The sequence below is a fragment of the Bacillus rossius genome (assembly GCF_032445375.1).
Source record: "Bacillus rossius redtenbacheri isolate Brsri chromosome 4 unlocalized genomic scaffold, Brsri_v3 Brsri_v3_scf4_2, whole genome shotgun sequence".
Taxonomy (NCBI): domain Eukaryota; kingdom Metazoa; phylum Arthropoda; class Insecta; order Phasmatodea; family Bacillidae; genus Bacillus; species Bacillus rossius.
Genome location: NW_026962011.1, coordinates 30238214 through 31391646, shown reverse-complemented (window position 1 = coordinate 31391646; position 1153433 = coordinate 30238214). Strand labels below are relative to the sequence as shown.

The 1153433-nt window shown below is 40.8% G+C and overlaps 8 protein-coding genes and 1 long non-coding RNA gene across 19 annotated transcripts; 4 read left to right on the top strand and 5 right to left on the bottom strand.

Annotated features, from left to right (window-relative positions):
* Positions 1-187281: 187281 nt before the first annotated feature.
* LOC134541987 (COP9 signalosome complex subunit 8) lies at positions 187282-198712 on the bottom strand. The gene is made up of 4 exons (XM_063385763.1): positions 198555-198712; positions 192708-192778; positions 188496-188674; positions 187282-187741 (listed from the first exon to the last, which is right to left on the bottom strand). The coding sequence occupies exons 1-4, from the start codon at positions 198615-198617 to the stop codon at positions 187491-187493; spliced, it is 564 nt and encodes a 187-aa protein (XP_063241833.1). The 5' UTR covers positions 198618-198712; the 3' UTR covers positions 187282-187490.
* A 13940-nt stretch (positions 198713-212652) lies between these two features.
* LOC134542504 (MPN domain-containing protein) lies at positions 212653-245236 on the top strand. 4 transcript variants are annotated; one of them, XM_063386853.1, is made up of 11 exons: positions 212653-212941; positions 215483-215564; positions 224935-225066; positions 227689-227847; positions 229232-229325; positions 229965-230067; positions 231867-232036; positions 232804-233052; positions 235179-235339; positions 239273-239365; positions 239966-245236. In XM_063386853.1, the coding sequence occupies exons 2-11, from the start codon at positions 215493-215495 to the stop codon at positions 240908-240910; spliced, it is 2178 nt and encodes a 725-aa protein (XP_063242923.1). In that variant the 5' UTR covers positions 212653-212941; positions 215483-215492; the 3' UTR covers positions 240911-245236. The 4 variants fall into 4 exon arrangements, with proteins under 4 accessions (XP_063242923.1, XP_063242924.1, XP_063242926.1 ...); XM_063386854.1 differs by having other exon boundaries at positions 212654-212941; positions 227689-227835; XM_063386856.1 differs by lacking the exon at positions 215483-215564 and having other exon boundaries at positions 212654-212941.
* A 19739-nt stretch (positions 245237-264975) lies between these two features.
* On the top strand, positions 264976-376943 carry LOC134542077 (chitin synthase chs-2). Of its 2 annotated transcripts, XM_063385991.1 has the most exons (23): positions 264976-265095; positions 311260-311345; positions 332202-332446; positions 333442-333735; positions 335826-336038; positions 336671-336870; positions 337836-337983; positions 341375-341577; positions 342109-342297; positions 343908-344166; positions 346239-346501; positions 347445-347655; positions 348598-348798; positions 349304-349530; positions 350430-350597; positions 352479-352784; positions 357489-357733; positions 358374-358513; positions 360350-360510; positions 364710-364886; positions 371853-372020; positions 373462-373702; positions 375617-376943. In XM_063385991.1, the coding sequence occupies exons 2-23, from the start codon at positions 311266-311268 to the stop codon at positions 375982-375984; spliced, it is 4707 nt and encodes a 1568-aa protein (XP_063242061.1). In that variant the 5' UTR covers positions 264976-265095; positions 311260-311265; the 3' UTR covers positions 375985-376943. The 2 variants fall into 2 exon arrangements, with proteins under 2 accessions (XP_063242061.1, XP_063242060.1); XM_063385990.1 differs by lacking the exons at positions 264976-265095; positions 364710-364886 and adding an exon at positions 365200-365376 and having other exon boundaries at positions 311265-311345.
* A 1636-nt stretch (positions 376944-378579) lies between these two features.
* On the bottom strand, positions 378580-948941 carry LOC134542078 (tensin-1). 7 transcript variants are annotated; one of them, XM_063385992.1, is made up of 22 exons: positions 948625-948941; positions 709577-709685; positions 701160-701197; positions 566441-566485; positions 528633-528833; positions 526489-526661; positions 521946-522095; positions 517897-518038; positions 515331-515643; positions 510211-510396; positions 462423-462695; positions 461839-462331; positions 408423-408740; positions 403417-403588; positions 399810-400001; positions 395108-395304; positions 387430-387601; positions 386599-386779; positions 385348-385575; positions 384638-384787; positions 382414-382696; positions 378580-381735 (listed from the first exon to the last, which is right to left on the bottom strand). In XM_063385992.1, exons 1-22 carry the CDS (start codon positions 948703-948705, stop codon positions 381576-381578), a joined length of 4257 nt encoding a protein of 1418 aa, XP_063242062.1. In that variant the 5' UTR covers positions 948706-948941; the 3' UTR covers positions 378580-381575. The 7 variants fall into 7 exon arrangements, with proteins under 7 accessions (XP_063242062.1, XP_063242063.1, XP_063242064.1 ...); XM_063385993.1 differs by lacking the exon at positions 948625-948941 and adding an exon at positions 716656-716720; XM_063385994.1 differs by lacking the exons at positions 701160-701197; positions 709577-709685; positions 948625-948941 and adding exons at positions 617500-617625; positions 691003-693845.
* A 40312-nt stretch (positions 948942-989253) lies between these two features.
* Positions 989254-995547, bottom strand: LOC134541970 (uncharacterized). Its single transcript, XM_063385733.1, has 5 exons — positions 995357-995547; positions 994759-994804; positions 993963-994024; positions 990838-991013; positions 989254-989464 (listed from the first exon to the last, which is right to left on the bottom strand). Exons 1-4 carry the CDS (start codon positions 995396-995398, stop codon positions 990858-990860), a joined length of 306 nt encoding a protein of 101 aa, XP_063241803.1. The 5' UTR covers positions 995399-995547; the 3' UTR covers positions 989254-989464; positions 990838-990857.
* Positions 995548-1033669: 38122 nt separating this feature from the next.
* On the bottom strand, positions 1033670-1049472 carry LOC134542395 (zinc finger MYM-type protein 1-like). Its single transcript, XM_063386590.1, has 2 exons — positions 1049411-1049472; positions 1033670-1043473 (listed from the first exon to the last, which is right to left on the bottom strand). The coding sequence occupies exon 2, from the start codon at positions 1038816-1038818 to the stop codon at positions 1037427-1037429; it is 1392 nt and encodes a 463-aa protein (XP_063242660.1). The 5' UTR covers positions 1038819-1043473; positions 1049411-1049472; the 3' UTR covers positions 1033670-1037426.
* A 30515-nt stretch (positions 1049473-1079987) lies between these two features.
* LOC134541816 (uncharacterized) lies at positions 1079988-1081754 on the top strand. Its single transcript, XM_063385509.1, has one exon. It carries the CDS (start codon positions 1079988-1079990, stop codon positions 1081752-1081754), a length of 1767 nt encoding a protein of 588 aa, XP_063241579.1.
* A 19952-nt stretch (positions 1081755-1101706) lies between these two features.
* LOC134542048 (uncharacterized) lies at positions 1101707-1108581 on the bottom strand. Its single transcript, XM_063385902.1, has 6 exons — positions 1108115-1108581; positions 1107441-1107583; positions 1105867-1106076; positions 1105472-1105743; positions 1104161-1104297; positions 1101707-1102713 (listed from the first exon to the last, which is right to left on the bottom strand). Exons 1-6 carry the CDS (start codon positions 1108336-1108338, stop codon positions 1102488-1102490), a joined length of 1212 nt encoding a protein of 403 aa, XP_063241972.1. The 5' UTR covers positions 1108339-1108581; the 3' UTR covers positions 1101707-1102487.
* A 1684-nt stretch (positions 1108582-1110265) lies between these two features.
* On the top strand, positions 1110266-1113631 carry LOC134542089 (uncharacterized). The gene is made up of 3 exons (XR_010076733.1): positions 1110266-1110627; positions 1112503-1112662; positions 1112949-1113631. It is a non-coding gene; the product is annotated as an uncharacterized LOC134542089 (long non-coding RNA).
* Positions 1113632-1153433: the final 39802 nt, after the last annotated feature.

The window sequence follows — 1153433 nt, the reverse complement described above, 5'->3', positions numbered from 1 at the left end:
ATTGTAGCACTATACAATGCTTTATCCACTTACACTGCAAACGATTAGTTAAGAGGCAACACATCTATCGTGCACTCTTAAAAATGTCCTGGGACATTAGTAAATTTACAGCTATATTCCTAAATTTACGAATACCGCGTTCATTTACTTTGAACGTAACTCCAAAATAATATTATTTTTTATGTTAACAAAACATTGAAAAACTGGTTAAGTCTACAGTAAGCAGTGGCGGATCCAAGGGGGGGGGCACCAGGGGCAAGTGCCACCCCCCCCCCCACCCCCGTAAAACCAGTTGTCTGCTACATTAATATTGCCGACAAAAATGATTGTTTCTGAAACCAATAAAATATGTTAATATAATTAATGAATTTCTTGTAGAATCATAAAATCTGGTGGTTGGATGTTATGTGTAATGTGAGTAGATTAAATACAAATTTAGTAATTTTAAGACATTTTTTCTCTGGCTATTCTGAAATCCTAGAGAGTGCCTCATCGGAGGTTAACCTCTGGATCCGCCACTGACAGTAAGAACACTTTTATTTTGACCACGGGTGTGCTTTACTTTTTTTGCTTTTTATTTTTTTTTTTAGAACGTAACACACAACAGAGGAGTCGAAATACGGCGTCGTTTCTACGAAGATCCAGTTATGTGACGTTACTAAGAACTCTTCGGCGAGAAGTCTGTGAATTGACGGTAATTTCTCTCGCCGTACGGGAGCGCTTGCGTGCGAATATGGTGGCTTCCTCCGCGGCGGAGTCAGCGCCCGGACCTCGGAGAGCAAACAGCGTCTCCGGCTAACTCGTTGCGCAAACCCTCGGCGGTGTTTGCTCGGAGCTGGCGCCTGTTTGCCGAGCCTCGCTGTCGGCGGGAGGAGGGCTGTGCGGGGCCTTCCGGGGCCTTCCGGGGCCTTCCGAGGCTCTGTCCCACTACACGTGGGCGATCATCTGATTACTTTGACATAAACTATGTTCCGTAATGTGTATTTCGTAAGCGCTCTCGTTTTTGTTTGGCGTGACAACGTCTAATGAATCTATGAACGCCGGCTGCACGCACTAAAAAGCGTCCCGTAACGTACATTGTCCCGTTACGTTGTGTCCCGTTACGCTCATTGTACGCTTGCGCCGCATCTATCTCTCTTCCACTCGATTGGAACAACCATCGATTTGACTTTTTCGAGGCACATTAAACTTCAAACACTCCCATTCGTTTCCTACTTTTCCTATCATCGTCCTATCCTTAACAGAATAACACAGATTGGAAGAAGTTAAATATCAAACATGTATAAAAGTTAAAGTTAAAGTAATCTCCTCGTTAAAGTAATAAACATATTTGAATTAATGAGTGTAAATAAAAGTAAATTTATTAATTAAATTGTATATTTCATTTCACTCCTTTGTATCCATACAAAATAGTGATAATTCAATAAAAATGATTCAATTTTATTCATAAAAGTACGCAATCATTTCATCAATGTTTTGTTATGCCGTTGTCACGTTAAACTATCGTCCGTAAACCGACTGTACAGGCAACCAATTTTTTAGTCCAAAATTTTGCCACAAGAGATTTACTTAGAATGCGCGCAAGTAATCATAATTGTCAACACTTGCGACCCTTTTTTTTTACCGCTTTTAGATATGTAGGCTTCCACAGCTAGGCACTAAGTTTGTGCCGAAACATAAAATGCTAGAGAGCTGTGAAGATGTATTCACAGGAATGGCATAACATTGCGGTAACCAACATGGCGTCTCGGAGCGAGCTTAAAGAGTAGCTATGAACACACACTCCCCAACATTCACGATCACTTCTACCATGATATGAACAGAGAGTCAGGCTGGGAACAAATTTTGTATGCAGTTTTCGAGCGTAACTAACTACAAGAAATACAGTCGCCTGTAACAGCTGTTTTCAGAATTATTTGACCCATAACTTATTACGATATTTATATGTGGGGCTGGTATGCAACTTACATACAGCATGTAAGTTAATTTTTTAAGCTACCCTTAGTTTTTTTCATCAAGTAGTGTTGGTCCATATTTTCTTCTTTTATAATCCACAATAGTATAATTTTTGTCTCAAATAAAAGTATCATGTATACATTGTAAACACAGTTTATTCTTCGTTAATATAATTTATGAAGAACACTCGTTATAAATTACGGATATGTAATTATATATAACTAAATTTAACATGAACTTCAAGGTTAATCTTGGAACATAGCCATGCCAAATCACTCTTCTCCCGCCAGGAACATGTTTACTCTGATGGCAACAGCACACAGAACTTGACGGTCGACACCCGTCCTTGTTCCAACGAATATCCAGTTATTTGGAACTACGAAGGTCTATTCACTTATTTGAAGTGTATTCTTCATTTAAGAATCTTAAATTTCCTAAAATATCTTACGGTGAATTTTGCATTAAAATTTCCTATGATTTTGTTTTCCGTGTGAGATCTGTCGACTAACCAACCAGCGGGGGCAATATAATCTTTATTGTTTAAGGACATTCAACAATCTGACGGAAAATTTGTGCTTTTCAACTTGCCATTCCTCTTTAAGTTTATATTTAAATTAATTTCCTGAAATCCGTTGAGTTCACAGGTGGAGACTATTAGGTGGATAAGAAAACGTTTACTTTGAACATAGGTCGCTTGAGTACCAAAATAATCAACATAATGTAGTTATAGAGAGTCAACATAAAAATAAATTTTATTTTAGAGGTTGTGTGTATATGATTATCACATATTTTTCATCTCTATTAATTTAGAAAAATGAAGCTTTAAATAAGTAGGAATATCGAACTAATTCATATTTCATATCAATACATAGCTCAGTCTATTGAATTAATTATTTCCTACTAGGTAGGTCTATATAGTTTATTATTACTTAAAATTAAAAACTGATAAGCCTTTGAGCGAACTTCATAATTATATAGAAAGTTAAAATAATTATTGGTAACTGTTTTTAAATTGCAATGCCAATATAGTGCATTTTAGAATACTAAATCATTTTACAGACAACTAACCAAACACTAAATTTTATTTAAACTGATGTACGAAAAGTGCTTAGGATCAGACAGGCACCACAAAAATAGTGTAAATGGATAAATGACACATGTAAACCCACTGCTTGAGCGGACTAAATTATCCGTGGCTAGCCATACCTGTGACGTCGCACGTGTGACGTCACGCGTCTGCCCGGCGTGCGTGTGTGCGTGGCGTCACCGCGGGGTGTCACGGTCAAGGGGGAGGGGAAGAACTGACGAATGAAGGCGTCACACGACGTCACGTGACGCCCGCGCGGCAAGGGATCGGGTGTCGTGGCTTGGGACGCCACCAGTTAATCACAGCCGAGGTGTTTTTTATTATCCGCGCAGGCCCATTAATACGCCCTGAGTAATTACACAGTCCAACAAGGCATCCATTGTCTCTCCGGGGATTGTGCGTGCGTTTCCTTACCGGCCGGCGACAATGTCCAGCTCTCGTACGAGACATGCCTAGAACGTATCGTCGTAAAGTTAATGCGTACGTAGTGCATGTTGCTCAGATTGAGATCATCTATCAAACAGTTAAAACGCGAGGTTACGAAATAGATCGTTCAGTGTCAACGATTACAGAACCACACCGCGTTAATGGCTGTTATAATAGAATACATTATAAAATATATTATTCATATTGTTTCTATAATTAATATTACTGCTATTATTCATCCATTATTTCTAATTAATGAATAAGTTCAGGTTTGATATAATCCTCCAACAGCTCCGAAAATAATTGATAAAATTATTGTACTTGAAGACATTCAATTTATTTTAATAATATTTAATATTACTATTAAAGGGATAAATTTTTGTCACAATTTTAAAATAAAACATTTATTTAATCTTATTCCTTCTATTATTTCTGGAATTCAGAAACTAAAGCGTTAAATAACTATTTTTATCATTACTGTTTTAATAATTGTATTAGATATTTATATTAAAATTAGATTTTTAATTTTTATTAATATTTATTGTGTTCATTACATGTAAAAAAATTTGCCTCATATGTTAGTTTATGTACTTTAGACGTTTAAATGTCTAAACATTTATTTTTAAGTTTTTAGGTTGTTTAAGTTATGATTTGTACTGTCATACGATTATGTAATGTGTTAGGTGTAAAAGAAGGCTAAAGACTTAACGTCACCATTAAGTCGTTAGTAAATTAATTTAAAAATAAAGGCAAGGCGAAAATCGTCTTTACCTTTACTCGGGCAGACAAATTTTTTTAACGTAGTAGGTTCTATTTTAATAATCACAATATAAAACTGGTATCTAAATTAATGCTGAGTTACCAATAATATTTTTCCATATCCGGCCTTCAATTTAAAATGTATTTAGCGGAAACTGTACCGATGTGATTGCAAAGATAATCCCGAAAAGATTGGATTAAGATCCGAAAGTATGTAATGTTCACTTGGTAGATAGCCTGTATATACAGGAATATGTAATATGTATGTATATTTGGAGCGCACGTGAGTTCTTCTTGCCGGCGCAGCAAGGCTATTCTGTTACGTCTGTAACGGTTTAGTCAGCATAAGCCAAGATTGCAGTCACTTTGGTGGTTTTTCTCCTGTTTCGGGTTAGGTTAGCGCGGTATCGCCTCTAAGGACAATGCTTTGAAATGGTGCGTTGTCTTCTCGGCGCGCATAGACTCTTCGTGTTGGCATAATTCTATGTCGTTAGAGTGAATTTACTTTTACCTGCGCGGGGAGTATCATGCCTGCACGTTTTATTTATAGCAATTTTAATTCTCAAAAAATAATGATAGATACATTTTGAAACGGAAGTTCAGAAACACAACTGTCAGTCCACCCTTGACCATATCCCTAAATTGTTGTCGTGAACAGACATTGATCGAAGAGGCTGAGCAGTCTGAGATGGCGCGGGTTGTTCTGCAAACTGCTCGGAGGTCGTTGCGGTGATGTCCTCCGAGATGGATGTTGCCACGGTCGGCTCTGGCAGGAGAAACTTCGTAAAGTTACATATGCATAGGTTTGGTTATTTTAAGTTGTGGTTTCGTTTTTTTTTTAAAGTACAATTTTCGTGATTCCACAAAAGGTTTTTGGATAATCAAATCGTGTTTCAAGCAATGGATAATATAAATTAAATTACATATTTTATTTCAATCACTAACGTGTTAAATTAAACTTTCATATCTACAGTACTCCATTATTTTTTCTCGGATTGTTACAAGTGTTTACTTGATCGTAAAAATATCTTAAAATATAGAAAATACCTTAAAGTAGATACAAACTGTTAAACAACAAGTATAGTGTAAATAATTATTAAAATATTTTTTTGAAAGAAGTATAAATATAAATATTATTAGTTGTGTAAATGTACTAAATAATTCAATAAAATTAAGTGGCAGTTTGTATCCAAGTATGTACAAATTTACATACTGTGCAGTAAAAGTATAAAAACCTCGTGTTGCGTATTTATAAATAATTGCAAATGTTTTTTAACATTTAAATTTTTTAACTCAATAATTACAGTAGCGTCGATATAGACACTGCTGCCATATACATTTAGTGTAAAATTACACAGTTGAATTGTCCCCTTCACCCTCTGTGGAAGCCACTCCAATTTCAGCTGCTCCCGGTGAGAGAGACTGCCACTCTGGCCTCTCGTGCGGCCGCGCGTAATTGAAACACTTGCGGCGGCGGAGTGATTTGCGGTCTGGCGTCGGCGGTCCGCTTTGAGCGCTCCCCCACTCCCCCCTCTGACACTGTCCTCGAGGAAAACTGCACCGAGATTACACTCCAGTCACCACTAGTCCAGACTAGTCCCAACTGGTGAAATAGAGGTTGCATTGTCTTCAGGAAAAACTGCGCCAAGGTTACACTCCAGTCTCCACTAGTCCAGACTAGTCCCAACTGGTGAAGTAGAGGTTGCATTGTCTTCAGGAAAAACTGCACCGAGATTACACTCCAGTCACCACTAGTCCAGACTAGTCCCAACTGGTGAAATAGAGGTTGCATTGTCTTCAGGAAAAACTGCGCCAAGGTTACACTCCAGTCTCCACTAGTCCAGACTAGTCCCAACTGGTGAAGTAGAGGTTGCATTGTCTTCAGGAAAAACTGCGCCGAGGTTACACTCCAGTCTCCACTAGTCCAGACTAGTCCCAACTGGTGAAGTAGAGGTTGCATTGTCTTCAGGAAAAACTGCACCGAGATTACACTCCAGTCACCACTAGTCCAGACTAGTCCCAACTGGTGAAGTAGAGGTTGCATTGTCTTCAGGAAAAACTGCGCCAAGGTTACACTCCAGTCTCCACTAGTCCAGACTAGTCCCAACTGGTGAAGTAGAGGTTGCATTGTCTTCAGGAAAAACTGCGCCAAGGTTACACTCCAGTCTCCACTAGTCCAGACTAGTCCCAACTGGTGAAGTAGAGGTTGCATTGTCTTCAGGAAAAACTGCGCCGAGGTTACACTCCAGTCTCCACTAGTCCAGACTAGTCCCAACTGGTGAAGTAGAGGTTGCATTGTCTTCAGGAAAAACTGCACCGAGATTACACTCCAGTCACCACTAGTCCAGACTAGTCCCAACTGGTGAAGTAGAGGTTGCATTGTCTTCAGGAAAAACTGCGCCAAGGTTACACTCCAGTCTCCACTAGTCCAGACTAGTCCCAACTGGTGAAGTAGAGGTTGCATTGTCTTCAGGAAAAACTGCGCCAAGGTTACACTCCAGTCTCCACTAGTCCAGACTAGTCCTAACTGGTGAAGTAGAGGTTGCATTGTCTTCAGGAAAAACTGCACCGAGATTACACTCCAGTCACCACTAGTCCAGACTAGTCCCAACTGGTGAAATAGAGGTTGCATTGTCTTCAGGAAAAACTGCGCCAAGGTTACACTCCAGTCTCCACTAGTCCAGACTAGTCCCAACTGGTGAAGTAGAGGTTGCATTGTCTTCAGGAAAAACTGCGCCAAGGTTACACTCCAGTCTCCACTAGTCCAGACTAGTCCCAACTGGTGAAGTAGAGGTTGCATTGTCTTCAGGAAAAACTGCACCGAGATTACACTCCAGTCACCACTAGTCCAGACTAGTCCTAACTGGTGAAGTAGAGGTTGCATTGTTTTCAGGAAAAACTGCGCCGAGGTTACACTCCAGTCACCACTAGTCCAGACTAGTCCCAACTGGTGAAGTTGAGGTTGCATTGTCTTCAGGAAAAACTGCACCGAGATTACACTCCAGTCACCACTAGTCCAGACTAGTCCTAACTGGTGAAGTAGAGGTTGCATTGTCTTCAGGAAAAACTGCGCCAAGGTTACACTCCAGTCTCCACTAGTCCAGACTAGTCCCAACTGGTGAAGTAGAGGTTGCATTGTCTTCAGGAAAAACTGCGCCAAGGTTACACTCCAGTCTCCACTAGTCCAGACTAGTCCCAACTGGTGAAGTAGAGGTTGCATTGTCTTCAGGAAAAACTGCACCGAGATTACACTCCAGTCACCACTAGTCCAGACTAGTCCTAACTGGTGAAGTAGAGGTTGCATTGTCTTCAGGAAAAACTGCGCCGAGGTTACACTCCAGTCACCACTAGTCCAGACTAGTCCCAACTGGTGAAGTTGAGGTTGCATTGTCTTCAGGAAAAACTGCACCGAGATTACACTCCAGTCACCACTAGTCCAGACTAGTCCTAACTGGTGAAGTAGAGGTTGCATTGTCTTCAGGAAAAACTGCACCGAGATTACACTCCAGTCACCACTAGTCCAGACTAGTCCCAACTGGTGAAGTAGAGGTTGCATTGTCTTCAGGAAAAACTGCGCCAAGGTTACACTCCAGTCTCCACTAGTCCAGACTAGTCCCAACTGGTGAAGTAGAGGTTGCATTGTCTTCAGGAAAAACTGCGCCAAGGTTACACTCCAGTCTCCACTAGTCCAGACTAGTCCTAACTGGTGAAGTAGAGGTTGCATTGTCTTCAGGAAAAACTGCACCGAGATTACACTCCAGTCACCACTAGTCCAGACTAGTCCCAACTGGTGAAATAGAGGTTGCATTGTCTTCAGGAAAAACTGCGCCAAGGTTACACTCCAGTCTCCACTAGTCCAGACTAGTCCCAACTGGTGAAGTAGAGGTTGCATTGTCTTCAGGAAAAACTGCGCCAAGGTTACACTCCAGTCTCCACTAGTCCAGACTAGTCCCAACTGGTGAAGTAGAGGTTGCATTGTCTTCAGGAAAAACTGCACCGAGATTACACTCCAGTCACCACTAGTCCAGACTAGTCCTAACTGGTGAAGTAGAGGTTGCATTGTCTTCAGGAAAAACTGCGCCGAGGTTACACTCCAGTCTCCACTAGTCCAGACTAGTCCCAACTGGTGAAGTAGAGGTTGCATTGTCTTCAGGAAAAACTGCACCGAGATTACACTCCAGTCACCACTAGTCCAGACTAGTCCCAACTGGTGAAGTAGAGGTTGCATTGTCTTCAGGAAAAACTGCGCCAAGGTTACACTCCAGTCTCCACTAGTCCAGACTAGTCCCAACTGGTGAAGTAGAGGTTGCATTGTCTTCAGGAAAAACTGCGCCAAGGTTACACTCCAGTCTCCACTAGTCCAGACTAGTCCCAACTGGTGAAGTAGAGGTTGCATTGTCTTCAGGAAAAACTGCGCCGAGGTTACACTCCAGTCTCCACTAGTCCAGACTAGTCCCAACTGGTGAAGTAGAGGTTGCATTGTCTTCAGGAAAAACTGTACCGAGATTACACTCCAGTCACCACTAGTCCAGACTAGTCCCAACTGGTGAAGTAGAGGTTGCATTGTCTTCAGGAAAAACTGCGCCAAGGTTACACTCCAGTCTCCACTAGTCCAGACTAGTCCCAACTGGTGAAGTAGAGGTTGCATTGTCTTCAGGAAAAACTGCGCCAAGGTTACACTCCAGTCTCCACTAGTCCAGACTAGTCCTAACTGGTGAAGTAGAGGTTGCATTGTCTTCAGGAAAAACTGCACCGAGATTACACTCGTCACCACTAGTCCAGACTAGTCCCAACTGGTGAAGTAGAGGTTGCATTGTCTTCAGGAAAAACTGCGCCGAGGTTACACTCCAGTCTCCACTAGTCCAGACTAGTCCCAACTGGTGAAGTAGAGGTTGCATTGTCTTCAGGAAAAACTGCGCCAAGGTTACACTCCAGTCTCCACTAGTCCAGACTAGTCCCAACTGGTGAAGTAGAGGTTGCATTGTCTTCAGGAAAAACTGCACCGAGATTACACTCCAGTCACCACTAGTCCAGACTAGTCCTAACTGGTGAAGTAGAGGTTGCATTGTTTTCAGGAAAAACTGCGCCGAGGTTACACTCCAGTCACCACTAGTCCAGACTAGTCCCAACTGGTGAAGTTGAGGTTGCATTGTCTTCAGGAAAAACTGCACCGAGATTACACTCCAGTCACCACTAGTCCAGACTAGTCCTAACTGGTGAAGTAGAGGTTGCATTGTCTTCAGGAAAAACTGCGCCAAGGTTACACTCCAGTCTCCACTAGTCCAGACTAGTCCCAACTGGTGAAGTAGAGGTTGCATTGTCTTCAGAAAAAACTGCGCCAAGGTTACACTCCAGTCTCCACTAGTCCAGACTAGTCCCAACTGGTGAAGTAGAGGTTGCATTGTCTTCAGGAAAAACTGCGCCAAGGTTACACTCCAGTCTCCACTAGTCCAGACTAGTCCCAACTGGTGAAGTAGAGGTTGCATTGTCTTCAGGAAAAACTGCGCCAAGGTTACACTCCAGTCTCCACTAGTCCAGACTAGTCCCAACTGGTGAAGTAGAGGTTGCATTGTCTTCAGGAAAAACTGCACCTAGATTACACTCCAGTCACCACTAGTCCAGACTAGTCCTAACTGGTGAAGTAGAGGTTGCATTGTCTTCAGGAAAAACTGCGCCGAGGTTACACTCCAGTCACCACTAGTCCAGACTAGTCCCAACTGGTGAAGTTGAGGTTGCATTGTCTTCAGGAAAAACTGCACCGAGATTACACTCCAGTCACCACTAGTCCAGACTAGTCCTAACTGGTGAAGTAGAGGTTGCATTGTCTTCAGGAAAAACTGCGCCAAGGTTACACTCCAGTCTCCACTAGTCCAGACTAGTCCCAACTGGTGAAGTAGAGGTTGCATTGTCTTCAGAAAAAACTGCGCCAAGGTTACACTCCAGTCTCCACTAGTCCAGACTAGTCCCAACTGGTGAAGTAGAGGTTGCATTGTCTTCAGGAAAAACTGCGCCAAGGTTACACTCCAGTCTCCACTAGTCCAGACTAGTCCCAACTGGTGAAGTAGAGGTTGCATTGTCTTCAGGAAAAACTGCACCGAGATTACACTCCAGTCACCACTAGTCCAGACTAGTCCCAACTGGTGAAGTAGAGGTTGCATTGTCTTCAGGAAAAACTGCGCCGAGGTTACACTCCAGTCTCCACTAGTCCAGACTAGTCCCAACTGGTGAAGTAGAGGTTGCATTGTCTTCAGGAAAAACTGCGCCAAGGTTACACTCCAGTCTCCACTAGTCCAGACTAGTCCCAACTGGTGAAGTAGAGGTTGCATTGTCTTCAGGAAAAACTGCGCCGAGGTTACACTCCAGTCTCCACTAGTCCAGACTAGTCCCAACTGGTGAAGTAGAGGTTGCATTGTCTTCAGGAAAAACTGCACCGAGATTACACTCCAGTCACCACTAGTCCAGACTAGTCCAAATTGGTGAAGTAGAGGTTGCATTGTCTTCAGGAAAAACTGCGCCAAGGTTACACTCCAGTCTCCACTAGTCCAGACTAGTCCCAACTGGTGAAGTAGAGGTTGCATTGTCTTCAGGAAAAACTGCGCCAAGGTTACACTCCAGTCTCCACTAGTCCAGACTAGTCCTAACTGGTGAAGTAGAGGTTGCATTGTCTTCAGGAAAAACTGCACCGAGATTACACTCCAGTCACCACTAGTCCAGACTAGTCCCAACTGGTAAAGTAGAGGTTGCATTGTCTTCAGGAAAAACTGCGCCGAGGTTACACTCCAGTCTCCACTAGTCCAGACTAGTCCCAACTGGTGAAGTAGAGGTTGCATTGTCTTCAGGAAAAACTGCGCCAAGGTTACACTCCAGTCTCCACTAGTCCAGACTAGTCCCAACTGGTGAAGTAGAGGTTGCATTGTCTTCAGGAAAAACTGCACCGAGATTACACTCCAGTCACCACTAGTCCAGACTAGTCCTAACTGGTGAAGTAGAGGTTGCATTGTTTTCAGGAAAAACTGCGCCGAGGTTACACTCCAGTCACCACTAGTCCAGACTAGTTCCAACTGGTGAAGTTGAGGTTGCATTGTCTTCAGGAAAAACTGCACCGAGATTACACTCCAGTCACCACTAGTCCAGACTAGTCCTAACTGGTGAAGTAGAGGTTGCATTGTCTTCAGGAAAAACTGCGCCAAGGTTACACTCCAGTCTCCACTAGTCCAGACTAGTCCCAACTGGTGAAGTAGAGGTTGTATTGTCTTCAGAAAAAACTGCGCCAAGGTTACACTCCAGTCTCCACTAGTCCAGACTAGTCCCAACTGGTGAAGTAGAGGTTGCATTGTCTTCAGGAAAAACTGCGCCAAGGTTACACTCCAGTCTCCACTAGTCCAGACTAGTCCCAACTGGTGAAGTAGAGGTTGCATTGTCTTCAGGAAAAACTGCGCCAAGGTTACACTCCAGTCTCCACTAGTCCAGACTAGTCCCAACTGGTGAAGTAGAGGTTGCATTGTCTTCAGGAAAAACTGCACCGAGATTACACTCCAGTCACCACTAGTCCAGACTAGTCCTAACTGGTGAAGTAGAGGTTGCATTGTCTTCAGGAAAAACTGCGCCGAGGTTACACTCCAGTCACCACTAGTCCAGACTAGTCCCAACTGGTGAAGTTGAGGTTGCATTGTCTTCAGGAAAAACTGCACCGAGATTACACTCCAGTCACCACTAGTCCAGACTAGTCCTAACTGGTGAAGTAGAGGTTGCATTGTCTTCAGGAAAAACTGCGCCAAGATTACACTCCAGTCTCCACTAGTCCAGACTAGTCCCAACTGGTGAAGTAGAGGTTGCATTGTCTTCAGAAAAAACTGCGCCAAGGTTACACTCCAGTCTCCACTAGTCCAGACTAGTCCCAACTGGTGAAGTAGAGGTTGCATTGTCTTCAGGAAAAACTGCGCCAAGGTTACACTCCAGTCTCCACTAGTCCAGACTAGTCCCAACTGGTGAAGTAGAGGTTGCATTGTCTTCAGGTAAAACTGCACCGAGTTTACACTCCAGTCACCACTAGTCCAGACTAGTCCCAACTGGTGAAGTAGAGGTTGCATTGTCTTCAGGAAAAACTTCGCCGAGGTTACACTCCAGTCTCCACTAGTCCAGACTAGTCCCAACTGGTGAAGTAGAGGTTGCATTGTCTTCAGGAAAAACTGCGCCGAGGTTACACTCCAGTCTCCACTGGTCCAGACTAGTCCCAACTGGTGAAGTAGAGGTTGCATTGTCTTCAGGAAAAACTGCGCCGAGGTTACACTCCAGTCTCCACTGGTCCAGACTAGTCCCACCTGGTGGCCCAGAGGTTGCATTGTCTCAGGGAAAACTGCGCCGAGGTTTCACTCCAGTCTTCACTAGTCCAGACTAGTCCCAACTGGTGAAGTAGAGGTTGCATTGTCTTCAGGAAAAACTGCGCCGAGGTTTTACTCCAGTCTCCACTAGTCCAGACTAGTCCCAACTGGTGAAGTAGAGGTTGCATTGTCTTCAGGAAAAACTGTTCCGAGGTTACACTCCAGTCTCCACTGGTCCAGACTAGTCCCACCTGGTGAAGTATAGGTTGCATTGTCTCAGGGAAAACTGCGCCGAGGTTTCACTCCAGACTCCACTAGTCCAGACTAGTCCCAACTGGTGAAGTAGAGGTTGCATTGTCTTCAGGAAAAACTGTTCCGAGGTTACACTCCAGTCTCCACTAGTCCAGACTAGTCCCAACTGGTGAAGTAGAGGTTGCATTGTCTTCAGGAAAAACTGCGCCGAGGTTACACTCCAGTCTCCACTGGTCCAGACTAGTCCCACCTGGTGAAGTAGAGGTTGCATTGTCTCAGGGAAAACTGCGCCGAGGTTTCACTCCAGTCTCCACTAGTCCAGACTAGTCCCAACTGGTGAAGTAGAGGTTGCATTGTCTTCAGGAAAAACTGTTCCGAGGTTACACTCCAGTCTCCACTAGTCCAGACTAGTCCCAACTGGTGAAGTAGAGGTTGCATTGTCTTCAGGAAAAACTGCGTCGAGGTTACACTCCAGTCTCCACTGGTCCAGACTAGTCCCACCTGGTAGGCCAGAGGTGACATTGTCCGAGGACCCTGCCTCGAATCCCGGCAGGATCACTCTTAGGGGACTTCCGTCTTGCCGTTCAGCCCTATTGGCTGTTCCTTCAACCTCACACACCCCGATACTGCAGAAGGCTATGGCAATTATCCGCAGATTCATTTCGCCTAGCAGTTCTCCACACAGTAATAATTTAATTGAATTATTTTTTTAAGTATAAATGTAGGTATGTAATGCTTCAATTGTTTGTGAACTTGTACCTTCTGTACAATTACAACAAATGTAACAGTAATATTACAAAATTAATACATACAGTATAGTATTAATAGAATAATTCTGTAAGCGTTCATACTGTCGCGGGTTTTACTAAGGACAAAGGAAAACCCTAACAAGGAGGAAAAATGGACGTTTGCGGGTGGTTATGAAATTAGTTGCTAAGTTAAATTCGATCCAATAACAATTTATTGACAAACTTAACAACACCAAAAGAATTGCATTGATTCTCAAGCTGACATAACACTTAAACAAGTCGGGTTCTCGTGCAGACGAACTGCTGTGGTAAGTTCCCACTAGAACACAAAACGCACGAATTAACGCTACGTGCTCGATTCCTGAACAATTAAAACCAAACAAAACAATACCCTTAATTGTGGCGAGCCGTGCTTACTCCAGCGACGCTTCCACTCGTACTGTCTATATCCTGGGTTACAACTCCGAAAGGTCTCACCCAGTCGATGTCTTGTCGGTCCTCGGGCGGCAGCAACTCCGCGGTGATTGACGGTGTAGGCCGGCGAGCGGTGTCGGAGCAGCGTAGCAGCCTGCTGGCTGGATGTCCCAGTTGTTCTACTTATTGATGGTCTGGGCGCATGCCCTTTTATACTCGCAGGCTTCCCAGACGAGCTGGAAGAAGAATAGTCTCGTCTATTCGGGGGAAGCCTGCCCAGCTCACTGTGTTGCAGGTGGTATGCCGTGAAAAGTCAGGGGTACAATACTTTGCAAGTGTACGCAGGTACACACGTTACAATACATTGTTAAATAGACTCGAAGTTAAGCGTTGTTGAACTGTATGTTCGCTCCCGGGACTTTATACGTGTAGTTACCAAGGGATGTAATACTCTTCGGATCATGTAATTACATTTCCTGTAATGTGTATGTACCATATATTTCCATATCAAACTGGGATTTATTTGATTCACTGACAGTATTAACAAAATGGTCGCTCTTGGAGGTAAGTCCTGTTACATTACAAAGCATTATTGTTGAATTGTAAACCATATACTGTACCATTAAAAGTCACATTTTGCAACATTATAAACATTACCCGTAGATCTAACAGACTAAGGGTAGCCTTAAGAGTGGTATATACCCCTTTTTAAAACCAGTTATACATGCGTCCACTACTAGCCTATTTTCTCGAGAATTATGATAGCTACAGCTTCCAGATTATTAATCTGACGAGAAAAGTAATGCAGTTTTTCCAATATAGTTTTATATTTTGGAAATCGTGACGCAAAATATATTTAAAAAATGGTAAAAACAAGCAATTCGTTGACGAATTTCTAGTTATTCGATGAGAAAAATTAAAATTTGAATCTATATTGGAAAAGATTATATTTTTCTGAACAAAATGGTATATTAAAAGTATAAGGTCACCGCATTAAATATCAGTTTATTTGGTTAGGAAAACTGGCTAATTTGGCATTTTCAGTGTCTGCCTTGTGCTGCTCGACGTGAAGGTTGACGCCAAGCTCCGGGAAGACGAGCAGGGTGGGGATGACACTGACACGCCTCAACGTCGCCCGCTGTAGGGGAAGTGCTGATCTGTAACGGTGATAAACCTCCCTCCTCCCTTCAACCTCCTCCCGCTACACAGCAACACCGTTTCTCTGAAGGATTCATAGTCCAGGCATTTTATGAGAAAAAGGGGTCGATTTACGGACAAATTGCAAGAAAAGGTTTTATTATATCAAAATTTGCAGAAAAATTTGTAGAATAACATATCCAAAATCCACCGAAATCCACTTTATTTTGGTAACGTTTTTTCCGGGATTTGTCCCGGAAAAATGCGGAATAAATTAATAACTGGAAAACGGTGCGTTCTACGAAGAAAGGTAGAGACACTAAAATTAAAGAGAGCCAAATTTACCATAACATACAAAAAATTTACAAAAATACACTAATAACTACTATTTTGTTTTCTGGAATTCGTCACGGAAAAACCTAAAATATTGAAATAAATTGAAAATAGCGCATTTTACAGCAAAATGTTTCAGGACAAAGTTAAAGTACACAACGATTTTCATAATATATTACAAATTAACAAAAATCAACACAAAATAGGTTTTTGGTTTTCCAGAAAATTTCCTGGAAAAAAAAGGACAAATCGAAAACGTATCGTACGTCAAAGAAAGTCGTGACTAAAATTAAAGACTTTTTTTGTATTAAATATAATTTAATTTCACCAAAATCTGCTCATATATATAAATGTATATATTTTTATATGTATAGTTTTTTTTGTGACTCGTCCTGGAAAATCTTTAAAAATTCAATAAAACGAAAACGGAACATCGTATTGAAAAAGTTTCGGTGGGACAAACAGAAGCACACAAGATTTCCTTTACCAGATCCTAAATTCACTGAAATCTGGTAAATAGATTTTATTTTGTGATCGGCCACGGAAAAAGTATTGAATATGTAGGCAAAATAACAGAAAGCATTGTATCCCATGTCAAATTGTCAGATCCGAACTATATTCATTTTCCATAATATATATTTAAAGTCACTTAAATTATATTCCTTTTTTCAGTTAGTGATGTGTTAAAACGTTTTTGAAATCTACCAAAATTATATTCCAGAAAACAAAATCAGACTCATTTCAACTGCTTATCGTTTGAAAGAAAAATTCGACACGTCCATTCTCACAAAACATACCATACAATTAAATTTACACAAGATTTCCAGTGACCTGTATCGAGAAGAAATAGAAAAATATACACACATTGGGATGCACTCTAACACACAATACTGAATAAACATGCATTAGGTAACATACATAAGTACTTTAATTTAAAATATAGGTTACCTAAACAAACATTAACGTGATTTTATATTTCTATTAATGTTAACAAACTGATCCAACAATTCGGAAAATTACCTACATATAAGCTCGAAATGTTATTTAACAGAATCATCCTGTTTAAGAGTGGTATATACCCCTTTTTAAAACCAGTTATACATGCGTCCACTACTAGCCTATTTTCTCGAGAATTATGATAGCTACAGCTTCCAGAGTATTAATCTGACGAGAAAAGTAATGCAGTTTTTCCAATATAGTTTTATATTTTGGAAATCGTGACGCAAAATGTATTTAAAAAAATGGTAAAAACAAGCAATTCATTGACGAATTTCTAGTTATTCGATGAGAAAAATGAAAATTTGTAACTATATTGGAAAAGATTATATTTTTCTGAACAAAATGGTATATTAAAAGGTCACAGCATTAAATATCTGTGTATTTGGTTAGGAAAACTGGCTAATTTGCATGGATATGTAGGAACACCCTACCTTAAAAGCCGTCACAGTAATTGCAGTCCTCGGGAGGTAATTCACGGTTTTTACAGGTTGATCCATGACAGTTTCCACAAGCCGAAGAACATGAGATGCCGTGTTTCCTAGAACTGCAGTTGGATGCACCGCAACCATCTTCCTTGCAAGTGCACCTGATTACCTTAAAAAGGCATTCCGGAACTGTTGGCTTGTCTGTCGAAATTGGCAAGAGAAGGTAGCCACATTTTCTCCATCCCCATTCTTCTGGATTCATCTTAATTCCCTTCCATTCTTGTATCTGATAGAAAACCCTTAAGAAATGGAAACGAGCTGAAGCACTAGTTGGAGGTAATTGTTCTGGTTGTACACATTTGGAACTAGTAGCTGCATTCTCACTAAACACTTTACAACGCAAAGTGTCGAGTGTGTCACTTCTTGACCCATTGTACAGGCGTACTACAGCTGTTCTGCCGATTTTACAGTGTCTTCTTTTGACACACTGGGAATACTATCTGAAATACTTTCACAAGTTGCCTGAAGGCACTGTCATTCTGGAGCAGATCCAATGTTTTCCCCTTTCCTATACCATAGATGTGTGATGTGTCACATCCCATGAATGCATGACAGAAAAGAATATTACTACAAATTTCATCACCGAGCTTCAGCTTTAGCTCCTTAATGTGATATGTTTTCTTCTGCCTTTGTTCACTTTTTAAACACAAACAGTTATGTGTTTGTGAGCCAAAGTAGTAGAGTAAAAGGACAAGTAAATCTGTGTCTGTTCCTATAACTATTGTCAACTGTTATTTTGCACATTTTAAAGCTTCTTGGACAATGTAAATATCTGCATCACCTGGTGCTTCAACAACAGGACATTCTGCTTCGCGTAAATGTATTGCTAATAACCTTACAAATTGTCCTTTATTTCGCTCGTTCAAAAGAAACATATCTTTACGGAGTGATAGATGCATTTCTCCTGTGAATTCAACTACGGGTGATGCATTACCTCTTGTTCTTCTCATATGTGCTGTGTCTTTAGTACTGTGAGTTTTCCCATATCCATCAAATACAGTAGTTGCTAATCCATAATTTTTTAAGATGAAACTCACGTACAGCTGAGCGATCTCGTTGTATGTTGCAGTATGGGGCCAAGGTAACTGATGAAGTAAATATCCTCCGTCAATGACATATTTAATTTAATTTTATATATTTTATCGTTTGCAGAGTTATAACACATGGATACATAAAATCACTCAGTACAAGGGAATGGGAATTCAATCGTATAAATAGTAACTACATATACCAGCCAGGACAATAGTACACAAATTTTAAGCACAATTTGATAAAGGTCAATTATATAATGCAATTTTTTTGCCCATAATTTAATTCACGATTTATTTTGAAGTACAGTGCACGATTTCCGTTTTTTTTTGCTTTCGATAACTTTTTACCGGGACATTTCCTGAAAAACAAAAAAAAATTAAATGTTGATCTGTGTTAAATTCTCATATATTATGATAAACATTGTTTACTTTATCTTTTTCCTAAACCATTATGCTGTAAAGTGCACAATTTGCGATTTATTTCATTTTTAATATTTTTTCCGGGACTAATCCCGGAAAACGAAGCAGAATTTATAAGCTGATTTTCTTGAACTTTGGATATGTTATGGAAAAGTTAATCTTCTTTAATTTTTGCCTCTACAGGTTTTGTCATCACATGCACCGTTTTTGAGTTATTATTTTATTTCGTGTTTTTTCCGGGACAAAACCCGGAAAAAAGTTACCAAAAGAAAGTGGATTTCGGTGGATTTTGGATATGTTATTCTATGAATTTTTCTGCGAATTTTGATGTAAAAAAAACCTTTTCTTGCAATTTGTCCATGTTTTTTTCATATCTTTCCTGGACTATCATGGGACAGACGATTTCCTTGGCGAGTAGCTTGAAAAGAATCTTCACTCGGTAGCAAACTACATTGTAAAAGATTTTTAAGTCTGCTGATTCGATCAATGGTTCGTTAATGCTGTTTGTGAGCTTTCGCATAATATAAAAAAGACGCAATTATCTGTTAGTCGGTACGCATGGAAAAAAAGCAAGACAAATTAATCGGTAAGTTAGGGCGACTTTATTTAAGTGCGAAACGGAAGAAAAGAAGACCAACGGATCTGATTGAGTACCAGAAACAAAGGTAAGATATAGCGATACCGATATTAATTTTTCTTTTATCAATGTAAAAGAACACCGGAGAATTCCAAAACCGGCTAAAAACTATTTTAAGAAACATATTTTACAACTTAGTTTGTACAATGCATTTAATTTTTTAGAAAAATCCGAAGAGTTGAAGAATATGGTGCAGTTCAAGAGGAAGTCAACAGCACAATAACTGATCCCCAAACAGCTAACTTGACGGCTCATTTTTCTTTACCAGGATCAAGCAACGCAGGGAATGAAAATATGGTTCTGAATCCTGATGAGGAGTAAGTAGCCAGTGTTTTATACTACACAAACTGCGAACTGTATTTAACGATAACATTTATAATTAGCATTTTATTACGTTCAGAGTCTAATGAAAGGCTTAAATTTTTCATATAAATAATTTTCAGTTCAGTAATTGAACTTCTATGGATTTGTTCTTGGAAAAAAATATATATAGGCCTAGTGTTACGGACAGATTAAAGAAAAGTTAGATACTCGGTATTACTGTTGTATGCAAGTCATAGGAAGTTATTATGGCTTGACGACCATACATACGTCATCGATTATCAATTTCAATTAGTAATTTTAAAAAGTGAACTAATAGGGCATTTATTCAGTCCAAGAAAAGTTCATGTGACGTGAAAAATACTAGTGCTATTATAAAACAAGCCGAAAGATAATTAAATTAATCAGTATGGGTGAAGTTATGAGGGTGGGGGAATAATTGCGAGAATGGAAGGCAAGCTATTGATAACTCACTGTGTTCGGTTCCAAAAGACAGTTTCTTCATCCCCCACCTCATTTCCCTTGTTTGAGCGTGTCTCAGTTTACAAATGCGTTCGACTATCAACAAATTATTGTGTTACTTGTGGTAGCCGCTAGCTGGAAAAACGCCAGGAATCCTTACTGCTGTATGTTGCAATATTCAAGTGCGTCATTGGGTGATTGTCCATGTTTCCTTATAAAAAATATTGAGTGCGAAAAATTTTCGCCTCGTAGGCTTTCTAGTAAAGGACGATATACAATATGGCTCTCCTGCAAACAAAAAACATTCAGTAAATATATGACATAAATTATTATTGTTCCACGTAGCCTTTCCTTTTTTTTGAATGTTACTTCTTTGTATGCAAGTTTGTACGTGCATGCATGTGTATGCCCGTATCTCGTGCTGTACCTACATTCTGGAATTAGACTTGTCATATTAGTGTACAATAAAACTCTCTTACATCATATCCCACATTTACTGATTAGTTTGCGAACAGTGGTAGAGTTTATAGGCAGGATTATAGAATTAACTGAATATTTCACTACCTTTAAAGAGTAATTCATCAACATTTTGAGCGGAACACACAACTATAAAATTGTACTCAAATATGAGAGCCAAAATAGGAAATTTCGTTACTTTTGGAATTTTGATACTCAACATGTCACAAATATATTTTGTTTTAATCTTTGCAGGACAGTCACCAAATCGTACGCCAAACTTCAGCCACCAATCCAACTGCTGGAAACGGAAGCCGGTGTTTTTCATTGGTCCACGGAAGTGTCTGACACCATCATCATAGAAAACATAAACATCGTTGAAAACTTAATAAAATGGCGTATGAAATGAGCAGTGTTCAACAGGAAAGAAAGGTATTTAGAACAAACATTTATTGCTGATTTAGAATTTTTGTAATAAAACGTTTGAACCTATTTGAAGCCAACAACAACCTGCTAGAACCTAGTAAGAGCCATAATATACTCTCATGACATACTTAATGTTCCAGCAGTACAACATGGCAGGCAGTCCGAAGAAATAGTCATCAAATAGCTAGAAGACCAGGAAAAAATTAATATAAGTAAAGCTGGTCTTTTTATTGACCAAGAACACCCATTTCTTGCCGCAACACCCGATGGCCTTGTTGGCGAAGGTCGTCTCGTAGAAATAGTGTCCTGCTTCGGCATATGGAATGGACATAAATGAAGCCATGCGAGAAGGCAAAATAAAGTATTTGAAATATTCTGAAGAAAGTCCTACTGTCATTTCATTTAAAAAAGATCCTGAATATTTCTACCAAGTCCAGGGTCAACTTCACATAACCAGAAGGGATATTTGCTTGTTTGGCATCTGGACTTCGAGCCAAAATAAATTAAAAGTACCTATTGGAAATTTTCAGAGACGACACATTCTGGAAAGAAAAAAATGGAACCAAAACTCGTTTTATTTTACACACAATGCGTTCTTCCGGAATTAGTTGATCCTAGACACACAAGAAATATGGAAATTCGGGATCCGCCGCACATAACAGAGGCTATCAGAAGTCATAAGATAAAATGCATGGGAAAACGAAGATCGTCCAAAACAAAACCGAATATTACACCCTGATTACACTAAACGTGAACATTTTTCAAGCTTTTGCAGAACTTTCAAGAAAATGTTGGTCTTGGATAATCATTCAAACTAATTTTTATAGTGACCTGTTTGATTTATCAATCTAAGTCGCCTGCTCACTTTGCTTCATAAACTATCACCTTTCATACTGGAAATTATTCTTGCTCATTGTTTCTAGAACGTTTAACCATGCCAAGCATTTTCATGAACCTTCATTTTTAGTATGCCAGCACCTACGAGTGCATAAGAAAGTATAGCCCGTGTGGTCACGTTCAGTGGCTACCTAGAGAATCATTACCGTAATTATTTTGGATATGTAAAAAAATAAAATGTCTTACCTATAATGTAAATTTTAAAGCTGAGTTAAGTTTTCCAGAATGGTTAAATGCTCAAGTGAACAATGGTGTTTAAAATTATAGAAGACATTGCTTGTTTAGGTGAATAAATACTGAGGTGTTCGTAACTGTTACTTTTGAAGGAAATTAATTCATTTGGCAGCCAATTGAGAAATTTTGTAAAATTTTTAAATGAGAAACAAGAGAATTTCATAAAAAGAGTGTTCGGTATGCATAAACTTCTTGTCTGGTAAGTCCTAACAAAAAGGAGAAACGAAATAAATGTATAATAGCGACCATAAAAATATTTTGCTTCAGTGGTAAGCTGAATTAAATTCTGTGTTTTGTTGTTTTAAAAGTGTGTGTGCATTAAATCGAATAGTATAAATGCCTGTCTAGTTAAAAATATAAAGCTTATGTACATTTTTTGTGCGTCACAGGTAAAAACCAATTTGTGTGTAATTCTACTAAACTTGTTTAAATAATCTGTTGTCGTTTACTGTATCGGATTTGTAAAATTATTTCTATTTAAGCATTTGTTTCTCTTAAATACCTCTCTAAAGGCCATCTACATACTTTTAAGATTGTTGGACTTTTCTGCAAACTGTTTTGAAAAAGGTTTTTGTGATGTAAAAATATTTGTGTTCAAAATGTCTATTATACCGTACAGTTTTTTTTTTTAATTTGTCTTTCTTGGAAGTAACTCGTGCCCACGTTGGTTTAATTTATAGTGCTCTTTTTAAATTTATTTGTCTTTTATAACATAATGAACATTGTATATTGGTGTGAAACAAAATGTATGAATTACGTGTGAAATAAATACATGTTTTATAATGTGGAATTATGTAACGATTTTCTGTATAGTGCCTTTTTATACCACGTCCAAATAAAATATATGCTACCTGCATGATAACTCATTGCCATGACACAAGTGAAACAATTACAAATGAGATTATTCCATGTTATAAAAACACGAACACTTTTTTTAAAAAAATAGTACATAATATGTATGTATTTCGAAAAGCTTTTACAACTATCATTGACAGATGCGAGTTATAAAAAATACATAACATCGATTCGGAAAATATATTTAACTTCGGCAAGATTTGTTTGCAGAATAAGGTAATTTCATGTTCCTTGGAGGATATGTAACGTTTAATATCCACGTGACTTCGAAAATTACGATGTAATATCACTTTTCCCACTTCATGTAAAAGTTTGTGTTTTTAGCAAAAACATAGTAATCCATTTTATCTTTTTTTTTTTTACTTATGAACTACTAAACACGCGTAAAAAAATGCTACCATTACGACAAACATACTTTTCGCGTTATTTGACATTTGAGTTGAATGAAACGTTGTATGTAGCCACTGTTAGCTCGCGCGGCGCTCCGCTCGTACGGGGAAGGCAGGCAGGCAGGTAGCAATGCTGTCGAGACATCCCGACCCGTACCGCGCCGTCATGAGGAGGGAATGACCATGGAGTGAGGGAGGGTAAACCGAGTCTATCCCCTCCACCGACATCATTTCGCCAGGACGCGCTCCTAGTAGGCCACTCCTCCAAGGCTAAACTCCGCCCAGGCTAGAAGTATTTTGTGCTGCTCGCGCCGGATTCTGAGTAGCCGCTTCTCTATATACCACTCTTAAAGGTTAATTTTTAATTACATGTTCCAGTTCCTGAGTGAGATAACACGTTACTGACCATACAATACCTTTGTAGAAATGCAGCATTTAATTTGCATTTTTCCTCTTTTAATGTGCTGTAGAATACACAGAATTTTTCTTTCTTACTTTTACAAAAAAAAACATGCCAACTGGTTCCCATAAAATTTCCAATATTCCAAATTACGTGAAGCGACAACTTAACATATATCTCGCGCAACACACGCGTCATTGCAGGGCGTCTCGTGGTTGCCGACGGCATAGGCATAGATACCAGAAAGGGGAGGGGGAGAAGGCATGCAGCCCCCCCCCCCACCCTCCCACGGACCCCTCTGGTGAATCCTACAGATTTTTGCCCCTGGCCGACGGTCTTCGACGTCACAGCATCTCGTAAGCCTAGGACGAGAGATGAAGTCTTAACCACATCCACAATTCCTGGATTCAAAGACGGCTCAGTTCTGAGTGAAATAACACCGTCATAATTTTACTACATGGTACACTATAATATATATGTTTTTTAACTCTCTGCAGTGCTGACTGCAACACACAACAAACGATAAATGAGTGGCTAAACTAACAACTGTCTGAAGGAGAAGAGATAATTATAAGTCTGTTAATTACCTTCGCACAAAAACAGTACGATCTGATGAACCCCTGTCGTAACCAAGCACTTCGTGCTGCAGGATTGATGATTTGAGATTTTTAAAAAAAAAGGGGGGGGGGGGGGCTGATCATTCAAAGAGAAAACTCATTCAGGCAATTAATCACGCAAATGGAATTCCAGTCTTAATAGACGGAATGACATTGGCAACAACATGAAGATAAATTTACATGCTTACAATTACAAACCATTAATGACGTGTCTAAGGCTCATTTGTGTTGCCACAAATTTGACAAATTCTTCCTTACTATCTACTACCTTTTATTTCTAAAAAGAGAACTAAATATTTGGAAGCTATTGTATGCGCGGTTAAAGACCCTTAGCTGATCAATTCTTGTCTCATTTTAGCGAACCAATGCTTTGCGGATGCATTGAGAGAACATTGAAAGATTTTTCCATAGAAACCAAAATTATATTTGTTCTATTTGCAACTGAAGATAGATTTATAATAACAACCCAATTCTTATGTAAACTCCTTTCAACAAAAGTTTTGTTTAATAGTTGGATTTCACTGTCGTAACAAAATAAATACAGAAGAAAAAAATGTTATTTTATTTAAAAAAAACATTGCATGTTCATCATTAGGAAAAATGTTTAATTTTTGAAAGTACCAATGAATCCTTCATAACACTCCATCTTCATTTTTTCTCCCCTCCCAAGTTTTTAAGGAATGTCTCTTTCACTCTTCAAATTCCTACTAACAGTTAACCTCTACTGTTAAAAATAAATATGATACCATATCTTAAATAATCACTTTACATATCTCGTTTTTTACATTATTTATTCTCTCTGATCGTTCTGGAAGTCGACTAAAGCCGTACCTCACATGATATTTTGAATCACTAGGTGTCAGTTATTTGTTTCCTCGCCCCTTTGGGTCATACGGTTGTGTGTGTTTAGTGATTAAAGAAATTCAGTGATCATTAACGTATTAATAATTTTCAAGACAAAAAACGCAGTACATGAGGTATTAGTTGGCAAGGAACGTCTACAAATTTAAAATGAGATAGTATTTTCGTGAAATTAACAGATCGGAACATATAAATGTTGTTGTGCTAGACATTTGTACCCACGCCAAGGCCTTTTTTTGTTCTCTACGCCATTAATAAATAAAAATTTTTTTAGAATAATGCCTAAACAGGTATTAATAAATCGCCTAAATTTAAAGCTCATAATAAATATTTACCTTCACCAACATTCTGTAATATTTATATTTTAATTCGTTGCTCAATGCACCCACTCACTTATCGTACTTTCCTAACACTACTTTTCATTAAAATTCCAATATTTTCAGTTTTATAATACAATTTGTACCATGTTTCAATTGCATAATATATAAATATAATGCAAGCCAATTATTTTTAACACTGTTTTGGCGTGTAATATAATGATTTTTTTGTCACTATTTTGTTTCGGCTAACGCAGATTATCATAATACGCACATTTCAAAAACTTTTAAATGTCAATAATTTTTATAATGCTTGTTCCCTAACGTAGTGTGTGTGTGTGTGTATATATATTGACGTGACAACGTCTAATAAATCGATGAACGCCGGCTGCACGTACGAAAAAGTGTCCCGTTACGCACATTGTTCCGTTACGCTGTGTCCCGTTACGCACATTGTTCCGTTACGCTGTGTCCCATTACGCTCATTGTACGCTTGCGCCGCATCTATCTCTCTTCCACTCGATTGGCCTATGCGTCCGAGGAGAAGAAAGACAGCGGCAGCACACAACATACATCTACACGTGAACTGTTTCATCGACTGTTTATAAAGTGAAGTGAAAAGTAAATGTGGTTTTCATTGCTTACTACTGATTACTAGCATAATTTCAAGTTTTTATTAAAATAAAAATTATTCAATTTTATTCATAAAAGTATGCAATCCTTTCATCAATGTTTTGTTATGACGTTGCCACGTTAAACTATCGTCCGTAAACCGACTTTACAGACAGACCAAAATTTTTGTATCAAATATTTATATCTCTGTTCCAGCATTAAATTACTGTTTTACAACTATTAGGCCTATTTGACACTAGCCGCAGCGCGATGTGAACTGATGCGATGTTCCCCTCCTCGCGCACGCCTGGCAGGCGAGGTGTTGAAGCACGTGCCAAGCGACCAGACACAGCTGGCCCCGCGGGGGGCAAACACCGCCCCCCCCCCTGCCCCTGTCGCCATGATGAGGTCCCGGGCTACCGGCCGCGCAGTGTCGGGCGCTGGTTGCCCGGTAGCCCACCAGGGGCGCTGCCGTGCCCGCCGGTAATTAATAGCCTCCCTGGGCGGCGCTGATGGCGGCCACGAACCAGGGCTAATGAGACGGTTGTCTCTCGTGACCACCACCCCCCCCCCCCCTCTCCAAGAAGGCCTGACCGCGGACTCGTCTTGAGCGATGGTCAGTTGGTTTATCCCTGAGTGCATCAGCTCACAACTCACCGGGTGATGGGGGAGGGGGGTAGAGAGAGAGAGAGAGAGAGAGAGAGATCCACGTCCAAGTGAGGACCCCGAGGGCAGTATCCATCCACGTGGATGAAATGGGGTTAAGACACTCACAGGAGCTGCCCTGCCCTGCCCTGCCCCCATGACCCGAGCAATGCGTGAGGTGAGCTAACCCTTTCAGTCTATCCGTCCACTGAAGTGGACAATCTATTCAAGCACTTTTCTACATCCGAGCATTAACTCACAGGCGTGAGTGTTAAATATGTCAGAGACTAGTACATTGGTGCATGTACCGCGTCGAAATACATCTTCGCGTTTTGACGTGAGAACGTCTAATAAATCGAAGAACGCCGGCTGCACGCACGAAAAAGTGTCCCGTTTGGCACATTGTCCCGTTACGCTGTGTCCCGTTACGCTCATTATACGCTTGCGCCGCATCTATCTCTCTTCCACTCGATTGGAACAACCATCGATTTGACTTTTTCGAGGCACATTGAACATGAAACACTCCCATTCGTTTCCTACTTTTCCTATCATCGTCCTATCCTTAACAGAATAACACAGATTGGAAGAAGTTAAATATCAAACATGTATAAAAGTTAAAGTTAAAGTAATCTCCTCGTTAAAGTAATAAACATATTTGAATTAATGAGTGTAAATAAAAGTAAATTTATCAATTAAATTGTAGATTTCATTTCACTCCTTCTTTGTATCCATACAAAATAGTGATAATTCAATAAAAATGATTAAATTTTATTCATAAAAGTATGCAATCATTTCATCGTTGTTTTGTTATGACGTTGTCACGTTAAACTATCGTCCGTAAACCGACTTTACAGACAACCAATTTTTTTTAACGACACGAGAGAGTGCGTCATTTTGGATTGCCATTAGTAAGGAAGCGCACACGACTTTGTTTTTCATAAGCGGATGTTTCTGAACCGCGAGGCGACTGCGGGAGCCACGCTCAGCAGTAGCAAGGACAAGCACTGGACAGGACGTCGCACTCGCGGCCGAGCGAGGTGTTTAGTTCCGCGCACGGCCGCCCGAGCAGCACGCGCGCGCGCGGCGGTGGCCGGCAAACACCGGACGCCCTCTGCACACAGAGCAGGAGGCACGTCCATTCATTCATTGTCCTAGGAGACGCGGGGCTTCCAGCGAGGGCCACCGCACCGCTCCGTCTTCCTGTCGACGTCTGCCCCTTCTTTTCCTTCTCATTCGTAACGGAGTCTCATGCCCCGGCGTTGTTTATGGCCTGAGGTGGGGTGTGAGGGATATAACTAACGTCTACTTATTCAGAGGCAAGTCATCTACACCCACAACTTTATACATATATGTAGGGGCATGCAGATTTCGAGACAAGCTGAAAGTTAAAACACTGTAGCATCGTCTGCGTTTAGTGATTGGGTGAGTTTCTCCCTGATAGTAACAACACCAATCGCAGCAATTCAGTGCGAAAGCAAACGCGTCCTGAATGGCTCGGTCAAATAGGGCAACGACTTCTCTCGCATACGGTCGCCAATCACAAGGAATAAACCGCGGGTTTGGGTATGCCTTGTTGCAGTCTATTAAGCTTTCAGAACTTTTCGCGAAAAATGCCTGCCCTTACATACATGCAATTATTTCAATAACTTTTCCGACATTTACATTGCAGAATCATTTTTAAAATCGTGAGAGGAATTGAGAAGAAATCAATCACTCCCAACAAAACGAGACAATGGCACAATGTAGGCCTATCTGGTTCGGAACACCAGCTGTATTTCGTGTTGTTGTTGTTAAGAAATATTAGCGCTGCAGTTCCGCTTTCGCCGAGTGACGACAGGGGTTAGTCGCAGACTGTATAATCCGAATGAGATAATTTTTTTTTCTTTCAAATGATTAAACGATTGATAAAATTTTAGACACCAGTTATTCCGGGCAAAATCCCGGCCTGGCCTCACTACCTCCACCTTCCTAGAACTGAACCCGTGAGGGTGTACTAGGAGCACTACTTTGCTTCTCTTATCGACCAAGCACACGATGGATGTGCATGCTTGGCCAATCAGGTCTTTGTTGGTCGCTTTCGCCTATGGATGATTGGCGTTACCACCAACTCATTGGCCTTTGCCAAGAATAACTTATCCATCTGGTTTCACCACCGTGCCAGCATCCGCAGATAAGGCTTTGTCAATTTTTTAATACAGTTCACATTCCTTCATTGCGTCCACGCATGAAAAAAAAAACTGCGGTGTGTTGTTAAAACTTTTATCGACAGTCCTTGTGAAGTCTCTCTCTCATGCATCTGTGACAGGACAGCCAGAATTGTTCGCAGGCCAGTGAGGACTACCTACAACTACTGTATCTGACAGCAGGCGTCCCTCGGCGCCGGGAGAAGAGGCAGTCTCGCAACAGGTCCTCCTCTATAGGCAGGAGGTGGTGAGGGGACTGACTCGCGACTCAGTCTTCCTTCTGTCCGGGGTCAACAGGAACACACGCACATCACAACCAGCACGGTTCAGTCAAGTCGGAGAAGGAACATGCCACGGCCTCCACATCTGAAGCAGTACTAGCCATCACCAGCAGTTTTCCGAGTCGGTCCGGACTTCAACCCGGTGTTTTCACTGAACATCTATTCTTGTGTTGTAGCCCGTAAAAGAATCTCCCAATTATAAATTTCAATGCCATCAACTGTAAGCGTTGTAGAGTGTTGGTTCAAGGTCACAATTAAACAAGTTATTAGGCTCACACCTCATGGATACATCAAAACTCCACCAGGCAACTGATCCCGTTAGGGCTTAATCACAATTAAACAGTTACTCAAACAGTTCTAGATAAGCGCATGCGCGAGTACTGCTTTTAAAGTTTGATTGTGATCCCCCACGTGTAAAAAACATCCGCCGATGATATAGGCGATTCGAGACGACAGAGCTCTGTCGCTGGCCTCCACGTTCACCTCACATAACGCGTTGGGATCTTTTCCTTCGGCGCTTTATAAAAGATCGCGTCTACGTTTCGCAGCTACCTGATGATTTGCCAGAGTTAAGACACAGAATAGAAGAGGCTATTGCTTCCATTACTCCGGACTTGTTGACCAATGTGTGGGAAGAATTGTTATTTAGGTTGTATGTATGCCTTATAGCTAAAGGTGAACATATTGAACATTTGGGGAAAAAACTAGGTTAGTTTACCTTCAATTTGATGTACGATTTGTTGCAAGTTTAAATTAAACTGCTATAATATACCATTGAAACTGGGACGTTCGTTTTTGGGCTTCCTGTATTTGTATTTCAAAACACACATTGATAAACAAGCAAACAATGTTCTTTTCAAGCAAGCTATTACGCACTTATATACATTAGTAAAACTGGCGTTAATCGTAGCATTTAAATCACCAAAGACGCGACTTTGGGGTCGAAAAAGCCCCGGCATTTTAAACATGCAAACAAAATTATAATTTCTATATCAAAGTGTTAGTTATGTGTTGTTAATTTTATGTGACAAATATAAACGCCTGATGTTAACTCATTGACGCATCATATTTTGGAAACATAAATAGCTTTAAAATAGCGAATAGAGACATCCATTATGATCCCCCACCAATACCCTCCAGATTTTCATCACATTTTTTTATCATAGAATGGAAATGTAACGGAGGATTTATAGCAGTCGGAAGGGAAGCGATAATTACGGACGTGAATACGAGGAGGCGGGCCGCGCTCGGCCGCTGACAGCCCCGGGCGGCCGGCGACCAGGAAAGAAGGTTCGGCCGTCGAGACGTCGGCGATGTACTCTCCGAGTCGGGACAGTCGCCGGCCGGTGTAATTAACCCGCGCCGTGATTAACTATTTCGCGCCCCGAAAGGAGGGCTATTTTAGTATCGACGGGGGGAATTAACCGCCCCGTCAATAAAGCCGAGAGACTGGCCTGACTGACGTTGAAAGTCGGTTCAGCTCCGGCACAATGGATGAAGAAGTGAGTGTTGGCGAGGAGGGAATGGGTTTAGCTCGGCGCCCGTGTCGAAGAGAGAGAGGGAGTCTGCCTGGAGGAGCTACTCGGGAGCACTCCTTGGTACAGGTTATGGCCGTACATCCAGCCAAGTTCGATGCGGTGGGTCCTAGGGTTTGAACCCCGCGTAAAGCAAGGCTGTTTCTGAAATTATTTCATAATCCGGCTTCTCACCAGTTCATCAGTGGGTTGAAATTTATTTAGTCCAGTTAAAATCTAGTAACAAAGATTTTGGTGAGCAAGGCCACATCACGCGCAGGTGCAGAGCTAGCTGGGCTGCATCACATGCCGCCGTAACATGAGATGTGCAGTGCGCACCTGGGTCTCCGCTTCCCCTCCCTCCAGCCCTCAGCTCCCCGCGCGGCGCTGTTAGTTTGACATCCGAAACCAGACAGCTGTGGAGTTACGCGAGCCGCCGACACGTGTTTCGAGAGATTTCTGCCGTCGGGACGGCGCGGAATGACGCGACTGGCCCCAGCCGCACTCGGGAGTTCTGGAAGGCGTCTGGGCCTATATATGTTCCCGGGACGCCGGCCTCAGTGGAGACATAGTTCAGGCGGGAGCTTTCCCGCGGTGGAGTTTCCGGGGCGATAGTGCCGCGGGTGCGGCAGAGTGGCGAAGTCCTTGGACGAAGGTTCCAGGGCAGGAGTTCAGTGGAGTCGGGAGTTTTCCCGCAGCGGAGTTTCCGGGCAATAAAGCGGCGAAGTCTCTGGACGAAGGTTCCAGGGCGAAGAGTTCAGTTCCGGGCGATAGTGTCGCGGGCGCGGTGGAGTCTCCAGCGAAGTTCCGAGCGAGGCGTCGAGGTGACCCTCGGCGAAGGCAAGTGCGTCGGCGGCGGCGGAGTGCGGCGACGGAGTCCCGCGGCGGAGATCCACGAGGGGTGCTGCGGCGAGAGGTGCGGCACAGCGAGTTGTGTGGATTGTGAGAAACGAGTGACTGAGGGAAGCAACATTTTTTTTTAAGTGCAATTGATTATATGCCATTTTAGAAGATTAATTGTGAGTTTAGTGGCTATCAATAAAACTGTGTAGTGTAATAAAATCTTTAATTGGGCTATCCTTTACGAACCCGAGGTAAAATCGCAACAATATATATACGCGCGCGCACGCGCGCGCACATTCTGGAACTGCAAGACATACAGGCTTGAAATATTCCTTTTGCTACGTAGACATCCGCTAAGAAATTTTTTTCATAAATCTGCTCCTTAGGGGTGTTGCGAGAGCGTTAAAGATTAAAATTGCCGTTTTGGTCGATAATCTCCATTGCAACTGCTGTTTCATTGTTGCTTCATTATTTATCTCTCTTAACATTTTGCGATGGTGTTAAAGATAAAAATTTCCCATTTTTCAAGTATATGCCCTACAGCGTTGAATCTCTGCAGCGATGTTCCTTAAATTACACAGTCATGAAGTGAGAAAGTGATCAACCGACAGTCAGCTTGCAAGGGAAGTTTTTCGTCGTTGTGTTGTCCATTATACTTGTTTAGGTTCATCATTGGGTTTATCTGTTTTGACATCGGCTGATTTAGGCTGATCTCTGTGGGTTATGTTTTCATTTTTAATTTTTTCTTGAACTTTTTTTCCATGACAAACAGTGCAAAATGGCGTTAGCCAAAAAAAAGTTGTATTAAATTTGAAATTATCCATTTTAAATAACCTTTCAGTCACAATTTGTCAATTCCTAAGATATACCTAATTTTAATATTTTATTGTGACTTAGCTATTTATTTGGATCTTTTATGTGGTAATAATTATACGCTATAATTTTAACATTAACATGTAATTATTGAATAATAATTCATTGAAATAAAATAAAATTTGTTTTATTTCATAGCCATAAAGTTCGATCGATGTCCACTGGAACGTAGAGGCACGTCAACCCACACGCGGAGCACGGCTCGCGGTGATCGACGAGAAGGTAGGTGATCATGTGAACCTTCGCTGCTTCGGGATTCTGCGTGCGCCCCCCCGGTAAGGGGGGGGGGGTTGGGCTCCTTACCGGGGGGGGGGGGACTTCCGGCGCGTCGCAGGAGCTATCAGCGCGGGGCGATCGAGACCCCATGTTCGCCTACAGCCTTCTCGAGGTGTTGCCGCGGCGTGCGGGAAGTCCTGCTTCATTCTGAACTCCCTTCGTCTCGTCGACACTGCCTCGATCACACTGGGCGAGTTTTACCAGCTAGTTGTTGGCTGAACCCTTGCGGGCCCTTGATTTATAGAGACTGGAATTTTTTTTTTCCTAACCTAACTAAAACTAAGTGTGTTTGGGAGGGGTCCGGGTTAGAGAGGGACCTAAGTGCGTCTCAGGCAGAAGCCTATCACGCCTTAGTCATGCTGGGATTAGCCATGCAAGGAGAGGGTCACATGCATCATGTGCTAGGAGGGGATAGGCCAGCCATGGCAGCGATTGTTGCCATGACTAACTCCCCTCACTCTTATCTCTAGTCTAAACTACTAGTTAAGTTGGACCCAGGTAAAACCTGCATAGACACAGGGAAAACCCTGGGCACTTTCATGCGGGATGCAAGTTTGCATGCATTAAATGTAGGAAAGTACAGGAGACAGAGGATGGTCTGGATGAAGAGTTGGCCAGAGTAGAAAGATTCTACCATGCGGGGGTTGGGCACTTGGACTTTAGGTCAGCTTTGATGTCTTCTCCGGGACTGGAATTTGATGGCCATTCGCGCTTTGGATGACCTCTAGGATCGACTCCACAATCCCCTACACACTCAGGCAAATTCCACCTGTCCATTGGCTATTGACTCGTGACACCTGTCAACTGGGACGCTTGCGATTCGATACTTGTTTGGTTGAAGGTATTTCATTGGCTCAAAGTCCTTCAGATAAACTTTGAGCCAATCAGAGAAGCAATATAAAGGTACAGTTGTTTGGATTATAGCATATAGTGAAATGAATCCGCAAATTTTTCCGGTCTCTATTGATCTATCGGTCAGCGACTGTCGATTGCACAAGAAGTCGGTGTTAGCGTCTCGTCAACAAGGGCCTCTGCTTGTTGCAGCTGTAAGCAACACAAGTGAGCATTGGCTGGTATGGGGCTCTCACTAGTCGTCAGCAGTGGCGCCGAGCATGGTGTAGAATATGGCTTCTTTAGCAGCACGACGAGAGTTATTTAGACGACTGAAGATGATAGGAGTGTGTGAACTTCATGAGGAAATTTTGAAAAAGATAAAGAACAAACCTGTATGGGATTGGAATTATATAGGCCAAAGGGAGAATTTAGGAGCCTCCTTAAAACCTCTGAGAAAACTTGCATCACACAAGAATTATTCAATGCTCTCAGTTTAGAAGTTTGAAATATCATTTGTACGTTTAAACCATTATTTAAAAAACAGACAATAGTTATAAATTTTTATTTCATGCAGAACTACACTAAAGATAACTTTAAGCTATATTGCAACAGGGGACAGCTTCAAATTTCGTTCATATATGTTCATATATGTTATGAGTACCACAAAAAATATTTCAGAGTTCTACATGAAGTACTAAGTGCCATATATAAATGGTTCCTGATAAGAAAAATTGATCTAAGATTTCCTTGGAAATACGCCATTGCTATTTACACTGAATGTCACAAGAAACCTCAATAACTGGAAATAAAACAAGCCAAAATCAACCAATTTCTCAATAATAAAAATTCTTCTATGAAGAAATTCGTCAAAATTTTATTACAGCATAGACGACCACGAGCTGACAACGACGAAACAATTGCGACATGAACAGCAGAGTTAAGGGTAACATACAGATGAAGCATAAGGTCCTTTTATAGGCGAGGAGGGCGAAGCCAAAAAGGAAGGGTTATTTCAGTGTACTACACGCCGAAAAGACATGACTATAAAATATAATGATACAAAAATTAAAATATGTATATTAAAGATGGGTAATAAAGAAAATTTTAATTGGTAATCATAATTGGTATACCTATACATCTATGGAGAGGATACTGAAACAAGGTAGCATAAATGCCTTCGAACTCCTCTCCTGGTGTGTCCAATGACAGGCGAGCAGTCTTCTGATTGGTCGTGCACCGAGAACTGATGTTATTAGCTGGTATCTTGCTTACAGGGTAGTTGGTTTGTCATTGCTTGTTGTGTTAACTGAGATTCAGATTCAATAAAATGTATCCATATATATATATATATATATATATATATATATATTTGAATCCATACTTTTTTTGACTGATAACATTGTTCTTACTGACAATAAAAATGTTAAAATTATTTTCTTTTCTTTTGAATTGAGTGTTCTTCCTGTGTGAATGAAGTACCATTCTCCCAGAATATTGTATTACTATTGTCCCAGGCATGTTCGGAAAGTATAGATTTATGATTATGACGTTCTCCCTTCATTATATTTAGAGACCGGAAAAATTCGCGAATTCATTTCGCGATAGGCTAAAATACAAATCGTTACTCCTCAGTGCTGCCTCTGCTATTGGCTCACAACTCACCTGGGTGACTCTGGACCAATGAGAAACGCCCGACCAAAGCTTTATCGAATCACAGGCTGCTACGTTGGGACGTCTCACAAGACAGCAGCCAATGAGTGGGTGACATTTGACCGAGTGTACGTAGAACTATGGAGTTCATCCTGCAGGTCATTGAACCCGCGAATTATTCCGGTCCCTAATTATATTGTTTCTGCGTTCTTTGATGCGTGTCGATGTCTGCATGCACATACATTGGTGAAACTAACCGAGTCCTTCCAAGTTACCGTCCGCCCACTAGCGAGTGTGACTGGTGGCCAAGAGGCCTGGGTTCCACTCCCGGTCGCGAAGGGGGTTCTTCAATCATTCTCCCTGAGTTCAGGATGTCCAGTTCACCTTCATTCCGCGGTTAGGCATACCAAAAACTACCGCTGAAACATCTTGCTTGAATGTCACCCTTTGTGATATTGCCTGATCACGATCTCCAGTAAAGGAAAAAAAAATTACTCATCATTAGGCACCGGAAAAATTCGCGGATTAAATTACCTCTAGGATAGCCTCCATTATCCTCTGCACTTCCCAAGTAAACACGCGTGTTCATTGGTTACTAAATTTTGAGTCGTCTCCACTGGGTAGCTTGTGATTCAACGCTTCTTTGGTCGATAGTCTCTCATTGGCCCAGAGAGCTCCAGTTAAAATGCGAGCCAATAGCAGAACCAGCAGAATTGTACACATGTTTGAATTTCAGCCTATCACGAAATGAATCCGCGAATTTTTACGGTCTCTACCAATAACATATCTATGACGTAATTGCTAGAGACCTGCAAAATTCACGAATTCATTCGGTGATAGGCTAGAATTCAAACACATATACCTCTTAGATAATTTTGCTATTGGCTTACTGTTCATCTGGACGAATCTCAACCAGTTATAAACCCTCAACCAAAGAAGGATCTAATCACAGACAAACCAGCTGAGACGACTTACAAGTCGGCAGCCAATGAACTTGCGTTATTTGCCCGAGTGTACAGGCTACAGGGGTATGTGTAGTCTATCCTGAAGGCCATCGAAACCGCGAATTTTGCAGGTCCCTACTCATCATCATTAATTTATTTAAAGTCGTGTACAAACTAACGAATTTTTATAAGCAAGATATTTAGGACATTCCCCCCTCTTAATTGTGTGTTCGATAATTATTTTCCCAGACTGGTGTGGGACTGGCCACCCCTGGCGCACACGTTCGCGCGTCGTGAGAGCACGACGACAAGGGGTTTTGGTGAGGGGGAGGGGGAGGGGCGGAGCAGGTGAAATCGCCCCGGGAGGGCGGCAAGGCTGCCAACATCCCAGCGAGGATCCTCCGCGCGCTCGCCTTCACCTACTTTCCTGGTGGCGTTGCCAGCCCTGGCGCGGCCGAACAGCACGCCCTCAGGAGCACAGAGCACGGAGCAGGTACAGAAGTGCGGGCTGTTAGGCCGGGTTCACGATTTAAAAAAAGATCAGCGGGTGCACAGCAAGCCAAACTCACGACCTGTGCGAAGTCGGTTCAACAGCTGAAATCTTTCTGTTATTTTCATCCAATGAAACTCAGCGATGTATCCGACATAATGTAGGTAGTGTTAGTAATTAATAGAGACCTTCAAAATTCGCGGTTTCGATGGCCTTCAGGATAGACTGCGCATACCCCTGTACACTCAGGAAAATAACGCAAGTTCATTGGCTGCCGACTTGTAAGTCGTCTCAACTGGTTTGTCTGTGATTCGATTTCGTTGAGGGTTTATAACTGGTTGAGATTCGTCCAGATGAACAGTAAGCCAATGGCAAAATTATCTAAGAGGTATATGTGTTTGAATTCTAGCCTATCACCGAATGAATCCGCGAATTTTGCAGGTCTCTAGTAATTAACTATGTTAGTTACCAAACGATTGTCACACGACATCTCACAGTTTTTCAAAACATAAAAAAGTGCGGGAAACACTTAATACTGTTTTGGAATTTAAAAAAAATTAAAATTTTGTGGTATGCTATGCCACAAAATAGATGGGTACCAAAGTTAAGTGAATAAATTTTTACTGGTTTGTTTTCCTGATAATATCTCACCCTACTTCTCACAATCAATGTTACGTTAGTAATGCATGTTGAATGCTACAATCTAGCGGGTGGAACCAAAACTACTTCAAAACCTGGATGACATTCTCTGCAACTAGAGCGGTCTTGAATGCGTCACTGTGCGGACACTGTGTTCGGGATACCCTAAACTCCCAGGCAGCAGCGCGAACTGAAGTGTTTTCATTCTGGGAACAGGTTCAAAGGACCGCATTTGATGGCAGTGACTGTGTTTAACGACGAGAATTCTAATGCCTTCTTACTAACCATCACCAGCCGTGGTCCAACAAACCGTAGCCAGGATCATGTCAGTTTATTACGAGTAAGTTTTCTTTGCAATTTAAATTTTTTAGAAAGTTTACTTTCTCACTAAAATCCCATGGAATAGTAAACCTTTATAACTCCAACCTTCACTCATAGAAATGTAAGTAAGGTTTTTGCTTGAAAAAAAGAAAGAAAAATAAACATTTTATATTCTGGTTTTTATTTAATCGCCTTCAATGTCTTGTACCTCAGTCAATTGTTAGATAATTCCATTAAAATAAGTCACAAATACACGCATATTAATGCTATCAAATACATAAAACACACTTGTCAAGTTTGCATGAAACACGTGTGCAAAACAAGCATTAAGAATAAACTACTTGGTAACAATTCCTTTCTGCTTATGTGCATGAAGCATGTCGGGGTTTAATTGCGATGCAATACATTATTGTAGCCCACTAGTAAAGATTAAAGTAATCCTAAAAAAAATCTCTGTAGACACATGAAGCTAAGTTACTACAATTTTCTGATTGTCTTCGCTTATGTTTTTGACGTGACAACGTCTAATAAATCGATGAACGCCGGCTGCACGCACGAAAGAGGATGACTCATTTTCCCGTTACGCTCATTGTACGCTTGCGCCGCATCTATCTCTCTTCCACTCGATTGGAACAACCATCGATTTGACTTTTTCGAGGCACATTAAACTTGAAACACTCCCATTTGTTTCCTACTTTTCCTATCATCGTCCTATCCTTAACAGAATAACACAGATTGGAAGAAGTTAAATAGCAAACATGTATAAAAGTTATAGTTAAAATAATCTCTTCGTTAAAGTAATAAACATATTTGAATTAATGGGTGCAAATAAAAGTAAATTTATCAACTAAATTGTAGATTTCATTTCACTCCTTCTTTGTATCCATACAAAATAGTGATAATTCAATAAAAATGATTCAATTTTATTCATAAAAGTATGCAATCATTTTATCATTGTTTTTTTTATGACGTCGTCACGTTAAACTATCGTCCGTAAACCGACTTTACAGGCAACCGAATTATTTTTATCCTGGAAGGGAGTGGTCCTCCCATGGACCTCCCCGTGGCTACGTCCGTGGTGCAGCGCCTTTTCCGTGATGCCCTGGCGGTGCGGCCAGCGATGGTGAGCGATGGTGAGGCAGGAAGTGCCTTCAACTACACACGTCACAGCATGCCGTCTGCAGACAACTCCGAGTCCTGTGGATCGGGCTACGCCAAACAGCTCGCAGTTCAGCTGCTAAGTTTTGTTCATGACTCGATATGGCGTAGCTTCTAACTTAGAGATGTCGTGGTCTTGTGTAATAGGTAGAGACCTGCAAAATTCGCGGTTTCTATGGCCTTCGGGATTGACTGCACATACCCATGTACACTCGGGCAAATAATGCAAGTTCATTGGCTGCCGACTTGTAAGTCGTCTCAGCTGGTTTGTCTGTGATTCGATCCTCCTTTGGTTGAGGGTTTATAACTGGTTGAGATTCGTCCAGACGAACAGTAAGCCAATAGCAAAATTATCTGAGAGGTATATGTGTTTGAATTCTAGCCTATGACCGAATGAATCCGCGAATTTTGCAGGTCTCTAGTAATAGGTAGGGACCGGAAAAATTCGCGGGTTCAATGACCTGCAGGATGAACTCCATTGTTCTACCTACACTCGGTCAAATGTCACCCACTCATTGGTTGCTGTCTTGTGAGTCATCCCAACGTAGCAGCCTGTGATTCGATAAAGCTTTGGTCGGGCGTTTCTCATTAGCCCAGAGTCACCCAGGTGAGTTGTGAGCCAATAGCAGAGGCAGCACTGAGGTATAACCATTTGTATTTTAGCCTTTCGCGAAATTAATTCGCGAATTTTTCCGGTCTCTAGTAATAGTTACTTAATGACAGGTGTAATTGACTCCGTGAAATACATAATCATTTATATTCACCGGTGGTTTCACATGCTACCTAATGGTAAACACGCGACTTCAAAGGAATGAAAGCTTTAGAATATATTATTTATGACCTGTTATCACAGATATTTGGATATATTTAGTGAAATATTTAATAACCCAAGACGGCATGGGCTAAATATTCACATGCATTTATTTACAAAGAAATATTTAAAAAAATTCAGTGCAGATGTTAAGCTGTGTGCATTATCCAGATGCGGAAAAATGTAAAATAAACTTCAAATTAATTACCATGACGTAATCAGTCGAATTATTTATACGAACCTAGGTTATTTTTAAATGAAAGTATAATGTGCAGAATGTGCTAAGAAAACAAAGTTGGCAAGCAAACACGTGATTCAGGCATTCGTGGACAAGTCGCTATAACTAGAGACCGGAAAAATTCGCGGATTCATTTCGCGGTAGGCTAGACTCCAAACCTGTTCACCTTCATTCTGAGTCAGTGATTGGACCGCCGTTTACCTAAAGGACTCTTAAGCCAGTGAAAAACCCTTCAACAAAATAAGTATCAAATCACAAGCATCCCCGGTGACACGTGTCACGAGTCATTGTCCAATGAGCAGGTGCAATTTGTCCTAGTGTATAGAGAATCGTGAAGTCTATCCTAGAGGTCATTGAAACCGCGAATTTTTCCAGTCTCTAGCTATAACCTGTATTGTGTGTTCGAGTCACAAGAGTGACAAGTGACATCCGTCACGCACACCGAGCATCCCGTCACCTCGCCACGCCTTTTCGCCCTTCTGCGTGCGACTATGACGACTCAAGACCCCGCCCACCCGGTGTGCAAGGCTTCAGAAGAAACAGCGTGATTCCAAAACTGCTCAAGATATCCGAGTGGGATCTGTTCGTGAAAAGCATTTAGGAATGCGATGAGGGCGTGTGGGTAGTTTCTGTTTCCGTATTTAATTTTTAAACTGTAATTTTAGAAGAGTGAAAAGGGCTAAAAAAATGAGTGGTTTCAGAATAATATCTAGACGTAAAACGCCTGTAAAGATTCTTTAAAGTACCCAAGGAACTTACATTATCTTCATTTCTCCGCTATGCAATGCCGCTCAAATCTCACAGTTGCCCTATGCACGACGAGAAGACTGCGCGCTAGTTCTGAGGTACCGCACTATCATCCCGCCTCACTGACACACGTAAACACCTGCCAAGGCGGGGCCCTTAAGTGGTAGCCATGCAGTTATTTTGCAAGGTAAAAATAGCAATGGTTTCTTCTATTTCTACCTATAATAATTAAATGCCCTTAAATTTATTTTTATACTTAAAAATCTATTACTAAAATAGCCGTTTGAGCCATATTTACAATTTTAAAAAAAAATCATACATGTATGTTCGTAAGTATAATATTTCTTAAATACTGTACGAGACTAGAAATGATAACTGAATGTATTAATGAGATCTACACATCGCTATTGCCACAGATAATCACAAGTTTTAATAAGATTCAGTTCATAATCTAATAATTACGTGGGATGCTGTATTGCGTACAAACTTTTTCAGTAAGTAATTTTAATGGAATAAGAAAACAAAATATTTTGGTTATGTACTACGTAATTTACTTTCGTAAGTGCAAAAAAAAACACGTACCAAGGGTCACATTATAAATTTTAATTTAGTAACGTAATATTTTTACTGATACCAGTGGGGCAATCTTGGATTCGTTTCGGTCGAATTTCTTGATGTTGAGCTTCTTTCACGCCTACAGCTATATAAAGTGGAATTATTTACTAACGTTTCTTTCCCCAGTGTCAGTCAGCTTAGTGAGAAGCGTTTTGCATACTTACTTAACTGATTTGACCCGACCGGTCCGGAGCAGGTTATGGAAATGTCCTGTTTCCTCGGGACTCAAACCCGCGCCCTCCCTGTGACAGCGGGAACCGGCTCGGCCAATGGTCGCGGGACGAACACTCAAATAACATTCTGAAACATTCTCGTGACTTGCGTAAAGAATAGGCCGAGCGCCGTGAGTTATCTCCGCGAGGTCATTAAGTCGCCGGTGTTCCTCGCCCACGCGCCACGGACGTAATAAATGCGAGAGCATTCGTAATTGTCTTCATTAGGAGGGCGCAGCGGGATTTTAACGCAAAGGAACCACTTTCATATCTCACCAGGGGCGGAGAGGGCCCACCAAGGTCACCGCATTTGTATCATACCGCTCGAACCACTTAAGAACTGTTTTTTTTTCCCCTCCCAACTTGGGTCAATTAGACTTTCCCTGGTCGCTGCGCGGACTGCGCAACATCTCGCGTGCAACGCGTACGTGTCGCGATGCGCTCAGCCTCGCTAGTAGAGAAACCAGGGTGGTTCCGCCGCACCTCCTCGACGCGCGGCTGCGTCGTCTCCGCGTGACGTCATGAACACAGAGTGGCAGAAACAATCATGCTTTAGGCTTCTGAATATATTTAGAGGACGGAGAAAGCTATTCTTGGGTTTATTTGAGGACAGGGCATACCTCGTATATAGTGCATTCTCCTAGTTTTATTAATCTAGTATTCATTTCTTGACTTACCCTCTCAACCAGTGTAGCTGGAACAGTCCATTTATAACTCTGAAGAACATTATGGTAGGTTGTACAAAATATTTTTTGCAGGCAAGAGATATTTTTTCAGTGTGAAAGATACTAAATAGATAGTGCATACTTTAAAATATTTTAATATTTATTATTCATAATATAACGCTTAAAACATTTCATTTAAAAAAATCTTAGTAATATGGTATTAAAAGGTGACATTATTTTAATGGTCCGGAGAAGTTTTCTTCAGAAAGTGGGTAAATAATTAGCGCGCTAGGAGAGACCTCCAAGTGACTCACTTCAAAGCCTGGTTTCAGAGTTTATCAGTTAGAGGTTTACATTATTGTGATTTTGGCGTAAAATGACTCAATCTACTTGTTTCATTTCCCTTAATAATTAACTACTTTTGGAGGAGGGGTTGTTTCTAAAGCATCTCAGCCATATCTAGTTAGATTTAAAAAAATATAATTTAGGACTTATGCCACCTGTTTCAGTTAATTAAATGTTCAACTATCCATGCCGATATTTCCGAAAGGGTTAGAAACAAACCGCCTGTTGGTGTACTTCCGTGAGCAAAGCAAAGGCACAAAATCAAGACATTTTTATCTGCAGAGCCGGAGTTAGTTCGACAACTTAAATGTCTCTCGCAGCTGTGGGGATCAATTTGACGTACGCTAGATTTATATATGTCCGAGCTTGGAATAATTTACAACTTTTTAGAGCAAGTTCTCCCTCCCCCTTAACAAAAAAAAACACTATGAGACATCCCACTTAAGGTGGAGATTTGTGTCTCCTGCCACAGCCCAGATGCTAAGGAACAGGGGTTTCCAACTTCAAGAGGCCTGACTGTCTCAATTACAAGTTACTGAAACATTAGATAATTTATTAAACTACTGCACTGATATATATCCTGTTTATGTCATTTAATACCTTTTTTTACGTTACTTAAAGTTACTTTATTTTTGAGAATACTAAAACATTTTCTTGGTTTCATAGTGACTCAACCTCAACATTTATATCTAAGAATAATATAACATTTCCTTCTCACGACTTTCTCTCGCGGTTTCAGATCTGAACTCACCGTGTATCCTGTAGCAGTAATTTTGTAACAAAATTTAAATATATAAAGTTTATGTTTCCAAACTGGCCTCGCAGGCTGCCAATAGAAATCTCAGGGTCACATGTTGGACAAACCTGCATAAATCTGGAGTGGTGATTTATTGACTTATTTTATATGACATGAAAATAATACATGCATATTTATTCTATTTACAACTTCAGCGAAGTATTTTTTTATTTTTTTTGTATTGTTTTTTTTTCTTATGACTATTGATGCTGCTTCTCCGGGACATTTGCATGAGTTTAAAATCCAGTCTTGAATAATGCTTAGACAAAACGCTAAATAGATGGAGTGTAGTTAAACAGTTTATACGGCTTTGTGGCGTTTTACAAGCTCATTCCTCACGAAATAAAAAACCTGAAGCTTAATTCCATCATCTTAGAAAGACCCTATCTGTAATCAAAGGTTTTCATTCTCGGCTTCGTTCGAAATGGTTCAGAGCTTACGATACCTTAAATTTCACTTCACCTTTAGTCTCAAAGCGTAATCGTGAGATGTAAAATTCTACCGCAACCTTTACTTGATACTAGTAATTATTTCAGAAATGTTTCTTCTTACCAAACGTTTTCAAGAGTATAAAAATATATTTCCCTCAAACATTTACAAACCTGAGCTACGTAGGTCCATATCAATGTCACTCCTCAAAAATCACCCATAAAAAACTTATCTTCAGTATTAGGGTATAAAGTCAACAGATAATTCTTTTGAATAATCGTAATATTTATGCACGTACAATTTTAACTTCGAGAAATATAATTTTACTGAAATCGTATAAAGACCTGGAACTAATTTTACTCGTCATTTCTCTTACGTGCTTGATTATGTCATTGATTTTATTCCTTTAGTTAAGCTAACAACATAAACGAATTTGTTTTTGCGATTTTTATTGAATTAAAAAAATTTAAAAAAAAATTAGAAAGTAAGGTATCACCTCTACGTAAATAATCTAATCTCTATAAGCCTACTGTACCATTGCTAAATACTAAAGAAATTTAGTATTTTTGAGAACAAATGTATTTATATTCAAGGTATGCAACTTTTCTCCATGTTTTCATAGTACGTAATAAGTGTACGCAGTAGATGAATGCCTAAATCAGTCCAAGGCACTGGTTTGCCAGGAATCCCCGTTTATAATAATTTTAATATTTGAGTCACTTGATATTAATATGAGCCACCTCAAACTTATGCACTCTTTAAAATACGCAAATATAGCACATTCTTTGGAAGATTTAAATGAATATAAAAACTTTGCTATTTGCGATTTTTTGAAAGTTTATTAGTAAAAGAAAGAAAAAAACTACTTATTCCATTGCTTTCGTTCACTAGAGGATTATTTTTCAGACCAATGTCATTTTTTTAAAAGTCAAATTAATATATTATACATTTTTCCCACTTTTGTTCCTGACATAAAGCTCTTGATATCAATACATGATGTAAATTAAGCTCCATTATTAATGTTAAAATGACTGTCGGCATTTCCCGTAGCTGTTCTTCTATCCTTTCTTGTTCTACTGGAAGATTATCCATGCCAACAAAATTTCCGTTAGTCATTTTTTTTTTGTGGTTGGATGAAAAGAACCAGTCACTTGACTCGTCCGAAATGACTGCCCAAAAGATTATTCTCTGTTGCCCAGCCTGAAACAGCGCGATGTGCCAAGTCTCTCGCAGTCTGTCGGCAGCCGCTCGGATAGGCTCCGTGCAACCAGACAGGAATTAATAATTCATGACTTCACTCGCTTTGGTACTGGACTTAAAAAAAAAGTTTTCAAAAATATAAACACTAAGGAAAATTCGCCTGTTTCGACGAAGCTTTATCCCCCTCGGCATGACTGCATTTTTTTTTTATTTTTTATTTTTTATTTTTTGTGCTGCACCCGTCCCTAAATCATATGTTCAAGCTCAACGTTTTCTCAACAGATGTTATAAAGAAAAGGTTTGGAAAAATTAATCTTAACTCTTGAACCGTGTACATATAGTTTCGATAGGCTATTAAATACATTGCTAATTTAAACGTACTATTTTTTTTCCAATACAGTTCTGTTTAGTTTGTGTATCACAAAAATATCTCTTCTTCACCCAAGTACAGATTGGTCCACTATCATCAGCCTGCCAGTGCTGAAGGTAGAATAATGCAAAATAAACCCGTATATAGTCGCTTTCGTAAACATTGGGGTACATACCAAACGTATTGGTGTGCCAAATTAAATTTTATAGTAGTGAAACTACCGAGGAATATAATTCGTAAACTAAAATAGTCATAGTAAAATGCAATCTCAGGTTTTTTAAATACATAATAAAACCGGCATTACAATTTATTACTACATATTTTCCTTCTATTTTCCCAACAGGCTTAGTAGCACAGCGGTAAAGCGCGGGTTTTATTAACTCTTATCACTGGAATTATTATTTTTTACTTTATTAATAATATAATATCAGCTAACATTAATGTTGAATCAGCTTATTAATGTTAAGGTTTGTTTGAAGTAAGTATTTACAAACACATTTCAGTCTTTGAGTAAAAACCAATACACAATACAAACACATACTTAGTGTTATAAAAGATTTTTTTTATGTTTCAAGTTAATATTTTAGTAATGCCAGTGAAGTATAACTTCAAACGTGTGCGGAAACTTGATAGTATTAACTGTTTTTATATAATTTTAACTGAATGGACAGTATTTTAATAAAATTCCTTGAAAAGGCAGCGCCGATGTTTAGTCCTGCTATCCTTGCATGATGCTGGCAAGCAAGGTTTACGATTCAGGCGACGCATTATAACGGTGGGCGCAGAAATTAAGTGTGTGATGCGCGTCTCGAAATATTGGCATGATCTATAAAAGTGAATACTTTATCGATCAGTATATTTATCACAACTCAACATTATATTAAAATGTATATACTTCAAATATCCGGCCCAGGATTCGAATTATAAATTAAAATGTAACATGAACAACATGAGAACACATGATTTATCTCGTTAGCAATGTTTGATATTTACACATCACTGGCAAGTACATAAAGACTCGCTCACATTTTTTTTTAACCAGTTCCTTCTGCAGAAATCTCCTTGGGTTCACTCACATCTTTTGACTGCAGCCAATCTCTTATTTTCTTCGTTCCGCGCGTTTATAGTAGTCAGTCTTGGTGTTCTGCGTCTTAGAAATACGTACTGTGTAATGTTATCTGAACACATTTTCTCACCGATATTTGAGTAGGTGAAGAAAATGAGTAATTCCCCTTCGTATATTGTGTAGACTGTACGTCGCCTGCAATGTTTTCGCGTGTGCTAGTTGGCGGCGTCAGAGAAGATCTCATCTCCCGCCGCGAGTAGCGCTGCTACGTGCGGGAATTCCGCGCGCCGCCGGGCACGTAGCGCAACTACGTATCGCACACAGCTACGTGCAGAGACGCCCCGGAGTCCTGCCACATTTCGGGGCATGATGTTTTTCCTTGGGGTGGGGAGACGGCCCGCGGCTGTGTCGCCACACGCGTGCGCGCGCATGCCGATGTGGTCTCGGCGTGGACCCCGGGGAGTCGCTGCGTCGCGCCCCGTTCATGCCGACTTCTCACTGCATAGAGAAACCCCATGCCAACCCCTCACCGCATATAGCGACCCCATGCAACCCCTCACTGCATAGAGCGACCCCATGCCAACCACTCACCGCATAGAGTGACCCCATGCCATCTACTCACCACATAAAGCTACCCCATGCCATCCTCTCACCGCATAGAGTGACCCCATGCCAACTACTCACCGCATAAAGCGATCCAATGCCAACCCCTTCCCGCATAGAGTGACCCCATGTCATCCTCTCACCGCATAGAGTGACCCCATGCCAACCCCTACCGCATAGAGCGACCACATGCTAACCCCTCGCCGCATAGAGCGATCACATGCCAACCCCTCGCCGCATAGAGCGACCCCATGCCAACCCCTCACCACATAGAGCGATCCCATCCAACCCCTTACCGCATTGAGTGACCCCATGCCAACCCCTCACCACACAGAACGACCCCATGCCAACCCCTCACCACATAGAGCAACCCCATGCCAACCCCTCACCGCATAGAGCAACCCCATGCCAACCCCTCACCGCACAGAACGACCCCATTCCAACCCCTCACCATATAGAGTGACCCCATGCCAACCCCTACTGCATAGATCGACCCCATGCTAACCCCTCGCCGCATAGAGCGTTCCCATGCCAACCCCTCACCGCACAGAACGACCCCATGCCAACCCCTCACCACATAGAGCAACCCCATGCCAACCCCTCACCGCACAGAACGACCCCATTCCAACCCCTCACCATATAGAGTGACCCCATGCCAACCCCTACTGCATAGATCGACCCCATGCTAACCCCTCGCCGCATAGAGAAACCCCATGCCAACCCCTCACCGCACAGAACGACCTCATCCCAACCCCTCACCACATAGAGCAACCCCATGCCAACCGTTCACCGCATAGAGCGACCCTATGCCACCCACTCACCGCATAGAGCTATCCCATGCCAACCACTCACCGCATAGAGCGACCCCATGCCAACCCCTCACCGCATAGAGTGACCCCATGCCAACCCCTCACCGCATGGGCTCTTTTCTTACTCACCTGACTAAATAAAGTTGGGTGCACAATTGAAAAATTAACAGCAACAGTTATTGCAAGTCGCTGCACGAGATTTGACCGCCATATTATCGAACCTACAGAGTCACAACAGCGCATAGGATGGTCTGTGCATGGGAGGGATTTTAATATATTGTATTTGTGTTGAAGACGGATGGAGCAACAGCCAATGAGAGAAGAGTAGGATGCCATTATGACGGAACTAGGGAAATGTTTATAATCATCAATAATTTTCTGGCAAGAAATAATCGACATATTACAATGCCCAGATGTATGCAATTCCTGCTTTAAAAATAAATATTGCTATTACTTATAAAAAGGCACTAGCAAATGTAATAAAATATTTTTTGAAATACTTGGGGTAGAATGGTAAACTTAAAATTATGTGCTATCATAACGTCAATTAAGCCACGTATAACAATTCAAAAAAATATTTTACGAGTTATTTTCAAAAAAAAAACCACAGGTACCCGTCCAAGGAACTTTTTAAACTATTAAAAGTATTTGATATTAAAAGATTATTTATTAAAGCTGCAATAATGAACATGTATCAAAGAGAAAGTCAGTTTAACCATGTAGATCATAACTATCCTAAACGACATAAACAGAACATAAATTTACCAATCCCTCTATTTCATAAAACAATATCTTATAGATATTTAGAATTTTCGCTTCCGAAAATTGTTTTATTCTTCCTGAAAAACTAAAAACTAAAAATTATTTTCAAATAAAAAATAAGTTAATATTTGGCTAGATAATTTAACTGATGAAGAGATGGCTTTAGTATTTAAGTAAGTTTTATATATTGTTAAAAAATTTTACTTGTACTTTACTTTAAATACTAATTTGTATTGAATTATATTTGCATTCATTTATGTAACAATGTTATAATTTATAAGTTTTTTCTTTATACATTATATTGAATTTTAATAAATTGCTCGTTTTAACTTTCATCTTTATAAAATTCATGTAAGGTTTCTTAAGTTATATTTTATATATTTATTTCTGTTATTATACATTTATGAATGTTTATATTTGTCAAAATACCGCATGTAATTTGAAATGACTGGATGCACTCACATACAGGCTTGCTTTCGTGAGTGCTAAATTTCCTGGTTAATTAAGTGAATATTGTTAACAAAGTGTAAAAAAAAGGGGCGAAATAAAATTATTATTATTATTTACATGTTGAAAACTTGTGTTTACTAATTGCTGCGCAGAGTTTTGTGGGATAATCATATCGTATTTAATAAAGTTATTTTCTAACACTGAGTAACAGATCTCGGATATTCGCGAAATTTCATTGGCTAAAAATTAAGAGTAAGGTTTCAACTGCGAACCGGCTTCGCACAGGTGGTGTGCACACTCATGCGCATGGCCTGATATGTACTAGCTTATTTTTCTTTTAAATTGAGAACCCAGATTAGGTTACTTTTTAAGGTAGATGGGACCCAGATGCGTCTCAGGCCGTAGCCTACACGCCTAGTCATGCATACAGTAAAACATTTCTGTACTTTTACAAAAGATTCATTTGTAAACCGGTTGCCAAGGCATAGTTTGTAATACTACAAGGAAGATATTGTAAGATTGTAAAAAAAACATTCATATGGTTATTTTTGCATATATGAAACATTTTTTTCGCGTTAATTCTGTGTATTTCGAACGAAAATTGGCTCATGCTGTTTTATTTTAATTCATATTTCATTTTAGCATTATTTTTTAAACCATGGAAAAGATAACAGAATATTCAACAATTTGACAATATTTTTTTTATCCTGCTTATTAATGCGAGCAGTTAATACTGGAAAGCTATTCAGGGAACGGTTCGAAAATAATTTTAACTATTGGAGGTACTGGGACAACACCAAGCATAAATTCCCTGGCAATAATCTGAACCCAGTGATGTTACTGCGAACACTATTATGTAGTGATACGGTCGTTTTCATGTACTTGTACAATATTTTACAAAATTTCTATAATTTTAGATGAATATTTCTGTTCCATACACAAAAATAATTGACAGTGTACAGTGTACAGTGGGGAAGTGTCCGAATGTAATTTCAGGCAGTTTCAACACAGTCGCCAGGGACTCGGCAATCAGCAGTCCGACACTGCGTGCTTGCGAGCTGCGACACGTGACCCAGCTTCGCCCGCGCTGGCCAGTGAGAGATGACATCGCCGCAGCCATGTGTCGGACCGTCGTTCCTCGTGCAGTGCGCAGCGGCGAGCCACGTGGTGTAAGTTTAATACGCCGCGGTGGCCGTTCAAAACACGGCTTTCTCAGTTCAATACAATTTCTTGGACTTACGTCATTTCAGTTTTGCACTGTCTGTCATGGGTAGAGACCCTGTAAAATTCGCGATTTCAAATCCCTAAAGGATAGACTCCATGATCCTCTATGCACTCGTGCAAATTACATCTACTGATTGGTTACCGACTCGTAACACCTTTTGACTGGAATGATCGTGATTCGCTAATTCTTCTGTTAAAGATTTTCCATTGGCCCAGAGTCCTTCAGATAAACTGTGGCCCAATCACTGAAGAAAAATAATGTCAAAAGTATTTGGACACTATTATATCGCGAAATGAATCCGCGAATTTTACAGGTCTCTAGTCATGGGTAGAGACCGGAAAAATTCGCGAATTCATTTCGCGATAGGCTAAATTACAAATAGTTATACCTCAGTGCCGCCTCTGCTATTGGCTCACAACTCACCTGGATGACTCTGGGCCAATGAGAAACACCTGACCAAAGCTTTATCGAATCACAGGCTGCTACGATGGGACTTCTCACAAGATAGCAGCCAATGAGTGGTTGACAATTGAACCCGCGAATTTTTCCGGTCCCTAGTCATGGGAAGAATTCATAAATGAAAAATAAGAAATAAAAATGAAAAAATAAAACCCACAGAAAACAATCAGTTGATGTCAAATATAGATAAACCCATTAATGAACCTAAACAGGTATTATGGACAGCACAGACGATAACATTCAAACTTAAATATCTGTTTGTGCCTGATGACGGGAACAGATGCCAATTCCCCAAACGTCCCAACTGTTTTGTCGTAGGAAACATCCTGTGTTTGTCGGTGTTGTCGTCATTTGTGTTTTCCATAATACCTGTTTAGGTTCATCGTTTGGTTTTTCTGTTTGACATTATGTGATTTAGGCTTGTTTCTTGTGGGTTTATGTTCTCCTTTTTATTTCTAATTTGGCATTTATGAATTCTTCCTATCACATACGGTGCAAACCTGCAATGGCGTATATCCAAAAAAAAAGAAAGAATTAAATCAAAATTCCCCCTTGCATGGATCATTTGAAAAACGCCTTGTTCAACATTAAATTAATTTAATACTTGATTATAAGTATTAGATGCATTATCGTTTTGCGATGGGTTTTACAATCAGGTTAGTTTTCAAAACAAGTGTGCTGATACAAACTTGATAGGCAAGTTGTTATGTTTCTCGACTTATCGTTCGTTTTCCTGGCTTCCACGTGGATCATAGACAGAAATGAAGACATGCCATTGCAGAAGCAACAGCCAATAATTAGTTAAGTGGCATAAAACTATATACTGTAGCCTCATGATCAACTATAAATACAAATAATAACATTCTAATAATCATGAAAATGTTTTTTTTGCAGATACAAAAAATGCAAAATTACCACAAACGTGAGATAGCTCAAGCTGTAAAATTAAACGATGAACAGTTATTTTGATGTGTTGCGTCTATTGGGTTTATAAAATGTTTTCATTTAATTGAAATGAACTGATATTTATGTATGACAATGTTTTGCCTCAGTTGTATAAAGCAACCTTAATAGTTAATAAAAATTTATGTGGGTTCTTTAAAGTAAATGTTATAAAGTTTTTAATAACTTAATTACATTTTAGTAAATTATATCGAAGAAATTTTAATCGCCTTCATTATAAAGTTTGGATCTATATTTACCACATTGTAAACGGCATGTTTCCTACTAGACAATCTGTGGTTATAGTAAAGTTTTAGAGTGACTTCAAAACTATGTTCACTACGAATTCGTTTGGCGACAGGCTAAAATTAAAATCCTTATGGTTTTTTTTTTCTAGCAACGTTTGATTTTACATTGCCTGATTTCTTAATGAGAAACTTTTTTTGTTCTCATTAATAGGGCACTTGCTGACCGCTTGCTTCTCTCCTAGCTGGGCCTCGTTGGCTCGCGGTCGCACAGGGGCGTGTCCCGGCAACTGCGGTCCAATCAGGAGATTTGCATTCTAGCCTGCGACCAAGTGAGTCCGCGAAACTTTCGTGCCTCTGACGAGTGCTGGTGTGGCAATGCCTGTGGTTGCAGTTCCAGGCGGGGCGCGGCGGGCCGTTTGAAGTCCCGCCGAGGCGGAATTTTGGTCAAGGACCATCCCCCCTCCACCTAACTCGCCACTCCCGACACCGACCCCGCGCCATGCTATTGGCCACTGCCTCACCACCACTCCCCCCCCCCCCCCCTTTTTCTTACCATCATCTTGCCCCACTCGCGGCTGGCAAGTGAAGTACACCGCAATAAATGTTAATTTCGAAACTAACTAGTTGCTACTGTCATCTTGTGACACTGCATGATAGTATTGAACTTTTACAAACACATTTTTGGGTAACATACGAGTATAAACTGGATGCTGTTCAACAACTAGGTACTTACGAGATTGCATTATTGCTAGGGACTGGAAAAATTTGGGTTTCAAATACTTCAGGATTAGACTCCACAGTCCTATATGTAATCGGGAAAATCACACCAGCTCATTGGCTACTGACTCGTGAGAACTGTTAACTAGGAGTCTCGTGATTAGATACTCCTTCCTTTAAGTGGTATTCCTAGGTACAGGAAAAATTCACGGTTTCGACGGCCTTCAGGATAGACTACACATCCCCCTGTACACTTGGGGAAAAAACGCAAGTTAATTGGCTGCTGACTTGTAAGTCGTCTCAGCTGGTTTGTGTGTGATTCGATCCTTCTTTGGTTGAGGGTTTATAACTGGTTGAGATTCGTCCAGATGAACAGTAAGCCAATAGTAAAATCATCTAAAAGGTATATATGTATTTGAATTCTAGCCTATCAACGAATGAATGCGCGAATTTTTCCGGTCTCTAGTTATTCCTTGTCTCAAGTGTCCTTGAGGTAAACTGCGGTCCAATACGGAAGCGGCAAAAAGTTAAACGCATTTGGATTCTAGCGTATCGCGAAATGAAACAGCGAATTTTTCCTGTCTCTGATGATCGCATTGTATATTTTAAAACAAATTTATGGTTAACGATCAAAACGGATGCTGTGGACTAATTAGTTGCTAAAATAAAAATTGAACATTTTCAAACACATTTCACGTGTACATACACACACGTCCTATTGACCATGTTTGTCATATAGAGACCTGCAAAATTCGCGGATTCATTCGGTGATAGGCTAGAATTCAAACACATATACCTCTAAGATAATTTTGGTATTGGCTTACTGTTCATCTGGACGAATCTCAACCAGTTATAAACCCTCAACCAAAGAAGGATCGAATCACGGACAAACCAGCTGAGACGACTTACAAGTCGGCAGCCAATGAACTTGCGTTATTTGCCCGAGTGTACAGGGGTATGTGCAGTCTATCCGGAAGGCCATCGAAACCGCGAATTTTGCAGGTCTCTTGTCATAAACATAGGAGCTACAGTACTTGCTTGCTCAAATAAAGCATTATTACGAGATAGTCCACATCTATAAGTATATTTGTAAAACATACACAGCTCTAATGTTTTGTTACAGAGAAATCGCTAGCAAACTAGTATTCAAAGAACTTAATGTAACAATATATCTCCCCTTTTGCGCGTGAGAACCTCATTTCCACCGTGTATACTGGACACTCGGGGACCCAGAGACCTCGACACCGCTCCGCCAGCACGGTGGAAATGAGTACTTCGTGACGACACAGTTCTCGCAACAGTGAAGGCTCGCCTGGCCCGTGTGCTGGTAGATGACTCAAACTGAGCTCAAGTGGTCTTCTGTATTGTTATGACACAGAGAAGGAACCATCCAGAGAGAGAAGAACGTCGACTGTGCATCTAATGTCCAGTAGTTTTTTATGCGCTAGGCAGTCAGTGAAAGTGTAGTCATTCTGTCGTGATGCGTGCAACTAGGCACTTTGAGCGGTGACTGGTTTCATCTTATGGCAGTATAACTGCTCCACGTAAACCAATAAAACCAATATAAAAAAAACAACGGCCGTCTCGAATGTCAAGACGAGAAATGCGCGCACTCGTCCATGCGATGTGCGGGCTGCCAGTTGGTAAAGGAAACACGTATCGACTTCTTGCCGCCGGCCGTGGAGGGAATAAGGTGCAGTCGTCTGGCAGGCGTTGCTGCCGCCTGCAGACCCGGGTGTCTCCTCGAGCCATCAGTCACAGCTACCGTGCCCGCTGCCCCGTCAGCCTCAAGAGTCACGGCCCTCCGCAAATGTCCCGTGTCTCGCGCTAACCCTTCACTCTCTGGCTTCTGCTCGGGCATCTACACTGCCTCACGTTCCCACCGGCCGTTGCTGTAATGCCACTGCCCTGCGGAACTGTTTGTAACCTTATCCTTGCGTGATCGTCGTTTGTTAAGCTATCGTCGATCCTAATCCCAAACTCTAGATGAAAATAAATATGTGCAGGTTACATCTTCTTCAGAATATTATGGACACATCTGAAGCTTAAGTTGTGTCAGAATACTTATAGGCTACGTGTTAGTTCCCAGAAGTGACATCACGAACGGTGTGCTGAATGGAAGTGAAGTAAGCAGTTATGAAAGTCTGCTTGTGCCTGATGACGGAAACGGATCTAAGTTCTCGAAACTTCGCAACTGTTGTCTTAGGAAGCCTACTGTGTTCTCTGTGTCGACGTCGTTGTGGTGTCTAGAATATCGCTGTGTGTCTCGGTGTTGTTGTGTTGTCTATGTGACCTTTTTAGCATACTTCTAGGTTCGTCTATTTGGTGCTGTGTATCACAGAGAAAAAAGTTTGTTTGAATAAAAAAAAATTGTTTATATATGGCGTTACAAATATTTACTTAGCGGAACAAATTTTATTTTTTTTTAGTTTAACCTAATTCGGTAAGTAACAAAAAAAATTGTTACGCCTAACCAAATATACATTTGAATTGACAAAAATTTTTTTTGGGGTCAACAGAATCTTTCCTACTACAAAATACTTGTTTGAATTAACAAAATATATTTATTTCGCCATATACAAACAAATATTTTGTTGAGGCAAACAAACCTTTCTCTCGGTGATAGTCCAAGGTAATTGTTTGTCTTTATTTAATGTCCTAATTGCTATGTCTCTTCTGCTGTTAGCTCACTGTGTCCGTCTGTGCTGTGATAATGATTTGACTTATTCTGTCCACGGAATTAATATGTCTGTATTTCATTTTTGATATCCCGTGATTTTGGCTTTTCTGTGTGTTTACATTCTTAATGTTTGTACATTCTTCTTTTTTGACCGTTTTTTTTAGTTTTTTTATGACTTGCAGTGTAAACAGCAATGGCATGTGTCCAAAAACATCTGAAATCAATCTTCTCCATTGCAAGAATCATTTAAAGACGTACTTACGATGTACGAGCTTACAACGCTGCAACTAAAGGAAGGAATATTAGCAACCCAGCCAAATAAACATAAGATTTTACAAACGGCCATGGCATATCACTAAACGGCACTGTTTATGATGTACATATGACTGAGCAGTCTATAGCCTGCCGGACAATTATCCTGCGAAATTTCGCTTTCAGTAGTTCCAGACGTATTTAGCTAGAGGGCACAACATCCGCGAGAAAAAACTGAAACACATATTATTCTGAGTCGCTTTAATGAACGCTCCAAAGTAATGTTACCACACTCCAACCATGGGAGAATTATTACCAATTGTGGCGAGACCCAGCCACGAACTGCACATTCGAAATCTCAGAGTACTTGTTTTTTGCAGAAAAAAAAACAGCCACTGTAGAAGCGAGAGTAACTTCTTTTTACTGAGGGCTCTTAAATGTCTCCGATAAGTGTCCGCATTTGAAGTCTATGGCTGATTGTTACGTTTCTGTTCATGATGCGTTTAAAGATTGCGCATGGAACGAATCACGGCTATTTTCAATCGCATGGCCTTGAAAAAACAAGAAACACAACCGAACAGCAAGATGAAATATGTTTGCGTGTTAGTAAGTTATTAAAATCTAGCACGTGCTCAAAACATCTTCTTAAAAAAAAACTTACTGGTTTTTGATCCTCGACTTCGGCGATACGCGTGCACACTGAGGTTGGCTTTTCCTGCCCCGTGAGTTAAGCATGTTCGTGTCACTATTTTTTTTATCTAATAAATTTCTACGGATGCTCTGCTGCATAAGCATTGCATTTTGAATTTTTTTCTCAATCTGTTGAAGGATTATGTTACATGCGTTATCTGCTATTTGTAATTAATAAAAAAGAGAGTTTGTCCGCTTCTCTGTATGTCTGTAGTTCGCGTAGAGGGAGTCTGCGAGGCATAGAGCTTTTGGCAAGTAGATCCTCCAGGAGAGAAAAAAAGGAGGGGGAATTGTTGTGCACCTAAGAAGGATGTTTTCGAAATTCATATTAATTAAAATTATTTTTTAGCGATATTTTCGACCACGTTTTTTGGAATATCTCCATCGCGACGGCCGTTGCATTGTTGACGCCGGATTCACTCTGGGACCTCAATCCAGTATTTCCATTATTATTATCTTTGCCATCGTACTGCCAATGTGTTGTTGGCTAAATATATGCGAATTTGAAGGTCTTTAGAAAACCGCTGATTTCAAGATGGCTTCCTTTGCTTATATTTCTTCCCGTTTATCTTAATTCTAGAGATTTTTTTTGGGTCGTAAGTCGATTTGGAAAAATTCGTTCTGTTCATTTTTTTTCCTTTTAGTTCGAGGCGCGGTAGTGAGGCAATCTCGATGAAGGCATGTAAGCAGAGCGAGAGGGTCTGCAAAAACGCTGTCCCAAAGTGGGCTTCTACAAAAACGCTGTCCTGAAGTGGGTGGTTCTAAAAACACTGTCCAAAAGTGGGCTGCTCCAAAAACGCTGTCCCAAAGTGGGAGGTTCCAAACACACTGTCCCAAAGTAGGCTTCTACAAAAACGCTGTCCCAAAGTGGGTGGTTTCAAAAACACTGTCCAAACGTGGGCTACTCCAAAAACGCTGTCCCAAAGTGGGTGGTTCCAAAAACACTACAAAAGTGGGCTGCACCAAAAACGCTGTCCCAAAGTGGGTGGTTCCAAAAACGCTGTCCCAAAGTGGGTGGTTCCAAAAACGCTGTCCCAAAGTGGGCTGCTCCAAAAACGCTGACCCAAAGTGGGCGTCTCCAGGGCCAAGTGTACTCGTGTAACCTCGGGCTGGAGCCTCGCCGGGCAGGCGCTGGTCCGTGGCGTGTGGCGGAGTGTTTATCATACTGGACGCGCCTGATGTCGCTGGATCGAGTCATAACTGGAAATACCCCTGAAGGACAGCGGGGCTGTGTCGCCGACAGGGCTGTCCTCGGGTCCGCCCCTAATGTGTCGTGGGCGCTCCTTCCGAGACCACGTGCCCAGTAAAAAAAAAGGGGGGGGGGAACGCGTCTATCAGAGATGAGCACACATCTATCCTAGGTAGCGAGCAAATTCAGGTGTTCTCACGTTGCAGATACACTTATAATACGAAATTCGGACACGAATTTTAACTTGGAATTCTTTCAAATACTACCTATAATGCATCTATACTATTAACCAGCCAAATTTTGTTGGAGCATACGTAGTGTCAAGGATATCTAACATTTTGTTGGTTCTCTAAAGCTTTACGATCGCGGCGCTAGTTTTAAGTTTTATTTCAAACTGAAAGTTTGTCATTTAAAAAATACAAAATTAACCTGAAACATTTTAATCCACATATTATAACACTAAGTATATGTTCATATTTTTATTTTTGCTTAAACTACTGAAATTAGTCTGTTAATACTTCCTACAAACAAACCTTAACTTTTAGGATTTAACAGTAAAAAGTTTCATCACGAAATTATTTTAATAAACCTGGCTTTCAATATATATATATATAGAATAACAATTTATTGTGTATCTACGGTATGACGATAGCTGTTGTGTTTATAAAATTGTTCAAGTGTATTTATATATGTAAGAGAAGTTATTTTTCCGTATGTGTAACGATGTCAAGTTGCCGTTGCCTGGCCGTTTTCATGGGAGTGTTTGTGATATTATATTCCCGTGTGCATAATTTATTTTCATTATGAATTACAAATTATCGCATTGTAATTTGATAAATATTTAATAAATTTTAATAAACATTCATTAAATTTATTGATTTTCATTTGTAATCAAAATTTATCTCGATTATTTTACTAAATTTTATGCACGTGTTACTGCTGAATTCAGAGTATTTATTTAAATGTTTTAATTTAATTGAATTTATACTTTACGAACCGTATTTATAATATAATTCCAGTATGTTTATTATTTTATTTCTATTAATTATTTTAATTCAAAATTAAAGTTGTTTTTTTTATCACGCCAAGTTTAAGTATAACTTCTAACGCGCGTATATAAGTACACGCGCCCATATTTTTTTTTTTAACTACGTAGTCTGTTGATTCAAGGAAAGCGCTCGACCAATGAAAAACTGCGTTCTCGCGTGCGCGGCGACTCCCATCGCGTGTCTCGGAGTGGCTTGCTTGCAAGTGGTGGGGGGGAGGAGGGGGAGGAGGGAGGGCAGGCGCTGACACTTGAGGTCACGGGTTCGGCACCAGACCCGGAGGTGGTCGCTTCAAAGGATTCACTCGCGCCTTATCGGCGGATCGCGACACGGAGTACACAGACAGACCCGGCGAGCTGGACTCCTTGCAGACGCGCGGGGGTCGATCAGACAGGGTCGTTACCACAACCGCAGAAATACCATAAAGTCGAATGTCAAAATTGACCACAACGCCGACAGCTAGAAAACTGCTGTGTACCACAACGCCGAGATAACAACTGAATGAATTTGTGTGTGTTTCTTAAATGTACCTTAAAGCCGAAATATACCACAATCAAACCTAACCTTACCTAAACCTAACCTAACCTAGCGTAATATAACCTAACCTAATTTAACCTAGCCTATCCTAGCCTAGCCTAACCTAACCTAGCCTAACCTAACCTAGTCTAACCTAACCTAGTCTAAACTTACCTAGTCTAACCTAACCTAGTCTAACCTAACCTAACCTAACCTTTGTGGCAGTCCTGCAATGACATTTTTCGGCGTTGTGGTGCGTACCTGATCAGACACCCCGCACCCGGGGTTCCGCCCGGCGAGGCAGTGCTAGGCTCAACTCAACACTAGCCCAGTTTGTTGGGCAAAGCCCCAACACTCACTGAAACATAATTGGAATCCGGCGTTTACCCGTGTACACCCAGGTCTATACCCAACGCCGATAGGGAAATGTTAGGTGTTGCGTAATTTTGAGCCACGTGCCACAAGACGCGCGGGAGTATCTTCCACCCCCCCCCCTCCCCCCCCCACACCAAAATCCACGCCACTCAGTGACAGAACGGCAGCCTAACAACAGAGAGCACGTTTGTATCAACAGTTTCAAGTGTTACTGTCTGCGAAGAGATCGAATTGTTTTTACTTTAACAACGAATGGCATTTGCAATGAGCATTAACGAACATGGAACTATCGAGGAAATGTTCTCAAGGAACCAGTTGTCTGTTTTTTGTCATGAAAAAATTATTAATATTGAAAATGTGGCGCCCGAAAAAAAAAGCGTACAACTTACAAATGACATTACTTCTAAGTAAATGAAAAGTTGAAAACAAAATAACACTTTCCACATTAATTTTCTGTATAAAATGAGATATAAGTTTTCTATTTATTTTAGAATATAATAAATTAAATAATATATTACCGATAGTTGATTTGCTTGAATAAAACATTACTATAATAGCCTACCTGTGTATCACCGCTATGTGTTTACTGTAACAACAGTATTTATTGATTTTCTTTGTGTTTTGAATGATATATGCCTACCTTGTTTTCTGCGCTAAATATATGACTATTGTAATTGTATTAGTCAAAATATTGCTAAATTAGATTCAACATTGTGCCTAACCTACACGCTATTGCAGATCACGTGTCTGCAGCAGAAATACAAGAATGACAAGTTATGTAAATATGTATGATACAAAAAATAATAATTTACATAGCTGTTTTATGAAGAAAAACGTTTGGCTTATTATCCTGAGTTCTGTACATATTCAAATGTTTTGTTTTCTGTGACAGAAAATTTATCTTCTCCGCCAACGTCTATGATTTCACTCAAAAAGACGACGCATTGCAGCCAACTGTCAGATAACACGAGAGCTCGGCGGAGTGGCGACCTGTCATAATACTGCTATTCTGGTCGCACCACCTCAGCCGCCATTTGCATGCGGGAAGCCGTTCCAGAAATTCGTTCAGCGATTATCGCCGGCCGCGTGGACGAAGTGTTCGCCGACACCTGGGCGATGCCATTCGCGATTACCATAAACGCAACTCCATGGCGGTCGCGTGACGTCACGTCCTCCCAGTCGGAACACGTGCTACGAGCCTCCTCTGAACGCCTGGGGCGCTCCTCGGTCGCCGCCTTTCGAAATCAATTTAATGGTCCCGCTGTCGAAACACTGATTTTTCCTGATTTCCAGCATTAAACCATCGTTAATTACCATAGGATATTGAGGGGCAACGCCTGGAAAACGGCGTGTGAGAGAAAATTTTATAACCAGGAGCCATTACCGCGGAAATTAATCGATGTTTTTGACTAGGGGTGGTCTCTGAGGTCGTACGACGTCCAAGAGAGATATGCTTCCCTCGAAGCATTATATTTTATATTTCTCTGTTTATTTTAATTTAGCTATACTAACCTAACTAACCGTCCATAGTGTTTTAAAGTGTTTTTAATGTAGCTAACCTAACCGACCACGTTTAATATTTGAATTCAATTTTCCCGAGCAAAAATAAAACAAATCCCGAGGTTGGCCGAAGGTGAATATTCGGGCGTGTTCGGGCAGGGACAGAACTTGATGGACATCTTAGGCTTCTCTCGGCGCACAGCTCATCTTCTTTAAAGGCCGCCACACACGATCAGTCTTGTGGTTGTTGCTGATGCTGTTGGATGTATCGGTTCATCGTAGAACTTGGAAGAAACTTTGGATGTTGTGGGTCAGTTACACTTTAGTTTAAAAAAAAAAAATATAGGAAAACAGAATAACAAAGCAACCAAAGAGTACAAACAAATATGTCTGAGCTGATGGACTGATGTACTGATCGTTATGGACTGGTGGTTTGGACTGGCGAGACGCTGTCCCCAACACCCACACGCGGTGGGGCTCTCGAGTCCACAGTCCGGTTTAATGGGAAGACATCAATGCCAACTGTTCAGTCCACCGTGCTTGCTCACACCCACGGCTGTTCCGGCTGTTAAGTTCCAACTGACAGTTCGGGCTGATCGTGTGTGTGTGCGCCTCTTCAGCTCGGTCGGGTCAGTTGTTGCGCTTCTGGGCTCTGGGACTTCATCTCGTCTTCCTCGCCTTTCCTCCAGTGTTCGCGCGTCTGGAAGCGGGCGTCACGGCCGCATGAGCGAACTTCCACCATCTTTTGTGTTTCATTAACTTGATTCACCATAAAGAAATACTGGGTCTTTGGCAAATATCACAAACATTGTTTATCACTGACAAGATTAAAATAGACGATGTGAATACTAGTAGGTGTATTTTATCATTGTTTTTAAGGCCATTATAATTGAGAAAAATTCTTTCCAATTTTTTTATGAGTATTTTTACTCCTGCCGTTTTTAGAATATGATACGATTTTCTGACAGGCTGTATGCAAGTATAAACAAGTCATTCATTTTTATAAACTCTGTACTGTTACGCATACAGCTGAATGGAGAAATATATTGTCTCAAAAATGGCTGATAAAATAGCTAACAAATGTCACAAGTCTGTATAACTAACTTATGCCTAACTCGTACTCAGAATATAATCAAAATAATTAATAATTGTTGCTGATTGCATCTGTAGAAATCACTTGTGGGCCAAATAAGTACTAACCCAAATTGGAAAATTTCTTACAGAATTTCGAGTATGTAGAGCAACGTTGTAAAATATTACTTATAGTATGGATAGTTTGCGAGGATACCGACCGACTAAATAGTCCTACAACTTAAAAAAATAGGTGCTGGCCTCCATGCGCGTTACAAGTGAAACTTTACACTTAAATAATAAAATTGTACGACAAAAAGTAATACATAATAAAAATTAATTTGAACACTAAAACATACATAATGGAGTTTCGAATTGGAGATTCACAATTGAAACAAACATGTAGAATAAAAACCTTAAACAATTGTTTCGACTGTCTTCATTATGATTTTTTTTCCTCCCATTCATATTTCCATAATCGATTTCCACACTCCTCGGCATTGCACATTTCCGTAACGCTCTGAACAGCCATCGCCCCAACATACCATACCATCTGCAGAGAAGTTTCACTTCAGAGGAGGAAAAAAAAACCGCGGGCCACATTCTTCTAGCTGTTGATCATACAGCCATTACAGAAATTCGCCGACGGCTAAAATTATTGCTGCTGGACCGAGGCCTTGTCGGGGGAGGCTGGAGTGAGCGTATCTGAGCTATTAATCTCGCGCACTCGCAGGGCGAACTCATTCGTCACAAGCAGATGAAGGACAGGACCGTTCCTAAGCCACCCTCACCCCTCCCCCTCTCCCGGCTCCACCCCCTTCTCGACGCTACCGACAGCTGCGTGGGAGGCGACCAGGGGGGGGGGGGGGGTAGTGGGAACGCCAGGTCCGCTCCGCAGCCAATCAGCAGCCGCCTAGGCAGCGGCGCTCACCAGTGTGTGACACGGCACGTCCTGCCAGTGCCTCGCGTGACAGGGAAGCCTTCTTTTTCACAGACGAGAGAGCCAAAACACGAAGTTCCCCGAAGTTCATGCTTTTTTTTTCCGTATCTTTAATGTAGCTATCCTAACCAAATCAACCGTCCGCAATGTTTTAAAGTATTTATAATGTAGCTAACCTAACCTAATTGACCATTAGTATCCTTTTATCAACACCACCATATTTATTTACAATGAACAAAAATAAAAACCGAAGATGCACGATCGGGCGTTTGGCTCTCTCGTCTGTGAAGAGAAGGCTTCCCTCGCGTGACAGGCGCCTCTGGTCCGGCGCGGACCCTGCCCAGCCTGGTTCGTGAAGGGGCTTGGGTACTTTACACTGAACTACCACGTGATCGGCAACCAACTTACAGTTCTGACTACTGACTCTCCCTGCGATTTCAAAGAATCATTGAATTACTATATATATTTAAAAAATTAGCTCATGCCCGGCATGCGTTGCAATTCCCTGAAACATATTTTTTGTGTGATTTGTTTGAAGAAGGTACACATATACAAAGCATCTCTCTCTCTCTCTCTCTCTCTCATTCTCTATCGCTCTATCTATCTGGCTATGTATATCTCTCTATTTCTGTCCTCTATATATATACCTTTATCTATATTTATCACTCTGTAGAAATGCAAAAATTAAAAATCTGTTTTTAACTATTTACATTTTATCTATATTTTTACCTGTCACAGGTGCACGTGCGTATTCGAATGCAAAGTTGTGTCAAAATTTCAAAGCAATCGGTGAAGAACTTTCAGAGATTTAAGATTTTTAACGAACGAACATTTGCACTTTTATTCATATAGGCTTTACATTACCGAATTTTCAAAATAGTCCTTTATTTTAGAGGAATCTGTCATATAGTTTACTACGTGAGATTATAAACGTATTAAGATGTTTTTCTTTTAAATTGTACTTTCCAAAAGCCAGTTACTTTCCTAGAAAAAATGTTCTGCGTGAAAGATCCAATTTGGCTCTGAATTTAATTCAACTTCTTCGTCATTTCCAACATACTCTGTTCAGTAAGTTGAGGGTGATGGACGGATGTGTATCCAATGTGACGTGGTGAGGTGATGTTTGTGAACAACCTGCTGAGCATCTTGTCGACAACTACCACTATAAGCCCGCCGTCTCAGTCTTCCCGTACCTGACAGTCACCATCTGCACAGATGCCCCTGGGCCGATCTCGACATCGCAGATTAATGACTTTCATCACATTCAGTTGCCGGGAAACATCGAACATCTTCATTTGCAGTTCACGCCACGAGACTTCTCTCCAATTGCTCAGTTTATGGAACTAAAAGATCTCAGTCTCGATTTTGTCCGATTAAGAGACTGTAACGACATTTAAATGAAACACCTAACTATTAATTTTTTTAACCACTAATTTGGGATTTTTATGTCTTTGAATGTGAAAAAAATGACAATTTTTTTTTTAAATATTAATTTAATGTCAAGGATTTTTCATGAGATCGTTGACAATGTGCAATTATTATTTTTTTTTTTTTACACTTTGACTACAATTCACCAAATTGAACAGGAAAGTTTAACACTCACAAAAGTAAGCTTGTGTGTGACTGCATCTAGTCACTTTAATCTACGTGCGGTATTTTGACTAATGTAAACATTTTAAAAATTGTAACAATACACAAATAAATAAATAAAAATAACTTAAGAAATCTTACCTAAGTTTTATAAAGTTTAAAGTTAAATAAAGCAATTGAATTAAATATAAGATAAAGTATAACATTGTTTCAGAAAAATATACGTATGAATAAATAAATTAATTTCATATATAAAACTCAAAATTCGTGGTAGGATATGCGTTTTTTTTTAAAATCTGAGTGGATACTTTCATCCTAATAAATTTTATTTCGCCAGAATCCCCTATAAACGTTGTACTGTTCAACTACGAAGCGACGCTGACTGGCGTCAAAAACAACGTTGCTAGTAATCATTAACATTGCAGGCGTTGCTAGAAGTGGCCAACGTAGCTGTTTATTGGGCTGGAAGAATCAGGAAACTAAAAATTAAGTTAAAATACTTCGATTTTCCCAATTTTCAATCGCGAAGAACGCGAGTTTCTGTATGATTCTTTACTGTTCTCTTCCGTAAATTCACATAATTTAGAAAACAGTGCCTACTCGCGTTCTATGATTTTTATTTTAGTTTTTTTTTTGTAATAGGGTTGGCACAAGTTCTACAACGATATTTCTTGTATATTGTAGGTTAATTACAGCCATTTAAGTGGAATGTTATGTTCTCGGAGATTAAACGCCCTAAATTACTAAATGTTTCCCGCAACAGTGAATTTTAATCCCCGTTGCTTTTACGTCGCATTTGCGATCGTAAGTGCATCGTGAGTTACGGTCATGTCCGGCCTTGGAGAGTGATCGAGGCATTACTCACCCGAGCTCCGAGGAGACAGGCTGGTCCCAGCGGACCAGTGTTTGCAGCTCAGATGATATATACCTGCAACACAGCTTAGGTAAAAATATTCCTACCCGGATAAGCTCTCTTTATCTTGTTTTCTCGATATGCCTAGCGGTTTCCATTAAGCGGATTATCTCCGCAAGGCACAGAATATACATAGAAAGTTGGCAGCGGTTTACCTTCCTTCCTGCATTTTCTACTGTCTCTTGTTATCGCTGCTACGACAGGTTTAAAAAAAAAAAAAATTCCGAAATACAGCTCTGTGCTAGTTACAATCGTGCTGATGGTGAAAACGAAAGCGAGTGAACGAAGTGACCGAGTGACTTCTTGTTGTCCTTCGTGCAGTATGAAACGTCACACGAAATAACCGACCAAAGAGGGCATGCTCTCGTGAGGGTAAATGGGGAACAGGAGAGATATGTGGAGGAGAAGTGTGAATGACCTTAGCAAGCCCTCAGGCCTGCCAACAAAGTCAGCAAAATATCCTCGTTTGAAGACATCGGGCGATAAACCTACCCAGGATCAGAAGTAAATCGCTCAGAGGAGGGTGGAGGGTTAATTACCGCAGGATTTCGGGTCGTATGTAATAAGGTTCAGTTAGTTGAAGAGTCCTAAATTTTAGTATTTATATCTATAACAGCCCCTTAAATGGCCCGTCTAGCCATGGGTATAGTTGCGTTGTTGAGGCTGAGTGATAAGTTCGACGCTCGCTGGTGATTCTAGCGCCGTATCGCCTCTAAGCACAAGGCTATGGACCGGTGCGCAGTCTTCTCGTAGTGAGATCTGAGTGGTAACCATAATATTATGTGGCGAAGAAATGAAGATAAAGGTAAAAAGCAAGCCCATTTACTTTCAAGAATCTGCATCGGGTGTTTCGCGGCTAAACATTATTCTAAAAACACGCGTTTGAACCCTTTTCACTCTTTTAATAAACCAAGTCCGGAAACAGAACTACTGATACGCCATCAGCAAATTCTTAAATGCTTTTAGTAAAACGACGCCGCTCGGATACGTTGGAGCAGTTTTCTGTTCGCGTTTTCTTGTGTAGCTCTGCACACTGTAGGCGGGGCCCTTGAAGGTTATTTTAACTCATTTCTGACGTCTTTAAAATTCTTTATCGAGATCTAATTTTTTTTTTTTTTTTTTTTTTTGTTTTAGAAGGTTCGTGGTGGGGAGGTTCCTCACCGACCGTCTCATAGGCCCGTCCCAAAGGCCTGCCACTGGCTTCAGTCAGAGATCAGCACAGAGGGGGGGGGGAAGGGGGGAGGGGGGACAGAACAACAACGGCGCGGAGTCGTGGGGTCTGCTCTCTCGAGCAGACGACGCCCGCTGGAAGCCACTCTGCTCCGAGCGCCACCATCAGGCAACTCCGCGATACACCTGGAGGGGTGCGCCTCACGTGTGCTGGTTGGTTCCGCATACCTGCAGTCGATCCCGCCTAGCCGAGGCTTAGCTCACTCTTTTCGAACCCCTGATGGTTCGATGCCACTGACAGGGATGCGGACCAGGCGGCTCGCTACCGGCAATGATGACGGTGTCAGTTCCGCGACGCGCCGGTCGCTGACTGTGCTGTCCGCATCAGCAACTGATCTGAGCCGCTGCCGGCGGCTCATGTCAGCTCTCGCGAACCTGTAGGATTCGCGAATGAGGAGAGGGGGGTTTTAACCGACACGTGTCATCTCTGGATTAGGGTGCTTGTATGTTGTGTACTGCCAATATTTTTGCGCTATGTAACTTACATACCATAAACCGAATACTTTAAAATGTGCAGAAAGTTTTCCATAGGACATATTTAGAAAACTCGTTTTACAGTCACGCTTTTGCAAGAGTAAGCGCCCCCCCCCCCCCCTCCGTCAGTGAACCTCCCTGGGGTTTACGCCCGCGATCTCATGTATGAGTTGAAAAACTGCCAAGCATGTTCAGGGAGGTTTCCAAGTGTTTCAAAAGTCTCTCGTCAGTTGGCGCGCTTGGTAGCGGACTCGGGAGACTTGCGGACTTGGGGACTCGGGGACTAGGGGACACGAGTACTAGGGTACTAGGGGACTTAGGTACTCGGGGACTAGGGACTGGGTGACTCGGGGAGAGACACAGCAACTGACCCGCCAGCACGATACTGTGGACTGGCCCGGGGAGACAGCGGGAGTCCGGGCAGCCCATGGGACATCCAGCGAAGAGACGGCCGGGGAAGTTGCGTATTGGTCGTCTGCTGGAGAGTCTGGGTTCCCGCGCAAGAATGTGAACCACGCGAACAAACGGCAACAACTACAAATGAAAGACCTGAAACGCTTCTTCGGTTTGTAGCCAACGCAGGGCCCGGTCTTTCTGTGCCATCTTTGAACGCACACTTAATCTTAAATTTTATTTATGTGAAGTGTCGAAATTTTAATTTATTTTTAAAATTCATGATTTTTTTAATATTTAAACAGTCATCATTCGAAATGCAAGATGATTAAATTCTTTTAATTTAAATATTTTCATGTGTAAACTTTTTATATTCAACTACATATATCTTTAATATATCACGGTTAGGAAAAGTTTTTTGAAGCCTCGGGCAAGCCATTAAATTGATTTCACATTCAATTTGAGTTTGACTGGATGTTACTTTCACTTATAAGTTTAGAGGTTTCTTAACAGTTAGTAGGCAGTAAATGAATAATGTTGACTGGTTGTTCAAGTATCCATAAAACTGTGCTGTCTTGCCTGGTTAAGCGGTAAAACATAAATTAAGGTGATAGAATCTCAAGCAACTGATCCACAGGTTAACTAGGGGAATGTCCCGTACAAAACGAGCCGCAACAGGGGCACTCGGAAAGCACTCCCGCGCCCCGGCCGAGATGGGTACAGATGGTATCGTTGCAGTTCTCTCGCGCGAGGGGCATGCTGGGAGTCGTAAACAAACGCTTTTACAGCGCACTCGAGCGGCGCTGGGTCCGCCATTGTTCGGGATAAGATTCGTATCGGCGGTGAAGCCAAGAAACTTAGAGGCGAGTGCATTTCGCGGAGCCAGTTGCCGGAGAAACCCAGGTGTCCGTCAGTGAACGTACTTGGTTCGTTGAACCCTGTCTGTCCGTGTCTTTTGAGCTGAGCGACCAGAGGGTCAGCTATACTCCACGAGAGACAGTTGGTTCTTTGCCATCGAACATAGTGCTTTCCAGTTAACTTCACCAGTTAACACGCGTATTTTCTTGCTATCATAATGGTCACAAAAACTTTAATGGCTCTCAATATCAATCACACATTTGAAGAGTACTCCTACCACAACGAAACGTTTTAAGTTTCATTTCTTGAGTTCAGAAGTTTTTTGTAGCAAAAAAAAAAAGAACGATATAAATAGCTCTTTGTTTATGCTTCTATGTAATGTCTTAAAACAACGCTTAAATCCTTCATTTCTTAATTTTGAAGAGGAACTATTTTTAAAAGTGTTATGTCCTAATGCTGCAAATTATCATTTAAATACAAATTATTTTTGAAGCAACCGCCTAAAATATTTTTGTGCTGATAAATTAATGTTTCAATGCTTGCTTGGCGTTTACCGTCAAAAACATAGCTCTGAAAATAAATCTGAAATATAGTTTCAAAAATGTTTACCACCAAAATAGTCATGGCCCTGCATCGCTCCAAGGTTCAACAAACAGCTCTCTGGTAAATATAAGTCAGAAGTAAGCCATTAGTACAAGCTTTGTATGTTTTCATAATTATTGCACATTTTATTTCTGCAGCAAGTTATATTAGTTCATTCGTATAGGTATATGTGTAAACAAATGTGATATATTTACAAAAGAAAACATCATACGTAATTAAATAATTTTGTGTTTATTAAATACAATTTTTGGGTCTCTTACGAGGTAAGGTGACATTTTTTAATACTTTGTTTAATAAGTTTCATATAAATTAAATTGTATATGTATTAGTTTCATGCAATTATGTAAGTTATTACTTTAATCATTTATAACTATCGAATATTTTTGATTCTGATTTTGTAACAAGTTTTTATAACGAGCCACGTTGTGTTCTAACCGACCTGGTTGATTCCTAGTGCAACCCGATGGCCGAAGTATTCGGTCAACAAATACATTGTATTTGACTGAAAACCATTGGTTTTTGTACATTAGGATGAAGGATAAATTAATCAGGTTAGTGTGATCATTTAATTATTCAGTAATATTTATTGAGTTCTGTGTATAAGTTCTCACTTGCTGGAATTCTAAATTCAGTTGTGGTTTTTTTTTAATGTGTAACATGTAAGGCATTTCGCAGGAGTAATTTCGGAAATGGAACGGAAGTTGCATGGAAAGGAAATGTGTAACCGCGGTGCTGCCATCTGACGGATGACGCAAACCAAAATTCACAAAGCCAAAGGGAAATGTTATAGTAACTGTTTAATGAATTTTTTAAAAAATGGGCAGGATTTTGATAAAATTCCTTGAGGAAAATCAGGTTTATAGTCGGAGTTTAGAATTTATTTATAGTCTTTTTCGCTTTTATCGAAGCCGTTTCATTATATAGTTTTAATTTTGTTCGCAAATAGAATTATTCAATATTCGACGTAGCTGCTAAGTCAGAGAATTGTAACTGCAGGTGCAAATACTACGTGTGATTCGCGTCCAGAATTTAAATCGAGAACACAATTTGCTTATATGTAGGTATTTATCATATTTATCACGCTCGGCAAAATATTAAATAATTGTGAGTTAAATTTCGAGTCTAAGTTCCGTATTATAGGCGTATTGGCAACATGAAAACCTGTGAATTTTCTCGTTACAGAGGTTAGATGTTGCACATCTCTGGCAAGTACTGAAAAAACATTTTTTTACTTTCTTTTATTACTGTTGGGGCGTGACGAAGCGAGAGAATAATTTCACTCGTAGCCGTTCCAGGTTTCACAGGAAGGAAGCAATCATTCAAAATTGATAACTTACAAGTCATTCAAAGCAGATGAAGCTTTTTTTTTTTTTTCGTGTGTGGGAAGTAGGTACCTGTTAGCAGCTCAAACACTGGTAAACTGCGCCGATTATAGTTCGAAAAAGCACGCTACGTTATGGAGAAAAAAAAGTTCGTTTGCTCATTCCTTTGGTAGTCTCTTTATTCTGTCCCCCTGGCCTTCTTTTATTGCCGGCCATTTGCCTCCAGGGTCACAAGTCTTGGTTTTATTTTGTTGATGTTGATGTTCTGGTGGGTGCTCGTTGAGGTGTGACGGCGCAGAGCAGCAAATCTCTCCCCACCCCCAACACACCCCTCTCCACCCGCCAGGAGCCTGGGATGCTGCTCTGGACCGGCGGAAACAACCCCCCCTCACCCGCCCGGCTCTTCCACGCCTTCTCATCGCCGTCGAGGCTTCCCGTCCCATGCGATCATGTTATTTTTAAGTCTAACACGGTTAAACTTGTAGACTTTTGAAGTGGCCGAACTTCAACAAAATGATACATATATCGCCTTTACTTTTTGCATGATTAGCTGGCAAAGTTTAATTTTATAATTTTTTTTTGTGCAGTTCGGATGAGGAGAATGAAACGTAATATACATACAACTGGAACACTTTAGGTTTGATGTCAATTTTACTGGCTGCTATGTGATACGGTTTAGTTTTAACTGGCATTTAAAAATCATCAGAATCATCTATAGGCTAAATAAAATTAAATACATTTTTTGTTCTGAAACAAATTTTTAAACCATAGGTATCACGCAGTAGCCACTAGCATTGCCTTTAAACCGAGACATCCCCTGTTAATTATTCCAATTGGTTGTACTTATCCATACCGCACAAAAATATCAAAAATTCAACTTTGCCAGCTAATTATGCAAAACGTAAGTATGCACAGTATATTATCTAATTATTATTTTTGTTTTCATTTTGTTTAAGTTTGGCCACTCAAAGTCTACAAGTTTAACCGTGTAGAACGTAAATATAAAATAATTCTCTGGAACGGGACGTACCTACACCCTTAACGTTTTCTCTCCGCGTTGGTCGGCAGCATTGATAGGGGACAGGAAAAATTCGCGGGTGCAATGACCGGCAGGATGAACTCCATAGTTCTACCTACACTCGGTCAAATGTCACCCACTCATTGGCTGCTGTCTTGTGAGACGTCCCAACGTAGCAGCCTGTGATTCGATAAAGCTTTGGTCGGGCGTTTCTCATTGGCCCAGAGTCACCCAGGTGAGTTGTGAGCCAATAGCAGAGGCAGCACTGAGGTATAACTAGAGACCTGCAAAATTCGCGGATTCATTTCGTGATATACACTACAATTCAAATAATTATACCTTAGCGCTGCTTCTGCAATTGGTTCACTGTTCACCTGGAGTAATGAGGGCCAATTAGAGACCCTCACTCATAGAAGTGTCGAATCACAGGCCACCCAGTCGAGACGACTCACAAGTCAGCAGCCAATGAACAGGTGGCATTTTCCCGAGTGTGTAGAGTGTAATAGTGTCTATCCTGGAGGTCATTGAATCCGCGAATTTCGCAGGTCTCTAGGTATAACTATTTGTATTTTAGGCTATCGCGAAATGAATTCGCCAATTTTTTTCCGGTCTCTAAGCATTGATGTTCCCACATTACTAGCTCCATCGATGCTAAGCCGCCAAGAATTCTTTCTCCTCTTTCGAAAGATAAAGCTGGCCGCGGCAGTCACGCGCGTGATGGGTGCTTGCGTACTTGCTGCGACCCCAGTTGGCTGCGACGGGTAGGGAGGGGCGTGTCTCCCCTCCCCGCGGACTGCGCCCAGGTGCGCCCTGGGGCGTGGCACGGGGAAAGGCGGAGGTGTCTGGCGTGACTCAAGCCCACGAGGACTGCGAAACCAGCTTGTGAGCGCCTTGCGGCGGTTGTCACAACGACGTATGTATCGCTACAGCAAAAATACCGATATTTCAAGTTTCAAAATATCGATAGTATTACCGATATTTTAGCGCCAGTGTATATATATTTACTTATATCGATATTTTGTCCCGAAAATATTTTATTTGAATAAATATATTTTACAAGTAAAATTTTTTAGTAACATTTTCTGTAAATAAATTTGGCAGAAAAATAAATTCTTCTAATTTTGACAAAAATATTAATATATTTTTAAGCTAGTTTCAGTTAATTATAATTAAATTACCTATAGCAGGTTTTGCTCTTACCAACAAAATCAAATACAAGTGATTTTTAAATTTTTATTATAATAAAAATTAGTTAATAATTTTAAAAAAACCTGAGAAAAAACTATCGAACCTTAAAGGTAGACAATATATTAAAACATAAGTAATAAAAAATTAAAAAAATTGTATTCACTTTAACTAAAAAGAATTTAACTTGAATTAGGTAATTATTTAATATTTGCTTAGATTGATCAAGAACTCACTATACCTAACATATATATATATATATAAATAAATGATAATTTAATCATAAGTAAAGCATGAGTAGACTTTTCTATGTTACAATGGACTGTAAAATCAAAAATACCGATGTTTTCAGGCGGATATTTTTTCTCGGTATTGATATATAGTTTCAGCGATATATGAGAATCAGATAGATTTAGAGAGATGCTTTCTATATGTGTACCTACTTCAAACAAATCATTGCAAAGCATGACGGGCATTTAGCTAGTATATGTCGGTGAGTGAATGGTATTTGTATCTCATAGCTAGAGACCGGAGAAATTCGCGAATTCATTTCGCGATATGCTAAAATACAAATAGTCATACCTCAGTGCTGCCTCTGCCATTGGCTCACAACTCACCTGGATGACCCTGGACCCATTGAGAAATGCCCGACCGAAGCTCTAATACGAATCACAGGCTGCAACGTTTGGGACGTCTCACAAGACAGCAGCCAATGAGTGGGTGACATTTGACCGAGTGTACATACGTAGAACTGTGGAGTCCATCCTGCAGGTCATTGTACCCGCGAATTTTTCCGGTCTCTACTCATTGGTAGAGACCCGGAAAATTCGCGTGTTCAATGACCTCCAGGATAGACTCCAATATCCTCTACACACTCGGGCAAATGCCAACTGTTCATTGGCTGCTGACTTGTGAGTCGTCTCGACTGGGTGGCCTGTGATTCGACACTTCTATGAGTGAGGGTCTCTAATTGGCCATCAATCCTCCAGATTAACAGTGAACCAATGACAGAAGCAGCACTAAGGTATGATTATTTGAATTTTAGCATAGCACGAAATGAACCCGCGAATTATCCGGGTCCCTACTCATTAGCAAGCTTGTACGAAGACTACGAACGGGGGTGGTCTGTAGCTGGACGACCCTAGCTTCACGTCCAGGTGTGTCGGCACGGCGGAAGGGCCCCCGGCTACCCGGGTCCTGGAGTCGCCCCTGGGACTCCAGTCCAGGCGACAGCTTCGAGGAGCGCGCCGCCGAGGTTTGTCCCCACGTGCGCCGCTCCAGGACCTTTGTGTCGCTGTCTCGTCGGTCCGATAACGGCAGGTAGTGTGCGCCTTTCAAATACCTGCGCCTGCGGTGCCAACATTTAAACAACTCAACTGACACTCATTATTAAACTTTTTTTAACATCATACTGATTATATGGCAAGGGCGTCGCCAGGGAGGGGTAGGGGGGCAGTTGCCCCCCCCCCCTTTAGAGCCCTAGAGATTCAAAAAAGTGTAGCCAAATGCAAAAAAAAATACATACCTACTTTCCCCAAAACTTGCACCCCCTAGGCCATCGGCTGGCGACGCCCTTGGATTATGGTGAAAATAAACTACCAGTGCTTCAAAATTTTTTTACGAAAGATTTTACTAATGTTCGTCACCAGATAATAACACCATTTATAATTTAACAATTTACTTACAGAAATATGTTTGCAGTCAGCACCTCTTGCTACTAAGTTTTTGTTCGCACCCTCGCATTGATACCGGGTTCAGATTCTCACCCGGGGTTTTTATGTAGCGTGTTGTTCCAGTACTTCCAGTACTTCCAGTAGTTCAAGTTAGTTGTAAGCTGTTCCCTGAATAGCTTCCCAGTATTAACTGCGGACATTAATAAGCAAAATAGAACAAAATTAATTTTTCGATTATTCAATAATATTTTTCCATGGTTTGAAAAAAATTATGTTTGAATGAAACATCAATTAAAATATAAAATTATGCGCTAATTTTCGTAAGAAATACTAAGTATTATCTCGACCATAGCCATGTGTTGTGCAAAGTTACAATATTTTTCTGGTACTTCTAGGCATTGGCGTCGCAAGGATATATTTTGGGAAGGGGGGGGGGGACTGCAATTGATTTAGTTGTTCAGGAATATCCATCCCCTGGGAAAAAAAAGCGGGGTCCCCCGGGAAAATTTGGGATTTGAAGGTGCAAAAAGGTGGTTTTTAGGCAATTTTCTTTCCTAAATATTCTAATTATAGTTGGTTGCAATATATAATTTATTTTTTATGAAAAATATTTTCAGAGAACAAATTTGTAAAAACACAGTGCCCACATTACCACGATTCGACTAAATGCACCATGCGCAACATATGGGTTATATCACAGAAATAGCATTTTTAATATAACTACGAAACTAAATATATTATTGGAGGGGACGAAATTGAAGACTTTTATTATTAGGGGGGGACGTTTTCCCCCCGTCCCCCCCGGTTGCGACGCCCATGCTTCTAGGCAACTTGTTTCCACAGGAAGGAATCTCTCTTGGAAGTACAGAAGATAGTTTCCTGTGTACAGAGACGCGGGGTACTAGCTAACACTTGCTAGCAGGGGGAGGAGGGGAGGGGAGGCAGGCAGTCACGTGACGCGGCGCGCGCACCGGGCGCCACACACGCGAGCCGGCGGCGGAGGGGGGCGTGGCCGGCGCCTCGGGACGCGCCTATCACCGCGCTGCGTGGGCGTCGCCTGGACACGCCCCCCCTTGCGATAAGGCGCAGTGGTGGGGGGGAAGCCGGAAGTGAGGGCGACAGCACACACACACTGGAGTTTCTCCGGCCGCCGAGCAAGCGTTTGTTGCGAAACGCACGAGAATTCTCGTACGCGCGACAGTTTTCACAATCGTTTACCAGCGGTGATGTGTGGTACGAATAATGTGGAAGTATTGGCGAAAGTCTTTTGGTTACGCGGTAAGGGGTGGAGGGGGAAGGTAGAGGCCGTACACGTGGGGTTAACCGACGCAAGTCATATCTGGATACGGTGCTTTCATGTTGTATACTGCCCATATGTTGGCCTACATGCGTGCAGTAAGCAAAAAAAAAAAAAAACTTTGAAATATAAAGAAAGTTTACCATAAAACATAGTTATCACATCAAAACCCGTTTCACAGCTACGCGACCTCCTCACAGAAGGGCTTCTTAATTTCAGGGTGTCAGGGGGCGGGTTTCCAGCCAGCCACCCCCCCCCCCCCCCTCATTTCCCCGCGCGATCAACGCCCATGACCAAGGCGAAGAGAACGATATCAGTGTCAGAAGAAGTCACGAAGTATTTTTGCTAGTACAGTTTTGTTTGATTTTTGTCAACATACTCTGTTTCACTCAGGTATCAATTTCCCCCCAGTAACCTCACCATAATTTTAGCTCTTAGATATTTTGTAAACATGAAAATCCCTACTTTATCACACTTCTAGCCTGAGGCAATTTTATTCAGAAAGGCCTTTTTTTAGGAACTAGCAAGTTGCACGCATTCATTCGGTCGCAGGGTAGCCTCTGAACATATATAATTGAGCGTTTCTTCGATTATTGAACCTCAGAATTTACGACTCATCGTCAGAAACCAGCTAAACCAGTATTTTGACTGATGCGCGCACAATTTTCAGTCGGAAGAACGAAAGCCTTCGTGCAATGAAATCAACCAGTCGAACGCAAAGACAAGCCGTGAAGTTTTTTTTTTCTGGCTCCCAATCAAACCGCTGAAAATCAGTGTTGGTATAGCTTGAGTACAGGCCTGAAAGCTTCGGCAACATTTGATCATAAATTATACTGCCAAGTGCATCACCATAGCTTTCTTCACAAAATGTTTATAAAACAGTTTAAACTAAAATATGTAAAGAGTCTTGCAAGCGTTGATGTTACAGCTCGAAAATAACGGTCATTTAATATCTTGTGGCAACATTTTGTAACTAAACAAAGCGGTAGCGAGATACAGTTAAAAGAATAACGGGAACGATCCTTCAATAATAGTAATGACAATGAAACTAAACGAACAACACAGCGTCTGAGACCAAGCCAAAAATATCTAGCAGATATTTAAGAATAATAAGAGAAATAAAGGTCCGTCACATCGAACTCAGCAAGTCTTGGTACTGTACGCAAATATCGTAAACTGTTAGACAGGTAGGAAATAAATTGTGAAAATATTCGGGTCCATGATTTGGCCCGTGACTTGAGTCCTTGTTGCGCTTGCCTGTCGCCGGACTCCCCTTCCCAGCGAAGGCCGTAAACCGTAGCAGAGAGTATTTGATAGCTGTTCACTTGTCGTAACTCATGCCTGAGCGACCGCGTGGGGGGGAATCTCCTGACAAGTAGCGCGCGACACACACTGGGCCGTGTGGCCGCGGAACAGGCGAGTGTGCAGAAGCGCAGCCACCGCTCGTGGCACGGGACAGGCGGAGTCCTGGGGCACGGACTCACTACCAGACTGCTTGTTCCTGATGTCAGTTCCCGAAACGTCGCAGCTGTTGTGTCTTACTTAGGAAGCCTGTGCTGTAGTAGGTATGTGTGTCCAGATTATCTGTTCAGTATCATCATTATGTTGAGTTTTTTTTGACGTGACAACGTCTAATAAATCCCATGAACATCGGCTGCATGCGCGAAAAAGGATGACTCATTGTCCCGTCACGCACATTGTCCCGTTACGCTTTGTCCCGTTACGTTCATTGTACGCTTGCGCCGCATATATCTCTCTTCCACTCGATCGGAACAACCATCGATTGACATGATTTGACTTTTTCGAGACACTTTAAACTTGAAACACTCCCATTCGTTTCCTACTTTTCCTATCATCGTCCTATCCTTAACAGAATAACACAGATTGGAAGAAGTTAAATAGCAAACATGTATAAAAGTTATAGTTAAAATAATCTCTTCGTTAAAGTAATAAACATATTTGAATTAATGAGTGCAAATAAAAGTAAATTTATCAATTAAATTGTAGATTTCATTTCAGTCCTTTTTTTTATCCATACAAAATAGTGATAATTCAATAAAAATGATTCAATTTTATTCATAAAAGTATGAAATCATTTCATGAATGTTTTGTTATGACGTTGTCACGTTAAACTATCGTCCGTAAACCGACTTTACAGACAACCAATTTTTTTTTGTCGCTGCGGTGTCCAATGTGGTTGCATTTTTTTAAAATTGATCTGTAAATATTAGCGCTCGGTAGGCCTATACGGCATTTGATTGTAGTAATTTGGTGAATGGAACGGAAATGTGTCACCATGGAGCTGCCATCTGTAGCGGATGGTGCCAAACGGAAACTTTATATTATTATCTGTTTAATAAAATTTAAAAAGATAAGTAGTACTAAAAAAATACTTTGTAGAAAATCAGATGCAGAGCAAGGGTTTAGAAATTTATCAAGTTATTTTCGCTTTTATCGGAGCCTTTTTATTATATAGTTTATAATTTCAGTCCGCTAATCAAATTATTCAATAGTGTACTATTAAAAATATATTTATATCTTTATTGATTTGGTTAATTATTCCTTCTTTTTCTAATTTATATACATACTGTTTAGGTTTAATTATTTTTTTATGTTGTGCTAGTTTGAATGTTTATAGAATTATGAATTGCTCCTGCAACGAATCCTAGCGGTGCGTGCGGTAACTATGTGTGATTCGCGTCCTTGCGTATATTTATGACGTTCTGCATTATTTTAAAGAATTTTACATTAAATTTTGTTTGAGTTTCGTATTATGAGTCTAAATACACGAAGGATGTTTCTTCGAGGTGTAGGGCAAACTTAGTGCAGACCAACCTGTATCAACCAAAGGCTAACCTAGTTAAGTGTTAACACAATTTAAAATATGTGTTGCTAGCCTTAAAGTTGAGGATGCATTCCTGCTTGTCCTGTGATTTAAAAATTCAGTGCACTCATCTGTTAAGGGTCGCTTCACTGAAGTATTTTTGGGAAGACCTCCGCTCCACTCACTCACGAATACATGAGTGCTGCACCTCTTCAATGCAGATGAGATTCCGGAGACTAACTTGCAGAAAGTGTGAGAAGAAACTAAGCTCTAAAATTCTGCGTGTCCGTTTGACGTCTGTGACTGGACACGTTATTTTAATTATTCTCGCCTTGGGAAATATTTAAACATACATATTTGCTGGTTTACGCTGGTTTGCATAGAAAAAACATCCCCTCCGCAATACACAACGTACGAAGAGAACAAAACTAAGGTTAGCTTACGTCAACTGTTATATTCCCAGAATACAAAGGTAATTAATTCCGAAGAAGGAAATACTCCAGAAAAAAATGACAACACAAGTGAACACAGAAGGTATGCTAATAATGACGAGACAGTTGCAACCAGAACAGTTAGTACAGTAAAACTTCTCCGGACACACAGAGACTGGTTCACTGTGGGTATTAGGTGAAATTAGTGGTGTCTTTTGCAAGGGGAAGGAAAGGTCTGACACGATCTGGCAACATCGCTCCTGAAGTTCTGCGCGAGCCCGGGAGATGCTGGTGTGACGCACCGAGGAGGAGTGGCGTCTGCGGCGAGGGTGAAGGAAAGGTCTGGCACGATCTGGCAACATCGCTCCTGAAGTTCTGCGCGAGCCCGGGAGATGCTGGTGTGACGCACCGAGGAGGAGTGGCGTCTGCGGCGAGGGTGAAGGAAAGGTGTGGCACGATCTGGCAACATCGCTCCTGAAGTTCTGCGCGAGCCCGGGAGATGATGGTGTGACGCACCGAGGAGGAGTGGCGTCTGCGGCGAGGGTGAAGGAAAGGTCTGGCACGATCTGGCAACATCGCTGCTGAGGTTCTGCGCGAGCCCGGGAGATGCTGGTGTGACGCACCGAGGAGGAGTGGCGTCTGCGGCGAGGGTGAAGGAAAGGTGTGGCACGATCTGGCAACATCGCTCCTGAAGTTCTGCGCGAGCCCGGGAGATGATGGTGTGACGCACCGAGGAGGAGTGGCGTCTGCGGCGAGGGTGAAGGAAAGGTCTGGCACGATCTGGCAACATCGCTGCTGAGGTTCTGCGCGAGCCCGGGAGATGATGGTGTGACGCACCGAGGAGGAGTGGCGTCTGCGGCGAGGGTGAAGGAAAGGTGTGGCACGATCTGGCAACATCGCTCCTGAAGTTCTGCGCGAGCCCGGGAGATGATGGTGTGACGCACCGAGGAGGAGTGGCGTCTGCGGCGAGGGTGAAGGAAAGGTGTGACACGATCTGGCAACATCGCTGCTGAGGTTCTGCGCGAGCCCGGGAGATGATGGTGTGACGCACCGAGGAGGAGTGGCGTCTGCGGCGAGGGTGAAGGAAAGGTCTGGCACGATCTGGCAACATCGCTGCTGAGGTTCTGCGCGAGCCCGGGAGATGATGGTGTGACGCACCGAGGAGGAGTGGCGTCTGCGGCGAGGGTGAAGGAAAGGTCTGGCACGATCTGGCAACATCGCTGCTGAGGTTCTGCGCGAGCCCGGGAGATGATGGTGTGACGCACCGAGGAGGAGTGGCGTCTGCGGCGAGGGTGAAGGAAAGGTCTGGCACGATCTGGCAACATCGCTGCTGAGGTTCTGCGCGAGCCCGGGAGATGATGGTGTGACGCACCGAGGAGGAGTGGCGTCTGCGGCGAGGGTGAAGGAAAGGTCTGGCACGATCTGGCAACATCGCTGCTGAGGTTCTGCGCGAGCCCGGGAGATGATGGTGTGACGCACCGAGGAAGAGTGGTGTTTGCGGCGAGGGGAAGGAAAGGTCTGGCACGATCTGGCAACATCGCTGCTGAGGTTCTGCGCGAGCCCGGGAGATGATGGTGTGACGCACCGAGGAGGAGTGGCGTCTGCGGCGAGGGTGAAGGAAAGGTCTGGCACGATCTGGCAACATCGCTGCTGAGGTTCTGCGCGAGCCCGGGAGATGATGGTGTGACGCACCGAGGAGGAGTGGCGTCTGCGGCGAGGGTGAAGGAAAGGTCTGGCACGATCTGGCAACATCGCTGCTGAGGTTCTGCGCGAGCCCGGGAGATGATGGTGTGACGCACCGAGGAGGAGTGGCGTCTGCGGCGAGGGTGAAGGAAAGGTCTGGCACGATCTGGCAACATCGCTGCTGAGGTTCTGCGCGAGCCCGGGAGATGATGGTGTGACGCACCGAGGAAGAGTGGTGTTTGCGGCGAGGGGAAGGAAAGGTCTGGCACGATCTGGCAACATCGCTGCTGAGGTTCTGCGCGAGCCCGGGAGATGATGGTGTGACGCACCGAGGAGGAGTGGCGTCTGCGGCGAGGGTGAAGGAAAGGTCTGGCACGATCTGGCAACATCGCTCCTGAAGTTCTGCGCGAGCCCGGGAGATGCTGGTGTGACGCACCGAGGAGGAGTGGCGTCTGCGGCGAGGGTGAAGGAAAGGTGTGGCACGATCTGGCAACATCGCTCCTGAAGTTCTGCGCGAGCCCGGGAGATGATGGTGTGACGCACCGAGGAGGAGTGGCGTCTGCGGCGAGGGTGAAGGAAAGGTCTGGCACGATCTGGCAACATCGCTGCTGAGGTTCTGCGCGAGCCCGGGAGATGATGGTGTGACGCACCGAGGAGGAGTGGCGTCTGCGGCGAGGGTGAAGGAAAGGTGTGGCACGATCTGGCAACATCGCTCCTGAAGTTCTGCGCGAGCCCGGGAGATGATGGTGTGACGCACCGAGGAGGAGTGGCGTCTGCGGCGAAAGTGAAGGAAAGGTGTGACACGATCTGGCAACATCGCTGCTGAGGTTCTGCGCGAGCCCGGGAGATGATGGTGTGACGCACCGAGGAGGAGTGGCGTCTGCGGCGAGGGTGAAGGAAAGGTCTGGCACGATCTGGCAACATCGCTGCTGAGGTTCTGCGCGAGCCCGGGAGATGATGGTGTGACGCATCGAGGAGGAGTGGCGTCTGCGGCGAGGGTGAAGGAAAGGTCTGGCACGATCTGGCAACATCGCTGCTGAGGTTCTGCGCGAGCCCGGGAGATGATGGTGTGACGCACCGAGGAGGAGTGGCGTCTGCGGCGAGGGTGAAGGAAAGGTCTGGCACGATCTGGCAACATCGCTGCTGAGGTTCTGCGCGAGCCCGGGAGATGATGGTGTGACGCACCGAGGAGGAGTGGCGTCTGCGGCGAGGGTGAAGGAAAGGTCTGGCACGATCTGGCAACATCGCTGCTGAGGTTCTGCGCGAGCCCGGGAGATGATGGTGTGACGCACCGAGGAAGAGTGGTGTTTGCGGCGAGGGGAAGGAAAGGTCTGGCACGATCTGGCAACATCGCTGCTGAGGTTCTGCGCGAGCCCGGGAGATGATGGTGTGACGCACCGAGGAGGAGTGGCGTCTGCGGCGAGGGTGAAGGAAAGGTCTGGCACGATCTGGCAACATCGCTCCTGAAGTTCTGCGCGAGCCCGGGAGATGCTGGTGTGACGCACCGAGGAGGAGTGGCGTCTGCGGCGAGGGTGAAGGAAAGGTGTGGCACGATCTGGCAACATCGCTCCTGAAGTTCTGCGCGAGCCCGGGAGATGATGGTGTGACGCACCGAGGAGGAGTGGCGTCTGCGGCGAGGGTGAAGGAAAGGTCTGGCACGATCTGGCAACATCGCTCCTGAAGTTCTGCGCGAGCCCGGGAGATGATGGTGTGACGCACCGAGGAAGAGTGGTGTTTGCGGCGAGGGGAAGGAAAGGTCTGGCACGATCTGGCAACATCGCTGCTGAGGTTCTGCGCGAGCCCGGGAGATGCTGGTGTGACGCACCGAGGAAGAGTGGCGTCTGCGGCGAGGGTGAAGGAAAGGTCTGGCACGATCTGGCAACATCGCTCCTGAAGTTCTGCGCGAGCCCGGGAGATGCTGGTGTGACGCACCGAGGAGGAGTGGCGTCTGCGGCGAGGGTGAAGGAAAGGTGTGGCACGATCTGGCAACATCGCTCCTGAAGTTCTGCGCGAGCCCGGGAGATGCTGGTGTGACGCACCGAGGAAGAGTGGCAGCTGCGGCGAGGGTGAAGGAAAGGTCTGGCACGATCTGGCAACATCGCTCCTGAAGTTCTGCGCGAGCCCGGGAGATGATGGTGTGACGCACCGAGGAGGAGTGGCGTCTGCGGCGAGGGTGAAGGAAAGGTCTGGCACGATCTGGCAACATCGCTGCTGAGGTCCAGCGCGAGCCCGGGAGATGATGGTGTGACGCACCGAGGAAGAGTGGTGTTTGCGGCGAGGGGAAGGAAAGGTCTGGCACGATCTGGCAACATCGCTGCTGAGGTCCAGCGCGAGCCCGGGAGATGATGGTGTGACGCACCGAGGAAGAGTGGTGTTTGCGGCGAGGGGAAGGAAAGGTCTGGCACGATCTGGCAACATCGCTGCTGAGGTCCAGCGCGAGCCCGGGAGATGCTGGTGTGACGCACCGAGGAGGAATGGTGTCTGCGGCGAGGGGAAGGAAAGGTCTGGCACTATCTGGCAACATCGCTGCTGAGGTTCTGCGCGAGCCCGGGAGATGATGGTGTGACGCACCGAGGAAGAGTGGTGTTTGCGGCGAGGGGAAGGAAAGGTATGGCACGATCTGGCAACATCGCTGCTGGGGTTCTGCGCGAGCCCGGGAGATGCTGGTGCGAAGCGCCGAGGAGGAGTGGTGTCTGCGGCGAGGGGAAGGAAAGGTATGGCACGATCTGGCAACATCGCTGCTGGGGTTCTGCGCGAGCCCGGGAGATGATGGTGTGACGCACCGTGGAAGAGTGGTGTTTGCGGCGAGGGGAAGGAAAGGTATGGCACGATCTGGCAACATCGCTGCTGGGGTTCTGCGCGAGCCCGGGAGATGATGGTGTGACGCACCGAGGAAGAGTGGTGTCTTTGGCGAGGGTGAAGGAAAGGTCTGGCACGATCTGGCAACATCGCTGCTGGGGTTCTGCGCGAGCCCGGGAGATGCTGGTGCGAAGCGCCGAGGAGGAGTGGTGTCTGCGGCGAGGGGAAGGAAAGGTATCGCACGATCTGGCAACATCGCTGCTGGGGTTCTGCGTGAGCCCGGGAGATGATGGTGTGACGCACCGAGGAAGAGTGGTGTTTGCGGCGAGGGGAAGGAAAGGTATGGCACGATCTGGCAACATCGCTGCTGGGGTTCTGCGCGAGCCCGGGAGATGATGGTGTGACGCACCGAGGAAGAGTGGTGTTTGCGGCGAGGGGAAGGAAAGGTCTGGCACGATCTGGCAACATCGCTGCTGAGGTTCTGCGCGAGCCCGGGAGATGATGGTGTGACGCACCGAGGAAGAGTGGTGTTTGCGGCGAGGGGAAGGAAAGGTCTGGCACGATCTGGCAACATCGCTGCTGGGGTTCTGCGCGAGCCCGGGAGATGATGGTGTGACGCACCGAGGAATAGTGGTGTTTGCGGCGAGGGGAAGGAAAGGTCTGGCACGATCTGGCAACATCGCTGCTGAGGTTCTGCGCGAGCCCGGGAGATGATGGTGTGACGCACCGAGGAAGAGTGGTGTTTGTGGCGAGGGGAAGGAAAGGTCTGGCACGATCTGGCAACATCGCTGCTGAGGTTCTGCGCGAGCCCGGGAGATGATGGTGTGACGCACCGAGGAAGAGTGGTGTTTGCGGCGAGGGGAAGGAAAGGTCTGGCACGATCTGGCAACATCGCTGCTGGGGTTCTGCGCGAGCCCGGGAGATGATGGTGTGACGCACCGAGGAAGAGTGGTGTTTGCGGCGAGGGGAAGGAAAGGTCTGGCACGATCTGGCAACATCGCTGCTGGGGTTCTGCGCGAGCCCGGGAGATGATGGTGTGACGCACCGAGGAATAGTGGTGTTTGCGGCGAGGGGAAGGAAAGGTCTGGCACGATCTGGCAACATCGCTGCTGAGGTTCTGCGCGAGCCCGGGAGATGATGGTGTGACGCACCGAGGAAGAGTGGTGTTTGCGGCGAGGGGAAGGAAAGGTCTGGCACGATCTGGCAACATCGCTGCTGAGGTTCTGCGCGAGCCCGGGAGATAATGGTGTGACGCACCGAGGAAGAGTGGTGTTTGCGGCGAGGGGAAGGAAAGGTCTGGCACGATCTGGCAACATCGCTGCTGAGGTTCTGCGCGAGCCCGGGAGATGATGGTGTGACGCACCGAGGAAGAGTGGTGTTTGCGGCGAGGGGAAGGAAAGGTCTGGCACGATCTGGCAACATCGCTGCTGAGGTTCTGCGCGAGCCCGGGAGATGCTGGTGTGAAGCATGGTATTAGGAAGAAAGGGTGTGAAGCACCGAGGAGGAGTGGTGTTTGCGGCGAGGGGAAGGAAAGGTCTGGCACTATCTGGCAACATCGCCGCAGAGGTCCAGTGCGAGCCCGGGAGATGATGGTGTGAAGCACCGAGGAGGAGTGGTGTTTGCGGCGAGGGGAAGGAAAGGTCTGGCACTATCTGGCAACATCGCCGCAGAGGTCCAGTGCGAGCCCGGGAGATGATGGTGTGAAGCACCGAGGAGGAGTGGTGTTTGCGGCGAGGGGAAGGAAAGGTCTGGCACTATCTGGCAACATCGCCGCAGAGGTCCAGTGCGAGCCCGGGAGATGATGGTGTGACGCACCGAGGAAGAGTGGTGTTTGCGGCGAGGGGAAGGAAAGGTCTGGCACTATCTGGCAACATCGCCGCAGAGGTCCAGTGCGAGCCCGGGAGATGATGGTGTGACGCACCGAGGAAGAGTGGTGTTTGCGGCGAGGGGAAGGAAAGGTCTGGCACGATCTGGCAACATCGCTGCTGAGGTTCTGCGCGAGCCCGGGAGATGCTGGTGTGAAGCATGGTATTAGGAAGAAAGGGTGTGAAGCACCGAGGAGGAGTGGTGTTTGCGGCGAGGGGAAGGAAAGGTCTGGCACTATCTGGCAACATCGCCGCAGAGGTCCAGTGCGAGCCCGGGAGATGATGGTGTGAAGCACCGAGGAGGAGTGGTGTTTGCGGCGAGGGGAAGGAAAGGTCTGGCACTATCTGGCAACATCGCCGCAGAGGTCCAGTGCGAGCCCGGGGAGATGCTGGTGTGAAGCACCGGAGACTCACGAGCGCGCCCAGCAGTTCGCCGGCTGGGACTCGCGTGACGGAGGAGCGGCGGGCTCCCATTGTCCAGTCCGGCCCGGAGGAGAGGTCGTGACGGCGATGCCGAGGTCTGGACGGCGGGGCGAGGCCCGGACCTCCCGCCGCGCCGACAACACCCAAGGCCGCGGTTGATAAATAAACATATCCCCACGCCCCCTCGGATGCCAGCCGCTCCCCCCCCCCTTTCCCCCCTGCCAAGCCAACGGGCCAAGGCGAGTGGGAAGGGGCCGAGACAGCCTCCAGTGGCTGGTGTCTGCGTGTCCAGCGTGAATCCCTTGCGTTCCTAAACGCTTTGTTATCAACACCCACCGTAAACATTTTTGAAGTGAAAACCCTTTTTTTTGGGCGCGATGACATTTTAATGCAATGTTTTTCGTGAAACATTCTTCTGAAAAGGATAGAGAATAGTGACTTGACCAAAGAGAAATAAAGAGAGCCCTATGCTATAAACGTTGCTGGGCTCGTTTTGTTCTCCTATCTGTGCGATGATTCGTTCCCCACCAAAAAAAAAAAAAAAAAAAAAACGTGAGAGATAGATTAACGAAAGAATAAGACAGAGAGTGTGCGCTTGCGCCTGTTTTAGAAAATAGATATTATTTGTATCCTATACAGTCAGATGTGAGTGCCTTGAAATTTTATATTTGCTACCAGCGCGCTCGCGTTCCTCCTTGTTCAACCAGCAGCGCAGAGAGCGCTGTAGAGACAGTTCCTGCATTTCCCGCATAGAAAGCGCTACCTTCTATGAATTTTATATTTCGTTCAGAGATTTGGCGTGTACCAAATGGCAGAATTTTTTGAAGAAACAGTAACTCGCGCAGTTTTTCTTTATGATGTATTTAAACAGTGAGTAATATTTATTGTTAGTTAATCATTATTGATATCGTGAGCAGTTATTTTTAATGAGTAATTTTTTAATAATCTGTCAATTAATGTTTGTTTATAAAATTGGTGTCTTTCTCTTTTTCTCTCTTTTTGCAATTTTACCCCTTACTTTACTTACAATTCGAGGTGTGAATGCTTAAGAAGTTTCACTTCTATAACGTGTATTGAGTTACACGTGCTCTTTTTTTCCCCGGGCATTTATGTCTTGTGTTGGTTACAGTAACTACATTAGCCAATATTATTTGAAAACTGTTCCCTGAATAGCTTTAAAGTATAGAAAGTGCACATTAATAAACACAATAAAACAAATTCAAAAAACCCATGCGTACAAGTCTTTCAATAGTCGAGAGTGATGTCAATCTCTAACCTCGGTAACGATTTGTTATCGTGTTGCAAATGATATTCATGCAATGGGGAATTTTGGTATGATACAATATTTTGGACATATGCCATTGCAGTTTTGCACTGTTTGTCGTGGCAAAAAAAAATTCAAGGATGTAAATTAATAAATAAAAATGAAAACATAAACCCTCAGAGAACAAGCCTAAATCAGCTATGTTGAACAGATAAACCAAGCAATGAACCTAAACCGGTATTATGGCCAACACAACGACAGCACAAACGAACACATTCAAACTTTAGATATCATACAACACAAGAATTACGTGGTAGTAATATAGTGATAAAATAAAATTATAATATCACAGACGAACACAATGGGCTAACAACGACGAGACAGTTTCAACAGTGACTATGAACACAAGGCAGACAAACAAAAGGAAATTGGGGTGTGGCTGTTTCATTGACACGACCGTGTGTTGTACGTGAATACGTGAACGTAACAGGTACCTAATATTATCTATGCAAAATATAAAGTACGCTATTTTATGTATGTTATAATCATGTTTGAACACTAAGAAGCCGCGTATAGGCCGACATTATATATTTTTGATTATATATATTTTTTAACACCATATATATTCACTGTAACTGTTTTACACTAATGTTTTATATATGCAATCGATAGATTTTAACGAGAGCCGACGATTGAAACTCAAACGAACGTTGTAGCTCTTCCGAGTCAAAAGTTATACTAAATGGAAATCTCGAAACGCAGAAAAATGACCTGAAAATGGCGACGCTTCCATTGCCACCGCGCGTGATGCGTCACAGTCCTCACTTTGATCCTTTAGCTATCCAGTTGTGTAATTAAATTTTGGACGGAGATGATAAGATATGTAGCTGCAACACCAAACTGTATCCCCCGATTTTGTTACCATTCCGTTTTTTTTTTTTTTTTTTTTTTGACGTGCCTCCCGGTATGGAAGCAATTTTAAAGACGTGTTCACGTCCAGCGCTGCGAGTGAATGTTGAACAAGTCCCGGGCGGGGATACTTACACGTGGTCCCGGGAGAGAGATCTGTGCAGCAGCAGTTTACAAGGGCTCCTGATGCTGTCGCTTTGACCCGCGCCGCGGCAAGCAGCCAGGTCCTGCAGTCCGAGAGACAATGGGGCGCGCCAGCTGAGCGCCGGAGATTGGGATCTCATGTATGATTCATGTCCCTGCCTCGTGTCCCGCTGCTAATGGGGAAGATTGCTGCCGCTCGCTGGAGGTAATTTGCTGGACTTCCGACGCGCCCGATCCTCCGATTCAGTTAGTCAAAACGGCAACCGCTCGTCAGCGAACATGCGAAGCAAGCCATCGCGACTGGTTTAACCACGAATTATTTCTAGAGCCACGGAATTTTCGCGCATTCATTTAGTCGCAAGCTAGAGTGCAAACCTCCACACTGTCGCACTGTGTTCATGATTGGACCGCAGTTATCTGGACACGCCCCTCTACGACCGTGAGCCAACGATGTCCAGCTAGGAGAGAAGTAAGCGAATCAGGTAGTGCCAAATAACAAGGATAAAAATTTTCTCGCTAAGAAATCAACCATTGGGAAAGTAAACATGGGTCGAGCACACCCATAACTTTGAATTCTATCCTGAGGCCAGAGGAATCCGCGAAATTTCCGGGACTCTAATTATTTCCATTCAGGCAAACTCTTAAGTGAATTCGGGAATTTTGCGATTTGAAATTTATAGTCATTTGCAGAGAATACCAGATAGGATGAATTAAGCTATAAGGATCATTTCAATTCATATTTCTTCGTATATTTGTGTTTGTTTTGTAATATATGTACTAAATAAAAATAAATATAGTTTAAAAAACTAAAGAAACATGCTTTTAAAGATTATCAAACTAAAAAGTAAAAAATAATTTTAAAATTTAATTTATGACAATAGTATATAAGCAATACTAGTATAAATGAGAAAAAAGCTTGAGGCGCTTTGTGCCATATTTTTTGTATATTAAGCACCCCATGCTTTTTTCTCATTTATACTAGTATTGCTTATATACTATTGTCATAAATTAAATTTTAAAATTATTTTTTACTTTTTAGTTTGATAATCTTTAAAAGCATGTTTCTTTAGTTTTTTAAACTATATTTATTTTTAACTTTTTAGTTTGATATTCTTTAAAAGCATGTTTTTTTAGTTTTTTAAACTATATTTATGTATAATTATCATAGGGAAATGAGTTACCGACACTACCTATTACCATCTGAGATAACTATTTGGAGTTGCAACGTCACAAAGAAATGGTAAAGTATCTCCGAATCATTTACAGTTTGATGTATGGATATAATCTTAGAATTTACCGGGGGGGGGGGGGGGGAAAGAAAAAAAAACATTTTTTTTTTCCGGCGTGGCCGGGAGTAGAAACCACGATCGCTGAATCTGAAAGCTGACGTCACAGAAGTCGCGCGCCTTAGACCGCTCGGCTATCGATTATTTTGGTGGGACATTTTACAGTGATGAGCTACTCACTCTTAGTCGAAAGAGTTACAGACGGACAGACAAACATACAGGTGAAGCTAATATAAAGCATGTAAAAGTAATCGTAACTATTCTTTGGTAAAGACACTAATGAAACAGAGAGGCCTGTATTGGTTTCCGACACATCGTTAAATTAACTATGAACATAATATTGACTGTTCTTCGACACACGTTTTAGATATTGTTACGAACGCGAGAGACAAGACCGCGATGCGCGCCAGGTTCGGAGCTGGCTGGCGGCCCTTCACGGCCACTGACGTCACGTGGTCTCCACTGACGTAAGGCATGCCACGCGTGCCTGGTTGGATAACAAGGGTCGTCGCATCCCCCTCCCCCTTCTGCTCCCCGTGCACAGTTCCGCCCCGGGCTATTGTCACATTTAGCGGCCTGGGAATTCCGGGCTTACAGAGGCGTGAATAAGCGTCGCTTTTATGGATGTTTCGGGCGTCGGGTCGGCCCGGGATGACGCGACACGTCACAGCCGCTCTCGTTCCTTCGAGAAGGATGCCACGAGTATAAAAGCAGCGACGCCGGCCTCCTCGAGAGTTCCGTGTGAGATCCGAGGGTTCGGAGAGTTCTTTGAGTAGGGGAGAGGGTCTCCCCCAGTGATACTGGCGATACCCGTGCGATCAGCGAGAGGTGGAGGGCAAGTGGCCCTTGCTGAGCCAACCGGACCTATCGGGAGGCGATACCTGCGAGTGAAGGCCTGGCGAGCCAGTCGGGTGCGACGAGCGATAGTTGAGGACTGCACTGCGGCGCGGCGTGGGTGAGTGTGCGAAGGAAGCGGACAGAAGAGCGAGCCACTGTCGAGCCAAGCTCCAGAAGAGTGTGTTGATGTTTTAATGGTCAGTGTAAGACTAATTGTTGTGGACAGAGTAGTTGAGTGCAGTAATTAAATTTATAGTGTAGAAATTAGTAATAAATAAACTCTACTAATTAATAAATTGGGTTATCCCTTAAGAACCCAGTTTTTTTCCCCACATTAAGTTTGCGACAATAATTTAACATTCTTAACGCTATTTTAGGTACCAATATCCTGGACGTAAAAACAAAATCTCGGTTTCTTATGGGAATGACGTAGGGTTTAGTGTCCGTTGACAGCGAGGTCATCAGACACGTATGACGAGTGAAACGGTGAAATGTAGTGACGACGAAAGGCATTGGTTGCGGATACAGGAGCACCCCAAAAACACTCGATTCGTGGAAACGTCCGCCACGTTTACCGGCTGTAAAAAAACATTGTTCGAGCTCGTCGTTTCTTTCGGTCTTGTAAACTCGGGAATATTCTGCGTGGCACTAACTTACTTCTTTTTGAAAAATCTTTTGCTCTTTCTTTTATTCGCGTGAATCGGTTACTAACTGGTGATCAACAGTGGATTGTCATTGGCTCAGTACCTACTGAATAGAAAGTGTCAAAAATAAAACTATGCTCCAGTTTTTGGAGCAGTGCTTTATGATCAGTGTGTGAAGACAACCAACTAACCTTCTGGGTCTTGTCTGCAAGGACATCAACACGAAAATTTGTGTTTGTGAGACACCTCGTTGTCATAGAAGCAATTTTTTTTAATCTATGAACATTTAACTGTAGAATTTTCTACAAATTGATCCACAAGTATCATCAAAATTCTGTACACTTGCATAATTTATTCAAATGGTGATACTTATAAGACCTTAGCCTAACACCCGTATGCGACTTGCAAACGGTGTTTATTCGCTGCAGTTGAACATCTGCGGAGAGATTTGCTTTGAAACGTGAGGCTTGCAACATCGCTCGCGAATCGACCACGTGCTGATATTGCACACTCTAAGGTAAAAAAAAAAATTAAAAGATATAGCCTGTGCTTCAATAACCACCAATTTGAACCATTGCGCTTTTAATAAGACGTTAAGACACGGAGCTACAGTTACTGATTCGTTGTTATCTAACCGAATGATTACCGGGTAATGATTAAGCACATTTATGGGAAATCATTTTCTTTCGGAGGCTGGTCTCGAAGAATGTCGAGATCGCCGCGAGTGCACCGTAACCACGTAACGAGCGGTATTGTGAACTGACCGCGCACCACGCCGCCTCGACCCGCCGTAATGCCTCTATAAATACCGGCTTGCGGCCCTAGTTAATCCGAGTTTAACGACCGCGCCCGCGGCCAAGGCTCGGTCCGACGCTCGCTGAAAGACGTCCGGTGCACGCGCAGTCCGTGCTTATCTGGGTCGCCCTCTGTCCGGACGATCCGCGGGCAGCTGTTCCACTGTACGCCTAAGGCTGGGTTCACAATTGAAAAAATAACAGTAACAGTAACAGTAGGTCGTGTGCATAGGATATGAACGCCATGTTTCCTAACCTAACGATTCACAATAGCAGAAAGTTGGTCGTGTGCATGGGAGCGAGGTCGTGCGCATAGGAGTGAAATGAATATATTTTATTTCGGTCGCGTACGCATGGCACAACAGCCAATGAGAGAAGAGCAGGGTGTTTTTTTTTGGTGGGACTATAAATATGTTTATATTTATTAACCATATTGTGGTAAGAAAATGTCGAGATAATAAAAGTATTATCGTTATTTTGAAAGTTAATGTTTATTTACTAACACTGCAAACAGATGTCGCATCGTTCGCGAAATTTCATTGGCTGAAATTAACAGTAAGAATTCAATTGTGAACCGATTTCGCAGTTCGCACAGGTCGTGTGCACAGGTCGTGTGCATGGCTTGCTATGCACACGCTTAATTTTTTTTAATTGTGAACCCAGCATAAAGCTCGTCGCCCGCTACGGCGCGCCGCGCAGCCCTGGAAAGAATTCCGGCTGAACAGTTTGCATGTATTTAAACCAGGATGCGCCCACTATGGCGCAGCCCTGTCCGCCGCGGAATTGTTCCGGCGCCGGAAATCTCGGGAGAATTCGGAGCGGAATATTTCTGCGCGGCGCGGCGGCTTGCTACAGCGTATGCGGTGGCAGACGGAGGAAAATTTTGGGCTGACACCACCTTTGGGTGCCTTTCGGTGACACTCGGCCATGATCGGTATCTTTGTTGAGTCTGTTTATGAGATCTAGTTATAGTCTAGATTTAAGAGTGAGGGGAGTTAGTCATGGCGCCAATCGCTGCCATGGCTGGCCAATCCCCTCCTAGCACATGATGCATGCGACCCTCTCCTTGCATGGCTAATCCCAGCATGACTAGGCGTATAGGCTTCGGCCTGAGACGCACCTAGGTCCCTCCCTAACCCGGACCCCTCCAAAATACACTTAGTTTTAGTTAGGTTAGGAAAAAAAATCGTTTATGAGATCTGCGCACGTGGCCGTACTTAAAAAGATTAGTTCAGTTTAAGTTTGAGAATTTATTACTTCATTTAATATCTTTAATGTGTCTATATTAATGGGATTATCCTTTGTTTGTTTAAAACAAAGCCAGTCACGCGATACACCTGTACACTAGGTCAACACTGAAGGAACTGAGCGTTCGGAATCATAAAACGGCGTCTGTAGTGTGCGACCCCCGCGAGCGGAACCTTCGGAAACTTCCGCGGGGCTGCGCGGCGCGGCGCGCTTCAGTTGGCGATGAGCTGAACTCCCTCACGACATTCCCCATCGTGTAGAACAACACGCGCCAGTCAGGAAGAAAGGGGTTGAATATGTTTGGATGTGAAAAGTTTTCAGTTCGTAAAGAACCAAGACTGCAACAGCGGCTAAGTCTTTGCGAAGAGACGAGCTCGAAGGATACTGTCGGGCAGAGAAGACAACACACGATGGACACAGGTGGAAAACAAACTTCGCTATCGGAACCTGGCGCAATACATACCTACGCAAGTAAAGTCCGTGAAGATTAACTAGTCTCTAGTTTGAAAACTCTTATTAGTAGTACTATTTTTTACCCTTTTTTCCAACTGTCTCCTGCAAATAAACACATAATGCTTGTTTACCACCACTCTTGACAGAACTGCAGTGGCGTTAATATACACTGACCATGATACCACTATTGGGAACTGTCAAATTTCAGACAATAACACGACACAGACTATCTCACTCTTGGTTCATTTGCGAACCCATAGTGTAAAAAAAAAAACATATAGAATGTTTATTTCAGGGACGCAAATATGAATAGGATACGCAAGGAGGAGAGGAGGGGCGAGAGTTTTGCACGTGTGGTTAACCTACACTTCATCTCCGGACACAGTGCTCGTATGTTGTATACTGCCCATATTTTGGTCTACATGCATGCAATAATCAATAACTTTACACAATATACATAAAAAAATTGTTCTGGCGTCAAACTCGATTCACAGTCACGCTTTTGCAAGTGCGTGTAGCCCCTCCTTCCCAATTCCTAAACCCTTGCAGTGAGGGGCTTCTTGTTTCCAGGGTCAGCCCTCTTCCCCTCCCCCGGGTCTAAGCCCATAGTTTTTTTTGTGTTACCTCACGTCTGTAGCGAAGTCGTTACTGACGGATGATGGCGTCTACAAAACCGCAACAAAGCAACTGGAAACATCGTCGGTAGTTGTGCTTCGGTACTAACACGCCACTTAAGAGGCCACTCCAGTGTTTCAGGGGCACTACGCAACCCGCGTTAACCTCATAAGATTCAATGCTATTTTCATTTTGCTTATAACTTATTAACTAATATAGATTTCGAAATGATGCTTGCTTGATATGTTAGACAAAGATGCTCTTATCAAAGCCCCTTTCTTCAAAAACGTGCATAAATTATGGTTTTGTACTAATCTTTACTAATATGCATAAGTGTATTGTCTAGGTTTGAACCATAATTTATGCACCTTTTTGAAGAAAGGAGCTTTGATAAGAGCATCGTTGTCTTACATATCAAGCAAGCATCATTTCGAAATCTATATTAGTTAATTAGTTATAAGAAAAATGAAAATAGCATTGAATGTTATGAGGTTAACGCGGGTTGCGTAGTGCCCCTGAAACACTGGAGTGGCCTCTTAAGTCCGGAGTGACTGCGGGGAGTCGCGGTGAAGGGAGACGAAGCCGCGCGAGGGCCGAGCTCGTCACGCCGCGGAGAGCCAATGGCAGCGCGGCTCTTGGGGGCGCGCGCGGGCTTGTTCGGGCACCGAGGGGTTGACCTCCCGCCCGCGCGGACGGCTATCTCCTGAACCCTCGCTCGTCGGTAATGAGGCTCCGGCCGCGAGTCGTTCAACCAAATAACATGGCATTTACCGAGAGTACCCGCAGGCGCGCGCTAATGAAATGCCGGGCTGCGAACAAACCAACGTTTTCACGCCGCGGTCGTGCAACTGATGGAAGAAGAGGAGGGGGGGAGGGGGAGGGTAAGTTTGGGATGCCGCCTGACGTATCATCATGCACACGGATGGAACCTGGGTAGTCTATGACGTCACCGGTCGGGGCAAGGATCGTGACTCGTCCTTCGGGAGCCTCGGCCGTCCTCTAGGAGGGTCTTCCTGAGGCTGGCATCACACCCGGAGGAGGCGCTCGACGACCCAGGACTGGGAGCGGTTGCGGGGGAAGCTCTCGCCAAAATAAAGAGTCTCGTAGCGGACATTGTTGTCCAGCTGTTCCCTTGTCAGCACCAAAGTCCTGGCAAAACCACCATATGTACAACGATAAACCTAGACGACCTCGTCCTGAAGCAGTTTCCAAAAATACAGTCGGGTTCTCTTCGACGAGGCCACATGAAGTTCATTTACTTGGCTTTTTTTAAGGTATTTATGTTTGCTTTCGTTATGGAATCATTCATCGGACGCTTTTTTTTTTTTTACAGAACGCACGAAGACGGGACCAGTCACACCACGTGACCACTGACTTGGTGATCACCGTGCATGTCTCGCGACGACGCGACGTCTCTTGGGGGTAACCTCCTCGCCACCTGCAGGAGGCGCCTCTGAGGGTCGGCTCGCGACGACGACCACCCAAGGACTCGGTACTAATTTATTACCCACAGAGGCTGTTATGAGGAGGTTTCTGCGCGGGATCGCTGTTTCTTGTTTTTCCGGATCGCCGTTGAAAAATACCTGTCGGGACGTAATGAAACGATCAGCGGCAATTACGTCTCGCAGGCACGCGCCTGCCCGGCGCCCGGCCGCGTTACGCGACCGCATCGCGTATACCTGATAATGCCTCAAGGTCGTCCCGGCACGAGGGCGGAGTGCGCGCTCCGTCCTTATCCGGGTCAGATCGCTCTCATTTGCGCTGTTTATGGAATAATCGCGCTGAATCGGCGCGGCAGCTTCGTCGTCGCGCCCGCGCGAAGGCGTCGAACGACTGCCAACCGCGACTTTCAAGGCTCTTCCTGTCACACTTTTCCTTTGTCGACGGGTGGTGTGTTTTCTCGGAGTATTCCCGACGTTGCATTCCATCCGTGGATGTAAAGAGATACTATACCTTTTCACTTTACGTTTTACCATAACCAGGATTAAATTCAAACATCGGTAAATCACTCTTGCTTGTGATTGGAATTCTTCAGAAGAAATTGAGCCTGTTGTGATTATTTAACAACAAAGTGTGCGGATTCCCAGAGGTCAAGCGTAGCTGTGAATGGGTTTCTACAAAACCATAATTTTTGTGGCCGAAACGATATGTCTAGTAAATAAAGAGCTCGTCGAATATTTGATGTTAGCAATATAATATTATAGTACAAAAAAAATTAATTGTTACAATAAAACTTTTTTTTGTCTCTAATGAGACAATTCGTAAACACTACTATTTTACTGTCGACATAAAATATTTGGTAGGATCTTTTGTCAAAATAATTTGTAGTGTTCAAAATACCGTTTAATCAGTTTTTACTGCAGGCAAGATAGATATATTGCTGGATTATAGTATTTTATTGGCACATTTAAGTCCTCATCAAACATAGGCTATGGAGGTAACATGCTACGTTAATCAAATAATTCTGAATTTATAGTTAAAACATATTCAGTGATCGTAAAATAATATTCCCCTTTATAGGTTTATTATGAAAGCGATTTTCATATTCATGAACAGGTGAAGAGAAAGAACTAACGTAGGCATATAACAGATTTGATGTCAGCATATCACATATCGTACATATCGACGCACGAATACAAGGCATAGCACAGAGTTGAGCTGTCCTAACGGGACGTAACAAATGTTTGTTTGCATAAAGATAATTGAAGTATTGAAGGCAGATTTTGAAGCGCCCTAAAGATAGATATTAGTGTATTTAGGTTAGATATTACGATTTTTTTCGTGCCAAGATAATCCGAAAAAGAGCCCTCTTGGTGTGCTCCTGGTTATTCCTTCAAGACTTTTGTCTGTTTTCTCTGTGTGCTTCAGGTAATTCCTGGCATATATATATATATATATATATATATATATATATATATATTAGTTTTCTTCGTATGGTCATCGTGTTTTTTTTTTTTGCGCTCCGTGTTTTTTTTATTTCAAGCACTCCATGTTTTTTTTTATTTTTTTTTTTTTAATCTTTATTAGACGTAAAGTTGTACTCATTGTTTGGTTTGATTTGTAAATTCCTGTTACTAAATCAACATTAATCATATTTTAATTAGATGACAACCAAACATTCAAAGAATTTGGTGTTCAGTCCAATATATGCCTTATTAAAGCTGATAAATACCGTCATTTAAATGAGACTGACTACCCAAAACGTCAAGGCAACTCCTTGAGACTTAGCGAAGCCTTCCTTCTCATTCGTCTGTGATGAAACATCAAAAATAAATCAAATTATATATAATTTGACATAAAATATGGGGAAATCTGTTGTTAAAAAGCGGAACTTCCTGGAACATGTATTATTTTTAATGGATAATTTACTCTCTGCGAGGATAAATTTTGATTCCTATTAAATATTTGTTTAAATTTAAAACTCTTCTTTATAAATCTGGTATTAGTCGCAGAAGCTAATATGGATTCCGAATCGTTAGCTGCAGCCGTATCGAAAGTTCCCCAATGTAGTAATGTTGTGAGTCAATCATAGAAGATAGAAATATGCTATACAGGACTTGCCCTTAGGCCTTTTTAAGACATACAATCCTGTAGTACATTAATTTGATGTATCAGTCATGTATAAGTTAGCGTAAGCCCTGTAAGCATCCTAAAAGCGCGTTCTTACAAATTAATTACTAAACATTGATATTTCTCTACTATTTAAAAATTTAATTCGAATATATTATACCCAAGAACTTTCCGGAAGAAATTGTTTTAATTATGGTAAAAAATTTCATCAAAATCCATTGTGTAGTTTAGAAGAAATAGGGGTACAGACACACACGGATAGCGACTTTGTTTCATATTATTTCAAAATACAAATAATGTTAACAATTATAGTTATTCTTCGTGGTTCCCGATAAAACGCTTTCTGTTTTATAACCCTGTGCATTCCAAAAATATTCGAAAAAATATTAAAATATTAATTTATTGAAGAGACATTTAAAAAATGGTTTCTAGTTCTTAAATATTATCGGTTGTGGGAATCATTTAGATTCTCTCCATTAGGCATAGATCGGAAAAAAATACATTTAAAAATAATATTTAAAATATAAATTTAGCTTAAAAATTTATTTAAATGACTTGAAGTTTCTTACCTATTGACTACGTAAACATGGTGTTACAACTTATAAGTACATTAAAACACATTTTTGAGCATATAAAAAAAAGTTTCCGAAATCGTTTGGAAATTAAGATCAGTGTGATTATATGCACGACGAGTCTTGATGAGGAGGGGGGAGGGGGGTGGACGGAATAAAGGCTGATGTGCGGTGAGGGATGCAAGGGAGGAAGGGCTGGCCGCCGGCCAATCAGAGACCAGCACGCGTGACCTGGGCCAATCCCCGTGGGGAGGAGGGGAGACCGCTATTTCCGCGCGACGACCTCCTGGCATCAGCGCCGATATTCGCGCTTCGCTGGGGGTTGTGGTACATAATGGTGGCGAGGAGGTGTGTTTAATTGGGAGGGGTTTGAACGGTTGTTTGCGTTTGGTTCGCAAAATGGGCAACTGTAACTCCAACGCTAATGCATACATCATAACGTAAAAAAAATCAGGAAATTTGCGCTAATTAGTTTCGCGGTAATCCAAAAATAAAAACACGCCATTATTAAGGACTGAAAAAATTCGCGGTTTCAATTACATCTAGGATAGACTCCACGTTCCTCCATGTACTTATGCAAATTACACTTGCTGATTGGCTACTAATCCGTGACACCTGTCAACTGGCCAGCTTGTGATTCGCTGTTTTTTTTTGTTTTTTTTTTGTTGAGTATTCTTCATTGGCTTAGGGTCATTCAGCTAAACTGTGGTCCGATCACTGAAGCAGCATGAAGTTGAACTAGTTTGGATTCTAGCCTATCGCGAAATGAATCCGCGAATTTTTCCCGTCTCTAGCCATTATCATTGCTGGCTGTGCCGAAATTTTGCACTGAGTACTGTTCGAGCCAATGATAAACATTTAACCAAAGCAGCATCGAACCACAGAGCATTCCAGTTAACATGTCTCACAAGTCAGTACACATAAAAAAAAATTGTATCGATACAAAATAAATTTGTTGGAAATCAGGTACCAAGAAATTTTTGAGGTTATGCTTCTTTAAGCGCGTTATGAAAAATGTATGGGAGTGAATTTTTAAGATGCATGAGTACCATGCAACGAATTTTTCAAAGTATGATAAAATGCTAAATAAAAATATATATGTGCTTTTAAATCATGTACTTTAGTGATTGATATTTAATACTGATCCATTTAATTAAAATCATTTATTTGTCGCAATTTTTAGTGTTGGAAATTGTGTTTATAAACCTTTTCAGGTGTATTTTCAAGTGTATTTATATAAGTGAGTTTATGTTTCCGCATGTATAAATTATTTTATAATAAATTATTTCATTATTATTAATAAATATTTAAATTTAATTTATCTGAATAAACATCCAGAAAAGCATTCACGAGTGCGGATTCTCGTGAATACCAAAGTCGAGAAATTAATAGCTACAGTCTGAAGAATTCACCACAATGAATTGAAGTAAGCTGGGTTTTTTAAAACTGCAAGTGCTTGCCTCTTTCAGTAGTATGGCAGGTACGCACATTAAAAGTATTGTACTCTGGACTTAAAAATAAATTCCACTGATGGTGAGAAATAATTGTGTGACACCCAGGCTAGTTTTCAAATTTACCTTCCGATAAAGCAAAACTCAATAAAAAGAGACCAGAAATTTCGACAATATAAGCTGACGTAACGTTTAAAAATTTTAATTACTAGTCCATTTATAACACGCCTACGATTTGATTGCAGTTAATTCGCTCTCGGGTGAAAATAGTTTCGTAACAAATGAATACAAGAATAGTGTGCAAACTAGGTACAAGGAAAGACTTGTTTTCGCGCGTTGGCACAGTTACAGATGAGACAGAGCATTCTGAAAGTTTTTCATTCGGTTAATTAAACCCAGGAAAGATAAGTAGACAGTAACCAGACTTAACAACGAAATATTGCATTCCTTAAAACAAAAGACTCGGTCACAGACTAACTAAATATACAAAACTAAACTACTGTATTATATTTTGACACGAGACTTGCAAAACGTCAGAGTATATACCCAAACTAGCAGAGACAAGTGAAATGCGTTTTTCTTTTGTGGCTACAACTACGTTCCTCCTCCACGGGTCAAACATTATTTGCCCAGCTGTTCTCTGGATGTTGATCAATGGCTTCTACGCTGTTAAAAATCACAGTAAATATACGTACTTTCCAACGAAGACTTCACCTCAAATAAACGAGGAGTTCTTCGTAATTACAAATATTTATCTTCGGAGAAATTACGATGTGTATAAGCATCTGTATTCTGTAATTTCGGTATGAAAAGTTTAAACGCACAGGAAGAAATAAGAGTGTTTTTTCACGAGTTCTGGTCATATTTTTTAAATGTTTTTCTTACAAATTATAACCATAGTTCTTCGTAAATTTAAGGTGAAAAATTTAACAGCGTAGAACTTGAGCGCGGAATCCGATGTCACTTCAGTCGAAGGATCGTTGCTGGTCACCCCCTGCCGTGTCCTGGGCAGGTAACAGCGCGTCACACACGCGTCACGCACACGAGCTCGGACGCGTGGCACGCGCTGCTGTACCCTGGGCAGGTAACAGCGCATCACGCACACATCACGCACACGAGCTCGGACGCGTGGCACGCGCTGCCGTGTCCTGGGCAGGTAACAGCGCATCACGCACACATCACGCACACGAGCTCGGACCCGTGGCACGCGCTGCCGTGTCCTGGGCAGGTAACAGCGCATCACGCACACATCACGCACACGAGCTCGGACGCGTGGCACGCGCTGCCGTGTCCTGGGCAGGTAACAGCGCGTCACGCACGCATCTCGCACACGAGCTCGGACGCGTGGCACGCGCTGCCGTGTCCTGGGCAGTTAACAGCGCATCACGCACACATCACGCACACGAGCTCGGACGCGTGGCACGCGCTGCCGTGTCCTGGGCATGTAACAGCGCATCACGCACACGAGCTCGGACGCGTGGCACGCCCTGCCGTGTCCTGGGCAGGTAACAGCGCATCACGCACACATCACGCACACAAGCTCGGACGCATGGCACGCGCTGCCGTGTCCTGGGCAGGTAACAGCGCGTCACGCACGCATCTCGCACACGAGCTCGGACGCGTGGCACGCGCTGCCGTGTCCTGGGCAGGTAACAGCGCATCACGCACACATCACGCACACGAGCTCGGACGCGTGGCACGTGCTGCTGTACCCTGGGCAGGTAACAGCGCATCACGCACACATCACGCACACGAGCTCGGACGCGTGGCACGCGCTGCCGTGTCCTGGGCAGGTAACAGAGCATCACGCACACATCACACACACGAGCTCGGATGCGTGGCACGCGCTGCCGTGTCCTGGGCAGGTAACAGCGCATCACGCACACATCACGCACACGAGCTCGGACGCGTGGCACGCGCTGCCGTGTCCTGGGCAGGTAACAGCGCGTCACGCACGCGTCACGCACACGAGCTCGGACGCGTGGCACGCGCTGCCGTGTCCTGGGCAGGTAACAGCGCATCACGCACACATCACGCACACGAGCTCGGACGCGTGGCACGCGCTGCCGTGTCCTGGGCAGGTAACAGCGCATCACGCACACATCACGCACACGAGCTCGGACGCGTGGCACGCGCTGCCGTCTCCTGGGCAGGTAACAGCGCGTCACGCACGCGTCACGCACACCAGCTCGGACGCGTGGCACGCGCTGCCGTGTCCTGGGCAGGTAACAGCGCGTCACGCACGCGTCACGCACACGAGGTCGGACGCGTGGCACGTGCTGCTGTACCCTGGGCAGGTAACAGCGCGTCACGCACGTATCACGCACACGAGCTCGGACGCGTGGCACGCGCTGCCGTGTCCTGGGCAGGTAACAGCGCATCACGCACACATCACGCACACGAGCTCGGACGCGTGGCACGCGCTGCTGTACCCTGGGCAGGTAACAGCACGTCACGCACGCGTCACGCACACGAGCTCGGACGCGTGGCACGCCCCCAGCTGGCTAGAGCCGCGTCCAGATCCGCAGCAAAGACAAGAAGGAAGAAAAGGAGGTGTTGGGAGTATTTATGTCGCCAGCGAGTACTTGAAATATAGAGCATTCTTGCTGGTCTCAACACTTTTAGAATTGGCTTTAGAGATAAACAAACCATTCCGACCTGCACGTTCACGTAATTCAACTTGAATATAGCCTGGCAAGCAGCGACTCTAGTCACAACACGGCATAGCAGCCCTCCCTACACGAGGCAGAGACATGGGCAGCTGCCGTCGAGTAGTCAGATCGCTTGACTTCCGTCGAGGCGATGCGGGTGAAGGCGGTAGCATCCTACGTTCTTTTTTTTTTTAGTATTTTGCACACATTTTTTAACAAATTAATAGAATACACATATTTAAAAGTACTACACGGATCTTTTTCTACTAAACAAATCCTCATTGAATATTTTGTATGAACTTCAATGCAAATGTTATATGTCAGTCATAGCATTTTCTGAAAACGTTGAATCATACGGTATACAATTTTTATGATTAACCCCGTCGTATGTAGTCTTCATCTAAAATAAAAATTAGGTCCCCCCCCCCCCCCCAAAAAAATAGTAACCTAGGTTTTTCCAGGTTTTGGGAAAAATTAATTTTTAGTGATTTACGAAAGAGTTTTAATACGAAAGCTACATATGACCTACGCACGGTGAATGCATATAACATACTCCGTTACGTATCTACATTTAGGTTAAGCCACCTCTCAGTGGTAGTGCGTCTCGCCGATTCTCTCTGCATGGCATGAGAACCTCTTTTATTGGTTGGAACTAAGTTAAGCCTAATTTACATTTAAACTTAACCTCCAACCTTTCAATCATTAAATTTCAAACATGGCCACATATAAATAAATATTTTTTTTAATTATGCAAATTGTCTTGTTAGTCTAGTCCATCTATATAAATACAAACGTAAATGCTCTTTCGTTCAAAATCTTAAATTTCCGAAAGTTCTTCACCGACTGTTTTGAAATTTTGATGCCTGGGTAATCTTTAAACAGATTTCTTGTGTAAATTTAAGGTGTGCATTTTTAAATAGTGCATCTAGAAACACGTTTTAAAGGAAGTGTCCCCTCAGGCCCGTTTCTACCAATGACACGTAAACGTTCGTATTATTAGTGTAAGTGCGGGCTTTTTGCCCGTCATCCCATTCGACCTGCTAGCGCATGCGTTGGAGTGGCGTCGCCGCTGACGCGCTCTCCTCCTCTACCGTTTTCCCCCACCACGTACCTAGCTATTCCCCTCGTGTGATCGGAGCTTCCGTAACGCTCGGTAATCGTGGCAGTGATCCGCGGTGCGTGTTGCTCGTGTTGCTCGTGTTGCTGGTGTTGCTCGCTGCGGCCAGGCGAAGAGAGGCTGGCAGCGGGCCTCAGGGTGCGCGCGCCAACACACACACAGCCCGGGAGAGAAGACCCGGTGGACACGGCGGCGCGGGCCTTGTGCCAACACCCGGAGCTCGGGACTAGCCGCTGGCGCCCCTCCCTCCCTCCCTCCCTCCCACAATTCCGACGCCGCGATCAAGCCCCGTTCGGGACGTTACCACAACGCCGAAATACCACAACGCCGAATACCATAACGCCGAATGCCAAATTGACCGCAACGACCAAACAGCTAGAAAACAACGCCGAAATGCTGTAACGCCGAAAAATGTTGCTGCGGGGAGGGGGGGGGGGGCACAGGAGCAAAATGAAAAACAACAGAATGAATTTGTGTGCTAAACTTACCTAACCTAACATTTTTGGCAATCCTGCAATGACATTTTTCGGGGTTAATGTATTTCGGCGTTGTGGTAATTCGGCGTTGTGGTACACAGCAGTTTTCTAGCTGTCGGCGTTGTGGTCAATTTGGCATTTCGGCGTTATGGTATTCGGCGTTGTGGTGCTTCCCCACCCCGTTCTACAGCGGCACGTCAACGTCTTCCGGAAAATTTCTCCGTCGCGTCTCTGCTGCTTCCACAACTCACGGGAACCGTACAAATGACAACCAATGATTTTTCGTTTAAAGGTTACGAAATATTAATTTTTTTTAATGTAATACTTTGAAGTATTAATAAAACACTAGATATAATTGAACTTGAAATAATTTTTTAACATATTCAGAACATAAACAAGTATGGCTGCCACAGCAGCCACGATCTCGGCTTCCATTGGTCGCACGGAGCAACGTAAACGGAAGCGCTCAGCATCGCCGAGCTAATAATCCGTACGGGTCCGTCTCCGTTTACGTGTCATTGTAGAAACGGGCCTGAGGGGACTTCCTTTAAAACGTGTTCTAGATACAATATTTAAAAATGCACACCTTAAATTTACAAATAAATCTGTTTACAGATTACCCAGGCATCAAAAATTCAAAACAGTCGGTGAAGAACTTTCGGAAATTTAAGATTTTGAACGAAAGAACGTTTAAATTTGTATTTTTATAGATGGACTAGACTAACGAGAATAGTTGCATAATTAAAAAAATAATTTATTTATATGTGGCCATGTTTGAAGTTTAATGATTGAAAGGTTGGAGGTAAAGTTAAAATGGAAATTATGCTCTAGTTCCAACCAATAAAAGAGGTTCTCCTACCATGCAGACAGAATCTGCGAGACGCACTAACACTGAGAGGTGGCTTAACCTAAATGTTTATCAGACAATGGCCGTGGAAAACTCCAATCTACGATTATCAACCTTTTTTTTTTTGTGTCTACAACCTAGTTCTCCAAATATTTATAACTGTTATACGACCAAACAGGGCCGGTGCAAGGTAAATTGGCGCCCTAGGCGAAAAACCATAATTGCCCCCCCCCCCCCCCCCCGGCCGGACAGCCCAAAAAAATTTTTCCTTGCCTCAAAATACATCACGTAAGCCTAAGATTTTGTCAACAATAAAATGTAAGCAAGCTTGCGGTTTTTTTTTTACTTTTTTACTTATTACAAATCATAAACAGGTCACCGTGGATTTTAAATAATTACTTATATCAATATAAAAATTCCAAAGTGTTACAAAAATCAATTTTCATCTAGTTTCAATAATCGTTAAACATATTATATCAGCTGTTATGTGTCCTGCTGCGCCGCCCCCAGCTACTTGGCGCCCTAGGCGGTTGCCTAGTTCGCCTATATGGACGCGCCGGCCTTGCGACCAAACAAAACATGGGATGAGGCGATAAGTTGTAAGAGTAGATGCACCAGTAGCTGGACGTGGCTGAAATGAGGGAGCTCGACGCAGGTGAGTCGCCAGTGACCTCCGTGCGTAAGGCCCCGCCGGTTGAGATTGTGGGGTCCAGCCAGGCGCCCGTCTCTAACGAGGCCCTGTCTGAGCGACAATGGTGGCGCCAGAAGTCGCGAGTCATCGCGTGATGGACTCTCAGCGCCGTTCGCCGCGACCAGGAGATGGGACTTGTGCGCCGCCGAGGCGGGGGAACTCCCCGTGACTCCAACAATGCTCGTGGCTCGGATCTTGATCCGGGGCCGATCTTGATCTCGAACCGTGTCTCGCTTCAGTATCCCCGGCGTGGGAAAGGCGGTACGTGGCCCCTGGAAAGTGTATCAATTTTCACTACACATTTCAAAATCATCAGGCAATCAATGAATGACGTGTGCCCAGGGGCGCAACAACATGGGGGGGCAAGGGTATTTTTCCCCCCTCTGAAACCTCGAAGTGGAGGCAAACGGGGGCAAAGAAAGTGCTGTGTAATCAATTTTTAGATAATAAAACTGCTTAAATAGCACCATTTTCCACCTTGAAATACAATTTTTCCCGGGGGAGGACCCCCGGACCCCCCGCTTCAATAGGGGGGATCGATGATTCTTTATAAAAAGGTATATTGCTCCCCCTTTGGAAATTTAGTTGTTGCGCCCCTGCGGTGTGCCCAAAGATTTAATGACTTTGTGTAGTCCATCCCCAGACTTGTTGGATCCGCAATATTTTCTTTCGTCAAGATTGTGCGTTATTTATTCATTCTGCTGGTAATTGGCTCTTACTGGCTCAAAGTCATTAGAGAGGAGAATTTAAAAAATGTATATCTAATCATTAAAACGATTCTAATGTCTGAACGTTCGAATTTTTCTCCGTGAACAAATTAATTCGTGAAAATCCCAGGTCACCATTTGTAGTGAAGTGTGTGAGGAAAAAATCCGCTATATATTACTGGTCTGCAAAAAAATCACTAAAACTATCATTATGTTCTACGAGGAAATAATAAACTTTTAAAGCAACATAGAAAAATGATGTACAATAATCAAGAGCAATTGGATGGCAGATTATTTATACATCTTATTTTTAGAATATCCTTATTTACTCACTATGAAACCAGCAGCGATGACAGTAATGATTCATGTGTTATGAATTCGGCGTTAAATTTCGTGTTCCAGGTTCGTATTATTAGTGTAAGTACAACATGAGAACATACCTACGAATTTGCTAGTTCCCGAAGTTACATATACACATCACTTGGTGAGTACTAAAACACTTTCCAGTTGTTTTTTTTTTTTTTTTGATACCCTACAAACGCAGGTACATATTTGCTTCACAAATCAACTGTCAGAAATAAATACCTACGTGTGAATAACATCTTGTCAGTGTTAAGAAGACTGCAGATAGTCGCTCTACCACTCTGTCTCTGGAGTAGAGCGCCTGCCTTGAGACTTGTAGGGCCGGGTTCGCGCCCCGGCTCCTCCAAGGCGGATTTTCTCAGACAAATGGTGACATTTGTCTGATAGGAATACAATCCCTTGCAACAAGTCAGGCTACCAAAGAGACGGTGGGTGAAAACAAAAAACCTTGCAGGGTGGCTTCCAAATGGGGAGCCCTTTTCTTTTCTAGGGCTCCCCATGCGGAGGCCATCCGGGAGTTTCTCCGGTGTCACGGAGTTTTGCAAAAAAATTTGTTAGTTTTGTACAACTTTCATCCCTCCATGTACGCGCGCTAGAAGTTATACTTCTTTTCTATTCAAAAAGAATTAAAATTATTTAAATTAATACTCAGTATTAAATATTACTTAATATAAACATACGTATAAAATTAATAATATTATTTCTTATATATTCGAAATAAATTTTAATCGGTAAATAGGCAAAATGTTGATTCTCATTCATTAATTTTTAATAATTGATCATTTCTAATTGCAACAATTTACACCTTCAGGAACCTCACTTATAAAAAAACACAATTCTTTATAAATACTGCCCACATGGCAAAAAAAATCTTTAAAAATTATAACTTAATTGTATCCGCACACGTTAGACAATAGTTTTATATGTACTAATGCGAAACCTAATTAATTAAATATTACTTTAAGTAAACGACTGAGTTTAATTTGACTTTTATTAAATATATTATATTATTATATATTATTTATAATATTAAACTATATGATATTTGCTTAAAGCACAATTTGTATGATCCAGTAATTTGCAATTTAAAAAATATTTTCACTACCGAGTTTTAAACCACTATAACCACTACTTTACGAAGCCTGAATATTTATTATAATTTTTGTAATAATAGTAAAAGTTAGGTTTTGATAAACTTAAATAACTGTTTACTATTACTATTTTAGTTCACCAATTTTATTCAATGGTTCCATGTTTATATACGTGCGTACGCCATCTTCCTATAATCCGTTGTGTTAACGAATTGCAAACAGCTGTTTTTAATATGTTAGATAATTTTAATAAAATTACTTACACTTTAATTCTAAATATGTGAGTTATTTCTGTGAAGTAGATAGCTTACATACACCATGACAACCTGAGTTGGTGGCATTTTAGGTTACATGCATAAAATTGTAACAACCACGCTATTGAGACGTATGCGATAATGAATCATACTAAAGGTCTGAAATTGTTTATAAATTCTGTAATTAATAGCAACAATAGTGTCTACTTGATGGAGTTGTTGCTCATTGAGATAAATTAACAATGTTACATTTGAAACTATACCAATTACATAGAGTCATTAAATCAATCTCGTATCCTAAAATAAGAAAATAATTTTAAAAATGCGTGCGTATACCTATGTAGCGCCTTATAAGTTGCCATAATAAAATATTTTATGTTGTATGCAGTATAAATAGAATAATAAAGAACGGTTAGTAAAGTATAAAATCAATAAAAAATAATAATAAATACTCAGTATTCATTTTTAATAGGTTTATAAATTTTAATTAATAATGAAATTAAAAATATATGCCCATAAACGGTCAGCATTCTTTAAAAGAATTGTTAAAACAATGTAAAAAATGACTCGGCCTACAGGTTTCTCGTCTCACTCTTATGCACAGGGGCTGGGCTTGAACTGAGGGAACTCGCTTCGAACAAGCCTCAGCAGCCACCGTCGTTAGTTAAATGAATTGAAAATGGGAATAATTTATATAAAGGCCACATTGCTATATATATATATATATATATATATATATATATATATATATATATATATATATAAAGCATTTGAAAGTTATTGTCGAGGTTTGAACCCCGCACCTAACCACTCATTCCTGTTACCGTAAAGTTTCAGAGATGACTAGCATTATGTTCTGTAAATAAGTACCTACAGGCATATATGCTACAGCTATATTCTCGTCGCCGCGCCGGATTGCTTCTACCGACTCCCTCCTCTTTCCTTGCGTATGGTTCCCCCACCACGCGGTCATCTCCCTCCCCTCTCCGTCTAAGGCGCGGCCGACGATATCGCAGTTCAGGCACGCGTCGCGTCGGCGAGTCAACCTAGGTTTTGGAAATAAGCGGGCCCGGGCCGGGTGTGGGAGTAGTCGCCTTTAACTCTGGTGCGGAGTAAAGGGGACGAAAGTCACTTCCTTAACCAGGCGGGCCCACGGGGAACATCGAGCCCCCGAGCGGTGCAGGCTCGAGATGGGGGAACAAGCCCTAACAGTCGGACTCACTTCCCGTGCTCATTGTTTCGACATTGCTTTCTTTCAACAGTTATTCACTTAGTGTAACATCATGGGTTGCGCTAGGGATGATAATCTCGAAAACTTGCGCCCATGATATTAGTGAATATATGTTGCAAATGTTTGTGGCAGTACAACAAATGAAAAATTGTATCGATTTAAAATTATTTTAGAAATAGCCATTACAAAAAGTAATGTCGAAAAAAAATATTTAAAAAAAAATTTGGAATGAAATTGGCGCATTAAAAGTTAAACTTTCTTGGTGGAATTAAAAACTAACTTTAATTTTGCATCCCAATAATTAGGCCCCTAATAGAAATTAAATAATAAAAGGACTGAAGTGACGTCGTTATAAATACGTTCGGTAAAGTATAAATTCAATCGAATTAAATGAATCCTTTTTATTCCGTATCAAATCAAAAATTTGTATAAAATTATTTTGTTAGATTTAATCAAATAAATAAGAGGCAAAATTTTCAATTAATAATGAAATGATTTTAATGTAAATAAAATATGCGTAAGGGAGCATAACCTCACTTCTATAAATGCACTTGAAAAACTTTATAAACACAATATCTATCATTAACTATTCACAATAAATAATTTTTTTTTTAATTTTTATGGACCAGTATTCACTATCAGTCACCAAAGGATAAGATTTAAACGTGTGCGTGTGGCCGTCCTACGTCCTGTGAGTGTTTGCTGCACGCTGCGCGCGCACCCAGAGTGTCGCACCCCGCGGGGAAGTCTTCTTTTCACAGACGAGAGAGCCAAACTCCCGATCGTGCATCTTCGGGAGTTTTTTTTTTGGTTCATTGTAAATAAATATGGTGGTGTTGATAAAAGGATACTAATGGTCAATTAGGTTAGGTTAGCTACATTATAAATACTTCAAAACATTGTGGACGGTTGATTTGGTTAGGATAGCTACATTAAAGATAAGGGGAAAAAAACATGAACTTCGGGAAACTTCGGGTTTCGGCTCTCTCTCGTCTGTGAAAATGAAGGCTTCCCCCACACCGCGAGAGAGGCTGGACGTTGCGCAACGCAGGCGCGCAGTTCCGCAACGGGCGGGTCGGGGGTGTTATCCAACCGGGCCTAACCCGGGGGCGGGAAGTGTGTGTGTTTTGCCCGGCAGAGCGCGCCATTAGAGAGGTATAATGCCCCGCCGCGCCGCTCGGGCCCATTCGCGCCTGATGCTGCCCCGTGCCTGCTCGCGGTTAAGCGCTAAATGCGCCGCGAACGATGGGGGTAATGGCGGCGCTATCTCCGTCTGCGGCGCGGGTGCGTGACGCGGACCACGCAGTGCGCACAATCGCTGGAGGTCAAGCGGCTGTGCCCCCCCCCCCCCTTCCAACCCAACTTTCACAGATCAAACACCCGACACACCTCCACAAACACTGGGCATCAGAACAAAACCCGTTTGAGAATCACCGCGGCGATCTAGGGTCGGCACTCGAGGCGCCATGTGTGGGTTTCATTCACTTAACGGTAAGTGAAACCTTGGTTCCAGCTAGCGAAGCACAGCCTTTCACGTCACCACCCCGTGCACACCCGCACGTAACAAGCACCGTCCGATCCCTCTGTGCCACTGGCACGAGGCCGTCAGACCGCGAGAGGTCACACATGATGACATGACTAAGGACGTGTAATTTTTTTTTTTCCGTGAAATAAATTCGGGACTACATCTGAGTGTTAAAATTCTGTAGCGTCGTCTGTGTTTCCTGACTGGATGAATTTATTTCAGGTTCAATGTGGTTTACTGCAGGGGACGCAACTTTATTGGCCTGGCCGAATAAGGTAACGTGTTTTCTTGCATAGATGTCCACCAATCACAAGGAAGAAACCAATGGCGCAGATATGCCTTATTTCAGTCGAAAGAACGGATTATTTTTTTGCGAAAAATATGTACATGGCCCTCAAAATTATACTATTCGTATTTCATTGAAAAAATGGGGGGGGGGGGGGGGTTACACGTTCGTTTTAATAATAAGTTAGAATAAAAGCGAACACACTTGGTAGGTGTACTGTGTGCGCATGACCACGCGAGCGCATAAAAGGACTCTCTGCGCGGGGTGATAAGGACGATGCTCGCCGGCGCTGGTAGCGTGGCATCGTCTCTAAGCGCAACCCTCTGCGACTGAAGTTTTACAAGTGGGATGACTCCAGCTAATTTCAGCGGCGGTACATATATACCAGCTTTCTAAGCACTCGGTAAGTGTGTCTTAAGAAAATGAAGTCTGACTAAACCTTCGTTTGGTGTTTTCGTACACGAGATTACTTGGATGTACAATTCGTCTGTCAACTGAAATGTTTTTTTTTTTGCAGGTATGCAGTTAAAATAAACACGTATGTTATTTCTGGAGGAAAAAAAAATTGTACTGTATGTTTTAAACATTTAAATTTTTAATAACTGGCTGCAGCTTGTAGTACAAATGTTTACTTAATGTCATGCCTCCACCCGCCACATGACTTCTCTTTGAACCCTGTTCCGACATCTGAAGACGTGCACGAGAAATAAGTGCTTTCCTCCTGGCGCGGCGGTTAACGGAGTTGTATCCTGAAGTAGTTTGCTTGTAATATTTCGTGTTTTTGCTGATTATTTTTAATAATTTCATAACATTGCCACATTTAATTGTTTATAAAAGGCTTTTTCTTCTAAGCAAGTCCTTACTTATTGTTTTCTTTTCTTTTTTTTTTAGCTTAAAGATAAGATTTTATGTCAGTGCTAACATGTTCTGAAAACATGTAATCAAAGATGTGGCACGCATTTTTTGGATTACTCGCTCTTATGAACCATTTTGTTTTAAAATTAAGTATTTATTGTTAGAGCTTGAGTTTTTCAGGATTTTAAAAAAACCTTACTTGTTATGATTTATGAATTATTTACCTAAAATAAAATGTTTGATGCAAAACTGTATACCACATGATCTCATGCTTAGGGACGTGCTAGAACTGTTATAAATATTTGCCTATAAGGTCAAACAATCATTAATTACGAACTGGTTAGATAGAAAAATCCTGCTGTATTATGTATTTATTTAAAACCATGTGTTAAAACATGAACTATTAGAAGGAAAATAATTTTCGGTACTACCTCTTTAATGCCGATAAGCCTTGTTTTTCCATATATATATGTATGTGTGTGTGGATGTTTGGTATACCTATATATCTCTGATTGATAAACTCCGACACTGTTTGACCGATCATCATAAAAGTTGGCACATCGAAACGTTTGTGTATGGAGAAGGTTGTCATGCTGTCCATTTTTTTTGTAACTCTCCACAGCAGCGCATCAACTTCTATGCCGTTCAATCGATCGCTATGGGTAAGTATTTTAAAATGAAATTTAATTGTTGTTAATCGTGGCAGAACAAGTGTGTACAATGTTTAATTGCAACAATTGCAATGTTATTAAGTGCTCTTAGTATTTATATTTTTTTTTTATGTTTCCAAATGAAAATTAATGAATAAACACAAGCAGTTTATGTTGTTCAACTGATTGATATTTAATTGATTTTTGGCAAATATATTAATTTTGTTTTAAATTGACGATGTTCCGAATTTTTGTTTATTTAAAGTACTCAAAACAGTACTCGCAGTTCTTCCAATAGTTTTTATAATGTCAAACATTTTAGAGATTTTTTACGATATCAAATGCTGGAGTATCCATGTCCAATAGTTACATAGATTGAAGATATGATATCAAGTCAATTTTGATCACCAAGAATGATAATTATTACTGAAAGTTTGCATGAATATATTTTTCTAATAGTTGGAGTAATATGACTAATAAATAATAGCATTATTATCAGTATAAGATAATCTTTTTCATAATTTAGAAAAAACTTACTTAAATCGCCTATAAAAATGTACACAAATTTGAATTTCGTGCATAAGTTTTCAGCTCGCGCCGCTAGGATCGCTGTAGTAATGTGACTCGGGCCTCGCCCATGTTAACGCGCCTGAGTTTCCTATATTGTCTGCTACGATATTTGATTACGTAATTATCTTAATTTATCCGTCATGTAATGTTACGTATACCGCTCAAATACCACAGCTGCCCTATGTACGATAAGTCTACGCGCCTTGCGCTTAAAGGCGATACCACGGTAGAAACACAGCGATCGTCGCACTTATTGACAGGGATGCGCCCCTAACTAGTAGGTGAATAACTTTGTGTTCAAAGTGAGATAATATGTATTCTCCTCGGCCAGTTATGAAACAATAATTACATTATGCTCTATCTCTCTGAATCTGTAATACCGTGCTTTCTTTTTGTATTGCGTGCTCGGCAATTTGCCGAATATCGTTAACCCCCCGGGGGCCAATTTTAAACGCCATCGCATCTCGCCGTCGATATATCAATCGACAAAGCGCTAACCCCGTTGTTTTTCCCCCGCTCTCATGCGAAACCTTATCCGTCGAAAGCGGTGTTGCCCAACTAGTTTAATTGGGCAGTTCTCTTGCGGAAGGCTAATAGCGCAGGCCACTTGAGTTGTTCTCCGCGCGCCTTTCGCCCGCAAACAACACCCCCGCCGACATCATGTGGGGGGGGGGGAGGGAAGGGGGGAAGAATAAGACCTTCTCCTCGGCCCAACACGTCGTTCTGGAAGGTGGAAAAACACCTGGTTTTCGAGGAGCAGGGGCACAGCCCCCGCGAGATGGCCCAGGGCGACCAGGTGCCGCCGCGGGCCTGGGTAATTGAGCGATTGCCTCAGCAGCGCCGCCTCCGAGCGAATCCGCAACCTGCACTTGCGTGCGCTCGGACAGACGAGCACACGTACCCTGCCGCGGACATGTTCTGTGCCAATCCACTCTCAACATGCTCTTACCCCTGTTGTCGGAACCAGATATTTTTGGGCGCGATGGGAGTAAATTTCAAGGCCGAATTTTAATTTTGTTCGGGAAACATTGTTGTGAAACGTTCCTGACGCGAAAAGGACAGAGGATAGGTAAAATAAATGTACGTTGCTGGGCTCGCTTTCATTCTCCTCTTTGTGCGATGATTCGTCCACCACCCAAAAAAAATAAGAAAATATAGAACCGAGAGCAAAATAAATAGTCGGTTAGTGTGCGCATGCGCTTGTTTCAGAAAATAGATATAGGTATCCCGGACAGCCAGCTGTGAGTGCCTTGAAATTTATATTTTCTACCAGCACGCTCGCGTTTGTCCTTGTTTAACCAGCGGCGTAGAGAGCGCTGTTCAGACAGTACCTGCATTTCCCGCATAGATAGCGCTACCTGTTGTGAAATTCATATTTTGTTCAGAAATTTGGCGTGTTTCAAATAGCAGAATTGTTTGAAGAAACGGTAACACGCACGGTTTGAATTTTTAAAAGAAGTTTCACTTCTATCGCGTGTACTGACTTAATCACGCTCTTTTTAGGTAGATTTCAAAGAAATACTACCTATTGTAGCCGTTTACATGGCGTCACTTTAGGAAACTTTTTTATATAGTTTTTCGTTTCGTAGTCCGTAGACCCAGGTGTTATCATAACACAACGATGAAAGCACAGAGTAGTATGTGTAGTATGGTTCCCACAGCAGAGCGCTCTTTTTTCTACATGAAAAAATATATATTCAAATGCAGACACACTTCTAGCAACATAAGGGCTGTTTCTGTAACAATTGGATGTGTAATAAATTGAAGTTTAGAGCTTTTATTCGCAAAGCTGGTTGCAAAAATGAATTATAAAGATACTTTCGCTTAAGTTTCGCAGTGTAGAGTGTTTGCAGTCGCACGTGACTGGCGGAGAGAAGTCCGTTGCATCATCTCCGAAAGCGCGCAGGTACTTGCAGCCCCATTCGGCGGACGAGGGGTGGAGGGTTCAAGCCACGAAGTCGGAGGGAGAACTCTTTGATCCTCCGGGCGGGCTGGAGGTCGGCAGCCCGTTTGAGGTACCACTCCCGACCGCCCATAAATCCCCGTCGCACCGGCGACCCTGGCGGGGGCATGCAAAACCGCATCGCGCATGCGCGTGGAAGATCGCACCCCCCTCCCTTCTGCGCATCTGTTCCCGCGCATCTGCGAGCCTCGTCGCGTGTGCTCTTCCGCGCGCCGCTCGTCGAGATGTAGTTCCTCCTCCTTCTTCTCCCCCCCCCCCTTCACCACCCGGGTCGCGGGGTCTTCCTCTCCGTTTTGCCGACACACGCAAATCATCCGTTCAGATTACCATCGTCTGGTGTCCCGGATGCACTGGGAGGTACCCGCTTGTCTCTCCCGGGTCTCGGCACGCCCGCAGTACACACACGCGCGCACGTGTGTGCTCGAGCACGGACTCCAGACAACACGGACGCTGGGTTACAGTTGGCACAGTCCGCCCAGCTCACGAGCCGTAACAAAGAACAATGAGTGCCAATAATTATTAATAACTTTTTTGACGTGACAACGTCTAATAAATCGATGAACGCCGGCTGCACGCACGAAAAAGGGTCCCGTAACGCACATTGTCCCACTACGGTATGTCACGTTACGCTCATTGTACGCTTGCGCCGCATCTATCTTCCACTCGATTGTAACAACCATCGATTTGACTTTTCAATCATGTTTTCGTCGTTTAAATTATTAATATTATGTAATTTAACGATCGTCCACCGATTTTCAGCACAATCGGTACGGTTATTTAAAAGTAATGATGAATTTTCAAATACGTTTTTGTACGAACAATGGTGATTTACAGTTACACATAATAATTCCGGGATCTTTTGCACAATGTTTTAAAAAAATATTGTAACATTATAAATAAGTTTTGTGTATTTTGGATGCGTATTTGTTATAAAATCGTATTATAAAAACGAAATAATATTATTCCCCTACGGTGCTGTCATCTACGGTGACGAACGCGAACCGAACGATACGCGCTATATACATCCGCTTCCGCGGCAACCAGGCACTCGTTAATACATATTTTCTTTTGTTTATCGCGAGGGGCGTTATTATTAATGAATTATAAATAAAATTTCGTGCCCGGGGCCACAATTGCATATATTTTTGAGCACTGGAAGACATAAAAATGTAAAATATTCTCGACGAATTTTAATCTCTGCCCAAGCGCACCACGAGCGTCTAGGTTGGAGATAAAAGCCGAAATTCTTTCTTAAACTTATTAATACTTAATTTAATAACTGCAAGGGCATATTTATTAAATTCTACGTTTAATTTCACGACGAACAAACTTTGTCGTTAAATGTGTATTTGCGAAAAAGCGTAAAACATTCTCGACGATCTTGAAGTTAAATAGCAAACATGTATAAAAGTTATAGTTAAAATAATCTCTTCGTTAAATTAATAAACATATTTGAATTAATTAGTGCAAATAAAAGTTAAATTATCAATTAAATTGTAGATTTCATTTCACTCCTTCTTTGTATTCATACAAAATAGTGATAATTCAATAAAAATGATTCAATTTTATTCATAAAAGTAATGTAATCATTTCATCAATGTTTTGTTATGACGTTGTCACGTTAAACTATCGTCCGTAAACCGACTTTCCCAATTTTTTTATAAGATATACTTCTTTAAGCGCGTTATGAAAAAAATAATGAAAGTGAATTTTTACGATGCGCGCGCACCATGCAACGAAATTTTCACAGGCTGAAAAAGAAGGCTGCTTACCAATAAAAATTATGTAAGTGCTTTTAAATCATGTATTTTAGTGATTGATATTGAACTCTATTCCACATCATTAAAAACATTTATTTGAATATTAGTGATAGTAATTGTGTTAATATACTTTTTCAAGTGCATTTTCAAGTATATTTTTATAAGTGACGTTATGTTCCCTAATGAATGATTTATTGGCATTATAAAATGAAATGACTACAGTATTATTTCACAAATAAATAAAATGACTACAGTATTATTTCACAAATAAATAAAATGACTACATTAAAATAAACATTAAACATACCTATTGAGTTTCACTATTAATTAAAAATTACCTCGTTTATTTTGGTAAATTGAATAATTAATATTATATGCGTGTTTATATTAAAGATAAATACTGAGTATTTATTTAATTTTTTTTTTCAGTTTGAAGTAACCTATACTTTACCAACCGTATTTATATCACTTCAGTTCTTTTATTATTTTATTTCTAGTAATTATTTGCATATAAAATTAAAGTTAGTTAATTATTACGCCAAGTGTAAGTATAACTTCGAACGTGCGTACATATGTAAACACACCTTTTTTTTAAATTATTTCTTAGTTTAATGTTTCGATCATGGTTAGGTGGAAGACAATGCAGTAAGTGCCTTATCTCGTCACATATAAAAGCAAGACGAGTAAATAATATATATAGTCGAACTGCATGTTGAAACACTGTAGAATAATCTGTTTCGAGATTGGTTGAGATTATTTTAGGTAGGCCTAGATAGTATCAGCACACGAATCATAGCCATTATATGTGGATTCAAATACGCTCTGAATGGCCTGTACAAACGAGGTATAATGACTTCTCTTGCAGACGGCCGCCAATTACGAGGAAGATACCTCTGGCTTGGGCATATCTCATTGCATTATAATGAGCTTTCAGATTTATTAAGCGTAAATTACTTGCCTTTACTGGAGAGACCAGGTGTCGCGGAAGGTGACGGAGAATACCTGCTGATTCACCTCGCGCCGTGGCTCAGCGCCCGGCCAACAGGCGAGCGCAGACAAGTCACGTGGTGTGTCCGCGCGCGCCTGCCAATCTGGGCGTGAGCCAGGACCACCCCCACCCCCTCCACCACCAACCCGCCGCGAACCCGAGTCTGTGATCGCGACCAGTGAACTTGCAGCGACAGAACAGTCTGCTCGCTCGTTGCTACTGGGCCTAAGTGGATTTAAGAGGGTAGTGTCCTCAATTTTTTGGATTCAAATATTTGCTCTTTCATTTATTTATTTATTTATTTTGTAACATGCCCACCAACAGCCGAGGGCTTTAGCGGTGGGCACGACACATATATTCAAGGAACAACATATAAACAATACAAACAAAATACAAGCAAACAAATAAAGTTTATAATATAACTATTAAAGATAAACATGAAAATATAAAAAGCATTAAAAGAAATACAAAACATAGGCAGACATTATAATGAAATTACTAACTGCCGACATTGTAATAAATTTGATAAGAAAATAACAGCTACACTTTTACAGATTAAGATTATCAATTTTATTGAAATTAGAAATGAGTCGAAAATGTATATAATTCTTTTTATGGTATGTACATAGGGTAGATGTTAAACGGCTGTTAAATACATTAATTTAAAGAAATTTATAATTTACCCATATTTAATTGTTCATAACAGATTTTATCTTCTAAAAAAAAGTCCTGAATAACCCAAGTTTCTATAGTTTTGGGGAAAACCCAATTATTTCTTTATTTATATAATTAAAAATTAACTAAAAATAAAGGGTTTCAAGATGAAGGATAGGACTGAGGCCTTTGCCACCTGAACCCAGCACTCACTGCTAGCAGAATTCTATTTACCAACGATGAATCATCAGTCAAGGTAAAACTTGCTTGCCCAGAGAGGGCCTAACCTGCATATTTAAATCGAAACAGAAAGTAAAATGAACTACAAAGAAACAGCAAGAGCATAAATAGGTTTTTTTAATTTTATTATTATTCTTTCATGCAAAAAAATTTTCAACATTGCAAAAATATAATTTATATACATATAAAAATTATCTCTTCTTCAAACATCAGGCACAGTGTATTTAATATATACACAAAAATAGTATATTATTTAATATAACTAAGCAATGCGAATGATGTGATAGCAAAATCACGTGAAATATGTCACAAGCCGATATCGAAAAATTATTCAAGAATAACAAAAAATTGATGTATTTGGAGAGTTAAAGTATTTTTCCTAAAACCAAATTGGCCATTAAAACAACTAACAATCATAAAATCGAAAGGTTGAGAAAAGTGCAAAAACCGTGGAAATTAACTTAAGAGTACCGAAACCATGACTAAGGCCGGTGTTCCGAGACACAAAAATAAGGGTTTAGGTGTTGAATATGCTACATCAGTACGCTAACAATATTCCTAGTGCTCGATGGGACTTGACCAATACGTTATTTTTATGGGATGGATTTTGGTGCCCTATCCGTTGCCGATCTGCTGCCCGAATTTCGCGCATGCGCAGAGCTCCTTCTTGTTGATTTCTTCCAGGTGACGGACCAGCTTCTGACGCCATCAACTCGTATATAATAACTTTTGTGAGACGTACCAAGCGTGTTGGTGTGCCCAATGAAACTTTACGGTAGCGAATCTATCCTGGAATACATTTTGTACACTTAAATGGTCATAACAAGAAATAATCGAAACTTAACAAAATACTAGAGAAAATTATAAAGGCGGTTCAATTTCTGTGCGATGGTGCTGCTATCTCTAGTATTCTTGCCGTGACAACTGTATCGATGATTTCGAAACGTCCGCTAGAATGCGTCATAAAACATGAATTTATAACCAATAAAAATCTGAATTGAATACACCTGTAGATTTTTTTATGTGATACATTTTGTAATACTTCAAAACGTTTCCCATGTGAGAAAGTAGCATTTTTTTTATTAAATTTAATTTTTTTCGGCCCCCTGATGCGTATTTTGTTGCTACACTTTATGAAAAACGCTTTGATATTATGGCAACAGCGCACGAAGAAACAACGACAGCGCTAAAAGCAGTCGCCGTGTGTTAGAAAGAGAGAGAAAGCGCCCATTTGCTTCCACACTGCAATCTAAGGGCGCGCTTATACGGGACGCCTAACTACTTCAGGTGAACGGGTTTAAGTAAACATGTTTACAAACGCGAAAGTGAACGGTTACACGGCAGTTGGTATAAATTGTGTTAAACTCCAAAACCGACTGTCTGCTGTCATTGAATGAAAGTGTTGTAGATCATATTATTTTAGCAAGTGTACCTTTGTTAAAGAATTACCGTCAGTATCAATTTTAAATTTGATCTTTTTTTTTGTAGTCGGTACCATTACACGAACTTGTGCCTGTAACATTCTCCATCTTGTCGTTTAATCGCAAAGGACTGTTTATACTCTCAACACATAACAGCTAACCAGAGGCTTATGTAGAAGAGATGTCGTTCTGAACTACTTTGACAACCTGTTTAGTTTGAATAAGAAAAGACCTCAAACGAGATATGTTCAGACTGCGTGTAATCGCAAGCAAGAGCTGAACATGTTTACCTGAAGTATTTCAGAGTCCTGTATAACCGCGGCCTAAGAGAGAGATGTTCTTATAACAGATGCGGCAGAAAAACGGGCGATTTTGAAAGGGCTGTAAAATAATACGTTATCATAGTTTCCTAAATTTATTCCCACCACCTTCAATTACATAAAAAAAATAGTTTACGAGACTTAACTTTACATTGATATGTCCTAAAAATAACGTCGAGAAGATGACGTTCGTCCAACCGCACTCGTTCTTCTAGCCAGGCCCTGAAGTGCCCCATTACATGTCGCAGCATCACCGGTGTAATGCGAGCAACTCCATGGTGAATACGAGCTTTCAACACTTCAACACTCCTTGGTCAGTTATCTTGACTTGATACACCTTGCTTCTCAAACAGCCCCCGCAGAAAGAAGTCACAGGCTGTGAGGTCGGGTGAATGTTGGGACATGCAATATTACCATTCTGTTTCTTATATACTGTTTTATGTACTTCACGGTTGGGGGGGGGGGTAATACATTCTGGTATTAATTACGTTCTTAATGTGTTGTGCCCTAGGTGAGCGCCCTTCTCTTCTAGCACTTGTCTTGTAATTATTAGAGACCGGAAAAATTCGTGAATTCATTTCGCGATAGGCTTAAATACAAATAGTTATACCTCAGTGCTGCCTCTGCTATTGGCTCACAACTCACCTGGATGTCTCTGGGCCAATGAGAAACGCCCGACCAAAGCTTTATCGAATCACAGGCTGCTACGTTGGGAAGTCTCACAAGACAGCAGCCAATGAGTGGGTGGCATTTGACCGAGTGTACGTAGAACTGTGGAGTTCAACCTAGAGGTCATTGAACCTGCGAATTTTTCCTGTCCCTAGTAATTTTATTATTTAGTAAGATTTCTAACATGACGCTTGCGGGGTTTGCTACCCGCAATGGTGGCGCGACAAGTGAGCGGTCTAACAGCCAGGGGAGCAGTGGTTCGGCTAAGAAAAGAAATGTCCCAAGGAAGGAAAAAAAAAAACGTTCCTGTTGTCAACATCAGGAGATGAAGTCATACCGGACGGCGGCCATTGTTGCTAGGACGTTCTCTTCTGGGCCGATCGGCGCTGCTGCGGGCATACAACCCCCTTGAGTCCGCCGGTGTCCGCCACACCTATACGTCACTACGCCCGTCGATGCTCCGACTCCGTAGACGTCACGCTGCCCGAAAGCCGCTGGAACTACACGCCTCTGGGTTGGCAACGAAACGCTAAGTTGTAATTAAGTTATAGAATAATTTCCGAGCCTGAGGTGACAATACTTCTGAAGTGGAACACTGTAGTAAGAGGTTGGAAATATTCTAAGACAAGTTTGGACAGTCATTTTGTGAAGACGTTGCCGTTCGTCGCAGACACTTTCTTAGACACTTACTACCGGACTTAGAGGCTGGTGACCATCATGGTTGGAGTCGTAGAGCTGGTCGGGGGTTTATGGTAGAGGCGGCTACTTTTATAGTTTGGACTTGATTTCCTGGACGGGACCGCGGTGCTTTCGTGTTCATACGTGAGTTTACGAAAGAGGTGTTACGCTTACGTAATTGGATAACCACTATGCAGATTCAAACTCGGTATGGTAGGACATTCGTGAAAATGATTGTCCGAGGTGTTTTTTTTTTTTTCGTAAGTGCCTAAAGTGGGTTCGCAATTGAGTTACGTAAGATAGTCGCGTGCTTGTAAAGAGACAGCGCATTTACTAACGGCAGCGAGTAGGCAGTGACAACTAATCCATTTCCATATGGCTATAAATTATATTTCATACTCTATTCCTCTTCAAGTTCCAACCCCCTATTGGGGTTTTCTTGAATATTTTCCATCTGTATTTATGTTGTTCATTAATTTCTTTATTTTCTTTAAAACTTTCCGTAAATAATTTTCCGGAGTACGCAATGTCGTCGTCTGAAGACTTTTGGTTAAATAGACACATAATAATATATTTATTTATATAAACATAATAATATAATATATTATAATATAATTAATTGAACATAATATCAATAAATTTTGTAACTCCGACGGTTCGATTACTTCATGCAAGAAGAACCGTCAAGAAACTTGCATAAGTCATTTACCGCGACGGGGGTAGCGAGTAGGCAGTGACAGTGTTCAGTCAAAGGACAAAGACCAGCAGTTTATAAATGATCTCGTGCAGACACGAGTGAGTGTTTCAACTGCTCGCCGAGCGCTCGGAAAACCTGGCAGCTCGCTTCGGCCGCAGCGAGTGGTTCGCTCGCTTCGGCCGCAGCGAGTCGTCCGGAGCGAGTTGACGGAGACACTACTAGAGCCGGCGGCAGCGAGTAGGAACTCGGCCGCAGCGCAGCAGAAACCAAGGCGAGTTACGGTGAGATTCACAACCACTAGGACCGAGTGGTGGCTTTACTTACAGACGCATATGTTGAACACTGACTCTGAACACGCGCGGTGCCCTGATAATATATTTACATTATAATATATGTTGGTAATTATGTATCTTATTCGCACTAGTCCTTTGGTGAACACCAAGCGAATTTGTATGAACAACTGTTTGCTGAAACATCACATGTGATTTTATATGAAGAGTACAATCTTGTATAATATTGTTATTTGCATTTTGAATTGGGAATTATTATTAGTTTATTATTTATACTTACATTGTGTAAGTGAGGACTTGTGTATTAAGAGATAAATTCAGATGGATTGCATTCTTTATTGTTGTTATCATCTTTTGGAGAATCATGAGCCATATTTATATGACGATAATCTTGTTGTTAATTGCTATTTGCCTATGTATAACGCTTTTAAGGCACGATACGTCATTTTAAATTTATCTGTTCCAGTATGCCATCACCAAGTAACACCCGGTTTTCCCTTCAGAAGCATTGAAGTATTGAGTGAAGGATTGATGAGTGTCACTTGTTATTATTGTGAAATGGTTCGATTATGATTTTGAAATAAATGTTGTGTTAATAAGTCTGCGGCGACGCCTAACCAGGTTATTTCCGTTTTCATATCGCACCTCCCGTGACAACAAATATTTACAGCCCTTTTCAAACTCGCCCGTTTTCCCTCCGTACCTTTCAGTCGAGTTGGGCCCGGGCAGAACCTGCACATTGGCACAGGGGTGCAATGGGGGATGCATCGAGCAGGCAGGTTAGGTGCGGGATGAAAGAGGATGGTCACTCCCCCTCCCCTCCTCCACACTCCAGGGACGTGACCCCCCCCCCCCCCCCCACGGTGCTAGGCGCGGGCCCTGACCTGCTGACCGGCGTCACGGCTGACCGCGGACACTGCTTGGTTTGGGGGGGGGGGGGGGGGGGGGGTGGTCCAGCTTGGGCAAGCTGCCCGCAGTTCAGTCACTCGTTCCTGCCGTGTCTTCTGGATCAACCTCTAAGTAACTATTCTGCTTTAGTAAAGAAAACTTTTTGACGTGACAACGTCTAATAAATGGATGAACGCTGGCTGCACGCACGATAAAGTGTCCCGTTACGCACATTGTCCCGTTACGCTGTGTCTCGTTACGCTCATTGTACGCTTGCGCCGCATCTATCTCTCTTCCACTCGATTAGAACAACCATCGATTTGACTTTTTCGAGGCACATTAAACTTGAAACACTCCCATTCGTTTCCTACTTTTCCTATCATCGTCCTATCCTTAACAGAATAATACAGATTGGAAGAAGTTAAATAGCAAACATGTATAAAATTTATAGTTAAAATAATCTCTTCGTTAAAGTAATAAACATAGCCTATTTGAATTAATGAGTGCAAATAAAAGAAAATTTATCAATTAAATTGTAGATTTCATTTCACTCATTCTTTGTATCCATACAAAATAGTGATAATTCAATAAAAATATTCAATTTTATTCATAAAAGTATGCAATCATTTCATCAATGTTTTGTTATGACGTTGTCTCGTTAAGCTATCGTCTGTAAACCGACTTTACAGACAACCAATTTTTTTTATTTAATTGTTTTAAATCTTTGTTCTTAAGTCCATGGTTTGGTGATTTCGTTAAGACAAGGCATAAATAGACATTGATATCATATTAACGTTAAAAAAAAACATCATAAACACATTTTAAGTTTGCATCAAATACACACAGCAACACGTGTGCATACGGGCACGAGATGTATGTAGACTGCAACAGAATTTGTTCCTTTTGCGTGTAGGAGGGCAGTAATGTGGAGGAAACTCACTAATGTTTAGAGACCGGGAAAATTCGCGAATTCATTTCGCGATAGGCTAAAATACAAATAGTTATACCTCAGTGCCGCCTCTGCTATTGGCTCACAACTCACCTGGGTGACTCTGGGCCAATGAGAAACGCCCGACCAAAACTTTATCGAATCACAGGCTGCTACGTTGGGACGTCTCACAAGACAGCAGCCAATGAGTGGGTGACATTTGACCGAGTGTAGGTAGAACTATGGAGTTCATCCTGCAGGTCATTGAACCCGCGAATTTTTCCGGTCCCCCTAAAATGTTGCCCACTAAGGGTTACAATAATATTTCGAAAATGATATATTTGTAACTATATGTAGCTAAATTGTAGTTTTTAAATGTTGTAAGGGAGGGTCCGGAGACCGGGATGTCACCCTGGCTTCGCCACTGGGCAGCGCGCTGCTTGCTGGCGTCTCGGCGACGCAGGGCGACAGCAGTCACAGGGTCGCACCCAACATCCCGGATATTTTACAACCCGTCCTATATGCAAAATATCGTATTGAAACTCAAGCCATCCGACTTTTCAAACAAACATGGCTGCGCTAGTGATGTTTTCGGTGACGTCATAACTCTACCACTTTATGTGGGAAGCCTAAGATGTACATCAAGTTCTGTCCCTGCCCGAACACGCCCGAATATTTACCTTCGGCCAACCTCGGGTTTATTTACATATATTTATATTTCTCTGTTCATTTTAATGTAGCTATACTAACCTAACTACCCATCTATAGTTTTTTAAAGTGTTTTAATGTAGCTAACCCAACCGACCACTTTTAATATTTGAATTCATTTTTCCTGCGCAAAAATAAAAAAAAAATCTTCCCAAGGTTGGCCGAAGGTGAATATTCGGGCGTGTTCGGGCAGGGACAGAACTTGATGGACATCTTAGGCTTCTCACTTAATGTATTCGACGCAATATATTTGAAGGTGTTGGAAGCGAACATTTGACAGTGTGGTAGAGTCTGCAAGAACATACTCGGTTCGAGCATAGGAACTCTGCGTTGTAGAAATCTGGTCGATGTTTGTTTGCGTCTGTGCTCTCGTTCGTCTTGGCACGGCTTCCGTCACTTCTTCCGTCGGCCTCACCGTGTCACTCAGCAGCACTCACTGCGCCGGGAGATGTCACTCTCCGCTAGAGAGACGTGCAGGCGGGTCGGCTAACACTGTTTTGTGTTCACTTGGGCTGTAGCATACAGCTGACAGGCACGTGATTTTGCGTTGTTCGGACAGGAACTCCGTAAAATTTTTCAAAGATATTCCATCCGAAGATAATGCCAAACCGAATGTGACAATTTGTGGAAAACAAAAATTGAAATTGGAGTAAAAAATGTGCGTTTGTTGATTTCCATAATTTTATATTCAAATAAACACTGCGCGACAAACACGTACAGACATGATCTATCCGTGGTGGGCTCAACAACCATTGTTGATGCATTATTAGTCTCTTAGTTATTAGCGATTCAAATCTGACGGTATTTTGTCATACAAAACGTTCGACCGGCTATCACTGTAACGAGCGAATAGGCGTTTTCACGTCGAAAATTGTTTTTTTTTTTTTTTTTTTTTCCAGAAAGTATGGCGGATTAAATATTAAATTCGTCGCACGTTAGCTCATAAAGCTACAGGGAAATCGCCTAATTTACGTGTATTTGCATACTGGATACTTTTATAGCAAATGACGTTAACACAAGGTCATAACCATCAATTCAGAGAAGAACGCAAGAGCAATTATTAAATAATGTTCCAGGTGTCGAAAGCTGACGTATAAGAAACTTGATTTATGTCTCGTTTATAAATGCTTTAGTTTAAATATTTTCGTAGAGTACGAAGTAGCTTAAATTCCTTTTTTACAAGCATCAATTTGCATTTTTATCAGCGCGGTGATAATCGAGGCTCGCGTAAAGAGAAGGATTACCTGTATGTGTCATGTCTTCTTTAGATATATCGCACGCAGGGAGACCAGTCGTTACTGGAACGCATGTGTCACTGTATGCTTAAACACTTTTTATTAATCTGTTTGTGTACTTAACAGCGCTTGATCCTTTTCAATGCAGTATATGTCGGGTAATGGCATGAAATACCGGTGCGGTATTCTTACAAAAATTTAGAAAACATCTAACAGTTATCAGAATTTGGCTCATTCTGAATTTTAATCAAGTGAAGTTATGTGTAAACCATGGGCGCAAATCTGTAGGATTTCCAGGGGGGGGGGCCCGTGAATTCTGTGGTTTAAGAATTTTACGCTAGAGGTCAACCGAAACAAGTCTTCTCTGGATGATAAGCTCGTATGTTATACACTTTATTTTTACGTAAGTGATATTAACAATAAAGCAGAGCAAAATGTTTTAGTAATTTTTAATTCATGACTATAAGCAGTGATCTCTCAAACATGTTTGAATAATTTGTTAACCTAAGTACATAAAATATCCATGAAAAAAATATATAATAATAATATACGTGAATATAATGCAAATATATAACACCCCACCGATACATTACCATTTTCCAAAAGTGTTTATTCTAATTTCAATTTAAAAATTAATGATTAAATTAAAATAAAACAAATATTTAAGGGGGCCTCCCATACAACAAACGTGAAAACAGAAAAAAAAATTCACAAATGATATATTTCTGTTGCCGCTATAACAAGAAATACTAAAACAGAATAAAATAAATATTTAAGTGGGGCTCCCATACAACAGACATGATTTTTTTTTTGCCGTTTTTATAGATAATGGTACGGAACCCTTCGTGCGCGAGTTAGACTCGCACTTTGTCGGGTTTTTTTATGTCACATCACATTGCGATTCAAATGCTGTTCGTGAAATTCTTTGTTCACAGTTTTTGATGCGCCCTAAAAACCCAAAGCGCCAAAGCTAATAAACGGATCAACATCAAATGAACGATCGAATTATATTAAAACCCTTAAAGAATATTTTATTTTGTAAAGGCATCAACCAGGTAAAAAAGAAAAAAACTTAATGATACAAATGAAAAATCTCGGAGATAGAACTATGAAATTTATCCTTCAGCTAATTAAACTACATACATTTCTCGGCTTATTTTTAGTATAATCAGTGTTTTGGAAGTGAATTATTTAGTTAAAATATGTCGCTTGATTAGTTATTAAAGAGACGCGTTTGCTTCCTTATTAACTTAAATACGTATGTGTAACGTTTAAATACTTCTTTCTCACTCTTACTTCTGTTTACTCGTGCAGTGTTGCAGTTATCAAATAACAAATGTTATAAAGTGATTATCGGCCATGAATTGTGAAAATTATCGATTGATAATAAAAGGGGAGTGATTTTAAATTCCATATTGACGAGGAAAAAAATTATTCCCTGTATATTCACATGTAACGTACAGAGCAGCTAGCCTTGCAGAATGAAGATGAGCTAAAAAATTCCAGAAAATGGTATATAAGTTTCAGTTCGTAAATAAACTAAATTCTGCTATAATTACTGTTAAAGTATTACGTTGTTTATTTACTGGAAAAAATATTACATAATCACTTAAATAAAATATATTACCTAAATAATAGTCACTACTTATAAAACAATCAAGCTTACCAGGTGAGATTCTGTTTTCCGTGTCTTCCGCGTCACGAACTTATCCATGTTTATGTTTGCCAAGAAAGCAGAAGACTGGCGCACACGAGAGCAAAACCACTTTAAAAACAGACTACCTGAAACCTATAATACTGTCGATTCAGAGCACAAGGTAGTGTGGGTAACAATGGGGAGGAAATGCTAACGGAACCTTACCCTAGCTTCATCCTTTGGAATGAACGGTTTCTAGGAATTAAGGGTTTCAAAGTTCTCACTGGAAAACTCCATACCATGGCTTTCGCAGAAGGGGTAAGGGAAAATAACTACGGAACTCGAAGGTATGAATGTAAAGCATGTCAAAGTGTCTGTCGTCGTTGTAAATAATAATCTGATATATATGTTGTGTGCACCATTAACTTTAAAATCACGAAGTGGGCCCCCCCAAGGGGGGGCCCATTAATTCCAGGGGGGGCCCGGGCCCCCCTGGCCCCCCCCCGGGATCTACGCCCATGGTGTAAACATCTAATAACGGTAGCGAGCAATTTCATGTTTTCTCATATCGCAAATAAGCTTAAAATACGAAACTCGGGCACGAAATTTATTGTAGAAATCTTTAAAATAACACCGAGTGTGATAAAAACATATACGCAAGTTGTGTTTTCAACTAAATTTCTGGACGCAAACCACATGTAGTTCGACACCCACCGCTAGAATTCGCTGCCAGAACAGCTACATCGAATATAGAATCGTTAGATTTGCAGAAATAAATGTTGAACTATATAATTAAACGGCTCCGATAAAAGCGAGAAAGACTTGAAAAAATTATATTTAAAAACCGGTTTTGGACCTGATTTTCGACAAGGAATTTTGTTAAAAAACTGCCCATCCTGTTAAAATTGACTCAATATTAAATACTATAAAAGTTCCCGCACACATTAGATGTTAAATTATAACATAAATTATTAAAGGATACTTGTACTATTACAAAGTTATATTTTTAATGCCTATACGAATTCAAGGACATTAATGTCATAGTATGTAATTAATTTTATTTTAAGTAATAATCATTTAAGAAATAATTATTCCAATGGGCTGAGTTATGTATTTAATAATATTACAGCAATAAGATAAACAAATAAAATGTATTTATATAAATTTTCTTCAAGCACAATTTGTATGATTCAGCCACTCGGTTGTTATAAAAAAAAGTTTTAAAAAATTGTTTTCTAGTGATGAGGATTGAACAACGTCAAAAATTCCCCTCGAGATTATTAACCGCGCTTTCTGTTACTGCGCTATCGCACGGGTTGAAACATCACGAGGAGAACATGAATTATAATCAGTGTAATGACCGGTTTCTTAGATATTTTAAAACCTTGAGTTTACTTTTTTGTTTTGACTCGCTGAGTTTACCAGATATATTCCAGGGTAGATTATCTATCATAAAGTTGGTTACGAAAGTGACTATATGTTTACGGATTTATGTGTCTGCGCGTGAGTCCGTAGTATTTGTGTAACACTTCCGGTCATCGGATTCCGTTCCGTTTTCGCGGGATCACTCCCGCCAAACGCCGTACGCCGAGAGTTAAGATGCTTGCTGTTAGGCTGGGGTGCTGGTTTCGGGCAGATGCTGCGGGAACGCCCTGTACCTCGACTCGCACGCCCCTCGGCGCCTGGCGGCCCACCAAGTGTAATAATACTCACCTAGAGGTCCCGCGGACCGCAGCCCGGCACTGAATACCTCCACCCACCCCCATCACCTCCACATGCTCGGGGCGCTGCAAGGAATGCGCGAATCCGCGCGGACATGAGACGAGCCCGTGACGGCTCATGTCCGCGAGTCCCCGGGTCTCGTCGGCGGGCAGCGCCTGCGCGGTCGCGGTGAGGTGGCATCAGCCAGGACCGCTGGGGACTTTCCCCCCACAGTCACTGTATGAACACTGGCCACTTGCGCGTATTAATGTTAAAAAAATAAATGGTTGTCTGTAAAGTCGGTTTACGGACGATAGTTTAACGTGACAACGTCATAACAAAACATTGATGAAATGATTGCATACTTTCATGAATAAAATTGAATCATTTTTAGTTTAATAATAAAAGAATAAATACTTGAAATTACATATACCTACTAGCAATCCGATTTTTAAAATGCAAGAATTATTAACCTTTATTGCTGAAATTGTTGTTGTAATAAGCAATGAAAACCAAATTAACTTTTCACTTCACTTTATAAACAGTCGACGAAACAGTTCACGTGTAGATGACTTGTAACTAATTTTAAAAACTGGCGTTTAGCTATAAAGTTTAAATATAATTATGAACAAGTTTTCATATAAATAAACTATAATCAAATATCTATCATCAATTATATGAATCACCATAATTTTTTAGTCAATTGTAACATAACCTATTACTACTGCACTCGCCGACAGCGTAACGGAACAATGTGCGTAACGGAACACTTTTTCGTGCGTGCAGCCGGCGTTCACCGATTTATTAGACGTTGTCACGTCAAAATCCTAATTATTTCTTAGTTTTCTTTCGGAAAGCTTCACTTTGGTTGATTGAAACAAATGGACTGAGCAGAGTTAATATTTTTAATGCTGTGCGGTAACTTGCAGTTTTCAAGCATTTGGTCGTTTTCAATCTTTTACCTCAGATAAAACTGAGTTTTAACCCCAGGGAAACCGCCAAATACCCCAAGTTCCTGTGCAATCGAGCTTCCCTGGCTTCTTCGGGTGATACCTTCGCAAGCAACCTCATTGTACGTTTTAGCGAGACTCTATGTGCAATACTCGGTTGTGAGAGGCTTGGTTGTGAGACCCTCGGTTGTGAGATACTCAGTTGTGAGAGTTTCGGTTTTTCAGAGTCTCGGCTGTGTGAGACTCGAGTGCGAGTTTCTTTTGTGCGAATCTATTGTGCGAGACTCAGTTGTGAGAGACTCGTTTTGAGACCCTCGGTTGTGAGAGGCTCGGTTGTGAGAATCTCGGTTGTGAGGGTTTCAGTTGTGAGAGTCTCGTTTGTGAGAGACTAGGTTTTGCGGAACTCGGTAGCTCTGTTTATAACCAGCTTTGGTTGGTTCGGTATCGTGAAGTCGAAAGAAATGGGGCCCAACCATCAAAGAAACAAAATAAATGTATGTATGCATTTAAAGTCTGCTCAGCTACCAAATGAACTAGCGAAATTCTGGTCACGATTGCTTTGATGCCACTGAAATTATTTTCACTTATTTATTAACTAAACTTTTGACACGCGAATTAGTTTCGCATCAACCCAATTAGCTGATAATTTGATAAAACTTTACATTTCTCGTTGTAAACCTGTGACAGTAGAGCTGTAATAAGGCCGGAAAGTATGGGCAAAGCACAACAATTTTGCACCAACAATGTTGCGTGATATTGCAACTCTAACTGATCAACTGCGCTTCGCTATGGCGGTCTACGGCACTGCTCATTACACTTGCCCCTCCTGGTGGGTACGCACTTACGCCCCTCTAACAAAAAAAAAACTTAGTCTAATTTTGAACAAAATTAAAAAAAAACAATTGGAACTAAGATAAACGTGGATAAATACGAATAAAAAACCACCATCTTTGAATCAACAGTTTTAAAAGCCTTCAAATTCGCATTAATTTAATTAATACCGAGTCAATGTGAAGGAATTTATGATAACAAGAAGACTGGTTTATCATCCGAAAGTGAAAAAACGTACCAACAAAGCAATAGACGTAGCAATGGAGATAATCGAAAAAATATGATCAAAAACGTCTTAAAAAACAACTAAAATAACAATAATTTTTAACAAATCTCTTCGAGGTGCAAACAGTGCCACACCCCTCCCCCCCCCCCCCTTTTTAATTTTTATTTGAATGATCTACTTTCCTAAACGTAAACTAAACTGTCGATCTTTTGATACGTTGCAATTGTCTTTATTATTAGGGAACATGTCGTACGCAATGTGCTAATTCAAATGCAAATGCTGTACCACAGATAGGTTCAGAAAATATCAGTTCCAATGAAATTGTGAAATTGAGACCATCTTTGAGACGCAGGCAAACAGTCACTCAGACATATGTACTTGCCCCTTGCTCTGAAAAATATCTTCATCACGCCACATAAGAGGAAATCAAATTACAATTATATATCTTTTTTTTCCTGTTAGAATTATCAACTGAGTGATCTTAAATTCTTAAATCAATGATCATTACATATCAGTGAAAGTATAATTAACATGTAGGTATACGTTTTCTTAAAATAATTATATTCATAAGTTACACAAAGCAAAAACTGAGGTGGAAAACGATACGAATAATTGTTTCCAGTAGAGAGAGTCGTTTGATCAGTCACGTGTCTCGGGAGTTGATGTCGTCACACTGCAGTAGCATGAAAGTGGACCTGCTTTGCAAGGAAATAAAATTATGTAATCCCTCCACTTAGTAATATTTGCATAAGAAAGCCGTTATTACTGGCAAGGTAAATGGAAATGATTAGAGGCACTAAATTAACACGCTTCAATAGTTATTGCGGTCGTAAGAAGTATCCCGGCCCTTGAACTCACTGACAATTGCCTAGGAATTGTTATTTTTCGATACATTTTGTATACATCTCACCTACCTTAAAGTTGCATATTGCAACTTTTTGCACCAAACTAGTTTAACTTTCCTGCTCGTCTTATTTAAATTAGTATTATTCATAACCAATTTACCAAACTTTATTATTCTTGCACTAAGTAGGATCATGGATGTAACAAACCTCTCCTGTGTTATTTTGTAACTCCTTGTTCTCTCTTGGACATTTCTTTGTTTGGCTTAAGTAATTGTCAAAATTATGTTTAGGGCATTTTTTAAATAATTTTGTATGTAGAGCTTGTTTGATGAAATTTGAACACTTTTTTTTACCAATTTAATAAATAAATACAGTCTAGATTGTAGCAGAACAGTTTTATAAATTCATCTCAAAATTGTTTTTTTTTTCATACAGTAGTATTATGTATATGCATAATTATAAATCTTGATACACATAAATAGTGATTCATCTCGAAAATCTTTTGTGTCCGGATAGTTTTAAATAATTCATAAAAAAAAATCTTCTCACAATAATACAATGCTGGCTTCTTTCGCCGATGGAAGTCAGTAACAAAATATTTGTTGCACATATGAACAAAGTATATATTTCGGTCTTACAACAAGTAACGTTTTCCAGTGAGAAATCTCACCCTGTTTGATTTATCATTTTTCCTTCTATCCAACAGCCGTATCCTTTTCGCTTTCTCACGATTACGGCTTTAGGAACCAACAGTAGAACCTTTACGTAAGAAATGTAGCGTACGTTTGTGATAAAACTTGCAAAACAAACTACAATCACTCGTTTTACGGTAACCTCTCTTAGCACTTTGCGCAGCTGGGCCTATGGAGACTGTGGTGTTGACTCGTCTGAATGCTAGACACATATTTGGCACATCAGTTTTGCATCAGGGTCGGAGTTATCTGTACAATCAACCCATGTTTCACCCCTAATGGTTAATATTACTACGAGTAACCTCTTGTTATTCCTACTGGGTTGTAGTGACCAGAGCACTCCACTATTGCCTTGTTTCAATAGATCCAGGGTCATAGTGTTGTACAGTCATCACAGCAACACAGAAGTGTGAGTAGTACAAGTATACTCTGCAGCCAAATGGAATTTCGAAAATTATAGACGATTATAACTGTTAAATTTTTACTCTTTTCTATGGTTGAATATTTTTTTTATGTCTGCAGCAATTTTTTATTTTTTTTTTATGATTTACGAAATAAGATCGTTCCGTTTGGGCTGGTCCACACTAAAAACAGTGTTGTGGCTGCCACCAAATATTCCAAGTTGACCAGAAAACTATTTTTTTTTAAATTAATGTAATATACATTTACTGAGTAGCCTTTTAGTGACAACATGACTTGTATAGCACTAGTCTGTATCTATTCCGCCTTTCCAACGGTTTCACTGGACTATCCTGTATGCCTGTATTTATCCCGCTTGCTTTAATGCTTGCCGTATTGCATCCCGCATGTCTGCGCCCAGGGTTATCCCTGTGTCTGAGCGGGTTTAACATGGACCCACCTTAACTACTCAGAGTCTAGAGTTAAGACAGGGGTCTTGGTCATGGCGACAACCACTGTCATGGCTGGCCAATTCCGAAACAAATCGCGCGATAGCTAGAGACTGAAAAAATTCGCGCTTTCGATGACCTCTAGGATAGACTCCACAACCCTCTACATACTCAGGCAAATGCAACTTGCTCATTGGCTATTGACTCGTGACACTTGTCAACTGGGACGCTTGCGATTCGATACTTTTTTGGTTGAAGGTTTCCCATTGGCTAAAAGTCCTTCAGATAAACTGTAAGCCAATCTCAGAAGCAATATAAATGTACAGTTGTTTAGATTCTAGCATATCGTGAAATAAATCCGCGAATTTTTCCGGTCTCTAGCGATAGCATGCGACCCTCCTTGCATTGCTGATAGCCAGAATGATTAAGCATACAGGCTCAGGCCTGAGATACACTTAGGTCCCTCACCAACCTAGAACTCTCTTAAAAGTACTGCACTTTAGCTTTGGATTAGGAAAAAGAAGAAAAAATGGCTCTAATAAAGTATTCCGTAGAGGCTACATAATTATTTTGCTGTCAAATTATACGCGCAGCTAGAAAGCTGATGCTGCGTCACATAGTACGTCTCTGATTTGCCCGAAAATAATAACACAGTTTTAAAAATATTCATCCCAGGCGCCAGAGCCAAGATTCTTTCGCGATTTTTTTTTTCTGTCCCACTCAAGGCTGAACTTGATGGTTCTAATACGGTACCCAAGCCAATCAGCGTGCTCATTGACCTTGCCAGTTTAAAGGCTTCTCAAGTTTAACCTGGGTTCAACAAAATATGGGCAGCATTTTTCTAACCGAACTTGAAGCTTAAGAGGAATGTTGGTAGAGACCTGGAAAATTCCCGTCATTATGGTAGAGCGGCTAGAATGAATACCATTGTAAACTTTAAATGGATTTCCATAGGACCATATGTAGTATTGATACGCCCTGGAGGATAATAAACCAGTAGAGACCTGCAAAATTCACGGATTCATTCGGTGATAGGCTAGAATTCAAAAACATATACCTCTTAGATAATTTTGATATTGGCTTACTGTTCATCTGGACGAATCTCAACCAGTTATAAACCCTCAACCAAAGAAGGATCGAATCACAGACAAACCAGCTGAGACGACTTACAAGTCGGCAGCCAATAAACTTGCGTTATTTGCCCGAGTGTACAGGGGTATGTGCAGTCTATCCTGAAGGCCATCGAAACCGCGAATTTTGCAGGTCTCTATAAACCAGTAACAACATGCAATCAGGCCGGGAGGTAAAATGAGGCAGCAGCCAATGAGCGATAGACACCTACTTGTTTCCGTACAGGTGTGTGCATTTTATCCTGAACCATGGCGCGAATTTTGCAAGTGTCTAGTAATACTCAGTATGTCCATAAAAGAATGCCCCAGTTATAAATTTTAATAGTATCAACTGTAGGCGTTGTAGAGTTTTGGTTCAAGGTCACAAATAAAGAGTAACGCAAACATATTTAGATAAGCTCATGCGTGAGTAACTGCTTTGTGGTTTTCTCGCTTTCAGTGCGAAAAATTGCTCTTTTCCCCATTAGTTGAGGGGGAACCTGTAAACTTTATTTGACAACAGGATGAAATCCTTCCCCATAGGAATCTCTTTGTGTGATACTGTTTGAACGTCGAAGTCCCTGACAGTTGAATGGTTGAGCTTTTTTTCGTTGGCCTCCACGTTCACCTGACATGACGCAATGCGATTTTTTCCTTTAGGGCTTTATAAAATATCGTGTCTACGTTCCGCTGCTACCTTTCGATTAGCCAAAGTTGAGATGCAGAATTGAAGAGGCTACTGCTTCCTTTACTCCGTATGTGTTAACCAAAGTGTGGGAATAATTTATTGTACTTTAGGTTAAATGTGTACCGTATAACTAGAGACCTGGAAAATTCGCCGATCCATTCAGCGATAGGCTACAATTCCAATACATATACCTTTTAGATGATTTTGCTATTGGCTTACTGTTCATCTGGAAGAATCTCAACCAATTATAAACCCTCAACCAAAGAAGGATCGAATCACACACAAACCATCTGAGCGACTTACAAGTCAGCAGCCAATGAACTTGCGTTTTTTGCCCAAGTGTACAGGGGGATTTGTAGTCTATCTTGAAGGCCATCGAAACCGCGAATTTTTCCCGTCCCTACGTATAACTAAAAGTGCAGGTATTTAACATTTGAAAAAAAAAAGTTTAGTTTACCTTTAATTTGAAGTATATTTGTTGTAAATAGTCTGAATTAAAATATTATAACGCCATTGAAACTGAGACAATCTTTTATGGACAACCTGTATTTGCGTGTCTTCAAGTTTATTCCTGTCGCAGTAGTTAAGCCGGGTCAGAAGAACTGTGGACCAGTCAGCGAAGCGAAGCAACTGCGTGCGTGCTTCGAGTTCACTTGGTTTCCGAGTAGCGAGGTCCCTGCAAGAGCAAGAAGGTGCAGCGGCGGTTGCAGGGCCTCGCCGCCAGGGGCGCCGCTGTCGCCCGAGGCTCGCGAGCCGGAACCACGGCTCGTCCTTGAGACGGAGATGCAGCCTCTTTGGCAAGGGGGGGGGAGGGGGTGTCGCCGTCCTTCTGCTCCTGTGATCGCCGGCGGGGGTTGCGGGAGTTGCTCTGCCCGCTCCGGCGAACTTCTGTCTTCTGTCTCCATGTCGTTCTTCGTCAGCCCCCTGCACCCATTCATCATCACACTCGCAATGCCTAGAGACCTGTAAAATTCGCGATTTCAAATCCCTAAAGGATATACTCCATCATCCTCTGCGCACTCGTGCAAATTACATCTGCTGATTGGTTACCGACTCGTAACACCTGTTGACTGGAATGATCGTGATTCGCTAATTCTTCTGTTAAAGATTTTTCATTGGCCCAGAGTCCTTCAGATAAACTGTGGCCCAATCACTGAAGCAAAATAATGTCAAAAGTATTTGGACTCTATCCTATCGCGAAATGAATCCGCGAATTTTACAGGTCTCTAGCTAATGCCTGGTCGTATGCCTTGTCTACTCGTACAAGTGTTGTTCCGAAAGTAACGCCTTAGACAACGTTGAGACCGCTTACTAACTAGAGAAATAACTACTAACAACAACAAATTCGGATCGTTAGTAGAGCTTCCCATTGCAATTTTTTTTACTGAAAAGGGTGGTAGAAAAAACTAAAATTAGCTCTTTCTTGGGTCAATAAAAACAGAATTATCGTGTTTTTAAACGTCTGTGATTCGTATCAAAATTAACTACGCTATTTGAAAATAGAAAAAAAATTGTTTCCAAATGAGAAATGCAAATTAATTACAGATTGTTTTCACTTCGTTTGCAAAAAAAATACCCGGAAGAAAAGCATTGTATCTAAAATTGTTTGTTTGAAGAAAAAGGTTTAGGAAGTAAATCTATAATCTCATTATCTCCAGAACAACGGCGATTTTCTTTTGTTTCTGCAAATATCTCATACTATCGATTATATATTTAGAGTAAATGTTGTTTCAAATAGCTATTTATAAAAAATATACTGTAAATTGATAAGTTTATTGGTGAACACATGGATGATATTAATTGATATTTTTATAATTTTTGTTGCTTGGAAAAGACTACGATGCAATTTTTCAGCGTGAGGTTCCTGTGAGCGGCCTTCAGCTGAAGAACATTTTTCGGCGGAACGGTAGCAGTCGGTACTTTTAATTTATCAAATAATACCTCATGAAACAAACAAACAAACAAACAAGTTGTGTTTTTAACATGGTGGCCATAAGTTTCATTAATGGATCGTTTCCAAAAACAATTCTTGGTAGGCTGTATTTCAGACTACAGCCGCCAGGGGTTCGTTTCCTGAATTTACATCGAGCTGAACGGGAATATTTTGAATGAAATAAATAAAAGAATTAAACAAAATTGATGTTGATTTCACTTTTTGACGTGAATTCGATGAACGTCTTACTTGACGGTCGGGCGGCCACCCCAGAAAAAATTGCGACACCAAACCGCAACAAACTCGGCCCATCGTTCACAACCACTGGCTCAACCGACTCCACGTCAACATCAGAATCATCAGAGAGCATATCCACGTCCATTACTAACAATGTTCTTCATTCCCCGTCGCTTCTCGCGAGGTAGACGCCTGAGGCTCGCTCGAGTGCTAATATCGCGCCTCGTTCGGGGGGCTCTTTTACCCACTAGTTCATTTCTCTCGGCTACTTTTTGCCTCGTTCACTTCTCTGCATTTTTAATTGCTTCTGCTCGTGCGATTTCGCTTGTTTTCTTTCCTTTCTATAACATAGCCCATTTCGCTTAGGCATTTTGCTATTAATGGCTCCAATAACCAAAGTTAGTAGATTTATAGTTATTCCACTCAACTAGTACCACTCAGTGCTCACTCACGAGCTAATTAAAGTTCAAATCACGCAATTGGATTTATTACTCCCGGAGTGACAGCTCTCGCTGACTTCAGTTCCACGCGCATCACGTCATCACTGCAAATTTTACCCGGGTGAGTCATACGTGACGACCACGAGCAAAGTCTGCTATACTAATACATATTCATTTCAACTCTGTAGCTTTCATAGTTTACGAGTTTTAAGCGGTGTCGAATCCTCAGCCGAAATGACACCCAACCCCAGATTAAAGACATTCATATTCCTGTCTGAAATTCATGTCAAAACTTATTCTAGGCAGCTCTGTGTATAAGTAACATTATAGAAGAATTCCGAAGGTACTTTCCCTGCTGGAAGTTTTCCAAGCTGGCACTTCGCCGCGTCTCCCAGGTACTGACAGGACCATCCACCGGGTCTGACAGTTGTCAAAACAAACACCGCTGTAGAGCCGAGCTGCGCAGTGCCTACAAGCACGTGACACAGCCGTCAACTAGACTATAGAGTTATCTGTACACTCGCGCAAATAACGCCAGTTCATTGGCTGCGGACTTGTGAGTCATCTCAACTGACTTGCCTGTGATTCGATAATTATTTGGTTAAGTGTTACTGCTGGCCCAGAGTCGTCCACATGATCCGTGAGCCAATAGAAAGAGTAGCTTGAAGGTATGTGTGGTTGTACTGTAACCTATCGCGAGATGGATACGTGAATTTTCCCTGTCTCTACTTATCAGTATCAATTATTCGTTCGGAAAAATTAATAGTGGGGAACGGTTTATTTTAAATTTAATAAATCAAGGGTTGTCAAATGGGTCCTGGGAACAGGACCATCAGGATTACCTATTATCAGAACTACACCCACGCCTATTAAGGCCGTATTCCGGGGGAGAATCAAAAGTAGGAAAAAATTAAAACAAGAAGCAAGATGCTGTAGTTAGAGAATATGAGTAACTAATACTTACAGACATTGTTCATACTGTTACGAACGTGAGCAAGGCCGCGACACATGCAGGTGCACAGCTGGCTGACATCATGTGGCCGCCGCAACGCGAGAAGTGCCGCGCGCGTCTGTAGATTACAGGGGTCGCCGCTTTCCCCCCTCATTCCCACACTCCCCGCGCGGTGTCGATAACCTGACACTTGACACCTGACAGCTGGGGAGTTCTGCGAGCCACCTGGCAGCTGCCGACGCGTTTCTAAAGATTTCTCGCGTCGGGTCGGCGCGGAATGACGCGACTGGCCCGAGCTACCCTCGTGAATTCTAGAAGGGCGCTGGGCCTATATAAGCCCTGGACGCCAGCCTCCGAGTCAGGCAGTTGAGTCGGGAGTTTCCGGGCGATAGTGCCGCGAGTGCGGCGGAGCAGTGAAGTCCCTGGACGAGGTTTCCAGGGCGGAGAGGCGGCGGAGTTCCGGGGCGAGAGAGTATGCGCCTAGAATGCCGCGAGTGCAGCGAGAGTCCTGAGCGAAGCGTCGAGCTGATCCTCGGCGAAGGGAAGTGAACGGCAGCGGCGGAGTGCGGCGACAGGAGGTCCACGAGGGGTGCTGCGGCGAGAGTTGCGCCAGAGGTGCGGCCCAGCGAGGTGTGCAGTGTGTAAGAACCGAGTGACTGGGGAGTAAACATTTTTTAAGTGAAATTAATTATTAGGCATTTTAGAAGGTTAATTGTTAGCGAAGTAAATATTGGTAATTAATAAAACTGTGTAGTAAAATCTTTAATTGGGCTATCTTTTACGAACCCGATCGCAACAATACTATTATATTTTGAATAACAAAAGATTTTGTTATTGTTTTTATAGGGCTGTGTACTTTAAGCGAGAATATTTTAAGAACAGCTGTGTGGTAAAACGCTGTAGCTACGTCTGTGTTTCGTGACTGGTTGAGATTCTTCCAGGTGCATGTCTACTGTCGGCACACCAATCACAGCGACTCTGTGCCGAAGCCTACACGTCCAGGATGGCCCGGCCAATCAGGACAATGGCTTCTCTTGCAGACGGCCGCCATTCACAAGGGAACAATCCGCTAGCGGTGGCACACCGCTATCAATTGTATATTGAACTAGCAATTGTTTTCGCGGAAAATACATGCACCTAATATCGGATTTTCATTTTATCAATGTTTATTATTTTATGTTTCCACGGATACTAACCCCTTACCCTCCCCTCAATGAAAGGGGTTTAAATTCAGAAAAAAAACTTTTCCCACTCCCCCTTTCATTTCTGTCGAATTTAATTGCAAATGCTAATGAAATGTGATTATAAATCGTAAGCACATTTGAATCATAAACGCTGTTGATGTACGCTTGAAAAAAAGACTCGAACCCTGCTTCTTGGGGGGAAAAACCATAATTTCCGAGACTGGGACCAAGTTTTTGAAGTTGTTGTGGGCCCACCCGCTAGATAGGAGCTTTTATTATATATTAATAACACGGCTACTTTGACTGTGAGGAATAATGCACTGCACAGCTATTGTAATATCACGCAAATAAACCAATGAAAAAGAGTTCATTTTATTTTTGGTGGCCACATATCTTGTGAAGTGGCATACCAGAAATACGGCATCTCCTATTAATTTATGAAACACTATTACAAACCAGTATTAAGTTGTTGTTTTTTTTTCCATGATTTCTTATAATAAGCAATTAGTCGTCAAGTAATTACATTATCGTTATGATGCTAACAAATATCGTAGTACGACAATATGCGAAACTCTGGCAATTAGCATTGGCGAAGTGAAATTTTTTTTCCTAACGTAAATTTAAAATTAAGTGTATTTGGGAGGGGTCCGGGTAATGAAGGAGACTAAGTGCGTCTCAGGCCGAAGCTTATACGCTCTACACATGCAGGGTTTAAGCCATGCAGGAGAGGTAAGCATGCATCATGTGCTAGGAGGGGATTAGCCAGCAATGGCTGCGATTGGCGCCATGACTAACTCCCTTCACTTCTTAACTCTAGACTAAAACTAGATAAGTTGGGCCCAGGAAAACCCTGGGCACTGCCATGCGGGATGCAAAATTCCATGCATTGATTACAAGCAGGTTGGTCACGGGAAACAGAGGGATGATTCAGGAAGAAGAGTTGGACAGAGTGCGGGGGTTGCGAGCTGGGACTGTATGTCCGCAGTAGGTTTGGGGGCGCTGATTCTTTCGGGGGCGACTAGGTGTCGTTTCCCGCCAGGCTGCCAGCCAGCCAGCCAGCCTATACTAAACTAGAATGGGAAAGGTACTAGTGGACGTCTATAAATTAATGTATATAAATAAACATTAAAATTAAAAACGTTTTTGATTGGTTAGCTTAATAAATCGTCAGCTGAGACGACGGGTGTTATTCCAAAGGGGACAGAGCGTCAGGTCGCCTGACACCAGTAAGGGCTGTTGCCACTTTGAGAAATTATCCCGTCTGTCATTGCTGGCGAGGCGCGAGACACTTCACTGCATTGCTTTCAAGCTATTTTCACTCCACGTCGCTCGATGCCACTACTCGTAAGCACTTAAAACACGTTATAAAAAAATCGTAGTTACACTCCAAAGCCGCCAGGTTCGCTGACATCACTTGTCTCGCGTATTTCTTACGCGTATCCTATTTTGGCCAAATTACACAATGTTTGATGCTAACACTTAGGATCCAAACCTCCCATTTTTTTTTATTTGCTAGTAGTTATGGGTAGAGGCATGCAAATTTCTCGAAAAGATTCCGAGACAAGCTGAAAGTTAAAACACTCTAGCATCATCCGTGTTTCTTAATTGGGTGAGTTTCTTTCAGGTCAATGTAGATTTTTTACAACACCAATCACCGTTGAGTCAGTGCGGAAGCAAACAAGTCCTGATTGGCCCGGTCAAATAAGGCATTGAATTATCTCGCAGACGGCCAAACAATCACAAGGAAGAAACCACTGGTACGGGTATACCTTGTTGCAGTCTAATAGGCGCTCATATTTATTCGCGAAAAATGCCTGCCCCTAGTTATGGGCCCATCCAACAGATAGCGCAACATGTCGCGCAAAACATGGTTTCAGTTTCCACTGTAAGAGTCGCACTTCGCTCCTAGCCGCAAGTCACTGACCTGCCGCAACGCAGTGGTGGCTCTTCGACCGGGAAGCAAATAGAGGAGGTGTCGTCCCGCCGCCAGCCCTCCGGCCGTTACGAAAATAATCGCCCCCCCCCCCCCCTCCCTTCATGAAAGAGAAGAGGCTTCGACCTTGTCCCCGCCGCGGGACTTGCCAAAAACTGACCTGGGACAGTCGCCACTGGGTTGCCCTGTCCTCCGTCGACAGGATTCTACTTAAGTAAATAACATCGATACTATCAGTCAACAGCGCTCTCTATGCTGCTGGTTGAACCAGGTGGAACGTGAGCTGACTGTATAGGATACCTATATCTATTTTTCTGAAACAAGCGAATGTGCACTCTCTGTCTTATTCATTCTCTCTCGGTTCTTTTTTTTTTTTTTTTTTTGCTGTGGACGCACGAAGAGGAAAACGAAAACTAGCCCAGCAACGTATTTAGCATAACACTTTCTTTCTCTCTCTCTCTCTCTCTCTCTCTCTCTCTCTCTCTCTATATATATATATATATATATATATATATATATACATACATACATACATATACACACGCACAGTGTAAACTCTTTATAACTACACTTAACGGACTGCATTTTTCGGCGTTATAGAGAGTGGTCGTTAAATGGAGATAAATAAAAGATATCATTTTACTATTCTATAATAATATGTATTTATTAATATTGTACACATTTTACTAAATTAATTAAACATTAATATTCATACAAATAACAACACTTATTGCGTATAGTCTATTATTTTTTCTTTGTTTTTCCATATTGTAGACACGGTAGAGCGGCTAAATCCAAAGCGTCTTCCAATATCACTGATCTTTTCTCCCGCCTCTATTGAGCGTATTAATACAACTTTTTCGTCAATACACAAAGATTTTCGTTTACTCGCCATGTTTACATTTCGAAAGTATGTAAGCAACTGCGATAATGATAACGTGTAACAACTTGACAAAAGTCTAGTGACCGAGGTAAACATTTGCAAGTTCATCATACAAAATCAAAAGACAAAATTCCTTAGAATCTTTGGTACGTCAGTCGAAGTAAACACGTGCTAGATAATACAACAACAAAAAATCAAACAAAAGAACGTACACAGCTGCAGTTCTCATCAACTTCGGCAACTTAGAATGTACTGCTTAACGATTTATAATGCCGTATTGTTGTCGTTAAATAGAGTGAGCGTGACGCTATATGGAGTGTATTATTGTATATAAAACAAGGTAAACCAACCAAAGTCAAGCAATTTCGCCGTTTTAAGAAGTTTGTCGTTAAATCGAGTGACGTTATAAAGAGTTAATTGGTCAAGTACATATTCTCTGTCCATTTAGCGTCAGAAACGTTTCACAACAATGTTTTCACGAAAACGTTGCATTAAAATTCGGCATTGAAATTTTACTCTCTTCGCGCCCAAAGAAGTTTCACTTCAAAATATGAAGCGCGTCGAAACTGAAAATGTTTATTTAGTCATCCTATTAATGATGGCAGTGGTGGATTGTCGCACGCCTGAGTGAGGGAAAAGGAACCAGTTTCATGCCGCACGGTGTGCAGATATGAGTGAACGGAACAGAACTGACATGTTTACGGTCGTTTCAACCTCTACAAATGACAACTTAGCGCGTGGCAGCGTACATACAAATGAATTATCTGCGCTTAAAAGCGCCTGCGTAGACGCGTGCATAAATCACAAGATTTTTCACTCGGACAAGCTACTTATGGCGACGTTAAACAGGAACCTATTCAAGCGGTCCCGTGACGTATCGTATTTAAAACCCCGTGACACGTGTTGGAAGCGGCTTGCGTGTTCGCGTGGGCTCTTTTGTAATCCCGCCAGCGCGCAATCCTAACGAACGCTATTATTATAAGTGGCCATTTATCGCGATAATGTTCCCGTATGGACATTTTTCAATTCGCTCAAGCTTCGTGTGACGTTTATGGCCGGGTGATGTATTTTTCGACTCGGCTTAACTACTTGCAAGCTGAATTCGCGGGGTTTTATTGGTCAGCTCTCTCGCCTTTCGGCAGAGGCGAGCCGGTTCGATTCCCGTCGAGGTCAAAACCCAGATTTTTAGCGTTTGGTATAGCGTGGATATCCCTCTCCCCTTCATCTTTTTTCCCTTCTTGTCTCTTGCCTCTCTAACTGCTGTATACTTGATTTAATGCAGTTTTTTTGGACGTACGCCATTGCATTTTTGAACCGTTGTCATGGAAAATTTTCGAAAATCAAAAATAAATAAAAATATGAACATAAAAAGTTCCCAGAAAATAAGTCTGAATCATCTCATGTCGGACAAACGGAACCAACGATGAAACTAAACAAGTATTATATAAGTTAGTATACTTAAGTCTATGTTTTTAAAAATTGGTTTGTTTACCGTATTCAATTAAATAATAATCCTTCAGATAAATACAATAAATCACCGTAACAAAACTGTAATTTTACAGCAGCAGGCTCCACCGATGTTAGTGTAATTTTACACCTAAAGTGTGTTGGTGTGTTTTTGCTTATACACACGAGAAAATTACACTTACGCGTGTATGTGTAAAATTTCACTAACATCGATGCAGACTCTGCTGCTACATACATTTAGTGTAAAATTACAATCACTACAGTTTTGTGAATATGCCATAGCTGTTGGTTTATTTTTACTCTGTGTTATATCATGCATGCATGCATTCATTTGTAAATTTACCACATATTTCAGTTAATTTTACTGCATAGTTTACTATATTTACACTAGCAATGGACATGCGACTCTGTGCCAATTCCAAAAATACTTTAATTTTTGTACATAATATCTGTTATTGAAAAATGTGTGCTTTATATTCAGTGTTTATTTTATCGCCCTTTAATTAGCAAGTAATTACTTCCTTTCATCCGAGTGACAGCGGAGGATCGAACCAAAAATCTTTTGATCATGAATCAAGCACATTAAGCCAAGGGCGGGGCCAGAATGTTGGTCAGGGAGAGCCACATTAAATTTTCTAATACAATTATAGTACAGTTATGGTACAAAGTAGTCTGAAAAATCACAATTTCGTTTGAAACTAAAATATATTCATATGTATTGAATTTGCATTTGCAAATTTGCATTTGCATTTTATACTTTTTTTTTTATTTGGCGATGAGCTAGAAAAATTTATGTGGAATTATTTGTCGTCAATTTGTAGAAGATAAACTAAGTTAAGATGATTTCGAAAAATGTTCCAGTCCCTAATTAGTGACAGGTATAAGCGTGTGTGCGTGTGTAGAGACATATGTGTATATTCACATACATATGTAAGTAAATGTATGGAATGATGTAAGTGTCGAGACAAGGACGGACTGCAGGTCGTGGGAAGCCTTCTTTTCACAGACGAGAGAGCCAAACGCCCGATCGTGCATCTTCGATTTTTTTTTTATTTTGGACAACTCATGATAACTAATGGTCAATTAGGTTAGGTTAGGTACATTATAAATACTTTAAAACATTGTGGACGGTTGATTTGGTTAGGATAGCTACATTAAAGATACTGTGAAATCATGTAAACTGTTTCCTAGCCCTGGATAGCTAGCTACATATTAAAAAGTTATTTTCTAAGCAACCTTCGGGGAACTTAGGGTGTGGCTCTCACGTCTGTGAAATGAAGGCTTCCCGCAAGTCGTGAATCACGCAGCGCTCCTAGCGGCGGCTACTGTAAGCTCGGCGGTGCGAGCGCTGCTTGGCAGCTGTTTCCCCACCCCTCCACCACCACCCCCGCCTAAACCCCCTCCCCCCCTCTCTCATTCTCGCGAGGCCGACCCACGCCACACTAGCGAGCTGCTACACGCAACAACGCCATTCCCTTCCACCCGTGATAATTACAGACCTGGCCAATTTCACAATTTCCGTTCGGCGAGGCGGGCCATGCTCTAAAACACTACCCGATCGGCGTTGTTTCGCCATCGGCACGGACCTGTGGCATTCGTGCTGTTGCCAGTCCAGCAAAACCCACGGACAGAACTCCCTGGCGTTTCCCTGACTCCTCCGGGTCACGCTCTTATTAGCTTCTCTTGTAACTAACTATGTAATCAAATCTAAGCTTCTTTCATTTTCATAATGAATCTGTGCTAAAGAATAGCCATTATGGGCAGAAAATTTAAGACAGCGTTGCAGTCTTCTTTCATTTTCGTAATAACTCAGTCCTAACAAATAGTCATTAGTGATATAAATTTTAAGACAACTGATATCAAGCAACCCACCCTTCTTTTCCATTAAAATTAATTGTTTCCATTAAAATCAATTGTCTTAAATAAGACAACATGGAGTCCTGGATCAGAACCCAGTTTACTAACTTGACTTCGCATGTCTTCGCCCGCAAGGTCGCAAAAGGCAGGTTAAAACCACGCAACAATTGAATGAGATTGTCTGGATTCAGCTTGTTAGGCTTCTTGTTACTTCAATAAGCTTGTATTTAAATTATAAAAAAAATTATCACAGCCACAGAAAATTCCGCGGGATTATCAGCCCGCGGGACCGACTCCACAGGATTCTGCACATACGGGCTGGTGTCCTCTGACTGGAGACTCCAATGAGACACCCGTGATCCTGCACTTCTTCACTTGCTGGTTTGTTGTCGCAGGGAGAACTCCGCACGAACTGCGAGCCAATTGCAGACATAGCTCAAAATTACGTGGACTTGAATTTTGTTCTGTTACGAATGAAACCGCGAGTTCCCCCCAACCCCCCCCCCCCAGCCCCCCCCCATCCATAGCCACTATATTGTAAGCTTAATTTGATTATGGAGTCTACACAACACGAAATTATTTCGATGATGGATTAGTTTAAAATAATTCATCAAGACCGTACGAAACGTCAAAACGTGTTTTTTTTTTGTATAAGAAGAAATACAACTGCGTTTTATATTTTAATTAAAATTAAGTTTTCATCGTTTTTATTTTATTTACATTGCATTTTGACACGCGACAACGTCTAATAAATCGATGAACGCCGGCTGTACGTACGAAAAAGGATGACTCATTGTCCCGTTACGCACATTGTCCCATTACGCTCATTTTACGCTTGCGCCGCATCTATCTCTCTTCCACTCGATTGGAACAACCATCGATTTGACTTTTTCGAGGCACATTAAACTTGAAACACTCCCATTCGTTTCCTACTTTTCTTATCATCGTCCTATCCTTAACAGAATAACACAGATTGGAAGAAGTTAAATAGCAAACATGTATAAAAGTTATAGTTAAAATAATCTCTTCGTTAAAGTAATAAACATGTTTGAATTAATGAGTGCAAATAAAAGTAAATGTATCAATTAAATTGTAGATTTCATTTCACTCCTTCTTTGTATCCATACAAAATAGTGATAACTCAATAAAAATTATTCAATTTTATTCATAAAAGTATGCAATCATTTCATCAATGTTTTGTTATGACGTTGTGACGTTAAACTATCGTCCGTAAACCGACTTTACAGACAACCAATTTTTTATACTATGTTCTCACTTTTGAATATCCGCTAGGTGTACGAGATTGTTTCAAATCAAGACCGAAATCCAACCTTACCACGAGGGACGGGATGTGAGAGCTAGTGAATAGTTAACTGAACATCTATACCGGATACAATGAACCAAAACCGACATACTCCGTCCATGTAATTGTGGTCTCCGGGCCGCTGACCCCTCGCCCCTTGAAACGGCGTGGATTCGTGGGGAGGGGGAGAGAGGGTCAACGGAGTCCTTCCCCCTCCTTCACGAACCTTCCTCGACCGCAGCCACCCTTCCGCGAGACCAGCTGCATCCATTATTCGCTTGGGCGCGGCGACCCCGTGCGTGCACAAGATGGCGGCCGCCAGACTGCGGGCTGACTCACCCGTGCGCGGCCGAGATGCGCGGGAGAACTGCCAGAGCGTAAGTAAGGATGCCGAAACTTTTCATCACATCGATGTATCGCAGGAATTGTATCGATGTTTTCTATATATGTTGGGACTATTATGACATTCAAACTTTTACCCATGCTTTATTTACTATAAAATTTACATGTTATATTGAGTTATTGATATCTCTGAACTAATTGGCCTATAAAGGATTTGCCCAATACAAGTTTAGCTCTTTCTAGCAAAAGTTAATACAACAATTTTTTTTTTTTCAATTGCCTTAATATTAAATAAAACCTTCTCTAAAAGTTTTGATAGATTTCCTCCAACTTTTTTTTTAATTTTTAAGTAGTTTTTATGGATTTTTTTATTGTTATCTATATCTATGCTTCTGAAGATTTCAAGCGAAACGGAAGCCAACAAACATGTAGAAAAAAGAATAATGACTAATAAAAATTAAGAAATTACTTAGTTGTTAGTTTAGTCTACAATTTTGTAGCAAACTGGTTTACAGATAATTTCTATAACATTTTTTTTTATTTTAAAATATTATTTTATTTAAGTTCGATATTAACGGAATAGATTATCGAAAGCAAAAAAACTATAGGCACTAAAAAATCGATGCCAAATTATTTATATTTGGAACTTGAAGCATCGATATTTTCTAAGTATCGATACATCGTTGCAATCCCTAACCGAGCGTCTTGAAGAGCGGGGCGGGACTGTCATGCCTCACGCGCCCGCAGCGAGCGCTGTGAGCGGCGGTGACGCAGGCGTTTGCTCAGTGGCGGTCCTTAACACCCACTGGAACTAAAACACTGTAACACTAATCTAATTCATATCTTTGTTTATGAATTTTAAAGACGCAAGGACTTACTAATAAACTAGGAGGTATGTAGTACAACCCAAAACACTCCATCATTCACACCTCCCAAGATTCGAAGCTGGGTCTCGCCTTTTATCAACTTTTGTAACGGACATTCGTCTTTAAAGTTTCACGAGCGTGAGTTCTGTGTTCAAGTGAAATCATGATTAACATGTTCTACTTGTTACATAAATTATTATTTTTTGTTTCAAATCAAAAAAATGAATTATTTGCTGTCCATAAAGGGGAAAGATATGAAACCAATGACACCATATTGGTTTCAAATGTTTTGATTTTTGATATTAAAAATCCGTCATCGTTGAGGCAAACATTCATAAATTAAGTAACTCTCATAGACCATAACTATGTAGTGTCTAACGACAGTATTGTTACAACCACGCAAGGGCTCAAATCTGCAGGATTCGAAAGAGAGGCCGCGTGGCCCGTGAATTTTGGGCGTAAGTTTCAACCGACACACGTCATCCTCCGGATACGGTGCTCGTATGTTGTACACTGGCCATATTTTGGCCTACATGCGTGCAGCAAGCTGATAAATTTTCAAATATACAGAAAGTTTTCCATGAAACGTAGTTTTGACGTTTGCGTTTATCAACCCCGTTTCACAGTCGTGATTTTTGCAAACGCAAGCGGGCCCCTGAGTGAGGGGTTACTTAATTCAGGGGGGGGGGGCGAGCCTCCTGCCCCCTTCCCCTCAGAATCAACGCCCATGCTTGTAGTCACTCCCAAGAATTTACTTAAATGATTTGCAACAACAAGTCGCTGTTGACTTCAGGCATTCTTCAGGATCTTTTTAGGATGTTTGAATGTCCCGCCAAGGTGGTGCGGTCCCCTGGTGTGTGGATCTGGGTAGTGACCACGGCGCTACTAGACTGGGCTGAGGAGCGTGCCCGACCCAGAGGTCAGCCAAGAGCAAGATCAAGCAGCGCAGCGCCTACCAGCTCCTGCTACGTGAGCCCGTGGTAGGGGAACCTCGCTGGAGCGCAGCTTGCTGTGGTGGAGGTTGACCGCAGTAAGTTACTAACTGAAAACATTCCGTGAAATTATACATGCTATGCTGTAATGAAAAGTAATTTTGGAAAAAAACTAAACGATGGTCAATCGTTACGGTTTGGAAGCTGTTGAAATCAAGATGGTGTCTTTTCGACTCCAAAATTGGCCCCCACAGTGTATTTAGAACGTTCAGAAAGCTATTGAAAAATACGAGGACTATTCGTAAGGTATAACTCCGTTTGGTCATTTAAAAAGAAATAAACTCGTGAGAAGTTCTAGTTTACTTTACATTTTCACATGATCGCCATTCAGTTCCAGGAATGTTTTTCGCATTACTGCACCAGTTTCTTTGACCCCTCTGCATGGTAGTTCGCCGCCTGTGAATGGAACGGACTCCTTGGCCGTAGGCATCACGAACTTCTAATACGCAATGCGTGTAGTCTAAGCGCTTAAGCGATCTCCATATTGGAGTCGAAAAATGATGGCTACCATTTTTTTTAAAACAAAAAATGACGTCATTTTGGTTCATTTGATGAAACGTGGGTCAACAATTACAGCAAAAAATTTGCAAAATAACGATTGTCAACTGTTTTTGATTCCCAGGCGGTGAGCTTCTGCGCAGAGGGGTCAAAGAAACTGGTGCAGCGTTGCGGAAAAGTTCCTGGAACTGAATGGCGACTATGTGAAAATGTAAAGTAAACTAGAACTTCTCACGAGTTCATTTTTTTTTAATGACCAAACGGAGCTGTAAGAACAGCCCTCGCAACACCGGGGTTTTGTCGCGGACTCTGGGGTACGTCACTGGCGGAGAGGAAGCAAAGAACGAGAGCTGTGGTCGTGACCACGGCCACAATGCAGGTGCGCCCTCCAAGGCTGTTATTAGACGGCAATGGGCTGTTATCAGATTCCAGGGAGCTCACGCCGGGATTTATGGAATGCGTTGAAAATAATAAATGGCCCGTAAATCATCGCTCATCAGCCAATTTCTCTCTCGTTCCCTCTCTCTCTCTCTCTCTCTCTCTCTCTCTCTCTCTCTCGTTCGCCTGGCGAGATCGCACGTGCTATCTGTCGGTGCATCGCGGAGCAGGACAATAGTGAGAACATTGTTAGGGTTTACAGGTCAATGTCGGCGCTCCAATGATTACTCATAATTACCGTCTTTCAGACCTCCCCGCGATTATTACTGCGAACTGAAATGTGTTTCGTACGCGATGGTGTTTCGAACATTGTAATTATACGCTGCGCGCAATTCGTGCACACAATAAAACCCGCAGTCAATCCGTTTGTTAACTGATGCAAACGAAATTTACAAATACATGTCCTTGAAAGTGGTAATTCCCAAGACTGTTATGTAAGTGATGTGTTTTTTTTTTTGCATAGAGAATACACACACATTGGATTTCATATCACTTTTAAGAAATATTCCGTGTTAATAAAGATCGCAGGCTTTCACGGCCATTGTATACATTTTCTTGGCTTCTGGGTGTAGGCCGTGTCAGTTAATTGTCTTGCGACGTTTCGGCAGTCATTGCAGCTGCCATCATCAGGTAGACAAAGTCTGACTGATGCAGGTCCTTTTATACCCTGGTGTCTGGGTGGCTGTTTTCTTGTTGGCTGGGCTGGTCGGCCAATGACAGGCTTGCTGGCTCCTGATTGGCTGAGGTGGTTAGCCAATGGAAGGGTTCTTGATGGCTGTTTTCTGGTTTTCTGGTTCCGTGTTATTTATATTACTAATGTGTGTCCCCGTGCAAATAATTACACAGTGATTTTTTTTAATTTAAATATCACACATGTAATAAAATTATTATTATAAATCGTGAAATGGTTATTGATAATGATATAATAAATACATTAGAATATATGTATATGTGGTAAATAGTAGTACTGGTAGAAGTGGGTGTTGGTATAAGTGGGAGCTAACCTTGTACTGGTCAATCAAAGTAGCCTACACTTTAGAAATATTTTGAGTAACATTCTTAAACATGTGATGGAAATTATTAACCTATTTGATTGTATGGTAAATATACCATGAATCTGTGGTACCTATCTCTACTATATTTGTTAGGGAACAGTAACTTTCGTAATAAGCTTTAATTGTGTGGTGAATTTAACCATGCGATGATTGTAAATTTTATTTCATACTTAATTAATAAATCATAAATTTCTTAGAGTGCACAGTGTCTTGTATGCAACAGCCTAGCCGGTAGAACAGCTTATACATTTCGAGTTTGGCGCTGATATGTAGAGTTCGCTCAGACTGACCGTGCCACCAATAAGGAATGGTTACGCCTACACTAAACATCTAAGGGTTTATGATCGCTATTTGGCTTCATCCTCCGTGGTTTCTTTTTCATTTTCATAGTTAAATAAAGTATAAATACTGTGTTTTTTTGGGGTAGTAATAATATGTCGGTCTGCAATGTATGTTTTATTCATAACTCGATAATTACGATGGCAATTAAAAACAGTAGTGTTAAATTAAAGAACACCTTTACGGCTGATGTACCATGGGACCTTTTGGAGATAAAGAGGATTAAAACATCGACGACTGCACTTCTCTTTGCTCTTTGAATAGTTAATTCCGACCATATGTTTTGCATTTGGTTTTTTGCGGCTAAAACATTTTTTATATGTCATTTATGGTACGAGAACAGTTTATTTAATAAAGGATGGAACAGCTGGAAAATAATAAAAACTACACTTCTGCATGTTTTTTACGAACCCAAAGTCTAGGCCGTCAATGCCCTGTACATGTATTAAATGAACATAAACACCTAGAGCACGAGACGGAAAGAGACGGCACTGCTAGATGCGACCTGTAGGCGAGTTTTGCTTGGACTCGTCAGTGCCGTAACACACGTAAATGGCGTCGTGATGTGGTGACTTCGACAGCTTCAACGAAGTACCATCGTAATTACGCACTTAATGAATGCAGTTAAGCATCATTACGGTTAGGCGAATGTTGAAAGTGAAGTACGCGAAGTGGATCGACCATTGAATAAATTAATTCGGAGAACAATAGCCCATAAAAGCCCTCGTTTTTATCCGCAACGCCGCTGTTGGAAGCGTGATCCCTACACAATGCTCGCCTCGGATGAACAAACAGGCGAGTTGCGAATCTGCGCCTCGGCTCTGGCGAGCAACAACACCGCGGAACAGGAACTTCTTGTGTGTTCCACGGACTTCACTGGAAAAAATATACCTTATTATGATTCAAATATTTCCAGACGCCGTTGCTGCATTTTGGGGGGGGGGGGGGGGGGAACAAGAGGCGAAGGTAAGAGGGGGGTAGGGTTATATACCCCTTCCCTCCCCTGAAGTCATGAAAAAAATATGTTAGATATTAATAAATAAGTTTGTTACTATGGGTGAATCACGAACCACAAAAGCATTTATGCGTGTTGAGAATTATAATTTAAACTGTCCAAACCCCTTGTTCATGACGTAATTTTTTCAAATAGGAAGAATTCTTATTTTTTTATCCGCTCCCAAAATAAGCCACTGAGGGACAACGAAACCTGCGTTCGAATAAAAAAGTTTTGACAAGGGTTATACAAACATTTTTTTTTGTCGAAAATTATGTCTCTAAATCCCCGGTGTTCTCCCAGAGAACTAAAAATAGTGTTTCAAAAACCTAAGTTTATCGGAGTTTTGGTTGCATTAACAAATGAATTCCAAGTTTTTTTTTTCTGGTAAATAAATTACCTGACTCAACTACAGTATTTGTGAAAAGGGAGACTCCGCATATGTGGCTACCACAGCAATATTTCTAAGCCTTTTGAGTGAACATCAATTATTTTTCGTTAAATATTTTTTCTCGTTCAATTTTTTTCTTCCTTCTATTGATGTCAAAAAATTTTGTGTTGATATGACATGTCATCCTTGCATTTTCTTCCCAGGAGGTATCGTGTTATCTTTAACTGTTTTTTTTTTGTTTGAATATTTTTAACTCATGTTGCTTTGTTTGTTTTCATTTTTTACATCTTGGAAAGCTTCATTTGTCTAAGTAGGATCCTAATCCTCGCTGCTTGAAGGCCGTATTCACAAGCCACTCCCGTTACCCAGCTCGAGTGTAGCCGAGCGCTGTCTGTGTCCGCAGGAGGTCGCTGCTACTGGACTGCAGCGTTCGCTTCCGCCTATAGGTAGGGACCGGAAAAATTCGCGGGTTCAATGACCTGTTGGATGAACTCCATAGTTATACGTACTCTCGGTCAAATGTCACCCACCCACTGGCTGCTGTCTTGTGAGACGTCCCAACGTAGCGGCCTGTGATTCGATAAAGCGTTGGTTGGGTGTTTCACATTGGCCCAGAGTCATCCAGGTGAGTTGTGAGCCAATAGCAGAGGCAGCACTGAGGTATAACTATTTGTATTTTAGCCTATCGCGAAATGAATTCGCGAATTTTTCCGGTCTCTACCTATAGGAACCAGTGAACTTTACTGATTGTTATATTGCAGAATCACGCTGATCAATTTGCGATTATACATAATTTTGCAGTGATTTGAACTGAGTTTGAGGAGAATTTTCGTAATACCAGGCACTGTTATTCAGTAAAAAGAACCGCTGGTTCGCCAGACAAGACGAGCGTGTTAGTTCAAGTGACGAGCATTTCGATGACTTACTATGTCACTTATTGAGATTGACGCAGCGGCCCACGTGTCGCCGGGTCTTAGGGCCGTGTTTGCGCGCGGCAGGCCAGGGAATGTGAACCTTAACACGCACACACATGAGTGCCGAGTGGCGCGGACTCGCACACCAGTGGACCGGGGGGGGGGGGGGGGGGTCGAGCCCAGCTCGGGCCATCCTCATCCGGGTCACGTGGTTTCCGGATGTGACTCGGGACAGACGTTGGGATCGTGGCTCGACACAGATCATGGCCGCGCGGCCCGAGAGATGTGCGGGTCGTTACCACAACGCCGAAATACCATAACGCCGAATGTCAAAATTGACCACAACGCCGACTGTACCACAACGCCGAATTACCACAACGCCGAAATACCATAACGCCGAATGTCAAAATTGACCACAACGCTGACAGCTAGAAAACTGCTGTGTACCACAACGCCGAAATAACAACTGAATGAATTTGTGTGTTCCTTAAATGTACCTTAACGCCGAAATACCACAATCAAACCTAACCTAACCTAACCTAACTTAACCTAGCCTATCCTAGCCTAGCCTAACCTAACCTAGCCTAACCTAACCTAGCCTAACCTAACCTAGTCTAACCTAACCTAGTGTAACCTAACCTAACCTTTGTGGCAGTCCTGCAATGACATTTTTCGGCGTTAGTGTATTTCGGCGTTGTGCTAATTCGGCGTTGTGGTACACAGAAGTTTTCTAGCTGTCGGCGTTGTGGTCAAAATGACATTTCGGCGTTGTGGTATTTCGGCGTTGTGGTGCGTCCCCGAGATGTGCACGTTTTTTTTTCAACAGACACAAGTCATCTCTGGACGGGTGCTTGTGTGTCCTACACTGCCCATAATGCATGCAATAAGCAGAAAACTTTAAAATATACAGAACGATTTCCATAGACCATAGTTTTGACGTTGATATTTTGTAAGCACAAGTGGGCTCTCTCAGCGAGGGACTTCCTAATTCCAGGACCCCTCCCTGCCCCCACCCCGGGAATCTACGTCCATGGCGACAGATTTGTGTTTGTGAACAGTTCAATAGCTTTCACTTCCCACGCAGCACGAAATTTTCTGGAAGAGTTATGTAACGTTGGAGAAAATTTACAATGTTTCGGTATACTATAATGTTACAGTTCTGAAATAAATCTGTTTCTGCGTGGGCTTTGTCCTTGCGCGACACGCCAAGCACGACCGAAAACTAAATAATTGATTTTGGCTTGAGGCATTCTTAGCTGAGAACAGCTGCAATATGACTCATTCCCGAGGTATCGGCCACTGGGCCGAATGTCAGACGAAGGCATCGAACCTTGGAGTCCGCAAAGGATTACCAGGAGGGTGGAATGTCGCCCACAACCTCCAGTTTGGAATACAAGGGTTTTTTTAAAGAGAATGCTAAGTAACATTATGCTTGGTTTAAATTTGTATGTATGTTCGGCCATAATTGAAGAGATACTGTGTAAGTTAAAGTTTGGAATAAAGAAATGTATAATTTAACATCGCGGGGGTTTATTGTCAGCAAGCTGTGTGATGTGTTGCAATGTCACAGGCGCAGGTGCAGGTGGAAAACTGCTGCACTGTTATTGCAGTTTTTCTTAGCGCGTGTCGCATTAATGACGGTCCAAACAAGGCGTGGACAGGGTCTCCTTACACAGGGTGACAGACTTGGGCTGCAGGTTCATCACGGAAGATTAAGTTGAAAACATTAAACGACAAATAGTCTTAAATGTTTCCCAAAGCTGGTACCTATATGCCTACCCAAGTTGGAGCTGAACACCTGGTTTATTGCACATAGTAATAAAGTGTTAAGGATTGAATACTAAGCGTCTGGAAAGTATTTAGTTGAACGAAGTCCTAAAACCAGTGTCTGTCCTAGACTTACCAGGGCCCTGGGCCATTAGAACATATTTTAAAGCCAGGCTTTACCGAAAGGGAGGAGGCTGTACGAGGGGAGGAGGCTCTACCGAGTGGAAGCCTCTACCGATGGAAGAGGCTATACCAGGGTAAAGGCTCTACCCAGGGGAGTCTACATATGGTAAGAGGCTTTACCGAGGAAGAGCTTAAACCAAGGGGGTGGCTCTACCAAGTGGGAGACTATACAGAAGGGAAGAGGCTCTACTAAGGATAAGAGGCTCTACCGATGGGGAGCCTCTACCAAGGGGGAGGCTCTACCAAGGGGAAAAGACTCTACCGAGGGGGAAGTTATACCATGGGGAGTAGGTTTTATTGAGGGTAGGTGGCTTTACCGAGGGGAGGTGGCTTTACCGAGATGAGACTTGATGGTTATAATCCCCAGAGAAAAGGGGTTTTCGGAAAATTTGACAAATTATCTCTTTGATCAACGTTTTTAAGCCAACCGGGAACATCAACTTTGCTATTGGTTTTGCTTATTTATATGTTAAAAGCACAAAAAACCTAATAACAATACATATGGCTTTTGCGTTGTTAAAATTCTAATTAATAATGTTGATGTAATAGAATGAGTACATTTCTATAATTTAATGACAAACATTTTAGAGTACATTTGGTTTGGTTTAGAGTCGGGCCTGTGTGTCACCGGCTTGCCCTGTCCTGGAGCTACCCTTGTCTAGCACCGCCGCCATCTTGGCTCTCTCATCAAGTGATTTCACTCTAATAATTGATTGTAACAACACGCCACAAAGATACATAAACAGTAAGGGTGATACTCCCAATTATTTCAGCAAAATTATTTTGCGACAGCAAACAAAGCGTATATTAATATTGTTACGATTTACCGGGTTCGTAAAAGGATAGCCCAATTAAAGATTTTTATCGCACACACAGTTTTATTTGTTGTCACTATTAACATTACTAGCAAATAATCTAAAAATGCCAATTAATCAATTGTACTTTAAAATGTTGCTTCCTCAGTCATCGTTTTTACACACAGCACACCTCGCTGGGCTGCACCTTTGGCGCAACTCTCGCCGCAGCACCCCTCGTGGTCCTCCGTCGCAGGACTCCGTCGCCGCACTCCGCCGCCGTCGCACTTTCCCTTCGCCGAGATCCCACTCGACGCCTCGCTCGGAACTTCGCTCGGGACTTCGCCGCGCCGGCGACACTATTGCCCGGAACTGAACTCTTCACCCTGGAACCTGCGTCCAGGGACATCGCTGCTCTATCGCCCGGAAACCCCGCCGCGGGAAAACTCCCGACTTCACTCTGAACTACTCGAGGCCGGCGTCCCCTGGCTTTTATATCAGCCCACAGACACCTTCCAGAACTCCCGATCGCGGCCGGGGCCAGCCGCGTCATTCCGCGCCGACACGACGGCAGAAATCTCTCGAAACACGTATCGGCGGCTCGCGTAACCCCGCAGCTGTCAGGTTTCGGATGTCAAACTAACAGCGCCGCGCGGGGAGCTGAGGGCTGGAGGGAGGGGAAGCGGCGACCCAGGTGCGCACTGCACATCTCATGTTACGGCGGCATGTGATGCAGCCCAGCTAGCTCTGCACCTGCGCGTGACGTGGCCTTGCTCACGTTCGTAACAATATATTAATATTGGAGAGCACCTTATACCACAAATCGTATACATGTTATCAACTATTTTATTTTTTGACGTGAATTCGATGAACGTCTTATGTTTCTTACCCGGGGGGGAGGGGGGGGGGGGGTCATGACAGAATCTAGGCGACACACAAATATGATAATTTGAAACGCCCACTACGGCTAAACTATACCCTTGAGGCTAACAATAACCATGCCACTGCAAAGTCCGCTCTGACGGGAAACGCAGGCGCAAACGTTCCCCTCGCGACACCCGCAATGACGTCACCGCGCGACAGCGAACGCTAAAGCTACGTTTTCCTGCGCCGCACGCTTCGTCAGTGGGGAAGTACAGTTCCGTTTTCCTAGAGAGCGGATGATGACGTGTTCCTTCAGCGTACTCCACTGATGCTCCAGGAGCACCACGCCAGCTGGCGTCTTTATCACAAAAAAAAAAGGGGGGGGGGGGGGGTTGTGGCTGTGTCATGGACACGGCCGTGTGTTGTACGTGAATACGTGTACGTAACGGGTAATTGTTTTTTTGAAGTTATACTTCTAATGCGACTTCCAACAAGGTTGCGTTAAACGTTTAACGCTCCTGGGGAGGGGGAATAGAAAGAGACAGCGAGAGTAATGAACTAAGTAGAGAGTAAGAAAAAAATAAAGATCCTGACAGTTTGTAGTGTCGCCATATTTGTTTCAATTTTCAATACCCTTTTTTGTATATTACAATTTAAATTGCAGAAAAAAAATCATGTTTCATAGACACATAAATAGTGATGTGTGTCATTTCTCTATGTCCACGAGGTCTCGCCGCGTCAATTTTCTCCTTGGGGCGAACCCGTCCGCTTTTAAATAAACAGCTTTTATCGTTGAATGATTTCATGATTTATTTTTTTAGTTTGAATTGATACAATATGATTTCACTAAAAATCAATTTCTACCCCTTCCTATTTTCATTTCCACATTACGAAGTTTCACTTCTTCCGCACGGAGGGACTCCACGCACGATTTTTGCATGCAATTAAAAACTATTTTTTAAAGATGCCAAATAAGTATAACTTCACATGCGCGTACCTAAGTACACGCACCCATTTTTTTAATTTGTTGGCTTCAATGAGCGCAGAAACCATAGACGATCACACGCATCACACTTAAGTCCGAATTGACTGTTGACAAACGTCGCAGTGAAACGTGCACTAGTTGCTGCCCAATGTGTCTTCAGAATCGACGATTGTACGCAATCGATGCCTACACAGTCCAGCGTCGATATAGAAGCGATTGCATCATTTCAACCGCCCCAGCTGCAGATGTACTGGAACCGTCGTTGATCCGCTCGGCAGGATTCATTCTTTTACGTTTCCAGCAATGCTTCACTCAGTCATATGGTGTTTTATTGGTATCATTCGATAGCTTTTGGGAAGCCCTTTCCAACCGCATACGATCTCTGTATTTGGATTTGGCTTTTTGACCGATATTTATTTCTGATCTTTTTTTAAATTTTAACACCATATATTCACTGTAACTAATATTACACTAATATTTTATAGGCCTATATGCAATCTATAGATTTTGACGAGAGCTGACGATTGAAACTCAAACGAACGTCGTAGCTTCTACGACTCAAAAGTTATACTAAATGGAAATCTCGAAACGCAGCAAAATGACTTCAAAATGGCGGCGCTTCTCCCTCCGCCACGCGCGATGCGTCACAGTCCTCACTGAGCGTAACGAATTCTTTGATCCTTTAGCTATCCAGTAGTGTAATTAAATTTTGGATGGAGATGATAGATATGTAGCTGCAACACCAAACTCTGCCCCCCGATTTTGTTATCTTTCGGTTTTTTGAATTGCCTCCCACTATGGAAGCATCGGTAACGCGAGGGCCGTGTAGTGGTGAGTGTCCAGTAAGTGTGCACGGGAAGCCTAAGATGTACATAAAGTTCTGTCCCTGCCCGAACACGCCCGAATATTCACCTTCGGCCAACCTCGGGTTTATTTATATATATTTATAATTCTCTGTTTATTAGAATGTAGCTATACTAACCTAACTAACCGTCCATAGTGTTTTAAAGTGTTTTAATGTAGCTAACCTAACCGACCACTCTTAATATTTGAATTCATTTTTCCTGCGCAAAAATAAGAGAAATCCCGAGGTTGGCCGAAGGTGAATATTCGGGCGTGTTCGGGCAGGGACAGAACTTGATGTACATCTTAGGCTTCACCAGTGTGCACCGTGTGTTCGCAGGGGAACAACAGCGCCAGACGGCGGGTCGGCGCAGCTGCTACCGGGGCGAGGCGCGCATGCGCACTGGCCTACTTGCCGCTGTGTTGCGTCAGCCTTCTCGCCCGCCCGCACTGCAGTCGTCATGGATACACACGGAGTGTGGCTTGGTATGTCTTAAGTTGGGGTCACCCACGCTGTGCTGATTTTTGTTTTTTGTTATTTGCTGGGTGGGGCTACAATCTTCGAGCGTTACGAAAATTCCGATCTCATGAGGGGAACAGGTACGTGGTGTGGGAACCGGTAGAGGAGGAGAGTGCGTCATCGTTGTGTTTATGTGTTTGCTGCGTTGTCCAGTTTTTCTGTTTGCTTGCATCCAATATGTCTCACTGTATGTCCACTGTGTTCGTCTGTGTTTGATACATTATTTTTCTTGACTAAGTTCCTTTCACGGAATTCTTGTGCTGTCTAGTTTTTTTGAGGTTAAATATTTGGTCTGTGATGTTTTCGTTGTATTGTCCATATTTATTTTCTCCTTGCTGGTTCAGAATGTGTTCGAATACATGCGCTAGCGGTCTAACGGGAAAATGGGAAGGAGGGGATCTGGGGTTATGTACGTAGCGTAGTATGCTGTAAGCTAGTTGTAACGCCCGGATGAGGAGACGGCACGGGAAAGGTAGAAATGACGCAGCAGTGAAGCTACGGATTTCTCGTAAAGGCTGCCTGTGCTTGTCTACTCCTCAATTTGCGTAACGGCTATATTTCTTTTAATTAATTAAAACCATGTACAATTGTTTATTTATGCGTGTATAAAAGATATATTGATTTGTACAATCAACTTTATAAGTATTATTCATTTTTATGTGAATAGTGTGATTGAAAATGTAAAAAAAAAGCATAGACTAAGAGATTAGCTTTACAAGTGTAATATTTTTTGTTATGTAAGCACTGTTATTTTAAATGCCAAAAGGACTTATAGACTTGTAAGCTAACCTTTACAAGTGCAATCTATTTTAGATTGAGTTTTTTTCCTCATTTTATTCGGCTGAATGTCGTGTTTTATATCATTCCTAAAAATAATAAAAAGGCAGAAGCAGATAAGAGGTATTATCAAAGGCAACGTGGGAATAAACCGCCTAAAGAGGCGCCAAAAAGTGACAGTGAACGGATACTATAGTACAGGCCGTGAAAAAATAAGGCTTTTTTTTTTAAAAAAAAATTGAGGTCATATTCGCAAGCTTTCTATTCTCAATTATTAGCCCTTGTTCAATTAAAAAAATACTAATAATTTATCTCCATCTATACCTAATAAGAAAGAAGTTTAATTTCTGTCGCGTTTCGACTCCACGCGCACTTTTATTTTTCTCATCATTACTACAATTATTAGCTAAGGGCTATTTCTGTAAATTAAACACTACATATACCTTTCTTGTATTGGTTGTTCTTTAACAAATATTTCCAACCAAGTGTTTTATAATTGCTGTAAATTTTTGCGCGGTTGATAAGTTGATAATTATTACAAACATTTCCGTGACATTTTTATACCCATGATAACGCTAGTAAATATGTGGTAGAAATATTTGTGAAAGAACAGCAAATGCGAGAGAATATAGTGTAAGCTTTACAGAAATAGCCCTTAACTAATAGTAATAACGATAAAATGAAAAATAAAATCGACTTGTCGTTTGGGACCCCACCTTAACCTCTCACGGTCATTCACAGCGGCTTAAGTTGACAGCAACTCCAGGATCAATAGTGGATCCCCCCGCCAAAGCATCTGGGTCCACCCTTGAAAAATCCCAAATTAAATTTGATATCCTACTTTCTTAGTACTACAATGCCTACAGTACAATTTTCATCACTTATACTTACTTACGGTAATCCCTTTTAAGTAAGTATAGTATTTTTCAAATTATAAATTTCTATAAAAAGGCCCTCAGCTGGGTCAAGCCCCTCCCAAACCAAAATCCTGGATCCGCCACTATCCAGGATTACAGTGGGCTCCGTACCACTTGATTGCCGAATAGGTGCTCATAAACATGAGTCATGTCGGGTTGTTGGAATCGAGCCCATATCCCTTGCCTTATGAGCGAACCTCCAGGGGTGGCCAAAGGCATCTTTCTATCCGGCAGGTGCGCAGATAATTTTCCACCCCACTTTCGTTTGTGTTTAATCACGCTACTTTCCTTCTTTTTTTTTATTATGAACCTATAACAACAAGGTTTTTTCTGATGCATTCTATAAAAATCTTTTCTTTTGTCGCTACTTTTTAACATATGTGTTAGCATAATGTAAAAATAACCCAATACGCTCTATTTGCTATGATAGTAAAAGGGGATTTAAATAATATATTTAACTGCTATTTCAAATGAATACAAACCATGCTTAAGTTTAAAATACCCTTTCATATCAAACTTATTTTTGTAAACTCTTTGGTATTACACTCCCCCCCCCCCCCCCCTTTTTTTTTCCACGAACAGGCACACTGATAAGCACTTGGCTTCTATTTTTTAAATAATTAGTTTTAATTAATTAACACATTAAAAAGAGTATTTCTGTGATGTTGCCTGCTAATGTTGGCGATACCAACATTATCTGCCTTCCGGAAGTCATTCGGAAGGAAACGTAGAAAGTGCCCAATTACCGCACCAAAAAGATTTTGTATACTTTGGAGTTATTCTTCAGTAATTTCATCAGCAATAAGTACCTTTCATAAAAATTTACAAAATTGTTAACACATTCTTCGGTTTCTATTGGAATCAGTGCTTAATATGTAAAATTTGAAGGATCTAGGTTATCGGAGCAGCTTGGGCAATAGGGTATTACAATTTTAAGTACAGAACCCTGAAAACAAGGTTGCTATCACTAATCGAAATTTTGGGAAAAGTCTGAGGGTGTGAGATGAAAAATGTTATTAATTAAAGTTTGAATCGATCAGGAATATGTTGGTCTCAGTGAAAATGAAGATCATATATATATTTTTTTAATTATAAATATTATTCAAAGAAAACTTCGAAAAGGGTTTGTAGAATATTATTGAAAGATTATTAAAGTTTGGGAAAATTGGTAAATCACAAAATTTAAGTAGAAAATATATTAGCTTAAGTCAGTATAAAATAAATAAATTTTAAATCGAATTCCTGTGTAAAGAAAATCATAGACGCTAGTTTATCAGTTTTTTTTGTTTAGTTCGCAACACACTTTTTTTTACTCATCATGGCGAGCTCTTTGTGAGAAATATATTTGTTACTTGTGGCAGAGATGTACTTCAATAAATTAATACAGGAAGAACAAAAAATAAACAGCAGATTTACTTGTGGCGCTGTCGTGAGTATCCAGATTTGTTTTACGAAGGGGTACTTTCCCGCGACATTAATTGAATTTTTCGGTGGTTCGCGCGCTCAGCACACGCGAGCAACAATCAAACCGCTGCCAGTCAACGGTCACGCTACTTGGAATAATTCAGATCTTCCGTCCGTGCATAATTGAGCGGCCGATGGTCGAATGGGAACAAAATGTCAGCGGCATAGCATGATCGCTTCTGGCTTCATGAATTATTCGCGCATCTGTTCCGTCTGCACTTCCCCCAACCCGGGCTAGGTAGCATGGGAGAATATGTTTAATTTAATAATGCGGCTCGAGTGAAGTATTTTTGCGTGTCGTGTGAAGTAAAAAATTCGAGCGGCCGCAACAATCCTCGAATAATTTCTTCTTAGTGTATTGTCTGGCGTGTACGTCGGATTTTATTCATGCAACTTTTTTGCCTTAGCATTGCGTGTAAGTCTTCTCTTATCGTTCCTCATCTTTTAATATATTGTTTTACTTTTTTAAATAAAATTATATTGTTGACACGGTTGATGTTTAAACAGCAATGAGCTATTGAGGTCACTGGGCTGACATCTTGCTTCTGTTTGCCGTACCAAAAGGAACTTTTGTGACTGGCAGTGCTACCTAGTGATTGAGCTTGGAACTACGTGATCCTCGCGTAGTCTGACGTTCTGATTTCGCACCCGTGAGCCGTGCCGTCATCGTGCGACATCATAAGGCAAATATAGCTGAATTGGAATAAATGAAGATGATGGGCTTTATTGAGCATAATGGCCGAATAGAAACACGCGGAAAAATCCTGGAGCATGACACATACTCAAAAACATTCTAAGATTCATACCAAAGGAGTTACCGTACCTATAATGTTTAAAACCTAGTGACAACTGTTCCAAAAAATAGTAAGTACGTTGTATGTCGTGAATTAATTTTAACTCAATTAGTGATGATAGCATAAATAAAAATAACGCAATTATGAGTAGACTACAACAATTATCAGTACTTTAAAGACAATGATTAAGCAAACCTTAAATAATTATACAAATTTATATCATTAATATATATATACAGTGGTGCAACAACTAAATTTCCAAAGGGGGGGCAATATACCTTTTTATAAAGAATCATCGATCCCCCCTATTGAAGCGGGGGGTCCGGGGGTCCTCCCCCGGGAAATTTTGTATTTCAAGGTGGAAAATGGTGCTATTTAAGCAGTTTTACTATCTAAAAATTGATTACACAGCACTTTCTTTGCCCCCGTTGGCCCCCACTTCAAGGTTTCAGAGAGGGGGGGGGGAAATACCCTTGCCCCCGCCCCTTTTGTTGCGCCCCTGTATGTATGTATGTATATATATATACACACACACACACACACACACACACATATATATATATATATATATATATATATATATAAACCCAATATTCATGAGCGTCTCTACCCCTTATCATCAAGTTTTTTTTTCTTTGTCGTTCTTACATTAATCGATATTGAATACTGGTATGAAACAAAAAATAATTGTTATAAATATTGTCTGTTCTCTTCAGAACTCATTGTGTATACCTATTCGTCCACCAAAGTGGACAACTTCATATTTCTATATGTAATATGTTATAACACAAGTTTAAGTTAATATTCAATATTTACTTTTTATTATAGCAGCTATTTTTAATTTCTTAGGATTTACTGACATCTGAATTCAATAAGTTATAACAGATTCATAGCCGTAAACATTTCAAGACAGGTGATTTAATTTTTATAGTAAACAAATTATTTTACCATAACGATTGGTATCTCTTATGAATAACTATTTTCATTATAATAATAGTATTCAGGCATTGTTAAAAGTTTTATTTTTTTTTATTTTTTACATTAAACTATTTTGAAAAAATAGAGATGTGTGTTTTATTTAAATGATAGTAAATTATCGGGCGGAACCTAGTACGCAATTTTTTCAACCATGCATTCTAAAAAAAATGCTGATTTTCAACATATTTGTTTGCTTTATGCAAAAACAACCCATTTAACGTAATATACTATGTAGTTTAGTTTTCACTTATGACAGTTGAAACGGGAAAGATGGTAAACAAAGCCATAAATACCAACTACCACGTTTATACTTACTCAAGTCACGTGTGATACAGTGTTAATACAGCGGAAAAATTGAAACTATGAAATACAAATACGTGAAGTGTTTTAGCATTTAGAATTAGGGTCAGTAACTACATGATGCAAGGTCTATCCTTACGTTACTAAGCAAATTCGTAAGATACAAAATGCAAGCAAAAAAATGCACAACTAAAATCTCATACGAGATCTCAAGCGATGAATGTTTCCTGCGAGACCCGACCTCGTGAGACATTATGAGGTGCGCATGAACCATTTTGTGCGTGGCCTTGAAGTTCGCTCGGATCACGTGATTTTTGATTCTGGTTGGCTGTGTCCACGCGACCTGCTGTTATTGGAGGATGGTAATAAGTAGCCAGTACGATTTCCGCTTGGCGAAGTGCAACATTAGCTACTTGGGTCATGTTATTAAACCCGTGGTCGCAATCTGTGCCTGGCCGGTAAAACCTTTCCGGATTAAAGTGGGCATCGAACCATTTGGCAACCGTCTTACGAGTGCTGCTGTCACTACCACTAGAGGACGGGAATCCTTCTTTTCACAGACGAAAGAGCCAAACGCCCGAACGTGCATCTTCGTTTTTTTTTTTTTTTGTTCATTGTAAATCAACATGGCGGTGTTGATAAAAGGATACTAATGGTCAATTAGGTTAGGTTAGCTACATTATAAATACTTTAAAACATTGTGGACGGTTGATTTGGTTAGGATAGCTACATAAAAGATACGGAAAAAAGCACGAACTTCGGGGAACTTCGGGTTTTGGCTCTCTCGTCTGTGAAAATAAGGCTACCCCTAGAGGACGCCATACACTCTAGCAAAGAGGAATGAAATTTCACACTGGATAGCAGGCTATCGCCTTGAAGTATTGATTCTGTATTTATTTTGAAGCTTCCTTCCGAAAACTTGCCGTTTCATTTCCTGGTACGGGAATCACTACAATGCAAACTGACTACAACAAGAAAATAAAATCAGGTCATATATTCACTGCAGAAGGAAAATGTTGTGTATATGTAAACAAGAATCACGAGTGTGCTATGTATAGATAATAATGATTCTTCGTGGGTCTGAAAATTAACTTAATAGAATTTTAAGTTTATAAATTTTTGATCACGTGCGCCGCTACCGTGTAAGTCCCCCAATAACTAATCTAAAAGGAAGTGTTTCATTAAAAGTAGTAGAACAATTTTCCTCCGGCAGCTTAAAATGTGGTTCCTGTTCCGTCAAGTTAGAGTAAACTAGTTTTTAATTACGTTGATGTTAAAAAATATATAGTTGATTGAACAAACCTTGAGTGGAAGAAAATAAGTTATTTCGTAATGGAAATCAGCCGCAGAGTGAAAGTCATGAAATAGGTTTTGTGCCCCTAGTACAATTGCGCCCGAAAAGAGTACCTACAGTTATTTAGATATATTATGTTAAAAAAATGTTGGATGACATTGTCGACAATGATGTCTTCGCGACGGCTTGAGGCAGCGGCGGGCAAACCTTGAGCAGGCTTGTCTCTACTGGCGACCCGCAGGAAGAGGGGTCACACGTCACTGTCGTGCGGTCACACGTCACTGTCGTGTGGTCACAGCGGGACGCCAGGCGTCAACACGCGCGTGACCTCTGCGGCGAGCTGCCGAGTCGCGGTGTGACGCAGTCCTTGGCTTCCGCTGACACACGCTGTTTCCAGAAGCTTAGACCACGAGCAAGGAGATCTCATCGTTAGAGGGAGAATGCAAGAACAATAAAAAAACAAGAAGAAGAGGAATGGACCAGAAATGAAAGAAAAAAAAGTGTTGTATTAAAATATAACTTATAAAATGAAGAATGGCTCTATACAAGGCGATCTGATCGTTAAAGGAAGAATGCAAGAACAATAAGTAACAAGTAGAAGATGGATTTTAAGACGAATGGGTACCCATTGGTCGTCGAAACGCCTCCATATATCTCAACAATAAAATAACCATCGCTTCTAATAGAAACCATTTTCCTCCTACACCTGCTTGTGCCATGGCTCTTCACAAGTCACAGGGTGGAACATTTGTTTATATTGTTTACTCTTATGAAATAAAATACATAAACAACAACTTGTTTAAGTCGCTCTCTCGCGGGTCGCAAGCCTTGAAGGCTCGTTACCGAGTTTAGACGTTACACATCACTCGAGTACTGAAAGAATCGCCCACATTTTAGGTAGATTTCAAATAAATACTACTTATTGTAGCCTATTGAAGCACGACTTTCGGAAATTTTTTTAAATAGTTTTTCGTTTCATGTTCCATAGAACCCAAAAACATCAACTCAAAAGTATATATATATATATATATATATATATATATATATATATATATATATATATATATATATTGTGGACAGGATAACTGTCGCATTTTTTCACAAATCACTTCCAAACTGATACATAAAATCTAATAGTGGAAAATCTCGGTCGAGTTCCTTAATGGGCAATATCCGACCAAAGGGGTAGATATGGGGAAGGTTTTTTGAAAAACAGAAAAATCGCTGTAACTCCCATTACATAGAAAATATCACATACGTTTGAACGTATTACAATTCGTAGGAGTAATACCAAAATCTTTTGTCAGAATAAGTTTTCGATACGACAAACCATAACTTCAAGGGGTTGAAAAAACAAGGGTTGGAGGACAAAAAAAAACATACCTCCCTTCGTAGGCAAAACATCGAATTCGTACAAATCATGTATTAATTTTATACTTTTTGTCTTAACTTTACTGAAACAATTTTTGATTAGACGAACTATTGCTGCAAAAGGTTGAAAAATAAAGGGTATAATAAAAAATCATAACTCCATTAGTAGGTACACTATCAAATCCGTTTAAATTGTTTGTAAATCTTATAATTCTTACCTAAAACTTTTATCTGAAACAATATTTGATCAGACGAACCATTGTTGCAGAGGGGTGAAAAAAATATATGGGGCGAATTTTAAAAATGTATAATTTACGTACCATGTACACTGTTGAATCCGTTCTGTTTTATTGTAAAACCTAAAAATTATTATCTACATTTTTCGTCTGAAATAATTTTTTTATATGACCAACCTGAACCCAGGGAGAAGGTTTGAAGAATTTATTTTCAGAATATGGTCACACTGGTGCACTGGTCATATTGTTATTATTGATGTATATTTTTAGGGTTTGTTTACTAAATTCATCCGTGAGCTCTCTAAGGCTTATTTTCACTCCTTGGGTATGAGAATAAATGTTTAATTTTAAATTTAACATATTTCTCACAATTGTCGATTTAGAACACCTTGTAAACATTGATGGCTGTGGTATGTTTGGTGCGTATCTAATGCCAGGAAACATCTTATTTATAGTTGTTTACATCTGTTTGGCGCGCATGTAAGTATCACATGTTCTCAATAACGTGATATCTCTTTGTCGCGCTGATTCATACCGCCAATCGACGTGCGATTTACAAACCTTCCCAGATTTTTGAACTTTTCTATACAAGTTTCGTTCTATGGTTTTGTCTATAACGTGTACTTTTTGAACAGTGGAAAAAGCTAACAGGAGTGTTTGCTGTGACTTTTTTTTAGGTATGAACAATATTATTCACAGTGTTGTGAATGGCATAGAAAAGTTTTAAGGAGCCTTTAAATTAAATAATCAACCATAAAATTATAGAATGAACTCTTAGGGCCGCTTGTAGAGTCAGGTAGGTTAAAATCTAAGCAAAAACTTTGCATATTAATCAAATTGAGAAATACTTTACTTTTCTTCAAGTCGCGACTCTGCAAGCCGGCCTCAATTTAAGTCCCATAGAGCCGCTTCACCGACGCGAGACTGTTCTCTAGTTTGTTGCCTAGCGCGTAGAGTAGGGTGACCAAACGTCCCGTAAAAACGGGATTGTCCCTTTTTTTAACGATCGTACACGGGGTCCCGAAAAAGTCTCCCGGGACGCCTAAATGTCCCGTATTTACGTTGGGTTGATGATACACTTTTGTCGCGCCTCTCCTCGGACCGTCTTCCCCTCTTCTCGACAGTTGAACTCACCCATTTTAGTTACCTTGTTTAATTATGTTTTTAAGTATGTCAGACATACTTATAATAAATAAGTATTCACTGCAAAATTATTGTTTTTATTTATTATACGCCTCACAATTTAAATTAAATTACATATTCATAGATAAATTGAAAAATAATTATAGGTCTCATATTAGCAAAAAAAGAGCATGTTTCAATGATTATGTCTCGATGGAGGCCCCTTGGACTCCTTTTTAGCTGTAGAGTATCGCCCCCAAACCCTCCTTGGATGTGTCCCGTTTTTTCAAGTTTATGATTTGGTCACCCTAGCGTAGAGGCGTAAAGGCGATTGATGCGCGAACCAGTGTCACCCTTAGAGCCCCCGTGCTCTGAGAGCTCGTGCGTCCATTAAGCCTCTGCGCATATAAATCACGGAATCACATAAACGACGAGAGACAAACCAACAACAGTCTTCACTTAGATAAAATTTGCGTGTTAGATTGGTGTTGGTGTCACTGCCAAGGTCACTACGGCAAACAATGAGGAGGGGCTGGCGTCTCACCCCATCACGGCGCCCGTGAAGGGGAGAGGGAGGGGGCGTTGCTGACGTCACCGCGTTTGCTCCCCTCGCAACCCCTTCTCAGGTGACGTCATTCGTCGCCGTGACATCACTTCACGCCGCGCGTCGGTGACGCCGGGGGCGCGCATGCGCAGTTCGGAGCGCGGTAGGGGCGGCGGCGTCGGAGGGGAAGTGAGGGGAAGGGCACGAGAGGGGGTTCACGGTGGGAGGGGAAGATAAGAAGGGAGGGGTGGCGTCTAGCTCTAGCATGTTCGTTGCTTGGCATCACATACACTGTCCCGAAGATTAACAATTAACTAAAGTGTAGTAGACAGAGTTATGGCTGTTGGTAAAAACATGTATAATGACAGATTAGTATAATGAAATTCACTTGATGACATACTTCTCAATTTCAAGCTGAAAACTAAACGTTAATATAAAATTTTACTTGTACAAAATTTTAAATATAACTTTAAGAATCATCAAACACTATCTGCATTGTAACTCCAAAACGTTATATTATTTCACAGCATCGTAGCCCAAACAATGAACCAACAGCATAAACCGTGTGACGTTATATTTTCTACTGGCAAACACACCGTGTAATGTTGGAACCAAAAATTGGGCATGTGTTAGTTGTTCCAAATGCTCCCACTTTTTCATAACAGTCACGGAGCGATACCCCATATTTCCTTGCAAGTTTTCTGTGCAAATGTACGAAACTTACCAGTGCCTAAATACCCAGGTTAAATTTTAACACTTTTTTTTCCATTTGGGTACATATTATGTGATCACGAGAGACGAAACTATATAATAGACATACGTTCATACAGCGTTAACGCTTGATGAAATGTTAACTCAATAAAAAAAAAAACTTTTGTTTGTCAACGTAACACGACATATAAAGGGCCATGTAATTTTTGCAAAAAAAAAATGCGCTCACTAGACTGCAATAAGGTGTGTCCACGAAACGATTTCTTCTTGTTTGTGCCAGGTCATTCAGGACGCGTTTGCTTCCACAACTGAATGGCTGTGAGTCGTTCACCAGCAGTAGACATGCGCTAGACTAGTATCGAAATCTTTTCGCGAAAAATACATGCCCCTAGACATAATTTCTGACTCGATTTCAAAGGTAGGTACTTAAGGCTTGTGTCCCATTCCAGGTTTTAATTACACACACACACACACACATATATATATATATATATATATATATATATATATATATATATATAGACAGGAAAAATTCGCGGATACATTTCGTGATAGTCTATAATCCAAAAACGTTTGCCTTTATACTGCATCAGTGATTGGGCCACAGTTTATCTGAATGATACTCGGCCAATGAAAAACCTTTAACAAAAGAAGCATCGAATCACTAGCGTCACAGTTAACAGGTGTCACGAGTCAGTAGCCAATGGGCAAATGTAATTTTCCCGCGTGCATAGAGGATCATGGAGTCTATCCTACAGGTCATTGAAATCGCGATTTTTTCCGGTCTCTACATATATATTTATATTCAATTATACTGCTAACATTTTTGAGTGATTGAACATTTATACGTATATATTATTAGTAGAGACCTTAAAAATTCGCGGGTTCATTTTGTGTTATGCTAAAATTCAAATAATTATACCTTAGTGCTGCTTCTGTGATTGGTTCACTGTTAATCTGGAGGACTGAGGGCCAATTAGAGACCTGCACTCATAGAAGTGTCGAATCACAGGCCACCCAGTCGAGACGACTCACAAGTCAACAGCCAATGAACAGTTGGCATTTGCCCGAATGTGTAGAGGATATTGGAGTCTATCCTGGAGGTCATTGAACCCGCGAATTTTTCCGGTCTCTAATTATTAGTATTTTTGCGTAATTATTTTCCAAAGTTACAATTTTTATTTACGTTTTAAGGATTTTTTTGCTGTAGACCTTAAGATATTAGTGAAATTGACATAAACAAATTTTAAAGCTTAATCTGAGCTTGCATTCAACCAGCAATGGTAAACTCACGCAGGCGCCTGGAAGGCACCACCTACTCTCTGGAGTCATAGGTAGAGAGTGACCGGAAAAAAATTCGCGGATTCATTTCGCGGTAGGCTAGAATTCAAACAGTTTTAACTTTGATCTGCTTCTGTGATTGGCGCACAGTTTGTGTCAAGGACTCTGAGCCAGTAACAAGCCCTGATCTATAGAAGTATCTAATCACTAGATACCTGCAAAACTCGCGATTTCAATGACCTATAGGATAGACTCCATAATATTCTATGCACTCGGGCAAATTACGCCTTCTCATTGGCTACTGAGGTATAAGGCCTGTTAACTGGGATGTTCCGTGATTCGATACTTCTATTGATGAAAGTTTTTCACTGGCTCAAAGTCCTTCAGGTAAACCGTGGCCCAATCACTGAAACAGCAAAAGGTGCAAACGTATTTGGATTCCAGCCTATCGCAAAATGAATCCGCGAATTTTGCAGGTGTCTACTAATCACTGACGACCCTGGTTAGAAACATCTCAGTTAAGCGATGAATGAAGAAGGTACTTTTTGCCCCAAGTGTGCACAGAACTGTGAAGTCTAACTTAAAAGTAATTGAAACCGAAATTTTTCCCACTCTACTCTCTAGACTTAGGTGTTAACGCATCTTTTTTTTTTTTTAGTGTAAAATGTTGTGTGCCCTGAAGAATGATTATCGCGTGACAGTTAGCGGAAGTAGTAACTTCAGCTGCCCACACTCGCAGGACGGGCCTCGTGACGGCTGGTGGACACGCCGGGGGGGGCGGTGAAGGGGGGGGGGGGGGGTTGAGCGGTGGGTGGCCGGCGCGGGAAATAGCTCCCTGAGAACAGACGCGGTCACTCTCCCATCCCGGACGCTCACGTGCTAGTGATGCCGCTAGACTGTTCCTGAATGGGAGCCCCTCCCTGCCCTCCCCCCTCCACCCCCCTGGCGTACCTAGCAGTGACGTGCCCCGTCAGAGCTGCCACCTGGAGCCTACTGGACCACTCTCTTCGGCGGTAACTCAACACAGCATGTCAGTTAAATAAAGTCCACAGTTATAACGTTTAATAGTAACAACTGTGTTCGTTCAAGGCCACAGTTGACGAGTAACTCAGACAGTTTTTAGATAAGCGCATGCGTGAGTACTGCTATTTCCCCAATAACTAGAGACCGGAAAAATTCGCGAATTCATTTCGCGATAGGCTAAAATATAAATAGTTATACCTCAGTGCTGCCTCTGCTATTGGCTCACAACTCACCTGGATGACTCTGGGCCAATGAGAAACGCCCAACAAAAGCTTTATACGAATCACAGGCTGCAACGTTGGGACGTCTCACAAGACAGCAACCAATGAGTGAGTGACATTTGACCGAGTGTACGTAGAACTATGGAGTCCATCCTACAGGCCATTGAACCCGCGAATTTTTCCGGTCTCTATCAATTAGTAGAGGGTGAAATTGTAAACTTTATTTGACAACAAGATGTAGCTCCTCCCCATTGGAATATCTTTTAACGAGAGTGGTTGAACGTACACTGTAGGCTTGGTCCGTAATGGTCGAGACGACAGAGCTTTTTTTTTTTTTTTCTAGCTGGCCTCTCCACGTTCACCTGACATAACGCCGTGCGATATTTTCCTTTGGTACCTACTTTATAAAATATTGTGTCTACGTTCCGCCGCTACCTAGTGATTTGGCAGAGTTGAGACACAGGACTGAAGAGGCTATTGCTTCCATTACTCCGGACGTGTTAACCAAAGTGTGGGAAGAATTGCGCTGTGCCTTATAACTGAAGGTTCACATATTGAACATTTGAAGAAAAAAAACTATGTTAGTTTATCTTCAATTTTATGTATGATTTTTGTAAAAAGTCTGTATTAAAATGTTATAATAGACCATCGAAAATGGAACATTCATTTATGGACATCCTGTATTTATGATATCAGCCATATTGGTGGTGGAGGGGGGGGGGGCTGAGGGTATGGAATAGCCCCCCAGAGAATGCTGGTATTAAAGGGTCTCCCTCGGAAAATTGGAAAAATTACTAACTCTTTAAACCAACGTTTTTAAACCAACCTGGAACTTATAGATTTCGACGATGATTACGCTTGAGGAATTTTTATATTCTTTCCTGATGAATTATTAATGGGTATGTTTTTAGAATAATTACGGTCAAAATCGGTAAAATCGCGCGAGGCGATAAAATCTTTGAAAGTTTTTCTAACATGAATTCATGGAAACTGAATTGAAATCGAAATGTACCGTCCAGCACTTTTAATTAAACAGTAGGTAATAATTTAATACCTAATTTTCCCATCGACGCCAATAATGTTTCACACAAAGCCAGACCTTCGAGGAAATGAGCCTTGGCTAGTCGCCGGCCCTGGAGTCTGGAACGAGTCTGCCTGGCGGGAGAGGACAGGTTGACGCCTGCTGATGGAGCCTTCTGCCCCGCGAGACGGACGTGTATCGGATATCGGACGCCATCACTGTGAAGAGCATGCGCCGCACAGGTATGTCCGAAGTCGGGTTTTCTCCAGCCGACACTACTTCGAGGACCGTCACTTTGGAATGCACTCCGGTAAGAGACAGCCAGCTCCAACGTCCTCACGACGGAATATATTTCACACGTTGTCTAGAGTTTCTCCTCCTCCCCCCCCCCCCCCCCCCCCCCCCCATCAAGCCAGCGGTGAGATCCCACACCGTTTCACTTTCCTCTCGCGTCCAACTGATTATGCAAATGAGGAAGTCACCGACGCATCACCAGTCCAGTCGGCTATAGTGATAGTATCTCTCTCTCTCTCCCCCCCCCCCCTCCTTTTCAATCACCGACTCTGTCCGTGGGTCAGCTTTCACTATAAGGATGGTGGGATGTGGCTACTTTATGGCTAGCTCGTTTGGTCTCCCGCTGAAATACGGGATCCCGTGGTCCAGCGCCGGCCAAGTGTTCGTCTCTGCGCTGCTTCTCCTGCAGAGCAACTACGCAACAAACTCCAGAAGCGAAAAGTTCAATAACGACGTTTTCAAATACGCGTTACAAACCACGCAATGCGCAAAAAAAACGCAACGAAAGCATCGGTCAACTTTCAACTTCTTGTGTTTCGTCTTGCGTTTGTGTCTTCCGTATTTGAAGTGACGTATTGAAATTATATATATTTATATATATATATATATATATATATATATATATATATATAGACATTATGTGCATAAAACGTCGTAATGATCTTTTTTATATATACGTCACTCTTTCACATGTTTAACTTTTGCGCAGTGAGAGAAAATAACACTTGAAATTCCATGTGTTTTGATGGTAGACATCAATTATCAAAAGAAACCCGGGGTAGAAATAGGTTATCCACTGTTTTGCAATTTTAAATTGTAGGATTGATGACGTCTTGCAACTTTCGTGCTTTATAAAAGACCGTGATTTTCTTGAGTTAGTTGCGTTGGCATTCCTTACGTACTTTATGAACCCAGCCTCAACCATAGAGTGTCGAACCACAGGCATCTCGGTCGAGGCCTCACTGAAGTCCACAGCCAATGAAATTTATATAGTCTCTTAATTTAACGCAAAGCTTTATTTTTCAATGATAGATTACGTTAATCGCTACGTATTATGCACACCCGGTTCCTCCTTGTCTCACATCAAGACTAGGTTCCTAGGGTTTGCCCCCCCCCCCCCCCCCCCCCGTAAACTAGATTCAAATAAATTAATTTATGATCGGCCCACAGTTCGTATGAAGGACTCTGAGCCAATGACAAGCCCTCATCAATATAACTATCGAATCACTGGCAACCCAGGTTAGAAATATCTTAATTAAGCAACCAATGAGGAATGTAGGTATATGTACTTTTCCCAAGTGTGCGCAGACTGTGGAGTCCACACTAAAAGTAATTAAAACCGTGAATATTTCCAGTTCCTACGTACAAGATGTCTATAAAAGATTGTCCCAGTTTCAATGGTATATTATAACCGTTTAATTTAGGCTATTTACAACATATCATACATCAAATTGAAGGTAAAATAACTAATATTTTCTTAAAAATGTTCAATGTGTGCACCTTTAGTTATACCGCACATATCCAACCTAAAGTATAATTCTTCCCACAGTTTGGTTAACTCGTCCTAAGTAATGGAAGCAATAGCCACTTCAATTCTGTGTCTCAACTATGGCAAATCATTAGGTAGCCACCGAAAGTATACACGATCTTTTATAAAGCCCCGAAGGAAGAAAATCGCATGGCGTCATGTCAGGTGAACGGATGGAGCCCAGCGAAAAAGAGCTCTGTCATCTCGACCATTACGACCAATCCAAACGGTCCGGGACCTCGACGTTCAACCACTCTTGTACAAAGAGATTCCAATGGGGAGGGGCTCCATCCCAGGGACGTCGGAACAGGGGGGGCAGCAGGGGCGAGTCGCCCCCGTGCTGTTATGCATTTGGGGGGGGGGAGGGGGTGAGAGTAGCATTTCGGAATAAATGTTTGGTCCTAGCAGTAATTTTCTCAACCAGTAGTTACAAACGTTGCATTGGTGATCACATTGATTAGAAAATCAAATTTATGATTGTCAATATACTGTAAAATGATTGCAAATTCCTAGATTGTATTTTATTTAAATTGTACTACATCTACTGTCAGAGTAGTATTTAATACATACTACGTCAGCAAATTCGTGGAATGGTATATTTAATATTTTGGTTCGGAAACTCATTAAATAGCACAATTTTGCATCTAAAATTCCCCCGCTCTAGGACTGAGGTAAGTGTGATACATCTTTTCGCCCCCCCCCCCCCCTTACCACTCATGAAAACGTTCCGACGTCCCTGTTCCATCCTATTGCCAAATTAAGTTTACAGCTTCACCTCTACTAATTGGGGAAAAGAGTCATTATATCGCGCTGCAAGCGAGAAAACAACAAAGCAGTACTCGCGCATGTTTTGAGTTGCTCTTTCAATTGCGACCTTGAACCAACACTCTTAGGGCCGGTTTTATGACCCCCGGCTAAAGTCCCGGCTAAAATTTAACCTCAAGCTAGCTCTTATTTCGGTTTTATGACTCCCTGTTAACGTCTACCTTCCAGTTAAAGTTCCGGCTAACCTAGCGGGTGGATGAACCGGCCGCTAGCTGCTTAACCGGAGGCTAAGCAACAGAAAATAAAATGGCGATGTATCAGGCGAGGTTAGTTGTTGATAGTGATGATTACTATTTGAGGAATTCTATTGAATATTTGCAGGATGCGATGGAATAATTTATTACTATATATGAAATGCTTCGCTGTATTCGTCAAAGTTTTATTAAAAATTACATGTCATGAAAGTGTAGTCAAGCTTTTCTATTATTGTCGAGTCGTGTATCATTATTTGACTTTAATTGATCACGAAGTACATAAACGTATGCAATGTATATAAACTTAAATGTTCCTGCTTAAGAATATGTGTAAATAAGTGAATTTTAAAATTGCAAAACGAGGGTTATTATTACCTATAAAATGCGTGTTTTCGTGGAAGTTGTATCTGTGAATTTTTATTCGTAATACAGTGGACATATGCCGGGTATGAAATGCACTTCATACGACTTCAGACGTGGTTCTAATTCAATGAATACAATTGAATGTGAAAATAAATGTTACCCAATTATCCCTTCCCTATCTTACAAACCTTTAGGTACTTATTATCTACCTGCCACGCAAGTGCAAACCCAAAACAGCACTGGAATTATTCTGTTTCCCGTATCTAAGTTTATCCCTTGATCCTATCGGCATGACCCTTTATATGTTGGTCTTGTTTTACATTATACTTGCTGTTTTAATTTAGAATGTTGAAAAATCCTGTACATAACACAAAATACCTTAACATATCACGATGCAAACAAATTATGTCAGGTCTTGTAAAAATGTATTTCTTTCGTATACATTTTACAATCATAATTATTTCCCCAATGAATAAGTCTAGGATCTCTCGACGTACTAAATTAAAACAGTAAGCATCCTATACCACAAACTAATTCCATCAGGATCGAATTAATTTGGATACGTGATACGAAACTATTAGTACAAAAATGAAACCTACACCAGTGAAATGAAAATCGACAAGTATTTTCCCGAAACAGGGTCTATATTATTTGATTATGAAAGAAATTTATGAAAGAAATAAGTGTTCTCTAGCAAAAATGTCATCCCTATTTACTTGTTTGTATAGAATTACTTCGTTAGTTTTGGCTTAATATATAACCTAACAAAATCATGAGTTTCAATACAAGAGTAAAGTTGAAAACACACGGTTTTGAATCGTAAATTGTAATTTTATGGTTTAATACAAAGTAGGTTTGACGTAAAAGTAGTTTTTGGTTAATTTAATTATATCTGTTGCAAGATAAAGTTCGCGGCATATTTCTTTACTGCAGCTGTAAACATTCCAAATCACAATACAAACAAACAGCTGACTAACATTCTACCAGGAAAAAAAAACTGTCTTGCAACAAAAGTTACCAAATTCTGGTTTATTTCAATACCAACACACCCAATAGTACACCACACGCTTCGTCAGGTTCCGGTTAGCCAACCGCAGGCTAAGTATGGGTCATAATACACCCCTCGTTCGTTAACCGGAGGCTAGCCTAACCTGAGGGCTAGCTAACCTGAGGATTTAGCCGGAGGTCATAATATCGGCCCTTAGAACGCTTACAGTTGGTACTATTATTTTTTTTTCTTTTAACTGGGACATTCTTTCACGGACGTACTGCACCATGTTTGTCGATTCAGAACTCGGACTCTCTTCCGAGAAGTGTCGTCTTGGGGAGGCGGGTCGCGGTGGCCGCCGTCACCAAGTCGTCCTCCTCGCTCGTTGCGATGATGTAAACAAGGAGGTCGTAAACCTCGGGATGCCCCAGTCGCCAGCCTCGCAGCCAGCAGTGGTTCCCACGTCCCGCCAAGGAGGTCGCTGGTACTGCCCCGCTGTCGACGGCCAGACCTCCTGTCGAGAGGGGAGGGGGGGTGTCTGTCCGGACCGCTCCCTTCCAGGAATCAGATGGAAAACGACCCTTCCCCCCCCCTTCCCCCTCACGCGAAAACAGAATTAGAAAATAACAGAGATTCCGGTTACAAAGATACAGTGGCGTAGCCAGTATTTGTGTATGGGGGGTGTTAAGAAACATGGCCACCTCCGTATTAAAGAAAATTTGGATTTTAAGGTGTAAAATAGTGCTATTTTAGCAGTTATCGGTTCTTAAATTTAAATATTGTAATGGTAAAAGTTTTATTAATTTTAATATGAAATTTGTTTGAGTGATGAATAAGAAATTAATTAAAAATTTGGTGCTAAGAGAGGGGGGAAGGGTTGAACCCCTAACCCCCCTCCCTGGCTACGCCCCTGCAAAGATATAATTTTGGAAATATTGTTACGATCCACAGCCCTCATGCACGGAAACGGCAGGAAATGATTTTTTCCAAGTACAGTGTATATGCAATGCCAGTTTGCACATGTGTATGTCTTTCATGCAAATTTGACATGTGCGTGGGCAAGTAATTATCCCCAACGAAAGAGCAATTTAAGGCGATTTTAGGGCTGCTAAATCAGACTACTAATTTTTTTGTACATTCATAAATCTATGAATTTTATTTTTGGAAACTTAATTCTGGTATGTATTTTATTTTTTTCCACTTATGATGGCCACAAGTGGACTCAGTACAAAATAATTTCCATTATTGTACGTGTAAAAATCGTTTTGCTATCGTAAAAATTTTGAAAAGCTTACTTCACTTTTGGTCATTTACTTCTTTAGTAATTGAGAGCCAAAATGCAAGAATTGCTGCAAACACTTTACATAGTGTGTTGAAAACTGTAAGACCGTCGGAAGGGAGGGTTAAGAAGGGGGGGGGGGGGGGGGCACCAGGAGAGCCCCGTTTGAGTTTCAAGAAGTTTTTTATGCTTGGGTTTACCCTGACAGGATGAAAGCTAAAAGTATTTTGCTGAAAGAATTCGCAGGTAACCTTACACGCAGATACGCGCAGATTGCATCTACAGTTATGGCCGCAGTAACGTTTATAGTGTCTTTTCATTATTATTATTATTATTTTAATTGGGGAGTTGGTTTCTCAGAGATTGTGGGAAATATATAGATGGTGCATAAGGTCCGATTCTCGATGAGGGGTGTGAAGCCAAAAGGGGAGGGGGATTATTTCAGTGTACTACACGTACCAACATGGCAGCCGTTTGTTTACAAATGTATCAGCTGTATTTGCATTGGAGGTTAAATTGAAGAATAATGTCAACTCATATAATTACGTTAGTATTGTGAAGACTCGTTTCGGACTTTTAATATATACAAACATATTAACCAGTAATATTGTGAACTGATTTTTTTTTTCGAACAGCTTAATTATAGTCGTTCATAAAAGCAGGCTAGAACAGCTGATACAAATATAAACGAAAGTCCGCCATATTGGTATGTGAAAATCAGAAGTAGAACAAAACACGTCTGACGGTCGATGCTCTCCTGGTCTGTCTGGTTTCTCCCGATGACCCTGGGAATGGCGGGGGGCGAGACTCTACCTGCGCGAGTCGGAGAAGGAGGGGGCGTCCGTCGCTCAATCACCACCGGCCGCTATGTTTGTCGCGCGCGCGCTGCCAACGCAAGCTCGCGCTCGTTTAAAAATACCGCCGCCGAGCCTCCTTCCAGCGCCCTCACTCCACACCTGGCCGCGTCTGGCCGCCATTGTCACTCCCGTCACTCCGTGGCTGGCACCTCGTGATATATGTACAACCGTTATATGTCTATTTTGATGATTTAATTTTCCTTGTAATCGAATTTAAAAATAATATTGTATCCACATTAAAATCTCAGGAAATTGTAGACTTTATAAGAACTCCAACGTTTACTCATAAATTTAAGTAATGTTTTTTCTTGAGAAACGAAAACTAGTTTTTTTTTTATTTTATTTTATTGCTTCTAACACTTTCTTCTACGTAATTTTTTTTATGATTTCGATGAAACAAAACATAAAGGTACGTAGCCTATGATATTTAATACACGAAACACACTTGTCGAGTCAAAGGCATGCCGGGCTACAATCGGGAGGAAACACATATTGTTAGGCCACTAACAATTGCAATAGTTCTAAAATAATCTCCCTGTATCCTTATGTAGATCAGTAGCTGTAATTGTCTTATTCTTTCTTCGACTGTTCCTCCCTCGTTTTTCATTCATCGAAAGGCGGTTGGGGGGGGGGGGGGGGTGGCAGACCCCACGCACCTTCCGCCCCCCTGGCTACGTCTCTGTCACGAGCCAGACGAGACGGTCACGCGCGCGTGTGGCCTTGAACCAAGTCTCGAACTCACCTTCCAAGTTACTGTCTATTTTCTTTTAAATTGCTGAAAATCTGTTAATCTATTTGGTTACATTATTTATCACAACGAAACGTGCCATTTTAACGGTTTGCTTTGTTTACGGCTCCCGCTGGAAAACAGTGGCAGGCAGTGACAGCTGCAGGCAGGGGCCAGGCCGGAACAGCCCGGGCGCGCGACTATCGCGGCTCCTTGTAACAGCTGTTTATTATTGTCTCTTGTTAAAAAATAGGGACATTATTGGGAAAAGTTAATTAATATGTTATTATCCTGTGCTGGTCATTGCCTATTTCAATTCAAGATTTTGTCTTCTAGTAAAATAGTCCAAAGATTTTATTGCCGCATATGACGCGACTCTACCGGAAATTTGATAGTCAGCATTCATAAAACTGACCCGAAAAAAAAATATCAAAAATAAATTAGCAAAATAACTGTCGAAATTTAAGTTACGGGTTGTGTTAATAATGTTGTCTGAAAGAGCAAAGTCTAGGTCACTATTTACTGTAGGACAGACTATACGTATATGGTTTAGTAAAATATTTCGCAAATTAAGAACCAGAGTTTATCTTACGGACTCTCGTGGACTTATTTATTTTAAAGAGCTGGTGACATGAAGGCTACTCCGGTAGTTCGCCAGCTCCGAGTGATGAAGTAACGCACGTTGCGCGCGTGATGTTCAGTAAAGACGGTTGTGGAAGCGATGACGTCCTCCCCAGAGCGGCCGCGCACCAGATGTAACCGACGCGCCGGCTGTGACATCACAGGCTCGGACACTGACGGCGGCGAGCGGAAGACGTAGGCGGGAAACGTCACTTTTTTTTTTTTTCCCCTCCGCCCGTTTCCTCGGAAAGCCGTTACATCAGCAGGCGTCTCGGCTTGTATTGTTCGCCAGCGGGCGGCTGCCGGTGACGCGATAAGACTGACGCCACGTGCGAGCCACAACCCGATAACACGGGTAGCGCGGGATGTTTAGGTACGTGTTTCACTATTCGTCTGCGTAACGAACCGCAACCATTGAAACTGTTTGGAAAATTTTTATGACCAAACAATCATAACAATGTCACCTGCGTGCAAACGCAATAATGCAGCACTACAAGGTCAAGGATAATTATTACTGAAGCTATAAAACCAGATCTGGGTTAAGTGCTAGAAAGTAACACGGCCGGCTTTTAAATATACAATAAAAATAAACCACAAAGTAACGATAGTCATAAACAAATATTCATGTTCTTGAAAAATGTTATTAAAGTAAGCAACGTAGAGCAAACATGGTTGCCGCTGATCCAAATAGGTACTCTGCTTCTATTGGTTGCACGGAGTAACTTAAACGGAAGAGATGAGCATTGCCCAGTTCATCTATGTCCGCATGTGTGCCATTAGAGAAAGGGCTTCCAGGTACGAACATCCCTCCGTATGTCACAAACTGAACTAAACTGCTTTACTCTTCCCGCGAGATAAATCTGGAACTTTCACAATGTGCTGTAGAGGCTGTGGTACCCGATGAAGACATCATAAATCTGATATCACTTGAAAGAAATGTCAATTCCGCAGCTAAGAAAGGCCATTACAACTAGTTTTCTACTAGCAACTGCAAAACACTGTGTTTGAATTGTTGGTAACAACTCGCTCCTTACAAACTCATATATGACCCTAAGAAAAAAATCACAAATAATTTTGTAAACATGCATTGAGACGCCTGCTTACATGAAAACTGCCATGCACTTTCTTGGGTATCGTACACCATTATTTCAATACAGTTTTGATAAACTTAACATGCACAAACAAGAGAAAATAAAATAATTTTGTTGGACTATCTCTGTATTACTTAATGTACAATTTTTCAAACAAAATACAGTAAACTCCCTAATATACGCGCATGCTACGAAATAATATTATTAAAAGTGAGCAAACTTGAACTCTACCGACGAGTGTATTGGTTACAGTATACAATAAAACGCCACAGGCCTTCTCAGAACTCACGCAGTAGGCTGGCATGCGTTGCTATTTTTTGTCTCTGTCGCGCTTTGCTTCTAGTCGTATGGTTGCTTTGACGAGCAGACAGTCAGCCAAGGTCGCTCTTTTACTGTACATAAATTTTTAGATTTTTAAGTTGAAATTAATGTTTCCCATTTTCTGCTCTTTTTCTGATTATCCGCGGTTTCCACTATCCGCGGTGGCCCTGCCACTTAATTTGGCAGATAATCAGGAGTGTACTGTAAAACCTAAAATATATTCTTTAGAATAAATGTAACTGTTTCTTTAACTGTAAATGTGACCTGCACATTTTGCATTACTTGTAAGGTTTCGAATAAATTCTATAAGCAATATTTGTTACTTCATCCTACTATCAGGGTAAACTCGTGCAATAAAAAAAGTCTCAAAACTCAACCCAGCCCCCTGGTGCAGTGCCCCGGAGATTTTTACCCCCATACTTTTCACCAACCAATTCTCAATGGCCAGTGTGCAGGGTGTAGCAGTCAGTCACACACACAACCTTCAGCCAACTGCAGACTAAGCTACAATCATCAGCCTGTTAGTGTTTGAAGTTAGATTGGAGCTATGCCCACTTTCTACCCCACTTTGAAAATCTTTTTTACCACTGAGTCACTGGCCAATAAAGGCTTAATAATTTCTTCCAAACAAACTTCCCAGGATTCCATTGAAATGCTGTAGAGGTTAAACCATTCACATTGCTATAAGTTTGGAACATGGTTTCCACATTTGAGAGACTTAATTGTTTATTTCAGATGTTGCAAAAAGCAAACTAATTTATCTTGATGAAACATTACAAAAACATCTAGTCAGCTTACAGAAAGACTTATTCAAAGCATGACTATATTATGTAGCTAGTATTATTTAAAACATTATGAAGTAAAAATCTCACAAGTCCAATCACAATCTATTTGAAGGCAACACAAAGAGAGAGCTAGCAAGAAACCAGCACAAAGGTCAGGCATGTGCTCTGCTAAGAACAAAATGAAAGCTAAGCTGGTGACATCACAAGCTCAATTGAGGTTCATGAGAGACAGAGCCAGTTTTAATGTGCACTGCACATGTGATGCATTTTTCCCCATCCACCACTTAAAAATAACTAGCGTCCCTCGGGTTTACAGCCCATTTAATTTTCCCTCCCAGCATCTCTTGGAAGACTCACTCACCACTTCTGTAATGCAAGATCAAAGGGATTTATTTATCCTTGAACTCTCATATTCATGAATTTTTTGGGTTTGTATTTATAGTTTACATCACTTACATCAATTTTCATCATTCTTTGGTATTACTAAAATCTTTTTAAAGCTTTATGTTGATTCAACACAATATTTATTAAGAATGGGAATAAATTGTTTGTTTCACGTGCACAAAAAGGAATGTCATTTTAGGCAGTTGAACTGAATCATGATTGTCAATTATAGAAAAAAATATAAAGAATACCATGACCTATGTTTCATTGAACCAATAAATGCAAAAAATATTTCTGTACTACAATTTTTCCCTAAATATTAAAAATATCTAAGATGGTAAAGGTCAATTTTATCAAAACACTTTGAAGTTACCATAAATTTAATCTTTCAAATGAACTAGGTTTTTTTCCAATACAATAAAATATTTTAAACACAAACTTTATTTTAATTCAGCTCAAAATTGTGCTGACAACTTAAATGACCATCACAAGGCTTGGTAAAACAGACAGTACACAATATTATTTTAAAGTGCCAAACCAGTGTTTTCCCTAGAAGAGATGGAAAACCACTTTGGCATAAACCAAACCCCAGCGCATGTTACGGGGGTTGAACCCAAGGCTCCCGCATGCAGATATTGTGAGAAGAACACACGATTAAACGGCAAATGCACAATTTATCTGTTTGTTTGTTTGTAAGAAGTAAACGCAAAAACTACTGGACAGATTTCAAAAATTCTTTTACTGTTACAAAGCTACAATATTTGAGATGCATATAAGTTTTAGCTTAAAAAAAATTTTCCATAAAATATTGTAGTAATCATAAACAAAAAAAAACATTGGCTATGTTATTGGCTTATGCTGTTTAAACTATCATAGATATAACACAGCCAAGTCATGTAAGCCAGCACATGGTGCAACATGCATTCTAAATATGCTGACTTCTATGTCCTTATGTAGTATCTATGTAGTATATTGTCACTGACTTGCAAGTAAACACAATCTTCGAATTTCATTCAAACCAGTATTGGTTAAATTCATTTGAATTTGAAGGCCAGATATAAAAAAAATTACTTGAAAATTGACATTAATTTGGTTATCCATTTATTTCAGTGATTCTTAAAAGAAAACTTTTCTTGTTAAAAATATTTATATACTTGTACGAAGCCAGGTAGCACAGTTAGTAATAAATATACCAATCCCTTAACTTTCAATAGGTTTTGATTTTGACATGCTTCGTCAAAAGATTTTTTGTTTTTGTAATGCTTAAAATGTTCGTTAAATGGGGATTAGGCCCCGCCATCTTGAATTTTTCCAAATTTTTTGCTATTATTCTAATTTTGAACTATTAATCCCAATTTTTGGAATGTTAAGGCATAAATCATATCTCCAAGACCTTCTATACCTTGTTGCAAGCAAATACCTATTTACTAAAAGGCTCTAGTCTGTAAGTGCCGTGAGGAAATTACTTATTTAATACATGCATGATAATCACACCAGTTCACAACTGTTGATTTCAATAAGTAGTCAAAGCTAAGTCCTATGCCAAATTTAGCATAGTAGCTTTATTGCAAGCTGTATTCAAATATTACCAATGCAAAATGGCGAGGCCTAATCCCCCTTAAATGAAAATAATTGTACATCAAACTAATTAGCAACTCAGTCGAGTTTACAAATCTTCTATTTCAAAAATTATAAATGATATAATCAAAACTACAGATTTATCTGATTTTTTAAGAGTAATCTAAAAAATTTTAAAAATTACATACAGTATAGTTGGACTAAGAAAAAAAAAATTATAAAAATAGATGAACTGACTTCAAATTAATGTGCGGAAGAGTAGATTATTTTATTGTTTATTTAGTTGTCAAACAATCTTGTCACTGACCATTTTTTTACTTCTATCATCCTACAAAAGAGAGGGAGGAAAAAAAGGGAGGGAGCACAGTTTCATTTATATGTCCAAAAAATGTAATGATTTAAAGAAGTTCATGATAAAGAGCTGCATAAACAGAAAACTGGATTGACTTGTGCATTTGAAACGAAGGTAAGTAATAGAAGTGCTGAAATATTTGTAGTTAAGTAAAATTCACAATTCAAGTACCTAACAGACCTCACCAAAAGTGAAACAAACAGTCGAGACAAACGGCTGCCAGCTAACCACATGACCACCAAGTTCCTGCACATAGCACAGAGTATTTGTTCTTTTCTCACCCTTATACAGGCCTGAAAGGAAACACATGGAATAAGTGTGCCACCAGGGTGAAGGATGGTGTCTGGTTCAACAATTATATCATTTTTTATTAGTAATTTTTCCCTATAATTGAATATCCGGAAATAGTGGGCTGTTAGAACTCCAAAGTTCACACATAGAAATTTAGGCAATGATTTGGTTTGAGTAGAGAAAATCTTTTTGTATTTTAGTTTTTATTTAATTTATTTCATACTTTGTTCTTAAATCAATTATTTGAATAATCTGTTCAAACAAGTCACAAACACACATATATTAATGTTATTAAATTTATCAAACAATCCTGTCAAATGTGTATGAAAGAAATACAAAACACACATGTGTGCAAACAGGAATTAAATATAGACTACCTGGAAACACAATTCCTAACACTTTTGCGTGTATGCGACATGCCGGGTTATAATAGGGAGGAAATACATACATTATTGCAGCCCACTAAGAAATTTAATAAAAAAATTCCTTCCAAAATAATATTTCTGTAACCTTATGCAATCGTGTTAATCTGCTTACTTTTTCCTTTGAAATCCTGGAAGAAGGAGTCCGAACCCCATGGACCTCCACCTGGCTATGTCGCTGGTGCGGCCCAGAGCTAGTACTGAGAATAATATACACTAAATACTAATAATAAATTTTATTTTGATTTTTCATTCCTGCTTTATTTTTTATAGAAATCCTTTTTTTTTTGCACAGTCATTAAAACAGTCACAATCAGGTGAATGTACCACACAAAGGAACACAAATATAACTCAAGTATTCACAAATAAAATTACACTTGACGTTCAGTTCTCGGCAAAAACAAACTGACGACTCCTGCAGATAGACGCCTCGCGCGCCGGCGCTAGTTCTCCAGGAACGAGACGAAGTCGGTGAGCTTGTAGAGCTGGTCCTCATTGCACATGGCGTCGTCTGCCGGGGGCGGCGGCCGCGCCGGCATCACCGTGCGCGAGGCGCGGTCCACCTGCCAGCCCTTCTCCACAGCGACACGGGCCGCCTCCTCCGCAGGCAGCCCCAGCATCGCCCCCAGGCTGTCCACCCCGATGGAGGAGTAGGCGTGCGACACCAGGCTCGCCGCCCGCTCCTGCACCGAGACTGAAACCCAACAACAGGTCCCTCGAGAACAACGCACCAGCGGTGACCGTCTCGTGGGCCGGCTTGAAGTCGTGACTTCAGACGCAGGAAAGCATGTGTCCAGTTGATTAACCTGCAACGTTTTAGCTTGGTTCACTTACTCGACCATGCAAGCCAGCATTTAAGTGGCTCGTCACCCACTGCATGCTGGTGAGTAACAAAATACATGTTACGAAGATCTTATAACTGCTAAATTAAAAGAAATAACAGTTATACAAAACAAATTACAAATCAAGTTATATATGTACGTACGTAGCAATTATACTATACTTGTTTTTAGTTCATACTGTATACATTCTTTTATTTGCTAAGCATCCATAAATTAATAACAGATGTGAGTATATAAAAAACAATTCTTTAAATCTTTACAATATAAATGTAAAAAATTTTGAAACTTGTCATCTCTTAAAGCCATTTACATATTATTTTGTTGTGAATGTATAATTAATTTTCACTATGTCTTATTTTCATTTTAGAATGCTTTTGGATAATAAATCTTTAAATATTACAATGATTTATGTAAAAATGACTTGTACCAATTCTTGTACCCACCATAATTAAAGTCTTAATGGAAAAAAAATTAAATTTAAAGCTGTTATATTGTAGCACATGATCTTAAATAAATATATCTAAATCAGACCAAGTGTATGAATAAAGTAGCAGAATGGAAACAAAGACGTTACAAAATGCAGCAACTAAATTGAGCACGACTCACCCAACAAGGCCTGCATTATCTGCGCGACGTTCTCGGACCAATCGACGCGGAGGGCAGCGTACATGCCGGGGAAGTCTCTCTGCCACATCTTCTGGCCGACCTTCCAGATTGTGGCAAGCTCCGCGTGCGACGTCTTGATGTTCTGCGGGATGCGCTTCCACAGGTACTTGGCGTTGCACCTGTCCGCAGCCACACACATAAATGGAAGCTGAATCTTCCAAACCAATGTTGAAAGATAAAATACATCCCTAACCTAAGAAAGATTGACATGTAAAATAAGTTCAATAATAATAAAGGTAGAGGTGTGTGTGTGTGTGTGTATTAATAAATGCAATTTTTTTTATACAATATCGCTAATTAAAATATAATTACAGTAGAGTCTCGCTAATTCGGACCCCGCTAGTCCGGACATCCGGTTAATCCGGACGGATATAAAAAATACGTAAATGATGAATAAGAATATTGTGACAAAGGAAAATAAGAAAATATATTTGTAAGAGAGGGTCCTCTTGCCCTCAGTAGCCGGGAGTATTACCGCTAGTTTTCCGCTCATCGTCTTTTCCAAGAAGTGACTCACTCTATCTATACCTGCGAGTTGTTTTGTTTTGTTCCCTTCAGTCGATGGTTACTCGTGCTGGTGACAAGTGTTTGTGACAGTTTAATTTTATTCAGTGCGAGCATTGTATTGTGTACACTTATTAAGAGCAACGTAATGGCTACTAAACGTAAGAAAGTGACTGTAACTATGGAGCAAAAACTCCAAGCCTTATTTCGTATTGATGCGGGTGAATCATTAACTAGAATCGCGCAATATCTAGGAGTAGGAAAACAAACTGTTTCTGATTGGAAAAAAAATCGGAAAGAAATTGAAGATTTTTGTGCTAAAATGGTGAGTAAGGACAGTCTGGGTAACAGAAGCACGTTAAAAAAACCAAAAAATGAAACTTTAGACGAGGCTTTGTACATTTGGTTTTGCCAACAACGTGAACAAGGCGTTCCGCTGTCGGGCGTAACATTACAAGCGTTCGCGCTCAAACTCAATGAAAAATTAAAAGGTGACCCTGCTTTTACTGCCAGTGTGGGATGGTTATCTCGTTGGAAAGATCGACACGGTATTCGTGAACTTAGTGTAATTGGTGAAATGTTGTCAGGTGACAATAGTGCAAGTGAAGACTTTAAAGTAAAATTTGAAAAGTTTGTTAAAGATGAAAACTTAGAGCCTTGCCAAGTGTTTAACGCTGATGAAACGGGATTAAATTACAAAATGCTTCCAAAAAAAACATTAGCATCAAAATTGGATTCTGTAGCCAAAGGTCATAAGGTAAAAAAAGAAAGAGTAACTTTGCTTCCTTGTAGTAATGCTTCTGGCAACTTGAAAATTCCACTATTGGTTATAGGCAAATCGGCTAAGCCTAGGACCCTTAAAAATCTTAATATAAATGCTCTTCCAGCCCAGTACACTTCACAAAAATCAGCATGGATGGACAGCAAAATTTTTAAAGCTTGGTTTTTTGAAACATTTGTTCCTAAAACAAAAAAGTTTTTGAGAGACGAAAACCGCCCAGAAAAAGCTGTGTTGTTAATTGATAATGCACCATGCCACTCGAGTGAAGAAGAATTGCGAGACGGTGAAATTTTCGTAAAATTTCTGCCACCAAACGTGACTGCTTTGATACAACCAATGGATCAAGGGGTGATTGAAGCAATAAAACGGCGATATAGGAAAAAAAAAGATCATGTTTCTTTTAGGGCAACAAGAAGCAGACCCGTCAGCTAACTTAATGGATCATATTAAGAAAGTGACAATGAAGACTGTCATTTACTTGGTCGCAGAAGCATGGGAAGAAATTAAGCCGTCAACTCTTCAAAAAAGCTGGAAAAATTTGTGGCCAAGCATTTCACAGGAAAAACAGGGACAAGACGAAACTCAACCAACTTCAACTAGCTTTGATTTTGTACATGTTTTTCAACAGTTGGAGGGTTGTGCCAACATAGAGGAGAATGACATATCAGAATGGATTAACGATGACAACGGTATTGGTCATCAAATGTTAATTGAAGATGAAATCGTGGAGGCATGCATTGCAAACACAGCAACTGAAATAGACAGTTCGGAAGATGACGATGGAGGTACGGAGGAATCAGCTGGCCCAACTCATGGCGAAGCGACTACAATGCTGGAGGGGTTGCTGAGTTACTTTGAGAAGCAAAGCGACACGTCTGCTGAGCTACTGACGTTGAGGCGCCTACGAGATCACACGGCAAAACGACGGCAATCTTCTTTAAAACAAAAGAATATTACAGACTTTTTCGAGCAAATTAATTGTTTTTAAACTTCAATTGTTTTATACTTTTTAATTACATGTAGGTATGTACAATACATATTATTGTTTTATATATGTTACATACATATGTATATAGTTTCTTAAGTACCTTATAATAAAACGCAGTTGATTTTTAAGCATAAAGATTTTTTATTTAGCCTATAAAACTTGTTTTTGATACATTTTAAAGTTGATTACGGATGATCCGGACTTTCGGTGATCCGGACAGGGTCCGGTCCGGACAAGTCCGGATTAGTGAGACTCTACTGTAATATAATTTAGAAGTAATGCTGCAATTTTATATTTTGAAATTTTAAAATTCTCTGCAACGGAAAGTAAAATACAATTACATTACAATAAATTTTGACAGATATTGGGGTAAATGAAACTGCAAACTAAGGCTAAATCATTCCATTTGAAAATATTTGTATCAGATGTATTTTTGTTGTTGTTTTATGTTGTTAAGTTATCAGCAAGTTGGAAATAATAGCAACTAAAATATAAATTCATAATTTTAAATCATTTAGAAAAATTAAGTCATTTCTGGTTTCAACTAACCATTAACTTAAATATAATAAATATTAAATATAATTAAATAAGTACATAAATTTGAAAAAAATAATAAAGAAATTAGTTCATGGAGTTTTCTGGTAGTAATTTATGTGAAATCAATGTGCAGAGAGTCAAAATACACGTCTGTGTGAGAATTCACAGCAAGCACTGTGCAGTTGATTTTAAAAATATACGGAATGTTTCAAAATGATTCATCCAATGTGACAAGCCTATAACTCTGAGATGAAAAAGATGTATAAGCTTCGGGTGACTTTTTGATAGATATACCATATAAAACAATACAAAGTTTTTTATTTTATTTTCACGAAACAACCAGACTCTTCAAACTGTTAATGCCACTATTGAATGCTCCGAGTGGTAATAGGTTTACTGCAGTAATTAAGACATAAATCACGTTTAACAGTTATGACTGACTCACACTTGTTGAAACGAGGAACGTCAAATTTTTTTGTTGCAGTGTTGTCACCATCTCACTGCGTAATGAGCACGCGTGCTGGCTGTACCAGGTGTTGCAGCTCATGGGAAAGGTTCTGTTCAACTTGATCTCCGTCGACATCACGAAAGCAAACCTCCTATCGCTCAGAGCATTCGACTGTGACCAGAAGTTTGAATAGACCGGTTGTTTTGTGAAAAGTAGATGAACAAAACTTTGTATTGTTGTATGCAGAGGTATTAAAAATTACCCGAAGCTTGGTTTGTGAAATAGGACGAATCACACATCATACTGATGATTAATAACTCTTGTTCAAACAACTTATGAGCATGTGTATGTGCTGCTACTATCCAGCAGTAGTAACAGTTTGCCTCGACTAGCCACGATAATGATGTGCATGCTACTGCTAAACAAATGTGTTTCAAAGAAAAGTATTTGAGCAAGAAAAATTCTGAAATTCAAACACAAGCACTAGTGCAGTTGACAAAGACAACAATATTATACACTACAGAAACTACCAAAAAATTCTGGGGTTTTCACCAGTTACAGCGATCGGGAACCAGGAAATATCTGCGACAAAAAAATTAATTGTTTATATCATGAACATGTAAATATTCGTTCTTTATCTTAAAAATTAAAATTCCATGGTTTGAATGTTGTTATTTTTCTCTCTTCAAAACTCAAAGTATGTATGTTTTTGCTCTAATTTTTTTTATTTCTGACTATTCAGATATATATCTTGTACCGCGACACTCTTTTAAGAATCCAATTTGAGATTTTGATTTGCGAAAAAGTGTATTCGGCTCATCACTGGTTTCATCCACCACCTGATTTAGCAGTCCCTCCTCTCGGCCAGTTAGGCCCCACGGTGAGGGTACTCACAGATCATTCTGGTACAAGTAGGCAGCTAGCAGCTGAGCATAGACTTGAGCGGAGGCTGTGCCGCCCAGCGCCTGCAACACAACACGTATACTGAACACCTCACTTCGCTCTCGACTAAGTCTCATCATTAGTCTTAAAATAAAGTTTAACATTTCTCAGTTTTTTATTTTTATTTTGGCATTATAGTTAGAGGAACTGGATCTTGTTTAGGCGGTCAATTCGACTTGTCGCTGTACTGTACCACATTGTGAAACATGATTATAACTGTAACCTTTCCCATGCTTAAATTCTGCAATAAATACATTATGCATATATAATTGTAAATACAGAGCTGTGGCCAGCAGTGGCTTCCTGTTCAAGGTCCAGCATTGTGACCGTGTGCTTGAATGTCACAGGAGAGTCAGTTTGTAATGACAATAAAGTTTCCATCCAAGTGCTGCCCTTAAAATAACGCTTCAGTAATGTATGCTTCAGTACGTATGCACTAGTAAATGTTCAATTCGTGAAATTTTTTGACAGTTTTTCACATTTTATAGTCAACATGTCTTTTGGAAATTTTTTATCCTGTCATTCAAAAAAAAAGTCAGCTTACTATGAACAAAAAAAATCACAGGTTTTTTAAAAAAAACCAAACAACCTGTTTTATTTTGTTTAAACACTTTTTTTTGTTTAAACCAGGTATTTTATTTATTACACTAGCTGTGCCCGCGACTTCATTCAGGTGGAATAGTGTCTTTGGGTAGCATTTTTAATCATTTAGACTAATTATTTTACAAATAAGACACATAAATACGTATAAATACTTTAATGAGCTATTTGCAGTGTTTCACTGCAAAGAGCTTATTAAATTATTTAAGTATATAAGTACATAAGGTATAAAGTATTAATATGAGTCTATTTAAGTACATTTTTATAAACTAGGTTTTTTTGTTTTCCCATCATTTGCCAAAACATAAAAGATTTTTCGGATTTGATACACATGAGCATGCCACATAGAGTTGCCCATGGGAAAAAACATTTTTTTTCTAAATGAACTCCTGCAACTTTAAGCGTCTGTCCTTGAGCTTTATTAATTGTTATTACAAATGCTGCTTTCAATGGAAACTGCACTCTTTTAAATTGAAATGGCAAATCAGTTGGAATTATTGTAATATGGGGTATCACAACATTTTCTCATTTTGCCATTCCAGTCATGATTGTAGCTTTTATAATGTTGTGCCCCAGATGTGTAAATTGTTGCCGTGTACCATTACATAGCCTTGGCGCGTCAAGATTTCTCATTAGAAGGACTGGAACACCAACTTTCAGCCTCAACTTATGGGAAGACACTCCTGATAATTCTAAAGAGTTGAGAAACTCTATACGGTATGATGTGACTTGTTCAGTGTCCATAAAATTATCTACTGAGAGGTATTCGACAACATCCCCCCCCCTCCACGTCTGACATGATTCGTTCGTTTATTTTATTAACTATCTCATTAGTCGGCGCTAAAATTGCCCTTTCACACAGCCATTCTCGATTGCCCATATTTATTTGAAGATCAGGATAGACATTATTTTTTAGGTCATCTGTACTATCGACAATTTGACAGAACTCACGTCTCAGTGTAATCATGTCGTTACTGTCAGTTGGCATACAATCTTCTCCGATTTTTAGAAGAGCAGCTGCATATTGCCCTGCTTGAGAATCATTATGAAGTTGTACTCGCATATTTGTAGTGAGACAAAACTTTTTTACGTGTACCCATAATACAGATGCTTTCAAACAGGCATTTATTTCATCTGCCGGCGTACCTCTAGTAATAACTGGAAGGATCTGTCTAAAGTCACCCCTCCCATGATATCCTGGTTGCCCGTAATATTCCCTATTACTATTATTATTACCATTACTTGCGTTAACTTCAGTTTCACATTTTGTAATAACTCTGTAAATGTTACATCAGAATAGCTCTATTATTTTGTCTCTTGTCGCAAACTTATAAAACATTCACATAAACAGTCTTACATATTTCCGTACAAACTTTCATACCCTATTCACTATTGTTACTTTACACCCTTGAGGGTAAAACTTTTACAAACTTTGAATGTTATATTTATTTATATTGAATCAACAGCCTAAAAATTAAGTTTCAAGCTTCTAGCTCTAAAAATGACGATACTTCCATACAACTTTTCATCCCCCCTTAACCCCTTACAACCCTTTTTTCGCATTAAAAAGTAGGTAGCCTATGTCCTTTCTCAGGCTCTAGACTATCTGTGTACCAAATTTAATTTAAATTGGTTCAGTAGTTTTGGCGTGAATGCGCGACAGACAGACAGACAGACAGACAGACAGACAGACAGACAAACAAACAGACAGACCGACAGTTACTTTCCCATTTATAATATTAGTAAGGATTAGTTGTTTTGGTTCTCAGCACGTGCAAATGAAAGCCATACAACATCCCGCTTTCTGCCACTCATGTTGAACCAGAAAAGTTACATCATCAATCTGCACATATAACTGGGACTTGAACACAGAAAGGGGACTTACAGTACAGTCAGGGATTTCCCACAAAATAGGAATTTTTTTAAATAATAAATTTATTTCCTTTTTTTCTTTCACTTTTGTATACAACTTACTAATTAGCCTAATTTAATTTTAGAAGAATATTTAGCTGGGTATAATTTACAACTTATTCAGATAATTTAAATAAGATCTTGATTAGTATAAAATTATTTGTTCCCGTAAATCACAAGCAACATTAATGAGCAAACTATTGTACTTAATAGAATAGACACCTTTCATTAAAATTTACTAAGACATTCTATTTAATAATACATTAAAAAAAAGTATTTTTTTTCTTTTAAAAAAAACACTTAAACTGTGGTTAACCATTATGATTCAAATCAACCAACCTTGCTATAAACAATTGAGATTTACTATAATTTTTTTTATAACAATGAAGCCCACTTACTTTTGTCAGATATATACATTTTCACTAACATATTATTAATAATATTTTTCAAAATGGCATTATGAAAGGTTTGCTGAACCTTCTTTCACATTTCCTATATTATCCTAGAATTAATAGTGTCTCCAAAATAGATGAATTTTTGGGGTTTCTCATTGTGTTCCTCTTTATTAAATTTTTTACCCATAATATTTTGGGCATTTCTGTAGTTTTCTGTGGTTCAAGTAAAAAGCCAAGGTAACCTTCGACCTTTATATTTTGTAGTTAGCTAAGAAAATGTAGACCTAGGATTTTCAAGCAGCTGCCTACGTAATTAAAAATAAATGCTTCTTAAGAAAGGACATGATAGTCACATTAAAAATAAGATCTGTCTCTGAGGAGTGAGTTTTTTTTAATTAGACTGTTTTTAAAAACTCTCTTGTGGTGAAGGGCTATGAAATCATGTAAAAAAAAAATGTAGTACAATGAGTTAATATTTAAGAAAAATTATTTAATAAGCTATGCTAGATTATTTCTTAAAATATCCCTTAAATACAGAATACATTAATATATATATATATATATAACTTTAAGGGAGAACTTGCGTCATTCAGATTCCAGGCGTAAAGGCGAAGCGATAATCACAGCAACTTCTACTTTAATTCTAGCTTCGATGCTTTCTTTACCTTCAGGTTCATTTGCTTTCAAGTTGTTTTACTGCACAAAAGGTTTTCATTACAGTGATTTTAAGCAGTTTTCCAATTATATTTCCTCATTTTTAACGATACCAACCTAACTATGTCCCTCGTATTCAAATCCCTACCCTCTATTGAGTTTCTTACTATCCAGTTGGAAATAAACACATCTCTTTCACAGGATTGTCAAACAATATTGGTAATATAAAAAATACCACTTCCAAAATCTATTTTCCTCAAAGGCCAGTAATTTTAAAAATTTACCAACCATTAAAATGAAAAAAAAAAATTGGTTAAATACTTTACATATCTCAATGTTTGGTCATAATTTGTATAACATATCCAAGTTCATCCCTTGATCCTGATGGCATGATCCTGTACACAGTGATCCTGTGGTACATGCCCGCTGTTTTATTTTAGTAACTCAAAAAATCCTGGACATAAAAACTTGTAATACAACAAGAATTATAATACCAAAACATAGTTCGTACTCTTGCAATCAAAAATTAAGGAGTTTTTAAGGACCTCTTCACGTCATTGCCGTCATCATCATAAGGAAGAAAACTATTTGTATATCATAAAATACCTCACAAAAACACATGCCCAAAAAAATTTTTAAGCGTAGGGCCTAGTTTAATTCTTACAGACAAGCCCCTATTGTCCAGAATTATCCCTGGAAATTCTGAAATCTGCAGCCCTGACATTTCATTTTATCAGTAATTACTTTAACTTTATAAATTCAAAAGAAGTAAAAATCTACATTTTTAGTTTAAAGGTGAGATACAAAATACACAAAATGAACACAAAATATTTTTTATTTACAACTTCTAATCACATGGCCTGGCCCAAAATTCACTAATTGTACTGCGCATGCACAAATGTTGTTTGCTGCCAAGTCAGAAACAAAAAAAAAAACATTAAATGCCCAAATTTAATCACTATTTACAATTAGTATTTACTGAGAAGTTTTTAAGGATTCTTGGTGAATTTTTAAAGACTTTTAAGGACAGTCATTAAATTAAATGCAAAGTAAGGACTTTTTAAGGGTATTAAGGAGGCATACAAACCCTGTAAAATGTACATAAAAGAAAAATTTCCACAAGAACAGTGATATAACTTGTTTGTATTATATTTGAGTTTTTTACATACAGAATCTTTCAATGCAAATTAAAACAACAAATTAACTAAATTAAAACAGCAAACACCATGCACCACAGGATCATGGGATGAACTTGGATACGTCCACTCTCGCCCTGTCCTCACAAGGAATACCTGTCTTCCTCTCTCTGTCCGTCTCAATTCCCTCTGAATCTTCCACTCATGATCCCTCCTTCCTGGATACAGCCCTCTGTTCAACCTAGCTCTCAGCTTCCCCCCCCCCTCAAAATACTTTATGCATTCTCACTAGCCTTTCTACTTTCCTCCTTTTTTACAGCGTGTCCCACCCCAGCTCCTTCATCATCACCGATGGTCTGTGTGTTTCCCCCTTCCTGCCTTCCCTTCTCCACCACATATTTGTCACACATCTCGCTGCCTTGCGCTGCACCCTCTCCAACTCCTCAATTTATTTCTCCACATAGGGGTCCCACACCGCCACGGCATATTCCAACACTGGCCTTACCCATGTTGCGTACATCTTTTCCTTAACTTTTCTACCTGTCCCTTTCAGTGTCCTGCTAAGCAGCCCCAATCCCCTCCTGCCCTTCTGCACCACCTCCTTGACCTGCTTTCCCCACCCCAAGTCACTCTGCAGGATCACTCCCAGGTACTTATAATCCTCAGCTTCCTGGATCACCTGTCCCTTCCAGTAGTACACTTTTCCCTCCACCCTTCTCTTCCTCGTGAACCTCACCACCTTTGTTTTCCCTACTTTATTCCCACTTCATTTTCTCTCGACCAGCACTCCAGTTTCTCCAATGTAGTTTTAAAAAATTAGGTTTTTTGGATGCGTCCCTATCTCAATAATTACCAAAATAACTATCATGCATTGTGTAGAAGACCTAATAACATATATAGTTACTTGGTACTTGGCTGATAGGTAAGTGAATAAAAGTAATTTTAAATCAATTCAAACACAGGTCCAGGATTCTTTTTTAAGGCGTGTATTTTTAATTAAATAAAATACTACTACTCTAAGGAATTGGTAATCTGCACTACTGGCAGTTCAGCCAAGCTTACAGTACTTTGCACTGACACTAAAACTTAGTAACTTCACCTACATCCAACTCTTGCTTTTCTAGATCCGCTGCTAAATTCTTGATATTTTTAATGTCCGCTATCATTTTTACTTTTGAAAATTAAAAAACAAACTATCTGCGTATCGAAAGTTTGACAACACGGTATTCCATAGAATACACGGTATCCGGTATCACAGTGTTTTTCGAAAGAGAGAGTAGTAACCATGTTAAATGTTCTTCGATGCACTCACACTGTCCTGCACTGAAACCATGCCAGCCGATGTGCCTTTGCTTCTCAGTACTGAGACCTTTTCGTTGCTAAACGACCTTCGAACTAAACCACTGTGCAGTAACCAAAATTTTTATAATTTTTTTTATTCGTTGAATATTAAATATATAAGTACATAAGGTATAAAGTATTAATATGAGTCTATTTAAGTACATTTTTATAAACTACGTTTATTTTGTTTTCCCATCTTTTGCCAAAACAAAAAAGATTTTTCGGATTTGATACACATGAGCATGCCACATAGAGTTGCCCATGGGAAAAAACATTTTTTTTCTAAATGAACTCCTGCAACTTTAAGCGTCTGTCCTTGAGCTTTATTAATTGTTATTGCAAATGCTGCTTTCAGTGGAAACTGCACTCTTTTAAATTGAAATGGCAAATCAGTCGGAATTATTGGAATACGGGGTATCACAACATTTTCTCATTTTGCCATTCCAGTCATGATTGTAGCTTTTATAATGTTGTGCCCCAGATGTGTAAATTGTTGCAGTGTACCATTACATAGCCTTGGCGTGTCAAGATTTCTCATTAAAAGGACTGGAACACCAACTTTCAGCCTCAACTTATGGGAAGGCACTCCTGATAATTCTAAAGAGTTGAGAAACTCTATACGATATGATGTGACTTGTTCAGTGTCCATAAAATTATCTACTGAGAGGTATTCGACAACATCCCCCCCCCTCCACGTCTGACATGATTCGTTCGTTTATTTTATTAACTATCTCATTAGTCGGCGCTAAAATTGCCCTTTCACACAGCCATTCTCGATTGCCCATATTTATTTGAAGATCAGGATAGACATTATTTTTTAGGTCATCTGTACTATCGACAATTTGACAGAACTCACGTCTCAGTGTAATCATGTCGTTACTGTCAGTTGGCATACAATCTTCTCCGATTTTTAGAAGAGCAGCTGCATATTGCCATGCTTGAGAATCATTATGAAGTTGTACTCGCATATTTGTAGTGAGACAAAACTTTTTTACGTGTACCCATAATACAGATGCTTTCAAACAGGCATTTATTTCATCTGCCGGCGTACCTCTAGTAATAACTGGAAGGATCTGTCTAAAGTCACCCCTCCCATGATATCCTGGTTGCCCGTAATATTCCCTATTACTATTATTATTACCATTACTTGCGTTAACTTCAGTTTCACATTTTGTAATAACTCTGTAAATGTTACATCAGAATAGCTCTATTATTTTGTCTCTTGTCGCAAACTTATAAAACATTCACATAAACAGTCTTACATATTTCCGTACAAACTTTCATACCCTATTCACTATTGTTACTTTACACCCTTGAGGGTAAAACTTTTACAAACTTTGAATGTTATATTTATTTATATTGAATCAACAGCCTAAAAATTAAGTTTCAAGCTTCTAGCTCTAAAAATGACGATACTTCCATACAACTTTTCATCCCCCCTTAACCCCTTACAACCCTTTTTTCGCATTAAAAAGTAGGTAGCCTATGTCCTTTCTCAGGCTCTAGACTATCTGTGTACCAAATTTAATTTAAATTGGTTCAGTAGTTTTGGCGTGAATGCGCGACAGACAGACAGACAGACAGACAGACAGACAGACAGACAGACAGACAAACAAACAGACAGACAGACAGTTACTTTCCCATTTATAATATTAGTAAGGATTAGTTGTTTTGGTTCTCAGCACGTGCAAATGAAAGCCATACAACATCCCGCTTTCTGCCACTCATGTTGAACCAGAAAAGTTACATCATCAATCTGCACATATAACTGGGACTTGAACACAGAAAGGGGACTTACAGTACAGTCAGGGATTTCCCACAAAATAGGAATTTTTTTAAATAATAAATTTATTTCCTTTTTTTCTTTCACTTTTGTATACAACTTACTAATTAGCCTAATTTAATTTTAGAAGAATATTTAGCTGGGTATAATTTACAACTTATTCAGATAATTTAAATAAGATCTTGATTAGTATAAAATTATTTGTTCCCGTAAATCACAAGCAACATTAATGAGCAAACTATTGTACTTAATAGAATAGACACCTTTCATTAAAATTTATTAAGCCATTCTATTTAATAATACATTAAAAAAAAAGTATTTTTTTTCTTTTAAAAAAAACACTTAAACTGTGGTTAACCATTATGATTCAAATCAACCAACCTTGCTAAAAACAATTGAGATTTACTATAATTTTTTTTATAACAATGAAGCCCACTTACTTTTGTCAGATATATACATTTTCACTAACATATTATTAATAATATTTTTCAAAATGGCATTATGAAAGGTTTGCTGAACCTTCTTTCACATTTCCTATATTATCCTAGAATTAATAGTGTCTCCAAAATAGATGAATTTTTGGGGTTTCTCATTGTGTTCCTCTTTATTAAATTTTTTACCCATAATATTTTGGGCATTTCTGTAGTTTTCTGTGGTTCAAGTAAAAAGCCAAGGTAACCTTCGACCTTTATATTTTGTAGTTAGCTAAGAAAATGTAGACCTAGGATTTTCAAGCAGCTGCCTACGTAATTAAAAATAAATGCTTCTTAAGAAAGGACATGATAGTCACATTAAAAATAAGATCTGTCTCTGAGGAGTGAGTTTTTTTTAATTAGACTGTTTTTAAAAACTCTCTTGTGGTGAAGGGCTATGAAATCATGTAAAAAAAAAATGTAGTACAATGAGTTAATATTTAAGAAAAATTATTTAATAAGCTATGCTAGATTATTTCTTAAAATATCCCTTAAATACAGAATACATTAAAATATATATATATATAACTTTAAGGGAGAACTTGCGTCATTCAGATTCCAGGCGTAAAGGCGAAGCGATAATCACAGCAACTTCTACTTTAATTCTAGCTTCGATGCTTTCTTTACCTTCAGGTTCATTTGCTTTCAAGTTGTTTTACTGCACAAAAGGTTTTCATTACAGTGATTTTAAGCAGTTTTCCAATTATATTTCCTCATTTTTAACGATACCAACCTAACTATGTCCCTCGTATTCAAATCCCTACCCTCTATTGAGTTTCTTACTATCCAGTTGGAAATAAACACATCTCTTTCACAGGATTGTCAAACAATATTGGTAATATAAAAAATACCACTTCCAAAATCTATTTTCCTCAAAGGCCAGTAATTTTAAAAATTTACCAACCATTAAAATGAAAAAAAAAATTGGTTAAATACTTTACATATCTCAATGTTTGGTCATAATTTGTATAACATATCCAAGTTCATCCCTTGATCCTGATGGCATGATCCTGTACACAGTGATCCTGTGGTACATGCCCGCTGTTTTATTTTAGTAACTCAAAAAATCCTGGACATAAAAACTTGTAATACAACAAGAATTATAATACCAAAACATAGTTCGTACTCTTGCAATCAAAAATTAAGGAGTTTTTAAGGACCTCTTCACGTCATTGCCGTCATCATCATAAGGAAGAAAACTATTTGTATATCATAAAATACCTCACAAAAACACATGCCCAAAAAAATTTTTAAGCGTAGGGCCTAGTTTAATTCTTACAGACAAGCCCCTATTGTCCAGAATTATCCCTGGAAATTCTGAAATCTGCAGCCCTGACATTTCATTTTATCAGTAATTACTTTAACTTTATAAATTCAAAAGAAGTAAAAATCTACATTTTTAGTTTAAAGGTGAGATACAAAATACACAAAATGAACACAAAATATTTTTTATTTACAACTTCTAATCACATGGCCTGGCCCAAAATTCACTAATTGTACTGCGCATGCACAAATGTTGTTTGCTGCCAAGTCAGAAACAAAAAAAAAAAACATTAAATGCCCAAATTTAATCACTATTTACAATTAGTATTTACTGAGAAGTTTTTAAGGATTCTTGGTGAATTTTTAAAGACTTTTAAGGACAGTCATTAAATTAAATGCAAAGTAAGGACTTTTTAAGGGTATTAAGGAGGCATACAAACCCTGTAAAATGTACATAAAAGAAAAATTTCCACAAGAACAGTGATATAACTTGTTTGTATTATATTTGAGTTTTTTACATACAGAATCTTTCAATGCAAATTAAAACAACAAATTAACTAAATTAAAACAGCAAACACCATGCACCACAGGATCATGGGATGAACTTGGATACGTCCACTCTCGCCCTGTCCTCACAAGGAATACCTGTCTTCCTCTCTCTGTCCGTCTCAATTCCCTCTGAATCTTCCACTCATGATCCCTCCTTCCTGGATACAGCCCTCTGTTCAACCTAGCTCTCAGCTTCCCCCCCCCCCTCAAAATACTTTATGCATTCTCACTAGCCTTTCTACTTTCCTCCTTTTTTACAGCGTGTCCCACCCCAGCTCCTTCATCATCACCGATGGTCTGTGTGTTTCCCCCTTCCTGCCTTCCCTTCTCCACCACATATTTGTCACACATCTCGCTGCCTTGCGCTGCACCCTCTCCAACTCCTCAATTTATTTCTCCACATAGGGGTCCCACACCGCCGCGGCATATTCCAACACTGGCCTTACCCATGTTGCGTACATCTTTTCCTTAACTTTTCTACCTGTCCCTTTCAGTGTCCTGCTAAGCAGCCCCAATCCCCTCCTGCCCTTCTGCACCACCTCCTTGACCTGCTTTCCCCACCCCAAGTCACTCTGCAGGATCACTCCCAGGTACTTATAATCCTCAGCTTCCTGGATCACCTGTCCCTTCCAGTAGTACACTTTTCCCTCCACCCTTCTCTTCCTCGTGAACCTCACCACCTTTGTTTTCCCTACTTTATTCCCACTTCATTTTCTCTCGACCAGCACTCCAGTTTCTCCAATGTAGTTTTAAAAAATTAGGTTTTTTGGATGCGTCCCTATCTCAATAATTACCAAAATAACTATCATGCATTGTGTAGAAGACCTAATAACATATATAGTTACTTGGTACTTGGCTGATAGGTAAGTGAATAAAAGTAATTTTAAATCGATTCAAACACAGGTCCAGGATTCTTTTTTAAGGCGTGTATTTTTAATTAAATAAAATACTACTACTCTAAGGAATTGGTAATCTGCACTACTGGCAGTTCAGCAAAGCTTACAGTACTTTGCACTGACACTAAAACTTAGTAACTTCACCTACATCCAACTCTTGCTTTTCTAGATCCGCTGCTAAATTCTTGATATTTTTAATGTCCGCTATCATTTTTACTTTTGAAAATTAAAAAACAAACTATCTGCGTATCGAAAGTTTGACAACACGGTATTCCATAGAATACACGGTATCCGGTATCACAGTGTTTTTCGAAAGAGAGAGTAGTAACCATGTTAAATGTTCTTCGATGCACTCACACTGTCCTGCACTGAAACCATGCCAGCCGATGTGCCTTTGCTTCTCAGTACTGAGACCTTTTCGTTGCTAAACGACCTTCGAACTAAACCACTGTGCAGTAACCAAAATTTTTATAATTTTTTTTATTCGTTGAATATTAAATATATAAGTACATAAGGTATAAAGTATTAATATGAGTCTATTTAAGTACATTTTTATAAACTACGTTTATTTTGTTTTCCCATCTTTTGCCAAAACAAAAAAGATTTTTCGGATTTGATACACATGAGCATGCCACATAGAGTTGCCCATGGGAAAAAACATTTTTTTTCTAAATGAACTCCTGCAACTTTAAGCGTCTGTCCTTGAGCTTTATTAATTGTTATTGCAAATGCTGCTTTCAGTGGAAACTGCACTCTTTTAAATTGAAATGGCAAATCAGTCGGAATTATTGGAATACGGGGTATCACAACATTTTCTCATTTTGCCATTCCAGTCATGATTGTAGCTTTTATAATGTTGTGCCCCAGATGTGTAAATTGTTGCAGTGTACCATTACATAGCCTTGGCGTGTCAAGATTTCTCATTAAAAGGACTGGAACACCAACTTTCAGCCTCAACTTATGGGAAGACACTCCTGATAATTCTAAAGAGTTGAGAAACTCTATACGATATGATGTGACTTGTTCAGTGTCCATAAAATTATCTACTGAGAGGTATTCGACAACATCCCCCCCCCTCCACGTCTGACATGATTCGTTCGTTTATTTTATTAACTATCTCATTAGTCGGCGCTAAAATTGCCCTTTCACACAGCCATTCTCGATTGCCCATATTTATTTGAAGATCAGGATAGACATTATTTTTTAGGTCATCTGTACTATCGACAATTTGACAGAACTCACGTCTCAGTGTAATCATGTCGTTACTGTCAGTTGGCATACAATCTTCTCCGATTTTTAGAAGAGCAGCTGCATATTGCCCTGCTTGAGAATCATTATGAAGTTGTACTCGCATATTTGTAGTGAGACAAAACTTTTTTACGTGTACCCATAATACAGATGCTTTCAAACAGGCATTTATTTCATCTGCCGGCGTACCTCTAGTAATAACTGGAAGGATCTGTCTAAAGTCACCCCTCCCATGATATCCTGGTTGCCCGTAATATTCCCTATTACTATTATTATTACCATTACTTGCGTTAACTTCAGTTTCACATTTTGTAATAACTCTGTAAATGTTACATCAGAATAGCTCTATTATTTTGTCTCTTGTCGCAAACTTATAAAACATTCACATAAACAGTCTTACATATTTCCGTACAAACTTTCATACCCTATTCACTATTGTTACTTTACACCCTTGAGGGTAAAACTTTTACAAACTTTGAATGTTATATTTATTTATATTGAATCAACAGCCTAAAAATTAAGTTTCAAGCTTCTAGCTCTAAAAATGACGATACTTCCATACAACTTTTCATCCCCCCTTAACCCCTTACAACCCTTTTTTCGCATTAAAAAGTAGGTAGCCTATGTCCTTTCTCAGGCTCTAGACTATCTGTGTACCAAATTTAATTTAAATTGGTTCAGTAGTTTTGGCGTGAATGCGCGACAGACAGACAGACAGACAGACAGACAGACAGACAGACAAACAAACAGACAGACAGACAGTTACTTTCCCATTTATAATATTAGTAAGGATTAGTTGTTTTGGTTCTCAGCACGTGCAAATGAAAGCCATACAACATCCCGCTTTCTGCCACTCATGTTGAACCAGAAAAGTTACATCATCAATCTGCACATATAACTGGGACTTGAACACAGAAAGGGGACTTACAGTACAGTCAGGGATTTCCCACAAAATAGGAATTTTTTTAAATAATAAATTTATTTCCTTTTTTTCTTTCACTTTTGTATACAACTTACTAATTAGCCTAATTTAATTTTAGAAGAATATTTAGCTGGGTATAATTTACAACTTATTCAGATAATTTAAATAAGATCTTGATTAGTATAAAATTATTTGTTCCCGTAAATCACAAGCAACATTAATGAGCAAACTATTGTACTTAATAGAATAGACACCTTTCATTAAAATTTATTAAGCCATTCTATTTAATAATACATTAAAAAAAAAGTATTTTTTTTCTTTTAAAAAAAACACTTAAACTGTGGTTAACCATTATGATTCAAATCAACCAACCTTGCTAAAAACAATTGAGATTTACTATAATTTTTTTTATAACAATGAAGCCCACTTACTTTTGTCAGATATATACATTTTCACTAACATATTATTAATAATATTTTTCAAAATGGCATTATGAAAGGTTTGCTGAACCTTCTTTCACATTTCCTATATTATCCTAGAATTAATAGTGTCTGAATTTTTGGGGTTTCTCATTGTGTTCCTCTTTATTAAATTTTTTACCCATAATATTTTGGGCATTTCTGTAGTTTTCTGTGGTTCAAGTAAAAAGCCAAGGTAACCTTCGACCTTTATATTTTGTAGTTAGCTAAGAAAATGTAGACCTAGGATTTTCAAGCAGCTGCCTACGTAATTAAAAATAAATGCTTCTTAAGAAAGGACATGATAGTCACATTAAAAATAAGATCTGTCTCTGAGGAGTGAGTTTTTTTTAATTAGACTGTTTTTAAAAACTCTCTTGTGGTGAAGGGCTATGAAATCATGTAAAAAAAAAAAGTAGTACAATGAGTTAATATTTAAGAAAAATTATTTAATAAGCTATGCTAGATTATTTCTTAAAATATCCCTTAAATACAGAATACATTAAAATATATATATATATAACTTTAAGGGAGAACTTGCGTCATTCAGATTCCAGGCGTAAAGGCGAAGCGATAATCACAGCAACTTCTACTTTAATTCTAGCTTCGATGCTTTCTTTACCTTCAGGTTCATTTGCTTTCAAGTTGTTTTACTGCACAAAAGGTTTTCATTACAGTGATTTTAAGCAGTTTTCCAATTATATTTCCTCATTTTTAACGATACCAACCTAACTATGTCCCTCGTATTCAAATCCCTACCCTCTATTGAGTTTCTTACTATCCAGTTGGAAATAAACACATCTCTTTCACAGGATTGTCAAACAATATTGGTAATATAAAAAATACCACTTCCAAAATCTATTTTCCTCAAAGGCCAGTAATTTTAAAAATTTACCAACCATTAAAATGAAAAAAAAAATTGGTTAAATACTTTACATATCTCAATGTTTGGTCATAATTTGTATAACATATCCAAGTTCATCCCTTGATCCTGATGGCATGATCCTGTACACAGTGATCCTGTGGTACATGCCCGCTGTTTTATTTTAGTAACTCAAAAAATCCTGGACATAAAAACTTGTAATACAACAAGAATTATAATACCAAAACATAGTTCGTACTCTTGCAATCAAAAATTAAGGAGTTTTTAAGGACCTCTTCACGTCATTGCCGTCATCATCATAAGGAAGAAAACTATTTGTATATCATAAAATACCTCACAAAAACACATGCCCAAAAAAATTTTTAAGCGTAGGGCCTAGTTTAATTCTTACAGACAAGCCCCTATTGTCCAGAATTATCCCTGGAAATTCTGAAATCTGCAGCCCTGACATTTCATTTTATCAGTAATTACTTTAACTTTATAAATTCAAAAGAAGTAAAAATCTACATTTTTAGTTTAAAGGTGAGATACAAAATACACAAAATGAACACAAAATATTTTTTATTTACAACTTCTAATCACATGGCCTGGCCCAAAATTCACTAATTGTACTGCGCATGCACAAATGTTGTTTGCTGCCAAGTCAGAAACAAAAAAAAAAACATTAAATGCCCAAATTTAATCACTATTTACAATTAGTATTTACTGAGAAGTTTTTAAGGATTCTTGGTGAATTTTTAAAGACTTTTAAGGACAGTCATTAAATTAAATGCAAAGTAAGGACTTTTTAAGGGTATTAAGGAGGCATACAAACCCTGTAAAATGTACATAAAAGAAAAATTTCCACAAGAACAGTGATATAACTTGTTTGTATTATATTTGAGTTTTTTACATACAGAATCTTTCAATGCAAATTAAAACAACAAATTAACTAAATTAAAACAGCAAACACCATGCACCACAGGATCATGGGATGAACTTGGATACGTCCACTCTCGCCCTGTCCTCACAAGGAATACCTGTCTTCCTCTCTCTGTCCGTCTCAATTCCCTCTGAATCTTCCACTCATGATCCCTCCTTCCTGGATACAGCCCTCTGTTCAACCTAGCTCTCAGCTTCCCCCCCCCCCTCAAAATACTTTATGCATTCTCACTAGCCTTTCTACTTTCCTCCTTTTTTACAGCGTGTCCCACCCCAGCTCCTTCATCATCACCGATGGTCTGTGTGTTTCCCCCTTCCTGCCTTCCCTTCTCCACCACATATTTGTCACACATCTCGCTGCCTTGCGCTGCACCCTCTCCAACTCCTCAATTTATTTCTCCACATAGGGGTCCCACACCGCCACGGCATATTCCAACACTGGCCTTACCCATGTTGCGTACATCTTTTCCTTAACTTTTCTACCTGTCCCTTTCAGTGTCCTGCTAAGCAGCCCCAATCCCCTCCTGCCCTTCTGCACCACCTCCTTGACCTGCTTTCCCCACCCCAAGTCACTCTGCAGGATCACTCCCAGGTACTTATAATCCTCAGCTTCCTGGATCACCTGTCCCTTCCAGTAGTACACTTTTCCCTCCACCCTTCTCTTCCTCGTGAACCTCACCACCTTTGTTTTCCCTACTTTATTCCCACTTCATTTTCTCTCGACCAGCACTCCAGTTTCTCCAATGTAGTTTTAAAAAATTAGGTTTTTTGGATGCGTCCCTATCTCAATAATTACCAAAATAACTATCATGCATTGTGTAGAAGACCTAATAACATATATAGTTACTTGGTACTTGGCTGATAGGTAAGTGAATAAAAGTAATTTTAAATCAATTCAAACACAGGTCCAGGATTCTTTTTTAAGGCGTGTATTTTTAATTAAATAAAATACTACTACTCTAAGGAATTGGTAATCTGCACTACTGGCAGTTCAGCCAAGCTTACAGTACTTTGCACTGACACTAAAACTTAGTAACTTCACCTACATCCAACTCTTGCTTTTCTAGATCCGCTGCTAAATTCTTGATATTTTTAATGTCCGCTATCATTTTTACTTTTGAAAATTAAAAAACAAACTATCTGCGTATCGAAAGTTTGACAACACGGTATTCCATAGAATACACGGTATCCGGTATCACAGTGTTTTTCGAAAGAGAGAGTAGTAACCATGTTAAATGTTCTTCGATGCACTCACACTGTCCTGCACTGAAACCATGCCAGCCGATGTGCCTTTGCTTCTCAGTACTGAGACCTTTTCGTTGCTAAACGACCTTCGAACTAAACCACTGTGCAGTAACCAAAATTTTTATAATTTTTTTTATTCGTTGAATATTAAATATATAAGTACATAAGGTATAAAGTATTAATATGAGTCTATTTAAGTACATTTTTATAAACTACGTTTATTTTGTTTTCCCATCTTTTGCCAAAACAAAAAAGATTTTTCGGATTTGATACACATGAGCATGCCACATAGAGTTGCCCATGGGAAAAAACATTTTTTTTCTAAATGAACTCCTGCAACTTTAAGCGTCTGTCCTTGAGCTTTATTAATTGTTATTGCAAATGCTGCTTTCAGTGGAAACTGCACTCTTTTAAATTGAAATGGCAAATCAGTCGGAATTATTGGAATACGGGGTATCACAACATTTTCTCATTTTGCCATTCCAGTCATGATTGTAGCTTTTATAATGTTGTGCCCCAGATGTGTAAATTGTTGCAGTGTACCATTACATAGCCTTGGCGTGTCAAGATTTCTCATTAAAAGGACTGGAACACCAACTTTCAGCCTCAACTTATGGGAAGGCACTCCTGATAATTCTAAAGAGTTGAGAAACTCTATACGGTATGATGTGACTTGTTCAGTGTCCATAAAATTATCTACTGAGAGGTATTCGACAACATCCCCCCCCCCCTCCACGTCTGACATGATTCGTTCGTTTATTTTATTAACTATCTCATTAGTCGGCGCTAAAATTGCCCTTTCACACAGCCAGGAATCATGATGGTTTTATAAAACTATATGTGACTAGGATTAATTATTTTATACTTTTAAGTCCGTTTAAAAAACGTGATACATATTTATTTGTATTTAACTAATAACATTTTTTTCTATTGAATACATTTATTTTTGTGGCGCCACACTTAAGTAGAAAGTGCAAGATCAACTAATGGAAGTCGACTTCATGAGAATTATTCACGGCCGAAAAATTCGTTAGTGGCGAGAAGGAGGAACTGATCGGTTTAAAACGTTACATGCCGTAACAATTATTGATGTAAAACACCCTAGCTCCTGGTATACGGCATTTGGCGAGAGTAGTTTCGTGAATGGAACGGAAGTTTCATGGAACGGAAATGTGTAACCAAGGTGCTGCCATTTGTGGAGGATGGCGCGAATTAAAAATTACAAAGCTGAATGGAAATTTTAAAGTATTAAATGTTTTATGAATTTTAACGTGATGGTCAGTATTCTGAAAAAATTGCTTGTCGAAAATCAAGTCTAACGCCGGGGTTCAATATATTTTTTTTCAAGTCTTTTTCACTTTTATTGGAGCCGTTTCATTAAATTTAAACTTCGGTCTGTTTATCAAATGATTCGATAGTCGACGTAGCTGCTCCGGCAGCGAATTCTAGTGGCGGGTGCGGAAGCAACGTGTGATTCGCAGCATTACATTAAAGATATTCTGCGTTTAATTTCGCTTCGGAGTTTCGGTATCATACGTGTGTTTGCAACACAAGAATGAGCGAATTGGCTCGTTAGCGAGGTTAGATGTTAAACGTCTCTGGCGAGTACTAGACACCGGTTCACAATTTTTGACGTGACAACGTCTAATAAATCGACGAACGCCGGCTGCACGCACGAAAAAAAAGTGTCCCGTTACGCACATTGCCCGTTACGCTGTGTTCCGTTACGCTGTCGGCGAGTGCAGTAATAATAGGTTATGTTACAATTTACTAAAAAATTATGGTGATTCATATAATTGATGATAGATATTTGATTACAGTTTATTTATATGAAAACTTGCTCAAAATTATATTTAAACTTTATAGCTAAACGCAAGTTTTTAAAATTAATTACAAGTCATCTACACGTGAACTGTTTCGTCGACTGTTTATAAAGTGAAGTGAAAAGTTAATGTGGTTTTCATTGCTTATTACAACAACAATTACGGCAGTAATGGTTAATTATTCTTGCATTTTAAAAATCTGATTACTACTATAATTTCAAGTATTTATTCTTTTATTATTAAAATAAAAATGAATCAATTTAATTCATAAAAGTATGCAATCATTTCATCAACGTTTTGTTATGACGTTGTCACGTTAAACTATCGTCCGTAAACCGACTTTACAGACAACCAATTTTTTTTTCCTTCCTATTTTTTCGCCAGCATCTGCGAGCCAAGTCCCGGGGCGGAAACAGTACTTCTTCTCCTCGGCTCTACGCTCGAATGTTCTCAGTTCCGGCCGACTCGTTCTCCGCGCGCCGCCGTGCGTCGCAGGGGCCTTAAGAGGCCACTCCAGTGTTTCAGGGGCACTACGCAACCCGCGTTAACCTCATAAGATTCAATGCTATTTTCATTTTGCTTATAACTTATTACTAATATAGATTTCTAAATGATGCTTGCTTGATATGTAAGACAACGATGCTCTTATCGAAGCCCCTTTCTTCAAAAACGTGCATAAATTATGGTTCAAACCTAGACAATACACTTATGCATATTAGTAAAGATTAGTATAAAACCATAATTTAAGCACGTTTTTGAATAAAGGGGATTTGATAAGAGCATCGTTGTCTTACATATCAAGCTAGCATCATTTCGAAATATATATTAGTTCTGTCCACAACCAGCACTAGATGCCTTTTCTTAGTAGAAACCTTTTATTATCATATCATCAATCAAATATCCGTACATAGATTAACATCCATGCCTTACCTGGGACTCTAACCCAGAACCCCTCGCACCGTAAGCGGGTGTGCATCCGACTACGCCACAGAGGTCGGCGCAGTTAACCACAACACACAATGTAATTTTGTAATATGATTTTAGGAGGCAGCATATAATACATAAAATTAGCAGTCGGAGCGATGTCTATAGATAGAGACGGAATAAATCGAAGGCAAACAATATTATTTTAGTTAAATGCATTTGTTAGTGTATCTTATTAGTCTATGCTATGATTAGGATGTCATAGAAATAATACCCAATAATAGCAAGAGTTTTGGGTGTTTTCACTGGAGATTTGTTTATGACCAAAACATTACCACTAATCAAACTGTTTAGCTGACCTCCGCAGCATAGTCGGATGCACACCGGCTTACGGTGCGAAAGATTCTGGTTTCGAGTCCCGGTTAAGGCATGGGTATTAATTACGTACGGATATTTGATAGTTGATATGATAATAGAAGGCTTCAACTAAGAAAAGTCATCTACTGCTGGTTGTGGGCGAAAGCCGATAACCATTCAACCAATTAAAAAAAAAATCAAACAGTGTGTGCGAACCGAACAACTCACTACCGCAGCCGCCGCCGGTAATGGCAGATAAATGTTAAAACGATTTATTTAAATGTGTTTGTTACCTTTAGAATAACCTTAGTGTTTTAGTTAAACGGAATCAAGAGATACCATGTTTGTCTTGGTGTATGATTAAATTATAAAATAATCGCAAGAAGATGTAGACACAGAAATTGGTAAGTTATTTGGGGAGGACTCTTGTCACCGGGTGCAAGACCATTTGGAATTGAAATTTCAATTGTTTGGTTGTTGAATGTCTGAAATAAAAGTTATTTATTTAATGGAAGTGTTATTGTAAGCTTTTATAAGTAGTTTAGTACTAAAGACGGTTTTGGAATGTAACGTGTTAAAATTTTGATAGTAATTTTGAGCTGTTTCGAAAGTACACAATGCTAATAGTTTGAATGGTAGGTCATTACTTAAAAAAATACGAAGTAATTTTTCACTGTATCAGTGCCATTCTTTAAGAAAGGTTAAAACCCGAAAATGGGCTTATTAAGTTCCTAGGGGACTAGGGCATTTTACGATTCGATAACATTACTAATGACGTCACGAAGATGGCGTTGTTTACGTCATTACCACCCCTACATTCTTACGGGACAAGCGCGGGGATATGGGGGTTTTGGGTGGGGAACAATAAAAACACTTTCTCACGTATTGAATATTTTTTAATATTATGTTTTATTGTTATCGTAAACTACACTGTAATCCCCCCTGCTCTAGTCTATTTTGTGATACCGAAATTTCCTTATCAAAGACACTATTTCTGTACATTATGTAAATGACTTTAGTATCGTGAATTATAACATCTTGCCCTATTAGAAAACTTCATGATTCTGAAAAATAAAAGTTGTGGGGAACGTTAATTATAAAGAATTAAAACATGTATCGCCTAATACACTAGAACAGGTGGAACTGCAGTCTACTTCACGATACTGCTATAATTTGTTTCTATTATTTATTACTTGTAATAAATTATTTACCGATATCTCAAAAGACAATAGATTGGGCGGGACTAAAGTGTACTTAACGATACCACAATTTTTTTCCTTTTTTTTGCTATTAACAAATAATTTACCGGTATCACAAAATACAATAGACCGGTGAGGACTTTAGTTTTATTCACAAAATTGCGAAATGTATTTCCTATAAATATTTTCAATATATTGAATATCAGTATCGCAAATACACTTTACTGGGTGGGACTGTAGTCTACTTCATGATACCGTGACTGCAATTTATAAAATTCTTACTTTCAAATAATTCTTCCCGGTTTTAGCACATACAATAGAACGGGTGGGTTGCATTCTACTTCTTTATAATGGAGATTTTTTTAAAATTATTTCTTTCAACAATTTAATTACCGGTATTGCATAATTGACTATACCTAATGTGTGGGTTTGTATTTTACTTCATGATACCCATGAAATATTACCTCGAATTAACTTATTTCTAATTCATTAAATACAATTATTGCAAATTACAATCAAATCTAATTCATGATACCGTTAAGTTTTTTTTTTATTACTTTATAATTTATTTACTGGTATTGCAAATTGTACTACACTAGTTGGGAATATAGTCTGCTTCACGATATGTACCGTGAAAATTTTATTGGAAAATGTCTCTCTTTCACCACATTAAATACCAGTATCCCTAAAGAACCTTGTTTGACATTAAATCTACTTTATGATTACCTAAACCAATATTTCACCCAAATTAAATACGTATCTGTCGCCTATCACATAACACGACATACAACATAAAACAACTACAAATCACAAAATCTTCCCATCTATTCAACCCCACTTAACTTTCTTGTTTTTACTGCAGTGATTCTATACAATCAATTTTTCTCTTACAGTTGCATCATTCACTCCAAATCCACTTGCAGTTTCTTCATTTCATTTTCCTATCGTGAAACGCTAACCATCGTTCATTCATTTACTAACACAATCTCAATCCACACATCTGCACCTCTTTCTAACAGTCTGTTACAAATAAACACCACCTTGCTCTTCTCTAGATGCAAGTACACTTATTTTTGCACATACTTACTACAATATGTATAACATTCTTAATACCTATTGTATAGACCTACTTATTTATTTATCCAATACAACTGTTATTTCCTTAGTACGTCACTCCTCATACCTCATCTGCGCCATAACAATCACTGTTATTTGTCTTTTGTTTTCACACAACTCTTTTGCTTTTCGATGTTGCCAATATTTTGTTCTGCATTTTAAGTTTTCCCGCAATTATAGCTGTAAACAATTGCCTTTCATCTCATACTAATATTGACATCATGGTTTTCCCCGCCGTTATTTTCAGCCAATTGGAATCCGGTATCGTAAAATACACTTGAAACATTTAACTTTTGGAAAGGGTAGATTCCTAGAGTAGCGGCTTTTCCGTAGCTAAAATAATAAAATTCAGGTTTTTTTTTTTTTTTTTTTCAAACACTTCAGTCATTCCTCTGTGTAATCCTAAAACAGTGTTCGGTTTGTGGGGAGGGGGTGGGGTAGGTGGGTATTCTGTCCAGTGACGAGCCCGCCTTCATGTTGTGTGGTGGTTGTTTTTATTTTACTAAGAGCTGCAACAGCATTTGTGTGGCTGTTTTTTTCCTTCAACTGAACGTAAAAAGCTATTTGTTACCTGGGTTCTGCAGTGTTTTTATATCCTGACTGCACATTTCTTCAATTCTTTCACGCAAGGCCTTGGAGGATGCAGCAGTCGGATGACACTGATGACAGAGATGAACTTGATGAAGACGTAGAAGACGAGGAGTACGATGAGGTGCAATATGTTCGGCATGGTTCAGTTGCTTCTAATGATTAATGTTTTGAGTTATTATTTTTTTTTTATTGGTCTTTTAATTGCTCAATGCTTTACAAGCTTTGCTTCAAACTTAAATATTTATTTACACACACACACACACACACACACACATATAAAATTAATTACCTGGCCCAAAATAATGCTGGATAGTGTTTGATATACAATTTTTTTTACAAGAAATTACTGAATATATCCTGTTATTTTTTTTGCATGAAAAAAAAATCTGTAGATGTCGCAGGATGTTTGTTTTCCAGACATTTGGTGTTTAACAAATACTTATTCCAGTGATGAGTGATTACAGATAAAAACTTATACCAATTCAATTTCTGATTAACTGAACAAGCACTGCACTATGCGGATCAGTTGTTTACGATATGGCAGGCAACCATGTACTGCATTCTTGTCAGTTCTCTTGCTTCAACCCTGGGATACGTTGGAAAGAAAATGCATTTGTGAATTTTTTCATTGAATGATGTTCTACAAACAAGCCCATTACCTCACCATGATTTTTCTAAAAAATACAACATATAAGTTTAGTACAGCACAGTGACATAGCCTAACCTTCAAAAAGATTTAGGGTTACCAAAAGATTTAGGAACTACAAACAAGTAAAATAAAAAACCTTTATGAATGATCTTTTACTTTTATTATGTGCATCAGTTAATTATCAGTTGGAAACAATTAATTAGGAGATCCAGAACATTGGTAACAGGTAGATACCAATGCTGACAGTATAAATTACATTGTTACATCACTAACTTATTCATAGTCTTTGAACATAGCCACAATAAGGCATTTTGATACTGTTGGATTTTATAAAATTCATTCTGAATATCTGTGAAATCACCAATCCTCGTGTTTCTTTGCAAATAGTTGTGTTAGGCGGGCATCTTGAACGAACACGCCTATGTAGATGTGAGTGACCAGTTTTATGTGCACCAAAAGCTGTGTTTATCAGTGTGTGTGAGAAAGGACCGCAAACAGTGTACCTACAATGGTTATCTTTTAAACTTAGATATCAATTCAATGTCCTTATTGATGTTAAATTTGAACATGATTGTTTATAGTAATGTACCCAGCAGTCCAAATTCTGCCTAGACTGAAGTATTAGATTGAGGTAATTTTGAACATAAAACCAAAGTAATTATTTGATTGTTTGCTAATAAATATCATACTTGTTTGTTGCCCATTTAAAAATTACAGTTAATAAATTATATAAAAAAATGAAGCTAATAATATTGGACTGTCCGTAACTGTTGGATTCAACCTTATCTTCTGTTGTTACATTAATGATACTCATCAGTTTTCTTCTAGTAAATTATTCAAATTGTGACGAGGGAAAGGTTATAAATGTTGAAGTCTCATGTGTGGTTCATGGACTATTTGTTTGAATAAAATAAATATAAATTATTGTTTTGTTGATATAAAGTTATATAGGAATTTTCATAGCTCACACCGTAGCCCAACACCAATAAGTAATTAATATAAATACAGTTGATGTTGGTGCATGTAACGAAACCCACATATATACTTAAATGTAAGAGGTCTGTCTATGTCATAAGATCTCAGGATTTCGTTTGCATCACCCAAACACGTCACAATATTTTTTTCACTTGTGGTTTTCCATCAAGAATTATGTGAAAGGAGGCAAAAGAATCTGCGCAGACCCCACTGTCACGGGGCAGTCACTTGAGGAGAACATCTGAAAGGAAAGGGGTTTGGTCATGCGGCTGCCTGCTAGCTGAGAACGTCAGTTGCGTGCAGTCCGAATTGTCACGATCCAATTTACAGAATGGCTTCTATGTCTGAATTTAAATTGTGTTTTAAATCAGCACACCACTATGGCGACAAGCGGGAAATGTAGTTTAAAGTGTTGCGACACATTTCAGTGACATTGTGCGTCAATGTCTCTGAAACAACTAGTGTTGTTAAGAGTGTTTCAATATCAACAATAGAATTAATTTTGACAGTGCAAAACTATTTTTTATATTTTTGACTCCCTCAAGTTAAATATATAAATAATCACAGAGAAAAATCTGTCCAATTTATTCTCTAAAATTATTGGTCTCAATATTATAAAAGTTAAATATGTTTTTGCAAGAAGGCTCCAATTTTAACTGCAGAGAAATACTTGAGAAATTGGTTGCTAAGTTTTTGTTGAGAAAAAACGTCAGATTTAAGAAAAATATTTTGGTTGAAAAGCCTGTATTAAATTTTTGGAAACAAATAAATATGTGAATTTCATACCATTGGTGGAACCTTGGTTAAACAAGGCATTCAAAACTGGCTGACTAGCAACCATGATGAAAGTGAATCTTTTGCTTTTATTAAAAAGTGGGCCAACAAAAAAATAGTTTGTTTTAATTTTTCTTCTTCATGCAAGGTAGTACTTTTACTCCTGTTTCAGTGTTCTGAGTGAAGTGGCAATTATGTTTTAAATGGCTACTAAAGTACTTCAATAAAATATTGATGCAAATAAATTCTTTACCTATGCCAAAAAATTATACTTTGTTCATTACAGTTTCTTAAGCAATACCTTTGTAAAGGGCCTTTAAATTTGGGCATATCTGAAATAATTTTGTTTGTGTTTTTTTTTTGTGGATAAACAACAAAATTGAAACAAAATTCTAGTTTCCAGTCACAAAATTATATATCAAACAATAAAAAAAATTAATTCATTTGTTTGGACAAAAATTTTAAAAGCTGGGATGTTAAGTTGCCAAATGAGTGATCAAATAATATTCTTGGATCACGACATTGCTGCTGGTGTAAGATTGACTCAAGCGCAACGTTGGTTTCGCAACCCTCCGGGCTTGCCGTGGGATGGAAAGATCTCCATGCGATCTGGGAGAGCTGAGAAGGCTTTTTGCTTCTTGCTGCATTGCCCCATTTTACATACAATTGGATACCCTTTTTCAGTGTTTACAGCCAAGCAGTTTAGCAGGAGTGTAGGGTATCAGTCAGCTCGTAAACAGTTTACAAGTTTTGTCGTGGTTGGCACCCCCTGTGTCACACCACCACAAGTCAGACACCCGTCTGGGAACAGCCTTAAACACTCCACGTAAATTCTTAATCTTTTTCAAATTATTATTTTGCGGGCTGCTCCAATAAACGGGTGCCCCAAAATTCTTAAGTAAATTATTCAAAGACCTTTTGGAAAAGGAAGAGAACAGAGTAATAGTATTTAAAACTAAAAACACGTAATTACTTGAAATGCCAAAAACTTTAATAGGACTACTTGCGCATGAACATGGCAGGCAATTTAATTAAAGACAAAATCTCAAAAAGATTACAATAATACCTATAACCTTTTGCCCTATAGAGCTACAGAGGCTTTTAATAGAGCCACGTTTTAGTATATACCAATAAATAAATACTGTAATAAACCCATAAATAAAATCAGACATTGATGAAAAGCTGCTCCAAAAAAATATATATTAATATGTATATAAATAAAAGTTAATAAAAATAAATGTCACTCTAAAATGTCTTAATTACACCCGGGTGATTTTTAATTTTTGACGCTTCGCAGCAAGCATGATACAAGGTTCGTTAAAATTGGTCCCACGATGGAACATACACTCGAAGTTGTGGGCAGGGTCTTTTTGCAGAAGTTATTTTTGAATTATTCACTCTTATTTTGGCCAAGTCCAAATCTACGCCCCGGGATTACAGGGGTAAAAGTTCAGGGCCGGAATCACTTACTTGGACGAACAATGTACGTTGAATCACACCCCGGACCTCCTGGCCCGGAGTTTAGCGGGCTGTAATTTAGCAGAGGTGCTAAATGCTTCATATTAACTCTGCAATCAACGGAAAATGTAGCGTGAACTCTTCTTCTTGGCGCACCCGTGAGGACATAAGTATTCCCCCAATGCTCAATACATGTCAGCTGATTTTATTGAAAAAGTATTCGCGAGCTTGCCCAGGCCCAATACCACGAGCCATCGCGCCCGTTACGCTCGAAGCGCACACACGCCACACGGCGATCAGCTGACGACACTCCGCCTACAGCTCATTCTGTCTTTTTTTTTTTTCTTGACGTATTTCCCCCACCACCTTATAGCCTTGGAACAGTCCATTTGCATGCTCACAGCGGGGGAGCGTCGCACACAGTATTTTGATTGAAAGTCCAAAGCGTTATTATTAAATATTAAGAAACTAAACCATTAACGTAAAAAATAACATAATATAAAAACATATTTAAAAATAAGATTTACAAAACTTATAACAAACCAATACTTTTTTAAAAAAGAAAGGGGCAAATATTAAAACTAAAATTACGTAGCAGCCATAATTCAAAATTAATTAAAATAAATCTAAAATCAAGTGGCCATGCCGCCTATGGCCACAGTTTTTGAAATAAACACCTGTAAACTGGACCTGTAGCAGTTTCCCTTTTTTTCGGGAACTTGTAGTAGATTGTAGTATGTGAACTTGTTTTATGGAACAGGCTCCTTGAATTGAACCCTCAACCTTATAAAAGTTTGTCAGGTCAGCTATAAAGTTGTATGATCTTTCGCTCTCGTTGAAGCAAACAATTTTCTTCAACCAAATTTACCCAGTTCAAGCCACACACAAAAAAAAACTGCTGTTGAAATTTAATGCTTGGAAGTCAGTTTTCATAACTAGTGTTGTGTGTTAATAATTGTAACGTTAATTTAAAATTCTTGCCACATATTTTTATATTGGTTGCTTTAAAGGTGCACACATACTATGGTGCAATGAATGTCATTGTTTGTAGCAAGCAATTTTTTTTTTTCCTTTTTGTGCTTATATAAATGTGGTAGTATTGTTTCTAAAATCTTTCATCCCATGCTTAGGGAGCGTTCAAGTATTACGTAACGCAATTTTTTGATATTTTTGACCCCCCCTCCCACCATGTATTGCGCCGTAACGTTTTTATGTACCCCCCCTCCCCCCTAGTAAAACGTTACGTAACCCCAAGTGACCATTTTTACCTAAAGTTACAATTATGTGGCGTAACGTACCGGAATAAGTCACTAAAATACCTTTGTTATTTGTTTTAATCGCTTTAATGTTATTTATTAACATTTGAAATGTCTTGTTTTTAAAAGCAAGAGCTTTCTAATGTTTTTTTTGTCCTAATAAATTTTTACTACATTTAGCAATCATACATTTAATAACGTCGTTTTTCTGACTTGGCCCTGTCCTTACACACTTTTTGCTTTATCCGCCATTTTTCTTCTCACGCATTCTCCTATTTTAGCGTTTTACTAATAAAGCTATTAAAATCAAATAACAAATTTTATTTATAATAATTATTTTTACCTTTGGCAATGCAATTACAAACATAAAACTAACTGAAATAAAACATATTTGTCAAAATATAATCGTATTTAAGAATACGATCGAACGAAAACGAAAAACATTTAAAATAAAATTAGCCATAATTAAAATAAGTAGATTGTAAAAAAAAAAAATTCAATTGAAGTTTTACTGCTCCTCTGTCCATGGGCTTGCCAGCCACTCAGATTCTTTCATTACTGGCATCCGGAGAGCAGACGAAGAGAGTTCCGGAATTGTTAACCCGCTTGCATCAACTTCGTCTTCGTCAAGCCAATCGGCATCCTCAGACGATGTTTCACAGCGACGCACAATGCAGAGAAGCTCATTTGCCCTTCTTGCAGCAAGTCGCTGTGGCCGTACTCGACTTTCATGAAGGTCTTGGGCAGTCTTGCCATGCATGAAACGATTGTGCATTTGCATACTCTTGTGGGATGTAAAATAAATCCCACAGGTTGAACATACTCGGTTCTTTAGGTCGGATTGTACCGATGGGCAAAATAAATCGTAAGGCATCTGCTAAACCCTTCTAGAGGAGGCGACAGATCAACAGACAACCTCACAAGAAGTGGCGAAAACTTGCATGATCCTTTGTCTATCTGACTAGGTACCACGAGCTTGTTTGTGGTTTGAAGGATTGGGCAGGGTGGCGGCAGGAAAGTTTCTGGAAAGACAGATTTTAATGCACTCCTCAAGCGGGAACAGCAGGATTCATCCGCACATTTAATAACTTGCAAGAAATATTCCGATTCACGGACGTGAGCGCTATACCACGCCATATTAGGTTCTGCTGGATCCTGCAAACTATCTTCAGGGTTTCTATATTCCGCCGAAACATCGTAGTTGTCAATTTTCATACAGTCGGCCAAGTGCTTGGAGCACATAAACGAAAAGGGTTGCCATCTTGGGAGAACAAAATACGAACAATTCAATCGGGAATCCCCCGTAAAAAATAAACGAAAAGGGTTGCAAACTTGGGAGATTTTAATTCACTAGTAGTTTTATTAACCCTTCAGACCAATCGTCTTTCGTACCACAACATTACTGTTGTGATGAGAGAAAATCTCACACATAGAAAACCGTGTATTGTGAATATCAATACCTACATAATTTCTAATATGGCGATTGGAGTCTACTTTGACAACCGAAGTATAACGAAACCATCCGAAAGCGGTATTTTTTGTTTTAACTACTTTACTGCAGTGACGAGAAAAACTATCACAGCTGTTTATATATATATATATTTTGCTTTACGTTTGGAGTTAAAAAAAACATTCTTTAATCCTGTAAAGCAAGCAGAAGCAATTTTGTGAAGGTAAAAAAAATTAAGTTGTCATGCCATTTGAAATTTTGAGGAAAAAAAAGGTTTAAAAAATGTGTGAAAGAATCTGTCTCTACGCGACCGTTCTGAGGGTTAAAAAAAAAAAAAAACAATGTGACGTAACGCTTAGGTCAAACCCCCCCTCCCTCCCCTGTAACGTATCGTAACGTTTTACAAGACCCCCCCCCCCCTCCCCCAAAAATTCATTACGTAATACTTGAACGCTCCCTTAATGAATGGTTCTAATAAATTAATGTGTTACTAAACATTTGTTTTTTTAGGTTTTGTTGGTAGAAATTATTATAGACATAACTACAGTTCATAATTATGTTTTTTTATGCTGTGCTTGCTCTTTTTCTACACAGTTTGTATTTTTCAAAATTAGTTTTTACACAATTTTTTAAAATAAGTTTTCTGTGTTCAATTTACTGTTTATGTACTTAAAGATTCATACCTAGCAATAAGCATTTTTGGATAACATAACTAGCTGTAAGCATTTTTGGATAAGTAATTGTTTTTGGTCCTTTTTTGGAGAGAATTATTTTTTCTTCAATTGGTAATCAGTTAAATGATTGTAAAGTAGCTAAAACATATTTTTCATTCGTTTTCAATTATAGCCTAGTTCCTATTGTGTATACTTACGTTATAAGAGACAGCATTAACAGTTGAAGGAACAATTTTTTTTTTTTTTTTTTGGAAAGATGAACAGATTATGTTTGAAAATAAACTATAATGTGATCATAAATAAATATGAAATAAAAATCACTAAGATTCTGATTGAGATGTGATAATTGTGAAAAAATCAAAGGTAAAAAATTAAATTTGGCTTTTATGGACGTCTGGTTTGAATGCACACATGTATTGGGCTACAGCGATAAATATTTACATGTTACTAAGAATATAAACAATTATTGTATAGTGTTCCTTGAAAAGTTAAATCTTCCCACATCATTTTAATTTGTGACTGAGACAAATTCTTTTTTTTGATAGTTTCTGTAGAGAGAATATGAACTTTTAAATTTCTCTGTGTCAAAACATTTTTTTTCAAATATTTTTTCACGAATATGAAATCTTTTGGATACGAAAGATTTGATTGTATTGGAAGATTTTATTCGCCATCTCTAGTAAAGATACAAGCCAACTAAGATTGTAAAACTTTGTGACTACAGAGTTGTTGATGGTGGTTGCTCTTAAACTATGCTGTTTTAATTTGGAACTATTCACCTCTCAGCCCAAAAATGTTTCATCTCACATTTAACACACACAAACAGAACTGGGGAATGATTTGGTGTAGATTTGTCTGATTGTCACTTAAGCCATGCTTGTTTCAATATAGTGCTCCACAAGGTTAGTATACTAGTTATATACAGTTTATTTGTTAATTTGTTATTGCACACACGCTTACTTAAGAGTGTATGTCCCGTTTAACACAGTTAAACTTGTAGAATTCCTGAGTGGCCGAACATAAACAAAATGAAAAAAAATATATAGTACATACTTTTTGCATAATGGCAAAGTTTAATTTTTAACATTTTTGTCCCAGTATGAATAAGGAGAACCAAATGGAATAAATAACTGAAATTTTCTGTGTTTAAAAGCAATGCTGGTAGCTACTGCGTGGTATAGTTTTAAATTCCTTTAGAAAATAATATTTAATTTTATTTAGCCTTTTAAAATCATAAAAATTCTGATGAAATTAAAAGTTCAGGTAAAGTTAAATAATTTTTTTCTGAAATAAATTAATCTATATCACATAGCAGCCAGTAAAATTGACTTTAAACCAAAAAATGTTTCAATTCTATATTCTATTTCATTCTCCATATCCATACTGCACAACAATGTTAAAAATGCAACTTTACCGTCTTATTATGTGAAAAGTATGCAATATATGAATTTTTTTTTCTCGTTTTGTGAGAGTCAAGCCTCTCAAGAAGTCTGCAAGTTTAACTGTGAGAAACATAAATATAAAATAATTACCTGGAACAGAACATACACTCTTAAAAGTATTTAAATAAGAAGCTCCCCTTTCCCTCTTCTATATTACTTAAGACCTTTTTGTTCAAACACCTGTTCTATTGTTCACCATGCTATAGTTCATTTGTAATATGTTGTCATCACGTGAATATACTAGCTCCTTGTTATAACAGCCCTGTCTGTATTTGTATATTTCCTTTTTAACTCTGCATATCTTCCTGGTCTGTATCCACTTTAGTTAAAAACTGCACTAATTGAAATAAGCACATCAAGTCAGGGGCCTACTCTGTTAACCTAAAAAATTTATTATTCCCACCAAGAAATGGAATAAATTCGAAATCAAACAGTGGGTAATCATGCTAATTATTAACAACTATCAGATTATGAGAAAGTGCTTAAGTGTGAAAGCTAAAACTTAACACTGGTTGACAGACTGCTTAAGCATTTCCAAACATGCAGCACATAGGTTCAAGTTTTCATTTTCAAGAGTTAAACTATTTTACCAAAAATATATATACAGTGAAAATTACTAGTTGCCACTAGTTTTTTTTTTGGCTATGAATACTACTGTGTTTCGAGAGGCCGTTTGTGGTCTGTGCTACGACTGAGCGTCAGGGTGGATATCCACGGCGGGTGTGACCTCGGAGAGAGAGTGCAGAGCTTGCTGGAGTGTGGGGGGCAGCAGGGCGTTGGTGCGAGTTACCAGGACAGTCGATGTACATGTAGGACTATGAGGAGTCTGGGGAGCGCCGCCTGCGGCTGGGCGCCGGCCCCACCGGGCGGTCGGTCACTCTGCAGATGCTGCTGTCAGCGAGCATTCTCCAGCCTGGGGAGGGCGCCATGTCTATCGAGTACCTGGTGAGCCTTCTCTCTGTCCCCACGTCCGCCTCCTCTTCTCTCACGCCGCGGTCCTTCGTCGTCGTCATCACGCACCGTGTCGTGTTGCGTTTTGCTCCCGCCTCTGTTACGCTGAGTTACGTTTATTTAGCGTGCACTGTCCAGCACTATTTATGTTTCTTGCCGCACTCATTTTATGCTTTTTTTTTTATTTGTTACTTTCCTGAGTTAAATGTTTTTGTGTCTTGTAGTGTATAAGATTAAAAAAAAATAATCATATTATATTCTTAGTACCTGCAAGTGGAATTATGGCCATTACCACCAGATTTTTACTGTCTCTATCAGTTTCCTTGTACCTAGATTTAGACTTAGTTTGAAAACTGTGAGAGCAACTTTATAATGTTACCATACAAAATGTAATTTTTTTAACTATAAAACAGCACCATCCTCAAAATTCAACAAATTTTATTAATGACTATATAGACACCAGTTCTTGAAGTATAACTGATTAAAGTTGTTGGATCATTAAGGGGCCCGCCTAGTCAGGGTTGTATCTGTGTAAGTGAGGTGGTATGATTAGTGCGATACTTGTTGATGTTTCTAGCACTGTATCTCGTCTAAACGCAAGGCTCTGAACTGACTGTGTCTTCTCGTGCACAGGGCAACTATGAAATTCAAACAGTACCCATAACGTAAATGGCAGAGAAATAAAGATAAAGGTGAAATGCAAGTCCCTTGAGTTCTTTCAAGAATCTGTACTAGGCATTTTGTGTCTAAAAATTATTCTGAAAACATGAATTTTTAGCAATTTTTTTTCTTTCCTGTAAATACAGTTTAGAACAAAATACGCAGAGCTGCCAACCATTACGGATTTTCCGTAATTATTACGGATTTTAACCCCGAATTACGGAATTACGGAACATCGCTAGTTTATTACGGAAACGAGGCTTTGTGCTGCATGGTAACGGAAAAATTTACGTTTCTGCTGTGCGTGTTTCGTGAACGCTGTTTGAATACTTCGGTTGGTTGCTCAAATAACGGAACTAGTAAGTGTGCGCATGTACGATGTACTGTCGAAATAAGTAAATTAATTCTCGTGTTTTCAAATAATAATGGGATGGTATTACGTCCGTTGTACGATACAACTAGTACATATCCTCGGACTTATCGTTTGAAGGCTACTTACATCACGATAATTTTTGTACGGTACTTTGGCTAACCTGTGTTGTATTAATTTATTTCTTGAAAGCCATTTTTTTCATCATAGTGTTTTTGTCCGGTTTTTGTCGTGTCTACAGACGTGAAAATGTTTTTATTTTTTTCGATAGTGTTGTGTTCTTCAGTGCCGGTTGTAGAAATGAAGCGTGAGACAGAATAATGTGCATCTGTGGGAAAAAACACGCAAGACTTCAGAACTTTCCACTTAAATATTCAAAAGAATGGCCATGATTGTCGTTTTTAAATGTTTGGAACGCCACGGTTTTGTAATGTATGCGCGTGTGACTTTTCGATTGCACATGGTGAAAGGGATGACTGTACACGGCATATTGAATCAAAGAAACATGCAGAACATTTTAAAGCCGTGACTAGCAATAAATCTATATTTTCGTTTTTTCGCTACATCTGAAGAAACGAAAGTAACGAACGCAGTTATTGTTTACAAGTCCTTGTGTTTGTCTTGTTTGTTTACATGACATTTCTTATCGAACCAGGATAAAAGAAGCAAATAAAAAGACAGTTGTTTTAAAGTTTAACTTTGAATACATTGAATTGAAGATTCAAAATATCCAGTAAAATTATTAATATTTCTTACATATTCAGATGATTGTATTGTTCAAATAGATTTTTTTATGTATTAATTTGCATTGTATTCATATTTTTCTTTTTCTTTTGCATATTATTGTCGTTGTTTTATCTTGTGAGTGTGTTATAATGCCCCAGGAAAAATTTATCGTGCATGATTTACGCGTACTTTTTTCATATACCTAATTGCCATTACTGATGGGTGTGATTTGAGGTTGGCAGCTCTGAAATACGGAACATAACTACTCATAATCCGCCCTCATAGAGAATTTTTAAATTCCTTTCTTAAATAGACCCCAATCTGATATCTTGAGCAGTTTGCAAATTGCGTGGTTTCTTTTGAAGCTCTGCACACCATATATGTACCCAGGTAGGCGGGACACTTAATGTATAATGTTGGTGCACAGCAGGAACATTATAAAATATAGTTGTATTGTGGTCACATTTAAGTTAGCAGCCAAACAAAAATTTAATGTAATGGCTCAAAATATGTGATTTTTTTTTAACCAGAACCTTATTTTGTGTATACAATATTCATGTGTGTTAAACTGTTATTTATTATATTGTGGTTCTCATACTTTTTTTTATATAGTTTGTCTGGATTTTGTTGTTAATTATGTTGCTTGAGCTGTCATTTCATGCACCTATCTGATTTTTTTGTAACATGTGTTTTTCTTAAAATAATGTTGTATTTGTTGTTTTCCTTTCAGTTTTTTTTCCGGCAGCACTTATTAAGCACAACACTGTTTTACTATGTTTTTTAGCTTGTAGAGTAGTATTTTTTTTTGTTTTGTTTTCTAACTTCAGGTCATGAGAATATCTGTGCGCTTCTTTTTCCAGGGCCAGAGATTCATAGGAGATCTCCTGCCTGATGGGAAGATCAAGTCGCAGGAGACGGACATAATTTTTGCGTCGCCGAGCGCGTGGGCGATCCACTGCAGGAGAATCATAAACCCGGAGAAGAAGTCTGGCTGCGGCTGGGCTTCAGTAAGTTCAACAGTGGGTACCGTACACACCTGCACTTTCGTAGTTAGTGGGCCTGCCTGCATGTTTGGCATGTGTGCATGAGCATGGCTGAGAGTGGGCAGTACACACGCTCTCTAACTCTTATCATATGGAGGCCTTTCAGAGACTGTGACAGGTTATTTCCTGGGCAAACATGAACTCTGTATGTGTGATGCTGTAAAATCTTATAAAATGTTGACACTTTTATCTTAAAATTAAATTTATATCTCTGTTCAGTTATCCATATATGTAGTTATTTTGTTATTAGTTGATCCCAATAACTTAAAAAAATTTTTGACTGTTAGATAATAACGCAAAAATTACAATAAAATTACAAAAAAAAATTTGTTTAATGGAAGTTAACTCACTTTAAATTTTACAGGTTAAATACTGTGTGTGATGTCATTATGAAATGACGAGCTGAAAGATAGTGCACGTCCTGAAGCATAAATTTATTTGCATAGCTAGGTATTGAAATGTTCCTGCTGTAGTAAAATTTATTTGTATCTTTGGCCTCGTACAATCCTTTTCAAAGCAGAGTTTGTTTCATAATGTGTATGACAGAACTGCACTATCTCTACATTTTAATGTTAAATAAGGATTGTCAAAATTGTAATGTCTATTTTTTAAGTTTTTAAGTATTTGGGGGCAATAAGGTGCCAGTATATCTGTGATACAGACATAGCTCTTTAATCTGGCTGTCTACAGTTTGTCATTGTTTCTTTTTATGACAAATTATAACAAAGAGTATTAAAGGCTAGTTGTACTATAATAAAGTTATATATTTTTTAATACCTATGTGGGGTGTAAATCCTGCCATTTTCACAAAAGCAATATATATGGACGAATCACATGGGTCCGCCATAGTTTAGATATTTCAGAGAATTGCACAGATGGAAGCACCACGGTTACACATTACCGTTCATTTGACTTCCATTCCATTCAGGAAATTACTTCTACCAAATGCAGTATACAGAGAGCCAAGATGTTTATCCATCAAAAAGAGGAGAAGCAGTGAGAACACTTTTTTTTTTTAAAGAAAGAAATAGCTACCCAATGTATTTTGTAAAATTTAGATAACTTTACTTGTAATGTTACAAATAAATTTTTTGTTAGCTATTTTTAAAGAATGTGTTAATAGTACATAATATGATATGTTGGAATTTGGGTACTGGCAGCTTTTGGGATTTGTCTTATGGGTATGGCAGACATAGGTAATAAACAAGATAACGTGTTGTTAAAGGTTTTTTTTTTTAGGAAGAAGGTAAACTGTAGCATGGTTGTTATTTTGTTTATTTTTGTATTCATTTTATCAATTTTAGTTTACATTTATTTGTTATAAATATTGTAATTGTGTGTACTTAACTGCTAATTGCAGGTGAAGTACAAAGGAAAGAAGTTGGATGCATATAAAAACATTTGGTTCAAAAAGAAGAAGCAGGATCAGAACAAAGAAAACGAAGGGTCGGATGGTAAGCATTTTATAGAAATTTGGGGGCAATAAGGTGCCAGTATATCTGTGATACAGACATAGCTCTTTAATCTGGCTGTCTACAATTTGGCGCATATCTGTGTGCAAAGTGTACAGCCGTATAGCAGCTTGTTTTAAATGTCATAGGACTGTATAATAATTTTTCTTTAGTATTCCCACTAAAACTAAATTTACATTTTATTATAAAAAAAATTGCGAATTCGGCATGGCTATGGTCCTAAATGTCAGATTACAGAACTTTAATAATTAATTAACAATCAAAATTTATACTACGTATATTTAAATAGGTACTTGCTATTTTACTCTTTATTTGGCTTTCATAACAAAAATTTTTATCATTTGTTTAACCAAGTTAGGTACAATAATTTTTTTGTTATATAATCCTTGTAATCATAAAAAAAAAGATAGTACGTACCTGCAGCACACATTAAATAATTGTAGTAAACACAAATACAAAATAAAGCAAAAATGAAGGTCAAGAAAAGTAACTTGTGTAGGTATATCTGGTCGTTAGAGTCTCCATAGTTTTCACGGACTTGGCCTCAGACCTGAAGCCTAGATGCAGTCAGTGTTGGAACAAGTGAAGTCTCATACAAGTGGTTGTTGGTTTGACGTGTAGATGAAGACATGGAGAGGGAGAAGCTAGCTCCGCCCACCCCACCTGCCCCCGTGCAGCGCGTCGTGGTGAAGCACTCCGTGCTGGGCAACAGGGTGCCTCACCAGTGAGTATAGGCGCCGGGCGCCTACTCGTGTGGTACTCGCTAGAATCACGGCAAGGTTGGTTAGAGCGGGCCGTAGCCAAATCATGAACAGGAATCCAGCCCGCCTGTTCGCCGCCACAATGATTTAAGTATTTTAGTCGTGTCTTACATACTTATTAGTGTTAGTTAGATTTAGTAGTTTTTTCTTTCTTTTTTTTTTTCCTTCAAATTATTGGCAGCTGGGTTTTTAAACTGTAAAGTTGGCAGTATTATCAGTTACAGTACCATATGTAAAGTAAAAAAATAATTGGTGCGAAACTAACTTTAATTTTGCATGCAAATAATTAATAGAAATAAAATAATAAAAGGACTGTAATGATATAAATATGATTGGTAAAGTATAAATTCTATAAAATTAATTTTTTTTAATAAAAGCCAATATATATGCCAAAATTTATATTAATTTAATTTTAATTATTAATAAACTATTTAATAATTTATTATTTATAATGCAAATAAATTGTACATATGGGCACATACAACTCACTTGATACAAATACATTAAAAAAAAAAAAAAACACTTGTAAATACACTTGAAAAAGTTGATAAACACAATTTACATCACTAATATTCACAGTAAATAAATGTTTTAATTAATATGGACCAGTATTCAATATGAATCATGAAAGTATAAGATTTAAAAGCAGAGATATATAATTATTATTTGTATGCAGCCTTTTTTAATCGTGTGAAAATTTCTCTGCATGGTGCGCATGCATCATATAAATTCAGTTAAGGTTTTTTGTAACGTGTCTAAAGAAACATAACCTTAAAAAAAATCTGTAAAAAAAGTTATCAAACAAAGTATTATATTTTCGTATGTAAAAAAATGTTCACTATGTTTGGTCAAAATTCTTTATGTCAAGAAAATTTAAAGTGCTTATATTGAATCAGTATTTTATTTAAGCTGACTTTTCCTTGTTTTGATACATAAAATGTAATATAACCATTTAAAGCAAAACTTTGTCAACACAGACTTAAGTAATGGAAAACAATAATTTATGTAAAGTATTTGTCATGTTGATTTGATTGTGATTACATCACAAGGTTATACAAGGAGGCTTATGGTGATGGCACTGCCAAAGTGGGCACCGACTCATAGAACATAAACGTTAGACATGCCGACATTTCCCATAAAAGCTTGATGCCTTAGCGAACTCTGCCACTGAAAAAACCCTGTGATAAGTTTAGTTTATATTCTAAGTTAAAATATTTGGAATGCATGATAGCTATTATAAAGAGAAGTTGAATTTTCCATTGAAATGTGTAATTGTTTAGGTCAGCACAAAACTTTTAGTATGTAGTATTGCCAAAATTGCAATTACTTTCAGGTTGGCCTTCTGCCGTGAGGTTGTGTGTTGTGCGACTACGTATTCATGCCGTTTCAATATTTTGAATACCAAAGCATTAATTTTTAATTTCAATAAGAAATTAAATAATGTTAAATTTTATATGATTATTCAATTGCCAAATGAAAGTTTAATCTAGTTTATGTGAAAATAATATACTGGTTAGAAGTCAACTCTGGATTGTAAGAAATGCAAATGGAACTATACAAATTTTTAAATTTCACTTTCCAATTTTTGTGAAATATCGCATTTACCCAAACACACGGTACATTTAGGAAAGCAAGACTTAAAAAAATTATAATAATAATAATTCTTACTAGCTCTGTAAATAAAGGTCATTAATGAAGGGTTTCAGTTTCACCGGAAGAGTTGGCCCCGGTGATGCTATCACGGCTGCGCTGGTGTCTGCAGTGACCTCAACACCCTGGTGGAGTGTACGCCGTTCTCGTCGCTGGGCAAGATCCAGCCGTTCCTGGTCTCCATGGCGACCAATGCAGTGCTGGTGATGGACCTTCACTGCCACCTCACCTCGTCGGAGGTCGTGGGCTACCTGGCTGGCCACTGGGACGTCAACGCCCACAGTGCGTGCGTTCATTCCGAGTCTTTCTCGACATCTGCAGACCTTAAGGCCTCTATGTGAACTACATTGTCGTTGAACCTAGGGATATATATTTGGAGACCAAAAGTACCAAAAAAATAAAATTTAATATTAGAGGTTTCATTTGGTGTTGTCCAAACCTCTGAAATATGTAGTTTTTCGATAAAAATATATTTATGTTCAATGTGGGTCTTTTGATATTTTCGTACTTTGATATACATACCAGTCAATACTTTGTTGAATCAATATAAAGTATCGATCTAAACCTCCATTATTTTTGTTTTTTTTTTCTGGTAGAATAAACATGCATTTCCTTGGCCGGAAGTCATTTGTGTTATATTTATGTTGATCACTTAGATAATGCAGCATTCAACAAGAGGAAACTGGGTCTTTTTTCTGTGGAGTTTTTGAAACCTATGTATTTTATGTAGACATGACAGATAATGGCTTTGAGCTCGAACGTTGTGTACTTGTGAAAATTGTGTAAAACCAACGTAGTGTGTTGTCTATATTACAATAAAACAGAAGTCCAAATTACTACAACTTATTATATTGAACGAATTACGGTCTCACAAATATTCACATCATATCTCACAATGTATAAATGTGCATCCTTTGAATGTTCCTTGCCTTGGGGGGAGATTGATTTAAAATTATTTCAATTGACATTCACCATTATTGGTTTGCACTGGTTACGTGCAGTGTTGGTAGCGTATGAAAGGCCTGATAAGAGCAGGGAATATGTTGCAGACCTGGCGATCACGCACGCGTTCCCGTGCCGCTCGCGCCTGGGCGACCGGGAGTTGGCGCCCCTGGTCGAGGCGGACATCTACCGGGCCATCGAGCAGCGTCGCCTGACTCTGGTCGGCTGGTACCACTCGCACCCGTCCACCAGCGCGACTCCCACCCTGAGGGACATAGACGCCCAGCTCGACTACGAGATACGGATGAAGGGTAACAGCGATGCCAGCTACACGCCCTGCGTCGGTGTCATCTGCTGTGAGTTCCCCCGGCCCGCCTCGTCCGCAGCTGAAAACACTTTGGCTCAACATTCGTCTGTGGCTTACCACCACAGAGACTTGGGTTCAGCAGGAAATTTTTCTCATGTCCCAGGCAAATTTTTGTGGGTCGGGTTTTCTTGGGGTACTCCCACCCTTCCTTCCGTTTACCCCCCAAAAATGCATTCTGGCTCTTCATCAATGCCCTCCGTGTTTCATCTTCATTCGAAACTTCTTTTTGCAAGTGCGACTCATTAGCCTGTTAGCAGGTTATTTTTCCTGAGTCATACTCCCTATGTCTGGTGAGGAAAAATGTAGGTGAGAGAAAAGGGAGATGATAAGGATGTTGCAGCGAAATAGAGGATAAAAGAGAGGAGTTAAGACATGGAAGAGGGTGAGAGGTACGTGTCTTCCTTGTACGTTTTGCCAGTAGATATCATTCTGAGTAAGGCTAATGTGTATAATAGGATTCTCCATAGAATAGGTTTTTCCCACTGATTGGGGATTTACAGTACATTCGAAGATTTCCCACAAAATAGGATTTTACTTATTTTCACTAATTAATTTAATTTTAGAGGAGTAATTATCTGGGTATAATTTAAAACTTATTCAGATAATTTTTATAAGATCTTAATTAGTATTTTTTTGTTCCTTTAAATCACAAGAAACATTAATGAGCAAACTATTGTTATTAGAGTGAAATTAGATCTTTCATTAAAAATATTAAGATGTCTATAAAAAATACATCATTTAAAAAAATTTAGGTTTTTTTTTATTAAACCGTTTGGTTTAAACCAAATATTAGCTGACTTATCCATCTCTATTAAATTCTTTAAGTGAATTTCCCCTGAGATAAATTTCAACTGGGTTTTTTTTTTATAGCTAGCATGTAAGGAAAAATTGAACTTCAAATTTGAGGGTAATCTTAGGAAATTGTAGTTGGATTATAACTAGAGATAAGATTATATGGTTTTTATTTTCTGGTCAACTTCATTTTTAAAACTGATTCAGTGTTATTGGTTTTATGTTTTATGAAATATGTTTATTATGCCTGTGTTAATATCAGTTTTTTTAGTTTGAATTGAATACGAATATTGAATTCAAATACTAGTAAGAATAATTTTTTGGGAAAGATGGGGGGGGGGGGATGTCATAAATACATTTTGAAAGAAAATGTGATTGTGTAGTGTTGTGGCATCTGGGAAATTAAATAATACTAATTGAAAGGTTACTTAGGTTAAGTCAGCTACAATTTGTGGTTTATTAACTTGAATCTCCGGTGTTATCAATGTATTGACATGCATTTTGTTGTTAATTCAGTTTTGTCGTAATTTTCTATACAATATTATCCTTAATTTAACTTTTTGAATCAGTGTCTCCTTTTCATTGTTTTCACAAACATGATTAAACTTAATAAATTGGTTATTCACATCAATATTTAATATGAATTTATTATTAAATTACTAATTTAGTACATTTCCTGAAAATAGTATATATGTTTCATGTTACGTTTCATTCAGTTAAGTCTTAGTGATGGGTCAAATCCCAATTTTCTCAATTCGGAATCCCAGAGAGTAACACGAATGTATCCCTCGAATCCGAATATAGGTATCAAGGGTCAAAAATAAAATAAAGTACAATAAATGAAAAATATTAACCATGGTGTTGAAACAGTCTATCTTTTAAATGTTTGTTTCACAAACTAAGTTTCCAGAATAAATACATACTTTTATTTATTAAATTACATGTTAAAAGTTTAATATCTTGAGGCATGGTAATGGAATAGGTATGAAGAAAAAATTGACCTAGTAAACTTCAGAGGTTATCAGTGATAAATTGTTTTATTTAATTTATTTCCTTTAATGTTCTAATCTTTTTTATTGAATATCAAATCCTACTAATACCAACGATTTGATGGTATTTGAGGATTTGATTGGCTCATCCCTACTAAGTGTTGCATTTAAAAATGACCCTGTGATGTAAAAACTTTTTAAGAAAAATTCAAAAGTTCTGCAACTGGTTTATTGTGTATTCGTAGACACCATGCGAACAGCTTCCAGCAGGCGCATCGTTGATGTGAGTGTTGACGGCTGTTGAAGAGCGAATGGACTGTGGCTGGTTTTGTAGCGCCCTACAACAGGGAGTGGCAGTCGCTGGAGTCGTCCGTCGTCAGCTACTGGGTGATGCCCCCGCCGGAGACGAAGCCCCATGAGTACGGCCGGCCGATGCTCATGAGCTACAGCATCGTCCAGGACCAGTACCTGTCGCAGGATGCGCTCAACGAGCTGGTAGGTCTTTCCCGTACTCAAACTTCTCTGCGCTTACCACGCAAGTCAAAGCCATGAAGGGAGGTTAAGGTGACGTAAATATTTGGTGGTGGTAAAAAAAATATATATCAAAAATATCTGACTATATTAAAGGGACTTTTACCATTTTGTACCATTAATAAGTTTATTTCATTTAAAAAAAAAAAAAAAACTTTTAAGTTAAACTGTGATCCCGATTTTTCGGGGAAAACCCGAAATGTTTGGCGGGAAATTACTCTTACCCTTTTCTTGATATTATTGTGATGGTATACATCTCCATGTTCTAATATGGTTGTTAACAAACATCTTTCAAATAAAGCACTGCACCTTTACCAAAGACGATACATGCAAGCAATCGAAAACACACAATTTTCAGTTGTTTAATTCAGTGATATAAGCAGTGGCATAAAAACATTCACAGCCATGATTGTAACAAACACTTCATCCAGCATTTTAAACATACAAGAAAGGAGCATGATTTATTTAACTATTGTTGCAAAACATTAGAGGAATGAACTGCGTCCATGATTAAAATGTGTAAGGAACATGTATTTTGCGAACACAGTAGTTGAAACTGTGTTTAAATCTATGGGTACAATCAGTCTACTACCATCTTCACACAGTATCATCTTACTTGCTTATCTATGACATTATTTTGTTTTGTGTCCTTTGTCTGTTGTGTCTCTTGTGTATCTTGTTTGTTTTTTTGTACCGTGCACACCCCTGTAATCTCTTCTCAGAGTGTTGGTGTGCATGTCACAATTTATAAATAAATAAAATAAAAATTATGGTTATTGTGACTTGTGACTCTAAAGCAAAAAAAAAAGTAAAGGTAAATAAAAGTAAATTCAGAGTAAATGTGTGTGGAATATCAGCGAAAGAATATGTGACCATCATAAAACACTAAAACAAGTGACTAACTAGTATTAAAATTGTAAATATGAGCTAATCACATTACCATTTCGCAAATAAAGCTTTTTATTTTGGTTTCGCAGCTACACCCACCTCTTCAAGTAACGCTGTTTGATTAGCGCGGTTTTGAAGTAACAACGCCAGTAAATTACGACATGACGTGAAGTAGATTCGAATTAGTGCTTTTTTTTACGTTAATTTTTTATTTCCGTGCATGCGCAATGGCAATAGCACTTGTGTAGCATTGCAACGAATTAATAATGTGACTAATCAACAAACAATATTTTGCCCTTTACTTAATAGCTATTCGCTCCCTTCATTACGTATTTATCTCCGATGATGCGCGAGTGTTCAACCAACATTTAGTTTATGCCACCATTCCGTTTACTAGGATGTGCTATATTAATATTATTATTATTTTGTAACTCAGAAATGTTGTTAGAGACACTTTTATGTAAATCACGCTGTCCATGAATTTTTTAAATTTAATCTTACATTTTGTAATCTGAAAAAGTTACTAAACATTTATTTAAATGTACTTCAAATGTATTGAGACTAGGGATGGGGCGAATCCTGATTTCCTCGAATCCGAATCCTAACTCGAATCCTCGACTGGAATTGCCGAATCTCGAACCCAAACCCGAATCTTTTAACAGATGATGTCCACATATCTAATGTAAGTGAGATGTATTCTGCTTGCACTAAAAGTCCCTTGACTTTATCACATGTAGATTGGTACATTTCTGGTATAAGTGTATATAAAGACAACAATTTTTTCTTGAGAAATTTCAGTTTTAGTACAGATTAGCGGTTAGGATTTTTTCTATAAATAAGCTAGAGGTCTGCGAGCCTAAGAATTTTACTTCGAGCCGAGCTCGAGCTTTTGTGGTACAGTTACACTTTTGGGAAATTATTTTTATCTTAAACTTAATATCATGTTTGAATAAAGTATTAAAATGAAGTGGGCTTATTAATTTTGGGTAACTATTTACAGAGTGTGTTTACATTTTGCACTGCTAGAAAAAAAATAACATTTTTTTTCATTGAATCTTACCTGTTTCCATTGGTTCATTAGTAACTGATATCATCCAACTAACATAACCAAGTATATGTTTGTGTAAATGTAACATATCTTTGGAAAAATTTCACCCTTGTCAATTTTTCTGGAGTCCTTACTGAGCTTCAACAAACTTAGCACCAAAAATCATGTTGTTTGAAAAGTACATTCACATTGTTTCAACATTTCCACTTTTCAGCACAATAATTCTGAGAGAGATTGTCACAGAGTATTAAATTCTATTCTTTAATCTATCATTCAGAACAATAATTTGTTCTGCACGTTCAGGAGTTAAATTAGCTCTACGATTGGAGATAGTGTTTCCAGCAGAAGAGAAGCGTCTCTCGCTGGCAACCTGCTTGGCTGGAATGCTTTAGTAAAATTGCTTAACCTCAAAATTAGTGTCATAAATATCTGTAACTGGTCATTAAAGTTTAATCAATTGAAAGTAATAAAAATAACATTTTACTTCATTCAATTTACACTTGCAAAAAAAACATACACACAATAAACCTACATGGAAATAAGTCTTTTTCAATATCCTGAAGTCTGAAATATGTTTACTCATGTCATTAAATGTAGAGCTGTATTGAAGAAGCCGATTTTGCCAATATTTAGTTGAATCGGAATTTATGCCGACTTCCGATACAGTACGCTCGTTAATTTTCGGCCGATATTACTGAAAAACGAAAGAGACTGCCATAACCTAAAAATCCACGAGTACCATTGTCACTTTTCGTAGTATTACTGCATTCTTTCAGATCACATTTTTTCTTAGCAACATGTGCCAACTGTACATATCAATGTTTAACATCCTTTTTTTTTTTTAACAATGTTCTTTAATTTAATATGTCATAAATAAATAATACATTACTATCACGGTAAATATACATCTCAGTTGTTACGGTAACTATAGTGCAAATATGGTAGCTATCTTGCTTCTGTAGTAATTATGGTATTCTACAAAGAATCTTTAGTTCTTTATATGGTAATTATCTTAAAATAACTATTGGGTTTGTACTGTAGTTATGGTACATCATCCATATTTCTTCGTATGTTGTTGTTCATTTGTCTTTTCTTCATATTTACGTGTGCCATTATTTGAGACAAGAAGTTTCAGAAAAAATTTTAACGGACATTATATCACACATTTAATGGCGTAAATGACGAGACCTCGGGCAATTTAAACGCTTTATACGGAAAAACCTACCATGCGGGACCTCGTAAGTGAGTTTTACTGTATTTTTTCCCGTAAATAGTAAAAACCGAATCCTTTGACGAATCCTATATCAGACCCGCCGAACCTTCGAATCCCTAGGATTCGGTGGATTCGGCGGATATTGGATTCGGTCGCCCCATCCCTAATTGAGACATATATTAGTACTGTAAATTGGTTTTCTAAAGGAGTAGTGTCTTATTTAAAATGTTTTTCAGCAAGCATATTTACCTGATTGGAAAATGAATTATTTTGATTAATATATACTCTTATGAAAAAAAAGTATTTGATTTGCACTCTGTTTACCTGGAACAAAATAGGGTATTGCTTCGAGGGACAGGTGTATTTGAAAATGTTGTTCACTAAGCCCAACAGTAACAGTGTCACAGTTTAGCTTAAAATTATGTAAAAACCTGATTTTACAAGGCTAATGTAGACAGATATGTAGAAGGTTTATAAACGTAAAGGAAAACTACTTGATGTATGTGGTACTTAATACCGATAAGCCCTTTAGCACTCAAAATTGACCTTGAAAGGGAGTGATTTTAGTCTTGCTACAACTGAATGTTTATTCTTAATAAATGAACTTTTTTTGTAGGTAATGTACTTTGGATGTATGAAGAAATTGGTATGGGCACTTCAGTTTAAGCTCTTTCACCTTTCAGTTTTATTAAGATTTGAGATATAGTGTTTTATGTATAATGTAGAATTGAATGTTTGTGTTCACCAGAAACGATGCATTGACTTCTACAAGAATGAGAGAGATTTTATCAAGTTCACTGACAAGTACAAGGGGAATATTTCATACTTGGACAAACTAAAGGTACCGTAAAATGAATGAACTTTTTTGTGTGTTGTATTTTGCTTGTTAATCCTGCTTGCCTGGTTACAAATTAGTGTTGATAAATTTATTTCATAGTTTTTTTTATGTTAATGTTTCAAAAGGTTCTTTATAACTTTATTTAAAACTACCTAATACCCGGTATGCATTGTAATGCCTCAATCAGTTTTTTTTTTTAAATTTATATTTATAACTATCTGCATGTATATATATGTGTGTGTATATATGTATATTTATGTATGTGTATATATGTATATAAACACACACACCTTTATATCTATATATGCCATTCTATAGCAAAAAAAATATGTATCAAAATTATATTTTTTTACCTATCTACATTTTTATCTATCATTTAACCTGTCACTGGTGTGACATAGGTATATAAAAACACGTGTGTGTTTGAATGCACCGTTGTGTCACAATTCCAAAGCAAGGTGAAGAACTTTAGGAGATTTTAGATTTTGAATGAACATTTACATTTTTATTTAAATAGATGTAATACATATAAAGTTCTCAACGTAATATTTTACGGGTAATTAAAATCTGTAGACATAACAATGTATTGTGTAACGCACGCAGACATCACTGACGTCCAAGTTCCCGCGCGACCAGAGCGATGGCATCTTGTGGAGCTTCATCCAGGAGCTGGTGGCTCCCGGCTCGGCTGGGACCGAGAGTCGAACCTTCTCCCCGATGGACATCTCGTCGATCGTGAGCACGAGCGCGCCGGTGGAGCGGGTGAACCTGCTCGTGCCGAGCGTGACGGCGTCTCTGAAGCCGGGCGCCACCGGGGGAGTCATCGCAGGCAGCGTTGGGAGCATCATCGCAGGCGGCAGCATCGGCAGCATCATCACCAGCGGTAACTCTGGCGCCGCCCTGGGGAGCGTCATCACCAGTGGCGGTGCTGGCACTACCCTGGGTAGCGTCATCACCAGTTGTAGTGCAGGCAGCACCCTGGGGAGCATCATCACCAGTGGTGGTGCAGGTAGCACCCTGGGGAGCGTCATCACCAGTGGTAGTGCAGGCTCCCTGGGTAGCGTCATTACCGGCAGTAGCACCGGCGGTCTCGGTAGCATCCTTGCCAGCGGCAGTGCAGGCACCACCCTGGGGAGTCTCATCACCGGCAGCAGCGCCGGTACCAACACCACCATCACGCCGGCGACCAGCCTGATGATCGGCTCCGAGTTCGCCAGCGCGCTCTTCGCATCGGGCAAGTTCCCCGCGCCTTCCTCCCTGGTCGGCCTGAGCGGAGACTCGTCGCGAGCCATGCTGGGCACCCCGAGCCTCGCTATGGGCGGCATCTTCATCCCACCTGTCGGATTCAAGCTGGACAACATCAGCCTGCTCAAGCCCATCTCCGTGGGCGCTGCCAACCCGATGCCGAGCACGTCAAAGTCCATTCCTAACCTCTCGTCCGATATCATTCCGGCTGGCATGAAGCTCGCTCAAATAGACTCCACTACTTTTGTGGCTCCTGAGAATTTGGATAAAAACTGTACAGTGACCAGTGGACATATGCCATGAAGTATTTTCTTACGTTTACTTGACCACAAGACAGTGTTTTAACTGGATTTTGAAAGTAAATAAATTACATGGATATAGAGAAGTGTTTTGTAAGTTTTCTTATGAAACATTTGAAACAACTTTTGTTTGTAATTTGTATTAAGATAACCATAAAACTTATGAATCTTATTTATACCTCCGATTTTATTCAATAACAGTGATACAATTTTTTTATAGTAATAAAGTTAGAAACCTGTTAAAATGTAGCACATAATTTATAGTTTTGTGTAGTCAGTATGTTTGCTTTTGTAAGTGTGTGTTTTAGTTTAATGCTCGTATAATATTCAAAATGTTAAAATGAGATTTATAAAACCTTCAAAATTACATTCATAAACATATATATAAAAATATATGTATAATAGTGATAAATATTTTTATCACAATAAATGCATGGTTGTGATAAAAAAAAATTTGAAACTATAAATTAGTAGTGTGAATCAACAACATTGAGAATAATTAATTAGAGATAAAAAAAATCTCAATCTCATTTTGAAAATTTTTTTGGTCTCATAAAGTTTAGATGATACAGTTACATACAGACATAATTAAGTTTGGCATTATTCACATTTGTGTTTGACCAGAAAGGGAACGAATCAAGTCATAAAAAAGTCAAAATAGTTTAACACTGTCAGCTGGGGAATAAAGTTTTATCAGACATATACCTAGTTTCAATATGATCTTAAGTAAATGGAATTCAGTTTATCGTGTTCAGTGTTGTCAACAGCCGAGAGAGTAGGATAGCAGGACGCCAACTCAGTTGATAGCTGTGCTTTCCTGGTGATTTATGATCTAGTAGAAAACATTCAGCTTTTAACTTAAAACATTGACTCGGCAACCCTGCCAGGCTATGACATTTTCCATGTTGATAATACACAGCAACCATGAGTGCCTGCCCTTTCTTGTACTCCTTCTGTAGTAACTTCCAGCAATGTTTATCAGACATCTCCACTATTTATCTTATTTGGCCTGGCTGACAATAAGAAAGGTCACCTTACATATGTGATCAATTTCATGAAGGAGAGAGCATAGATAAGAGCACCCGGAAAATTGTTTCAAATTGCGTAGTAATTCATTATGTACTTCGTATGTAGACAACATAGTGCCAAATAATCAAAAAGCAAGAGGGTTGAGCAGAAGCCTCTTCTGATAGAGGCAGAAATTTCTGCAGCTTCAAATGATTGCTCAATATCATTGATTCTTTTGTTGCGAATCATAGTTAAGGATTTCAAAATGAAGAAGAAACAATTCAGGTTTTATCAGTTGAGTTTGCGAGTGGTTCACTTGTGACTTTTACTATGTCGATTCCTATAATTTTCCAATTCCATCAGAATTCGTACTCTTAAAAATAATGCTTATCAATAGGGACATGACAATTTTGCGAATAGTGGTTTAACGATGTATAATGTAATAACTACTGTTTTTTTTTATATTGACAAATATTGGTTGAAATACAAATTTTGGCACGAAATACAGCTATTTTCACAAGTTGATCACCATTTGTAAAAATGTTCCATGGTACATCATAGCTATGTATCACAGGAAACAAATTTAAGTAAGAAAGTATTTTGATATCTGAATTTTTTTTTCCTACTACAAAGCCAGTCTATATTATTAATGAAGGCTACAAACATGATAGGTACATTGCTTTTTGTGCTATGTGTACACCACCAACTTATATCTTGTAACTTCATGTCTTTGGCTATTTAGTGAAACTTTGTTAATAAGAGAAGCTATTTATACCTGGTTTTATGTAAATTTTCTATTAATAGTATTACTTTACGTGACAAAAAAATGTATTTTCTTAAGTGGAAAAACTTTTGTTTCTCAGAAAATGTCTGAACAAATGTAAAAAATAATAATATGGAACTATCCTATCTTATTGGTTGTTTACTAGGGATGGGTCGATTCGATTCTCCGATTCCTCGATACCACCGATTATTAAAAAATTTGGGTACTCAGTATCGGGTACTAAAAAAGGGCAAGGTAGGTTAGGAATCGGTTAAGTTAAGAAAATACAGTAGTAATATATTTTCGTCTGAACTTTACTTACTTATTTTAATATATCTTACCTGCCGTATGCGCATAAAATTCCTAATAATGCTCATTATTATTAAATATTAATTTTATACGAATAAAAATAAATAAAAACAATGTTACCGGGCATGTTTAACCTCTAATTAAAACTCCACGATCGAAGAACATTATTCCTCACTCATGTATTAGACGTAAATAAATTGTAAAAAGAGTTATTAATTTTATTTGCAGTTAAGAAAAGTCCATTGTTTTTTGTGAAGAAAGTGACGGTTATGAAACGAGATCACATCACGTGTCGTCACCAGTTTAGTTGTGAGCCATTCAAGGATGATGGCCTCCACAAAATCTCTGGTGGCCATAAAATATAAAGTCAAGTCGAAACGTATCGATTCGTTGCGTACGGGACAAATTGTATAATGAAAGCAACAATCGATAATAAAGAATTCTCTGGCCATACCGCCAACAGAGGCTCGTGTTTATTTCTTGCAAAGGAAAACCGTAATAATTACTAGAAAAACACTTGAAAATAGTTTTAGCAAAACAATATTTGTGCCAAATAAATAGCATAAATGCAAAACAATTCACAGTAACCTCAATAGCACGACGGTGAATTACGGCGTAATTCACCGTCGTGCTATTGAGGTTACTGTGAATTGTTTCGCATTTATGCTATTTATTTGGCACAAATATTGTTTTGCTAAAACTATTTTCAAGTGTTTTGCTAGTTTGTTACTAAAAAAATGTTCGCCGACTGTCGTTTCAAATTACGATGCGAATGTTCTGATATTGTATTAACATGTCTAAAGTTTGGGAACATTTTCGCATCAATAGTGAAAATGACAAATATGCAATTTGTAATAATGGTAGTGTGCAAATTTCACGGAGCGGTACTTATAAATCTACAACCAATTTAATGAAGCATTTGAAATCCCGGCACACATTACTACCAGAAAAAATAGTCTTTGAAGAAAAACAAACTTTTGTTTACAGCACTGTCACCAACTAAGTCAAAAGGTACCACAGAAAAAAGTAGTGCTACCTTTGAACCCATTTTGAACAAAGATGTTATGTTATCGGCGTTATCGCCTGTTAAAGAACCTTGTCTAAATGTTGAACTTCTTTGTGCACAGCCTAGTACTTACTAGCAAACAAACTTTATGTGAAAATGCTTCTTCACTGGTAATTGAAAAAAAAAAAAAACCTCAACATTTAATCCTAAGTCTATAATTATCCTTTATACATGTTATTATCATTATGTAATGCATTCAATTCTTAAGTAGTTTTAATTATGTGACCAGAATTACCAGGAATCGAAAACTGGAATGACTCGGAATCGAGAATCGAAATTTAGGAATCGGTACTGGTATCGGAATCGATAAAAATGTGTACTCAACCCATCCCTATTGTTTACCCTTAACGTTTTAATAATTTTTTTAGTTCAATCCAAGAAATAATTGTTTTTGGTATGAGAAAACATGTTACAATGTGTTTACGTACATTTAGCACTTCCCCTTTATTACATTTACTTAAGTTGTTATTACATCATCTAGAAGTGAACAAATTGTGTAGATTCTACTCTATGCCAAATGATAGGAGTTGGTGCACTTCTTTATTTAATAAAATCATTAGAAATTACCAATTTAAAATTTAGCTAACCGTACCACTTATTAAAACTGTAAACCACTTCAAGTAACAGAATACCCTCTTAGAGAATGATTAGAAAACATGTCAGGAATTGAAGGAAAAAATAAAAAGAAAAGGCATAAAAATTTTTTTTTTTCTGGACAAGAGTTTTTCTTAAGAATTATCAACAATTATCAACAATTCTTCAGATTCTTCTCATAGGGTATAAAATACAAATTTTAAGGTAATACATAGCAATAATGAACAATTTAGTACAGACATTTTGCTTTGCTTTTGCCTTTTTTAAACAGTCAATTTTTATTTAAAGTTTTCTGTTGACCCTTATGAAACTACATACTCCTGATTTGTGTTCTTGGATACAAAAAATTGATGTTATTTTGGAAATGTAGCCACAATTTATATTTCTTCATTTACAACTACAAATACTATTAAACAACCTTTGACTTATAAGGATAGGGCATTAAAATCTCAGTTGCATTTAAGTCACAAAATAATTTGACTTGTATGTGCCAGTATTGTTTCTGTTGTATAGTGAAACTAAAATCATTGTATTTTATATTAAAATATATTTGACACAGAAAATAAAAGTAACTTAAGTGATTACTTGAATATGCTGTTTTTTTATACTGTGACAAAAATGTGCTTGATGATTTAATTAAAAATAGGGTGTAAACTTGCTATGACAACATGAAGTACATTTTGGAATTTTATTTTAATTACACTTACAGTGTTTTTTTAATGACACTTACATAGTTCAAAATTTTTCATATACAGTTTGAGAAATTAGTCTTTATTAGTTTAAGGTAAAAGAGTTAGAGCTTCTAGTATCTACCAATATGTTGAATGATAAACTATATTAAGTATTAATTGTAGGCCTGTACAAATATCAGATTTGGTAAGAATGAGAACTATAAACCTAATAAAAAAATTTTTCACATCATGTAACAACTTATGGAAATTTAGACAAATAATACTAAAATGAAAATTTAGTTAAAATAAGTCAGTTGCAATATTTACATGAAATATGTTTGTAAAAAATATTTAGTCAAACTACGAAATAATTTTATTTTTATGCAGCGAATCTAACTTAACCTAACCTTACTTAACCTAACCAACCAGCCAACCTTTGGTTTCAGTTTCTATCCACCTGATTTTCCACAACCCACTATATATCTTGATCCAGAAAATTTTTGAGATCTGCAAAATACCGTGAAATCTATTGCAAACTATTTTATGAAAAAACGTGAAACCTTTTTTTCTAAAATGCTGTATTCCCAAATTGGTGATTGAATGAAATAATATTAACATATTTCAACCCTAGTTATTCACAATTTTTTGTTGTTAATTGAAGCCAGGTAAGTTTTATTTAAGTTCAGCAATATTATAAACACAATATTTGTTCATTTCATCTGAAATCTTAAACCATTACATGGTATTTACTTTTTTTTTGTATATTTATATTTTTTAGTCACAAATTTGTTTTGTCTGAGATATATACAGCAAATAAGCTGCAACTGTATCACATGGTGTAAGATTGATTGTGACTAACGATTTATACCTTATTAAATCGGGGTTACAGAGATCTATTGGTTCAGGCTATATGCTACAGCCTCGGTGATCCAATTGGGATTACCAGTGGAGTCAAACCTGGTGGTTTATTTGTAATTTTTTAAGGAGCCCTCTTAGTGAAGATAAGATCAGTAATACTATTGTTTATTATTTTGCAGAGTGAAGTAATATCTTCTGTGGTAAGCTTTTCATGCATAACTGTGTTAAAGACTGGCTCAAGGTGGTGTTAACTCGCTATTGACCTTAACCATCTTGATAAAATGGTGGTCTAATGAAATAAAATGTAGGGAAATGTGCTTGTGAAATATACTAAATGGTAAGCAAATGTGTACTACCAAAAAAAAACACCTTCAGGAGTTTGTAATATCATTTAATAAGTAATATTTTTAAAATATTTTAATGAATTAAGTTAAAATTCATAATGATATTCATGGGTAAAATTACATTCAATCATAGAATTATTTTTAGTGAATCTAGGTTACATTTAATCTCATGTAAAATTTCACTGACACATTTATTTATTAAATTAAATGCTTTAGTTTTGAGTGATGTATGAATATTAAAACAATTTTCAATAAACATTTTCATATTGATTATACTTGCAGTGTATTAAAATGTTTGCTGTCATTGAGCTAATGAAAGGAAGTAATCAAAGCAGAAATAATAGTGGCCTAGAATAAAGAAAAAAATGTGATTCTTCTTCAATAAACAAATATATTTTTTTTAATGCGTTGAAAAATTGTGTTTACAACCTACAGGTCAGCTGTTGCAGGAGGATTATGCGTAAAATACTTATTTACTAACACTACCAACAAATTTAGGCCTTAATGATCTATCACAAAATTTTATTGGGTAAAATTAATCCATAATAATTAATTATCAATCAATTTTTCACAGGTGATGTGCACAGTTGAGTGCATGGACATCTATGCACTTGCCTATGTTATTTTTTTATTCCTTGGGCATGAAGTATGAGTAGTCATGTGTGTTTTAGTTTTATATTTCTTCCACAAGAATGCATTAACATCCAGTGCCAAGAATATAGCCGCGGTTAAATGTCAGAACTCATTGGAATGTGTATCATTTAGTCCATACACCAGAGTGTAGAGCGAGAATGAGCTTAATTTTGAATCCGATAACTGCCTTAATGGCTGGCCTACCAGGACACAGCCTGTATCCAGAGCTTCAAATAACATCACACAATTTATAAACTGCCCAAGATATACGAGTGGGTTCTGTAAACTGAAAGCATTTAAGAATACGCTGAGGGCACATAAGTAGTTCTGTTTCTGAATTTCATTTTTAAAAGTGTTAAAAAAAAAAAAAGCTAAATTGCATGTTTTAAGGATAATGTTAAGGCGTAAAAAATCCGTAACGGATTCTTGAAAGCACTCAAGGGACTTGCATTACAACATTTATCTTCATGTATCCCCCACGGGATGCCTAAAATCCACACAAAGATCTGCCATTCCCGATTACACCCGAACAATTCACCTTCGGCCAACCTCGGGTTTATTTATATATATTTATATTTCTCTGTTTATTTTAATGTAGCTATACTTACCTAACTAACCGTCTATAGTGTTTTAAAGTGTTTTAATGTAGCTAACCTAACCGACCACTTTTAATATTTGAATTCATTTTTCCTGCGCAAAAATAAAACAAATCCCGAAGTTGGCCGAGGGTGAATTGTTCGGGTGTAATGGCAGAACTTTATGTGCATCTTAGGTCTCCCATCCACATAATGTTATGATTACCTCTTTCAAATCTTTTTAGTTCTTCCATGCACGTCGATAAGACCAGAGGAGCACCAGCGAGCGTCGCACTTATCACCCCGCCTCAACAACTCAAATACACTCCAAACTAGGCGGGCCCCTTAAATGCTATTCACGATGAGAACTCGTGTCAGCAGTTGGTGAGCAGTTTTCAAACGGTGCGACGACACCTGACTGTTCGCACGTTGGTGACAAGACAGCGGCGCGCAGACGCAAATGCGCCGAAGAATCGAGAAGTAGTTAACTGAACAGCGGGTCGTGGACTCGAACGTTATTGCCATCGCGCAAAGGAACGGAGTGCGGCCTGCCTCTGTCGCGGCGAGCTGACGTGCCCTCGAGGAGCGGCTCCAAATGAATCAGGATTGAACATATTGTTGACGCCCAGGTTGTTAAAGACGGAGAGTGTTGGAAACAATAAGATAGAGCAGTGGCGAACGAAAGCGTGATAAAATGGGAGTCGTCGTCATCATCATCATCATCATCATCAATTCCTTCGAGCCTGCGGCCAGTTCAGGAAAGTAAAACGCCTACATCTTCCTCTTCTCCTCCACTATTACTCCTCTCCTGCAGGGGCGTAGGAACCGGGGGGACAGGGGGGACGTGTCCCCCTGAACTTTTTGGGTGGAGGGGACTGTCCCCCCCAACTTTCTAGACCGTTATATTTTTATTTTATAATATTATTCTGCCCAACTTTATTTGTAATTTCTTCACTCATCAAATTTTATCTTAAGGAAACAATAATAATTTTAACATCGATGTATCCAATGGTTAGATACAAAAACTGCTTAAAAAGCGCTATTTTGCACTTTTAAAATCAAAATTTTCCTGTGGAGGACCCCCGGACCCCCCGTCTTAGTATGAGGGGAATGGGTTTACATGACATCAAAATCATTATTTGTCCCCCCTAACTTTATGAACACAGCTACGCCAATGCTCTCCTGCACTCCTTTAGCTATCTGCTATTCCCACCGCCTCCTTGCTCTTCCTCGGGACTTTCTTTTCGTGCACTTCAACTCCATCGTGTTCCCACGAAACGGGATTGCCCGAGGAGTACCTGGTGATTCAGAGCGACGCCAGCTGCGAACAATGGGCGCTCGCCCCAGCTGGGGTCGGCGGGCGAGTGCTCTGACCACTAACCCACGGGGCTCCCTGGGATCTTTGAATATATATACTGTATAGAAGTCGCGAGTGGATAGGATTTACTCCACGTTTTTCAGAAGCGTATGATGAGTAGCTTGGGAACTTCACCGCTGCAGTGCGCTGCCGTAACGCCATGTATCGTCTTAGTTGTTATTTACACGTTAGAGCGCAGCCCTGTCGCCCGCTGTCATTCCCCGCACCCCTCATCCATCATTCACTGCAGCTCAACGTCGTTCTAGGGAAGGGGGAAGGGGTGTTTGAAGAGTTCGACACTTGTCCGCTAGGGACCACCACAAGTCGATGCCCTAGAGATGGTGGCGATTGCGGCGGTGAATTAACCGACTACCTCAAAACCGTATTAGAAATTTTAACCTGGGCTGGCGACTTCTATACAGTATATACCTATATTCATAGCTGGGACCCTGACTCCGAGGTCACCGCGGCGACAGTTCCCGAAGGTCGCCTGGTCGGCTTGTGTAGGGAATGCGAGCCGGTAGGAAAGGGGCGGTGCCTTGCCAAGGAGAAGTGGGGAAGGGGAGGACCGTGGACAAGGAGAAATGCGCAGTCACGCTGCTCCCGAGCCGTTATCACACGATCGGCTTCGCCACAACTCTGCCGCGCTGGACGCACCAGCTTCGAATCCCGTTTCAGCCACCCTTACTAATTTTTGGTTTCGCTGGTTATCCGAAATCTCACCAACCAAGTGATTAAATGTTTCCTTAGTTATGTGTCTTTGATTTGTGTCGTCATGCCGTCGTTAATGTCCTCGCTGGCAACAAAACGTGCAGCCAAAGTTTTTTTTTTTTTTTAAAAAGTATATGGAATCTTTGTCGCCACGCTCGTGAGAAGTGAAACTTCAAAGTGGAGGCAGAATAATGTGTACAAGTGTGCAAATATGCAAGTGTGCTATCATGAAAACATGCAATCGAGCGCCCCGCTCTCAAGCCCTTTCCGCCATGTCGCACTTTTCTCATTGTTGTCCATTGAGCGTTAAATTTCCCTTGCCACTGGTGACGTCATCGTCTCTACTTGCCCTACCGGCTGCAAATAAGTTTCGCTTCGATGATGGTAACGCTTGAGTGCGGTCGTTGGCACACACGAAAAATACTATATGTTATCACCAAAATAAATTTTAAAAATCCATATGATTTTATTAAATTTAGAATATCAATGCTTCGATCAATTTCATTTCAGTTCTGGGCTAAATATGCTAATGTATCAGCGCCATGCATAAACTTAATTGTTTTTCACAGTTTCAGTAGAACTTGTATACCGAAATGTGACTACAATTCGTTAAGCCTAGGCCTTATTTGCAATTGCATGCAAACAACATATAAATAGCACAGTTGCACATGCACAACACAGAAGTAGGCATACATAACAGGTCGATTTTTCCCCCATTTACTTCTGTCCAAATGTTTAAATTTTGCCAGATATTATTTACCTAAGCTGTCGTTTACTTAAACCCATGCATTTTATTGCGCTGTTTTGTTTTTAACGTTTAGGGATGATAGATAGAAAGAATTTCCACCAAATTAAAACACATTCAAATTAGTTTCACTCTTTGTTTTTGGAATGTACTTAACAAAACAACAGTCAGTTGTTCAATGCCGCTGAAGTAGTGTACGCTGATTGGCCGCAAACGGGAATCGGCGCATAGCACAGAGAAGAGTTAGAAGTTAGTAAATGTCCTGTGCGCAGTGCACGTACTGTTATGCTGTGCGTGTGCTGTTTTACAGTGTAGCAGCTGCTGTGCGCGTGCGATTATGCTGTGCGTGTGCTGTTTTACAGTGTAGCAGCTGCTTGGCGCGTGCGATTATGCTGTGCGTGTGCTGTTTTACAGTGTAGCAGCTGTTGTGCGCGGGCTGTTATGCTGTGCGTGTGTTGTTTTACAGTGTAGCAGCTGCTGTGCGCGGGCTGTTATGCTGTGCGTGTGCTGTTTTACAGTGTAGCAGCTGCTGTGCGCGGGCTGTTATGCTGTGCGTGTGCTGTTTTACAGTGTAGCAGCTGATGTGCGTGGGCTGTTATGCTGTGCGTGTGTTGTTTTACAGTGTAGCAGCTGCTGTGCGCGGGCTGTTATGCTGTGCGTGTGTTGTTTTACAGTGTAGCAGCTGCTGTGCGCGGGCTGTTATGCTGTGCGTGTGCTGTTTTACAGTGCAGCAGCTGCTGTGCGCGGGCTGTTATGCTGTGCGTGTGCTGTTTTACAGTGTAGCAACTGCTGTATGTGTGCTGTTTTACAATGTAGCAGCTGCTGTATGTGTGCTGTTTTACAGTGTAGCAGCTGCTGTGCGCGGGCTGTTGCGAATGTAGCCCTGCCTTCGCTCGCCAAAGCAACTTCCGCCTGAAGCCAGCTGCATTGCCTGCGTGCGTTGAGGGTTGCCGTCAGTCCACGCCGAGCATTCTACCTTATCCCTTATTACTAGAGACCTGCAAAATTCTCGGATTCATTCGGTAATAGGCTAGAATTCAAACACATATACCTCTTAGATAATTTTGCTATTGGCTTACTGTTCATCTAGATGAATCTCAACCAGTTATAAACCCTCAACCAAAGAAGGATCGAATCACAGTCAAACCAGCTGAGACGACTTACAAGTCGGCAGCCAATAAACTTGCGTTATTTGCCCGAGTGTACAGGGGTATGTGCAGTCTATCCTGAAGGCCATAGAAACCGCGAATTTTGCAGGTCTCTACTTATTACAGTCGATGGTATGGTTTTTGATGTGAAAACGTCTATACGCTCTTTACAATGATAGTCGGTTGAACTTTCTTGTTCCGCAAAATAACTAATAACTACGCAAGTACATACGAGGCTAATGATGAGCCCACAACGGTTAGACCGCGTCTGTACGTGTTTGTCGTGCTTGCAAAGCATATCTAGGGCCCAAAGTGAGACAATAAAAATATTCGCAGGAATGTAAGTGAAAATCGGTGTTAACTTGGAAATAGAATAATTAAGGATGTCATCTCATATGACTCGTGACATGTAAGTATGCTTGGAATTGTAGTAAACGCAAGACAGACTTTTTCACGAAAAACCCTTCGCTGGTTTTTTTTTCTTTATGAAACTATACATAACCAATTTTCATCCCCATTAAGAGCGGAATTTCGGAACATGGTAATGTATTGTTAATTTTTTTGTAATCATTATCCTTACCATTTTCTTCGCCTTAAGTGAGGAACTAAGGGAAAAGGCTGAAATAAGTTGGTATTTTCTGTAAGTTTATTTTTCAGCCCCAGTTCTTACCTTTAGCTTCATTTTCTTCAGAGAATTGTGTCATTTTATAATGCTAAACTTTCCCATTTCAATCCCCCTGGGGTTAAAATTTCGTTATGATACATAGCTCTAAGCTCTATCAAGCTTTAAACGGAAGCGAAATGTTTAATCCAACTGTGCTATAAAATCATAAAATCAATGGCAAAAGTACATTTTACCGAGTAAATGTGTATTTTCGAAAGTGTGTTTGGGAAAAAATTAAGCGCAATAAATAAGAATAAAATCAATAAATTATTAAACTAAAAGACACAACACTTATTAAATTAGCATGCTCTTGTGGTATTGGAAATAAGGGTGCAATATTCGAGTCAGAATTGTAACGTTTTGGTAAAAAACAAATGTTTCGTAATTTTACTCTATTATCCCCCTTACGTCTCATTTTTCACCCAAGTTAATAGAGTTTAATACCGTGTTTAGTGAATTTTAACAAAATGGATAGTTTTTGAATAATATTCGTTATCAAAAAGTTTATTTGCAACATCAACAACATGAGAACACATGAATTAGCTCATTACCGAAGTTAGATGTTTACACATCACTAGCGACTACTGAAACACTCGCTTGCATTAGTTTTTATTTTGAAGATTTTGTCACTACCGATGTGCTTCATATTTCTTGTTGTTTACAAAAAGTTAGACAAGTATTCCTTAGTTAAAACTATTGTTTGGCTCATCGCATTATTGTCACACATTATAATTTAATTTTATTTGTGTTCTCAGTTGGGTAAGGCATACAATTATTTCACTTATATAGTCAAATTTTTAGAAATATTTGTTGATAAAGTCATGTGAGCAGATAGGGGGAGCAGAGACTTGGATTGTTGACAAGAGAGATGACGGGAAGATATACACGAGAGTAGTATGTAAATGGGCATACTAGATCAGGCGCCAGGCGGTGGATTGAAGATTGTCGGTCCGCCATCTTGGATTCTGACGTCACGGCGGCCATCTTGGATGGTTGTGACCTTGACCTTTGACCTTGACCTTGAATTTGATCCTCAAAATCCGCCAAAATTGGGCAAAATTTGCCCAAAATTCCTCAAAAATCGCCAAAATTTCCATTTCTGTGGAAAAAAGTTCCGCCAAAAAATTTCAAAAAATTCCACAAATTAAAAATTTCTCTTTTCGAGGGAAAAATTTCCCGTTTCGAGGGAAAAATTCCCGTTTTTAGTCCTTAAAAATCCCAGCGGCTGAAAATTCCTAAAACTGGCTTAAGCATCCTTAACTCAAGCCTCAGTTAAGCCATTTCTAGGAATAAGGATACCATGACCGCCATCTTGGATTATGTCGCCACCGTTGCAATTTTAGTTACGGTCGCCATCTTTAAAATCTTCATTTACTATCCGATTTTAATGAATTTTTTTTTAAAAATTATAAAAAAATTCAAATAATAAAATTTTAATAAAAAAAATTTAAAAAGCATACATTAACGACACGGAGCTCGGAGTCCGCGGTTCGAACCCGGTAGGTGCAAAAAAAAATTAAAAATGACGACAGATCCTTCCCCCTAGGTGGCTGCTGGCAGACTGACCCCCACCACTTTTACCAATGCACATATACCATCAGGTAGTATGACGTCATGTCCGCCATCTTGTCTTCGATGCTGGAAGCCAACATCATTGTATCGTCGGCTAGAGTGCGCTGACACCATGCTAGTTTAATTCTTACCCACTAGAGTGCAGTAATCATTTATTACTGTGACACCCGCCATCTTGTCATTTGGCCGCCATCTTGAAAATCCGTAATTATTTAGCTAGAAATTCGGGAAAAGTTCCAAAATTCATTAAATAAATCACTAATTAATTTACATATTGATTCGATCGATTCCCGTCCTCGGTTCGATACCCGATCGTTGCAATAATGTTTAATCTTATGTAAAAAAAATAATTTAAATAAACCATGTTCAACATTCGTAAAGAGACTCTAAATCCTCTACGACCACCATCCTATCAGACATCAAGACCACCATATTGGAAATGTGTAATTTTAATGCTAGAGATCCGGGAAAAAGTTCAGAAACCATTAAATAAATTTCCGATCAATATACTGATTAATTAGATCGACTAAGGTCCTTGGTACGATCTAGGATGATGCAAAAAAAATTAAATATAACATCAATTTAACATAAAAGTAACAGGTTCGAGGAATTAAACACCACAAGTTCTTTTACAAACATAATATTTATTACATAATTTCTATTCTACTACAGGATCACTTACGAAAGCCAGCAATCTTATAATCATTTAGTTCCGCAGCGGTGTGAAATGACTAATTCTTAGCTCCAATCGGTTTATACTAGACAGAGTCCAGCCAGAACCTTTACAGACATAGTCCACCTCTTCTTGACAGAGTTTCTGGATACCGTTTTTAACAGTTTGCTTCACATCGTTAGAACTGTAAATTACTGCAGCCGATGTCTTGAATGCACACTTCTTCACTTTGTCATCGAACGGATATGGCTTTCCATATATACAGTCCAACCACAAGTTATATTTCAAAGGTCCGTTTGTTGCTACATCATCAGTAAGCTGATTGATTATCATCTGTCTGATATCGTCAAGAAAATTACAACTGTCCTTCGACTCACCGAACGTATTTAGATAATAGTAGTCTTTCAACGTTCCACGAAATGCAGACTGCGCCAAGTAGAAGCCATTTCGTTCACTTGTAATGCTCCGAACACAGTCTTAGGTTTAGTTCCATGTTCAGACGTCATAACAATCGGTTGCTGGGCATCTGTTCTTTTGGTTGTACACTTTCGTGTCTCCAATCTAAAGCGAGGAGTCGAAATGTCGGTAGGTAGTTCAGCAGTAGGAGCACAGACTCCACCTTTACATTTTTTCGCATGATGTCGCAAACTATCGATTCGAGTAAACCATTCATGACAATCATCACATCGAAACTTTATACGAGAAGGATTCTTTTTGCATTTGCTCCGCTCATGTCTTCGTGCATCATGGAAAAATGCGAACGACGTATCACAGTAGCTGCAAGGATACCGTGCTGATGTAGACGAACCTTTCAGACCCGATCCAGATATGAACGTTGCAACAGTAGTACCATTTCCAGGCATACTCTTATGAACATCGATGCATCGCTGTTGCACCGAAACCTTTACTTTCTGCCGCACAGCAGGACCTTTACATGCCTTCATGTGCGTTTTCATATTATCTTTTCTGGCAAACTGCTTATGACATTTCTCACAAACAAACATTTTACGATATAGGTTCTTGACACATTCGCTCCTCTCGTGTCGCCGAGCATTGCTGTTGTTTGAGAAAATCTTGTCGCAGTAACAGCACCGATGTTCGCTAGTTGTCAAATCAGCATCCATTGAAGTCTCCATCGAGGTCGTATCGTCGATCGTCGTGGTTTCCTGCACATCCAGCTCAGTAGTTATTAAGCTATCTTCTGCTGGTGGTATCACATCTATTGAAATCTCCTCCAATGTTGACGTCGTCGTCGTTGCCAACGAGATCTGCTCCACCATTGTCGTCGCTGACGTCAAGGTTCCCGTAGACGATGGTACAACGTCCATCGAGTTCGACGTTAAAGTCGGTAAAGATGCCATCGAGTTCTCAAGAACAGGTAATTACGCGACTTATGCACCAGATGAAATAATCTAGGTGATCCTTACACCGTCGACGACAGTAACAAACTGACCGACCTGCTGTCTAGGACTCGCTTATATACATGCACCGGATGGAATAATACGCTAGTCAAATCAAGAATCATTTACAATAATACTAGAGTCAAAACAACATTAAAAATAGAAGGACCATCAACGAAAAGGCAGCACATTTGGAAGCACCGACAACGAAAAGACAGCACATTTGGAAGCACCGACAACGAAAAGGCAGCACATTTGGAAGCACCGACAACGAAAAGGCAGCACATTTGGAAGCACCGACAACGAAAAGGCAGCACATTTGGAAGCACCGACAACGAAAAGGCAGCACCGACAACGAAAAGGCAGCACATTTGGAAGCACCGACAACGAAAAGGCAGCACCGACAACGAAAAGGCAGCACATTTGGAAGCACCGACAACGAAAAGGCAGCACCGACAACGAAAAGGCAGCACATTTGGAAGCACCGACAAAGAAAAGGCAGCACCGACAACGAAAAGGAAGCACATTTGGAAGCACCGACAACGAAAAGGTCGCACCGCCAACGAAAAGGAAGCACATTTGGAAGCACCGACAACGAAAAGGAAGCACCATCAACGAAAAGGCCGCACCGCCAACGAAAAGGAAGCACATTTGGAAGCACCGACAACGAAAAGGCAGCACCGCCAACGAAAAGGAAGCACATTTGGAAGCACCGACAAAGAAAAGGCAGCACCGCCAACGAAAAGGAAGCACATTTGGAAGCACCGACAACGAAAAGGCAGCACCATCGACGAAAAGGAAGCACATTAATTTGTCATTGACTCCAATATTCATTGGCTCCAATATTCATTAGCTCCAATATCCATTGGCTCCAATATTCATTGACTCCAATATCCATGAGCTCCAATATCAATTGGCTCGAATTGCTCCAAAAGGTTCCATCAGCCTTTTGGCTCCAACAGTTTTTTGGCTCCGATAGTCATTGGCTCCAATAGTCTTTGGCTACAATATTCATTGGCTCCAATAATCATTGACTGCAATATTCATTGGTTCCAATATTCATTGGCTCCAATATTCATTGGCTCCAATATTCAATGGCTCCAATATTCATTGACTCCAATATTCATTGGCTCCATCAGTCATTGACAACTACAGTCTTTTGGTCCCAAAAGTCTTTTGGCTCCAAATATATTAGGCTAGAATTCTTCGAGTCTAAGAGACTATGAGACCACATGGTTACAGAACTACGTGACTACGAATCTTCAAGTTTACGAGACTGCGAGGCTACAGAGCTACGAAGCCTCTAGTACACAGGTTTACGTGACTGCGAGGATACAGGACTACCAGTCTGCATGAGTACTTGACTACGAAGCTACTCGTCTACAAGGCTACAATTACAGCATCTGTTTTCGTCAGAATTTTCTCTTTTGCTCCAACTGCACCACCAGCATTATGTTATAAGATTACAAGGCCGCTTGCTTACGTAGCTTCAAGTCTACGAGGATACTTGGATACGTAGCTTCAATTCTACGAGGTCCTAAGACTTCATGACTACGCGACTTCGAGCCATGAGGTTACGAGATTACGTGACTACGAATCTTCATGTTTACGAGACTGCGAGGCTACAGAGCTACGAAGCCTCTAGAAAACGAGTTTACGTGACTGCGTGGATACAGGAATACAAGTCTGCATGAGTTCTTGACTACGAAGCTACTCGTCTGCAAGGCTCCAATTGACACATCTGTCTTCGATGGAATTTTCTCTTTTGCTAAATCTACACCATCAGCATTATGTTATAAGATTACAAAGCTACTTGCTTACGTAGCTTCAAGTCTACGAGGCTCCAATACATCATGACTACGAGACTACGAACCATGAGGTTACGAGACTATGCGATTGCAAGTCTTCAAGGTTACGTCATCGCGAGGCTATAGGACTACGAAGCTTCCAGAACGCATGGTTACGAGAATGCATGACTAATTGACCGCATGGCTACGAAACTTTATGTCTCTAACTGACTACAATAGCACTATTCAGTGGTGAGAGTTAATTTATTTCATGCAAAGGTACTTGCTGCAAGCAGTTCCGCTTTTCAACATCAGATGACGTAATGTTTTGCTTGCAGGTAAAATAATATTTATTTATTTTATGCGGGATGCGGTTTGTTCACGATCGGTCGCATAAGAAGAATGGCATCGATAGTCTTCAAGGAGAAGGAAGTTCGTCCTTCCTGCTAGTGCTTCTCAGATTTCTCACGGTCCGCCATCTTGGATTGCGACGTCACGGCTGCCATCTTGGATGGGTGTGACTTTGACCTTTGACCGAAACCGCAGGAATGATCGCAAGCACACGGATTAACCATCATAATATTGATAAGAATAATCAGGAGCACACGGAGAAAACCATCATAATATTGGCAAGAATAATCAGGAGCACACGGAGAAAAACGACACATGTTTTCTTTGATATCATAAAATTACAGGAAAAAAATATTTAAAAATAAAAATAAATTAATAAAAAAATTTAAAATAAAAACAAAAAATACATAAACTGATTCTGCTAGCTTGTAAACTTATCATTGTTGAGCAAAGATAGAGTTCTAGTACAAGCCAGAATTTTATGTATTTTTTGTTTTTATTTTAAATTACTTTATTAATTTATTTTAATTTTTAAATATTTTTTTCCTGTAATTTTATGATATCAAAGAAAACATGTGTCGTTTTTCTCCGTGTGCTCCTGATTATTCTTGCCAATATTATGATGGTTTTCTCCGTGTGCTCCTGATTATTCTTATCAATATTATGATGGTTAATCCGTGTGCTTGCGATCATTCCTGCGGTTTCGGTCAAAGGTCAAAGTCACACCCATCCAAGATGGCAGCCGTGACGTCGCAATCCAAGATGGCGGACCGTGAGAAATCTGAGAAGCACTAGCAGGAAGGACGAACTTCCTTCTCCTTGAAGACTATCGATGCCATTCTTCTTATGCGACCGATAGTGAACAAACCGCATCCCGCATAAAATAAATAAATATTATTTTACCTGCAAGCAAAACATGACGTCATCTGATGTTGAAAAGCGGAACTGCTTGCAGCAAGTACCTTTGCATGAAATAAATTAACTCTCACCACTGAATAGTGCTATTGTAGTCAGTTAGAGACATAAAGTTTCGTAGCCATGCGGTCAATTAGTCATGCATTCTCGTAACCATGCGTTCTGGAAGCTTCGTAGTCCTATAGCCTCGCGATGACGTAACCTTGAAGACTTGCAATCGCATAGTCTCGTAACCTCATGGTTCGTAGTCTCGTAGTCATGATGTATTGGAGCCTCGTAGACTTGAAGCTACGTAAGCAAGTAGCTTTGTAATCTTATAACATAATGCTGATGGTGTAGATTTAGCAAAAGAGAAAATTCCATCGAAGACAGATGTGTCAATTGGAGCCTTGCAGACGAGTAGCTTCGTAGTCAAGAACTCATGCAGACTTGTATTCCTGTATCCACGCAGTCACGTAAACTCGTTTTCTAGAGGCTTCGTAGCTCTGTAGCCTCGCAGTCTCGTAAACATGAAGATTCGTAGTCACGTAATCTCGTAACCTCATGGCTCGAAGTCGCGTAGTCATGAAGTCTTAGGACCTCGTAGAATTGAAGCTACGTATCCAAGTATCCTCGTAGACTTGAAGCTACGTAAGCAAGCGGCCTTGTAATCTTATAACATAATGCTGGTGGTGCAGTTGGAGCAAAAGAGAAAATTCTGACGAAAACAGATGCTGTAATTGTAGCCTTGTAGACGAGTAGCTTCGTAGTCAAGTACTCATGCAGACTGGTAGTCCTGTATCCTCGCAGTCACGTAAACCTGTGTACTAGAGGCTTCGTAGCTCTGTAGCCTCGCAGTCTCGTAAACTTGAAGATTCGTAGTCACGTAGTTCTGTAACCATGTGGTCTCATAGTCTCTTAGACTCGAAGAATTCTAGCCTAATATATTTGGAGCCAAAAGACTTTTGGGACCAAAAGACTGTAGTTGTCAATGACTGATGGAGCCAATGAATATTGGAGTCAATGAATATTGGAGCCATTGAATATTGGAGCCAATGAATATTGGAGCCAATGAATATTGGAACCAATGAATATTGCAGTCAATGATTATTGGAGCCAATGAATATTGTAGCCAAAGACTATTGGAGCCAATGACTATCGGAGCCAAAAAACTGTTGGAGCCAAAAGGCTGATGGAACCTTTTGGAGCAATTCGAGCCAATTGATATTGGAGCTCATGGATATTGGAGTCAATGAATATTGGAGCCAATGGATATTGGAGCTAATGAATATTGGAGCCAATGAATATTGGAGTCAATGACAAATTAATGTGCTTCCTTTTCGTCGATGGTGCTGCCTTTTCGTTGTCGGTGCTTCCAAATGTGCTTCCTTTTCGTTGGCGGTGCTGCCTTTTCTTTGTCGGTGCTTCCAAATGTGCTTCCTTTTCGTTGGCGGTGCTGCCTTTTCGTTGTCGGTGCTTCCAAATGTGCTTCCTTTTCGTTGGCGGTGCGGCCTTTTCGTTGATGGTGCTTCCTTTTCGTTGTCGGTGCTTCCAAATGTGCTTCCTTTTCGTTGGCGGTGCGACCTTTTCGTTGTCGGTGCTTCCAAATGTGCTTCCTTTTCGTTGTCGGTGCTGCCTTTTCTTTGTCGGTGCTTCCAAATGTGCTGCCTTTTCGTTGTCGGTGCTGCCTTTTCGTTGTCGGTGCTTCCAAATGTGCTGCCTTTTCGTTGTCGGTGCTTCCAAATGTGCTGCCTTTTCGTTGTCGGTGCTTCCAAATGTGCTGTCTTTTCGTTGTCGGTGCTTCCAAATGTGCTGCCTTTTCGTTGATGGTCCTTCTATTTTTAATGTTGTTTTGACTCTAGTATTATTGTAAATGATTCTTGATTTGACTAGCGTATTATTCCATCCGGTGCATGTATATAAGCGAGTCCTAGACAGCAGGTCGGTCAGTTTGTTACTGTCGTCGACGGTGTAAGGATCACCTAGATTATTTCATCTGGTGCATAAGTCGCGTAATTACCTGTTCTTGAGAACTCGATGGCATCTTTACCGACTTTAACGTCGAACTCGATGGACGTTGTACCATCGTCTACGGGAACCTTGACGTCAGCGACGACAATGGTGGAGCAGATCTCGTTGGCAACGACGACGACGTCAACATTGGAGGAGATTTCAATAGATGTGATACCACCAGCAGAAGATAGCTTAATAACTACTGAGCTGGATGTGCAGGAAACCACGACGATCGACGATACGACCTCGATGGAGACTTCAATGGATGCTGATTTGACAACTAGCGAACATCGGTGCTGTTACTGCGACAAGATTTTCTCAAACAACAGCAATGCTCGGCGACACGAGAGGAGCGAATGTGTCAAGAACCTATATCGTAAAATGTTTGTTTGTGAGAAATGTCATAAGCAGTTTGCCAGAAAAGATAATATGAAAACGCACATGAAGGCATGTAAAGGTCCTGCTGTGCGGCAGAAAGTAAAGGTTTCGGTGCAACAGCGATGCATCGATGTTCATAAGAGTATGCCTGGAAATGGTACTACTGTTGCAACGTTCATATCTGGATCGGGTCTGAAAGGTTCGTCTACATCAGCACGGTATCCTTGCAGCTACTGTGATACGTCGTTCGCATTTTTCCATGATGCACGAAGACATGAGCGGAGCAAATGCAAAAAGAATCCTTCTCGTATAAAGTTTCGATGTGATGATTGTCATGAATGGTTTACTCGAATCGATAGTTTGCGACATCATGCGAAAAAATGTAAAGGTGGAGTCTGTGCTCCTACTGCTGAACTACCTACCGACATTTCGACTCCTCGCTTTAGATTGGAGACACGAAAGTGTACAACCAAAAAAACAGATGCCCAGCAACCGATTGTTATGACGTCTGAACATGGAACTAAACCTAAGACTGTGTTCGGAGCATTACAAGTGAACGAAATGGCTTCTACTTGGCGCAGTCTGCATTTCGTGGAACGTTGAAAGACTACTATTATCTAAATACGTTCGGTGAGTCGAAGGACAGTTGTAATTTTCTTGACGATATCAGACAGATGATAATCAATCAGCTTACTGATGATGTAGCAACAAACGGACCTTTGAAATATAACTTGTGGTTGGACTGTATATATGGAAAGCCATATCCGTTCGATGACAAAGTGAAGAAGTGTGCATTCAAGACATCGGCTGCAGTAATTTACAGTTCTAACGATGTGAAGCAAACTGTTAAAAACGGTATCCAGAAACTCTGTCAAGAAGAGGTGGACTATGTCTGTAAAGGTTCTGGCTGGACTCTGTCTAGTATAAACCGATTGGAGCTAAGAATTAGTCATTTCACACCGCTGCGGAACTAAATGATTATAAGATTGCTGGCTTTCGTAAGTGATCCTGTAGTAGAATAGAAATTATGTAATAAATATTATGTTTGTAAAAGAACTTGTGGTGTTTAATTCCTCGAACCTGTTACTTTTATGTTAAATTGATGTTATATTTAATTTTTTTTGCATCATCCTAGATCGTACCAAGGACCTTAGTCGATCTAATTAATCAGTATATTGATCGGAAATTTATTTAATGATTTCTGAACTTTTTCCCGGATCTCTAGCATTAAAATTACACATTTCCAATATGGTGGTCTTGATGTCTGATAGGATGGTGGTCGTAGAGGATTTAGAGTCTCTTTACGAATGTTGAACATGGTTTATTTAAATTATTATTTTTTACATAAGATTAAACATTATTGCAACGATCGGGTATCGAACCGAGGACGGGAATCGATCGAATCAATATGTAAATTAATGAGTGATTTATTTAATGAATTTTGGAACTTTTCCCGAATTTCTAGCTAAATAATTACGGATTTTCAAGATGGCGGCCAAATGACAAGATGGCGGGTGTCACAGTAATAAATGATTACTGCACTCTAGTGGGTAAGAATTAAACTAGCATGGTGTCAGCGCACTCTAGCCGACTATACAATGATGTTGGCTTCCAGCATCGAAGACAAGATGGCGGACATGACGTCATACTACCTGATGGTATATGTGCATTGGTAAAAGTGGTGGGGGTCAGTCTGCCAGCAGCCACCTAGGGGGAAGGATCTGTCGTCATTTTTAATTTTTTTTTGCACCTACCGGGTTCGAACCGCGGACTCCGAGCTCCGTGTCGTTAATGTATGCTTTTTAAATATTTTTTATTAAAATTTTATTATTTGAATTTTTTTATAATTTTTAAAAAAAATTCATTAAAATCGGATAGTAAATGAAGATTTTAAAGATGGCGACCGTAACTAAAATTGCAACGGTGGCGACATAATCCAAGATGGCGGTCATGGTATCCTTATTCCTAGAAATGGCTTAACTGAGGCTTGAGTTAAGGATGCTTAAGCCAGTTTTAGGAATTTTCAGCCGCTGGGATTTTTAAGGACTAAAAACGGGAATTTTTCCCTCGAAACGGGAAATTTTTCCCTCGAAAAGAGAAATTGTTAATTTGTGGAATTTTTTGAAATTTTTTGGCGGAACTTTTTTCCACAGAAATGGAAATTTTGGCGATTTTTGAGGAATTTTGGGCAAATTTTGCCCAATTTTGGCGGATTTTGAGGATCAAATTCAAGGTCAAGGTCAAAGGTCAAGGTCACAACCATCCAAGATGGCCGCCGTGACGTCAGAATCCAAGATGGCGGACCGACAATCTTCAATCCACCGCCTGGCGCCTGATCTAGTATGCCCATTTACATACTACTCACGAGCAATAGGTATCAAGTTAATGTGGAGTATGTTAGCAGTTACGAGGCGAGAAAGGATCCGCAGGGACCGGTTCAACGACCTCTAGGATGGACTCATCAATCCTCTGTATGCTCGGGCATCAGACAACCCGCTCATTGGCTGTTGACTTGCGACACCTCTTCACCGGTTAGTCTCTGACTCGGTGTTTCTCTGGTCGAGGGTCTCTCATTGGCCCACAGTCCTCCTCGTGAGCCAATTAACAGATCCAGCACAATGGTATACGTATTTAAATTTTTAGCCTATATCGAAATGAAACCGCGAATTTTTCCGGTCTGTAAGGATCAGGAATGAAATTGTGGAATGCAAAACCAGGACTTGAATGAGATCATTGTGAGAGCAAGAAGTGCAGAGAATGCGAAAAGAGAGGTTGCCTGGGAAAATGATGGAGTTGAAATGCACTGGAAGAAGAAGGCCCCAAAGAAGACCCACGAGTATGTGGGAAGGGCAGTGCAGGAGAGAGAGGAGAAGAATGGAACAGGAGGAATGGTGGAGTGACATAGGAAGATGGAGGCATTTTAATTTGTTGACCCGGCCGCAGTCTGGAAGCAGTTGATGATGTTGATGATGATTAGAGACCCGTGAATTTCGCGGATCCATTTCGTGTTATGCTAAAATTCAAATAATTATACCTTAGTGCTGCTTCTGTCATTGGTTCTCTGTTAATCTGGAGGACTGAGGGCCAATTAGAGACACTCACTCATAGAAGTGTCGAATCACAGGCCCTCCCAGTCGAGACGACTCACAAGTCAGCAGCCAAGGAACAGTTGGCATTTGCCCGAGTGTGTAGAGGATATTGGAGTCTATCCTGGAAGTCATTGAATCCGCGAAATTCACGGGTCTCTAATGATGATGTTGATGATGATGACGACGACGATGCGTCAGCAGAATGTCCTCCGGTCCCGTAGCGCGGGCCGCGGAGTGTCGCAACCTTGTGGTAACGGGGTGGCTCGCCTCGCCCACGGCCGCCTGGGACAGAGACACCGCTGCTGGCGCGAGGCCGGGTCCCGGAGGCCCCTGGACGTGGGTGTCGTGACGTCACGCAGGTGCGCGGCCAATCCCGGCGGCGCGCGCGCTCTCTCTTCCCCCTCCCATCCCTCGCGGGGCGAGTCAGATGGGCGAGATAGTGGGCCAGTAGCGCCTGTGACGCCGCGAGGAAGGGTGCTTGTTAGTGCGCGAGTGCAGCGCGCATGCGCTACCCACAAGTGCTCGGCATGACATCCCGGGGCAGCGCCTGACCACCACCTGCTGCCACCGCCAGAGAACTTCAGCGGTGAGTGGCTTTCCTCTGCAGGTAGTATCTTTCCGACGCGCTGAACATTTAAAAATATTATTTTTGGTCTTGACGTCTTTTCTCGATTAGTTGGTTAGAGAGGACGCACGTGTCGAACACGGTGCAGGCTGATTGCTGAAGGCAGTGGCGTAGCCAGGATTTGTGTATGGGGGGGTGTTAAGAAGCATGGCCCCCCTCCCCCGCGTATTAAAGCGGGTGGTCCGGGGGTCCTCTCCCGGGAAAATTTGGATTTTAAGGTGTAAAATAGTGCTATTTTAGCAGTTTTCGGTACTTAAATTTAAATATTGTAATGGTAAAATTTTTATTAATTTTAATATGAAATTTGTTTGAGTGATGTATAAGAAATTAATTAAAGATTTAGTGCTAGGGGGGGGGTTGAACCCCTAACCCCCCCCCCCCCCCCCCGTGGCTACGCCCCTGGCTGAAAGCCATGCCCTGGGTAGGAACCACCCCAACATTTGCAGGCGGCCGGCTGAGATTAGAACCCAGGTCCTCCTAAATGAATGTTGGAGTCTCCAAATATTGAACGTAGCTGTGGCATCCAAGAACTTTATCTTTGTTTGATTCGTATGCTTTGATTGAAGAATCTATAGATAGTATAATAACGAAGTCGCTATCCGCGACTGTCTTTCCGCTTTCTCCTAAACTACACAATGGATTTTGATGCAGTTTTCACCATCAGTTAGAGAATTACTCCCGGAAGGTTTGTGTGTATAAAAAAACTCATATAAAATCTGAAGATAGGAGATAAATCTCGTTTTGTAGTCAAGTCGTAAAATAATGCTTTTTAAGGGCGCTCACATGGCTTATGCTGACTTAAACATGAATGATACATCAAATTCAGGGGCGCAACAACTAAATTTCCAAAGGGGGGGCAAAATACCTTTTTATAAAGAATCATCGATCCCCCCTATTGAAGCGGGGGTCCGGGGTTCCTTCCCCGTAAAAATTTGTATTTCAAGGTGGAAAATGGTGTTATTTAAGCAGTTTTATTATCTAAAAATTGATTACACAGCACTTTATTTGCCCCCGTTTGCCCCCACTTCAAGGTTTTAGAGGGGGGCAAAATACCCTTGCCCTCCCCTGTTGTTGCGCCCCTGATCAAATTAATGTACTACATAATTGTAGGTCTTAAAAAAGCCTACACAAAATTCCACGATAGCATGTGTCTATCTTCTAAGAATGACCACACAGTAACCATTTCTATCTTTCAAAATTGGTTCGAAAATAATTAGTTATCTGCGAATATATTTTGACCGACGTAGATTCTAGCGATGACTGTTTTTCACATAGATAGCCATTAGTAGCCTTTTCACGTGTGCCTTCTAATCAAAACCTGTCTGTGTTGTCTCATGAGAAAAATTATGTCAAAATTGTTTACAAATGAATTCTATAGTGATGGGCAGTACGTGTTAGTTTGTACATAAGTTTTGAAAACACCGGGCACTTACGAGAACTTGGTACATATACCTACTCATCAAATCTAAAAGACGCCACATTAGTAGATCACATCCGTGTGAAGCCAGGGTGCGTCGCTAGTAGTTCTACATATTACATATATTTGTGTACAACGGAAGGATAATATTATGAATAACCCCGACACTCGAATTATATTTTAGTGTAAGTTCAGTGATTGTCCTTTATATGTTTTTCAGACTTAGTTCTTGATGTTAGACTTAAGCACTTCATTAGCTTGTGTAACAGTGCATAAAATTACACAACATCTATACCTTATACTATGTATGATAAGGTTTGGTTTCATTATTTTGTCTTGTAATTGTTTTCTTTGACCGGCGTTTGGACCTTCGATCATATGGACTCGCCGAACGTTTACTAACCGCCACAACATGATTATTTTGCTCTACCTTGCACGAGATATTATCATTCACTGTGGTCAACAATGTATAAGTTACGTAGGCTTTACTTATGAGGACCGCATAGCTGGATATGTGTTATTGTTTGAGAAGCTGGTGCATCTTAAGTGGTAATACATTTAAAGCACAAAGTTGTATTTAGATTGTATAGTGAGAAAGTACGTAATTATTGAGTGATGATCCCAAAATTTCATGTGTGAAATGTCTGTACCAGAGTTACATTCACGTACATATCCTAGTTTGGTATTTAGCTGGTTAACGTTTCAAGAGTACATAAAGTAAGTATAAAAAAAAACTTTTGACTGTGATGAAGTATTGGAATTTAGTGTTCCGAATTTGCGTAACCTTTCGATAATACCATACGTCAGTCATATAATGTGTGTGCTGGAGTGTAGAGGTGGTAGAGTTAAGTGCATATCAAGCATCTGCTGAGACGTCAGAACCACATGTGACGTACATGAGAATGAGAACGATTTGCGACTAGGTTGGCGATAGTTTCCCGTTCCATGTAGCGGCATAGAGTTCAGATTACCACACATTAATCAATCTCGTATCCTGGAGAGTTTTTTTTAACTTTGAAAGTATCTCCAACCTGGCCAGGAGTCGACCCGGGCACTTCAACGGATGTATACAGCGAATACCTGGCATTCAAACTGGGGGAGGTACCTGACCTGAATGCTGTTCCTAGAAAGTAAGTTCAGAGACGTGAACAGCGACGCTGCTCGATCGTCCTACAGTTCAGCAGTTCAAGTACTCGAGATCGGCGCCATTGCTTGCGCCATGTTGTTGAAGCTTTGGGCCACTTTCCCTGCCGCCGGACTCACCGCCTTGTCTCGCGGCTCGAGCAGCATCGAGCAGCTTTGAGCAGCTTCGAGCAGGCGGCACAGCAAGATATTGGCTAGAAGATAGTAACCAGAGGAACACCGGAAGTCTTTTCGGAGATGGGTAGCAACCAAGAGACACCATATTGGTTTAACCAATTTTATGGCATAACCAATTTTTATCTTTAAATATTGAAAATGTTCCACATTGTAAGAGTTGTTTGCTGACTACTTTTACAGCTGTAGTCATCCCCAAAACTAAATTCGGTTAAACGCCAATGATTTCACAGGCTAAACCATTTGTAGCAGCAAGTCACTTTTAATTACAGGCATCCCACTAAATTGTTTCAATAGCTTTAGACAACATTAAATTATCTGTTGAAGCCAAAATTGGTTTTTTTTCCCCTTTATTCTTATTGTCGGTGCTTACGGAGACGAACATTGAGCGAAAATGAAGATTTACGCAGCGAAAAGAAACACATATTCACATGTACGCTACTTCTGTATTTTATTAGGAAGGCTTTCCTTCTAGGGTTCTGGACTTGAAACAGTGCGCAACAGAAAAATTATTGTAGTGTCGACTGCAAAACACTTTAAAGGAAAAGTGATCAGTTTGCGCGAGGCGTTAGGAAAAGAAACCTTCGAGATCTAATGGATGTTGAACCGCCGATCCTCCGTCAGAGCACAGCCTCCAGGCCCAGCTCCACAACTGGAGCTCGCCTGTCTCCTCCAGCGACGGACCGAGTGGTCTGCGCTCGTATCTCCTCGTCGGGGTACCGGGGGGCGGGGGGTCCAGCCCCCGGGAGTCTGGGGGCCCGCCCCCACGTCCACGGAGCGCAACTGCGTCGTCTGCCCCCGGACCTCGGCCCCTAGCTGGGTGACGCCTCCCTCGGAGACCCAGGGCGTGGAGACGAAGCCGAGGCGGTGCAGTGGTAAGACACTGCACTCTCATTCGTAGAGACCTGCAAAATTCGCGGTTTCGATGGCCTTCAGGATAGACTGCACATACCCCCTGTACACTCGGGCAAATAACGCAAGTTCATTGGCTGCCGACTTGTAAGTCGTCTCAGCTGGTTTGTCTATGATTCGATCCTTCTTTGGTTCAGGGTTTATAACTGGTTGAGATTCGTCCAGATGAACAGTAAGCCAATAGCAAAATTATCTAAGAGGTATATGTGTTTGAATTCTAGCCTATCACCGAATGAATCCGCGAATTTTGCAGGTCTCTAGGTCATTCCTGACGGCCCGGGCTCGCATCCTGATCCGCCCGTCCTCATCCCGGTTCACGGATGGAAATGCGGGGAAGGATTCTCACGACTGCCAAGTCCACTTACGAAGGACATTCCAAAAATAAGTTTCGTCTTCCCCCTCCCCTCTCCAGGAAAGCTTTATCACAACCAGAAAATTCAATACAAAATTAAATAAATAGTTTGGCTATTTGTTGGCACAGTTGCCACCGACATGAATACACTTGAAATCGGTACCAAGAAACCCTCCTTATAAAAAAACAGTTGCCCATTGGTTTCTGGAAGTGTTTCGCTGCCTCTGGCACTCTTGTTCCGAAAACACTGGTCCTTCTCGCCCAAGACACGCACTTCCACTTGCGACCACGTGACTGCCACGCTCGCTTGCTCTCGGCTGAGCTCGGCTACCTCCGCACGGCGGTCTTCTGCTCATCTCTGTTCTTCTGCGGTCTGCGCATGCGCCGTTCCTCCTCTGCTCTAGCTGGTCCCGGTGTGAACTCAGGAAAGATCGTCTTTTGTTGTGGCAATGAGTTTTTGCTCACTCTCTGGTACAGCTTCTCTGCGAGAAGAAATTACGTAACCGTTCCTTTTTGTCGGTAACTTTGGCATTTTTTTCTAGTAAACTTCACACAGGTGTAAGCGAATAAATTCGATTTACCGTCCAATGAAAACCTGGCTACCAGAGCCTCCCAGACACTTGGGAGCTCAGGAAGACCTTGGAAGGTCACTGTTTCATCATGGGACTGTTCAAGTCCGCCGCGTCCCAGGTGCCGGGCGGAGAGTGGCCAGTCATCGCGACCAATAGCCTCCTGATTGTCCGCTGATTGGCTGGCAGTAGCGCGAAGGCGCGCGCAGGGCTCTAGGCCCGTCCTACAACAGACGCAGACGGAGACGCACCCGTCCGGATTAACTCGGCAATGCTGAGCAAATCCATTTACCTTGCTCCGTGCGACCAATAGAAGCAGAGATCCTGGCTGCGGTGGTAAACATATTTATGTTCTAAATAAGTTAAAATATGTTTCAAGTACAAGAATATCTAGTGTTTTACTATAACTTGGTCCTTTATTTTTATTATATACATAAATTATGCCCGTGCTATGATTTCGAAGCGCAATATATTTTATAGTAAAATTAATATTTCGTAATCCGGAAATGAAATCTCATTGATCGCCATTATTTATGTTTCCGTGCCATTGCAGGTCAGGCCTAAGAATAAACATTCTGTTGCGGGGTCTGGCTGCAGGCAGCGTTTTAAGTAACGTTACCCGCAAACATATATGCTTGTTAATTTGTGCGCTGGAGTGTGTGCTTGCTTGTTCTAAAGCTGCCGGGACGGAAATGTCTTTTCCCAATGGATACGGTACACGATGCACTTGGAGCTCAAGGCGACGAGGGTCAGCTTCCCGGCGGAGCCAGGCCCAGTTGGTTTCACCACTAACCGCGAGGCAGGAGGGTTTTCTCAGCGTGCTCCCGCCTGTCCGCCTCCAGGCCGTCTCGGAGGACCTCGACATCCTTGCCCGTCGCTCCTCGGCTGCGGCGCGTCACCGGAGCACGCGGTGGCACCCTGCGACGACAGCTCCGCGTGGTAGGGCGGCCTTAACACCTCGACACGTCGGCAAAACATCTAAATATTTCCGTGGTTTAGTTTTCCGACATGTTACAGTTCTCTGAAATTCTCGCAGTTTTGCTAAGACATCGCGCCGTGATTTATTCGACTCTTCACGCAGGATTGGGGGTGCTTGTCTGTCGTGTGTACTGCCAATATTTTTGGCCCGCACGCGTGCAATGAACAGAAAACTTTATAATATACAGGAAGTTTTCCATAAAAAAAACATAGTTTTTGGCGTTTACGTTTGTCAACCACGTTTCACGGTCGCGATTTGGCAAGCGTAAGCGGACCCCCCTTACCCCCCCCCCCCCCGAAAAGGTTTAAATCAATAAGTAGAGACCTGCAAAATTCGCGGTTTCGATGGCCTTCAGGATAGACTGCACATAACTCTGTACACTCGGGCAAATAACGCAAGTTCATTGGCTGCCGACTTGTGAGTCGTCTCAGCTGGTTTGTCTGTGATTCGATCCTTCTTTGGTTGAGGGTTCATAACTGGTTGAGATTCGTCCAGATGAACAGCAAGCCAATAGCAAAATTATCTAAGAGGTATTGTGTGTTTGAATTCTGGCCTATCGCCGAACGAATCCGCGCGAATTTTGCAGGTCTCTATCAATAAGAGAATCACCGTAAGAGCGTTGGACGGGTTGTTGGTGGGAACCCCGTGGGAGGCGGTGTCCTCGTCTGAGCGCAGTCGTCCCTCAAGGTCGGCGACGGCGTAACGGTGCGTGCCTCGCGGCTCCCTCCTGGTGGCGCAACCGCGCAGACTTCCGCCGGTTGTAAACACAGCCTCGCCCCAGGCCCCCTGCCCCCTGCCCCCTGCCCCCTGCCCCCTGCCCCCCTGCCCCCCTGCCCCCTGCCCCCTGCCCCCTGCCCCCTGCCCCCCTGCCCCCTGCCCCCTGCCCCCCTGTCCCCCTGCCCCCCTGCCCCCCCGGGAGTGCAGTCCCGCGACGGCCCCAGCCGGAGACGCGTCGCATCTAACCTCGGCAACGAGTGAGTTCTTGTGTTCTCGTGTTCCGAACACACCTAAGAATACGACACTCGCACACGACTCAGGGGCGTAGCCAGGGGGTTTTTTAGGGGTTCAACCCCCCCCCTCCCCCCTAGCATGAAATCATTATTTAAATTTCTTATTCATTCACTCAAACAAATTTAATACTAAAATTAATAAAATTTTTACCATTACAATATTTAAATTTAAGTACAGAAAAATGCTAAAATAGCAGTATTTTACACCTTAAAATCCAAATTTTCCCGAGGGAGGACCCCCGGACTCCCCGCTTTAATAAGGGGGGGGGGATACGTTCTTAACACCCCCCCATACACAAATCCTGGCTACGCCACTGCATTACATTTCACTTAGAATCCTTCTTTAAAATAATGCTGAGCGTGTTTGAATAATGTTGATAAACATAAATACTCGCTTTTCGAGTAACAAAAATTTCTGGACGTGAATCACGCACACACACGCGCACACACACACACTTCTGCGCTCGCCGCTGCAATTCGCTGCCTGGATCATCGCCGTCGCTTGCCTCCGTCAAACGCAGAGAGCAGTGCAGCACGAAAAAAACGGAAATTTAGAAACGGCTCCGTTAACAATCCGGCTTCGGACGTGATTTTCGACATTGAAATACTGTCCATCTTGTTAAAATTCACTAAACAGTTCCTATAAAGTGTCCACGCACGTTAGAACTTACACTTCTATTGCATTACTAATGCATAACCGGAAATATTTTAAAAATTCATATTATAACACTGTGAGTGTATTTGTTTTTGCTTAAACGACTGAAATATGTCTGTAAATAATTCCTACATGAACAAAACATAACCTTACTGAGATGATTCAACATTATTGTGATATAATATATTATAATGTTATTAAAAAATAAAGAAATTCCTCTGACAAGAATCGAACCACGCCCCTTGAGATTAAGCAGCGCGCGCCCAGGTAGCGTGGAGTGCAGAAGTACCGAATTCCAGTGACCAACATTCTGTATTCCGCAGCAACCTGCCAACACGAACCTCCCCTGGCTGTTCGTGCGACCGATAGCCAGAGATTCCCTGTTCCTTATGCCTTCTTGTTTGACCCAGGCTGCTCCTGGGCGTTTGTTATGCAGTTGGTCCAATTGCAGACCTGACTGGAAGGCCTGTAGTTTGGAGTGAAACAGGACGAGAAGTTTCCTGGCGTTATTTCTTATTGTTATCACGAGGATCAATTGCGTTACTAGCCAGTGTTTAATATGAGCTGCAGTTACTGCACCAAGTCCCCAGAAAGTCCTCAGTAATTTCAGTGAAGACGTTTGGTGGCTCCTTGCTCCAGGTCGAACAGTTATGCGACCCCGAGAGCCGGAACTGACGGAGAATGGATTGGCCTCGACTCCACCGGACAGCCAGGAACCAGTGATCAGTGTCAGCGGGACAAGTCGAAGGAGGGAAATTAATGGGCACGTCACATTTCTAGAAATTAAGATCTAGGTGACATGAAATATACAACAGGCTCGAAAACTGACAGGGACTTGTCTTGAAATTTCGACTTAGATATAAACTGCGAATGAAGAGATGTTAGAAAGCTTCCGATATGAGTGCGCAGAATAATACTAAGCACATAGCGAACAGAAAATGTACCAAACGAGGAAATACTCAATAAATAGCAAAGAAATTAACACAGCAGTGTACACTCTAAACTTTGAACCGTTCAAACTACTGCATATCTGTGACGTTTCACTACTAGTGTGTTGAAACTGATCAACTGATGATGCAGTATCACACCTTTAACAGTTGAATATCGCAGATACACAGTAATTTAAATATATCGTGTTTTAAGAGTGTATAGTTTTTCAAAAACGAAATAAAAAAAAGTGGTACAAAATGGAGGCACACTTTAGTTGCAGTCAAACTTGATGGAATATGAAGTTAGGTTTTAAAAAAAAATTCCTCCCCCGAAATAAAATTCTGGCCGCGTCCTTGGGAAATATTCTAAGAACGCAATGCAGTGAGATCGACGAAGGACTTGGGCACTGGTCAAGTCTAATAACTGCGAGATGGCGCGGGTCCGGCGGTGTGTAGGTTCGGACTGCGCAAGGCTCAGGTGCACACGACCCGACATCAGCTGACGACCGGGGCCTGAATGTCTGAATGTAGGCCCCTCGTTGGCCCAGCCCACTGGAAGGCGAGTCGTGCAAGCCGTGATCCAGTGAAGATGCAACACTAACGCGCAAGTGTTTGGTGTTTATGAAGACGCCGTGCCAACTCCCCGGTGTACATGACCCGCCGCGAGGAATTTATTGTCGACTCCGACATTTAGCGGCTGGCCTGGGATTCGAACCCACGCCCCTCTCCACCGCTTCCTTCATTGTGCACCAGTTTATTATTTTGTCAGTACGCCCACTTCACTCGATCACATAACTGTTGGCAATGTAAATTTTCAAAAAAAAAAATGTCAGGTTTATAAACTGTGTTAACCCACAGTTCTCATTTACACAGATTTTTTTTTTTGTACTTTTACAAAATATTCGATTTCGAAACCAGTTGCCAATAAATAACACTACAAGAAAGCTATTGCAAATTTGTACAACACATTTCTATGGGTTTTTTTTTTTCATTTATGAATATACGGTTATGGTAACAACACTGAATGTTTCTTGTTTGCTTACGAAAATTGGCGCATAATTTAAAATTTTGATTGATAACTTTTACAAGCATAATTTTTTTTTCAAAAACCATGGAAACGATAAACTAATATTCAAGAATTGGATTTTTTTTTTTGGTTTTATTATGCTTATTAATGTGCGCAGTCATTACTGGAAAGCTGTTCAGACAAAGGCTTCAAACAGCTTCAACTGTTGCAGGTACTGGGGACAACACAAAGCATAAATTCCCGGGGAAGAATCCTAATATAGTATTACTGTCAACTATTTTTTTTGCAACGATGCAGTTGCATTCATCGAAATGTACAAACATCTGTAATTTACGTGATTATTTCAGTTCCATTTACGAAATATTCCCAGTGGTGATGTTGCTGCGTTTGCGCGCTCCAGCGACTTTATCAGCTGAAAGCAGCTGAATCTGTCCGCCGCGGATGAGTTTCCGCAACGCCGCGGTGTCACTCAGCACACAAGACAGAACTGTCACCGGCTATCAGAATATTCCCACCGCCGAGGGTCATATTGCGGGGCGGTCACTATCTGCCTGTCGCTCTGTCCGCCCGCCACCCCCGCGGGGTGATTAGCGAGGGGTGGTCGCGAGTGAGCCGGAGATTATCACCAATTGGTGTCCGCGAACCCTTCAAGTTGCGTACATCGCTCCGATAAGCTATCTCCGACACCCGCTGATAAAGTCACCGAGTGGAGGATTTTGTGTCGTTTCAAATCTGCGTCATCATAACTCGCCATTTAATGTTTTACAAACATTTGTACTAATTGCTATGAACGAATCGTTCCGAAAAACTATTGTGTAGTTTACAATATAGCTTTCGATAAAATCTCCCAAAATATGCTTATAATAACGTATGCTAAAACATTACAAATTTTAACTCAAGTTTTAAAAATAAAACATTCGCACCAATAACTAAATACAAGTTACCTAAGCATGGCTGAGTCGTATCAATTCAACTTTATTAAACATTTGGTTCTTCCACTATGTTTAAAACATTGACTTGAACGTTTAAGGGTGCATGGATATCAATTCATCGTAGAATATTCACAGAAAAGTTTAAGAGAACAGTAGTTTATATCAATTATCCTCCTGTGGCACGATTTCAGTCGAGTTGTTGGCAGCCATATTGTATTGTAACGTCATGGTGGCCATCTTGGCTGCCCTTGACCTTTGATCTTAAACTTGACCTAAAATAATTGCCAAAAATTACCAAAAATTGGCCAAAATGACAAAAAAATTCCCGTTTATAGTAAAAGATTTTCACCAAAAAAATCTAAAAAAAATATTCTGACAATTAAATGATTCCCATTTTCGAATGATGAATTCCGGTTTTAAGGGAAAAAATTCCCTTTATTGTTCCCCCAAAATTGTCGAAGGCTTGAAATGTTCCCAAAGTGGCTTAAATTCCCAAGCTACCAGCCGCCAATAAGCCTCTGGGTACATTTGACCTTAACTTTGGTCTTTGCCTTCAACTGGCCCGCCATATTGGATTACAACGTCACAGCTGCCATAATGAATTATAGGTCTCTCCACCATTTTGTCTTCGTGCATCATCGCATTAGCTGCAAGGATGTCAATTCGATGGCCACGAACCAGGCCCGAGCCAGCTGCTGATGTAACTGCTGTAGTACCAATTTCCTTTGTACACTTAGGTGCAATAATGCAACGCTGTAGTAGTTAAATCTTTACTCACTGCCATGCAGCAGGATCTTTGCATGTCTTCTACTGTCTTTTCAACTTATAATTTCTTGTAAATTGCTGGCGACATTTTTTTACAGCCAAACATTTTGCGAGGTTTGTTCGTAGCACTTTCTCTCTTCTCGTGTCGACGAGCATTACCGTTGTTCGAGAAAACCAGTGGTGGCATCGATGCTCGGAAGACACTGTTGTACCTCCAGTATAGTCATCGTTGACAGGTTTTGCCATAGTCAAACTAGTTTTGATGATGTATTGGCGACATCGATGTTTCTTCGGCTGACGGCCATGAGCTCATTAAATAAATTATTGGTGTTGATGGTGCACGTACCAGCGGAATGTTCGCGGTCGTCGACGTCGCTACCATAGAGATCTCCGTTGACGATGGTACATGTTCCATCGGGATCTCCGAGGTCGACGTCGACGTCGCTGACATCAGGTTCCCCCGCTGACGATGGTAAACCTTCCATCGGATTTGGCACTGGAAATGTACAAATGCAAACTAAATTCCAGGATACTTATAAGTAGGGACAGGAAAAATTCGCGGGTTCAATTACCTCCAAGATGAACAAAATAGTTCTACGTCCACTCGGTCAAATATCACCCACTCATTGGCTGCTGTCTTGTGAGACGTCCCAACGTAGCAGCCTGTGATTCGATAAAGCTTTGGCTGGGTGTTTCTCATTGGCCCAGCGTCATCCAGGTGAGTTGTGAGCAGTGTGCAGAGGCAGCACTGAGGTATAACTCTTTGTATTTTAGCCTATCGCGAAATGAATTCGCGAATTTTTCCGGTCTCTACTTATAAGAGACAGTCAGTCGTTACTCTAACTAAGCCACCGCTTGGCTTACACTTATATACTCGTGGCGACTGGTATAATTTGTGAGTAAAAAAAATCACTTTAATTTATTTTTGACAGTTTATTATTTTTCAAATATAGTTTTAACAAATATATTTAAATGTGTCTCTAACAATCTACAATTGTAGCCAAGTTACATTGTTACAAATTACTGGTTTTAACAGACGCATACAATATACTATAGAAGTCATTCATTGTATTTAGCCCGTACCTCTTGGTTCATGAAGTGTAGACTTTGGTGATAAATGAATTTTGCATTTTTCGACGCAATTAGAAGTCTTAACCTGTCGACCAATATGTTAGGATCTCCCCATGAAGTGTAATCAATCTCTTCTGCTACTGTCATCTTCCTCAGATGTTTATTATCAACCCTTCTAAAATCTGGACGGTTTTTTGATTTAACACCAGCCTCATAGTCATTAAAAGCTTCATAATTCCAGTGATCGTCATTATCATAAGCATCATCAGGATAATTTTTACATATTTTAATGCATCGTTTCCTTCAGTTTGTGTTTCAGAACTTTATGACAAAATTCGATCTTATCAGCTTCAGGTGCTTCTATATTGTTTAAAATTTCGCAGAGACGATTAGAATTTGATGTAAATAATTTCTTTTTTTTCATTTTCCATGAAGATGCTACCTATTTTAATCATATTTCAAATCCATTTCATTTGCGAGATCTGGGATATAGTTGCTGGCATCAGCAATTTCACATTTTTTTGAGATTATGATATTCGTTTAATATTTTTTTTTCCTTCATTCCACTTCCTTAATTTTGTAGACTCGACCTCGATATCATCACCAAGCTTGATAGTGCATGTCTTACGATGATCATTCAACATATATCTTCGAGTAAATGACGTCTGGTACTGATTACAACTTAATGGTTTTTTGATAAGGGCAATGTATACACTATGTTCTCTAGTGGCGATTAGCATTATTTCTCAAGGGAAACTCCTTGCAGCACCTTTTTGATAACGTTCTCAAAAGACTTGGTTGTAAAATAAGCAGGTTGAGACCGGCTTGGAGCAGAATGAAAGCGCGAGATGGTTTTGGCGCTAGGATCACGTCTACTGGAACGAGCGGGAAGAGAAAGATGATTGTGGGGGAAGGGGGTGGGGGGGCCTCCACAGCCGTGCGGGCGACTGCGCGTGAGATGCTGAGATGCCGCGCCTCCAGAGGAGCGAGACCGACACTCGCACTGTCGAGGAGAAAGTTGCCGCAGCTTTGCTCGCGTCTCTGTCATACAACAACACTCGAAGCTGCAACTAAAGTTCATAGTTAAGCACTACTTGGTGGTGGACTCTTAGCGTGAATCTGTGGCTTAAGGGCACACAGCAGTTCGTGAGAAACCAATTTCCTCCCCCCCCCTTTCCATCCCCTAGATTGACCAACATCTTTGCGAACATACCTGACAAAACTTTGGACGCCGTAATCGTCATAACACCAACGTTATAGAACAGGCACTAGCCGCTGTATTCCGTTGTTATGAAATTGAACATTATATTGCATGAATAAATGTCGTATATTATAATTTTATTTTATAGCCAGAGAATATGCTTCTATGTGTTGCGATAACGTACGCGTGTTATACGTCGTATATTGCTATTTGCTGTAGTAACAAGAAGAAAGAAACTAAGTTACATCCTGGAATCTATCAGTGCAGTCGTGATGATATATTTATTATACATGTCCCTTGTGTTGTTCCGGGTCATGTGCGTCACGCAGTAGGTACTTGACGTCGTTATGACTTGGTTAGTAGGGACTCTTCCCCCCCCCCCCCCCCCCGCATTAATGACAAAATATTTAACAGATCACTGTTCATCTTATTGTTCCAGTTATCGAATTCTTCTCATATCCTTCCCATTTCTGCTGTCTAGCAGCCAGGACAGCAGTCAGGACAGCAGTCAGGACACGAGGCAGGACAGCAGTCAGGACATGAGGCAGGACATCAGTCAGGACATGAGGCAGGACAGCAGTCAGGACACGAGACAGGACAGCAGTCAGGACACGAGGCAGGACAGCAGTCAGGACATGAGGCAGGACAGCAGTCAGGACATGAGGCAGGACAGCAGTCAGGACACGAGGCAGGACAGCAGTCAGGACATGAGGCAGGACAGCAGTCAGGACATGAGGCAGGTCAGCAGTCAGGACACGAGGCAGGACAGCAGTCAGGACACGAGGCAGGACAGCAGTCAGGACATGAGGCAGGACAGCAGTCAGGACATGAGGCAGGACAGCAGTCAGGACATGAGGCAGGTCAGCAGTCAGGACACGAGGCAGGACAGCAGTCAGGACACGAGGCAGGACAGCAGTCAGGACACGAGGCAGGACAGCAGTCAGGACACGAGGCAGGACAGCAGTCAGGACATGAGGCAGGACAGCAGTCAGGACATGAATCAGGACAGCAGTCAGGACATGAGGCAGGACAGCAGTCAGGACACGAGGCAGGACAGCAGTCAGGACATGAGGCAGGACAGCAGTCAGGACACGAGGCAGGACAGCAGTCAGGACATGAGGCAGGACAGCAGTCAGGACATGAGGCAGGACAGCAGTCAGGACATGAGGCAGGACAGCAGTCAGGACACGAGGCAGGTCAGCAGTCAGGACACGAGGCAGGACAGCAGTCAGGACATGAGGCAGGACAGCAGTCAGGACACGAGGCAGGACAGCAGTCAGGACACGAGGCAGGACAGCAGTCAGGACATGAGGCAGGACAGCAGTCAGGACATGAGGCAGGTCAGCAGTCAGGACATGAGGCAGGACAGCAGTCAGGACACGAGGCAGGACAGCAGTCAGGACATGAGGCAGGACAGCAGTCAGGACACGAGGCAGGACAGCAGTCAGGACACGAGGCAGGACAGCAGTCAGGACATGAGGCAGGACAGCAGTCTGGACATGAGGCAGGACAGCAGTCAGGACACGAGGCAGGACAGCAGTCAGGACATGAGGCAGGACAGCAGTCAGGACATGAGGCAGGACAGCAGTCAGGACATGAGGCAGGACATCAGTCAGGACACGAGGCAGGACAGCAGTCAGGACACGAGGCAGGACAGCAGTCAGGACATGAGGCAGGACAGCAGTCAGGACATGAGGCAGGACAGCAGTCAGGACACGAGGCAGGACAGCAGTCAGGACATGAGGCAGGACAGCAGTCAGGACATGAGGCAGGACAGCAGTCAGGACACGAGGCAGGACAGCAGTCAGGACACGAGGCAGGACAGCAGTCAGGACATGAGGCAGGACAGCAGTCAGGACACGAGGCAGGACAGCAGTCAGGACATGAGGCAGGACAGCAGTCAGGACATGAGGCAGGACAGCAGTCAGGACATGAGGCAGGACATCAGTCAGGACATGAGGCAGGACAGCAGTCTGGACACGAGGCAGGACAGCATTCAGACACGAGGCAGGACAGCAGTCAGGACACGAGGCAGGACAGCAGTCAGGACATGAGGCAGGACAGCATCCAGGACACGATGCAGGACAGCAGTCAGGACATGAATCAGGACAGCAGTCAGGACACGAGGCAGGACAGCAGTCAGGACACGAGGCAGGACAGCAGTCAGGACACGAGGCAGGACAGCAGTCAGGACATGAGGCAGGACAGCAGTCAGGACACGAGGCAGGACAGCAGTCAGGACATGAGGCAGGACAGCAGCCAGGACACGATGCAGGACAGCAGTCAGGACATGAATCAGGACAGCAGTCAGGACACGAGGCAGGACATCAGTCAGGACACGAGGCAGGAGGGGAAGGCAGGACTCTCTGTCCGCTGCGGTCGCTCCTGTCGGCAGCCCCACGCTCTACTTGCGGCCGTCCTGCTCCGCTGGGGAACTTTCCTCGACGGCCAGGGGAGTGGAAAATGGCGTCCCTCTCGCCCCGTCACACGTGCTGTGGGCAGTGGTAGTGCCGCAAGGCCGCAGTCCCACCCCTGGAGTCTCTCCCCGCCTCAAGTACAACACTGTCGGGACCAGCTCTCGAGACTACGTGGGTACCAAGTCACCAGCTGATACCCTGCGCCGTGTGGGCTCGAGGCACAAACATTTTTAAAGGACACTATCTTATGTAAATGGCTGTGTGTTACGACAGAAATTCTAATTAATGCTTATTAATAGAGGCATGTTTTTTTTCGCGGAAAAATCTGAACGCTCATTAAACTGCAACGGTTTTCTTCCTTTCATTTGGCGGCCGTCTGCAAGATAAGTCATTGCGTCATTTAGTCAGGTAATTCAGGACGCGTTTGCTTCCGCGCAAATGGGTGTGATTGGTGCTCCGACGTTTTTTAACAATCAGGTGATCTCAAAATCTTTTTTTTCCGAGAATAATACATGCTCCTATTGCATATCGGGAACAGTCAAAACACCATTTCCGCAATGTTTCGGGCGTTGCAAGTTAGAAAGTGTCGTCAACTACGACACAGCATTGCCATTTCTTGACAACAACTAACCCCGTGCTCGAGAGCCTAACTTGTCGCGTTTTGTCTAGGGACTGGAAAATTTCGTGGTTCTAATGACCTCTGGACTAGAGACTACTCAATCATCTATGTACTCGGACAAATTACACCTGCTCATTGGCTACTGACTCGTGAGAACTGTTGATTGGAATACTTGCGATTCGATACTCCTTTTTATAGAGGGTTATTCATTGGTTCAGAGTTCTAAAGATTAACTGTGGCCCAATCACAATAGCAGCAAAACTTAAAGAAAGAATTTGAGATGGACCAATGAGCGTCTGGATTAAGTTTAATTAAATTAAGTTCTTCGATCACAGTAAATTTTTTGACTGTAGCAAAATTATTTGATTGAAATAATCGGGAGTAACACCTTTGTTTTCCGTAAATGTTTGTGACGTTCTACCACCCCAAATTATTTCAATCACATTTTTTTTCTACAGCAACAAAATTTACGGTGATTGTGGAACTTATTACTTAAAAAAACAATCCCGACGCCCAGGGTTCCATCTTAAATATTTTCTCTATTATATGAAATAGAAATGTTGTTCAGCCCCGATTTCAGAGGTGTATACCAGCCTTAGGAAGCACTTTAGACCATGAGTCGTATAAATGTTTTGAACTTAATTTGTCGTGACGTACCTGGAGCCGCAGTTTGTCGGTAAGATTCAGACTCACCCTGAGTGTGTGTATGTATATACACATAATTCATCCTATAAATATTTAGTAGAGGGGTAAAATAATTGTTTTTGTCGTGGTGCGAATCCAAACAAACTATTTAGGTGGGGTAACGAAACTTCTTTTTTTTTTTGACATGATAAAGTCTTATAAATTGATGAACGCCGGCTGCACGCACGAAAAATTGACACGTTCCGCCTGAGCCGAGCGTGCAAGAACCGGCCAACCACCGTGCGAGAAAATCTTCTGTAATATCAAACAGGTTGAGGCGGGCATTTTAACTAATTGTTCGTGATTATATTTAAACAAAAATTATTCAAATTAAATTTGCAAAAAAACTGTAAATAATATTTCAAAATTAAAAAAAAAAAAGTATGCAACTTTTCATCAATGTTTTCTTATGACGTTATCACGTAAAATTATCGTCCGTAAACCGACTTTACAGACAAACCCTCCCCCCCCCCTTTTTTTTTGGTGGAAGAATTGCTAGAACTATACGCGAAACGCCGCGCGACGTAAATATTTTCGCTGAGTGAGGTTATTCTTTTTTTTTTTTTTTTTTTGGTGGGTTGGCAGCTCGCGCCACGGTTACGTCGCGGCGGCGGCGGCTGTGGCGTTGCCCCACGCGCGGCTATAATAACGTCTTTCATAAGCCGCGGAGAGGAAGCGAGCGGGGTTCACACCCACCGTGGATCAACCGGGTGGAGGAGGGGGGAGGGGGGGGGGGCCGCGGCTGACTTCCGCGCAGAGCGACGCCGGGACTGCCTCCACAGCCCGCGGCAGTCACCAATCAGAGCTGCAGCTGGGGTCTTCGAGCACGTACAACCATGGCCGCCACAAGGGTGGGGGCCCGGGCCCAGCCCTGCTTAGGGGACGCACCACAACGCCGAAATACCACAACGCCGAATGCCAAATTGACTACAACGCCGACAGCTAGAAAACTGCTGTGTACCACAACGCCGAATTACCACAACCCCGAAATACATTAACGCCGAAAAATGTCATTGCAGGACTGCCACAAAGGTTAGGTTAGGTAAGGTAAGGTAAGGTAAGGTAAGGTTAGGTTAGGCTAGGTTAGGCTAGCCTAGGTTAGGTTAGGTTGTGGTACATTTTTCGGCGTTACTGTATTTCGGCGTTGTGGTACACAGCAGTTTTCTAGCTGTCGGCTTTGCGGTCAATTTGGCACTCGGCGTTATTGTACGTTCGGCGTTGTGGTATTTCGGTTCGGCGTTGTGGTGACAACCCCTTCCCTGCTTATTTTCATCTCAGTGTGTGAAATAAATATACATTCTCGCTGTGGTCATTTTAAAATAAAATAATTTTATAAATAAAGCTTAGTTTGGACTTATTAAATAGTAACCATAATTATACCCTGTATTTTCAGGTTAAATAACATGCTAAAAAGAGTGCAGGCAAGAAATAACCATGCAATTATAATGTAGCACGCGACTGTAAAATTTGGGTGGGGGAAGGGGGGTTTGTCTCTGATCCTGGGTCCAGTACCTGTAATCGAATGTGGAGGCCATGCGTACAACGTTACACCTTCGCGCTCTGGAATAATTAAACTTGCCCCTTGTCCGGGACTAACAAAGAAACCTGGAAGACGTGCTGAGAAACAAAAATGAAAAAAAAAAAAAGAAACTCAAGTAAATTTACCAGAAAGGGAGCACAAGGGGTGAACAAGCAAAATTAGCGTATCCTCTAAGAACAAAAGAGAGTACCGGTTGGATCGTCAAGTTCACTTCTAAATAAAAACGCAACACCTAGGTCCAGGCTGCTGAATAAGTTGTTTAATATATGCCAATTATCCCGTCATCGTCATATCGGCATTGCGATAATAGATCCCTGGTGGTTAACAGTTTTAAAGGAATTTTTGATTGTTTACAAATTATCATATAACTTAGTAGGTTCCCGACCAGGTGTGTAAGAGAAAATTATTTGAATTTATACAAAAAAAAATCTATGTATAAAACATTTGCAACAAGTTTGTCTTTAAATTCCTTTGCGTGTAATTCGCTTGGTTAACAACCAGATTTCCTCTTCAGTAGTCTAATGTGAAAGTCCTGAGCGGTCCGATGCCATACTCTTCACTTGGGTACATTCATTCTGTCGCCTGCTGACTGGAAGGCTATGGCGCGTGAGGTCATACCTCCGAAGCGAGGCCAGACCTCCGGGATACTGGAAGTTTCAGCCATAGCAGGAATGGTGGTGTCGCATGGTGTCTCATGGTGTCGCATGGTGTCCCTTGGTGCGGCGTGCACCCCACTGCGAGCAGAAGTTCCACGAAGGAAATTAACACGAAGAAAATTACAAAAAATTTTTCTTCGTGTAATATTGGGACTTAGATCGCACAATAAGAGATTTTCAAACACCATAGCGTTGTGACTGTTGACAGTATCATTATTGTTGTTTTCATTCCTGAAAACTAATTCAATTATAAACTCCATTGCCCTCACAGGAGTAACTATTTGTAGCATTCTGTTGCTCTTAACTTCAGGCATTACCATGCTTAAAGAAGTCTAATTTTGAAAATCACACAGGCGTCTTTCGGTAAACTGGGAATGAAAAAAAACATTTGTAAACACTGTAGTACGCGCCTATTTAGGTCAACAGCATTGTAAGAAAAATAGTAACTAGACTTAACATTTCATGAAAAAACTCTGGGCTTGAAATTGGTGGCTGCCAATGTTTGTTTGAGTTCGTGTAGGTACACTGCAGCGTGACGGAAACATTTCTGTGTTTACAATAAAATAATAGGTATAACATAACTGTCTGACCTTGCTCGACGCATGTTTGAGTCTCACTGGGCTCGAAACAACAGTATTTAGGCGCGTAAGTATACCTAATGAAAGTAGATCTCAAGCAGGACTCTCGGAAACGTCCATTAAAGCGTGAACCAGCCGAAGTGAAAACTAAGTTAAACTTAATACTCACGAATTCAACCACCAATTTTTCACGTGCGTTACTTTCCTGGTTTCAACAGAATGCATCACAGAGCTATTGGCAGTCGCTCGTTAAACTACAGTCGACAGTGAACTGTGAGTAGCCTGAGGATCGCATGGAGAATAAAGGCAATACGTGAAGCACTTTTAGGATTCTGCGCAACTGTGTAGGCAAATATTTTAATCCGTATTTTCTGGTTTGGATGTTTGTAGAGTTTATGAGCTGTAAATATATTAGACTGACAAGTTTCAAAGCAGTTAGGTTCAGTTGTGTAGCTTTTGTTGTGTAAACGAGTATGTATCAAAGGGAAAAATCAGTTAAATTATGTAGCTCATAATAATCCTACACGACACAGACAGAACATGAATTTTCCTATTTCTCTATTTAATAAAACAATTTCACACAGATATTTAGAATTTTTACTTCCAAAAATTATAGTTATTCTTCCTGAAAAATTAAAAACAAAAAGATAAAAAAATATGTCCATCGTTGGCTGAATAATTTGATTGAGGAGAAAAGATAGATTATTTTTCGGAAACAATGTTACACTCCAGCTTGTACTTAAATCAATTTCTCTTTCAACTTGAAACTTTACAAAAACTTACGTAAGAATCATTAAGTTATTTTATTTATTTATTTGTCAACCATACAAATGATAAAATGTTTACGTTAGTCAAAATGCGTCACGTAGACTAAAGCGACTAGATGTGCTCACACACAATCTACCTATTGTGAGTAGGTACTAAAACATTTTTGACATGACAACGTCTAATAAATCGATGAACGCCGGCCGCACGCACGAAAAAGTGTCCCGTAACGCACATTGTCCCGTTACGCTCATTGTACGCTTGCGCCGCATCTATCTCTCTTCCACTCGATTGGAACAACCATCGATTTGACTTTTTCGAGGCACATTAAACTTGAAACACTCTCATTCGTTTCCTACTTTTCCTATCGTCGTCCTATCCTTAACAGAATGACACAGATTGTAAGAAGTTAAATAGCAAACATGTATAAAAGTTATAGTTAAAATAATCTCTTCGTTAAAGTAATAAACATAATTTGAATTAATGAGTGCAAATAAAAGTAAATTTATCAATTAAATTGTAGATTTCATTACACTCCTTCTTTGTATCCATACAAAATAGTGATAATTAAAAAAAAAAGATTCAAATTTATTCATAAAAGTATGCAATCATTTCATCAATGTTTTGTTACGACGTTGTCACGTTAAACTGTCGTCCGTAAACCGACTTTACAGACAACCGATTTTTTCTTTAATTTAGCGAATTGTGGTGAAAGTGAAACAAGAAGAGAGGGAATGTGACTGAGAAACAAAGCCGTGTCCAGGAGGGAGACGGGTGAAGCAGGCACTGCAGTGCCGGCCGCCGTCAGCTGGCCGGCTGAGAGGGGGGAGGGGGGAGGGGAGACTCCTCGACGGGGCAGCCGGCGAAGTGGGGCACCTGCCGGCCACTTTCTTCGCCCGCGCCTCGGCGAGCACCAGGCCTGCCTCGTGTTCCTGTCTCACCACGTCGACTGTCGGATCATTCCGTCTGGACACCGAAACGTCGAACTGTACCTATAATGAAACGGCTCCGATTAAAGCGAAAAAGAAAAAAAACTTTTTGAAATACCAAACTCCCGGTTTTGGACCTGATTTACGTCAATAATTTTTTTTTTTTTTTTTTTAGTTAAAATAATGCCCATATTGTTAGAATTCGTTAGACAGTTAGTACCGAAACGTTTACCCTTCGGCTTTTGTGAACTTCGGTTCGCGCCGTCCGCGACAGATGGCAGCACCGTGCGGTTACTCATTTCCGTCCCATTCTCGTAACGACTCCTACCGAGTGCCGTACACCGGGAGCTGTCTGCGAGCTGAAAGACTCGAAGCAGCGCTGCAGAGCGCGGACAAGGATCAGTGCTGTGGTCACCGCGGGGTCGCGTAGAAGGGGGGGGGGGGGGGTGTAGGGGGGGGGGGATAGACACAGCGCCCCTCTGCGGTGCGCACCAGCTCCCGGAAGTGGTTCAGGGTTACGACCAGCTTACAAGGAGAAGGACTTACGCGCCTTCACCTTCGTACGCTGCGACCACTTCCTGCTTTCCTCAGACTGTTCCCGGCCCATTAAGTGCGACAATTTTTTTATTTTTTTATATTCTAAACTATATTATTCAAAACTATTTCCATGGCAAACTTTGAATAGCGTTCGTCCAATAAATACCACGTTATTCCATTTCTGATATTGTTTAACCGGCTTCCTTATGCAGAGTGTTCCATAACTCAATGTTATTTGAAAATTTGGCTAATTAAAGCAAAAAAAAAAACTTGCTAACAGCAAATTAATATTTTTTACAGTGTAAATAGAGAAAGTTGTCTGATTAAAAATTGTTGGCACATAAGTAAATCAAATTATTATTTCCCTCTCAAAAGTATAGCAAGTTTGATTTTATTTTGAATTTTTATCAATAGTAGGGTTGGTTATGATTGCGTAGCAAAAATTTCTAGTCACAGTATCTAACAATTTGGTGTAATGTGGGAATTTAACAACTTTTCAAAAATTGCCTATAACTCGAAAACTACGACACTTTAAAGATTTTGGTTTTCTGATTCAGAACCGTAATTTACTGGTTCATCAACTGTTCACAACTTGACTTTCAGTTGTGGGACACCCAGTATACTTGCTGGGAGAAATGGCTGATTATGTCACGCGGGAGACTATACGTGACGGAAACACTAGGCCATGAATTTCGACTTGAACAAGTCGCCAAAGCTATATCCTGTTTACGTGGTTCCATGAAGTAAATATGCCCTGTAAACTGTGATTATTTATTTTAAAATCCAATTGGGGGGAGATTAATAACTTCCGAAAAGGCCCAGTTTGAATGGTCAAAATCAGGTTTGCAGAGCTTACATCCGTAGATGTATTTAATAATAACCTGTTTTTGTTTGAATTAAAAACACTTAGGCTTTGTCAGATGACACTGAAACTTATAAATAGTATTTTGGAGTTTCCCAATACAGCCAAAAAAACATTATTCAGACAGTTAATCTGTTATTAAAATTCTCCGAGCACACATTAGATCGATTGAGAGACCTGTCTCATCTCACTACAGACTCTTCAGCAATGAGATGACAGCGTCGCGTCAGAGGAGTTGACTTGGCTGGAGTCCTGGTTGAGACAACATTTCATTCTACCAAATCATTCTAAAAGTGTAAAATACAAACGAACGGCGCAAACAACGAACTTGGTGGAACCAACAGAAGGTAGTTTAAGACAAATTAAGCCTTAGTTCATACACCGAGTTGGTTATTTTACTTCCTTATTATTAGACTGAGTGTATTCCAGTAAATTTATCACGATATATTTTGAAATTTTAACTTCTAGATGTCAGTGTCTCTCTACTCTTGTCACACCAATACATTGAAGTGAAATTAGAAAGAAACATTTGTAGAGGGTTGAAAAAAAATGGTTAGAATACTTTTTTTTAAAAGTTACTGTATGTAAGTAACCGAAATACATGTTAACAGTATGAAAACATAAATTAAAACTAAATAAATAAATCTTCTTGTACCAGAAACACGAATTTGTCTTGGATAAGTTTGGCAGTAAAATGTACTTGATATACTTCTTTACTTAATCGCTTAAACCACGCTTCTCTCGGGACGTTCGTCGACCCTAAGCCAGCAATAAACAATTATAAACGCTGGCCAATCACGTCCGACCCAAGCCAACGAGCGCACAAAATTCACCTCTCAGTACAAGACATGACCTGCAGGAAGCCAGTGGCACCTGCTCAGTGGATGTACAGTCGGGAAATGTCGAAAGTGGGTTCAGTACTGTTTTGCTTAAGAGTTTTCTCATTGACGCAAAGTCCTCCGCGTAAAACTGCGAGTACACTCTGTCAAAAAAATTTTCAACCTTCAATTTTTCGGAAAATACTGGTTACGAATTATCCAGGGATCTTCGTAAATGTACGGCCATCTTCGTTAGTTTACGGAAACTGAGATCACTTTCTTTGAAATTGAACCCAAAAGAATGTTCTTGGTACATTGAGAAACCTTTTAAAAAAACTGATTAATTACATCATTATTAGTTTATTTTTGTTTAGAACGAAACATGCAACTCGGAAATAAGAGTACGGGCGTAATTTTTAAGAATATTCAGTTGTTTGAAATCACGAAGAACTCCTCGTTTATTTGAGGTTAATTCTTCGTTGAAAAGTCCGAAAATTTTAATGTAATTTCTGACAGAGCGTGTCGCCGAAGTGGCCCGAATGCAAACCGTATTTGAGTTTTAGCCTATCGCAAAATGAAACAGATAATTGTGTTTCTGCTTGGTCCAGCCTGGAACTCGAACAGTTAAGCGAAGTCACGGCGGGGCCTTGCCCTCGAGTGCGCACGGCTGCCAGCAGTGTCCCTGCTGGCAGCCTCATAGCTGCACGTCGCGGGCGCGTGTCGCCGCGCGCGGGTGAAAGCGCAGGTCCCCGACGACAGTCCGTCCCGCCCGCGGCGCCTTCATCTATACGAGCACCGGGGTCCCTGCCCCGCGGACCCGACTATATGTCCCTCCCCTTCACCCACTAGCTTTCTTCCCGGTGGCAACTCCCGCCGCTGAAATGTCGTCTACTGACAAAAAACTGAGGAAAACGTCAGTCCCTGAACCCGTTCTCCATTTACCCCATTCCCCCTCAAAAAATTCCATTTTTTCACTCGAGAACTCTCTACAACGTGCACACCCAGGGGCGCAACAACAGGGGGGGGGGGAAGGGTATTTTGCCCCCCCCCCCTCTGAAACCTTGAAGTGGGGGCAAACGGAGGCAAAGAAAGTGCTGTGTAATCAATGTTTAGATGATAAAACTGCTTAAATAGCACCATTTTACACCTTGGAATACAAATTTTCCCGGGGGAGAACCCCCGGACCCCCCGTTTCAATAGGGGGGATCGATGATTCTTTATAAAAAGGTATAGTGCCCCCCCCCCCCCTTTGGAAATTTAGTTGTTGCTCCCCCACACCCATACTGTTTTCTGACAGTTGAAAATTCCTTTGGGAACCAGTTACCAAGAAATAAAATGTAATACCACAAGAAATATATCGTAACTTTGTACAGTACATGGCTATGGTTATTTTTGCATGTATGAAATACGTTTTTCGAGATAATATTGAGTGTATCTTGCGTAAAATTGGCGCAAAATTATTTTAAACCATGGAAAAGACAATCGAATGTTCAGAAATTGGATTTTATTTTGTTTTATTACGCTTATTAATGTGTTCAGTTAATACTAGAAAGTTAGTCAGGGAATGGTTTACAAATAACTTTAACATTTAGATGTGCCTACTGGGACAACATAAATGCCCGGGTAAGAATCCGAACCCAGTATAGCCGCGAACACTATTTCGTAGTGGTACAGTTGTTTTCATATAAATGTACGCATGCACAAGTATCTCTAATTTTACATGAATATTTCTGTTTCGTTTACAAAAAAAATACAGTGAATTAATCTGTCAAAATAAACTGCTGTAAACAAGTCACATAAGTTCATTTACGAATTTATCTCCTGCAGACACGCTCCTCTTGGCAAAATGAATCAACGCGAAGTTGTGATTTGGCGCAGTGCTTATTTGACCCATGCTGGTGACGGGTTGTAAGACGCTTGTTGCACGGAGAACTCTGACCACAGAGAGCCGCGACACTTCGTGACCTCGACAGAGTGCTCGCTGTTTGTGACAGTTCCGTGGACAAACAAGCCGGCTCTTGGTCCGTGTTCCAGCATCGCTCCTGAAGGAACAACAACAGCCTCAAGGCAAACACGCGGGAACGCGCTGAAGTTGGCGTCGAAACGTCTGTTGACAGTTTTGTGAAAACTCCAACTGGATTGACTTTCAGCTACTGTTCCGAAGTATAGGTAGTTAAAAACCTAGCAACGAAAAGCCTACGAAAGAGTTTTAAGTGTGTGTTTGGGAAGAAGATAGTTGCTGATCCCCGAACTAGATGAACTGAGTTCCAATTCAGCAGACTCATCCTGATTGGTCGGACCATCAAATAATCATGGCCACCAACAGGGGTCACTCACAGCTTGGCATTTTGCGTGAAAATGTATCTCGTGGACCATCAGGTATAATTTAAGCAGAAAGAAATGAAACACCTTTTTTATGAATGCATTTATTTATATTTTTTTCCGGTAGCCGTTGGTTCTGCTCATTGTCGGAATGTCTGTAACCCTTTCCGTTTGCGGAGTTATGACTAATTCTTTGGTCGCGCATAGTGAACTTCGAGGCAAGAAGTGACTATGTAAAATATTGCAACCCCCCCGAAAGAAAACACCTATCTCAAAAGAAGTTCCGAAAGACAGGCATGCCCAGTTGAGACATCGATCACGCTTTCAGCAATTGATGAGAGGAAATTTTCGCTAGAGGGAAACGTGGCGGACGTTGCCGTGGCCTGTGGGTTATCTCGGGGTGCTCCCGCTCACGTCGCTGCAACAACCACCTCACCAGTGTGGCCCCGGGTGGAGCAGCCGGCTCCTCGGGCGGGGAGCTGCATGGAGTCTGCCCAGGAGACGGAGTAGGGCCCGCGGCGAGACCTGGGCGCGTGGCGCAAGAGGGGATGCGCGCTTGACGCAAGCAGCCTTGGGGCGGCGTCCCAGTTCCCCGCCTGCAGGAGGTCCGGCCGTCCAGCGCCTCTCTCCGAGGCCGTCCGGCCGCATCCTCGGCGGTTGCGAAACGTGGCGGACGTTGCCGTGAACCGCTGGCTTCTTCTTGGGGGCACTCCCAGCACTTCATGCTCTCGCCTCGTGATCCTCCTCTCATCCTCTCTAAAGACTCATGTGTCGTCGATACTCCAATTTCCCCAGCCGCTGGTCATTGCCGAACCTCTAATACCCTCCCGATCAACAAAAGGGAGCTATCCCTAACAGTTCTGTTCTTCTTAAAAAGCTCTGGAATTTTTATATTAAAAAAAAGCGAACTGGAATGCTACTCCCACCCTACTCTATTAGGGCGCATATGTGGGAGGGAACGTGAGGTTGCCGATAGTAAGGTCGGAATAATCTGCCCCGCCTACATGGCCACACACAGGTACTGGGAAACCACGCGATTTGCCGACTACTCTAGATGTTCCGAGTAGTGTAGGATTAGTGGATTTCACGACGTATAGTTAGGGCCATATATTTTTCGCGAAACAATTTCGAGTATAGCTGAGGGTTAAAACTCTGTATCATCGTCTGTGTTTCATGATTGGTCGAGTTTCTTTCAGGTACATGTTTACTCTTAGTACACGAATCACATCATTCGGTGTGGAAGCAAACGCGTCCTGCATGGCCCCGTCAAATAAGAAAATGATTCCTCTTGCAGACGACCATCAACAAGTCTAATGAGTAGAGATCTGCAAAATTCGCGGATTCATTGACCTCTAGGATAGACTCCACAGTCCTTTAAATACTAGCGGAAATGACACCTGTTCATTGGCTACTGACGCGTGAGACGTCTCAACTAGGCTGTCCGTAATTCGGCACTTTCTTGGTTTAGTGTTTCCCATTAGTAGAGCCACGGAATTTTCGCGGATTCATTTAGTCGCAAGCTAGAATACAAACCTCCACACTGTCGCACTGTGTCCATGATTGGACCGCAGTTATCTGGACACGCACCTCTACGACCGTGAGCCAATGATGTCCAGCTAGGAGAGAAGTAAGCGAATCAGGTAGTGCCAAATAACAAGGATAAAAATGTTCTCGCTAAGAAATCAACCAATGGGAAAGTAAACATGGGTCGAGCACACCTATAACTTTGAATTCTATCCTGAGGCCAGAGGAATCCGCGAAATTTCCGGGACTCTACCCATTAGCTCACAGTTCCTCGGATAAAATGTGGGCCAATCGCAGAAGCGGTACGAAGGTATAGTTGTTTTGATGCTAGCCTATCGCGAAATGAATCCGCGAATTTTGCATGTCTCTACTAATGAGAGGTCAGATGTTTTCGCGAAAAAATCACGGTCCTACGTATAGTACAGTCTTGCTAGCCTGAATTTTCGAAAACTACTTCTGAAAACCACCTATAACTACAGACTCCCAGCATTAAACAAAAAACATGGATTGGCTTAGCAACTATTCGAACAAAAAATCAGTATCCTAAAATTTTAACAAGTTTTTAAAATTTATTTTTAATGTCTTATTGTTTGCTATAAAACACTTACCCAGGCGTCTAAAGTGTTCCAGATGGTTCGAACGCAGCATGTTGGTTGCTTTGGGATTTTCTGTAACTTCATAAAGATAGCTAGGGGCATGTGCTTTTTCGCGAAAAGATTTCGAGCGTAGCTGTGTGTTAAAACATTGTAGTATCGACTGTGCTTCGTGATTGGTTGAATTTCTCTGATGTGAATACCCACTAACAACACACGAACCGCAGCAATGTTGTGCGGAGACAAACTCGTACTGTCTGGCCTCGTCAAATGGGACAATGGCCTCTCTTGCAGATGGTCGTCAATTGAAACGGAGAAACTGTAGGCGCGGGTATACTTTGTTGCAGTGTAACGAGCTTCAGGTTGTTTCACGAAAAATGCATGCCCCTAAAGATAGTTTTCTTGAATTTCATGTTTAGTCTCAGTTTCTCAAGTGGAAAAATATCACGCAAGCCTTTTACAGATATAAAATAAAGTTCAGTAAAAGTATTTTGAAAAAAAAAAAAAATTGTGAATCACCAACAAATTGCATGAGAACTCAGAATAATATCATAAGGGGAAAAATAATGTCAGCAAGTATCTCAGTGCTCGTCAGAGATGTGTAACATTTAACCTGGGTAAAGATCAAATTTACGTGTTGTCATTGGTAAACGCGAAACTCGGACACGAAACTTAACGTAGATTTCGTTATAATAATGACGAGTCTGACAAATTACGAAAATTGTGTTTTCAACTACATTTCTTGCCGAGAATCATCTACATTTCTTCCGCATCCGCCGCTAGAATTCGCTGCCGTAGCAGCTACGTCGACTACCGAATCATTCGATTTGCAGAGCGAAAAGGTTAAACTATATGATGAAACTGCTCCGATAAAAGCTTAAAAAAAAAGACTTGAAAAAATACTAATCCCCGGCTTTGGACCTGGTTTTCGACAAGGAATTTTACGTAAATACTGCCCTCCTTGTTAAAAATTAATTTAAAAGTTAATACTACAACGTGTCTCTTTGTCTCTATGAACTTTGATTCGCGATATCCGCCAGCAACACCGTGGTTACACATTACTAGAGACTGGAAAATTTCGCGGTTTCAATGACCTCTAGGATAGACTCCACGATCCGCTATGTACTGGGATAAATTGCACCTGCTCATTGCATATTGACTCGTGACACGCGTTACTTGGGATGCTTGTGATCTGATAATTCTTTTGTTGAAGGTTTTTCATTGGTTTAGAGTCCTTCAGATAAACCTTGGTCCAATCACTGACTCAGCATAAAGGTGTACGAGTTTGGAGTCTAGCCTACCGCGAAATGAATCCGCGAATTTTTCCGGTCTCTACACATTACTACCACCAAATGCCGTGTAGATACTGATGGCTGAGATGTTTACACGCCAGAAGCAATGAGAACGAAGCAAGCAACTCGGGCGCTAGCGGTAGGTGGAGCAGGGGGTGGGGGAGGGGATAGACGGACAAGTAGCGCTGCTGTGCCTCGTGTCGGGAGTAAAGACGACACGGGTTCGCTTGTCTCGCGAGTGTATAGCGATAGGCAGAGGCGCGAGCCAACAGGCGAGGCCACTTTCCCCGCGACCGTCAGCTGTTCGCACCCTTGCTGGCTCCTCCACTTCCTCCCACTCGCTGCCCGCCCCCCGCACAACAACCGGCCAAGTCCCTGCACACGTCGTCACAGTCAAACATTCTCCTGGCCACAGCGGAGTATCCCTGAGAATTACCCCGCCGATAGGTTTGTGCTGATGGAACAATTTCGTGATGACTACAGACATTTCATTTATTGCCTGTTTTACACATTACGTTTTTTTAGGAAATTTAATCAACACTTACAAAAGCAAGCTAAGAGTATATTTGTGCTATAGATCTGTGTATATATCTTGTGTGTATATATATATTTATTTAATTATTTTTGTAATTGTATACCGCTCCTGCTCCTGTGAACAAAAAATCTATAAAATTAATTTTTTTAATAACCGTTTGGGTTTAGATTAAGGTAGAACTAATGTAAATATTTGAAGAAAAAAATTGATGTACACATTTGTTTACTTGAGCAATTCATGCATATACATACACACACACGCGCACATGAGGGGGTTTGGCGGCGAAGCCACCAACGAGCGCAAGCGGGTATGTGTGTGTGTGTGTGTAAGTGTAGCTGTGTGTGTAGCGACAGTTTCAATCATGTAGCTATGTAAAAAAAAATTGAATACATTTAATTTATACCTCCAAAGAAAGTTACAGTTTTAGCGAATTTTTTATGCACTTTAAAAATCGCGTCATAATTATTTATGAGTGCGATAAGTTCATCTTGGAGCGTGTAACCGTGTGTAAGTCCGGTAGCCTACAACTCACGTAGTTTCGGTTCCCTACCACTTTCGTGCAACTTCGGATTTCTCTCAAAAATTGAAATTTAAAAAAAATCGAAGGGTTAGGTTAGGTTAGGTCAGTCACAACATGCTTGTTTTCATTGAAAACTTCTGATTTAGCAGCTGAAGTGGCGTTAGTACCAAAACGCAAAACTTCGGAAATCTTCGGAAATTCTTGCAGGGAACCGAAACTACGTGAGTTGTAGGCTTCCCTTGTAAGTCGGAGTCCGAGGAAGATGTAGACGCGCGCGCATCGGACCAGGAGGAGGACGCCAGGGTACATGTCCTGCAATATTTAAATTTAAGTACTGAAAACTGCTAAAATTGCACTATTTTACACCTTAAAATCCAAAACTTTTCCCGGGGGAGGACCCCCGGACCCCCCCCCCCCCATACACAAATCCTGGCTACGCCACTGGCTGCCGTCGTCGGCCGACTGCGCGCTGTGTTGTGATGTCCCCTCGCGACGAGGGGGGGAGGGGGGACGGGTGTGTGCTGTACAGGCGCCGTGTCTAGAATGAGCGCGACGGCCGACGGACCGCGGGTGACTGTCCTTGGCTGTCCTCCAGGTCGCCGCGGTGCTGTCCCTGCCCCATGCAGTGTCGCCAACTGCCCCTGCAGTGTCGCCAACTGCCCCGGCCACGAGGCGACACTCATCGAGGTCACGGGCGTGTATACTTGTTCGGTAAACTGTACCTAGAACCGGGAAAAATTCGCGGATTCATTTCGCGGTGGTGGTCCAGAATTCAAAACGGTTGCACCTTTCACCTGCTTCTTTGATTGGTTTACGTTATCATGCAAAGCACTCTGAGCCAATGAGAAACTCCCATCTCGTCGAATCACTTGGAAATCTCTCAAATGAGCGACCGGTGAGCAAGGGGGAGTCGCCCAAATGTACATAATAGGACTGTGGAATCTAACTTACAGGTCATTGTTGTAACAGCTAGTTTTTGTAGTCCCTACTCATACGTCCGGAACCTCTCCCAATGAGTTCGGCCTCTCTGATCCAGAGACCAAGAGATAAGCGGTCCTTCAGTTCTGGGTATGATTTCACTTCCAACATGACCTTGAAACGTTGAAACAACCACACGTTTCTCCCGCTCGTACGGCTGAACGATCAACTAGCTTTGGAGAACTTCCAGCATATATATATATATATATATATATATATATATATATATATATAAATGCGCGTTCTTCAGTCAACTGTGTGAATTTCGCGTGGGCAAGTATAACAGGGAAATCGACTCAGTTTGTTAATTTAGGTTTTGATAATTTGATCATAGGCTTTCGTGGCCATAGTTTTTCAGCCACTTCTTTGCTTTTTAGTGGGCTGAGTCCTCACCCGAAAAAAAATATGTGCCCGATGTTTCGGCGTGCCTTGATGCAGCCATCCTCAAGAGCGTCAGTTCCACACAGCTGAAGGTGTTGTGGGCTCTTTTTGGTCCAAAAGGGATGAAGTTTAGGAGGAACTTCACGTGCCAGACCCAGGCCTAGCGTTTGAAAACTTCCAGTGAAATCACTTACCCCTCCCACTAGACTTTGGGCCAGTATTTATATAGAGAAATTCGCAGCCGAGCTGTTATTGGTCTCTTCAAATGGCCATGACTAAAGAAAGATCTGATCAATCAGGATTCTGCTGGGTAGGAACTCACTTTACCCAGAGATATAAACTATTGGCTGCAACATAGCACGCTGAAAGGTCGGGCACATCTGACGTGGTCTCGCCCCAAAACAAAGCCAAGGAGAAATTTATGATCTTATTAGCTAGCCGGAAATTTCACGGATTCCTCTGGCCTCAGGATAGAATTCAAAGTTATAGGTGTGCTCGACCCATGTTTACTTTCCCATTGGTTGATTTCTTAGCGAGAACATTTTTATCCTTGTTATTTGGCACTACCTGATTCGCTTACTTCTCTCCTAGCTGGGCATCATTGGCTCACGGTCGTAGAGGGGCGTGTCCAAATAACTGAGGTCCAATCATGCGAACACAGTGCGACAGTGTGGAGGTTTGCATTCTAGCTTGCGACTAAATGAATGCGCGAAAATTCCGTGACTCTACTTGTTACATAGTGGTGATATAAACGCCAGCCAGCTTTGCGGACCGAGCACATGCACGGGAAGCCTTTGAACGACACGCACAAGACAAGGACTACCGGAGGGAAGCTGTCCCTGGCCACAGGGAGCGGTGTTCTGTGAGGTGCGCCGGCAGACGGCCGCCCACTCCGAGGAGGCACTGACCTGCCCCTGGCGGCGGGCAATGGCCGCAGCTCTGCCCGGCCTTCGTGTCTTAAGGCCCCGCCCGCCCCGCCCACCTGGGGTTCCATCCAGGCTCGCCTGCACGTAGGCAATGCATTGTGTTGCTTTCTTAAACATCTCTTCCCGAGACTTATGGTTAGGGACCGGAAAAATTCGCGGGTTCAATGACCTCCAGGATGAACTCCATAGTTCTACCTACACTCGGTCAAATGTCACCCACTCATTGACTGCTGTCTTGTGAGACGTCCCAACGTAGCAGCCTGTGATTCGATAAAGCTATAGTCGGGTGTTTCTCATTGGCCCAGATTCATCCAGGTGAGTTGTGAGCCAATAGCAGAGGCAGCACTGAGGTATAACTATTTATATTTTAGCCTATCGCTAAATGAATTTGCGAATTTTCCCGGTCTCTACTTATGGTGCACAAAACCTGCTATCGGTATCAGACAAGTATTAATAATTAAAAAAAGTTTTTGTTTGACTAATTGCGTCATGATCACTCACTAGACGTTAACCATATTTGCTTCTCCAGCTGGACTATGCTTACGAACTTACTCCTAAATTACATATCTTTTTTTTTAACAATGTAATAAAAACAATTAATTAACAAAAAAAATCTAACTTTAACAGGAGCGGTCGTGTCGTAAAAAGTTTGTGGTAGCTTCATTTGACCTCATACTGTAATATGGCGCAGCAGTATGAGACTGGAATCGCATTCCAGAAGATTGGGTTTCGAATATTTGTGTCCGCTCTCATGATTTTCATGACTCCCAGAAATTACTCCAGCAAAATGGGGGATAGCTTTTTACTATCGCTAGGGGCGATAGAATTTCGCCGTTGTATAAGCTCCATTATCATCAACGTACTCGGATAAATAACACCTGCTTATTGGCTAATAACTCGTGACACCTGTTAACTGGGACGCTTGTGATTTGATACTTCTTTTGTTCAGGGGTTTTCATAGTGCAGAGAGAGAGAGAGAGAGTCCTTCAGAGAAACTGTGTACCCATCATAAAATCAGTTAAAATGTTAGCGTGTATGGATTGTAGTCTGTCGCGAGAAGGCCATGGCCGATCTCTTTGCCAATATATCTGATTGGTATTGCTGATTGTGACCGTCTCTACTGACCAGGCCGCCTACGAGACGTTAAGACTCGTTAGGAAAAGTTCCAAGCTGGCTGCTCATTGCTCACTACTGATGTAATATTTGCGATGTGCGTCGCGGTGCTGCGATGTGGTTGCTTCCCGAGCGAGGTCGTTGTCCGAGTGAAGACTGACACGTGACCTGAGGTCTGGACCCACGTGGTCGCCGCGAGGAAGGCGCGGCTCGCGGCAGAAAGGCAGCGCGGCCACTACAACACCGTCATAGCATAATCCAATATGGATACCTCCAGCAGACGGAAACAAGATGGCGGTCGGGGTCTAATGTCGTCCGCGTCTTTTTTGATGCTTGCAGATGAGGAATTTAAGTCTATTTGAGGAATGTGTGTTCTTTTAATACCAAAAATATTTTGAGGCATTTCGAATCTAATTTTTAAATTTTTTACGGACTTTCCCTCGAAAATGGAAATATCTAACTTTTATTATTATTATTTTTAGATTTTTGGCGGAATTTATTTCTTAAAAACTGGAAATTTTGGCAAATTTTGATTATTATTTTTGGGGCCATTTTCGGCAATTTTCAAATGTCAGGGACAAAGGTAAAGGTCATACAAGATGGCTGCAGTCACCGCCACCAACACCACGCACGAGCATCTGTGCTCAGACATACCAATGTATACTACTGATATAGTTTGTTCTACCTATGTGATTGCACCATCGTCAAGAAGACCTGACGCCATCGGCAACACTAATCCAGTGAAAGAAAACCATTTACAGACGACTAGTAGTTGCATGCACACAAAACTTCGAAGTCTAGCTTTGCTGTAAAATCATGAGCGAAACGGTTTCCCTTTTTATTGCAAATGATCGTAGTTAAAAGTATTTCTATACGTTTGGGCGTTTGACTATTGAATGTTTTTAATGCTCGTTTTTTTCTCATTATTTTTATTTAAGGACTATTTTTACAATTTTAACTCGATACCTCCATTGCATTTGTCATTACTTGCGCGACACCACTTAGTGAATATGTGTTGAAAATATTTGTGGTAGAACAAAAAATAAAAGAGAATTACCAAGTAAAATTTTAGATGAATCAGTTAAATAAAAATAATGATAAAAATATTTTAAATACCAAGTTTTAAGGAATGAAGTGGACACATAACAGCCAATACCTTTAACATTGTTTCAGCGGGATTACTTATGCTATGCCAGTTACTGATTCCGCTGATTCGCCAGCTAATCCCTAGCTTATCGACTGAAGGGGATCAGTGATCCAGCCACTCGGAGCTGGCGAGGGAGGGTCCAGGGTTTTTTTCTTCCTGGAAGCGAGCACCAGCGCCGCAGGTAGACTCAGAGGTCAGCGACCACGCCGGCTTGTGCATTCCAGCACGACGCCGTGACGTCAGAGTTACGAAATACCCGCGGCGGCATTAGCATGAGGAGATATGTCTCGTCCGACCCTCCTCTTAACGTCACACCGCCATGCGAGTTATTCCGGCTGGGACCCGCCTGGCCGGGGCTATTTTGGGAGTCGCCGGCGACAAGGACCACACTGGTATGCTCGTGAAGTGCCACCTCACCTCTACAAGCAAACTTCTCAAGATACGAGAGCGGTGTTTGTTTGCAGGAAGCATTTGAGAAATTTTCATGTTTTATTATCTCCTTCGCCACTGATGTTTATCCTTCGAAACTAGGTACAGAACGAGACCGCAAGTGTTAATTTTGAGATCTGAAACGACACAGCCGTTATGCACTCTGCTGCAATAGGTTGCTGTGATGATTTAGAAAACACACAACTTAGAAACACACAAGATTTAATTTTTCTGAGTTATGCCTGTTCTAAGTTGTGTGTTTCTAAGTTAAGTGTTTCTAAGTTATGACAGTCATAGGTTGTATTTTTTTCTCTAAGTTATGCGGTTCGGTATTGCGTGTTTCTAAGTTATGATTTTCTAAGTTCAGAAGTTTCTTGGTTTTTATGTTTCTGCGTTATGTGTTTCTAAATTACAATCGTTTAAGTTATGTGGATTTTTATTCGATAATTCTAAGTTATGACTGTTCTAAGTTACGGGTGAATCCCTGCTGCATTGCGGTTGCGAGTTGAAAACCCCAGAGAGATGTCATAAGGACGAAGATGCGCACAGTGTACGCCGCACAGCCGTCCTCGTCGACACATGGGTCACTCACTCTCCACTCCTGGATGGTCGTGTCGAGACCGAGGCCTTTGAATATATATACTGTATAGAAGTCGCCAGCCCAGGTTATAATTTCTAATACGGTTTTGAGGTAGTTGGTTAATTCACCGCCGCAATCGCCACCATCTCTAGGGCATCGACTTGTGGTGGTCCCTAGCGGACAAGTGTCTAACTCTTCAAACACCCCTTCCCCCTCCTGTTGAACGACGTTGAGCTGCAGAGAATGATGGATGAGGGGTGCGGGGAATGACAGCGGGCGACAGCGCTGCGCTCTAACGTGTAAATAACTACTAAGACGATACAGGGCGTTACGGCAGCGCACTGCAGCGGTGAAGTTCCCAAGCTGCTCATCAAACGCTTTTGAAAAACGTAGAATAAATCCTATCCACTCGCGACTTCTATACAGTATATATATTCAAAGCCGAGGCCATGGCTGCAGGAGGCATTCAAGTCGCCGGAGGCGTTGCGCCGGACTGTCCAGGGAGGGAGGGGGGGGGACCGGAAGTGTGGGCGTGGCTCTGACCACTGGCCCCTCTCCCGCCCTTAGAGCCGGCGTCCTTGAAGGGCCCGAGTCCTGCGTCCTGGCTCTTTCTCCAGCACGGCTCCCAGAGGCGCGGCTACCACCCGCGGGCCAGGTCAACATGCTTGCAACTGATCGGGATAAGCGCTTTGGGAAATCATTACGGCGAAACATGTAACAATACCCACGTTATTTCCACTAGGGGTTTAATTTCGAAAAATGGTTAAAGCACACTACGTAATTAATTATTTAAGTTATTAGTGCTTTGTTTCTTACATCCAGCTTTATTTTGTATTTATATATGAGTTTTTAATGATAAAAACAAAACTTACTCCCTCTTCACAACCATAAAAATCAAAATACAAAAAAAAAAATTGAATAAAAAATGCTTGTTTTTCATTCTTAATGTCTTACCATTAGATTTAGTAGATTCGGAAGTATTAATTTTTTTTCTTTAAATCAAACTTAGCCGTTTCACACGTCATAGAGGCGGAAACAAATGATCGTAATTAGTTTAGTTTTCTCATACTAATATATATCTACTCATAATTCTGTAGATCTTCCCTGGCAAAACAGTAAATAAAAAAAACTTACTTTCGCCAGCGAAGAAGTTGAGTTGATAATGGATCCCAAATCAGTCTACTATCTCTTGATAAATCACAATAGTTCAATTTCAAGCAGCGATGGATGCAAAATATTCAATACAAACGTGTTTAATTATGTGCGTTACCAACATGACAAATAGGTTTTTAATTGTAAACAGTGATTAAATAATACGTGGCTGATTTTAGTTTCGAAACGTTAGCGTAAACATCGTTTCAAAATATTAACCCCCATTCCGTCGTCTGATCCACAAAGTGCAGTGATCAGCGTCCCTCACTTCAAGGCTGGGGTCGCGGGTTGGACTGCATTGTGGGTTGGTTGGTTCTGTAACACGCCCATACTGGGTGATAACAAAAATTGATCACGTCAGTTAGACTAAATACCGACACTTCCACAACAGCGGCCATGGACGCTAAAACAGAACCCCGTCGATCGAAACATACCGGTCTGAAGAAAAAAAAAATAGAGAGAGAGCATGTAGAAAGTTCGCCGTCGTGGCGGTGTGCGTGAAGTATACAAACCTCCAGCGACGGGTGGGATTGCTAATCGAGTAAAAACCGAGCCAGAATCGAGGCCAGGCCTCGCAGCCGTCTCACGGCGATCTTCATTTGTCCGCGTTAGCGGAGAGTCTCCCACCCGGTGGCACGCTTCCCACGTGACAAACCCCCCCCCCCCCCCCTTGGAGTCCACATCCGTGGCACGCCCCGCCTGCAGGTAGCTGCTCCGCATCGGCTTGTTCATTCACACTGGTGTTTCAGCGATCCGCACTTGCACAGACAGGATCATGCAAGGGCAGAAGCACAGGACTTGAACGAGATCACTGGAAAAACAATAACGAGATGGCATGGCCATGTGCAGAGAATACGAAAAAGAGAGCCTTCCTAAGAAAATTACGGAGTTGAAGCACACAGGAAGAAGGCCCCGAGGAAGAACAAGGAAGATGGGAGGAGCAGATAGTTAAAGGTGTGCAGGAGAGAGAGGAGAAGAATGGAATAAAGTGAAGGCTGCAGAATGGTGGAGGGAGAGAGGACAATGGAGGTATTTTTTTTTCTTGACCCGGCCACAACCTGGAAGCTGATGATGATTATGATGATGACGACATTTACACAGCGCCAGGTCCTGATTCTCGGTGAAAATATACTGATTTGACAGTCACTAGGCGACTGTCGACTTTAGTTTTGATGAAAACTAGTCCACATTCGGATTTAGAGTGTTGAGGCGGATCTGCAGTCCATTAACGCTAGTTAGAAACACTTTGAAGACAACTTGCGAAAACATGCACAAATGCACTGCGCCTTACTCTTTCCGTTAGACAGCGCATTAAACCAAACAAGTTATATTTTAAAGGTGGTCTCTGGCTGGAAACTATTGTGCGTGATTTAGGCCTAGAAACGCGGGAACGCTAAGGGCCACAGTAGTTAGTGGATATGTTGTTAAATCGCCTAAACGCACGATGTTCGTGACTGGCCTCCAATTTATGGTGATGCATCTATGGTTGTACGTCGTATAAATGTGGAGCGCGTGGTTTGTATACATGTTTGCCTGAATTTTCTTGGCTGAAAACGATAATGAAAACTTTTTTTACGCTATTTCACTTTTTTTTTTAATAATGAGATAACACGATTTAATACAATTTCTTAGGCATACGTCATTGCAGTTTTGCACTGTCTGTCATGGCAAGAATGCAAATTAAGAAATAAAAATGAAAACATTAACCCACAGAGCAAAACCCTAAATCGGTTATGTCAAACAGATAAACCCAACGAGGAACCTAAACAGGTATTACGGACAACACGACGACAGCACAAACGAAAACATTCAAACTTTAAATATCAGACAACACAAGAATTACGCGGAAGGAATTCAGTAATGAAAAAAAAATAACAACACAGACGAACACAACGGGCTAACAACGACAGGACAGTTTCAACAATAACAGTGAATGCAGGTAGACAACGCAGCAAATATACGAACACAACGATGAATATAAACATATACTATGGACAATACAACGATGACAACACCGTCGAACACAGTATAGGTTTACCATGACAAACAGCGCAGAACTGCAAAGGCATACGTCCAAAGAAAGTGTATTAAATCGAAATTCCCCGTTGCAAGTATCACTTAAGGGGCCCGCCTCGTCAGGAGTGTATGTGTGTTAGTGAGGCGGGATGATAAGCGCGACGCTCGCTGGTGCTTCCAGCGCGGTATAGCCTCTAAGCGCAAGTCTCTGAACTGGCGCGCATTCGTCTCGTCGTCACAGGATAACTGTGAAATTTGAGCGGTGACCGTAACATTATATGGCGGAGAAATGAAGATAAAGGTGTTATGCAAGCCCCTTAAGTGCTTTCAAGAATCTGTACTTATTGATTTATGCCTAAAAATTACTCTGAAAAAACGCGTTTTAGGCATTTTAACGCTTCTAAAAATACAGTTTAAAAACTTAATCCGAAATTAAAAGTACTTTTCGGCCCTCAGCGAAATCTTAAATGCTATTCGTAAATAGGCCCCACTCGGATATCTTGAGTAGTTTTGAAATCGCGTTGTTTTTCCTGAAGCTCTGCACACCGAATGTGTGCCCAGGTAGGCGGGCCCCTTAAAGAACGAAGTGGGGCAAGTAGTACAAGTCTAGCCACCTCGGCCCTGTCGCCCGACACTTTGAAGTGCCGCAGGAAGCCTTGCTGACCACGCACTGTCACGTGAGCAGCTGAAGAGGGTCGGACCGCGTCTGAACGCAGTTTCCTGGCGAGCGGCGGAGGACGCGGACCGGGATCAGAGGCTGCCGTCGCCATCCACTCGCCTCATGACTCACGCCTCGCGCGAGGCTGTGGTCGCGCCAACTCCACCGCGGCCACTCGCTTTCTTGCAGCGAGTAGAGCGGGACAACTATACTGGCCCGCCTGCCTGGTCGCTCGTCATCGTTATAGCTTCTCATTCGGCATTTGAAACTAGTCGAAGAATGGAATTAAAAATCAATAAATAAATATCACTTGATTTACTTCCCGGTGTCAATCTCTAGCAAAAATATTCTTGAAGTACGTATACATCATCCACAGTGCTTTTGACATGACCTCAACAACCCTCAGCAGTGATAAACGTGACCTGACCTCGTGCGGCCAAGTCTTGCGGACAAGAGTGGCTCGAGTGCAGGAGCGACAGTGACGAGCCAAGAAGTCGTGGCTCAGTCCGATGAGCTGAGGGATGGGCCCGGGGAGAGATGATACCGCAATGGCTCGTCCTTGCCTTCCGTCTGCACGGGGGGGGGGGGGGGTTGGAGTGACAGCACAGCACTCGGCCGGAAAAAAAAAGTAATCTATCACACCGGTTAAAAAAATTCACCTTAAATTTACAGATAATACCCAGGAAAAGTCTTAACATTTACATATATATGTATAAATAAATTTATTTTCACTAGGTTTACTTACACTCGTGGCAATCATCTCGTAGCAAAAAAACCTTCCAAAATGTTACAAGTCCGCAGCAGAACAACACGATAGTCTTCCTTCAACACGCAAGTTCGCCCTAGTTGTGAGAGAACACGTAATGACGGAGAACCCTCGCTCTGGCTCCCCGCAGGCGCACTCCCGGGTGGCGGAAGGATACGCAGCTGGAGGAAAGAAGGGCGGACCTGCGGAGCGACAACGAGCCGCGTGTTGAGGCCCCGGTGTTTGTTCTGGGCGCCGCGGGCGAGGTCGCCCGGTGCGGCGCTGCCCCTACGATCCAGCGGCGAGAAGAACGGCCGCAGTCTCTCTTGACCAGGGCGCTGCCGCGGCAGAGCCTACCGGCGCAAGAGAGACTCGTCGGTAGCCGCAGTCCGGCGGAGCCTGCAAACATCCTACAGTCTCGTTCACATAACCACCAATAATTGAACACGTCTAACATCAAATCAACGATAATATTAAACACGTTGAAAACACTTCCTTTATACAGCTAAACCTCGTCGATACACGGACTAACCAGGACCGAAGGCAACGTGGACAATCGAAAATCCATATGATCGCGAGTAATATGGCTAGTGGCTAGTGAGCAAAACAAAAATCCTTAAATAAGCAGACTAACCGTTTATTACTATTAAAAAGAAAGTTTTGTTACAAAAAAAATACGTAGTATACATGCCTTATATTGTTCACACTACAGCCAATAAAATGTACAAATTACTTTTCACGTCATTTTCTAAAAGATGATTCATCTTCTTTCTTCCGTTTCAAACATGTTTGGCGTTTGAATCTCGCACACGCAAACAATCACTCTCAACATACCACACACACCCACAAACAAATATCAATACGATGATAACCGATTTTGTATTGTCAACGAATATTCTTTCAACGTGTCAATCATTTGTAATCACCTTGTTTTTGGAATTGTATAGGATATGTAGTTCTTTGTCATATTAAAAGATTATTGACACGAGTGCCTCTTGCCTTTTATCAGAATTGTTAAATTTGGTTCATACTGGCTATCGGAATTGTTAAATTTAGATTTTATTTTAGTAATTAAACCTGGCGCCTTCTAACAGAAATTGTTTTTTTTTCTTTATGAATATATTAGTATTGAGATTATTACAGCCAAAGTATTTGTCTTCCTATACAGAAGAAATAAAATAAACACCACACCACTCTCAAAATGTTTTCATCGAAAATTCTAGGTCCAAACATATCAAATCACTATGCACTGTTGCCGATTAATCACAAATAATTTCTGCATATGTATAGGAATTATGTCACGTTTTCGATTCGACGCTAAGAGATATCCCTACAGGCAATTTATATAACATTACTTCCAACAATGCAAAATTATTAACTGATTATTTACTTATTGTTTCTAGTGCACATTTGTGTCATTGTATCTCCATTTGATATCGAAATAAATTTCTACCTTCGCTTGTTGTCTGCTGGGTTCACATCACGTGGAGGCGAAAGAGAAATTCTTCCAGCCGTCAACTGTTCCGTGATTATACGCTTCGCTCTCGAGCGAAAGAAACATGCTCTTACATTCAGACGAGGGCACAGTTGTGAGGAAAGTCGCTTGCTGTCTTCAGTGGGTCAGCACTCCAACTTAAGCCGTACTTCATTTTTTTTTTCTCCTTAGAAAATGACCCTGTGTGTTATTTTTCTCTTGACTAGAAAAATAAGTAAACTCATGTGAGTTATTGTGCTTTACCGTAAAAAAAACATCTTAGTGCTGGTTGAAATCCATTTCATACAGTAAATGTAAGGATATGTGTTTAAATTTTATATTGAATATCATGGGCTTGGAAAAAAATATACTGTCTCTGGTCCCTCGCTCTGCATAGATCTCAGCCAGAGATTATTCCGCGTTTCTTATAATGTAAGACCATGTGAAAGAAAAGCCGTAAATGATAAAGCGTTTTGAAATAAAAAATCATAATATTAAAAAAAATATTTCAAACGAATGATCAAGTAGGCCTTATCGCCGAACCTTCAACTATTGTCTATGTTAATTTTAAACTTTTTCACTTTTAAAGATTTTGTAACTGTGGCTTGGAAGAACATCTCTATTGTTTCGACGTGGGACTCCTACTGTTTTCTAGCGAGCTATCTTTGTTGTATGTAAAACTGTAAAACGGGGGGTTTAAGCCATGAAAACAATTATTTGAAACGCCACATTGTCGGTAGTATAGTCGTGCGCATAAATCCTTCTATAAAATGCGCCAGGGTCAGCACAGGAAAGTTCCGTAGGAGCGCGTTGCTCGCACGAAGACAAGACTGTGCACCAGTCCGCTGCCTGGCGCGTAGAGGCGAAGAAGCGAGTAGTGTGCGAGCCAGCGTCGCCCTTAGCGCCCCGCGCTCCGCTAGCATCTCGCGAATGTTTCCGTGCCTGAGAAGCGCGCCCCGCTTGCGCCTGTCCTGCTGGCCGAGTGAGCTGGCGACGATGGAGCTCTGTATTTGCATTAGAGAGGGTTCGGGTTTGAATCCCGTCCAGTGCTTCGTTCTTCTGGTTTTTTTCCCCCGTGTCTTCCGCGAATCACGGCCTAGTCCTCCTGCGACTTTCCTGGCCTGTCCGGTTCTGTGGCCTCGCTGTCGCGACGTGGATCACGTGGCTACCACGCGCGTCAAGCTGGGTTTACGATTGATTTCCTTAAGAATTATAACTTAACATCGAGCACACGATTAAGTCAAAACTACATTTTCCAGTTTATGATTGACATAGAAGTCGTTAATTCTATCCAATCACAGCACAAAACACATGGTCGGCCATTGTTCGAAACGGAGAAGCAGGTTTGAAATAGGTTATTGACAAATGGGATATCTATTTTTCTAAATGGATGATGATTACAAATGACAAATATACGAATTCTAACCCAAAATACTGCCTCGCTCGGTCCAATAATAAGACATAAACTTCCGGTTGAAAGGTTCCGGTTTGTTGTGATTGGTCGCTTCCTTAAGTCTTAACGAAAAATATAAAATATAACCATTTCTGTTAAGTCATTTCCGTCTTAAGTCATCATATGGTTCGCACACGACCCGTCAAAATTCACACACGACAATCATAAACCATTCCACTAGTTTACATAGAGTCATATGGTAAGTACACGACTAAGTCTTAAGTCTTAATTCTTAATTTTCAATCGTAAACCCACCTTTAGACTTCAACGAAAATAAAAACAAATATTCAATAATTAACCTAAACGATAATATCAAACAATAAAGAACACGATTGATGTTTATACTGGAGGTGCACAGTTGTGCCAAACACGGCGACGCAAACCTGTAGAAAGGTCTTGCAGCTAGTTGTCTTATTAATCCGTGCTTCATTCGTTATTCCCCCCTCAAACTTTTCCGCCCACGAGCTCCCCACTCTTGAGCGTTACGTTTTTTCGTTACGCTCTGATGGGTCATCACCTCGATTATACTACTACTGCTGGTAGAAAGGGAGTTTCTCTCAGTAAACAAGTTGTCGTTGCGCCAGGGGAAAAGGCATGAGGGGGGGGGGGGGGGGTCTGCCCGCACTCAGGGTGCTGATAGCAATTTGTTTCCTAACGTAACTAAAACTAAGTGTGTATTTGTTTGGGGAGGGTATCTGGTTCAGGGAAGACCCCAAAGTTTGCCTCAGGCCGAAGCCCTATACGCCTGATCATGCTGGGTTTCAGTCATGCATCGTGTGCTTTATGTTCGGGGAGTGGCCGGCCATGGCAGCGATTGATGCCATGACTAACTCCCCTAACTAGTTAAGTCGGGCCCAGGTAAAAACCCGCACGGACCCAGGGGAAAGCCTGGGCTCACTCGCTACTGCAAGCGCGAAGCAGGCAGGTCCAGAGCCGGACGAGGAGGTACCTTGTTCCCGCGGCGGGCCACGACGACGTCAGACCCCTTCGGCCGACCGCCGCGTCAGCTGTGGCGGTGAGTCATCGGGGCAAGGCTGCCGAGTGCCGGGCGGATTCCAGCCCGCTGCGATCACACGGCGGTTGGCTCAGACTTGCTGCCTGGTCGGGCCACGCAACTCTGCGGTCGTCACAGATCTCCGCCCTCGTTCTCTCTGGCTGGTGGCGCCCCCCGTCGCAGCCGTCCAGGAGCGCGACTCCCTCGCTTGTCGGGTCTCCGCGGGACCGGACTCGCGGAAGGATGCACCCAGGGGCGTAGGAACCGGGGGGGACAGGGGGGACGTGTCCCCCTGAACTTTTTGGGTGGAAGGGACTGTCCCCCCCAAGTTTCTAGGCCGTGATATTTTTATTTTATAATATTATTCTGCCCAACTTTATTTGTAATTTCTTCACTCATCAAATTTTATCTTAAGGAAACAATAATAATTTTAACATCAATGTATCCAATGGTTAGATACAAAAACTGCTTAAAAAGCGCTATTTTGTACTTTTAAAATCAAAATTTTCCGGTGGAGGACCCCCGGACCTTAGTAAGAGGAGAATGGGTTTACATGACATAAAAAATCATTATTTGTCCCCCCAAACATTATGAACACAGCTACGCCAATGGTGCACCCTCAAGCAGCTGAGACACTATAAAAGAAATTTTGACTCGAATCCAAAACTAAGAACCCACCTGCCCACGAGGTCAATAATGCACACTGACCAAGTGTGACCACGCGAGTGGCGAAGTGAACAAGCACAACGTCCGTTATTATTTTTTTGGTTTGGGGAGGGGGGGGGGGGGTGGAGACTGAAAATCCCCATGTCACCATCGGGCATGAGGGAGATTCATCGAAAGTGAATGTATTCTGTGTCATAACGATTAAGCTGACCAGCAGCTCAGAAGCACTATTTTTCAACTCATAAATCATATGCAAATAAGTTTGTTGATATAAAATTATGAGTGAAAAATATTTAATAAACCTGAAAAAAAAACTTTTTTGGCGCTTTTTATGTAGTCCACATTGATTGAAAGTCTCCTATATAGATCATTACAATGAGTTATTTTCAATCATTATTCTCGCTCAGTTATGAACATTTAAAAGACGTATAAAAATTTACTGCTATGTTCAAATTTGACGGCGAACTGTTGTATTGATTTTCGCTATTTATTATCATCGAAATACGCTGCTTTAAACTTTAACACACTCTCGCTGATTGGCTACTAAGTTTGTCTGGCTGTAAACAACCTAGTTATAACTGTTTAGATGATCGTGGTTACAATATTGCATTCACTTTTATTGATCATTTTTCTAAAGGAATTGTTTAGTAAGACGAGTTGTATTGTTTGTAATTACTTTATAATTTAGAATGATAGTGAATTATCATCAGATGGTACGTGTGTAGTTGTTAATTTGGCTGTTATCGACTGTTGATTGTGATTTAAGATACTATCATTTTAAATTAGAAGTAATAATAATTCTATATGTATATGACTAAACATTTTTAATTCAACTAGTATACTATAAATGCTTGACTTTTTTTTTACAGTTTATAATACAATCATAAGAGCCAGTAATGTCTGCAGGAAACGCTACGCAATTAATCACCGTTTCATATTAGGATTAAAGGTATTTATTTTGGACTGTTTTGTTCGAGTGTTGCGTTTTGAAGTGGAGACAGACAGGTTGCTGAGGTTGCTGAGGTTGCTGCGTGTTGCCCGCGGAAGAATGCCGGTGTTCTGACGGGAATGTCCTGTGTGTCGCAGGTCGCCATGACGGGAGTGCGAGCGAGCCCCGACGACAGCGACAACAACTTCTCCGATGACGAAAGCACGCCTCTCTACGGGGGAAGGTGAGTGGCGCTCGACGGAAACCGACGCCTTGGCCCTAATTGCACCCCCCCCCCCCCCCAACCCCTCCCACCAAGATGCTGGCTGCCCTTGTCGGGCGGGGCGGTGTGGGACCAGCTAGGGGGTCCCCGGGTGTCTGGGCCCACTCCGAGGTCCCGCCAGTGGCCTGAGGAGTAACGCCTCGTACTTTTATCAGCGCGCACGCTACCAAATATTTTATGTTGACAATAAACCAAAAATTAGCTTATTATTTTCGCCACAAGGTAAAACATTTAAACCTTTGTACGTTTCCGATGCTACTGCTGTTATAGGACCACAGTTTACTGAAGGACTGCGAGTCAGTAAGGAAACCCCTCAACTAAAAGTAAATATCGAATATCAGACATTCCAATTGAGACGTCCCACAAGTGAGCAGCTAGCTAATTAACAGGTGACGGTTGTTAGAGTTTGTAGATGACTTTGGAGTCTGAGCTAGATGTCACTGAACCTGACCATTTTTCCGGTCCCTACTTATCAGCGACAAAAATGTTTTGTTGTCACTAATATATGATTTCCTTGAGGATAAAAAATATTTTTCTGTCAACACAAAATATTTGGTAGGTTCTGTACTGACAAACTTATTTGTGATGACCATAAAACTGATATTTCAGAGGTGTTTTTTTTTGTTTTCGTGAATGGTACATGCAGACCTTAATGCTTACGCGATGAGTGAAACTGGAGTTTAAAGCGCGCACTTTATTGCAACAGAGTAAAAAAAAATTTTTTGTTTTTGTTTCAGACTTCATTGCAAATGTTTTTATTTTTCCAATATGTTACTCTGAAAAACCTTACATTATGTAATATATATTTTTTAAAAACACCAATCTAAAAAATATAACCCCATAGAACTCTTTACCTGAGTAACCCGTGTTTAAATTATGACAATCCTGAAAGCCTGCATCATCTTAAATGGTGGGTGCCCACAAACTTCTAAGAGGTGCATAGTGCATCCCAAGTGTCTACACTATATTGCAAAATCCCGGTCCAAAAAAAAAACATGGAATTCCCGCTAATTTTGATATAGTAAAAGAACTGGGAATTTTAAATAGATTCCCTGTTCTTTCGGTACTTTCGAAAATAGACATCGACAGCATAACATTTCGTATTTATTGCGCGCTAAGGTTAATTTCATTTGCTGCTCTCCTGTGGTAAGGCGATACATGCGGGCGGGTGAGCCAGTGACAATCGGTGTTCGGACTGCCGTGTGAGTTGGTGCCTGTGGCTGTTGCGCCAATATCCTTCAAATAACGATTTTTTTTACTTTAGAGTTTGTTATGAAAATAAGAAATGTTATTTTAAGTTAGTAATTCTGTGAATTGGCACGCGTTAAAACTATTGTTTGTTTAAGTGTTTTTTTTCCCCTTCTTCTCCGAAGTTAAAGATTGAGAGCAAGGCTGAGAATAAATTAGTTCTTTTTGTTCACGTTACCAGATAAGTACATTTTTTTAATAAAAAAAATTGTGACGAAAATTTTAAATATTTTTACTTTTGGTCACTAAAAATTTGTTAAATCGTTCAAAACTATTTCTACTTCGACAGGTGCACCATTGATAAAAAAAATTGATTGTCTGTAAAGTCGGTTTACGGACGATAGTTTAACGTGACAACGTCATAACAAAACATTGATGAAATGATTGCATACTTTTATGAATAAAATTGAATCAGTTTTATTGAATTATCACTATTTTGTACGGATACAAAGAAGGAGTGAAATGAAATATACAATGTAATTGATAAATTTACTTTTATTTGCACTCATTAATTCAAATATGTTCATCTATTACTTTAACGAAGAGATTATTTTAACTATAACTTTTATACATGTTTGCTATTCAACTTCTTCCAATCTGTGTTATTCTGTTAAGGATAGGACGATGATAGGAAAAGTAGGAAACGAATGGGAGTGTTTCAAGTTTAATGTGCCTCAAAAAAGTCAAATCGATGGTTGTTCCAATCGAGTGGAAGAGAGATGGATGGGGCGCCAGCGTACAATGAGCGTAACGGGACACAGCGTAACGGGACAATGTGCGTTACGGGACACTTTTTCGTGCATATAGCCGGCGTTTGTCGATTTATTAGATGTTGTCACGTCAAAAAAAAAAAAAAACTACTACGTAGCACCGAAAGTAAAGGGAAGACCAGTATCGAAATTCCCACTAGTGAAAATGTTTTTTTTTTCTGGGTAGGGAAGACTCTAAGTGCGTCTCAGGCCGAAGCCTATACGCTCTAGGCATGCAGGTTATGAACCATGCAGGAGAGGAAGCATGCATCATGTGCTAGGAGGGGATTGGCCAGCCATGGCATTGTTTTAGCCATGACTAACTCCCCTCACTGACTATTCTAAGTTAAAACTAGCTAGGTTGGGCCCAGGTAAAAACCTGCATAGACACAGGGAAAACCCTGAGCACTGACATGCGGGATGTAATTTCATGCATTAATTGCAAGCAGGTTGGTTACAGGAAACAGAAGGATGGTTCTGGAAGAAGAGTCGGGCAGAGTAGAAAGGCTACTATGCAAATGGGCGGGAGCTTGGACATTTTGTCCGCATTTGGTTTTGGTGGCACTGGTTGTTTTTGGGGGCGACTTTAGTCGTTTCCCGCCAGGCTGCCAGCCAGCCGACGTGAAAATGGGCTACGGCCTGCAGCTGGCTCGCGACACGACGACTTGGAGAGGTGGCTTCGGGTCCGGGCCGGAGGTCGCCTGACGGCTCCTGTGGTCGCCGCGCCAGCGACTGCGCTGGTGACCTTCAGGCGCAGCGCAAACAGTTGTGCGACGAAGGTCGCGTGCCTCAAGCACGGGACGTTAAAAACGTTTCGGAACAGCGAAGGTTTCAAGTGTTACGCTGGCCAGTGGCGTAGCCAGGATTTGTGTATGGGGGGGTGTTAAGAAGCATGCCCCCCCCCCCCCCCCCCGTATTATAGCGGGGGGGGGGGGGGGGCCGGGGGATCTTCCCCGGGAAAATTTTGATTTTAAGGTGTAAAATAGTGCTATTTTAGCAGTTTTCGGTACTTAAATTTAAATATTGTAATGGTAAAAATTGTATTAATTTTAATAGGAAATTTGTTTGAGTGATGAATAATAAATTAATTAAAGATTTGGTGCTAAGGGAGGGGTTTGAACCCCTAAACCCCACCCCCCCCCCCCCCAGACTTAGCCCCTGACGCTGGCCCAAAGTCTAACCAATATCATTATAAAAAAACATCGATAAGTGTTTCGACATTTTACGTGATATATTTAGTTTAATGAAAAGCTACCATTGAAGAACTGATTTGATCTTTCAGTCTGTGAATTTATTTTCTTCCCCTTTAATAACCAAGTTCGATGACTTTTAATACTTCTCACCGAACCACACTGTAAAACTATCACACATCATAAATAATATATAAATAGTTGTGTTTTTTTTTTGTTGGAATCCCTCTCTGCATTGTGCGTTACGTTTATCGTTGCAACTTAGATTCAATTTGCTCGTCGTATGTTATAAATTTTCTCGTCAAAGCTATCTTGAAATGTTTGGTCACATCGTCGTTGAAGTCTCTCATTGCATCGTCCGAAGAAGTCTCTCTCTGCATCAAACGTTAAAGTCTCTCACTCCATCAAACGTTGAAGTCTCTCACTGCATCACGCGTTTAAGATTCCCGTCGCAAGGTTGAAGTCTCTTGTTGCACCTACGTTGAAATATCTGGTTTCTCAGTTCCGTAATATATTTTGTATTGGCAGATGCTGCTCCGTTCCTTCCTTGCGCTAAGATATTTTCACCCCTAATTTTCCCACAAAACTTAATTTTAACCAGTGTAAGTTTCGATCAGAAAAAAAAAGAGAAGGCCTTGAGCCTTTCAAGTTCCTCTCGTCTTAGGGTTGTGTCCCTTTCAAGGTCATTATTTTATTTTTACGTTTAACTCTGTTAAACACGTAGACTCTTTGAGATCCCGTACTGAAACGAATTTTTTTTAAAAAATATGTATAGTGCATACATTTTTCATAATTAGCTGGCAAAAGTGAATTTTTAACATTTTTGTTCAGTGTGGATAAAAAGAACTAAGTGGAATAAATACTAAGATTACATTTTTTGTGTTTAAAGGCAATGTTGGTGGTTACTGTGTGATATTTTTAAAAATTCCTGCAGATAAATTTATTTAATTACATTTAGCCGTTAATGTCATAACAAATGTGCTGATTTTTAAAAAAAAATCCTGATAAATTTAAATAATCTTTTATTAGATAAATTAAACAATATCGCATAGCAACCAGTAAAATTGACTTCAAACCTATAAAGTTCCAGTTTTATATTCAACTTCATTCTCCTTATCCATACTGCACAAAAAACTTTAAAAATGCAACTTTTCCAGGTAAATTATGCAAAAAAAAAAATAAAAGGAGGAATATATGTAGGTATAGTTTTTTTAAAAGTTCGGCCACTCGAAAGGCCGGCTCAAGTTTGACCGTGTGGAACGTAAGTATGAAACAATGACCTGGCGAGGGGACATAGCCTACACCCTCGTGTTGTTCTACCGTTACCGCGCAGCTTCGCGGGTGAAGGTGTATCGCCTCCCGCTGGAGTCTCGCGGGGTGGTGATGGAGGAGGAGTGTGGGGGTGATGAGGGGGGGGGGGGAGCAGACACTCCGAAGCGGGCGTCCTTGGGTACCGCTCCGACGGCCGGCGCGCCGTTACAGCCGAGACGCGGGTACTGCCTCGCTGGGTCCAGCGCGCACACTCTCTCCGCCGTCACGTAGCGGCGGTACCCGCTCATCTGAGCCCGTTCCGCGCCGCGTCTGGGTCAGTGAGGCAGACAGCGAAAATTGCCCGCGTTGGATTCCAGCACGGCTTCCAGAGGAGGAGGCGCAGACAGCAACTCCCGAACCCGAATTTAATTTTATTTCTGCAGTGTACAATTTCTGTTAACTTAAATACTCCAAATCGCGAATTAAACCTTTTCTTTCATCAAAAGTTGTTTTTGAAACTATTAAATAACGGTATTTTGAGACCATAAATTTGGTAAATGTTCCAAGCCTATCTCTGATTGGTTCAGGCACCTTCACAACTGGTCACTCAGAATGCGCCACAGTCACGTTAGAAAAACTTTCGAGAATTGTCTCGAGTCACTACGAACACGCCCACTCCGCAATCGCTAGTATAAAAATGTTTTTTTTTTTTTGGAGGCAGAAAATGCATTGTTTGTGTTGTTGATACAGCGAAAGAAATGCAGTAAAAACGGAAGAAATAGGATTTTTTTACGATACTACGTTGAGCAATAACGTAACGATTTCCAAACAATTTTTTTTGTTTTTTTTGTTTTTGTAACTATCTGGAGTATTCCTTTGCCGGCATGTCCCAGCACTTCTAAAGTGAACCTTCCTGCGTGGAAACATGACTCCGCCATCACTCGGAGGAACAGCTGCGCAGCGTACAACGGCGCGAGTAGCTCCGTGCGGCGTGGCAACACTGTGTTTCCTACTGGCCAGTCAGGGTCGTGTTTGTGCGGCAGTCCCCCCTGGAGCCGCCCGTGGTCCAGCCGCGACACTGCACTCGAGCTGCTGGTACTTCTTGCGTGCGGCGTGGCAACACTGCGCTTTCGTCTCGTATTTTGGCAATTTTTTTTTTTAATTTTGAGATCATACCCGCAAGCTTACTGTTCTCAATTATTAGCTCTTGTTAAATTTTTAAAAAAATACTAATAATTAATCTCTATGTATAGCTTATAAATATGGGCAGGCATTTTTTGCGAAAAGATCTGAACACTTATTAGACTGCAACAAGGTATATCTGAACCCGTGGTTTCTTCCTTGTGATTGGCGGCCGTCTGCGAGAGAAGTCGTTGCCTAATTTTACCGAGCCACTCAGGACGCGTTTACTTCCACACTGAATCACTGTGATTGGTGTTGTTACAATCGATTTTCACCTGGAAGAAACACACCCATTCAAAAAAACACAGACGATGCTACAGTGTTTTAACTTTCATCTAGACTCAAAATCTTTTCACGAAATCTGCATGCCCCTACTAATAAACAAGAAGCTTACTTCTGTAGATCGCGGACTCCACTCACACATTATTTTAAATTTATTTTTAACTCTGTTAGTGTATTCCAATAGTGTGTTAGTGTGATCGTTCCATCTTTAGTATGACGCCCCTTATAAGACCTCGTGCTGGAGCAAGACGGCGTCGGGCTCTCGGGAGGAACCCGCGTTGCGCGACTGTGGCGCTGCCTCCCGCCGGTTTCTCCGAACACATTCCTTTATTAATTTCTAGCCCGCCGGAGCGCGGATGCCTCCCCCTTCCCCCCTTCCTTCCTCCCCGTAGCCGAGCCGCTAACTGCTTTCACCGCGGCGAGGCACACTTGCCTCCTTCCGCCCGCAGCGCGGTCGCGTGATGCCGCGGCGCTCGCGACCGCAACCGAGTCCCGGGACCCGGGGATTGCGGCGCTGGTCTTCAACGGGACTGCGAATTCCCGGTACTTCAGTACTAGGGTTTTTTTTTTTTTAACGTGAATACGTCTTTAAAATTGCTTCCACAGCGGGAGGCAATTCCAAAAAATTGGTTGTCTGTAAAGTCGGTATATGGACGATAGTTTAACGTGACAACGTCATAGCAAAACATTGATGAAATGATTTCATAGTTTTATGAATAAAATTGAATCATTTTTATTGAATTATCACTATTTTGTATGGATACAATGAAGGAGTGGAATGAAATCTACAATTTAATTGATAAATTTACTTTTATTTGCACTTATTAATTCAAATATGTTTATTACTTTAACTAAGAGATTATTTTAACTATAACTTTTATACATTTTTGCCATTTAACTTCTTCCAATATGTGTTATTCTGTTAAGGATAGGATGATGATAGGAAAAGTAGGAAACGAATGGGAGTGTTTCAAGTTTAATGTGCCTCGAAAAAGTCAAATCGATGGTTGTTCCAATCGAGTGGAAGAGAGATAGATGCGGCGAAAGCGTACAATGAGCGTAACGGGACACAGCGTAACGGGAAAATGTGCGTAACGGGACACTTTTTTGTGCTTGCAGCCGGCGGTCATCGATTTATTAGACGTTGTCACGTCAAAAACGAATGATAACAAAATCGGGGGATACAGTTTGGTATTGCAGCTACATATCTATAATCTCCATATAAAATTTAATTACACCACTGGATAGCTAAAGGATTAAAGAATTTGCTACGCTAGGTGAGGACTGTGACGCATTGCGCGGTGGAGAGGGAAGCGCCGCCATTTTGAGGTCATTTTCCTGCGTTTCGAGATTTCCATTTAGTATAACTTTTGACTCGGAGAAGCTACGACGTTCGTTTGAGTTTCAGACGTCGGCTCTCGATAAAATCTACCGTTTGCATATATAAAACATTAGTGTAAAATAGTTACAGTGAATATATATGGTGTTAAAATAAAAAAAACATATTTTATATTTTGTATAGAAAATATCACCTGTTACGTACACGTATTCACGTACAACACACAGCCTCGTCCATGACACAACCACACCCCATTTTTTTTATTAATGGTGAAGAAGTCTGTGATTGAAGTAGTAACAGTAAGTTTTCAACGATTAAACAAGTTTCAGTGACTAAAAGTAAAAAAGAGGATAAACATTTGTGTTACAATTTTTTATTGCAAAACGGAGCTCCTGACGTGAACAAATCACTTTATTCTCGGCCTTACTCTCAATCTTTAACTTTAGAAGAAAAAAATAATAATACTTTTAGCACATGCAAAAACACAGAATTATTATTAACTTAAAATAACATGTATTCTTTTCATGACAAAATTAAAAGAAAAAAGTTGTTATTTAAAGAATATTGGCGCAACAACCAATGCACTAGCACACACAGAAATTGCATCTTTTTTTGTCTTCACAAAAAACTATCATTCATCTCCAGGTCTATGTCCTTTCACAGAAATAAATTTCTGTGTTTTTACAGAGGATTCCTTTAGTAACCAGTTGCTAGAAAAAAAGGTTGTAATAGTACAAGAAACATATTCTGACTTTGTACAACACATGGCTATGGTTATTTTTGTGTATATGAAATACGTTTTTCAGAATAATACTGAGTATTTCTTACGAAAATTGGCGCATAATTATAAATTATTATTGATGTTTCATTCTGACATTTTTTTAAACCATGGAAAATATAATCGAATATTCAATAATTGAACTATTTTTTTTTACTTATTAATGTTATTCAGGGAACGGTTTTTAAATAAATATGACTATTGGAGGTACTGGGAAAAACAGAGCATACATGCACGGGTAATATTCTGAACCCAGTACTACTGCGAACTATACTTTGTAATGGTACAGTTGTTTTCATGTAAACGTACACTTGTACAAATATCTGTAATTTTACTTCAATATTTCAGTTCCATTTACCAAAAAAAAATTTGCAGTGGTTACTCGAATCACTATTGTTTGTAGATTTTTACATATGGTGATTTATCGTGGGAAAATTTACTTCGTCAGGCTTCAACACACTGTGTCCTTATGCGCATCATTTCTTTCCTTATTGGCTCAGATCAGCTGAAGTAACTCGCTCCACTATTGACCGGCCAATGAGGACGTTAGATGCTGTTTTAGAGAAGAAAAAAACTCTTGATTCGCCTGGAAATAACTACGACGTATTAAAAAAACAATTGTTACAACCACAAAAGCGATAAGAAGTCGCATTGTATTAAAAACTACCCTGGAGAAAAAAAACTTCTCCGTGAAAATCTCGTTATTTCTTCACACTGCTTCTCCTGGTCTGATGAGTAGATTCGCTCACGTGTGGTCAGCTTTAACTGGGAAGTGGCTATGCACAGATGTTGGCAGTCGACGAACCACTGACATAGGTCAGACTTGCTTGCTCAGACCCGGGGAGAGAGCCACGGCCCACCAAAAGGTCGCGGATTGCCGCCCACTAGTGGCGGGACTAGCAACTAGGGGTTAATGGTGGTGTAAATAAAGGCTGTCTGGTGGCCCCGAGGTGTGTGGTGGGCTGGTGGTGGTGTTGCGTTCAGGACTCGAACCCGCGCCGTGCCGAGGGCAGGTCCAAAAGCATGTCAGGAGAATATTATGTGAATGTAGTTCGGGTTCATGGGTTCGAATCTCAATGGAGCTGCCTGTCCTGCGATATATATGCCAGGTGTGTGTAGGTTTTTTTAGCTGGCTGCGGTTTCTAGTCGTTCCGTATGTCTCAGCTGTGTTGGTGCGAACGAGCTGATGGGTAAGTTCCAAAGATGGAGGAGATTGATGGGGATCATGCACAGTGGTGCAGAGCCCAGCCTTGTGGCGGTGGAGTGCAACAAGGAAAGGCAAGTGTCCTCGGAGGAATGGGCGTGGCCGGCGAGAGAAGGCTGTTGCCAGGGCAACCCTCCACCCCCCCCCCCACACCTCCTCTGGACCACAGCGCAGAGGCTGGAGGGAGTCCGTTCTTTGTGCGCCGTCGCCCCGATATCCCCCAAGGTGGGCCAGTTTCGCAACCCGGTCTCCCCCCCCCCCCCACCCCTCCCTGGCTACACTCACCAACCACTGGCGGCTCGCTGCCGACTGCCAGCAAAGACACTGCAGACCAGCGCCGAACCGCGCTCCAAGATTCGTGTGTGAAAACCTGGCGTTGTTCTCACGTCAATCCGATAGGTGGCAGACGGCATGCCCAGTACGAACACTATAGCTGTTTTAATACATGCGGGACCAACATTATGACAACGAAAATAACTTTCTCGTCTCTTTTTAGAAAATCTTACTTAAAAATTATACAGATTTGTGGGGGGGGGGGGGATACCTCCAATGCTTAAAATTTCTTAAAAAATTATTTAATCGTTTGACAACAGATAATATAATATATAATTTAACGATTTATATATAAAATGTTGCGTGGCCTCACCTTTAGCCGATAGATTATATCAGTCATGTGGTCATTTTTCTAGTTAAATTTCCCTCTTTCTATTATAAAATTATAATCATATAATACTTGGTTACACACACTTTTTGATTTTTTTTTTAATTTTAGTCCTTAACTTTATTTAAGGGCTATTAATTTTTTTTTAACTTGATACCTGCAGTGCATTTGTTGTTCTGCCACAACAGTTTTCAACAGATACTCACTTTTTGTAACATCGTGTGCGTAAAAAGTTGCGCAAATGATAAAATTTACGTAAACTGGCGCGGATTTTTACACCCGTGATATTACACTAATTGAATTTACATATCAAGAATATATTTCTTGAGAGACAACAAATGCAAGGAGGCAATTAATTAAAATTTCATAAATAGCCCATAAATAAAAGATATAAAATAATTAAAAAGTAAACATGGCGTGTGAAATGTAGTTCCTGTACACGCAAAAAGAGCAGAATAACTACCGTTTGCACAGTCTTCAGCAAACATTTGTTCCTCGATGTTCATCCGCGCTTCGCCACTGGCCCAGATGTTTATTAATTCCAACATTTTACTGATCAAAACTATCCTAGCGTGGTGTACGCGAAACATGTTTGAAACCACTTTCACTGTTGCATTCGCGCAGGCGTTGAAGCAGGACGCGAACTTTTTTTTTTTCCTGAAGTAATCGCGCTGGATCAAAGCGCGTTGCCTAAGCAAGCACAGTCGTTACCTGCGCAACTTTTAACGCCTCGCCAAGCGAATGGTTGACAACGCGAGATCAGATGTGATCTCGGGAGTGAAACCGAGCTCGTTAGGTTATTTCGAAGGAAGGTTATATGGTTAGGAGTCCCAGACCAATTCGTGGGTTCATTGTGACTGGTTATAATCCAAACACGTTTTACATTTTGCTGTTGCTGCAATTTGGCCAAAAGTTAATCTATGAGCCGATGAGTAACCCTCACTAAAAAAAAAATCGGATTGCAATCATCCCCAGTTAACAGTTCTCACGAGTAAGTAGCAAGCGCAAAAAAAAAAAAGCATCAGCCAATCACAAGAAATAACCCGTTGTCGCGGACATACGTACCTTATTGTAAGTCTAAAGAGTTTTAGAATTTTTTTTTGTTTTGCAAAACGTGCCTCGACTTTGCCATAACTGCAGTTGGCACCGTAACCCCGCATGCCTGCAGCAACCTCACCGGCGCGTCTTGGGTGGAGGGAGGGGGGGGGGCGTACCTCGGGCAACCTCGCGAGGTCTCGGAGCTTAGCCTCGGCGCGGCATTTCGGCCGCGGGCCGACCTTTACACGCCCCCCCCCCCCCCCCCCCCGTTAGTCACGTAGACAACACACCCCCCCCCCCCCCCCCGTGACAAGCTCTTGCGTGTTCCGGCTTCGAGCAAGCGCTCTTGCAAATGCCAACACTGCTCTCCGCAGTTGGCAAACCTCGCCGTGAGGACGAACTGCGAGTCAGCAGCGCGCGATGCATTCCATCCCGAGTCAATTTGTTCTGTCAATGATGATCTCGATTCTGTCTCTAAGTGGGCAAAAGTTAATAAACTCAGGCTGAATGCAAATAAAACCCAAGCAATATTAATTGGTTCTCCTCAAAACCTCACTGAATTAATTCCTAACAAATACTGTAACTTAACGCTCCAAGGAGTTGATATTCAGTTCTCTAACGTCGTAAGAAATCTGGGAGTCCTGATAAACACAACCTTAACCTGGAGGGAGCAGATAATGCAAATTTGTAAGAAGGTACATTTTTCCCTTCACTGCTTACGACGGTTAAAAAATTTGCTTCCACTTAGTATTAAAACCATGCTTGTTCAAACATTAATTATGCCCCACTTTGATTACTGCGATGTCCTCTTTCCTGATCTAACAGATAAACTAGCTAAGCGACTACAGAAGCTCCAAAACTGCTGCGTAAGATACATTTTTAACCTTAAATTACGTGATCATCTAACCCAATACTACCAGCAGTTAAAATGGCTCACTCTCGCACAAAGACGCAAAATGCACATACTTATCCTTGCTTATAAGGTGCTGCAGCAGGTATCACCTCATTATATGTCAGCCGGTATTAATTACCTACATAGTTACCATAGCCATGACACGCGATCCACACGCAACCCAATGCTATCTATCCCAGTGCACTCATCCAAATGTCTGTCGGGATCTTTTGCAACCGTGAGTAGCAGGCTCTGGAATAAATTAGACCAAGCGACAAGGCAAACAAAAAATCTAGCATCCTTTAAGTACAGGCTGAAAAAACATCTTTGTAACAACTGCTTACCATGACCACTTCACTGCTACCCTACTGCTTGATTCTGTGTGTGAATGTGCGAGTGACTGGTTTTAATGTAGTAGCACCTAATGTTTTTTTTTTCTTTTTTTTTTCGGTTTTGATACTTTTTGCTGTATGTTTAATTACTTTCCTTTTTATGTATGTCTATGCTTAGTTTTTAATTACTTTATAATTAGTTATGGTTGAATCTTTTGTAATAGTTAATATTTGAACATTAAGTTAAAATTTTAATTTGTTCTCTTAATATTTAGTCTATGTCATGCTTAGTTTTTAATATTCAAATCTTTGATGTAATTGCAGAAAAGTGGTTAAGTGTAAGAGAAGGCGTACCGCCTTAACTTCGCCACCAATAAAGACGATAAACAAACAAACAAACAAGCAAACAAGACTCGCTCTTTCTGGAAACTACAATGTGTCTTCGAGTGAGAAAAAAGGCTGGCCGTTTAGTTTTCCCCCTTCTCACTTCATAGAAATGGCCAAAGCTTCTGTAAGCGTGTGTGCACGCTACCCACGAAGGTTAAGGCCCCTGCCTACACCGCCACACACACACACACACGGAAACAGAGGAAACTCGCGATTACTGCTGGAGATATCCGAGAGAGGTCTGCGTACAGAAAAAAAAAACTTTAAGAACATCGTAAGAGCTGAGTACTAGTTTAAGAACATCGTAAGAGTTGAGTACTAGTTCTGTTTCCGGATTTCATTTTAAAACTGTATTTTTTAGATGAGTGACTAGTAGGGATAGGAAAAATTCGCGGGTTCAATTCGTGACAGGCTAAAATACAAATAGTTACACCTCAGTGCTGCCTCTGCTATTGGCTCACAACTCACCTGGATGACTCTGGACCAATTAGAAACGCCCGACCAAAGCTTTATCGAATCACAGGCTGCTACGTTAGGACGTCTCACAAGACGGCAGCCAATGGGTGGGTGGCATTTGACCGAGTGTACGTAGAACTATGGAGTTCATTCTGCAGGTCATTGAACACGCGAATTTTTCCTATCCCTAGTGACTAGGGATAAAACGCGTGTTTTCAGAGATTTTTATACATTAAACGCCTGGTAGCCTACAGATTCTGGAAAGCACCCAAGGTCCTTACATTCCGCCTTCATATTCATTCCTCCACCATCTAATGTTACGGTTACATACTCAGATGTCTCAGTGGTCCCATGCACGACGGGAAGACTACACGCCAGTCCAGAGGAGACACCGCGCTAGAAGCACCAGCGAGCGTTGCTAACACAGGCACACTCCTGATTCCTGATTAGGCGGGATCCTTAAAACTACTCCGAGTCCCGGCTCAAACATTCCCTTTTCTTAAAAATTGGTTGTCTGTAAAGTCGGTTTACGGACGATAGTTTAACGCGAAAACGTCATAAAAAACATTAATGAAATGATTGCATACTTTTATGAATAAAATTGAATCATTTTTATTGAATTATCACTAACTTATTTTGTATGGATACAAAGAAGGAGTGAAATGAAATCTACAATTTAATTGATAAATTTACTTTTATTTGCACTCATTAATTCAAATATGTTTATTACTTTAACGAAGAGATTATTTTAACTATCACTTTTATACATGTTTGCTATTCAACTTCTTCCAATCTGTGTTATTCTGTTAAGGATAGGACGATAATAGGAAAAGTAGGAAACCAATGGGAGTGTTTCAAGTTTAATGTGCCTCGAAAAAGTCAAATCGATGGTTGTTCCAATCGAGTGGAAGAGAGATGGATGCGGTGCAAGCATACAATGAGCTTAACGGGACAATGTGCGTAACGGGACAATGTGCGTAACGGGACAATGAGTCATCCTTTTTCGTGCGTGCAGCCGGCGTTCATCGATTTATTGGACGTTGTCACGTCAAAAAATATAATTTTCTCATTTTCATTTTTTTTTTTTACGATACATGCAATTTTTTCAGTTGATCTAACGTACTTACGGAACGAGCCACCGTCGCAGTGGTAAAACAGTGGCATAATTCATTAATACCCGGATTACCGGCGCAGCCACGCCGATTTAGGTTTTGTATGTAGATATTCCAAAGTCAGTTTAGACAATTAGGGGTTGGTTGGTTTCGTACTAAAGGCCGTGGTAGATTCCTCACCCAATCACTCTCAGCTCTCAGATGTTTGAACATCTCCGTCATTGCCACGGGGAAGCCATTTGACCACAGAGCCCACCCACACAGACCTGCACATACTCCAAGCATAGTGAACAGAGACCGAGAACATTCGCGTATTCATGTAGCAGTAGGTTGTAATAACAATCTGCTGTTTCTGTTATTATGTCACAGTTAATCAGTTTTTTTTTAAATAGCTAATCTCGAAATATTTTAGCGAAACATACACGGTCCTTCTTATTTGACTGAAGGGTTTCCCATTGACTCAGGCTCTCCAGACCAGAGGCAAGTTATTCCAGGCAAAACCCGGCCTGGCCTCACCACCTCCACCTCCTAGATCTGAACCCGTTAGGGTGTACTGGGAACACTACTTTGATATTATGAACACCCAGACGCACACCAGCATGGAATACGCCATGGGTAGAGACCTGCAAAATTCGCGGATTCATTCGGTGATAGGCTAGAATTCAAACACATATACCTCTTAGATAATTTTGCTATTGGCTTACTGTTCATCTGGACGAATCTCAACCAGTTATAAACCCTCAACCAAAGAAGGATCGAATCACAGACAAACCAGCTGAGACGACTTACAAGTCGGCAGCCAATGAACTTGCGTTATTGTCCCGAGTGTACAGGGGTATGTGCAGTCTATCCTGAAGGCCATCGAAACCGCGAACTTTGCAGGTCTCTAGCCATGGGTGATGATTGGCCTTTGATGTTCCATGTTTCCGTTTGAATGGTGCAACATACCATTCAAGGGCCCTTAACCAGAAATAACTTATCCATTCTGTTACACTGCCGCGCCTGCAGCCAGAATAAAGCTTTGTAAAAAGCACGGAGGTTGCCTGTGACATGGGCCCCGGGTGGACAGTCATTCTGTGGGCGGGTTGGGCAAGAGGTGGGGCGTGCAGACTCGCCGGCCAATAAGTCGAGCGGTCGTGTCGGGCCACGCCCCCTCAGGGCCCCGCACACCGCCTGCAACAACTCTGCGTTGAGCGGTCACCAACCCCTCCCCCTTTCTCACCAGGGCGGGAATAAATCACTACTGCACCTTTGGCGGAAAATAATAAATTATTAGAGACCTGTAAAATTCTCGATTTCAAATCCCTAAAGGATAGACTCCATGACCCTCTATGCACTCGTGCAAATTACGTCTGCTGATTGGTTACCGACTCGTAACACCTGTTGACTGGAATGATCGTGATTCGCTCATTCTTCTGTTAAAGATTTTTCATTGGCCCAGAGTCCTTCAGATAAACTGTGGCCCAATCACTGAAGCAAAATAATGTCAAAAGTATTTGGACTCTATCCTATCGCGAAATGAATCCGCGAATTTTACAGGTCTCTATAAATTATGTTTTAGTGCATTAGTAGGGGAAGGCAATTTTCGCGGAAAAAATCTGAACGCTTGCTAGACTGCAAAAAAGGTATGCCCACAGCACCAGCGGTTTCTTCATTGTGATTGGCGGGCGTCTGCGAGAGAATGCTTTGCCTATTTGACCGAGCCACTCAGGACGCGTTTGCTTACTGTGATTTGTGTTGTGACAATAATTCACATGTACCTGGAAGAAACTCGCCCAATCACGAAACGCAGACGATGATACGGTGTTTTAATTGTCAGCTAGTCTCGGAATCTTGTAGCGAAATATGCAAATTCCTAATGATAACTGCTGGAACAAATGACAAGAAGATAATAACCGGCATTTTTTCTTATTTTCTTTATTCTGGTGGAGAGATACAGATCTAACTTGTTCTGTTGGCGCTACGAATTGCTCTTGTACAGTTCGCCGTGTAGCCACTACGCCTGGAATTCAGCGCGCTGCAACCAGCCAACCTCGATTATGTGACTTGACATTTATCAACTTGCCATAACGGAATTCAAGGCTCTCAAGTAATACAAGGATATTTATACTTGCGTGTTGAGATATATATATATTTTTAATACTTGTAGTTCGCCCCGAACTGAGACCGCGCGATGTTCCTTATTTAGTGACTTAATACATTTTTACTCCATAACTAATAACTCATATTTACTATTGAATCGACAAATTACTGAAAAATTATTCGAAACTTTCATATTCTAAAAAAATTTGTCTAAGTTCAAGCAAGTTTGGAGTGCGTTTTCGTATGTGCGAGTCAGCATTTAACTTCTCTAGCGACATCTAATTGTGATTTTGTACTACAATGAACGTTATTAACTTTCATAAGAAGTTTTAAAAATAAATGTGTTAAAATAAATTTTCAATGATACCACATAACGTAAAACCTTTTTCTAACTATACCCCGTAACCCATAGGCGTGCGCACGGTAGGTGCCACAGGTGCCTTGGCACCACCATTAGGGTTAACGTTATATATATATATATATATATTTACAAGCAGAAATAATACACACCTTAAATAGCACCATTTTGCGCTTTCAAATCAAAATTTTTTTTCCGGGGGAGGAACCCCCCCCCTCCCCCCCAACCCGTTTTAGGCTCGGGGTCAGTGAATGATAGGGCTGTTGTGTAATCTGACACCACCACTACTGAAGTCCTGCGCACGCCTATGCCGTAACCTAATTGTTATTTGACTTTGTAAATTTTAACTCTATCTTGCGTCGATTGCAGCATACTAAACGACAATTTTACTATAGCAAGGGTTATTATGACTAAAAAAATAAAGCCCACGAAAAAAAAATTATAGTTCCGAAATATATAAAGAATTGTCAGAGGATTCCCCACTTTACCTGATTAACTTCTTTGATAAGTTCCCCCCCCCCCCCTTTTTTTCGGCCTTTTTTTTTACTACAGTTTACCAATAACCCTCAACCGATTTAGCTCTTATACGAACTTGCAAATTCTATCGGCTCTACATGCCTACCTTCCGAATGTTATGGCAATCCGATCAAAGAGTTCGACAGTCAGCTTTAGATAAATTCACACATACATACAAACACCGTATCGCTCAAGGTTGTTTGGAGACCTCTCACTCGGTCGATTTTATCAAGCAAACATCCGATTGGAGTGCGTAATAAAAATTAAACTTAAAATTATTAATATAATTATTTTGGAGGTTATTAAGATCGCTCTTGTATGTTATCTTTTAGGTTTAATTGACTTACTACTGGAAGATCGAAAGCATTGTTGGATCTCAAACCACCACTCAATACAGCTGAGTAGCATTGAATTTGGGACTAAGGGTGTTCGGAGTTCACTTTGACTTTGCAGGCCTCGACACGTTAGCCCCTGGGAACATGCCAGTTCTCTGTCTTACCAAACCAGGCCATTTCGGAAAGAGAATCTCAACACCTAATGACATTCATTGGCGTGAAAAAGATATCTATTAAAAACGAAATCCAAACAGTCACTAAATAAAACCCCCACTACAGTGATTTGAAAATTTTTTAATCTCTTATGCCAATGCATGGTTTGAAGAGTGGACATTTAATTATTTTGGTACTCTTTCTACGATGTAATCTCAGCTGATGGGAATCAGTCACAAACGACCGAGCCTTGAGAGCATATTCTTTCTCACAAAGGAAATCCGTGAAATTTAATATATATTTTTTTCTGTCCTTGTGTGGGCAAGTCTGAAAGTAGAATGAGTCGTGTCCAGAACAGCGTCCAACGAAAACTTTATCATATTAATCTGCTGGGCTTGTGGGCTGTAGTGACATCATGTATAAAGAATACTCCGACGTTCCGGTCGAACATGTTGTCGCCATCTTCAGGGTAGCAAGTTACCTTCTGCCTTCTGGGATTATGTGGTGGGTATAACTTATTCTTCCTCAACGACGAACTGCGGAGTTGCATACCGAATGCAGACATGGCCGCTAAAACCTGAGAATATCTTTGCTCTGAAGTGTGCGAACTGAGCGAGAGAGACGCCGTAGAGGCAGACGCGCCGCCTTCCAGCCGCTGTGTGCCTCTACAGTCTACACCGTAGAGGCTCCAAGCCGAGATCGTGATCGTGATCGCGGACTGTGACGCAACCGCGCCGGGAGAAAGTGCTCCCGGAAGGTTTCATTTCCTATTGCCGACGCCGCGCGGGGGAGAAAATAAACACCGGCGAGCCCCGACGTCGAGGTCTGACCCGGTGAGTCGCCGGCCGGTCAGAGGTCATAGAGGTCCGGTGGTCAGGGGAGCGGAGAGGGCTGTGCAGTCAGAGCGCCTCCTAGGATCCTCCTAAAACGGCTTTGACAAACGTTTTAGTGTTCATGGGCCTTTATGAGTGTGTGAATGGAACTGCCATTCGGTTGTTAAAGCAACAGAAATGTTAAAAAAAAAAAAAAAAAAAAAAAAATGAAACTTATTTCGTCCCCAACAATCTGGCGAATTTATTCTTTCTGTCTCTGTTTTGCAACAGTTCAGTGAATTGCAAATGATTTTTTGCTAATCATACACTGAATAGTTTGATTTGTAGATGCAACAGAAATATGTACTATGTGAAATTACAGATAGTTGTACATGTGTAGATTTACATGAAAACGACTGTATCATTACAAAATAGTGTTCGCAGTAATACTGGGTTGGATTATTACTGCTTTATGCTGTCCCAGTACCTCCAATAGAGTAAAATTTATTTGTAAACCGTTCCCTGAATAGCTTCCCAGTATTAACTGCGCAGATTAATAATAAAACAAAATAAAGTCATATGATTGACTATTCTGTTGTTTTTTTCCCATGGTTTTAAAAATAATCTGTAACCAAACATCAAATAAATATAAAATCATGCACCAATTTTCATAAAAAAATACTCAGGATTAACCCGAAAAAATTCTTTCATATATTCAAAAAAATAACCATAGCCGTGTGTTACACAAAGTTACAATATCTTTCTATAGTATTACAAACTATTTCTTGGTAACTGGTTACCAAAAGAATCATTAGTAAAAGTGCAGAAATGTTTTTTCTGTGTAATGAGTTTATGATTGGGCCTAAATTCCCCAGTGTTCGATGACTTTTAATCATTTACTTTTAAGAAGGTGAAAAAAAATTTTCGAACATTAATATTTTACTGATAAGCGTTTTTTTTTTGACAGCAGTGATGAATGTTATGCTGTAGTCTATCAGCAGTGATGAGTGTTCTTATGTAGTCTATCAGCAGTTATGAATGCTCTCTTGTAGTCTAGCAGCAGTGATGAGTGCTCTCTTGTAGTCTAGCCGCAGTTATGAGTGGCTCTTGTAGTCTAGCAGCAGTGATGAGTGCTCTCTTAAAGTCCAGCAGCAGTTATGAATGCTCTCTTGTAGTCTAGCAGCAGTGATGAGTGATCTCTTGTAGTCTAGCAGCAGTTATGAGTGCTCTCTTGTAGTCTAGCAGCAGTGATGAGTGCTCACTTATAGTCTAGCAGCAGTTATGAATGCTCTCTTGTAGTCTAGCAGCAGTGATGAGTGCTCCCTTGTAGTCCAGCAGCAGTGATGAGTGCTCTCTTGTAGTCCAGCAGCAGTGATGAGTGCTCTCTTGTAGTCCAGCAGCAGTGATGAGTGCTCCCTTGTAGTCCAGCAGCAGTGATGAGTGCTCCCTTGTAGTCCAGCAGCAGTGATGAGTGCTCCCTTGTAGTCTAGCAGCAGTGATGAGGGCTCCCTTGTAGTCCAGCAGCAGTGATGAGTGCTCTCTTGTAGTCCAGCAGCAGTGATGAGTGCTCTCTTGTAGTCCAGCAGCAGTGATGAGTGCTCCCTTGTAGTCCAGCAGCAGTGATGAGTGCTCCCTTGTAGTCCAGCAGCAGTGATGAGTGCTCTCTTGTAGTCCAGCAGCAGTGATGAGTGCTCCCTTGTAGTCCAGCAGCAGTGATGAGTGCTCCCTTGTAGTCCAGCAGCAGTGATGAGTGCTCCCTTGTAGTCCAGCAGCAGTGATGAGTGCTCCCTTGAAGTCCAGCAGCAGTGATGAGTGCTCCCTTGTAGTCCAGCAGCAGTGATGAGTGCTCCCTTGTAGTCCAGCAGCAGTGATGAGTGCTCTCTTGTAGTCCAGCAGCAGTGATGAGTGCTCCCTTGTAGTGCAGCAGCAGTGATGAGTGCTCCCTTGTAGTCCAGCAGCAGTGATGAGTGCTCCCTTGTAGTCCAGCAGCAGTGATGAGTGCTCCCTTGTAGTCCAGAAGCAGTGATGAGTGCTCCTTTGTAGTCCAGCAGCAGTGATGAGTGCTCTCTTGTAGTCCAGCAGCAGTGATGAGTGCTCTCTTGTAGTCCAGCAGCAGTGATGAGTGCTACCTTGTAGTCCAGCAGCAGTGATGAGTGCTCTCTTGTAGTCCAGCAGCAGTGATGAGTGCTCCCTTGTAGTCCAGCAGCAGTGATGAGTGCTCTCTTGTAGTCCAGCAGCAGTGATGAGTGCTCCCTTGTAGTCCAGCAGCAGTGATGAGTGCTCTCTTGTAGTCCAGCAGCAGTGATGAGTGCTACCTTGTAGTCCAGCAGCAGTGATGAGTGCTCTCTTGTAGTCCAGCAGCAGTGATGAGTGCTCCCTTGTAGTCCAGCAGCAGTGATGAGTGCTCCCTTGTAGTCCAGCAGCAGGGGACACTGACGAGCGCCCTCCGGTCTGTTGCAGCACCCGTACGGTGCAGGAGACGAAAGGATGGGACGTGTTCCAAGACCCGCCGCCCACGCAGGACAGCGGCTCCATGGCGAACCAGCGCTGCCTCGAGATCACCGTCAAGATGCTCAAGGTGGTCGCCTACCTCGTCACCTTCGTCATCGTGCTGGGCTCGGGCGTCATCGCCAAGGGCACCACGCTCTTCATGACGTCTCAGCTGCGCAAAGACCGCGTACTGCCCTACTGCAACGTCGCGCTCGGTAAGACCCTTCAAGGTACATCGAGTGGAGGGCGTGTCCTTGCTGCGCAGAGCCCAGGCTGTTGCCTATGTTCCTGCTAGCGGAACTGAGTTAAAGAATGAATTATAATTAACGTCTCATTCAACATCGGGATCATTAGAGATGATGAAGGGTGAACAAGATTAAAATGGAACAGTGATGGCATTCATTGGCTGGTGCTTGGTGAAGCAACAGTCGCAACCCTGTGATCCGTATATGGTATAACGTGGATTTCAGCCAGGTCCATAATTCCTGATTTTAGTATTGATTTTCAGAAATAAATAGGCGAATGCTGGCATGGTTACTTACAGTAAACAATTGCCGAGTCCTCCCCCAGATTTCCTAGCTTACAATGTATGTGCCCGTCTCTAGTGATTTGGATTATATGAGAGGTTAAGATCAAATTTTCTTTAAAGCTGAATTGGACCGTTCGTAATCGACTTCTCAACTCGAGCTTAGTCTATCCCATAGTTGAGTTGTACTCTCTGACAACATGTTGGGGCAAGTGGTGTCATGTTGGCAAGAACTTGGAAGTGTTCCCAGGGCCGATGCAAGGTAAATTGGCGCCCGAGGCGAAAAACCTTAATGCCTCCCCCCCCCCCCCCTGTCGGAACACCCCAAAAAAATTTACCTTACCTCAAAATACATCACGTAAGCCTAACAGTTTGTCAACAATCAAATGTAAGCAGGCTTGTGTTTTTTTTTACTATTTACTTATTACAAATCATAAACAGGTCACCGTGGACTTTAAATAATTACTTATATCAAAATAAACGTTCCAAACTGTTACAAAAATCCATTTTCATCTAGTTTCAACAATCGTTAAACATATTGTATCAGGTGTTATGTGTCGTGCTGCGCCGCCCCCAGCTACTTGGCACCCTAGGCGGTTGCCTAGTTCGCCTATATGGACGCGCCGGCCCTGAGTGTTCCGACTGGTCCGAGTGGAGTGTGTTGTTGTGTTGTTGTCGGGGCAGGCCGCGAGAAGCAGTTCATCGTGGAGGTGCCCGAGGTGGAGCGCATCGCGTGGATGTGGTGCCTCGTGATCGCGTTCGCGGTGCCCGAGGTTGGCACGGCCATCCGCTCGCTGCGCATCTGCTTCTTCAAGACCAGCGACAAGCCCTCCACCAAGGAGTTCCTCGTCGTGTTCTTCATGGAGACCCTGCACACCGTGGGCATGGCGCTGCTGGCCTTCGTGGTGCTGCCGGGCCTGGACGTCGTCAAAGGCGCCATGCTCACCAACTGCGTGTGCTTCGTGCCGGGACTGCTGGGTTGGTACAGCGCCCGTCCCCGGACCACCTCGTGCTTTCGCCCGGAGTTCTCACGGGCCTCCTCGCTGCCATCTTCAAGGACGACCGACAACTACTGTTGTCGTCGCCGTCAGTCTCTTTGAAGATGGCTGCAACAAGACACGTCAAAACATCGGGCAAACCATCAGTGATACAGACTTGACCTCTATCTAGAAAGCGAAGAAGTAGTTATTGACTCTGGTCAGGGGCGCAACAACTAAATTTCCAAAAGGGGGGGGGGGGGGGGGTAAAGAATCATCGATCCCCCTATTGAAGCGAGGGGTCCGGGGGTCCTCCCCCCGCGAAAATTTGTATTTCAAGGTGGAAAATGGTGCTATTTAAGCAGTTTTATTATCTAAAAATTGATTACACAGCACTTTCTTTGCCCCTGTTTGCCCCCACTTCAAGGTTTCAAAGGAAGGGGGGGGGGGGGCAAAATACCCTTGCCCCCCCTGATGTTGCGCCCCTGCCTAGAAGTAAAGAAGTAGTAATGGACTCTGTCCAATTTCGCTGACATGTCCAATGTTGGGCGCACACGCAGAATCAGACAAGGCGCGACGCGACATGTCGCGACACCGCGCGACAGCTTAACACCCCCTTTTTTTTTTCGTTACGTTATTTCTTCCCACATTATTGGAATCAAATTTTGTCATGATACTCCTTTCAAGGTTGGTGTTATAAAATAGGTATTTCCTATATAGTAAACATACTGATCGATGTGCATTCAGTAAAAAAAAATCAGTCAAAATATGTACTTTACAGGTGAATATTAAATCAAAATAGAGTAACGATAAAAACACTATTTTACTAGTCAGTTATAAACATACCACGGTACGCCTTTTAAAAAAAAATCATTTATGCTCGCGCATGAGCAAAAGAACACTGCAGCCATCGGACAGTCTGCTCGCGACGAAGTTGGAGCAGTCACTCGATGTCGTAGCCTCGTGTATGATCGCGACAGTTTTGTGGCTTCGTGCCGCGTCTGATTCTGTGAGCGTTAGGTTTATATAAGTACACTAGCTGCAGTACCCAGCGTTGCCCGGGTTGAACACAGTGTGAAGGGGAACTGTTTCGAGATCAGATGTAGTTAGTAATTGTCTTCTTAATTTGAATGTCAAGTGTGCAAAATAATTTATATCACTTTCCGATCCCGACAGACGTTGTTCTGCCGGTTTATAGTTATTTACCTGGTCTGTATGTAATCTAGACTCTATAAAGCAATATAGAAAAAAAAAACTGAAAAATAAGGGATTACTAATATTGAAAAGATTCCATTATCTAGCTAATGCTCGGCATGCATTGCAATGCCTCATTCAGTTTTGTTTTGTAATATGTTTGAAGTAGTTACACATATACAAATAATCTATCCATGTCTCTAAATATATATTTATCTCTATCTACAGAGGTGCCCCCCCCCAAACACTATGACTCACCCCCCCCAACCTAATGATGCCCCCCCCCCCCCCGAAATTGTTATGCCATTTTCTCAATGATTTACTCAATTATTTTATAATATTATACTTTTTTAGTATTATATTTTATCACATTTTGCATTAATTAAAACTGATTTTCGAATAATAATTTTGGTCATATCAGGTAATATTTCCATCCTGAACCGACAGATGCCAAACTGCTTTTGTTGAGGAAAGTGTGGGGTTGCCAATTTGATTTACAAGATCCCTTTCAATTATCAAAGCACCAGAAACGTATTTTCACATTAGAAGCTATAATTATGTAAATAATATATACATTTTTCTCGTCTCTTTTAACCACCCCCCCCCCTTGAAATTTTAATGACGCAGTCTGCGTCGTTCCCCCCCCCCCCCTCCTTGTGGGCACCCCTGCGTATCTACATCTATATATAGACCTATATATCTATGTATTTCTCTATCTGTATTTTATCTCTTTATATCTACCTATATACAAACAAACAAACTCTTCAGCTTTATAATATTAGTATAGATAGAAGTCAACTACTCATTCTGTGTGTACAACTGGGCTTCATCGGTGTTGGCTCTGATCTTCCCGTGGAACTGTCGAGTGGAGGTGGAGGCGCGTGTCTTTGCGGGCAGGCATGCTGACCCGCAACAACGACCACTCCAAGAGGTTCATGAAGTGGATCGTGGACCTGGCGGCGCTGACGGCGCAGGCGACGGGGCTGGTGGTCTGGCCGCTGCTGGAGGGCGGCAGCAGACCCGAGCTGTGGCTCGTCCCGGTCACGGTGCTGCTGGTGTCGTGCGGCTGGTGGGAGAACTACGTGCTCATCCCGCGCGACTCGCACGCCGGTGAGCCTGCCTCCTCCGCGCCCGTCGAGCTCCTTCAACTCCACTAACAATCCTTGAAAGTTCCTCAATAAAGAATCATTGAAAGTAATGGCTAAATGTGGGCATTTTAATGTGTTTTTTTTTTTTTTTTTAACAAAGTTTGACTAATTTCAGTCCACGTGATCGAGCCTGAATTCATTTGCCATATTTTGTAACTCATCTTGAAACTAAAAAAAAAAGTGTATTTTAATGTCTTTCTTGGAACTTCTAAAGTAAATGTAATTGTAGAGACCTGCAAAATTCGCGGATTCATTCGGTGTTAGGCTAGAATTCAAACAAATATACCTCCTAGATAATTTTGCTATTGGCTTAGATACTGTTCATCTGGACGAATCTCAACCAGTTATAAACTCTCAGCCAAAGAAGGATCGAATCACAGACAAACCAGCTGAGACGACTTACAAGTCGGCAGCCAATGAACTTGCGTTATTTGCCCGAGTGTACAGGGGTATGTGCAGTCTATCCTGAAGGCCATCGAAACCGCGAATTTTGCAGGGCTCTAGTAATTAGTGATCAAATTAATTGAGGATTTTCAGAGATAATTCTGGACAATAGGGGCTTGAACTAACCAACAATTTTTTTTTTTTGTGCAGACTTCTGGCGCAAGCTGAGGAAGTTCAGCCAGCGACTGAAGGCCACCCGCTACTTCACCTACATCTTCATCTCGCTGTGGAAGCTGGTGTGCTTCTTCTGCTGCGTGCTGCTCATCCTGTTCGTGAAGGACGAGAGCCTGCCCAACTTCTTCAGCCAGTTCAACACCGCCTTCTCGCAGCACACCATCGTCGTCACCGAGGTGAGCTCCGACCCCCCGCTAGAGCTCGGCAGTCACGAACATGTGTAAATTTAATTTCAATAAGACGTTACTAAATACGTTTGCCGTCTCTTTAGGTTCAAGGTTACGCAGACAGTGTGCGTATGTCGCAGACAACCACGCGTACACCACACAGAGTTAGCTACGTTCTCGAACAACATGTGCACCTGTTTAACCTTACAATTAATTTTACAAACGTGTGTAAAATAAAAGATCATGTTTAGAAAGATTTTGATTTTCTTTCAGAACATGCAGGGTTACACAGTTGCTTGCCTTGTTTGAAACTAGCGTCGCGAGGGCTTATTTTTAAGATCGCTGGTTTCATATGGTTAACGATTTCCCATTTTATTTTAAATCATTAATCGTGATTAGTACTCATAATCTAATATTCACAGCTTGCGGTACTGCTTCAGTGTTACAATTCATGGACGAACGTTGAAATCAGTATTCATAGACTTCACTTTACTCAGATAGGTACTTCCTGCGGCGTGAACCGGAGACACAGTGTACACACTATGTTCACTCAGTATCTGATCCGGGTAGGAATAGGAATTCTCTACGTATAACTTTTTTTTTTCTCTGCCAGGGAAACAAATTTCACAACCTCTAGGATAAATACCATAATTTTTAATGTATGATGACATTTCATGGTTTTATCTAAATTTTTGTAAGATGTTAAACGGTGCTCATGCATACTTGGTTTGAGTCATTTTGTAATGTTGCGACATTATAATTTTGGTTTTGTGTGTTATAACGTATTTTATTGAAATATTTTCTTGTAGTCTTCCAGTTTCAGTTAATGGTGCTGTGACATAATTGTAAACCTTAGTTTTAGAGGCACGTAGGTAGTAAATGCAGTCCACCCGGAACCACTGCGGGGTACAGACTGACAGCTGGTTGTAATCTGAGCGAGTCCAAGTGGAGTGTCCGTGTCCGTGTCCGTGCAGATCAAGCCGATAGTGGCGGGCGTGGGGCTGCCGGACTTGTCGGACATCACCCGCACAGGCGACACCGTGGAGATGGAGTCTTGGGGCAACACCCCTGCCTACGTGCTCATCATCCAGATAGCGGCCGCCTACCTGTGCTACGTGTTCGGTGAGTGCGGACTGTTTTCCCTTGTCCCTTGACCGGCGGGTGTTCTTGTCGTCAGGGCTGCAACTAGAGTCTCTGGCACCCGGGGCATGAATTGATTCATGCGCCCCCCCCCCCCCACCCTCTTTTTATGCACATACCACACCAATAAAGCGGGGGGGGGGGGGGGGGGGGGGTCCGGGGGCCCTCCCACGGAAAAATGGTGCTATTTAAGGATTTTCCATACCTACATGTAACAGTTTCTGTGCTACTGTAACTTCCATGCATGAACCCACTATGTCCATAAAGTAGTCCGTATAATCACTAGACTTGTTCATTAAATATGTTGAGACGTTATATTGTAAATCAGATTAGACATTCCTGGCATGCAAGTTAAAAAAAACTTTTTACCAGTTGTAGTAGGAATTACAATGCAAGCGATTTCGGCGCCCCCACAGCTTTGCGCCCGGGGCGTATGCCCCGCTTGCCCCCCCCCCCCCTAGTTACGGCCCTGCTTGTCGTCGTCGTCGTCGTCGTCGTTGTTGTTGTGGTTGTTGTTGTTGTTGAGCAGTTAGTTTGTGTGCGACTGTTCGGGATGCACACACTGGTCAAGAGAAGGTGTCTTATTTTTACACCAGAGATCCAGGCTTTGACAGCTAAATGTTGTTAAACAAAGCATACAGATGGATGTAACATCGGACTTGCTAATCGTGCATCGAAAACTGTTTTCTTTTATTTTTTTTTTAGTGATATCCAGCTGACAAAGTCTGAAAATTTGCTGAAGCACGTAATCAGAACCTGACACCTTATATTGATCATAGTGTGTAAACCTGAGAATAAGTTTAACGCCATAATTAAGATAATTATTTTTGCTGGCATATATAGGGCATTAAAATAAATCAGTCAAATGAAACTGAACATAATGAAAATTAAAAGGTACGAACGAAATATACCAATCATTATAGAAATTAGAAAAGAAGCCACTCAAAGTAATATTATTATCACAAACTTTTCCTGACGTGTAGGACACTGACGTAAACATATCATTTTGCGTTCGCAGAAATGTTTCAGCGCGTATATAATAGATACTGTGTACTTGTTTAAACTTGTAGCCGACGTGTGAAGGCAGACACCTGGGCGAGGCAGTCCTTGCCCAGGAGCGAACCTGCGACATGAGGCAGAAGGGCGTAGTGACCCACTGACCTCCGGGAACTCGGACATGACTGTAGTGGGAGGGCAGGCGAGGCGAACAAGACCCTGAGGCAGACACAAGTCACTGGGTGAAGTGAGCCCCCGCGCCGGCACATTTCATTTTTTTTTATTTCGTTGTTAAAAATATAGACTTTTAGGGAAGAGGAATGATGACAACCAGCTTTTACGATTCAGGCAGAGAATTTTAGCGGTGGGCGAAGAAACTAGTATGTGTGTGATTCCCATCCAGAAATTTTGGTATTAGAAAAGCAACTTTTTGACGTGAGGTCTAATAAATCGATGAACGCCGGCTACACGCACGAAAAAGTGTCCCATTACGCACATTTTTCCGTTACGCTGTGTCCCGTTACGCTCATTGTTCCGTTACGCTGTGTTCCGTTACGCTGTCGGCGAGTGCAGTAATAATAGGTTATGTTACAATAGACTAAAAAATTATGGTGATTCATATAATTGGTGATAGATATTTGCTTACAGTTTATTTATATGAAAACTTGTTCATAATTATATTTAAACTTTATAGCTAAATGCCAGTTTTTAAAATTAATTACAAGTCATCTACACGTGAACTGTTTCGTCGACTGTTTATAAAGTGAAGTGAAAAGTTAATGTGGTTTTCATTGCTTATTACAACAACCATTTCGGCAATAAAGGTTAATTATTCTTGCATTTTAAAAATATGATTACTAGTATAATTTCAAGTATTTATTCTGTTATTATTAAAATAAAAAAGATTCAATTTTATTCATAAAAGTATGCAATCATTTCATCAATGTTTTGTTATGACGTTGTCACGTTAAACTATCGTCCGTAAACCGTCTTTACAGACAACCATATTTTTTTATTTATAATTGTATTTATTACGCTGGCATTATTTTAAAGAATTCTCTGTTAAATTTCGTGACCGAATTTTGTGTTATAAGTTTATTAGCAGCATGAACAACATGTGAACGCGTGAGTTTGCTCGTTACCGAGTTTAGATGTTAACACATCACAGGCGAGTAGGTAAAGACAGACTCGCTCACATTTTATTGTACATCCTTGATCAACATAAAGTGTATTGCTAGTTTCCTTAACCTTCAGGTTAAACAAGCGTGATATAGTCTATATTTTGTTTTGAAATATTGCAAAATCTAAAGTTACTTGTAGTCAATGGCATGTCCAGCAAAATACAGGAAATGGGCGGTTTTTCGAAATTAGATCTTTTTCATGGAAATGGGAGAGGATCCATTAATAATAATAAAAAAGGAAAAAACACAAATTACTAAAACATTTTTTTAGCAATAGCTTGTAAGTATCATTTACAAATTTTCTAACTTCATCTGCTTGCGCCTTGTTAGGGAAGCACGTTGATGTGAGAGCGCTACATCGCCATTGTATAATACAAAATAAAAAAAGAAAGGAAACCATTCATTTTTGAAATTTTTAGTTTGGAACAAAAGTTTTTTTTTTCAAAGCGCTGAAATACCAACAACCAAACGATTATCTTTTTTTTCAGAACTATGTTTTATGTTGTTTTTTTTACATTATTCTGTTTTACTTTTTTGTGCACTTTGGATACGCTAATGCGTGTCATCTGTAGTGTTGACGTGCTAACAGAGTATTGCAAGTGTATTGCATTGTTCATGAGTGGACTATAGTGGACTGTAGCGGACTGTAGCGGACTGTAGCGGACTGTAGTGAACTGTAGCGGTCTGTGGCGGACTGTAGAGGACTGTAGCTGTCTGTAGTGGACTGTAGTGGATTGTAGTGGTCTGTAGCGGACTGTATTAACCTGTAGCGGACTGTATAGGACTGTAGTGGACTGTAGCGGTCTGTAACGGACTGTAGCAGACTGTAGCGGAATGTAGTGGACTGTAGCGGACTGTATTAACCTGTAGCGGACTGTAGCGGACTGTAGCCGACTGTATGGGACTTTAGTGGACTGTAGCGGACTGTAGCGGACTGTAGCAGACTGTAGCGGATTGTAGCGGACTGTAGCGGACTGTAGTGGACTGTAGCGGACTGTATTAACCTGTAGCGGACTGTATAGGACTGTAGTGGACTGTAGCGGTCTGTAACGGACTGTAGCAGACTGTAGCGGACTGTAGTGGACTGAAGCGGACTGTATTAACCTGTAGCGGACTGTATTAACCTGTAGCGGACTGTAGCGGACTGTAGCGGACTGTAGCGGACAGTCACGGGGCGATGTCTCGCTCACCCGCAGGAAAGTTCGCGTGCAAGATCGTGATCCAGGGCTTCAGCTACGCCTTCCCCGTGAACCTGACGATCCCGGTGACCATCTCGCTGCTGATCACGGCGTGCGGGCTGCGCAACGGCGACCCCTGCTTCTTCCACGGCATCGTGCCCGACTACCTGTTCTTCGAGCCGCCGCCCGTCTTCTACCTCAACGACTTCATCACCAAGCAGGTGCGTGGCTGCTGGCGAGAGGCGGGGGGCATTTTTTAAAAAAAACTAATTGAAAATCATATAATTATTTATGAATGCTCTAATTAGAGGCTTCATTATAATTGTTTTACTTTCGCTGCCTTAATTACGCTGCATATAATAAAATCCCATGCCTGATCCAGCTATAAACATGATTTCTTACAGCCCCTTAAAGGATCTTTCAACAACAAATTATATCTGAGTCCTACTATCGTGTATAATCCATATTTTTCTGCGTATGTACAATAATTGGTGGGTAGACATATTCATGAACTCCAATACATATATTGTTTTTTTTTTTTTTTAGTAATTTCTCTGTTTGGAGGGGAAATTTCTCTCGTTGAGGTATAAATGTCTTTTATCTTGAGAATCCTGAAAATAATCCAGAGGGGGCCATTTTTTTTCTTGTGGAGAGGTTCGGCCCGAGTGTTCACCGCTGGGGAGCGCCTAGTCCCGTCTCCCCGCGAGGTCGCAGCAGGTACAGGGGCTGACGGCGCGGGGGTCGTGTTGCAGCAAGCGTGGTTCTGGCTGCTGTGGCTGCTGTCGCAGACGTGGATCACGCTGCACGTGTGGACGCCCAAGGCAGAGCGCCTGGCCGCCACGGAGAAGCTGTTCGTGCTGCCCATGTACAACTCGCTGCTCATCGACCAGTCGCTGGGGCTGAACCGGCGGCGCGACGACCAGTCGGGCATCAAGAGCGAGGTGGGTCTCCCCGCGTGCCCCGGGTCCGCGGACACGTGCCGGCGGTGTCAGGAACTAGACCATCCCGTCACATCTGACCAGCGATTTGTGAACACACACACACGCACACACATCCATACATATACTTATATATCTTATAAAAAATTTTGTTACTCATTCTAACAACACATTTTTTTTATTTACAATTTTTTTTCTAGTGACTCTTAAGTAGGGGCAGGAAAAAAATTCGTGGGTTCAATGACCTGCAGGATAAACTCCGCAGTTCTACGTACACTCGGTCAAATGCCCACCCGCTCATTGGCTGCTGTCTTTGTGAGACGTCCCAGCGTAGCAGCCTGTGATTCTATAAAGCTTTGTTTGGGTGTTTCTCATCGGCCCAGAGTCATCCAGGTGAGTTGTGAACCAATAGCAGAGGCAGCACTGAGATATAACGATTTGTATTTTAGCCTATCGCGAAATGAATTCGCGAATTTTTCCGGTATCTACTCATAAGTAACAGCATTAATTAATTTTCAAAGTGGGAATTACAACTGAGGGTTGTAATATTTCGACAATTTCTTGCCACAATGTGATTGATCAAATATAAACAGTTCTCTAGTCCCGCCAAAATGGTATTCCACTCTACACCCATTGGCTGTGTGCGTCCGTTAACAGAAATAAAATATATTCATTCATTTCCCTCCCATGCACACGACCTCTCTCCCGTGCGCTGTTGTGAATCAGTAGGTTCGAGAACATGGAGGTCAACTATTGTGCGCACGACCTAATGTTACTGTTATTTCTTTTTTCAAATTTGCACCCAGCTTAAGGCAAATATAGCAGTAGGGATAATGTGGGAAACTCGTAAGAAATACGCGAGACAAGCGATTTCAGCGAACCTGGCGGCGTGGAGCGTGCCTACGATTTTGTAACAATTAGTGACCGGAAAAATTCGCGAATTCATTTCGCGATAGGCTAAAATACAAATAGTTATACCTCAGTGCTGCCTCTGCTATTGGCTCACCACTCACATGGATGACTCTGGGCCAATGAGAAACACCCAAAAAAAAGCTTTATCGAATCGCAGGCTGCTACGTTGGGACGTCTCACAAGACAGCAGCCAATGAGCGGGTGGGCATTTGACCGAGTGTACGTAGAACTGTGGAGTTTATCCTGCAGGTCATTGAACCCGCGAATTTTTCCGGTCCCTAGTAACAATGTGTGTTTGGAGTCAGGGGCACAACAACTTAATTTCCAAATGGGGGGTAATATACCTTTTTTATAAAGAATCATCGATCCCCCCCTATTGAAGCGGGGGGTCCGGGGGTCCTCCCCCGGGAGAATTTTTTTTATTTCAAGGAGGAAAATTGTGCTATTTAAGCAGTGTTATTATCCAAAAATTGATTACACAGCACTTTCATTGCCCCCGTTTGCCCCCACTACAAGGTTTCAGAGGGGGGGGGGCAAAATACCCTTGCCTCCCCCCCCCCCTGTTGTTGCGCCCCTGTTCGGAGTGTGTGAGACTAGTTGCAGTAGTGGCATCTAGCGGCGTGCAGTGGGAAACATCTCGCGCATGGCCGGTGCCAGTTGACCGGAGCATCACACGACGGCATTCGCGCCTTTGTTCGCAGGAGCTGGCCGAGATCGGCAACGAGCACGACGACGACTACGAGAGCATCTCGGGCCACTCGGCGTCCAACGCCGCGTCCAAGGTCAAGTCGTCGGACCACATCACGCGCATCTACGCGTGCGCCACCATGTGGCACGAGACCCGCGAGGAGATGATGGAGATGCTCAAGTCCATCCTGCGGCTGGACGAGGACCAGTCGGCGCGCCGCGTGGCGCAGAAGTACCTGCGCGTCGTCGACCCCGACTACTACGAGTTCGAGAGTGAGTGGCCGCTCCCCTCCCCACCACCCCTGCAGGGACGTCGGAACAAGGGGGGCAGCAGGGGCGAGTCGCCCCCGTGCTTTTATGCATGGGGGGGGGGGGAGGGCGAGAATAGCATTTCGCCCCCCAACCAGTAGTTACAAACGTTGCATTGGTGATCACATTGATTAGAAAATCAAATTTATGGTTGTCAATATACTGTAAAATTATTGCAAATTCCTAGATGGTATTTTATTTAAATTGTACTCCATCTACTGTCAGAGTAGTATTTAATACATACTACGTCATTAAATTCTTGGAATGGTATATTTAATATTTTGGTTCGGAAACTCATTAAATAGCACAATTTTGCATCTAAAATTCCGGACCCCCCGCTCTAGGACTGAGGTAAGTGTGATACATCTTTTCGCCCCCCCCCCCCCTTCTAGAAAACGTTCCGACGTCCCTGCGACCCCTGTACTTAGTACTACACTACCTGCCATATAATACTCATCATTCATACTTACTTAATCCATTTTAAGTAGGTATAGCGTGTTTTCCAATTTTAAATTTTTCATCTGCGTCAAGCCCCTCCCAAACCAAAATCCTGGATCCGCCACTGTCCGTGCCCTCCTTCTCTTCCCCTCACAACCCCTCGACGGGGAAGAAACTCAAAATTCCGAGACTGAGACCTAGTTTTTTGAAGTAGTTTCGGGCCCGCCCGCTAGATAGCAGTTTTCTTAATACGTTACTAAAATAGTTACCTATATTGATTGTGAGAAGTAATGTATGATAAACCAGTGAGAATTAATTCACCTTGTTTTGGTAGCAACATATTTTGTGGTGTGGCATACCAGTAATTCTGCATCTCCTACTAATTTATGTAAAACTTGTTATATATATATATATCACAAAACAACACTAAGTGGTTCTCATTTAGTGCTGAACACTTGCTTGGGGAAAACATGTTGACCGACGGATGAAGTCTTGTAAATCGCTCGGCGGATGCGTGGCGTTGACGAATGGAAACGTAACGGACGGAAGGACGCATGATGAACGGAGGCGACGAGCTATTGATATTCCGCCTTGAGGCCTGGTGTTCTGGTGCAGAGCTGCCTCGTCCCTTACGAATAAACTGTGTAAAGTGCGGTGCGCATCCTTGCCACGGAAAGTTACTTAGGTGAAATGTCAGTCTTAAACCATCTCAGAAAATACATTAATGTGTGCACGATTTTGAAAAAAGGAAAAAAAAAATCGAATAAAACATTGTAAAAAAAGTATTATTTTATTGCAAATGCTGCTGTGCCCGGTAGTGATCGTAAAGGTAGAGTGGCCGTGATAGTTTGGTCAAAACAAACCAGGGGAGCCGAAATGTAACGTTTATTTGCATGTCGAACTGGCATAAAGCTGGTGCGCAGGCTGTGCACGAGAACCTCGGTGGCTCCAGCGAGAATACCTGGGTCTTAGCCCACGCAGGTGGGAAACCTCTGCTACTGCTCGGCTCTGGGTCGAAGGTGTGCGTGAATGACGGAGTGCTTCTCACAGACATCCTCAGGGGCGATCAACAACTGAAGTCTGGTGTCCAGGCCTAGGACTTATATTTAACAAATTAACAGCTGTACTATGATTGGTGTCTGTTGGAGGATGGTCTGTCATCATCTCTGTAAGGTGCGGCAAGCTTTGCTGATTATCGTTCATGTGTGGTTCGAGTTGAGTGAACCAGAAGAAATTAATAAATAACACGAGTAAGACTTGTTTTAACTATATTTTAATTAGGTGATAGGTAAATTTCCCTAATGATGAACTAACTTTATCAGTGGGCTATCAGTATCCAGTACCTAACTGAATACATACTAGCAACTGTAAACATGACATCGATAAACAACGCGGAAACTATCTTTGGTCTACCATCTGGCGATTGTAAACAAAAAAATTTTGCAGATATTTTTTTATATGTAGCCATCGTGTCTCTTTATTTTCCTTCTGATTTCTATGGCTTCTCTGAGAAGTTCAGTCCATTAATTAATTCAGTATTCAGGTTAAAATATATTGCAGCGTGTGGTACTTGTACGTGGTCGACGACGTGTTCGCAGCGCACATCTTCTTCGACGACGCCTTCGAGCTGAGCGACGAGAGCGACGACGACAGCCAGGTGAACCGCTTCGTGAAGCTGCTGGTCGCGACCATCGACGAGGCGGCGTCGCTGGTGCACGAGACGGAGATCCACGTGAAGCCGCCCAAGAAGTTCCCCACGCCCTACGGCGGCCGCCTCACCTGGGTGCTGCCGGGCAAGACCAAGATGATCGCGCACCTCAAGGACAAGAGCAAGATCCGCCACCGCAAGCGCTGGAGCCAGGCGAGTGCTGCCCTCGCGTTAGTAGGGGGAACGAGGCGGTTCTGGGACACGGGCTCCGAACCGCCATCTTGGATTTTTATCATGCTGAAGTCGTAACACTTATCATCTTATCAAAAGTTAATTTATAGCCATATATAGTCATTAAGGAAGTAACAAGTTTTTTATGTTCATAACAGTTTCGCAGTTTCAAGTTACATGTTGCAGAATAGGTACGTAGCCAGGAGTTCGTAAAAATATATATATTGTTACTCAAAGAAGCAGTGCTACTAAATTTTCGGCATGTTATAATGTCTACTCACTTGCCAAACATTAGTTTTTAATTCTGGAAAAAAAAATACGATGTCCTAAAGGTTGTTTTAAGTTAGTATTTTGGTTGTGGTTATTGAATGAATTAAGAGAGGTCAGTTTCATTTAATGTTCCTTTGAAAAGGTATATTTCTGTAATTTTTTTAATTCCATTTTCTTTGCTATTTGTTTTCTATTTTCTGTACTTTTAAGGATTTTTTACATCGTGAACTAATTCATGATTATGTTCTTGAGAGTAAGAGCCTGCTGAGCATATGATCCCTGAAGGTATTGCAGACAGTGGCGTAGCCAGGATTTGTGTATGGGGGTGTTAAGAAGCATGCCCCCCCCACCACCACCACCGTATTAAAGCGCGGGGGCCCGGGGGTCCTCCCCCGGGAAAATTTGGATTTTAAGGTGTAAAATAGTGCTATTTTAGCAGTTTTTGGTTCTTAAATTTAAATATTGTAATGGTAAAAATTTTATTAATTTTAATATGAAATTTGTTTGAGTGATGAATAAGAAATGAATTATAGATTTGGTACTAAGGGGGGAGGGGTTTGAACACCTAAACCCCCCCCCCCTGGCTACGCCCCTGATTGCAGAAGGGTACATTCGGCCCTGAACCGACTCTGAACGGTATGACTGCACGCGACAGGTGATGTACATGTACTACCTGCTGGGGCACCGCCTCATGGAGCTGCCCATCCCGGTGGAGCGCAAGGAGGTGATCGCACAGAACACCTACCTGCTGACCTTGGATGGCGACATCGACTTCCATCCGCACGCCGTGCACCTGCTGGTCGACCTCATGAAGAAGAACCCCAACCTGGGCGCCGCCTGCGGTCGTATCCACCCCGTCGGTTCAGGTGAAGACCTCCTGTGCTTCTCTACACCGTGCAAATTTTATTTTCTGTCGTTTTACAAGGTCAGTCCTCTGAAACTCAGTTGCCAATGCGATGACGTGTGAATCTTCAAGGCGGAACTTTGTACCATTGGCGATTTTAAAAAGCTCTTCCTTGCAGTTAAACAAGTGATATCATTGGCCACTTCATTTCTAAGGATTTTCCTTGTAAAAATTACAAAAAAATTTTTTTACATTGTATGCTCTCTGCAGCACTCATAGTCTAGAAAATCTTTCAAGTAGACTGATCTATAAAACATTTTTTTTTGTTTTCAGTTACTTTAATTTAAAAATTACCCTCTTTTACGTAAAATAATCAAACTAGTTGCACTCAGGTGTGTTTTTTATATATAGGAAGAACATGTTTAGGTTACACCCAGAAAAAAACAGGTTATTTGCTGTTTACCTAATAATCCTACATTAATTAAATATTAGAAATGTGAAAAGAGTGATACTAAGACTTCATTAATGATCAAACAAATTACTCTAGCTACTCAGGGCAGTGCAAAGCACAGCCCACGAAGCAGAATATGTTACTCAAGGCCAAACTAATATTCAAATGGCCATGGCACTCTGTTCAATGCTGGTAGGAACTCCACAATCTCACAAAATCATAAAAATGCTTTAACATAAAAACAACCTGGTCATCTTTCAGTCAATTTGACATAAAATGGACATATGGGTAATAATAATCTCACTAGACAAGTGCCTTTTGGTGTTGGTGAAGTATGGGTGGGGAGGGGGTGGAGGAATTGTTCACCCACTGAATATATGTGTTATCATTTCTGAATGACAGAATGCCAAGAAAACCAACTGAATCAAAGCAAGACCTGTTACGTTCATCAACTTGCAGAAAATGCTGGCCCTTGCTGCAATTGTTTACCAGCTCTGTAAACCATTCCGACAGGTCCTATGGTGTGGTACCAGGAGTTTGAGTACGCCATCGGTCATTGGCTGCAGAAGGCGACGGAGCACATGATTGGCTGTGTGATGTGTAGCCCCGGCTGCTTCTCGCTGTTCCGCGGGAAGGCGCTCATGGACGACAGCGTGATGCGGAAGTACACGACCACCTCGCAGGAGGCCCGCCACTACGTGCAATACGACCAAGGTGAGGACTCACAAGATTTGGGTCTACCCATACTTTTAGATGTTTTCGACAAGTACTTCAGCTTAAAGACGTATTCTTATAATTTAAGGTAGATGCAAAAGGTTATATTTCGTGCTCAACTTTATGTGTGAGCGTGAATATCTGTAATTTTAAAGCAACGAGTGGAGGCACCAGTGAGTTTTTTGTAAATGTGAACGGTAGAGAAATGGATTTTAAGACGACGGAGTGACCAAGATTATGAAGGGCACAGAATTATTTGTGTAACAATTTGGTTCTCTTATTATAAATTTGAGTCATGCCAAGGGTTGAGATTGCACCTGGTGTGCCACTACCTTTGCTATGTGAGAAGCACACGTAAGCAGCCAGGTAATCTAGGATCCCTGGCTATGATCTTGTATACCACTAACAGTGGTGTAAAACTGTGTTGCTCTCTTATCTGTTTTAAAAATTAACGAAGTGCAAATACTCAGCCATTTTCCAACCGATTGGATGAATTGTCTGCAAGGAGAGGACCGGTGGCTGTGCACATTGCTGCTGCAACGAGGCTACCGCGTCGAGTACTCTGCCGCCAGCGACGCCTACACGCACTGTCCGGAGGGCTTCAACGAGTTCTACAACCAGCGGCGTCGCTGGGTGCCCTCCACCATCGCCAACATCATGGACCTGCTCATGGACTACAAGAAGACCATCGAGATCAACGACAACATCTCCATGCCGTACATCAGCTACCAGGTGAGTGAGCGATCTCTAGCTGTGGTTCGACCGTAACCTATAATTTTATGTGTTTGGCGTTGTCTGAATTTGCTAAGATGCAACTGCTTTCTTTAAATATGGTGGCTGAAATGTTGTCGATACGGCCACAACTTACATGCCTAGCATTTACTTGTACCCTTGTACCCTGTAAAGCCCCGACGGTGAAGTTATCAGATAACTCTTTTCCTACACGTTTGCGTGTTTGGACATGAGGCAACTGGACTTGAATACTTTCCTCGCTGGTAAAAGTGGGAGTTACTGGTGCTCTCAATGTCTGTGTGGGCCACACCTAAACTTAAAAATGCTGAGGTTAAAGAATAGATAATTTTTTGAGCACAGACTCCGAAATTAGTGTGTCAGCATAAGTTATCACCAATGAGATGGTTTTAAGTAGTTCCTAAACAACTACGTTACCATATAAACTCAACTTGACATGCGAATAAATGAAGTTGTTGCTCATAAAGCTATACATTTTTACCCAATATAATATATAATTGACCTATATATTTAAATACATTTTACACATATATGTGATGATGATACCTGCTAGAATAAATTAGGTAGTTTTTGAGGGCTATATTACACATGTTTATGTTGTAAGAGACACTTCCTCGACGGATAACCATAATCATATCCCTAAGAACAACTATACTGTTTCACAAATAATTGCAACAAGAAAATCAAGCATTACAGCAATTAAAAAACTGCCAATGGCTATGTTAAATATGTTTTGTATGATTTTTTTTTCCTTTTTTATACATTTTCCTGATTGGGTTTAATGTGCCTAGAGTAATTATTTATTAACTTATTATAATAATACTGATGACTTGTGAGTTATGAAAGACTGTATAGTACATATATACTTATCATGTTTCCAGATTATGTTGATGGGTGGTACCATTTTGGGTCCTGGCACGATATTTCTCATGTTGGTGGGAGCCTTTGTCGCCGCCTTCCACATAGACAACTGGACTAGCTTCCAATACAACGTCATTCCTATATTGCTCTTCATGCTTGTGTGTTTCGTATGCAAGTCTAACATCCAGGTAAGTGGTTTCTCCTCTTTGTTGTTCTGAGTCTGACTACTTTACCTTTGCGTTATTGCAAGACAAAGAACGTCACAATCCAAATGTAATTAACACAGTATGTGTATTTATCATAACAGTAAGCCATTTACAAAATATTTTAATTGAGATATGATTCTTCTTCGCATTGGTGTAAGTTGAAACACACATATTTGGCTCTTCTCTTTGTGGTACTGGTATTGCCACAGTTAGTTTAAAATTGAAGAGTGAGATAAATTATTAGTTTTACAAATTAAATAAGTAATTTCAATACATTTTTTTCACAGTAATACTTATTTCTGAAATAGTTAACATTTTTATTGTGTAGTCCAATGCAGTCAAATAATATGTTATTCACATTAATCTTGATTGCAACTACCAATAATTATTTTGCCATCTTTATTCTTGATTTTGCATTTTTCTTATTTTACTATAGTTGCCAAGGAAATTAATTCACATAACTTTTATTTTGGAGGGGAGAGATAAGCTTCCCATAAGTGCAAACAAGAAAAATAGCACATGCTACAACCTGCTGCTTGCTCATGTCGGGAGCAGGACACCATTTATTATGTCGGCAAACCAGATAAGCATCTGTGCTGATGCAGCGAATGTGACTGTGAGCTTCGTGTGACATGTGCTTTGTTGTGTCTGTTCTGCAATTCCTTGTCTGTTTGTACTGGTCCAGTTTGATCTCGAGCAGGCGTTGTTAGAAACATTATTGTAGAGGGAAGGGACTACTTTTAAAAATTATCCTTGCCTGCTGTATGCTCTCCTCCTTCTTAGAGGGTGAACACACAATCCGTACACCCCGCGTGAAGTATTACAAATATCCTCAATTATTTTACTAATTATATGTAACACTATTTTAAAGAAAATATCTCCGACGGGGTTGGGTCAAAAAGCAGAGCTGAAAGTATCAAACAAAAGCTATGCATCCTGATTGGGTTGACTGTACAAAGAAAACCATTGCTAAACAATTTCCATCTACTGTTTATTTTATAATCAAGATCATAAAGTTACAAATTCTCATTCTCAAAACCATTAAGCTGTGAATAGGATACTTAACTAATAGTATTCCCTGACAAGACTATATACTGGTAAAATATTATAAATCACTATACATTATTCTGGTACACATTTTTACAATGTTACAAAAAATCTGAAATTACTGAGCGCCAAGATTTTAAAATAATTTTGTGAATACCAAAATGAATCCTTAGAAACTTAACTAACACGCGATTAAAATAAATCATTATATTTATAGTTACTATAAAAAATTACAAAAGTTAAAAGAATAATAATTTGTCATAAATTATTATATCAAAACTCAAGTTCATAGTTTATTCTTCATATTACTGAGTGTCTTTAAATCTACAAATACACTAAAAATAAAAATATACAAAAGTAAACTACAAAAATTACTAAAGTATAAAATACAATAGTCATATTAAAAAAGGTCAATCAAAGTATTTTCCCCTAATCAGGCCAGGGGACTGACCACACTGTGAAAATTTGTACTTGCCCTTTTCTTTGTACGGTACTATACAGAGATGGAAAAGCTCTCAAAAAGAAAGTGCGTTTTACCCTCTAGGTACCATAGCATCTGTAACGTTAACACATTCTTTGACTGACTCTTTTTGGTTTAGTCCAAGATGGGTCAAGATCCTCACCCTAAGGTTGGAACAGTGACTTTGCTCTAAAGTGGTTAGATGTTTTCATTGCCGACCAGGAAAGATGGTCCCGTGAAGTCAGGAAGTCATATCTGACTTGCCGGTCGATGCGATTGTGCCGAGCGGGGACCTCGGGGAGAACTGCGGAGAGCAGAGTCGCCGCCTCACCCCCGCCTCTTGTGACGTCCCACAGCTGCTGGTCGCGCAGATACTGTCCACGGCGTACGCGCTCATCATGATGGCGGTGATCGTGGGCACGACGCTCCAACTCGGAGAGGACGGCATCGGCTCGCCGTCCGCCATCTTCCTCATAGCGCTGTCGGGGTCCACCTTCATAGCCGCCTGCCTGCACCCTCAGGAGTTCTTCTGCGTGTTCCACGGCTTCATCTACCTGCTGTCCATCCCCTCCATGTACCTCCTGCTCATCCTCTACTCCATCATCAACCTGAACGTCGTGTCGTGGGGCACCCGCGAGGTCGCCGTCAAGAAGTCCAAGAAGGTTAGACCCCGGGCTTTGCAGGAGCGTCTTCCGCGCCGTCGGGGTTTGGTCTTCCATAACTCACACTTTCCAAATGTTCATCCTGGTGAATTGTGGTGGTGGCGTCTGAGGTGAGCATTCGTAGAGACTGGAGTGCCCAACCAAAATTTCAAATGCGATTTTCAGTCAATACATAATCTCTTCATCTGTTTAGGTGTCATAGATTCGTGTGTTCGCAACACTGAAATTCATTTAATGTGTGGGTGTATGTGGCATACATACATGCAGTCCAGTCTCTTGCATGCCACTGTCAGTTTCACAGATTTTAACGGTGTGATGCTTGCTTGACTATGCTTGTGGAGTGGTTTGTGTTACTGTTTTATTGGTCATATTTGTGGTGACGGTGTTGGTGGTGAAAACTGAAATGTTGATGGATTATTGACTGCTTATATAATGGTTTCCTTATACGATCTGATACCATGCACATTTTTTCGGTAACGGAATACTTCTTTGAGTTACTTTTTAGCCTGCAAAAAGGACACTAAACGAACACACGCTAATGGTTGTGTATAACTATACTCCAGAGACGCAAAACGAATTGAGGGATTTTTAGCCCAAAATACAAAACAATTATGGATATATTTATTTTCCCTAATTTCGAAAGCAATAAAAGATACTTAAGGAAAATTAGCGGAATATTTCATATCAAATTGTTACTGACGTGTCATCAGTCAAAGTAAAACAAATTATGTCCAAAACAAAGTTTTGTAAAAAAAAAAGTTTCATTTGGTATTATGCGATTGCGAACTTTTCATATAGAGTTTTAAAAAGGTTTTCATTTTTTGTGTCAGTTATTTTGATATTACGGAATATGTAGCATAATAAATGTTTTCTGAAATTTTTTTTGTTTCATTTTTTTAATATTTAATTTTACTTATAGGTTTTGGAGATTAAATGTGAATTTTGAAGTACTTAAAATCAAACTTCTCATCCATGTATGTATTGAGGAGCCTAAATCAATTAATATCCACCTGTCATCGAAAAATTATTAACGTTTGATCGGCCTTAGTATGGGATAACATCTGCGAAATATTATGCGTATGTATAGGTGCCTCAAATTCTTAACAACTCGTCGAACTTGTAGGCCTACGTCCTTTTGTAAGCCTTAACATTATATTTTATAAGTAGTATAAAAGAGAAAATTAAAACTTCGCGTTTTTTTTTTTTGCAGGATTCAGTCAAATTTAAGGATCCAACTTAAATACACATAGCCCACGCAAAACGAAGATATTATACACTCGTTTAAGGGCGCTCGTGTTTAAACGACACGAGTAATTTGACGTCCATGTTTCTGTAGCTCTCGTCGCATATTTTCATCTGTTCTGCGCCGAACATGGAGAGTGTTAACGTCATAAACATTTCTACTTTCCAACAACATCCTGGCTAAAGTGCAGGAGGTATCGGATCGTTAAAGGAACTGGTTAACACACTCATGACCCAGTCCTTTCCTAGCTCACTGAAGCAGCAGCACCGGCCAACGTCAGCAAACAAATAAAAAATTTGACCGTTATTTGTTATGTGGAGGAGGTAAAGTTTTGGATAAATTCTATAACAGCGTTTTAGAGACAATTGGAGAACGGTTCGCACCACACCAAGATTCTAATAATTGTTGTCTGCGCGACTCTTTTAATGAGCGAAATTGTACTCTGTTCAAATGTACGTTACTTTAATTTACTCTCTGCCTGTCTTTGTGTAAAATATCGTAGGATGAAAGTTATAGGTACTTAAATTCTGTAGACGATTCCAAGTGAAAATTTAACAAAATCGTCTCCTTTATTTTTCTGTAGCTAATAAAATATGTGTTAACTAACACACTATTCAGCCCCAGTTAAGGGAAATATGTTTTTGTCCTAAGTTTTAAAAAAATAAATAAAACAAAATCCCAGGATAGCATATATTTTTTTTTTTACATTTTCCACCTAAAGGTAACTACATAATCATATACTTTATTGACAATTAATTTTAAAAAAAAGAGAAAAATCGTTTAAGTAATAAATATTATGGAATATGGGGATTTCCTGGACTCTGTAATAAATATCTACTAAAAAAGCTTGAATGCTTAGTAAGACTCATGTTGTTACCTTCCGAACTTTCAAATATATACTCAGAATGCAAGAATTGTTACTGTAGAGTGCCTTAATTATTGAGCGCTTCTTTTAAACTCATTGCAAATCAGTTATGAAAGCTTTGATCTATATATTAATTTAATGTCTAGACCTATATGATATTCAGCTGTCGAAGTGTACGATGAGCAAGAATTTGCAAAATAGTTTTATTTACCTTTGGTTTAATTATCTGAAATAATAAATTTATTGTTTCTTTCATTAACCCATAACTCAGGACAGTTTGTTGAATCACATCATAAATGTGTAGCGTAGTCAGATAATTCATAATAGTCGCTGGTGTCTGAAATGAACCTTCTCCAAGAATTATGGTCACTTAATCCACGAATATCCACTTAGTATCTTACATAAAACAGCTCATAGCCGACAGTTATGGGCTGCCTCCTCCATCCAGTTTGTTACCACGACAAGAGCCAAATTCCCTCTGGAACGAAGTCGACGTATGAGTTGACTGGTCGGTGCTGGGGTGTTTCGGACGGTGGCTGACGACTCCTGGTGGTAGTTGTCGGTGGTTGGTGCTGAGGTGTTCGGGACGGTGGCTGACGACTCCTGGTGGTTGGTGGTAGTTGTTGGTGGCGGAGATCCTCAGCTTGGTGTACATGCTGCTGATGGTGGCGGTCATCGTGGGCATGACCCTGGAGATCCTGGAGGAGGGCCCGCTGTCTCCCGTCACCCTCGTGTTCGCCGGCCTGGTGGCGGTGGTCACCGTCACCGCATGCGTCCACCCGGGAGAGCTGCGCTGCCTGCCCTTTGGCTTCGTGTTCCTCCTGGCCATCCCCAGCACCTTCATGGTGCTCTACCTGTACGTCGCCTGCAACCTCAACAACGTCAACTGGGGCACCCGGGACAACGTGCAGGTCAAGAAGGGCAGGAAGGTAACGGGGGTGGTTCGCAGTACTCCTCACCGCAGTCAGTAGCTCCATGTCCGTGTTATAAAATCCTGCACCGGCAATCTCGACAAAGTATCCGCAGCAACAAAGGAATATTCGGGTCGAGAAGTACTCGAAGGTAACAAATGGGAAGGCAGGTTGCACTCTCCAAGCAGTGGCAATCATTTCATAACGAGCTTCTTTGTAGTTAAATCTCTTCATGCTAACCTTGATACCTAATAATAAAGATGAGGTAGGAGGCTGAAGAACGCGTGGAGTACGGGACTGTGTGCATGGCTACCATATGAAGACTGCGGTAGATGGTGTGGTTGACACTTGACAAAAGATGTGTTTCCAATCCCTCTATAAAAATGTAAAACTAACATAATCAATAACTAGACATTTCAAGCATTTAACTTTGGTTGTATGTGACTTTAGATTGCTTTTGGTGCTTTGATTGTACACTGTGTTCATGAAATATTGGAAAGTATATGGCTTTTATAGTTCTGTTTCACTTCAAAGAATTTTACTGACCATTAAATTTTCAGCAGTATGTGCGATTAAGTTATTGACTTATATATTTGTTTAATGTAACAGTTAAATTCAAATAATTTTACTGATCATAGACCATCCACCATACTGAAATAGGAACAAAATTTACCTATATGTGTTTGTTTTTAAAGTATAGCCTAAACTATGTTTACCAATTAATGTATTAATATTATTGAACAACATTTAGCTCTTTCTGGGTAATTTCTTATTTTTTCTTTATTTTTATGACCAACTGATTCATCTAATGTAAGGTCTATATAAACTATTTGTATGATGGTTTCGAATCCTAAAATAACAAGTTGCTTGAATGTTGAGTCATGCCAACATTTTGGCATCATGACTGTTAAAGTTTGTGTGGCCATACACGTCAAGCATTGTGTTAATGGGGCAAGGAGGCTTAACACGAATGGAAGAAAATTGAGTCAGTATTCAAGATTTTTCTGACCCACCTTGTACGTCTCGAATTAAGTCTAGCAATTCACAACTGTGCAACATTAAAACACTTTTAATCTTAGAATGGAAATCATCACCGAGAAATAAACAACAGACTTAAGTTCTGTACAGAAACCTTCATCTTACAAACCAATATTTTGGTGATTGTCTAGACTTCATTACCCTCTACACATCTGAGCACAATTCGCAGTTCCATTGATCACTCGCCCTTAATTTGGTGTGCTTTACCTATCAAGGGATGGTCACTCCATCTTTCAAATTCTAGCCATTGATTCAAGAGTCCTACGTTTGGGGAGTTCCAAACAAATAGTTGTTGTATAAAAAAAATAGCATTAAAACTAATGTGAATTTTTGTTTGATGCATGAAAATATTGTTTCTCTTTATTATCCCTGAATTGGCTAGGTTTGTTAGATTTTTGTTTCGTAGGGGCTGAAGAAATAATTTCTTGTGTTTCGATTGACGTTGCAGTCAGTTTTTTTTTTAGATTAGGAGGCACCAACAACCCTGAAGATGGCGCCTGCAATGTAGACCGAAACGTTGGAGTTTATTTCTTCAGCTTTGGTGTGGCCAAAATCCACAATCCTAACCGATTAAGACACAGATCTTGAAAGTAAGCTGCGTCGATGCTGCCGCATGCTCGGAGCTGACCTCACTACCGTGTCCGCAGGAGCTGGTTCAGGAGCAGAAGGAGGCAGAGGAGGCCAAGAAGAAGGCCCGCCAGAAGTCGCTGCTGGGCTTCCTCCAGGGGTCGGGCGGAGACGGCGGCGAGGAGGGATCCATAGAGTTCTCGCTGGCAGGACTGTTCAAGGTCATGTGCTGCCTGCAGCCCAAGTCGTTCAACGAGCAGCAGCAGCTTCTGCAGATCGCCGACTCTTTGGAAGGCCTCAGCAAGAGGCTCGAGTCCATCGAGAGGTACGTAGTGGCGTACAGGGATTGAGCACCGAGTCGCTACCAGAGTGATTTCTTCCCCACTACAATCTTGTACGCCTTGTCTTCCTAAGCCTCTGTGATAAACCATGTCATGTAAAACTCTACAAACAAAATACTAGTATTGGTAGACATTTATGATCCCGCCGAAAGCACCGGAAACCTAAAATGTCTTAATGAAGTACAATTTGAGTGGCAGTTGCAGTAACAACTCTACCAGGAGGACACATTTCCCGTTGTGGTAGTGATAGCTCATCCTCATAGTAAAAAAATATGTCTTCAACTGGCCAAGATCATTTTCATCGAAAAACATCCCATTTATTCCATTGTTCTAATAGTTCTCTTGTTTCAGCTGTTTTTCTTCCCAGTGTACAATCTGCTTCGACTGTCCCAGAGTCCTTAGCGTCACTGATCACGACTCGTATTAACTAGTGAGATTTAACTGCACGACAGACCGCCATGATGTTGGGTATCCTGACTTCCCCACGCCCCTCAGTGCAATTTTTTCTTGATTGAATTCATGTTGGTGAGGCATCTCTGGAGAGAGTCTCTTCATTGAGAGTGTGCTTGGATCTCTGCCCGTGGTGTTATGCCGGTATTTGATGTGGCTTGCTTGCCTTTGCAGGACCATAGACCCTCACGGCCACCACCCGTCTCGGCGGAGGACCACGTCGAACAACAGCCGGGACCACCTGGGGTCTCTGCACGAGGACCCTGCCGAGGAGGACCAGATACACGATGACGACAGCGAGACTCTGACTACAGGTGCTGGGCAACACTCGGCTCATCGGCAGTCAGACTTACTTGTTTGTGATTTCATTGCCGAATAGTATTAGTTCCTGCTACTAAATAGCGCGATAACTCCTCGTGAATAATAAGATATGTTCACCACCCTGGTGTTCAATCACTAACTTACTGCAATTAATAATCTTTCGTCTACAACCACTTTCGAGGTCACAAAAGGCCACATTACTTAATAGAGGGGCATACGCCTATGGCCACTAATATTAAAAAATACTACCATAAACCCAAAATCATTAGTCCAATGATCCAAGCTGATATGCGAACCCTTGTTCACTACCTTGGCAAATGTTTTGAAAAACTCATATTTATTAAATGATTAAGAAGACAATTTTCAGATCCAATATAAATTGTTTTCATGAAATAAGTTGTTTAATATAATTCGTATAAAATCATTATTTCTGCATAAACCAAGTTAAGCTATGTATACGATCGATTAAAATAAATATTATGATCTTTTGTTTTCTTAACTAGTCAAAACGATGTTGACAGTTAAAGTCTATCTAAGAACACCCTAGTCAAAGCTCCGCTGATCTCTCCCAGATTTTTACAGAATGGTATTTGACCATAAGAGGGAGTTACCCATTCCTTCATTTCATCGCTCAAACTCATTCATTCTCATTTTATCTCAGCTCAGGAGAAAAATTCTCTCTGTGTACCCCGAGTAAGGTAGACATTTCTCATATAGTTGACCCCACCTGAAAACGCATTCTTTCTGTTAATACAATATAAATAATATATTAACATAATGTCAAAATAGCTGTGAGCCAACTTCCGTAGCGCAGTCGGATGCATGCCGGCTTGTAGTGTACGGGGTTCTGGGTTCGAGTCCCGAGTAAGGCATGGGCATTGATTACTTTATAGGGGAAAACTGAAACTGTCATAATTATTATGCCAGTTCTTTGAAGTGCCCAAAGCTAGATTCCATGCTCCATAGAGCTATAAATTGTAGTACAGAAGTAGAACTCCAAACTGTGGCTTGACATTTAAAAAAAAATGATGGTGGGGCCTAAACATAACTAGGCCGGGTTTCGAAACTTAAAAAGAAACGAAAGAGTGCAACACACACAATGACAATACGGCAGTTTACAAAACACGCAAGTCTCGAGACTTCACCAACCTTACAACTGACACTCAATAAAATTTTATAAAAAAATCCTTACCGGGTTTGTTTATATATTATATAACATTTTCAACACAAACGTGTGAAATTCTCAATAGTTTGATTTAAAACATAATATTCTTTTACTATGCGATAGTTTGATAAATGAAAACGCGATGCATGCGATAAAAATAAAATCGTAGCCTTCTACACACAAGACGTCTACATCTTTAAAAGTTTTCTGATCATCATTATCATCATCACCATCAACTGCTTTCAACCTGCGGCTGTGTCAGCAAAGTCCCCTGTTCCTTTACCTTGCCTCCTCCTTCACCCTGTTCCATTCATCTCCTCTCTTCAGCACTTCTTTAACTATCTGCTCTTCCCACCTCCTTCATGGTCTAGATGGCCATACCATCTAATTCCTGATCCTATATTGCCTCGTAACTGCTAACACTTCACTTCAAATCCATAGAAGGCGTGGAAACGCTAGTCTAAACGCAAGAAGTTTAAAGTTGGCCTATGCTTTCGTTGAGTGTATGCATGTTGCGTAGCTTAAGACTGGGTGTTATAAAACGTCGTTGTTCACCTGAACTGCGTGCTGCGCTTGTCGTGCCTGTATGGCTGATCAACTGGCCGCGAGCACTGATGACCGAGCCGCCGGTCGGCCGGTGACCCGGGTGTCCTCTCGTCCCCAGAGCCCCGGCAGGAGCGGGACGACATGATCAACCCCTACTGGATGGAGGACAAGGACTTGAAGAAGGGCGAGGTGGACTACATCTCCAGCGCGGAGGCTCAGTTCTGGAAGGACTTGCTGGAGAAGTACCTGCACCCCATCGACGAGAACAAGGAGGAGAAGGTCTGGTTCGCTGCACGCTCCTCTAATTTCCCTCTCCTCCACTGTCCCTCTCTCCTACTGTCCATCTCCTCTACTGTCTCTTTCCCCTACTGTCCTTCTCCCGGACTTTACCTCTCCTCCACTGTCCCTCTCTACTACTGTCCACCTCCTCTACTGACCCTCCCCCCTACTTTCCCTCTCCACTACTGTCCATCTCCTCTACTGTCTCTTTCCCCTACTGTCCTTCTCCCGGACTTCACCTCTCCCCTATTGTACTTCTCTCCTACTGTCCCTCTCCCCTAGTGTCCCTTGGGATTGTCATCACAAGGAGAGATGTTTATTTCAGCCAGTAAAGTACTTGTTCATGCAGGGCCATTTATGTCTTAGAGCGGATGATGATACTTGCTATAGAGGTGAAGTCTTGTGGGAATATGAATTCTAAATGGTCAATGCGTGGATATTTATTTACAAGATGCATACAAATTGATAAATTATTGGAGCTTTAAGCAGATGAAATATTTTTGAGATGTAGAAAATGCATGGGTAAAAACGCAAAAACTTCACATTAAGGAAATTTACACTCTAAATTTGTTGGTTTTTCCTATTTACATTGGAGTATGATCTTTTTACTCTTTTACGTTGAATGCATTACTCAGAATGGCAATCTGTTTAGAAAATTTAACTTAATGTTTTATAGTATCAAAAAATATGGATTCAAGTGGTTTTATCTCTCTTTAAATAGTCAATATTAGAAACGTTTTAAGTTTCTTTAATACAACCAAATATGTATCTGGTTGACTAAATAAGGTTTTCAATGCATACAGAAAAAATCTTTGGTGAATTTCACAATGTTTAAGGTTATTATTGTAGTTAAAAAAATATTTTTTCGTCAGTAGTTATTCCTATACTACCAAATTTGGCTGACTTAAACATTTCTCTCTGTTTTTATTTTAAGGTCATTGTAATTCTGAAGCCTTGATGCGACACACTAATTTATTTAACTCGCTGAGTCAATTAAGTAAAGAGAATGTTATGAGAAAGGCTTGGATTTGTAAAACGTTTACAATAGAAGACCCCATTAATAAATTTTAATTGGTACCTATAATCTGATTTATTTTAGAATGTTCTCTTTATTTAATCATATTTAGAATTTGACTTACCTGTAGGAAAACATTTGTATTTCGTTTAATGAACAATTAATCAATTTTAGTCATGCTAGATGGCAGTAGAATTTAACGGAACCTATCTTTAATGCATAAAATTTATATAAAATTCAATGTGAGGGATGATCAGCTTTACATTAATGCATTTAGATTCTATATAATTTCCCATCACATTATAATTTATTTGATATTTTATTTGAGAAATAATATTCTATTAAAAATTACCCTTACCGATGGCATTATTAGTATTATTCAATTTATAATTTTTTATTTTTTATTTATTAAGTGAAGTAACTATGATGAAATTAATTTTTTTCTGAACAGAATTGATATTAATAAATTTTTATTGTAGTGCTTCGCATCAAAACTATTTCCAAAATATTTTAAGTTATATAAGAACAAGTTAAAGAGATTTATTTAAAATATTTTGCTATTAAATAAAAATAGAAAATGAATTTATTTTGTGTGTTTAAAAATGACTCAGATATTGTTTCTTATTTGCACTACACACTGCATTGTTGTAGACTCACAATTATATTCTTTCTTAGAACAAGCACTGGCCAAACTTGGATTTAACTGCTTTTATTCAAAATGAGAATTCTTGATATGACTAACTTATTACATAATACAGAATATATAAAGTTTATTTCCACCTGTTTGTCAATATCTCTGTCTGCAACAATGAAAGCTGTGGTAAATGTGTAATGTGCTTACAATTCAGCATTGCAATGAAGGGGAGAGTGTGTTGTAGCAGTGTTGATTATAGAAACTAGAATGATTGCAGTAGTTGGTGCAGAGGGCTTCGTAGATTGCAATGTTTTTTTTTTTAGGTTAATTATGGAAATATTAATTTGCGCCATGAAATAGCTAACAAAATTATTCTTGAACAAGAAAATTAATGATAGCTCAATATTTTTTTGAAAGACTTGTCTTCTACGACTTTATGAGCTACTCTTATGAGTTATCAAGTGTCACCGAGTTTATAACAAAAAATGAACTTATTGGTTTTATAAAATGTGATCTTTGGTTATTTTGTCAGTCAAGAACTTTTTTTTTCAGTTTTTGTTTTGATACAAGCTAAAACAATCTTTTTTTATATTTCTATTTCTCAGGAAAATTTATCTTTTGGTAAATTTGAAACGTTATTTTAATTTCAAGTATATTACTGTTAGCTACATGGCTTACAATTTGTGTGTGTTAGAAAAAAAATTATTTAAGCTATTCTGAAGTGTAAAAGTGTGGTAGTTAATTGTTGCATGTAGCTTAAGTACAATACATCATGCTAATGGTTTGCAAAGCGCGACTTGAAGACGAGATGAAAAGACGCTGACTAGTGACGTCAGGACCACCGACGTTGTCTCTGCTGCATGGTCCTAATTCCAGCTTCAGCTCTTAGACAGTTGGCTTGGCTTAAATGATAGAATGGCCTTAGCATTCTCGTGACTGAGGTTGGGTTCAAACTTAGTCCTTGACTTACAGCATCCTTACATTTACAAGTAATGTATTTTTTCATTGTTCTGTGGATCCACAGTACAGGTTGATTCTAAACAATTATTAGATTTCACTTGATACTTGAAAGTTTGTTTATTGTCTGTTAGTCCAAATATTACATGCTAGTTTAAGTAAGTAATTCAATTATTCTCTAGTTTTAGACATGAAGTATATTGGTCAGAACTGTCAATTTCTACTCAATATTAACTACTTAACTTAGCCTTTTTCTTATAATTTTTTTTAAAACATTAATTATTTTGCCTTTTTTTTTAACTAAAGATAGTTATTTCTCATTTTTCCTATCAAAATGTCTTAGCACATGACCTATATTTAAACACACGAATTTAAAGCTTACAATGTGTCAATATATATGAAAAAAGATTCAATCTCATTAATTCTCTAGCATCACTTTGGCTTTTGTGTTTGTTTGTTCCTTTATTAAAAAATATAAACAGGCCACAGCTGTCTTTTCCCTAACTCACATTTCTCTCAGTAAAAAGTGGATGTCTACCCTGGTAAATTTGAGTTTCCTTTGACAAAAATAAGAGAATTTTTTTTTTTGCTTTAGATTTCTCAGATAATAAATGACACCTCAACTGTAGATATAAGAATGAAAAAAAAATTCAAAAAAAATAGTTTCCTTAAAACAATATGAGCACCAATATCATGAAGTCCATTCTCACTTATTGGGGTGTTTGTCGATCAAGAAAAAGTATTTTTATTTGTTTATTTTGAATGAAAATTTTCCACATATTCACTGGTTCATATTCTCATATTCTTCTCTCAGATACAACAATGTTTTGGGGTTCTGGAACTGTAGATCCTTGATACAGCCAGATCCTTCAAAGCTGTTGTTTCCAAATTATATTTGCAGGCCTACATAAATCATTATTTCAATAAAATTCTTAATTTTGTGAATAAAAACTTGTTTGCCCTACCTATATAATGAAATTTTGTTAAATTTTTGGTGGTATGTCGTAGATAATAAATCCTGACACATATTAATAAAATGTAACTAATTTTGCATTACATTAATTGTAAGGAGCTGTAAATGGGTGTAAGTTTTTACTTGATTGTGGTTACATTGGAATCAGAATATAACTGAAGATTTTTGCTTGGAGTATAATTGTTGCAGTTGCTATTTTTTGTTTGAAAGGTTTTGGGGTGCAACTTGGCATGTCTTCATTCCATTCATCATTAAATGCTCTCATTTTCGTCTTGCGTTCTGTTTTCATCTGTAATCCTCTGAAATTCCACCCATTTGATTCAGAAAACCGTGTGTACACTGTCTGCCTTCATGCTTGCAATGCACGAATCATCACTGTTTATTACCGTGGACTCAACAACTACCAGCTCGCCTACTTGACGACAATACTCCATTACTCAATTGATTAACTGTTTTATGTTTGCTTCTGGTATCATCTTTAGTAGCTGCATTTAATACCATTCTTGGAGCTAACATTTTGCTGAATTATTGGTTTTTGTTCACTAAAAAAATGTGTCCAGTTTTATCCACTTTATTTTCTCTTCTAACCCAACGAATGACCCTCGACTTATATTTTTTAGGCGAGAATAGCGAACGACTTGCGAGAATTGAGGGATTCCTCAGTGTTTGGTTTCTTTATGCTGAATGCGCTGTTTGTTCTCATCGTGTTCTTGCTCCAACTGAGCAAGGATAAGATTCACGTTAAGTGGCCGCTGGGAGTGAAAACCAACATTACCTATAACGAAGAAACCCAGGAGGTAAGACGGGTGGAGTGATGAGGCAAGCAGGTAGAAGCACCGTGGACTTTTGGATAGCGACGTCTCGCCGAGCAAGCTTTTAAATATTTAGACTACCTGTTTTATAACTTTGTGTGTCATACGACAGTGAGGTTTCAAATGAGTTCATTTTTATATAAGAAGGAAACACAATTTTTCAGGACAGTAATTCGTATTTTAGGTCAGCAATAACTCGGCGAGACTGTCCCTGAAGTAACCTGCCGTGGCTCTGCCTGCTCCCCGCCAGGGGGCGTTACTAACCGTGCTATGTGCTTGTTGCTGGTTCTGTTCGCAGGCGAGAATAGCCAGCGACCTGATCGAGCTGCGCAACAAGTCGGTGTTTGCTTTCTTCATGTTCAATGCTTTGTTTGTGCTTATCGTTTTCTTGCTACAACTCAATAAGGACATGCTGCACGTAGACTGGCCTCTAGGGGTCAAGACTAACATCACGTATATCGAGGAGACGTCTGAGGTAAAGCCGCAACCGTCGTCGCCCAGCACTCTGGTTGTATAGTGAGCAGTTCGTGTCGGCTTGGAGGGACTAACTCCCGGTGCTGCCCTCGGCTCTCTCACGGCCGTGTTCTCGAGCAGTAGCGCGTAGAGCAGGCGACAGGCTGTGCCAGGGATTCTCTCGAACATAGAGCCCGGAGCTGTGGAGGCTTACAGTTCACAAGCACTGTGCTTGGCTTTCTCTGAATATATCATTTCAATAAAGATCAGCAAAGTACATTTAAGTTTTTTTTTAAGTGAATTTTATGGATCACAGAGACTGGTTGCCCATAGGTAGACTGTAGGAAATTCAGAGCTGAATCTAATAAGGGGTTTTTAGATCTCCAGAATAAATTATAAATACATTTACAAGAATGGGAAAAGCCGCTGTTCAGTAAAAGACATTGTTGCTGCTTCTTCTCTCATGTTTTCGTATAAAATACCGCAAAAGAAACCACGCTTTTACTCTGTAGGTATCCTAGTTCAAGTTTTGAATGTAACGTAGGCAGGTCCACGTAGCTTTGTTTCAAAGCGTTATTTCAGCAGCTCCATTAGTAAAGAATCAGCCACGACCGATACGTGTCTGGAGTATAGGTCTCTGTGACGCTACTGCTAGCGAGAACGTGGTGAGTGTCAACCTACAAACCTGGCTGTGTGTAACAAGGTGTCAGGGAGGTTGTGTTCTTTCGGGGCTGGTACCTCCCCTCTCTTGGCTGCAGTCACATCACTTGGGCGGTTATTGTTGGTTGGAGCAGGCCGTTGCTTCTCAGCCACTTGCGTCTTCCTTCATCTTCCTTCCACGGTTACCACACTCACTGTGAATAACACTTCCATAGCTCTGCAAACCTGTTTGTAAACAATTTCCGTGGCGTGGTGCTTCACTCTCTCTCAAAATAAAATCACTTTTTCACAGTTTTTCTAAAATCATAATTTCTATTTTCTAATGATCTGTCTGCAAATCAACTAAAAATATCCTATACTAAAACTCAACACCTCAAATTAAAGATCTCAGCAACTGAAAGAACTGGTTAGTTGTTCAGTCAATATTTTTCTCTGAGAATTTTCACCAAAAAGTATAGGTGGAAGTACATCTGATGATATTTTTTTTAATGCTACAAAAACTTTATATCAAACATAAAATATTTGGGTCTTGCACACATAACAAATTAATTATAGATTTGCAAGCAGAACATATTATTTCCACTTAAGTGGAAAACCTCACCTGCATGTCATTGTTAATACATCACTAATATTCATAATTAGTTTCATTTACTTTAAGGTCCATGTTTCCTACAGACATGTTTCCCAACACTCATCACTTCTGCAGTGTTCATTATTAGACTTAATTACACATAATTTTCATACTAAGTATCTAAAAAAATCAATTTATAGGATATCAGTCCCAATGATATGTATTTCATTTATTGGTAATATGAAAATTCACTCTAAATCACTTCGTTAGTTCATGTGTAACTGATACCAAGAGCATATTTAAGTATTGCATCGCAAGAAATTGGAGATGTCTTGAGTAGGTACAGGAGCAATATTTCATTAAAAAAAATCAAGCCACAATATATATTCAAAATAATTATCAATAAATTGCTGAAAATAAGTAAACCTATTACAAACAGTTTTTACTCAGATTGATTGATGCATTTAGCTCACTTTTGACTTCTCGGCTATAATGTTAAGACATTGATCGCTGTCTGTTGTTAGCACGAAAACCTGTTCTGTCTACGTCAGCTGATGCGGCAAGGGATTTCAGCGAACTTGTCTGGTCAAATTCCCACAGGAAACCACATTCCTGTAACTCTTTGTAGTACTGGATGGAAGTCTTCCTGTTCCCTGTGTGTTCTGTGTTCTGTCTGCATGCTGTGTGTTAATATATTCCTGTGTGCTACTTGAAAAGCAACATATTTGTTTTGTGCAAAACAATTTAAAAAAATTAGCCTACAACAAGCTCTCAGGTTGGCATGAATTGAAACAATCAAAAAGGTATTCAGTCGACTAAATGTCGGTAGATACTTTTGAAACGAAAGTTTGAAAAACAATTTGCAAACATATCTGCACATTATTGCAGTGACGTGGAGTTTATATTGTTTGCCTCTTACTGAAGCGACCAGGGTTTAATACCAAAATGGCAATCATGATGGATGTCCCCACGTACCTGAAAGTTAAGTACCCTCTTGCATGCAGTTGCGTCTTTGTCATATTGGGTTCTCGCTTTAGCAGCCCACTACTTAAAAGGGTTTACCTCATTACCGGAAGGTGGATTCTAGGTAGAAAATATATTTTATTTAAAAATTACAGGGTTTACATTAACTGAACTTAACATCAAGTCAAAAAGGTAGCTCCACACTGTCAAGAATCTTATAAAAATTGTGACAATCGTTTGGCCTTACAATCCACAAGTTGTGTAAAGTGACAAATTTGTCAGTGTTTACTCCCGTGAGGACTGGAACATCACCAGCACAGGCTCCCATGAGCCATAAGGAACTGTGTACTCCATTTAATCGCAACTTGGAGGTGTTTGAGGAGAAGCTACAATGAGAGTCTGGGGCAACCCATCCCAGCACCATTGCCACCTTGTCCTCCTTAACCTGATTCGGCTAACCTGTGGTTGACTCACAGGAAATCCCTTCCTAAGAGTATCTCAAGGTGCTTAACCAAGTCTATCACATCTCTGGGACTCCTCACGCTACCCAGAGAGACTAATATCTGGCCGAAGTGCATCCGACTTATATCAGCTCTCCAGGTTAGTACCGGAGCTCTCTGTGTCCGCCTGTTGTCAGAGAGGGGACTCCTCAGTTGCCAGTGCGAATCCTCACCATGCGACCTGGGCCAATATAGGGAACCTCAGCGCAAGGCGCTAGTCTCACAAGGGTCACACGTGCTGCTACCTAGATTTTTCATGCACTTGCGGGCTTATACGGTCTGTTAGACCGTGAGCATGCACGCTAACTGCCCCAGTCCAAGACACAGGGTATGCCTGGGAGAGTGGTCACGTAGGGTCAGCCCCTCGAATACCACACCGGCTCCGGCGCCCCAGAGCTTACAGCATTCTTTCAGGCCCGGTCGTCGTGCCTGTTTCCACGACAGAAGCCGCACCCAAACTAGCCTTTACATTGGTTCTCCACAGTGAACCGAAGCCTTTGGGACCTGGCAGTGCTGACCCCCAGGTAAAACTTTCGAACCGTCTGCCGTTGCCTGCAGAGAAGGCTTTCCCACCTCACCAGATACCTCTTTCCAATATCTGAAGATGTCGAGGATCAATGACTCCCCGGCAGTGCCTTCTTTGGTAACCACCATTGGTACCACGAGGAGGCAGAACGTTGCGTTGGTTTTGAGATGACATATATTTGCATCATACATCCTTCCCGTAGACCTGAAGTATTACATCTGAAATACTAGAGCTGGCAACAGCTCTGACACTTCAAAGGTTTGCACCACCTCTTAGGTTCAGGCCTACTCCCAGTAATAATTGTGGCAAATAAATCAATGGCTACAGAAAAACCCATTACTTATGTAACAGGAGTGACTTGATGTTTAACTTGTTAGCTAGTTCCAATTATGAAGTGCAGCATTTTTAACGCAGAAAGAAATACCATGGGGAGGAATAGGAAACTCTGCCTAAATTATAAACATCCAAAAATTTACCCCAAACCGATCACAGCACTTTAGATCTCAGTTATGACCAATTTCCTGCCTGCTAGGCATTGTTTCTGGGTATATACTGTTCAAGCCAGGACTTCCATCTAACTAGAAACGAACCATGCAATCGAAGGCTTGTTGTAAGCTTTACATGTAAAGAATAGTTAACTTGATTCATGCTCCTAACAAATTCAAAGCTCAACAATACTCAAAGTGTAACCTAGTTGTATGTATAAACAAAATTTCCAAGGGGCATGAATCAAGTGGAATGAATCAGTAGTTTCACATAAATTTATTTATGTTAACAGTTAATTTGTAATTCTTGTTATTAACATAAATAAAATTTGTTGCTAGAAATAAGATAGAATTTAGCTTAAGTTGACAAAATATTTTAAATCACCAGTTCATTTGCCATAATAGGTATAGTTTCTCCAAAATAATCTTAAATTATAAAATATGTTTTAAGTAGTGTTCATTACATATTGATTTGAGTAAAGTAACCTCACACAAGATTTAAAGTTTTAAGTCAAAACTATAAGAAAAACTTCTAGAAATTAAGCTAATTAAATCATGATCTTCATGTGACCACATTTCCAGTATTCCTACAAAGATTTTTTTTTAAACATAATTAACACTTGTTCGGCTAAGTTTCAGGAGACATACAGTTATGTGGAAATCTGCTACCATTTACAAATAATTGAACAAGTCGCAAGTTTTTTTTTGTATTTTTCCCAATATTTAATTAGAAAACAGAATGAACTTAAAGCTTGTAAATGCTCAACAATAAAATTCACAGCAAGGATAAAAAAAAGTATTTGTTTACCACTATTAAAATTTCGCTTTGATTTATTGCAACGAAATTACCATAGTCTCTCAAAAGTCCAGGCTAAGAATGAAACAAAAAGTAGTATGATAACTAAACACAAATCAGAATAATACACTAATAGTCAATTAGTATTATTATTATAGAATGTGATGATGTTCAGTTACTTTATAATTTGTACCTATGGAATTTTGTATTTTCATTCAAATAAACACAATAATTCCACAAATACTTCTGTGCGTAACATTATAGGTTTTAGACATCAAAGCATGCATATTTGATGAGTAATAATGGTCTCAATTGAAATGAAAAGCACTGTATAGAAATGTACAAACTAGACATTTATAAAACCAAATATAATGCATGGAATTGGGGAGCAAGGTACTGAATTCAATGTTTTACTTGTATTATACACACATGGTATTTAATATTTTTAATTTATTTTTAGTTCGTAAGTCATTAACTAAAAGGTACCAGTTATGAAAATGAAATTTTAGTTTTGGATTGCAAGGTGCTTGAAAAGAAAGTTAAGTTCACACTCGAGGTAAAAATGCCCAGCATATTAAAATAATTTTCTACGAGCAAAAAGTTGTCAACTTAAAATTAGTATATACAAATTTTTATTGATGGATGTATGCTATCACTAGCTGTGGAACCCAACATTGACGGGTTTAATTTCTGTTTCATCGCAAAACGTTCTAATGCTCTGTAATACCTAGAATGTAATGTAAATAACCAATGCAGTACAGTATCATCACCATATAACACTAGAGAAAAATAAAATATATTATTCTTGTTATTGCAAAATTTAAACAAATTTTTTAATTGAAACTTTAAACAGAGGCAGTAGGTATAAATAAATAAATAAATCTTCACTTCCCACACACTCGCTATTGCTGCCCGTAAAAAGAGTTTAATAGCTAATCCCTAATAAACTGTAGTTTTTTACTGGAATGAAGCATACCCTTCTTTTAATCCACTATATGGGCTACATTTATTCCATAAATTCATCAAAATCAGTTCAGTAGTAAAGAAATAATTGAGTAACAAACATCCTAACCTTTTCTGTTAACCCATTGAAATCACTGGACTATGTAATCATTGATTGAACATTATATCTTTGGCATACTCCATTGGTAGTTTACACTGATTGTTGCTGAAAAAACTTCATTTTTGGACAACAAAGATGATTGCAAAAACACACACACAACCAATATCAGCCGATGTCAAATGCTCTATGCTTAGACAGCAAACACAGAGATCCATGGAGGGAATTAGCAGAACAGACGAACACAATGATGAAGTAAACAGATATTCTGGACGACACAACAAAGACAGTTTTCTACGGTGGAACAATTGCGACGTTTTTGGAACAAGGATATTCTTCCGTGTAGGCACAAACATAGATTTTTCTATGACAACCAACCGAACTAGCAATGGTTTATGTCCAAGATAATATGTTGCCTCTAGCTCCCCACAGTGGTGGTCTTATTGAGAGAGCAATTGGGGGGGGGGGGGGGATTGCCACCCCCACCCTTTTTCCCAAAATCATTTTCATCTAATAAATAAAAAACCTAGAGATATGTCAAAAATAATTTACTCCAGACCCCGCCTGACCTTTAAAATATTTTTTTTTTGTTTTACCCATAGTTAATTATTATTTTACTTGTACTGAACTGTGCAATATTTTTTTTTTTTTTTTTTTTTTATTTATTTATTTAACTTTTCTAAGTGTCACAAAGGCATTGAAATAGAATGTTTTTAATTTTTTTTTTTTAATTTTGGATTGACCATTTATGTATTCCATACATCTAAAAACTCTCTGTTCGTCCGCCCCTAAACACACGGCTGGGTCCGCCAACACTTCCCCATCGCGAAGACTGCAGGTAGTGGCTGGTGCTCGTGTGAACTCGGCTCGCTGGGCCAGCGCCTGTCAGGGTCGGGGGGGTTGTGCTCCCTCGTGACGCCCGCCTCTGCTCTCGAAGGTGCTCATCAGCAAGGAGTACCTGCAGCTGGAGCCCATCGGCCTGGTGTTCGTGTTCTTCTTCGCCCTCATCCTGGTGATCCAGTTCACGGCCATGCTGTTCCATCGCTTCGGCACCATGTCGCACATCCTGGCCTCCACGGAGCTCAACCTCTACTGCGGCAAGAAGGTCGGTCCGCTCCCCCCCCGGCACCTCTCCTCTGTCGTACAGACCTCGACGGCACTGTGCTGTAACGAGGTTTCTACTAACCAAACTATTGCCTACAAACTTCAATCACAATTCTTATATAATTTCTTAATCTAATTCTAATAAATTTAAAACTTTCCCACAATTTCATACAGAACCAATTTTACTTACTTTTAGGTACCTACTGTAGAACGGGGTGAATAGGATCGGAGTGGTGAATACGATCAAAATTTTGTAACATTATATTTTGAAACACAATACAGCGGAAAATGCATAGAACTATATATTAGAACTACGTATGTATAATTTTTTCTTCTTTATTACGTTTCAAAATATAATGTTACAAACTTTTGATACTATTCACCCCTCTGATCCTACTCACCATATTTTACGGTATTCTTGAATGCAATTTTAAGGTAGCTACACCTGTTACTAAAAATAAAAATAAATATTGTACGCTATCACACTTAAAAGGATTTAAGACAAGAATAAAGCAATGTACTTACAAAAAAACTGTTACTACCATTAATTTGGACGAATGAAATTTCCCAAGCTTTATCCCCAACCTACAATGAACCAAAGCAATTGCATCAGTATTATTTTGGTTGAAACTTTACATTGTGTCTTTACATCATTCTGGGATATTTTTACTAACCATCAACATGTGATTATTTACCCTTGGAACAAAGATAACTTTGTATTACATAATAATCATACTTTTGCATTAAACCAATTACTTAGCACTCCACTTTAATCTTTAGGGATGATGAAAATTCTTTGTATTAATAAGCGTTTTCTATCAAAAGGGTTTTTATTAATGAGTTTTCAATGTATTATGCTCCCTACTAAGACAAACTTTAAATGATATGTCAGCATCCTACCCTGGACCAAACATTAAAAAATATGACTCTTATTAAGTGGCAGAAAAAGCCAGGGTGAATATTTAAGTTTGAAGTAGAAAATATAATTTTTGAATTTTTACAATTATATTTGGACAACGCAAAAGCAAAGCATATTAAAGTTCATGAAAGAAAAATTGGGAGTATTCATAACACTAGTTCCTTAGTTTTCTTCAATCAAATATTTTCAATCAGAAAAACAATTCTTGAATAGCTGTGTAATAAAAATATTATTTAAAGCTTTAAAAATTAAAAATAATGTTTCATTTCTTTCTCAAGAATTTAAATTAACTACCAAATTCAATAAAATTATTCAATTTAATTTTTTGTTGATAAAATATCTGCTTATTGAAATGGGTACTGTAAATAATCAGTTACTTTAAATTTTTGGCTACTAAGTATTTCTTTGTTATTTTATATGAGTAAGTAATTGTTGTATTACTCAAATGTGAACAAATTGATTTTGTACTAAGAATAATTTCATAATTTGTCATACTTTATATTCTTATTTTTTGGACATCTAGGTTGAAGACACCTCCCAAGATGCAATAATAGACAAGAACTTTGTGCAAATAGTGAAGAACCTGCAGCGGTTGCGTGGCATCGACAGCGACAAGGATAACGACATAGGCCAGGAGCGCGTGGACCGGCGCCGAACCATCCAGCACCTGGAGAAAAACCGCCAGAAGAAGCGGCCAATCGGGACGCTCGACGTCGCCTTCAAGCACCGCTTCTTCAACATGATGGCCAAGGGGGAGGAACCAGGTACAGTCAGAAGCACGTGCAGCGCAAGCCCCGGGCTGCTTCCTGGGGTTCACTGGTCGTTCCACTTTGGTTCTGTCCCCATCTAGCTTCTCACTGCGACTTGCCGTTTGCCACACTTCTCCACCGCCTTCCGAGCACCCCAGGTGGTTGTGAACACCATGGCGTTGTGCTAGTGAGGCAATCCTGCTGCATGATTCATGACATGACTTACAAGCCTTTAGTTTGTCGGGAGGTTAGATTATGGTGACTCTGTGCCTCTGACACTACAACCTAAGCACAAAGCACTTTCATAACATTACCGAAAACTAATTGACAACAAGAAAGACATTCATTAGAGAAAAATAAAATTCATCCTTGCCTGTATTTTATTTGTGTACGATGATCACCTCAGCCAATCACTTGTTTCATTACAGAAAATTTTTGGTCACTAATACAGTGCTGCCTTTAATATAGAACTGTTTTTAATGCTCTTAACGGCTTAGTCAGGGCCTGATTAACCCTTAGGCTAATTAGGCTGCAGCCTAGGGCGAGAGGATCGGGGGGGGGGGGGGGCACGCTGATATTGTGTCTTCGCATGCACTATTAATCTAGCATCATTGCATCTACCCTAAATATTTCAACTAGACCGAGACAAAACACTAAAACTAAATGCGCTGTGAACTGAAAAATCTTGGGACTCCCTGATTTTAACAATAAATTTTGAAATTTTAAAAAGCGCGCGTAAAACAAACACTGACTTGTCACCTGGCGGGGGCGCGTCCTCATAATAGGCCTAGGACGGTCAGAACTCCTGATCAGTCGCTGGGCTTAGTGAACTGTTGATAAAATTTAATTGTGGGAATGGCAGAATGACTGTTTTTGTAGACTTTTGAGTGACTTTTTGAAAACAAAAATTTTCCAAACCCAACTGACTAAAAATAAAACATGGAAATTATTTTAACAGTACCTAAATTTTCAATATCATGTCATTTTCTAAAATGAACCTCTAAGTGCTTAAACAGTAAAACATTCCACATTCATCCTGAACGGGGTGATAAAATGGCCGCATCCGGCCAGCAATTCCGCAGAACGTTACCTGCCCATTAAAAATAGTATTGGTAAAATCTTGTCGGATAACACACACTAGCAAGTCAGTAGGGGAACCCATCTACGATACGAATTTGCCAGCCATGGCCAAGTTTCTAAAACATGCCAAAGCCGGTCTTTGTCATTTTGAATCAGTGGGACTGTCATATCATTTCACTCATGGTTGTTCTGTGGTACGGAGGCCACTGCAGATGGGGAGTCTCATCCGTCATCACTCATGATCATTAATCATCCAACCATGGGCGTCGCAAGGATATATTTTATGGGGGGGACTTCAATTGATTTAGTTGTTGAGGAATATCTATCCCCTGGAAAAAAAAGCGGGGGGTCCAGGGGTCCTCCCCCGGGAAAATATGGGGTTGGAAGGTGCAAAAAGGTGGTTTTTAGACATTTTTCTTTCCTAAATATTCTAATTATAGTTGGTTGCAATATATAATTTATTTTTTATTAAAAAATTTTTTCAGAGAACAAATTTGTAAAAATACAGTTAACATATCTGCTGGTGCTTTATCAACACAAAATCGTTAATTTAAACATCCGGAGAAACTACGAAACCACGAAACTAAATATATCATTGGAGGGGACGAAATTGAAGACTTTTATTATTGGTGGGGGGGGGGGGGGAGAACTGTGTCTCTTCCACCCCCCCCCCCCACCCCGTCACCCCCCGGTTGCGACGCCCATGATCCAACCATACAAAGTCATTAGCGCTTGCCCTCAGTGGGGGCCACTGTCGAGTGGCGAGGCGACTCCTGTCGCAAGTGGGCGATGTGGCGGGCGTCCCCCCTTGCCAGCAGAGTGTAAGCGGATGGGTGCGTGTGGGCGCAGGCACGCCCGTGCTCGGCCGCAAGCTCACCCTGCGCAAGGAGACCATCAAGGCCCTGGAGGTGCGCCGCAACTCGGTGATGGCGGAGCGCCGCAAGTCGCAGATGAAGACGCTGGGGGCCAGCAACGTTCCGGCCGCGCTGCCGGCCGGCAACGGCAATGGCGCGGTGGTTCCGCCGCACAGCAAGCGCAGCTCCACGGCGGGGCTGTTCGATCGGCTGGGCGCCGGCCACGTCAACCACTCCTTCGAGTCGGACGACGACCCCGGCGCCACCGTCAACTCCATCCGCCTGCAGAACATGACGCGCAACAACGTCAGCTGGCAGGACCCCGAGGCCAGCCGCCGGAACTCCGTGAACCACAGGCTGTGAGGCGACGTCGCTGCTCCCCGAGGCTCGGGACTCGCTCGGCGCTCCTGTGATTTGCAAACAAGCACTTGCTACGCTTCAGTGCGTTTTCAAGCACTCTGAAACTTTTTAGGTTTTTTCGCAATAAGAAAACTGTTCCATTTCTACGTAAAAATTTACTGTCCGACTTAAAACCATCGAAATTAAATTTGGACGTCATCACTACACAGGTGTCGGAAGTCATGTTTAAATGGCTCATGTTCCTGTTTCTCGAAGTAAAAAAATTACTGTCATTAAAAAATTTTGTAAAATAAAAATATGTATCTTACTTAATGTGTGTAGATAAATGCTAGAATTCAGTTTTATTACACACAAAAAGGCCAACAGTTTTTTTAATATAATTATATTTATTTTGTAGCAACTGCAATGAACTGTCTTCCTACCAGACAGAAAAAAAACATCACGTTATAAATTTGTGATTTCATTGATTCCTATTTGATGAAAGTGAGATTTTTTAATAGTTTATGTATTTACATATTTCATTTTTATATTAAGTTTTTCCATAGCATGACTAACCTCTGTATTTTATTTCCATTGCTTGCTGCTTTTTCATTCCTGGAATATTGAGTGACACCATATACATTATGTACAAACAAAGTGTATAATTTTTGCCAGTGATAATAACTACATACATGTTTTACTCTCAGTGCACTACTAAAATGTCACTGAATTTAAAACAATTTTTTTTTTAAACAAACAAGATTCAAATATTTTCAACCTATGATGTGATAGTAACATATTTTAGTTTTTATACTTGATATTTTTAAGGCAAAAACAAATCATTTCTCACAAAAAAATGTCTTCATGTGTTATTTGATTGATGATTAAAATGATTATATATTATTATCCAAATGAATTATTTTGTGGTTGTGTTGTTGCTCATTTTCTTTTCCTTTCATCCTTTACAAACATAAACTTGACAAAAAAATATCATTAAATTTTAGTCACAGCAGATCAGCACGTCCTAAACAATTTCATACACAGTAAGTTGAGCCAATCAAATAATAAACAGTTACAGTTTACCTCTTACAAGTTTATAATTCCCTGGTAGTTTAAATCGAGATCTTACCATTTTGGCCCTTATTTCTGCTACTGCCACATAATACACAGGTTACCTCTTACAAGTTTATAATTCCCTGGTAGTTTAAATCGAGAACTTACCATTTTGGCCCTTATTTTATAATTCCCTAGTAGTTTAAATTGAAAACATGCCATTTTGGCCCTTATTTCTGCTACTGCCACATAATATGCAGTTTACCTCTTACAAGTTTATAATTCCCTGGTAGTTTGAATTGAGAACATGCCATTTTGGCACTTATTTCTGCTACCACATAGTATGCAGTTTACCTCTTACAAGTTTATAATTCCCTGGTAGTTTGAATTGAGAACATGCCATTTTGGCACTTATTTCTGCTACTGCCACATAGTATGCAGTTTACCTCTTACAAGTTTATAATTCCCTGGTAGTTTAAATCGAGAACTTACCATTTTGGCCCTTATTTCTGCTACTGCCACATAATATGCAGGTTACCTCTTACAAGTTTATGATTCCCTGGTAGTTTAAATTGAGAACATGCCATTTTTGCACTTATTTCTGCTACTGCCACATAAGGGGGTTGTCTGTAAAGTCGGTTTACGGACGATAATTTTACGTGATAACTTCATAAGAAAACATTGATGAAAAATTGCATACTTTTTAATTTTCAAATATTATTTACAGTTTTTGCAAATTTAATTTAAATAATTTGTTTAAAAATTATCACCAACAATTAGTTAAAAAGCCTGCCTTAACCTCTCTGATATTATAGAAGATTTTCTCGCACGGTGCCTGCCTGGTTGGCCGGTTCTTGCACAATCGGTTCAGGCGGAACGTGACAATTTTTTGTGCGTGCAGCCAGCATTTATCGACTTATAAGTAGAGACGTGTAAAATTCGCGGATTCATTTTGCGATAGGATACAGTCCAAATACTTTTGAAATTATTTTGCTTCAGTGATTGGGCCACAGTTTATCTGATGGACTATGGGCGAATGAAAATCTTTAACAGAAGAATTAGCAAATCACGATCATTCCAGTCAACAGGTGTTACGAGTCAGTAACCAATCAGCAGATGTAATTTGCACGAGTGCGTAAGAGGATCATGGAGTCTATCCTTTAGGGATTTGAAATTGCGAATTTTACAGGTCTCTTCTTATAAGATGTTATCACGTCAAAAAGGCATGTTTCCATTTTCCTGGTTTCATTTAATGGTAACCTAGTAGCATTGCAATGTTTTGAGATGTATTTAGAATATATTACTTTATAGAACAACTTGCAAGCAGTTTAATAATGTAACGTCCTTGTAGGTATGTAGGATATAAATTACTTGACTAAAAAGGAAAATGTGAGCGAGTCTTTCATTACTCATCAGTGATACGTAAACATCTGACCTTGATAACAAGAAAATTTGCACATTCGCATGTTGCAAATAAACTATTACGTATTACGAAACTAGGATGAATGTTCTCAAAATTTTGTTTAAGGATATGGGTAGCGAAATAAATAACAGTAATGCATAATGTATTAATAAAAATAAACATTTATTTGACTGAAAGACAGTAACTTAGTTACACAAATAATAACTCAAAAACCTTACTACTTACACATGATTCAAACCTTGTATTGGCTGCTATGGTGAACCTAAATGAGAAAATGGCCAAATTTTTTTTTGCATATACTGTGGACAAATTCACAATTCACTTGATGTGTGTTCCACCAACAATGGCACAGAAGGTACCAGTACTGTTTGATACGTGACAGTACTTTGAGGAGGTTGCATGTTGCATGCATTTGTATAGTGAGTATAATAATTTTCACAATGACTTCTTTATAATTAGAGGCAAGATTATATGTTAGAAGCAATAAAAACCTAAATTAAATAAACTGAAATGTAAGTCAATACCTACATCACACAACACCAAAATCCAAGGAAAAAAGGAAATGCAATGAAAATTAACCTGAATCATACCTAATTTTGTCAATCAAATTATAAATTTCATTCACGGGTACTTAGTTTAAGCATTTCTTCAAAAAATTTTAATAATCGTGTAAAATTTACAATTTTTATTTTATTTTTAGTGTATGATTCTTTATGAATTCATTAGAAAATTAGAGAAAGTAAAAAAAAAATTTTACTGCAAAAAGTTAAGTAAATTTAACTAAACATTTAAGTCAATAAAATCCGGCATCATCTCTGATAATATTCTGATGTTGCTAAAGCCCTATATAAATAGAAAAATGGGCTGTCAACATTCCATATTGACCTTTAGATTCATATTAATAGCATTTAGTAGGTACTGTAATAATCAGACAGTGACAAAACATTAAATTCAACTTTGAAACTATGCCAGCACCAGATGGATATTTTAGCCACACAAACAATCAAATAATTTGTTACCATTGCAAGTAAAATTATGTAGGTTTTGTAGTTCCATTAGCACTATTTCTTGTTTTTTTTTCTTCAATAAAATGTGATACTTATATGCTACAACTTGAGAAATTTTACATATTTGTACCAATATAACTTTCATAGGTAGAATATCGAAATTGAATGTAAAAATAAAATTTTAGAAATTGTAAAAATAAAAAAACCTATAGAATCTTGGCTCTACTTATAATGAAGTGTTCAACTCACTCTCAACAATGATAAAATTAAAAAAAAACTGAATACACAGTTCTCTTTCTCATTGCAATGTCCACTGCGTCATCTCTAAGGCATCAAGTTTAGTAGGCAAAAATACATGAGGAAAAAGGATACCTATGTACCTAAGGCTTAGCAAATATATGCAAAGTATGTACTTAGCAAAATGTCACCATTTTGCAATTTGCTTATTTGCTTTTCTTTATATCTACAGTTAAACACATCTTACTATATATTTCTTATACTGCAATTGTTTATATAAGGTTCTGTCTAGACATAAAACTTCATAACACAACTAATAAATTATGATAATACGTAAAATATACAAGCTTGTACTATCTCAGAAACTTATTTGTCAACACAGCAAGAAGAATCCATACATATTTCAAGTGTGATCATAATGGAAAAAAATAATAAAAAGAGAGTAAATTGAAAAAAAAATATTTTTATACTTTTTAAATGATGTTTGCAAATAATACATATATTTTTTTAATATCCCTTACTCCTCCGAAGTCTTATTTGAAACAAATGTCATTCTCAAGTGCAAAACCAATTTTAAACAAGTGAGTAAAATTGTAAGGATCAAAACAGGTAGCCTACTTGTTATTGGTAAAGTCTCAAACTAACATTTGAGGGTCTGTGCCATTAATTCAAAAAATAATATAATGAACATATATTTTTTTAAAAATTTAAATTAAGTAATTATTAATACACCAGGGTAAAATTTTTCACAAAGTTTTACTGCGCTGTTAAAAGAATTGTTTCTCACCATAATTATTTGTTTTACCACTTTTTATGAAAATTGATTTATTTTTCCTCCCATTTCAAACAAGTAATGTAATTATATCAACTATAATAATTAAAAAATGTGCATAATCCAAACCTATAGTAGAAAATACATTTAAATACATTATTCATTACTAGATTTCTTCTCATTCACAAATTAATTCAATTTGCAAACATCAATTAACAGTTTACAATTTTGTAGCTGTGAAAAATTGCTAACAATCATTTAACCATGTTACATAAAAAAAATACACAGAAATTTTACATTAGCATTAGTTATTCATTATTTATTAATTACCTATATTACATGTTAACTTTTTTGACAATACTCACAAGTCATTACAGTTTTCATACAGTATAATGATATGAATGATAATGGCAAGATAAACTTTTAAAAGCTAGGATTCATAACATTTCTAATTTTTATTTCCACTTGCTTAGTTACAGCAGTTTCAACAATTCATGTTTTCATTTGACAATATTCTGTTTCGAATATGTATACATACCTACATAAATACAGCAAGTTATTATTACACCAGGTGTTAATATAATTTGATATGAATAATGTGATGTACATGCGGTACTTACGAGAACAACAAAAAAAACTATTTAAAAACAATATATATATATTTTTTTATTTCCTGAAAGTATTGCTCTGTTTTGCTGACAGGCTGAATTGACTCGGTTACCTATGTTCAGTTGAAATGCAGTGTTGCGAGCACCTGCAAGAGATTTTTGGTGTTTTCACGAACTAGCACTCGGGGTGTTTCCTTAGGTCGGTATTCATGTTTGTACCTTAAAACTCTCTCAGATTCTGTGTGGATACGTACTTACGTATTATTGTTATTCGCAGTCGGAATAATCACCGCCGGTACTAAATTACATTTTGCTTGAGTTTCACAAACAGATTCGGATCTACAGAGGGAGAATAAAATAAAGTTCCATCTCAAAATGCCCGCACATTGAGACACTACGATGCTCATACGTATCACTTGCTCGAGAACAGCTCTCCCTCCGCGCCACCACGCGCGTCTCCATCGCTCCGGGATGTCCTCCTCGCGCAGCCGTGCTGCGAGTGGTCTCGCAAGCACTCACACGATGTTGGCCTTCAAGGTGCCGCCGCTCAGCATCACCTTGGAGACGAAGTTGACGATCGCGGAGGCCGGCTGCTCGGGCTCCAACTCCGCGAAGACGTGGCACTGGTTGTCCGTCTTGCTCGCCAGCTTGCGGGCGACGAAGCCGAAGCACCGGCTGAAATCCAGCACAGAAACAAAGCGTCGACTGACGAGAAGTTGCACTTTCGGCAAGCATCGTCAATCATGGATTCAGTAAATGCTTTAAGCACAAGCGGTAAAAAAAAAACTTTAAATAGGTTCCGGTTACAAGAGTAAACTATTGCCCTGCATAAGTTTAAACACCATTAGATAATATCATTTTTATTTCTATCATAAATTTTCTTACAAACAAGTTACTTTTCTACCTAGTTTATGGACACCTTTACTGAGCGCAGGCAGTATTTCCAATACTTATATCACGACCTCCCTTAAGCCAGATTGCATTGCCCCCCCCCCCCCAATCACACCAAACACCTATATGTCTGCCATGCATTTTTTGAAACTCCCGCCACTCCACCACCGCAAGAAGCTTGTACAAAGCCTGTGCGACATACCACACTAATATTTTTTTTATCATCTCGTAAACAGCATAATGGTTTACTATAACATTTTTATATTTCACACCCCAAGTGTCCCCTGTTTTTTCAGGTATTTACGATAAGGACAGAGCGGCGCACAAACATTTCCAACAAGGCTACACTCACACGCTTTCGCGATTAACGACAACATGAACTGGACAGTTCAGCACAAGCAATCCTGTTAACACCACAGTGGGTACCGCACCGCAGGGACGGTCTCGGAGAGCGCCACTCACTTGGAGCTGACGGGCAGGCCGGTCTCCTCGCTGCGCTGGCTCCAGCGGCGGTCCTCGGGGTCCAGGCCGCAGTGGGAGATGGTCGCCACCGGGTAGTGCCGCCTGAAGAACACCTTGCGCTTGCTGTCGGTCAGCGTGATGCCCTGCCCCGACACCTTGAAGTGCACCACCGTGGCGACGGGCAACGGCTTCAGCTGGAACAGCTGCTGCACCGCCTTCCTGATGGCCTGGGGCCCCGTCAGCGACTCCGTGTCCATGGTGAACAGGTACAGCACGTTGCACGCTGGAAGAGGGTGCCGCTCCCGTCAGTGCGACCACCACGACAACACAGGACACACCACTAGGCTGCTAAAGACTGTTATTCATAAGTAGAGACCTGCAAACTTCGCGGATTCATTCGGTGATAGGCTATAATTCAAACACATATATGTACCTCTTAGATAATTTTGCTATTGGTTTACTGTTCATCTGGACGAATCTCAACCAGTTATAAACCCTCAACCAAAGAAAGGATCGAATCACAGACAAACCAGCTGAGACGACTTGCAAGTCGGCAGCCAATGAACTTGCGTTATTTGCCCGAGTGTACAGGGGTATGAGCAGTCTGTCCTGAAGGCCATCGAAACCGCTAATTTTGCAGGTCTCTACAAGTTTATTAACGTACATAATTTCAACTTCATCTTTTTTTCAGTGAATAGCTTTAAGCTGATTATGTTAATGTCAATAATAAGGCATAAAATGTCCTAGTAAACCCTACTTATAAAATATCTTCACATCATTTACGCTTATTTAAAATAAAATTATTAAAACAAGTTAAAAAAAACAGTTAATGTTAAACGGAAACATAAACAGTACACTTAAGATTACAAGTTGGTCTTAAAAATTACAATTTTCAATTAGGTACATACTTTAAGCATTTTTAGGTCAAGACTCATTATATGTGTTTTTTTTTATTCATTGAAAAAGTGTTGCCTCGCTTAAGCAAACTCAAGCATCGAGTGTACCCATCAGTGGTTTTAACATTAAATTTGTTTACATAGCTTGATGAGCCCATTGGTAAAAAGTAAAAAAAAATTACAAGTGCTAATTTGATATTTTCTGCTTATAATGTTTTTTCCTTGTGCCCTGTTGTGTATAAACAAGGTTGAAAATGGTGTGATGGAACGATGGAAGTGACTAAACCTTTAAGTTATTGGTGACACTGAACATTCAAGGATACCATTACCAAGTGCCATTTTGACTACCGTGTTTTATCGCATAATCGTAGCACATTTTATATTAAAATCAAGTTTGAAAAGTAAAGGTGTGATGTTTATGCGAAAAAAAATTTTTTTTGCTAGGTAAAGTAATTTTAAAAACAAAACCCATTCCTGGAAAGTACGTTTATTTAAAAAGTGGAGTATATAAAAGTGCGCCTAACAATTTAAATTAATAAGTCATGCAACGAAAACCTTTCTTCAACTTTCAATAGAAAAACAAATTGTGAATGCAAGCCTGAACTAACACATAACTATCGTCGTAGTACAGCCAACAATTGTAGTTAACTTAGCTCTTGACAGAGAGCGCGCGTTGCATGCAATCGGCGAGATATCAGTATCGATATTCGACTACGTGTGCGCGCTCTATACGAGAAGCAACATAACCAAACATGAATGATGCCAACTAGCGCTGGCTACATTTTCATAAGCGGTACACCGCGGCGACGCAGACGAAAAGATAAAGGTTCTAACGTTTAAAAATGTCTTTAAAAGAAAATCAGACAACTTCGTATTTTCGTTAATTAAATAAGTACATGCTAATGTTCTACTTTATAACACACAGTTTTAAGCACCCTGAATCTAATAGCAAGACCAAAAACATGCAATGTTTTCGTGAGAGGTTTTTTTATCCAATTTTGACGCCCTAAAATCTAGGTGAAACAATTACGTGCATGCGACGATTATGCAATAAAACATGGTGTGTGTGTTTATATATATATTTTAAATAGTCACATAGGGAAGATGATGTGAGTAGGTTAGGTAGTGAGTTCAAACTTTTGGAGAACACAGTTCTGGTTGCGGATGCAGAACTAGTAGCTAGTGTGGTGAAGCATTGTGGGCAATCCCTTGGATTCAAATCTGTATCTCGAATGTGTGGTCCTCCGGTGGAAAAGGGTTCAACGTTGTGTGAACAAGAAACCGTGCCGTGCGATGGTACCCGCCAGCCGCGAAAGAGACCGACGTACCTGCCCCCTGAGCCAGCAGCTGCTGGGCCGTGCTGATGGTCCCGGGGCTGTCCGGGGTGAGGCCCGAGCCGCCCCCTTCCGGCAGCAGCAGTCGGCACGGCAGCGCCATCTGCATCAGCGAGTGCTGGTACACCAGCGCCGACAGCGAACCTGAGAACACCGACGGTGCGCGTGAGTCGCTCTGTCCTTGACGAGCACTGATGCTACGCAGCTCTGCTAGCAGCCAGAGGCACGCACTTCAGTAATCACACCTACGCATACAATTAAGCACGCGCAAAAAAGGGCGTACCAAGTGCATGGATCAGAAAAAATTAAGTAAATTTTTTTTAGTGTGCATTTCTTATTGAATCACTTTTAAACACAAATTCTTGTAATTTATATATATATATATATATATATATATATATATATATATATATATATATATATATATATATATATTGTTCTGAATGTATGTGTTTTAGATGAATTTTATTTAAATTAATCTATTGTAAAATTGCAGCAAGTTAATTTCACTAGTATTTTCGTGGAGTAGGTATTGCAAAAACTGCTTCTAAAAAAAATACAACCATAAAAATCTGTTTCTATTTGTGGTGTATTAACTTGCATTTCGGTGTTATGTGTATGGTGTATGGACTGGCTTTGTGGTGTTATTTTGGTTTTATCGCATTTCACCATATGATCTTGTCCTTATCGAGAGAGCCACTCACTGAAGACAGGCTCGTTGCTGCAGCCCTTGAGACGCACGCCGCGCGACGTGGGCTCGATGAGGAAGTGGCGCACCAGCTCGCTGGCCGGGTCGCCGGAGGACGACAGCTTCCCCTGGACGCCGGGTGGCGGGGTGGCCACCTTCAGCGCCAGGCCGAACGCTCCCGGGAACGAGTTTGAGTCGCGCACCACGAACGTGCCCGGGGGCCTGTCCCTCAGCATGCCGATGGCTGCAACGCAACGCACGACAAGTGTCACGTGACGGAACCTCCGCGCCGCCGGACCACGTCACTGGCCGGGGAGCGCCTTGCCTCATGGGTCGCCCCGAGCACAAGACTATCGTAACTCGGAAAAATTGAGTTTATGAGATATTCTTACCATGAGCAGAAAAAAATCATCATCTAGGCACTGCAAGACTATCGCAATATTATAAATTACTTTAACGGGAATTGTGGCAAATAATGTAGTGTTGCACCCTGGAAAACATTATATAAGAATTATGTGCAAGACTATGGCGTCTGAGTTGTGATGGTATTGCACTGATTTTTTGAGTTGCGATAGTCTTTTACTCGGGTGCGATTGGGTCACCCGAATCCTCCACACACATCACACCAGCTTTCAGGCAATTTCAACACTGAACACAATCAATACAATTAACATGGTTTGTTTTAAAAAAAACCTTATTGCTAGATCAAAAAAGCCAGCCCAATAGAACGATTCAAAAATCTTTGCACGTGATGTAATAGTTATATTAAATGAAAGCTTCTTTTACAAAAAAAAAATTGGTAAAGGCCATTAAATTCCTATCCACTATAAGTTGCCCTAGAAAAAGAATGTCATTTAACACATAATTTTATAATTAGAAGAAAAAAAAATTATCTTAAAGCTTGGACTCACATGCCAAGTTGGTTATTTCATTTTCTTCTTATTACTAATAATAGTAATAATTCAGGACATTTTGTATGAATTTATTCCTAAACTTCTCAAATTTTCTCAAAAAGATGTTTTATTATACATTTTATCTGAAAGTGGTACAAAGTCATTTGTGTGACCTTCTATAGCTGAGAAATAACGTTTGGTAAATATCTGGTAGAGAAATTGGTGATCCAACAGAAATGAAAAGGAGGTGTAGGAATAAATTAACAGAAAAGAAAATAACCAACTCCGCCAAACCTTTAATCGTAAAACCTGGGTTGACAGCAGAGCTCTAAACTGGAATCCCAAATTCCAGGATGCAAAATTAGCTGACTTACCTTCTTCTCGTGAAATTGTGGGCTTGTACCAGAACCGTGATGTGTCGCGGACAAACTTGACGTGTGCGGGAGAGACTTCCTGCGGTGGTTCGCTGTTGGAGTGCAGCGAAGAGCGGCGTGAATGCCCGTAGTAGACCGTGGGGGATGAGTGGCCCGTGCTGCCGTTCTGGATGACGGGACTCTGCGCCAGAAAGAACAAGCATTCTAAAAGGGCAACCCCAACTGTACCTTTCATTTCTTCAAAATATTTTACATTTGGTATTTTGAGATATTTTACTGTTCATTGATAACAAAAAAAAAATTATTTTCTCTTTTCAAATTATTTTGCTTGAAAAATTAAAATTACTAGTAAATAAATCAAGACAAGTACAATGGGTTCTTTGTAATAAGTTCAATTAATTTCAAAAATTATAATGATTTAAAAAAATATATATCAAACCTACACACAATAGAATTGAAATCTTAATGCAAGAAAAACCTTTAAGCTCCTCAGAATCAGATATGGTGATACTAAACGAAGAAACACTTTTACAGAATTAAAAATATTTTTTAACACCAATATGTTAGATATACTAATACAAAAAGAATTACCTCACAAGCATATTTAAATTATTACTTTAAAGGAAGTTCACAGCTATGAAATGTACTGGAACTGAAGGCTTGTCAACAACTCAATTCTTCGGCAAGATAGCATTACAGCTCAGAAATTCACATATTCTGGCCTGTAACACAGCTTGTCTTGTCCACCTGATGCGGTGCAACAGCGTCACAACTCCCAAGCAGAGGTGTGAGCACTACACCACAGGCAAAGAGAAGGAGGAAGGGGCTCGCCTTCGGGCTCTGCTGCGACAGGCTGTCGGAGAGGCTGGCCGAGGAGTGGGGGGTGGTCGGCAGGCCCGTCACATTGTGACCACTGGTGACGCTGGCACTGCTCACGAGGCTGACGTTCTGCTGCAGGCTGGTCTGTGCCACGTCCGACACTGGCGAGGGGGACCGGTCCTTGCTGCACACCATCGCAACACAACCTCCGTCACCATCGCAACACCCCGGTCCCAACACAACCTCAGTCACTGTTGTAACACCTCAGTTGCAACACAGCCTCAGTTACTGTACCAACACGACCTCCGTCACCATCGCAACACAACTGCAGTCAGCGTCGCAACACCCCGATCACAACACAACCTCAGTCACTGTTGTAACACCTCAGTTGCGCAACACAGCCTCAGTTACTGTACCAACACGACCTCCGTCACCATCGCAACACAACTGCAGTCAGCGTCGCAACACCCCGGTCACAACACAACCTCAGTCACTGTTGTAACACCTCAGTTGCGCAACACAGCCTCAGTTACTGTACCAACACAACCTCAGTCACCATCGCAACACAAACTTAGTAGTAACACCAACTCAGTCACCGTCGCAACACAACCTCAGTCGTAACACTACCTCGGTCACCATCGCAACGCAACTTTAGTAACCATCACACCAGTGGCTGAGTGGAATATGCATTACTATAGGTGTGCTGACTCCTGTGTGCGTCCACTTAATGTGTCTAATATTCACTATACTAGGCAAAAAGAAGCCGCTAATAACCTTAATATAGTGATAAAATTGTAAGATTAGAAGAACTGAAATAAGAATATGACTTTCCTTAAATCAGTGTTTATTTACTTAAAATTCTTTAGTGGGAAAAAATTTCATCATGTGGCCCCATCGTTTTAAAAACTGTTTGAATGTTGGAAAAATAATGGGTTGTGTCTATTCAAACTAGCCAATTATACAAATAGTTTAGTTATTGTTATTTTGTTTCTTGGTAAACCCATGTTACTTACGAACAAACTTATTTAAAATAGAATCTGTAACTGCTTCACCAAAGCATTAAAGTAGTATGTAGAATTGTAGAAATTATCATAGGGTAATTTTCATCGCTCATGAAGAGTTACTTAAGGAATAAACATTAAACTATAAATTTCCTTCATTAAGATACCACAATACGACACAGGCCACAAACGCAGTAGCAAAAAGGAGTATCGTACCACCTGTGTTTTAAGTTTTAGTAAAAATTTTGTTTGCATAACTGAGTATAATTTCATAACCATGTTATATTACAATGTTTTTCTCAGCACAAGCTTGCAAATAGCAGTAATTTTGTTAATTTTTGTCATTTTAGTTAGAAATATTTCTATAGGTATCTAATAAAATATTATTTTTTTTTATAAAAAGAAAGTCTATCTAGAATAATGTTTTTGAAATCTGTCCAGTAGATTTGGAGGAAATTACCTGTTATATTCCCACCTGAAAATTATATCAATACTTTGGCATATTGATATTCCCTCCGATTTGATTATAGCTGTTTTTACTGATACATTACAATCCGTAGTTCTGAATGTCAAGGTTTTGTTTGTTTTTAATTTCAGTAAAAATGAGTAAAATTTTTAATTTTAGAAAATTGTGTAGCCCTATTACAGATGAAAAAAAGCAGTGATTTTTTCCAATGCTATGTGATAATTCCTTCCAAAAATTTCTGCATTATAACCACAAAATGAAATTTTCATTTGGAAAAGTCATAAAATGGAGATGCATGATGAAATGCTGTGTTCGGATAGGAAACTGGCTGGAGGGATCTAAATTATCATTGGAGACGATTGTGTTGTTCATGAACAAAAGAACTGACAAATGCATCATTTTGTAATAACATGGTGGCCACTCACAGTCACCAAAAATATTCCCTGATTTTTCCCTGATTTCCCTGATTAAAAATTCAAAATTTCCCTGATACAGTATTTACAATTACAAAAAAAAAAAACATACTTTTGATGAAAAAATATATTATAGAAAGAGATTACTCATATTTTAGTACCCTGCTGTATTTTCTTCATTATATACATACGGAAGTTCGTTAAATAACAAATACATTTTAAATATGTCACTTTACATTATAGCATCCCGTTCAATGACATGCAGTCTGTGTTTTGTTTTATGTAATGGGGTATTTCAGTGGCGAGTGCTCAAACATTTTTTTCACACAACTTTTGATAACTGTTCTTTAATTCATTTTTGAAGTGTAACATTTCTAGTTGTGAAACAACTAATTGATAAATCTTCACTGCATTACAATCAGTACTCCCATCTGTAGCTAAAGCAAATGGTCCACTTACTAAAGATTCAACAGTTTCAATTTAGTTTCACCAGCCATATACTCCACTAAAGCAGATGTTTTTGCTCTCGCACAGCTGTATTTCTGTGCAATTTTTGAGTCCGGAAACATAGCTCTATACAAATTATCCGAATGATCGGCTACTGCTATTGGTAAATTGTGTTCTACCAAAAAACTTGTAAACAATAACTCTGGGTTTGTTACTTTCGTTTCTTCAGATGTAGCGAAAAACGACGATATAGATTTATTGCTCGTCACGGCTTTAAAATGTTCTGCATGTTTCTTTGATTCAATATGCCGTCCTCAGTCATCCCTTCCACCATGCGCAATCGAAAAGTCACACGTGCATACATTACAAAAAGCGTGGCGTTCCAAAACATTTGAAGATGACAAGCATGGCCATTCTTTTATATAGTTTGGTCGAAAGTTCTGAAAAATAACGTTCTTTTTTTTTTTTTGACCCAGATACACATTGTTCTGTCACACGCTTCATTTCTACAACCGGCACTGAAGAACACAACACTATCGAACAACATAAAAAGGTTTCATGTCTGTACACACGACAAAAACACTTTGATGGAAAAAATGGCTTTCAAGAAAGTAAACAACACAAGACAGGTTAGCCAAAGTACCGTACAAAAATTATCGTGATATAAGTAGCTAACAGACGAAAAGTCCGAGAATATGTACTAGTTGTATCGTACAACGGACGTAATACCGTACCATTTCTATTACAAAACACAACAATTAATCTACTTATTTCGACAGTACATGCACACATTTATCAGTTCCGTTATCTGCGCAACCACGTGATGTATTCGAACTGCGTTCACGAAACACGCACACCAGAAACGGAATTTTTTTTCCGTTACCCAGCAGCACAAAGCCTCGTTTCCGTAATAAACCAGCGATGTTCCGTAATTCCGTAATATTGTGTTAAATCCGTAATAATAACGGAAAATCCGTAATGGTTGGCAGGGAAATATAAATGACACAAAAAATTCCCGGTTATTAAAAAAATTCCCTGACATTTCCCTGATAATTCCCGATCAACGTGATTTCCCTGATAAATCCCGGTTTTCCCGGTTTTCCCGGTGAGTGGCCACCCTGAATAAAGAGTTGAACATGTGCATTGAGGCTTTCGTTGAATATAGCAATTATACGTATGAGGTTTGCGTGTGGCGAATGCAACAGGAAGAAACTCAAATCGGCGGAAGTGGCCTCTACGTCGAAATTGATGAAACTTTGTATCCCAAAAGATAAAGTAATGCCGGTAGTGTGTTAACTGAACAGTGGGTTTTGGTGCAATTTGCAGAGACTAGTGAATGTTTTTTAATGCCTATTCCAAAGAGACCTCGAAAACCTCTTTTGCCACTATATTGTAAAAAAAAAATTAGACCTGGCTCTATAATTGTGATTAGTTCTTTGCAGTCAGTTCTGAGGTTACAATGTGATTGTGTAAAATTGTTTCTGAATGGACACGCATTGTAAACCATAAATGTAAATAAAATACCTGAACTAAAATCAAACAAATTATTTTATGTTTAGTGCAATAACTTCCTCCTAAAGCACCAATGTGAAATTATAGCAGTTTACGTCCAACTCCTTATACATACATGCCACAGAGAAGCTAGTTATTCACTGGCTGACTAGCTTGTGAATTGGAGGCAGTCACGCCTGATTGGGTCCTGTGGCAACCTAGCAAGTGAAGCCTACCAATTAACTGCTTTTATATCTGGACTGTTTTTATATCCAGAATCAGTATAAAAGAGTCCTATTCCGACTAGAAAACTGAAAACCAACACACAGATAAAGCCACCCAGTAATTATCAGAACTATCTAATGTTAAAAATTACAGATTATAAAATTACTCACAAATATAATCAATTTTTCACACATGCAAGACCAATGTGTTCATAACACTCACAAACTGATCCCATAGCATGCGTCTAATAATATACATTCGTAAATATACTTAACATTCCATAAAAAAAGTTATATCAAAATTTAGTTTTAGAATTGTTATGTGTTTATAGTAAGGATAGTGTTCCTGAATTGTTAATGTTTAAAGATGTGTTTTAAGACAAGATATAACAATCTGGACTACAAATAACCAGAGCAGAAACTGAAATGACATGATGAACTATGAGTGTAGATCAACAAGAATAACTTCCAAACACACTAAGATTCAAATGCAAACCAGGCACGCTGAACTCTTCAAAACATGCCCACGACACACATGCATACATACCACTGCCTTCTACATACCTAGACAATGACGAGTTGGAAGGCCACTTTCGCAGGTATTTAAGCGACCCCGAAAAACTCAAACGTCTATAATCACCAATTCGAGAAATGTCAGAAACAAACTAAATATGAAAAAAAGAAAATATTGAATGGAAAAATAAAAACCAAAAGGACAAACCACATAACTAAAATAAATATTTATTGTAATAAAGTTAAATCTCACTACTTTTATACCTATTGTGATATTAATTTCTTATTTAGGGAACCAATAAATTACAAGGAGAATTAATTTTAAAATATACTCCTCCTGCAATGAAACCTGACCATGTCATAAAGTGGTGATTCAAAACATGACTGTAAATGAATTAGACTGTTGCTTCTCTTGAAAATTGGTTACAGAAATACTTACAAGATTTTTATGTGATTTTATATGGTAGTAAAAATCAAAAGAACACAACCTTTAAAATTGAAACAAAAAAAAATTGTTTTAATTAATTTTTTTTTATCAGTATGGGAAAGTGTTTGGGAAAATACAATAAAATCAGTGGCTAAAGCTCACTTTCAAGATAGCTCAGGCTGTTAATTATAGCCAGATGTAGCCTTTTATGTTCAGACAAAGTGTATCCATAAGATTTACAAACAACTAATACTTCAGGCAACATATCACATTGATATTAATAAACTAGTTGACAAGAATATTTTATTTATCTAATTAGTGCATTATGAATGTTATTCTAAATTACAAAAAAAATTTGTTAGTTATAATGTAAATGTAAAAAGTTACAGTACGTCATATCTTTAAAACTAGACAAACGTTAATAATAAGAATTCACACATGCATTCTCAAATTGGACTTGCATCCGAGGTAAAAATCCTTGATTAACCATCCATACTTATTAAATTGCCATTTTTTTTAAATTACTATAAGTAACTAAATAAATGCATTACCTCACAAACTATTTTAAAGATAGTCTCTACCATTTTTAAGTATTTCAAGTACAGATTTTAAGAAGTATTCAGGAAACAACATGGCTAGGTATTAGAAGTGATCGGAGTAGTACACCTATCCCTCACTTAGAACGGCTTCAGATTGTGCGAATTCATTTAGCGCAATTTTAATTTTACTGCCCCAGTCTCAAATAGCACGTCTGTAAACTTCAGTTAGCACAAAATCTCGGCAGGCAAAAAAAAAAGTCCAGCATGACGCCACGAAGTATGTTTCAACTTCTGTGAACATGTGCTGTGGGATACATTTAGCCAAACAAGAGGGGGAAGAGAATCGCGCGCCGGTCTGTCTACGCTATTGGCTGTTGTACAAAAATCAGCTGTGGCAAGTTAAATTGCGGCTATGGAGTGTAAAGGACCAAATATTTTTACGTCCGCACGTATGCCGCTGTGCCGTACCGTTGTCGCCTGGCCACAAACCGGGCCGTGAACTCAGTCAAGCCAGTGGCAGGAAATTCACTCAAAAAATGCAACGTCTGCCCATTCCGCTGCCGGTAACTGTACGTGCTTGATCACTCATAATGCATTGTGTTCAAGTATTTGAGATTGTCATGAAGGACACGCTTATGTTGGTCGCACACTTTAGTTTTAAGCAAGTCAACTGTGCGCACAATCGTACGAAATAAGGACTCTTACCAAAAGTTTGTATAAGTCTGATGCTGTTGTTTGTACTAGCGGGAATATATTTGACATTAGATACCGGACCAGAAATTAACAGATAATTCACGTGGAAAAGGTTGTTAAATGAATGTTGCAATGAAAAAAAATTGGCTTGACAGGATTGTGTGAACCAGGTGGTGATACGCGAATCAGCACTTTAATTTTTGAAAAATTAAATTATAATCATCCCGACAGTGATATCGGTTTCACTGTCAGTAAAGGGTGGTTTGGAAAAGTACGCGACATGAGTTGAAGATCACGCCCAGGCAGGCAAGTCAGCCAGCCGACTGACGATAAAGTATATAACCATGTATATCTCATCACGCAGTGTTGTATTTGTCATACAAAGTGCGATGAGAGGCATATAAAGATAAATGGTGTGACATATTTATAGTCGAGTGTTATTCAACGCATTTATATTACGTAAAGTATATTCCTGCTCAATTTTGGAACACATTAAATAAATTAGCCTTGCTATTTATGGAAACTGATGCACAATTTCGAATAACACGAGCATTTTTAGAAATGAATTAGTCGTGCTAAGTGAGGTATAGATGTATTCATCGCTAAATGAAGACAAGCTAGCTAGGGCTGTCTTGTCTACATGGCAGGGGGCTGTATGTGTCCCAAACATAAAGATACTATGAATGTTATTATATTACCTCAAATTAAAAAAAAAATTAATGTAAATGCATGTTGAGGAGAAGAGACACGAAAGGACGTGTTTTTCCCTGTGTCTGTACGCAGGAGTGTACGCAGGAAAACATCCCCTCCCCCAAAAAATCCTAATTTTTTTCACGTGACGTCTAATAAATCAATGAACGCCGGCTGCACGCACGAAAAAAAGTGTCCAGTTACGCACATTGTCCCGCTACGCTGTGTCCCGTCACGCTCATTGTACGCTTGCGCCGCATCTATCTCTCTTCCACTCAATTGGAACAACCATCGATTTGGCTTTTTCGAGGCACATTAAACTTGAAACACTCCCATTCGTTTCCTACTTTTCCTTTCATCGTCCTATCCTTAACAGAATAACACAGTTTGGAAGGAGTTAAATAGCAAACATGTATAAAAGTTATAGTTAAAATAATCTCTTCGTTAAAGTAATAAACATGTTTGAATTAACAAGTGCAAATAAAAGTAGATTTATCAATTAAATTGTAGATTTCATTTCACTCCTTCTTTGTATCCATACGAAATAGCGATGATTCAATAAAAATGATTCAATTTTATTCATAAAAGTATGCAATCATTTCATCAATGTTTCGTTATGACGTTGTCACGTTAAACTATCGTCCGTAAACCGACTTTACAGACAACCAATTTTTTTAAAAATAAATCTTCCCCGCCAGCAAAAAGGAAAGAACTTGAAAGCAGACAGCGGGAAAAGCTGCTCGGTTCCCCCCGCGAGCAGACCCGGGCAAGGGACGCCGCACTCACCGCTGTGTGGTCGGACTCTTGGGCGGCAGGCCGGAGCCGGACGTGTCGAACTGCTGGGAGCTGCTGTTGACGTACGGGGTGCGCGGGTGGACGGGGAACGCCGGCGTCTGCGGCCGGGGACTCGTGGACCTGGGGGGGCTGCCCGCCTCGTCGCTCGTCGACGTGGTCCGCCACGACGAGAAGCTGTCCTCCCGCGTCTGCGAAGAACACACGTCCTCGCATCGCACTGGCGGAAAAAACTCTGTCACACGCGCTGTATTGACTTTTTTTAATTTTTTTGTTATTACTTTTATTTAAAGACTACAGTAACCTTCATTGTAAAGAATTTCTCACTTTTAAAGTACATACTTTCAGGCAGGGGCGCAACAACAGGGGGGGGAGGGGGAAGCAAGGGTATTTTGCCCCCTCCTCTGAAACCTTGAAGTGGGGGCAAACGGAGGCAAAGAAAATGCTGTGTAACCAATTTTTAGATAATAAAACTGCTTAAATAGCACAATTTTCCACCTTAAAATACAAATTTTCCCGGGGGAGAACCCCCGGGGCCACCGCTTCAAAAGGGGGGATCGATGATTATTTATAATAAGGTATATTGCCCCCCCTTTGGAAATTTAGTTGTTGCGCCCCTGCGTTTCAGGTCCCAACAAGATGGTTTACATTAAGTAACATTTCAGTATAAAGAAATTTAGTTACTAAGTACAAAAAAGGTGGGTATTTTTTTTCAGGTGCATTGTACTGAGATTTCACTGTATTAATAGAATTTTCATTCATTAGGTGCCTCCCTTGAATGTGTTGACCTGTCACAATTTTTTTTTACTTAGTGTAATCAATCATTGGCACCACGAGGATTATTTCCAGGGAGGTGCGTCTGCATCTGTACATTATAATATATTAAATAATAATATATTATTGATAACAGTGCTTCCTTATGATTGTAGGTAGGTATTAAAAAAATTAGGTACCTATTTACATCATGTCAAGTAAATTAATGTCAAATACAAATGACGCTGGTATTTGAATATTTGAATACGTATGTGTCTTTGCTAAATGTAGTAGAGAAATACATGGATCACCAGGAGGAAGTTGTGTAGCTAAGGTTGGCAAGAAAGGACAGTGAAAAAGATGGAAGCCAACAAGGAAGTGTGTTTTATATCATTGTATCTAATATCCAGTGTAATCGAAATAAAGAAGTAGTGAACAAAGAATATGAGGTCTCTTTTGAAAAATACATGCCGTTCCACACTGACATTGGTTCGCGGAACACAATAGTTCTCAAAAGCACTTAAGACTTTAACTGGGTCATTTTTTTCTCCCTCGGTCAGTTCAAATGTATTGTAAAGCTCCAAACTTTCTTCACCAATTATTGTCAGTAAAATCGCCGTTTGCACCTCCGCCGTTTGCACCTCCGCCGTTTGCTTCATGGACCACGACGCTAGCATATACAATTCATACTGTTGCTTGAACCTCTGAAAATTTTCCGCTGCATATTCCGTAAATTGCAATGAATTAGGCAGTTTCAAATTATTCATTGTGATGTTGACTGCGTTGCTCGGCACGCTGCTCTGCAATACCTTATCGTTACCGCGTGGTGTCTATTTGCCGTTCGTGACACGTTTACTCTTCTCCGACTGCGCCATGTTATTATTACAATTGTACTTCCAATTTATAGTAATTAAAAAGAGACCTCATATTCTTTGTTCACTACTTCTTTATTTCAATTACACTTCCTTGTGGGCTTCCATCTTTTTCACTGTCCTTTCTTGCCAACCTTAGCTACAGAACTTCCTCCTGGCGATTCATGTATTTCTCTACTATTACACCGCGTGCCGCGAGGTAGGGGACAGATAGGGGAAGGCGAGTGAGTGGTCGTGCATGTGAGTGTGCTTAATTAAATTATGAGTGACATAGGTTTTTTTGTGCAAAAAGCACAAGACTGATATCATCAGCCTGATGATGATGATGATGATGATGATGATTCACCTCATATTACGACATCTTAAACAGGTATGTTATGTTAGTGTTTGTACCAAAATTAATTACAGTATTGTTTATTGTCTCAAGACTTCTTAATCTCATTATTGTTACTTAAAAAAAAATTGAAAAACAAAACAATTTTAATCTTTTTAAAAAACCAGTTAAAATGTTAAAAGAATTAATGAGACCTAAAATTGTACTGTTCAAATATGAATTAAATATTTTGACAACCATTTTAAATATTAAATCAGAAGTTTTTTTGGCTCTTATCATTGTAAAGAGGGATTTTTTAAATATTGTATTTAATATAATAAATGGCTTCCTATTATAGCTTTCAGAGAATAAATACTTTAGTGTAGGTTAGTGGGCTAATTTTCATAGTAAATAAAAACCAACTATGAAAATACAGTATAATACATGTTAATATAACTGCTTTGTGTGATTTACAATAGAAAGATTTGTCAGGAAAAAAATATTACCAATGATAAGCGTTGTATTTAAAAAATGGCTGCATATTATTTTTTAATTAATTTAACCATAGAAAAAAGTCATGAAGGAAATGGTTTCATGAAACTGTTGTGTACTCTTTGTGTGTAAATATTGTCAGTAGGTTGGCGGGTCTGGATTGGCAAGTTGTGTGTGGTTGTTGTTGTTGTTGTGAAGGTGAACTGGCGGGAATATGGACAATGAGTTGAAGGAATGATGGCAATTGTGCAGTAATGTATTTGGGTGATTAATTGTGTATTAATGTATTGGTGAGGTGAAATACAACAGAAACACTAGTACTGAGGCCACAAGTTACAATGCCCGGCAGAGACTCCATCCATGAGTCAACACCAATGAAATGATCAGCCACATACTACATTTAACTAACTGACTGTTGCAAATTTACTGGGTTTGTGCCAGGTAAAATTTTCATTGAATGTATGCAGCTATCTCCAAAACATTTTTCCAGTTTTACTTCAAAAGAACAAAACAATACATTTTAATTTATGTTTATATACCTACTAATAAAAAAATTTTCTAAAATTAATTTATTTAAGTACTAATGTGTTTCATAATGATCCATGCACTCGTGAATGTAATGCATGCAGTATAGTCAGCTCACAATTCAAAGCATGATGCATGAAACAATGAATTGCCTTTACCCTGGTATTCTGTAATCCGACACTAATTGAGCCACTCGTGTTCAAATTTTTTTGGTTGGTTCGGGTTGTTGATCTTAGTCGCCAGTTCGCATCACTGTGCTGCCAGCGTTTGTTAGCTCAGAGTGTGTCGTTCCTGTCCGTTTTTATTTCAGTACACTGTTTCCTGTATTCTAGCGGGTTACATTTCACACTCAACATTTTTGCATTTGATACTCCCGTTAAAACTATATTGACATTCAATAACCCAGCAAAATTGCTAATCCCGCTTAGCTGTGGCTCCCAACATGCCGGATTACAGACCTTCGACGGTAACAGTGACAAGCTTGCTCCACACATGAAGCGTGAACATGTATGTTGCTTTGATTAGTGCAGGATATTAATGTTAATTAATTAGTTGGATGGGCCAGTTTTATGAAAATAACGAGCCAACAATCTTACACATTTAGGTAACTAAGGCTTTGTTTTAATATAAATTGTGTTCTAGAACACCTCTACGATAGCAAAGACACTTAGTTATCCTACTGCATCTAGACCCTGAATGTGCCTGGTATGGAATTCTTTGTACTACCTTGATGTTATTAAAAAAAATAATACATTTATGTGTGCTCAAAAACTAAAAATGTAACCGTAAGGTTGACGAAAAATAACACTAATTCCCATTGTCTAAAAGTAAATGGCATGTTTGCCACTGAAACACGGAGAAATTCTAATGAGTCTAAAAACCCAGCTGAAGTTAGGTCAGCTCCAATTTGTAACCCGCTCACTGCAAATTGAACCATATGGAAGACGGGCAGATTTCGGTAGCAGCTCACAGATTTTACATGACTGGCTGACTTTCAAGATAAGATGAAGACCACAGTTAGTTGGGGGGGTCACATGCTTAAGCAAAGCGTTCTCACTTAGGCTGACGCGAAGGCAAAAGAAACTACCGAATGAAATGTGCGCAGCAACTTTGAATATATATACTGTATAGAAGTCGCGAGTGGATAGGATTTACTCTACGTTTTTTCAGGAGCGTATGATGAGCAGCTTGGGAACTTCACCGCTGCAGGACGCCGCCGTAACGCCCTGTATCGTCTTAGGTTGTTATTTATACGTTAGAGCGCAGCACTGTCGCCCGCTGTCATTTCCCCTGCACCCACCCCCCACCCAACATTCACTGCAGCTCAAGGTCGTTCAACGGGAGTTTGTGCGTCACGAAACTGTAGGGATGAGAGTTTGGGTAGAGGGTGGGTGGAGGACAACGCATGTGTTCGAGGGAGGGAGTGGGTAAGGGGTGTTTGAAGAGTTCGACACTTGTCCGCTAGGGACCGCCACAAGTCGATGCCCTAGAGATGGTGGCGATTGCGGCGGTGAGTTAACCATTTACGTACCTCAAACCATATTAGAAATTTTAACCTGGGCTGGCGACTTCTATACAGTATATATATTCAAAGGTAGCAAGCAAGGGAATGGAAGAGCTTGGTTGCAAGACACGACAGTGTCGCCCGGCAGGAGGGGAGGGGGGCGCAGGAGGCATGCCACGGGGGGTGCGGGGCGGCCAGGGACCCCACGAGGCCGACCAGCGCGGAGGCACCACCCACCTCGGGGTCTCGCCTCAGGGTCACCGCCTCCTGCCGGCGGCGCGCTTCCTCGTGCTCCACGACGGTGAGCAGGCCGGGCTGCGGGGACGTGAGCGGGGCTCCGGGGCTGCCGGGGCTCTGCGGGGCGTAGGCGGCGTCCGTCCGGCCGCCCGGGCCCGCCCCCACCCCGGCACCAGTCGCGCGCAGGCAGTCCTGCAAGTCGCACCCATCATCAGTGAGATACTGCACAGTCCCTGAGCAACACGCTTCATCATCATCATTACTGTAATTAGAATTAAAAAAACATCAGTAAACATTCCTTAGTGAAAATAATTCCCATCCTGCACTAGATACTAGCACTGGAAACCAGGTGCGTAACCGTGGGAACGGGGGGGGGGGGGTGTTTTAGGGGTTCTAACCCCCCCCCCCCCTCCTAGCCACAATTATATTTTCTTATCTGAAAGCAGGTTAGCTAAAAGCCTGGGTGTCTTACTGCTATCACCGGCCACTGCACTGGAGGGGAATAGTAAACGAGCCCTACCGATTCTCCTTCCCTTCCCCTACCCCTGTCGCGAGCAGATGCTATAAGGTTGTGACGCCGTGATGGGTCCCAAGCTTTCAAATATCTTACACCTACTGTATTTAACCAGCGCGGTAATTATAAGCAGGTGTTAACTGGGTTTCCAAAAGTGCAAGGATCGCTGTGTGTGTGTATAGAATTGAGACGACGACATGGTGTCATGTAACTCTTCCAGCTAAAGCTAATTGTTTACAAGAATAGATCAGTTCTGCCGAAACCCAACCCTTTTTATTCCTCTTTTTTTGTATTGTCGAGCTTTGAGCATGATTTATGATTTCGAGTGGACGTAAACAAGGCACTTGGATCGATACAAATATCTTTAATTAATTTCTTACTTCATCACTAAAACAGTTTTTTTATTAAAAAATTAATAATATTTTTACCATTACAATATTTAAAGTTAAGTACCGAAAACTGCTAAAATAGCACTATTTTACACCTTAAAATCCAAATTTTTTCCGGGGGCGGGCCCCCAGACTCCCCGTTTTAATAGGGGTGGGGGACCATGCTTCTTAACACCTCTCCCCCCCCCCCCCCCATACACATCACTGTTGGTAACTCAAAAAATCATAGCACATGATCGAGTTTCAGAAATTACTGTATGGGTGATTGATTACCTTTCTCTGTACCAAGGACTGCTAAAATCAAAATGGATATTAATAATGAAATGGTTAAATCTCTAACTAATAAAATAAAAAATACTATGGATGAGTTTATTCCTTTCACAACAAGACTCAACTCAAATATTCACATTGGTTTTTCGAAGCAAATTACAGATAACTACGTAAGTTTTTAGTATTTAAGGTTATTAGTAAAAATCAAAATCAAAGCAGTACCATGATGGTAAATATAAATAACTAAATAAAAATTCAACCCATTAAAATTTTAGAACTTTTTTAAAATTATGAATGAAGGTTACAAGCAGTCTCCTGTAATCATCGAAAATTATTATGTAATAAGTGGCCCTGAAGCTATAGCAAATTATTTTGGTAAACACTTTGCTACTGTCTATGATCAGCAAAATTATATTCAGCTGTAACCTCAAATATATAAAATGGAAAATAACTAAGTACCACTAACTATTACCAATACTTTTGTTCTTTGGGCAATAAAACCTCTAAAATCAATGTTATTAGCTGAAGTTGATGGCATTCCTTACTTCATTATTAAAGGCTATATGTAATATTTTCAACCTGTTTTAACTCATATTTTCAATATATGTCTGACTAATGGAATTTATTCATTATTATGGAATTAGCCATAGTAGAGTCAATATTTAAAAATGGAGACAAACACTTTCACTTTTGTGTGTGTGTTTTTTTTAAGTGAATGAAAAAAATTATTCTTAAACATACCTCTTTCCATACTTCCCATCTAATTTCAGAATGCTAACATGGCTATATAAGCAGTAAAACAACGTTAACAAATTTATTTACTCTTGTCAATTGCACCTACGGTGAGATATCACATAGGAAGGTTTTCATTTAAATGCCTGTTACACTAATTGGGTTCACAGTTGTTTAAATGAAAGATCTTTTCTGTAAGAATTTGAAAATAGTTAATCATGCTTTACCGCACCCGCAAGTGTACCTCAAGGTGGAACCTTATATCCTCTGTTGTTTGATATATTCAGTAACGATATAGTCAATGTGCTTCAGCACTCCAAGGCTTTGCTCTATGCTGATGACTTAAAAATATACTCAACTGTATAAACACTGAGTGATGTATGTTGATGCACGCTGATATATCATGTAACAAAATAGTGCATAACTAATAAAATGAAATTGAATGAATATACAATTAAAATAATATCCTTTTCTTGGAAGACACATACTAAAAAATTTAACCAAGCAATAAATAACAATATGCTACAGCGAACACAATGTATGTGTGATTTGGGTGTCCTTTTTGACTCTCTAAACTTTACTTTCACCATGTTGGTAGCATTATTGAGAGTGCACACAAAACGGTAGGGCTGAAAACACATTTTAATTGTTTGGCCAACTCTCCTCACTCTGTACTAAGCCACTATTTCTCGTAAGTACAGTCCAAATTAGAATATATTAGAATAGTCATCTGGAACTTTTTAGCCACTACTGACTCCAATAGACTTTAAACTATAAATAAAAAGCTATTTAGAAACATTCCTGAGAATTTCAACTAACGACAAAACTCTCGAAGCCTTGAATACGCATACACTGCAGTTAAGAAGAAAAGTGGTAGTAGGTACTATTTTTGTGATAAATTGTTTTTTAAATTTGTATCACTACTCCGAAATTTTCGAATAAATATTTGACTGAGAGCACATGTTTTTACACAGGACCCCTCAGTTATTTCAAACAAGTTACAGAAATCATGAACTGACAAAACACTGTACTAATAATTAAAACAATTGTTTATAAGGTCTGTTTTTACTTTTACTAATAATTTCTGTTTACTCTGTTTTCTTATACAATACCAATCAAAGTTTGGTCACTGGTCGGAGAAATAACTACACGTCAGGAAAATGGGGGTTTGCTCAGAGTGATTTTGGGAAACCATGGAAAGTAGGCATTGGCGTAGCTGTGTTCATAAAGTTGGGGGGGACAAATAATGATTTTGATGTCATGTAAACCCATTCCCCTCTTACTAAGACGAGGGGTCCGAGGGTCCTCCACCGGAAAATTTTTATTTTAAAGGTGCAAAATAGCGCTTTTTAAGCAGTTTTTGTATCTAACCATTGGATACATCGATGTTAAAATTATTATTGTTTCTTTAAGAGAAAATTTGATGAGTGAAGAAATTACAAATAAAGTTGGGCAGAATATAAAATAAAAATATCACGCTCTATAAAGTTGGGGGGGACAGTCCCCTCCACCCAAAAAATTCAGGGGGACACTTCCCCCCTGTCCCCCCCGGTTCCTACGCCCCTGAAAGTAGGGATCAGGATGGATGGACGGACCTGGATTAAAACCCAGGCGTTCTCGCAAGCTAGGAGAGGCGGTGGAGTGTGAGCACTAGCCAGGGGAACTCGTGAGCAGCACAGTGCTCGTTTGAGCAGCCGCTTGCCTGGGAGTCGAGCAGCTTCCTGTTCTGCTCGTGCACCCTCTTGATGGCGACGAAGGGCCGCTCCCGGTCGAAGTAGGTGTCCGACTTGTGGCGCCCCAGCGGGGTGACCGCAGAGTTGCTCATCGCCTGGTACGACTGCTGTACGTTGCCGTAGTACCTCCTGGACGGAGATCTGCGACAGAGACTCAGTGTAGGCGCTGCGGGTACCTCCACATACACACTGTGACACCTGTACACTCCCTACGTTCACATCGTGGTACCTGTACACAACTGGAGTCTTCACAAAAATTATTACTTACACGGAGCACTCAATTACTGTGATATATATATATATATATATATATATATATATATATATATATATATATATTAAAAACTACTTCTTACTTCTGGGTTTAGGCCACGTCTGTATAATCAAATGTATGTCCGATGATACTGTGTATCTCGCTGCAGCCATCTTCAAGCAAGCCTGGTACCAGAAGGGGGTAATGGGGGCGATAGCCCCTCCTGTGACCAACTTTAATTATCTTATTTTATTTAAAAAGTATATTTATGTTCACTTATGTAGCTAATTTTCACGCATTAAACATTTATATCATCAAAAGTTGTATGGAGCTATTAAGGTACAGTATTTGAGACCATAAATTTATAAATAATATTCGAAGGCGAAACTCCTTTATTTGTATGATAGCCCCAATGCCTCGAAGATGGCTGCAACAAGGCATGACAAAACCATTGATTAAACACAAAGGGCTTCCACCACATTCTACAAGTAGTCAGTAACAATGTCGAGAGCGAGGGTGTAGCAGGACGGGGCAAGGAAGAGAGAGGCCTCGCCCGGGGCTCCTGGAGCTCAGGAGGAGGACAGCTCACCTGGAGGGCAGCCCGAGGTGTAGCAGGACGAGGCAAGGAAGAGAGAGGCCTCGCCCGGGGCTCCTGGAGCTCAGGAGGAGGACAGCTCACCTGGAGGGCAGCCCGAGGTGTAGCAGGACTAGGCAAGGAAGAGAGAGGCCTCGCCCGGGGCTCCTGGAGCTCGGAGGAGGACAGCTCACCTGGAGGGCAGCCCGAGGTGTAGCAGGACTAGGCAAGGAAGAGAGAGGCCTCGCCCGGGGCTCCTGGAGCTCAGGAGGAGGACAGCTCACATGGAGGGCAGCCCGAGGTGTAGCAGGACGGGGCAAGGAAGGGAGAGGCCTCGCCCGGGGCTCCAGCAGCTCGGAGGAGGACAGCTCACCTGGAGGGCAGCCCGAGGTGTAGCAGGACGGGGCAAGGAAGAGAGAGGCCTCGCCCGGGGCTCCTGGAGCTCAGGAGGAGGACAGCTCACCTGGAGGGCAGCCCGAGGTGTAGCAGGACTAGGCAAGGAAGAGAGAGGCCTCGCCCGGGGCTCCTGGAGCTCAGGAGGAGGACAGCTCACCTGGAGGGCAGCCCGAGGTGTAGCAGGACTAGGCAAGGAAGAGAGAGGCCTCTCCCGGGGCTCCTGGAGCTCAGGAGGAGGACAGCTCACCTGGAGGGCAGCCCGAGGTGTAGCAGGACGAGGCAAGGAAGAGAGAGGCCTCGCCCGGGGCTCCTGGAGCTCAGGAGGAGGACAGCTCACCTGGAGGGCAGCCCGAGGTGTAGCAGGACGAGGCAAGGAAGAGAGAGGCCTCGCCCGGGGCTCCTGGAGCTCAGGAGGAGGACAGCTCACCTGGAGGGCAGCCCGAGGTGTAGCAGGACGAGGCAAGGAAGAGAGAGGCCTCGCCCGGGGCTCCTGGAGCTCAGGAGGAGGACAGCTCACCTGGAGGGCAGCCCGAGGTGTAGCAGGACTAGGCAAGGAAGAGAGAGGCCTCGCCCGGGGCTCCTGGAGCTCAGGAGGAGGACAGCTCACCTGGAGGGCAGCCCGAGGTGTAGCAGGACGGGGCAAGGAAGAGAGAGGCCTCGCCCGGGGCTCCTGGAGCTCAGGAGGAGGACAGCTCACCTGGAGGGCAGCCCGAGGTGTAGCAGGACTAGGCAAGGAAGAGAGAGGACTCGCCCGGGGCTCCTGGAGCTCAGGAGGAGGACAGCTCTCCTGGAGGGCAGCCCGAGGTGTAGCAGGACTAGGCAAGGAAGAGAGAGGACTCGCCCGGGGCTCCTGGAGCTCAGGAGGAGGACAGCTCACCTGGAGGGCAGCCCGAGGTGTAGCAGGACGAGGCAAGGAAGAGAGAGGCTTCGCCCGGGGCTCCTGGAGCTCAGGAGGAGGACAGCTCACCTGGAGGGCAGCCCGAGGTGTAGCAGGACTAGGCAAGGAAGAGAGAGGCCTCGCCCGGGGCTCCTGGAGCTCAGGAGGAGGACAGCTCACCTGGAGGGCAGCCCGAGGTGTAGCAGGACGAGGCAAGGAAGAGAGAGGCCTCGCCCGGGGCTCCTGGAGCTCGGAGGAGGACAGCTCACCTGGAGGGCAGCCCGAGGTGTAGCAGGACGGGGCAAGGAAGAGAGAGGCCTCGCCCGGGGCTCCTGGAGCTCAGGAGGAGGACAGCTCACCTGGAGGGCAGCCCGAGGTGTAGCAGGACGAGGCAAGGAAGAGAGAGGCCTCGCCCGGGGCTCCTGGAGCTCAGGAGGAGGACAGCTCACCTGGAGGGCAGCCCGAGGTGTAGCAGGACTAGGCAAGGAAGAGAGAGGCCTCGCCCGGGGCTCCTGGAGCTCAGGAGGAGGACAGCTCACCTGGAGGGCAGCCCGAGGTGTAGCAGGACTAGGCAAGGAAGAGAGAGGACTCGCCCGGGGCTCCTGGAGCTCAGGAGGAGGACAGCTCACCTGGAGGGCAGCCCGAGGTGTAGCAGGACTAGGCAAGGAAGAGAGAGGACTCGCCCGGGGCTCCTGGAGCTCAGGAGGAGGACAGCTCACCTGGAGGGCAGCCCGAGGTGTAGCAGGACGAGGCAAGGAAGAGAGAGGCCTTGCCCGGGGCTCCTGGAGCTCAGGAGGAGGACAGCTCACCTGGAGGGCAGCCCGAGGTGTAGCAGGACGAGGCAAGGAAGAGAGAGGCCTCGCCCGGGGCTCCTGGAGCTCAGGAGGAGGACAGCTCACCTGGAGGGCAGCCCGAGGTGTAGCAGGACTAGGCAAGGAAGAGAGAGGCCTCGCCCGGGGCTCCTGGAGCTCAGGAGGAGGACAGCTCACCTGGAGGGCAGCCCGAGGTGTAGCAGGACGAGGCAAGGAAGAGAGAGGCCTCGCCCGGGGCTCCTGGAGCTCAGGAGGACAGCTCACCTGGAGGGCAGCCCGAGGTGTAGCAGGACTAGGCAAGGAAGAGAGAGGCCTCGCCCGGGGCTCCTGGAGCTCAGGAGAAGGACAGCTCACCTGGAGGGCAGCCCGAGGTGTAGCAGGACTAGGCAAGGAAGAGAGAGGCCTCGCCCGGGGCTCCTGGAGCTCAGGAGGAGGACAGCTCACCTGGAGGGCAGCCCGAGGTGTAGCAGGACTAGGCAAGGAAGAGAGAGGCCTCGCCCGGGGCTCCTGGAGCTCAGGAGGAGGACAGCTCACCTGGAGGGCAGCCCGAGGTGTAGCAGGACTAGGCAAGGAAGAGAGAGGCCTCGCCCGGGGCTCCTGGAGCTCAGGAGGAGGACAGCTCACCTGGAGGGCAGCCCGAGGTGTAGCAGGACTAGGCAAGGAAGAGAGAGGCCTCGCCCGGGGCTCCTGGAGCTCAGGAGGAGGACAGCTCACCTGGAGGGCAGCCCGAGGTGTAGCAGGACGAGGCAAGGAAGAGAGAGGCCTCGCCCGGGGCTCCTGGAGCTCAGGAGGAGGACAGCTCACCTGGAGGGCAGCCCGAGGTGTAGCAGGACGAGGCAAGGAAGAGAGAGGCCTCGCCCGGGGCTCCTGGAGCTCAGGAGGAGGACAGCTCACCTGGAGGGCAGCCCGAGGTGTAGCAGGACGGGGCAAGGAAGGGAGAGGCCTCGCCCGGGGCTCCTGGAGCTCAGGAGGAGGACAGCTCACCTGGAGGGCAGCCCGAGGTGTAGCAGGACGAGGCAAGGAAGAGAGAGGCCTCGCCCGGGGCTCCTGGAGCTCAGGAGGAGGACAGCTCACCTGGAGGGCAGCCCGAGGTGTAGCAGGACGAGGCAAGGAAGAGAGAGGCCTCGCCCGGGGCTCCTGGAGCTCAGGAGGAGGACAGCTCACCTGGAGGGCAGCCCGAGGTGTAGCAGGACGGGGCAAGGAAGGGAGAGGCCTCGCCCGGGGCTCCTGGAGCTCAGGAGGAGGACAGCTCACCTGGAGGGCAGCCCGAGGTGTAGCAGGACGAGGCAAGGAAGAGAGAGGCCTCGCCCGGGGCTCCTGGAGCTCAGGAGGAGGACAGCTCACCTGGAGGGCAGCCCGAGGTGTAGCAGGACGAGGCAAGGAAGAGAGAGGACTCGCCCGGGGCTCCTGGAGCTCAGGAGGAGGACAGCTCACCTGGAGGGCAGCCCGAGGTGTATCAGGACGAGGCAAGGAAGGGAGAGGCCTCGCCCGGGGCTCCTGGAGCTCAGGAGGAGGACAGCTCACCTGGAGGGCAGCCCGAGGTGTAGCAGGACTAGGCAAGGAAGAGAGAGGCCTCGCCCGGGGCTCCTGGAGCTCAGGAGGAGGACAGCTCACCTGGAGGGCAGCCCGAGGTGTAGCAGGACGAGGCAAGGAAGAGAGAGGCCTCGCCCGGGGCTCCTGGAGCTCAGGAGGAGGACAGCTCACCTGGAGGGCAGCCCGAGGTGTAGCAGGACGAGGCAAGGAAGGGAGAGGCCTCGCCCGGGGCTCCTGGAGCTCAGGAGGAGGACAGCTCACCTGGAGGGCAGCCCGAGGTGTAGCAGGACTAGGCAAGGAAGAGAGAGGCCTCGCCCGGGGCTCCTGGAGCTCAGGAGGAGGACAGCTCACCTGGAGGGCAGCCCGAGGTGTAGCAGGACGAGGCAAGGAAGAGAGAGGCCTCGCCCGGGGCTCCTGGAGCTCAGGAGGAGGACAGCTCACCTGGAGGGCAGCCCGAGGTGTAGCAGGACGGGGCAAGGAAGGGAGAGGCCTCGCCCGGGGCTCCAGCAGCTCGGAGGAGGACAGCTCACCTGGTGGGCAGCAGCGGCGACGCCGGCGCCGACCCCACGCCGACGGGCTTGTGCAGGCCGGGCTGTGTGTTGATGTGCAGCGGCACGGTGAAGTCCTCGTCGTCGCCGGCCAGGTGCGAGGTGTCGCTGGCGTAGCCGTCGGCGCGGCGGCTGGCCTGCGTGTGGTGGTGGTTCCCGTGGTGCTGCACGCTGCGCAGCTCCGAGATGAGCCGCGCGCCCGACGGCAGGCGCTCCGTCCGCATCTGCACCTCCTTGCGCTCCCGCAGCTTCTGCTGCTGGCGCTGCAGCCAGGTGAGGCTGCCACCGCCCACCACGTGCCTGCAACCAGTCGCCGCGTCACTAGCCTCGCCTTGTCTGTCTATAGCCACATGTCTGCACACAGTCTTCGCGTTACTAGCCTCGCCTCTTCTGTCTATAGTCTATACGTGCCTGCACACAGTCGCCGCGTCACTAGCCTCGCCTCGTCTGTCTAGTCACGTGCCTGCACACAGTCGCCGCCTCACTAGCCTCGCCTCGTCTGTCTAGTCACGTGGCTGCCCACACGTCACCGCGTCACTAGTCTGTTCTCGTCTGTCTAGCCAGATGCCTCTAGCTCGTTCCTCTAGCCTCTAACCTAATGCCTCTGGAGCTCCCAGTGACATATAGTCCCTCTTGAAGGTAGTAGTACTGAGAGTTGTAATCACAACAAATAATGTGTTACAATTATATCTTAGCATGTCTGTATACACATGTAATAAAATTTCCCTAACGTTTTCTGACCAAAAATTCAAATTTCCGTGACTATTTTTCAAGTATAAACAAATTTGCTCTCCGTATACAGCATTTGGTAGGAATAATTTCGTCAATGGAAGGGAAGTAGATAGGAACTGAGGTGTGTAAACACGGTGTTGGCATGTGTGGAAGTCACAGGAATCTCGAAAATATGGCAAACCCACGTCATTAATCCTTATATATTAAATTTCGCGCACAACCGGGTGTTAATAAGCGCATTAGTGTGCCAACTAAACTTTATAATAGTAGGTACAACAGTACTTAATACTTTAATATTTTGTGTTATAATTTATAGCCATAAACAGAAATAATAACTTTAAAAACTAGCATTACAATATTGACAATCGTCACTTAATATTGAAATGTAGAGATAGTGCATCGTTCGTCATACTGTAGAGACACAGCACATTGTTAGTCTACATATATTGGAGACCATGTTGAATAAAATAATTTCGTGATTAAATTTTTACTGTTAAATATTAAAAGGTGAATCAATAATGTTATTGATTGTAGGAAGTATTTATAGACTGATTTCTGTCGTTTAAACCAAAACAATCATACATACATACATACATACATACATACATACATACATACATACAATATGTTTTAAAATGTTACAGATTAATTTTGTTTTATTGTATCTATTGGACTGCAACTTTTAGTTTGAAAAATACTTAAATGATAGCGCCGCGTTCGTAATGCTTTCTAGAACCAACAAAATGTTAAATATACCTATTTGACGTCGTGTATGCTCCTTCACAATTATCCTGGCTATTAAATTTTATTTATATTTTAATATATCTTGTTATAACTATTCAAGTTTACAAAATGTATTCCAGGCTAGTTTCACTACCGTAAATTTTTTTTTGGCACACCAATACGCTTAGTACATCCCCCGATGTTCGTGAAAGTTAATATATGCGGGTGCATGTTGCCACACGTGGGTCCACCATTTTGACGATTTCGGCTCGTGGCTATAGCAGTTTCTGCATGCATGCACATTGGACTTTCAGCCTGTCAAATTTCCTTTGCGTAAAGCGCGCTTATTTCATTGCATTTCTGGTGTACACTAAAATGTCATCCTTAACTTGTCTAAAGTTTAACCTCAAAAATAAAGCAGGCGATATGGGGGAAATGTCACATTTTCAGCGTTGAGGAATTTAAATGCGACGCGTTCGGTACTCCTGTTGTTCAATAGTACCACCTTTATTAACCGAATTATAGTTAGGTTATCAAAAGGAGAAAATGTTTTTATCATTTTCCCTTAAAATTAATATTCTTCGTATACTTATCACACTCGACATTATTTAAAAAAAACTCTACGTTAAATTGCGTGACCGAGTTTCGTAATATAAGTTTATTTGCAACATGAGAACACATGAATTTTGTTGTTACCAAGATTAGATGTTAACATATCACTGGCAAGTACTGAAAGACTCACAACTTTTTTTTATATATTTTACCTATTTTTCATACATCTAAAAGAAATCAAAAACGTTTCTACCATCTACTTTAGTTTTTTAAATATATTTTACAAAACCTTGCATATGCCATTTTATAGTTCCCTAAAACACCACCTGAAAAAAATATTATGCTTTCATAGTCTTTCAAATTACTATCACTCTGGGAGTTCTATAATTTTTCCAGGATTTCAAGTAAATTCCCTCACTTTCTCAGAAAAATTCCAACTTTTCCCTGACCTTCTCTGACTTTCAAAAATATGGCTTTATTTTGTAGATGCAAATAATGTAATTAACATAATATTAAAAATCTAATCCTTCCCCCTTGCATTAAAATTATTTAGGAATCGGGATACATAATCGTTTAGCTGTTATCGATTATTGTAGTTCTGTAGTTACGACTGTTGGAAGGCTTGCTCGATAAAAGTCGGAACCTCTACTGAGGGCGTCTATGATTCACGGTGCCCGTCCGGATACTTACATTTCCCTCCACTTTTTAAGTACATAATATAATTTGAATAAAAACTTATTCAGCTGTGAAAATTTCTATATTCTAATTACTTTAATAAAATTAATTAATTTGTCTGTGATTTTCACAGATTTCGCTAATTTTTCTGCACACGCACAGAAACCCAATGAGCTCCTATGATTCACCAGTCAGCAACAGATCGTTAAAAGACTGTTCTTCTACTATCATTTCATTTGTTTAGATCGCTTGACCAGATATTCCCCCACATGCACACCACCCGCATGTCACCAATAGGTTAACAAATGCAGTCACTGCTACGTATCTGGCCCACGCGCCGCCCCATCACGTTATGTAACCACATCTATAGCGTGTCCCATCTTTAGTGTGCAGTTTAAATTAGCTTTTACTCTATTTCCAATGCACGATATCTGCTATTCACGCTTTCCTTGTTTCGCTGTGCGCTGTTGCCAGATATACCAAAGAACACAAAAGTTTTATAACGAGATGACATTATTTATTTGATTTAAATTTACGTTGTTTATGAAAATTTGGAATGCTAATTTTGGAAATACATTGTATTGTTGTATTTCATCAAGACCATCATCATCTTATAATAGTCTATTCTTATTTCTAAGGAAACTTAACAAAATATGTCGCATTGGTTTTAACAGTTTTGAATATTTTTTTTACTTCTTTAACCTTAGTAAGTAACTCTACACTGATGATGGCGACTGCAATGTCGACCGAAACGTCGGTGATATATTCGCCTTGGACGCGGCTACAACCCAGAAGCCAAGCAACTTCAGACAATGGCCGCGAAAGCCCTGCGATCTTTATTCTTTAAAAATGTTTCCCTTTGTTTCACCAAACCACATAATTAAAGTAATTTCTCGTTATTAATAGTGACAGACTGCTTCAAATAGTTTTTTTTTCCTTGGGAAATAATATCTAATTGGTGTTTAGAACACTTTTTTTTCTTTCAGAATGTATACAGCTGTAATTAGTAATATTGTCAAAAGACATGACTTGAAAAAACAACTAAACGTATTATAATTATAATAATAGATAGTAAACCCAATAAGTGGAGACCTGTAAAATTCGCGATTTCAAATCCCCGAAAGATAGACTCCATGATCCTCTATGCACTCGTGCAAATTACATCTGCTGATTGGTTACCGACTCGTAACACCTGTTGACTGGAATGATCGTGATTCGCTAATTCTTCTGTTAAAAGATTTTTCATTGGCCCAGAGTCCTTCAGATAAACTGTGGCCCAATCACTGAAGCAAAATAATGTCAAAAGTATTTGGACTCTACCCTATCGCGAAATGAATCCGCGAATTTTACAGGTCTCTACCAATAAGGATTGTAATGTCGATCTGGCAACAGTGCCGCCCGAGTGTGGCGTGAGTGGGGGAGGGGAAGGCTAGTTAGGGGTAGCGCCCACGCCTGGACGGAACCCACGCAGTGGAAGGCTCCTCCACACAGTAGGTAATGTGGGGAGGGGTGATGGGGGGGGCACGCACGCCTATGGTCTGGTCTTCGGGCGAGCGGCCAGCACTCGCCAGGTCGGAGTTGAGTCACGCCGCGCCAGCCAGAGGAAGTCGTCTCCCTAAATATACACGCGTCTCCCCTTCTCTCTCTCTCTCTCTCTCTCTCTCTCTCTCTCTCTCTCTCGCGGGAGCCGCGCAAGTCTTCTGGGAAGGAGCCTAACATCAGAGACGCGCTACAACACAAGAGGTGAGGGGGGGGGGGGACGCGATACCAGAACTGAGTAAGCAACGCCCCACCCAACAAAACAGCAAGGTTTTGGTGTTTTCAGGATACAACCCATTTTTTACGTGACAACGTCTAATAAATCGATGAACGCCGGCTGCACGCACGAAAAAAAGTGTCCCGTTACGCACATTGTCCCGTTACGCTGTGTCCCGTTAAGCTCATTGTACGCTTGCGCCGCATCTATCTCTCTTCCACTCGATTGGAACAACCATCGATTTGACTTTTTCAAGGCACATTAAACTTGAAACACTCCCATTCGTTTCCTATTTTTCCTATCATCGTCCTATCCTTAACAGAATAACACAGATTGGAAGAAGTTAAATAGCAAACATGTATAAAAGTTATAGTTAAAATAATATCTTCGTTAAAGTAATAAACATATTTGAATTAATGCGTGCAAATAAAAGTAAATTTATCAATTAAATTGTAGATTTAGTTTCACTCCTTCTTTGTATCCATACAAAATAGTGATAAATCAATAAAAATGATTCAATTTTATTCATAAAAGTATGCAATCATTTCATCAATGTTTTGTTATGACGTTGTCACGTTAAGCTATCGTCCGTAAACCGACTTTACAGACAACCAATTTTTTTGTTTTGTTTTTCAAGCATCGCATAGAACTGCTTGATCTTCATTTATCAGTCGAATAATGATTTGTCCTCGTCAAGAGCTCGGGAGCTACCAATGGTTTGGCACATAATAATCTGCTCTTTGTAAATTCCCCAATGGAACGCTTCAAGCGCCCACACCTCGCACTGCGACTCAGCACGTATAAGCAAAAACATTAAAAGATTCTTAAGGCTTGGTCGTCACGCCAAAATTGATATAACGAGCACATGCACTTAAGTGCTATCTTAAAGCAGTAGAAATTCTCGCAAGTTTTCGTAACTATGGTTATTTGCGTGACGTCTTAAAGCTTAAAATGTCGTTTAGTAAATATTTGTTGGGGTTTATTCATTGGCTCAGAGTTCTTCGCATTAACTGTGGCCTGATCACAGAAACAGCAAAAGGTAAACGTGCTTGGTATAACCTTTATATAAAGACCCAAAAAAATTTCGGTAATTCGTTTGGCATTGGGCTAAAATTGAAAGACTTGCGTTTTCTCTGCCAATGTTTGTTTTTCCATTGGCTGATTTATAATTGTGAACCTTTATGTCCTCATTAATATTAGGCACTGCCTGATTCGTTTACTTCTCTCCTGGTTAGGGCGAAGTTGACTCTCGGTGATAAAAGGGTGTGTCCAAATAACTGCGGTGCAATCATGAACAATGAGTATGAAGGTTTTCATTCTAACTTGCGGCCAAATAAATCCACAAAATTTCTGATCCTCTACCTACCACAAATGAATCCACGAATTGATGCGGTCTCTAGTCACATGTGGTTCTCTGCGCAAATTATCAGCTCGCAATAGAACATTGTGTCGAAACACGCGCAGGCTCAGTCGACACTCGATGACTAGGGGGCAAGTACTTTAAACTAATAATTTGAGTGCTTATTAGACTGCAATAAGGTATGCTCGTGCACAGGGCCGCCGGGAGGGGGGGGGGGGCAAAAGGGGCAAATGCCCAGGGGCCCGGTAGCCTTAGGGGCCCGGGCGCCCGGCTGGGAAGTGGAAAATAAATGGCTGGAAAAACATTTTCCCCCTGCTATTAAAACATCTTGTACTATATATATATATATAGGTGTGTGTGTGTGTGTATATGTGTGTATATATATATATATATATGTTCTGTGTGTTCCTAAAACTACAGTCGATAACCAATAACCTAACCGAGCAGTACTTGTATAATTCAGTTCACACCAAAATACTTGCGTAGTAGCAGAAATGGGAACGCCAGGTATGAGCACAATAGGTTTGCTTGACCCCGTACACCCCTCCACTTGGGGTCAATGCCATTTAGACTCGCCCTTCTGAAGTAAAGAATGCGGTGATGGGCCCTGGCTGGAGGGGGGTGTCATGGAGATATATGATAAAATGAAACATCTCAAATCAATTCATGTTTCAAATATTGGTCCAAACCAGTTGAAACCAATCCAGCTTTTAAACACACTACGGAGATTAAAATTGGATAGTTTATTTCCAAACGTGTGTATCGCTGTTCGAGTGTTCTGCACAATTCCCGTGACAGTTGCCGAAGCCTAAAGGTCCTTCAGCAAAATGAAGGAAATAAAAAATGTACATCGCTAAACCATGTCTCAGGAAAGGATTAGTGGGCTCACCTTGCTTGCCCTAGAGCCTGATGTCGCTCTTTAAATTATTTTAATAATATTTATATTCAGAATAAATTATTATAGTTATGTATTTTAAACACTCATATAATAATGCAATTTCTGATTACCATTTAAGAATTTTTTAGCAATATATTCATCAAAATTAATTATTATTTGTATTTTTATGGGATTAAGAATGTAAAAGTGCACTGAGATAATACATGCAAATGCTCTTTCTTTTTTTTTGCGTAACTAGGAAATCGTTATGTATGTTCAAATGAAGGATGCAATTTTACGATACCATATATATTTATGGTAGTACGTAGTAGTGGCATGCAAAAAAAAAAGGAAGGGGGCCTACTACCCCAGCTGCCCAGGGGCCCACAAATTCTCTCAGCGGCCCTGCTCGTGGTGCTAGCTATTGTTCCCCTGTAATAGGCGGCCGTCTGCAAGAACATCCATTGTCCTATTTGGCAATTGCTTCCGCACTGGATGACTATGATTGGTGTGCTGACAAGTGTTCCGCACGAAACACAGTGCTATAACGCTCAGCTAGTATCGAAATCTTTTCGCAAAAAAAAAATTTCATGGCCTCATCATGAGAGCATGCATGTACAAGGGCGGATACAGAATGATAGTCGGGGGAGGGACGCATTAAATTTTCTAATACAATTTTCGTACATTTAGAATTGCAATATTTATTACATTTTATTTTTGGCTCAAAAACATCCTGTCATCCATAACACTGCAGTAAAATAATACTTAAGTAATGAGGCCGGTCCCATCGGGAGAAACACTTCTCTCACCAAGTTTACTCCCAAACAAAATGACAAGGTAAACAAGGCGTACCCAGATGGGGCCTAACATGCATATTTAAAGTCAAATGCGAAGGAAAAATAACCTAATGCGTAGAGACAGGAAAAATTCGCGGATTCATTTCGTGATAGGCTGAAATTCAAACATGTGTACAATTCTGCTGGTTCTGCTATTGGCTCGCAGTTTAACTGTAGCTCTCTGGGCCAATGAGAGACTATCGACCAAAGAAGCGTCGAATCACAAGCTACCCAGTGGAGACGCCTCACAATTTAGTACCCAATGAACACGCGTGTTTACTTGAAATGTGCAGAGGATAATGGAGGCTATCCCAGAGGTCATTGAATCCGCGAAGTTTTCCGGTCCCTACTAATACGTAGTTCTTTTCAAGGTGGCAGAGCATTAACAACAGGAGAAGTAAGTTAACTATGGTGTTCGCAGGCTTTCACGGCCATTGTCTGAAATAGCTTGGCTTCTGGGTCTGAGTAGGTAACTAACTGCTCCCTGACGATGGCGACTGCAATGTCAACCGAAACGTCGGTGAATTATTCGCCAAGGACGCGGCTACAACCCCTGAAGCCAAGCTACTTAAGTCAACTATGTTTGTTTAATTTTACTCTCTTCAAAAAAACTATGATAGGTTGAGACTGGAAAAATTCGCGAGTTCAATGACCTCCAGGAAAGACTCCACGATCCTCTGCGTACTTGGGCAAACGACGCCTGTTAATTGGGTACTGAATTATGAGACGTCTCACGCGGGTAACTTGTGGTTGGACACCTCTTTGATTGATTGTCTCTAATTGGCCAAGAGTCCTACATATTAACAGTGAACCAATAGCAGAGCAGCACAACGGTATAATTATTTGAATTTTAGCATATCACGAAAATAACCCGCGAATTTTTCCGGTCTCTAATGATAGGAAATCAGAAGAAAATTTAAAAATGATACAGGGTTTAGGGGGATCACTGGCTGCACCAGGACAGACTTCTGGCGCGTGTCGAGGCCTCAGCAGGACAGACGCCAGTGGGCCAGCAGGCGGCGACGCGGAACTGCACGGGTCTCCCGTCGACGGAAGGCAGTCTCCCGCGACGGCCGCGCCCATGCGACTCCCCGCCGTGATTGATGGCCCGAGCCGACCAATCACGTCGTCCCTATCGCGGCCCGTCGGATGTCGCCGTATGATAACGGCGCATTGTCGGGCCGTCGGGGTGGGTGACTGACGACGTCTCAGGAACGAGCCTCCGAGAGACCCTCCTGGTGGCGGCTGCGGCGAAGACGTGGTCCACGTTATTGTACCGCGCTAGATTCAACTAGCCTTTGCATACGTGGTCAAGCCCTTCACGAGAGCTCACTGGTCGATAACAAGGTCACATCCTTTGCCTTGTACGTACAGACCGGAAACTTTCGCGGATTAATTTCGCGATAGACTAGAATCCAAATACGTTTACTTTTTTACTGCTTCACTAATTCGTAGAGACCTGCAAAATTCGCGGTTTCATTCGGTGATGGGCTAGAATTCAAATACATATACCTCTTAGATAATTTTTCTATTGGCTAACTGTTCATCTGGACGAATCTCGACCAGTTATAAACCCTCAACCAAAGAAGGATCGAATCACAGACAAACCAGCTGAGACGACTCACAAGTCGGCGGCCAATGAACTTGCATTATTTGCCCGAGTGTGCAGGGGTATGTTCAGTCTATCCTGAAGGCCATCGAAACCGCGAATTTTGCAGGTCTCTACTAATTGGGGCACAATTTATCTGAGCCAATGAAAAAAAAACCTAAAAAAAATAAATATCGATCCAAAAACACCCTAGTTAACAGGTGTCTTGAGTCAACAGCCAATGAGCAGTGTGATTTGCCCGAGTACATGGGGAATCGCATAGTCTATCCTAGAGCTCAATGAAACTGCGACTTTTTCCAGTTCGTAGTAATACGATATTGTCAGGGGCATGTATTTTTTCGCGAAAAGATCCCGAGATTAGCCGAGAGTTAAACACACAGTATCATAGCCAGTGTTCCGGATCTGTCGAGTTTCGTTGTCTACTTGTCAGCACACCAACTACAACAGTCCAGTGAAGAAGCAAAAAAAAAAAAAAGTCCTCAGTGACCCGGTAAAAATAGAGAAATGGTTCTCGTCCAATAGGGCAATGGTTCTCTTGCACACGGCCGCCAGTCACAAGGGAACGATCGCCAGCGGGGCCATACCTCATTTCTAGAGACCTGCAAAATTCGCGGATTCATTCGGTGATAGGCTAGAACTCGAACACATATACCTCTTAGATAATTTTGCTATTGGCTTACTGTTCATCTGGACGAATCTCAACCAGTTATAAACCCTCAACCAAAGAAGGATCGAATCGCAGACAAACCAGCTGAGACGACTTACAAGTCGGCAGCCAATGAACTTGCGTTATTTGCCCGAGTGTACAGGGGTATGTGCAGTCTATCCTGAAGGCCATCGAAACCGCGAATTTTGCAGGTCTCTACTCATTTCAGTCTAATGAGCGAGCAGAATTCCCCCCCCCCCCCCCCCCCGCGAAATATGCCTGCCCCTAGCGATTGGCCGGCGACGCCAGGCCGCCGAGCCGCGGAGGAAGCTAGTCGCCCCCGAGGCAGCTGACGCCTTGCACGGGCTCCAAGGTCGCCGCGACCTACACGCGACACCTGCCCGCGCGCAGACCGCTGGCCTTCACGCCTCCTGCAGCAGACTGGGAGAGTCCCCACAGTCTCACTGTGTGAACTCCAGCCACCGCATGGAGACCGCAATCATTCGCGTTTCAATTCTGCGGAAAGGATATAATCCGGACACGTTCACCTTCTCCTGCTTCTGTGAAGGACTCTTGAGCCAATGAATAACCTTTCTACAAAACAAGTATCGAATCGCAAGCATCGAAGTAAACAGCTCTCACGAGCCAGTGCCCAATAGGGATACGTAATTTGCCCGGGCGCAAAGAGATTGTGGAGTCCATCCTCAATGTCACTGAAAACGTGAAAATCTCCAGTCTCTCTACTCACTGGCCAATGTCAGATGAGAGACTCTTCGTGGATCGCAGGAGACTGGGCCAGAATGATTCGCCCAGTCTTGTCGAAAATAACTTTGGGCTTATCATCATAGTGGAGCCGATTTATTTGCGTTGCAGTCTACCGAGGTACCGAATGCATCTGCGAGACTATATATATCATTCCTCTACCCATTGATGTCTGGCAGCTAAAAGCTCAATATTTACATGGCACATTCATTGCTCCAGTTGAAGACGTTCTGAGTAATGCAGTTGATGACAATGATTTTTAAACAATTAGATATCTCAAACCTATTTTTCAAGTTCAAACTGCCCACCCAGAAGAACAACTGTATTACTGAACAGTCACTTTCCAAGATATATTCATTACATAAATATTATTCATAACGGGAAAAATTAATGTGACTAAATTCACTACAACTGACATCACGATAAAGATACATTAAACTATTTTACTGTCATTTTAACGGGCGGTTTAATCCTTGTAATTCATTTACTTCTATTTTTGGATGGAATATTAAAAAATGGGACTTCGAGAGCTAATTATGAAAAATAGTGCTATTTATGTTTTCAATTTCAAGAAATTTAAGTAAATGGACTGATCGGTGCCCGACTTCCGTTCGATTAGCAGTGCCTAGAGCCACGATGATTCCGCAGATGCTTTTGGTAGCAAGTGTACTTGAAGCACATATCCCTCTGCTTCGGCTTGTGATTGGATCACGGCGGCCTGACGACCTCGAGCCAGTTATAAACAAGGAGGAGAAGTGGCTGCCCAATCACGCAGCACTTTAAACTGTCTTGATTATATCAGGTTGAGTCCAGCTTCCAGTGAAATAAATTCGCTAAATAATCGCGGCTCCAGAAAGACTCGTGAAGAGACTGAACAAATTAATGCACACTATTTTTTTCATATATATAACTTCAAGTGGACAGCGCGATCATGAAGAATACGGCCCAAGAGCATATCCAGTTTAAAACATAAGGGAGTCATGTTTCCTATTTCATACGGGAATAATAATAATAAACAATAAAAATAAATGGTATATTATATTAAATAATAAATGAAAGAACGTTATTTATATTAAAAAATGAACAATAGTTTGTGAGGATTTGTTATAAATTTTCTGCAGGCACTGTCCCGGTATCGAAAATTTGATAGCGTCTTCAACTAAGTATATCTGACAACGAATTGGATGCTGAATAAAGTTGTACGGATAGCCTCAAACATGTTTAAGTCTTGTTACACCATCAAAGTTTAGTATTGGACCAAACTAGCACAATCTTTTCAATATAAAACTTAATTTTAATTTTTAATTTTAATTATAATAATCAACTACGTTGATGGATGGGATATTCGAACATACTATAATAAGTTTTTGCATTCTTAATCCTAAAACATATGTTAATTTTAATAGCATTAATACTTGATACATAATAAAATGAATATTGTGTGATCTTAAACGTTTAAGACGTATCATTTTCTTTCCACATATGAAATCATTTTACATACGACATACCTATTATCATTATTTTAATTATTTCACCTCCATAACCTCTTTAATAGCTCATGCACTCTTCGTCATTTTAAAGATTCGTTATGGCGAAAACGGGCGTAATTTTCCGTTTAGCTGGGCCAGTTTTTGATTGGTTGTTTTCTTTCAATATTCCACATATTTTGTATAACCATTCCTATATTCCAAATATTTGAAGGGAACAAGTGATGCAACTTGTCTAAGAGACGTTGCTGCGATGGTGAGGTTTTCGGTGATGTCATATAGCCCTCCCACATTATCGACCAACTGTGCTGGAGGGTGTCGCTACAGCTTCTGGCAGCTGCAGATGGTCCTCTTGCTGCGGCCTGTCGTCAGACCCCAGCGCCCGTCAGACGAGGTGTCAACAACGCGGGGGTGCCGTCACAACTTAGAAACACACAAGATAGAATCTTCTAAGATATGCCTGTTCTAAGTTGTGTGTTTCTAAGTTATGAAAGTTCTAAGTTATATGGTTCGGCGTTACGTGTTTCTAAGTTATGACAGTTCTAAGTTGTGAGTTTCTAAGTTGTGATAGTTCTAAGTTATGACGTTCTACGTTACGACGTTTGTAAGTTGTGTGGTTCTGCGTTACGTGTTTCTAAGTTACGTCTTTATAAGTTATGACAGTTCTACATTGTGAGTTTCTAAGTTGTGATAGTTTTAAGTTATGACTTTCCACGTAACGCGTTGCGTGTTTCTAAGTTACGTGTTTCTAAGTTATGACTGTTCTAAGTTGTTTGTTTCTAAGTCATGGGTGGTTCCCAACAGCACGGCTCGCCACAGGGTGGGTAGGGGCGGAGCGCGCACCGCGAAGAGGAGGCGGTGTGTGTTCCCGCAGCCCGACACCACGACACCAGCTCGTCTCGACTCGGAGGTCGCCGACGTAACTGGAGACTCCGTGCTGCCGGGCTACAGTGGCTCCTGTCCGCTTCACCCGCGCGTGGCATGACAGTGTGGTCTGCCTGGCGTGGCGCCATCCACACAGACCAAAGGAAGAGAGTAAGAGTGCGCACCGACCGTACCCAAACAGCGGAGCATAAATTTAACAGATAGCAGGGAGTTGCCAGAACAAGCAATTTTTGTTCAGAAACATACCTCCGGAAACAAAAAAAAAAAACCTGCAGAGTAACAGGCAGGGTTTAAGCCGGGGGGGGGGGTAGGGGTTCAACACCCCCCCCCCCCCTCCTTAGCACCAAATCTTTAATTAATTTCTTATTCATCACTGAAACAAATTTCATATTAAAATTAATAAAAAATTTACCATTACAATATTTAAATTTAAGTAGGTACCGAAAACTGCTAAAATAGCACTATTTTACACCTTAAAATCCAAATTTTCCCGGGGGAGGAACCCCCGGACCCCCCCGCTTTAATACGGTGGGTGGGCATGCTTCTTAACACCCTCCATACACAAATCTTGGCTACGCCACTGGTAACAGGCGCGAATAGTACTGCGCAAAAGAGAAATTAACGCGCTTCAGAGGGACGAGAGATCGCAGCGCTGTGGCGGTCAAGTTCTCCGCTTGCAAAGAGTCCGAGTCAGACGGACGCGTTGTTGCCACATGCATCGTGTCGGTACAAGGCACGGGCTGCGCCTCACAATGAACCGCGTGATCATGTGTGACATGTGTGATTTAGGCCAGGCAAAACAGTTGTGTTTACAATAATGACAATGGAGCTCGGGAGAAAAAGTATGAGAAATTTCGTGGGATTCATCGAAAAGAAGAAAACTACAAAATAGTTTTTGTAGTGACAAAAGAGTGAAATTTATACACGTCACTAATAAAATATTTTGTTGAGACTACGCAATTAGTTTGTCCCGACGATATGTTTCAGTGGGTGTACGTACATTGAAATAAGATTTGGTGACAGCAGCACACTTTTACTTACGAAAATTTCGCGATGGTCTGAAATTCAAACACACTCATATTTCCGGACAGTTTATCTGGTGCACACCGAGGAAGTATGGAAGTCCCGAATAACGTGCGACCACGCGGTGTCACTGTGTCGCGGTGTCGCTGTGTCGCGGTGTCGCGGTGTCGCAGTGTCGCGGTGTCTCAGCGGCACAGTGTCGCAGTGTCACAGTGTCGCGGTGTCACAGCGTCGCGGTGTTGCGGTGTCGCGGTGTCGCAGTGCTGTGGGAGTCGCGGTGTCGCAGTGCTGTGGTAGTCGCCGACCCGCGCCGCGAGAGCACAGCGCCCTGCGACAGGCAGTCCCTGTGTTGTTGACGGCACAGACCGGACGGCGTGGCTGACCGCAGAGAGTTGACACCGACACCCGGGGCGCGAGCGAGTTGACTCCAATCGACCCCCGAGGCAGGGCTGCCAACCACGGCCGCGGAACAGTCGCATCCCGACGAGAGCGAGCATTGGCTTGGCTGGTCAGATGAGCTCTCCGAAGTTTTATATAACAAACTATTTCAACTTTCGAAAAGTTACCAACACTGTAATTCAACGGGCGTATTTGAGTTCATAATATTTTATTATAACTGTCGTTTTTTTTATAGATCCCATGAACTTTGAAGACACGTCATGACAGCTTAATTTCAATATATCCAGTAAATTTGAAACGTGACTCAACAAAGCTGCTGGATCGCATGACTACTGACTTTTCAGGGACGAAGGCCGTTCGTGTTGAGTCCACGACTAAACATGCCTTCCCGACCTCTGAAGGCCAGCGGCGATCAGTTAATAAACGGCTCATGACGTCACACACGACTCTTTTTATAAGTGCGAATACCAAAAGTTGTAACTCCCCGCTGATCGCTCATAAACCAAACATTTTGGAACCTTGAACACAGTATTTGGCGGCACGCGACGAGAATGCTAACTGAACTCAAGGACAGGGAGAAAAAAGGAAGCAGTCACTCGAAGCACCGGCTCTTGTTTGCAGAAGGACCCCAGTGGGCGCGCTACGTCACAGACCTCCGCGAGCTGTCCCGAGGTCACGTGAGCGGTGACTCCGGCGCGACTGCATCACGCGCACAGTGCAGTGTCTTGCGTTCCCTAACTTCGGCCGACTACGCGCTCCGCCGTCTCCCAACAGTTGCTTTGAGCTGCTGCTACTGCCGGCTTGCAGAATTCTTTGATGTAAATTGGCGTCCAGGTAGAAATAACAGTTTTTCATAACCCTTAGCACAGTCTACGGTTTCACTGACTGTTGCTATTTACCCTCGATGGACCGCAGAAGGTGTATGCATGCGTTTTATTTCTATCTTTCGTTTCGTACTTCTTTTTAGTCTGGGGCATTAAAAAAAAAATACATTTTACGTCTAATTAGAGTATTTGAAAGCTAATTATGCAAAAAACCTAGCAACCTGGAAAAGTGTTAATCAATGAAAGAATGGCGATTTGCGTTTAAAATTACCTTATTCAGGATGTCCACACAAATCAGTAATAAAATTTCCCTGACTTTCCCTGACCAACATTTCAGATTTCCCTAACTACTATGTTTCCCTAAATAATTTAGCTGCGCTTAATTTTCATTTTCTGAAAGTAATAAAGAAAATCCAGCCGGTCACGTTATCCGTCTACTATTTTTTTTTAATTTCAAAGTGAACATTCGAGAAACAATTTTGCAGTGTATGTCCTCGCACTAAAACACCCCCCGAAAAATATATATATAGCTATCAGTCTCGGTGATCACAGACTTGTGTATGACATTTTTCCTTAGCATTATTGCACTGGGGAATTTTCATGAATTTACTACGATTTTGAGTACAATCCCTGACTTTCCTGACCAATTCCATCTTTCCTAACTTTCCTCTGATACAAGAATGTGGACAACATGTTGTTTCATAAAGATATAGCGCAGACCCCGATATGAGGCAGCTAGCGCTCTGACCAGATAATATTTAGCCCCCCCCCCCCCCCCCAATAGCCTGAACTAGTTCCCAACACACATCATAAAATTGTACAAATTCAAGCTTATTTACCAAAGTTTTCCAAACACATTGGCTGTTTGTACTTTATTCTTATTAAAATTTAATAGGTGGTTTTTGCAATTCTATACAGCTGTTAAAGCTACCGAAATGAAACTTGAGTTATAATATAGTGTGTATTGTTGAACGAGTATTTGGTCTGAGGCCTAATATTATAAAGCGCACTGCAATAGTTAGCATAAACTAACATTTACCCTTGCATTGAATTTTTGAAAATCTAAATAATTACCGTACGTAAAAAAAAACTAAATTTTTCCCGACCCCCGACTTTTTTTTTTGGTCTATGTTTTTTTCGCTCCTCCAAAACTGTCGCTCCGGGAAAATGGCCTGTTGGCCCGGATGTAAATCGGTGCAATGACGTAACGCGCGGTGGTTGGTTCCGCAAGTGTTAGAACAGCGCGGACGTGCGGTAGCCCCCCCCCCCCCCCCACTCCCCTTGGTGCTCGCTGTCGCAACTGCTACAGGATTAGACCACGAGGCGAGTGTTCTCGGCCAATGGGCCACGAGCGTCAACAGGTCCCGCCCACACAATGCTGGTGAGCGGGTGGGGTCGGTGTGGAAACACCTTAGCTCTCGGTGTCCAGCATTTGGTAGGAGTGATTTCGTTGATAATGGACAGGGGCAGGCATTTTTCACGAATAAATCTGAACGCCTATTAGACTGCAACAAGGTATAACCGCACCAAAGGTTTCTTCCTTGTGATTGGCGGCCGTCTGCGAGAGAAGTCGTTGCCTCTCTTGACTGAGCCACTCAGGACGCGTTTGCTTTCGCACTGAATTACTCCGATTGGTATTGTATCAATCGACATGTTCCTGAAAGAAATTCACCCAATCACGGAACACAGACGGTGCTCAATGTTTTAACTTATAATATAACTAGTCTCGGAATCTTTTCGCGAAATATACATGGCCCTATTAATGGAACGGAAGTCGATGAACGGGAATATGGCGGAACCGCGTGTAGTAGCATAAACACCCGTGTATAAAATCACATCCGTTAACATTTGGGGACATACCAAACGTACCGGTGTGCCAAATGAAACTTTATGATAGCGAAACTATTCCGGAATACATGTGGTAAGCTAAAATGATCACAGTGAAAAGTAATCTCAAGTTTTAAAATACCGAAGAAAATTGGCATTACAATGATTATAAAACATATTCTCATTGCAATATGTAAACACAGCTAGCTGTATTATAGCCTTGTTAACCTCAAGAGATATGTTTCAAGTCTCGTCACTGGAATTTTTTTTTACCTTTTTAAATTTTTTAATATTTGTTTTTTAAATCAACTCAATAAGGTTAAGGTATGTTTTTAGTAATTATTTACAGACGGAATTCAATTGTTTAAGCAAAAAATATAACGTATACTTAATTTTATAATAGGCCTATGTTTTAAAATGTATCAAGTTAATATTTTATTAATGCCATAGAAGTATAACTTCTGATGCGTTCGTGAACTTTAAGGTATCTATTAACTGTTTTTGGAATTTTACATAGATTGACAGTATTTAAATAAAATCTCTTGTCGAGAAGTTTATTTGCAACATGAACAACATGAGAACATGAATTTTCTCGTTACCGAGGTTAGATGTCTACACATCACTGGTGGGTGTACTAAAAGACTCACGTTTTTTATTTATCCTTATTATAAGACAAAAACTAATTACGTTTAATTAAAAAAATCTTTACGCACCCAGCCAACAATCTATTTAAACCTCTAAGAGTAAACGTATATCAAAATATTTGTTCATACTTTAGCTGCAATATTTAAATTATGTATCTCATGACTATTCCACTTGGAATAAACAGAGTATTCATTTACATATTCCTCTACTTCACAAAACAATTTCACAGAGAGCTTTAGAATTTCGGTTTTCAAAAGTGTCACTATTGTCAAAAAGTAAAGATAAACATAATTTTCTAATAATAATATAAAAACAGTGTTTCGTCATTTAACTGATTAACAGATACCTCTAATATTTGAGTAGGGTTTTTCATTTCTTCGCTAGCTTATGAAGATTTATTAATTAAAATGTTTGATCAATTTAAGTTTCATTTTAATGTAGTATTTAATTTATATGACAGTTAACTGTATTTTTCGTATAACAATTATAGTGATTTTATTCCCAAAAATTGAAGGTATTCGTTAGAAAAATTATAACTAAAAACAATTTTATATATACACACATCAATACACGGTGCGCGTGCAGTGTAAAAATTCACTCTCATTTTTTTTGATAAGGTGCCTTAAAAAGTGTCACTTCAAAAATACACGCACGCAGGTAGTTTTAATGTAGTGTCTTACATGCCGTACATGAACATCGAGGGGAAAGATCTGTATCGTTCGAAGAGAACTTTGGAGGGTTTACGCCAACAGTTTCAGCTTGACAATCTCAGATGAAAAGATGTGTGATCAGTTCTACTCCTGTACGGGTCGTCACCACAACGCCGAAATACCACAACGCCGAACGCACAATAACGCCGAATGTCAAAATTGACCGCAACGCCGACAGCTAGAAAACTGCTGTGTACCACAACGCCGAAATACAGTAACGCCGAAAAATGTAACCACAACCTAATCTAACCTAGGCTAGCCTAACCTAACCTAACCTAACCTAACCTTTGTGGAAGTCCTGAAATGGCATTTTTCGGCGTTAATGTATTTCGGCGTTGTGGTAATTCGGCGTTGTGGTAATTCGGCGTTGTGGTAATTCGGCGTTGTGGTAATTCGGCGTTGTGGTAATTCGGCGTTTTTGGTACACAGCAGATTTCTAGCTTTCGGCGTTGTAGTCAATTTGGCATTCGGCGTTATGGTTTTCGGCGTTGTGGGATTTCGGCGTTGTGGTGCGTCCCCCTCCTGTACGGGGTCGTCTCAGCGCGTTCAGGAGTGGGCGTGACGTCACGCCTCGACTCGACGGACGAGCCAAGGTCGACTCCGGCCTCGCCGCGGGGCCGCGACACAAGGGGCGCTTGTGTCTGCCCCGAGCAAACACCGTCCCGCGACCAGTAAACTGTTTGGCCTCGCTCCGTCACCGAGGTGCGCGCGGACCTTGGGGTAGGTTGAGTTACTGGCACCCTCCCACGAGCATATAAACACCGCGTCCCGACACCGGACTGTAACACGCGGTTATTATTAGCGTTTGTTCCCCGTCGCCCGAACATACGTAACCGTGTGCGAAGCAGAACCACGCGTCACCGCACATCCACGTAACGTCCGCCGTAGAGATGCCAACGGAACAACGGAATGCACATTTTATAGACCGAACTGTGTTATCATCGTGAACACTTGTCTTTTCTTTGGATAACACTCGATGTTAGATTTTTAACCTTTTCCCTCAGTAATCAAAACAGCACGGCGATCGAAGAACGAACTTCGAACTAATACATCAAACTGTTTTTTTTTCTCGTTATTTTAAGGATTTTTAAATGGTTATGGTTCAAGTTCACAAGGACACACGGGCCAATCGGCACTCTCCGTTTTTTAGATCTCGCTTCTGACTCTGAATATATATACTGTATAGAAGTCGCGAGTGGATAGGATTTACTCTACGTTTTTCAGAAGCGTATGATGAGAAGCTTGGGAACTACACCGCTGCAGTGCGCTGCCGTAACGCCCTGTATCGTCTTAGTTGTTATTTACACGTTAGAGCGCAGCACTGTCGCCCGCTGTCATTCCCCCGCACCCCCCATCTATCATTCACTGCAGCTCAAGGTCGTCCAACGGGAGGGGGAAGGGGTGTTTGAAGAGTTCGACACTTGTCCGCTAGGGACCACCACAAGTGGATGCCCTAGAGATGGTGTAGATTGCGGCGGTGAATTAACCAACTACCTCAAAACCGTATTAGAAATTTTAACCTGGGCTGGCGACTTCTATACAGTATATATATTCAAAGCTTCTGACGTCACAGTCCTAAGAACGCTAAAAGGGGATTCATCTCGTGGATTGAGCAATGATGCTGCCACGTCGTTCATTTTTCCCCCCTTCAATCATTTGCTACACATGCGTAACATAGAGGGGTAACTCATTGTTGGATTAATTTGCGGATAAAAATTCAGATTAGGTAAGAATTCAAATATGTACATCTTAGTGTTGCTTCTGCTATATTGGCCTAGATTTAGCCTAGAAGACTCTGGGCCAATGCATACCCCTCAAAAAATAAGTATCGGATCACGGCCACCCAACTGACGCGTTTTGCAAGTAAGCAGACGAAGAACAGGACACTTGCGGGCTACGGCAGTTGACGTATCAGTTAATTATTCAGACCACGGATGTTGGCTTTCACACGTCGTGTCCCGAACCAGCTTCCGTGGTCGATCAAGACATGCAGGGTAATGAATCTGCACCATGCTGTGAACGGAAAGCAATAAAACACAAGAACACAGCCCATATCTTAGAGAGGACAGCTACCTGGTGTACTAAACACGTGGGTCTGAAACACACGGAATTGTTTTAGAACCAATGGTTGATTGCAAATGGCGTGGACCCCTGTGGAAGGGGGGGGGGGGCCTGGAATTAAGCAGCCCCGCACATAGGGGCCCGCTAGCGCTTGCCAAATCGTGATGAACGTAAACGTCAAGACCTTGTTTCATGGAAAATGTCTGTATATTTTAAAGTTCTCTACTTATATTGCATGCATACGGGGCACACAAGCACCGATACAGATATGACTTGTGTCGGTTACAACGCGCGGGTCCACTGATCCGCTTCCTTGGCTTCAGAATACTTGCTTAAAGAATCGATCCCCAGCAGTCATTTCTGACTGGCTGACAGGGCGGGCCTAAGGACCGAGTACCCGAACTCGGCATCGAACCCCGAGGCCCGCAAATTGAATACCAGGCCGCGGAATGCAGAACATAACATCCAGTTTTTTTTTTTATTTTAGAATATTTCAGGTTTGACGGGACATGTTGAAGAGTGACGGGTTTAACTGCTGCGAAGCTGTACTGTGCCACTGAAAGAAATATTTTTTGTATATTTTACAAGGAAAATCCTTGGAAACCCTGTTGCCAAGGATATTACTTGTGAAACTACAAGGCAGAGCTTTGTACCATGTGAGATTTTGCAAGGCTCTGCCTTGTAGTTTTGCAAGAAATATCCTTGGCAACAGGGTTCCCAAGAATTTCCCTTGTAAAAGAACAAATTTTTTTTTTAGAGTGTGATGGTTGGGCGCCCCAGGCGTGGCCTCGGCTGCGCGGGTAACGGGAGTGCGGCCAGAGACAGGCCCAGGGAGAGATGCTGGCGCCGGCGCCCACGGCTGCCGGCGACAGCTGGTCAGACACACGCGTCGTCCTTGGCCCGGAAATGCGTGCGCCCGCCTCGCTGGTGGGAGGGGGGGAAAGGGGACGCCTCGCTCCAAAACAGGCCCGGCGCACAAGGCGTGGGGTCAGGTTCACCCGGGATCTTCAGTACAGCCTTTGAATATATATACCATTGAATATATATAATGTATAGAAGTCGCGAGCCCAGGTTAATTTTTCTGCCAGGTTTCTCAGAAGAATTGTTGTAGTTCCAAGCTCCGCCGCTGCGATCGCTTCAATCGCTGGGTATCGACAGCGCACGCCCCTAGCGGTCTTAGGGCGTACTAGGTTAACCAGCCAGTCACCCTCCCATATACGGGAAGCTGGTATCAGCACAGTTCGGCGACCTTGACGATAAGTATTCCTTACCACTGCCTTTGAGAGCCACGGATCCACGGGAGAAGACAAGTCACTGGGATCACTGTATGGAGGGATTGTGTACCCTAGTAACGTAAAAATTAGCTTCTAAGAACTTTGTATCAGGCCTACAGTCAGTGTTGAGTTTAAAATATTATTTAATTTAAAAGTTAAATACATACTTATTTTAACTTTATTTCGCATTGATTATTTTATAGTGCCAAACATTTTGACGGGTAAGAAATGTGCGTACACGGGCTGTCAGAATACGAGGTTCAGTTCACGAGGCACATCAATGTTCCGTTTTCCAGTTAAAAATAAGGACAGGGAAGTTGTGAATTATAACTTGCCAATTTTGTTTTACATTATGTATCAGTTAGATACTGTGTAAAGAAAAAGTTGACGCGAGTATGCAAGGAAGGTCCTAATTATTTAATATTAATTGGTATAGAATTCTTTTCTTTTATATTTAAAATATCCACGTTTTATTACTTTAAAAAAACTAATTAGATTACAACAAACACATATTTTTAATTTCATCATTTTGACTAAAACCGAGTGAACGCTAGTTAATTTTCGATGTAAATTTTAATAAACGCAAAGTTTTAGCCAAGTATTACCCACGCCGTCTGTTTCACATAAAATGCATTGTTTGGCAAGCGTTTCAACAAAAAATTTTAAGATTGATTGCAAAATGTGCTTAAGAAATAACTAAACAATAATTATTTGTGAGTAGATAGACTGCAGCTGCATTAGTATTTTTTTTTGGTTTATTACTTTACAATATTAGGATGTTAGTAGCTTAATGATCGCTGTTAAAAAAGATCATGTGAAAAATTTTGCGTTTATTTACCAGATAACGTACTTTGTAAGTGGATTAGTGTAAGAAAAACATAAGTTCGCACTTTAGTTTTATACAAAAATAAAAACAAAAACGTGGTAAAAATTGGTCCACACAACCACCATAGTACTTTTTTTAAGTAGCTAAAACTGTTTAAAATGATTTGAATTCTACTGTTATTACCTAAGTTATGAACAATTTAAATTCCAGAATATTTTATTATATATCCAGAAAAAAAAATTAGCATGGAAGACACTAGCCCAGTCAAAGTAAATCATGTGCTCAAATTCAATCCGATGTTTATGATATTGTGTTACAATTGTTCGGTGGTCTGCACGTAATGTCACATCAACAGTCATGATAAATAGGAAATGATAATGTAATTGGCATATTTTGGGAAAATAGATGAATCAGTACCACTTGTCGGCTATATGACTGTGTAGTAAAAATTCACCATTAAGAACAAAGTCAGCGTTCTCCAACACTCCAAGTCCAAATTCTCCCTTGTCACATAAAACAAACGGGGTTGCTTTCTTGGTTTTGCGTATCCCAGCTTTGTCAAAGAGAGCTAAATGAAATGGAGCCAACTCATACTGCGTATACATGATCAAGTCATCCTATTTTTCTTCACTTATCGTTATCCTCTGGAAAACTAACAAATTATAAATAAATGAGCTATTACAATCGAAAGTAATTATGTAGCTAATATTCGCCAGAGTGAGAGCTTGATCATTTCGTGACAATGCTTGATTAGAATTTTTCCAACATTACTCTGTATTGATTGCTTGCCAATTACTATAGCATTGAAAAAGGTAACTGTGGCATCCCCTACTAGTCCAGTTGCTATAGACATGATTTGTTGTGATCCAGGAAATGGTGGGTGATTATTTAGCTAAGCAGAGATCTTATATTGATCTGTGGCATCCCTACTTCTTCGAGATTGTCAGAAATCAAGTTGTTCAAAGATATAAAATGAATACCGCATAACTCTTCAATGATGAACAGATGCAGTTTCAGTCATCCCCAAGGTACACTCGCTCAAGAAATTATCAGTGAATCCTCGTCCTCGTGTGAGGCTCCCAACAATTTTCATGTTACGCATTTAAGTCTGTTCTTTGGTCTGTCTGACCAAACACTATCAGTTCTTTTCTTTGAGAAGTGAGTGACCCTGATATCCAAAATTTTTGAATTCTGGGGTCATCATGGACTCTAGCTTAAACATGTCTTGTAAAGTCAAGTGACAGCATTTGTCATCTGGACACTACTAAATACGTGTAAAGTGTAACAAAAATATCGGATTTAATTCGACTACGAGCGAAATTTTAGCATATTTTGACTGGGCTATTCCTTCATTAGAACTATTGCTAGTTTGAAAGCTTTCATCAAACGTTTCTGACAACTAATCTCAGTCCTGAGATATGACAGTTGATTATTCCTCTGTGGTTTACACGATCATATTTTTACATATTTCACAGATATTAAACAAACACGTACATTTTCTAACGAGTAATTGATTTATAAATCTCCCTCTATACGTGTCAGTGATTGCACGTGTGTAAGTCGTTTGCTAAAGCTCGACAATGAAATATTTTACATTAGTTAATGTTTTAAAAAAGAGTACTTAATAATGAGATTATTTCACTTAACGTATAAAACGTATACGTAACGTATAACTAGGGACAATAACATAATAGTTTTGTTAAATGTCATTATATGGCATTGTGCATGTTTCGTATCGTTAAGAATGTACGGAAGTAAAAGTTGCAAAAATTTTATACGCAATGGAAGAGTTTTATATACTGATATTTAGAATGAAATAATTCTTTGAAATTTATTTTGTACTCTGTTTTTTTTTTAAGTTGTTAAATGATATTTAATTTTATTGTGCATATACATATAATATAAGGTAAATACAGCTGTGGTACATGGGAACTTGCACGATTACAATTTTGCTCAAAATTACTGGGCCTCATTTAGCCACAGTCTGTTTCACTTAAGGTGGCTTTAAATTACATTTATTGGGACGGCTTAAGTCTTTGGCCGCTGAATATTTTACTGTAAAATAAACAAAAAAATATTAATACATGATTAGCTAGTCTTGCACTACATGAATATTTGTTAGTTTTGTTTATTGCTTCACAAATTCTTAATGCTTCACATAATTAATATGTCAAAGTCTCAAATTTCGTTGTACGACCTGTCAAAAATGTCATCTACTATGATAGGATTATGATGTGGCTTCTTACATTGAAAGTTTTTGTGCATGTAAATAAACTCTTCAAACAACTCTAGAATAGGTACAGAGAAATGTTTTTCGCAAGAGTTTTATACACCAACTTATCTCAAAGTTACTGAGCCCTCATTATTTGAAAATTATGAAGATGATAAAATAGTACGTATATTCATTTGTTTGTGGTATTTTTGTTTTACTTCCACCCATTTTTAATTTTTTTTATGTGACTTGTAATGCAATTTAATGAACTGTGTTGTATAATGCTCCTGAAGGAGAATTTACAAACCAACCTTACTTCTGAAAAGTAAAGGTAGTAAATATATTTAAAATTTTCTATAAATATTTTTTAGATCTAGCCATGTTAATAAAATATTAATTTATCACTGCAAAAATAATATTCACTGCATGTATGCAAACATAAATAATATGCATGTACATGTTTACTGTTTAGTTATTTCTTTAACATACAATTCTTTTCCCGATAAAAACGAGTTTCTTGTTTAATCGCTTACTAAAGTTTTTTATGAATGTATGACTAAGTTCGTGCACAGATTTACACTGATCAACCATTTATATAACAATGTCCGGCATTTTATAATTTCCACTTTGCATACATTTGGTTGAATTCATATTAAAGTGGATTCTTTGAGGTACTTTAATTGATTTGGTGAATAAAATATTTATTTTATATCCGAAGGACCAATTTTTATTCAAATATAATAATTATTACACCATCTGGAATCAAACACCAATGAATTGCTGATTTATGTGTCTGTTTTTAAATAATTGTGTAATATTTCAAGAAATTATTTTTTTGCTTTCGGTTCTTTAAACAAAATACATTTGTGTTAAATCAAATATTGTAATAGGTAATTTGGTTAAATATATTTACGCATCTTTTTGACGAGCATAACCTCCCGCCTTGTCAATGCGCTGGCCCTCCACACAGCAACGGAAACAAAATACAAAAAAAGAGATAGCGAGAGAGAAAGAGAGAGAGATAATACGCGCGCGACCTTGAGACAAGCGATACTATAGCGCTCTAGCGGGGGAGACACTAACCACGAGTGCCTTCTTTTCGAAAGCAGAGCTGTCTGGCGGGGGAGCTTCCAACTACCTCAGTTTGGATTCCAAAACCGGCAGAATAAATCGTATCCCCTCGCGACTTCTATATGTTATATATATTCAATGTATATACTGTATAGAAGTCGCCAGCCCAGGTTAAAATTTCTAATACGGTTTTGAGGTAGTTGGTTAATTCACCGCCGCAATCGCCACCATCTCTAGAGCATCGACTTGTGGTGGTCCCTAGCGGACAAGTCTCGAACTCTTCAAACACCCCTTCCCCCTCATGTTGAACGACGTTGAGCTGCAGTGAATGATGGATGAGGGGAGCGGGGAATGACAGCGGGCGACAGCGCTGCGCTCTAACGTGTAAATAACAACTAAGACGATACAGGGCGTTACGGCAGCGCACTGCAGCGGTGAAGTTCCCAAGCTGCTCATCATAAGCTTCTGAAAAACGTAGAGTAAATCCTATCCACTCGCGACTTCTATACAGTATATATATTCAAAGGTACAGCCACCGTACCTTCAAACCTCCATCGCGAGCAACGGCGCGGCTTCAGGATGACTTTTCGGGAGGGGCTATCGCCAGGGAAACCTGTATTTCGCGAATACATTTCGTGTCTAGGTACATCGCAAAACACCGTAGTTTTTTTTTCTTGTAGTTATTGGCTGTGGTCGGCGAGAGGTTTTTTCCCGCACTTGACGGGGCCAATGGGAATGTGGATACCGTACTGCTGCACGCACACACGAGTCGCCATTACTCTAAGAAAAAGCTACAGTGTTTTGTGACATACCTTGACACGAAATGTATTCGCGAAATACAGGTGTCCCTAGCTATCGCACAAAGAAAGGTCGTAGTTGCAAAAAAAATGAAAGTGGTCAGATATATTGGCCTTGGAATATTATTTACAAATTACAGGTTTCTAATACAGAACATTAGTAGCTCAATGCAACTTTTGATGAGATGAAAGTTTAACATATGAAATTAAATATTTAAGTAAACATATACACTAATCAATAAAATTGGTCTCGGGAGGGGCTATCACCCCCCACCGCCCCCCTTCTGTAGCCGCGCTTGATTGTGAGCCAGATTTCTTCACGATTTAATCACACACGACAGTTGACTGTCTCACTAATATTTCACGCATGCAATAGTAGACTTTTTAGAACGCCAACGTTCCCACATAAAAATTTAAGTAATGAAACTTGCTTGAGAGAACAATACTGAACACTTTTTTTTTATTGTTTCAAATACTTCGTTCTTAAATCGATTGTCCGATAATTTCGTCAAAACAAGTTAATATCATTAAATAAATTACACACACGTGTCAAATTTGTATGAAATACGTGCTTAGAGTAACAGACTACCTGTCTTTGAAACATAATTCCTTGCCGCTTTTGTTTAGGAGGCATATTGGGCTGTATTGGGGAGAAAATACATAAGTTGCTGAAAATTTATTTATCTGTCTTTCACTAATTTTTTCTTCTTTTTAATCCTGGAAGGAAGGGGTCTGGACCCCCCCCCCCCCCTGGGTTCTCGAGACCCGCGGGCTCACGGAGCGACCAGCAGGACCCGGGTTCGACTCCTGATTCCGTGGCTCTCGCCTCGAATGTCCAGTGTTCCTCGCGTCAACCCGCGGCACGCTGGGTCAGTTCCTCGCGACCAGAGACTAGGGGAGGCTGCAAGTGGAGCATCAGCCGTCAGACGTGAGACCACAACCCCCTCCCCCCGTTTCTTTCCTTCTGATTCTCAAATACCAATTACGGCGGACAGTTTATTTTTATTTGCACCAGCTGTTTCTAGTCTACTTTTACTAACGACTGTAGTTAGGCTGTTCGGAAGAAAATTAGATCAAAATATTATTGATTATTTTGTTTATGTTTATTTAAAGTCCAAAACGAATCTTCATAATACAAATTTGATGATATGATTTGACATTTATCTCCAATTTTACCGCTAATACAGGTACAGCTGATACATTAGTAAACAAACGGCCGTTACTAAAATATTAACCTGGAACATTTTAAAACATTTATTATAATGCTAAGTATATGTTTGCATATTTGTTTTTTGCCTAAACGATTGAAATAAATTTGTAATTACGTCCTACAAACAAAGCTTAGCCTTACTGAGCTGGTTCAAAATTATTAGTCTATATAATATTATGTACCTAATGTTATTAAAAGAGGAAAAAATTCCAATGACGAGATTCGAACCACACCCCTTGAGGTCATCTCAAGCGCGCCTCTTTCGCTGTGCATCTAAACCTATTGGGAATTAAGAAGGAGAATATGTTTTATAATCATTGTGATGCCAATTTTCTAACGTAATTTAAAACGTGATATTACTTAATACTATTACTATTTTAATTTACTAAAAATTTTCCAGGGTACAGTTTCACTATAATAAAGTTACGTTTGGCACACCAATATTTACGAAAGCGACTACATACGGGTTTGTGTTGCTGCACGTGGGTCCACCATATTGTTTGCACATTTCCGTTCGTCGTCTTCCGTTCCATTTTCACGAAATTACTCCTGCCAAATGCCGTCCGAGAGCTAAGATGTCTACAAATTAAAAAAAATAGAACTTAATATAATTAGAGAACGGAAAAATTCGCGAATTCATTTCGCGATAGGCTAAAATACAAATAGTTATACCTCAGTGCTGCCTCTGCTATTGGCTCACAACTCACATGGGTGACTCTGGGCCAGTGAGAAACGCTGCTGCTACGTTGGGACGTCTCACAAGACAGCAGCCAATGAGTGGGTGGCATTTGACCGAGTGTACGTAGAACTATGGAGTTCATCCTGGAGGTCATTGAACCCACAAATTTTTCCGGTCCCTATATATAATCAACGATTGTACACAAAATTATATATATATATATATATATTTTTTTTTTTGATCGCTAACAACCGGTGTAGTTTCATCCTGACCGCGCAGCTCGACAGCGAGAGGTGAGACGCGCACAGCACCCGCCTGCTCGGTGCTCGGTGCTCGGTGCTCGGTGCTCGGTGCTCGGTGGCGCCGGGACCGCTCCCGGGATTAACGCCCGACGGCCGAGTACCGCTACGACACCGCTCGCGGCTGACTCCGGCAGCTGCGAGCTCCGGCCACGGAACAACTCCCAGTTAAATGGAAAGTTCGAAATTTAAAAAAAATATATATATATATATATTGTCTCTTAAACGACCATTGCAACACATTTCTGAGATCTTGAAAAGTCATTATCAAAACGATTTTTTTTTTTAAACTGGTTTTCGAGAGTACTAAATTCAAAACAATTTTTTACAATAACTGTAGAACTAAAAAAAATTGGTTGTCTGTAAAGTCGGTTTACGGACGATAGTTTAACGTGACAACGTCATAACAAAACATTGAGGAAATGATTGCATACTTTTTTGAATAAAATAGAATCATTTTTATTGAATTATCACTATTTAGTATGGATACAAAGAAGGAGTGAAATGAAATCTACAATTTAATTGATAAATTTACTTTTATTTGCACTCATTAATTCAAATATGTTTATTACTTTAACGAACAGATTATTTTAACTATAACTTTTATACATGTTTCCTATTTAACTTCTTCCAATCTGTGTTATTCTGTTAAGGATAGTACGATGATAGGAAAAGTAGGAAACGAATGGGAGTGTTTCAAGTTTAATGTCCCTCGAAAAAGTCAAATCGATGGTTGTTCCAATCGAGTGGAAGAGAGATAGATGCGGCGCAAGCGTACAATGAGCGTAACGGGACACAGCGCAACGGGACAATGTGCGTAACGGGACACTTGCGTGCAGCCGGCGTTCATTGATTTATTAGACGTCACGTCAAAAAATTGGTCCGCTTCTAAAAGTGAAGCGGTGCGAACAGGAGTGCATTAGTGACGTACTATAGTAAATTGTTTAGTTCAATGACCTTGACCCCGGGGGCGGGCCACTGCCACTGGGCTGACGGGACAGTTTGCGACGGAGGTAGAGCTAACCGAACCTTTTTAATGAAACCATCGCTCGAAATTACTTTGAACATCGCACTCTATACAACCAGGCATTCGGTAGAAAATCGCCGAATCAAAGTTGAACGTAGTATGCACGCCGAACTTCAACTACTTGCAGTTCCACGACGTGTTTACGAGCAGGCATGGACCAGTATCAACACTGAGACACAAAAGAAGGATCCAATAGTTTTGCCGGGACTGCGAGACATGAGCGTCTGCGTGGGCAGTCTGCAGTCCGGTTAAGTAAACTCTAAGCTAAAACATTTTTTTTAAGGATTAATTAACTGGAGAAACACCTTACTGTGCCTCAAGTCTCACGACTGTTCAAGCCGGCTTAATAATCTCTCTGGATTAATGCCGGGGCGCACCATTATCAAGACTGACGGATCAAATTCTCAGGATCGGAATCAAAGTACGTCCATGGTGCAAAATCCAGGTGTAATGTATCACTGACGTGATTAGATTAGAATAAGTGTGTAACAGCGCAGAGTCCTGCTCTTCGTAAAACCTTTCCGTTGATAGAAAGTTCAAAACAGAAAAATCGTGTACATGCTACTCTTTGCAGACATCCAAAACACAGGCTCACACGTGACTGGCGATATGGGGATTACTGTGTGTGTCCGCCTCTAATGAGCCCGCTGTGGAGAGAGAGAGAGGTCATGCCCACGGGCATGTACAGTTAGTACCGATTACTAGAGACAGGAAAAATTTCGCGGGTTCTATGACCTCCAGGATAGACTCCAATATCCTCTACACACTCGGGCAAATGCCAACTTGTTCATTGGCTGCTGACTTGTGAGTCGTCTCGACTGGGGTGGCATGTGATTCGACACTTCAATGAGTGAGGGTCTCTAATAATTGGCCCTCAGTCCTCCATATCAACAGTGGACCGATGGCAGAAGCAGCGCTAAGGTAAAATTATTTAGAATTTTAGCATTAACACGAAATGAACCCGCGAATTTTTTCAGGTCTCTACCGATTACTTCTGCAACTTGCGATGATTGAAATGAACGAGAGCCAGAGAGAGAGAGAGAGAGAGAGAGAGAGAGTCCTGACCCCCGCTTCACGTCGTTGCAACGAGACGGCAGACGGTCCAGAGCAGACAGATGCAGTCGGGCGCGGAGAGTCCGAACAAGGAGGGACAGACGTCGAGCGGGGAAGGATGGGACGGCGAGGAGTAATCCCGATGGGAGATTTGTCCGGGCCAGCTCCACGACCCGTCGGAGCATGCAGATTAATTGATGGTGCTCTGCGCGCGAAACACTTTTTCCTCGACCACTATCCCCCCCCCCCCCCCCCCCCACAATTTTTCCTCTCTTCCTCTTACCACACGTCAGCCAATGTACAGGACGCTCGCAGTGGGAAGAGTTCTGAGACCTTGGTAAGTCTGTATTATTTTTAAAAATAGAGTCCTCTGCTAAGTAGGACGTCGAGGAGTCGTAGCCATGTCGAAGGCCAAAGATTTCACTGAAGTTTCAGTCGATCTTGCATTGGCCATCATCAGGGTAGCAAGTTACCTACTGAAAGCGCTCAGTAGGGTAACTTGCTACCCTGATGATGGCAAACTGCAAGGTCGACCGAAAAGGTCCGGTGAAATCTTCGCCTTCGACGCGACTATACGACCAGCGAATCCAAGCAACTCCAGACAATGGCCGCGGAAAACCCACGAATCCTTTCTATAGAAAGTAGTGGTTTATTTATTTATTTATTTTTAATTTTAGTACATGGATTATTTGATGTGTCCATATTCTACCTGAACAGCTACGGGCGCTGACAAAGGGGCCGGGCGGGTGTCGACGGTGGCTCTCCCACCAGACAACCCCAGATGATCACGAACACGACTCGTGGCCTGGTCACTTACGCTCTATACGCCCAGCAAGCTTGGTGTATGCGATGTGTAGGGCCATGTAAATTTTCGCGAAAAGATTCCCAGACGAGCTGTGTGTTAAAACATCGTATAGCTAGGGACCTGCAAAATTCGCGATTTCGATGGCCTTCAGGATAGACTGCACATACCTCTGTACACTCGGGCAAATAACGCAAGTTCATTGGCTGCCGACTTGTAAGTCGTCTCAGCTGGTTTGTCTGTGATTCGATCCTTCTTTGGTTGAGGGTTGAGATTCGTCCACATGAACAGTAAGCCAATAGCAAAATTATATAAGAGGTATATGTCTTTGAATTCTAGCCTATCACCGAATGAATCCGCTAATTTTGCAGGTCTCTACGTATAGCATTAGCTACGTTTCGTGGTTGGCTGGGTTTATATTTCAGGTGCGCGTCTATTGCCGGCGCACCAATACACAGCCATCCAGCGCGGAAGCAAACTCGTCCTAAATGGCCCGGCCAGACAGGGCGATCGATTGGCTTCTCTCGCAGACGGCCGCCAATCACAAGGGAACAATGGCATACACCTTGTTGCAGTCTTAACGAGCGACCAGATTATTTCGCGATAAACGCGTGCCCCTAGCGAATGCGCCACCCCGCATGCATCCCGCCAAGCCGGAACCGCAGCCACAGCAGAGCACGCGCGTGGCTGACAGGTCGGGCGGCGACCGCGGGCAACGCGGCCTGTGCAGCGGCGAGAGCTCTGGAGCGCTGCCCGAGATGGTATCTGCGCGGGGGGCATGCCTCTCGCCGTCAGACAACACGGCGAGGCATGCGGCGAAGAGAGGCCGCGACCCTAACAAGCCCGGGCGAGGCGTCTCTCGCTCGACTGCGCCGTCGGAAGGAAAAATTAAAAAAAAAAAAAAAAAAATCCATAACATTACGTAAAAGTACCGACAACAAATCATCCATGTGTAACTCTTTCGGATGGTAAACGAACTTTTTTTTTTCCGACGCTTTCTTTGAATTCCCGTTAGTTACAGGCGCATTCCTGTAAAATGTGAAGTGAAACATCTTGAAATCCAGTAGAGAAAGCCGAGACGACGACTCACTAGATCGTAACAAAAAGTTCAACGGCTCAGGAGTGGGGCATTCGATGGTGGAGAGGGATGGGGAGACATTGAGCGCTCCATTCCTCACTCTCGAGCAAGTATTAGTGGAGCGACGCTACAGTGCTGTATTTTTTTTTTCCGCTTAAAACGACAAAGAATATTATTTTTAAAATTCTTTTCAATTCAATTAGAATTCAAATAGTAAAGTTTCTTATTTGTTATTCTTTACTTTATAAATTAGTTTTATCGCTTAATTAAAACCATAACTGCAAACTATGATACCTACTTTTAAAAGCACGAAATCAGTAAACATGTTGATATTTTCGGTCACAACATAAAAAAAATTAATTTTGAATTGAAAAAAAATATTTTAAACACCTTTAACAGTCAGATTTTCGGATTAAATATATAGGTAATGGCCCGGAAATATCGAAGTGGTAACCCGCTGGTCTCAACATTTAGACGACCCTGGTTCGACTCCCAGCCCAACGTTCCTGATTATATTTCCATGGGGGTTTACCCAAATCACTCCAGCAACTGCTGTCCCTGTACTCTTACAATCACAGTTCATCGGTTTGGTTTGTTTGTACCGTTAATTTCTTCCTCGTTGATTTTGTACTTGCTGATTGAAATCCTTTGACACGTGTTCTGGCAGCAGCTAGCAGTCGTGAAGTACACCCAGGGGCGCAAATTTGCAGGATTCGCGAGGCGGTGAACGGAAATTCGCAAGAGGGGGGGGGGCATGTTGTATACTGCCCATATGCATGCAATAAGCTTGAAAACTTTAAAATGTACAGAATGTTTTCCAAGGAAACCTAGTTTTGACGTTTACGTTTATCAGCCCCGTTTCACAGTCATGATTTTGCAAACGGGTTTCCTTCAGCGAGGGGCTTCTTGATTCCAGGGGGGCTCCTAATCTCTCCCCCCCCCCCCCCCACAAATCAACGCCCATGCACACCCCACCCCCGCATATGTCACGTTCTCCTTGGGTTTTCTGCAACAGTATGCATCTAATAATGTTCGCAGGCTTTCAAGGCCATTGTCTGAAGTAGCTTTGCTTCTGGGGGTTGTGGCCGTGTCCTAGGCGAATAAATTCGCCGACGTTTCGGTCGACAACGCAGTCGCCATCATCGGGGAGCAGCAGTTACCTACTGACAGGTAGAGTAGGTAACTGCTCCCTGATGATGGCGACTGCAATGTCGACCGAAACGTCGGTGAATTATTCGCCGAGTACGCGGCCACAACCCAGGAGCCGAGCTACTCCGGTGTGCACCTAATTTATTGTGTTTGTCGGCCGGACTGCTCGCGCCTGCAAGCTCGGATGGAGTCGCATCTCCCGTGGAGCTCCGCGCCGGAGATTGTCCCGGCATCACGACCTGCCCCGCGCCTGCGTCCTCTGGCGGCGAGGTCAGTTCCCGCCAGCCTGTGTGCGTCCCGGAGGAAGATGATGTAACAAACATGCGTTTCCCGTCTGTCACGAAAGGACATTAGCTATCACAGAGAAAAAAAGGTTTCTTTTAATCAAACAAATATTTGTTTGTATATATGGCGAAACAAATATTTACTTGGTGGAAAAAAAATATTTTGTTAGCTTAACCAAACTCGGTAAGTAATAAAAAATGATTTGTTACACCAAACCAAATATATATTCGAGTTGACAAATTCATTTTGTTGGGTCAACAGAATCTTTCCTACTACAAAATATTTGTTTGAATTAACAAAATATATTTATTTCGCCGTATATAAACGAATATTTCGTTGAGGCAAACAAACCTTCCTCTCAGTGTATGAAACATCGCTTCAGAAGCTGACTGCTGCAGAATATTCAGCATGCCACCTCTAAAAGTGTGAGTATTCTACTGCACAAAATTAAAATTTTTTTTTGGTATCTGCTCTGTTGACTAGGCTCGTATTTTATCTTTGTTTACTGTTATTTTTGCAATTGTGTTCGTCTGTGCTGTGACATTGTTCTGACATGTTTCTTCCACGGAATACTCTGCGCTGTCTATGCATTTAACTTTAGGCAATGTCTGAGTTTTGGCTTTTTTCCATGTGTTTGCATATTCACCTTTTTTTTTGTCCGTTATTGAGGTTTATCTACGACATACAGTGTAACCAGGAATGACGAATGTAAAAAAAAAACATTTTTAATCAAACTTCTCCGTTAAAACTAATTTGGTGTAATCCTGTGCAAAGCCAAGCTATATAAAATCATTAGTTTACCTTTTATCATCAAAAGGAAACGTGTTTTAAAACATGTCATGCTTCTGTAGTCTCGGACAACGCGTCGCGGACGAACAGCTGGGGCGACGAGAGAACGCGACACTCTCGGGCGGCTGTACCAGCTCCCGGCGCAGCTGACCTTGATATTCGCTCGCTGGGCGGCGCGCCGGTCGTCAGACTGGACACGCCCCTGAGGGCTGCCAGGCGGCTCCGAAGCCGCGGTACCAACTCTTACACGCTAATTTACCGCGGCAAATAGCTTTGGCTTCACGGGGCGGGCCGGCCCAAAGCGGCGCCTAGATCCCCGCCTGAGGCGCCGGCCTGTCGCGTGTTCAGGACCAGGATCAAGGTACCAAACGTGCAACTACTGTGGACTCCACGGGGCCATGCCTGAAGGTGGGTATCCATATGTCAGGGGCGCAACAACAGGGGGGGAAGGGTATTTTGCCCCCCCCCCCTTCTGAAACCTTGAAGTGTGGGCAAACGGGGCCAAAGAAAGTGCTGTGTAATCAATTTTTAGATAGTAAAACTGCTTAAATAGCACCATTTTCCACCTTGAAATACAAATATTCCCGGGACCCCCCCGCTTCAATAGGGGGGATCTATGATTCTTTATAAAAAGGTATATTGCCCCCCCCCCCCCCCCTTTTGAAATTTAGTTGTTGCGCCCCTGCCATATGTTGCATGTTGTCTGTTTGCGTGCCATAGTTACGTGTGTGTGTATGTGTGTATGTATGTGTATGTATATATATCCCTGCGACACGACACGGTGCAACGATTCCCACCGTGGCATTCAAACCGTTACAGCAATATTCGTATCAAAAAGCAAAAATGTTACGTCCCGTAGACACACCAGAAGGGCAGTTCATCAGTAGCCATGAGCGTAGATTAACTTGCAGCGGTCACCTTCATTATCATGCGCCTCTCGCTTGAAATAAGGAAGAAGAGAAAGTCACCTCGTTGGTGGATGTCAGAAAGTATTTGCAAGTCGGGAGCTGTACGGTGGTTCGTGTTTGTTGGCTCATTTGAATTTTGAGTAAGTGAGCGGACTGTACAAGATCTTTACGAGAATGCATCCGACGGAATTATAATTTTTTTTCTGTGATCGACTGGGCCCAAAAATGAAGAAGAACGATACGCCACCCGGCCACACTGGTTCTTTCTTCGAGATGTGACTTCCTGTGATGTGGCGGCGAAAGACCGACAATTGAGGGATCGAGCCCGCTGCGTGTCTTCGAGTCAAGTTTCGACACGCAACGCTGCTACGAGGTCCCGTCCACGCGTGCACATTTCGGTTACGCAACGTGGCTACGTTACGGTCGTTTGCAACGTATGGACACCCCACCTTTACCGAACACATGACGTTCTCGCCGACTTCTTGTGTATCCCCTGAATACATCCGACTTTTTGGGCCCTGATTTCGTTAAAATAAAATAGTAAAATGTAGTTTGTTCAAATAATGTACCTACGCACCTAGTAGGCAACTGTCTGAACTGGTATAATGTTTTACTGATAACATATAAAAAAATATTAATGCTGAAATACTGGGCCACAAAATTTTGTGCCCTTAAAATCAAAATCTTAGATACTACACTTACAAGGTGCTTGGATGTTATGACTTTTGCCAAGTCGAGCAAGAATTAAATAAGCAGAGATTCGTCTCATACTTATTTTCGCGAAGGAAAAAAAAACTATTTTTTCCCCCGCTAAGATCTTCATTGCAATAAACAAAAATAATTTTACCTGCAAGCCACATCCAAAATACGTTTGAATTGCGCACAGAATGCTTGACTGCAAATGCGGGGAAAAAAAGAGGATATTTATGTACATTTGAAATAAAGGGATCCCGAGAGCTGATACTGGGTGGTCGATAAGGCCGAGTGTGTGTGCCGCAGGCCAGGGAGACTCGGCCTTGTCACCTCGCCCGGGCCTCCGGCTGGACCATCTGTGCGGCGACACACCTCTGGAGTGGCGTCACGGGTGAAACTAATGGAGCACGAGGCAGGGTCCACGTGGATGGAATGGGACCGGCTCTCGCGCGCGCTGATGTTCCGGCCAGTCGGAAGAATGCGTGCACGGAGCAGCGACGGAATGAATTATTGGTGCAGTAAACGGGAGTACTCCGAGAGAACCACACCTGCAGCGTGGCCGCCGCGAACCACTAATGATGCGCGCACCACCGGTTGGCCAGTATAATGAATAAATTCAATACATTTATTTATTTTTGTATTAAAAATACGTGTTGTGTTAGTACACAGTTTGTGATACGATATGTTATTATCTTTGAAGGATCTGTGCAATGGGAGTGCATGACTTGATGTAAGCTTTTGGACATATGCCATTGCTAAGCAAGTATATGTCTTGTTTCTGTTTTAGAAAACTATTGTTTGTTTCGTCTTTTCGTTTTGTGTTTTTGTCTCGTTTCAACTGTTGTGCTCAATTTTTTTGGGTTCAATATTTTTGTGCTGTTATCATTTATGGCAAGGGGGGGGGGGGGGTCGTTCTCTTCTGTTTTTGGAAAACTATTGTTTGTTTCGTCTTTTCGTTTTGTTGTGTTTTTGTCTCGTTTCAACTGTTATGCTGAATTTTTTTGGGTTCAATATTTTTGTGCTGTCATCATTTGTGGGTTTTTTTTCGTTCTGTTAGTCCATTTTTCTTTGTTTTTCTTTGTTTGTTGACCATATTTCTGTTATGGAATATTATGTGGTGTTTATATCCTGTTGACAACAGCAATTTTTTGCTTAATTTGTGTTTTTGTCTTTTGTGTTTTTTGTAGTATTCTTCTACAGACATACATGTGCTTAGTAATGGCGTATGTATAAAAGCTTACATCAAGTAACGATATGTTAGCTGTTACACATCACTGGTAAGTACTGTACGTTAATTTTTTTTTTATGGAGCTGTAGTGTTGGCTAAACTCAAATCTCCACGAATAAACGCGTAAAAACATCCGGGGGGGAAGTGGTTATTCCCAACTCGCTAGAGGAATGTTGTCCATCATCTGACTGTTCCTGGAACTCCAGCACTCGACGTCACGGGCACAGGAGATAGACATCCGGGAATGCAATCCTCGCGAGCGGCTGGACGCCTGTCCGGCAGGGCGTATCTGCACGGCTGCTTCCAGGAAGCCGCTCCCCCACCCCCCTCACACGGACCGCCGAAACAACTCCAGAGCCGCTACCGGCGAAAGACTTGGCCCCCAGCGATGTTGGGCGTACCAACTTCTGCGTACGTGCCTCACCACGTACAAAGTAAATAATGTGTTGTTACACAGACCTCGATCGTCATTCGTCAGAAATAAAATTTCAATAATTATAATTAACGATAACATTTCATTATTAAATGGATTGTAACAGCATCTAACATTAATTTAAAAGAAAACTGAACTTGACTTTCGTGCTGAAAAAAATTAAAGCATAATCTAACTTACGTACTGTATACATGTCGATTATTCTCACAAATGTATTTATGAGCATTATTTTAAGTTGAATGAAGAGAGCAAGATGTTAAACTGAATCTGTGTTTAGTCTGCAGACTTTCGATAGTCCGGCACGTTCGGGACTTCGCAGTGCCGGATTACTAAAAATGCAAGATTATTGGGCGGCATCTCCCTCCATTGCTAAATGCTAAGTTGCAGAGCAAACACGTCTGTTTGGCAGCAAATATCGTTTAGCAGGAACATAAGGATAAACATTTCAACGCAAGCACAGACCGAAACTTAGTTTGCTGCCAGCGACAGACTGCCGAGTCCTGCCGAAAGAAAGACGAAGCGCGCATCCGATCGACCCCATCAGAGCCGCGATGGGATCCTCCGACTTCTCGCTCGCGGTTGGGCGAAGTCCGTGCCTGACCATCGGGCAATCAGGACCATTGGATGCCGAGCGATCGCAAGTTTTCTTTACTATACCCATGGAACATATTCTATGGTGCCCATGCTATTGTATGAGTACACCAGCTTCTAGCGACGTTAGGACTTCTATCACCACTTTTGGCCCGACTCGCCACAGGAAAAGTCGCGTTCAGTCAGCTCCATCCGTGTCCCTCACCAGGTCTGCTTATTGCGCCGACCACCACAGCTGACGATGCCGTGTATATTAATTATATATATAGGCCTATATCCAAGCTTTGAACACGGGGAAGGACATGTTAACGCAGGTTTGCAATTATACTACAAAATTACTTATTTCTTATTCTGATTACACATTACAGTGATCTTCTGGCCTACTGGCAACTCAGTGCATGTAGGTATTGCGAAGCATTTGTTTAAGTATGGAAACTCGTAGACGCGTGATTATCTCCAATGCATTACAGTTTCATCCCAAACGGAAAGTAAACAGGATTCTGGCATATAGAAAAAAAATGCTGTGGAAGTCGCCAAAGTTTTTTTCCCCCCAGGATACTCCAATGTCCCTTTTATAATTTAATTTCGTTGTTTTGGGTTATCCGAGAACTAAGGCTAAACCTACCAGTGCTCGAAATCAATAGTCACTAAAATCACTAAAAAAATCACTAAAAAAAGTTGCGCACAGATCTTCAGCTTTTAATACCGGAGTCACGTACACGCATGTCTTTGCAACTAATGAGGTGTAAGCAATACATAATCGAGCAACACAAAAAAAAAATAAGCGAGAGATAATGGCCTTGAACTTCGCAGGAAGGAAGAGGCGTACAAAAAAAAAAAAAAAGAATATTCTATTTGGAAGGCACCGCAGGCGAACAGGTTGCCTTATGTTAATTAAATTGGCCGTGATAAATAGCAGGTCTGGGACGCTGCCGGGGCGATTCATTGCGGGGTTAACTGCCCCCATGCATCTTCGCGGGCCGGCGGGACATGGCCCGGTGTTGCGCGCGGGTGTTCGTTCCTTATCGCGCGCGGGACCTGGGCCTCACCTTGCCCGGCAGATCTCCGCGTTCTTGTTTTCGCCCCGGCGCCCCTCCCCCGCGATGGTGCGAGGGCGTCGCGACGCCGCGGTGGCCGTGTCGCGGTCCGAGGCGCCGTCTCCGCGGCCGGCGTCCCGCGGCGGGCGCCCCACGGCGGCGCAGACGCCGACAATGCGCCATATGGCACTCCGGGTCGCTCCCCCCCACTCCCCTCCCCCGCCGGGACTGGCGATTTATGTTCGCCCGGCCGGTCCATTGTGTGCCGCGCCAGCCAGGGGGCTCGCTACTCCCCGGCGCACCCGAGGTTGGCTATGCGCACACTGCGCCTCGCCCGAGGTTGGCTCACCACGGCCGGTATTCCAAGACGTTTGAGTAAGGTAGCGAATATGCACTGCATTGTTGGGCAACTGCCGTACCCTGACTCTCGGGTCATGTTCCAAAAACGTGTCCTAACTGAACCCCTGTAAGGTATCAGATCGGCAGCCGTTTTAATAAACGAGGACTTGTGCGAGGCTATAAACAGTTGTACTTCGTGGAATCCATCGTAATTTTAGCTTATTTTTTTTTTAAACTATGGAATTATAACGTGAAATAAAATATTTAATTTCGGTTGTACAAGAATAAACGATGAATTTTTGGCCGTATTTGTGATTACTGTTATTTAAGATATTAGGGGGGAAATTGTAATCGTAAAAGTTCCGTTAAAGTTCATCAAAAAGGAAAAAAATATATATACAGTTATGGATCAAATCGGCAACAGATAGGACACCAAAAATCAGTGCCCTAAAAATAAGGGAATGGCCTTGTCCTATCGTGCACTTGGAATATGGTTAGGGTGCAGGTATTGCATATTCAACACCTAAACCCTTATTTTTGTGTCTTGGAATACGGCCCTACTTCTTATCAGCCGACTGCGGACTGCGACGTTCAACCGAGTCCCTCCAAGCCTCGCCGCTGGTTCTCCTTCGAGCAGGGCTCCCGAACCGCGAACTCGCGAGCTGACGGGCCGTCACGTGACTCCCTCCCGTGTCGTAGCCACGCCCGCTGCGTCGCCGTGAGTCGGTGGGTTTTCTCGGCGTGCTCCCGTTCTCCGCGCCCATTCGTTCCGTCCTTGCAGAGGTTCTGCTACCACCAGGGGCGCAACAACAGGGGGGGGGGCAAGGGTATTTTTCCCCCCCCCACCCCCTCTGTAACCTTGAAGTGGGGGCAAACGGGGGCAAAGAAAGTGCTGTGTAATTAATTTTTAGATAGTAAAACTGCTTAAATAGCACCATTTTCCACCTTGAAATACAAATTTTCCCGGGGTAGAACCCCCGGGCCCCCCGTTTCAATAGGGGGGGGGGGATAGATGATTCTTTATAAAAAGGTATATTGCCCCCCTTGGGAAATTTAGTTGTTGCGCCCCTGGCTACCACCAGTGCTAGCACTGGTCGTGACAGTTTCACTTAGCTCTTATTCGACTACTGCGAACCTCTTGTACGTTACTTCAATAGAAACTACTCTACTGTTTCTATTAAATCCGAGAAATTCCACAACTGATGGGTTTCAGCACTGATGCAGATAACTGTATGGAAAAAATTAAGGTCTATATGATATCTACGTATTTACAAACATGACACCTTCACTCTCTCTGTCTGGCTGAAACCCTGCCTCAGAAACGTGTATCGCAGCATCCCAAGGATGCGAACTTTCACTTCTCACATAAAAGGTCGCGCAACCTTGTGTCACAAGCTAAGGGAACATCTGCTAAGGTTAAGATTCAAAATTAAGTTGATTCGTCTCATGTTCGGTCTATGTTTGAAGTATTACAGCTACACCAAGTTTATCATTGAACACTGCTTTAATATTGTTATTCCGCTTAACATACAGCCCCATAATTGTCATGTTGACTGTACCTGTCAGTAGGTAACTGCTCCCTGATGATGGCGACTACAATGTCGGTGAATTATTCGCCGAGGACGCGGCTACAACCCAGGAGCCGAGCCACTCCGGTGTGCACATAATTTATTGTGTTTGTCGGCCAGACTGCTCGTGCCTGCAAGCTCGGATGGTGTCGCAAGTCCCGTGGAGCTCCGCGCCGGAGGTTGTCCCGGCATCACGACCTGCCCTCTGGCGGCGAGGTCAGTTCCCGCCGGTCTGTGAGGACTGCCAGTGCCTCCCGGAGGAAAATGATGGAACAAACATGCGTTTCCCGTCTGTCACGAAAGGACATTAGCTATCACAGAGAAAAAAGGTTTCTTTTAATCAAACAAATATTTGTTTGTATATATGGCGAAACAAATATTTTCTTGGTGGAAAAAAAATATTTTGTTAGCTTAACCAAACTCGGTAAGTAATAAAAATGATTTATTACGCCACACCAAATATATATTTGAGTTTACAAAATAATTTTGTTGGGTAAAAACAGAATCTTTCCTACTACAAAATATTTGTTTGAATTAACAAAATATATTTATTTCGCCGTATATAAACGAATATTTCGTTGCGGCAAACAAACCTTTCTCTCGGTGATATGAAACATCGCTTCACAAGCTGACTGCTGCAGAATGTCTAGCATGCCACCTCTAAAAGTGTGAATATTCTACTGCACTTAATTAAAAAAAAAAAAAAAGTATTTGCTCTGTTGTCAAGGGTCGTATTTTATCTTTGTATACTGTTATTCTTGCAATTGTGTTCGTCTGTGCTGTGATATGTGATATTGTTCTGACGTGTTTCTTCCACGGAATACTCTGCGCTGTCTATGCATTTAACTTTTGGCAATGGCTGAGTTTTAGCTTGCTTTCTATGTGTTTGCATATTCACCTTTTTTTGTCCGTTATTGAGGTTTCTCTATGACATACAGTGTAACCAGATGTGACGAATGTAAAAAAAAAAAAAAAAACATTTTAAATCAAACTTCTCCGTTAAAACTAATTTTGTGTGATCCTGTGCATAGCCACGCGATATAAAATCATTGGTTTACATTTTATCATCAAAAGGAAACGTGTTTTAAAACATGTCATGCTTCATAAGTCTCGGACAATGCATCGCGGACGAACAGCTGGGGCGACGAGAGAACGCGACTATCTCGGGCGGCTGTACCAGCTCCCGGCGCAGCTGACCTTGATATTCGCTCGCTAGGCGGCGCGCCGGTCGTCAAGACTGGACACGCCCCTGAGGGCTGCCAGGCGGCTCCGAAGCCACAGTACCAACTCTTACACGCTAATTTACCGCGGCAAATAGCTTTGGCTTCACGGGGCGGGCCGGCCCAAAGCGGCGCCTAGATCCCCGCCTAAGGCGCCGGCCTGTCGCGTGTTCAGGACCAGGATCAAGGTGCCGAGCGTGGAACTAGTGGACTCCACGGGGCCATGCCTGAAGGTGGGTATCCATATGTCAGGGGCGCAACAACAGGAGGGGTGGCAAGGGTATTTTGCCCCCCCCCACCTCGAAACCTTGAAGTGGGGGCAAACGGGGGCAAAGAAAGTGCTGTGTAATCAATTTTTAGATAGTAAAACTGCTTAAGTAGCACCATTTTCCACCTTCAAATACAAATTTTCCCAGGGGAGGACCGCCGGACCCCCCGCTTCAATAGGGACGATCTATGATTCTTTATAAAAACGTATATTGCCCCTCCCCCTTTTGAAATTTAGTTGTTACACCCCTGCCATATTTGCATGTTGTCTGTTTGCGTGCCATAGTTACGTGTGTGTGTGTATGTGTGTATGTATGTGTATGTATATATATCCCTGCGACACGACACGGTTCAACGATTCCCACCGTGGCATTCAACCGTTACAGCAATATTCGTATTAAAAAGCAAATGTTACGTCCCGTAGACACACCAGAAGGGGGCAGTTCATCTGTAGCCATGAGCGTAGATTAAATTGCAGCGGTCAACTTCATTTTCATGCGCCTCTCGCTTGAAATAAGGAAGAAGTGAAAGTCACCTCGTTGATGGATGTCGTTGCAAGTCGGGAGCTGTACGGTGGTTCGTGTTTGTTGGCAGATTTGAATTTTGAGTAAGTGAGCGGACTGTACAAGATCTTTACGAGAATGCATCCGACGGAATTATGATTTTTTTTCCTGTGGTCGACTGGGCCCAAAAAATGAAGAACGACACGCCACCCGTCTACACTGGTTCTTTCGTCGAGCCGAGACTTCCTGTGATGTGGCGGCGAAAGACTGCCAATTGAGGGATCAAGCTCTCTGCGTGTCTTCGAGTCAAGTTTCGACACGCAACGCTGCTACGAGGTCCCGTCCACGCGTGCACATTTCGGTTACGCAACGTGGCTACGTTACGGTCGTTTGCAACGTATGGACACCCCACCTTTACCGAACACATGACGTTCTCGCCGACTTCTTGTGTATCCCCTGAATACATCCGACTTTTTGGGCCCTGATTTCGTTAAAATAAAATAGTAAAATGTAGTTTGTTCAAATAATGTACCTACGCACCTAGTAGGCAACTGTCTGAACTGGTATAATGTTTTACTGATAACATATAAAAAAATATTAATGCTGAAATACTGGGGCACAAAATTTTGTGCCCTTAAAATCAAAATCTTAGATACTACACTTACAAGGTGCTTGGATGTTATGACTTTTGCCAAGTCGAGCAAGAATTAAATAAGCAGAGATTCGTCTCATACTTATTTTCGCGAAGGAAAAAAAAACTATTTTTTCCCCCGCTAAGATCTTCATTGCAATAAACAAAAATAATTTTACCTGCAAGCCACATCCAAAATACGTTTGAATTGCGCACAGAATGCTTGACTGCAAATGCGGGGAAAAAAAGAGGATATTTATGTACATTTGAAATAAAGGGATCCCGAGAGCTGATACTGGGTGGTCGATAAGGCCGAGTGTGTGTGCCGCAGGCCAGGGAGACTCGGCCTTGTCACCTCGCCCGGGCCTCCGGCTGGACCATCTGTGCGGCGACACACCTCTGGAGTGGCGTCACGGGTGAAACTAATGGAGCACGAGGCAGGGTCCACGTGGATGGAATGGGACCGGCTCTCGCGCGCGCTGATGTTCCGGCCAGTCGGAAGAATGCGTGCACGGAGCAGCGACGGAATGAATTATTGGTGCAGTAAACGGGAGTACTCCGAGAGAACCACACCTGCAGCGTGGCCGCCGCGAACCACTAATGATGCGCGCACCACCGGTTGGCCAGTATAATGAATAAATTCAATACATTTATTTATTTTTGTATTAAAAATACGTGTTGTGTTAGTACACAGTTTGTGATACGATATGTTATTATCTTTGAAGGATCTGTGCAATGGGAGTGCATGACTTGATGTAAGCTTTTGGACATATGCCATTGCTAAGCAAGTATATGTCTTGTTTCTGTTTTAGAAAACTATTGTTTGTTTCGTCTTTTCGTTTTGTGTTTTTGTCTCGTTTCAACTGTTGTGCTCAATTTTTTTGGGTTCAATATTTTTGTGCTGTTATCATTTATGGCAAGGGGGGGGGGGGGTCGTTCTCTTCTGTTTTTGGAAAACTATTGTTTGTTTCGTCTTTTCGTTTTGTTGTGTTTTTGTCTCGTTTCAACTGTTGTGCTGAATTTTTTTGGGTTCAATATTTTTGTGCTGTCATCATTTGTGGGGTTTTTTTCGTTCTGTTAGTCCATTTTTCTTTGTTTTTCTTTGTTTGTTGACCATATTTCTGTTATGGAATATTATGTGGTGTTTATATCCTGTTGACAACAGCAATTTTTTGCTTAATTTGTGTTTTTGTCTTTTGTGTTTTTTGTAGTATTCTTCTACAGACATACATGTGCTTAGTAATGGCGTATGTATAAAAGCTTACATCAAGTAACGATATGTTAGCTGTTACACATCACTGGTAAGTACTGTACGTTAATTATTTTTTATGGAGCTGTAGTGTTGGCTAAACTCAAATCTCCACGAATAAACGCGTAAAAACATCCGGGGGGGAAGTGGTTATTCCCAACTCGCTAGAGGAATGTTGTCCATCATCTGACTGTTCCTGGAACTCCAGCACTCGACGTCACGGGCACAGGAGATAGACATCCGGGAATGCAATCCTCGCGAGCGGCTGGACGCCTGTCCGGCAGGGCGTATCTGCACGGCTGCTTCCAGGAAGCCGCTCCCCCACCCCCCTCACACGGACCGCCGAAACAACTCCAGAGCCGCTACCGGCGAAAGACTTGGCCCCCAGCGATGTTGGGCGTACCAACTTCTGCGTACGTGCCTCACCACGTACAAAGTAAATAATGTGTTGTTACACAGACCTCGATCGTCATTCGTCAGAAATAAAATTTCAATAATTATAATTAACGATAACATTTCATTATTAAATGGATTGTAACAGCATCTAACATTAATTTAAAAGAAAACTGAACTTGACTTTCGTGCTGAAAAAAATTAAAGCATAATCTAACTTACGTACTGTATACATGTCGATTATTCTCACAAATGTATTTATGAGCATTATTTTAAGTTGAATGAAGAGAGCAAGATGTTAAACTGAATCTGTGTTTAGTCTGCAGACTTTCGATAGTCCGGCACGTTCGGGACTTCGGAGTGCCGGATTACTAAAAATGCAAGATTATTGGGCGGCATCTCCCTCCATTGCTAAATGCTAAGTTGCAGAGCAAACATGTCTGTTTGGCAGCAAATATCGTTTAGCAGGAACATAAGGATAAACATTTCAACGCAAGCACAGACCGAAACTTAGTTTGCTGCCAGCGACAGACTGCCGAGTCCTGCCGAAAGAAAGACGAAGCGCGCATCCGATCGACCCCATCAGAGCCGCGATGGGATCCTCCGACTTCTCGCTCGCGGTTGGGCGAAGTCCGTGCCTGACCATCGGGCAATCAGGACCATTGGATGCCGAGCGATCGCAAGTTTTCTTTACTATACCCATGGAACATATTCTATGGTGCCCATGCTATTGTATGAGTACACCAGCTTCTAGCGACGTTAGGACTTCTATCACCACTTTTGGCCCGACTCGCCACAGGAAAAGTCGCGTTCAGTCAGCTCCATCCGTGTCCCTCACCAGGTCTGCTTATTGCGCCGACCACCACAGCTGACGATGCCGTGTATATTAATTATATATATAGGCCTATATCCAAGCTTTGAACACGGGGAAGGACATGTTAACGCAGGTTTGCAATTATACTACAAAATTACTTATTTCTTATTCTGATTACACATTACAGTGATCTTCTGGCCTACTGGCAACTCAGTGCATGTAGGTATTGCGAAGCATTTGTTTAAGTATGGAAACTCGTAGACGCGTGATTATCTCCAATGCATTACAGTTTCATCCCAAACGGAAAGTAAACAGGATTCTGGCATATAGAAAAAAAATGCTGTGGAAGTCGCCAAAGTTTTTTTCCCCCCAGGATACTCCAATGTCCCTTTTATAATTTAATTTCGTTGTTTTGGGTTATCCGAGAACTAAGGCTAAACCTACCAGTGCTCGAAATCAATAGTCACTAAAATCACTAAAAAAATCACTAAAAAAAGTTGCGCACAGATCTTCAGCTTTTAATACCGGAGTCACGTACACGCATGTCTTTGCAACTAATGAGCTGTAAGCAATACATAATCGAGCAACACAAAAAAAAATAAGCGAGAGATAATGGCCTTGAACTTCGCAGGAAGGAAGAGGCGTACAAAAAAAAAAAAAAGAATATTCTATTTGGAAGGCACCGCAGGCGAACAGGTTGCCTTATGTTAATTAAATTGGCCGTGATAAATAGCAGGTCTGGGACGCTGCCGGGGCGATTCATTGCGGGGTTAACTGCCCCCATGCATCTTCGCGGGCCGGCGGGACATGGCCCGGTGTTGCGCGCGGGTGTTCGTTCCTTATCGCGCGCGGGACCTGGGCCTCACCTTGCCCGGCAGATCTCCGCGTTCTTGTTTTCGCCCCGGCGCCCCTCCCCCGCGATGGTGCGAGGGCGTCGCGACGCCGCGGTGGCCGTGTCGCGGTCCGAGGCGCCGTCTCCGCGGCCGGCGTCCCGCGGCGGGCGCCCCACGGCGGCGCAGACGCCGACAATGCGCCATATGGCACTCCGGGTCGCTCCCCCCCACTCCCCTCCCCCGCCGGGACTGGCGATTTATGTTCGCCCGGCCGGTCCATTGTGTGCCGCGCCAGCCAGGGGGCTCGCTACTCCCCGGCGCACCCGAGGTTGGCTATGCGCACACTGCGCCTCGCCCGAGGTTGGCTCACCACGGCCGGTATTCCAAGACGTTTGAGTAAGGTAGCGAATATGCACTGCATTGTTGGGCAACTGCCGTACCCTGACTCTCGGGTCATGTTCCAAAAACGTGTCCTAACTGAACCCCTGTAAGGTATCAGATCGGCAGCCGTTTTAATAAACGAGGACTTGTGCGAGGCTATAAACAGTTGTACTTCGTGGAATCCATCGTAATTTTAGCTTATTTTTTTTTTAAACTATGGAATTATAACGTGAAATAAAATATTTAATTTCGGTTGTACAAGAATAAACGATGAATTTTTGGCCGTATTTGTGATTACTGTTATTTAAGATATTAGGGGGGAAATTGTAATCGTAAAAGTTCCGTTAAAGTTCATCAAAAAGGAAAAAAATATATATACAGTTATGGATCAAATCGGCAACAGATAGGACACCAAAAATCAGTGCCCTAAAAATAAGGGAATGGCCTTGTCCTATCGTGCACTTGGAATATGGTTAGGGTGCAGGTATTGCATATTCAACACCTAAACCCTTATTTTTGTGTCTTGGAATACGGCCCTACTTCTTCTCAGCCGACTGCGGACTGCGACGTTCAACCGAGTCCCTCCAAGCCTCGCCGCTGGTTCTCCTTCGAGCAGGGCTCCCGAACCGCGAACTCGCGAGCTGACGGGCCGTCACGTGACTCCCTCCCGTGTCGTAGCCACGCCCGCTGCGTCGCCGTGAGTCGGTGGGTTTTCTCGGCGTGCTCCCGTTCTCCGCGCCCATTCGTTCCGTCCTTGCAGAGGTTCTGCTACCACCAGGGGCGCAACAACAGGGGGGGGGGCAAGGGTATTTTGCCCCCCCCCACCCCCTCTGTAACCTTGAAGTGGGGGCAAACGGGGGCAAAGAAAGTGCTGTGTAATTAATTTTTAGATAGTAAAACTGCTTAAATAGCACCATTTTCCACCTTGAAATACAAATTTTCCCGGGGTAGAACCCCCGGGCCCCCCGTTTCAATAGGGGGGGGGATAGATGATTCTTTATAAAAAGGTATATTGCCCCCCTTTGGAAATTTAGTTGTTGCGCCCCTGGCTACCACCAGTGCTAGCACTGGTCGTGACAGTTTCACTTAGCTCTTATTCGACTACTGCGAACCTCTTGTACGTTACTTCAATAGAAACTACTCTACTGTTTCTATTAAATCCGAGAAATTCCACAACTGATGGGTTTCAGCACTGATGCAGATAACTGTATGGAAAAAATTAAGGTCTATATGATATCTACGTATTTACAAACATGACACCTTCACTCTCTCTGTCTGGCTGAAACCCTGCCTCAGAAACGTGTATCGCAGCATCCCAAGGATGCGAACTTTCACTTCTCACATAAAAGGTCGCGCAACCTTGTGTCACAAGCTAAGGGAACATCTGCTAAGGTTAAGATTCAAAATTAAGTTGATTCGTCTCATGTTCGGTCTATGTTTGAAGTATTACAGCTACACCAAGTTTATCATTGAACACTGCTTTAATATTGTTATTCCGCTTAACATACAGCCCCATAATTGTCATGTTGATTTTAATTTTTTTTACATTGACATTTGTTTTGAAATTAAACATTTTGTTCAGAAAACAACAATTCTGTGAATAAACTTAACTTCCCCTGGAATACATTTTTTCTTAAATTCCGAATTGTTAAATAGGCTATAATTTACTGAACTTATGATGAGAAACAGTGGGAAAAAATTACTGAAATAAAAGTCAGAATACATTACGTAGTTGAGATGTAGAACACAGTTTGTAAATCAAGTTACTCTTGTGTGTCACCCAACCATTTACAGCCCATTCAAGGCTTTGACTCACAAACCACCACATAAAAAAATTTAAAAAACTGGTTTCTTTTTCAACCAAACTTGGCAGTTTTCCTTGAGAAGTAATAACACCAACTCTAGGTATACTTCGCGCTGTCCACTTGTTACTTTCATGGCGTCGCTCCCGATACAGTATTATTCACACTTTGATGACAATTATCAAGAAATAACTACATTCTAGAAAGACACGATTCTTCAAATGCTGGCGTGCGGTAAGGCAGGCATTTTGTGACCAAGAAAGGAGCAGTCAGTGAAGACGAGTCTAGAAGCACAACAATTTTTTTTAGCCTAGACTTTAATAAATTCTTAGATAATTAAGAAAATATTTTTACAAACAACACGAACAAGATGCAACTGATTTCAAATGAAATTAAACCTGTTCGGTTACCGACGAAACGCTTTTTTATGCTGGAATAATTATTAGAAACTACCAGGGACATGATTTTCTGCAAAAATAAATAAATATTTCTCTTGAACAGCTAATTTTTTTTTTTAATACTGCGTCTCTGGACAAGAAACCAACAACACAAGCAAAGTGCAAATGTACTGCAGTCTAACACAATTCGCCTCAAATTGTGGTCTTTGAAAGTAATAAAAAGTACTTTATGAAACCATAACGTTATTACTTCCAAAAATTCACAAAGTCCGTTACATTTAACTTTATAGAAATGCTGTAAAATGGTACAAAAAGCAGATGAACCCATTGAATAAGATTTCAACAGAGAACGTTTTACAACAATTTAACAACTACGTGAGTCTGATAAATTTCCCCGTTTGTACAAGGACCAGTAATTAGAAGCAATTACAGCGACAGCGTAGAAACCACAACACGGGGCACACCTTAGAAAGCGAGTGAAAATTATAGACTTCTAAAGACCTCGTGGCGTGGACATAAATCCCGAAAATCGCAGGGCGCGACCTTCTGCCGGAAAACAGTTTATTGGCCGAGTCCGACATTGCGGTTTTCCAGCGAAGAAGAAAGTAGCCAACTAGTTGTGCACATTACCCGCTTACACGTTGAGCTGCAGCTAGGCTGACAACACTAGCAGCAATGGTCACACAAGGCTAGTTCATTTCATTGGCTACCGAGTCGGGCCTGTCATGGCATTGTAACTCCAGCTTTAGAATAGGACGTGAAGGGTCCTTTTGACACGCGCGCCCATCGAATTCTTAAATTAATTAAGTTCATTCGCAAGCGGAAAATGTTTAACTTAGTCTCACTGAAGAACCGCGAACGGCTTGGCTCCAGTCCACCAGCTTTGTGGCAGTCAGTGAGTTTCTCTTGCCTCCTTCGCTGCTTCCTTTGAGTTGTTGTTCTTGCCTACCGTTTCTTATTCCGCAACACGAGCGATACAGTCGTAAATCGCACAAGTTTCCTTCATGAAACACTTCATCGATCATAATAGCCGATAAAGTGACAAATGTTTCCACAGAAAATAATAAATGGCCTAACTCTAACTACAAATGTAAGACTTGCAAAAATGTCGATCATAAATTGAACTGAGTGACAGTTACAGACACGTCCACGTATGAAATGAACACGCCCCGAGTGTGAATATATGATTAAAAATATATAAAATTGGATGTTGGTATGTAAGTATGACGTCAATAAACTCCGACACAGTTAGACCAATCGCCATTACAGTTGGCACATCGAAGTGTTTTTTCACGGAGAAGGTTTTTATCTATCCATTTTTTTTTGTGACTCACCGCTAGATGGCACTTCAGCGCATCAATTTCTAAACCGTTAAAGCGATCGCAATGGGTAAAACAGGTAATCGACGTACAAACAGCAATTGTTTGTCATTTCTCTATGTCCATCACGCTATCCATTTTGATTTTAACTCACGGACAATATATCACTCTGTGTTCAGCCCGGGCAACGTCGGGTACTGCAGCTAGTCATATATAAAATTTATTGAATGTAGCAAACTTTAGTTTAAAATTATTTTATTTCCTTACAAATGAATTTCCATTAAAAATTATTTTATAACATTGCGAATTTTGAACTTAAAACTATATTTTAATGGCTAACACTTAAATGAAACTGAGTAGCCTTAAATTGTGAGTGAGACAGACTCTAGCTGTCTATTTACACTAGTATGAGTGTCGTACCAAAGCAGAGTGCGAAGTAATGAAGTTGGTAAAGTTGCCCATGTAGGACGGAGTATGTGCCTCACGCCCAGAATAACGCAATGACGGAATGCCGTACCTCCAGAGAGCAGACAAGCTATTGGCTACGATTGCAACACACACAACTCTGGAGGGTCGGCAATGGAAGCTAGCGATGGCTCGGCCTCAATCAGCAGCGCTGAAATATGACGGCGGGGAGTCATCAAGAGTTCTTTCAGCTCTTTGGGTTTGTGAGACGACACGTGAAGAGAAAAAAGAGAAAAATGAAGGGAGAAAGACGGAGAGAAGAGGAAAGGAGAAAAAAAAAATTGGGCCGCGGAACATTAAACTAGAACTTTATAACCGAGCTGTGACGAAACTATTAACTATTAATACACGGCGATGGAGCAACGGGACAGACGAGGAAGAAAAAAAAAAAAGGGGGGGGGGGGGGAGTTAAAACCGCGCGCGGGGAACAGGAGATGTATCCTTGAAGAAGCAATACGCCACCCTCCCCTGCAGTGGGCTTATAGAGCAGAGGCTTCGATGACGCGTTCTATCGGCAAGAAGTCAGATATTCCTTTCAGTCCAGTACACAACGACACCAGTTTTTGAAACTGATGATAATTTACGAATTAGGCTTTAATGGTTACAGCACGCACAGAACTACTGCCTCCCGCCTGCGCATAGATACAAGCAGCAACGCCTACCCTCAAGCCTGTAGCCTGTATTCATGAGCATCACCTTCCTTCGAGCGGGCCGATATGACGGCTGAATTCGAACAAAATTAGAGTTATAACAAAATGAACTGCAGCTACATACGGAGTTTTAAAAAAATTGTTAAAATGTTTGTCTCCTGAAGGTGGGAGTTGTAACTCTAAACACTTAAATTAAAATTTATATATAAATATACAAGATTAAGGGTACTGATCCAGCTCAACGTCTGATCAAGTGTCCAAAATTATTTTATATTTAATGGTCTTACCTGTATTATTGTGGCAATAAACAGGTGGGGGGAAAAACTGTTAGCATGAAGTAGTTTAAAAATTATATGTAATGTAAAAAATTAATAAATTCAAAAACTTTTAACTTGATATCTTTCTCGTGCGCATTTCTTATTTGTATTATAAAGTATTAAGTTTGCTTAGGAGAATAAATTAAAATATTTCAAAAATCTTTTTTTCTCGCAAATATTGAATAAATGGTTCAAATGAACTATTTTTTTTTGACTCTAAACACTTGAAGTTAATATACGTTTCAGCCGAACATCTTGTAACAGGCGATTTCGATAAAAGATATCTCAGGCAGTTTTACAGTTTCGAGAAAAAAAATTATCCCTTCCCTTATTTCTACGTCAAAATATTAATAGATAGGCTAAACAATCAGTTGGAAGTCGCGATGCACCGGAGGGCCGGGGCAGGGGCGAGCACTCACCCGTCGTGGAACTCGGGCGAGCGCGGCGACAGGCTGCCGCTGCCGTTGCTGGCGCGGTAGTCGCGCGGCTCGGGCGACAGCGACAGCGACAGCCCTCCGTCCACGTCGTCGTCGCCCAAGTCGCGGCTCCCGGCGGCGCGGCGCACCAGCCCCGGGCTGGACAGCGGGCCGCTCATGTTCCCGCGCTGCGGCGACGGCAGCGCGCCGTACGTGAAGGGCCGCGAGTCCTGGCGCGCGTGGTACGGGATGTCGCTCTCGTCGTCGATGAAGCTCAGCTCCGCGTGGTCGCCGAAGCCGTTGTGGCTGGGCGCGGCCGGTGCGGCTGCGGCGACGGCGGGCTGGCGGCGGCGGTGGTGGAGGGGCGTGAGGTCGCTACCGCCGCCGCCGGGAGGGGAGGGCAGGTCCGGAATGTTCTGCACGGTCTGCAGCATGTCGCTGAGCAGGGCGTCTAGCGCGCGGTGGCTGTCCTCGGGCGAGAAGGGCGCCTCGTTCACTGCGCACACACACACACACACACACAGCGCTCGCAGTCTCGCGACCTGCACACGACAACCGCAGCAGCGCGACGACACGACGACACTCACGTCCGGACAGCAGGGTCTTCTCGGCGCGGTGGTGCTCGTAGCTCGAGCCGGGATTCTTGGCGGCCGGCGGCTGGTTCTGCGACGACGACAGCAAGAGGCCGTTGTTGCCCGCCGACGAGATGCCCGAGTCCATGGAGACGGTGTGCGGGCTGCCGATGACAGCCGCGCCGCCCCCGGGGTCCCTGGCGGCTTCGCGGTCCTGCAGCTCCTGCTTCTTGGCGACGGTGGCGTACAGCGAGCCGTCCAGGGGCCCGAACGTGTGGACCACCTCGTCTGCGACCAAGACAGGCGACACGAGCATCAGCACCTGTCCTCGAACAAGAATACTTCCTCTGCACCACTTACACTAGACACGAGCATCAGCACCTGTCCTCGAACAAGAACACTTCCTCTGCACCACTTACACTGGACACGAGCATCGGCACGTGTCCTCCAACAATAATACTTCCCCTGCACCACTTACACCAGACACGAGCATCAGCACCTGTCCTCGAACAAGAACACTTCCTCTGCACCACTTACACTGGACACGAGCATCGGCACGTGTCCTCCAACAAGAATACTTCCTCTGCATCACTTACACTGGACACGAGCATCAGCACGTGTCCTCCAACAAGAATACTTCCTCTGCACCACTTGCACTAGACACGAGCATCAGCATCCGTCCTCGAACAAGAATACTTCCTCTGCACCACTTACACTGGACACGAGCATCAGCACCTGTATTCGAACAAGAATATTTCCTCTGCACCACTTGCACTAGACACGAGCATCAGCATCTGTCCTCGAACAAGAACACTTCCTCTGCACCACTTGCACTAGACACGAGACACGAGCATCAGCATCTGTCCTCGAACAAGAATACTTCCTCTGCACCACTTGCACTAGACACGAGCATCAGCACTTGCCTTCGAACAAGAATACTTCCTCTGTACTGAGCATCAGCACCTGTCCTCGAACAAGAATACTTCCTCTGCACCACTTGCACTAGACACGAGCATCAGCACTTGCCTTCGAACAAGAATACTTCCTCTGTACTGAGCATCAGCATCCGTCCTCGAACAAGAATACTTCCTCTGCACCACTTACACTGGACACGAGCATCAGCATCTGTCCTCGAACAAGAATACTTCCTCTGCACCACTTGCACTAGACACGAGCATCAGCACTTGCCTTCGAACAAGAATACTTCCTCTGTACTGAGCATCAGCACCTGTCCTCGAACAAGAATACTTCCTCTGCACCACTTGCACTAGACACGAGCATCAGCATCTGTCCTCGAAAAAGAATATTTCCTCTGCACCACTTGAACTAGACACGAGCATCAGCATCTGTCCTCGAACAAGAATACTTCCTCTGTACCACTTGTGCTAGACACGAGCATCCGCACCTGTTCTTGAACAAGAATACTTCCTCAAGATTATTAAACGATCACAAACACGGAGATATTAATAACTTCCTACCTTCAAAACACGAAGACTTCAACTTGAAGACACCAGATAAAAGATTTTACAGCACAAAAAAAATTGTTTGTTCAAAAAGTAACTATTCCTTAAAATTTGCTTTAAGAAAAAAATTTAATTGGAAATTCTTGGAAATAAAATACAATGCAAATAAAGGAAATGTTTTGTGACTACGATTTTTTTTCGTTGCCCTTGTAATACTTTTGTTGGTACATAGCATAAAAAAATAATTCTTCGAAATGAAGCTGCCAAACCTAATTATTTGATAAGAGCGTAATAATGTCGCTGTTATTCCCAAAACTATTTTATTAATGATAATTACAACTTCACAAACACAATCATTGGTTAATTTTTTTGAAAATACTGTAACATTAAATATTAATAATATCTTACACTGAAACATGTTTTTATTTATGTGCAAACCATAAAGAAGGTAAAACATGGCATGGATCAGCGAATTAATGACATTGCTATGTTGGTGTAGTCAAACCGGATGTAGAAAAATAAGAACCAACCTAATCAAAGGTTTTTATTTTTTAAAGAAACATGGAAACGGTCTGAACATTCAAAGGTCAAAAGAACATAATTAGACAAGAATAAGTTAATTTACCTAGTTCAAGGACTTTACCACCACATAAAAAGTTACAAAACAACACACGAAAGAATAACAGAAAAAAAAAACAAATTGACACATGGGTGGGAATCGACGGAGATCCTAACAGTCACACAACTCTCGTAAGAAAGCAAACAAAAAAAAATCAGCCTGTATAGATAGCAGTTAAATGTAAACATTAATTAGGATGATGAATCCACGTAGAATTGCAGCGAAGAACGACCCGTGCTATGCCACTGGAAAAAAGATAATTTGAATTCGCAATACGGTTAAGTTGGCGGAAAAATGGCAAGCAAGCAGCGGGCAGGCCGGAAACGGCTCTGCCTCGGTAGGACGGGCTACAAGACATCGCCTGGCGGGGCGACAAACAAGGACAGGAGATTCGAGGCGACGAGCATGGCTGACACGTGGGTAGCGACGAACCCACCCACCTGGTGACGTGCGCAGTCAATCAAAAACTATCGATCGATTATAAATTAAAAAATATTCTCTAACCCATTCCACCTTCAACAGCACAGTATAATAATTAAACACAGGAAGTTACCCGCGCACGGCCGAATGTGCTGTCACCGAGATCGAAGATGATTTGCACGCGCACTTGACACGTCTTACTGATGGCACAGAAGTGCCGCAATGCAGACTGCATGCTTTGACGATCGCATCACAATTCTCCCGACTGCGGGCCAGACAACTACCAGAACTACTTTAGAGTGACCGGATCACGAAGACCGCTGAAAGTAACAGGAAGTTCTACAGTAAGAAACCACCAGACTGATAGGAAAGCACACGTGGTTGTAAGTATACATGAGCGTGAATTTTATCCCGGCACAAAACGAATCCGCAGAATTTCCGGGTCTCAAATAATTCGAGACCGGAAATATTCGCGGATTCATTCGGCGATAGGCTAGAATTCAAAAACATATACCTTTTAGATGATTTTGCTATTGGCTTACTGTTCATCTGGAAGAATCTCAACCAATTATAAACCCTCAACCAAAGAAGGATCGAATCACACACAAACCAGCTGAGACGACTTACAAGTCAGCAGCCAATGAACTTGCGTTTTTTGCCCAATTGTACAGGGGAATTTGTAGTCTATCCTGAAGGCCATCGAAACCGAGAATTTTTCCCGTCCCTACCAATAATGAACAAACGAAATTTCAGTCTTGAAGTATTTCCATCTTGATCACTGGGGGCGAAAAAAATAATAATAATAATCTGATTGCTCATTAGACTGCAATAAGGTATGCCGTCTCTGCAAGAGAAGCCTTTGCCCAATTTGGCCGGGCCACTGAGGACGTGTCTGCTTCCTCACTGGTGCTGACAGTAGACGTGGACTTGAAATAACCCCCAGACATCCACGAAACGCAGACAATGCTACAAAGTTTCCAGCGCCCAGCTGGTGTCCGGGAATGTTTCCGCGGGACATGAATCAGTGCAGTTCTCGGACCGCGAGCACCCACCTGAGTCGCCGGTTCCTGGCGCGGGGGAAGGGAGGGCCCGCCAACGCACTCAGCCACACCGCCGCGCGACTGAAGCCAGTCGGCAGTTGCCGTCGCGCGTAGGTCGCCGTCACGTCACGAGCGATGGGGAGATGTGGGGGGGGGGGGGGGAGAGATGTGCCCTTATACGGCAGAACCCGCCTGCCTCCCCTACTCCCCACCACTCTGCTTCCACGGCTAGCCCCGCCTCCCGGGGAGAAGCGGTACATCGGGCCGCGATCGACGGCTAGCCGCGCGACTCCTCGCGACACAAGAGTCTAGCGGCAGCAACGCTACTTCCTGCAACTGGCTGCAAATGCCGAGCCTTTCCGAAGTTGGCCGATCGGGAGTGCCTACCCCCTGGATGTTTTTTATTTTATTTTTAAGCGCGCGTTTTTTTCTCTCAAGTATAAAAAAAGCCACACAGACTGTTTAGTGGATGGTTGGTTAATATTAGGTAAGTATAGCTACATTAAAAATACTGTAAAATCATTTTATGGTTGCTTAGCAAATAACCTTTTAATATGTAGCTATTCAGCGCCAGGAAACAGTTTACATGATTTCATAGTATCTTTAATGTAGCTGTCCTAACCAAATCAACCGTCCACAATGTTTTAAAGTATTTATAATGTAGCTAACCTAACCTAATTGACCATTAGTTATCATGTTCTTACCTGAAAATTACAAGTTGCGTAAAATTGCAAGGGAATATGAGGCGTCCCGAGAGTATTTGTGGAAGACAAAGACTTCCTAGATTTTATACGGTATGAAAAATATACAAATCCACGAAGTACGTTTCTTCAATTAGGTATTTTCCTCTAAAAACAATTACAAATACCGTTGCCTTGTTTATGGTCGTTCCTTTTAACAACACCTCCATATTTATTTACAAAGAACAAAAAAAAAAAAAAACGAAGATGACGATCGGACGTTTTGCTCTCTCGTCAGTGAAAAGGCTTCCCGTTGCGGGATCGCGCAGGCGGCCCCGGAACGAGCGAGAGCGGCGCGGCATTTGCAGCCAGTTGCAGGAAGTAGCATTGCTGCCGCTAGACTCTTGTCTCGCGACTCCTCGCGACTCCTCGCGACTCCTCGCGACTACTCGCGACTCCTCGGGAGGGAAGCCTAAGATGTACATCAAGTTCTGTCCCTGCCCGAACACGCCCGAAAATTCACCTTCGGCCAACCTCGGGTTTATTTATATATATATATTTATATTTCTCTGTTTATTTTAATGTAGATATACTAACCTAACTAACCGTTTTGTAACATAGTGTTTTAAAGTGTTTTTATGTAGCTAACGTAACCGACCACTTTTAATATTTGAATTCATTTTTCCTGCGCAAAAATAAAACGAATCCCGAGGTTGGCCGAAGGTGAATATTCGGGCGTGTTCGGGCAGGGACAGAACTTGATGTGCATCTTAGGCTTCTCTCCTCGGAAGCTCCAACTGTTTGTGGGGTACGCTTCAGCCTGAGACGGTTTATTGAAAAAACCGAAAATTCGCTGTAACTCCCATTATTTGGAAAATATCACATCCGTTTGAATACACTCGTAGGAGTATTAACAAAATATTTTGCCCGAATAAGTTTTTGATACGACCAACCATAACCGCAAGGGGTTGAAAAAAAAAAAGGGTTGGCGGAGAAAAAAAATTACCTTCGTAGACACACAACATCGAATTGGTTCGGATATTTTGTAAATCATAATTTTTATCTAAAAATTAGTATGAAACAATTTTTGATAAGACGAACTTATGCTACAAAGGGTTGAAAAGAAGGGCTATAATTTGAAGAAAAAAATGCATAACTCCCTTAGTAGGTACAATATATAAAATCCGTTCAAAATGTTTGTAAATCTTAAAATTTTTATATAAAATTTTTTTCTGAAACAATTTTTGATATTATAAACCATTACTGCAAGGGGTTGGAAATAACAAGGGTAGAAAGACAATATGTTATTACTTTTTTAATAGATATACTACAAAACCCATTATAATTTATTGTAAAATACCTAAACGTTATTTAAAACCTTTGGTTGAAACAATTTTTTATGAAAACCTTTTTAGTAACAAATTCGTCGGAATTAATTAATAAACATCTAAATGTTACCTTAAATCTTTGTCCAAAATTTTCATACGATCACGTATTAGTGCAAGATATAAAAATAGTGTTTGAAGATCAAAAATAATTGCATAGCTACCTTAGTAGGCATAATATGAAATTCTTTAAGATATTCAATTCTGGATGCATTAAGTTAAAAACATTCAAAATATTTTCGCTGCTTGCAATATGAGAAAATGTGAAATCTAGCTTCTTTTTTTTTAATATTGGCGAACATAAAGGGTGTTATATAGGCTACATTAAGTTATTGAAATGCTCCAGAAGTTAATAGAAGTTTCCAAACCTGTGCGTGGTCCGTGTCCTTATCCGGATGTGAGTGACGTCACATTGTCTCACCGAAAACGGCCCTGTCCACAATTCCGATGTTCGATGTCCGAATGTATTGATTTCTAAAGTTGTCACCAGAACGCAGTAAATGTGCCAAACCAAATGTTTTTTTGTTTATTGTTTTGATGCTTTGTAGTTTGAGATTGAACTTGTGAAAGTTGTGGGAGTTCAATATTATATATTTATTCAGTAAGGCAAAGTGGCAAATGTAAATGCTAAAAAAAAAAGAACTCATATCATATTTCAAACGGGATACCGGAAAATTCAAATATGCGTGAGTGTTCTGTTCTTTTTACGTGTCCGAAGTACACAGGTTGGGACAAAAAGTTCAAATTGCGACGAATGTCTTCGGACCAGGTAGGTTCGGACCTTCGCCCACTTGACGCATGACGTCAAGAGGGTCACGCGGACCAATCAGCGACGAGTGTCCTTCGGACGCAGTTTAGGACATTGCTATTGTAGACGGGCCTTAACTGGCCGGCGTGCAGACTGAGGGCTCCCGGGGGCTCGCGCTGTCCCGTCGTCGTCGGACGGCGCCTACGGCCGGGCGCGATTAATAACTGTCGTTCGCCGCCGCGTGTAATTGCCTGCAAGTGTCGCGGGGAGGAGGCGGCGCTGATTGGCCGAGGGCGGGGTGACTGGCCTGCCCCCGTCCGCCTCTGGACGCCTGCGCAGGGCAGCTCATCTCCGACGGCACCGAGGCGGCTTCGACCACGTCTTTGAATATATATACTGTATAGAAGTCGCGAGTGGATAGGATTTACTCTACGTTTTTCAGGAGCGCATGATGAGCAGCTTGGGAACTTCACCGCTGCAGTGCGCTGCCGTAACGCCCTGTATCGTCTTAGTTGTTATTTACACGTTAGAGCGCAGCTCTGTCGCCCGCTGTCGTTCCCCGCAACCCCCCACCAATCATTCACTGCAGCTCAAGGTCGTTCAGCGGGAGGTGGAAGCGGTGTTTGAAGAGTTCGACACTTGTCCGCTAGGGACCACCACAAGTCGATGCCCTAGAGATGGTGGCGATTGCGGCGGTGAATTAACCAACTACCTCAAATCCGTATTAGAAATTTTAACCTGGGCTGGCGACGACTTCTATACAGTATATATATTCAAAGACCACGTCCAAGCAGACACAAGAGGCGCAATTGGCAAGAAGGAAGATGATGCTGAGAAGATCATGTAAGAAAAGTTGAAATAGGAAAACTATACAAGATAAGAAACCGTCTTTAGACAACACAGCGACAAACAGACGAACCCAACGATGAGACTAAACAGACATTCCGGAGAACACTACGACAGCACAGACGAACACAAGCAGGCTTCCTAAGACGAAACAGATGCCAGGTTTGTGGATGGAACCTACATCTTGCTCCCGCCATCAAGCACAAAACAGACGACCGGCCAGTCTCAACAACACGGCTCATCGGTGACAAATATCGTGCTGTGACTTGAGACGCCAGATCTCGGCTGCTGCAGAATTATTCGGCTGTCACCGCCGAGTGTTCGTGAGGGTATTCGCTGCGTGCTGGCGGGCCGCCCACGGACCAATCAGAGGGCCGCGAGGACGGTGTCAGCGAGGGCACGCCGCCCCCGGGGGCGCGGGTCACCACTGACACCCCCCCCCCCACCCATGATGTAAAGAAGGGGAGGTGAAACCGTGCGCAGGTTTTCCCCCTCCACGCGGTCCCTTGCTACGTCACCTTGGTTGTAGCCAGCGCTCTTCTTCCAGGCGCTTCCCATCCATTTCATCTGCGTCTCGTGCGAATTTTTGTTATTGTTGGTGTTTACATAATCCTGAGTGCTTTTATGTAGCTGTGCAGTGTTCGGATTTCACAATCATTTCAAAAAGACTCGAGATTCTGGCATAAAATATTTTTCTTTTCCAAAAAATGAAGATCTTTGCAATAAGTGGGTGAACGTATGTAAAAGGAAGGACACATTCTGTGTTAGCAGAGGTAAGTTTAAACAAACGTGATTTTAAGTAGAAATGTCACTTGTTTTATAATACGAGTATTTATTTTTAATTTTTTATATGATTAACTGTAGGTTAATATTAGGTCAAGGATTATATTTTGTGCAAAATACTGAGTTATTATCTATAATAATAAAGTATTTCGCGGTAAAAAGGTTATTTACTGAATTAATTTATTAAAAATTAAATCTTAACGTATATATACCCACCCATTAATAACAACTCAAATCAATTGTTTTTAAAATGTTTGTGTGTTCGGGCATCAGCGAGAACTACAGAATTTATTTCAATTTAACTTTTTTTCTTGTTTGTTATAGAACTAACCTAAACACTAGGTTGTGTAGTATTAATAAAGAAGGGAAAATATTTCATCAATGCATGTAAACAAATCGAATGAAAGTAGGAATGTGAACCCGTTATACATAAAAAAGAAACATGCGCATTTTTTCTATTGTTCAAAATGTTCTCTTTAATGGAGTGGGGAAGACATATGATATCAGTACGTTTAAATATATTTAAGTATACACGCAAAACCGTGAGATAAGAATTATAAATAGTATTTAACGCGTTAAAAAAACTGCCATTTTAAATACTTAAAATTAAGGTTTGCAGGGACCATAGATCAGTACATTCTCAGCGCACGTGCGTGTGTGCTCCATAGGTGAATCCTGAAGGGGGGAAGGGGGGCACAGGGGCACGTGCCCTCCCACCCATCTAAGGGTAAAATATACATTGATTAATAACGACTTTTGCAGTAATAAACAGGTATCATACTAGGCCCAGACTCATGGCACCCCCCCCCCCCCCAGTAATTCCTGGATCCGCCCCTACTGTGTCTACAATCCTAACACTAACACAACTCGGCTATAACTAAAAACAGTTTAGAACATAAGTTTGCATGTTTGTAGGTATTCATTTTTCTAGATTATAAAACTATAAAGCGCATGATATATATAAAAAAAACAGCTATGTATTGAAAATTGTACAGCGCGGCCTTGGAATAGTAATTATGGAAGGAAGCGGCTTTTCCGTAAAACTAGATATAAGTGGGAAAAATGGTATTTCCGATTTTAATGTTTTATGATTACAATGATTTTATTCTATTTCAATATTTTTATATTTTTAATGTTTTTATCACACCATTTCCCTTGAATGTATTGCCTTCAAATCATTTTAGTATTACAGAATCCAGGAGGAATTTTGAAACGCCAATTTTAAGGGGAATTAGATGAACTTAGATATTTATTTTGTAATTTTTTTCCATGGAAAGGCCGTGACTCTCTTCAAATTATGCGAGTGCCTGCAAATGCACAATGTACAGCAGGTAAAACAATACTTATTTTGTTATAACATGGAATTTTCAGTAATCAAAATGATAGCAAGCAACATTTTTGAGTTTTCAGAAGTTAAAATTATAAAAATGGAGAAAGAAACACCTACAGCCAAGATACACGCGTTAAAATTACATTCAAATACCTATGAGGGACGGGAGTTCAAGCCATTATGAATCGATTTTGGCTTTAATAAAATGTAGTGTAGAAGGCATACGGGTTTTGTGAAATATTAAGTGGCGAGTTATTTTGCAATTGAGTTTTTTTTAGTAATCAACCAACAATTATGTGCCATGTTTTAACGCACAATGTGCTTGGGGGATTTGAATACTATTAGGTTTTTCCTTTCCAAGATAATAAACAAATCCAGCCTTTTCGTTTTTTTTTGCCGTGAAAAAAAATTTGTATGCCTGCAAGCTGTTTTTTGCTGAATATTGTAGAGCTATTTGGTTTAATAATATGTTTTTAAATATTTTTTCTATCATTATTTACCCTTTTGTTTATTGTTTGTAAATAAATAAAATTAAATTTAGTAAATAAATCAAAAGCGCTTATGTTTATGTAAATTACAAATAAGTATTTATAGAAACTTTGCTTTGTGTCAGATGCTTATTTTTTGTAATACGTTTGTATTATTATTTGCCGCCTGCATCATGAATGTTTATTATATCTATTTAATTAATATTCATAATAAATATTTTCGAAGTATATTCATTCCAATTCCCATTACCATTCCGTGTTTACAAGACTCAATCAACATTTTGAAGTGATGAAACAGCAGAAAAATATTGTTTCGTTGATTTTATTATTAATATAAACCCCGTGTTTGGATGCTAATACATTTATTTAAACTGTATGTTCTAAATGCATGCTATGCAATGTACATAGAAAAGTATTTCTACGCTTCGTGGTCACTCTTACTATTCAAACGATTGTAAATGAACTGTCTCTGCGTCGTATTCCCGTAAGCGCGCTGCGTGTAGACCGGGCGGTGCGACCAAGGTGACGTAGTGCGCAGTGGAGGACGAGTTTGGGCGGCCGGAAGGTTTCACCTCCTCTTCTTTACATCATGCCCCCACCCCCCAACTTGGCGAGGGCCCAGCTGCCCCAATCACGGCTCGCCTCTGCGCCGCGCATTCCTCCGCGGTCACCACACCGCGGGACGAGCCCCGCTCCGCACACCCGACAAACCAACAACCCAGTGCGTGTTTATGTCGTGCCAGACAAACACAGATATGTTAAAGACTTGTTTTATTTGTCGTGTGGTTTCCTTTAACTATGCAGTTGCACAACTGAAATTTCCCTCCTCGTCCTTCACGAATAAAGAATTGGTAAAAACCAAGCAAAAAACTACAAATTTGTATTTGATATAAAAATCGTTGATATTTCGTTTGTTATAAAGTATTGCAGGCGCCTGCACACAAAAAAGAGAAAATGTCAGGACGCGTTTGCTTCCGCTATGGATGGTTATGATTGGTGTGCTGTCAGTAGACATGCACCTAAAATAAAAACACAGTCAATAACGAAACACAGACAATGCTACTGAGTTTTAACACACAGCCAGGGCCGGATTTAGGGGAGGGCAACCGGGGCGAAAGCCCCGGGGCCTCCACAAACGGAGGGCCCCCACAAACGGTAGGTTACGTTCATTTTAACACTAAAATTTAATTTCATATAATTCTTGTCTCCGATTATATGTATGTTTTTTAAATACTAAGAAAATCTACTTTATTTCACAATAAATTATTTATTGGAAAACTCGACTGAAAAAAATTGTTCATTTTATTTGGAAAATAATCTGGGCCCTGGGGGCCTCCGCTCCTCCGTTGCCCCGAGGCCTCCAGACCTCTAAATCCGGCCCTGCAAACAGCTGGTCTGTAAATATATATATATATATATTTTTTTTTTTTTTTTTTTTTTTCGGAAAGTGCAATGCCCCAATAATCACGTATTGAAATAAAGAGGTTCGAAAGTTTTGTAGTGACAATAAAATTTGCGGTCACAAAAAAAAAAAAAACCCTTCAAATTCACGTGTATACTTATTTTGTTTTATTTCGAAACCGTTTCTCGGTGATATGACGAAGGGGGTACCGCACCTGAGCCGTGAGTGACCACGCCGTGAAATCTTCTGGTGTCGAAGAAAACACGTAGCTAAGTTATTTTACCAACTGCAGCCAATGTGTTTTTTCTCTCCCCCCCCCCCCCCTCTCTCTCTCTCTCTCTCTCTCTCTCTCTCTCTCGCAGGCAACTTATAATTTATGAGCGGTGTTCGTTGCCGTGCTCGAGACTAGGCCCTTTGCTTGTGCTGGTTGTAAGCGCGGCTCCAGAGGAAGGGCGCAGGGGGCCATAGCCCCTTCCGAGCCCAAATTTTACTTCTTATTTCTTTGTAGGGAATATTAATGTTAACTTAAATACTTTCGTTAATGTGCTAAACTCTTCTTTCAATCAAAATTTGTACTAAAATACTAAATCTCAGTATTTGAGACCATATATTTTGTGAATATCCCAAGGGCAATGTCATGATTATCAACTGCATCCTCCTGCCCGAGAGGTCTTCCTGGAGCCGCCATTGGCCGGTTGTCGCTGGCTGCCTTCCACTCGAACAGGAGTGACGCAAGTGCACGACCTGCTCAAGCAGTACACCCGCCGCTCGGACACAGCTTCACCACGGTGCGAGCCCAGTGGGGCTAGCAGCGGAGGAGAGGACATTAACAGTTACCTGGCTTGCGTACAATGTCCTCGTACCTTGTTCTTGACACCTGGCCATCCGCCAGCCCCCTTCCCCCCCTTCCCCAGCTCGTCCCCCCTTCCCCCACACTCCTCTCTCTCCCGCAGAAACAACACTCACTCATAAATAACAAGAGAGACCGCGCGACGCCGCATTTGGGCATAGCGCCGCGCGCGCCGCCAGCTTGTGCGGAGGAACTTGGAAACACTTGACGCTGCAGGCCTCTGGGATGGCACGGAACACTGCACAATGCATCGGGAAACACTTAGGGGGAAAAAAAAAAACTGAATCCCGTTAACAGCACTCGTTGCCAACGAAGAAAACGCGGAGAACATTAAAAAGACCGTGAATTGTAAAACAAAACAATTCCGAGCGAGGCGTCAGCCTATGCTAAGTCACCCCATCAAAGCACGGCGACGGAGCAAGAATTATTGTAAACTTGTATCATATAATGTAAGACAGAAATGAAGGATACTAAAGGCATGTTGATAATGGAAAAAATATAAAGAATCGTGAAAGGAAATGTTGTAAGCCAGGAGTGAGATACTGAAGAAGCTAGGTGGCAGTGGTAAACCACGAGATTAATCTTCGTGAGTGAACCGAAAACTGCGGAACACAGGCTCAAACAGAAGTTTTGCAACGCAACTTTATAATCTCCCCAATGTAAGAAACAATTGAAACTTATAAACATGCAACTTTCAATTCTTTCAAAGTGAAGCGAAATGTTCGCAAAATCGAGTAAAAAATATTTTAAGTTATTTTAAAAACAAGCTTCCCACCCGGTAATATTGAACAGTGTATCACAGTCTTCACAGTTAGATAGTGAATATCCTTCTAGTGTTTAGGCAGTACAAGCATATACACATAATCGTTAATGACACACTGCATGTGACTAAATATTTTAATTTACATTGAATATACAAAGTGTTATTTGATATTTGTACAAAATTTGGCCATTTCTAAAACATTAAAATTTCGAAGAAAATCATAATGTGGAAATTTTTCAATGATAAAAACTTTCAGTTATCACAATAGTTAGCATCAACCACCTCGAAATGTTTCGCTTCATTGTTCATCAATACCTTCAATACGCTGTGAATCGATACAGCCAGCCTACTAAGGAAATACGTCACGAGTTAGCTGTCTAATGTTAAACGAACGGATGAGACTATCATAAGTTGGGAGCTTTTTTTAAACTCCCAAACAAGAATTTCACGAGTATTATCCGAATTTAAGTGGAATGCTTTCTTCTTTCAGTGCCAAACATGGTATCTAGATGCTACATATTTGGCCAAACACGATATCTCGATTAAGCCTACCTGGAAACTGAAAGTTGTTTCTCTGCACCCGCATACAGTCACCGACTATACTGCCATCTATGAATCCACAAATGAAGAACGTGATCGAAAGTACGAGACGATAGAATAGATTGAAAAAAATCGATTGTAAACAGTTTGTATGCGCTTGAACGGAGTATTTTATAATAATAAACGCATCAAGACTAGTTAATTGCCAGAATGCTTGATACAATTTCAGAACCCCGAAATGTTTTATTTTTTCTAACAAAAAGAGATCTTATTTACATTATGGACTGTATTATACCTGCTAATTAAATTTTCTTCGGTTATTATAGAAGCGAACTGTTGATAACACATTATTGTAAAAGCCACATTTAAAAACAATTTTAAATGATAATTAATGTTTTGACTACTATTTGTTATTTGATTCATATATTTATTTGCGTCATAAACAATACAATTAATATTTAATTATAAGTTTTAACAATACTCTCTTTGTTGTAGTGTAGTTATGAAGTTGGTGCCACTGTAAGACAGTTGTGATGATGGTGTCATGGAGCTAGGATAAACACGGAGTGGTAACAGATAATAAATAGAATAGAAGCAGTGTATCTGATATTATTATATGTCTGCCCTTACCCTGAATGGGCACTAAAACATGGCGCAGTCAGTAGGATCAATAGTAAAAGACCACTGTATCAAGAAGAATAAATAACACAGTGCCGAATAAATGGAAAATGCGGGAGGAAACAAAATAAATGAACTCGTGAACCTAAAGTAACAGCACGGATTAATATGTCGATAAGACAAGAACAAGAAAAAACAATCCATAAATAGTGAACACCAGGCTACTGCAAACGTCACATAACCTCAACATGGCGGGAACTGTTAATTTGCCAGCTGCATTGATACTTTCAGGAAACGTGGCAGCACACTGGAAAACCTTCAAACAAAACTTTGAGATTTATATTATTGCCAGTGGAAACGATAACAAACCTGATAATATCAAAATAGCTCTGTTGCTAAACATTATAGGTCAAGAAGGTGTTGATCTGTACAACACATTCAATCTTAACAATGAAGAGAAAACAAAGTATGATAAGGTGATACAAGCATTTGAACAACACACAACCCCCAAAAAAATGAAGCATTTGAACGATACATTTTTAATCAGCGGTGCCAAGCTGAAGGTGAAACTATTGACCATTTTGTCACTGATCTGAAAAGACTGGCTAAATCATGTTCATTTGGGAACCTCGAAGAATCCCTGATTCGCGACAGAATCATTGTGGGAATAAGTAGTACCACGCTGAGGGAGAGTCTCCTGAGAATAGAAGATTCAACACTTCAGCAAGTAGTCAACCATTGTCAGGCATCAGAGAGAAGTCGGGAACAAGCAACACAGATGCAACAGGGCCAAGGTAGGACCAAACAAACTGGTGGAGAAGAAACAACCTCAATTCCAGTTGATGCCGTTGCTCGAGGAAAATATAACCCTAAAAGAACAATTAGGACAACTATGCAACAAGACAGTCAAAAACAACACGTACATGAACGTGCGAGATACTATGAACAACCAAAACATCTTCAAAGCATTTCAAATTGCTCATATTGTGGCAGAAAACATCCTCCAAGACAATGTCTAGCTTATGGCAAAAAATGCTCTGCATGCCAGAAATATAATCGTTTTGCGGCTATGTGCCGAACAGAACAACAAATCCACGAAATTAGTACAAATTAACATTATAGTGAGAAAAATAATGAAAGTGAAGAAGACGTTGCATTTATGTAAGGAATTGTGGCTAAACAAGAAAAAGAAATTGACTCATTGAGGGCGAAACCAACAAAAGAATGGAGACAGGATGTATGGGTAGAAAACAAAAAAATCAATTTTAAACTGGACACAGGAGCAGCTGTTAACACTATACCAAGCGAGATATTAGATCAAATAAGACCAGAAGTGAAAATTAAGCAGACAAACATAACACTGGAAGCATTTGGTGGATCTACAATTAAACCAGAAGGAACTGTCACACTCAAATGTGAAGTGAAGGGAAGAAAGGTAGATTTGAAATTTGTTGTGGTAAATTTACAGACAACACCACTACTAGGTTTAGAAGGATGTGAACAGCTTGAACTAGTGAAGAAGGTACAGTCAATTGTGGCAGAGCCTACAGACAGCATTACGAGAGAGTTTGTGAAAAACAATTCTAAAATATTTCAAGTCTTAGGTAAGTTTCCTGGCACATACACAATTAAGATAAGAAAAGAGGCTAAACTAATTAATGAGCCCCCGCACAGGATTCCAAGTTCAATGAAGCCAACTTTCAAAAGAACTCTTGAAACAATGGAAAAGAGAAAAGTGATTGAAAGAGTAGAAAATCCAACACTGGAACATTGCATTAATCAGTTAGTAACTGTAGAGAAACCAAATGGGGAACTAAGGTTCTGCCTAGATCCACAAGAGCTAAACAAAATCATTGTCACAGAACATCATCTAATTCCAACCGTGTCAGAAGTTGCTGAAACATTGGCTTTTAATGAGTATTTTACGGTGTTGGACTTAAAAGATGGGTATCATCAAATTGAGCTGGATGAAAAATCAAGTAATTTGTGTAGCTTCTCAACTCCGTATGGAGTATACAAAATCAAAAAACTTCCTTTCGGCCTTATCTGTGCTAGCGAAACATTTCAAAAACAAATGGAAGGCAACTTCAATGATATTCCCAATGTGATGGCATATCAGGATGATCTCATTGTGTATGCAAAATCAGCAGAAGTGCATGATAAAGCCTTGCAACAAGTACTTCTTAGGGCTGAAGAGAGAAATAACAAGTTTAACGCAAGGAAAGTGCAGTATAGAAAAAATGAAGTTACATATATAGGCTTCAAATTTAGCAAGCAAGGAATGAGTATGGACCAAGATCGAGTAAGAGCATTAGTCGACCTCAAAGCTCCAGCTTCAAAAAAAGAGCTCCAACGATGTATGGGAATGTTTAACTATGTTCGACAATTCATTCCGCATATGTCTACCATAACAGCACCCTTGCGGCAACTTTTATCAGACAATGTATGCTATCAGTGGCTACCTACACATGAAAATGCTTTTAATGAAATTAGAACTTTGATATCAAATGCACCAGTATTGGCAAACTTTACACCATGCAAAAAAAATAGTGATTCAATGTGATGCCAGCAAGGATGGATTAGGGTGTGTGTTACTGCAGGACCAACAACCTGTAGCCTTTGCATCGGCAAGCATGACACAAGCCGAACAAAACTATTCACAGTCAGAGAAAGAGATGAGAGCCATTGAGTTTAGCCTGAAAAAATTTCACAATTATGTGTATGGGTATAAGGTCACAATCATGACGGACCACAAACCACTTGTTGCCAAAATGAACAAGCCTGTCCACAAAATAGGTTCATCAGTTCTACGCAGACTGAGGCTAAAAATACTAAAATACAACATAGAGGTAAAATACTTACCTGGACCTAAAATGTACATTGCAGATCTACTGCCCCGGTCATATCTCTTAGGTCCTACTGAAGAGGACCCAGAAATGAAAGAACTAGTTCATGAACTAGTTAGGCACTTACCCATGTCTGAGTCAAAGAAAGAACTCTTTATCAAGACCACAGAAACAGATAATGAACTTTCAGCTCTCAAGGATATGTATGGCAAGGAATGGCCTGAACATAAAAAACAAGTGCCAGAGTGCATTAGGTGGGCATGGCCTATGAGAAATGACATTTATGTGGACAATCAGTTGCTCTTTTACAATGACAAACTCATTGTACCTCAAGCACTGAAGAATCTTATTTTGAACCTGTTGCATGAAGGTCACAATGGAAGGGACAAGACTATAGCCAAAGCCAAAACTGTGTACTACTGGAAAAATATGTATTCAGACATTACAAGATGGGTGAGTGGATGCCGTATATGTGAGAAATATCAATCAATGAAGAAGAAATCACCAATGATTGCACAAGAGATTCCACAACTCCCTTTTGAGAAGGTTTCAGTGGAAATTCTGGATAATGCAGGCAATAACTACTTGATTGTTGTTGACATATTCTCAAAGTGGCTGGAAATAATACCAATAAATCATAAGACAGCAGAAAATGTTTGTGATAAACTGAGGGATGTGTTCTGCACGCATGGCATTCCAAGAGTAATTAGAGCAGACAATATGCCCTTTCTATCGCAAACGTTTGCGAGGTTTGCACGGACCTATGACATTGAATTGAGAACATGTAGTCCGCACTATCACAGAAGTAATAGCCTGGCAGAAAAGGGATGTCACACAGCAAGGAAAATACTAAAGAAAAGTATGGAGCAGCAAAAAGATTTTAGAGATCTGCTAAGAGAGTACAGAAACACGCCACTGTCAAGCTTAAACATTTCACCGTGTCAACTACTAATGAGCCGCCAGATAAGAACATTACTACCAGTGACAAGTCAAATGCTTCAACCCAAAGTTGAAAAAGATGTACATAAAAAAAATGATATTAAATCAAGAACGGTGCAAACAACAGTATGATAAGACAGCCTTGAAACAGGCTAGCGATTTTAGAGAAGGAGACAAGGTGGTGATAAAAACCAATAAGAATGCACAGTGGGAACCTGCTACAGTTGTAAGGATACACGACGCTCCACGATCCTACGTTGTAAGGAACCAGAATGGAAGAGAAGTGAGAAGAAATGAAACACACATAAAAGCGTCTTCAAAAACAGAAGAAAGTGAAAGACATCAAGAAGTCATATTGCCAATAAACAGCGAAGAAAAGGAAGGAAGAAGTAAAGAACATCACAGGAGAACTCAGGAAACATCAGACGGTGTAACAAATGGTTTCGCAGGCTTCGAAGTGAATACTTATAAAGACCATGTAGTGAATGATGAAAATGGTAGTGCAAATAGACAATCATATAAATTTAGTTTAATGGAAGCTGACAGGAGTGTAGGGTGCACTAGAATGCAAGATACTTCTATCAAACCAGCTGGTGTTAACAGAACAATAGTAACAAGATCAGGGAGAGTTATAAATCCTCCCAAGAGGTTGAACATGTAATGTATGTACAGTGTATTTGACAAACAACTTTGAAAGGGGAGATGTTGTAGTGTAGTCATGAAGTTGGTGCCACTGTAAGACAGTTGTGATGATGGTGCCATGGAGCTAGGATAAACACGGAGTGGTAACAGATAATAAATAGAATAGAAGCAGTGTATCTGATATTATTATATGTCTGCCCTTACCCTGAATGGGCACTAAAACACTCTATTAATTTACAAAAGGGACGGGACAGAAAATACATGTCAACTACGTTAGATGTTACACATCTCTGGCGAGTTCTGAACGACTAACTCACATTTTATTTAACAAGCATTTAAAACACAAAACACTGTACCTTCTTAGGCCTTTTTTTATATAGCTGTATCTTTTTAAAAGCAATAACAATTGTATACAAGAAAAACATGGCATGAGAACACATTTGACACCAGCGGATTGGCAAACCATCATTTGTACACGTTGTATGTAGAAACATAATGTGTTCCCGGTTACAGCCTTGCATAGAGGCGATATTGCAGAAGATGCACTAGCACGCGTCACCAGTAACGCTCCAATGACTTAATGTTAAACGCACTTAAACAATTAAACACTTAAGACATCAGACATGGAATTGCGTTTTTGAGTTAACTTTCATAAAATCACAGAGAAAATTAAAAAAAAAATCACTTTTCAGCAAAATCGATGTAAGCTTCAAACAAAGCTACCAATTTAAGTAATAAAATAGTTACGATACATGCATATGGATATGCATTCAACTATATTACTACACAATTGAAAGAAATAAAACTGTGGTGCCTACAGATGGATACAATACAGCTTCTGAAGTTCCTTTAGTATTTAGGGATTAAAATTAACTAAAAGCTTCTAGTTTGCGATCACCGGGAATGGGGAGGGGGGAATGATTTGACAACGACAAGCTGTCAACTACGACATTAGTAATAGCTAGAGACCTGCAAAATTCGCGGTTTCGATGGCCTTCAGGATAGACTGCACATACCCATGTACACTCGGGCAAATAACGCAAGGTCATTGGCTGCCGACTTGTAAGTCGTCTCAGATGGTTTGTCTGTGATTCGATCCTTCTTTGGTTGAGGGTTTATAACTGGTTGAGATTCGTCCAGACGAACAGTAAGCCAATAGAAAAATTATCTAAGAGGTATATGTGTTTGAATTCTAGCCTATCACCGAATGAATCCGCGAATTTTGCAGGTCTCTAGTAATATCCCACAGAAGTTTCCACTGAGTTTAAAATCATGCTCAATCCTTGTCACAAAATGTAATTAGTAAACGATAATGTAGAGCATTTTTCCAGCGTATAAAATAAAAAGACAGAAAAAACAATAACGTTGTTGTTGTTTTCACAACAGAAAAAATGTTATCGTTATGTCCATCATGTTTCATCTAATTACTCACCCCTGTTGCAACAAACTTATAAACATAAAATGTGCATAGCTGACCTCTCGCGGCGGGGGTGTCAGGAACAGGCCGCGCTGGACAGAAGGACTTAAACGAGCAGTTGTCAGCTTGTCAGCGCCACAGTTGCTTAGACTCGTTACTGCTGCCAACCCCATGGCATGCCATGTTAAATTTTTTTTTCATTTTCTCGTCATTACTTTTTTTTTAATCATACAACTGAAATTTTACCTCGATGCTCCCCGTGTATTAGTTGATCTGTCACAAATATTTTCAACAGACATTCACTAAGTGCAAAATAATGAGCGTAAAAAATCGGGCAATTTTTCGTAATTACTATCACTTGCATGACATTTTACACTCATTATATTAGACTTGGTGAGTATATCTGGTGAAAATATTAGAAATAACACATGGATGATAATAATAATAATAATGACGAGAAAAAGAAAACTAAATCAACATTGTGCATGATAACCAAACCTTAATGTGGGTCGTGATGTTCAAGAATCCTGACCTATGCGTGGAAGAAACTCGTCTGCCTAAACCAACTTTTCTCCCTGACAGTCCTCTTGTCATGTACTTCAACCTGTTTGCTTCGTGCATGCCCATTTAACCCGCATGTCTGAACGCGCAGATTTCCCCTGTGTCTATGCAGGTTTAACCTGGGCCCGCCCTAACTATTTGCAGTCTAGAGTCAAGATAAGAGAGTAGTCATGGCATCTTAGTACCCACTTAAAGCACACGACATCTTTGATTTTCCCCTCTTTTGGTTTGTATAATTCTAATTTCGAACTATTTATCCCAATTTTTTAGTAATGTCAAGGCATAAAACATATCTCCTGGACCTCCTATACCTTGTCGTAACCACATATTACTAACAGGCTCAAGTCTGTAAACACTTATTATTTAACACAGGCGACTACAGATCACAAGTGTTGACTTTAACAAGTATCCAAGGCTAAGTTTTATGCCAAGTCAAATCTATATATATATATATATATATATATATATATAAGCTCGGAAGCTTTATTGCGAGCGGTATTAAGATATTTCAAATAGAAGAGACCTCATCCCCCTTAAAGATCAGTCTTACAACCCATGTCTTTATTTAATTATTCGTTATTTAATTTAATTTAAATAGATAACACTCTTGCATTTGTTGTTCTACAGCAAGAAATTTTTTTTTTCTCGACAGATATACACTTGGTGTAATATCGTGGGGGGTGTAAAAAGTCACGCAAGTCATCGTAATTATCATCACTTGCAGAAATTTTAAGTCACCCATTACATTACTCTAAGTTAATATATGTTGAAAAAATATTTTTGGCAGAAGAACAAATGCAAGGGAACAGCCGTTGAAGAGGTTGGACGGAGAAAGGAAGCGACAGCTTTGCGCTGAGACGCTGAGACGCCGAAGGGCGGGCACCCACCTGCAGACGGCGGGACGCCCTTTGCTCGCGGCGACGCCGGCGACACTGCCGCCAGAGACGCTCGGCGCCCACCTCACCCCCTCCTCACCCGTGGTGGGGGGAGGGGGGTTGGGGGGAGGGGGGGGGGGGAGTGGCGCAAGAGGAAGAAGACGCCTCCTCCCGAAAATAACACACCCCCGAGCCAGGAATAGTCGCAAGGGACTACACGTACCAGCGAGGCCTCCGCGATGTCCTGGCGGCAGGAAGTCTTTACTGCCGCGTCGCCATCTTGGAACACTACCCGGTCACGCTCGCTGGTTACTGTTCCCTTACTCCGAACTAGTCCGGGCATCACATCCTGAACTGGAGTCGGAGGAGGGAATCCATCCCAGAAGTTATGATGAAAATAATTGTGAGGTTTATGTTATCCTGGGTAGTACAGTTGAGTTGTTTCAAAGACCTATATTTTAAATCTGCTGAAAATTATCGTTGTTAAAATTTTTTTCTTCATAACATAAATTATTATCCCATTTATTTCAACCCTCTACCCTCCCCCAATCACCCCAAAAAAAAATTCCTGTATCCGCTTCTTTACTTGGAAGTTACGAGTGACTACTTGCATTGTTGTCGACACATACCGTTATAACGGTGACAATAGGCTTTTACAAGTTCCCAGATAGAACGAGCAATGTTCATAAAAAATTTTACCTCTTTTCAGCCTCATAAAACATTTACAACCGACCCAGCACGAGTCAGAACGTTACGAACGACAGAATAACACGTCGTGCGTAATTTATATTTATCGATGTCAATTAATAGAAATCGTTTAGTTTAATTCATACGATACCAAAAAAATTATTACCGCTGTAACATAACAATGTTAAAAAAAACTATTTTGGCTTTTGGAGTAACCCAATGAAGAAGCCTACTGCAACCTGTAGCGAAAAGTCAATTGCTTTAAATAACTATGGCGCAGTTTTGATTTGAAATCCCAAAATTATTCATTTATGAGACTAGCAAACCCGGCGATACAATAAGAAGTTTTCTGCAGAATCAATCAAGTATACGTACAGCTGATTCAACAGGACACTTAAGTTCCCACGGAAATTTCGTTGGACCTTCTCAGTGACTTACATCATGCGCCTCCAATCATAAAACTGTGCCCCAAACGATTCCCTGTTTCATTCGGTATCATTATTTTTCTAGACACGTTCTAAGATAACATCATCGTTCGAAGACAGTCATTACGAAAATCGGCGTTTTCAACTGATAAATCGGTCAGGGGGCCAGGAGATTCAGTCGCGATAGCGATAACATTTTACATTTAGGAACTAAACGATGTGGTTTTCGCGTTATTTGTATCATGGACTACTGCCAAAACAAAAAAGGAGTAATTTTCTCACCGAGAAAGGTAAGTCGTCGCTATCTTGCTTTACGCATATCCGCCATAAATGCTGCATCATGTATGCAAAGTCAATTTAAGGTTTAGTTCGTTGATTTTTTTTTTTGCAGTTTTCTGTTTTGGTAGAGTTTGGCGGGATAATATTTTGGACCCGTTTCATAAAATACACGTGCGTTTAAGACAGTAATGGTAGAGTTTCTTTGTGAGGTTCAAAGTGATTCATTCGTCAAGAAACAACATATTTGTGAGGTTAGCTATGGAAATATTTTTTTTTGTTCCAAGGAAAAAGCACAATATCTGTTAAAAGCGCAGGCTGGTGGCAAATCGCAGACGAGACAGCGGAGCAGGCGAGTAAACGACAACACTGCCAGTGCTGGATTACCAGAAGCGGGCGGGCCGTTTTGGCGCAAGGGCAGCTCTCTGAGGCGCGAACACGGGCGAACACGAGCGAACACGAACCACACTCGGCGACGTGTGATGCACGCACTGCGCGGGGAACGGCCGCCCGTATCTGCGCCGGAGTTATCTGCGGGAGGGACGGCATCAGATGGCGGATAAGGCGCGAGCTAGCAGCGGTATCAGCGCGATAACATCGCGCGCTCCCAGCACGCCGCCTGTCCGCCGCGGCTATCAATTAGAGACTCGTATAAAAGTGTAGCTACGTCCCGTGTGAAAAACATCGTGTGCCTAATTAATTGCAGCGCCCGGCCATTTAAAAAGAAAATTCGCCTCTGGACTCGCGACGCGAAAAAAAAAGGCGGAATGGTTGTCGTATGTTTTACTTACGAATTATGAAAATTCTTTGCATTATTTATTTGTCAACTTTTCAGAACGATTTTTGTAGATTTTTCTTTGCCATTGAACTGCACAGCCTCTGATGTTCCTTCCAAAAAAGCGACGCGAATGCCGCGGATTATTTTTCTTTGCGTATTATCTTTATAAGCAGCATTTGTATTTTTATCAATGAAGTTTGAGACATCAAAGAAATTCCCAACCAATCGACATCGTCGACATCTGTGTGTATGTGTGTGCGTCACCTATAGCGTAGGCAAGCACGGTGCGTATACTTACGCGTAGCGTGACCGCTAGATGGCATAGTTTTAGTTTCGCATCAGCCTTTATAATCAAGTTGGCAGTAAGTGGTCGAAAATCTACTGCCGCAACCGCAACTTGACGTCAAGATAACTACAAATATTTTACACGCAAGTTACGCAGACATAATTTGAATCTTCGATTTTTGTAAACGGCAATTCTTAGTTTATTGCACTGAAAATTGAGCTCCTCTTTTTTTTTTCCCCTGTGAACGACGACGTCAGCATTTTGAGGTCGCAATCAAACCAAGTGTCTTCATGGACAAGACAGAACTGCGTGCCCTATAAGTAGAGACCGGAAAAATTCGCGGATTCGTTCGGCGATAGGCTAGAATTCAAATACATTACCTTTTAGATGATTTTGCTATTGGCTTACTGTTCATCTGGAAGAATCTCAACCAATTATAAACCCTCAAACAAAGAAGGATCGAATCACACACAAACCAGCTGAGACGACTTACATGTCAACAGCCAATGAACTTGCGTTTTTTGCCCAAGTGTACAGGGGAATGTGTAGTCTATCCTGAATGCCATCGAAACCGCGAAAAGATTCCGAGACTAGTTATAAGTTAAAACACTGTAGCACCGTCTGTGTTTCGTGATTGGGTTAATTTCTTTCAGGTACATGTCGATTGATAAAACACGAATCAGAGTAATTCAGTGCGAAAGCAAACGCGTCCTGATTGTCTCAGTCAAAAGAGGCAATGACTTCTTTCGCAGACGGCCGCCAATTACAATGAAGAAACCTCTAGTGCTGGTATACCTTGTTTGTGTCTAATAGGCGTTCAGATTTATTCGCGAAAAATGCCTGCCCCTACCTATAAGTGTTTGCCGGTTCAACGACCTCTAGGATGGACTCCACGATCCTCTGCATGCTCATTGGCTGTTGACTTGCGAGACCTCTTCACCGGTTAGTCTCTGGTTCGGTATTTCTCTGGTCGAGGGTTTCTCATAGGCCCACAATCCTCCTCATTAACTGTGAGCCAAAAGCAGACCCAGCATAATGGTATACGTATTTAAATTTTATGCTATAGCGAAATGAATCCGCGAATTTTTCCGGTCTCTACATACAAGATGATACAAACTCATTGATTTACACTTCAAAAAGGTTTACTACATCATGTCGACAGTTGGTCCAGCAGTCCTATATGTAGTAATAAATTACTATTGGGTTACAAAATCATAATCGTATACATACATTATGTTAATATAAATGTCATCTAGTCACTAACTTCTGCCCTAAAAAAAAAAAACAATGAACATTTTTCAGATAGCGAGAGTCTAAAAAGGTTAGGTCATTTTGCACATCAGAATTTTAACGACTACTTTTCATTCAAAACACAAATTTTTACACAGCGAAGCATAAAAATTCCGTGCCCACTCACACATAAAAGCATCCACCATTAAGTCTGAGTATTTATAAACTCTTTCTGGGAGGGTTCCAAGCATTACCTTTTCGACCATAAAACTGAGAGCAAATGGCAGGCTGTAATCTACAGGGCGTCTTTAAATCACCGTAGTTAAAACTGGCTCTTTCTTCACCCATACGAACTAACACAGGAGCGTGGGTTCGAGTTGAAAACTTGTTCTCCTATGGCACGCGGACCCTCAATATACAGCCCACTCTCTAGTTGTTATTCCAGTACCGCGGGGCCTGGAGGGGGGTGGTCGCGGGTTCGAGCACGCGACACTGTCTCCTTCAGTGCCGTAGCCAGGATCTGGCGAAGGAGGGGTCCGGCGTGACCATTACAACATTTCTGAAGGGAAACGTCTTTGCTGAGGGGGGCTACAATTTTCTAGAGTTACGACCAAACAAAGCTTTGTGCCTAAAGCGCCCTGAACAGTATTAATAGGTATGTCAGTACATTTTTTTTTATCCTAGAAGCAAAATGCACAGTGTACAACAAGCACTGACGTCATATCTAAGCACAGCTGTGAGATAATGCAGCAGTTTTGTCACTGACGCTAAACTAATAACCTTGGACGCAAGCTGTCGAGCTAAACGCACGAACGCAACGCAAAACGCCACTTAAAAGTAATTTAACCTTCTTAACCTCATTCACTGGTGCTGGAAACGGGACAACGTACCGCTCTTCTGGAGAATCTGGCAGCGAACCGTCTGCCCGGAGTCGGACATGAGTTGAAGGAACGCACCACTCGGAGAACATATAACAAGCGTGTGTGTGTGTGTGTGGCCGATTGTGTTGCCGTTGGGGGGGGGGGGGGAGGCAAGCTCTCCCACAGACGTGAACATCTCTGAGCGACACGAATAAATGACAGGCGTTTAAATTGGTTCATATGTGTTTATATTTCAATTGCCGAACCAATAACTTTATTTTTATGCAATATTTTTCAACACTTTCCAGTTTCCAAACTTTATACAAAACAATATATAAAGTTTTTTTTTGCAGTACTTAAAAAAAGGTATTGATTTTCTTTATGACATTGGACTTAGTGGGAGTCTAAGGCTGTAAACTACACTGCTACGGGCATATATGCAAATTTACAGGTAATGTGTTCATTTACTTCGACTATCATGGAGAAGGAACAACACCTTCGATAATTGCACATGCATGCTTACCCTGTCGGAACTATAAAGTATTCATGTGGCATAGGTAGTTCTTTAAACGAAGATCCAGCTATTCGTAAACACGGAGAACCTTTAGTTTGTTTGAGGTGTGCCGTTTGTTTACTGAGTCTTAAACTGCCAGTTATTAGTGGCATTGTAGTTGTGATCGGCTTCCCCTGGTTCCTAGGGGGCGAAGTTGCTTCACTTTTCAAGTGGGCAGCAGCAACTTAAAAAAATATAACTGCAATTTTTTTTTTTGTGCTTCCAACTGTCAAAGTTCAATTTCTAATATTGCGAGAACCTACCGATAAATAAATGGATAATATAACTGAAGCTTTTCAGGTTAAAACGTAAATACAACTACGTACTATAGCTACCGCATTATTTTACTATAATTTCTCATATAATATTTTTATTTATGAATCATAAAAAAACTGTCTATATTCCAAATGTAAAGAGACGTCTTTCATCTTAGATATTGTTTCATTCGTTCATGAATACACATACTCATAAAAAATAAAAAAAATCAATGCTTATCGTGGCGTAAGGAAAATTTTAACATGTTTTCGAATGCTAGTGTGAAATAAGAGACCTTTTTTTTATTTCTTATGTTGGGTAAAAATGGATAACTAAATAAATTATGTTTCATCACGGCTACATAAATGAAATAAAATAAGTACGGACAATTGTGACCAATTGTAGAAAGAATTCTTGCGACGGTGTCCTCTCATGGGTAGAGACTGGAAAAATTCGCGAGTTCAATGACCTCCAGGATAGATTACACGTTCCTCTGCCTACTTGGGCAAACGGCGCCCGTTCATTGGGTACTGCATTTTGAGGCGTATCAAGTGGGTAACTTGTGATTGGATACTTCTTTGATTGTCTCTAATTGGCCAAGAGTCCTAAATATTAACGGTGAACCAATAGCAGAAGCATCACAACGGCATAATTGTTTAAATTTTAGCATATCACGAAATGAACCCGCGAATTATTCCGGTCTCTACTCATGGGTAGAGACATGCAAAATTCGCGGATTCATTTCGCGATAGGCTAGCATCAAAACAACTATACCTTCGTACCGCTTCTGCGACAAGGCCCACATTTTATCCGGGGAACTGTGAGCCAATGGGAAACACTAAACCAAGAAAGTGCCGAATTACGGACAGCCTAGTTGAAACGTCTCACGCGGCAGTAGCCAATGAACAGGTGTCATTTCCGCGAGTATTTAAAGGATTGTGGAGTCTATCCTAGATGTCAATGAATCCGCGAATTTTGCAGGTCTCTACTCATGGGGCCAGTTTTCAAAGCCTAAAATCTAACTTTTAAAATTTAAAAAAGTATATATAAATATAAATCTGCACGGTACAGGGGACGGTGGCGGCGCTGCCATCTAGCGGCGCGCCTGCCAACTACCGCGGCGCGACTCTGGCGCGAAACAGGAAGCGAGCAACAAGAGCGCGGCGAATCGCGGGCCGGCCTCCAGACACTCAGCGGCCGGCGAATAAATTAGTTTGACATTCGTACCAACTCGCGATTATCTTCCATCCCTCGGTCAATTACACCCGGACATTCCCCGCAATTACCCCTCAGCCCCCCCCCCCCCCCAACCCCCCTTAAACCTCGTAGCCCCCGCGGCGCGTGACCTTCCAGCGCTGTACGCGGAGGGGGGAGAGGGAAAGAGGAACGTCCTGTCTTCCCGGCCTGCCTGGGTAGTTCACGCCAGTCCAAGTAATTAACATTAAGTATTTAACTTTACGACTATGTGAATTTATTGGATGTGGTCTACGCCGTGATTTAATTATAATAGAGGCCGCAGAAATCTAAAAATATTAAATAAATGTCCAACGTTGGACTCAAATATTTTTATCGTGTTCGTTTAACTGTGAAGGCAGCAAGAGTGCACAGCTGTTACGTAACCTGCATACGTCCCAGGCGCAGATGGCTCTTTGTTTACATTGCATGAAAGAGAAGCAACCCGTAGCTAAAGTGTGTACGTTATGCGGTTAAATTACAGTGACTAAGTATGTACGTGAGAGTTGGTACTAACTACTGTAATAAAATACTCTCCGCTGGAAATGGTGCATCTTAAAACCTGCCAGTTAAATGAAATAGTGGCTCAGTGGTGGTTGTAGACTGCGTGATTCTCAGACCACGCTTGCTGGGTGAGGAATGGTAAAAGAACACGGCATGGCTAGACCTGGCCACTATGATTCCCAGGTCATACTTCTAGAGGCGCGTTATGAAAAATTATGAGAACGAATATTTACGATGCGTGCACAGCATGCAACAAAAATTCACAGGATGATTATTTATGTGCTTTAAATCGCATACTTTAGTGATGGATCTTGAATACTGGTCCAAATCATTAAAAACATTTATTTATTGTGAATATAAGCGATAGAAATTGTGTTTATAATATTTTTCAAGTACATTTTCAAGTGTATTTATTTATATGAGGTTAAGTTTTTCAGTATGTAGAATTTATTTGAATTCTAAATTATTGCATTATTATTTATTAAAAAATTAAAATTTACCAAGATTATTTTACTAAATTAATTAAATAATTTTATACACGTGTTTATATTAATATTGAATACTGAGTAGCCTATTGAATTAAAAAATTTTAATTTGATTAGTGTATACATTATCAACCGTACTTACAATAACATTTCAGTACTTAATTTATTTATTTCTATTAATTATTTGCATGCAAAATTAAAGTTAGATTTTTTATTACAAGTTAATATAACTTCTAACAAATGTAAATAAATATACATTATTTTTATGAATACACATAAATACACATTTTTTATAAAATAATTTTTCATTTTTTTTATAAATGCACGTTTTTTTTATCCCAATCTTCACGATAAAAGGGTTTGAAAACTACACCATAGAAGTATTATCTATCACGTGCATTGCCCAGGTGGGGAAACAAAAACAGAAAGACCACCTGTAGTGGGTGACCAAGACAATCAGTCGGGCAGAACATGTTTGCTACAAATATGTGCCCGGCTCTTCACAAATTGTCAGCTCCGGGCTGACGAAGACCTTGAGGGTATTGAAGATATTATATTATCTTTGAAAGATTTGTGCAATGGGAGTGCATGACTTTTGGTAAGCTTTAGTACATACGCCATTGCTAAGCACGTGTATGTCTGTAGAAGAAAACTACAAAAAACACGAAAGACAAAAACACAAATTAAGCAAAAAATTGCTGTTGTCAACAGGATATAAACACCACATAATATTCTTCGTTGACCATATTCCTGTTATGAAATATTCTTCGTTGACCATATTCCTGTTATGGAATATTCTTTGTTGACCATATTCCTGTTATGGAATATTATGTGGTGTTTATATCCTGTTGACAACAGCAATTTTTTGCTTAATTTGTGTTTTTGTCTTTCGTGTTTTTTTGTATTTTCATTCCTCAGACATACGTGTGCCTAGCAATGGCGTATGTCCAAAAGCTTACATCAAGTCATTGAAGACATTGCTGTGTCTCGCTTCGAGCCGCCCTCTGCCCCACGACGCGGCGGATGCCTGGGTCGCCCCCAGGCCGCAGCACGCGGTCCAAGGACTCCGCGACAGGTCCAGATCCCCGAGGCACGGATATAGCCCGTCCCGGAGTTCTCGAGTGCGCGCGGGGTTCGTCTCGACACTCCCGAAATCAGCCTGCTTAAAAATACCGCGGCCCGTAACACGCATTAGGGGGCCCTCTCTCTACTGACCGGTCGCTGAAACAACGCAGACTGCCGCGGCAGCTACCGGGGAAGAGGAGACCTCATTATCTTCTCCTGTGCGTCAACCCTCCAACGGCTCAAGATGTCCCCACGCCATCTGTCGAGAAAAAAAAAATGTTTTGTGTATGAAATCTTTTAAATTAACCATGTTTTACTGCGCGATTTGTGTATAATTAAACGTGCTTCAAGAATTCTTCAAAACAATTATGAAATTCTGTCTTCCAAATTAAAATTTTATTCATCTCTCTGAGAGGAGTTGCAATTGTGCAGCGTTGCACATTAAAATGAAGTAAATAAAATTCCTTAACTCAATTTAGATAAATAATTTTCGGAAGGCCTAAAAAAAAAGTAACTAATAGAAATAATGAAAATATTATACAAAAAGTTTTATTTTAAAATATTAACTAGTTCCGCGCATGCGAGGTGACTGACTGGCTTCTACCCAAACTCGCTGAGTGTAACCTTCGTCAGGAGCATGTTGGATCTCCGTGGACCTTGACCCTGGAGCGTTGTCTCTGATGCCATCTTGTTTTTTTTTTATTTCTCGGTTATCATCTACAAGAGTCACACCCCGTCATTCGATACTTTCACGTAAAAACAAAATACAAAGATCGGACTTCCGATCTGGTCGCTCGCCAGCGGACTGCGCCACGAGGCATCGAGGAACACTGCACTAGCGCCGAGCGGCGACTGGAGGAAGCTAATCCTCGCCGCTGGCCCCGTCAGGACTATTCTCCGGCACGGAGACGCGAGATGGTCGCTAGGGCGCCCATATGATATTGTAAGGGGGAGGGGACTAGAAATGGGGGTATGGATAATTTTTTTTATTTGTAATACGAATGGCGATAAAAGATGAAAAAAAGTTTCCAACTCTGCTGATTTTGCTTTTAGTGCAAAATTTGAATACCTAAAATAAACCGTTATACATAAATTATAAAGTATAAGTATTTTAGTGTTGAACCACTTCTAGAATATACCGACTTTTAAATCATTTTCTTGAAAGAAAAAAAAACACATGACTACACTATTTTTTTTCTTTCCGTGAGTGCATGGGCGCCCTTGGACAACTGTTCTTACTCTTATTACATTTGTAAGTTACATGTAATTTCGTGTGTTATTTTTCGCTAAACTTTAAAGCAAACAGAAATAATGGTTGTGACTTATCGGTTGTAATTTCTATACAGTTTGTACGTGACAAAGATGAATATATTTTTATGTTTTCTTTCAGTCCAAAAATATGTTCAAGGGGCATCACATTGTAGTATGATCATTTTTTGCAGTCTGCCGGAAAACGCGTAGCAACACTTCTTTGGTTTCCTTAACTCAGTAACGTGACGACACGAGCTGCCACTACAACAGCCGCTTGCTGGTCGGCGCAGCAGAAGACGAGGGACGGGCACCTGGTAGGGGGGGGGGGGGGCAGTAATCACCAATCACCAAACGCCCGAGGGAGCCGCGACTGCTGACGACCTGCGCAACATGGCCGCCGCCATCTGCGCGTTCTGCATTCCACTACCGCCACAAGCACTGTGCCGCGTGGCGGCCATTTCAATTTCCTCGTCATCGCCACTGCCTTGCCTTTCATGCCACGTCTTCGATCTTCTTACAGATGTTTCCTTAACAGTGTTTCAGTGACGCAAGTGCTCATGATTATTAGCACACTCATGTGGCCTTTTGCTATTTTTTTTTGTTATTTTCATATTTGTACTGATATGTTAATTCAGTTTTTATTTAAATGTATTTGTGACTATTTTTTGTATGTGTAGGCTATAACATTTATCAGGTTTATTTTGCATGTACCTAGTTAGTAAAGATGTATGTGGTTAAGTGTAAGACAAGGCGGTAGGCTTTAACTTCGCCAATAAGGCAATAAATAAATAAAATAACGTGGTGGAAAAATTTGTGACACAACAAACGCAAGAAATACTTCAGTTAAAAGTAATAGCGACAAAATATATTTTTAAAAAGTTATTTGTGTGAGACCGGGTCTTAAGTACCACTTGAGAACCTGTGATCATTAAAAATTTAAATTTTTTTTACTTAATTATTGCAGTGCAAATAGGTAACTGGAAAAATTGACCATCTTCACCCTGCAGGGAATTTGTGAGTCAAGTGGATTTGTGCAACATAACGCTCTGAAATTGAACTGTACGCAATATTTTTTTTTCTTCTTCATTAAGGAGATTGGCGATTGGTACGCTATGACGAAAAACAGTCATAATGCTCACATTTATCCTTATATGAAACGAAAGTATACTAATATATGGAAAAAAAATTCAATAAGCTGACCCCTAAAATATCAATTCATTAAATGGCGAATCAACAACGAACATTTTAACATAAACTAATTTCTACCCCAAAACATATCATTTTAACTTACAATGTTATTTATTTTCTTTTATACAAGTTAACTTTGTGAATATAAACAAACACTAGATTATTAAGCCGTATTAATTGATTTTTATGAAATTAATCTCAAAAAGAAACAAATATATTTTTATAAATATTAAATTGTAATCCGTTTAAGAATTTTACAGTGGTTTTAACGAAGGAAGTGTTGCTGTAAATATCTGACAGTGTTTTACTTGGTGCCGTCTCGGGCAACTCTCGGCACGGGGTTCTCAGGAGAGAACGAAAGGCCGCGGTCTGGAGGGACTTGGCAGCACAACAGAGCTGCAAGGCTCGCCGCATGTCTCGGGTCGCGGCGCAGCGAGAGACCGGCCAATGGAGGCGCTGGGAACACCGCGCGAACACCCTTCAAATGAAAATGCAACAATTCCAGGGGGGGAAAAAATATTGTTTTATTGACGCGAATTAATTCCATTAAATTAATTCTATGAGTTAAAATAATCTGTTCAACTTTTTTTTTAAATCTCGTGCAAGTGTTTTAATCTTAGTTTGAAAAAAAAAATACCAATTGAACAACCAAAAAGTTTTCTTTTAACTGTAGGTATAAAATTTTAGGTGTAAAAGACCAATTTTGTTAGGCAGAAAAAATGTTTTGTTACAGGAAGTAATTATTTTTCCGCACAGATTATCTGTTGAACCGACTGGTCCCGCTCGCAAGAATAAACTCCTCCAGTGTTTCTGCGGCGCTCGCTGCAGAGTTGCAAGCTCAGAAACACTCCCCCGTGTAAACATGAGACTGCGGAAAACATCGTTCAATGTCGCCAATGATTCCACAACCACGTTCGCTTGCGTGTGGGTGTGATGTTTGTAACCACGTAACTGTTCTATTCCTGTTTTAAGTTCTTCAAATATTTAACGTCATTAACTTATGTTTGTTTATGTTATTTACTAGTGCAAATTTAATTCTTAAGAAAGTTAGGTTATGTTGGTTGTGTAGTACCATGGTTAAGTGTAAGAAAATGCTTAACGCCTTAATTTCGCCATTTAGTCAATAAATAAAAAATAAATATTTTTTTTTTTTGCTTCGACCAAACCTTTTTCCTCGAGCATGGACGCAGTGCCCTGAAGGCTGTCGCCTCTTCCCGCGATGGATCACCGCAGCCGCACCAGCAGGGTCCAGGGCGGAGACTGGATGCCACCGCCGTGCCGGTGACCTTGAGCAGTACCTCCTCGGAGGTGAACGCCTAGCTCCAGCTCAAGCAGAGAGTGTTTCCAGGCGCGTGGGGAACTCTTCGCCGGGGCGACAGGCTGCCATATTCGGCACGGCAGCTCGCTGCGGTCCCTAACCCCCGGGTGCCGGACCGAGAGAGATTGGCCACTCCGCATTCCGGGCCACCTGGCTCATTACCGGCGGCGCATGAGTGATGACGTCGGCCCGGCAGTCCGGCAGTACTCTGCTTCCTGACAAGCTGGGTCCTTGCATTGCCACGTCGTCTCATATTGCCTATGTTTCACTATAGCCTATGAGAAATTTATTTAATGTTTGCATGATAATTTTTGTTCCAATGTGTATGACACTCATTAACTCCTTTTTTTTTTTTTTTTGTAAAAAGTCAGACGAGTGGTCTATTCACAACAAAAACTTGCTGTTTGACTAATTACGTCACGGTAACTCCACAAGTGTTTTCTCACCGGGCCCCGATTTTTCAGGCAGCTAGCACTCTGGGCAAATTCCTTTTCCAGTCTCTCATGTATTTTAGAAAATACGCCCCGTCGTGCGTCGCACCGCTTCTGGAGCGAGTCACCGTCACAGCCCCTGTGACGTAATGCGCGGCACTAGCGACACCCTGCACCCCGTGGTCGCTAACCTAACCACACTCAACTACAAACTGTCCCCGGCGACCTCTAGCAGACGAGAGCAGTCATCCAAAAATAACTACAATAACACGTGTGAGAGGATTCTGACCTTGTTATGCGAAACCTTCCTAAGCAATCTTCAAAAACAAGTTTGATTACAGAATTACTCTAGTAGCATGGTGCAAAAAATATTCATTCATTTATATAGCTTACAAAAAAAATTTACAAAAATTGGCAGTTACATAGTTGACTGCAGGGACAAAAGTCTCACTTCCTTTGTGGACGTAATAGGTTAAGTATTCAAAGAGGAAAAAAAAATATTATACCTATGTCATGGCCACAACACTATAAAGTCCAATCTGCGATTCTCTCAAAAATTTCACAAACGTAAGCTCGGTAGGAGATACAGTGTCTGACTTATCTTCGCACGACTGGTGAAAGATTTTAGCCCTCCCAAATACAACAATCGCGTGACTTTCGTGCTGAGTAAGACTTTGTGGGGAGAGAGGGGGGTTATACGGAAATACGAAAACGACCACCGGAACACACACCTGTCAAAGCCTGTCTGCTGACAGCAGCCTTCTCCCCGCAGCGACCAAACTTAAAAGCGCCTTCTCCTTTTGTTTTGGCCGAGTCGCCTTCTTTCCCCTCCGTCCGGCTGTAATTAGCCGCCAGGGTGCAAGAACCAGGCGGTCGCCGCGGGTCTCTTGCCAAGCAGTTTCTCTTTCCTGCCGTCACGAATGTTGTTCCGTAATTCCTCGTCATCGCGTGACGACACGCCGTTTCCCGCACGGTTCGCCTGGACGTGGAACAATTGCAAATTTTATTAATGCGCGTCTACTTTTAAAGCAGAAAATAAATGTGTCTGGTCTTTTAACAAGCCTAAAAAGCCATTAAAATAAATGACAAGTTAAAAAAAAATCCCTTTCGGCACAGCCTACAGGCGTAGTTAGATTTAGAAGTACTTATTTCTTCTGGAAGTATTTTGGAAACTTCTATAAACTTCTGGAACATTTTAATAACTTAATGTACATAACATATAAATGTTCTCCAATATTTCAAAATGATCGATTATATGTTTGCTCATTTTCCACGCAGCAAAAATACTACGACTATTTTTAACTCAATTTATCCACCATTGAATAACTTACAATTATTTTCATATTATATGCCAAATAAGGTAATTATTTAAATGTTTTAACCTTCAAACACTATTTTTATCCCTTGCACTAATAACGTCGCCGTATAAAAATTTGCTTTGCAGAAATTTTAGATAATATTAAATGTTTTAAAATAAATTCAAACAAATTTAATGCTATGAAAGTTTTGAATTTTTTAAAAATTTCAAACCCATGTTTTTACGGTGATAATTCGTTTTATCAAAAATTGTCTCAGCCAATGTTTTAGATAAAGTTTAAGATTCATACAATAAATTATAACGGATATGATTGTATATCTATTTTTAAAAGAAAGTAACGATTAATTTTTACCTTGTTATTTACATCCCTTGCTTGTCGCCACCCAACGTCAAGTCCGGAGACCATTCAACGGCCAGTGGATTTATTGAAAACTTCTGTCTTTTGAGAAATTTCCGAGAACGACATCATGACAGCAAAGCAAATAGAATTGTAAAAATTTTTACTTTAGAGAGTCAAGAACAAACATAGACCGTAAGTGCATTCATGCAGCGTTCGTTTTCGCCAAATTAAAGTTTGGGGCTTGGTTGGTTAGGGTGTGAGAGTCGAGTTGAAATCAACAGCGCTGCGTGTGGTGAAGTTAAGGACTACAGTCTAAACTTACTCAAAATCATGTCACATATTATTTTAAAACGCATCTTTATTTAGCTATCAGTAGCTAAGCATATTAAGATTTCCTTTAAGTGTTCAAACCGGAATGAGATAAACGCTCAACAATGAAAGCCACGCAGTAATGGAAACAAAGAATATTGTTACGATCGCGCTTGGCTGCAGTGCTTGGCGTCGCCGCGCTCGTTCGGCCTGTCTGCGCCCCCTTCCACCTGCATCCTCTCCCTGGTATCTCGTGTCATACTATCGCGCGACATCCTGACCGTCGCAGCGCGCACCTGCCTCAGATCGAGTTACTTAAGGGAGGCCGCACTGCGGAATGGAGGGACTCAGACATGTTTATCGGTGTGTTTTGTGGGAACCCGATGCTTGTTGAGTTTATCGGCGTTCTTTGAGCAACCACCGCGTCCTTCGAGGACTCACGACGCGTTTCTGGGCATTTCGACGACGAAGGTCGCGCGATATCTCGGAGACATGCCCGATTGTTCTGGACGGGAACCCAAGGGCTATTTAAGGAGGTTGGGCCGACCTTCGAGTCAGTCAGGAGTCTGAGTGGGGAGTTCTCCCGCGGCGGAGTTTCCGGGCGATAGTGCCGCGGGTGCGGCAGAGTGGCGAAGTCCTTGGACGAAGGTTCCAGGGCAGAATCTGAGGAGTCGGAGTGGGGAGTTCTCCCGCGGCGGAGTTTCCGGGCGATAGTGCCGCGGGTGCGGCAGAGTGGCGAAGTCCTTGGACGAAGGTTCCAGGGCAGGGAGTGAGTGAGATCAGTGGAGTCGGGAGTTTCCGGGCGAAGTCCTTGGACGAAGGTTCCAGGGCAGGGAGTGAGTGAGATCAGTGGAGTCGGGAGTTTCCGGGCGATAGAGTCGCGGGCGCGGCGGAGTCCCGAGTGCAGTTGCGAGCGAGTCGTCGTGTGGGATCTCGGCGAAGGGTGTGACGGCGGCGGCGGAGTGCGGCGACGGAGTCCCGCGGCGGAGATCCACGAGGGGTGCTGCGGCGAGAGTTGCGCCGGAAGTGCGGCCCAGCAAGGTGTGTGAAACGAGTGACTGGGGAATTGACATTTATTTACGTGTAATTAATTATCTGCCAATTTAGAAGATTATTTGTAAGTGACAAGTAGTTGTAATAAATAAAACTGTGTGTGAAATAAAATCTATTAATTGGGCTATCCTTTACGAACCCCCCGTGGTAAATCGTAACATTTTGGTGTCAGAAGTGGGATAGCCCTAATTAATAGATGTAGGATTCAGTTAAGAAATAGGATTTAGTTTTTCGAGAGTAAAGTTAGCATTTAGAAATTTAGTGAATTTGTAATTTTCTAGAGATAGTTTGAGTTTACTGTAGTCAGTGATAGTTTTGAATGTAATAGAGTTATTGTTATTTTAATTAGAAGGTTCGTCTAGGTCATTTAAAATTAAGAACAGTATTCAAAAAATTATTATTATTTAGGTTGTTTAATTATTAGTAAATGATTTAAAGAGAGATGGCTACTGAAGAGCTTACTGACGAGCAATACAAGGAGATAATGGTTGCCCTAGAATAAATAAGAGCCACTTGGGAGAACTATAACAAAAAAATGTTAGCCAGTACGGAAGAAATGGTAACCAAAATCGAGAACTTTACAGAAGAAATGAAGAGTGGAAGGAAGGAGAGTAAGAACCACCATGAAGAAAAGAAGAGCAGGTCAAATAATAGCCTAGAGGAAATGAAGAAGGGTCAGGATGAACTAAAGCATGGCCAAGAAGGAATGAGGAATGAAATGAAGACCGAAGTGAAGATAAGCATAGAAGAGAAGAACAGCCAAGAGAAAAACAGCGAAGAGAAGAACGGCGAACAGAAGACCGGTCAGGAGAAGAACAGCGAAGAGAAGAACAGAGAAATGAAGACCAGCCAAGAGGAGACCAGCCAAGAGGAGACCAGCCAAGAAGAGAACAGCGAAGAGAATAACAGTGAAGAGAAGAACAACAAAGAGAAGACTAGCGAAGAGAAGACCAGTGAAGAGGAGACCAGCGAAGAGGAGACCTGCCGAGAGGAGACTAGTCAAGAGAACAGTGAAGAGAACAGCGAAGAGAACAGCGAAGAACACTGTGAAGAGGACATTAGCCAAGGAGAGGAGAACAGCCAGGACATGAAGATGAAAGAAGAGCTGAATAAAAGCATAGAAGTAGTGAAGATGAGTTACAAAGTAAGGAATATTGAACAAGAAATGAAGATAAACCAAAGACAGAGGGAAAAATGCACAGAAGAGCTGAAGAAAAGCCGAGAAGAGATGTACATGTGTCAAGAAGAGATAGAGAAGTGCAAAGAAAAAATAAAGGAAGACCAAGGTGAGACACAGAAGAACCAAGAGGGCACGAGTAACCAAGAAGAGACGAAGAAGAGCTGGGAAGAAATGCTTTGTGAACAAGTAGCTACGAGAGAACAAACAGAGAGAAAAAGGGAAGAAACAAGCGAACCATTGGGAGGCAACGAGCAATGCTCTCAAGAGAATCGGGTCCGTCCAAGGCAACGGTCGGCCCGTCTCGGGCAGCTAACTGAACGACATTGGTCATCAGCAACGCAGAAGTGTCACTGGGTGACGAGAGAAGCAACATCTACTGCGAGAGAGGGTTACCTGGTGAGACTATACAGCCCGCGATGGAGAAAAGGCAGGAGGCCTAAACTTCGAGTAGCATGGGGACCTCCAGGAGGAGATGCATTACCTGTTCGGGACGAACAGGTTTAAGGAGGGGGCAATGTTACGATCGCGCTTGGCTGCAGTGCTTGGCGTCGCCGCGCTCGTTCGGCCTGTCTGCGCCCCCTTCCACCTGCTTCCTCTCCCTGGTATCTCGTGTCATACTATCTCGCGACATCCTGACTGTCGCGGCGCGCACCTGCCTCAGATCGGGTTACTTAAGGGAGGCCGCACTGCGGAATGGAGGGACTCAGACATGTTTATCGGTGTGTTTTGTGGGAACCCGATGCTTGTTGAGTTTATCGGCGTTCTTTGAGCAACCACCGCGTCCTTCGAGGACTCACGACGCGTTTCTGGGCATTTCGACGACGAAGGTCGCGCGATATCTCGGAGACATGCCCGATTGTTCTGGACGGGAACCCAAGGGCTATTTAAGGAGGTTGGGCCGACCTTCGAGTCAGTCAGGAGTCTGAGTGGGGAGTTCTCCCGCGGCGGAGTTTCCGGGCGATAGTGCCGCGGGTGCGGCAGAGTGGCGAAGTCCTTGGACGAAGGTTCCAGGGCAGAATCTGAGGAGTCGGAGTGGGGAGTTCTCCCGCGGCGGAGTTTCCGGGCGATAGTGCCGCGGGTGCGGCAGAGTGGCGAAGTCCTTGGACGAAGGTTCCAGGGCAGGGAGTGAGTGAGATCAGTGGAGTCGGGAGTTTCCGGGCGAAGTCCTTGGACGAAGGTTCCAGGGCAGGGAGTGAGTGAGATCAGTGGAGTCGGGAGTTTCCGGGCGATAGAGTCGCGGGCGCGGCGGAGTCCCGAGTGCAGTTGCGAGCGAGTCGTGTGGGATCTCGGCGAAGGGTGTGACGGCGGCGGCGGAGTGCGGCGACGGAGTCCCGCGGCGGAGATCCACGAGGGGTGCTGCGGCGAGAGTTGCGCCGGAAGTGCGGCCCAGCAAGGTGTGTGAAACGAGTGACTGGGGAATTGACATTTCTTTACGTGTAATTAATTATCTGCCAATTTAGAAGATTATTTGTAAGTGACAAGTAGTTGTAATAAATAAAACTGTGTGTGAAATAAAATGTATTAATTGGGCTATCCTTTACGAACCCCCCGTGGTAAATCGTAACAATATATTCAGGTCACCAAACTCAATCCGCAAACGTCTCTGCCTTCCAACTGGACTCTTGGTTCCGGGAGGTTGTCCGGCCTTCAGTCCTGGGATTGGCTGAGGAACACCTCCTCTTTGCCGCTAGTCAACCGTGTTTGCACGATAAGCCACGCTATCGCCACTTCCACCAATGTAAATCTCAGAGACACTTCCACCGTTGATACGGAAAGCCCTTCCCCGTCCCCTTAAGTTCTTACGCAACTCTGAAATTTAGCGACTACAAGAGCTAAAAGGGGAGTAAGTTAAATTCGAAATCGGAGAAATCACGTACCGGGCGGTATACACTATGACCGAGTTAATAATTCCCGGCTGGCACAGATGAAAACTTAAGAATGGAAAAAAATAATACATAATTACACAGGAAACATTCTTCAGGTTTTGTATGCCAAAAGTAATTTTTTAAATCAATCTTCCCCGTTTCAAGAATCACTCACACAACATAAGCATCAGAAATAATAAATAAAGAAACAGACATCCCCTATATGGTAATGAAGCATTTTTGGGCAATAATGTAAAACCTGAAATGAGGATGGAAGCAGGTTGCCACGTGAGCCCTCTGGAGTGGAAGTCCAGTGTTGAACCATTGTGTCACCTGGTTCCGTAGCGAGGTAATACAACAGTTGGTAAACGGCTAAATAAACATTTCCAGAAGTCCTAATTGAGATCTGACTTAACTATTCGACCGCCACTTGCTTGAATAACACTGCCACAAGCCCAGTGACCCTAAGGGCTGCGCTGAGCAGGGTTACCGGGATGCACTGTTGGGAAAACACACTCTTTATATCAAGCTAAATATTATGGTAATGTGCATAAGATAAGTTAAACGTTAAAATATATATTTCTAAAGATGTTAGGGGTCCCGCACCTACCTCGGCATACATACAATATGCAAAGCTTCAGAAAAAAAAAACCAAGTAATTTAAAAACTGCCCAAGATATCTGACGTGAGGTCTCTAACTAAAACCATATAAGAATACGCTAGTACAAATCAGTAGTTTATTTTCCGGACTTCGTTTTAAACTGTATTTTTAGAAGAGCTAAAACGCGTGATTTATAATAATATTTAGGGGTGAAACATCCGGTCAGATTCTTGAAAGCATCTTAGGGAATTGCATTTCTTCGACATAAAAAGTTATGGTTACCACTCAAACCACATCGTTGCCCCATGCACGACGAGAAGACGCGCGCCAGTTCAGAGATACAACGCTAGGTGCACCAGCGAGCGTCGCACTTATCACCCCGCCTCACCAACACTAACACACGCCTGGCTAGACGGGCCTGTAAACTGGGTGTGTACCCGACTGTGAAAACGATCTTCACTCCCAGCGAATGTTTGTCAAGGGGTTGTTCCCAAGTATGTCCAGGCAAGCACGAACGGACCAGCTTTTTACCTGAAGGTCGACAAGGCATGGTCCCGCCAGTAGAGCCGCGACCTTAGGAGCGCCTCGCAGGGCCGGACTCGGCAGCTGTCTGCGACGAGACTAACTCGAGGGCAGAGACCCGCCATTCTCAGGACCCTTATCAGCGGCCGATAGCATCGCGCCTACCGTGAAGACCCCTCGTTCATGGAGAGAGTCGACTTCCTCCCAGACGCAGGATGGGTTATTTCGGGAGGCCGCGACGACGCGCTCGAGACAGCAGCTGCTGCACTGGTTGTCACGTAGCCGCTGCAGCTGTGCAGCGGGATGTGACCTCGTGAACACTTCTAGCGAACTGCCCGCAGATACATCCAGCTGGCGCTCGATACAGCAGCTGCTGCACTGGTTGTCACGTAGCCGCTGCAGCTGTGCAGCGGGATGTGACCTCGTGAACACTTCTAGCGAACTGCCCGCAGATACATCCAGCTGGCGCTCGATACAGCAGCTGCTGCACTGGTTGTCACGTAGCCGCTGCAGCTGTGCAGCGGGATGTGACCTCGTGAACACTTCTAGCGAACTGCCCGCAGATACATCCAGCTGGCGCTCGATACAGCAGCTGCTGCACTGGTTGTCATGTAGCCGCTGCAGCTGTGCAGCGGGATGTGACCTCGTGAACACTTCTAGCGAACTGCCCGCAGATACATCCAGCTGGCGCTCGACACAGCAGCTGCTGCACTGGTTGTCACGTAGTCGCTGCAGCTGTGCAGCGGGATGTGACCTCGTGAACACTTCTAGCGAACTGCCCGCAGATACATCCAGCTGGCGCTCGATACAGCAGCTGCTGCACTGGTTGTCATGTAGCCGCTGCAGCTGTGCAGCGGGATGTGACCTCGTGAACACTTCTAGCGAACTGCCCGCAGATACATCCAGCTGGCGCTCGATACAGCAGCTGCTGCACTGGTTGTCATGTAGCCGCTGCAGCTGTGCAGCGGGATGTGACCTCGTGAACACTTCTAGCGAACTGCCCGCAGATACATCCAGCTGGCGCTCGATACAGCAGCTGCTGCACTGGTTGTCACGTAGCCGCTGCAGCTGTGCAGCGGGATGTGACCTCGTGAACACTTCTAGCGAACTGCCCGCAGATACATCCAGCTGGCGCTCGATACAGCAGCTGCTGCACTGGTTGTCATGTAGCCGCTGCAGCTGTGGAGCGGGATGTGACCTCGTGAACACTTCTAGCGAACTGCCCGCAGATACATCCAGCTGGCGCTCGATACAGCAGCTGCTGCACTGGTTGTCACGTAGCCGCTGCAGCTGTGCAGCGGGATGTGACCTCGTGAACACTTCTAGCGAACTGCCCGCAGATACATCCAGCTGGCGCTCGATACAGCAGCTGCTGCACTGGTTGTCATGTAGCCGCTGCAGCTGTGCAGCGGGATGTGACCTCGTGAACACTTCTAGCGAACTGCCCGCAGATACATCCAGCTGGCGCTCGATACAGCAGCTGCTGCACTGGTTGTCATGTAGCCGCTGCAGCTGTGCAGCGGGATGTGACCTCGTGAACACTTCTAGCGAACTGCCCGCAGATACATCCAGCTGGCGCTCGATACAGCAGCTGCTGCACTGGTTGTCACGTAGCCGCTGCAGCTGTGCAGCGGGATGTGACCTCGTGAACACTTCTAGCGAACTGCCCGCAGATACATCCAGCTGGCGCTCGATACAGCAGCTGCTGCACTGGTTGTCACGTAGCCGCTGCAGCTGTGCAGCGGGATGTGACCTCGTGAACACTTCTAGCGAACTGCCCGCAGATACATCCAGCTGGCGCTCGATACAGCAGCTGCTGCACTGGTTGTCATGTAGCCGCTGCAGCTGTGCAGCGGGATGTGACCTCGTGAACACTTCTAGCGAACTGCCCGCAGATACATCCAGCTGGCGCTCGATACAGCAGCTGCTGCACTGGTTGTCATGTAGCCGCTGCAGCTGTGCAGCGGGATGTGACCTCGTGAACACTTCTAGCGAACTGCCCGCAGATACATCCAGCTGGCGCTCGATACAGCAGCTGCTGCACTGGTTGTCACGTAGCCGCTGCAGCTGTGCAGCGGGATGTGACCTCGTGAACACTTCTAGCGAACTGCCCGCAGATACATCCAGCTGGCGCTCGATACAGCAGCTGCTGCACTGGTTGTCATGTAGCCGCTGCAGCTGTGCAGCGGGATGTGACCTCGTGAACACTTCTAGCGAACTGCCCGCAGATACATCCAGCTGGCGCTCGATACAGCAGCTGCTGCACTGGTTGTCATGTAGCCGCTGCAGCTGTGCAGCGGGATGTGACCTCGTGAACACTTCTAGCGAACTGCCCGCAGATACATCCAGCTGGCGCTCGATACAGCAGCTGCTGCACTGGTTGTCATGTAGCCGCTGCAGCTGTGCAGCGGGATGTGACCTCGTGAACACTTCTAGCGAACTGCCCGCAGATACATCCAGCTGGCGCTCGATACAGCAGCTGCTGCACTGGTTGTCATGTAGCCGCTGCAGCTGTGCAGCGGGATGTGACCTCGTGAACACTTCTAGCGAACTGCCTGCAGATACATCCAGCTGGCGCTCGATACAGCAGCTGCTGCACTGGTTGTCATGTAGCCGCTGCAGCTGTGCAGCGGGATGTGACCTCGTGAACACTTCTAGCGAACTGCCCGCAGATACATCCAGCTGGCGCTCGATACAGCAGCTGCTGCACTGGTTGTCATGTAGCCGCTGCAGCTGTGCAGCGGGATGTGACCTCGTGAACACTTCTAGCGAACTGCCCGCAGATACATCCAGCTGGCGCTCGATACAGCAGCTGCTGCACTGGTTGTCATGTAGCCGCTGCAGCTGTGCAGCGGGATGTGACCTCGTGAACACTTCTAGCGAACTGCCCGCAGATACATCCAGCTGGCGCTCGATACAGCAGCTGCTGCACTGGTTGTCATGTAGCCGCTGCAGCTGTGCAGCGGGATGTGACCTCGTGAACACTTCTAGTGAACTGCCCGCAGATACATCCAGCTGGCGCTCGATACAGCAGCTGCTGCACTGGTTGTCATGTAGCCGCTGCAGCTGTGCAGGGGGATGTGACCTCGTGAACACTTCTAGCGAACTGCCCGCAGATACATCCAGCTGGCGCTCGATACAGCAGCTGCTGCACTGGTTGTCACGTAGCCGCTGCAGCTGTGCAGCGGGATGTGACCTCGTGAACACTTCTAGCGAACTGCCCGCAGATACATCCAGCTGGCGCTCGATACAGCAGCTGCTGCACTGGTTGTCATGTAGCCGCTGCAGCTGTGCAGCGGGATGTGACCTCGTGAACACTTCTAGCGAACTGCCCGCAGATACATCCAGCTGGCGCTCGATACAGCAGCTGCTGCACTGGTTGTCATGTAGCCGCTGCAGCTGTGCAGCGGGATGTGACCTCGTGAACACTTCTAGTGAACTGCCCGCAGATACATCCAGCTGGCGCTCGATACAGCAGCTGCTGCACTGGTTGTCACGTAGCCGCTGCAGCTGTGCAGCGGGATGTGACCTCGTGAACACTTCTAGCGAACTGCCCGCAGATACATCCAGCTGGCGCTCGACACAGCAGCTGCTGCACTGGTTGTCATGTAGCCGCTGCAGCTGTGCAGCGGGATGTGACCTCGTGAACACTTCTAGCGAACTGCCCGCAGATACATCCAGCTGGCGCTCGATACAGCAGCTGCTGCACTGGTTGTCATGTAGCCGCTGCAGCTGTGCAGCGGGATGTGACCTCGTGAACACTTCTAGCGAACTGCCCGCAGATACATCCAGCTGGCGCTCGATACAGCAGCTGCTGCACTGGTTATCACGTCGCTACTGCAGCTGTGCAGCGGGATGTGACCTCGTGAACACTTATATCGAACTGCCCGCAGAAACACCCAGTTGCTGGAGTAGCAGCATCCAGCGACACCCTCCATGCACACGGCAGAACAGTGTTTGGAGAATAAACGGCATTACTTAAACGACACGTGCGAGAACCACGAACTAACGGCCAAATCCAATCCCGGATCCCTCCCCTAGCAAACACCAACTCCTATCCTGTACCTTTCCTTCCAGGGGAAACACTGATGGCCTCGGAAATCAAAGAATGGTCCCCTTACATTTGGGGGCTTTACGTTTGGTGTCAGAAGTTAGCTTCTTACATAGATGATATCAGTGCCAACTTATCACAGATTTAATATCTTTACAAGTAACACAAAATATAATGTAAGCTACTGATACAAATCTTGCATTATACATAAAAGGAACATAGGATTTTTAAATTACTGAAATGTAAATGTTGCAACAGGCGAGTGATACAAGCCCAAGTTTAATAACAAGCCTTGCTTTGTGAATAGGCCAAGTTCAGAGATTCGATATCCTTAGATTACCCATAACACTACTATACGTATTTGCGTTTATCTATACACATTCAACACAAATATGAGAAATATTTTCTCTCTTACACATAAAATTAGTCAGTGATTTTTGAAATTTTACTACCTTTTCTCTGCAGTTTTGTTTACATGACAAATCAAGAATAAACACTTTAATTTTTAGAAATGATTAGTCTGTTTCACTGAATATATATTTACTTTTCATTTGAGAGCTATTACAGTAATTTTGATAAAACTATATATAATTATTATTTTCCTAATTTTGACTACAGTGCAGTCCTCACATATGTTGCTCCAGCATCAAACTACTCTCCATGGTTACCTCGTGAGAATGTTTTCTGAAAAGTCAGAAATTTAAAATTATCAAATTTGTTACATTCATTAAATAACCAATTGATATTTGAAAAAAGATGTCATTTGTTTGGTGAAAGAGGTGCTAAGCATTTAAGTTTTTATTTTGTGCTGTCGTGAGCATGTAAATAATATGAATTTGATAAATAGTGTTCATATTAGCTGGCAGTAGGCAGAACCAGGATTTAATTAGGGTTTGAAATTCACTTTTCAGATCAAAATATTTGAAATGCAGCTACAAACTAAGTTATGCTGTTTTGGAGGGGAGCATCATGTATCAAAATAACATCTTCCATGACTTCACTCATAGAAAGAATTTCATATAGAAACAGTGATAATAATTTTAAAAAGTTCCAAATACTTGCTTTTCTCCAATCCGAATGTCACATGACTACAAATGAAGTAACAGTTTCCTAAGTTGTGTTTTTCTTTAAATGAAAACCTGACAGAAGTAGACTCAACTGAACCAACCAGAATCCTTATTAGTTAAAAACACAGCATTGAGTTGAGTTCAGTCAGCTATTTGCATCCATCATCTTATTAATTGCATTTCCTGCAATGAAACCTATTTTATTCTATTTTCTATGAATACAAAAGGCAAGTTCATTGCAAATGAAGGAATAATAATTTACAATCATGTATCACAAAATGAGTCTCTGTACAAATAAATGTACTGCTATAATAACAAAAATATAAGTTACTGCTGGTATGAAATTACAGACTAGCAAGTGCAAATAAAAAAGTAGCCTACTTTGATGAATTTTGTAAATTTATCAACAAAAATAATATGCACTAAATTTAATTTTAGATGTATTTTACAATTTAGTCACTTTTGATTACTAAACTGCAGTGCGATCTTTAGGGCATCTATTCAAAAATTATGTCCACAACTTTTTTTCGGTTACATTGAGTAAAATTTTGAGTTTTCACAAAAAACATGCATAATTAAGTTTTAAACTCAACTTTAGAATGAGTTGACAATTCTGTTCAAGGCTCACTTGCACTGTCGTGATTTGTGGCAAAGTATAGTATTGTTACAAGGCTACTATAGTAGAGGCCAGCCAGCTCAGCGTGCCACCTGCAGGGTTTCTGGATCCCACATACTCCCGCGACACAGGTAACCCCTTCCCCTCCTTGTACCAGTAGATGAACTATCTTCATTGGCAGCTGCTTTCTGAAAACAACCCCCCTGTCCCGCGGAGTCCGGGGCGCCTCTCTGACTCACTGCAGGTCCCCAGAGCACTGTCGCGTGAGCTAGGAAGCCACTGTTCTCACATCTGGGGACCTTGATGGCGCGACACATCTGAGGGCTACAAGACCTCTCCATGGGTAATGCCGACAAGTATAGAAGACCCGCTGCGAGAAGGGAGAGGCTGGTGGCGACACTGGTGAATCCTCGGAGTGATACAGCGGTGACGTGAAGAGGTTAAGTGACCCCTTGGAGAGCGACATCGAGCGACACGCAATGGTGTGTGAAGATCAGTCATGGCACGGTGCAACGGACAAGTGAGTAGTGCGAGGCAATGTGTTGGGACCGAGGTGCGTTGACTGTTGAGCCGAGCTCCAGTGGGGAGAATAAACAGTGAGCTTATGGTCATTCAGATTATTGTATTTTAACTAAGTGTTAATATTATCTAACAAATAAAATTGCAATAAAATAATTGGGCCATCTTTTCCGGACCTGTTGCCCCCACTTGATTGCCTGCAGAGTATTTCTTAAATTTTCCTTCCTGACTGTGCAAGCCGGCCGGCCAGGGGGAAAGACGGTTGAGAAGGTTGGCACTCACCGGCGGCGTCCTCCTCCGAGTCAGGGGAGTCCAGCAGACCCAGGTTCTCGTAGCTGTCCCAGCGGGTGACGGGGTCGTCGGCCAGGGTGACTGGCACGGCGGGAGTGGGCGCGGGGCAGGGCAGCCGCACCTCCGGGGTGGGCGAGAAGTGCAGCTCCACCGCGCCGTCCAGAGGGAACCTCAGGTCTGCGCACAATACCCCCTCCCTCAGGTCTGCCACAACACTCCCTCAGGTCTGCCATGACACACTCCCTCAGGTCTGCCACAACACCCCCTCCCTCAAATCTGCCACAACACACTCCCTCAGTCTGCCACGACACACTCCCTCAGGTCTGCCACAACACACTCCCTCAGGTCTGCCACGACACGCTCCCTCAGGTCTGCCACAACACACTCCCTCAGGTCTGCCACGACACGCTCCCTCAGGTCTGCCACAACACGCTCCTCAGTCTGCCACAATACACTCCCTCAGGTCTGCCACAACACACTCCCACAGGTCTGCCACAACACACTCCCTCAGGTCTGCCACAACACCCCCTCCCTCAAATCTGCCACAACACACTCCCTCAGTATGCCACGACACACTCCCTCAGGTCTGCCACAACACACTCCCTCAGGTCTGCCACGACACGCTCCCTCAGGTCTGCCACAACACACTCCCTCAGGTCTGCCACAACACCCCCTCCCTCAAATCTGCCACAACACACTCCCTCAGTCTGCCACGACACACTCCCTCAGGTCTGCCACAACACACTCCCTCAGGTCTGCCACAACAACCCCTCCCTCAAATCTGCCACAACACACTCCCTCAGGTCTGCCACGACACACTCCCTCAGGTCTGCTACGACACGCCTCCTCTGCCCGCAGTTTAACCTCCTGCACTCCCGGGCCTGACATTCACACTACAGCCCTACAAGGCATCATCCCAGGGAGCGGGTCATGAGAACTAATTAAACCTCTTTCTGATCATAACAAACACTTCATACAATTTATTTTATCTACAAATATAAATAGAAGGAAAAGAAAATATTTCATTTCTGAGCAAAAACCATAATTTCGATTATTTCTAAGCATCTGTATGGACCAATGATCAGTCTCCTGTAATGCAATTATTCTACTATTTATACTATTATTTAAGGTCTTTTCAGGGAGATATGCAAGACGGGGAGATGAAGGAGGTACACTATCCCCCCAATCCACGAAATCATTATAAATCTATTGTTCCCACCAACAAAAGGGGAAAGAATTTGAAAACTAACAGCAGGCAAAGGGGTTCTAACCCCCCCTCCCTCCTTACCAAAAAACACATATCCCAAATGAAACTACGTGTATGCTCAGTGGTCTCATATATATTCATATGATTTGCTGTCAGGAGTGAAACAATACATTTCTTACCCAATTTAATTACTGTTTAAAACATCATAAGAAATATGCCCTGTATTTATTAACTTCTTCTAAATACACAAACTGTTCTCCTTAACTTTGGTATTCTGGCATTAGTTTTTATGAAACCTACATTGCCCAATTCTTCTCGAAACCCTACGACATGTACTTTCAAACAATATGATACAGTTACACAGGTGTGTACTCAGAAATTGATATATTAGCTGAATTAGCACTTGTAGGTACCTTAGATTCAAAACTACAGTATATAATTTGATTTAAAGAAATAAAAAATTTGGCATTCCTGTACAGTACTATTTAAGTTAAAATTTGTAGGCTTATTGAACATTGTAAACAAATCAGATACGAATTAAAGGCTTATGAGTATGTGCTACACAAATATGAACTCTAACCAGAATATACAAAATGAAATGACACATTTGGAGCATGCAGTCTCATCCATCATAATCCAAAAATTACACTTGTCTTTAAATATTTGAAAATAAAATTTTAATTTTGTTAGATGTGTATTTTAAGTGTTTTAATTATTGACTAACCATCATGCATAAAATTCTGTCCAACAGAATTTTAAATATTTATATAAATGATTCTATGGCCACATCACTTGTTTACTTTTCAATCAAAGTAACATTTTGTAAGAAATTGACAGCTGTTAGATAAATTCAGGAAAAAAAGAAGTTATTTTTCGCAAAACTTAATGTAAATTTATTGTTAGCTCTAATGACAGCTCTATTAACAACATAATAAATAATAGTTTATCCAAAAAATCAGACACAAGCACATGTTAAAAACAACCTATTATGCAATGAATAAGGCTCATATTTTATGGTGTTATAAAAATCTACAGTAGAGTCGTATTTATCATTATTAAAAATTAAAGCACATGTAATAATTATTACATATCAAGCACAATTACTTTGATCAAATGCTTCAACCATTCATGGTAAGACACTTCAAATGTGCAAATACAATCATAGTACATAACTTACATGATGAGAGTAAGTTAACCCAGAAAACTGCAGCTAAATTTACTATCCTTCAGTAATGTTCCTTAGTTTATGAGAAAGTTCATGAAAATAAACTGCTCTTATTTTTTAAATGCAATTTTTAGAGCCAAGTTTTGATGATTTTAAATATTGACAATTTATTTATCATTTTAATTTGGAAGTATAATATTGTACAGAATGACTCAAATATCAAAACAAGAAATTGTATTGGAAATACTAAACAAATAAAATTTTTATAGCAGTTGGTTGGGGGGGGGGGGGGGTACTATCTGATTGAATGTGTGATTTTAAGTTTATTTCTGGTATCAAATTATTTTCAAATCTGATTTCTACTTTTTGCCACTATCTTGTTATTTCAATACCCTTAATTGAATCAAAATAATATGCAAAGTTAAAAGCCAGAATCATTATACATTTCCTTGTGATGTTTCTCCACACACCTTTAGCCATGAATGTGTAGTATCAGCTAGAGAATGCTCTTATTTTTTTACGTTAAAAAAAATACAAATAAACTATTTTTTTTTTACTTTGTAAATAAAATTTTAACTTTTTAAATTAAATGCCTAAACAAAATATTTAAGAAATGAATTCTATATTTTAATAGACAACAGGTAATGGATGTGAATCTAGCTGCATTTTTTAGTTTTGTCTTGCATTCTGGTGTTATGCTATAATTAGACTTCAATTCAGATTTATCACAATCCACCATATAATCCTGTCCCTAGCCATAACTGCTGGTCTTCATCTGTTGTGTGTTGTGTATGCAACCAGTATTTCGAGTAGCCTCATAACACAACCACCACTATCCCAAAAGGATTGCAAAGTAACAGTTGCCTCTCAGACATGCTTCCCCCGAAGCAGTAGAAACATGGTTCCTATTTTAAGCTTGCGTCAACCGCTCAGTTAAAACACATTGGTTTTCATACTCTTATACATAATATGGAAAGTGAGGGAGGATGAAACACAAGTTACGTATTTGGCTTTATTACACAAAATGTTTAACTGGAAGTAATTTCTGTCTTCAGTCGGCAGTTTTAATATATTGTAGGGTGGATATATTGTACCAGTTTAAAGATTTTGAAGAATATTTTTTTGTAATGTATACTTTTAATATCCTATGCAAAGGAATTAATCAGTACGGTATGCAAAGTATTTTCTCTTTCACAGTTAAAATTAAAATTTTGTTGTATGTTTCAATTGCAAATATTACTGAATTTCTTGACTAATCATTAACATCCTTCGTCAGAATATAGTCCATAGCGATAAAAACTACTAAAACAAACCCCACAATAGTTTGTTAATTCAGACATAAGATGTCTGAATACAAATGGAACTCATAAGATTTATTTACCCGCATGATTTTTGTATTTCTTCATGTCCTTCCCTAATGTCCATAACCAAGAGAGTATAAATAATGTAGAAATTACTTCCTTAATCTATGCTGAGGGTATCCCTACCACCAAAATGAACAAGCTCACGTTGTTCCTGCTTGCTGCATAATAAAAAAAATGCACATAAGTTATAGACAGCTTCTGAGTCGGGTGACATAGTGATCAAAGCACCGGAACTACAGGCGTGAAGCACCAGGATTTGTCTGTCCATCCTAAATTTTTGTTTAACACATTTTTTCTGAAATCAATGCAGCCAAAGGCTGAAATGTTTATTTTTGATATAGGCAATGAACAATTCCTTCCACAACTCTTGTTACTTGTGTTGTGCACGTGAGCAGGGGCGCAACAACTAAATTTCCAAAGGGAGGACAATATACCTTTTTATAAAGAATCATCGATCCCCCCTTCGGAAAATTTGTATTTCAAGGTGGCAAATGGTGCTATTTAAGCAATTTTATTATCTAAAAATTGATTACACGGCACTTTCTTTGCCCCCGTTTGCCCCCACTTCAAGGTTTCAGAGGGGGAAGGGGGGGGCAAAATACCCTTTTTGCGCCCCTGCACGTGAGTCCCAATCACCTCCTCATCAACTCAGGGAAGAATATGGTAGTGTCCAGTGACCAAGTGGAACTGTCCGCAGGACGGAAGCAGACATACGTATCTGCATCGAAGATGCCGGAAGAGAAGCAAAGACCGGATTATTAGGAGAAGGAGGGGGGGGGGGGAGGGAAATTCCCGGAGCCCAACAACCAGAGAGGTCCCGGTTGAGTTTCAAAATATTTTTCAAAGCCTGGGTTTACCCTGATAGGATGACAATTTCAAATGTATGGTTAACAGAATTCATAAGGAAACCTCACATCTGATGTGACAAGCACAAATCATGTTTAGAGGTATAGCCACAATCAGTGGCGTGGCCAGGACTTGTGTATGGGGAGGTGTTAAGAAGCATCCCCCCCCCCACCCCAACGTATTAAAGCGACCGGAAAAATTTGGATTTTAAGGTGTAAAATAGTGCTATTTTAGCAGTTTTCGGTTCTTAAATTTAAATATTGTAATGGTAAAAATTTATATTAATTATTTTAATATGAAATTTGTCGAGTGATGAATAGGAAATTAATTAAATATTTGGTGCTGAGGTGGGGGGGGGGGGGGTTGAACCCCTAAAACACCCCCCCTGGCTACGCCCCTGGCCTCAATCACGTTTCAAGTCTTCTTATATATATATATATTGTTGTTTTAACTGAGGGTTTGAAATAGGGAGGATAATAGGGAGGAAGCTCGACATGAGGCGGGCCTGAGAGCCGGACGGAGCGCGCACCGTTGCAGGCGTGGTCGAGCTCCTGGCGCGTGAAGCTGAGCGTGTAGTCGGCGACGGCGCACGTGTGGAACTGGCAGGCGAAGACGAGCTCCCGGCCGCCGTCGGGTCGCGGCGACGCCGGAGCGGCGGGGTGGAGCGGGGAGCGGGCGTCGGCGCGCGGGTAGCGGCGGTGGTAGCACCTCAGCAGGATGTCCCCGCGCAGCTGCAGGCCGCGGCGGTGCCGCTCGGCCGCCACGTTCACCGTGAACTGGCGGGTGCCGCCCGACACGGCGTGCACCCCGGAGGTGTACACCGGCACCAGGCCCTCGTACACCTGCGCCCGGCCACACCTTGTTGCACTTGCAGCACTGACACTCCCCACACACATGGATGCCGAACCTTCATCCACTTTCACTTACTACCGTGGGCGTCGCAACCGTGGGGGACACGTCCCCCCCCCCCTTCCCAATAATAAAAGTCTTCAATTTCGTCCCCTCCAATAATATATTTATTTGCGTAGTTATATTAAAAACATGATATCTGTGATATAAGCCATATGTTGCGCATGGTGCATTTAGTCCAATCGTGGTAATGTGAGCACTTTTTAATTCGATCTTCGTGCAAAATCAAAATCAGGTCCGATACCGAATTCAGATATGTTAACTGTGTTTTTACAAATTTGTTATCTGAAAATATTTTTTTAGAAAAAATAAATTATATATTGCAACCAACTATAATTAGAATATTTAGGAAAAAAAAATGTCTAAAAACCACCTTTTTGCACCTTCAAACCCCAAATTTTCCCGGGGGACCCGGACCCCCCGCTTTTTTTCCCAGGGGATGGATATTCCTCAACAACTAAATCAATTGAAGTCCCCCCAAAAAATATTTCCTTGCGACGCCCATGCTTACTACCGTAAGACAACCACGACACAACACATACATTATAAACTTTTTTCCCTCACTCTTGTGGTCTTTTGCTCGTAATTAGAGAAGTTCGTAAATAATGGTAAGTACACTTCAACTGCAATGCAAACAATGTCTGATCATGATATTACCATTTCAATTTTAGCAATTTCCCAGCTTAAAAAAAATCGTATCTTTAAGTATCAAACAATAATAAAACTCAGCTATGTAGCATAAAAAATGACATTCAGTTTTTTGATAAATAAAAAATATTTTACTACACCAATTAACACATGGTGTACAACCCATTGCAGATTGTAGTGGGCACAATGCAAGCTCAGTCGGTGAAACAGTGTGCACACTGCCCGCGGAGGATGATTAAGCAAACTAGGTCGACTAACTTTGCCTTACTAAGAGAAAGAAGTATGCAACATTCATTAGTTGTAATGTCTTAACCTCGCCTGATACAAGAAGCTCTAACAGAAGAAACCTTACCTGACGAGTTAACTCGACTTACTTCTTCAATTACTTAATTATTTACTTTATTACATTGTTCTGACATAGGTAGTTGTTTCTAAACACATATAATTTTGTATTAACTTTGAAATGGTAGCAGTTAAAAAACCAAATACTAAATATGGGTGACACAAAGCTGCAGTCCGCAAAATTGCTTTATATTAAATAAATTCATCTAAAGAATTTTGGAGTTATACTTATTTAGGTGCATTATGAAAAAAAATTATTAGTGATTTTTTACAATGCATGTGCACCATGCAACAAAATTTTCACATGATGAAAAAAAGCTACATACAAATCAAAATTATATATGTGCTTTTAAATCTTATTCTTTGGGGCTTGATATTGAATACTGGATAATATCATTAAAAACATTTATTTATTGTGAATATTAGTGAGATTCCATTGTAACTAGCAGAGAGTGTCTGTAGGAAGATTTAGTAGCCTACTGACTGTTTTCATTGGAGTGTTCGTAAGGTTATGTTCCTGCATGTATAATTTTTTTTAATTTAAATTACAAATTATTACATTATTATTTAGTAAAAATTAAAGTTATTAAATTGAAAAAATAACATTCAAATATTTATTGATTTTCATTATTAATTAAAATTTATCTATTTTATTTTACTAAATTAAATAATTAAATTTATACACATGTTTATATTAATACTGAATAGCAAGTATTTATTTAAATTATTTAATGTGACTGAATTTACACTTTATCAACCGTGTATAATATTCCTCCAGTTATTTTGTAATTTTATTTATATTAATTATTTGAATGCAAAATAAAAATTAATTTTATCCATGCCAATTAAGTAAAACTTCTAATGCACATAAATATATTTTTTTAATTCTAACATCTAACCTACTTATTGAAAGATTCCTACAGTCTATTCAAATAAACTGCTTTGACTTTGGACATTGTTGTATGTACACCACATTTATTAGGATTTTTTGAAAAAAAAAAATTTCCAGCACTAATTGCTGTTTTACACGACTTGGCCTATAGTCGCGGAGAGGTCGGATTTGGGACAAAAGAGCAAGAGATCGATACTAAACCGATCCGTGTATCTAGCATTGAGAAAACATCGCCCCGCTGGATGTAAAAGAATTAAGAGCAGACAAGGGGTGGGGGGGGGGGGGGTGTTTGGCGACGGCTGACCTTGAGGAAGGCCTTGCAGCCGCCGTCGTCGGCCGGCGGCTCGAAGGAGGGTGCCCCCAGCACGGTCACGTGGGTGAGGTAGAGAGGCGCGGCGTTGATGCGGATGTTGCTGGACAGCAGGCCCGAGAAGTACTCCACGTACCTGCGGGCAGAGCACGGCTCTCAGGAGAACTCCACACGCTCGCACGAGCATGGCCGCCGCCGTCGAACCACGAGCTTCCTTGAAGCTTTGAATATATATATATATATATACTGTATAGAAGTCGCCAGCCCAGGTTAAAATTTCTAATACGGTTTTGAGGTAGTCGGTTAATTCACCGCCGCAATCGCCACCATCTCTAGGGCATCGACTTGTGGTGGTCCCTAGCGGACAAGTGTCGAACTCTTCAAACACCCCTTCCCCCTCCCGCTGAACGACCTTGAGCTGCAGTGAATGATAGGTGGGGGGTGCGGGGAATTACAGCGGGCGACAGTTCTGCGCTCTAACGTGTAAATAACAACTAAGACGATACATGGGCGTTACGGCAGCGCACTGTAGCGGTGAAGTTCCCAAGCTGCTTATCATACGCTTCTGAAAAACTTAGAGTAAATCCTATCCACTCGCGACTTCTATACAGTATATATATTCAAAGCTTGAAGCAAGGGCGTCGCCAGCCGATGGCCTGGGGGGGGGGGGGGGGTTAGTTGTGGGAAAAGTATGTATTTTTTTTTGCATTTGGCTACACTTTTTTGAATCTCTAGGGCTCTAGGGGAGGGCAACTGTCCTCTCCCCCTACCCCCCTGGCGACGCCCTTGCCTTGAAGTCATACCGCGAAACTAACTTACAAATCAGTGTGCTTTTAAATACCTAGTGTACAAATTCTCAGGACTTCTTCAGAACCTTTTAACAATATTTTTTTTCTAATCAAAAGATGACCTTTATAACTGCATAAATAACGAGCAAAAGCAATAATACGAAATTTCTACGTGAAGATTTTAAATTTTAAAAGAGCTAAACCCTTTATCAACATGTAACTATAAAAACACAGGTGAGGCGTGTGAAAAAAAAAATGTAAATTAGCAAAAGGCTGATGTAAATTGAAATTTCGTGAATTCTAGAAACATTGCTGTTTGTTTATTTGGTGACTTCTCCGTGACTTTCGTTACCAGTCCTTCAGTTTCTTTACGGTTATGTGAATTTCAGAGATTTTGTGATCTGTAGACACCCTGCAAACAATAATTTATTTCATTCGCGTCGTACAGTGGCCATGATTGTTTAATTCTATACCTTGTCAATTCATATTCCAAATTATTTCATAGACACGTTAACAGTTTAAATATAAATATATTGTTTATCTATTTTTCAGTAAAAATAGCTGTAAAATATAGTCTATATTTACAAATAATTGCATATTGAAATTCTTAGGCCCAGTCATTGTCCAGTTTGAGCGTTCTGATGACGGCGGCCCCAGGTTCTCATGGCACGGTGATTCTGCACCGGTTTACCGTCGCCATCCGCGGTGTGTGTGCGTGTGAAGGGACAACACAAAACCCGGCGTAGTTGTCCTCGAGTCAACCAATCAGGTAGGGCCGTGGCCAGAACTATGTAGAGGAAGGGTCCCGTGTGACCATTATATTATTTCTATGAGTAAGTTTTCTTTATAATTGAATTTTTTTAAAAAAGGGTATCAGACTAAAATCCTTTGGTAACAGTAAACTTTAAGAACTCCGTTTACAAAAACCTGTACATTTTATATCTTGGTGTGTATTTAATTGTTTTTAATGCATTGTCCTTAAGTCAACTGTTTGATAAATTCGTTAAAAACAAATCATAAATACACCTGTGCAAACCTGCATTAAATATGGACTATTTGGAAAAAAAAACAATACGTATGAAGCATTTCGGGCTGGCGAGAAAATACGTTATGGTAACCCATTAAAAATTTAAATAATCCTTCCAAAATAATTCATCTGTAACCTTGTACAGCTAAGGTGCTGTAATTTTTCTTATTCAGTCTTAGCTTGATTTTTTGGGCATCATCCCTGAGTTAGGCGTTCTAATCAGTGCGCGAGTAGAACACGATGCGAATCCTGAAACACTTTTAAACTGCGGGAACTACGAGCTCCTACTCGGTGGGAATATTTGAAATGTCATAGGTGAAGATGCGTCGCTAATGAGTGCTGACCTCGTCCTCCAATTAGAGCGGAGACCCCGCCGGGGGGGGGGGGGAGTGTAACCCGAGCCAGGCACACAGGCGTCCATTACGCGGAGGCCGAGAGCTCTGCTGCCGGGGCCAGCGCCGCTGAGCAAACTGCAGCGCCTAATGCGCCCCGCCGCGGAGTGGGTCGCGACCTTGCGGCCTGGGCGTGGCGCCTCTGGCCCGCAGGTTCCCACGACTACTTCCTCCTCCTCGCCCTTATCGATCACCGGGGCTCTCCTCGACCAGGGTCTTCCTGCCCTTCGCGCCCGGGTCGGCCCTCGCGATCGTGGTGTCCACACGGGACTGTGATAATACTAGCTTTCAATATATATACTGTATAGAAGTCGCCAGCCCAGGTTAAAATTTCTAATACGGTTTTGAGGTAGTTGGTTAATTCACCGCCGCAATCGCCACCATCTCTAGGGCATCGACTTGTGGTGGTCCCTAGTGGACAAGTGTCGAACTCTTCAAACACCCTTTCCCCCTCCCGTTGAACGACCTTGAGCTGCAGTGAATGTTAGGTGGGGGGTGCGGGGAATGACAGCGGGCGACAGTGCTGCGCTCTAACGTGTAAATAACAACTAAGACGATACAGGGCGTTACGGCAGCGCACTGCAGCGGTGAAGTTCCCAAGCTGCTCATCATACGCTCCTGAAAAACGTAGAGTAAATCCTATCCACTCGCGACTTCTATACAGTATATATATTCAAAGATACTAGTGAAGACTGCAGGCTTTCGCGACCACTGGCTGGAGTTGCTTGGCGTACCTGCTCCCTGGTGATGGCGACTGCAACGTCGACAGAAACGTCGATGCGGCTACAACCCAGAAGCCAAGTCACTGTGATAATATTCCCCTGACTTTTCCCTGACCAACATTTAAAAAAAAAAATAAACCACAAATTTTGCAATATTCTGAAAGATATAATGAGAATCCAGCCTCCCCCACTCCCAACGTGGCCTACTTTCCTCTCCACTTAATGTATTTCAAACAGAATCTCGCACGCACCATTTAGTATCGTGTACGACCGCACCAAAACACCACCTTAAAGATTACTGGCTTCCACAGTCTGGGTTGAGTGCAGACTGGAGCACATCTCCCCTTCGAACTACTATCACTGGGAGATTTCCTTGGCTTTTCCTTTTTCCAGGATTTTTTAAGTAAATTCGCTGACTTGTCCCGAATGTGGACACCTGACGACTACAGTCTCCATGGTCCATCGCAGTCATGCCGGGGAAACGGTTGCGATGGTTCCTTGCCACGAGCCACGACCTCCAGCCCCAGTTCGGGCCGACGGACTGCGCCGAGAAGTCCCGGCTGTCCTGGCTTCTCCCCGAGCTGACAGTTACCGATCTGGTCGAGCGTACACGCGAACAGAGATTCCGTGGGGGGACAGGTCATCAGTTGATGAAACTACCTACATGCGTACCCTTAAGACTGCCACAATTAATTCCGCATTAAATAAAGAAACTTACTTTCGGTTCTCCTTCAAACCCCGGGCCCCGCTTGCGCTTGCAGAATAGAAACTGTGAAACGGGGGTTGATGAACGTATGTTTTATGGGTAACTCTCTGTATATTATAAAGTTTTATGCTTATTGCATGCACGTAGGTAAACAAATGGGCAGTATACAACACACAAGCACCCATCCAGAGACGACTTGCGTCGGTTAAACACCGCGCGCACAACTCTCGAGTCGGGCGGGTCCCCTTTGAGAATACTGCAGATCTGCGTCCTTCCTTGAATGAGAGAAGCAACTACGGCGAATGACAAAACTACTCCGCTGGTAGATATTTCGGCCATGTCGCCGCAGTGGAACATGCATGCACGTCAGAATGGCCCGACGCGCGAGCGACAGAGGGGAGCACGCACCGGCGGTGAGACGGCTGCTGCAGGTCGCCGATCTTGTCGCTGAGGAAGCGCGCCATGGCGAACCGGTCCAGGGCCTGGTCGGCGCTGCCGCAGATGCTGGAGTAGTGCATGTAGGCGGCGACCACCACGCCGATGCGCTCCTTGCAGCCCCTGCAAACACGGGCACCGCGCTCGCTCTGATCGGCCGGTACCATCACAGGCGAGCCGGTGATCCCTTGGGGGGGGGGGGGGAGACCACTTCCGGGACCCCTGGGAGAGAGGGGGGGCAAGCACCCACCCCCCCTAGTGGGGCAGAGCCACCCTCGGCATCTGGCGACCTCCTCCGCCAGCTGGGGCGACTCGCTGCCACGTGGCCGGCGCGTGGCTACCCCCCTTCGAGACACTCCGTCACTACCTGGCAGCTTCAAGCAGCTTTGCTACACCAAACACACACATGCACGGTAGCTATAACCGCGAGTTGCACTGTTGTAGGATACGAAGCTATTCACGTACGATCACTACGTACGGATGTCCACCAAACGATATAAAGGTATTTAGAAGCGACGTACCCGAATTTTTAGCCAACTGCCGACGTTTCCAACTGACTCATGTTTAACGCCGGAAGACTGGGATCGTGAGGGACGTCAGCCGGGACCCGGGACAAGGCCCATGCGGCCACTGACTCGCCGGCCATCGTCGCCCTTAGCGCCTCGACGCTTCTGCGCCACGCGCTCAGCCGCGCGGCGGTCGAGCGGTCAGGTCTCGACGGGTGGCAAGTTGGAACCGTGGCGGGCGTTTCCGTGGGCCGGTAGGTCTTCTCGGGGTGCTCTCATTTCCCTCACACACTCGTTCCGTCAATGCGTCACGTCTCACAGTGTCCAGTGACATCATGACGAGAAGTCAATTCACTGATACGCTCAGTCGGGCCGGCGCGGCTTCTCAGGTGTCGCCCGCTCTTAAGGCTCTGTCTCCCATGCCATTTTCACTTTTCCATTTGTCATTACTATTATTTAATAGATATTTCTTAGTTTTATCAAATATCGTAATAGGACAATATGGGAAACTAACCAAATAGCATTGGCGAAACGCGAGACGCATTACTGCAATTGATTTCTAGCTAGTTTACACTCCACGCCGCTAATGCCACTAATGAAACTGGTTTAACGCTACACCGCCAGGTTCGCTGCAATCATTAGTTTCGCTTGTCTCACCAGTTTCCCATATTTTCTTTATTATGATATTTAGTTTTATTCACTTAGTGTAATATAAAGGGTGTAAAAAGCAGAGTAAGTGATAATAATTACGATAACTTGCGCGACTCTTAAAAAAAACACTTTATTACGTAGTAAATATCTGTTGAAAATATTATCGACACAAGAACGAAAGACAACGGAGGTGCCGCGTTAAAAATTTCAGAAGTAAGCCTTAAATAATGGTACATAATGACGATGAAATGAATAAATTCATGATGGCGTGGGCGACCGAGGTCTGGCACGGCATCCCTCGCCCCGTGCATTATTCATGGCCCGCGCATGAGGAGGAACCAGTCCGCCTGAAGACACTCGAGACACTAGGATCACCGGAGCCGCGTCCTGCGTCATTTCCGCGCGGCGGCAGCAAGACGGTCTAAAACCCCAGCTCACGTTCCCTGTTGGTGGGCGAACAATCCAACGCTTGGCGAATTCTGCTTCGCAACGATAGGAAGAGCCGACCGACATCGAAGGATCAAAAAAGCGACGTCGGTAAGAACGCTTGGCCGCCACAAGCCAGTTATCCCTGCGGTGACTTTTTCTGACACCTCTTGCTGAAAACTCTCCAAGCCAAAAGGATCGATAGGCCGTGCTTTCGCAGTCCCTACACTCAGGGGCGCAACAACAGGGGGGGTAGGGGTATTTTGCCCCCCCCCCCTCTTCAGAAACCTTGAAGTGGGAGCAAACGGGGGCAAAGAAAAAGCTGTGTAATCAATGTTTAGATAGTAAAACTGTTTAAATAGCACCATTTTCCACCTTGAAATACAAATTTTCCCGGGGGAGGACCCCCGGACCCCCCGCTTCAATAGGGGGGATCGATGATTCTTTATAAAAAGGTATATTGCCCCCCCCTTTTGGAAATTTAGTTGTTGCGCCCCTGCGCTACACTTACTGAGTGTCGGTTTCAAGCCAGTTTTTGCCCTTTTGCTCCACGCGAGGTTTCTGTCCTCGCTGAGCTGGCCTTAAGGACACCAGCGTTATCATTTTACAGATGTACCGCCCCAGTCAAACTTACCCGGGGGCGTAAGTCGTGTGAGAACAGCTCGGGGGAACGGCGAGCCCAGGCGCGGGAACACGATGGCACGTGCGCGTTCACGAAACTGCTAACAAATATTCTAACTGTTGCTGGAATATTCTCCTTCGTAATAGCACAAGTTACACGAAATAAAATTTAGCACTTGCAATGAACGAACACTAACAAGGGTATGAATTGTATTGGGACTCATAATACGTATTTAACATTCAAGCCAAGTAATACCCATTAATTGTGTATTTCTGACTAGTTCGCAAACCGTTTTAATTATGTAAACAGAATAGTGGCTAATATGAATTTCATATCTCTAGAGTAAAAGCCAATACCAACATACAGAAATATACCAGAATGCAGCAAATAGGTGTATATGTAAAGCTTAGTGTGATAATGTATATAAATTATAAATCTTATCATTTTACCACCAGGCTAGTTTATTCCGCGTGTACTAGGAAAGGAGCCAAACGTTCCCTCATCGCAACATATTTTGGGAGAAAATTGTCAGACATGTCCAACATGCCAGTAAGCTAGTGCCAATAATTACGTAAGTGTTTGAGTACACGTGTTAAAATTTTAAATTTAAAGTGTTTTTTTTTCTTCAGAACCTCCCCAACCCGAAAAAAAACTTCTGTACCTGCCTCTGATTCGAATATCGAGCACAAGATTCGTAACTGCTGTCTACCGTTTATTCGAGGTTATGCAAATGCAAGCCAAACGAAAGATTGTCCAATCAGATATAAATGTTTGAAGGCCAGTTGGTGAAATGTATAGCTGAGCGAATGGGTTAACCTTACGGGCGCACATGCCAGGAGGCTAGAAATCACCCCCCCCCCCCCCTTCCTTTTTCCGGAATATAAAAGCAAGAAAAGATTGAAGAATTTTGTTAATTGAAAATTGTTAAGTAAACAACATATAAGCAGCCTATCCTGTGATGACTTGCATCAGTTAACCGCACGCTTAAAATTCTTAAGTCGCAAATTCCGTGTACACCATTAGCCCCCCCCCCCCCCATCAACATAATTTATTATCCTTCAGCTCGGGCCAATGATGAGACAGACGCGTTCGAAAGTTGCGCAGTAATACATTTGTGACGCCAGCATTGAACTGCTTACTGGCCAGAAGAACTTACTAAAAACTGTGGCATGGCGGACACAAATGACACAATTTTGAGCTAATAAAAAAAACCTTTATCGTATGTCTCAGTTTCAGTGTAAAAAATGTTTAAATCTCGTGACTAGGACGAAATACAGATTTATACGTGGAATATAAAAGGTTCGGCACTCGTAATCCAAAGTGTCGACACGGACGGCTGGCGGTACCTGGCGTGTACGAAGGCGATGCTGGTACCTGGCGTGTATGACGGCGATTCTGGCGGTACCTAGCGTGCATGACGGCGATGCCAGCGGTACCTGGCGTGTATGACGGCGATTCCAGCGGTACCTGGCGTGTATGACGGGGATGCTGGTACCTGGCGTGTATGACGGCGATGCTGGTACCTGGCGTGTATGACGGCGATTCCAGCGGTACCTGGCGTGTATGACGGGGATGCTGGTACCTGGCGTGTATGACGGCGATGCTGGCGGTACCTGGCGTGTATGACGGCGATTCTGGCTGTACCTAGCGTGTATGACGGCGATGCCAGCGGTACCTGGCATGTATGACGGCGATGCTGGTACCTGGCGTGTATGACGGCGATTCTGGCGGTACCTAGCGTGCATGACGGCGATGCCAGCGGTACCTGGCGTGTACGACGGGGATGCTGGTACCTGGCGTGTATGACGGCGATTCTGGCGGTACCTAGCGTGCATGACGGCGATGCCAGCGGTACCTGGCGTGTATGACGGCGATTCCAGCGGTACCTGGCGTGCATGACGGGGATGCCAGCGGTACCTGGCGTGTATGACGGCGATGCTGGCGGTACCTGGCGTGTATGACGGCGATGCTGGCGGTACCTGGCGTGTATGACGGCGATGCTGGTACCTGGCGTGTATGACGGCGATTCTGGCTGTACCTGGCGTGTATGACGGCGATTCTGGGTGTACCTAGCGTGTATGACGGCGATGCCAGCGGTACCTGGCGTGTATGACGGCGATGCTGGCGGTACCTGGCGTGTATGACGGCGATGCTGGCGGTACCTGGCGTGTATGACGGCGATGCTGGTACCTGGCGTGTATGACGACGATTCTGGCTGTACCTGGCGTGTATGACGGCGATTCTGGCTGTACCTAGCGTGTATGACGGCGATGCCAGCGGTACCTGGCGTGTATGACGGCGATGCTGGTACCTGGCGTGTATGACGGCGATGCGGTGCGCGTCCCCGCTCAGCCACTCGTCGATGTCCTTGCAGACCTTGCAGAGGCGCTCCAAGGGCGGCGCCAGGTCGGGCGGCCAGCCCAGCTCCTGCACCCTCTCGTGGTGGCTGCGCGCGGCGCGTCGCCGCTCCGACAGGTTGAACACCTGCCGCCCGGATCACAGCAGGTAACACAGCGTGCTGCGCCAAACTGACAGTGCGGCCAAGGGGGAGCTGAATTGTTGCCTCTTGGAAGGGCAGCGCTTCAGGATTTTTCTGGCAATGGTTTGTTTGTACAGCGACTGGAAGGGCAGTCCATCCAATTTCTGAAAACATTTTTCTTTAAGTGTTTAAATAATCCTGAAAACTTGCCGCTTAGAAGGGCAGGTTAGATTAGGTTAGGTTAGGTTAGGTTAGGTTGGGTTAGGTTAGGTCAGGTCACTTTATAAACTAACCACTGCCAGAAAAATCCTGAAGGGCTGCCCATCCAAGGGGCAACAATTCAGACAACCTTTCAGAAACACTACTGTCAGAAAAATCCTGATGGGCTGCCCTTCCAAGGGGCAAGTTTTCAGGATTATTCAAACACCCAAAGAAACATGTTTTCAGAAATTGGATGGTCTGCCCTTCCAGTCGCTGTACAAACAAACCGTTGCCAGAAAAATCCTGAAGGGCTGCCCTTCCAAGGGGGAACATTTCAGTCGCCCCGTGGCCAACAGAATAAAGACCCTGGGAATCAGATTTTAAAATAAGAAGGCCCGCGAATATACGGTACAAACAAGATTACACAGGTAACTTGTATCCCCTAGTACACCCTGTATTGGGTTTGGATATACATACACATTAGTGATGCAACGAATGCCAATTTTTAGGAATTCGAGAATGCGAACGTTCAGTTTTCAAATTCTGGATTGTTGAAAATTTAAAAATAAAAAGAAAAAATGATATATTATTTGTGCACCTGAAGAATTTTTTTTCTATTTTTTTAAAAGACGTTGCTTTTTTGCAACACTAAAAATAAAAATCACGTTAAAGCATTGACATAAAGGTTTAAGTGAAGAATAGCGTTTTTTTGTTTGAATTATTATTTTTTAATTTTATTAAAAGAAGTTGATTATTTACAACACTAAAATTCTAAATAATGTTTATGTAAACACTAATAAAAGTTTAAGAAAAGAAAATGTTTTTGTTTTTAGATTATATATTTATTGTTTTATAATGAAAAATTGAATATTTATAATACTAAGTAAAGCTTTATTACCTATTACTTAATGTTAAAGTAAAAACTGATAAATAGACTATATAATTGCAAGGTTTACTTAGTGAAAAACTCACACTTTAAGGAGTAAGAAAAAATTATTATAATGAAATGGTAATAAATTCATATAATTTTATTATTTAATATTAATTTTATATTTAAAAAAATATTTATTTCTGATATTCATATTCGCAAAATATTAGTATGAATAATCGCATGAATTTTGCGAATCCGAATGTGAATATCAAGAAATATGCGAATTATGCTAATGCGAATAATATTCGTTGCATAACTAATACATATAATTTGGAACAATCTGCTACCAGCAAGCCTCAGGTCTCCCGGATTCAGGAGCCTAGGTAACAGTTGGGGAGTGTCCCTGTAACATTTGCAATCAGGGCCGGTGCGTCCATACAGGCGAACTAGGCAACCGCCTAGGGCGCCAAGTAGCTGGGGGCGGCGCAGTACGACACATAACAGCTGGTATAATATGTTTAACGATTATTGAAACTAGATGAAAATGGATTTTTGTAACAGTTTGGAATGTTTATATTGATATAAGTAATTATTTAAAGTCCACGGTGACCTGTTTATGATTTGTAATAAGTAAAAAAGTAAAAAAAAAAAAAACACAAGCCTGCTTACATTAGATTGTTGAGAAAATCTTAGTCTTACGTGATGTATTTTGAGGCAAGGAAATTTTTTTTTGTTGTGTCCGGGGGGTGGGGGGGGGGGCATTAAGGTTTTTCGCCTAGGGCGCCAATTTACCTTGCACCGGCCCTGTGTAAATGTGGATATCGATGTTAACAATCCGGTATAAGGAAATCAACCTGCCCGTGTCAGCAAGCCAGACAGCAGGATCACAGGTGGTGCTACTCGCCATGTAGTTGTCGCTGTGCTTGGTGTGCAGCATGTGTGCAGCCTGCTGCTGACCCTGCCGGTAGGCCGCCACGCTGACGTCACCGGGCACCCACAGCGCGATGATGCGCTCCGTCACGTAGCTCAGGTCCATGGCGTCGACCCGCCCCCACTGCGCCTTGCCGCCGCCCGAGGTGCGCGGCTGCGTAGTGAGCGCCGCCGTCTGCAACAACACCAGCTACGTGGCGACACTCTGCAGCTGCCGACATCAAGCTGCAACTGCCAGCAACACTCTACATCTGCCGACATCAAGCTGTCTCTGCCAGCAACACTCTGCATCTGCCGACATCAAGCTGCCTCTGCCAGCAGCACTCCGCATCTGCCAACATCAAGCTGCCTCTGCCAGCAAAATCTCTGCATCTGCCGACATCAAGCTGCCTCTGCCAGCAGCAGCAGTTGTTTACTTTCGTTCCACGTTGTTCCAGGTGGAATAACGTATAATTTAAAATGTTTGAAAAATTGCTATTGTTTTGCAACTAATTAAATACTTGCCCTAGGACGACGCGCATGTTGTGGTGCGCGCCCAGTAGAGGTAAAGGTAAAAAAAAAAAAAAAAAAAGCCACCACAGAATCACAGAACGTAGAAGACTGAGGTTTTTTTCTTAGATTTCACATATATTTTGCAGTCTCCACAAAAAACTTACTACCGAAATACTTCTGACAAAAGCGTGTAACGTATGTCAGGTTCATATCTATTATAATGTGTATAAGCGCGGGGGACATCTGTTCTAATCAAATTCGGGCAGTAGAGGCTAAAATGAAAGCTACGGAAATTGTAAGAAAGTAATTTTGACCAGCATGTCACGTCGCGTCGGTCTGAGTGAGATTCATCTACGTCCACTATAACCCTGTCGCATCGCGTCAACATCTTAACAACAGCCATCTGGCGGTGTTCACAGCGGATCTGGCTTTAGTTGTATACATTTAGGTGAAGCGGTGGCTCGTAAGTCAATTACTGATAGCTTCATTACTGATAATCCCGCTGCCTCTTGGCCTATTTCCCGTATCAACAACACTGGGTGACCGTACATCTACTCACATTCAAATTCACTCGGCCAATGTAAGTTACCAGTCATCTCGCTGTACTCTTTTAATTTAGCTTTTAAAATAGCAAATGGGTTTTTTTTAGGTAGTTTGTTCTCGTTACTCGGTGTCTGAACCAGTAAAACCGTGTTGTTTATATCGACAATTGAACTGATATAAAATAAACACCGTAGTTATGCCATAATTATTTTTACGCAAACATTAAAAACATTAAAACATCGCGGAAACGGTACCAAGCGAGCTGGCAACTTTGTGGAATAGACACTTGCTAAGCCAGGGGCCAAAAAAAAATGTTTTTGAACCTCTTTTTTCGCCACATATTGACTGTTTTAATCAATTAGTTACCAAATGAACTGCAACAATTTTAAGCAATTTTTCACTGTTTCGAATTGAAAAACAAACCATACACAGTAAAATATTATACGGTAAAATTGCAATTGAAAATGTATAATTCAGTACTCACATTAATGAACAAAACAGCTCCTTTAATAACAGAATGGATATGAATGGTAACATCAGTATAGAAGCTCCACAAAAGTCGAAGTTAATTAGTTTGCGAAAATTGCAATGAGGCGGGATGCCTACGCCCCACCCCTCCCGCACGAACTGCCGCTCCTGTTTCAGAGCCACTCCCAATCTCGCGAAGTCTATTATTAAAACCAATCAAAACCCGCAGAATGGCGTGTTTTCAGTTGGCAGGCCGTTGCTCGACGGTGAATTCGGCTGCAGTTTATCAAGCTGCAGCGCTATTTCCAGCACTCACTCGCTGACTACTTAGCTGACGGGTCTGGTTTCATGTTTTATTTTCCCTGGAAAGAGATATAAATATATATGTATGGGGAGAGCCTCAAATAAGTACTGGTGAAAGGATGAAAATTTAATTTTAAGATACTGGGGAAGTGACACCAATGTAAAAAAAAAATATTGTAATTCAATTTTGCATTGCCCTTCATCGGAAACAGATGTTCAACGAATGCGGCTGCGATATTTCACACAACATCGGCACAGCACGTGAACCTTCACTGGACTAACTGCGCTCGTCAGTAGACAAGTCGACCAAGAGCGATGAACTCACACAGCTTAACCTACAGAATAGAGACACTCGGCTACAATCCCCCGTATCAAAACTGCTCTTTGCAACTGCTCGCGCCTACCTCGATGTAATGCTGCGAGTTTTTCAACGGCCAGGAGCCAGGGATCGTCGTTAAGTGCGACAATGGCATGCACGACGAGGAGCTCGCCGCCTCTACGCGCAACGCAATAAACTGGCGAGCAGCCACGGGACTATATGCGGTGACCCCACAATATTCCATAACACGCTACAGACGGCAAAGCTCTGCACTTACATGCCATTCAAAAACACTGATTTTTATTATCTATTATATTATATGTTGTAGTAGATATCAACGCCCATACCATTTTAAGCGCCTTGGTATGACTGCAAACTAACTTTTTGCAAAAAGCAGTCATGTCCGAGGAAGGAGCGAGACCCACAACCCCTGACTCCTGGTCCAGCTCATCTCTGGACGCTGCCACCGCACATGTCAGTCCCGGCGAACTGACGAGTGAGGGAGAGATGTGGAGATTGATTTGACTTGCGTCATCTGACTGACATGTGGGCGAAACAAAATAATAATAAAAAAAATGGAAGTCCGGAGATTTGATATCGAGTTTTGCCCGCGGGCAAAGTTCTTGTTTTAATTAATTAAGAGCGACGGGTCAAGGACTGAAGCCAAGCGAGCAGCCGCCGCCGAGACGTCGACTACACTTCGCTTCCTCGCCAGAGGCGCGCCATCTGAGCGGACAGCGGGGTTCACCGCGACAGCTCGGCGGCTCGCCTTCCCGGGCACACACGCGGTGTGCACAGCTTCAGAAAAAAACTACCACGTAGTCACCATAATGTCCCAGTGTCCTCCATTAATTCCACAATTAATGTTTAGGGCAAATTGCATACAGAAGATGGTGAACTTAGTATTTGTGAAGGATTTAAAAGTTAAATAAACACAGTATGTTTGTCGAAATTGTGGTCTCACAAGGAGAAATAAGGAATTGCTGGGGAAAAAAAATAATAAGTCTGAATTTTAGAAATCACCTATGTCCATCAAGTTGTAACTAATGGGTTGACAGTTAAGATGAGTGATTTGTCTAGCGAAAAAGAAGTGAAACAATTTAATTGCTGCGTGAGAACCGAGTGTGTGGAACTGTGCCGAGGAGAGCGGGAACAAGGGCGTACTTATGGGCGATAGTCGCGCGACAGTCGCCCTTAAAGGCGCGGGGGCAGGTCGACGACCCCCCGGCAGGTGGTGGGTCGATACAGGTGCAGGGGCCGATGTCGCGGATCGCCGGCGGTGCTGACGATCCAGCGCGGCGAAGCCACGCCCGCTCCATGGCGCCTCTTGTGTGTTGCACACTGCCCATGTGTTGCCCTGCATGCTTGCAACATAGTTTTTGACGTTTCACAGTCACGATCTTGAAACGCAAGTGGGCCCCCTCTCCAACTCCCCCCCCCCCCCCCCCTTTTCCATGCATGCGTCTCATCGATACAGCCAGATAAGGCGGAATGTCCTTAATCCGGCTCACTGTTCGTGTCTATATGACCTACCTCCTATTATGAAATTGAATTTACCTCTTTATCACTTCCTTTGAGATGGAATCTTATAATTATAATTATGTAGTCTAAGCCACTCTCCGGCCCATAAAACTACGTATATGCAAACAAAATCATGTTGATCCGTTGCTGCGTGAAAGAAACTCAAAACAGACTTAACACACTTTAGAATTTATAATATCAAGTAGGGATTGGTGAACCAACATATCCGCATGCGAATCGGTTACGGTACTCGGCGATGCACTGCGAGCACACCGCTTGGCCTCGACGCGACTTACGGAGAAGAGTGTGGGCACACGCGGATGACGTAAGACGTAAGGCTAGCGGAACACCGCGAGCCGTTGCACAGGGGAAATAAAAACAGGACAAGGCGTGTGCATGTTCAAGCAAGCCGGAACGGGTGCTTTTATGATCTGGGAGCTAATCTTCTCCTGGCACTTTAATCAAAGTTTAGTGGGTAGTTCGTAACGAGCAGTTAACTCGCGGCTCCAGCCCCCCCCCCCCCCCCCCACCTCTTTCAAATCCTTCACCCCACCCGCCCGTCACGCGTTGGGCTGCGCCGTTTTGGGCGCGGCGCTGGATTTATTGGCAATTTCCAGGCGCTTTCCAAAGGCCACCCGGACTTGTTATCCGGGCGGACGGACATTCTCCAGCGGGTAGGTTCCTGTATCTGCCGCGTCGGAGCGCGGAGACCCGTGCGCGGGGCGCGGTGTTGCTGCACCTGATGAACCTCAACAACCCATTATTACTGCAAACATTATTTTGTAGTGGTACAGTTGTTTTCGTGTAAATTTACAAGTATACAAAACATTTTTGTTCGATTAACAAAAAAAATAATCAAATTCAGCGTACAGCCCATCACGTCGCGTCGCAGAATGCTGAACAATGGCTGTGCAAACAGGAATGCTGTCTGCACGCCCGAACAGCCAACACGACCGCAGGCGTGCAGGGGCGGGCCAGGCCGCGGGAGGCAGCGGGGAGGGGCCGGGGGTCAAAGGTCGCTGAGATGCGACCGCCTGTTGAAATATGCATGGACGACGGGCCTCCCACAAGACTCCAGGGGCGCGACTGCATAGGCGGAATATGGCCTCTAAAAACAACCTTTTTTTTTTTTTAAAAAAATAAAAAACCTATGGGCTTATTTTTTCTTCTAAAATGCCACGGTTTTTTTGCCGACCCTGGCTCTTAGCCTATTCCTCATCCAATATCCTTGCAATGTGTTGGGTGACTGCAATTAATAAGGACAGGAGGAGAATTCCCGCGTTCAATGACCTCTCGGATGGACTCCACCGCTCGGCTTATTCAAGCTCATGAGCCTTGCTCATTGGCTGCTGAGACTCATAACACGTCTTAAGGGCGCCGTCTTGTCGGAATGTATGTGTCAGTGAGGCAGGAAAATAAGCGCGACGCTCGCTGATATTTCCAGCGCGATATAGCCTCCAAGCGCAAGGCTCCGAACTGGCGCGCAGTCTTCTCGTCGTCACAGGAAAACTGTGAAGTTTGAGAGGTGACCGTAACATTATATTTAATAAGTGCATTCAAGAATCAGTACCGATTGTTTTCCGCCGAAAGATTACTCCGACAAAACGGCTTTTAGTCATTTTCACTCTACTAAAAACACAGTTTTAAAACTTAATCCGAAATCAAAAGTACTTTTCAGTCTTCAGCTAATTGTTAAATGCTTTTCGTAAACAGGCCCCACTCGGATATCTTCAGTAGTTTTGAAATCACGTTGTTTTTTCTAAAGCACTGCGCGCCGTATGTGTGCCCGGGTAGACGGCGCCCTTAACTGGGTAACTTGTGATTGGATTTGTTTTTATTGTTCTTGTTGTTGTTGTTGTTGTTGTTGTTGTTAGGCCACAGTCCTCCAGATTCACAGAAACAGCTCACGGGTATAAGTAGTTGAAGTATAGCATGTCGCAAAAAGAAACCGCGAATTTCCCTGGCCTCTAGCAAGCAACAAACTGACAGAAGCAGTGAGACCGAATCACACACAAACCAAGGCGTGAAAGTGAAAGCACGTGATCGTGGCAGTGGCCAATCATCGCGCTGGAGGGGCTGCACTCTGTACAGGACAGTCGAGTCCAGCGTGTAGCGAGAGGAACACATACCAGCTGCTCTCAACATGCAACGGGCTCGACACTCTCGCATAACCGACAGTACTCGCTCGTCTATTGGCTGCGCGGCACCGCGCGGGGAGCGGTCTTGCATGTGATTGGCCACATCACACGCTGAGGAAGACTTCTCATCGGTACAGCTCGCCGCTTGTGAACGTGCCTGGGTGTTCCGTTCCCAAGGCTTGTTACCCCGCCGCGGTGACATCACACCAGCCCGCATTTCTGGTGTAGGAGATCACAAACAAGTCTTCGGTGGACAAGATCTCTGGGGCTTCGAGCCCAGCTCAAGCACGACTCGACGAACACACTGTGGTCTCCACTGTATTCTTTTTTTTTTTGCGAACAGAACAGAAATATTCATGTGAAATCACAGATATTGTACACGAAAACATGCGAAGCGCCACAGATTCACGCAGCACGAAGTGAAGACCACGTACACCAGCTCGCTGCCTCGCGCGAAAGGGCAATGCTGATCTTAGAGACAGGAACTCAAGGCGGCAGGTGTCGCGATCGGGCTGGAAAAGGTGGACCGATCACCTCTCGCCTGCTCGCTGCGAAGCGACGACGTCACATCCGCAGCCGGAGGGGCATCAGCCTTGACGCTCTCTCTCCCAGACCTGCATCACGGACCGACTGCGAGAAGGTAGTCGGACCCCCCCCCCCCCTCTCCCACCCGCGCACAAGCCTGACCAGGCGTGAAGGCCGCCTGGTGCGGCTTGTCTCCCAACACATACCTGACCGCGAATCTTCAAGCATATGCCTGGCGAACCACACAGTCATAAGACTAACATTAATATTTGCTTCAAGTCCATAAAACCATTTAATAAGGACTTTTTTTGGTAGAGATAAAAAAAGGTGTGTGTACTTATGTACGCGGGCTGGAAGTTACACTTACAGTTTACATTATAAAATTTCACTCTCATCACTTTTCCATAACGCGCCTAAAGAAGTATAACTTCAAAAAAAAACTTTTATAAACAAATAAATGCGGTTGTAATGTAGATTTATTTAAAACTAGCTAATGCCCGGCATGCATTGAAATGCATCAGATATATATATATATATATATATATATATATATATATATATATATAGTGATTTGTTTGAAGCAGGCACACAATATAGTACAAAGCATCTTTCTATCTCTTATTCTCTATCTATATTTAAATCTATATATCTCTATGTCACTATATAGCAATGAAAATAATAGAAATCTGTGTTTTTACCTATCTATATTTTTATCTATCTTTCAACCTGTCACAGGTGTGTCATAGGTATATAACAACACGGGCGTTTTAGAATTTAACGTTGTGTCAAAATTTCAAAGCAATCGGCGAAGAACGTTCGGAGATGTAAGATTTTGAACGAACATTTAAATTTTTATTCATACAAATAATGCGCAGAAACAATATCTATAAAAGCAAAAGAATCTAGGATAAGACCCGCTATGGCGGAGATGGCGGAGATGGTCGTCGAGCCGCGGACCACCGGCTGCACACCCCTGCGCGTATCTCGCGGGCCGTGACGTGTGCGCAGACAATGCGTGTCTGTGTACGACTGCAGTCACGCGCGGGGCGTTGGGACACCCGCGCGCTGTGGTCCACCGAGAAGCCATTTCCTTCCAGGAATGCAGAGCACGCCGCGCGCGAATATGAAAGCTCTTCAAAACAACATCCGAACAAGTTTGAATTTTGAAAACGGACAAAATGCCCAAAAAAACCTTATTCCGTGTAGATGTAGAAAAACACACACTTAGGCCGGTATTCCAAGGCACAAAAAATTAATTTTTAGGTGTTTTAATATGCTACACATGTAACCTAACAATATTCCTGGTGCACGAGTGGACACGGCCAGTCCCTTATTTTTGGGCAACGGATTTTGTGCCGTTCAGTTGCCAAAATTCCGCGCATGCGCAGAGTCCACTTTTTCGTTGATTTCTTCCCTATGGCTGAACCGCTTCGGACGTTATTAAGTCATGTAATGTTAACACATTGGAAATGTCACTTCGTAGAAACCTAATTCCCGCTCAAATTTTCTAGAATTCCCTTGGCCTAAGAGTGGGTCTCGAAAATCTGTTCCTTGGAGGAACTGAAGTCTTCCGAACTAAACATTCTCCGGCAGAACTTAAATCATTGCAATTTAAAATAATTCACAACATATTGCCAATACAACCACGTTGACTGAATTTATTTCTTACACTCAGATATGAGCATCTAACATTTAACAGATACCCACAGTTCACTATCTGAGCGTCCGAGGGTTATGGTTAGAACTGACCACATTTTTAGAGATCAAATCTAATATTCTGTGAGAAACACAAAATTTTTCACTTAATTTGGTTACGATCAGGTCACAAGCCCCATCACGAAAAATTAGGAATTGTTTTATTACTTTCTTAACCCCACAAAAAATTATCACTAATTATTTTTTGGTAATATTATACATTCACGCAGTAAGTTTATTTTTTTTAACCTTTCAGGGATCCTAGAAATTTTTTAACATATTTCAGAGATATTAAGTAAAATATTATTTTAACATAACCAATTTGTAATTGACTTTTCAACAGCTTTCAGCGAAATTTTTGTTGACATTGCAACACGCCCAAAAAAAAGGAAAAAATTAGAATAATAAATCTAAAACACAGATTATATTTAAAAACATAGTTTGTATGAATAGTTACAAAAATATTTTATCGCTAGTCTTTAATATATTTTTGTTTATTTTGAGTTGCAGTTACAAATTATTTTGCAAACTAAGAATCATATCACTGTAGGTACAAGATACACTACAAGGCTAAAGAATCCCAGCATATCAATGTAGGTATATCTCTATACTACCAACATTACAGCCCATGGCAGCCAACTGCCGAAAGATGGAAATATGTAACGGTTCATACAGTGTGTCAGTGTATATCTCTATACTACCATCACTACAGCCCACGGCAGCCAACTGCAGACAGTTGGAACTATGTTACTGTTCATACAGTATGTCAGTGTATATCTCTATACTACCATCACTACATCCCACGGCAGCCAACTTACGACAGTTGGAACTATGTTACTGTTCATACAGTGTGTCAGTGTATATCTCTATACTACCATCACTACAGCCCACGGAAGCCAACTGCCGACAGTTGGAACTATGTTACTGTTCATAAAGTGTGTCAGTGTATATCTCTATACTACCATCACTACAGCCCCACGGCAGCCAACTGCCGTCAGTTGGAACTATGTTACTGTTCATACAGTGTGTCAGTGTATATCTATATACTACCATCACTACAGCCCACGGAAGCCAACTGCCGTCAGTTGGAACTATGTTACTGTTCATACAGTGTGTCAGTGTATATCTCTATACTACCATCACTAAAGCCCACGGCAGCCAACTGCAGTCAGTTGGAACTATGTTACTGTTCATACAGTGTCAGTGTATATCTCTACACTACCATCACTACAGCCCACGGCAGCCAACTGCCGACAGTTGGAACTATGTTACTGTTCATACAGTGTGTCAGTGTATATCTCTATACTACCATCACTACAGCCCACGTCAGCCAACTGCCGACAGTTGGAACTATGTTACTGTTCATACAGTGTGTCAGTGTATATCTCTACACTGAAAGAAATTTTTGTATATTTTACAAGAAAAATCCTTGGAAACCCTGCTGCCAAAAATATTTCTTGTAAAACTACAAGGCAGAGCTTTGTACGATGTGCGATTTTGCAAGGCTCTGCCTTGTAGTTTTGCAAGAAATATCCTTGGCAACAGGGTTTCCAAGAAATTCCCTTGTAAAAGTACAAATTTTTTTTTAGAGTGTATACTACCATCACTACAGCCCACGGCAGCCAACTGCCGTCAGTTGGAACTATGTTACTGTTCATACAGTGTCAGTGTATATCTCTACACTACCATCACTTCAGCCCACGGCAGCCAACTGCCGACAGTTGGAACTATGTTACTGATCATACAGTGTGTCGGTGTATATCTCTATACTACCATCACTACAGCCCCACGGCAGCCAACTGCCGTCAGTTGGAACTATGTTACTGTTCATACAGTATGTCAGTGTATATCTCTATACTACCATCACTACAGCCCACGGCAGCCAACTGCCGTCAGTTGGAACTATGTTACTGTTCATACAGTGTCAGTGTATATCTCTACACTACCATCACTTCAGCCCACGGCAGCCAACTGCCGACAGTTGGAACTATGTTACTGTTCATACAGTGTGTCAGTGTATACCTCTATACTACCATCACTACAGCCCACGGCAGCCAACTGCCGTCAGTTGGAACTATGTTACTGTTCATACAGTGTGTCAGTGTATATCTCTATACTACCATCACTAAAGCCCACGGCAGCCAACTGCCGACAGTTGGAACTATGTTACTGTTCATACAGTGTGTCGGTGTATATCTCTATACTACCATCACTACAGCCCCACGGCAGCCAACTGCCGTCAGTTGGAACTATGTTACTGTTCATACAGTGTGTCAGTGTATATCTCTATACTACCATCACTAAAGCCCACGGCAGCCAACTGCCGACAGTTGGAACTATGTTACTGTTCATACAGTGTGTCGGTGTATATCTCTATACTACCATCACTACAGCCCCACGGCAGCCAACTGCCGACAGTTGGAACTATGTTCGCGGATGCCTCGGAGTAACGTCGGGGCTGCGGCCCGAGGATTTACAACTTCCTCGCAGGTAGTTATTTGAGTCTCGCTGGCGGGAAGCAAAGTGCTTGTTTGTTGATAGTTCCCACTCCGTCTTCCGCTACACGCGCGGCCCACACGCGCCTGTTCGCACTCCTGGAATAACTACCGCCCAGGCCACGTGACCGGGGTCTCCGCCAGTACCCGGAACACAGTACCGACCCCCCGCGCCATTCATGCCGGCAGCACAATGGTGTTGGCCATTATATTCCTCGCTGAGCTGTTGATACCGAGTCCATGACAAGGTTTATAAACTTCGCAACAGCTCTAGCTTGCGACACACAACAAACGCAAGAAAACTACGTTTGTTTGAAAAAAAAAACACGCAATTGGCAAGTGATCGCCACAAACCTACAACTTCAAACTGTAAAAAAATGTGGGGAAAAAAATTCCCTTGCAATTTTTCTGTCATAAATGTTGCTTTAACACGAAAATGTGTGAGATTCATAATAGTTTGATTTAATAGCGTAATTTGTTTTAACTGGTTGATAGTTTATTATAAAACGTAAATCGTGTTGTAAAAAGAAAACCGCAGCCTTCTATAAATCTGAACGTCCGTATCTTTATATTTTTTTCGAATACTGTAATTCAAATATGGATGCTTGCGTTACTTTCTGCTTCTTGTGTAATTCATGAGAGGGTATTCGAAAAAAACGTAATTATTACTTTTCGAGTCTTGCGGCATTTTAGAAGATACGTTTGTAGAACATTTAAATACACAGAAATGGATGAACTTAAAAATTTACCAGCCATATTTCCCAGTCAATTCGTCAAAAACCCAGGACGTTTCCTGTTGAAACATTTTATTACAAGTGGAGAATCTAACTAATGGCCACATTTACTGAAATAACTTGAATATTTACATAAAACGAAAACAATTTGTGTATTTTCTAGATTTATTTTTTAACTTAACTATTTTAATGTGTAGTATTTCGTGTGTGTATTTGTGCGTTTAGTCAAAAATCTATTAAAGGGCGGTACGAGTGTTGTACCTATATACACCTAATTTACGTTTTCCAACTCGCTACTTTTCACAAAAATCATAAATGAAGGTACACAGGAAACAGTTTGGTCGAAACAAACAAATTATTATTTGCATATCGCGCAGAAAAGCAATTATTTACAAATTATTTCTTTGGCCAAAACATATTTGGAGTACTGCAAAATTAATTTGTTCACCCAACAAAATATATTCTACACCAATATATATGTTTGAATTAACTCTATAAAATGTTTATTTTGCCAAATGCAAGCAAATATAGGCTTGAGACGAACCAACCTTTCTCTCTGAGTGTTAGAACTGGAATGTAATTGCAAGTGCTAACTGCGCCCAGAAAAAAATATATTCGTCGTATACGTCCCTTTACTTTCCTTTCCTTTTCTTCCACCCGAAAAAGCAAACAAGTGAAAAATTTTAATTATCTGCCACAAGTGGGCACCTGTGTGAACGCTACGTTTGATATCCTAAAGTTTCGTGGAACAGGACACAAGATAAACAAAAGAAGTTCCCCCTCTAACTAATCTAAAGAATACGCGAGAGAATTTTATGCCGAAAAATATTTTGTAAAAGGTTTGAATAGTTTAAATATTTAAACAGTTAATATTAAGTAAAGGAGAAAATTCCCAACTGTACACATCAACCGTATATTAGCCTACTTTTTTTTATTCATTGCAAAAATCTTTACTGGCAAGATAGTCTCCAAAGTTGTATAACATCTGACTGTATGATACCTGGCATTCCAGATGTCGGCTTGTCAAGAACATCCTTACGTAGGTGACCTGTCACTGAAAAAAGGAACCCCACTATTGCGCATATAGCATGTTGAAACCTATCCACCGCCCATATATTTGCCCACAGTTATCACCATTATAGAGCGTGCTAAATGGCAATCAAGGGGCCCCGTCACACTCCAAAGGTCGTCTAGGAATCAGGAAGAACACAAAATGTTGTTCAAGATCGTGGGTTATAGGTCCCCAACATCTTAGATTTACAACATATTTCTTCATTACTTAATTTTAGGGTCACGTTTTTTGAGAAACAGGTCATATCTAGACATGAATAATAACATTACCAAAGTATTTTTTTTTAATATGCCACATTAGTCGGGATCGCATTTTGTTAGTGAGGTAGAATGATAAGTGCGAAACCAGCTAGTGGTTCTATCACGGTATCGCCTCTAAGCGCAAGGCTCTGAATCGGCGCCCAGTCTTCTCGTCGTGCACAGGGCAACTATTAGATATCAGCTTTAACCATTACATTATATGGCGAAGAAATGAAGATTAACGTTTAATGCACTTCCCTTGAGTACGTTCAATTATCTGTACCGGGTTTTTCATGACTTAAAATTTATTTGGAAACATGCGTATTAGCCATTTTTAGTCTTCTGAAAGTAAAATTTTATTTTATAAACGACACACGGAAACAGAACTACTCACCCACCCCTCATCGTATTCGTAAAAACTTTTCGTGACCGGACACCACTAGGATATCTTGAGCAGCTTTCCAATCGCGTGTTTTTTTCCCCCCTTCCGAAACACTGTACACCGCACGTGTACTTGGATAGGGGGGACCCTTAAACTGCAGTTATTTACGTCGCATCTGTAACTATCTCAAATGAGAAGTATAGAAATACACCCAGCCCACACCAACACCAGTATGTATGTTGAAAAACTCTAAGGCCCGTCCTACAACGGCACGTAAAAACGGAGACGGACCCGTAAGGATTAGCTCGGCAATGCTGAGCGCTTCCGTTTTTCGTTGGCTTCGTGCGACCAATAGAAGCCGAGTACTTGGCTGCGTTTGTAGCCATGTTTGTTTATGTTCTACAAATGTTGAAAACTATTTCAAGTAGAAGAATATCTAGTGTTCTATTATTATCCGTGCTATAATCTAGAAACATAATACATATATATATATGTATATATATATATATATATATATATATATATATATATTGGTAACCTTGAAATGCAATATCGTTGGTTGACATTTTGTTACGTTTCCGTGCATATCGTGGAAGCAGCAGAGCCGTGGGAGATCCCTCTTCGTGTACGTGATCCCGTAGAGACCTGCAAAATTCGCGGATTCATTGACCTCTAGGATAGACTCCACAGTCCATTAAATACTCGCGGAAATGACACCTGTTCGTTGGCTACATGACGCGTGAGACGTCTCAACTAGGCTGTCCGTAATTCGGCACTTTCTTGGTTTAGTGTTTCCCATTGGCCCGCAGTTCCCCGGATAAAATGTTGGCCAATCGCAGAAGCGGTACGAAGGTTTAAATGTTTTGATGCTAGCCTATCGCGAAATGAAACCGCGAATTTTGCATGTCTCTAGCTGATCCGAAGCTGAATGGAAGGAGAGACGATGGCCCCGCAAGAAGTCTCGCGGATGGACTGACCTGCGGACCCCAGGAGCACCCCACCAGCACCTCCATCGCCGGCGGGACGGAGCGCTGACCGCGGAGAGCTGACAGAGCTGACCGCGCGCGCCGACAGAGCGAGCCACACTGGCGCGGCGACGCGCGGTCCGCGCCCGGGTGTCGGGGAGGCAGATGACGTCACCGCGAGGCGCGGCGACCGCGGCGGTCCAGTTGCAAGCAAGCCTTCCCCGTAGTGGACCCTGGCCTACACCCCTCCCCCTCCCCCGCCCCCGCGGGGGTTCTTCCAGCAGACGCCAGAGCCGGTGGCGTGGTCGAGTAACAGGCGATTTGCCTAAAGGCGGTTTTCCTAAACATGAATTCGTTACGGCGATTTGCCTAAAGTCATTTTGCCTAAATGCGTTTTGCCTAACGTCGAATTGGCTAAAGGCTATTTTCCTAAAGGCGATTTGCCTAACGGCGTTTTGCCTATCGGCGTTTTGCCTATCAGCGGTTTGCCTAACGGCGATTTGCCTAACGGCGTTTTGCCTAACGCCGAATTGTCTAATGGCGTTTTGCCTAAAAGACAAAAAAGCGTTTTGCCTAATGGCGATTAGCCTAACGGCGTTTTGCCTATCGGCGTTTTGCCTATCAGCGGTTCGCCTAACGGCGATTTGCCTAACGGCGTTTTGCCTAACGCCGAATTGCCTAATGGCGTATTGCCTAAAAGACAAAAAAGCGTTTTGCTCAATGGCGATTAGCCTAACGGCGTTTACCCTAACGGCGTTATGCCTAACGGCGTTTCGCCCTACTCCTATTTGGCCAACGGCGTTTTGCCTAACGGCGATTTTCCTAACGGCGTTTTGCATAGCGGCGTTTCGCCTAAAATTAGGCAAAACGCCTTTAGGCAAAACGACACGTGTCTGCGTGGTCGAGACACGTGCACTTCCTGCTGTCCCGCTGTCAAGTCTTACCATCTCCGCAATCCTACCTAAAAAGAAGTGACTTTCTCGTAATTTTCACCATCATTCATTGATTTATCTAGTTTCCATACTAAAAAGTAAATCAAACAACATTTTTGATTAATTAAAAATTTCTGATCATTTATTGTGACTAAAATTCAACAATTGGCATTTAAAAAACGATGTAGAGTTTGACTTATTTCACATTTATTCTGGTTTGTAGAATGGGGCAAAGAGAGGGGCGGAGCTAAGGAAATGACCTCTGTGCTGTCCTCTCATTGGCCGAGCGGGTCGAGATGCGCCACCGGGTGTGTGTTGCGCGCACTCCTAGGAACAAAACAACTCTGGGGAAGTGTTCGGCTACCGGAAACCAGTGCTCTGTATCCCCCGGGAGCTGACGCGCTTGATTTCGCCCATGGGTAGGATGTATGTAATGTAGACGGTTACCGAGCCGATATCAGATACCCATGACTTATGGCCAGTTGCACCATTCTGCTCTACGATTGGCGATCCAATGATCTTACCCCAAAAAAGATCTTGGGATTATTATTCCTCTAAATTTTGCACCGACAATACTGAAAACTAGAACCATCGTTTTTTTGCGTCAACAGAAGTTAATACATTCCCAAACTGTAACAACAAGGAGCAGCAATGTCGAAGAAATGTTAGCTGCATTTATATTGGATGGCTGGACTGTAGGAGTCGCTACAGTCGATTGTGACACGGTGAGTCAATTATTAATGCTGTTCACAAAAAACAGCAGCACATAACGGCCACTGGCTCAATTTTAATAACGACTGCAAAAAAAAACAACACTGCTGTTTAAAAGTAAATATAAATCAAAGCAGTCTGAAATATTCATAGGTTTTGACTAAAAGAAGCCTCTGTTTAATATGAAATGAAAAGCCATATTAAAGCATTAAATAAAATAGGAAGCATTTCAAAAACTAAAAATAGGGCATTTCCCGTGAGAAGTGCTTGTAACATTAGAAGTAACAGTTTTGATACTTGCCTTATGCATGATCTGAAATTTTGTCAAATAAACCGCTCCAATATTTACGTTAGATTAAATTGACATGCATTAAGTCCGTAAAATTTCCGGACAAGTCTGCTCGCACAGTGTTGATCTGCGATCACTGTCAATGAACCGCCCCGAGAGTCAGTGCATATCGAAGTTCCCAATGATCTTAGTTCAGTGCTCAAAACACAATAGTGCGCAGAAAACGTGGTGGAATCACAGTCAAGCCTATTTCTGACGGTAGATCACACAACATGATACATGCTCCACATTAAACCTGCATCTACGGACAACTCCGCGACTCAGACACATGCACATCAACATGTTTATTTTACAACATTGTTACACATTCAAACGATCACTCACCAAAAGGAAACATACTAAATATGTAAACTTACTAATGAAATTAAAAGATAAATTATATTTTTAAAAATTGTAAAGATGAACCCTTGACTAAGTCTTGTAACGAAAAAAATTTTCACACTAACTAAACAGTCCGTCTTTCTGTGCTTCAATTTTTACTTTCATCAAAATTTCTGAACATATTTAGGTGTACCGTTTCCTAAACAAACACAGGAAATGTTGTGTGTGGGCGAAACAAAAACATGCATGAAAATTTGTAAATATACATAATAGTTAATATTACCAAATACTATATATCATGCTGACCAAAGCTGTTGTGAAGCAGAACAGAGCTTAAATTCATGCAATAAACAAGTAAAGTTGTACATTACGTTATGACAACTGACAAATTACAGTTGTTCCTTCAAACAACTGTTTAACTTTAATCGTAATAGTTAATATATGTATTTTTCGTTGGGCTAGACTAATATTTTAGTGAGTCTAAACTTTAATCTGTATAATTATTCACAAAATTGATTGCCCGTTTATCTAACCACGTCATTATTTTAACAAATGTCGTAAACAACTCGTGGTCGAGTGTATCACTTTCTAAATTCTTTATACAAAGAAACACATTAAAAGACACCAAAAACTCCGTAAACGACGCGGTCGCTAGCACAGGTGCAGAGACGAGCCGATAAGGCTAACATCCACATAAGGACCATTACCTACTTCGACTTTACGACATCCCACGAGAACTAACGCCCTCCTTCGCATTAATTATAGTTGATTTCGTTATTAATGAAACGCTTCCAAAGGTCGGCCCAAACCACACAGCCATCTTGCTAATCGAGTGTTCCATTCGTCCGCCACACGGGAAGACCTAATTAAGTCCAACAGGTTTGACGACCATGAAAGAATAAACGACATTAGGAAGTCGTTAGAAACAGTAAAAAAATTTCTTACGCAAATTATATTAATATATGCGCGCCCTTGTTAGTTTATTTTACGAGAATATTACACAGTGCTAATTAGAGATGTCACAGCCAACTCCGAAACTGGCGCGCGTCGCGGTACTGTCTGCGTTCGTAACATTGTTTTAAAAACAAGCTGGCCTTTGTGGTCTGATGGCCAGGTGGTCAGTGTTTCCGACTGCTACCGGTAGGTTGTGTGTTCGAGTCTAGTTCCTCCTGGGACAAGAGTGTTCGTAGGATACGTTGTTTACAAGCAGTCCAGGGAGGACATTATTGTTCTCTATAACACCATGTTTTTTTATAAACCCTTTTGTTAACTTTTCGTTTGTGTTACTTCTTTGTTTCACCAGTTGTTAATGTCTTTAGTGGTTTTTGTGTAATCTTACATTTTACAATGTAGTTTAGCAATGGAAAAATATTTTACTTAAACTCAAATGCAAACCTACCCCGATAATAAGATAAAGTTAAAGATCTTTTGATGCAAACAATTTACGTGACTATTCACAGATTCCAACATTAGTATGTGGCGTAGTGTACAGTAAACAGAAAATTGTTGAACTGTATTCGAGTAATTCTTGCGCATTACAGTGTAGATACGCTATCGTAAAGGTTCAGGGCCCAGTTATTATGCAGTCATATTCAGCATGAATAATTTAAACCATTACGCACTGTTAAGTACAGCTTAAAGATAATTTCACCAATCGGAAGAAGGGGAAAAAAAAAACATTCAAAGAAACCATTTGCAAAGGGCATCTCACTGCGATAAACTTTGAACGCTCATGAACTGATACTAGCATGTTTACGATACAGATACGAAGAATGATTTTTAAATATGTCAGTCAAATTCAAAATGCCACACGATGCAAAGGCACCGACAGCCCCGGGTCGACCTGAGCGAGTCAGTGGCGTAAACTAGGTGAAGGGATCAGTGGCGTAGCCAGGATTTGTGTATGGGGGGTGTTAATAAGCGTGGCCCCCCCGTATTAAAGTGGGGGGTCCGCGGGTCCTCCACCGGGAACATTTGGATTGTAAGGTGTAAAATAGTGCTATTTTAGCAGTTTTCGGTTCTTAAATTTAAATATTGTAATGGTAAAAATTTTATTAATTTCAATATGAAATTTGTTTGAGTGATAAAAAAGAAATTAATTAAAGATTTGGTGCTGGGGGGGGGGGGGGGTTGGAACACCTAACCCCCCCCCCCCCGGCTTCGCCCCTGGAAGGGATCACGCCAACACTCCACACAAGCCGCGCGTCATCGAGTCGTTTTACTGGCATGGGACGTAGACGAACTGGTTTCGAATCCCGACAGGATCACCCCCCCCCCCCCCCCAGAATTTCGGATGTGGAAAACGCGGAGGATGTTGGCTGATGGCCGGTGAGTTTTATCGGGGTTCCTCCCCCCACACCCCCCTTGCCGAGACTTGCACCGCCCTCACCTCATCGTGTCCGATGCCATGTTTGAAAGAAGTCGACGCATGCTGGCTTCGTTCAGAAATATGCCTTCGTTGGCCTTGATTCTTCTTTCTAGCCGTGCAAGATTATTAAACACTAGCTGCCCGACCCGGCTTCGCACGGCTATACTAATGGAAAAAAATTAAGCCACATCTCCCATTTACAGTAATAGTAAATAAAAAAATTCAGTGAAAATTTATTACAATGCTGTATAATGTACCGGAGAGAAAATGAATAGCACCGATGGTTTCCCGACTCGTGCACGCAACGTACAACTGATGTACCCGTACTTCGCTACGGCAGTCTACAGGCAGATCACTCTTGCGCCGCTCATTATACATGCCCCTCCTTGTGGGTACGCCACTGCCGCGCGATGCCCGTTGTCATGGAGACGCAGAAGACATGAACAATGCATAATCCTGTTCTCATGCAGACAAAGTACCCACTGATGCCTGGTTTTAACCACCCATGGGATCTAATTTTCGGAAAATGTCATCCTGCGTAACATATGGAACATTACTGTGAAGTTTCAAGTCTGTAAAATATATATACTTGAAAAAAAGGGCAATTTTTGATATTTAAAGTACCCGTAAAATTTCAACGGTGATGAGGACTGCACAAACAATGAAATAGTCGTTGCCATAGAGACGAATGAAGCATCAACAAAGTAACAGCCGTTGCCATGGTGATTTCCTACCAAAAACTGGAAATTTTGATATATTACGTCCCCCGAAACTCCCCTTGGGATTGGATTTCCGCAGAATCCGTTCTTAGTGAACGTCTACATCACAAAATGAGTAACTATGCTAAATTTCAAGTCAATCGGGTGTATATTTTTAGAGATCTCGTGATGAGTGAGTCAGTGAGTGGTATTTCACTTTCATATATGTATACATATATATATATAAGTCCTTGTCAGAATTGTAACGGGAGAGGAAAATTATTGATGGTCCGAAAATGAAAATTAATTAAAAATAATAAAAATAATTCTAGTAAAAGAAAAAAAAACAAATTAAACACATAGAGAGGGGAAAAAAACAAAAGTTTAGGTTTGCGCTTTGAAGTGATAAAAAGTATTTAAATACTAATTGAACTCTTATGAGGGTACTGATTGCTTCGTTGTTAATATCACACGGGTGTCTTTTACTTGTATGGGAAAAATTTAAGAATGATAAGGTATCTAGTGCGTGGCAAAAATGTTAATAGACAATAGGAAATAAACTTCTAGCGCCTGTGGCATTGTCAACACACACTTCGTACGTCTACTGCATGTTGTATCTAACCCCCTCCAACGCATTTGATTCTAAATTGGACTTTTAGTAAGGATCCCTAATGTTATTGATAATATAATATAGCCTATAGCCTTCCTCGATAAATGTACTATCCAACACTGAAAGAAATTTTCAAATCGGACCAGTGGTTCCTGAGATTAGCGCGTTCAAACAAACAAACAAACTCTTCAGCTTTATAATATAAGTATAGATTAGTTAGTTGTAAGACGCCTAATATACACTAAATATTCATTAAAAATTCAAATTCTTTTAATATTGTGCAAATGAAATTTTTTCATATACAAATACCTTTATATACATATATATAAAGTTTGCAACAATGTGAACATGCGATTTTGATTCGCTGATCACGTTAATTTCCCCCCCCCCCCCACACACACACATTACCGCACGCGCCAGAGAGGGGCTCGGTTCATTGAACCCGCGAATCACTCCGTCGCTGTTCGCTCGGCGGTCTGACGGACTCACGACCAGCCAGAGCGCCAGTTGGCGTCAGCCCTGCTGCCGGCGAGTGCACGTGTACCCGGGTACCGCCTCTGGTACCGGCGAGTGCACGTGTACGCGGGTACTGTGTCTGGTACCGGCGAGTGCACGTGTCCCCGGGTACCGCCTCTGGTACTGGCGAGTGCATGTGTACCTGGGTACTGTGTCTGGTACTGGCGAGTGCACGTGTACCCGGGTACTGCCTCTGGTACAGGCGAGTGCATGTGTATCCGGGTACCGCCTCTGGTACCGGCGAGTGCATGTGTACCTGGGTACTGTGTCTGGTACCGGCGAGTGCACGTGTACCCGGGTACCGCCTCTGGTACCAGCGAGTGCACGTGTAGCTGGGTACTGTGTCTGGTACTGGCGAATGCACTTATGCCCTGGTACCGCCTCTGGTACCGGCGAGTGCACGTGTACCCGGGTACTGCGTCTGGTACCGACGAGAGCACGTGTACGCGGGTACTGCGTCTGGTACCGGCGGGCGAGTCTCCTGCCGGCGTCTCTTGGAACTGACAACATGCTGATCACAAATATCGGCAATTTTGCAAAATGGTTTCATCGCACACTAGAAATGGAATATAGTAAACGGTCTTTATGTATGGCACATCTGTAATCCGGGACATTCTGTAATCAGATACATTCTGTACTCCCGACTATTTCTCTAATCCGGCACATTATCTAATCCGACACATTCTCCAATCCAAAACATTGTGCAGTCCGGCTCATTCTGCATTCCGGCATATTCTGTAAACCGGTACATGTAATCTATTTCATTCAGTAATCTAACACATTCTTCAGACTGTTGATCTATCTCAGAGATTATCATTAATGCAGGTTTTCGTTTCAGTACAGTGTTTTCCTGCTTCATACCGTTTCACAGTTGGCATTCCCGTTTACACTACACTGCGGTTCGATACTCCGGGATGGTCGTGGATTTCAACTTGCCAGATTTAAGAACTTCCACCGTGCATACACCGGGCTGTGCTTTCACGACAATCCGTCTGTGGGTTCGAGTCAATGATCCGACAGTGATCGCGAGCGAAAACAAAAGATCAAGATTTTCCCCCCACACAGAAATCAGCCAATGAGAAAGTAAAATTTTCGGACTTAACTTTGCATGTACGTAAACATATACACAAACATGTGTATAAGGATCAAAGCCAAGTTATTACTAATTACATGCAAAATTCGCGGATTCATTTCGCGATACGCTAGCATCAAAACAACTATACCTTCGCACCGCTTCTGCGATTGGCCCACATTTTATCCGGGGAACTGTGAGCCAATGGGAAGCACTAAACCAAGAAAGTGCCGAATCACGGACAGCCTAGTTGAGACGTCTCACGCGTCAGTAGCCAATGAATAGGTGTCATTTCCGCGAGTATTTAAAAGACTGTGGAGTCTATCCTAGAGGTCAACGAATCCGCGAATTTTGCAGGTCTCTAGTTATTACTTAAAAACAAGTGTGTTAAACTGATTGCATTCGAACTGAAAGGTTTTAACTGCAGTAGGTTCCTTGTTGCAGAGGAAATCTGGCGGGATGCAAAAGGAAACAAAGTTCAGAAGTAAGTTAGTCGTGACGTCAACACGCCAAACTTGGAGCTGGTGGTGATGCGGGGAGAAGGGAGGGGAGGGGGTTAAAGGAACCGCTCAAGAAGCCGGGATGTATGATATACGACTCGCCGAGACCGCATGCCGAGATGGCAGTCCGATACGGTAATGTAATTAACTGTCCGCAAAAACACAGCGCCATCTTTATGCCCGGGCACCCGGCGGACAGCTCCGGTCGCGAAACGAGGGTGATATGGCGCGGGAGATCTGATACTACGTGTTGCCTCCTGCGGTTGGCGGAGACGCTCCCGCCGAGAGGCCTCGACCAACAGGCTGTGAGGACTGAGAGCGCGATTGTACTCAATGAAGAATTATTGAAGTCAGATGCTTCCAAAAATTTAACGGGGTGTCCACAGATAACTGGTGAACTAATTTCAAGATTTTTTTCGTGACCATTCTATAAATATATTTCAAGATTTTTTTTATCAACGGGAATGTTAATATTAAAACACGAGCAAATATAAAAATGCATTAAGAAACTGTTTGCAATTTGCAAGAACGTAACGTATTTTAAGTTAGAAAACTAAAACCATGTTCCGAGATAATTTCCATATGTTTTAAGTTGACTGTCTCCAACTACCTGTATTTAACGTGTATAAACTGACGCGAGAATCAGAAATCAAATGTAAGTTAGCAAATAGCTAATATTAATATATATTCGTAATTTACACCAACATTACTGTTTTTGTGACTTTCCTTACTTTTTTCGTGACTTTCCGGACTTTCGGAGGATGTAGACATTCTTTATGACTAACAAGTTTAGACTTGGCATTTTATACGATCTCCACAACCAGTCATCGATTCGCTGGCATCCGCTTCGATTGTAAGTCAACCCTCTATTAGAACTGACCGCGTAAAATTTGACTGTTCGACTATTGTTTATCACTGACTGAAGGAAGGTCTTGCAACATTTAGAAGAAGGAAAAAAAACTGTTCTCAGTTTAGATATTTCCTCAACGAAGCGAGGTGGCGCAGGTGTGCTTGCGTTCTGGAGGTCGCGGGTTCAAATCCAGCCCCGTCTTGATGCAGATTTAGCATAATTTCCCGACATCGATCGAGCCAATTGCTGGTACACTTACTTACAGTGGCGTAGCCAGGATTTGTGTATGAGGGGGGGGGGGGTTAAGAAGCTTGGTCCTCCCCCCCCCCCTATTGAAGCGGGGGTTCCGGGGGTCCTCCCCCGGGAAAATTTTGATTTTAAGGAGTAAAATAGTGCTATTTTAGCAGTTTTCGGTACTTAAATTTAAATATTGTAAAGGTAAAAATTTTATTAATTTTAATATGAAATTTGTTTGAGTGATTAATAAGAAATTAATTAAAGATTTGGTGCTAAGGGGGGGGGGGGGGTTTAAACCCTAACCCCCCCCCCTGGCAGCGCCCCTGCTTCTTTAACATCTGCGTGTTTGAACTGTAGCGCCCAATAACAAATGCCAGAGCGCTACGACAGCAATTACCCGCGTGGGTGGCATGTTTCAACCAGCTCAGGACGTATTGTTTCGCAGGTTTCGTGGCTCTTGTCGGTGTTGGAGGATGACGCGAGAGGACGCTGTGAGTCACGTGGCGGTCTCTCAGCTGCGCGGGACACCCGGCCCAGATGCGCGCGGTCCCGTTACGTCACCCGCGGCCCCGGGAGACGCGGCCAGCCGTTCCCTCGAGCCCTTCTCACAATACCGCGACGCGATGTGACGTGACGTCATACCAGACCAGCCAATCACAACTACATCGCCCGCGATGCGCGACAGCTCACTTGGCGACGAGGCTGTTTCGTCGCCAATGACGTCAGAAATAACAGCCAATCAGAAACAAGATTGTGGTAAAGAAGAAGAAGAAGAACTGAAAACAAGAGGTAAGAAACTATGTATCGGTGCATCTAAGTAATGTTAGTAAACAACACGTGGATTTTGTTCAATTGAAATGACTTTTGAAGAGCGTCTGATTGATGAAGTTCAGAAAAAGCCGTGTTTGTACGATGTTTCTAGTAACAAATATTGTAATCAGACGGAGAAAAAAAATGCTTGGTTAGAAATATATTATGGGCTTCGCGATTCCTATCCATAATTAAATGCTTCTGCCAGTCAGTCAGTGTACAAATATAATAACAACAATCTGAATATTACCGCCAAAAAACTTTTGTTTACAACCATGTTGTAAAATATCCCCAGCAGAGTGCAGGCTGGTTCGGTTTTTTTTTTTTTCCGCCAGCTGCATGGCGATCGCGTCGCGCTATTATGAAGTGCACTAGTTGGCGACATATATTTACGTCGCTGCCCTCGCTACATCGCGTCGCCAGATCGCGTCGCATCGCGGTATTGTGAAAAGGTCTTTACCCGCCCGCCGGCGCATCGCGCGCACGTAGCGGGGAACCGCCGCGGCTCTGCGCGACGTCCGCGCTTCAAAGTCCAGCGTTCCTCGGCTCAGCACCTTCTGTAACCCGGCGCCAATCGAGACGCTCGCTCTTTTTCCTTTCCGGTGCGTTTCTGTGTTCCAGCAGGTTGCATTCCGCGTGTGTGCACTCGTGCAGTGCGCAGTCACGTCGCAGCTTCGTGTTTCCTGTTCGAACTATACTGACGGCCTCCGTATTCCGGCAAGATCGCTAGTCCGGCACGGCCGTGATATCGGGAATATTACAAATACATATTTCTATGATTCGCCAAACGAAGACCTGTTTTTAATTGCAAACAAAAAAACATTGTTTGCATGTAAAAAAAATATTACTGAGACGTCCGTGCACATGACGTATGCACTGTAGGCAAAGCAAAGGGTTTTTAAATACACCTTGATCAAAAAATAATACCATACGTTGTCGTACCTTTTTTTAACCTATGGAAATAAAAATATATACCCCTCCAATTTTTTATGTTAATTTAGTGCTTAGCAATGTATTTCTGTTATTAATTTTTTTATAATCTTAAATACACGTCAATTTACCAAATAGTTTTTCCTTATATTTTTTGGATTTATTTTTTTCTGTTTTGCGTACTGGCTTTAACCGTTTGAGATTTTGAGTTAGAATTGAAATCAAACTCAAGTCTTCTATTGGGCTTGGATATTTAGATACTTAGACTTTTATATGTTGTACCAATCTTTTATCATAATTTTCCCACACTTAAATTTTATATTTGTTCAATGTTTACCTTCACTTTATTTGGTATTGCTCTTAGAATCAAAGATTGAATTTTGTTTTTCCTTTTGAATAGTTTCCAATCAGAAAAGCAAGTTTCGGCACTGGTTTATTTTTTTAGGAAGCCTGATGAAAACGCGATAAGAGAAAAGCTGGGTAATCTAGCATTTGCCTTTAAACATTATAAAGTATTTATTGGCGCTGTTGAATTGTTATAATCCTCATGCAAAACTAAACCAAAGGAGAAAAGACATTTTCATTTTCCTCCAAATTGTACCGTCCGGAAAACTGTATTTTGAAGAACTCTTCATTGAATCCCAGGCAAAACCTCTTTAAGAACATCTACTACTGATTCTTCTGACCACAAGGCTCAATTATAATGCCTCTTATACTTTATAGGGCATCTTCAAAATCAGAGCCATCATATTAATAAAACAAGCCGTGATATCGGGTAATATGGCGTGCTTGTGTGGACTAATATAGCGTGTGTGGGGTAATATGGCGCACTCGATAACTGCTAAAAATAGAAGTATTTAATACGTATATTAAGTACAAAATAATATAAAAATATAAAACGAATTGTTACTAATATGTCTTCTAACTACTGTATGTTATCAAATTATGAATTAGCTTTACAGCATCTTTTATCAAACTATAACGAAAAATTCCATTATATCGTCACAAAAACTAAAACCATTTATAGCTTCGCCACAAACACGACTAGCGATATGTAGTTGTGCGCAGACGGGCTTAAAGGTAAACACTATAGATCAGTAGCATGCATGATTACTTGTAGTGACTAAATAAAAATTATAATAAACATTCAGCATATATTTTTATTTTCTTTCCTAATTAAAATCTATATCAATAATTTTACTAAATTACATAATATATTTTGTTCACTTTTTACATTAATACTAAATATTGAGTTTTAATTCAAATATTATTAATTTGATTTAATTAATGCTTTACGAAACATATTTATAAAATCAATCCACACTTTTTATTATTTCATTTCTAAAAATTATTTGTATGCATAATTAAAATTGGTTTTATTTTCACGCCAAGTAAATATGTCTTCTAACGCGCGTACATAAGAACACGCACTCAAATTTTTTAATGTACAGCTTGAGTAAAAATAAAAATGTTATCAAATTTTAAACAACAACAATAAATATAAACACAGCAGATTACAGCGAGCAAGAACCTTGCAAATTAGAGAAGCCAGCTATGATCGAAAAACCCACATACGCGATTGTTAAGAAAACCCCATGAAAAAAAACTTCTAACTTTCTTTGTATGAAATTATTTTTAAGAAAGACCATAGGGATTTAAATTTGGTGCTGGGGGAAAATAATGTATAGTATGTGTTAAGAAATTTTTAAGTACTTTTAAACAGGAATTGGAATTATTTAGCAATGCTGTTCCCTTAGAACGAAATAAACATAAATACGTATGTAAGTAAAATTTATTTATATTAACCTTTACAAAGAAACAGCTGAGTCGAGAAAAACTTCAAAAAAATTATTTTATGCCTAACGTAACCCTTATAAAATAGAAAATGTTTAGAATTGCGTAAAGTTTATAGCAATCACTCTCTTAATCATTAAAGTCTTAAAATGCACGCAAAGTTTGCTTTGTTTATTTAAACAATTAATTTGGACATACGCTACTGCAAGTTTGAACTTTACGTAATAGGGTTTTCTCTATGACGTACAGCGCCAACTAGCAATGGCGTTAAGTCCAAAATAATGATTTAAGTCAATCTTCCGCACTGCAAGAATCATAAAAAGAACGTGTACTTTGTTATAGAATTCAGAGAACAGATTTTTTTCCCCTCAGCGTACGACAGTTCGAACGGGGTGTGAGGAAAGTAAAGACAGGAGGGGAGGAGGCTGGTTTTACGACAGGAAGCAGTCACGACCACCAGCTGCAGCGAACACGCACCAGTCCCACCCCCTCCCTCCCTAACCGCCCACAGTGAACCACAAGCCACGCGAGTCTCCAGCTGCGAGGCGAGACAGCTGCTCCGGAGATCTCGATGCCGCCCGCAGCACGAGAGGAACCCAGGAGCTGGTGACGCCTGGAGGCTATGCAGCCCGCACAACAGAAGGGTACGTTGTGTTGCAGGGTTGCAGCAGACTAAGGGGGCGGCAGGGTCTCGTGTAGCACGGGTTATGCAAACACGGATTTATTGCTGCACTTGCAAGTGTTAAAAGTCCAGACAGAAGAGTGATATGGGTAAGTTATATGCTGAGCGTAGAAATAATGTAAGTAGAGAAATTTTTAAGGAATTATTGAACTACGTAAAGCTATGACCCGGTCGATGTTTCCCGGCCGCGTAGTAGCGCGCGAGGGCGGTGTGCCAAACCGCGGCGCCTGCCTGCCTGCGCCTGCCGCTAGGCGAGGGGGAGACGGGAGTTCAGAGATTATACAAATGGCCTGCCGCGGATTGTCTAAACGCCACAGCGGGATTTAGGGAGGCGCGACGCGGCCTAAAAGAGGGGAGGAGGGGGAAGAAGCGGCAGATAAGCCCTGGCCCACTTCCATTTCGCCCGCGACATCATCAGAAACGCTGCAATTGGCCACAGCGGTGCAGTTTGCTGCTTGGTGAGGGTGGAGGGGTGAGGGGAGCTCCCCTTTGCGTGGAACGAATCCTACCGCCTCCTCCTCACCACTGGTCCACACTCCCAACCAGCAAAATGCGCGGATGAATATTAATGCCCCAAATCGCGGGCGCGTCCCAGCGAACTGCCCGAACCTAATGGCTCACAAGGATTTGCAATGGCGGAGAAGGGAGACTGCACCACTCCCCTTCCTCTCCAGCTTGTGTCATGTTGCACGGAACGTGTAGCCTACAGACAGTATACGTAACAAGAAGACGTTCAATACCATGTCTGACGCTTGCGTGCATTAAGAGCTCGCATCGCTGCTGCCAACATCGCGCTGCCAAATAACTTCTGTCAGGTTACGCATTGGTCCTTGGAGGTTAACTGTTCCATGCCGGAAAGGATTTGTCGTGGCGAGTACGACATGTCTTGTGTACTGCTTTGGGAAACACTGTCTACAGTGGAATTAGTTTACGTGTACTTTTTTTTTAATTTTGGCAACTTAGTCATTAGAGGTGGATACACACAGTGACACACACTGTAAAAAAAGAGTAACCTTACATGGATGTAGTTGGCAGCTGTACCTCCACTGATGTACGTGTATTTTTAGCCCACATGTGTCAGTGTAATTTAACATACACAGGTGTGTATAAAAACTTAGTTTTGTTCTAACACATACCAACCAAGTAGATGTTATTATATACCTCACTGACATGTAAATTAACTATTTAACATTAAAAATCGCACATACACTGAAAGCGTAATTTTACACAGTTTGGATGATTAGTTTTACTAATTGACATGTAAATTTACACATACATCGTCTATGTAATTATGCAGTGCATAATAAATTGAAATTTATATAATTAAATAAGGTATATTAACTAAGAATATTTGTTTGAATTACATGCAATGAGTTTTCATAACTTAACCATACTTACGTGCAAAAATACACCTACTTCGAGTGTAAAATATTAAGTAAGTAAACTTACATATTGTTACGAACGCAGACAGGACCGTGACGCGCGCCAGGTTCGGAGCCGGCTGGCGGCCCTACTAGGCCACAGGCGAAATGCGCGTATCACGTGACCGCCACTGACGTAAGGCATGCCACGCGCGCCTGGCCGGATTACAAGGGTCGTCGCTACCCCCTCCCTCCGGCTCTCCGCGCATCGTCCTGCCTCGACGGCGTTATCTATCGCTGAGCGGCCTTGGGAATTCCGCGGGTCGCCGCGTGAACGAGCGAAGCTATTCTCGACGCTTCGGGCGTCGGGTCGGCGCGGGATGGCGTGACTCTTCACAACTGCTCTCGTCAGTTCTAGAAGGGCGCCACAGACTACTTAAGCAGGGACGCCGGCCTCCGCGAGAGTTTTTTCGGGCGACAGTTTCTCGCGACGGTGAAGACAAGTGAGTGCCGCGAGTGCGGAGTTTTGGCGACGGAGTTCGGCGAGGAGTGCGGCGAGAGTTCCGCGGTGAGTTCCGCGACGGGTGTCGCGTGAATCCTGCGACGAGTTAGGCGACAATTCCGAGCGTGAATTCCGAGAGAGTCCCGCGACAGTTCCGGAGTTCCGAGAGTTCCGCGAGCGACGGTCTGGTACTTCACTGCGCGCGGTCGTGGCTTCGTACAACTTGGCTCTCTGAGCAACATAAAACTGGCTAAGAGAGTGTTTCGAATTCTGGACTCGGAAAATATATCACCACCACCGCAGCTACTGAGGTCTATGCGTTCTTTGTCTTGGGAAGCCCTCTTGTGTTCGTCGGTGCTGACGCCGTTGTGTTTTCAGAACACCTGTTTAATTTCATTGCTGGGTTCGCACGTGCGTCGTAGTATGCCGGTGTGCAGTCCAGGTTATATGTTTAGTATCATCGTTGGGTTCCTCAGTCTGGCTCCGGGTTGTATTTGCCGTTTCTGCCGCAACTGTCTCAACTCTGCTGCAACTGTGGCCAGCCCACTGTGTTCGCCTGGGCTGTGACAATTGTTCCGTCCCAATTCCTTCCACGAAATTATCTGTGCTGTTCTTTACATTTAACATTTTACATCGGCTGATTTTGGCTTGTTTTATGTGTGTTTGCGAATTCGTTTTTCCTTCTCTGTTCTTCAGGTTCTGCAGTGCGAACTATAGTAATGGCGTACGTCCAAAATAATTATTTTAATAAATGAGGACAGCATGTGTACGACCCTGTGAGAGCGACAGGACGGATTATAAATTGTTTTGTCACAAAAGCTCGTCCGACCAGGGCTCAAGAGAAAATACGAGCCACTTAACAAGAACTGTGGTCAAACAGCGTGACAAGACAACAGCCAGGCAGCCGGGTAAAAACCCTGCAAACACCCCGGCAAGGAGAGGTGACTTGTCAAGACAGCTAGACTTACGAGCTCCTTATCAGCGCTGCTATGTGGCGTCGCGGATGTGCCGTGTTTGCGAGGAGGCCCCGCTGACTCACAGGGCCACAACTCACTCGGCGAGAACACACGCTGTTACGAGCGGCGACACCTGCCGTGACTCACTCCACGCCGACAAACTACCAACTGGTCTCGCCTAAGGACCGCGGGCAGACATCGCTTCTCCCGACGACACCCCTGGGACTTCGAACAGGCAACACTGTTGCGGCCGTGGGCGACTCTATCGTCTCAACTCGCGTAAGCAACTGAACATTGTGCAGAGAGCACTCCAGTGGCGTAGCCAGGATTTGTGTATGGGGGGGTGTTAAGAAGCATGGGCTCCCCCCCCCCCCCCCCCGTATTAAAGCGGGGGGTCCGGGGGTCCTCCCCCGGGAAAATTGGGATTTTAAGGTTAAAATAGTGCTATTTTAGCAGTTTACGGTACTTAAATTAAAATATTGTAATGGTAAATTTTTTATTAATTTTAATATGAAATTTGTTTGAATGATGAATAAGAAATTAATTAAAGATTAGGTGCTAAGGGGGGGGGGGGGTTGAACCCCTAACCTTCCCCCCCCTGGCTACGCCCCTGGAGCACTCGAACTATAATTGTCCAGGATATCTGTAAATACTGAAACTAAGTCCTCACCGATGTTAGGGTAATTTTAAACCGACGCGTATTTTTACGATCGTGCACAAATAAAAATAATGTGAAATACTAAACTTAAAATTTTTCTGACGTGATAACCTCTTATAAATTGATGAACGCCGGCTGCACGCACGAAAAATGGTCACGTTCCGCCTGAGCCTAGCGTGCAAGAATCGGCCAACCATCGTGCGAGAAAATCTTCTATAATATCAAACAGGTTAAGGCGGGCTTTTAAACTACAAGTTTGTGATTATATTTAAACAAATTATTTAAATTAAATTTGCAAAAACTGTAAATAACAATTGAAAATTAAAAAATATGCAATTTTTCATGAAGATTTTCTTATGACGTTATCACGTAAAATTATCGCCCGTAAAGCGACTTTACAGACAACCCCCTTTTTTTAATTACGATAGTCTCTAGACAAATGCGAATCGAAAACCGAGACACCTAACAATTTGTTATCTTTAAAAGATTTGTGCAATGGGAGTGCATGACTTGGTGTAAGTTTTTGGACATACGCCATTGCTAAGAAGTTCTTAGCAATGGCGTATGTCCAAAAAATTACACCAAGACCTAACAATTTATCCATCTAACAAATTATGACCAAAAAATCTTTTAAGCCGATTTTAAACTACTTCTAACTGTCTTATCGTTAATTGACTACAACCGCCAGTTACTTTTTATTATTATTATTATGAGAATTTTCAATGAGTATTTTAAAACGCTTTTTATCGTTCCGCCTTTTAATGATCAAGCAAGCACTTCTTACAATCAGAGTGATCTAGCGCACACTAATGAATCATTAAGTAATAGGAACATCATATCTAAGCCTACTGTAAATTAAATGGGTTTTTGTCGGTATGAATTTAGATTGATATTGAATTTTTTTTTAGTTTCTTGGTTGTTGTGAATTTATACTGACAGATATTATGCACTTTTACAGTAACATAAGTGTTAATATACTATTATAATGTACTGACAAGAAAATAGGACATTGAATAATTTAAATTTTTTATGTGTAATTGCACATACACATCCAATTTTGTCATTAAGAAAGTCAGTTTTTAAATTAAAAGCGCGTGGCACAAATTACTTTTTTTTAGAAATACTTGTGTTATTTTAAACAAACTGTATTATTATTTTATAACTAAACGACAATATATTTACTAAATATTTGTATATGTTATTTTACGAATTTTTAAAAGTGTAGACCAACCTTTTTAATTAATATGATCATTAACATGTATTTGTGTACGACCAGTACTTATTAACAAGACGCAATTTTGTTACCATCATTGAAAGGAAGTACTGAATTGACGCAGTGCCAGTTTGAAGTACTGGACAACTTCTACATTCTTGGAATGATATCTGCAATGGAGAAGATCGATTTCAAATGTTTAGTTACATTGTATGACATATAAAAACCCCAACAACAAGCAAAATCAGTTAAATGCATAGACTGCACAGAGAATTCCATCGGTTGAATTATCCTGAAAACAATATCTTGAATGTTTTGGTAATCAGACACGACTCGGATCAGTTGAGCAGCTGTTGTGAAGCTCTTGAGGCTTTAAACCACCCCACAGGGTGGGCCTCAACTTAAATATTGGGTGTAGACCAGCAGTAATCATCTAAAAAAAAAAAAAAATAACTACCAATCAAACGCGCTGTCTACACCCACGCAAAAAAGCAGAGTTAAACAGACATTAGCGGAGAATATTATGAGAATAATTCGCGCAGTGTTAGCCCCTACAGGTTGTACAAACAACTCAAATGACTTGTTTTTGGATTCCGACTGCGATACATTTATTTTCAAAACAAAAAGCTTGACTTCATAAAAAGCAGCGGTTTTACACGTCTGAATACCAAATAATTTACAACAGTAACGAGGCACACGCCTCACTCTGCCCGGGCAGGCGGGGGGCCTTGGTGTGAGGGATCCCGACCGCGAGGTTCGGAGCCCACCGCATCGCGCATGAGCGGCGAGCCTCCAGACGCCTCCAGACGCCTCCAGACGCCTCCAGCTTCGCCGACACTCCGCGCCAGAGCCTCGAGGAGCAGGGCTATTCATAGCCTCCCGCGCCGCTCCGCCGGCTGATAACCGCAAAAACAGCTCCGGCACACAAATAGAACACGTGGTGCGCCGTCAGGAAGCCATTCAGCGCCCCTCTCGCTGTGTGCGCGGGTGTGTCTCTCTGGTCGGCGGGGTCACTGTGCCAGTCACCCGGCGCGCGTCCAGTGTCTTACATTCGTGGGATATAGGTACCATTTCATTTAACAACTGATTGCTAAAGAAGCGTCAAATCATATTAAATGATGTATTACAGAAATTTTAATTTAAAAGTGTTGGCTCCTAGTTGGCCAATTATTCTGTTACATGTTCTGAATATTACAGTAATATGTTTACAGCTGTCATCTAATGGACGCAAATTTGGCCCATTGTAATGTTAATTTTTTTGAAGTAGCAACAAGAATATAAGACTAGCAGCGTGAACGATGCACGTTATGGGAAAATGAGTTTTCCAGCGGCGGAGAAAAGTAACACTACTTTCAAAACCCCTCACCCCCCTCACCCCCCGCCCCAGAGGCCCTAGCGCGAGGTTATTCCCCGGCATCCCTTTGCGGATTGCAGATTCTACCCCCCCCCCCCCCCACACACACACAGCGACCCAAATGCAATCTTGGACCAAGCTCGCTCTCACACAGGGCGAGAGTTGGAGCGTTATCGTCCTCTGTAATCCGCAGTTCCTCTTTCTGTTCTCGTGCGTCTCTGCGTCTCTGCGTCTCTGCGTCTCTGCGTCTCTGCGTCTCTCTCTCTCTCTCTCTCTCTGACCCCAGCCTGCCACACCGCGACAAGCTTTGCCTCCTCCCCCCCCCCCCCCCCAATCCAAGAAGTCCTTCCCTACGCCCGAGGTTCGCTTCGCCGCAGCCCTTTCAACCCCGGGTCCTTTCACCCGGCGGGTCTGCAGGCGCTGCCTGGGTCTGCAGCAGTCATAGTGCGCGCGTCTGCGCGAAACACGCATCCACTCAAGAATTTTCCTTTTATTATGTAAACCACGGAGAACTAGTTACCCAAGAATTTTAACGACAAAATACGTGAAAACATATTTTTTTTTAACTAAAATAACTTCCCCTTTTAATTTTTTTTTATTTTCAAATGTTTCATTACATTAGTTACGTGGCATTTGCAGTACCAACGCCGTAGCCAAATTATAAGTCAAAACTTATCGCATTTCTTTTGTTTTCGGTAGCTACTAACATGCTCCAAAGAAGTACATAAAAGTAATTAATAAAATATATAAGTGGATTGTGAGATTTTAAAGTGAGCAGTTAAAATGTAACATTTTGAAAAAAATAGTTTTAACGTGCAAATTTTTTCGAGAAAAAAAGACTGTTTTTTTTTACGGTCAGTAAAAATAAGTTTTAGATTCGTGAGGTATCATTATGTTTTCCTACATAAAGACACTTTTTTCTTTTAAATTATTAAGAAGGGTGAGAAATAAAAAACAAATAAAGTAAAATATCAAAAAAATATTTTTAAAAATTACACTTCACTCGATTTAAGTCGCCGTATTTAGATTTCCTGAAAGAGCCTGCAGGAAAAAAAATTAGTTACTAGAAAAAAACTTAACACAGTGACTGGTATCAATATTTGAGCAATATAATTTTATGTACAACTTAATCGTTTCATTGCGTGAATCATAATACGTTTAAAACTAAATACTTAATTACTTTATTTTATAATATTTTTTTAATCATCTAAAGAACCAAAGTTCTGAACAGGCCATCTTACGTTTTGATATAATCCTTCATTACTTATTTTTAGATTTTAGTATTTAAAAATCCCAACCCCTTTAGGAAAATATATATATTGCTGTGAGTGTTCTTTAAAAATCCTTAAAAGTATCTTGCCGATTTCTTTATTTACAAATCTTATCTCACGCGAGAAAACTTGGATATCAGTAAATCTGAAACAATAGCATAAAAAAGAGTTCGTGGATTCCGTACGTCAATAAATAAGCATTTTAAAAATTAATTAATTATTAATAATACACAACTTTCTAAATTGCTGCGCCGTCTCCACCTTGAACTGTTTTTGAATTCGTCTGAAGTATATACTTAACCATGTACACCAATCTACGTACTTTTCGCGTACTCCCGGGTAAACAAACATCATTTTGTAAAGCGTTTTGTAGGTTATAATTTATATAACTTTCATGTAGTTTAAATACTAGTCAAATCATTTACCGTGGTAATTATTTAACAGGGTTTTAAACAATTTTTTGAAGTAATACATATATAAAATTGTTTATAAGGAAGGTTCAAACTCGAAACTAATGCATACGCAACAAAGATAGAATTCTAAAGTTGGCTGTCATAAATTCGTGAGCCATAAAATTAATGTAAAAAAATTATTAAATTCAGTTAAATAATTATGTTGAGAAGAAATTTATTTATTTAAAAAAAATAATGCTGATCTACTTATGTTCAGCTGGATAATGTCGTTTGTAGAGTCCAAACATTGCAAGAGTGGGAACGGTTCTAGTACACCACAAGGGTGAGTGAACTAACTGCATGGGTTCGCAAGCAGGAACCTGTTTATGTACTTGCACTGTCTGCCCTTCTGCAATGGCGGCTGTTCTATGTCTCGGCCCCAGGTGGGCGGTGGTTGTGTTGGAAAGGGGGGGGGGGGCGTAACACAATAGGAAAACTTTCTTCGGGGATTCCCGCGCTCGGGAGTTTGTTCCTTCCTCCACATCCCATCCCCTCCCCCCAACGCCATTTTCTTTCACAAACCCTTTTCAGAATTATTATTTGCCTCGCGGAGGCGCGGATTCGGCACGCATGCGCGCCTCCACGCCGACAACAAAGACGGGGCCTCCTTCTGCGGACGTGACGCGGCGTGCGTGGCGGCGCGACGCACCCGCACGAAGCCATTCCGCGCGCTTCCAGGCTTCCAGGCTTCCAGGCTTCCAGGCTTCCAGGCTTCCAGGCTATCCAGGCCCGCCAGACACGCCTGCCTCTACTCGCCAGGCCCGGTGTCGCGGTAGCCTAACCTACAGTTCGCACGAGATACCCACCTGCAGATTTGGTGTTGTCCTGTGAATCGAAATTTTCCCCAAACAAATACGAGAGGTCTCATACATCATGCCGAAGTATAGTTATCGCAGTAGATATCATAAATACAGGGTGAGTAAAAATGATCAGTACACTTTTAAAAAAAATCATAAAAACTACACGATGAGGCGAATTTACATGAATAGGGACCGGAAAAATTCGCGGATTCAATGACCTCCAGGATAGCCTCCGTTATCCTCTGCATTTCTCAAGTAAAACACGCGTGTTCATTGGGTACTAAATTGTGAGGCGTCTCCACTGGGTAGCTTGTGATTCGACGCTTCTTTGGTCGATAGTCTCTCATTGGCCCAGAGAGCTCCAGTTAAACTGCGAGCCAATAGCAGAACCAGCAGAATTGTACACATGTTTGAATTTCAGCCTAATACGAAATGAATCAGCGAATTTTTTTCCAGTCTCTATACATGAAAACGTTTTTCGGTCGATTGAGAATCTCTCACACAGAAGTTGCAGTGACTCAATACGCGGTCCTCGAGTCGCGGCAGACGTGAGGCGGCATTCAAACTCGCCTCGCACTTACAGCGGCGATGACTGCTGTGACTCGCAGTTTCAGATACCTACGTCAAGATAGCGGCAGAGGTGTTCAGAAGTTCCAGAACTGACCGTTCTCGAGAATGACTTCACCCCCAACTTCCTTCCACTTCACCCCCCTTCTAAATTTCGCTGCTACCCTGCCGGGCGCGTCTTGCCTCATCGACTCCCGCCGCCAGGGCTGTTTCTGAGCGGCGAGCGTGTGAATTTTTTTTGTTTCTTTTTTTCCTAACCTAAATTAAATCCAAGTATGTTGGGGAGGGTTCCGGGTTAGGGAGGGAGACTAAGTGCGTCTCAGGCCGAAGCCCATACGCTCTAATCCTGCAGGGTATTAGCCATGCGGGAGGGGTAGCATGCATCATGTGCTAGGAGGGGGATTGGCCAGCCATGGCAGCGATTGGCACCATGACTAACTCCCCTCACTGACTATACTAGACTAAAACTAGATAAGTTGGGCCCAGGTAAAACCTGCATAGACACAGGGAAAACCCTGGGCTCTGGCATGCGGGATGCAAAATTCCATGCATTAGTATCAAGCAGGAGGCTTACGGGAAAACAGAAGGATGGATCTGGAAGAAGAGTTGGACAGAGTAGAAAAGAGTCTACCATGCGGGGGGGGGGGGAGGGGGGGGCTTGTACATGAGCGTGTGAAGATTTGCTCCCCCCCCCCCCCCATCCTCCCATACACGGCGACCTCGACGCCGACCATTCGGGACGAGATCCCGCAAAGGTGGCCAAAACCTCGTCAAATGAAAATTCGATTTGGAGAATATTCAATTGTGACTTGCGTAGATAAATATTATTGGTCCACTCAAGCACGGGCTGGCCCAGGCATTTCACGTATGAAATTGGCCTTCGTTTATAGTTAACACGTCACGCGAAAATATATACAGCAAAAAAAACTGTGAACTTTAAAATTCCACATCTCGTGAATCAATTACGCTATTTCAATTTTTCAGGTAGTATCGACTCCTGGGGTTATTACTTGTAATGTTTATCCACAGTCATATTCAGAACCCTTGATAAGACAAATCATTTTAAAGAATTTGTTACGTTAACTTGCTTTAACGTACATGGAGAACCAGAAACAATGGAAACGCCTCCCGCCCTAAGAACCATCAATTATTTACATATTTTACTCACACTTCATCACATGATTTTACTTACTAGACACTTTGCATTGCCAAGTTAACTTAAAATATTATAAAACAATTAATTCTACAAATTAAAAACTGCTCCGACAAAAACCACACATATATAAATTTATACAATTTACTTTAAAAACAATGCCAAACCCGAATTACTCATTATTTATATTTATATATATAATATATATTAAAATATTAACTCACCTGTCTGACTTTAGATGACGTTTTCGAGGACGAATCATAGTTGTGCTGCAAAAGAAAAAATATGTTAGAACTTTTTATTAATCAAATTGAGAATATAAAAATAATTATATTGCTAAATAAATAGTTAGAAAAAAATGTTCTCCTGAAAAGATTGAAACTACAATCACTTTGCAGTGCCTATGAAATTAATTACATAAATATTATTTTAAAGATATGTTAAAAATTATATGATTAATATCTCAATTTCACAATGAAAAAATCTGGCACGGACACTAATTAACACAATTTTATTCGTCGTTGCTGGCAAATACACAAAAAAAAAATGGACACAGAACAAGGAAAACACAGCTCTAACACAGTATCACACGCCCACGCCAGAGTTGGTTGTCGAGGAATGGAAACATAACAAGACAAACACAGCTGTGACACAGTATCACACGCCCACGCTAGACTTGGTTGTCGAGGAATGGACACAAAACAAGGCAAACACAGCTGTGACACAGTATCACACGCCCACGCTAGACTTGGTTGTCGAAGAATGGACACAGAACAAGGAAAACACAGCTCTGAGACAGTAACACACACCCACGCTAGACTTGGTTGTCGAGGAATGGACACAGAACAAGGCAAAAACAGCTCTGACACAGTATCACACGCTGCAGTCAGCGACTGATCAAGAGTTCTGATCGCCCAAGGCTAATTATGAGGACGCGCACCCGTTAGGTGTGTGTGTTACGGTCGGCATAAAAAAAGTAGTATATTAGTTTTGACTTTGTTTACTTGTATGAAAATTTTAACATGGTTCATACTACCTATAAAAGTTAAAATCAGGAAGTCCCAAGCTTTTTCAGTTCACAGCGCATTCAGTTTTAGTGTTTTGTCTCGGTCCAGTTGAAATATGTAAGGTAGATGCAATGATGCTAGATTAATAGTGCATGCGAAGACACGATTTCAGCGGCCCCCTTCCCCCCTCCCGATCCTCGCGCCCTAGGCTGCAGCCTAATTAGCCTAAGGGTTAATCAGGCCCTGGCTGCAGTCCATAATACAGCCTACCCATACATTTTTTTTCTTGAGATAAAATTTCAATTTTAAGTTTATTTTAGGGGCGGGAGGGGGGGGGGATCCGTTTCCTTGAAGGTGAACGCCGGAGCAAACGTGTGGTATGTGTTGGCAACGAAATGCTCCACTGCGCAGCCTCTGCACGTACTCTAAGGCCCGCTGAGGTGAGGTTGGTACACCTGAACCTCCCAAAGGACGACGGCGTGGTTCGACACTGGAGTCGCGGTGCAGTATCCACAACCGCCCCCTCGCACAAGGACCGACACCCAGAGGGGGGTGACGGAGGGAATGGAGGGACTCCGGTATCGACCTGTCGTGGGGCCGGTTTACATCCGCGGCTGTCGTCCCTGTCACCGATTCCCACCCCCTCCACCACCAAAAAAAAAAAAAAGGCGCTCCGGTGTAAACGAGAACACGCGGGCTTAATGTCACACCGTTTAGTACCAGCGGCGTAAGACTCGGCACCCCCCTCCCCCTCCTAACCGGGCACACACACGGTACGCAGAGCTTCTGAGGAAACTCGCGATTTGAAAACTGCTTAAGCTTTCCGAGTGGTGTCTGTCTAAGCAACTAATTTAAAAATACGCTGAGGGCGGTTGAGTAGTTCTGTTTCCGTGTTTAGTTTTCAAACGGTACTTTTAGGAGAATGAAAATGGCAAAAAAAAATAAAAAATAAAAATAAAAAAACGTGTGATTTAAGAACAACTTTTAGACTAGAAACATTCTGTGCAGATTCTTGCAAACACGCAAGGGACTTGCATTACACATTCATCTTCATTTCTCCGTCATGCAACGTTATGGTTACCGCTCAAATGTCACAGACGAGAAGACAGCGAGCCACGTCACTGGAAGCACCAGCGAGTAACCGTCTCACCTCACTGACGCAGATACGCCCCTGACCGTGCGGGCGCGGCCTGCGGGCACTCGACGCAAGCCTCGCACACAGCTCCAGCTCTGCTCAGCACTGCCCTCGACAGACAGCCGCGGCGCGCGAAAGCCCAGCTCCAGCCACACTCTGTTTTCTAGATATTGTGATCAAATGAGAGAAGGTACACCAGTTGAAGTTGGTAGGTTTGGTTCAACCTGGCTCGGGATCCAAGAATAATCAGCAGCGGCCGTCAGTAGTGTGTAAATGGGGATCCTGCCCCTGGGTTCATGGGTGTGGAGCTAGGAGCGGGTCAATGACCGACCTCTCTGGCGTCGCGGCGGCCATTTTGTACTCAAAAATGAATCAAAATTCCTTATAAAAAATCCCATTTTCGCGGGAAAAATTTAAGTTTTCAGGGAAATTTTCCCGTTTAAATCCTCAAAAAAGCTATCGGCTTCGTAATTCTTTAAAATGCTTAAATTCCATAGCGACTTTCCGCTCTAAGCCGCACCTTGACAATTAGGACGTTATGGCCTCCATCTTGGATCATGACATCACCGCTGTAATTTCCGTTACCCCCGCCATCTTGAAAATCTATAATTTTTATGCTAGGAAATCGGGAAAAAGTTTAACATTCATAAAAAATTTAATGAATAAAATTTTAATAAAATTATTTTAAAAACACCGTTGTACATATCGTTACGGTCACCATCTTTCATGCTAGAAACATTGCACATTTCGTTATTATGCCCGCCATCTTGGACTTTATGACAATCGTTGTGCGTTTCGTTACGGACACCATCTTGGATTCTAGATCGTTGCAATTTCCGTTATGACCGCCATCTTGAAAATCCGTAATATTTAAGCAAGAAAATCGGGAAAACATTAAAAATTAATAAAAAATTAAATCAAATATTAATTTAAAAACGCACTAACGTCCTCGGTTCGAACTCGGCAAATGCAAAAAATAAAATAAAAAATGGCGATACATCCTTCCTCCACGGAAGCCACCAGCACAGACCTCCCACCACTAATGACTATATATATATATAGCCAGCTATTATGACGTCACGTCCACCATCAACTTATGTCTAGCCAGTAGTAACACGGAGCACTCGGAGAAAACCAACAATATATTGGCAGAAATAATAAGGAGCACACGGAGAAAACTAACGCAAGTTTTCCTTGTCATCAAAAAAATTACAGAAAAAAATATAAAATAAAGATTAAAAAGAAAATAATTATAAAAACACAGACAAGAGCGAATAATTTACGAAGTGGTCAGAAAATTTCTAATAAATGGTTTCTTAGTATCACATTTCCTATTGCACTGTTTTGGATTCACCTGCAAGGCAAGTTTTATATTTTAAGTTTGATTTGTTATGCAAGTCATGTCTTAAGATGTAAAACGAGTATTACATTGTTCGAGATTACGTTCGTAAGTTTTCTTTAAGCACAGGAATTATGGTGTTTATAGTTTATTATAAACAATATTTTTGTATTACTTTCAGCTCTAAATATTTTATATGTAGAATTTATTGAAAATATCTTTGATCATTAGACTAATTTTAAAAAATATTACTATTATTTTAGTTCACACCCTTATCATGATATATACGGTACTCTGTTAATTCCCTTATGTGAACACTGAGCCGGTAATGATGGTTTCAAAATCGGTATTTTAAAAAAATCATATTTTGCTGGTTTTGAAGTAATTGGAACAGTTTCCAGTTTTCGTTTAGACACATTCAGTCGTCACTAATAACACCGTTGCATAGTACGGTACGAATAATGATTGATTATTCGATATTAGAAATTAGTCGATGGTGCCCAACACTAATCATGACAAAGAACTTGAAAGATTCGCTGTTTCAGATACGTATAGGACAGACTCCACAGTCCTGTGTACACTTGTGCATGAGTCCCTTGCTTATTGTTAGAGACCGGAAAATTTGGCGGATTCATTCGGCGATAGGCTAGTATTCAAATACATATACCTTTTAGATGATTTTGATATTACTTACTGTTCATCTGGAAGAATCTCAACCAATTATAAACCCTCAACCAAAGAAGGATCGAATCACACACAAACCAGCTGAGACGACTTACAAGTCAGCAGCCAATGAACTTGCGTTTATTGTCCAAGTGTACAGGGGAATTTGTAGTCCATCCTGAAGGCCATCGTAACCGCGAATTTTTCCCGTCCTTACTCATTGGTCCCTCAGTATAGCGATGTCTGAACTGGGTTGCATTTCATTCGATACTTTTATTGATGAATGACTCAAGAGTCCTTCAAATAAACTTTGAGTCAATCGCAGTAGCAGGTCAAAGGTAAAACTGTTTGGATTCTAGACTACCGCCAAATGTATCCGGTCTGAAGCAATGACTTTACGTTTTCGACCATTCAGTTGACAAACAAGAAGTCGATGTCGGCGCCTCTGATGTGATGCGTGACTGCGCAGTTCGCACGGCCGTGTGCGCGAACCCGGCGGCCAGCGACGAGCAGCGCGCGTAGCGGCGGTCGTACGAGCGGGGACGCGACCAGCGTACGGACGCGGCGGGCCAGTTTACGAGCGCGCGCGCGCCGGCGGGGAAACAAAGAGACGTGGCGCCACTGCGCACGTGTCTGCACGTGTCTGCACGCGGCCAGCGCCCGCGCGTGCAGCGTGCCAAGTGTCTGCAGCTCTCTCCTTCGTTGGTGACGTCATCATTCAAACAATCGGTTGACAAAAACTGATTGTAACGGACACTTATGTAACGATCATGAGACCAAATCATTCTTTTATTTGCCATCTGCAATTCAGTTTCTTTGCAATATGTATTCCGAAACCAAGGAAAATGAGAACACTAAAACCAATGTTGTAGACAAAGCTGACTATTTCTATTATTATACACATGTTAACGGATTCACAATTCAAGTCTACAAGAATAGGTAATCCATCACGGCTGAAACAGTACCAGTAGTAATTACTTCGAATTCTAATTCCTTGAAGGTTTGTAGGACTGTTAGGTGAATCATCGCGCAGTCTATTTAGTGCTTTTCGAGACGAATATTTAAGCTATTTACAATTTAGGTTTAATATTATATACTTAAATATATCAAACTTGTTTTAAATATATTAAATACCAAGAATGAAATATTATGGATATTTACACTTATTTTTATTAGTTATTAACATTAATAAATTTAACAAGCCAAACTTTGTGAGTGAACTAAAAAAATTACAATTTAAAACATTAAAAAAACTTTGAAATACCGCACTGAACCCCATTTCAAAGAGTTCGCAAAAAAAATCATAAACAAGGAAGTTTTCCTTGCAAACAATTTGGCTAAAAAATTTCCGAAGATATGATTCAAACCAAGGTGTGTTTTGTTTTGCCGCGCGGAACTGTGGGTCTGGGCAGTCGCCCGCTGCTGTTTCCTTGTGTGCGCTCGGCACCGTCTGCTTTCCACAGGTTCAAGCACACGAGCTGACTGGCTGCCTGGAGGGCGACGAGTACTGTAGCTCGCCGCCAGGGGCGCATGCGTCACTGGGACCAACCAAGACACGCCCAAGCACCAGTGCGGACCGCAGGATCCAGCATGGCTGCAACTCTCTGCTGGACCAACTCTTCTTCCTGCTCTGTATCTGCCTGCTTACTGCTTGCAATACTTAACCCCGCATGAATGAGCCCAGGGTTTACCCTGTGTCTACGCAGGTTTTACCTGGGCCCGACTTAACTAGTCATAGTCTAGAGTTTAAGATAGAGGGGAGTTAGTCATGGCATCAATCTCTGCCATGGCCGGCCACTCCCCGAACAAAGCACACGATGCATGCTACCCTTCCTGCATGGCTGACACCCAGCATGATTAGGCGTAAAGGCTTTCGGCCTAGGACGCTGACCCCTCCCAAAAAATACACTTATTTTTAGTCAGATCAGGAAATAAATATGGCTCACTGTCGCTAGTGCAGCAACTGTGGCGTGGTGCAGTCTCTTGTCCCCACTGTGGACGAGATCCAGGGTGTGAGGGCCATATATAGGGGTAGGCATTTTTAGCGAATAAATTTCAACGCCTATTAGACTGCAACAAGGTATAGCCGCAGCAGCGGTTTCTTCCTAGCGATTGGCGGCCGTCTGCGAGATAAGTCGAAGCCTTGTTTGACCGAGCCACTCAGGACGCGTTTACTTCCGCAATGAATTACTGTGATTGGTGTTGTACAATCGACACGCACCTGAAAGAAATTCGCCCAATAACGAAACAAAGACGATGATACCGTGTTTTAACTTATAACTAGTCTCGGAATCTTTTCGCGAAATATGCATGGCCCTAGCCATGCATTTCTCAGCGAAACAATCTGAACTCCCGTTAGACTGCAACAAGGTATGCCCGCGCCGGAGGTCTGCCTTGTGACTGCAGCCCTCCTGCAGGAAGTCATCGTCTAGTTCAGCCGTCCAGCTCTCGAGGTGCTTGCTTCCGCGCTGAAGGGCTGTAGCTGTGATTCGTGCGCCAACAGTGAACCCGGCAACTCCACCAACCACGACACACAGATGAAACTGCAAACTAGTTTCGAAATTATTTCGCGAAAAATACATGGCTATGTACACATTAGCGATTTTACAGGATTATCGAAAGTTTTGATGGGAACATGTATTTTTGAAATGTGAACTAAGATATGTACCTGGCGACCAAGGACAGCAGCCGGAATACACCGGGAAATATTTTTTACAAACCTAAGCGGCTCGATTGGTGCCGACTTATAGGATGTGCCGAAAATTGGAATAACCTAATAAAAACATTTCACTCCACCTAGCTGCCAGCCAGGAGTTAAGTCCCAATTCAATCATTCCACGATACGGGAAGGCTTGGAAAGAAGAGCAGGTTAGGAGAGGGGGCGAGGAAATGGAGCTAATTCAAACAGCGACGCAGCGGATGACCGCAAGGTTAACAGAATGAACGGCGCGTGATTAAAACCGCAGGCGCTGTGCGCCTACCCCCCCCCCCCCCCCAAATCCCCCCACAATGCAAGCAGAGACTCAGGGGAGCTAATCGCGCCCTGATGAAGAGGTAATCCCAGCCACGCCGACAGGCAGAGCCGATCAGAGGTCCTGAGTGGGCGAGCGAGGCCGTCAGAGACCTGCCGCGGGAGAAGCCCGCACTGCCTTCAGGTGTGTTCTCTGCCTTTCGGTGTGTTCTCTGCCTTTCGGTGTGTTCTCTGCCTTCCGGGATATTCTCTGCATTTCGGTGCATTCTCTGCTTTTCAATGTATTATATGCCTTTCAGCGAATTCTCTGCCTTTCGATGTATTCTCTGCCTTTCGTTGTGTTCTCAGCCTTTCGGTATATTGCATACCTTTCGGTGTATTCTCTGCCTTTCGGTGTATTCTCTGCCTTTCGGTGTGTTCTCTTACAAGGGTGAACGCAAAAAAATATTTTTCGCAAAATACTTATAAGTCATCCACATGACATGCTCCAGAATTAAATAGATTTATCCTTGAGGTAAAGTTAGTACGGTCGTGAAAGTCAACGTTTAACTATCTCCTGAATAAGGGAACTAATCGGTTAAAATCAGCATTAAAAATACATCAAAATCCCGTTGCTGAATCAAACTGCAAAATTTCAGAAAAATTCAACAATAATTAATCATTTTCAGAGAGATTATTTTTTTAATTATCGCTTGCAATATTCCTGTTTCAACACGTTTCTTGCTCAGGAGCTAATTTAAGAATCGCAAAACGAGTATGTTAATAAGGAGGTTTCAAACGAGTCGTCTGACGTCACTCTCAGAATAAAGCTGAGGTCACGTACTGGTAGGAGAAGGAAGTAAATATTTTATACATTGTTTGACTGCACAAATTGCCTATTAAAGCTGAAGAGTCAATAGCCAATTTAAGGATAAAAATGCTGACACGTTTTCTACTTTTCTAACCTTTCTGATAATAAAATGCAATGAAATACATTATTTTATGAACCAACAAAATAATGGTGTGAATAAGTGCCACCAAACATTTACATGTGTTTTTCAAAGAAAGATTTCTGTTGTCTGAATTAAAGAACCAAGCAGATAATAAAAGCAAAAAAAAAAAAAATCTAATTCAATGTTGCTGTTTGATCAATAAACAGTTGTATACACTTGTTCTCGATGTAAACTGAAACGCACGAGTATCTCCGGGTAGCTAGCTTCCTCCGTGTCTGAGCACGGGTAATGTACCCCTCCAACTACCCAAACATCTACTCCCCCTCCCCAAAAACTCACAACTAATCGCTTAGCATTGTGTTCTGATAAATTATTCGTAATTGTTAGACCTAATCCTACTCCGCAAAAAAAAAGGGAAAATTTTAATGAAAACTTAATATTTTTCTGACGCACTTAACCTGTCTGAAGGCTTACGGGTGACTTGAGTAAATTAAAAGCAATAAAAGTGTAAATGGTTCGGGAACCGGGTATGCTTACAACGCAGTACCTTGCGCGTTGTTTAGAAAATAAGAGGGTGTTTAACGCCATGGCAGCAGATACATCACAGCCCTGAGACGAGGCCGCGTTCATTGGTTCGACGCCACCCCGCGGCCCGTCTGGTACTAGCTAACACCCAGTGGCGCAGTGGTTCGGATCCCACCTTCATCTCGGGCGGTTCCAGTCCACGACAAACACGAGTACTTAGGATGATGCGATTATGATAAAATATGACTACTTATTATGTAAGCCCGAGGACGACATACCGATAGTAAAAAACAAACACACGCGATTACAAGCATATGATACAGCCAAAACACCTCAGATATTAAGAAATGGATTCGTAACCAATATTTAGGTAAATATACATTTTAAATAATGAAAAAGCTTTGAAATATATATGATCCTCGACGTCTCAGACACTGTCTTAAGAAATGACCCGGAGGGAGATTCGCTAAATGTAAGTCATTAAGGACAGTTAAACTTCGAACACGTATATGTCCTTGTGTCTTCAACATGGGCACGGTCAGGGGAGAAAATCTTTAAAATTCTCAAGGGGGCCCCAAGGTAATTCGTTGGAGGGCGGGTAAGGAGGGGGGGGGGGTGAGAACGGCCCGACAGTTTCGCGCCTATAGTTTTTAACCGACAGAAACCATCTTGGATATAGGGTGCCAGCATCTAGCATGCTGCACACATATTTTTGGCCTGTATGCACATGAAAAGCAGAAAACTTTTAAAAATATACATGAAAAATGACCATGCAACTTAAGTTTTGAATTTTACGTGGGGGAGCTGAATTGTTGCCCCTTGGATGGGCAGCCCTTCAGGATTTTTCTGGCAATGGTTTGTTTGTACAGCGACTGGAAGGGCAGCCCATCCGATTTCTGAAAACATGTTTCTTTTAGTGTTTAAATAATCCTGAAAACTTGCCCTTTGGAAGGGCGGCCCATCAGGATTTTTCTGCCCAATTGGCAACGATTCAGTCGCCCCTTTTACGTTTATCAACCCCGTTTCACAGATACTATTTCGCAAGAGCAAGCGGGACCCCTCAGTACGGGGCCACCCCCAGCCCCCCCCCCCCCCCGGTCAAGGTCGGACTGACACTCCCCGAGGCCAGTAGCACAATGTAAGTACTGTGCAAGAGACGTCAGCAAGGGAAGGGAAGCGCCCGGGAGGACGACGGACCTGCTCGCTCTCCAGGTGCAGCGCCGTGTGCCACACGGTGAAGGCGATGCGGTGCAGGATGGCTTCGTCCAGGTACACGGGCGGCGGCTCGCCGTCGTCGCGGTTGCCGCGGTTGCCGCAGCAGCACGCGGTTGCCGGCCGCCCGGCGAGGCCGCCCTTGCGCGCCGTCGTGCTCGCGGGCCCGCGCATGATCGCGCGCGCAACCCCCCGCCGAGGGGCGAGGGACGAGGTGCAGGCAGGACAACCCGCGGACACCTGGTGGGGACCGAGGCGCCGCCCCACTGGCCTACCTCGCGAGGAGCCGGAGGGACGGAGAGACGAGCTAGCTCCACGCCGGCCCGGCTCGCACTGGGCGCCGCGCCCAAATGCCCCGGGATGCTGCGAGGACCGCATCTCTCCTCTCGCTCGGCGCACTCCGGGACGCGCCCCGTCGCCATGGCGACCGACCGCGCGGAGGGAGCGAGACGGAGAGATGCCGGGCGCGCGCGCGATACTCCGCCTTACGGGCCCGCGCCCGGCCAAGGACGTGCTTGTGGAGATGAGGCGAGGACCGTAGGTCGATTATACGTTCGATGGTCGGATATTGTTTGTGTATTTTCGACATTTACCCGAATTTAAGTCAAGATTTTGTTTGTTTATCACCCTACTATAATAACCACACTACTCATTTGTTTTTCTTTCCATTGACGAGGTTTGAACCCCTGTCAAAAATTACCTCTTGAGCTTTTTAACCGCGCCTTCTGATGCCAATCACTAACGGGACAATTCGGGTATATTAAAAATTGTGATTCCTTTTTTACCGTGACTATGTTAGTTTACCAAATATATCCCAGGGTAGTTTCACTATCATGAAGTTACATTTGGCATACAAATACGTTTGGTGTGTACCATAATGTTTTACGAAAGAGACTATGTACGGATTTATGTTGCTGCACGTGAGTCCGTCATCTTTGTCAAATTTCCGTTCAAAGACTTCCGTTCCGTTTTTCAACGAAATGACTGCTACCAGAAACCGAATATCGAAAGCTAAGATGTTTACACACCAAACATTTAAAAAGCATATTTAATATTTGAAACGTTCTCATCAGCAGAGGACAGGTTTGCCGCTGGTTGAGTGACTCGGGTGAAGTAGCTTCTTGTTCTCCTGCCCGGTCACCGACACTATCGCAGCTCCTGACCGCCCTTGACCGAGACACAGGTCTTCTAGCTCATGCTCTTGGCGGTCACGTGACAACCACGAGGCATGGCCGTGCGACGCAATAGTTTTGTTAACCTTCACGTACCAACGTCCAACCCATTGCATCCTCTTTATTATTTTATCCCTTCCTATATTCCTTCCAGTGCCGTTACTTGGAGACTTTTCCCTGGTAGTGCATGTTTCAAACAACTTCCATTTCCTCTTTCGTAAGGCACAACATAATCAATTTATTCGTCTTCCATTTTCAATGCCAATTCGTTTCTTAGTACCTCCACCCAGTTCACCGCTCTTTCCATGCGCCCAGTTACTATCATATCATGTTCTTCATTGTAGTACACCTTTCACAGCTTCTTGAGTAGATTATAGTCGCCCGTACTGCTCAGGACGGCGAGCAAGTCCTTAACTGGCGTGCAGTCCGTGCATTGACGACTCGCCTCTCTGTTTCAGACGACTGTGAAAATCCCCGTTTTAACCGTCTTCAAATCATATTTGGAGACGAAGGCGGGAACATAGGCGTTGCAAAAACCGACAGTCTGTCCATCGTCGAGCGCAAACATTTGCAACTTTGAAATACTGAACGGTTTTTAAAAGTCAGGAAGCAGTGGCGCAAATCCGTAGTATTCTCAAGGTGGATAGGGTGCTCGTGTGTTGTATACTGCCCATATTTTGACCTTTGTGCATGCAATAAGCAGAAAATTTAAAAAAATGTACAGACAGTTTTCCCATAAACATGGTTTTGACGTTTACGCTTAACAACCCCTTTTCATGGTTACTATTTTGCAAGCGCTAGCGTGGCCCCTCAGTGATGGAGCTTCTTAATTATAAAGGGGAGCCCCCCACCCTCCACCCAAGACAATCGATTTTTATGTACACAGTTTTACAGCCCATTCATTAATATATTCTCACTTGTATCGTTGATAATAATCTCCGGTAGTTCGCATGAGACGTGTCTGCTGCAGCACTCACTCAGGCTGGCCACTTCACCGACATGACACGGCATTCCGCGCGGAATTCCTGTCCCAAGGCGATCCGGGAGACGGCTTCTTTCCTCCTCCCATCCACTCCACACCCCTTCCCCATCATCTTCTTGCCGTCAACGACCGGGCAGAAGAACTAGGAACAGAGAGGAATGTTTGTAAAACACACGCCCTCTCCAAAGAAGCTACAAGAGAACCAAAGACAATTACGTTGTTCGTTTGTCCCGGGAGAAAATTAAACCAACCGTCATTAGAACGTCTGAGCCAACCTGGAGGATACCGACGGAGAAGGTCAGTTCGTTCCTACGGCTGAAGCCGGTGGGAGTGGGGTTTTTTTTTGTACGCCCGGCGTGTTTGAGTTAAAACACTTTTTAGCACCCTTGTAATTAAACACGAACATTTCAAGGAAAAAATTTTTCATTTTTATTTTACTTTCTTCGCTCTTTTTTCACGGCATAGACTATACTGGCGTTTGATAATCCGGTAAAATAAATAATCATACGTGGCCTTGGTGCCGAACGACACGAAATTAAAGCACAAATTTCTATCGAACAAACCAGATTTCCAAAACGTGTTTTTTTTTAAAGATTAATATCATAAATTCAGCCACTGGCCAGCTTACAAATGTGTGTTTAACAACGTAATTCGTAGAAAAATGATTAATTTATTGATAAACAGTGTTGATACGGTACTAATTCATAAAATCATTCTCAAAACAAATTAGTATACATACAGAGGAATAAATAAATCCGGTATAGGATTTTTTATTTCGTTGCATATAACATATTTAAAGAGCAAAATAATTTTAAACAAAAAATGAAAGTCGTTTTAAACTGTGTAAGTTCATTTTAAATCAGCTCTGTGTTTTGAGGAAAAGAGTTTAGGTACATTTTCTGTCAGTTGGTAGCGTGGAGGTGTCCTAAAATAGTTAAAGTTATTGAAAACAGGTTCTTGAATAGCTTTCAAGTATTAATTGCGCACATTCATAAGCATAATAAAACAAAATATGGTCCAGGTATTGATTATTCGGCTATATTTTCCAAAATTATGCTTGAATGAAACATAAATTAAAATATAAAATCATGCGCCAAATTTTACAAGAAATACTCGGTGTCATCGCGAATAAAAGAATTATTTCATAAATGCAAAAATAACCATATTAATGTGTCGTACAAAGTTACAATATATTGAAGTATTACTAACTATTTATTGGCAACTGGTTTTCAAAAGGAATGTTTTATAAAAGTATAGAAAAAAATTTTTCTGTGTTTTTGACGAAGACCCTGCCTCGTGTTGTGATAAATTTTGTGGTACAATCAGATTCGAGGAAACGTCATGAAAGATACCAAGGACAGCTGGTTGACTACCTGGATTTTAGCTCTGGGTGAGATTCATATGCAGTGTTAGGATTACCGTTGCTGCTGCTCCGTCAGAGTCAAGGGAGGCAAAGCCGTGGAAAGTCCAGGACGTCAGGCGCGAGCCCTGGAGCCGCCGACCAACAAAATTCCTCTCCGCTTCTCCGGCACGGAGATCCCCCAAAAAAGAAAATGGCGGCGAACAAGCCGAAGACGTATGGCTCGCGAGGGAATTCGTGGCCAGAACAGGATAGCCCGTGTTCCCGGCCGATAAATCAAGGGATTCCTTCTCTCACCCCCCCCCCCTCCCCTCGCCAACCCATCTCTCCCAAGGTTACATCACAATATTTGAGCCGCCGAAAGCGCACAGAGCAACTCTGCGGGAGCGTGCTGACCTCGGCGTGACCTTCGGCGGTCCGGCTCGGCGGAAATGAAAAAAAGAAGAAAAAAATAAGTCGCCCTTCGTTTGTATTTCAAATCATTTCGCAAGTATTATTTACGGGCAACCGTAAAACACACGGCTCGTAAACTCTGTACGCCTTCGCGGGGCCCCGAGGTCTCGGCCCAGAAGTGGCAGCTGTGTCCCTCCCGCGCTGATTGGTGTTCCCGCGGGGAAGGGCAATTGCGCTGACCAATCAGCGCAATCTGGCAGAAGGGTCAGTCAAACAGAGGTAACTGATTACATTCTTTCTGCCAATTCCGGCTTTATTCTACATTGACGTGGCAAATAAAATTTATTAGCTAAAAACAAAATAACTGCACATAAAAAACAGTTTTTAATGTGTTACAATTTTGACTTTCTTTCAATTCTTTCAAATTCTACTGATTTCACAATTAGTATCGTCAAAAAATAGTACTTGAAAATCAAACACTTAGAAGACGAACTTATAGTCATTTCTTAAATAAAAACGGTTATATAACCAAAATTAAAACAAAATTAACTGCGTTTAGCCTTAAGAGAGACGGAGAAGCGGTCTCCGTTGCATTTCGAATCAATTTCAAAAGAAGCTAGCCTTTTTTTTTTAAAACGCACGAAGCGTTCCAAGCAGTCCGCGACTACTACGTCGAACAGACAGATGGCGAAAGTCTGTTTACAAATTCAGTGGCATCGATTTTTCATGTGGCCAGTAGAACTGGTTATCCGCCGGTGAGCCAAGCTGCGCTCGTAGCGAAACGATTTATCAGTCACTAATATTTTTATCCCCTCTTGGCCGTAAAAAAAAAAAAAAAAACTAGTTACAAGACGGAGGACAAGGAAACACAATATTTCTATCATGATAACACCTTGGTGGACAGGTTTCGATGAATAATGAAGCAAAAAAAATTAGTGTATTTTTTTACGAATATTTGGGCTTAATAAATGGTGAACAAGTGAAATAGTCATGCAGAATTTTATCTCGACTAAAAATGTTAAAGAGCAGTTACCATTCACCACCTCTGAATGTGCACTAAAAGTCCGAAGGGTGCACAGAAGGAGATGTAGGTGTGTGGTCATGGTTAGTAGGACATAGCTCTCAAGTGCATGTGGCAAGACAGGGGTGGATAACTTCCATCCCTAAACCGTGGCCAATAACGTCAGCTTACCCTAGCACATAGCTGGTAACAGAGTGGTTTGAATCGCATTACATTCTTAGAGGTCCAATAACATGAACCTCTTCTTCTCACAGCCGTCCTAGCTCCATTTACCCGTCATTTTCACTCGCTTTCGGGAAGTTCTTTCAGGCGACGACAATGGACGTAAGGTTAAGGAAACTTGGGTTACCTGATAAGGGAAGAATAAGGAGTTGCCCCCCCCCCCCTTTTTTTTATGGATTCCACAGAAGGAAGCATTCCATTCCTGTCCCTTTTCGGCTCTTTTTTCACTGCCCCCCCCCCCCCCCACCAACATCTTCCGAAGTAGTCGAGGTGGGAAACATGTGAATCAGAGCACCGTATTTTCCCAAAGAATTGTATTCAGCGAGATTCAAAGAAATATTTAGAGAAGCTTTCAGATAACATAGTTACATTACTGAAAACGAGTTTCCTGTTTCATTTAATGTAATTTCAACTATTTATGTTTCTTGGGCTATTTATTGCATACAACGCTACTTGTTGAAAAAAAAAATTAAAACTCTTCTGCCCGGACATTTTTTTTTTATCAGTTTCCATATGACTTAGGGGCATGACATTTTCACAAAAATAATCTGATCGCTCATTGGACCGCAATAAGACATGCCCTTGTGACTGGCGGCCGTCTGCAGGAGAAGCCATCCCCCTCAGCAGGGGCGTAGTTCACGGAAAGGAGGGGGAGGGGGTTGGGATGGTGGACCGGGATTTAACCCCCCTTTCCAGGAATCAAGCGGAGGTCTGCCTATAGTTCCAAACACGTGACTGTGAAACTGGTTTGATGTCAAAACTATGTATCATGGAAAAACTTTCTGTATATTTTAAAGTTGTCTGCTTATTGCAAGCATGCAGGCCAAAATGCGGGCAGTAGACAAGGTACCCAGAGATGACTTGTGTCGGTGAACCCCACGTGCAGAACCCTGCCCCTGGGACCCACTGGGCTAACGGCGAGCAGTAATGGCCCTCGAGGCGTAAAGGGCAGAGCGCGCCTCACGAACTCACGTGGGCATGCCTGCGCGCCGTCAGATCACGGGGTGATAGCGCCCCTAGCACCGCTGCAGCGCGCTGCATATTCATGAAGGATGTAAGGGGCGAGACAAAACACTCGCGATAAAACACCGCGCCCCACAACAGCGGGGAGAGAATTGAGCTCGCCCGCCGAGAGCGCTGGTGCGGACGGAGAGACCACCGCCAGCTTTGCGCGCGCGGAAAACACACCCAGGCTGGAGAACTTTCCTCCGCAGAAAAAAATAATTTTAAAATACGTAGAGCACGTTTTCAAAAAAAAAAAAAAAAAAACACGTTCGAACAATCACGGAACAATTGATTCAATGAAGTTAGATTCAGCAATAATCAGCATACCATTACTGGAAACAAACAAAACACAAACGAGATTCATTTGTCTTCGAAATACAGCGCGTATTTCAAAACGTTTAGCCAGCGAGCGATAAATCTTGAACTTGTGCGACGAGTTGGGAAGAAGGCTCGGAAATTGTTTACAGGTCTAACTTCTTTTAATTCGTGTAGCCCAGTTGTAATGTAATGTAATTGTTATCCAACATACGTGATAATTGCCAGTTACTTGGCGTATTCACAGCTCTTCCAAGTTACGGAATCATGTCTAAAATCCAGCAATCACGTTCGAGTCCTTTATTATTATAGAAATGTATTTTTGTGTAAATTCTGTGAATAAAAACGCTGGTATCTTACGGCCGCTTGCAAATTTCCAAACATATCTGTTGCATTCTAAGCTTAGACGATAACAAGTAACAAATAAAAAAAAATTGGTTTCTGTTAAGGATAGAACGATGATAGGAAAAGTAGGAAACGGATGGGAGTGTTTCAAGGATGATGTGAAGGAAAATGGCTTACCCAACACCAAAATGCAGTCAAAAATAATATATTTGCGCCACGGACTCGGCAGCAATGCTAGGAGGAACGGGTTAGCAAAGAGCAATGAAAATGTTACATTGAAATGCATGAAAACAGAATTACGCCACGGACTCGGTCGCAATGCTCGGAGGTTCAGGTTAGCAAAGAGCAATATAAAATGAGCGTAACGGGACACTTTTTCGTGCGTGCAGCCGGCGTTGATCGATTTATTAGACGTTGTCACGTCAAAAAATTGCGTGGAGTAGTGTCGATAATAACTGACGCCGGCCACAGTGAAACAACATGTGTAGAACGACACTACTTCTACGTCCTGGCAGAAGGAGACTAAAGTGTGGGGAGGGGGGCAGGAAGAGAGAGAGAGAGAGAGAGAGAGAGAGCATTAGTGAATAGCGACACGACTCCACTGCGCATGACGGCGTGGGAAGAGGCCTGCATTCTTAGAGTGTTGGGTGGAGGGGGGGAAGGTTTTGTTGACACGGGGCGCAAAGAACAAAGCAGTGACGGCGTCTACAAGTAGAGGCGTGTCGGCGGCGCGGGCGGAGAGACAAGTGGAGTACGGGCAAATACGCTACAGACTAGCACCGGACCGCTCCGAGATTTTTGTGTGAAAAACTAGCGTTGTTGTCACGTCAGTCAGATAGATGGCAGACGGACGCACCAGTATGAACAACGTATACATATTTAATACATATGGTATCCTATTGTACCAACATTGTGACAAATGCAACTAAAATGTATATCATACGGATTTTTTATGAGGGAATATATACTTCCAGTTCTGCGGATTGCTTAAAAATTAGTTTTCACGCTTGACACTGGATAATATAATATATCATTAAAACATTTAGCTATAATATATATTTTTTTTTAATCGCACACTATCGCCTATGTTGTTAGCATATAGCTGCCCAGTTTATTTGGTACGGAAAGGGGAAGAACCAGCGAGGAATGGACGTTGAAAGAGAGATGCTGGACAGACAAGTCGCCGCTAGCATCCGTGGAGCAGACCGTTACGTCCACAATGAGAACACACGGGCTATAGTGTCTGCTGTCATTGGTTGTGGTTCCAAAGCATCTAAACTCTGCTGCTTTTAATTATTCTCGTATTGTCTCATTTCGTTAAACGTTAAAATCGAAACCGCTATACATGAAATCAAATGAAATATGCAAAAAAAAAATACTAAATATTAGTTCCAAGTACAAACAATTATCGATCTAAAAAGACTATCAATCCAAACCTTACGCTGGAAACGGGACGTAGAAAGCGCTAACGCACAACTACACTTTCGAAGTATACACTGAGACCAAACGAACTCGCTACAAGCTATAAAAAGAAGCGAATCATAGCTGCTTCAGTGAAATGACGATACACATTCTCACAAATTAAGGGTCCTCCCGTTTAGGGCTGCTTCGCCAGCCTGACGCGGCGGACGTTGCCACATCTCGCCCTTTCAAACCCCTCCATCTCAATCAGTCACTCATTAATTCTCCCCACAGAGAGATACAGAGACACAGTCACACACACAGGGTCTTGGGGGAGGAAAGCATCACAGCATTCGCATTGGGACGAATCACGGAAGCTGCGACTGTCACAGGTCAGCGCTGCTGGACCACGTCTGTTGAACAAGAGCCCGGGATATCGCCGATGTGCGAGACATTGCTGTTTCCTGTTTCCAGGGTCGTCGAGAGAGCGGGCAATGGTTCAAAATCTCCGAGGCCCGGTTTCAGTTTTAGGTTTTTTTAAAGTAATATTTCACTATCAATTAGAATTTATCTCATTTATTTTACTAAATTAAATGATAAGTTGCATGCACATGTTTATGTTAATATTGAATACTGAGTATTTAATAAAAAGGTTTCATTCGATTGATTTATACTTTGCTAACCGTATTTATAATATCACTCCAGCCCTTTTATTATTTTTCTATTAATTATTTGCATGCAAAATCAATGTTAGTATTGTACTACCCCCAAGTAAGTATAACTTATAACGCGCGTACATAAGTACACACATCCATTTATATATACACACACATCTGAGTTTACCCCAGTAGTAGCACGACGATTACAAGCGTATATTGCCAGTACAATTCACTGGAAACCTTACAAGTTATGCATTACGCGCATATCATATTTACTGTAGTGACCCATAGTATATAATTTAAAGTCTCAATTTTGTTTTGATTCGTTTGTTTGGAAAGTTGTTCGTTGAGTAATGGGGAAAGGGCGCGAGGAAATCATTAGCCCTCGAGACGCTAAAGTTTCTCTTCTCTGGGCGGTCCTGGCTGTTTCAGACGAGTCGGTAAGGAAACTGAAGCCACAGCACAGACCAATTGCTCTGGTTTATTGCCGATGAGCTACGTGTACCCCCGGGAGGGGGGGAGGGTTATGGGGGGGGGGGGCTGGCTGCGACAGGCACCGCGCCCACGCCGACTGGTCGATACCCGCTGGTGAACCCGGGCGCGCCACGCGGGCAAAAATATTAACAATATTTTTTAACTCAAAGGATCCAGCATTGAATAGTTTACAACGCAGCATTAAATAGCGCAGAACGAATTTCATATTATGCCAACCAAGGGAATTAATAAGTTATAAATAAGTTTTGGGTAAAAATGATTAGATTTGTACGAATTTGATGTTGTGCCTACGAAGGGAGTTATGATTTTTTTTTGTCCGCCAACGCTTGTTTGTTTTCAACTCCTTGCAGATATGGTAAGTCGTATCAAAAAATTATTCTGACAAAGGGTTTTTGTATTATTCCTTCGAGGTACGTTCAAACGGATGTGATATTTTCCATATTATGGGAGTTACAGCGAATTTTATGTTTTTTAAAACACCTTCCCCATTTCTACCCCTTTGGTCGAATATTGCCCATAACAAACTCGACCGAGATTTTCCACTACTAGATTTTAGGTATCAGTATGTAAGTGATTTGTGAAAATGTGTGACAGTTATCTTGTCCACAAAATGGTGCAAGCACCCCATCCAGTGATGACTTTTGTCAGTTAAAACCCATGCACAAAACTCTCGGTGCCGCCCCCCCCTCCTAGATTTTCCGGCGTGACCCCTTGCGAATCCTAAAGATTTGCGCCCCTGATTACAGTTGTGAAATTCCCCCCCCCCCCAAAAAAAAATTCAATACTAAACATCAAATTATTTTGTAGCAGCCAATCTCTTTTATTTTCAGGCACTGGACAAAGAATATAGCTACTATGCTGTCACGAAGGCAAATTGATAAAATTCAACGCCAGTAAAATTATTCTGGCATTAAATATGTTTGACCACGATGCTACGAATATCTGGAGACGATGTCTGTGAACTCTGGCTCAGTGTGTGACCACGTGACACGCCACAGCGGCGCCTGCGCCGGGCGCCGTCTCTCAGCGCACCAAGCGTCTGTCCGACTGCCTCTGGCAGCCGTTCAGGAGAGCGAGGACCTACAGGGTGACGTAACTGTTGCCGCAAGTCTGAAGAAGAAATTAACCTAAAAGCTGCAATTTACTCGATGGGCCGATCACGGAGTAACGTGAAAGAACGTACATCGGAAAAAAGCTGGAAAATGATTCTACATGGGCTCACTGATAACCAAGACTGTTTTCTTATTCCATCCGCGTTATCAGAAATTTTAAAATGGCCGAGGTTCCCGCGGTCCACATAACTCGGTTGATCGAGACTACTTACTGAGTTCGTGAAATCTTTCGAAAATACCTATAATAAAAACGGATACGCGGGGCAAACCTATCAGAGATAGAGAAGTCCTAACGAGACATGCTCAAAACACTTGCAATCGGTTTTCTCCACCAACGCATTCCGTCTGAATTCCGTCTCGCCGCTTCACCCTTCATTCATCTCTAATGTCAAAACCTCCTTTCCTTTCTTGCGTGCAGCTGATAAAAAGGAATGCCGTGTACCAGAATCAGTTTGAATAAATTTGTGTTCTTACACAGAATTGATACCTTTATGGAGCATGAATTCACCGCAAATTACTTCTAAGAAACATTAAACACGGTGGCAATAGCCTAAGGGCGCGCACTCGTGTGAGCTTACATAGGACTATAATATCAGAACCTTTACCTTTGAATACTGTCATACCGTACCTGCACAAGTTTCAAGTTAGCAACAGGCACATTGAAGTACGTAGTCTACGTAATGTAATAAATATAATATTTGGAAATTGCAACGGAGTTTATTTCGGTTTCGATTTTCGGACGCGTATTGATGCACGAAGACCAACGCAGTAAGATCACATGTGGAGGGTTCTAGGCCGTGCGATCATGCATAGAGGTCATAAGCTACGGGAGCACCGGGGCTCCGAACCAAGTGGTTTTGACCGGGGGCTTTGTATCGACCCTCTAGCCACAGTACAGCAGCAAGCATTACACAGTCATTAGCCGATGACGGGACCACGCACAGAAGTTTGCCGGAAGCCATGGGGCGCGGAAGACTACCATAATGGCTGTATTCCGCCTGGCCTCTTCGAAAAAGGCGGAAAAGTACCATAACGGAAATCTGCCATACGTTCAAAGGACGAGACGGAATTCTGCCATATTTTCGTATACACTCTATGGAAAGAGTACAGCGGCATTGCCTTCGAAGTAGTGTACAGAATACTTGGTAGTTAGCGCTGTCAACCTTCTAGCTGTTTCTCAGGTTAACTTTAAACTTAAAGCTTTTAGAGATAGCGCTTCTGGAGGTAATAGTTGCAATTACAAATAACGTCCAGGTCGCGGACGAGAAGAAAGAAATGGTTCCAAAAATGGTTTATAGCGAGCAGCACTGTATTCTTATAACGACGATAAAAAACATATGATTAAAAAAAATACATAAGAATTCTGCCATGATGAATGAGGAAAACGGCCTTACTCGTAAAATCGTAATGTAACTAGCTTCATAGAATTTACATTCAAGGGTTTTCTTATGTAATGTTTTCATTTTTAGGGTGACAGTACACAAAAAACTCAGATATTAAGTTTTTTAATGTCCATATTAAATTAAATAAATTCTACAAAATGTGTTTTTAAAATGCTGAAATGCGAGGGAAATATTTTTGTGTACAGGGCAAGCAGCACAGGCGTTTTTTGACGAGGCCTAAAATTTATAATTTTTTAATAATCAGATTGGGTTGGAAAGTATAAAAGGCTTTGCTCATGTTGAAATAAATAGAATATTTTATTTATGTCTAGATGTACATCAATTCCGATTACAGTTGGAATATCATTTATTAAATATTAAAGAGTGGTTCAGATAAACTACTACTTTGCGGAAAACCTAATATCATGAAATTGAAATTGCATTTTTATATTTGACTTCAAAGCGTCTATTTGTACGATAAATAAAACAAATATATATCGAAGACGATCTTCCTGATTGAAAACGACGTTGTTTTTCAGAAATAATATTTTTCGGAATAAAATAAATGTGCCAATAAATATTTTTTTGGTCAGTTTCTGGTAAATAGTTTGTGACTAAAATTTAATCGTCAATAATACTTCAAGAAAATATATAGCTACCGATAAATACAACAACTCACTTCATTCAAATATTTTATGTACAAAAGCAATTTTTTTTAATGTTTTAAATATTTGTTTGAGCTTTATTTATAACAAGTTGGAATGATAATGCTACAGTAATTTAAAACTAAAACGCTACAAAACTAAAATAAATTTTTTTGCAAAACTCCGTTCCCCTGGAGAAACCCCCGGAATGGCCACCGCATGGGGAGCCCAAGAAAAGAAACGGCTCCCAATTTGGAAGCCACCTGGAAGGTTTTTTTTTCTGTTCCACCCACCGTTTCTTTGGTAGCCTGACTTGTTGCAAGGGATTGTATTCCTACCAGAGAAAATGCCACCATTTTGTCTGGGCAATCCGCGAACCCGGGTCCTTCAAGTCACAAGGCAGGTGCTCTACCCCAGAACCAGAGTGGTAGAGCGGATACTTGCAGTCTTCTTAACACTGACATGATGTTATTCCACGAGTTTACTGTAGTTTTGTGTGTCAATAACACGTGCAGTAAGTGTAGTAACATCTGACCTCGTTAACGAACAAATTTATGTATTCTTATGTTCTTCGTTCAGCATGAATTGTGTAATTTCGTAAAAGTGAAATATAATTTGTATAGCTAGTCTGGCAATTTTATTAGTTGATTTCCTGCAAACAAACTTACTGTCCCGCTGTGCAATAATTATATAGAAATATAGACTAGTAAAAACATATGTAAGAGCTTGCACTGTCGATGGTAAAGTTATTTTGAAATAAATGTTAGATATTAAAAGAGTGTGTTTAGTTAAAATATGTGTGTGCTTACAAGCATCAAGTTATTGTATAACATTTTATTTATTTGGTTTTCAAGCCACAGAATAGTTAACTTTTTTATATTACTTTTGGCTTTTTTTTGTTATACCGTGCTTAACTTGCGCAGCTAATACTGGAAAGCTATTCAAACAACTGTTTGCAAATAGGCATGTTCAAAATCTTAAATTAAGTACTAAATCAATGATACTGGAGATGTCAAATTAAAAGATACTGACATTGCCGGAATTTTAGGTAATGATAGTACTGACCTTAAATCGATCAGATTCTGAAGACTAAGAATTTAGATGAGACTAGTTTTGTTAAATTCGCTTACTTATTGATAAATATTGATATTATTTGAATACAACTATATTTTATTGGAACTTACAGTACTCTTGAGTACAGAATTCTTGGTAATAGCTTACATCAGAAAAATAATTAACTCATCGGGATTATTAAACATGAACTTCTTTGAGTACACAACAACCGAAAGTTTTTATTTAATATTTGTGCACATCGCAGTGACATCGCTATTTAATTATTTGTAATTTTAATTGTAACAAAAATTGGAATTCGGTTTTTTTATTTTGGATGTGTGATATTTCTACTTGTAATAGTATAAAACATGTATTATGTTTAAACTGTTACAGTATCAAAAGTTATTTTAATGGTTGTGTATGTTTATTATCGTGCAAAAAAAATATTTTGTACAAAAAATATCCTACAACAAGAGATTTCACTTTTCTTATAATTTTGTTGTTTTAAATTATGTTCGAACCTTTCCCTCAGTTCAACAACTTAAGTTATGAAATTAAATTCTCCATATATGCTACACTTGATATTTTGAAATTATTATGAAATAATATATGATTTTATTTTAAAAACATTTTTTTGTAAACGTACGGGTTTCAAAAAATCAAATAAATACTTTAATTTTTTTATGGTTCTTGCAATTGGGGAGATTGATTATATATATATAATTTAGGACATACACCATTGCTGATTAAAATGTATGTCATAAGAAACCTCAGACAAGAAAGAAAAATGTGCAAACATACATAAAACCAGAGAAACGCAGGGAACATCAAAACATTTAAAACATAGACAGAAAATTACGTAGAAATAATTGGTAAATAAATTATTTCAGCCCAGACGGTCACAGTTGGCTAACAACGATGAGACATTAGCAACAAGAACAGTAAACAAAGACGAAAAATACTTTGGACAACTCACAGAATTTATTTTTCAGTACTTTTACAAAAGATTCTATTGTAAAACAGTTGACAAGGAATAGTTTGCAATTCTAAATGAAATATATTATAACTTTGTACACCACATAACTATGGTTATGTTTGCACATCTGAAATACGGTTTATCGAGGTATAACTGAGGATTTCTTACAAAAATTGGCGAATAATTTTATACTTCAATATATGTGTACATTCGGCAATTTTTTTTTTAAACCATGGAAAAGATAATCGATCAAATATTCAAAAATTTGGCTTTCTTTTGTTTTACCGTGCTTAATATGCGCAGATAATACTGGAAAGCTATTCAATCAAGGGTTTAAAAATAACTTTTAAATATTGGAGATACTGGGGCAACACAAAACATAAATGGTAACACTATTTGGTAGAGATACAGTTATTTTCATGTAAATATACAAATTAACAAATATGTAAGTTTACATGAATATTTATGTTCCATTTACAAAGAAAATTTACGGTGCACAACGGCAAACGATGAAATTAAAAATAAAAACAGCGGCTATACAGAGACGCACAGGTGAACCCAGCGATGTTACAAAACAGCGACGACAGCACAGACGAACGCTGTAAGCAACAGTTGAGCGACAAAACAGATATTTTGAAAACCACAACGATGGTAGCACAGAATAACACAGTAAGTTTGTCCCAAAACAACAGTTGCGACGTTTCGGGAGAGAGATCTATTCCCTTCTTAAGGCACAAACAGACTGAGGTTTCTCATGACATACAGTTTAATGAGTGATAGTGTTTGTCCGAAACTACATCCAGAATTAATTTACCTATTATTAGAAATGTTTTTTGTCGGTTGAAATTTTATTTAATGAACTACAATGAATTTGTTGAAATTCACTTAGATACTGACTTTCTTTAAAAAAAAAATTGTATTTTGATTTGTTTTATGTGTATATTTGTTTACACTTCTATTAACAAGGCACAGGTATAAGTGCCGATAAGCTTATTCAAAAGAGGAACCTGTTTCTGTAACAATAAGTGTCAAGAACGTAGTAAAAAAAATTATTTTACAAAATTTACAATGGCAGGAGTTGCAGAAGCACTTAAGGGATCGTCAAATATAATAAAAATGTTTTTTCAAGCATTATATTTGTAAAAGAGTTTCCGGAGAAGTGACTGGCTTCCGTCCTCCCCTTCCACAAATACTGTTTACACCAATGGTAAATGTGTAAACAAAATCACATGTAGTTACACACACTACTACACTATATACTTAAATAACGTGAATTAAAATTTTCGTGACTGTAATTTATGATAGTTGTACTTATAATATTAGATGTCAATATTTTTTCAAGACATGTGATGATAGCCGACATTGAGTACTATGGTCTGAAACTTTTGATTCGTCATCTGAAACAGGAGACAAACTCTCAGCTGACAGAAGTTCAATGTTCCTTACATTTTCTGTAACAGACATTATTGATGTATTTGTATTGACTTCCTGTATGTTTCTAGAGCCTTCGTGTCCATTCAAGACTTGAGCTATGTCATTGTTGGGAAGCACTTTGTCCCGTTACGTTGTCCCGTTACGCTCATTGTACGCTTGCGCCGCATCTATCTCTCTTCCACTCGATTGGAACAACCATCGATTTGACTTTTTCGAGGCACATTAAACTTGAAACACTCCCATTTGTTTCCTACTTTTCCTATCATCGTCGTATTCTTAATAGAATAACACAGATTGGAAGAAGTTAAATAGCAAACATGTATAAACGTTATAGTTAAAATAATATGTTCGTAATAAACATCTTTGAATTAATGAGTGAAAATAAAAGTAATTTTTTTTGTCATTTGCATTGACCTCGCTACTAATATGTTTAAGGACAAGCAAGCATTTCAGAATAAGAAGAAAAATAAAACCGGAAATATCTTGGTAAACAAATATTTAATTGATTTCAAGGGTTTCATAAATTAATATTGTGAAATAATTTCGTTGTCATTGACGCAGTTAAAATATAGGCTTAATGTCACAATACTTAATCAATAATACTTAAACAGCAAACATCAATCGCTCTCACTATTCCGTATTCACATTTGTGATTGTTTGGATCTATTCTTAATGGCAATTGTTTTTCTGTAAATCTATATGTTATGTAAATCTATATGTCTTTTCTCATGGTTTTCACAGCACATGCTAAAAACATAATGCTGGAATCACAATACCCTGTAACATCCCCAACATTACAAAAACAACACCACAACCATTAAAAAGTAAGGTCGTAGTGAAGTCAGCCCACGAAAAGTGAACCCCAACAGCCCATCAGAAACATAATATAAGTATTATTAAAGATGTAACGTAAAAATAATTTTTGTAAAATAATTCATGCTTAAGTTTAGTTTATCGTTCTTTTAATAGACATGACGTAAAATAAACTCAACTGAATTGCAACCTCAGTACTATAGATGAATATACACCTGATGGTGATAATCTGTCGTGGAATTTCAAACATACGATATAAATAATGCAATATTTTACTTACTTAACCGTCGGTTGTCAGGTAATAGTGGTTTTCGGTCACCAGATTGTAATTAATTTCAACTAGTGACCTGGAGTTAAAACATTTATTAGAATCACAAGACTTTGTTGCTACTTATTTATATAAATTATTTCTAAGATAATAGACATAATTAAATCATGTCGTTCGAGTATCAGGACTGTATGGTCGCGTTTTAACTTATGGTAGTTTTACATTATGGCACTTTTCCGTCGCCCCCCCCCCGGCGGAATTCTTTTATTATGGTAGTCTTCCGTTATGGTAGTCTTCCAGTATGGCAGTCTTCCGTCGACCCCCGTCAAAACAGAGGAAATGTGTCATAATGGAAAACTATCATATTTTTATTTTTACAGATCGTAGTTATAAGTATACAGTGCTGCTTCCTATAGCCCATTTTTGGAAACATTTCTTTTTTATTAGTGCGCGATCTGTTGAGGTAATTTATGACTGTAACTACAGAAAGTCACCGTCAGAAGCGCTGTCTCTAACCTTTTAAGTTAACCTAAGAAACAACTAGGGGGTTAACAGCGCTACCTAGCGATAAATTCTTCACACTACTTCGAGAGAAAAGCAGCTGTACTCATTCCATGGAGTGTATGAGAAAATATGGCAGAATTCCGCCTCGTCCTTAAAAATCATGGAAGTTTTTCCGTTATGGTACTTTTCCGCCTTTCTCGAAGAGGCCAGACGGAATACTTCCATTATGGTAGTTTTCCAGTATGGTAGTCTTCCGTCGCCCCGGAAGCCAGATGCCCCGCGGGACGCGACTGTACCTGCTCGCGCCCCCAGGTAGCCGATGGAGGGCGCGCGCAGGGCCAGGCTTCACCTCGCAGCGCGGCCCAAGGGTGCCAACACACGCCGAATCAATAAAGATAAGGCGCGCCTCTTCCTCGTACGTGGAGGAGAGTCCCCGCGCCGCCTGACACCGCCAACCAGCGGCCCGCTCGGGACAAGCCGGCATCACACAAACAGCGCGGGGCGACACACGAATAAACACCGTCGGTAACAGACACGACACGTCACGACACAGCCCAGACCGAGGCTGCAGATAGGCCCGCACCGCGCGGCGAACACACCAGGCTCCGGTTTGGGCCAGCTGCCATCTGCAGACGTCCACGACATACACGTGTGACGTGTGCGCAAGGAGTGTGGCCGTTACCGGCGATACTTACTGCCTTCTGGAAGTCAGGGAACTGGGCTCGCAGAAGATTTGCAATGACTAGGGCCATGAAAATTTCGCGAAAAGATCCCGAGAGTAGCTGGAAGTTAAAACACTGTAGCATCGTCTGTGTTTCGTGATTGGGTGAGTTACTATGTCGATTGCTACAACAACCAATCATACTAATTCAGTGTGGAAACAAACTCGTCCTTAGTGGCTCGTGCAAACAAGGTAACGACTTCTCTCGCAGACGGCCGCCAATCCAATCAAAAGGAAGAAAACGCTGGTGTGGGTATACCTTGTTGCAGTCTAGTAGGTGTTCAGATTTTTTCGCGAAAATTTCCTCCCCCCCCCCCCTACCCCCCCCCCCCAATGACCGGTTTGGATCAAATGCTAACAGTCAGCAGTCTTATCCGACCCGTGTGTTTACATGCTGGTTTTATTTTATATAGGAGGCCTATTACCACTTACTTTCCTTTGCTTGTTTACATTACATGTGTGTTTCATGGATTTAATAAAATCATGACATATTGTAAGAAAAAAAATTGGTTGTCTGTAAAGTCGGTTTATGGTCGATAGTTTAACGTGACAACGTCATAACAAAACATTGATGAAATGATTGTATACTTTTATGAATAAAATTTAATCATTTTTATTAAATTATCAGTATTTTGTATAGGTACTTTCCTTTGTTTGTTTTATTCCTGCTGTGAGGAAGTTGTTGCTGTGCGGACCAGGAGTGACCTGGGAGCGCCGAGGATGGCCGAAGTGGGGCACCCACGGCAGCCGCGCCCCAGAGTCCCCGGAGAGGCGTCATCGCGGGAAGCGTCGCTGAGCGGCCCGCCAAGACCCGCATCAGCTCTCGCGGCACACCCCGACCCGCCCACAGCACCCCGGGTGGAGGGGGGGGGAGGGGGCGCCTGGAATAGCCTCTGACGGCACCGGGGAGACAGCGCGCCTCCTGGAGTCTTGTCGCAAGCGCCCGCCGGCAGCCACGCCTGACCCAGCCGCGCTGCTCCAAGTGACCGCGAAGCTGTCTTGCTTACCAGTTTTCCAGTTGCTAATAAACACAAGGCGACTCATGTCCTTAACTTCGTAACGTGATTGCTTTAAAATCATATATTACCGCATGCGAGTGCGAGGTTGCGTGTGCGAAGTGAGGACCTCACACGAGTGAACACGTCGATGAATTTGTGTTCTCTCCTTCCCCCTTTTCACTTTTCCAAGAACACTCCCGCTACAATTAAAAAGCTATTCATGCATCACGTAAATCACCATATAAACCTACATAAACACCAATAGGACTTTCATAATAAAAAAAATTCTTCTTAAGTTTACCGATATAGTATGCCGCCAAGGCGTTGCATTGAAAAGGTTGCGGTTTCCATGCGCAAAGCCTATTCTGGATAAGTAGTTTTCCGTCTTCATCACAGACGACTTAATTATAATGAACTTCCGGAACGCAGAAAAACTTACAAAATTTCCTGGCCGCCAAACCGTTTGCCATAGTAAGCGCTAAGTTGTTGGTCAGATGTCACCAACTTAGCTAAGGTAAACACAATACAAGTAAACATGATGATATGCGACATAAATCGTGCCACATTGCAGTCGCAGCGGGAACACAGTCGTGTATAGTCCTAGGTGTCTGGAAGTAGCCAGGGGGAGGTCCCTCCCAGGAGTTACAAGAACAAAAAAACTAGCGAAGACAGAAAGAGAAAATAACAACTAAATACGTATTATTGCCAATCCTTAGTGGGTTACAATAATATATCCCCCCCCCCCTTTTATATCCCGACCCGTCTCATACATGAAGCGGAAGGAATAACATGTCTTTCCAAGTAACAAATGTTACATGCGTGTTTCATGTATTTAATAACATTATTAAATATCCACTTATGAATAGGGTTTACAAATCAAACGATTAACTTATGAACATAATATTAAAAATTTAATAAAAACATATATAAGTTAAGGGTAATGGTATAAAAAGTAAACCTAGGATTACCCAGGGAGCATTAACCAAGTTTGTTGGGTTAAGTCCGAATAATCACTCAAATAACTTTTTTTTCTGCATTTTTAAAAAAATTTGTTAACTGATGTAAGAAACTTGTAAAGCATGCGCAATACACTTTCTTCCAGACAATATTCCGATAGATTCAGCGATCCGTAGCTTCACACACAAAAACTTTAATGGGAAAGGATCTTAATTATTTTCCTTCTAATATTTCATGTTTTATACATGATTTTAAATAAACTCTTAATCTTAATCATTAAATTATTTTGTACAAGGCTTTATCTGCTAATCATTTATTTCTTTCTTGACTTTTTATCAACTTAAAGCCCCTTTTTATGTGCACAGAGCATAGAATCGTGTGTTACACAATTTTCGCGTGTAGAATACGTAGCCTTAGTCTTCAAAAACTTTATTCTTTATGCATCATTCATAAATAAATATAAATTAGGTTTCCCCAAGACCCTGAAAAAAAAAGTTCATATGGTTTGCATATGGTTTGGGAAAAACCTACCATACCAACAATTCCATGCTTCCAATACCTACATGCTAGGATTGTGATAATATTGACCATTTAATTTAGAAAAAAAATATTAGAAAAAACCATTTATAAACAATTAAATATATACGATATATAAGAAGCAAAAAAAATTAAGAGTCCACCCCCTTAAGTTCGTGCAGAGATTTATCGGGGTCATTGAGACAGAGTACCTACCTGCGACGGCGTGGCAGCCAGGCGTGGTCCGGGTAGGCAGGGGCCTTAAAACGTACAGGAACTGTCTCCTCCTCCTCCTCCCCCCCCCCCCCCCCCCCCGCCTTACTTATCGTTGACCGGCATTTACGATCTTGGTTATCTGCGGCAGGAATCTCCCGAGCTTTTAGCGAGCCGGCAGTGAGTACTGATCACGAATGCTAATCCTGATAAATGGTCCGGACCTCCCGGGCGGTCGCTGTTCTTCGCCGCTGTTCCCCGCTGTTCGCCGCTGTTCGCCGCTGTTCGCCGCTGTTCGCCGCTGTTCACGACCCGCCGGCGGCGGCCTGACGTCACTCAGGCGGGCTCGCCTCTTGCCCTGCCGCGATCTGTGTGCGGGGAAGTGGGTCGGTGCTTCGGCACCCAGGTATCGGCGGAAGTGGTGTGCCATTAAACACCCCCTGGCAGCCCACTTTGACTCTTCCGTCAAACCCGACAACCAAACCTTCCTGAAGTAAAAAATATACTAGAATGTCTGTTTTCCGGCAGTTTATGGTTCGGCACGTTATGTTATCCGGCATTACATTATTCGATACATTCTGTAATCAAAAATTCTATGGTTCGGTGAATTTTTATAATCCGGCATTCCTTAATTCGGTATTCAGTGGTTCGCCTCGCGTTCAGTCTTTTTTCCGGTGGATTCCGGCGGTTCATATCAGCCGACGTTTTTAATTGGCTCGTTATTGTTTACTGTTCTCTAGCGAGTTACATTTCACATTCGGTACTCTCGTTATAACTACAATGGCGTTCTATAATCCTGCAAAATCATTAATCAAGCATGGATGTGGTCCTTTAGGTACCGCGAAAAAGCCCCTGGACTGTACACGTTTTTAGTACTCCTATCACAAGTTATGTAAACTGCAAATGGATGTGATATATTTAATATTCAATTATCTAGAATGAATTTTTTTTTCAAAAAAATCTTCACGATTTTCCACTTTTGGTTCGATTTCGTCCATTAACGAAATCGATCAAGATTTTCTACCACTATGTTACAACATTTATCATATCAAACTATATAGACATATTCCGATAGTTACTCCATAGTAACAACTACAGTAAGTTGTCCTTGAAACGAAATCTACCTGAAAAATATATTATCAGTAAAAAATAAATGTTTTTCTAAGTACCGAAACGCTCGTTCGCATACTGAGAACAGAATCGATGGGCGAGGAAGAGTCGAGACGTTCCGTATTTCCGTAAATAAGCGTTAACTTCTTGCTACGCGGACACGTGACGCTTTGAATAGGAACAAAAAAAAATGGGTGTGAACTGATGTATTTTATTTAACTTTCCCAGAGAAAACCTAAACGTGCAAATTTTGTTTTAAGTGCGGGAATCAATAACTCTTGTTAATGTGACCTGGTGCTCATTAAGGTATGATATTACCATTACGAGAAGCAATCCTGAGACATCATCGCCAAACCCGAAAACACTGCAGAAATGGTACATGACCACGTCTGACGGTGGTTAATGAGTATGGACTATAATTCCCGCAGTTGGAAGGATCAGTTCCATAGAACACAGCGTGCCGAAAGGCTTCACTCCTGACCTGGTGAGCGGCGCGGGGCCATGCGCGCCCCTGGCGGACGCCGGGCGAACCACGAGCCGGCCGGCACGACACAGAGGACCGCCTGGCTGCGCCCCGCCCTCCCTACTGAGCCCTCCAGCTGCAAGAAGCTCCCTGCTATATACGGCTGTTGGCGCGAGGCACGTGCGCCGTGGTCTGGTGTCGAGCGCCGCCGCAGCCTACACCGAGGGCCGCGCCACAGTCTCCGTGTTCGCTGCGCCAGGCGGCCGGCAGGGCCGGCGAGTCCATGTAGGCGTTGAATATATATACTGTATAGAAGTCGCCAGCCCAGGTTAAAATTTCTAATACGGTTTTGAGGTAGTTGGTTAATTCACCGCCGCAATCGCCACCATCTCTAGGGCATCGACTTGTGGTGGTCCCTAGCGGACAAGTGTCGAACTCTTCAAACACCCCTTCCCCCTCCCGTTGAACGACCTTGAGCTGCAGCGAATGATTGTGCGGGGAATGACAGCGGGCGACAGTGCTGCGCTCTAACGTGTAAATAACAACCTAAGACGATACAGGGCGTTACGGCAGCGCACTGCAGCGGTGAAGTTCCCAAGCTGCTCATCATACGCTCCTGAAAAGCGTAGAGTAAATCCTATCCACTCGCGACTTCTATACAGTAAATATTTTCAAATATATAGGCGAACTAGGCAACCGCCTAGGGCGCCAAGTAGCTGGGGGCAGCGCAGCACGACACATAACAGCTGATACAATATGTTTAACGATTATTGAAACTAGATGAAAATGGTTTTTTGTAACAGTTCGGAATGTTTATATTGATATAAGTAATTATGTAAAGTCCGCGATGACCTTTTTATGATTTGTATTAGGTAAAAAAGTAAAAAAAAAAAACACAAGTCTGCTTACATTTGATTGTTGACAAAATCTTAGGCTTACGTGATGTATTTTGAAGCAAGGAAAATTTTTTTTTTTGGGGTATTCGGAGGGGGGGGGGGGGGCATTAAGGTTTTTCGCCTAGGGCGCCAATTTACCTTGCACCGGCCCTGGCGGACGGACAGATCAGGCTGGTTCGCTATGTCGGAGGAACGCGCGCCGTGGGGTTCGAGTGGTGTTTCCGACCATTATGATAATCTGCTGTCCTCCCAATATGAACACGTAAAAAAATTGTTGTCTTTAAAGTCGGTCTTTACGGACGATAGTTTAACGTGACAACGTCAAAACAAAACATTGATGAAATGATAGTTTAGTTAAAGTACTAAATTTAAAAGCTACTTTTGAAAAGCCCGCCTTAACCTATTTAATATAATAGTAGATTCATAGGCCAATCGAGTGGAAGAGAGATAGATGCGGCGCAAGCGTACAATGATCGTAACGGGACAGTGTGCGTAGCGGGACACTTTTTCATGCGTGCAGCCGGCGTTCATCGATTTATTAGACGTTGTCATGTTAAAAGAAATGGGTACATGAAGTCAATCTAATTATTGAAAAATTTAAATCTTTTGATGAAGCAGTCGCGTGTGAGAACGAAGCCAAATTTACGGATTATTTCAGAGTAAATACAACTCAGTTTGATACCATTTCCGTTTAATCGAATCCCAGGAAGTTCAAGAGACCGTGTATCATCGTCCCCTCGCCCCGCTCTTATGCACCCAGTGAGCTTCGTCACAAGTGTACTAATTAATGGCAAGAAGATTTACATGTCATTATATTAGCATTATTTTATTATAATTCTGTACGCGCTTTGCATCAATGGGTTGATCTACACAACTGCCTTCTCGTATTAACAAAAATGCATAAAATAATGATACTAACTGGGAATCTTTACCACTAAACTGAGGAAAATACAATTATTTTTTTAAAGAGCAGGCGTGGTTTATTGTTCCTGGACCGTTGTTCCGCGAGCGCTGGGCGCGGCGGGAGTGCTGAAGCGATCCCGGAAGTGGCCCCACGCCGGGCCGGAAGTGCGTCTCGGGCGTCTCGAGGAGGAGGGGAAACCCTGCCGACATTGCCTCGCAGCCCTTTTCCGCTTCCGCAAAAAGGGCGTTCCACGTCACCTTGACCCGGACGCAATGTTTTAACATTCATTGCGGTCGCTTTCCTCTTGCGGTCCTAGTGGGAAAACAAAGCAATCTCTCGCCGGATACGGAGGTGCACAATTATTCATTTCAGCGCACGAGACTTAACAGTTCGCTTACTGAAGTTCTGTCAAGGCTTTTTGATTCCGCAGTGGTTGCCCGTTGCATTCCGTAAATTGAAGGGTTTGATGCATGACAAAAACGCTCCCTCCACACTCCCCCCCCCCCTCCTCCACAAAAAAATGTTAATAATCTAACCCAGGGCTTTACACAGTAAAATTACTATAAATACGGCCAAACGAATAGGCGAACATCACCCATAACGACCCGACATCCTTTTTAACGTATTTTCACCTAAAGCATGTCCAAAGAACGAAGTTTCAAAATTATGATTATTTTTTTACATTCTAGATCTGTAATTGGCCTAGCCGAAAGCGGAACTGTTTTAAATCAACCATAGAATGAATTGTATCAGCAGAGAATAAACTAAAAATATTAAATAGTGATCCGTAAAAAATTATTTATAAACCAAATTTAAAGAAAATGGTGATAAAAATAAACGATATTTACAAATTCGATCTTCTATAATGTACGATCAGACGGAAAATGAAATAGAAATTAAATGCATCGTGGCTACGCTTGACGCCATACCTCCAGGCAAGACTGGAAGCTTGGAGCCGGCCTCAATTACGGAACACACTCACTCATTAATATTCTTAAAAATTAATAAACTATTATTAACAACATGTTTAGGTTTTCAGCCATTCATGTCAGAAGCCCTGTTTTATTTAAAAAAGTGTCACGTATTTAGTTTTAAACGTTAACGTAATTTGTTGAACTTTTTTTCCTAACGGCAGTCTAGCCGGGTAGCAGACACTGCACCAAAAGTCGTTTGACGGAAACTCCGGAGAAACCATTTCGGCCTATAGTCCAGTCGTTATGTAGGGCAAGTGTACCGAATATGAGACCCCTTTTTAAAAATATTAATGTTTTGTTATTAAAACCACTATTGGTAGATTTATTTATCTTAAGTAGATTATATATTATGTAATGCACTTTTACTTAAAAAAAGGATTGAGCACTTGTATTAAAACAGAAAGTAATTAAACTAAGAAATAAAAAAAAATGCGAAATTTTATGAAAACAAAAATGTGTTCCTAATATGAGACATCCCCTTTATTATGTTCCAAATTCCATATTTGATATAATTTAGTCACTTTTTGCACTTTTGTTTGTTACACATAGGACACACAAAACATGGATCAGCTCCGCAATCTTCATGAGCCCACCCATAGCACTTGAGGCACTGCCGCCATTTCTCGCCATGTTTGTCCTCTGAGAAAAGGCAGCCGCATAACAAACACTCTGCATCATCATCACTTTCAGATCCATCACTTTCATTTAAACTGTCATGCAGCGAAATATTTTCGTCACTGGAGTCCTCAGAATCTACAGCGATGAATGATTTGGTAGTTATCCTTAATTTGTCCGTGTTGCGAGATCTTGATTGTGTAGGTCTAGCTTCGTTTCCTTTCTGTTTCCCAAGAACCAATTTCTTACGAGCTTCAGCCTTTTTCTTTCTTGCGACATTTTCATCCAAGCTTGTTTTGTATGGCGATGATGTGATAACGTTAGCACTGCCACATCTACTGGATGTTTCTTTTGAAGGAAAATTTGGTAGTGGTGAAATATCCACAGGTCTGATAAAGGGCCTAACTGCACTGCTGCAACATGGCTGATCTGTCTGCATCGAAGTTTCTCTTGGGTGGCTCTGGTCTTCTCTACAAATGGCTTAACTTATTAGTTACTGTTCTTACAGCGACAGTATTATTTTTAATCTAAATCACCTAATATGAGACCCTTACTCCTAATATGAGACCCTATCTCAAATTAGGACACGTAAGTGGTCTCATATTAGGCACCTTATAATGGCCGCTACAAAACACATCAACAAGGCTGAAAATTTAAACTGCCATAGTTCCTTATTTATACACATGGAAGCTTACTTCACTGTTCATAAGAGAGTATGAATGGATAATTAATATAAACGTACCTCTATGTAGATAATAAAGCTGCAAGATGCCACTCACGAAAACTCAAAATGAAGAAAATCGTATAAACTGTTATTCTGGATCTCGGGCGCGTCAGATAAAAGTCTCACTCTATCCGTGGTCGGGAAATGGAGGCTGCTGGTAGTTCCAAGAGCGGTTGATAGGTAGCAACTCTTACTTGTCAAGATAACCAAGGGTCTCATATTAAGAGTGGTATATAGGGAAGCGGCTACTCAGAATCCGGCGCGAGCAGCACAAAATACCTCTAGCCTGGGCGGAGTTTAGCCTTGGAGGAGTGGCCTACTAGGAGCGCGTCCTGGCGAAATGATGTCGGTGGAGGGGATAGACTCGGTTTACCCTCCCTCACTCCGTGGTCATTCCCTCCTCATGACGGCGCGGTACGGGTCGGGATGTCTCGACAGCATTGCTACCTGCCTGCCTGCCTTCCCCGTAGGAGCGGAGCGCCGCGCGAGCTAACAGTGGCTACACACGTTTCATTCAACTCAAATGTCAAATAACGCGAAAAGTATGTTTATCGTAATGGTAGCATATTTTTTACGCGTGTTTAGTAGTTCATAAGTAAAAAAAAAGATAAAATGCATTACTTTGTTTTTGCTAAAAACACAAACTTTTACATGAAATGGGAAAAGTGACATTACATCGTAATTTTCGAAGTCACGTGGATATTAAACGTTACATATCCTCCAAGAAACATTAACTTACCTTATTCTGCAAACAAATCTTGCCGAAGTTAAATATATTTCCCGAATCGATGTTATGTATTTTTTATAACTCGCATCTGTCAATGATAGTTGTAAAAGCGTTTCGAAATACATACATCTTATGTATTATTTAAAAAAAAAAGTGTTCGTGACTTTATAAGATGGAAAAATCTCCTTTATAATTGTTTCACTTGTGTCATGGCAATGAGTTATCATGCAGGTAGCATATATTTTATTTGGACGTGGTAGAAAAAGGCACTATACAAGAAATCGTTACATAATTACACATTAAAAAACATGTATTTATTTCACATGTAATTCATACATTTTGTTTCACACCAATAGACAATGTTCATTATGTTATAAAAGACAAAGAAATTTAAAAAGAGCACTATAAATTAAACCAACGTGCGCACGATTTACTTCCAAGAAAGACAAATTAAAAAAAAACTGTACGGTATAATAGACATTTCAAACACAAATATTTTTACATCACAAATTTTTTTTCAAAACTGTTTGCAGAAAAGTCCAACAATCTTAAAAGTATGTAGATGGCCTTTAGAGAGGTACTTAAGAGAAACAAATGCTTAAATAGAAATAATTTTACAAATCCGATACAGTAAACGACAACAGATTATTTAAACAAGTTTAGTAGAAATACACACAAATTGGTTTTACCTGTGACGCACAAAAAATGTACATAAGCTTTATATTTTTAACTAGACAGGCATTTATACTATTTGATTTAATGCACACACACTTTTAAAACAACAAAACACAGAATTTAATTTTGCTTACCACTGAAGCAAAATATTTTTATGGTCGCTATTATACATTATTTAACGAAATTTATTTCGTTTCTCCTTTTTGTTAGGACTTACAAGACAAGAAGTTTATGCATACCGAACACTCTTTTTAGGAAATTCTCTTGTTTCTCATTTACAAATTTTACAAATTTCTCAATTGGCTGCCAAATGAATTATTTCCTTCAAACTAAGTAACAGTTACGACCACCTCAGTATTTATTCAGCTAAACAAGCAATGTCTTCTATAATTTTGAAGCACCATTGCTCACTTGAGCATTTAACCATTCTGGAAAGATTAACTCAGCTTTAAAACTTACATTATAGGTAAGACATTTTATTTTTTTACATGTCCAAAATAATTACGGTAATGATTCTATAGGTAGGCACTGAACGTGACCACACGGCCTATACTTTCTTATGCACATGTAGGTGCTGGCATACTAAAAATGAAGGTTCATGGAAACAATGAGCAAGAATAATTTCCAGTATGAAAGGTGACAGTTTATGAAGCTAAGTGAGCAGGCGACTTAGATTGATAAATCAAACAGGTCACTATAAAAATTAGTTTGAATGATTATCCAAGACCAACATTTTCTTGAAAGTTCTGCAAAAGCTTGAAAAATGTTCACGTTTAATGTAATCAGGGTGTAATATTCGGTTTTGTTTCGGACTATCTTCGTTTTCCCATGCATTTTATCTTATGGCTTCTGATAGCCTCTGTTATGTGCGGTGGATCCCGAATTTCCATATTTCTTGTGTGTCTAGGATCAACTAATTCCGGAAGAACGCATAGTGTGTAAAATAAAACGAGTTTTGGCTCCATTTTTTCTTTCCAGAATGTGTCGTCTCTGAAAATTTCCAATAGGTACTTTTAATTTCTTTTGGCTCGAAGTACAGATGCCTAACTAGCAAATATCCCTTCTGGTTATGTGAAGCTGATTCTGGACTTGATAGAAATATTCATGATCTTTTTTAAATGAAATGACAGTAGGACTTTCTTCAGAATATTTCAAATACTTTATTTTGCCTTCTCGCATGGCTTCATTTATGTCCATTCCATATGCCGAAGCAGGACACTTAATTTCTACGAGACGGCCTTCGCCAACAAGGACATCGGATGTTGCGGCAAGAAATGGGTGTTCTTGGTCAATAAAAAGACCAGCTTTACTTATATTAATTTTTTCCTGGTCTTCTAGCTGTTTGATAACTATTTCTTCGGACTGCCTGCCATGTTGTACTGATGGAACATTAAGTATGTCATGAGAGTATATTATGGCTCTTACTAGGTTCTAGCAGGTTGTTGTTGGCTTCAAATAGGTTCAAACGTTTTATTACAAAAATTCTAAATCAGCGATAAATGTTTGTTCTAAATACCTCTCTTTCCTGTTGAATACTGCTCATTTCATACGTCATTTTATTAAGTTTTCAACGATGTTGTTTTCTATGATGATGGTGTCAGACACTTCCGTGGACCAATGAAAAACACCGGCTTCCGTTTCCAGCAGTTGGATTGGTGGCTGAAGTTTGGCGTACGATTTGGTGACTGTCCTGCAAAGATTAAAACAAAATATATTTGTGACATGTCGAGTATCAAAATTCCAAAAGTAACGAAATTTCCTATTTTGGCTCTAATATTTGAGTACAATTTTATAGTTGTGTGTTCCGCTCAAAATGTTGATGAATTTCTCTTTAAAGGTAGTGACATATTCAGTTAATTCTATAATCCTGCCTATAAACACTACCACTGTTCGCAAACTAATCAGTAAGTGTGGGATATGATGTAAGAGAGTTTTATTGTACACTAATATGACAAGTCTAATTCCAGAATGTAAGTACAGCACGAGATACGGGCATACACATGCATGCACGTACAAACTTGCATAGAAACAAGTAACATTCAAAAACAAGAAATGCCTACGTGGAACAATAATAATTTATGTCATCATATATTTACTGAATGTTTTGTTTGCAGGAGAGCCATATTGTATATCGTCCTTTACTAGAAAGCCTACAAGGGGAAAATTTTTCGCACTCAATATTTTTTATAAGGAAACATGGAAAATCACCCAATGACGCAGTTGAATATTACAACATACAGCAGTAAGGATTCCTGGCATTTTTCCAGCCAAGCGGCTACCACAAGTAACAATAATTTGTTGATAGTCGAACGCATTTGTAAACTGAGACACGCTCAAACAAGGGAAATGAGGTGGGGGATGAAGAAACTGTCTTTTGGAACCGAACACAGTGAGTCATCAATAGCTTGCCTTCCATTCTCGCAATTATTCCCCCACCCTCATAACTTCGCCCATACTGATTTATTTAATTATCTTTCGGCTTGTTTTATAATAGCACTAGTATTTTTCACATCACATGGACTTTTCTAGGACTGGATTAATGCCCTATTAGTTCACTTTTTAAAATTACTAATTGAAATTGATAATCGATGACGTATGTATGGTCGTCAAGCCATAATAACTTCCAATGACTTACATACAAAAGTAATAACGAGTATCTAACTTTTCTTTAATCTGTCCGTAACACTAGGCGTATATATATTATTTTCCTAAAACAAATCCATAGAAGTTAATTACTGGACTGAAAATTATTTATATGAAAAATTTAAGCCTTTCATTAGACTCCGAACGTAATAAAATGCTAATTCTAAATGTTATCGTTAAATACAGTTCGCAGTTTGTGTAGTATAAAGCACTGGCTACTTACTCCTCATCAGGATTCAGAACCATATTTTCATTCTCTGCGTTGCTTTATCTTGGTAAAGAAAAATGAGCCGTCAAGTTAGCCGTTTGGGGATCAGTTACTGTGCTGCACCATATTCTTCAACTCTTCGGATTTTTCTAAAAAATTTAATGCATTGTACAAACTAATTTGTAACATATGTTTCTTAAAATAGTTTTTAGCCGGGTTTGGAATTCTCCGGTGTTCTTTTACATTAATAAAAGAAAAATTAATATCGGTATCGCTATATCTTACCTTTGTTTCTGGTACTCCATCAGAGCTGTTGCTCTTCTTTTCTTCCGTTTCGCACTTAAATAAAGTCGCCCTAACTTACCGATTCGTTTGTCTTGCTTTTTTTTCATGCGTACCGACTAACAGATAATTGCGTCTTTTTTATATTATGCGAAAGCTCACAAACAGCATTAACGAACCATTGAACGAATCAACAGACTTAAAAATCTTGTACAATGTAGGTTGCTACCGAGTGAAGATTCTTTTCAAGCTACTCGCCATGATAGTCCAGGAAAGATATGAAAAAAACATGGACAAATTGCAAGAAAAGTTTTTTTTACATCAAAATTCACAGAAAAATTCGTAGAATAACATATCCAAAATCCACCGAAATCCACTTTCTTTTGGTAACTTTTTTCCGGGTTTTGTTCCGGAAAAACGCGAAATAAAATAATAACTCAAAAACGGTGCATCTGACGACAAAACCTGTAGAGACAAAAATTAAAGAACATTATCTTTTCCATAACATATCCAAAGTTCAAGAAAATCATCTTATAAATTCTGCTTCGTTTTCCGGGATTAGTCCCGGAAAAAATATTAAAAATGAAATAAATCGAAAATTGTGCACTTTACAGTATAATGGGTTAGGAAAAAGATAAAGTAAACAATGTTTTTCATAATATATGAGAATTTAACACAGATCAACATTTAATTGTTTTTTTTTTTGTTTTCCAGGAAATGTCCCGGAAAAAATTTATCGAAAGAAAAAAAAACGGAAACCGTGCACCGTACTTCAAAATAAATCGTGAATTAAATTAAGGGCAACAAAATTGCATTATATAATTGACCTTTATCAAAATGTGCTTAAAATTTATGTACTATTGTCCTGGTATATGTAGTTACTATTTATACGATTGAATTCCCATTCCCTTGTACTGAGTGATTTTATGTATCCATGTGTTATAACTCTGCAAACGATAAAATATATAAAATTAAATTAAATATGTCATTGACGGAGGATATTTACTTCATCAGTTACCTTGGTCCCATACTGCAACATACAACGAGATCGCTCAGCTGTACGTGAGTTTCATCTTGAAAAATTATGGATTAGCAACTACTGTATTTGATGGATATGGGAAAACTCACAGTACTAAAGACACAGCACATATTAGAAGAGCAAGAGGTAATGCATCACCTGTAGTTGAATTCACAGGAGAAATGCAGCTATCACTCCGTAAAGATATGTTTTTTTTTTGAACGAGCGAAATAAAGGACAATTTTTAAGGTTATTAGCAATACATGTACGCGAAGAAAATGTCCTGTTGTCGAAGCACCAGGTGATGCAGATATTTACATTGTCCAAGAAGCTTTAAATGTGCAAAAGAACAATTGACAATAGTTATAGGAACAGACACAGATTTACTTGTCCTTTTACTCTAATATTTTGGCTCACAATCACATAACTGTTTGTGTTTAAAAAGTGAACAAAGGCAGAAGAAAACATATCACATTAAGGAGCTAAAGCTGAAGCTCGGTGATGAAATTTGTAGTAATATTCTTTTCTGTCATGCATTCATGGGATGTGACACGACATCACACATCTATGGTATAAAGGGGAAAATATTGGATCTTCTCCAGAATGACAGTGCCTTCAGGCAACTTGCGAAAGTATTTTCAGATAGCATTCCCAGTGTGTCAAAAGAAGACACTGTAAAATCGGCAGAACAGCTGTAGTACGCCTGTACAATGGGTCAAGAAGTGACACTTTCGACACTTTGCGTTGTAAAGTGTTAAGTGAGAATGCAGCTACTAGTTCTAAATGTGTACAACCAGAACAGTTACCTCCAACTAGTGCTTCAGCTCGTTTCCATTTCTTAAGGGTTTTCTATCAGATACAAGAATGGAAGGGAATTAAGATGAATCCAGAAGAATGGGGATGGAGACAATTTGCCAATTTCGACAGACAAGCCAACAGTTATGGAATGCCTTTTGAAGGTAATCAGGTGCACTTGCAACGAAGATGGTTGCGGTGCATCCAACTGCAGTTGTAGGAAACACGGCATCCCATGTTCTTCGGCTTGTGGAAACTGTCATGGATCAACCTGTAAAAACCGGCGCGAATTACCTCCCGAGGACTGCAATTACTGTGACGGCTTTTTAGGTAGGGTGTTCCTACATATCCATGCAAATTAGCCTGTTTTCCTAACCAAATACAATGATATTTAATGCTGTGACCTTATACTTGTAATATACCATTTTGTTCAGAAAAATATAATCTTTTCCAATATAGATTCAAATTTTCATTTTTCTCATCGAATAACTAGAAAATTATCAACAAATTGCTTGTTTTTACCATTTTTTTAAATATATTTTGCGTCACGATTTCCAAAATATAAAACTATATTGGAAAAACTGCATTACTTTTCTCGTCAGATTAATAATCTGGAAGCTGTAGCTATCATAATTCTCGAGAAAATAGGCTAGTAGTGGACGCATGTATAACTGGTTTTAAAAATGGGTATATAACGCTCTTAAACAGGATGATTCTATTAAATAACATTTCGAGCTGATATGCAGGTTATTTTCCGAATTTTTGGATCAGTTTAACATTAATAGAAATATAAAATCACGCTGATGTTTGTTTAGGTAACCTATATTTTAAATTAAAGTACTTATGTATGTTACCTAATGCATATTTATTCAGTATTGTGTGTTACAGAGTGCATCCCAATGTGTGTATATTTTTCTATTTCTTCTCGATACAGGTCACTGGAAATCTTGTGTAAATTTAATTGTATGATATGTTTTGTGAGAATGGACGTGTCAAATTTTTCTTTCAAACAATAAGCAGTTGAAATGAGTCTGATTTTTTTTTGGTAGATTTCAAAAACGTTTTAACACATCACTAACTGAAAAAGGAATATAATTTAAGTGACTTTAAAATACTTGTATATTATGGAAATTAAATATAGTTCGGATCCGACAATTTTACATGGGATACAATGCTTTCTGTTATTTTGCCTACATATTCAATACTTTTTCCGTGGCCGATCACAAAATAAAATCTATATACCAGATTTCAGTGAATTTAGGATCTGGTATAGGAAATCTTGTGTGCTTCTGTTTGTCCCACCGAAACTTTTTCAATACGATGTTCCGTTTTCGTTTTATTGAATTTTTAAAGATTTTCCAGGACGAGTCACAAAAAAAACTATATACATATGTAAATATATATTTATATATATGAGCAGATTTTGTTGAAATGAAATTATATTTAATACAAAAAAGTCTTTAATTTTAGTCACGATATTCTTTGACGTACGATACGTTTTCGTTTTGTCCTTTTTTTTTTTCAGGAAATTTTCTGGAAAACCAAAAACCTATTTTGTGTTGATTTTTGTGAATTTGCAATATACTATGAAAATCGTTGTTTACTTTAACTTTGTCCTGAAACATGCTGTAAAATGCGCCATTTTCAATTTATTTCAATATTTTAGGTTTTTCCGTGACGAATTCCAGAAAACAAAACAGTAGTTATTAATGAATGTTTGTAAAATTTTGATATGTTATGGTAAATTTGGCTCTCTTTAATTTTAGTGTCTATACCTTTCTTCGTAGAACGCACCGTTTTACAGTTATTAATTTATTCCGCATTTTTCCGGGACAAATCCCGGGAAAAACGTTACCAAAATAAAGTGGATTTCGGTGGATTTTGGATATGTTATTCTACAAATTTGTCTGCAAATTTTGATATAGTAAAACCTTTTCTCGCAATTTGTCCATAAATCGACCCCTTTTTCTCATAAAATGCCTGGACTATGAATCCTTTAGAGAAATGGTGTTGCTGTGTAGCGGGAGGAGGAAGAAGGGAGGAGGAGGTTTATCACCGTTACAGATCAGCACTTCCCCTACCGCGGGCGACGTTGAGGCGTGTCAGTGTCATCCCCACCCTGCTCGTCTTCCCGGAGCTTGGCGTCAACTTTCCCGTCGAGCAGCACAAGGCAGACACTAAAAATGCCAAATTAGCCAGTTTTCCTAACCAAATACACAGATATTTAATGCTGTGACCTTATACTTTTAATATACCATTTTATTCAGAAAAATATAATCTTTTCCAATATAGATTCAAATTTTCATTTTTCTCATCGAATAACTAGAAATTCGTCAACGAATTTCTTGTTTTTACCATTTTTTTAAATATATTTTGCGTCACGATTTCCAAAATATAAAACTATATTGGAAAAACTGCATTACTTTTCTCGTCAGATTAATAATCTGAAAGCTGTAGCTATCATAATTCTCGAGAAAATAGGCTAGTAGTGGACGCATGTATAACTGGTTTTAAAAAGGGGTATATACCACTCTTAAGGCCGGGTCTCATATTTGGGTCACCTACCCTACCTACTTTCAACTTTCGATTAAATGCCGAGTTAATGAAACTTGCGGTGGTGGTTCGGTATGGTACAGTAGTGCCCCACCCAATTTATCCAACAAAAAATCCTTGTGGAAACTTTTGGGGGGCCGAAAAACCACAATTTTTTTTGGCATTTTTTTCAGTTTTTTGCCTATAACTTTTTTCTTTTGCCTCATACGACTTAGACTATTCTATTTGATTTTGTAGGGCGTTAATTGGATTCAAGTATCATGATACCATTGGATATGTTGTAATATGAAACATATACAGCAAAAACCAGTTTTTTTTGCCATATTTTACAAATTTGGGATATTTCGCCAATTTGGGATATTTCGCACATCCTGTATCTCGGGAAGTATGAAGTCAAAAAAGATGTTTGAATAGTGATAATTGTAGGAAATTTAACGCTCTACAAAATCGAATAGAATAGTCTAAGTCGTATGAGGTAAAATAAAAAAGTTATAGGCAAAAACTGAAAAAAAAGCCAAAAAATTGGGGTTTTTCGGCCCCTAAAAGTTTCCACGAGGATTTTTTGTTGGATAATTTGGGTGGGGCACTACTGTACCATACCAAACCACCACCCCAAGTTTCATGTTTCATTAACTCAGCATTTAATCGAAGGACCCACCCTTTTTGAACCTATAACTACTGAACTACTAGCGTATTTCGGTCTTGTGATTTTCGGCCCACTGGTGCGTCCCTTTCAAGCGTCTCTTACAATTACTAGTACATATCGACACATCGCGCCCGACCACTAAATTAACCTTATCAACTTACGGTGCTGGCCGACTCCGGCAAGAAACCAATCACGAAGAGACTGCCACCAGGACACGTGTGTTAATAAGCATAGTAACTATTACGTACCGTTCGTCGAAAGTGTGACGTGTAACGCCGATGTAAAGTGTACTCTCGCAATGCAATAATATGTCAGTGATATTCGTTTGAATTCCTTCAAAGGTCTTGACGTGCTGACGTCAGCTAGGAATCAGTCTGATTAGGAAGTTTGGCAGTGTAATAGTTAAGTTTCCTGTATGTAACTTCAGCCACGGACCTAGTACGGGAAGCCTACAACTCACGTAGTTTCGGTTCCCTGCAAGAATTTCCGAAGATTTCCGAAGTTTTGCGTTTTGGTATTAACGCCACTTCAGCCGCTAAATCAGAAGTTTCCAATGAAAACAAGCATGTTGTGACTGACCTAACTTAACCTAACCCTTCGATTTTTTTAATTTCAATTTTTGAGAGAAATCCGAATTTGTACGAACGTGGTAGGGAACCGAAACTACGTGAGTTGTAGGCTACCGACCTAGGTACACCGCGCTGAAGCCGAAGGAGGACCCGCGACAGCAACCACGTGGTTAGACACATAGCTAGCCTACAAACCCCTCCCCGCTCCCAACACCACCAACCCTCATTAAATTTTAACGCCCGTCTGGTCGGGATGTATGTGTGTTAGTGAGCCGGGATGATAAGCGCGACGCTCGCCGGTATTTCTAGCGCGGCATAGCCTCAAAGCGCAAGGCTCTGAACTGTTGCGCAGTCTTCTTGTCGTGCATACATCAACTATGAAATTCAAGCGGTGACCGTAACATTATATGATGGAGAAATGAAGATAAAGGTGTAATACAAGTCCCTAAAGTGCTTTCAAGAATCTTTACCGGCTAATTTATGTCTAAACTAGCTGCCCGACCCGGCTTGGCACGGTTGTAATAATGGGGGGGGGGGGGGGGAAATGAGACCAAATCTCTTATTTACAGTTATAATAAATTAAATAAAATGAAAATTAATTAATTTTAACAAAAACTTAATACAAAAATACAGGCAATGTTGTCATGGAGACGAAGTACCCACTGTTTCCCGGGCTTAAACACCAATCAACATTGATAATCAGTTTATTATTAATTATAAATTATTAAGACCATTAATCGAAATAAAATCTATCCTATCTCTCAAGTTGGAAAAAATTACACATAAATGACAATTTTCATCGAAATCGGTTGACTTGGTGAAGAGTTCACTGGAAACAAACATCAGGACACTGGATTTATATATATATTAAGATATTATTATTAAAACGCGATTTTTAGCAATTTTAACATTTTTAATCGCGTGGTTTTAATTGAAGCTCTGCACACATAAGTGCCATAATAGCAATCGTATAAATACGTATTAAAAACGGAATGGATGTTAGATTTTATAGTTCATTTTTCTACATGTTTAATTAAAAAAAACTGAGTAAAATATACGTTACTGTAGGGGGAAAAGAGATTTAATTTTTAAAATTCTAAATGATAATACCTATACCATGTTCATGATAGCTAGTCAAAAAATACTTTACTTATTTGGCTTTTAGTTCAAAACGTGAATATTTAAAACTGTAGTTTAAGTTTATAATGTTATTTAGCAAAAAACAAATAAAAATATTTAAATGTACAATGCAATGTTTTTATCTTCTAAATAAAATTATATCCTACGATGAAATATAAATTATTATAAAAATAATTATGGAATTAAGAAAGATTGTTGCTTTAATTTTATACAATTACTAAATAAGTAACAGTTTAAAGTAGATAAAATATACACTTTCTTCTTTGTATAGAAATTTTTTTTTTAATTATAGATTTTTTTTTTTTTTTAATGGTCATTTGCAGACATTTAAAATATTAGAAATCAACTCCTTTTGGAAACGCACCAAACGCCTGCCAAACACGTAGTTATGTTACTCGCAATGAAGTGCCGCGTAGTATATTGCATATTCAACAGAGTTCACACATCGCCAGAACTTCTATAAACAGTTCCGAGTGTTGCCGCTAGATGGCAAGCCATTCGTGAAGATCAGCGCTCCTAGTATCGGTCTTCTGCACTACGAAGATAGTGTTTCAAATTCAACCGCCAGGGCTTCTGCTGTTTTGTTTCAATGGTTTTAACCAGACGTTTTGCAGCGACTAAGATGGAAATAGACCATGTATGCAAAATTCCCAATATAAAAGTTTGTATTGAACGGTATAATTGCCAAAAACTGTCAAAAAGTGTGTCATGGACGCAGATGCCACGTTATCGATGTACACTTTGCATGGCCGAGTTTAACACAGTGACTCAATTTTTTTCTTTACTAGTACATTTAATATGCTTTACATCAAATTACTCACATTTCATAATATTAATTAAAAACGTCTGCATTAGTATCATTTGTAAACAAACATGTATGACCTTGATTATATCCGATGATTTTGACATATGCACGCAAATTCTGTAGTCATGCACAGACAAGAATCATTATATTATATGATTAAAACGATTGTTAACGTTTGGATAGTCTTTATGCCCTAATCTAGTGTACGCGTAGTGCGTAGTATGTACTCTTGTTTTGTTGTGTTAATAAAATACTAAAAGCCAAAAAGGTATTACAAACAGTTAAAACATTTTTTTTTATATGGAGTTTCATTAAAATTTTGGTAAGTCCCCATCCTAAACTCGAATTGTTGGCTTGATTACTTTAAGGAACATAGTTCAAATCTTGCAACTTTTTTTTTTACTTTTTTAAATAACATAATATTATATAACATTAATGTTATATCAGCTCAATAAGTTTAAGGTTTGCTTGTAGGAAATAATTACAGACTGATTTCGGTCATCTGAGGAAAAACTAACACAAACGTATACTTAGTGTTATAACATATGTTTTAAAAATTTGTAGGTTAGCACTTTGGTAATTCCACAGAATTATAACTTCCAGCATGTGCGAAAACTTTGTAGTGATAATTGCTTAATGAATTTTAACAAGATAGACAGTATTTTAATAAAATTCTTGTCGAAGATCAAGTCGAAAGTTTGGATCTATTGGACTGCAACTTTTATTTTGAAAAAATCCTGAAAGATAGCGCCACGTTCGTAGTGCTTTAGAGAACCAACATGTTAAATGGGAAGCCTTCTTTTCACAGACGAGAGAGCCAAACACCCGATCGTGCATCTTCGGTTTTTTTTTGTTCATTGTAACTCATGATAACTAGAGCCACGGGATTTTCGCGAATTCATTTAGTCGCAAGCTAGAATGCAAACCTCCACACAGTCGCACTGTGTTCATGATTGGACCGCAGTTATCTGGACACGCCCCTCTACGACCGTGAGCCAACGATGTCCAGCTGGGAGGGAAGTAAGCGAATCAGGTAATGCCAAATAACAAGGATAAAAATGTTCTCGTTAAGAAATCAACCAATGGGAAAGTAAACATGGGTCGAGCACACGTATAACTTTGAATTCTATCCTGAGGCCAGAGGAATCCAAGAAATTTCCGGGACTCTTAATGATAACTAATGGTCAATTAGGTTAGGTTAGCTACATTATAAATACTTTAAAACATTGTGGAAGGTTGATTTGGATAGGATAGCTACATTAAAGATACTGTGAAATCATGTAAACGGTTTCCTATCCCTGGATAGCTACATATTAAAAAGTTATTTGCTAAGCAACCATAAAATGATTTTACAGTCTTTTTAATGTAGCTATAGAAAAAGCGAGCATGAACTTCGGGGAACTTCGGGTGTAGCTCACTCGTCTGTGAAATGAAGGCTTCCCGTATTTTTAAGGTTGCATTTATATTTTTTTACAGTTTTTTCTTATATATCGTATATTTATGAAATCGTTTACGTGAAATTTGGTGTCCGAGTTTCGTATTACAATTTTATTTGCAAACTGAGAACACATGAATTTGCTCGTTACCAATGTTAGATGTTTACACGTCGCTGGCGAGTACTAGCTCACTTTTTTTTTACGTTGTTTATAAATTTAAACGTTTAAATATTCTGTTTCGGACCCGCGGTATTGATTTATTGTGCATACCGCCTAAACAATATGTACAAATTTTTCAACCCAACCAATACAAAAAACAATGTTTTGTTTACATTAAGTGTATCCCTAATTTCTTAAATATTAAGAAAAGTGTTGTTCCGTAAGTGAAATGTCGTACTGTTTCGGCTAAAATACTTTCTAAACAAAATTTGCGAACTTAAATGAAGAAAAACAAATTACAGTAAATAAATTTACGATATTGTCGTTAAAGTTCCCACTATGTTTATAACATATTCACAGTTTGAATTGTCGTTTAACTTAAATATGTAATTTGTAGAGGGAAATTAAAAACACATTTCATAACGCCCTTGATGCTCACCGATAATGACTAAATATACGAATTACAAATCTTTAGTATTTTATTTATGAATAAATATTGCTACATTAAAAATTATAAACATGTTATAGTTTTTAAACGGTAGCAAATAGGGTCAGAAGCAAGCAACAAAGGTGGGGCATATGAAATTAAAAATGTTGTGCAAACAGGCAAAGCCATTGTTATTACAGTTTACTAGCGGAGAGCCACTTCTCATGTCGCGGAACAGCATCAATCTGACTACAGTGCACCATTCGCTCGGTCAGTAGCGGCCCTACACTCTGCGGGGCCCTGGGCTATCCACTGTTTTGAAGTCCCGCCTCAGAAAAATATCAAAACATTTACTCTTCTTTCAAACATTTTCAACCCAACTCGGAAACTTAAAGTTTCGACGATGGTTTTGCTAATTTATCTTAGGATTATTTTGATATTCTTTCCTGATGCATTGTCCTTGGGTCAGTTTCGTGAATGCTTAACATCGAATTCCCGGTTCTAATCACATCATTATACGTGGCAAAAAAAAATAAATCTTCGGAAGTTTCTCTGATATTGAATCGTGAATAGAAACAGGTACTGAGTTACAAGTTTTATTTCTCCAATGAATGTTCGTATTTTCAACAGAGCACTAGACGGACTGGTAATCGCGGGTCCCTGGGCGGTTGTCGGCCTCTGCGCCGTCGACTACAGTCAGCGCGAGACGCCCCGCAAGCCGCCACTCGTCTCCGCTGCCTCGGCGGACAGACGACGTCACGAGTCTTACCCCGGGGGCGGCGGGAGCCGGGGGCGGGTCTTCGTCGGCGGCGACGGCGGCGGCGGGGGGCGGGCGTCGCTGGAGCAGGCGGTGTATCTGGAAGGCGGCGTCAGCGTACCGCCGCCGGTACAGCTCCTGCAAGGCCAGTCGTGCCGTCACACACACACACACACACACACACACACACACACACACACACACGCTCTCTCTGTGTGGCGCAGCACCAGGTCGACTAGCGAGCCGCATCCGTCCGCGTCCGTCAGCCAGCCCTACACCTCCACCCCCACCCCCCATCCTCATTCCACATTCTCTGCAACCACAAGGTCGCGCGGCCGAAACTACGCAACTCCGTCCGTGGTTTAGGTTCAGGTCCTCCAGTTGCTGATACCTTACAGATAACCCGCGCATTATTATTTACAGGTACTTGAAAATTCTAGTTTGTTTATTTGATTGCTCGGTTTACCCAAGGGGTATTTTCTTTTTTATCCGGTCTCGTTCAGACTCGCCAGTAAATTGAAACACCATAAGGGTCTCTTTCACTATAGAAAGAAGCACCTGGCGTGCATTTCAATGCTGAAAAAAAATTCACAAAGTAAATTTTTCAAGAAAAACATAATAGTTTCATACCAGTCCCAAAACCACTTCAAACATCATTTGTAGGAATTTCATTTAACATGTGCTGTCACAGAGCTATGTTAACAAAAGTAAAAAAAATACAACCTAATTAGAAGTCACGCCTTTGGTTTTAATAATGCTATAATTATACACACACCTTAATCGCAATAAAATAAGACAAAAATCCTCAGTTTTTAAATGAACGATCTTTGAGAGACAAACATATGATTGGTTTTATGTCTGTAACATTACTCAGTATTGACGCTAATCGCTTCGCACTCCACCGGGCCAGTAAGAACACGGGGGTTGGATATTTCCTACAGCCATACTGTTAAAAACAGCGTACTTTAAAGACTACATCTGTACGCAAAATGTCATATTTACTTATGACTTCAGCTCATTCGTAAACCCAGAAAGACAGCCTAACGTGACAGTAGCAGATTGACACAGAACACACCTGATTGCGTATATAAGCTTACGGAGTGAAAACTGGTCTCGGGGAAATTTGCGTGGGCTCCGTGGGTTGCTACACACACGGCAACTTCTTCCGCATCAAAGTGCTGTCTGGCAGGTGTGTGTGGGGTGTGCTTCGGAACATCGCACGGCGAAATCAGCACGCCGTTTCGCCTCTGTGTTAGCACGTGTTCTGTGCGCAGGAACTCGCCCTCCGCACGAGAACTTCCGAGAATGTCTTCCTCGCACAGAAGACAACAGCGTGCTGCAGACGCTCGTGAACAGTGCCGTACCCCAGGTGTAGCCACACAAGGCCAATAAAGCCGTCCCCCTGATAATGTATCTGTCAGCGGCTTGGAGCGGGATGGAGAGAGAATTATCGCTCCGTGTCACGACAGAAGAGGCAGTATGTCGGGAGTCCCCTCCAGAGAAACGGCACAGCTCTGTCCGGTCATACAAGAAGCAGCAGCAGCGCGCGGAATGAAAGCATGCCTGTGGTAAAGATCATAACCCCAGAATTGTTATTAAATGATATGGCATTTTAAACTTTCATATACGGTAAGGTGAAGTTTAAAATATAGTTTATACGCGGTGCTGAGTATTTTTAATAGGAGCAAATAAACTGGTCCATACCGTGAATACAATAAAAATACCGTCAACACATTTTTTAGATTTTAATGACAACTCTTTTTGCACGTCACCTCCTGGTATACTAGGGTATTATTATCAGTAATATCATAGCGTGTAGAGGTTATTTATTGCATCAAAGATTGTTATGTTTAGATATTTAGACGGCGAATTACTTCTAAAAAATGTATTTATTATAAACTAAAGATCGCTTAAGAAGTACGGATAAACTGAATGAAGCTAATTGGTTTCAAAAGTTTTGATGCTATATCTATATTTTTTAATCGTTATATACTGGAAATTTGCCTTCGTTAATGCAATAAGCTCACACTCAAGAGATTTTCTGTGACTACAAAATAGTGTATATTGTCAGCATTATTTCAGTTAAAGTCATAGAACAGTGAAAGCACTATGGCGTCTTCCTGCTCCTATCTCTCTGCCTTGAGGAAGTTGCACTGTGTTCGCACGAAATTCTGTCACCAGAGACGTAGTATGCAGGGGGTAGAAGGGATATCTCCTTCCCCTCGAAGTACTTTTAAAAAAACAATAAATATCCACCAACAAATGGGAAAAAAAATTTGAAAGTAAACAATTCTAAAAGAAATTCTGTGTACGTTTCTAGCTGTCACTGATGCGCTAGTGCCTGCACTTGAGACAATGATTGAATATTTCAGGATGAGAAAGAAGCAATTTTCATACAATATTATTACTGAAATTAAGTCTTTCCCGATTTTTTTCTCCAAACTTGTAAGATTCAACTATTCATTTTAAAAAGTCCAGAGTGCGCTTAGAACTATTGGAAAATATACATACGCATATAAACATAAAAATGTTTTAAATGAGTATTTTTTGATTCAGTGTTTTCCATAAATTAGAACTCCAAGATAAAGCCACTGTATTTGCACCACAATGCGTGACAAAGTGTACGAGTTGGCGAAGATATGCACTGTCGTGTCCGTAGTACACGGATGCTGTCCGAAGTGACGAGATAAGAGTACCTACTCTCGAGTGACAGCTAAATCGCTCCGCCCACAACCCCCTCTGATGATAGGGGCCGGTTGACGAACGGTACACGGGTCGCAGCATCCCACGGGCATCTTCAGTCCCCGCTGCTATAACTCTAGGTGGGAGGAGTATCATCGCATCTGCGCCAATTACAACTGCTGCAAAGGTCGTTAAGCAACTGGCCGGCAATTTGCCGTCGCGCTAGGTCACGTGCTCGGGTCGGGAGAACGACACAAGACGCACGGTCTCACGTGTGGTTGTTCCGTCACTTCTGGGAGCCCTCTTCAAGATATACTTTCAGCATCCGTTCGTCACTCGCCCAAATAGCATCGTCACACGGCACGCGGCATAATTGCTGCATTATTGGAAGACTTGATGCAACGCTAGTTTCTTTCCTACTGTAACTGACTAAAATAACCCCAATTTTAAAAGCAAGGAACTAAAAATATCACAATAAATTGTTGATTAGACGTTAAGTGACGCCCTGTGAACCGAACTGGTAGTAAACCAGTGAGGGCAGTGGACCCACGCCCTGGCAACATGCTGACTACACTCTGTGTGAGTGAGAGAGACAAACGGAGAGATAGAGAATGACTGCATTAAGGTTACGTGTATCGTGATGTGGAAGTCATTACAGACTAATGAGTGAACTGGAATAATTGTACAAAGACGAAGTGCAGCGATAGGTGGAAAGGGGAAAAGAGGAAGGAGGGTATCGGCAACAACCAGCGGTAATCGAACCCGGATCACCGTGAAGGGGGGACAGAGAGGTGGGAGTTCTGTACGTCTCGTCGCAGGGGAAGAAATCGACCACCATCTGGAGTGATTCAAGGAGACAATGGAAAAATGACATTACGTTGACAACATCGAGGTTCGAACAGAGGTTCTTCCACAAGCGAGCCAAATGTTTCGCCACCTCGCCACCTCGCTCCGAGGGGATGGTGTTTTAGGCCATGCCACACTGTCAAATTTTTGATCAACTATGTTTGGCAACAGATCAGCAAGGGGTAACTTTTGATGGAAAAATTGCTTCTAATTTTCTCAATCATGAATAAAGTTGGACAGATAAACTCAAACAGGTTTTAAAATGCGTCACAGTGCTGGATGGAATTTTTGAACTTTTATGCTTTTTGGATTTTTTAAATTTTTAAAACATCCATTAATTTAATTTTTTTAATAACAGTTACATAATAAAATTAACGTTCAGTGATTTTCAAAAGTTATTGACACATCATTAGTTTTTATCATATATAATTCTTTGCATTCAACATTCATTTTATCATTATTTTAGTTATTTCACCTTCATTACCCATTTAATCGCCCATTATTTCTTCAGCCATTTTAAAGTTTCGTTGTGACGGAAACAGGCGTGTTTTCAGTTTCAACTGGGGCATATATTTGAGTAGTTGATTCCGTCCAACATATTTTAGAACCCATCCTATTTACAAAATATCTCATGGAAACCCGAATCCTCCAACTTTGCCAAACAAACGTGACTGCGCTAAGAGACTGTTCAGTGACGTCACAACCCTCCTGCGACAGGGGTGTTCGGCAAGCCGCGGACCGACTGCAAGCATCTGCGCCGCGTCAGCCCGGACGCACACAAGCACGTGCTTTGTCGGGGGCCTGGGAACTACTTTTCCTCCGCCGCGCGGCGACTGGTCTGGCACAACATCGCAGCTCTCAGAGCTCTCAGAGCCCGCCGGGGAGGAAGCACGGCCGCTGACCGCCTCGTAAAAACACTGAGTTCCTGGGCCCTGGCCTTGACACGAGGCCTGCTCCGAGCCGCGCATGCGCAGACCCGCCTTCCGCGAGAAGCCTAAGATGTACATCAAGCTCTGTCCCTGCCCGAACGCGCCCGGATATTCACCTTCGGCCAAACCTCGGGATTTGTTTTATTCTTGCGCAGGAAAAAATGAATTCAAATATTAAAAGTGGTCGGTTAGGTTAGCTACATTAAAAACATTTTAAAACACTATGGACGGTTAGTTAGGTTAGTATAGCTACATAAAAATAAACAGAGAAATATAAATATATATAATTGAACCCGAGGTTGGCTGAAGGTGAATATTCGGGCGTGTTCGGGCAGGGACAGAACTTGATGTACATCTTAGGCTTCCTGCCTCGCGCGGCCTCCGCCACGGAACAAGCAGTGCGACCCTCACAGCGCGACATGTGACGCTATCTGTTGGATGGGCCCACAGCTACTAGCCAAAACAAGACTCGGACGGAGCGTTCAAATACAGTGTTAAGTTTGTAATATTTATTTAACTGCTTGACAACTAACTGCTTAGTAAAAAAAAAGTTTTAAGTTGTGAGGAAAACATTTAAAATTTCTGGTACTCACACCAAAAAATATGTAGCAACCAAAATAAAGTGATTTTTTTTTTCACCGGTTTGTTTACCTGATATTAGCTAATGAATTACGTCTCACAATCAACGTATCTTTGTTAGTAATATATTTTACAAGTAACGGTCTGGCAGGGAGGAGGGTGGGCCCAAAACTACTCCAAAAAACTAGGTCTCAGTCTCGGCAATTAGGGTTTCTCCGCTATCCAGCGATCCAGGGCTGCGTACCGCGCGACACAATCAAGCAGTCGTGTGCGCACGTGTGCAAAGTATGTGCATCTAAACACCCGTCTACAAAATTGTGAGCGCCGATTGGTCCACATGACACTCTGACGTCATGAATGGTGCGGACAGTGGTCCAATCTGCAGGGACGTAACTAGAGGGGGCAGATGGGGCTTGTGACCATATGGGGGTGGGGGTAGGGGGAAGCTAAACTGGCAGAGTATTTTTTTGCTATAAATAATTATTTGAATGTCGTAGTGTTAGAACACAAAAAAAAGAGGGGGGTTTGGATGGCTCATGGATTGAATTATTTTTATCGAAAGATACATATATGTATAACTGCAAATATTTAAAAACTGGTATTTTTCGCGTACTATCCAACCCCTGCGATGTATTAAAAATGAAATAAATGCAAATAAATATATTTATTACCATCTAAGTGAAAAGCTGTTTGAAATATTGGAATTAATGTGTGATAGCGATATGAGGTGTTGTCGGGAAAAGTTTTTGTTTGGTCAGTTTGAAAAAAAAAATGAGGGGGGAGGGGGTGCGCCAAGATGAGTTATTGCTACGGGTAGAATGTAGTCTAGTTAGTCCCTGCCTATCTGTGACCTTTGGTAGCATAGATTAAGAAGAACACTCGTGACATTTGCGGTTTCCAAGTCCCGTTTCAAAAAATGTGTGTCTTTGGCTTTGGAGAAACAGAATTATCTTCGCGAAAATTCAAAAGCCCGTACACAAGAATTCGTAATTTGGAGTGTGATTTAGAATTCATTCATTATCATTCACTTTGCTTTACCGAATAATAAAATAGTGCTGAACTCCCATAACGTCCACAACTCAGCTGCGTACTCGTATACAATGCATGAAAAAAATAATCAAAACACAATCTGGAAAAAATTGCCGCTCTATATTTAATACCACAAAATATTTGGTTTTAACGCTGCCAAATATTTGCAATAACTGCATAATAGTTTTATACTGACAACACAGCGTTTTATAATCTCTGATAACCTTTTTTAAGAACACAATAAGGATGAGTACTAAAATAAAACTTGTAAGGCAATAAAAACTAATTTTAACGATATTTCATTACTTATGTTTACAGTTCTAGTTTTAATATAAATATATCTGTATATAAACTATAGTTTACAGCGCAAATAAGTATTTTATAACTAGAATAGACTGGCTGCAATTTATAATTATTTTTTTGTAAAAGATAAATAATTTGTTTACATCGATTATGCTAACAAATGTGACAAAAGCCACAGCCATGAGATGGGATTCCGAAAGGACTTTAAATAATTCACTAAAGCGCTTATTAAGTATAAAAATCAACATCTCAGCTGATTGAGTCGAAACACCGCCACATAGTAAACATTGGTTAAATAAATAAACTTGCAGTGAACGAGCAAGGCCTCTTAGTTCGCCGTGAATGAGCCCTGTTGTGGGCGCAGGCGCAAAGATGCCGCTAGTGAGTCGCTTCAACAAACAAGGAGGCTGCCTGACTCGGGCGGCACGCGCGCTAGCTGGCTCTCGCTCCAAGCTTCGACTCCGAATCGATTATTGCAGCAACTTCTGCTGTACCTCCGACTCTCGATCCAGCTCGTCGGCTCCTCCGAATTCACTCCAAATCGATTCTTGCTACGACTACGACTCCAACTTCGAACCTATATCGAGAATCGACTACGAATCGATTCTTGCTGTGACTTCTACTGCACCTCCGACTACCGCTCAGCTCCAGCTCGAAGCCTTCTCCGAATTCGATTCTGAATCGATTGTGGCTGCGACTACGACTCTCGCTCTGGCTTTCGATACAATTCACACCCCGGGCTCGGTACCTGTCCGGCTCTGGATCCGAATACTGATTCATTGACATAATACGTATGGAAATTGGTAAAAATTATGGAAGTATAATTATTTTAACACAGAATTATTTTTATCGGAAGCAGTTTATTTGTGAGTAGCGTATTAATTTAGTGTTATTTATCAACGAGCACTAAAATTACATGCTTTCATAATATATTATTAACATTGCTATATTGATTGTGAGAAGTTATGCTAGTCGTATATGAATGTTCCTCCGGGTGGAGGTGTAAGGTCTGACGTCTTGGCGCCCATCTTGGACAAAAAAAAAATTCTTAAAATTCCTAAAAAAATTATTCATAATTCCTCAAATTTTCCCTATTTCTGGGGGGGGGGGGATTCTCGTTTTATTTCCCAAATAAATTACCTTTTTCGTATTGATCCAGGTTCGAACCAAGGACAGATATCGATCGAATCAATAAATATTTTAACAAGTGATATGTTGATGATTTTTAGAATTTTTTCCTAATTTATAGCTTGATAATTTTAGAAATTAAAGATGACGTTCCAAAGGTCAAGATGGTGGCCGCCACAGTAATAAATGATTCCTGCATTTTAGAGGATGCAAATTTAAACTAATAGGTTGGTAACGCATTCTAGCAGAAATAAACAATATGTAGGATGCAAGATGGAGGCCTCCAGCATGCGAAAACAAGACGACTATCATGACATCATACTAGCTGGCGTAATATCTATCTTGCCATTAGTGGTTGGAGGTCAGCCTGCCTGTGGCTTCCCTGAAGAAGGGATCCGTCACCATTTTGTGCCTTCAATGGTTTGAACCGAATACTCCATGAAGAAAGTGCTATTTATTAAAATTAAATTTAATAAAATGGATTTTTATTAATTTAAAAAAATTTCCCGTTAAAATCGGAAAAAAATACGGATTATCATGATTGTGGCCGTAACGAATATTTCAACGTTAGAATCCAATATGGCGGCCGTAACGAATAGTGCAACGGTAACGTCTTAATTCAAGATGGTGGAAGTTATTATTAAAATTGTATTAGTTAAATTTTTAATTAATTTTACATTTTTTCCCGATTTTCTAGCATACAAATTATGGATTTTCAAGATGTCAAGCTAAACCAAAAGTGCAGCGTTTCTAAAATCCATGTTGGCTAGTGTGACGTAGGCAATTTTTTATTAATTTTTAAACTGTAATTAAGAATTATTTTATTCATAAATTACATGATTACTCTCGCCGGGAATCGAACCTAGGTCCGGAATGAAATGAGAAACAAAACATATAAGTAAGCATTTTTTTTAGTTTTAGGAAATTTTCCTTTGCGAGGAATTTCTTTTTTTTTTTGGGGGGGGGGGGAATAAAATAAGAAATTTTCCCTAAAAACGGGAATTTTTCCCACGAAATAGGGAAGGTTTGAGGAATTTTGAGGGAATTTGAGGAATTTTTGAGTCCAAGATGGTTGCCGTGACGTCAGAGTGGTTTGTCATTGACCCCACCTCACACCTCTTCCAGACTCCATGTACCCGGAGGAACATTCACATACTATTTATCTATTTATGCACACGCTATTTTCAGGCAAACAAACAATCGAAAATTATTTCACTTTATTTTTGTAGCCACATATTTTGTGGTGTGTCATACCAAAAATTTTACATCTTATACTAATTTATATAGAACATGTTTTACTGCAAAACACCATTAAGTTTTTCTCGCACAGTTTAAATTTCTCTTAATAAGCAGTTAGTCGCCAAGCAGTAAAATAAATATTATAAACTTAACACTGGATTTGAACCTCCCGTCGGAGTTTAATTTGTAGTAGTTATAGTTATGTACCCACCCAACAAATAGTTTCACATCTCGCGCGAAACATGGTTTCAGTTTCCACTGTAAGAGTCGTATTTTCTATCTCCCTCCTTGTTCTATGGCAGGAGCGGCCGCCGGCCTAGAACTTACCCCAATTAAGCCGAGCCTCAGTCACTGTGATCATGGACCGCCCTGGGGACGGTCTGGTCCGAACATGATGTCATTATTCGTTTCCTTCCCTCCTGCGAGTTTACCGAGACATGTCAGGTCAGCCAGCCCGGAGACTCGAAACAAGTTGTCTGACCACCCAGGTAGTCTCGCGGTCGATGTCCGTGTGCCGTCTTACCTCTCCGCGGTCGTCGAAGGAGATCCTAATTGAATGGCCGTCCACCGCTCTGCGTCATCGCAGTGATAGCTTCGAAAGTTAGTTAATATTTTCAGTAAGTGACCACTGAAATACATTAAATCTTATTTTGTATCAGTTAGAACAAGGATTGGCCCTACATTATTGGTCTTTAAGTTGTTTTTGACGTGACGTCTAATAAATCGATGAACGCCGGCTGCACGCACGAAAAAGTGTCCCGTAACGCACATTGTCCCGTTACGTCGTGTCCCGTTACGCTCATTGTACGCTTGCGCCGCATCTATCTCTCTTCCACTCGATTGGAACAACCATCGATTTGACTTTTTCGAGGCACATTAAACTTGAAACACTCACATTCGTTTCCTACTTTTCCTATCATCGTCCTATCCTTAACAGAATAACACAGATTGGAAGAAGTTAAATAGCAAACATGTATAAAAGTTATAGTTAAAATAATCTCTTCGTTAAAGTAATAAACATATTTGAATTAATGAGTGCAAATAAAAGTAAATTTATCAATTAAATTTTAGATTTCATTTCACTCCTTTTTGTATTCATACAAAATAGTGATAATTCAATAAAAATTATTCAATTTAATTCATAAAAGTATGCAATCATTTCATCAATGTTTTGTTATGACGTTGTCACGTTAAACTATCGTCCATAAACCGACTTTACAGACAACCAATTTTTTTTTAATAAGTATCTGCTTACTGTACTTCCGTGTATAATTTTAAAAGTAAGGTGAATATTGCGTGATTTTAGGATTTAGTAGATACAAGCCAAAACAATTTTTAAAACTTGCGTAGAAAACTTCAAATTTCAAGCCTGATGCTAAACTAAACACAACTTCATGTACCAAAATCTGACGATTCAAAAACTCTCTTATTCCCCTCTTGCCCTGACGAAGCCTTCCTCGGGCCGTGACGCGACAACCCAAACTGCTGCCCAACTCCAAATAAAAAGAGGACAAGTGTTATCTCTATCTAAATGGATCTCTCTTGCGCGAAGTGACTACTACGGGTTGAGCCTATCTTCGGATTGGAGGGGGGGGGGAAGTAGGGCGTTTATGTTTTAATTTACTTTCGAAATCCTCCCCGTCGGGCGTTTATCAGCCCCTCTCCCTTCCCCTAGAAGCTCCTGAATCACCCAACGGCTTTCTCTCTCTCTCTCTCTCTCTCTCTCTCTCTCTCCCTCCCCTCTTCCTATTTATACTTTATACATCAACCTCTAATATGATAGAGAGGAGGGGGCAAGCGCAGAGAGTTCTGTATTAAAAGCTGCTGGCGCCGCGATGGGTAATGGAGGGGTGGAGTCGTGGGTGGAGGGAGGGGGAGAATTACCATGATGAAGGGTTGCAGGCGACCTTGCCTCCGGCCCCGCCCCCTCTACGCCCCTCCCCCACATAAACCGCAGCTGAGGGTGACCTTGGGAGCGTCTGCCAGTACGGTCAGGGCCTCCGCTGCTAGTGCTGTCGTACCAAGGCCATACTAAAATGATGAAGTTTCAAATGTTATATATAAATATTTATAAAAACTTTGTTCACGGTAGGGGTATAATATTAACACGATTTTATAACAAATACGCATCCCAAATACACCAAACTTATTTATAATGTGTTACAATATTTTTAAAAACATTGTGCAAAAGATCCCGGGTGTAATTTGAATTATTATGTGTAACTGTAAAACACCATTGTTGGTTCAAAACGTATTTGAATTTTTAAACATTACTTTTAAATAACCGTACCGATTGTGCTGAAAATCGGTGGACGATCGTTAAATTACATAATATTAATAATTCAAACAACGAAAATATGATTGAAAAGTCAAATCGATGGTTGTTCCAATCGAGTGGAAGAGAGATGCCACGCATGCGTACAATGAGCATGAAGAGAGATGCCACGCATGCGTACAATGAGCAAACAGAACACATCCGTAGTGGGACATCCGTAGTGGGACACTTTTTCGTGCGTGCAGCCGGTGTTCATCGATTTATTAGACGTTGTCACGTCAAAAATAAAGATCCTGACAGATTCTAGTGTCGCCATATTTGTTTCAATTTTCAATACCCTTTTTGTATATTACAATTAAAATTTCAAAAAAATCATGTTTCATAGACACATAAATAGTGAATGTGTGACATTTCATGTCCACGAGGTCTCGCCGCGTCAATTTTCTCCTTGGGGCGAACCCGTCCGCTTGATTAAATAAACAGCTTTTATCGTTGAATGATTTCATGATTTATTTCATGAAAATCTGCTCTCATAAAAAAGTTAGTTTTATAGACATTCAATAGGTCTCTCTCTCTCTCTCTCCCTCTCTCTCTCTCTCTCTCTCTCTCTCTCTGAAAATCAATCTATGAATCGTTACAAATTTATTTCCTTTATTTTTTTAGTTTGATTTTATACAATATGATTTCACTAAAAAATCAATTTCTACCCCTTCCTATTTTCATTTCCACATTACGAAGTTTCACTTCTTCCGCGCGGAGGGACTCCACGCACTATTTTTGCTTGCAATTGAAGGGCTTCGTGCAGTATAGTGACAAGCCACATCATGCACAAACAGAGATATAGCAATTTTAAACTTTTACCAAATTCTATAATTCTTGTTTTTGCTTTATTTAATGTGAGGATTAATGATTATCTAACTTAATTATTTGAAAGCATATTGGCCACTTGTATTTTTACCAATGGTGTAAATTGAGACCAGTAGTATTTTATTAACTTTCATTTGTGTAAATATTTGTGGCTTATCACTTTATTGCTCATCTTATAAGTTGCTAAATGTAGATAAATAATACTGTGATAATGCACATGTATGTGAGGTATGTCATATTATTGCTTTGCTTTAATCATCAAATTATATATGTAATAAACACATGTGGTGCATATAGAAAATGTCTGATCAGTTACTATAACATTAGTGCGACTTATTTAACTTAAATTACGCGAACAAACAGCAATACCAAATAGGCAGTAAGTGGAAATAGCACTTAAAATACAGTAGTATATTCTTTTTACATAACAAAGTTTAAGTCAACAGTTCCACATCTGCATCAACATCCGTAGCACTATCAGGTTGAAGTCCATTATAGAAGTTGTGGTGGACAGAAGGAACAAACGGAAGAAGGCTTCGCACCTCATCCAACTTCTTCTTGTTAATCTTCAGTGATGCTGTATATTTCCTCAGCAGATTACATAAGTTTTTTTTTCCCGTAGGTCTGCCAACCTTGCACAAATTCACCTCTTTGTAGTGTTCATTCACTGCATGCTTAATGAAGAAGCTAGTTAGTTTTTCAGAAGTGAACTTGAATGCAAGCGCGGAAGAAAATTTCACTACCTGGCCACATTTTGTTTCCTTAGATTTCCTTATGTTTTTTAAAAGACTATCCATACTAACAAAATCAACTTGTGACATACTTATCACTTTCTGTTTGCTTTTTTTTTTTTTACTATATCGAGCCATTCTGTGGGTGAAAATATTTGAGAAACCTTCCTGTGGCACTTCTCTATTAAAGCAAAATCTCTGTCAGATGGCATATGTGTGTATCCAGCTATAAGAAAATAATGATGAATTTCCTTACGGCGTTGTTCTTTGATGAGTTGATTCCAAAGAGCTACTACTGGCCAGTTCTTATTTTGGTAAGGTAAGTGGACTATACATCTCGTCAACATAGATTTTTTAAACCATAATGTGTTTGCCTTTAAACTTTCATTTACATCAATAACTTGACGACTGTTCGTTGCAATCAATATATTGGCTACTGCCAACTGCCGATTGAAGACTGCTAAGCAACAGCACTCTTTCCTATATTTTATATAAAAATGTAATAATAAATACTAATATTGTTGTGTGATAATGCCGTGCTAATGTAAACATACCAGCAAAATAATGATATGCCACACTTCTTTCACACCGGGGATATTTATATAGGTTATTAATTATCCAGACAATATAACATAATTTACAACATACTTATGTAAATAAAACTTATTATCTAGTGATAGGGATAAAATTCGCAATTGTATTCATGATTGTATTAATATTTTGGCATATCATTAAATGTGACAGTACGTAAATACCATTGGGAGCAAGAGTATGATAAGCCACAAATTACAATTAATACTTACATCAGACAAATTACTTGCATATTCGTCATCCTTTGGTTTGTAGGTTTCATCCGAATCACTATCATCAAAAACGGCACAATTACTTACATCGTCACTGTCCGAACTTGCCTCAGAAACACGTTTTCTTGAGCTACATTGTGGCATGTGTTCACTGATGTCGGCCATCTTTAACTGTGGCTTATCATGTTATAGAAGAGAAACACATGAAAATGGCAGTTCAGCATTAAGATGATTTTGAGGTACTGCTGCTATCTATTGAGATATTTACTAACCTTTTGCACACACGATAGATACAGCAATCCTGGCTCTAAAAATAATAAAATCTCACTTTTCATAATAGTGTGGCTTGTCACTATACTGCACGAAGCCCTTCAATTAAAAACTATTTTTTAATGATGCCAAAGAAGTATAACTTCTCACGCGCGTACCTAAGTACACGCACCAATTTTTTCACAACAGAAGCGTACCGAACAGGAATACCTTCACAATATACTGACCAGCGCCTGCCTGAAACTGGGAGTTATCTATCTACTAGAAACGGCGCTGCACGCCGGACTGCTGGGTCTACTGCATGTGGCTGACTCTCAAACACTCCGTCCCTCGTCCTCTCGGCCAATCCAGTGCCACCAAATAGCCGCTAAATTCAAACTTGAGCGCTTCTGTTTTGCGGCTGTTACTTTGCAGGGTTGTATTTCAGAATACTCGTTTCTCGTTAAAAAAAAAAATCCTTGCTATCCATTAAATGTATTCTAAGAAACTTCCGAACATTCAGTATAGTAGGCTACACACAATTTTGTTTTTAAGTTGGGTATCAGGATTTTTGAAAGTGCTTTGGTCTTAATCCTGATAGTATACACTGTTGAGAAATCACAGTAAATTTACTGACTTTTCAACGAAGAATTCAACTCAAATAAACCAAAAGTTCTTTATGATTCCAGATAACTGTATCGTCGTAGAAACTACGCTGCATTGAGACTTCCTCGTTGTTTATTTCGTTCCAAACAAAGGTAAACACATAGTTGACAAAAGAAGAGGCTATTGCTGCTAAATGTTTTGTTAATATACCAAGAATACATTTTTGGATTCATGTTCATAGTATGTGAACTCATTGTTCGTAACTTTACAAAGATCCCTGAATAATTTGTAACCATCGGTTTTTCATAAATTGAATGTGAAGTTTTTTCACAGAGTTCAGAGTTCATCAACGTGTCCTCGACCTACAGATATGCTACTAGGCATAGGCGAATGACTCTTGCAAGGAAATTCTTCGAAGTTTCAAACCACTGACGCAGTAAACTCCTGCTGCTTGGAGCCCTACGCAGGCAGGGTTGTGTTTTCGTCACACGTAGGGGCGTAACAACTAAATTTCCAAAGGGAGGGGGGGCAATATACCTTTTTATAATGAATCATCGATCCCCCCTATTGAAGCGGGGGGGGGGGGTCCTGCCCCGGGAAAATTTCTATTTCAAGGTGGAAAATGGTGCTATTTAAGCAGTTTTATTATCTAAAAATTGATTACACAGCACTTTCTTTGCCCCCGTTTGCCCCCACTTCAAGGTTTCAGAGGGGGGGCAAAATACCCTTCCCCCCCCCCCGTTGTTGCGCCCCTGGTCACACGTACTTGTAAATACAACATTTCTTAGTTACAATTTGCGATTTAATAACCAACGCGGGAGATGAAGACTGTTTTCACGACGTTTACGGACAAGAGTATTGGTGGCGGCATGTGTAAGCAAGGAGATTGTTTGCCTTCAAAATGTCGCAACGTGCTTGCAAGCATAAGTGTGTGCCATAAAGCAAGAAAGCTCTCTTCGCCACTCCAGGTGTGAAGCGGAAAAGTATTCGTTTCGAGGAACAAAACCTGATATTAGTATTTGAAGATATCAGTGATATCACGTTGTAAATATATTTTTATAATTTTTTTACAAACACAATTATATATAAAATTTTCTTGGCGCAGTAAAAAAATTCTATATTACATTTTAATTTATTTATCACAGCAGCTGCAAAGATTTAGGGCTTCACCCTAAAATGTGTTTCTTTCCACAATACACTGAAGTACTATCAGGGGCGTAGCCAGGGGGGGGGGTTTATGGGTTCAAACACCCCCCCCCCCCAGCACCAAATCCTTAATTAATTTCTTATTCATCACTGAAACAAATTTCATATTAAAATTAATAACATTTTTACCATTACAATATTTAAATTTAAGAACCGAAAACTGCTAAAATAGCACTATTTTACACCTTAAAATCCAAATTTTTCCCAGGGGAGGACCCCCCGCTTTAATACAGGGGGGCCATGCTTGTTAACACCCCCCCATACACAAATCCTGGCTACGCCACTGAGTACTATCAAATGTAATATTAATATGTTTAATGTTTCTATTTCAATAGATCGAGGCATGTTTAAGTCATTATTCTCGTGGTTTATCTGGCGAGCAGGACTGGGGCTGGTTTCAGGTCGACCTGCTGCTTGCCAGTTAGAGCTCACTCAAAACATTCGTGCACGACAATACCAACTCTTCCAACAAATCATAATCCCTACATTATCATTGTGCTTGTGAGTAAGGCGAAGGCTAAAGCGCCTTCGCATTTCCAACTAGTTCTAATATCTAACGATTTTGATCACATTATTATGGATACCATTACAACCGATTGCCTACACCTGTAAAAGAGTTAGTAAAATAATTTAGAGTTGGTAGTTAATGTTTCATTGTGAATATCCAAAGAAACTGCATTAGAAAAAAAAACCAGCAAGGAAATTATATGAATTTTTACTGTAACATTTTATACCGAATCATTATTTTGGCATGCTGTACAATTTTGCAGATTAATAACTTCCATGACACGTTATATATGAGACGTGTATTTCCAAAACTGGCCATCTCCCTCAAGAACAGTTTTGCGAGAAATCGAGGAAAACTGTTTACTCATTTCCATGATGTGGCATTCAAGACGGTTTATTAAAATGAATATGGCCGCTTTTGTAATTAACTGCTCCTTATTCACTGTGGGTTACCATGGAATTTGATTTTCTAGAACAAAACCATTATTTTTTTTTTGTGGAGATGGCCGGTTTTGGAAATACGCTCGACTCATTCGGCATCACTGGTGTCTCCAAGGGGAGGTTGTTCGCGAGGAGCGGTGCGTACCTGCACCTCCGGCGGGAAGCTGCTAGGCACGAGGCAGGCGTCGTCGGCGTCCATGCGGCGTCGCGGCGCGCGCAGCACTTGCCGCGCCATGTCTCTTCCGGCGCAGACAGGAATAGCGCGGAGACTACAACTCCCCGGCGCGGCATCACTCGGTCCACACTCGCCCTCTGCCGCGGGGCAGGCCACACTCGCCCTCTGCCGCGGGGCAGGCCACACTCGCCCTCTGCCGCGGGGCAGGCCACACTCGCCCTCTGCCGCGGGGCAGGCCACACTCGCCCTCTGCCGCGGGGCAGGCCACACTCGCCCTCTGCCGCGGGGCAGGCCACACTCGCCCTTCACGGCACCCGCACGGCGCAATGTCCCCGCCGAGAGCAGCTGCCCACTTCCATCAAGGAACGCTCTCGTCACGCACCGAGCTGCTTATTTCCTCATGAAGGAATTACTTCTATTGTTTTGAGAAAAAGTCTCCGAAAGTAATTTGTTTGCTACTTGATTGTGTGTACAGAGCACCTTTATCATCTCGTAACTATGTTATTTTTTAAGTTAGAGGGAATGTTTCTTAACCATTACATAGAATGCATCATAACACCTTCATCCCTGGACTTGGTGCAATTTTTAAAAAAAATGTAACATATACACCTTCATCCACTTACCCCTTCAATTCTCCTGGCAATTCATAAAGCTGTATATTGTTTTGATCACAAATTTGCTCATCCACATTTTATATTCGAGCTGTAAAATATCACGTAAATGATCACAATTATGATACTTTTTGATTAATTTTTTTTTAGATTTAATATAATTTGAGGCGAAACACAAAATTTTAGGGACCTACCGTGATAAATTTACCGTAAAACCTCGAATCATTGCAATGACAAGAAAAGAAAATATCAAATCGGAGTTTGAGACCCGGGCCCTAAACCTGTTTCAAAAACTGTTTTAATATTAAAATATTATAAATTATTTACAGTGGATACTGAGAGAGCTTGAAAAACCGGAAGTTAGGGCGCGCCGGCCTCTCGCTACTCGCGACTTCCGGCTCGGCGCGCCAAGGCAAATAAACTCCGGCACGCAGCTCTCGCGTGGGTTAGAGGCGCGACGAGGGGGCGGTGCCCTGGGGCGACTAGCGGTCCCCCCTCCCCTCTCGCAGCATCACTCCTGCTCCAGCCCCGTCGCCTGCAAGCATCTCGGTTCGCACGCGACCAAGTCAAGTTTGCAATCATGTTTCATAAATTATTTCAAACCCGGTACTGTCATCGGCATTCACTGACTAATAAGAACCATTTAGGTGACTGGTATCATAATTACAACTGCGCTGGAGATAAGGTTAAAAGGGCAAAGGATGGATTCGCAATATAGAAACCAAATATGTTTTCGCAAAAACTTTTATTTAAGATTTTTTTCTGAAATTCTGCGGTTAATACGCGCTAAAACACACATATATCAACATCAATCAATTAAAAAGTATTCAATTCGGATTGATAACGAGCCGCTGACGTAAGAACAGTATAACTGCCGTCGCGGTTATTCTCAGGAAGGAACCGAAATATTGAACTCATAGTGACGCCATATAGCAAAATAATAAAAGCAGCCGACTCATTGACAGCAAAAATATAATTCCCTCAAAGCTATGCATTTGAGTCTGTTTTTTTGTTTATTCGTAATCGCCACGGCTGAAAAGTTAGTAGTGCCGGTTGAAAGAAGACGTTAGCTACACTCGGTTCTTGCAGGTAGCCGGGAGGGGGCGGGGCGAGCGAACCGCGCTGACGCAACCCCGGGGCGCGAAACGAGCGTGGACGTCGAGCCACGTGGCGGAGCGGTTGAAACAGCTGGTGCGACCACTGTCCGCTACGCTGCCCCACAACACCGCGCTTCCCCGCGAGGCCGAACAACAGCACGCGGCGACTTGCTCCGGTGTCCTGTGACGTGGCACGCCTACGCCAGACAGCATCACTGGTCAGCTCCGAATGATTACTGCTACCTGTTCTTGATCTTAAATCAAAGTGCGCGTCATTAAAACTACGACAAATAAAACTGTTTGACGAATATCAAAACGTATTCACACTATATGATGTAAAACAAAAAATTTTAAAATGTTGATCACATAGAGAAATAACAAGAGTTTATAATAAATAATTAAATTTGGTCTTACAATTTCTCGCAGATACTAGAGTTATTAAGATTTTACTAACGTTGCGATTGGAGTCATAAAGCGCAACGGTATTGACATTTTGTAAAATGTAACTCGCAGTACATGAAACCAAACGTATATTCATTATTATGCTAATATCAGGCTAAAGATTACTTAAATGCTCGGTATGAAGAAGTGGGTCCGTATAAAGGAAGATGGACCAGCCGAAGGAAAGAGCCCTCAGCCACTCGCTACGCAGATAGCGCCGTGGAGCTGTGAATGGTCGGTGGTGGTAGGACCGTGAAGAGTCGCAGACGTCACGAATGGCCCTCGACGCTAGGCCGCCCGGTGATAACTGCCTCCGGAGTTAGCGCGGTCTGACCATCGGACTGCAGGCGGCCGTCCGAGCTCAGCTGGACACAAGTCACCGGTCACTCCGCAGTCCTGCTCGCACTCGGGGACATGTTCCTTCCTCGTTGGTCGTTGACTTGAGGGATTTCCAACCTGGGGTGCCTGCGATTCGCAGCTCCCATTGACGAGGGTTTGGCATCAGTTCTTCACGTAAAATGTGGGCTTATCATAGAAGTGGGTGTTTTAATTCTAGCAAACCGCGAAGTGAATCCGCGAATTTTTCCTGTCTCTACTTATAGCACATAATGTATCTGCTGCACGCTGATGATTACTACAGTGCTCTTGATTGACCTGAGCTAGTTGTGAGCAAGGAGAACAAATTTCTACCCAAATGGCATTATAAATAAAGGCTAGATTATAAATAGCCAAGTTGAGTCTATCCTGCAGTGAAATGAATTCACGAAATAATCGTGACTAATCGTTCTATACGATACGTCACCAAATTGAACTTAAAAAATGTGTAAATTTTCACTACGCTCATTAGACTGCAATATGAAATGTCTACGCCAACGGTTTCTTCCTTGTGATTGGCGGCCGTCTGCAAGAGAAGTCGTTGCCTTGACAAGGCCATTCAGGACGCGTTTGCTTCCACGCCGAACAACTGTGATTCGTGTACCTACAGTGAACATGAACCTGAAATAAATTCAACCCATCACGAAATACACACAGCGATACAGTGGTTTAACTCTCAACTAGTCTCAAAATCTTTTCGCAAAACAAGACATGTTAATATGGATCAGTTATCACACACACACACAACTTACGTGATCTTAAACCAGCGGGAGATAATATATCAGTATAGATATGACTTATCGCTGGACCATTTGACCGCGTGAGAGGCTTCGATACACTGACTGTACCAGCATTTGCAACATGCCCTTTTGTTATTGGCTCTTGTCGAAGGAAGCTCGCACCGCATTGACTTAGCCAATGACGACGCAAATACTGCACTACCGAATGTTTTAATTCTGCTGTCGCAAGAAAAAAAACAATAGCAATATCTGGTGATTTCCCTGACCTTTCCAGGTATTTCCTGGCATTTTTTTAAATTTCCCCGACTTTTCCGTTTTCTCTACCTTTAGCAACCCTGACTGCTCTACTTGCAGACTGACACTGGAGTGTGTTGGCGACTGAGAACCTGTGAAGGAAAGGCGCTGAAGGACGGCTGGCGCCGACGGGTGACCAACCAGCGACAGATACGTCACGAGCGGCGCGCAGAGTGCCGCCTGACTACGACGTCATCGGCGCGGCCCGCGATCTCGCGGGTCTCATCTCGCTGCCTCTGGACAGCTCCTGAGGTCGGTTCGCAGTCGCGCGCGCAGTGGAGGACTCCGCGCCAACGTGTAGGGCCGTGTATTCCTCGCGAGGAGGATTTCGAGACCAGAAGTTTGTTAATAATAATACTTTAGCATCGTCCGTGCTCCGTGATTGGTTGAGTTCCTTTCCGGTACATGCCTACTGTCAGCACGCCAATCACAGCCATCCAGTGAGGTAGCAACACATCCTGAATGGCCCGGCCAAACAGGGCAATTGACTTCTCTCGCAGACGCTCGCCAATTAAAAGGGAACAATCTCTAGCGCAGACATACTTTTTTGCAGTCTAGTAAGCGATCAGGTTCATTTGCGAAAACTACCTGCCCCTACCAATGAGACATTCTCGTCAAAAGAAGAAGCAAATCACGGGACAACCAACAAAGACGTTTCTCCAAGCGAGCAGCCAGTTTGCGGGGCATGTTTTTGCCCGTGTATGTAGAGGACTGAGGCATCCATCCCAAAAAACATCGAACTATTCCGTAATCCCTATTGATTCAGACCCCGAAATTTCGCGGATTCATTTGGTGTCAATCTAAAATTCAGTAATGTGTATTTTCCACCTACATTTGCTTGCCGACTGGCTGATTAATTACTGCTAAACCTCTCCTTTCCAGTGGTTATCGTGACTCGGTCACTCCACTATCCGGGGGTCATATGGCTCACAGTCGCTGAGGGGAGTGTCTAAAGCCTTGTGAGCTTATCATCAAAGTCATGCGACCGTATAAACGTTTGTAGTCTACCTTGTGACCAAACCAATCTGCGAAATAACTTACCGGGAATATTATTATTTTTTTCAATAGGTTGTAACTTCTTGTTCGTTTAGCTATAATAAATATTTCTTTATACCACGTGTTTATTTTCGAACGAATGACTGACTACAGCCGATGATCGGCAGAACCAAGAAGAAATACTTCCGACGTAAACAAAGCTAATCAAAATTTAACAACTAGTCGGCATTTTTTCGCGGTAAATCACCTTATTTAGTCATTTGCAATCTAACTAAAAGACAGGTACTATTAGGTTCATTTTGATGCTGTGACGAGACAAAGACTTACTTTGGCGCGCCCCCAAACACTCTGGAGCGAGACAATGAGTTGTCAACTTTGAACGATCACCACCAACCTCACTTTCTAAATGGCTGAAAAGCATGGGTTCGTCTGAGCTCGGTTCGGCGGACTGCTCAGACACGCGACACACGCAAGAGGCGGGAGCTGTGCCCGCGGGCGTAACGACGTGACGTCACAACACGACCGCCGCGGCGGGGAGAAGGAACCGGAACCGGAACCGGCACTCGGGTGCTCGGCGACGCGCGCGCACTCCACGCCGCGGTGCTTGCCCGCCGACTGCGGCGACGCCCCGGTGCGGGCCGCGTCACGACGCCTTCTCCACCCCCCCCCCCCCCCGCCGACACTCCTCCTGGACGGCTTTCACGCGCGCCCGGGCGCCGCCGTCACGCGGTCTGGCCCGCGGAGAGGCACCGCTCCTGCAGTGGTTCGCCATTGCCTTCCGAGCCGGCGCCGCGAGCTCGATCCCAGCTACAGACACGGCGGCCACAGCACCGAAGTCCGGTCCTTTGTCACTTTCCCCGCAGCGGAATCTCCACCTCTCTCGTAGCACCAGGTATTTTTCGCAACAAAAAAAAATATACATATCACTCATTAGTAGAGACATGCAAAATTCGCGGATTCATATCGCGATAGGCTAGCATCGAAACAACTATACCTTCGTACCGCTTCTGCGATTGGCCCACATTTTATCCGGGGAACTGTGAGCCAATGGGAAACAATAAACCAAGAAAGTGCGCGAATTACGGAAAGCCTAGTTGAGACGTCTCACGCGTCAGCAGCCAATGAACAGGTGTCATTTGCGCGAGTATTTAAAGGACTGTGGAGTCTATCCTAGAGGTCAATCAATCGGCGAATTTCGCAGGTCTCTACTCATTAGACTTCAATGATGTATGTCCGCGCCAGCGGTTTCTTCCTTGCAACTGGCGGGTCGTCTGCAAGAGAAGCCATTGCCCTGTTTGGTCGGGCCATTCAGGACAGCTTTTCTTCCGCGCTGAATCGCTGCGATTCGTGCGCCGACAACATGCATGCTCAACCAATCACGAAACACGGATTACCATACAGTATTTTACCCCCACCGCTGCTCCCAAAATATTTTCGCGAAAATAACATGCTCCTGACCTAATAACATGCCATATGGCAACTATCTCTTCAAATTCTAACATCGTTCCCTTGGCCTGCAATGTTTCGAGTGATGGAAGTCGGTCGGCAGTCAGTGACGTCAAAAGTGATTAGTCTTCCATTGTCCTCACATACACTACCATCACCGGGCTACGTGTATAAAGGCAGACTACCTGCCGTTAGTGACAATGTTTCACTGCATAGTGGAAATATGAGGAAGATGGTACAGAATCTCTGCGCGAGAACCAATTCCCTGTTCGTATTGTAGATTTGACTACTACATTTTAAAATTGTTCAGTAGTGGACCCATCTTCAAATTTAGGGATAGGCGGTTTGAGGGTGCCAGGGAAGCGGATGACCGGAGGATTTTTTTTTCTGGTGTGGGGGGGGGGGGTTAGGGATTAAATACCTGCCAGTTAAATGGGGAGGCAGAAGTTTATATAATAAATAGTTAAGGACTGGAAAGATACGCTGTTTCAATGACCTCTGTGTACACTTGGGCAGGAGACACTCGTCCATTGGTGCCTCGGTACAGCGACGTCTGAACTGGGTTGCCTTTTATTCGATACTGTTATTGATTTGAGTTTCTTATTGGATCCGAGTCCTTTACATAAATTGTGAACCAATCATAGAAGCAGGGGCAAAGGTAAGACTGTTCGGATTCTAAATTACCGCTGAATGATTTCTTCAAAAGATTTCTTTTTTTACACCTCCAGTTCATACTTATAATGTGGGATACGTGGTGTGGGGATCACCCCTCCCACCACAACTGTCTCCGGAACTGTCACGGGAGACACAGTACTCGTACATCCACGCCCGCATCTCGCTTCTGGAACACGTGACTGAACGCCAGCAGAGGTCGTTGCCTGGGTCGGTGCTGTGCGCTCTTCCTCCGCAGGGGGCGTGTCTGTGCCAGTGGTGTCGCCTCAAAACCTGGCGGGCAGTCTTCTCGTCGAGCATATGAGTAAATGTGTACTGCAAGGCCCTTTAGTGCTTTCAAGTATCTGCACCAGTTGTTTTATGCCAAACAAGGCAATGGCTTGTCTTGCATACGACCGCCAATCAGGAGGAAGAAATCGCTGGCGCGGGCATACCTCACATTGCAGTCTAATGAGCGCTTTCATTATTTTTTTCTCGCGAAAAATGCATGGCCTTACTTATAACTAGGGCCATGCATATTTCGCGAAAAGATTCCGAGACTAGCTGAAAGTTAAAACACTGTAGCATCGTCTATGTTTCGTGATTGGATGAGTTTCATTCAGGCACATTGTCGATTCTTACTGCACTAATTACAGTGCTGATTCACCGCGGAAGCAAATGCGTAGGGGCAGGCATTTTTCACGAATAAATCTGAGCGCCTATTAGACTGCACAAAGTATACCCGTACCAGTGGTTTCTTCCTTGTGATCGGCGGCCGTCTGCAAGATAAGTCAATGCCTTATTTGACAGGGCCAATCAGGACTTGTTTGCTTCCGCACTGACTCACGGTGATTGGTGTTGTAAAAATCTACATTGACCTGAAAGAAACTCACACAATTAAGAAACATAGGTGATGCTACAGTGTTTTAACTTTCAGCTAGTCTCGGAATCTTTTCGCGAAATTTGCATGCCCCTACGAAATGCGTCTTGAGTGGCTCTGTCAAGCAAGACAACGACTTCTCCCGCAGACGGCCGCCAATCACAAGGAAGAATCTGCTGGTGCGGGTATACCTTGTTGCAGTCTAATAGGCGTTCAGAATGTTTCGCGAAAATTACCTGCCCCTACTTATAACTAGAGACCCGGAAAATTCGCGGGTTCAATGACCTCCAGGATAGACTCCAATATCCTCTACACACTCGGGCAAATGGCAACTGTTCATTGGCTGCTGACTTGTGAGTCGTCTCGACTGGGTGGCCTGTGATTCGACACTTCTATGAGTGAGGGTATCTAATTGGCCCTCAGTCCTCCAGATTAACAGTGAACCAATGACAGAAGCAGCACTAAGGTATAATTATATGAATTTTAGCATAACACGAAATGAACCCGCGAATTTGTCGGGTCTCTACTTATAACCTATCGCACAATCCGCGAATTTTCCGGCATCTAATTGTGAGTAACAGTATCCTCGGTGCAGGTCAAGGTTGGTGGAGGGTGGAAGAGAGAGAGAGAGACCAGACGGCGTGGGCACAGTGGGTCTCGCAGACCAGAGGCACCTCGAGGTCAGCACGACGCACTGGAGTGTTCGAGGCGACACTCCTGCCAGTCCCTGTTACTCCCCTCTCGCCGAGCTGGGACGGACTCGCGCCAAGGTCGCGGGAGCAATGCGCACGGAACCGGAAACTGCGTCGCGCTATTCGGCAGCCACAGTTACTGCATGTTCTAGATACCTTATTTTTCCGCCACCGGTAGTCGGATGTTTTGAATTGCTGCTCTTTACAAAATAACTAATTACTTGTAGGTGCGTGTACTATTCGGAAAATATTTCCACACCAACTGTGTGTTAAAAATTTTTAGCACTGTCTGTATATTTCAGATCTACCACAGCCATCCAGTGCGGAAGCAGACGTGTTGAATTGCCCGGCCAAACAGCGCAGAATATTTTACGGTATAGTTTATTAATATATATCAGTGGTAAAGAAATCGCGTGTTTTTCAACGAGTTAGATTTGATTTACCGATTGCTGCCATTCGTTTGGGGTTTCTGATAAGTAGGGGCAGTCATTTATCGCGAAAAGATCTGAACACTTATTAGACTGCAACATCGTATACCCGCACCTGTGGTTTCTTCCTTGTGATTGGCGGCCGTCTGCGAGAGAAGTCGTTGCCTTATTTGACTGAGCCACTCAGGACGCGTTTACTTCCGCACTGAATCACTGTGATTGGTGTTGTTACAATCGATATGTACCTGGGAGAAACTCTCCCAATCACGAAACAGACGACGCTACAATGTTTTAACTTTCAACTAGTCCTGATATCTTTTCGCGAAATCTGCATGCCCCTACAGTGATAAGTTTATAGTAAAATACATATTCCGTGATTGTATATTTTTTATTGTTATTTCGTTAATTTATTACTCTATTCGCTTTGCATGGTTTGCATCACTACCGGAGGGTTATTTTGAGGAGAAAGTATTTTACGGAAATAAGACATATATAATTAGGGATAGGAAAAATTCGCGGGTTCAATTCGCGACAGGCTAAAATACAAATAGTTACACCTCAGTGCTGCCTCTCACAACTCACCTGGATGACTCTGGGCCAATTAGAAACGCCAGACCAAAGCTTTATCGAATCACAGGCTGCTACGTTGGGACGTCTCACAAGACGGCAGCCAATGGGTGGGTTGCATTTGACCAAGTGTACGTAGAACTATGGAGTTCATCCTGCAGGTCATTGAACCCGCGAATTTTTCCTATCCCTATATATAATACATATTAACACTTAGCGGACTTTAGAAACATACTGTATTAATCTACATATAATATCGAAACACATTTTAAGCACGTATAATATGGTAATCTTTTACCGCAAGAAACAGATTGCATTGTTATCATTCTCATCAATATTATGCTACCAAAGCAGGCAGTCTGTAAAATAAAACGACTCTATTCACACAACATTTAAAACAATACAGTAGAATAGTGATCTGGTGAATAATTATCTACACGATCGTATTTCAAACCATTAAATCAATTAACAGTTGTTTGATTATTTCTCACTTTTAATTAATAATGAACACTAATAAAATTTAACCACACATAAGATTGTGAATTAAGTACAAATTGTTTTTTTAAGACGTAAAATAAGGCACTAATATTAAAATTCACTCATCCAGTTTGGCAACTAACGTTTTCACCATTCCCAAGAGTTTTCCAGATCCGGAAGACAGACTTTCCAGTCCCAGAACTTTTCCTGTTTTCCGTGTATTCTCTATCTGTAGGAACTAAAAGGAAGTACATAGGAAAACATTTTATGTTTCTTCACAAAATATTTCTTTGGAAACCAGTTGCCAAGAAATCATTTGTAATACTAAAATAAATATATTTATTGTAGCTTTGAACACTTGCCTATGGTTATTTTTGCATGTATGGAATAAATACGATTTTTTTCTCTCGAGATAATGAGTATTTATAACGAAAATAGGAGCATAATTTTATATTTTAATGTGTGTTTATTCAAGCATATTTTTTTTAAACCATGGAAAAGATAATCGAATATTCAATAATATAACTTTATTTGTTGTATCATGATTATTTATCAAGCGCGCAGTTAATACTGGAAAGTTATTCAGGGAACGGTATACAAATAACTTTAAGTGTTGGAGGTACTGGGACAACACAAACATAAATTCCCTGGTAAGAATCCGGTACATGAATATTTCTGTTCCATTAACAAAAAAGGGGGTTGTCTGTAAAGTCGGTTTACGGACGATAATTTTACGTTATAACGTCATAAGAAAACATTGATGAAAAATTGCATACTTTTTTTTCCAAATTATTTACAGTTTTTGCAAATTTAATTTAAATAATTTGTTTAAATATAATCACGAACAATTAGTTATAGAAATAAACTGAAATCAAATCAATGTCAAAAAATTGTTAATTTTAATAACGAAAATGGACTAACAAATATATTTCTTTAAATTGCTGCTTTTAAAAAGCCCGCCTTAACCTTAACCTGTTTGATATTATAGAAGATTTTCTCGCACGGTGGTTGGCCGGTTCTTTCACGCTCGGCTCAGGCGGAACGTGACAATGAGTGATGCTTTTTCGTGCGTGCAGCCGGCATTCATCGATTTATAAGACGTTATCACGTCAAAAAAAAATTACAGTATATTATACAGTCAGTTTCATCCACCTGTTCACCGCGTCTTTCGCTGCAGTGCATGTTCCCGTACCACGCTGGTGTGCCCCGACCTGTCCCCCACGCAGTGTAACTCAGCCCCGCGAGAGGCTGGTTGCGCCGCCCACTCGGCCGGGCACAGTTACCAGGGGTGCCCACAAGGGAGGGGGGGGGGGGTAACGACGCAGACTAAGTCATTAAAATTTCAGGGGGGGGGTGGTTAAAAGACGAGAAAAATGTATATATTATTTACATAATTATAGCTTCTAATGTGAAAGTACGTTTCTGGTGCTTTGATAATTGAAAGGGATCTTGTAAATCAATTTGGCAACCCCGCACTTTCCTCAACAAAAGCAGTTTGGCATCTGTCGGTTCAGGATGAAAATATTACCTGATATGACCAAAATTATTATTATTAGAAAATCAGTTTTAATTAATGCAAAATGTGATAAAATATAATACTAAAAAAGTATATTATAAAATAATTGAGTAAATCATTGAGAAAATGGCATAAAAAATTTCGGGGGGGGGGGGGGGGGGCGCATCATTAGGTTAGGGGGGGGGGGGGGTGGACACCTCTGCAGTTACACTGTACAATGCGGCCTGGCCTAGTGGCTGCAGTGCACCAGCTGAGAGCATAGCTCTCCATGCGGACAAGTATCATGTTCCAGTGCCAGGCTGGTGCGCCCCGGCCTGTCTCAACCACGCAGTGTAACTCAGCTCCACCTCCGCACTGGATGGCTGTATTTGAAATAAACCCAGACAACCACAAAAACACAGACCATGCTACATAGTTTTAACACACAGCTGGTCTGAATAACATTTTGGCTAAACATATGCGGTCCCTACTTACAGCGTCAGGAGTGCAGTAGACACAGCGGCTAAACTAAACTTCACGAAAAGTTCGTCTCTGGTGAAGCTACGGTAACCCGCACTTTCAGCCATGCGTTACAGAACTGTAGTCAGGGTGTCCACAAGGAAAAAAATATTTCGTACCAACTTAAGCGAGAAAAAAGTACTAGATTTGAAAAAAAAAAAGTACTAAATTATAATTTGTTATGGTTTTAACAATTCAGGAAGTTATTATGACATTACAATGCTCTAACTTAAATATATCACACCAAACACACACACATACATTCCATAGTTTTGAAAAATAATTACGCTTAATAAAAAAACATATTGGAGTTACTGTAATAATATTATATTAAAGAAAAAAAGTACTAGATCTGTTACTTGACCACTAAAAAAGTTATAAAAGTACTAGATCTAGTAGGAAAGTACTAACTGTGGACACCCTGATGTAGTGTCATGAAATGAAGGCAGGAGTGGCATGCGGCCGTCTCCGAGGTGTCCGGTGGCTCCCACGGCGAGCTGTCCCGAGGACCGGCAGTTGCGCAACAGCCGGCGGTAACCCGACCACGCTCGGCGCTGGTTTGGCAATCAGGGGCCGCGCCCGCCGGCTCGTGGGGGGACCTTGAACCTCGACACCGGCCGTCAGCCCCAACATGCGCTCCCTGGCCGCACACCGCCCGTCGCTACTCTCTGCCCGACCGACTCTTCTTCCCCAAAACACCCTCCTTGTCCCGCACTGATCCTTGCAGTACTTAAGGGCTCCGCCTACCTGGTCACACAGACGGTGCGCAGGGCTTCAGGAAAAAAAATCAACGCGATTTCTAAACTAGTCAAGATATCCGGGTGGAGTCTGCTTACGAAAAGCATTTAAGAGTTCGCCGAGGGACCTAAAAGTACTTTTGATTTCGGATTAAAGTTTCGAACTGTATTTTTAGAAGAGATAAAATGGCTAAAACCCATGTTTTCAGAGTAATTTTTAGGCATGAAACAACCCGCACAGACCCTTGAAAGCACTTAAGGGACTTGCATTACCCCCTTTATCTTCATTTCTCCGCAATATAATGTTACGGTCACCGCTCAAATGTCACAGTTATCCTGTGACGACGAGAAGACTGCACGCCAGTTCAGAGCCTTGCGCTTAGAGACGACGCAGCGCTAAAAGCACCGGCGAGCGTCGCGCTTATCATCCCGCCTCACTAACACACATACACCCCTGACGAAGCGGGCCCCTTAACCACGCATGAATGAGCCCAGGGTTTCCCCTGTGTCTATGCCCAACTTTACTAGTTATAGTCTAGATCTAAGATAAGGGGAGTTAGTCGTGGCATAAATTGCTGCCATGGCGGACCAATCCCCGAACAAAGCGCACGATGCATGATACCCTTTCTCGACGCACCTAGAGTCTTGTCCAACCCAGACCCTTATCTGTTAGTTAGTCTTAGTTAGGATAGGGAAGAAAAATATGTATACTACGTGGGCCTTGTTAAAAATATTACCTTGCTATAATTAACCGTTTGGTTATTTCTTTTCTTGTTATAACTTCATCGTGTACATACATGGGAAACCTTGGTAAATTTTGAAACATTGAACTAAAATTAAAACTAATATACGGCAATTATCGTAACATGACGGTGATATCAGTGTTCGCAAGTCATACAAACGCAGAAACGCACAGACGTTTTCTTGAATTCACCCTCGAAATAGAAATGAATTATTTCTACGTTAACGTAAATGTTACTAAAAGAAAACAATAAAAAGGGCTTACAAAGTACTCGTAGTGACTACTAATTATCTGCTCAACATCTTGGTTTTATTAATATTTAGCAGTACCCGAAAATGGATTATTATTTACATTTTGTGGATTATTTTTTATAGACAATAGACGAGTTGAGTACATTCTTCTGTTCTACCCAAGTCATCGCTTCAGTACTTCTTTGGGAAACTCCTGCCCTACCCCCTCCACCAAGATACATTCTGACAAAGTTTCATATCGTCACTCCGCATTGTCGCCAATGAGAGAGAGAAAGAGAGAGAGAGAGAGAGAGAGAGAGACATATTCATTCATCATCCATGTCCTCGTGTACCCTCAAACTGGAGGCCAATTCATTAGCCCACAAGTCACGCAACCCTTCCATCCGCGATGTGGTGGTAGCTGCCTACTTACAGGCGCATCAGCCTCTAACAATTAATGTGGAGTTTATGTTTATAAACTTACAGAGTTTCGCTCGATCGACGAATGGCCGAACACGTTAAGTTATTAAGGGGCAGGAAATTAAGACTTGCAAACCAACGATTACTGGATTATAAATAGGGGAATCATAATCACCTGAAACTAAGAGAACATCTACTCACACTTTAATTACATTCGTCCATTGTTAATAAAGTGAATCACTGTGGTATCTTCCACGCGGCGAGTGACGTCACGACCAGCTGCTCGCAGCGTGGACACCCCTGGCGAGGTTACACGCACACCAGGCACACCAGGCACACCAGGCACACCAGGCACACTAGGCACACGCGCTCCAATGGCGCCGAGACAAAAGAGAAGCGAAAACACGCCTGGTCCGGAGCCACACACGGAAGGGGTATAAAGGAATCTACTTACCTACCGAGCAAACACAGTTTGTTTTCATTCCATTTTCTTGAGGTCGTTCCTTTCTTTTAAAGCCCGTTTTTTTATTATTATTCCTTGGTTATCTTTCATCTGTACAATGTTCCTGTTATTTTCTTCCTGGCTCGAAGAGCATTACTTATAGTTGGAAAAACAAAGGCGTTTGGCCCCGGGATAGCTTTTCTTGTGACAACACACTTAGATGAACTAAGCATAATACTAACAAATTGGTGGCGAATATTCCTTTAAAAAATGAACGGATGGAAGCTCTTCCACACAGAAAAAAATGATTTTTGTACTTTTACCAAAGATTCCTTTATAACCAGTTAACCGAGAAATGGTTGTAACTTGGTACAACACATGGCTATAGTTATTTATGCTAATAATGATATACGTTTTCCAGATGGTATGGATTTTTTTTTTAAAAAAATTGGCGCGTAATCTTATATTTTAATTGATGTTTCCTTTAAAAAAAATTTTAAATCACGGAAAATACAATATTATATTCAATAACTGGACCTAATTTTGTTTTATTATGTCTATGTGCACAGATAAAATTGGAAAGCTATACAGGAAATAGTTTACAAATAATTTTAACTATTAGAGGTACTGGGACAACACAAAGCATAAATGCCCGGGTAAGAATCTGAACTCAGTATTACCGCGATTATTTTGTAGCGATACAGTTTGTTTTCATGTACATGTAATCAATTTTTAAATATCTGTTATTTTACAAAAATATTTCTGTTCCATCTACAAAAAAAATGACAAGAGCATGAGTGGAACGTAGAATAACACGCCATTTGCGAAGGACAAGAACTCGACGCGAATGTGCGCGGGCAGACCTCGCTCGATGGGAACTGGAGTCGGTCCCCGCTCGCGAGTCGCTTGCCGACCCCATTGGTTGGCAGGCATGGCTGTGTGGCGTGCGGCGAGGCTCACAAGGGACAGCTGGAACCGGCCAACCCGGAGCGTGTCGCCTTTGTGTTCGTTACTTGCAGCTGACATAGATCTGATAATTTCGCTCCATGCCGACTGCCCTTTTAACTGGCGACAGGCAATCTGCCGCTATATCCTCTCTGGCGTGCGGTACGACACACCAGCTCGCGATTTAATTAATCACACGTCAAACAAATGTTACGAAGTTAAAATTCTTTGCAGACAAGTTTCAGGAGCGGACCGGCGGCCGGGTGAACGACGGGCGCATGCGCAGCCTGGTTATAACCAAGAGTCCATATGTGGACCGCGTGTCCAAACACCCAAACATGCGGGGTAGAAAATCTTCTGCCCAGCCCAGCTCTTCTCCTGGAACACCCTCTAGCCCCGTGCTTCACCTGGCCACATTGCTCCCCGCATGTCTGCTCCCAGGGTTAACCCTGTGTCTGCGCAGTCTTCACCTGGGTCCGCCTCAACCCCTTTATAGTCCAGAGTCAAGGAAGGGGAGATATTCACGGCATCAGTCGCTGCCATGGCTGGCCAATCCCGCGATGCTTGCATGGTTCAAGCCCAGCATGATTAGACGTAAGGGCTTCGGCCTGGGACGCACCTAGAGTGGTCCATAACCCAGACTCCTCCCAGACGAATACACTCAGCATTAGTTAGGTTAGGAACAAAAAAAAAAAGATCAGTCGATGTAAGTACTCCTGAGAGGGAGAAGGTGCTCGTTGCTTGAGATATCGGAGCTGTTGACGGCTCTAGTAGTGTCCGAGTCAGTATCCAGCCTCGTGGTACCAAGGGTGTTTACCAGGGTGAGCTCTGCCGAGGACATCCTCAGATGTTGGAACAAAGTACCTGGTGAGGTGGTAAGGCCCTATCTGCTGGCAACGGCAGAAGGTAAGGAAACCTTGCTTGGGGGGGGGGGGGTTGTTTGTCCTTCACTGCCAGGCCTTGCACCGGCGGGTCCCAAAGGCCTTAGTTCAGTGTTAAGCCCTGGGCGCGGCTCTGCAAAGGGAGAAGCTGTAAGCTGGAGCCGGCAGGGCCTCCTAGGGCTGGTCCTGCCGCGAATGCCGTGTGACAGCCCGCGGACTAACAGACCGCACAAGCTCACAAGGGCCACTGCCAAGCTAGGAGGCAGTGCGGGACGACCCTTGTTGCTGATGCCGAGGTTACACCGCACGGGCAGTTGGCGGCTCTGATCTCACTTTGAGCACGTGCGGAGAGGGACGGACGAGTGAGCGGCGAGTCAGCTCTGGACATCTGGTAGAGGCTGGAGTGTCTCGGCCGGATCACAGGCTCTTGAGAGATCCCGGAGATGACAGGCGGCTCCCGGTGGGATTTCCCTCGAGTCAACCACCGCCATAGCCGAGTTCGTTGAGGGTGTTGGGTGGCACGATGCTGAGACGGGTTGACCAGCGTCTCAAACAACTCCTAGCCGCGATGAAAGTGCGTATTCAGTGTCCCGATGGCTTAGGAGCCCACGCCAACCAGTCCAGCCTCACACGGGTAGTTATTGCTGGCCCCGCAAGGGATGACGGGTACTCTCCGGATCATCTGACGTAAGCCCGGGTGTTCTTCCACTTTACCCATTTCAACAGCACTGTTTGTTAGCCTGGCTGGAAATAAAATTTCGATGCGCGCACAAAAAAATACCCAACATCAATTGGGTAATTTTCAAGAGTTAATGCTTTTTCCGAAAAAAATAAAATAAAAATTCTCAAAACTGGTAAATTTTTTTCCGTTCAATATTTCATTATTCTGTAAACCTGCACTGTGACACTATAAGCAGTTTCACGCTATGCAAGATTTTCTTAAGAAACTTTTAAAATACTTTATAATCGTACGATTGGTTGGTTGGTTAGGTTAAGTTAGCCACATTCAAAATACTTAACGATGTTTTTCCGGAGAAGAAGTAGTCACAAATATTTTCTTTCTTCCCTCCCCCCCCCTTCCCCCGGAAATGTCTCTACTATAGGAAATAACCATTAAATTAGATATCTTTAGAAGATCTCATGCTCTAAAAAAAACCTTAGGAAAAGAGCCTAACGAATACAAACGACCGCACATATCGCACCCACACTCGCGCATAACTCCACGTCTCTTGTTTGAACAGCGTCCCAGTACGACAGAGGTTCGCCAATAACAAATACCCGAGATAATCTCGGACAAGCTGCGCGGGAACTCCAAACCTCGATCTTATCTGTGACAAATGTCAGACCAAGCGAGCAGGAAGTCATTCGAACGCTCACAGAGCGAGGTTTTGTAGAAACGTTGGAAGCACTCACTAAAAATAGTCACAGACGTAGGTAACAAGCTCTGTTGAGAGCAGGGATTTTCTAAGTGCTGCTACCGAACTTATCACAAAAAAGAAAAAAAAGAGGCCCAACTCGATGAAAGCTTTACCACTCTTTTTATTCTCAGAAGCTGCGCTCATACAGGGCCCCTCACTCCATTGCCTTTTACATCCACCACGAGGGAAGAAAGGAGGCCGGACTTTTTTCCTTTTAGAAGGAAAAAAAAATTCCTTTCTCGGCCGAAGCAAACATTCAAACCAGCTCCGAGTCGATCTAGTTTGTCCAACACGGGACTAATAGACGGAACTTCTGCGGACAAAAACAGCCCATGTCTGCGTGTGCCGCGGGCAGTCAAGACTGGGGATTCAATACCTTCACTTAGCGTTCGTGCGTAGTTCGCTCCAGTTGATTCACCAACACGCGTAACTCAGTTTCCTAAGAGAGATAAAATAATATTTTCGAAAATAAAATAATTTTTAAGACTTCCGAGTGGAAGCATCTCTCGTAAATGCCACCAAATCAGAATCTGAATTATGTATAATTGCTGTATACAATATGATCGTTAGGCGTCTGGGCTCCTTGGAGCGGAACAAAACGACGTCATTAGCATAGTCGTTCATCCAAAACAATGGGGCTTTGTCACAAAACGAAGCTCCTGCGATGTGAAGTGGACTTGCTGTGTGGTGAAAATAACCAACAGGAAATACAAACACATAAAAGGAGACACTGGAACATTTTTAATTATATTAAATGGTCATTCATGAACAGCCTCAAATTATAATTGCAAAAGAAAAAATAATCGGAAAAAAATTTGGAACAATAATCAGCACTTAAAACAATTGACCGTTATAAAACAAATAGGTACATTTCCATTGTTGCAAGGATGTTTCCAGTGATGAGTAGCGATCCACACTTTTAGCCTCGGGGTAGCGGGTCCGCTGTTTATAATGTAAACCGTCCGCCACTTGTGCGTCTGTTCAAAGGCGAGGCCACTAATTAGGTAACAATTTAGATATATCGTCGTGGCGTGTTTCAGGACATTTTGAACTACGTCAGCGATGAACAAAAATATTTGCAAAACTTCGTGCAGGTGAAAATGGTGAACACGAAAAAAATACAATTTAAATGGGAATTTTATATAAATATTATTAGTAAACATACTTTTTTTTAGTAACGCGTGGACAAAAAAAAATCTCACAAAGAAAAAAAATTGTTTCAGAGAAATTTCAATATTGACGTCATCTTACCCGTAAACCGCAACAAAATATTATTTCTTTGAAGTTTATCCTTGCCCAATTTATAACGAGATATATTACCTACGGATTGTATCCCCCCTTCCCAACCCAAGGATTAATGCCCAAAATATAAAATCCAAATCAAGGAAGCAGTGAAATGTTACTGCCTCCACTGGAAGAGGGCGGGAGACGGGAATAATTCGCAGATACATATTCCATGCAACACAGCCACTTGGCACGGCCGCAGGGGAAACTGTGCCGTGACTGTTGGCAGACCTGGCCCGGGTCCAGACACAGCCGGCGCCTCGGCCGCCGGCCGATAAGGGGACGTGGCAACCCAGAGACGCCATATTGGTTTCAGCAGTTTGTGTGGGTTTTCACGACGTATTTGCACCATTTAATGTTGAAAGTTTGCCTTTGTTAAGGTAGGGATCACACATACGATATTTTTTTTTTCAAAGATCGTCACAGTGTGTGTTCGTAGTGTTATCACAAGATGTGATGGAAACATCACGCTGAGCAAATGATCGAGGAGGGAGAAAGCTCCAAAAAACATATTTATTCAAACATCAGGAATAACTGATGTGAACACAAGCCACGCAGTGGTTATCAATCAACATGACCTACATGCTCTGCTCCCAAGATGTTCCTTGCCAATTTCAAAGGAATGATCTCCAATATAACCAAAAGGGGCATAATTTTCAAACACTATAAAATTTAAGCGTCTGGTAGTCAGATTAAAATATTTAAATAAAAATCCCTATACCTAATACCAGAAATAATAAATCACACTGGAGCTAATAAACTCATAAAATATTCAACAACTGGATATATCAGCCAACCATTAAGGCAAATAAAGAATGGAACATTAAAGTTATACACTTGTTGATTAATTACATATTTTTCCCTTTCTTTCGTCATTATTATAAAGTGATTCTGAAACAGAGTCATTCTCACACAGGTGATTTTGAATCCCTAATGTTTAAAAAGTCTCAAGTTTTGCAAGAAAAGCTATATTCTCTCTCGACCTAGTTTATTGTTGTGTCTGGATTGAAAATCTGGAGGGTTGTGGCTACAATATTTTTATTTCTACAAACGCTGGGTTTTTTTTTCTCGCTGCATAGGATAAATCATAGGAACTGGAAAAAAAAAAAAAAGTAGCTGGCACAACGAATGTTTGCGATTCAGGTCAGCGACTTGGAAGAATTCCTCTTTGTGCTCGCCTCCTCTCTGTGCTTCAACTGTGGCTCCGCCTTAACCCGGCTAGTGCCGCCCACGGCCGCTCGGAGCGCTGCGAGCCGCGTGGGACGGATGACGTCACCCCCACCGGCCATCTGGTCAGCTGATAGCGGTGGACCGCGGCTCGCTACTGCAACCCAGTGGGTTTATTAAACTGCGTGAAGGATATCTGCTGAAGAAACTTCAGAACAGGTTATGTAGAAATGTCTGTCCGTGATACTAGTATCCTGTTAATAGAGTTTAAGGTGATTGTGACAATAAATAAAATGAAAATATAATATCCATAACATTGGAAGAGGCAAATACAAGGCCTGGAACTGTGTATTGTATTGTAACACTAACCATTGTTTTACAATGAATGTAAAAAAGAGTACCACGAGTCGGAAATTTTAAAAAATATATATATAATAATATTTGCGAGTCTTTTAGTACTTACCCGTGGAGTGTAAATATCCAAATTCGGTAGCGAGAAAAATTAATGTGTTTTCATATTTCAAATAAACTTACAACACGAAACTCGGACACGAATGTTTAACGTAGAATTCATAAAAAAAATAATGTCAAATGTGAGACATATCTTTGTTACAAAACGTAAAGTATTCATTTTAGGTAAAACTGTAAAAAAAAGTTCGCCTTTTTAACCTTACTATAATTCTATTTAACAAGATAGTGCTATTGATCTCTCAGGGCTGGCCAACAACAGAAGTACCGAACACGTCGCATGTGAATGCCTCAGAGCCCATGCCTCCCAAGCTCGTGTGGCAAGGGTCGTGGGTTCGAACCCAACACAGCACCTAGTCTGCACCCAAGTGGTTAGAAGCTCGTATGATCCTGATGGGATACCGCTGTCTTAAGGCTCTGTGCATAACCTTGCGAAGTTGTACGCAGCTCAGCCAACAAACTAAGCAGTAAACAGAACCAGGTAAGTGCTTCTTTACTTTTTAACATTTGTTCAAAAGGTAGCCAAAATGATTGTAATTTAAGGAAATAACTGCTATCAAAGTCATCTTTTTAAAAATATTGAATATATATAAAAAGTATTTATCACTTTATTTTAAAAAAAAAATGACGTTAGTAACAGAATGAAGTACGTCAATTTTAGCATTCTAAGAAACGTCACTGAAGAAAATTGCGGAACATCTTTAAAAATGCCAGTAAACCACAGCGTCCTTCATCAAACATTCCTCGCAGCTGTACACTTCACCAGCGCACTCTGTCTGGGTGTCTCTGAACTCCGTTCCAGGCCTGGGCTCGCGAGGAGATGCGTGGATGGCGTATTTTCCTCATTTATTTCCGGACCAGCGACACCGCCACTTAGACCCCTATTACAACTTTTCTCATTACAAAACTGCGCGCAACGACGCAGAAAATGATGCTTGGCGCGGCGACTAATAAAGTTGCAAACGTTACACACAAAAGCGCTGTGGCTAATTTAAAACCCCTGGAACGAAGCCCCAGGTTCCGAAATTGCGGCGCAAGTGTAATTGAATTTTGAGTGTTTTCGCTCTCCGCCCTTTGTTATCCTCGCCAGTTAAGCCGCTGCGTCTTCAGACGGGACGTAGCGACGCAAACACATTCCGCTCTTCGCGTCCCTCGCTGAATTGCCTCGCCAACCGCAACGCAAACAGTCAGAGGATAAGGTATCAGAGAATTAACGAGAGCGTGTCACACAAACTGGTCTAGGTCTGTGTGTTGCTGATTATATTAGGGCTATCTCTGCAGCAGAGCCTGTGCCTGTTAATCTGAATAACCTTGTGTGGGAAAATAGTTTGAATGAACTTTGGTCCCCATAAGACCCAGAACAGAAGAAACGTCGCACACAAACGCGTAAGGTTTTTTTTAAATAGGTGCTGAATAACTCGTACAATAATGTTTTAACACTCCCTTGTCACCACCTGGAACCAGAGGTTGCGAGTCTCGCCACTGTCATGTGGTTACGAGACTCTCCAGGCGTGTGTTAGGCGGGATGATAAGTGCGACGCTCGCTGACGCTTCTAGCGCGGTGTCGCCTCTAAGCGCAAGGCTGAGGATTGGAACGCAGTCTTCACGTCGTGCACAGGGCAATTATGAGAGTTCAGTGGTGACCGTTACATTATTAGCAGAGTAACGAATATAAAGGTAATGCAAGCCCCTTAAGTGCTGTACCGGTTGTTTCATGCCTAAAAATTATTCAGAAAACATACGTCTTAACCATTTTCATTCGTCGTAAAAATGCATTTTTAAAAAAATTGCGGAACAGATCTACTCAACCGCACTCAGCGTGTTCTTAAAAGCTTTTTCGCAAAAAGAACGCCCTCGGGTGTCATGACGCCAGTGGCGTAGCCAGGATTTGTGTATGGGGGGTGTTAAGAAGCATGCAACCCCCCCCCCCCCGTATTAAAGCGGGGGGTCCGGGGGTCCTCCCCCGGGAAAATTTGGATTTTAAGGTGTAAAATAGTGCTATTTTAGCGGTTTTCGGTACTTAAATTGAAATATTGTAATGGTAAAATTTTTATTAAATTTAATATGAAATTTGTTTGAGTGATTAATAAGAAATTAATTAAATATTTGGTGCTAAGGGGGGGGTTTGAACCCCTAAAACCCCCCCCTGGCTACGCCCCTGCATGACGCACAGACGCCGGTCGAGGGCGCTGCACGCGTCGATCTAAGAGTCGACGGCCGAAACTTGGTCGTGTTGTCTAGTGTCCAAGCCGAAACGTCGTCTTACCGACAGTCGTCTCTCCAACATCTCGAGCGAACGACTTTCCGTCCACTGACTGCGTCTGCGGAGGGGCGTCGCGACGCTTCCGCCAGAGCAAGACGGGCGCCCCTGCGGGCAACGGCGCGAACTCAACTGGGGCGTCGACGGCGTCTTCCATCGCGGCGCCTATGGATAGTTTGTCTACAGGTACTTGGGTTGGACGAAACCTAGTACAGCTTGTTCAAGTTTAAAACATATGTCTTTCTGCCCACCCGTCTTTCTGCAATGTGGAGTACCTAGAATTCTGAACACATTTACGTGATATATACACACACTCACAATGGGTTTAAAGTACATCTTGATCCGATTAAAAAATATATATATATATATAGTACAATACTTCAATTGGTGGCTTTAAGCGCCGGTTTATTTTCGTGAAACTTCTCTTAGATTAATAATTTTGTGTAAAACAACTTAATCGTTCCGTTAAATCAAAGCACACATACCTACAATAAAGCAGTATTGATACATATTTCAGATGAAACCCACAAAGGGCCGAAAGAATAATGTAAGTAAGGTTTTAAGTAATTTTAAAAGAACCTAGATCATTTCTGGAAATAAAAAATGTGCACAGCCAGGTTGCTGTGGGTGTTTGTATTGAGGTTGACCGATATCCTTGGTAGTTCACAACAGCTGTCTGCCAATATCAGAAAGATAATAGTTATGAATCAAAGAGATAAGATACTAGTTGGTCAGCAGCCTTTGGAGCGCTACGATGACCTTGTTTTATGTCAGGCGAGAGGCTACAGTCACTCAGCGACAGTCCGCCTTAGCGGAAGAGTGCATGTTACCGTTTGGACCAAATGGTTTGTGTTAACAGCCAAATTACTGCGTACAAACCCCCAAAAACTGTCAGGGGCTCATTTTCAGTGAGTTAAAAAATATATGTATATGTGTATGTAGATATATACATATAGAGATAGCCACCAATACTACGATAAATTCACTAAGAGTGAGCATGAAATTTAAACAGAATGGGAGGCTGAGATATCCACAAGCGATAATTTAGACCAGTAAGCATATAAAAAATACAACAAAATATATATGTACATGGTTAAGGTTAAACACATAGCTAGCCGTAATGGATAAATTATATATAAAAATATAACAACCAATGTTAACGCATGCTTACATATAATTTATAAGCAGAATATCGCACTAGCAAGAAGATTTTCATCGCATTTGAATTGCTCGTATACATCTTTGATTGAAATTTTTCAATGAAAAGAATAATGAGATGGTTAATAATTTAAAATATTCAATATGATTTAAGGTTAAAATAATTTTAATTCGTGGAACCTGCAGGGGTTATCCTCTCACCCCGACAAATCAGATAGCAAATGCGTGAAACGGAATGCAGTGACAGCAGTTTATCTGGCGCGACACTGTTCCTCATTTGTTTGTCGCGACACGCGGCCGTCGCGGTCCTCCGATGTGACAAATGACGCCCCGCGTGGAATGTTTTATTCAGCCCGGCGGGCGGGAAGGGCTTTGGCCGCGCCATGGCTAACGCATGAGCGTGCTTGGCACAATGGCCGCCAGGGGCGCTGATAAGGCCGGCGAGGATAAGGCAGGCACGCCAACTGCGCCGCGACCTTGAGGTGCGTCCGCCGATCGCACGTGCGGTCGCTGGCGTGGCATTGTTGACGCCTTGGGCTGCGGACCGTTACCTCATTCATGCGCACCACGCGCACAGGAAGACATTCCGTGACGGTGGCAGCAGCATTATCGCGCAGCTAACGTCCTTCTCGTGGCCAGGGGAGCAATAATCCATACTTGCGCTGACGACATATCATATCACGTGAACTGTTAGCGAAAACGCGCTGATTTTTTTTTTAGGTTAGCGCGTCAACTGATAGTCCAAATATACGTGCAAATGTACACATAGTGGATAGGAAAGACAAGCATCAGCACAGGCGACACCAGAAGATTCTGACGAATAACATCCGTCTCTCCAACCAAAGTCTAGATATATCATTCGTGTGGGTTTGGGTGGGGATCATATTCACAGAAGACGTTGCCGTAAGCCAGTAATCGAGACATTTTCGTCACTGATCGGTCAAATCACTTCGCCGCTCATCTGGCTCAGTGTCATTGAGACGTCTCATACGGACACATTATAACCTGGTCTCTGGAAGGAAATATTGCACCCTTGATCGAACCCTTTTATCTTTACCAGTACCCCAAACGTTCCGCGATTTTATTTTCGTACAAATACAATTAAAATTCAATACTACTTGAACGAGGAAATCGTTCCTAAGCGACGCGGGCGGTAGAGGGAATGTGGGGTAGGGGATGCATATGAGCTGCACAGAGATTGCATAACTTTGTGCGGCTTGTTTACCAACAGACATGTCAAAACTCTGTTGCCAGGAAATTTCTACTTCCTTTTTTTGAAGTTATACTTCTTTGGGAGCGAAATGGAAAAAAAAATGAGTTAAATTTAAAGATGCACGGGCAGCATGCAACGAAATTTTCACAGGATGAATAAAAAAAGGCTTACTTGCAAATAAAAAATATTATATATGTGCTTTTAAATGTTATAGTTTAGTGATTGATATTAAATACTGGTCCATATTATTAATTACATTTATTTATTGTGAATATTAGTATTATAAATTGTGTTTATAAACTTTTTCTAGTGTATTTATATAAGTGAGGGTATGTTACCTTATACATCATTTTTATTTGCACTTTAAATTATAACATTATTATTTAATAAATAATTACAATTAATTCATTAAAATAAAAAAGGTTCATATTTATCGACTAGTTTGATTAATTAAAGTTAGTCGTTTTATTTTACCAGAATAAATCATTAATTTTTACATACTGCACATATGTTTATATTAATATTGAATACTGAGTATTTATTTAAATGTTTTGAATTGATTGAATTTATACTTTACCGACAGTATTTCTAATATCTCTCCAGGCATATTATTATTTTATTTCCACATTTTAATTTTTTTTTCAGTAGCTACATGTTCTTTGATTCCCCCATAAACCCCGCACTCGACAGGTCGCAGCCTGCCGCCCACTACGACCAGGGGGGGCAGAGGGAGAAGGAGGGGGGAGGGGGCATTGATAATTAAGAGCCTGGTCTCCGCGGGCTCGAGGATAAATCATTACAGACAGGATGTTTGCAATTGAGCGCGGAGGTCACCGCTCGGCCGCCACTAGGCACGAGGCACGAGGCACGCAGTTTGGCCCCACTCCGCCTGGAACAACGCGGGGGCCTCGTCTCGTCGTCCCCCGTAGCTGCCTCTCGCGACAGTGCGGCGCTCTCGCGATAGTCCATGCTCTCTCTCTCTTTCTCTCTGAAACCTCAGCTGGTTCGACTGTGACGTTAGTTTGCAATGATCGTTCTCTCTCTCTAATACACGATTCATGTCATTAGCGCTTTCCTTGTTTCAGTGTGCTCTGGTCCAGATACAAAACATAAGAGCACACTAGTTTTAGACAACTTTATAATGAATTGAAATTTTTTATTTTTAATTATATATATAAATTGTTATGAAAGTTTTGGAAATAATTTTATTTTTGTATTTCATCATGATCATCACATAATATTCAATATTGACTTCTAAGGAGACGTAAGTGACATACGCCATCTTTGTTGCAAACGTTTGTTAGCAATTTTTTATATCAATTTATATTTAAAATGTGGGTACCTACTTTGTGACAATTGTACATAATTGAATAGTATGCCTTGTTATTAATAATTACCATCTGCTACAAATCGTTTTTCCTGTGAAATAATAACTTGTGTTTAAAATTTCATTTTATTTCCTTTCTGAATGACTATAATTATAACAAAGCTGTCATGTACACTATTTTATGGTGTTAGAAAAATCAACAAAGAGCACAATTGAAAATATATTCAATAAAAAGTTTAATTAATATCGGTGGTTAATAAAATATTGTTACGAGAAGGAAACAGAGTCGGAAAGAATATCCCGATTATTAAATACAGTTTTATTTATTACTAGTATTTTAACTCTTGATTATATTAAAACAGTTAAAATTTCTGTCCACAAATGAATCACTCATTCGTTCAGTTCACAGTTCACTCTCCCTGCTTGCGCTCGACTCGACAGTGGCTCTCTCTACCGCTCGTCTCTTACCTCTCGCCTCTGTCCCAACACACTGCCTCGCACCACTCACTCGCCCGCGCCGCGACAGTTCCCGACACACCAGTCTCCACATACGAGACCCGTCACTTATCGCTCGCCACTTCACTCTCCACTCCACTGGCTCGGAAGGCTGTGGTCGCAGCTTTCATACCCCATCAGAACCTCTTCTGGAATGGTCTGGCACCCCTTTGACGTGTCGCGTCATCAGGGTCGACCCGACACCCGAAGTTTCCAGAACAGTAGCGTTCTAGTTACGCCACTCCACGCAGCGGTCTCCTGGAGCCCGCAGAACAATCTATACGGACGGCTGGGGGTCAGTGACAAAGCGTCGCGGGAGACGGTAGCAGGGAAAGGAGGGTTGCGAGTCCAGGCCGCTAATCCACCGAAGTATGCTCTGCGTCAAGGGGACGCGGCCCACCCGGGGCCTACAGGCCAGATGACCGCTGGAAGGTCCCCTGGTCCGCCTCGCAGCCGTGCTTCCAGTACGTTCGTAACAATATCAACACACCGGGTAGTATCCATCTGGCTACAATGGGCGTCATTTACTATGTACTGCAAACTAGATGAGACACGCTACAGAGCATGGATTCATATACTCGGGACTTAAAATTTTCCAAGGTTTCAAAGAAATTCGCGTATTCGGGCAAATGTCACCTGTTAATTCGCTGTGCATTGTCGGGGTCTCAAACCAGTTGCGAAAAAAATTACTATTCAACAATTAATATACCCCTGTATTATGACTGATGGAAACTTTAAGCGAACAAACCTGGCCTGTATAAGCAGCATTGTGATGTGTTTATTGAGGTTGGTGTTCTTGAGAGACGTTGTATGTACACTGTAGAAGAAAATATTTGTACTTTTGACAAGGAAGATCCTTGGAAACTCAGTTAACAACGATATTACTTGTAAAACTGCAAGGAAGAGCTTTGGAAATTTGGAAATTGCAAATTGTACAAAGCCCTGCCTAGCAATTTTACAAGTGGTATTGTTGACAAATGAATTTCCAAGGACTATCCCTGTAAAGTACAAAAAATATATATCACAGTGCAGGCTACTATTATCGTCAATTGGGCCGCAAGATGATTTGACACTGTCTCGCAGTCAGGTAACGAGTTCGAGTCACAGACGATTAGAAAGTTTGTAAACTGCCCCTTCGGCATTACGATGAAACGTTAAAAATGTCTAAACAAAATCAACTAAATTATTGATTTTTTTGAAGCTGTCACGCTATTTAGGTTATGTGCACAGTCCTAAATGAATTTTAAAAATTAAAATAGATATTTTTAACACCCCAAGAGGATTCCACGACCTGAGCTTGGCATTGTTCAGTTCGTTCTTGGATGCAAAGTTACGCAACAGACCAGCGAGACAAAATTTCTGCGGGTATAATTATATGGTTGTAAACAAAAGTCTCTGCGGAGGAAATCAAACTGGGATTATCGCTTTTACCTGGGCTTTTCCCAGTATCAGGAATTTTTGAAGTGTCACCACTTTATTCCTTCCCGCCTTGTTGTGTACTTCTGCCGTCGGCGACGAGTCTCAAAGCATCGCTCTGTGTGGTTAGCTCGCGTCAGATTCACGCTACGCTTGTGGTTATTGCCGCTGTTTACACACCTCAAGTGGCACCTACTTCCTATGTTTAATCTACGCGTTGCCCGTATTATCAAGCAATGGATTTTTTTTTTCCTCTTTCCCTATCTTACCCGTTCTCAACAACATACATCCTCGAATTCTTTCTTCAGCGTCTCCATTGTTAAATCTCAGACTGTTTACCTTTCCCTATCTCTTTTCCTCAAAATAACCGCCCAAGCGATAGTGTTTACCGCAAACTAATTTATAAACAATAAGTGTAAAGATGTAAAGCACCTATTTCCAAGCAATAGTGTAGAATAAATGTATTTATATACACTAAAAATCATTTTAGACAGTCTAGCAACGAAAAATAATAACTACAAAAATACTAACTTATAAAAAATTCTTAACTCGGAGAAATAGTTTCCGGAAAATTAGATGCATTAAATAGCGGTCGAACCATGTTTTATTGCATGAGATGGAAATGTAAACTTTCGTAAAATAAAAGGACAACAACTACTTAATCTCTTCAGTGGCCCATCAAACAAGGAGCAGATTGGTGCTAAGGCGAAACAAAACGGTATAGTCCATTGAAAAGTTATATTTGGGGTTGCGTTTGTCAGAGGACACAAATTTTATTTTTTTTACATGAAGGGGGGGTTAGTGTAAAGTTAAATCCAAGTTTTTGGGGTTGCAACCCTTGTCCCACGGCCGCCATCATGGAAAAAGAGGTTCAAATGGTTTTTACGGTTTATCTGCCAAACTATAGGTCTCGCAAAAATAATTATTTAACATTGTTTGTTGCAAATAAAATTATCTACAACTTTTATCCATTAACGTTTAGTCGTAGAACTGTAAATAAAAAAAGGTTATAAGCGAAAGTCCATAAACATTGGAGAAAAAAAAATCTATTTGTCGATATAACTTTTTTTCTAATCATTTTACAAAGAAAAAGTGATATCATACCATTTTTATAGATGGTGTTTTAAGGAACAATTTTTATTATAAACATTTTTTAATTTATTTATTAGTTAAGGTTTTACAGCGCTGCGAAACGAATACTATTCTTCGGTATTCATAACTATACATAAATATAAATATTATTAATATTAATGATTTGCCATACTATTTAATCATCTTGTTATTTTTTTATGATAATCTTTTTAATTATTGATAATGCAATATTGTTATTAATTAATTATTTACTCTTCCCCACTACCTACGAGGTAGAGTCTGGAGGCGCGTTTTTTTTACGTGGTATCCCTAGTAGTCATAATCCACGGTGATTTTCTAAATCACAACTACTCTGTCCTCGGTCTTTTTGATGGACCAGGCTGCGGCTCAGCATCGGGTTGGCTTTCTATATTAAATGCTTGAGGGAGAACCGGAGAAGGAAGTAGCGTCAATGTCGGCGGTTCATCTTAAAAATCATTTTCTTCAATTAATTTCGAGAGCTCCATTATGTTGCTGCAAGTCTCCCCAGAACAATGGAAGCACACCTCAAAGCATTTCAGGCCTTCTTTTCGACATAAACACATCGCTCCACAGTTTCCTTTGCATCCGCAGAAAATTAATTTTAGAAGCTCAGGGGGTGCTGGAGGTTTAGAGCTCTGCACTGGCATCAATATTTTTACACATTTTTTCCAGCCCCAGTCTTCAGGATCGTTATAATTATCAAGTCATGACTGGACCTGATGGTAGACTCGGAAGCTGTGAAAGCGAGCTGTATCTTGTGTTGAGGAAGTGAAGATAAATTAAATGTACCCTTTGTCACTGACTTGGCGAATTGTTTATATCTTAGGCTGCCAAGAGAATTATCATCTTTATTACGACCATATAAAGAGATAAAAAAACGTTCACCAATGACAGTGAGCAAAGCAGGGTCAACTCTCTTGTTGAGGAACAACTTCAACAAAATATAATAATAATAATAGCAGGCAAATGTTCTTTTATTCCCAAACGGTCACGTGGGTATTTTCTACCTGCGCATTATTCTCAGTAATGACACTCTCAATGATTTGAAATTATTTTAAAAATCAATAATTCCAAAGTTTTGTGATGGAGTGTGAAATCAATAATTAATAGATAACAATATTGCATTATCAATAATTAAAAAGATTATCATAAAACAAATAACAAGATGATTAATGATTATGTCAAATAATTAATATTATTATTTATATTTATGTATAGTTATGAATACTGAAGAAAAGTATTCGTTTCGCAGCTCTGTAAAACCTTAACTAATAAATTAAATAAAAAAATTTGTAATAAAAATTGTTCCTTAAAACACCATCTATAAAAATGGTCTGATATCATCTTTTTGTAAAATGATTAGAAAAAAGGTATATCGAAAATAGATTTATTTTTCTCAAAATGTTATGGATTTTCTCTTATAACTTTTTTATTAATGGTTCTACGAGTAAACGTTACTGGACAAAAGTTGTAGATAATTTTATTTTCAACAAAAATGTTCAATAATTATTTTTGTGAGACCTATAGTTTGGCAGATAAACCGTAAAAACCATTTGAACCTCTTTTTCCAAGATGGCGGCCGTGGGACATGGGTTGCAACCCCACAAACCCGAATCAACTTTTCACTAACACCCCCTTCATATCTAAAAAATAAAATTGCGTCCTCTGACAAACGCACGCTAAGCCCAAAAAAATGTAACATTTCAATGGACTAGTAGTCAGGGACTCAACAATAGGGTGACGCGAAGGCAGCGCGGCAGAGCGGTGGTAACGAGCACTTGGACGAACAAAATGGCTTCTCTGGTTTGTTTGCCCGATAATAGCTTATGCATTGCATCTCGTAATCACCGTATATATGTTAATAATACCTAGGGACCGGAAAAATTCGCGGGTTCAATGACCTGTAGGATGAACGTACACTCGGTCAAATGTCACCCACTCATTGGTTGCTGTCTAATGAGACGTTCCAACGTAGCAGCCTGTGATTTGATGCAGCTTTGGTTGGGTGTTTCTCATTGGCTCAGAGTCATCCAGGTGAGTTGTGAGCCAATACCAGAGGCAGCACTGTGGTATAACTATTTGTATTTTAGCCTATCACGAAATGAACTCGCGAATTTTTCCGGTCTCTATAATTAGGGACACCTGTATTTCGCGATTTCATTTCGTGTCAAGTTATTTCACAAAACACTGTAGCTTTTTCTAAGAGTCATGACAAATTGTGAGGGTGCAGCAGTACGGTGACCACATTCTCATTGGCCCCGTCAAGTGTGGGACGACACTTCTCACCGACCTCAGCCAATAACCCCAGGAGAAAAGCTACAGTATTTTGTGAAATATCTTGACACGAAATGTATTCGCGAAATACAGGTGTCCCTATCTATAATACATCACGGAAGCTACAATCTAGCGGACGGGCCCAGTCTCGGCAACTAAAGTTTCTCGGCCGTGCAGAGGCAGCGCTCGACCGAGCCCCGGTGGGAAGGCAAGGCAACCTCGCAACGGGCTCACCTGCTGCGCACATATTGACTCTCTTCGCCGCCGCAGGAACAAACAGCGCCGTATCTGCGCTCCGCCGCACCAGCCAGCGCCCCTGGCGGCGCGCGCGCCAACCAGTCGGGGGGGTTCGCGGCTTGACGCTGCCTCGCTCCTTCGAGCAGGCGACAGGAGTAAACTCTAGTTCCAGACTGACACCTAGCTTTCTGAAGTAGTTGTTGACCCACCCGCCAGATAGCAGCTTTCATAATATATTACTAGACCGGAAAAATTCGCGGATTCAATGACCTCCAGGATAGACTCCAATATCCTGTACACACTCGGGAAAATGCCAACTGTTCATTGGCTGGTGACATGTGAGTCGTCTCGACTGGGTGGCCTGTGATTCGACACTTCTATGAGTGAGTGTCTCTAATTGGCTCTCAGTCCTCCAGATTAACAATGAACCAATGACAGAAGCAGCAGTAAGGTATAATTATTTTAATTTTATCATAACACGAAATGAACCCGCGAATTTTTCAGGTCTCTATATATTACTAACATAGCTATATTGATTGTTAGAAGTAATGCATAACACATTATCAGGCAAACAAACATGAAAATAATTTTACTTAATTTATTAGCCACATATATTGTGGTGTGGAATAAAAAAAGTTTCGCATCTCCTACTAATTTATATAGAAGTGTTTCTCGCACAGATTATATCTCTGTTACCTAACAATTAGTCTTCAAGTAGTTAAATTAACTTTATAAACCTAACACTTTGGATTTTTTTTTTGCTAGAAGTTATGATTCCCCAAATGATAGATAGAGTCACATGTCATGCAAAACATGGTTTCAGTTTCCACTGTAAGAGCCGCACTTCATCTCCCTCCTTGTTCTGTGGGAGGGACTCGCTACGAGTGAATATCCCCACCCGGGCCGGGAATACAACCAGGTGCTTCACTCAGCCCACCCAACGGCCGGTCTTGAAGTTCGCAGCCTGTGTCTGCTGTACTTGGGAACAATAATAGGATTAATAGCCATCCAGTGAGGAAGTAAACACATCCTGAATGGCTCGGCTAAATAAGGTAACAGCTTCTCTTTCAGACAGCCGCCAATCACAAGGAACAAACTGCTAGCGTGGGTGAGTCTTATTGCTAGAGACAGGAAAAATTCGCGAATTCATTTCGCGAAAGGCTAAAATACAAATAGTTATAACTCAGTGCTGCCTCTGCTATTGGCTCACAACTCACCTGGGTGACTCTGGGCCAATGAGAAACGCCCGACCAAAGCTTTATCGAATCACAGGCTGCTACGTTGGGACGTCTCGCAAGACAGCAGCCAATGAGTGGGTGACATTTTACCGATTGTACGTAGAACTATGGAGTTCATCCGGCAGGTCATTGAACCCGGGAATTTTTCCGTTCCCTACTTATTGCAGTCTAACGAGCAATCAGATTATTTCGCAAAAAAATACATGCCCCTAGCTTTACTGCAGTGTTTGAATCACATTAATTGACGCGCTACGGACGACCTGAGTCAGTAATAAAGTACGAGAAGTGTCGACCTAATCATATTCGACCTGCTACTGATAGGGGTATGCATTTTTTTTTCTCGCGATTATGATACTACCTTAAAGATAAAACACTGTATCATCGCCCGTGTCACGTGATTGATCGAGTTTATTTCAGGTGCAGGCTTACTGTTGGTACACGAATCACATCATTGGGTGTGGAAGAACATGTGTCCTGAATGGTCCCGTCAAATAAGGCCACGGTTTCTCTTGCAGACGGCCACCAATTACAATATTTTCACGAAAAATGCATGGTCCTAGCTTCGGAGCATACTTGAGTACGGTAAGATATGTATACAACAGTTTAATATAGCGTGGACCGACAGAATCTACGAAATTGTGACAAATGGTCGCTCCATAATTTTGATTTGAAAAAAATTTTACTTCAATAAGGTGACGTTATCGAAATTCTAGAGTTAACAAAAAAAATTAAATTTTCTCTGTTGCAAAAACAAATATTATTTGTCTAACGAAGGTCGCGACCATCTTGCATGTAGCTGGGGGGGGGGGGGGGGAGAGAGAGACACAAAGAGTTTCGGGCGAGATAAGATAGTAGTATTTATCAGCGAGCCAAGTCTGACTCTTCCAGGCTTTGCAGGCGCTGTAAGACTGTCTGCCAGAGCTAGCTGTCGCCCTTCATGGGCACAGATTCTAGGCCTCCATCGAGACACAGTTTCCCGTCGTTGTTACTGCACTGTTCACAGCATCTCACCGCGATGAGCAGGCGCAAATTTCTCCAAACCAGGAGTAAATGAATGCTCTGATGACGTCCTCGCCTCGACTTACCCTGCCGTCCGTCGAGAATGTGTTGGCAACTGGATTCCATGCTCGTATCCGAAAGGCAAGAGCGTCTGCCGTGGGGTGACGGTAGTCGGAAGGGCCCCCATGTGCCACTGCTGCACGCAGCAGACACGCGGGGCAATCAGCGAGCCCCGCGGGCCGGTGCGACGCCTGTCGTCCATCAGGAGCGCCGCGTGCATCCAAGATGGCGGCGACGCCACGCGCCGGTGACTGATGATCGCGGCAGAGGGTCGCGAGGACTTCATCAGTGACACAGAGCTGTCACTGACGACGGCTTCGTCTCACTCACAGCTGATGACGCGGAGATACAGTGTCACAGTGGCACAACTAACACAACAAATAAAGACCGGTAGTGTGTTAAAGAGTGGTTGTTCCATCTTAAAAGTTACGATGAACACTGGTAAGAATTCGTAGCGTGAACTAGGAAAACCTTCGGTTGAGCATGAAATCACAAGTATCATCGTGCAGTATTAACATAACCTTCGAACACTTGCTGAGTCCACCACAGGCACACACTTCTTCCTTCCACGGGCATATTTCGCAACGGAACAGGCAACTCGTAATCTCGGGACGGGTGTAAAGTATATAGAAAGAGGGGGGGGGGGGAGGTTTGTGATAAGGGGGCAGGCCTAGACGGGAGGCATGGTGGGCCGACAAAATTGTTGTAGACTACAAAAAGGGTTAAATATTGGCGAATATTAAACTATACATAATATCTACTAAATGGTCTTAAACGGTACGGTATGTATGTTCTAATTACGTAATTTTATATGTATGTATTCGTACCAAAACGTTTTTACTGGACCATGAATATGCATAGGACTTAGGTAATACAACAGCTAGAGTAAGTTTTCAAACTATGTGTTTATTTAATTTTTTTGTCTGGCTATTGAATTTTGAAAACTATTATTTCTTTAAAAACTGTCCGTGTAATAAAACGTTCACTTAAACACTGGTAAGTACACTGGGGATGAAACAATTGAATTTAAAAAGTTGCGTATAATGTACACAGATGCGAAACTAATTATGGCTGGTACGTTTATTGATGTTTGGAAAGAGGGAAGGGGGGATCAAAATTTCTGTCCCGGGCGAAGGAAAGCCTGGATCCATTTCTGCGCGACTAAGTATCCGGCAAAGTGTTTACTAAACTCCATTTATCTGAAACTATAAAAACACGTCGTTTACCTGAGGTGAATTATTCGTGGGGAAAGAACGTTAATAACACACAGGGCCTACAGTGTGGCTGGTGGTCCCATTTCAGGACTGGCTACTATGTTGTCCTTCGCCACTGCGATAGGCATTGGCAAACCACCGCAAGCGCACTGTGTCACTACGTGGGCTCGCAAATTAGTAACTGAAAAATTATGACTCATCATCAAAGATAATACATAGCCAGCTTCTTGAAGCTTGGTACCAAACGGCATGGATTCGACTACGATCAGTGGGATCAAACCAGCAACCTTTAACCTCGTTACATTACCGTATTACCATCAATAAACACACACACACACACACACAAACGTGTGTATAAATACACACATCGAAACCCTTAAAAATATTACAATTAATTCTAATTAAATAATACAACTCGTGATTAAAATTATTATTTGATGTATCTAATGTTAATTTAACGTAAAATTCACGGGAAAACTCACAGCCATGCTTATCAATTCATCGAGATATCTGAGACTTGATTCATCGGGATCGGATCCAGAGTGGCTCCAGAAAGACTTTTCAGGAGGGGCCATTGTCCTCAGAAAGGTTGTAGTTACAAAACACGACATTAATTCAGTGATTGGCTTTGGTATTTTTACAAATGTTCTCAAATACGTAATTTCATAGATTCATACAACTTTACAAGTACAATGAAATAAATAAAATTCGGATTCGGGAGGAGTTATCTCCCCTAATGTTCGTCTGCAGCCGCGCCTGAAGTGACCTTGAGTAGTGACCCACATCACTCAACTTCAGTTTTCACACTTTGAACCAAAACTAAACTGCATGTGATAGTGAGTCTTCAGTCGTCCTCCCTCGTCCTGACAGGAGCAAACCCCCCCCCCCCCCCCCAACGCGCGGAAGTGTGGCGGCAGTACGAAACACGCTGTATAACACGTGCCCGCGGCGGCTATACGTGAACGCCTTTCTAGTTCATCGCGCGCTAAACGCACGCATCCTCATTAGCGGAACACGATCGCGTCACTCGCCACCGACCAATTAACCCCGGGGTCACAGGAAGTCGCCGCCCGCCTTGACCTGGTTGGCGGGCAGTCGTGGTCCGGGTTCGAGTCCCGTGGCGCTTCTCTGAGTCACGTGTTATTGGTTTTATTTGCTTGTTTTGTTTATAAACCCACGTACACTTCGTTTTGTAACAGACACCTATACATCTATTTAACTTGGACAAACTTAATAAACAAACTAAAAATACGAATTACAAAAATATTTACACTTTCTATAATTAAATAACTATGGCTATCCTATATCCATTTATTTCTGAAGTAATACTTTCAAATCATTATCTATCTTTCTAACCTCAAGTTAGTGAGAAATGCACGTAAACGATTTTTGTAAAACGTACTTCTGTGTCATGGAACTGTTGAATTGTTTTTAAGGTGGTTCGCAAATCATGTAACAGCACTTGTAGATAGGCCAGTACTGTTTAACTTATCTAACAACTTCTTATGACTACAGGAGACGAAGATTTAGAAAACTCAAGAATGCTATTTGAAAGCTATCCATTGTTTCGTAAACATCAGTTGAAATGTACAAAAAGACTAGTTAGTGCTTGTAGTGTTAGGAAAACGAAAAATGGATTTTTTTCCTTCATTGTATGAATGATTCGGGTAAGTCATCAATCGTTTATAATTTTTACTACGACAAACAATTCAAATATTACTGGTAAAATATTTATCGTCTAAAATATTTCTATTTCTAACTTTTTAATTTTAACAATGGGTCTTCACGCTTGCTATTTTCCATTTTTTCGATAAATGGCGATTCACTTATATACGTATTAACTATGTCGTTTATTGCGGGGACATATAATTGTTTAACTATGTATCTGAAAAAAATCACGTTAGGCTAATAATACAGGGAGTCGAATAGTTAAAAAATAATTTTTAAGTTTAAAAAATTGCCTTGAGCTCTGCTAAGATTATAAATAACTTTAAAACTTATCGATATGTTTGATTAGCTAACCACCATCTTCATAAAATGACAGCTAGCAGAAATAATTATTATGATGACAATACAAACTTCATAAGCAAAAAAAAAATTCATAATCTCTACACAAGAAAGAAACTAAAAAGGTCAGGTTACGTAATGCTATTAAACTGGGTAGACGTATTCTGTATTTTCATACTAATGAAATGCGCGAGCCCGCAACTTTACCCTTGCAACCAACACTCGCGCAGGCCACAGCCATCGTTATCTTTATCAGCTCGCCATAAAGCCAGCAGGGTCGCCGCAGACCAGCTCAAAGGTCGTACAGTCGTGACTGCTGGCAGCGTTACAATCGCCGGCGAACTCGAGTTTCTGCTTCCCCTCAGACTAACACAGCGAGCTGTTCGTGGATGAATGTCGGTTGACGCCACTCATATTCAAGTGTTAAAACTCCAGTTGCAAGAATCTTTCAAAGATATTTAGTGCTCTGAGACTTACAGCTTTAAATAAATTAAATTAAATTAAATTAAAAAAAGGCAACGCCCAATATCAGCTTGTAGACATTGCAAAACAAATTTTTGTCACCACAAAAAAATAAAGCTGGACGAAAAATCGTAACTTATAATATTTTCCTTTAAGTTGAAGATGTGGGGCCCGCCTCGTCAAGGGCGTATCTGTATCAGCGAGACGGGGTGATAAGCGCGACACTCAGGTGCTTCTAGCGTGGTACCGTCTCTAAGCGCAAGGTTCTGAATTAACATGCAGTCTTCTCGTCGTACAAAGGACAACTATGAAATATAAGCGGTGACTGTAACATTATATGGCGAAGAAATGAATATAAAGGTGATATGCAAGTCTCTTAAGTTCTTTCAAGAATCTTTAAAGCGTGTTTTATGCATAAAAATTACTCTGAAAACATGCCTTTTAGCCATTTTAAATCTTATAAAAATTATGTTTAGAAACTTAATACGGAAACCAAGCTTCTTCTTCAAGCCCTTAGCGAACTTTTAATTGCTTTTCGTAAACAGACTCCACTTTTATATGTTGAGTAGTTTTCAAATATCTTGGATTTTTCCTGAAGCTCTGCACATCGTGTGTACGCCGGGGTAGACAGGGGCCTGAATAAGCAAAAAGGATCGTCTAAACACCAACTTACATCGTCCGTGCATGCATCTCCTCCTACTCCAGTGACGCCATGACAACCTGCTGATCCGCACAGAAATAAATCGTGACCGAAGACCATTTTGGCAACACTGTGCAATGTTTAAACCGGACGGCGACGTAAAACACGACAGACATCGTGAGTGATGTTCTTATTCTGTTTCTTTAGTGCGTGGTTGCGTATACGGTGTCGCCTGAAACAGCGTTCCCGCCGCTTATAAGACCTGCCAGGGCTGACAACCACCACCGCTATCCCCTGGCAGAACAAATACATTCTCGCCGGTACAAGCGTGATCATTTGGAAGTAGTTCTTGGTTTCATTTAAACAGTGGCCTTCACATTAACAATATTGTAAATAAATAAGCTCTTCAAATCACTAGATGAAACGAACAGGAGTATAATATAGATTTTCAATAGTTGTTTCTTAATAACAAGCTAAAGTTTCAGTTGTGTGTGACAAGTACAGGTGTTACATTGGTAACTTACAAAGATTTGGCAACATTAACTCTAATAATTTAAGTTTCGGTAACAGTTATTATAATCGATTAGATGCAGCATAAAATTTGTTTATTATTCTATTTAATTTTTGTATTTTTTTATTGTAACTAGCCTAAGTAGCGGAATAACTACACCACAGCATTTTTCAAGCAGAATTATAAGTAAACTTGTAAATGTAACCTATACCTAAGATGAGAGCCACGTATTCAATTAGTGATGAACAACAAGTATCAGATACAAACATCTTCACCCCGTTTATATTGATTTTTTTGGTTTCTAGTATAAACTAAGTGCGCATTATATCACAGTGTCGTCTATAGCAAATAAAAATTGTAATTATCGTTTCAGATATTTTCAGAATGTGGTATCATGTATCATGTTTGATGTAACCAACGTAACAGTCGAGTAGCGATCTGCTCTGCAAGAACAGGTGTTTGCTCACTAACTAATGTCAGTAATGGCACTCCAACTCACAGTCTTGAGGTTTTGAAATAAGGCGCTGACGACCACAACCTCAGACGCTGGGAGTACTTGCAGTTTATATTAAGTTACTCTCAAGCATTAATGTGTGTCGAGTTGGCGACCACATATTGGAATATCGAACTTAAATTTTGTCAGTAATTTATAGGGCTTCAATCTGGCTAATTTGAGCACTATTAAATTAATATTAATATTTATATTATTAATTGTACTATATTATATTTGAATTAATAATTATATTAATGAAATTAATATACATGGTCGCCAAATTGACTCACGTCGAGTGTTATTAAATAGTTGAATTTCACTTATCTGAACTTAATAATACACTACGTTAGTAAAATGATAATCATATTAGTGTTTGAATAAAAAAAACAAATACGAAGGTGTTTCAAGATCGACGTTGTAATTGTTGGTATTTATCCACTGAATTAGAAATTGTCAGGAGAAGGTTTGCTGTGACGTAGTCGAAGTCACTTTTTTTACCTCGAAATCTTAATATTGTCACACCCAAAACATTGGCGTAAATGGTGCTTGAACACGTCTGATGATGGTCAGTAAGCATGATTTAGAATATCCGTCGATAACCGCAAGCACTTTAATAAAATGCAGTGTTTTAAAACTGTTTAAGCACCCCGACCATTCAGCCGATAGTAATCACTAGAGACATGCAAAATTCGCGGATTCATTTCGCGATAGGCTAGCATCAAAACAACTATACCATCGCACCGCTTCTGCGTTTGGCCCACATTTTATCCGGGGAACTGTGAGCCAATGGGAAACACTAAACCAAGAAAGTGCCTAATTACGGACAGACAGCCTAGTTGAGACGTCTCACGCGTCAGTAGCCAATGAACAGGTGTCACTTTCCGCGAGTATTTAAAGGACTGTGGAGTCTCTCCTAGAGGAGGTCAATGAATCCGCGAATTTTGCTGGTCTCTAGCTAATCACGCAGAAGTGGCCACGCACAGACACGGCGCAGGCGCAGACGGCTGGCGGCCGGCCTGTCTGCGCAGCGCCGAGCGCCGTCAGCGGGAATCACCGCAGCTGTTCGGTTCGGCAGTCGGGTCATGTTGTATTTCCCTCGAGCGTACTGTTGAAAAATGGAACTAAGAATATTTGGTTTACTATTGTGCAATTTGTTTGACAAATAAATAAACAAAATAGGACGACATAATTTATCAAGCTATTACGTTTCCGTACGTGTGTATGAATACTGAAATAATTTGTATTTGTTAATTTTATATGTAAGTTTTTAAACACGCGTGGCAACGATATTTATCGGTATGTTGGCTACACACTTGAAGAAATAGTTCCTTAGTATGTAATTTTGAACAGCTGAAATAACGATAAATATTGCTGAAAATGTTTCACATATGTTTACTTCCAGATCCTGGAGTAATATTGTTTAATATATACGAAAGTTAAGTTATTTTGTTTACAGATGACGTTGCAAGCTGTTGCGGATGAATCACCTACGTAACTGTGTGTCGGCCCGAGCCATGTTGAACGCTTGTTTTCGTTTGCTCAAAACGACTTCTGATTTTCCGAAAACATCCAGTGTATTTGTGTACTAATTAATTTTCTAATTTTAAAGGGTTGTCTTAATTGTAACTTGTAGTGAACTATTGCTTTTACAGTGTAACTTTGTGTTAGTTATTACGGTTTGTTAGGTTATTAAAATGAATGTAAAGAAGAAGGAGACAGCACGATATTATCGATGTGGCACGAAGAGTTACGATGTTAATAAATACAGGTCAACTGGAACAGGGTGATGTCGCAGAAATGACAGCATTTCTTCTAGATCTGGGCGTCACGACCGTGAAAAAGTTAGTTACTAATTAACACGTTATGAAAGTATGTGCGTGAAAACGTTCCGTTAGTGTGGGGCGTGTTTGTAAAATAGTGTAAAAGTACCTTCCTCGCAGCTTTCTTGTTTTGAATGTCGGGCAAATTACAAACAGACACGTTCTTATATTTTCGTTTATATATTAGGTAATGTCCCACAAGCAAAACATATTAAATGTAAGGGCATGTACACAGATACTAACCTAACATAACCTATCCTCAACCAACATAATGTAACCTAACCCAACCCAAATGAGGTTTATTTACATGAAATTAGGTTTGGTAAATAGGTTAGGAAACATAATTGTCAATAATTAGAATGCATTTTAAAAAACTTGAGTAGAAATTCAACTCTACGTAGGTTGTTGTCATGACTTTTTGTTAACACCTGTAACCATAAAAAAATACAGCATTTGAATATATGCTCAGGGTAAATGTGCTAATGTATGCTTTTTAATTACAGGTGTTCTGGATAACGTGTTTAGTGATATGTAATTTCTCTGCTGTGTTTATATGTGATTCTTAAACATTAGTTTCATTACAGGATATAACATAATATTGATGGTAGTGATAATTTATTGCTGAGTTTCGATTTATTTAATACATTTATTTTATTACAGATTCTTAAGTTAAGTTTTTTATGGCAACAATTTCTTTTCTGCATTGTACATACTTAAGTGATATAGTTTTTATATGAGACAAACCACATACACATAAAAATACACACTTACAGAAATGTTTAATGTATAACTTAGAATTTGAATTTAAAATTTATTCTGCTTGATAGAAAATAATGCCTCTAATTACAAAACACATGTTGGTTAGCCATAACCTTTAACCGATACTTGACTCGGTTCGTAGCAGGGTATGTTGATTTTAATCAGCATGATTTAAATCGTGATTTTAATCATGATTTAAATCATGTGATTTTTTTTTAAATCTCATGATTTAAATCATGTGATTTTTTTTTAAATCAGTGAATAAAATAAATTTATAATATGATAATATGAACGTTAATATTTCCTATACTGTATTGTTTAAACCAAGTAATCATGCCTACTTACATAAAAATTGATTGCTGCAAAGATAGAATGAAAATTGAATAGTACTTAATTTCTTCTACAATGTATTTATGGTTATTTTGAAACACATTAAATATAGGTGGGTGGAATGTAACTTTAAATGCCATCTCATTTTCTCTCTTCTCTCCTCTACCTCATGTGTTTGTGTTGTGTGTGTGTGTCAGTCATATCTCTTTGGCAACAGGTTTGTCTTCCAACAATGTCAAATGCTAATTTTAGAACTGTAGGAAGGAAATTTTCAGTTCTTTGGTATGTCTGGTTTGGTTCAGTCAACATTAAGAAATCGAATGGGTACAGAAAAAGCTGCAAAACTTGTATTTTTGTTTAAAAATTTTAATAAGTAATATTTTATGTAGAAGTATTACTTTGAATACTCTCGAATGTGTGCAATTCTGAGAAGAACAAAAGGAAATTGTGGTTTTGATTTAAATTACTTTATTTAGAACAATTGTACTATAAGACTATAAGCGATGACAGAAGTGACAAAGTTACATTAAAATATTATATATTTTCAATGATGTAGTTATTTTCTATAAGACATTTTTTTTACTAATGTTAACTATGTTACTGTACTAAAAATTTTCATAAAGTGACATCATTAATGTTTCCTTAAAACATTATGCAATGTAAAATGTGGTTATTTCAAAGAAAGAAAATTATGCTAGTTGTCTTTACAAAATGAATTAATCTGTTATTAATTGTACTGTAGAGCAAAGTCAAGTCATGAAAACAGTCATGAAAATGTACTGTATATTACACAGATTACAATTTTTTAAATTTTAATAAAAAAAATCTGATTTTAATCAAAAAACCGCGATTTTAATCAAAAAAATCTGATTTTTTTGATTTTTTAAAAAAAATCAGGATTTTTTCATACCCTGGTTCGTAGTGCCAGAAAAGTGTTACTAACTTGGGTAAATATGTAGTTGGGCGGTATTTGCGAAAAAAAATGTTAAAAATCCGAAAATACTTTTATTTTATGCTCTTCAACGTCCTCTTTTCATTAAAAGTGGCGGAGATAAGAAATTCCAAATACTTTAGGAGATATAGAATTTTTTAATTTTGCAATACAAGACCTGTGGAACCATTCGAGCGACGCCATTTTTGTTATTTTGCTGTGTGTTCGTGAATACGCGAATCGTCAATGCGTAATTAATAAAATGGTTGATTAGGTCAGGTCAGTTACATTATTTATACTTTCAAACTAAGCCGACATTAAAAATAATGTGAATTAATTTTAATTATTCTTTAGTTTTAAATTATTTATAATGTAACTGACCTTACATAACAAACTCGTAACAAAGGATGCACAGTAATAACTCACGTATTTTTTTTGTTACTTATTACTTGCGCAACAATATCAAAATAACAAATAAGACTTCAAAATTAGAACGTTAAAAACTCACCTAAGTTGGAGGCGGTAATTAAACACCGTTTTAAACAATAAATGAACTAAATAATCACGTATTGGTTCGTTTGAATTCTGGCCTATCACGAACAATCACGTGACATCATTATCCAATAAAAAAAGTAGATACTCGTACGTAAACAAGAAACAATGATAATCGCCACATTAATGCACTGGTATTGTGATGAAATTTAAAAATTCGATATCTTCTAAAGTATTTGGAATTTCTTACCTCCGCCGCTTTTAATGAAAAGAGGAAGTTGAAGAGCATACAATAAAGGTATTTTCGGATTTTTAACATTTTTTTTCGCAACTACCGCCCAACTACATATTTACCCTTATTTGTTATTTTCTATTCACAAATGACCTCTCGATGTAATGACAGTGATGTGCCTGGCACTCACGGCTTTAGGAAACTAACAGTTTACATAGCTACCTCATACTGAATAATTTCTTAAAGTTAAATTCTTCATAAATGATACTGACATAATTTTCATGCTTTCAACCATAGCACTTTGTGATATAGTAATCTCGAAGCAGCAAAATTTCTTTTGTAAAACTTAACATCAATTTTTATAGATATTATGTGAAGACACAGCACCACGCTGGGTTTAAACTCTAAACTATAAAAATTTGCTTAGATTTTTTTATATTTAATATTTGAATTATTAAACATGGTGTTATGACATTTTCTACTGACATTTAACCAATTATAAAAATTGCAGTGTAATTTTATTATCCATTAATTACATCCCTATTTGACAGTTACCCAACCAAAACATTGCCATGTGGTAGTCACATGGTTTTCCACATGGCAATGTTATTGTTGATATTTGGCGGAAGGATACATAGTCACCTTGAAAATAGATCCCAGCTTGAAGCAGGGCTTCCTAAAAGTATGAACTTATCGTGCGGCGACTATAGTCCCTTCGGTAATCGCTTTGCGGTCCTCTTCAGGCAGGGTCATCCTCTGAATCAACCAAAAAATATTTTGAATGGTGGCCATGATGCTGGGGTGGGTTGCCTGTCCCTCGTTGTAGCGTATCTATTTCCTAACGCTTCAGGACGCCACGCTAAGCACGTGTTCTGTCCCATATGGGGAGTATATATGTTGATAGAGATAGGGGCCTCGTTTAGTGCGAACATTCAGGACAGAGATGAGAACCAAAGACTCCACTTCGATTTCAACAATTTGTAGGACTTACAGATTAATGGAATTTATGAAGTGAATAGTAAATGGCTGCTACAATTAGTTTTACCTCGTGAAATCAATTCTTTTACTTTTTTTTTTAAAACGACTACAATTGTAATATTATAAGATAAGTACTATCTTGTGGTCACTGTAAATCTCTTAATGTACATCTATGCTTAAACGAAGATAAAATTTCAATATTACACTTTAAAAATTTGTTATGGCATGAAAACTATTGAAACAAAAATGTATCTTTTTTAATCTGTCTGTCCCCATTAATTATGTCGTGACCACAGCACACGCCATACAGGCCGCGGTGGTCCAGTGGTCAGCGCACCATGTTTCCCACATCTAGCCATCATTAACAAACTCGCCTGGCCTGATATCGTACGCCCTGTTTGTTACAGCAACGTTGCTATTACCAATGCAATCTCACTTAGCTAATATTTCCCTGAATGGAGAATCAGTTGAAAACACGACAGCTAGACAATAAATAACCAGAGAGATTTCAACAGTGCATTCTTTACTGGTTTTCCTACAAATTTAGTTAATAAATATTTTTTGATGTGACGTTTAATAAATCGACGAACGCCGGCTGCACGCACGAAAAAGTTTCCCGTTACGCTGTGTCCCGTTACGCTCATTGTACGCTTGCTCCGCATCTATCTCTCTTCCACTCGATTGGAACAACCATCGATTTGACTTTTTTGAGGCACATTAAACTTGAAACACTCCCATTCGTTTTCTACTTTTCCTATCAACGTCCTATCCTTAACAGAATAACACAGATAGGAAGAAGTTAAATAGCAAACACGTATAAAAGTTATAGTTAAAATAATCTCTTCGTTAAAGTAATAAACATATTTGAATTAATGAGTGCAAATAAAAGTAAATTTACCAATTAAATTGTACATTTCATTTCACTCCTTCTTTGTATCCATACATAATAGTGATAATTCAATAAAAATGATTCAGTTTTATTCATAAAATTATGCAATCATTTCATCAATGTTTTGTTATGACGTCACGTTAAACTATCGTCCGTAAACCGACTTTACAGACAACCAATTTTTTTTTTGTTTTATTTAAAGCGCACAGCTATATCGATCAAGAGTGTCCCGCGAGCCAGTATATTAAAAAAATACTGGTCCGATGTCAACAGTTTACGTGTCGTCGTTATTCAAATGGCGCTCTTAGTGTGCGATTGTAATAACATTAACAGCTTGAAGAACCTGTTTATATTCACTTATCACTTTAAAACAGGTTTTCCAGGAAATACAGGCACAGTTCCTTGGAACACACGACTCATTACTCAGCTGACAGGTTACAACCTGTTTTTTTTTTCTGGCGGTCACGCTTAATTAATTAATTTTCTGTTTCGTAATAATAAAGTAAAAGAAACATAGATCCAGTTTTTTACTGTTGGTTCACAAAAAAATGTAATTTATGTGACAAAAATGTTTGTCCTAATCAAACATATGTTTATGTTTTTAAGAAAATGCAAAAATAAAAGTTGAGTGAAAAGATATTAACTTTTTTCAATAAAAACAAATGTGAGCATGTACTTATGTACGCGCGTTACAAGTTATACCTACTTAATAATAATAATAAAAACTGACTTAATTTTTGCATGTAAATAATTCATATAAAAAACGTAATAAAAGGACTGAAGTGATATTAGAAATACTTTTGGTAAAGTATAAATTCAATCAAATTAAAAAATTATGTATTTAATCTAGTAAAATAATCGCGATATATTTTAATTAATAATGAAAATTAATAAATATGCTGGATATTTATTCCAATTTTTTAAATTTTTATTATTCATTAAATAATAATGTAATTAATTATAATAAAAATAAATTATAAATATTGGAACATGACCTCACTTGCATAAATAGACTCACAAACTGAAATAAAAACTGGTTTTTCATTTGGGGTTGAGACAGAGTTCAAATACCAGCCCAGAAATTCCTCAATTCGTTTTTCAGTAAGACACGCTTGCTCCTAGCACCTTCAAGCATCCCTACTCAGCATGATCACTGCGCGGCTTAACTACTGCATCACTGTTTGTGACTGCTAGTACTATAATACTATCTCTCGTCATCTTGCATTGGCAACGCATGGTTTTAAAACATTTATTACATTCCAGCAAGTGTCTGCCAATGCCTAATTTTGAGTTACGTGTAAGTAAAACAGATTTCCGGTTAAATTTTGTAATGTTTAATTTTTATCTTTGAAAATTTAGTTAGCACTCAAGTTTATGAGCAAATATAATGTTCGTTTAAAATTGTCCACGGGTAACAACAAATAATCTGGGGAAAAAACTCGTTAACCGACAGGCGAAGAAATTATTTCCGCGTCACGTCATAAACCCGATGATGGCATTATCATTGGAAAATCAACCTTTTCGGTAATATAATCTTGGTAAAATGCCTAATACTTGTTGGTTTATTAAAAAAAATATCGTTTTGTCTTTATGGGAGAGGCAACTAGGTGTAAGAACAAACCATGAAGCTGTACCCTTGCACATATTGCGAACAAACTGCTGAGTGACGGACGGTGAAAGAAGGAACAATCGCAAATCGCCAGGTGTTTGTCAAGCGAGAATCACGTATCAGGCTGACGCAAGGCTCGGTAATTATGCACGTGGGGTTACGTAAGGCCCGCGACGAAGACGCGGGGTCTTGCCACAGCCGCGGCTCGCGAGGTGAAGCGCCAAGGTCGCGCGCCGCGGGACCGCGAGATGAGCTGCTGCTAGGCGATCCCGGCGTCTGCCGCGTCGAAGATCGCACACGGCAGCGCCTCCCAGGCCTTTAGGGCTCATGCCACCACTTGTAACACTGCAAGGTAGAGCTTTGTAAAATTACAAACGGCGCAAAGCTCTGCCTTGTAGTTTTGCAAGTGATATAGTTGGCAACTGAGTTTCCAAGGGCTTTCCTTGTAAAAGACCACAAAAATAATTTTTTGGAGTCTCCCACGTCAAACCGAACACTTTCCGATCAGTTCGTCACAAAGGACCGTCAAAAGAATACTGCTTGACAAGGAAAACACGTGTTTTTAGGTATAATATGGTAACATCGTTAAAAACACGTCCTGGTACTTTACTTGACTTTTATTTCCCAGCATGATAGTTACATACATGAGCAACATTTTCTCTTTAAAGTGGAATAAAACAAACTCAACGTAGCCACTTAATGTCACACCATTCAGTTTTCAGTAACGTCGTACAACAAACAATTACACGTGAAGATACTGCACAAAATGAGAAGTTCGTAGATTTGTAAATAATTCTACGGCCTTCCCCCAGACTAGCTGACCTCCTCTGTCCGCCGAGGGCTGGACGCTCCACAGCCTTGGAACCACTGAGAACATGCATGCTCCGACATGCATGACATGGACAGGCATGGCGCAGAGGGCTCATGCTCGACTCTTGTCCCGGCCATTCGGGTTGCATCCCGCGCTGACTCCACGGGACTCTGCGGGACTACGCAGGACTCCGCGGGACTCCACGGAGATGCTGAAGGCCTCGCCAGCCTCGCCAGACACAGTGACACAGCTGCCATCGAGGGCGCTGGAGACGAGAGTGCACGATATGAGAATGGGGAGTGGGGGAAATGGGCGTAACCCAGAAAAAAACAGGGCCTGCGGCAACGTCCGCCACGTTTTTTTTTTCGCCGGCAAGGAATCCTGGTTCTAACCCCCCCCCCCCCCCTCCGGATCCGGCACGTGACTAATGACCACTAGACATTTGCCCCCCCCCCTTCCCCTTTTTCTGAGAATTCGGTAACCTTACAGTTATACAGGCGAAGACTTGCAGCAAAGCTCAACACAATCGTATTTCTTATCTATCACGTTGAAATCTAGGTTAGTCTGTAAAGTCAAGGGGTATTTTGAAGGGGTGAAAATTTAATGTTTCTAATTCACGATCCAGGAAACTAATCTAGACGATACGCAAGTGGTGATCGGGTTGTGTGTGGGGGGGGGGGGAGAGAGAGAGAGAGAGAGAACGTAATCTACGGCCCAAGGATTTTACGAATAGTTAACACTGCGGCCTAGGCCTATGTGCATGAAACAAAAGGAAATATAAGAGACGATAGTTCAAAGTTCCCATGATGCTAGGCAGACCGTGATTGCCATAGCCATTCAAACCCACGGGTGGGGGAGAGAGACAGTACAGAGGGGAGGGGTGTGAGGGCGGCTCTTACAAAAGCCACAGGGGTGGCAGAGGCCCCAATAAAAACGAACCCTTTTCACGCCCTTTTGCGGCAGCCAGCCGCCAGTCCCTCGGGGAAGAGAGAGAGAGAAAAAAAGAAGAAAACACTCGTAAAGAAAACGTTTTTGTAGCCTTATTTCTCCTCGCCCAGGGTTCGGCCGGCTGCGGCCTCCAGGAGGAACAGTTACGCCCGCAGCGGGGTCACGTGTTCGGTATCCCTCGCGAGCTGTCGTGTGGTCCTCGCTTCACTGGCGCCAGCCCTGCGCGACGTCGCGCCACGGGGCGTAAGTCATTTCCCCTTTGTTTCTTCGTGTTTATACACGTATGCAAGTGGTCCACACACATCTCCTACGATAATTACCTCGCATTTTCCCGACAAAAATTACCAATTCCCTGACATCGCAAATTTTCTGAAACAATTAAAGAAAATCCAGACTCTACCATCGCCATAGCTATACAAACAGAACCTTGAATCACCATTTTATGGTGTGCATGACTGTGCAATAAACCACCGCCTGGATAAAAAAAAAATTTCTCGGTAAGGTTGGGGCAGACTGGAGCATGATATTTTCCCCTAAAACTACTGCCGCTGGGGAATTTACATTACTTTTCCCGAATTTCAATTAAATTCCCTGACTTTCCCCAACCAATTCTAACTTTCCTGACTTTTCCCTGATTTTTTTTCCTGGCTTTCCAGAATGTTGACAATTTGTTGGGAAATACACACTTTGTCAGCTCATCATAATCTATTCAATAATCAGGAAGTTCAGGATCCTTTGATAGCTATAAGTTTATTTGCATTAACGTTCGGCGGTAACACATACTTTATAGCCGATAAACGTTAGTATAAAACTCCCTTTACTCTCTTTCACACGAACAAACAAATCAACACAGATAAGAAAATTTCACGAATTTGTTTAGTGATGAGCTGAATTCATAAACGTTCTCATATGTTTGCAAATTATCTGTGATAAATACAACTTTTCGTCTGACATGTCTTTGAAGATTACTGAAGTCGCTTGGCTTCTTGCTAAGACGGCATACTTCTCCCAATAAAGGTTCGTTAATAAGGATCGCGGCTTTCAATGGCAAGACTACACAGAAAAAAAAAATTCTGTTAAAGTCCACGTGAAAGTACAAATGTTCAGTAAAAGTACTTTTACAAAAGATTCCTTTGGTAACCAGTTGATAAGAAATAGTTTGTACTACTACAAGAAAGATATTGTATCTTTGTACAACACATGGCTATGGTTAGTTTTGCATATAAAATAAGTGTTTCAAGATAACACTGATAATTTTTACCGAAATTGGCGAATAACATTATATTTTAATTGATATTTCATTCAATCATAAATTTGTTAAACCATGAACGCGTTAATTGAATACTAAATGATTGTATTTTATTCTGTTTTGTTATGCTTATAAATGTGCTCATTTAATACTGGGAAGCTATTCAGGGAACGGATCATAAATAGCTTTAACCATCGGAGGTACTGGGACAACGCAAAGTATAAATTCCCGGGTAAGAATCCGAAACCAGTATTACTGCGAACACTATTTTGTATTATAAGTTGTTTTTTTTCATGTAAATGTACAAATTTACAAATATCTGTAATTATACATGAATATTTCTGTTCCATTTACAAAAAAAAAATAGAGTGTACTGTTATTCACACACTACCTAAACCTTTTCATTTTGGTGAAATTATAGAGAGAAAAAACTGGCAAATATTATAGCAGAATAAAGGACGCCCTACGTTTTCTAAACACCGAATTTCTGTAAATACGCAGAAATTTATTTGGTGTTTTTTTTTTGTTTTGCTTGACGTTTAAGATAACTTGCAAAAATGCGTTGTTTCCGCGGAGAAGCCACGGCACTGTACAAAAACGAAGATGAAGCCTCGTGATCGGCGCGGGGTTCCTTGAACGCGCCGCCATCTGTCTCTCAATGGCCGGCCGGCGGGTCAGCGGGGAGGTCGCTCCAATAACGGTCCAGAGGGGACTGCCTCCCATCGCCGGACAATGTCCACTGTCACAACAGGAGGAGGGCCGCCGCGGCCCCAGCGTGGCCTGGGGCTGGACTGTCGCCCCGAGGAGTGTACTCATACAACATCTCACCCAGGTCTACCATTCGTTGCGAACCAAGTTCCACAAAACTCACAGTCACCATCAACCTACACCATCCAATAACTCATCCAACTGTTCACACACCCAATACGAATAGAAACTACAGCCAGCTAACAACCTGCACACCCGAAATAGGGAGCGTCGGGCATGCAGCCCGCTGAAACCTTCTCCTCTGGGAGTCGAACCCACGAACCCAATCACACTAACACACATTCTCCCACTGTGCTCCTGTAATCGCCCTCAGCACAGCACGGGTTCGAGTCCTGACTGCAACCCCGCCAAACCACCCAACTCACAACACCTAAGGGTCACCAAACATCCGTTTTCTACATCACCATTAAAACAACTGGAGGTAGTGGGCGGCAATCCGCGGCCTGGAACTCTACGCGGGCCCGCGGTTCGATGCCCGGATCTTGCACTCGGACCTCGAGGCCCGCAATGGCTATGATGACAGTACAGTTGCAGCTTACCCTGCGACGGTGTTGCCTGATTAAGCAACAAGTCTGAGCCCCGGCGTGGCCTGACGGAGCGCGTCTTCGTGGTGTCTGGCAGGCGCGCGCAGACCTGCAGCCGTCTGCGCCTCGGGCCGAAGCCTACGCCTAGAGACCTGCAAAATTCGCGGTTTCGATGGCCTTCAGGATGGACTGCACATCACCCCTGTACACTCGGGCAAAATAACGCAAGTTCATTGGCTGCCGACTTGTGAGTCGTCTCAGCTGGTTTGTCTGTGATTCGATCCTTCTTTGCTTGAGGGTTTATAAACTGGTTGAGATTCGTCCAGATGAACAGTAAGCCAATAGCAAAATTATCTAAGAGGTATATGTGTTTGAATTTTAGAGTATCACCGAATGAATCCGGGAATTTTGCAGGTCTCTACGTATGCCTGACCATGCTGGGTGTCAACTATGCATGAACCTTGAGCTTCTGTTTGGGAATTGGCCAGCCAAGGCAGCGACTGTTGCCATGGCCACCTCTCCTATTTTAATTTTTTTTTTTAACTCGATTCCTTGTTTGTCTGTCCGGTACAAATTTTGGAATCGATTTTAAACTAACTTCCCGATCAGCTAAAGACTTAAAACATTGAACATAGCTTAGAACTGGATGACAATGCATAGGGCCATGTAGATTTCGCGAAAAGATTTTGAGACCAGCTGAAAGTTAAAACACTGTAGCATCGTCTGTATTTCGTGATTCGGTGAGTTTCTTCCAGGTAAATGTCGATTGTAACAACACCAATCACAGTAATTCAGTGCGGAAGCAAACGCGTCTTGAATGGCTCGGCCAAAAAAGGCAACGACTTCTCTCGCAGACGGACGCTAATCAGAAGGAAGAAACTGCTGGTGCGGGTATACCTTGTTGCAGTCTAATAGGTGTGCAGATCTTTTCGCGAAAAATGCCTGCCCCTAACAATGCAATATTAACTCGCTTTATTTACAGTTTATTTTTTTTTGTTACAAATTTGTTTTGTTTTGTTTCGAATTAGGCTACGAGCAGAACAGTGCTGTTTTGCGGGATGCATAACGCAGCATTCTCTGGCCTACAGGGATAGGATAAATGTCCGCCACACGACCATATAGCAATGTCAGGCAACTTCCTCCTTAGCAAATCTCACGGCAACTAGCAAACTAAAGACGCTGGTTAAAGTTTATTTTAGAACTTCGTCCATAGATGATGTTGCACTGAATTTGATATGCACTGTCGTTTGGTGCGTCCGTCACGGCTTATCTGCTTAATATTATCTATTGCAAGCGCTCCTCATTTTTAGTTATCACCCTTACACGTATTTTAATAGATATTTAAAATTCACTATCACAAATTTATATTGCAATCTAAATGAGGTTAAGAATAAATTCAGAAACTTAATATGTACTAAAAATTAAATTGAATAGAAAAATTTCACACACACACAAGAATAAAAAGCAGACAATTAGTAATCAAACTTTAAAAACAATTAAATGTTTTGAAAATGGACTAAAAAGTATAAAATAATTTTTCCTAGCACAGTAAAGATTTATAACTGGTTTCAGTCTGGAGAACAGGAACGGTTTGTATCGGTAGCAGTAGAGAATAAAGAAGTGGAGGACAGGCTTCAGGCTGTAGAACAAGAACGGTTTGTATCGGTAGCAGTAGAGAATAGAGAAGTGGAGGACAGGCTTCAGGCTGTAGAACAAGAACGGTTTGTATCGGTAGCAGTAGAGAATAGAGAAGTGAAGGACAGGTTTCAGGCTGGGGAACAGGGAGCAGGTCAAGACCGAACTCCATCTTGGATTGTGATGTCACAGCGGCAAATCTTGAATGAGCATATTTATTGAAGAAAAAAAAATACCTAGCATGTAATTTGACACCCCGATTACATTTTTACCTAAAAACTCTAATTGTTTTATTAAAGATATCTTAAGTCTACTTTGCTACCCAATGAATGCTATAAACAAATTGTGGCTCTAGCCACAGACTGAGGGTAACCTACAGCACTGGAGATGTTGGAGATACTGACGGAGCCCAAAGTTTCTCTCGGCGAATCAGCGTACACTAGTATCCCGTAGAGGCTGATTGATGAAACTCGCGCTAATACGTCATCTTGACAGCACAGTCACGTGACCTGGTTCTGTCGCCTCTTCGGCGCCAACTGGTCAGTGGCTGACAATAGCTAGTAAATCCACCTTTAAAACGGACTATAGGCTAAAATAAATGCATCGTACACCTCATGTCTCTAACTGGGTGAATACCAGGGGAAATCACAAATTAATCAGTGAACTTGTCACTAACAAATTTTAAGAATTCACATAATCAAGTGCATTTCTGCTACACACTCACTGACTTGGAGCAGTTTGTAATGTTTGCTATAGGCACTGCATATATATATATATATATATATATATAGAAATCGCGAACCCAGGTTAAATTTTCTGGCCAGTTTCGCAGAATCGTAGTAGCAAGTTCCGTCGCAGGTATCGTTTCAATCACTGGGTATCGACAGTGTACGCCCCTAACCAAGCTACCAACCTTCTTCACCCCTCCCGAACCCCGCTGGTTCAAATATCCCAGCAGCACTTACCAGCACCGTTAGGCTACCTTAAAGAGAAGTTACCTTACCACTGTCTCGAGAACGATGAAACACCAAGAGAAGTCAGCCACTGGGGTCTTTGGATGGAGAAAACTTTGTATCAGGCCTACAGTCAGTCATTCTGTAAGTTATGGTTTAGCTGGAAAGCTTTTTGAAAGTGAAATTTACTGACGAATGTGTGTTTAATGCGAAAAAAATATCAAAAAGGAATACTCTGCCATAAAATGTAGGGACGTGAAGACAATCAAATAATAAGTAAAACTGAAAACCATGATGAAATGATGCTGTAAATGACCGGTTGCTCACTCTCTACCTTAAACACTCTTGAAAACTATGTTTAAAATTTTGCACGAATTAAAGTTTAAGATACTATTTCTCAAAATAGTCATGAATAACACATTGTAAGCATGCTCGATGCTTACATTATGTAGGTTTCCGCTCGTCCACACAGACTATCATAACAGCATGAGGAGCCATATAAGCAAGGTCATTTTTTCCAACAAAAAAAAATCTTACTAACGAAGTTGAAGCACTTCGCATAATGAAACATAAACCTAGTTTTACTTCATTCCTCTCATATATATTACGCTGCTCTTAATTTAGTGATTACTTTGCGAACTAACAGCGATCCTTCCTTTGCAATCTGCCTAATTAGGTAGGCGAACCTGCCCTTCGTGCGAAATACCGCGCCACTTAGAGGTAACCTGACACCGAGCTAAAAGCATTCTTAACTATTTAATAATCATTAGGAAAATTTATCTGTAGCAAACTCATAAACTCCCCCACCCCCTCAGAGGGGTCAGAAAGAACCATTTTTGCATGTCAAGGTTTTTTTAAAATTTAGTTAGTAAACACTCGTCACTTAAGAATGCACGTCATTTAGAAGACCAAATGAGTTTATACGGTATTCTATTTACATATTTTACACACACATAAAATTAACTGATTCTTTCTGGACTGTTCACTAACGTTTTGTTGGACTATCACTTGTAATTTGCACGGTTATTACTTTTTATTTGTTTTAGGTTTTCATTTTTTGTACGATACTGATTGAGTTTAGTTTGTGGCACTGTGAAGAACTGCTGCTTTCACGCTTTTCTCAAGACTTTAAAATAACATTTTGAACAAAGCACATCAATGATCTCAGTTTTGAAAAAATATCATAAAACAAAAAAAAAATTATTAGTTTTATTAACTATATCCTACAGCTAAACTGTTGAAACAAAAGCTACATATAAACGGTTATTTCTAAACATAAAACTTGTCACCATAAAAAAATTATCACCGATTTTAAAATTTCATATTCGTTTTCTAAAATGTTTATAATTTCTGCTTAGTAATGGAATTTATTGTTGCTATACACATGTATCTTAGCGTAGTTTCAAATAAAAATTGTTATGGCTACATATGTAATTAAACTAAACATCACCACTATAGTAAAAAAAAATTATGTTGGGATGACAAAACACTCAAGTTAACTGCAAAATTATGTCACGTGCATTGGTACGAGATAATTATTTTTATTATTTATTTTATGCGCCCGGCTAGAATTCAGAAAGTCGGACGTTCCATTCCTTGCTTACATTAGGTGTTTACATCATTTGCATTTCATTCTTTAAGCGTGCGAAAATGAAAACTGGCATATAGGTGAAAGACTAGATCGGGCTAAGACTGCTCAGTATAATACAAAACAAATACTGCATGACATCACATAATTTTTAACATAAAATTAATTTTACGTTAAAAAAAAGAAATAAAGGGTATGGCAATAAATTATTGTTTGTGAAAATAAAATAGCGTCGTGACCTAACGCCAATTACAAAACTGCGCTAGGTAGCCGGAACAAAAAGGAAGTGGCGGAAGAGAGAGCAAGTACGCTTGTTTACATATTCGCGTGGAAACACGCAGAAGACAAGTCGGCCGACTAAATGAGTTACGTCCCTATCCGACGCTCAGACAATTCCTCTCCAGCCCTCCTCCCCCCCCCCCCCCCGGACTAAAAATACACACATATGACCAAATTTCATTCCCGGCCGATGTTCGCCCATATGACACGCATCATCAGTTTAACAGCGGTCCGCGGATTGTTTTTCGGCACGTACGCCGGATGGAACGGATGCGGCTCGCATGTCCGGAACTATATTAACACACACATGCAATATACACATACGTATGTAATTACATACTGCATACACCGCACTCATTCATGTACCGTGAGATCACGTATGCTAAAAGAGCTTGCTGTGCGTTTCAGATACGTACTTAAAGTAACCGTAAACAACCTGTCAACGTAAAAAAAAATGGACGTCATTTATATCAGTGTATTGTTGACTGAAAAGCACCACGACCTTGAAGCAGGCGTATCCGCACGGTACAATCCATTCATGAAACGGACAATAAAATCTTCTTACCTTTCCGGAGACACCCATCTTCGATTTGAAGACTCATGCGGGAAGCGTGTTTTTTTTTTTTTTTTTTTTTTTTAACGCACACGTGTTCACTTTTCCGTGCTTTATTTTGAAGGGACGTGAATTAATTCCGCCGGATTTCGAAAAACCGATGCGTTCGATAATTCCCCTGCTCGTCCCCCCAACACCCTTGCCGCGTGGATGCGCACGCACTCGGCCCGACGCGAAACCCACGGTAAGCACGCACCTGCGTGGGTTTTACCCGCGAACTTCGCCGCTCGCCGGGAGACCGCGCGCGAGATAACGTACCTTCGGCGCGCTCGCAGCCGCTTGAACGCGCGCACGTACACACACACACACACACAGTCATGCCTCCCCCCTCTTCCCCCAGCCCGGCATCACGTCCCGCGGGAGGGGAAAAAAGATCGCCCAGATGGAGAAGGGGAGGAAGAGAGAAAAAAAAAAAGGCCATGTTTGGTCTGCGTGCGCTCGAAGCCAGTGCCATCTAGCGGCGCCGCGGCGAACTACGTGCTGCCAGTTGCAGCTGCTAGGCACGTTTCCTACGTTAAATAACACTTTTCTCGTAACGGTAAACGTCTTATTTGAACACTGATTAAGAAGCATTAACCCCTGCCCTCTTGCGTTATTAAAATATTTGCCATCGCTCGCAGTAGAGATTTATAAGTAGAGACAGGGAAAACACACGGATTCATTACGCTGTAGGTAAAATTCAAATAGCCCTTTGACCTGCTTCTACGATTGGTTCACAGTTTATGTGAAGGACACAGAGCCAATGAGAAACTAACATCAATAAAAATATCGAATCACAAACAACCCAAGTACAAGCATTTCTGCCATTTTCAAGATATGTTTTAGCTGAGCTAAATCCGAATATATGAGAGTAATTTTTTTATCCTCAAAATATGTTCTGTTTATGCATAATGCAATTATTTAATTTAACAAATAATGTTTACGGAAAATAAGAGGAGCATTTTCCCAACACCAGCCATCTGTTATACCATGACTAGAAAGACCTACAAAAAAAACTTAATTTCTAGTACCACACACTTGCCCATAAACAAGTTGACATCTTGTGTTCAGTGGCATTTGCTGTTGCTGTTACAAATTCCTTCAGAATAACTGTATTATAATATTGTACCTACCTGCGTACATTAGGTGGGCAGAGATTCAGAAGTAACCATGCAATTCGAGTGGTGTGTGTTAAAGAAAGGCATTTAAGAATACGTTGAGGGCGGATGGATGTTTCTGATTTCCGTATTTCGTTTCCTAACTGTATTTTAGGAGAGTGGAAAAGGTTAAAAGAATAATAATTTTTAGACATGAAAAGCCCGGTAAAGATTCTTAAAATCACTCAAAGGTCTTGCTTTACAACTTTATCTTAATTTCTCCGCCATATAATGTTATGGTTACCGCTCAAAGACCTCATAGCTGTCCTATGCACGACGAGAAGACCGCGCCAGTCCACAGTCTTGTCGCTTAGAGGCGATACCGCGCTAGAAGCAAGAGCGAGCGACGACCTTATCATTCCTCCTCGCATAACAGAAATACGCCCTTTAAAACGTGAACCCCGTAATGACTGAATAAAATGCATCCAGATAATAAAGTGAAATTTTCATGTCTCTAGCCATGATTAGAGACCCGGAAAATTCGCGGGTTCAATGACCTCCAGGATGGACTCCAATATCCTCTACACACTCGGGCAAATGCCAACTGTTCATTGGCTGCTGACTTGTGAGTCGTCTCGACTGGGTGGCCTGTGATTCGACACTTCTATGAGTGAGGGTCTCTAATTGGCCCTCAGTCCTCCAGATTAATAGTGAACCAATGACAGAAGCAGCACTAAGGTACAATTATTTGAATTTTAGCATAACACGAAATGAACCCGCGAATTTTCAGGGTCTCTACTTCTCTAGCCATGATACACTTTACGCACCAGTCACCAATCATTGCGCTGCAGTCGCGACACTCGGTGGGCGTGGCCAGCGGGAGGTGCCTCGAGGGGGGCGCCAGCAGCCTATCGCAGCTGACGAATCACAGCGCGCGCAGCTGTGTCGCTGAGCTGATAACACGGCCTCCCTGCCCCTGAACAGCCGCCCCCGTCGCCAGGCTGAGCCGTCTCGCCAGGCAGTGTTGCCAGACGTACACGTGCCCAAATTACTATGGCAGTACCCGGTACCCGAGAAGATCCGCTCGGGTAAGCAAATGGATAGGAATTTTGGGAAAAAGAAAAAAGTAGTAAAAAAACAATGAACATTTATCACATGGAATGGAAAACCAATAAGGATGGAAAACATTTTTTTCTTGGCCGTAACGTACTAAAATTAAACATGCCTTTTATAAAACAGCCCCTGTCACGCTTTAATCCTAAGGATCTCTGGAGAACCACAGGATCAAGTTGCAGCTAGTATCATGTAAACTGTAGGGCGACATCAGGATTAGGGATATCTCTCATTGAAAACAGTCCCGTTTCACAGTACAATTTTGCAAGCGCAAGTGAGTCCACAGTGTGAGGCTTTTTGTTTCCAGGTTGGCCCGTACCCCCTGCCACCCTTGGCCTTCGATTTACGCCCATACCTCACTGTCGGTCGTAATAATTTCATTTTCTGTGCTTCCGCAGCTTTGTCTCGCTTACTACTAAAGCTGTGCAGCCTCACTTCGAAAATAGTTGTTCACGGGAATGTGCGGTTGGCAGTGGCGTGGGTAGCTGCGGCCTTGTGTCGAGTGTCGAGTGTCGAGTGTCGAGTGTCGAGTGTCGAGTGTCGAGTGTCGGGGCGCCACCTGCGGTGTCGACCGGCGACAGCCGCGGTCAGCGCCGAAGCCGCGACCTGTTCCACGCACCGAAGCACGAAGGCAAGCCCGCGCTGTTGTGTTCCGTTACTATGTGACACGCACGGTAGTTGTGCACTTCTAGATAACACACCGCTCAAATTTATTTATTTATTTGTTTGTTTGGCTGATAAAAATATTTCAAAAGTTCTTAATGCTTATAAAACAAAACCCCTCGCCAAAAAAAATCGTCGATTCAAATGTATAAATAGAAATTTTTTTAAAATAATCTTGATCGTTGAGTGTAAAATATTGTCATATAAATAGAGACGGTATTAATTCCGGTTTCAACAACGTCTGGGATAGACTCCACAACCCTATTTGCTTTCGGGAAAATTAAACCTGCTCGTTGGCTACTCACTGGTGAGAACTGTTTTATGGGATGCTTGCGATTCGATACATCTTTTCTTGAGGATTACTAATTGACTCACAGTCCTTCAGATTAAAAGGTTCTGCAACGAAAGAAGAGCACCAAGTGACCGAGTGGCTTGACGTAACACGTAAGCACAGAGAAGCTCGTTACGTCTTACGTTCACTGAACCCACCGAGGTCTGAAGATGGGACAAGTCGCGTAGTGCAATAAATCTTGCGTTAACGACCCTGGATCCACGGGCACAGCTGTGATGCGGGAGGGGGGGGGGGGGGGTGTCACTGGACGAAACACGACCCGTAGAGAAGCGATTAATTGGCGGGACGGACGTTAATTAATCACTCCCACCGGCGAGCCACGACGGAAACAGGCTGGAGGCAGCCCTGCGCACATCCTCCTGTGATTACAACGGATAGCAACGATAATGACGTAAACACACTCCGTGATTGTCCCAGCTGGCGACTCGCTGGAGTTACCTACTGCTTCGATTATGCTTACTACCATACCATACTACAACTATATTTACTACTGTTACGCAGGTTGGTACTGCGTAACGAGGAAACTCGCCCCTGCGGGCTAGTGGGATACCACCCGCCATACACTGCACGGACTCGGCGCGCGAATTTCAATTGATGCGCGTTGGATAGCAGATCCTCGGGTCCACTCGTGCCGAATCGCCTTTGATCGGAGCACGTGGACGTGGTCGGAAGTTTCCGAGCCGCGTTTCCGATTCAGGATGTCCAGAATATTCCTCGCTGTTTTAGTATGGAGCGCAGCGAGTATATAAGCAGGCTGCTAGCACGAGTTCCACAGAGTCTTCTCTCAACCGGCTGCGTGAATAATGCGGTGACCACGACCCGCACCTTCGATCATCGACGCCGAAAGGCTGCCCGCTGAGGTCTTCAAGCTGCGCACGGATCCCGAAAAAGGCGGTAAGAGAGGCCGCAAATTATACAAGTCAGTTACGGACTTGGTAATAACTCCGTGGTAGCCCAGTAACAATTTGCAAGTTGGCACGGGACTTTGGAAGTAAAAAGTATGTGTCGGACTTTGCAGTAAAATGACCAAGGGGAACATAGAAAATTCCGCCGAGGGTCATGAAGTGGTTTGCGACTAGGAGCATAACAGAGTTCTGCTCAGCAATACTTTAAAAAAAATATATATATTTTCTCGTTCTATTAATACGGTGAAAATAAAAGGTGCTACTACTTGATTAAAACGTTAAGGGCATAGTGCAGTGGCATTAGCGGGACTATCAGTCGTGGCGTTTAAGACTATCTATGAACATAAACAAGGAGGTAAATTTTTAATGAAAAACTGTTTTAAAATAATTTCAAGCAACAGCATGTTAGGTGATTTGTCTCCAATTCTCTGCACTAGTATAGTGTTCGTTTTATTACCAAATAGTGTGAATTAAGAGCCGGCGAAAATGTGCAAGTATCAGGGAATCAGCACGGCGGCGAGGTAGAATAAAGAAATTCGCTCCGTCGATGGTTTCCGGTCCGACTGGGGTGATCAGGTCAAGGATCAACGGAAATAAAAAAAAACACTCGCCGCTATCACTTAAACAACACTGAATATTTTAGCCAATTTTATTTGGGGAGAAGTGTTGAAATTTAAATTGTGTTAGAAATATCTCGTTCCTAAGTCTGGTACTGTTAAAACAATGTCTAATTTTGATCTGTAAGTGAAGGTTTAAGTATTTTGTTTTAAAAAGAATTTGTAATTATAACTAAAAGAAAAGGGTCCAGTTAGAATTATTTATTGAGGAATAATTCATGTGGTTATGAGAAAATGTTTAAAAAGTAGTGAATGGTACGTAATTTTGTATAAATTTATTTCAGGTGTTTTGTTGGTAATCGCTGGAACATGAATTGTAGCAGTAATGTGTAACAGCCAACATAATAAGAAAATTTATATTAATGTATGAGGATTATATGTGTTTGTATAATGTGGGAATAAATCTCTGTACATGCCGTACTAAATATGTGTTATACATTGCTCTGTGTTTCCTTAAGCTCTTGTTGCCATTCTAATTTCCAACGACTAGGTAACACTACCAATCCAAATAATATCGTTTATTATAAAAATATTTGTCAAGATGCATACCTCGAAATGTGTAACGCAGTATAAAATAAATAGGATGCCCCAGGACGCAACTTTTGAGCCAATTAATAACGGTTCTGAATCAATGAACCAAAAACGGAAAACATTTCATAGTTTTCGAACAATAAGCAATTTTTCTTTAAAAGCCTTCACCATATTATTAGTTATTGTGACTATAAATTTCCATATTATACTATTCTAATTTTGTTGAACAATCCTGAAAAACCATTCAGTTGAAAACAATTATCGATAAAATAACAAATGCTATAATCTTGGAAGGATAAAAATGCTTTGCAAAATCTTTTGCACGACTTAAAACAGAAAAATTTGTAATCAGGGTAAACTTGACTGTTCACGCTATAAAAAAAGAACTATGCAATTTGCCAACTTGGTCTAAAAAAAGTGGCTCATTTAAGCAATATTTCATAACAGTTCAGCACACGCTAAATTCCAAAATAATTTTCATACAGAAACAGATAATACAATTATATATATACACATAATAATACTATTAAAAGCTTGAATTTAAATAATCGATGTGAGACAACGAAGCCATTCGACATGCGTCAGAGTGGTACGGGGATACTATAGAGCATCCCACTCTTAGATTGCAGTGTGGAAGTAAATGAGCGCATTCTGTCTCTCTCTAACACACGCCGATTGCCGTTAGCGCTGTCCTTGTTTCTTCGTGCGTTGTTGCCAAATATCAAACGAAATTAAAATTTTAATTTTTGGACCAAGCTTTTTTTCATATTGTATAGCATCGAAATACGCATCAGGCAATGCTTATTTTAAATATTTAACAATATCTTATGTGTCCGAAAAAAATTAAAAAAACATAACTTATTCACTACGAACAGTTTTGAAGTATTCCGAGATGTTTCACATAATAAAAAAATAACCTACATGTGTATTTCATTCAGATTTTTTTTATAGGACTAGCAGAGTCTTCCCGCCCGATGGTTCAGACCTGAGGCAGGGTAGCAGAGCGGGGCTGCCGGCGGAACAGGACCGACACGTGCAGGCGTGGTCACGTGGTCGCCATTCAACACCGCCATTATCACGTGATAGCGGTGGGGCAGGACGGCGCGACACGCCCACAATAATCGCTCCACAGCAACTGGCCACCCTCGTCCGACTGATTGGCCTTATATTATTTTCCCGTGCCGACTTCCTGCCCGTGCTTTTGTGAGCAGCGCGGCAGAGCTCGCCTCCCCCGCCCTAATTGGTGCGCACCTCCATGCGTGTCCACGTCACAAGGTTCCATCCCAGCCACGGCACGGTCCAACACTCGTCACACAGTCTTCACTTTACTGACTAATGCACAGAAACACGTACATGCGTAGTGATTTTACTTCCCGCGCTGAGAAACACGCTATTATTCTCCTCCGACAGTTTGTGACGTAAATCCGAAACATAATTTCACTAGTGTGTGTTCGAGAATACGGTCGATCCGCCAGCAGCATCAAGAATGCGGTCCTTGGGCAGAGGGGCCGGGGGGGGGGGGGAGTTATTTCCCCCACTGTGCCTCCCAGTCGAGGTGACGCTCTTCCCAGATAACCAATCCACGTCTCCCGCCCACCTCGAAAGTGTACACGCTGAAATTGCTGGACGAGTTGCTCTTTGTCTGTATAGGCCTCTTAACCAGTTTTTTTAAACGTTAATACACCAAGAATATTCTTTTGGATTCACGTTCACAGTAAGCGAACAAAGTCTCCGTAAATTCACGAAGATAGCCGTAAATTTACGAAGATCCTTTACTAAATTTTAAAGAGCGTTCTTCGTAAATGAAAGGTGAACAGTTTTAACAGTGTAGGCTTCCTGAGGTAAGACACGACAGTCCAAAGAATGTGCCACTGCGATGTTTTGGATCTCGCGGTACGCAGTACGGCGAAGGTGGGGTCAAGCTTGGCTGAGGGTAGCGAGATGGCAGCTGCCTCCAGTAGCGTGGTCCCAAGTCCTGGCGAACCTCGCGACACGCCCCTCCCCCTCTCCCCTGTCCAAACGGCCTATACTCGGTGGCGGGTAATTACAACCGCCAATCAGCGTCGCCCCGCTGTGGGCTCAGAGTGTGTAATTACTCCAGCCACGTCGGAAATTAGCCCGGAAATGGGGTGTGGAGAAATCGGGAGCTTACGGCAGTCTCCTCACATATACTCGCGCACTTACGTGAGGGGAATATATGCACAAAATCCACAAATTATATAGGAATTTAAAAAAAAAAGTGAAATCATTGCTAGGTTATAAATATACTTGCATTTTGTTCTAAAGTTTAATTTTTTTGATGCTAAAAGGGCCTTAAACTTTTTTTCCCCACGATATTAATTGGTGTACAAATTAGAGTACAGATTTTCAAAGAGAGCACAAAGAGACGTGTTCATTAAATTCTCGAGACAGTATCGCCTTTAGCGAACTCTACTCTTCTACACTTTCAGCTCCAATGCAATGGGGAATTATTATTTAGTACTGCACAATTTCTGTGGCAGATATCAAGGGAAGTAACGAGGTAGGCCTATAAAGCCTAGTTATGAATACGTTTGGTAAATATGTTCCATTTTTCCCAAATACGTGTAGCTGTTTCACTAACAAAAACAGATTTCAAACACATTTCATGAACTGCTTAGGTAGGGTGAATAATATATATTCCAAACTGCTTAGGTAGGGTGAATGATATGTATTCCAATTTTTTTTGTTTTAAAATATGCTAATTTTTTTTTAGTAAAGCGTAAGACATAAAGTAGGCGGTTGCAGAATGCCAGCCTTGTTAAGGCTAGTGCCAAGGTATATTCATCTTTAAATTCTCAGTAGAGGAATAAATACGTTAAAGAAATGCTATTTCCTCCTTTCAGCAGCGAGTCATAAACTAGAGTGAAACAGAAGATGCTCTCGGCCAGGACGCGTGACAAAGGGGAGAAGCGGATAGGCAGGACGGTGTTAAAGAGGAGAGGCAGGACGATGTGAAAGGGAAGAGAAGCGGAGAGGAAGGAAGATGTGAAAGGGACGAGAAGCGGAAAGACAGAACGATGTAGAGCTAGACTGGCGTCGCCGCGCCAAGCGGAGAGTGAAATTGGTCGCGATAACGAAATCGGCCTCCAGCCCAGTAGCTGTTCCAGGCACCCCGCTGACCGACTGTGGAACAGTAGCCCGGCATGCGAGAACACACGTCACAGGTATTCCGTGCGTCACTCACAACGAGCACAAGCTGAGGAAGTTTGATTCTACTCCGAACACAAAATGTTATGGCTGACAATAATTTAACAAAAGTAATATATTTTAAAAAATCAGTGCACTTAGTACACTTCAAACAGCAGTCAGGAAATTTTTTTTCACATAAGGGATGTCCGTTGAAACACCAAAAATACTGGGTAATTATTGCCAGTACTGTTGTGTCACTACACGGGATGTTTTGACAGAAGTCCCACCGGGACGTCCACATACAGTTATTTCAGCTATTCAAAATAAATTTGAGTTCATGTTAATCATTTTCTTTTTAGTCAGGGGCGCGTTGAAATGTGGAACCTCTTGTCCCAATATGTTGTCTGTTCAAAAAAGGCGTCATACAGGTTGTGTTTCAGTTGGATCTTATGCGGTTGTTGACAATACATTGCTGCCGGACAGGTCACCTAGATGTTGCTTTGTAATACTGGTAATCTAATAGCACACTGTTGTAGCCTACACCGACAACGCCCTGTGGTTCGCTGGGTATGTCACTCAGTGCAAGTCATGGGCGAAAGGAGAAGGGTGTGGTATTGCACTACGATGCGCCGTATCTCTACAAGACAGCATGACAGCATGATAGCATGACAGCATGATAGCATGACAGCATGACCGCATGACAGACTGTGTGACTCGTGCCGGACTGAAAGCTTGCCGTGTGACACCCGGCACGACTTTCGCGTCAACTCTTCATGTGATTGAGTGAAGAACAGGACTGATACTAAACCATCGACATCTCCCCCAGGAGTACCACCACCCGTCATACATCAGTGTCGCGACAGCTGCCTACATCCAGGCGAACTGCAGACGTGGTCGAGTCTCCCACCGAAATGTTTGCTGCTAACACCAAACGTTGTCGGCAGGATTTAATCACATTCAGAGGAAAAAATATATAATCGTTAACTGATTTTGATTTGTATGGGGACAAACATTTTTTTTGCAACTTGTTTAGTAATGCTTGATTTTCAAACCACGCACACCTGACGACATTTCAACAGAAGTCGCGGTCGTGATGTCCATGAAAAACAACAGCGACCACAGCACACTCATCACCGAAGGGGTGGCATACTTGCACACGGCCACACGACAATACAGCCCTCCCGTAAACAACACTCCCCACAACCCACACCCACGCAGGAGCCTCCAGTGTAACATCACCTTAAAACACTAGGTTTGTCTCCTTTATAATGATTGTGAATCTTCTCGCCCCACGTTAGAATTTCATTGCTACGAGGCATGCGTCAATAATGTGTCAACTGCGACATAAATAAACATAAAAATTTTACCAAAATATATTTATTATAAAGATTTTTTTTTAACAAATGTCAAATACCAACCGTTTTAAGAGAAGGAAATAAATGCACAAAAAATATATGGTAGTTACCTTGAATTCTGAACCATTGGCTGTCAGCTTGTTCTAATCACGTACAAAATAAATTATATGAAATCGCCACTTCAACGATCTCTCTTATACCTACTTGGTATAAAACATTAGGCATGCCAAATATTGTCAATATTGTAAATACACAATGGAACATGTGTCGGTGTCGGACAAATCCAGGAGTTGGGCCGCTGATGCACACATGGGGGATGGGGGATTGGATGGTGACGTCACACTTACCTTGCTCTCGCACGCCTTGTGGCAGACATACTTGCACACTGCAACAGAGAACACAGACCGCTCTTAACTCTCGCACGCGTACGTAACACAATCTTGCTTCAGCAGATCAATGAGGAAAGTGAAGTAATAGTTAGCACCAACTACTTTTGATTTAAAGGGGAGACCTCGTCTGTTATTGGCTGTGCTACGAGACGAGGTCGAACATATAATATAAACCCCCTATTTTCCAGTGTCTGATATCAATCTGTCTGTGCCTGATGACGGTGTGCCGTTAATTAGTAATTTCGACACGATATATTTTAAATTTTTATTATGATTTTAAATTTTTTTTGTGTGGAAATTTTATTTGCTCTACTATAGTGTGATTTTTATTTTGTTAGCCTGGTGTACTCCTCTGAGTTAAACTTTGTCTCAGTGCTCTGAAGCCCCTTTCCCATCGGCGTATCGGATATTTTGCTGGCCTAATCTCTGACTGGCAGACAGCTTACCGTTTCCCCCGCCTTCAGTCACGCCTCAAGCCTGTAATATCATTTCTCTTCGTGACCCTAACTGCATAGAGCAGCTTCTGGGCTGCAAGCCGCGACTTCTCAGAGAGCTGCTGAGAGAAGTAAGTCTGGTCACGAATACGTATTAGGTTCTCTCCTCGAAAAGCACGTCATGGACGCTTGTTCTCAGCGTCGATGCACTTCCCCCCCCCCCTCTCTTTCGGTTCTAAGAATTCGCCTAAGGCCAATGACAGGTCAGAAACCCCAGCAGACAGCGACCGTCTCCCAGGATGCCTTGCATAAAAAATGTGTGTGCCAGGATGGACCACCCCGCGACACCTAGCGGCAAACTCGCTAACCACCCAGCCAACTTACCCTGTAGGCCGCCAGAGTGTAGCACTAGACTGCGCCCTTTAACCCTTGGTTTAAGCAGACGCCTTGGGCGAGTCGATTCTTTTTTATTTCAGACAGCCCCCAACAGGTAGCGCTAAAGTCGACGCAATGCTACCAGCTTCGAGACTTTAATCAGAGTTTTTTTTATGGCCCTCACTCGGGGAACTTCGGGACCTTTCGGTCCGGACTCCCAGTCCTCCCCTCCACTTTTGATTCAAGTTTTACTTTTAATTACGAGACGCGTTTCTCCGCGGGACACTTCGCGCCGCGACTGCAGACGGACCGTTTGATTATCGGCGAGTCGACGAGACTTTGCAAAACTTCCATCCGGCCGCAACCGACTATGTAGTCGCCTAATTGAGGGATGCTATCCCTATAATCTTTTTCAAGTAGTTTAGTCCGTCTGCAATGTAATAGTTATATTTTTTTTTGCTTTTAATTTTTTTTTTGAAATGAAGAAATCATCCGCGTCCTGCCGCGCAATTCGCGAGCTCCAGACCCTGGCTGACTCCACGATGGCAGCGTGCTGGGCAACTCCCCTGTTTTGGTGAGTGATAATTCGCGACCCCCCTTTTTTTTCCCTTAAATTTTTTTTGGGCATTTTCTGCCCCATAGACTGCCTGTATACAAGTTCTAATCAGTTTTGATTTGGACTGTTGCAGACAGGGTCGATGACAGGGAGAGACTGATGCTCCCATCTCGTGGCCCCTACCCTTTCTGTTCCGTGGGTCACATTAGAAGAAACAATTTCTACTACCCGACGTGATCGTTTTGAAGACCCCGGGTGGTAATGTAAATTCAACATTTCCCCCTTACCTAGCTACGAACTATCTTAAGCGGATGACCAAACCACCAGCGACCAGTGTTTTTCTCAAGAAAATGTAGAACGAATAGAAATAACTATCAATGTAATCATCGGATCCATCCAACTTTGAGTGTGAAACTTATAATGCAAATGTTTATATGTCAAACTAAGAATGTAAATTGTTTTAAATAATCGCGGGCTAGCCCATTTTCGTTTCTCTTTTTGTTAATCTTTGAAACTTGTTAAAACCTTTTGTGTGTAAAATAATGGAAACAAGATAATTCATCAGGGCAAATAAAACAGGGAAACCATAGATCAATTTAATCGTGTAGTTTTTATTTATCGATTTTAACGATCCCACAACTTCCTCCTTGCTTGTTACAGGAAGTTCCTAAATTTTGTTTGTTCCCCACCTCGTGTCGCCTATGGTAAATCAATTTATTTAACTTATGTTTTTTTTATCCAGCATGTTTCCAAGGCACTTTTTTAATTAATTCCAAATAATTCAATTTTGAGACACGAGGGGTGTTACAACGGGAACAGATGCAAGTTCCCGAAACATCGCAACTGTTTAGCCATAGGACACCTACTGGTTCGTCGGTGCTGTCATCGCTGTGTTGTCCATAGTACTGTAGGGACCACGAAAGTAGCGAGCTGCATCCCATAGTTCCGACAACAAACATTGCTCGGCACGGATCGACAGAACGAAGCGGCGGCGGGGCGCACGAAACTAGGCACGGCACGGCCCGGCTATATATTAGGCGTTATAAAAACATGCAGCACAGTAATGAAAGCGCAAGATTTAATTGTGTATCTGTAAAAACTTAATGGCATTTTGTTACACTGAACACATATAAATAGACACTTATAATTCTAACATGACGTGACTGTAAAAAAAATATTAAAAAATTAGACTAAAGTTTCGAAACTCACCACAGTGAAGGCAGTGCTGGTTATATCCGCAGATCATGTAAGCCAATAGTGGCAAAATTTCACCTCTCAGTTATGTGAAACGAGGCGATTTGGAAACATTAAAATATTGCCAGAGCTCTATAAGTCAAAGAATAAATACCAGTTCTTACAAAGGCTGAGCCAAACACGATGTAGCACTGTCAGTATCACTATTTTCATCACTGTTGTCCATTACACTGTTACTTGTTGATGAAAGGAATTCGTCATCGTCACTGTCGTCATGTAAATTTATTAAGAACTGGTCCATTGCCATGTCTATGATGCAGTCCCTCTTCCAGTATTCGTCTTCTAATTTTTGAACATGATTGAAGTAGCCTACCCAATCATCCTTTGTTACAGAGTTAACAGCATCCAGTGTGTGCGTCTGAAGTGCTTACGCAAAGAACTCTCCCACGGTATTACATTCCCGAATGCACCTTTTTATCTTTGCCCACGCTAATTCAATAGGTAGCGTTGAATTCACACATGTATGGTGGGAGTCGAATGACATGATGGCCAGCATTTTTTAAAAGTTGGTCAACCGGAAATATGTTCTCCTTTGGTTTGTGTTTTTCTTTGCTGTGAATCACTTTATTACTTTTCCTACGTTTACATTCGCCTCCATTACTCGTCGCACACTACCTGCCAATATACTTCACACGGTTAGTAACGCAGGAAGGGAGACGGAATTTCCTATCGCATGACACTCCCTTCCCCTTCAACCCCTTCTTCCCCTGCCGGCCTTGAACCACTCTTTCCCCTTCACCCCCGCGCAGACAGCTCGCAAGATTCCTGGCCCATACAGTACCTGTTTAGTTTCATTATTGGGTCCGTATGTTCAACATCATCTGATTTAGGCTTTATCTCTGTGGGTTTACGTTTTCATTTCTATGTTTCTAATTTGCATTATCTAATTTTTCTATGACAAACAGTGCAAAACTGCAATGATGTATGTCCAAAAAATTGTACTAAATAAAAATTCCCCATTTCATGAAAATTCAAAGAACGTACCAAATATCTTAACAACCGTGTGTTAAAATTTTGCTCATATTTACAATCGTACACACAAATAGGTTGAATTAAAACTTGACTCCAATATTAAAGTCAGCACCGAACTAACACACTGACACTATGTCCGTAAGTGTCGAGGTAAATAAAGCTGTGTTGCCCTAATCTGCCTAGTTTATGTTATGCCGTGTGTATTTGTAGCATATGTTATGAATTCCTATTGGTTAAAATTAGACTAATATAGTTTTATTGGATTTGTAGATACTTAAAAATAATCTGCATTTGACATAAAACCTAATTCCCTAAGTAATCTCCCGCGCAAATATATTTTATTGCTGTTAAAAAAACTTCTATATACATCTAGATAACACATGACTGCATTACTGACTCATGACCCTTTATATTACTTTTAAAAGTCATAATATTTTTTTTTGCAAAAGAAACTAACTTCTTTATCTCCTTAAAAATTGTAAGAGACTAACCAGCCAGTTAAAATAATATATAACTTTTCCACCTAACATGAATATACATTTTAATCTTTTACAAATAACGGATTGATTCAAATGCATCATATAACCATCTTCAAGGATTTAATAAAAAATTCGTCGAATCATCAGTAATTATTATGAACAAAAAAAGGTAGTATGGTTTGGGTGAATTGGCGTTTCTAAATGCAACTGCATCTCTTTTTATGCACGTAAAATGTTTAGTTCGAAAAAAAGGCATCACGTCACTTGCGGAAGTTTGTGACAAAAAAAAATCCAAGTACAGTCAGGAAAAGGCGGTCTTCCGTAAGCTGACTATCGATCAGAGGCTGGCGAAGGCAGGGTGGAAGAGACACAGGGCCATCCATCATCGAGGAAGCTTGCGACGAGCACAAGAAGTGCGGCGTGAGAGGAACACGACTCGAGCAGAGGCGCTGTGAGGCCGTGCAGTGTGTAGAACAAAACATGACCTTTACTATAATAACTAAACCTATTAATGATCAACACGTTCCATCTCCTCGTCCAGGATCGTCGGGGTAATTAGCGCGGAGAAGTAGGGAGACATTGCAGTTGGAAACAATCTGACACGAGTCACGTGGTAGAGCCCCGAAGCCCCAAGGTCCGAGACGGCCAGCAGAAGACTGCAAGTGTAGAGCCTAGTGCCCACCCTTCAGCCTCGTCGTGACTGTGAAGTGCGCAAAGGACCCGCTTAAGTCATAACTTATGTTTCAACACAGCTTACATCAACACAATAACTAACAACCTCCCGCGCAGTTAAGGGTATTGCTGATAGCACTGTAAGAAAAGTATGCGATTTATTCCAAACACTATTATAAAAGAAATAGACCCAATAAAGTATATAAAAGATTTTATTCATAACCAAACCGTTTAAAAATTATATTTTCTAAAGAAGATATGCGCAAACCTTTTTTTTATACACATTAAGAATCTGTATAGATTCAGGATATGAGCTGCGCGCCAAATTTCATCCAAATGCATTCAGCGGTTCGGGAGTGATTGCGTAACAAACGTTCACACATCCACACACCTGATCTTTCACACTTATAATATTAGTAGGATGTATACCGAATCTTTAAAATTATAAATAAATAACATAAATTAAAGGCGCTATCCGCGTCTGTCCTTTCGCTTACTTTACAGTGGATTTTGATGCGGTTTCAACCATCATTTAGAGATTTTCTTCCTGAAGGTTTATGTAAACAATATATTCAAAATAAATATTTAGATACTAGAGAAATTTGTAACTAAGTCGTAAAAAATCTTTTAAGGCGCTCACACGGGCTACGTTGACTTATACAGCAAATTAATATACTACAGCATTGTATATCATAAAAACGCCTACAGAAAAGTCCGCGATAGCACATGTCTACCTTCTAAGGATGACTCACAGTAAATATTTAATTTTTCAAAATGGTTTGAAAAATAATTAGGTTTTGTGAGCTATTGTGACTAAAATACTATTAAACTTTACCCAATTTAATTTGTTAGTTACCGAAGGGTTTTAATTTAAATCAAAACTGACCTTTAAGCCATATCTTATGCAAGCTGTCAAACCGTGCTTTTTAGCGCGACATTATGTAATAGAAATAACATTATTTTGTTGGTTTATCTGCTATACATTCCTAATTGATGATTGATATTAGGTATATAGCTACAATTTATGTTGCTCCTTTCAGCGCATCCTATGTGCTTATTATTCATTCGTAAATTAAATAAGTATTAGCGTTAGTATGAAAATAATTTTTGAAAATACCTGACACTTATGAGAACTTGGTACGTATAGAAGCATTTACTAATTAAATCTAAATGACTTAGTAGATCGCATCCGTGCGAAGCTGGTCACTAGTATTATCGAATAGCTTTGTAAATGTCACGAAAGTTTTAACACTTGTGATCACTTGCCTGACCTTGTAGATGTTGCTGATCAAAATACATTATGTTCGTCGTTAGCATCCATGTCTCTTCCACCCAGTTAATAACGATGTTTTTTTCAGGGTTTGTTCTGAACATGGCGCTAGCAAACACTGCGCTGATGGCCTACGTATGATGTCATCGTGTATCTTCACCCCCTCTCCCTCCCACTAGTCTCGGTCGACTCCAATTCGACCCACGCTCCGCGAGTAGTCGGAATAATCGAATAAGTGACGCGGCAGAGGCTTCTGAGGGGTTGGCGGCGGGGGGAGGGTGAGAACACAAGAGGATGACAGATTGCCGCGCGCAGAGAAGAGGACTACACTCCCCCGCGCGGACTGTCAAAAAGGGGGATGAAGCGAAGAAGGGGCCTCCCCCGCCACAAAAACACGTGACTCACCCGGACCAATTGGCCGGAAGGACACTTACCCCGTCGCGGCAGGGTGGGAATTAAGTCTTCCGCCGATAATACGAATGGAACGGGCACAGGAAGAAGGGAAGATTCTGGGGAAACTGCAGCCACCCGTGAGTCGTTAGGAACATCCTGATTGAGTGACGAAGCATCGCTTGCGACCGGGCGGAAACGGGCGGAAGGGGAGGGGGCAGGAATATCCTCCTCTCGTTACGCAGACTATGTCCGCGTACAATGGGCGCGACTTTGCGCCTGCGCTCCTGAAGACGCCTCCCACAACGCAGAGCGCCCCAAGTGACGTAGAGGGCGGGGAACAGCAGATTTATTCAGGAACTTTATATATCATTGTATTAAAAATTGTTGTTGCATCACAAGGTCACTTTTACGTATGAATAGCTAATGCCACATATCGATGGCTTAGAATGAAAACCTTGTATCTCATAAAATGCATACGAGGTTTTCTCTTTACAATGTGGAGTGCTACTGATATACGTGGTTTCTTTTTTTCCCGATAGAAAACAGTAGGATGCACATTTTATTTCTTTCAGCCAAACATTTTGTGAGATACGAGGTTTTCCAGCCAAAAACATAAAAAACGTATTTTCGTCCAAAAATTGAGATACGAGGTTTTCATTCTAAGCCATCGATATAAATATATATAAATATTTGTTTGTAATTTGTTTGAAGTAGGTACACATATACAAAGCATATCTCTATATCACTCTCTCATTTTCTATCTCTCTATCTAAATCTTGTAATTTGTTTGAAGTAGGTAAGCATATCTCTATATCACTCTCTCATTTTCTATCTCTCTATCTAAATCTCTCAATAGCTCTCTACATATTTTTACCTCTCTATATTATCTATATATATACCCATCTACATCGCCTTCTTTCTCTCTCATCTATGAACATATATCTCTATATTTCTCTCTATCGATGTTTCTCTATATCTCTCAATTATCTATACCTCTCTCTATTTCTCTATCTCTATCACCATCTCTCAATCTCTCTTTTATATTTAATTCAATTCAATGCTGCCATGTCATACAACGAAAACACACGATCTAACGCTTAACTGTATATGAAATACACACACGTTTGTCTAAACGACTCGCGCGTAACTTATTGTTCATGCCACGCACGTACTGAAATTCAATTTTGTAATCCGTTCGCACTCTCCAACTATTTATATTGAATATGCAACTATATTCTCGCGGAAAAAAAAAGTATAAAAACAAACTCTGTAAGTTAGCGCAAGGCTGCTGGAGAATATATTTTCTTAAACTTCCAGCATGGTTACTGTTTATTTCGGCACCTCCTCGTGACCACCGCACTGCCCTGCGAAGGGAAGTGCCGCTTGAGAGAGAGAGAAAGAGGGGGAGAGAGAGAGAGAGAGACGGGGGCACTGACCATGGTCCCCACATGGCCGGTGCTACCGTTGCTATGGCAACGGGGCCCATGGGTCTAGGGGCCCTGCGAAGAAAAGAAAAAAAAACTTAAAACAAAAAAGTATACAATTTTAAATAAATCACAGAAAACAATTAAACAGTAAGGCCTACATTTAGTTACCCGATGAAATATTACACCAGAGTAATATTATTCGGAATATGCTGTGCGTAACAGAACGTGTCTGAATATACAACTGTGAGTAACAAAACCACCACCAATTGACTAGACACCATGTTGACAGTGCAGAACACTTACACTCATTTATTTGCCATTATTCAAAATAAATTTACGTTGACAATCGAAACACTGACTTAAAAATAGTTTTAATGTGTTTAAAAAAAAATTGTGAAAAGGTAAAAAAATATATATAACTAAAACAATGTACATAACGGAAAAAAACATTTTTTTTATCTCTGTTAGAAAAAAAGGGGGGGGGGGCATCATGACTTATAGCAACGGGGCCCACAGAATGATGCGGGGGGGCCTGGCACTGACCTCTGCAGCAGCTGCCCTGCTGGTGGATGGGCTGGTGGCACAGGTTGCAGGGTCGAGGCTTCTTGAACAGCTTGCATCGGAACGAGTGGCTCTGCGTGTCCGGCTCGGGCTGCGAACACACGACCCCGCGACTGCAGTAGACACACACACCATGGGCGTTGCAAGGATATATATTTTTTTTGAGGGGGACTGCAATTGATTTAGTTGTTGAGGAATATCCATCCCCTGGGGAAAAAGCGGGAATCCGGGTGTCCTCTCCCGGGAAAATTTGGGGTTTGAATGTGCAAAACGGTGGTTTTTAGGCATTTTCTTTCCTCAATATTCTAATTATAGTTGGTTGCAATATATAAATTATTTTTTATAAAAAATATTTTCAAAGAATAAATTTGTAAATACACAGTGCTCACATTACCACGATTGGACTAAATGCACCATGCGCAACATATGGGTTATATCACAGAAATCATATTTTTAATATAACTACGAAACTAAATATATTATTGGACGGGACGAAATTGAAGACTTCTATTATTATGGGGGGGGGCGTGTCCCCCCCCCCCGGTTGCGACGCCCATGCACACACACACACACACACACACACACACACACACACACTTTTATCATCCACCACGCCGGGCTTCAGCCAAGGTTAACTATGTTCGCGGGCCGCGTATTGAGAACCACTGCTGTTTCATCAACTCTTGACGCAAATAACGAACATCGCGGATGACTGGTGGAAATGAAGGCACCACTGACCTTTTTTTCTCCCCCTTCACCTATAATATGAACCAGAGTTACGATTGTAGATATATGCAATAAGAGCACGTCCACATTCATGACGAGACTGCCTGGGAGCTGTTAGGGGCCCCCGCCTACCCCGGGCACACACTCTGTGAACAGAGATTCAGGAGAAACAACGCGATTTGAAAACTGCTCGAAATATCCGAGTAGTTTCTGTTTACGAAAAAAAAATGTAAGAAAGCGCTGAGAGCAGATCACACAGATCTTGTGGCGTCCCAGGCAGGGATCCGCTAAAACCACGACTTCATGCGGACCATGCCCATACAGCACGCACACACGGTGTAATATGGCACTGTACAATGCTTCACTGATATAGGCTATTCACCCAGCGATGTTTTACAATTGCTCCTTGGGCACCATATTAAAATATTATGCTTACTTTTCTTATAAACTAGGAGCACGCCAGCATTTGTTAAGATCATCTTCGATGGTAAAAAAGGGCATGCTTCTCCGCTAACAGTTCGTGCCGTTGTGTTCGCTTATGATTTAAATGACGCATAGCTAGGGACCGGAAAAATTCGCGGGTTCAATGACCTGCACTCGGTCAAATGTCACCCACTCATTGGCTGCTGTCTTGTGAGACGTCCCTACTTAGCAGCCTGTGATTCGATAAAGCTTTGGTTGGGTGTTTCTCATTGGCCCAGAGTCACCCAGGTGAGTTGTGAGCCAATAGCAGAGGCAGCACTGAGGTATAACTATTTGTATTTTAACCTATCGCGAAATGAATTCGCGAATTTTTCCGGTCTCTACGGCATAGCACAAGCGCGAGATTAGCCATAATTTGCATGACGTACGGTGCGTTGACAACTACGGAAATGCATTACCTGCGCTTGACGACTGTTTTGCAGCCGCCCTTGAACGAGGGAAGCGAATAATGCCATTCCTCGCTTCACGGTTCCCGCGCAAGGTTTAGTTTGGCAGATTTACGGGCGGACCGGCTGTCCACAGGGGGCTTGATATGACTATAGCAGGGTGTTGGGATCGAACCCACGACCCGCCCGTGGCGACCAGTCGCCGAGGGCGCTCGCTGACGGCCACAGGGGTCGACGGGTGACCGCCAGACCACGGGCCCAGCCACCCGAGCCTCTGGCTGTCACTCGACACCGCCGCTGTCATCGCGAGGCCCCAGCGCCACGGCCACAGGTTGTCCACAAGGAAAAAAAATATTTCGTACCAACTTAGGCGAGAAAAAAGTACTAGAATATAAAAAAAGTACTAAATTATAATTTATGGTTTTTAACAATTTAGGAAGTTATTATGACATTGCAAAGCTCGAACTTAAATATCACACCACACACACATTCATTCCATAGTTTTTTTTAAATAATTACGCTTAATAATAAAACATATTGGAGTTACAATAATATTATTATATTAATTAAAAATGTACTAGATCTGTACTAAACCACTAAAAAAGTTATAAAAGTACTAGATCTAGTACGAAAGTACTAACTGTGGAGACCCTGCACACCGAGTGCCCGAGAGCCGGCCCGCCTTAATAAACATTCAGTATTCAATATTAATAAAAACGCGTGTATAAAAATATTATTTTTAATTTATTAACATAATCGAGATTTCTATTAATAACGAAAATAAAGTATTCTGAATGTCTATTATTTTTTATTAATTTAAAGTTTTAATAAAAGATGTAATAATTTAAAATGCAAATAAATTATACATACAATGGCATAACCCACTTATATAAATATTCACTTGTAAAAGGTTATAAACACAATTTACACTACTAATATCCACAGTAAATAAATGTTTTTAATTATATGGACCATGGATCAGTAATCAATATCAATCACATAAGTACGTTATTTAAAAGCACACATACAAACATTTTATTGGTATGTAGTATTGTTTTTGTATTTAAACTTCTTTTTTTCCATCCTATTAAAATTTTGTTGCATGGTGCGCGCGCTTTGTAACATTACTTCATAACGTCCCTTATATTTTTGTATTCTATACTGTACTGCAGTGTATGTATATTGCGTCTCAATTCTTCTTGACAGTATTTACGAGGGCCTAAATGATGTGCACTGCGAAGTGGATCTTGCTTTTGTGTGCGAAGCTGAGGTTCCGGAAGTCATTTAAATCGTGTTAGAAATGCTAAAAGCAAATTTTCAAGTTGGAATCACACGTCACACAATGTATTGACGGGATATTACACCGAATAATACGACAATAAAAATTGGTTTAAGAGATTTAATATTTATTCAGATGTTTCAGGCACTTAGATTAGTTTCAATAATGAAATCTGGCCCCTGAAAAGAGTGAATTTGACCATCTCTGGTCTAACGTGTGGCATGACGGGAGGTATTAGCGCGTTGCTGAGATATAAAAAAAAAAACATTAACACTTCTTTATATGCGTGTATATACATATATTCACATGTACCCGATCGCTTCAATTATGTTTATAAAATTTATTTTTATTATATGTTTATAAAATTTATTTTTATTATAAGTCAAAAAATAAAAGGTTTATGACTACCTAGTGTAAAATAACCAAACTAACAGACTGAGCTATGTATTAAAAGTTATTTTAACGCTTACGTAAACAAATAACAATGATATAATTTTCATTAATTATAGCTCTTGATTAAATACAACAATAAACCTTACTTACAAGATTCTTATTCAAAATTTCCTTCACAAGATAGGTTTCAGAAACGTTTAATAAAAAAACGTATATGTACATTATAAAAATGTGTGTCTAAAACTTGTGTGCTCTTTGGGACTTGTCTAGCGGCTGACTGGAACAAGGACAGCGCTAGTAGCACAAGTGGTGTTCGGAAAGAGTAAATGATATTCAAATGCACTCTGCAATCTAAGCATGAGGCACGCAGTAGCCGGAAACGAGTGAGGATCACTTACAATCAGCGTATCACGTCCGACGGATCTGGTGACACGGGTGCCAGTGACTTAGTGTTTGTTCGTGTCAGAGCTGTATCCATTTCTTCGTGGGAAAATACATCTGACACTGCAACTATACAGAGCCTGGTACACGTACTCGTAATGGGCAGAAAAATTCAATTGACCCAATCGATACATTTGAATCAGTTCCGTGCAAAGATGCGTTCATTTCGTCATTCTAGTTCTAACCACCGGGAACAGGATCCGGTACATCAAGAGTCATCACTAGAGACCTGCAAAATTCGCGGATTCATTCGGTGATAGGCTAGAATTCAAACACATATACCTCTTAGATAATTTTGCTATTGGCTTACTGTTCATTTGGACGAATCTCAACCAGTTATAAATAGAGACCGGGAAAAATTCGCGGATTCATTTCGTGATCAAACATGTGTACAATTCTGCTGGTTCTGCTATTGGCTCGCAGTTTAACTGGAGCTCTCTGGGCCAATGAGAGACTATCGACCAAAGAAGCGTCGAATCACAAGCTACCCAGTGGAGACGCCTCACAATTTAGTACCCAATGAACACGCGTGTTTACTTGAGAAATGCAGAGGATAATGGAGGCTATCCTAGAGGTCATTGAATCCGCGAATTTTTCCAGTCCCTAGTTATAAACCCTCAACCAAAGAAGAGTCGAATCACAGACATACCAGCTGAGACGACTTACAAGTCGGCAGCCAATGAACTTGCGTTATTTGCCCGAGTGTACAGGGGTATGTGCAGTCTATCCTGAAGGCCATCGAAACCGCGAATTTTGCAGGTATCTAGACTCATCACTCGTTCACCCGTTCCAGTATTCATTACGTTCAGGTGGCTAGCCTTGTCGTGTGGCTGGTTATCGTAACCTGGTTGGCTCGGATAGCTGAAATTCCAGATGCGTAGCTGTATGCGTGCGTGAACACATTTCAAAGCTAACGCAGATAACTTTAGTAAACATAACCTACACAATACAAAAATAATAGATATCAGCACGATAATTCTTGAGTTGCTAACCCCCCCACTACCTACCCTTCTTTCTTTGACGAGCTGCCCTTGTCGTGTGTTCGTTTTATCTTCTACATTGTTTTTTATTAGCGCATTAGTACCTCAATTTATAAACGCGTTTGGATTGGAAAGATTTTTCTTCGACGGCCAAAAATAGAATTTGTGAGGTTGATGTTGTCGTGGTATTGTGACCCCACGCCGGAGCGCTGTCCCGGGGGTTTGTCGTGTCGTGTTTCGTCGCGGCATTTAAACACGACCCCGGACCACCGTCCCGCGTGGCCGGGACAAACACCGACAGACACTAAACACCACCACCGCCCTTTAATAAGGGGGGAGGGAGGGGGTAGATCGGCGAGGCCTGGAACTGCCTGGCGCCGTCAACCCCGCTCCCTAACCCCCTTGCCGTCCTTGCAGAGCAGAGCGGTGAGCCAACCTTCCATTTAATTAAAACGCGAGGGGTCACGAGCCCCAAAGGAAGGGAGGGGGAGGGGGGATGACCCGGCCCGCGGACTGGATGTGGGGACGCCTGGGATCACAACGGCTCCAGCGCATCAACATCCACGCAGCAAGGCACACACCGAGTAGTATTCTCAATGGCACACAGGATTACTCGCAGTTCGACAGACGAACTTGGCAGCAGGGTCATCACGGGGAGGGGGGGGGGATATTAAAACATTCATTCGACTTCAGTCTAATGCTTTCCAAAGCATTTTAAGTTGGAGCTGAACAACAATTTTTATTGCAAATAATAAAGAATTTCGGATGGAACATACTAAACTCTAGATAATTAATTGTACATACGTATGTTTACAAACACCGAAAAAAATAATGCTTGTGTAAGATGGCTACTATTAAATAATACAGGAGAAGCAAATGTAAAAAAAAAAATTACGGAAAATAATGGTGTTACTTCCAATTATTTAAATGAAATAATTTTACATTGAAAAGTTTTTTATTGGTTGTAGAAAGACTAAAAGGATATGCTATAATTAGAAGAGTGAATTGAGTGTGAGCGAATGATCGAATCCACTGTCGTTTGTATACTCGAGCAAAATGTTCGATGGCTGATGACGTGTGAACTTGTAGCTCATTGACCCAGGGTGCGCTAGGGAATCAGCAGAACAACAAGACACTGAAGACTATGAGTATTGGCGAGCCCACCTCCCGAGATGTGGAAGGAAGGTTGTGGGGTCACGTGGAATATCTCTCAATCCAACCCGAGTCCGAATAATTAAAAATAGCGCCTTAAAATACTATTTTAAAGATTTTCTGGCGTCATAGATACAGAAGTTAAATCAACAAGTATCACCAAAAAAAAAAAAAGGAAAAAAAGCGCGCATAGACTTATTTATGCGCGTTAAATTTTATAATAACTTGGCGTAGTAAAAAAACTCTAATTCTGCATGAAAATAATTAATATAAATAAAATAAAAGACTGCAGTTATATTATAATTACAGCTAGTGTAAATCCAAAAAAATAAATAAATACTCAGCATTCAATATAAATACAAATCCGATGATAAAATTACTTCATTTAGTACAATAATCAAAATAAATTTATATTAGTAAATAAAATCAATAAACATGCTAATTTTTACTCTAATGTAATAAATATAATAATTTAAAATATATTATGCAATTAAATTATTCATCTATACGGAAAGATAAACTAACTTATAATCAATACTTACACTTGAAAAAGTTTATTAACACAATTCCTATCACTAATATTCACAATAAATAAAAGTTTTTTATTTATATGGACCAGTATTCAATATCAAAACACTAAAGTATAAGATATATAATATTTAATTTAATAATTTTATATGCATGTAGGATAATTTTTTTTTTTCGTCCTGTGAAAATTTCCTTACATGGTGCGCGCGCGTCATAAAAATTACTTCAAAAATAATATATTTTTTACACACACATATATATATATATGAACGGATTGGAAAGGCCAGGTGGGGGGATGCACCACAACGCCGAAATACACTAACGCCGAAAAATGACATTGCAGGACTGCCACAAAGGTTAGGTTAGGTTAGGTTAGACTAGACTAGGTTAGGTAAGGCTAGGTAAGGTTAGGCTAGGCTAGGATAGGCTAGGTTAAGTTACGTTAGGTTATATTACGCTAGGTTAGGTTAGGTAAGGTTAGGTTTGATTGTGGTATTTCGGCGTTAAGGTACATTTAAGAAACAACGCACAAATTCATTCAGTTGTTATTTCGGCGTTGTGGTACACAGCAGTTTTCTGGCTGTAGGCGTTGTGGTCAATTTTGACATACGGCGTTGTGGTAACGACCCGGCCAGGTGTTAGGGGGCGCGGGGCCACTGCGGGAAGGCCCGAGTGCGTGGCCCAGACACTCACCGCGTCGCTCTCCTTGCAGGAGCTGGACAGACTCTCCCAGGACACGCCCGACCACATCGCGCCGCTAACGAGCCGGCTGAGGCACTGCGCATGCGCGACGCTCCTCGCTGTCCTAGAGAGCGCCTGCCCCCTCCTCCCTCTCCGCCACTCTCTCTCTCTCTCTCTCTCTCTCTCCCTACGTCGCACGTGTGAGCTGCGACCAGGGGGACACCCCACTAAGCCGAGGAAATCGGGACCACTCGCGGATTCCTTCCGCGGTGCGCTGGCATTCAAACAGTTCTACCTAGGGCCATGCATATTTCGCCGCCTGAGTATTGGAGTGTTCTATGTCCACTTTTTAGGTTTTTTATGCTATGGACACGCAATTAATATTAGTATTCATTTGTACTATATCCACATACGTCTACGCACATAAAAATGTTTGTTCTTGATTTAAGACCAATATTATTTTGTTCTATGGCATGATATTCATAGTTGTTTGAACTTTCAAATGCTTATATCTCAGTTCCGACTTCAATGGACATAGAACACTCCAATTCTCAGGCGACGATTTCGCGAAACGATTCCGAGACTAGCAAAACGTTAAAAACACTGTAGAATTGTCTGCGTTTCGTGATTGGGTGAGTTTATTTCGCATGCATGTCGATTGTTACAACACCCAATCATAGAAATTCATTGGGGAAGCAAATGCGTCCTGAGCGGCTCGGTCAAACAAGGCAATGAATGACTTCTCTCGCAGACGGCCGCCAATCAAAAAGAAGAAACCGCTGATGCGGGTGTACCTTGTTGCAGTCTTAACAGGCGTTCAGATTTATTCGCGAAAAATGCCTGCCCCTAGTTCTACCTTAACCTGCTCCTGTGATTGGCTCACAGTTTTGTGTGAAGGACTACCAGCCGATGAGAAGCACTCATCAATTAAAATTATCGAATCGTTAACAAACCCAGGCTAGAAAAACTCTCTCAACTGAGCCGGACCAAGTGAACACAAGTGTGTCTAGGTCCTTGGCGTCTATCCGCGAATTTTTCTAGTCCCTAGTAAAAATATGTTTTTCTAACATCAACGTCTTCACAATGGCATCATGTAAACTTTTGAAGGTTAACTGCTTCCTATTACAACACATAAAACACTTTTGTTTTACATATTTCTAGGCCTACGTTTAAGGAAAATCTGGTACGCTGTTGAGTTTGTGTACGCATTAAAAACACATAGGTATTTAAATAGTCATCGCCTCGACTGTAAATAGGTTTCACTTCGGTCTCATAAGCCGTGTTGATTTTTTCTTTGTTTTTTCGTCATTACTTTTATTTAAAAGCTATTTATAAAATTTAAATTCGTTACCTCCTTTGAATCTTTAGTTGTGCCACAAATATTTTCAACAGATATTTACTTAAGTGTTATATCATGGGTTTAAAACGTTGTTCAAATGATGACAATTACGAATACTTGCTTTTTACACACATGGTATTACACTAAATGAATATCTGTTGAAAATACGTGTGGTAGAACAAATACAAAGTAAGTTTAGAGTTAAAATTATTATAGAAATACCTAATCCTAAAAAAAAATTGGTTGTCTGTAAAGTCGGTTTACGGACGATAGTTTAACGTAACGTCATAACAAAACATTGATGAAATGATTGCATACTTTTAAGAATAAAATTGAATCATTTTTATTGAATTATCACTATTTTGTATGGATACAAAGAAGGAGAGAAATTAAATCTACAATTTAATTGATAAATTTACTTTTATTTGCACTCATTAATTCAAATATGTTTATTACTTTAACGAACAGATTATTTTATTTAACTGTAACTTTTATACATGTTTGCTATTTAACTTCTTTTAATATGTGTTGTTCTGTTAAAGATAAGGACGATGATAGGAAAAGTAGGATACGAATGGGAGTGTTTCAAGTTTTATGTGCCTCGAAAAAGTCAAATCGATGGTTGTTGCAATCGAGTGGAAGAGAGAGATAGATGCGGCGCAAGCGTACAATGAGCGTAACGGGACACAGCGTAACGGGACACTTTTTCGTGCGTGCAGCCGGCGTTCATCGATTTATTAGACGTTGCTACGTCAAAAAGGTGGAGGGGGGGAGGGGAAATCAACATGGCGTGTGAGACGGAGCCTTACAAGAGTCAGAGCCAGGGAATTATTAAGCGGCGAGCTTTGATACACAGGAAGTTTTTAGCTTCGGCAGTACAGATGAGCACACTCCGGGGCACAGGGATGCGGAGTGCGTCAAGGTCGTCGAGAGAGTGATGGAGAGGGGGGAGGGGGTCGCTGAGTCACCGCGGAGACAGCGACCATGTGCGGGAAGCAGGCGGCGCGGCGTCGCGCACAGGCCGTGACGTCACCGGCCTCATGCGGGGCTTGGCTTGTGTAGTCGCGCCCCTCCCGCGCAGCGACTGCCGATACAGCTCTCACATAACCCGGGCCAGGCGGCCAGGACACTGTGGAGGCTCCAGTTCATCCGTTATACCATTTCATTTTTATATAGTTGGGTTTAAAAAAAAATCTAGTCTCGCAGATATCTCAGGTAACGTAGAAATGTAAGTAATTATATGCACAATAAAAGAAAACTGAACATTAATTACTACAATTTTTTATTTAATATTTTTTTTTATTATTTGATGATTTCGATTAAACAAGTCATCAATTCATATATATTTATATTATTTATTAAACGAAGCACACAATTTCAAGATTGCATTTAAGTACATGCTCACACTATAGCATACTTGGAGAGATAAACTTTTACGTCATTTAATTGGCAATGACAATGGCCTTATTAAAAAGACGTTTGATCCCGCTTTTATTAACATGCTCAATCACAATATGCAGTGCGGACTATATTGTTACGAGGATGCTAGAGATGAGGCAGGCCAGTCAGCCCGGCGCACGGGCCAGCGGGGTTCCAAGGGAAGCCCTATCTTCTCCCGGATACATGTAACGCCCGCACGTGCCCTACCACTACACGGAGATCCGATTATCAGCGGCGCCTCTCTGTCCGCCTCTCTCTCGAGGGTTCGGCACGGATTCAGAGCCCTTATACGCGTGTAGTGGCGTAGCTAGTATGCCACTGTTCTTGAAGCTTCGCGTGTTAAGTCGGGGGGGGGGGGGGGTGACTTGTGACGTCGCGACACTTCGGCGGGCTACGAGACCATTCAACGGCGTGACACGGAAGGAATGAAAGAGGGACCGACCTGCGAGCTGCAGTAAAGTGAAGAGAGTGAGTGATCCCCTTGGCGAGCGATGGTGGGCGACGAGAGATGTGCTTCGTGTGCCAAGATCGGAGTCACGGCACCTTGCATGAATGAGTAGTGCGAAGCAGTGTATTGGGACCGAGGTGCCTGATAACACACTAACAGCAGAGACAGCGACTGTCGAGCCGAGCTCCAGTGGGGAAAGCAAATAGCGGACTTAATGAAATCATGACTAATTTGTGGACAAACATTTAAATTGACATAGTCTAACTGGTAGTGTAAATATTCATTGGTAAATAAAACAGAAATTAATTAATTAGGCTACATTTCCTTCCGTACCCGTATTCCTACACTCGTAACAATGTATTACAAGAGATAGGAAAAATTCCCGGCTTCAGTTCGCGACAGGCTGGAATAAAAATAAGTTTACCTTTCTGCAGCTTCTTAAAAAAAACCTCAATAACATTAATCTCGAATAAAACCACCCTTGTTAACAGGTGTCACGAGTCAGTAGCCAATTAGAAGGTATAATCTGCCCGAATACATTGAGAAGAGTGGAATCTATCCTAGAGTTAATTGAAACCGCGAATTTTTCCAATCCATGGTTTTTAGGGGTGCGGCATAGCTTTGGATCCGAGATTTCAGTCGTCGAAGAGCAGGACTCAGATTTCTATACCGGTAACTGACCAAGAGTGTGTGTCTCTCAGGGACCACACAGAGCACTACACAATATCAGTGTAGCATAGAGAGAAGCAACGCCTTCGTGCTAAGTGACGACTATGTATCTTTTTTTTTATGCCGAGAAGAGACGTCAAATAAACCATGGGACTGCAAACATGCGAAGAGCTGATTCGACAAGAAACAAATGTCATCATGCTGAAACCACTACACATATATATATATATATATATTTTTTTTGTCGAGCTTCTTGCCGGAGCAGTTGGAAGCGATTGGCCGAGCAGACGCGCCGACATTTGCTTCCGACGTAAGCCGCTTGTCGGTTGGTCGAAAGAAACGCAACAACGATCCTTGTTCACTCCCTGTGGTCTTCTGTTCGCCAATCACACTTGTAAAATCGCCGACGTTGGAGTTAAATCGACCGTGAGACATCTCTGGTAGTTCGAAAAATGCTGAAGGAAGTGACGAAAGAAACGGCCTCCCGCACACAGGCGGTGCGCAATGGAGTCGACCCCCCCAAGCAGCCGCAAATCATGTTTAAAAAAAAAAATGGCCTGTCCTCAGACGCACGGGCGGATCTAACAAGTTCCGCGCGGCGAGGCCTCTGAGTGGACGGTGACGTATTCCCTGGCAGCCGGCGAGTGCGGAGCAGGCGCCGATGCTTCTTCGCGCGACAGTGATTACTCTGGAAAGCACGACAGTTTCGGGATGAAGCACAAACGCGAGATAGGAGTTTTCAACAAGCCAGGCCAGTGCCCTTTCGTCCAGGCACGTGGCGGGGGGGGGGGGGGGGGTGTAGAGAGAGAGAGATCCTGGTCTCCGGAACCCTCCCTTCAAGGATTCAAAAAAAAAAAAAGCCAGGTTAATATAAAATTACAAGCAACATAGCTACATAAGGTTAACGGAAATTATTTTCGAAGGATTATTGAAATCCTTACAGGGCTACAGCAGCGTATATATGTGTATAACCCGACAAGCCTCATATTCAGAAGTTTCCAAGTAGTCCAATGCAGGTTTTGACACGTAATACTGTAAGAACGTCTTTTACACAAACATGGCACGTGTGTTTCATATATCTAATAACATACATTTATGATTTGATTAAATGAGATCATATGTCAACTGTCTTGACAACAAAATATTAAAAATAAATGAAAATATTTTTTTTTCTTCAATTCTCCAGTTCTCTGTTCTCAAGCAAAATCGATTACTTAAAATTCTGTCCGTAAACATTGGAGTTCTAAAACTACTATTCCTTGAGATATTAGCGTGATAAGAAATCTCCTTTTAAAATATTAATGTAAATAAATCTCATTCATAAAACGATGATATAACGGTTATACTGGAACCCTTCCTTCACAAAATCCCGGCTACAGCTGTTTCGCCTGAGGAAAAAGGGGGGGGGGGGGAGGGGGGAAGTGTTGTCTTCCCTCGGGACGTGATGCAGGAGCGGGTGGAGCGTATATCTTCAGCAATCAAACATTAAGGAGATTTTAATGACCCCTTTACTTCATCACCTTCATCGATATCAAGAGGTAGTAAACCATTTATAATATCACAAATGTACCTACAGCAAATAACAATGTTAAGAAGTTAATGCAAAAAAGAAAAATCCAATTTAGTTATTTTGGTTCATTTCTTACAGATAATAGTATGTTGACCAGAATTATCTCTGGAACACATACAACCCAAGCAGTGTATCTGAATTTTACACCCCAACCATTCACTATGCTCACTAATAATATTTACTTTAAAAATTCAACGTAAGACAATAAAACACACTTTTATTTTTAATTTAAAGTTGAGATACAAATTAAAAAAAAAACGTTTTTGTACATAAAATATAATCACGTAGCCCGAACTTTGCATGTTATATTGGGCATGCACAAAGCGATGTCTCTGTCTGGCACTGATGTCGTTCTTGCGCTCACACGTGAGATGTTAACCGCGCCTGAAGTTGCTGCAACCCACTTCTCTCCGGACCGCACAGTTCAGTTAGTTGGCGCGTCGGCCGGCAGATGGCAGCGCTCGTCACGACACCCGCGCCCCTGGTCCACACTGCATTAATTACCGCAGCGGCGAACGCTTCCCACGATAGTACACAAGTTCCGCCGCAGGAAAAGGTTGACGGGATTAGATTACCCGTAACTTTGTCAACAGATGGTCGCCTGCATAGCGCCGGCTGGATATTTCACAAGTGTTCGTTTCCTGTAAGTTGTGAAGAAGAAAAAAAGGGGGAGGGGGAAACGTAAATGCTAAGTAGGCATTGAAATACGTTTGCCTGCAGAGCAAGTTGTATTTGTCACCAATTAAAGAAACTATGATATCTTACTTGTATTTTAGGCATGTTTCCACATGAACATCTGAAGCTAACCTTTATTTTTTTTTTCCGATAAAATCGTATTACGTGCATGTTTATAATTTGTAATTTGCGAGATGTTTGTCAACTTCCAAACCACGCAAACTACAAAATTACAAACATTCAAAACGTCTCTTTCTCGTGTTGTTACGTTTCGCTCTGTATGAATGCCATCTGCACTACGTCACTGCACAGTTGACGGAAGAAACACCTCGAGGAAGACACTCATGTTTTTGGTCCAACCTCATGCGAAGTTACTGCGATTTAAAATAAGGAAACTACTGCTTTTATATCAAGGCGGAATTACAATAGCCCGTCGCCTCCGTCCGACGGTCATGCGACCTACCGCCAATCGGATGGCCCGAAAATTTCCATCCGCCCGTCCGTCAAAAACTCGGCAAGCTCTTCAACTTCTGAACGATGGACAGATGGATTATATCCGTGGTTTCGGCCGCGGCAGTCCATTGTTTCCAGAATACAAGCCTGTGGTGTTTGTAGGTCGTTCATATGTTTTGTATAATAAATTCTGTTGTTCTTAAAACTCATGTTCAAACAATCTGATCACTACTCTGTATTTTTTTTTTTAGAGTAAATGCTTATGCGATACTTAGGCCTACATAAAAACGACATAAATAGTAAACATCTATATACATCTCCGAGAGAGAAAAAAAAATGGATTGTTGGTAGCACTTATTCGGGAGAATATTCTGTCGGACGGATGAAGTCAATTTGTTCATCGCTTGGCTATAGGCGTGGCGTTGACGGACGAAAGAGTGACGGATGTACGCGACGAGCTAGTGTAATTCCGCCTTCAGGCTTCCATGCGGGCAGGCTGAATGGAGCGGCTTATAACTTTCAGTAAAGCCGACATATTAAAAAACACACGCACACTCACAAACACACAGACGTATGCGCACGCACGCACGCACACACACTACCTACCCTGCCACACGCGAGATGTTGTGTTGTGGTATGTTCCATAACTTTTTGACACGTGTTGTTAAAACCATTTAATTCAAAGAAATCTTTAGTTAAAAAATAGCGACAAGTTGCTGTGCTTGTAGAACACTGTTCAACTAAACATTATCCAAAACCTTTTAGCTCTGTCGTAAATTTTTTTTTTCTATTATTGGTAAAAATTACTGATTCAGTTCAAACTTCAAATGTGTGTACCATCCTTGGGAAGCACTTTGAACCGTAAAACGTTTACATGTGTAAACCTTTTTTGTAATGATCCTGCAGCCATAGTTTAACGGTCGTATACCACTCATTCTGCATAATGAATTAATTTCATAAAATTATATTATTCAAAAATTATACAAACTAAGCAACGTTTCACGTAAATATTAAGAAGACCGCCTAGACGGAAATAAATCCATGATAGTGAGACGGGATAAGTACGACGCTGGCTTGTACTTCTAGCGCGTTATCGCCTCTAAGCACAAGGCTCTGAACTGGCGCGCAGTCTCTCGTCGTGCGCAGCGCAACAATGAGATTTGAGCGGTAACCATAACACTATATGGCGGGAAAGTGAAGATAAAAATGTAATGCAAGTCCCTGGAGTGATTTCAACCGTCTGTAACATGTGTTTCATGTGTAAATACTGTTATGGATACAGGCGTTTTAGCCATTTTCACGCTCCTAAAAATACAGTTCAGAAACGAAATTCGGAAACAAAACTATTCATCCGCCCTCAGCGTATACTTCAATGCTTTTCGTGAACATACTCCATTCGGATATCTCGAACAGTTTTGAAATCTCACGGGTTTCTTCTAAAACTCTGCACACCGTTGTGTGTGCCCGAGCTACTGGGCGCAAAAAACATCTTTAGGGCTTCGGCACACACGCCATTTTTTGTTACCTGGTTTTCTCGTGTAAACATATTGTTTGGTCGCACATTTTGTCACCAGTTATTTGAGTGCGGTAAAATTTCACGCAAATGGTCACAAGTAGAGACCTGAAAAATTCGCTAATTCATTTCGTGATATGCTAAAATTCAAATAATTATCCCTCTGCGCTGCTTCTGCCATTGGTCCACTGTTAATCTTGGAGGACTAAGGGCCAATTAGAGACCCTCACACATTGAAGTGCCGAATCACTGGCCACCCAGTCGAGACGACTCACAAGTCAGCAGCCAATGAACAGTTGGCATTTGCCCGAGTGTGTGTAGAGGATATTGGAGTCTGTCCCGGAGGTCATTGAACCCGCGAATTTTTCCGGTCTCTAGTCATAAGTCAGTAAGCAACCGGTGATAAAAAAATTTGTGGGCAAACATAAAAATGCTAGAGAACTATCCATGATAAAATTAGCAAAGGAACACTCTAAGACGATGATGATGATGATGATGATTATAAATGAAGCAAGAAGGCTAGAGCCACGCCGCGGGTGAGGCCAGGGGCCGCTGACGGCGACCTCTCGTGTCACCGTGTGATGGACGAGCCGATCAGCGGACCCCGTGCGGGCGGAGCTCTGACCCCGGGAGGTCACGCCTCGGGCGGCGATAGTGCGGCCCGCCCCCGCAGGCCCCCGCCGCACGCACTCGCGCTAGCTGCACCCATACCATCCTCCAGCGTTGCCGGTGTTGCCATGCTGGGCTGCTTTCGGCTACTTTCATCATCTCGCACCAACCATTCATCGAGAAGATACTGCATTTCGTTTGGGCGGTTTACTAACCAATTTGGTTGTGAGGCATAAAATTTAATGCTCTACATTATAGTTCGTTGCGAGTGTGCAAAATTATCACCCGCCAATTTTTTTATTACATACTAGGCGATTACGTTTACGTAACATTAAAAAAATCTTAACCAAACTGGTTAATGCATATTTATTTAATTTTCTAGGAAAAGCTTTAAAGTAAGTGTTATTTGTTAGAGGAAAAACGTTGGACTTTTACTATTTTTACCGGCAACAATGATTCATGCTGCTTCTTCATCTGACGAATAACATATTATTTCAGGTTTGAATAAATAGACAGATTAATAATACCTACTACATATGGTATGATTAAGAGCCATCTTTAGCGCAAAGAATTACGAGTTTGGATCCGGGCTCTCCCGTGACCGTGTGCGAGACGCCGCTACGCCACTGAGAACCCTGGTCATCCTCGTCCTATCCATGCTGACCCTGCCGGGGCGGGCGGAGCCACGTGGTTCTGCAACACCGGTCTTCTCTGTTCCGCAGCCGTAGTCTTATCAGACGCCGCCGGAGAAACATTCCTCTCATAGCAAAACCGAATCTAAGACCAGAAATAAATTCTAGATCGGATTATGGGTAGCCAGTAAAAGTTTTGTGGCAAGTTAAAACTTGGAAGGCGGATGTTTCCGGAATCACCCGATAAAGTTTTTTCAAGTATTTGCTTTTCGTCCCTACGTCCTCTTCTCTTCGCTTCCCCCTTCCCCCCGACCCTAGTCTAATTCGGCTCGTCCTGATCCTAATAAATTCCGTCTGGAGGTTATCAGTCGCGTCACGCGTCATGAATTATTGAAGGCGCTCCGTGAAGACGGCGCAGCTGAGCCAACAGACTTGATCGATAACCCCAGCGGTCGAACGGCCTGGTAATCGATATGTGGCTCTCCGAAGATGCTCCCCGCTGCACGAGGACACTCGACACGCCACTGGAAGGACGACCTCTGGAATCAACTCAAGTGTTCGGCGTCCTGAAGACGGGAGCTCTAAGGGCTACTGACACTGGCACTGGCTCCGGCATCTGATCGATCTTCGCCTTAAAGCGCCAAGCCCTGAACTGACATTACCGTGCTGTTTTTTTCCCCTCTCGCCTTAAATGCACTTCCAGCAAAAATGCTATACCACGTTAAAATATTTGGTACGAATATTTTCAAATGCAAAAGTGAAAAACCACCCATTTCAGCCCTTATACATAAATGCTATATAAAAAAAACCTTGTATAATACACGGGAAAAAAATTCTTAAATGCCATTCATTCTTCATGAATAAACTTTCAAAAGCCATGAAGAGATTTCTGAATAAAATATTTTCTGCAGAAGCCACATACTCCTTTCATCGGGTCAGACAGGCGGCTCTGCTTGGTGAACTGTGGACTCCAGCAGCGCTCTCTCAAAAAGCGTCGGGCTTCAGTCGGGGCGGCCAGGATCGCGCGTGATTGGCCGGGCGAGGGGGAAGGCTCGTGTTTCATTGGCCGGCGCTCGGCCAACGCCTTTGCGTCCGCCGGCAAGCGGGAGGCCACTGGACGTAAGAATCCACATACAGAGCCTTCCAGAAGGAGGGTTATGGGGGAGTGGAGGGGGGCAATGTCCTCGGGGCCCGGGTGAGTTTCGAGTTTGTTAATAGAATTCATGGCAAACCCCACAAGTTATACGGATTACGGTCACATTTATGGCCATCATAGTAAAGTATGAGGTCTTTAAATTTTTTTTTATCGTGGGGTTTGAAAGGCTGTACATCAGGTAACAGGGAGTACCCCCGGGCCCATGTTTTCCCTCGACGACCCTATCCGTACAGTAATGCATCATGCAGCTAGGCGCAAACACTGACCTACAAACTGTCAGCATCAGCACACTGGCGGTTTCAGGTAAATGTAAAGTAATTTTTTACGTGTTAAGTTATAATTCGTCTCACAGAAAACTGAGATGCACTTACAATGAAATATCTAACACTTATTGCACTGATACCCAGACATATAGAAGTGCTTTCATAACCTCAAAAACACTACAACTGCGTCCGCCGTGAGACGCGTGTTTCGACAATTCTATCGGATGTTCCACGCGCAGCTGGCTGGCGCAGCCCGTGTACTCACGTGCTCAGCTATCCGAACCATCTCCTATGGCATTGATACTGGAGCACTCAGTGTCAATGTGCTCTCATTCTAAGCACCTGGCGGTCTTTTTTTGTATACCAACTTTTGAAACAAATTTAATTTGTTTCAAATTACGCACATATTAACTTCTGTAACAGCCAAATATTTATCCTGTAAAGTTGGCAGCAGGGGTTTCATTATCTGGACAGAATTAAGGAAGTGTACCTAGAGGCATATCACGTTTCCTTTCCCCGTTTGTTAAATAAACGCAAAATGCTTAAGACATTTTTTGCTTTAGTTCATTACAGCTACACTTACACCCTTAAAAACTCATTTTCAGTGTTTTTCGTAAGTAAATCTATACTAAAGCTGACGAGTTTGTTTGTTTGGTTGTTTGTTTGAACGCGCTAATCTCAGGAACCACTAGTCCGATTTAAAAAATTCTTTCATTGTTGGATAGTACATTTATCGAGGAAGGCTATAGGCTATATTATATTATCAATAACATTATGGATCCTTACTAAAAGTCCAATTTAGAATCAAATGCGTTGGAGGGGGTTAGATACAACATGCAGTACACGTACGAAGTGTGTGTTGACAATGCCGCAGGCGCTAGAAGTTTATTTCCTATTGCCTATTAACAATGTTGCCACGCACTATATGCCTTATCATTCTTAATTTTCCCATACAAGTAAAAAACACCCGTGTGATATTAACAACGAAGCAATCAGTACCCTCATATATAATACATAGAGATAGTGTGAGGTATATATGTAGATATAAATAGATAGATACAGATAGAGATACATAGATATATAGGACTATAGATGTATATAGAGATAAATATATATTTAGAGACATGGATAGATTATTTGTATATGTGTAACTACTTCAAACATATTACAAAACAAAACTGAATGAGGCATTGCAATGCATGCCGAGCATTCGCTAGATAATGGAATCTTTTCAATATTAGTAATCCCTTATTTTTCAGCTTTTTTTTTCTATATTGCTTTATAGAGTCTAGATTACATACAGACCAGGTAAATAACTATAAACTGGCAGAACGTCTGTCGGGATATGAAAGTGATATAAATTATTTTGCACACTTGACATTCAAATTAAGAAGACAATTACTAACTACGTCTGATCTCTAAACAGTTCCCCTTCACCCTGTGTTCAGCCCGGGCAACGCTGGGTACTGCAGCTAGTTAAAAATAATGCTTATATGTTGCCGCTTGTAATGAGTGCATCCTAGAGTAAGCTCAAGTAAATGATACTTTGTTGCTCAATATTTATAATTAAAAAAACGTGTAAATACTAGGTATATAAATAAATTATAATTAAGATATTACCGTTATTCTTTCCGGACTGTATTCCCATTAGTAACACTATCGAGATGTTACTGTTAAGTTTCTTCTTGGCTTGCGCTTTTCAAACTACCGCTGAATCTATTGTATCTTATTGCTTTTAATCCGTCTAAACCCTATAAGTAGGGAACGGAAAAATTCGCTGGTTCAATGACCTCCAGGATGAACTCCATAGTTCTACGTACACTCGGTAAAATGCCACCTACTCGTTGGCTGCTGTCTTGTGAGACGTCCCAACGTAGCAGCCTGTGATTCAATAAAGCTTCGGTTGGGTGTTTCTCATTGGCCCAGAGTCCTCCAGGTGAGTTATGAGCCAATAACAGAGGCAGCACTGAGGCATAACTATTTGTATTTTAGCCTATCGCGAAATGAATTCGCGAATTTTTCCGGTCTCCACCTATAAGTGCTTGGCGAAGCTATTTTGCACACAAACCGCGAGGGTTTGCAGTCCGCAACACGAGCGTGTTCGACGCGTGTCGGAACGAGCTTCGCCAGGGGCGCGCTCAGGAGCGTGCGAGCGTAGCCACTGCTGTTCCTCGCATTACCGCACACCATGCTATACCCGCCTACTGTAGCTCCGCTGTGAACCCCTGAGCTGACAGGGATACACACTGCGTGACATTACAGTGATGTAATAGATGCTAATAGATGATTAAATATTTTCCTCAAGTCTTCAGTGAACTTAGTTTACGAACAGTTCTTAAGTCCTTCCTCTGCTAGTTTTCCTCAATAACAAAAAAACCGAGGAGTCTGAACTTATACCATTACCTCATGCGATCGTGGAATCAGCCCCGGGATCCACACATAACTAAGAAACTCACGTCTTGGAACAGTCATAACTTCGAATTCTCGAAAAATTCCTTATAACTTAGAACTGTCATAAGTCAGAACAATCTTAACTTGTAAGCACATAACGCCGAAACATGCAACTTAAAAACGTAACTTAGAAAATCAACAACATAGAAACACACAACTTAAAACTGGCATAATTTATAAACACGTAACTTAGAAAAAACACATCGCCGAACCAGGTAACTTATAAACGTTACGACTTACAAATGTAATAACTTAGAAGAATTCTATCTTGTGTGTTTCTGTGTTTCTGAGTCATGACGGCAGTCCCTCAGCCGCGGCAGAGTTCCGTCGAAGTTCTGGTTCTCTGGGGGGGGGGGGGGGGGGGACGCACCACAACGCCCAACGTACAATAACGCCGAAAACCATAACGCCGAATTCCAAATTGACTACAACGCCGACAGCTAGAAACCTGCTGTGTACCAAAACGCCGAATTAGCACAACGCCGAAATACATTATGCCGAAAAATGTCATTGCAGGACTGCCACAAAGTTTAGGTTAGGTTAGGTTAGGCTAGCCTAGGTTAGGTTAGGTCGCGGTATTTCGGCGTTAAGATACATTTAAGAAACACACACCAATTCTTTCAGTTGTTTTTCATTTTGCTCCTTTGCCCCCCCCCCCTCCCCGATCACGCAGCAACATTTCTCGGCGTTGTGGTACACAGCAGTTTTCTAGCTGTCGGCGTTTGCGGTCAATTTGGCATTCGGCGTTATGGTATTCGGCGTTATTGTAGGTACGTTCGGCGTTGTGGTAACGACCCGTTCTCGGGAGCCGCTGTTTCCGCCCGAGCAGCGCTGCGATAACCATCGCGCGTCTGGAAGCGAAGACAGGCGTCAGCGTCGCGGGCGGACGGCTTGTCCCCTCCCAGCTGCTACATCCAGGCCTCCGTCGCAGCTGCTTGTCTGCCTGTCCGCTCCAGTGATGAGCGAGCGCCGAGTGTGTTTGGTCGGATCTCGAGCACAGGCCGGGCCACAGTTGTTACAACAAGCGCCACAATGGTCACACCAGAACCACTTGAGTTGCAAACAAGGAGACACGTGCTACTTCCAAGCTTCAATTATTTTCTCAGGCGTTCACAGTAATCACACGACTGTGCAGATATATAAACACTTAGGCCTTTTTGTGGAGTAAATATGTAAAAAAAATATATTACTCATTGAAATAAGTTTATTTATTTTTAAATTAATGGTAATATAAAAATAAAAAACTTTTTGGATAATTAATTCCTGAACCAAATAGTATCAGATTTAGAATATTTGATTTCGTCACTTACGGATACGTTCTATTTTTGGTTTTGTATGATGACGACCTCGCTCCAGTGACGAACAAGAAGCTACAGGATGTTACAATCGCAGACAGTCCAGTGCGATGACAAGCTTCGCACCCCTAAGTGTGTCAACGAGCACGTTAAGGGACAGTAGAGTTAAATCTAGCCTGGAGATAAAGTAATGCGCTATAATAAGCAATCTCTTCAGCCAGGGAAAAACTATTATATTCACGAGCTTGGCTACTGCACGGAAGTCAGAAGTGGGTTTCCTTCATCGGAGGTGGAAGCCAATGAATAAGAACATTTTTATATATAAAGCGAAAAACCACTCACACGGTATCTCTAAAACTACGTCACCAATAAACTTTAAATTTGGTAGGCATATTCCTTTCACAACGTGGACACCCACTAAAAACGGATTTAACGACCAGGATTAGGATTAGGTTTTAAGAAAGTAAAATTTAAAACATTAGTGTGTAAAAGTATGACAACTGTGCGAAAGTGACAAAGTATGCAAAAGAGAAAATATGTATGTGAATTATGAAAAATAGGCATAAACATATATGCATTTGTCTTACTTTATTCTTTATTCAATACAATAGCAAAACTTAATGGTTTCACGGTTATTGTTTGGCGTACATAGACAGATTACGCTTATAGTTTATTATGTCTGTAATATTGTATGTCTATGACTGACAAGTAAGAAAAAAAGGTTCATGTAACAAAACTTTGTAATTGTAAAAAAAAAACAATCGATGTTTATATTTGTTGAAGAGTTTTTATTTAAAATCATTCAATTCATAATATAAGCATGGATTTAGAAAATATTTTAATCGATGGAATATATGTTCTTTTTAAAATTATTGATATTCTCGGTGACGGAGCGTGTTTGTTTCAGCACTTACTTTTTTGGCTTACGGCGACGTATCAATAGCTGTTAAAATTATATTAAAAAAAGTCATGTGTCTAACGACTGGAATAGGTTCAAATATTTCACTAAAAAGCTATCTGGGCTCCTAATTATACCAAACGTTTGTATTGTATTGGAATATGGATCTATTTGTGAAATTATGGCGGCTGGAGAGATATTCCCTTATCAGCTCCAAGTAAATTTAACCAGTGTTTTTAAAATGAGCGGTCAAAGGATATAGGATATATATACTGTTTGACCGCTCATTGCAAAAACACTGAATAAATCACGTCCATTTAGCTTACACACAAAATCATCCACTCAGTAACAGAGGAATTGGAATTAATTTATTTTAAATGTGTTATCGTTTCTCCTAAATGAAACCACGAGGTTTAACAGTCACGTAAAGCAATACAGAATAGTTTTACTCGGACATCTACAATCTGGCTTTACCGGGTTGTGTTTTCACTGTTGTAAAATAAAAATAGAATCTTGCTTCATATAATTTTACGTGGTGTGATAATACCACTTTTTCCTATTTCTCATCAATACATTTCTTATAAGGAACATTAGATAGATCTATTCAATTTTACAACAAAAATTGAAATTTTTCGCTGTAGTTTTATTTGGTTCTGCATTTTTAAATTATAGGCTCGAATGAAATTAAAAATTAAAAACGTTAACATTATTATTTTGAAATGATTGTTTGTGTGTGTTCATTAAGTTACTCAATTATAAATAAACAATTACGATGTGTACAAATTAATACGTTAAATGAGATAAATTTACTACACAGTAAACCAAACAATGGACAATTCTGCATTTTACTCACATTGAGAACTACTAGGTATATTTTTCAAAACATATCGTCAGTACGAATTTATTTTGTCCAAGCACACTACGAATGTTTTAATCCAATACGTATCACCAACTTGTTAATTAAAAAAATATATTCTTGTCTGCAGAAAGTTGCAGGTCGAATGAAAAAAATAAGTTGGCGAAGTGTGGATGGCAAAGCTAGAAGAAAAAATGAAGCTCGCAATGAAAGAGGATGTTCACGATAAGCTCAGTTTTATCTCTTGCGGGTCATATGAGCCGGTAGCCGGCAGTCTCAGACCCAGAGGCGGAAGATAATCATCTGTGATGGACAGCCACACACTGCGCTCTGTGAGAATTTTGTAGAACTACTTGAAGAGATATTCACTAAAAACGGGGAATTAAAGCAGCCATTATCTTTGAAAGATTTTTGCAATGGGAGTGCATGACTTGATATAAGCTTTTGGACATACGCCATTGCTAAAGCACATGTATGTCTGTAGAAGAAAACTACAAAAAACACAAATTAAGCAAAAAATTGCTTTTGTCAACAGGATATAACACCACATAATATTCCATTACAGGAATATGGTCAACAAACAAAGAAAAACAAAGAAAATGTATGTTTTTTTCGTTCTGTTAGTCCAATTTCTTTGTTTTTCTTTGTTGACCATATTCCTGTTATGGATTATTATGTGGTGTTTATATCCTGTTGACAATAGCAATTTTTTGCTTAATTTGTGTTTTTGTCTTTTGTGATTTTTGTAGTTTTCTTTTACAGACATACATGTGCTTTAGCAATGGCGTATGTCCAAAAGCTTATATCAAGTAAAGCAGCCATGTTATTTAAGTTGATTTTTTTTGCATTCGTGGGCATCGTCTGCATTTCGTGCAGTTCGGTTTCGTATCGTCTTTACCCATGGTGAAATTGTTTATCCATCCACTTGAAATACCAGTCACATGGCTTCGATTGAACTCTTGTTAAGTCAACACAACATGATTCGTGCACGACCCGCCAAAATTCCTGCACGACAATCATAAACCATTCCGCTAGTATAGCTATACGTAGTCGTGTGTAAAGTACACAACTAATTTAATTCTTGCTCTTTAATGCATACCTCGCTGTATTCTGTTCCTTACGCAATCCCCTTGAATAACGATAGTGGTTAGTTGAAAACGAAACCGTGAAAACAACCGAGAATCAGTATAATTGAACTGGAAACCCAGTCTGCAGCGCTCGAGGTTCGGCGTCTCTTGTGACGGGGCCCCGTAGCGCCGCGACGCCCCGCGATCTGCACCTTGGGAGCCGCTCGGGTCACGTGACGGCGCGCGGTCCCACGGCACAGTCGCGTCCCTCGAGACCCGGGGCTCCCGCCCGGGCCTATTACAATTTTTCAATTACAGGGGCGGCCGGCGCAGGTTACGTCGTAAATAAGCCCCATCGCCGAGGACTAGGGCCTGCTACCCGTGGAGGAGGGGGGGCTAGGGGGGGGGGGGGAGGAAAAACGACGCACTAAACAGTTAACCGCGGATCGCCTATTCAAGGGGCGGAAGGGGCACCTGGGAGGGGCCGCCGACGTAATGACACTTCCCCGGGTGTAATGGAGCAGCATGTGTGGCACTTGGGCAGTCACCCCGCGAGCCTCGTGTCCACAGGGCACATTCCACAGGACCTCGCTCCCTTGCGGCAGCTGTTTGGGAGACTGTTATTGTTCGTTCGGTACTAGCTGATGCACGCGTGCTTCGCTACGTAAGTCTAAAGGCAGATCCCCTCGCACTGCTCGTTATATATGCGCAACCGAACTGAATAGAATCACATAACCCACCTCTTTCCACCCTCTTGTGAGTTTATTTTAAGTAAAATCAATTATAACGGAATTCTCATGAAACATAAGAAACATACCTAGCACATTTCAAGACTGTAGCTCTTTTAATTCCGCAAATTTCATGATGAGTGAGTCGGTGAAATTGTATTAAGCTTTGGTGTACAGCGTGAGTCAGAATTCTACCAGCAAACTTCGGCCGCAGGTTCATCAACAAAATAAGTTGAAAACATTTGTACGACTTATGGTCTAAAGTGCTTCCCTAGGTTTCTCAAGATGGAGCTGAACTAAATTTTTATTGCGAATAATCAAGTATTTAAGGTTGAATGCTGACCATTAGAATTATGTATAAATGAAACTTCTACACCCAGGGAAAATTTTTTGGCTGTTGAAATATTATTTCATTGAAATAATAGGGAGTAGTCACACTTTACAAAAATATGAAGGAAAAAAGAGGTATAATCCCCAATTATTTCAATCAAATTATTTTATGACAGCGAAACGTTTTCCAAATTGTTTTCCGTTGTTGTAGAAATATGTTCAATTAAATAAGATCCCTTTCCCTATTACTGTCAAAATAATGCTCAACTCGAACTTCAAAGGCGGTTACCAGCGATGAGATGCACTTTACGCCATCAGTCGTATTGATGTTTTCAACTTATTTCGTCGTGTTGAACCTGCAGACGAAGTTTATCGATCGAATTCAGGTCGAAAGATCTTCCTTGTCCTCCGCTTTAAATGGTGTACTTGGAAAGGGTGTGTGGTGCCCATCATTTCTGGAGGCTGGAGTGTTGGTTTCCTACCCAGATGTGGCTCAGTCTGGGGACGTATGTTTGTTGGTGGAAGCCTAACTGGTGGTGAGATTGGTGGTGGTCTCCAGATTCCGGAGGAGGGGCATCGCAGTTCGTGGTGCCTCTAGTACGTCTGGATGGGTCTGTGCCATCCGGATGGGCGAAACCAAACGCTGACTTCTTGTGAAGCACTGCCCTTGACTCGCGTAGGCAGTAGGCGGTCCGTGAGTTGGACAGAGTGGAGGGTGTCCTGTCTTCCAAGCCTGCAATCCAGATCTGTAAGTTGACTCCTAAACTACACTAGAAGGGTGCAGATTTGGGGGGGAGGGGCAGGGACGTCGGAACAGGGTGGGGGGCAGCAGGGGCGAGTCGCCGCCGTGCTGTTATGCATGGGGGGGGGGGGCGAGAGTAGCATTTCGCCCCCCTCCTTTTCCCAGAATAAATGTTTGGTCCTAGTAGTATTTTTCTCAACCAGTAGTTTACAAACGTTGCATTGGTGATCACATTGATTAGAAAATCAAATTTATGATTGTCAATATACTGTAAAATGATTGCAAATTCCTAGATGGTAATTTATTTAAATTGTACTACATCTACTGTCAGAGTAGTATTTAATACATACTACATCATCAAATTCTTGGAATGGTATATTTAATATTTTGGTACGGTAACTCATTAAATAGCACAATTTTGCATCTAAAATTCCAAATTTTTCCGGGGGAGGGCCCCCGGACCTCCCCCTCCAAAAACTGAGGTAAGTGTGATACATATTTTCGCCCCCCCCCCCCCAAAGTCGCTAATCGCGTCTGTCTGTTTTTTTTTGCTTACTTCTTGTAAACTACAAATAGATTATGACGCGGTTGTCAACATCATTTAGAAAATTTTTTCAGCAAGGTTTAAATCTATAATTCATCATTCATATTAAATTAAAAAAGAATAATCTCGATGTTTTTAGTCAAGCCGTGAAAAAGATGCTTTTAGGACTGATTTATCAAATTATTTATAGGTCTTAAAAAGTTCGTGATATATATCATCTAAGAATGACTCACAGTAGTCATTATTATAATCTTTCAAAATTGGATCAAAAATAAAGATTTTTTTGGGAAACTTAATTTTATATATATATATATATAGCTATGTATAGCCCTTTCACGTGTGACTTTCTAAACAAAACCTGTGTGTGTTGTCTCATTAGAAAAAAAAACTCTCAACATTGTATACAAAGAAATTATTTAGTTATGGCAGTGCCTTTTAGTATTATGTATTATTTGAAAAAAAAACCGTACTCTTACTAATAAGTAGGTACTTACTTGTTAAATATAAATGACGTCACATTTGTAGATCGCATCCATGCGAAGCCAGGCAGGTCGCTAGTTCCGTATAAAGCACGACCACATGAGATTTCGTTTTGACGCGGTAAATGTTCAACTCCTGTTGGGACGAAGTTGATGCAACCCCCAGGTAAAAAATGGACGCGTATAACGTTACGAGTATAAATTTAAGGACAGCTTAGTATGTAAGCCACACCCTGGTCATTCTAAATGCATGGAAGCCTGGTTGTAAATAAGCACCATTAATTTAATTTTATCTCAAGCTGGCCTCGTATCACAGCTGTCGCAGGCTTCGAGGTAAAGTCACCTCGCTATCCTAGTGCCCACTGGCCACTGTGCACACTTTACCGCCAGTTACTCTGAATTTGGACGTGGCTTGTAAGGTGTACTTCTTTGCATTGGCGTACACAGTGTTTTCAGTAGGTACTCGGGGCAAAAAAAAAAATCAAAATTTTAGCATAAGAAGAAAATATGTGTTATATTTTTATTATTTTAAAGCTTTTTCAACACATATTAAATAAAAGTTTAACACATAGCATTGTTATTGAGCGAAGTAGTTATTAGTACAAGAACTGAACGTCACTGGTACGTTATTAATATATTTTTCATTAAAAGGAGGATAACGTCTTCATAATATATTTTGAGGTTAAACGGAGGACAGCTCATAAATGAAATATTTTTAAATAACCTTCAATTTCAATTTTTTTTCTAAATTGCTATTTAAACCTTATAGGCTTTATTCTATCACATAAGTTCGCATAAGAAAGGTTTGCCGTGTTCATGGTTTACCTTAAAATACAATTATTTATTAAGTCATTAAATTTAAATTAGTTCTGTCAGAGACATTCGCCTAAGATACGGCTTTACCCATTATGTTGAATAAGTATATTTTCACGTTTTTTTTTGTATCATTGCAATCATTAGGACGTTTTTCGCTGTACATGTTATCAGCTATTCATAAAAATTCGGGCAAATATTATTAATTAAAATTTTTATTGAATAATTGCGTGTGAGTCACACCATCGAAGTGTATTTTTTTGCATACACTCTTATAAAAAACATGTTGGGTAACGTTTGTTTGAAAAGAAACGTCAAACGCATAGGAAACTGCCATATTTGTGTGGTAAACTCCCTTTAGTATCTCAAGTCCTTCTTGGATTCGCCTATGATTCCTCATAATATATTCATTTTCTCAACAAAATTAAGTGACAAAAGTCCTTTTAATTAACCCCTTCCCGCAAACATAAAAAAAACACATCCGTAACTCACCACCAGAGCAAACAAGCGAAAGTTAATTAAATTGCTCCTATCCCGTTATTGGCGCAGCGAAAATTAAATCCAGGTTGTATTTTTTTTTTTAATTTTTTGGCGCAAACACAACAGGCCGCATCTCTGCAGGGAAATCGATTTATCCACCCGTCAGCGAGAAATATACGTGTGTGCGGGGAGTGGGAAGGGGGGGGGGGAAGGGGGAACGGACAGAGGAGAGTACCTTCACAAATATTTCCCCTTCTTCCGAAAAGTTCGCGCGTTGTTTATCATCCAGCAAATACATCATAAATTCATAGGGTGGAATGAAGGGGTAGGGTGGAGAAGGGGAAGCTACAAATCATCAATTTTACACCCAGCTCGCATTCAAAACACAAACAACCCCTGCGAGCAAAAAAAAAAATTAACACAAAAAAAAAACTTTTTACCCCACCTCGAGGAACAGATAAGAAATGTGCTGAGTTAGAAGTGTCACTCCACAAACAACCCCCCCCCCCCCCCGGCCGCCCAACCCAGTGAAGCAAGGGGACGCGGATGTAAATTTTCAGATGTGGACACATTTGCATATTTTTTTCCAGGCAGTATCAGTTTCCTGTCTCCCTTCGCGGACACCGCACACACCCTTTTCTCCCGTCAACAGATCACTCTTGGCGCGCGTCACGTGTGCAGTGAGGCTGCGATCGCTGAAGGTCGTGGAAAAACAATAATGCGAGCGAGTCTTTCAATACTCGCCAGTGATGTGTAACGTCTAACCTCGGTAACGAGCAAATTCACGTGTTGTCATGTTGCGAATACACTCATAAGAAACTCGGGCAAAAAAAAATTTAACGTAGAATTCTTTGAAATAATGCCGAGGGTGATAAATATACAAAAAAAAAATGTGTCTTCAAATACATTTATTGACGGGAAACGTAATTTCCGCGCCCTCCTCCGACATTCGCTGCTCGAGCAGCTATGTCGACTTTCGAATCATTCCATTTTCAGTCAGAAATTTTGAACTATATAATGAAACGGCTCCGCTAAAAGTGAAAAAGACTTTTGAAAAACTACTAAACTTCTGCTACGGGCCTGATTTCTCGACAGTAAATTTCATTAAAATACTGACCACATTGTTAAAATTCATTCAACACTTAATACTATAACGTTTTCCTTTGTCTTTGTGAACTCTGGAGCGCGCCTTCCGCCACAGACGGCAGCACAGTGGTTGTTACACATTTCCGTTTCTTGGCTTCCGTTCCATTCACGAAATTACTCCCATCAAATGCCGTACAACGAGAGCTAAGATTTTACATATCCAAAAAGTGTTGTGTTCTGTCTGTCAGATTTGGCAGCCGTGTACCCGACCCGTGGGTGTTGGGTATAGTGTATTTTCAATATTAAAGTTTAAAAAAAAATACTTTTTTTAGTGCAAGTTACGATAATGATGATGCACAGTAATAAACAAAAAAAGGCTGATTTCAGCTGATCACTACTAACCTATAATAAATTCATACATGCAATAGATAACTATTATTTCATAAGCTAAGAAACAACTCCCTCTCTCTCTCTCTCTCTCTCTCTATATATATATATATATATATATATATATATATAACCAAAGATATACCTGAGCCAAAAATGTTGAAACCCTCATTAGTAATTCGGTTGGCACTTTTCAAAAAAATATATATATTTATCACATCGAATAATCATTGCCCTAACTGGAATGAATCTGGTTGTCGCATGCAACATTCACATTGCAATCCGACTGGAACCAGAGAATCGCGTTTTTGTTTTGTAAACTGCCCAATTTCCCCGTTTTACCCCTCCCCTTCTTGCCAAACCTCACACTCTCCTAAAAACAGATCATTTTCTCTTTGTTCATCCAACTCCGTTGCGTTCCGCTTTTTTTTTTTTTTTTTTTACGCCCGACGCCTTTTATTTCACCACCTCCCCAGTCCGGTGCGAGAAAAAACACGCTTGAATAACGATAGTTTCCTGCGCTTTCCCTTTGTGCCTTTGAACTGTCCGGACTGCCAGACTTGCGTACGAAAACTGTGAATATACGATAAATAAGAAGGATGGAATAAGAGAGGGAGAGATGTATCTGAATAAAAAACGGAGGGGAATTTTTTCTCGTATCTTCGTTTACGGTGTGCGCTCACAAAAAAAAAAAAGAATATATATTCAAAATATTACTATAATACATTAAAGTTTATTCGTGATAACAATAGCAACACTTTTGACAACATAATGTGTGTGTATGGTTTGGGGGGGAGAGAGAGAGAGAGAGAGAGAGAGAGAGAATGAAACGTGAGCAGGTCTTTCGGTACTCGCCAGAGATATGTACAAATTTGCGCTCCTATCTATATCAATGTTATTTTAAAAGGCAGTTTTTCTCAAAGTCTATAAGAGGTAGGGGCCGGAAATTTTGCCTACTGAAAGTATACAATACATTTAACATAACCGCTTTTTTCAAATTTAGTTATCATATCATATATTATTTCTGTGATGAAAATAATATTATCAATATTTTGATTTGTCCAGATACATTGAAATTTTGCTTATATTTATAATTATTTAGCAAAAACTGAAAACGCCATTGAAATGTATTGCACATTACCTTCCGATCAGTGTCTTCATGATCATGATGGGTTTATAAACCTGGGTGTAATCAAGTCTTTAACAATTACATGACAACATTTATACTTAATAATTTGGAGATATGCCTTTTCTATCCTCAGCCCCTGAGCTTTTACTATCTGGTCTGGCGACGGACCTGACACTCTTCAACCACCCCAGGGGTCTCCGATTGCACATCTTATCAAAAAAAAAAAGCTGTTCGTTCATTTGTTTTTGTGTTCGAGCGAAGGTTTACTTCTCCATAAGTGCCACAGACTTCACACATTTATGCCAAGGGAATATTCCGCTGATGTGACGCTATACGAATGTATTATTCGCGACCATACAACTTTTTTGTTTGTCATCGGGAAAATGACGCAACAGTTTGATTTTTTGTGGTGATATAAAATAAATTTTCTTGCTAGGGAATGTTCATTTTGAATTGAGCATTTTTAAATGTCAGCGTAGAATATGCTTATCTGCCCATTTTGTTTCTTTCCATAATAATGAGTAAAGTTAACATTGTCATAGACATTTTATTATATTCGTTTGCCGTCCAAGTACAAATGTCACACTATATCGCACGTAATTCTATTTTTTACTAATTTGTTAGTTGTCATTTTATTTAAGTTATAAATAACAGTAATAAAAATTATTACTTAATAGTCCAGAATAGAGATTGAGTTATTATTCATTTAATAGGAGTTTAAAATATGGTACTACATACATATTTATATTATCTTGTTGTCTTCTTTGTAACTTTACTGGAAGAATGGCATTTGGTATGTATGTTAACTCACAATGAAAATACTTCAGAAGTACTCAATTAACAGTGAACAACCTAGGGCCTATACTAATTTCATTATGTTCATGAAATATAATTGATATTACTAATAATGAACTGTATGTGTTTTGCGTAGAGATATCGTACGAACTGTATGTGGTCCAGACCAACATTAGCTAAGACTCTGTAAATAAGTAATTTCAGTTAATGTGTAGAGAATATTAAAAGTTAGAAATAATGATATATATATAAAACAATGCAGAGTAATCAGCATAAAAATAGAAGTTGTTTTTACGTAGCGCCTACTGGAATGTATATTTTGTGTTGAATTATGTGGTATGATTAGTATTCTCTTATTGTAAGATGTGTTTTGTTAAAATCTTATAAAACATCACTTACTGTTGAAGGATTTTCATTTTTTTTGTGATGATCTTACTTAAACAAGTTTTAATTATATTACACATGTATATTTTAAAAGCATTTTAATGTATACTTATAGAATTGTAATAGGCTTTATACGGACTCTCACGATGCATGTGAGCATCTATAATTAATAGAGACCGGAAAAATTCGCGGATTCATTCGGCGATAGGCTAGAAGTCAAATACATATACCTTTTAGATGATTTTGCTATTGGCTTACTGTTCATCTGGACGAATCTCAACCAATTATAAAACACCAACCAAAGAAGGATCGAATCACAGACAAACAAGCTGAGACGACTAACAAGTCAGCAGCAAATGAACTGCCGTTATTTGCCCGAGTGTACAGGGGAATGTGCAGTCTATCCTGAAGGCCGTCGAAACCGCGAATTTTTCCGGTCCCTAATCTACATCAATATTATGGCCGTTTCACAAGATCAAATATTTATTGAATTCAATCTGTTGCATTCATTGTACATGATTTTCGATATGTACATTGAATTCAATACAAATTGAAGATGTTACTCAACTAAGCTTATTCTTATTAACTTATAAGTATTTTGTTTGTTCAGTACATAAAAGTAAAAAATTCGTTATTATTTAAATAATGAGCATCTTTAAGCAATAACGTTTTCAAAATATTTACATAAACATAATGGAATATATTTTTTAAATACTTTATATCTACGATCACATCAACGGCAGTATTATGTAATCAATGAGGTAATGAAATATCCTGAAAGGATATTTTCTTCTCTGTAAAGTAAATTTGTAATGCAGCCCTCTTAATGTTAGTCTTGTGAGTTATTTCGTCTTCTAATATGCTACAGCAATGTATAAAATTAAGTTTTGTTAGTGTTTTAGTCTTGTGTAATGTGATAAATTCAATATTTTTTTTTGTATGTTCGTATTCATAAAGGTAGGCTACATATCGTATTAAGATAAATAGTAATATTTGTAAATTTAAATTCTTTGAAACAACGTCGATAAGAGGTTCACCTACCTCTGTTAAACTGTATGATGGTGCATTGTAAAAAATTAGGTAGTCTGACTTAAGTGAGATTGTATTTAGATTGTGTGTGATGCATATGCAATATCTAAGCATATGCATTTATGTTATTATCCTTTTAAAACGTTACATGATGAATTTCGTATACTTTTTAATGTCAACTAACATTATTTTTCACGGACTATTACATCCAGATAAAGAATAATTACCACATGTTTGAAGATTAATTGTATTCCGATACGTTTAAAGTATTAAAATTTTTAGTTTTAGTTTTAGATACGACTCATACTACATTTGTTAAAGTGAGGTTTCTTGATTCTGAATCCCTGCATCTGCAATTTCCTAGTGAGCCGCCGGTCAGATTGTCATCCTCTCAGATTGTCGAGGAACCAGATACATTTTTCGTCGAGTAAACTCGAGCTGTCAACCTTCCCACTAATCATGTGATAAGGGTATAGTAGCTTTATCACGCGCTGCGGCTACAGTTCCTTCGGTTGAAAAAGCCACTAAATCTCACTGTTAAAAGAGAGAACTTCTAGAGCAGAATATTGGAAATAAACATTTACTGACACGGCCTCTTACCTCGGCCGCGAGTAAGTTCTTGTGTTCTCATGTTGCAAATACACCTATAATACGAAACTCGAACACGAAGTTCAACGTATAGTTCTTTAAAAATAATGCCGAGCGTAATAAATGAATACGCAAATTGTGTTTTCAACATGATTTATTGTCGCGAATCACACGCACATAGTTTCCGCACCCGTCACTAAAATTTGTTGTCGGAGCAGATGCTATCGAATCATTCGATTTTCAGAGCAAAATTTTATAACATATAATGAAACGGCTCCGATAAAAGCGAAAAGAAATCCTTGAAAAATACCAAACCAAGGCTTTGGACATGATTTTCGACAGTAAATTTTATTAAAATACTGCCCAGCTTTTTAAAATTCATTAAACATTTAATACTATAAATTTACCTTTCGCTTTGTGAAATATGGTTCGCGCCATTCGCCACAGATGGCAGCACCGTGGTTACACATTTCCGTTCCATGCGACTTAGGTTCTATTCACGTAATTACTCCTACTAAATGCGTATACCGAGAGCTAAGATGTTACACATAAAAAATTCCTGCTTACTTCCTTTACTTTTACGCCAGCCCTTTCAAGTTGGTACGAAATTCTGAAAAGAATATACATAAGTAAGTGAAACATTTTGCAGGTTAATCAAATGGAGTATGCTTTCCTTTGCCCCAAGTTCTGAAAGTGCAGTTACAAATATAGTAGAAATTGAAGCAGATTACGTGTTGTTTACACTTTAGAGTTTAACCTTTTGCGAATCATTACAGAGATCTAATAATTCAGCGGAGTGATCTGGCGATAGGCTAGAAATTGAAGTACTGCTGCTGTACCAGACGTTATAATAATTCACGAATTGCCTGAAGTTGATCTCAGGAAAAATGTTATCGGCCCAATCATGCAACCAGAAAGGTGTCCAACTTAAAGGCCACCAATAACACAATTTCTTAGAAGTATTTTTTTCTTTTATTTAATTAATTATTTTAAAAACAATATTCAGTCACTTTTGAAATTTTTGGCACTGTTTACTCGCGCAATTACTCTGCCTTAACTTAGGACTTAAAGTAACTAAACTTAGGAACCTACCTCCATCCCAGAAACGAAGATATTTTCACGACGCGCATGGTAAAGTTTTTTTCTCACTCGCCGTACTTTTTACTACAACCAACACGTGACAGTCGATTATGCAAATCTCCTCAGAGAGGCAGCGACATCTTGTGTTTCACGTAACTCAAGACGTTGAAAGAATCTCTACTCTCACATGCCCCCCCCCCCCCCCACCTTTTAATTCACTGATTTTTGTGATACGATACGTAAATATCGATTAAGAATTTACTTCGCAGAATATTGAGATCCCTAAGTATTTTATTGACAGGAACAAAAATTTGCCAGAAACCAGACTAAACGTTTACAATAAATGGCTTTTGAAAAAATATATATTTATTTCTTTGTTTTATATTTATACTGATTCTTCCCTTCTCTTATGCGCGTTTCTTTATTGGATCTGAATCATACATCTGCTAGTCAAATAATATGTTGCAATTACTTATCTGCTAGTCAAATAATATGTTGCAATTACTTTTTTTTAACGTAGCCTACATTCGAGTACTTGAGAACTGTCCTTGTTCACAAGATTGATTCGTGAACTCGTCCAGACAGTGAAACCCTGTGGCCAGTGTGCCCCGAGCTCGAAGGACGGCTTATCGTGTCGTTGATCTCATTACAATTGTACTGCTGCTTTAATCTCGGCGTGTTGATTGCTGAGCTCCTTGTATAGACACCCCTGCCCGACCCACGCACCGCAGACGGCGTATGAATAACGAATGAGGCGGACGCACAGTGCGCAGACCAACACAGTACAGCGGCTGGTGCAACTTAAGGCAGACAACAAGCGGGGAGACGACTCCGCCCACACCTAGACACACCCAAAGCAACTCACTGCTCGACTGCTAACTACACACATCCAAGACAAACAAGATAACATATAACACAACCTTCAACACTAAGCTACAAACTATATTTTCAAATTGCTGTAAATGAGGGCTGTTGCTTTCACTTAAGTTCTACTAGAAATCAAAATGGTATACGTTCAGGAGAATGAGTGCGAAAGAGAGAGGAAAAGGACGAGAGAGGTGAGGTAAAAGGGAGAGGAGATAGATAAATAGAGAGTAGGATAGGATAGAGGGAGAATAGAGATTGGAAAAGGGAAGGAAGAGAAAGAGAGAGTGACAGGAAAAGAGATACGGGGTACATAAATATGGAGAGAGGGAGACGGATTACGATGTTTGTTTACATATAAGTACGCGAAAAGCCGAAAAGTACACATATTCGTAAATCTGCATACTTGCATACTTCACTTCTAGTTAGGACAGCCCTCGTTGTGTCCCTTCCGGGAACAAGCACACATGAGAATATGCTTCAAGTGCTCTCAGACACGACCTGAAGGTCGCCCAGACTGTCCTGAACAATACTCGTACGCGTTCAGCTCAACGCTTGTGACAATCGTCGTTTTCAAGTCCCGAGTAGAGTTCTCCCGCAAGAACACTCTTTCACTGCCACGCACGCCTCTCTTGCTATAGTGTGTCCCATTCTTAGATTTTAGTGTGGATTAAAATTGACGTTTTCTCTCTTTTTGTAACACAGACCGACTGCCGTGAGCGCTGTCCTTGTTTCAACGTGTTCTGTTGCCAAAAAGAATAGGTAATTAAAATTGGTATTGGATATTGTTTATTTATTTATCACGTGAAAATTACAATTTGTATCAATGGATGAGTGAATTGTTTCTTGTGTTAAGATAAAAAGAGGCGATTTATTACAGATTTATGAGCGTGATAGTAGGTATACGCCTGAAACATTATAAATTATCTGAATGGATTCTTAAAGTGCTTCTTGTGCACCCAAAATTATTAAGGAGCACATTCCCCCTGGAACTTCTTCGTAACGTGTTAGAGATCGGGCAACAGCGCGTGTACTGCCAACTAAGCGTGAGACGATCTATAGTTTCTAACGAAGAAGGTCCTGGGTTCGATCCCTACTCCGGCTGGCTGGCCGGTTGGCTCTTCACGAGCACCCAAGCGGGAGTGGTTCGGAACCCGCTATGCGCGACTATATCCCCGCCCTTCTCGCGGGAGCACGCGACTACATCCCCGCCCTTCTCGCGAGAGCACGCCACTATCTCCGCCCTTCTCGCCGGAGTATGCCACTATATCCCCGCCCTTCTCGCGGGAGCACGCGACTACATCCCCGCCCTTCTCGCGGGAGCACGCCACTATATCTCCGCCCTTCTCGCGGGAGCATGCCACTATATCCCTGCCCTTCTCGCGGGAGCACGCGACTACATCCGCGCCCTTCTCGCGGGAGCACGCGACTAGGCCGGTGACTGGAACAATACGCGCGGGGAGTTACGAGGGAATGTGGCCCTAAATGGCAGGCGTGGCCCGCCCAATAGCTGTGGCCACCTCTGGCGGCCAGATTTACATACTGATGGCCCCGACCCCCACGAGGCGGTAAGACGACACACAACGTTCTACATTTACACCGCCCTACATCACCCGCAAGGGGAGGGGCGGTCCTGCAAGGATATCGGCCTGGGATGTGTCGTTCCGTTGAGTGGAGGCCAATTCCAGGCTCCGCGAGTGACGTCACAGCCGCACACGGCGAGGCTCTGTGTTCCAGTGGCGGCCCGGGAGTTGTCTGTCAGCTGTCACAGGACTGACTCCATGCTCCCTGGAGCACCACGCCCTGAGCCCCCGTGGGCTCCGCCTACTAAACAGAAGACACTGCGCGCCCTCTCTCAGGCCGACAGTGGAGTTCAGTGAATATATATAAAAAGAAGATAGTTCACTGCAAAACAAACTATGACACTACAAATTCAGTAAAGTTTTCTATCTTGCCTGTTTCTCTTATTGGAGATAACTTTACTAGATCTGTTTTGATATTCTGCACACTAATTTAAAAATATTAATACATTTTAACTAAAGGAACATATATTTTTTTTTTAGATTTTTTACGTATTACATGATATAGAACTTTTAAAACTCGTAGTTCAGAATTTGGAAAAAAAAAAAAAAAACTTTCAGGTCAGCTTTGAGAACCAATCCGGGAGTGTGTGTTTAAAACCTCACAAACGTTTATGCTGATGATGCCGGTTGAGTTAGAGAGAGGCCAGTTGTTTCCATAACGGTGCGAATAAGCCGGTTCCGAACTAATTACGAAAAACACCCCAGAGCGCCATTAGCGGCCGTAGCAGCGACGCGGCGTATTTGAATTACAGAGTGCCTCGAACCAAGGTGCTAATCTTATGTTAATGTTGATTCGCTACAAGAGATTGCTTCCTAAACAGCCCTGTCTTGCCCACGCGTTAAAAGGCGGCATCGTTTAGGCAGTAGGTCTTTAGTCACTTGCAACACTCGGTCTCGTGTGAAGCACGCTCTGTGGTGTGTTCAATTATCTTCAAAATAAATATGCACCTACAACCTGCGGAAAAAAATAAGCTCTGCTCTGGCTGCATATGATTTAGCTTCAGCACGACTCCGCTCACGCCCAGTGAAGTTGAGGCTGTGGAGGAAAAAAAACAGTTCCACGTCTCGAACGTCTTATTTAATATGTTCCGTCTGAATTGGCGGGCACTAACAGTGGTCTCCTCTGGATGTTTATTGGAACGATCAACGTAACAGCAATACATTTAGGTTTCTGAACATTTCTCGGTTAAACGTGATCGATGCACGGCCAGTTAAAAAATAATGCACGCGGGGGAAAACACAACTGACAGTCATGAGATTTAACTGAGCACACATTTCGATAAATGTTAAAAATAATAAGGATCATCCATTAAATTATCTTGAAAGCAGTTCATGACAGTGGTATCTGATAGTTATAAATACATTCCGTTTGAATACATTGAAATTATAACTACTTATTTTGTCCATGCATGTCTACTCAACTCACTGGGACTACACTTACAGTGCGGAAGAAAACGTTTTTAGTTAGTTTACCAAAATTAAATATACTAACCTCAGTCACAGCTGGTTCAGTATTGAGTTCCTTCTATCCGCTTGAAACTTTTATGTTTCAATTACAGGTCACTGATGGTAATAATGTCCATATAAAAAAAATTACATTTATTAATACTGTTACGAACGTAAGAGGAAAGATTTCGACGCGCGCCAGGTATCTGAGCGGTCTGGCGGCCCCACATGGCCACTGACGTCACGCGTGCCTACCTTCGGGGATTAGGGCGGCCCAGCCTTGCCACCCCCTGCCACCGCGCCCTCCTTCCTCGGCGCTGTAACCTATTCCTTTAGCGGCCTTGGAATTCCGCGGGCTTACTGAGGCCGCCGCGTGGATGAGGTGTGAAAAACAAAGCCGCTGATCAGGATGCTTCGAGAGGGATGACGCGACACGTCAAACCCGTCCGGCCAGTTCCAGAAAGACGGCAAAGGGTATAAAAGCGGCGACGCCGTCCTCCGCGGGAGTTCCGGGAGTTCCAACAGGCGAGTTGGGTCAAGAGCGAGTCGGCGAGCGGCGCAGGCGCGGAGCGACGGAAACGTGCGAATGTGACCGAGTGGCGCGAGACTGCGTGTGTGTCCAAGTAATGTAAATATTATTAGCAAATAAAAAACTGTATTAAATGAATTGGGCTGTCCTTAAAAATCCGTTTCCCCGCTCGTATAAAACTTAACAAGGCGAATGATAACGAAATGAAGGTCATTTTAAAAAGAAGCAACGATTTGTTATGTTTTTTTTTTCTAAAATGCCGTACACTCGCTAATGCAGTCTCAAGGATACTCAATTGCCTCATAATGTCAGTGCGGCGTACTGCTTACTCTTGAAGAGTAATTGCCATCGAACGGACAACAAAAATTCGTAACGGGTGACATGACTCGGACGGAAACGGAGCTGACAGCCACATGATGTAAGGTGACAATGCAGGAAACGGCTTAGTATGGGCACAGTTGACGACACCAAAACGCTCAGCAACTCCATGTGACGCTGGTATGCCATACAGGTGGACGTACAGGCTTAGCGGTTGAACAACGTGACAAGCTCAGCTGACCACAAGTTTTATCCCCTATACTTTAGGCCAACCGTTACAGAACAGTGTAGTGACACCTGCCTACCTACTTGGCGCATCCGCGGCACTTATTGACAACTCAAAGTGCTTTCAACTGAATATCTCACTGTGTGTAAAATATGCTTCTGTTGAACATACACCACCAACGCCAAGCGAGAAGTTCCCGACTTACTAATTATTTTAAAATAACTCCTTGCAACTTATTACGAAAGGAGTATAAAAATGGGAATGCAATAAATTATATTTAAATAACTTGATTCTTATAAAATATATTTATTTTCACGCTAACATTATAAATCTTATAAAAACACGCAAATACACTAACTCTAAGTCAGGACTCGAATTTTTGGGTTCACGGTTATGAAAAAAAACTACAATCCAACAAAGACAACGTCCAGCAAATGCCTCCTCTGACGGTTCATTTAAAAATCAAATAAAATTTATTAGTCTTAAAAAAGGCTTCGTGCCTGAAATAAGTATCCAAAAATTAACAGTATATTTTTTCACACCCTGCGCAGCTTTTTCTTTCGCTCTCTGAAACAATACGGAAGGTCGATGAGTCATGCGGTCTAACACACTATGCAGATGGGACGGAAGTTTGGGATAATTTGACTCAAGAGACGGTTTAGAGATCCAGAGTCGCGATTAGCATTTTGCAGCCTCGCTGATGGAGGCTCTCCCACTCGCAACGTCCAAAGACAGAGAGGCAGCTGACGAAGCATAACAACGTACACAACGGATGGCCGCAGTTAACTCCACAGCGGTAATAAAACCGTAACGGATAGAAGAAGAAAAAAAGAGCGAGCGAAGCAGGGTAAAAGATCATTAAGGCTTGCCACACGTGATCGCGTTAACAATCCCGGAGTGACTCGCCCACACGCAACAGCCCGTTCCGTCCGCGAGGACGTGTTCGCATGTTCGAGGCGAACACTCTGCCCGGGGCGAGATGAACACGCACACACCTTTGCACCACTCATCACCACTTCACGCGTACATCGTTAAAAAAATAGGTAACACCGTCGTTAATTCCTGGGTGTGGTGGTTAAGACTCTGTAATACACGGTTAGCATTTTTTTTAACGTGTCTGAACCTTAATTTAAAAATAAAATAAAAACTTACGGGCGATAATATAAATACCTGTTTAAACCTTATGTGCTTCTACCCGACTATTACGGTATTTTTTTGGATTATCCTTTTGGAACTGAAGAATAATTTAAGAACAATAATTAACACAAAAAAATGGATTTTTTTGCAGGCGGTAGCTGTGTTCATAAAGTTGGGGGGGGGGGGACAAATAATGATTTTGATGTCATGTAAACCCATTCCCCTCTTACTAAGACGGGGGGGGGGGGGGGGTTTCCGGGGATCCTCCACAGGAAAATTTTGATTTTAAAAGTGCAAAATAGCGCTTTTTAAGCAGTTTTTGTATCTAACCATTGGATACATCAATGTTAAAATTATTATTGTTTCCTTAAGATAAAATTTGAGAGTGAAGAAATTACAAATAAAGTTGGGCAGAATAATATTATAAAATAAAAATATCACTGTCTAGAAAGATGGGGGGGGGGGACAGTCCCCTCCATCCAAAAAGTTCAGGGGGTACACGTCCCCCCTGTCCCCCCCGGTTCCTACGCCCCTGTATTTTAGCCAGCTTGTGTGGCGAGTATGGCCAGTAGTGCTGCACTTCGCGGGTGGTCGGCGGCGCGTGAGGCACTCCGCGAGGCTGGGAGGACCTCTGCTGAGCGACTCTGCTCCTTGCGGCTCTCGGCGGGGCGCTTATCCAGGCGCCCGTAATGGCCCGCCCCGGGTGGCCGGCCGCTATCAGACCCCCCTCCCTCTCCGCCAGCCTCACTGGCGGGGAGGAGGGGAACAGCCCTTCCTCGCCCATCCCCAGCAGCCTCGTGGCTGTGCAGGGTGTCCACAGTTAGCACTTTCTTACTAGATCTAGTACTTTTTATATATTTTTTTTAGTGGTTTAGTACATTTAGCTCGGATATAGTACTTTTTTCTTTTTTTTTTCCTTTAATATAATAATATTACAGTATCTCCAATATGTTTTTTTATTAAGCGTAATTATTTTTAAAAACTATGGAATGTATGTGTGTGTGGTGTGTGATATTTAAGATCGAGCATTGCAATGTCATAATAACTTCCTAAATGGTTAAAACCATAACAAATTATAATTTAGTACCTTTTTTTTTTAAATCTAGTACTTATTTCTCACCTATGTTGGTACGAAATATTCTTTTCCTTGTGGACACCCTGGCCGAGCCTAATGCACACTCGCACTGCTTTTACACGCAGAGACGTTTGGGGTTGTCGTATTGGCGGCACTATCACAAAATAAAAACGTGCGGGGTGCGCCTTCCATGTGGGATGAAATTTCACACGGACCTGAAGTTTACCTTAAGGTGTATTTTTTAGTCTACATAATGCTGATTTAACTACGTTTTGGTGTACGGCCGGGGGGGAGGAAAGAAATACTTCCCTACCAGTTATGTCTGCTAACTGGTTGTCTGGAGCTGTTAAAGAATTGCGGGTATGCTAAATTGTGAACGTCCTAATATTATAATAAAATAAACAACTTAGAGCTACACCGGTCTCTTTTTCACCCTCGGTTGCAAAACGTCACTAGCATACTATCGTCTGCACGTGTCTAATCTGCAATAGAAACAAAAGCCAACCTCACTGACGCTCTGCAACAGCAAAGCAAAACCACACCTCAGCAGCCCTGAGATTCCTTCCGTCACAGATAGCAACATATTTATATGCAAACGTCACAAGTAAGTAAAAATGGTACCTTCCATCAATTTGTTAGGGTTCTTGATGCCGTCTCCATTCTCCAGACAACTCTTAGCCTACAGTTCTGAGCACAAAATAAATTCTGCAATTTTTTTTTATTTTTATCTCTATTATCTTGTTGACAGCGAGATCATTGGAGACGTTCTGTGCCACGCCATGCAGAAGAAAATGCTGGCACAAAATAAAAGCGACTGTTTCTGGTGACGTCTGTGAGTCAAAGTGTCGGTAATACGAGAGAGAATGGGGCGGATAAGAGAATGAGAGATGCGAAAGAGAGTTCGCGTACACGTGGGAATACAGAGAAAAAAGATAGTGCGGGGTTTAAATAACTTTCAGAAATTACCGAGGAAGAGTAAGTTAGAATAAAGCCACAATTAACTAGATAATTAAGACAAAAAAAATTGTAAGGTTGAGTGATGTGAAAGGGAGAACACGAACATGAGAATATTATATGAGAAAGCTACAAGTGAGGATAGAAAGAGAAAGCCACAAAAACCTATGTTCCCAATTTGCTACGAACCCGAACTTACATCAATTATATGTCTAGGTCTTTAAGATCACTGATTGATATACAGCTCCTTGGACTTGGAGAAAAAATGGTTTAGTATGCTTATTATTTCTGAGTTCGTGAAAATTATTTCGGGAAGCGTTTGAAGCCGAGCTAGGATTGTACCTTTGCTAATGAGCTATATATATCTTTCCTCTATCCCATTTCTGAGTCTGAATTCCTGTGCATGCCAACAAGCCACTGAAGTATACTAGAGTTATCTGTTCGCTGGCAGTTGACTGATCAGTTCTCAACGGCAGGCTGCTCAAGATTAGTGCCTTTTACCATTATATATATTCAATGTCTTTACTCACTATTTTGTCAACGTTTCGAGACGCCTATAAGGTGTATCATTATTTGATATATGTTAGGTTTAATATGTGCCAATTATAATATATGTGTTATGTTTAATATATGTGCAATGTATAATATGTTTCATGTTATAGTCTGTTATGTATAATTTGCCATGTTTAATATATGTGCCTTGTACAATATGTCATGTTTAATGTATGTCATATATAATATGTATCGTGTATAACATGTGTCTTATTTAATATGTCATGAGTAATATATGCATGCATACTATATTTTTCAAGTATATGAATAATTTATGTCATGTATGATATACGAAATGTTTAATGTATGTCATGTAAAATGTATCGCATTAATGTTATAATGTGCCATGTTTAATATATATGTCAAGTTCTATATGTATCACGTATAATTTTTTAGTTGCAGTACCACCATGTCTCAAGAACAATGGGAGATATTTTTAGTCTGTTTAAAGACCTCACGCTTTTAAGAAAGGGCGCTGAGCGTTCCGCACGACAAACGAATAATAAACGCACATTAGGGAAATGAACGCAGGGGTGGAAGAGTAACCCTCGGTGATGCGCGGGCGGGCGCGCACCAGACGCCGCCTCGAGCATCACTCGTCGCCCGGCCGCATGAATATTTAGCCGGGTGGGCGTGAGAGAAGGATACCCCAGCCACAGTGAGGATGCGTGTGGGGTGTGGGGGATACAACTCAATTAGAATTTCGTGTGTTCGCGTCTCCTTCCCTCTCCACACGACATGCTTTCTCGTTCCACGATTGCTTTCAGTTCTTCTTTTCTTCTCACGCGAGAGGAATGTTTATTTACGCGGGCCGCCTCCAGGGACAGACTTGTCTCTCTGGGGGGACTTCCCCCTTCCCCTCCTCTGCAGCGTCGCGCCACCCTCTCCTTCCCCTCTCCCAAAGCATAGCGTGGCAAACGCAACGCCAAGGCGCATGCGCGATTATCTTCAAAACACGTACAAGTGAGCACAGGCACAATACCCGGTGTCTGCGCAGATCCTCTCTTCATGCAAGAAGCGAGCTATTGGCTTCATGCGCGCTGCATGCACACTTGGCGAAGTTTACCAACGTGAAGTTCTGAAAGTCCAGCTTCGTTTCTTTCCTCTAACCACCAGCACTCGTTCACCACGGGAGCCTAGCTTCGCTTGCGTGGAGCTGTGAAATTACTGCAATCGTAAATAAATTAAAAAACAAAACAAAATCCTATACTGATGAATCCAAACACAAATGTACCGCAGTGATTAACGGTTTAAGTGCTTCAAAGAAATTTTTGCATGGAAATGCATTCTAAAATTCCTTGCCAACTTAATTTGATGCGTTTGATGCAGCCATTGTTAGTTAGGGCACGTGTGTAGTTACAGGTAGACAAAATTAGGGTGAACGCACTATAGCGATGTTTATGATAAACCAAGGGTAAACTCTGCGAAGCAAATAGTAAATATGTAGGAAGTGTTGTTTTTGTGCAGATGGAAAGGTAATGGCAAGATAATTTTATAATTCGGGCGCAGAACTTGGGAAGGTGTATTTCGTTGCGTCAGTTGAAATACAAGAGAAAGAAAAGATTTCAAATGAATTCATTAAAAACTAAAGAAATAAAAAAAGGAAAAGGAAAATTCGCTTGTTAAAATTCTTCAAATTTGGTTTATCGTCAGATATGCCTAATGACGATAAAAAATTATTTTCTGTAGCAGCAGTGGAAACATTTGTATAGTTAATGTCATGGTAGCTGACAACATAGATACTGTCTCATGCGTTGACATGCCGTGTTTATCATCCGCCAGGCGCAATTGGTTAAAGAGCTTAATTCGTTTCACAAGGTCCTGAGTTGGAATTCACGTAACGCATTACTAATTTTGTGTGGCGTTTTAAATGTAAGATTATATCACAGTAACTTGTTAGCTGATCATCCTACTGGCATACAGTCAAATGAATAATAAAAAATAGAAACAAAGATTTTTAGGATGGTGTGTTACCAGGATTTTCTCAAGTCATACCTCTATAGGCGCGTTATGAAAAAATTATGAGGGTGAATTTTTACAATGCGCGCGCATCATGGAAAAAATTTTCAATTAATGAAAAAAAAAAAGGTACATACAAAAAAGAGACTACACACAAATAAAAATGTGTTTTAAATTTTGTATTTCAGTGATTGATATTGAATACGGGATCATTTCATTAAAAAAAATAATTATTATTGTGAATATTAGTAATAGAAATAATGTCTATAAACTTTTTCGTGTGTGTTTATATACTTACTTACTTTATATCCTTTAAGTATAACTTATTTGCATTATAAATTATTAAATTATTATTTTCTAAATAATTTAATGAAGAATAAACATTCAGCATATTTATTGATTTTCATTCTTAATTAAAATTAATCTCGATTATTTCACTAAATTAAATAATTAATTTTATACACGAGTGTATATTACTATTGAATACTGAGTATTTATTTGAATTTTTTTGTTTTGATTCAATTTATACTTTATCAACCTATTTTTAATATCACTACAGCCCATTTATTATTTTTTATTTATTATTTGCATGAAAAATTATAAAGTTCTGTTTTTATGCCAAGTAAGTATAACTTCTAACGTGCGTACACAAGTACACGCAACACACACCCCCACCCCCCCTCCCCCACAACCCTTTTTTTTTTACGTAGGACGGTAAATAAGGGGAAGAAGCGAGGTTTGCAGGAGAGCCATCCAGGCTCTATATTTTCTTCTCAGCCGTCTTCAGAATTTTGTAAACGGAACCTTCTTTTATTTTGTGGGGGGAAAGGCGGTGCCCTGTGTCTGCAGTGGCAACGCCGACATTCAGACGTCTGTCTGGCGCCCTGTGATGAAGGGATGGTTGGAGGGGGAAAGGAGGTAAACACACGTAACAAAGATCGCTGCGGAGAGAGTAACTCAGTTCTTGGCCCAAAATTACAAATAAACAATCACTTATGTTACCAGTCTTCATTTGGCACCCGTCTTTGGCTGGTTGCGACTTGGAGAAGATAGTTATCCATCATAATAATAAATATTATTTAGAAATTTCAGAATTTTCTGCCCATTTTTTTCTTTATTATCGCATTTGTTTATAAAATTTTATCTGCTGAAATAATGAGATGAATATGTTTTCGGCAAATGTAAGATTAGTCTTGTCAAGCACACAGCCCACAAACAACAATATAAGTTGTTCATGAATGTTTGCACGTCTTGGCGTCGCGTGGCATGGAAAAATACTTTAAAACAGTGCTAACTTCAAAAAATATCACAAATAAATACAATACATTTATTTTTGCATAAAATTATAGGGAAATATTAAGGTAATAAAAAGCTGTTGTCAATGACACACAGATTATTAAATTAAAAACATAGACTTGTTTTTATAACGCCAATTTAACACAAATAAACAAAAAAATAGTTTAAGAAATCAAAACAAGAATAATTTTTCAAAATCTTTCTCACATCCACGTTATCCTTCCACAAAAGAGAGGCCCGAGTATTCACAGAACTGTAGAATCTAACCTAAAGGCCATTGGAACCCGGGATTGTTTTCCGATCTTCACGTATGAGTTGGTCTTGGCGGATGATAAAAAAAAATTGTGTCGCCGACAAAGGATCCTTTTGAATCCTTTCTCTTTGATATTTTCCCGGTTTTTATGTCCTCGCTGCGTACTTCACTTTTATTTCCATTCCCGCCTACTTTGTTCTTCAGTCACGTCCTCACATGCGAGCCGTCTCCGACCATTCCCGTTATTCTTTTCTCCTCTCTTCGCCCTTCCTTTATCTTCTCCGTAAGTTTCTGCCCCGAAGCACACTAGCAATGCCGCGTCAGAAAGTGCGAAGTTCTCTACAACTCGATTCCTGGTCCTACTGTTTCAAGTCCGCCACGTGTTATGGCTGTTTCCACACGCTGTGTTCATTTCATTTTTCTTACGTTCTTTGAATGGTTCTTGCAAAGGGCAATTTTGATTAAATTTTTTTTGGACATACACTATTGCTATTTTGCATTTTGTAGCATAGAGAAAATGTTTATTTTTTAAACTACCAATGAGAATTTACAGACATTCATTTCCTAATTTATTTTAAGTAAAAATAAGGGATCTCGGCCTACGGAGTACGAAAAAATCAATCTTATGGACTGAGTAATAAGATAAATAAATCGTGTTTAAACATATTTACTTAAAGCACAATTTTTATAATTCAATCATCTGTTATTTAAAAAAACAAGTAAAAAACCTTTTTCGAATCCCGAGGTTTGAACCACGTCAAAAATTACCCCCTGATCCTATCAACATTCGGACTTTGGGAAGGAGATTATATATTATCAATATTGTAATGCCAGTTTCTTTAAGTATTTTAAAACTTGGGATTGCTTTTTACTGTGACTAATTTAGTTTACCAAACATATTCTAGGGTAGTTTCACTATCATGAAGTTTAATTTGGCTCACCAATACGTTAGGTGAGTACCCCAATGTTCACGAAAGTGACTGTATACGGGTTTATGTTTCTAAACGTGGGTCCACCATCTTTCTGTTGCATATCCATTCATCAACATTCGTCTTATTTTCACGAGATTACTCCTAACAAATTACGTACACCAAGAGCTAAGATGTTTATACATCAAAAATATTAAAATGCAAACAAAGAAACTTGGACAACACTATGACAGACAGATAAGCCCAACAATGATACTAAACAGATAATCTGGACAGCACACCAACAATACGACACGCATGCGAACCCAGCGATGAAATTAAACAGGTCGTTCTGACAACACAACGACGACAGCTCAGACGTACACAGTATGTGTGTTCTTTAAATATATCAGAATACACATACGGTATTGCAAAATAACTTACGAAACATGTCACGGAAATGATCATGATTATTAACACTGACGATACCTTTTTTTTTTTACTTAAAATAGATAACTCTCCGTAGGTATTCCTGTGAACAGGTGTATGACGAAACGTAAACTGCAAGAGAGCTAAACGTGGCGCGTGAGACCAACTCTTGATTGTCCTGCGACACACGATAAAGATCTGGCTAGCAATGTGTTGATGGTAACGGAGGAGGGGGGTGGATGTAAATGTTTCTTGTTCACGCGGGTCCGGAGGGTGGTCTGGCGGGTCCGGCGAGGCAGACCTAGAGGCCGGGGAGGAACACCCCGCGCTCATGAGCAATCCTGGGTCCCGTCAGGGGGTCCTCGCCCCCCGGGTGTGAGGACCACTTACACCCAGGTGGAGAGTTCACCCCCAGGTGCCTCCCACGAGGCACGAGGCGCTGGGAACACCCCTCACAGGCCGACAGCAGCGCGGTCCTACTGGGTCGCTGCCCACTCACGTCACAGTTATTCGCGTTTTTTTAAATACTTAACAAAACGGATTCCGACAATGCATGTCACCTAAATCAGAGAAGTGAATGAAATTAATGGAATTTTTTTTGACGTGACAAACGTCTAATAAATCGATGAACACCTGCTGCACGCACGAAGAAGTGTCCCGTTACGCACATTGTCCCGTTATGCTGTGTCCCGTTACGCTCATACAAAATAGTGAATATTCAATAAAAATGATTCAATTTTATTCATAAAAGTATGCAATAATTTCATCAATGTTTTGTTATGACGTTGTCACGTTAAACTATCGTCCGTAAAGCGACTTTACAGACAACCAATTTTTTTACTTTATCAGGTGGATCCAATGAGACCACTCCTGCGTACAGATAACTAAACTAGTTCTAAGATCTTGAAAGAAAACAAAATCTGAAAAATTTTCTGACAGAACACAATAATTGTTAAAACTCATTTCCACGCAGAGCCGTCTGTAAGGAAGGAGCACGCCCGGCAAGAGGCGACCCCTCGGTGACGGTGGATGACAGGCGTCACGGCAGGATGTGGGGCCGCAGCTGGTAATGAGGATGTGCAGCTCGCAGGCACGTCCGCGCTGCTCCAGGGCGGTCGCCCCTCTGCCAGCAGCCGGCTGGGGCAGACCTCCGCCTGGCTCTGCTGTTCTCTCGCCAGGGGCTGCCCACACTGCGTGTCACGAGGGGAACCTAAACCTTCACAAACTTAACCTTAGAGTAACTTCGATTTTTATGAGCCCTTTCATTAAATAGTTTAAAATTTCACTCTGTGCAAATCGAATTCCAGCGGAAGGTACGGGAAATTACGCGTGATGCGCGTCAAGAAATGAAAAAAAAAAAAACAATTCGCGCGTATTTATCAAGCTCGGTATTAATTAATTTAAAGAATTCTACGTTAAATGTCGTGTCCGTGTTCCCTATTGTGTGAGTACGTACATTTGTAACGTGAGAACAACATAAATTGGCTCGTTACCCGGGTTAGATGCTCGCACGTTGCGGTGAGCATTGAAAGATTCGCTGACTAGTGATGTGTAACGCTCCGCTGTCACTGTGCTTGCTGAGCCACTCCGCGAGCACGTGACGTGCTGACTGACCGGTTCGCCGCGGGGCGCGCGTCAGTGGGGCTCAGCTCTCACCGCGACCAGCCCCGACGTCTCCAGGAAGTCGCGGGGGGGGGGGGGGAACATCATCACACAACAAAGGACGTAATAAGACGAGGGGAAGGGTGTGTGCGCGTGTGTGTGGTGGTTTCAAACCCGGTCATTACAAAGAAGAGAATAAGATCGGGGGGGGGGGGAACTTACGCAACCACGCACTCGGGGGGGAACGAGTTTTTCGGGAGCGACAGTCGTGGATGTGTCGACGGGCAGGGGTGAAGAAAGCCCGTCCTGTGGCGAGCTGCGGACATGAATAATGGATGGCGGTCCGCACGCGGCCGTAGGGACGTCTGCTGAGCGCGGGGCAGAGCGCCTGCGCCTCTCCGTAGAAGGCGCGTGCTAGCCTCAGCTCGCAAACGGTCCACCACGGTGCCTGAATGCTCAGGCCACTCGCCTGCCAGCCAGGAGGTCCTTGTTCGTTCCCCGGAATTTTTGTGAGCAGGGAAATGTGACGGACGTTGCAGCAGGCGGGTGGTTTCCTGGGGGTGCTACCGTTTCCCCAACGCACCTCGATGTGGAAACTCGAATTCATTCCCTATGGGTAGGGACCGGAAAAATTCGCGGTTTCGATGTCCTTCAGGATAGACTGCACATCCCCCTGTACACTCGGGCAAATAACGCAAGTTCATTGGCTGCTGACTTGTAAGTCGTCTCAGCTGGTTTGTCCGTGATTCGTTCCTTTTTTTGGTTGAGGGTTTATAATTGGTTGAGATTCGTCCAGATGAACAGTGAGTCAATAGCAAAATCATTATAAAGGTATATGTATTTGAATTCTAGTCTATCGCCGGATTAATCAGCGAATTTTTCCGGTCTCTACCTATGGGACGCAGGACCGTCTGGCTGAAGATCATCATATGTGCATTGTCTGATAGGGGCGATGTCATTAATTGCATCACCTCTAGGCCTGACGTCTAGCTTCTACAGGACTCCCAACCATTTAATGTTCAATGATAACGATATTAGTGATAATGATCACTAACATGTGATAAATATCGCTGATATGCTTTCAAGATTTTGTACAGGAATTTTCAAACCTTCGAAAACATTTCCGAAAACGAGACGAAAACTCGTTCATGCTATTTCCACTGTTGAAAATATGATATTTAGTGACGAAACGAGCGAAAAAACACTAGCTTCCCGACATCGTTATTCTTGTAGTGTCATTCCCTGAAAAGACGCCACCCAGGAATGTCGAGCAGCTTGAAAACGTCACGCCGACGACTGGAGAAATTCCTTTTGATCAGCGGCTCGAGGCAAGAGGGCATAATGCCTGAATAAATTTCTTCAACTGTGTGCTTAGACGGAAAACACTGAGATAAATATTTTGGGCGCATGTTTTTAATATGCCCGGTGTTGCAAGAAGGAAATATTGTGAGTGCGTATCCTCGGACCGTAATCACAAGGATGAGATACCTGCACTGGACTGTACTGTACTGCAGCGTTCCGCCAGTGAGATGTTATTGTCGCCTTCCGTAAGTGTTCGAGGAAAACAATGAATGAACGAACAAATCCTTAATATACCCTCGACTTCGGGGTAATTGGAGACAGTGAATGGAGATGGTTTGAGAATGTAGTGTTGATGGAATGAATGGGGTTGGAGGGGTGAGGGGTGAACAGGAGTGCCCACGGCATCGTCCGCCACGCATCCGAGGCCCCTCAAGGACAGGACAGTCCACCAGTTGAGAGCCTTGAACTTATCTTGTTGAATTAATTGCCAGTTGCAACATTGGAGTTCAGGCCTGAACTCGAGTCATAAGCTGGTTTGATCAGCGTTTGACGATGTTTTCTGTTGCACGATTGATGTTGTGAGCGCTGAGGGAAGATTATTGGGTGTGGACCGACTGTTATACGGGTTCGTAGCAATGATCTCGGTTCGACACTGCCCCAGCATATATGGCCGGCATTTCCACGGACTGATGCAAGTAAATTTAATCAGACATAAATATTAGAGTTTCATTTTGAAAATATTGTAAATCATATTATAACAAATCTATCAACAGTTTTACTTATTACAGTGTTAAACCTTTTCTCACGCGAAATACCCATATTTTAAACGTATGAAATGCTTGTTATTTTAGTTAAATGTTTGAATATTTTATTTCGTCATGATTACTTTTTAAATTAAATAAAAGAGTTTTTATTTTTATTTTAGTCAAACCCTATTCATAATTGCAACTGCTTAGTTTTGTATTAACTTCTTTATTAAAATTCTAAAGATGAGGCAGCGACTATACGTGCTGCTATATTGGGGCAACCGCATCAACCATTTGTTCGCCGAGTCACAATCGAATTTTTAGCGACTTCGTATCGTTCCAGCCCGCCAATAGAGCACCTAACATTTCTGAGACACTGCTGCTGCCTATTGTCGCAGATTGGAAATGTATGAACTATAATTATAGTTCACGCGGATAAAGTTCGCGTGGTCCTAGTACGTGTTGGCGCAACATTTGGAGGAAAGATCCCTGATTCATTCTTGGGCTGAGATCATTGAATCGCGGATCGAAGAGCAGAACTGGCCATAGCACGGGTACACCCAGAGCCAGGCAGTAACCTGACGAGGCTTCCCCCACTTCGACGTGTCTGCGCGTCGCATTAAGTTCCAGAAGTGCCCCGGCTCCCAAGGGAGTGTGCTAGACGAGGGAGGGGCTGAAGCAGGCGGGCGCGGCGTTCAACACGCCGCGGCTGTACTGGCGCCCGCGCGCGCCCGCGGTGCGACAGTCGCGAGTTCTCTCGGGGGCTCCAAGCCGGTAGTGCAAGGCGAGAAAGGAACATCTGGGGTCACCGGTGTGCGAACCCTCGACTCTGGCATTGACCGCAACGAGTGCAGGGGGAGGCGGGACGGTGGTGCCTACTCTAACCTCTCGTATCGGGAAACCCGGCCGCGAGTCTGTGCGCTACAGCGGCGAGCCAGAGCACTGGCTGTGCTACCACATGGCCGGCGGTCTCCTGGAGCGTGCGAGGGACTCGAGTGGCGGCCTGTCGCGGGGAGAGCTCCCAGGGGTCGTATTGGGCGGGGCTGTCGCCCTGTGCAGTGTGTCACTTCACTCATCTCCACAATAATTCACATCAGTAGCGGGAAGCATACCTGGAAGCAGGGGCTGGGCCTTTCACTCCCGCGCGCCGAAACCGATCATCAACATCATCACCACATTCTGAGAGCCCAGAAATGAAAGACTCAAAAGTAAAAGAAAAAGAAAAGAGGAAGGAAGGGAGAGAGAAGGGGAAAGGGAGGGGAGGAGGAGGGAAAGAAAAGAAAAAATCTAAAATGACAAAACTACACAATCTTTCAACGCTGACACACATACACGCTCTCTGCATATCCAGGCTGTTAACTCTGGCAACTAGAGCACCGGGCAGGCAGTATGACTGAAACTGCTCACATTGGGACTCGAACCCGTTTCTAAAGCTCATTCCTTTTTTTTTTTTTTTTTTTTCTTTTTTTCTTTCCCTCTTCCCACTTTCTTATCCACAAATAGCCCCCAGCAGGGGGAAGGTTTTTAAAGCCCCGACCGCCCCCACCAAAGGATACAAGTTAAACAACACTATAGAAGTAACTCAGCATCATATTTTCACAGACATCCACACATAAACTCTATTTTAAAACAAGAGGTAGTGGGCGGCAATCCGCGGCCTGGAACTCTTCGCGGGCCCTTGGTTCGATGCTTTGTTCTGGCATACGGACCACGAGGCCCGCAACTGCTATGATGACAATACAGTTTGCGGCACACTGTGTCGCAGTGTTGTCTGATAAGCAAACAGTCTGAGCAGACCTCTGTGTTGTTGCCTGATCGGCTTATGAGCACGGGACGACGGCGGGAACGAAATGAAGTTGATAAGCCGATGTCCCCCCCCCCCCCACCCCCCTTTTTTCACTTACAGCGCGGACGAAGGTGGTGCATAAGGATGAGTCGCCGTCGACGTCGCGCGAGGAAGTGGCTCTTACCGCCCGACCACACGGTGGAGCGTGACTGCCAAACAGTCACTTGTTTCCAGTCCTGCTGGGTCGTAACTCTCCAGCCGGAAGGTTATTTTAATCAGCGCCGATCTGCGGAGGTAAGTCTTCGGGATGAAACGCTCGTTGTTTTACGACCTCTTCGTATCAATACCGTCCGCTGAAACACCATGGCATATTGGCCAGAAATTCTGAACACACAAACACTTGAAAGTTGGTGTACTAGAAGCCTGGAACCTCTAACCACGCGTCGAACAGCCAACATTTTCAATTACGCCAATTAAATATATAAATTGTTTGGAACAAAAGAAATTGATATGTGACCGTCACACAAATTAGAAGTGAAACATCACACAATGTGTGTACGGTATGTGAATGGACAAGTGCGCTACAATTCAAACATGCCATCGAGCACCACATTCCTGATAACTGCACTTTAAGTCGCTCTCTGAGTGGTACGCTTACATTGTGCTCTGATGAAGTCATTCATTACCTTGATTTAATCTACTTAACTGGTTGTAAATAAGTTTCACTTTAAAAAAAAATCCGTGACCGAGAAATTTGAACAGTTCACTTTTAACACACAGCTATTACCGTGATCCCGAATGTCTGACGGAACCTGATTGCTGCCTTTACTGTGGCTGTCCGATTGTCAGGCGGCATGTACCTCGTAGACGGAACAAGTGTTTGAATACCAACCAATGCATTCCTTCCTTTGTTTGCAGGCACAGTATCTCCTGCTTCATTACCTTGGGAAATGTAAAGTTTTTATAAAATTTAACTAATTTTTCCCCTTCTTTATGGTCTTACTTAGATTAATGGTTAAAAAAATACGTAACTCGTTATGCATGTAATTCATGCTCATGAATGTGAATTTTTATTTATAAAACTAAACCTACTCCATTTTAATCTTTTAAAAAAAAAGGATATAGAAAGTTTTAAAATGGCCAAATTGTATGGCCGTGACTAGCGTCGAAAAGGTGATTTTTCTAGAGTAGCGACATAGTAGATGAAAAAAATTACTGAAATAATTTTATTGTTGTCATAGTTACTTGTTAGGCTATTTAAAGTATATTTGCTTTAACTACTTTGAATTTTCTAGAGTAGAGACTTTTCTAAAAAAAAAAAAAAAAAAAAAAAAAAAAAAAAAAAAAAAAAAAGGAAGAAATTTTTTAGTTGGGCTTATTACTTTCGAGGTTAAGGGCTATTAAATTTATCTTTGTATTAACTACTTTTTTTTAGTAGGAACATATTTGAGAAAAAAATTCCAGGGAAAAAGTTTTTAGATGTTCTAATTACTTTGTGTTTATGGAAATGTTATGTGCTATAACTACTTGTTGCTTTCGTAATCTACTTAACAAAAATATAATACCGTCTGACTGACAGAAAGCGTGTGTCTAGAAGCATGACATTTTACTTAGGCGTTCCTTCTATGACGTAGATGAGCACTAAGAAAGTATTTTTGAAAATGAATCTCTTAAGGGGGGTTTAATAGGGAATGAACGGTTGGGAAATCCCATTGGCACACGGCTAGTGTTTCTTTGTGTAAGCGGACGTGATCCTATCGAAATTGAAAGTTTGGTTACGTTAAATAAGGCACATTCGATTAGTTCACATTCTAATTTGAATACGTTGTTTTGTAGAAAAATAAAAGAACATTAGTAGTTATGAAAATTCTGGTAACGGTTTTTTTTATTTTCCTCGAAAAACAGGCTTGGCCAAACATTATTTTCACAATGTTTTGTGTGTTTCAATATGGCGATGGTGAGGGTAGCAAGTGACTCTAGGGAAGCCTAAGATGTACATCAAGCTATGTCCCTGCCCGAACACGCCCAAATATTCACCTTCGGCCAACCTCGGGTTTATTTATATATATATTTATATTTCTCTGTTTATTTTAATGTAGCTATACTAACCTAACTAACCGTCCATAGTGTTTTAAAGTGTTTTAATGTAGCTAACCCAACCGACCCACTTTTAATATTTGAATTCATTTTTCCTGCGCAAAAATAAAACAAATCCCGAGGTTGGCCAAAGGTGAATACTCGGGCGTGTTCGGGCAGGGACAGAACTTGATGTACATCTTAGGCTTCTCGTGACTCTATGGTCCTGCAGTTTTACGCTGAGAGCGACAAGTTACGTTGTCCGTTTACTTTCTTTTGCAAATTAGTTTTACTTTTCGTGAGCTGTTTGTTGTGCTTAGAAGTGGCGGGATGAAATAATCCTAGCGAGCTGTCGGCGGCCGCGAGACACGCCCTGCCTTGGCCCGGAGCACGCAAACCGAACAATCTGCCTGAACCCGGCACTTCTCCCCTCCCTCCACCCCTCCCGCTCTAGTGCTGGTCGCAGAGGGACGAGGGATCGATACGGGGAGGCGGTCGACCCTGTGAGGTCTAGGGAGGGGGGAAACAGGGCGTGGACCTGTGACGCCAGTACTCGACCTCTTGGGAGAGAAAAAAAAAAGACGAGTTCAGGAATTCAAAACTGATTTCTTTATTTTCACGGTATTTCACCTTTTTTTTATCACACAATGGCAAAGAGTATTCTTAGTACCATACTAAAATACTGGTATTACTTTTTTACCATTATTTCATCATAATTTTTAAGACCAAGACTGTAACTTAAAATGTGTCAAACCTTTTTTTTTTTCTCTTTTACAATTTTTTTTATTAACGAAGTATTGTTTCAAGAAGAATGCATTTCGAAGTCATGGCATTGCTATGAATATATTTTCTCCAATAAACTATAGCCTTAACTGTAAATAAAACTGTTTTAAATTTCTGAGAAAAAAAAGCATAATAATTAACAACGAATGTTTTACGGATATATTTTTTTTCCTTGCGATATTTTTTGTGAAAACTTTGAGAGATGCATAAACAAGATAAAAAAAATTAAATTTCTCAAAATAAAGTCAATAAATTACAGTTTATTTTATAATTTGTCTCTACACAGCCCCAGCGCACGCCTGCCATGACCTGGTGCGATATGGACGACAATGACTACCGCTACGAAAAAAAAAATTTAGCTGGCTTGTTCTCAGGCGTGGCAGGTGTATTAATGTGAGTTCTACGGACTAAAACATTCTTCAAACTTAACTCTTAAGACATATCAGCAGCACTGTAGTTTGTGAAATGAGCTTGTTGCTTACGGGCTGACAGAAGACCAAAATAATAAAAGAATGTCTGTTAAAAGTGTTAGGCCCGTGTTCTTCGCTGCACGTGGGAATGCCGAAGAGGGGCTTGAAATTACGTCCAACGATAATAACAGCGTAGAGTGACTAATAATAAGCCCTTAAATTCCATTCTCTTTGACACTTGCCATGTTAAAAGTTACGAGGATAAATGGATCGCATAAGTCTTCCTCCGTGCTTTAGAAGTGGTGAGGCTATGTAGATTGCCACATAATGATACGTCCCAGCCCCGACTAGGCCGAAACCCAGCCACGGAAGAGCTTGTTACCAAATTCGTCATCGGAAAAACACACCATCTTAAGTAATGATAAAGAAGCCCAGCTTAATGAAGACAGATATTATCCTTTTCCGTGGTTGAAGGGAAGCTGGAAGCGAGAAGAGAGAAATGTAGAGTGTCCTTGACCCAGAGAGCCACTCCAATAAGTCAACCCTGGCCTTCTGGCGAAGAGGCGAGCTGGGAGTTTGAAGTCGACGAGGGTGGCAATGTGATAAATTACACCAGATAAAAACCAGGAGGAGGAGAAAAATAGTTGTAATGAACGGTGGATCAAAGTGCACAGCTGACAAAAAGAAATACTACTGATGTGAAAAAAATATACAGTTTATTGGTTTACGTTATTATGATTACTTTCAGTTCAATTTTCACATATTTTAACATCATTCATGCTGTGGTCTAGTGAGTCTTAATCTCTATTTATTTTTAATATAATCATTTATTATAACCGATGAATATATTTAAAAAAAAACAGAACTTGGATGCGTGCTAAATACTACCACTATTATTACATATTATAAATTACATATTGTAAATCTATAAAAATAATCAGTCGTTTAACCAGAAGTTGGTCAAGCTAATTTATCATTTTAATAGGCTATATTTGAAAAAAAGATAAAGTAAAAAAAATAGATGTGATGCAGTGGAGCATCTTGTAGATGAAGAAGAAACAACAACCTGAAATAAACTGATTGCGTCTGGCACGCATCTCCCTACCCCTTCTCATTCAAAATACCTCCGTGACTTATTTTTCGATTCCTTATTTCAGTTACCCGAAACAAAGAGCGCATTGTAGGAAAACAATTAGCACGTCAGAAAAAATTTATAAGACTTAACAATTTAGTCGTAAGGCATGATTTAAGGAACATAATTTTTTTAAAAAAAATTCACAGAAAAGAGTCAAGATGAATGTCCAAGAAACAAATAAAGCGAGGAGCAGAAGAAATGACTCGAGGGAAACTAGAGAGTCAATAAACCAATTACAGTTTAATGAGAGCAGCGATACAGGTCAGAAGGAGGCAAGACCAGCGGCAATACAGTCATTACATACACTTGAATCAATTAAGTTTCCACGATAATCAGCTTCCCGAACTCACTTTTTGAATTTTGTAAACACAAGTCGTGAGAAAGACAGCAGCTGCTTTCACAGGGGCGACTGAATTGTTGCCCATTGGAAGGGCAGCCCTTCAGGATTTTTCTGACAGTGGTTTATTTGTACAGAGACTGGAAGGGCAGCCCATCCAATTTCTGAAAACACGCTCCTTCAAGAGTTTAAATAATCCTGAAAACTTGCCCCTTGGATGGGCAGCCCATCAGGATTTTTCTAACAGTAGTGTTTTTGAAAGGTTGTCTGAATTGTTGCCCATTGGATGGGCAGCCCATCAGGATTTTTCTGACAGTGGTGTTTTTGAAAGCTTGTCTGAATTGTTGCCCCTTTGAAGGGCAGCCCTTCAGGATTTTTCTGACAGTGGTTAGTTTGTAAAGTGACCTAACCTAACCTAACCTAACCTAACCTAATCTAACCTAAACTAACCTAAACTAACCACTGTCAGAAAAATCCTGAAGGGCTGCCCATCCAACGGGCAACAATTCAGACAACCTTTCAAAAACACCACTGTCAGAAAAATCCTGATGGGCTGCCCATCCAAGGGGCAACAATTCAGACAACCTTTCAAAAACACCACTGTCAGAAAAATCCTGATAAGATGCCCATCCAAGGGGCAACAATTCAGACAACCTTTCAAAAACACCACTGTCAGAAAAATCCTGATGGGCTGCCCATCCAAGGGGCAACAATTCAGACAACCTTTCAAAAACACTACTGTAAGAAAAATCCTGAAGGGCTGCCCTTCCAAGGGGCAAGTTTTCAGGATTATTTAAACACTAAAAGAAACATATTTTCAGAAATTGGATGGGCTGCCCTTCCAGTCGCTGTACGAACAAACCATTGCCAGAAAAATCTTGATGGACTGCCCATCCAAGGGGCAACAATTCAGACAACCTTTCAAAAACACTACTGTAAGAAAAATCCTGAAGGGCTGCCCATCCAACGGGCAACAATTCAGCTCCCCCCTTTCACAGACGAAACGACAGCGATCTTCGCGCGACCTTCACGTGATTCGGAGACGCAGCTTTCACTGTCTTATAGGACCTATTTCACTGACTGTTATTTTTGTATGTAAAATAGTTGTACTTGGATGCTTTAAAATTGTATTGGTTTGAGGTTAAAGGCGCATAGTTTCCAAAATATTACGTTCACTTGAAATTTGATAAAAATTTATTGTTTTTGTGTACAACAAAGTAACGTATTATGAAAGCGATAAATCAATTGCGAAATGTGGGTCACTTGAATAGGCATTAATATTTTGGTAAAACCCCAATCTCTCGATTGAAAATATTCAAAATTTGTTAGTTGATTGTTCGAAACTGAATCTGTAAAATAAAAAGCTTATTATTTTTTTTTAGCAATTTTCAATACCCAAAAAATATCCAGTTTTGCAACACACTGAATTTATAATATCTCACTTGCCTACAACACTCCTCTGGGACTGAACAGTAGTTGGGTCTGTGTTGCACGCACCCACTGCCACTAGGCCGCGCGCTATATGTCAAGGTTCAAGGCACAGAGTGAACATCAGTGGAAAGAAGTAAAGTGTTTTATAAATATTAAATTATTAGTCGGTAAACAAATTCCGAGTAAATGTCGTCCACGGAAACGAAACCAACAAGCGAAAGCTTCGAAAATATATCAATAAGTTTAGTTTAGTGAAGATTTTATTTTACGTGAAGCAATTCAGTTTAATATATAAACTAACAGATTCCTATTTTATTTTCTTTATTTGTGTGGAAGTAAGATTTGAAATATGTTGAAGTTAATGTCTTCTTCAATGTGAACTGGATTTGAAAATGTAATACAAAAAAAGGCATTTATTTTGCAATCAGATGTAGACGGTAATATTCCTCATTTTTAGTCAGTTGTGGGAAAGAGAGATGGGGGTGGTTTCTCGGAATCTAATGTAGACAGTGGCGATCCTCACGTTTTGCAGATCAAGTGTGCAAAATTTCATGAAGCTAGAAATAAGACTGTAGATTTGTATAAGAAAGCTAAAAAACTAGATATGATTGTGATCTTAAGATGTACTTTTTTAAGTTGAATATCTATCCCACTGAATAAAATTAAATTTCTGTGTTGAGGCATGCATTAAAATAGTTAAAAATTGTTTTACATATTTTTTTAATTTTTGGTTGTGGGAATAGAGAACAGTAATCTTGTACCGGGCTAACACGCCGATAGCCATTGACAAGATAATGTGATGAGAATTGTGTGTTATCAACTATGGAATTCCAGTATTACAAAGTAATTTTAAAGTTGTGGTTATTTATTTTCGAGACTATAAATATCCAGGATAGCATTATTGGCTCGCCAATACGTTCTCAAAAACGATACAGTATCTCGCGAGTACATCAGACAGTTTACTGACTTATAGACAAAATTTAAAACGGGTGTTTTTAAAATTTTTATGTACAAATGTACAAAAGAAAATATTCGTTTGATTGAGCTTTATTTATGATATGGTGGGATTATTATATTTCAATTATCTGATACAAAAAAAAAATATTTCTGCAAAACTCCGCGACCCCGGAGAAACCCCCGGATGGCCTCCGCATGGGGAGCCCTAGAAAAGAAACGGGCTCCCCATTTGGAAGCCACGCTGTAAGGTTTTTTGTTTTCACCCACCGTCTCTTCGGTAGCCTGACTTGTTGTAAGGGATGGTATTCCTATCAGAAAAATGTCACCATTTGACTGAGACAATCCGCCTTGGAGAAGCCGGGGCGCGTACCCGGGTCCTACAAGTCACAAGGCAGGCGCTCTACCCCAGAACCAGAGTGGTAGAGCGACTATCTGCAGTCTTCTTAACACTGGAAGGGTGTTATTCCACGAGTGAACTGTAGTTTGGTTTGTAATTAACACGTTCCTTCTTCTGGCAGTTAATTTGGGAAGCAATATACCTGCTTTATCATAAAGTTTTGTTCTATGTGCTATTGTCATTTTTTATCTGTTAATTTTAATTAACAGTATGTTGGTTTGATAGTGTTATGTAAATAAAGTGTTATCGTTAGCGATGTGTGCACTTTGGTGTTATGTCTTTAATTTAACGTTTTGATTTGTTTCATGTTAAAAATAACATGTACTAATGATTATTACAAGAATTTTTTTATAAAGAGATAATGACGATATTTTTCTCATATTTTTGGAATTTCATTAACAATATTCGCCAATGAGAGGCACGATTAATTAAAATAAAATAAATTTATGAATTAAAAAATTGAAGTTTCCTATCAAAAATTTAATGTTTACGTGTGTTATCATTTTGTCGAAGGAACAATTTTTTTGTAATTGTTTTCCATTACTTTTCAACGTAAAATTAAGTACCCGAAAATTAAAATAGTTTCCAAAATGAATAAAGATAATAAGTTTAATCCATAATTTAAAAAAAAAGTATCGATAGTCCATCAATTAACATTCACCTTCATATTTATCTTGTCTAGAAATAGTAAAAGCAAGATAAATATCTACAGTAATCTACCGCGCTGCCCTCTATTTTCATGCGAACCAGCTGTATCATATAAGTGAATAACTAGACAGCGAGGTCGAAAAACGCAGAATCAGAAAGACGCGACTAGATTGGAATTTCTTTATTAAAAAACCTTCAAGAGCGAGGTTTGAGACGCTTGTGTAGAATTGTGACATTGCTATACGTAATATAAACTCTCCAATGCCTTTAATTCTTACTCTATCGCCCATATTTCACTACATAGAAAAATTATCTTCGATATGTCAAACGCACGCGGAACTAATTCATTTTCCAACTTGCAGTCAACTCGACAAAGTGTCAATAAATGTGTAAAGGAAGGAACTTTTTTTTTTGCAAACGTTGGAGTCAAAACCATTTAGATTGGCGCAAAAGAACTTTACACTTCATTATAAACACGTGCGCTTGTTTTTCTCGACATTTACGCAGGTCATTATGTGCCCGCGACGAGACATTAAGGTTTTATTTACCGCTCCTCCGCTGTGCTGTTTATTTTATGTAGATCCTGTTAGTACCGCCGTAAAAAATGTGCCTTTCTATAGAAGCCCATAAACCTAAAAACCTTCAACGTTAATTTCACGCTTCCCCTCTGTGCAACAAAAATAAAACTTATTTTATTTTCTGCTGTACAGTTAGAAGATTAGGGCAGCGAACAGCTTTCGTAGCAGTAAATACAAAACCTCTTCCTGAACAGGCAGCAGAGCCAAAGACTAGCGGAGACAAGACGTCCTCAGGCATACAGACCAAGATGGTGTCGGGGACTAGCAGTTCTTAGGGTGGGTGGAGTGATCTGTGCTGGCACAGCATATCTGGTAACACAGACACTGTGCACTGATAAGGGCTCCGCCCACCCGGGCACACACACTATGCGCGGAACTTCTTGAAAAATAACGCGATTTCATAACTTCTCAAGATCTGAGTAGGGTCTGTTCACGAAAATCATTTAAAATTTCACTGAGGGCCTAAAGGTACTTTTGATATCCGATAAGGTATTTAAATTGTATTTTTATGGTGGTTACAATGGTTAAAAGAAGTGTTTTCAGAATAATATTTAGGTGTAAAACAACCGGTGAGACTCTTGTAAGCACTTAAGGTACTTGCTTACACCTGTACCTTAATTTATATGCCCAATAATGTTACGGTCACCACTCAAATTTTACCGTTGTCCTATGAACGACAAAAAAACTTCGCGCCAGCTTAGAGACGACACCGTGCTAGCAGCACCAGCGAGCGTCATCCTTACCATCCCGCCTCACTAGCACAGATTCACCCCGACTAGAAGGTCCGAACTGAATGGGAGCTGGACTGATCGTGTGTGGGGGCCTTAAGACATTTTTACATCAAATTTACAAAGAACGTTGGTTACAAATAATTTACGGTTATCTTCGTAAATAAACGGGTGTCGAGTTCACTTTCTATTAACATGAATCAATAATAATATTATGTTAAAAATAAAAAATAAAACATTTATTGATATTACACTAAAACCTTGTCTTTTCTTCTGCGTGTGGTTACATTGTTCACAACGTATCACTAAAACTCGGAAGTAGGAACCCGGAGTGGTGTCTACGAAGATACTTATAGTTATCTGAGATGACGAAGAACTCTGCGCTCTTTCGAGGCGAATTCTCCGTTTGAAATTCCGTGAATTTACTCCAATTTCTGAGGTTGTGTCTGAGCTCGTTTGATTTTACGTTGAGTACGATCAGAGGAGCGATTATCACCGAAGGCTCAGTAGGCAGACAGACTGTTGCTGACCCACGACTCGTAAGTACATACATGTGGTCATGGAACTCTTTGTGAAGCAGTGCAATGAACAACTCCTGTCCGAGGTTTGTTGGAAGCGGGACCGTCACAGTGCCCGTGTCCCGAGTCCCGCAGGGGTCAGGGGTCAAACCCCTGACCCTCGCCTCAGCATCATCACGACCGCCAAGAATCTGTCACTGCTGACATTTACAACTGACACCTAATATATAAGCTGTCACATATAGCTATAAGCTAACACTTAAAAGAGCGGAGGTGATGGGAAACGAGAAACGCCTTCTCGCTCGTTTCTAACAGTTTTCCGGCCTTAACAATTTTCTATCCTTTTATATAAAATATTTGGCATGCAAAAGCATAGTACATAAACTGTAAAAAAATTCAATTTCATTTTACTAAGCAAAAAATTTTAATTTCCATTTAAATCTTAATTTAAAATTAAACGAAATCTTTTGTTATTTAGCCAGTTCATCAATATCACTTAACTAAAGCATAATATTAAAAGAAAGTTATTTTTGATAAATCTAACGACTATACATATTAAATTTAAGTGTCTGTTATAACTTTTTTCATCATTTTTCAAAGAGCGCCCTAGGCGCCCTACAACTCCCTAGTAAAAATAACAGTAACTCAATAGTTATATTTAGTTTTGAAACTGCAACTTGTTATTCGAACTTAACATAGACGAGGCCTATAATCACAGATAATCCCGGGTGCTAGACCCTCCACGAGTACAGTCCGACTATAACGCACGTTTATAAGCACTGAAGGCAGAACGAGGGAAGATATATATGCAATGGCCGATGTTATTAATAACCGCTTAAAGAATGTAATTCCAACATCATAAAAAGAAAAAAAAAGAATGTTAAAGGAATTTCCGATGATAGGCTACGGAAGATGGTAGGTACTTCGATGACTTGCGGCAAAAAAAAAAAAAGACAGAAATTCCTAAAGTTACCTGGAAGCGAAGAATGTCGATCGGGTATCAGAAAAAGGGAAATGGAGAGAGAAGATGATGAGAAAAAGAGCAGTATGAAAATACACAGGCAGAGGAGAGCATACCACGATGTCACACGAACCCGCGAAGTAGGTTCAGGAGCGAGAAGTGAGTGGAGATGTAACTCGACGTGTATAGCTCCCCGCCTGAGGATGTAACGGGGCTAACACTCACAGGAGCCGGCTGCCGTTCCCGCCGGACTGGAGACGTGAAGCAGCGGCTGCGGTTGGCGGGAGCACCCCGAGAAAACCCACAGGCCACGGCAGCGTCTGCCACGTTTCCCTCTAGCGAACCCGTCGGGGATCGAACCAGGGCCGCCCAGGCGGCGGGCAAGTGTTCCACCCACTCAGCCACCGCGCCTCCTCAGAAGTGCTGTGCACAAATCGACGAATGATTTGCGTGAAGTTGGTGTGTGCCTGCCATAAGAAGAGAAAATAAAATTTGGAGGCTCTATTTTGTGCCGGCAGCAAGAAGACATTTATGAGTGTGACGTCATCGCTGAACAAGAATCTTCCCTCGTTCCTCCACTCCTTCTTATTGCCCCCCTCCCTGGTGGTCTGTACTGTACCTTTAATCACTGACAGAATAAACTCTGAACCCTTGCGTATTTCCCCAACTGGACCTACTGAGCTCGTGGCCAATAAAGGACCAGGGGGTGGCAAAAACCGAATAACACGAAGGGAATGTCTAATGAACGGGCACAACACGACATTGAAACCGAGTCAAGGCACGAAGTGTTCCCGGCCAATGGGATCTCAGTCCTGCCGCGACCCGTGCAAGTCGCCTTCACCTGTGTTTGTTTATTTACCATCCACGGACAGTTCGGTCAGGGTAGCTCTTTCCAACAAACTCATAAATTTCATACGCCTATTTTTTTTTACATTCACAATCGTGATAATTAATATTATCAATAGTTGTTTAAATAAAGAGGGGAAATGTTTGTATTAACATTATTATTTACAACCATGATTAGTCTAGATCAGGAATATCATATCTGGCGGTCTCCTTTTTTGCGGCACGCGAAAGATTTTCAAAAAAAAAAAATTAAAATTTTCAGAAATATCACAAAAAAATGTTAGCTAGTTCAAAACTAATATTTGAATACAATATTTTTTTCAGTTTGTTTTTAGTTTATTTTTTCATTGTGCCATTTATTCAACTTTAATTCCAATAAAAAAATACTGACAATTTTAAGTCATTCTCTTTAAAATTAAATTGTCCTGGTTATAATAGCTTTTTGTAATCTTTAACTTCACTGTATTGATTTATATCAATTTCAAATAATTTTTAAGCAATTAAAATGATTTAACTTTATTTCAACTAAACAATATATATTGCTTCATACTATCCCCTCTGTTCTATTTACAGAATTGTATGAAAACTAGCCTATTAAAAGTTCGGCCCACAAGAGTAGTATATAAATGGGGCTTCTGCGGCAGGATTCAGGTTGTGGATTGTGTGGATTGTGATTGTCTGTCCGCCATCTTGGATTGTGACGTCACGGCGGCCATCATGGATGACCTTGACCTTGACCTTTGACCTTGACCCCGGCGGCCATTTTGGATCCGCCATCTTGGATCCGCCATCTTGGATGACGTCATTTTGTTTTCTCGAACTTTCCACCATTTTGTTTTCCGCCATTTTGAATTATGACGTCACCGTTGCAATTTCCGTTACGTCCGCCATCTTTAACTTTTTTATTTATTATCCGATTTTAATGAATTTTTTTTAAAATTTATAAAAAAATAAAATTAATAAAATTTTAATATATTTTTTTTAAAAACGTACTTTTTAGACACGGAGTTCGGAGTCCTCGGTTCGAACCCGACGAGTGCAAAAAAAAAAAATGGCGACCGATCCTTCCCTCACAGTGGACGCTGGCATACTGACTCCCACCACTTTCTTCAAAGCATAGTATATATCGTCACCTAGTATGACATCATGTACGCCATCTTGAAATTTGGACGCCATCTTGAAAATCTTTATTTATTATCCGATTTTAATGAAAAAAATTCCAAAATTCATCAAAAAATTAACGTATTTGAATTCTGTTTGATTATATCGATGTACGTCCTTGGTTCGATTCCCGGCGAGAGTAAATGGACGATCCTTCCTCCATGAAAGCTACCTAGACTGATCTACCACCAACAATACCACGGTATATATCGTCAACTGGTATGACATCATGTCCGCCATCTTGTCTTCATCCGCTGGAGACCACCATCTTGTTTTCGTCTGCTAGAGTGTGCCGATAACATGTAGTATAATTATCTGGTCACCATACTTTTGTCCTCAACTGTTGACATTGAACATTTACCTTGACCTTTGTCCTTGACCTTGAACTTTGAGCTTGACCTTGAAATTTGTCCTTGACCTTGAAATTTGACCTTGACCTTGAAATTTGACCTTGACCTTGAAATTTGACCTTGACCTTGAAATTTGACCTTGACCTTGAAATTTGCCCTTTACCTTGAAATTTGACTTTGTCCTTGTCGACCATCACGGACCCGACATTTTATGTTCAGTAGATGCTACCAAGAGCTACCACCTGCTGGAGTATGTCATCTTGTGTGTGTACTCGTATTATAGAGTACATTTCCATCTGGATAATTTTATTCTAACCCGCTACAGTGCAGTAATCATTTATTACTGTGACACCCGCCATCTTGAAATTCGACCGCCATCTTGAAAATCCGTAATTTTAATGCTAGAGATTCAGGAAAAAGTTCAAAATTCATTAAATAATTCACTCATTAAAGTAATGATGATTAGATCGATTCCCGTCCTTGGTTCGACCCCTGACCGATACCAAACAACTTTAATTTTAAAAAATACCACAAAAGCGACAGGTTTGAGATAATAAAAACACGGCAAGTTCTTTTAAAAAATACTTTTATTACATACATACTACACTACTACAAGTACATAATAAACACAGACAAAGTACTAAAGTCTTGTGGTTTCCTCGATTCAAACAGTCTTCTTTTTGTACGGACTAAGCCTATTACATGACTTTAAATGTCTATCCGATCCATTCATCACCGCAGTCAGAGACGAACTGAAGTTCATATCACCAGGGTCCCACTTATATATTCTCATTTGCTGGTACAACACACGAGTCAAAACAATAACCATGTTCATTATACTTCTCGGAGCATTTTTTATAATGAAGATGTAAGCTATCAAGACGTGAAATTAGTTTTTTGCACTTATTGCACTGAAATTGTATTCTTTTAACATTATTAGAACAACTGCTTTTTTCATGTCTGCGAGCATTTGAGGTAATAGTAAATGATGCGTCACAGTATTTGCACCGACGCAATGTACGCTTTTCATTAGTGGAAGAATCCATTGCTGACGATGAAACTTCGGATGATGGTGGTATCACATCTGTTGAAATCTCCTCCAATGTTGACGTCGTCGTTGCCAACGGGATCTGCACCTTCTCCATCGTAGATGTCGTCAAGGTTCCCGTAGTCGACGGTACAACCTCCATCGAGTTCGACGTTAAAGACGGTAAAGATGCCATCGAGGTCTCAAGAACAGCTAATTGACACGACTTATGCACCAGAAGAAACAAACTAGGTGATCCTTACACCGCCGACGTCAGTAACAAACTGAGCGTCCTGCTGTCTAGGACTCGCTTATATACATGCACCGTATGGAATAATACGCTAGTCAAATCAAGAACCATTTACAATAATACTAGAGTCAAATCTACAAATTAAAAAAGAGGATCATTTGATCGAAAAAAAAATTCGATCTCTCCAATATACGCCAGGCTCCAAGAGCTACAATTCTCGTCATCAGATCCATCTACATTTTGCTCCTATGCTTCAATTGACCATTAGCTGCAAGTGCTCCAACAGCTCCATCAGCTCCAACACGTAATGTACGCAATGTACGCACAATACATGCAATTTACATGCAATAAATGAATTGATCACTCAGTACACACAGGAAACGGAACGTACACACAGGAAACGGAACGTACACACAGTACACACAGGAAACGAAACGTACACACAGTACACACAGGAAACGAAACGTACCCACAGTACACACAGGAAACGGAACGTACACACAGTAAACACAGGAAAAGGAACGTACACACAGTACACACAGGAAACGGAACGTACACACAGTACACACACAGGAAACGGAACGTATACACACAGTACACAAAGGAAACGGAACGTACACACAGTACACACAGGAAACGGAACGTACACACAGTACACACAGGAAACGGAACGTACACACAGTACACACATGAAACGGAACGTATACACACAGTACACACAGGAAACGGAACGTACACACAGTACACACAGGAAACGAAACGTACACACAGTACACACAGGAAACGGAACGTACACACAGGAAACGAAACGTACACACAGTACACACAGGAAACGGAACGTACACACAGTACACACAGGAAACGAAACGTACACACAGTACACACAGGAAACGAAACGTACACACAGTACACACAGGAAACGAAACGTATACACAGTACACACAGAAAACGGAACGTACACACAGTACACACAGGAAACAGAACGTACACACAGGAAACGATACGTACACACAGTACACACAGGAAAGGAAACGTATACACACATTACACACAGGAAACGGAATGATCACACATACATTAGCGGAAACACACAGGCTTAGTTGGAAATCAGAATACAAGAAATAAAAACATTAAATTTTTACTTTCAATATTTAATTACTTCTCAACATTACACAAATACAAGTAAAAGAAACCATTATTGTATGTAGCCAGCTTTCCTCAGTTCTTTGAGTATGAAGGATATTTCTTTGATGCACGAATAGTTTCCTGCACAAAGCGAGTCATGTAGAAGTCTTAGCCGGTCAACCAATATGTTTGGATCTTGCCATGATGTGTAATCAATCTCTTCTACCACCATCTTACTTGCTTGTTTATTATAAATACTGTTAATATCACAATCGTCCCAGTGATCATAATAAGCATTACCAGATTTATTTATTATAACACGACGTTTCCATCGTTTCGGTCTCAGGACATCGCCACATTCTTCGATCTTGTCAGCTCTAGGTGCTTCATCACAGTCTATGCCTTTGTCAACAGCCTCAGAGTCACTGTAACAATCACTGTAGAAGACATCCTCTTCACCCAGATTACCGGATGAATTCGCTATCGATGATGTCGAAGTGTCTTCATCGTCTTCATGCTTCCTTTTTAGGAGTCCATCATTTTGACAAAGAATGGAGGATCTACTGAATATAGGCTTGAATGAATTCTCACTTTTCACGGTGTTGATACTTCCATTAGTTTCAGTCTTCCCGAAGCCATTAGCATCCTTCAATTTATGTTCTTCCTCACGATCGGGTGAGCTAATACCATCACGCTCAGGACAAGGAAAATTATTGTCGTAATGCAGATCACTCTTCTTTAGTCTAGTGGATCCATCGGTGTCCTCTATGCCGTAAGTAGTCTTGACTTTACATGTTCTACCATGTCTTTTTAAGCTGTCAATTCGTGTTAACAACCTGCTACATCGATTACAGCTTAACATGTTGCGTAGTGGGTTTCTAGCACAGTAGTATATGAATGGGCATCCGACGGCAGGATTCAGGTTGCGGTGATTGTGGTGACACCCGCCATCTTGGATTTTGACGTCACGGCGGCCATCTTGGACGAGCGTAACGTGACAATGTACGTAACGTGACACTTTTTCGTGCGTGCAGCCGGCGTAACGGGACACAACGCAACGGGACACAGCGTAACGGGACATAACGTAACGGGACATAACGTAACGGGACAAGTAGATCACGGCAGCCATCTTGGATCCGCCATCTTGGATCCGCCATTTTGGATGTCGTCATTTTGTTTTCTCGAACTTTCCGACATTGTGTTGTCCGTCACATTGGATGATGACGTCACCGTTGCAATTTCCGTTACGGCCGCCATCTTTAACTTTTTTATTTATTATCCGATTTTAATGAAATTTTTTTTTAAATTTATAAAAAAAATTTAAATAATATAAATTTTAATAAAATATTTATAAAAAACAAACATTATCGTCACGGAGCTCGGAGTCCTCGGTTCGAACCCGACGGGTGCAAAAAAATTAAAAATGGCGACCGATCCTTCCCCCCCCCCCCCAAGGTGGGTGCTGGCATACTGACCCCCACCACTTATGTCAAAGTATACATATCTTCACCTAGTATGATGTCATGTCCGCCATCTTGAAATCTGGACGCCATCTTGAAAATCTTTATTTATTATCCGATTTTAATGAAAAAAACTCCAAAATTCATCAAAAAATTAACGTATTTGAATTCTGTTTGATTATATCGATGTACGTCCTTGGTTCGTTTCCCGGCGAGAGTAAACGGTTGATCCTTCCTCCATGAAAGCTACCTAGACTGATCTACCACCACCAGTACCAAGGTTTATATCATCAACTGGTATGACATCATGTCCGCCATCTTGTCTTCATCCGCTGGAGTCCACCATCTTGTTTTCGTCTGCTAGAGTGTGCCGATACCATGTAGTATAATTATCTGGTCACCATACTTTTGTCCTCAACTGTTGACATTGATCATTGACCTTGGCCTTTGACCTTGACCTTGAAATTTGACCTTGACCTTCAACTTTGACCTTGACCTTGAAATTTGACCTTGACCTTGAAATTTTACCTTGACCTTGAAATTTGACCGTGACATTGAAATTTGACTTTGTCCTTGAAATTTGACTTTGTCCTTGTCGACCATCATGGATCCGACATTTTATGTTCAGTACATGCTACCAGGAGCTACCACCTGCCAGAGTACTCCATCTTGTGTGTGTACTTGTATTATGGAGTACATTTCCATCTGGTTAATTTTATTCTAACCCGCTACAGTGCAGTAATCATTTATTACCGAGGTGCCCCCGCCATCTTGAAATTCGACCGCCATCTTGAAATCATGTACTAATGTAGCTAGAAAAGCGGGAAAAAATCCAAAATTCATTAAATAAATCTCTCATTAACTTACATATTGATTCGATCCGCTCCCGTCCTTGGTTCGATACCCGATCGATGCAATAATGTTTAATTTTATGAAAAAATAATAATTTCAATATACCATGTTCATCATTCTTAAAGAGACTTTAAAACCTCTACTAACATCATCCTATCAGACATCAAGACCACCATGTTGGAAATTCATAATTGTAATGTTAGAGATTCGTGAAAAAGTTCAAAATTCATTAAATAAATTTGTAATCTATATACTGATTGATTAAATCGACTAAGGTCCTTGGTTCGATCCCTGGCCGATACAAATCAACTTTAATTTTAAAAAAGTACCAGAAAAGTGTAAGGTTCGAGAAATAAAACACCTCAAAGTCTTTTACAAACATAATATTTATTACACAATTTCTATCCTACTACAGAATCACTTGCGAAAGCCAGCAATCTTATAAACATTTAGCCCTGCATAGACGTGCATCAACTACTTCTTAGCTCCAAATGGCTCCAAATGCTTCAAAAGGCTCCAAATGCTCCAACAGCCCCAAAAAAAGGCTCCAAATGCTCCAATAACCACCAAATGCTTAACACAGCTCCAAATGGCTCCAAATGCTCCAAACGGCCTCCAAATGCTTGACAGCCTCCAAATGCTTGACTGCTCCAAACGGCTCCAAATGCTCCAAATGTCTCCAAATTGCTTCAAATGCTCCAAACGGCTCCAAATGCTCCAAATTGCTCCAAATGTTCCAAACGGCTCCAAATGCTCCAAATGCTCCAAACAGCTCCAAATGCTCCAAACGGCTCCAAAAGCTCCAAATGTCTCCAAATGCTCCAAACGGCTCCAAATGCTCCAAATGTCTCCAAAAGGCTCCAAATGGCTCCAAATTGCTCCAAATGGCTCCAAATGCTCCAACAGCTCCAAAAAAAGGCTCCAAATGCTCCAAACGGCTCCAAATGCTCCAAATGCTCCAAATGTCTCCAAAAGGCTCCAAATGCTTCAAAAGGCTCCAATTGCTCCAAACGGCCTCCAAATGCTCCAAATGGCTCCAACAGCTCCAAATGGCTCCAAATGCTCCAAATGGCTCCAACAGCTCCAAAAGGCTCCAAATGCTTCAAAAGGCTCCAAATGCTTCAAAAGGCTCCAATTGTTCCAAGAGCTCCATCTTCAATTGATACCAACTGATTCCAATTACTTTTCTTATCGAACTTGGCATGGTTACTAACATGTCTTTATTAGTATACATTTTGACTGGCAGTGGTAACGTATTTTGCACCTTTAAGTTATAAGTTTTATTTAGAAATCAGATTTCGATAAATGGTAGATACCATTTGGAAAGAAAATATATTAATTTATCTTCAAGTTTATACACATTTAATTTAAGACATTATTGTATGTAGCCAGCTTCCCTCAGTTCTTTGAGTATGAAGGATATTTCTTTAATGTTCGAATAGTTTCCTGCACAAAGCGATCCATGTAGTAGTCGTAGCCTGTCAACCAATATGTTAGGATCTTCCCATGAGGTATAATCAAACTCTTCTGCTGCGTTCATCATCCTTGCATGTTTATAATAAATATTATTATCTCTGGTGTCTATCGTTTTAACACCAACCTCAAGGTCACTTTCGTCATCGTGACAGTGATTATCACAAGCTTGATCAGGATAATTTATTTTATTACGACGTTTCCATCGTTTTGGTCTCAAACCACCATCATAGTCTTCGCTCTTGCATGCTTTTGGTGCTTCAGCACAGTACTCAATCATGTCAGCCTTAGATGTGTCAGCACAGTCTTCGTTCACGCCAGCTTCTGATGTGTCACCACAGTCTTCAATCATGTCAGCACCACAAACTTGATCAGGATAATTTATTTTATTACGTCGTTTCCATCGTTTTGGTCTCAGACCGCCATCACAGTCTTCGATCTTACCTGCTTTAGGTGCTTCAGTACAGTACTCAATCATGTCAGCCTCAGATGTGTCACCACAATCTTCAATCATGCACGCTTCAGATGATTCATCATAGTCTTCGATCTTGTAAGCTTCAGATGGTTCTCCATCTTTCTCATTTTCATGGAGACGACTAGATATTGGAGTAAATATATTTTCATTTCTAATGTGGTTACAACTTCCTTCGTTTGTTTTAGATTTTAAATTATTATCTTGATCTAGATCAGTAATTTTAGCATTAGCTTTTTCGCCTTCGTTCCTCTTCCGCGATGTTGTAGCCCAGTCTTCGTTATCTTTATTCATCTTAATTGTACAGTTCTTGTAATGTCTATCCAAGTAATATCTTCTACCAAAGGATTTCTGACACTGACTGCAATGAAATGGTTTTTGACAAGGACCCAAATTACACTCGCTTCTCTCATGTCGTTTAGCATTCTTTCTCAAGGTAAACACCTTGCTACAGTATCTACAGTGATGACGTTTCGATACAGCGTCAGATCCTAAATCGGAATTCATATTAGTTACCGAGACTAATGCCAGATGCAAACTAAGAGTTTTAAATTAGATATATTACTTAAATAGAATTTATTAATTATTTCATCAGCGAGAATTAATTTATCTCATTCAAAGGTACTTTTTGCAAGTAGTTCTGCTTTTCAACATCAGATGTCGCCACATGTTACTTGCAGGTAAATAAAATTTAGTTCTTTTATGCGGGATGCGGGATGCTCACTAACGATCGAAATAGAACGATGGCTTCGCTAGACTCCAAGGAGAAGGAAGTTCGTCCATCCTGTTAGTGCTTCTTAGATTTCTCAGAAATTATTTGACTGAGTAATGATAATTTTTTTTTTAATTTCCGCCTGATAAAAATATTACAAGTAATGATTGAGTAGCAGAAGTTCACTAATTATATGCAACCTTGAATAAAAAATGACATGCTTCATTAAGTAAAAAAATCCTTCATGCAGAGATAAATTCCTCATCAGTAACCAGAAGCACTCGGAGAAAACCATCAGATGTATAGTCAGGAATAATCAGAAGCACCCAGTGAAAACCATCAAAATATTGTCAAGAATAATCAGGAGCACACGGAGAAATCCATCAAAATATTGTCAAGAATAATCAGGAGCACACGGAGAAATCCACCATAATACTGTCAAGAATAAACGGGAGCACACGGAGAAAACCGCCATAATATTGACAAGAATAATCGGAAGCACACGGAGAAAACCACCACAAGTTTTCTTTGATATCATAAAATTTCAGGAAAAAATAATAAAAAATAAAAATAAATTAATAAAAAATTTAAAAAAATAAAATAAAAAATACATAAACAGATTCTGCTAGCTTGTGAACTTCTCATTGTTGAGCAAAGATATAGTTCTAGTACAAGCCAGAATTTTATGTATTTTTTATTTTATTTTTTTAAATTTTTTATTAATTTATTTTTATTTTTTATTATTTTTTCCTGAAATTTTATGATATCAAAGAAAACTTGTGGCGGTTTTCTCCGTGTGCTTCCGATTATTCTTGTCAATATTATGGCGGTTTTCTCCGTGTGCTCCCGTTTATTCTTGACAGTATTATGGTGGATTTCTCCGTGTGCTCCTGATTATTCTTGACAATATTTTGATGGATTTCTCCGTGTGCTCCTGATTATTCTTGACAATATTTTGATGGTTTTCACTGGGTGCTTCTGATTATTCCTGACTATACATCTGATGGTTTTCTCCGAGTGCTTCTGGTTACTGATGAGGAATTTATCTCTGCATGAAGGATTTTTTTACTTAATGAAGCATGTCATTTTTTATTCAAGGTTGCATATAATTAGTGAACTTCTGCTACTCAATCATTACTTGTAATATTTTTATCAGGCGGAAATTAAAAAAAAAATTATCATTACTCAGTCAAATAATTTCTGAGAAATCTAAGAAGCACTAACAGGATGGACGAACTTCCTTCTCCTTGGAGTCTAGCGAAGCCATCGTTCTATTTCGATCGTTAATGAGCATCCCGCATCCCTCATAAAAGAACTAAATATTATTTACCTGCAAGTAACATGTGGCGACATCTGATGTTGAAAAGCAGAACTACTTGCAAAAAGTACCTTTGAATGAGATAAATTAATTCTCGCTGATGAAATAATTAATAAATTCTATTTAAGTAATATATCTAATTTAAAACTCTTAGTTTGCATCTGGCATTAGTCTCGGTAACTAATATGAATTCCGATTTAGGATCTGACGCTGTATCGAAACGTCATCACTGTAGATACTGTAGCAAGGTGTTTACCTTGAGAAAGAATGCTAAACGACATGAGAGAAGCGAGTGTAATTTGGGTCCTTGTCAAAAACCATTTCATTGCAGTCAGTGTCAGAAATCCTTTGGTAGAAGATATTACTTGGATAGACATTACAAGACCTGTACAATTAAGATGAATAAAGATAACGAAGACTGGGCTACAACATCGCGGAAGAGGAACGAAGGCGAAAAAGCTAATGCTAAAATTACTGATCTAGATCAAGATAATAATTTAAAATCTAAAACAAACGAAGGAAGTTGTAACCACATTAGAAATGAAAATATATTTACTCCAATATCTAGTCGTCTCCATGAAAATGAGAAAGATGGAGAACCATCTGAAGCTTACAAGATCGAAGACTATGATGAATCATCTGAAGCGTGCATGATTGAAGATTGTGGTGACACATCTGAGGCTGACATGATTGAGTACTGTACTGAAGCACCTAAAGCAGGTAAGATCGAAGACTGTGATGGCGGTCTGAGACCAAAACGATGGAAACGACGTAATAAAATAAATTATCCTGATCAAGTTTGTGGTGCTGACATGATTGAAGACTGTGGTGACACATCAGAAGCTGGCGTGAACGAAGACTGTGCTGACACATCTAAGGCTGACATGATTGAGTACTGTGCTGAAGCACCAAAAGCATGCAAGAGCGAAGACTGTGATGGTGGTTTGAGACCAAAACGATGGAAACGTCGTAATAAAATAAATTATCCTGATCAAGCTTGTGATAATCACTGTCACGATGACGAAAGTGACCTTGAGGTTGGTGTTAAAACGATAGACACCAGAGATAATAATATTTATTATAAACATGCAAGGATGATGAACGCAGCAGAAGAGTTTGATTATACCTCATGGGAAGATCCTAACATATTGGTTGACAGGCTACGACTACTACATGGATCGCTTTGTGCAGGAAACTATTCGAACATTAAAGAAATATCCTTCATACTCAAAGAACTGAGGGAAGCTGGCTACATACAATAATGTCTTAAATTAAATGTGTATAAACTTGAAGATAAATTAATATATTTTCTTTCCAAATGGTATCTACCATTTATCGAAATCTGATTTCTAAATAAAACTTATAACTTAAAGGTGCAAAATACGTTACCACTGCCAGTCAAAATGTATACTAATAAAGACATGTTAGTAACCATGCCAAGTTCGATAAGAAAAGTAATTGGAATCAGTTGGTATCAATTGAAGATGGAGCTCTTGGAACAATTGGAGCCTTTTGAAGCATTTGGAGCCTTTTGAAGCATTTGGAGCCTTTTGGAGCTGTTGGAGCCATTTGGAGCATTTGGAGCCATTTGGAGCTGTTGGAGCCATTTGGAGCATTTGGAGGCCGTTTGGAGCAATTGGAGCCTTTTGAAGCATTTGGAGCCTTTTGGAGACATTTGGAGCATTTGGAGCATTTGGAGCCGTTTGGAGCATTTGGAGCCTTTTTTTGGAGCTGTTGGAGCATTTGGAGCCATTTGGAGCAATTTGGAGCCATTTGGAGCCTTTTGGAGACATTTGGAGCATTTGGAGCCGTTTGGAGCATTTGGAGACATTTGGAGCTTTTGGAGCCGTTTGGAGCATTTGGAGCTGTTTGGAGCATTTGGAGCATTTGGAGCATTTGGAGCCGTTTGGAACATTTGGAGCAATTTGGAGCATTTGGAGCATTTGGAGCCGTTTGGAGCAGTCAAGCATTTGGAGGCTGTCAAGCATTTGGAGGCCGTTTGGAGCATTTGGAGCCATTTGGAGCTGTGTTAAGCATTTGGTGGTTATTGGAGCATTTGGAGCCTTTTTTTGGGGCTGTTGGAGCATTTGGAGCCTTTTGAAGCATTTGGAGCCATTTGGAGCTAAGAAGTAGTTGATGCACGTCTATGCAGGGCTAAATGTTTATAAGATTGCTGGCTTTCGCAAGTGATTCTGTAGTAGGATAGAAATTGTGTAATAAATATTATGTTTGTAAAAGACTTTGAGGTGTTTTATTTCTCGAACCTTACACTTTTCTGGTACTTTTTTAAAATTAAAGTTGATTTGTATCGGCCAGGGATCGAACCAAGGACCTTAGTCGATTTAATCAATCAGTATATAGATTACAAATTTATTTAATGAATTTTGAACTTTTTCACGAATCTCTAACATTACAATTATGAATTTCCAATATGGTGGTCTTGATGTCTGATAGGATGATGTTAGTAGAGGTTTTAAAGTCTCTTTAAGAATGATGAACATGGTATATTGAAATTATTATTTTTTCATAAAATTAAACATTATTGCATCGATCGGGTATCGAACCAAGGACGGGAGCGGATCGAATCAATATGTAAGTTAATGAGAGATTTATTTAATGAATTTTGGATTTTTTCCCGCTTTTCTAGCTACATTAGTACATGATTTCAAGATGGCGGTCGAATTTCAAGATGGCGGGGGCACCTCGGTAATAAATGATTACTGCACTGTAGCGGGTTAGAATAAAATTAACCAGATGGAAATGTACTCCATAATACAAGTACACACACAAGATGGAGTACTCTGGCAGGTGGTAGCTCCTGGTAGCATGTACTGAACATAAAATGTCGGATCCATGATGGTCGACAAGGACAAAGTCAAATTTCAAGGACAAAGTCAAATTTCAATGTCACGGTCAAATTTCAAGGTCAAGGTAAAATTTCAAGGTCAAATTCAAATTTCAAGGTCAAGGTCAAAGTTGAAGGTCAAGGTCAAATTTCAAGGTCAAGGTCAAAGGCCAAGGTCAATGATCAATGTCAACAGTTGAGGACAAAAGTATGGTGACCAGATAATTATACTACATGGTATCGGCACACTCTAGCAGACGAAAACAAGATGGTGGACTCCAGCGGATGAAGACAAGATGGCGGACATGATGTCATACCAGTTGATGATATATACCTTGGTACTGGTGGTGGTAGATCAGTCTAGGTAGCTTTCATGGAGGAAGGATCAACCGTTTACTCTCGCCGGGAAATGAACCAAGGACGTACATCGATATAATCAAACAGAATTCAAATACGTTAATTTTTTGATGAATTTTGGAGTTTTTTTCATTAAAATCGGATAATAAATAAAGATTTTCAAGATGGCGTCCAGATTTCAAGATGGCGGACATGACATCATACTAGGTGAAGATATGTATACTTTGACATAAGTGGTGGGGGTCAGTATGCCAGCACCCACCTTGGGGGGGGGGGGGGAAGGATCGGTCGCCATTTTTAATTTTTTTGCACCCGTCGGGTTCGAACCGAGGACTCCGAGCTCCGTGACGATAATGTTTGTTTTTTATAAATATTTTATTAAAATTTATATTATTTAAATTTTTTTTATAAATTTAAAAAAAATTTCATTAAAATCGGATAATAAATAAAAAAGTTAAAGATGGCGGCCGTAACGGAAATTGCAATGGTGACGTCATCATCCAATGTGACGGACAACACAATGTCGGAAAGTTCGAGAAAACAAAATGACGACATCCAAAATGGCGGATCCAAGATGGCGGATCCAAGATGGCTGCCGTGATCTACTTGTCCCGTTACGTTATGTCCCGTTACGTTATGTCCCGTTACGCTGTGTCCCGTTGCGTTGTGTCCCGTTACGCCGGCTGCACGCACGAAAAAGTGTCACGTTACGTACATTGTCACGTTACGCTCGTCCAAGATGGCCGCCGTGACGTCAAAATCCAAGATGGCGGGTGTCACCACAGTCACCGCAACCTGAATCCTGCCGTCGGATGCCCATTCATATACTACTGTGCTAGAAACCCACTACGCAACATGTTAAGCTGTAATCGATGTAGCAGGTTGTTAACACGAATTGACAGCTTAAAAAGACATGGTAGAACATGTAAAGTCAAGACTACTTACGGCATAGAGGACACCGATGGATCCACTAGACTAAAGAAGAGTGATCTGCATTACGACAATAATTTTCCTTGTCCTGAGCGTGATGGTATTAGCTCACCCGATCGTGAGGAAGAACATAAATTGAAGGATGCTAATGGCTTCGGGAAGACTGAAACTAATGGAAGTATCAACACCGTGAAAAGTGAGAATTCATTCAAGCCTATATTCAGTAGATCCTCCATTCTTTGTCAAAATGATGGACTCCTAAAAAGGAAGCATGAAGACGATGAAGACACTTCGACATCATCGATAGCGAATTCATCCGGTAATCTGGGTGAAGAGGATGTCTTCTACAGTGATTGTTACAGTGACTCTGAGGCTGTTGACAAAGGCATAGACTGTGATGAAGCACCTAGAGCTGACAAGATCGAAGAATGTGGCGATGTCCTGAGACCGAAACGATGGAAACGTCGTGTTATAATAAATAAATCTGGTAATGCTTATTATGATCACTGGGACGATTGTGATATTAACAGTATTTATAATAAACAAGCAAGTAAGATGGTGGTAGAAGAGATTGATTACACATCATGGCAAGTTCCAAACATATTGGTTGACCGGCTAAGACTTCTACATGACTCGCTTTGTGCAGGAAACTATTCGTGCATCAAAGAAATATCCTTCATACTCAAAGAACTGAGGAAAGCTGGCTACATACAATAATGGTTTCTTTTACTTGTATTTGTGTAATGTTGAGAAGTAATTAAATATTGAAAGTAAAAATTTAATGTTTTTATTTCTTGTATTCTGATTTCCAACTAAGCCTGTGTGTTTCCGCTAATGTATGTGTGATCATTCCGTTTCCTGTGTGTAATGTGTGTATACGTTTCCTTTCCTGTGTGTACTGTGTGTACGTATCGTTTCCTGTGTGTACGTTCTGTTTCCTGTGTGTACGTTCTGTTTCCTGTGTGTACTGTGTGTACGTTCCGTTTTCTGTGTACTGTGTATACGTTTCGTTTCCTGTGTGTACTGTGTGTACGTTTCGTTTCCTGTGTGTACTGTGTGTACGTTTCGTTTCCTGTGTGTACTGTGTGTACGTTCCGTTTCCTGTGTGTACTGTGTGTACGTTTCGTTTCCTGTGTGTACGTTCCGTTTCCTGTGTATACTGTGTGTACGTTTCGTTTCCTGTGTGTACTGTGTGTACGTTCCGTTTCCTGTGTGTACTGTGTGTATACGTTCCGTTTCATGTGTGTACTGTGTGTACGTTCCGTTTCCTGTGTGTACTGTGTGTACGTTCCGTTTCCTGTGTGTACTGTGTGTACGTTCCGTTTCCTTTGTGTACTGTGTGTATACGTTCCGTTTCCTGTGTGTGTACTGTGTGTACGTTCCGTTTCCTGTGTGTACTGTGTGTACGTTCCTTTTCCTGTGTGTACTGTGTGTACGTTCCGTTTCCTGTGTGTACTGTGGGTACGTTTCGTTTCCTGTGTGTACTGTGTGTACGTTTCGTTTCCTGTGTGTACTGTGTGTACGTTCCGTTTCCTGTGTGTACGTTCCGTTTCCTGTGTGTACTGAGTGATCATTACATTTATTGCATGTAAATTGCATGTATTGTGCGTACATTGCGTACATTACGTGTTGGAGCTGATGGAGCTGTTGGAGCACTTGCAGCTAATGGTCAATTGAAGCATAGGAGCAAAATGTAGATGGATCTGATGACGAGAATTGTAGCTCTTGGAGCCTGGCGTATATTGGAGAGATCGAATTTTTTTTTCGATCAAATGATCCTCTTTTTTAATTTGTAGATTTGACTCTAGTATTATTGTAAATGGTTCTTGATTTGACTAGCGTATTATTCCATACGGTGCATGTATATAAGCGAGTCCTAGACAGCAGGACGCTCAGTTTGTTACTGACGTCGGCGGTGTAAGGATCACCTAGTTTGTTTCTTCTGGTGCATAAGTCGTGTCAATTAGCTGTTCTTGAGACCTCGATGGCATCTTTACCGTCTTTAACGTCGAACTCGATGGAGGTTGTACCGTCGACTACGGGAACCTTGACGACATCTACGATGGAGAAGGTGCAGATCCCGTTGGCAACGACGACGTCAACATTGGAGGAGATTTCAACAGATGTGATACCACCATCATCCGAAGTTTCATCGTCAGCAATGGATTCTTCCACTAATGAAAAGCGTACATTGCGTCGGTGCAAATACTGTGACGCATCATTTACTATTACCTCAAATGCTCGCAGACATGAAAAAAGCAGTTGTTCTAATAATGTTAAAAGAATACAATTTCAGTGCAATAAGTGCAAAAAACTAATTTCACGTCTTGATAGCTTACATCTTCATTATAAAAAATGCTCCGAGAAGTATAATGAACATGGTTATTGTTTTGACTCGTGTGTTGTACCAGCAAATGAGAATATATAAGTGGGACCCTGGTGATATGAACTTCAGTTCGTCTCTGACTGCGGTGATGAATGGATCGGATAGACATTTAAAGTCATGTAAAAGGCTTAGTCCGTACAAAAAGAAGACTGTTTGAATCGAGGAAACCACAAGACTTTAGTACTTTGTCTGTGTTTATTATGTACTTGTAGTAGTGTAGTATGTATGTAATAAAAGTATTTTTTAAAAGAACTTGCCGTGTTTTTATTATCTCAAACCTGTCGCTTTTGTGGTATTTTTTAAAATTAAAGTTGTTTGGTATCGGTCAGGGGTCGAACCAAGGACGGGAATCGATCTAATCAATCATTACTTTAATGAGTGAATTATTTAATGAATTTTGAACTTTTTCCTGAATCTCTAGCATTAAAATTACGGATTTTCAAGATGGCGGTCGAATTTCAAGATGGCGGGTGTCACAGTAATAAATGATTACTGCACTGTAGCGGGTTAGAATAAAATTATCCAGATGGAAATGTACTCTATAATACGAGTACACACACAAGATGACATACTCCAGCAGGTGGTAGCTCTTGGTAGCATCTACTGAACATAAAATGTCGGGTCCGTGATGGTCGACAAGGACAAAGTCAAATTTCAAGGTAAAGGGCAAATTTCAAGGTCAAGGTCAAATTTCAAGGTCAAGGTCAAATTTCAAGGTCAATGTCAAATTTCAAGGTCAAATTTCAAGGTCAAGGACAAAGGTCAAGGTAAATGTTCAATGTCAACAGTTGAGGACAAAAGTATGGTGACCAGATAATTATACTACATGTTATCGGCACACTCTAGCAGACGAAAACAAGATGGTGGTCTCCAGCGGATGAAGACAAGATGGCGGACATGATGTCATACCAGTTGACGATATATACCGTGGTATTGTTGGTGGTAGATCAGTCTAGGTAGCTTTCATGGAGGAAGGATCGTCCATTTACTCTCGCCGGGAATCGAACCAAGGACGTACATCGATATAATCAAACAGAATTCAAATACGTTAATTTTTTGATGAATTTTGGAATTTTTTTCATTAAAATCGGATAATAAATAAAGATTTTCAAGATGGCGTCCAAATTTCAAGATGGCGTACATGATGTCATACTAGGTGACGATATATATGCTTTGAAGAAAGTGGTGGGAGTCAGTATGCCAGCGTCCACTGTGAGGGAAGGATCGGTCGCCATTTTTTTTTGCACTCGTCGGGTTCGAACCGAGGACTCCGAACTCCGTGTCTAAAAAGTACGTTTTTAAAAAAAAATATATTAAAATTTTATTAATTTTATTTTTTTATAAATTTTAAAAAAAAATTTCATTAAAATCGGATAATAAATAAAAAAGTTAAAGATGGCGGACGTAACGGAAATTGCAACGGTGACGTCATAATTCAAAATGGCGGAAAACAAAATGGTGGAAAGTTCGAGAAAACAAAATGACGTCATCCAAGATGGCGGATCCAAAATGGCCGCCGGGGTCAAGGTCATCCATGATGGCCGCCGTGACGTCACAATCCAAGATGGCGGACAGACAATCACAATCCACACAATCCACAACCTGAATCCTGCCGCAGAAGCCCCATTTATATACTACTCACAAGCATGCCTACATGCGTTTAGTGTGCTCTCGAGCCCTTACAAGTTTTTTTTTTTGGACTTGCTGAGTACGTTGCCGTTAATTTAGAAAATGGACAACCTATGGGACGTACGTATAGATGTTTTATGTTATTAGGCGTAGTTCTGTATTTATCACAAAGATAAGACTTTACAGAAAATTTTATAAAAAAATTACTCACTAGCCTACATCACAGAGGTCATTGTTTTAAGTGACCTTTTAATCTTAAAGACCACAGCGGGCTATCGACTCGTGCTAATCAATCACGCCATGTCCGTCCATTAGCCACTGGGTTCGTGCTATGAATTGAAACATGCTTGATGCTGTGCTGTCATTTTTTTTCCGTCCCGGGCCATCACTTTCTCGTGTAAAGTTGTTTCGGGCGCGCACAGAGGCTTCACGCGACTCTACAGTCCGGTGGGGGGGGGGGGGGCTGTGATTTGTTGAGGGTCAGCGTCCGTTTTATAATAACTAGAGACCGGAAAAATTCGCGAATTCATTTCGCGATAGGCTAAAATACAAATAGCCATACCTCAGTGCTGCCTCTGCTATTGGCTCGCAACTCACCTGGATGACTCTGGGCCAATTAGAAAACATCAAACCAAAGCTTTATCGAATCACAGGCTGCTACGTTGGGACGTATCACAAGACGGCAGCCAATGAGTGGGTGACATTTGACCGAGTGTACGTATAACTATATGGAGTTCATCCTACAGGGCACTGAACCCTCGAATTTTTTCCGGTCCCTAATAATGACTGCCACACCGCGTCGCACAGTCCCCGACCCAGAGCCACACCTGTGCAGCTGCGGCAGATGCCACCCTCTCTCCGCTCCGTCAAACAAGGAGGCATGCACTGTCCGTCGAACCTGGCCAACCTGTTATGATAATGGCCATTCACATTAGTCCTGACCGCCTTCGCGGGCCGCGCAGCCCCCAGGGACACGTGTGAGACCAGAACACCAGAACACGAGACCGCTGACACTGGGGTCGCCGCCGAGGACTCGGCGAACGTACACCCCCCCCCCCTCTTTATTTTTTCCCCCCTTTTCCATCCTACTCGGAAATACACCAATGGCTAGAGACCGGAAAAATTCGCGGATTCATTTCGCGGTAGGCTAGACTCCAAACTCGTTCACCTTCATTCTGAGTCAGTGATTGGACCACCGTTTACCCGAAGGACTCTAAGCCAGTGAAGAACCGTCAAAAAAAGAAGTATCAAATCACAAGCATCCCAGGTAACACGTGTTACCGAGTCATTATCCAATGAGCAGGTGCAATTTGTTCTAGTTCATAGAGGATCGTGAAGTTTATTCTAGAGGTCATTGAACCCGCGAATTTTTCCAGTCTCTGCCAATGGCATATCATCAATCAAAGTGCTAAAGTTTGCACTTCCGAAAGCTGCGTTCGACCATTTGCAGCCACAAAAAAAAAATCAGCGACACAAACGTTAACACACCCTGATCCTTTCTTTCTACCTTCCACTGGATCAGTTAATTAACCAAGAGGGTTTTGCCACCAGGTGGAAAACTACACACGGCCACATTTACCAATGATAAAACCCAAAATTGAATTTTTTTGACTTACAACCATTAACACATTGAATCACAATTGATTATATGTCTGATGCCAAGCATGGCCCAAAATATTTGAGGTAAACATGTCTTAAATATTTTTTAAACACATTAACTTGCCTAATAAAATTTGTAAATATTCAAACGAGTGAAATCAGTGCATTTTAAGTGTGGTTAAACAACAGTGAGGTTTCTTTTGCAGCAACAAGCAAAATTCAAAGTTAACAATTTAAAGAAAAAGTCGAATGTTATGCTGATAATTGTTAGTAGCAGGAAAACAAGTTCGAAAAGGATAGCATTATTAACTGAATACAGTTGTATTTATTACTTCTATTTACACCATTAATTAAATTACAAACACTAAAAATGTATGTCCACAAATTAATCTCTTCCGTTCAGTCCACTATGTAAGCCTACTCTCCCCACTGGAGCTCAGCTCGACATTGGCTCTCTCTACTGCTCGTCTCTTACCACTCACTTCTGTCCCAACACACTGCCTCGCACTGCTCATACATCAGTAGCTAGCAGCACAGTCCCGATGCACCAGTCTCCGCACACGAGGCCCTTCTCTCGTCGCCCGCTATCGCTCGCCAAGGGGTCACTCGCCCTCTTCCACTTCACTGCCTCGCAGGCTGGCTTCGCCGTTGTTGTACTCCCTCAGCCGCATTTTTTAAAGGGCCTCGCACCCCTTTGGCGTGTCGCGTCACAGGGCCGACCTGACACCCGAAGCTCCCAGAACAGTGGCGTGCTAGTTACGCCACTTCACGCAGGTGGGGGCTCTGGGAACGAGCCTGACACTCTCTAAAGGCGCTGAGGAAGCGTAACAAGAAGGAAACATTAAAATATACAGAAGGTTTTCCGTAATACATAGTTTTGACTTAAATCCCGTTATACAGTCTCGCTTTTGCAAGCGCAAGCGGGCCCCCTCAGTGAGGGGCTTCTTAATTCCCGGGTGCCCCCCCCCCCCACTGGTACCTACGCAAATGGTTAAAAATGCTACATTATTTATCAGCACTATGTATTAACTGTAGGAATGTTTCGGAGCAACTCGTTGTTGCATGAAAACACCCACCACGTCGTCACCTCGGGGCCGGGACTATAGTCATGTGGACCGTACGTAGACGCCCCCGGCTGGCGCGAAAGGAACGGGCATCGTGCAGTTAGGTACCGGAAGCGCTATGAAAGTGACTTCCCGCGGCGATGACGGGTGACGTCACTGGACTGGAATAGCGCGTTGTAAATCAGTTTTACCGGAAGTGGCGGGCAGTAACCGCTCTGCGGCTTGTGGCTCTGCGTGGTCCCGCCCCCTGCGTGACGTCATCGCCGCGGTATTGGCCTTGCCTTTTATCATACAGTCGCTCGTCCAGATAACACCGCAGCAGCGGCAGACCTCCACAGAACATGGAGGGAGATACAGAAGTGCGACTCTTACAGTAGATACTGAACCATGCTTTGCGCGACACGCGACCTTATCTGTCGGGTGGGCCCGAAACTACCAGCAAAAACAACTCGGGCGGGAGGTTCAAATAAAGAAAAAATAAAGCATGTTCTATATAAATGCGTAGGAAATGCAAAAATTTCTGGTAAAACAAAACAAAACAAAATATGTAGTTACTAAAATAACGTGAATTAATAATTTACTACTATGTCTAATAATAGCTCAGGCATTACTTATCACAACCAATGTATCTATGTTATTCATATCTTATGGATAGAGACCCGGAAAATTCGCGGGTTCATTTCGTGTTATGCTAAAATTCAAATAACTATACCTTATTGCTGCTTCTGTCATTGGTTCACTGTTAATCTGGAGGACTGAGGGCCAATTAGAGACCCTCACTCATAGAAGTGTCGAATCACAGGCCACCCATTCGAGACGACTCACAAGTCAGCAGCCAATGAACAGTTGGCATTTGCCCGAGTGTGTAGAGGATATTGGAGTCTATCCTGGAGGCCATTGAACCCGCGAATTTTCCGGGTCTCTACTTATGGATAGGGACGGGAAACATTGGCGGTTTCGATGGCCTTCAGGATAGACTACACATACCCCTGCACACTCGGGCAAATAACGCAAGTTCATTGGCTGCCGACTTGTAAGTCGTCTCAGCTGGTTTGTCTGTGATTCGATCCTTCTTTGGCTGAGAGTTTATAACTGGTTGAGATTCGTCCAGATGAACAGTAAGCCAATAGCAAAATTATCTAAGAGGTATATGTGTTTGAATTCTAGCCTATCACCGAATGAATCCGCGAATTTTGCAGGTCTCTAGTAATCATTTATTCATGTTTAGTTATGTCTGGTGTACCTAAGCTGTGGTGGGGAGGGGGAGGATGTGATATTTTTTTGAACGTTTCATGCGGCAAAATTATTTAATCGAGTTACTTTGAATATTCATGCTATGAAAAAAAAAATTTGCAATGCTAACTTGGCGGGCTGTTTGGAGAGATTTAAAGCTAACCTCCCTACCCCCTCCTCCGACACAGAGACAGCTCGCCGGGGATCGATGCGACTCCAAGGTCACCGCCGCCGACACACGTGCGGGACTGAGGGCTTGTTTGTTTACGTCGCGCAGTATCTGTGCATCAGTCTCCCGCGGGTCTTCCCGACACTCCTGACAGACATCCTGCTCGCCGGGACCCCACGTGGCTGTCTCTGTACCACTCCCTGAGCCGACACCGGTCTCCAAACATGTCAGCTCCGGAAATTATATTTCGAACCTGCATTCAGTACTATTTCGTACTGCACATAATTAATTGTTTTTACTGTTCACAGTGAACGGATGACTTTGAATATACCATAATAACAATAATAATGATTAGAGACCTGAAAAATTCGCGTGGTTCATTTCGTGTTATGCTAAAATTCAAATAGTTATACCTTTGTGCTGCTTCTATCATTGGTTCACTGTTAATCTGGAGGACTATAGGGCCAATTAGAGACCCTCACTCATAATAGAAGTGTCGAATCACAGACCACCCAGTCGAGACGACTCACAAGTCAGCAGCCAATGAACAGTTGGCATTTTTCCAAGTGTGTAGAGGATATTGGAGTCTATCCTGGAGCTCATTGAACCCGCGAATTTTTCCTGTCTCTAATAATGATTTATACACATTTCACTTGTGTTATGCGACATTTGAAATTTTAGGACCAGGATTATTTCTGGGATTAATTTCGCTACAGGCTAGACTCAACTTGCCGACATATAATTAACTTTTTTTTTTATGATTTCTCATTTGCCGATATCATTGTCTCATTCTTTGGAGGATTACACTTCTCCTGTTTATAATTGTCTCGGTATTTTCAAGAGTACTGTATTACAATCATCAACGTGAAGCAGATGTATAGGTGTTTCGAGTCTGCTTTGATACACAGTTAATCCGTGGACTAAACGTCAGGGCCTTGTCATTCTCATGAAAAAAATCTCAACGCACATTGGACTGCAATAAGGTATGCCCGCGCCAATGGTTTATTCGTTGTGAATGGTAGAGACCGGAAAAATTCGCGGATTCATTCGGCGATAGGCTAGAATTCAAATACATATACCTTTTAGATGATTTTGCTATTGGCTTACTGTTCATCTGAAAGAATCTCAACCAATTATAAACCCTCAACCAAAGAAGGATCGAATCACACACAAACTAGCTGAAACGACTTACAAGTCGGCAGCCAATGAACTTGCGTTATTTTCCCGAGTGTACAGGGGTATGTGCAGTCTATCCTGAAGGCCATCGAAAACGCGAATTTTGCAGGTCTCTAGTGATTGCTCTCTGTCCCTCACACACGCCCACTACCGTAAGAGCTGTCCTTGTTGCGCGCTATGTTGCCAAGTATAATAAGAAATTGAAAATGAAGGTTCTGGATAGTGTTAGTTATTTCTTATTTTAAGTTAAAACGAGGCGATTTATTACAGATTTATGAGAGTGATAGTGTGTATAGGCCTAAAACATTAAAAATTACTAGGGGCATGCATATTTCGTGAAAATATTCCGAGACTTGCTGAAAGTTAAAACACTGCAGCTTCGACTGTGTTTCGTGACTGGGTGAAGTTCTTTCAGGTACACGTCGACTGTTACACCACCAACCGCAGTATCTCAGCGCGGAAGCAAACGAGCCCTGAGTGAAGCGGTCAAATAAGGCAATGGCTTCTCTTGCAGACGACCGCCAATCACAAGGAAGAAACCGCTGGCGTGGGCGTACCTTATTGTTAGAGACCTGCAAAATTCGCGGATTCAATGACCTCCAGGATAGACTCTACTACACTCTACACACTCGGGCAAATGCCACCTGTTCATTGGCTGCTGACTTGTGAGTCGTAGCGACCGAGTGTCTGTGATTCGACACTTCTTTGAGCGAGGGTCTCGAATTGGCCCTCATTACTCCAGATTAACAGTGAACCAATTGTAGAAGCAGCGCTAAGGTATAATTATTTGAATTTTAGCATAGCACGAAATTAATCCGCGAATTTTGCAGGTCTCTACTTATTGCAGTACAATGAACGTGTTAAGATATTTTCTCGGAAAATGCATGGCCCTACTAATGAGGATTCTTAAAATGCTTCTCGTGCACTCAGAATTCTAAAGGAGCACATCCCCCCTGAACTTCTTCGCAACGGGTTGGAGACGTGGCAACAGCGCGCGCCACGAGCCGCGTACTGCAATCCAGGCGTGAGGCGGTCCTGCCCCTGGCGACGTCTCGTGCCAAGGAGCAGTATCGAGACGGCACGCAAACCAACCCCCCTCCCTCCCCCCCAGGGCCCCTTCGCAAGACGGCAGGCCGGTCCCGAGCCGCCACGCACTTCCTGCCTGCGGGGCGGCGCGCGTGCTGATTGGCTGATAGCCGTGGTCTGACAGCACGCAAAGGGAGGGGGGGGAGGCTTCGGACACTCGCACGTGCAACTTCGGGAGAGACCTCTTGAGATGAAAATGCGCAGATAAAAATTATGTTGGAATACCTCTGGAAAGGGAGAAATTCGTCCATTCACTTGAAGTAGATGTAACTCGGTTTTTAGACACAGAAGAAGCATATTTTAATTCGGTTTACAATTTATATAACTTAAGTCAACCCACAAGCATAGCACAAAATTTAATTGCTTTCTAGAAGATACATAGGAATTTCAGTGTCCACTAAATTTAATTAAGTGTAGGCCTATTTATAACCAAAGATATTTGTATGTACTATAAACCACACATTCGTTAACCGCTATTATGCAAATGTATTCAAAGAAAATGTTAGATGCATGCATGATGCGGGAAAGGTCCGCACACGCACGAACGTGCTAGATTCGTTGTGGGGCGAGTGCGGGCCGTGAAGTGAATATAGCGCCCCAGGTCACGTGACTGGACAGCCCGCACTCAGGCGCGGGAACATCAGACTGCGCAGGTTGTGGCGTGTTCTAGCGATGTGGCAGCTTGATAAGTTGTACTGGGACCTCAACGTTAAGGCGTAGCTCAAATATACAAGTATTTGGATGTTAGCCTATCGCGAAATGAATCCCGAGAATCCGCGAATTTTTCCGGTCTCTACCAATAGCTGGTCTCATAACGAATATTTTTTAATAAAAAAAATTGGTTGTTTGTAAAGTCGGTTTACGGACGATAGTTTAACGTGACATCATAACAACACATTGATGAAATGATTGCATACTTTTATGAATAAAATTGAATCATTTTTATTGAATTATCACTATTTTGTATAGATACAAAGAAGGAGTGAAATGAAATCTACAATTTAATTGATAATTTTACTTTTATTTGCACTCATTAATTAAAATATGTTTATTACTTTAACGAACAGATTATTTTAACTATAACGTTTGTACATGTTTGCTATTTAACTTCTTCCAATCTGTGTTATTCTGTTAAGGATAGGACGATGATAGGAAAAGTACGAAACGAATGGGAGTGTTTCAAGTTTAATGTGCCTCGAAAAAGTCAAATCGATGGTTGTTCCAATCGAGTGGAAGAAATAAAGATTCGGCGCAAGCGTACTTTGAGCATAACGGGACACAGCGTAACGGGACACTTTTTCGTGCGTGCAGCCGGCGTTCATCGATTATTAGACGTTGTCACGTCAAAAAATAGTCAATGTAATGTTTGAATATAATTTGCCTATGACTCCACCGTCCCCTGAAACTAGTGGATATCGGGCGCGGTTGGTAGGAGTGCGCGCGCGGCGACGTGAAGCTTGAATGGGCGGCGGGTCGCACGTGACCGCCTCGTCGGGGGTGAGGAGGAGGGGGCGGCCTCTGCTCAAGGTCACAGCGCAGTCCGTCCAGTCGCGGAGCAGCGTCGTCCATCCGCGGCACAATGGGGGAGGGGAACAAGAACTACCTACCCGCTGTTTGCTTTCAAATTACATTTTTTTTGGTGGAAATGATAGAATTTTAGGATTTCGGAACGGGGGTGATGCGGCATATATTTCCCTCGGATGCGCAGCGTCTAGTTGAATAAGGGAAGGAATATGCTATATAAGCATATCAGTACACTGTGAAAAAAAATGGGTGCGTGTACTTATATACGCGCGTTAGAAGTTATACATTACTTGGCGTAAAAGAAGAATTTTAATTTTGCATGCAAAGAATATTAATAGAAGTAAAATAATAAATTTGCAGGGGCCGCCTTCATTCCTTATACACCTAAGAAAGAAGAGACAGTCACCTCGTTTGGTGGATGTCAAAAGTATTTGCAAGTCGGGAGCTGTACGGTGATTCGAGTTTGTTGGCTGATTTGAAATTTGAGTCAGTGAGCGGACTGTAAGATCTTTACGAGAATGCGTCCGAGGGAATTCGAATTTTATCTGTGATCAAAGGTGCCAAAAAATTGAAAAAAAAAAAAAAAAAAAGAAGAAGAACGACACGCTCCCTCCCCCCTTCTGGGTCAAACTGGTTCTTTCGTCGAGTGGAGACTTCTTTTGATGTGGCGGCGAAAGACCGACAAATGAGGGCTCGAGCCCGCTGCGTGTGTCCTCCGAGTCAAGTTTCGACACGCAACGCTGCTACGAATCCCGTCCACACATGCACATTCCGGTTACGCAACTGGGCTACGTTACGGCCGCTTGCGACGTATGGGTACCCCACCTTCAGCGAGGTGGCGCCAGAAAGTTCGTTACCACAACGCCGAAATACCACAACGCCGAACGTACAATAACGCCGAATACCATAACGCCGAAAACAGCTAGAAAACTGCTGTGTACCACAACGCCGAAATACAGTAAAGCCGAAAAATGTTTCTGAGAGGAGGGGGGTGGGGGGGATGGCGGCACAGGAGCAAAATGAAAAACAACTGAATGAATTTGTGTGCTAACCTTACCAAACCTAACCTTTGTGGCAGTCCTGCAATGACATTTTTCGGGGTTAATGTATTTCGGCGTTGTGGTACACATCATTTTTCTATCTGTCGGCGTTGTGGTCAATTTGTCATTTCGGCGTTATGGTTTTCGGCGTTATTGTACGTTCGGCGTTGTGGTGCGTCCCCGGTGGCGCCAGATCCGTGGCTGGCGGGAACTCGGCTGTTGAGCTCGCGAAGCTCCAAGGTGTCGCGACGCGGCGCAGAAGCCAGCGGACATAGAAGAAGGGCAAGGAGGAGGAAGTGTCCACAGTCAAGGTGCTTAGGGCGAGAAACTGCCAAATAGTCATTATTGATAACTGAAAAAAACTTCAGTTTCAGCGACCACTAGTGTTTGACATGGTCTTGTTTAGAGAACTTCCCGGGAACCACACATCGCATCGTCCGACCCGCTAACATACCTCTCAATAAAGAAATGAAATAACAGATAAACTATCGTGTGCAAACCGTCTTTGTTTACATGTATGTACATTAAAGTTTTTAGCTGACAGTCTTTAGAAGCCTCAAAGTTTTCTAAAAAAAAAAAACAAAAAAAAAAAAAAAACTCAAAAATATTTATATTCATATAATCTTTATATTTTTTCGACTATTTATATAGTCGAAAAAAATAAAGATTATATATATATAGAGAGAGAGAGAAAGAGAGTTTCTATTTTTAGCCCTGATTGTAAATTCAATTTTTAAAAGTTTTTTTATTTTTCAGTTAAATTTATAACTTTCCACATATTTTATTTAAATTTTCATTGTACATAAGATATAAAACAACAATTCTTGTAAAAATTCAATATTATATAATATATGCTATTGGCCCTCGTAATAGTTTCGATAGTGATATTTTACCCTCAAAATGAGTGAAAGCCATTACAGCCCTAAAAGGCCATGGTTTTTATTTTTGAATAAAAATTATTTAATAGGTTCGAAAATCATGCGTAAATAGCGGTGTTTCCGTATTTTTAAAAATTATTTAGAAGTTGTGTAGGCTTAACAACTAGCATAGCTTTGAATAACATAATAGTCTCCACGTCCACAATTTTTTTTTCCCGAGAGATCAGAAAGGTAGCGACTGTGTTTGGTCTGTGGAAGGGACCAGAGGCTGGGCTCCGCCTACCCGGGCACACACACGGTGTGCAGAGCTTCAGGAAAAACAACGCGATTTCAAAACTACTCAAGATATCCGAGTGGTGTCTGTTTACGAAAAGCATTTAAGAGTTCGCCGAGGGCCTAAAAGTACTTTTGATTTCAGATTAAGTTTTTTAACTGTATTTTTAGAAGAGTTTAAACGGCTAAAAACGCGTATTTTCGGAGTAATTTTTAGACGTAAAAACAACCGGTACAGATTCTTGAAAGCACTTAAAGGGACTTGCATTTACACATTTATCTTCATTCCTCGGCCATATAATGCTACGGTCAACGCTCATATTTCACAGTTATCCTGTGACGACGAGAAGACTGCGCGCCAGTTCGGAGGCTAGACCGCGCTAGAAGCATCAGCGAGCGTCGCGCTTAAGGCCCGTCTACCTTAGCAATTTCCTAAACTGTGTCCGAAGGACACTCGTCGCTGATTGGTCCACGTGACCCTCTGACGTCATGCGTCAAATGGGCGAAGGTCCGAACCTACCTGGTCCGAAGACATTCGTCAATTTGAACTTTTTGTCCCAACCTGTGTACTTCGGACACAGAAAAAGAACAGAACACTCACGATATTTGAATTTCCGGTTCCCGTTTGAAAACGTGGTGTTTATTTTTGTTATTGAAGGAAATGGAAGGTGTTGTAAGTAAAGAAGAGCCACTTTGCCTTACTGAATAAATATATAATATTGAACTCCCACAACTTTCATAAGTTCAATCTCAAACTACAAAGCATCAAAACAATAAACAAAAACATTTGGTTTGGCACATTTACTGCGCTCTGGTTAACAACTTTTAGAAATCAATACATTCGGACCTCGGACACGTAATTGTGGACAGGGCAGTTTTCGGTGAGACAATGTGACGTCACTCACATTCGGATAAGGACACGGACCACGCACAGGTTCGGACTATTGTAGACGGGCTCTTATCATCCCGCCTCACCGACACAGATATGCCCCTGACGAGGCGAGGATCCGAACGAGGGGAGGTTATGCGGACGTCCTTCCGCGACGGCGGGAACAGGTTTGCGCGGCGAGGGAGGCGCTGGCATTCCGCGGCGACGACCCCGGGTCAGCCGGACTGTTGCCCAACCGCGCCACGTGTCCCGACAGGACCGTCGCCAGGGGCACAGGGACGGGACCTCGCTTACACCAATACACACAGAGACCGGAAAAATTCGCGGATTAATTCGGTGATAGGCTAGAATTCAAACACATATACCTCTTTAGATAATTTTGCTATTGGCTTACTGTTCATCTGGACGGATCTCAACCAGTTATAAACCCTCAACCAAAGAAGGATCGAATCACAGACAAACCAGCTGAGACGACTTACAAGTCGGCAGCCAATGAACTTGCGTTATTTGCCCCAGTGTACAGGGGTATGTGCAGTCTATCCTGAAGGCCATCGAAACCGCGAATTTTGCAGGTTTAGAAAAAGCTACAGTATTTTGTGAAATACCTTGACACGAAATGTATTCGCGAAATACAGGTGTCCCTAGTTATTGGCTGTGGTCGGCGAGAGGTGTTTTCCCGCACTACACGGGGCCAATGGGAATGTGGATACCGTACTGCTGCACGCACACGATTCGCCATTACTCTAAGAAAAAGCTACAGTGTTTTGTGACATACCTTGACACGAAATGTATTTGCTAAATACAGGTGTCCATAGATATACCTCAGTGCTGCCTCTGCTATTGGCTCACAACTCACCTGGACGACTCTGGGCCAATGAGAAACACTCTACCGAAGCTGTATCGAATCACATGCCGCTACGTTGGGACACCTTTAAAAGACAGCAGCCAATGAGAGGGTGACATTTGACCAAGTTTACATAGAACTATAACGTTCGTCCTAGAGGTCATTGAACCCGCGAATTTTTCCGGTCCCTACCAATACACCTGGCAATACATCACAGAGAAAAAAAGTTTGTTCGAATCAAACGAATATTTGTTCATATGTGGCGAAACAAATATTTACTTGCTGTAACAAAATATTTTGTTAGCTTAACCAAAAATGGTAAGTAACAAAATTGATTTCTTACACCTAACCAATAATATACGGTTGAGTTGACAAAATCATTTTGGTTGGGTCAACAGAATCTTTCCTACGACAAAATATTTGTTTGAACTAACAAAATATATTTATTTCGCCATATACAAACAAATGTTTTGTTGAGGCAAACAAACCTTTCTCTCAGTGCAGACTATCACCAATATTCACAATAAAAAGTTTTTTTTTTAATTATACGGACCGATATTTAATAAATATCACTAAAATTTATGATTTAAAAACACATTTATGTATTTTTTTTGTTTCTATGTAGACTTTTTAATCCTATCAATTTTTGTTGCATGCTGCGCGTGCATCGCAAAAAATTCACTCTCATGATTTTTTCGTAACTCGCCTGAAGAAGTATGAGTTGAGAAAGCGTGTCGGTGACACTAAGGCCTGCAGTCAGCCACTAGCGCCCCTCGCGGACAGCGGACCTGGTGGTGGCCATCCTGCGGTTCGTTACCACAACGCCGAAATATCATAACGCCGAATGTCAAAATTGACCACAACGCCGACAGATAGGAAACTGCTGTGTACCAAAACGCCGAAATAACAACTGAATGAATTTGTGTGTGTTTCTTAAATGTACCTTAACGCCGAAATACCACAATCAAACCTAACCTTACCTAACCTAACATAACCTAGCGTAATATAACCTAACCTAACTTAACCTAGCCTAACCTAGCCTAACGTAACCTAACCTAGTCTAACCTAACCTAGTTTAACCTAACCTAACCTTTGTGGCAGTCCTGCATTGACATTTTTCGGCGTTAGTGGTAATTCGGCGTTGTGGCACACAGCAGTTTTCTAGCTGTCGGCGTTGTGGTCAATTTTGACATTCGGCGTTGTGGTGCGTCCCCGCCGCCTGCTCCTACCTGGTGCGGCGAACACCACGCCCTCCTCAACCCCCTCGTGTGTCGCAGCGCGGCGAGCTCTCGACACGAGTTATAACCACCCTCTTTATTCCGAGGGGTGGGACAGTGACTTCTAGTCTACAGCCAACACCTCCCAACCCAAAGGCGCGGGTAAATAAGGAAACGAGTTGTGAGAAGTGCAAACAGAGAAGCAGTAAAAGCAGTGAGGCAATTGTAAAGTAGGTAAAACGTTCCCGTCCTTATACGGCAATAAACTGTCTCGGTAATGCTTCATCGTAAGTTCCACTGTCTATTTACGAACGGATGAGCATACAGCTTACAAGCTTCGATTTTTTATATAAGCGATGCCTTCTGTTTTCAAAGATAAAAGTAAATTCCGTTACATTCTCTCCGTGGCCGACTGGACTAAAAGTACGCATTATTTTTGTTTGTTTCGTTCGAGACTTTAGGAGCGCTAAGTAGGACACGTACAAGGGACTGGTGCATGAAAAGTATTTAGAAACATCACCGTCGCTGTCAGTTGTTGTCGGCAGAGCTCACGTACGCGACACGATCATTTTAACTGTGAACCTCGCCAACTAATACAGTAAAAATTTTTACATGACGGGAAGCAAAAAACACATTAACCTGGCTTCGTTTAGTTCGAAGCGGAAAAACATTAAGTTTTTTAACACAAACATATATTATTAACTTTCTGCAAAAAAAATGTAATTTTTAAATTAAAAACATAACGATAAACATGAAGACGTGACACTTATTTTGTAATATGTAGGTAGTCATTAATGAGACAAACATTTCCTTGTCCAAGTGTTAAGGAAACACGCACAAGCAGTTTGTTTGCTGGCCGTTCAACTCACGTCTCCAGAGACTGCCCGCGTGCGAACTCTCCCGTTAAGCAAACAAGCCGGCGTGCGGCGCGGCTCGCTGGAGCACCGGCCTCTTGTCGTCTGAGCTCGCGGCGAGCCGGGCCGCTCCCCGACTTCCTGCGCCCAATTTGTAATTCTATTGTGCTCGCAGCGCTGCCGGCGGCATAATTGCGCGGCAATCTGGTGCACCGCTGCGCCCCCGGGGGCGGGCACCGTGAAACTCGCGGCGAGCCGGCACTGCGTCGCGCCCGGCGAGGAATTCAGAGTTGGGTTTGCAGACCGCTGCCGCCAAGCTACCACCCCCTCACCCCTTGCTGTAAGGAAACTACCACCCTCCAACCCCCCTGCTGTTAGAAAACTGCAACCCTGCCACCCCCTCCCCTGCTACAAGGAAACTGCCACCCTCCAACCACCCTGCTGTAAGGAAACTGCCACCCTCCAACCCCCCTGCTGTTAGAAAACTGCAACACTGCCACCCCCTCCCCTGCTACAAGGAAACTGCCACCCTCCAACCCCCCTGCTGTAATGAAACTGCAGCCCTGCTACCCGCCTTGCTATAAGGAAACTGCCACCCTCCAACCCCCCTGCTGTAAGGAAACTGCAACCCTGCTACCCCCTTGCTATAAGGAAACTGCCACCCTAAAACACCCCTGCTGTAAGGAAACTGTAACCCTGCTACCCACCTTGCTCTAAGGAAACTGCCATCCTCCAACGCCCCTGCTGTAAGGAAACTGCAACCCTGCTACCCCCTTGCTATAAGGAAACTGCCACCCTCCAACGCCCCTGCTGTAAGGAAAGTGCAACCCTGCTACCCCCCTTGCTACAAGGAAACTACCACCCTCCAACAACCCTGCTGTAAGGAAACTGCCACCCTCCAACCCCCCTGCTGTAAGAAAACTGCAACCCTGCCACCCCCCTGCTACAAGGAAACTGCCACCCTCCAACCACCCTGCTGTAAGGAAACTGCAACCCTGCCACCCCCCACTGCTACAAGGAAACTGCCACCCTCCAACCCCCCTGCTGTAAGAAAACTGCAACCCTGCCACCCCCCACTGCTACAAGGAAACTGCCACCCTCCAACCACCCTGCTGTAAGGAAACTGCAGCCCTGCAACCCCTCCCCCCCCCCCCCGTGCTGGAAGGAAACAGCCGCCGCCACTGAGTCCCACGTCGCTGCGAGTCTTCAATCAGTATCATACAGTATGTCCATAAAATAATGTCACTGCTATGAATTTTAATAGCATCAACTGTAGGCGTTGTAGTGTTGTTTCAAGGTCACAGTGAAAGTGTAATTCAAAATATTTTAGGTAAACGCATGCGTGAGTATTTATTTGATTTTTGACGTGACAACGTCTAATAAATCGATGAACGCTGGCTGCACACACGAAAAATTGTCCCACTACGGATTTGTCCTGTTTTTTTTTTGTTTTTTTTTTTTGGTAATTATTTGTGATGAGTTTTTATTTGATCAACTAAATCACTCACCGTATTATAGTTATGATCCCACGAGCGTGTAAATATTTCGAGTACAACAGAGAATATGCTAGTTAAAAGAAATTCAAAGAAATATCGTGCGTGGAATATTATTAATTTATAACATCTGAAACAATTGTTCCCAATATGGCCTCGTACCAACCGATAGGTTGACTGATCAAATCCCAGCGGCAGAAATTTTATTTTTGTACTTGTAAAAATAAATACGGTGCGCACGACACTTCAAAAGTGATAAATATATTTCAATTAATGAATGCAAATAAAAGTAGATTTATTAATTTAATTGTACATTTCATTTCACTCCTTCTTTGTATCCACACAAAATAGTGCTAATTCAATAAAAATGATTAAATTTTATTCATAAAAGAATGCAGAGGTAGATTTTATCATACAAAAGATAGAAAAATTAAAAAAAAAATTATTTCTCAAAGAATATAATATTTTTAATGCCTAAATGGTTTGGTTGCAAAAACCTATTACGGCTCAGTCACAGGCCGAATATGATATTTCATTTTCTTCTGGATCAATCATTTCATCAATGTTTTGTTATGACGTTGTCACGTTAAACTATCGTCCGTAAACCGACTTTACAGACAACCAATTTTTTTTTCTCGCTCGCAGCGCCACCTGTGCAAAATGGCGATTCCTAAGCGTAATTTCCCCAATTAGAAGAGGGTAAACCTGTGAACTTGACAACAGGATGGAGCCCCTCCCCATTGGAATCTCTTTGAACGAGAGTGGTTGAACGTCGAAGTACCTGACCGTTGGATTGGTCGCAGCGGGCGAGTGTGGGCGGTCAGGCAGCGAACTGCCCAGGGTTTTCCGAGCTGCTTCCACGCCAGTCACTATGGCGTAGAGACCTGAAAAATTCGCGGTTTCGATGGCCTTCAGGATAGACTGCACATACCCATGTACACTCGGGCCAATAACGCAAGTTCATTGGCTGCCGACTAGTAAGTCGTCTCAGCTGGTTTGTCTGTGATTCGATTCTTCTTTGGTTGAGGGTTTATAACTGGTTGAGATTCGTCCAGATGAACAGTAAGCCAAGAGCAAAACTTATCTAAGAGGTATATGTGTTTGAATTCTAGCCTATCACCGAATGAATCCGCGAATTTTGCAGGTCTCTAACTATGGGTAGAGACCCGGAAAATTCGCGGGTTCAATGGCCTCCAGGATAGACTCCAATATCCTCTACACACTCGGGCAAATGCCAACTGTTCATTGGCTGCTGACTTGTGAGTCGTCTCGAATGGGTGGCCTGTGATTCGACACTTCTATGAGTGAGGGTCTCTAATTGGCCCTCAGTCCTCCAGATTAACAGTGAACCAATGACAGAAGCAGCACTAAGGTATAATTATTTGAATTTTAGCATAACACGAAATGAACCCGCGAATTTTCCGGGTCTCTAACTATGGGTTCAGCTTATGGAATCACCACGGCTACGATACCGACCAACACTCGGAAGAAGAAAACTTTGTAGCATCAGACTTTTGGCAGTTGTCAAATTGCCTGGAAGTGCCGAAATATATCATCTTGAATTGATTTTCTGCGCGTTACTTTTCGGCTACCAGAATAAGTCAGCTGAGAGGTCATTATTTTCCTTCATATTTTGCTATACCCTTATATATACATATTTACTTAAGTTTAAAGTCTGCAATAATTTTTTCTACTTTGCATTGAATTAAGCTCTTGTTTACCCACTACCGATGTAAGCTACCTCAACCTTTAATTTTCTTAGCATAGTTTTTGAAGAGAAACGTATGCATGCATTTATTATTTTTAGTGCCCATTTATTGATTTTTTATACAACCGTTTTGATGTTTACTGGAAGTTTTATCACACTGTATGATAAAGCATGAACATAAACTTATTAATAGATTTTTTAGGCAAACGGTTATTGTATTTACGAAATACGTTAAAGTAGAGACCTGAAGATGTCGATTTGTAAGCTGTATTTATATTTACGGTTATTTGTCTATATGTTTATTTTACTATCATTCGTTTTACACTGGTAAAAGTAAAGGAGATTTAGCATAGATCTGAGCATTTTTGTGGCCTACAAATATGTCCACTCTATTTACTTTTTTTTATCTTTATCATAAAGATATTTTTATTTTAAATTTTTGGTATGGTGTGAGAGACTATATCACATATCAACATGAGAACGTCATTTTATTTTAAATATGCATAATAAGTTCTTTGATGTGGGTTATCTTTTGATATTCACCGTGTAATTTAGGGAATTTTTGGAACGTAGCTTAATAACGATTTCCATTAACAGCATTGCTCTTCCACTTTGTGTCACGTGGGAGGCAATTATCGGCAGTTTTTACACGCGGAAGGGGGGTAAATCGTTTTACCCACCTTACATTTGCTTGATGACCAATATGGAGTTATAATTATAAAATAACATGAGTCTACTGATATGCGATTCGTTATTTACATATTTTAAAACCAAAGGTAACACTTTTTTTTTCTCCGAGAAAACAAATTCGCATTACCTTTGATTAGCTTAGCAAATAGGCTACTGTGCTGAATAATTCATTACCTTCATTGTTGCTAAGAAAATAAATGTTATTTGACTATTTTTAGTTAAAAAAATTTAAATGGTTAAAAATATACAACATTTTTGAATACATCAAACTTAATATTTTCGTTAAAATCCCAATAGTGTCTTCCAAGTATTTTAGTGCAGGTTGGCTTTCTTGTAATGCAACCATTAAATGTGGACTTCTGGTAAGAAGTTATATCTCCCTCTTAAAGTTGCGGAGAAAAATGGAGAGTCATGGCGCTAATGCCAGCCAGCACGCACATCTTGATTTGTGGAAGAAACCACGCTCATAATTTTTTTTTTTCCCCTTTTGTAAATCGATCAAGATTTCGCCTGTTGCCACCCTCCCCTTGCCGGTCCCCCACCCACCGTTCATACAAGCTCAGTTATGTCACACCTCGCGCCAAGCTGAAGGCAAGAAGACTGAACAATCCCCACCTCCGTCATTGTTACTCTAAAACCCCCCCCCCCCCCCGACAAACACAGCCACTCCGCGAGGGAAAATAACAGCTCGGTCGACAATGACACTCGATGGGCGACCTAATTTCCGGTCCGCGCAGCCACTTCCGGCCACTCCCCCCCCCCCCTCCCTCATCACGAACTTCTCCGGGTCTCCCTCCCGTACCAGCCCAGAGATTCATGTGTTACCCTTCACTTAATTTTCAGCAAAAGTATGCATATACTCATTTAACGTAATACATATGTTAGTTGGTGGTTTGATTTCGTACTATTGAACTTGTATTTTTTTTTTTTTAATTTTTACCAAGCGCGTAAGTTTTTTTTACCAGCACCCATTTTATCGCCATCTTATCAAGTGTTATGTCAAATCGTTTATTTTGGATAGGTAATTGTAGTTTATTTACAAATGTGGTTAAGTACAGGAGAAGACGCCACCTACAAAGACGTTAAATAAATAAAGCTTGATTCCGCGCGGCATTCCCCGCACTCGAGATTTTGTGGCAAAAAAAAAAAAAGAAGAGTTTGTTATAGAATACGCATGGTTGAGATACGAATACACAATTACTTGCCGATATTTTGAAGGTTATATTTCTTTTATGAGGTGCTTTATATACGCAAACACAAACTTCGAAAATCAAAACTATTTAATGACCAAGTACGATACTTCAGAATTAACGAGTCTTTATACTCGGTCACAGTAGCACTAAGCACCTGGTTTGTATCATACGTATCAAAGAACTTCCGTGGTACCTGTACACGATTATGTGAACTTAAACCATTCTGGCTGGTCCGCGGTAGAAATAAATAAAAGTTTATCACTGAGTTACCAGAGCTGACCGTGTTACAAGTGTTATGTGGGGTTATTTCAGTCCATTATGGATAGAGACCGGTAAAAATTTGCGGATTATTTTTGCGAGAGGTTACAATCATACACGTTTACCTTGTGTTGGGGCACAGTTTATCTGAATAATTAAAATAAAGAAATATTTTGAATGTTTTTACTTATTTATTAATATTAATTGTTTAAAAATTGTATTAATTTATAATGCTAATAAATTATACATTCAGGAACACAACCTCACTAATATAAATAGACTTGAAAATTTTTGCAAACACTATTTATATTACTAATTTTACAATAATTTTTTTTCATTTTATGGGTCATTATTAACATCAATCACTAAATTATAAGATTTAAAATCACATACATAATTTTTATTTGTATGTAGTTTTTTTTTTTTTTTTCATATTATCAAAATTTCTTTGCATGTTGCCCACGCATCGTAAAAATACATTTTCGTAATTATTTCATAACGCGCCTAAAGCAGAATAACTTCGAAAATCTGAATGAATCGTGTGCGATCCGAAGATAAGGTTAAATGTGCAGCGCCAACAAACAGCCTGGCTCCGTAGAGAGAGTACTTGAGCGATGAGACACCGAGGACGGACACCCGGACACCTGGACACCTGGACACCTGGACACCTGGGCACCCGAACACCCGGACACCCGGACACCCGAACACCTGGACGCCGAGGCCCGAGGCGGCAGCCAGCGCACGCGGAGGAACGCGAGGCTACCCGACACCGCCTCCCGGGAACAATGGCTCGTCCCGTTAATTGACACGTAACGGGCGGCGCGGGGGTCCTCCCAAAAGGAAACCCGGCTGCCGACGACAGCACGGACCAGGAAGTGCCAGCTGCCTGCGACTGAAAGGTGTGAGCGGACCAATCACATCCGCCGTCGCTGCAGTCCACGAGCGCGCTTGGCGAGGGAGGGAGGTGGGAGCATCCGGCCAGCTCGAACACGACTGCTTCTGCGCATGACGTCACGCTGCCAACTTCTCACTGAAGCTTCTTGCGTAAAATTTAAACTCGTCAACACTGGGATCGTTTTCATATAGTAACCATTCATAAATTAGGTGGCTCCTTTTTTTTTTTCTACTAGATGCAATCACTGCTGAGTTGTTGGCCGACGCAAGATGTTGGACGACTTCCGCGATGGCTGGTCCACTCGTGCCTCCCGCCACTTAGTGTTATTTCCGGTCACGCCCCTGGGAAAGTCAGCGCCGCGGCAGACTCTCAAGCAGAGCCCTTGATGGAAGAGGGGGGGGGGGGGGGAGAGGAAACCCCCATCTGTCAACACCGTCTTGTTCTCTCCTGCAGACGACACGCCGCTGACAGAACTGTCCCCGGGGAAGTCATCAGTGCCGAGTGTCACGTCACTAGGAGAATAGAGGGGATGACGAGGCAGCAACCCTTTGCGGCGATGGCCACTTCCTGTCGGGGTTAACACGACCACATTACAACCCTCATTTGTCATCTCACCTGCCCGGCTACACCGCCGTCGGGCGGTAGAAAAACAGGGGTGTGTCGAGGCAAAAACATGAGGCAAATAAGGACGGCATCCGTGGAACAAAAAAAAAACCGGGAATAATTGCGTAGTATTTTCCGTCAGTCAGATATTCTATGCAGGTTTTACCCTGGGTCCAACTTTACTTGGCATAGTCTAGATCTAACATAGGGGAGTTAAGTCGTTGCATCAATCACTGCCATGGCTGGCCAATCCTCGAACAAAGCACTCGATGCATAGCTGAAACCCAGCATGATCAGGTGTAAAGGCTCCTGCCTGGGACGCTAAAACCCAGACCTCTCCCGCACATAGGTTTCAGTTAAGTCAGGAAAATCAAAAACAAAAAAAATTGGTTGTTTGTAAAGTCGGTTTACGGACGATAGTTTAACGTGACAACGTCATAACAAAACATTGATGAAATTATTGCATACTTTTATGAATAAAATTGAATCATTTTTATTGAATTATCATTATTTTGTATGGATACAAAGAAAGAGTGAAATGAAATCTACAATTTAATTGATAAATTTACTTTTATTTGCACTCATTAATTCAAATATGTTTATTACTTTAACGAACAGATAAATTTAACTATAACTTTTATACGTGTTTGCTATTTAACTTCTTCCAATCTGTGTTATTCTGTTAAGGATAGGACGATGATAGGAAAAGTGGGAAACGAATGGGAGTGTTTCAAGTTTAACGTGCCTCGAAAAAGTCAACTCGATGGTTGTTCCAATCGAGTGGAAGAGAGATAGATGCGGCGCAAGCGTACAATGAGCGTAACGGGACACTTTTTCGTGCGTGCAGCCGGCGTTCGTCGATTTATTAGACGTTGTCACGTCAAAAAAAAAAATGTTCTTTGGCGTCGCCGAGGGCCGCGGCTCACTGCAACTGGGTCTTGAAGCTACCGTCGTCTTCACACACTGCGCGATATCGTGCGACGCGAACCAACAGTTTACCTTCCCGCGGGACGAGATACCGTAATCAACATACATGTCGAATCTCTTCACCTCGTTTCACAGGATCAAGAAAAGGAGACAAAACATGTAGCAAACTGGGCACGGCGGCGATGCCGTCGTTGCACGGGTGTTATTGTTTGCGACGGAAACTATTTTTGTTGTGTACCAGACTATCCGTCTGTAAACTGCGGGTATGTCGGTAGCTTCCGCGGCTTTGTCGTGACCAGCGCAGCGTCTGGTTGAGCCGACACCGGCACGGCAGTGGGGCAGGAGGGCTGGGTAGGGAGGGAGCAGTTAGGCGGTCCGCCAGGGACCTCACAGACTCTGGCCCGGCGGCTGCCGAGTTAGCACCTGCCACTTAGAGCGTCGCCGCTCTTCCTGGGAGCTGCAACAAAAGAGCAGCGCCGGCGAGAGCTCAGGGGGAAGGGCGGGAAAACACCTCCCGGCATGCCTCGCGCTCCGGGCGCGGACGGACGACCGATTCGAGGATTCGTTACGTGGAAACCTTTCAGTTCAAAACACTCGTGCCTTAATTCAGCGTAATTATCTCGGAACGCACGACAACGGCGGTGTGTGCTGGTTGACAAAGACGTACACGTAAACACGCGCAGAACAAGCCATAAACCAGCCGATGTCGAATGTTAAATGTTTGGACAACACAGAAAAATCAGTGGAAGGAATTCGGTCAGAAAAAAATTACAGCACGAACGAACACAATAATCTGACAACCAGAACGTTGCAAAATATACACTAAATACTGAAGGAAAAAAAAAAACTCCGAGCAACACAACTTTTATCCCACAGGAATAATAATTCGATTAACGTGTGCTTATTTAGTGCTGCTTTTGCCATCGGTTCACTTGTTTCGTTCTGGAAGACTGCGAGCCAAAGAGAAACCTCGACTTATTCACAGACGACTTTTTTTTTCGGTTAAAACACTCGCCCCTCCTGCCCCCTCGCGAGATTCCTATAGATTTGCACGCCTGCTTGATTACATGCAGACAAGTTGAGTCTCGCCTGGAGTGAAATGAACCTGCGACATAACCGCGGATCTATCTGGCTATGATAAGAAGCCACACCCAGGTTCGCCTGGAGAGAGATATCGGGGAAAAAGCACCCGACCGAAAAACCAGGATGGCCGGACTCTATGTAGATTGGAAACGTGGTCACGTCTTCGCCCGGCGAACGAAGCGGTCAATCTCGTGTCCGCGCCGCGCCCTTCCGTCCACTTATTTATATCACAATTTCTCAAACTCCCCGGGAGGCGATGACCGTCCTCGACGTCACATTAATTACCGCGCCGCGCCTCGCGCTGGCGGGCGAACCAGCGCCGAAAATGGATTTCCTTCGCTGTTTTTATTTTTACCCGTCGTTGCGACGAAGGACATAACAAGTCGCCGGGCCCGTCCAGGAAGTAGTCAGTCGCCCCGACGAGCAGCCAGCGGGAGATCAGCGTCGCTGGAGCAGCACGCGACACTCGACCTTAAGAGCATCACAGGCTGCGCGGCTCCTGTGATGCCTGGCCGAGGACGTGTTCACCGGCTGACAAAGGGCATCTTCACACGATGTGCTGGCTGTTTCTTGATGAGTTTCAGTTGTGACATATGTCAAACCATGTTGCACGTCTTTAAAACACTCAAGTACCAAAATTTATGTTCGTAAACTTCATTACTTCCAGCTCCCGAGTTCGTTGATTCTTTACATATGTCGTCTCCTTCCCCCACTCACTCTCTATGTTGTTTTTATTTCATGTTTACTAAAATGTCTCTTGCGGCATTTGGTTCAATGTTTTCTTTTATATTACGACTAACCACACATAGACTTATTTTCTTTTTTTTCCCCTCCTCCGATCATGGTATTCTTTACTTTGCACCAGCCACCTGCATGGTTCTGATTCGTGCGTTCTTTTGAACTCTTCCATTGCGTCACGAGGCATGGTTCTGCAGCATCCACCGAACTGGACCACACGCGCTCAGGCCCAGTAGCGCCTCCGAGACCTGTCGTGCCACACAAGCTCCGCGTATCTCCAAGGCCTGGCCTGTCATCTGAGGACCTCAGGGACGTGTGTAAGGTCCTCGCAGCTCGTCATCAGACTCTAAACACATCTACCGTATCACCGAGTGAGAGCCCTGTCGAGTTTTAATGCACTGTTATGAAGATGTAAGAGGGAGCGAAATTATATCCGTAAAGACACCTGCTATTGTTCGCAGCTTGTCTTTGTTCTCAGAAAACGTTTACGCATAAGTTTTAAATGACTAATAAAACACCCACAAGATATTTCATTGGTATCAGATCCTTCTACAACGTATTTTACACTTGGATATAATCCACGAATAAGCATCGAAACAGCAGACGCGTTGTTACAAAGTACTTAGCGTGTTGGGCTGTCACGTGAAGCACGAGTCCTCTGTCCTAGATAAGTAAATTACCGACACTAAATCCTCAGTCTGGCTGATTGGAACACGACTTTGGTCGCTGCGCGCAACTCCACGGCGAGGCTGGCTGTGTGACGTCACAGACCGGTCAAGAGAGGCGACCATTTGGCTACAAGAGTCATGTGTGCTCGCCCTGAAGGGCCACTCTGCCTCGTGCATCAAACACATCATCGCCTGTACGCACAACACAGTGAATTGGAGTGCGGTCATTAAAACGCAACATAACTCTAGCAGTTATTAATCAATGAACATAATTTACGCCGCACGGATTTCTGTGCAAGCATGTATACAACAGTTTACTGCGAACAGTGAATGTAAGTACACGATGTTCTGACACTAGAACACACGCTTTACCGTACAAACCTAACCAAAACAAAGCTAGAAATCGGGAAAATCGTACATGCCATGCATAGAGTGGTGTAAAACATTTGTTGGGTAGAGTATATTTTGAAATAATGAAAATGATTAGTGTTGTACGTCCTTTTACAGCTTGACCAAGGCGACTTTCTCACAGCTAAAATTAAATAACACACATCGGTGCCAAGAGGAATAAAAACACGCAGTAATGTGCAGTGCTTGTATGTACTTCCCAAGCAGAGCGAGCGAACAGCGAGCCACCTAGAATGTGTAGAGCACAATGAAGCTCGCTTCACCGTGTGAGCTGCTGGGAAGACATCTCGGAGCGGCGTATGCTCATCTAAATGCAAATGAGCGCGACATGAGGTCCCGAGCTCATGAGCGGGCCGTTACAGATAGCAAGTCCGGGGCGGAGGCGCTACCACAACAGCGGGGAACAGCCGCCTCGCGCAGTTTAACGATGTACTGTGCGTACCTCGCACCAGCATCGGTCGAACAGGGCAAATTACCCTCAGCGTGGGAGCTCCCGGCAACCACCGACACTCTTCATACCCGTCCAGTGGATACACTTGTAGAGCGGGGTTATGCTTCGACACAACGTCTCTCTGTACGAGTAACGTGTTTTTGTTTTCTTTACTGGCGGTAGTGTTTACAAGTATGACAAATTAAATCATTTCCCTGGTGTGTAACACGAGTTTTATTGATGTTAGTTGTTTGTAGATACATCTTCTACAGCTGAAATGTAAATATAGAAGCCGTTTTCGTGTACAGGTTGAGTTTTCTTGCTATGGTTATGTTTTATTGGGGAAAAAAATTCTGTTACCAGCAGTTTTCTAGATGTTGGCCTCGTTTCTACTTCGCCCCCTGGTACTCATCTCAGGAAACAGTGTGTGGCCCACTGATGACTTTAGTGGACAGCAGTTCTATAGGTTAAACAATTGGTCGTTCAGATTAGCGGATTATTAGGCAGCTCACGTCACTGATCCTCACGGCTTATTAAATTACTTGAACGTCTGTTTCTTTCGTCATATAATCCCGAACTGTATAAGATTATATTGTTTTTAGCTAACAGTATTCATCTGAGCGGTTTTAGTCATTTTGTCCAGATAGGCTACGACGCTTGCATGATGTTTTCACTATTCACTGATCTTGTTTAATGTCCATTTATAACTACTTCTGATGTTCTTTATCTTATTTCACGTTGTTTAGCAAGTTAATGCTGTCTGCGAAATGATAGGGTGAGGCCCGGAGCCGTGACATTTGGTACATGGATTCTCCAGGGCAGTTCGTTTGCACCTCAAAGAGTTTTTTTTAATTCGTTTATTTATTTAGTGTTATTTTAGCGTTTTGCTCCTACATTTATCAGATAATCTCATAGGAAACGTTTATTCCACTGTTGATGCTTTATTCACTTTCGGATCTTAAGTCTTTCTGTAGGACTAATCATCTATTCCGTCATGTTGACAAAGTATTGTTAAATAAATACGGTATTTGAATGCTTTTAAAAACTGCTGAATCCAATATGGCGTCTTTATTATGTATTTCTTTCCTTTATCTTAGCTCTAACGATTTTTTTGTTTCATAAATTTTATTTTCAAAATTTGAAATTATTTTTTTTTTTTGCTCCGAGGCGTGGCGGGCGTACTCACGAGGAGCGGCATGTATGAGAATCCGCGCAAGAGTGTTCTGCCTGTAGACCGCCGCGGCGGATCACGGATGCATAAGATGGTATCTAAATATTTCGACAATAAATTATCAACGGCGTACGTATGTCCGTATATTTTTGTTTACTTCCGCCACTGGTACAAATGTTCAAATTGTACAACAAATTGCATGCGGTGAAGACACTGCTTTGTTTTCCCCAGATGCTGATGCCAGAAGCATGGGCGTCGCAAGGATATATTTTTTGGGGGGGACTGCAATTGATTTAGTTGTTGAGGAATATCCATCCCCTGGAAAAAAAATTGGGGTTTGTAGATGCAAAAAGGTGGTTTTTAGGCATTTTTCTTTCCTAAACATTCTAATTATAGTTGGTTGCAATAAATAATTTATTTTTTATAAAAAATATTTTCAGAGAACAAATTTGTAAATACACAGTGCTCACATTACCACGATTGGACTAAATGCACCGTGCGCAACATATGGGTTATATCACAGAAATCATATTGTTAATATAACTACGAAACTCAATACCTACATATATTATTGGAGGGGACGAAATTGAAGACTTTTATTATTGGGGGGGACGTGTCCCCCCCCCCCCCCCCCCCCCGTCCCAGCCGGTTGCGACGCCCATGCCAGAAGTGTTGACCCTCGGCGCGTGTCTCGGCGCCAGAGGGCCTGGAAGAGGGCCTGCTAGGCCCTGCTAGGCCCTGCCAGGGCCTGCGAGGGTCTCCTCGGAGGGAAGACACGCCTGAGCTGGCGGCTCGCCCGATTATAAATTACCATAATTGTGGAACGTGCAGTCGGCTCGAAGAGCCGGACGTGGTTGAACCTCGAGGGCGATCATCACGTGGCACGAGGAGGGGTGGGGGAGGGGTTGTAAGGGCTTAACGCGGCGAGGTGTGGTCGGCGAGACAGGGGCTAGTTCCCCTAGCATCTCCCGCGCGCCAGACCTCAGAAGTATTAAAGCTGAGATGCGATGCGAGCTGGAGAGTTGTGTGGAGTCTACTTGCACGCGGGACACACGCCCTTTAAGCGCTTTAAACCAAAACATTTTTTTTTTAAAGTGTTCCTATCCTCTTTGTTCGGGAAGCTGACGCACAACAGTCAAGACAAAAAAAAACACGAGGGAAGGGGGGCGACAAGCTCCTTTTCCCGTCAAGGTGCATTTCTCACGAGCACCGAGTGGTAACCTAAAGCGTAGCGGAATGGGCAGTATTGTTCGCTGTGTTGGTGAGGCGCAGTGATAGAGCAGCCGAGACATGACCTCTACGCGCAGATCTCTTACGTGAATAGCTTTCTTCTCATCTTGCAGTGCAACTATGGCATTTTTAGAAAGGCGACCCCAACAATTAATAGGTGGAATAACTGCAGCGTGTTTCCTCTACTGTGAATGGCATCTTGAAAGAATTTTGGTTCCGGTAGCTTTTCTGATTTAAAGGCCGGATCACCAACACCGGTGCTGCGACGCAAGATGGCAGATCGCAGAACCGTGCTCCAAGGCTCGCCACATCCACGCTGACCCCGCCGGGCAAGGTCGTAGGCCCATTGTCGCGACCAAACAGCCGCGGAGGATCGGCGGGTGGGGGGGAGGTGGTGATAGTTCACGACGAGTCCAGGGCACGCGATGCCCCCAATTAGCATACCTGGCGGGCGGCATGCAAATAGACGTCGATTAGCGCCGCTCCGGCAAGAAGACACTCCCCCCCACGCCCTCCCCCTTAATTAATGGACTCTCCCCCTTTTTCCCTCCCTACGTCGCCAATTAAGTGGCGATCCCATCGAGCGGGCAGCCAACTACATATTTCACGGGCAATTACGTCCCGCTAGGTTGGCAAGACGCGCCGCGCCAGTTGCCATTAGCCCCGCTGTCCACACCGCGCTTCTGCGCGAATATATATACATATAAAGGCTGATCGTGTAAACCTGTCATCGTGGCGCTTGAAGAACGCTTCACCGGGTGTTATTGTCGTTATGCGTTATTGGCCGGCCGCGATCAGCTACCGAGGTGCCGCGGTCCGAACGGCCGTGTGCTGAATACATTACCCTTAACACGGCCATCAATCTTCCTGTGAAGCGTTTTCGCAGTGGCGGCTGGCGAGTTCTTGCTGGGGAGGAAATTATGCAACTATGCATGCCTGACAGCATAGCCTGCTATAAATGCTAGTTTAATAAACAGCACTGTATCAAAATGAAATTACACGTAACTGCGCGTAATTTATTATAAAAACACTTCCTGCTACGGGGAGCGGCCATACAATCAATCAAAATGGTATGAAATCAGAAAAAAAAAAAATATCATCTTCAGTTTTTACGTTATTTTTTATTAAGGAAACTTATTTTCAAATTTTTAAACACGTTTTTTCAGTTTATGTTTTGATATAACGACAACATAGACCTAAAATTATGTTTACGTAAAGGTTAATGTTACACGTGATCTAAAGAAAAGAAAAAATTGTCATATAAGGGAACAAATAGACAAAAAAATCAACTGTGAACCGAGTTTAGTTGCTTGCTCTTTAACTCTCTTTTGGCGTCTTCTAAGGACTTTTAATGTTGGTTAATTTATGTTTTGAAACCAATTTTATGGGAATAAATTGGAAAAAACATTAAAGTAAATCTTTGTAGTCTTCGATTAATTCAATAAATCGTTAAATTTCCAAATATTTTCAGGCTATTCAAACAACAGGAATATTTTTTTCTTAACAAGAAGGTCATTGATGGTCATCTCAGACAAGAACGTCAAAGTCGCAGTTCTTGTAATATATTTTTTCCTTCACGGACGCCTAAGTTGACAGTAACATTATCCAATAATTTAAACCCGCGAAGAACGCTCGTAACACTCTGTTAGTGACTGCTGGTTGCGTCGACAATATGGAAAATCTGTGGCTGCGGCAGGGCCAAACCACTGTTTCATCAACGAAATTCTGTCATTAAAACGTTCAATTTGTTTTATGCAGGTACTCCCATACGGTTAAGAAAATACGCTTAAAATAAGTACGGTTGGAAATACGTGAACTTTTCTCTCTCTGAGAATGCAGTCTTAAATAATAGGTACTTAGTTAAAATTTCTCGGCTGTTTCAGAACATAAGGAGGATGTTTGTTCCATAACGATCTTGAAGTCGGGCCAAATCTTTCCCCATTCCCTCCTTCTCGATATTTCTCCACCTCGCGCCAACAAACACTGCGGAACTTCAACTGTCGACATTAAGAACCATTTAACGAGCTTAGCTCGTGTCGCAAACCCGTGACAGCGCTCCAACTGCTGAGTCCCAAATTCGAGCAGCTGTGAGGCTTCAGGCAACATCAGTCCATGCAGAAAACAACTTCAGTACATAATCAGGCAACATAGAGCTGGAAATTGAAAGGTTATTTTAAAATTAATATGTTCAATAATTTAAGATTTTTTTTTCCCATTTGAACTTTTAATGCATTATTTGAACGGATATTCCAATGAGAAATTGTTTTAAGGTGTCTTTTTATATACCTACGCCATTGCTGGTTATATCCTATGTCAGTCTTGTAACAGATATTAGTTCCCGAAACGTCGCTATTGTTGTCTTAGGAAACCTAATGTGTTCTTCTGCGCTGTCGTTTTTTTAGTTTCGTCGCCGAGTTCGCCTGTGCGTCTCTGTGTCGTTGTGTTGTCCACATTGTCTGTTTAGTATCATCGTTGGTTCCTTTGTTTGTCACTGGGTTGTTTTTATCTTTATTTACTGTAATTTTTGCTACTGTCTCGCAGCCTACTGTGTCCCGTCTGTGCTGTCTTGTGTTTTTAATATTTTGACATCGGCTGATTTTGGCTTGTTTCAGTGTTTTTTTTCGTATTATTTTTATTTTGGGCGATTATTGAGGTTTCTCTGTGGCATACAGTGTAAATCAGCAATGGTGCAAGTCCAACAAAACCATTTTTAAATCAACAGAAACCATACCACCCCAACCCTCTGTTAAAAAAAATGCCTCGACGCGAGGCAGTCGCGGGAGGCGAGCGGAGACGCCAGCTCTGCCCTGCTCGAAGACGGGCCTCACCAGCGGCGGGCAGGCGCTAACGAGGAGTGATGGCGTCGACTCCCCCCTTAGCGCGGCCGCCGCTCTCATTGCGGCCTAACGACGCCGTAAACCCGCGGCGCGCCGTTCCATTGTAATTATCAGGACGGCGGGAACGAGCTCGCTCGTTGGTGCTGCCGCGCCAGACTCCGCCACAGCCACAGCCACGCCTGGCGCCGTCCACATCGGTCACCGCGCCAGGGTCTCCCCCGCCGGGTCTCCTGGGGTTCTTCCTATAGGTTCGTCCACACACCGATCTAATAAGCTCCTTCAATATTCAAAACTTGAAACCTCCTGGAAACAAGGTTCCGAGCAGCCTTCGAAATCTGCGCGGGAAAGGAAGACGAAAACGCACAAGACAACAAAAGAACCGTTCTATTAGGGATCAGGGAAGATTTAATGCGTGTGTAAGTAAAACAAATTAATTAGAAAATAAAGTAGCACGCAAATAATTTAATTAAGGTTACATCACGGTTAAAAAGGCATTTCTACAAATTTATTCCAAGTAAAAAAATAAAATGTGAGACTCTCATATGTACATATAAACAGGTAGCGTGACGTAAAAAACCAAGTGGCTACGTAATATCATTACCAAAAGGAGTTCATCCAACAATTAAATAAGAAAAGATAATGGATTACATACTTATTACGTACAGCGACAATATGACGTGCTGTCAATTAAGGCAAATGCAAAAAAAAATTGATTACATGAAGTTATACACCTATCAGAGTTAACACAGCGACTCGTACGGTGTTAAGGCTTAAAAGTAAATTCCCGCGTAATTTTAAGACTGCTGAAAGTATCATAAACACTTTCCAAGATTTATCCAGCTAAAATACGTCAAGAGATTTTAACATGACGCATCACAAACGGAATGATTGATACGCAAGAAAACATTATGCTTATTCAAAACACGGTGTATCAAAATTCTACGTTTCCAAAACCTGTAAAATACCATGGCTAATAAACTAAAAAAAATTTCAATAACTTAAATTTATAAAACATGTTTTGATGAAAACAAAGGTGGAAAAATTTTATACAAAAAAAATTGCACCAAATTTTTAAGAGACAGGGACGATTTTTTTGAAAAAATCGTAATGGTCCTAAACTTTTGACTTTTTGTTTTGTAACAGCCAAAACGATGAGAATGGTTTCTGTGTCCAGAAGAAGTCAGGAAGTACAAAGCAAAATTTCTCAAAGGGTGTTACTGACACTCTTGACAGGTACAACTTTGTCTCTTTGCTGAAATGAAAAAATACTTATAGGCCTACTCGTGTTTTGTTGGTTTCCCAGTTACCCCACGATATGTATTTTTTTTTTTACGTTAAATTAACAACTTTATTCCTGGAGGTGTTACTTTCTGATTTCGACTCCATGGAGGAAAGGCGGACCACGGCACCACCCGACGGGCGGAAGAGTCGTCGAGGCTCAGGAGAGAGGGCGCGGGTGGCTGACCCGAAGACACCACATTCTCGACGTGACCGCGAGTCGGCGAGGCCTCGTGGGTTCACGGCCACGTGACCCCCCCCCCCCCCCCCCCCACTCCCTCGAGTGATAGCGGTCCGTCGAGTATGTCCCACGAGCACCCACGGCTCGCGGCTGTCCGCGCCGGGGCATCCGCCGCGCGGTCTCTTCGCGCTGACACGTGACCGCCCTGGCGCGGGACACGGGAAGCTTACAACTCAACGTAGTTTCGGTTCCCAGCAAGAATTTCCGAAGATTTCCGAAGTTTTGCGTTTTTTGTATTAACGCCACTTCTGCCGCTAAATCAGAAGTTTCCAATGAAAACAAACATGTTGTGACTGACCTGACCTAACCTTACCCTTCGATTTTTTTTTTTAATTTCAATTTTTTGAGAGAAATCCGAAGTTGCACGAACGTGGTAGGGAACCGAAACTACGTGAGTTGTACGCTTCCCGGCTGGACACAGCCCCGGGCGTAAGCCACTCAAGTTAACAGCTGCAGCTGAGGACTTAGCGTGGAGCACGCGGTGCAAGAACTTAGAAACACGCTATTTGGAAACACTCAGAACTGAATTTTCTCTGAGTTATACCAGTTATAAGTTATGTGGTTCTAACTTGTGTATTTCTAAGCGATGGAAAATATTAAGTAGCTTGGCTTCTGGGTTGTAGCTGCGTCCTTGGCGAATAATTCACCGACGTTTCGGTAGACATTGCAGCCGCCATCATCAGGGAGCAGTAGGTAATGGCAATTATGTTACGTGATATTTGGAAATAATAATAGCTTATAACTGCCATTACATTGCATAAAAACGTAACCAAATAAATTTACTATTGTTTTGGTTTTGTAAAAAAAAAGTTACTATAATTAAAAAAAGTATAATTTTATTGAATGGCGTTATTTTAAATCTCAGAAAAAATATCTAAATTTGGTTTTCAGCAGAAACGCGGACATTTTTTTATAGAAGTATAAACGTGAGTTACGATAATTAGGCTTGTTTCTACACATATGTTACAAATTGTTTATTCTGTATTGACAAGCTAAAATATGTGTTTTTTTTTTTGGGGGGGGGGGGGGGGGTTCAGCTATCAGATTTTGTTGCGTTATAATATTTGAAAAGTATCTTCAGTAAATGGAAAAGAAATAATCATGTAAAATTACCGATAATTGTACATAAATAAGCTCGGTGCCAGAAATTGGGAATTTCCCTTGGTACCATTTTTCTTTGTCTATTTTCGTTTGTCCATATTAACTGCTACCTAGCTTTGGAAATTAATTAAAATTACTTTGTTTCACTGTACACTCCTATTCAAACTTTCCCCAACTGGTTTCATCATGGTTCCCAGCGCATTTCAGCGTTACACGGAAACAACTACCTATGTTACTACAAAATGGTTTCCACAGTAATGCTGAGTTCAGATTCTTACGCGGGACTGTATGTTTTGTGTTGTCCCAGTACCTCCAAAAGTTAAAGGTATTTGTAAACCGTATTAACAGTGCAGGATACAACACAATAAAGTTAAATTTATGAATATTCAGTTATCTTAAAAAAATAGTCTTGCATGAAACATCAATTAAAATATAAAATTATGCTTCAGTTTTCGTAAGAATTAGTACTCGGTATTATCTCGACAAACGTATTAATAAATAAATTTTTTATGAATTTTAAAATTTTTCCCGATTTTCTAGCACAAAAATTACGGATTTTCAAGATGGCGACCGTAACGATAATTGCAACGTTTCTAAATCCGAGATGGCGGGCGTAACGAAACGTGAAATGATGACGTCATACACGTCCAAGATGACAGGCGTAACGAAACACGCAACGCTTTTCAGAATCCAAATGGCGACCGCAACGATACGTGCAACAGTGATTTTTAAATAGCCATGTGTTATGCAAAGTTACAATATGTTTCTTGTAGTATTACAAACTATTTCTTGACAACTGGTCCAGATAGTTTGTCTTCGTGCGCGCGGACGGGCATGTGTCGTTTTGCCTAAAGGCGTTTAGGCAAAACGCCGTTTAGGCAATTGCCGTTAGGCAAAACGCCGTTAGGCAAATCGCCGTTAGGCAAAACGCCGTTGGGCAAAACGCCGTTGGGCAAAACGCCGTTAGGCAAAACGCCGTTAGGCAAATCACCGTTAGGCAAACCGCTGATAGGCAAAACGCCGTTAGGTTAGGTTAGCTTAGGTTAGGTTAGGCAAAATGCCGTTAGGCAAATCGCCTGTTACTCGCGCGCGGACATGACGGCCGGAGACCGCAGCGAGTAGCGCGAGGCAGATAGGCCCCAGCCTGCTCCCGGGACTCCAGTAGAGGCCGGGGAACCGGCCATTACGACCAGATAAATAACACAAAACGCGGGCCGGCTCGGGGGGAGGGGCATGGAGATAAAACTGTAGCGGCCTCTTTTTTATTTAATCCCGTCCGGGGTGGTCCACAGAGTGTGGGGAGAGGGGGGAGGGGTCCCTCGGTGTGGGTGGGGGGGTCCCCTCTCAGACCGCCGCTGGACCATGGCCAAGAGGTCATCTCCCGGCTGTGCATCCGACGTACCAAGCCACGTTTCACACGGCTTCAGGAAAAAAAATACAACGGGATTTTAAAACTGCTCGCGGTATCAAGAGTGCAGTCTGTCTACAAAAAAAAACATTTCAGGATACGCTCAGGGAGGATCGATAGTTGTTTCCGTTTTTAGTTTGACTGTATTTTCAGAAGAGTGAAAATGGCTAAAACACTAGTTTTCAGAATAATTTTTAGCCATGAAACAACAAATAAAGATTGTTGAAAGTTTATAAGGAACTTACATTACACCTTTATCCCCGTCATTAATGTTACAGTTACAGTTATCACTCAAATCTTATAGTTTCTCTTACGTATTTACACTCTTTTTTTTTTGTAAATTGAAAAGAAATATTCAGATAAAATTACAGATATTTATACATTTGTATATTTACACGAAAACAACTAAATCGCTACAAAATAGTGTTCATGGTAATACTGGGTTCGGATTCTAGCGTGGGAATTTTCGCTCTCTTTTTTTTTGTCCCAGTACCTCCAATAGCTAAAGTTATTTGTACACCATTCCCTGAATAGCTTTCTAGTATTAACTGCGTACCTAATAAGCATGTTGTTGAAAATTCGATTATCTCTCCCATGGTTTAAAAAATTTAAGCTTGTATTAAATATCAATTAAATAAAATTATGCGCCAATTTTCGTAAAAAAAAAACGTATTTCGTATATGCAAAAATAACCACAGCCATGTGTTGAACAAATTTACAACATCTTTCTTAAAGTAATACAAACTATTTCTTGGCAACTGGTTTCCAAAGAAATCTATTGTAAGAGTACAGGCTTTTTTTTTTGCCTAAGCGATATAAAGAGAGCTCTGTGCAATATACGTTGCTGGGTTAGTTTTCTTTCTTCTTTTTGGCAATTATTCGAAAGAGATAAATGAACGTAAGAATAAGACAGTGAGCGCATGTTCTTGTTTCAGAAAATAGATTTAGGTATCCTAAAAGTATATAAGGCTGTGAGTGCCTTGAATTTTATATTTGCTACCAGCGCGCTCGCGTTCCTCCTTGTTCAACCAGCAGCGTAGAGAGCACTGCTGAGACAGTCCCTACATTTCCCGCATAAATAGGAAATAGTAAGACGCACATTTTTTTTGACGTGACGTCTAATAAATCGATGAATGCCGGCTGCACGCACGAAAAATTGTCCCGTTACGCACATCGTTCCGTTACGCTGTGTCCTGTTACGCTCATTGTTACGTAACGCTGTGTTCCGTTACGCTGTCGGCGAGTACAGTAATAATAGGTTATGTTACAATTGACTAAAACATTATGGTATTCATATAATTGATGATATATATTTAGTTTATTTATATGAAAACTTTTTCATAATTATATTTAAACTATATAGTTAAACGCCAGTTTTTAAAATTAATTAGATGTCATCTACACGTGAACTGTTTCGTCGTCTGTTTATAAAGTGAAGTGAAAAGTTAATGTGGTTTTCATTGCTTATTACAACAACAATTTCGGCAATAAAGGTTAATTATTCTTGCATTTTAAAAATCTGTATACTAGTATTATTTCAAGTATTTATTCTTTTATTATTAAAATAAAAATGATTCAATTTTATTCATACATGTATGCAATCATTTCATCAATGTTTTGTTATGACGTTGTCACGTTAAACTATCGTCCATAAACCGACTTTACAGACAACCAATTTTTTCTTAATGGCGTGGGTATTTCAACAGTGGGTAATATTTATTGTTAATTAATCATTATTGATTGATCAATAAGTATTGATATTCTGAGCAGTTATTTTGAAGTGAGTAACAATTTCGTTAATTCATATGTTAGGAACGTTAATGAGCTCATCTCCTGTGGAGACAGGAATGCTCGACAGTCGCCTCCGGATGACTGTACCACACAGTGTCACACCTGGGAGGCACCCTGCACCGATGTTCCTGGCCCCACGGGCAAGAGGCGAGACGTGGAAATGTCGGGTGGGAGAGTTTTTACGACCCTCCCTGGAGAGTCGGGGGGGGGGGGGGGGGTAGGGAGAGCGGCAGGGATGACAAAGGCTGCAGGAGATGAAGCTAGTGCCTGTGTTGGTGTGTGTGCGTGCGTGTGTATGTGGGTCGAGGGGGGAGTGTGTTACAGACACACGAGGGTCTGCTCAAGTCATCAAGAGAGTCCACGAGCGACTGCTACAACGATCCCATCTCCCCTCCCCCCCCCTTGCGTGCTTGTTGCGAGGTCCGTGACGTCACGCGAGCATCGCGCAGCGCCCCCGACGCAGATCAACGACGTCGTGTCACAGACCTGACAAGTGATTGAACACTTCTGCACATTACTTTACTTAAACATCTGCAGGGAAACCGGCGAGTCAACGTCCTGGCAAAGTGAATTGATTATATTAGGGACACCTGCATTTCGCGAATACATTTCGTGTCAAGGTATGTCACAAAACACTGTAGCTTTTTCTTAGAGTAATGGCGAATCGTGTGCGTGCAGCTGTACGGTATCCACATTCCCATTGGCCCCGTCAAGTGCAGGAAAACACCTCTCGCCGAACACAGCCAATAACTACAAGAAAAAAACTACGGTGTTTTGCAATTTACCTAGACACGAAATGTATTCGCGAAATACAGGTGTCCCTAATTATAAGTTAGTTTTCAATTAAATTTTTTTATTATGTATAGTTACGATGTTATCGAGCATTCTAACAGACTGAGTTTGAAGTTCTGCAAATATCACCTTATCATTGAGTTACAGTGCAACAGATTCTGCCAATAGACATACCGCAATGTATTCATAGGCATTTATAATGTTCTGCCGTCGAATGAATGAACAATGAGTAACATGTCTGCCGCTCCGCGATGCGAAAACGAACGGCACGGACCTTCCTCACAGTAATTCTTTACATAAAAACCATATAGCCAAAAAGTGAAAACAAAGACAATATTCGACGCACGGGAATTGTTTAAACCTTTTTTTTAACTAGCATATTCTTAGTTGGGCTCATCATATTTACACGTTCATGGGCTCATAATTATAATACGGGGTGTGATTTAGTTAAATAATAATAATTCGTGACAAATAATTACCCTGCGTAACTACAGCGTAAAAATCATTATACAAGCAAAAAATATTTAATCACACACATAAAACATGACATATAACACTGTTTAACAATACTGATTTCAACAAGTAATTAAAATAATAAGTACTTGAAAAACACCATTGTGTTGCGAATATGGCCCGTAGCGCGGTGCACAACAATAAAGCTCCATTCCTGATGTATTGCTCTCTGCCCAAATACTCCCCCTGTTAGCGTCAGAAATCGTTACACAACAATGTTTCACGAAGACGTTATATTAAAATTCGGCTTTGAAATTTGACTCCCATCGCGCCTAAAGAAGTTCCACTTCAATAAAGAGACATTTTTTATCAATTAAGGAGCCTGGCTTGTCAGGGGTGTGTATTTGTGATGGTGAGGCAGGACGATAAGTGCGACGCTCGCTGGTGCTTCTACCGCAGCATGGCCTCTAAGAGCAAGGCTGCGGACTACCGCATAGTGCAACTATGATATATGATGGGTTAAATTGTTCTGAAAACACAGGTTTAAAGCATTTTCAACTATTCTAAAAATACTGTTCAAAAACAGAATTCGGAAACAGAACTACTTACCCGGAGTAACAGGCGATTTGCCTAAAGGCGGTTTGCCTAAACATGAATTCGCTACGGCGATTTGCCTAAGGTCATTTCGCCTAAAGGCGATTTGCCTAACGGCGTTTTCCCTAACGGAGTTCTGCCTGACGGCGATTTGCCTAACGGCGTTTTGCCTAAAATGTTACTATGACGACAAAACCTCGTTTTGCCTAATGGCGAATGGCCTAACGGCGATTTGTCTAATGGCGAATTGCCTAACGGCGTTTTGCCTAGCGGCGTTTTGCTAAACGGCGTTTTGCCTAAAATTAGGCAAAACGACACATGCCCCTTACCCGCCATCGACATATTCTTAAATGCTTTCCATAAAGAGACCCCACTCAGTTATCTTTGACCAGTTATCAAATCGCGTGGTATCTTCTGAAGCTCTGCACACCGCATGGCTTTCCTTTCGAATCATGTTTCCACCATCACCATTTCGTAAACATATATTATTGTAAGTAATCAAATCAATACTATAATAGGTAGGAACAGTGGCGTAGCGTGCCATCTCGGCGCCTGGGGCGGGAGACCAATTTTACCGCCCCCATTCTATAGGTGCTTAATTAAAATTAAATTTCACATGCAATGAGGTACCTTTTATTGAAGTTAAAATAGGATGAGCGGTTTTACAAGCGGATTCTACGGGCCTTATGAACAGCGAAGTCAGAAATAACTTTGTCAAAATCAATATTAGCAGCCAATTCTTGTTCAATCGACAATATAGCCAAGTTTGATAGTCTAGCGGAGCTCATAGTAGATCTGAGGTAATTTTTTATTAGCTTCAACTTCGAAAAACTTCTCTCACAACTTGCAACACTAATCGCCAAAGTCAAATACTTATATACGAATCAAGATGACTATATTTGGAACCGAAATTCCGAGATTCAGTTTTTGAATGAACTGGAGGAGTTCCAGTGGTCCTTTACCACTTATATCTTCCTCTGATTCAGAACAGGCAAAAACAACAAACTGCTGAAGACGCTTCCGCTCCATCTGAAACTCGTCCTTGTCGATGTCTTCTAATACATGGGAAAGATCACAATCGAACTTGCTGTCCAAAAGTTTCGCTGGCATCAAAAATCCGAACTTGTCCGATATTTCTTGAATTTGCTTGAATCGAGTCGTCATTTCTTGAATGATCTTGTCGAATGATGCGATAATCTCTCGACGGATTTCCTGTTCGTGAGACAAAGCTGCATCTTCAGAAGATTCATCGCCATGCATGCGTTTTTTCCTGCGAATTCTCGTTTTGAGTTCGATTCCGAGTTTTTCGCAGAGATTCTTAGCAAAGTCAATTGCTTCTTGCACGAAACGGTCTCTACTTTCCACTAAGAGGGTTTTCAAAGCGCAGAGTTTCTGAGCACACTTATCCACACTTAGTCCTCGTTGCTGCAGGTAAATCTGTGCGTCATCTACTTCAGGTAGCACTGCAGCCCAAAAGCCAAGAAAAGTTAGGAAGTTAAATGACTGCATGGCTGTCAGGAGAAGACTGGCTACCGATCTTGTTTTGGAAGTTTCAGATAAATCTGTTAATTGTTCCAGTACCTCAAGAACTACCTCAAACTTATTTTTAAGCATCTTGACAGCTACATGTCTAGCGCTCCAGCGCGTTTCAGTGACTCGTTTTAATGCTTGACCTGTGATGGCAACCAAAGCGTTACATCGAACAGTTGATGCGGAAAAGAAGGCAAACAGCTTCTCCAGAGTTACAAAAAACGTCACGGAATCCACTGATTCAGAAGCAGTGTGTACCCCAGCCAAGTTTAGTGAGTGGTTTGTGCATGCAACGAATATAGCTTTCGGATTCAGTGTTTTAGTCCGGGCTTAAACTCCATTGTGGATCCCTGACATTGTGGCAGCATTGTCATAAGCCTGTCCTCTCAGATTCTGTATGTCCAGTCCGTCTGATGTTATCTTCGCGATTATATCGTTGCTGAGATCTTCTGCATTTTTTCCTTTTGGTTCGAAGAAGTCAATGAAAGATTCTACCACGGCGACTTTTTCTCCTTCGATATGTACATATCGCAGAACTTGGCTCATTTGGTCATTGTGAGAGATGTCTGGTGTACTGTCGAAGATTACGCAATAATATTTAGCTTCTTGAATACGACGGATGATGGTGGATCGAACTTGTTGTCCCAGTAAGTTTATAAATTCATTCTGGGTTTCTGGAGATAGATACGAAACTGAGACTCTTGCTCCCAGCTTTATCTTTGTCAGGTGTTCCATTAGAAGAGGGTCGCATTTAGCTAGGAGGTGCACTAACTCCAGAAAGTTCCCGCGATTGCCACTATCATCTCCTCGAATGTCTTCTCGATGTCCTCTGAAGGCCAGATTCTGTTTGGCTAAGAACTAGATAATATTCAGCAACCTGTACAGTACATCCCTTCACTTCTTCTCCTCACTTTCGAAAACTTCTTGTTGTTTCTGATCGATGGTTGCTTTACAGTTCAGGCGAACTTCCAACTCCTTCCATTTCAAGAAGCTCTGTTCATGGCCCAGGCTATTTTCATGGTCTCCTATTCTTGAATTTAGCTTCCACCATTTGTTGAATCCTTCTTCAGATGCGAAGTTAGAGCCGGAATTGCCAAACAGCTTGCAAGAAAAACAATACAAGGATTGCTTCAAAGGCGAGTACACCATCCATGTTCGGAGAACCTTTTCGCCGTTAGATAATGGTTTGTAGAACCACTCTTTGGTTAGTTTTCGGGTACCGCCTTTCGTTGAAGTCCCTGAGCGAACAACATCGGCAAATTTGGAATCGATGTGCTGTACTGAGTCAGATCCGCGACGTACTAGAAGCGTTCTTACTTCGTCGGTCATAGGAGAAGGCCAGCAACCTACATCGTCGAGATTCACATCTTTGATTTCGGCAGGAGCAGAAGGCACGATTTCAATTATGTCTTCTTTGGCAACATTCACTTTTTATGCAGGCTTATGACTAGATGCTTGAGGTACTTTTGATGAGTCGACTTCGTCTTGACCCTGCTCTGTGGTGGGACCAGAACTACTTCCAACTGCGACGGCAGGTACGTCTTCTTCTTGTACCTGTAAAATAAGTTATGTATTCCCATGAATATTGGCCGGAGGACACGTTAGAATTTCAAATAAGTATTTTATCTATCACAAAACAAAAGTGGTTTTGGTGACGGCGCGGTTTGCCGGGCTTATAGGAAAATTTACAAACAAAATTGATTTTGTATGGCAGCTACCTTTTTTAGAGTTTCCCGGTAAAAACTGACTGAGTAAGCCATGTTATAGATGTTATTAAAAGATAAAATGACGAGAAATTTGAGAAAAATCGTTGGCGCCATTTTTGAGCTAAATGAAAAATTATGTTTTCTTTGTGACAGGTACCATAAATAATCAAGTTATCCAAAAACAAAATTCCTAGACTACTACTAGATTTACAAAACATCCCCTATTGAAGTTTTAAATTCAAGTAGCAGGACAAAATTCAGTCGTAAACTTAAAAAGATGTACCTTAACTCAATGTAATTTATGTTAATATACTCCATACTTTTTAAACAATAATCAATGTTCAAACAGCTATTAGAGCAATTTTAAGTGTATTATAAAATAAGATTTAATGAACGAGTGTGACTCCGTACTCGCAGACAAACCTAGGTGAATAGGTTTTGCGAGACTAATGTAAGAAATATTGTAACTTTTGTAAACAATAAATAAATAATAATAATAAATAACTGGAGTAATTCTAGGCCATGCATGATTCTAGATGGAGGAATCATATACCTACTTACACTGGAATCACTTCCGCTGCTGCAGGATGCCACCGAAGACGTTAACGTGGCTTTCGAACCAGAACTGGAACTAAAATATTTCAGTAATGCACCTTGAGACTTCTTCGCATTTGATTCTTTCTTAGCCTTTTTTTTTTTGCGGAATTCCGCACCGCTTTCTTTGACTCCTTTTCATTTTCAAAAACTAGTTCAAAGATTGGGTAAAGTTCTAAATGTTTAGTTTTAGAAGATTCAACAGTATTTAAAAGATCGAAACACAATCAAAATGACTTTCGTTCCGTATCCGAAACTCTCGCGAAACAAACATACGAGTAAAGCGTGATTGCGTAACGGTACTTCACGATGCACTAAAACAAACAAAGATCAGTACTGTAGCATGTGTGCTACAGCTGCTACCTTTGATAATGTCACACTTTACAGTACAATACGTAGTACTAAATTCAATGAGTGCGAAAGAGAGGCATTGACACGGGCCGACGCATGAAACAAAAAATGTTGTATGAGTAATTAACATAATAAGGAGTGCCGCTCAACTCGGCTCGCGCGCGCCGGGCGGCTCGGCGTGATGCGATGTTGCCGTTCGTATGTAAACAAACAAACGTTATAAAGAGCTCTGTCAGTGATTTCGCAGTTTTTCTTTTAAATAAATATTAAAAAATAGTTGGTGCGCAAAATTTTAGATAAAAATGTAACATTATAGTGTGTCTGACACATGTAATGAATGAATCATAGATCAGGTCACAACCCGCTTCACCAGCGACCCGCCCCCGCGGGCTGCCGCCCGGGGCGGGCCGCCCCCTCCGCCCCACCCACGCTACGCCACTGGGTAGGAATACTTATATTTTTTTGTTGCAATTGAGACTATGATGGGGTGATATATTTCATCAAATGACATTTATATATATTTAATCACGACACACTGCTTTATTTGTGAAAAAGAATTAGTAAAAGTAATAATTTTCTTCATTAGAAACAATTTTTTTTTTTTCCTTACAGTAATTTTGATTTAAAAGTTAAAACTGATACGCGAGAGGCGGACGGAAAGTGCTCCCTACAAAAATTCCTTCCTAGAAGTCTTCATCTCTTCCCTCTCGCCGTAAAATGGGGATTATGTTTTTACACGCTCTTCAGTGGAAGACATAAAAAAGTTTGTCCATTAAAAATGCTTTATATCCTCTCTCTCTCTCTCTCTCTCTCTCTCTCTCTCTCTCACTCACTCCGCACTCCCTCCCTGGGTGCTCGCGTGAGGAACTTCTCCGAAAACTCGTGGCGCGACTCACCACCCCCTCCCCTACTCCGGGCACTCAGGGACACAGACTCGCCAGAGTCGCGCTAAGCCGGCGGTAATTGCCTTAACTTCCCGCCGGAACAACTGCCAGAAGCGTGTCGTGGAGTTCGCTGGAGCCTGCACCGAGGCCCTGTCGTCATGGACTGGCTGTGGACTGACTGTGGACTGGCCATGGACTGGCTGTGGACTGACTGTGGACTTACTGTGGACTTACTGTGGACTGGCTGTGGACTAACTGTGGACTGGCTGTGGACTGTCCATGGACTGGCTGTGGACTGACTGTGTACAGGCTGCGGACTGGCTGTGGACTGGCTGTGGACTGACTGTGGACTCTTACTGTGGACTGGCTGTGAACAGGCTGTGTACTGGCTGTGTACTGGCTGTGAACTTACTGTGGACTGGCTGTGGACAGGCTGTGAACTTACTGTGGACTGGCTGTGGACAGGCTGTGAACTTACTGTGGACTGGCTGTGGACAGGCTGTGGACTGGCTGTGAACTTACTGTGGACTGGCTGCGGACTGGCCTTGGACTGGCCGTGGACTGACTGGACAGGCTGTGGACTGACTGTGGACTGATTGTGGACTGGCGCGCAGTCTTCATCGTGTCCATGCGACTGTGAGATCTGAGCGGTGACTACTTCAGATGGCGGAGAAGTGAAGATAAATGTGGCATGCAAGTCGCCTGGGTGCTTTCTAGAATCTGTGCCGGATGTTTCATGCCTAAAAAATTATTCTGAAAAACACTCGTTTAACCGAAATTACAGTCTAATAACAAAATACGGGAACAACTACTCAGTGTTATTCTTATATGCTTTTCTTTAGGCTCCCGCCTACCCGGGCACACACACGGTGTACAGAGCTTTAGGAAAACAACGTTATTTGAAAACTACTCAACAAATAAGATCTGTGTGACTGTGAAACAGGGTTGATAAACGTGAACTTCAAAACTAATGTTTTGTGGAAAACGTTCTGTATATTTTAAAGTTTTCTGCTTATTGCATGCATGTAGGCCAACATACGGGCAGTGTGCAACATACAAGCACCCCATCAAAAGGTAACTTGTGGGTGATGACGTGAGTTAAAACCCACGTGCAATACTCTCTCCCGAATGGTCCATACAGTTTTACGCCCCTGGATGTCTGGAGAGCTTTTGGAATAAATACATTAACAGGAGGGAAAAAAAAAGTAATTGAAAGAAAATGAAATCATCAACATGGCGTGCCTTAAAGGAATAATAATTAACATTTCACGTTGAAAGGAAGTATTGTCCCTCGCGGCAGTCGAGTGTTCAGGCGAACACATGATCGTCGGTTCAGTCCGCGCAGAGGCGACACATCACCTGACCGCTCTCGGACTTCTTCGGTTCAGTTTCATATGGAAGTGAGTGTACCGCGCCAGCGTTATGGCTCAGAAACTTTACACGGTTTTTAAAACTTATAATACGAATTTACAATAGATTTTATTTTCATTCAAGTTGAGTTTCATTTATCTGCTTCAGCCACTGACTACTAAACTACTAAAGCTTAGGTTTACAATTTTAAAACCGAACAGAGCAATATAACTGAATTAAAACCCGCTTGCTACGAGCCGCTCGTTTATTTAAAAAAAAATTGCAATATTTGCGAATGTTTGGACGAAAATAATGGAAACATGATGGAAAAATATCGAATCTAAATATTTAACCTACACCAAGCATAAATTGTTAAGTCCTTCAATCAAACCAAAAAGTAATATTTAAATATCGTATGTTAAACTATTAAACTGAACGTCATGGACGATTCCAAAGAGCTCGAAAATGAATTTAGCCATTTTTTTTAACCTAAATAATCCTGGGGCAGATTATTACCATAGCGGTTAATTTGTTTCAGCAAAAAGTCACTTCTTCAGCATGACAGTTGTATGGACTGTCACGTGGGCAGTCAATGTCACTCGGTGAGCAGGCCAGCAACGAACTGCTCAGAAGACAGTACTGTAGATAGGTCTAACCTAACCTGTCAAAGGCACTGACAACTACATGGCAGGTCACGTATACAGATAACGCTATCGCTCCAACTACGAGGCAGAAGGTAAGGGAGTTCAGACATTTAGGGCACTCTGTGGAAAAGCGCCGGTGGACCTGACGTGTTTATTGCGCCATTTCACGACGAACAGCACAAGATAGCATGTGTCTGGCCGTCAGATAAAACTTTACTGTTTTCGTAGCACAGCCTTCATTTCCTGGTTCCAAAAAATAATAATAATGGGGCTCGGAAACCAGCAACAAAATTTAATTTAGTTACAAAAATGATTTTTGAGGATTTAGAAACGTAGATTAAGAATACTTACTTCAGTAATTATCAAGTTAATGAATTTTTACCCGGAAAGTTTCAGTTCTAATATTATTAATTTTTGTAATGGGTAGTTCCCCAAAAATCTAATGGCTATTTGACAGCTAATCATGCATGCATGAATTCGCGAAAATAATAACAAATGTGCAGGGCATGCTTATGTACTCACAGGAACCATACAAGCATGAGTGACGAGATTCGTTAAAGTTGGTGACCAGAAGTCAAAACAGTTGCGTGGACACACAAAAATAAAATACTAACTACAAGTTCTCTACATAAAGACGTCCCCTTGTGAACAGTAATATTTACAGTTCATTAAATTTAATATTCGTCTGCTCTTTTACTGCCTTCATAGTTACAAAGTTAAGTTGAAACATAAAAGTAACTTAAGCAAATCCCCCCCCCCCTTTTCCTCAAACATGTAGCTGTGTGTGTTTGACCTTCTGTAGTCCCGATGCGATGAAAATACGCAGTCTAGACACGAGTCAACACACACGCACACTGCATTTCCAAATGGTTGATGTATTTACGCGCGGAGGTACAACGGCTACTCTCACGGGCCGGAAGACAAAGGCCCAGTGTTGCCACGTGTGTCGAGCGCGGCAGTCGGTAGCAAAGCTGGAAGCAAATGGCAACACAGCTTCTACGATCCTGTGATTCGAGAGGTAGGCAGTAGCTCCTCTTCTCGCTCCGAACAGCAGTGTAACCACACAGCCGGGTTTCCAGTCGCTCAGATTCCTTAAACAACGTTCCACGTTCGACAGTGATTTTCAAGGAACTGTGTTTTACTAATTCGTTGTACCTACTAGCTGAAGAGAGAAAATCACATTAGTAAAATATGAGATATTACTAAGCTTACCCAAAATTTTGCCTCATTTTAGCTATAAAAAAAAGTCACAAGTTAAAAGAGCAGAGCTGTAAGTAAACGACAGAAATTTTTGATTAACCGAATGGACGGACAACAGAAATCTCTTACAGTAAAGTGATTTGATTTCACTGATAGTCCTTTAAAAATAATAAATAAATACGTAAATATTGTTTTTAATTTTACATAATGATCAACGTAAACTGCAATGCATATAAGAGTATTAATGTAGAGAGATGTTTTTAATATATTCTGTACATATGTACTACTACGAAACTCTGTTACTATAAAATTATCTGTCATATAATGTCTATAAGGTTTCGGCTTTACCTTCCATATTATAAATTTTTTGCTCATTGCGAATTTTTATAAAAATATTGACCAAAAATTAGACGAAAGAATAAATTAAGTATGTGTTAACCAGATGTAGGAACTCAGGAAAGGGAACTACTAGTGAGCTACCACGAATCAATTAGTTACACATTATTTATAATTATATTTGCCGCCCGACTCTTTAACAATGGTAGATAAAAACTAGCATATATCTGGCGATCACATTCGATACAGGAAACAAAATGCAATGTCAATATAATGGAACATCGTAAGAAATTGTCCTAGATAAGGTAACACTCTGCGATGTTCCGTATCGTAAGGTGTATGAAAATAATCCGTGGCCAATTTTGAAAAATTAGGTGTTGATTAGTTGGTACCAACAATTGTTGAGAAGATGATAAACGAGTGACGGTTTGTATGTATGTATATGTGTATGTAAATATGTATGTGTGTGTATGCAGGGACATAACTAGACTAGTTTCCACCCGGGGGTATGTTTACCAAAAAAAAACATTCAAGAATATGCTGAAGGCAGATGAGTATTCCTGTTTCCATATTTCGTTTATAAACAGTATTTTTAGAAGAGAGAAAACGGCTAAAACGTGTGCTTTCAGAACAATTCTTGGCAATGAAACATCCTGCATAGATTCTAGAAGCTACCAAGATACTTACATTTCGCCTTTATCTTCATTTACCCGCCATATGTTATGGTTTCCACTGAACCCCCATATAATTTCCCCATGCACGGCGAGAAGACTGCTTGCCAGTTCAGAGGAGACACCGCGCTAGAAGCACCAGCGAGCGTCGCACTTGTCATCCCGCCTCGCCGACACTAACGCACGCCCCCGACTGTGCGGGTACTTAGATACAACTCACTAGAGTATCTCTAGGCGGAAGGGCGCTACCGGGTACTCGCAGTACCGGGTACTCTGCGCTACCGGGCTCGGCGCCCAGATGCGCGGAGGTATTTGTTCGCGACCGCAGAGAGAAATTTACGGCCCCCATCCCCTCCACTAATTAAGCACCTGCCTTCTCTCTGCCCCCCCCCCCCCCCCCATAAACTGTGGCACCCTAGCGACCCTCCTCCCCCACCTTTCCAATTTTCTCTCTCGAACCACAAAAACAGAATCGTTCCGAAGCCCCCAAGGTCACAACGGGAGCGTAAAAAAAAGGAACGAAAATTTACGAGGCGAAAACCTTTTTTTCGCTCGCAAACCAGAAATAATTTGAACTGGTAATTTTCGGAAACCAAAAATTAACTGAAAAATCTTAAATTTACTAGAAATTGTGTTTTGTGATTACCTCGTGATTATGCGTTGATGTGCTGTAAATATGTTTGTAATGAAACAATGTGGGGTCCCTGGTATGATGAAAACCTGTAATCCAGTGACAGAAGGGATGCCACATGTGTGAATACGACCAAGAAACCATTTTTCTGATGCCTGAGGAGGCTAGTTCCAGAAGGCTAGTTCCAGGAGGCTGGTTCCAGGAGGCTGGTTCCAGGAGGCTGGTTGCAGGAGGCTGGTTCCAGAAGGCTGGTTACATGAGGCTGGTTCCAGGAGGTTGGTTCCAGGAGGCTGGATTCAGGAGCCTGGTTCCAGGAAGTTTGTTCCAGTGTCACTGGACTGGACACAGCGGTACAGTTACCATCGTATTGGCTCTTTTTGTGGCGTCACGTTAACGAATCAGCGACAGAATTAATAAATGAGGGCTTTAATTCGCCGACATCAAGGTCCTCGCAGAGACGAAGAGGGATGTTCGGGGTGAGGGTGGAGCAGTGACGGGAGCGAACGGGAGTGCCCCGAGAAAACCCACTCACTGGACACTGCAACGGCCGCCACGTTTCGGGAGCCAAGCCCGGAGCGAACACCGTGACAGCGCACGTTTGTACACGTGACCAGAAGCCCAGCGCTGGGTCGGTACTCACTTATGGAGCGACGTGGTGCAGTGGTGACATGCTGAACTCGCAATCCACAGGTCACCCGCCATACTTTTTTTACTCGCTGCAATGTCTATATCTTTTCCGGTAGTCCTGTTTAGTTGAAGCTTTTCGGTAGCTCTGTAGTACGAAGTCAACTTCGCTATGAAACCATTTGAAAACTGAAATGGAAATCGACATGTAGTGTCCCACCTGAGGCAGGGTCTGCATGGATGGAATGGGGCTGACACTCACAGGCGTGTGAATGAGATGAGATGGGGTATGGGAGCAGCTACCGAATGAAAAGGTAAGAGAAAACCCACAGCAACTCACGGAAACATCTGTCCCACTTGCGAAAAATCCGGGGTTTGACCCGGCCGGAAACCGATCCCCGGTCGCTTTGGTGGGAGGCGAGTGTTGTGACCAGTCAACCACCAACTTTATACGCTACACCAACTTTATATATCATTACGTACCGTAACATCAAGTACATTCTTGTTAGTGCCGGCTATTTCATTGCAATTTTTACAGTCTTTAAGGTAACATAAAATTAATAGTTATTTCTCACTTTTTGTCCCAGGAAATTGTCTGCCATGTCTTAAGGGGCCCGCCTCGTCAGGGGTGTATGTGTGTTAGTGAGGCGGGATGATAAGCGCGACGCTCGCTGGTGCTTCCAGCGCGGTATCGCCTCTAAGCGCAAGGCTCTGAACTGGCGCGCATTCGTCTCGTCGTCACAGGATTACTGTGGAATTTGAGCGGTGACCGTAACATTATATGGCGGAGAAATGAAGATAAAGGTGTTATGCAAGCCTCTTAAGTGCTTTCAAGAATCTGTACTGATTGTTTTATGCCTAAAAATTACTCTGAAAACACGCGTTTTAGGCATTTTTAAGCTTCTAAAAATACAGTTTAAAAACTTAATCCGAAATTAAAAGTACTTTTCGGACCTCAGCGAACTCTTAAATGCTATTCGTAAATAGGCCTCACTCGGATATCTTGAGTAGTTTTGAAATCGCGTTGTTTTTCCTGAAGCTCTGCACACCGTATGTGTGCCCAGGTAGGCGGGCCCCTTAATACGGAAAGCATGTTTTTCTTTCAGGGTTGGTAAAAACACGGGCTTTAAAACAACCATACCATGTGTTTTACATTACCTTTTTTTTACAAAAAAAAAGTTTACATTTTTGTGGGTTTTATGAAAATTATTTTTTAAAAATTAAACTTTTTAATATTAAGCCTATGAAAACCTTCTGTTTAGATTTCTACACTCTTAGTTTTTATAAATGAAATAATATTTATCAATACCATGTATGAATTCATATGGGGTTAGTTATAATAAGCTGGAATCAGCCTCTGTTTTGTACTTTTATGTGCATCTGAAATGTGTGTACGTACTTGGTATGTTGTTATTTATTTTAAATTGCAATAAAACATGTAATTTTAAATTATTTATTTAGATATTAAAAAACCAAGTGGATAACAGAGTGGGTTTCTTCAACTGGGTTATATTGAAAAAAAACCCAACACGAAACCCACGGGTCGGAACATGGCATTCAAGCACTGCCTTCTGTGTTGTTTTTTTTTTTCGACTTTTTTTTCTTTCGGCCAAGCACTTTCATTCACTTCAGTTTGTAAACAGCTCCTTCTCGAGAGCTCTATTCAACGGAGGAGGGGCCAGAACTTAGAACTGCGTGGTGAAATTCCTCACACAAACCCCCCCCCCCCCTCCTTTCCCGCTGACCCCATGCCCGAGGCAAGAGGCAGCGCTATAAGAGGGAGTCCGTCGTAGCCATGCGGCACTAAAAATGAATTACTCCAGCCAGAAGTTCCTGGAGTCTCCACAGTTCCCTCACCAACACTTGCGAAGCGATCCAGGCAAGTAAGCAGGGATAAGAGTCTCACTGGTTCCCGGGAAAGACCGTACTTATACTTACTTACAAAAAAAATTAAACCTATAAGATTAGTTTCATTGACGTTAGTTTTTTAAAAAAAAAGACTCGATGCAGTCATAGGTTTTCTTTCTTTCAGCGAACGCGTTTCATTAATTTCTTTCTGATAGGAACCTGGTTCTGCAATTTCAATCCATGAAATGTAACTCATTTAAGTTTTACCAACACATGTGTACTGACTGGCAATGAGTTCATGCAAAATGTTGTTGAGTGTTCCATATGTTACAATATCCTACGAAGCATGTGTAAGAAAATTTCGAGAATTTAGAGAGCACATGCAACAATTGAAAATTTAAATAAATTTGTAGTTTATTTCTTACACCAAACGTGTAAAATAAAAGTTTAAATACTCGGCTAGTTTTAATTATGCCTAACAACTAACGTTTATGAAGGTATTTTTATTGCATTAACATATTATCAGAAAATGTACAACCCAGGTGCTTCATGATGATGAGTAACACTCGTTGACCTTCCCAGAAAGCACACTTAGGCGAGTGTACACTCGACAGAAAGGGACAGTAAGCACCAAGGGACACTGGAGTGTCGTCTGCAGGAGCGGAGCTGCGCGCTGCCTTTCCCCCGCCCTCACCCCAACAGGGATCCAGGGATCTACACATAACTTAGAAACTCACAATTTAGAAGAATCGTTACTTAGAATTCTCTAAAAAAAATCCACGTGACTTACAACTGTCATAACTTAGAGCAACGAGAACGTAGAAAAACTTAACATAGAAAACACGTAACGCCGAAAAACTTAATTTAAAAACTTCGTAAACTTAGAAAAAAACACTTAGAACTGTCATAAATTATAAACACGTATCTTAGACAAAGCCGAACTACATAACTTAGAAACATCGTGACTTAGAAACACACAACTTAGAACCGTCGTAACTTAGAAACACATAACGCCGAACCACCTAACTTAGAAACACGCAACTCTGAACAGGCATAACATGTAAAGTACTACGTTGTGTGTGTGCGTACGTCACGACAGCACCCCAGCCCAACAGCCACGTCGCGACAGCCGCGCCATAGAGGAGAGGCTGTCTGCCCTGCTCCGCCCAGCACACGGCGATACCGATACCTAGTAGTAATACCATTGAATATATATAACTTATAGAAGTCGCGAGGGGATAGGATTTATTATTCCAATTTTCGGATCCAAAACTGAGGTAGTTGTTAGCTCCGCCGCTAGACAGCTCTTCTTTCCACAAGAGGGTACTCGTAGTTACCAGCTTCCACGCCAGAGCGCTGTAGCGTCGCTTTCTTCAAGGTCGTGCGCGTAATTCTCTGTTTCACTCTATCGAGAGGCGGTGCCTTTTGTTGAAATCCGAGCGCTTAGATACCGGCGGGCGCAACTGAATTGGAGGAGTACGGCCACCGGAAAAAAAAAAAAAAAAAAAAAAAGTGCGGTTAAAAGATGCCAACATCAAAAATTAAGTTTTAATAATAAGAAAACTACAGAAATTTCTTAAAGCGTATCAGATTGGAATGTACAGTATAGTGTACATTCCCACTGACATTCGTAGTTCAGAATTTATAAAATGTTGTGTTAACGGAGTGGCGCATTGAGTAAAATGGCTAAACATAATTTGGAATAATTCTTGACAACGTTGAATGATTTTGGTAGCTATGAAACAACTATGGCTGCGATGACTGTTCAAACGCGTGCACGTGTTGTTATTAGTAACAGAAACTAATGGTATGATGTCATACTTTGTGGCTATGCAGTTTATAATTTTTTTAACATAAGATGAAGCATTTTTACATAATGTTTTGGTTGTTTCGTTATTCAAAATAAATAATCTTAAACGTTATATGGTGAATATTCCCAGTAGCGAATGACCACAAAAAAAATCAATTTTGCCAACATAGATCTGAAAAGTTAACGATTTACTATGTTAAGTTGCTTATAAATAACGCACATTTCCCGGATCTCCAAAGAAAATAAGAGTGTTTGTTATAGCATTGAGTTCCCACTCTTTATATTCCTTGCTTTGAGGTTAGATCCACAAGTTAAGCCCGGGCTACATTCGCAATAGCAAGCAAACAGCACAGACGCACAGAAGTTCAACATACACTATTAGATATGAGCTGCCACATTGGCAAATAGCACGCGCACAGAAAAATAGCACAGGATCGGCGCACAGAAAGTTCATTAACTTTTAACTTTTAGGTTATTTTCTGTGCGCGACCATGGTGGTAGCCAATCAGCAAACAGTTTAAGTACTACTCGAGTGGGCTTATAAAAGAAAAATTGTCACGAAAGTATTGGTGCTCTTGACTTGAGTAGTTTGTTATTGTTTTCAAACACGCGATAACATAAAAATGGAAGGCACATTTGATAGCTTTTTGATAGCTGTAATAGAAAGTAAAAATATTTTGTATGACAGGGGATCCGCAGGATACAAAAATGAAGAAGCTAAATTAAATGCTTGGAAGTCTGGGTCTGAATGTGTTAAAGAAGCCGGATTTGAAATAAACAGTGATATATATTTTTGAATGCTCATTGTGTTTTGTACGTAAACTTTGAAATATTTAAAATATTTCTGGGTTTAACGAAAACCGTACCACAATAACAACACACGAATCTAAACAAACGTCACGTATGCCAACTTCAGTGACCAAAATTGTGAACGGGAGTTTTACATTTAAAAAACTTTTTTGAATGCTTCCGGGATTATTTTGTGTTGTGTTGTGCGTGAATGTAGCATCAAGCTCTGTGCTATCTCTGTGCGTGTGTGCTATCTGTGTGCTGTTTGCGTGCTATTGCGAATGCTCGTAAAAACGATGCGCAAGTATTTTGAATACAAATATATTTTCTTTTAATAACCGAAAGGTAAATATTATTTCCATGAAATATAATACAATTCTTTAAACACAGACAACATATAAGAGCTATTTTTTGTTTATTATTCCATCTGGCGTGATAAATATTATATTTTAAAAACTGTTTGTGGATTTTTAATATAAAATAAATATTTATTTATGACATCAATTTAAGTTGTTCAAAAAATTCACTTTGGTATGAATTAAACCAAATTCATGTTATCCAGGGCACAAAATTAGAAACTACCAAAAAAGATAATTTACATTGCTGTTTTGTGTAAATCTGTGCACGGACTTAGTAAGTGACATATTTATAATTCCTCATTTTAGCAACCCATTTTAACACAAGAGAAAAATGATTTTATATTAAAAAATTATTATTTTAAACCATTAATTAGCAGGAAACATGTATGAATAATCTATTTAAATTTGCATTTGAACAGTGAATATTATTTTGCAATAATAAATATTTTTATCGTCGTATATTACTGATGAAAAGTTAGTATTTCCATCTAATCAGAAGTATTATGACACAGTTAATTAAATTGCTTTACAAGTTTTTATTCACATGAAAATCATTAAAAATTGGTTGGGAAGTTATATAAATATACAAAAACAAATCATTATACACACAATTTTATTATCTTAGTGGATTTAAATTAATGGTGTCCCAGTGACTACTGCGAAGAAAAAAGTCTTGCGAAAGGTTTCCTCGTAATTGAAATTCGTCAAAAAAAACTATCTCTCATTTTTGGTGACATTTCTGACAAGTGGTACAATGAAATTTGAGACTGGCAAATGAATGTTGTGAAGCAATAAACAAAATATCACATTCGTGAACTACAAATGCATAATTGTTTTTATTTTATAATAAAAGTGTATCTAATAACCCGTGGCTTTGCTCACGTAATTTCCGGGTATTGCTGATATTCTACCATTTTAAGAAAATATGTATTAAATTTCAAAGATTTTTGAAGAATTATACATAAAGAACTGTCAAGTATAGAACATATTTAATAAATAAAAATATTTTTACGACTTATTTTTAATTGGTTTAGCGTAAGTCTATTTTAACTTTTATTTAAAATTAAGTACCTACCTTATTTTCTATCTCCCGGTTTAGTGACTTTGAGAATATATTTTTCCTTGATGAAATCTTAACTCTTTTCCATCTGACGAAGAAGCCAATTAAAAAATAAACTAAGACTCGCGCACTTATTGTATGTTAAGACTGCCATCGTTTTAAATTACTGTAATTTTTTTAGTTATAGTCATGCTTAGTATAATAACATAATATGCCTTATTACGCATACATTTCAGTATTCATGAAACCAGTGCATTTTTATTTGAAATGTAGAGCAGTTACCAAATTTCTTATCTCGCATATTGATCTTTTGGTATGGCTAGTATTACTTAAATTAAATTTTTGAATTTTCACTGATGCACTGTTTTCCCTTTTCTATGTGATTTAGAAAATATAGCAATATACGTAAACCAATTAAACCAAAATCATCCTGAATTTTTATTACCGAAAAAAGTTAATTACAAAAAATTTTAATGTGCGTATTTTAATATTGAATTTATATATATCTTGCCAATACTGATTTAGTGGGTTACATTTTTTTTTTTTTTAAATAATATCTACCCCTTTTACTACTTAATAGATAACGTTGAATAAGAGAAGGTTGTTTAAGGTATGTTGATTTTCCTTGCCAATATCTGAAAGTAAATTTGTACAAACGCGAAATATAGTTTAAATAAGTATTATACTTTTAAAATAAAACCATATTTTGAATGTAACACTGACTATTGGCCCAATACAAAGTTTTAATAGCTAATTTTCACTTCACTCGGGTACAGAATCCCATCATTCAGTGATTTCCGTGGCTAGCTTCTTTTGGGATTTCATCATTCTCAAACGACGGTAAGGGAAGCTCCTCTTCAAGGTCGCCTAACGATGTTGATAAGACCTGCCGGGTAATTTGAATCGTTGGTCTGGGATTTTCGAAAAGGGGGGGGGGGGGGGGGGGTGAAGGATGATGTCACGACTGGGCTGGTTAACCTAGTTCTGCCAAATACCGCCAGGGGCGTATACAGCCGATACCCAGCGATGAAAGCGATCGCAGCGGCGGAGCTTGGAACTACAACAATTCTTCTAAGAAACCGGACAGAAAATTTAACCTGGGCTCGCGACTTCTATACATTATATATATTCAATGGTAATACCATTGAATATATATAACTTATAGAAGTCGCGAGGGGATAGGATTTATTATTCCAATTTTCGGATCCAAAACTGAGGTAGTTGTTAGCTCCGCCGCTAGACAGCTCTTCTTTCCACAAGAGGGTACTCGTAGTTACCAGCTTCCACGCCAGAGCGCTGTAGCGTCGCTTTTTTCAAGGTCGTGCGCGTAATTCTCTGTTTCACTCTATCGAGAGGCGGCGCCTTTTGTTGAAATCCGAGCGCTTGGATACCGGCGGGCGCAACTGAATTGGAGGAGTACGGCCACCGGAAAAAAAAAAAAAAAAAAAAAGTGCGGTTAAAAGATGCCAACATCAAAAATTAAGTTTTAATAATAAGAAAACTACAGAAATTTCTTAAAGCGTATCAGATTGGAATGTACAGTATAGTGTACATTCCCACTGACATTCGTAGTTCAGAATTTATAAAATGTTGTGTTAACGGAGTGGCGCATTGAGTAAAATGGCAAAACATAATTTGGAATAATTCTTGACAACGTTGAATGATTTTGGTAGCTATGAAACAACTATGGCTGCGATGACTGTTCATACGCGTGCACGTATTGTTATTAGTAACTGAAACTTATGGTATGATGTCATACTTTGTGGCTATGCAGTTTATAATTTTTTTAACATAAGATGAAGCATTTTTACATAATGTTTTGGTTGTTTCGTAATTCAAAGTAAATAATCTTAAACGTTATATGGTGAATATTCCCAGTAGCGAATGACCACAAAAAAAAAATCAATTTTGCCAACATAGATCTGAAAAGTTAACGATTTACTATGTTAAGTTGCTTATAAATAACGCACATTTCCCGGATCTCCAAAGAAAATAAGAGTGTTTGTTATAGCATTGAGTTCCCACTCTTTATATTCCTTGCTTTGAGGTTGGATACACAAGTTATGCTCGTAAAAACGATGCGCAAGTATTTTGAATACAAATATATTTTCTTTTAATAACCGAAAGGTAAATATTATTTCCATGAAATATAATACAATTCTTTAAACACAGACAACATATAAGAGCTATTTTTTGTTTATTATTCCATCTGGCGTGATAAATATTATATTTTAAAAACTGTTTGTGGATTTTTAATAAAAAATAAATATTTATTTATGACATCAATTTAAGTTGTTCAAAAAATTCACTTTGGTATGAATTCAACCAAATTCATGTTATCCAGGGCACAAAATTAGAAACTACCAAAAAAGATTATTTGCATTGCTGTTTTGTGTAAATCTGTGCACGGACTAAGTAAGTGACATATTTATAATTCCTCATTTTAGCAACCCATTTTAACACAAGAGAAAAATGATTTTATACTAAAAAATAATTATTTTAAACCATTAATTATCAGGAAACATGTATGAATAATCTATTTAAATTTGCATTTGAACAGTGAATATTATTTTGCAATAATAAATATTTTTATCATCGTATATTACTGATGAAAAGTTAGTATTTCCATCTAATCAGAAGTATTATGACACAGTTAATTAAATTGCTTTACAAGTTTTTATTCACATGAAAATCATTAAAAATTGGTTGGGAAGTTATATAAATATACAAAAACAAATCATTATACATACAATTTTATTATCTTAGTGGATTTAAATTAATGGTGTCCCAGTGACTACTGCGAAGAAAAAAGTCTTGCGAAAGGTTTCCTCGTAATTGAAATTCGTCAAAAAAAAACTATCTCTCATTTTTGGTGACATTTCTGACAAGTGGTACGATGAAATTTGAGACTGGCAAATTAATGTTGTGAAGCAATAAACAAAATATCACATTCGTGAACTACAAATGCATAATTGTTTTTATTTTATAATAAAAGTGTATCTAATAACCCGTGGCTTTGCTCACGTAATTTCCGGGTATTGCTGATATTCTACCATTTTAAGAAAATATGTATTAAATTTCAAAGATTTTTGAAGAATTATACACAAAGAACTGTCAAGTATAGAACATATTTAATAAATAAAAATATTTTTACGACTTATTTTTAATTGGTTTAGCGTAAGTCTATTTTAAATTTTATTTAAAATTAAGTACCTACCTTATTTTCTATCTCCCGGTTTAGTGACTTTGAGAATATATTTTTCCTTGATGAAATCTTAACTCTTTTCCATCTGACGAAGAAGCCAATTAAAAAATAAACTAAGACTCGCGCACTTATTGTATGTTAAGACTGCCATCGTTTTAAATTACTGTAATTTTTTAGTTATAGTCATGCTTAGTATAATAACATAATATGCCTTATTACGCATACATTTCAGTATTCATGAAACCAATGCATTTTTATTTGAAATGTAGAGCAGTTACCAAATTTATTATCTCGCATATTGATCTTTTGGTATGGCTAGTATTACTTAAACTAAATTTTTGAATTTTCACTGATGCACTGTTTTCCCTTTTCTATGTGATTTAGAAAATATAGCAATATACGTAAACCAATTAAACCAAAACCATCCTGAATTTTTATTACCGAAAAAAGTTAATTACAAAAAATTTTAATGTGCGTATTTTAATATTGAATTTATATATATCTTGCCAATACTGATTTAGTGGGTTACATTTTTTTTATTTTTAAAAATAATATCTACCCCTTTTACTACTTAATAGATAACGTTGAATAAGAGAAGGTTGTTTAAGGTATGTTGATTTTCCTTGCCAATATCTAAAAGTAAATTTGTACAAACGCGAAATATAGTTTAAATAAGTATTTTACTTTTAAAATAAAACCATATTTTGAACGTAACACTGACTATTGGCCCAATACAAAGTTTTAATAGCTAATTTTCACTTCACTCGGGTACAGAATCCCATCATTCAGTGATTTCCGTGGCTAGCTTCTTTTGGGATTTAATCATTCTCAAACGACGGTAAGGGAAGCTCCTCTTCAAGGTCGCCTAACGATGCTGATAAGACCTGCCGGGTAATTCGAATCGTTGGTCTGGGATTTTCAAAAAGGGGGGGGGGGGGGGTGAAGGATGATGTCACGACTGGGCTGGTTAACCTAGTTCTGCCAAATACCGCCAGGGGCGTATACGGCCGATACCCAGCGATGAAAGCGATCGCAGCGGCGGAGCTTGGAACTACAAAAATTCTTCTAAGAAACCGGACAGAAAATTTAACCTGGGCTCGCGACTTCTATACATTATATATATTCAATGGTAATACTTACGCAGCGATGCTTATGTTTTTATAAAGTAACATCATAACTAGAACTTCAAACCATCTCACGATGAAAACACTGAATCCATTCAGTATTGCAGTTTTTCATAATTTGTGTTCAAAGTTAAACATAAAATCTTCAGTTCTTCGGGAAAGAGATGTGCATGTTGAAGCATCTCACAAAATGTCCACTTTTTATGGCGAGATTTTCTTACACAATTTCTTTTTTTTGGACTTTGTTATAATTATGTGTTAATATTTAATTAATGTATGAATTTTATCAGAAACAATACTATTAAATGAGCACATCTACTTTTAAAATGATTGTTTACATTTTTTTTATAATAGAAAACATTTACAAGGCAAAGTTTGAAAATTCAGTGCTGCCCACTGCCTTTTCGAAGTACATATTTGTATTCTGCTTAACTGAGCATCACTGAAGTGAAGAAGCGCCGCTCAAAAGACGGCGGGAATGACCCGTGAAGAAGGGAGAACACCGACCAGGACGAAGGGCGAAGGGTCTGGGTTCCTCCCCCGCGAAGGGCTGGCAACAACTCTCGAGGAAGGAGTGGGAAGTTATTCCTCCCGGCTCTCCCCACACTAGCTGGTGCGGGCCAGTGGGTCAGATCTTCCTGCAGCGTTAGGAAAGGGTTTCACTTTCCAGCTTAGCCGGCGATCAAGAGGACACGACCGCGTGATCTGCTTCCAGGCGTCGCAACTCCACTGCGTCCTTCTCGTTCATTTCACCGCCTGATTCCTTACGTGGAAGTTTACAAGCCTGACTGGACAGCTTACACTCTGACGAAGTGACTACGACGGACTGTACGCTGTAACAATGGTTACTTTGACTACCATCTCGGATACCGACGTCACTGTTTCTGCTGTGTACTCCTAGAGAGCGCCAGTGTTGCTCTGTCTCATCGCATAAGGTCAATGTTTCATTACCTACCATAGATATTATGGTCCTTATCGACATATTAAATTAAATTTTTTACAAACTACATTAAAAGCCCTGTGATTCGAACCATCTCAGCTCTGACCTCTAGGTTGGAAAACATCAGCTTTTAACCGTAACTTTTTACTTTTGTAAACTCAACTACACAAAATTTTTTTATCGTAGTTCTACAAGTAAAACGTTGTCAATCATCTAAAACTTTTCCATGGGACGACCAGATGTATGTGGTAACGTCATGTTGGTCATGATTTGGGGGACTGCGATTCGTGCTTCTTTAGATAAAATTTCTCCCGTCTAATTTTTGTAAAATAATTTACATGTTATGCTAATGTATGCAAAATAAAAATAAAATAAAAACAAGTTAACACCATTCACACTACCGGCCAAGTTATCTCCACATTTTCTATATTTCTTGAAAATTGAAACAGAACCATAGTATGACTATCCACTAAAACATCTTTTGAAGAAAAATATATATTTAGTCTGGGTGATGGCAGATTTGAGCATGAGATTTTCTCCACAAATTAAATACTTTCACTGGAGAATAATTAAAAAATTTCCAGGATTTAAAGTAAATTCCCTGACTAAATTGCTGAATATTACCTGATTTTTAGAATGTGTAAGTATAACCTGCAATAGTTTTAAACATACCAAGGCAATTTATTATACTATTTACACTGTTCTAGTTGTATAATTACAAGAAAATATTGTAACTAACTACCCAATGAATTGTTTGTCGAATTAAAAAAAAAATATGACAGTGTAGAGTGCTCTACGGAGGTGAGACGGGGCAGAAAGGATAGCAGGACCGGTTAGTCACTCGAAGAATGCACAGCTGTGTTCGTCTATGGAGAGTTGGGGGGCAGGTACAGGGGGGAGTGGTAGGGGGAAGCCGAACTCTCATCTCACAGCAGTTGTGCTAGGTCACGCCCAGAATTCCTGGGAGGGCGGACAGCGCCCCGACAGCGGTCCAGATCGACTGTGATAGAGCGTGTTCCGCCGACCGCAGCGCCGGGCAGTCCCGGCGGCAGCTCTGACAACTAAGGCTGGTCATTTGTCTTTGCACATTAACACTAAGGGCACGTGACGTAAAACTCAGAGTCTATAGCAACGTCAACCACGGAGGCTATTGGACAAGGGGAGATAGGCCGTACATCTTTAGTACTTGGGCAGATCCCACAGCCACAGGTACATGCTTTTTACACATTACAGAGTGTCAAATATAAACATAACAAGAATTTCGTCTCTAATTCTTTTCAGCTGTCCCAAAATCTTTACAACAGTCTTTATGGCCGAAACAAATGGGAAATACATATGACAGTCAACAAGGTTTATTTAACCTACATAATTATTGTTTTCAAATTAAGAACTCATTATATTAACGATCGGGTGACTACAGAATACAGTACATTTTATCGCCATTATTTATGTTAGAGATAAATTTTAATTATTTATTAAATAATGTAATAATTTATCATTTACTAAGCAAATAAATTATACATACGGGTACATAACCTCACTTATACAAATACACTTGAAAAAATTTATAAACAAAAACGCTATCGTTGATATTCAGAATAAATAAATAAATATATTTTTTTTAATTATATGGACCAGTATCCAAAAACAATCATCCCTTCGGTGTAAGATTTGAAAGCGCACATATAATATTTATATGTGGCTTCCTGTGAAAATTTCGTCGCATGGTGCGCGCGCATCGTAGAAATCCAGTGTCATTTTCATTCACAACGCGCCTGGAGAGGTCTAACCTGAAGACAGTTTGCGCTGGGGTCGAGGCTGCATGCAGGGCGCCGGCCAACCAGCACGCGCGAGGCGTGTCGGGGGAGATAACAGCGAGGGGGACCCTGGAAGAGAAGGAGGGGGGGGGGGAAACGCCCCCACGAGAGCTGACCTGCTGAGTGCGTGCCGGCGCCGCGCCGGGGTTGGAATTGAATCACGCGTCTATTTCTGGCGGGCTCCTCCCTCCTCGCTCGTTCGTCCGCCATCTCGTCGAAGACTCGCCGCCCTCGACTGCCGCCGACCCTACTGGCGGGGCCGAGGACGACCTGGTACCCCGGAGCAACACCCCCCCCCCCCCCTCCATCACCCCCCGGCCCCGTCAGCCCCGAGCAGGGGCGCAAAAACTAAATTTCCAAAATATGGGGGGGGGGGGCAATATACCTTTTTATAAAGAATCATCGATCCCTCCCCTATTGAAGCGGGGGGGTCCGGGGGTCCTCTCCCGGGAAAAAATTTGTATTTCAAGGTGGAAAATGGTGCTATTTAAGCAGTTTTAATATCTAAAAATTGATTACACAGCGCACTTTCTTTGCCTCCGTTTGCCCCCACTTCAAGGTTTCAAAGGGGGGGGGGGGGAATACCCTTGCCCCCCCCCCCTGTTGTTGCGCCCCTGGCCCCGAGCTAATCAGCACCTCGGAGGACCCATCTCCGCAGCAGCAACTCTTGCACACTATTAGAGCACAGGATTGTCAATCAACTTGCACTCTATCTGCGTATACGTACCATCAAACTCTTCTCCATTCTCTGCCTGCTACGGCTTCGAAAAGATTCCCAGTAATCCTCCCGAGTCTACCACCAATGGCATGCTATTGTGCATCAACTGATTACTCTTCATTATTAGTTTAGGTGTTCGTTATTAGCATCTCCCGTTTCCTACAGCCTATATGTAATTATTTTCTCCGTATCATATTGCTCTATCATTGTTGGTATATATATATATAATAATATCGTCTTATGTCAATAATTCAGAATTTGCCTGACTTCGTACATTTTGACTATTCGCTAGAATAAGTCGAGCTAAGTGTAACGTGAACAGCATGAAATGAAACTTGCAGATAACGATCAGGAATGTTGCGCTCGATGGAATGTATTGCACTATAGCACACTTGAATACAAGCATCCTCGAGTACTTTTAGAATTGCGTACTCGCGCACTCACATACTCGTGCACTTGCCCACTTGCGAATTTACGCGGTTGCATTCTTTATAAAAAGCATTTAGTTCACGGTAATTTGTTAATACAAACGAGCCAACTATTCCCGCTCTTAATGACTGAGTGATAGACTTGTGACGGTGTAATACAAGCTGGTAAGGGCAGTGAGGTGTGCTGACACACCAGGGGCTGGCGGTCCAGCGAGGGAGGCTGGGGACAGATTCCCGCCGCCCAGTCTGCCGTGATGCGACGTCTCCTGTCCAAACACTCACCGCCTCCCCCCCCCCCCCCCAATTCACCCACCCACCAGTTCCCTGAGGACCAACACTTCCAGGAGTCGACCAGCGCGCGGTTGCCACGTCTCTGCAACTCATCGTGTCGTGAAACACAACAGGACCTTGTATGTATCGTCCGACATTCAACCACGTGGTGGCTGGTAGTTCGTTACTGGCTCATCGAATAAACGCAACTGTATCGAATCACAAATAACAACCTGTCAACTTTAGGCGTATCTCTGTTGAACTTCCTGGTGTAAACAAACACACAAGTGATTGTTTCGGTTAGTTCTAGGCAAATTGCGTCGATGCCCAACACCAATAATAATTTATTTCACAGAAGACAGGCTACACGAAAATTTGAATACTTAATCATGTAAAAAAAATAATAATTTGCAAAAAAAGTTAATAACAAGATGGCGTCTGTCAGTTACGTCTCCTTAGAAGTAAAAAAAAAAACATTCAGATTTTGAAACACACCAAAATTATGTTGTTTTTTTTTTCTGAAATAATCATTCGAAAAGTTCCTTTACTATATTCAATATATCAGATTTGGTTTTAAAAAAAAATGACTCTACGTGATATAGACGTGTCTGAGACTTCTTCTGTGAGCAGAGCGCACCGGGGTGACAGACACCGCGCACCGGATAGAGACAGGGAAGGGCAGCCACGTCCGTGGACGAGGATCAGCGCTGCATCAGACACTGCACCGGCGCACACCTCGAGGATACAATTAACAATCTGGTCGATTGGCATCGCCGCTCCGTCCCCGGAGAGCCGAGCTCCGCCTGACGCCGACTCATCGAGCCTTTCCGATCTCCCGCCCCGGAGCACCTCGGCGATGTTGGGAGGGGGTGAGGGGAGGGGCAGGGCATTCCGAGCGAGTCTCGCTTGATTGAGGATTACGGCCCGAGAACAAAAAAAAGGGCGGGCGAGGCGTGGAGCGACGAGGCCCTAAAAGGGCCCGGCGGGGCGCTTGCTGAGGAGGGGAAAGGGGATTGGGGGGCGTGACGGCTGATTATCCCCTGGACATGTCCGTCCCCGGAGACGACCAGCTAGGCGGGGGCGGTGTAGGGGAGGGGGGACGGAGGATCCCGCGCCGCTGCGCTGGAATGCGCCGGCTAATTGCGGCCTCGATCTGGGGTCCGCACCCACCGGCCGCCGCGAGACTGATTTCGTGCTTGCAAGCCGTGTCCACATCGGCCGGCTTCTGTCCACGGCGGGACGGTGCGTTCAATACGCCGTGTGTGCATTGTATTAAGGAAGTTTCCGGGCTTGCGAGATCTAGCCGCGTCGAAGGCAGACAGACATCGCAGTCGCTCATCTTCAGAGTCTACAAGCCAAGAAACTTCGGACGATTGCCGTGAGAGCCTGCGACCTTTTTGTAAACATTCAAAAAGCGCTGGGAAACGTCTCTCTCAAATATGTAGATGCAAATCAAAAGCAGGGACTCGCGCTCAGCTCTGCTCCAGACACAAGCTGGTCTCCTTGCAGAGGCGAGAGCGTGCTGGAACGGCCGAGAACGGGCTGGAGTCCTCACTATATAATGTGAACGTAATTTAATTGAATTTTAATCAAAACAAAATTTTTGAAGATAAATTAACAAAACGCTCGTTGAAATTTAAGTCCCGGTTATCTTAAAAACGTTTGTTTAAAAAAGTTTATTTTTCAAAGTTTCCGTGGGAGGAACCCCGATTCCTCCACCCCCTTTTTTTTCTTATGAGGTCTTATTCCGCAACACCCCTCCAAAAACTCTCGGCACGTCTCCGCTCCAAAATATGAGGGTCCCGCAAAAGTAAGCGGCCCAGCGCGGAGTGAGAAAATACCAGAATCCGTCTTCGTTTCCTCGAAGTACGAGAAAGCATAGTCGTCAGAGCTCAAGTTACATGTTATTATTTCACCTGACTCAGGACATTAAAAAAAAATATATGATTTTGTTTAAATGTCAGCAGAAGTATACTTTTGAACCAGATAACCAAGCAAATATTTCGGATGGACTAATTTATATTTTGAAAATATTTTTTTCCCCCGTACTTACACAAAAAATAAAAAATAAAAACATTAAAGAAAATTTCCTGAAAAATCACAAGTCGCATAAAAGTATCTTGCGATCGCTCTGTCGCATAAATATTCCAGCCACACTAAACAGTTGGTTGTGTGATGTGTGTGTACAAATGCACACACGTGGCGCGGCCGTGAAGGTGACCAGGGAGCGCCGTGCCTCGTGGCCGCATGCACCGCGGTCCTGGGTTGTTACGCCCCTGCGCACACGTCCCCTCCCAGGGAGGCACGGTGTTGATACGCGGGAGCCCGCCGTAGCTGCCGCTACAGCCGCGGGCCGGACAGCGCGGCGGAGTCCCAAACGAGGATCAGACTACGGCGCAGATGCAACCACACTTAAGCCGGCATCCCAACACACGCAAACACAGTGTTTGTGTGTTGAATATGCTACACCTATACCCTAAAGGCCGGTCCACACGCAGCGTTTTCAGCAACGATTTACCTGCGCAGGTCACATCGTTGTAGACAAGACGTAGCGTGTAGACAGGAAAACTGCGCGGAGACGGAACACGGAGAAGGAAAACTGTCGCCAAGAGCATTTATGTCCGCGCAGTTTAGTCGACCTGCACAGACTTATCGTAGCGTGTGGACACTTCGTCCGTCTTCTCCGTACACGGGGCTCAGTTCTCCCTCGGTATTTGTGCCGGAACAGTGTAATCTGTTCAACGATGACCGATTTGCGACAGTGTTCACGTGAATTTCTAACAGAGTTCATTGGTCTGTACAAGTCCTTTCCGTGTTTGTGGCGGGTTAAATCAAAAGAATATAGCGATAGGGACAAAAAACGTGAAGCGTATGAAGCACTTGTGCAAAAATACAAAGAGGTTGACATCGCGGCTAACAGAGATAAAATCTAAAAAAAAAAAAAAAATATTCTTTGAGGTTGGGTATACCGGGAAGAATTGGCCAAAGTAAGGAATTCTCGCAACTGATAGGATAAAACTTGGTTGCAAACTGTGTTGTGTGGACACGGCTAAACTGCAACCTTTGGTTTGCACAGTTTTGTCTGCGCAGTCAAAACTGTGTACAAAACGTTGCGTGTGGAGCGGCCTTAACACGTATTCCTGGTGCACGATGGGACACGGCCGGTCCCTCATTTTTAGGGCAAGGATTTTGGTGTCCTATCCGTTGCCGATCTGTTTGCCCAAATTCCGCGCGCATGCACAGAGCTCACTTTTTTTGTTGTTGACATCGTGCACATGGTGGACTCGCTTCTGGCGCCATCAACTCGTATACAGTCACATTTGTGAACATCGGGGAACGTACCAAGCGTGTTGGTACGCCAAATGAAACTTTATGATATATGTACATTTTGTACACATAAATCGTCATAACAAGAAATAATCGCAACTTAAAAAGTACTTGACAAGATCATATAAACAGTTTTTTTTTGAGCGGTGGGTATCTCGAATATTTTTGCCGTAACAATTGTACCGATGGTTGCAAAACGTCCCGCTAGAATGCGTTGAAATCAGTTTATAGCTTCGCGCAGGGCACTGTTTATCAAAACTGTTGCCGATCTGTTTCCTTACTGGGATTCGGTTTGGAAACGTTCTGGAATACGGCCCGCGAGTTATATCACGGTTGTATCGCAACAAGGCAGTGCTTATTCGCTATCTAACCGAACGTCTTGCAATACCGGCCTAAGACCTCCGAGCCAACAACCTGTTATCAGCGAGATGCTTGCTCGTACCCAGTCGCCGTTCAGAGAAAATATGACGGGATGTCTACAAATGCATTGTGAACCAAAGGACCTTTTAATAAACATCATTCAAAGTTTTTTTTATCAAAGGGTAACTAAAAAATATATACAACAAAATCAATCAAGAGCAATTATAATACTAAATTTTCTACAGTTCGCATGAACGAACCGATTTTTTAAGTTAGAAAGCTAAAGAACATATTCAGGGATAATTTCCACGTGATTTTTGAATGGACAGTCTCCATCCATTTATATTTAACGTGCGACTGTAAAATTACGCGAGGCGTTAAAAACCCAAAATGTGAGTTAGCAAAAGACTGCTGGATACAATTAAAGTTTCGCTATTCCCAGCACCGATGCTTTTTATTTCGGAACTTTTTTGTGACTTTCTATACTACTCCTATAGTTTCCTTACTTTTCTTGACTTTCGTGACTATTCCTTCAGTTTCCTTACTTTTTTTTTTATTCTCGGGACTTTCGTTATCTGTATACACACTTAAGGGCTGGTGGTAAGATGATTTTGTTGGGGTCCTCCCCATTTCCACTGTAGCCAGATTGATACTAACCTGCTTGTAACAGTACAAATATACTGTATAGCATCGTTAACTATAGTAAGTTATAATGACAATTTTAAATTTTCCAAAAATTTTTTTCAAAACTATTAACAGTGTCTACTGGCAGTATTAATACAGTTGCATTCTGACAGAAAAAAAAAGGATAATTCAATGCTAAACACCAACTACTATTAAACACGAGAAACTATTTGTAGCAGCTGGTCACAATTAATAACAAGACATGGCATTAAATAATGTGCAATGCCTAAACAGAGCCAATTTAAAAAAATATATTGATACAGCGGGTTTAAAGTTAGATCTCCTTGGAAGTAAAAATTAAATATAAATATTTGATGCTCTTGATGATACACAGCGGGATATACGACGAGATGAAATTTGCATATTTTCCTTTTTGACGTGACGTCAAATAAATCTATGAACGCCAGCTGCACAAATATGTCCCGTTACGCTCATTGTACGCTTGCGCCGCATCTATCTCTCTTCCACTCGAATGGAACAACCATCGATTTGACTTTTTCGAGGCACATTAAACTTGAAACACTCCCATTCGTTTCCTACTTTTCCTATCATCGTCCTATCCTTAACACAATAACACAGATTGTTAGAAGTTAAATAGCAAACATGTATAAAAGTTAAAGTTAAAATAATCTCTTCGTTAAAGTAATAAACATATTTGAATTATTGAGTTCAAATAAAAGTAAATTTATCAATTAAATTGTAGATTTCATTTCACTCCTTCTTTGTATCCATACAAAATAGTGATAATTCAATAAAAATGATTCAATTTTATTCATAAAACTATGCAATCATTTCATCAATGTTTTGTTATGACGTCACGTTAAACTATCGTCCGTAAACCGACCTTACAGACAACCAATTTTTTTTTTCCAAAATACAATTAAAATAGACTCTAAAAATTCTATCATTACATAATGAAAATGTGCCTAAAACCTTTGTGCTCTATGGCGTGTGTATCTGGCAACGATGCCAGCGCTCATGCACTGGGAAGAGAGAGTAAATGCCCACTGCAGACTGAAGAAGAGCTCGGCTATTGGTGCCACACTCGGGAGCGCCTGCCCTGAGGACGCTGCTGCTAGCGGAACGAACGGGCAATTAAGAAAACGGAACGCCGCACGAATACATAAAACAACTGTCGCGCCCTATCAGGCTTCACTCGCGCGAAGATTACAGGCGAAGAGGTAAATTATCGCCCTGTAATTGGCGCTTGCGTGGGAGCCAACCCCCTGCGCTGAATTGCAGTTGTCCATACATGGCCTGTTCAGGGTCATGCATCAACCGGGATCGAACTCGTTTGCAGTAGAGTTTGCAAATCAGAACCAAGGCAGGTTATTGGGTTGTATGGGGAGGGAGGGGGGAAGAGAGAAAGAAAGAGAGAGAGAGAGAAGAAATCTCGCAACGCAAGAAAATTTCACTCCCCTGCGTTACATTCCAATACACTGCGTAGTTAACCTGGGATAAATGCTACTACCTAGTAGCACCCAAACAGAAAAAGAAAAAAACAGCAACCTGAAACTACATGTTCCGCAATATAACCTAATCCATTGCTCTGTACAGCAATGCATGAAATGGAATTATCATCTTCACACTACAATAATTCGTAGGGACCGGAAAAATTAGCGGTTTCGATGGCCTTCAGGATAGACTACACTTGTACACTTGGGCAAAAAACACAAGTTCATTGGCTGCTGACTTGTAAGTCGTCTCAGATGGTTTGCGTGTGATTCGATCCTTCTTTGGTTGAGGGTTTATAATTGGTTGAGATTCGTCCAGATGAACAGTAAGCCAATAGCAAAATCATCTAAAAGGTATATGTATTTTTATTCTAGCCTATCGCCGAATGAATCCGTCAATTTTTCCGGTCTCTAATAATTCGGTTACTATTAGATGTAAATCACCGAAGGCTATCCTTCAGTAATGTACGTTGGAGAAAATGTCAAAACGATTTACCTTAAAAGAAAGTGGAATTACATGCAGCTCTTCCACGTGATTTTCAACTTGATTGTATGTCAACAGCAGCGGTTTGTTACCTGAAAAAAAAAAACACATTAATTTTAATAACAGCTATAGCCTAATAACATAATGTCAAGAGTGAGTGTATGCAAGTAATTTTCATCGCACTGAAATAATAACTTAATTTTACTGTCGGAATCGAATAAACTGAATGAGCGATTTGTATTTGTTTCTCTTTTTGGCGTGGTTCTCCAGTGTCATACTGCACCCCATCCTTCCATTTGTTTTGGAAAGGTGTCCATTCATGACTTTTATGTCTAAGAAAAGAATCTTAGCATAACCGAATTACAGGTTTGAGCTATGGAAAAAAAATTGTGAACTTCGCTCATGAAAATAAAAATTCTCTCATTCCGTTATCTGGATACTTTTTTGTTTACTACTTTTGAAAGAATCAGAACCATGTTCTCAAATCTATTTTTTTTTAATGGGTGCATTTACGCGCGATAGAAATTACGTTTACTTGGCTTGATAAAAAAAAAATGTTTCTGCATGAAAATAATAAATTAAATAATAAAAGAACCGGAATTACTATATAATAAATACAGTAGAAAATAAAATTCAAACAAATTAAAATATTTAAATAAATATCAGTATTCAATATAGGCTAAATATAAAAAAAGAATAAAATTATATATTTAATTTAGTAAAATAATAAATATAAACATTAATTGATAATGAAAATGAATAATAATGAATGTTTATTCTAATTTATTAATTTCGTTTATTTATTAAATAATAACGTAATAATTAATCATGCAAATAAATCATATATGCGGGAACATAACCTCAATTATATAAAGAAAATTGAAAACGTTTATAAACACAATTTCTATCACTAATATTCACAATAAATTAGTGTTTTTATTTGTATGGACCAGTATTCAGTATCAAACACTGACGTATAAGCTTTAAAAACACATAAATAGTTTTTATTTGTATTTAACTTTTTTCTTTGTATGTAGTCTTTTTTTCATCCTGTCGAAATTTCTTTGCATGCTGCACACGCATCGTAAAAATTTCATTTGTTTCACAACACGCATGAAGAAGTATAACTTTAAAAAAAAATCACCAACGAGTCACAGCAAAAATGAATTAAATTCAAATTTGTGCCAGTTTCACAGTATGACCCAGCCTTATAGGAACACGTAACTACTGAAATGATATTGGGCGCAATGCGGCCAGGTTGACCCAGTGAGAAGTCCTCCTAGCCCCCCGCGTGCTGGTGCCGGGAGAAAGGGCATTTGAAAAGTGGTCCGTGGCCCTGAGGACTAGAGGGTGTGGAAGGGGGTCACACCCGGAAACCACAGCGGCCCTGAGCGGGTACTTCCGGCGTGTCGACGGAAGAAGGCTGTTTGTGTTACCTCGGCTGGGTAAATGTTTGCGCTCCCCCCACCCCCCACCCCCCTCCCTCCCAGGCTACCCCTGAGGCGACCACGGTCTCACTCCGGAGTCGCGCTGCCTCTACAGGTGCAGGTACAGCTGCAGCTGCCTCTACAGGTGCATCTGCAGCTGTAGCAGGCCGAATTTCATCTAAATTAAATGCCAAAGGTAACACGCATCTTTAATTGGATAAGGATTAATACTACTTCGGTCAAAATAACTTCGCAAGAAGCTCATTATTTTTCAAATAATTTTGAAAAATATAAGTTGTTACCATTTGTCATCCTTAGAGAGAAAAAAACAAAACAAATGCCATCGCGGACTTTTCTGTAGGCCTCTTTTAAGACCTTCCGTAGTGCTACATACTTCCTGTCAATCCATCCGGATTTCCGTTCGCTGGTTCCTCGAAACCACTCCACACCAATCAGAAACGTCTTGTTTAGGGAAGGAATGCATTATCAATTCGCTCGTTGTTACGCAATAACACAGATTGTATGAGGCTGAGAAACTTGCGACAATGTCGTCTGTAAACATAATGTTTGTAGTTAATACGCTGGGGCCACAAACACCACTGGAATAAAAAAGGTAGGACGAATTTATTAGGTTGTTACAGAAATTCTTTACTACAAGGGTAATATGAAACGTTACTAATTTATGCAACGACATAAATATGTAATGATGTAAGTTGTTTTTAATTACTTAAATATGTATATTTTGATTTATTATTTTTAAAAATGGTGCTTGTACTTATGTATACGCGTTAGAAGTTATAGTTACTTGGCGTAATAAAAAAACTTTAATTTTTCATGCAAATAATTATTAGAAATAAAATGATAAAAGGACTGGATTATTATTATATATACTGTTCGTAAAGTATAAACTCAATCAAAATAAATAATTAAACTCATACTCAGTATTCTAAATTACTATAAAGAAGTGTAAATAATTATTTAATTTAGTAAATTATTGTAAATGGATCTTAACAATTAAAATCAAGACATATGTTAAATTTTATTCCAATTTATTAAATAAAAATGTAATAATTTATGATGTAAATAAATTATACATACCAGAACATAACTTCACTTATATAAATACACTTGAAAAAGTTTATAAACACAATTTATATCACTAATATTCACAATAAATAAATGTAATAAATTATACTGTTCAGTATTCAATATTATTCACTAAAGTATAAGTTTTAAAAGCAACATATTTATTATTTTTAATTGTATATAGACTTTTCTTTGTATTAATCTTTTGATTATTCCGTGAAAATTTCGTTAGTTCGTGCGCGCGCATCATAAAAATTATCTAAAAATTATCTCTCATTTTTTTTATAACAAGCCTAATTTTTTTAAAGGTACATAATTCTGCTTGTAAAACATTATATAGAATTTTTTGTACAAGTTGAGGACAAGAGACACCTTCCATTTCGTTGAGAGCTACTAACGGAAGACCTCCAACTCCAAGACAAAGTCTGTGCAAACTGTAAACGCTTCTTGGTAAAGTTTTTTTCCCCGCAGCGACAGTTGGTACCCGAGGCGGCAGTCTGAGAGTGCGGATACTCTTGCGTATCGCGTTTTTTTCTTCACGAAAACTGAACTGCCGGGGAGGGAAATAAAAGTATCGAAACAGGGGCTATTTTTTTTTGTCGTTGGCAACAATGGGAAAACTCCGCTGCCATTTCCCCGTCCCGCAGCTCGGTACATTCCGTTAAAGAAAGCAGTAAACCTTGGTTTTTCCCAACTCCCGCAAGATATACAGGCTGAGTCTGAATTCGGCCGACAAACGTCTGTCGCAGGTTCATCACGACATAATAAGTTGAAAACCTCTGGAGGTCTGGATACGTCTTTAAAGCTGCAGCTGAACGACATTTTTATTGTAAATAATAGAGAAAATATTTAAGACAGGCCGATAACTACCGCATGGAACCTCAAATATAAATTATTTAAGTATATATCGTACGCTAAATAGACACCTTGTTCAGAAAGTTTAATAAAAGTCTTAATTAGGCATTACAGGCTGTAAAACAAATAGCAATCACGAAAACAAACTAATTTGAAAAAAAATCCGCGAGATATGTTACAAAGGTCACGTCTGTAATAAAGTTATGAGAAACTGAAGTATTTTTATATTTAAAGGTAAAACAATCACCATGAAAGTTGATTTTAAAATATATATCAGTAATAAAGAATACTTAGAAAAGTAAGAAAAAATGTGTGCCAAAGTTCAAGACTGCATGTCTTAATAGTTAAAAAAGGGGGTTTTTTCCCCCCTTCAACCGGTCGCAAATCACCTAGGAGACGATTTTTGGAGAAAAAAATTTAATAGTCGCGGCAGATTTTCATAAGTGAAGGAAACTTTTATGCAATAATTCAAGCCTGTATGTCTTACAGTTAAAAACCAGGATTATTTTTATCTTTGAACCGGTATCAAACCCCCTGGGAGACAATTTCTGGGGAAAAAATAGCAGTAGTGGTGGATTGTTTTGAGTGTGATAAGTATTAGTGCCAAAGTTCAATATATAGGTCTATTGTTATGTAAACAGTTGACAAACTGATGTTTATTCAAAATTTCTTAAAGAAACAAAGAAAACTTGACGACTTTTTAAAAATAATTTTTTATGGTTCCCATACGATTTATCGATTTATCATTTGCGCAAACGCATGATCTTACTGTATTCCAAATTTCAGGACTATCGGTCAGCCATTTTTGAGTTATATGACAAATTTTAAAAATTGCAGGATTGGGATCAGTGAGTCATAAAAAGACTATTTCACGCAAAATCTGTAAAATTGCTCAAATTTACAGACAGGCGCTACATATTTATATTTCAGTAAACATGGAAAACTGGGCTATGGATTATTTCAATTGAATGAAGTTCTAGAGCCACTGCGAATTTCGGAGCTGTAATATTTCTGCCGGTAAGATAAAAAATAATATTCCCGGCACAGTCCTCTTTAGCAGATACCACCGGTGCCACGAGAAGGGAGAGGATAGCCATTGGCGCCGAAAGGCATCTTTGCACCCTTACCGTTGACCTGTTGGATAGATAGGCCCAGGAGAACTAGAGCTGGCAACAGCTCCGACACTTCAAGTCGACCCCTCCCCCCTCCCTTCACCCGAGTGGAAGTCCCGCGTCCATTTCCTGCAGAGGTCATGCCCACTCCACTGATGACGTTGTCACACTGCCGATACATGGGTCGTTACCACAACGCCGAACGTACAATAACGCCGAATACCATAACGCCGAATGCCAAATTGACCGCAACGCCGACAGCTAGAAAACTGCTGTGTACCACAACGCCGAAATACAATAATGCCAAAAAAATGTTGCTGCGGGGAGGGGGGGCCACAGGAGCAAAATGAAGAACAACTGAATGGATGTGTGTGCTAACCTTACCTAACCTAACCTTTGTGGCAGTCCTGCAATGACATTTTTTCGGGGTTAATGTATTTCGGCGTTGTGGTAATTCGGCGTTGTGGTACACAGCAGTTTTCTAACGGCGTTGTAGTCAATTTGGCATTCGGCGTTATGGTTTGCGGCGTTATTGTACGTTCGGCGTTGTGGTATTTCGGCGTTGTGGTGCGTCCCCCCGATAAATCCCTCCTTCAATGTTCCGTGTTCATTGCTCGCGTCCGTCTCGCGACCCGCCGTCCAGGAGACGTCCAATGCCTCAGAAGGGAGATCCTCCCCGCGCACGAGGAAGCTGGGAGCCCGTGGACCCTGCCGGCGAGTCGGGGTTAACAGTCGGCAACTTGGTGACGACCGCCGCGGACGACCTGTCTTATTAACGGCCGGCCGACGGGGAAACGTTAATTAAAACCCGGGTCCGCTATGCAATCAGGCCGCCGGACGTGTCCGGGACTTAATTTGTAACTCGGCCGGTGAAATGATTAACAACAGAGAGAGAGGCGAGAGCAGGGCCTCTCTCCATCTCCCGATCGAACTGGGAAGGGGAGTTGGGACACGGGGGGAACCTCCACCGGGACGGATTCCCTCCCGGCAGGGTGGTCCGAAAGCTGCTTCACACCTGCTGGTACAGTGGATACGGCAACGCTCGTTTTGCGTTGTTCGTGATGTCGGGCTGAAGGAGCCAATCTCCGATTGGAATTCCCAAGTATTGCCACCAGAAAATGTTCCATGATTCTACGATAATTCGCCATAAAATTTGAGCACCTACATTTAAAAAAAAAAACTTTATATCACTTTTGACACTAACACACACACACTGGCATACGGGCCTAGAAGTAGCCGCAAGCGACGCGGCTTATCACAGTTGAAATGGCAGGTGTTGTAACAGCCGCCTTGCCTCACACAAAATAAAATACTGTCTTCACTGATATTTTGCAAAATTTTCCCAATTTTCCCATGTCCCCCCACCCTGCGTCTGCCACAGCTAATGTTAATAAATTCACGTCGTCTTCGCAATAGTGTAAAAAATTAAATGTCCACTATCGGCAGTAGAATTTGCAAGATTTGATGGCATTCGAAGTCAACCAATTATTTTATCAGTCAAGTAAAATAGCGAGACACGAATATACATGTTTATTTTATTTTATTTTATATTCCAATTTCACTGAACAAAGCATTTTCCGGAGGTTCCACATTCTTCGCGTCAATTGTTTCTATTATTAACCATCTGGCCAAGGATGCCACGAAAACATTTCATGCATCTCAAGTATGAATATATGTTTGGGTTTGTGCGTGGTCACATTTTAAAATAATTTGTTGCGAAGCAAGCGTAGATTGTGTTGTAGCGCTGTTTGCGGCACACCCAGTACTTGATAATAACCTGTATATCTTCGTAGCGATGCAGAAGTAATTGGACTGTACAGCGGTATCGCGTTATAGGATCTCCCTTGAATGTCGGTATTGAAACGTTATTCCATTTGCCTGTGACCCGGCCATTCAAACAATAATTAGGTATCCCACCACGAACACAAGTCGCCGTGGAGTGGGGGGAATATGGAGTCCGGACGTAACAAGAGATTGGCAAGTAGATATGGCAGGTAACAAAGCTGGAAGCAATCAAGGAGGTTGTTAAGCAGGGTTCAGAAGTTCCGTCACGTCGGTTCGTCGCTCGCATGAACTTTCCTGGCCGCAATTCTTGTGACGTTGCCCGTGCAGCTTGTGCGAGTAAGGCGATAAGGCCTACGTTCCCTGGCTCGTTACTAGTACACTCGGTCGTATGACTCGGTGAAGAGGACTTACAGGAAGTTTTACTTGGAATACAAAGAAATCACGGTACAGTTCGGGATTCTGGCATTCGATGGGCCATGACTAGAGGAAGGAAAAAATAGCGGATTAATTCCGCGATAGGCTAAAATTCAAACCCACATACCTTTAAGCTGCTCTTGGTATTGGCTTACTGTTCATCTGCACGACTCATGGGCCAACAAGAAACCAAATTTGAGGCGACTCACAAGTCCCAGCCAGTGAACTGGCCGTATTTGCGCGAGTGTACAGAAAACTGTGTAGGTAGTTTATCTTGAAGGTCAGCAAAACCGCAAATTTTTTCCAGTCTCCAGCCACGAGGGTCGGCCCCACGCCGTTATTGACACAGTAACTACCAGGACGGATTCGGCAGTGGCGTGACAAGGATTCGTTGCAAGGGGGAACCGTGCGCATTCCACGAGAACAGTCCAGTACTTGCCTGGCTGACTGCGCGGTCACGAGGGGGTAATTCGCCGTTGCCGCATCGAAAATTACGACGTTCGCGGCGTAGCTGCTCCGTCTGCACTCTGTACCGTCGCTCGGCCGAGGGTCCTTGGTTTGCCAACATTGTCCAATGAGCGGCCAATGAGCGGCCGCACGACTGTGCGTCCTTCAGGATCCTCTGCGTTGTAAAGGCTTCAGCGGTCTCTCATCATCACTCCAATGTAAGTGCCATCAGTGGTGCAAATCTGCAGGATTTTCAATTGTGGCGGGGGGAACGCTGAAATTCACGGGTGGGGGTGGGGCGAGCACCCCGAGAGTTTAGCAAATGGGTCTGGATATGGTACGCGTATGTTGTCCACTGCCCATATTTCAGCCTATATGCACGCAATAAGCAGAAAACTTAAAAATATACAGAAAGTTTTCCATGAGAATCAGTTTTTACATCGAACTCGTTTCACAGTCACGCTTTTGCAAGTGCAGGCAGGTCCCCCTTATTGAGGGGCTTCTTAATTCGGAGAAGGTGGGGGGGGGGAGAGATCTAATCCCCCCGTGAGTGCCATCCTGGTTACAATATCCTTAAAAAAACATCTCACTGTTGAATAGCGTAGAAAGCTTGTTATGCGTGAGACATCTCACAACAGAAAGTATATGCAGCTATTCATTAGTTTAAACGCATTTCAATTGCCTACATTGACAAAAAATAGTTAAGTGGCAACGTGATTTATTGAGAAAATAAAATATGAGTGGTGCAAAATACCAAACAGCCAACCAAATGACTCACTAATGAAGAAACAAGAATGTTTATGTAGAACTTGCTAATAGATTGTTTTGTTAATAATTTATTTAAAACCATTTTTCATGTTTTGCATTGAAGTCAGATAAACTGATGCGCCATAGTATTAGAATACTTATATAAGCCCCCTATAGACTAGTTTTAGGTAAAATTTTATTAAACACTCATTTCTTCTCGTGAGTGATACACAAAATGCACACCGTGTTGTAAAATAAAAAACTTACTTCACATTACGGATAAGAAAAAAAGAAGCTTTAAGGGTTACAAAAATTCCATAAATATACTGAGATGATTATGTCAAAGAGTGAAAATGAGTTTATGGGTGTGTTGATCAACTTTAATTCAATGTTTTCCAAAAATCTAAATGCTAGCTACGCTTGTTTTTTTCCCACTAGTCTGAAGCCTTACAGCGACCTCACAGGTTTCCTGGAGTTTCTGGCGCGGACGTGGAAGCTTCACTCAGTGCGAGCGGTTCTTGCTCTACTGGCGTAACATGCGGTACGCTGACATATATTATTAGAGACCGGAAAAATACGCGGAATCATTTCGTGATAGGCTGAAATTCAAACATGTGTACAATTCTGCTGGTTCTGCTATTGGCTCGCAGTTTAACTGGAGCTCTCTGGGCCAATGAGAGACTATCGACCAAAGAAGCGTCGAATCACAAGCAACCCAGTGGAGACGCCTCACAATTTAGTACCCAATGAACACGCGTGTTTACTTGAGATGTGCAGAGGATAATGGAGGCTATCCTAGAGGTCATTGAATCCACGAATTTTTCCGGTCCCTATCTATTATGTATAGTAATATGAGAGAGGAAGTGAGTTTGCCTGTCTGTAGCGCGGAGCCGTGAATATTGGTACGTAAATTCTCCATTTTAACCCAAAACTATTTTTAATTACAATTATTCTTTTTTAAATCTATTTTTTTAAAGCAATTTTCATCAGCTCTGCTTCTAATCATTACTAAAGAACGATCACTGGGTAGAACTTGACAGTGTGAATAAAATTAATTCCGTTCTGAATATTTAACTTAACTCTCTAGATTTTGGTGACTTTTTAAATTATGTTTTGAAAACCTTTCCCTCGCACCGTTATCTTCTACATTAAAGTGCATCCGAAAATTTTAAAACTATAATTTTTTGAAACTTTCATAGAATATGGAGGTTACGAATATTCTTAGTTTGAAACAAGAATATTAAAAAAATATATTAGATAAGTTTTCATAAAAATTGTAATAAAATCTGTAAGTTACTTTCAGTTTGATTTCGATTACTTGTTTGTATAGCCTCAGGTCTAATTATAAATGCTAACGATGAAATCCGATGCCCATTCTCTTACTGAGTGATCTCTGTACATCTTAATACAAAATAATTGTGTTGTCATCGCAGGTCATCAGAGAGCAGCACTAGCCGAGGATACTTCGGGCCCTTCACGCATAACGAGAGGTGCGAGAGTGTTCTGTCTGCATCAGACCTCCACAGCGAAGCACGGGCAGTAGTCAGAGATACACTGGCACCCTGTACACTCTACAAAAAAAATTTGTACTTTTACAAGGGAAATTCTGGGAAACCCTGTTGCCAAGGATATTTCTTGCAAAACTAAAAGGCAGAGCCTTGCAAAATCGCACATGGTACAAAGCTCTGCCTTGTAGTTTTACAAGTAATATCCTTGGCAACAGGGTTTCCAAGGATTTGCTTGTAAAATATACAAAAATTTCTTTCAGTGTAGCGGAGCGTGTTGCGTGTTTGGGCACACCCTGCTGTTCCCGACTAGGTCGTGCACGGAGTCGCCGCGCAGCTCCGACCTGCTCTGATTAATGATATCGTGACCTTCACGAAAGGTCACAGACGCCGAAATTCGCGAGTTCAGCGGCCAGCCGACCAGACCTTGTGACGACGTCTCGCCCAGTCACGACGAGAAGCCACGTGACTCTCGACTATGAAAACTCATGTAACAATGCTATGTAATCGTGTCATGTACAATGTACATGTATGAAATTAAAATAATAATGAACAAAAAAAATGAAAAATAAAGACACAAGAGCAACTTCAAGAAATCGAAATCAATCCATAGACCATAAAATAGAATCAAGTGTAGGATTAAAAACAAATGTTTCGACCATAATAAATAGCCTTCGTACCGTCATGAAACCAAATTACAAAAAAAAAAAAATTATTGTAAGAAGGGACTTAGGGTCTAGGGTTATTACAATAATTGTGAAAAGTATGTCAATTGTACCCGTTATATGTACTACGTCTAAAAATCAATAAACAAAGCTTTTTTAATTAATAACAATTCCAGTCTAATGATGGAAGGCTTATCGAGTGCGATGGCTCACAAACCAAGTTACGCCCATAGATTCGAACCCGAGACTCCAATCGGAGACTCAAGACTCTCCTACCAATGCGGCATCACGCAGGGGCCGGCCGGATGTGAAAGGAACGTCGTGGGATCCTAAACTGTTCAAAATACATATTTTATTGTGGCGCCAGCATTGTGCTGATTAAGATAATTTATGGTGAAATCACCTTATCCACACCAAATAATATATATGGCGTGGCACCGACACGTGTGCTGATTAAGATTTATTAAGATTTATGGCGACATCACCTTATCCACGCCAAATATTATATATATATATATATATATATATATATATATATATATATATATGTGTGTATCTTGTAAAAAAACTTATAATTAGGTCAATAATTTATAGTTAGCACACAACCTTGGGAGTAATTATAATCATATTCAAGCACACAGTAATTTCGTAGGTAACAGACAATAAAAATCTAAGATCATACCCATCGCTTGATAATTACTGCAATAAAATGCCGGATCACTAGAGTTGTTTTAAGCGGCAACACCTGGGTGATCAGAGATGTGAGAGGTCCGGACAGTCGCCTCTACCGCCCGCCGGGCGGCCAGCCGGCAGGGAAGCTACTGGTTGCTGACTTGGGCTAGGGGTTGGGTGGTGTCGATGCTGGGAAGGGTGACCTCAGCCTCTCGACATAGCTCTTCATCGACGCCTCTGTCCGCGCTGAAGTCTCGCCACTTTTCGTCGGACTCTGTACCTTCGAGAGGTGTGCCCATGTAGCCGGCCCGCAAGGGTTAGGGAGCACGTGTAATAAATTCCGCAGAGCGAAAGCTTTGAATGATTATCAATGGCCACTATTTTTGAATATTAAAATTGTGAGACATCAGTCGTGCCTCGTCAGGTCCCGTCTGCCAGCGACCCTCAGGGCCGAGCTCCACTTGAAGACGACGGCCCTACTGCCCCGGGCTTGTCGCGGCTGGAGCTGCAGTCCCCCGGGGCAGAGCACGGGCCGCCCACGCACGGCGCGGCGCCGCGAGGGAGGAGCGAACCGGTTCCCTCCAGATGTGTGGTCCGGGCCGCGATCAACCCGTCGAGATTGGAACGATGCCGCCGCGCCAGACGACCTGGGCGTGTGGGCCCCAGCTCCTCGCGGACCCCACCGCCGGTCGTAAACAGCCGTAACGCCCACGTCCCCGCGCCGAGGATCCACCCCCCGGGGGCGGCAATTACGTCGTCGACTTCGAACTGTTGGTGCTTGAGGCCGGGCACGGACGCCGCGAGACGTCCAGGGGGAGCATTATGTTGAGACGGGTAGTACTACTTGTCGGGACCGTCAGACCGACTACCGCGACCAGGAGCGAGCTACAACCACACAGGTCTCCCCGTCAGTGCTCCTAACTGCTGGGTCTAGAACCGCGTCTGGGTGTTTCTGGGATCAGCCATCCCTCATCAACATCTTAGACTTAGGCAGCAACGTTAAAGATCTCTTTAAAAAAAATTCATAGATTAAAAGTTTGCGGACACACATATCCCCGTTCGCGACTAGTGCCACAGAACTGAATACGCCTGTCCGTACGTGTCCGTGTTGGGTACAAAACCGTGTCAGGACCGATAAATACAGCTGCAACAGCAACCACAAAACTGATCGTGTATGTGTAGGGAAGCCTTCAGTTCTGTCCAAACTGTCAGTTCGGACTCTTTGGTCCGAACTGAGCACCTGGACAGATCGTGTGTGTGTGTGTGTGGGGGGGGGGGGGGTTAGGGTGCTGAATGCATACTTTCTGAGTCATACTTAGCAATTAGTCTCACATTTTAATCGGACTCTTATGCTCGGAAGCTTAATCTGTGTCTTCTAGACGCTGAAGCAAGAATATTCCGGTAGCTAGGGTATAACGGACATAGATCGGGCTTGTCATAATTTTTATTCACAACTGAATATCGCTTGTGCGGTAGCGCTTGCACTCGAAGTATTTAATGGAACGCACTTGCGAACGACGGATGGCGAAGCAGGAGAGAGAGTGACCTGCTTGCGGAGGGACGTGGAAAGAAGTAAACGGCGCGGATCCGCGATGAAAGGAAACGCCCGGTCACCGCCCGAGAGTGGCTCAGCGGCAACAGCGTTCCGAAACCCTCACCAGCCACGCCTACACTGTAAACATATTTTTGACGTGACAACGTCTAATAAATCTATGAACGCCGGCTGCACGCACAATAAAGTGTCCCGTAAAGCACATTGTCCCGTCACGCTGTGTACCGTTACGCTCATTGTACGCTTGCGCCGCATCTATCTCTCTTCCATTCGATTGGAACAACCATCGATTTGACTTTTTCGAGGCACATTAAACTTGAAACACTCCCATTCGTTTCCTACTTTTCCTATCATCGTCCTATCCTTAACAGAATAAACCCAGATTGGAAGAAGTTAAATAGCAAACATGTACAAAAGTTATAGTTAACATAATCTCTTCGTTCAAGTAATAAACATATTTGAATAAATGAGTGCAAATAAAAGTAAATTTATCAATTAAATTGTAGATTTCATTTCACTCATTCTTTGTATCCATACAAAATAGTGATAATTCAATAAAAATGATTCAATTTTATTCATAAAAGTATTCAATCATTTAATCAATGTTTTGTTATGACGTTGTCACATTAAACTATCGTCCGTAAACCGACTTTACAGACAACCAATTTTTTTTTTTTGCATTTTTATCAAGGAAATCTTTGGAAACTCAGCCCGCCAACTATATCACCTGTAAAACTGCAAGGCAGAGGTTTGTAAAATTACTAATGTTACAAGGCTCTGCCTTGAACTTCCACAAGTGACATCGTTGGCACCTGCGTTTCCAAGGACTATCCTTGTAAAAGTACAAGAATTTTACAGCGTAGCCCCGAGAAGTGAGGCCTGTTGTCTACCAGGAGCTACGACACTCACAGCGCAATCCCGAGTGTAGGTACGTATGCGTCACAACTACACCGGTACTACCTGCTAGCAACACAAAGTAGATTTCAACAAGAGGTTTCGCTGATATTTTATAAATTATTACTGCAGATAAGCGGACGTAATTAAATCAGCGGGTTGCACCAGTATTTCAGTACAACCAACGGGGAGTAAATCAACAAAAAATTTGTGTTTTTAGTAATAAGCAGTAACTTGTAAAATAACAAATACATAAATTACAGTCTATCAAATTGCATTTCAAAAACAATTAAACTGTTTTAACTGCTTCAATTTTACAGACAGCGTAAGTAAAAATAATAAATGAGAGCCTTTCAAAAGTTCAAAAGAGTATATAAGGAAGGTCCAATACCACGCGGTTATCTTCAGAAAATGCTTTCTTACAGGTGCTGTTTAGCGTATCAGAGGTCTAAGGACGACAAATTGCTGGAAATCCTATTATCTTGTTGCCTCGAAGTGCTAGACCATTCTTATTCGACTTGCATTTTAAGCTGTTGTTATCCTATCATTTAATTGCATAAAATATCAAAATAAATGTGGATACTTCTAGAAAATTTCTGCACAAGAAAATAAATTTACAGCTAAAAATAGAAGGAAAACACATTTATTTTCTTATTCTGATTTTCAGTAAAATTATATTAAAGAATAAACTTCAAGCATAAGTAGTCAGTTCGTAATCTAACACTAATAAATGTAAGAAAATTTAAAAGTAGTATAGCTTGGCCGGTCCGGAAACAGGCCTCAGGCGGTGGATTGAGATTGTCGGTCCGCCATCTTGGATTTGTGACGTCACGGCGGCAAAAATTCCTCAAAATTCCTCAAAAATGACTCAAAATGACTCCAAAATTCCCGTTTTAAGAAAAAATTTCTCATTTCGAGGGAAAAATTTCCCGTTTCGAGGGAAAAATTCCCGTTTTTAGTCCTTAAAAATCCCAGCGGCTGAAAATTCCTAAAACTGGCTTAAGCATCCTTAACTCAAGCCTCAGTTAAGCCTCTATCAGGATGTGACCTTGACCTTTGACCTTGACCCCGACGGCCATCTTGGATCCACCATCTTAGATGACGTCATTTCGTTTTCTCGAACATTCCGGCATTGTGTTATCCGCCATTTTGAATTATGATGTCATCGTTGCAATTTCCGTTACGGCCGCCATCTTTAAATTTATTATCCGATTTTAATGAAAAAATATTTTAAAATTATAAAAAAATTAAATAAAATTTTTTTTTAATAACATATTTAAAAAACAAACATTTACAACACGGAGCTCGGAGTCCTCGGTTCGAACCCGACGAGTGCAAAAAAAATAAAAATGGCGACCGATCCTTCCCTCGTGGTGGACGCAGGCATACTGACTCCCTCCACTTTTTTTTTCAAAGCATATATATCGTCAGGTAGTATGACGTCATGTCCGCCATCTTGCCCTCGTCTGCTGGAAGCCATCATCAGTGTATCGTCGGCGAGAGTGCGCTGACGTCATGTTAGTTTAATTCTTATCCGCTAGAGTGCAGTAATCATTTATTATTGCTGTGACACCCGCCATCTTGTCATTTGGCCGCCATCTTGAAAATCCGTAATTATTTAGCTAGAAATTCGGGAAAAATTCCAAAATTCATTAAATAAATTTGTAATCTATATACTGATTGATTAGGTCGACTAAGGTCCTTGGTACGATCTAGGACGATGCAAAAAAATTAAATATAACATCAATTTAACATAATAGTAACAGGTTCGAGGAATGAAACACCACAAGTTCTTTTACAAACATAATATTTATTACATAATTTCTATTCTACTACAGAATCATTTGCGAAAGCCAGCAATCTTATAATCATTTAGTTCCGCAGCGGTGTGAAATGACTAATTCTTAGCTCCAATCGGTTTATACTAGACAGAGTCCAGCCAGAACCTTTACAGACATAGTCAACCTCTTCTTGACAGAGTTTCTGGATACCGTTTTTAACAGTTTGCTTCACATCGTTAGAACTGTAAATTACTGCAGCCGATGTCTTGAATGCACACTTCTTCACTTTGTCATCAAACGGATATGGCTTTCCATATATACAGTCCAACCACAAGTTATATTTCAAAGGTCCGTTTGTTGCTACATCATCAGTAAGCTGATTGATTATGTCCTCTCTGATATCATCAAGAAAATTACAAATGTCTTTCGACTCACCTAACGTATTTAAATAATAGTAGTCCTTCAATGTTCCACGAAATGCAGACTGCGCTAAGTAGAAGCCATTATCGTTCACTTGTAATGCGCCGAACACAGTCTTAGGTTTATTTTCCTGTTCATACGTCATACCAATCGGTTGCTGCACATCGGTTTTCTTGCTTGTACGCTCACGAGCCTTCAACCTAAACCGAGGAGTCGAAATTTCTGCAGGTAGTTCAGCAGTAGGCACACGGACTTCACCTTTACAGTTTTTCGCATGCCATCGCAAATTATCAATTCGAGTAAACCATTCATGACACTCATCACATCGAAACTTCATGCGAGATGGATTCTTCGTGCATTTGCTCCGCTCATGTCTTCGTGCATCATGAGCAAATGCGAACGACGTATCACAGTAGCTGCAAGGATACCGTGGTGATGAAGACGAACCTTTCAGACCCGATCCAGATACTGACGTTGCCGCAGTTACACCATCTCCAGGCATACTCTTATGAACATCAATGCATCGTTGTTGCGCTGAAACCTTTACTTTCTACCGAACAGAAGGACCTTTGCATGCCTTCATATGCGTTTTCATATTATCTTTTCTGGCAAACTGCTTATGACATTTCTCACAATCAAACATTTTACGATATAGGTTCTTGGCACATTCTCTATTCTCATGTCGTCGAGCATTGCTGTTGTTTGAGAAAATCTTGTCGCAGTAACAGCACCGATGTTCGTTAGTTGTTGTCGATTCGGCATCCATTGAAGTCTCCATTGATGACGAACCAGCGTTCGTCGAGTTTCCCTGTGCAGCCAGCACTAGTAGCATTAAAGTCTCTTCTGCTGGCGGTACCACGTCTGTTGAAGTCTCCTCCAGTGTTGACATCGACGTTGCCAACGGAATCTGCTCCACCATCGTCGACGCTGACGTCATGGTTCCCGCAGTCGATGGTACAACCTCCATCGAGTTCGTCGTTAAAGTCGGTAAAGATGCCATCGAGTTCGCAAGAACAGGTAATTACATGATTAATGCACCAGATGAAACAAACTAGGTGATCCTTACACCGACGACGTCAGTAACAAACTGAGCGTCCTGTTGTCTAGGACTCGCTTATATACATGCACCGTATGGAATAATACGCTAGTCAAATCAAGAACCATTTACAATAATACTAGAGTCAAAACAACATTAAAAATAGAAGAACCATCAACGAAAATACAGCACATTTGGAAGCACCGGCAACGAAAAGGCAGCACATTTGGAAGCACCGACAACGAAACGGCAGCACATTTGGAAGCACCGACAACGAAAAGGCAGCACATTTGGAAGCACCGACAACGAAAAGGCAGCACATTTGGAAGCACCGACAACGATAAGACAGCACATTTGGAAGCACCGACAACGAAAAGGCAGCACATTTTGGACGCACCGACAACGAAAAGGCAGCACATTTGGAAGCACCGACAACGAAAAGGCAGCACATTTGGAAGCACCGACTACGAAAAGGCAGCACATTTGGAAGCACCGACAACGAAAAGGCAGCACATTTGGAAGCACCGACTACGAAAAGGCAGCACATTTGGCAGCACCGACTACGAAAAGGCAGCACATTTGGAAGCACCGACAACGAAACGGCAGCACATTTGGAAGCACCGACAACGAAAAGGCAGCACATTTGGAAGCACCGACAACGAAAAGGCAGCACATTTGGCAGCACCGACAACGAAACGGCAGCACATTTGGAAGCACCGACAACGAAAAGGCAGCACATTTGGAAGCACCGACAACGAAAAGGCAGCACATTTTGGACGCACCGACAACGAAAAGGCAGCACATTTGGAAGCACCGACAACGAAAAGGCAGCACATTTTGGACGCACCGACAACGAAAAGGCAGCACATTTGGAAGCACCGACAACGAAAAGGCAGCACATTTGGAAGCACCGACTACGAAAAGGCAGCACATTTGGAAGCACCGACAACGAAAAGGCAGCACATTTGGAAGCACCGACAACGAAAAGGCAGCACATTTGGCAGCACCGACTACGAAAAGGCAGCACATTTGGCAGCACCGACAACGAAAAGGCAGCACATTTGGAAGCACCGACAACGAAAAGGCAGCACATTTGGAAGCACCGACAACGAAAAGGCAGCACATTTGGAAGCACCGACAACGAAAAGGCAGCACATTTGGAAGCACCGACAACGAAAAGGCAGCACATTTGGAAGCACCATCTTCGAAAAGGCAGCACATTTGGAAGCTCCATCAACAAAAAAAGGCTAAAAGGAAGCACAAGTTACGAGATCTAAGTCTTAGTTAGAAATCAGAATACAAAAATAAAAAACATTAAATTCTTACAATTTAAATTATTTATTTTATTGCTTTACATTATACAAATGCAAGTAAAAAAAGCCATTATTGTATGTAGCCAACATTCCTCAGTTCCTTGAGTATGAAGGATATTTCTTTGATGCACGAATAGTTTCCTGCACAAAGCGTACCATGTAGAAGTCTTAGCCGGTCAACCAATATGTTTGGATCTTTCCATGATGTGTAATCATTCTCTTCTACCACCATCTTCCTTGCACCTTTATAATAAATATTATGATCTCTGATGTCTTCCGTTTTACCACCAACCTCAGGGTAACTTTCATGTTTGAGACGGTGATCATCACAAGCTTGATCAGATTTATTTAATATATCACGTCGTTTCCATCGTTTCGGTCTCAGGACACCGCCACATTCTTCGATCTTGGCAGCTTTAGGTGCTTCATCATAGTCTATGTCTTTGTCAACAGCCTCAGAGTCACTGTAACAATCACCGTAGAAGGAATCGTCTTCACCCAATTTACCGTAATAATTCGATGTTGATGATGTTGAAGTGTCTTCATCGTCTTCATGCTTCCTTTTTAGGAGTCCATCATTTTTACAAAGTAGGAAAGATCTACTTGAATTCGGCTGGAATATATTCTCACTTTTCACGTTAAGGATTCTTCCATTGTCTTCATTCTTCCGTAAATCATCAACCTTCTTCAATTTAAGTTCTTTGTCGAGATCGGAAGAGCCAAGAAAATTATTGTCGTAATGCAGATCACTCTTCCTTAGGCTAGTAGATTCATCGTTGTCCTCTAGCTTGTACGCAGGCTTGGCGCTACAAGTTCTGCCATGTCTTTTTAGGCTCTCTCTCCACGTAAACGACTTGCTACATCGAACACAACTTATCATATTGCGCAGTGGATTTTTAACACAGTCATTCTTCTCGTGTTGTCTTTTATTCTTTCTCAAGATAAACTCTTTACTGCAAAACTTACACCTATGTTCTTTCGATACAGCGTCAGATCCCAAATCGGAATTCATATTAGTTACTGAGACTAATGCCAGATACCAATTGAGTGTTTTAAATTAGATTCAATACTTAAATAGAAATTTTTTCATATTTCATCAGCGAGAATTAATATATCTCATGCAAAAGTACTTTATGCATGTAGTTCTGCTTTTCAACAACATATGTCGCCACATGTTGCTTGCAGGTAAATAATATTTAGTTCTTTTATGCGGGATGCGTGATGCTCACTAACGATCGCAAAAGAAGGATGGCTTCGCTAGACTCCAAGGAAAAGGAAGTTCGTCTTGCATGTTGGTGCTCCACAGATGTCTCATGGCGTAATATTAATTTGACTGAGTAATGATATTTTTTAATTCCACCTGATAAAAATATTGCAACTTTTGATTTAGTAGCAGAAATTATCGAATTAAATGTAACTCCAAATAAAATGACATGTCTCATTAGACCAAAAAAAATCCATGCAGAGAGCTGTTTCTCAGAATAGTCAGAAACACTTGAAGAAACCACAGGAATGATTGCAAGAACACGGGAAAAACCATCAAAATATTGTCAAGAATAATCAGGAGCACACTGAGAAAACCACCATTATATTAACAATAATAATCGGAAGCACACGGAGAAAACCATCATAATATTGACCAGATTAATCGGAAGCACACAGAGAAAACCACCACATGTTTTCTTTGATATCATAAAATTACAAGAAAAAATATTTAAAAATAAAAATAAATTAATAAAAAAATAAAAAAATAAAAAAAAAATGCATAAATTTCTGGCATGTACAAGAACTCTATCTTTGCTCAACAATGATAAGTTTACAAGCTAGCAGAAACTGTTTATGCATTTATTTATGCGAAAAACTGTAAAGGTGAAGTCCGTGTGCCTACTGCTGAACTACCTGCAGAAATTTCGACTCCTCGGTTTAGGTTGAAGGCTCGTGAGCGTACAAGCAAGAAAACCGATGTGCAGCAACCGATTGGTATGACGTATGAACAGGAAAATAAACCTAAGACTGTGTTCGGCGCATTACAAGTGAACGATAATGGCTTCTACTTAGCGCAGTCTGCATTTCGTGGAACATTGAAGGACTACTATTATTTAAATACGTTAGGTGAGTCGAAAGACATTTGTAATTTTCTTGATGATATCAGAGAGGACATAATCAATCAGCTTACTGATGATGTAGCAACAAACGGACCTTTGAAATATAACTTGTGGTTGGACTGTATATATGGAAAGCCATATCCGTTTGATGACAAAGTGAAGAAGTGTGCATTCAAGACATCGGCTGCAGTAATTTACAGTTCTAACGATGTGAAGCAAACTGTTAAAAACGGTATCCAGAAACTCTGTCAAGAAGAGGTTGACTATGTCTGTAAAGGTTCTGGCTGGACTCTGTCTAGTATAAACCGATTGGAGCTAAGAATTAGTCATTTCACACCGCTGCGGAACTAAATGATTATAAGATTGCTGGCTTTCGCAAATGATTCTGTAGTAGAATAGAAATTATGTAATAAATATTATGTTTGTAAAAGAACTTGTGGTGTTTCATTCCTCGAACCTGTTACTATTATGTTAAATTGATGTTATATTTAATTTTTTTGCATCGTCCTAGATCGTACCAAGGACCTTAGTCGACCTAATCAATCAGTATATAGATTACAAATTTATTTAATGAATTTTGGAATTTTTCCCGAATTTCTAGCTAAATAATTACGGATTTTCAAGATGGCGGCCAAATGACAAGATGGCGGGTGTCACAGCAATAATAAATGATTACTGCACTCTAGCGGATAAGAATTAAACTAACATGACGTCAGCGCACTCTCGCCGACGATACACTGATGATGGCTTCCAGCAGACGAGGGCAAGATGGCGGACATGACGTCATACTACCTGACGATATATATGCTTTGAAAAAAAAAGTGGAGGGAGTCAGTATGCCTGCGTCCACCACGAGGGAAGGATCGGTCGCCATTTTTATTTTTTTTGCACTCGTCGGGTTCGAACCGAGGACTCCGAGCTCCGTGTTGTAAATGTTTGTTTTTTAAATATGTTATTAAAAAAAAATTTTATTTAATTTTTTTATAATTTTAAAATATTTTTTCATTAAAATCGGATAATAAATTTAAAGATGGCGGCCGTAACGGAAATTGCAACGATGACATCATAATTCAAAATGGCGGATAACACAATGCCGGAATGTTCGAGAAAACGAAATGACGTCATCTAAGATGGTGGATCCAAGATGGCCGTCGGGGTCAAGGTCAAAGGTCAAGGTCACATCCTGATAGAGGCTTAACTGAGGCTTGAGTTAAGGATGCTTAAGCCAGTTTTAGGAATTTTCAGCCGCTGGGATTTTTAAGGACTAAAAACGGGAATTTTTCCCTCGAAACGGGAAATTTTTCCCTCGAAATGAGAAATTTTTTCTTAAAACGGGAATTTTGGAGTCATTTTGAGTCATTTTTGAGGAATTTTGAGGAATTTTTGCCGCCGTGACGTCACAAATCCAAGATGGCGGACCGACAATCTCAATCCACCGCCTGAGGCCTGTTTCCGGACCGGCCAAGCTATACTACTTTGAAAGTAAAAAGTAAAAAAGTGCATCCTTAAGTACGACTCTGATCTCTCAGATTGTAATGGACTCTGGACTTATTGCATATCAAATAGACGCTCATGGACAAGTCATGCCGTTGGTTGGGATCGAAGCTGAGACCATCAACTCAAGGGCGGAAATTGACCGCTCGTGAAACCATCTTCAGATTCCAACTGCCGAATGTGGCGTCCGTCAAATACTCGAGTGCTCTTATAACCAACCAATACATTTATCTCGACACTTGAAACACACTAAGGATCAAGAAGTTTTAAGTGCACTTGTAACGTCATTTTCAAGGTCACGAACCAATGCCCTACTTGTGGGAGTAATCGAGACGTGGCAAGAAATTATTATATCACTTGTTAGAGTGTATAGAGACCACTGCATATTTCTCTACGGAGTGTACCACCTTTTATAGAAGGGGTTTTCTCGTGCACAAAAAGTCACGCTCTTACTCATTAATCTACACTAGTTAAATATTGCTTGCTATTAACATACATACTTTACTGATTAAATTACTCAGAATTTTCATTGGTGTCTCATTACGACACGTAATATCCCTTAGTTTGTTGAAAATTGCTATAAGCACCGATTAAAGCAATTGGCTCACTTCCCTTCGGTGGACATACTTTTTCGGATTAACTCTATACTTCGATGGCAGAATGAAATATTGTTGTTATTTGTCCATTTTTGTGAAATCAAAAACATATTTGGTATCAAAATTAACAATAAAATGTGAGCGAGTTTTTTAGTTCACACCAGAGATGTGTTAACATCTAACCTCTGTAACAAGCAAATTCACGTGTTCTCGTGTTGCAAATACATACTTATAATATGACACTTGGACACGCAATTTAAAGTATAATTCTTTACAATAATTCCGAGTGTGATAACTATATGCAAATTGTGTTTTCTGCCACATTTCAGACGCGGAATCACACGTAGTTTCCGTACCCGCCGCTGGAATTCGCTGCCGGAGCAGCTGCGTCGACTATAGAATCATTCCATTTGCAAACCGAAATTTTAAACTATATAATGAAACTGCTCCGATAAAAACGAAAAAAAAAAAAAAAAATCGACAAGGCATTTCATTAAAATACTACACATCTTGTTAAAATTCATTACAAGTTAATACTTTATTTTTCTTTGTGAACTGTGGTTTGTGCCATCCACTACAGATGGAAGCACCGTGGTTACACTTGTCCTTTCCAAGGTACTTCCGTTGCATTCACGAAATTATTCCTAGCAAATACCGTGTACCGAGAGCTAAGACGTTAATCAGAAAAAAAAATATTCGTTATTGGCATTATTCAAACAATAATTTTGCTAACTTAAAACTGCATTATCTGAGCGTAAGTGATACGTGTTCAACAACGAGAATCAAAGAAACTGAAGCGGTATACAATTATTTTCTCGGGCGACACTATGGACCTGGGTGCAGTGGACGCAGGGGTTCCATTCCTCGGGTTCGAGTCATGCCTCAGGCTCGTAAGGGGGTTTAAGGGTTTAAGGGGCCCGCCTCGTCAGGGGTGTATGTGATAGTGAGGCGGGATGATGAAAGCGACGCTCGCTGGTGCTTCTAGCGCGTTATAGCCTCTAAGCGCAAGGCTCTGAACTGACGCGCAGTTTTATCGTCGTCACAGGATAACGGTGACATTTGAGCGGTGACCGTAACATTATATGGCGGAGAAATTAAAATAAAAATGTAGTGCAAGTCCATTTAAGTGCTTTCAGGAATCTGTACCGGTGGTTTTACACCTAAAAATTACTCCGAAAACACGTCTTTTTAGCCGTTTTCACTATTCTAAAAACACAGTTCAAAAACTTAATCCGAAATCAAAAGTACTTTTCGGCCCTCAGAGAACTCTTAAATGCTTTTCGTAAACAGACCCTACTCGGATATCTTGAGTAGTTATCAAATCGCGTTGTTTTTCCTGAAGCTCTGCGCGCCGTGTGTGTGCCCGGGTAGGCGGACGCGCAGAAACAACGCGGCCAGTCATGCGACCTCTCGAGCCGGCGAGCTCCAGGACGGCTCTTTGTCCGACGATCAGTATGCGAGCTAATTAAGGCGGCAATCAGTGTCCTGGGAGGTCCTCGCGGTCTCCGGACCGGCGTGACTTGCAGGTCGGGACCAGCTCCGTCATGCACACGCGCCCAACCTTCGACGGCGAGCAGGGGGTGTCGGGAGTCGGGGGCAAACTCCCTCCGGCCCCAGCCACGGGAACACCGCACACACCCGTCATTGCGCTCCGACAATGCTCGCTGATGATCTTGCTGTGGGTTCGACTGAGGACCCCACGTGGCGAGTCCAACGAACTGCAAGCATCTAGATATCCATAACTGCATGCCGCGTTCTAAATAAATGTCTACTAGCTGCAGTACCCAGCGTTTCCCGGGCTGAACACAGGGTGAAGGGGAACTGTTTAGAGATCAGATGTAGTTAGTAATTGTCTTCTTAATTTGAATGTCAAGTGTGCAAAATAATTTATATCACTTTCAGATCCCGACAGACGCTGTTCTGCCAGTTTATAGTTATTTACCTGGTCTGTATATAAGCTAGACTCTATAAAGCAATATAGAAAAAAAAACTGATAAATAAGGGATTACTAATATTGAAAAGATTCCATTATCTAGCTAATGCTCGGCATGCATTGCAATGCCTCATTCAGTTTGGTTTTGTAATATGTTTGAAGTAGTTACACACATACAAATAATCTATCCATGTCTCTAAATATATATTTATCTCTATCTACATCTATAGTCCTATATATCTATGTATCTCTCTATATGTATTTATCTCTTTATATCTACATATATACCTCACACTATCTCTATGTATTCTATATGAGGGTACTGATTGCTTCGTTGTTAATATCACACGGGTGTTTTTTACTTGTATGGGAAAATTAAGAATGATAAGGCATCTAGTGCGTGGCAACAATGTTAATAGGCAATAGGAAATAAACTTCTAGCGCCTGCGGCATTGTCAACACACATTTCGTGCGTGTACTGCATGTTGTATCTAACCCCCTCCAACGCATTTGATTCTAAATTGGACTTTTAGTAAGGATCCCTAATGTTATTGATAATATAATATAGCCTATAGCCTTCCTCGATAAATGTACTATCCAACACTGAAAGAATTTTTTCAAATCGGACCAGTGGTTCCTGAGATAAGCGCGTTCGAACAAACAAACAAACAAACTCTTCAGCTTTATAATATTAGTATAGATTAGTATAGTCCTTGTAATTGTATCACTGGTACGCCCTTGAATGTTTCTCCGCCGCGGTCTCGGCCAGGCGGCGTGTGTCTCGAGGGCGTGGACGGCCCAGTAGCGGGTCCCGCACAAACCCTGGGGCGCCGACGACGGGAGGGCGCGGCGCTTGTTAGCCCCGTGTTCCCCGCCGGCGAGTGAGAGCTCCCACGCACTCCCGGACGGCCGAGTCTGCCGGCGGCGAAGAAGGCAGGCGCACCTCTTACGACTCTCCGTGGGCGTGTGAACGATTTAGGCACACACACGCGCGTAAGAAGGGGAGCTAGCTCTTTTGATCCTTAGCCGGGGCTGGGAGGTTTTCCGAAATTCGTGCGGTCGGAGCTGAGGCGGGTTCCCACGCCCTCCAGACATCCTTCATATAACACACTTGGGCCGCGACCCGCCGAACCCGAGGTCTGTGTTTGTTTGTGATGCGCCGGCGGCACTTGAAAGGAACAAGCCAGTCTGTTCGTCCGAACGGGAATACGGCGTTTGACTTGAATGCAGCGGAACTAAAAGGCTTTGTTCGACAGTTGCAGCTATGTTTAGGCACTGGCTTTTTCAGCAAAGCGGTTTTCCAATAAATATTGTGTAACACCGAATTCTCAATGTTTTGATTCTAACAACTTTAGCAAACCACTTCTTCTGATGACTTGACTGAATGCGTAGCAAAATTCATACTATGAAAAATAACAGTCACTTGACTTCTGCTGCGCTGTGATATTTCTGAAAGTAACGTCTTCATGACGCATCGCCGCTCGAGGTAAACATGTCTGTCTTTACTTTTCTTATTTCCTGGTCGGTTTTTGAGGAGGGCCGTAAGGGGAACCACACATAACTTAGAAACACACAACTTAGAACAGTCATAACTTAGAAACCTCGAAAAAATCCACGTAACTTAGAACTGTCATAAGTTAGAACGATCATAATTTAGAAACACATAACTTAGAAACACACAACTAAGAAACGTCATAACTTAGAAACCCATAACTTAGAACTATCACAACTTAGAAACACACAACTTACAACTGTCATAACTTAGAAACACGTAACTTAGAAAAACGCAACGCAGAACCACACAACTTATAAACGTCGTAACTTATAAAATCATAACTCAGAACTATCACAACTTAGAAACACACAACTTGGAACTGTCATAACTTAGAAACACGTAACTTAGAAACACGCAACGCAGAACCACACTTAGAAACGTCATAACTTAAACACACAACTTAGAACAGGCATAACTTAGAAGATTCTATCTTGTGTGTTTCTAAGTTATGTGTCTAAATTGTGTGACATCACCCCGGCCTTTGAATATATATACTGTATAGAAGTCGCAAGCACAGGTTAAAATTTCTAATACGGTTTTGAGGTAGTTGGTTAATTCACCGCTGCAATCGCCACCATCTCTAGGGCATCGACTTGTGGTGGTCCCTAGCTGACAAGTGTCGAACTCTTCAAACACCCCTTCCCCCTCCCCTAGAACGACGTTGAGCTGCAGTGAATGATGGATGAGGGGTGCGGGGAATGGCAGCGGACGACAGCGCTGCGCTCTAACGTGTAAATAACAACTAAGACGATACAGGGCGTTACGGCAGCGCACTGCAGCGGTGAAATTCCCAAGCTGCTCATCATACGCTTCTGAAAAACGTAGAGTAAATCCTATCCACTCGCGACTTCTATACAGTATATATATTCAAAGCCCCGGGCCGTAAGTAATCTCAGCTGGAGGGATCGCTGCCCAGGCAGCGTCCAGGAAGAGCGAGGCGAGACCACGCCGCCTGGGGAGGCCACAGACGGGTCAAGGGTCAGTCCTGCAGTGGCTGAAGCTAGATCCACGCTGGACAAGGACCAGGTGGCGCGGTGGAAGACACTAACCTCGCATCCAGATGTCCGGCCATCCAAGGCTTCCAGGCAACTCCAGGTGCCTGCTGGGCCTACTGTTCCAGTATCTCTGTTCTGCTCAGAAATATAAATTGTATTATAACACATGTTTGTAAACCTGTCTCTTCTGTACGATTACAAGAGAAGAAACATTACTATCACAAAAAAAAATATTTTTGTATCAAAGCGTATCTTCTGTAAGCGCTCATACCATGGTCAATGGACTCAGATGTTACATACACTGCTGATATAATGGAGCTTAATTTTAAATAACATCCAGACAATTTATTGTATCGTAACATGTTGTGTTTGTCGCCAGCCAATTCTCCTGATGGGTTTGTACCGAACAATTTTCAAGTGCTGTGCCATATACCCCCGTGACTAACTGAACAATATGTTTCGTGAAGTAACATCTTAGCTCTCGGTATACGGCATTTGGTAGGAGTGATTCAGGAATGGAACGGAAGACGCATGGAATGGAAATGTGTAACCACGTTGCTGCCACTTGCGCGCAGTCTTCTCGTCGTGCATGGAGCAACTGCGAGATTTGAGCGGTAACAGTACCATTAGATGGCGGAGAAATGGAGATAAAGTTTTAATGCAAGGCCCTTGGGTGCTTTCAAGAATCTTTACGGGGGGTTTCATGTCTAAAAATTATTCTGTAAATACGCGTTTAGACCTTTTCACTGTTCTAAAAATATTGTTTCATTTTACCTTTTTTTTAAAAAAAAGAGAATACTGACATCCCTGCCTCATGACCGTGGGCTTATTTGAAAGAGTCTTGAAAATGTATTCTAAAAATCTAGTGTATATATATATATATATATATATATATATATATACATACTTAAACCTACGAGTTAAATGTTGGAGTCTAAATACAGTTAACATTACATCACTGAGACTACAATTGAAGGATCGCTCAGCAAAATATTTTAAGTACCATTTTACAACTTTTACAGGAGAGAATAAACGTACATAGTGGTATTTCATTTTTGGCTACTATTACATTGTATTGTTTACATGTCATATGTTGAGTACAAGTCAGGGTGAGGGAAGGCTTACGTGATTTAATGCTCCAAATGAAACCAAATAAAATTTAAATAAACAAAAATAATGATTATTTTAAGAAATCGCACTTAGTTTAGATGAGGCATCGTTCGATTGTGATTACTATGACGTGCGTGTTTTGCAGGCGGAGTGTTCCAGCACCAACTTGCCTCCATTCATGACGACCCCGCCTGACACACAAGGCTGCTGCTGCTAACAAACTCACCCTCTCTTCTTCTTGTGCAGAGCTCTAGTTGCCGATAAAGGCCTGCGTAAATCCGATTATCTCCCTCTGGACCCGCGGGAAGGTTTATCTCGAGGTACCACGAAATGCACTTCGCCATCCCTTCTTAGTACGCTTGTTTTGTTTCCTTTGCAGCGCTCTTCGCGAAAGGCATTGGGTCACATGACATCAGCAATGTTAGCCCGACAAAAATCGTGGGCGCAAAATACTGCCATGAGCGTCTGATTTTGTTTTAGAAATATGGTTAAACTACGGTGCATTGGGAATACATACTCTTTTTGGTGTGTTTTGTAAAATTTTGTTGAATAAACCAATACGTGAAATTTTTAGATGTCTTCACGCAGTGAGATATATATATATATATATATATATATATATATATATATAGCGTTCAGCTAAAAAATGCAATATTTAGCTGTCGCATCATTTATATACTTACACACACACACATACACATACATACACACAAGCAAACATTTATGTAAACCCTGCTTGAGATCTGCATTCACCCGCCAAACCTTAAGCTTACGACATGTATCAATGTGACGATCATTTTGGAACTGAAGAATGGTTTAATTGTGCCAAAATTTTCCCTTCATTAGCTTTAATTTATATTTTCTCTCCGGACAAATTAAATTAATTTGCGTTAAAGTTTCTAAACATTTGATCAACAAATAGAAAAATGGGTGCTTGGACGCCATGCGTGCTAGAAGTGAAAGTTCTCAATTTAATAATTCTTTGGAACGATAAAACTAAACATTAACTTACACAAAACCATACTTCATCATAATGTATAGGAAACTAGCTGAAGTACCCGGCGTTGCCCGGGCTAAACACATCAAAACATAAACAACATCAATACCGAAAAACGGTGCATCTAGGCTACGCATCAGCCAAAACGGAACGCCCATCTTCAGCTTCATCTTGTAGGAAGGCAGGTAACTAACTCCTAGGCAAGACGTGACGTACGCACCAAACTAGTGCACTACAAATTCAAGACAACGCCCTCTGTTGTCGAAGTTCTAAACTAAACAGTCAACAGCGTCTTTGGTTAGCTAGCAGCCGCGAGCTTCGCAAAGCGGATGGGTTTTGCCAAGTAGAAGGATATGAAGTTGCTAGACCTTACTACATGACCGTGTGGCGGACATAGAGAAATTACACAAACTCACTGTTTGTGTGTCTATGACCCACCTCCTATGATTGTTCTATTGTAAAATTTAATTCATCCTTTTCTGACTCCATTAGGGATGGAATTTCATTAATTATATGTAGTCTATGTCACTCTCGAGCCCATAAGCTATCCATATGCAAAAAAAAAATAATCATGTCGATCCGTTGCTCCATTGATGAGTGAAAGAAAGACAAACAGAACAAGCATACAAATACAGTTTCGCATTTATAATATTAGTAGAGATGTGCTGCTGCGAGAGAGTCCGAGTGATTGAAGCCGTATTTCCAGCGGCTGTGTTCATAAGGAGTGGCGTGTCAGCAGAGTAACGAGAAAATGCAGCACCGCATAGTCGCTTCACTGATGCTTGCTCGTGAAGTGAGGAGTGGGGCACTCAATTCTCCCCCCACTCCGCCATCATGCTCCTCCCTCCTGAAAGTTGTACTTTCGTTACACTCTGACGAGTCATCTTTTACCCTACCAGCTGTTAAGAAGTTTCACTTAAAAAAAACTGTGTTATGTCGAATAAGTAGGATGAGCGTGACGTAATAAGAACAATGCCGTGTGGCAAAAGGGCTTGTTACACTGGGCTGGTAGCGGTATCTCCTTGCACACAGCACATCCACAGCCGAGCAGTGCCTCATTGTCGCCGAGTTCCGCAGCTCCCACATTCAGGGCCAGAGCAGGCAGTCCGCCCTTTGTCCCCGCTTCAAGGGGGCCCGCGGGCTCAGCATTACCACGCGCATGGGACGAAACGACCGCCTGTATAACCGGCATTAATTAATGCATGCTATTAAACATGTGCCAAACAATGGAAGCGTTCAGTGATTAGTTGTCCTCTGCGAATGATAAAAACCGCTGTGGCACCATCGAAGTACACTTTCAAAGCAATTATTAAGTGTTTCACTTAATTAAAATAGCTCTATACCTGCTCCCGAACACTAGCCTAATGGATCCCTTGGCTTAGGGATCCACTAGAAGTGTACCGTAGTGGACGAGGCCAATTTTGCGTTGCTTCCGCATCTCACGAACTCCAGATTACTAAGGATGCGACACTTTCTTCCACTGATGCGTGCCTGCGTCCATTACCTTCGGATTAGTGTTTTATTTTGAATTTGTTTAAAACGTTATAAGCGTAAGTAATATCTTAAATAGAGACATAAAAAAGTTAATAATGATTACTTACAGGTATATTAAATGCTCAAACTAGATGTTTTTAATATTTTTTAAATTCACAACAAACATTTTTTATCGCTAACATTTATAACCACTACGCTTCATTAAAAATTTTTAATTGGTCTTTGTTATTAACATTTTTCTGAATCTTCGTTGATATCACGACTCGAAATGGCTACGTGCACATTAGTACGACCAACTGATAACACGTGGTTCTAGGAGTTTAAGTATTCGGATACTATCCACCCATTAGAAATGCATCCTTTACGTTGTGGCTACATTTGTTGAGAGATGTAGGGATGTATGTGGTATGGAAGAAACCCTATGTATTCGGATACAGCTTATATTTTAACATATACTATGTTAACTTTAACTTGGTTCCTACATAAGTGTGTGTACCAAGTATTGTCATTTAATATCTTACTTCTTAAATCCGACTTTCTAAATGGAATTGCACATTTATTTCAGCATTGTGTGCGTTGTATTAATTTGCGATCATTCATTAGTAGCCTACAATACTTTCGCATCCAACTCGTGGGATAAGTTTTAAAAATAACAGAAAAGTTTTGAAATATATGATCAAACTAATTTTAAGCAAATCTATTTAGAAAACCTTTACTTAAAAACATTAGATCGGTATATACTGTGTACTAGTAAAACGAATAACGAACATTTCTGAAGGTAAAAGACACGTGGACTGCAGCTGCTATAAGTAAATGTAAATATAAACGAGAAAAAATAAGACAGTGAACTCACGTACAGATATTCAAAGAAATATTATAAGACATTATGTATTACGGTGATCATTATACGTTAAACTTAAAATCTGAACCATCAAAAGTGCTGAATCCAAGGAAAAACTTAACATACGCATACGTATTATGAATCAATTCGCATTTTGGGTTTGGGACCTGATTGCCGTTATAAAGAGATAAAAACATAATTATCTGGACTGCCGCGCCTCCTAACGACGGTCATCCTAAACCGTTCGGTCATAAAACAACGATAAACATGGTTTATGACCTACAACAGCTTATCTTAATGAGAACATTGCTGATAGGGGTATCACAAGTTAAAACTCCTCTAACATAATATTTTTAGTGAGTGTATATTTTTAGTAAACATGACATTTTTTATCTGTAAGTCTTACTACAATATGAGAAAATATTCTAATTTTTGTGGGTAACATTTCGTTTTCAATGGTTTCTAGTCAATTTTCTGAAGTAAAACTGACTTTAATTACTCTACTGTTTTGTTATTTTGTTTGTGTTAAGTGTTAGTTTTGGTCCTGCACAACCAATAAAAATGCATAAAGAAGCCAGGTACACAGCTCAGCAGGTATAACAACGAACAACGAAGGGCACAACACAGATAACTGTGACACGGACTACAGACGGCGCCGGTGAACTGGCTCCCAGGAGGCTCCTGGAGCGGTGAAGGCTGCCTCGCCCACATCCAGGGCACAACTGCGCCTCCCTGGTCACGTGATCCGCCCGGAACCACGACAGGTGGCCGGGCCTGATTAAGGTCGAGCATCCGTCAAGATAACATCCCGGCGCTGACGCCATCGGTCATCGATCGGCCGAGGCGCGCCGTCCGGCCCAGAGGGTCTGCGTTGTCTCGCGTCGCGGGCCACATTCCCGCTCGATAGCGTTTCACCCTCCGGGAAACCAAAAAGAACCGCTACCCGAACTATTTAGCCCTGTATCAATCACTCTGGATGGAGTTGTCGTGAAATCAGGAAAATTAGAGGTCTCAGGTAACGAAACAAGGTTCACATTTCATTCAGAATCACAAGAAAACTCTTTCTCACGGCACATATTATATTTATTATGCATCTTATATTTACTATCGTAAAAAGGTATCATTACATGCTGAGCTACGATACTGCCTGGGATTAACACTCCCGCGATTAACGAAAAAACCTTATCTGTTTATTATACGTTTAAAATTCAACATTTACTTATTTTTGGTGTGGTGTGCAGGAATAAAATACACGCACTTAAAACCTTAAAAACTATACTCATGAAATGCCGTGGTAAAATAATAGGTGCATTTTCTCTGAAAAGAAAAACTGTCAACCGATGTTCTGTACATGATTATCGCTTGACTGGTCGGCCCATAAACTCTTGTTAATCAAATAGTTCCTTATACTAAGCACCTGAAAATATGAACGTACCAAGAGAAATTCAATTGTATACATGCAATTCATGAGGCTTAAGGCAAATTTTTATGTTGGGAAACTTAGTAAGTGTTCACCCACACAACTAACTATAATTAGGAGAAAACAAGCAAAAAATAATTTTACAAAATTGAAACAACCAGTGACTTCCAGTGCCAACGGGGAAGACTATCTCCTTTTTACGACCTCAAAGTTACGTCATTTACCTCGGATATCACCTTTATAAGGTATCCGTACTCAACAAAATTGAAACGGCTGTTCTCGTATCTAGAACTTCTGAAGACACGAATGCCATCCATTTCTCAGTAAAACGAATTTGATAGATTTATCTTTTCCACGAAAGTATATTTGTTCCCAGGTGTTTCTCAGGAAGACTATAAGAACAATATTGCATTCAAAAACACTATTCTTAGCCATCACAACCTTACGGGAACATTTGTGCATAGTGTATAGATTGCAACTAGTCTCATCCTAGTACTGTGCAAACAAAAATGACAAAAGAAGGCGAAAAGCCTGACAAGTTACTTCGTATGTACCGCTAAATCTAGAATGCCTTGTGGCTTATGTTGTGCGGTACCTAGAGCAGTGTAGTGACCACAGCAGAAGAGACATTGCAACGGTCCGTAATTCCCTCCGCACGACGTGAAGTAAAACATAGACTGAATTTTGAATTTCACGCCATGTTCGAACGATCCTCGAAAATCACTATCATACTCTGTCAGCTAAATATTCTTAAAATGAACGTGATAAGCCAGTACGGTGCAACACGAATCTTTGTTAAATTTTGGTTTATTATCTCACAGTATTCAGCTGCCAAAGTCGGGACGTTTCCTGCACCGCCTGTCAAAAAGATGTCTAGCCTTATCTTGAACAAAAAGTACAGACGGATAAGCACCACCCCCAATAGTTTCATTACTTGTCGTAGCGTCACACGCGCATCGTGCGTAGCTGAGGAGTCATTCCGTAACGTGCTGTACTGCTCTTCATCTCCACTGGTCACTCCCACAGCCACAGACACGCCCAGTCTACTGGCTCAAAGGCCGGGTGCGGCAGTCTAGCGGACATCTCCCTGTCGCGTCCAGGATTGATGTCGGTCCCTTGCTGCGGGAGGGATGACGAACCACTAACCACTGCTATCTTACCTGGACTCGCTGGACACGAATATCGAGGATCCACCACCACCACAATCATCATCTTCACCACTACCACCGTCACCATCACCATTCTCACCATCGTCGTGAACAAACATCATTACCAGCATCACCATTACCATCTTCATCGTCGTCCTCACGAAACTATTGCACACCGTGTTATCAGATGAATTATGATACAAGGGATTTTTTTTACAGCAACCAAGCAACAGGACCTCGAGATGTGAAACCTTCGAGCTCAAGGCCAATATAATATCCCTTCTCTTTCTTTCTCTCGGTTGATGTTTTTCCGAAACTTATTCCCTATCCTTTTTTTACAATCTCCCCCCTCCCTCCCCACACACACCACCAACACACACCTGGATTCTTGTTGTTCACGGCGCGGGCCGTGAAAACTCGCACTTTACGACAGGGAACAAAATCATTATCCCGAAGGAAAGGGAGGGACGCTTTTATTGGAGTCGTTAAGGGGATTGGTGCAGGACAAAAAACAGTCATTCGTCAGAATTTGTTGGAAATGAGCTTAAGTGTTTCATAAATGCTTGTTTATTACTACTGTAAGGCCAGCCAGCACGTATATAAGCTAGCGGGTGAGATTTGGCAAGTTAGTGGCGAGAGAGCTTCTGTGAGGGGAGGTTGTCGAATGTTGCAGCTCTGAGGCCTGCCATCTAGCGGGAATCTTTCGAAGGTCTTCCAAAATATCGCCTTTCTCTCTCTCTTTCTCTCTCCAACACGGACACCCGACAGGTTTTCTTGGAAGGAAAGCGAACCGCGATAACCAGCTCTTATCTTCTCCTCCCATCTCACCCTATCCTTCATTCTCGGATCAGGTAGCAGCCCTTCCCCGCGTAGACTTTCATGTGTCTGAACCATGGAGCTAATATACAGTAATACATCTGGAGAGGACAAGGGAAGGCTAGCAGAGGATGCAGTTCCCACAAGAATTATTAATGAAATATTACAAGCTTTCTTTAAACTTCGAGGAGTTGTAATATATTTCCAGACGCGCGAGAAATATTTGCCTTAGTTAACTTTATTTTATTGTAAAGTTCTGAGATGTTGATATTGAATCGAATGTTATTGTGGCGTTGAATTAATAGCGATAGGCAATTCTGTTTTCCAACCAGGCTTGTTCTACACCCTTCCAATATTTTCCCCCTGCACTTCGCATACAATAGCTATCATGAAAAACTATAAAGCATTTGCAAGTGTTGTGACAATTTTTTTGCTGTAAAATGACATCAAAACTGGTTAGTTATTGTTACTCAAATACTATGCATTAACACACTAACATTCGTGTTTACTTGGCAAAATATGTTATGTAATCAATGCAAATAAATATAATTCCTTAACAATTATTATGCTATTTTTATCTACCAAGCATATGTCCTACTTAATGTTATATCTTTTGCAAAACACTTTTTTTTATTTTATACTACATAATATATTTCATAAATGTAGTTACTTTTTTTTACAAAAAAACATTGGATCGAGTAATTTTTTTTCATGCCAAATGAGGTCATGTATTTAGATTGCTTGACACAGATTTCCACAATCCATACATTAAAAAAAAATCACTATTTACGTAGACATAAACTCTAAAAATTTTATTCTCTCCTATCCTTCGAGTTATAAAATGAGGTACCCAGTTAACACAGAACAATATCGAAGTCTTAATACATTTTTGAACCAATATGACACAACTATATGAAACAATTTAGGTTGTTATTAATATCATTTTTATTTGTATTTTCAAATCATTCACAATTCAACAGACAGTTATAAACATTAATTTTGCTATATATATATATATATATATATATATATATATATATATACACACACATACATATCCAAACCGATGAAATTAGCATTAGCGTGCATGCAAAAAATAGTTATCAAATCACTGCTCATTTAGTTTATCATAGGCTAACCTGTTAGGCTTGGCCTACAGGCGCCGGTAGATTCTGAAGTGTGTTTATATACATACATATGTAACACATACACACAAAATTTGTATATAAAGCATTATAAATACTTTCATATTTTTCCAAAAAATAAAAGTTCAATAATTTTCCCCATATTAGGACCAAAATTTTAGTTGTATTCACAAGATTTACAAAAATTTTGAAAAATCATATATTGTATTGACTAAGTGTGTAATAAATGTGTTGTTCTGCGAGCGTATTTTGGTCACCCATAGCAATAATCAGGGGAGGTTTCAAAGAAGAGGGATGGGGAAAAAATTCCCCCCCCCCCAAATAAGAGCCAAACCTTACAGAAAAAATGCAATACTGTTTATTCATATCAAAACAAAAATATTTGCAAAAGGATCTACCGGAAGGATATTTTGTACCACTAATAAGAATTTTATACATTTTTCGAGGAATTTATCACTATGAAGTTGGCAACTTTGTTTGGTATCTTTTCTATTTATGGTTGAGTGGATCTTACTTTCCAAATTTATTCTTTTTTCGAAGAATTTTTCAATATGAAGTTGGTAAATGCTTGGCAACTGTAGTGTCCGAGGTACCCTACTTTAGTTACCAAAAACCTTTCATTGAAGTCAACACAAGATCCCCTTCCCCCAAATCTCAAGACCGATTCCTCCTCCCTAAAAACCTCATCTCTGGATCCGCCCCTGGCAATAAGTGTTTGTTTGTCGTATCACAATTTTTTGATGATATTTAGAAAGTTTTAGATGATATTTGGAAAGTTTTAAATAATAATAAAGGGTTTTAACACTATACGCACTAAGAGCATACATGTTTGTTGTCCCTTAAACCCTATTTTTCACCCTTTGCAGCAATGATTGGTATCAAAAATTTAGTCAGACAAACATTTTACATAATATTTAGAATGGTTAAAACCACTTTGATTTTATAGCAAGTCTACTAACGGATTAATGATTGTTCCCCCCTAACATCGTGCTGCAACAGTCGTATCAAAAATAATTTAGACAAAAGTGTTAAATAATAAATTAAAATAACTTGGAATATAGATTTTATACTGTATATACTAAACGACGTATTAATTACAGCAGCTATATTATCCGTTGACGTTATATGTATAGGCAACATAAAAGTTTATATACATATAAACGTTTTTGTTGACTATGATTTTGGGTTACAGCCACCATGAAACGAAAAACTGTGCATACATTTACCGTAAGGCATACCATGGTCACTACAATAGGTAGACTCTTCGAAATATACTTCAACGTATTATTGTAGAGTTAAATCTGAAATTAGGTTTCCAAAACCACTGTTAAACAAAAAGCTATTTTAATTTTTACAGAGATGTAACATGTGTGTTTTTAAAAGAAAGTTTATTAATATAATCGCCCTAAAATAAACAGTTCCCAATCTTTTATAATATTACAACACCATCAAATTTAACAATTTATTTTACAAATAACAAACAAAATTGTAAAATTAAAATTGTTTGTTGAAGTTCATGAATGAGTATAATTAAGAGTTACAAAACATCGTTCTAAAATATTTAACCAAACAGTTTACGTACAATGAAATACCAATGTTCACATGTCTATACTTCACCACAAAATAAACATGTCTAGGAAACAACACTGTAACTTAATAATACCCAAATCATTACAAATCAGAGGCGGAATAAAAATATGGTCAATTATACATTACCAATAACCCTGAAAATGTATTCTGATAAAATAGACACAGAAAGAGCACGAAAAAATAAGCTTTAAAAATTATTTTGCGCCTCATGAAAACATGAGAACAAAAGACTTTTATACAAATTGAATGTTATTTCAACCAATGTTTAATCGTGTGAAAGTGCCTTTCACTAGATTTATTGGAACAACATACAAATCAATAATAGTATGCACGGAGATATCTTACACCATTACATTAAGGCAGCAACGTCGTATTGAAATCTCTAGTTGATGCTGAATTTTTTCCCTTGGTAATTTTCTTTCTTTCTTGTGCTTCTCTGATGTAATCTGGATCTCTGCACCTCAGACCACGGCTGTGCCTGGGATCAGCTATTTCAGGCAGTACGCATTCAAGATAAAACCTTTTTAGCTTCGGAAGCATTTCATTTGACCAGAAATTTACATCTCGTTCCACAGAAATAAATTCTGTGTCGAAATCACAAAACAAAACAAGAGTAGCGTACCTTACTCTACAAATGTTGAGTTGCCCCTGCAGCTGATAGTAATACGAACTTTTCTTGTCCAAAATGATTTCGCCTTTGCTGTTTAAGTGTACTGCCATCTTTTTGATCTTACATGCATCCCGGATAGTGGTTACTGAGGGATTTTTTAGTTTAAGCTGGTTAAGAGAAGGAAGACATTTTATTTCAATAATTATATCTGAACTTATAATACCATCAGGGCTAGCTCCAAGATATGGGTGCTCAGGATCAACAAACAGCCCGCATGGCGCTACTCTGTCACCAAACTTACTTTCGTAAATTTTAATGGCAGTTGGCTCATTAATCCTTCCATATTTCACAGCATCCGTGTTAATTTCCCGGGGATTTACAACAGCTACAACGTTGTTATGACACGATGTGTCATCACGCATTTTACACACTTTCATAAAAAGTGATGCAGTGAGACGATCAAGCCTCGCTTCTCTCCACGCGATGTTGCCATGTTGACCCACCGTTTTTTTCTCCAATACGGAGCACAGTTCAGGAGTACCTGCTTCGTTTTCAAGCCTATCAAGAACAGCTCTTTTCCTACTCTCCATTTCTCCTGGTTCTATGTCAGGTTGAGCTGCCTGAGGACCATAGTTACAATCTGCTCCGGCAGATAGACGTTTTTGTTTTCTGGGAGGCTCGTCTTTAAATAAACTCTGACGTGCTGATTTTCTCTTTATGCCCCTTTCTGAAGCTCTAGCTCGTGTATTGAACACTTTTTTACATATAGCTCCTGGGCTTCGACCAAACATTTTTTTTAGTGGTGAAGCATGCCAATGTGGCCCTTTAACGTGAGACAAGCCTGACGCCAAGCAACACCGTTTGTAACGTCCCTTCTTGCCTACGTCTGTACGTTTACCACCAGAGAACTTTGATACAAGGCTCATGAAGCGTTCTGCTTGATTTGTGGTGTAGTTTCCAACTAATCTATCAGCTTTTTGTACCAATGGATCTAGTGCCATCTGAAGAGCCGGCCATAAAGTAGTTGGCAATAGCAAGGCCACTTTATCTTCCTCATTGTAATCCTTACGGCTACAGTAAGTATCGCGACAGTTACTGTGGTCCCCAAACACGTGGTGAGGTCCATTTCTGAGATCTGCACGAAGTATTTCACTGTTGCTGTTGCTGCGACCAGCACTTGAAATTGCTGATCTCGCTGCTCGTGTAAGGCGTGGAATTAATTGAGACAGACACTTTCGTCCCGATATAGGATGAACTGTATCCTTTGCAATTTTATGCAGTTTTCCTGTGAAGTTTTTTACAGCGTGATTTGCACATTCCATTTTCACAACATGCCTCCCGTAGCTTACGTTTCGTTGAATTTTTACGTAGGTACTGGAATCACCATCTCCTACTATGAATTTATATCGTAACCCATGCATATTTTCACTCTCACAAAATCCTTGCACTAAAATTTCCTGTTCCATCGCAGTAGAAGCACCAGAGAAGTTCTTATAACACAAATGTTGTTTACTTTCTTCTCCTGGTTTAGTCTGATTACATACGTAGCAATATTTATTTTTTATTCCAATGAATAGCAATCCATTGGTTTCAACTCCGATTATGCATGCCTGAAATTGAAAAGAATAACCGATGATTTAATAAAATATTAAATCACTTATTTACAATTATATAAACTGTTTACTTCGTAAACGCAACCTTCTCCCATACTACAATATATATTTTAACACAGGCATAAATAACTAGCTGCCAATATGATAGTTAAAACATTGAAATGTTAAAAAATGTCAATATACAATACAATATTTGACAGAAATATTTATGTCAAATAACACTTATTTTGTGTTTGAAAAATTATTATTTTTTGGTAAAGACATGAAAAAATAATATTGTATATACACACACACAAAATCTAAAGCTTTCAAGTTCCACTGGAACCAAACGTGACGGATATTAATTATGTTATTTGTGAATGTATAAATAGATTTATATTTGTTTGAATGGAGTGAAGCTACAAAATTAACATGTAGTGTTGGTTATCTAACGGGGTAAAATTCAATGTTTTAGCTTTGTTTAGAAATGCAGCAATTATCTTCTTACAAGCATTATGGGGGAAAAGAACAGAGCGTCACTCTTCACTGAGATAATGAGAACGCAACTTCTGTAAACAAAGGTGATTGTATACGTTATTTAAATATGACAATTGTCAAGTTGTACATATATGGCGTTGAAAAATATTATTGGACCTACTGAATTTACACTAAGCAATAGGAAAACATAAGACAATACAATTATAATTCTTTATTACTTATTAGAAATTAAATGTTAGATGTACTACCAGGTTCTTGGTATCGGCCTTGAAAATTACGTCTGGCCCAATTGATACTATACCTAGTTGGTGGTCAAACTTTCCTTAGTTAAGAACCTACACGGATCTGTAACATTACGTGTCCTACGTGTGATACAAATATTTGTTGCACTATGGAGAATGCTTTCAAATTTGATGTAGGTATTTATTCATATATGTCCGACTAGTTAGACTTAGCGTGTCACAAGAGCCCTGATCCCTGAACTACTGGGGAGGAAATCCAAACTAAACAGTCAAAATTAAGTTTTTTCCTCATTAAGTCATTACGTAGCATCCATGCCAAAGTTTAAAGTCTATGAACACAGATTACTGCGCTTCAATTAATGTAAACAATACGTAGGTGTTCGTGCTATTACTGTTTAACACAATATTTATTGCAGTGAAGGTTTACGTAATAATTACTATTTCAGTAAAAGCCAACACTTATTGCGTATTTTATATCGATGTCATTTCACTCATAATACACAATTACTTGTGGAATTGACCTAGGCTTTATAGGTCAGAAAATCCTCCATAAATAGGATGGATGCTAAACATTACTAATACCTACTATTCACTGATTTTTCTTTATACAAACACACTAATTTTTCATTACATGGCTGAGAGTCTCAGAAGAACAATAAATTAAAATTTTTATAATTAAGTCTATTACTTGAAAGCTGCCTCCTGATTGGTCGGCTGTTGCACAAAACAACATATATTCTTAAAATTCAAAACAAACATATTTGAATATGTAACTATATTTAGTTAAATGTTTTGTTAAAAATAACATATTAAAATACCGCGTTGTAATAAGCTGTCAAATGTAATCTTAGAAGGCATAGTCATATGTTCCAGAGAACTGAGCAATCCCAAGAAAAAATATGTTAATGGTAGAAATAATTTTGTCAAAAAAGATATTAATAATTACAAATTAGCGGTGTGATTGTCGCGTCAAATAAATATTTTTTTCCCAACTATAAACGTAATAAGGAACTGAATTTAATATTTTTGTGTGCAAAGTTTTGTTATACATCACTATCTCTAATTGAGATTCTTAATAAAAATAAAGTTTTTTCTGTGTATGATTTGTCACAAGACTACATGTCAACACTTTATATAAACAATTACCATTGATATACGATACTTTGCTAATAAATAAACTAGAAAGATAAACTTATTTAAATTTACATCGTTTTCCAAACATTCACTAACCATGTTATGTGCTTTGGACACTATGGGTGAATAGCACACTTTTGTTGAATATGTAATTACATTTCAAGCGTTTGTTGCATATTTAATTACATTTTAAAACTAATGGGCTTTTTGTCATGAATTTTGAAGTAATTGAGCACCGTTGTAAATAACATAAACCTTCTCGATTACACATAGCCCTATAATGATTCTACAATACATTTTTAGATATTGCAACTATACCACACGAAAACTGTTGAATGAAGAATCTCTATATTTATCACGCACGCGTACTAAAGCACAGAAGATAGTTTAGTTTCGACTGTTAAATAAAAACACTTTTATTAACCTGTACATATTTATATACTGCAATTTTCTACTTGCAATGTCTATACCTACAGGTGATTTCCAATGATCCACTTGAAGAAAATTTCAAAAGCAATTATATCACGTCACAACATTACTTACTAAACATTCCTGAACCCATGTAAAATCAAATAAAGTTAATTGTATGAAGTCTATGTATTTAACTCCTTGTCTTCGGCTTATGTCTTTAATTACTACAAAAGCTCACAATTTTCTAGTTTTATGTCAGGATAAAGTGATTCCAAAATTATAACTTAAATTAAAATAACTCAAAAAAAATACGTAGACATATTTTGTAAAATGGTATGTATGAAATATTTTGAAATAAATCAAAACGAAGAATTTACAAAATAATTGTACGATCTAGAGTTGTGTTCGGCAACATTCCCATCCACTCAAATCCTGGAGCCAAATTAGTGCTAACATTAGGTGCAGTACTTCTTAAAAATACTTACAACCCCTGATGCTGCGTTGAAAGCATGTCCGTATGTTCGCTTACACCATGCACCGTCTACATAAACAGAGATGTACGGAACGCCATCGTTGTCTACGTGGCCTCTTTCCAAGGCCTTCTTTCTCTCTACTGTACCATTTTTTTGCATGTATGTCTCCAGTTTTTCTTCCCAGACCTTATGAGAAACATATTAGAGTTACATTTAGCTATTTATCCATTTAGGCTAATGCATTTATTTGTATGGTAAAAATTTAAAATTAGTTCTAACATTATATCATAAGTTAGCATTTTCACTGTAGGAGTGAAAAGATATTAAATTTCGTGATTTATATAAAATATTATGGGAATTATATGTTGGAAATAAAAATGAATGTAGCTTTATTAAAGATTAAAATTATAAATTACATTTTAAGGGATTATCTATAGTTACTAAAATTAAAATTATTACTATTTGATTCATAAATAGACCCTGGTCTACTATAATTCTTTTTATAATTTTCTCTTACTTGAATTTATATTATATTATTTATTGTACAGAAAATTTCTCATGTTTTTTTTATTTGATACCATTTTCAAAAAGTTTGGAAAGATTTAGGTTAGTTTTGTTATTTTGTGGCGGCTTTATAGGTGTAGTGGCTATTTGTAAATTGAATTAGTTTAACGAAGGCATCTCAATAATACTTTCAATTACTACTTAAATACGTTAAAATTATCAATACTTTCGTCAAATATTAACTGTTATCTCACGTAAAATAACAGTAATTCGATTACGCATGTTATCATCAGCCAACCTTTGATCACTAATCGTGGGCAAATAATGGTATTTGCATTTCTGTTTGAGAATATATTGACTGATGATTTCAATAGGTTCAGCTAAAATATAACTTATGTACCTACTAAATGCGTGTCAAATTCAATTTCAATTTTTTGAACCATAAAGTGATTTTAAAAATTCCTTACCTCTTCAATACGAATTTCATGTCTTTGCCATTTTCGCTTATCCATGATGGGAACGTCCAAGATGGCCATCATCTCTTGACTTTGATAATGGCCAATTCCAACTGACAATGCACCCCACACGAAAGCGTCGTTGACTTCTTCTTTTCTCGTATCTTCTTCTGTTGTTACAGTCACAGTTTTCTCACACATTATACACTCGTAATATAAGTAACTCATCACGCCAACCCTCCTTTCTGAAGTAATCTTGTATTGTCCCTGAGTGCAAACATTGCCATGTTTTGCCAGCTCTGTTAGTTGTTTTAATAAGTGACTAATATTTACTATTCGTCGACCAGTGATTTCAACAACCGCGGGTTCTGTTGTAACTGTTAGTTGTGGCAACCATTCATCACTATCTGGAATTGTTTCTTCTCCAGACTCGTACTCACTGCAAAGTAATAAACAAGTATGAGGTGATATCAAAATGCAGTTACATTAAATTTATGTAATACCCTACCTTTTCATAAAAAATTACAAAATAAAATGTACAATCACGCACCACCCTGGCATTTACTAATGACGTATCGCCACTCGCAGCATTCTGACATGCCTGGGATCAGCTATTTCAGGCAGTGCGCATTCAAGATAAAACCTTTTTAGCTTCTGGTATTTCGATTTTGAAGCTACTTAATGATTCGCTTTCAATGTCTATTAAAATATACCTAATGCTAATTGCAGGAATATTTATACTCGATTTCAAAATTATAATTTCTGAACATTTGTAGCGGAAACATTTCAATGTAACACTTACTGAGTTTCGAGTTGTGTTGAGGTTTCACATGTCACTTCGTGTACACGAGATGGCCCCTGCTCTGGTAACAATGAGTCATCACAACCGGTGCCGTCTGTACGAGATTCTTCACAAGTTATCCTGAAATATGTTCTTAAATATTAATTCAAGTGAATTCTTAAAATCCTACACACCTTATCTAAAGTGTCGTAAATGAATCGTTATATTTTGTAAATCCATATAATATAGGAGCTAACATGTCGCGAAGCAATGGACGCGATACGAATAATATTTTTTTTTACCAACCACTACATCAGTAAATATTTGTGGTTTCGATTCGCTATGAATTCAAGCATGTAACATTTGTACTGTTTCTTCAATTCGGCCACAGTTAAATGGGGGGCTCTGAATCACTGAAAACTCCTCAACAAAATCAACAATGAATAGAGACCTGCAAAATTATGACCTCCAGGATAGACTCTACTACACTCTACACACTCGGGCAAATGCCACCTGTTCATTGGCTGCTGACTTGTGAGTCGTCTCGACCGAGTGTCTGTGATTCGACACTTCTTTGAGCGAGGGTCTCTAATTGGCCGTCATTACTCCAGATTAACAGTGAACCAGTGGTAGAAGCAGCGCTAAGGTATAATTATTTGAATTGTAGCATATCACGAAATGAATCCGCGAATTTTGCAGGTCTCTAACAATGAATCACAGGCATTACAACAAACAGTTGTCACAAGTCAAGTAGCCAATGAGCAGGTGACATTTTTCGAGTCCGTAGAGGATTGTTGAGACTATCCTACAGGTCATTGGCAACGCGCCCTTACGCGCATGGTTAATACCCCGCATGAGTAGAGTGTAAAGGCGTAAGCCTGAGACACATCTATGTCCTCATCTAACCGTGCACACTTAGATTTAACTTAGGATAGGGTGAAAAATGTTTACTAATATTCCAGTCCTAACAGTTGCCAACGAAACGCCAGCAAAATAAATAAATAAGCTCACGAATATTGTTCGTGAATGAAGGCAAAGCTGATACTTTGGAAACGTTACCAGCAGATATTAAATAATGTTTAAATATTATTTACGTAGCTTACTTCTTAAAACTGCATTCATGTAAACTGATTTTGTGTGAGACTATGTTGAGTGTTTTCTGCTACACTTATTTTTCTGAAAAAAGTCTAATGTGGCTTAATAACATTGATGCCTGTCATAAAAAAATTCAAACGTAATTATACGTATACATGTTGAGTATAGTTTATGAATGGTTTACGCATTGCTGGAAAAAAAACATGTTTACACTTTAACACATCTTTTTGTTGTCGCATCGCGTCCATCGCGTCGTACATACGCAACTCTGAAAAATAAATGTATGGTAAAAAAAGCTATAATAAAATAATCTCTTACCTTTCTTTATTCTTTTTTCTAAGCGCTCTAATGGCTTTCGATAGTTTTGTTCTTTTGTGTACTCTGCTTGGTGGAGGTTTCTTTGGCATTTTATTCCTGAATAAATCTCACGCTTACAACAAAAAACATCTAGCTAAATCACTGTGCTAAATAATAACAGAGAATTACCAATTACACGCCGAGCTAGACCAAACACGTTCTCTTATCTACTGAAAATGAGTACGTTGACATTCATATCAGTTTCCCGCGAAATCCCGTCTCCCCTTCGTAAACAGCAGACAGCTGAGGCAGGGTGGGAACGGGAGAAAGAACTGGCTACAAAAAGTTTGGGAAACTGTCGCAAGGTGTCACTACTGTCCAGCGCGCTTCATAATTCCTCGTATCCGAGCTTGCACGCTGCTCAAACTTCTACAGCTACGTTTTTACTTTACGTCCGACTGCAATAAGCTAAAGACTAAAATAAAGTCAATCATTCAGCCGACAGATATGTAGGCGTTTGAATTACAAATGAAAACGCGAATATTATTAAATTCGTAAATGAATATCACGCAATTTCGTAGCAGCTCATTTATTAAAATTCAAATTGTAAATACGTTAAATAAATAATGATTACAGATAAAATAATGGTCACAGTCATATCTCCCGTGTCTGAAGATTTATCTGCTAAAGTTTTACCACTGAATTCTTTATAGTTATTTTAGTAAAGCTTGAATTAAAAAAATTCCCGAAAATCAGCAATAACTTAATTAAAATAGAAAAATAAAAAATAAATTTTACACTAGAATGGTTCAAATCTTTTCTAGCAGCTGAATCATTAACAAATATATTGTTTTTTTTAATACGATGCTGGTGCACCAATCCCCTTAACAACCGAGCCTTCCAGCGACAAGCGGTTCCATCCGCGCGACGGAATACAGGGGCGTGAATAAGATGACCGCTGCACAGTTGTGGTACAGTTACATGCGCAGTAATGTGAGGTCACTTAGGAAATAACAAATATATGCATATACACGTTTCTCTTTGAAAATTTAAAGTCAATATAATGCAGGCTGTCCAGTAAAATTCTCAATAAGAATTCTCTATCATTTACATGACTACTCAGATTTTTTTTATACCAAAAAAAACATGCAATATTCCCGTATGAAAAAAAACATGCTAATTTAATGCCGTGTTTGCTAACACTACCTTAGTCACAACGTAGATACTGAGGGATTCTTTGAACGTACTGACAAGAATTTTTAAAATGTAGCAAAATTCTTGCTTGAACGGTATGCGAAGTACCATCTAGAGATGAATCTAGCCTCTCTTGTAAAACAATATCTCTGTTAAAAACGCTTGGCCCACCATAGCATTGCAACAAATATGACCGGAACCGAATGCAACATGCAACGACACAGTTAATGAGTAAGCAATACAGGATTAGCCTTAGATTAATGTTTTCATTAAAATTCCTGACTTAACATATAGACCTGCCTTTTTCTGAAAACTCCCTGATTTTCCCCCCAAATTTCCCAATTAAGGTGTTCCTTGTTTGATTAAGATGTTAAATATATAAACACGTCTAAAATGCTTATTTTTATACAGTTTCAACACGTACTTGCGATGCGACTTGCTCCCCAGGACTGAGGCCGTGCGCCAATTGAAATTTCTTGTACTCAAAATGGTCACGTAACTATTTTTTTGTGATTTGATTTTTGCATTTTGTCAACTTCCATGATTAAAAATACACATTATCACCGACATGTAGGTATTATTTCGTATGAAAGCTGAATAAATGCTTGAAGCTACGAAGATATATATAAATGTACTTTAATTGCTGTCTTTAAATAGATAGGATATTATTTGAAGGCTGCAATAAAGTAATGTTATATACGTGCGAGGAGGGGAGCTGATGTCACGCATGCCACACTTTCTCGGCCGAATTACAAGGGTCTTGCTACCCATCCTCCCCACCGCTCCCCGTTCGCAGTCAAACCTCGGACTATCGTCACTGACGCTTTAAGCGGCCTGGGATTTCTACGGGTTTCCCGAGGCTGCCGCGCGGAGTGGCGCGTATAAACGCCGCCTTTCTGGACTTTTCGGGCGTCGGGTCGGCCCTGGATGTCGCGATACGTTACCGCCGCTCTCGTCCCTTCGAGAAGGACGCCACGGCTATATAACCGACGACGCCGGCCTCCGCGGCAGTTCCGAGAGTTCGGAGCGTTCCGCGAGCGAAGGGAAGTGCGACATCGGCGAAGAAGTGAGAGACCTCCTCGAGAGTGGTGCGAGGCGGAGTGACGGGATCGATAGTGCGACTGAGTGGCGCAAGACTGTGTGTGTCGACAGGCGCGAGGTAAGGGGCGAACCACTGTTGAGACTAGCTCCAGTGAGGAGTGCGAACTGCAGAACTTTATAAGAGATTGAGTGATTTGAGAATTAACATTTTTAAGTGCCAGTGATTTGTGATCGGGCATTTTTAGGTACAGTCGAATGTTAGTAATGTAAATGTTAGTAATTAATAAAACTGTAATAAAACTTAATTGGGCTATCCCTTACGAACCCAGTTTTCTCCCCACATATAGGTCGTAATAATAACTTTAATATCTTTTTATATTTCTCTACATATCTCTATATCCATTTATTTCTATCTTTTTCTCGCTATGTAACTTTCGCTATCGCTCTCTACCTAATTTTTTCCCCTTACAGAATAAGTAGATATTATTAAACTCCCACAACCTTAACAAGTTAATTGTTTTTTTTTTTTCAAATATTAGCTGATTACTAATTTACAATGCATGAAAATAATTTTTTAAAAAAAGAAAATCATATATTTTGGCGCTATATAGTTACTGCGCTCTGGTGACTATTTTTAGATATCAGTAGTTTCGGACATCGTAATTATGGACAGGACAGTTTTCCGTGTGGCAATATGACGTCATTCACGTTCGGTTAAGAACGCGGACCGCCCACAGGTTTAGGACTGTTGTACCTGAAGACGGGGCTTATACCGACCGACACAAGACTCCAGGTGCACGTGTCTCCCCCCCCCCCCTCCCGTACTACAGCCGCTCCAGGGCTGATCTGCTAGTCGCGCTGACGTCATACGCGGCAGTGGACGGAGGGGGTGGGAGGGGTGTGCGCGCAACCTCTGACCTCCAGGGCGGGGTCATGTGACCCGGAGAAGCCAGGCGCGCGTGCGCTCTGCTCCCGTGAATGCTGCATTCATTTCATTTATTCAATTAATTATACAGAACAATCATTCTTAGGTCCACAGAGAAAAACTTTTGTTTGAATCAAACAAATATTTGTTTGTATATGGCGAAACAAATATTTACTTGGGGGAACAAAATATTTTGTTAGCTTAACCAAACTCGGTAAGTAATAAAAATGATTTGTTACACCTAACCAAATATATATTTGAAATGACAAATCATTTTGTTGGGTCAACAGAATATTTCCTACTACAAAATATTTGTTTGAATTAACAAAATATATTTATTTCGCCATATGCAAACTAATATTTTGTTGAGGCAAACAAACCTTTCTCTCAGTGATAACAATTCTCTCGTTTTATTACGCGTATAATAAATTAAATATTAGTGAAACATTGAACATTTTAAACCATGATATATAGGACACCCTTAGAGAAACTTAATGAGTTAGAAAGGTAATGCAAAATATTTAATAAATAAAATACGCCAGTTCAAATTCTTGAAAAAAAAACCTACTTAAAGGATTGCACCTGAACACTGGACTATCTTCGGTATTGCTGACTGGGAAGCGTCACACTGCCAGAGCGCTGCCTGCTAGTTCGGCCTGGTCCCAGCTCGCTGTCTTGAAACCTGCGTGGCAGCTTGGTGGACTGAGAAGTATACCGTGACATCGAGGCTACTTGCGAGAAACAAGGGGCTTTTTTTCTCGGAAACCAGGAAGAGCCAGAGCTGTTGTGTTCTTGGAAGTGTGGAGAAGACCGCCTCTACGACGAGCGTGGATTTGAGGCTGAACGTCTCCTCTCTACATCAAGTTCGTTACATACGATGAAGGTAAGAGATAAGAAATAAGCACTGGTGGAGTGGGATAAACGGAAACACCCCGAGAAAACCCACGGCTCACGGCAACGCCCACCGCTTTTCTCAGTTAAGCCTCGTGGGAGGCGAATGATAACCCCCCCCCCCTCCCCCAATCACCCGAGAACCTATAGCGAGAGCACGCCTCCACAACAGAAACCATTGGGGAAAATTCTGCAACACTCTAGAAAGGTTCTGCAACATTCGGGAAAAATTCTGCAACATTCAGGAAAATTCTGAAACACTCTAGAAAAAATCTGCTAAACACGGGAAAAAATTCTGCAACACAGCGTTGCTTAGGCACCCGGCTGTCGGGTTTGATGACCATGCCATGACACGATGTGACCTCGTTAACATGAATAACTAACTACTTTTTCTCCTTGGAGGATTCCAGATGGACCCAGCCAGTTATCATGTAGTATTATGATACATCTGTACAGTGAAGGAATCTGCTGTGACCCCACTTCAGCGAAGCTCTTGGAATGCAGCTGGCTTTGACACTCACAGCCCCCCCCCCCCCTTCCTTCGTTGTCTGCGAGCGGCAAGTGATTAGTAAGTTCGCTGCAAATCTCGTGGAGTGAGGAGGGAAGGGGGGAGATGATGCAGATGAGCAAAGTTCCGGAAGCGGTCGCAAACAAGCCAAGGAAGCCGGCGCAAAGTGAAAAGCAAATTACAAGTGAGCGGAATTAGGGCATCATTGTGGGCGGGAATAAAGGAGGCCTTGTGACAAGATCAATCTAGGAGCTGCGAGTGAAACTCTCTGGAGGGCATCAATACCCGCCAGCTTAGGTTTCGTAACAGCAGTTATTACTAATATAGAATTTTAATGTAATGAGGAGCAATTTTTAAAAACCAGACATGACAAAATGTTAGTTATATTTTAGTTCTAAGTAAAACTGATACGTTACATATTCAAATACATTATAATACTACTAAAATAGTTATAATGTACCTATTTTCATTTTTCGTAAATAGGTTTCACCATTATTTTTCTTTGCTCCATGTTTGGAGTAAGTGGACATCTCTGGATAAAATTAAGTTAATTTTTTTAAACCCCCGATACAGTCTATCATCGGGCAACATCGAGACTTCCTTCGATGTGTCAGCACTCAGTGTTTTTACTGAAGGCAGGAAAAAAGAGGAGAGGCGCGATACCTGCCGTAAATGGTCAAGTCTGCCACTCAATAAAGCTCAGTCCTGGGAAAAATTGTTTTCCGCGTACTGCAGAGTCAACTTATATATATATATATATATATATATTTATTTATTTAAAAAAAATCGATACCTACATTTTGGACGGGTAATTCTAGTCACTCCCCATTCCTCACACAACAGCTGTTCCTCATAGGAACAGTTTTATTTATTTATTTATTTATTTATTTATCGTCTTTATTGGTGGCGAAGTTAAGGCGGTACGCCTTTTCTTACACTTAACCACTTTTCTGCAATTACATCAAATAGTGGAATACTAAAAATTAAGCATGGTATAAGCAGATGTTGACTAAATATTAAGAGAACAAATTAACATTTTAACTTAATGTTCAAATATTAGCTATTAAAATAGTTTCAACCATAACTAATTTAAAGTAATTAAAAATCAAGCATAGCCATACATAAAAAGGAAAGTGATTAAATTTTTAGTGATTTCCAACCCATAAAATTCTTATTAACATCCTCTATTCCCGAAAACCTACAGTGAATTATTTTTGCTCAGGGATAGACAATAAACTGGCATAGCCTGGAATGGAAAAAATGTGTAGTAAAATATCAAAAAAAAAAAATTCCACTCGTAACGGAAGTATAAATAGCATTAAAGTGTTTCACAATGTTTCTCTCCCTGAAATATATTTGGTAATCGACCAAAGTAATCACGTGCTTGTGCGGCTTCGAGTCCGGCACTAACTCGGAACGGGCCTTGTGTGCTGTGGCTTTTTTGCCGCAGCCATTAAGTCATCTCGCGCGGCCAGGGACCGACGCCAAGCTAGCGCGAGAAGGAAGGAGTGGTGAAGCATGTGGAGGGGGGGGGGGAGGCAATAAAGACAGGCTTGTTGGCGGGCAAACAGCTCGGCTTCAACACACATCACGTCGCGTCCCATCAACACGCGAGAGAGGGGAGGGAGTCAAAAGAGCACATGTGCCTACAGAAACGCCGACTCCCTGCCAGGGAGGGGGGAAATAAGAAGAGTATGTGGGTCACTGGAGAAAACCAGCACCACCTCTCCCGCCCGCCCTGGCTGACAGAGAATTACGAGATTTCTTACTACGATGCGACGTCGGCACGACGCTCACAGTTTCTTAACCCCATCCCCCTCCCCCCCCCCCCATCCATCACTTTCACGAGTCTCTCGCCTTTCAGGGTCAAGTGTTCGCTGTGGCTTGCAGCTCGAGGGATTCTCAACAGGCTGTCAGCACAATCAGGCCGTCCATATTAATCCGTAATAAAATTTTCTTGACTTCACTGAAAATTTTTTTCCAAATTTTCCTGAATAATTGTTTTTGAAGTTATACTTCTTTAAGGCGCGTTATGGAAAAAAAAATAATGATAGTGAAATTATCTCGACGCGCACGCACCATGCAACGAAATTTTCACAGGAAGATGGCGGACCCACGTTAATGAATATAAACCCATATTATATAGTCACTTGCATAAAAAATTACGTGCCAAATGAAACTTTATGATGGCGAAACTACCCTGCAGTATACACTCGGCGTCACAAAAAAACGCACATCTTTGGAAAATAAGTTTCAAGCGTAAGTTTTCCCGAGCCAATACAAATAGCCCAAACGGGTTTTCCAATTGTTTCAAGAGACTGTTTGTTGGCTTCCTCCGGAGGCGTGGATCAGGACTTACAAAGCTGCACATCGGAAAGAGACGATCGCTTTATTGTCTCGATTCTCCAATGCCGTAGAGCTGCAACAGCAGCTCTACGCAGCTCGCAGGACAATGGTCCACCTCTCTACGGTTAGAAGAAAAAGAACACTGTAGCGCGAAGCAGGGCCGGTGCAAGATAAATTGGCGCCCTAGGCGAAAAACCTTAATCCCCCCCCCCCCCCCCAGCCGGACAAAATACATCACGTAAGCCTAAGATTTTGTCAACAATCAAATGTAAGCCAGGTCACCGTGTATTTTAAATAATTACTTATATCAATATAAACGTTCCAAACTGTTACAAAAATCAATTTTCATCTAGTTTCAATAATCGTTAAACATATTATATGAGCTGTTATGTGTCGTGCTGCGCCGCCCCCAGCTACTTGGCGCCCTAGGCGGTTGCCTAGTTCGCCTATATGGACGCGCCGGCCCTGGCGCGAAGACCTGCCACGGGACCGAAATTGCAGGGAACGGTTGCGGTGCGCCTGGACTCTCGACCAATGGAGGACTGCGCGCTCTTGTCGGATGAGACGAGGGCGTGTGTGTGTTCCGCGACGACAGGCGAGGGAGAGCAAGACGTGGCAGGGCGCGCGGTCTGCACGAGCATGGTACGGAGGTGGCTCATGCTTGTCCGTCGACGGGAAGACCGAGTTGGGGCGCGCGTCCCGGACCGGTTAGGGGTGTTCGCGGACCGGGTTCGCCGACTGCTCGTCTACACAACGCAGAGCTACTACAGGGGGAAGCCTACGATTCACTCGTCCTTCTGGACATACCCGAATACTCGCGTTGGCAAGCCATCTTTTCACAGACGAGAGAGCCAAACCAGAAGTTCCCCGAAGTTCATGCTCGTTTTTTTTTTTTTTTTTCCCCCGTTCCATCTCGTTGCATAAACCGTTTTGGCATTAAATTTTGCGGTCGATTAGGATAGGTTAGCTACATTATAAATACTTTAAAAAATTGTGAATGGTTGGTTATATTAGGTAAGTATAGCTACATTAAAAATACTGTAAAATCATTTTATGGTTGCTTAGCAAAATAACGTTTTAATATGTAGCTATCCAGGGCTAGGAAACAGTTTACATGATTTCACAGTATCTTTAATGTAGCTATCCTAACCAAATCAACCGTCCACAATGTTTTAAAGTATTTATAATGTAGCTAAACTAACCTAATTGACCATGAGTTACAATGAACAAAAAAAAAGACTGAAGATGCACGATCGAGCGTTTGGCTCTCTCGTCTGTTGAAAGAAGGCTTGCCAACGTGAGTATTCAGGTATGTCCAGAAGGACGAGTGAATCGTAGGCTTCCCCTCCTACAAGGAATTCAACTATTTCGCAATTTTCTGAAGGAAAAAATAAAGAAATTCCATCCTCCAACATCTCAATAGCTGACTTTTATTTCAGACAGACCATTCCTACTCCATATTAAAATGTGTTTGACTATGCACTAAACATTCTCTTAGTTTGGTTTGATGGCAGACTGGAGCATATATTTGCCCTTCAAATAATATCACTGCATAACTTCCATTACTTTTCCAGGATTTCAAGTAAATTCCCTATTCTCCTTGACCATTTCCAATTTCCCTGACTTTTCCCTGATTTTTCCACAATTTGGACACCCTGAAAATGTTCGCAACGTATTCAAAGCTTGGTCTCACGCACCAGATTGTTTTGATTTTTTTAGTACTCGTCATTGCCACTATTTGAGGGGGGTTTCCTGTAAATTTGTCACGTTATCTCTTTTGCACTTTTATAATTATAATAAATTACAAAAATACCAATAATGTCAACTAAATAAAACAAAAAATTATTATTTATTTTTTTTAAATTTCCCTAAAGATGGAATTATTTTTAGGTGCAATGGTATTAAATTTACAAAATGTGTTTAAGTGTAAGGAAAGGCGTATCGGCTAGGGGCATGCTGATTTCGCGAAAAGATTTCGGGACTAGATGAAAGTCAAAACACTGTAGCATCGTCTGTGTTTCGTGATTGGGCGAGTTTCTTCCAGGTACATATCGATTGTAACAACACCAATCACAGTGATTCAGTGCGGAAGTAAACGCGTCCTGAGTATGGCTCGGTCATAATAAGGCAACGACTTCTCTCACTAGACGGCCGCCAATCACAAGGAATAAACCAGCACATTTGCGGGTATACCTTGTTGCAGTCTAATAAGTGTTCAGATCTTTTCGCGAAATCTACATGCCCCCTACGGTATCGCATTTAAACTAGGACGTTGCAAATGAACTGGAGCCGAGCGGAGACGTCACATGGCCAGCCCGCTAGCAGGCTACAGCAGGACCCGGCGACTGGGGTCGCAGGGGGTATAGGCTTGCAAGGGCGAGGAGCCAAAGGGGTTGCCTGCTGGGACCACCAGCCCCGCTCTGGCCCCGACGCGACAGGACTAGAAGCGAGCAGCGCACACGTGGCGGCCACGTGCAGCTAGCTGTCTGTGACTTGTCAAGGCTCTCCGTCCCTCTGGGCATGGGCGTAGCAACACCCCTCCCCCCCTTCTTCTGGAATTAAGAAGCCCCTCGCTGATGGAGGCCCGCTTGCGCTCGCAAAAGCGTGACTATGAAACGGGTTCGATGGCAAAAAAAATAATTGGTTGTCTGTAAAGTCGGTTTACGGACGATATTTTAACGTGACAAAGTCATAACAAAACATTGATGAAATGATTGCATACTTTTATGAATAAAATTGAATAATTTTTATTGAATTATCACTATTTTGTATGGATACAAAGAAGGAGTGAAATGAAATCCACAATTTAATCGATAAATTTACTTTTATTTGCACACGTTAATTCAAATATGTTTATTACTTTAACGAACAAATTATTTTAACTATAATTTTTATACATGTTTGCTATTTAACTACTTCCAATCTGTGTTATTCTGTTAAGGATATGACAATGATAGGAAAAGTAGGAAACGAATGGGAGTGTTTCAAGTTTAATGTGCCTCGAAAAAGTCAAATCGATGGTTGTTCCAATCGAGTGGAAGAGAGATAGATGCGGCGCAAGCGTACAATGAGCGTAACGGGACACAGTGTAACGAGACAATGAGCGTAACGGGACAATGTGCGTAACGGGACACTTTTTCGTGCGTGCAGCCGGCGTTCATCAATTTATTAGACGTTGTCACGTCAAAGAACTGTCTCTCATGGAAAAATTTCTGTGAATTTTAAAGTTTTCTGCTTATTGCATGAATGTAAGCCAAAACTTGGGCAGTGTACGACATACAAGCACCTCATCCAGACATGACGTGTTGGTTAACCCCGCTTGCGAAACTCACGGGCCGCCCCCTCCTCCCCACCAACAGGAAATTCCTGCGGGTCCCCTCGCGTATCCTAAATATTTGCGCCCTTGATCTCATGGCTTGCGTTTGGAGAAACAACAGCATGATTACCAAACTCCACAGGTTTCACTTGGAGGACATAGAAAAATTAAATCCTTTACTTTTATGTTTATAAATCTTGCTCAAAGTTTAACCTCTTACGGTTTTTTATTTTTACCTAACCAAATTTACCCATTTTATTTCCCCTTTAGGAGTGGGAATTTCTGAGTTTATGTGGTTTGTGTGAATCCATTTCTAATGCGACCATTCCCCAAGTCAGAAACCCTCCCAAACCTCCTGTATCAAGATGTGTGCTCCATCTCATGACCTTGACAACGACATGCCAAACCCTAAATGAACACCAGTGAATGAGCGCGCTTCTCTTTAAAACCCTAAAATCGATTTTTTTTTTCTTTTCAGTTTCACCACAACATTTATCACGCAGCAGCCACGCGTCAACGTGACACGTTAAAGAAGTATCCGAGTAACTTTATCTAACACCTTTATACTACCAAAAAAAAGGATATCACGTCGTTTGCTGTTTTTTTTTTTTCCCTGGTTGCGTATATCAGAGTGGTGAACGGCAGCAAACCAGGCGTGACAGCGACAGTAACATGGTTATCATGGTGAACATGGTGACAGTGACGGAGCGCTTTATGTTCGGGTGACTAGTGGCAGGCCTCGGACTGTGGAAATATGGAGGTACAGCACGGACCAATGAGAATTGGGGGGGGGGGGGGGGGGGTGGTTTGCCGTCAGGAGCTTCGGTACAGTGCCCGGCAGGCCTCAGCCAATCACGAAGCACCGGTCGAGAAATAAAAAAAGAAACTGATTTTAACGACTGAAAATGCTCGTAAAGTAATAATTTAAATTTAAATTAACAGTGCCAACGTCTCTCAAAAGTAATTAAATACGGTATAAAAACAAAACACAGTACTATTTAAAACAAACATCCTCAAACTGTAAATAGAGCACTTATGACGTTGCTGTCGCTACGCGATGGTAATGCAAAACGTAAACAAACTTAATCAGCAAAGTTTCACAATTCTGTAATGCTGTGATATTACATTACTCATTCGGGAACATTTCCTCTCACTTAGTAGTAATACACTTGAAAAAGTTTAGGAACACTATTTCTATCACTAATATTCACAATACATGTTTTTTTTAAATTATGTATATGGACCAGTATTTAATACAATTCAGTAAAGAATATTATTTAAAAGCCCATATATAATTTTTATTTCTGTGTGGCCTTTTTTTCAACCTGTTAATTTTTTGTTGCATTCTGCGCGCGCATTGTAAAAAAAAATTCACTCTCATCATTTTTCCATAACGCGCCTAAAGAAGTATAACTTCAAAAAAATTCTTAAGATTAAAAGTTACCGTGACCATAACTGTAAGAATATTTTAAAAAAAAAAAAAAAAGCATAACGTGTACAGTTTCCAATGAATTGTTTCAGCAGTATAATAGTACAATTGTAATTCTTGTCGGGACTGTCAGGGTGAACACAAGCAGGAGGCCCCGACCGTTAGGCACCAAGCTCCCCCCGCGCATGCGCGGCTGTCGACCCGCCGACGGGCCGCGAATGTCGAAGGACCTCGCGACGGCCGAAGAATGCGAATGGCCCCAGCACTATGAAGAGGGGAGGGTGGATTAAGTATATGAAGACGTGGAGCGTGCAGGGGATAAGGGGGGGGGGGGTGTGCGCTTCCGCCCGCGACACATCAACGGAGCTGCTTCCGGCTCAAGGTTGGATAAGCCCTCCCCGCCGGCGCGTCGTGCGATCACCGCGGCTCGCAGCTGTCCGGACACGAAGCTCCCGCGGTTTGAGGTCCGCACATAACTTAGAGAGTCACAACTTAGAACAGTTATTACTTATAAAAACCACATAACTTAGAACTACCATAATTAGAACGATCATAACTAAGAAACACACAACGCCGTAACACACGACTTAGAAACATCGTACTTAGAGTCATAACTAGAGTCCCGGAAATTTCGCGGATTCCTCTGGCCTCAGGATAGAATTCAAAGTTATACGTGTGCTCGACCCATGTTTACTTTCCCATTGGTTGATTTCTTAGCGAGAACATTTTTATCCTTGTTGTTTGGCATTACCTGATTCGCTTACTTCCCTCCCAGCTGGACATCGTTGGCTCACGGTCGTAGAGGGGCGTGTCCAGATAACTGCGGTCCAATCATGAACACAGTGCGACAGTGTGGAGGTTTGCATTCTAGCTTGCGACTAAATGAATTCGCGAAAATCCCGTGGCTCTAGTCATAACTTAGAATTATCGTAACTTACAACCATCGCAACTTAGAAACACATCTTAGAACTGTGGTAACTTAAAAAAAAAACACAACGTCGAAACTTCATAAAGTCATAACTTCGTGTGTTTTTAAGTTATGTGTTTCTAAGTTGTGTGTTTCTAAGTTACGACAGCACACCCCCTCATGATTGCAGCAGACGTCCCTGGTGTTGTGCCGTGTGTTTCAGATGCGAAGGGTAGCGCTGTAGAGACGACCGTGATTCGTGCAGCAAAGGCGACATCACCTCCAATGCGCGCCAAATACAGGTATGTATGTTCATGCATAACATGGATCGGGACTAAGCAAGCGCACCCGTGAACAACTGAAATGCGTCAGGATTTTCCTCGTTTCTTCCAGGATGTTTCATAAAAAGGCGATGTTAAACAACTCACCCCTCCTCCCATTTTTTATCCCTTGCCCCCAGCTATCACAGAACATCTTGCCGGCGAGATATATCTACTCGAATGTGAATGGTCAGAACAATAGCAAACCTCCTCTTCAACATATATATATATATATATATATATATAACGAAACTGGCTAGTTAGTTATCTATAACCTCAGGCAAATCCTTTTTTTTTTCTTACTACGTGCGTGATATGTGTATTTTCGAAGGAACCGCCTGTAATAACGTTTTTTAATATATTGAGCCCTCGTCCCAAAACAACCTACACGCGCCGCTATCTAGATTCGTTTGTGAATGGCCATTCATCTAGCTTTTGGAAGCCGTTTGGCCTTCGAATCTACAGCCTGGCCCAAATAAAACTTCCTCACCATAAAGCTATTTTAACACGGACCGTCCTATTGTCCAACAGTTTTTACAAGACACTTTCATATAGATTGGCACTGTCAAACAGTGCGCAGAGCTTTCGAAACCATCGCGTCGTTAAAAAAACTACTTTTGGTTTCGCGAATAGTGCCGATGTGATCGAAGAAAGCCGGTCCTGATTAAAAAGTGATAATTAAAGATAAATAATGAAGTAGGGTTATCAATATTTAACACATTGAGAATGTTAAAAATTAAATAACTTGATACAGCATTTATAAAGTCGTGTTTGAAAATTTTATAATTTTCTACAAAATCAGCGAACATGTAAAAAAAATTTACTTAGTCGTACACTATTATTTTCCAGCTCCTAAAAATGACATTGATCTTAGATTTACTAATTTGAAAAAAAAAAAAGGACTATTGAGATGATAGAAGTTAACCCCCAAAGGAAAACACCACGAGTGATAATAGGCAATATTTTGAAACATCTTGTTCCAATTTTTTTAAAGGGTTTCGTCCCGAACATAGCACTCTTTAAATACAATGTTCACAGGAGCGTACGCAAGAGGGAGGGGAGGAAATATGGGTGAATATACCCCCTGAAATACTTTTATACATACAATTCCCATAAACAAAAGGAAATAATTTGAAAACAATCAGCGGGAAAACTGGTTATATACCCCCCCCCCCCCAAAAAAAATTCTACGTACGCTACATGTTATTTTCTTAACCTAACTAAAACTAAGTGTATTTGTTGTCCACGCCCCTGTTTACCATGTTAACAATGGACGTAGATGTGGGAAGTCTGGAATCACGAAGAACTAACTCTTCGTTTCGTTCTTTGGATGGTTTTTTGCAAAGGGGAAGATAGAGGTGTAAATTTTTTTTTACACATACGCCACTGCTGGTTAAAATGTATGTAATACGAAACCCCAAATAACGGACAAAAAAGAAGACGAATATGCAAACAGAAAGCTAGCCAAAATCAGTCGATGCCAATACTAAAAAAAAAAAAAAATCACAGTACAGACAAACACAGTGGGCTGATGACAACGACGAGACAGATGCAACGAGACAAACAACAATCTTGGACAAAACATCATAAACAGGGGCCTAAGACACAACAGTTGTGACGTTTCGGGGAACTGAGGCCCTGTTACCGTCCATCTGGCACGAGTAGACTGCGTATTCATCAGGTTCTCCCTGTGACACACAGTGCGAACTATAGCAGCTGCGTATGTCTGAACTAAAGTTTGTATGTAATCAATGTTCTGAAATGCGAGGACGACTGAGAGAAGGCAGGAGCCTCCCGTGACGGGGCAGGCTGTGGCCGGGATAAGCCACGCTATTTACCTCCGCCTCGCCTTTGACTCGGGCGCGCGCCCCGGGAGACGGTGGTAACCGGCTCTCTCGCGCACCGCCGCAGCACCTCTGGTCGAGCACCCGTCTTCACCCCATCTTCACCCCATCTTCACCCCATCTTCACCCCATCTTCACCCCGGCCTGAACCACTCGCCCGGACCTTGGTCCACTGGACATGTGTGCAGAAGAAACAACGCGATTTGAAAAAAAAAAAAAAAAAAACTCCTCAACATTTAAGAATTCATTGAGGGCCAATAAGAATTTTGGTTTCCAGATTAAGTTTCTAAACTGTATTTTTTAGATAGGATAAAATGGTTAATAAGCGTTTTCCCCCATCCTCCTTCAGAGTAATTTTTAAGCATAAAACAACCGACCGGTACAAATTAATGAAAGCACTTAAGGGACTTGCATTACACATTTATCTTCATTTCTCCGCCGTTTATTATTACGATCACCGCTCAGATCTCACAGTTGACCTATGCACGAGGAGAATACTGCGCGCCAATCCACAGCCTTGCGCTTAGAGGCGATACCGCGCCAGAAGCACCAGCGAGAGTCGAGCTTATCATCCCGCCTCACCGACACGCATACACCCCTGTCTATGTGGGCCCCTTAAGGGGCCTCCCTAGTAAAAATGTTTAGCGCGGTGGGCCACTGGCCACGTGCTACTGCCAGTGGTTGGGCGGGGCGATATACCTGAGCCTGTCGCCTGCGCCGCGGTGGATGGGGGAGAGGGCGTTTCAGCGAGGGGGGCGGAATAATGGGAGGGTTGTCATTGTGTGGAGTCCATTTGCAGCTCATACCTGCGTTATCTGCGAACAAGATCGTGGCAAGGAAGGTGACTGTTTTTCCCTTTCGCTACATTCAACCAAAAGATAATGTTCTCGCATTGCCTTGCTTGCTTCCTGACAGTGTTTATTAACTTGAAACATTAAATTAGTGTTGCGATCCAGTCCATATCCATGAAATGCAAACAATCGTCAATTCTGTTTAAAACATGTATTTTTATTTTTTAATTAACGTTCTACATAATTAAGAGATTTACATACATTACAAAAAATGCTGTCACCAACAATCGATGTGTTAGCTTGTGTTTGCAGGGGGAAAAAATGCAAAAATTATATCATTAAAAAAATTTCCAACATTATACTTTCGAACTGACATTTGTGTGATGAATGGTTTTCAACGAACAGTTATGCTTTTATTCATAAAAGTATTCCGCACCGCGACGAGAAATTACGTCCTACTAATAGATTGAGTAACAAAACTGGGAATAAAATGATGAAAATAATATTAATTATCTTTACTCTTAGACACAAATCAACTTTTTAAATCGCAATAACGACAAATAAATTTTTAACTTACTTCCTGAAGAAAAAGTGCATGTCAAACTCACTTTTAAATTCTGTAAAGAAAAAAATGTCAGGAACAAACAAGTGTTCCCACCAACGACACATCGTCAACTTTGTATTCTAGGGTTCACGTCGTATTTAGTTATACTAAATATTACTGCATATTATTATTTTCTGGCTCTTATTACATGTTTAGCATTTTATTTTATTTTTGCATATTTTTTTAATGACTTTAACGTTGCATAATATGATGAATAAGTATACACGAATGAACTGGAATCCCGTTCCGAGTTACATACAGACTGTTCACTACGAGCAGTGTAAATTTCTTAGCTGTTGCAACAGCGGCCTACAGGTGGATTCAGACTGCAGGCTTAGTCAGTCACGCTGAATCCACTTGAGTTCAGATTTTATCGAAGACAATTGCGGGTGGTATGGAAGAACTCAGTGTGCACTGACTGTTGTGCTCAAGGTGTCAGTGAAATGTATAGCTGGAATCACGGGCGAAAATCTGTAGGATTCCCATGAGGCCCACGGGATAACGTGAAGATTTTGCAAATGCAAGCGGGCCCCCTCAGACGGACTTTTTTATTTCAGGGAGGTTCGGGCCACCCTGAGATTCTCCCCTCCTCCCAGAATCTACGCATGCAGCTGGAATTAATTTTTAGCCAAGTACGTCATTTGGTGCTGTATTTAGGCTGTCAAAGAAGATACGAAATATTGCTGCTTTGATAATTGACGATAACTCCTTTTTATTGTGGAATAGTACCCATCTACAAAGAAATCCCTAAATATACCACCACTACTGTTGGGGATTTTCTATACAAACTATCAAAATAATTTTGGTTTCGTCACTGTCACTAGCTGTTATTGTATCATACGAAAACATGTATGTTTTGTGTATTAATTTACGGTATTCATCTCTGTCAAAAAAAAAATCTTTTTCGATAATGGAGTGTAAGCTAGGTAGAATACAATGGCTAATTTTAAAATAAAAATGGAATAAAATATTTTTTGCTTGCAGTAGTTCAAATTTTTGAATTAATTTAGTTGTTTGTTTAAAAAACCCTTCTAAAATCAAAGAAACTACCTACTTCCTAAATAGATAGATAGTGTTTTAAGATCACACGCTTTCATAAATATTTAAACGCCAACATTTAAAATGTAGATTTCACATAATGATAAAATCTTATCTATTTTCATGGTCACACCTAATGGAAATAATACACAACAATTCGTCATATATGTTTTTTATGCTTTTAATAACTACTCTACACATGAGCAAATTTCAATATACATAAAACTGAGGAACTCTGCATTACATTTTTAATATGTGTATGACACTAACAGAAATTGAAGCATAAAATAACATTTTTATTTTTTAATTAATAAGTATTTCATCAACGTGAGCTTTGCTTTCATCTCAATGAAGCCACTCTACATAGAGGAAGTGCACATGTATTCAGTCTTAACATTAGACCCTCCGGATCACAGAGTAAACGAATGAATGGAATTCATAACATTACCAGGGTTTTAAGACATATTTTCCCTTCTACTCAATCGCAACATCTCACTTAGCGCGTAAAATGGTTTCAGTTACATAAAAAATATTCGCCCCATGTAGGTACAGTAGAGGAAACTAAAATGTTTGGAACACTGTAAACTAATTGTATTGTCATTTCTGTAGTCGCTTGAAGTGGCAAACTATGTATCTGGTAGCCAGCAACAAAGGGACACAATTTTTATTCATTTAATTAACTTTGACAAAACTTGTAAAACCTGGCATGAGCAAAGTAAGCTGATTCACAATTTTATTTTGCGTCAAAATATTAAACATCAACTACTAATGAATTAAGAGTATGCTTCGCTTGGTAGAACACCGAATATAGTCATCTCCAGGTATTAAACTGAATTTTGAAAGAGGGACTCTTGTTTCTGAAGAAGTTGTTGACTTTCCTGATGATCCATCGACAGTTCGTAAACGGTCTCATCGTCGGGATGTCGAGCTTGGGACCTTTTTCCTCACCATAGACCCGTGGTCTGTTCTACCATTCGCACAGCTATCCCAACCTATACAAATAGCCGAGTGCTACTACTCCCGTTGCTTCTATCATGGAGCTCGCCCGCAGTCGTACTTCCCTATCCAGCCTGCGTAATACACGCGTCCTACCTGCTAGCCGCCAAGAACGCGTCCATTTGTGAAAAAGCCTCACAAGCCAACAATACTAACTCATTAATTATAATATGCAAAACATAAAAACATTACATATGCGATAAAACAAAATTTTCTGCTGTCATAAGCCGAAGAAAAATAATCTATTTGAAATATAACATAGACAGATAAATCTAAAATAGAGTTATCGATAGTAATGTTTTAATAAACAGAATAATATATGTCGTATTACACTAAATCGTGTTCTTACTGACAACCCAATTTAAAAATAAATTGAATCACTTTTTTTTTCTTTTTCAACCATAACCGCATAGAAGAAACAATACTTTTGATACAATTTTTTGCATAACTATACGACAGGACTAAAAGTACATTGTACGTAATAAGTATTTGCTTATAGGAATTAATGCTGCAGAATATACGAATAGATTCAAATGCATAGAATTTTATATATTGTCAAATTTATTTGGCAATATACATGTAACAAAAGATTGAATTTGAAATGAATTATCTGTTTTTAACTACAAATATAATTTTATCATATCTCACTTTCATTCAAACTTAAGAGTTTCATTTTCAACAACAAAATAGCCACAACTACACTTAAAAATATTTTAACTTGATACTTATATTGTATAACTTTTGATGAAATTAAATGTTAAGAAGTTCATTTAAGTTTGTAAGGAAACATAAATACAACGTTCAAAATAAATAACAAAAATTTTGTGTAGTTAGGAGCTCCGCGTCATGCAAATAAAGGAAAGTTAAACTTTTCAGTATACGGCTGCAATAATTATAGAGGAAAATGTTATTTATTCTTTACTTTTAATTCCCGTTTGGAGAAAATAAATCGAAAAGTGCTATACCGAAAGTATAAAGTTGAAGTTCAATATCGCTTGTCAAGTAAGTTCAAGAACAAAATTTAAAAAAAAGAAAATTTGTTTTCTTGAATTTACTTTTTTCAGAAAAGTATACATACATACAATATTATTATATTATAAAAATAAATTTTTTTAGTCCTTGAGTATAAATTACTGAAATATTTTTTAGTTAATTTTTTCATGCGAAGAAATATTTAATTGTTAAAATCACGAGAACATAATTTATTATATTTATGTATTCCAAAAGCTTATGTTAAAGATCGACCATATATGCTATTCAATTTGCCCAAAAATTTTACTGCAATATGAGAGCATTACAAAACACAATTTAACTAATGTAGGTATTATAACAATAAGTTATGTTCATAAACTATATTAATGGGAAACAAATATTTATCATTTAATGATATGCAACTATTTTCCTTTGAGGTAAAAATTGAGGTATATTTAATGTAATAAGTAAATCCTCTCATAAAATTTACTGAAACTAATATTCTTCATTGTCCGTCATATTATGATTCCAAACAGTTTAAATCAACTGAAACATGAAATAAAATAGTAAGGTTAACCATGAGGTGTGGAAGAAATTATAGATTGCTTTGTAAAATGTTTTAAAAATTTCTCATGAAATATTGTGATTATTATGTTCGTACATAATGTAAAAAAAAATTCAATATATGAAATTCAACACATACTTTGTATTGCAAGTTATTAAACATATATTTTAAAAACACATGTGCGTATCTAAGTCGAATTGTTATGTAATACATGATGAACATTACCGATACAACTTCCCTTCCAAATAACTTTCACCCGCGGACAAATTATACACACTGGTCGCACGAGGAGCTGAAATAAGTCATATAAGAAAGCCGGCCGGAGTAATTCTTTTCAAGCCAAAGCTAAAAGTAATGGATGTTGTTTGTCTAAAGCAGGCAGTTTACAGAATAGCCATATAAGATCTTTGACGCTTCTTATCCCGTCAGTGGACTGTACGCGAGAACCAACTGTATCATGGCCCGCCGCCAGTTTTATACTTACGTATGAATACACTTGTAAACGTTGGTTTGTATACTTATGTATGTTACCGACATCGATAGGTATTCTTTGGCAGCTCGATGTGGATTCATTCGAACACGTTTGCGCTAAACACGACATATTTTTACATGAGAGTGACATCGCGCACTGGAAAAAGTTGCGGGTCTGTAATGCAACAGTGATACAAATATTACATAGTTCGAACATTTTCTGGAGCACGACATTCACTTTGGGTAATGCTAAGCTACTTGATAGGTACCCTTTACCCGCTTTAAAAGTGATAACTTAAAAAAAAGTGTACATGAAAGCAGACTCAGCCATATGTTTATTGCTGTTGTATTTGTCATAAACCTACCCTACGTTCAATACGGCCTGTAAGTAGAACCATGTTTTTTTACTTGTGTACAAGCTGTGGTTGTAAAGCGAATTTATATTCTTAGTTAACTAACGTCTATCATAACATATTTGGAATAAGGCTACCTTAATTTTTTTTCTAGATTGCTATATTATTATATACCTATATAAGTATTACTTCAACGGAAATATCTGGTAATAAAAATAAATGAAAAAAAGCATGAAAGGTTAAGGATTTTTTTTTTCAACAACAAATAATTTATGGTTTAACTGCTTTGTGTACTATATAAAAACAGAACAAGCTTTCAAAATTTCAAAATTTCTTTGATTATCCGTTGTAGTTATGTTTTGTTTTAACTCATAAATATTTAAGTTGATTGCCAACGTCACGAATGTACAATAATTTATTTCACACCGCTCCGGGTTGCAGGTAAAGTAACAGGCGTGCAATTTGATCAGAAACGCGTTCTACTTATTCAGGCCCTTTAATTGGGCGTGACGGACCATGTGCCAAATATGTAACAATTATAAGTAGGTGAAGTATTAAAAAATAAAGAACTTGAATGCAAAATAATGCATCTAACAAAAATAATTTGCAAGGTTCTTTCGTGGATGTTGTAATGTGTGGGCAATATTTACTTAATTTTGGTTTTTGGATAAATTAATTGTGGTTTAAAAATTTTTAATAATTTTGTATAATTGCTGTAAAAAATTTATTTCCTGCCCTTATTAATTAATTGAGCTGTAGAAATAAGTTTATCTGAAAAAATTACGTCATCTTTATTAAACATTGCCACTAATTATACTTTTTAACTTCAAAATGGTTTTTGAATTTTGTAATTAATAACGTACCATTCATAACTACATATGTGAGCGATCGGTCACTGACCTCATCTTCAATCCTCCTCGTGATTCCTGCGCCAGGAGGAACATTTACATAATTCTGACTAGCTTATTTAATATAGAACTTCCCTAGTTTTTATTTTTTATTTATCATTCCATGAACATTTTTAAAACAGTGCAGACAATCAGATATCTATCTAACCAAAAAGCATAGCAAAATGACATTTAGTTTTCAAAATACGATTTTTCTTTTAATTTAAGATACATTTTATATAAAACCTACATTTTTAAGTATCAAAACTTTTGTAAATAGTTAACCATTTGGTTAATACCAGTATAAAATTTTTCCCCGGCGTTGTAAGATGTGTAAAATCATTTTGGAAAACTAAAATAATTTTAAAAAATATTGGGTAGTATAATAATTGTTTCTTGAATTTTTATTAAAAATAAAAGGAAAAACAATGAAGTGTATTTTCATGTTAAAAATTAAATATAAATTTTGTCGAATTAGCTAGCGAGACTGTAAAGCCACCAATAAATAGTTTGTAGGACAACTTTCAATATGTTGATTGATTAGTTTCAATACTTTATTTCGTAATACATGATCTAGTATGGTAAGCTTTAGGATATTTGTAGTTTAAACAAAAGCAATGTTTTAGAGATACACGAATATAGTCACAGAGTAAGTCGAGCACATGGTACTGTGGCGAGGCACACTAAAAGCAATTCTGAGAATTTCTTTCGGTCACGGGATTATCTTTTACCGGTGCCGGTTGTGGGTTGTCTCCCTCTCACGCACGCACGCACACACAGGTAGCCTGACTCCCCTCCGGCCACGTGTTCCTCCACCCGGCTACCTGAGCTGTGTGGCCTGCGAGCTGGCTTCGCCGAGCGGCAGCACGAGACGGTGGAAAACTTTCAGGATTTGCATAAATTGTGGAAAAGATATCTCGGAATTCAATGCAATGACTATATGTTTTAAATACATGAATTTCTTCAGAAAAAAATTATCTTTTTTTCTAGACTTGTACTTTTTTTCTGCCATTCTCCTAAGCAGTATAAAATGGCCCCAAAGTTGGACAAGTTGGAGATTTTTTATTTCATATTTTGATAGAAAAAAACAAAAATGTAAAAGTATACAGACAATCCGTGTATTATCTTCTCGTGGGTGAAAAATTTTCAGATTCGTAGTGTCGATTAATAAAGTCCCATCATTATTTTAAAAACATAGTGTTCCGCTAACTTCTGATGCTACTAGGGAGGCCCCTTAAGGGAGGCTGAATTACCCTGAGTGTTTCAGATGTACTGAAGAGTCATTATCACACTTGGGTAAGAGTTCCATAATCACTGATCGCTCACTTGACAGGTTAAATAACTTGGGTTGTTCTGTGATTCGATGCTTTTATTGATGATAGTTTCTCATTAGCTGAGAGTTCCTCACATAAAATGTGAACCAGTCAAAGGTCAAAGGTAAGACTGAATTCTAGCCTAGGATTTGTTTTCCGGTCTCTAGTAATTATCAAAAAACCATGGATTTAAATGATTTCTAAGAGAACTTACGTTTTAAATATAGAGAGAGTTAGGTAGATAACGGAATGACTCGTCGCAAAGCCGTGCGCATTCACGCGACGCGATGAAGGCAAGACCCGAGCTGGGCTGACTGGTTCTGACGACACGGGACCCGTGATGCATTGCGAAGCCGAAGATACACGAACGGCGCCGCCCTACAACTCGGCTGCTGAGACATACTATCCGACCACGAGCAGTTCGAGACGTCAAAATAACCGCAAATTAGCTCGTCAAGTAGTAGCTGCCACGTCTAGATATAATCATCCGAAGAACACATGCCCTGAGAAGAAACCTTTTGAAAAGTGGGTCGTATTGCGCCGCGAACAGATGAGGCATCGCACGCATCATCTGCAGTACTTCTGGCATCCCACACAGCACGCCTCAGCTGTCGCTTCTGCCGCAACATGGCTGCCGGCGGGAGATTGAGCACGAACACCGATATTTCTGGAAGTCAGCTCTCTTTCTTGCACTATTACGAAAACCTTACACTTGAGGTTTGGACATTTCTGTCTGGGGATTGCTGAGTTACTGCCACATCTGTAAAAATGTTTATGTAACCGACGGTTTGGTATACCTAGTTGGAACTAGGCCTTATCTTCAAGGGCGTTAATAAACTTTGGCCACTCGGGTAATCTCGCAGTGTCTCTAATGAATTACTCTTCACTGCAATACTACAGCTGATTTTATTAATTAACTTAATTAACTTAACTTATCATGCTTCATGCAAGCTACTGATGAATCGCGCCTGCATGCACACGCCTGTTTCAACCTGTCGGCCGAGGTAGGAAGTTGCTTGTGTTGCTTGTGTTGGTTAATACTCTTCGGCTGAATCACGTAGTTTACACGCATTTTTTTTCCCCCACTGAACTTACATTCGACGGTGTTGTTCTGTTTGTAAGTTGGCCGAGGAAGGAGGGTGGCTGACGGAAGAGCCGGCGAGCCGCCAGGTGTAGGCTTGCCAACCGCCGGAGGACGCATGCGCGGAGACACCACTCCTCCGCAACTGCGTGCCTGCAGGTGCGAGAGTGCGTGCAGCACACACACACTTGGCAACACAGCTTGTGCGTATCTCTGTCCTTGTTACCCTTGCCCTAGCACTGGGCTCTGGCGGTTGTGGGAAGGCCAACCATTCTCTTTGAACACCAGATGTCATTTTTTTAAACTAATCCGAGACCGACGCATATAAATTAATCGTACAATTTTTACAAAAAAAAAAAATATTTTAACGTCTTTTTATTCTGTAGAATAGCAAATAAATAGGGGCATGCATATTTCGCGAAATGATTCTGAGACTGAAAGTTTAAAAAACTGTAGAATAGTCTGCGTTTCGTGATTGGGTGAGGTTCATGTCTACTGTTATAACACCAATGACAGTAATTCAGTGTGGAAGCAATTACGTTCTGAGTGGCACGGTCAAAAAAGACATAGACTTCTCTCTTGGGTATACCTTGTCGCGGTCTAATAATCATTCAGATTTTTTCGGGAAAAATGCCTGCCCCTGTCAATAAATACACAATGTGGCATGTTTTGAAGTAGGCCTAAAATAAAATTATGATCTTGAAAAATATAATTTAAAAAAAACTTAAAATATAAGAGTAATTATAATGAAAATATATAAATAATATATTACAATATCTTCGAAAAATATTATGGCTTCTGACAAATACTGCTAGTGGCATGTACTTTTCGCGAAAAGATTTTGAGACCTGCTGTGTGGTAAAACACTGTAGCATCGTCCGTGTTTCGAGTCTGGTTGACTTTCTCCCACGTACATTCTACTGTCGGCACGCCAATCACAGCAATTAAGTGTCCAAGCAAAATTGTCCTGAATGGTCCGGCCAAACTATGCAATGGATTCTCTTACACTGTCGTGTATTAGTCGTCTTGGTTTACATGAGTGGAATAAGTTGTCAGCAGTCCCTAAAGCTCATTATTCATTAAAATGTAATAAGTAGAGACCGGAAAAATTCGCGAATTCATTTCGCGATAGGCTAAAATATAAATAGTTATACCTCAGTGCTACCTCTGCTATTGGCTCACAACTCACCTGGATGACTCTGGGCCAATGAGAAACACCCAACCGAAGCTTTATACGAATCACAGGCTGCTACGTTGGAACGTCTCACAAGACAGCAGCCAATGAGTGGGTGACATTTCACCGAGTGTACGTAGAACTATGGAGTTCATCCTACAGGTCATTGAATCCGCGAATTTTTCCGGTCCCTAGTAATAAGTAGAAACCTGCAAAATTCGCGGTTTGGATGGCCTTCAGGATAGACTGCACATACCCCTGTACTCTCGGACAAATAACGCAAGTTCATTGGCTGCCGACTTGTAAGTCGTCTCAGCTGGTTTATCTGTGATTCGATCCTTCTTTGGTTGAGGGTTTATAACTGGTTGAGATTCGTCCCGATGAACAGTAAGCCAATAGCCAAATTATCTAAGAGGTATATGTGTTTGAATTCTAGTCTATCACCGAATGAATCCGCGAATTTTGCAGGTCTCTAGTAATTAGTTATGCCAGCGTCAGCTTTTTCTTTCTTGTGATTGGCGGCCGTCTGCAAGAGCCACCACTGCCGTATTTGGCCGGGCATGTATAAGGTATATTCAATGGCCGCATTGTCCACCATCTTGAGCACGCCGTTGTTCTGTGTGCTGGACTCGGCCGGCGTAGACCGCTATTTTGGATGCAGTAAAAGACCCGAGAGTGCGTGCATGACGGCGCGCACACAACTCGGTGTGTGAGGACGCAGCCAGAGGGAGGAGCAGAGGCTATTTCCGCGGGCGTAACTGCGCCAGTAACCCTCACGGCGTTATCAGCACTCCCTCAGAGTGCCCAGATAAAACCACCGTCCTTTACGGCGGGAGCCATCTTGGACTCATCCGTTTCCGGGACGTAAACATCGTTTACGATTTATTACCAAAGACTCGGGAGCTACGACGCCGTAGTCAAAGCTCATATTACCTCGGTGAAGGGCCCTGCCTATCGACAGAGGTTTCTTTCATCAGGGCACAAGCCTTTACGTGAAAATATTTCGATCCTACGTTCAAAAACAGGACTTCGAAATTGCGATAAGCATATAAAGCGTAACATTTGGAGCTGGTTAAAAGTGTTTTTGCAGTCAAAATTATAGGTTGGACAAATAAACATAAAACAATTAAATTATAGCATACTGTTGAGGAAAGTTATATAATTATAATTTCACACTTAATAAGTACCGATGTAAAAATATATTCTTAAAATATTTTTGTTTATTTTCAAAGTTTTTCGACTACCAACTAACACAGTTTTGCAGGCTGCAACATAACGTAATACCGTTATCAGTAATTTCGAATAGAATAACGTTAGTGAAAATTGGTAACGGCTGTTTTGAAGTGACGTTCACAGCCGACTGTGCAGGTACCGGCGGCGAGCTCGCCGTGTTCAGAGCTGCACGAGGGAATGGAGCTCCGGAATGGAACTCCCAAAACCGAGCGCTGTTAGCTAATAAAAGAAAGCGGATGACTCATTGTTCGCTGGAAGCGGGGATTGCCGGAGCTAGTGTAACAAGTCTCGCTGCAAGCCGGTACCTCTCGCGGGTCGTCGTGGTTGCCCGGCTAAGACTTCTACATGGCTCACTTTGTGCAGGAAACTATTCGGGCATCAAAGAAATATTCTTCATACTCTAATAACTGAGGGAAGCTGGCTACATACAATAATGACTTGTTTTACTTGTATTTGTATAATGATGAGAAATAAATTAAATATTGAAAGTAAAAATTTAATGTTTCATTTCTTGTATTCTGATTTATAACTAAGCCTGTATCGTTATATCACTCTGTAAGCTTACTCTGAAAATTACGATTTGCAGGGTAAGTGATAGCTTTAACACACTTCTATAGGGAGACAACTTACCCAGGCTGCACTACTCTACAACCATGTGTAACAACAGAGTAACTAGTGAAAGGGTAACATAAATATGCACACAACTAATAAGGCAAGTTGGTAAAACATACAATAATCAGTAAGAAATTAGAACTCATTTTATTTGAATGCAATCCAAACAACGTGAAAAATCTATAAGTATGTAAAAAAATTAATAAAATAATATGAAAATAATAATACTTATAAATACTCCAACTTCCTTAATCAAAATCGGAATATGATACTAGAATTAGCGTGGCCGTTAATCGATGTGCACATGTACCAAAAGTTTGTAAAATTTATAATAATAATCTCAGGGTTAAATTTTAATGCTGTTCTATCTAGTCGGTAGACTCATGAGATACTACACTCAAGACCACTAGACCTGAGTGTGCAGTGTGCTGAACATTGTCGATTGTTCCGTGGAAACAAATCACTAGTGCCATTAAAATTAATGTTACTTTAGTTATTGCACTTGAAATGAGTCAAAATGTCCAGATTACAACTCGATATTACGCAGTTAATAAATTATACAGCGATGGCGTCACTTGGATTACAATTATTAAAGCCTAAAATGACGTACCTTTTTATGCTGAATAAATCGTAAACATATGTAACTCAGGTGTATGTATCCTTGATATATACAACTCAATAATAAAGATATACTTCATATTGTTTCAACTGTAATAACATTCCGCTGAAATTAATGGACTCACACACTAACAAAACCAACTTCGGTCACAGCCAAAAAATCTCTTTTATTTTGTTGCCGCCAAGTAAACAAAAACTATTTACTAACTTACAGTAATCATGGCAACCAGATTCAAAGAAATCAAAATAAACAACTTTGACACCTGATAATACTCTGTACCCTTACACCTGTGTTTTCCGCTACTGAGTGTGTTCATTCTGTTTCCTGTGTGTACTGTGTGTTCATTCCGTTTCCTGTGTGTACCGTGTGTTCATTCCGTTTCCTGTGTGTACTGTGTGTTCATTCCGTTTTGGGGTGTGTACTGTGTGTTCATTCCGTTTCTTGGGTGTACTGTCTGTTCATTCCGTTTCCTGTGTGTACTGTGTGTACTTTGTGTTCATGGTCTATATGTCTGACATTGTTCATGACCCGGTCTCGCAGTCCGAAGACGCTTGGTGTGTATGGATGGCTTTGTACATGAACATTTTAAAGGCTATTCTAAGTATCAAAAACTAGACTTTCATGTTAGGCTTATCGATAATATATTTAATTCGTTGGTCAGGTATATTGTCTTGAGTTGTTTTTCGTAGAGTGAATGATTGATAAACTCCGCGAAAGGTAATGGAAACCAAAATATAAAATTTATTTAATATTTACTAACACTTGACCCTGGTCAAGAACCAAACCGAGGACAGGAATCCATATATTCAATATGTAAATTAATGAGTTATTTTTTCGGTGTATTTTAGAATTTTTCCCGAATTTATAGGCCAATAAATACATATTTTGAAGATGGCTGTCCTAATGGCTTACTGGAGGCTGGTAGTAGAGGATTTTAAGCCTCTTTTAGGATTTAGAACATGATTTATTGAAGTTATTATTTTTTACATAAAATTAATTTTTTTGTATCGCACAGGGATCAAACCAAGGACAGAAATCGATCGAATCAATCATTACTTTAATGAGTGAATTTTTTGATAAATTTTGGATTTCTTCCCGAATCTCTAGCTAAATAATTACACAATTCCAAGATGGCACCCAAATTTCAATATGGTAGGTGCCTCGGTAATAATATAATAGATTACTGTACTCCATTGGGTAAGAATTACACTAACATGGCATCAGCGCACTCGAGTAGCTGAAAACAAGATGTGGCCTCCAGCAGACGAAAACAATATGGCTGACGTGACGTCATACCAGCTGATGAGATATATATATATATATATATATACCTTGGTATTGGTGGTGGGAGGCCAGTCGACAGGTGGCTTCCATGGAAGAATGATCTATCGAAAAAAAATTTATATTTGCTCTTACTGGGTTTGAACCAAGGACTTCAAAGTGTAAGAGCGTTTTTTAAATATTATTTTATTAAAATGTTATTATTAAAAATCTTATTTTAATTTTTGAAACTTTTTCCAAATTTCTACTATATAAAATATGGTTCCAAGATGGAGGCCGTACTGAAAAGTGCAACGGTGTTTTTAAAGATTTTTATTAAAATTTGATTACTAAATATTTTTTATAATTTTTAAAAATTTTCCCGATTTTCTAGCTTTAAAATTACGGATTTTCAAGATGGCGGACATGACTTCATACTATCTGACGATATATATCTTGACATAAGTGGTGGGGGGTCAGTCTGCCTGCAGCCACCATGAGGGTAGGATCGGACGCCATTTTTATATTGTCCTTGTCGGGTTCGAACCGAGGACTCAGAGTTCCATGTCGTAAATGTATGTTTTTTTTTAAATTTTATTAACATTTTATTAATTGAATTTTTTTATGAATTTTAAACTTTTTTCATTAAAATCGGATAATAAAGATTTTCAATATGGCGGCCGTAACAGAAATTGCAACGGTGACGTCATACTCCTAGATGACGTCAGCGGCTTAGAGCGGCTAGCTCTTAGGACTTTTAAGCCGCTTTTAGGAATTTGTGTTCTTTCTAAGGCAAAAGTATTTTGAGGTTTTTCGAAATCCTAATTTTTGAATTTTTGTGGAAGAAAACGAGACATTTTTCCTCAAAACAGGAATTTTTTAGTCATTTTGAGGAATTTTTGAGTCCAAGATGGCCGCCGTGACATCACAATCCAAGATGACGGTCGGCTCCACTGGCTCCACAGTCTGAAGCCTGTCCCCGGAAATACATTCATATACTACTCTCAGCTGATTGTAGTATCTCTATTTTTAAATGTACGAGAAAAAACGACCTCCAACCTGGCTCTTGAATAGCACTGTAGATAGTTTGGAAAAAAAAGTACGAAATAAAATCCAATGTTATTCATCTACGAACTGGTCAATAAAATGTATGTCAAAAGAATAAAATTGAAAATTTTTGGGTTTAAGTAGTAAACATAAGAAATTGAATGTCTCCAAAATAAGTGAAACGAATTTTTTTTTATATTTTTATGGCTTTACATGTTATACTGAACACACGCAAAACTCTCACAGAACCCGACACAGAATCTTGTTGTACATTCATCACAAGTCAATGTCTGGGCAAGCAGAGCCTTTTTAGTCTGGGGGCTGTAAAAGCCAATCTCTACAATATCAGAGCCTTGCGAAGGGGTGCTGTCATAAAATAGTAACACATAACTTAGAAACACAGCTTACAAACAGACTAGACAGAATTTTCTCATTTATAACTGTTCTACATTATGTATTTCTAATTTGTGATAGTTATAAGTTATGATTATCTAAGTTAAGGCGTTTCTAAGTTGAGTTTTTAAGGGCGTGTAATTTTTAAGTTACGTGTTTCTAAGTTATGAAAGTTCTAAGTTGCGTGTTTCTAAGCAATAATGTTTCATAGTTGCGTGTTTCTAAGTAATTATGTTTCTAAGTCGTGTTTCTAAAATGCGATAGTTCTAAGTTGTGTGTGTTTCCCTGTGGTGATATTTCTAAGTTAATAATTTCTGAGTTACGGTGTTTCTAACTCATGATCTTTTAACGTATAGCAGTTCTAAGTTACGTGGGTTTTTCAAGAATGCTGTACTCAAGTTGAGACTTTCCAAGCTATTCGGGGGACACCCCCCCCCCCCCCCCTAAGTGCAGTCCCTAATTGCACCCAGGAAGTATAACCGCGCGGCGGGCAGAGGCTGGGCGGGCCGAGACAGCGCCAGGCACACCGCTGTGCACACAGTTGCATATGCAACACTTCACTAGGCGCTCCACTGCAGCGCGCTCACCGCCTGCCTGCCTTGTTGTTATTATAGTGTTGGTGTGGTATCATGTAAACAAATACTGTTAATACTGCAAGTATATCCTGTCATCTGTGGATCTGAAGTTACAAAAACGGCAGAGTTGTCCTGTAAGAGTTCTAGCGTGTGCGGTTTGACTTAGAAAAACGAAAAGAGCGACTAAACTGTGGGCAGTAATTGCGACACATTTGGTGTGGTGGACGGGTGCTGTTTTCCCCCAATCCTTCGACTGAATGGATACCAATTTTTCGTCGTGAAATACTATAGCATTTACAAATATTATGGAATACGAAAAAATTTAAAGAAAATAGTTTTCAAGGGAGCAATAAACGAATCGAATAGTTTTATGAATTTTAGCATACCCAATACGTAAATAATTAATATTCGTACAAATAACACGGTTTAACGAGTTTCTGATTGTCTGGATTTTATTTGTTTTAGGTTCGTGTCTCCAGGGAGAAGAGCGCGACACAAATAGGAAGGGACGGGGTAAGAGAAAGCGACAAGAGGGCAGTAACGATCTCTATCAGTCGAAGGCTCTCGAATTACGGCCGTCCAATCAGAGAAGCAGTCGACGGAGGTAGGGGACCTGTCCACTGCCGCCGTGGCCATCGCGAACACAGCGAGGGCGACGTGAAAACGTTGAGTGCGGTTAGTATGTCGTTACAAAGCTCTTCTGAAAAACCTACCTTACAAGAGTTCTCGAAATCTATGCAGACGGTCTAGTTACAATAATGTTGTAAAGTTTGTAGTAACGCTTTTTTGACGTGACAACGTCTAATAAATCGATGAACGCCGGCTGCACGCACGAAAAAGAGTCCCGTTACGCTTATTGTCACGTTACTCTATGTCCCGTTACGCTCAAAGTACGTTTGCGCCGCATCTATCTCTCTTCCACTCGATTGCAACAAACATCGATTTGAATTTTTTGAGGCACATTAAACTTGAAACACTCCCATTCGTTTCCTACTTTTCCTATCAGCGTCCTATCCTTAACAGAATAACACAGATTTAAATGAGTTAAATAGCAAACATGTATAAAAGTTATAGTTAAAATAATCTCTTAGTTAAAGTAATAAACATATTTGAATTAATGAGTGCAAATAAAAGTAAATTTATCAATTAAATTGATTGTAGATTTCATTTCACTCCTTATTTGTATCCTTACAAAATAGTGATAATTCAATCAAAATGATTAAATTTTATTCATAAAACTATGCAATCATTTCATCAATGTTTTGTCATGACGTCACGTTCAACTATCGTCCGTAAACTGACTTCACAGACAACCATTTTTTTTTTTAAATTCTTCATTTATAGATATTGTATTGAAACCAAGTAGGAATAAATAAAGAATTATGTAAAACGTGTTTTTCTGTCAATAAGTTACGATTAGTGTAAAAAAAAGTTTAAAAAATAAATAAATACTACATCCTAGTTTTGAGTACGACGGAAAACCTTCTAAATTTTCAGAACTAAAGTAAAAAGCACGAAAAATGAGTGCCAAGAATTAATTTATCTAAATTAGAGTTAATTTGTTTATTTTTTTAAAACCGTTTAAGACGGGGTTGAAAAAAAAATCTTAAAAATATTTAGCTAGAGAATTAAGTATTAGGTTACTATAATATCTGAAACTATGTATTGGAAAATAAACCCACGATGGAATTAAAAAAAAAAAACTTTTATTTTTGTTCGTACCTAGAATATTACTTAAAATAGTGTAATTAAAGTGAGCTCCGTGACGCCAGCGAAGTACAAAGTTGGCAACACCTCTTCTCGCTCGCTGCTCCCGGTGTTGTAAACTGTGGCGCAGCTGCACAAACATTCCAGTTTCAAGTTTGGCTTGTCGCCGAAGAAATGTGTGATATACATCTGCCTAACTTTAACTCAAACAATTTCATGGATACTATTGAAAGGAGAAAAAAAAGTCAACATCACGTAGAAAATCAAACAACTCCGATTCCTGCGTATGGTTGAAGTTGGTTCTCGACGAAAGACGTAAGACGCGAGGAGTGTGCGAAACACAATTGAAGCACGTATCCTGACAGCGCTGCTGTCGCCCATCGTGAACGTGTCGGCATCTGGTCTGCACGTGCAGACGCGTGGGAAAAGGCGAGATTCACACACGAGGTAAACATGGAACCGTCGGCCAACAAGACTTTAGCAAAAGGGAGGTTGATTACATTTTGACGTGACAACGTCTAATAAATCGATGAACACCGGCTGCACGCACGAAAAATTGTCCCGTTACGCTCATTGTCCCGTTACGCTCATTGTACGCTTGCGCCGCATATATCTCTCTTCCACTCGATTGGAACAACCATCGATTTGACTTTTTTGAGGCACATTAAACTTGAAACACTCCCATACGTTTCCTACTTTTCCTATCATCGTCCTATCCTTAACAGAATAACACAGATTGGAAGAAGTTAAATAGCAAACATGTATAAAAGTTATAGTTAAAATAATCTCTTCGTTAAAGTAATAAACATATTTGAATTAATGAGTGCAAATAAAAGTAAATTTATCAATTAAATTGTAGATTTCATTTCACTCCTTCTTTGTATCCATACAAAATAATGATAATTCAATAAAATGATTCAATTTTATTCATAAAAGTATGCAATCATTTCATTAATGTTTTGTTATGACGTCACGTTAAATCTATCGTCCGTAAACCGACTTCACAGACAACCAATTTTTTTTTCTAAACATGACCCGTAAAATGCAGTGGTAATAACGTAAGTGTGACTATAGGTTGATATATAGAAGAAGGTAAACCGTAACATGATGGAAAGCAGTGGATTTATTTGAAGCAAATCATTGGCGCTAATACTTGAAGGGGAGGGGAAGGTTTGTAACTAAGAAGCCCCTCAACAGCATGCATTTTCAAAGGCGTGACTATGAAACGGGTTTAATGTGATCTAGGGACACCTGTATTTCGCGATTTCATTTCTTGTCAAGGTATTTCACAAAACACTGTAGCTTTTTTCTAAGAGTCATGGCAAATTGTGAGGGTGCAGCAGTACGGTGACTTGGCCCCGTCAATAGCGGAACGACACCTCTCACCGACCTCAGCCAAATAACCACAGGAGGAAAGCTGCAGTATTTTGTGAAACACCTTGACACGAAACGTATTCGCGAAATACAGGTATCCCTAGTGATAACTATGTCTTATGGAAAACATTCAGTATGTTTTATAAGTGTTATGCTTATTGCACGCATGAAGGCGGTGTCCAGCATACGGAGACGCCCCTGAAGCACGTGGTTTACGGCCAGTGCAGACGGAGCAGCAGCGGCCTGGTTCCAGGTTCCAGGTACTTCACGCCCCCGACGGGCGGGCCAGACTACAGCTCGGCATGAAAGAGGAGCAGGTAGGCCAGCGGGCATTGATAACATCTCGGAGACACGCGGTCCACGGCCAGGTAGCAGCCGCTCCATTCAGTCGGCGGGGTTCCTGGGGGCCGCCGCGCTTTATCTCCGGAAGGGATTTAGCGGGCAGGAGGGAGGGTGACAGGCCCCGCAATTTTTAAAATTTTCCTAACCCAACTAAAATTAAGTGTATTTGTCTGGGAGCGGTCTGGGTTTGGACAAGACTAGGTGCGTCCCAGGCCGAAGCCTTTGACGGCTAATCATGCCGGGTTTCAGCCATGCTTCGTGTGCTTTGTTCGGGATTTGGCTCAGCCATGCAATTATTTCGCGGGCTTGGAGCACAGGAGGTGACCGTGGTTTGAGCCACGAGTGGAGTTACTGCGTATAAATCTAACTGAAATACACATATCATACAATGACGCTCATCACTGACTCGCTGACTCTGTAAAAGCTGCGTCTTAACGTGAGACTGATGGCGCGACAATAGTGTCGCGACATCAGACACTAGCGTCCATACACAGGCGCTCTCACAGTTCGCGACACTCCTTAAATAGTGTCGCGACATAGACTCTAGCTAGAGCAGTTTTGCAAGCGTCCTAACGGACCTAGGCAGACACTCGAGTCCCGAGAGGTAACGGCACAATCGCGACACTTGGTAGCTCACGAGGGAACATAATGTCTTCCCAGTTGGCAGCAGCAGCAACAGCAGCATCTTTAATTCTATTACGCAGACGACGACAACCATTTTCCGAATGAACAGATCAGATTTTCAGTACTAACTTGATAAAGTATCTACAGTCATCGCTAAACAAGATTCATGCATGAAATAGGCTGTTCCACCCGCAGTAAGACTGGCCATCACTTTACGTTTCCTTGCTACAGGTAATTGTGTATATAATTATTTATTTGATGTGACTATACACCAACATATTCCGCAGAATATAAACTTGTTTTTATTTTACCCTAGGTATGAATTACCCATCACAATCGCATCTTTTCAGAGTCTCCAAGTCTCAAATTGCTAAAATTGTACCTGAATGCTGTGAAGCCATATACAATGAACTTAAAGCTGAGTGTTTGAAGGTATGAAAACAAAGTGAGAAAAAAAATGCGTGAAAAATGTCCTGATAACCCGATTCCTTTTTTATTCGATTTCTGTAATCTTTGAACTGTACATTCCATATCAGGATACGATTCAATGTACTCAATTAATCGGATAGTTTCTTCTTTCGACCATTATTTCGGCGCGGTTTGCGTGGCTGACGCATTGCTAGACATCCTGGCAGGCAGCGACACCAGACACTAAATCCAACCTGCCGGAAAGTTGTGAGAGCTGTGTCTGCGAGTGTGCCCCGGCCGTCTACACGTGACACTCGCTTCAAGGTCAATAGTGTCGCGACATTTCTTGGTGAATCTCGCGACACTGCTGTATCACTCTATTCACGCTACAATTGGTGTACGAGATTGCGTGTCTGACAAGATAGCGCCTGCCTTCAGAATGCCAGCGTGTGAAGGGAATTCGCCCACCAGGGGTCTGAGGCCGGCACTCTGCAGTAGCCGCACTTGTTTCACACACAGCAACATTTTCAAATATATAATTTTTTTTTTTATTTGTTAAGGAATGGGTTTGAATTTTTCACATAAGATTGTTCTATAAGTTAAAGAAAAGCTTTTTTTTAAATTTGTGATTTTTTTAAATCATTCTTTTACTTTTCGAATTTGATTTATTACCTTCGCAAAGTAAGTAAATATTCAATTTAACGCTGTAAAACAAATTTTAATTACGTGAGTATGTCGGAATTAAAGATTATTGAATGAGAGAAGTCACACGTGATGTAAATCTATTTATTTACCATCTAAGTTAGGTATATGACAAATTCGGAATTGTGTAACGGAATGAATATTTGGTGACGACATGAGATGTTGTCGGGAAAGGTTTTGGTTTGGTGTAAACTAGTCTAGTTAGAACCTGCTTGCAGGAGGTGGAAAAAGGGGGGGGGGGGGGAGGGGGTGTTCACGCGGCGGTTGGCCGCTTGTAGCTCCACTGGAAGTGTCGGCGACTTGCTAATTGCGTGAGCGAGGAATAGCGGGAGTCCGGGTCAAGAGCTGGCGTGTGCCTCGCCGTCTACCCCGGGGGTGGTGGAGGGGGGGGGGGAACACTCGCTCGCCAATCACACTCGTGTTCTGAGCTTCAGCTATTAACCTTCCGTGCACACACATACCGTGTTGTGCAGAGCTTCAGGGCCGGAACTAAGGGGGGGGGGGGGGGGGGGCATGGGGGGCATGTGCCCCGGGCGGCAAATATCAGGGGGCGGCAAAAAATTAAGAGTGGTTCACTAAAACAAGTTGAAACTAGTCATTAAAAAAAGTTTTGAAATTGTACATATCGCAACCAATAAGTTAGCCGAGAAATTAAGAAATTCTATTTAACTTGATTATGCATAATTTGTAAATATATTCGTACTTCAAATGCGTTACTTCACTCTAAGAAACACGTATTACCATAATTCGTGGTCTGGAGTGAGTAAAACCACTGCGATGAGAGTTGGCATCTCAAGGACCCGTTGCGCGGGTGATCACTTGGCTGAGCAAGATGTAGCCCTTTCTCTGATAAATACGCTCATTTTTCCAGCCCCTACTCAGTCGCTCCTGTGTTTTCGTACCATGTGCGTCTCTGCCTGAGGACGGGAGCAGATAGAAGTTCCCGAAACGTCGCTTGTTTCTGTTTGGGAAAAACTATTGTGTTTGTTTCGTCTTTCGTTTTGTCGTGTTATTGTCTCGTTTCAACTGTTGTGCTGAATTTATTTGGGTTCAATATTTTTGTGCTGTCATCATTTGTGGGGTTTTTATCGTTCTATTCTGTTTTGGAAAACTATTGTGTTTGTTTCGTCTTTTTGTTTTGTCGTGTTTTTTCTCGTTTCAACTGTTGTGCTGAATTTATTTGGGTTTAATATTTTTGTGTCGTCATGATTTGTGGTTTTTTTTCGTTCTCTTAGTACATTTTTCTTTGATTTTCTTTGTTTGTTGACCATATTCCTGTTACGGAATATTTTGTGGTGTTTATATTCTGTTGACAACAGCAATTTTTTGCTTAATTTGTGCCTTTTGTCTTTTGGTTATTTTTACTTATTTATTTTATTTTTTAGTTTTCTTCTACAGAAAAAGTGCTTAGCAATGGCGTATGTCCAAAAAACTTACATCAAGTAATGTTGGAAGTCACTGACAGATTAATTATGGAACTGAGTAACAGGTTTAAGGCTTTGGAGAACATTAACAATAAGTTTGGATTTTTTAGTGTTGTTTAAATTCATAAAATGGAAGTAGAGGATTTAAAAGTCAAAGCAGCAGAATTAGGAAACACAGTGCCGATCTTAACAAAGAAGAATTCGTATTTGAAATTGAAAGTTTTAAGCACCATGCATTAACAGTAGACTATGAATTAAAAGATGCTACAGCATCAACAATGTTGAGCCTTATCTACAGAAATAAACTGGAGGAGGCACATCCTAACATTACTACTGCTCTGAGAATGTTTTTCGCCCTTCCAATTACAATTGCGTCAGGTGAAAGAAGTTTTAGCAAACTTAAACTTATTAAAAGCTATTTGAGAAGCACGATGTGCCAGCAGAGATTAACAAATCTAAGTATTATATCTATTGAACACAAACGAGCTGCTTTGATCAATTTTGATGATATTATTAACACTTTTGCAGCTAATCATGCTCGAAAAATTAAATTTTTAAATGAATTCCTTTGTATGGTTATCAATACAATATTATACTTAATTCAGAACCACATGTTCCTTATGTAATTTTAGTACTTAATAAACTTATTGGTAAGACATTAATTTTCACTGTTGTGCACACAATAAACAATAGTTTGATAACAGTCTACTTCATTATAATAAAAAATTTAATTGTATTAGTTCTCCAATTAGTGTACTTGATAAATAAAAGTTCTAAATTATGTATAAGTGAATGGTATCATTTCAACCACCGCTTCTAACGAAAAAGGGTATTTTATAATGTTGGTAAGGAGGGGGCGGCAAATTAAGCTTTGCCCCCCCTAACGATTCTCCTAGTTCCGGCCCTGCAGAGCTTCATCAAGAACCAAGTCATTTAAGGATATCAGAGTGGAGTCTGTTTACGAAAAAAGGATTTAATAAAACGTTGGGGGCGGATGCGTAGTGATTTTTTTTTCAGTATTTTGTTTAATTACGGTATTTTTTTCGAAGAGTGAACATGGTTAGAATGTGTTTTTTTTTTTCAGGAAAAATTTTTTTTTGGACATGAAACGCCCGGCAGAGATTCTTGAAAGCACTCAAAAGGCCGTACATTACATCTTCATCCTCGTTTGTCCGTCAAAAATAATGCTGTGGCTGCAGCTCAAATGTCGCAGTGTGTACGCGGACGGCTCCAGGACATGACAAGCAGGGCAATAGCGCCCGCGGCGGTGCTTTTCACTTTTTTTTTTGTCTAGTGTCCTGCTTAAATATGGACATTAATGGCCAAATTAAAATTTTATTAGCACGTAGGTATAGTGCTGGACGATACAAATTTCAATTCATGATTTCGTATAAAAAACTTAAGTGTTTATTGCAAGGTGTGATTACACAATTCTAACAGATTTTGATTGTAAGTATTTATGAAAATAAATCGAGGATAATTTATCAGGTAAGGATATCAAAATTTCTTAGCATAAATTAGCAAAACCATCATCGAAATTGACGTTCCAGGTTGGCTTGTACTTTTGTTTGAAAGAACGACGATCGCAGGCCTTCACGGCCATTGTCTGCATTTTTTAATTATGATTTGAAAATATCAATGCAGAAATAAAATTTTCATGAAGTAGCAAGAAGTTTATGTGTTAAGAGATTTCAAAAAAAATATATATAGCTCAAGTAGAGAAATATATTTGAGCAATAAAATAAAATGAAAAGTAAAATCAAAGGGTCAAAGGCATAGCCTGGGCAATCAGATGACTATTAGAGATCCGGAAAATTCGCGAAATTGTCTGGGGAAAGGTTAGATTTGAGATCATTAATGACACGTGCATCAGTTGTGTACAAATGTTTGAGTGTCGTGATCGATCCAGTAATGAACAGCGTATGACAATTATGCACAACCGCATCCATAGAAAAAAAATCATTTGGAGCGGGAAGTGCCTTACCACAAGTGCGAATTAAGGGCCTCAAAGAGTTAGGATCTTAATTTACGGAGGTGGGAGAGCACATCAACTCTCCATATAACCCAATTAGGTCATCAGCGTTTACTTTTATTATTTTTTTGCCTAACTCGTCAAGAATAAAGAATTTCAAAAAAAGATCAAAATGAAAACTAGGCCTACTTGTAGACAATACCAACGAGTTTTATTTCTCCCGTTGCTACAGCAGTGATAACGTAGAGATATAAGCAGGAACGAAACTAAACTAGTTTCCGCCCGGAGCAAGAACACATCTTGGCGGCTTCCGCCCCCCCCCCCCCCATTTTTTTTAAAAACTAACGAAACCAAAACCTTTCCCGTCAACACCTCATATCAATTCCACTATTCCAAATTTTTCTTATTTCACTTAGATGGTTGATAAAAAGATTTATTTGCAGGTATTTCATTTTTAACTATTTTTAATACATCGTTAGTTGGATAGTACGCTAAAAAAAAGTTTTTAAATATTTGAAGATATACAGGTAAGTATCCTTCAATACAAAAAATAATTCAGTTCATCTGCCCTCCAACAATTTTGGTGTTCTAAACGCTACGATATTTACGTAAATATCTATGGTAAAAATGACTCAGCATGGTTGGCACCCCTTACCCCCAGGCCATAAACCTTGTCTGCTCCCTCTAGTTACGTCCCTAGAAATAACCACGTCCTAAAAGAAATTAAAATATTGGAAGTAAGCCTCTAGTTCTCAGCGTAACGTGTGACGCCACATCCCCAAAACAACAGACCGTAAATACACGGCGTATCAGAACTCAGCTGAACTGCGGGATGTCTTGCAGCTTGATCACGCGTACTGCGAGACAGCACGCTACCACTACAACACGAAGCCGGTCAATATGTAGATAAGGGACTCCTGCAGCGATCATTGTCGGAGGAAGTGATGAGCCTACTACCACATGAAGCCTCTGGCCTCTGTTAGAACACTCGTCCTGTCACAATCAGCCACAGAATTATTCATAATAATTGAAACTCCGTGTAATTCAACCTGGTTAGCTACAATCTTACATATCGATAAGCATTTACACAAGCCTGGTATTAGTATTAAGTAGTGTTTGCTTTAAGTTTAACTCTCGCCTTATACCATTGCTGAAATCGTGATATGTTTTCGGCCAAACAAAAACTATTAACTTTCTACTACGTCATTTCAGAACTTTAATAAATAATAAACTTATAGTGTTGACTATAATGTGCACAAATCATTTATTTTGTGTATTAAATTCGCACGATGGAGTTAAGCTATAAACAACATGGCCCAATTTCCGAAGCATAACATTTTTTTCTTTTGTTTTTGCAACTTGTGCTATAATGGATTTCATTCTGTCAATATATTTTTTTAAAATAATAATCAACACTACCAACCGTAGCAGCATTGATTTTTCGAAGGCTAAAGGGACCAAAAATAAAACAAATGAATAGGCGTTAAGTTTAGGTCCGTTGTAGCCAGGCCGCTGCTCCAGTTTGGGTTGCGCAGTGTGGCAATACTGTGTTGATTGTGTCCGGCCAATCACAGCGGCGGAGTCAAGGTTGTCGTCACGCACCTTCAGCAAGAGATGTATCGGCGGGCTGATGCTGGGCCTCTTCTTCTCTTGGTGGCAGAGGCACGCGTTTAACCACGGCATCTTGCGACACCCGGACACTTCCAAGACCCGCACTGCGCTATCACCCAATGTCAAGGTCACCAGACTGTGTTCTCCTGGTATCGCCCGACCCTTCCCGGGACAGGGCGTGCCGCGGCTCGCGGAACCGGCGGGGGGGGCGGGGCGGGTCCGGCCAGAGGCCACGTGCCGACAGCCAAGGCCGCGCGAGGGACCGACGGCGACGGCGCGAAACACCAGCGCTCCCAGAGGCGGCCCGGCCAACACTGCGTGTCGCGCGCCTCCCGCGCCACCTCCCCTACTTCTCCCTGGATCGCACCCTTCCCCCTCCACGCCGCGGGCTCCAGCCGCCCCTTTACCCCTTCCGGGACAGGGCACAATCGCGAACCCACCCCCCGGACAAAGCGCGCGGGAGAGGGGTGGCTTTCACTCTTGCATCGCGCGGCGACCCTGACCTTTCTCCACACCCTCCGCTCCACCCCTTACACCCACCATTCACTGCGTCCGCGGGGGTCTGATGCCTTCCGCGCGAGCGAGAATGGAGGGTGTCGGTCCGCGGCTAGGCCCTGGAATGCGCATCACGCTCTTCTCTCGTCGCGAGGTCGTGAGATGCTGGTTCGCACGGTAAATCTTCATCCCCCCCCTACCCAACTTCTTCTTCACAACAGCCGGGGAACCCTGGGGTGCCCGAACAAGCCGCTCAGGAATGCGTTTGTGGGAGGATCGTGGCTGGAGGATGCAGGGGACCCACCTCAGCATTCGAATTTGGCATTATGGCCCCTCAGGTAGCCGCGGGGATACCTCAAAGCTCCGACTCTTTCCTCTCGCAAGAATTTTCCTCCGGAGTCCACATCTTCAAACCCGCGACAAGGAGTTGAATGTCAGGTGTGGTCCTGGTTATATTCCCGCACGTGGGAAACGTGACGGACGTTACCGTGATACGGTGGGTTTCTCTAGAGACTACCTCCCCCCCCCCCCCCCCAATACGTTCATTCCGTTGTGCACCATTCTCATATCATCAGTTGGTGTCGAACAGAATAGGAAGTTAAATTGTCTAAACGTTAGACACACATCAACGCTGGAAAACATAAAATCGAAACTTTAAACTTAATATATTTTAATTTTTTTTGTTCGCGCACACGAATCGACATGAGCAGAGCTATAGTGGTCGAAGAAGCCGAAATCTTGCGGGTTGGAATCCCCCTTCAGGCATGGGCGCAGCTAGGGTTGTTTCGGGAGCTTCCTCCACGAAGCCATCCGGCGTGAGGCGCACCCGGTTACGTCAGCGAAAAAAAAAAATAGAAAAATATAAATGTTGAATTGGAAACACAGTTTAAGTTGGCACTTTCTAACTGATTGATAGCAGTCGCGAAAATTGTGAGGGATTTTTTTTTTTGTTTTTTAACCGAAAAATCGATAGAGATGGTTTTTAACACTGTTTATTGTTAGCAATATTAATTTTTTTAATGCGAAATACACTTCAAGATAAATTATAAATAATGCACATTCAAGGTTGTAAAAAATATGAAACTATTTCATGCAGTATGGACTGTTGATTCTTTAAACGTTTTGGTAACATTATGATTTACGCTCACGAGACATTTCTATATATTTTATCCTATCGAAGTGTTTGCCTGAAAGGGTTATGGATGAAGAGGGGGAAGGTGTTTACAGATCGCAGTCACAGGGTGGCTGATTGGATCCCAGGACCAGTGGCGTTTGGGGGTTGGGAGGTGTGAGATGACACTAGACCGGGGTTACGAAGCACTTATCTGAAGTTAGTTACTATGCCATGTGGGGTGTAAAAAATTACCCCGTGCGGGGGCAAACAGCCCACGTCCATCTCTACCTGCACCGCCAGTTACAAGCATTATTTTTCAACCCCGCTAACCTTGACTTCGCCAAGGTCACTTGCGTAAACGCAGTAGAGACGCAAAACTAAATTACAAGTTTGATTGGGTGTGCAGTAGGTTATTGCAGCGTTCAAAACAATTACATTATATACAAACATTTAAATTTATTCCCGATAAATTAGAATACATGAACTACAGACAAGTAAAAAAAAAATATGTGAAAAACGACATTAAATTTACAAATGCTATACGTGACGCCCGGCCGTAGCGATCACGTTAGCTGCGGCACAAAAAACCTTGCCATCGCATGAGTCAAAGTCTGTCCATCGCCGCGCGAGGGTGGGGTGGGGGGAGAGTCCACACGAAATCTTGGCTACCGTCCCAAAAACAACCTCTTCTTTCACCATTAATAAAATTAAGGTTTTACTTACATTGGTGCTCGCCGTGCCGTAGACATTTACCAAACTGTAGCGCCTCGGGTACCCGGGCTGTAGACTGGGCGTAGACGACCATGTTGCACAGTCAAATGGCGCCGGTCGACGCACTTCGGGGCGTGGTGGATTAACACTCGCGACTTGCGAAAAAGTTTAAAATCGTTGACGCGAAATACGTTGCCGTACATTACAGGTTATCCAAAATATAATGCAGCTGATGCGGGCCGCGGCGACGATAACTCCGCGTAGCAGTCTCCATGGTTAACTGTTCATACCGAAGTGTGGGTCGCGTCCCGACTCCCGAGCACGGAGTTACCCTGGGATCTCATATTCACAACTGACCCGCCGTCGGTCAATCGCCCGCAAGCTTCTTCGACTCGACTCGCACAGCCTAGAGTCCAAAAAGTCCGCTCGCCGCATACGTCAGACTCCCGTGACGTCATCCACCTCCCACCGCTAATTTCCCCCTCTCTCATGCGTGGACAAGTCCATTCAGTAGGGGTCAATGGCCGCACGGTAAACCACAGTACTTGATTAAATATTAACTAAAACTAGTAAAGACTTATATAAAAATAAATATGAAAACATTACTTAAAAAAATTACGTTAAAACTATAATAAAACATAATAAACACTAAACATAATCACATGAGACACCCGAAGTGTCTCAGCCATTACCAATATGGAAATAAAGCACCAACTATAGTATGATTTAAAGGTGTGATTTGTATTCAGCGATACTAATTGTTTTTCTATAACCTAAATATTGTTCTTTAGCATCTTAAAATATTAAGTGGCTATAATGCTATTCAATCTTAAATTTTCGAAATGATTACCGTTATTGTGAACGCACACTCACAAAACACACACACACACACACACACACACATATATATATATATATGTATGTATATGTATATATAATAACTACTCTAAAGTTTGGTTGCACTGTCACTCTTGAGTTTGCTTTTGTAGCAGATGGTAATAGTCTTACGCACGTGTATACTTCCGTGGTTTTGCTGCTAAATAACTTGAAAATTTTAATATAATTCGTTTCAAAATTCGAGAATGGGACGGCAATGATTATGGGTGTTGTTTATAAACAATATCCTCTCCGAAACGAAAGACTGTTAAGAAGATATTTTGCCTACGTAGGATATAAATCAAAGAAAATTCCGACTTGCACGGCCTTAAAAATAATTATTTTTGGAGAATTTGGATATAAAATGTATTTCGTACAAAAGTAAGATATTAAACATTTAACACGAATTGGCATTAATATTCATGATAAAGTACTACTAATTTTAAAAAAAAATGTGCATGTATTTATGTATGCGCGTTAGAAGTTAGACTTATTTGGCGTACCTAGTAAAAAAAACTTTAATTATCTATGCAAATAATTAATACAAATTAAATAATAAATTTACTAGAGTGATATTATAAATAAGGTTGTAAAGAATAAATTCAATTAAATTTAAAAAAAAATATAGTACTCAATATTAATATAAATGTGTTTATAATCTTAATAATTAAATTTAATAAAATAAAATATATAAATTTAATTTATAACGAAATTAATCAATATTTATATCAATTATTTTAATTATTTATTCAGTAATAATGTAATAATTTATAATGAATATAAATTATATACATAATGTTACGAACGTGAGCAGGGCAGCGGCGCGTGCAGGTACGGAGCTGGCTGGCGGCCCCGCACGGCCACTGACGTCATGTGGCCGCCGCAACGTGAGACGTGTCGCAATGTGAGACGTGCCACGCGCGCCTGGTAGATTACAAGGATTGTCGCTTCCCCCCTCCTTCCCACCATTCTCCTATCGACGCTCTGCCTTTGACACGTTATCTGACACCTGACAGCTGCGGATTTACGGGAGCCGCCGACGCGTGTCTCGAGAATTCTGCCGTCGGGTCGGCGCGGAATGACGCGACAGGCCCCAGCCGAGCTCGTCACTTCTAGAAGTGGTGCCTGGGCCTATATAAGCCCGGGATGCCGGCCTCAGAGTTCAGGTGGAGTTGGGAGTTTTTCCGCGGTGCAGCGGCGAAGTCCCTGGACGAAGGTTCCAGGGCGGGCAGTTCAGTTGGGAGAAGAGTTAATCCGGGCGATAGTGTCGCTGGTGCGGCAGAGTTTCGGGGCGATAGTGTCGCAGGTGTGTCGGAGTTTCTCGGTGAGTGCAGTTGAATCGCGATAGTGTCGCGGGTGCGACGAGAGTCCCGAGCGAAGTTCCGAGCAAAGCATCGAGCCGGGGCTCGGTGAAAGGAAGTGCGACGGCAGCGGCGGAGTGTGGCGACGGAGTCCCGCGACGGAGGTCCACGAGGGGTGCTGCGGCAAGAGTTGCGCCAGAGGTGCGGCCCAGCGAGGCGTGCAGTGTGTAAAAACCGAGTGACCGGGGAGTGAAAATTTTAAGTGTAATTGATTATTTGGCATTTTTAGAAGATTATTTGTTAGTGATACAAATTTTGGAAATCAATAAAACTGTGTAGTAAAATCTTTAATTGAGGTATCCATTTACGAACCCAGTAGTTTTCCCACACGACGAATTATTTTCATTTGAATAATAATTCGTAACAATACGGTAACAATAAATGTTATTATATCAATAAACTTAAGAAATTTATAGATACAGTGTTCTATCACTTATTTTCCAATAAATATTTGTTTTTGATGATATGGTTTAGTAGTCAATATCGATCACTAAAATTTAAGATTTAAAAGCTCATATATAATTTTTATTTGTATGTAACTTTGTTTTCATCCTGTGGAAATTTCGTTGCATGGTGCGCGCGAATCGTACAAAACCCACTCTCATAATTTTTTTCCCCATAACGCGCTTAATGAAGTGTATTTTCAAAAATGCTTCTTTTCCTACGTATTACTTGATGTTTCTGTTAGCCCGTCACGAAGTGAGGCCGGCAAGTGCCACTCACCCTCCAGCCCAGCTCTCCGCTCGCACAGTGTCCGGTGCGGTCAGAGGGTCGTCGAGGCCTGCTGGTCGTTCACCCCGGGACCCGCGGACAGGCGCTGCGCCGTCAGTCACCTCGCGCTGTCTGCGCAGTGACGCAGCTCTTCCTCTTGTCGCTGCCATGGACCACCCCCCACCCCCCTCCCCGGTCACCGGTCAGGCGTCGCGGCAATGGCTAGCAGTCTTCTCGTCGTGCACAGCGCAACTGCGAGATCTGAGCAGTAAACATAACATTACATGGCGGATAAATGAAGACATTGGCGTAATTAAAGTCCTTCGAGTTCTTTCAAGATTATTCACTGGGTGTTTCACGACTAAAAATTATTTTGAAAAACCCCGCGTTTTTAGCCCTTTTGAGTTCTCCCCATAAAATTCATTTTTAAAACAAAAACACGGAAACAGATCTTCTCATCTGCCCTCAGAAGATTCTTAAAAAGTCTTTTCTTGAACAGGCACTTTCGGATATCTTGAGCCGGTTTTTAAATTCGCGTGGTTTTGTGTGTTTCTGAAACACTCGCACAATGCGTGTATTGTTGCTTGCGTCGGGGGATGGGGCAGCGCGACTCCAGGAATGAATGGGCCGCGCCGTCACGTGGGCGGCTGGTCGCCGCCTGAGTATTGGAGTGTTCTATGTCCACTTTTTAGGTTTTTTTATGCTATGGACACGAAATTAATATTAGTATTCATTTGTACTATATCCACACACGTCTACGCACATAAAAATGTTTGTTCTTAATTTAAGACCAATATTATTTTGTTCTATGTCATGCTATTCATAGTTATTTGAACTTTCAAATGCTCATATCTCAGTTCCTACTTCAATGGACATAGAACACTCCAATTCTCGGGCGACGTGGTCACGAGCGCGCACTCTCGGCCGACGCCAGGTGCGGGTCCTTTTGGAGGCCCCGAGCCCCTTGTCTCGCCTCGGCCTGTAATACCCCCGCGCGCCGGTGCGTCATTACCGAGCCTCGCCGTGGTTCCCCGCCGCCTTCCGCGTCGCGGCGCGCGCACGTGTGTGAGCCCCCTGGTGGCCGGACCCCGCCGAGCGAACTCCCCAAATACCTACTACCGCCAGAGCGGTTGTTCCCGCTGGCAAAGTCGTGGTGGAACATCCTCGAGGTGACTTGAGGCGAGGCAGTTCTTTACACACGTTCCTTAAATGATTCGTGCAATGGGGAAATTTTTTTGGTCTTAACGCAATTCCTTGGTCATGCGCCACTTCAAGGGGAGCCCTCGCCTGCCATTTGCTCATCTAGTGTGTCCGATACCAGTCTGCCTGTGCCTGATGACGGGAACGGATGCCAGTTACCGAAACGTCGCAAATGTTTCGTCATGAGAAACCTATACTGTGTTCGTCGGTGTCGTCGTCGTTGTGCTGTCCATAATATCTGTTTATCTTCATCGTTGTGTTCGTATATTTGCTGCGTTTTCCAGGTTTTGTTGTCTGTCTGCAGGGCCGGATTTAGAGGTCTGGAGGCCTCGGGGCAACAGAGGAGCGGAGGCCCCCATGGCCCCAAATTATTTTCCAAATAAAATGAACAATTTTTTTCTGTCGAGTTTTCCAATAAATAATTTATTGTGAAATCAAGTAGATTCTCTTAGTATTTTAAAAAAAATACATAAATATAATCGGAGACAAGAATTATATGAAATTATTGTGGGGGCCCTCCGTTTGTGGAGGCCCCGGGGCTTTCGCCCCGGTTGCCCTCCCCTAAATCGGGTCCTGGCAGACAGATCTGCATTTACTCTTATTGTTGAAACTGTCTCGTCGTTGTTAGCCCGTTGTGTTCGTCTGTGATTCTATTAATGTTTGTCATGACTAAATTACTTACACGGAATTCTAGTGCAGTTTGAATTTAAGTTTAATTGTGTTCGTCTGTGCTGCCGTCGTCGTGTTGTCCATAATCCCTGTTCAGGTTCGCTTTTGTATCCATCTGTTTGACATCAGCTGATTTAGGCTTGCTCTCTGTGGATTTATGTTTTCATTTTTCATGTCACTTATAACTATTACTACTTATAAGCACACTACTTAGGCCAGCTTGCACAGTCGTTACTTGAGGAAAAGTAAAGTTTTTTTTTTCCATTTGATTAAACTGCAAAGTTTTTTGCTTAGATTTTATTAAGCTGAATCTGCAAGCGGCCCTTATAACTGACATATTTTTAAATATGTACACTGAGAGAAATGTTTGTTTACCTCAACAAAATATTTGTTTATATATGGCGAAATAAACATATTTTGTTAATTCAAACAAATATTTTGACTGTTGACCCAACAAAATGATTTTGTCAACTCAAATATATATTTGGTTAGGTGTAACAAATTATTTTTGTTACTTACAGAGTTTGGTTAAACTAACAAAATATTTTGTTCCACCAAGTAAATATTTATTTCGCCATATATATAAAAAAAAAATATTTGTTTGATTCAAACAAACCTTTTTCTCTGTGTAATTTAGAAAAAAAACGCCGAACTACGTTAGTTAGTAACATCATAACTTAGAAACATACAAATTAGAACTGGCTTAACGTAGAAAATTCTATGTTGTGTGTTTCTAAGTTATGTGTTTCTAAGTTATGACAGCACTCCGACACTATTTGGTTCCGTAGGGCTCCCCGCCCACTATTTGTCTCTGCCGGGCCGTTCCAACCAACTGTGGAGCTCGACTGGCACGACGTCTGACTCGCACTATACCATGACCTGCTCTTTTGACACACGTGACTGTCTAAACTATAGTTTAGACGGATCAGACTGCTTCCTTTTGAACCTACGACAGAAACTTCTCTGTTGTCCCACATCTGCTCATTCTCGTCCGTGTGTGTGATAGTCTCCAGCGACACTAGGTGGAAGCTCTACAGATCACAGGTCTCCTAGGAGGCAGCAGAGTTCGGAATTCCCGACGTGAAAGGTATGGAGCAGGGACCGCGAAGGGTCCCGATAAATAAAGAAAGAGTGAAGGTTGAGAGCGAAGGGAGCAGAAGTTTGTTTGAGAAAGGATTGCTCGCCCTCGAAGTGAAGTTCAAGTGTGTACCCAGGGAGCTCCCGGGAGAAACCCCGGGGATGAAAGGACGCCCCACATCCCGAGACCTTCATAACGCTGCACCCACACTCGTCTGCGGGACGTCCCGATCTCTGGAAGACTCTGGAGAACTCTGGAGGGGGCGCGTTTTCGTGTCCAACATTCATCTGTGAATCTTGGAGATTCTGCGTATCTGGTGTGTCGAGGATTGCCAACATCTGGGGCAGCGAGATTTCTAGAAGGAACCCCCCCCCCCCTCCTTCACAACCCGTCACACCGTTCTTCAGCATATCATTAAACTAGGAATAGTCTCTTCCAAATTTAAAACTAAGGGTTTTACCTCATTTAGTGCTGTTTCAGACATTATAAATTGATTTGAATACGTATCTGCCACGTATGTCATCTCTACAAATACAGTTCAAACATTGGTGGTCCTATCTTAATATTTCTTTGCTTTGGCGCAATATGTCCATTTTTTAAGTCCTTCTGAAACATTTTGATTTCATCATGAACGTCGATCATGTTGGTAACCACAGTAAATTAAAAAATGTATAAATTGTCAAAATATTTTTAATTTGAAGTTTTAATTTGAATCTAAGTCTAAATTAGAGTTGTTAGACTTTGTAAGTTCGATATCATGTTTTTAATTCGGACTGCCACGTTCTGCGATTTAGTGTCAGATGCAATATTATGGGGTTAAGGGATATACTGTTATTCATTACAAAACATTTAAATTACAAGAAATATCTCAATTAATTTACAAAAAGTTATAAGGTTTCCATAAAAATTTTGATTCATTGAAATAAAAGCAAAAGCAAAATAAAATACTATTTTCATCCATAGTTTCTCAGGGTGACGCGGAAGTGGATTACAAATTACTTATTAAAGAATATTTTTATGCGTGATATCTTAGCTCTCGGTATACAGCATTTAGTGGGAGTAATTTCGAGAATTCGACCGAAGTGTGTAACAACTACAGCGCTGCCATCTATGGCCGATTGCGCGAACCAAAGTTCACAAACTTGAAGGGAAACTTTATAGTATTAACTGTTTAATTAATTTTAACAAGATAGGCAGTATTTTAATAAAAAATTATAATGGAAAATCAGGCCCAAAGCTGGGGTTAAGTATTTTTCAAGACGTTTACACTTTTATCGGATACATTTAATTATATAGTTTAAAATTTCGGTCTACTAATAAAATGATTCAATAGTCAACGTAGCGGCTCTGGCAGCGAATTCTAGCGGTGGGAACGGAAACTACGAGTGATACGCGTCCAGTAATGTAGTTGAGAACACAATTAATCACACTCAGCATTATTTTAAAGAACTCTTACGTTACATTTCGTGCCCGAGTTTCTTATTTAAATGTATTTGCAACATGAGAACTCATGAATTTTCTCGTTACCGAGGATAGATTTTACACATCACTGACGAGTACTGAAAGATTCGATCACATTTTTTTTTTTTTTATTAATCTGCAGCTGTTTATCACGGTGAAATTTCACTCACAATTCCTCCCACCGTTGTCTCTCCTTTCTTAGAGCTCTCATCCCTCTTTGCCTCCCCTCTTCCGACTATACATCTGCCGTGCTCTTCGGCTTCGTATTTCAAAAAAAGACTCCGCCCATTTGTCGGCGGACGTCCCTTCGCATACAACGAAAGTAATGACATCGGAACAACCGGTAACTTAGACTTATTCTCCTCGCCTCGTGGCGGCCCTGCACGGGAACGAGATACCTGGGGGGACTCTCAGGTTTCAGCGCGACATCTGCCGTCAAGTCACGGCGCCGCCGTGGGACCGAGGGTTGTGTTCTGTGATAAAGAGAGAAGCTGATGTACACTCCTACTTTCCTCGTGAAGCTGGGTTCATACGCGAGTCGCGAGTGCACAGCAAGGCTGAGCACACGACCTGTGCGGAATCGGTTCACAATTGAAATCTTATTGTTCATTTCAGCCGATGAAATTTCATCTGTTGGTAGTGTTAATCGACCTGTTTTCAAGAGCGGCTCCAGAGGAAGGGCGCAGGGGGCGATAGCCCGTTATGAGCCCAAATTTTACTTCTTATTTCTTTGTAGGGAATATTAATGTTAATTGAAATACTTTCGTTAATGTGCTAAACTCTTCTTTCAATAAAAATTTGTACGAAAATACTAATTTTCAGTATTTGAGACCATATATTTTGTGAATATCCCAAGGGCAAATGTAATGATTATTAACTGCATCCTCCTGTGTGTGAGAGCCCTGCCCGATAGGTCTTCCTGGAGCCGCCATTGCCTGTTTTTATGTGAAAACTTCTATTCGATCGTTACAGTAATGGTCGGTCGGTCGGTCCTAAGTTCTTCAGATTTGAATCACTAATAACTTACGAGACTAATAATGATTCAACAACGGTTGAGCTCACTATGGGTGGATCATGTCTGTGCGTGTTTGTTTTTGTCTGCGACGTCATCGTACCAGTGTAGGCGCATTCATAACATCATGTCGTCACTGGAAGTCCTAGCAGACTTAAATGTAAATGCCGACAGCGATAAAACAGTGCTGAATGCCTTCATGCTCGCGCAATGCGGCATGATGCCCGTGACGATCCCTGCCCCTGCAAAACTGGGCAACACCAACATCGACTGGACTTTCACTAGACACTTGAATGAGATGCAGCGTGAAGTGTGCGTGTGTTACTTTAGCTACTACAGACACTTTCTATCTGTTCTGTAAGCGTTATATTACTCTGTGCAACCAATGTATTAGCTTTGAATATATATACTGTATAGAAGTCGCCAGCCCAGGTTAAAATTTCTAATACGGTTTTGAGGTAGTTGGTTAATTCACCGCCGCAATCGCCACCATCTCTAGGGCATCGACTTGTGGTGGTCCCTAGCGGACAAGTGTCTAACTCTTCAAACACCCCTTCCCCACCCTCCCGTTGAACGACCTTGAGCTGCAGTGAATGATGGATGAGGGGTGCGGGGAATGACAGCGGGCGACAGTGCTGCATTCTAACGTGTACACAACAACTAAGACGATACAGGGCGTTACGGCAGCGCACTGCAGCGGTGAAGTTCCCAAGCTGCTCATTTTACGCTCTTGAAAAACGTAGAGTAAATCCTATCCACTCGCGACTTCTATACAGTATATATATTCAAAGGTATTAGAGAGATTCCATATCAATACGAAACACTTTTTATGATTTTATTCCGACTTATTCACGGAAAATCTACGGTGCGGACTCAAATTTCGCCTTTCTCTGTTTTTTTTTTATCTTGGTAGTCTTTATCTTTCCTTTATGATGCTATGTTTGACCAAGCGACTGTTTTCGACTATGCGTGTTCATGCAAACAGTTTGAACAAACTTAAAAATATTTAAAGAGTGAAGTATATACTGGTAGAAGAATAGCTCGATTGCTTTAAACCTTTACTTATATTTAATCACACAAATGTGTTTATTGTTTTACCTAGCTATATTCACACTAAATTTTCTTTCTATGTGATTTATTTATTTTTATACCATTAATGCACCTTATTTAAGGTTATTTCAAAATTATTATAAACTAAACGGCGTACTGATATTTTATAGATGTCATTGTTTTAGTGAATGTCCCTTTTCATGGCAAGTTCTGAGCCAAGTATTTTGTGGCTTCAAAAAAAATAATTGTCTAGCCTCAGCAAAACCATTCATTGGCGACAAAAAAAAATATTTTTTAACACATAATTTTGGAGGGGTATGTACCGACAAAAATGTTTTGTGGTGGCCCCGAATTTTATTTATGTAAAAGTCTTCAAAACCGGGCCGAAACATACAGGTAGGCCATGAGAGAGAAATAGAGACACGTCTATATTGATTCGCCTTAATAACTTCGAAGCTATTAGCATCGGAGACGCAAGTGTGGTGTTGTTACTTAGCATACATAGTCATCTCACTAATACGACCTTGAGTTTACAAAACCAATATTTACGTGACTCAAACATAATATTTTGTTGGCCTTACCAAATTTCCCGCGTTACAACATTGATTTTATATCTAAAAAACTATATATCTTTCTGTTGATGAAATAATTTATTGATTAACCAATTCTTGGATAACTATAAAAGAACATTTGTTTGAAGTAACTCTAGGTATTTATTTCACCAAATACAGTACTCTGTCGTGATAAACATTTCTGCTGCTGTTGGTCGTTATGTGATTAGACTTCCTCGGGATTTCAGAAACAACCGTGGCACAACTGAAGACGTAGTAAATGCTGGCGACTGCTCAGAACATGTCTCTTGTCACAGGACACGAGAGGTCTGGTGCCCACAGGGAGGTCACAAGGTCGCGAGCAGGCCGACTGCCGCCCCGTCGAGCAACTCGTTGACTGTGACACCGGCGATGGGGCTGGTTCAGCCGCGGAGTGATCCGGGCCCGAGAGAGTGGCCCTCCAAGGGCGAGGTCAAGTCCTTCACGAGCTTCCTGAACCACCCTCTTGTCCACATTGCTCCCCGCATGTCTGCGCCCAGGGTTATCCCTGTGTCTGTGCAGGGCTTCACCTGGGTCCGCCTTAACCGCTCATAGTCCAGAGTTAGTCATGGCTAGGGTTACCAGACGTCCGGCAAAAGGAGGACATGTCCTCCTTTTTATGTATTTTTTTGCGTCCGGCCGGATTTTTCTTAATTCTCCAAAATGTCCGGCTTTTTTATGAAGTGAGATAATTCCTGCAGTTACACTCTGAGTAAAGCGCGCGGTGCGCGTTAATGCGCTGTCCGCAGAGTCACCCCACTAGTAAGTAGTTCTATGACAGCTTGACAGGTAGCAGCACATGCAGAAGCACGTGTTTTTAATATGCTGTATATGCGTAGTTTTTTGATTCTTTATACTGAAACTGTATTAAATTCCAAAACATTGTAAAATATCGTACTCCATTGTAATTAATTCATGGCTTTTTAAAAAAAATAAAATATTGTCCTCCTTTTTAGTGAAATGTCCTCCTTTTGCGAGGTGAATGTCCTCCTTTTCTGTTATCAGTGTCTGGTAACCCTAGTCATGGCATCAATCGCTGCCATGGCTGGCCAATCCCGCGATGCTTGCATGGTTGTAACCCAGCATGATCAAGCTTACAGGCTTCGGCCTAACCCGGATCCCTCCCAACCCAGTACACTTGGAATAAGTTAGGTTAGGGAAAAAAAAATTCGAGGGTGATCGGGGGTTTGGTGAGTCACGCGCTAGTCTCCGGGCAGCACGAGGCGGCTCGCTGCGTCATCGGGGAGAAGCCGTGTAATTGGACGCCACGCGCAAGCCCTTATAGCGAATGTATGGCACGTTCATCGAGTCTGTCTCGCCCGGTCCCGTTTTAAATGGGGCAGCAGTTAGAGGGACTAGCGGAGTGGGGGAGGGGCACATACCGAGGACAAAGGAGTGGCGATATTTACATAACAGGGGAAGCTAGTACCTCACCACCCCCCCCCCTTTCCATCACCAGGCGTCTACATGGTATAACCACTTCCTCCGGGTGGAAATAGATACCCATGTTAACAAGGGTGGTTACAGACTCGTCGCTAACATGTAATCCCGTCTCCCGTCGACACAATGGGAGGAACTAGGGCATTATTCACGTCCTCCGCCGCTCTGCCCCGGCTCGGTCTCCTGAAAGTGTACACTCCGCGAGTGCGTGGCGCCGTCATGCACCCCCGAGTCCCGAAGTCCAGTCGCTGGCGTCGGGCGAAGAAGCTGTGTTTGTGGCAATTGAAGATACTGGAAGAGTTTGGTTTCTGTGGCCTCGACTACCTTGATGCAGACTGGTGCAAGCTTTTTGGTGCCTGGAATTCAACTAATAACTCTACTCTACCTTCTGCTGCAGCTTGTCTAGAGACCAGAAAAATTATCCGATCCTATTCGCGACATGTTATAGTTCAAACATTTTACCCGTGGTTTTTCTCACGTGTTGATGAACGGTTTGTTTCGAAATACTTTTTGCCAATGACAAATAATGATTTGAGGAAGCATCGACTCGGAAACCAGCTCGCGAGTCAGCGCCGAACGAACAGGCGAGTACGCACAGACGTACTGTGGAGTTTATCCCAGAGGTCACCGTATCCAAGGGTGTTTCCTCGCCGCAGTGCTGTCCGAAGACCCGATGTTGTACTGCATGAAGCGACAAAGAGGATCATCTTCCAGATGCCTGTTGAGAGAGACTCTCTAGGGCTGGCCGATGTTGAGCCCTGTGACGTGAAGGGCTGCACGTGGGGGTGAGGGCCTCCCAGGGCCGCGGTCCGCACCACTGTGCGGGGGATGCGGTTAGGCCCGGCCTCTGACCTCACTGCCCTCTGGGAACACCGTCGCGTCGCCTTGGCAGCGCGCAGGCCTGTCAGCTCATATTCCGTATGAGCGCGAAATACTTGCACACCTTTAAAGCGAAGTAACACACTGAAATACAACAGAAACAAACAGACTGGCTTACAGCAGAAACGAACGATAACCACATAATTAAATGGAAACAGAATCCAGTGTGAAACACACACACACACAAAAAAAAAATCAGAAACCAACAGTACATTATTGTATTAGATGGTCTGAAAGGACAGCAATGTAACCTGAAACTTTGCATCATTAAGCATAATTGTGTTACACATCTCTCATTGTTTTCTAAAGACAGTCTGATACAATTATCCTTCCCGCTGAAGCCTTCCCATTTGCGGAGTGCGCACCGTGCTTCGGCGATGCTGAAAGACGCTCGGGCTGGGACGATTTCCGCTCCTAGGAAACAAAGATTTTCATTATATGGAAAACTATCCAAAAGATGAACTTTCGTACAATGGCAAACTCAACGTTTCTCAGTAACATATCAAAAGTTTACCGCCGAAAAACTTGTGCGTCACACCAAAAAGTGCATTTAAGTACTAAATGATAGTTTCTTACAACGATCCACAAAAATCCATTTCGTAAAGACTATATTTTGTAAGGTAGACTCTAAGTAGAAACAACACATTAATATGGAAACAATACTTATATGGTTTTATTGAAAAAAGTTATTAAGTTTGAATATCTTATCGTTTATAGACAATCCAAATCAATAAAGTTAGGAAACATTTTTTTTTCAAATATATGAAAATAAAAACAAATTATTGTATAAACATTCAGCGGTCAGAACAATTGTACCAGACTCTCAAAAAATATACCAATTAATGCTTACGAAATATGCAAAAACGTTTATTTCAGCGATTCTCACGTGGGGCGCTTCATCCTTACTCCTTACTAATATTATAAATGCGAAAGTAACTCTGTCTGTCTGTTTGTTACCTTTTCCCGGCTGAACGGCTGAACGGATCGTAATGAAATTTGGCAAGGAGATAGATTATATCCTGGGGATGGACATAGGCTATCTTTTGTCTAAAAAAATTAATTTTAAACATGTTAAAAAAATATATCTTCATTTTATGTAATGTGTGTCATAGATATACAAACTGTTAGTGTCATTCCTCTATGTCTGCCGAGCAATAGCTTTCAAGCCATTACGTTACGTTTTGCTATTGTAAGGAACTAAGTAGAGAGAAAGAAAAAAAAATAAAGATCTTGACAGTTTGTAGTGTCGCCATATTTGTTTCAATTTTCAATGCCGTTTTTTAAATTGCAAAAAAAAATCATGTTTCATAGACACATAAATAGTGAGTGTGTGTCATTTCACTATGTCCACGAGGTCTCGCCGCGTCAATTTTCTCCTTGGGGCGAACCCGTCCGCTTGATTAAATAAACAGCTTTTATCGTTGAATGATTTCATGATTTATTTCATGAAAATCTGCTCTCATAAGAAAGTTAGTTTTATAGACATTCAATAGGTGTCGCTCTCTCTCTCTCTCTGAAGATCAATCTATGAATCGTTACAAATTTATTTCCTTTATTTTTTTAGTTTGATTTGATACAGTATGATTTCACTAAAAATCAATTTCTACCCCTTCCTATTTTCATTTCCACATTACGAAGTTTCACTTCTTCCGCGCGGAGGGACTCCACGCAATATTTTTGCATGCAATTAAAAACTATTTTTTAATGATGCCAAAGAAGTATAACTTCTCATGCGCGTACCTAAGTACACGCTCCCATTTTTTTTATTTAATTTCTTCTATATATATTTTTTCTTCCTACCTAGGGCACTCAAAATTCTTTTAAATTTCACGTGTATGTTTTCAATGTCATTCAAGTTCTACAATTTTTTTTGTCAAATTGGTCATTATTTATACTTTGTTTCATTTTGGAAACATACGTATTTTAGGTATTATGACAAATAAAAAAAATTAGTTTCACTAACATTCTTAGGTTTTTATTGTGTTGATAGTTTCAAGTTTATTATTATGTAGGTACATAAATTCTTAAACTTATAAATTTCTTCGAAATTTATTCATAGGTTGGTAGGGCCTACTAATATTTTCTATTTGTCAATATTGTTATTTTTTTACAGTATATACTTATTTGCAAGGAGTTTGGTTTAGTGTTTATAATTTATCTGCTGAGCGTCAAGAGTCTTAGGGCTGCTGAGACCGAAGACCAGATACTAAAAAAAAATTATGTAATATATTGTTGAAAAATTTGAATTTTACTATTTCAGGAAAGTTGATTTTTTTTATTAATTAGAATAGTTACGTACCATTGCCATCTTCCTTTATTTCATATTAAACATTATGTTTGGTTGAGTGTGAGATAATTTTATTTATGTATGTTTTAATTTCTTATATATATATATATATATATATATATATATATATATATATATATATACATATATTCTTACCTACCTACTTCTATTAAATTGCAGGCGGATGTTAACATTGTCATTCCAGTTGTATAAATTTTTTTTTTTGTCAAATTAGTTGTTATTTATACTTTTTGTTTCATTTTGGACTATGTTTTTTTTTACTTAATTCAAAGATTTGTGGTGTGTACAGGGAGTGATATCTCTATTAATTTCTATACTCCTTTGGATAAGCGGAATATTGCCACCACAGTTTTACATATAAACAAATCCTACAAATGTTTTAAACATTATGACAAATAAAAAATAGTTTCACAAACATCCTTAGTTTTTTTTGGTGTGTATAGTTTGAAGTTTAATATTATGTATGTACGTAAATTCTTAAACATACAGTTATTTATTAATTAATTTAGATAATTATTCATAGGTAGGTAATAAGCTTTCTATTTGTCAATATTGTTATTATGGTAGATAGGAGTATACAGTAAATGCCTACATTCTTAAATTCCTTTATATCTCTTTCGATTTGGAGTGTTTCCGAGCCATTTGGGGTCCTCAACATCACCCCCCCCCCCCCCCCCTAGGTGCTTAAAGCCCCAAAATTTCGAAAGTTTAAAAAATTTTAAAAATCTATCTCTTTCGATTTTAAGTGTTTTCGAGCCATTCAGGGTCCTCGAACCCCCCGCCCCCCTCTGGGAACAAATCCCCAAAATTTCGACAATTTCAGAAATTTCAAATATCTATTCTTTCGAGATGGAGTGTTCCAAACCATTCGAGGTCCTGAACATCCAGTTTCCGCAAAAGTGAAAGCCCTAAAATTTCGAAATATTAGAATATATATAATTGGATGTTGGCATGTATGACGTCGATAAACTCTTACACCGTTTGACCGATCGCCATGAAAGTTGGCACATCGAAGTGTCTTTATCATGGAGAAGGTTTATATGCTAACCAGTTTTTTGTAACTCGCCGCTAGATGGCGCTGTAGCGCATCAACTTCTAAACCTTTCAACCAATCGCCATGGGTAAACAGAATACCATAGGTCACAGATACACAAACAGTAATTATGTGTCATTTCTTAATGTCCACCACACTGGACATATCGCTATCCATTGTGCTGTAACCCGCGGACAATATATCACCCGGTGTTCAGCCCGGGCAAAGCCGGGTACTGCAGCTAGTGCTTATATAATATATAATTTCATTTCTCGTAAATTTGAATAAATTCCTTTTCATTTTATTATTGAATATACCTAGTCCATATTTAGCAAAATATACTGAAACTTATTTCAATTTTATTGTGTAGAAAAATATTTTAGTCAATTATTGTTTGGTTTACTGAAGGTCTACTAAAATAATGTTTACGGAATGAATTATTGTGGAGCGTTCAAGAAGCTATTATTTAGGACTCGACTGCACGTTTTCGGCGTGAGGCACAAGGGTTGTGGAGGCATCTATTCACTTGCTACTAGAAAACTTTGAAATTTCCACTGCACTGAATTTTAGTTTGGTCAAATTTTCCAGAGACTAATAAACGTCGAATTTGTACACAACACTGCTACGCTCGGAACGCTATTGCGATGCAGTTAATTAAGCTAGTATCTTGATAAATATATCACTTTAAATCTTAAGAAATAGGCAACAATTTTTTAAAGTGTTTTTTTTTTTACGTCGGACCTTTTATTTTTATTTTTATCGGGTTTTTATATCTTTGAATGAGATTAAAAAAAATATTTCATTTTTTAATCTAGTTATATATTACCTTTAATACCTATTAACATTAGGAACATTATTAAACATGAATGTGTGTAACAGCGTTTCTAGATTATCTATAGGTATATGGAGAGTCTACGTTAAAAACTGCGTAAATTGGAAGCATGTCGCTGTCATTTAGGACTTAACTGCACGTTTTCGGTGATGCGCACAAGGTCTGCAGCGGTAAACTTACCGTATGTTGTTAAGCACAGTAGAATCGTGGCCGAAGAGCGTGACTCGTCAGTGTGGTCCCGCTGGAAAAAGCGCCAGTAAATCAGAGAGTTGACTTCTCGCCCCGGCCCGCAGGGGAGACAGGATCACCACCCGCATGCCCGCGCTACGAGGAGGGGGTGGGGGGGTTGTTTAGGGGGTAATGACGGGCTGCGGGGGTCAGCGGGGAGATATACGAGCCTCGTGGGCAGACGCGACGCCTCTTAGGTAGGTCATGATTCATGCCGCCGCCGCGAGGGCGATTTATCAAGATCAGGGCTCTTATCCCCCCCCTCCCCTTCCCTCCTCAAACACCGCGCACCAAACCAGCTCTCTGTCGTATCATCCCCCGCGCCGCTATCTCTTCTGGAAGACGCCGTGGTCGCCCCTTCTCGGCGAAGAGTTCACGAACATCACCAAATATTGTAGTGAAGACAACATGGGAAACTGGTAAGAAATACACGAGACAATTGACGTCGGAGGTGTGTAGTGTGTATCATAGGCGTGCGCAGGACTTCAGTATTGGTGGTGCCAGATTACACAACAGCCCTGTCATTCATGGACCCCGAGCCCGGAAAAATTTGGATTTGAAAGCGCAAAATGGTGCCATTTAAGGTGTTTCCGAACAAAAACATTAAATCACAGATTTAAACATTTTAACATTTGTTATGACAAATTATGGCTTTGAACGTTATAATCACCAGGAAAACTACTAAACTATTTACAGTTTTAAGCTTTGTTGATCCATAAAGTAAATTGCACAAATTGTTTGCACGGAATTCATGCTGGTGGCTTTGAAAAACCGTACTTACATGTTTTCTGAAGACGCCAAATAAATGCTAGAAAAAACATTCTCAAATGTTAAGTTTTAAAATAAAAAAATCAAGGGAGTTTTCGTAACATACCTTAAATATGTAAAATATTAAAATAATAAAAATACACAAATAAGAGTGGGCAAACGTTTTAACTTTTGGAATACAACAAAAATGTTTTGTCGGCGACTGCATATAAGTCATTGAGTAAGCCTATCCTTTTAACTAACTAAACTCTCTCTTTTTTTAAATAAACCCTGGCGGACGGCGGCTATTATTCCGTGCGCCTACCGAGTGAACAGTGGACACCGAGCGCGCATTCTATGTAATTCGAGGAGAACTAGGAGAAGTATTTACATTTCAGAAGTTTCGTAGCCGCGGCCCGCGTGTACAACACAAGTAATTGCAACTGGCTTGTTTCCGTGTGTATAGTTGGTTCGATTGATAATTGATATACTGATAGTGTTATGAGCACATATCTGTAACTCGACAAGATTGGAAAACTTATTTTTTTGGAAATAATACGGATTTTTGTATGTATTATTTCTGCTTGTAAAAAACAAAATAACGTTAACCCTAATGGTGGTGCCAAGGCACCTGTGGCACCTACCGTGCGCACGCCTATGGCGTATACGTTTTTGAATGCGTGAAACTATTATATACAGTAGTGGCATTTAGCGGCGCGGAGCGTAAAACAGCTAGAAAGCAATGCAGTATAGTGTCTCGGGCTTCGCCAACGCTAATTGGACAGATTTTCCCGCATTGTCCAATTGCTAGGGACCGGAATAATTTTCGGTTTCAATTACCTCTAGGATGAACTTTATAGTTCTGCGTACACTCGGTCAAATGTCACCCTCTCATTGGCTTTGGTCTTGTGAAGGTATCCCAACGTAGTGGCCTGTGATTCGATACAGCTTCGGTTGAGTGTTTCTCACTGGCCCAGAGTCGTCCAGGTGAGTTGTGACAAATACTGTAGAGGGAGAATACAGGACAGCTCGCTCGTTTTCGCGAGAAACCGACGGTGCTGCGCTCTCGCGGCTCGGCGTGATGACTGCCCCTAGCTGCCGCGACCACGGCCGCGCCATACGAAAACCTCTGAAACTAAACTCGCTGAAGTACAAAGAGTAACCGTCAGAATTGAAAGGAATTATTATTAAATATTTTTTTTTTAAATTTATTGACTTATAGAACGTAAAAATTTTCCCCAAGTCAAAATATTTCTCTTAGAAAAACATACTATCGTGAGTTGTAATATTTCCCATTTCCCGCACATACTGAATGCCAGAAACAAAATTTCATCGAACGAAAATTCTTACTCTCTAGAGGACGTTCATATAGCTATGAAACAGTATGATAATGCAAAATTTTTGTACCCTAAAAAGCCTATTCAGTTGTTGTCGACAAGAATATGTGCGATTTTTGATGAATGTTTTGTAAATATTTTGAATATTTCTTGCAGGAATGTCAAATTAAAAATGATTAGATTGATTGAGAAACCCACTGAAATCGAAATGTGTGACGAATGCTTCAAAATTTTTGTTAACAAATATTTTAATGTCATAATCAATTGTTTTATAAAAGGTGTAAACGATGAATGTGGGAGAACCCGGAGTAAAGAAAACAAAAAAGCAAAAAAAGTAATGCACATGTAAATTGTATGGAATATCTAGCATAGCAGTGGTTATAAGGTATGATCGGGGAAAATAAACTTCTTGCTACCTATTTAGGTGCAGCTGGATAAAATTTTACAAGCATATTCGTCTCTTGTATATTATTTGCCTTTTTCATTTACAATGGAAGGTTGAATCTTGTAAAATGTTCTAGCTCTGGTACCATTGTTATAATGTATTTATTTAAATATTATTATTTTAAAGTAACGAGGTATTAATACATATTTAATATTTATGGTAGCTTAAGATGGTGCAATTGTAAGTTCTAATTTAAGTATTATATTGTTTATTTACATTGTGTCAAACGCTATGTACTTCTACATATTTATGTCATACTGAAATTATGTATTTTTTCATCTCCCTTTAATTTTCAATATTATTTGAATGCCCATGTTATTTAATTTCATAATATCGTGCTCAAATCTCTGTTAACTGTGAATATAATTATTATATACGTATTATAAACTATATGAACAACTGTACTCATTATATTGCATATATTCATAAACAAAAACTTTTAACCAATAGGCTGTTGAACGATAGCAAATCAATAGTATTTAATGGCTGAAAAATTTGGATAATTTAATTAATTCATTAGATAATTCCCTAAATGAACGATGATTAGCAAAGAATGCTTTGAAAATTTTTACTTCAATTTTCCTTGAAAATATGCTGTTCATTGTTAACTATTTTTTACATCGAAAGCAACTAACTTTTCGGCAAATAAATTTACATCTGCATGGCCGCAAAGAATACGAGGGTCAACACAATTTTTTTCAAAAGAATCTGTTGATTAGTCTAGGTGCAATGACGAGTTGAATTTAATACATTTTAGGCTTGGAATGCATGGCCGTGGGTGCTGTTATCACGCCGAGCCGCTAGGTAGCAGCACTGACGCTCTTCGCCCGCGCGGCTGTGCTATTAGTATAGAGCTGTCCTGTATTCTCCCTCTACAGTATTTGGTTGTGAGCCAATAGCAGAGGCAGCACTGAGCTTTAACTATTTGAATTTCAGGCTAACGTGAAATGAATCCGCGAATTTTTCCGGTCTCTTCCAATTGCGATATTTGACTTCACTAACGCCCAGGGCACGGGCAAGTTACAGGACATGCGATTGCTTGGTCGGAGGTGCGTGTTTCACGTACAGAGCGTGGCAGCGATAAGGGCGACAGTCGCGGTCAAATCGAGGCCTCACCGACTCTACGTGCTGTCCGTTCATGTTCGTTTTACCTACGTGCGACTTCGATCCGTGGCAGCAGCTTGTGATTGTCGAACTATAATTCATAAACGGAGATATATATAAACAACAATTACCTAATAATTTTCGTGAATCATTTAAAGACATATTTTTTTCTTTTTTGACTATCCGCCACAGGAGCAGGCGAGCCGGGCAATCGCCCAGACTCCGCGCCTGTGACTTTAATTTTCATTCTAGTTGATTATCTAGTGTTATTTTCAAAATATAGGCATTAAAGGGAAAAGGAAAAAATATAGTGCTCTCTAAATTAAAGTGCTGGTCAATACAAATTTCAATTCATTATTTCGAATTTGAAAATCTTTCTAATATTTTATTGCCAAGTTTCGCGATTCCGCCGGAATTTGATCATAAGTATTTATAAAACTAACCAGAAATTAATTTAACGTAAAATAAAAATCAACATTTCTTTAAACTAAAATTAGCAAAACCATCGACCAAATGTTAGTTCCCGGTTGGCTTGGAATTTTGTTTGTAAGCGTTTACTTATACTGTCCGGGGGAGGGGCTCCGTGAATGAAAACAGCCTGGGACCCGCAGACCCACCGCCACTGATCCTCCAATCAGACCTCTTGTTTCTTATGCTCCACGTAACTCATTGTCATTGTCTCATTGTTAGAGACATGCAAAATTCGCGGATTCATTTCGCGATAGGCTAGCATCAAAACAACTATACCTTCTTACCGCTTCTGCGATTGGCCCACATTTTATCCGGGGAACTGTGAGCCAATGGGAAACACTAAACCAAGAAAGTGCCTAATTACAGACAGTCTAGTTGAGACGTCTCACGCGTCAGTAGCCAATAAACAGGTGTCATTTCCGCGAGTATTTAAAGGACTGTGGAGTCTATCCTAGAGGTCAATGAATCCGCGAATTTTGCAGGTCTCTACTCATTGTTTATGATTAGAGACACGGAAATTTCGCGCATTCATTTAGTCGCAAGTTAGAATGCAAACCTTCACACTCTCGCACAGTGTACATGATTGGACCGCAGTTATTTGAACACGCCCCTCCGAGACCGTGAGCCAACGACGCCCAGCTAGGAGAGAAGTAGGCGAATCGGGTAGTGCCGATTAACAAGGATAAACATGCCCTCGCTAAGAAATCAACCAATGGGAAAGCGAACATGGGTTGAGCACACCTATTACCTTAGATTCTACTCTGAAACCAGACGAATCTGCGAAATTTCCAGGTCTATATTTATGATTTGTTTAACAAACGGACTATATTCTAAGGTATGTAAGGTCAAATGCAACTTCGCAGATCCAAGATGTACATATGTTAATTGTTTTGTTTCTCAACTTTGATTCGTGTAATTATTAGGGTGGTAAAAATCTAAAATTAATTTGCACTATCATCGGTTCTTTAATCAATGAGGTTATTTTAGTCCCCTCAACCATCCCACCTATTATGTTTATATTTTGAATCTAAAGTCATTTATTATTTATTTCATTCGGTCATGACTTACAACGAGTAAAATTACATTATAACTACATATATAGTTTTAATTATATTGCTGCGGTAAGAAAGACTACAGTATGGAGCATGCTGCATGTCTAGAGACCGGAAAAATTCGCGGATTCCTTTCGAGACAGGCTGGAATCCAAACACGTTTAGCTTAATGCTGCGTCAGTGATGTGACCGCAATTTACCTGAAGGACTCTGAGCCAATGGCGAACACTCAACAAAAGAAGTGTATCGAATCATAAGAATTGCAGCAAACAGGTGTCCCGAGTCGGTAGCCAATGACCAGGTGAGAGTTGCCCGAGTACATAGAGAATCGTGGAGTCTACTACCTAGTGGTCATTGAAACCCCGCGAATTTTTCCAGTCCCTATGCATGTCCCTTGGAGGCGTACGCCTCTTTCATTCCCACCAACTAAAGGAAAGAAACAGCGGGCAAAGTGATTCTACTCCCCCCCACGGCGCATGTGTGGAAAGGGTAGTGTGTCTAGCGAGACAATGCTCTGAGAAGGAAAGTGGCATCAACCCAGGAGCGGGAGTGTCCGTGACGGATGTCGCCCGCCAATAAAACGCTCGTGTCGCGAGGGCTGGAACGAGCCGCGGAAGCGCTCGTCGTGTGGGCAGAGCGTGGTTCACGCCGCAGAGTCGTGACCGCGCGGTTCCGCCCGCGGCCGCCAGGAGCGCCTCGACTCGCGCATCAGCCGTGTTTCCGTCTCGTGCGCGTGTCCACCATAACTACTGTGTTGTGACATCCGCGACAAAGAGCCTGGTTTCAAAATAATAGACGTGTACACGAAATTGCATGCAACCTTTTTACAAACAGGGGCGTAGCCAGGGGGGGGGGGGTTTAGGGGTTCCAATCCCCCTCCCCCCATAGCACCAAATCTTTAATTAATTTATTATTCATCACTCAAACAAATTTCATATTAACATTAATAATTTTTTTACCATTACAATATTTAAATTTAAGAACCGAAAACTGCACAAATAGCACTATTTTACAGCTTAAAATCCAAATTTTCCCTCTTTAATACCGGCGGGGGGGGGGGGGGGGGTGCATGCTTCTTAGCACCCCCCATACAAAAATCCTGGCTACGCCACTGTTTACAAATATAATATTTTCAATTCTTACAATGTAATTTTGAACGGATCATCAATCTATATTAATATGAGTGAGGTTAGGTTATACTTTTTTTAGCCACGTGATGAAAAAAAATTATGCTAATTAATTTTTATGATGCGCATGTAACATGCAATAAAAACTGACAAAATGGTAAAAAAAAAAGCTACTTTTAAATAAAAATTATGTATGTGCTTTTAAATCATTTACTTTAGAGATTGATATTTATAACTGGTCTAGGTATATCAATTAAATCATTTACTTTAGTGTTTGATATTGAAAACTGGTCCAAATCATTTATAAATATATATTTAAAGTGAATATCAGTGATAGAAATTTTGCTTATAAACTTTTGCAAGCGTATTTATATAAGTGAGGTTATGTTCATGTATGTATAATTTATTACATTATTATTTAGTAATTAATTACAATTAATAAAATATATATTCAGTATACGTATTGATTTTCATTATTAATTAAAATTAATTTCGAATATTTTACTAATTTAAACGATTACTTTTAAACACGTGTTCATATTAATATTGAATTCAGACTACTTTTTTTAGATTTTTAATTTGACTGAACTTGTACTTTACTTACCGTATTTATAAAATAACTCCAATCCTTATATATATATATATATATATATATATATATATATATATATATATATATATATATATATAGCAAAATTAAAGTAGGCCTACCTAAGTTTTATATTACGCCAGATAAGTATAACTCCAAACGCGAGTACATAGTTACACACACACATTTAAAAAAAAAAATTATATTTAGTTTACGGCTTGTGTCAAGACAGTGGAATCATAATAATAAATGATCATCTAATCACAAAGCAAATGTACACGCACGCCGCCGTTGAGGCTTCGCGAGCAGTTTTGCCAGAAGCTTCTGGTGGAGCCTGCGTGAGACCTTCATCTCGTGATGCAGGCTCAAGACTGTACCGACTGGTCTGGGCGCCGGGTCAGCCCCTGGTGCCTCGAGGACCCGGTTGCCTAGTTCGCCTATATGGACGCCGGCGCGTCCACACAGGCGAACTAGGCAACCGCCTAGGGCGCCAAGTAGCTGGGGGCGGCGAAGCACGACACATAACACCTGATACAATATGTTTAACGATTATTGAAACTAGATGAAAATGGATTTTTGTAACAGTTTGGAATGTTTATATTGATATAAGTAATTATTTAAAGTCCACGGTGACCTGTTTATGATTTGTAATAAGTAAAAAAGTAAAAAAAAAACACACAAGCCTGCTTACATTTGATTGTTGACAAAATCTTAGGCTTACGTGATGTATTTTGAGGCAAGGAAATTTTTTTGGGGTGTCTGGCCGGGATGGGGGGGAGGGCATTAAGGTTTTCGCCTAGGGCGCCAATTTACCTTGCACCGGCCCTGGTGCCGAGCCGATGTCACGTGACCGCGCGGCGGGCGACGGCCAGCCTGTCAAAGCCGCCGGAAGTCGCACGGCGATAGTGATTGGCCGCGACCTCGGACGCCTGCGGTTCGGTCAGGAACTTCCAATTACAGCCCCGGCGCTAAAATCACATTCGATCACGCGGACAGCCGTGGGCGAGTTATGGAGAGCCGCGCTGTATCCAGGTTGCCGTGAGATCCGTCTCGCAGTACTTCTGGTTGCACGTAGAAGAGGAAAACAAAGAAAAAAGAGCGTTTTCAGTCAAAAAGCAGTAGGTTTGAAAATTATTTTGAGTGACTCTTAGTCTGCAGCACACAGTGAATGGCACCCACTGATGCCGGATTGAAGCTACCCGTATTGTTAACATCAAAAATGTAATGGAACCACATTGTAACTGGTCTTTTTGGGGATGAAGGTCTCTACTCTTTATGTCTGACACCACCCGAGTAAACTCAGTAAGGGATGGGATGGGATGAGGCTAGAGGGAGGTCAGAGCCGTAATGGGCGGGATTCGGATATCTGGATCTTCGCACTTGTTCTGAAGAGTCACTAGCTACACTCAAAAACCAGTCCGTGCATGTTCTGGTCCACACACACACACACACACGCACTTCACGGATGTCTTGTTCAGATCCGGTCGCTGGATTCTCTCACTCTCTTCCTAGCATCGAACCCGAGACCTCCAGGTGCGCTACCCGAGTGCAGTGCCTCCTGCGACTACCGGAAGGGACCGGGGAAAAAAAAATTAGCGTATTAATGACCTCTACGATGGACTCCACAGTCCTCTGTGTACTCGGGAAAATGTCATCTGTTCGTTGGTTGCCTACTGATGAGACATCTCAACTTGGTAGGCTGTGGTTCCATAGTTCTTTAGTTGAAGGTTTCTCATTGGCAAAGCTATGTGCCAATAGTAAAAGGAGCTTAGAAGTATACATATTGGGATTTTATCCTATTGCGGGAATTTTTACATTCTCTAAATTTCGGACATGCAACCCGCTATACTCGCTGATAACTTTCATTCTACTATATGTACAAGTTAATCTTACGCGCTTCTCGGTGCAACTATCATTATTCCAGCTCTCTTTAAAGCATAACTCTCTCTGCAGACGTCCAACTGCTAGTCTTCACGGTAAGGAAGTTAGTCGGTGAATGACCTCTCTCGCTCGACCACTAGGGGGGGGGGGGGGGGGGTGCCAGGCTCAAGTCAGCGATTCCTGCACATGGCCAATCGTAATTATTTTCTTTTAAAATCTCATAATATAATGTTTAAATGAGCTTAATATTGAAATATGATTCGTTTCTACGATTTGTTTATCATCTACGTTTTCCTTATGTGATTTTAATAATTTTACAGCCTAATTGTTTCATGTTTGCTTATTTTTTGGTTTCAATCCCTTATTTTTTTATGTAAAACAGTTTGCATTTTTATGACTAGACACTGTATTGACTCTTTATGTACATTCGTATCCCCACAATGAAAATATCTAACCGACAAAACCAACAACATCGAATTCTGCCAAAGTCGTTCAGATTCTGTTATTGTTTTTATATTCTCGTCATTCATGGGAGGTGAGAGCTTTCCTAACCTCTTGAACAGAGCCAATTATTTTAAAATATGAAGTGATATAACGGTTCAAAACAATATGGTGTTTTTTCAGTTACGTCTACTTAGAAGTATAAATTTATTATTAAATGATTCTCTTGATGAATTATTACAAGAAAATGTCGTAGAGACAAAGAGAACATCAATAATGCGAACGACGTTGCCATGGAGACGAAGGAAGCATCAACAATGCAACGGCCGTTCCCATGGAGAACATAAAAAAAAAACATGGTCCAAAATCATTCTAAAGAAATAATTCGAGAAGCAAACGGACCCACTTGGAGAATTCACGTATCAAATTTCACACAAAGAGAGAGAGAGAGACACGCAGACAAACTCTCTCTCTCTCTCTCTCTCTCTTTTGTAAATGTAAATCATGGCAAATAAGAGGCTGAACAAAGGAGTCCCGAGGTGCCAGGCAGCGAGGCACCTCCGGCCCGTGCTAGCGCGGACGCGCCCTGCCGTGGGCCCGGCGAGAAGTAAAAAAGGACACGGCCTCTCGAGAGGCTGGCAGCAGATAAAGGCCTGAGGAGTGGACGGGGGGGGGGGGGGGGGGGGAGTGGATGTCGTCGACCTCCTGGGCGCAGGGGCGCGCCGGCCGGCCACACGCGTGTGTGCGGGTCCGCGCTGGGAGCCCGCTCGGCCGTGACTCACTGCTGCTGCAGCTGCAGCTGCCGGGACGCGGCGTTGCTAGGCCTGGGACTCGCCCTGCATCTGCGACAGCTGCTGCTGTCGAGGTGCCGTATTGCCGAACCTGGAAAAACAGCAACACATTCTGTATTTCCGCTGCTTCAGCTGGGGGCGCGGAAGACTACCATACTGGAAGACTACCATAATGGCAGTATTCCGCCTGGCCTCTTCGAAAAAGGCGGAAAAGTACAATAACGTAAATCTGCGATACGTTCAAAAGACGAGAGACGGAATTATGCCATATTTCCGTATACACTCCATGGAAAGAGTACAGCGGCATTGCCCTCGAAGTAGTGTATAGAATACTCGGTAGGTAGCGCTGTCAACCCTCTAGCTGTTTCTCAAGGTTAACTTTAAAGCTTACAGATAGCGCTTCTGTCGGTGATAGTTGCAATTACAAATAACGTCCAGATCGCGGACGAGAAGAAAGAATTGTTTACAAAAATATCTTATAGGGAGTAGCACTGTATTCTTATTACGACGGATTAAAAAAAAAAATACATATGGTAGTTTTCCATGCACGAAGGAGAATTCTGCCAAAATTTCTTATACATTCTACGGAATGAGGAAAACGGCCTTACTCGTAAAATCGTAATGTAACTAACTACACTTGCACACTGGAATACTTGAAGTAATTGTAGATCATTATTTAATTAGTGCAAATCCAACGCAAATATTTAAGGGTTTTCTTATGTAATGTTTTAATTTTTAGGGTGACAACACAAGAAAATCAGATACAAAAATTTTAATGTCCATATTAAATGATTTAAACTCTACAAAATGTGTTTTTAAGATACTGAAATGCGAGGGAAATATTTTTGTGTAGTGTAGTTTGTTGGCACAGGGCAAGCAGCACAGGCGTTCTAGGGGAGACATAGGCATAGACATAGACATGGAATGTTGGTGGGCTTTGCACAAGATTGCAGTCTTTCCAAAATAAACTCTGCTGAAATTTAAGTATTTTTTTTTCTATTAGGAAATAAAAAGTTACTATGCGTAGCATATTATTCTGCTTCTTTAAAACTGTCAGATAAAATTGAAATTCAGTTTTTCGTGCCTTACCACACTTATAAACGAATTATGACACATACATAAAAAAAAATAGGTACCATATAAGCACATAGAATAACCACCAAAAACACATGACATACACTGATACATATCAATAACTTTACGACAAAACACAAAACAACACAGCACACAGATAAATAAAGATTGATAAAGTTCATATTAACTTATTGGTTACTTTGGTTTTCAAAAAAATCTTAAACAGAAACTAAAATGGAGTATACAAAATAAATATGAAGATTATAAAAGTTTTAAATAACTTTTTCCTTAAGTTTTTTTACCAATTAATGTTTCTAGATTATTCAAAAAGAGTTAAATTTTTTACAAATTTTATAGTTACTATTGGTTTTAAAAGTGTCTCTAATTCTATAATTTCAAGTTGAAATTCTTAATCCAAACCGAGATATTATGTCTGAAGCATCAAAAATGTTAATAAAACGTATATCGCTGATTGAACGTCTAGTAAATAGAACATGCACATTAAAAAGCATATTTAAAAGGAATTCAAAAGCCTGAAATTGACAATATTAATTTAAGAATTTGTTTTCTGTATACGTTCAATTCTATTACAATCAAAATTATTTATTTAATTACAAATTACGATACAATATTCTATTTCATAGCTAATCAATTTGAAGAACAAAGCATACAATCAGGTATTGATGCAGAGAAAGTTATAAATTTAATAAGACCTAAAATCTACATGTTGGTGAAAAATAAAAAATTGGCGTCCACTGTAACTCGAAGGTATTAATGTAATTTCTTACTATAATAATTCTAATTAATTGAATATATTTTTACTAAATGTTATACAATAAATGCTATCGTAATTCAGAGACGTTTGTTAACTTGAAAACCAGATCTAAACAGCTGAAATATCTTGCTGAATAGTTTCACAAACATATTTCCTTTTTTTTTTTTTCTTCGGGATCTTTTCTTGATCAAGTCCGATTACAGTTTGAATATCATTTTCTAAATATTATAGAGTAGTTGAGATAAACTACTACTTTGCGGAACATCTAATACCGTGAAATTGCATTTGCAAATCTGACTGCAAAGCGTCTATTTGTAAGACAATTAAAACAGATATATACCACGCATTGTTTGACGAGGCCTAAAATTGATAATTTTTCAATAGATTGGGTTGGAAAATGTAAAATGCTTTGCTCATGTTGAAATAAATATAATATTTTATTTATATCTGGAGGTTATACTGGCGCGCGCACACACACACACACACAGATATATATATACACACACAGTATTATGTGTATGCAGGGCTAGATTTTAAGGAATATTTTAACCTGCCCAACGGACAGGTGTAATTGAAAATTTGCCTGTCCGCCATTCAATTTGCCTGTCCGCTGTTTTACCCAAATAAAAAAAAAAATTTCAAAGTCGCTGAAAAAGTGAGAAAAAAGGATTTTTGCTATATTTTGCACCTATTTTTATCACACACTTAACATCCTTATTTAATCATCATTTTCAGACGAGTCTCTGTCTGAGTCAGTGCACGAATTACTTTGCTGATTCTCTCTTGAACATCTTCGATAAGGAGGCTGAAAGGGTCGACGTTTTCTCTGAACATTATGACACCAGAAATTTATTGCTGGTGCTGGATCAAACTCACTTTCAGAAGGTGACTGTATTTGAACACGCATGAGGGCAGACAGTGTATCATCATTTAGACAGTTTCGCCAGTCTGTCTTTATAGACTTCAGTCTTTACAGACTTGAGCAGCCCGTAACAAAAACTGATCCAGATGATTTTGAATGCGTTTCGTAGACTTTGCAAAACATTTGTATTGTTTCTGTGTCGTAACGAAGCCAAAGAAACTCGGAACACCAAGACGTTAAAAAGGTACAGGACCGGGCGATTTTGTCATATTTAACATTATATTCTGACTTGTCCACGTCCGTTTTTCTTTTCTTTTCTGGTGGTTTTGAAGCACCAGTAATGAATTTCCACATTGTGTAACGCAGTTAATTAAATACTTAAACAATCGCCGTTACAAGATAAACTGTAAAAGATTACCGTGTCCTCTGTAAACAAGTAATGTTTATTTTTTGATGCAATAGTTGACAGGCGAATTTTCAAGCAGTCGCAGTCACTGCGGCCACTGTCAGCTGCATCTGGAGTACGCCGTGAAATGTTAACCACGCGAAAACGATTTTCTGTTAACAAACTATGTTAAAGTAGAGCAAGGAATTAGTAAAGTCACGATTTATAAAGACAATAAATTTAAAAAAATTATATTTTGAAAGTATACAACGGTAAATTACGTAATTGTTGGCTGCACTGCAACAAAATTAATATTAAAACATGGCAACCAAAACAAACATCATCGGTGTGAGACGTTTTGCATCACTAGTATACGAATACGACTATGTTACGTGAATCATGACGTGAACGTAAGATTTTAAGAATTATGATTCAGAAGATTTCAGCACGGTTTGTACATAACCTACTTTTTTTCCCGCGGTATACAATAGCCAGAGTCGTCCGTCACAAAATAGCAGCCATTATTGTTTATTTATAGATATTGTCAAAGACGTTTTATTTGCGGTCGTGGTCGCATAAATGTTATTAATCACCTCTGCTGCATTAGTGCGTGCGAATAACCTCGGCGTCACACGTTGCACCTGTCCACCGGACAGTTGCCTTTTTTATTTTGCCTGTCCCAGGCAGGCGGACAGGCGCTAAAATCGAGCCCTGTGTGTATGTCTATATATACATTTCAATTTCATGATATTCGGTATTCCGCAAAGTAGTAGTTTATCTCAACTACTATTTAATACTTAATAAATGATATTCCAACTGTAATATATATATATATATATATATATATATATATATTCCGATTACAGTTGGAATATCATTTATTAAATATTAAAGAGTAGTTGAGATAAACTACTACTTTCGGAATACCGAATATCATGAAATTGAAATCTATATAGGCTATAGACATACACATAATACTGTGTGTGTTAAAGACGATCTTCCTGATTGAAAACTACGTTGTTTTTCAGAAATAATATTTTTCGGAATAAAATTAATGTGCCAATAAATATTTTTTTTGTCAAAAACGCCTAAAATACTACAAAACAGAGGTAGGTCTATTGGTCAATAGTTTGTGACTAAAATTTAACCATCAATAATACTTCAAGAAAATATATACCGATAAATACAACAACTCACTGACTGATATACACTTAATTCAAATATTTTATGTACAAAAGCAAATTTTTTTTTTTAATGTTTTAAATATTTGTTTGAGCTTTATTTATAACATGTTGGAATGATAATGCTACAGTTATTAAAAACTAAAACGCTACAAAACTAAAATTTTTTTTTTTTTGCAAAACTCCGTTCCCCCGGAGAAACCCCCGGAATGGCCACCGCATGGGGAGCCCAAGAAAAGAAACGGCTCCCCATTTGGAAGCCACCTGGAAGGTTTTTTTTTCTGTTCCACCCACCGTTTCTTTGGTAGCCTGACTTGTTACAAGGGATTGTATTCCTACCAGAGAAAATGCCACCATTTTGTCTGGGCAATCCGCATTGGAGGAGCCGGGGCGCGAACCCGGGTCCTACAAGTCACAAGGCAGGCGCTCTACCCCAGAACCAGAGTGGTAGAGCGCATACTTGCAGTCTTCTTAACACTGACATGATGTTATTTAACGAATTTAATGAATTATTTAATTTCATAACAGTGAAATATAATAATTTGTATAACTAGTCTGGCTTTTTTTTAGTTGTTTTCCTGCTAACAAACTTACAGTCCCGCTGTACAATAATTATATAGAACTATAGACTAGTAAAAAAAATATGTAAAGAGCTTGCACTGTCGATGATACAGTTATTTTAAAATAAATGTTAGATATTAAAATAGTGTGTTTAGTTAAAATATGTGTGTGCTTACAAGCATTTAGTTATTATTTACACATTTTATTTATTTGGTTTACAAGCCACATAAAAGTCAACTTTTTTATATTACTTTTTTTTTTTTTTACCGTGCTTAACTTGCGCAGCTAATACTGGAAAGCTATTCAAACAACTGTTTGCAAATAGGCATGTTCAATTCTTAAATTAAGTACTAAATCAATGATACTGTTGGAGATGTCAAATTAAAAGATACTGACATTGCCGGAATTTTAGGTAATGATAGTACTGACCTTAAATCGATCAGTTTCTGAAGACTAAGAATTTAGATGACACTAGTTTTGTGAGATTTGCTTACTTATTGAGAAATATTCACATTATTTGAATACAACTATATTTTATTAGAACTTGCAGTACTCTGAGTACAGAATTCTTGGTAATAGCTTGCATCAGGGCTAAGCAGGAGCATAAATCAGGGGTGCCCACAAGGGAGGGGGGGGGGGGTTAACGACGCAGACTGCGTCATTAAAATTTCAGGGGGGGGGGGGGGGGGTGGTTAAAAGACGAGAAAAATGTATATATCATTTACATAATTATAGCTTCTAATGTGAAAATACGTTTTTGGTGCTTTGATAATAGAAAGGGAGCTTGTAAATCAAATTGGCAACCTCGCACTTTCCTCAACAAAAGCAGTTTGGCATCTGTCGGTTCAGGATGGAAATATTACCTTATATGACCAAAATTATTATCAGAAAATCAGTTTTAATAAATGCAAAATGTGATAAAATATAATACTAAAAAAGTATAATATTATAAAATAATTGAGTAAATCATTGAGAAAATTGCATAAAAAATTTCGGGGGGGGGGGGGGGGGGGGTGAGTCATACAATGAAACCCTCAGAAACTTAATTAAATCATCGGGATTATTAAAAATGAACTTCTTTGAGTACACAACTACAGAAAATATTTATTTAATATTTGTGCACATCGCCTTGACGAGACGCCACTGATAATTTTATTTTAAATACTTTTTTTTGTAAACGTAGGTACGGGTTTCAATTACCTACCATATATATACTTATTTTCTTTCTTTTTTTAATGGTTCTTGCAATTGGGGAGATTGATTATATATATATATAATTTAGGACATACACCAGTGCTGATTATCATGTATTTCTTAAGAAACCTCAATATATTTGACAAAAAAGAAAAATGTGCAAACATACAGAAAAACAAGCGAAACGCAGGGAACATCAAAACATTTAAAACATACGTAAAAAGAAATACATATAAAAAAATAATTAAGTGTTAAAGATTACTTTTTGTTATCGTTCCCATTTGGCCCTAAAAAAAATTGACTTCAAACGATTTAATTCTGAACTTATTTATTGGCTAACTTTATAATTATTTGAGGCCGCCGTTACCTCATATGCTCGGCCACAAAAAAATTTAAATTTTAACGTCTCATTTTCAAGTAGGCCTATATGGTTTTTTGCTCTATAAATTGTAAATATTTCAGTGATTTCGAGTAAAGAGGATAGTTCCATTGCCTAATAAGTTTTAGTACATCACAAACCTCTACGTAATATATTATTTTATTAAAATAAAACGCAAAAAACATGAAGTTGATAGTTGTCTCGCGAAATTATGTAAAAGAGCACTCACAATATCTTTTGAGAGTCCTGTTTTTTTGTCAATTCGTTAGAGATGGCAGCACGATACACGCAGTGTCTGCGCGCTTCTTGTTAGTTCGTACATCAGGCGCTAGATGTCAGACATTTGTAAAATGGCTAGAGATCATTTAATGGGAAGAGATAGGAGCCATGAAACGCCATCTTGGTTTCAACCGTTGTGTAGAGACAATAATTGTCTATCATTTTTGATTATCAAAAATTGGCTCGAACTGAGAGCACACTCTTAACGTCAACTACGACGAAAGAGGGCGTGAGAGCACTTCAACGGCAAACTCCAACACGCCCTTAACCTATTTGATAGGCTATTACTGTTCTGTCAAGTTTAAACGCAGAATAGTAGTTTAACTAAAAATCCTTTCGGCACAGCTTAAAGGTGTAGGCAGATTTCGAAGTACTACATCATTTCTATTGGAAATATTTTGGAAACTTCTATAAACTATAACTATTGGAACATTTTAAGAACTTAATGTATTCTAAATAACATCATATAAGTTCGCCAATTAAAAAAAAAGATCTATTTAACATGTTTTCATATTCGATGCAACGAAAGTACAGTAAGTATTGTAAATGTTTTTAACTTAATGCATTAATCATTGATTGTTTTAATGAATTTCAAATTATGCCTACTAAGGTAGCTATGCAAATATTTTTGGTCTTCAGACACTATTTTTCATCCCTTGAACAAATACGTGGTCATATAATTTTTTGGACAAAAGTTTAAGATAACATTAAGGTGGTTATTAATAAAACCCTTTTGATACTAAGAAGCTTTAATTTTTTTTTCAAATTTCAACTCCTGTGTTTACGGCAATAGTAGGTAGGACGTTTCATCAAAAATTGTTCTAGCCAAAGGTTTTAGATAAACTTAAGGCGTTGTACAATAAATTATAAAGGATTTTATAGTAACTGTATTGACATTTTGTCTTTCTACCCTTGTAATTTCCACCTCTTGCAGTAATGGTTTTAACTATTAAAATTTGTTTCATATCGATGTACCTATGATTTTTTTTCGTTATCCAACCATTGTTTATTTTACCGCTTGCAGTAATGGACGGTCATATAAAAATTTATTTGTCAAAAGTTGTAGATATAAGTTAAAAGTTTTATAATAAAACAGAACGGATTTAACTGTATCCATGGTGGTACATAAATTAATATTTATTTTAAATTCTACCCCTTTATTTTTTCAACCCCCTTCATCAATGATTCGTTTTATCCAAAAATGTTTTAGATAAGAATTTTAAGATTTACAAATAATTTGAACAGATTTGATAGTGTAATACCTACTAAGAGAGTTCTGAATTTTTTTGTAATTCTACCCTAGGTATATTTTTTTGTCCCCTTGTAGCAATGGTTCGTCTAATCAAAAATTGTTTAAGAAAAACGTTTCAGATAAAAATTATAAGATTAATACAAAATTAGTAAACATTCTATGCTGTGCCTACGAAGGGAGTTTTAGAATTTTTTTTTGTCCACTTAAACTTTTTTTTCAATCCCTTGCAGTTATGATTTGTCGTATCAAACACTTATTTAGACAAAAGATTTAGGTATTACGTCTACAAGAAATAATATGTTCAAACGGATGTGATATATTACATATTATGGGAGTTACAGCGAATTTTCTGTTAAAAAGACAAACATTTCTACACATTTGGTCGGATATTACCCATTAACGAACACGGCCGAGATTTTTCACTACTACAGTTTATGTATCAGTTTGGAAGTTATAGAGGTGACATTGGTTTTGAGGTCTATGAACCATGAAACGAAAAACTTTATAACAAATTTCCGAAAGTAGCACCAAATATACCTAAATTGGTATACAGTTCCAAAGATTGCACCTTCTTCACTTTAGTAGTAAGATAACCGTGAACTTTAAACATGTTAATCAACTTATTATGGAACAAAATAAATGATTATTAACTGGCTTACTTAGCTACTATGTTAATTGTAACATTTAATTTGTAGTTTTCTATTGTCATTAATTTTTTTATTTAAAATTTAAATTGAAAATACATAACTTGTTTTTCATGTCTGCGAATGTGAACAGCATAGCGGACATATTTAGGTACCTACGTGGCTAATTTATGAGTTCGTAATTATAGCGTGCTCTCCCAGGCTTCATATCTTAAAAATACTTTGTGCTATTACGTAGTTTATTGACGGTCCTAAATGCAACTTAAGAACACCACTTTGGGACTTTATTTATGAAATGCGTTCGTTCTCAATTTTTTTTTTTGACGTCACAACGTCTAATAAATCGATGAACGCCGGCTGCACGCACGAAAAAGTGTCCCGTAACGCACATTGTCCCGTTATGATGTGTCCCGTTACGCTCATTGTACGCTTGCGCCGCATCTATCTCTCTTCCACTCGATTGGAACAACCATCGATTTGACTTTTTCGAGGCACATTCAACTTGAAACACTCCCATTCGTTTCCTACTTTTCCTATCATCGTCCTATCCTTAACAGAATAACACAGATTGGAAGAAGTTAAATAGCAAACATGTATAATAGTTAAAATAATCTCTTCGTTAAAGTAATAAACATATTTGAATTAATGAGTTCAAATACAAGTAACTTTATTAATTAAATTGTAGATTTCATTTCACTCCTTCTCTGTATCCATACAAAATAGTGATAATTCAATAAAAATTATTCAATTTTACTAATAAAAGTATGCAATCATTTTATCAATGTTTTGTTATGACGTTGTCACGTTAAACTATCGTCCGTAAACCGACTTTACAGACAACCAAATTTTTTTTTTTTTTCATTTTTTTTTTCAAGTCGCCGTACAATTATTCCACGCGTGCACTTTAAGCAACAAAACAAATTCTCGCGAGTTGTTATGTTAATGGTTTTGATGCAGGGAACGGAACGACCTCCCCCCCTTGGCGCGCGGATACGGCCAGACCGCCCGCAGTGGAAGAGTCCCTGGGCGCGGGCCCGCGGGCTATTCAAGGGACCCGCCCGGAGAAGAACCCGCCGTGTTGCCGCATCACCCCGACAGGGGACACTTCAGAAGAACAAACACACACAAAAAAAAAGTCCCCGTGGATTTCAAAATTCCCTCGGTAATGAGGATTTATTGGCGAGTGGAGTTTGCGGGCGGTCTCCTTTGTCGAAGGACACCGCAGCGTGGGGCGCAACACCTCGGCGTGAAAGATCTCACGGGCGATGATAAACGCTGCGGTCCTGGGTGTTTCCCCTTTTTCTCCCCTCTCCCTCCAGCCCCTTACAATCGCAATACGGGTGAAATTAGAAAAGAACCACGGCAGACAGCTGCCCGCCGACCAATAGGTTTGGACCACAATGGGGATGAGTTTTACGGTCAGGCCTACCTACGACTCGGTTAAATGCTGAAATTAAACCATGGTGTCTTAATTTCCGGTATAGAGCAGTTTATTGGTGGTCGCTCTCTAACCGAAGTTTCGCCGTGCCTTTCAGGTGGCATCTTCAGGATGTGTTCCACTTTAAGTTAGGGCGACCATTAACAAGCAGCTTTAGCGCGGAAGCCAAGACTCAAAAAAAAAAAAGTCTCGAGAGCTCATAAACAACTCTGGAAGTAAACAATTCTCCGAAGTGGGGAATGTTTCTCTGTGTCAAGTAAGAATAAAATTCAAGACGTGTTAAAGAATTTGCCTTTAAAATTATGCTTTTATTAACTGCTATATTTGAGGACTTAACAAAGTGGTGTGTGTCAAAAATTTTGTACCTTTGAGTTAGTCACTTATTTCACCTCTGAAACGTTCAGATCATTATGAGGCGTGTAAAAGTCAAATCTGCAAAATTCCTGACCTGTTCTGGAGACCGTCGTTTATTTATTCAGTAGATCATAAGCATTAAGCGTTCCTACTGTGACAGAATGTCGATGTTTTCTTTTAGTAACATTAAAACTACAAAAAACTTAGAAAAAAAATGGTAGCTCAAAGCCTGTCATAAAATAATGCAGGCTCGTTTTTATCTCGTGAACAACCAACTCTGAAAAATCCTTGGAGAGAAACAAGCTCCGTAGTACAAGGATCACGGATCAAGCTGAAGTTATTCAACATGTTGGCAAATGTGTGACGTCTGAACCAGTGTTATCCCTCGCTCACTCGCAGACTTCTTACGTTCTGACAGGCAGGACGTGAGCTTCGATATCAATGAAAAAAAAAAAAAGGTGTGTCGCCACCACGCTCGTTAGAAGTGAAACTTCACACTTCAACGTTACAAAATATTCGATGATTCTCTTGTACGATAAAAAAAAAAACCATAAAGTATTCCCCTCCCTCTCCCTTACTGTCGAACGCCCCACTCTCCTGAAAGTTGAACTTTCTGTTACGCTCTATGAATCGTCGCCTCAACTTACCCGTACGGCTGCCAATAAGTTTCATTTCAAAAACTAATGATTGTTGGCCTTAGTTTATCTGCAGGCTATAAAAATCATGTTATATCTTAAGAAAACAAAAGAAAGACTTATATTTTGGAATAAAGGTTTTAATGTATAATTTTTATAAACCCAGTTGAGATTAATATTTGAAAATAATATGAGTTTCTTGATTTATAAAACTCTTGTTAATCCCTGGTTCGATAAAGTAACAAATATGAATACACGCACATACTAAATTGCTTGACAAAGATTGTCATTATTAAACGGAAACATGGATTATGTAATATAATGTTTTCCATATAGCATGCATATTTGGCCGTATAAGATCCAGAGATGAACCATGAAGAAAAATTTAGTTTTATTATTTATTATCCCAGTCTGGATCTACTTTCAATGTATAAATCTTCCTTTTTGTTTATCGTTTAGGGGTGTCAGTGATAGTTTAAATTCAAAACGAATTTAAATCTCACACTTAACAAAAAAAAAAGCATGGGACATGCTTCGAGCACAAATGTCAACACATTAAAAAAAAATAAAAAACCGAGTTTCAAAACCTTTATTTTTAGGCAAATGGTTAATAAACAACAATCCTCTCAACCAACCAAAGGCACGCACATATGTTTGTTTACATTAGCGAAAATATCTCGTTAAATGTTCGTAGAAAAGTAAATGTTGCATGTGTTGTGTGAAGAAAGGCAGCATACCCCTGTATTGTGGCTTTTCTATTCTTCTGGACGTGCGGAGACAGCTGACTGAAAGCAAAAAAAAAAAACTTGTAGGTGCATAAAGTATACTGACTGTGGTTCTTCATCCCTGAAAACGTAAGAGGTTATAGATCAATATCATGTTGCAGACTGGTTTGAACAGGTTTGACGCCACTTTCCGTGGCCTCTTGTTCCACAATTATTTTTAAATTTCCCCATTAAAAGAACATCGCTACGTCCACTGTAAGCAGCAGTATAGGTGGTAATGGACCAAAAAAGAATCGAATACCATAGAAAGTGAGCATAGATAACCGGGGAGGGAAAGGGGGGAGAGCACTTGCAAAATCTGGTCTGTACTACTTACATCATGCATAAAGGCCAACATATGAACAGTATGCACGTACATGCACCCTATCCAGAAATGAATTGTGTCAGTTAAACCCACAATCTTACGCATAAACACCCCCCGCCTCCGTTTGTGAATCCTACATATTTTCACCTCGGTCATAGATCACAAATAAGGTAGAATGGTTTTGCATACTTTACAAAAATTAGCCCTTTATTACCGATAGGTAAAAATGATGCACAATCTAACAAACAAAGCATTTTTTGTACGTATATTTGAACCAAAATGCAGTGATTAATAGAAACATCTCCACGGAAACTGCGGGGAAAAAAAGGATACATGCACACGCGTCTCTCAAATGCGAGGCGGGCTCAGAGTCGGATACGTGAAGAGCTACCTGCGACCCGGGTCTCGCTACTGGAGGCATTGTTAGCAAGGAACCTGTACCAGTTGTCACAATGTAGTTGCACAGCTTCAATAATTTGAAGCCTGAATGTAAATTAAACGTTCCGAAATAATCCTTTAGTTGTGTGATTGTGTAATATTCTGAAGCTGAAAATTTTGTGAGAACTATTCTGACTGCTTGATAGAGAAAATATATACATACATAAATAGTCCACATGTCATATTCTTCTAAAGCAATTTGGAGAACTGGTTATAATAAACACCAATTGAGCTCATTGATCTTAACTTTACAATTTTGCATCATCTTAAAAAAATTTACAAACAATTTCCACAACTTTTACCATCCACTTCGACCGACTAAGAAGCACACTTGATAAAAAGTTAATGATTCGGTTAGGAACGTTTTACTTATTTATTATTTTCCTTACCATTAAAACAAAGGGAAAATTAAACATACTACAAAATTTCTTCCAATAATTTTAATCCAGCTTGTCTGACTGCTGATGATTTGACTCTGGTTGTATGGCCAACAATTGTTTGTTCAAAGTACTCCAGAAATGAGTTTATTAAGTATGGGAGCAGCTCCCTGTAAATCATGCTCATACATGTACAAAACACCGGTGTTATACAAGTTCACCCGCAGTTAAGAGAAATATTGACTATGACGTACCTGTGATAGCAGCAGATTTCTCATCCCGACTTCATCATATTTTGCATATTACCCATCATGCCTTTCATGTTGCTAGGTAGTGTCATGTTGGTAGTGTTGAATCCACTTTGTTGTGCTAAAGCTTGCCCCATTTTCATCATATTTTGCATAGGATCTTGTGCCTCACGCCTCGTCCTCTGTGAAATGTGAAACAACCGAATAACTATAAGCAAATTATCCTACCAATATGCAGGATATCTCAGTTATTAACGGAAAAACTCGTGAAATCAATTCTACACTTAAAATAAATAAAAAATTGCATCATAAAACTTTTTCAAAAAAATACTTTGTTTAGCGTGTTTATATATACATAAATAAAATAAATACCAAATGTGTTATATATATATATATATATATATATATATATATATAACACATTTAATTCCATTTGCATCATTTGAAAGAGCGTTAGATTTACCGTCGGCAAATATTGTTTTTGATGTTTGGATTCAGTTTAAAAAATGGTAATTATATGTAAAACATTTTGAAATTTCAAAAATTAATTCTTTAAAATATTTTGTGAATTTCCTGGATTAAAAAAACAAACATAACTCGTAAAATTTCATAATATTTTTTCCCTCCCTAAAAAATTTTCATTTTGAACTACGTTTCATAAAATTCGATCATGATTTTCCAACCTTACTAAAACGTTCTTTCCGTACCTAGGTATATTAATGTAAAGTACATCAGATTATGGTGTTGTGAATTTTAACGAGTTATAGGTATTATTTTTAAATATAGTAAATGTACAAAAATTTTCACAATTATAATGTTTGAAATTTTCTATTTGATTGAAATGTTACTGGCCAATTGTTTTAACAGGCTCTGAACATTATATTAAGAGAAAAAAATGTATATCGCTATGATTAAAAGAAAAGTTAAAGTACTAATAATAAGAGCTAAATTTAAAGTGGTAAAGTTTAGTACTGTTAAGAAATCTAACACTCTTTCGAATGATGCAATCTGAATTGTTGTATTCTTAGCTGTAATTATAAGGATTTTTATTCAGTAAGGTAGTGAAGGGTTAAAAAAAAATTAAATGTGAAGTACCTTCTGAATAAAGAATTTTTAGAAATTTTTTTACAAGGAAAGTTTTGCTGCTTTTGAATTTTAAAATTGGTTTCTAGAGTTTGACCATTAAGATCTCATGAGACATTCTGAATAAATGTGAAACTTGGAATGTTTGTTGTTGATGTACTGGCAGGAGAACTCAGTACCATGTTGTTAATTTTATTAATATTCCTTAATTAAACTGTCGAATTATTCATATTTCTGTTTTAACTTACTAATATTGTGTGAGAGATTGTGTCCTTGAAATATATTTAACAGAAGTAGAATGTTTAAATTTATGAAATTTCATTTTTAGATTCATAAGTAATCTGAAAAGTAACATTAGCAAAAGACAGAAGCTCGCTTGATGGTCAGCTGTGCCAATCACTGACAGTGTATTAACATGGAATATTGGAAAATAAAATTAATGACGTTCAGATAACGACCACAGATTGCTGTCAAAACGGTTGTGTGACAAGATATCGTAGAATAAAGTCAAATAAACAATGAATCGATTAACAGTTCTCGATCAACCACAGGATTGGTTTAAGTTCTCATAAATACACATGCGAGCTCATTTACAATGAATATATGATTAGTTATCATGCAAATTTATTATTTCGGAAACACACAGTGCGGTCAGCAGGCCTGTCCCGGCGGGGTCAAGCACAGATTGGAAACGTGGCGGATGTTGCTTTGAGGTTGTGGTTCTTCTCGAGGTAATTCTCTTCGTCCTAGTATCCTACAGAGCTCACCTACGCCCACTGTGAAACCTTGTTGTTTGATGTGTCGGAGCTGTTGCCGGCTTTAGTTATCCGAGACATGATACAACAGGTTCACAGAATGGGTGCAAGGAAGCGAATATATAGCCTCTCCGCACCAAGTGGCAATCCTCTGCCCCCTCGTGGTCACCGCTGCTGGGAGCGATGGTGTTGACTAAGTTGGGATGAGTAGCCTTAGCCTCTAGTCATAGCCTCGCCTTAACTGAAGAGAACCATGCCGGGCGTAACCCTGTCGCAGTTCATCCTCAATTGCATGTATGGGACCAGCATTCAGTTCATACTGTTACGAACGTGAGCAAGGCCGCGACACGTGCAGGTGCAGAGCTGGCTGGCGGCTGCCGCAACATGATATGCGCCGCGCGCGCCTGGAACATTACAAGGATTGTCGCTTTCCCCCCCTCCTTCCCACCCCTCTCCACGCGGTGCCCTGCCTTTGACACGTAACTGACACCTGACAGCTGCGGAGTTACGCGAGCCGCCGACACGTGTTTCGAGAGATTTCTGCCATCGTGTCGGCGCGAAATGACGCGACTGATCCCAGCCGCGCTCGTGAGTTCCAGAAATGGCGGCTGATATATGAAAAGAGGACGTCGGCCTCAGCAGGAGAGTTGGAGGTTGGAGAGAGAGTCCAGGCGGGAGTTTTCCCGCGGCGGATTTTCCGGGCGATAGAGTGGCGAAGTCCCTGGACGAAGGTTCCAGGGTGGATAATTTAGTTCCGGGGCGATAGTGTCGCGGGCGCGGCGGAGTCCCGAGCGAAGTTCCGAGCGAGGCGTCGAGCAGATCCTCGGCGAAGGCAAGTGCGTCGGCGGCGGCGGAGTGCGGCGGAGTCCCGCGGCGGACATCCACGAGGGCTGCTGCGGCGAGAGTTGCGCCAGAGGTGCGGCCCAGCGAGGTGTGCGGTGTATGTGGAAACTGAGTGACTGGGAATCGTAACAATACTATGAAACATTTCTGGTACCGCAGTGTCTGAGCATATCGTTACAGATATGCTTGATGCATGGGGTTATTGTCATCAGGCTGGATCAAGCTTTATCAGACGGACCCTGGAGTACTCGGAGCCAGCAATAAGCAACGAAGAGGCTCACATTCAGTCGTGAGCGATCCAGTTCAGAACCCAACAGCTTTCCCACGGCGACTTCAACCAGTGGACAAGAAAATTTCCAACCTAGCCTACGGATCACTATACACGTTAATTAATATGATCCTCTTTTTTTTAATAGCGAATACACGTACCGCATGCATGCGGTGACTCACCTCACTGGCTTCTGCCCCGGGGGCTTCTACTGAGTCCACCGCGTCCGCAGACTCGAAGGAACCTAACAAAACAAAAAATAACCAGACGTGATTCAGTCTCCAACATGAAATTCAAATGAACCTGACTCCACATGGTTATTGTCGTGCAAGTAATTCCTCTTATCATGCGCTATTTTTGTCATCTCCTCAAAACCTAGCATATCCGACATACACTTAAACACGCTGAACATATTATACACTATCAAGCATTCTATCCTAACTTTTGAAGAATCTTTTTTCATTGTTTTCTCGCAAAAATACGTGGCTGACCGCCTCGTGATATGCAACTTCCTGTACACACACGAACTTGGAACAGCCTAGGCACGACCTTCTAACGCCTAACTTAAAATTCGGTTTAGTAATATATACTTACTTTTACAGACATTTTATTTTGTAATTTCTATTTATTTATAGCTTACAAATTTCTTGGTTTCAGTTTCTGCATATTTTATAGCTAAATATTGCATACTACTTGTCAGTCATTTGTAAAAAAAAGTGATTTTTTTTAAACAAAACATGCTGTAATAAATCTTTAAGTCCAGCATGCATGTATCTTATATACCAATGATTTTTTAAAGTCTATGCTCTAAGGTTTTGCTATAGCTATTACCTACAGTATATACAAACTAGTAACATAGTGTTCCCGGCACGAATAAACAACCACTGCAACCTTCTGTTATGCGCGGACATATATTGAAATACTAAAATGTAAAATGCGCTTCAAAAATAATCGAAAAATTGGCTGGAGAATATTTACCAGCACCATCCTGATCTGCAGTGAAGAAGCGACCGTTCACTGTCATCTGCAACAGACACACAGCTGTGTACAGTAGCGTCAGCTTCCCATGGGGCTAGTCTTCGTTACAATTTCACTTGTATCATGCAATAGCTGACAGTATCGACTTTAAACCTGAAGAAGGATACGTTCTGAAAAATAGACGTGGGGCATCCAAAAGAACAAAAAAAAAAAAATGTTATTACAGGTTAGTGTTTTTCTCTGCATAACTGATATGAAACTTCAAACATTTAAAAAATAAACAGTTGTAAATTAGAATATATCACATTTCCTTTATTATAAGGTGATTCATCGAGTTTTAATATATATTGCGCCTACCGTAATCAATTTAGTTTTCCTTTTTTACGTCCCAAAATCGTCAAAATTTAGACTTTGTAAGCTAATAAGTCAAACACCCCCCGACTTTATATATACATAACGAATCCCTGTTAAACATTCTGGAAGGGCATGCTCCCGCTAGGGCCTGAGGGTATTCTGGTCTTGGAGCGGGCAGAGTGCTCGTCTGAACCCGCTCCGCCCCGGGTGGAAACAAGGACACAGAGGCAAGTTGACGGCTCACCGCGATGAACAGGACACCGACGGCTGCAATGATGGACTTCATGTCGTCGTTGGTCGGGCAGACGGACGCTGATGCAGAGCTCGGACGGCGACCGCCGCTATATACGCCCCTCGCCGCAGGAAGTTCCCGACCCCGCCGCGGACCATCCGGCACGCACGCGCGCGGGCAACAAAGCAGGCGCTGTGACCAGCCTTCACACGGTTGGCCGATGGTCGCGATATTATAACTGTCCGCAAAAAATGGCGAGAGCCGCAACTGTGAGAGCTTCCGGCCCGCGCGCTGGCAACGGCGGTGTTGTATCTCTCTCTCTGCGGGCACGGGAAAGAGGAAGTGTTGGCATGCGCTTCTTCCTGTCCGACGCTCAATGTCACCTATCAATCCGTCAGCAATCTGGCAAACTAGTCCAGCGTCATTGTTTTCCCCGCCTCCTTTCTTAACAGCCCCGAAGCGCCACGGATCGCATGACCACTGATTTATTATCTCGCACGCGGAACCCTTGCCATGTCACGTTGTAGGTTAGTTTTCCCCGAGGCAGTCTCGCTCAGGCACCACACCGAGTCAGTGGTTCGATGCCAACCTTGATTCATACTCAGCTACGCCCTGCGCAACAAACCTGTGATAACTAGGGGCATGCAGGTTTCGCGAAAAGATTTGGAGACTAGATGAAAGTTAAAACACTGTACCATCGTCTGTGTTTCATGATTGGGTGAGTTTCTCCCAGGTACATATCGATTGTAATAACACCAATCACAGTGATTCAGTGCGAAAGCAAACGCGTACTGAGTGGCTCGGTCAAACAAGGCAACGACTTCTCTCGCAGACGGCCGCCAATCACAAGGCAGAAACAGCTGGTGCGTGTATAACTTGTTGCAGTCTAATAGGCATTCAGATTTTTTCGCGAAAAATGCCTGCCCCTGTATAACTCATTAACTCGTTTTGTCAAAATTTATTTCTAGCAGTCGATTTTAAATTCCAAACCTAGTACCGAAAATTTGAATTTCGGGGCGAAAGGGTAATGTATATTTTTATATACTCAATATCTAGGACCATGTATTTTTCATGAAAAGATTTCCAGACCTTCTCTACGTTGAAACTTTGTAGCATCGCCTGCTTTGTGGTTGGCTGAGTTTATTTCAGGCATTGAATATATAGTCAATGTTTCAGGTAAATGTCAACTGTAAACACACTAATCACGACATCCAGTGCGGAAGTAAACACGTCCTGATTGGTCCGGGCCGTACAGAGCAATGGCTTCTCTTGCAGACGGCCGCCAATTACTAGGAAACCATCGTCAGCGCAGGCACACCTCATTGTAGTATAATAAGGTATCAGAATTTGTTCTTTTTTTTTTTTTTTGCAAAATAATTCATGCCCCTGTCAATAAATCACACAGTGTTACCTGACTAAACATATACTACAGAAAATACAACAGTATATAACAGAAACCAACAGAACTACATTAGGAAACAATATTTTCTGTTGTATTCAATGCTAGAATTTGCCACTTTCTGTTGGTTTCTATAGTGATTCTCAGTGTATTTCATATTTCAGTGGGTTTAATTGTATTCGTTTGGCTTTCGTTGGTTTCTGTTGTAAAGCATTGTTGGCTTCTTCTGTTTTCTAGTGTTTTCCATTGTATCCTGTTGGTTTCTGTTGTAAGGCACTTTGTTGTTGTTTAAGGCATTGTATTGGTTTTGGTTGTTTTATAGTGTTTTAGATTTAATTATGTTGGTTTCAGTTGCAGGTCACTCTGCTGGGGTCTGTTGTTTTCTAGTTTTTTTTCTGTTGTATGTTTGGTTTATGATTATGTTGATTTAAATTGTAAAAAACATTCTGTTGCATTAATTAATTTGATTGGATGCCATGTCAGCATTCCCAATCAGAACGAGAAGGAAATTTAACAATGACATCAAATCAAATTCACACACTTATTCATTGCCAAACTAAAACATTTGATTTAAGTATTTTTTTAATGCTTTCGCTAAAGATATAAAGTCCTTAAATGAATAATGACATAACCAACATTTTATAAAGACTTTACCTCGATACTTTAACTATACGATAAAGCTCTGTTAAAAACATGTAGAGCTACAGGTATGTTGACCTACTTTATGAAAACAGGTTATAAATACCTCCTTTTGTCTTCTTTTATGACTTTATCTGCTTCGTTCTGCAACTTTAAAAAAATTTACTTTTAACCCTATATCTGCAACAAGGTTATACTCACTGGTATTAGACATATTCTAGAACCAGTAGTATGTTCATTATATACAGCTTCTCTCGAAAGCAATCAAAAGTTTGGCTTGACCACCTGAAAGCAGTAGCATACAAAAAAAATCACTTTGAAAAGGGTGTAGAGTGTAAGGGGGAAGGGGGAGGATAGAACCACTTTCAAATTCTTTACTTTCGTTGGTGGAATGATATATTGTGTACGCCCCTGCTTAAATGAGCTCAACTGATAAAATATGTTTTGTTGTTGGATCTACTTGCGTCACATCGATACTAGTACACAAAGATCGAGCAGATGTTTAAAGCCAAGCCAGGTGAAGAAATACAGTGATAACTTCGTGTAGGGCTGGATATAGGTATTTGCACGCACAGGCAGCGGCGAGGGCAATGTTCGGGGGTTGGGAAGGCACAAAGGTTTTCTTTAAAAAAGAATTCAAAAATTTGTCGATTAATTTGAAGCCAGGCTGTAAATTCACAGTTATCAGGCCTTTAGCTATACATAGTAGGGATTCTCCCAGGTTCATGACTGCAGTGGTGTGTGTTCCAATCATGTTAAAACATCATAAGTGTTTAAAATCTACCTTCTACCATGTTAATACTTAAAGTACATTTACGTCAGTATGAAATACTTCTGCAAATAAACCAATCTTTGATTCATCCTAGGGGAAGAGCTTGGTAAGTGTTTAACAAGCCACTAACAGAAGACTTAATTCAATGGAGAGCAACTCTGTTTACACTTGAACATCTTTCTGGGCAGCAGTAAACAATTACTTATTGGCTACTGAAATTGAAAGCTGCAAACTTAAAAAAATAAAGGTATTACCACCTTATCTATCCATTTTCATAAATTTATTTTAAAATTTCTAACAACTTTACTGGAAGTACCTGACGCCAGTACCTCTGTCGCACAGGCCGTTATGCCTCATTGACGCCAGCCCTATAACGCGTGAGTGCCACAAACGCGCCCCGGGGCAGTCTGGTGCAACGTAGTGCAGCGAGGAGAACGGCCCGCGACCGGCCATCCAATGTCTATGTGTTCCTCCGCCGTGCCAGTTGCGGATATCAATCCGCTAAACGTAGTGCACGAACCTTGTTATGTTTTCTTTAATTGTTAATTATTGATTTAAATCTCATCATTTGCCTTTCTTAATCAACTGAAGTTTATTCACTGTGCGATCAGGCAACATAACTCAAATTGATCGTCCCCGCGCTCTGCGTACTTCGCGCGGGAAACGCAGGAGGCTCGTTGTGTCCGCGCGCACCACAGGGTCCTCATCGCTTTGTGCGCCTGACTTGGTTGCAATAGTGTGAGTACATCCCAATCTTTCATCGGCTCCGCGGCCGGCCTCACCTCGGTGCAGCTTAACATACACGTTTTCTTTCGCAAGCACACTTTCATCCCGAATTTTAGCTTCGCTACTCTTGCAGTCGACTGGCCGCGTGCGAGCCTATCCTCGGGCAAGAAGCTGCATTCGTAAACTGTTTGACTTTCGCCCGCACCGGGCCGTCCACGGACGACACGTGTGGACGCTTTCCTAACGTAATGTAACTCGTATTAATTCTTTCGTGAGACTTTTTTTCTGCAGGCCGCGTCAACACGTGAGGAACGTGAACGTGGGAGCCTTCGCCCATGCTTAACCGTCGATACGCTTAGTAGCCTATGCAACATCGTTGCCGTGTTTATTCATATGTAAACGAACTGAACTCTGTTCCCCGCGAGACGTAGCAGACGTCCGTTGTCCGCGTACCTTCCTTGGGACTCGGTCCATATGCTCTTCTAGCGTTTTGTAATGGTAAGTAGTTCGAGTTTTGTCATCCTATAGTGCTCTGCCGTGCTAAAGTGTTCATCATGTACTACGTCACGAAATTCGCGTGTCAAATTAATCTTTAACCACGTACTCTCTCACGCGGACCTCCACTCCTAGACATCTTAAAACTGCCAATTTCCAGTACCGATTACTAACCGTAACGCTCATGTTTTATAAACGTACGCAGGGCCATGCTCCGACACCGAAACACAACAGGCTGAGCACTGCGGTAGCAGATTGAAAAGTGTATTTTCTGCATTAAAACAACGTCGTTCTGTATCTTATGTTCTTAATTTCGTAATTTCCGTCTCTTGCCACGTGGCCAGGAACCTTCTTTGAGAACTCACCGGGCATAAACTTCACTAACTACACGCACGGGACAGCCCAGCAGACGACATAACAAATAGGCTATATGAGAATATGTAAGAAGAGGGAGAAATAGTGAAAAGGGAGGGAGGATAGGTATACCTATATGCATTCATTCCCAACTAAGTAAAAAAAAAAAGTAATCAAATCATTGGAAAAAGGCAGCTTTAATTAACACAAATTCTTTGCAAGTAAATACTGATTAACTATTACTTGCAAACATTGCGCCAAATTTGTATCTAATCCATTTGGTTGGTAAGGAAGAAAATAATTTTTATCTACACTCTAGAGGAAGGTTTCCAAATGGTTTTTTTTTAAATTAATTACATTTTTATTTCTCACAGAAATGGATAGTTTTTTTGCAAAGGCAATTATTAACTTTAGTTGTGAACCTTTAAAACATGAAGAGACTCACATTTTATAATTACTTACTTTATAAAATACATAGATAATAATTGCATATACAAATTATACACACCCCATCAAATATTATAAAAATCAATTTCACTGTTTTCAATGTAAATTTTTAATAAAAATAAAATTTGAATAATTACTTTCAGGTGTATTTTGACATGAAAAAGAATGCTTAAAAATATTACAATTTTCAAGTTGAAATTATTTTGGTACAAAATTCTACATTAAATAACAAAATTATTTGAAAAAATTAAAAAAAAAAAATTCTTTGGAATGTGGTGAAGCACAGATGTACACAAAGTCCTACATCACATCACTTTGGTTTTGCCTTTGAGCTGTGCTTACACAAGTAACACTGCCTTTGTGGTTTGGCACTTGCTGCTGTTGATGGCACTAGAGATGGGAAGCGTAGAGAAGTCTGCCGCCACAGCACTGGGGTGATTACAGATGAGCGCTGCCCACATTTTGAAGGGTTGCATGTAGGCAGTAGTTGCCGAACCAGATTGAGTCAGAACTGCACCAGCCTAATGTCCTTGTTACTTCTGATATTGTGCATTATACATGCGCTCAAAATTATCATGTTTAAAATATTGAAAAAAAATTCTTGTACCATTTTATCACCTCCTTAATACTATAGACACAACTAATCTGCATGCCAGCTTTATCCACTTTAACCCCTCGAAGTTCAGTATTTTCTGTCGGTTTTGACAAATTTGTGGCTATGAATAGTAATAAGAACGCAAACCTCCCTTTAGTCATGCCTCTTTTCAGTTAGAATGCATTCTGTGTGCGAGACTGCACACTGGCTTTTTTATTATTTTCCTTTTTGTGGAAATCTCAGCATTTCTTTCCTGTTTGGCCACATCGTTCTGCATGCAGTTGTAGTCTTATGTTTAAAAAGAAATCCCAACAGTTTTGGGCTTGTTTACCAATTGTCTGTATGCAAAATGTGTTCTTTGTATAGGCAGGGCTCCAGAAATGTAGTGACAACAGAACCTGAAATGCAGAGATCACTGATTTTGTCAGTGTTTGTTTGACTGCCAGTGTAAACAAAAAAATCAACAATACATACATTCTGTCTTGCAGTCACACAAGATGAACAACTTACACCAAATCTATGCCACCCGGATGGACTCTATTGTTTAAAGACCAAATCATAATGCTCTCGTCAATACATAAATTCTGATGCGGCTTAAACAGTTTTTAACTTAATTTTGGTAGTTTCCAAAAAAATACTGATTTTGTACAATCTCCTTGTGGCTGGTTGTAGCTCTCAGAAAATTTAATAGTGGAATAGGAGCAAATACAATCCTATGGAAGTAATTTTCTGAATATAGTAGACAGAATTCAGTCGGAGGTCCAATAATCTTTGATACAGTTTTTAGTTGCGTGGGGCTTAAGAATAACTACAACTAAAAATGTATAAAATTCTGAAACCGTTGATTTTACCCATTGTTTTAGTTTTGATTTTTTTGTGATTTCAAATCTCACTGTAACTTTAGTGCGGTACTTATCCGATTCATAAACTAGGTGCTGGACTAAATCTCTGTCAAACAAAATTTTGAAATTTTCAGGCAACTCGAAATCATCTGTGAGCCGTGAATTATAGTAGTCAAAATGTAATTTACATGATAGGAAATTTTCATATTTCATATTTTTCACAATGGAAAGAATTTCCTGTTTTATTAGATCATTTAAGCTTACCTCTGTCTCTGTAGTGGCATCCACAGCACCATCGCTGTTGGGAAGAGTCTATATCATTCACACTTACATCCCTTCCTGATTCCCAGTTAGTGATAATTTTTTTGTAATTCTTTTTCAGGAAGTCTTTTTCTTTTGAGAGATGTGGTCATAAATACAAATACAGTATCAAAGAAATAAAGTTTAAAATAGTATCTCACACTCATGAATTAGTCATAAAAAACACTTCGTAAAACAGTAGGCCTACCACTACAATTCCACTCGTAGGAAACTATAGATAAACCAACTGGCCATTATTGGCAGGAATAAGCACGTGTATAACTAAGTAATATTCAATGACATGTATAGCGATGGTGTATGTATAAATATATCAAAATTAAAAATAATTTCAATTGAAAAGTGGTCAATATTAAGTTTTGCAAAAAACATTGTGTTGTAAAATTCAGTTCTAAAAATGATAGATATAGGCTATTCATCTTACTAAGTTCCCAGTGGAAAAATCTTTAGTACTAGCTACTTAATTACTAAAACAACATTTTTACTAAAACAGTATTTTAGCATCCAAACCAGAAATTTATTTCATAAAAGTTTTAAACTTTATTTTAAATCCCTTTTCTTTTTTTTTTGCAAAGATCTCTGGCTATTTTGAAGAGCCTACAGTTCAGCGAATGTGAAAGCAGTCTCAAAATATCAGAATAAACACAAACTTAGTTCACGTTACCAAGAGATAGCAGGGAAAAAAAAGTTATTTGTACTTTGTCAAGAGTATCAATCTGATGTGATTGTTTTTCCAATGGTTAGCCGAAGTCGACTAGCGGCTCAAAAGGGATTTGAGTAGAGCGTCCCTCCCTACCTTCGCTAGCTGAGTAATCTTAATTCACAATTTTTATGAGTATGGTAATAAATAAATTTTGGTTGATATAAATAATTTTATTTAATATGGTGTTTACACTTACACAATTAATTTAGCTTCTTTGTTATATTTTTGTATTGAAATGTTTTTCAGCCCGTGGGCCAATTAATGGATAATAATAATTTTAATTTGCGTGATGTTGATGGATTACATTTTGTGGCTTGTAACTATTTTGTTGGTTGGTTGAGCGAAGGAGGAGGAAGGTGTGTGTGTGCATGTGTGTGTGTGAGAGAGAGAGAGTGAGAGAGAGAGATGAGCAATGTCTTGTCTGCAACCCAACTAATTTCAACAGTAAATACTTAATAGTTAAATAATTTTTTAAAATTGCAATTTTTTTAAGTTAATTTTATTCTGAACTAGCTAATGCCTTGCATGCGTTGCTATGCTTCTTTCATTTTTTTTGTTTGAAGTAGGTACACACATAAAAATACCTTTATATCTCTCTATCTCTATCCACATCTCTTTATCACTCCATCTATGCCAATGTATAAATGTTTATATCTAGATTTTTACAAAACACAAGATGAACACTCATTTATATTTTACCTATCTATATTTTTATCTATCTTTTTACCTGTGACATAGATATATAAAAACACGCTTATTCGAATGCAACGTTGTATTAAAATTTCAAAGCAATCGGTGAAGAACTTTCCGAGATTAGCTATTTTGTACAAACAAAAATTTACATTTTTATTTATATACATTAACTACACGTGTGTTAGGCTATGATGTTTTTTCTATGGTATCAAGGAGTGTTTAAAATTTATTTAGCAATGAATAAAATATTTGATTATTAGAGTTAATATTTTCTTTACTTAATTTTTGAGTATAAGATAAATTTATATTTTTTGATTCTACATAGTTTTTGTGTATTATGTCAGAGAGAAAGGCATTATGTAAACTTAAATATTTCATTTTTTTGAAGAATTAAATTATCTGGATATATTTTATAGCATACAAAATGAAAGAAGTTGATTTACTTATGTTTTTTCTGACACTAAGAATCAAATGTCTGTCATACTAACCAAAAGAAATCTTAGTTTGGGTTAAAATGTTAAACAAAAATAAAGATTTTCTAGACTGAATATTTTTCAAGATACTTGATTGTTTATTCTCAAGGAGAGAACAAACTGCTGTTTAACACATACATAGGTAGTGTGAATATGTTTCATGTTGAACAAGATTATGAGGAAATGATGGATTCTGCCAGATGACCAGTGGCTCCAGTTTCAAGGTGTTTTTCAAGGCAGCTGAGGGGCGAGGGGTTTAATGTTAATGTTTGTATGGCACTTTCCATTTTTCTTTTTCAGGGCAAGGATTCCTGCCTCTTTCTGTTTCACTCTAACTCTGAAGTAACTAACCAAATTATGTTATCATCCTGCTTCCCGAATAACCTGTACCCAAAAAAAAAAACAAGTGAATACAGTAAAACTTGATCACTAGACTAAAAATAGGTAAAAACAATACACATTCAGCAGCTTTACCAAATTAAACAAAATAAATTATCATAACTATTCGAAAACATGAACTAAAGTGAAACATGATCATACAAACACATTACTAAAACACCAACAAATCCAAAACTAACTGATAAAAATCATTTATTTACATTATACAATAAATCTAATCAAGTATCATACCTGATCATAAAGCATAATGAATTTTCAACATTTGATAAGTCGGGAAGACAAGGGCCTACATATTACATTACCTCTCCAACTTCTCAATTACCTAAATGGACAAGTTCAGTACATCAAGTTTTCATTGTTACTGTAGAGTTAAGTTTTAAAGAATACGAAATGTAAGATAAATTAACTTTGTTCATAGAATAATATTATTTTCATCCACAAATTTATATCATCCCATGACCATGTATTCTCCATAATTTAATGTTTATAACTTCATGGCAGTAATTTCATTTTAAATCTTTTGTTTTAAGAAGTAACAAAATTTTATTTCTAAAAGAAAATTGTGTTGTATAAAAAGTTTGGAGTTTGTTCTTTTTCAGAACATTTTAGTATGTGTTCGACCATCATCATAAATAGATGTTGTTAGTGAATTACTATACTATTGAAACGGGGAATGGACAAGTTCCACGACCTGGACAAGTCGTCGAGCACTTCTCCTGCACTGCTTTGACCTCCCTCCAAGAGGGTAAGCTGCAACTGTACTGTCATCATTGCGGGCCTCGAGGTCCGAATGCAAGATCCGGGCATCAAACCGCGGGCCCGCGTAGAGCTTCAGGCCACGGATTGCCGCCCTCTACCTCTAGTTGTGTAAATAGATATTAGGTTTTAATGGCGATGTAGATAACGGATGTTTGGTAGCCCTGAGGTGTTGTGAGTTGGGTGGTTTGGCGGGGTTGCAGCAAGGACTCGAACCCGTGCTGTGCTGAGGAGCACGGTGGGAGAATGTGTGTTAGTGTGATTTGGGTTCGTGGGTTCGAATCCCAGTGGAGAAAGTTTCAGCGGGCTGCATGCCCTGCGCTCTCTGTTCGCATTGGCAGTGGTCTATTCTCTCTCACTGGCTAGCTACCCCAGTCACGGGAAGAAGTAGCCCCGGGACCCTTGAGGGGTGAGGAGGAAGGACCTCCCGCGCGGCGGCACTGACTAGGGAGCGCTCACGCGAACTGGGTATTAGGCGCTCATAACTGTGTGGGAGGTGTGGGAAAGTTTTCTGCAGTATTACAAATGCATTGATATGTTTTTTTAAAAAAAGAATATGTTACTGGTTAGTCAGCGATTCACTCTCCCGTCGTCTATCAGCATTTCTCGAGATTATTTTTGTGTGTTTAACAGAGCACATGACGACTGAATTTCTTATATTTGGTTTTACTAAATGACATTTCTATACTTTTAATGAGTTTTTCTCCCATTAATTTGAATAGAGAAATTATTTCTTAGGAGCAAGTATCAAAGCATTTAATATACGTATATTGCTTTAGAAATTATAAAGACATTGCTATTAAAATAATATCCACGGCATTACGCTTAAAAATGGTGATGTGTTAAAAAATATTTTTTGTATAATTTGCATTTTTTTTGTACCAAATATTAGTGTTCTTTAAATAGTAAATTGTATCTATCCTTATGTAATTGCTTTTACATGAAACTGTTTTGAATGTACACTGACTACCAGCGCTGTAACTTGACGAAAACAAAGGGTAATAAAGTTACGAGATTCTACAGTTATAAACGTACTTAAAATTGTTAAGGTTATTTATTCTCCACAATTTCTCTTTGTCAGAAGTTTTTAGTGAGCATTTTAAAACTTTGATATTTTGTAAGTATTATATATTATTCTTCGACTTCATAACATCTATTTTCATTATATATTTGTATTAATTAATAAATATCTCCTACATATAAACAAATATCTCTATTATCACCAAAAATCCTTACATAGCTGACGATTTTGTTTATTCGGTGAATTAGTTACATCAAAATTAGGATTCTGCTCCGTGGTTTAAAATTCCATTAAGAATAAAAGCTGAAATCGTCCAGGAAATATATAAACTAAAAGAATTATACTTTCTTTAAATGTTTTTTGAAATATTTTGTAAAAATTATCAGTTTCTAAATTTATTAAATCTATGATTTCATCATAACACACAATAATTAAAATATAGGCGTTAAGATTTAGATGTATGATTCCTTTTTAAAATTTTCTCTCTTTGCGTTACTATTGTAAAATGATCGAGCATACATCCCTAAAGATTCCCAACCACAAATGTAGAAGTATAACCCAACACTCAGAACTGGAAAATTAATAAGCTGCTGTAGTGGTAATGACAACTATATTTGTAGTAAAATCGATCCTTTCAAACTGATCAATATATCTCAAATGATTGCTTAAAGAAGAATAAAGTTTTAATATTTTAAATTTTAATGAAATATTTTTTTAGGGTAATTGTTTACGTATATTAATGCTGTTTTTCTGTAGTTTTTGTCGAATAAGGGGGGAAACCCATCGTTTCATTGAACCCCGATCAGTCCCCGAACATATCCTTGGTTAGCCGCTCGCTTGTATATTAACACTTTAACGATTGTCGACTGTTTTAAGTGTATTTGACCTAACCTAACTAACCTTTCATTTTATAAGAGCGAAAATTAACCCTCCCAGAAACTCGCCAGTGATGTGTAACATCTAACTTCAGTAACGAGCAAATTCAAGTGTTCTCATGTTGCCAATGCACTTGTATAGTACGAAACTCGGACACGAAATTTAACGTAAAATTCTTTAAAATATTGCCAAACGTGAGAGATGTCCGGAAATTGTGTTTTTAACTACATTTCTGAACGCGAAACACACGTAGTTGCCGCACCCACCACTAGAATTCGCTGCCGTGTGTTGTTGCCTATTAAACGTAACTTTTACACATGTGTGTGGATAATGATAATAAAACAGTTACAGTTTGAATCATCACAATTTTAGTAAATGAGATAAGTTATTTCAAGTGTATTTGTGCATGAAAATTGTGTTTATATAATGAAATAATATGGTTATATTATTGCATAGTTGAATGTGTCATACTATACTAGATCAATATTGCAATAAATTTCATATGCTTATTGAATAATGTTTAATACTATGCCTTGAGTAGAGTTCACATAGTTTTGATGAGACTGAGAACAGACATTAATTAAATATGTAAGGTATGTGTATATTGCAGCACACCATATACACGGCCCATACATGGTTCATGTAAAATTTCTCATAATGCATCTCTTCTGTTTTATGTTTTGTCACAAATTTTGTTCAACAGGTAATTCATAAATTGGATCACATTATTGTGTTTAAGACAGGCAAAGTAAGTACTATCTATTGTGTGTGTAGTAGACCACATCAGTAGTATGTAGCGACCACATCAGTAGTGTGTAGTAGACCACAGGAGTGGTCTGCAAAAATTTTTCAAAGTCCCGCAGGCCTGTCTCGAGAGGAATACACAGAGTCCGAGTGCCAAAACTTTCGCGGGGTGTGGAGGCCTCGATCGCCGAGAGAATTCTCTCGTCCCTGGCTATAATATTTAACATGTATTTTTTCCCTCCCGAGACACCACTACCCCCTATATAACAAGAAGAATTTTTAATAAGATGAGCCATTACTACAATGGGTTTAAACAAACAGGGGTTGGAATAAAAAAAAACTTCTGTGCCACATAAACGGTCATAATTACGTATAATTATTATTTTTTTTTTAACTTTCTAATATTTTCTGAGATGTTTCCCTTAAGTAAATTTTTATGTAACCGACCATTACTGCAAGGATTAAAAATAACAAGGGTTTAAAGACAAAAATCATAAATTGTTTAGTAATTATACCATCAAAAGTGTTACAATTTTTTGTAATTTTTTTTAAACATTATATACAAACGTTTTGGTGAAACGAACTATTACCGTTAAAAGAGGAGTTGAAACAAAAATAAACTTCCTTATTATCATTTTCGTTCGAATATATTTCAAACCATATTAATATTATCTTATACCCTGATCCAAAGCAAAGTTTTATACCACTGCGTATAATGCAAGGGATGAAAAATAGTGTTTGATTGTCAAAAAATTCATAACTACTTTAGTAGGCGTAATATGACATTCGTTCTAATAAATTCAATGCTGAATGCATTAATTTAAAAAAAAATCGAAACATTCTCGCTGCATGGAATACGAGACAATGTTTTAACGATCATTGTGGAATATTGGACAACATATAAGAAGTATCCATGTACATTTCAAGTTCTTAATATGTTCCAGAAGTTAAAAGATGTTTCCAGAACATTTCCAGAATAATATGTAGGCTACTTCGAAATCTACCTACGCCTGTAGGCTGAGCTAAAAGTGATTTTTTTTTTATTTCTAAAATTTACATTATTAATTAAATCAAACCACTTAAAATATATGTTCACAAGTTAATCACTACTTGGTTCAGTTCACAGTTCAGTCTCCCCACTGGAGTTGAGCCCGTCAGTGGATTTCCCTACTGCTCGTCCCTTACCTCGCACCTCTGTTCCGACACACTGCCTTTCACCACTCACTCGCCCACGCCGCGACACTGTCTCCGATACAACAGTCTGCGCACGGGGAGCCCCTTCGCTTGTCGTCCGATTACCGCTCGTCAAGAGAACACTCGCCCTCTTCGCTGCACTGCCTCGGAGGCTGGCGTCGCCGTGTTTATATCCACCAATCACCTGTCACGTGTCGCGTCATCAGGGTCGATGCCCGAAGCTCCCAGAACCATGGCGTTCTAGTTACGCCACTCCACGCGGCGGGCTCTGGGAGCCTGCAGAACACTCCAGATGGACTGAGGGACCGATGGCAAAGCGCGAAGAAGGAGGGAGCGCGGGAAGAAGGGTATCGAGGCTGGGCTGCTAATATTTGAAGGTATGAGCCGCGTGGATAAACCCCCCCCCCCACTTGCAGGGTCCAACGAGCCAGCTGACCAATTGCAGACCCACTGGCATACCTCACGGTCCCGACTCCAGTAAATAAAATGTCCCAAAATACATGATTGTGATTACAAAAATATATTAGTTTCAGGAAAAATATAGTTTTTAATCAAAATGACGACAATAATTTATTTTGGAAACTTAGCATACTTTTTTTTTGGATATAGCTTTTATAATTTACACATTTATTTATGTGCCTTGAAAACACGGCGAATATTTGCTGTAATATGGACATGAAACCGTAATACGTCTCACTGAAAGCCAATATGCTTCAAACAAGCCACGGAGATTCGGATGTCATGTATTTTTAAGGCAATCCCAATAGTTTTAAAATTATTAAAAACTTTTATCATAAATAATAATTTTTAAAGATTTCTGTCGTGTTATTATCCTGATGTAACAATTGATGTATGAACTATACCGACCAAATTATCGGTGTGGCCAAACTAATTGCTGTATAAAAATTTAACAGTAAAAATATTACTATATACTATAGTTACCTTGTACTTGGATGAAACAAGTGTGCCTAATATTCAAATTTACCTTACTAAAATTACAGCATTTATATGACACTTAATGCACTGTTGACTATGCTTTATAGTTTTTAAAGAAAACATGTTTTATTAAATTAAAATAAATTGTTCCCACATTTTCAAATTTAATAAGTGGTAAAAAGAAGAAGAAAAAACCAACCGAATACCGAATCAAAATTAATTTATATTTTGAAATAATATATCCGTTTTATCACATAAACCAATTTCGTTATTTGAACAATTCAGATAGAAAATATATTTAAAACGTATTTATAACAAACATACTAAACAAATTTATATATTTATTTTTATAATTCCCTTTTTCCAATGTATTTATACAATATATGCCTTCCGACTCTCATTAAATTTAAAATTTTACGAAGACCAACTATTCGTATGCACAGAATTGTAAGCTAAAGACTGTCTTATTTGCCTCCTAATTTTTACTTTATCCTCATTCGTTATATTAGTACTTTTGTATATCTATTGTACGTATTTTGTTTTTATATAGCTTCACACATTTTGTAGTGATATTTGAAACTTTTGTTTTGTGTCGGGAAGTTTCTATTTTGCTCCGAGAATAGTCACTCAGTCTCAGTGGTTATTGTTTGTCGAACCCTAAGGTTGTGTGGTCATGTTGGAAGGCGTTTCTCAACAGAACACCGACACGCTGATAAAGATGGATCGTCTTCCTCCACCTCAACTCTCAGTAACGAGTGCAGTGGTTGAATCTGATCTCTAAATGGAACAAATTGTGGGCTCTAGTCGCGAGGATAACTGCTGTGAAAAATTCGAGAAAGTTCCATTGTTTGCTTTTCTTTGATTGACTCTTGTATATTGTAATTAAAAAAAAAAAAAAACCAAACAATTTCACATCGATAAGTAAAATCAATACTATAGTCTTTGAATTAAGAATCTAAAAAATGATTTGATTCTTTGTATTTTGTTAAATGTGAACAAATTTAATACTCTAAGCGTAGGTACCTACTAATATATAGCTTAAGTCATTGTTACCCATAAGTAATTTTATTTGTAGTTACATTGCGTTGTCTAAGGGATAAGGAACAAAAATGAAATATCTGTCAGATAACAAAGCATGAATAGGAGCCTACAGTCATTGGCTCGAATCCCTCTACGACATAAATTTAAGTTTTTAATAAAGAGATGAAAAAGAAGGTCAGCAACATGGCTCGTAAACGTGTGTATAAAGTCTGGAGACAAAGAGGCGAGATCATATCAAAAAGTGTAACATATTCTTTTCAGTAATGTAACGGGCAACATTACGTTACAATCATACTTAAGACAGTAAATAATATCCTTCAAGCCATTCGTGAACCTAAGTATGTTTTAATCTGATAGCTTCTTATTAACGTAACTGGCAAAGTTTCGTTACAGTCATAACAAAGACAACCATATATTTAATGCGTTCACTAATATAAGTAGGCTGGGATCCAATAACTTGAAATCTTCAAATACAAGTAACACAGAATATGTACTTAAATTCTTAAGTTACAAATTTTAACAGCTACAAGTCAAATTATGAGCAGTGGTCTGAATTAACGACGTCAAAATTACATCTCAGTTAATATTGATCAGGGGCGTATTCTCCATGAATGCAATGCATGCAGTGCATGCTCTAAATGAAACTAATATTTTATGGGCATTGTGGCATTGATCACTACCTCGCTGTTTAGTTCTGTAATTGTTTTCTGCTTAAGGGGATTGGTGCAGGACAAAAAACAGTCATTCGTCAGAATTTGTTGGAAATGAGCTTAAGTGTTTCATAAATGCTTGTTTATTACTACTGTATGGCCAGCCAGCACGTATATAAGCTAGCGGGTGAGATTTGGCAAGTTAGTGGCGAGAGAGCTTCTGTGAGGGGAGGTTGTCGAATGTTGCAGCTCTGAGGCCTGCCATCTAGCGGGAATCTTTCGAAGGTCTTCCACAATATCGCCTTTCTCTCTCTCTCTCTATCTCTCTCTCCAACACGGACACCCAACCAGCTCTTATCGCTTCCCATCTCGCCTTATCCTTCATTCTCGGATCAGGTAGCCGCCCTTCCCCGCGTAGACTTTCGTGTTACTCCAGGAAACCAAGACAACCTGTGAACAATTTGTCCAAAGCTGAATTTTTGTACTGTGGTAGAATTGACTATGCTTAATAACATACCGAAAGTTTACCGCTGTAGACCTTGTGCGTTATCACCGAAAATTTGCATTTAAGTCCTAGGTGACAGCAACTTGCATCAGTCCATTAAAATGCTACCCATTTATACAGTTTTTAATTTAGACTGTCCATAAACTTACCAAAATAATCTAGAAACTTTAATACACCCATTAATGTTAGAAAAAATTTAAATTTTTAATATATATGATATAAAGCGATTAATTCACGACATATTTTTTTTTTATCTTTGCCACCCAGATAAAAATACGATTTACACCGATTTGAAGAGCCCAATGCGAAAAAATGTCTAAATAAATGTTTTTAATTATACTTTTAGCTTTAAGATAGTATATTTATAAAGAGTCTAGCATAATTATTTGCCTCATTAAAGCTGCCCGAGCGTTGCAGTGTACTGCGGCCGTACTGATCTTTCACGGCCGGCGGGCTTTGAAACACGCTGCGTACTGCGACACTCAATAAACTTGGTCTTATTTATGGATTACTTAAAATATATTTAATGCATATAATAGGGTGTATTCATGTTACATCTATTGAGATATACATATTATTTTTTTATATATGAATGATTTTTGATACAATAAAATTAACAATAAACAATTTCTGCTTGGAACTTGTAAATCAAAATTCTAGAGGACCTCTGGTTTTATATATGTGTGTTCGTATTTTGTTACAAAAATTTTATTATTAAAAATTATTTTAATACTAAAAAATATAATTATTTTTTATTTCTAATACATTATATTATTTTAGATCAGAACTGTGCAAAATTTTAATGTAGCCTATATAATTATATATATATATATATATTTAATTGTATGAAATTATTTTACTATATAACAATTGAAGAAAACGATACACCGTTAATGTGCTTATTGAGTTTTGTCACTTTTATAACATAATTCGGGTGATAATATTATTTTTTTCCAGAAAATAAATAATACATAAGTTGTGTTGTAAAATGTATTGATAGAATTACATATTTAGTAATTTTTTTTCTAAGTTAATTCATTGGAGTGCTGCGCCTAGCTTACTTCGTTGAATTGCTAGTGGCAAAGAGCGGTGGTGGATGTTTTTGCAAGAGTTTGACCGTATTTTATGACCCCAGCTGTGAGAGGGTGTTCGTCCCAGAAATCCTAACGGTCAAGGAAAATATCCTTTCTCTGTAGTCACGTACGGGTCTGCTACTCGCGCAATATCGTCAGTTTATCACAACTTTCCGGGAAGTTCTATTGTTGTTATTTATTTATAATTTAGAAATTAAAGAGTCGATCATACTAACATTTTTACCTAAGCAAATTGCATCCTGGAAGATTTTTATCTACGTTTGCAGAAAAAATCACTTGCAGTTAGGAAATTTTTATTCTTTCAGAGTAAAATTCAGTCTGGAATTACCATACATTAAAAACCTTAGTTTTCTGGAGCAAAAAACGTTCCAGCACGAGCGACTTTAACACTGCTGCACCACACACTACGCAGCTTGAAATACATCAGTGGTCAGACTATTGTACCAGACACTCAAAATATACACATTTAAACCTTAAAAAAAAAAAAAAACACAGACAATATTTATGAAGTGATTTTGACGTTACGCTCAACATATTTATGTAACATGTAGTCAAATTTCTATAAAAAAATATATTTTTTTTTCTTACCTTTTATGATTAAAATTACCAATTTAATAATAGGACATTTTAACTTTGAGGTGTTTATCACAGTTACCATGTAGGACATTATTTTATATTACTTTGGTGCCATAATGAGAACCGACTTAAAAAAGTATTAAAGTTATTAAATTTACGAAACATTTTTGTGGATCATTGTAGAAATTATCATTAAGGACTCAACTGCTCATTTATTGGTGTGATCACAAGGTTTCATCGGTAAACTTTTGACGTGTTACTAAGAAATGTTCATTCTACTACTGTACAAAATTTTTCCTTTGGGATAATTTTCCATGTATTAAAATTTTTTGTTTCTTAACAGCGAAATTCGTCTCGACCCGAACCTACTTCGACAACCTCGCAGTAGTATACACTACGCGGCTCGGATCGCTTTAGTGGTCAGACTAATTGTATGAGACACTTAAAAAATATACCAATTTAAAGATGAATAAATTTGCAACAACGATTACTTTAAGCGATTTCCAAATTGGGCTCTTTAAGTTTATGAAATATGTATTTATATTTCCTTAAAATTGAATGAAAGTGAATTCGTTAACTTTAATGATTTAAAAGGTCTATTTTATAGAAACATGTTAAACTTTGTGCTTTTTATCACTATCCTCAGATAGGGCAATGTTTCTAGATTATTTTGGGTTCCATACTGAGGTCTACTCCATAAACTGCATTTGCAATATCCATTATTGTGGATCGTTGCAAAAAAATTTAATTTTGGACTTAACTACTCGTTTTCGGTGTGACACACAAGGTTTGCGGCAGTACTTACACTTTTGACGTGTTACTAAGAAATGTTCATTCTACTACTGTACAAATTTCGGCTTTGGGATAATTTTATATGTATTAAAAACCTTTGTTTCTTCACAGCAAAATTCGTCCCGACCCGAGCCTACTTCTGCAACCTCGCAGTAGTATACACTACGCGGCTCGGATCGCTTTAGTGGTCAGATACATTGTACCAGGCTCTCAACAAATAAACTAATTTAAAATTTAAGAACTAAATCGTGATCGTAAATTGGCCGCCATGGTGATTTGCGAATTTATGGAGAAATAAAAGTTGTTAAAATCTTATGTAGTTTCCAAGAGACATTATTACATCACCAATCATCTTAAGTAACAGGTTTACAAAATTTCAACATATTCATTAACTAGTCAGTTTTTTTTCAAATGTGTTAGTATTAACAATCCGGACCATATCTAGTCGGTGAGGTCTGTATTGTTACAGACTATCTGTATTCCGGTATTTGGATTTTGAAGCTACTTAATGATTCGCTTTCAATGTCTATTAAAATATACCTAATGCTAATTGCAGGAATATTTCTACTCGATTTAAAAATTATAATTCCTGAACATTTGTAGCGGACACATTTCAATGTAACACTCACTGATTTTCGAGTTGTGTTGAGGTTTCGCATGCCACTTCGTGTACACGAGATGGCCCCTGCTCTGGTAACAATGAGTAGGGACACCTGTATTTCGCGAATACATTTCGTGTCAAGGTATTTCACAAAATACTGTAGCTTTTTATAAGAGGAAAGGCAAATTGTGAGGGTGCAGCAGTACGGTGACCACATTCTCATTGGCCTCGTCAAGAGCGGGACGACACCTCTCACCGACCTCAGCCAATAACCACAGGAGAAAAGCTACAGTATTTTGTGAAATACCTTGACACGAAATGTATTCTCGAAATACAGGTGTCCCTAACAATGAGTCATCACAACCGGTGCCGTCTGTACGAGCGTCTTCACAAGTTATCCTGAAATATGTTCTTAAATATTAATTCAAGTGAATTCTTAAAATCCTACACACGTTATCTTAAGTGTCGTAAATGAATCGTTATATTTTGTAAATCCATATAATATAGGAGCCACCATGGCGCGAAGCGATGGACGCGATACGAATAATATTTTTTTTTACCAACCACTACATCAGTAAATATTTGTGGTTTCCATTCGCTATGAATTCAAGCATGTAACATTTGTACTGCTTCTTCAATTCGGCCACAGTTAAATGGGAGGCTCTGAATCCCTGAAAACTCCTCAACAAAATCAACGATGAATCACAGGCATTACAACAAACAGTTGTCACAAGTCAAGTAGCCAATGAGCAGGTGGCATTTTTCGAGTCCGTAGAGGATTGACTATCGTACAGGTCATTGGCAACACGCCCTTACGCGCATGGTTAATACCCGCATGAGTAGAGCAGAGGTGCCCACCTCCCCCCCCCCCCCCAAACACTATGACTCCCCCCCCCCCCTAAACTTATTATGCCCCCCCCCCCCCGAATTTTTTTATGCCATTTTCTAAATGATTTACTCAATTATTTTATAATATTATACTTTTTTAGTATTATATTTTATCACATTTTGCATTAATTAAAACTGATTTTCTAATAATAATTTTGGTAATATCAGGTAATATTTCCATCCTGAACCGACAGATGCCAAACTGCTTTTGTTGAGGAAAGTGCGGGGTTGCCAATTTGATTTACAAGATCCCTTTCATTTATCAAAGCACCAGAATCGTATTTTCACATTAGAAGCTATAATTATGTAAATAATATATACATTTTTCTCGTCTTTTAACCACCCCCCCCCTTAAAAATTTTAATGACGCAGTCTGCGTCGTTACCCCCCCCTTGTGGGCACCCCTGAGTAGAGTGTAAAGGCGTAAGCATGATACACATCTGGTCCTCATCTAACCGCGCACACTTAGATTTAACTCAGGATAGGGTGAAAAATGTTTACTAATTTTGCAGTCCTAACAGTCACCAACGAAACGCCAGCAAAATAAATAAATAAGGCCACGAATATTGTTCGTGAATGAAGGCGAAGCTGATACTTTGGAAACGTTACCAGCATATATTAAATAATGTTTAACTATTATTTACGAAGCTTACTTCTTAAAACTGCATTCATGTAAACTGATTTTGTGTGAGACTATGTTGAGTGTTTTCTGCTACACTTATTTTTCTGAAAAAAAGTATATTGTGGCTTAATAAACTTGTTAACATTGATGCCTGTAATAAAAAAAATTCAAACGTAATCATACGGATACATGTTGAGTATAGTTTATGAATGGTTCACGCATTGCTGAAAAAAAAAAGCATGTTTACAATTTTACACATCTTTATGTTGTCGCATCGCGTCCATCGCGTTGTACATACGCAACTCTGAAAAATAAATGTATGGTAAAAAAGCTATAATAAAATAATCTCTTATCTTTCTTTATTCTTTTTTTCTAAGCGCTCTAATGGCTTTCGATAGTTTTGTTCTTTTGTGTACTATGCTTGGTGGAGGTTTCTTCGGCATTTTATTCCTGAATAAATCTCACGCTTACAACAAAAAACATCTAGCTAAATCACTGTGCTCAATAATAACAGAGAATAACCATTCAATTATACGCCGAGCTAGACCAAACACGTTCTCTTATCTACTGAAAATGAGTACGTTGACCTTCATATCAGTTTCGCGCGAAATCCCGTCTCCCCTTCGTAAACAGCAGACAGCTGAGGCAGGGTGGGAACGAGAGAAAACACTGGCTGCAAACAGTTCGGGAAACTGTCGCAAGGTGTCACTACTGTCCAGCGCGCTCCATAATTTCTCGTATCCGAGCTTGCACGCTGCTCAAACTTCTACAGCTACGTTTTTACTTTAGGTCCGACTGCAATAAGCTAAAGACTAAAATAAAGTCAATCATTCAGCCGACAGATATATTGGCGTTTGAATTACAAATGAAAACGCGAATGTTATTAAATTCGCAAATGAATATCACGCAATTTCGTAGCAGCTCATTTATTAAAATTCAAATTGTAAATACGTTAAATTAATAATGATTACAGATAAAATAATGGTCACAGTCATATCTCCCGTGTCTGAAAATTTATCTGCGAAAGTTTTACCACTGAATTCTTTATAGTTTATTAATAAAGCTTGAATTTAAAAAATTCCCGAAAATCAGCAATAACTTAATTAAAATAAAAAAATTTAAAAAATAATTTTACACCAGAATGGTTCAAATCTTCTCTAGTAGCTGAATCATTAACAAATATATTGTTTTTTTAATACGATGCTGGTGCACCAATCCCCTTAAGTTATTCCCTTTTCTTTATAGCTAATCTCGTTCCGTTCACGATTTGTGCGACGTGTGGCAAACAAATGCATTAGCGCTACCTATTTACTACAGCGTGAATGATACTTGTAATAGTTCCTCAGATTGTCGCGGTACGGCGCTGTGGTGTTCTCAACAGCCACTCTCCAGATGTGACGTCACTACCAACTCTCGCGAAGACGGGGTCGCATGCATGCACTAGTTGCTTCTGCATTCACTGATCAGTAACACAGCGCGGCCGTGAACGAGTCCATTCAGTCGGTTTTTTTTTTTTTTTAAATTAAATGTTTGGGTTAGAATTATATAACATTCGTTGACACATTTAGTTGTAATTCAACTCTTAATATTACTATTTTTCCTTTTCACTGCAATCTTAACGCGTGCGGCGTGGGTGCTTTTCGCAGCTTGTGTTAAGCTTATGTGTCACGTGGGAGGTTGAAGGTGACATTTTATTCAGCATGAACAGGAGTAGATTGTGTGATGGTTAGTGATTTTTAGTTATAAGTTTACAATAAAGTTTGTTGTAAAATTGTAGTTTTGCAAGATGAATAACTGTAAAAATGACGTCGTAGAGACTATTTTTAATAAACCTTTTCAATCATGTTCATTTGATGAAAAGTTAGAAATCGTTAAAAACGGGCGCCCGACGCCAGCGCTTAGCAATCTAAAAACAGATAACAAAACTAAAAATTTTGTACGGACATTTAATCCTGAGCTTTATAACAAAATTGTGTGGTTATGTGGCAGTGAAACATTAACAAAACTCTTCTGTTGGCCATGTTTGTTGCTTGCAAATGAAAAATCACCCTGGAACAGTAAAGACCGGGGTTATTCAGATCTTAATAATTTGCACACGGCAATTTCAAGGCATGAAAAGTCAGTCTCTCATATACATGCGTGGATATCGCTCGGTACATTCGACAAAAGTAGGGATGTCTTGCAACTGGATTCACAGAAACGTGCAAGCATTTTAAAACACAATGAAACTGTAAAACAGAATCGGGAAATACTCGTTTTTCGACGAAGTCACGGAGCAGTTCTGCAGGAAAAACCGCAGAGCCGAGTTCCATTATAAGTAAATACATGGCGAGTGACAATTTGATATCTTTGTTAATTCTTCTCTCTAAGTTTACCACAAAAAATTTAATGTTGTTACCAGTTTTATGTTTAATTATTTTTTAAAAAAACTGCCTAAACAGCACCATTTTGCTCCCTGAAAACCAAAATTTTCCGGGAGAGGGGCCCCGGCCTACCGTTCTTCGGGGGGGGGGGGGGGGGGGGGGGGGTTGGATGTATTCTATATTGCATGCGTTACCAAATTTGTCAGGATACGCCCCTGATATTGATATCAAACTACAAAGCCTGAAACAAGCTTTAGATGAGGTGGAAAACCTACACCGCTCGCATGCTAAATACCAGAGAATTTACACATCTATATCCATAGGTCGACTATAACCGAAATTAACTTAAAGTTCTGCACAAAGACGTGACGCAAGAAAGACTCCAACGGAAATGCAGGCAGTTAAACAGGAACGTCGACTTCACAAAATGCCGCTATCGTAAAAGTTAGGAACCAAATTGTGGAGTGAATTGCCCTGATCACGAGCCGTTATGATCCCCCTCCCCCTTCCACAGTTATCAAGGCCTACTGGAACGTCACTGTTCTAGTTGGCTATGGTAAACACTCCTTCCTCCATTGGCTGGCCGAAAGTGATTTGAAAAAAAAAGTGCGGGAGTCTTTCAGTATTCGCTAGAGATGTGTAACTTCCAACCTCGGTAACGAGCATTGGTTCTCATATTGCAAAATACACTTATATATATATAAATAAAAAATACGGGAAACACGGTTCAATATCCTTTCAACTAAATTAGTTCTCAGAGAAACTCTGTATCAGGCATACAGAATGCCGTGGGAGGTAGGTGGACAGCGGGGCTGGACTCCCCGTCGTGAGAAGTGTTTTGGGCGAGAAAAAACGAAAGCTTCGAGCCAGACCTACTTGATATTAGACGTTCGTAACGTTGTGAAACGTGTGAGAATGCTTTCTGTGGTAAAAGAGGGACATAAAATTATTTTTGAATATTGGTTAACCAGTGTTTCCGTCACCCACCAGTTATAGACATTTTTGAACTAGTTTTGGATGTTTAGCTTAACACATCACATTTCATATAGTTATCATTTTATTTGTTAATGTTTTGATGTGATGAAAGTAAAAAGTACGTTCTGTACTTATTTTTCTTCAGAAATCATCAAGAAGACATGTAACTCAATCGCATTTTATATTAATGAAAATGTATGTATAATATATGACACTTAAGAAAAACTACTTTCTGTCTTGTTAAGAAATTGGCCTTTTTTTGCACTATACAATTTTGTCTTTGTTTTCGTACATACTCTTCCTGAAAAGATTTCTTTACGTCAACTGTGCCATAACAATTGATGAAAATTTGATCAATAAGTTACGAGTTTGAACCGCTATATAATTAGTATGTAAAAGGGGCTCCTGGCCCTGGTGCGTGGAGCCGTGAGCCGACCGCGAATTTGGATTGTGACGTCAGGGCGGCCATCTTGGATGGCCTTGATCTTGACGGCCGTTTTGGATTTGGGCGCCATTTTGTTTTATGAAATCAATGCAGCCATTTTATGTTCCGCCATTTTGAAATTTGCCGTTGCACTTTTTGTTACGTCCCCCATCTTTAACTTTTTTATTTATTAACAAAACATTTGGGAATTTTTTAAAAATAACAAAAAATTATTAAATAACATTTTAATAATTTTTTATATAAAAGACACAAAAAAAAGTCCCCGGTTCGAACCCAACGAGTGCAAAAAAAAAAAAAGGCGACAGGCTCCATGGTGGCTGCTGGCAGACTGACTCCCCCCCACCACTTATGTCAAAGTATATAATTACAGTCACCTAGTATGACATCATGTCCGCCATATTGAAAATCCGTAATTTTAATGATATAAATTCGGGAAATTTTTTAAAAATTAATCGAAATGAATAAAATATGACATGAAAACCACTGTTGAACTTATCGTTACGGTCGCCATCTTGGATTATATAAATGTTGTATGTTTCGTTACGACTCATCATCTTGGTTGAGTACAATGTCATCGTTACACGTTATGTTACGACCACCATATTGAATCCTATTAATGTTGCATGTTTCGTTACGGCCACCATCTTGAAAATCCGAAATTTTAATGCTAGTAATTCCAAAAAAATATTTAAAAAATTGCCTACTTCAAATGTTTAGTTATTTAAACGATTTCAGTCCTCGGTTAGATTTCCGGCGAGAGTAAACCAGTAATTTATTAATATATTAAAAAAATCTAAATAAAAAGGAATAGTTTTACACCACACGCGACTTTTTGTATTATGACACCACTGTATAAATGATCGTTACGGACGACTACTTGAAAATCTTTATTTATTATCCGTTTTTAATGAAAAAAAAAGTTCAAAATTCACCAAAAAATTAACTTATTAGAATACTGATTGATTAGATCGATTCCCGTCCTTGGTTCGAAACTGGTAAGAGCAAAAAATAAAAAAAAACACGACATATCCTTCCTCCACAGAAGCCACCTACATACTGACCTACCACCACCAATAACAAGGTATATATCAACTGGTATGACGTCATGCCCGCCTTGTCTTCGTCCGCTGGAGGCCGCCATCTTGTTTTCGTCTGCTAGTGTGCTAGTGCCATGTTAGTATAACTTTCTGTTCACCATACCTTTGTCCTCAACTGTTCTAAGACACTTCTCATCAACCTGTAGCATAGTTGTGGTCGCCAAACATGGTCTTCATGCATTAAGACTTGTTTATCACTGCTGAATGTAACAGTTTGAGTTGCAACATTTTTGCAACCAGTGTTAGTCATTGCCAATCTCCTGTTGTCGAGTGCGAATAAACGGTTCAAGTCTACGATTAATTAGGGATAGTTACTCGCTAGACGTTTTTAAATTGCAGTACTTGTGGAATGGAGGAGCTACCATAGTCGAGTCTTCCCAGCCGAGCTGTGAGAGCACACGCCACGCAACACGAATAGATTGTCACCATCAACAGCAAAAAAGACAAGGCGAGTAATGGCTGCCATCACTACCGCAAGAATAGGCGGTGGTTAACTTTTCTTAATCTTTTGAACTCCAAAGAATTAACGTATGTATTTTTGCCCACTGGATATTTCGTATTGACCGTTTATCAAGATGATTAATGTAAATAAATATTGTGGCCAGTTGATGATTCAAATGTGTTGGGAAGTAAATAGTTTCTTTTAAATAAGTAATATTTTGTATTTGTATCATACTTTTCTAACCCAATTCATTATATATTTTATGCAGGGATTTTATATTGGAATTATAATTTGTATAGTTTTCCATGTGAATTAAAAAAGAGGTACTGAACATGCATATAGTGGCATGTTAAGCAATGTTAACTTTATTAATTAAATTAAACATAAAATGAGTGAACCCCGTTTTGAATTTGAAGTGGATATTTCATGTATTTTTTTTTTTTTTTGCTTGTAAATTTTATTGGTCACTCCAATTTGTCTGCAGGTTTTTAAAGTGTAGCTTGTTTTGATGGCCAGAGTACAGTACAACAAGACTTGTGTGCAAAAATGATACTTGGAAAATAAGCCGTGTAGGTTCAAGACCATTGTGTAACCTCATATTTAAAGTGGTTGTTAGGCAAATTTTCTTGTTACTGTTATGATAAGGGAAGATTACAAAGCCGTGGCTGCTAGTGTGCACGCGTGCATATTCTTGCAGGCTCCTGGTGAACACCGAGGGTATCAGTGCGTGCCGGCTTACATGAGCTCTTCTGAACAACTATTGCTGAGCTACGAGCGTCTTCTTTGAGATGACGAGGAGCTGGAACACGTATGTTGTCAGTTGACATGACAATGTCAGAAGCAAATTACAAAATGTTCACAATAGCTGGAAAGTACTGCAGCAGACTCACTTCTAACTGAAAAATGCAACCAGTAAAAAATTTAGAATGAAATTGTCAGAGTTACCTCCGAACCCCTGGAAAAACATGTTCCAGTCTCCGAAATAAACTACCTGTGCGCGCTCTATACGGGAAGCAACATAACCAAACATGAATGATGCCAACTAGCGCTGGCTACATTTTTATAAGCAGTACACCGTGGCAACGCAAGACGAACCGACAACGTTATAAAGTTTAAAAACCTCATTAAAAGAAAATTTACGCATCAGACTTCATATTTCGTTAATTCAATAAGTAAATGGCAATGTCAGAATAAATATTACAGTGTTTTTTCACATAATTGTCACACATTTTATACTAAAATCAAGTTTGAAAAGTAGGGATGCGACGATTATGCGGAAATTTTTTAACTATTAAAAAGTCTTTAAAAGAAAATTTACACTTCAGACAGCTTCGTATTTCCATTAAATAGTTAATTTCAGAATAAATATTAGTTTTATACTTTAAAATACACCGTTTATACGGAAAACATACTTACACAGAGGGCTCGGAATCTAATAGCGGGACCAAAAACATCATGCAACGTTTACGCGAGAGGTTTTTTTTTATCAAAATGTTGACCCCCCAAAAATATTGGTGTGACGATTATGCGTGTGCGATAATTATGCGATGAAACAGGATATTTTATGAAATTTCCAAAATGAGTTTCATTTATTGTTTTGGAGGTAGGTAGGTAGGTAGGTAGGTAGGTATTTTGGTATGATGGTTATTGATTTAAGTAGTAATTATGGTTAGTTCTTTTAAAATAATGTCTTCTCCCTGTAGTATTTCAATGATTCTGTGAGTGAAGATGGCTGTTAAGGCGCCCGCCTAGCTGGGAGCGCACCCCGACATTTTGCTCGTTGGCCAGGTAGTCGTGGCGGACGGCAGTGGCCGAGGCTGGAACTAGCCTGCAGCTGTGGTCGCACCGCAGGGGTTCCAGCCTTCCAATTAGAGTCACAACCCAAAACAGGGTGTTTCTAAAACTCCCACTATTGCTGTTCTAAGCAGTGTTTTTTTCTCAACCTGCAGGCCAGGTCATCGCTCTCACTAGAGACCTAACCGACTCACAAGAAAAAAAAAAGTGAAATGCAATTCTCATAATAAAATTAATTTCGAAACTTTTGCCCTGAAAATCACTGCTCAAACGTATATCAGTAATGTATACATTACATCAAATAACTTAAACAATGTGTCTAAATCTGTACTCCGTGTTTGCTCCACGACAGCAAATATAAAAGTTTTATAACTGGCTCAAACAGCCCTACCAAACGTTCGGGTCAAATCACGTACCCTTTATTTTGAAGATTAACCCAGTGATCTTCTAACCTGCCTTGGGTGTTCCAGTTCAGGAACGCTAGAGGTCAGTTACTATTTTATCACATAATATATGAGATTGACCGATAGGACTTGTTTAACATTTCATACAACATTTCGAAATACATAATAAAGGAGTAAACTGCGGGAGGTGTATCTACACCTGATTATATTAGTTGTTTGTGCAGTTAGTTTACATTATATTCACCATGTAAAAATTTCTCTTGTAATAATTTTATATATTTTATTTATATAAACATGAAGTGTAATCTATCAAGTAATTTAAGACATTTATTAAGTGTATTCGCATGTCACTTATCTTTTATAAGTACACACTTAAAGACGAATACAGTTGCTTGAAAATACAAACATTAAGTACATATTTCTGTACCAAATTAAAAAAAAAAATGAACATTTTTATTTTATTACAATTTCCAATAAGACAAATTCGTACAAAATCATACAAAACATGGATAAAATTATAACTTTTGATACAAAAGTTTTAATTAAAATATGAAATTATATAAAAACAAAACAAGAATAAACCAAACTAAGAAATGTAAACCTATCCTTCCACTTTAATTGTTCTCATAGTACATATTAGGAATATTAACTGTCATTTTTAATTTAGCCCCATTAAAATGTCTCATAATTTTAAAGAATTAGGGCGCAATCTTTTCGTTAAAATGCAAACATAACCTGAGAAAACCACATAATTCCATAACTTTGAAGGCGCACTGGCCCAGACGATGTTTGCGTAGAAATGAAATGAAAGTTGTACCATTGTAATAAATAATTGTTAAAACAATAATTTTAACTACCGGTAGATATGCAAAGTGATAAAACAAGGCGTTTAACATGGATATAATTATAAAAAATACAAATCAATTTATAATGGAAATCACTTAGTGATGGAAATACCGAAATACACTGAAAATTAATTTTAAATTCTAGCAGTAAATAATATTCAATTCAAAAGCCATTCACTATAATCATGCAGGTTCTTGATGTGTACGTTTGCGGTACATTTATGCCTTTAACTAATATGCACATTGTCACCCTTCATGCAGGATAAAATGCAAGATTTTAAATAAACGCACCCAGTAAATGCACATCCACATGAGTTACAATCATTTGGCAAAAAAATAGCCCTAAGCATCTCAATACAACACAGCTGTGGTAGCTCGATGGCAGCACTCGCTCGGCTAGCTTCCATATTTCAATCTCGATAACAGCTGAACTATTGCAAGATGTGTGACAGTTTTTTTTTCTCTGGGGAAACCTTGCTGTAACCCAGGTAATGCCCATCTATCCCCCTTCCCACGAGCCTTTCCAAATAGCCTTGGCACCTCACTGTGTCGGGTGTCCATGATGATGTGGCACTTCAGTGGGGTGTGAATTCATTCCTGAAGGGGCTGAGGGGTATAAAAATGGTGGTGCCAGCCTCCGAGGCAGTGAAGTGAGGAGGGTGAGTGACCCCTTGACGAGCGAAGGCGGTCGACGAGCGACGGACCTCGTGTGTGGAGACTGGTGCATCGGGACTGTGCTGTGTGCGGTGGACGAGTGAGAAGTGCGAGGCAGTGTGCTGGGACAGAGGTGCGAGGTATGGAGAGTCACTGTCGAGCCGAGCTCCAGCATGCCTAAGGGAGTCCACACTACGAAATAACACGCCTGTCTTTGAGCAATGTGCAATTGGCCCTGCACTTGATACATATACAGGTCATCTTCACTTCTACAACTGAATTGTCACCAATCAGACCATCCGGGGTAGCTGCTAACCAAGGCATCTCTTGGTCAACAAATAATCCCGATGCTGTAATTGTTTTGACGAGTGTTTTATTAGCTGTTCTAGGGCTAAAGGTTCTTTTACCAATCCGTATTTTGTGACAACTGTTCCTTGAAATCTTCTGTAAATTAAAGATATCAGAGTTTTTGATCTTGGTGTTGATAATTTCATTTTACAAATACGGCCGAAAGAAGATGCTGTTAACCGTTTAGAGCATTCTTCCAACCAAAGCTGCGAGTTAACTTGAGCTGTAGTGTTGGCTTGAAGAGAATTTCTTTCGCATTCATCAAGGCTAATTTTCATCAAGAAGCTTTGCTTTTGCGCTTTGAATTCTTCTTCATTCATCTCATTTTCTACATTAACATTGCCATAGTGACAATCTTGACCCGTCATTACTAATCGCCTTCATTTCAGTTTTTTCAGTTTTTTTTTGGAGGCGCTTTCGCCTTTTTTCTGCGGATCTTTGTTTCGTATACGTATTACTTGTACAGAAAAAACCTGAGCTTTTACTTGTCATTTGTTTGGTTATAAGTTTTTGTGTATCTCCTTTAGTATTGTGTTCTATAACACACAGATTACGTCTTGTTTCGTACCCAACGCGTAGCGAAAAGTGTACTCTTTTTCCTCCGACAAATTTGCAGAGAACAGAGTTAAACCTTTCCACGTCATTGGTAGAAACATCGTGAATGAGGCTACTGGCATGGTGAGCGACGAGATTCTTTGCTGCCATTATTTCATCCCTCATACCAACAGATTTGAGGTCCTCTACTACACACACTTCACCATCCTTTGGCCCTTTGCAAAAATAACCCCTTTCGTGACATCTCCCATGGTCGCCAAACACACGAGAAGGCCCATTATGGATATCCTTTATTAATTCATTGATCCTTTCTTGCAAAGGCACATTTTCAGTACTTCTGCACTTAATAAAACTTGTTACCGCGGTCGGTGGTCGTCTCTCGGGGCGCGTGCATCTCTCTCGCGGGCTGTTGGCTGGGAGTTCCCTGCGCCCTATTGAGTAACCAAAGGCTGGCAGTGTGTGAGGGATTTGTGGGCGTACGGGAGGCGGCCTAGCAGTGCCAACTGCTACCGACCGCGTCCCGCGGGTGGCGGATACGGGATCCCAGCTCGAGAGTTGCAATTCGCTGGGGTGACTGAATAACCAATAGCAGTCCGCGGACCAATGGCCTGCCTGTGGAGTCGTTATCACGGCTATCAGGGTGAAAGGTAGCCTGAATGTAGCTCTGCGCGTGGCAGGAAGCAGTTCTGTCGGCGAAGGCACCGCAGCGGAGCTCCATGTGCCATAGTAGCGAAGTGTAGACGAACTGCTGGCTGGAACTTGCGGAGCTGTGGACTGCTGCGCGCGCAACAGAACTGAAATGCATTGGAACTCTGAAGGAAGACGTCAGGGACCTTCGGCTGGGGCTACTGTAGGTCTGGCAGTAGTAGCCTCGAGCGGCGCGACCTTCAACCGTCTCGGGGATTTTGGGTGGCGAGGTTGGTTCCCTTCCCCCACCCTGGCTTGAAAGGTACACTTCTGTTGTCCTGAAGAAGGAAGATGAAGATGGCGCAACGTCAGGCTGCCTTTCGCTCCGTGCGCCCGCAGTTCGAGCCGGTTTAGTGGCTCGTCTGCCCACTTCTGTTTTAACTGTGGCTGCCTGGGCAGCTGGGCTGGGCTGACGAGTGAAGTCGCCCGCCCCTAGGGGCTCATGCGCCCCTGGTTAATAATAACCCAGGAGTTCCCAACATTTAAATGCGGGCCGCAAGGCCCAAGCACCCAACTCCAGCATGGTTGATTTTTCAGGCCCTCCAACTCTTCTTACCTGGACCCTTCTTCCATCTTGTCCAGTAGTTACCTGCTTGCTTAATGCATGTTAATTGATCCCCGCATGACCCGGCCCAGGGTTTTCCCTGTGTCTATGCAGGTTTTACCTGGGTCACATTAGTTAGCTTTTAAGCTAGACGACCAATGAGGCGTCAGTCATGGCGCCAATTGCAGCCATGGCTGGCCAGTAAACCCCAATAAGCACATGATGCACGCGCCCTTGTCCTGCATGGTTAAAAACCAGCATGGTAGAGTGTATAGGCTTCGGCCTGAGACACACTTAGGTCCTCCCCTAACCTGGACCCTCCCCTTACACACTTAGAATAATTTAGGCTAGGAAAAAAAAAAAGAAAAAAAATAATTTGTTACCGCCACACAAAGATGCAATTGGTGGTCCGAATCCATAATACGTCTCGTTACTAGAGGTACAGTACCAGATGCATTTTTGGTTTTAGATACAATTTCTCTAAGCCTTTTGTTGTAGTTTCTTATTACGTGATTTTTAAATTCAATTTTTTGAATGTAAAAGTTTGGTCCGTATGGCTGGCATGCGACGAGCTGCTTCATAACGCTACTGTCACCATCACCTGCACAGAAAAACAAGCATACTGTGTATGTATCCAGACAGCAGTAATATTATAAGACACATTGTCCCTATTTTTGGTCATTCTTAACCTGCTAGTCAGCGACTAAAATGGTATGTGTTTAGCTATATTTGTAATGAATGTAACATTGAAAAAATGTATATTTAAATATTATATAGGTTTACTTCCCAATGTCAAATCGAAATTTTATATTTTCAATATCATTAGAGTTTTTATATTTTCAAGATCCTTAGAGTTAGGTTAACGATTATATGCATTTTACTTCACTGATATAGTGCTTAGTAAAACAAAATTAAGGGCATAAATATTTTTTTTTTCGCCTGGCAGGGAACCCAACAACAATTTGAGTCCAATTATATGAGCTGAAATCCATAGTACTCAGATTATTTAACAATTGAAGACAGTGGTATCAACTGATTCGCGTTTGCATAATAGTTGTAAGAAATTAAAATATAGTTAAAATACGGAAATATGAAGTGTCACATGGGGTTTATGTGAGTTGTTACCATCAAAATCACACTGAAAGTTTATCATAATGGATACCTTTGCAATGAAAATAAATAATTATGTCAGTTTGACATACATGTGTTACTATATGACTGTTACTACTCTTCCCTTATATTCTTTGGAGTTTTTTCTTTGTCCTAATAGGTTTTCATACATAATACATATAAATGTTTGATCTCATTCAGAAATTATAACCCTTTAACATTCACGACAATTACTTTATAGAAATAGTTATGTGCATGGTAATTTAAATACTACATTTAAATTACATAAACACATAATAACAATATTAATTGCAATGTTAGATATTTATTCTTCACCCACACAAGGATGTTAGCAAAAGACAATGCAAAAATGATGATACCTTGATACCTATTGAGGCCTTACTTGAGGCACTCGAATTACGAGCCAAAGTACGCAATCGCCAAGAAACTATAAAACCAGCAAAAACTACGTTCCCTAACCAGGACAGGATGATGTTAAAAATAAAGTAACGTATTACTAGCTTGCTCATATTTAATCTCTCCGAATTCGCAACATGGCATAAGCTGGGTACTGATTTCCGACACACAAGTTTAAATTAATGGCAGGTCGTGACCTTTTTTTAAAGCAAAATACAAATATGTAATATAATTATAATAATGATAATAACCAATCTTTTAACAAGTAAAGATTTTACAAGTGATAAGAACCCAATTAACAATATTTTCACAATATTGAAACAGGCATACTCGTCATACTAGCCTACTAGAGTAACCCAGTCCGTTATCTTTTTTATTAATTTTTTCATTATTTCCTCCTAGATGCTGTGAAACGTCGCCGTAGACCACGCATTATTAAGCTGTCTTTAAATTGCTCCGCACCTCCCGTTTCATAGAGCTAAGCTTGTCAAATTGGGTCTGAATAGGCGTTGTGGTAGGCCCGCCCCCGTGTCAGCTTCGTTCAACAGACAGGACCCACACCGTAAACAGTTTAAAACTCACTTCTTTCCCAACAAAATTCACGTAAACATTTAGTTAGTACTTCTTTATACAAAAAAAAAAAAAAAGGTTACGTAAACATTAAGTTCGTGGCGTTAACTATTTATAGTATTTTAGAGTATCAGTCTAAAAGAAACATCGCGGAGGCACCCACTGTTTGTCACTCAGTTAGTTCCACAAAATCAACCTGGTGCTCGGTTGCTATTATTGGTGCGTCGAGACTTACTTGTAGAGTGCAATTTCGCCACGTGCCGTCCGTCCTGCCCTCTCCTTGAGGCGTTGGCGAAAAAGACTGCCTCTCCATAGCTGAGATCCAGCTAAACATTCTTCCTTCAGCAAGTAGTAGTGCACGCCGTCAGCCGCTCGCTTTGTAATGCCCCACGGGCCGCAGTCGCTGGCTTTAGCACGTCTCTCGTGATGTCAGGCCGACCAGCACGCTGTGCGGTAATCCCGCGTAGAAACAAAAACAGCTGAGCGCTAGAGTTTGTTCCGTTGAGGCACATTACAGGGCGTCATAAGCAAGACAAAAAAAAGACGTATTATTAACAAAATCAACAAACCAGATAAAGGAGATTTCAAAAATAAATAAATTTAAGCAAGCAAAAAGGTAAATACCAACGGAGGCGTGTCAAACGCCTCACTATTAGTCAATTCAAAATTTATTACAGTTTAAAGAATATACTCTACTACTTAGTTGGTTCGTTATAATATAGATTGTCAATAAACTCAGGAATTGGGAAAAATCCAAAAGTCTGTTCAGTTTATAGTTAATTTCACGCACATGAGCACACATAAAATAATATTCATTTAAAGAAATATTGGTAAAATTTGTGATTTATATATATTTATATATGCCTTGGCGTAGCTAGGTTACAAAGTTGCGGTAGAGTTTGAGAGTCTTATCCCAGTTCACCTCTGGGGATTATCAATATAAGTTTAAATTATAATACAATGATAATAAATTAGTTTATTTGTATGTATAAGTCTCGAAATTATATTATTACTTCTGCACCACATTTAATATCCGTTACTTCTGAGTCAATATCCGAAATGGTAATACGTGTTAATGAACAATCAGTGGATTACACACATACCTCAATAAACACACCTAATTTCGTTACCCTTCTGGGTAAGCCCTCAATTATAAAAACATGTTTACAATATGACGCAAAAATTTATCTTTAAGCGTGTGATGGTACTTCCAGATGATTTTTGTAATAAAAATTCATAAGCTAGACATTTCACACGTCATGATATGACGCCATCCGAACATACATTCTTCAATTTAGTTCTTAATTTAATTACATCTTAAAACGGTTAAAATGTGTAAGCTGGCCTCTGATTGGCCGGGAACTTGAATTGCTATCTTGATTTTTCACTAGATCAGCTGCGCAGGACTGCTAACAATGGAATTACATACGGAAATATACGTTAAATTAAAAATTATAACAATAAGACTTCACATAAATAAATTATACATGAAAAATGAAAAGTTAGGATCTCAATTATCTCTAGAGTGGTCTGTTGTATTGTTGCAGTTTGAAAGATTTTACTTTGCATAGAGTGTAGGTTATATAGATCTAACTCTCAGACATCCACAGATTATTATTTCATAAATAAACAAATGTGTACAACAAAGACTTATTTAAATTATTCAACATTAAATTCTGGGCTGTAAATTCAGTTTTACGTAACAGCACAATGTACTGGTATAGAAGCACAGGAAAAAGAAAATCAGCTGCAACCGTGGCAGTTCTGTCAATATGCATTTTTTCATGTTACAAAAAAGATTTTGGGGGACTAGTCTCTGTTTCTCTTTGAAAAGTCGAAAGTTATTCATGTTATTTAGTTCAATACCTGGAATTAGTCAATATTTATTAAAAACTCACTGAGCTAAAAGGAACACAAAAGTGAATTCAATAGATAAAATGTTTGAAGGTAGTTCTGCTTTGAATACTTGAGTGCTAATGTTAGATAGAAACAAATATTCCACAATAAAATCATGATAAAATGGAACATATATGCAATTGGTCCTTTCTTAAAATGGAACATACATGCAATTGGTCCTTTCTTTATTTTGACCACATTAGTCCCTAAAAACTGAAACAATATCCTTATTTTGAACCACTGCTAGGATGAAAGTTATAATTAAGATTGAATTCCTTTTACTTCTTTGAGTACTGTATAGTGGAATATTACATGATTTTATTCTTAAATAAATAACTAATTTTATATGCCAAGTATATCAGATGCACAATTTTTAATTCCAGTATATATTGCAAAAAGATTTAACAACCGTATCAAACTTTTGAAGGACAAATAACTATAATATTTATGACTAGTGAACTAACTCGCAAGTCGTTAGCAAAGTTGGTCAATATACAAAAAGAAAGAATATGGGCACTAGATGAATTTTTGGTGGTATCATAACGAAAGCAATGGGATACTAAGTAAAGAGCAACTTTTGAGTAAATATTTTGGGCAAAATCATTGCATATAAACAGTAACACTCATAACATGGCAGTTATTTCATCGTCACTTTTCGTAAATTACAGTTAAGTATGAGGATAGTGGAGCCTGGAGGAGCCACAAGTGCTCTTCTCTGCTGATAAAAACACATGACTACTACCTGCTGTGAAATTAAATCAAAGTAGGCATACATTCAAAGTAACAAAAATTTACATATTTCTTCACGAGTAAAATGGATTTAACTTAAAGTCAATTAAAAAAGTTATCGTATTGAAATACAATTGAGTAACTTAGGTGGGCTTGCACAGTTAGGTAAGAAAAATTCAAGCAAGAATTTTGTAGGTCAAAGAAATGGAATTATACTTTCCTTTGCCTCAAATCATAACTATGCAAATGGGCCTTAATGACTTCAGGATTACAAAGAGTTTGCAAAAAAAAAAAATTGAATTTACTTTAGAAACATGATGCATGCAGAAGAAATGTGCGAAAAAGTGGCTACAGTTAGAGACACTCGTATGGCGGGGCTATGAGTACTTCATTATAATAGATAAACTAAACCAAATTATTAATAACGAGATGTATGTGATTAAGCTGGCCATCTATGGTTTTGGTTGTATTGAAAACATAGGACCTAAAATAAATATCTTAAAAATGTTTTGAGATATCCAGTAGAGAATCAATGCATTTGGGTTTACTTGTAGAGTGTATTAATAAACCTGAATAAAAAAATATAGAAATGTTTATTTTGCGAAAGTATGCGAAGAAACAGTGCTGATATAAGGCATAAATTAAACACATTTATCTCAGGAAAAAAGCTTCTAGCAACTAATATAAATATGCTATTATTGTAGGCCGACTTTATTGACAGGAATTTATTAAAACGTTGTTTGTACACCATAAATATGGAAGTTTTTATCAGGTACATGTTCCATGACTACTGCATAATTTTAGCCACCCCCCCTCCTCCCAATTAACTTCTCATTTGTAAACCTAGCTTAATTATTATCTATATTACGACAAGGATACGCCTTAAAGCTAAAAGGGTTTCATTTACTTAAAATCAAGTCAAGTTTACTTGCGTTTTCCCAATTTTCTTATGAGTAAATAATTTGCAAATAGGGTTCAAAAATCATACCTAATTAGTGTAGTTACCAGTAAGGAAGTTATTTACACACAAAAAAATTTACTTGGAAGCTATTATGTTATCATATCATTATGTACAGCATAGAAAATCATGTTTTATAAATTTTTCAGTGACTGTATTCAGTGGCAAAGATGCATTGATGCTGAATTGTCAGCCTTAATGATGTTAAGTCTTATATCCTTTCCATATTCATGCACGTGATTAAATTGAGACTAAAAACATTTTGATTTAGATTTGTTATATGACATATAAAGGCATTTAGAGAGTTATGATGTCTGAAATTATTGTGTGTGGACTTTTAATTTTTTTTTGTGCATTATTAATTTATTCGACACAGTAACTGCTCGTGGAATAGTTATAAGTTTCTTTTAGAAAAATAGTATTCCAATAGGTAGATTAATTAGACTTAACTACTACAACCGCAGCATACTGCATATACATTCAGATTTTTAGCAATGGCGATTTTAAGAGTTATTAAATACTTAGTAAATTGAGTTACAATTTTATAGCACCAGATTAAAACAATACATTAATTTTGTTTTCCTAAAGAATGTTTCATTCACTTTGCGTCAAATTATTTTGATTAATTCATAGTGTAACGTTACAAGACCCCTGCCCTCCTAGCTAAATATTTTTTCTTTTAAACTATTTTTATGCATGTAAATATTTCTTAAAAAGTCTTTCTAATGATATTTTACCGTTTTTATGTATTCAAGGGATGATATTTCACTTGCTGTATGTTTTAAGAATGTACCTTGTATTCTAACAGACATTTTCAATCGTTGCTATTTTTAATTATTCACAAATAAGTCGCTGTACTAGATTTTTGCCTGTTTTGGCCTACTTTTTTTTAGGTTTTTCTAAATAAGTTTAATTTTGTAAAGTAATTTGTATTATGATTGCTGGTACATAAGGTTCCAGAACAATGGATTTGGTTTGGGATGTATTAGAGAGAGGCATAAGAGGCCTGTAAGTGCAAGTGAGAAAGAAACAGAGATTCCCTGACAACAGAGATAAAAGCTGGGATTCTCCACTGGTCATGGGAACTGTGTGATAACTGCTGTCTCACGGTGTGGGAGAGAGAAAGAGAATGTAAAGTCCCTGGCTCTATGGATAGAAAACTGTTTTCAATGTATGTCGTGTGTTCTTATTGGCTTGTGATGTGTAGTGTGAATGAAGCGTGCGTGTGATTGGTCGGTGAGGTCACGTGACTTCTCCTCCCTGCGTGGAGGAAACGGTGGCATGACTTCATCAGTCGTCCGTCGATCGCTGCACAACGAGGGTGCGTTCGGTGGCTTCTCGCCAAATATGTAGGAGAATTGCGGTATAGAAAATTTAGCGTTGGTGGTCAGAGCCATGTTGAGTTTTAAGTTAACCTAATTGTTTTTGCATTTACATTCTGCCATTCTAATTAGAAATTGTGATCACCTTCGTCGGCGTTTGGCTCGTAGCGAAATTCGGTTTCGCTGGGTGCGGCCCTGTTTGAGGTCGCACTGATTTCTGTTACTTACAGTAAGATTTTACTGAAGGACTTAAGCTACGTCTGTTTTCTTTAATTTTCATCGCCCGAGCTGCGAGCATTTCTCGACAGGCGGATATACATGTTGAATGAATGAACAAAATATTGAAAGTGATTGGATTCAGTTGTTTCTTCTTTTGGACAGTAAAATTCAAATAAAAACAAAATAAAATCTTTTATTTCAAATAACGAAATATTATAATAGGATCTTTAGAAACGCTGACTGTTCTGCCCGTAATTTCCCCAGCTAATTCTTACCCATGCATATTGAATAAAATTTAATATAAATATAAATAATCTCCAGGAAATATAAAAATATGTTTACTTACCGATCACACGTATTCGCATAACTGTTGTCATGGGATTTAACGAATGGCAGATCATCAGTGCAAGTGATGAGATTTTCCAAAACTGTTTTTGTGGCTTCATTAGTGTCCTTAATCCTCTTGAGATCTTCTGGGTTAATTAATTTCGTTCTGCACCAAGTAAAAGGTAGAGTTATATTACTGCTAAAATTTAAATTAATGTAGTCGTAAATTTTCTTAGGATTTAGGGCACATTAATTAGAATATGTAGTGTAGGCATATAGGTATTTTAAATGAAAATGAATTTACATGTAAAAGTAAATAAATGCTTTGTATTAATTTACTGATCCACAAAAACTATAACTATCGACCTTTGAACTGGAAAAAAAGTAAATAATAGCTACGAAAAATTGTAATGTAAATTGGTTTCAGTTGTTTATTTCTTTGTGTCGCGGTGAAGCTTTATTGTCACAACTACGCGATTGTTTAGTTTTGCGCTACTTTCATCTCGTTTTTGCCTTTCGTGCTATTGTCGTATCAGCATTGTGAATTGTATTGACATATTATGTATAGTACAGGCAGAAAAAGTCACAATTTTACTACCAGTATCTACTCTTACAAGTTAACACAGCATGTAATTCCATCATACGTGACACGGTTAACATAACCCATTGTAATTCTGACTTATTGAAATTCCTGCGTTACGCTAAGGCCTGTTCTACAATGACACGGAAACAGATCACGGAAACGAAGACTGATCTCACGGAACAGAGCTTCTAAAATAGCACACAAATGGAGACGAACCTGCTCCGCAGTGCGGAGGTCTTCCGTTTACGTTACTCCGTTAGACCAATAAGAGCACGTTATTTTTTCACTGCAGTTGTCAAGCTACAGTTGCTCGTTCATGTTACTAAAAGTATTAGTTTTGACTAATTTTGGTGTCCGTATTAGTTGACTGCTTTTTTTTGTACCGAAACAACTAAATAAGAGTTTTGTATGAATATTGAATTGTGCACGTGGGTTTTGTTTAGTTTTAATCTCTCGAATCCTGAGCTCAAAAATTGATTACAAGAGCTCAGAAATATCTTACGGGTCTGTCTATTGTAGAACGAGAAACATACGGACGGAACGGAACAACCCTTCGTTTTCGTCTCCATTTCCATCTGTTCCGTTTACGTGTCATTGTAGAACGGGCCTAAATTATTCGCTGGGGAGAGGCTTATACTATTTACTAAAACTGAACTTATTATAACATCTACTCTTAGCTGGAATCGAATCCAGAGCCTATTGCTTCCGCGCCGTTACCGACTACGCTATAGGAGACAGTCTGTGAAAACAAATGTAGTAATGATGATTCTAAATTTAAACAAAAATATTAATAGTAATGAGGTCAAATTATACCTCGTGCCGTCGAAATATCCAACTTTTCCTTTATTCCAGATTCGTTTCTTGCGAACTGCATGTAACCTCAAACTTTGTCTTCTTTCCTCTTCTTCGTTCGTCGTCAGATTTCATTCTTAAAAATAAAAAAAATATATTTTCACAGTAAACAGCTGAATTGATTACGTAAGAAAGAACCAAAACACTCCGGCCAAGTCCAGCGATTCCTCCCAACTACGGTTGCTTACTGCACGCTCTGTGTCGAGAGTAGAAGGGGGGCCAGGCAAGCCAACCTGACTCATCTTCCCCTCGCCCTACGGGGACAAGGCGTGGGTCGGTCCGTGGCTGAGAGCGCGCCACCTGACGGACAACCAACAAGTGCAAAACATGCCGCACAAATACAAGTTTCTCTCGGAATTCAATGAGGTGATCCTATAATTTTATTGGTGTAAAGTTTGTAGCAAGGTCCAGCGCATAGCATTATACAGATGCCACATTCATCCCGTGCAGTGGCGTAGCGTGCCATCTCGGCGCCTGGGGCGGGAGACCAATTTTGCCGCCCCCATTCTATAGGTGCTTAATTAAAATTAAATTTCACATGCAATGAGGTACCTTTTATTGAAGTTAAAATAGGATGAGCGGTTTTACAAGCGGATTCTACGGGCCTTATGAACAGCGAAGTCAGAAATAACTTTGTCAAAATCAATATTAGCAGCCAATTCTTGTTCAATCGACAATATAGCCAAGTTTGATAGTCTAGCGGAGCTCATAGTAGATCTGAGGTAATTTTTTATTAGCTTCAACTTCGAAAAACTTCTCTCACAACTTGCAACACTAATCGCCAAAGTCAAATACTTATATACGAATCAAGATGACTATATTTGGAACCGAAATTCCGAGATTCAGTTTTTGAATGAACTGGAGGAGCTCCAGTGGTCCTTTACCACTTATATCTTCCTCTGATTCAGAACAGGCAAAAACAACAAACTGCTGAAGACGCTTCCGCTCCATCTGAAACTCGTCCTTGTCGATGTCTTCTAATACATGGGAAAGATCACACTCGAACTTGCTGTCCAAAAGTTTCGCTGGCATCAAAAATCCGAACTTGTCAGATATTTCTTGAATTTGCTTGAATCGAGTCGTCATTTCTTGAATGATCTTGTCGAATGATGCGATAATCTCTCGACGGATTTCCTGTTCGTGAGACAAAGCTGCATCTTCAGAAGATTCATCGCCATGCATGCGTTTTTTCCTGCGAATTCTCGTTTTGAGTTCGATTCCGAGTTTTTCGCAGAGATTCTTAGCAAAGTCAATTGCTTCTTGCACGAAACGGTCTCTACTTTCCACTAAGAGGGTTTTCAAAGCGCAGAGTTTCTGAGCACACTTATCCACACTTAGTCCTCGTTGCTGCAGGTAAATCTGTGCGTCATCTACTTCAGGTAGCACTGCAGCCCAAAAGCCAAGAAAAGTTAGGAAGTTAAATGACTGCATGGCTGTCAGGAGAAGACTGGCTACCGATCTTGTTTTGGAAGTTTCAGATAAATCTGTTAATTGTTCCAGTACCTCAAGAACTACCTCAAACTTATTTTTAAGCATCTTGACAGCTACATGTCTAGCGCTCCAGCGCGTTTCAGTGACTCGTTTTACTGCTTGACCTGTGATGGCAACCAAAGCGTTACATCGAACAGTTGATGCGGAAAAGAAGGCAAACAGCTTCTCCAGAGTTACAAAAAACGTCACGGAATCCACTGATTCAGAAGCAGTGTGTACCCCAGCCAAGTTTAGTGAGTGGTTTGTGCATGCAACGAATATAGCTTTCGGATTCAGTGTTTTAGTCCGGGCTTGAACTCCATTGTGGATCCCTGACATTGTGGCAGCATTGTCATAAGCCTGTCCTCTCAGATTCTGTATGTCCAGTCCGTCTGATGTTATCTTCGCAATTATATCGTTGCTGAGATCTTCTGCATTTTTTCCTTTTGGTTCAAAGAAGTCAATGAAAGATTCTACCACGGCGACTTTTTCTCCTTCGATATGTACATATCGCAGAACTTGGCTCATTTGGTCATTGTGAGAGATGTCTGGTGTACTGTCGAAGATTACGCAATAATATTTAGCTTCTTGAATACGACGGATGATGGTGGATCGAACTTGTTGTCCCAGTAAGTTTATAAATTCATTCTGGGTTTCTGGAGATAGATACGAAACTGAGACTCTTGCTCCCAGCTTTATCTTTGTCAGGTGTTCCATTAGAAGAGGGTCGCATTTAGCTAGGAGGTGCACTAACTCCAGAAAGTTCCCGCGATTGCCACTATCATCTCCTCGAATGTCTTCTCGATGTCCTCTGAAGGCCAGATTCTGTTTGGCTAAGAACTGGATAATATTCAGCAACCTGTACAGTACATCCCTTCACTTCTTCTCCTCACTTTCGAAAACTTCTTGTTGTTTCTGATCGATGGTTGCTTTACAGTTCAGGCGAACTTCCAACTCCTTCCATTTCAAGAAGCTCTGTTCATGGCCCAGGCTATTTTCATGGTCTCCTATTCTTGAATTTAGCTTCCACCATTTGTTGAATCCTTCTTCAGATGCGAAGTTAGAGCCGGAATTGCCAAACAGCTTGCAAGAAAAACAATACAAGGATTGCTTCAAAGGCGAGTACACCATTCATGTTCGGAGAACCTTTTCGCCGTTAGATAATGGTTTGTAGAACCACTCTTTGGTTAGTTTTCGGGTACCGCCTTTCGTTGAAGTCCCTGAGCGAACAACATCGGCAAATTTGGAATCGATGTGCTGTACTGAGTCAGATCCGCGACGTACTAGAAGCGTTCTTACTTCGTCGGTCATAGGAGAAGGCCAGCAACCTACATCGTCGAGATTCACATCTTTGATTTCGGCAGGAGCAGAAGGCACGATTTCAATTATGTCTTCTTTGGCAACATTCACTTTTTATGCAGGCTTATGACTAGATGCTTGAGGTACTTTTGATGAGTCGACTTCGTCTTGACCCTGCTCTGTGGTGGGACCAGAACTACTTCCAACTGCGACGGCAGGTACGTCTTCTTTTTGTACCTGTAAAATAAGTTATGTATTCCCATGAATATTGGCCGGAGGACACGTTAGAATTTCAAATAAGTATTTTATCTATCACAAAACAAAAGTGGTTTTGGTGACGGCGCGGTTTGCCGGGCTTATAGGAAAATTTACAAACAAAATTGATTTTGTATGACAGCTACCTTTTTTAGAGTTTCCCGGTAAAAACTGACTGAGTAAGCCATGTTATAGATGTTATTAAAAGATAAAATGACGAGAAATTTGAGAAAAAATCGTTGGCGCCATTTTTGAGCTAAATGAAAAATTATGTTTTCTTTGTGACAGGTACCATAAATAATCAAGTTATCCAAAAACAAAAACAACAAAATTCCTAGACTACTACTAGATTTACAAAACATCCCCTATTGAAGTTTTAAATTCAAGTAGCAGGACAAAATTCAGTCTTAAACTTAAAAAGATGTACCTTAACTCAATGTAATTTATGTTAATATACTCCATACTTTTTAAACAATAATCAATGTTCAAACAGCTATTAGAGCAATTTTAAGTGTATTATAAAATAAGATTTAATGAACGAGTGTGACTCCGTACTCGCAGACAAACCTAGGTGAATAGGTTTTGCGAGACTAATGTAAGAAATATTGTAACTTTTGTAAACAATAAATAAATAAATAAATAATTATAAATAACTGGAGTAATTCTAGGCCATGCATGATTCTAGATGGAGGAATCATATACCTACTTACACTGGAATCACTTCCGCTGCTGCAGGATGCCACCGAAGACGTTAACGTGGCTTTCGAACCAGAACTGGAACTAAAATATTTCAGTAATGCACCTTGAGACTTCTTCGCATTTGATTCTTTCTTAGCCTTTTTTTTTGCGGAATTCCGCACCGCTTTCTTTGACTCCTTTTCATTTTCAAAAACTAGTTCAAAGATTGGGTAAAGTTCTAAATGTTTAGTTTTAGAAGATTCAACAGTATTTAAAAGATCGAAACACAATCAAAATGACTTTCGTTCCGTATCCGAAACTCTCGCGAAACAAACATACGAGTAAAGTGTGATTGCATAACGGTACTTCACGATGCACTAAAACAAACAAAGATCAGTACTGTAGCATGTGTGCTACAGCTGCTACCTTTGATAATGTCAAACTTTACAGTACAATACGTAGTACTAAATTCAATGAGTGCGAAAGAGAGGCATTGACACGGGCCGACGCGTGAAACAAAAAATTTTGTATGAGTAATTAACATAATAAGGAGGGCCGCTCAACTCGGCTCGCGCGCGCCGGGCGGCTCGGCGTGATGCGATGTTGCCGTTCGTATGTAAACAAACAAACGTTATAAAGAGCTCTGTCAGTGATTTCGCAGTTTTTCTTTTAAATAAATATTAAAAAATAGTTGGTGCGCAAAATTTTAGATAAAAATGGAACATTATAGTGTGTCTGACACATGTAATGAATGAATCATAGATCAGGTCACAACCCGCTTCACCAGCGACCCGCCCCCGCGGGCTGCCGCCCGGGGCGGGCCGCCCCCTCCGCCCCACCCACGCTACGCCACTGATCCCGTGAACAGTTTGTTAGAAAAGGGCAGCCTGAAAACCCAATTTTGGCTATGTTGAGGGGTTCTAAAATATTGTTTTTGGGGTGATTCATTTTGAAAAGTTAATTAAGCTATCACCTGAATTGTGTGTTATTTTCGTACGTAAACAGATTTAGATAATTGTCTTTACTTTTCTATAAAAACATGCATTTCAAACACATTGCAACGTTGTTCATAGTCTAGGTAGGCGGGCGCCTTAACGTTCGTCTACCTTCAAACTTCAGTTGGCATTCAGATTCATGTACTTGTTAGGGCTCTTGAATAATAACTATATCTTGTCTGTTCTAAAATTTTAACATTAAGATCTAAAGTCACAGTTCTTGAATTTTGTAGAAGGTCCTAAGTTATTTTTAAATTTTATTCATAATTTGTGTTTCTTTTAATTCTATCCCCTGGCTTGGACGGCTAAGAAGCAGCTGTTGTATTTTATGCTATTTATGCATTCCCCATCTTTCCTCTTGTTTCTGATACAAAGCTTTAGCATTTTGTTTCATGATTCCTACATTATTTTTGTTAATGTCTTTGGTTTTCACATTCTGATCATAAACTTGTACTTTTCTAAACCTATTCACTGTAGCCCAAACCTATCACACCTCCTGATATAAATTTTTCAATCCTAAATGACTTAAATTCAAAGTACAATCTGGTTTTATTCATAACATTGTGATAGAATCCAGGTGTTAGCTCTAGAATTAAGTTCTTTCATTGGTTTTTTGGTTTTGTTTCAAAAATTACAAATTTCTTGTATTCCTCCTGGGTCATGTCATCTGCAAAATTTTATTGATAGATCGTTTAATGTAGTTAGTTCTTCTTATGTGTATGTGTCTGGTACTTCAATATATGATTATTTTGGGGGGTTTCTTCTCAATTTGCCTACAGTTCATTTCTATTTCAAGATTTCTTATCAGTACTTTAATTTTGTCTGCTTGGTCTGTTATTGGGACTTCTGTTTTAATGACTTCGCTGTTTGTCTTGAAAATGTTGTTTAACTTTATGTTTTGTTATGCAAGTTTTATTTTACTGATGAGTGTGTTTTTTGTTGTTTTACTGCTTCCTACACGTGTTTTTTGTTTTGGTTCAAAGATGATTTTAATTGGTTTAGTTGTTTTTGGTCTGTTCGGGCTTTTTTTTGTTGGCGTCAAAATTTTTTTCTTTCCATTATTTCCAATTTTCCTTGTAATTGGATAATTTTGTGTTCCTGTTGCACAATGATGTCCCTCATTCCATTAAATTGTTCCCAAAGGATCTTCCTCATATATTTGATTAATTTTTAATTCTTTTATTTTCTCAAAGAAATTTATTATGGTGTCCAAATGTTTTGCTATTCATTATTTTGGTGGTTTTTTTTTTCCTTTCTCTGGCCCTTTCCTTCTTTGGGTACTGGAATTTCTCCATCCCCTCGCTCTGCGTTCACAATGATGATGTTGCTGAACTGAATCCTTCCTTCCTCTACCCTGAGATGGAGTACAGAATTTTTTTTGATATTTCTTCCACTTATCATTTTTACTGCTTTCACTCTACACTCCTACTACTCTACTCTATACTACTCCCTAACTATAAGTCACAATCTATAATTCGAGTGCAGGTTTGTATTTTACTCCTGCTCGGTCCGGGGGCGGAAATATTCTATTTTGTTCTCTTCTGTGGTTGGTGGTTGGTGCCGCTGCCAATCCTGCAAATTATAAATCTTTCCTTATTTTATTTATTTGTTGACATGCCTTATCTTATGGTTTCATGGTTCTACTAGGTACCCTAGTCTCTCACCATCTTGTCCTCTCGATGTTCTGTCGTATGTATGTGTAAGTCATCCCAATTTTTTATCAAATATCTTGTCTCTTGTTTCCAGTCAATGTATTTTATTTCATTTTCCCAGCTGTTTTAGTTCATCGATGTCCGTTGGGAGATTGTAGCTGCATAGTTTGCATTTCAGTATGTATTTAGAATTCGGTAAAAGTATGTTTGATCCAATTGCTGTTGAGCATAGAATGGTATATTGTATTGCAGTGGCTAGATTATCATTATCGTCTAATCTTAAGGCTTGCAATTTGAATTCAAAGATTTTGTACATGCTCACACGTCTGTCCTGGTAGGTAGGAAGCAATCGCCTTGCACGTCCACAGCTAGGAGCGCTCAGCCGCAGTCAGGACAGCGCCACTCGTACCGGCAGGATGTTGATGCCAGCCAATGCCTTGCACTCGCCAGTGGAGTGCTGAGCAAAGGAAACTCAACTAGGATGAGAGACTTCCTGCAACATAAAGGTTACGAGCTCTTGCACTCGGTGCTCTACAGGTCAAGTCACGAAAATAGGGTTTCGCTCACAAACTCGGCAAGCAAGGTGAGTAATGTGAAGCAGGCATAGTTTGCCTTTACATACATGTCAAGCCCTCGGATAGGCCCTGCAAAAGAGTGAGGCTGGCCCTCACAAGTGAAGATGGTTATAACAACACATATTTAAAGCATATTTTCCTGTTATTTTTAACCTTTCCGACTATAAAATTAATTTAGGATAAAATTTACTTCTTTAGATAAGTATACAAAAATGCTATTTTCAGAATTTTTTTTTCCAATTAAAAAAAAACCCTCATTAATTGATGCTACAGTTTACAATTACCCATTGTGATAAAGTACAAAATGTATCAAAGAACTAGCAATATCCTTAGAGTTCGAAAAAATCAAAATAGGCATTCCTTAATTAATGAATGTTACAATGAAAAGTTGAGCAAAAAAACCCAAACTTAAATATTATTAAAACCAATGATTCTAAATTATATCAATAAATATCATAATGGCTATAAGTAATTAGTCCACACTGTTGCATGTACAGCACCAAGAATCTCTACTAACTTCGCAAGAATCATCTTACAACCAACAAGAAAAAAAAAAAAGCCTGTTTTTAGTTTATGCATCCTCAGTTCTTTTAACTTGTTCAGCAAAGTAGTACAGGCAACAAGTGGGGTTTACATGTTTAGCGCTATGTTGCAAATATTTTCATAAGTTTTTATTAATATTATGCTGGTAAATACTATACTTGTAAAGAAATATTTGTAAAGAATTTTTCTCCTAATGCAAATGTTTATAATTCTCACAGTTTACTTTCTTTATTGATTTGCAACTTTAAATTGTTTAGTACTGAATCCAAGTTCTTGGGAGTATTTTTTTCACTAACTTTCTTACCGTCTACAAGGGGATTATCTTGCAAGACCTTAAAAGTAGCTTCTTTATATGTAGTTATCACCATTTTTATAATAATGTGAAACTTGCACACATTTTGTTTTATTGCATTTTCATAAATCCATTACATTTTATGTGTGTGTGTGTGTGTGTCTATATATATATATAGTTTGTTTATTAATTCTTTTACATTAACAATGGGTTTTGGTATCTTTCTTACATAATTGCTTATTTACTAAAACCATGGTGTCATTTTAAAGTAAATAAAAAGCTTGCCTCTTCAATTAGTGTACAGTGTTGTAGTGTATTTAAAAACCCAAACAGTAACTCTTAAATTGAAGTATAATTATTAAGTATTGAAAAGGGTGTTTATCAATTGTTGGTTTATGTAATAATGGTGGGAAATAAGGACTTTATAATAGTTCAACTCCTTACAGTAAAATTACAAACTGAATTTATATATATATTATTTCCCACCATTATTACGTAAACCAACAATTGATAAACACCCTTTGCAATACTTAATAATTATACTTCAATTTAAGAGTTTCTGTTTGGGTTTTTAAATACACTACAACACTGTACACTAATTGAAGAGGCAAGCTTTTTATTTACTTTAAAATGACACCATGGTTTTAGTAAATAAGCAATTATGTAAGAAAGATACCAAAACCGATTGTTAATGTAAAAGAATTAATAAACAAACTATTGTACAGCACACTTGCACAGAAAATTAGGTATTTATAGTGCACCGCTGATTAGAAAGTAAGATATGAAACATACAAGTACACAATGAAGTCCTTCATACTCTCCCACATAAATAATGGCCCAGTCATTCCCCAGTATATTGTGTAAATGTGCACTGAAGTGCTACGCTCGTGTGTTTGACACGAACAGATCCTAGCACCTGGCCTCAAGTTTCATGCATCCCCGAGATATGCACGTTCTGCTATCTTGCATGTCAGGTTATAATAATGCATTAAAAAATTTCAGGAATTTATATTTATACATATAAAGTCCCAAAGGATTAAGGGGTTTTGTTACCTTGGGCACCACCACATAGGACACGCGGACCTGGCGGAGACTCTATGTAACAGGGCCGTGACGTAACCCGTGCAAATGCAAGACTAGAAGTTCCCCATCTAATCGCCAAACCACAGGACCTGGCCTGCTCTATGCATTGGGCATGCTACTTATGGTTATGAATAATGTTTAAGTGGGCTCATAAGGCGACCCACACGCCTAAGTCTCAGCAGCGTTAAACACGTGGTCATTCAAAGAGATACTTAAAGCTAAAGAGTAAAATTACACTTTACAAGTTATATTACAGAATATTTGAAACAGTTTAAAAAGGCACGAAGGCACAGAATCAGATTACTTTGCGGTCCAGGTCACCTTGTGGTCTAAACTAAAATCAGCGTTCATTATTAATAAATGCAAAACTCGTAAATGGAAAATAAATACTTGAGTTAAATATTCTATTACCTAAGGTAGGCTCCAAAGAAAACCAAAATTTTGTTAAAAATATCAATATAAGTGGTGGATGGAAATAAATCAGTTGAGACAAAGTTGAAGTCTTAGAGTTGTGGCAAGAATTCTTCCTCGACAGCTGATCTCAAGAAACTGGGGAGACAGGGGGTGCACAGCACATAATGGCTACACGAAGCGTTCCATAGCTGAACTAAAATGACTGGTTGATTTCAAATGCATGCAGAGAGCGAAACAAAAGAAGAATTCAATAAAACGTTAAAAACTTAACATATGCCATTTTATATGAATATTACTTAGTAATTTAATTACTAAGGTTTTAAAAGTTTATGAAATGTATTTTGGCATAATATGTGTTTCGAAATTCCAGTGCATAGCACAGTGCCATCTTTATTAATTTATAAACTGAAAAAGAAACACATAGGTTAACTTAAAACGGTAATGAACAAAAATTGTTGAAAATATTAAAATTAGAATTAATAGAAGATTCACTGGAACAAAGCACCGAGGGCACAAGTTAGTACCTAAACACACAGATAGGTTGGCGGGAAATTCAGGTGTTGCAGGCGGGCAGAGAAGTGAATGTTGGCGGATCACATTGGACTCGACTGATCCTATGACACTCCATATATAAAACATATATAAGTATTTGTATTTCAGACACAGTGGAAGTAAATAAAAACAAAAATTGTTAGTCCCTACTGTGCATTCAAAACCAAGCACTAACCCCTGGACAGCGATATATTTGAGCGAATGGAGGCACAGAGCGCCAACTTGCGATGTGCAATAGCACGCAATACTATTTTCATTATTAATATACCTTTGACTAAAGTATTTCACAACATACATACACACACACACACACACACACAGACTCACACGGGAAACCAAAAATTCACATCAGTTCATTCCAAGCTTTGAATATATATACTGTATAGAAGTCGTGAGTGGATAGGATTTACTCTACGTTTTTCAGGAGCGTATGATGAGCAGCTAGGGAACTTCACCGCTGCAGTGCGCTGCCGTAACGCCCTGTATCGTCTTAATTGTTATTTACACGTTAGGGTGCAGCACTGTCACCCGCTGTCATTCCCCGCACCCCCCACCAATCATTCACTGCAGCTCAAGGTCGTTCAACGGGAGTTTGTGTGTCACAAAACTGTAGGGATGAGAGGTAGGGTAGAGGGTGGGTGGAGGACAACGCATGTTTGAGGGAAGGTGGGGAAGGGGTGTTTGAAGAGTTTGACACTTGTCCGCTAGGGACCACCACAAGTCGATGCCCTAGAGATGGTGGCGATTGCGGCGGTGAATTAACCAACTACCTCAAACCGTATTAGAAATTTTAACCTGGGCTGGCGACTTCTATACAGTATATATATTCAAAGTTCCAAGGCAACGTTCTGATATGTTCAGTTTTTTCTACTTGGTTTTTTCTCTATCTCTTTACCTAAAATCAGCAAGTTGAGGATTTGAATTTTAAATTCCATTTACAGGGTATTTGATTAGCAGTTTTATGCTTATTGGTAAAAACATTGGTAATTTTGAAGGAAAGCGACATTTCTAAAAAATAAAATAAAAAATAATAGTTTATCATTTTAAGGTTTGGTGTAAATATTACAATGGTCAGTTAGGTTAGGTTAGCTACATTATAAATCAGGGTTGGGGAAAATAACATTTTTTTTTTTTTTAAAAAAAAAATAAACCAACCTGTATTTTTGGTTAAAAGTTAAAACTTTTTTTTTTTTGGTTGATGCCAGGTATTTTTTATTACATTAGTTATTCTGGTTTTCAGCATGTTCAAATAAAAGCCGTACAACATCCGCTTTCTGCCACTCATGTTGAACCAGAAAGTTATGACATCAAAGAACTGAAGTTCAGCAAATTTACACATCTCACTGGGACTTAATTACAGAAAGGATATTTACCCATAGGAGGAGGATTCTCCATAGATTGGGTATTTCCCACAGAATGGGGATTTATAGTACAATCAGGGATTTCACACAAAATAGGAATTTTTTTAACAATAAATTATTTCTTTTTCTTTACACTTTTGCCTACAATTTACTAATTAATTAAATTTTAGAAAGTATTTAGTATTCATATAATACAATTTATGGAGATAATTTAATTGATAAGATCTTGATTAGTATGTAATTATTTGTTTCAGTACATCGCAAGAAACATTAATGAGCACACTATAGTTGTTATTAGAGTTGAATTAGACCTTTTATTAAAATTTATTAAGATATTCTATTTCTATTTAAAAATACATTTAAATAAACCTTCAGTTTAATCAAACTTGATTTAAACTATTATTAAAACCATTGTAGTTTAAATCAGCCAACCCTGTTATAAATACTTAAAAATATTGTGGACACTTGGTTAGGTAAGGTCAGCTGCATTTAAAGTTTTTTAAAACAATGGTTGATTGTTTCTGTGAGTATAGCTACATTGTTTTATAGTATTTGTAATGTACCTAACCTAAACTAAACAACAGGCCACACTATTATAAAGTATTTTTACTGTAGCTTAACAATTCTCTCATTTCTCATTACTAAATTCTTTGAAAGATGATATTGACATGTCCTGCACATTTTTATCCTGTATTATGTGCTACCAAATTGCAAAAGCGAGTGGCAAACATTGGTGAACTTCAGAAATGTTTGGGCCTCGGAATGGAATGGTGTGAATCTTGGGTTTTCCAAGTTGCTACACTAAAGCATAATGGCATGGCCGCATCACTGCACAGACTACCTAATGTACCCTATAAATGGTATTTTTTCTGAAACCAGAAAGAATTTATAAATGCTGTTTTAAAGCTAAACAGAGGAACATCTGTAGTACTGAAAAACCAATTTTCAGATTTTTATTATTTTATTTACGGTACAGCAGCGACATAAGATTTTACCTAATCATGTATATATTTTAGGATTAAGAAGAGGAATGTCTGAAATGTTAAAAAACACAATTTTCGAAACACTATGATTTTATAAACAAAAAATTCCGTTAAACTACAAATTTAACATGTAGCTAACCTAACCATCTATTTTCAAAGCACAATATTTGTTGCATAGTTAACCTGACCTGTCTACATAACTTAAAAATATTTCTTATGTATCTAGCCTAAAATAACCGGTAAATATTTACCAAATAACCAAATGTATACGCCATTAAAAATATTTTTAATGCAACTGGTCTAACACAACAAACCATTCTCATGATATAGTATTTGTGTTACAGAAACCTAACCTAATCAAACCTTAAAAATGGTTAACAACTGGTAACCTAATTTACGTATTACAATGCCCTCTTTTAGAATGATATTCAACAAGCGAAAAAGAAATTTTTCTTGAGTTCCCTTTTCAATTCAAGTGTCACCAAAAAATAATGAAAGAAAAATATACAAAAAAATTACGTTATTATGAAAAATAAACAACAAAGCAAAACACAATTCTCCTTAATACATCGCACCATAATTATATTTAAATTACGATTTCAGAAAACAACCAAGAAACCTACTTACAAGTCTCGCGCCATTAAAACAATTCATTGTTCAATAATTGAAAACGAATCAGTAACACCAACTGCTGTTGACATATATTCTCTTGCACATGATCAATTTTCTTTTTATAATTTTATTATCCCTTTATTTATTTTATGTGTCTCTAATTCAGTGCAAAAAAAAAAAGTTTGAAATAATTATTTAACACACTTCACAGAGCAATAATTTGTACGAATTAAAAATGTTCATTTATTACTAACTTTTATTACTATTACAAATTCTCCAATAGTTTCAAAACTTATATCGATGTATATTAAATGTTTGAAGCCAAAAGCGAAATCAGCTTCAAGCAGAGCTTGGAGCATTTAAAATTCAATAATTATCAATAATAATACAACTACGTTCGTTCAAAAGTTGTACGCCCTCAGACAACCCTTCTATTAAAAATATTACACATGGACACCCTAGTATACAAAACATACTGATGTCGTACCGATCATGGCCGTTAAGCCCGTGCTCTGCACCGCCAGTACGGTATCTCGTTTTCGGAGCGCGCCCCTTGCCCAGCCGGATAGTCAAGTGAGCGCCCCGGGCTTGACCTCAATTAACTGAATTAAACATCAGGACATGAAACACCGGGGGCTCGACTACGGAAAACAATTCCCAAATGAGGCACAAGGACGAAATTAATGAATCACAAGCAGTGAGCAAGTGCGTCGTAGTGACTCCGTGCGTGCCGCGCACGCACGGAACAGAAAACAATCCTCGTTACTAGCCACAGCGGCTACTGGCCAAACTAAGGGAATTCAAACCCAAACAGTGCTCATTGAGACAATTTGTAGTTAAATTTACAGTCGCCAACTTGGTGCCGCTTTTTAAATTAATAAATCAATTATAACATATGTTAAGCCTTAAGCAACTATTTACCAGGTGCAAAGTTTTAATCAAGCACCTGGAGTATGTTTTTTTACCTCATCATATAACAAATTAAATTATATAAGTTTTTGGTGCCGACTCACAAAGAAGAGAAAGTTTCTCTTCCTTGCGAGGCAGCCATGTTCGGCAGTCTCCAACCACTCCGCGCCAGGAACAGACGTGTGTCCGTGGGTAGCATTCAAGTTAGTTTCATTGATTATTTTTATTCTGCACTACATCTTCAAATTTAAATCCTTTTATTAATTCACCGCTGCCCACGTCGACTCGGCGCATATTTTGCGGAACCTAGCCTATCCCGACCGTCTTCATTGTGATACCGCGCTGCGTATCGTATCACGGAACTTACGGTACTGGCCGACTCCAGTGAGAGTATTTTTAATTAAGGACGCCGTGCATGTGCCTGCCGGCTGCACTCACGTAAGTGTTTCTCCGAACTTACTAGCCCGCTCATCGAGCCCCCCCTGCACCCATTAACTTTCGGCGCTGGCCGTCTCCAGCGAGCTTCGACCCACGTCCCGCGAGACTGCCGCGGTAACCCTTTCAGTGTCAGTAGAGTTGTGTTTTTTTCTTGTTAATTGTGTAACCGCTAGACGTCGCCAAGTGTTGGTGAGAATTTTAGTAGCGGGACTGAACCGCGGAGCGGACTTGTAGAGTGTACCGTGTACCCACGTGGACCCCCAGTGAAACTCCTAAATTAAATGTATTCTCACCAACTCGTATACAATCATTTTCCATAATCTCCCGTCCTCCACACGGCCGAGCGGCCTTCACAACCAAGGGAGAACCATTCAGGTTAGATTCAAGCCGTGTACCTGGCGGGGCACGGGGGGGGGGGGGGGGGGGCATAGTACCCACGACCCAACATCAATGGCCTAGCAGCCCGCTAGCCTAGCGCCCCTCCGGACAGCAAGAGCATCGCGACGCCCGTAGCGCCCGTCAGGTACCCCCCGGGCCTTTCACAGAGGTCGGGTGACGGCAATACAAAACACTGCGAGATTTTGTATAACTTCAACAATATGTCAATTATGTTCATAATGACACAAGTTGTCGAGTGTTCCATCAACAAAAATGCTGTTTAATTTTGGAGCGACATACAGTTTACTGAGCACCTTACTGAGATATACATTGTTGTCACCTGAACTATCTCCTGTATGGTTTATAAGGTCCGACTACCTCCGAACGGGTTCCTGGCCATGCTGCAGGAGACAGTAGCGACGAAATGAAGAGTTTATGGGTTAACTTTGTTGTGATTTAATCACACCTTCCCCTTAGTACATGGCGCTGTCACAATCCTAGCCCTTTCCGTCTGCGAGTGCATGGGCACGGCTCTAACACACTAGTGGTCGTTTTCTGGTTGTTTCCGAACTCACAGATGTTTGCAGTCTGGCCTACACAACATGTGTCACACAGTATATTTCCTGACCAATCGGTGATCCGGTACACAACGATAGTATTCCCAGTGCGGGGCGCCCGGTTTACATGAGCACGAACTTAGAGGTGTTTACAGACTAGCCTGCACAACACATATCACACAGTACAATTACTGACCAATCAGTGGTCGACACGGGTTACGAATAGAGATACACTGAAACCCTGAATATTTAGAGTTTCGCTCCCTCGCACCGATCACGCGGACGCGGTGAACTCTTTTACTACTCCATTACACGGCAGATTTGATATCACCGAAATTCTGGGCGGACTTCAACGACAATGTTAACTATTTCGAACGTAATGAAAGTTAATGATGGATCCCCAATGGTTGAGGGATGATGGTCTCGTGTTGCACAGCGCGTCCAACCCCAAGAGCCTCGTCGCGAGAAATTCCCTCTCCCCGCCGGAACTTCGCACGTGAAAACGTGCGGAGTGCGGCAGACAGTCTGGGCTCGAACTGCGGCTTTGTCGCGCGGTGAACAAGAATTAAACAAAATGACTTATCAAACATTACATGAAGGAAGGTTTATAAAATGTATTATAAATATAATATAATTAATGGTTTGACGTAATTAATTGTTCCCAGGAGGGGAAGATACACAGATTCCATAACTCCCACATGCCGCATGGGCGGCTATTGCACTTCCGGCTCGCGGCCGATTGTCGCGTATCACCTTGCACTGGCACTGCACTTTGTTCGCGCTACACTACACGCCTCTGCCACGGGCATGAGAAGGTGTTGGCACAACATATCGGACTGCGGAAATTAGGACGACACTTGGGCCGACGTCAAATTCCCCCCCTCCCGCGAGGCTATTCTGTGCACCAACGTCTCTCAGACTACACACACAGTCGTAGCACCTGGGCTGATGTGAGAGTGTCTGTGTAGTGGGGTTGGAGGGATTTGTGTTGGTCCTTTTCCCTGTGTGATACTAAAAATTGGAGTAACCGCATGGTGCTACACTGCGGTGTCATGGCCGGTAATGTGTGGGCGGGTTGCTGCCCGACACGGGTGTTAGCGTTGCCCCTGGTAGTCCGTGGGCCTGCCTGGACGAAGTCTCGGAAGCGAGCTGGGGCGACTCTGTGATGTGCAGACCATCGGGGTCCCTGGGTCGGGTAAGTCCCGTGGGCCTAAGTCTATCACTACTGGACGTGCGTGGTCCACTTCCGCTTCCCCACTGAGGAGTGAGATGGTCACCGCTTCGTGAGTCACCGGGCAACAGTGCCGTACTGACGCCCGCCGGACCCCTATGGACCTAGCTTCTGTCTCCACGCCTCTCTTTCCGCCTTCGTAGTCGCCTCTGCTCGGGGAGCACCCTGGGGGCTCATCCAGGGCCATGACCTTCGGTTACGGCTGGCCGTCCGGAACCTCGATGACTTCCCTCTCATCTAGCTGTACAATCTCTGGACCAATCAGGAGTTCGTCCGGGAGTAGGGCCATCACCCTCTACAGATCCCTCATGGTCGCACCGTGTGTTGGTATCAGTGCCCCTGGGGCCCCATTTCCCTGTAGATCGCCTTCTCCACCTTGTGTTTGTTCGCTACAGGTGTCGGTCAGCAGCACTGAGGTTGTCGGACTACTCCTAACTCGGCTGACGTCTGACACTGAGTCCTCGGCCGACAGGTCTGTCGCACCCGCTGTCTCACCACCATGGGCGGAAAGGTCTCCTGCTCGGGTCGGTGTTTACAACATCGGCGGATGAAGTGAGGGTGGTGGAGTGGGAGAGTCAGGCATCCCTGTGCGATGGGGGGCGTGTGACAGAGTTTCCGCCAACCGTACATCATCCCTGTGGACCTTGACTAACTTGCGGTCCTCCTGCCTTACCAGGTACTTCAACGTGCCCATCTGGGTGACAATATCTCTCGGACTGGACCACTTGGGGGCCAGACCTGCACAGAATTGTTGCTGCTGGCGGATAGATGGTAGCACCTCACGTAGACCCACTGACCTGGTTGTAGCTGGGGTGTGGGCCTATGTGTTTGTGGCGTATGATTCGCCAGGAACCTGGCCTGGTGGCGCCGTGCTTCCGCCCGCTGCTCTTCGATGGGTAGAGTGTACTGCTCGCCAGCAACCTGCAGCTCCCCCGGCAGGGGCAGGTTTTTCCCCTAGAGGAGGTCAGCGGGTTTACGTCCCGTGACGACATAAGTGCGGCGACGTAAGCAGTAAAGTATGGGACAAATGGATGTCCAATTTAGTGTGATCAGCATCAAGCCGGAGGCACAACTGTGTTACATATCCTGGTTGCGCCTTTTCGCGGGGTTGGTAGGTAGAGGTGGTGTGGTGCTGCAGTCCCCAGTGGAGGCAAGGGCCTCTCCAGTGTCTCCCCGTGAACTGTACTCCATTGTCGGTGAGCAGCACCCGGGAAAAACCATACCTGGGAAACACCTCCCGGTCCAGGAGGGCGACGACGGTCCCAGACTTGATGTTCGCAACTGTGAAGGCTTCCGCCTACCTGGTGAACACACCTGTCACCATGACCACAAACCTCCATCCGCGGGCCGTGCGGTGGTAAGGTCCCATAATGTCCAGAGCCACTGTGTGGAACGGCTGCTCCGGACACTGTGGTACCTGCTGTTCGACCCCGTCCGAACAGCGAGACTTCTGCTGCTGACAGCGCTGACACGCCCGCACGTGTCTCCGAGTGTCAGCGGCCATGCCCGGCCAATAAAAAAATCCTCTGGATACCTCGCAGTGACTGCTCGGCTCCCGGATGGCCCGCCAGCTCGTGGTCGTGAAAGAAGCTGATGACGGCGACACGTGCGTCTGGTGGTACATAGGTCTTCCAGGGATGTCCGTCACCTGGCACTGGAGACTGCAAGATTCCCTCCCAGCTGCACAGGTTTGCCACCATGCGATCATCGCAATCGTCCAGCTTGCTTCGGGACATAACATTACATTGCTGGGCGCAGCGGACGTGCGCCACCAGGTCGGGTAACGTGTCATGGTGTCGGGTTGGTTCAGGATACTCCCGCGCCCGTGCGGCATACAGGACCGGTGTTTGTGATGTCACTGATGTGATGGGTTGTGATGGTGACGGAGGTAAAAGCTCCTCCTAGCTCTGATTGTCCGTGAATGTGTTACTTGGGTCGGGATGACAGGACAGCTCGCCGGCCAGCTGGTTCTCGCTCCCCGGAACGTGTTCCACCGTGAATGCAAAGCCCTGGAGTAGCAGCGCCCAGCGGGTGAACTTGGACTTACGTTCCTGCACTGAGTTCAGCCACCGCAGGCACTGAATGTCCGTGTGCAGAGTGAAAGGCCTCCCCTCGAGGTGGTGCCAGTACCTTTTTAGGGCCCACACCACCGCGAGATGCTACTGCTCGTTCACGTGGTATCGTCTTTCCACCTGGCCACACTTGGCACACGCGTACTCGACGACACGGTGCTGTCCATCCTTCCCAAGCTGCGAGAGAACTGTGCCCATGCCCTCCTGGCTGGTGTCTGTTTGGACATACAGGGGCTCGTCCGGTCGCAGGCACGACAGGGTATGACACTTCCTGAAGCTCCGCTTCACCTGAGCTAGAGCTTTATCTGCGGCCTCTGTCCACCGGAACTTTGATTTGGGGGACAGTAGGCCGTCATGGGCGCAGTGACGGTAGCGAAATAAGGGACGAAGGATCACAGCCAGTTCAGCAGACCTAGCAGCCGCTGTAGCTGCTTCCTCGTCCGCGGAGCCTGCTTGCCTTCAATGAGCGTCAACTGTTCTGGGAGGGGGCGGCAACCCTCCGAGTTCACCAAGTGCCCCAGGAACTGGATCTCCTGGGCACTGATGTGGCACTTGTGGGTGGCACAGTTAAGGCCGTGTCTGGCGAGCCGTTCGAGGACCAGCGCCAAATGATGGGCATGGTCCTCCCACGTCTGGGACCAGACGACCACGTCGTCCAGGTAGGCTACCGCGAATTCGGCGATATAGCCATCCAGGACGTGGACCATCATGGCCTGAAACATCGCGGGGGCATCCATCAGCCCGAACGGCATCAAACAGAACTGGAAGCACTGCTCGTCAGGGGCAGTGAAAGCTGTCTTGGGACAGTCGGCTGGGCTGCCAGTAACCTGACTAGGTCTAGCGTGGTGAAAATCTTGGCGTTCCTCAGCCCCGCCAACGCGTCGGTGATGTTGATGAGTGGAGGTGGTGATGGGATGGTGAGCTTGTTTATTGGTTTAAAATTTAAACAAAACCGAAGGGTCCCTACCTTATTATTCGCCATCACGATGCGACAGTTATACGAGGATGTGCTCGGCTCAATAACGCCGTTCCGCAGCATCTCCTCTACCTGCCTTAAAGTAGCCGCCTGCTCGTGAGTCCCAAACCCCAGGACCTTCTCGAACGGGGGCCGGTGGGGCACCATGGGTATGACGTGGGGCACCATGGGTATGACATGTTCCGTGATGTTGGTTCTCCGCAACATGTGTGCGACGGCGAACACAGCAGGATGATTGTGCAGGACGTCATCTACCAAGGCCACGTGCTCTGCCGGAATGTGATTGGGCAGGTCCCTCAGGGTCACCACAGTTTCTGGTGGGCGGGGTATCGGCTGGTTAAGCCCGTATACGGTCCAATGCCCTCGTGTGCCTATGTGGAGGCATCCCGCCCGGACCTCGATGGTGGCATCGACTTGTCTGAGCCGTGGCACCCCGAGGATCAGGTCATCCCTCAGGCCCTGTACTACTAGGGCTTCGGTGTGGCTGACATAATCTCTGATTGAGACGCATACCTGGGCACGCACGGTCGTGGGCGTCTGGTCCTGCGTGTTGCCAGCTGGACGTCCCTGGACTCCAGCGCTAACTGCTCCGGCCGAATGAGGTGAGTCGCCACGTAAGTATGGCTCGCTGCCGTGTTGTATAGTGCCACCAGACGCTGCCCGTCCAGCTCCACCAGGATGCGGAGCAGCTCGCTGCTACCCTGACCCAGCTGTCCCAGATGTGCTGTCTCCTGAGTGGCCGTGGCCATGGCCAAGGTCGCCGGGTCAGCTGGCGGCGCGGCACCTTCGGGGGCATGCGAGTGGCGTAGTTTGACCGCTGGCAGTGCGGCCGAGGGGGCCGGTGGCGGCATGAAGGTGCCGCACTCTCGGCGGATGGAAGGAGCTCGGGTGTGTGGGGTTGGACTGCCCTCGGTGCCCGTCACGGCATCAGCTGTGTCGGGGTGGTGGTTTTCCGGTCTCGGCAGCAGGGGGTGGTGGCCGGTGGTGTCAACACCCCCTAGCGTCCATTTCCCGATGTGCCAGATGTCCCCCTCTGTTCTTCCAGTCACGCTGCTCTAGTCGGGCACACGTTGTGCCAGTGGTGCTCGATGGTGGGACAGTATTTGCAGCATGGTGATCGCACCTCGCCATCGGCGCATCGACCGTCCCATCTCTCTTCGCGACGATCCTGCGCTCGCGAGCCGGTCTGGGCGGCGTTTACATCCTTGATGGCGTGTTGCCTTCTTGGTGGTTCGGGCAGGCCCCGGCGTGTCTGCGATGTGCATCGTGTCTCGGAGGCGACTGAGTGGTGGAGTGGTGGGAAATCGCCGAGCGCTGGCAGGCTCCCGCTGCCCCACCCTGCTCAGGTTTTCCTCTGTGTCGACCGCTATCCGCACGAACTTCTCCACTGAGGCGGGTCGGCAGCAGCACATGAATGGCTATAAGTTGTTTCGAAGTAGCATAGTGACCGTCGGTAGTGCAGCTGTCAGCTCTGTTTCTGGGAATATGCGCCGGAACAGTTGCATTTTGTGTGCGACGAACCGATCTATGGGCTCTTTTTGTTGTGTCTCACCGTAGAACGCTGAAGTGCACTGTACCACCGCTTGCCCGTGATTGGAACGCTGCATGAACATCTCACCGAACTCCAACCATGGTAACGCGAAACGCCCCCACAGGGCCCACCACTGGCGGGCCGCACTGCGCAGCTGTTCACTCGCCTGACCTGCCCACTCATCTCTAGGTAGGCCGGCCCTGGCGAGACACGCTTCGCATTGGATTAGAAATGCTCTCGGATCCTCGTGCCCGAGTCCGTGGAACTCTGGTAGCACCAGCCGTGGCATAGCCAGCGTTTCCACCACGCTTCCCCCCTTGGTCGTCTCAGCTGTTGCAGCTAGGATCTGTGTGTGTTCTGGATGCGTTGCATGCTGTGCACAGTTTACACACGGTTCTGCTGTCAGTTCCACGAGTGTCGCACCTGCTGTTGTGTCCACTCTGGGTTTACAGGTCTGTAGTCGAGTTGGTTGCAATGGGGTTGGTATCCCTGACTCGCACTTCACCATCCGCATGACTTCGCCTGGCTTCTCTTCTGTGTGATTATCAGCTACCGGTTTGTATGATTTCGGTGGGCAGCGACATGTGTTGCTCCACTGCCGCGCGCCTGTCAAATGTATATGTGAGCAGCAATGAATTAAAAAGGTTTGGTTATTAAATCAAGTGCAGAGTGAACGATCGCTGGAACAAAATTGAAGGCTGCTCACGGACACACGTCTTGACCCGGCGTGGAGTGGTTGGAGACTGCCGAACATGGTCGCCTCGCAAGGGAGGGAAACTTTCTCCTTCTTTGTGAGTCGGTGCCAAAAATTAATAGCAACTTAATTTGCTCTATTATAAGCTAAAAACACGTCCCACGTGCTCAATTAAAGGGTAGCACCTAGTAATTGGGTGCTTAATGCTTAACAACTGTTTTATAGTATTTAATTATTTGAATTGAAGCATCAAGTTGGCAACTGTAAATTAACATTGTGTCTCACTGTGAACTGTTCTAGTGGGATTTCTCCTAATCTGACTCGATCATTGTCACGGGCACTTCAATTAAGGCCAGTGGCCGCAGTGACTGGTAATGAGGTTCGTTGTCTACTCCGTGCGTGCGGTGTTCACACGGAGTAGCTACGATGCACTTGTTTAATGCCTGTTAATTAATAATTGTGTCCTAATGTCTTGTTCCTTAAGGTTTTATGGGGTCGAGCCCCCGGGGTTTCGTGCCCTATTTATTTGAGTCTAGTGGGGTCACGCCCGAGGCGCTCGCCTGACTAATTCCCGCTGGGCTAGGGGTGTGCTCCAAAAACGGGATTTGGTACTAGCGGTGCGGAGCACGGGCTTAGAGGCCATCGTCGGGACGACATCAATATATTATATATATATATATATATATTCTGTTGTAAAAATCAGGGTAACTCTATATTAATAATGGTCAACTTTACTCTCGTCGAGGGATATATATCAGTTTTGGAACTTATCTGAGAGCCAGACACAGGTGAATTATATATAAAATTTTGTACAACAATGTTTTAATGTCGTATTATTATTTAGGATGATGTGGCTGCATTCCCGCTCTTTGCAGAAATGAAGTGGATGTCTCCCGGTAAAATTAAAAAAAAAAAATGGTTTTAAGTTGCCGGTTCCAGTTCTAGGAGCAGCCTCACGCAATGAGGCGAGTGCATGAATCATTCAGCATGCGTTTTCAATTGTGGATGCCGATTACGAAAACGAACCCTGGCTGAGGATCGAGGTCAGATAAATGGCTCATGTGTTTAGGTCTGTAAGCATGCCTTCACCCTCCATGTTACACTGTTACATTCAATCCCGGCACTGACAGGAATGATGTTGTTAGTAAAAATAAGTACTCACAGTGATCTGGGTGTATTGTTGCTTTATTGTGCTGTTGTGGGTGACACTGGGGGGTGCAATGTTTACTTGCGGATTTAATGAAGTTGAACCTACAGTGTCAGGGTTGCTACCTTTTCTAGACTGAAAGAAGGTATCAATGCAAGGAATGCTGTTACTTACTGCCCACATTTATTAACAAATTTATCTTCCCTAGATTGGGTTATATACATTAACATTTAAAAAAAAATTATTCTGTGAAATTGTAGCTGTAGTAACCAGCCTCTAGACGCTCTGAATTGCCTGCAGAAAAATCCTGTTCACACAAGCGCCTGCAACGAAATGGATGAAAACTATACAGCACACACTACACTATTGTCGACACTGGTGGTATTGCCAGCAGGTGCGCTCCGACATGCCGGAGCCTGGGAATCGGGATTTAGATACTGCCAAGGGCCGCAAATAACCAAAGATAACCAATAGATCAGGGGTGGATCCAGTAATGAATCTTGGGGGAGGGGGGAACCGGTGCCTTTCAGCTAATCACAAAATTTTTTCTTTTACCAGATATGCAAGTCAGGGACTTATTTCCTAAAACATGGTACAATATTGACAAAACCCTGCGTATGGAAATTTGGCCATAGAATTTCCAATATAGAGTTAACATATTGATAATACCAACCTGATAAACATCATTGAAATTTATTAACCTAAATAATTAAATATTTTTAGCAATATAAAATATATTTTAAAACAATCCAAATCAAGTATATTGCAATGTTTGGGGCATTAAAAATGTCTTGGGCAAGTAAACTGAGAGTTTTTCAACTTATTCACAAAAAAATATTCACATCCATTGCTTCGAAAAACATATAAGTAACATAGAAATACTAAAATACTCAAAGAGTGTCTTAAATTCTTGGAGACCTCCCTCCCCAATAAAATTTAATTAAAATCTGATCCATTATAGGTATGTGGCTATAAAGCTTTTCTTGTGACTCCTGTAAAATGTATGAAAATGAAATAATGAAATAATCAAGCCACAGGACCAAGTTATGTATTTAATAGTATTATAACAATTAGATAGGTCTACACAAAGAAAATGGATTAATACATATTTGCTTAAAACCAAATTTTTATAATCCTGTAATTTTTTTTATAAAAAGTGAAAACTTCCCAGTTACGAGGTTTGAACCGCATCAATAACGATACCGTAATGTAATGTCAGGTTATTTTCATATTTAAAACGATGCTGCAGTAATCCTTGCATCAAACAGTTCACAAACAACATGGTTTGCCGAAACAACACTCACTAACACGGCCCTGCTGTTTGTTTAATTTTTGAGTGCGTGAAACTATCTCGAACACTACAGTTACCAAGCAGAGTTGCCAACTTTATATTGAAATTTTTCTCTGATCCTAATCTAATTTTGCACATTTGACCTTAGAAAGACGAGGAACGTCACTGCCTAGGTAAGATTTCGAGAACTCCACCCCTTAAAGAAGAATTTGATACTTTTTGATGAAAATTCGCTTATGCATCGTTGATGCTTTGTTCATCACCATGGCAATTGCTATTGCATTGTTGCCCTTATATTTCAAACAAAAGAGTGCTGTTTCCCACCCGACTAGTATTCGCTGTGGGTGTTAGTAAGGCGCGGGGTTATCTCTCTGTGTGGCAGGTGTTGACTTGGGAACTTCATGTTGTTCGCATGGGACTATTATACATGGCTTTCTCATGAGTTGGCACGCTGGATTGTTTGTCTGTTTAGCTCCCGATGGAGAACGAATGACATTATTCAAGCTTTGCTTCAAAATATATAATAAAATAAAATAATCGTTGTTTGGTTTGTTGTTTCTTGCCTAAATACAATCTATTTTGGACAGGAGGATTCGAAATCACCTCTCGCCTCATCATTATCCCACTTTAAAAAAAAAAAAAAAAAAAAAAAAAACTTTACGATGCGTAAAGTGCGGGCAACATCGGGTACTTCGGCGGTTGTATATATTTAAGGAAATGTGATACAGACTGTATGGTTAGTTGGATTTTTTCTTTTGAAATAATAGTTTGTTTTTGTGTTGTGCTGTGGAAGGATTTTGTGTGAGAAATTTTGGATTACTTGATTAGTGAAAAAATGAAGAATACCTTAGAACTGTTCCCTAAATTTTTGCTTTTTTATATTATAATAATTTAAACACAGCCTATTAATTATATTGTTTAAAATTAATGTACGGTACAATTTAACTGTTGCCTATGATTATGAATGTGTTAATAGTGCAATTTTTTTTTTAAATTATACCTACTTCTTTAGGAGCATTATGAAAAAAATTATGAAAGTGAAGTTTTACGATGCGCTTGCACAATGCAAAGAAATTTTCATAGAATAAAAAAAATGGCTACCTACAGATAAAAAATACAATTTGCTGTTAAATCTTATACGTTAGTGATTGATATTGAATACTGGCCCATAAAAAATATTTATTGTGAATATTTGAAACAGAAATTGTGTTTAAAAACTTTTTAAAATGTATTTATGTAAGTGAGGTCATGTTCCATTAAGTAAAACGATGTCAGGTTGCTTTTAAGCTTCCATTGTCGCTGGCAGGGAGTGTCTGTGGAGGATTTAGTAGTCTCCTGGCCGTTTTCATGGGACGGTTTGTGAGGTTATTTTCCCGTTTGTATAATTCATTTGCATTATAAACTATTACATTTTTATTTATTAAATGATTAAAATTAATCAATTAGAATAAACATTCAGCATAGTTATTGATTTTCCTTATTAATTTAAATCCATCTCGATTATTTAACTAAATTATATAATTAATTTTGTACACATGTTTATATTTCTGAGTATTTATTTAAATTTTTTAATTTGACTGAATTCATTATTTACCAATTGTATTTATATCATCCATTCCGTTTATTATTTGATTTCTATTAATTATTTGCATACAAAATTAAAGCTAGGTTTTTTTTTACGCCAAGTAAGTATAACTTCTAAAGCGCGTTCATAAGTACACGCACCCATTTTTTTTCTCCAAGCACAGATAGCCAGCAATATCGCAGTTACTTTTGGTTTACGTGGTTTCATTGTGATTCAAGGCAGGGCGCATTCTACTGCTAAATCACAATACGCGTGTTTACAGCCGAGTTGCTAACAAGGACGAATGCAAACGGCTCGTGCTTCGCGGGGAAACTGGGACAATATGCTTCATTAATAATTTCAGGCCAGTAATGGGTGGTTGCGGGCCGGCACAACAAAGGGTGCCCTTGATCCTTTAAGTCGCGTGGCGGGTGCGCGGGCGAGGTAATGCCCGACCTAATTGCTTTGCCAGCCAATTAACGCTCGCCCATTAAACATGATACTGCATTGTTAATGATACATAAATGGAACAATGAGCTAATTTAAGATCCATTTGTTGTTAGGGATGGCATTTCACCGCACGAGGCTGCGTTAGGATATCGTGCCTGCTCCCTGTTGTCTGGACCAGTGATGGCTGATTTGAAAATTAATCCGAATAAATATTAAATTTTGTACCACAATTTTTTAATGTTTTATCATTCTGTAGGATAACCAATATATACTGTATGTGACATGTAATGAAGAAAAATATTTTTACAAAAATATAAAATTCTAAATTGAAAAATAATCACCGTGCAGTAATATATAGGCGAAAAATTATAAACTATTGTATTTCATCAATATTTCTGTGAGAATTCATGGCTTCGCAACAACAGTTTGTACTGAGAAATTACTCTACACATGCAAACAAAGATGGCTGACACACGACAATACTTCTCTGTCGAACGCCCGTCCAGGCGGGCCTATTGCTGGCCATGTGCCCGAGACTACTCAAACACGGGCGCGAACATTACTGACAGCAATACTGGTTCATTATCGTCGCACAATGTTTATGGTTTATGTACACGCACAATCTACCACACCACTTGTTGTGTTGTCCATGATAGCTGAGTAGTTTCATCGCAGGGTCCATGTGTTCGACATCAGCTGATTCAGGAGTACTCTGTGGGTTTATGTTTTAACTTTTTATTTATTATTATGCCTTCTTGAATTTTTTTTACAAAGTGAAAAACTGCAGTGGCGTATGTCCAAAAAATTGTATTTAATCAAAATTCCCAATTGCACGAATCATTTGAAGATAACTACAGTTGAGAATAACATTTTTAGTAATGATTGACCGTAGCAATTAAAACTAAACATAATTAAATAATAGTCAACCTCTTTAGTATACATATTACCCATATAATAAGACAAAATAAAAATAACTGAGGTGTTATGTCACATGGTCATGGAAAAAAAAATGTTTGTGAAGTCCACGTGCGACAGAAGTGAAACTTCTTTCTTATTAGGTATAGATAGATATATTATTAGCATATTTTATTGAACAATATATAATAATCGAGAGTAGTAAGAATAGAAAAAAGGCTCACATCCGCACTTTTAGCGCCTCTTTTGGTGGTTTATTCCAACGTGGCCTTTTATAATACCTTTTATATGCTTCTACCTTTTTATTATTTTCAGACATGATGATAAATCACTATCTACAGGTGAACAAAATGAAAAAAAAAACAACCAAAGTGAACATATATTACACTTATAAAGTCTCTCTCACATGTATATAAGTCCTTTGACGACTCTAATAACAATTTTTACATACGAAAAAATAAATTATACTTATAAAGCTCACCTCTTAAGTCTATATATACCTCTTTTTTTACATTTTAAACCCACTATTCACATGAAAATGAATGATACTTAAAAAGTTAATTGCACAAATCAAAAAATATTTTTCACATGAATAAATAATTTGTCAACACTTTAAATAAAATAAAAGAATTATGGTAACGTAAATCGTTAGCCGTTACGAAAACTATGAGGCGTAGACAAACACAAGCAGCGTTACGGGGATTCCGTAGCATCACTGCTGCGTCATTACTACCTCTCCCCTGCCGTCTCTCCTTACGGCCGTAGCAACTAGCATATAGCATGCTCTACTACGTACCTCCCCCCCTTCTTTTTTTTCTACCCATGCGACCGCTAGCGCATGCGTTGGAGTGGCGTCGCCGCTGACGCACTCTCCTCTTCTACCGGTTCCCCCACCACATACCTAACTATTCCCCCTCATGAGATCGGAATTTTCGTAACGCTCGAAGATTGTAGCCCCTTCAAAAAAGAAGTTTCACTTCAAAAAAGTTATAAAGTGACGATATATCCGAAATTATTGTGGGTTCCAAATCACATACACCATATCGGGACTCGTAAATTATTATGAGTTATGAAGCCTAGAAGAGCCTTACTAGATAGTGCATCAAAAATAATTACACCTTTTCACGTAAGGCTTTTGAACCTGGAGTGCGGGTGTTATGTGGGCTGCATCGGACTCATAGAACAGAATGCCTCAAGAGATGTTCTGGGTGGCTTACGTCATCCTTGTGTTTCTCTTCGTCCTTGTTTCACTGTATCAAAACACTGTTTCCTGCGATTTAACTCTTTATATTTGTCTTCTGCTAAGATCAAGGCAGAGTTGTAACCTACTGATTTCCGAGCATATATCAAGAAGGGTGGTGCCGAGTAAAGCCAATACGCACAAAGCAACGATTCTTTGAGGAACTACGAGTGTTTCATAGCGAAATATTGAAGATGGTACCTTGTGCCCACTTATAATATCACTTCCATGTAGCTGGAGACAAATCTCAAGCGAAAATTGGCTCACTTTGGTAAGAAGATCTGGAGCTAAGGATGAACCAAGCGCCGACTGAAGGCGCCTGAATGTTGCGTTCGTTGCTTAAGGCACCTGCTATCGGCGAATGGGATGCCTTTTACAGAATTTGCACCGAACTTACAGTAAAAGTACAGTGACTACTCTAACAGGACCGAAATCAGAAATACAAAACTTGAAGCTCTCATCACGATCCGGGCATCTGCACTATGGAAAGCCAGGGAAAGGGTGTTATTAAAAAAAAAAAAAACTGATTTTCCATCTCTACTTTTGCGTGAATTAACGTTCTTCCACAGCGATGGTCAGTATTTTGTGTCAAACAATTTTTCGGTCAGCACTCAAAACCTGGTGCAGGAAAACAGAACGAGTATTCGATAGAGTCAAACGCATCCCCTTTGTACTCGCGGTTATTTGAAGCGTGTTACACACGCGTCAGTTCGCTTCTCTTCATCCGGAGAGCTATCACGTGGTGTTCGCAGTCGGTCGGGGGGGCCCCGAGCGAGTTGCCTGTTCCGTTAAAATGGCCCATCTCTCTTTCTCCCCACGACGCTCCATTATAAAGTAAAACTCAACTAAAACCGCGTCTTGCAGGCCACCAACCAGCCTCCCCTCTGGAGGGTCCGTTAACACGTCGGCTCGCCGCAAGGCGAAGATTCTAAAGCAGCCCCTCCCCTCCCCCCCGCGGTCCCATAATTCCAGATAATGTTCCGGCGGAAGTTCCCGCCCTGCAACTTCGCCGATTTTCCTTGAGAGCAAAGTTTGAGCGAGGCTCGTCGTCGGACTTTCTTACAAGCGCGTGGCGATCAACTCCCCCGCACCTTCCCTCCCCATACAGCCCTTGCTCCAGAGCTTTAACATCACAGGAGGTCCATAGTCGCTTTGTGCAGCGCTGGGTCGTGTTTACAACCAGAGGCACTGTCCTCTCCACACACCACGCTGCTCCGCACAGGTTTGAGGTCACGCAGGACGCGGGCAACAAGTTGTGCTCCTATCGTTCAACAACAGAGATGGTCATCAAGCGACAGCAGGCACACCTTTATGGAATTAATTCACCATTACCATTGCCATAGACCCAGATGCTGCTATGCTAGCTGCGAGGGTTAGCGAACCACACTAACCCTCTGGTCGTGTGTACTTGAGCCTGGTTTGATCCTAACCTGTGATGGAATAAGACTGCTGGCTCAAGCCTGTAGCGGTATTTTAACTGGCTGGAAATAGAGCTGGAAAGTGACACAGCAGTGTAAGAGTACCCCGCAGGTAAGTTCCGGAAAAGCGAGTCGGCGATTACAGTAGGTACTGCAAGCCAGGCACTACTCTTTATAGTCTAGTTTATAAGGTGGAGAATAATCACAGATAGATCATGAACTTCAATTTAATTAAATGTGTAAAAGCAGCAGAAACCTTTTTATATATGAATTTCCAAATTTGCTCAGTTTATAATTAAGCACAAATCTGTACAAGGTTGGGACTAGGTAAACTTTTTAAATGTGTAAACCCGTTTACTTTTTAAGACACGCCGACTTTTATGGGATTCTTGGTAACACTTCTGGTAGACACATCCATAACAGAAATGTATACATAATCATATTTCTGGAAGGCATATTTTTAGGGTGTGTTTGGGTATGCGTGTCTATGATGATTATGGACAAACTGTACAGGCAGGAGAGGGAGTGTAGTCTTTTCGCGTGACAGTGCATGCAGAGGTGTGGTAGTACATCTATGTATATTAAACGATATTGTTCTTTCATTTGTCAGTCATGCATTAGGGTAAGCTTACAACAGGGTGCCATCGCGTTGGACTTGCTTACGTTACCTGCCCAAACGTATAGATAAACATTTGCAAACACGGATCTGTTAACTTAGTTAAAGATAGCTTGAGGACACGCACACACACACGACAGCTGCCGGAAGAAGTGTCCACGCTCGTGCTCCCCGAAGGAGCGCCCCCCACCCCCCCCCTCCCCAGAAGACCGCCGATACCGCCCCAGCCATTAGCAGCCGCGACGTGTCGAGGCGCGGTCTCGCGTCGCTCCCCGGCACCAAGCAAACATAATTACTCGACGGTAAACACAGCGACGCCTCCCTCTCGGCCTCGCAGCGCCATTGTTTATGCAAGGCTCTCCCCCCCCTCCTCACCCTTACCCGTACCATGAAACAATGAGGCGCCCGGCGGCCCGTAACTGTCCCTCGGCGCGTGAAATTACCAACACGCGCTCGGCTCGCCGCGCGACGCTGAAGGCCCCAGCGGTCCTCAGGGGGCGCCGCGACGCCTGCTCGGAGGTGCCGTCGACAGGGACTGCCTTCTGGGGCGACTAACGGCCCGCTGCCGCCTTAGACACGCCTTGCCTCTCGTACCGCTGCCAGCGTTACACAGGTCAACAAACCACGTAACTACACTGTTGTAAAGTTTCACCTTCAGTTTACACTGGTTACAAATCATCCAGGAATATTCATAAATTTACGGACACTTTGAACTTGAATCCAAAATAATATTAATGGTATATTAGCAATAGCGAAACATTAAAAAAAAAACTGTTAAGTTTAAAAAAAAAAAAAAACATTTTTTTTGTCCAACTTGTGTGCTTGCCTTTGTTCAGAGCAAAATGTGCACCGGGGAAGTCAAATACGGCGTAGTATTTTTTTTTCTCTCGAAGATTCATTTATTTGAAATTGCAAAGAATCCTTCGCTTGTTTTAGTTGAATTCTTCGTTGAAAAGTCCGTGAATTTACTGTAATTTCTAAAAGTAACATAACATTGATACACTGATAAAAATATCTTGTTTTAAAATTTTTGTAAATAAGTAAAAAAAAAAATAAACTTATGTCTTTATAACTAAGATATTGTAGAAAATATGTATGTATAATATTACGTCATTGGCTGGTACAAACGAAGGAAAATCACTTTGTTCCTTGGTATATAGAACATTACACAGGTAATTAATGTATCATTGGTACTTCCACTTCGGTGACTGACGTCTACTGATTAGACATTGGCCACAGAGACGCGAGCTACGACCCGCGCGCCTCCCAGGGGCTCGAACCACGGCCTCCTGATGAAAACGCCGATCGTCGCTCGGAATGGCCCGGGGCAGGGTTAGAGCGCCTGGCCCACGGAGGGCGCAACACAATCAGTTTCACAGCCCCTGGGGGTCGGGACGGGGGAAAGAGGAGGGAAAGCCCCGCGCGCTAAAAAGCGCCGTCAAACGAAGGATTTTACAACCCCGGCTAATTCGCCCGAGCTGTAATCCGGCTCTAATAAGGGGATGCCTCTCCCTCCAATTGTTCAAGCTCTGGCTCTAAATCCTCAAGTTCTCACGCCTGCCAGGTCCTCCCCTCCCTCCGGCCCCGTTATAGCCCCTCACTCTCTTTTACGGCCAGTAACCCTCGTCGGCACAGCTTGCGCGGTGCTGCACTAGTTGAGGCCAGGCATCGTCCCTTCCCCGTGGACACCCCTTGCTGCTTCGCTGGCCGTCTGGCAACTTCAAGGTCTCTCAGGTTGGGTCTCTCACGCCACCTTGATTTATGTTTCATTTTATTGCATTCACCATTATTTAAAGGCTATTTATAAAAAAAAATTAACACACTACATCGTCGCTTCTGTTGTTTCGTCACTAATATCGTCAACAATATAAAAAAAAGTCACGCAAGTCATAATTGCATCTATTATATCATCATACTTAGTGAATATTTGTTGAAAATATTTTAAGAGAACAATATATGCAAGGGAGGTATCGTGTTAAAATTCCAGGTCCAGTGCTTAGATAATAGCAATGACGAGAAAATGAAAAAATTCAGGACGGCGGTTGAGGTCGAGCCTTACGTCTCGTCGACGAGGGATGGTGGGGGGGGGGGGGGGGCGAAAATACAGCATTGACGGCAACGTCCGCCACGATTCCCACTCTCGAAAAAACATTCGTGTGTCTCCTCACGGGGAATCGAACCCGGAGGATCACCTCCGTTTGGATCATTTGTGATTTTGACGTGAATTCGATGAATGTCTTGTGTTTCGTACGGGCGGTCATGACAGAATCTTGACGACACGAAAATATGATACTTAGAAACGCCCACTACGGCCAAACTACACACTCGAGGCTAATAATAACCACGCCACCGTAAAGTCCGCTCTGACAGCAACGCTTCCCCCCCCCCCCCCCCCCGGGTCACCTCCACAATGACGTCACCTCGTGGCTAGCACTCGGTCGCAAGCGAGCTAGCAACGGAAGTACTTGGTCGATTAGCTCCAAACAACTTTTATTATTTACGCTAGAGTGAAAACTGGGTTTAGTTAAGATATACTTCAATATTTCGTGGGCAATATTTTTAACGCAAGCAACATGGAATAATGCCCAATATAAAAAAATAGAGTGAATCGAAAGAGCAAAGAGTGACACCCATTTATAACCGGCTACCTTGACTTTCCGATGCAGAGATATGCCTCAGAAAATAACAACATCGCACCCGATCTACATAATTTTTTAATTATTTTATCTATTCTTTCAGCACATTCCAACACGAGTAAGAAGGCTTTGCTCTTTCTGGCCAATCTAACGTCCTCTGGGCTTCTGGCGCACCTTATATCTTGCCATTGTCAAGAAGAACCTTGTCAACAAGGCCCTTTAGTTGAACAACCTTTGGAAAGATGTAATTAGCTGCAGATTTATTCACCTGTGATAACTCGGTCGTGGTGTAAGAAGTTATTTCTTTGAGCATCTTTTCTGCATTTGCCAGTATCTCTGATTCTGTCCACTCTTGTGGGACTTCAATCTGCGCTGTGCGGCTCTCACTGTCCCCTTTCTTTGAAACATCTCTTTTTTTTTGTTGCATAGATGAGCAGGATCATCTTTCTAACCAATATAGGTTCTTTCCAAAGATGATATGGTATATTGATGTCATCCATTTTCTCTCCTGTCCACTGGGTGTGGCAACGCTTGTCCAAGCTGTTCTCTTATCCAGCATTTAGTCTATATAAGTGAGCATATTCTCTTTAGAACAAGAGTCTTGTCTGAAGTTAGGCCAGACAGCATGCTTCGCCTCTCAGTCCAATTTACAGTAAAGATGTTCTTCTGTTCTTCTATGTATTCATTAAAACAATTCGTCTTGTCTGTCATGTTGTTATGTTGAGACAATGGGCTGTCTATGTTGATTGGAGCTATTTCCCGGTAGATTACCATGTCCAGTGGGGGATCAGAACCCAGATCTACTTGTCCTCTTTGCTGGCACGTATGTCTAAAACAATTTTCGATGAAACGAACTATTACCGTAAAAACAGGGGTAGTAACTTAAAAAAAAATAAAACGTCAATATCATTTCGTCGGAATTTGTTAATAAACATCTTAACATTGCCTTAAAGAATAAAATTGTACGGCCTCTCATTTATAATTGACTACAATGGCAGACTTGATACCTGTGAGCTTTGCCACCCATTGGACCACGGTGAGGTGGGGCAATATGCATAACCCTGCTAGATCTTTCAAGTTTAGTTCAGTTCAACTCCTCCAGCCACGCGCTCGCAACCACGAACGTGAGGCGATCAAGTAACTTGTAGGAGGGGCTCAGCCAGGGCCGGCGCGTCCATACAGGCGAACAAGGCAACCGCCTAGGGCGTCAAGTAGCTGGGGGCGGCGCAGCATGACACATAACAGCTCATACGATATGTTTAACGATTATTGAAACTAGATGAAAATGGATTTTTGTAACAGTTTCGAATGTTTATATTGATATAAGTAATTATTTAAAGTCCACGGTGACCTGTTTATGATTCGTAATAAGTAAAAAAAGTAAAAAAAAACACAAGCCTGCTTACATTTGATTGTTGACAAAATCTTAGGCTTACGTGATGTATTTTGAGGCAAGAAAAATTTTTTTTCGGGTGTCGGGCCGGGGGAGGGGGGAGGGGGGGAGGGGGTGTGGCGGGCATTAAGGTTTTTCGCCTAGGGCACCAATTTACCTTGCACTGGCCCTGGGCTTAGCCCCGGGTGGAAGAGAGACCGGGGTGCGGGCCAGACACGCCGATCAAACGTCGCTGCAGGCGGTGTGCGCGCGAGGAGGCGAGTGCCAGCGATATCTTCGTGCGCTGTCGGCACCAATCACAGCGGAGCCCGGAGGGCGTGTCGGCTCGCAGGTCCTCGACGCAGCACGCGGAGGGAGGGGGGGGGGGGGGCGAAGCTCTCCGCGGGCTAATTCTCGTTATCGCCGACTGTAATTGAGGATGCAGGGCCGCGGGATCGCGGCACTCGGGTCCGAGGAGCTGCGAAGTGGCACGGAACGCCGACGAGAACGGGCCGGAAGTTAACGAGCCGGGCGTTAAAACTGCTCGCCTGCGCGCGCGGCCGAACCGCTTCCGGACGCTTAATGCCTCGCTGCTGGAGGGGTCGGGGGTTGAAGGAGTGTTGTTGCCCCTTCGCCCGCCAGCAACCCTCTCCACACGACCTTACGACGACAGTCCTCACCACAATGCGGCAAATCCTTAAAAAAAAAAAAAAAAAAAAAAAAGATACACGGTTTTGTACACGCATTTTACCTTCTACCAGAATTGCACGGTCGTGCTATTTACGTGAGGATTATATTGGCGTGTAAAGTTAGCAAGTCATTCGACTGCACAAGGATTGGGTATCGTTGCATGTGATAAAACAATAACTTGGATCTTGAAGTGCACCACTTTTCCAATACTTTTGAAAAAAACCTGCTTATAAGTGTTTCTCATAGACGCATTGGAACAAACAGGCTGGCTCCGACTATCTCACACCGGGAAGACAGTGTCGAGGTGGATGGTCCCCCCCCCTCCCCCGGCCGGGCCTGGTGCGAGTGACGTCAGCTGGAGGTCTCCGGCCTGATCGCCTAATCGCCGTACTGTAAAAAGTATTTTTTAATTATGCAATTTTTTTTCTGGAAACCGGTTGCCAAGAAATATTTTTGCAAAAGTACAAGAAACATGCTGTAAATTCTACAGCATATTATTGCGGAAAATAATTGTGGGAAAAATAAAATTCTACATTACTACAAAAGTTGTTTGTATAATGTTTCATAAACTTTTATCACTTGAAACTGGAACATAGGAACATGTAATTCGAAAGTAACTGTTCAGCCCTCTGTTAGCTGTTGAGATCCGCAGGCAGTATAATGTATTGTCACACGCTGTTCGCTCCAGAGCTCACTGTCCCTCCTGGAAGCGATTATCTTCATGTAAATATAGATAACTGTACAATTGTATGGGCCGTATTTACCACTAAGTGCCATCTATCCGCAGTGAGTGCAATTGCTGAGTACATTGACCATGGTATGAGAGCTTGCAGAAGTTCTGTATTAATAAAATTAATGTTTGATGTTTGTCTTGGTGTACGGTATTTCGTAGGAGTAATTTCGTTAACGGGACGGAAATACATAAAAACGGCGCGCCTGCGCAGAAGTCTCAGAAACCTCGAAAAGATGGCGGACCCGCGGAATTCATTCTTTTATAAACCTACACACACACACACACACACACACACACACACACACACACACATATATATATATATATATACACACATATATATATATATATGTGTGTGTGTGTGTGTGTGTGTGTGTGTGTGTGTGTGTGGACGGGATTCCGAAACTCGGGTTATAAATCTGGAAATAGACTATTCCCGACCTTCGGGAAAATAATTTTACTCCTCGGGATACCTCGAGAAAAACCATTTTTTTAAATAGTAAAAACCTCCGGCAAACTAATTTATATATTATTAAAACATTATATGCCATCACTGTCCACGTTACGTGATAAACGTAATTGTATTGGTCAGACAAAGCACAAAGATATCACAAAAACACACATAAGACTTATCTGTATAACGTAAATTCAACACTCGGTCCTAAACTCGGTTAAAAATAAGGTAAATATGTAGTTGGGCAATATTTGTTAAAAAAAAAAAAAAAAATTAAAAATCCAAAAATACTTTTATTCTATGCTCTTTAACTTCCTCTTTTCATTAAACACGGCGGAGATAAGAAATTCCAAATACTTTATGAGATATCACCGTTCTTATTTTGCAATACAAGACCTGTGCAATCATTCGACCGCCGTTTTTTTTTATTTTGCCGTGTGATCGTGAATGCCTAATTAATTAAAATGGTCGATTAGGTCAGGTCAGTTACATTATAAATACTTTCAAACCAAGCGGAAATGAAAAATAATATGAATTAATTTTAATGGTTGTTTAGTTTTAAAGTATTTATAATGTAACTGATCTGACCTAACAAACCGGGACAAAGGATGAACAGAAGGAACTCACGTAATTTTTGACGTGACAACGTCTAACAAATCGATGAACGCCGGCTGCACGCACGAAAAAGTGTCCCGTAACGCACATTGTCCCACTACGGATGTGTCTTGTTACGCTCATTGTACGCATGCGCGGAATGGCGGAATCTCTCTTCCACTCGAATGGAACAACCATCGATTTGACTTTTCAATCATGTTTTCGTCGTTTGAATTATTAATATTATGTAATTTAACGATCGTCCACCGTTTTTCAGCACAATCGGTACGGTTATTTAAAAGTAATGTTGAATTTTTAATTACGTTTTTAACGAACAATGGTGTTTTACAGTTACACATAATAATTAAAATTACACTCGGGATCTTTTGCACAATGTTTTAAAAAATATTGTAACACATTATAAATACGTTTGGTGTATTTGGGATACGTATCTGTTATAAAATCGTATTATAAAAACGAAATAATATTATTCCTCTACCGTGCTGTCATCTACGGTGACGGACGCGAACCGAATGAATCGCGCTATCTATCCGCTGTTTATAAAGTGAAGTGAAAAGTTAATGTGGTTTTCATTGCTTATTACAACAACAATTTCGGCAATAAAGGTTAATTTTTCTTGCATTTTAAAAATCTGATTATACTAGTATAATTTCAAGTATTTATTATTTTATTATTAAAATAAAAATGATTCAATTTTATTCATAAAAGTATGCAATCATTTCATCAATGTTTGGTTATGACGTTGTCACGTTAAACTATCGTCCGTAAACCGACTTTACAGACAAACAATTTTTTTTACCTACATATTACTTGTGCAACAATATCCAAATTACAAATAAAACATTAAAGTTTGAAACGTTAAAAACTCACCTATGTTAGAGGCGGGTACAATTCCTTTGCCATTAGTAGAAAATGATGTAGTCATTCACCTCCGTCACGAAAAAATAAAATAAAATAAAATTCATACTCGTACACAAGAAACAATGTGAAAGCCGCATGAATGCACAGGTATTGTGATGAAAATTAATAAACTCGATATCTCCTAAAGTATTTGGAATTTCTTATCTCCGCCGAGTTTAATGAAAAGAGGAAGTTAAAGAGCATAAAATAAAAGTATTTTCGGATATTTAAATTTTTTTAACACATATCGCCCAACTACATATTTACCAAAAATAAAAATCTGATTAAATAAAGTATTGAATGTGAGCAAACATATTTAAAATCAGTTAATTTTTTTTTTTGCGAAAAGATAACATCTTTATCGTATTTTTTAGGTTGTGTAAGACAAAGAACTTCTCATGAGAAGCAATTATCAATATTGCCAAACGCGTGACATTAAAACGATACAAACACCGTTTTTAAGAAATAAACCGAAAGAAGCCTACTCGTTTTCAATAATTCTATGTTCAATTTTGTATTATTTTGCAGTTGGTTATCATGTATGATCAAAGGTAAATAACGGAAAATAGGATTATGAATCGAAAGTGGACTTAATAATTGTTTACAAAAATGTTATGAAATAAAATCATTACAACTGTTACGAAAATAACCGAAGCGCTAAAAATGCAACGACTTTGAGTAAAATTGTAAAAAATAAATAAATATTGGCCTAATCTAACCTGAGTTCGGTTGGGTTAGGTTAGCTCCGGTTAATTTAGGTTATAACCAACTTGTTAAATATTTTAAAGAATTCTACGTTACCTTAATTATCGTGTCTGAGTTTTGTATCGTAGGTTCATTTGTAACGTGAAAATAACACGAGAACACATGTATTTGTTCGTTACGGAGGTTATATGTTTACACATCTCTGGCGAGTACTGAAAAATTCGCTCACATATATGTATGTTTTTAAACACTACTGTTACTTTTTCTTATAATTGTACAGAATACATAGGTTTGCAAAACATATATTTGTAACTAAAAAAAATTGGTTGTCTGTAAAGTCGGTTCACGGACGATAGTTTAACGTGACAACGTCATAAAAAACATTGATGAAATGATTGCATAGTTTTATGAATAAAATTGAATCATTTTTATTGCATTATCACTATTTTGTATGGATACAAAGGAGTGAAATGAAATCTACAATTTAATTGATATATAATTATATTGATATATAATTGATAAATTTACTTTTATTTGCACTCATTAATTCAAATATGTTTATTACTTTAACGAACAGATTATTTTAACTATAACTTTTATACATGTTTGCTATTTAACTTCTTGAAATCTGTGTTATTCTGTTAAGGATAGGACGATGATAGGAAAAGTAGGAAACGAATGGGAGTGGTTCAAGTTTAATGTGCTTCGAAAAAGTCAAATCGACGGTTGTTCCAATCGAGTGGAAGAGAGATAGATGCGGCGCAAGCGTACAATGAGCGTAACGGGACAATGTGTCATCCTTTTTCGTGCGTGCAGCCGGCGTTCATCGATTTATTAGACGTTGTCACGTCAAAAAAATATTGTATTTTTACAACAAAAAAAACTTTTTGTAACAATTACAATTAATTTTTGTTTTTTGTTTGTTTTCCAGTGCGGAGCGGCGGGCGAGATCGCTCTGCAGTCAGCCCGGCGGCGCGTCTAATGACTGCTCGTTACTGCTGACAGCTTCGAGCCGTCCGTGACATTTGGCAGCTCGTCACTGGCCCCGGGGGGGGGGGGGGGGGGGGGGGGGGGCTGGGGTGGGTTGTGGAGGGGGAGGGGAATGTCACGAGGCCTCTTCAGTCCTCATCGCAGCGTCGTGCTCGAGCGAGACTCGGAAGACTCGCCAAGCGCACACGTCTCACAGTGTTGGCGACGAATAATTCCATCTCGTCTGGCCAGACGACAGCGAGATCAGCGTCTGATTCTCAGCTCCAACCTCCAAGGCTCGGTGTTTGCAACTCCACTTAATAATTACTGATTTATATTGCAGTTCCCACGGATGCGAGACCACGCGCATAGTTTCCGAACACCGACAAGCCCAGCAGGTTGTGGCTTAACGAGAAAATAAAACGAAAATATGTATTACTAATGTTCTCTTAAAGTGATTGCTAAGGGAGTCATCCACCCTTAAAAATAATATCCCAGACAATATTCCTGAATAAATATCAGAAACTACTCGCAACTAAGCAACAATTCGACAGATACTGTTTCTAATAACCGAGATCATACAGCTTTGAAAACATGGTAGGTAATATCATTTCTCTCCATTAATAAACTGGTATCTGACATCAATTTAACGCAAGACATTTTAAAACATTAAGCTGTGATGAAATTTTTGCCAAACATTAACATCCACCACTTTCATCAAAATTACAAAAAAAAAAAAGTCTTGCTGGAACACTCTCAGTAAAGCTATTCTAGCTAAATGCAAGATGGTAAATTCGAATTGTCCGAAGAGATGGCAATACGCACTACATACGGCATACAAGGCCGGCTGTGTACCGCGGAGGACTTGTTTCACGTCAAGTTGCGAACTCCGTCTGGCAGGCTAGGCAGCACACCACAACGAAACTTTGTGACTTTAACTGAGAGAGACATTTTTTTTTGTCACCGTGGCGGACGCAAGTTTGCAGCGAGCACAATTCTTTTCCAGTTCACCTCCTATTCTTTGAGGCTCCCGAAGATGTCTTCCTTGTCCCCGCCGTCTGCTGACGAAGCAGCGATAGGTGAGGCCGTGGAGAAGGGTCGGCAAGAGTGGGTGAGGCGGGAGGGGAGGGAAAAGTAATCAGTATTCCCGGCATGCCTAGCGAGCTCCCCCTCCTGCTTGTTATTTCGCATGTACCTCAGGCCCCGGAGGCGACGCTATTTCCCCCCCCCCCCACCATCTACCCCTCAACAGGACCCTTTCCTTTTGAGCTCCGGATAAATTATGCAGTGTTTATAGCCGTTCTTCGGGTGACCTCCCCTCCCCCTAACCGACAACCACCCCGCTAACCTGTGCTGACGGAGGCGTCTAGCAGACAGGACAGCCAGGGCGCACAACTGTACACGCGGAATATGGCCAATAATAAAAAAAAACAGTATGGTTGAAAAATGCCAACATCAAAAATTAAGTTTTAAATAGAAGAAAGCATAGAAAACAACTCGAAAATTGTAACATAAATACAAAATAATATTGACGAACATTCTTGGTTCAGAATTTATGGAATGTGGTAAAAACGGAGTGGCGTGTTGATTATAAAGGCAAAAAATATAATGGAATAATTTTCGCAAATGTAAAATTATTTTGGTAGCAATGAAATAAGTACGGCTGCTAAACTAAATGTTGTGTGTGCTTTGCTTGTGCTCGTGTGAATTTTTTTTTCCCCAATATAAATTGAGGTTATGATTTTTAGCACTCAAGATTTACGGGTTTGAAGTTTTTAATATTTGAAACGAAAGATAAAGCATTTTAACGTAATGCTCTGGTTGTTTCGTATTGAAAATGAATAATCTTAAACTTCATAGGCTATGTTAATATTACCAGCTGCGAACGACCCCCCAAAAATCAAGGTTGCCAACATTTACTTTCTAAAAGGAACGTCTTTAAGGTTGCTAGGTTGCCTCTAAATCCCGCACAGTTCTCGGATCACTAAAGAAAATAGGAGATTTATTCATAGCACTGAGTTGCCTCTCCTCGTCACCCCTGCTCTGTGCGCGCCAGTCTGCCAGGTGCTCGCTCGTGGCCAAGGGGCAGTGGTTACCGACGTTTCGCTCTGCATTGCAGCAGGCATCTTCAGAGGTCTCATACAACACAGGCTTGATCCCTTTCACGCTATCATGCTCTATACTAAACAAAAATGTTAGCGGGTAGGCATAATCCAAAAAGATCACGGAGTGTCCAATTTTATATTTTGAATGATTTTAGATCATATTTACTAACAAGTGAATAACCAGCATTAAAAATTACGTTTTTCTTCTTCTTACATAGTAGGCCTTCATAGTTTCTGCACAAATAATTAAAATAAATCTTTTAACGTTACTTATTATTTGAGCGTAACGTTTCGTTAACGACAGTAAACTCATCGATAGTGTTCAAGGACACTCTGGAAGGAATCAACTATGACATATAATAAGGAACCATGCAGCATTTACCTGGAAATATCCCGAGAATCCTCGGACAACCGAAGTTAGGTTGGCCGTTCTGTGATCGGCCCCAAGATCTCTGTAATGCAGGTCTAGTGTCTAACCACTGCGCCACTTAGTGCCATGTTGAAGAGCTGTTTGCAATATTAACAAATACATCCTCTCTTTACCCTCTTTTAACAACTGTAACATTCGAGGAAATGATTTTTACTGAGTTGTTATGAATGAACATTAGACGAAGAAATTTCTCAGATAATTTGGAATCACCTATACATATACTTATCGCGAAAAGGTTGTTTGATAGTTCAAATGAAAAGGCATTCATGTCATTGGGATGAGAATGGAGAAAGAAAAAGGGTCATTTACACATATAATTTTTTTCGCAGTTTAAATTCGTATCTTTGTGTGAACTGCGTAGCCAGCATTTTGCATCGTTAAAATCTTCATTTCTGGTTCAACGACTTTCAAAGCGTTTCCAATTAACTGGGTTGCAAACAGCCGTATCAGAATTGCTCACTTCAATGATTACCAACATGAGTAAAATAAAATCATATAATTGCTCTCATAATAAAGCCATCTCCAACCAGAGAGTGTTCAAATAATAAATGTAGATAAGTCATAAAAAGTGTATTTATTTGGTTCTACATTAGACGTGAAAAGTTTATCGTTTGTGCGGATGATACCACTGGATAGCTGCTTGACTCGCCTTTTGCAAAGCCAGACTATCTAATCTTGTAAATAAATAAAAAAGTATTTTATAGACTAATTAAATTACAAAAATTAGTCCTGTGTATGAATGTTTTTGAAATAATATTGCATCACCTGTGTACTTGACTATTGCTTTAACTACCAAATTTATATCAGCTGCATATACAAATATGTAGACATTTAGATGGCTTTTGAAATAAATACTTAGGAATCTCGATTTTCACGAGCACGTAATTACCTCCTTTAATCCCGAAGTCCTATAGGGTTTTGCAACTCATTTTACATGTTGTATTACCACTCAGTGCTTTTACCTGGCATTCAGAAACATGTTGTATGATCCAGATCACCTTACGCCATATTATTTAAAAATAATAATATTCAGTAAAAAATGAGAAAATGTACAATTATGAGAATAATTTATAACTATATACGAGGCTTGTTTAACAGTAACGGAAATATTGTAATTTCGCGAGTTGTTTTAGTCCGATTCACGTAATTGTCTCGTTGTTGTGTTAGTAAACATGTTTGAAAAATATCTGTACATTATTAGCCATATTGAATGTTCAGTTTGTTGTCATCTGTCGTAAAGGTTAAATTAATTTTGGTACCATAGGTGATTTGTAATTTTAATTATTTGTTAAAGAATACGGTTCACATAATTTGTATTGAAAGTTGTAACAAGAATGGGATAAAGTGTAACAATGTTTTAGAAATGTTAAATATAGTTTCTGCAACAGGAACCAGCTTCAGACGAGGACTCAGCAGTCCGCAGGTTCTCGCCAGCAAGTGCGGCTACCAGCAGCATGCTGGCGTGCGGCGGGAAGTCGCCCTCCAGGAGTATGTGGCCGGACTGTCTGAGTAGAGAAGATAACGCCGTGGACTGTCCTCGCGCGGAGACTCCGGACATGAGTCATTTCGGAAGACACCTCGCGGGAGGCGCCGCAGCGAAGAGGACGCCGTGGCCTGTCCTCGCGCGGAGCCTCCGCACACGGGTCATCTCGGAAGACACCTCGCGGGAGGCGCCGCAGCGAAGAGGACGCCGTGGCCTGTCCTCGCGCGGAGCCTCCGCACACGGGTCTCTCGGAAGACACCTCGCGGGAGGCGCCGCAGCGAAGAGGACGCCGTGGCCTGTCCTCGCGCGGAGCCTCCGCACACGGGTCATCTCCGAAGACACCTCGCGGGAGGCGCCGCAGCGAAGAGGACGCCGTGGCCTGTCCTCGCGCGGAGCCTCCGCACACGGGTCATCTCGGAAGACACCTCGCGGGAGGCGCCGCAGCGAAGAGGACGCCGTGGCCTGTCCTCGCGCGGAGCCTCCGCACACGGGTCATCTCGGAAGACACCTCGCGGGAGGCGCCGCAGCGAAGAGGACGCCGTGGCCTGTCCTCGCGCGGAGCCTCCGCACACGGGTCATCTCGGAAGACACCTCGCGGGAGGCGCCGCAGCGAAGAGGACGCCGTGGCCTGTCCTCGCGCGGAGCCTCCGCACACGGGTCATCTCGGAAGACACCTCGCGGGAGGCGCCGCAGCGAAGAGGACGCCGTGGCCTGTCCTCGCGCGGAGCCTCCGCACACGGGTCATCTCGGAAGACACCTCGCGGGAGGCGCCGCAGCGAAGAGGACGCCGTGGCCTGTCCTCGCGCGGAGCCTCCGCACACGGGTCATCTCGGAAGACACCTCGCGGGAGGCGCCGCAGCAAAGAGGACGCCGTGGCCTGTCCTCGCGCGGAGCCTCCGCACACGGGTCATCTCGGAAGACACCTCGCGGGAGGCGCCGCAGCGAAAAGGACGCCGTGGCCTGTCCTCGCGCGGAGCCTCCGCACACGGGTCATCTCGGAAGACACCTCGCGGGAGGCGCCGCAGCGAAGAGGACGCCGTGGCCTGTCCTCGCGCGGAGCCTCCGCACACGGGTCATCTCGGAAGACACCTCGCGGGAGGCTCCGCAGCGAAGAGGACGCCGTGGCCTGTCCTCGCGCGGAGCCTCCGCACACGGGTCATCTCGGAAGACACCTCGCGGGAGGCGCCGCAGCGAAGAGGACGCCGTGGCCTGTCCTCGCGCGGAGCCTCCGCACACGGGTCATCTCGGAAGACACCTCGCTGGAGGCGCCGCAGCGAAGAGGACGCCGTGGCCTGTCCTCGCGCGGAGCCTCCGCACTCGGGTCATCTCGGAAGACACCTCGCGGGAGGCGCCGCAGCGAAGAGGACTCCGTGGCCTGTCCTCGCGCGGAGCCTCCGGACATGAGTCATCTCGGAAGACACCTCGCGGGAGGCGCCGCAGCGAAGAGGACGCCGTGGCCTGTCCTCGCGCGGAGCCTCCGCACACGGGTCATCTCGGAAGACACCTCGCGGGAGGCGCCGCAGCGAAGAGGACGCCGTGGCCTGTCCTCGCGCGGAGCCTCCGCACACGGGTCATCTCGGAAGACACCTCGCGGGAGGCGCCGCAGCGAAGAGGACTCCGTGGCCTGTCCTCGCGCGGAGCCTCCGGACATGAGTCATCTCGGAAGACACCTCGCGGGAGGCGCCGCAGCGAAGAGGACGCCGTGGCCTGTCCTCGCGCGGAGCCTCCGCACACGGGTCATCTCGGAAGACACCTCGCGGGAGGCGCCGCAGCGAAGAGGACGCCGTGGCCTGTCCTCGCGCGGGTATCTCCCACTGGACTGTTCATTACCTCGAGCTAAACCTCCATACCGCCTGGTGACTATTGCGATCTCTGAAATTGAGGAGATTCGTTCGTAGTACCGGACGGTTTGGCTACGAATTGAATTGAATTGAATTGAATTAAGAGGTTGTGGACTCTGCCCCCCCTCATCGTTGGGCCAATGGGTGGCAACGATTGTTGGCAATAAGTCGGCCAGTTGAGAGCGTGAGCTTTGCCGCCATAAGCTCCAACAACGGCTAAGAGGGCAGCAGGTCGGGGGTTTAAAACCCACTGCAGTAAGCAGAGACCTGACGGTCAATAGTACCGATAAACTGTACAGTCCATTGTCCGGCACATAATGACACAAGAACAGAAGAAATGGTTCGAAGACCTATTGGAACCTCCTAGTGCGCCTTTTCAAGGCGATTGGTCAGAAAGACGGAAGGCAATGGCTGATGCCATAATTGGAAAAAATCTGGATGCAAAGAAAATTACTGTATTGGTGGACAAACTGCTGGAACCAAATATTAATTTGGCAAGTATTGGAACTCCTGGTCGAGAAGAAAGAAAATGGATTGTAAATATATGGCCCATTATCCATGGACAAGATCGTGCAGTCGTAGGACTAATGCTAAAAGATATTTTGAGTGAAGAAATGCAGAAGAAACATGCTGATAAAGATATTAGTCAATTTGAATCTTTAGATTCAACAAACTGGGATGAGCAACAATTGTTATTTCAAGCTGAAAAACTTGTTAAAGATCTTACTTACTACTCAACTACTGAGATTTCTAAGGTAAACAAGAGTGCTACAAACTATATGCTTCCAAGAATTGTGGAATTAAAAGGATTAGTAGACAGAGTATTACTTGATAATGCAAAAATGAAGGGTATTATTGAAACCCAACAACAGATGGCCTCACGAGCTGTTACTGCTGGACCAACTTATTCATCTACCTTGATAAGTGGGAAAATTGACGAAACAACAGAATGGCCTATGTTGAAGCCAAAGAAGGAAATTGTGTTTGTTCTTCCTGAAAAGGAAGATCAAACAAGTGAAGGTACAAAAAAGGATCTTCTAAGAATAATTAATCCTATCAAAGAGAAAATGCAGTTCCAGAGTATTCGGAAGATCTCAAGAGGAGGGATTCTTATAGAATCTGAAGATAAGGAAACTATTGCGAAATTATTGAAGGATGAAAGATTCAAGAAATCGGGGATTCGGGTTGAAAAACCTAAGTCAAGGGGTCCAAAAATTATAATTTTTGATGTGCCCAAAGAGTATGACTCTAAAAATTTTTCAGAAGACCTTTATGAACAAAATCTCTCAGAAATGGATATTTCTAAGGAAGAGTTTATCAAAGATTTCCAAGTAAGAACTAAACGTGTACGTAAGGATAAGACAGACAGAATACACATGATAGTAGAGATAACACCTAAAATAAGAAGTCTTCTGAAGAGAAAATCATCTATATATATTGGATTTTCATCATGCCATTTTAAGGACTTCATATCTGTATCTCGCTGTTATAAATGCCAATCATATGGTCATATAGCCTCTAAATGCCATGGAAATTTAACCTGTTCGATATGCAGCGAACAGGGGCATAAATATCAGGAATGTGGAAAGAAACAAGATGGTGATAAATGTATTAATTGTAAAAAGGAAAATCGGGAATATTGTCACCGAGTAGATTCTACGGAATGCCCGGTATATAAAAGATTTCTCAAAAAAGAACAAGAAAAGATAACATATGAATAGACAACAAATTATTAAAATTGGACAGTTGAACATGCAAAGATCTGCTGTGGTAACTAATGAATTAATTCAAATTGCTCAAGACAAGGATCTTGATATTCTAATGCTTCAAGAACCATATTGTGTTCGTGGGAAGATTGTTGGCATACCTGGCAAGATAATATGTGCAGGTGAACATCCTCAAGCTGCTATTTGGATTCGAAATCAAAGATTAACCTGTATGCCATTAGCAGGACTGACAAATCAATACCATGTATGTTTATTAGTCGATTGTGGAATCTTTAAGATTAATCTGGTTTCTTCATATTTTAAATTTTCAGATGATATATCAGTACATCTGGAACATTGGCAGAAGATAATGGATGTACTTAAGAAATCTAGAGTATTATTCTCTGCTGATTTAAATGCCAAATCTGCATTATGGAACTCTCCTATTACAGATGATAAGGGAGAAGAAGTTAACAATCTACTTATTGCAAATGAACTAGAAGTATTAAATAGAGTTGGCACACTCCCTACATATGTTTCACCGGCATGGGATACTGAGACTTATATTGATGTAACTATTTGCGACAGAAGGACTTATCCTAAGATTTCGGAGTGGACTGTATGCCAGGAGAGTAGTAGTGATCATCGATTAATTCTATTTCAAATAAACCTGGATGCTGAAGATGTAATATATCAAGCCTATAGGAAAAGATACTCTCATAGAGCTATTAACTGGCGGTTATTTGATAAGGATTTATGCAGAAGATCGCAAATATTACTGGAAGATACTCCTGACGATATAGAATTATTTGTTCATAATGTAACTGCATTAATAATTGAACTATTTGAAAAATATTCTAAAGTTTTGCACCCCAAAAGCCCTGAACATACCTGGTGGGATGATGAACTTGAGAAACTAAGGATCAAACTTAAAAATTTAAGAAGAAAATTGAAACAGATGTGGACTTATGAAGTAATGCACACACTTAAAGAAAATTATAAAGATACGAAGAAAAAATACAAGATGTTAATTAGAGAAAAAAGAAGATCATCTTGGCTTAATTTAGTTACCAAGAAAGGAAATGAAGATCCTTGGGGTGTAATATATCGACTATGTGCTGAGAAGAATAAGCTTCCTACAGAAATACCAGGCCTTGTTGTTGATGGATTACAGATATGCTCTATATCAAAGAATTTAAAAATTATTCTGGATGGACTTCTACCGGATGATTGTTCTGCAGACGAGGATGAATTATGCAAACAGAAGAGGGAAGAAATGAATCAAGTTCCTGCTACTCTTCCCATACCTGAGTTTACAATACAGGAGTTAAGGAAAATTATAAAGGAGCTAAAGCCGAAGAAAGCACCTGGACTGGATAATGTAACTGTAGAAATGCTCTGGAGAGTATATACTAGAATGGAAGATGTATTGTTGAAAATGTATAATAGGGCCTTGCTCCAAGAAGTTTTCCCCAGTGCCTGGAAAAAGGGTTTATTGAAAGTTATATACAAAGGATATGGGAAGGACCCTTCGCTGGTTAAATCTTACAGGCCTCTTACTATGTTACCCATTTTGGGTAAAATATATGAGCGCCTAATAAGTAAAAGACTACATGCTTACTTGGAGAAAGTTCATGGTTTACATAATCGCCAAGATGGATTTCGCAGAGGCAAAAGTACAGAGCTGGCTCTGATGGATGTGCTTTCAACAGTTGAATCAAGTTCTTATGAATATATAATGGGAATAACAATCGACATATCTGGGGCCTTCGACAATGCTTGGTGGCCCCAGATTATGTTTCGATTGAAGCAACTGAGGTGTCCCTCAAACATTTATAAAGTGATACTTGATTTCTTATGTGATAGAGAATGTACATGTCAACAGGGACACGTAGTATATAATAAGACATTAACCAAAGGCTGTCCTCAAGGCTCAGTCCTTGGTCCACTTCTTTGGAATGTGCTATTTGATCCACTTCTTAGAGAAGAGTTACCAGAAGATTGTGTCATATACGGCTACGCCGATGATGGATTTTTATTAATCCCAGCTAATTCAAGATTCATGTTAGAAAAGAAGTCTGAAGAGGCTTTAGGTATTGTTCACCAATGGGCAACTGCTTCTAAACTAAAGATTGCTCCAGAAAAAATGGAAGGTATTTTACTCAAGGGTAAACTTAGTGTTAATAGACCTCCCACAGTACGCTACGAGGGACGTGTTGTAAGAATTAAACAACTTGTTAAATATTTGGGAGTACAGATTGGGACTGGATTCCGATTCCACGAGCATATCAAGTACATAACGAAGAAATCTGCAATATTATTCCACCGATTACGATCTACTACACCTGTTAATTGGGGCTTAAACTATAAGACCCTAGAGATTATTTATAAAGGAGTTTATGTGAGTATTTTAACATATGCAGCTGGTGCTTGGAGTCGCATTGCTTGTCAAGTTCATCCTCGAAGAACTTTATTATCCAGCCAACGAACTGTACTTATTGCTATAACTAAATCTTATAGAACAATTTCAACAGATGCACTCCTAGTTATAGCCGGACTCATACCCATTGACCTAGTTATATATGAACGTGGGCAAGTATCCCAGTTAAATAGGGATAGGAAGATCTCTGTGGCAGAGAAGAAGGAACTTCGGCGGAATGTTATATCAAGATGGCAGGAAGCTTGGGACTCCTCAACAACAGGAAGACATACGTACAATATTATACCTGACATTAACGCAAGACTTAAATGTCGGTGGATCACACCGGACTATTATGTATCGCAATTTCTCAGTGGCCACGGAAATTTTAAATCAAAACTCTATTCACTTGGATTAGTACAGTCACCTCTTTGTCAGATTTGTGAAGTAGAAGATACAGTACTGCATGTTTTAAATCAATGTAAGAAGACAGAAGATATCAGAGAAAACTATACTCAAGAATTACTGACACTAGGATATGACTTTCAAGATCTTCGAAGTCTTATCCATAATAAGAATTCTTTTGAAATTTGGAGAAACCTAGTAACAGAAATGGGGAAACGGTTAGAAGAATTTGACCGGTGGTATGCATCTGTGGAAACGGACAGCGATGAAGATTGACTGTAAGAAAATTTTAGAGGAATTTCTCTCCAGTTGATTTATGTGATAAACATTATGAAGATAAACTCTAAATATAGATGAAGAAAACTTAGTTCTGGTTATGGAATATAATTAAGGTTTGAAGCAAGAAGGAAAATTTGTTCACTTTCAAGATGTGATAAATATAATAGTCTAAAACCCATTTTAGGTGAAGAAAATATTTATTATAATTTTTGGTGATGGTATATATTCAGAAGATTCTGAAGAAAGAAGAAAATTTTTGTTTAATATTATTTATTATGTTTACTTTAACATTTATTTGGATAGAGGAAATTAATCTTACATGAAGATATATAATATGCATATAACATTAACTATGGGGACAAGTCAATATAATCTCTCACTAACCCCGATAAACCTTTTGAAAATAAGTTAATATAAAGATTATATGATTTGAAGATAAAATATTACTAGATTGATAAATCTCCTATTATACCCTAACAGGGATTACATATAGGAATGAAGCAATAGAAATAATGCCTTTATTATTTATTGGAGAAATCTGTCCTCGCGCGGAGACTCCGGACATGAGTCATCTCGGAAGACACCTCGCGGGAGGCGCCGCAGCGAAGAGGACGCCGTGGCCTGTCCTCGCGCGGAGCCTCCGCACACGGGTCATCTCGGAAGACACCTCGCGGGAGGCGCCGCAGCGAAGAGAGCGCCGTGGCCTGTCCTCGCGCGGAGCCTCCGGACATGAGTCATCTCGGAAGACACCTCGCGGGAGGCGCCGCAGCGAAGAGGACGCCGCGGCCTGTCCTCGCGCGGAGCCTCCGGACATGAGTCATCTCGGAAGACACCTCGCGGGAGGCGCCGCAGCGAAGAGGACGCCGTGGCCTGTCCTCGCGCGGAGCCTCCGCACACGGGTCATCTCGGAAGACACCTCGCGGGAGGCGCCGCAGCGAAGAGGACGCCGTGGCCTGTCCTCGCGCGGAGCCTCCGGACATGAGTCATCTCGGAAGACACCTCGCGGGAGGCGCCGCAGCGAAGAGGACGCCGTGGCCTGTCCTCGCGCGGAGCCTCCGGACACGGGTCATCTCGGAAGACACCTCGCGGGAGGCGCCGCAGCGAAAAGGACGCCGTGGCCTGTCCTCGCGCGGAGCCTCCGCACACGGGTCATCTCGAAAGACACCTCGCGGGAGGCGCCGCAGCGAAGAGGACGCCGTGGCCTGTCCTCACGTGGAGCCTCCGCACACGGGTCATCTTGGAAGACACCTCGCGGGAAGGGCAAGGCGGACAGTCGCCGCGCCATGAATACACAAGGACAAAGGGTCCAGGAGGGAGGGACACGATTCTCGCGCTCTTCGCGGCCAAAGCCCGCACTATGCCGCGTCCCCTGCTCCAGGAAGGATTGTCGGATTGCGGGGAAAGGTCGCGGGGGAGGAGGGGCTGAAAGTAGAACAGCTCCATGACTGACTCCGTCAGCGGTGCGATTAATTAAGGACTAGTGGACAGAGAGAGAGAGAGAGAGAGAGAGAGAGAGAGAGAGAGAGAGAGAGAGAGAGAGAGAGAGAGATATTGGGAGAGCTGCCAAACTTCCCCTCATCAAGGACCGTACTGGCGAATGGAGGATCCAACGGGAAATTCAGAAAGCAGCGCCGGGTTTATGATTATTACATCATGCAAGGATTCATCATTCTCAGTTTTTTCACCTCTTTTTTAAGGATTATACTGTAATTACACGTCACACTTATTTGTGCGACCCACATGTAATTTCTTCAGTTACTGCCATGTGCGTGGAACCCTCTAGGGGGGGGGGGCGGCAGGGGGGAGCCCCCATGGAATTAAGACGCCCTCCACTGAGGCAACCCGCTTGCGCTTGAAAAACCGCGACTGTGAAACGGAGTTCATATTCGCAATAAAAAAAAAACTATATTTTATGGAAAACTTTCTGTATATTTTAAAGTTTTCTGCCTATTGCATGCATTTAGGCCAAAATATGGGCGATTTACAGAATACGAGCACCGCATCCAGCGATGACTCGTGTTGGTTAAAATTCTCGGGCTGCGCGGCCCTCCCCCCCTCCTCGCTGCGATGCCTAGAGATTTGCGCCGCTGGTTACTACCCTGACAGCTCTCGGCGAACTGAACTGCTGCGCGGGTGAGTGCAGTGAACTATAGTTTTGCTATGAAGCACCATAGTTAAACGCAGGCCCCTGATCTACAAACGGGTCAACCGGCCTTTTGACCAGAACGACAGTGTTTGAGGTGCGGGAGAATTTGAGGGGAAAAAAAAAAAAAAAACACAGAAGGACAAAAAAAATTGAGGATCGGGAAAAACAAGTTTTGAAGGTTCGGTAATGGTTTGATTTTCAAAGATACATGTTAACAATACATTTTTGTTTATATTAACTAACGCAGCGCGCTTTAAAATTTCGGTGCTTAAACCAAATACGCTAGAAAAATATTTTAAACTTGTTCAACAATATGCAGTATACATAATATTTCTTGTTTTATTTTGATAGTTATAACAGTCGTATTAAAGTTTAACAACAATTTATTAAATTTTAAAAAGAAAAGAGATAAATCACCCATGTCTTTGAAAAACATTAGTATATTTTTACATCATGTTATGTTTTAAAACTGATAATATATAAGTTTGAATTTGTTAAGCTTGTTTTAAGATTGGAGGGGGGGGGGGGAGGATGGTAACTGGTTAAGGAAGGGGGGTGGCTAAATATTATCTGCCCAGAGCGCTAGCTGCCTGACATCGGGGACTGCGTTAAACGCCTCATTGTTTTGAGTTCAGTTGAACGACGAAATGATACTGCATAGTTATTGAGAGCTTTCTCAAAGTACAGTCAGCTGTTATTGGCTGCCACGTGCGTTGAAAGTAATTTTTTGGTTTCTTTTTATCCCTTGATGTTGCTCAATCGAGTTTTCAATTTTCATCACTGTAAAAATAAGGTAAACTGTAGTCGGTCTCACACGTAATATTGAATTTTTTTACTTTCTAGTCGTTACTAATAAAGGTCTATTTCTGTAAATTTAACGTTATACCTCTCGCATTTGTTATGTTACAACTACTTTCAACAGATATTTACTAAATGTTACATAAAGAGTATATATAGTTGCATAATTATTTTTGATTGTTATCACTTTTACAGCAATTATATCGCACTTAATGAATATCTATTGAAAATATTTATGACAAACATAAAAAGCAAAGAGGTATTAACAGAAATAACCCTCCACTAACAGCTGGCAATGAGGAGAAAAAAAAATACCCTCATGGTGCATGAAACTCCAACTGAGATATCGTAATAGAAAGTTTTTTTTTAACTTCCAACAATGTTATATATTTTATCACTGCAGCACCAAACAAAAAAAAAAGTTTTTTAGTCCCTCCAGTAAAAATGTATGAAATATGAGCATGGCAGTCGATATAAACTTCACATCTCAATCACTTATTTTTAGAACAAGAGCCTGCAGTTCGAGCTGGCATTGTCACTCAACCTCGAAGAAACACGGAAAATCACTCAGCCACTCGTCATTTTTTTTGAATCCTTTTTTTTTTCCTGGTGGAAAAAGGAAGAAATGTTTGGCCTGCAACGTCACGAAGCTTGATGAACCTTCAAAAGTATTTGTGAAATATAAAAAAAAAACCACGAGCCAGTAGCGGGAAGGAAGAAAAGGGCCAGAGGCCCTTCAGAAGAAATAATGGGCCGAGTCTCTCCACGCGGATGTGGCGCTTGGAGTTCTCGGTTTCCAGGCGAAGGATGTGACCGACAAAAGAGGGGTTGGAGGGGTGCGGCGGTGAAAGAATACGGAAGTATGTGGGTTGGTTTAAGGAGTTGGCGAAATTGGAAAGCCTCGACTTTAACTTATCCTTTTTCATCTCCAGCAAGCTCGCTGCTCTCAGCCTTTCCCCCGCCCTAACCCTGGTCACCGGGTGGAGCAAGTCCGCCGGTGTTAATGCAGTTTTCATGTCGCCTCCTCCGCCGCGCTGCTTCGTCAAGACGCCCGCCCCTCACCCCTCACCACCTGGGTCAGAGCCCGCTCGGGCGGGGGAATATTCAACACGCCAAACCCCGGGGTTGGCAGCCTTGTCCTGTCTAAGAAGCGCTTGTCGCCTGTCGCCGCCGGCAGAGACGGCCGGCCCCGGGGCGGGGAGGTCGTCACACACGCGGTGGTCGAAGCCATTTGCTGACAGGAACACAGCTGCAACGCACGCAACAACTATAGACAGCCAACAATTTTTTTTGACGCGACGTCTAATAAATCGATGAACGCCGGCTGCACGCACGAAAAAGTGTCCCGTAACGCACATTGTCCCACTACGCTGTGTTCCGTTACGTTCATTGTACGCTTGCGCCGCATCCATCTCTCGTCCACTCGATTGGAACAACCATCGATTTGACTTTTTCGAGGCACATTAAACTTGAAACACTCCCATTTGTTTCCTACTTTTCCTATCATCGTCCTATTTTTAAAAGAATAACACAGATTGGAGGAAGTTAAATAGAAAACATGTATAAAAGTTATAGTTAAAATAATTTCTTCCTTAAAGTAATAAACTTATTTAATTAATGAGAGCAAATAAAAGTAAATTTATCAATTAAATTGTAGATTTCATTTCACTCTTTCTTTGTATCCATACAAAATAGTGATAATGCAATAAAAATGATTCAATTTTATTCATAAAAGTATGCAATCATTTCATCAATGTTTTGGTATGACGTCACGTTAAACTATCGTCCGTAAACCGACTTTACAGACAACCAATTTTTTTTTTAATGACTAGGAGAGGCTGAAACAACATTAAGGATTGATGTCTAGTTTAACAGTACCCGGAGAAATAACGTGAATGAACTTGCTAAATTTAGTAGTCACCACAGACGGAGAACCAGGATCAGAACGAAGTAGTAGCCCATAGTTTAATATGAGATAGGGACAGTAAAAATCGGGAAATAACTCCAAATTACCTACAGGATTTTAAATTACGTGATTTCCGAGTTTCAATAATTAATGTTTTTACTTACAGAGAGTGAATGTAGAAGGAACTTTCAACAAAATTTTGTATTATAAATATTATTTAAAAAAAAACCCGTATATCAAAATGATTATCAAACTAAGTTCTCTCCTCAAGAAAAAATATTTTGTTTTGTTGGGTAAATGGTTACACTAGCACTTCGAAATTTTGTTCAGTGAAACCTAAGTGAACTGAGGAAAAGTTATGTTCAATTATGAAATAAATTGTGACAGTTATTTAATAAAATTAACTCGTTTCACACCAATTGGTTTTATTGTCCTTACCATTCTATTTCATCCACAATTTTTTTTTACATTTTTTTAAGTATCGTAACATTATTCAAACATATTATATTTTTTTACCTCTATGTAATAATAAAAGATTTCTCGTTGTAAAGTTGGACTCAAGAAGGCTAAATGTAAAATTGGACTCGGAACTACTTAGTATAATGAGACAGCACTCATGAATCACCATGAGTTACTCGTGGGTTTGGCACTGAACCTCCGCTCTTGGCCTCGCTGAACGAGCGAGTGGGGCTCGTACATGCTCTGACACGAGCTTCCCACGTAACCGCTGTCCGGGTCTGAAGGCACAATTCCTCTGTGAGCGTTGTCGAGTTCATGTAGTAAATATTATTTATTTACGAGAATTTCTTACACACGGTGAACTTAAGGCGATCGCAGCATTGCTTTATAATTAACAGCAGAAAATTTTGTTAACAATATTTAAAAAAATTAATCATAAAAAAATATTGTTGAACAAACAGGACAATTAATAAGAATAAAAGCTATGATTTACAAAAAAAAATGAATATTTAAGATATTTTTTTTTGTTAATAGACGTTACTTGTAAAACAGAGAATCTTCTGGTATGTAAAAACACACCGATGACTCTAGCTACATCATCAACCAGTCATCTGATTGGAAACCTTGTATATGATATTGCGTACGACCAAAGATGAAACTCCCATACTGCCACGTAACCGACCAGCGGATTATTAAATCTTGATCAGAATAATCTACTTTATTAAAAAATTAATTTTGAATCTATTCTTTTAATTGACAGTCTTTACTCTTTATTTAGAGCAATATCATATTTCAAAATACCCGGGACTCGAACCCAGATCCGTGACGTCACTTAAATCGCGGCCGTAGACTGAATACATGTAGTAGTAGAGTAGAGTGCGTGCAGGCTGTGCAGTAGCGACATCTACCATGCCTTCGAGCACACGCCACACAGACCTTGACCCGTGTCGAAAATAGAAGACTGAAAGAAACGGACATTAATTTCCTTGGAAACATGACCATTAGATAAACAACTTAACCTCCACGTTAAAGCTGCTTTTAATATCACTGTTTCATCGTACATTAACATTTAATTACAAACAAAAAGAAGCACCAAACATCAATAAATCATATTCTACAAACCTGGAAGTACTTTCATTTCTCAAACTTTGTCTTGAAGTTCACCTGTATCTTATTCACTGTGACGTGTCGAGCAGTACAAACTCTCTCTCGCTGTCTGTAGTCACCTCTGCAATCGCGGCAGACCCGCCTTAGTATTCACGGCAAACCGAGGTAGGATGTAGGAGACCTTTTATATCTCCAGCAAGTACCGTGTGACGACGACTGGCTTTTGTGACCAGACCGGAAGTCCTGGTGAAAAGTTCTCGGCCAACTCTCTTCCGCTCCGGTGCCGTAATAAAACACCGCGTTCCCGGGACGTGGGTCCGGAGTTTCGAAGCTGACGGTGGTTGGAGGGTTGAGAGGAGGGTGGGGTTGGGGGGGGGGGTTAGTTCGGAATTTGTCACACAATATTTAGCGAGTCCTGCCGCTCAAGGAGTAGGCTTAATTTGAATTCCTGAGGCCGCAGCTGCTTGGAAGTCCTTCCCCTCTCCCCTCTCGCCCTACTGTCGCTCGCTTCAGACCAGTCCTGCGATATGGGAGGCCAGCGATGATGGACTCAGAACACAAAGGACTTTAACTCTTACCTTAACGAGTTGTACTGACCCACACTTAACAGCTTTTTTTTTTTTTGCGTAAACACCATAGATTTTTAAATGATGGATTGAATTTTTGTTTTGTTTTGATCTCCAGCAAATATTTACCAACAACCAAAGTTTGAGCCTAATACGAAAATTTTCTCGATTGAGAACCATCAGTATAGAAGGACACAATGTCATGGCACAAAGGCTGATGTATAAAGAGGGTCCAGATACTATAGATTTGTCTGTATATATATTGTTACGACTGAACAGTTTTGAAATTAAATGATATATCACAAATGGAGCATATTATGAAATTTCAGGGAATTTAATCTAGTATAACAATACTAATACACAAAGTTGGTTGAAAAACACAAGTCTATCGTCTATATGGGGGCATTATATTATGACATGATAAATGTTGTAGGCTGGGTGTGGTATGAACACCACTACGAACAGATGCATGGGTGGAAACCTGACAGGTGAAGAAATGGGACCATGCCAGGTAAAAGGTATTCAGCCAAAAGTCTTCATCGATACCTATTGTTCGCCCATGTAGCCGGATTATTACAGACTAGAGAAGATCCTCCCACAAACTTTCAGTTGCATCTCGGAAATGTGGATTCAAAGAGCACTTGAGTGGCAATATGCGGGAAGGACGGGGGCTATTTAGGGTACAGAGCAACCTTTACATAATACACCTAGTTTTAGTTAGGTTAGGAAATAAAATAGCTAGTAGAGAAATGCAACCAGGTATGTAGGTTTAGGGAGAGACATGATGACCCATGCTAGGTATTACTTTGGATTTATCTGTAACGGCCAGAAGTATGTTTGTTGTAATTTTACTATGGTGCACTAATTTGGCATAATGGTGGTTGGTTTTTGTGATGTTTATGATCTTCAGGCTGTTCATTGGTGCATAAATAAGCCGAATAGTGTTGGTTAATGTGTGTATTTTGCGCACCATGTTCTCCTTTGTGTACAAATTGCACTAGAGTTGTGTTTATTATTTTCTGTGGTCATATTTCTTTCAGAAATGCTTCACTCTAAAAATACTGTCGTGTCTTGGTATCTATTTATGTAAATTATATCTTTTGATCTCAACACAGAGCATGATTTTCTTTAATAGGCCTATAGATTTGACAAGTAATAGTTTGTATTCTACCAGATGGTTAAATATTTATTTTTGATATTGTGTATGATGAGTAAATAAGATATTTATTTTTGGACAAACATAATAACCTATTTTTGTACTAGTACAAAAATATATACATAAAGTAATGTGTAATGCTATTGCATTTAAAGAAATATATGATATAAATCAATAACCAAACAGGAAATATGAAATTCTGCCTATAATATCCTGCCACCCTTGAAAATTTAAAACAAAGGCTATTCTCATATTTTTCTTTAGGGTATATCTATGAGAGTTAACAAGCAGGTCAACCTCCTCAGGACAAACAAGGGTTGCTTAAATTATGATAAATATATTTTATGCTTGCAGTGAGTGTCTGGGTTGAGTGAAACCGGCCTCAGTATGATTGCTGATCTCATTATTAATTCTCGAGAAAATAATCATAACGATAAAAACAATGACGTCTTAAAAGTTTTTAGAATTTAGAATTTGTTTAGCTGCTTCAAATACGCTCATTAAACTTGCGTTTGATCACATTTTAAATTTGATGTTTGAAACAAAAATTGACCGAGAAAGTGCAATTAATTACCATAAATAAATAAGTGCAAAAATTTTTTAAAATTATTTACAAGTGCTCAGCTTATATGATTTTCAAATTAATATACTTTTGGAAGATAAATTTCTTCGCCTGTAAACCAAGCATTCCAATAAGTTGAGCATTGAAGTGGTTGGAGGTTGACGGAGACTTGAAACCGCGGACTGGTTCCCTGACAAGTCCATGGAGCAGGTTGAAGCGTGGTGGATGAAGCGAGGGTTATTGCGTTGCCAAGAACGAGAAGGAGGCGAAATTTTGGATGAAGAATTATTAAATACTCGTACTGAGAATATTATGTTTTTGACGTGACAACGTCTAATAAATCGATGAACTCCGGCTGCATGCACGAAAAAGTGTCCCGTTACGCACATTGTTCCGTTACGCTGTGTCCCGTTACGCTCATTGTTCCGTTACGCTGTGTCCCATTACTCTCATTGTTCCGTTACGCTGTGTCCCGTTACACTCATTATTCCGTTGCGTTGTGTTCCGTTACGCTGTCGGCGAGTGCAGTAATAATAGGTTATGTTACAATTAACTAAAAAATTATTGATGATAGATATTTTATTACAGTTTATTTATATGAAAAATTGTTCATAATTATATTTAAACTTTATAGCTAAACGCCAGTTTTTAAAATTAATTACAAGTCATCTACACGTGAACTGTTTCGTCGACTGTTTATAAAGTGAAGTGAAAAGCTAATGTGGTTTTCATTGCTTATTACAACAACAATTTCGGCAATAAAGGTTAATTATTTTTGCATTTTAAAAATCTGATTACTAGTATAATTTTAAGTGTTTATTCTTTAATTATTAAAATAAAAATGATTCAATTTTATTCATAAAAGTATGCAATCATTTCACCAATGTTTTGTTATGACGTTGTCACGTTAAACTATAGTCCGTAAACCGACTTTACAGACAACCAATTTTTTTAACAAAAATCTTTAACCTATTCACCAATAATTTAATTTTACTATTATTTGTTTCAAATAAAGGGTGGGTGTACTCATATTGAATACAGAGTATTTATATAATTTTTTGAAAAAAAAAATATTGAATTCATACTTTACCAACAGTATTTATATCACTCCAGATATTTTATTATTTTATTTCTATTTATTATTTGCATGCAAAATTAAACTTAAATTTTTTTTGTCACGCCAAGTAAAAATATCTTTCAACGCGCGTACGTAAGTACACGGACTTATTTTTAATATACTTAAACATGTGTATAAATTAATTATTTAATTTAGTAAATTTGAATTAATAATGAACATCAATAAATGCACCGAATGTTTATTCTAATTAATTAATGTTAATTATTTATTAAATAATAAAGTAATAATTTATAATGAAAATAAATTATACATACGAAACATAACCTCACTTACATAAAGAGAGTTAAAAACGTTTATGAACACAATTTATATAACTAATATTCACAATAAATAAATGTTTTTAATCATATGGACCAGCATTTAATATCAATCACTCAAGTATAAGATTTGAAAGCACATATATAATCTTTACATGTACATAACCATTTTTGGATGTATCCTTTTTTTATCCTGTGAAAATTTCTTTGCAATGTGCGTGAGCATCGTAAAAATTCGCTCTCATCATTTTTTTCATAACGTGCCTATAGAAGTATAACTTCCACCATCGAGCGGGGGAGAAGGTGGGCTGGTCACTTGGACAGCCCACCTGAGGTGGCCCTTCAAGTCGTTCAGCTGTAGGCCTGGCCAGCGCGGGGCGAGCCTTCAGAGTTGCGGAACTGTAGCAGTAGTTCAGAGGTTGCGTCGCTAGAGCGAGTGACAGTACTGAATATCTCGCTGGCGACCGGAAACCGGAAACGCACCCCGCGACCCTCCTCTCCTATCCGTTGGGGGAAGGGATGAAAGTTGGGGAAGACGAGGAGGAGAGAGTAAAAAAAAAGAAGAGATATTTTTTGGGGGGGAGGGGGTGGGGGGGGGGGGGGTGGAAAGGTCATAACTCGTCAATTTTTTTATCTCCCTAGGCCAGAAAAATTATTCGCATTCGGAGCGGCAGGAGTTGCAAAATGGCGACCCCCGGCCCGCGGAACATTCCCGAAAAGTCGCGCGCCGTAGCAAAAATAATGACCACGGGGTAAAAAATTTATATAACAAGCGCACAAGGGGAAAGAGATAGCACTGGGTTGGAAGGGGGCGCTGGATGAGAGGGGCGGAGGTGGGGAGGGGGGGGGGGGTATATTTGCGAACGTGTATGTCTGAAGGGCGCTCGGCAACTGCGCCGAAACATCGCTCCGTTGCGACCAAGTGCGCTGCGATGCCGGCACCATGAAATATTTTATTTCACACAGGAAGAATTCACAAAAAAAAAAAAACTCATTAAAACATGACAGCTTTGTGCTGTCTGAATTCGTTTGCAGCACGAAGCGTATTGATACTCCCAACCCAGTTTTTTTTTGGTAAATAATGATCAACGTAAAAAAAAACCGACAGTTTTTTTTGCACACGTCATCGAATGGAGATAAAATAAAAAAGGTTATGAATTAAAATCTAAAAAATAATAGTTAAAAAATAAATTGAGGAAATGACGTGCGTACACAATGGAAAATAATATGACTTCAAAATATTCAGTTTTATTGAGAAAAAAAAAGGCTTAGTATATGAACTGATGACTTTCGAAAAAAGTAGAATGAAGCAGGCAGCAAAACACTGAAAATAAGTGAACATAATGGTTCATGTCGTGATATTTATTTGAAATAGGCTACCGTGCAGAAGTTTTCATTTACTTTTCAGGTGCGACAGTCACTGTTCGGATTATAAAATTCATTGCATTAAAAATACTAAAAAAAATGCATAGCTGGCAGGTAAACAAACATAAGGTTTACATTATTTTGCCCAGGAACAATCGGAATATTTTGTGCTCTTAATGAAAGGGAATTACATAGTTACATTAGCATCAGATTCCTAACGTTAATTGTAGGACTCAGTTCAAGAAAACGCTATACTTAATTACGATAGTAAATCTGAAGTAGTTTTCAGGAATTTGTAAAATGTATTTCGAAGAACACGTACCCACCTTAATACACTGTAATAATGATTTATGGAAATGGAACTGAAATATTCACGTAAAATTAAAGATATTTGTTAATTTGTAAATTTACATGGAAACAAATATGTCACTACAAAATAGTGTTCACTGTAATACTGGGTTCTGATTCTTACTCGAACATTTATGCTGTGTGTTGTCCCAGTACCTCAAATAGTTAAAGTTATTTGTAAACCGATCCCTGAATATAGCTTTTCAATGTTTACTGCGCAGTTAATAAGCATGATACAACCAAATTAAGTCCAATTTTTAAATATTTGATTATCTTTTCCATTGTTTTAAAAAATACTTTTGAATGAAACATCAATTAAAGTATAAAATTATGCGCCAGTGTTCGTAAGGAATAATTAGTATTTTTCTTTAAAAAAAAAAAAAAAAAAAAACGTAGGCAAAAATAACCATAGCTATGTGTTGTAAACGGATACAATATCTGTCTTGTAGTGGTACAAACTATTTCTAGGCAACTGGTTTTCTGTGTTTTCACCCTGGTTAACGAGTCATGTTATATTTTAATCCTTTACATTGCATGTGGAATCTTTTTATCTGAATTTGGGAATCATCCTGTACAGTGAAAGAGTGAGTGAGAGAGAGAGAGAGAGAGAGAGAGAGTTCGAAGGGCAAATACAGCTTGTACTTTTACTGCCCCGAGCATGACAAGCTTGGTTTGAGGAAGGATATCCTGCATCGACCGGCTATTTATAAGCGCCCCCTTCCCCCCACCATTCTTCCCCGCTCAAAGAAGTCGATCGACCGCCGCTGTCGCGTAAATCAACACATTCACTTGATAACGGAAGACTGGGCAACGGTGAAAAGGGGGGGGGGGGAGGTGGGGGCTGGAGGAGAAATTGCGCAAAATTACAGGTTATCTCCGCGGCGCACGTATACTTAGTGCTTATCTGCGTGGTTGCCAGGACCGGGGCTTTGGGCGCTGTAGCTCCCCGCCTGCCCCTCGCCACCAATCCGGCCTGTAGCCAGCGTGTTGATGTGATATTCAACTAAGTTTTCGGATATAACATTTAGAAAATGAGCTTTTCCTGTCGTTTTGAGGTCGTTGGAAGTTTTAGAAAGCCTTTCAGTAAGTCGTATTTTTGATCGCGCTGTATCCTTCCTACAAACAGCAAAATTAATATAAATGTGGCAATAATAACTTGACGAAAACGCGAAAATGTTAATGTTATTTTTGAAGGGAAACCTCTTTGCTGAGGGAGCTACAATTTTCGAGCGTTACGAGAATTCCGATCGCATGAGGGGAAGAGTTAGATGGTGGTGGGGGAACCGGTAGAGGAGAAGAGTGTGTCAGCTACAACGCCTCCAACGCATGCGTTAACGGTCGAAGGGGTAGACAGCAAGCAGCTGGAGATAGGTACGTAGCGTAGCATGCTATAGGACGCACGAGAAGACGGCAGGGGAAAGGTAGATTGGACGCAGCAGGGATGTTACGGAATTCTCGTAACGCTACTCGTGTTTGTATACTTCTCAGTTTTCGTTACGGCTAACGATTGACGCTACCATATATCTTTTATTTTATTTAAAGTATCTACAATTTATTTATTCGCGTGGAAAAGAGTTATTGATTTGTGCAATTAATTTTATAAGTATCATTCATTTTAATGTGTATAGTGTGATTTAAAATGTAAAAAAAAATACGTGTAGTATAAATATTTTATTTTTATAAGTGTAATTAATTTTTGGTACGTGAACACTATGATTTGAAATATCAAAATGATTTATAGATAGGCGAGATAGACTTTATAAGTGTAATTTAAGTTTGATTTGAGTGTTTTTTTCTTCATTTTATTGAGCTGGAGAAAATCACGTAAAAATAATAAAAAGGCAGAAGCAGATAAGAGGTATTATCAAAGCTAACGTGGGAATAAACCGCCAGAAGAGGCGCCAAAAATTCTAGTGAACTGGATGCGAGGAAAAAGTTTTTTTAAAATTATATCCTCATCTTTACCATTGTTAATTATGAGCTCTTGTTCTGTAAAATAAACTAATAATTTATTTATATCCGTGCCTAAGAAGTTTCACTTTTGTCGCATGTGGACTCTACGCAAACATTTTTTATATCGTGGTGATATCTTAAATAATGCACTGAATGTTTAAAAGTGCATAATTAAATGTTAAAGTATTTAAGAACCCCGCCTACCTGGGCGCATCGTGCGATTTGAAAACCGCTCAAGATTTCCGAGTGGTGTCTGTAAACAAACAATTTAAGAGTTCTCTGAGGTAGGGTGAGCAGACCTAGTTATGTTTCCATGTTTTGTTTTCAAACTGCATTTTTAGACGAGCGAAGATTGCTAAAATTGATATTTCTTTTTTTTTTTAAGCACTCAAAGGTCTTACATACACAAATTGTCTTCATTTCTCCGCCGTACAACGTTACGGTCGCCGCTCGACTCTCGTAGTTGTCCTGTGCACGACGAGAAGACTGCGCGTCGGTTCAGAGCCTTGATGCGCTCAGAGGCGATCGCGCGCTAGGAGCACCAGCGAGCGTCGCACTTATCATCCTTGACTGGGCGGGGTGCCCTTTTACATTAGCGAAAAGTTCTGCTTCAGCGTGATGCCGTCAGTAACATCGAAACGCCATGTACGTACAAATGAATAACAACTACATGTAACTTAGGTTCACACCTCATAAATTCACCAATACTCCCCCAGGCATATAATCCCGTTAGGGTGTGGTCCTGGTTAGGAGAAAGATGGGTATTTTACATGCCTGACACTGTTACCAGTGCCCAAAATGGGTTCAGAGAACAGGGAAATAGATTCGCCATTTCCAATCGCAGCATGTTACTGGAGAGCGCACGGCTAGGTCGAGAGGTTGAGGAGACCCATCCCAACTTCGGCCCCACCGACCCACCCCCAGCTCCGCCGTGAACCCCCAGACCTCCAACAGAGCCAGCCCCCTCTGTGGGATCTGAGCAGAGCCGTCACGGAACCATACCTCTCACATCCCTGGGACCCCTCGGTCACCCAGTTGCTCGTGATCCAGCTGAGGCCTATCCTACCTCTACTAGCTCAGCAGGCTAGTACCCGAGCTTAAGTAGCTCAGCACTTCCACTCGTCAACAGGGCGGGGACCCCTCGGAGTGTTCTCCAAGCGACGACGACAGCAACATCGATGCGTACAAATGACTAAAGTCCATCCACGGTAACCTCCTACTTTTCTGAAGCCCTGCTTTTCACCGGATCTACTTTAATGTCACTATGTATCCTTCCGCCGTATGTAAACAAAAACATTGCCATGTGACAAATGTCAAATGGTTTGTTTACAATCACCAGCTGTCAAAACAATGTGTGTATGTATGTATATATATATATATATATATATATATATATATAAGTAATTTGAATATGATCTAAGTATACATGTATATGTTCATAACATTATTTATGATACCCAATGGTAAAAATATTAAAAAATAAGTTTGTTAGCTAAAGAAATAACATATAATTTAAAGTAAATTTTTAGGAGAATATATAAATTTACAACATTTATGTAAGCAATAAATATCATCATTTAGTACAGTTCAACACAGTTTTCTGCATCTGAAAAAAAAAGTATTGTAAATTATACATATGGCTGTCCATCTAAGCAATCTGGAAAAGACTAAGGATTGAAGGTTTAATAAAATTAACAAATTCAGATGAAAACATTTAAAAATGAATTTTCTTCTTTTATTTAATAAACCCCTACCATTTTGCCGGTTAAGGCCACAAATAAAAATATGGTTATATACATTTTCCTGAGTATACTTATTAGACAAAATCATAATTTTATGAACAGTAAAATTGTGGTGAAGAATTGACAGTAATTTCTATACCACTTATATGCATTATTTATTTGTGGCCCTGGATGGGGACTGGCTTTTTGTTTTCCAAGTAAGTTCACTGAAAAATGAAGACACACAACAAAATAAAATGTTTCACATACACCTATACGAATCCAGAAATGAAATTTATTATTAATTTCATAATACGTGTAATATAAAGTTAATACATAAAGTTCCAGTAATCAACATACTTAATGGGAATGCATAAAAGAAAAAAAAATGTTTCAAACCCCAATACTTACAGTTGCCCAGGTGTTTATTACATACAGACCTCAATAAGAACACCCGGGTAAATCATCAAGAGGAACTGCCAGTACTTCACTGTCTCCATCTACTTGCTGTGTCGTAACCTCAAATTCTTCGCTGTCACTGTCTTCACTTGAACTATCCTCGCCGAGGTGGATGATGAGTGGAGGAATGGTGCCGCTGTCTATGTGGACTTCTCTCTCCCAGTCTGCTTGAATTAGCTTCTCCACGTGATCCACACACCTCGCCCATCTAAAAAAATTAATGTATACAGTAAAACCTCTATATAAATGACCTGTTTATAGCAAAAACCACTCTATAACAAAATATGTTTGTTTCTGTCAAAACGGCATAGTAAACAATGCATGGCATGCTCTTTATTACATACAATTTTGAACTCACTCCACAAGAAACTATTTTTAAACACAACAAAACTCATTTAATGTGTTTTCCTCAACTATCAAAGCTATTATTTAATACTTGAAGTAACATGTTTTGTTTTAAGTTATCTGAAAAAAAAATTATAGTGGTTTATTCAAGATATAATAAAGCTGTAAATATTATATATGTTATCAATAAAGGCTTAGAATGCATATGATAAAATATTTATTTCATAAGTTTTGTGTTTGTTTTTGGTTAAAATTTGTCCCAGACAAAAACAGTGAGATATAGCGAAAATTTAATTTTTTGAATAGTTTTGATGATTTACTGTATATGTATTTCACTATAATAACATAACTTTTGAAAATACTAATGTGCAAGAACTATATGTGTAAATACCTATTCAAGTTCGCTAGATGAAAATATTCAAAATTCTCTACGTTGAAATTTTATCTGAATATTGAAATCTGCCTACAGCACTGAACCCACCATAACTTTAAAGTCATTGACACAAGATTAAGCATAACAGAAAGTAATATCACAATTACTAATAAATACAAAACTATTTATGGAAATGAAACAATTGCAAATGGACTGCAATTACAAAAAAAAAAAACCTTGCAAATAAGTCACCACTGTTAGATCTAGAAACTACACAGATATGTATGAATCACATGGGAATAAAATTACAAACACAAACACAAACACGAACACAAACACATACATGCAACACATTTTCAAAACGACAACTACACAAATTCAAACCACTTATTTTTACCAATTGTTTTAAAACTGTATTACTGGTATATGAATATACACAAAATGATAATCACACTATACACACACTAGCACACAAAGTTATCAAAAGGAATGGTAGGACCAGGCTGCTAGGCAACAATACTTACGTATTATGTAAAAATGTATGGTAAGGGTTTTGCTGAAGCTTGAGGAATGTTCTACAGGAAAATAAAACAATTTCTACTTCAAAAGGAATACCCCATTGGTCATGCAACATGAAAATACCTCTCTGGTGTGGAAGCATCAAGAGCCTCTTTCCAGATGGCTGCAACTGCATCATTGTCAAATCTCTTGGCCCGCCCCACGTTACTATTGTAATGGTGTTTACATTGAGCCCAAACTAGTTCGATTGCATTATAGTGGCAGTGATAGGGTGGGAGTCGTAGAATTTCGTGGCCATAGTTACGAGCCAACTCGTCTACCTCATATCTGAAAAGTGTGTTAGAACAAGGTGTATACGTAATTTTTTGCAACTATCTCACTTTTAAAGAAATGCTGTGAAAAAAACGAAATAATATACCGTATTCGGGGCTTGTTTTGTTTAGCTATTCTCAGCAGCTCCACTTTCAACAAATTATTTTCATGTTTTATCCCATTCTTCTCCAGCCACGCGATCAGTGCAGCCTTGGTCCAGTTCGTTGTAGGTGTTTTCTCAACCTACGTTATGCCAACATTTAACTAAATACTCAAGTAGCTGATAAGAATTCATGACAGTAGAACCCTGTTACAATTTTACTGCTTATAAAGTTTTCCTGCCTATAATGTATTATTTTTCAAGTCCAATATTTTCCCTATAAGGACAATGCTTTTAATTCCTGGATATAATGTTTCACAAATTATGCGTTTCGTGCTTGTAATGTTCACTTCATAAAATTTTAGAAGACGAAAAAAATTAAAAGCCTTTGTCTATACTGTCTATGTATATGTGTATGTTAGCAGTTAACTGCCTGTTGACACCCTTGGAAAACAAATAAATTCATAAATTTTTAGCCATTCTGTGTGTTTTCAAATGTATTCACTTAAATCACATGTTCAAGTGGCAAAAGAACTGGACTTAAGCATTTCCACTGTAAACACTGTCGTGAATTATGACAATTTTACAGCAATGAGACAATGTGTAAGTAAAGACAAAGCAGATAGAAGCTGGAAGCACCATGATGTTAAAGAAAAATTGTTTTTGGCTTGCTACAAGCAAATTGGAGCATCAAATATATCTTTATGCAGCTTGTTGAGTCCATTGGCAATAAATCCACACTAAAAAGTACTAAATTGAATTTCCTGCTTATGTTTTTTTTTCTTGTAGCCCCTTAAAAACAAATTATAACAGGGTTCTACTGTACTTATGCAAAGCAAACATGTGTTTTGGCATATTGTCGTAATGAATTTCTAAATTTAACAAAGCATGTTAGTTTAGTGACTAGAAATTTTTTTGAAAATATTATTTTAATTTATTAAGTAGGGCAACAGAGCATTCATAAAGTGGGTCCTTTTACCAAACAAGTAATTATGTCATTTTCAAATGCTGTTTGCAATAAAAAAATTTTATTTGGTATTTCAAACCCTCTACTAAATTAGTTTGCACTACAATGTAATTCAATTACATTATATATATATATATATATATATATATATATCTGTGTGTGTATTCAATTTCAGCTCAAACATTATAGTTTATAAAAATGTAGTGTAGGCATACTATTAAGATAACAATTATTGCTGGCAAAATGTATTAGTCTCGAATATTCGTACTTATACACAATAATAAACACATGTAAATTTTTCACATTACAATTTGAGCAATAAAAAGACACTGCTTTACCATTGCACATACCTGGGTGCTGTGATATGAAGCATTGTCCATTATGATGACACTGGGTTCCTCAAGATGCACCAACATGTCTTCAAACCACATCAAGAAAGTTTCCCCATTCATCTCGCCATGGTAGTCTGCAGTCTTCTGACCTGAAACAAAAAGTAATCCTGCTCCTGGCACAAAGCCAGTGCGCCCTCCAGCATTAACAACAATAAACCTTTTACCATCTCCAACAGTACGTCTCTTCGCAGATTGTAGACTCTTGTCCTGCCATGACTTTGATACAGTTCCTGAAAAATATATGAAATGGAAATGAAATACTTTGTATTGGACCAGAGAACAAATTTTCAAATAAATTAATGCCTTGCCTCTCTGGAAAATCCATGTTTCATCAACAAATATGAAATTGGCACCTCTTTCTTTTTCTTCTTTATACTTTCTCAAGAAATCTATTCGCTGCAATACTATGTTTTCATTCTCTATCAAAGCTTTTCGTCCATCAACAGTTGTCCATGAAAATCCCATCTTCTTTAACAATTTATGAAGACTTGATCTTCCACCATAATAATCTATTTGTCTTTCCCTGATTTCTTTCAAAATGGTGTCGACTGTAACATTCAAACCTGTAAATTTATTGCATACATTAACAATACAAGAAATAACAGAGGTACACAAAACTAAGCGAAACCACAACCCCGTAGAAGATAATTTAAGTGCACAATTTACATTTATTAAATAGTTTTAATAAACTTACATTTCAAAAATACTTTTAAATTAATTTAAATTTTGTAGTTTGCTTAGAGGAATTCTACATTGCAGTATTTTTGTCTGCAATGATATGACGATTATATTGCGCATTTGTATTGAAGTTGTGTAAAACATTAGTATTTCAGCATTCAATTTAGCAATCAATAAGTTACAAGCTCTACACTGTGTTGTAGGTAAATGTTTTGTTTCGTGTATCCCATGTGATCCCTAGATCTTTATGCATGAACCTGTACATCCTATTGATCGTGTGGTGCATGCTTTTTTTCATTTATTCAGATCAAAGATCCTGAACATAATCAAATATTGTGGTATAGCAAGAATAATTATCATAAGTTTAATAAAACATATATATTTTCATTATTATTCAACTTTAAATCATAACTCATTACTACATCACAGGTTTTTAGTTTTGGTTTTGTACAGGATTTTTAAACGTAATAAATTAGAAAAGCAAGCATCATCAATCACAGGATCAATATTTGCAGGATCATGCGATCAGGATCAATGTATCGAATCGGATACGCGATACTAAACTTTTACTGTTTTATAACCTTCTGTTACTTCATACACTAACACACAGTTTGTCTGGCTAAGTTGTGTTTTCATATGATACTTCATTACAATGAAGTAGGCCTATTGTTTATAAAATAACAATACCCCTATATTTTCTAAAGGGTTAGGCAGGGCATGACACTATTTTGCAATAGAATATATATTGTACTGGACCCTGCCACACAGTACAATTTAGCCAATTAAGTATCCCAATTTTTTTTTAATAACCATGCTTGCTTAGACCACAACTCACTAATTTGTAACCAATTACTGCTAAAGCGCACAACTGGATATTATTGATACTGGAAATAGTCATTATTTAACCTTCTGATACATCATAAAAGTTGAGGTTATTTAATATGTATACTGTGTATAACGATATAAACATTACTTGTAGTTTTAGAATGTAACAATTTTCTTTCTATCTTTAACCTAACCTTAAAAGGACGTGTACCTATTTCATATGTTGCACAATATTCTATATATCAATACCATATCAATAAAGAAACCTAACAAACCACCCAAAAATGTTAAGTATTTTTAAAGGACAGATGATATCGGAAAAAAACTGAACCGGTCAATCTGCATATGGATATATGAAATGAATACAATTAAGTAGGGCCTACCCCAGTGATATTGAAACTACTCTTCAGTATCAAATTTTTACCTTCAGCGTACATCCTGTAAATTGCATTCCTGATTGCATTTACTGTGAAATCGTCGACTGTGTCAAGTGACTTTCCTTCCTGTGGCCTTTTTTCCCTCTTTTTTCCTGGTGTTGAAACTTCTTCAATGTCTTTCTTGTAGTACCTAACCAAAAAAAAAAAAAAAACATTTGTCATAACACTTCCGGGGACCCGTTCACAATACGCAGTTAGGCAGTGTTCCAAATATGGCATTTTGTCACAAATATTTGCTTTGTGGTCACTAAATGGAAACATGACAGACTTTGTCCACGAAATTAATGAAGTGTTTTTTTATTTATTTTGTGATCTCCCAAACAGATGAAAAACTAATTAAATGCAAATTATAAAATCACTCCCTTATGTTATAGTTAAACCTATCATAAAGTTTATAAACATCGTTATAAACAAACGTGTATCACACCCATAAAAATACTTGAAAGTGCCTATATTGTTATTGTTAGGACCTGAGTAGGCCTAATATGATTTTAGGTTAACTTTTCAACAGAGACGCCACATGGCGGTGTTGTCTCACACCAAAAAATATAAATTGGAAATAAAACACAAAAAAACTCGTGAGTTAAAACACAGGCCGACAATACTTAGGACACAGTCGATATTTTTTTTACGTGCATGAATACGAAAAAAGCCTACTTACTTGAGAACAGTTGACTTTGCGATGTTGAGAAGAAACGCGGTCGTCTGCGTAACGTCACATTTCTTCAAGTCGCCTTTTCTAATTAAAACATATAAGTTCTGAGCGACGTTAATGATGTCCATCTGACGCTGCGACGAAGTAGCTTTCCCCATCCCGGAACCAATTACCATTACAGCAATCACAAGAACCACACAAAATATCAAAACGATAACAAATTCCATCATTACAATAGTAGATAATAAATAATATAACAAAGTTAAAATACACAATATTAACACAAAATCCTGAAACACAAACTGTACGTTATTTCACGGTCAGTAATATATTAAAACACACTGCAATATGGCGTGCAGACTGCAGACAAACGGCTGAAAGAGAAAACAAACAAGTGACTATTAACATTATTAATGCGCGACCACGGTTTCGGCACGTAATATTTTTTTACCGTTAACATAACGTTTTTATTTCACCAGAGATTTAAAAAAATGTCCAAACTTAACAAATACCCAAACAAATTCTTAAATACACGCGGAAAGTCAAAAAATATATATTTTGGCTATGGAACTATTTCGTTCTAATCATTGCCAACACACCACTTCTCTCACTGTTTCATTTACACACATGCGAGATCATTAATATTAATAATATTGTACATAGATAGTTACTTTTTTTGTAAAATTTTATTTAACATCATTATACGGTAATTTAGTGTTAATGCATGTTAAATATGCATATGATGGAAAGTATTTTTGCAAACGAACCAAACATGCTGCATCCTGGTGTGTTTTTTCAAAGGTTCGTTTAGAAAAGTAGGAGGTTACCGTGGATGGACTATAACAACGACACGACATCAGTTTTCAACAGCGAGTGGTTAGGGGACGCAGCTCCTAGAGACTGCCGGGGGGCCACTTCGAGGCCGGTCGAGCGAGGTCAGCCAATTGTTCCGCGCCTTTGAGGCGACCCGCCTGGCCAGCGCCGCTCCGCGGGCGGTCTGCGATAAGGGCGCGCGCCCCAGAAGACAGCAGGGAGAGATAACAAGAAGCAGGCAGCGAGGGTGCGCTCCGAACAACACGAAAATGATAATTGCGCTTGCCGAATAAATCGAAAAGAGAGGAAGAGTTGCTTCAACAGCGGGAGCTAGACCGAATTGTACTCTTCGACGGGATGTTACAGTCGGAGCGGCGTTTACGGGTTCAGCCGAAGTTGAATAACAACATCTACAATTTCAATTCGTCTTTATTATTCTGTTTTTCCGGTCCGTTTGGTTTCATTTGAGCTAGTAAATTATCTGAAACCCAAGACGGACCGAGTACACTGCTGCACCATTTACTCGAGACTTGCCTCGGAGTGTATATGTATTACGTGCACTGGAATCAGAACAGGGGTTGAAGCGGTCCGCGCTGGTTCCATAAGGACCATCGCGTGGAAAGCGCAGTGCGGCGAAGTGCTTGCAGGTTTTTTTGAAGCTATACTTCTTTAGGCGCGCTATGAAATAATGTTTAGAGTGAATTTTTACGATGCGCGCCCATCATTAAACAAAATTGCCACAGGATGGAAAAAAAAGTTACGTACAAATAAAAATTATTATTGTGCTCTTAAATCTCATACTTAAGTGATTGATATTGAATACTGGTCCATATCATTAAAACATCTATTTATTGTGAATATTAGTCATATAAATTGTGTTTATAAACTTTTCATTTGTATTTTAAAGTTTATTTATATAAGAGAGGTTATGTTCCGGTATGTATAATTTATTTGCATTATAACTTATTACATTAATATTAGATAAGTAATTACAATTAATAAGTTTTCAGCAGGTTTATTACTAATTTTAATAAATCTTGATTATTTTACTAAATAAAATTATAAAATATTAATCTAAAAATTTAATATGAATTTTTACTTTACCAACCTTATTTATAATATTAATTCAGTCCATTTTATTATGGCTTATTTTATTTCTGTTCATTATTTGTATGCAAAATTAAAGTTAGTTTTTATAAGTAACTATAACTTATAACGGGCGTACGTAAGTACAAGCATCCATATTTAAAAAATACTTAGGTCCATAAGTTGACAAAAATCAGCGCGGTTTAATCTTTCCTTTTCCCCGTGAGAACACGCGCACGGTACGTAAAGCTACGTTTTCCAAGGACCACGCATGCGCGATGCGCGATGCGTGATGCGTCACTGCGTGACCACGCAGCACTTGAACCTGTGTGTTGAAACGGGGATGATTTCCAAGGCCGCGCAAGCGGGGTTTTACCGCTCGCCACGGCTGCGTGTCGCGGATGGGCATCGCGCAGTAGTTGCCTGGCCCCCGACTTCAGCGTGATCACGCATGCGATTTATCATGGAGTCAAAGAGTTTTACTGCAGAACAGGACGAGAAATTGATTGATTTAGTAAGGGAGCATCGTGTGTTATATGATTTGCATCACTGCAAGTACAAAGACAGTATTATTCGAGAAAATGTGTGGAAGGAAATTGCAGCTTCTTTAAACAAAGGTGGTAAGTAGAGATTTTAATATCTGTGTTAATAATAAAATAAATACTAAGGCTCATAAAACGTGGTCTTAAAAAAAGTTCTTACTGCATTAAAAAAAACTACTTACGGTTCTATATAGTTGTTACTTATTTAAAAATAGGCCAAGTTTAAAAAATATTTTATGCAGTGTTTAAACTAAACCAAAAATAATTTACGTCGTCGTGCACCAGGAAATGTGGAAATAAAATATGTTCCATTTTGAAGTAGTAGGTGAGCCTAGGGCAAGTTATCACAATAAATTGTTTTCTATCTTTTTTTAAGTTTGATAATATTATGTCTTATTCTTCTAAATGCACAACAAAAATGATGTTTTTTGAAGTTTATAATCATATGTTTTCCTATTTATAGTTACTTAATTTTATGTCAATACTAAGGATAATGGCACATTTGCTAATAAATAATCTATTTTGACATATTATATTTACAAATTTTACACTCAAATACAAAAATACACAGCATTACTATAGCAAAAAGAGAATATTTTTTTTAAGAAAAGAATAACATTTGCATTTACCCTTTCTTCACGTGAAAAATACTTTTTAACTTGTTTTCCTCACATGATATAATTGCCAGCTTACTTGTCCTTCTTGGCTGCAAAAGTAATTTTTAAATTTGTCTCGTATGCTATACGCAAGATGAGTAGAATTACGTCCTTGTCTTGCCATGGGTATCATATTTTCAGTAGGGAGACACACATTTCGGTCCTCTTCTTCACCCGGGCATGGAATTCTTGCAGATCTTAGATGATTATGTATTATGCATGATGCGATGACCAGAAGATCCACTGTGTCAGGCTTGATGGCGATGGCAGTGAAAAATACTCTAAAATATTGGCAATGTATTCCAAAAGCGTTTTCACACGTACGTCTAGCTCTACAATGGCGATAATTATATATTGCTTTTTCTTCATCACATTTAGATTGTGCCCTTGGGTAAGGACGCATTACTGAGGAAGTCAGCTGAAAAGTTTCATCACCCAAAATAACGTGTGGCATTAGAGTGTCAGTTCCAGGAAGTATAGCTGGTTCAGGAAATCTGAATGTTCCTTCTGAAAGTCTTTGTCCTAAGACAGATTTAGCAAATATGCCTACATCACCTTCTTTTCCATAGGAACAAACATCTATTGCTAAAAACTTGTAGTTGTCGTCTACAAGCGCAAGTAACACAACTGAGAAATAGTCTTTGTAATTATAAAACAGAGATCCAGAATGTTCAGGTTTGATTATTCGGATATGTTTTCCATCTATCGACCCACAGCAGTTGGGATAGTTCCATTTGCGATGAAAACCAATGGAAGAACGTTTTAAAACATCTTGGTCAGGTGATGGTATTGAAGAATTCAACATTTTTGAACAAATAGATTGCAATGTCTCTTTTATAATAATACTTACCCAGCTAGGGCATATTCTGAATTGAAACGCCAGTGAACGAAAACTCTCTCCCGTGGCAATAAACCTAAAAGAGAAAAAAATATATGTAGTTATTTATTTTAACTGCTTCAGGCTATCTTGGCACCAAGTCGGTACCCAGAAAGTTCGAGGCCACTATTATCTTAGTGATCCCGTCACCTTAGACTAGAAGAGTAAATCTGTGAGATGTATATCTGTGTGTAAAAACATTAGCTATTTAAACATATTTTATTTTATTTTGGAGGCCTTTTTGGGGAATCGTAAAAACCCAATAAACCTAAGGACGTGAAAAATACCAGTACCCTAACTCACGACTCTTATAGAACTTAGGTTGACGTTTTTTAATTTTTTGCTGCTCATAAAAACCTCACGAAATATGTTTAAGAAAAGGTTTGATCATTTATTTACACAGATTTTTGAATTTTACAGCAGAAGACTGCAAAACGAGATGGAGAACCAATCGTGACTCCTACAGAAAAAGCAACAAGAAACTGAAAACTGGGTCGAAGACAGGTTCACCGGCATTTTCAAAATCGAAATACAACACAGAAAGCCTGAAATTCCTTGATGAAACCTTCAAAGAAAGAGCGTAAGTACTCTTTACCTTGTATATTAAATAAAATTTGTATAAACAATATAATAATTGTTGAATGTTTATTAAAAATTATATATTCTTTATTGAAATTATTGGAGCTGTTGCAATTTTTTTGGTAGGTTTCAAATGAAATATATGGTTATTAGTTGAAAGAACTTCTTATGAATTTATCAAAAAAAAAGTTTGTGTAAACCCAAATACACCAGATCAAACTACTCACGCACGAGTGTGTGTCAACATAGCATAGCTGATGGCACTGTTGATTTAAATTTTTTTTCAGATCAAAATCAAGCATCAACATAAATGAAATAATTGAAAATAATCAAGAAACACAAGAAATAGTGGATGACTGTCCCTCTGAAGAGTGCAACCAATTTCAAGAAGAAGAAAGCGCTCAAGAATCTACAAATTGGCCTAGCGAGCAAACAAGTTCTTTAGAATTGTTAAACAGCTCCATTAAAAAAAGAAAAATTACAGTAAAAGAAAAAATGTTAGATGAAATAAGAAAAGGTCGTGAAGAAAGAGGGAAAATATTAAAAGATCTACTTGAAAACCGCGGCCAAGATCGTTCGCAACATCCGATAGACATATTCTTCTAGAGCATGTCTGAAACTGTTAAGCAATTCCCCCCCCACCTCATTGCGGAAACTAGATTAAAAGTGTGCCAAGTTGTGTCTCAGATGGAACTGAGATCGTTGATGGAGCATCAGAACCAGACTAATCCTAATCACCAACAATGTTATCAACATGTGGATATTGGCAGCGGTTTTCCTGTCTCTGTCATAGATCCCACCCAAATTTGTGAATCTACTGGCAGTAATAGCTTGATTCATTCAACAGATAGCTGTAATTCTAGTGGTAACGATGCTAATGTGGAAGAAAGTGGCTTCGTGAGACTAATTTAGAAAATAACCAGTATTAGTTCAGTGAGTAGATGAATGCATAGTCAAAGACATTTTAGGAAATTCATGAGTACATGGACATTTAAATTTTTATTAAACCTATAATTTCAATATTATTAAGTAAATATTTTTATATTTTGTTTTCGTTTAAGTACTTTGTGTATATAAATATTAAACATTAAAAAGAAAAACATTACATTAAAGAGGCTTAGTTAAATTTGTTTACCTGAGAGTAAGACATAACTTCTGTTCAGCAGATATTGGCCTTTTGACTCTGTTGCACTGCGATCTCGTGATGTCTTCTTTAACAAAGCCTAATATTGTATCAAATATCTCAGTTGACACTCTGAAATATTCTCTAAATTTAGTTTCGTTATCAATTAAGTGACGTAATATCAACAAACTATAACATCCCTCGTCTTCTCTCCTTTTAAATATATCGCTGTCATCTTCTAGGAAGCAGGAGAGCAATAAATCATCATCAGCATCTTCCTCCAACAAGACGGCAGAGATCGCTGCTTCCATCTCGCAGACTTGTTTCCCGCGTTCTAACAAAACAGACCCAGGTCAGTGATCACGCATGCGGCGATCACGCATCGCGCATGACGCATCGCGCATCGCGCATGCGTGGTCCTTGGAAAACATAGCTGACCGACGTTTCGCAGCTTTGCACGTTGTCGCGTTCATGCAGGGAACGGCACTCGAACTCGAGCGCGGCCCGCGGAATCTTAAACACCCGCTTGTGACGGCCCTGCCCTGCGGTTATCTCCGAGCACCTAGCTGCGTCGGGCGGTATATCGGCCCACACTATCGATTACCCCACTCCGGCGGTGAGGGGGGAGGCAGGGCTCTCCGGTTATTCGCGACGACCCCTGCAGAAACCACCCCTAGCCCCGCCACCCCCGGGACCCGTGGAACAACTCGAGATGGCCAGATTAACCACCCCTTCGCATCGTTAAACCTCCTCCCTCCCCGGGGAGGAACAACACTTGTCTCTCCGCGGGGCGACGCGAATCACGACGCCCTTGCCTCGCCGTCTCTCCAGAAAACAAAAGACGGCGCGAAATTGCCTTGCAGATAATAAGACGACAGACGAAAATAAAAACATTTTACGACAGTCGTAATTTTTCCCGTTAAAAAAAATGCAGTCTCACTTTGGACGGGGTGAAGACGGAGGAAAGGACAGTATTTTTTTGTCAACTAAAATTTTGGTTTAATTCTCCAGTCTCTTTAAACTTTTGCCATCATCAATGTCCCGGACATTTACAGAATTTATTTAGCGTCAGTAAAAAAGTTAATAATTAGGTGGAACTGCACACGCCGTAGTCTCGGGTTCGATGCTCGAGAGAATGAGAGCACTCAGCGACCGGAGTAGAAGGCAGAACAGCGTAGTGTATGAAACAGAATAAGTGTTTTGGGTGTAGCTCATGACTCCTGAGACTAAGGCGATTCCATAATGGGGATTAGGCCTCCCCAGCTTGCAAATTCAAATATTTTGATACCGCTTACAAAAAAGCTTCCGTACTTATTATTATTTTTTTAGTTTGACATGGTATAGAACTTAGTTTTGGATACTGGTTGAGATCAACATTTTTGTACTGGTGTGGTTATCATGACAGTTGTAGTTACCAGTCAGAAATGATAAGTGAATTTTCTCGCAGCGCTCACAGAATAGATCCTGTTAGTTAATATGTGGTTACGATAAGGTATAGAAGGTCTGGGAGATATAATTAATGCCTTGACATGACAAAAATTGGGACAAACAGTTAAAAATTAGAATTATAGCAAAAATATGGAAAAATACAAGATGGTGAGACAAGTGCGAAGATCCAGAGATCCGAATTCCTCTACGGTCTTAACTTCTTCCTCACCTTATATACCCTCCTTTTCCCTCCCCTTATTTTCAGAGTTTACTCTGGTGGTTTCTAAATCATGATTGAATTATTACAATAAGACATCCAGAAATTAAGGCCCTCACACACACACACACATTAAACTCTAAACACACCATAATATAAAGAACATCACGGCCAAGTTTTAAGTCTATAGGACATATACTTGAAAAACGGGAATTTTGATTTTTAATTCCCCTGAAAAACCCCTTGGGTACTAATTTTGGTAAAATATTTTCTTAGTGAATACCTATGTAGCCAAAAGAATATAAGTGCCAAATTAAAATTCTGATATTTCTGGAGAATTTGTGATGAATAAATCAGTGAGCGGTATTTCTGTTATATATACTGCAATCACGTTATTGCACGCAAATCTGAAGTTGGAAGGTTAAAGTGTTGGAAAAGTTCATGGTAACAATTAAAAAAAGAAAGTTCATCTCAAAATAATGCAGCAAATCCACGAGAACTGAATTTTATTAATACATTGCAGTCATCAAGTTCCAAAATACATAGAATTTATACCGAAAATTAGTTAAAAACAGTCATGTCTCGGAAGAAACAAAGAATGACTTGTTTATTAGGTTTCAAGCAGCCAAATTACCAAAAGTCGACGGTTGAGTGTATCATTACCATCATTGTCAAGAGTAACTTTAGGGGAAACGAATTTCTAATTGGAGGCATGCAAGTCTTGAGAGTTTTCCTTCTGGAGCTGCCTTCAAAGAAGAGAACGGAGGGGAACTTCGGCTTTTTAATGCTGATTGACTTCCACGAGAAAATAAGAATATTTATGTTTGTAGACTTCGTTAGTGATGATGTTTCCGAATTAATAGTCTTGTATGTATGTATATATATGGAATAAAGCTGATTCAAAATGACCGAAAACCCGTGCGAGGGCTGTTTTTTCAATCTCTGATGGACTATAAAAATAAAAAAAAAATTACATAAAATATATATTTTACTACAAAAAGTTCAGCAGGGTATTACTTATTTTTATACATAATCACCAAAACGACCGAGTCATTTGTTCGTAACACAAGCTTCTCGATGCCTTCTTCGAAGTTAGCCGCCAGTGAATAGAGACACAGGGCCAGCGCCTGGACTCTCTTCTTCATGACGCCGCTGTGAGGCGAGTGGTCTAATCGCACGGCGCATTCTGCCCCACTATTCGCATCTCTTGTGATAAGTCTTGACGCGGGAGCCAGTGCGCCGCGTGATTAGTCCACCCGCCTCACAGCGGCGTTGTGAGGGAGAGGGAGACCCAGGCGCTGGCCCCTGTGTCTCTATTCACTGGCGGTTAACTTCTTCGAAGAAGGCATTGAGAAGCTTGTGTCAGGATATGAGAAATGCCTCGATAGTTTTGGCGAGTATATAAAAAGTAAGAGACCTTGCTAAACCTTTGTTGTAAAAAATCATAATTTTATGTAAATTTGTCTTTTTGTATAGCCCATCGGAGGTTGAAAAAAAACAGCATTCGTAGTTGTAGAACTTACAATGAATAAGAATGTAACAGTTAGAGTTGGGTACTTTGGTCATCATTGATCAAAATTATTTCAATTAAAAATTGTTTAAAAACCACAGTAAACCATGAATTGCAATGAATTTAAATAAAGTACAAACATTAGAAGACATAAAATATAGTAAATATATTAAAATTTAATAGTGTTAGGAGACTGCAAAATAATAAAGCAGTGGAATATAATTATTTAAATAACATAAATAATACAATCAGACTATAAACTATTCACTGACAGCACTTTGTTTGACACGCGTTAAGAAGGCTTTATGCAATGTTGAGGCAAGAAGAGCCAAAAATAATGTACCAGATATCATAGTCAAACAGATATTTTGCAACCAATTCACAAAGACTCATACAAAACCTCGTAATTTTGAAATCGTAACAAAAGTTTTGAAGAGCTAAGTAAAAACTACAAAAATATTAGAGACAGCATTTCTTTAAAATTGGATGAAATTTCGAACAGAACCAAGAGTGGCGCGCGAGGAAAGGACTGAGGAACAGCGCATTGCAGTTCGATAAGTGAAAAGTGAACAATATCCGAACGGAAATATCAAAGTTGCAGATGAAGATTTAGGATGATGGAAACTTGATGATCATTTGGGGTGAATCACCAAGAAGAGCCATAAAAAAAAGGTTGAGAAAAAAAATGAACTCCCTAACTACTGCGGGATGGCCACGTGATTTATTCAGTGCCACAAAGTTATCCCCAGAGATTTCTTGGATCCGTATCCCCTCCACAAAACTGTCAGCGAGCCTAAACCTTCCCTTTATCTCCTTCAACTCCTAAGACTGGCTGGCCGACCTTTCACTAAGTTGCCCCCCCTACCCTCCACCAAAGGCAAACTTAACCCCAGCTGCGACCAACTTCACTAAAGACGTCGCTGACTTTGTTTTAATGCCGCGGCAGACCATAAATTCTGCAGATTACCCGCGCCGACCCACTTATAATTCACAAGTATCAGACCAGCGCTGGCAGGGCGAAGGGCACAGTGAGGGAGAGTGATAAACTATGTGAGGTGGGCGCGGAGTGTCAACCCTTCTTACGAGTCACTCCCTTTACCCCCCCCCCCCCTTCCACCACTACATACACATAGCGGCAGTGTCTAGGGCAGTTCCGACCAATCCCAAGTTGCAGCTCGAGCACTCAGTTTCTCCAAGGACTTATTAAAGCCATCGGTGGCCGTATTTGCTAATGCGAGGGCTATTCGTAAAGTAATCTCCGTTTGAACATTAAAAAAAACTCTTGAGAAAAAATGTTTTTATTGACATCATATTGACTTCATATTTTCACATAATTGCCAATCGGTTCCAAAAACTTTACACACCGCGATATCATTGTGTATGACGTCAACAGACTTGATATTCTTTAATATAAAGCCAACGAGACGTAGTTATTTGAATGTTGAAGTGCTTGGGGATATTTCATTCTTATTTTTGGTTGGTTGGTTGTTCTGCTATTGAACAGGTTCAGCATAGCCGCGTAGAGTCCGGAACAATTCATGACTTCATTTCGCAACAGGCACCACGTACGTGATTAGAACACAGTTTATCTGGAGGACTACGAGTCAACAAGAAACTCTAAAGCAAGAAGCCGAATCAAAGACACCCTAGTTGAGAAGTCTCTCAATTCAGCAGGCAAAGAACAGGTGACATCTTCCTTAGTGTATAGATATGTTGGACTGAAATAATTTTACGCTTTACTATATTTTTTAAGTTTTTTTTAGCGTGACCTAACACAATGACAGGGACATACTAAAGCTACGTTATTACATGGCATCACATAATTTCCAAATGCTGATTTCATACTTTTCTAAAGTCAAACTGTACCTACAACAGGGTGGCTGGCCGAACACTGTCTCATTCTTGGTCAACACGCTAGTAGTAAAGACAAGTGAATTTGTGCAATGAGATATAAAAATAAACATTGTAACATGACAACACGTAATCGCGGGGATGTAGTTTGGTTTAATATAGCTATATTAAAAAAAATAAAAAAATTGCAGCGATGCTAACCGCACGGCAACGAGGCCATATTGGAAATAATAGTTTCAGATGTTGTATATATATATATATTTATAAAAATGTTGTTTTGTGTTGTGGAAGTTTTTAAAACGTATGTAGTCCGCCATGTTTATTTCTTATAGTGTTAGGCGGGAAATTAAAAAGATATTGTCGGCTGCTAGTCGGCCGCAATGTTTATACTAACTTCAAGATCGTCGTGAATGTTTTACGCTTTTTCGCAATTACACATTTAACGACGAAGTTTGTTCGTCGTGAAATTAAACGTATAATTTAGTAAAAATGCCCTTGCAGTTAATAAAAAAGTATTAGTAAGTTTAAGAAAGAATTTCGGCTTTAATCTTTAACACAGACGCTAGTGGTGCGTTGGGGCCGAGATTAAAATTCGTCGAGAATATTTTACGTTTTTATGTCTTCCAGTGCTCAAAATGATATGCAATTGTGGCCCCGGGCACGAAATTTAATTCATTAATAATAACGCCCCTCGCGATAAACAAAGGAAAATATGTATTAACGAGTGCCTGGTTTCCGCGGAAGACAATGAGCGTAACGGGACACATCGTAGTGGAACAATGTGCGTAACGGGACACTTTTTCGTGCGTGCAACCGGCGTTCATCGATTTATTAGACGTTGTCACGTCAAAAAAACCGCACTGAAATAACTATACCGTGAATTCAAAACGCGAACACCCGCTACTTCACAAGAAGACCCCGGTGCAGCCCTGGCAGTTCGTGCTGGAAGGCCTGTTCCCCCGTGAAGGCGGGGGCCGACCGAGGCGCCGCGGGCATGGCGGGGCATGGCGGGGCATGGCGGGGCATGGCGGGGCATGGCGGGGCATGGCGGGGCATGGAGGGCATGGCGGGGCATGGAGGTGCATGGCGGGGCATGGAGGTGGCCGGGGCAGGACGACCCGCCGGGGTGCTCGGAGCAGCCGTGCCGTGGCGAAGACGGTCGCCGGCTTGTGCGGTGCGCTAGGGTAATTAAGGCGGATTAAACCGGATTATCAAACCGTCGTTCGGCGTGGCCACCAGGCGCTCCGGACAGGCGGCATTGTAATTTAATTGTAGGGGAGAAACATGGCTTCCCCCAGGGAGGGGGCCGCGAGTACCTACTGTAGGCGCGCGGCGGACTGCGCCTCACACTGCGCGATAGCTCGGCGGAGGTATCGTGTCACGCCACCTGGGAACTGCGAGAATAACACTGATGATAACCATAGTTACCTTAGCTCTCGCAGTCTGCTAACACGGGGACAACAATAAGCTAAGTTGTTCCTGTAACACGTGTAAGTATTTGTGAACTATGGTCTAGCATGTTGTACTCAGTTGCTGGTGCTGACCCGCTCATCATTTTGGCTTGCGGTAAGACAGAGTGACTTAATCACTTCTTTGCAAGCTCGACATATCAAGTTCACTCTGACTTTAGTAATATTGGAATACTTGCATTCGAAAGCTCTCAACGAATGAACTTGTATTGGCAACCTAAATTCAAAATTTTATGTAAGAGTGATGCAAGCTTGTGTTATTAGTTAGTTTATATTAGTGTGATTGAAGCTTGTGGGAAGCATACTTGCAGCTAGTTGGACGCGTGGAAACTAGTAATCTCGATTCAAGCTGGCAGTCTTGTAGGGCCAGGTCTGGTGCAAGCTTGATATGCTATTATGGTGAAGTTTTGGTACTGCTACGACTACTGGGGCAAACTACTGTCCGTGGGCCTCGAATGTCTTGCGTGGCCGGCCAGATGGAGGCGTGTATGGCTGTGTCTGGAAGCCGTGGGTTCCATCTCAAAGTGGTTTCCCTCCCTCACTCCGGGAGAATGAGCTGGTACTTCACCCTTTCCACGGACTTGGTAGGGCTGGTTAAGAACTGTGTTTAACGTTGTATGATAAGTTGTGTTTGCATTTTAAATTTTTTTTAATAGTCACGAAAATCATAAAATGTTTTAAATTGGATTACAAATTTATGATTAGCAATTTTTACTACAGGTGTCAGTTATATAAATATATAAAAAAAAATTATCGTAACTTGAAATGAGTTGTGAATGTGATGCTTGTGTCATTATTATTATTATTATTATTTTATCAACTTCAGGTACGAGAGTGTGTGTGTATGGATGGCCTATGTATTTTATGTGATAAGTTAGTTAACTTAATACTTATTTTAATTACTGAATAGTTTTTTTTTTTGTTTTTAAAGTAATGCTATTTCGTTTACACAAGATATAATTTGTTTTGTAAATTATGGTTTTAACCTTGTTCATCTATCTTTTTTAATTTTATGTTTATATTTTGCACTTTATTTATCTGTAAGAAATAAGTCCACCATTTAAAGCAAATATAGAAAAAAAATATACATATTTTTCGTATAAAAACTTGTGAAAGTTATTTTTATTTATTTAATTGTCAATTGTTATAACATTTAAAATGTTTACATTAGTCAAAATATCGCATGTAGATTAAAATTAAAGTGAAAAGATGCTCTCACACCCAAACTTTCTTTTGTGAGTGCTAATCTTTCCTGTTTAATTTATTGAATTGTACTCAAAGTGAAAACAAAGGAAATATAAATTATTATTTAAAAAATACAGATTACAGTTTCAAAAAATTAAAAAATTCCGCAATAAAAATTCGATGCGTTTTTAGGCCTGGCAATCGCTAGGAACTCGAAATATTTCCAGGTCATGTGACCGCTTGCGTAAATAATGCAGTCAGACAGATACAACTTAGCTGCTCACTTGAGACAGCTTTTAATAGGGTTGTCCTTGGTTTGATCCTTCTGAGGTTGCGTCCTACTGCAAGATGCAACACGGGTTGTTTCCGTCCCTGACAATCGCCTGTCTGCCCCATGTCTCGTGATGGGTATCTTGAAAAAAAAAATAATAAAAAAATCCAGAATACTGAATTCCCTCTTCAACCTCCACAAAAGGTTTTCGTTACATAACAGTAATAATAAAGAACGGCCGCGCGTAAGGTTTCATAAACGTCGCGTGGGCTTAGCTGAAACAGTTTTGAACATTTTCCTTTACCCTCGGCGGACAAAGAGAAATATTAATATCGCAGGCCACTTGCGCCGCAGAGAAGGATGAGGGGGAATACTTCGAAGTGCTCCGTTGTTAGAGCGAGACGAGAAACGCAAAGAGGGAGCAGATGAAGAGGGAGGGCTGCTGGGCGCAGAAATAAGGTAAAATACTGCTGCGGCGAAATTAGAACTCACAAAACCGTGGTCTCCTTTTAAGATGAAAATGGAATGTTGATTCCTATTCGGGTCGTGAAGAACAGAAATATGAGAGATGGCTTTAAAGGGGGTCGCGCTCGCGTCTGGGGCCGTGAGTAATGGGCCAGCCTCTGATAAAAAAAAAAAAAAACAAGAAGGCTGAGGGAAGAGGATGCTGTGGAGAGAAGACGAGTGTTTGGCAAACACTCGGCCGCATCCTTATCAGGACCGCCTTCCAAGAGACACCGCAAACATCATCACATTAAGAGCGGAATAACTGCGAGATGGTAATTGGAGAGAGGAAATATTTACAAAGATTTCCCAAGATAGCGTGTTTATATTTCTGGTCGTAGACAGTATTTGTGTTAGTAAGTTTTATTAGCGCAATGTCTTGAAATGTTTAAAGAAATCAGCAAATAATGAAACATAAAATAGTTACCTGATTATTTTTTTTGTCACTCAAGAAAATTAGCAGTGTTATTTGTGTTATAAGTGTTTTGTTTTAAAAAGCGACAAAACAAATTTGTGGCCAAAATGTATAAGATTATCTCTTCCCATTGAAAATTGGCATTTGTTACGCTATTATAGAAAAAAAATTCAGGTAGGCCATTTTAAAAATAAATATACAGGAACTTCTAGAACGTGCAAGTATACATTTGTATACTTCATTTACGCTCCACTAGAATTTACTCCTCCGGTTAGGCTATTATATGCAAATTTAATAAACGTAATTATTTAACCAATATTACCATTTTTAGAAACGTAATAAAATTTGCTCAATACGAACAATTTAAATATCAGTGAGAACTAGAAAAAATTGCTGGTAATCTGAAAATTAAAATGTGATATAGTTTGGCTTAAGGCCTAATCATTTGTAACTATTGCATGCTACTAATTGAACATTCAGTAACAGATTATTTAGAGGATAATTGGACGTTTGAGGTAGGAAAGTACGAGACCTCTAAGGATGACAATAGTGTGCACATTTAACTTCTCATCGTCTCTACACATCAGTCACAAAACTACAGACTAGTCGTTTGCGACACACTTCTTTAGTATTTTGGGTGGTGACGAAATATTCTTTTCTGCGTAAGGCTAATAATGAAGGGAAACATGTGCTCTGCTGCATATATCTGTGGAATGATGTTGAACACAAATGATCATGTTTAAAAATGATGGTGAAAATACCCATTTAAAGTAAACATACGTGATCAATTTCATAAACATTATTTCTTCTGTCGTTCAGAATAAAACGTTTTTTACTTACTTTGCATCCTGTTTAGAAATCAAATACTAATATCTTAATAAGCATTATTTCTCTTGTCGACATTATTAATTAAAATTCAGAGAGCATATTGCAAGAATATTTAAGCTAATAGTGTTAATGTTGCTTGTGGGACTTTAAACAACAAATTTAGATATTAAAATTGTTTTTTATCTGCAGTAATTGTTAAAAAATCTTACCGTTTTCCATTATATTTAATCACGAAGTTATATCTAAAAATTTTATTCATAATCGAAAAGAACTTGTTAGAATCAACACCACATTTTGACTTGGCCTCAACAAAATTTGGGTGAGTAATTGTTTGATTTACACAAAATATTCAGTTGCTGGTCCTTAAAAACTGTTGTTTAGTGGTAAACAAACCATTTTGCATGTTTGAAAGTAAAAATAAAATAATAAAATAATTATATTCATCGCTGACTCACTGAATCACTCTGTAACACTGTGTGTGCGTGTGTGTGCGTGTGTGTGCGTGTGTGTGAGGATGGGGAAAGAAGGTGAATAAAGGAGAGAAATGGACCAAATTAAATTCGCTTCTAGCATATATGAAATGAGAAGCATTGCTCGAGATGACCTTTACATGAAATTAAATATTAAACATATATTTTAATGTCCATTTGATCCGTTGTCATCAATTTGGCGACCCTCAGTATTTTCACACGGCCAACTAACTGTATGTGGCGTTGTCACGATCAAGAGTTGCAAGTCAAGTGAAGGTGTGTATTGAATCGAATCCACAGCAAGGACGATTATTAAAGACAACACGCAATGGTGTTTTTCAAGACGTTCTTCATTAAAAATATTTTTTGAAGTTACACTTCTAATGCGACTTCCAACAAGGTTGCGTTAAACGTTTAACGCTCCTGGGGAGGGGGAATAGATAGAGACAGAGCGAGAGTGAATGCGTGACACTCGAACGCGCTATTGTAAGGAACTAAGAAGAGAGTAAGAAAAAAATAAAGATCCTGACAGCTTGTAGTGTTGCCATATTTGTTTCAATTTTCAATACCCTTTTTGTGTATTACAATTTAAATTGCAGAAAAAAAAATCATGTTTCATAGACACATAAATAGTTAGCGTGTGTCATTTTTCTATGTCCACGAGGTCTCGCCGCGTCAATTTTCTCCTTGGGGCGAACCCGTCCGCTTAATTAAATAAACAGCTTTTATCGTTGAATGCATAGAAAAGAGAGGGAGGTTGAATGATTTCATGATTTATTTCATGAAAATAATTATGCTCTCATAAAAAAGTTAGTTTTATAGACATTCAATAGGTCTCTCTCTCTCTCTCTCTCTCTCTCTCTCTCTCTCTCTCTGAAAATCAATCTATGAATCGTTACAAATTTATTTCCTTTTTTTTTATAGTTTGATTTGATACAATATGATTGCACTTAAAATCAATTTCTACCCCTTCCTATTTTCATTTCCACATTACGAAGTTTCACTTCTTCGGCGCGGAGGGACTCCACGCACTATTTTTGCATGCAATTAAAAACTATTTTTTAATGATGCCAAATAAGTATAACATCTCACGCGCGTACCTAAGTACACGCACCCATTTTTTTTTGTAAAATATTGTTATCATAGATATATATAAGAAAGGATTTTCATATGCACAAATTTAAAATAAATTAAAATTTTAATAAATATTTAGTTTATATTTAATTAAAACGTTTGTTCAGGCGCCTTACAACTAACTAGTAAAGTATAGAGACAATGATGTAAGGTTTCGAAAGTGACACACACACGTATGTCCGGCCGAGTGTCGAGCAGGAAGGCAGCGCGCCAGAGATACCTCCTCGCTGCTCATGTTCTCCTGGTAGCGCGGGACGGGCCGGTGGCGCGGCGGTCTCGCCGCCTGTCGCTCGCTCGTCGCACGAGCGCCGCCTTCAGCTACCGGGTGCACCCCGGCATGCTGCACCCTCCCTGATGTGCCGGCCGCCCTATGGCGCGTGCTCGCACACACCCGGTCGGTGCCGTCTCCGGGTCGGCACGCTCCGAGCGTAGCGGCAGCGGTACCAGGAGCACATGCCGCGCGCGGAGGTCTGTCTGTCTGTCTGTCCGTCCGCCACGCGTTCCGTGCGCTTGACTTCAACCCAGGTGGGGTGCTATGACGTTTCTAAGTTGTGTGGTTCTGCGTTGCGTGTTTCTAAGTCACGTGTTTCTAAATTATGACAGTTCTAAGTTGTGTGTTTCTAAGTTGTGATAGTTCTAAGTTATGACTTTCTACGTTATGACGTTTCTAAGTTGTGTGTTTCTGCGTTGTGTGTTTCTAAGTTGTGTGTTTCTAAGTTATGCGTTTCTAAGTTATGATCTTTCTAAGTTGTGTGTTTCTAAGTTACGTGGATTTTTCCAAGTTTTCTAAGTTATGACAGTTCTAAGTTGTGACTTTCTAAGTTATGTGGTGTTCCCAACCCAGGTGTCTTTATCGGGGAAGCCTACAACTCACGTAGTTTCGGTTCCCTGCAAGAATTTCCGAAGATTTCCGAAGTTTTGCGTTTTGTTATTAACGCCACTTCAGCCGCTAAATCATAAGTTCAAGCATGTTGTGACTGACCTAACCTATCCTGACCCTTCGATTTTTTTTTAAATTTCAATTTTTGAGAGAAATCCGAAGTTGCACGAACGTGGTAGGAATCCGAAACTACGTGAGTTTTAGGCTACCGGTCTTTTAATGTGTTCCAAGACTGGCCGTTTCACTTGCCCTCAACCCAGGTGTCTGTGTGTTCCATGACTGGCCGCGAAAATTCTACCTTCAAAGCTTAACCGAAGACACACACTGCCCTTTGTACAGCGCGCGTCATATCAGGGTAAAGCTGTCTTCCCCCCCCCTAATAAGAACATGGCAAGCAAATCTGACGACACAGTTATTACTACCTAGCTAACCTAGGGGCCGGTTTAAAATTGACCGTTTAAAGTAGTCGTTAAGTATCATCAGATAAATCTAACCGCTTGTCTTAGGGTGTTCGTTTCTCATCTTGTTTCTTCCGTTTCACCAATCAATTGTCCATAATGGTAAACTTGACAACAAAGCAGTTACTTATCACTCTGTGATTGGCTGTTGGATTATGTTCCGGTCACTTGTAGTAAACAACTCGGGGCACTGCGTACTGGCTAGCAATCTAAAAGCACGTAGAAAAATAATAAGCGATCGTGCTCACAAAAGCAAAATACGAAAACATAAAATTACCTGTCCACAAGAAGAGCATCAATAAATACTGGAAGTGTTTAAAAGAGGCGGCGGTGTTCCACTGAAAATCGTCGCAACAAATTTTGAAGAGAGATTGAAAAGTTTTCTGTCCAAACCAGTATTGGGACTTACATAACATATCGTGAATGCGGCAAGAGTATAAATATTTTGTATGAAGCACAGAATGGTTTCCCTACACATTAAAAAAAATGATTAGTCATTGTGTACACTTGTATGTCATTGACAAGTAGGAAATATTTTGTTTCCTGACATTTATTTATTTATCTGAAAGGAATTGTTCTCAGTAAACATGTTGCTAGGCCACTTTTCCATAAAATTAATCTAAAAATTCCAAAATGCATTTGGTTACCTACTTCCTAATACGTTTTTGAATTATTTTTCAAAGGTGCGATACGTTTCAACGTGGTTTCAACATGTTATGTATTTTTTATTTTACCATGGTTAGATTAGGTTACAGATATTGAAAAAAAAACTATAAAATAAATTTTAAGGTAAGTTTAAATTTAAACAATGTAAAATCCGTTGAACGTTTCGTTATTTTAGATCAACTACATCAATAACACGGTAAAATAGGTTGTACAGTTTGTTAGGTTGTGTTAGAAAAAAATGTAAACAATGTAGCTGACTCTGAATATTCGGGTCTGTGAATATATTCAACTCTTTCTTCGTCATTAGTCCGATCATTTTGCATTTGCATGTTGCTGATCATTTTTAATTTAATTGCAATGTATGAAATCTTGGTTGCACTTTAAAAGAAACTTGATCGTCTGCTTAAAATAATCTCAAGTTAGTCAATGTTTGCACGCAAACTATAAGTTGAAATTAGGTAAATTTTTCTAAAAATAAGACCCTAAATATAGTCATGTCCCCATTAAGTGTTGGCGTGCGAGTACGTAGCAAGATGTTTGAAGATGCGCTTGGTGAAGCGAGCGAAACAATTTTTTAAAATGGAAATTGAGCACCTCCCCTCCTTAACCTAACAACGTTGTTAGAATGTGGTGAATGTTGTAAGTAGTACATGAATGAGGCTCCTGCTACAGGATACAGGATGTGGATTGGATTCTCGGGCATCAATTTTGGATTGTTATGTCACGGCAGCCATATTGGATGACCTTGACCCCAGCTGCCATCATGAGTTATAACGTCATGTACGAATTTTTGAATTATAACGTAATATCCACAATTATGTTTTTCACACCATTCACACCAGAGATACGTGCTGTCATGGATCGAATCACCTCACTGCTAATGTATTTTGTATAAAAAATTAAATATAATATGGCCATAAGGGTCGTAACAACATTTGAAGGTAATGGAACATCGACCTTGCGTGCATAAAACAAAGCGACGCTTGCGCATTTTGGGAACAAACAGCAGAGACAAAGATGACTAACATTACGTCATCCAATATGGTGACCTCCAACAGAAAAAATTCCAAAATGGCGACCTCCAACACACGAAAAAAATATGGCGGAAATAACGCCAGGGATCAAGTTTACGGACGTTTATACATAATTAAAACTGGCGGAAGTGACATCATAATTCAAAATGGAGTACATTACGTCATAATTAAAAATGGCGGAATCCAAGATGACCACCGGGGTCGAGGTCATCCAAGATGGCGGCCGGGGTCAAATACAAAAGTCAAGGCCAAGATGGCTGCTCCGACAAAAACATCCATACCCTGCATCTTGTATTATGCATGAACCCTGTTTGTATACTACTGTTGTTCAAATTAGCTAACCATTTAAATACGTACACTTCAGAACACACACACACACACAAAAGTAGTTCCAACATCGGTTAGGGAAAATCAAATCCTTAATACTGTGGCTGAATTTCTCCCCCTTTACTTATATAAACGGTAACGGAGTATCTAATGAAACATTAATTTTATTAATAATATTTGAAAAGCCTACAGAGAATTCGTGGACTCCATATAACCTTTTAAATGATAGTGCATGATTTATCGACATCACACGGAACTAATTTTCGAGGAGAACTCGCGATCGTCAGGGAGACGTTTCAGTCGTCACCGTAAGTACAGTCCGTCCTTTAGTCCCGAGCGACTCCGGAAGTACAGTCCGTCCTTTAGTCCCGAGTGGCTCCGGAAGTACGGTACATATTATTCCGTTTCACGGATCGGGTCGAGTGACGGGGGAACGAGATGATCCGAATTCTTGGTCCTCTCTCTCTCTCTCTTCCAGCCCCGCACCCCTGTCATGTTCTCTCTCTCACTCCTCGTTTCCTGCTTCGCGAGATGCATGTTTGCCCTACGGCTGTATTTACCAGCGGAGACTTCGCGTGCCTCTAAAGGCTAATGCTACCCCCCCCTCCCTTTATCAACCCTTTCCCGTGCTCAAACATGCGGCACGGCGCGATGAAAACTGTTTATTCTACGAGCTGCCGCAGTGAGGTCTCCTTGGTTGGGCGAGGAAAAGCCGCAGAACATCGAGACATGCAGAAGCGAAACTACCGCGTGTGTCGCGAACTCAAGCCTCGCGCGCCATTTAAGTGTCCGAACTGGTCACCTCTCTGTGGAACCTCGGGCAACGAACCCGTGGTTGAGTAACAGAAGACACAGACATTATATATATATATATATATATATATATATATATATATATATATATAGCCGGATGCGTGTTTCGATGCTTTACAATATGAAAATAAAAACCGCTATGTCCCAAAAATACAATAATTTTTTTTTATGACATATGGCATTATACAGAAGAAACAAGGGCAAAACTAATGGCAATCAGCGTGTGTTATAAAGAGAGAGAAAGCGCCCATTTACCTCCATACTGCAATCTAAGAGCGGGAAACTTCATCTGTTTTTCTGGCAAATAGTTCCTGTTACTATCTTCTTTAATAACCAATGGTATAAGATTTTTTTGGTAAAGTTACTTTTAAGTCTTCGATAAATTCGCTGTTTTTCGCGACTGACGAGTATATACCTACTCCAATCACAAGGCCAATATTTAAAATAAGTTGGAAGAATGCACATTAAATTGAAATAAGTTGTTTAGCAGTGTCTGGCAAATGCTGATTGTTTGAGAACCAGTTCTTGCTGCCTAGAACGACTCCAGGTGAGTTACCGTTAGAGGTACTTATTTTTTTCGTGAAAAAAGGGGGTTGTCTGTAAAGTCGGTTTACGGACGATAATTTTACGTGATAACGTCATAAGAAAGCATTGATGAAAAATTGCATACTTTTTAATTTTCAAATATTATTTACAGTTTTTGCAAATTTGATTTAAATATAATCACGAACAATTAGTTAGAGAAATAAACTGAAATCAAATCAATGTCAATAAATTGTTTATTTGAAATGACGAAATTGGACAAATAAATCAAATTTTTTTAAATTGTTGCTTTTAAAAAGCCCGCCTTAACCTGTTTGATATTATAAAAGATTTTCTCGCACGGTGGTTGGCCGGATCTTGCACGCTCAGCTCAGGCGAACGTGACAATGAGTCATGGTTTTTCGTGCGTGCAGCCGGCGTTCATCGATTTATAAGTAGAGACCGGAAAAATTCACGGATTCATTCGGCGATAGGCTAGAATTAAAATACATATACCTTTCAGATGATTTTGCTATTGGCGTACTGTTCATCTGGACGAATCTCAACCAATTATAAACCCTCAACCAAAGAAGGATCGAATCACACACAAACCAGCTGAGACGACTTACAAGTCAGCAGCCAATAAACTTGCCTTATTTGCCCAAGTGTACAGGGGAATCTGTAGTCTATCCTGAAGGCCATCGAAACCGCGAATTTTTCAGGCCTCTATTTATAAGACGTTATCACGTCAAAAAAAAAAAAACAACCTGTCCGCTTATTAGACTGTAATAAGGTATCTCCGCGCTAGCGATTGCCTCGTTGTGATTGGCGGCCGACTGCAAGAGAAGCCATTGCTGCGTTTGGCCGGGCCATTCAAGGACGCGTTTGCTTCCTCACTCGGATGCTTGTGATTGGTGGGCCGACAGCAGACGCGCACCTGAAATAAACCCAGCCAGAGTTTCAACAAGCAGCTAGTCAGGAAAAATGTTTTCGGATACACGACGGCCACATTCTCGCCGCCAAAGACTGGTAAGAAAGGGGGTGGGGAGGGGGGGGGGGAAGGCCTTACCCGTGGACGAGCAGAGATTGATGTGGACCGTCCGTCGGACGCGCCTCTGCACGGACAGCGACGGGACGAGTCGCCGGTGGAAACACGCTCGCTCCGCGTCCAACACGTGATGGATGGCGCGCCTCCGTCGGTCTCCCGCAAGTGACCGTCACTCGATCCCGTCACCGGGGCCTGGCGGCGGTTGAGTGATCGTCACCGGCCATAACCGCCACGGCGGGGGTTTTCTCGGAGTACTTCCCCTCCCACACTGCTCCATGGTAGTATATGACTGAGAGTTCGGGACCACTAGACAAAAACCTCTTGAAATCCAATGAAATATTTACACTATTCCAATCGAAAATCCACCAGTTCCAACGAAAAAATTGTCTCTTAGAGACACCCAGTTGTTAGTTACAAACCATAAAAACATACGAAATTTCAGGTTTTCCACATAAAATTTGTTCATTTTCACGTTTTTTCTAACCTGAATTAAATAACAACAGGAATAATATAAACACGAGAATTTTGACCCGAAAATGCTACAAAATTCACAAAAAAAAAAAAAAAAAAAAAAAAAAATCAAGAATTTCAATGAAGTTTTTAAAGTCAAAAATTTGTTAAACAGTGAGCTAATGATTTGAAAACAATAAAAATTCAACGAATTTCAATATTTTTCAATTTTTCAACAAACATAAAAACCTAATAAGAACATTCAAAGTATACAAATTAAGAATAATATAAAGCATATCGACGGTTGATTCCATACTCCCAACCATCACAACAATCTATATCATAGACATCTTCTTTAAAATCAGAAAATTTACTCGATCTTAAGTAATTTTTACTGATTTTTAAAACAATTTAGAAATGAACAAAATTTTACTTGTGATCTCATGTTTATCAATATGTCATTCTAATTTTATAATGAAAAAAACTCTATGTTTCTCAATTCTAAAAGCTCTTAGAATTTTCAACATTTATAATATTTAAAATATTTAATAAAGACTAAGAAAAAATAAGTAGGGCGATACAAAAGTAAGAAGATTTACATTTCAAACGAAATACACTAAGCCTTAAAATAAACATAATTTTTAGCTTTCCCATTTTTCATTTCTGTTAAATTTTTTATGTTATAAGAAGTGTTTTGTCATATTTTATTTTCGAAACATTTTTATCAAATTTATTTACATAACATTATGCAATTCTTTTACCAAAATTAGAATAATTAATTTAAAAATTGGGAGCAGAGAAAATTTTCTATTAATCTCGAATTCTTGCAGTTTAGTGAACTCATATGAATTGTTTAAGCTGCTGATGATTGCTTCCAATTTTTAATAATATTCTCACACTAGCGTCTGTCCACTGCATAACTTTTTATTTGGTTGAATGTGTTAATTTCGTTAAATGTGCGTAGACAAGACCATAACCAGGTCATGATTGGCTTAGTGGTTTGGAGACGCCTGGTCCATACTCCTGACATTGAACATTATCTATTTCAAATGTTCGCCGAGTGTTTTCGAAAAAAATACCCCTTGGTTTGGAGACGCTTTGCCTGGATGAAGATTTGTTGTTTCTTATTATTCGTGTATGGCCTGGGTTCGAATCTGGTCAATGCACTACAAAAAATTTTCGGGGCGCAAATTTTACTATGGTAGGCTCGTTTTCTTCTCTCTCCCCGTTTTTCGTACTTCGAATCCATTCCAACAAGTACTTTACTTGTAGTGGGTTATGATTTCAGCGGAGTTTTGACGTGACAACGTCTAATAAATCGATGAACGCCGGCTGCACGCACGAAAAAGTGTCCCGTTACGCACATTGTCCCGTTACGCTGTGTCCCGTTACGCTCATTGTACGCTTGCGCCGCATTTATCTCTCATCCACTCGATTGGAACAACCATCGATTTGACTTTTTCGAGGCACATTAAACTTCAAACACTCCCATTCGTTTCCTACTTTTCCTATCATCGTCCTTTCCTTAACAGAATAACACAGATTGGAAGAAGTTAAATAGCAAACATGTATAAAAGTTATAGTTAAAATAATCTCTTCGTTAAAGTAATAAACATATTTGAATTAATGAGTGTAAATTAAAGTAACTTTATCAATTAAATTAGAGATGAAATTTCACTCCTTCTTTGTATCTATACAAAATAGTGATAATTCAATAAAATTGATTCAATTTTATTCTTAAAAGTATGCAATCATTTCATCAATGTTTTGTTATGACGTTGTCACGTTAAACTATCGTCCGTAAACCGACTTTACAGACAACCAATTTGTTACGTTTTAGCGGGGCATGCCTCGAGCGAGCAGGTGGATGGTCACCCGACGCTTCTACGAGCTTGCAAGTCTCTCCCAGCAAGCAGCACACAGCTAGTCGTACGTGCATAATTTTATTTTCAAATGTATTGGAAATTATTTCATATGCAAGGCAAAATTAAAATACAAAGTTAGCGGGTGAGTTTCGAACACGCGGCCCTTACCACACGAGCGAATGGCACTTGGTGTGAGCTAACTCCTTTGTCCTCTGTCCTGCTGTTTCATGTAATGTTGATAAAAAAAATTAAAAGTACCAGCGGGTGTCGAATCCGAGCCAGCATATCGCCAGGCAGGCGCTTGACCACTGCACCATGCACCTGACTTGACTACACTTTAAAAAATATTCTTGAAATATCACTTTACTTAACTAACAAATTCTAAAAAAGAAATTAGGGCATTGGTACAGATTAGGCATTTACCAAGCATCGAAACGAATGAAAAAATAGTAATTTTATAAAAAAAAATTCAAAAATTGAGATGGAATTATGAATAATATAATATTTTATACGAAACTCGCATTTAGCCCAGTGTTGATGAAGGATACACCTACTACTAGCGCCGTTAGTTCGCAGGCCGCCGCGAGCTTCACTGAGCCGCCGCAGAACGAAGGTACGTTGCCGGACCTAGCCGCATGACCGAGGTACGGAGCCTGGACTCTGGCGCGGGGCCCCATTCACGTATTACTAGAAACCCGGAAATTTCGCGGATTCATTTAGTCGCAAGTTAGAATGCAAACCTTCACACTCTCGCACTGTGTTCATGATTGGCACGCAGTTGTTTGGACACGCCCGTCTACGACCGTGAGCCAATGATGCCCAGCTAGGAGAGAAGTAAACGAATCAGGTAGTGCCAAATAACAAGGATAAAAATGTTCCCGCTAAGAAATCAACCAATGGGAAAGTAAGCATGGGTCGAGCACACCTATAACTTTGAATTCTATCCTAAGGCCAGAGTAATCCGCGAAATTTCCGGGTTCTACGTATTACACCTTCAAATTAAATTAAAAGAAAAAAAAATATCGGAAAAAGTATTAATGGTTGGATTAAAATCAAAAATTAAATACTTCTCTTATGATTTCATGCCCTTTTTGTGTGTGATAGAACTCGAGTAAAAACAACGGAGAAAACTCACAGAATTCACCTACATAAATGGAGAAAGTCTAATTAACAACCAAAATTTTAGCAAGTCCAGTTTACTTGTCAGTCGACTGCCTGATTGGCCGGGACTTGGACCGCGTGCCACTGGTATAGAATATCCTGCACTCGGGTCATTTGTTCGTTGGTACCGAAGTCTGGTTGCAGCTAGTTTGCAAATCCTAGTGTCGAGCTTCCTCCCTTCGAGTTTCTCAGCATTTCCTTCAGCTGAGGTCAGTGCTGCCACCCACAGCACACGCAACTCGAGCACACACATACCTCTACATTCGGGGGCTTTCGGGTACGAGAAGTTCTCAGTTCGGGTGTCATTCTGGTACATACACAAAAACGAAAATGCAAAAAAAAAAATTTTGCTGTCTTCTTTAATACAAATATAATATAATGTGTTCTCATAATAATGTTACAACATAGAATGTTATGTTTTAAATGAAATACGGGCTCTACTGCTAAGGCCTGTGCTTTTCGTTGCATGATTTATGGTTGAATTGAAAAAAGGAGGGGGGGGGGGGGAGGAATAAATGTAAACGAGTATTTTTAGGTTAAAGGATAAGGTTGTTGTAAAATATTAATAAGCATTACCTGTAATACATATAAACATAGCGCTTTACTTGATACAAGCTGCAACTTGATACTGTGGTTCACCAGCGATCCTTAGGAATATAGGGTAGCCGAAATTGTTATCTAAAAGGCAGGGATGTCAGTACGTTACGGTCAGGGCAAATACTGTTTTTCACCCAAATTGGTTTTAGATTCCAAGTGAACATTGTTAAATATTTTTTTTAGTATTAATTTGTTCTTTTTCTAAATTGGGGTACGTTTGCGTACCTACCCGAACGGATCTCCTCGGGTACCGGGTACCGACATAGTAATTCGGGTACATTTGGCAACACTGGTTGTAGCCCACCGTGAGAGCACGTCCTCGCCTGGCTGAGAACGGACACCTGACGTCACAGCCCCTCCAGCCAATAGCTGGAGAGGTCAAAGTGACCTGGCCTTCCGACGGATGTCGACTCAAGAGCAGGGGGTGACGTCACGAGCAGGAGGCGATGTCTCCGCGAGGATTGGCTGCTCATCGAAGCGGAAGGATGTGGCGGGAAGTGGAAGACGGTGAGCGGGTGCAAACGATATTTTTTTTTCTATCGGTTTAACGTCAGAACTTGAAGCCCGCGGCAAAATGAAGGGAATAGAGAAGGGGGGAAAGTGTTGGCTGTGTTTGTGGACGGGCTTTGGAACCACCTGTGGCTGTTTCCAAGTTCCTACCCGACATCTCCTTTCTTTACTTCCTCAAAACCCTTCCGTCATCTTTGACGAGCTGTCATCGCAGCATTCACCCTCTCTCTTTATCCTTACCTTACGGTTTTTTAAACACCGGCTTTGAGGGGTTTACATACTCGCTGTCCTGGCTGTTTCAATATTTAGACATGAAATTTTGTGCGAATCTAATATTGATATTTGTAGCGTTTTTCAGAATAAAGAACAGTGTCTCAAACGTTTTTTCAAATGGTTACAATTGTACTTTTTTATAAACGTTAATATCTGGCTACAATCTGAAAGAAAGGACGCAACAAGGAACATCCTATTCCGCAGGAGGCCACAAAATGCAATAAATAGTATATAGAGGCGTAACGACTTGAAGCCATGCGTTGATTACGTGAAACAGAAAAATAATTAAAATCTTTAATTAAAGGGTTTTGAGACCATTTATGTAATTTTTTCCAATAAATCCACAGTGAAATTATTTCTTTGATAGAAATTATCTGTTGAGACTTGGAGCTCAGCCTGTATTACAATTTTTATCAGCTACGACTCTGATTGATTTTACGCTGATGAGGGATCGTGACGAACGTTTCCGTGAGCTCAAGGGTTTTCTCGGGGTCTTGCTGTTTCACTCACCGAGCGCGCTCCGTCTCCGCCCTATCTGACTGGTAACCAGTGGGAGGCGACAGGTCTGGCCCTCAGCTGTGTTAGCTAGCTGCAGTAAGGCCGATTATTCTCACTAATATCTAGGGAAGGGAAAAATTCGCGGTTTCGATGGCCTTCAGGATAGACTACAAATTCCCCTGTACACTTGGGCAAAAAACGCAAGTTCATTGGCTGCTGACTTGTAAGTCGTCTCAGCTGGTTTGTGTGTGATTCGATCCTTCTTTGGTTGAGGGTTTATAATTGGTTGAGATTCTTCCAGTTGAACAGTAAGCCAATAGCAAAATCATCTAAAAGGTATATGTATTTGAATTCTAGCCTATCGCCGAATGAATCCGCGAATTTTTCCGGTCTCTACTAATATCAATTCAGACCATTAACATTGATGTAAACCGTTTTCATACTTGTTTGCATTCTTGACTAATCACCAGGCAATTTCATTCGTAGTTTGGTTGTCAGACGAGTACACGTCATTTGAGCTAAAAAACGTTTGTTATGAAATTAGAATGAATGACTTTAGGACAAGCGATATTAGGACTAACAAAATTAGGTCAAACGACATTAGCACAAAGGACGCACCCCTGTAAAATCATAATTTGGACGGCGATTAACAATAGTGGTACAAGTTCCTAATATCAAGATTTAGTATTCCACCCTTCTAGCAGTGCGTTTTTTAGTGGTTTAATACAGCGTAAAAAGTTACTTTAATTTATACTAGAGATTGGAAAAGATAGATAACGCACAGATTCTGTGCTGAAAGGGTTTTGAAACGATCATTATCGCAGTTAGTGATTTTGGCACTTGCATCTTTTTGTCAGTCCCCGTTCGCTCATTGCAGCGATCCTGATTCGACTCCAGGCTGAGTAAAACTGGAACTCTTGCACAGTGGTGAACATGGCGGATGTTGCCGCTGGCTCAGGCTCTCTTGGAGCAACACCTCGTGTCCTGAGCTCTAACTATGCTCACTTCTTCATCTTGGGACTTGGCTTTCTTCCGCCTGCAGATGTGCCTCACAGCTCGGCATTGTATTCCCAGCGACGTTTCTTCACGTCGAGGCAATCACTCGTCAGAGCGTCACGAAAAACTTAAAGTACAACGAACAAGAGTGGCTTTCGAGGGAGTACGGCGAAGGGGGGGGGGGGGGGGGTGGAAGAATGTCTGTGTCTCTGCCTACAGGTAAGGACTATATATATACACACAAAAATATATACCATTAAAAGGCGCGTTCCTATGTATTCAAAAGCGATTTTTTTTCAAAAATCAATTTAGTTTTTCATTTTATATATTAGTGATGTTCGTCCTCATTTTCCTAATTAACTCCACTTCTATACTAATCAGTTTCAAATGTTAATCTTTTCACCTCGACGGTGTGAGTAAATTGAGTGTGTTTTGATTTTATAGCTTAATTAACCGAGTTTTGTTGAAATTCTGAAATATTTTTTCCTTTACCCCTTACGTTTTTATTCTATTTCGGTTTAATTTATAATTAATAGTTATTTTATGTCCAGGAAATGAATATTGCTAATAGAAAATAACGCACACAAACATTTTGCAAGTTTTATTTTATTAACAGCATATTTATTTTGCAGTAATTTTAGTACACTATTTAAAATTTTCACCTTTAATTTACTAAGAACAGTGGTTACAAATTATATAGGGAAGTTCATAAATTTACGGCTTTCTTCGTAAGTTTTCGGAAAATCAGTTCACTTACTTTGAACATGAATTCAAAATAACATTTTGTATATTATCAAAAAACATTAAAACAACTGGTTAACGCTACAGTAAGGACACTCTTCTGTTCTCCACATGTGTGTTTATTTTTTTTCAGAACGAAATACCACAAGAGGGCGCCGTTGTGACGTCGCCAACTCCTCTACAAGATGGCACCGTTCTGACCTCGTCCACTCCTCCACAAAATGGCGCCGCTCTGACGTCACCCACTCTTCTGCAAGATGGCGCTGCTTGTCGCGCGCGTTCCGCCCGTAATTGGAAAATCATTCCTCCGTAAACACGCACGCGTCGGCTCCCCGTAATTAATAATAAATATTTAATATACGCGGGGGGAGATGGTTGGGTTAATTTCAACAGCTCGCGGCTCGTACGAGATACACATTCTGTAGCGGAGATAATTTTGTTCCCCCCCCCCTCGCCACCTTCCCAGGCTATCTTTGATGGTCTGAAATTTCATCCTTGGAGTTTTCTCTGTAATTTAACCACACAGTTATTCTAAAGCGTAGGCCGAGGGCTGTGTAATCACAACTCGGCTCAAAGGTAATATTCTGTTGTAGTCTGTTATATATAATAGACCATTCTGGAATGGTCTTATGAAGGTCATTTATGTCAATTACTACAAAATATTCAACTTTAAAACAGCTTGGCTTACTTTTGTTTAAAACTGGCTACACATTTAAACACAGATAATGAAATGGCCTTTTGGTTTGAAAAACGAACATATAGCAAGAATTAAAAAGTTATCACATTATCTGGAATGCGCTATCTCTTGTTTCTAACCAGCACTCAATTTAAAGCAGTGGTTCCCAACCAGTGGTCCGCGGACCATCAGTGGTCCGCGAGAGCTAAAATATGGTCCGTGAAAGATTTCAAACTTTGAATGAACGCGCGTCGGTGAACCTTTTGGCACTAATGCTAGAGAAGTTGCAGAAGAAATCCAAGAAGAACTTATTGAATTACAAAATGACAAGAACTGTAAGGACGCTTTTGAATCTGATTCTTTGGAGACGTTTTGGTGTAAGAAAGCAATTTCATATACAAATTCGAGAAATCGCTTTGCGCTATCTTATGCTTTTCTCAACAACTTATTTATGCGAACAAGGATTTTCTGCATTACTGATCATTAAAAACAAATCCAGGAATCGACTGAAAGTAAGTGATGATATGCGTGTAGCTTTGAGCAAAAATATTATCCCAAGAGTTCAAGATCTTGTACAGAAGATGCAAGCTCAAAAATCGCATTGATGCAAACTGAATTGTGTACTAAAAATATATGTTTTCAATCATAACACTGTTAATTAATGTTTATTTTGTTTTTTTTAGATTGCTTATGTTAAAAGTTTCGATTAACATTGAACGATTAGGTTTGAAATTTATTTTTAGATTGATACAGATTATTTTTTAACCTTGTGGTCCCTGCTAATAATAATGAAATTAAAGTGGTCCCTGATCAAAAAAAGGTTGGGAACCACTGATTTAAAGAAACAGTTTTTTTGATGGGGGGGGGGGGGGGGGGGATATAAATAAAAATTTAATTTGTGTCCGAAAATCCATATCGTAGTTGTAAATAGCAGTGTAAAATACTGCAGATAAGACGGAACACCTACTTGTTTGTGCATATCACGAAGCAGTTGAAGCTGCAAGCATCTTGTAACTGTGCTTTACGCAACTTGTTGCTCACTCCAGGCGTTCAAGCGTATATTATTTTCTGTACATTTGATTCCCGTGATTCCACCCACCAAGCTAGGCTTCAGTTTAGGCAGAGCAATAAGTATGCCCTCTAACCATAAACTTGGAAAAAAAATACTTTGAGTTCTGTTTTAATTTCACTATACTAAGAGCTTACCTATTTGGTGTTTTCATTCAGACATGATTTCTCGTGTTACTGTTCAAACAAACGTAGGCTATAAGTTTGCCAGCCAAATTACTATTTAAGTTAAAAACTAAGAAAATGCTTTGATTGAAACAATAGCACAATTTTTATTACGTTGTAGGTACAAACTAAAATTAAAAGGATAAGTTAAACTGGGTTAAATAATTAGTTATCTTATATATAAAATTCTCGTGTCACAGTTTTCGTTGCCATACTCCTCCGAAACGGCTTGACCGATTTTGATGAAATTTTTTGTGCTTATCCGGTATCTATGAGAATCGGCCAACATCTATTTTTCATCCCCCTAAATGTTAGGGGTAGTCCACCCCTAAATTTTTTTTTTATTTCCAGTTTTTGGTAGGAAATCACCATGGCAACGGCTGTTGCTTTGTTGATGCTTCATTCGTCTCTATGGCAACGGCTATTTCATTGTTAGTGCAGTCCTCATCACCGTTGAAATTTTGCAAGTGGTAGTGGGAGGGGGAGGTGTGGTGGTAGTGGGAGGGGGAGGTGTGGTGGTAGTGGGGGGTGGAGGGGGAGGTGTGGTGGTAGTGGGAAGGGGAGGTGTGGCGGGAGTGGGAGGGGGAGGTGTTGTGGGAATTGGGGGGTGGAGGGGGAGGTGTGGTGGTAGTGGGAAGGGGAGGTGTGGCGGGAGTGGGAGGGGGAGGTGTGGCGGTAGTGGGCAGGGGTAGGGGGAGGGTGGGAGAGGGACCGCCGACGCCGAGCAGATTTTTTCGCGAAATATGCCTGCCCCTAATGTTCCTTATGTTACGCAGGATGACATTTTCCGAAAATTAGATCTAATGGGTGGTTAAAACCAGGCAACAGTGGGTACTTTGTCTGCATGAGAACAGTATTTTGCATTGTTCATGCCTTCTGCGTCTCCATGGCAACGGGCATCGCGCGGCAGTGGCGTACCCACAACGAGGGGCATGTATTATGAGCGGCGCAAGAGTGATCTGCCTGTAGACTGCCGTAGCGAAGTACGGGTACATCAGTTGTACGTTGCGTGCACGAGTCGGGTAACCATCGGTGCTATTCATTTTCTCTCCGGTACATTATACAGCATTGTAATAAATTTTCACTGAATTTTTTTTTATTTACCATTACTATAAATGGGAGATGTGGCTTAATTTTTTTCCATTAGTACCTATAGCCGTGCGAAGCCGGGTCGGGCAGCTAGTGTTAATATATATCGCAACTAATTCTATTTTTTATGTTCAATAAATGTTACTTTAAAACTTGTTTTTACTATTAAGGTACTATTTCGTGGCTGACTTTAGAGGGTTTTTATTCTACAGAAAAACACGCGAAAGAAACAACATATTAATTCTGAACAAATAAAGATCAATAAGATAATTTGTGCTTTTAGGGTCAAAATATTATGTATTATTGTTTACGAGTAGATCTATAGAAATTATTTTAGTGCAGAGTTGGGTGAGAAATAATTTGAATAGCTGTCCAGTGAACTCAAGTATGATTTTTTTTAGCAAAGAGATTTAAACTCGGAGTCGAATTTCACCGACGAGGAGCTCATGAAAAGGACTAGGTTAAAGAGTATGAAACTGCGCATAACTTGATGACGAAGTCTTAGGAAGGAGTTAGTTCCTTCCAATTGAATGCATTATTCATAAAAGCCCTCCGCGCGGATCGATACGCCCCAGCTCACAGAGAGTCCAGCTGGCCACTTCTTGCCGGTCCGACTAATTCCAGTTTTCACGGACGCGTCGCTCCCGGCCAGCGCCGCGCGCTTATTGAATATTCCTTGTGTTCGAGTGCCACTGGTTAATTGAATCCGCCCGTCGACTCACAATCAGCCCCCTCCCACGATCCTCCCAACCTCCCCCTTAACGCGCCGGCCAGCGGAACGACTAGTACCTATACGCTGTCGTCCATTGTGAAGCGCACAATCCCGAGACCTCCCTGCCATTCATTGTCTCCGCGGCTATTCTGGAGGCGTAATGAAGGGCGTCACCGATATTGCCATCTTTCTTCCACGGCGGAAGGAAACAGGGTCGCAAAATTTCTATGGAAGCGTATTGTCTGAATACGCCCGCCTTTCAGCCAGATTTATTTTCACTAAAAAACAAAGAAAACAATTCACGACTAAAATCACAATTAGTATTTCATAAATAACTTTGCATAGTACCTATCCGTAAAAACACAAGTTAATTAAGTTCACGTTCCGTCCAAGTGATTGGTTTTATTGTGCTCTTTATATCGGCTTTTGAAAGAGAGTAAAGTTTGCATTGTAACCATAGGCGGTATGTTTTTTATCTTCCCTCCTTTGTTTGGCTTACATTGCTTCATTCGTGATGAAGAGTGAAGCAATATAACAACTTCTTCTGTTGTTTTGCCAACGGAAGAAACGGGCTTACAACTTTTATAGTTTCTAACTTTTATAAATCATGAGGGGTCTTTAAAAACTCGTATACTAACGTTTTATGGATATAGTTAGGAAGTATACAGGTATTTTTATCGTTAGTCATGTTAGAAACTATAGGATGAGACTCGGGTGATCTTAAGTATTTTATGACAGATCAAGTGGTGAATATTCCTCAGGGTGTATTCCTATTGTCTCAACTAAAAATCGGAACATCCGCGATTGCGACAGTCATAGAATCGCTGGTAATATCGGATATAACACTGTGCTGCATCCAAAATATAAGTCGCTCTGTATTCCATCGCTTGAAACAGGCATTTAGGATTTATTATTTGATTTCAATAGGCACTGATATTTTTCATCTGTTCCAAGCTTTCTGCAATCTTGCGTCTGGAAGCATGGGCCTAATCATCAGTGCACAGGCTTGACCAAGCCTGAAAACAGCCTGACACGCAAGACTTTGCCAAAATTCATCTTCTGCCGGCTTGCAGCACGTTAGTGTCTGCGTAAGTAAACATGCAGACATTTCCAGTCCCTACGGCGAGCACGCCGAAGGCAGACAAAATTAATTCACATCGGGTGTAAGTTTATTTTTTTTCAAACTGGAGCTCCGAGAGTTTGGAATTCCATATCGGAATAATACGACTCATTACTGGCCCAGAATTCAGCTGCTTCTGCCGGCAAATTGCATCTGGCGCGCTCCTCAGCGGCCTGGCCGCCTGTGTTGTTCGGCAGCCTGTACTGCGGGAGCCGGCACTGGTATTAATCCGAGTTAATTGGATGGTCTATTCAGTAATTTGTCAGGCCGTGCGGGAGGATGAGGGAAAAGGGGAAGAAGAGAAAGGGGGGGAGGCATGCTGGGAATCAGGGGCCTGGCTGAGACGCGATAACCGGATGTGGAGACGAGGCGGAAATAAACGAAAGGGAGAGAACGAGAGAGAGAGAGAGAGAGAGAGAAATAGAGGCATTTCATATCGGAAATGAATGAAAGGAAAATATAAAAGAGAAGAAGTCCGGAGAACGAGGATGGGAGAGACAGAGCTGCGTTTCAGAATTACGAAGCGAAACCCATCAAAAAGAAGTGCACAAAGAAGGTATCTAATTTCGTTGTATTCAACGTCATCAATTTCTGGCAGATTCTCAAACCTACGCCCGAGTTACAAACGAAACAGCAGTCTGCTACTGCTTGAACTGTCTGCAGTGAAAGTAATAGATTCACCTTTACAAAACATAAAGGAAATCCATCAACTTTGAATAAATTTACGAGTCGAAAGATCTAGTGTGTTGAGTACGATATCCTAAAGTAAGACGTTACTTGCAGGTTATCAGAGTCACAACGAGAAGAATGGAATTTGTAATGCTGTATTGAAACAGAATTCAGAAATGATATTGGACATCTTGGATCACGCATGAGAATAATATTTCAGACTTGTTGGTTTGACATTATCTTTGATGAAGGAGACATGACTTGTTTCTGTTAGAAACTGTACATTCAATTTAGATTTTAAAAATATTTTCCATCTTAGTATCAAATTCCAAGTAGAAGCAAAAACACAGGCCATAAAATAGACAACACAGCACCCATCAGCCGGTGTGTAGAGGCGAGCTCTAAATGGTTTGAAAATGGCCAACATCAGTTCACACAATACCGGCTGTTTTTAGTCTGGCATTATTATTCACATCTTTCCGCACTGCTTCATGAAATAAGATGATACATGTACGGTCATCTTAAAACTGTGTTTATATATACAGCTTTAAATAGCTTGAATTAGACATTTTTCAAGAAATTTTTTTAATTTTAAAATTTAGTGCATCGGATTGGAAAATAGAGTTGCAAATTTTTCGATGCGTTAAAAAATATTTTGTGTTGATTCATCTTGTATAAACGTTTAGTAACGACCGAAACAGTTTTGTGAATTACTTTTGAATTTTGTTACGAAAAAAAAAAGTTTTCCCAAAACGAAAAAAATATAGAATATTAACTTTTAATTAATTACACCGCTATATTTACGTGCAATGGTATCTGTTAGCTAAAATTAGAACAACTTGCTACTAAATTGTTTTTATTGTGAATCAGAAAACGGCTGCACTGAATAACTGAGAGCTTACTGAGACGTCAAGCGACTGAAATCCACAAATCACCTGTGTATAGAGAAATGCTCAGCCACGGAATTGTTTTTATTAAAAATTATAATTCTACGTGGTACTGCGGTTAACGTGGTTGATACAATTTAAAAAAAAAGAAACTATACAGGCGATATCACAGGCAAACAAGAGTTTCAAAATGAATGCGCGCGTGCTAAGTCACGGGCTAGCCAGCAGGATAAATTAAAGCTGATAAAAGTTGGCTTATCCTCGTTAGCCACATGACCGCGCTAATTGGACACGCCTAGAGTCTTCACAAGGCACACTCCAGGTGGGAACTTGCTCCAGGAGTGACGAATTTCCCGGAAGAAAAGCAAACAGATAACAGAATTAATTTGATTCTTATCTCAAAAAAGTAATTTCCAAGGTAAACATACGTACCAACTTAAACCGAGCATAAACGCAAGAGACAACTTCGCGACATCACAAGCGAAGCTGGAAAATAATCTTATACAGTGCTGTGAATGTATACAGAAACTTATTACCTCACACGGGCTAGAGGAAATGCAGGGGTCTCGGTTTGAACTGCAACACAAACTGCACTATTATTGACTTTATAGTTACAACACAACATTTAAACTTCCTCCTAAGCAAAATTGCATGCTTCTAGACCAACCAATTTATGATGTGCGTTAAATAGGGGATGGAAGTTTGTATGGAAGTTTTTAATTTTTGAAGATAGAAATATGAGAATTAGTGTTGTGATTTAAAAGAGCAAGAGCTTTCCGGCAAGAGTTGATTTCACAATTTGCATAGTAGCCTGCCTACTTGACTAAAACTGGCATTCGTAGCCAGTGAGCGAAGACTTTAATCTAGTTCACTTACTAGATTATAAAATACTAGTTGTGTGCCCGATGAGAAAGTATTTGATCCTCATTTTTGATGCATTAGCTACCAAGAACCTTGATACAACTGACTTTTATCTATGAACATAAACCTAACACTAATTCCCATATTTCTAACTTCAACCACTTAGTAATTATCTCTTCACAATATTTGTGTCAGAACAAAAAATGGAAGAGAGGTATAGTGTTTAATTTACAGAAATAGCCCTTAAAAAACAGTAGGTAATTACGATCCAAAAAATTTAGCCTCATGGCGTGTGAGACCCCCCTTAACGATTCATGGAGTGAGGTGGAGGGGGTAGGACGCTGGACTGGTATCTCGGAGGACCTGGGTTCGTACCTTGGTCCGATCATCCGGGTGTCGTTTGCAGAGCGTGACCGATGTCCCTGGTCTGTGTGTAGCGGCTGCCGTTTGTAATGACCCAGCTGCTTACAAAACATCGAGCCCCCGAAAAAAATAAAATAAGTGGACCCCGCGTGAGCTAACATTGCCTGTGAATGACATGATTTAATCTTTTAGCACCTCATCTCTCTCCGCGACCTCTGTCGGCCGGGCTGCAGGTGCGGCTAATGACCGCGGGCGACCCGTTGGCTGCAGCTGACGTCACGAGTCCTAACTGCCTCCTCCCCCCCCCCCAGCCCCACGCACGCGCGAATATTATAATGAAGTCGCAAACAACAATAAGCCGAACCAACTTAGTCAATTTGCAGCAGCAGCAGCGCGCGCGAATTTCGCACTTTGCTGCACATCTTTCTTGTTAGCCCGTCTTTTCGCAACTTTCTTCCGCGACCGCCTCCCCTTATCGCCTTCCACCTCTTCCTCCAATCACCAACCATCCTTCTGCAGACAGTTCGCGCGAGTCGGGCGCTTTTGTTCTCAAACTCCCCTCCCCCCTTCAACCCCCGGAGCGACCACCCCTCCATACACACCATTATAATCTGCCACACTCCAGCGCCCGTTCCTGATTACCATCATCATTAAGCCCCGTGCAGTTACGCCCAATTTTTCATTAATTAACAATCATAACGGCACTTCAAACGATGGTAATTTTTTTTTGCGTAAAAATCATTTCTTCACCCAAAAGTCACCTCGGTCGAAAGGGAGACGAACTTTCCACTTTGAGGTGATTCACAACACATTGAAGTTTTATTTTAATCCAATGGATAAAAGAACGAATTGAGTTACTGAAGTTTTCAAATTTATTCGTGAAGTTGGCAATTTCCCGCGCCTGCTTTTAAAAAGGCAATTCTCACGAGGCGCTCTTGTGCGGATGAAAACAGAATATTATTTTTGCAGGAGGAGAAAAAAAATCGGTTTTTTTCGACAAAAAACTTGTGTGCGAGTAACTTAAGGAGTTAAAGAATTTTAGGAGCCTAATATATTTGAAATGCTTATTAAAGTTAAAATGACGAAGTATAAAAAACGAATGTGGATTGTTTCAGCAGTGACACGTGCCATTGTGCGCGCTGTTTAAATAACCTGGTTCAGAAATAATTTGTACTTGATAATATATATTAGTAATAAACTTTTCAAGGAAAAAAGTACGTTAACTGGATGAAATGATGAAAATAAAACTATCGGAAATGGCGGTTTACATTATCGAGAAATAAAAAATATATATTTTAACAAAAATTCTCTCTCTTTGTCTATTAATCTCTGTTTTTTTTTTGTTCCAGCTTCACTCGAAAACTAATCGCCGGATTTGATGAAACGTTTTTATTGGAAAGTTTTTTGGTCAACTTAAAAACTAGACCTTATACAATTACAGAATTCCATTCATAAAAGGGCGAAAAAAGGGTAAATATAGTTTTAAGATAATTAATTATAAATTATTTACCACTTTGCAAAATTAAACTTCTACCATTTTATAAAGGATAAATATGTATTTTAAGATAAATAAGTATATCTCCGAATTAAATTAAACATGAAAAAAGATTTTTGGTCAAATATATTAGGCTCCTAAAATTCTAAATAAGCTTGAAACAACAGCTTTTGTTTGCATCTTAATTTACTTCGTGGTAATAAAACAACGATATTGTTAGCGAGGCAAACGCCTCATATGCGTGCAAACAAAATTCCTACAGATCACTGATCATTCTGTGGAAACTTAATTGTAGAACGCCCACATCTTTGAATCATAAGGGCAGAAACGTACGCCCTTAACACTTTGCCTCTCTCGTACAAACCTTGTACAAGTTCTTACAAGCTGGGACGTTAGCTTCGCACTTTAACTTGTTTGATTAGGTAAGGTAACAATTCAATATATTTAGTTTCTTTTCGTTGAATTATATTGGTACAATTCAAACATTCAATTTATTGAAGTTCGATTCAATTAAAATAGTTTTATATCATAAGAATTGGTTCATTTTGATTCTGTTTCACGTAATTTTACTACAATTCATTTATTTCATTAAATTTGTGTAAATTTCATTTAATTTCTATTGTATAAGTTCATTTTGTTTGACAAATAAGGTTTCGATTCTTTTTGGTTAATGTGGTTGTATTTTATTTCCATTTGGTTCGTTTCATATTATTTCGTTAGTTTCGCATTGATATGTAGGTAAGGTAACATGAGAGGCGTGAAAAGTGTACACTATTAGCTGCACCGCGAGTGAACTAGAGCGCAAGACTACACTTAGCAACTGCAGACGCTGTAGTTGCTGAAGTATATACACTCTATCGACCACTGCAGAAGCACCTTGGAGGAAGCACGCAGTTATATCCTGGTTTCACTAGCTTACGAGTTCTTCTCTGCTAGGACTGAATCCCTTATAGGATACCTCGTAATAACTAAAAGAATACAATCAATATTGAGGCGATGCTATGCATTATACCTGTAAGAACGTTCATATATACTTACGCAATGGTTACCTTGTCACCTTGTTCATTCAGTCGTCTTTACACAAATATAACCTATCCAGGTCACGACTAAGTTATTTTCCTCAGGAGTATTTATCCGACAAGGCAGGATGTTCCTTTAATTCATTCTGACATTTGGAAATGTACGTAAACCGCGTGGACCTCGCTTGTACCTCTCGCCTTCTCCTCACGCTAAACCAGATTAGCGCCAGTCTGACAAAACTTTTAATGACTACCCCTGACAGATGTTTTGGGAAGCTGCACTCACCCACGGAAAGAGCCGTTTACATAATCATCTCGGTCGCACACATTTCCACTTCGAATTGCTTAATTATCATCCTGTTCGTTACGCAGCACCGCAAGCCACGCGAAGTGGAGTTAATGAGACGGAAATACTAAGTTCCCGGCATGCCTTCGTCCGGGACAGCTCTCGCTAAGCTCCGGTGGAGGGGGAAACAAATCACCCCAGGAAAAAAATAATTTGGTTGTTAAAAAATTATGACGTAGAGAAATTTCTAATTGATGATGAAAATAAATTAAAAAACCTGCTTCACTAACATTAGCGAACAGTGCAAGATCCAGCTTAAAGATTATTTCCTAATAAAAAAAAGCAAAGAGAACTTTGATTTAATATATCATGGTTTTCCCAATTGTTTTCACGCAAATGGAAATTGTGTCTAAATACATTACTTTTAAGCAAGTAAATTTAAATAAAAAAGTTCTATATCATAATGTTTGTAATTTAAATAAGGAATATATCAAATCACATTAGAACCTGAAATAAATTTTCCAAAAACGATGAATTCAAAAGGTGAAAAAAGATCAATAATTAATTCTTTAGACGATAAAACTGCGGCTAATTATAATATCTCTAGACTGAAATAAAAAATGTAACAATTTTAAAGTTATTATACACTCATTGTGCATTTATTTTTATGTAGATTTATAAAAATGACTACCTACTGAAGTCCTTACCGTGACGAGACTTCTAGCACAACTCGTCAGCCAATCAGAGCACAGCTCGCCAAAGAGTCATTGTGATAGCGCGCCGGTCAGGGTCCCATATCACACGACATGTTGATTTTTTTTTAATTTTCTCGCTATTTATATTATTTAAGGGCTAATTCAGTAATCTCACCACGATACCTCATTTGTATTTGTTGTTTTGTCACAAAAATACAAGAGAGGTATCGTGTTAAAAATTCAGAATTAGCCCTTAAAAATACCAATGACGAGAAAATGAATAAATTACATAGCGTGTAAGACCGAACCTTAAGCGCGGTTGCAACACCGTGTTTGGACCGCTTCCCTCATGTCCCTTCACGCGGCGAGTACCTGGTAATGCTGTGACCTGTTACATCCCGGCGAGTGCCTGGTAGTGCTATCTCCTGTTACATCCCGGGGAGTGCCTGGTGGTGCTATCTCCTGTTACATCCCGGCGAGTGCCTGGTGGTGCTGTCTCCTGTTACATCCCGGTGAGAGCCTGGTGGTGATAGCTCCTGTTACATCCCGGAGAGATCTGGTGGTGCTGTGACCTGTTACATCCCGGCGAGTGCATGTTTGTGCAGTCTCCTGTTACATCCCGGCGAGTGCATGTTTGTGCTGTCTCCTGTTACATCCCGGCGAGTGCCTGTTTGTGCTGTCTCCTGTTACATCCCGGCGAGTGCCTGGTGGTGCTATCTCCTATTACATCCTGGTGAGACCTGGTGGTGATGGCCCCTGTTACATCCCGGCGAGTGCCTGTTTGTGCTGTCTCCTGTTACATCCCGGCGAGTGCCTGTTTATGCTGTCTCCTGTTACACCCCGGCGAGTGCCTGGTGGTGCTATCTACTGTTACATCCCGGCGAGAGCCTGGTGGTAATGGCTCCTGTTACATCCCGGCGAGTGCCTGGTAGTGTTATCTACTGTTACATCCAGGCGAGTGCCTGTTTGTGCTGTCTCCTGTTACATCCCGGCGAGTGCCTGTTTGTGCTGTCTCCTGTTACATCCCGGCGAGTGCCTGGTAGTGTTATCTACTGTTACATCCAGGCGAGTGCCTGATGGTGCTGTGTCCTGTTACATCCCGGCACAGTTGTCTAAACATTTGTTTCACCAAACGCGGCGGGAATGTAACGGCACGCGGGTGGAGCGCGTGCGATGGAAACGCCCAACGCAAAGAGTGATTATCCAGTTTTGTTTGTAGCGCGACGCGCGCTGCAACGGACCGGCCATTTAAGGATCGAGGGCGACGTAATGTCGGATAAATGGCCTTCTCTCTCGTTGCCAGTGCGTTGTTGCGTTGTTCCGGAGCGGACGAAGGTGATAAAACTCGGAAATGAAATGATAATTCAGCGGTGTTATCTCGTCTCGTGGCGGTAATTTCACGTCCAATAGCGCATTATCGGCCGGCGAATGGGACCGAAAACAAGGGGTTGGGTGGTTGATGATCGCGCGGCGCGGGGCTTGATCGCCCGCCAGGAATGACGGCAGTGACTGTCCCTGCTCCTCTCTTCTGTCATCGGGAGGACGTCTGTTCGAGACCCGACACCAGGCGGCGACATGTACCAGTGTTCAGAACACACGGCTGGAGATCTGAAACTTGTATTCGACTTACGAATTTGATATTACTTATTGTATTCACTTTTTATGAAACGAATCATTAATTTATTTGGAAACTGTGCATTTTTGCAACAATTTTGAGTTTTTAGAATATAAACCTATATTGGGTGCAAAATTACACAATTTATAGGTAAATTTGCACAAAGTGTGTGTAAAGTACACAAATTGTATGTGATTGTCTAAATTACACAAAAAATGTAAAAAAAAAAAACCACCCACCCCAAATGTGCAAATGTACCCAATTTTTTTCCAGTGTAGATTATGAAGGATAGCTTGATTTGGACGAGTACGTTAAACAGACGGTTTTAAAAAATGCATTTAAATATAATTTTAACAATAAAATGAACTTATATTTTAAAAACTAAAAAACACGCTTTTATCGTTGAATGAACTGAAAATTATAAACTGATATTTCAATTTAAGTTTTTTGTCCAACAACCAAATAATTCACCACAACTCTGTATAACTAAAAACGTGGGGTGCTTGACATCATTTGTCTTAAATTTTGTATCAGTTAAAACCAAATTATTTGTAATAGATTTTCGATCACTCATTTTAGGATATATTCAATACGAAAATGAAAGAAGGGAGCACTCCACGCTTTTAGTTATAGAGAGTTGTGGTGCATTATTTGGCTGTACGACAAAAAACTTGAACAGAAAATTAATTTTTAATTTTTAGTTTATCAACGATAAAAGCGGGGATTAAATTTTTTTGAACTATAATTTTATTTTATTATTTTAGTCTAAAAATAAAAATATGGAATATGAGTCATTGAAACAAATTAAAAATACTAAATATGAGTGATTAATGTATTTATTTGTTACAATGAACTTAAAATTAATCATTAATGTTCACGTAATCTAGTCATTTCAGCTAATGTGTCAACATTACATAGAACTTTTCTTATTATCTCAAGGCAATCAAGTTCTTCTACTGGGAGACCATCCAGTGACTTTACGCGACTAAGAGCTACATAAGCCTGTCCGGCAGCAAAGAGACGTGATCCCAAAATATAAAAAACTGCATAACCTACAGTGCAGCCTTGCATTTTATGAACGGTAGGTGCCCAACTCAGTATTTATGGCAACATTTGCCTTTCAGCAGTGCCAATGCTGTATTTCGCTGGAAAATGAATGGCTACTGGTTCAATCATGTGCCGAAATCAACACGGACTGATGGAATGTCCGTATCATACACTTAATCACGCCGGAAGAGTGGCCAGATAAATTCAGATATAGTACCCATATTGCCATTAACAAACCCCGGGCACATTTTACACCATAACCCGACCTCGGAAACACTCTAAATCGAAAAGAAATATTTTTAAAATTTTCCAAATTTAGGTGCATTACGCCTCCCTCCCCTTGCCCGGGCAATTTTACACCATTATCGGACCTTTTGGATCGGAAACATTCCAAAGCGAAAAAGTATTGATATTTAAAATTTTGGTCTGTAAACCCCTCCCCGCCTAGGGGCACAGACAACCCCGGGACAAATTCCCTCTATGCCCCGACCTCATGGATAACAAACATAAAGCATGGTTATTACCCATAACCGAAACGAGGTTATTTTGACCCCCTGACCATCTCAACTTCCCCTTAACTCTAAAAGTCTTAAGTCATCAAAATATAGTATTGTCAAACGTTATTTATATGTATGCAAAATTGCAACACATTCGGACGTCAAAACGTGGGTAAAAATTGAACGGAAATATTTTATTACGTAGTCCATTAATTAAAACATGCAGGCCAAGCTAATAAAAGCGTGATATAAACTAGTACGCCGTAAATGTGACAAAACTTTCACACACAACAACGTGAATCTATTTCTTTGCTGATTGTTATGGTTTTGTATGATAATATACAGAGATTTCTGCCCCGAGTCACTCCTTTTGTAATATATATGATATTGTAATCAAACGATGTTAATAACTTTTATGAACAGGGTAAATTCTTCCAGCATGAATTAAAATCACTCTAACTCACAACAAATGTTTGGTTTTAATGCACCATGCACGTTGTAATACTATCACAGTAATTTAGCCATCTATATTTTCCTCGTTTTTATTTCCTCGGAATGATGCGTGCCACACATTGAAAACACAGGCACGTTTTCCTTGTTCCTCGTAATAGCTATTTACTGTCAGGACGCTAACGTAATCTGTTTGAATTAATATTAAAAAAAACACATTATTATGCCTCCGCATGATGTCGTAAATATTACTTACGTTGCTGCGACTTGCATACAAACTGTACACACGTTACCATTTTAATGTCCCGCTTGCATATAAAAACCCGTTTCGAGCCAGATATATTTCCGACTTTTAATAATGGAGATCTATATTAACCTTTTAACGCTTTTAATAATGCATCAGTGGTTACGTGCTTGTGCGCAGTGGTCTAGGACTGGCGTGGTTGTCTGGTTCCTGGCTGGGCCATGTCACACCGACTCACGCCTCGGGGCCGAATCACAAAGTAACCATGAGTACAAGGGGAGAACCCCAAAATACAACAGAAATCGTAATGCTGCGCGCGATGTTCTTGTTAGCACCAGTTTTCGCCGCTAGAGAGCGGTTGTAAGACCTCTCCTGAGTCAGTCTGTCAAGTGGCGTCATACGAAAACGACGAGTGTGGTTTCTCTGGCAGTTCTGTGCGTGTCTTTAGTGCACTCGTGAAACGAAAAAAAGAAAAGGCTGATTCTCAAGAACAACGCGCGGCTGTGAAGTTTCCGCTGCCATCTTTCCGAGCGAAAAACAACACATCGAAGTCGCACGTTCTTGAGAATC

What these genes read in the sequence shown, in the direction of transcription:
- LOC134542078 (XM_063385992.1), bottom strand. Translation starts at nt 948,705, where the DNA reads ATGCCGTGGTTAAACGCGTGCCTCTGCCACCAAGAGAAGAAGAGGCCC. An exon ending in ATCGCCGTCATACACGCCAG is followed by an intron (nt 522,096 to 526,488) that starts GTACCAGCATCG and finishes CCGTGTTTGCAG; the next exon opens with GGGCTGCAAGGAGCGCATCG. An exon ending in CAGCAACGAGCCTGTCTTCA is followed by an intron (nt 384,788 to 385,347) that starts GTGAGTGGCTCT and finishes CGGTGTTCTCAG; the next exon opens with GTTCGCTGTCGGCGCTGGTG.
- LOC134542048 (XM_063385902.1), bottom strand. Translation starts at nt 1,108,338, where the DNA reads ATGATGGAATTTGTTATCGTTTTGATATTTTGTGTGGTTCTTGTGATT. An exon ending in GCAAAGTCAACTGTTCTCAA is followed by an intron (nt 1,107,584 to 1,108,114) that starts GTAAGTAGGCTT and finishes TTTTTTGGTTAG; the next exon opens with GTACTACAAGAAAGACATTG. An exon ending in CAAAACAAGCCCCGAATACG is followed by an intron (nt 1,102,714 to 1,104,160) that starts GTATATTATTTC and finishes TAATTTTTTTAG; the next exon opens with ATGGGCGAGGTGTGTGGATC.
- LOC134541970 (XM_063385733.1), bottom strand. Translation starts at nt 995,398, where the DNA reads ATGAAGTCCATCATTGCAGCCGTCGGTGTCCTGTTCATCGCG. An exon ending in TCGGTGTCCTGTTCATCGCG is followed by an intron (nt 994,805 to 995,356) that starts GTGAGCCGTCAA and finishes TGTCTGTTGCAG; the next exon opens with ATGACAGTGAACGGTCGCTT. An exon ending in TGCAGATCAGGATGGTGCTG is followed by an intron (nt 994,025 to 994,758) that starts GTAAATATTCTC and finishes TTGTTTTGTTAG; the next exon opens with GTTCCTTCGAGTCTGCGGAC.
- LOC134542395 (XM_063386590.1), bottom strand. Translation starts at nt 1,038,818, where the DNA reads ATGGAACACCTGACAAAGATAAAGCTGGGAGCAAGAGTCTCAGTTTCG.
- LOC134541816 (XM_063385509.1), top strand. Translation starts at nt 1,079,988, where the DNA reads ATGAGTCATTTCGGAAGACACCTCGCGGGAGGCGCCGCAGCGAAGAGG.
- LOC134542504 (XM_063386853.1), top strand. Translation starts at nt 215,493, where the DNA reads ATGCAGCAGTCGGATGACACTGATGACAGAGATGAACTTGATGAAGAC. An exon ending in CTGGGACGTCAACGCCCACA is followed by an intron (nt 232,037 to 232,803) that starts GTGCGTGCGTTC and finishes AATATGTTGCAG; the next exon opens with ACCTGGCGATCACGCACGCG. An exon ending in CTGCGTCGGTGTCATCTGCT is followed by an intron (nt 233,053 to 235,178) that starts GTGAGTTCCCCC and finishes CTGGTTTTGTAG; the next exon opens with CGCCCTACAACAGGGAGTGG.
- LOC134542077 (XM_063385991.1), top strand. Translation starts at nt 311,266, where the DNA reads ATGACGGGAGTGCGAGCGAGCCCCGACGACAGCGACAACAACTTCTCC. An exon ending in TATGCAAGTCTAACATCCAG is followed by an intron (nt 350,598 to 352,478) that starts GTAAGTGGTTTC and finishes GACGTCCCACAG; the next exon opens with CTGCTGGTCGCGCAGATACT. An exon ending in ATAACGAAGAAACCCAGGAG is followed by an intron (nt 364,887 to 371,852) that starts GTAAGACGGGTG and finishes CTGCTCTCGAAG; the next exon opens with GTGCTCATCAGCAAGGAGTA.
- LOC134541987 (XM_063385763.1), bottom strand. Translation starts at nt 198,617, where the DNA reads ATGATAGCGGACATTAAAAATATCAAGAATTTAGCAGCGGATCTAGAA. An exon ending in TAGAAAAGCAAGAGTTGGAT is followed by an intron (nt 192,779 to 198,554) that starts GTAGGTGAAGTT and finishes GTTGTGTTGCAG; the next exon opens with GCGCTGGGCGGCACAGCCTC. An exon ending in TACTTGTACCAGAATGATCT is followed by an intron (nt 188,675 to 192,707) that starts GTGAGTACCCTC and finishes GGCTGCGGACAG; the next exon opens with GTGCAACGCCAAGTACCTGT.